This window comes from Somniosus microcephalus, chromosome 13, assembly GCF_052327205.1.
Source record: "Somniosus microcephalus isolate GS21.2 chromosome 13, FLI_Smic_1.0, whole genome shotgun sequence".
Taxonomy (NCBI): Eukaryota; Metazoa; Chordata; class Chondrichthyes; order Squaliformes; family Somniosidae; genus Somniosus; species Somniosus microcephalus.
The window spans coordinates 29133867-30242202 of NC_140999.1; the positions used below are offsets into that span (position 1 = coordinate 29133867).

The 1108336-nt window shown below is 43.4% G+C and overlaps 9 protein-coding genes, 1 long non-coding RNA gene and 1 other non-coding gene across 25 annotated transcripts in view; 7 read left to right on the forward strand and 4 right to left on the reverse strand.

The window, feature by feature from the left end:
- The window catches only part of LOC147108167 (transcription factor E2-alpha-like), a 153893-nt gene extending 74370 nt beyond the window's left edge, over positions 1-79523 (forward strand). For 4 of the 11 annotated variants that reach the window (XM_086004692.1, XM_086004687.1, XM_086004686.1 and 1 more), the window contains 16 exons: positions 11406-11473; positions 14182-14317; positions 16587-16636; positions 35168-35270; positions 40243-40382; positions 45480-45627; positions 47677-47703; positions 48797-48861; positions 49101-49176; positions 49582-49655; positions 59668-59871; positions 61739-61859; positions 64505-64667; positions 68677-68909; positions 76174-76319; positions 77625-79523. In XM_086004692.1, the coding sequence (XP_085860818.1) occupies positions 11406-11473; positions 14182-14317; positions 16587-16636; positions 35168-35270; positions 40243-40382; positions 45480-45627; positions 47677-47703; positions 48797-48861; positions 49101-49176; positions 49582-49655; positions 59668-59871; positions 61739-61859; positions 64505-64667; positions 68677-68909; positions 76174-76316 (1751 nt within the window). In that variant the 3' untranslated portion in view covers positions 76317-76319; positions 77625-79523. Of the gene's footprint in view, positions 1-10062; positions 11026-11405; positions 11474-14181; positions 14318-16586; positions 16637-35167; positions 35271-40242; positions 40383-45479; positions 45628-47676; positions 47704-48796; positions 48862-49100; positions 49177-49581; positions 49656-59667; positions 59872-61738; positions 61860-64504; positions 64668-68676; positions 68910-71854; positions 72079-76173; positions 76320-77624 lie in introns of those variants that run through there. The other 7 variants (XM_086004695.1, XM_086004696.1, XM_086004688.1 and 4 more) reach the window with 7 other exon arrangements.
- On the reverse strand, positions 62268-85216 carry LOC147108168 (uncharacterized). The gene is made up of 2 exons (XR_015080539.1): positions 85088-85216; positions 62268-62578 (listed from the first exon to the last, which is right to left on the reverse strand). It is a non-coding gene; the product is annotated as an uncharacterized LOC147108168 (long non-coding RNA).
- Positions 85217-91925: 6709 nt separating this feature from the next.
- On the forward strand, positions 91926-101774 carry uqcr11 (ubiquinol-cytochrome c reductase, complex III subunit XI). Its single transcript, XM_086004697.1, has 3 exons — positions 91926-92047; positions 99412-99548; positions 101510-101774. The coding sequence occupies exons 1-2, from the start codon at positions 91998-92000 to the stop codon at positions 99527-99529; spliced, it is 168 nt and encodes a 55-aa protein (XP_085860823.1). The 5' UTR covers positions 91926-91997; the 3' UTR covers positions 99530-99548; positions 101510-101774.
- Positions 101775-109438: 7664 nt separating this feature from the next.
- LOC147108170 (methyl-CpG-binding domain protein 3-like) lies at positions 109439-150743 on the forward strand. Of its 4 annotated transcripts, none has more exons than XM_086004701.1 (8): positions 109439-109921; positions 121118-121216; positions 122022-122181; positions 124313-124450; positions 125369-125450; positions 128405-128582; positions 143767-143901; positions 150108-150743. In XM_086004701.1, exons 1-7 carry the CDS (start codon positions 109455-109457, stop codon positions 143894-143896), a joined length of 1254 nt encoding a protein of 417 aa, XP_085860827.1. In that variant the 5' UTR covers positions 109439-109454; the 3' UTR covers positions 143897-143901; positions 150108-150743. The 4 variants fall into 4 exon arrangements, with proteins under 4 accessions (XP_085860827.1, XP_085860828.1, XP_085860825.1 ...); XM_086004699.1 differs by having other exon boundaries at positions 109448-109921; positions 125369-125459; XM_086004700.1 differs by having other exon boundaries at positions 109450-109921; positions 122022-122175; positions 125369-125459.
- Positions 150744-184823: 34080 nt separating this feature from the next.
- Positions 184824-207869, forward strand: LOC147108171 (RNA-binding protein MEX3B-like). The gene is made up of 2 exons (XM_086004703.1): positions 184824-185485; positions 205924-207869. Exons 1-2 carry the CDS (start codon positions 184993-184995, stop codon positions 207183-207185), a joined length of 1755 nt encoding a protein of 584 aa, XP_085860829.1. The 5' UTR covers positions 184824-184992; the 3' UTR covers positions 207186-207869.
- Positions 207870-286827: 78958 nt separating this feature from the next.
- trnap-agg (transfer RNA proline (anticodon AGG)) lies at positions 286828-286901 on the reverse strand. Its single transcript has one exon. It is a non-coding gene; the product is annotated as a tRNA-Pro (tRNA).
- An 8446-nt stretch (positions 286902-295347) lies between these two features.
- LOC147108173 (unconventional myosin-Vb-like) lies at positions 295348-491828 on the forward strand. Its single transcript, XM_086004704.1, has 36 exons — positions 295348-295645; positions 310819-310929; positions 317125-317296; positions 324411-324555; positions 330037-330193; positions 333987-334130; positions 341273-341354; positions 342542-342646; positions 362005-362117; positions 370004-370269; positions 370355-370436; positions 375121-375261; positions 375998-376123; positions 376753-376836; positions 387898-388035; positions 388989-389086; positions 392864-392950; positions 395797-395905; positions 411674-411885; positions 412426-412582; positions 413986-414225; positions 423347-423580; positions 426453-426546; positions 429449-429597; positions 435255-435488; positions 443016-443113; positions 461245-461443; positions 465630-465708; positions 468338-468478; positions 478572-478726; positions 482700-482786; positions 483409-483559; positions 484315-484606; positions 487774-487948; positions 489657-489737; positions 490862-491828. Exons 1-36 carry the CDS (start codon positions 295619-295621, stop codon positions 491012-491014), a joined length of 5118 nt encoding a protein of 1705 aa, XP_085860830.1. The 5' UTR covers positions 295348-295618; the 3' UTR covers positions 491015-491828.
- A 6042-nt stretch (positions 491829-497870) lies between these two features.
- On the reverse strand, positions 497871-968594 carry LOC147108174 (protein unc-13 homolog A-like). Its single transcript, XM_086004706.1, has 41 exons — positions 968274-968594; positions 884895-884924; positions 855957-856056; positions 833050-833167; positions 825175-825298; positions 814910-814983; positions 812678-812732; positions 781576-781798; positions 777886-778011; positions 747539-747898; positions 744464-744557; positions 737453-737508; positions 729419-729497; positions 713199-713270; positions 707960-708179; positions 706275-706502; positions 670236-670377; positions 666053-666222; positions 657733-657848; positions 654612-654775; positions 653357-653507; positions 627540-627608; positions 619707-619796; positions 618160-618294; positions 613118-613251; positions 609114-609199; positions 586989-587115; positions 583499-583595; positions 576630-576773; positions 575363-575440; positions 573419-573496; positions 563645-563733; positions 562918-563070; positions 560993-561116; positions 530002-530058; positions 528592-528672; positions 520685-520832; positions 509386-509442; positions 508540-508632; positions 501234-501393; positions 497871-499661 (listed from the first exon to the last, which is right to left on the reverse strand). Exons 1-41 carry the CDS (start codon positions 968293-968295, stop codon positions 499376-499378), a joined length of 5010 nt encoding a protein of 1669 aa, XP_085860832.1. The 5' UTR covers positions 968296-968594; the 3' UTR covers positions 497871-499375.
- LOC147108175 (histone H2B 7-like) lies at positions 718894-719139 on the forward strand. The gene has a single exon (XM_086004705.1). It carries the CDS (start codon positions 718894-718896, stop codon positions 719137-719139), a length of 246 nt encoding a protein of 81 aa, XP_085860831.1.
- Positions 968595-999039: 30445 nt separating the features above from the next.
- Positions 999040-1045405, reverse strand: LOC147108176 (SWI/SNF-related matrix-associated actin-dependent regulator of chromatin subfamily E member 1-related-like). 2 transcript variants are annotated; one of them, XM_086004707.1, is made up of 10 exons: positions 1045160-1045401; positions 1036086-1036137; positions 1032555-1032699; positions 1030862-1031071; positions 1022683-1022803; positions 1019754-1019791; positions 1018174-1018252; positions 1015698-1015913; positions 1008412-1008544; positions 999040-1003243 (listed from the first exon to the last, which is right to left on the reverse strand). In XM_086004707.1, the coding sequence occupies exons 2-10, from the start codon at positions 1036124-1036126 to the stop codon at positions 1003231-1003233; spliced, it is 996 nt and encodes a 331-aa protein (XP_085860833.1). In that variant the 5' UTR covers positions 1036127-1036137; positions 1045160-1045401; the 3' UTR covers positions 999040-1003230. The 2 variants fall into 2 exon arrangements, with proteins under 2 accessions (XP_085860833.1, XP_085860834.1); XM_086004708.1 differs by lacking the exon at positions 999040-1003243 and having other exon boundaries at positions 1008408-1008544; positions 1045160-1045405.
- A 5887-nt stretch (positions 1045406-1051292) lies between these two features.
- Positions 1051293-1077258, forward strand: LOC147108177 (tektin bundle-interacting protein 1-like). The gene is made up of 4 exons (XM_086004709.1): positions 1051293-1051425; positions 1066588-1066775; positions 1074552-1074651; positions 1076366-1077258. The coding sequence occupies exons 1-4, from the start codon at positions 1051352-1051354 to the stop codon at positions 1076469-1076471; spliced, it is 468 nt and encodes a 155-aa protein (XP_085860835.1). The 5' UTR covers positions 1051293-1051351; the 3' UTR covers positions 1076472-1077258.
- Positions 1077259-1108336: the final 31078 nt, after the last annotated feature.

The window sequence follows — 1108336 nt, forward strand, 5'->3', positions numbered from 1 at the left end:
GAATAGAGAGACACATAATATCTTCAAATATAATCTTGTGCAAACCAAGCATATTCAAATCCCTGAAAAAGATACCAGAAGATACCTAGGTGGCTGCTTCATATCACGGGGCCTCTGACTAGACTCATCCCCTGCCTGATTTAGACTAAATGGTGAGCTGACTGCAGGCAGCCACATATAAACTTGTAGCTCCCGGCTAGAGAGTTGTCTGTCAAAGGGTCTACAAAGAATCATGGCAGTGCACCTCACAAACTTTTCTTCAACAACGATATAGGTAATCAACCAACCTTTAAAAAGGTGTCAATTGCATAGAATGTCTGAATTGAATAGAATGGCCAGAACCATTGATGTGTTCCAAACACTTTAACCAATCTGTGATTGCAGGAAATTACTACTTGTGCAATCAACCATCAGAAAAATTAAAAGGGAAAACTGCAAATGCTGGAAATTGAAATAAAAGCAAAGTTCTGGAACTGCGCAGTAGATTGCTTGGCTTAGAGTAACAGCAGGTTATGACATTTTGAGTGTGTATCCTTCATCAGAACTGAAGACTGAAAGATAAACAGGCATTTTAGTAAAGTGGGGTTGGGGAGAAAAAGGAAGAGGATCAAAAGAACCATAGAGGGAGTTAACGCTTTAAACGATCTGCAGACTGAATGGTGTAAAAGATCATCGGTGAGGTGATTCAGAACGATGAAAAGGACAAAAGAATGTGCAAATAGTGGAGGGTGAACATACATGAGGTCCACACAAATCAAAATGTAAAGAAATACGGCAAAGTAGAGGAAGAGGAAAGAAAACCTGCTGCAGCAGATCTGAAATTAAAACAGAAAATGCAAGGAAGGCATGGCAGAGCCAATTGTGAAAAGCAGGGGAAACAGGCCAACAGCACTGGACAAGCTCAGTCAGTGCTGTGCGCTGAAAGTTTGTGTGTCATCTGACCTATTCACCCTCCTCCTGGTATATCTGTTGTGTTTTCTATTCACTTCCACGCACCCTTTTCTCTTTATTTTTCCCAACTGTGCCAATACATCTGTTTTATTTTAAGCCTTCAGTTCTATTGAAGGGTACACATCCAAAATGTGTCTTTTTTAAAAAGGTGGTGACCGACCTGTTTATTTCCAGCATTTTCTGCTTGTACTTCAACTATCAAGGATGTTGCTTTGGACAGAACCGGGCTAATTCTCTGCACCTAACATATTAGTATATTTAACTACCCGTTATCCCACAGGAACAGCCTACAGACACACAAGCATACCAGACAGTAATGTACGTTCCCTGCAGCTTGATGAATCAAGTGATTAGTACTTAATTATAAGCCACGTGTGCTGTGACCACCAAGAAGGAATCCAATAAATAATCTATCACGCTGCCATAGGTACTCGAGCCGGCTCTGTGTTCCCACCATTTGCTCCACATTTCTCTCTCCTCACCCCACATCCCAAAGCTGCAACTCCTGGGCCAGTGGCTTCAGTGCAGCCTCTCAATTCGCTGAGCCGGAGAACCCACCTAGAGTCTTAACGTGGTTGCTGACCTGGCACGTCCAGCTTTCAACACTAACTGCAAAGGAAACTGCTTCCTTGGCTCGAGGCCTTGTTGGGGATAGATCTGTTGGCAGTGGGTTTCATTCCCAAGGGCTGTGACAGATTGAAAATAATGTTTACATTTTGATGAGAATTACTTGAGGTATGCACGCATGCCATATTGTTTACTGGGAGGTATTTGCAATACTTCACACTGGTAAAGATTTTAAAATTTCTTAGTGGATTTTTCTAATGTGTAGGGTATTCCCCTGTAGATATGGATCAGAGAGATCACCAAAATAGTTTTAGATCATGTCAATGTGGAATAAATTGACTGTCCTATTAATTTCCGTACACTATCATTATTCAGAACCCTCGTATAGATAGGCTTATTGTTTCGGATTTTAAAATTGCTATTGCAGTGTTAAATCATCTTGTAGAACTGTTACATAGAACTTGGATATAATTATAAATTATGGCCCAGAAATTCGGGTCGGGGGCTTCCCGCGGGTGTAAGCCCCCGACCTGCACTTACCTTGCGCGCCGGCCGTTGAGCTGTGGGCCCCCATGGGATTCCGATCCTGGGCCTCCTCCAACTGCCGGCACGCAGTACTTGCGTATCCCAGGGGCGCAGTCGATGCGTCCCCTGGGATCAAGTGGGCCATGAAGAGCCAATGGTAGCAGGGAATGCTTCATTCATAAGTTTGACAGGAAGGGCTGTCAAACTTATAAATACTATAAGCCCCAAAACATCACTAAATCTTCAAATAAATGTTTTTTTAAAAATCACATTTTTTAAATAAACTATAAATTACATGAAATAACTATTTTAAACAATTTTTAAATTTTTGGAAAAAATAATTTTATTTTCTAACAGGCTAAAAAACTTGCCTTTCTTTAAAGTATTTAAAAATAATAAAGCTGTGGAAAAATGTTTTAATTTTAATTAATTCACCACTTACCTTGTAAAAAGCAGGCCTTGCGACTGCTTTTTAAATGTGTAACTTCTGGAGACTTACCCTCCCGGGAAAATCTGCAAAAAAAACGTAATGTCGATGCGCACGCGCAGCCTCTCCTGCGCACGCGTTTGACCTTTCAACCCCTTCTTTCAGGGGAACGGAAGTGCCGGTTTCCCGCGCATGCGCAGTGCATGCAGGAAACCGGCATTTCCATTGGGCTTACGGGTGAGTACCCCGTGCGTACTCACCCGTGGAGACCCGAATTTCTGGGCCATTGTTGCTTTTAACGTAACTGTTAAAATCACTGTTGAAATTTAAGCCTGGAGTAAGATTCTTGGTGGGTTTCCTTACTTGTACTAGTTGCCTTGCTTATGGTTAATGAAGAGCTGACGGTTGCTAAATAATGCGTGCTTAAAAATTGTTCAGGAAAGGGGCAGTCTTGGTTTTGACTGAAAAGGGACCATCATCTCTCGTGGTTTTGTGTGGGGACTTTAACCAACTGTAGTTTGTTAGAGAATTTTGTTGAAATGTGATCATTAAACGTGGAATAATTTTTTAAAAAATTTTGAACGTTGTCTGTCATTTGTGACCAAATTGCTTTAATTTGAACAACGTTGCATTGGTATGTTTTGATGCATAGTTGGCAATGTGAACTGGAGCATAGGAAAAGCAAATCAGATGATCACTGGGGACATAACTGATCTGTAGCTGGGAATTATCATGGGTATAAATTGTGGTAAAAGGCATATTTTGTAAATTGGAAAGGTTTTTAAAAAAAAAAGGCAGAAGTTTGCATGCATCTGCATTCATTCTATGGGCCACGAGAATTCTGTATCTGGAATATTTAGTGAGTAGCATGTTTGCTTAAAATGTTGGAAGTCTGAAAACTCTTTATGCTTTACATATAACAGAATATCCAGTCCAAGTGTTGTGTTAAATAGCATCATACAGAATCCATAGTTCTCCTGCAATACCCAGTAAAATGATTCCTTGTACTGTATTAATTCTGGTCTAACCATGTGGTACAGAAGTGGCAGCAAATCTTTATTCTCAGTGACGCACCCACTGGAGTGGGAAGAGGAGAGAAAAAGAGATTAACCAAATATACCAAGAAAGAAATTGCTATAGGAAGCTCAAGTCGTTCATGATGTTAAATCAACCTCTTTATTAAAGTCTCAATGCATTCTTCTATTTTTAATATGTATTGCTGCTCTGGTATTTATTCATCATAATAGACAATCATTTAACTTCATAGTTTAAAAAAAATTCAAACAAAAAAATTCAAACAAAAATAGAAAAGAACTGGTAAATCTGCAGTGCGTCCAAGCAAACAGCTGGCCTTGTTACTTTTTCAGGAATTAAAATCTTCTTCAGATCTCCATAACTGAAACTGATTTAAATTGGGTGCAATGAAGAAATGTTTCATTCCTTGTGTCTTGCTGTTAATGACCAGTGTAGAAAACTCTCTTATAACTCTACCTCCTGAAAATGGTTATCTGTTGTGTTTCAAACTCTCAAATGAGCTGTAATCCTTTAATTTTAGCTCAAACGGGGCCTTTTTCAAACCGAAAAGAAGCTTCAATTCTAGTGTAGCATTTAAAAGGACATTGATGTTTGGAGGTTGATTGATAGATTAAGGACAAGACTTCTCGAGCTGACACTTGTTTTCATTAGAGAGAAAATAATCAATAAGAAAACATGATCCAGGTCTTCAAAATACTGAGAATATATCAAAATATGGGTGTGGTAGCCGAGTGGTTATGCTCCTGGATTAGTAAACCAGAGGCCTGGACTAATAATCCAGAGAACGCGAGTTTAAAATCCCACCATGGCAGTTTGAGAATTTGAATTCAGTTTTTGTAAAAAGCTGGTATCAGTAAAAGTGACCATGAAGCTGTTGAATTGTTGTTTGGTGAACCAGTAGGGCTTTTAATGTCCTTTTAGGGAAGGATACCTGCCATCTTTACTCAGTCTAGCCTATACGTGACTCCAGTCCCGTGTGGTTGACTCTTAACTGCGCTCTGAAGGCACTCTTGTATCAAAGCATCTCTGGGGAAACTTCGGATTGGCTAATAAATACCAGCCTTGCCAGAGCCGCCCACATCCTGAGACTGAACAATAATTTTACTTGATTATAAATGCAGGACTAGAGAACATTAATTTGAGATTAGAAGGAATTTTTTGAACTACATTTTGAAACCCACCCAAACAGAAGTTAATGCATCAATTTTCTCTCTTTTTAGGTAATCGCTGAATGAACACTTGTTTAGGGACAAGGTTGCGATAAGTGCAAATCGAGTTTATCATGTGTGTGGAACATGGTGGTTTCTGACCAGTTAGTACCTTGAAGGCAACTGGTCTCGGATATGTAGAATCTGAAATTTGATTAGTATTCTGAAGGCGCAGGAGGTTAATTGCAGAGAAGAGCACGGAGAAACTTTGAAACCTTTCTTGGGTGATTAGGTTAAGTAGTGTGCATGATGGATTTTAGGTAGGCTGGAGGGAAGTTTTGATGGGACAAACAGCCTCTCTGGTTTCATTTTTTATTTTTGTGTGCTGTAATGCAGCACTAAATGCAAACAGGTTTCCAAAATGGCAGCCCTAAGATCTGGTAAATAAAGTTGTTTTTTTACCTTACACAGAGGGGGAGAGAATGAAACTGCTTTAAGATGAACATAGATAAACTGGGTGGGCTTTGAGCAAACAAAAAAGAGTGATTTATTCTAATGAATTCTAATTGGATCCCTTTTTTATACTGCATTGGTGTTTGGTGTAGAACGTGAACGGCGAAACCAAAAGGCCAGCTTTAACTCTTGTGGGGGGGGGCGGAAATCGGGTGGGGATGGGGGGGGGCGCACGTGCCAACATAGAAGATAGGAGTAGGCCATTCGGTCCCTCGAGCCTGCTCCACCATTCGATGAGATCATGGCTGATCATCCAAACTCTACCCCGTACCTGCCTTCTCACCATAGCCCTTGATACCTTTAGCTCTAAGAAATATATCTAACTCCTTCTTGAATATATTTAAAGACTTGGCCTCAACTGCCTTCTGTGGTAGAGAATTCCACAGGTTCACCACTCTCTGGGTGAAGAAATTCTTCCTCATCTCTGTCCTAAATGGCTTACCCCTTATCCTTAGACTATGACCCCTGGTTCTGGACTCTCCGACCATCAGGAACATTCTACCTGCATCTAGTTTGTCCAGACCTGTCAGAATTTTATAAGTTTCGATGAGATCCCCTCTCATTCTTCTAAACTCCAGCGAGTATAAGCCCAATCAACCCAATCTCTCCTCATGCGTCATTCCTGCCATCCCAGGGATCAGCCTTGTGAATCTTCGCTGAACTCCTTCCATGGCAAGAACATCCTTCCTCAGATAAGGCGACCAAAACTGCACACCGTACTCGAGGTGTGGTCTCGCCAAGGCCCTGTACAACTGCAGCAGGACATCCTTGCTCCTGTACTCAAACCCTTTCGCTATGAAGGCCAACATACCATTTGCCTTCTTCACCGCCTGCTGCACCTGCATGCTTACCTTCAGCGACTGGTGCACAAGGACACCCAGGTCTCGTTGCACTTCCCCTTCTCCCAATCTATTGCCATTCAGATAATAGTCTGCCTTTCTGTTTTTGCCACCAAAGTGGATAACCTCGCATTTATCCACATTATATTGCATCTGCCACGCTTCTGCCCAATCACCCAACCTGTCCAAATCATCCTGGAGTTTCTCGGTATCCTCCTCGCAGCACACACGCCCACCCAGCTTTGTGTCGTCTGCAAACTTGGAGATATTACATCTAGTTCCCTTATCTAGATCATTAATGTATATTGTGAATAGCTGGGGTCCAAGGACCGATCCCTGCAGTACCCCACTAGTCACTGCCTGCCACTCGGGAAAAAGACCCGTTAATTCCTACTCTCTGCTTTCTGTCCGCCAACCAGTTCTCTATCCAAGTCAATACCTTGCCCCCAATCCCATGTGCCTTAACTTTACACGCTAATCTCTTATGCAGGACCTTATCAAAAGCCTTTTGAAAGTCCAAATGCACCACATCTATTGGTTCTCCCTTATCTATTTTCCCAGTTACATCCTTTACCTGCGGTGTGATCAACTCGCTAAATGTGATATTCACGACATCCTCAGCATCACGAATGCTCTAAAATGAATCCATCCGCAGCTCCAGTGCCGCAATGCGGTCTGTCAGTAGCTGCAGCTGGACACACTTCCCGCACACATGGTCGTCAGGGACGCAGGAAGCATCCCTGATTTCCCACATAGAGCAGGAGGAGCATACTACGGGGCTGGGCTGTCCTGCCATGACTTACCCTTTAATTTAATTAAAATTAAATGAATCCCACCAATTTCACTTCAGTTAAATGATATACTCAAAGGCACTTGCTTAATAGTAGTCCCCACTACACAACAGAGACCTTAGAAACCACAAAATTTAAGTTTAGAAAAATTTAGAAAGAAAATACTCACCAACCAATCACTTACCTGCTTCTTGGTGACGTCACACTTCGATTACTTTTTGCTTCCCTCTCCCGGAACCTGGATTGGTAAGCCGCCTCTGGTGCTCCCTCGCAGGTCCGCCGCCTCTCCGCTCTGGGCCTCGCTGCCTTGGGCTGCTCCTTAAGTACCTCCGCCGCCTCTGGTGCTCCCTCGCAGGTGCCAAAGCGGGCAGCAAACCACCCGTCCCTCTAGAGTGTGAGGCCCAAGAGATTTCAACTTTAATTTGCATGCCCCGACTCTTGACTCCCGCCCAAAGCTGGCGGGAATGATGTCACCACTGGCAGGTGGGAGTCAAAATTGGTGCAGGGTCAGGCTGCCGCCGAGGGCACGTGGCAAGTCTGCAGTTTGGCGAGTGGAAGGGAGCCTTGGACAGGAGAGGCCCGAGGTGGTATTGTGGGGCTAGGAGAGCCTACCAGGAAACCGTTTTAAAATAAAATAAATTATTTATATAAAAGGCCCTACCTCTTGCTGGGGGGGTCAGAGACTATGCGGGCCATAGTCGGCCCCGCGGTTAAAATCGCGCCGGTGTGTTCAGATGACATTGGCATCTACATTAGGCCTCAGCTGCTCTAGGGCGGGCAGCCTTCCTGTGCCTGAAGACAGGTAAGTAAGAATGGTGGGGGGCAGGTACGTGTCGGGAATGCAGTGCGAACCTCTCTTTCTCCCCTCCTCCCCAACAACCTTCATTAACTATGTGATGAAGGTTGGGTATCTTGTTGACTGAAATGGTAAACAAAATGTGATGTCTTCTGGTGCTGCTAATGTAGGAATTAGAATTGATTGGTAGGTTTTTTAATGCAAGGTACTTTAATGCTTACACTGTGTTTAAAGCTCTTCATAAAAATGTGTTTTAAATATGTATCTTTATGCTCAGGGCTACATCACTGTATTGATGTAAACCTTTTTCAACAGGTACAGTAACCAGATTTCTGGTACAAGTCACATTTCATACATTCTAAAGCTTTGGGATAGTAATATTGCTACCCAGTTAGGTAATCTTTGTGGTGATGCATTCACTTTTGAAGAGAATTATAATTACTTGCATTCGTTTGAAACTGGTAATAAGTGAAGGGGGGTGTTTTTCTTTCCAGGGAACCAGTTTGTTTCGTTATTTCTACATAAACATTTTGTCTTTCTTTAATTACAAGGTTTGTACTAACATGGTAGTGAATGTATTGCTAAGTAAACTAGTAATTACCCTCACCACTTCCTTTGTTATCAGCATTATAGCAAGTCGACAAGTTGTGGCAGGTGATCTGATGTCATAAAAATTGCTTCCTCTGGACAAACCTGCTTTATGACTCATTTTAATTGGGTGTGGCTGCTTAATGCTTTTACCTGTGGAAGCTTTGTGTTTCCTTTTGTGTGAGTGTTTCCAGCATTTTGTGCTTTTTATTTCGGATTTCCAGCATCCGCAGTGTTTTGCTTTTTGGTTTCCTTTTTGTGCTCTGTTTTTGTGTGTGTGGGGTGTGGAAGGTTATGGAGTCCCTTTTACTTGTTCATGGGCTGTTTATCACCTGCAGATGGCCCCCTTCTTCCACACCTCTGCCAGTGCTGCTCAGCATTAAAAGTGGCCAAGAGACGACTGCTCTTCTGGCCCAATGCCTCACTGTAGCACTTTGAGATTTCTGAGATTGGGTGCTCAGCAGTTTATTTGAAGTTGTTCTACCCCTGCTCTCTCACTCGATTGGTGCTTCACCTACTCCAAAGAAAAGTTTTGGGCTTGCATCCTCTTGATGGCCCAAACTCTTATTTATTAATTATGTATATTTGTGTGTATGTGCTTAGTCCTTTTGTTGAATCTTTAATCCATAGTTGCTGATAAAATTGTTCTTTTAATTTAATGTGTTGGAGATACTGAAATAAATGTTGGTGTTAATGCTGTAATGATTATTGGTGTTGATACACAGATAACGTAGTGAGAGGCCTTCTTTTGCACAAGACAAATACAATGAACGACCATTTCAATGCAAAATTTCAACTAAAATGGCCATTACTAGCAGAGCCCTAAAACTTGAAAACTTAGTGGGACTTGCACTTGGCTGAGTTCTTCAGCTGAGACCGATGACCAGAAAGTAAAGGAATATTTTGCATTTATGTAGCGCTTAATTATGTTATTAAAACATCTCAAACCTCTTCACAGTGTATTACTTTTGAAATGTACTGACTGTAGCTGTTGCTCAGTGGTAGCAGTCTCCTGAGTCGGAAGGTTGTGGGTTCAAGTCGCACTCCAGGGACTTGAACACAGAAATCTAGGTTGAGGGAGTGCTGCACTGTCGGAGGTGCTATCTTTAGGATGAAACGTTAAACCGAGACCCTGTCCGCCCTTTCAGGTGATTTTAAAGGTCCCATGGCACTATTTCGAAGAGGAACAGAAGGGTTTTCCCTGGTGTCCTGGCCAATATTTACTGCTCGATCAACATCACTAAAAAAGAAAAAACGAATATCTGTTCATTATCGGATTGCTGTTTGTGGGACCTTGCTGTGTACAAATTGGCTGCCGCGTTTCCTACATTACAGCAGTGACTACACTTCAAAAGTACCTCATTGAATGTAAAGGATGTCCTGAGATCGTAAAAGGCGCTATGGAAATGAAGGTCTTTCTTTTACGTAGGGAAGCAGAGTGCCAGCTGGTCCCACAACCAGCAGAGGTGAATAATCCGTTAATCTGTTGTTTTGGTGGTGCTGGTTACGGGAGAAAAATTGGTCAGAGTACTGAGAACGGTTCTTTGAATAATGCAATAGGATCTTTAATCCCCCACCTGAAACGGACAGCTGGGATCTCCGTTTAATGTCTCATCTGAACAACGGTACCTCTGACAATGCAGTACTCTCCATACTGCACTGGACTGTTGACATAGATTATTGTGTTCAAGACCTGAATGGTACTTGAACCTGCACCTTCTGACCCAAGAGGCGAGAGCTCCACCAACTGAACTGGGAGCAGGGTGGCCGTGCAAGTGTTTTCAGGCATTAAGTATGCATTGCAGTGTCTTTAATGCCTGGTTTGAGTAGGGGCTAAATTTAGTTAATCAGAGTGGGATTACAGGAGCTATTGATCTTGAACTGGGAGCAGTTAACTCTCGGGCTCCCCTTGGTTGCTAGTTTTCAGGTTTCAGCTCAACTTAAAATGCATCTTGGAAACTGTGCTCCTGCGAATGTAAAAGTTGGATGATGCAAACTTTTATAAGCATTATACAGTGGTGGCAAGTATATTCAGCAACATTTGTAATATATTTTGGTCCATTTAACAGTTTGTGCTCGATGCAACCAGAAGTGCTTCCTGTGCAATGTGAATACTTAGAAAACTTCCAAGATTTTGTATATATTGAACACTTGGGTTACTCTTGTCACTTAAGGGCAATAAATGTCTAATAATCCAACTGTAGATATATTTTATCTCTTAAAACTCCTTTTTTATTTAGCTGGGACAGCAGGCAGTTCAGTTTTTCTTTTGTAGCCCGCTGGTGTCTATTCGCGTAGAGTAACGGAAATGCATTCTCTGTCAGGAGGGCTGTTTAGTTGTTGGATTAAAGAAACTTTTTTTTTATGGGAACACTAGCAATGTGGAAATTAATCTTTAAGCTATCGTTCTATTGCAGTACAAATTTGAGACTAATAACTGCAGTTTGTGAGGTGCTGTATGATGTCTTGTTATTTTACCTGGGTGCGAATGGCACCCTTGCTGCCAAGACTGAGCTCTCTACCTGCATATATAAGAGTTCCACTTGTGGTGGTCAGTTTTTTAATGCTTTGAAGTGCAGGTGGGCGCATCCACTTTCCCAAAACATTAAAGACTCTGCTTAGGATTGTAAAATGCGCAAATGGATTAGCAGGCTGCCTGAGCGCTATTTTTAAACTGGATTCCACACCGTATCAAGGCCAAGTGCTTTGAGCTGGTTTACCTGAGGTAGTCTCGACCAGCGGAGTTACACAGTTTGCTGCAGGAGCCCCTGTGCATCAATGGAGCTAGCCTCTGAAGCTCAAAATTATCTTCCCTGGTATTAAAACTGGATATGGTTTCTAAAAAGTAATTATATAAATGCATCTTGACATTCATCTAGAGAAAATCTAGGCTGAGTTCTGAAGATTGTAACTAGATTGAGCATGTTGAAATTGTTAATTATGAAACTTTGGAGTTTTGCATATACAGTTTCAGCTTGGCATAAAGGGCATTTAAATGAAATGCTCAATTTGCACAGCTACTGTATGTAAGGAGAGATTTTCTGCTTCTACGTTCCTGGCACGTATTGGGGAAATTGCACAACTTTAGCCCTTGATCATGGGGCTGTGTGTGCAATTTTCAGATGCGTGTTCTTGTTATGTGATGAGTGCAAAAGTGGAAAATGTTATTACTGCAGTACTTCATGACCTAATGGATACTTGAGTGTCACTTTTTTTTTTACATAGTCAAAAATGCTGAGAGGGTTCCTTTTCCACCATTTGGAAGAGAATCAGCCATGCCAGGTTTAAATCAGGTAAGTGGACTGAATGTACAACTTTAAGTTTTATCTGTTCAGCCAAAGTTCTCTTGTAACAATTGCAGGTGAAGTAGTTTATTCTCCTCTAAAACTGCCATGTTTTAAATTTGCACAATGTTACAAATTTAAAGTAGATTTGATACGGATGTAAATAGTCAATTGGCTTAACTGTGTTCAAATTAATGGTAAATAATATTTTGTAGTTAAATATAAATGTTAGCAATTGTTACAAAAAGAAAACCACACTCTCTAGCTTGAGTAGCTGTGACAATATGCTGAAATTACTATTCGCACCAGTTAACCTGCCCAATTGTCACTGGCTTGTGAATTGAGACATAATGTGTGTTGTGTGTTTTTCTTTTCCTACAATAAACTTTACATTCGATTGGTGATCTTGTATGGATAGCCAGCACTGTGGGACGGATAACTGTGGACTAACTATTTTCAACCTGTAGTGCAATTGTCTCTTTTTTGCCTTTATGAAAAAGTGCATGCTGTATGCCTCCAGATTCTTCTTAAATATTGACTTAATTTACCTGTCCTTGTGTTTTCCCACATTGCTGCCTGTAGTCAGAAACCATTTTAAGTATTTGGTTTGAGAATCCAGAAGTGCATTGAATGTTTAAATACCTTTTCATTTCGCATTCAAAACCATAAAGTACAAATAGTTGTTAAACTGATAGCTGCTAAATTGATAGTTGATGCACGATTTAATCAGCAATACCAAGCTCAAAAGACACAGAATTTTGATGGTTATAATTTGGTTATTTCTTTTGAATTTTGTGCATAAGATGTAAGTGAGGATTAAGTTTAAACCTGTCTGTTGCCCACTCTAATGTTCATTTCAGCCATTGTTAGAGGAAATTGAAATGTTTTTGTCCAGTGTGCACCAAATGGCCGGCATGAACTTTTTTCATTCCAATTAAAGTAGACTCGACACCAGACAGGAAGAAAGCCCAGTTACCTTGTTGTCCAGACAGTTCAACTGAGATGCACTGTTTTCATTTCAATTTAGTTGTTACGTTCCTCAGTGGTCTTTCATATATTTTTAAAGGTTATCAATCTGTTGTGCTGTACAATAGAGGTTCCAACAAAATGCAGCTCATATAATTGCTGAGAATTTGATTACTGAATTTTAACTGTCTGGGGGGAAAAATGCCATATTCTCAGAATAGCCAATTTGATTCAGAGTTTTAGATCCAAGTATAATTGTTTTTTTATTTTTATAATGACGGATATTTTTACAGTTCCAAAACTTTTTAAAAATATCTATTAAAAGGGGTGCTTAATTTTCATGAATCATTTCTGTTGGGCATTCTAATGTTTGGTTACATTTGAAATTTTTTTGGAGCTAACATGGGAGTGAAGTAGTTTCTGGGGGAGAGATTCATTAACGCCCTGTTTGGGGCGCTAACTTTTAAAAGTTGAGAAAATTAGCGCCAGGTGCTAATGTTTCTAAACTTTTGAAAAATTCGCTGTTTACGCTCCAGGAAGGAAGTGGAACGCTAAATCAAGCTCCACTTCCTTCTTGGAGCGCAATCGGCAGCAGGCGGGGCGGAGACTTCAGCAGCGCTGCACACTGGGCCGTGCGGCGCTGCCGCGATCAAAGGCTCCTGCCCTCCCTTAAAGGGAAGAGCCCTCGCTGCAGGCTCTGCAATGGAAGAAGTACCTACCTGGACCACCAAGGCAGCCGCGATCCCACTCGATCAGCGAGTGCCGGGCTGATCGATCGCGGGCAGAACCCCGCGAAAAAAACTGGAACAAGAAAGGTAAGTTTTTTTTTTTACTTACCTCGGTCACCTCGCCTTTAATCATCACCCCCGAAGCGGCCAGCCGCCCGATGCACGCCTCCTGCAGCTGTCTGTGTTTCCGACTGGCGTTGCTGCAGGGGGCGGAAATCAATTTCAGGTCCAGGGCATTGTGCACAGCGATGACGTCACGATCTCCAGGCGAAGGAGATCAGGGCGCAACACCATAGCGCCGCCGCAAAACTCCCGCCAAATATGGCGGGAGACAATGTCAGCGCAGCGCCCGGTCGCAAAGCCATTTGCACCCCGTTAGGGTGCTAACGGGAGGCGCAAAGGCACCCAATTTTGTGCCCCCCCCCCCCCATGTTTGCATGCCTGCATTTAATAACTTATTGAATTTCCCCCCATTTCTTTTCTATCGGGGGTTCATCAATTACTTGTCATGCCTATTGTATAAAGATGCTCTAAGATTGACTTTTGGAAAGTGTGTTAGACATTTATATTAACATTAACCTTCTGAGTGGATAACACAGTGTAAGATGTGTAACGCCTGTTTCAGCAGGTCATTGAGAAGCAAATAACTGCATCCTGCAATTCATTCATCAGTGCTTCAAATGGCTTGAAGAGCAAGCATATTCATTCCAATGCAGTCTATTGGTTATCCAACTATATAGTTTCACTCTTCAGTTAAATTATTCCAATCCATGTGAAAACCTTTGTGGCTTTTATTTTACATTCCAGTTACTGCATTGACTGAAGTTGTTATGGAGCCTTGATGGAATTGTGGGTTTTCGAGATTTATTTCAGTGCATCAACTTTAAAATTAATGATATAAAAAAAATAGGATTAATTGTTGCAACTATTTTAACAATATTAAACTTTGTTTTCAGTTCTAAGTGTGCTGTAGTAAACCAAGATGCTCAGACTAATTGTAAATGCATTTATTTTCTGATGCAGGGAAGTTTTCTGAACTCTGAAATGGGAATGGCCAATTCGGGAGCAATGTCGCCAACTGGAGTCAAACCAGGCTCACAGTATTACCCCTATGCCAGCAATCCTCGAAGACGGCCAGTGCAAGAACCAAGTAATCTAGGTAATGTCCACAAAGTGTTGCTTTGTATTATAGTATACAGTGTTCTTGGTGTTACTACCTAATCATTTGGGTAATTCTCATTAGATTTTAAAATTTCTCCCCCCCCCCCCCCCTTTGATTTTGTGTGTTTTTAATAAAGTAAATAGTTGCTATTATTGAGGAAAAACAGCATGTTTTCTGGATTGTGGTATGTTATTACACTCCACTTAGCGGCAAAGTTTTTGAATGTTTCTGATTACACTAGTGGATCTCTTGTAGCTTTGGTCAGAACAAAACCAATTCTATAAGGTTTTCTAAAAGGTAGTTGTCTCTGCCTTATACATCTTTCCATTCTATTTGCTGTGGCTTTCACCTGTATCTTTGTCTTTTTTCTCACTCTATCTTCTTTATATAAGGTTCTCTTCCCTTTGTGTGTGTCTCTCTTTCTCTCTTTATCTCTCTCTTTGGCGTGACCAGGTCAAATTTTGGAGGTTGTCAAATGGAGTGGAGTCAGCACCAATCAAGTTATCTCATTGGTGGAGCCCAATGCATTAATGCAATATATAGTTTTGTTACCCTGTGGAACAAGCGCCAAAAACGGCATCTCATCTGTGGCGTCATAAAGCTTCTAACAGAATAGTTGCTAATTGCTAACCCACAGCTAACTGCTGGGAAATATTAAGCTTGCAATGATATCACAATCCTTAACCTTGTGCATTCCATGCAATTCATGCACAGACTATTGGTGTCTGCCATGATCTATGCTGGCAGCAAAAGACTAAATAAAACCACCCTCACAACTCTGCAATATGTGATCATGAAAAATAATTGATACTGTACATGGAAATTATAGTCTCCTTCTTCTTAGGCAGTCCCTCGGAACCGAGGATGACTTGCTTCCACATTAAAAATGAGTTTGCAGGTGACTGAGTCCAATGCGGGACCTACAGTCTCTGTCACAGGTGGGGCAGATGGTGGTTGAAGGGGCGGGTGGGTGGGGTGCTTGGGTTGACGTGCGCTCCTTGCACTGCCTGCGCTTGGCTTCTGCTTGCTCCCGGCGAAGAGACTCGATGTTCAGCACCTTCCCGGATGCTTCTCCTCCACTTTGTGCAGTCTTGGGCCAGGGTTTCCCAGGTGTCGGTGGGGATGTTGCACTTTTTCCAAGGAGGATTTGAGGGTGTCCTTGAAGCGTTTCCTCTGCCCACCTGGGGCTCTCTTGCCATGCTGGAGCTCCAAGTAGAGCGCTTGTTTTGGGAGTCTTGTATCAGGCATGCGGACAATGTGACCCGTTCATCGGAGCTGATGGAACGTGGTCAAAGCTTCGATGCTGGGGATGTTGGCCTGAGCAAGAACACTGACATTGGTGCGCCTATCCTGCCAATGGATTTGCAGGATCTTGCGGAGGCAGCGTTGGTGGTACCTCTCCAGTGCTTTGAGGTGCCTGCTATACATGGTCCATGTCTCTGAGGCATACAGCAGGGCGGGTATCACTGCTGCTCTGTAGACCATGAGCTTAGTGCTGGGTTTGAGGTCCTGGTCTTCAAACACTCTCTTCCTCAGGCAACCGAAGGCGGTGTTGGACTTCATCGTCGACATCTGCCCTTGTTGACAGTAGGCTCCCGAGGTATGGAAAGTGGTCCACGTTGTCCAAGGCCTTGTCGTGGATTTTGATAATTGGGGAGCAGTACTGTGTGGCGGGGGCAGGTTGGTAGCAGACCTTTGTCTTACGGATGTTTAGAGTTAGGCCCATGCTCTCGTACGCTTCGGTGAAGGTGTTGACGATGGTTTGGAATTCGACCTCCGAGTGAGCGCAGACGCAAGCGTTGTCTGCATACTGAAATTATAGCGTCGTCGTCTGAAATTATAGTAAGTTTTAGATAACCATATGAACAACTGAGACTTGGCACTTGTGGTTTGTCATGTGAGCTCCTTGATCAGATTGCCGCCTTATAATCACTCCTGATGATCTGTATAATGCGTTTCTTTTAACTTCATTTTTAAGTATAGTTTCAAATCTTGACGATTGAAAATGGAGATCCTAATTTTAAAAAATCTAAATTGATACAATTACTTTCTGATTGCACATTTTTTTCTCCCTCCTCTCCCGGGTCCACTGATGCATGCTCCATGACCATCAGTTGCCCTCTGTGTCTCGCTCTCAATCTCTTGTTCGTCTTTATTCCATACATGGCATTAAGAATGATTCATTTTCATTCTGTTCAAAACTTAAACTTCATTTTATTGACTTTGCTTTATAATTTTGGATGTTAATCTGTATTTTCCCTCCTAGAATCCCAGCCCAAGAAAGTACGAAAGGTACCTCCTGGCCTTCCATCTTCGGTAAGCATTTTGTTTCTTGATAACTTTAATGAATTCTTTATTAAACTAGCTAGCTGAAAGTATCTTGGCTAATTTACACAAGTTGCCCTATGTCATTGATGGTGACATCTTAACTGTTTGTTAAGGCTAAGTGCACTTTAGCTATGTTTTAAATAAAACTGCATAATGTTCAAGATTATCTTGGGTCACCAAGAATACAAAATATGTCAGGTCATTCAAGTCTCTTTTGTATGTTTGTTACCAGTGCCATTTATCCTGAACGCATTTTTGCTCTTTCGGCCCACTGACGTAAACAACCAAGTGCTCAGATGTCATTACTATATCATCAAACAGGAATACAGGAAACACTTTTTTATCTGGCACCGACGGGACTGGCGTGGTGCTGGTTGATCAAAAAGTCCGGATTACAGAGAGATATACTTACCAAGGTACGAGAGCCCCGTACACGGCCACAGGTGCAGGAGTCCCGGTTACACGGCCACAGATCCAGGAGTCCCGGTTACACGGCCACAGATCCAGGAGTCCCTGTTGCACGGCCACAGGTGCAGGAACTCCAGTTTAACGGCCACGGATCCAGGAACTCCGTACACGGCCACTAATATATAGTAAAATTTACCTGAACCTACTCCTGAATTTTGCCGGTTGAGATTTCCGGATATTTAGGTGCCGGTTAAAAGAGAGTTTCCTGTAGTTTGTTGGCAGACTACATGAATAGTATTCCTTCACTTAAGGGATTCGAAATAGGTTTGGGCTAGTTTCTACATGATAGTTGTGGCTGCAGTACCAGAAGTTGGCAATCTTGGTCAGAAGCCGCAAAGGTGTCTGTTGTGCAAAGTGGCAAAGTTCATATTGACGCAGTGTGGGATGCTTTCTTAAAAATAATGATGTGTTGGACCAGAGACCAGGAAAGGTTCTGGGCGTTACCTGGTTTGGTGGTGGTTGCTGGGGGAGAAGAGACTAGGGAATTCTTGATGAATTGAGAAGGTGGCTGCCTCTGTTAAGATGTGCATGCGGGTGTGTATTTATTCAGACACACTTCTAAAACCCTGCTACCCTGAACTGTGGATATTCAAGTGTACTCTTGGGAGCTTAGCTGCTGCTGGAAGCAGCATTAGCAGTTTGACTCAGGAGGCAGAGACTCAACAATGGATTATGATTTGTATGTGTCCCAGGAGGCAAGTAAAGACTTTTTTTGATTTTCTGTTGTTTACATGCCCTTAGGTGGGTTGAAACTGGGAATTTAATATCTTGAGTGTTCAACAATTACTGTTTCTAGGCCACCTCAAATTTTACTTTTGTGTGTAGAATTCCAAGTAAAATTGTTTAAACTAGCTTGCTATGAATGAAACAAAAACTGTATTTTAAAATGAGCTGCAGAATCCCATAAATTAGAATTTTGATTCTTGCCATAATGGAGGATGCAGCCATATTGGGTAATGGAAATTGGCATACAAGAACACCTCCAAACCTCATTACGACAGACATTTTAAAATTAACTTATCGACGGGTATGGTAGTGTAGTGGTTATGTTACTGGACCAGTAATACAGAGGCTTGGGACTAATAATTCAGAGAATGAGAGTTTAAATCCCACCATGGCAGTATATTTTAAGGTAATTGGCAAAAGACCAGAGGCAAGATGAGAATTTTTTGTTTATGCAGCGAGTTATGATGATCTGGAATGTGCTGCCTGAAGGGCGGTGGAAGCAGATTCAATAATTACTTTCAAAAGGGAATTGGATAAATACTTGAAGGGGAATATTTTGCTGGGGAATGGGACTAATTGGATATCTCTTTCAAAGAGCCGGCACAAGCAAAATGGGCTGAATGGCCTCCTTCTGTGCTGCATCATTCTGTGATTTTATTGTAAACTTGAGTTTAAAAAAAAAAAAAAAAAAAATTCTAGCATATGTGAATTCTATGAAAATCGTTAATTGAAATTCTACTGTAAAGTTTTTCTATTTATGAAAAGATGCTGAAGAAAACAGTTATAAATGAGAAGCCATGGCAAAGAATCAAGGCCTGTAGTGCGGGACGCTTTTTTTATTTTAAAAAGAGCAAAAGAAAAAGTAGTGATTAGGTGACTACTCTGGTCTCGGAAGGCTAAAGCTTGTAGGAAGGGGGAAAAACTGAGAGGTGGGGAGTTCCTTCGTTTTGAGTTAGGGGAAAGAAAAAGTTTTGATTTCAATGCTGTGCAGGTGTAGAGAGGAGCAAGATGATGTAGAAAAAACTAAAAGATGAAGTAAAGGAGGAAATAGTGATTAGGTGAAACCAAACTTCGGTTTTCAAAGACCAAAGGTTGTGGGAAGAAGGAAATACTGAGGGATGATGTATAAATGCATAATTGCTGTTTAGAAGGAAAAAGAGAAAAGCTCCCAGGAGTACTGGGCACAGTGTCAAAGGAAGAACAAAAAAGACTTCTCTTCCATTTTTTTTTCCAGGAATGTGAGAGGTTAATAGAAGACCATCCCCAAATATGTTGGCATTCAACTTTTTGGCTGGACTTGAGTTTAAAAATTGACGTACCTAACTTTATATCGGAGATGACAAAGGAACATGTTTCTGCAAAGGAAAACACTTAAAAATGTATCTTGTGTCTAGGCCCTAGCCTGGACCTATAATTGGTTTAATTTAATCTACATAGTTGAAGTAGTCATTATTTTCCATTTGGTATGGCAACTTTGAAGTGATCACCTTTCGTCATCAGATTTGTGGTGCTTGCTGCTGGTTGGAAGTTTTTATGGGATAACTGAATGTTAATCCAGCGCTCTCAGATTTTATTTAAGAAACATACGCTGCTATTTACTGGTTTCTGCCATCTGCACTCTGAAATAAATACCAATGAAACACCTGAATAGAAACAAGACTGTGTCACAGCCTGTGTTGGAGAAAATAGAGGAAAACTAGCAATTTTTCTGAAGTCATTGGTTGCTACTGCAATTGAAATGAACAATAGAAATAACCTGTGCTCGGAGCTAGATAATGGAGCGCACGTTGTGTATTAAGTAGAGGTTGTTAGCAGCCTGGCATTTTTCTTTTAATTTGCCTTGTCCCGCTTAACATTTTTCTTCAGACTCATTACTTTCCGTCCCAAGGTGATGGACCTCCCTGAAAAATGAAGTAGTCAATATCATTTTAGAGACTACTTGCAGGTTTTTGGTTTTATCATGTTGAGCACGGTTTTCGCAGTATTGGTTATATCTAGATAAATTAAACATTGCCGAGTTTAATTTGAAGAGTCGCTTTGTGGTATCCCTTTGCGATAGATTAGGGCGATAGAGCCTTTATCAGTAGCTGTAGTTTGGGTTGGGAGAGGGGGGGGAGGAAGGAAGAAGAAAAGTGTCACAATTTGTGCTTAAAGTACTGTTGAGCTGGTCCGGTGCATCCAAACTAGGTTGTGTCTCCTTTCCTTCCCCACAGCCCCCAAAACAAGACGTGACGTGATGCATGCAAGCATTTGAAAGGCTCATCATATTTCCTGTTTACACACCTATTTTATTTTACACATCCTGTGCCGCTAGGAAATGTTCCTAAAATACTTCCATCATTCTACTGATTGCATTGTGTTTTAAGGAACTTGTTAATCCTGCTAAAACATTGTAAAGGGAAATATTTGTGGCCCTTAGTGTGTTAGACCCCAACGGAGTAGTATACTGTGACGTACACTGTCTTGTGTATCTTTAGTCAGTGTAACATTGATTTTGATTTTTTTTTATCTACATGGCCAGTGAATCATTATTTCTGCCACTGTCTTAACGACACACACGTCTTCATTTTCCTTCTATTCTGCTTGTTTCTTGTCTCCGTTCTCTTCATGGTCAGTTTAGCCCATACTATTGAAGTATTACAAGCAATTGTGCAAAGGTTTAGGATTTCAGATTTCTTAACATTAAAGTTCAGCTTGGTTCTAAATACTTCCAGTTGCTATGCATGCATTACTCACTAAAGGTTTGAGAATTGAATTCTTATTGTGGGGTTCTATTAAATGTATAATATAATTGCGCTTAGTGTTCATAAAGAGAAATTAAATGTATAATCAGGGCTGTTCTTGAAGCTAAGGACTGCTGACAGTGTGATTCACACCTAAGCTGTAGGTGTATAATCCAGGTTAATTGTGGCTGAAGTGTGCTTAACCTGGAAAACTGACACAAAATTAATTCCTTTAGGATACAAATGAGAATAAATTTGTTTGCATTCGTAAGAATTTGTTTTTTGAAATTCTGCATTCAAATCATGATGTAAAAGCCCATCTGTAAATTGTGTGTTTATTCTGCTAATCTAAACTTCTTAGCACTAGAAGTTCCACTTCAACTGATCCAGCATTTAATGAGTGCTTTGTTTACGCCAGCCATGTGGCGACACCGATGCCCTTGGGGAGCATGTTTCTATTTTTCCCCTATGCGTCTCTTGTACGAACCCAACTGGGTGTTTACATTATAACTGGATGAAATGACAATTAAGGTGGACTGACGTGCAGTTACAGTTCAAGTATTGTTTTATGTAGTTCTCTAGTGACAGTTGAGTAGGATAGAAGCAAGATTATCTTTCATTATCAGTCCCTGGTGAGTACATTAACATGACATGCAAAGCTGAAGCACAATGGTGCTTCATACACTTAGAGCATTTATCATCACTCTGTGGCTTTTTGTGTTAAAAGTAGTGTCACATTTCTGATCTATTAGTTTGAAATATCATCTCGGATTGTAGTCGAGTACGGTTGGAAATTGGTGAAAAGTGCTGAAAGTTTACATCCGTATGAAGGTGTTTACCTTGTTTATTAGGAATCTACAGCCTTGCTCACATTACTTAATCAAGTGTCTTTTTCAAACTTTTCTGCTTGAGCTCCCCCTGCAAATATTGACTCGTTTTCACAGCCCTCTGAAAAGCAGTGCTGTCGCAGTAGAAAACGTTTTTATTCATACTGTTTGTTTCCTGCGGCTTTGAACACGAGGCAAGTCGAAGCCAACTGTACCCTTCAGGTAAAGTGGAGTTAGAGGGTGGGGAATAATTGGACCAGAGCAGACAAACAATCTGGTCTCCTTTTTTAAAGTCATGCATTTTATACAATACTTTTGGTTTTCACATTTTTATAATTAAATAGCAAAAGTCGCTGAAATTTGGGAAGCCAAGAAGTAGAGTTGGTTGGAACGTTGGTGTTTCTGTGCAGTTCTGAGGAGCTGGGGGGATGCAAAACTGAGGCGCTACAACACCACCACTGGTATAATTACAACATGACCAGTTTACATGGGCAGTTTCTATTAGACGCATGGACGTAGGAATTTGTATATAATGGAAAAAGTTGACGCAAGTTTGACAAAAACAACAACCAGAAGTAAGGTTTTGGAGACCAGAAGTAGATGCAGACACAAGATTTTTGATACATTGATGCAGCAAGAGAAACGTGTTAGTAAGTCGACAAATACAGGAAAAAATATAGAATGCAGAATTCGAAGTATAGTATGTCCAGCTCTTTATGGACGGAAATATGATCTTGTAGACCCCAGTTTAAAAACCTAGAATTAAATCTGGTATGAAACTGGCTGCTCCACTGCAGGTACCAATTTTGTACATGAGTGGAAAAGTTTGTTTGCCAAGTAGACATGCAAGTTACTTTCCAGCTTTGCTAAACTAAAAATCAGCCAAATCACCATTTTTCATTTATATCTATATATCTCCAGTCACTTCTGGCTTTTTCTGTTTACTTGTTGGCTTGGATTCTTTTGTAGCTTGCTGTAGCGTTTGATACTCCTGCTGTTGAATTTGAAGTTACTGTTTTTGATAAGTTTTTTTGCTTTAAATGATTAACTGATAATTGGCAAATAGCCAATAACACACTTTTCCAGAGCAGTGTGCCTAGTTTTCACAAGATGGCAGCTTGACTGGTGGTGAATGTGACCCTTTGAAAGCACGAAACAAGACTTTCTTATGGACAGCATCTCCATTACCATGATAGAAATTTGCCTGCTGCTTCTTACTGCCAGTTTCATTCCCATGGGAGGTATTGGTTGGTAACTTGGGCCTTGATGCCCTGTTTCCACTGCAAGGTTTTCATAATTGAAAGCAACAGTATTCAAAATATCTGCTGCACTGATATAAACACTTGCCCAATTTGCTAGTTTAATAGCTTTCCTGCCACTTCAGTACTAATATCGCTCCACACCGACAATGCTAGTTCAGTGTCCCACAGACGTGCACATGATCTATTTTGTAGACTGCTGGGTAATTTTTGCATCATAATGCATATAAATTTAATGTTGTGAATTTCTGTTTCGGAACTTGTGCGTGGTTAAAAAAAATGCATGTGAAGACATTTGCTATGAGTTAACAAATTTGTTGACCTAAACTTGAAGCAAGAGAACTTTTTTTCAAAGCCAGTAAAAACTAGTATAAGAAATGTTGTTTCCAGTAGAGTTTACAGATTTTATATTTTATATTATGCATGATAGTTACATTTTTTAATGCTTGATAGTAGATCCCCTCTGGCAATGCTCTCGAGTAATCCGGAGGATAGGCTGGATAGCAGATCAGTCAGGGTTACGGAGAAGGTCAGGAAACCATGACAATCATGCAGGAGATGGGGACGTGTAGAATGTGAGCTAATCAGCACTGTGTTCTGCAGACACATCTGACAATATGTACAAACAACATTTGATTGACAAGGTCACAAGATGGATGTAGGTGAAGGTCATTTAGCCCATCTTGGCTCATGTATCCAGAAAAACCTCCTCCCCACCCCAATTATGACACCCAACTGTTTCTTCAACAATCCCAGGGTTATTACTCTGCACTGTTGTACCCAGAAATCCATTCTATGTGCTGATTACGTTTTAGGTAAAGAACAACTTCCCAATGTTGGCCTTAAATTTGTGTCTTAGCAGTTTGAACCTTTATCCCCTTGTCCCACTCTTGCACTTCTGTACTGTTCCAGATTCTCCTCCTCTGTACCACTTATTATCTTCTATACCTCGGGTTGGACATGTTGAACATCAAGTGACAAAAACCCCTAAATCTCCTTTTGAACGCGTGCTTAGCATTTTCAACATCACTCATGGACTGTGTTGCACATTTTTCATCTGTCATTACGTAGATAGATAATGCAATTAAATTCCTCTGCTGCTTTAAACCGGTGTACATTTGGAGAATTGAAAATGTATGAATTGGTCCTAATAACTATTCAAAAGTGTGATCAATAACCATGCAAGTCGCTTTGCCCTTTTCTAAGAAGGTTCTGAATCTAGCAAAATAAGCTAAAATATCTAAATAGGACTTATTGTGCTGAAGACTTGGGGGAGTGGAAGTTTTTTTCCTGCCATAGTAAGTTGTTTTTTCATTCTAAATTTGTATTGTGGAGAATTTTTTCGTGTTCAGAACCTTTATGTAATTGTTCTGTTGCGCTTGATTGGGACGGGTGTGATTTTTATGGAATTTGGAAAGCAACTTTTACAAGATAGGCATGCTTTTAGGACCAGTGAGAATCAGTAGTGAGACATTTAGTCGAATTCAGTAGAAACCCATTTGTACTGTAGTCATGGGTTCCTCAGCCGTGTGCATGGGATTTTTCTGTCAATTTACAAACCTAAGTTATGATGCTGAAATTGTAACTAAGTCTCCAGTTTGTTTGATGCCTCTATTGAAAAGCAAAAACTAGATTTTATAGGAATAAATAATCGACTACCTTTATTTGAAGCCCTTTACAGATTTTGCTGTTGAGTTGCAAGATGAAGATTTGCTAGCCTCATCAGGTTTATTTAGAATCTGATGCATGCATACCTCCTGCACAGCTGTGTTTAAAGCTGGGAAGATGCCAGAAATGGGCAGATGGCAGAGTTATTAGATGTGCATCATTCAATTCCCTTCCTGATGCTTGCTATTTAATCAGATTATAAAAAAGTCAATTTTGCTAGATTCATATTCAGCTCAGTAACCTGTTCCATTTTACCCTGATGCAAATTTAGAAAAGATGTATTGTAGTACAAGAAGATTTTGCATCTGACTTCTAGCTATGCTTACTGCCGGCAACATTGAAGCATTTTACGAATGGGAACAGATAATTACTTTTTTAAAACATACATTTATATGTTCTTCGAGGTGGAGGACTTTGGTGCTTGGGAATGGAATACTTTACATTTTGAGCGCCCAGTGTCAGCATCAAGCATTTCTAGGTTAGATCTGGCACAGTCAAACTACAGTTGTAGTCTGTGTCTTGGAGATTGCAAGCTAACTGCAGTGCTCTCTGGCATTTACCTTTTGTAATGTACAGCTGGTCTTCCTGTAAAACAACTGCACCATGGGGACCTGCCATTCCACACACCTACTGACTGGGCATGACTTTTCAGATACTTTGCATGTGTGACATAGTGACCTCGTGGTGTTGCGTCACTGCTGCAGAGGGTAGTGATGTGCATGTGTGATGATGATATGGCATCACCAGACAGGCAAATTTCCTGGTTTCAGGAAGACTCGGTAAGACCACACCAGCCTCAAGTCTTAATAAATCTAATTGGTTTATTTTAGTGAAGTTGCTGGCTACGTGTGACCTGCACTACAAGGGCTGGTAATCGAAAACCAGCATAAAACGAGCTTTAAACAGAGTAAAGTTCCCACTACTTCGTTGCAACAGTGTCCCTCAGCCCCAATCTCAAATAAGCACCCCTTCCTATACCATATTCCAGTTCCCACACCAGAAAATCAATGGCTTTTCTGAGTGTCAGTTTGGTTCCAAATTAGGGGCAGTTTTATGCTGTGTCCCCATATTTCCTGAGAACTGGAACTTGTTCTAGGACCCTTAAAGCCAGCAGCCGGGACTCTATGTTTCACTCTCGGACCGTGTTCAAATAATCCATTTAACTATATAATAATTGCACCTTTTTTGTGATAATGGTGTAATTTTGATGAGAAAAAAATGCAAATGCTGGAAATGGAAAAGGCTGAAAATATGCAGCAGTTTCTGTTCATTTCTGTAAGAGAAAAGATGGGTAATGGTATTGAGTGTGAAGCCTTTATCAGATTGTGATTTAAAATCTAATTGTTGCACATTTTTAATAGTTGAAAAAAATATAATTTAATTAAAATAAACTCTTAAATAGCCCATCTTTAAAGGTGCCATTCTCTGTATCATCCTAGTTGATATTTTACCTTTTCATGTTGCAAAGTATGTCCTTTTTTAAAACTACTTTTGTACCATTCATTACATAAATCATCAAAATTATACCATAGAAGGAGGCCATTTGGCCCATCATGCCTGTGTTGGTGCTAACTTAATATTTAAAGAATTATAGAAGGAATCTATTTGCCTGACATTCTCTGTATCCTTTTATAATAATTTTCAAATGTTTATCCAGTTCCCTTTAGTTGATATTGTCTGCTTCAATAGCCACTTGTGAGCAGACATTCAGTTTTCTCATGACCCTCTGTGAAAGAAATTCTTCGCACTTCTTCAGCAGTAATTCTTACAATCCCTTCTCTGTGCCCCTTCTTACTAGTTCACTAACCAATGGTAGCAATCCATCAACCATCATTCCTCTCTCTGCCTTCTCTAATTCATTGAAAAAGCCCCAATTTCTTTTTTTAGCTACTCGTCACAACGATACCCTCTCAATCCTTGTATCATTCCAGCGAATCTAGCTGTACAGCTTCGTCTAATGTACTTCCTATAATGGGGTACCTGGAATTGCATGCCGTACTCCAGCTGTGATCTAATCACAGTCTTGTACAAATTCAACATTGTTTTCTTGATTTTTGTATTCAAAGTCCTGTGTATGAAATCTAGAATACCATTTGCCTTTTTATGGCCTTTTCTACCTGCGCTCCCATCTTTTAAAGATTTAAATATTTCTGCAAACTGAGATCTCTGTTCCTCTTCACTTAAGAATCTTGCTATTTAGGGTATACATACTGCCTTTCATTGTTTTTTAACCAAATGTACTATCTTTTGCATTCCCCTACACCTATCTGCCCCCTCTGCTAGCATGGCTATGTCTTGCAATCTCCTGCCTGTTTGTGCCCATTTGGTATCCTCAAACTTTGTCATTCGTCTGGTGCCTTTGCCCAAATTGCTTACATAAAGAGAAACCAAAATGGTTGTTGCAGTGCCGGGAAAAATTCAACATTGTTTCCACACGGGCGGCAGCGGTTCAAGAAGGCAGCTCGCCACCACCTTCTCTGGCAATTAGGGATGGGCAATAAATGCTGGTATTGCCAACGACGCCCACATCCCAGGAACAAATTATTTTAAAAGTAGCCTTTTATGATCTGTAGTTATTGTTGCCTTTAAAGTTTACTTCCAAGATTTAGAAAATGCTATTGGATTTCATTAGAGATCCAAAAGTAGTGTACATGAAAGCCTGTAGATCAGATAGTCCCCTCCTTCTACCCCCCCCCCCCCCCCAACCAACCCCTTTGGAGGATAGGTGTAGCCGTGTATTAAGAATTGAAGGAACATCAAAGACATCTAGGGGAAACGTTGCCAATGTAGTTCAGCAAGGACGGGGGGTGATGGGCAAGTCGTATGGTGTGGGACAAGATACTGACCGCTGAGTTGGACTTTATGGCGGGTGAAGGAAGGGAGGCTGAGAAGCCGGGCATTGAAACAATTGATCCTAGAGGTCACAAAATCATAGATGAGGGTTTTGGTGGTGGTGGTGAAGTAGGATCAGACAATGTTTCTGAGGTGCAGGTTAGCGGTCTTGGTGATGGACAGGATGTGGGGTTCAAAGCTCCACTCTGGATTGTATGGAATGCTGAGGTTTTGCACCGCTGGGGAGAGAGATGTGGTAAGGATGTTAATTTATTTGGGGTGTGGGGTCAATACAATGGGTTTGGTCTTTCATTGGAGGAAATGTTGTCTCTTCCACAACTTTGTCAGGAAACACAGCAGTGGCCAAGGGACAGGTTAGACAGGCAGCATTGGGTGTCGTCAGCATGCTTGTCTGGTGAATATTTACAGAGCTGGATTAAGCTTTTGCTATTTGCGTTTGAAATTTATAGGTTTACCACTTGACTCATTGAGCTGCCTGCATTGCGCTGACCAAAACCAGAGCGGAAATTTGATTTTTTTTTTTTTAACGCAGCAAGCTGTTATGATCTGGAATGCACTGCCTGAAAGAGTGGTGGAAGCAGATTCAATAATAACTTTCAAAAGAGAATTGGATATATACTTGAAAAGCAAAAAGTTGCAGGGCTAGGGGGCAGGAGGTGGGACTAACTGGATAGCTCTTTCAAAGAGCCGGCACAGACATGATGGGCCGAATGACGATCTCCTGTGCTGTACGATTCTATGAGCTCATGGAAGAATATTTCACCATAAGGAAATTGGGTTTTAGTCTTTATGGCTGGTGGTTTTTTCTCAGCCGTACAGTTAAAATATTGGTAGTTTTTAGGCTTGTTCCCCTGCTCATCTTGTCATTCCACAGATAACTGAAGGTAACGCTCCATACTCATGAATAGCTTGGGGGTTGTGCTCACTGCCTGTTTGGGATTCTGATATCCCTGCAAACAGACACTTTGTAAATTCCTGTTAGAATTTGGGGATCCTGTTATCTCCTTATGTGGCTCAGTGTCAAATTTTGTTTGTGAAGCGCCTTGGGATGTATTACTATGTTAAAGGCACTATATAAATGCAAGTTGTTGTTGTTGGTTTGATCCAAAAATTACATTCAGCATGTCCTACATCTAGAAGGTCGTGTTTTGTGAATAAACCCTTTCCTGCTTGGGCTTCGGGAGCTTTTGCTGTTCAGTGAGAATGTGCCATTTTGGTTGGGAGGGTTAAAGAATGAGGATCACCTGTGCCAACAGCGAGATATATGAGGTCTTGAATAATGCTTATCTTGCTTCATTTTCATGGGAGGGGGTTTCAAGCGCGTGTGGAAATTAGATCTGAAAGCCCCGTCGGTGTCAACCAAGACTGCAGTAAATCATGTGTTGTCTACAACACATTCATCCAAGGAGCTCATACTGTTACAGGGACATTAAACCCGGTGGTGATGTTGAGCAGTCCTTTCATTGCGTTACTTGCACTGATTTTTACTGACTTCTCTACTGTTGCTTATTTGCTGTGTTGAGAGCATTCCCTACCGATTTATCTCAACCCCTGAGCTGCTCTAACCTTTTTTTTCTTTTTAAGGATCTGGTTCTTGTGTATGTACCTTTAAGAGAATAACTGGTCTCAGACTGCAGTACCGGCAGTGACTGCCCCTGTATAAAAGGCGCTAGTGAGCCTCTGTTTTTAGTTTCACTATGGACTTCCACCAGTAAAGACTTATTTTGTTCACTCCTGCTGTCCGTGTCTCAATTATTCACGGACGTAACACTGGCGATGAGTAAGAAACGAACTTACCTGCAACTCGGCAGCACCTCAGACGACGTTATTGAAGGTCGAAGCCAGAAGAAAGAAAAAAAAAATCCAAAGAAACTCGAGAAACGGGCGTCGACCGTGGGCAACCGCCCTCCAAATCGTCGGATTGAAAACTTGCAGGAGAGACTGTCCAGAGCCAGGCTTGGTTCTCCAGTCTGTGGTTTCCCAGCTAATCGGGCTGGTGGCAGGTAGTGCACTGATCCTTCCTGGGCTGCGGCGGGCTAGAGCTCGATCGGGTGGCTTTTCAACGGGGCCGGGCAGCGAGTCGGGAAGCAAAGAGAGCGAGAGAGGGTGGAGCACACAGGGCGCGGCCGGTGCTTCGAAGCCGGGCAGCGTTCGGACCTAAGAAGAGGGAGGGAAGTGTCCCAGAGGGTCCGCTCCACGACGGGAAAATAATAAAAGAAACAAAATCAATATTAAACGTGCAAGAAACCGTGGAAAGCAGCGCTAACAACAGCGGGGAAGAAGGCAAAGCGCGGGAGGCGCCATTTTGTTAAATCGGGGAAGAAGGCAAAGCACGGGAGGCACCATTTTAGATTTGCAAGATGCCGAAGACTGGCTGTATCACTGCTTTTGATAATACAATAGAGGACTGGACCACGTATCTGGAAAGAGTAGAGGTATATTTCGAGGCAAACGAAATAGCGGAGGGGAAAAAGGCCTCGATATTGCTAAACTTAATGGGCGCTGGAACGTACGGCCTATTGCGGGACCTGATTACTCCAGCCAAACCGAAGGCGAAGAGTTTGAACGAAATTGTTGCTGTCCTACAGGATCACTTAAACCCTGCACCGCTGTTGATAGCAGAAAGATTTAAATTCCACAGGAGAACTCCGCACAAAGATGAGAGCAATGCTGAGTATCTTACGGAACTACGCAAGCTATCAAAGCACTGCCAGTTCGGAGCAGGACTGGCAGATACCCTACGGGACAAATTTGTCTGTGGACTCCTGAGTGAAGGAACACAGAAGAAGTTACTCTCGGAGAAAGAGCTGATGCTAGATAAGGCTTTCAGCGTGGCAGTATCGTATGAAGCAGCAGCCAGGGGAGCTGCAGAAATTCAACAAAAACCACAGGAATACGGCACCCACGAAATGACACGGGGATTTGCAAAATGTTATCGCTGCGGCAGAACTAACCATGACCAGAAGGACTGCTGGTCCAAAGACAAAATATGCAGGCAATGCGGGAAGATGGGACACATTGCACGAGTTTGCAGGTCTGGGAAGAAGACCAGCGACAACAAAAAGGCTACTAAGGAACCGTACAAGAAAGTACAAAAGATGACGGACAGTAGTTCCGAAGACCAGATGAGCGATAGTGAATCCGGGAACAGGAGACTAAGCTGTCTCAAACTTCACAATGTAATCGCAAAAGAGGATCACCGAACCATTTGGGTCACCCTCACGATAGCAGGGTCCCAAGTTAAAATGGAATTGGATACAGGATCAGCGCTAACCATCATGAATCGGCAAGACTGCGAGCGGCTATTTTCATACATACCCTTGAGAGAGACATCCATCGTCTTGACGACGTATACGGGGCAAAAAGTATACCCCAGAGGAAAAATAAGGGTGCCTGTCGAATACAATGGCAAGAAAATACGGAAATTGTATCTCTACATACTGCCAAATGGTGGACCACCGTTACTGGGATGGGAATGGATCAGGAAGATAAACTTAGATTGGCATTCCATTCATGCAATGACGGTGGACGGTAAAAAAGATGAAGACGTCACTCCTGGACGATTGTCAACAATCTTAGCTAACGCCAAAGAGGTATTTCAACAGGAACTGGGCACGCTTAAAGGCGTAACCGCCTCGATAAAAATAGAAGAGAATGCAGTTCCCAAGTTTTTCAAAGCAAGACCGGTACCATATGCAATTCGCCCAGCCGTCGAGGCAGAGCTGGAGAATCTGGAGAAGGCGGGCGTGTTGTCTAAGGTCGACTGGAGCGAGTGGGCGACACCCATCGTTCCTGTCATGAAGAAAACGTTAAGCAATAAGTCCGGGGAGCCAAGGAAGATTCGCATCTGTGGGGATTTCAAGGTGACGGTGAACCCAGTCCTTCACACAGTACAATATCCTCTTCCAAGGATAGAAGACATCTTCGCCTCGCTTCTGGAGGGAAGCGTTTTACAAAAATTGACCTAGCACAAGCATATTTGCAGATGGAGGTTGAGTCCTCTAGGAAGTATCTCACGATAAACACTCACGAAGGTCTTTACCAGTATCATCGATTGGTATTCGGAGTAGCATCGGCTCCGGCGATATGGCAAAGAGCGATGGAACAAGTCCTGCAAGGGATTCCGGGGACTCAGTGTTACTTGGACGACATCCTTGTGACAGGTGAAGTTGACAGTGAACACCTTAACAACCTAGAACAGGTGCTCACTAGACTACGGGAACATGGGCTGCGAGCCAACCACCCCAAGTGCGAATTTTTTAAGAAACAGATATCGTATTGTGGCCACGTGATTGATGAAGAGGGGTTACATAAGTCCCCTGACAAAATTGAAGCGGTTGTTAAGGCCCCAGCGCCTGAAAATGTGTCGCAACTGAGGTCATTCCTCGGATTGGTGAATTACTACCATAAGTTTTTGTCGACAATTCTGCACCCACTGAACGCCCTGCTACGAACGGGGGTAGCATGGAAATGGAGCGATGATTGTAAGCGTGCTTTTCAGAAGAGTGAGGACTTAATCACTTCAAAGGAAGTTTTGGCTCACTACAACCCAGCACTGCCAATCAGGCTGGCGTGTGATGCATCTCCCTACGGCATTGGGGCGGTACTGTCACGTAAATTCCTTGATGGTTTAGAGAGGCCGATAGCTTTTGCGTCACGCTCGTTAACTTCTGCCGAGCGTAACTACGCCCAGATTGACAGAGGCCCTCAGCCTAGTGTGGGGGGTGAAAAAGTTCAATCACTACCTGCACGGTCAAAAATTTACTCTACTAACCGATCATCAACCTCTTGTCTCCATTTTCAACCCTCAGAAGGGCGTACCGATAATGACAGCACAACGGCTGCAGAGATGGTCCCTTTTCCTAGGGGCACACCAATATGACATCGAGTACAAAGGAACTAAACAGCATGGAAATGCTGATGGATTGTCACGTCTACCGTTGCCGACGGTGGAAGAAGACGACCTTGCAGTGGATCCAATGGAGTTATTCCACTCGACCATAGTCGAATGTCTCCCTGTGACGAATGCAAACATAGAAAAGGAAACACGGAATGACCCGACACTATCACGGGTCTATGATTTAACGGTGAAGGGATGGCCAGCACATGGCGAACCACTGCTGCCAGCATTCTCGCCAAGAAGAGAACAGCTGTCAGTGTACAGAGGAACCTTGATGTGTGGATCCAGAGTAGTAATTCCACCTAAGTTGACGGATAGAGTGCTCAATGAGCTTCATGAGGGTCATCTGGGTGGGGTAAAAATGAAGAACTTAGCCAGAGCGTTTGTGTGGTGGCTGGGAATCGATAGAGAAATCGAAGAGATGACCAAGAGCTGTGCAGGATGCCAGAAGGTCCAAAACGCCCCACCACACGTCCCTCTACATCCATGGGAGTGGTCCTCATCTCCATGGCAAAGGGTACACATTGATTTTGCTGGTCCCTTCATGGACTCGATGTTTTTAATTGCGGTGGATGCACATTCAAAGTGGCCAGAGGTAATAAAAATGTCCTCAACCACCACGGAAAAAACTATCACAGTTTTACGAACCATATTCGCCAGGAATGGGCTGCCTGAACAGATTTGCTCTGACAATGGACCACAGTTTGTGTCTGAAGAGTTCCGGAGGTTCTTAAAGAACAATGGTGTTAAGCATTACACATCTGCCCCATATCATCCAGCCACTAATGGATTGGCCGAGAGGTTTGTCCAAACATTCAAGAAGGCTATCAAGGCAATGTGTATAATGAAGATATACCCCTACAACACAAGGTGGACAACTTCTTGTTTGCCTACCGGAATGCGACACGTGGTTACCAACCAAACTCCAGCCATGATGTTCTTCAATCGAAGACTACGATGCCACTTGGATTTGGTTAAACCAAACGTCCGAAGAGATGTGGAGAACAGGCAGTTTCAGAATATGAATGAAAGGCCGACCAGGAGTTTTAAGATAGGTCAACCAGTTTTGGCCCGGGACTACCGCACTGAGAAATGGCAGCCAGGAACGATTTGTACACGACAAGGACCTCTCATGTATACCGTGGACGTTGGGGAGAGCATTGTAAGACGCCATGCTGACCAGATTCTAGAGTCACTGGAAAATGTCAACTCCACACCACGATCTGATACACCTGGTAATGAAATCGACGTTCCAATTGCAGCTACCGCAGAACCGGTAATATTGGAAGCAGATGAACCAAACCACGACATTGATCCCGACTCAACATTGCCAGAAGAACCTGATACCCCAAAGAGGCGTTACCCAGATAGAATCAGGAAGCCTCCTCAAAGACTGAACTTATAATTGCTTAAACTTAACCAATGTATCTAGCAACAGTAATTGTGATTGTAATTAGTTATCATTTAGTTGTTAAATGAATGTTATGTACTGTTTATCTAAAAGGGGAGGAATTGTTGTGTATGTACCTTTAAGGGAATAACTGGGCTCAGACTGCAGTACCGGCAGTGACCACCCCTGTATAAAAGGCGCTAGTGAGCCTCTGTTTTTAGTTTCACTATGGACTTCCACCAGTAAAGACTTATTTTGTTCACTCCTGCTGTCCGTGTCTCAATTATTCACGGACGTAACAGTTCTGACTACTGGTTATACTTTTTATGAGGCCTGTCCTGCATTATTTGTTTCATCACATGGTTTTTACATTTATCAGTGATTTGTGTATAGCACTTTTAGAAGTGAAAACATTTGCAAATTAGACCCACTATACTATAGAGTGCTCTGGCAAGGATAGAGAAAGGGTATTCTCTTTAAAAGAGGAAAAATAAGGAACAAAACTGTTTTAAGATTTAGTAGTGTGTATGTGCTTTGATTTTTCTTCCTTAGAACTTGTTCCATGTAGAACTGGTGGTGATTTAAAAGTGAATAAATTTGTTTTTTCTCAGCTGTACAGTTAAAATATTGGTTGGAAAGTATTTTGGCTTTGGTTGCTATAATATTACTGCACAAAACCACAAGGGCATATGTAACTGCAATGTTGTACTTTTTTTGATGTATCTGACCATTCCGTTTTGAACTTTTTTTTGGTGATCAAAGTCTGGGGAATTCATCTGAACAAGAGTGACTGAATCAAGGCAGCTGTCCCATCAAGAAAGGGGGGGGGGAAACTTGCATTTACATAGAACCTTTCACATCCTCAGGATTGTCCAAATGAATGAATTACTCTTGAAGTTCAGCCACTTAAGTAGGCAAATGTGGAAACTAATTGGTGCACTGCAAAAATCCCACAAACAGCAATGCATTGAATGACCAGCTAATCAAGACCACTGATTTGAACTTTTCATAGAGAGAAAAACTAAATTGTGATTCCAAAACACCAGAAAAGGTTTCTGTAATGTCTTGTAATATAAACAGAATATGATTTATGCAGTCACCATGAACCGTTGGGCACAGTTATAAATGAATATAGTCAAGGAATGCAATGCCCCAAAACAAAAGTTACAAAATCCCTGAATCGCATGCAGTGAAAACCTGTCCATCGTGGTATCAATTGGCAAAAGAAATCTGCTGTGCTCAATATTGAACATGTTCAGGAAAAATATTGGTGGCAAGATAAACTCATTTTAAGGCAGCAATATCCTTGCAGCTGTAGAGGTGTTTGTAGGCATGCTTCTCGAGGGCAATTAGGGATGGGCAATAAATGCTGGCCTTGCCAGCGACGCCCACATCCCATAAACTAATATTTTAAAAACAATGCTTAACCCTGCTAGACGTTTGTGCCAATGGAGGTTAGAAATGAGGACGAGGGAGATGAAATGCCCATTTTATGTTGAGGGGGGGGACACCTCTTCAGGTATTGTAAACGATTATGATTATGATCATATGAATTATGAGAGAAACCATTTATTTCAAAATCCTTGGAACTAATTAGTGAGCGAGAGATTGAATTATTTGGGTTAAAATGGCAAATACTGGAAAGACCATGACCCAATTTTTAACATCAATATTTACATAAATTTATTTTGTCCTCCCAATGCAGGTCTACGCCTCCACATCAAGTGAAGAATATAGTAGAGATTCAGCTGGGTATTCTTCATCCAAACCTTCAGGTTCTGTATTTCCAGGCTCTTTCTATATCCAAGGTAAAGGCTAATTATGGATAGTTGATTAATCAGTATTGAAATGGCTAACGCTTTGTGTTTTCTCTAACTCACAGTTGACTCATGATTCACAACTGATTGTGGAAAATATATTTTCAATACACCCAATATTGTTAATGCATAACTATGCTTTTGAGTAACCTGCTATGCTATATTTAGGGAAAATGTGCTTTTAGGAAAAAGGCCATTTGGTAATTTGCATAGTTTTATTTTCTGTACACTTTTTCATTGCTTAAAAACACCTCTGTGGAATATTACCCAAATAAAACCAAATCACATTTTAAAAAGTATTAAAATTTAGCAATGGAAAGGAAACTCAATAATAACACACCAGAAAGAAAACCAAATTTATGTGCTGATAAAACTGAATTTACTCGTAGAAATTGATTGTAAAATTCTGTACAGGAGCCCTAGTCTGATAAAGTTGGCTTTGCAGGGAAAATTCGATAAGGAATGAAATCTAAATATTAATGGGACTACGGGTTCTTCCTCATCCTCCTACATTCTATGGGTATTGGTCAAAACCAGTATAGCACAAGAATATTTTCAGATGCTTGAGCCTTTGAGTGCAATTCTCCTATATAGCCTCTAGCACCGTTTCCTCTGTTTTGTTTGCTCCTATGTGTGGGGCTTATATCTTGGCCAACAATTTTTGGTTAGGGAGCTAAGGATGATTTGTAAGTGTGAGGGTTAAGTACAGCAAGGTCTTTTCAACAGTCTGCCTGAGGTACAAAAAAATGTCAGTTATAATTGGCGCTTTTATTGGCTTTCCACCAACCATGATTTTGAAGTCTGGAGCTTACAGTTCGTCTAATAATCTAAATGACTAATGGCTGAAGCATCAATCTCTGGCCAATGCCGAGACTTGATGTCATTTTGCTCACTTGATTCTTCTCCTCCCGCCTCTTGTGCAGAGAGAAATCTTCCAAAGTGCATCGCACTTCACTTGAGCTAGTGCACTGGCTCAGAATGGCAAATATTTCTTGTATCTCACAGCAACGAGACCAGGTCAGTTGGAACGGAGACTAGGGCCCCGATTTCACCAGCTGTGGCAAGTTCGGAGCAGACAGCGGCCGCAAACTCCGCACCCGTCTTCATCCCGCCTCCACTGAGTGATTTACCCCTGACTGGGCTTGTTAAGCCTACCGTGCGAGGTTCCCGGCCAATGAAAAAGAAGCGGGTCTGATGACACGTCATCAGCTGGTTTCCTTAAAGGGGCCATGTCCACATTCATTTTGACAGTTGTGCTGTCAGTGTTCTACAGCATTGAGGTGCTACAAACACTGCACAAAGGTGCAAGGCTGCACCCAGGCTCTCCCATGACTCCCTCCATATGTTTATGGAGAGAGTCACAGCACATAGGGAGGTCCTCTTCCCTTCCAATGGCAGAAGAGACCTCCCCAGGAGATCAACGCAGCCTGATTGCATAGGAGGACACAAGCAGGGATGTTGTCAGGAAGACCAGGCTGCAGTGGCGCAAACCTTTCAATGACCAAAGTAGATCACGAAACGTTAGTACAAAGCCACACTCAACCTCATCCTGCTGTGCCACTCATCACATCCCCATCACTCTGCCTTCCCTACCCTACTCCTGCACATCCTTACTCACACCAACTTACCTTGCACCTCCACCCATCCCTCTCTATTTACATTATCACTTCTCCATCTCACTAGCCACTCCTCACACTCGCCCTCATCCTAGTCCAATCATACCAACCAACACACAAGGGTAGGCACTTGGGTGTTTTAGCCAATGGTCATGTAAACTTTTTGTTAATGTGTTGTCAAGCATTGAAATCCTTATTGTCACCACTTTGCCTTCTTGGACAGATTTGTGTGCACCTTTGAAAGTGTCTTAGTTGCAGTAAATGGTGAGACCTAATGGTACCCCCCGCAATGGTGATGAATGTGAAAGGAATAGCTTGGACATTGTAGGGATGCTTTATGGCGCTGTTGTGGGGTGGTGCCAACCTGGTGCATCATGTGGCAGCCAGGGTGTACAGTGTTAAGTGAAGCTAATCTGGACATGGTGAGTCCATCGCTGGCATCCCAGGCAGAAATGTGCACGGGTAATGATGCCCTGTGTCCAGTGCAGCATCAGTTGATTGTGGAGAAGGTTGGTGTGGATGTTGGTACTGCTGGTGTGCCCGGTGATGCTGGTGTTTGGGCTGATCGTATTGGGATTCTGAAGACCAAGGTGAGATTTTTTTCCAAGGGCATCGATGCTGATGCTATAGATGGCAGGTGAGGTTGAGATGACGGAAGTAATCTGTCAGTGTTGAGATTGGTTGTTCCAAGGAGGTGACCGTGGATAGAGAGATTACTCCAAACACTTCAAAAGTGCATAAAGCTCAAAAGTGGGTTCTAAGTACTGAAGGCTGAAGCTTCTGAGATTGGAGAGTGACCAGCTGTAAAATGGCAGGTTTTAAACCACTTTTGCAGCTGTCGCCTAGTGAAAGAAATGGAGAGTTTTTCAGAACCCGACATAATTACATGGCGTGATCCCCGAGCGACGGGAGCCTCGTGGAAAACTTGGCAAAATGCTTTGGAGCTGGGAAAATGGGGATTTCATTACTTTAAACACCCTCCTAACAAGCACAATTGAATGACTCGCCGCTTAGTGCCGTGTCTGCAAAGCACAGGCAGAACTGGCACTAGAGAAACTGACAAGGAGGTGGGTTCAGAGCGGGACACTGGCCCGCTGTCAATCCTTTTGATTTTGACAGCAGACCTGCCTCCAAACCCCCGCCCTCTTAGTGCCGGCAGAATTCAGCCCTTGGGGTGTAATTGATGTTTTGACCTCTTCTGTGGGTATGGATGATTCAAGAGAAGACTTCTGGTAATCATAGATGGAGCTGGAGCTCATCGAGCATCTTTTAAGGTGCGTACTAGAATAATGGGTCTGGGTCAGCTCGGATTTTTGTGAAAACGGTAACTGAATGAAACACAGTGGAATCCTGTTTTTCATTGTACATCTTCACAAACTGAAAACAGTTTCTAGTTTTGTCTCTAAAGATGCTACTAATTCTGATCTGCAGTGTGACTTAGAGTGGTGACCGTGGGCTTTATGTTGCAATTGAAGAGAACTGCTAGAAAAATTGAGGTTCTAAGTGAATTTGTTCATCTATACAGTTTGATCCCAGAGTTTTTGCTGCAGGCCTGTAGTCATGGTAACCCAGTTGTATCTACGGAGGTTTCAGATGTACTGGGGCAGTTGCCTGGTTTGAATATCCTCACAGGAGTGAGCCAGAAGAGCCCTGTACCACATGGCACTTAATTTCAAAACTTCTTGTGAACCTGGAGAAATTCCAAATTGAATCTTCCTAGGATACCCACTTCATAACTTCAAACAGATTAGAATTTCCAGGGGGCAGTTTTTTTTTCTGGTATTCAGTGCACACTACGCAACTTAAACAGAACATAGTTCCCTCAGAGTTCTGGTATGGTTTTTAACTGTTTATTCCAGGCTGTTTGTCATTCTCACCTGAAACTCTTAATGCCATGAGCAACCCTTACCTCTATTCAGTTTTAGAAGGTGAATAAACTGGACATTTTCCTGAAAGCAGCCACTACTTTCTCTGCCTCAATGCAGGGGCTTCAGTATCTGGACAGGGAGCTCACCTGGAGATGGACGCACCCATGGTGCAACTCGCCAGTCAGCTATCAGTTGAACATCTGTCTTAATCAGCAGAACCTCAACATCCTGGGTAACCCTTGAAGTATTGTGTTATCCATAAAGCCAGCTGCAGCCATCATATATATTGCAGGCAATTGAAAAGATCTGGTTTGAGGGCTGAGAAGAGGATTCTGCAATTTACAGTATCTCCATAATCCTGTTGTAGAACATGGCTAAGGACCAGCCCCTTCAGCATACTAGTTGTAGCCAAATGTCTTTCTACTTAAAAACGTTTAGTAAGGAAATATCCCTCTGGCTGTGAGTATACAGTAAATGAGAAAACAAGTTCTGTTCTAGTTTTAGTCTGTCCATCGTTTTTAGTCGCACAAGAATAAGGCACACGGTCCTGCTAAAGCTTTCCACATACTGAATACATTGGATCTTATTGGGGTTCCTTCACTTTGGTGTTCTGCACTATACTAAAGCTAGATTGTTATGACCACAGTACAGTAAAAACTTTTAATGGTCGAGAACCTGATCAGTAAAGAAAAGGTGATTTTTTTTTTGTTCTTTAATTCTTTTCAATTCTTCACTTAACAATGTTCAATAAAAAAAAGATTGGTTAGAGATGTAGCTTAATGGGCATCAATTAGAATGGAGGAAGAAGATTTAGCCAATTTTTAAAAATGACCCTTTTCCTGAATATTGTGCACGTCTGCATGAGCCACCTGGTGTTAACAGCAAGTGCTCCTCGATGAGGTATGGATTATGAGATGCAGATGAAAATTCCTTCTAGTCTGCCCCAACAATGAGGTGGTAACCTAACCTCGGAAGAGCACCCTCCACAGCACTAGTTGTATATTTCCATCTCCCGTGCCAAGACCTCCTGTGGCCTATCTGACTGAGATTGTACAATTCATGCTGAATTTGGGACACTTTTGGCTGTAGGCTCATTGCCCAATAGGAACTGAATTAGGACTGTAAACTCATTCCACGTTAAGGAAGCTTTTATCCCACCAGTCTGGACTAGATTCAACTTTAACTCCCAAAGCTGAAGAGTGTATAATCAGCTACATCAGACTCCAAACCATTGTTTTTTTTCTGCACCAATATGAACAGATCCTAATGATCCTCATTAGATTGTAGGGTTCACCCATGGAATGTAGAGGATAACCTCAAAGAACAAAAATGCTTCGCCCAAAAGCGATTAATCTACTTTTATTTTGTTTTATCTGGATTTTAAGATCAGCCATGTATGCAGATAAATGTGTGAATAATTAAACTTCTTTCATTCCTGTGGGCCGCATATGTTTAAATAAGCTCGTCATTGCATTCTAGATGGTATTCACAATGGTCCTGATGTTTGGAACTCATCCAGTGGAATGGGTCAGCCAGGATATGGAGGATTGATGGGAAATTCTTCATCACATTTGTCCCAATCTGGTGGCTACAGCAACCTTCATCCACATGAGCGCCTGGTAAGTAATCTCTATCTCCAGAATGGTGGTTCAAGGCTAGAAATGCTTGTTTTTTTCCATCTAATGTTAGAAAATGAAAACATTCCTCTTGGTTGTATGGGATTTTAGTATGTGGTAAAACTGTTACATTGTGAATTTCACATTTTGTATAAAAATCCAAGCAATAAAACTGATTTTATTTGTGCAATTTAATTGGATTGTAGTTACATTATCACTCAATCGTTTGACCAGTGCTGAGAATGCGAACACAAGTTATGGTATGCACAGTGTTAAATTCAGTGTTGAAAGCCTCTGGAAATAGATCATTTTAAATGAGTAAGCTCATACAAATTTATTCAGAGTTCTTTTAAGATAAGCTCTGAGCGAGCCAAAGCGATTTTAGAATTGCTATTAAAGAACTGCTAAAATTATGGCTTTTTTTCAAGCCAACCTAACAGCATTTATGGCTGAGTAGTCTAGCTTGGCATGTTTAAATTTAAATATTGCATGTGTACTCTGAGTGTCTTGAGCTTATGAATGATGGGTCACCTGTGAGGCTGGATTTTCCTGGGTTCCACTCGCACGGTGCGGGGTGGGCCCGGGAGACGGCGGGAAACCCGGAAGTTCAGGTTTCCCGGTATGCAGACCAGGAGTCCACAGGACCAGGTAAGTGCTGGGCCCAGGATAGTTGTGGGGGGGGGGGGGATCTGATTCCCCCAAGCCCGGGGTTGAGTCCTGAACCCGGGGTGGGGATGAGTGATCGAACCCTGACCCAGAGGGTGCAGGCTGATGTTGGGCGAGCTTGGGGGCCGGGAGGAAGCACTCCTGCTCCTCCCAACCCACAAGGGTAGCTCCCCAAGGCTGAGGCCCCCTCGTTGCAGCTACCGGGAATCCTGAGCCCCAGGATCCCCCAGCCACCTGCAGTAAAACATGCAAAGCAGGTTAAAGTCGAGGCTTCCGGTCTCATTATAATACTTAAATTGCCAACCCATCTCCTGAAAGCGGGTTGGGGTCTGGTTTTACATTTGCACAACTTTCGCTTCCTCCCACGTCTCCAACCCACCCATTCTTACCTTGGAAAACTCCGGCCAAGGTGTTTATAACAGGAATACCGTAGGGAAGGAGAGAGGTAAAATCATGGTGGTTGTAAAAACCTTCAGTAGGATTTTCTAATGATTGCAAAACCATATTGGAAAATGTTATAGTTTTTAATCCCCTTTTCTTCCCCCATCAATAATAGTGGGCAAAGAAAACGAAACGTAAATGGACTATTTAGAGCAGATGTCATTTTTCTGTTGCATTGTATTTTATTATATCTGTTATATATAGTACCTAATGTCAATGTCTCAAAATGCTTGCCACAGAGAATTACTTCTGTTATGTAATCATTATTAGCTCTCCAAGCCAGAAGAGTTGCTTGGCACCTTTTCCCCGCCCTTTTCTCTTGTCCCCCACCCCCACAACAATGTTCCTCTTAGGGGATGTGTATTTCTACCCAGTATGATTTCCGTGGTCCAATTACTGAAACTGTTTTCTTTGAAGATCATTTGAAGAAAGTGTCAAACTAGGCACATTCTAAACCTACATCCCATGACAATAGCCGAATCAGCGGTCACACTGCCTCAAGCTGCACTGGGGCTGAACCACAAAGGAATATAGTGAACCATCAAAGCCAATCTTTCTGACCAATTTTTAGTTGATTCTTTTATCAGATTACAACTTACTTTGTTTCCTTGCGGCATTAACTGTAAATTCACTTATGACTTTGCATGCAGTCTAGGTCAGCATTCTCGAGGGATACAAAAACAATCCCATGAGTAGTCCTTTTAGTTGTGGCTACTGCTAATGAGCCAGGAACACTCAGAATTTCCCTGTTTGTTTCGGCTCAATGGGAGCAAGCAAAATACGCTTTAGTGGGAAATATTAGTTATAGTGGTGGATTTGAAGTTCGCATTAAATTCACATTTCTGTAAGGAAAAAATATATTACTTTTACTGGTTCGGAAAATCTTTTGTATATTTTTATTCCACCTCTCTTGTGGCCCCATACACTCATTATGGCAGGCTGAAAGCCTGAAATGAGCAGCTTAAGCGATGTAAACAGTATGCAGCAGTACTCGGCTAGTATTGTATTTCTGAAATTGTTGACTGATCTGGATCAGCATCAGCGACCTGAGAAGGATGCTAATCTGATTTTTCCCAACGTCTGAGCTCATGTGCCAGGTCTCCAGGCAGTTTAGGCGAAGGAATTAAAATCTAAGATCTGTCTTTATGACTAGGAGAGATATTTAACTTTTTCTTCACTATTTCAAAGAAGAGCCAGGGGTGTTCTCCCTGGTGTCCTGGCCAATATTTATCCCTCAGTCAACATCACTAAAAACAGATTATCTGGTCATTATCACATTGATGTTTGTGGGAGCTTGCTGTGCGCAAATTGGCTGCCATGTTTCCTACATTACGACAGTGACTACACTTTTTTTTTTTTTTAAGTACTTTATTGGCTGTAAAGCGCTTTGGGATGTCCGGTGGTCGTGAAAGGCGCTATATAAATGCTAGTCTTTATATCTAAAAAAGGTCAAGTTCAAAAGTTACATTTTGCACTCTTAACACATTTTCCCTATTTTGGTCATGCACTGTCACATCAAGCATCCAGATGCCAGGTATAATTTGGCCAGATGCAAAGTAAGAGTCTTTGAGCTCTACACAACAATGTGCCTTAGCCCCAATCTCCCAGGAACATTCCTGCTGCACTGTATGAACTTCCTATTTCCCACAAGAACCATCCTATCGCATATCTGAGTGACGCTGCCAATTAGTGCTGCATTTGGCTAGTTGTATTTTATGGGTACATGTTCACGAGGAACTGGGTTGAGACAACCCAAATTTATTTCATAGTTTCCTGTCTGTTGCTGGAAGAGTCCTATCCATCTAGCCAGTCTGTTCTGCATTTAAATGTATGTCTCAGAAGTTGTTGTGGAGTAGGAATGGGAGTTGGCCATTCAGCCACTCGAGCCTGTTCCACCTTTCAGTTAGATTATGGCTGATCTGTAACTTAACTCCTTGATTCCATATTCCTTAATAACCTTGCCTAACATATCAATCTCAGTTTTGAATTTTTCAATTGAACTAGCCTCAACAGCTTTTTAGGAGGGGAAGGGAAGAGTTCCAGATTTCCACAACCTTTTGTGTGAAGAAGTGCTTCCTGACATCATCCCTGAACGGCCTAGCTCTAATTTTAAGATTATGATCCTTGAGTGATTTATATTGGAACACTTACTCTTCAACACCCCCCCACTCCCTACAGTAACATGCAACTTTTAAGAGCAGACTTGGAATTTTGAGGCTAAATTGCTTAAACATTTGGTGCAAATTTCTACTTTTTTTTGCACAATGATAGAAGATGAGGGTCTATCATGGTCCTATCTGTATGTGCCAAAGTAACAGAAACTGTGACTATTTTAGAAAAACATCACAAATTATCAAATTTGATAGGTTTCCTTCTAAGTAGATCAGCTACTGCGATATGTTTCAGGCTGTTAACCATGTAAAGACACTTGTGGCCACATTATTTGTCCTGTAGAAAAATGTTCACAGCTCAATTTATAATTAAGGGGCAGAAGAAATGTAGATTTAGCAGACCCTCATGACGGCATGCATTTGAGTTTTGTACATAGCCCACATTCTAACGAGACATGTTTAGTTTTTGTGATTGGCTCCTACTGTAAACAATGCCCACTTAAGAGTCTGCCCAAACCCCCAATGTGCTATAGTTAAATCCAGTGGGTTATTCATAAAACAATCCTATTGAAACAGACTTTCTCTGACCTGGGTGTACAACTTTCACAAATTTTGCATTTTATTTCCTTGCCCTCCGACTCCCTGCTCTTCCCAGCCAAGAGGATGGGGAAACAGCCTCCTCTTATTGCCAAAGGTGCTAAGTGGTGCACAGAAGTAGCTTAAAGCTCTTACCACTTCCTGAATGCCTACCTTTTATGAGGCTAAAGTTTAGTGCTAGTATTAAAAAATGTTGGTTACAATTTGCATTCTATTCATTTTCCTAGAAATCCATTTTATAAGAGAATTACAGTATTTGAAATCTAAGATGGCAGTCAAATGCCTTTACAAAAATATGCAATTGAAGTCAAAATATTGAGGATATCTTTGAACTAGAATTGTTGGTTCAGCTGCTGTAGGTCAGATGAGAGAATCCATAAATGAAGCACTCGGCTTCATTCTGATCTACATCACTGGTCTGTCGTTGCTGAAAGATTTAAAAAAAACTTCTATGTGCTTGATAGATATCTAACATTTCTAGTTTGAAATATGGCTTAGTTGCATAATGATTAGAAGTCCTTGCACATTTTTGTTTTTTGTTACTTTTCTCCAATTCTTGAAGTTGTCTTGTACCATGCACTTGTTTCCAGCCTCTTCACGGGCTTGCACCAATGCCACTTGGTGACCTACTGCTAGAAACTGCACGAGGAGGGCCAGGGACTTACTTTCATGTCTCGTTCTGTAAGGAAGCACTTAACTTCTGCTCGATACTTGCTAAAGATAGCATGATTTGAGATTAGAAACCTGCATAAGGAATCTTGGGTGTGAATCTGTTCCATCACTCGGCCAACTTTAATTAAACCTTTTTTTTACTTTTTAAACATTACACATTTTCAACTCGTCTTGAAAGGAATAAAGATTTCAATTTTTTTTTGTGGGGGCCAGAGATTATACGCATGAAGGTAGGAATGTATACAGCTTACAAATACGCTGGTTTATTGGGTTGCATCCTTTGCTTACTGGATTTGTAAGTACTGCACAAGGGGCAAGTCTTAAACCAGCATTAGTTTCATGGTGAGCTTTTCCAATACCTGTTGTGTTTGAAATTGAGATGACGGTCTAGTAAGGGGGGGGGGGGGGTGGTTAAGATTAGAGTAATTGTGCTTGGTTTAAGGACATCGTGCTGTGGCTGATTATGCCGTATGTCTTTGTAATTTTATTTTCTATTTAATTTATAAAATCCAGTTTTCAGGCTGACTTGTAGCACTTGCTCTATATCCGGCCTACCTTCAACGTTTAGAAAAGTGGTGAATGAGCTTTGTACAGCTACATTTTTCTCTTGCAGAGCTACCCAATACACAGTGTGCCATCAACAGAAGTAAATGGGAGTCTTCCTTCTATGTCTGGTTTCCACTGTTCCAATAATGCAGGTTCAGCTGCATACGGCGTTTCATCTCACACACCACCAATCAGTGGGACAGAAACCATCATGAGTATGTATGGCTTTTTAATGCATAATTGCAGCCCGTCTCTTGATCTATTTAGGATTGTGAAGTAAGTGTATTGTCCTCCATACATTGATAGTTAAATATAGAGAGAATAGAAGTAGGATCTCAAGGATAACTTGCAAATCCCAGCACTGCTTTCCACATGAATGAGGCCGACTTTCGTCGACATGCTTTCTGTGGTCAATTTATTTATCATTGATTTGAAGAGCTGAAACTTCCAGTGTCAATCAAAGTTTATGCAGTGGCATCCTCACTGTCCTGATAGCTTTTGTATTGCACTGATTATCAAGGCCTAGATCTTTGTATTTCTTTATCACCTCCATAATTAAGGATTTCTGTCAAGTTTCAGTATTTCTACTTTTTGTGGATATGAGAGGAAACAACTGTTTTGTTGAATGCAGCACTGATTTTCTTTTCCGTGTTGGCTGAAAAATGTGAGAAATTCCTAGAATTGCATTAAATTCAGTCCAGTGAATAGGACATCTTCTCAGTCAGACAGCTCACAAGAAGGAAAAAAACCTCCCACAAAATTCTGTTTCATGCTGTTGCATTCGTTTTAGTTTTGTCTCACTTTTAAACTGAATTAGTTATGCATTTCAATAAGACGAGTTTTTAAAAAAAAATCAGCCCTAGTTGAAGCTGACCCTGAGATGCAGCATTCAAGCTTGATTTATTTGAGCCAGTATAAACTGTACTTTGCACATGTTTAATGATGTTTTGCTCTACAGTATACGTGGGGCTAAATTATTTTTAAATTGACTAAAATTGTTAATGTTTTGATGATAGTCATTAGATGTGGTGAGAAACACAAGCTCCACAAACTTGCAAAATTCAGTGTAAGAAATCTTTCACTATAATCATAAAAAGGGGTTGCAATTCATGAGGTTACATTTCATTTCGGGTTTGGTTTGGCCGTAATCCATTTTTACAGCATAAAAGGACCAAAAAAACACATTTAGCAGAGGACTGTTGCATATAGAGGCTGGCTTTAAGGAAATATTTTTTGGGTATGAGATATTAGTATGTAAGAATGGCTCCCTATCAAAGCAAGCTTTATGAAAAAGCACAGTTGGGGGGAGGGGGGAAACTGCCCTTGTCATGTGCTGCATTCCACTGACAACCCAATGTAAACACCTCTGGTCACCATCTTTACTGGGACAGGTCTCGAGTCTCAATTTGTATTGCAATTCTGTAGAAAGTAACTCAAAGCTATTGTAGAGTTTGCACATACGTGACTTGCCTTTAACATAAGATACAAGACGAGTGCAATGTTGGGCCTAGTTAACACACAAGACCACCTAAATTCAGCACAGAGAAATTTCTCCGACTACATTTCACATTTTTGACTAATGTCTGAATTCCAACTGGAATGAGAAATTATGAATCCATCTATTCTGTTCCACATTTTAAATGGAATATAATTTCTGTATAACCAGGTGTAATATTTGAAAATTAATTTAACTGTTTGTCTTGTGGAAATGTTGAGGAAACCTGTTACTAAGCAATGATAATTTGTTGGTTAGACAAATACTAGCAGTTGTGAGGAAAAGATTCCTCCTGGAACTATGACATTCCATACAAGCTGATGTGTTTCTGGAATAACTGCTGTTTCTTTTAGAGAAATTTATACGGCAGTCATGTTGCGTAAAACATTTTCATTAGAAATTACTGTGGCATTTGGCACAGGTTCCAGCTGCTGTAGAGAGTTGCACACAGACACACATAATGGGTGTGGAGCTGCTTCCCCACCTCCTTAATAATCTTAGTGTGATGTTCACCACTTAATAAATGTTCTCTTCTGTCTCCCTTCTTTGTCCTCTTAGCCCTGAGGCTGATGGGTTCTTCTGTGGGTTTTTTTTGCCTTTCCTCTGCAGCTCTTGATCCTGTTCTACACATGTCTAGAATGTGCTTTGAGATATTTTTTTAAATGTTTTCTTTAAATTCTTAGTTTTTAAAAAGGGGAGAGGATTATGTAATGCTAATATAGATTTCTTTACTATTCCTCTGCTGCATTTCTCCTGCTGGTGATCACAGCTGAAAATGACCACAAGGCCAATAGATGTGAGTTGGGTGGGGCTATACAAGTTGGAAGTGCTTAAAAGGATAGGCATCCTTTGTGATTTCTCCTGCTTTTATGTAAACCTCATTCACTGTAAAGTAAATGCATTGATCCCACACGCAAAGGGAGTGTAGGTCACAGGTAGGACTACAGCATTGTAACAATGATCCTCCAACCCACACTCCTTTTGAGCACAAGTTTGCTATAGTGTGGGATTGGTAAATTGCCCCTTCTATGTGAATATTAATTTAATAGTTGAGTCCTTTCAGTATGATTTTATATTATGTATGTATTATATAATGTAGGAGATCTCATTAGTTGGTTGTCATCTCTTGGTACATGTGGAGGTGTCCAAGCTTGGTACTTGTTATTTCCTGGGTTGCATACCTCAAATTGGTACAAAAGTTTTGGTAAACTTGTATAACAAGTCATCTTTAAAATAATTAACACTTTCTATTGCCATACCAAAAAAAAATGTTATAAGTAACGGAGCACAAATTGAGTGAACTGAGGAATGGCCTTTTTACAAGGTGGATCAGAGCAACGTTTAAGAATAGTGTGTTGCTCAGACAGATTTTAGGTTGCGTGAAGGTAAGCTTCCACGATGCCCTGACTTTGTTGTGTAGGTTGCGGTGTCCTGGCTTTAAAATACAAGATATTAATATATATCTGATATAACTGCTCCGTTTATTTGTCACTTTGTGTGTTCATATTCCTTCGCTTGTTTTCTTTTCTTTTTTAAAAGAATTGCCATCGTTCTGATGCCATCTAAACTTGGAACTTTTCAGACTTATCCTGGCCTCCTCATTAACCTTGCCATAGTTTGTGAAAAAACTGCTTTATATTTTGTTAGCCGTATTTGGCTGTGTAAGCATTATCTGTGAATTTATTAATGGGATAACCTAGTCTTTTTAGGAAATAAAAATCGATTACACAGAAGCATACATATATTTAAACAATGCTCTTAACCATTTTTAAAAATTGGACAGACCAGCATGGTTTATCCGAGCTTCAGATACAACTGTTACCGTAACATAAAATATTTACTGTATTTACCTGCTGGGTTTCCTGTTAATGTATCTATTCTGGTTTTAGCTAACAGAGGAAGCTCAGCTGGCAGCCCACAAACCTGTGATGCACTGGGAAAGGCTCTAGCCTCGGTAAGCTTGCATAATAAGAAGTCATATTTTAAAGTAAGGATTTAATTAACACTCTTTAATTAACACAAGCACAGCTTATTGCATGGATTAGAATTTTGTACGCAGCTAAATTTAGAATGTTTGGAATGTTTATTAACCACATTTGTGATGCCAGTGTTCAAAAGGAGAGTGCAATTAAGTGAACTGTCCTTGTATTAGAAAAGAAGTAAGTTCATTTTGGGCCTTGTCCTATTTTCCAGATCTATTCACCAGATCATACCAACAGCTTCCATTCAAATCCATCAACACCAGTTGGGTCCCCACAGGCAATTGCAGGTATATTATTGTTTTATGTTAGTTTTTCCCCCCATGATTAAGATTCAAGTGTTCATTTGCAGAAATGCTAAGGTTTAGCATCGGTCCAAATTGTTAATCTGTGAATGTATACATACTGTAGCTCCATTATTCTTGAGGATGATGGTGCTATTGCACCATCCAGTGTTCAAAATTGAAATTGCAGCAGTTTTTAAATGATATATGATAGGATGCAAACAATTAAGGAACTTTCACCACTCGGTAATGTAATGTAGTCTCCCATTCAATCTAGTGCCACCTTTGCTGAAAGCTCTAGGTCTCTGAGTGGATCCAAGTGAATTAAGCATTCCACAGTTTTTTTTTTAATTGTATATTCGGCACTGAAAAAAACATGCAACCTGACTGGTCGTCTTTGTCATTTTATAGGTACAGGTCAGTGGTCTAGATCTGGAGGCCAAGGTGCATTATCACCAAACTATGAAGGGACGCTACATAACCTGGTAGGATTTTCATAGTTAAATCCTATGTATTTTGGTTTGTGACATATAATGTACATAATGTGTAACATCAATTTTAATTCACTTCTACACATTCATCGAAGATCCACACAAAAGTAACATCATTTGCAAGAAAATATGACCTGTACTATCCTTTTGTTAGCACATTGAGATTTATGTTCAAACTAAGTATTTAATTAACTGGGGAATGGTAGTGTAGTGGTAATGTCACTGCACTAGTAATCCAGAGGCCTGGACTAATGATCCAGAGACGTGAGTTCAAATCCCACCACGGCAGCTGGGGAATTTAAATTCAGTTAATTAAATAAATCTGGAATAAAAAGCTAGTATCAGTAATGGTGAAAACTAAACGTGAAACTTTCGGTTTGTCGTAAAATCCCATCTGGTTCACTAATGTCCTTACCTGGTCTGGCCTGTGTGTGACTCAAGACTGGCCTATGAACTGGCCTTTGAAACACAGCAATAAGAATGAAATCGGCCGGACCGGACCGGACACATCGACCTTGGCACCGGCTACGGACACTGCAACGTCACACCCAGCCCAGTCGACCCTGCAAAGTCCTCCCCAACATCTGGGGACTTGTACCAGCACAGTCATACTCACACTGTCCTAAACTCCTCCATCACCATCCTCAACATTGTCTCATGGCTTCAGGTCAAGGAATAACAACAGAAAATGCTGGAAAATACTCAGCAGGCCAGGTAGCATCCGTGGAGAGAGAAACAGAGTTAACGTTTCAGGTCTGGGACCCTTCATCAGAACTGGAAAAAGCTGGAGATGTAACAGATATTAAGCAGGTGCAGAGATGGGGGAGGAAGGAATTGAAAGAACATACTGTGCAAGAGGCAGGAAAGATCAAATGTTGCAAATGGGAATGGCAAAATAATGTTGAGCCCGTTGGCTGTAAAGTACCTAATCGAAAGATGAGCTTACGTTGAGCTTCATTGGAACAATGTAATAGGCCGAGGACAAAGAGATCAGAGTGGGAGTGAAGCGGTGAATTAAAGTGACAGGCGACCGGAAGCTCAGGGTCACCCTTACGGACTGAACGGAGGTGTTCCACAAAGCGGTCACCCAATCTGCGTTTGGTCTCCCCAATGTAGAGGAGACCGCATCGTGAGCAGCGAATACAGTATATTAAATTGCAAGAAGTACAAGTAAATCGCTGTTTCACCTGGAAGGGGTGTTTGGGGCCCTGGACAGTGGGAAGGGAGGAGGTAAAAGGGCATGTGTTGCATCTCCTGCGCTTGCACGGGAAGGTGCCAGGCGAAGGAGAAGGGCTGTTAGGGGTGATTGAGGAGTGGATGAGGGTGTCGCGGAGGGGGCGGTCCCTTCAGAATGCTGAAAGGGGAGGTGAGGGGAAGATGTGTTTGGTGGTGGGATCACGTTGGAGGTGGCAGAAATGGCGGAGGATGATCCGTTGAATGTGGAGGCTGGTGGGGTGAAAGGTGAGGACAAGGGGAACCCTATCGTGGTTCTGGGAGGAAGGGGAAGGGGTGAGAGCAGAAGTGCGGGAAATGGAACGGACATGGTCAAGGGCCGTGTCAACCGCAATAGAGGGGAATCCTCGGTTGAGGAAAAAGGAAGACATGTCAGAAGCACTGCTATAGAAGGTGGCATCGTCAGAACAGACGGAGAAACTGGGAGAATGGAATAGAGTCCTTACAGGAAGCGGGGTGGGAGGAAGTGTAGTTGTGGGAGTCAGTGGGCTTGTAGTGGATGTTTGTCGAAAGCCGATCGTCAGAAATGGAGACGGAGAAGTCAAGGAAGGGAAGGGAAGAGTCAGAGGTGGACCATGTGAAGGTGAGGGAAGGGTGGAAATTGGAAGTCAAGTGAATGAACTTATCTAGTTCAGGGCGAGAGCAGAAACGGCACCGATACAGTCATCGATGTACCGGAAAAAGAAGTGAGGGAGGAGACCCGAGTAGGACTGGAACAAAGAATGTTCCACATATCCCATGAACAGGCAGGCATAGCTAGGGCCAATGCGGGTTCCCATAGCAACACCTTTAATTTGGAGGAAGTAAGTGGAGTCAGAGGAGAAGTTGTTCAATGTGAAAACAAGTTCAGCCAGGTGGAGGAGGGTGGTGGTGGATGGGGACTGGTTGGGCCTCTGTTCAAGGAAGAAACGGAGCGCCCGAAGGCCATTGTGGTGGGGGATGGAGGTGTAGAAGGATTGGACGTCCATAGTGGGCAAGGAAACCTCCTGCTGATTACCACCTACCACCCTCCCTCAGCTGATGAATCAGTACTCCTCCATGTTGAACACCACTTGGAAGAAGCACTGAGAGCAGCAAGGGCACAGAATGTACTCTGGCTGGGGGACTTCAATGTCCATCACCAAGAGTGGCTCGGTAGCACCACTACTGACCAAGCTGGCCGAGTCCTGAAGGACATAACTGCCAGTCTGGGCCTGCGACAGGTGGTGAGAGAACCAACACAAGGGGGAAAAACCTACTTGACCTCGTCCTCGCCAATCTACCTGTCGCAGATGCATCTGTCCATGACAGTATTGGTAGCAGTGACCACCGCACAGTCATTGTGGAGACGAAGCCCTGTCTTCATACTGAGGACACCCTCCATCGTGTTGTGTGGCACTACCACCGTGCTAAATGGGATAGATTCAGAACAGATCTAGCAGCTCAAAACTGGGCATCCCATGAGGTGCTGTGGGCCATCAGCAGCAGCAGAATTGTATTCCAGCACAATCTGTAACCTCATGGCCCGGCATAGCCCTCACTCTACCATTACCATGAAGCCAGGGGACCAGCCCTGGTTCAATGAGGAGAGTAGAAGAACATGCCAGGAGCAGCACCAGGCATACCTAAAAATGAGGTGCCAACTTGGGGAAGCTGCAACACAGGACTACATGCATGCTAAAAAGTGGAAGCAGCATGCTATAGACAGGGCTAAGCGATCCCACGATCAACGGATCAGATCAAAGCTCTGCAGTCCAGCCACATCCAGTCGTGAATGGTGGTGGACCATTAAACAACTAACGGGAGGAGCAGGCTCCATGAATATCCCCATCCTCAATGATGGTAGAGCCCAGCACGCGAGTGCAAAAGACGCGGCTGTTGCGTTTGCAACCATCTTCAGCCAGAAGTGCCGAGTGGATGATCCATATCGGCCTCCTCCCGAGGTCCCTCCCATCACAGAAGCCAGTCTTCAGCCAATTCGATTCACTCCACGTGATATCAAGAAACGGCTGAGCGCACTGGATACAGCAAAGGCTATGGGCCCCGACAACATCCCTGCTATCGTGCTGAAGACTTGTGCTCCAGAACTAGCTGCGCCTCTAGCCAAGCTGTTCCAGTACAGCTACAACACTGGCATCTATCCGACAATGTGGTAAACTGCCCAGGTATGTCCTGTCCACAAAAAGCAGGACAAATCCAACCCGGCGAATTACCGCCCCATCAGTCTACCCTCAATCATCAGCAAAGTGATGGAAAGTGTCATCAACAGTGCTATCAAGCGGCACTTACTCGCCAATAACCTGCTCACTGATGCCCAGTTTGGGTTCCACCAAGACCACTCGGCTCCCAACCTCATGGACAAAGGAGCTGAATTCCAGAGTTGAACTGCCCTTGACATCAAGGAAGCATTTGACAAAGTGTGGCATCAAGGAGCCCTAGTAATACTGAAGTCAATGGGAATCGGGGGGGTGGGTGGGGGGAACGCTCCACTGGCTGGAGTCATATCTAGCACAAATTAAGATGGTTGTGGTGGTTGAAGGTCAATTATCACAGCCCCAGGACATCGCTGCAGGAGTTCCTCAGGGCAGTGTCCTAGGCCCAGCCATGCTTCATCAATGACCTTCGCTCCAACATAAGGTCAGACTGCACAGTGTTCCGCGCCATTCACAACTCCTCAGATAATTAAGCAGACCATGCCCGCATGCAACAAGACCTGGATGACGTTTAGGCTTGTGCTGATAAGTGGCAGATAACATTTGTGCCACAGAAGTGCCAGGCAATGACTATCTCCACCAAGCGAGAGTCTAATCACCTCCCCTTGACATTCAACGGCATTACCATCGCCAAATCCCCCACCATCAACATCCTGGGCGGGGGGAGGGGGATCACCATTGTTCAGAAACTTAACTGGGCCAGCCACATAAATACCGTGGCAACAAGAGCAGGTCAGAGGCTAGGTATTCTGTGGCAAGTGTCTCACCTCCTGACTCCCCAAAGCCTTTCCACCATCTACAAGGCGTAAGTAAGGAGTGTAATGGAATACTCTCCACTTGCCTGGATGAGTGCAGCTACAACAACACTCAAGAAGCTCGACACCATCCAGGACAAAGCAGACTGCTTGATTGGCACCCCAACCACCACCTTAAACATTCACTCCCTCCACCAGCAGTGTGTACCATCTACAAGATGCACTGCAGCAACTCGCCAAGGCTTCTTCGGCAGCACCTCCCAAACCCGCGACCTCTTCCACCTGGAAGAGCATGGGCAGCAGGCGCATGGGAACACCACCACCTCCCAAATTCCCCTCCAAGTCACACACCATCCTGACTTGGAAGTATATTGCCGATCCTTCATCGTCGCTGGGTCAAAATCCTGGAACTCCCTCCCTAACAGCACTGTGGGTGTACCTTCACCACACGCACTGCAGCGGTTCAAGAAGGCGGCTTACCACCACTTTCTCGAGGGCAATTAGGGATGGGCAATAAATGCTGGCCTTGCCAGCGACGCCCACATCCCAGAAATGAATTTGTTTTTTAATTGCGCTCCTAGCAATAATGAGCACTGAGCAGTAAATCAAATTTGTACTTTTTTAAATTCATTCTCGGGATGTAGGCGTCGCTGGCAAGGCCAGCATTTATTGCCCATCCCTAATTACATTTGAGAAGGTGGTGGTGAGCTGCTGCCTTGAACTGCTGTTGTCACCATCTCCATTTAGCTATCTGATAGCAAGACCTGTGTAAGCTGTAGAAACAGGAGTTGTCCATTAAGTCCCATGAGCCTGTTCTGCCATTCAATTAAATCGTGGCTGATTTTGTACCACAACAACATTTACCCACCTTTGCTAGATATCCCTTGATACCTTTATTTAACAAAAATCTATCTTCAATCTTGAAAATTTTAATTGACCTAGCATCCACAGCCTTTTGGGGAAGAGAGTTCCAGATTTCCATGACTGTGTGGACAAAGTGCTTCCTGACTTCACTCCTAATTGGCCTAGCTCTAATTTTAAGATTGTGCACCCCTGTTCTGGATTCCCCCAGCAGAAGAAATAGTTGCTCTGTATCTACTCTATTGAATCCCATTACAGGTACCATTTTATACACCTCAATTAGATCACCCCTCAACCTTCGAAGCTCAACGGAATAAATGCCAAGTAAGGGGTAGGCCATTTAGGACAGAAATGAGGAGGAATTTCTTCACCCAGAGAGTGGTGAACCTGTGGAATTCTCTACCACAGAAGGCAGTAGAAGCCAATTCATTAAATATATTCAAGAAGGAGTTGGATATATTTCTTAAGGCTAAAGGGATCAAGGGGTATGGGGAGAAAGCAGGGACAGGGTACTGAAATTGGATGACCAGCCATGATCGCATTGAATGGCGGAGCAGGCTCGAGGGGCCGAATGGCCTACTCCTGCTCCTATCTTCTATGTTTATGCAACCTGGCCTCCTAATTTAAGCCCTGGTATCATTTCTGATGAATCTGCTCTGTACCCCCTACAAGGCCAGTAAATCTTTCCTGAGGTTTAGTACCCAAAACTGAACGGTGCCCCTAATGGGGTCTGGCCAGGGCTCTGTACAACTGAAGCAGCACTTCTTCTGTATGCCAACCCCCTTCAACTTCATGTTGGTAAAACTGAAACCATCCCCTTAGGCTCCTGCCAGCAACTCCCTACACCCTCCCTAGCTACCACCTCAAGCTTAGCCCAGCGGTGCAAAGCGTCAGTGTCTAACTTGGCCCTGAGCTCAGCTTCCTTCTGCACATCCATTCTTGTCACGTCTGAAATATTGCCTACATTCAACCCTACTTCTCCCAAAAGCTTTTGAGACACTGACCATCAACTCAAAGCGTGACTTCTAAAAGGAGAAGGGATCTATAATCCTGGGTGGATCCAAAACACGAAGGGTGGAATTTCAGTTGGAATCCACATGGAATAAGTCTGAACCGGAGACAGTTGCTGAGGAAGGAGATGTGGCTGTTAAAACGAGTCTTGGCAGATACCTGATCAAACACTGCTTCCAATTTTCACCCTTCCCTCACCTTCATGTGGTCCATCTCCGACCCTTCCCTTCCTCGACTTCTCTGTCTCCATTTCTGGGAATAGGCTATCGACAAACATCCACTATAAGCCCACTGACACCTGGACTACACTTCCTCCCACCCCGCTTCCTGTAAGGACTCTATTCCATTCTCCCAGTTTCTCTGTCTCCGCGGCATCTGTTCTGACGATGCCACCTTCCATACTAGTGCTTCTAAAAAGTCTTCCTTTTTCCTCAATCGAGGATTCCCCTCTACAATGGTTGACATGGCCCTCGACCGTGTCCGTTCCATTTCTCGCACTTCTGCTCTCACCCCTTCCCCTCCCTTCCAGAACCATGATAGGCTTCCCCTCATCCTCACCTTTCACCCCACCAGCCTCCACATTCAACGATCATCCTACGCCATTTCCGCCACCTCCAACATGATCCTACCACCAAACACATCTTCCCCTCCCCTCCCCTTTCAGCATTCCGAAGGGACCACCCCCTCCGCGACACCCTGGTCCACTCCTCTATCACCCTCAACACCCCTTCCCACAGCACCTTCCCGTGCAAGCGCAGGAGATGCAACACCTGCCCTTTTACCTCTTCCCTTCCCACTGTCCAGGGCTCCCAAACACTCCTTCCAGGTGAAACAGCAATTTACTTGTTGTACTTGCAATTTAGTATACTGTATTCGCTGCTCACGATGCGGTCTCCTCTACATTGGGGAGACCAAACCCAAATTGGGTGACCGCTTTGCGGAACACCTCCGTTCAGTCCATAATTGTGACCCCGAGCTTCTAGTCGCCTGTCACTTTAATTCTCCGCTCCACTCCCACTCTGATGTCTCCGTATTTGGCCTCTTACACTGTTCCAACGAAGCTCAACATAAGCTCGAGGAACAGCACCTCATCTTTCGATTAGACACTTTACAGCCTTCTGGACCCAACATAAAGTTCAACAATTTCAGATCATAACCTCGGCCCCTATTTTTTTTTTTCTCTCTCATGGCAGCTGTTGATGAATCTGCCATTGCCATTTACACCTCCTCTAGTCATCTTTTGTTTCTTAACTTGACCCGTTAGCATCCCCTTTTGCTTCGCACCATCATCCCTTTTGTCGTTTAATCTCTCCTGCCTATCCCTTTTGTTCTTTCCTCCCCTCCTCCCTTTCCCTGCCCCACATTTGTTTAAAAATCTGTTACATCTCGAACTTTTTCCAGTTCTGACGAAGGGTCATTGACCTGAAACGTTAACTCTGTTTCTCTCTCCGCGATGCTGCCTGACCGGCTGAGTGTTTCCAGCATTTTCTGTTGTTATTTTGACTTGTCAATGCCCCCTTTGCTGGCCTTTCACCTTTATTCTCCACAAACTGCAACTTATTCAGAATACCACATCCCCATCCTTGCCCAGCTCTACTGGCTTCCTATATTCTGACGGGTGGATTATCAGAACCTCTTGCTCAAGTCCATCCATATCCTGGCTCCACCCTATCTCTGTAATGTTCTCCAGTGTGTGAATCTTGGGTGAATGATGTTCTTGAACTCATCTGACATTGGTTTATTGTTCATTCTCTGCTCCCTTTACATCAACATAAGTGTCTGTTGCTTGGGCTACAATGCCCCTGTCGGCCAGAACTTCCCCCTCAAAGTCCCTCGGCTTAATCGCCTCCTTTCCTGTTTTCAAAAGTTTTAAAACCTTTTTCTTTGATGTGCTTTCACCACAGTCCCTGTTCCCCTTTTGACTTTTTTTTCTCTTCTGCTTGGTGCCCACCTTTTTGTAAAGTACTCAGACATTCCGTACCTTTTTTTTAGAAGCGCTATGTAAATGCAAGTTGTGTTAACCCTTTGTCACTAGAGTATCCACTGCTTGGGTATGCTGGCTAAAATGTATTGGAGGAAATATAACTGTCGTAAGAGGAGCTCCGTTTCATTGAAACCTGTTTTTACTGTTGTTCGATTTCTCCATGTCAACGCTGTTTTGGGCTCTTGTGCTAGAAAAAAATATTAAAAAGAACGCACAGATCCTGGATTTCTATCGTGTCTCATTAATGCACGAACAGCGTAAAATAAACTGGTGATGCAAAACTATTAATCCCTCCACCGCAATCATTATGTTGTCAGTAAGCAGAAAATGTCCACATTGAAATTTGAGCGTGCTGTGTCGGTGAAGTGGTACAAGGCTGGGAACTTTTGTGTTAAATAGAAGTTGATCAGAATATCTGAAATATAAACTCTGTGGTGTTTATTGTCCCACCTCCAAGTATTTAATATTTTCACATTTTGCTACTCTGCTTTTAGGAATTTCTAGCTTGCAAGACCAATTCATGTTAATAAAATGTCTTTATGTTTGAGAAAGAAGCCAATTCAGTAATATAAAACCTACTGGTAGGTACTTAGTGTCTATCATGGTTTAGTATTCGCTTTGAAGGGAAGGGAGTGGTTCTACACATGAGGATCTTGCTTTTAAACAATCTAAACTGAACATTGCCATCAAGCCAAACTTGATCTATCTCATCAGTGAACTTTCTTTGTAATTAGGAGGTAAAGAAACATTATTGAAACCTATTTTCTCTGCTCCTGACGGCACTGTTGCTGGGATGCAGGTCCACAAGTGCTGGCAGCCCTCTGGTACTTGCCCACATTGCTGTTCGACATCATGAGACTAGATTTTTGCCCTAGCCCAGAGGCTCTGAGGCTGCTCCAGCTGAGACTGGATAATGCAGCAGGAATCTAACTGGGGACCTTCAAGTCTGTTTAGCTTCAGACAAGATCATGCAGTGCTTTTTTTTTTACCAGAAAGGCATCTGAGTTCTCTTTGTTTTGCCAGTAATGGTCAGAAACCCTCCTGACAGTTAAACCTGCTTCCATATCACAGGCCCCTGCATAGACTTCCCTTATGTGTTCCTGTCAGATATGGGGCTAGCAAGCTGAGAGTAGCTCTGGGAAAATGTTAACTGCATAATTCCTAATCACTTAAGTGCACTCAAAATATTTTCATTACAATAGATGGTGTGGTGGTTCGACCCAGTTTGTAGGTACCTTTACCTCCTACACTGTACATAAGGAAAGTTCATTAACCGACTATAGTGCTGAAGCTTCCATCTGTCCCAAGTCTCAGTAGCAATATCATAACCCCATTTACAAAACTTAATTCTGCAATCTGATCAGAAGTTCCTGTCATCACAGGGCCTTCAGCACATTAAAGGAGCTGTTGTTTTAATTTTATTTTTAATTACTTGCCTTTGTCCCTCCTGAGGGTAGCTCTCTAAGTGTTTTGAATTTCATGAAATTTTAATCTGAGCATAGAGCTTCTTCGTACAGTGACTGAAATAACTTCTGTCTCTGTATGACATGCCACCAAATAAACTGCCCCCCCCCCCCCAAGAAAACTGGCACTGTTTCAAGGTAGAAATCCTAGTGATGGCCCCCAGCATCAGCTTTGCTTTTCCATGTTATATTAACATCTTTAGAGCAATGGGAAGAAAGAAAGAACTTGCATTCACATAGCACCTTTCACGACCTCTGGACATCCCAAAACGCTTTATAAACCAGTGAGGTACTTTTGAGGTTTAGTCACTGTTGTAATGTAGGAAATTATCTTGTAGATCAGTAATAATGGAATTTTTACAGAATTCCTTAAATCTTACATTTCAAATGAGTTCAATATTTTTTATCTTGTCTAATTTGCAGCAATTGTCAAAAGATATTTGGAGCTGTACTTTCCAATTAATGTTAATAAAAAAAACTTTGACCACTTCATTTCTTTTCCCGCAGCAAAATAAAATGGAGGATCGGCTAGACCGACTGGACGATGCCATTCACGTGCTGCGAAGTCATGCTGTTGGATCAGCAACTGCCATGCCTGGTAACCATGGTGACTTGCACGTATTAATAGGACCTTCGCACAATGGCCCAGTTGGAGGTATAGGCCCAGGATTTACACCCCCAGTGCTGGTGTCAGCCAACAGACATTCTATGGTGAGATTTGTTCTTTCTCGGTGATGATGTTGATCTAAGTTTTATCACGTAACAGGGAATGGGGATGGATTTCTCTACAGAAGCTGGTAGGTCTTAAGTTTTTTTTTAATCGCAGAGGCTGCTTCAAAGTGAATTTTCTTTTTTTATATATGTGTGAATCACTTTTGTTTGTTGTAATTTATTTACCATTATCCACAAGGTCAATTCTAGTTGAGACTCTTATAATGATCACATCAAGATTCCAAGTGTTAATGCTTCATCCAAGTCACTTAAAAAAAATTTTTTTTAAGTAGTTGTAATATCGACAAGTATCTGTTTGAACAATGCTAGTTTTTGTATTTAAAATTCTGTTCTGTGGAACTGATCACTTTTTAACAAAAATTCTCATATGGTTTCAAAACTCTCTTTTTTGATCTTCCTCCCTGTACAAGTAAGATCAACTTCCAAACGGGTGAATCGGAGGATGATGTCTCTTTTTAAGACCACCTTCCCCATAACGCACCTAAGCTACTCTGCTGGCCTATGTTGTACCTAAAGCCTTGTTCTGGATTCCCTCTTCTATTTTTGTCTGCAGCAGTATTCAGCAGAGGAAAATGTGCTTGGGTTGCTGCATAGCTCTCTCCACATTTAATTGTTTAGCAGTTTAATCAATATTGTGAAAGATCTTGTAGGTTTTTTTTTAAAGCTCGCTCTTTGTTGCTCCTATTTTTCTTTGACTTTTCTATATTGTCATTTGGTTGAGATGTGCATCAGTTAGAACCATGGTAAGACTCGAGTTCCACAACCTATGGTCAATCAATGTTTATATTGGTCTATGCCAGAAGCCAGATTCAAACTTGCAAATCCAGCAAATAGGCAAGACACATGTAACTCCCTGCAATGCACAGACTGTTCCAAACTCTCAAGGAAGGTTTGCTGCTGTAAATACTTGACCTGAGCTAGCCAGCTGAGTAACGGTGTAAATATAGAATCACAGTGGCAACCATGAAGTATCTGTTTTATCGTTGTATGGATTTGTTTTTAGGAGGAGTCTTGTGTTGAAATTGTTTTGTGAGTAAAACCCCAATTCTGTGCATTACGTGTGACCACTGTTGGTGATCCAATTTTGGAAACTGGCTCACTTCCCTGGAGTCCAGATTAAATGCACTAATCACTAATATGGACATACTTCAGCAATATAGATTTAGTACAACTACTGTCACGCTCCCTTCTTAGCTGATTGGAGCTGCATGGACAGGATAAGTATCCCTGCCAGTTTTTCTTGATACGGAGCATTCTGTTACAGTGAGGGATATATTTAGCACCCTGGTGAGAGTTTGGGTTACGTTCCAGTGTAACTAAACTACTGAAATTAAAGAGAAAAAAAAGAACTTGCATTTATATAGCACCTTTCATGACCTCAGTACATCCCAAAGCACATTATAGCCAGTTAAGTATTTTTTTTTAAGTGTAGTCATTGTTGTAATGTAGGAAACACCGCAGCCAAGTTGCACACAGCAAGGTCTCTCAAACAGCAATGAAATAAATGAACAGATCATTAATTTTTTTACTGGTGTTGCTTGAGGGATTGGCCAGGACACCAGGAGCACTTAACCTGCTCTTCAAATAGTGCCATGAGATTGTTTACATTTGCCCGAGGGGGCAGATGGGACCTCTGTTTAACGTTTCATCTGGCAGTGCAGCACTCCCTCAGTACTGCACTATTTTTGTACAGTTCTACAGCCTTTCATTCTGTTAGATTCCACAAATTTTTTGCATTTCTTCTTGCGTTTGTAGATTTTCTTCTTAATGCCCTTTTACCATTTGTTTTTCTAACCATTCAGATTGTGCAAAACTTTGTTCCTAAAGCTTACTTCTTTTGATGCAGGTTGGAGCTCATGAAGAAGGCTCAGGAATACCTAGCAACCCTAGTGTTCTGCCGACTCGTGTACTGCCATCACAGTCCACTGCACTGTCAGACCTGAACCGACCACAAGAAACTTACAGTGGTTAGTGTGGGCACATCTTAACACGAAGCATATCAATATATTTGAATTGCATTGTGTACTTATTTCTTTAAAGCGGATGTAAATATAGTCAAACAAATTGCAGGTTAATGCCGCATCACCTAGTGGGTTACTGACCTCAGCTGTGCGGCTAGGAGACAAAGCTGAAATGAAGTGATTTACTGCATGAAGGCTGAGAAAATGGAATCCCTATGGGCAGCACTCAGCTTCTAGGCCAGTTGTAGACCAGCAATAGTGGAGACCTGCGAGCAAATTGTTCCTCTGTTCTCTTGGCTGGGAATGTTGTGATCTGAAGAGGAGAATTTTCATTTTTAAGCAGCACTTTCTTTACTGTTTTATCAGTGCATGAAGTAGGCAGCTCAATACAGTTCAAGAATAGAGTAACAAAGATTGTTAGATAAAGATATTTAATTGTGATATCTTCCCCCATCAAATGATTCTGATACTTCAATAGGGGATAATGACTTGCCTGTAGTTTTGGTCAGCAAGTCATTGAAGTCAACTAGATAGGATAGGTCTTTTGACCTGCTTCTTCGGGCAGTTTATATCCTGCTTGAGAAGCATTTAATACAAGTAAAAGTGGTGCAATGTTTTCTCCCTTCCCTTTCCCTCCTTGAAAGGTGTACATGTCTCACATTGAAGGTGTTCTCCTCCCTTCTGGGATGTAGGAATAGACATGGTGTTGAGTGTTCAATGTTTTCCTGTAGAAACAAAAGACAGACAGTATAAAAAGAAACAGCAGTGTTCGGACGTCTGTGAAGAAGAAAGATGATGTAACTCCCTTGGTCACAAAATCCCGAAGTAAAAGACACCCTTGCCTCTCCAAAAGCTCGCTCTTAAGTTTTGCTTTGCTTGACGAGGCTCCTTCCCTTTCATAACCCTGATTCACCAAAAAGAATCCTGTATCATCCTACCAATTCTGGGTCGCATGACTGGTCACGTAATCACTCCCTTCTTAACTAGCTACGCTAAGTAGCCATGGTGTGGAGATGCCGGTGTTGGACTGGGGTGGACAAATGTAAGAAATCACACAACACCAGGTTATAGTCCAACAGCTTTATTTGAAATCACAAGCTTTCGGAGCGCTGCTCCTTCGTCAGGTGAAGTGGAGAGATGCATAAAAACACAGCTTATATAGTCCGAGAATAATGTCAGATGTTTACAGGTAATCTTTCTAACTGCCATTTATCACACCTCGGCAGAGAGATAATCACAGCAATCAAAGGTGTAAATGGTGTCCAAACAGGTCAGTCTGACTATATAAGCTGTGTTTTTATGCGCATCTCCACTTCACCTGACGAAGGAGCAGCGCTCCGAAAGCTTGTGATTTCAAATAAAGCTGTTGGGCTATAACCTGGTGTTGTGTGATTTCTTACGCTAAGTAGCACTTGGCTATAAACCTACCTCGCACTGAGGATTCTAGTAATTCCCACTTAACTTGATAGAACCCTGATTAATTAAATTGACTCTCAAAAAATAGATGTATAAGTAATTTCCACGTAGGCTACGCAAATCCAGTAGGCACTTATCAGACATGCAATCACAATGGCCCAGAAATTCGTGTCGGAGGCTTCCCGCGGGTGTAAGCCCCCGACCTGCACTTAACTTGCACGCCGGCCGTTGAGCTGTGGGGCCCCCGTGGGATTCCGATCCTGGGCCTCCTCCAACTGCCGGCGCGCAGTGCTTGCGTATCCCAGGGGCGCAGTTAGTTCGAAGCATCCCCTGGGATCACGTGGGCCATGGAGAGCCAATGGTAGCAGGGAATGCTTCATTCATAAGTTTGACAGGAAGACTTGTCAAGCTTATAAGTACCATAAGCCTCAAAACATCACTAAATCTTCACAAAAAAAAATTTAAAACATCACAATTTTTAAATAAACTATAAATTACATGAAATAACTATTTTAAACAATAATTTACATTTTTGAAACAAATAATTTTATTTTCTAATAGGGCTAAAAATAAACTTATCTTTCTTTAAAGTATTTAAAAATAATAAACCTGTGGAAAAAATGTTTTAATTTTAATTAATTCACCACTTACCTTGTAAAAAGTAGGCCTTGCAACTGCTTTTTACATGTCTAACTGCTGGAGACTTACTTTTTTTTTTGCAGGTTTTCCCGGGAGGGTAAGTTCGATGCGCACGCGCTGCCTCTCCTGCGCACGAGTTCCACCTCTGAACCCCTTCTTTCAGGGGAACGGAAGTGCCAGTTTCCCGTGCATGCAGGAAACCGGCACTTCCATTCGGCTTACGGGTGAGTACCCCGTGCGTACTCGCCCGTGGAGACCCGAATTTCTGGGCCAATACTTTCACTCGCTCAGCACAAACCACAAGATAGTAAAACTTCCTTGGTCACAACTCCTGAAGTAAATGACTTCCTCGTTCTGCTGAATTTTTTTCTCCGCTGAAGTCTCACTTATGTCAGATGACAGCTTGTAATCTTTTTCAAGGTTGCAATACCATTAAATGTTAAGGTGGAAACAGTTTAGTTTTGAAGTTACTAAATGATCATACTTGTAAAGTTAGTCCAAAGCTGAAACATTATCAAATGCTCTTCGTAAATCCATCTGGCTTTTACCTTCTAGTTGATAAATTAGTAGTTAATCATCATCTTATCCTATTTTAGGAATGATCAGTGGTCTGCAGAGATCAAGTGTTAGTCAGTCTAGTGCTGACATTAAACGAGAAGAGAAGGAGGATGATGAAAATCACAATTCCTCAGGTTCGGAAGACAAGTCAGATGATGAGAGGAAAGATTCCAAAATGTCATCAAGGGCATCAAGAACAAGGTATTATTTTCTTTGTCCTAGAATGGTTTTTTCCAATTTCCTGGTCTGGAGTAATTCTCTTTTTAAAAACTGCGCTATCATATTTAGGTATACCCTGTTTTACAAATTTATAGTTGATTCATTTAGAACAGAGACTATTGCGTAGAAATATGGAAGCTGTAAATGGAAAGTGTTCTTTTGCTTTAATCATCCCCTTCACTCCTTGGAGTCCCTCATCTCCATGGTAAATGAAAATTTGTGGAAAGTTTGTGGAAAGTCGGCAAGACATTGACATCTGTGGTGATTCTTTCATTACTGTATACCCATTTTGGCCACATGTATTTTCTGACCAATGCAACAGGCTGCTCCATGGTGATTTGGCAATAACATTGTTTTGTAACAATTGAGATGTTAAGAGTTTGTTGGGGAAACTGTTACCGAAAATAAGTGTGACACTTGCAGAAGTGCATGCTATATTAGTGCAAGGTGTGTGTGTATATAAAATGTCATACCACTGTCAATAGGGACATTTAAGAAATTGATTGCAAATTGATGGGGTGTACGTTTTGTATTCTTAGAGGTAAAATGGTAAGTACTATTTTTATTCATTCTGCCTGTGCTCCCAAATGACTTATTGGGTGAATGTGCATGCTGTATGGAGTTCTATAGATCAGAAAGGTTTCAGCTTTTGTCCCTGGTTACTGTTGACTTGACTGATTATGTACCCAGTACTTCTTGACTTGACATGAATTCTAAAACCCTAGCTGATATGAGAGTCACAGATCCGATGACTTTCACTCTCCCTGTTCCATCATTCTTTCCGCAGGAGGTCTACACTAAGCTCCTTCTGTTGCATACGAAGGGTACAGTAACTTGGATGTGCATTTGTAGATGAAGTGATTTGCTTGTGATATTTCTAATTTTGATTAATTCAGAATTTCTAAATTCAGTCTTTCTAAGTTCAGTCTATGTACTCAGTACTACTTTGAGAGAATTACAAAACTCCAGCTGAGTGTGGCAAATGGAAAGAGTTCAACTTGCAAAAATCCTGCTAGCAAATTGAACACTTTAAAACTAGCCAATCTTCCAGCTGGAACTTGGCAAACTGAGCTCTTCCTCTTTTGGGATGCTCAGCTGGAGCTTTGTAATTAATGAGTACTCTTCACATGGATTGAATGTAGAAATTTTGAATGGGTCCAAAGCATTTTTTCATCACCAAAAGTGCCTGTTTCCACCTCTGACATCACCCACCATAGCCCTTTCCTTGTCCCACCACTACAGAAACTGAATCTCCAAATGCCTCACATGAAACACCATTATCACTAGTGAGAACAGCTAAGCCAAATGTGGACATGTCCAGTGATGATTTATAATGCAATTAGCATGAGGTGAAAGATTGTACAAGACAGTCTGTCATTTCATTGAAAATAAACTTGCTTTAACAGCTCTGTAGTACTTCTTCCATAACACTAAATATAAGAGAGCAGTAATAACACTAGGAGACCATAATGTTTCCTCGGTACATCTTTCAAATGGGAAATATTTTGCATTTCAATATGAATAAAACTCTGTGCTATTTTGTTGTTGACTGCCATGCGGCCCTGAAATATTTCCCCACACCTCTTCATTTCAACTTTTACATATCAATGATTTAAGCTGCCATCTGATAGAGGGTGGGGAAACATTAAGACATTGTCCTTTTAAGACTTTGACTATTTTGGAGCCATATTAATATGTGGTCTTCCCCATCGAGACAATAAACTGGGACAAAATTCATTGGCATTTGGCAAAGTATGGACTAGTAAATGAAAGTCAGCGCGGATTTGTTAAACGCAAATTGTGTTTGACTAACTTGATCGAGTTCTTTGATGAAGTAACGGAGAGGATTGATGAGGGTACTGTGGTGGATGATGTGTATATGGACTTTCAAAAGACGATATGATAGTTTCACTTCATGTCAAATCCAAAGAGACCTTGTCTAAATAGAGAGTTTGAGGTCAGAGGATCAAGCACACATTGGTGCAGTGACAACTTTATTTACTGATGTCAGTATGGACAATATTCTGTTTTGTGCAGGGTTTCTGCAGTTTTTGCCTTTTACATGGCTGTATGTCTGACAGTCCAAGGAGTCTTGATCAGCAGACACAGTGGTTTAGAATTTCACAATTTGCTTTAGAATTGAAGGCAAAGCTGTGAGTAATGCATTTTTTAGGGAAGGAGCAGGTGCAGTTGATGCTGGAGAATATAAAGAAATGGCAGCAGTGTGTGAAAGCAGTTGTTGTCATGACTCTGAGGGGAGGAGAGGGGGATTCCCCAGTACATGTGTTGTGCCACAATAACCATCTTAAACTTCAAACACCATGCCTAGCTTTGATATTTGAAGAACAGATTTGCAACCAAATTGGAGTCTGGACAGATCACATCGCTGTAATTGAGATGCATTAATGGAAAGGACTCCTTTCCAAACTCTGCCTCAATGGCATTACAGATATTACATTGGTTTCATTGGAACTTCATTCCTTCAACTTAACACCTTGCAGGGCAAAGAATGTCACAGCAGATACTTTGAGCAGGGGCAGGGTCTGGTTGCAGAAGTTGACTCTACCTAGAGACAAGTCAAGATCTTGGCTCAGTTGAAGGGCCAATATGGCACAGTGCTCCTCCAAGCCTCTGTTTAAAGACTGCTCTAGAGAGACATTGCAATTGGTCAAGACATTCATACTTTCAGTTTTACAACAACAACTTGCATTTATAAAGCGCCTTTAAGGTGGTAAAGTGTCCCAGAACTCTTAAATGCTGTTATTGTCATGGAAAACATCTATGTTCATTTTAGTGCCAAGTGAAAATTGTTTATTGGTTCCAGCATATCCAATACAACATTTATAATTGTGACATTTCCTTATTTGCAATACTTACTCAGTTGGGTCCATTGACCCGCTTGCTGAGGTTCCACATGACTCTGGAATACTTCCCATTAAAGTGTTGTGAAATAAAGTTGAACATCTAATGGGATCCCAAAAGGTAATCTGAAAAATCACATTTTTTGAATACCCAGTAATGCCGAATTGGGATTTGAAACTCAACCTTGCACAGCATTGCTTCAAAACCATTTTGACCGATGGAGTTTATGATGATATACCTCATCTATGGAGCTGTTACGTTTCACCGTACAGGGTTAGTCTGTTTTATAATGCGGTGGTCGATATACTCTGCATGTTTGGCATTCTGTTGGAGCATTCATGGAATCATAAACTGATGCAGCACAGAAGGTGGCCATTCAACCAATCCTGACTGTGCCGGATCTTTTGAAAGAGCTATCCAATTAGTTCCAGTCTTGGAACATTTAGAAATCTTAAGGTGTGGTTATTGAGACTTCTAGTTTCTTAGTGACACTACAGTTGAAAATCAAAATTGTAATTAAGATCAGTCAGAAATCTTGTATTTTCTGCAGGGCTCCCAAAAATAAGTATTTGAAAATTGGCTTTTGAACAAAAACCTTGTTGGAATTAAAATAACTCTTGAATTTCCAATTAAGTATGCCTTTTCTTGCCCAATGTACCAAACCCAGTCACGTGATGAGAGAACGTATTTAAGTACAGGTGAAATGTCTTGCAGATGTACCAAAATGTTCCACAAATTTATGTTGTCCGTGCTTATATGGAGGTGAAGTACAGGCTTGCGCACAATTATCAAGAAAGGTGTAAGATTTAATGGCATGAACCATAAAGTGTGAAGTTGTAATGTTTTCTGTATAAAAGGTAACTTAATTTACCGTGCGAGTAATAGCTTTTATCAGTGCCTCTTAAATGATTTTTTACTTAAAAGTGAGCCAAGCTTTTTAAACTGCGTTGCTTATCAAGTTGCAGCCTTCAAAATTGTGTGAATATTAATTCCTTCTACTATCATAGTATATTGTTAGTAGTCAATGCTTTTGTACAGTTCAAGTATTTGAAGTTCACCGTGTGATTGCCTCAATGACTTGCACTTGATACTGTGTACTTGAGGGATGTTTTTATTGTATTTTGGTCAGTAGTCAAGATGATGACGAACACCTTCCCCCAGAGCAAAAAGCAGAAAGAGAGCGGGAGAGGAGAGTAGCTAATAATGCTCGTGAACGCCTTCGTGTGCGTGACATCAATGAGGCCTTCAAGGAACTTGGACGCATGTGTCAACTCCACCTTAACAATGACAAGCCACAGACAAAACTGCTTATTCTCCACCAGGCTGTGTCAGTCATTCTCAACTTGGAACAACAAGTCAGAGGTCAGTTGGTCATAGTGATATCAACTGGCATGGGGCTGTCTGTACTTGTGAAATAAAACATGCCTAAAGGCTTGTCTTCCCCATTCATTCTCAAGATGCCAATCCTATTTTATACAACTCTAGCACTTGCATGCAATGCATGTCATTTGTCCTAGCATTTTATTTCACAGCAAATTAGATATAAAATGAACAATCAGTTTCGCGTTCGTGCTTTTCTTAACCGCTTAAATGGTGAAGGTGGCACGAGCTTGATGCTTATGGTTTTTTTTATACAGTTTGTGAAACAGTACATGCAGGCATGTCTGGTCCAGAAGTTTTACCCAGCATAATTTGGGGAAAAAAATAAGATGACTAAATAAATAAAAATTTGCCCTGGACTGAGAGCCATTCAAAACTCATTCATCAAAAATTCTGTACAACAGCTCCCTGCTAATGAGGTGTAGACTTATACCAAACCGACCAGAAGGCTACCGGTTTCATTCCCAGTTAGCTGATCTCAGGCGGGGCAGCGGTACCCTTGGGCTAAGGAAGAGAAACTATTAGACCGGTTCCTGCACCCGATTTCTGTCCGTTGGGCACCGCTTGATACGTACACCTCCGGAAATTGCACGAAGACAGGATTGGGCTTGCCCGTGATGCAACATAGTCAAATAGCCTTGCACAATGAAAATAGGCATTTGGGCAAGTTACCAGAGGCCTACTGGTACTCGCAAGAGTCGCCACCTTCAGATGAGGAGGGGGAAGAAAAGGAAAGGACATTGGGAGAAGGAGAGAAGATGCTACATAATGTTGTTCTTCACACACTTGCTGCTGGAAAGTAGCGCCTCACTGCAAGTTGTGAAGAAGTTGAACGCAATCTTTTTGTGTTCTCTTCACCGCATCCCCTTTTTTTGGATTTTTTTTTTTTTTTTTACTGAATTTGCCTTCTATATCCCAGTTGACATGTGTGGCTGTACATATGCGAAGCCTAATTTTGAAGAGCAGTAAATGTTGATTACTCTTCTAGCTAAATTAACATCACTTTCATCACACCTCAAACAATTTATAAAACCTGTGAAATTCCAAGAGTAACATCAGGAAAGAAATGACTGCATGATAATTTGTTAGTCCATATTATTGGGCTGCATTCGGCCTCCATGCTTTTGAAGGTTGCCCAAAGGTTAACCTGGAGTCCTTGGTCCTCTTAAACATGACATCTTTGCTTAATTACTATGTCATTTAGTGTTTCTGTTGCACCTACTTAGAGGTGTCTTGGGTTATAGGGTCTGGAGAATATTTCCTATCCATCTTGCCCTCCACCTTGCTTCTGTGCTCTTCTTATCCCCTCTCCAGCCCTCCAAATTAAGTGCATGCTATGTATAGACATCTTGGCATACTCGTGCAGTTTAACATTTCCTTTGCAGTTCACTATAAACTTGGATTTGGGAGTGTTTGCATACAGCCAGCTTTTGCTCTTAGTCATGTTCTTTTGTCTGACTTCTGTAACAAATGTTTTCTGCTCTCCTGTTCTTAGCTTGGATGGTCCCAAGCCATGGTCACTCACTGGTTCCATTCTGACCTCGTACTTGCTGCTTGGCAGTGTTCAAAGCAGGAAATTGATACAAAATGTATGAATTATTCGATCTGACATGTCTGGCAGCTCTGATTTTATTGCTGATACTATAACCGTTCCAAGTTCTGATTTACCTGGGGTACTGGCTCTCTAAAATGTTAGGTTTCTACAACTAACAAATTTACCGGACTTCTGTCCTAACCAGACCCTGTTTAAATTATAAAAGCATGCCTCAAGTTTCTTCTAGCTACCCCGAGCATTTAAAGGTGAGATATATAATTCCTAGTTGGCCTCACTTTGCACACCAGGCAAATAGCAGGCAGCTATTACAAAATATAGTTAGTAGATAATACAAATTGGCATAGTGTGTCAGGATGGTAGTTGCAAATAATCAAGGAAAGATAGCAAGGGGGTAAAAGTGAGAAAGGGAACATGGACGCGAGAAACAGAGCAATGTTGAAAGAAAAATCCAGCAAAGTCAAGTTTAAGAAACGAATAGGGTTAAGAAATTAAGAAAAATGAGTAGACTAGCACCCCCTGTGAAGTGTTGATGCAGATTAAGGAAATACTTGATAGATTTATAAAGTTAGGTTGAGCTGTTGGAAATTTTGGGCTTTGAGTTGCTGGTTAGTTTTAGCTATCGCAATGAAAGGACCAATTCTGGCAGCTAAAAATCCATTTTGAAGGGCTCGTAATAAGTGCAGAAAAGCCAAATCTGACAATAATTGGGCGCATCAGGATTTGGACATAAGCACTTCATAATTAAGAGCAGCTTTTTAAAAATAAAAATAAATTCTGTAAGTAAATTGCCTTTACTTTTGGGAGAATTTGAATCTGGCAAATGCTACTGATTTCATACTACCTTATTTTCAGTTTACATTTATTCTGGATCGATTCCAACCCTTGCAAGAGAATCTAAACAGTTACGGAAATGAATTGAGCAATTGATACAGTAGCTGCTCTTTCTCGTAAATTTATAAAGACGTCGTTATGTGTGTGAGACTTTAGTATGTACATAGCAACTTCTTAGGGTTATATAATCTCCTGTACCTATCTCTTTTAGCAGTTTGCTCTGGGTGTGACAGTTTATTGCTTCAAAGGTTAAAAGGCAGTATATCCTTTTGTTGGCTTCCTTGGTTATATCTATTTACCACATCTGTTTGCAGTACTCTGGCATCTCACTCCACCAAAGTTAGCGAATTCAGAAATACAAACTGGTTTATTAAAACAAATTTGAGCACCTGATGAAGTTTTAAATTTTAAGCTACAAAAAAGGTGCATTGTATTACATAGGTTCGATAGCATTTATATCTTTATGCGCCTACAAAAGGATTACGGCTTCTTTAAAATTGCCATCCCTAACTAACACCTGTTCGCACTGTGAACCCTGCAGTACTGATGAAGGCTTTACAGGTGAAGAAAAAGAGATGAAGGACCGTGAAAGGCGAATGGCAAATAATGTCAGGGAGCGAATTCGCATCAGAGACATTAATGAGGCTTTCAAAGAGTTGGGCCGCATGTGTCAGATGCACTTAAAAACTGATAAAGCTCAAACCAAACTGATCATCCTGCAGCAGGCCGTCCAGGTCATTCTCGGCCTTGAACAGCAAGTACGAGGTAGTGTACAGTAACTAACGTTGTGCTGAGAGCAAACACTGACTGTTCCTGCCATTTTAAATGTGTTGTACTGATTACCACCAAGAACATTTAGACCAGTTGGAACTAGGGTAACCTCAGTGTTGAAAATGTATCTGTGAATTAACTTTAATCAACTTTGACTTTTTGTAGTACACTTTTTTTTAGAAAATTCTTTATTACAAGTTCATTATAATTTCATGAACACTGGTAAGTCTGGAATTGTAGAAATTTGTACATTAGCACTTTTTAAATGAAATGGCACATTGTTTCTTAGTTGTGAAGTGAGTTTGCTAAAACCTGTTGCGTTGTAAATCTCATTTTGATCACTTAGCCGTCATGCAGCCAAAATGCTTGACGGTAACAAATGAGACTTTCTTTTAATTTGGGAAAAGGTGGTGAAGGGCCAAGGTCTAAAATGCAAGACGCCACCAAGATTGAAAAAAAAGTAGGCGAGAAAACGAGGTAAATATGGAAAGTAGTGGTTAGATAATGCCAAGCTTGGATTTTTTTAAAGCTGAAGACTGAGGAAGATGAAGCGTTCCTGGGAAAGAATGTGTTAGAGCAGATGAGTCTCGATTTCAACACCGTGAGGGTGCAGGACAAAGGACTTATGTATGTGCAGTCCCAAAATTGTTTATGTTCTTGATGAATCACTTGCACACACACAATCTAAATGCTCTCCTCTTCTTCCCTTACCCAAAAAGTAAATCAAATGCATTGTTGTGTTGGCATGGTTTCTCTACCTGACTTGAAATTGTTTGAATTTTGGGTGGAGGAAGGGTGAGACAGTGGTTTGTAGTTGAAAGGATTCAAGACCTGGCCAGGAGCATTTCCCCACTACTCCTCCTCCTGAAAGTGGTAATTTATGGTGGCAGGAGTGCCAGCAGTCTTCTAGTATTTCATCCAAGTGGCCATTGTCTTGTGTGTGTGTGAGCCTGAACTGTGGCCAAATTCAATCTTGCCTTCATCTGACCTCTGCACAGACTTCCAGCAGGAGTTGCAGGATACCCTGCCATGATACAACATCATGTGGTATATTTAGCTATAGAGTCAACAAGGCAGCTCTTCTGCGTTCCAACAAAACTGAAAGGAAGACCAACCAGATTGTACTAACCAGTTGGAAACCAAGAGTACAGTTTTACAGAACAGGTGTTTCAAAAGTTTGATGCAGGAAATATTTGATTCTTGGGGCATTCAGGCTAAGTTAAGAGAGATTTTGGAAATTCAGTTGTTTGCGCCTCCCGTTAGCGCCTTAAGAGGGCGCTAATGGGGCGCAAAGCAACTAGCGCCTGGGCGCAGCTGTTTGCGTTGCTCGCAAAATTAACTAGACATTTTGCGGCAGCACTAAACACTACTGACACGATCTCCTGCGCCCGCAGATCGTGACATCAGTTGAGTGTGTAGCGCCCCGGACCTGATATTGAGTGGTGCCTCCTGCCTTACCGCCTGCCGCTAGCAATGACAGGTTGAGGGGAGCATTTTGCAGTCAGGAAGGGACTGGGGGAGCGCTATTTAAAGGCGACCGCTTCCTGCCTTTTTTTGTTGGTGACATTTTTGCACCACGCATTCTGAGACACACACTTCTGGAGAGATTCAACGCTGTGTGAAGGAGTTTTGGGTACTGTGCAGCACTTTGCAGGTTCATTTTGATTTGCCCTTCCTTGCTTCACCAGCGCTCTGAGGCAGTGCCTCGCTCCTCGGCCTTTGCGCCTTAAGACCGGTGTGAAGCGCCTGATTTAGCGCTCCAATCACCTCCAGGGGCGATAAAAGCTAAGTTTGCTGTCGGAGGCGATAATTAGCGCCAGGTGCTAAACTTTGCGCACGGCCAATAATGGCGCCCCAAACGGGGCGATACTGAATTTTTCCCCTTATGAGAAATGGGAATATTCTAGAATTGAGGACGAGAACCAGTACCGAACAATCTGAGGACATGCTTGCATTCACAATGTAGTTTAAACATAATGGCCTAGAAATTGGGTTGAGGCGCCAAAGTTCACCTGGGTGCTGTTTTTTGCGCAGCGTTTGGAGCATTAACGAACGTCAGAAATTCAGTTTCAGCGCCCCTAGAGGGAGACGGGGCGAGGCTCGAGGCGCTCCGCGCCCTTCTTAGGGCGCTGAAACTGAATATCGCAGCGCAACGTGCCGCAGCGCCACATGCTGCGGCACAGCACGCTGCGGTACTGCAGGCCTTCCTCCCATTGTTAAGGGGGAGGGGCCTGCAACAGCGCGATCCCCGATCGCGAGTGCTGGCAAAAGAGCCCGGCACCGAGAAGTGCCGGGCTCTCGGGAAACAGCCAGCAATGCTGCGGGGGGAGGGGGGTGGTCAGGAGGCCGGGGATGGAGGTGCTGGCAGGCGGCCGCCGAAAAAGGCGGCTGCCCCGCACCTCCACCTTAACTTGCGCCACTGCCGGCACAGCAAGGCCCCGTGAACCGGGCGTGGGTAGCGAACGGCGCTACAGCGGCGTTCGCTACCAAATATCGCGAATGGGGCACTGCGCACACCGATGACGTCATCGGTGGTGGCGCAGCGCAACAGGCTAACTCCACCATTCGCGCCCCCGCTGAATATCGCGGGAGGCGCGGCCAGTGGCGCTACAGCCACTGACTGCCCTCTTTAGGCGCTAATAGGTGGCGCAACATACCCAATTTCTCCCCCAATGTGTTGAAGACTACTATGAAGTGCATTATAGCCACTGCAGCTAATGGAGTAATCTCTAAAATTATTTATTTTTTGAGGTTATTTTTAGACTTCATTTCATCTTTTAATTACCATATTCAAAAATAGCAGTTAATGCAATGTCTCCAACACTGCACCACATTATTGTCCCATTGAGATACCTGTACTGTGTTGTACTGCTCTTCCCGAGAGAGAATTTTTTAATTCAGCCCCACCAAATATTATGAGCAATGTTCCCTGTAATTATTTTTGACGCTGCACGGGCCATTCAAAATACAGCGCATAGGCAGTTTTTGCATCGAAAAGCCGGCTGCGCGGGGTCCCTGGAGCGCTGCACACCACGCAGCTTAAAGGGAATATTGGTTATGAGGTCTGTGTATATAAAAATTCAGTATTCCTTCCTGATCGTGCAATAGGTAGATGGGCCTTGTATGATACTGAGCCATAGAGTTAGGAAATTTCTTGAGTTCTATCCCTAGTCTGAGGTGAGGTAACTGATTGAAGGTGAGGCAATTTGGCTGATTTTCCACTTTCTAATTCAGGGATACCATTGCTGGAGTCCCTGCTTCTGATAACTATCTGGGAACCCCTACTACAAAATGTGTGTGTAAACATTAGCTGTTACAATTAAGACTCGTCTGTCATGCCCTCTCCCCTACAGTTGAATAGCCTGCCAACAGTCATTTTCTGGGCTCACATACTTATAATTACCACTTTGACGAAGTACCTACAGGAGGTGCCATTGAAACCATAGCCAGCGGGTGGAAGGAAAAGTTCAATTCCCTCCCCTTTAAAAGCATTCAGCAGCCTTGGAGTGAATTGATTGGATATGTGAGGGTGTTGGTAACCGCATCGCAATAGATTGTATACCAACTGCTGGAACATTTTCAGTCTAACATTGTTTTCAGAAAATACAAAATGATTTGTATTAAATCTTTTGTTACCCTTTTATGAATATTTTTGTATTGAATTAAAGCACAATTATATGGTTTATATATGATTCAAAAATATTCTTTGTTACATTTTGTATCATCAATCAGCGATCTGGCACTTGACATTTTTCCTTACAAATTGAATACTTCGTGCAGAATGAAACACCTTTTGCTTCTCTATACAGATTATGCTACTTTAAATGCAGTGAAGCAGAACGATGCTTTCACTACCTGCTTTTTATGGGAATCTGTAATTTTAAATTTTTGTCTAAAGAAATTAAGTCATTATAGTGTATAGTTCCTAATATATTTTGGGTTTCATTCGAATCTTGACACATCTTTTAATTTTGTGAAAGGAAATGGATTGTAGTGAAGAATATATCAAAGGGTTGATGCCTAGATGTTTGTGTTTTATTATAGTTTGTATTTTTTTATTTGAGTTTTTCTATATTGTTTCATCTCTAGAACGTAATTTGAATCCTAAAGCTGCCTGCCTTAAACGAAGGGAAGAGGAGAAGGTATCTGCAGTAGTAGGAGAGCAGCCACTGCCCCTTTCAGCTGCACATCCTGGTCTCGGAGATAATCACAATGCAGTGAGCCACATGTAGGAGGTAAAATGTTACTCTGTAGAATGTGAGAGAAACTCATTTTTATGAATTTGATTAAAGTTATAAGTAGTGTAAACTGGTACAACTCAGTTCAGGTACTTCAGACTGTCATGTTTTCCCCCTTAACTGGCCTCAAAATAAACTTTTGTGCTAAAGGGCTCCCTGATGGGGCAGTGAATAATTGTACTGTTAATATTGAGTGGATCTCGGGTGGTCAGACTCTACAGTTTGCCTTGGATCAGCAGGAGAAAAGTTGGCCAAGCTCCCTGATCTTGGTGGCTAATCTAGTGGTCCCTGCTGTAAAGCGCATACATGTAGGATTGGGCTGACTACGATGCCTCCTTCTTATGGTGGCACACCCTGCTGATAGCCGCTGGCTAGGCTCCTACATGAAGAATGACACTTCGGTTAAGTGCCAGAGATCTGTTGGTACCTTTGGAACAATGTTCCAATATGAGTCACTGCCTTTAGAAGAGGAGGGAAGGCATTTTTGTGGGTTAAAAATAAGTTTTCTATCTCAATTCATGTATTTTCACTCCTTTGAATATAAAATTGTGTAATACTTGTTTAACCCTGATAAGTTTTTAAGAGACCAAATAAAGTTATCTTTTCAACAGATACAAATTGCATTTATATAGCGCCTTCAGTGTAGAAAAGACTGCATCATTTGAATTTGTCCAGTCTAACAAAGTAAGCAGATTAGTAACTTAACAATTTCCATTTGAGAATATAAAAAATTTTAGGAACAGGAAAATATCATTGGCACCAACAAGTTTGTCCCATTTTTGTAAATTCTCCCTCCTTCCCTCAATTTAATTATCACCTTGAAGCTATTATTATTGTCACTTCACTGGCCTCCCCCGTAACTTACTCCACAACTCTTATTATACTTTGTGTGGAGAAAAACTTCACCTGCCGTTTGAAGTTTTTGTTTCCTCTGGTATTTGAAACCTTCATCACCGTGAACAATTTCCTTGGATCACTTTTGTCCATTTCCTTCATAATTTTGAAAACTTCAATTGGATCACTTAAAGTCTCTTTCCAAACCCCCCCCCCCCCCCAAAAAAAAAACTGCCTTTTAACTTTAATTCCTGTTTCAGTGTAGTATGTATAATTTTGTAATGGAACATTTTTACTAATTTACTCTGAATTAATGATGTGACCATTTTGCAGAGAATTGGTTTCGCTGAGCTTTATAGAAATCTATGCAGTATTGCTTATAGTACGTGAATTTGCGTGTAGACCATTGCTAAAATGCTGTGCACAATGGTAAAATCCTCTAACGATTAACTTTTCTTTTCCCCCCAGCTCTATCTGCCTGGTTTAACTGAAGGTGGTGAGCAAGAGGGACACGTCATCTGTCATCTTTCTCCTTAAGGAAGAAACCTTGTTCTGCCAAAAAGATGATAAACTGACAAATCCTTTCTGGATCAGAATTGCAAATGTGAACATGTGCATTTGCCATATCTATCTAAAAAGGGGGGAAAGTCGACACATATCGTTGAAGTACTGGATCTCTGTGCTGCAAAAAAGGTTTTTTCTACAGCCCAAAGAAAAAATCTTCCCCACAGTGGAAAAAAAGGAGTTTAGTGCCTAAGCTTATTTTAAATCCCAGTATGTTTTAATGAAACTTACAAGGATGTGAGGTTGTTTTGGAACAAAATTTCAAAAGTCCTTTTTTGCTTGTTTTGTAAGCAATTGGTCTTATTGTTTAAAAAGAAAACTTTTGGTGTCCTTGGTTTGCAGCATTCCCAGCAAAAATATTTGTCTTACTCAATTGACACATGACCACTCCATGTCTCCCTGGTAGTTGGCTGGGAGGGATTGTTAGCCAACGGACAAAATATTCTACAGAGCTTCTCTTGCCCTGCCTTTACGATCAGGTATATCTGGAGGGCCAACATAATGAGTGCATTACAAAAGCTAGTTCATTCATTTGTAGGGAGTTATTTTATGTAAAATGAGCAAAACTATATTTTTGCATTATTAGACTTTACATTGTAGTTTTTTAAGGTAGCTGGGCATAGTGTGTACTTAGAAATTGAAAGGTCTTTGAAGACTTTCATATTGCAACAGATATTGTTGCAGATTCTAGGTATTGTATGACCATAGGTTTGTCATGAACTTATTCAAGAGTGGGAAAAATTTCCACATTTTGTAGGATTCCTGCACAATGTACTGTTTAAATGTTTAAGATTCATATGAATTGGTTGTGGAATCTAATAAGGATGTGAGCAACTTGTGTAACAGTGGCTTGCATTATGCCAAGCTGAATTCATTTCTGCAGCAGCCTGTGTACTGTGGAAACGAACCCATTGCAAATAAAACACGGAATCAGTCTTCCACTGAGAACATATTCACAGACTTTCACCAGCCAAGCAGAAGACACAGTACTTTTGACATAACTTTTTTTATTTTTAAAAAAAAAGATGTGAACAAGTGGAAAACGGGCAACAAAACCGTGGGACTGAATGAACAAAATTTTTGACATTTTAGGGTAAAATGCCTGACATTTCTAGAACTGCATTAAATATTGTGCAGTGACATTTCTCAGCTCATTTTGAGTATTGCAGATGTATGTAATAGTTAAAAAAAATTACATGTGGCCTTTTCATTCTTGTACTTGTGATGCAATGTGAACAGAATGAAAAATGACCAGTGCCTAACATTTCATTAAAAGCCTCTTTTTTGTCTAGTGCTTTTTTGCTAAGAAAAGACTTGCAGTATACCCTTACAAAGTGAAATTTAAGGAAAAAAGTTGGCTTATTTTCACAACAGCGATCCTTTTATACCATAATTCTTGAAAATGTCTTGGATTCTGAATGTTACTTTTTGTAGATTTTTACTCGATGTCTGATTCCAGAAGTTTATTTTACTACATTTAGGTAAGGCTTCTTCTAGCACCCATACAGTACTTAAATGTTGCACAATTAGATTTCTGATTGTGTTGCTGAGTGCCTCAAGTTCCTTGTGTTTTTTTTTGTATTTGTACAAGCATCAAAACAGCTGGCTGGAGTATTCAGAAAAGTAGTTTAAATCATTTCCTTTTGTCTTAGTAGCTAATGAGAACTGTCATGTATATAACAGTAATGTAGCAATAAATGTGCCATTTTTATAACAGGAATGCCCCTCCTTTTTAATGTCCGTTTAATCTTGTATACCCAATGTCATTGTAATAAAGGGTTTACCTTAAATTTAAAAAAAAAAGAGCTGCCTTTAACTTTTTCACTGTAAATTAGCAAATATATATTGGGAGAAGAGTATTGTAATTTACATCTGTATCATTTACTTTCACTTTTTATTCATTTTGGAGAATAAGAGTAGAAAGTACCTTACTCAGAAATGTATGTCTTCTGACCTAATCTCTCTGGTCGCATTATCTGGCAATATACTTTCAAAAGCTTGTAATTACACCGATTTGCTCGTTTGTAACTTTTTGTACATATTGATTGTGTCAGTTATGGCTTGTTAATTGAAGGATAATGTTGACCTTTAAAATTATTTGTAAAGTACTTGAGATTTGAAGCTTTGCTACAGGTCAGTGGCTATGATTTTTTTTTTCAGCAAGTCCACCCAAAAAAATCTCCATTGGTTATGGATACTGGTACTGAAATATCTGCTCTCATTCTCATTGTCTTTCTCTTTCTTCCTTTCTCTCTCTCTCTCTCTCTCTCTCTCTCTCTCTCTCTCTCTCTCTCTCTCTCTTTTGAAGTGTAAGCCTTGGCTCAGTGATAGCACTCTTGCCTCTGAGGCAGATGTTGTGGGTTCAAGACCCACTCCAGAGACTTCAGCACGTAATCTCAGTTGACACCAATACTGTACTGAGAGTGCTGCGCTGTTGGCAGTATCTTCTTTCGGATGAGATGTTAAACTGAGGCCACATCTAACCCCTCGGGTGGACATAAAAGATCCCATTGCACTATTTGAAGAAGAGCAAAGGGAGCTTCATGTCTAAACCTAGTGACCTGGTCAATATTTATCCCACAACCATCATTACTAAAACAAATCTTGTGGGACCTTGCTGTGTGAAAATTGCCTGCTGCATTTCATTTCCTTACATCACAACTGTAACGACACTTCAAAAGTATTTCATTGGCTGTAAAGTACTTTGGGACATCTTGAGGTTGTGAAATACACCATCAATCTCTCTCCATCCCCACTCCCCTCACCATCTCGTCGTCTCCCCCCTCCCCTCCATGCCCTATCTCCATCTCTGCATTCCTTCTCTGTCTCCCTCCTTTCCTTTTCTCTCTCCTTCCCCCCCCCCCCCCCCTTTGCTTTACTTCTGTCCCTCTCTTGCAATTTCCTTTTTCTCCACTTACTGTTTTTGTTTCGAACATCTTGCTCCTGTTTGTCTCTGGAACACTCTATCCCACTTAATTACTGCAGCACTCCTGCTGCCTCACAGAAGTCCAGAGTGGGCCATCAGAACTTCAAAAATACATCCGTGCTGGAGGCTGACTTTTTTTTAAACTGCATCTTCTGTTGGGATTTCTGATTTGTACGCGACAGCCAATCAGGAGGAACCAAAATAGTTTTATTCATTATTGCTTCTGGTCCTCCCAGCCTTTGCCTCGTCCCACTTCATATCCCACAGCTGAGAACTAGTTGTCAAAGTGCAGAATACAAATATTTGATATAAATAATGGTTTATAATCTCCAGGTTTGAATGTTGTGAAGGCTAATTTTAATGTTCTTCCAGAATATTTTATGGCACCTGTACTATTTCCACTGTGGGAATTTTTGTATATATTTTCATTCTAGAAAAGGACGTTCATGCAAGAAGTATTTGATTGTCACTAAATAGTTCATTTGTGTTTGGATCACATGAAGTACTTGGATACAGCCTGGGTTGTCTTAGTGAATTCATTTTTTTTACAAATGTTCTCCTCCCCTTGATCCTAGGAATTGTTTTACCACTGGAGTTAACCCAGTACTTTGGACATGCAGAGGAGGCATTAAAAGTTTGAGATATGCAATTCGCCTCAACCATTGTTGTGCAACATGTTGCATGATGACCACCACAAGATGAAAATGAGGCTTTTCAGGCTTTCTTTAAAAATTGCTACTGTGACAGTAGCTAACTAAAAGACCAGTCCAATGTTGTTCAATTTCCAGACAGTACACTTATTATGTAAAATTTGTTATGGTTTCTAATATTCTAAACTATCCAGTATTGGGATAGATTATAAAACAATTGTGCAGTATCAAAAAAGTGTATCATTGCTGTATTACGTTTTATATGCGACAATTAGTATTTGAAACATGCATATGGATGTCAGTGGCCCTTTTCAGATTGGTTTAGGGCTCATTCTTCCTTGCTATTTAAAACTTCCAATGCGCCAGTGGTAGAATGCAATCCTTTCACCTCCATTTCAGGTCAGATCCAACCAGGTCAATGGGGTGAAAGGTCTCCTCTTCCTACCTACTTTGGGGGGGGGGGGGAGAAGAGCTTGTAAAGAGAAAATAATAGAATTATTGTTCAATATGAAAACAAATTTGGGTGTGACAGAGCTTAGTTGCTAATTGACAAATGACAAAAAAAAAATTGTTGGGATATTATGTATTGCTAAAATGAAAGTTAGTATTGGGAAAGATATTGGTTTGAATTAAACTACAGATCTTTTCATAAATCTCTACAATAAATGACAATTCAATATTTGTATATGCAACTTTGAAGTCCTGAAACTGAGCTTTATCTCAGTAATATTTAATAATTTAGCCTAACACTATAACAAGATTATTTAAAGCACAAAACAAGGGTAAAATCTAAACATGGAAGTACATGAGTTGAGGAAGAATACTTCACTTTCCCTGTTTTGAAATTATTGGAAGTACAGTTTGAAAGTGTAACTATATTGTTTCTAAATAGAAATTTAATTTTTTTTGTCTCCAACAGTGAGCCATTTTACTGGAAAAACCTTTACGAAAATAATCATTTAAACATTCCATTCTCTTTATAAAAAAAAAAGTTACTGCTTTTATGGATGAATTTCAATCTTCAACTAAATGTATATTCATATTTTGCCTCCTGGAGTTATTATTTCTTCTATGACCTTGGATCATCTCTATCTGCGTACCATGCAGCATGCCACCTGGTGCCTTTTCCTTATAAAGCCTAGAGTCATTGAGATTGTACCATGTCTCCCACTCCCTCTAATTTTAAAAGGTTTTAATTTCCATTTTTTTCCCAAATCCCAAAATAGATGGACAAATTGGAATTTGTCTTGTGCCAGGAGACTCTAGTTTCTCTGGGGTGTTTTGGTAATGCTATCCAATGTGGGGAAAACTGCAAGTTTGTTTCCAAATTCCACCCTGCAGCTATTGTTAACTACATATGCTTCCAAGAAAGTAGTGAGCTGGTTATAGCTATTCCTGGGGACAATTCAATTGGCAATCGGTTGTGAAAGTTTCTGTTGCTCCAATAGAATGCAAGGTCCCATTTTTAATTTAGCAGGTGTGTATGAGTAATAGATAAAAAGACACATTAATAGATGCTTTCCCGGGCCTTCGACTAAAAATATTGCACCCTTCAGTTTTTCAGAGATGCGGTTAGAACTTGCTAGCATTGGTTTCTGTGTAGCCAAATCTTGAAAGATTTTAATTTGCTCTTTCAGATACGAAAGTCACTCAGACAAGATTGTTTCATCTCTTGCACCCTGTAGAAAGTGCCCTATTGGACATCAGATTAGCATGTTCCTGTGAGGAAAATGCTAAGCTATTTAGAACTTTTAAAAAGCCTTCAAGTATTTTATTTCAAGTAGTTTTTAGAATAACTTTTATAAATTTCTGGCTCGTACCCTAACTTCCACTTTTCTTGCTGTGTAGCAATTTCTCCATGTGACACCTTCAGTTGTTCCCACCACCCTTCCCCCCCCCCCCCCCCTAACAATCACTTGGCATTGCTTTTGCTGTATTAACTTTTATAAAGGCCACAAGGAAAAAATAAGTATGCTTCCAAGAAAGTAAATTGGAGGTGTGTTATATATGCAGGTTTTTTTTTAACGGCACTAAAGTTTGTATCAATATGAAAACAAACTTTGAACTGGGCATGCGATGTTTTCGGTTGTAGGAAAGATACACTGCAGAATAAAAATGTTTAAAAAGAAAACCAAAATCTTCTGTTGAATCTCCACATACAAGAGGGAAAGAAACTACTAGGCTAAACCCTCTTTGTTTGGTGCCAGATTGACCGTGTGACCTTTTGCTCACTACCATAGTGTATATATGTATCTTATTTTCTCAACTTTGCGTGATGCTGGTGCTTAGTTTCAGACTTTGCGGATGGTACACTTCATGTTCTCTGGATATATCACAGCCAATAAGAAAGACTTGCATTTATATAGCACCTTTCACAACCTCAGGATGTGCCCAAAGCCCTTTACAGCCAATGAAGTACTTTTGAAGTGTAGTCACTATTGCAATGTAGGAAACGTGGCAGCCAATTGTGCATAGCAAGCTCCTGCAAACAGCAATATGATAATGACCTGTTTTACTGATGTTGATTGAGGGATGAATATTGGCCAGGACACAGGGATAACTCCCCTGCTCCTCTTCGGCATAGTGTTATGGGATCTTTTACGTCTACTTGGTTTAACGTCTCATCCAAGAGAGTTTTTCATATTAAGTTTCTTCTAAGAACATAAGGTCTCTGTACCTAAGGAAGGATATACTTGCCTTAGAGGGTGTGCAATGAAGGTTCACTAGATTGATTCCTGGGATGAGGGTTGTCCTATGAGAAGAGATTGAGTGGAATGGGCCTATACTCTCTGGAGTTTAAAAGAATGAGAGGTGATCTCATCGAAGCCTATAAGATTCTGAGAGGGCTTGACAGGGTAGATGCCGAGAAGCTGTTTCCCCTCGCTGTAGAGTCTAGAATTAGGGGTCATCCATTTAGGACTGAGGTGAGGAAAAATTTCTTGAGAGGATTGTGAACAATGTTTCCTATAAGCTGTATGGCCACGAAGCATTCAAGGTCCCACACAGCCGGTGAGCTAAGGGAGCATTGCTTGTGAATCTTTGGAATTCTCTACCCCAGAGGGCTGTGGATGCTCAGTCATTAAGTATGCTCATGGGCGAGAGCGATAGATTTTTGGACTCTGAAGGAATATGGGGATCGGTTGGAAAAGTGGAGTTGAGGTTGAAGATGGGGATCGGTTGGAAAAGTGGAGTTGAGGTTGAAGATCAGCCACTATTTTCTGGAATGGAGGAGCAGGCTCAAGGGGCCATATGGCCTACTCCTGCTCCTGGTTCTTACGTTCTTTGAAGAAACTTACTGGCCCAGAAACTAGGTTCGGGGGCGTGCCGCACGTGCAAGCCCCCGATGTGCACTTACCCGGCGTGCCGACAGCTGAAGCCTGGGCCTGCTTGGAATTCCTGTCACTGGCCCGGTTCAGCTGTCGGCGCGCTGTGCTTGCCTGATCCAGCGGCGTAGTTAGTTCGATGTGCCGGCTGGGATCAGGTGAGCACTGGGCAGCCAATCAGGGGAGGGAAAACTTCATGAGTTTGATAGTAAGAACTGTCAAACTCATGAAAACTACGGGCGCCCAAAACACTACTTAAACTTTAAATAAATTTTTTAAAAACATCCCACTAATTAAATGAACTATAAATAACTTTTAAAAACTATTTTAAACAATCAATCAAATTTTTGAAAATAATTTTTTTTTTTTTTAAGAAATGGGTCTAAAAATACACTTACCTTACTGTAAAGTCCTTAAAAACAATAAAGCTGTGGGAAAAAATGTTATTTTAAATAATAGACCACTTACCTTTAAAGAATCAAGTCCTTACGTCTCCTTTTTACATTTCTAAAAAGTTGAGGCCCTTACACACGGGCAAACCTGTCAAAAAGAAGGAAGTTCAACGCGTGCGCGCAGAGTCCTGCGCGCATGCGTTGGAGTCTGAACCCCTTGGAGGAAATGCCGGTTTCCCGCGCATGCTGAAATCCGGCACTTCCAACGGGCCCACGCGTGAGTACCCCGTCCGTACTCACGCGTTGGGACCGGAATTATTGGCCCATTGTTCATGTCCTCAGGATATCACAGCCAATGTTCAATGTAAGTTCTTTATTTAGAATTGATGAGTGAAATTGTTCAGGGATAAGATCTCTAATGAAATTTATGCATATTTTCTTTTTGTAAATTTCTTTTGGGCCCAATTCACATTTGGATTTCCTGTTGTTCTGCCTTCATGTAGGTGATCACCGGTTGTGTATGTGCTACTGTTGCCACTTTGAGAGAAAGCAGAAACTGAAATGGAAAAAGAAACGAGATTTGACAACATGAAAAATTCAAAGACTCTTGGGTTGCAGCATTTGCTGTGGCTCAGCCCACTCTAGATGGGGAGCAGCATTGCTAACGTCACAGGCATGAATCTTCCAACAACAACAACAACTTGCATTTATGAAACGCCTTTAACATCGGAAAATGCCCCTAGTATTTCACAGGAACGTAATCAGACAAGAATTGACACCAAGCCAAGAAGGAGAGATTGGGGTGACTAAATGTTTGGTCAGAGGTAGATTTTAAGAAAGGTCTTAAAGGGGGGAGGGGTTTCGGGAAGGAATTTCAGAGCTTGGTGCCTAGATAGCTGAAGGCACAGCTATCAATTGTGAAGCGGAGTGAGTGGGAGATGCATGCGGGGGCAGAATTGGAGGATTATGAAGTTCTAGGAGGGCTGAAGGGCTGGATGAGGTTAAAGAGCTGGGGAGGAGCAAGACATTGAAGGGATTTGAACACAAAGATGAGAATTTTAAATTTGAGGTGTTGGTGGACCAGGAGTCAATGTAGGGCAGTGAGCACAGAGTTGATGGTGAGCGGGACTTGTCATTGGTTAGGATAGAGGCAACAGAGTTTGGGATGAGCTCAAATTTATGGAAGCTGGGAGGCTGGCCAGGAGAGCATTGGAATAATCAAGTCTGGAGGTAGCAAAAGCATGAATGAGGGTTGCAGCAGCAGACAAGCTGAGGCGGGTAAAAGTACACAGTCTTTGCAATGCAGAGGATATGGGGTCAGAAGCTCCGCTCAGGGTCAAATAGGACGTCAACTTGCGAATAGTCCAGTTCAACCTGAGCTAATGGTCAGATGGAATCGATGGCAAGGGAACAGAGTTTGTGATGGGGACTGAAGACAATGGGTTTGGTGTTCCCCATGTTTAATTAGAGGAAACTGCCGCTCATCCAGGTCTGGTCAGACGAGCAGGCTGACAACACAGGCAGTGGGCGAGATCAAGAGATGTGGTGAGCAATGTTCCCTTTAAGATGCGTGTCACTCTGGAGCTCCCGTGCAGCCGGCTCACTGGCTTTTAAATGGGAAAACCGCACATGCGCAGAATTTTGAATAGGCCAGTTAAAGGGGCCGCATAGCCCAATGAAACATTAGAGGGAACATTGGTGGTGAGGTGTAAGGACTTTGGAGAGGAAAGGGAAGGTTGGAGATGGGGGCGGTATTTTGCAAGAACGGGGTTTATATGAGTTTTTTTGATGAGGGTTGATGGCAGATTTAGAGAGACTGTACAGTACCTGAGGAATGGTAACCATGTACAATGTTGGTGGGCTAGCCTAGGGGTTATGAAGAGAAGTTGGGTGTTCCGTATTAGTGAGAATAAGGTTGAGAGAGCAGGTACTGCGTCTTATGGATGAGATGAGCTCGGAGAGGTTATGAGGGCAGATAGGAGAGAAATTACAGACCGATGCTGTTTCAGGTCTAGGTATGGGGGAACCTGCAGCACATCGCCAGTCTCCACTGTTGTCTGGAATAGAGTGATGACTTAGAGTAGGCAATTGGAGCTGGTGGCTGAGAAAGGAAGTGCAAGTGTACAGTGCAGTTTTCATCAGAGATGGTTGGCGATAAAGCACAACAGGTCACATTGATGGGTTCAGTTTCTTGCAAAGTGCTTTTTGGTGGGCTGTAGTTGCAGTGTCCAGACATGCTAGTGTGTTATGTTTGAAACTTGTGGCTCTCGTCAGTATACAATTTTCTTGGTTCTTGAACTTTGCTTGTTTGAGTGGTATAAGAAAGTAAATCCAGAATATTACTTCAAGGTAAGCCAAGACTCTCAAGATTCTGAAGGGGATTGACAGGATAGACGCTGAGAGGTTGTTTCCCCTGGCTGGAGTGTCTAGAACTAAGGGGCACAGTCTCAGGATAAGGGGTAGGCCATTTAAGACTGAGATGAGGAATTTCTTCACTCAGAAGGTTGTGAATCTTTGGAATTTTCTGCCCCAGAGGGCTGAGAGTGCTGAGTTTTGAGTATATTCAAGGCTGAGATAGATAGATTTTTGGACTCTAGGAATCAAGGGATATGGAGATCGGGCGGGAAAGTGGAGTTGAGGTCGATGATCAGCCATGATCTTATTGAATGGCGGAGCAGGCTTGAAGGGTCGTATGGCCTACTCCTGCTCTTGTTTCTTATGTACTTAAGACAATGTAACAGGCCAGAACTTGTGGAAAATGAATTTTAGGACATATGCTAGAAGAACTTCTGTGACAGATGTGAGGTGTGTCCTGATTCAGATTTTTTTAATGTATTATTTTTTTATTGTGTGCTTTATTCTGTAATTATATGAAATACATGATTTTTTTCTGAGCTGACTGTTAGGGGGGGAAAAGAAGCTTTTATTTTTTTCTCAGGCAGCAGCTGAGAACTGAGGCGTGTTGTCTCAAAGCAAGCTGGATTGTTTAATAAATCAGATGAGGGAAGCTCACACGTTTCGTATTGAGGGGCATTAGCCTTTCGTGTGTAACATGCTACGTGTCGCTAGTTATTAAGATGGAATATATGCCTGATACCTCTTTTGATTTATAGTTTTGATTAATTATGGAAGTACCCTTTTTTTAAATCTCATTTTGTGTCAGCTTCACTTCAAAGGAGAGAGAGAGAGAGAGAGACTAGCAGTTCAGGCTCTCCAGATCCCTTCTCATAATGTCACTATATGGGCCTGTGTAAAAGGTCCAAATTACAAAAGATACTATTTTGAAGTACAGATGAGAAATAAAGCATTCTCTTACTGCTTTAATGGAATTGATGGCAGGAGTACTGTTCTGTAGTTACCAGTATCCAACTTTGATCCATTTTTTGTGGGCAGGCATGATGATTATAACTTGCTATTTAAATGGCCAAACAAAGATAAGTAGATGATCTGGGGTATACCTATTTCCTCAGATAGGATTTTCAGTGCTTATGTCCTATTGGGCATATTTTGTTCCTGTTTGGGTTCTAATGCCATGGAGTTTTTGATAGCTGATCTTGGACTTTAGATGACTTTTAATAAAATATGATTAACTCTACTGTATCTACAGATCTATACTTCATGGCTGCTGTTCGAGAGGAGGAATGCTGGAATTGGACCTGATGTAAACAACAAATTTGCCTTTTCCATGAGTCCTTGGAGCCTTCTGGGACTAGGGACAGGGTCACTGGCAAGGCTTGGAAGCTAAGCAGAGCCAGGCCTGGTTAGTACCTGGAGGGGTGACCATCAGGGAAGACCAGGTGCAGAAGGTCACGGAAGGAGCCCCAAGGAGGGGCGGTTGGTGAGAAGGTCACGGGAGGAGCGGCTGGTGAGCAGGCCCGGGCGGTGGGCTGAAGATTGTCGGACAGGAGGAATGGTGGAAATGGAATGGCGGCGCACCGACGCAGCGGCTTTGCTTCTCCCAGTCATGGGAGCTTGCAAGATCACATTTCGTTGTTCATGTACTTGTGCAATGACAATAAAGTTGAATTATTATTATTATTATTCTTAACAACTTTTACAATTGAGTCTGTTTTACCTGACGACTTTTTCTAAGGACTTCACAACAAAGGCATTTATATAGTCCGTCCTCCACCATTGTTTTATAAGCAAACATGGCACTCAAACTGCTCTCAGTAAGGTTCCATAAACAGCAATGACATAAATGGCCAGTTCTAATCTGCTTTGGTGGTAGTGGATGACGAGTCGATGTTGGTTGGGACAACAGAAGAACTTCCTTGCTCTTTGAATGGTGCCATGGAATCTTTTACATCCACTTAAAAAGGCAGGTGCGGCTTCAGTTTAAGTATCGTTGCAAAGCCAGCACGTCTGACAATGCAACACTTCTACAGTATGGCTGGTGAAAGTTAACATCTCTGCTCGAGTCCTGGAATAGGGCTTTAACCCATAACTTTGAGTCAGAGGTGAGGGTTTCGTAACGCAGCCAATCTGTCCTATTGATTATACACTTTGGAGCTGTCTACAATTGTACTTCTACCTGACTTGCGCATTATTTATTTTTAAATCAAATTAGCTTTCCTTATCCTTTCGCTTACCTCATCTTTCTCATCTATTAAAGCCTTGTTGGCGAATGCTGTAATTTCATTTAAATGAGGTCTCTGATCTGATACCAGTTTTTAACGGTGCGTTCAGTAGTAGAAAGTACAACTAACTTAATCTGAGCCCAACTGAAATCGGAATCGTCAGTCTGCAACTGTGGTATTTACTTAATGGCTTGATCTGTGTGTTGCTGAGGATGCCAATGAATGCTGTTGCATGCTATAATTTTGAGCGACTTACCTGAAATTGAAGCTCAACTATGAAAATGCAGATTCTGTTGGTGGTAACTTGAGGATCTATTATCTTGCAAATTCATCCTCACCCGATTTGTCTTCGGAGGGGTAAACCGCATCCTCCTGGCCATTTGGCAATGAGATATGAGTCGTCCCGCCAACAGTGCCCAGGAGATCGGTCATCGATTCCAGGAGATTCTTGGGCAAGCCGAGAGGGCTTGTAACCTCACAGAGGACATGTAGGTATTTACACCCTGGATTGGCTACATGCAGTGCACAAAGATGTTTTTCCCCGACCTTCCAGGCATTCCTGCCTCAGATCCTTGCAATATTATCTCAAAGTCTCGTTCCACCCTCTGACTCTCCTAATGTTCTCGTCTGTTTTCTTGCGCGCCCCGCAGCATCTTCACCCACCACCACCGCAGCCGCAAGGTGACCAGCCATGGGGACATTCCACCAGGGGCCAAGGAACACTTGACTGCAAGTGGAATCCAGCAGCGTTCAGCTGGGTCACTGGCAGCAGTGCTCGGGATACTCCTGGACAATTCTTGAGGATTAGCAACCCTAATAGTAATCCATTCTATACATTCACCACCTGCTCTACAGTTAAATCAAAACCGACTTTTCACTCTTCCCTCTTCTAAGTTTACGGCTTTACCCCACTGTGACTGTGTTAAACATAGTGAGATTTATCTCATCTATACCCTTTGACATCTTAAATATCTATAAGTTCACTTAGTTCCGCCCATAGTCATATGATGAAATCTCCCGACATAACGTCCAACCAGTAACCCGAAACCTGACCAATATTCTATACAAATTCAATCCCTTCCTGAAATTTACTTTCTTGATTGCATTTTGATTTCCGAGAGCACACCAGAAATAATTCAGTTTAATATGACCTTGCTAAAGCATTTCTATTATATCAAAATGTAGACATATTTATGCCAGTTCCTTTCTTAAATAGACACTCGGCGATGGATGTATATATGAAACTCGAGTAATTATCAAATACTTATTTCAAAATATGTTTTACTCGGTGCAACGTTACATTTAAGCCATTTCTAAAATGATCCCTCCACATAAACAAATGACCCACTGACAAAGTGGGCAGTATATGAATGCGCCAATCTAACATCTCAGTGGGGTAGAATTTCCAGCGAATCTTTCACCGTAATTTCGGCAGAAGCCCCAGAGAAACGGCCGTTTACGCCATTTTGCCGGGTTTCCGCCGAAGATACAGCGGAAGACCGGGAGACATCCCGTAATTCCACAATTCAATGGGAATTTTTGAAGGAAAAAAAAAGTTTGCCAAACTTTTTGAGTTTGATAATGAAGAGCCCTGCGTATTTTTGGCCGATGCGAATGATGCCATGGTATCTTGAAAAGGATGCAATTACACTGTTCCGCAAAAACTTTCTCTCCCCCTCGCCAAACTCCTTTCGACACTGCTTCCTGGGGTACCCTGTACGAACAGATAGAGGACGGGATGCTGGAGTTGGACTTTCCCCTCTCCAACTTAACGCACCTCTGTGAAGTCCTAGTCTCAGTGACATGTTTATATTTTATTGCTTACGTTGAGTGCTTCTGTTTCATAATTCAACTCTTTGTTTTTCGAAGCTATTCATTTAAAATATTTTATTAATAAAATCTCACTGATTGCGATATTAGCAAATACCATGCAATTGCGGGTTTTTTTTCTCCAGGATTTGTTTTCCTACCTGAAAAGCAGAAATGGCTTTGGTTAAAAAAAAAAGTTGACTTTTACAGTAGTAATAAATTATCATTTGGGCTAAATTGTGCTGTTTGAATGTGGAGCCAGTAGTTGCAGCAGTGCAGTCCAGCTGTGTTGGCACAGCGCTCTCTGCTGCAGCAAGCCCGGCACCTTCCAACCCTGTCCACAGGGGGCAGCACCGCTGGAGGGGGCACTGCTCTGGCAATGGCACACTATTTACAATTTTGGTACGGTGCCCAATGTATTTTTTTTTAAACTTGAAAATATATTTTTTTCTTTAAACGACAAATGTGAAAAGGTGTATTTCTGTGCTGAATTGGCGCCTATGTTTTGTCAGGCGCTGACTTGGCGCGCCTCTGGGCTGGGCTTGGTGCTGCCATTTTGCGGGTGTCGGGCAGTGGAGGGCGAGAGACGGCGCCGAGATGTTGGAGAAAGTCATCGGACCCAAATACATCCAGCTGATCAAAAACTGGTGAGGACGCGAGCCGGCGGCTGTCGTCAAAATGGCGGTGGCGGGCGGGGGGTTGTTTTTGTTGGAAGGTTGAAGCGTCCTGGCCCCGAGCTCTGGTGAGGAGCGGCGCCCGGGACCGCGGCTGCATTGCTGCAGGGTCAGCGGCTTCGGCCCGCGACTTGGAGCAGGCCCTGTAGCTGGATTAAACTGTGTGTCCACCCTCACCCCTTCCTCCAGCTTTTAAACACGGTGTCCCACCCCATCACCACTGTTTCCTGCTTTGTCCTGTCTTTTTTTTAATTCAACAAATAAAGTTCAGTTTTCTACCTATATACTTTACTGGTTCATTATTCCTCAGTTGGATATCCTAAAGTGTCACTGTGCTTCCATAATTATCCTAGATATTGGCTGTTTTAATTATGATTGGTATAATAATCAGTCCTGCCTCTGATTCAATTTGACCTTGAGTGAAATGCCCTCAGCTACAGAGTCTAATACTGTGGCTGTGGATTGGGCAAAGCATTTTTGATGATGGCAGTAATGAAAGTATATGCCCATAACAATTTGCAGTCTCTGCTGCGTAATTCTTGTTCAGTTCTGAGGCTGGCGTATGGCGATAACAAGTGGAGGAAAGTCACCTCCACAGTAACTGGTTATGGAGCAACATTGATTAATTCCTGTCTCCTTTCCATCTGGGAATAGTGCACAATGTAGGAAACATGAGAAACTACAGGGGGACTTGCAAACCTATGTAAGGGCATATATTTGCAGTACTGTGTCCTGGCCTTATATTTTATTTGAAGGTTATAATCTAATAACCATTGTGATCAGTGTATGACACAAATAGAATTTCTTGGTATAGCTTACAAGAGCCCACAGCTCAAGTTTGAATGCACTGTGATTGTTTTTAGTTGGGTAGAGAACTCGACTTGTAAATACTGCAACTCTTCTCCAGACCCGGTACTGCTCTCAGAGCTTGTAAACTCCTGTCCATAGTTCAAATAAATAGTGGTGCAAAGCCAGTTAAGAGAGGACGACTAAAGTTTTTTAATCTGTAAAACGCTGCCTGATGTGGATTGTGCCTAAAGGGAGTTTTGTAGCGGGAAGCTTTCCCTTGATTTTCGTAATGGTGAGAAACCTAAGAACTGTGGAGGAGCAAAGAGATTTGGGTGTCCATGTCCACAAATCATTAAAGGCTAGTGGGCAGGTAGAAAAAGTAAACAAAAAGTCTAATGAAATGTTCTTTATCTCAAGCGGACTGGAATATAAAGGGGAGGAATTATGTTTCAGTTGTACAGAGCCTTGGTCAGACCCCATCAGGAATATTGCATTCAGTTCAGGACATCACACCAAGAAGAATATATTCACCTTGGAGGGGGTACTGATTTACCAGAATGATAGCGGGGCTTAAAGAGTTAAATTATGAGAACAGAATGCATAAATTGGTTTATTTTCCCTTGAGATTAAAGGGGTGAGGGGTGTTTGTTTAAAATGACAAAATGATTCGATAGAGTAGATACAGAGAAGCTATTTCCTCTGGTGGTGGAATTCGGAACAAGGGGGCACAATCTTAAAATGAGAGAAAGACCATTCAGGAATGGCCACTCGTTCCCAAAGACCGATTGCTTCCACCTCTAATATCACCTGCCTGTGCCCCACCTCTAATATCACCTGCCTGTGCCCCAACCTCTAATATCACCTGCCTGTGCCCCAACCTCTAATATCACCTGCCTGTGCCCCAACCTCTAATATCACCTGCCTGTGCCCAACCTCTAATATCACCTGCCTGTGCCCCACCTCTAATATCACCTGCCTGTGCCCCACCTCTAATATCATCTGCCTGTGCCCCACCTCTAATATCACCTGCCTGTGCCCCACCTCTAATATCACCTGCCTGTGCCCCACCTCTAAATCACCTGCCTGTGCCCCACCTCTAATATCACCTGCCTGTGCCCCAACCTCTAATATCACCTGCCTGTGCCCCAACCTCTAATATCACCTGCCTGTGCCCCACCTCTAATATCATCTGCCTGTGCCCCACCTCTAATATCACCTGCCTGTGCCCCACCTCTAATATCACCTGCCTGTGCCCCACCTCTAAATCACCTGCCTGTGCCCCACCTCTAATATCACCTGCCTGTGCCCCAACCTCTAATATCACCTGCCTGTGCCCCAACCTCTAATATCACCTGCCTGTGCCCCAACCTCTAATATCACCTGCCTGTGCCCCACCTCTAATATCACCTGCCTGTGCCCCACCTCTAATATCACCTGCCTGTGCCCCACCTCTAATATCATCTGCCTGTGCCCCAACCTCAGCCCACCTGGTACTGAAACCCTCATCCATGCTTTTGTCTCCTTGAGACCTGACTCTTCAGTGCCATCCTGCACCTTCAATAAACTTCAACTCAAACCTCTGCTGCCCGTATCCGATCCTGCACCAAGTTCTGCTCCCCCATCACCTTGTCCTCCCGATCCTCCCAACACCGCAAATTAAAAATAGCAATTTAGTATTTAAATTCCTTCATGGCCTTGGCCGTGCTCCTCCCTATCGCTGTAAACTCCTCCAACTCCACCCCACCCCCCTCCAAACTATCCATTTCTTTGGACTCTTTTGCACCACTTGCCCCCCCTGGGCTCCGTAATTGGCGATCACTGCCTAAGCTCCACAGTTCCCTCCTTATACCAATCTGCTTCTCCACATTCCCCTCCTTTAAGATACTTCTTAAAACCTATCTTAATAACCAGGCTTTTGTGCCCCTCCTAATATCGCCTCCTTTGGTTCTGTTGTCTTTTTCTGGGGCTACCTCTCTGAAGCATCTTGGGATGTTTTTCGACATTACAGGTGCTGTTTAGATGCAAGTTGTTGTTGGTTTACTCCTTCTAAACAAAGGTTCCATTTCCTTTTTGAAAATCTTCAGATTCAACATTTACAGCACTAGGCAGCTTATTCCACAAGTTAAAACACCCATACAATATCTCAAAGTTAATTTTAAACCATTTTCTGGCCTCATGACAATTTTGATAACATGTTTGCTGCTCCTACCTGATTTGATTCAAAGAGTTGTATATAACTCGCTTCTGTGTCCTGCAGCTGCTTTCTCGGTAAATGCTATTGTCACAGCTGTGTATATTGCAGAGCTATATTTACTGAGCATAAAATCTGTACGGAGGAGCAAATCACACACCATATTGTAAGTGGCTTTGTGTATGTTATGTTGGATATAGTGCTACCTGAGAAACATAGGACTGATACTGCAAATAAAAGATAATGGATTTAAGCCTGAACAGACCTGTAGATTTGAGTTGCTACACCAGCCGTTTTGTTTAGCTGGTGCAAATTTATTTCTCTCGTTCCTCATCTTCAACATTTCTGACTTTGTTCTCCAATGGCTCGTACCATTTTGTGTATATGTTGCTCATGGATAGTCTGGCAGCTGGAGGGTAGTTTCTGCCTAAGCACTCCAGTGGTTTGCCTATTGCCATGATGTAGCCAATTTACTGAAGCAGTAGATCATCTGACTGACATGCTTTAAGATGCACAGTAACTTTGTTCTTCCCTCTCCAGTTCTCAGTTATTTACATTGTAGAAATATAATTTCCCCCCTACCTTCTATGGTGGATTTTCAACATTTGCTTAAGCTGCAAGTACTGTGTTAACTTGTCCTTTCTCCTCCTCCCCCCTCTCCCCAGCTCAAAAAGCTTTTTCTTCCAGTTATGTGAAGCTGCCCATCCCAGCTTACAACAGGACCTGGATAATGTCCAGGCTTGGGCTGACAGTAGCAGGTAACATTACTGCCACATTAGTGCCAGGTAATGGCCTAGAGCCCAGAATTTTCCCCATGACCTTAAAAGGCACCATCATCACCTAATCACCCACCATCAAGATCTTGAGGGTCACCATTGACCAGAAACTTAACCAGACTAGACATATCAACACCGCTACAAGAACAGAGCAGGGCGGAGGCTGACTACTTTGTGATGAGTGGCTCACCTCTTGATGCCTCAAAGCCTCACCAACATCTACAAAGCTGAAATTTGGAGTGTCGTGGAATACTAACCACTCGCCTGAAGAGTGCAGCCGCGACAACACTCATGAAGCTCACGCTACTGATGACGAGAGTAGTTTACATGATTGGTTCCCCTGCTACTGGATTCTGTATCCACTCTCTCCATCAGCAACACACTGGCTGCAGCATGTGTGGTCAACAGATGCACTGCAACAACTCACTCATGTTACAACAACAACAACAATTTGTATTTATACAGCGCTTTTAATGTAGTAAAATATCCCAAGATCCTTCGCAGGAGCGTAATCAGAGAAAAATTGACACCGAGCTAAAGGAGGAGACGTTGGGAAATGTGACCAAAAACTTGGTCAAGGAGGTAGGTTTTAAGGAGGCTGTTAAAGGAGGAGAGGTTTAGGAAGGGTATTCCAGAGCTTAGGGCCTAGGCGGCTGAAGGCATAGCCAACAATGGTAGAGCAAAGGAATTGGGGGATGTGCAAGAAGCCAGAATTGGAGCAACACAGTTCTCAGAGGATTGTAGGGATGGCGGGCGTTACAGAAATCAGGAGGCCATGGAGAAATTTAAACACGCGGATTAAAATTTTTATATCGCGGTATTGGTGGACTGGGAGCCAATGTACATCAGCAAGTACAGGGGTGATGGGTGAGCAGGACATGTTGCGAGTTAGGAGACGGACAACAGAGTTTTGGATGAGCAAGTTTATGGCAGGCGGGAGAGCAGCAGGGAGAGCATTAAATCAAGTCTGGAGGTAACAACAGCATGGTGAGCGTTCCAGCAGCAGATGGGCTGAGGCATACAGAGGTAGAAGTAGGTGGCCTTGGTGAGGAAGAGGACCTCCGCTCACGATCAATAGAACGTAGAGGTAGCGAACAATCTGGTTCAGATTGAGACCGTGGCCAGGGAGCAGGATGGAATTGGTGGCAGGGTGGAGTTTGTAGTGGGGGGCCAAAGACAATGGCTTCAAGCTTCCCAATGCTTAATTGGCAGAAATATTGACTCACCCAAGACTGGCAACACAGGCAGCTGAGGAATCGAGAGAGGTCGTGTTGCTGTAGAGCTGGGTGTCGTCAGCATACTTGTGGAACCTGACGTGTTTTCAGATTATGTCGCCGAGGGGCGACATGTCGATGAGAAATGGGAGGGCGTCAAAGATATATCCTTGGGGGAACTCCCAAGGTAACTGTGTGGGTGCGGGAAGAGAAGCCGTTACAGGATATTCTCTGGCTACTACTGGATAGTTAAGTGTGGAACCAGGCAAAGGCAGTCCCAAGTCAGCTGGACAATGGAGGAGCGATGTTGGAGGAGGATGGTGTGGTCAACCATGTCAAAGGCTGCAGACAAGTCTAGAACAATGAGGAGGTATAGTGCACCATGGTCACAGTCACATAGGATGTAATTTGTAACTTTGATTAGAGTTGTTTCAGTGCTGTGGCAGGATCGAAATCCTTGGTGATGTAGTTCTACAAAAGTCAAGTAAAAACCACAGCTCCCATTATGCATCACTTTCACACAATTTATTAACAAGCTATGACTTTTCTGGTCCCATTAAAGATTTTTTTTCAATCTGGTCATCATGCCACATTGATTGTTATGGTGAATTTTGGGTTTCCACTGTAGCAGGATGAAATCTATAACCCCCATTGACGATTCTCCATCCCATTTACTGAATGTGTCCACAGGTGCTGGAAATCCCCAGCAGGGCAGACCGGAAAGAAATGGTATTTTAGAAATTTGGTAACTTAATGGTTTTAGAGAGAATTAAATATTTTGTGATTATCTTATAGATGTTATTGTACCGCTATAAGATTCAACTGGGTTAGCAATAATGCAGCAGGAACCACTGGAAAAAGAAATTTAGCGTCCTTACTGAAATTCTAGCCTTTCAGGTGGTTGCTTTGGTATGTTTGCTGATTTATATTTCAACAAATCAGTATGGCTAAGTTCCTCCTTTGAACCAATGGGAAAAGCGTGACTGATTTTATTTTCCCCTGCTACAAACCAATTTTAATGTTGCCACTTTAGAGATTTAACATGTGATGTGCTATATGCAAGACTTCTGAATGTACGTAAAATAATCTGGTGTATCCTTTCTGAGCAATCTCATTAGGGATTTAGTGGGGTTTTTTTAAATGATGGATAATTGGCACATATAATCCCTGCGCATTGGTTTTGGGTGATGTGATTGACTGACAAAAGTCTCATCTCTCAATCATCAGTGCTAATTGGTGCTTACTGATCCCTCGCAACCATGTGAGCGTTACAAGGAACGACATCACCGAAACAAAGTAACCCCATGAAGCAGTTTCAACTCATTTTTCTTGGCCTACAAGAAAATTCTTTAAAAATGTGTTTTTGGGAGTCATAAAGAGAATATAAATGGTGGCGTTGAGAAATACAGCTATAGTATATTAAAAATCTTGTGTATGTGCGCGGTTCCTTTCTGTACCACTTGACATTATAACTCAAAATGCCTTTGGGGGAAAAAAAAAATCATGTTTCTTCCCTCCAAAACTGACATTTTTAATGTTCAAGAAAAAAGTTTCACCAAAATAAAAAATACATATTTCACAATAACATAAAATGTATTCATTGAATTGTCTTTTAATGCTTTAATTATAGTTTCCACTTAAAGGCCTCCGCCTCTCCCAAAATCCAAGCAGTGAACCTGATATTGCCTTGAGCTATGGTGCACTGAGCTGAATTTGGATTGTGCACTATACCTCATTTCCCTGGATCTTTAGCTTACAACAATTTCTGCTGAAAAGTTTTTAAATTATTTGATGCAAAGCTAAAGGGCAAATTACAAAAGGTTTACTGAGGTAAAATTCAAATGGGGTGTGTATAAAAACATTTTTTTAAATGACTTCTGATAGTACACCTGTTGTAGGCTTTTTTGTGTTCTATAAACTTTAGAAAGTGAGAGAGGAGAGAGACTGGGATCAAAGCGGTGGGGAGGTGAGAGAAAGGGGGCCATCGTCATTGTTTGCCACATTTTAGTGTACAAATGGGAGCCCTGTTTGTCCACACTGCATTTCATTTTAGAGCAAGTAATTCATTGTATGTGAAGTTAATGAGGAAATGCAGCTCACTTTCTTTAAAATAATGTATTGGAAGGAGGGAAATTATAATTATTTTTGAGCTATCTGTACAGATATATAGAAGTAAAGGTAATATATGAAAAAACACAACTGAAAGATTTAATTTTACAGTGAAACTATGCCCAAAAGACGTGGGGACTCTGGCCTGTTAATCTTATTGAGCAAAAATTAAGGGCATGGGACAAAGACATTGTATTGTAATAAACGTGCTTCAGAATTCAATGAGATTTGTGCATTATATATAATTTATTTTTGTAGGATTCCAACAATGGCAACATGGGGAGCTGTTTGTAGTGTAGCACTGGTGTACGCTACAGACTGGAGAGTAATAGTTGATCGTATCCCGTACGTAAGAGGAAAATTCAAGACTGAATGAACTACTCAATGATTTAATGGTAAATCCTGGTTTCAATTTTTCCCTGAACTTGTTGCAATTAGTTGCAAACTCATATTGTGTAAGTTGAGTAAAAATGTTTCTTTATTAATATATTTATTCAAACTAAAATAAGTATGTTGGTCTGTGCAAAGTGAGAGTTAATGAAGTGATGCTGTTATTAATGACCAGTGCGCTTTCTGACAGTCTTTGACATTTCAAGATGTTTTGGAAACTTCAGCTTATGTGTCAATAGTGTTCTCGCTAAAATAGCGGGCATTTAGTTTCTAGTAGATAGAAATTTTCTTTGTGACCTTATTTCATGTGTCCCTAAACCCAATGTGTAGAATTGGTTTCTGCAATGAATCTACAGTGGATGTTACAATTTACTGCTGGTGTGGAATGCCAGAAAAGTCATTTTCCTAGGTTAGGTGGCTTGTTTCAAATAAGTACTGCAATAGTTATTATTGACTTATTTTTCTGGCAAAAATGTTTGTGTCCTCATGGATGATTTTGTGGCATTGCTGGGTGATTGCTTCCTCCCTTCAACCTAAAGAAAAGTCTTGATAAAAGTGGCATATTGTTTGAACCTCAGGTGATTCTTTCTCCCATTACACTACCCACTGCACTTGAGTTTTAGATAGCTCTAAATTCATTATCCCCGATGCATTCTGTGTCCTCCCTCCATTCTTTCTCAGGAACTGAAAACTAGAAATTCTTGTCTCCCTCAGTCCTTTCTTCCACAATTTTCATGCTGCTAAAAGCCAAACTAAGTACCATTAATACTTCCCAATTTTCCTGGTCTTCTCATGCTATTTTCATTCTGCACTATGGGCATTGGTTCTTCACAGTTTTTCAGTAATTAGGTTTAAGCTCCCATCACAAGAATAACTACTCGAGTAAGGTGCTAGAGGGCAGGGCCTTAAATGACAACATCTTTAAGGTAGAAAATATCTCTATGTTCTTCAAGGGCATTAGGAAAAGCAGACACAGCCAAAGTAAGTTTTGGGAGGAGTGACAAAAGGCTTGGTCAAAGAGGTCATCTTGAAAGATGGTCTTAAAGGAGTGGTGGTAGGATTTGCAGAGAATTCTAGAGAGGAGCGTTAGGTGACTAAAGGCATGACTGCCAATGGTGGTTTGAAGCGAAGGGCAATGGTGACATCATAGGAACAAAGAGTTTGGGGGTGTTGTAGATGGACACAGATGGAGAGGAACAAGCCCATGAGGGGTTAAAGGTGAGGAAAATAATTTAAAATTTGAGTGTTGGTGGACCACGAGCCAGTGTGTCAGTGAGGTTGGGGGTAATGGGCAAACTTTAAGACGTTAAAAGTAAGTTTAAGTAGTATTTTACAGAGAATCTATTTTAAATTGTGGTGCATTGCAGTATTAATCAACTAATACTTCATGATTGGTCTTTTCATAAGCTTACTCTGTTCATTTGGTTGGTATTTGTAGAATGCTGACCTCCGTATATCCATCTATAGGAATTAGAATGAGCAATCCAGATAGTCCTATTTGACTTGACCATATAGTTCTTTGGCTTGTCTGAAGTAAAGTCTGTGACAAAGTAGAGATTATACAAGCAGGAAATAACCACTCAGTCGATCCATACTGTTTCATTTTCCTTGTCCTTCTTCAGGATCTAGTCTAATCACTGTCGTTTTTCCTATTTCAAATGCACCTCTCCTACTTTGCTCTCTGTACAGTTCCCCCCTCCGCTTGCACAATTTTTTTCATCCCATATATTGGATTATGCATCAAACCAATGGAGTACCACATTCTGAGTCCATAAGACTGCTCAATATGTAGCAGGCTCTTCAGTTTCAGTGCTTTCTCTGCACAAGCTATTCCTGTAGCCAAAAAATCAAGGAAAACATCTGCCATATAGAAATGTCATCAGTGTTGAGCTGTCTTGGCTAGAGCTAGCACTGTTGTGTATTAAATACATTTGATGGCTTATTTGTTTTGTTTTCTGTCTTGCAGGATGTAGATGAACAATCCAGGCAAGTGACCAATGGCTTCAGACAGCTGCACAATCAAGGTGTTTCCGAACTGAACATTTCTGTGTTTGAACTTTAAGGCTGGAGCAGGAATGCGTTTTAGCAGCTTTTGAGGGTGGCTGTGTTAATGTGAAACAAATCGATTGCATCCACTTGAACAATTTGTGTCTTAACTCCTCAGAATTTTTGTATCTTGCTCAAAATACATCCTTCAGCTTCTAAAATAAAATATGAACACTTGTAATCTATTGCTAAATGTTGAGTGTTTATAAATCTAGTGTCGCTTACAATTTGAGCACTCAAGTGGGATCAGAGTGCAGTGAGTGCATACAATTAATTGGTGCTCCATCGCAGCGATAGCATCAGACTCTCCTAGGTTCATTATAATACAGTTGGTACCAAATATAGGCGTTTTTTGTTGACACTGAGATTATCCAAACAAATTGCTATTTTTCAAAACTTTTTCCATACCCAAGAGTAATTTATTGGGTCAGTTTTATCTCTCTCTAATTTGTATCCTTTTTTTCCATTGTCCACAGTTTATGGTGCCTAACAGGTTTTGAGCACCTGCCCTTTTTGCTTTCATTAACAACCAACATTCAGTGTGCAATTGTACACAATTTTCAGGAAGGCAAAAAGTGCAAACTCCTGGGACAGATCTCTAATGTTTAAATGCAGACTTGTAGCAAATGCACATGCATGGTACTGGCGATTAGTCATCAGAAAATAGGAATAATCCGCATCCCTTCACTAACTGATCTCGCCCCTAGGAAAAAAATGTAGAAGTTGTCTTTGATAGGAGAAATTCTTCCTACCCCACCACCATTTTCCCAGTGAGGAAGCAACCTGCTGGACACCTGTCATTTTGGACACTAGCCAGGGCTAAGCTTTTCAGCTGTATTGAGTGCTAGCATCAGCATCTTGGCATGGAAAGCATGCTGGTCCTTGCCCATAGTAGGCCAAGTATAATAATAATTCAACTTTATTGTCATTGTACAATGCACAAGTACATGAACAACGAAATGTGATCTTGCAAGCTCCCATGAGTCCAGTACAAATAACATTAACATTAAACGTAAATAGCACCGTCCTGGGAGAAGCAAAGCCGCTGCGTCTGTGCGCGCCACCATTCCTCCTGTCCGACAATCTTCAGCCCAACGCCCGGGCCTGCTCACCAGCCGCCCCTCCCGGGGCTCCTTCCGTGACCACCTCACCAACCGCCCCTCCTCGGGGCTCCTTCCGTGACCTTCTGCACCTGGTCTTCCCTAATGGTCACCCCTCCAGGTACTAACCAGGCCTGGCTCTGCTTAGCTTCCAAGCCTTGCTAGTGACCCTGTCCCTAGTCCCAGGTAAGACCTTTGCTTGCTACGAGACTTGGCATGGGGGAGGGGGGGGAGACACTGGCATAAAAAGATCTGAGGCACCAGAACTGAATTTTTTTTTTTAAGTAAGTGACTATACTGTATAATTTATCAAGTTAATGCTACAGATTTTACTCTCTCTGAATCCGTACTGATTCAATTTATAATTTATGAGGTAGAATTTCCGCAGGGTTCCATGATCACCAGCCACGACTTTGGTGGAAGATCAGCGGAAATCTGGGAGAAATGGCCGTTTGCCTCATTTCTCCGGGATTTCCGTTGCAGTTGCATTGGATGATCAGGAGATTGCCCACAGAAATGACTAGTGTCTATTTTGTAAATGGGATAGAACGTTCTACAATTTGAGCAATACAATATTCTAGTTCATTGGAGCTTTGCTGGGGGATGGGGAGCACATGCAAGTTCATCAAGAAATTCAAGTTTCTGTTGCACGCATTCCAGCAGCTAAATTAGAGCGTTACCAGTAGAGGGCAGACTGCTGACCTGCTCCTCAACTTGTTGGCTGCAAGACACATCACCCTGGCAATTTTACATATTGCTATGTTGACCCATTTTTCGTCTTTTAAAAACTTTTATTTTTACAGCACTTTATCAGTCTCGGAAACACCCCATTGCACTTCATGCACAATGGTTGTTTGAAATGCAGTCACATGTCAACAATGTGGCAACCAGTTTTGTGGACAAAACAGCAAAGAATGACCCGTTGATATTTTTTGGGGTGGTGTTAAGGAAAGAATTGTTAACCAAAGCAGCAGGAGAACGTCCTGCTCTTTAGATAGTGAGATAGGACCTCTAACACTGCAGCGCACCTTCAGCACTATTGCACGAAGTATCAAAATAATTTTGTGTCCTGAAATAGGGCTTGAATACTCAACCTTCTGACTCAAGAATGCTATAAATGAGCCAAGCTGATCCTGTGATTACAACAAATGATTTCCTATGATAAAGATCATGTCCTTGACTTTCAAATTCTGAATGCACCATAAAAAAGCAATGCAACATGCTTAATTGTGGAAGGGGAATTTGGCAAATTTTGAGTTTCCACTGCACATCTAATTATAATGAGTCACCATTTCTAATCCCTACATTGTAGCCTCAACAGGTCTTAAATACAATAGCCACCAATTAGGAGTATGCCGTTTCTCGATTTGCAGTTGAAAAGAGTAGGAGAGAAGACGAGGTAAATGAAGCAGTAAGGATAAAGTGACACCAAATTTAAGAAGAAGGTACGGTGTTCTACTGTTTCCAGTTCCTTGGGAAGAATGAGTTGAACTAAGATGATGTGAGGAGTCTGGCTATAAGCAGTGAAAATACAAGAAGAAAAGTGAGTATGCTGCATTTTAGGATTGGTTAGGAATCCTCAAAAATTACAATGTGAGGTAAAAGTGCATCTGGGGATGAAAATGGGAAGACAATTGTGATCCAGGCTCAAAGGTATTATGCCTAAAATGTACACGTGCAGTCAGAATTGGAACTTTTGTTTCTTACTCTATTGTTTTGTGTACAAGATCATTTTTAAAAACTGGTGAAAAGCAAAATTGACTGATTTATTGAAAGATTGTATTTGATCCTATCTCCACAAAATCTCAAATTGTACTACTCCCTGATAATTGATCCATAAAATCTGATGACTGGTATGTAGTTGCCTCACAACATGTTTCTTCGGATACAACCAAAAACCACAGCGTATTAAGCGAACTGTATGCTATAACTAGAGTCCCCTTGTAAAATGGTTCCTTTGTTTTTCAAATAGTTCTCTTCCTATTTTCTGAACCCTTGCAGCCCATCTGTTTTAGTTTTTAAAAAAGATATGAGAATGAAGAAAATCAGCTACAACTATCTTTTGAAGACTTTAGTTATTAATAGCATTTTTTTCTGTGTCCTCATTCTGCCTCTAGTCTTCTGAAGCACACTGGGCTCCAGCTAGCAACTTGTTAGAATAATCTCATCATAGCCTGTTTAAAAAATAAACATCGTGTTGCATACTGAGAATTTTAATAATTCTTGACTATTGTCACTTTGCTGTATGTTCACTAAACATATTGGGAGAGATGAGGGAAGAATCCTTTAAGTTGTGACCATGTTCAAATACACTTTGCATTTGGAATGGCAAACATTTCTTCCATATAGGGAATTAAAAGATGGAGGAAACTTTACCTGAGGAAAGTATTTTGTGTATTTCCAGAGGAGGTAGGGGAATACCACATTTCTCAAAGCCCTGCCCACTGCCATTGTTCATGGAAGTGGTGAAGTTTTTTCAATGTAAATAAAATTAAGTAAAGTCTTGGCCTTCCTTCAATTTTCTGCCATAGTTAGATTGAAGCTGACTAGAGAGTGTAGTGAATGAAAATTGAAAAAGTAACTGGGGGTAGGCAGAACAAAACCAGGATATAAAGTGTTGTTCCTTGAATTCTATTCAATTCTCTTTGGGGAAAATACCATCTGCTTATTTTGTATGAATACTCATCCATATTTTAATGTTTTTTGTGCCGTTTGTTCTTGGCTCATTAGTTAATGGGATACTGGAGCAGTAGAAGCTGCTGTATACTGATTTGAGGAACAACAATGGGATCTTGCTGAGATGCACCATAAGCTTTGTAGTAAATTGTATGGAATGTAATAACTGGGAGAACTGAATAGCAGTCATATGAACTAAAGTAAGCATTTTGCTGGTACAATGGTAGGGTCAAATCTGTATAGAAAATCTTGCATTTAGTGTGTGCCCATTACAGTTCAGAGTATAACTAGCATTAGAAAAACAAGAAGACAATCAATTTACTGCTAGTTTTTCGACCTTGGGATTTACAAATGACTGACAATCTACAAAAAACTGTTACCTATGAATGACCTCCGGATATGCCTATTTACCGCAGCAGAATAATACATAGCGTTAGATTATATAATGGCCTAGAATTTACTGCCAAAATAAAGGTGAGTTTAACATGGTTCGCAGTTATTAATGTGTTAATCGTCCAGCAACTTGTGGCGAGGAAGAGATACTGTGTGAATTGCAAATTGTCACAAGTTGCTGGACGATTTACGCTGCTCCGTCATTGGCCTCACGAAAATGGCAGCTTACCCTCAACCTCTATGGGTTTGATGAAATTGCTGCATTTGCGCATTAATTGCCAATTAAACTCACCGCAGACAGTTGGGGCTGCTACTTAACAGCGCAAGTACATTTTTAATGACAAGATTTATGTTCCTGTAATGCCACTCAACTGCTCTGGCCCAGAAAGGGGAACAATTTAAACTGGAGTCTCATGCCTACAGGTAATAAATTGTTTTAAAAATTTTACATTTTAAAATATTTTTCTTTTCCTTTCTGTCTCTTTTCTCTCAATCCAATCTTTTTTCCCTCTCTATTTCTCTTTCTGTAGCTGATTTTGACTCTATTCACCCTATTTCCATCTGTCATTCCTCTGTTTCTTTCTCAATCTTTAAATCTAGTTGGTTAAGGAGATAAACTGTTGGTCCAGTCGTTCACCAAGGTCCCAGATGCCACGTTGCCCTCAACGCACTGTTATCAGCTCGCACTTCCAACAACTTAGAGGGCAAAATATTTTTAAGCTGAAGGGTGGGGGGAAAAGTCTAATGGGGCATGCTGCGAGGTGCCCAGTTCCAGCAAAATCTGGCCCAAAACAGTGCATCTTCCAACTTACCTGGCCCATAACTGGCCTAGATATCTATAATCAGATGTGCTTGATCACACCTTTGCTGTCCTCGGTGCAAACCACCCATGATTCCAGGCTCATCCATAAGAATACCTCGCAGCTTTTATCTATGACATTCCACCCCATTTCACCAACCCCTCTACCTTCACCTCAAAAACCTCATGGATTTTTTGTCACCAAGATCAAGACTAGATGTGCAGCCACCCCTGGTGCACCCTCTCCTTGCCTCAGGCCCCTCCCCAATTCCCCACCCCCTCCAGCCCTGAACTGTCTCTGCAGCTTCTCCCTTCCCACCTTTTTCCAAGCTCGTCTTGTAGGAGGCCCACCTCCTTTTCCCTTGATCCTCTTCTCACTCAACTCCTGACAACACAACTTCCTTTCCTGGCCCCATGTGACCTGTCATTGTCTGTTCCCTCCCGGGCACCATTTCCCTTCAAAACTGCCATTATAGCTTCCCCTTCTCAAAAAAAAAAACATACCCCCGACCCATGCGTCCTTGCCAATTACCATCCCATCTCCAAGGTTTGGCGAGGTTCAGTTGCCTCCCTTCATGCCCATCTCTCCTGTAACATTTATGTAATGATACAAAATAAAGATCATGCCTGTTTTCCTACATTGATAGATAGTCTTACTTGATTTAAATAAGAAGGATCTCTACACACACACACACTGCCTGACTTGCTGAGTGTTTCTAGCATTACTTTATTTTGGCAGAGCTTCATATTTTATTCAGCGTTCTGTTGAATTCAAAGTTTGTATCATAGTCCATTATTGTTTTGGATGGATTTAGGGCATATAAATTATTTTAAAAATAGATAGGATCCAGAAAAGCTTAAGAGCATGTTACTGTATAAAGTAGAAGGAAATGCTTATTTGTACATGTATACATTGAACTCACCTTTTCTCTGAGAAGGAACTTTTTTGATAAGACCTGGAACTTTCTAAAATTCTTAGCCAGAATCCTGCTTTGTTCATTACAAGGTGCAGGTAATTTATACTTGAACTTCACCAACTGTACTGTAAATATTAAATATTTTTCCTATTTCAGTAACACTAGATGGTAGCATTGAGTTGGTTCCAGTGGGAAAAATACATTCTAGATGGAGAATTAACATACTATTAAATATTCAAATAACCAGACTATTGAGCTTGCAGTTTTCATATTAAACATTGCCAAACATGTCTTTAAGCCATGAAACTGCTTAAAATATTGACTAATCCAATTTCTTTTAAGTTTTTTTTATTGTATCATGAAATTGATTCATCTCTTACAGAATGGTGTCATGTTTGTCATCAAGAACTAATGTTATTTCTTGAAAGTGCACTTTAGGTGAATGCTGCAAGTTCTCCTTCCAAATACCAAAATGTGTTTTTTTAGGTAAAGGAGGATCAACTGTCTATATCGATCCCACCTGACACATCTGTACAGGAGAGATATCCAAATAAGTGGCATTTTCCAAAAAAAAGTTCCTAAAAGTGGTCTTTTCCTAAAAAGCTCCAGGCATATCCTTTCCATTAGAAAGAAAATTGCATAAATGAAAATGTTCCTTCTGCACATGTACAACACTATCTATTTCTATACTACTGTCCATTTCTTTACTATTGTTTTCGAGTTATTAGCGTGCTAGCGCCAGTTTAAGGTTAAAAAGTTCAAATCCAACTCCAATGGTTCTGTGAGATCCAGTTAGTAGCTGAGTCTTAAAGCTAGGAAGGTCCCAGGTTTAATCCCTGGTCTGTGATGAGTTAGCTGAGGTGGCAGCAGAAGCACACTACAATTGATGTCTGGGGTCCATAGGTCTGGAAAGGTATCTGTTCCTGTTTGCAACCCAGTGGCTTGAAATGTATAAATGTTTGATGAGAACAGCACTGAGTTTGGCTGTAACACTCACTGTCAAGGCTAAATTATGGCCTCTTGAGTTGACTGGTATCCTAGAAACCATAGCAGAGCAAGCAGTCAACCCCTTGGGCAGGGGAGGACATTACCAAGAAAACGTGTTTTTTTCAAGTTGCTATCCTCAGAAGCCCATTCAAACTTCAAAAGTGGATTTGAGTACATTCTTAGCAGTGATGCAGCCTTAATTCTACACGGCAAAGTTTCCAATTTCAGCTGCATTGTCGTGAGGAAAAGCTCAGCATTGGCCGTGTTCATCCTTGGGTAAGTGGTGGGTTATCACTGGGCCATACTCACACAGCTGGCATTGGGCACAGATTAGCCAGGAATGATAAGGGGAAGCAACTTAAAAACACAGGTACATACTAGGGTTGTCAACCCTCCAGGAATTAAAGATTAATGTCACTGATATTGCTGCGAGCAAAGCCAGGAGAGAAACCATTGGGGCATTAAAAATTGTGCTGCTTTTTCAGTTTTTAAAAAAAACTTTTGTTTATTAGTTACAACAATACTTGAGGGTGTGGGCTGTATTATAGGGAGAGGAGCTTGTGATGAAACCTGCATCAACCAGAATTGACAACCCCTATCACCTGCACATTAGACCTGTATACCTGTACAAATCAGAAGCAATCACAATACTACTGTACTTCCTTTGCTGTCTTTAAAATAGTAACTACTAAACTAAATTGAATTCATTTACACTCTCAATCCATTGCCTAAAAATGACTGTAGAGACCTGGGATCCGATTTAGCTGATGGTTGGTGGGGGGGGTTGGTGCTTAATTTTAAAAAAATAGTAATAATCTGGTCATTATCACATTACTGCTTGCTGTGTGCAAATTGGCTGCCGCGTTTACTACATTACAGCGGTGCCGACACTTCAAAAAGTACTCCATTGGCTGTCGAGCGCTTTGGGACGTGCCGAGATTGGTGAAAGGCGCTGTAGAAATGCAAGTCTTTTTGCAAAACTACAGTTTTAAAATGCAGATTTTTTTTTTTCGGGAAAGCACGGTTTCCTCTCCGTGTGCGTGGCTGACGACGGGAGTGAGTCATTGTGTGCACAGCGAGTGGGTTGCACTTGCAGTGAGAGCAATAGTCGGGCAGCAGCAGCAGGGGCCGCTGCGCTGGCACTTTTTCTTTTGCCGTGCGCGGAGTGAGGCGGGCGGCGTGGTGCGCGGAGGAGTGAGGCGGCTGATTGTGAGCGGAGCGCGGGGCAGTTGGACGGGCGCTGGAGAGAAAAGGAATAAACGGCCGGTGACCCGGGTACAAGCTGACAGTCTCCCTCCCTCACCACCTCCTTCAAAGGGTTTTCCACCACATAAATCAGCAATCCTGGAGATGGAAAGGAAGCGTTTCGAGTGCTCCGCGCTCCCCTCCGGCTGGAAACGGGAAGAAGTGACTCGAAAGTCGGGCCTGTCGGCGGGCAAGAGCGACGTGTATTATTATAGGTGAGTGAGTGAGTGAATGACTGGCCGGGTGGGGAGAGACCGAGGCCTCAGTTAAAAGACAGCCTTGGAACCAAGAGTGGCTTCGGGGTAGGATGGTGGCCGCCGACCCCCACCACCAACCGAGCCTGTAGTACCGGGGATGTGAATCCTTGCACTCGGCCTTGTGCACTTTTATCCGCTCTCTCCTCCCCGGTGAGCGGGGGTGCAAGGATTGCAGCAGCTGCAGCTTTGTGCATTGTTGAGGCTCATTGTGGCTCTGGCCAGAGTGAATTCAGTTTGCTTGGATTCGAACAAAAACAAACCAGTTTAGATCCGCCTGTGCTTTAATCTTGTATTGCATGCGATCGGTGTAGTAACAATTAACCGTGTCATTGGTGCTAACGTTCCACAATCGCATCCTATTGTTGGGCTTTGCATTGTCACTCAATGCACCGAAGTCTTCCATTTAAAAGGCAACGTTTGACATGGACGCTTCTGAAAGTTGCTTTCTACTGGGCTGTTGGGACAGTACTTACTGCAATGTTGGCAGTTATGTTTGCACCATAGGGGGTTTAGCACCTTGTATCTGCACCGGAAGCATAATGGCGAATTGATGTAAATGAAAATTGATTAATATTTTGTCACCTTCTGTATATTGTACGTTTTAGTAACTGGAGCAGTGCCAGTAGTAGTTACACACGTGGCTGTCAGGCTCATTCTGTATTCGGACTTAATGCATTAAAAACAGGATTTTTTTTTTAAATAAAACTTTTCACAAGTTTGTAATTCTGTTGTTCCCTCCAGATTTGTGTCCAATATTAATTAACTTGGTTGGGTTGATGGGACAGTTTAGCACGTGGAAGTTTGTCAGTGCTGCTTTTAAGTTAAATTTACTGTAAACTGCAGAACTTTAAAAAGTTGTGTAGTATTTCCTGATGGTCATCGTGCTTTGCAAGCTAACCAGTTGATAATGTAGAGCAGATCTTTGAGACTAGTTTCTTCCAGGTTCACAGACGGCTGAGTACTTTGTCCAGGTGGCCATTCTTGATGTGTGAGTAGAGACAGTGAATGTTAGTAGACTGTTTGACCATGAGGAGGTATCACAGCCAAGCAGTAGACATGATGTCCACCCAGAGTTGCAGAATAGTGACCAGGAAAGGGAATCTTGGTCTTCTTATCCTATTCCTGCCCCCTCCAGAGTGCTGAAGTTAATTGGCTTTGACCCTACCACTGTGCTAGCTAACACAGCAAAAACCTTTCAGACATTCATGCTTGACATGAATGTTGCATCTTGCCATGCAAAAAGTGATGCCTGTAGAATCATGCTCCAATGTAGCTCCTTTGGAACTGGCTAGATGGATTGCAGTGGTTATTTCCAGCCCAAGAAATGCTGGTAATCTTAAATCGCTGTCTTCGGGAGAGGCAGGATGGGAAAGCAGATTGAGGGAAGAGTGATACTAGTTGTAATTTAGTTAACAAGCCAGCACTTTTTACTGGGACTTAATTTTTTTTTAATGAAACTTAAAGGGATTGTGAGCTGTCATTTATTAATTGCCAAAAACTAATAATTTGTTGATTTTATAACCTAAATTGCAAACTATGCAGTTAACTTTTTTTTAAAAATTGTTGCATCCAGTCTGGGCAATATCCATGACTAGTACCTCATACCTCTGCTCACTGAAAGTGATATGGCTCTGCACTTCTGCCTACACTCTATTTCCCAGTGTATCTTGGAACCATCAATGCAGTAGGCTTACAATTACATCTGTCATTCTACCTGCACAAGAAATGTAAGGAATTATATAGGAATGGCTCAGTTGAGGGTGTATGTACAGAGTTATCTCATTATAACTGGGGGGGGGAAAGATCTCCCTCGTAGAAATGCATAATTGAAAATTTAAATATACCACTCCTGTAAAAAGATGGGACAACATCCTTTTTATAGTGATAAGTCCATGGTAAAGTTATTTTTTTTTGCTGCCACACATTGTAAATAAAAAAGACATATAAATTGAAATATATAATTATAGTCCTAATCTGCTTAATTTGTGTTATCTTTAGGTGTGTCAGATGTACCAAAACCACTATTATTTGTAAAGTATTTAGGCCTGCTCTTTGTACAAACAAATGTGCACTTTTAAAATCAATGTGCAGAAATTCAAAAATGTATCCAATAATTATGAATATATATCACAAAGAATTTCTATCTCGCAGTAGTCATGATAATCTGATTGTGTAATTGAAATGATGGCTTAACCCAGTAGACTGCCAGTAGGTTCAGAGAAACTCCTATCTTGTTGGAACAATTTTTTGTTTGTTTGCAATTCATGTGGTGTACTGCTGGGGGGCGGGGACAGCCATATTACAGCAGGATTTATTTAGCCCCCTCCCCATCCCAAGAATCCAAGAAGTTGTGCAAGGGTGCCCTATGCTGTCATATAACATTTGTCTTGTAGTCCCATAACATGCTTTAAATCTGAAATCAAAAGGCAGTGCAACTTCCAGCAGACTTTACAAAAAGATATATAAACAGAAAATTCCCAACTGTATTTAAGATTGAGAAGTATGAGACCTGCCATTGGTCTGAAAAGGGTCAATTCATCTAATGATGAAAGATTCACCAACATGGAAGTGATATATAAAATGGTAGAATATTTGAGAAGCTTTCTGTGCAATCTATAAAGAGAAGTTCAGAAATTGTACCTTCTGTTCCCACAGTGGATGTAAACACTGTATAAAATGAGCTTGGGACATATGACAAACTGAGTCCATCAAGCCAGTTTTGTATTGCACCATTCACAGGAACACACAGCTTTCAGAAACTGGGTGGGAAAACTGAAAATATACGATTGTGCTTTCCACAGATCTTGCGAGCCCACCAAAACAAATCAAGCAGGCATCTGTGTTGTAAATGTTGAAAGTAACTGTTGAGTCTGCATCCATTACAGTGGCTGCACAGTCTGAGAGTTGCTATGAAATTATGGATTTTTAAGTGAAGAGATATTTGATATTTGTAATTTTGTCTGCATGTTTGCCCGTGAAGCCATTGATTATTTGAGCACTGAGCAAATGATAGATCTCAGTTATTCAGAAGTGCCCTAAAATAGGAGTAGATGCCATTGTGCAGCAACTGTATCATTTTGTCCCAGTGTTGCTTAAGAACAGCCTACTACTGTTGCTTCAGGTAGCACTGCCAGATTTTCAGAGCACAAGATTGCATTATTGTATGAAGATCTATGAAACCTTGGGGCCGGAATTTGTGGTCAGCTTTAACTTTATCGACCTTAATTTGACTGTAGCGCTGTCAAAAGGGGATCCCTAGCGTACAGCAGCAGTGATGCCATCAAGCTGTCTAAGCAGCCAGTCACATTGAAGAATTCTCAGTTAGCAAACCAAGAGATAAAAAGCACTGATTCAATTCACTTTTTAAAAATTTTACAGAGGGCGAAATAAAGATTGGGACATACACATGGGGTTAAGGTGAAGCTGAAATATCAAACTTTTAAAATAAAATTTAAAAATATTTTACATTTTTATCATGGAGAAATTTGACATGCCACAAATATAAGAACATAAGAAATAGGAGCAGGCCAATCGGCCCCTCGAGCCTGCTCCGCCATTCAATAAGATCATGGCTGATCTGATCCTAACCGCCAATCCACTATCACAGAACCATCTCCTGAAACTAACAGAATTAGACACACGAAATAGGAGCAGGATCAGGCTACACGGCCCCTGGGCCCGCTCCGCTACCCACAGGGCCATGACCGATCCAAACCTAGACTCATGTCCAAATTCCTGCCCGTTCCACGTAACCCTTAATTCCCTTTACTTCTAGGAAACTGTCTATTTCTGTTTCAAATTTATGTAATGATGTAGCTTCTACAGCTTTTTGGGGCAGCATATTCCATGGACCTACCACCCTCTGAGTGAAGTAGTTCCTCCTCATCTCAGTTTTGAAAGAGCGGCCCCTTATTCTAAGACTATGCCCCCTAGTTCTAGTTTCACCCATCATCGGGAACATCTTCCCCGCATCCACCCGATCCAACCCCTTCACAATCTTATATGTTTCAATAAGATCGCCTCTCATTCTTCTGAACTCCAATGAGTAGAGTCCCAATCTACTCAACCTCTCCTCATATGTCCATCCCCTCATCCCCGGGATTAACCGAGTGAACCTTCTTTGTACTGACTCGAGAGCAAGTATGTCCTTTCTTAAGTATGGACACCAAAACTGTACGCTGTATTCCAGGTGCGGTCTCACCAATACCTTGTACAACTGAAGCAATACCTCCCTATTTTTATATTCTATCCCCCTAGCAATGAAAGCCAACATTCCATTGGCCTTCTTAATCACTTGCTGCACCTGCATACTAACCTTTTGAGTTTCGTGCACCAGGACCCCCAGATCCCTTTGTACTTCAGTACTTTCCAGTTTCTTGCCATTAAGATAATAACTTGCTCTACGATTTTTCCTGCCAAAGTGCATAACCTCACACTTTCCAGTATTGTATTCCATCTGCCAAATCTCTGTCCACTTACTTAGCCTGTCTATGTCCCCTTGCAGGTTTTTTATGTCCTCCTCACTCACTACTTTCCCTCCCATCTTAGTATCATCTGCAAACTTTGATATGTTACACTCGGTCCCCTCCTCCAAATCGTTAATATAGATTGTAAAGAGTTGGGGACCCAGCACTGACCCCTGCGGAACACCACTAGTTACTGATTGCCAGTCTGAGAATGAACCATTTATCCCAACTCTCTGCCTTCTGTTAGATAGCCAATCCTCTATCCATGCCAGAATATTGCCCCCAATCCCGTGATTTTTTATCTTAAGCAATAATCTTTTGTGTGGCACCTTGTCAAATGCCTTTTGGAAGTCTAAATACACTACGTCCACTGGTTCCCCTTTATCCACCCTATACGTTACTTCCTCAAAGAATTCCAGCAAATTTGTCAAACATGACTTCCCCCTTCATAAAACCATGCTGACTTTGTCCTATTAAATTATGATTATCCAAATGTCCTGTTACTGTCTCCTTAATAATGGACTCCAAAATTTTACCCACCACAGATGTTAGGCTAACCGGTCTATAGTTTCCAGCCTTCTGTCTACTGCCCTTTTTAAATAAGGGTGTTACATTAGCAGTTTTCCAGTCTGCCGGGACCTTTGCCGAGTCCAGGGAGTTTTGGAAAATTATTACCAATGCATCCACAATCCCTACCGCCACTTCCCTCAAGACCCTAGGATGTAAGCCATCAGGTCCAGGTGATTTATCTGCCTTGAGTCCCATTATTTTACCGAGTACCACTATTTTACCGAGTACCACTTCCTTAGTGATTTTGATCGTGTTTAGCTCCTCCCCCCCCTTTAGCCCCCTGTTTGTCCAGTGTTGGGATATTCTTAGTGTCTTCTACTGTAAAGACTGATGTAAAATATTCATTCAGTGTTTTTGCCATCTCCATAATTCCCACCATTAATTTCCCGGTCTCATCCTCTAAGGGACCAACATTTACTTTAGCCACCCTTTTTCTTTTTATATAACTATAAAAACTCTTACTATCTGTTTTTATATTTTTTGCTAATTTACTTTCATAATCTATCTTCCCTTTCTTAATCAATCTTTTTGTTATTTTTTGCTGTCTTTTAAAGTTTTCCCAATCCTCTATCCTCCCACTAGATTTGGCTACCTTATATGCCCTTGTTTTTAGTCGAATACTACCCTTAATTTCTTTACTTAGCCACGGATGGCTGTCTTTTCTTTTACACCCTTTTCTTCTCAGTGGAATATATATTTTTTGGAAGTTGTAAAATAACTCCTTAAATGTACACCACTGATCATGTATCGTCTTACCCTTTAATCTATTTTCCCAATCCACTCTACTCCATTCCGCTCTCATACCTTCATAGTCTCCTTTATTCAAGCTTAGCACGCTTGTTTGAGATCCAACCTTCTCACCCTCTAATTGAATATGGAATTCAATCATGTTATGGTCACTCATTCCAAGGGGATCCTTTACTAGGACATTTTTAATTAATCCCCTCTCGTTACACAGGACCAGATCTAAGGTTGCTTGCCCACTGGTCGGTTCAGTTACATACTTCTCAAGAAACCCATCCCTAATACACTCAATGAACTCCTCCTCAAGGCAGCCCTGCCCAATTTGATTTGTCCAATTAATATGATAGTTAAAATCCCCCATAATTATAGATGTTCCCTTATTACAAGCCTCAACTATTTCCTGATTGATACTCCGTCCAACAGAGTTGCCACTGTTCGGAGGCCTATAGACTATGCCCACTAGTGTTTTTTTCCCCTTATTATTCCTTACCTCCACCCAAACTGTTTCATTATCCTGATCTTTTGACCCAATATCATTTCTCTGTATTACAGTGATTCCTTCCTTTATTAACATAGCCACCCCACCTCCCCTTCCTGCCTGTCCTTCCTGATCGTTAAATAACCTGGTATGTTTAATTCCCAGGCATTGTCACCCTGCAGCCATGTTTCTGTAATGGCCACGAGATCATACCCATATGTAGTTATTTGTGCCATTAACTCGTCTATTTTGTTACGAATGCTACGTGCATTCAGATAGAGAACTTTCAAAGATGTTTTGTGACACTTAGTTCCTGCTTTTGCCCTTTTTATTACTTTACCTTTTACTCCATACCCTCTGCCCCTTCCTGACACGCTCTGGTTTTTAATTTCCCCACTGCTACCTAAGTCTATGACCTTCTCTGTTGTCATTTTTATTATTTGCTCTCTAGGAACCTCCCCCCCCCACTAGTTAGTTTAAAGCCCTCCCTAAAATTAGTTTTTCAGGGCAAGAATGGTTGTTCAGCAGTCAATATACCGTTAAAACCCCAGTTACCCCTTTCCATCAAGTCTTAACTTTTTCTGGTTTTATGAGATGTTTAACAGCAATATTAGATCGGAAAAGCTTGTTTCCATCAGTTCAACTGATTTCACAGATTGCTGACTATGGGGAGTTCCACAGCGCAGCCTGTGGAGGAGCAGGGAATGACTGACAGCAACTTCAGGATTTTCACGTTTATCTGCGCATGCGCTAAATCCTAAAGTTAGTCCGTTTCAGCGGGGTAATGACGGCGAACACTGACAGTTTCACTGTCATTACCACTGCAAAATCCGTGTCCTTCTCTTCTAGGAAACTGAGTTGAAACATGGTGGTTACTTTGTTGCACAAGTCAAGGAAGTACAAAACCTGTGCATCATTTGCTTGGTGATAACTGAGCAAAACAAGTTTGTTTCAGAGACGCAAGTTGCACTTGTAACAGATTTATTTAAGTTTGCCATGTATGGCACAACATGCTGTGATAGTCATTTATCTGCAACCCAAGCCAATCTTGAATTGGCAGATCCAATTTTTTTTTTTAAGTACTTAATGAAATCAGTAATAAAGAGACAGTAGCCAGGATTTTTGCCTGCCATTTGCATTGACTATGCTGTAGGAATATTTGCTCAGTTGACACATTAGCACCTCTGACTTTTAAAACAACTGCAAAGCCATTTGAGAAGAATTGTGTCTGTTCTCTTCAAGACACTATTTTTTGCTTTGTATCATGTTGAGCACAGGGCATTTCCATGTTGGTGTATTTCCCTCTAGTTTTTCTTGCAATTGTGCACCATCTGTTATCATTCCAAGGCACAGAACATGCCCTTCATGTAACCTTGAAATAATTGAATGCAGTAATGATTCAACTACTTGTGTATGTTGGATTTTCAGGATTAAATCTGGAGGATTTTGACCATAAATTTAAATTTCCTAAATCTGACATTCAAAAATTTTGCCTTGATACTACCCAGTGGACAGGACTCTGCTCTTAAATTGGGTATAATTGCTTTGTTAATTGTGTCCGAAGATGATCTTGCCTGCTAATATTTTCAACAAAATGCCTCCTTATGAGACATGTTCTTTTTGTACTATATTGCAGTAACAGGCTTGTCCGATGCAATGTGGGAATGATCCATTAGCAAAATGGTTCTGGTCAAAACTTGACTACAGAATCATCTTATGGAAGAACACCTTAATGACTTACTTTTACAATGAATTGCTTTTGAAGTGCAATCACATTTTTGTAGGTTAAAGACAGCAGCCAATTTGTGCACAGCAAAGTCCTTCAAACCACAATGACATAAATGACTAGTTAATTGGTTTTGGTAGAGTTAGTTGAAGAATGAACACTGACCAGGCACTGGGGAGCTTTCTCCTCCTTCAAAAAATGTAATGGTATGTCCACCTAAACAGGCAGATGGATCTCCGTTTAACAACAAATCCAATCTGAAGGATGGCACCATTGACTGTGCAGCACTCAGTCAGTATCACGGAAATAACAGCCTAGATTATGTACAAGGGCTCGAAAATTAAACCTTTTGACTCCGAGGTAAATGTTACCAAGTGACCTTTTATTAGATATTGAAGGGTCAGATGATCTGCCACCATTAACATTGCAAATACTTACTGGTGCATTCAAACATCACAGTCCAAAGATTTCATTGTAGGTACAGTAAATGGAAAAAATTGATATTTATTTTTAAAAAATGTCCAGTATAATCCAGATTATTTTATTTCTAGTGGGGAAGTGGTTCTTATCTTTCCTCAAGTCTCCCTATATAAACCCTGCTATATCTTAATAAAGGTGCTAAATTAGCCTAAATGTAACATTGATGTTCAGCTGATGAGAATAAAATTTGTACAATTTGTCTCTTTTTTTCTAGCCAATGATGTAGAATTGGCACATTTTTCATGACTGTATGGCAGGCACCAGCTATGCCACTTCATGTGGTTAGTCGATGATGACAAAAAATCATTATAGTTTTGGTTATTTACTTCAGCCTTGTTTTAATTGTAATTGGGGGAAAAATAAGTATATGGTAAGTATAACCACTCCTTTTCAAAAAAAAAAAAAAAAATAATCTCTATATTTGAACTGGTGTGTTTGCACACATGTCCTGTATTATATTCTGGCATCGTACTTTGCTGATTTGCTCAAATTTCACATTTGTGAAACAGAAATAAATTAGAACTCTGGTTCAGTTTTTTTTTAAGTGGTACATTTTCCTCACAGCTCTATCAAACCGCTCAAGCTGATTTTGAAAAACCTTTTATCTCGCATTTTTCTTTACAAACTTAAATATTCAGGGTTCAAAACAAAGTTTCTAATACAAGACATTAAAAGTTACATTTCACAATACAGGAAACTTCACGATATCCGGCACCGACGGGACCCAACTGCTGCCGATCTATCAAACTTTCCGGATAGACCAGCGCTAATGTTGAAGGATACGGAGGTTTTCATCTCCGTATCTGACAACAAACACTTGCTTAGCAACAGCTTGTAAACACTCGGCCCGTACCTTGGACGCGTCTCTGAAGCTGTTGCTAAGCTACAGAGACGCTTTCCAGAGCCTGACTTTTTTTTAAAAATGCTAGGAGAAGAAAAAAAACCTAACCAAAACGGCTGCTGATTTCTGCCGTTCGATCGAGGTTTCCGGACATACAACCTCCGGATAAACCAAAGTTGCACATAACATTTTTTTGTGTCTGCATGCCTCCACTAAAGTATTCCCCTGAAGAGGAGGGGGGGCGGGGGGGGGGGGGGAAAGGAGGTGATTGTGAGAAACCACAGCCTCTCAAAAGAAGTTGCTGTTTTTCATTATTCCCAGGGCGCGCACACAGAAATAGCTTAAAATATAACTCTTTGAATATCTTGTGAGCCAATTATTGACGCGCAACAATTTTCATTTAAATAGCACCTTTAACATAGTAAAACATTATGTAATTTGGGTTCTTTATATATGCAATTAGAGGTGTTTATCAACTGTGTCTGAAGGAACTGATTTCTAAGAACCAATCTAAAAACAGTTCATTATCTCTGGGGAGATCTTTCTTTAAAAACTTCACTATATCTTCCCCCCACCCAAACACTGTGCTACCATACCTAATATTTTCTACCAAACTCCAGATTCCTCTTCCATAGTGCTACCAAACCACAAGACTCCCTTCTAATGCTGTTAAACTCCAGGACCTTGTATCTGTTGTTGCAAATCCTAAATCCGCCTCTCCCTTCCAGTGCAACAAATTCTCAGAACCCCCTTCTTCCAAATTCCTGGAACTCCTCCCATATCCCCAGTGTTACGGAACACCAAGTACCTTCTTTCCACTTGGTTAGTTCTAGTCATACTAAAGATCCTGGAATTTCAAAAAGATGCATGATAAACATTGAACGCAAGGAACGTATAATAATTACGACTGCTGATTTACAACTGTCATAGTATTTCAAAATTCAATTAAAAAAAAAAAGTACAAGTTCCTGAATACAATTATACTTCGTAAGTCTGTAGCCCTGTTGTATGGCATAATTCCCAATTGTTAAACAGCATATTCTCTGATTCACTGAACCATGCCATAGGAGATTCACTATTCTGTTTTATAATTCTTGTGGGGGTGGGGGGCCTTTATTCCATTAAGTCAGTTTTGTTTTTACTGGTAGTTGCCATCATTGCCAGCCCCAGCTGTCAGTATGCTCTGTCATTGATGCTTGATGTTTACAAATGAGAGTTCATGATTGGATTGTAAGGTTTTGGCAATTGATTAAATTGGGAAATTTGGCAGTTTGTATGTGTTCAATTTCTGTGCGTGAAATAGAAAACTATAGGGTTTTTTCATTTAAAAATGAGAATTGCAGTACATTATCAGTAGTTATGACTAATTTACTCCATTTTTAGAAGGTTTCTTCCCAATTTTGTCAGGTCATCCACAGTAAGTAATATACAGCATTGGGAGTCTCGCTGAGAGACAGTGATAAAGTGTATGGATGAAAATTCAAGCCAAGCACCCCTGCTATGCATTTGCAGGTCTCATCTTGAGATTTTAAATTTCTGGTGAGTAGGAAGCCCAAATGCTCCTAACTAGACCTATGATCAGTACAGATCTTAAATACATTGAGAAATTAGGCTGATGCTTGAAAGAGAAATATTTCCAGCAAAGAATAGTTCAAATATATATGTTTATTATCTACATTATTTGTCATTTAAATTACTATTAGACCAATCCCTTGCTGTCTAAAAGTGCTATCATTCTGAAGTTCTGGATTATCTCAGTGAAGGTGATGGGGTGGGAAGAATTCGAAATGCTTAATTATGTTCCATTTCCATCCCCCATTTTAAATTGTGTTTCTCCCCTCTTGTTTAGGTTGCCTGTACATCACGCACCATTCCCTGGCCAAGAAGAGAGGCAGGTGATCTGCTACCAGGCCTCTGCCAATGTAGCTCTTGAGCTGTCCACTAGGAGGTGCGTGAGAGTCCTTTTTCTTCCCCATGGGGAAGCGTGTGACACCTTCTCCTTCTCTAGCGTGATTGAGATCAGGAGATTGGTATGTGGGGGATCATGGGGCCAAACGACTAACACTGTAGAAGTTCTAGAATTTCTGGGACTGTGTAAATGTTGTTACAAATTTAATTTCCTCAATTTTCAGCTTTAATATATTTTTCCCTTGAAGTCTCCCTGTGCAGTTCACCTTTTCTGGCTGAGAAAATGTTGTGGTGTTCTGCTTCCAGGCCTCTGTCAATGCTGCTGTATAACCAGCTGCTTGGCGGTGTGTGAGAATAGCCTGAGAAATGGCACTTTTTTTCTCTTCCCTTCCCTTTGGTGAAGCTCCTGGCCATTACTTTGCATGGCTGTGATCAACATCTTGTTATGTGGCACATTGAGTGCTCCAAAATGTGCTATTGTGCCACGCCAGAAGGTTAATTGTTAGTGATGTCCACTAGTGTGGATTCTACATGTTCTCTTGGACTGTCATGACTGGTCCCCTAACCTAAAACTGAAAAGTAGATAATAAAAATATGATCATAACATACCATTAGATCAGCAAGTGGCTTTCAAACTAGATTGCTGTTTAGTTGACTGGTAGTGTTATCTGTGACCCTGTAGAATGATGGTTTCAGTAGCATATCTACAGTACCTGCACTTGTGTGTGTGCCATGTTAGTCAGTAGGTTTTAGTTACTTTGAAGTTAAGTTCTAAAAAAAAAATGTGGCAGTATCTTATGTAATGCAATAAGAAACACTTTTTTTTTTTGTTTGCATCACTTTAGCCCAAGTGGAAAGAAGTTCAGAAGCAAGCCACAGCTTGCGCGGTACCTGGGGAACTCTATGGATCTGAGCAGTTTCGATTTCCGAACAGGGAAAATGCTGATCAGCAAACTGAACAAGAACAGACAGCGGCTGCGCTTCGACTCTGCCAACCAGGTCAAGGTATTTGCGATTTCGCCATTTTCACCAGTTTATTGCATTCCACAGTGATTTGAAGAATGATCCGTGTGCCCTTATCTTAATCCCCGATATTGATTTTTTATCAATTCAATTGGCTTTTATATATTTAAGATTGGAAGCAAAATGGAATCTGTTCTTTTATGCCTGTCCAAGCCCAAGTCATGTTACACATGCTCCTCAGAGTAGACTCGGTGAAATTGCTCTGTAAACCTGAGAGTCGTTTCACTTCTTTGAGCTCAGCATGCCAATGAAAGCCTTGGAGACCTGCTACCAGACCTCTACCAATGCTGACTGTATAACCAGGTGCTTGGAGGTGTGTGAGAATTACCCGAGATATGGAATGTTTTTCCTTCCTCCTTTTTGGTGAAGCTCCTGGCCATCACTTGGTATGGTTAAGATCGGCAACTTGCCAGTTTTGAAAATCGGATATCTTCAATCGTGTGGAATCTGTTGTCACTGGTGGAAATGCTTGGGGAAACTAGAATATCAGCATGCAATGACTTTTACATAAGATAATGATTTCTTTTTCATATTAATGTTCATTCTGTCCTTTGGGGATGAACAATATTCCTGGACTTGCACTCCTTTTAATTTCCCTCAAAATGGCCCACTTATTGCAGTATCATCCTGGCCAGCAAGGATAATCTCTCTCTCATTTTTATCTTCTGTTACCTGCCTATTTGGGTACTTTAGCTGTCACTTTAAAATTTGAATTCCAAAAGAAATTGAACTTGCAGTACTGAAATAATTAGTTGGACTGAGCATTAGAAAGTGTTATCTGACAACATACAGGATAACCCATTATTAAAAGTAGATTAGTATCTTCATTTTGTTGAAGGGATACTTCAGAACTATATTTGCAAGTCTAAACCCAAACCATACAATTTTCTTGTGTAAAAACAGAGATCACAGTTAACGATGATGTGGAGGAATTTTTGATGTTGGGCCCGGTAATTTTAACATTTTAATTGTATGCTGACCTCACTGGGCTCGTTGAAGTTGGGTAGCAGGGACGTGGTATCCATTTTAGATTGGTGCAGGATAACTACAATGGCAACACAGGTCCCAACACACGGGTGATGGGCAATGTAAAGTTACAAGAGATAAGTGTAATGTTGCAGATTTTACACATGAATGGGTTTAGGTTCACAAGTTTTGTTGCCCTTCCATTGGATAATTTATTTCAACTATTTATATTGTGTAATATTCAGTACTTGCTGCAAATTTATAGGACATTTGAGTGTGGTTTGTGTAACAAGAATTTTCAGTTGATATTCCTATAAGACACCACTCAAAGCATGCACAACTCACAAGGATTAAGTGAGCCAAATACTGCTCACAGCCTATTTATCTGAGGAGTGGAGGCATCACAACTGATCAGGAAGCACTCGGTCACACTTTTTTTTCCTTTTTAATTTTCTCCCCATCTCAAGACTGTGACCATTGCTCCAGTATAATGGTGATGACTGTCAGCAGGCATTTGAAGGTGGAGGGCATCACATGAGGATGATTCTGTCTGCTCATGCATACTATGCAGCAGAGGTGACTTGGGGAGGTGGGGAGAAGGGGGGGAATTGGTGGCTGAAGTGTAAAAATAAACAAATGCAGAGCAGAACTGTCAGATTAGTTAAGAAAATAGATGACAAACTAACTTGAGACCCCACTGAAATCAGCAGGGAATTTTCAGATTATTGGACCTTGCTCTACGCCACTGAATTCCAGGGCACTCAACAAGAAATCATTATCTGTGTGGAAAATGCAAAGCTGCTGAGCTCCCCATATGTACTGAATTGTTTGGTTAATTTAATATGGAAAAACACTGAATACAGTATTTGTCATATACCATAAACAATCATCATGTGGCAGTATAGAACTGTGCATTATAATAGTGTCTCAAAGTTTTTAATCTTGTGGTCAGATTTAACATATAAAATATACAAGATTAAGATTTAAAGTTAATCTCTGGATTCTGATGAAATGTATTCAGTAGCACATAGTCTAAAATGCATAAAATTGTTGCTAGTTGCAGCTCGGACATATTTATTCAGTGGTCACCTAACCCTAACTCCATTTGTTAAGTTATCCGTACTCAAGAACTGATTGATTTTTACAGGGCAAACCAGATCTGAACACTTCACTACCTGTTAGACAGACGGCTTCAATTTTCAAGCAACCAGTTACTAAAGTGACCAACCACCCCAACAACAAAGTAAAAATGGATCCACAGAAAGCTGTAGAACAGCCACGGCAGGTAGCTGATGTTTAGTATTGTACTTGTAGATTGGCACAAATTGCAACAACTTTTGGTTTTTCTCTCTCAAATTTTATAAATATGTAATTGATATCTATATTTGTTTTTCCCCTCTTTGCCTCTCCCACCCCTCTTCCCAAAGGCACTGATGCTTGCAGGGGTGCTGTTTTAATGGCATCAGTAATATTCTGGCACCTTGCCAAAATGAGGATTCTTCATGTGTAAATCTAGAGTGTTAGGTCATTTGATCAAGCAGGACATTGCTTCTGAGCTCAATTCTGTCCTCACCCAACCTCTGCACATGCATGCTTTTCAGCAGGCACATTGGGTAGTAATGACCTACAGGAAACTTTCGATTTACCGGCACCCAAATAACCGGAAATCTCGGTTAACCGGCAAAATTCAGGAGTAGGTTCATACTTCATATTACTTGCCTTCCTCCATCTGTTGCTGTGCAAGGGTGTGGCTGCAGCTGTTGCTAAGCTACAGAGACGCTTGTAACTTGTGGCAATTGTTTTGAACCTGTTGCTAAGCAACAGGGTTTGTTGCTTTATACGGAGCTCTCAGCTCTCCGTATCTTTTACTATAGCGCTCGGTGATCCGGAATTTTTGATGAACCGGCACCACGTCAGTCCCATCGGTGCTAGATTTAAAAAAAAGTTTCCTGTATATAGTTTAGTATTGCCACATGTTTGCATTTGCTCATGGTTTGTAAACTCTTTCCATTTTTATTTGCCTTCAATTTCTGTTCAAATCTCAACTCAAATTAAACTGCTCTTGAGTTTAAGATAATCCTGCTGTGTTTCTAATTAAAATGTTTCTTCAACAAATTTATATGTAGCAAATTTGCAAAACTATTGAGTTTTTTTCCAGTTTACTCTTTGAAGTATTTACTCCTTTCCTTCACTTGTTTTTTAGTTATTCTGGGAGAAAAAACTTACTGGATTGAATGCCTTTGATATTGCAGAAGAAATCATCAAAACTATGGATCTACCTAAAGGTCTGCAAGGTGAACACACATTTTTGTATCATTGCCTGCTTTTTTTATTTGGGGTCAGGGCAGAGATTTTTGAAAATCTTGTGGAATGATTTTGCAGTTTGTGTCTCATGGGCACAACCATCTGAAAATAATTTATCGTTTTGTGTACTAAAGTTTGGAAAGTCATAAGTTTGGAAGTTCATGCTATGCTATGTTTCTATTCCTTTAGAAATAGGCAAGCTGCTCTCAGCTTGGTTTTAGCCTTCCAACAGCTTCTCCCCAATTTTCACTGCATGCATCAAGACTCTCTCTTTCTCTTCCCATCTCCACCTGTGCTTCTAGGAGCTTACTCTACTCTCCAAAACCCATGGCAATTCAGCACAATTAGAACTGCTCTTTGTAGCACAGATCACCTCTGCAGACACATTTCCCTCTTCTACCTCATGACAGCAGAAAACTCAGCACGCCTGCATGACCTGGCCACCCTCTAATGAGAGGACAGGAAAAGAGTAACAACCTTACAGGTTGCTGACCCCTGCCCCCCCCTCCCCCAGTCCTCAAATAAGCTGGACAAATGAACCATGTACAGTCTGAAACAAATAATGCACAGGTTGAAACTAGAGCTGGGAAAGCGCTGGGAGATTTTCTGCTTTGTTCCCTTATGCCTCAGTGAGCAGAAATGAAAACAATATTCAAGGTGCAGCTTGACCAGAGCACTATACAGCTTCAGCATGATGGCCTTAAACTTCACTGGTTAAATGGTTCACCATCATTGGATATTGTCCTCACTTTCAAAAGCACCATCATCACCCCCTTCCTCTTTATAAAAAAAAACACTGTTGTCCCCATGCAAACTACTGCCCCATCTCCAACCTCCCTTTCCTCAAGTCCTTAAATGTATTGTTGCCTCCCAATTCCATGCCAATGTTTCCCACAACTCCCTTTGTTTGAATCTTTCCGATCAGGTTTCCACCAGTGTCACATCATTGAAATGGCTCTAACCAAAGTCAGAAATGACAATCTCTGACTGACCATGGTACATTATCCCTCTTTGTTTTCTTCAATCTCTCTACAGCCTTTGACTCCGTCAACTACATCATCACCATCCTCCTCCAACACTTCTCCATTATCCAGCTCACTGGCACTGCCCTCTCTTGATTCCACTGCTACCTATCCATAGTAGCTAGAACATCTCCAGCAATGGCTTCTCTTCCTGCCCTCATACCGTTAGCTCGAGTCCCCCTAAGGATGTATTCATGGCTCCTTCCTCCTCTTCGTTTATATGATGCTCCTTGGTGACATCATCTGCAGATATGGGGTCAGCTCTACCTCTCCACTGCCTCTTGACCCTCCACTGCCTCTATTGTCAGACACCAGTCTTGTCTGAGACATAGTTTCCTCCAGTTAAATATTGAGACAGAAGCCATCGTCTTCAGCTCCCATCACCAACTCTGTACCATTACCACTGTTTCTCTCCCCCTCCCAGGCTATTCTATTCGGGCTTAACCACACGGTTTGCAACCTCTGTGTCCTATTCAACCCTGAGCTGCGCTTCTGCCCCTATATTCTCCATCACAAAGACTGCTTAATTCTCCGCCTGTCCTGGCTAGCCTCCCATCTTCCATCCTCTGTAAAATTCAGTTCATCCAAATCTCTGTTGTCCCCGTCCAATCTCGCACCAAGTCCCGCTCACCCATCACCCAGTATTTGCTGACCTACATTGGCTGTTGGTCCCCACGCCTCAAGTTTAAAATTCTCATCCTTGTGTTCAAATCCGTACATAGCCTCATCCTACCCAGTCTCTAACCTTCTCCAGCCCTACAATTTCCCCACCACCATCACCACTCGCCTTTTACGCATCCTCCCCTCCCTTTACTCCACCATTTGCAGTCATGCCTTCTGCAGTCTAGACCCCATGCTCTGGAATTCCCTCCTTAAACGTCGCCTCCACTCCCTTTAAATCCTCCTTAAAACTCCCCTCTTTGACCAATCTTTTGATCACCGTTTCTTATTTGGCTGAGCATCTTTTTGATTACACCTTGGTGAAATGTCTTTGGATATTTTGCTACGTTAAAGGCGCTCTATAACGAAGTTGTTGATCTGGTAATATAACTCTATTCTCTTTCAAAGAGCCAGCACAAGCATAATAGGCCAAATGGCTTCTTTCTGGGCTGTATCACTCTATGATTCTGTTTTGCTTTGTTAATTGCTGCTCTACAATGACTGGACAAGTCAGAGTTGAGTATTTTACCACTCCCAGATCTCATGATCTGTCCCATAGCTAGTTTGACACCATTGTTTAAGTGCACCCCACACTTTTTCCCTTCCATTTGAATGAATTTGCACTTGTCTGTGTTGAATTTCATCTGCCATAGTTTTGCCCACTTGCAGCATATTGTCTAGGTCCTTCTGTAATTCCTTGCCTGCTTCATTAGACTCGCCGCCCCCTTGTTTCTGAATACAAGTAATTTATCCAGACTAGGACTGCAAAGGCCTCCAGCACTGATCCATGGGGCATTCTGCTCAGTACAACTCACCATCCCAACAATTACTTCCTGAACTAGTATCCACTGCGCTCTCTTTAGACAATTCCTTATCCATTCCCATGTTTTACCCACTGCCGTAAACCTGTGGCACCTTATCAAATGCTTTCTAGAAGTACAAGTATACTATATCATAGAGCTTTCCAATATCTAATTAGGATGTCACTGTCAACAAAAAAAAACCCAGGAGTTATAAATGATCTCTTCACGCATTGATCCATAAACCATTTACAAGTTAACTTTAATCATCTAAAGAAACTGGCAGTCTTGCTTCTAAAACTTTTTTTCCCCCCAAGTTATCTAAACTGGGATATCCATTACTTAAGAAAAGCAAGTGCCATAGGACGTGGGAAGATGACTTATTGTTAACAGTCTGGTTCATGAGAAAATTGTGATTAATAACTAAAACTACTTGCATATTTTCTTTTGCAGGTGTGGGGCCAGGATGCACAGATGAAACTTTGTTGTCTGCTATTGCGAGTGCTTTACACACTAGTTCCAATCCAATCACTGGCCAACTCTCTGCAGCAGTGGAAAAGAATCCTGGTGTATGGCTGAATACCTCTCAACCGCTCTGCAAAGCTTTCATGGTCACCGATGAGGACATTAGGTAGGAACACTAATTGTCCTGTGCTCAGTAACTATTACGTGAGGTATACTATTAAAACATATGAAAGTATTGTGAACTGTAGCTATAATAATATTTACTGTATTGGTTTGGAAAATAATTTTCCTTGGACATCTTGGCCCCTGGCAGTGAGCAGAGACGGGATCTCACTGAAGACGAGATTTAATCTTTCAGTTGGAGTCCAATACATTTAATGGTTACCTGCTTATTGAAAGATGGTGATTGTTATAGCAGGGCGTCGAGCTTTCAGTGGTAGATACATTGATTCGTTCCTACAGGACCTCCAATAATGGAGATAATAGTACCAAATGGGAAATATTTTTGCATTGGTGGTGTTCGAAATTGGTTAGTTCTATCTCATGATGTTCCTTCAGATTCTGGAGCAACCTTCAGCATTTGACATTGGTTTAAAAATCATTTGTTATTTAGGTTTGTGTTGCTGTTATTTCTGTTTTCCAGGATACTTTTGTGTTTGAATCATTGGAGGATAACCTGTTTTATACACATTGACACTATTAGCATTGGTTTGGCTTGCGGAAGTGATTAAATGCACGCTTTTAGTTTAGTCGTGTTTGTGGCATTCTGACTCTAGTAATACTTTAGGATTGTTTGTTTTCTGTGATTCAAACACGATAGACACTAAATGAATGGTTGAGTGCATTCAGTACAGCCACTACCTTGTAGGGGAGATTGAAGATTTTTTTACTCACTCCACAGCTGATTCATGGGCCTCACTCACTCACATGCTAAAAATTACTTTCCAGAATTAATTGCAGAACACAATAATGCCTTTGGAAGTTCAGTCCTGACAGTTGTACAATTCCTCCATAGGGGCTTTACCATCTCTTTCTTTCCCCACACCTCACCCAGTACACTGAATGGTACAACTTTAATATGTTTTGCTGGTGTGTGAAGGAGGCTTCCATGAAGAAAGATTGCCTACCTTGTAGGATCATACTTCTTTGAATATTATGTATTCTTCACATGTCACACTCGGACCTTTCCACCTCCACAGGTACAGGAAACTTTTTTTTATCCGGGACCAGCGTGGTGCCGGTTTATCAAAAAGTCCGGATTACAGAGAGGTATAGTAAAAGGTACGAGGGCCCCGTACATGGCCACAGAACCAGGTGTCCCTGTTGCATGGCAACAGGTGCAGGAACCCCAGCCACAGATCCAGGCGTCCCTGTTGCATAGCAACAGGTGCAGGAACCCCGGTTACACGGCCACAGACCCAGGAACGGCCACTAATATGAAGTAAAAACTTACCTGAACCTACTCCTGAATTTTGCCGGTTAACAGAGATTTCCGGTTATTTAGGTGCTGGTAAATCGAGAGTTTCCTGCACTTGGATATCTTTTTTTGATAGGGGTGTTAGAGGTGAATAGTGAGTCAATTTCAGTTTAGCTTCAGGTCAAAATGAACTGGTGCAATTCCTGTGTCCTTGTGTAACAGAAGACCAAATGTGCACCACCCATCTGCAACATAATGACATTTTCTTGTGCATAAATCATACATGGTTTTCCCAAAAAATTAAGTTACTAAAAGTTAGGCATACACTCTCTTCCTGTACGGGAGACTTTTAAAATCCATTAGTTCTTGGATCTTGACAAATGAAAACCTGATTTACTCGGGTTGCAATTGTTTTTTTAAAACAGTGACTAGAAAATGGGCATGCCAATTACTCTTAAATACCACGCTTGTTGTTGAGTGATTTTGAGATTCAATTGCTGAAGGGTTGGATTTGGATCCAAGAACAAGTTTGATTTAGAAACTAATTTACAATAAACTTGCTTTTGGCATTATAAAATCAATTGAAATTAGTCCCAATTCTAAATGAGCTATAGAAGTTTACAGCACAGAAGGGGACTCATTTGACTCTGTCTGTGCTGACTCTTTGTTAGTGCAATCTAAAACCAATCCCACTGTCCTGTTCTCGCTCCAAATATTTATCCAATTTTCTCTTTAAAAGCAACATTGGTCTCAACCACTCCCTGTGGCAATAACCCACTGTGTAAAGAAATTTCTCCCAACCTCCTTCCTTGCATTCTTGGTGATAATTTTAAATTAATGACCCTTATCACCAACTCCCTAACAAGAGGGAATAGTCTTTCCCTATTCACTCTTATCAAAACTCTTCATAATTTTAAAAACATCCTATTAAACCTACCATTAGCCATCTATGCTCCAGTGGAAATAGTCCCAGTATCTCAAGTTTTCTCATAACTATAGAACCTGGCATCATCCTGATGAATGTCTGCTCTCAAGTCATAGTTTGGCATGCTCAACTCTGCACACACTACACTATCCAGTGTTTGGTATAAATTCATCAATACTTCTTTATTCTTGTACTTTATGCTCTTATTTATAAAAAGCCAACCATCTTTGGCTTTTTTATAACTTTACCTACCTGCACTTGTACTTTTTAAGGATTTAGTATTTGAACTCCTAGTTATCTGTTCATCCACACCCTTCAGCGTCTTTCCAGTGACTGTGTACTCCCATTTGTTTTTCGCCACATTAATTTGCATCTGACACCTATCTGCCCATTCCACTAACCAGTCTTCTGAAGTTTCTTGCAGTCCTCACAGTTTGTCAAAGCTCCTACTTTTGTGTTGTCAGCAAATTTTGGGATTGTGTTCCCTATACTCAAGTCCATATTATTATATTCATATAAGAAAACAAAAGCTGGCCCCTGGGGTACATGACTTCTAGTCTGAACAACATCCATTTACCCAATTCTTTGTTTCCTGTCCATCAACCAGCTTTCTATTCGAGCTGCTACATTTTCTCCTAGACCATACGCTTCTAATAAGTTTCTTATGAGGCACCTTATCAAAACCGTCTGAAAATCCAAATATGCTACAGGAAACTTTTGTTTAACCGGAGGTTAAATGTCCGGAAAGCTCTATCCACCGGCAAAATTCAGGAGTCGGTTCCGATAAGTTTTTTTACTTCTCGTTGCTTTTTTTCCTCCATTCGTGGCTCTGCAAGGTCTAGCTGAAGCTGTTGCTTAGCTACAGAGACGCTTGCAAGCTACGCCGACTGTTTTGAAGCTGTTGCTAAGCAACAGGGTTTGTTGCTTCACACGGAGCTCAGAAGCTCCATATGTTTTAACATTAGCGCTGGTTTCTCCGGCAGTTTTGATGGAACGGCAACAGCTCGGTCCCGTCAGTGCCGGATACCAGAAAGTTTCCTGTACATCTGCATTCCCTCTATCTGTCCAATCAAGTAATTTTATACTTTAAAAACACTTAATTACATGACTTGCATTTCTAATTTCTTACTAATTTGATCTCGAATTATGGCTTCAAAGAGTATTCCCACACTGACATTAGATTAACCGGTCTATAGTTTCCTGGTTTATCTTTCTCTTTGTTGGTGCAACAGTGTTACATTGGCTACTCTCCCAGCACAATTTGTATAATGCACATTTTGTTTAATTGTGGCTAGAGCCTCAGCTAGCTCTTCTGATTTTTTTCAACACCTGAGGGTGCATGTCAACGGGTGACTTATCCACTAGAGCTGTTAATTTTTTTCTGAATCAATTCCTATTTTATAGTTAGCTCTATCAATTGTTCTATATTATCCTCTAGTCCATCTATGTTCTCACTTCCTCCATCATTTGTCAAACCTGAAATTGACGGTGGCTAATTTTCAAATGTGAGCTATTTGGGTGGTAAAAGTTGTATATTTGTGACTATTCAAAAGGGTACAGTAAATATTCTATCTTTTTTGCATAGAACTCTTTTTTTTTCCTGATTCTGGATACTTAAATTATGTATTGCTCACAATATGTAATGTACAGGATGTAAGAAATGTTTTTGTAATTTTTGCCTTCTACAATCTCTGCAACCTTCCTGAGATGACAGGCAGACTCCATGAGGGAGTGTTGCATTGTTGGAGGTGCTGACTTTCAGATGAGGCGTTAAACCTGCTCTCTCGGATGAAATAAAAGATCCCGTGGCACTATTTTGAAGAACAGCAGGGAGTTATCCCCAGTGTCCTGGCCAATATTTATCCCTCAATCAACATTACTAAATCAGATTATCTGGTCATTAACATATTGCTGTTTGTGGGAGCTTACTGTGCACAAATTGGTTGCCACGGTTCCTACATTACAACAGTGACTACACTTCAAAAATACGTCATTGGCTACAAAGCGCTTTGGGACTCCTGAGGTTGTGAAAGGTGCTATATAAATGCAAGTCTTTCTTACTTTTTCCACATCAGTTTATTGATGTGAGTTTAGTCAGCCTGCCTAGGCAGTGTGCAAGTGCATTTTGCTTGTTTTTCCCCTCCATGTTGGGAAGTGCTTCCACAATGAACCGTTGGGAGTAGATTTTCATTTTCATCACCTGGGCAGTAATCTGGCGACGCAGATCACAATGGAATGAAAATCAGGCAGGTTCAATAAAGGCCATATGATTCGTCCTGCCAGATTACTAAGCAGGTGGTGAATTGGAAAAGCTACCCATTTCAAGTCCCAGAGGGTAAAGGCACTTGTCAGTGCAATGCTAGACCGTGCAGATTGGACAGTCCCAGGTTCAGTTAATGGTCTGAGCTGAATAAGTTGACATCGGCACCTTCTTGGGCAATGGAGGGTGAAAGGATTGTTAACTCTTGTGCTTTTGCTACTTTTTTCTGTGCCCTTTTTCCTGCAATAGATGTCAATCCCTGCAAGCAATTTGTTTCTTTTTATGCCCTAACTATAATCCTCCATAGTTCTCTCGATTCAGGAACCATTCCTTTTAGATTGTAAAATTGCATGTGTCACTCCACTATTTAAGAATGGCGAGAAAGGGAAACCAAGGAATTATGGACCAGTTAGCCTAACATCTGTTGTTGGGAAATTGCTAAAGTCTATAATTAAGGATAGGGTGACTGAACATCTTGAAAATATTCAGCTGATCAGAGGGAGCCAGCTTGGATTTGTGAAAGGTAGGTCTTGCCTGACAAATATGATTGAATAATTTGAAGAGGTGACTAAAGTAGTGGACAGGGAAATGTCTATGCATGTTATTTATATGGACTTCAGAAGGCATTTGATAAAGTCCCTCATAAAAGACTGTTAACTAAGGTTGAAGCTCATGGAATTGAAGGCAAATTTTTGACCTGGTTAGGAAATTGGCTAAGCGGCAAGAAACCAAGAGTAGGGATAATGGGCATGTACTCTAATTGGCAGGCTGTGACCAGTGGTGTCGCACAGGGAGCTGTGTTGGGGCATCAACTATTCACAATATTTATTGGGGCCTCAACTATTCACAATATTTATTAACGACTTGGATGATGGCACAGAAAGCCACATATCCAAATTTGCTGATGACACAAAGATAGGCGGCATTGTAGGCAGTGTAGATGAAAGCATAAAATTACAAAGGGATGTTGATAGATTAAGTGAATGGGCAAAACTGTGGCAAATGGATTTCAATGTAGGCAAATGTGAGGTCATCCACTTTGGACCTAAAAAGGATAGAACATGGTACTTTCTAAATGGTGAAAAGCTAAAAACAGTGGAGGTCCAGAGACTTTGGGGGTCCAGGTACATAGATCATTAAAATGTCATGAACAGGTACAGAAAATAATCAAAAAGGCTAATGGAATGCTGTAGGAATGTCTAGTTCCTATCCAAAAGACGGAGGTCCACTCAGGTGATCAAATAAACGAGGTTTAATGAAAACTAACAGTGTTTAACGGATAACTACAGGAGAACATCGAATATAGGTCTAGTCAGTTCAGAGGCTCCACGAGGACTGCTTGGGCGGTCCTGTGGCTGACGTCATCACGTTTTTCCCGCCGGTGGGGGATCACGTGATGGACGGCGTGACGTCATCGCGTTTACCCGCGCTATTAAAGTGATCGCACTCTGTACATGTAAACAGTGAAAACAAAGATACAGACTCAGGCTGTAGCTAACATATTATTAAAGGGAATTATATACAATTGATCGGAGTCCCTTAGTGGCTCCGCCACATGCGCCTCCCCAGAATTGTCTTTAATAGCAAAACTAAAACAGCGAGGAGGCCTGACAAGCCTGTCAGATCGACTTCTGTAGCCTTGAAGTGGAAGCTGATGGACGGCTGGCGGGCGGTTGCGTTTGATCTGGCACGGCGACTGTGGGCGGTCGGCCACGTTTCGGCGGTTGTGCGATCTCGACTGGGCGGTCAAGGTCCAAGTGAGCCAGCTTCAACCGGTCAACCGAAATGTGGTCCGGTTTACCTCCGACATCGACCGAAAAAGTTTTGTCTCCTGGCTCTATCACGCGGAAAGGACCAGTGTAAGGGGGTTTGAGCGGATCCCGATGAGCGTCGTGGCGGATAAACACATAGTTGGCGTTCTTCAGCTCAGCTGGGACGTGGGAGCTCTGCAAGCCGTGATGTGACGTAGGCACTGGAGCGAAACTTCTGGCCGTCTCCTGGTGGCTGATGAGCTGCTGGGATGCGGACCATAGCTCTGTTGGAGTCGGAAGGAAATCCCCTGGTACACGTAGCGGCTGGCCATATACGAGCTCTGCCGAGGACGATTGAAGATCTTTAGGCGCCGTACGAAGTCCCAAAAGGACCCATGGAAGCCTGTCCACCCAGCCCGCGCCTTGAAGGCTGGCTCGCAGTGCGGCTTTCAGCAACCTGTGGAATCGTTCGCACAGGCCGTTCGCCTGTGGATGGTAGGCAGTGGTGCGATGTAGCTTGACGCCGAGCCCCTGAGCCACAGCGTTCCAGAGCTCAGAAGAAAACTGCGGCCCACGATCAGGCGAGATGTCCGCCGGTACCCCGAAACGGGCGACCCAAGAGGAGATGAATGCCCTGGCGACATCTGCGGAAGTGGTGGATGACAAAGGAACCGCCTCCGACCATCGAGTGGTGCGGTCCACCATTGTAAGAAGATGAGTAAACCCGTGCGAAGGCGGAAGTGGCCCCACCAGGTCCACATGCACATGATCAAACCTACGTTCCGGAACAGCGGAAGTGGCCAATGGAGCCGTGACGTGACGCTGCACCTTGGCCTTTTGGCAGACCACGCAGGTGTTGGCCCAGTCGCGAACATCCATGTGCATGCCCCGCCACACGAATTTGGACGACATCAGCCATTGCGAGGCCTTCATGCCAGGGTGCGACAACCCGTGTATGGCGTCAAAAACTTTTCGGCACCAGGCGACCGGCACGATAGGGCAAGGATCTCCTACGGAGACGTTGCAGAGTAGCGTAGTGCCCGCGGCATGGAATTTGACGTCGGCCGCTTGGAGGCTAGAGGGGTTGGTTCTGTAAGATTGGACTTCCGGATCCGAGGCTTGATCCGCAGCCATGAGGGCATAGTCGATGCCGAGCTGGCCCGCATGAACGGTTGCGCAGGAGAGGCAATTCGCCACCAGGTTGTCTTTACCGGACACATGCTGAATGTCAGTGGTGAATTCTGAGATAAACGTCAACTGACGTTGTTGCCGAGCTGACCACGGTTCGGTGGTCTTGGCCATAGCGAACGTTAGTGGCTTATGGTCCACAAAAGCCGTGAACGGACGCCCCTCTAGCAAGAACCGGAAATGGCGGATGGCCAGAAAAAGGGCCAGCAACTCCCGGTCGAACGTGCTGTTCTTCCGTTCGTTTTGCCGTAGTTGACGGCTGAAAAACGCCAGCGGTTGCCACGTCCCATGCACCCACTGTTCCTGCACTGCGCCGATGGCGCAGTCTGACGCGTCGGTGGTAAGGGCGATAGTGGCACCTGGCAGTGGGTGCGCCAGCACGGTTGCGTTGGCTAAGGCGCCTTTTGTGTCGACGAACGCCCGGTCCATGTCGACCGTCCAGCTAATCGGATCCTTGCCGGACTTGCCCTTGAGGGCCTGGTACAGGGGCTGCATGAGCAGAGCTGCATTAGGGACGAACCGGTGATAAAAATTTACCATCCCGAGGAACTCCTGCAGGGCCTTGATGGTCTGCGGGCGCGGGAACGAAGTAACTGCCTCCACCTTCGTTTGCAGTGGAATTGCGCCGTCCGATGTGATGCGATGGCCAAAGAAATCAATCTGCTGCAGGCCGAACTGGCACTTGGCCGGGTTGATGATCAAGCCGTGTTGACTGAGGCATCTAAAGAGGGTGCGTAAATGGCAGATGTGCTCCTCTTTATTAGGGCTGGCGATGAGGATGTCGTCGAGGTAGACGAATAGAAACTTTAGGTCCCGAAGCACGGAGTCCATCAAGCGCTGGAAAACCTGTGCAGCGTTCTTCAATCCAAATGGCATCCGCAGAAATTCAAACAGGCCGAATGGGGTGATGACTGCAGTTTTCGGGACGTCTTGCGGGTGTACGGGGACCTGGTGGTAGCCACGGACAAGGTCAACTTTTGAAAAAATGGTATTTCCCGCCAAATGGGCAGAGAAATACTGAATATGAGGGATCGGGTACCGATTAGGAGTAGTGGCGTTGGTAGTCGCCGCAAGGCCGCCATCCGCCGCCAGGTTTCGGAACAATGTGGAGAGTCGAAGACCAGGGACTATTCGACAGGCGAATAATCCCTAGCCGCTCCATCATGTCAAACTCCGCTTTCGCAGCCGCGAGCTTGCCAGGTTCGAGGCGCCGGGCCCGTGCGTAGACCGGGGAGCCAGTAGTGGTGATGTGATGTTTGACACCATGTTTCGTGGCCGTGGAAGAGAAGGTGGGTCTGGTCAGGTCTGGGAAATCTCCGAGGAGGTGAGTGAAGTCATCCGGAGGTGGGAACGCACAGGAGACAGTGCGCGACACGGCGTTACCGCGGTGGCACAGGATGGAGTGAAAAGTGGCCACATTGATCAACCGGCGGTGCCATACATCCACCAGCAGGCCGTTGGCGCACAAAAAATCTGCCCCGAGGATGGCTTGAGACTTTGGCCGTGATGAAATCCCAGTAAAACCGCTGGCCGCCGAAGCACACCTGGACCCGCCGTCTTCCGAAGGTCCGAATGGCCCCGTCATTAGCCGCCTCGAGGGAGGGGCCGTGCCCCCCCCCCCCCCCCCCCCCAGCTTGTAGATCAAGATTTGACACGGGTAGGATGCTACACTGCGCCCCGGTGTCGCAGAGGAAATGTCGACCAGATAGGGAGTCGGTGATGAAGAGGAGTTTTCCCGAATTACCGATTTGCCATCGCAGCCGCGGGGCGCTCATTATAACCGGTCCTCTTTCGACAGGGTTGCTGCTGGGTTTTTTTTTTTTGAGCGAAAAGCTGCAGGGAGGGCGGCAGCTTCTTGCTTTCGCGCCAAAACGGGCGTGGTAGAAGCACAACCCCGCAGGTTGAGGGGCTGGAGCAGCGTCTGTGGGGGATGGGCGCCTCGTGGCAGCGCAGTACTGCTGTGCCACCGCGAAGATCTTGTCCGCTTCGGCAGCCAGCTCTGCGCAGTCTGTGACTTCCGACCTGGCTAGGGCAGTCTGAACTTGCTCCGGTAGCTGGCTGAGGAATAGCTCCCTGAAGAGGAAGCATTCCGGTTCGGAGCCAGGAGCGTGAGCATTTGGCTCATGAGCTCTGACGGCTTGGAGTCTTCGAGGCCAGGCATAGCGAGCAGCCGGCGGGCGCACTCCGACTTCGTGAGCCCGAAGACCTGTAACAACCGCGCCTTTATCGTTTCATACTTGCAATCTTCTGGTGGATTACCAAGCAGGCTGACGATCCGTGATTCTGTGGCGCTGTCGAGGGCGGAGACCACTTAATAATAGTAACGGGTCTGATCCGCAACGATGTTCCTGATTGCGAACTGGGCTTCAGCCTGGATGAACCATGCGGCTGGCTGTTGCTTCCAGAACTGTGGTAGCTTCAAAGCAACGGCGTTCGATTCCATGTTCAGTAACTTCTGCGAAAACCATTCGCAAAAGTCGGGGTCACCAATGTAGGAATGTCTGGTTCCTATCCAAAAGACTGAGGTCCACTCAGGCGATCAAATAAACGAGGTTTAATGAAAACTAACAGAGTTTAACGGATAATTACAGGAGAACATCGAATATAGGTCGAGTCAGTTCGGAGGCTCCACGAGGACTGCTTGGTCGGTCCCGTGGCTGACGTCATGACATCACGTTTTTCCCGCCGGTGGGGGATCACGTGATGAACGGCATGACGTCATCGCGTTTACCCGCGCTATTAAAGTGATCGCGCTCTGTACATGTAAACAGTGAAAACAAAGATACAGACTCAGGCTGTAGCTAACATTATTAAAGGGAATTATATACAATTGATCGGAGTCCCTTAGTGGCTCCGCCACAATGCCACCTTTTATATCTAGAGGACTAGAACACAAGGGGATAGAAGTTATGCTGCAGCTATACAAAGCCCTGGTTAGATCACACCTAGAGTACTGTGAGCAGTTCTGGATACCACACCTTAGGAAGGATATATTGGCCTTGGAGGGAGTGCAGCATAGGTTTATCAGAATGATACCTGGACTCCCAAGGGTTAAGTTACGAGGAGAGATTACACAAATTAGGGTTGTATTCCCTAGAATTTAGAAGGCTAAGGGGTGATTTGATCGAAGTTTTCAAGATATTAAAGGGAACAGATAGGGTAGATAAGAGGGAAACTATTTCCGCTGGTCGGGGAGTCTAGGACTAGGGGGCATAGCCAGAGCTTTCAGGAGTAAAATTAGGAAACACTTCTACACACAAAGGGTGGCAGAAGTTTGGAACTCTCTTCCGCAAACAGCAATTGATGCTAGATCAATTGTTAAGTCTAAATCTGAGATACAGGAAACTTTCTTTATCTGGGACCGGCGTGTTGCCGGTTTATCAAAATTTCCGGATGGTGGAGAGGGTTATCTACTGAGGCATTTTTTAACAAAGAAAAACAAAAAAATCAAGAAATGTGCAGTATACAGTAATTGGGTACTCACCTACAGAATGTTGTGTTAAATGGACGGTGGAAGATGCTTGATTAAGTACAGTACTGCCAGTTGAGGGTAATCCATAACTCTTTAATTACTTAACAGTAAAACAAAACTTATAAACGACTGTACAGTACAGTATAAAGTACTGTATGGTGGTTGACTGTACACTTATTCCAAGTCAACTGGTTCATCAGGAATATCCATGCCAGCTGGGTCATCAGGATCATGCACTTCAACAGATTCTTCAGGCACTTCCACTGCTTCAACTCTTTTGGAAGCTTTCCTAAACATGTCCCGGATGTCTGCTTGCTCAGTGGACTCTTGTCTTTTTTGTAGAAAGGTGGAATGCAGAATATGGAGGTGCATAACTTCTTGGGCAGAATAGCAAGAATGGCCTTCAGCAAATTTGAGGAATGAAGCAAAATCTTCTGCAGCTTTAGCCCAAGAAAAAATCATCTCTTCAGAAATCTCATCCTCTTCACTTTCCATCTCACTTTCTTTTTCTTTGGATTCAAAACATTCTCCATTATTTCATCATCACTTAGCATATGCACAACAGCAACTTCTCTATCTGCATCAACCCACTGCTCAATATCACTTTCACTGAGGTGACGTAGAGGGTTTGCTGGGCCGACATTTTTCACCATGCCAGCCATTTCCATTACTGTACTCCTCTTGGGACGAACATTGAACCCATGAAATTCCTCCTCTGAAGAACAACCTTCAGCAAACATTACAGAAGGCCACAATTTGCGCCAGGCTTGTCTCAAAGTGTGACCTTCCACCAAGTTCCAGGAACATGCAGCATTAAAGATGGCATCTTTAAGATTGTATTCCTTCTGAAATGCGTGAATATTGTCATCTTGGCTTACCAGTTTACGTAGGAAGTCTTTCTTGTAATGACACTTGAGATTTTGGATAAACCCTGGTCCATGGGTTGTATGAGAGAAGTTACATTTGGTGGCAAATAAATGGTGAAAATATTTCCCGTAACCAACTCTGATTCATGCGGATGGGCTCTACAATTATCAAGCAATAAAATGCATTTGCTATCTTCAGGTTCCCCTATTCTACAGAAATGTTCCTTCACAGATGGAACAAAAATATGATGGAACCAATTCGAAAAGATTTCCTTATCCATCCAAGCATTCCTTTGAGCTTTGTACTCAACAGGTAAGTGCCTCACATTTGTAAATGCACGGGGATTTTTATACTTCCCAATGACAAGAAGTTTAACCCGGTGTGATCCAACAGCGTTCGCACATGTTAGCACGGTTACACAATCCTTATTTTTCTTGTAACCTGAAGCATTAGCCTCACTAACCCCAGCAAGTGTTGATTCTGGCAAAAACCTCCAAAATAAGCCAGTTTCGTCAGCATTGTATAGCTGTGCTGGCGACAAATCATGTTGCTGCATAATCCAATTGAAATAATCGCAGATTCTTCTGCGGCGTTGTGATCAGCTGATTTCTTCTCCCTGGAAATATCGAGTCGTCTTATCCCGTGCCGTACCTTGAAGCACGTTAGCCATCCCTCTAAGAAAGCATACTCGTCGGTGAGCTCCATCTTTGCGTTGAAATCCTTCGCTTTTTCGATTAGCATGGGTCCAGAAATCGGAACACCCTCTGAACGCTTAAGAGAAAACCACTCCATAAAGCACGGTATCCAGCTCTTCAAGCTTAGGCCGAAGTGTACGCCGTGTCTCTACACCCTTAGATGTCTCCGAGCTTGAATAAAACTTGAGCAGCTTATCCTTCTGCGATTTGATGTCGTAGATTGTTGACGAACCGATTTTGAATTAATTCGTAATGTTGATACGCTTCTCTCCCCTTTCTAGTCGTTGGCATATGTCGATTTTCTGTTTTAAAGTTAATACCACACTCTTCCTTTTGCTTGGACCAACTTTTGGGATTTCCATAATGCAATGCAATGACTACCAGCAGCGTGGGAGACGCACAGTACCTCTGTAAAATGGCGGATCAGAAGAGACTACCGGCAGCGTGGGAGAGTCAGACTCCTGTTACAGGGGTTTTGAGGTGTTCCGACTCCCGACAGCGCCAAGAAGCCGAGTAGTGGCAGTTTGGAGAACTACCCCCACTGACTAACTCGGACTTGGCAACATTGCCGGTTATTGAGGTGTTGTTTTCGGAGCGAGAATTTTGCCAGTTAATAGAGAATTCTGGATATTTAGGTGCCGTTTAAACGAGAGTTTCCTGTAGATAGATTTTTGTTAACCAAAGGTATTAAGGGATATGGGGCAAATGCAGGTATATGGAGTTAGGTTGCAGATCAGCCATGATCTCATTGACTGGCGGAACAGGCTCGAGGAGCTAAATGGCCTCCTCCTGTTCCTATTCCTCCCAATCCTTCTATTAGAAGAGGTTACACAAACCTGGGTTCCAATTTTTTCTGCCACTGTTGTCCGTGTCGTGTTCGATTACTATCTCCCATTCACAGATATCAAACATTGTTGTACAAGCACTCTGAATCCAATCCTAAAACTTAAGTTGCAAGTAAATCTTAAATAACATTTGATAGCTCTAAATTGTACCTTTTTAACAGTGACCAGTTAACTTTAAATGAATGACTTTAAATGAATGACTTTAAATTAAAACTTATGGTGTCTAGTAATATTTGGACATCTTTAAATTTAGGATGTGTAAGTGAGGTTTGCTTTCCATGTACTTGCAGTAAAATCTCCCACCCTTGCTGCTGTTTATTTTAATTCGATTATGGGATGTGGGCGTCGCTGGCAAGGCCAGCATTTATTGCCCATCCCTAATTGCCCTTGAGAAGGTGGTGGCGAGCCGCATTCTTGAACCGCTGCAGTCCGTGTGGTGAAGGTACTCCCACAGTGCTGTTAGGGAGGGAGTTCCAGGATTTTGACCCAGCGACGATGAAGGATCAGCAATATACTTCTAAGTCAGGATGGTGCGTGACTTGGAGGGGAACTTGCAGGTGATGGTGTTCCCATGCGCCTGCTGCCCTTGTCCTTCTAGGTGGAAGAGGTCGCGGGTTTGGGAGGTGCTGTCGAAGAAGCCTTGGCGAGTTGCTGCAGTGCATTTTGTAGATGGTACACACTGCAGCCAGTGGTGGAAGGAGTGAATGTTTTTAATGGGGTGCCAATCAAGCGGGCTGCTTTGTCCTGGATGGTGTCGAGTTTCTTGAATGTTGTTGGAGCTGCACTCATCCAAGCAAGTGGAGATTATTCCACCACACTCCTTACTTGTGCCTTGTAGATGGTAGAAAGGCTTTGGGGAGTCAGGAGGTGAGACACTCGGCGCAGAATACCTAGCCTCTGTCTTGTTTTTGTTGCCACAGTATTTATGTGGCTGGTCCAGTTAATTTCTGGTCAATGGTGACCCCAGGATGTTATGATCATCTAAACCCCCCTACCTATAATTTAACTTGTGACAGTATTTCATTGAACTAATCAAATGGAAAAATGAAGACAGTTAATTGATTTGTTTCCCCTTCCCCTTTAGGGAATTTGCACTAGTGCAGGCTTACTATTGTATAGCAGGGAGTTCCTAATTAATTTCAAGTTAAGTCCATTTACCTCAGACATTCACCTCACTAAGGGCTGGCTGCCTAGAGAATGCAAAAGAAGATGCTTACTGAGACAAACTCACAAAAATCTAGGTCTACAATGTAGCCAGTTCTCTGAAAGTTGGGTTGTTTATATATTGGCAGGGGGTAAAAAAAAATTATAAGCCATTTTGGTTACAGGGGAAATAATACTGATTTATTAGTATTAATATTTAATTGGGGGGCTGCTTTTGTTCAAAGAAAAAAAAAGTAGCGAACTACAACAATAAGCTACTTTACATCTTTCCTGGGCATTGATTCAAACAGTCGCAGGACCACAGTTTGCAAACCTGCTGTATACTGACTTGTCTCGATTCCAAATTAAGACATTGTTGATCAAAAAATGTTAGGCATTGTTCTTCTCCATTGTCAGGGGCATCTGCAATGAAGAGAAGCTTTTGCCCTGCCCACGGAGCTCTCTTGCTTCTGCCTGTTTGCTCATTGCTGTCGATCATTGCTCACTTCAGTGAGGGATAATTGGTCAGGCAGAAGTGGAAATGAGAGATGATTCATGAGACGGAAGTGGAAGAGATATTGGTTAAAAGGTGGCCGATGGATCTGTGCTTATGCCTCCCTATGCCTTTAAAATTCTTGCATGGTCCACAGTAAAAGGCTCCATGATCCAGAAATAGACCCTGGTACACCATTTGAGATCTGCCTGTTGTGTAACATCGTTATTTGATCAGCCTTGAAGAAAAAGCTGAGCGTACCACTATTAAAATATGCCCATGTATTTATTGCAGGAAGCAAGAAGAACTTGTACAACAGGTGCGGAAGAAGTTGGAGGAGGCACTGATGGCTGACATGCTGGCACATGCTGAAGAATCTGGAAAGGAGTCAGATATAGCACAAGATAAAGAGGAGGATGTATAGCCAAGGTATCTTGAGGACGGGGAGAATCTCTTTGTCCAATTCCTGTGAACTTTTTCATATGTTGTATTGAGCTTACACTGACGTGACATACATCACAAAATATAAGTTTTTTTTCATTCAGCATCCTCCTACTTTACTGGAGTTGAGCCAGGTTGATTGATGACGTGGGAAAGTGACATACAGTATTGGCTGACGGCCCCTAGTGACACTTTTGGTATGTGAATTGTCTAGTGCCAAGCTGCACAATACCCGTGCTACCATGCGGTGTTGCAAAAAGCTGCATCCAAGTTCCTCCACCCAGGAAAAAATGTCTTGTTTGTGAATCTAATATTTACATTTAAAATCTCTTCTTTTTGGATAGGTGTCTTTTAGTTTATAGTTTTGTTCCTGAATTAATGAGATTGGTTGTTATGATTTTTTTAATCAGTTGCTTGTATTAACCTCTATTTTCTTGTTTAACATCTATCTCCGTTGACAAAAGAGCCACAGATTTAGCTTTATGGTGCCAAATAGCACCGTGTTGACTTCAAGCCAAACAAACGGCTTTAAGTGCTGCATGTCACAGATTTTATTTGTCTGTTTACCAGGACTGGCTTCATATAATGTCTAGAATCAATTAAGAATATATTAGTTAAAAAGCATAAGCACAAAGGGAAAATCTGACCAGTTCTCCAACATTTCTGTACCTACCAGTGCTGAACATGGTTTATGTCCTCCCATGTTAGCGTAATACTATCAAAGAAGGCAACCAAATACAATTCCTATGTGCCTGATGCTGTTGTCACACCAAGGGAGACAGCTCAACACCAGTCAGCACTAAACCTGAAGAGGGTTTGGGCCAGAAGTGTGCAGATTGCTCCAGTTGGAAATGGGAGGAGTCATCTCCCAAGGAGAAGGATGATTTATCTGGGGACCATTTGCAAAAGCCTTGACCTGCGTTATAACAGTGACTACACTTCAAAAGTATTTCATTGGCTGTAAAGTGCTTTGGGATGACCTGAGGTTGTGAAAGGCACTATATAAATGCAAGCCTTTTGACCATTCTACAGTTGAATGTCATAGTTCCAGATGTCCCTACACTTGCATCAAATCTCCCAAAGCCACCAACTCTCTGGCTTTATGTGATTGGTCATCTCTACTTTACTTTCCTTTACACCACCACCTGGGGGGTTTGGGCTAATATACAGACATGTCTCAGATTGTCTGTCACAAAATCCAGTGATCCAGGTTCAATCACCATGGCTTCAGGTGATAGAACATAGTTTGTGGTCCTTTTCAAGACTAGTCGCCCCCATCCATTGAGGTCCTACATCAGACTATCTAAATGCAGCAACAGGCTATAGTGCATCATGTCGACTCAGGCCCATGATCTATGGGCCAGTGACTCGATCTGCCAACTGGTTTGGCTTTGTTTTTTGCACTCCTTTTGGGACTGCAACAACATCGATATAATTTAATGGAAAAGGGCAGTCAAGTGGAGGAGCTTTGAGACGTTCAAATGCTACCAAAAGAATCTTCAGGTAACTCCCAGAATGGGGCAGAAAGGCTGTGCTCCTCATTGCTTATACACATGCCCTGCCCAGAAGCTTAGAGAGGGATTCCAGCAACCACCCTTTTGTGGCTTTGGCTTGAGTTTCAAATCCACATACTACCAAGAAGGAAAGGTTTAGGGCAGTAACATTGCTTCAAGCCATTCAGGTGATGTATCCAGGTGATTACCTGGCCTAGTTAAACTCTAAAATACCAATTTCCAGGTCGCCATTAGGACTCATAAGTACAGGCATCTTGGGTTAATTTTTTTTTCAAAATCATAACTCAATTTGGGTAGGTTTTTTGCCTCCATGTGGATGAGTGTGTGTTTAAGCTGTTAAACTGGGCTTCAAGTAATTCAGCATTTGTAAGCCAAGCTAAAAAGTAGGACCTCGAAGGTAGTAATCTCTGGATTACTACCAGTGCCACGTGCTAGTAAGAGTACAGAGAACAGGATAGTTAGGCTAAATACGTGGCTTGAGCAGTGGTGTAAGAGGGAGGGTTTTAAATTTTTGAGGCATTGGAACCAGTTTTGTGGTAGGTGTGACCTATACAAAAGGGACGGTCTACACCTGTGCAGAGATGGAACTGATGTTCTCGGGGTAATTTTTGATAAAGCAGTTCGGGAGCATTTAAACTAGTATGGCAGGGGGCTAGAAACCTATGTAGTGAAATAGAGGAAAGTGAAAGGCAGACAGAAATAAATGGTAAAAGGGTGAGGAACAAAAAACAAAGGGCCAAACTAATTCATAGAAAATGTGAGCATAAAAAAAGCCTGAGGGTTTTATACCTTAATGCGAGAAGCATCAGGAACAAGGTAGATGAATTAGCTGTGGAAATAGAGGTTAATAATTATGATCTAATTGGGATTACGGAAACATGGTTGCAGGGTGAGCAGGGCTGGGAGCTTAACATACAGGGGTATTCAGTATTTAGGAAGGATCGACAAAAAAGAAAGGGAGGAGGGGTAGCATTGCTAGTAAAAGAGGGGATAAATGCAATTGAAAAGAAGGATATTAACTCAGTTAATACAGAATCTATATGGGTGGAGCTAAGAAATAGCGAGGGGCGAAAAACATTAATAGGAGTGGTATATAGGCCTCCAAATAGTAAAATAGAGGTTAGGGAGGGCATCACGAGGGAAATTAGAGAAGCGTGCAATAAGAGCACAGCTGTCATCATAGGTGACTTTAACTTACATATAGATTGGACTAGCCTAATCAGTAAAAATAATGAGGAGGAGGAATTCCTTGAGTGTTTAAGGGATGGTTATCTGGATCAATATGTCGAGGAACCAACTCGGGAACAGGCTATATTGGACTGGGTACTGTGCAATGAGAAGGGACTAATCAGTAATCTTGTTGTACGGGGACCCTTGGGTCAGAGCGATCATAACATGATCGATTTCTCACTCGAAATGGAGAGCGAAGAAATTGACTCAGAGACTAAGGTCCTGAATTTAAACAAGGGGAATTATGATGCCATGAGACGGGAACTGAGTAGGTCTGATTGGACAACGTTCCTGGGAGGACTGGAGGTAGATAAACAATGGCAAACATTTAAAGATAGAATGACAAAATTGCAAAAATTGTTTATACCAATCTGGCATAAAAGGAAATCTAAAAAGGTGACTCAACCGTGGATAACAGGGGAAATTAGAGACAGCATAAAATCCAAAGATAGGGCGTATAAAATAGCCAAAAAAAGCGCCAGAGCGGAAGATTGGGAACAGTTTAAGATAGAGCAAAGGAGGGCAAAGGGCATGATCAAGAGGGGCAAAATAGCTTACGAAAACAAGCTGGCGGAAAATATAAAAACTAACTCCAAAAGCTTTTATAAATATATCAAAAGGAAAAGACTGGTGAAAACCAAAGTTGGTCCATTGCAGTCAGATACGGGGGAATATATAATGGGAAATAAGGAAATGGCAGATCAACTAAATGCATACTTTGGGTCAGTCTTTACGAAGGAAGACACAAAAAACCTCCCTGGGATATCGGGAAAAATAGGGACATTGGCAAAGGAGGAACTGACGCAAATCAATATCTCTAAGGATATGGTGTTAAGGAAGCTAAAGGGATTGAAGGTGGACAAATCCCCAGGGCCTGATAACATGCATCCTAGGGTACTGAAGGAGGTGGCCCTAGAGATAGCGGATGCACTAAGGATGATTTTTCAGAATTCATTAGACTCGGGAACAGTGCCGATGGATTGGAGGGTAGCTAACGTTACCCCACTATTCAAAAAGGGGGGTAGGGAAAAAGCAGGTAATTACAGACCTGTAAGCCTTACATCAGTTGTGGGCAAAATGCTGGAGTCCATCATTAAGGATGAAATAGCGGAGCACTTAGCAAATGGGGACAGGATAGGACAGAGTCAACATGGATTTACAAAGGGTAAATCGTGCTTGACTAATCTATTGGAATTTTTTGAGGGAGTAACTGGTAGAATAGATGGGGGAGAGCCAGTAGATGTGGTGTACCTGGACTTCCAAAAGGCCTTCGATAAGGTCCCACATAAAAGATTAGCATGGAAAATTGAGGCTCATGGGATAAAGGGGAAAGTTTTGGCGTGGATAGGGAACTGGCTGTCAGATAGAAAACAGAGAGTTGGAATAAACGGCTCATTTTCTGAATGGCAGGCAGTAACAAGTGGGGTACCACAGGGATCTGTCCTGGGCCCCCAGCTGTTCACAATTTACATTAATGACCTGGATCAGGGAGTCGGATGCAGCATTTCCAAATTTGCAGACGACACTAAACTAGGAGGGGGGGTGGGCTCAGAGGAAGAGACCAGGAAGCTCCAGAGCGATTTGGACAGACTGGGCGATTGGGCGGATAAATGGCAGATGCACTATAATGTGGACAAGTGCGAAGTTATCCACCTTGGGTGCAGGAACGGGAGGGCAAATTATTATTTAAATGGCAATAGATTGGGAGAGGGGGAAGTACAGAGAGACCTGGGTGTTCTTGTACACCAGTCACTGAAGGCGAGCATGCAGGTGCAACAGGCGGTCAAGAAGGCAAACGGTATGCTGGCCTTCATAGCAAAAGGGTTAGAATACAGGAACAGGGATACCTTGCTGCAGCTGTACAGGGCACTGGTGAGACCACACCTCGAGTACTGTGTACAGTTTTGGTCGCCTCATCTGAGGAAGGATGTTCTTGCCATGGAGGGGGTGCAGCGGCGATTCACCAGGCTGATACCAGGAATGGCGGGAATGACCTATGAGGAGAGACTATGTAGTTTAGGGATGTACACACTGGAGTTTAGAAGATTGAGAGGGGACCTCATAGAAGTGTATAAAATTCTGACAGGTCTAGACAGACTGGATGCAGAAGGAATGTTTCCCTTGGCGGGTGAGAACAGAACTAGAGGACATAATTTAAGGATAAGGGCTAAACCATTTAGGACAGAGATGAGGGGGAATTTCTTCACTCAGAGAGTGGTGAACCTGTGGAACTCATTGCCACAGAGGGCAGTGTACGCCAGCTCATTAAATATATTTAAGAGGGAATTAGATATATTTCTACGGGCAAAAGGGGTTAAGGGTTACGGAGAGAAGGCGGGGACGGGATACTGAATTAAAGGATCAGCCATGATCTCATCGAATGGCGGAGCAGGCACGAAGGGCCGAATGGCCTACTCCTGCTCCTATCTTCTATGTATCTATGTATCTATGTAAGCTCAGGCAGCCTTTTAGAAAGGATTTCCAGTATGCTGCGGATGTTGCTATGCTAACAATATATAGAAATTAATACCACAAGTCTCACTCAGACACACATCTGACATAAAAAACTTACTCCTATTTGTCTCTTCCTTAATTGATATAAATGCTTGGGCCAGGAAGTAATTTGATATTAATCTAAACCACAGTTTCCATCTTTTGAGCCTGGGGTTGAATCCAGCTCAGTTTGTTTTTCTTTCTGGCACCTAAATGTTCAAAATGAGATGAGTTTGGGCAACTTTCTACCCACTAATTCAGTACATATTGTCAGTTTCACACTCCAAAAATGACCTGTCACACTGGCTTGTACCAGTGTTCAGATTGGCTGGGCTCAGTGGGAGGGAGAAAAAGATGATTGCGGAGGCCATAAAATATGGCTGTTCCTGCTACTTATAGTGGCCTGGCTTTTATATAAGATGCATTATAACTTGCCATGTAATATTTTAAAAGCTCCAGTTTGCTATTGTGAATGAGCTCTTGACATCATCTTGTGATGCTGGGCGGCGGGAGAGAGCTTTATCTACATCTGTCCTGAGAATGTTTTCTGATTAAGGCTGTGTATGTGTAAGCATCTTTGCTTAATATGCCATCGGGAAGCCCACATCTTAGACATCTGTACAATGTTTCTGGCTATGCTGCAACATATTGTGCAGCCAGCTGCCTCTATACATTTTTAGTGTAATATGCTCTCATTCATTGGAATATAACTCTGTCCTTTGCATCTGGAGACTGAGTCAGAATCTAGACTAGTCAGAAATCTATAGCAAGTCTTCAATGAAATTCAATTCGGCAGGGCCAGTCATGTGCCAGGTTACGAAGTTATGCCAATTCACAACTGGCACAAATAAAGGAAGGTGTTGAATGACTTAGCAAAGAGTCTTAATGCTTGCCTACAACAATATGTGATGCTCATTTGTTTTCTGCAATATGAATTTTCATTTGTTTTCTTGGCAGGATATTATTAGAATCCAATATTTTTCAGGGAAGTGTGGACATAAAGACGAGTGAAAATATTCGTAAGGATGCGAATCACTGAATAATTGAATCATTTGGAATTTCCACATCCAAACTGGTTTATAATATGTTTGAAGAACTACTTTTCCAGTTTATAAAAAAAAAAAAAAGTGCTTTTTGTCAGATGGAAACCGTCATTGTGATGGGCATGTAGACCATTGCCAGTAATCATTTTTAAACCTGAAGTTTGTTTTTATATGCTCACATTTTTTAAAGCTATGTAAAATACTGTAAAATTTGATATGTGCAAGTTGTCTATTGGTAGGTATATCCTTTGTGGCTTAATTGTGAAATAAGCATATGTACATCTTTGGTGACTAGAGCACTAAAGAACGAATCCAGTATTTCTAGTTTTGTATGTTACGTTTCTAGAATATTGAATTCTTAATCCTGTAATGAGGCATACTGCAAAATGGAAACTGCATTCATGCATGTTCTGTGGAAAATTGTTTTGAAAGTGTTTTATAATGCATGTTTCCAATTCTTCCCCACCCTCAGTAAGTGTACATTATGTGTAGTGGAACCAAACTGTAAAAGCTGGAATAGCTTGTCAATAAAATCTCATTGCTAAGTGTTTTCTATTTGAACTGGTGATATTTTGGAGGTGAACTCAAAGATTCCTTAAGATTGGGTTGTAGGGTGCCTTACAGTACTTCTCTCACCTCAGTTTTGGATTCAGCTGCAACCTATATATAAATGTAATAACTGCCAAAGATGCAAAGTAAAACTAGTTTGAGTCTCAATCCACAGCACAAAAAAGCCCATAATAACAAAATGGTCATTATTAAAAGACCCATAAAAGAATTGTCATGTTTTGGGATTTTTTTGTGAATGAGATTTAGGAGTTACGTGTTTAAAACTGATATCTCACCGGTTTAAAAAGCCACTGAGGCAAAGGGTATATATTTGCTATTGGGTCAAGCATTGAAGATGTATTGAAGCCAAACGAGCCAGTTTTTAGAAATTTGTTCTCGGTGAGTTCTGTAGTTAGTTTAATCAAGGTCAGATTTGATGACATCAGTTTATCAGGGTCAAAATCCTGGAACTCCCTACCTAACCGCACTGTGGGAGTACCTTCACCACACGGACTGTAGTGGTTCAAGAAGGCGGCTCACCACCACCTTCTCAAGGGCAACTAGGGATGGGCAATGAATGCTGGCCTTGCCAGCGACGCCCAGATCCCATAAGCGAATATAAAAAAAAAAAGTACATTCGCTTGCTGTCTATAAAATAAAATAGATTAACAATTTGTATCTCGCTTTATCTCAGTGTTCCAGTACGCCTTGGGTAAGATTGGATAAGGGTGCATGCGAAAGACATGATATCCAGTTCAGATCATAAGGGTGTCCTGTTGTTGCACCCCCAGGTTATGCTACAATTAGTAAGAAAGACTTGCATTTATATAGCATCTTTCACAACCTCAGGAAGTCCCAAAGCGCTTTACAGCCAATGAAGTACTTTTGAAGTGTAGTCACTTTAGTAATGTAGGAAACACAGCAGCCAGTATGTGCACAGTAAGGTCCCAATGTGATAATGACGAGATGTTTTAATGGTGTTGGTTGACGGATAAATGTTAGCCAGGACACCCGGGAAATCTCCCCTGCTGCTGTTCAAAATAGTGTCATGGGATCTTTTACGTCCACCTGAGAGGGCAGATGGAGCCTCGCTTTAACGTCTTATCCAAAAGACGGCACATCCGACACTCAGTACTGCCCTGGAGAGTCCACCTAGATTTTGTGCTAAAATCTCTGGAATGGGGCTTGAACCCACAGCCTTCTGACGAGGTGAGAGTGCTACCACTGAGCCACAGCTAATGCCTATTGGACAATACAGGCACATTCCTGAATGCAAGACGTTTGGACCACTTGAGAATGATCACCACCACTGTGCGAGAATATCTAATGCAGATCTGAAACTTGAAAAGGCAATCTTAAACTATAATACTCCTTTCTGTCCATTGTGCAAGTTAAACCTGTATGAAATTTAGTCTACCAAATATTTTGTTTGCCCATTTTCACGTGATATTTTCTTTCTTTATGCTAGAATCTTGCACTTGGCAAAATTGAGCAAATGGCTTGCTTCGATATCCCCGTCAACAATGCCCTAAATTGGCCACAGATTTGTACATAAGTGTCATGGAGTGAGTCGGCCACCAGTTTTTCTTCCCTCTGATTGAATGCCTAGCCTTTGCTTGATTGCTTCTCTGATGGTCTCAATTGTGCCAACACTTGGTGTAATGAATTGTGGATGCATCCTTTATCATACCTTCTGAAGTGTGTAGTGCTGTTCAACAATCTAGTACTTGATACCTGTGCAGTGTACTTGAGAAAAGGATTTATTTGTGCACTCAAGTTTTGTGACTGCATAAAAGGCTGTGTTCCTGCTATCTGATTTGCTGACAAAATTTACATTTTTTAATTCATTGAAGGATGTGGGTGTCGCTGGGAAGGCCAGCATTTGCTGCCCATCCCTAATTGCCCTTGAAAAGATGGTGGTGAGCCGCCGCCTTGAACCGCTGCAGTCCGTGTGGTGTAGGTACTCCCACGGTGCTGTTAGGGAGGGAGTTCCAGGATTTTGACCCAGTGACGAAGGAGCGGCAATATATTTCCAAGTCAGGATGGTGTGTAACTTGGATGGGAACTTGCAGGTGATGGTGTTCCCATGCGCCTGCTGCCCTTGTCCTAGGTGGTAGAGGTCGCGGGTTTGGGAGCTGCTGCCGAAGAAGCCTTGGCAAGTTGCTTGGGTGTGTCTTGTAGATGGTATACACTGCAGCTACAGTGTTGTTGGAGCTGAACTCATCCAGGCAAGTGGTGAATGTTCCATCACACTCCTGACTTGTGCCTTGTAGATGGTGGAAAGGCTTTGGGGAGTCGGGAGGTGAGACAATTGCCGCAGAATACCCAGCCTCTGACCCGCTCTTGCTGCTACTGTATTTATGTGGCTGGTTCAGGTAAGTTTCTGGTCAATGGTGACTCCCAGGATGTTGATGGTGGGGGATTCGGCGATGGTAATGCCGTTAAATGACATGGGGAGGTGGTTAGATTCTTGCTTGTTAGAGATAGTCATTGCCTGGCACTTAAGTGGCAACATTTGCGCCACACATCAGCCCAACCCTGAATGTCGTCTAGGTCTTGCTGCATGTGGGCATGGACTGCTTCATTATTTGAGGAGTTGCGAATAGAACTGAACACTGCAATCATCAGTGAAAATCCCCACTTCTGACCTTATGATGGAGGGAAGGTCATTGAAGCAGCTGAAGATGGTTGGACCTAGGACACTGCCCTGAGGAACTCCTGCAGCGATATCCTGGGGCTGAGATGATTGACCTCCAACAACCACAACCATCTTCCTTTGTGCTAGGTATGACTAGCCAATGGAGAGTTTTCCCCCTAATTCGCATTGACTTCAATTTTACTAGGGCTCCTTGATGCCACACTCTGTCAAATGCTGCCTTGATGTCAAGGGCAGTCACTCTCGCCTCACCTCTGGAATTCAGCTCCTTTGTCTATGTTTGGGCCAGGCTGTAATAAGATCTGGAGCTGAGTGGTCCAGGTGGAACCCAAACTGAGCAGGTTATTGGTGAGCAAGTGCCACTTAATAGCACTGTCGATGACACCTTCCCTTACTTTGCTGATGATTGAGAGTAGACTGATGGGGCGGTAATTGGCCGGATTGGATTTGTCCTGCTTTTTGTGGACAGGACATACCTGGCCAGTTTTTCACATTGTCGGGTAGCTGTACTGGAACAGCTTGGCTAGAGGTGCGGCTAGTTCTGGAGCACAAGTCTTCAGCACGAGCTGGGATGTTGTCGGGGGCCCATAGCCTTTGCTGTATCCAGTGCGCTCAGCCGTTCTTGATAGCACGTAGAGTGAATCGAATTGGCTGAAGACTGGCTTCTGTGATGGTGGGGACCTCCGGATCAACCACTCGGCACTTCTGGCTGAAGATGGTTGCAAACGCTTCAGCCTTGTCTTTTGCACTCGTGCTGGGCTCCGCCATCATTGAGGATGGGGATATTCATGGAGCACCTCCTCCTGTTAGTTGTTTAATGGTCCACCACCATTCACGACTGGATGTGGCAGGACTGCAGAGCTTTGATCTGATCCGTTGACTGTGGGATCGCTTAATTCTGTCTATAGCATGCTGCTTCCGCTGTTTAGCATGCATGTAGTCTTGTGTTGCAGCTTCCCCAGGTTGGCACCTCATTTTTGAGGTACACTTAGTGCTGCTCCTTGCATGCTCTTCTGCACTCCTCATTGAACCAGGGTTGGTCCCCTGGCTTGATGGTAATGGTAGGATGAGGGATATGCCAAGCCATGAGGTTACAGATTGTGGTGGAATACAATTTTGCTACTGCTGATGGCCCACAGCGCCCCATGGAAGCCCAGTTTTGAGCTGCTAGATCTGTTCTGAATCTATCCCATTTAGCACGGTGACCGTGGTAGTGCCACACAACACGATGGAGGGTGTACTCGGTATGAAGACGGAACTTCGTCTTCATAAGGACTGTGCGGTGGTCACTGCTACCAATGCTGTCGTGGACAGATGCATCTGCGACAGATAGATTGGTGAGGACGTAGGTTTTTCCCTCGTGTTGGTTCTCTCGCCACCTGCCGCAGGCCCAGTCTGGCAGCTATGTCCTTCGGAACGCGGCCAGCTTGGTCAGTAGTGGTGCTGCCGAGCCACTCTTGGTGATGAACATTGAAGTCCTCCACCTTGCTACCCTCTGCTTCTTCCAAGTGGTGTTCAACATGAAAGAGTACTGATTAATCAGCTGAGGGATGGTGGTAAGTTTCCTTGTCCTGAAGCCATGAGACTTCATCGAGTCTGGAGTCAATGTTGAAGACTCCCAGGGCCACTCCTTCCTGACTGTATACCACTGCTGCCACCTCTAATGGGTCTGTCCTGCTGCTGGGACAGGACATACCCAGGGATGGTGATGGAGGGGCATTGGCTGACGGGTATGATTCTGTGAGTATGACTAGGTCAGGCTGTTGCTTGATTAGTCTGTGGGACAGCTCCCCCAATTTTGGCACAAGTCCCCAGATGTTTGTGAAGAGGACTTTGCAGGGTTGACTGGGCTGGATGGGCCGTTGTCATGTCCGAGGTCGATGCCAGGTGGTCTGTCCGGTTTTATTCTTATTGTTTGTTACAACTGGGTGGCTTTGAGAGGGCAATTAAGAGTCAACCACTTTGCTGTGGGTCTGGAGTCACATATAGGCCAGGTAAGGACAGCAAATTTCCATCCCTAAAGGACATTGGTGAACCAGATGGGTATTTATGACAATCTGATAGTTTCCTGGTCACCATTACTGATGCTAGCTTTTTTTAATTAACTGAATTTAAATTCCCCAGCTGCCGTGGTGAGATTTGAATTCGCAGCCTTCGTATTATTAGTCCAGGCCTCTGGATTACTAGTCCAGTAACATAACCATTATGCTACCATTCCTGATTTTGCTGCTAGATGAGAACTAGTAATTCTCCAATAAAGGTGTGTGAGTTTAAATTAATGATCATGGATTTGAACTCCAAGTCAGACATCCAGTGCTCTTGCACTGGAGATGCCAGATATTCTCATAGAATACTTTTAATGTATTAAAGCAACTAATTTGCACACACAAACTATTGTCTGGATGAATAAGCATATGAAATGCTAACACAGCTCTACCACTTCTGCTCATGAGCTAACCTAAAGAAAGTTTGCAAGAGTGGTCTAGTGAATATAAAAAGCTATAGGGAAATAAGATTAGATTAGATAGCTAAGATTAAGATGCTGGCACAAGCACAATGGGCCAAATGGTCATTTCCATCATGTGACTCCTTTTCACTTTCTTCCTTTTCCCCACTCCCAAAGAAAATGAGAAAGCTCTGGTATTTGGTGCCTCTGTATATTATGTAACGAAGATAGGTGAATCATAAGCTCAAATGTGATTTAATGAATTGTTACAGCCCAAGTAAGTGTTTCTTTCAGCAGGATTGACTCATTAGTATTACTTTGGGGGAGAAATGCTGGAAAAACATTACAGTACTTGGAATTCTTATTTTCAGTGTTCCCTTACTTGAGCTATAAGCTTTCAACTTTGACCTGTGCACAGACCTTGATACTAAATATGTATATTCCTGTCTGCCAACTCATTAAGGCAGAGGAAGCTCCTTTGTTTAACCAAGTGTCACCTAAATGAACTGCTGTTCGGTTTTGTGCACATATCGTGTTACAAATTTGGGATTGCTTGTAGATACCCTCTTGGGTTCAGTGACATCAGCCCCTCCTGTGAACGGTCCAAGCATCTTATTTTTCTGGGAGTTGACTCACACATATATATACAGTATGTGAGATATACTATCTTATATAATAGCAGAATCAGAGGATGTAACCATGAACTTGCGCCGTGGCCTGCACCAGATATCCGTATCTGTTAACTACCTTTCATCTGACTTGATCGACATCCCAGCCTGGGCCTGCCCTGAGTTACTAACTCATCTAGATCCTTTCTGTGGAAAAATGGTCAAAAAATCCTGAAGTGTGACACGTTGATTGGGGCTCTACTCTGCTAAACTTAATGCAAGATTTGGGGGATGTTCCCTGTCTCTCTGCTTGTCACTGCTGACTACTCAACAGTGCTGTACTGTAATTGGAGTTTAGATAGCATGCCTGTAGTGTATGTGCTTTAAGTCAGAACTACTTTTTACAGCTCCTGTATACTGTAGTACCGGCAGTGACCACATATAAGTGACCAGTATATAAGCTGTGCGTATGCCTCTGTACCCCAGTCTAGAGATTACCCTCCTCCAGTAAAGACCTGTTATTTGTTTCTGTACAGCATCCGTGTAATTATTTATCCACTGAACCACGGATCTAACAGTGGCGATGAGTGTTGATGCGAATCTACCTGCAACATTAAAAAAAAATAGTCGAGTCCAGGAACACGGGCGTCGACCCCGAGCAACCGCCCAGCAGTCAGGCAGAGATCCAACTTCGCTGGGGAGGCTGTGGAGAGCCGGGCTTGGTTCCCCAGCCACAACGAGCAGTAAGAGACCGACGACAGGTCCAGAGCAGACCCTTCCCGAGCAGTGGCGGCTGGAGCCGACCGACGGCCGAGAGAGAGAGCCGGGCAGCGTCGACGGGGTAAGAAAGAGGGTGAAGAGAGCAGGGCGCAGCCAGGGGTTGATCACCGAGCGGCGTTGAGGAAAAATACTGCAAACCGGAGAGAGAGAGGGTAAGAAACAGCCGGGTTCTAGACTGAGCGGCGTCGACAAATATCAAGAGAAGAACGCGCAGAGCACAGCCAGGGATCACGGGCTGATCAGGGTCCGCGGGGCAAAGCAAGGGGAGACGCCATTGAGCCGCGGAGAAGCAGGGAGAACGCGGGAGACGCCATTGAGCTGCGGCAAAGCCGGGAGAGCGCGGGAGGCACCAAAGAGCAGCGGAGAAGACGGGCGAGCGCGGGAAGGAAGGAAAGCGCGGGAGATGCCATTTTGTGCCAGCGGAGAAGAAGGGGAAGCGCGGGAGGCGCCATTGGTGATAGTTAACGCACAACCAAGGATGCCGAAGAGTGGCAATATCTCTACGTTCGACAATGAAGTCGAAGATTGGGCGACATATGTGGAACGTATTGAGGTGTACTGCAGGGCGAATGAAGTGCCAGATGCTAATAAAGCACTGGTTCTGTTAAATTCCATGGGTGCAAAAACTTATGGGTTACTGCGAAATCTAATAACCCCAGAGAAGCCGGTAAACAAGAACTTTGAAAGCATAGTAGAAATCCCACAGGACCACTTAAACCCCACACCGCTGCTGATAGCAGAACGATTTAAGTTCCATAAAAGGAACCAACACAAAGACGAAAGCAATGCTGAGTACCTAACGGAACTGCGCAAGCTATCGAAATACTGCCAGTTTGGAGCGGGACTAGCAGACACGTTAAGGGACAAGTTTGTGTGTGGGCTACAAAGTGAAGGAACCCAGAAACGGCTTCTATCAGAAAAGGACCTTACGCTGGACAAAGCTTTCAGTATGGCAGTATCACATGAAGCAGCCGCAAGGGGCGCTGCAGAGATACAACAGAGACCGCAAGAATATGGCACCAACGAAATGACCTATGGAACAGGGAAGTGCTATCACTGCGGCAGAACAACACATGACCAGAAAGATTGTTGGTTCAAGGACCAAGTATGCAGACAGTGTGAGAAAGCAGGACACGTAGCAAGAGCCTGCAGGTCTGGGAAGAAAACCAACAGTAAGAAATCTCCACAGGAGAAGTACAAAAAGGTACACCAGGTGATGGACAGTGGTTCAGACGAACAGAAAAGTGACACAGACTCCGGAAGCAAGGAGCTGGGTTGTCTGAAACTACATAATGTAACCGAAATGGAGGATCACCAGACTATCTGGGTTACACTCAAGATAGACGGAGTCCAAGTGGAAATGGAATTGGACACAGGGTCAGCTCCATCAGTCATAAATCAAAGAGACTACAAGCGGCTATTTTCACACATACCCTTCAAAGCTACAGAGATTGTCTTGAAGACGTATATGGGGCAAAAAGTCTACCCCAAAGGAAAAATAAGGGTGAAAGTGACATAGAAAGGTCAGGAAATACCCAAAATGGATATATATGTATTGCCAAATGGAGGACCACCACTGCTAGGACGTGAATGGATCCGGAAGATACATTTAGATTGGCACTCCATACAGGCACTGAAGGTGGAGGCCAAAAAGGATGACGACGTCACACCTGGATGACTGTCAAAAATGCTAACTGACGCAAAAGAAGTGTTCCAGGAGGGACTAGGAACACTAAAAGGACTAACAGCAACAATTAAAATAGAGGATAATGCAAGCCCAAAGTTTCTGAAGGCCAGACCAGTGCCTTATGCGATCAGACCAGCGGTTGAAGCAGAGCTGGAAGGGTTGGAACGTTCAGGAGTACTGTCCAAAGTGGACTGGAGTGAGTGGGCTACACCCATCGTTCCTGTAATGAAGAGGTCGTTGAGTAATACGCCTGGGGAACCAAAGAAGGTCCGCATCTGTGGGGATTTTAAGGTGACCGTGAACCCAGTCCTTCACACGGTGCAATATCCGCTTCCACGAATTGAGGATATTTTCGCCTCGCTATCTGGTGGTAAACGCTTCACCAAAATTGATCTAGCCCAGGCGTACTTGCAAATGGAGGTAGAAGAAGCTTCAAAACATTACCTTATGATCAACACCCATAAAGGTCTCTATCAATACAGCCGGCTGGTGTTTGGAGTAGCCTCGGCTCCGGCTATCTGGCAAAGGGCGATGGATCAGGTCCTGCAAGGGATTCCAGGGACCCAGTGTTATTTGGACGACATCTTGGTCATGGGCGAAAATGACAGTGATCACCTCGCTAACTTGGAGAAGGTGCTCGCCAAATTAAAGGAATATGGGCTACGAGCTAATCGCCACAAGTGCGAGTTTTTCCAGAAACAGATCTCGTATTGCGGCCACATCATCGATGAAGAGGGGTTACATAAGTCCCCTGACAAGATTGAGGCAGTAGTCAAGGCTCCAGCACCGGAAAATGTGCCACAACTGAGGTCGTTCCTCGGGCTGGTAAACTATTACCACAAGTTCTTACCAAATTTGTCTACGGTATTACACCCGCTGAACACCCTACTGCAAACAGGGGTACCATGGAAGTGGGATGACGAACGTAGACGAGCTTTCCAGAAGTGTAAAGAATTGATCACATCAAAAGAGGTGTTGGCCCCTTTCAACCCAGCACTACCAATTCGTTTGGCATGTGATGCATCACCTTACGGCATTGGAGCGGTGCTGTCGCACAAATTCCCAGACGGGTTGGAGAGGCCCGTAGCCTTTGCGTCTCGGTCACTAACCTCAGCCAAGCGCAACTACGCCCAGATTGACAGGGAGGCCCTCAGCCTAGTATGGGGAGTAAAAAAATTCAACCACTATCTGCATGGGCAGAAGTTCACCTTGCTGACTGACCACCAACCACTTGTCTCCATCTTTAATCCTAAGAAGGGCATGCCAGTAATGACCGCACAGCGGTTACAAAGATGGTCCCTGTTTCTAGGGGCGAATCAATATGAAATAGAATATAAAGGCACGAGACAGCATAGGAACGCTGATGGGCTATCGCGCCTGCCACTGCCTACTGTGGAGGAAGCACCAGCAGTGGACCCTATCGAGATATTTTATTCGTCGATAATTGAACGATTGCCAGTAACAAACGTGGATAGAGAGAAGGAGACCCGCAATGATCCGACGCTGTCACGGGTATATGAATTGACGGTGAGGGGATGGCCAACACATGGCGACTCACTGTTGCCAGCATTCTCATCCAGAAGAGAACAGCTGTCAGTATGCCAGGGGACAGTGATGTGTGGATCCAGAGTGGTGATTCCACCCAAGTTAAGGGAGAGAGTGCTAAATGAGCTACATGAAGGTCATCTGGGGGGAGTGAAAATGAAAAGCCTAGCTAGGGCTTATGTGTGGTGGACGGGAATCGATCAACAAATCGAAGACCTAACTAAGAGCTGCTTAGGATGCCAGAAGGTCCAAAATGCACCACCACATGCCCCTCTACACCCATGGGAGTGGCCCTCCTCTCCATGGCAACGGGTGCACATTGATTTTGCTGGTCCATTCATGGACTCAATGTTCTTAATAGCAGTGGATGCACATTCAAAGTGGCCTGAGGTGATAAAGATGTCTTCAACCACTACAGAGAAAACGATTGCAGTCCTACGGACCATATTTGCCAGAAACGCCTCTGCACCAAGAACAAGAACCTCCGGAAAGGCGCTATCCCGAAAGGGTCAGGAAGCCGCCCCAAAGACTGAATCTATAAATGGACTTTTGTTATTGAATGTACATGTAAAAATGTAATTGTTATTTGAATATTAAGGGGGTATTAATCTAAAAAGGGAAGAATTGTAGTGTATGTGCTTTAAGTCAGAACTACTTTTTACAGCTCCTGTATACTGTAGTACCGGCAGTGACCACACCTGTGCTGTGCGCATGCCTCTGTACCCCAGTCTAGAGATTACCCTCCTCCAGTAAAGACCTGTTATTTGTTCATGTACAGCATCCGTGTAATTATTTATCCACTGAACCACGGATCTAACAATGCCCAGATCCTTGCTATTATATTTGTTAATAGCAGTGTTGCTGTGACTTCTTGAATCATGAGTGATTTGGTTTTGTGAATCCAGGCCCTCATAGGAGTTTTAAGAACGTGCTGGCCCTCATCACTGAAAAATGTTCTTAACTTAAAAGTGTTCAAAAATCTAACTCCATGCTGAAAACTTCAGCCTGCCATGACAGAATATTTTCCTCCAAATCTGAACCTGCAGTAAATTCGGTGAAGAATCACAGCAGATTGAATGTTTATATTGAGCTGTACAATCTAATTTACAATAGAATTTTTACCACTGAAACTTTTTTTAAAAGTCAAGTACATTAAAATAGTAATATCTATGGATATATAGTCATAGCACCACAACATATAAGTAAATACATACTAGTTTCTTTGCTAGCTTTATTCATTTTGGTACGCTTTCTAAATGCTCCTTTCACATTAGGCTCAATAACGATTATTTTTGGATTACTTCCCAAGATACTAATTCTGTGCTGTAGTTATCCAATCTTAGTCAAGGTGGGACAGTACAATTGGTTTTGGTGTCCTTGGGTGAGAAATGAGGGGGGAATATTTGCTAAGGTTCCCACTCCTAATTACTAAAGTAAGTGATTTGGCATGGTATGGCACATGACTTACTGCATGCAATACAATTTATTATAGAAATTGCAGCACAGAAAGGAGCCTGTAACGCCAGTTTTAATGCTAGCTCTTCAACTCGATCTTTGTACTATGATCTAATTTCTCTGCTCTTTCCCCATATCCCCGGTTCTGGGGGAGGTGGGACCAGTTCAAACCGGACGGTTTGCACCTGGGCAGGGCTGGAACCAATGTCCTAGGGGGAGTGTTTGCTAGTGCTGTGGGGGAGGGTTTAAACTAAAATGGCAGGGGGTTGGGAACCTGAGCAGGGAGACAGAGGAAAGGGAAACGAGGATAAAAGCAAAAGATAGGAAGGAGAAAAACAAAAGTGGCAGTCAGAGAAATCAACGGTTTAAATCAAACATGGCCACAGTAAATAATAATTCTAATAGGTCTAAGAGCATTAAAAAAACAAGCCTGAAGGCTTTGTGTCTTAATGCGAGGAGCATTTGTAATAAGGTGGATGAATTGGCTGCGCAAATAGAAGTAAACAAATACGATTTGGTTGGGATTACGGAAACGTGGCTCAAGGAAGGCCAGGATTGGGAACTCAACATCCAGGGGTATTCGATATTCAGGAAAGATAGGCAAAAAGGAAAGGGAGGTGGGGTAGCATTACTGGTTAAAGAAGGGATTAACACAATTGTAATGAAGGATATTAGCTCTGATGAGGTGGAATCTGTATGGGTAGAATTGAGAAATACTAAGGGGAAAAAAACGTTAGTGGGAGTGGTTTATAGACCTCCAAACAGTAAGGCGGAGGTTGGGGATGGCATTAAAAGAGAAATTTAAGAAGCGTGCAATAAGGGCACAGCAGTCATCATGGGTGACTTTAATCTACATATAGATTGGGCCAACCAAATGAGTAACAATACTGTGGAGGAGGAATTCCTGGAGTGTTTACGGGATGGTTTCCTGGACCAATATGTCGAGGAACCAACCAGAGATCAGGCCATCTTAGACTGGGTATTATGTAACGAGAAAGGATTAATTAGCAATCTTGTTGTAAGAGGCCCCTTGGGTCGGAGCGATCATAATATGATCGAATTCCTCATTAAGATGGAGAATGAAGTAGTTGACTTGGAGACTAGGGTCCTCAATTTAAATAAAGGAACCTATGATGGTCTGAGGAGCGAGTTGGGAAGGATTGATTGGGGAATGGCACTCAAAGGGTTGACGGTGGATAGGCAATGGCAAACATTCAAAGACCGAATGGATGAACTACAGAATTTGTTCATCCCAGTTTGGCATAAAAATAAAACAAAAAAGGTGACCCAACCGTGGCTAACAAGGGAAATTAGGGATAGCATAAGGTCCAAGGAGAGGGCATATAAATTGGCCAGAAAAAGTAGTAATCCTGAGGATTGGGAGCAGTTTAGGATTCAACAAAGGAGGACAAAGGGATTAATTAAGAAAGGGAAAATAGAATATGAGAGTAAGCTTGCAGAGAACATAAAAACTGACTGTAAAAGCTTTTATAGATATGTGAAGAGAAAGAGATTGGTGAAGTCAAGCGTAGGTCCCTTGCAGTCAGAATTGGGGGAATTTATAATGGGGAACAAAGAAATGGCAGACCAACTAAATACATATTTTGGTTCTGTCTTCACAAAGGAGGACACAAATAACCTCCCAGAGATGCCGGGGAACATAGGGTCTGATGAAAGGGTGGAACTGAAAGAAATCAGTATTTGTAGGGAAATGGTGTTAGGAAAATTGATGGGACTGAAGGCCGATAAATCCCCAGGGCCTGATAATCTACATCCCAGGGTACTTAAGGAAGTGGCCCTAGAAATAGTAGATGCATTGCTGGTCATCTTCCAGAACGCGATAGACTCTGGAACGGTACCCATGGATTGGCGGGTAGCTAATGTTACCCCACTATTCAAAAAAGATGGTAGAGAAAAGGCGGGGAATTATAGACCGGTAAGCTTGACATCGGTAGTGGGGAAAATGCTAGAGTCCATTATAAAAGATGTAATAGCAGAGCACTTGGAAAGCAGTGACTGGATCGGACAAAGTCAACATGGATTTACAAAAGGTAAATCATGCTTGACTAATCTACTGGAATTTTTTGAGGATGTAACTGGTAAAATAGATAAGGGAGAACCAGTGGATGTGGTGTATTTGGACTTTCAGAAGGCTTTCGATAAGGTCCCGCATAAGAGATTAGCGTGCAAAATTAAGGCATATGGGATTGGGGGCAAGGTATTGACTTGGATAGAGAACTGGTTGGCGGACAGAAAGCAAAGAGTTGGAATAAACGGGTCGTTTTCCGAGTGGCAGGCAGTGACTAGTGGGGTACCGCAAGGATCGGTCCTAGGACCCCAGCTGTTCACAATATATATTAATGATCTGGACGAGGGAATTGGATGTAATATCTCCAAATTTGCAGACGACACAAAGCTGGGGGGGGGGAGGGTATGCTGTGAGGAGGATGTCGTGAAACTCCAGCACGATTTGGACAGGTTGGGTGATTGGGCAGAAACATGGCAAATGCACTATAATGTGGATAAATGTGAGGTTATCCACTTTGGTGGCAGATTATTATTTGAATGGTAATAGATTGGGAGAAGGGGAAGTGCAAAGAGACCTGGGTGTTCTTGTACACCAGTCGCTGAAGGTAAGCATGCAGGTGCAGCAGGCGGTTAAGAAGGCAAATGGTATGTTGGCCTTCGTAGCAAGAGGGTTCGAGTACAAGAACAAGGATGTCTTGCTGCAGGTGAGACCGCACCTTGAGTATTGTGTGCAGTTTTGGTCGCCTTACCTGAGGAAGGACGTTCTTCCCATGGAAGGAGTGCAGCGAAGATTCACCAGGCTGATACCTGGGATGGCAGGAATGACGTATGAGGAGAGATTGGGCTAGAAATTCAGTAGGCTTTGCGCCCAGTTTTCGCCCAAAGAGGGCTTTTGCGCCACTTGCTGAGCTTTCGCCGATATTCAGCGCTGCGGTAATGGCGGCGTTAGCCAGTAGCGCTGCGCCGCCACCGATGACGTAATCGGTGTGCGCAGTGCCCCGCTACCGCCCCGCTACCGGCCCGACCGCCATATTTAGTTGCGGCCGCCTCTTCCGCAGCGGCCGCAAACAGCGATCAGAAAACGGGGCCGTCCTGTAGCCTTAGTGGGGCGCTTTAAGGTGGAGGTGCGGCCGGCCGCTTTTTCGGTGGCTGCCTGCCCGCACCTCCTTCCCCGGCCTCCTCCACCCACCACCCCCCCCCCCCCCCCCCCCGCGGCATTGCCGGCTGCTTTCCGCGAACCCGGCACTTCTCCGTGGTGCCAGGCTCATTTGCCGGCACTATCCAGCGGCGATCTCCCCATTGCAGGCACCTCCCCCTTAAGAGAAGGAGGAGGCCTGCAGTACCGCAGCGGGTGGCGCAGCGGCGCCTAGAGCGCTGAAATTCAGTTTCAGCGCCCCAAGCGGGGGCGGGCATACCCTGGAATAGCGCCCGGTTCCGACTTGGGGTGCAAAAACTGAATATCTGACGGGCGCAACTGGCTCCGCGCTCAGCGCTAACTTTTGGGCGCACGCCAGCTGGCGGGCCCAAAGTGAATTTGTAGGCCATTGTGTCGAATGGGCTTATACTCACTGGAGTTTAGAAGATTGAGAGGGGATCTCATCGAAACCTATAAAATTCTGTCAGGCCTGGACAGACTAGATGCAAGAAGGATGTTTCTGATGGCCGGGGAGTCCAGAACCAGGGGTCATAGTCTAAGAATAAGGAGTAAGCCATTTAGGACTGAAATGAGGAGGAATTTCTTCACCCAGAGAGTGGTGAACCTGTGGAATTCTCTGCCACAGAGGGCGGTGGAGGCCAGTTCATTAAGTATATTCAAGAAAGAGTTGGATATATTTCTTAAGGCTAAAGGGATCAAGGGATATGGGGAGAAGGCAGGGACCGGGTACTGAATTTGGATGATCAGCCATGATCTCATTGAATGGCGGAGCAGGCTCGAAGGGCCGAACGGCCTACTCCTGCTCCTATCTTCTATGTATCTATGTATCTATATATTCTTATCTACATTCTTTTCAAATACTTACATAATTCCCTCTTAATAGAATAATTGAAAATAATTGTTACAGGACTACAGTTTAGCATAGAAAGACATTGACAGTGAAAACGCCAATTTCTTAGTGGACATCACTGTTGATAAATCACTTGTCGCAACAACTCACATACCTCACTGATCACTGCCATTCAATGATCCCTGCTGGAAGTTGTAGGTGTGGATGTTGGGTAAGGACAGGATCAGGCTTGGCAGTGAAGCCCCAAAGGTTGAATCACATCCCTACACTTATTATTCAGGCTCAAACGAAGTGAGTTATCTGTGAGGTACCATCCTAGCCTGAGTCATGGCCTTCGAGAGGAGGGATAAGGGAAGAAAGTTTATGGGGAAATTGCAGGAGGATTAAAGAAAAGCACTTAATCTCTGAGAACCACACAACATCATTACAGAAATTATATTTAATCAGTCTGTCACTAAAGAAAATACAGTTTGGTGTACAGTCATTATGGTGTATTGTAGTGCATTATTGTAAGAAAGTACTGTGCCTTGTGTTCTCTCTCTCTAATTCTAAAACTGGGAATTTTACTCTTCTAATGCACCTTCTTTAATAGATTTCGCAGTTGCAGATGACACGTTTTCAATAATTTAGTACAACCAAAATGATTTTACCTGAATCTGTCAACATGTTTTGTTCATTGCTTGGGGAGGAATTGCTACCAAAACAAGAAAATAAACGGTGCATTGAATACAAAGAAAAAACAAAAGAAGCCAGTGTTTCTGACCCTGACACCAGCCCCTATTTCTTTTGTAATGGGATATGCAATTTTCAAATGAAACCTCATGAGTATATTTACCTTTGTTCACTAATTTTAGTTGAAGAGTACATATCAGTATGAAGCAGGAGAGACCACTTTGTATCCACATCTATTTTTTCCCTAAAGCTAGCCTAGAGAAAACTATTCTCCCTGATGTTCATTTCCATGGTAATTCTTTGCTACTGTGCTACAAATGTTTAATATATGTATGTAGTGGGGTAAAATATTACATCGGTCTATGGGGCTATTATTCCTTCAGAGAAAACTAAATTTATACAGATAAAATAGTTAGAAATTTATAATAATTAGGAAGAATGTGACATTATTCTCCAGGGGTATCTTAGCAACTACTGAGTGAATTGGCATGAAATGAATAAGAAGTTATTTTACTCTAGTAAGCAAATTAAAATATGCTTATCACTGGGCTAGATCTCCTGCTGTGTATAATTTCTGCATTTGGATTCTTCAATTTTGTTAAAGTGACTATATACCACAAATAGGATATTATTTATTTTCTATTAAAGGTGTTACATTTTGGGCTTTCTCCCAACATTATATTTGCTTGCAACAACAAGGCAGTTTCCATGGGTGGACCTATGCATCCTAAAACCAAAACTTACTACCTTATGTGGGAAGTGAATGGGCTAGTATGTTGCCAGATTAACAATTACCCTTTGTCAGAAGTATGTTGCACCAGAATAACACCCAGGCTACCCACATTGTGCTGTTGACATTTTTGATAGGTGGAAAACTTCTCACTGTCAGATCATCCAGGTCCGGCTAAAACCATCATTTGAATTTATTATAAGAACTAAATTCACACACAAGCAAACAACAAGAACTTGCATTTTTATAGCACCTTTAATGTAAAAAAAAATGTGCTTAACATAGGCATAATCAGACAAAATCGATGCTGAGCCAAAGAAGCTTGGTCAAAGAGGTAGGTTTTAAAAAGGGTCTTAAAGCAGGAGAGGGAGATAGGGACATGGAGAGATTTAGGGAGGGAATTCTAGAGTGTAGGGCCTGAATGAGTACAGGATATCAATGCTTAACTTACACACTACTTGTGTATGTAACCATTTACCTTTAAGGGAACTATAGAATGTAACCGTTCGCCTTTAAGAGCACTACTTTAGGGTGGCACTATCTATTGGCTCATGTATACTGTAATACCGATAGTGACCACACCAGTATATAAGGGTTGTGATACGTTAACTAGGGCAGAATCGCCCGAGCCTCTGAATAGTAAAGACGTGTTTTATTTGGTTAACAGTGGAGTCTGTGATTATTTATAATACAACCCACAGACTTAACATTGGCGACGAGGATGGGATTCGAACCCTGCGGCAGTTGTTCCACGGCGGCTTCGTCCGAAGACAGGACGTTGAAGAGAGGTTTCAATCCTCACCAGTCTGGAACCGACAGGCTGGAAGCGACAGGCATTAGGACCCTGAAGCCTCCATAACCTCGTGGGTAAGCCGCAGCGTTGGCTGCAAAGACAGGGCGATCGCAATCCCTGATAAGAGCCGCGGTGAAACGCGCGAGCGGGTAAGCCAGAGCCCGGGAGGGAGCGAGCAAGAGCCGCGCGAGCGGGTGAGCCAGAGGCCGGGGGCCGCTTTCAAGTGCGAGGCGCAGCCGGCCCATCGATCGCATCCGCTGATAAGGGCCGCACTCGGGCTGAAAGTCAGCGTCGGGGAACGGGTGATAACCGCCATTGAAGTGGGCGGAGAGCGCCGAGAAGCGCGGGAAAACCGCCATCGAAGTGGGCGGGGAGAGCGAGAAGCGCGGGAAAGCCGCCATTTTTCGCGGGGAAACCGCTGAAGAAGAAGGAAGAAGCGGGAAACCGCCATCTTGGAAATTATTAAGAATTTCAGGAAAGTAATAAGATTTTTCAGAAAGGCTGGTGTGTTCTCAAGAAGAGAGGGAAAATAAGTATAAGTACAGCAATACTTGTGGTGTTCTCAAGAAGAGAGAAGAAAATTAATTAGAATTTTCAGAAACAAGAAATAAGTAAAGCAATACTTGTGGTGTTCTCAAGAAGAGAGAAGAAAATTAATTAGAATTTTCAGAAACAAGAAATAAGTAAAGCAATACTTGTGGTGTTCTCAAGAAGAGAAGAAAATTAATAATAAGTAAAGAAATACTTGTGCTGTTCTCGGAAAGAGAAGAAGATGCCTAAGCGAGGAAATATTAATGATTTTAATGCTGAAATAGAAGACAGGGCCACGTATGGGGAACGCATAGGAATATATTGCGTAGCCATATACGCCAAGGCAATAACTTTGTTAAATTCGATGGGAGCAAAAACATACGGGCTCTTGAAACATCTAATAGCACCAGTTAAACCAGTGGACCAGACCTTCGAAGAGATCGTAGCAGTGCTGAAGGATCAAATTACTGCAAGCATTTCCAAATGCTACCGTTGTGGAAAGACAACGCACGACCAGAATCAGTGCTGGTTTAAGAATCAAGAGTGCAGGAAATGTGGCAAACTGGGTCACATCGCGAAGGTATGCAGGTCCAGAAAGAAGACCAACAAACAAAGGAAGCCACCACCACAAGAAAAGTACAACAAGGTGCATCAGGTGGCTGAAAAGAGTTCAGACGAACAAAATTCAGACTCAGACCCAAACAGCCAGGAGTTGGATAGTCTGAGAATCCACAATGTGGGTAAAGTAACTGATCTACAGACGATCTGGGTCACACTAAAAATAGCTGGAGTCCAAGTACGAATGGAGCTGGACACGGGATCAGCTGTATCAGTCATCAACCAAAAGGACTACCACCGACTATTCTCTCACATACCCTTAAGAAATACCAAGTTCGTATTACAGACATACACGGGGCATCGCGTATACCCCATGGGGAAAATAAGAGTCAAGGTGAGAGATAGGGGTAAAGTACACCCAAGAATGAAATTGTACGTACTACCTGAGGGAGGACCACCACTTCTAGGACGGGAGTGGATCAAGAAAATAGACATGGAATGGCACTACCGACAAGCAATGACGAGTGAGGACTCGGTGCAGACAAGCAGCTCAGACTCTGAGCCGGAAGACGATAAGTCCAGCTTATGTATGAAAAACAAGGTTAACATTAACTCACGGACTAAGGTTGGAAAATCGATGGCGTGCATAAAGACAGAGAATTCTGAGTCTGTTCAAGCTACAGACATATGCATTACGGAGGAACACCGGGCTCGAACTCAACGCTATTTCAAAGTACAACAACAATTAGAACAATTAAGTTACCGCCTCGTACAAGAGATGAAAACAATGAAAAAGTTCTATGACACCGAATGGGAGAGTCTGGAAAGACAACAGAACCTACTGGCTCAAGCAGAGAGCGACCATAGAGCCATCGTGACCAATTACCGATCACATCTCCCTGATGATGTTCAGGGGTTAGAATATTTGCATGATCTAGAGATACAGCAGAAGGGCAAATCACGCTGCACTGAGGATTTTGTTCTGCAATTAGAGACGGAGCTAGTGCAGGCAAAGTTAAGAGAAGTTGAATCACAGGGTGCTCTTAAGGAGATGCAGAAACAAATCTTGGACATGGAAAAGAGAAACGCTTCTTTACCTGATGAGAATAATGTGGCCATGTTGCAAGAGGAGCTTATAGGGGCGAAACTGAAAGAAGCTAAGCAAAGGATGTTGGAACTTGAAACGCAGAACCAAATCAGCGGTAATCAGCTATGTCAAGCAGAGAAGGAGTGCAAGGGTCTACATGAGAAGGTGCAATATCTCTCAGCCCAAAATAAGGGACTACTCACTCAGTTAAATGAAAGTAAACGGGAAATGGCTGAGATGGACTGCAAGAATAAAGAAGAGTTGATGGCAGTGAGACTTCGAGAGGCAGATAGCATAGCAGCCTTGGCTGAACTCCAACAGGAAATTGCGAAAGAAACAAATGAAGAGGAATCTTCAGGAAGCCAGGATTTTATTCCAGTTCTTCTCTACGACTCCTTACAAGCAGAGTGCGAGAAGTTGAAAAAACAGTATGAACAGGCCCAGACTACAATTCTGGAGGGGGTTAACTCAGCAACCTCCGAAAAGCTAGTTTCGTTGGAAGTATATGAGCAACTAAAGGTTGAACATGAGCAAGAAGTCCAAAGGCTGCAGGAAATTCTTGAGGAGCTCAGGGCCAAGACAGACTCATCGGTAGAAGTTCCATACATAGATGAGGATGTAGAGGTGAAAGACATGGCAGAACTCATAAAAATATGGAAGGAAGCCCAAGACAAATATGAGGCGGCAATTACCGAGGTTGACCGACTTGAAGAACAGTTTCAACTGGGAATGGGCCCTGAACATGAGCTAGAGAGCATCGAGGCGCAACTTCTCCAAGCACTGGAAGCCAAAGTACAAGAGGAAGAGAAGATGAAAGCATTGGAGAAAATGATGGATGAAATGGAGGAGTACGCTGAATTACGTCCAGGGGAACAGGAGAATGGGGAAACAGCTACTTCAGTAGAAGGATTAAATAGCCTGATAACGAAATCCCTGAAGGAAGGGAAAGGATTGAACGCACAAATGAGGCCAGGAGGGAAGGAAGGGCAGACATCCGAGGAAGAGCAGGATGAATATGATTGCTTGAAGAAGGGTTTTGACCTGTTGAGTGACACCGAATGTTATGAGGATGTGGTCTGCCCAAATTGTGATGGGAACTCCCAAAGTGCTGAAATCCTGAGGAAGCACTTAAGGTCTAAGGAACATAGAGAGTTGGTGGCGCTACAGATGGCAGCCGGGAAAAGAGCTCGGAGAGTTTCAAAAAGGCAGAAAAGAAAAAGAAGAAGCAGAAAATAATAACTGTTTAAAATATTATTACTTCTACTACCTCAGTCCGAACACTACGAAAGGTGCTAAATTTGTAAAAAAAATCCAGGGACATTATCAAGACAGCCAGTGGGTTGTATAAGTCCGCACTGCTGGTTCAACAGGACGAAAGTACAAGCTGTTTTAAAAAAAAAAAAAAAAAAGGCTATGGAGGATGCTGTCTGGAACGAATTAATACCAGAGACTGAATTTATGAACTGTTCCCACAGAGACTGAACCTGTAAACTGATTCCACTGAGAGTATGTTTGTAAACTGTTATATGACGTTGACTCCATTGAGAGTATATCTGTAAATTGTTATATGACGTTGACTCCATCGAGAGTATATCTGCAAACTGTTTATATAAAGTTGAAGATTGTATGTTTAACGGGATTCTGTAAGTAATAAGCTAGGAAGGGAGGAGTGTTGTGTATGTAACCGTTTACCTTTAAGGGAACTATAGAATGTAACCGTTCGCCTTTAAGAGCACTACTTTAGGGTGGCACTATCTATTGGCTCATGTATACTGTAATACCGATAGTGACCACACCAGTATATAAGGGTTGTGATACGTTAACTAGGGCAGAATCGCCCGAGCCTCTGAATAGTAAAGACGTGTTTTATTTGGTTAACAGTGGAGTCTGTGATTATTTATAATACAACCCACAGACTTAACACTACTGGCCTTGAAAATAGCAAAATATTCTAGAGTCTTTTTCAGAATCTTCAACCGAGTCCTTTGATGATCTTTTACATAGGTGAGCAGCTCTGCCCCATGAAGCTCTGTTTCACTGCTGTGAGGTAGAAATACAGTTGAACTGAGTGAGTGAAATAAACATCTTTGGATTTCTGCCCGGATACATGCCTTACTTTCTTTGAAGTTAAGGCCAGCCTCTTTAAGAAGCCCTCCATTCTTTCTCAACAATCAATAATTCAAATATTATGCATAGCAAAAGTGCCACACTACGCGATGGAGGGTTTTCTCACCATGAAGATGAGACTTTGTTTTCAGAGGGACTATGGTGGTCAATACTATCATGGACAGAGGTGTTTGCAATATGTAGGTTGGTAAGAACTAGGTCAATGTAGGTTACTCCATCACCGCCTAACAGTCTGGCAGCTATGTCCTTCAAGACTCAGCCAGCTCAGTCAGTCGTGGTACTACCAAGCCATTTGTGGACATTGAAGTCCCCTACCCGTAGTACCTTATGTGCCCTTGCTTCCTTCAGTGCTTCCTTGAAGTGATATTCAACTTTGAGTACTGGTTCATCAATTAAGGCGAAGTGGTAGGTTGTAATCAGCAGCAGGTTTATTTGACCTAATTTGACCTGAAGCCATGAGACTTCATGGGGTTCACAGTCAATGTTGAGGACATCCAGCGCCAAGACCATTCAACTATATACCACTGTGCCCCCATCTCTGGTGGATCCATCCTACTGGTCAGCACAGGACATACCAAGAAATGGTAATGGAGGAGTCCAAGATGATGGCCAATAGATATAACTGAGTACGACTATGTCAGGCTGCTGCTTGAGTAGTCTGTGGGACAGCTCTTCCAACTTTGACACCAATCCCCAGATGTCAGTGAGGAGGATTTTGCAGGATCAACTGGACTGGAATTGTCTCAGTCTTGTCATGATACAATGCTTGGGTTGTTGCCGATTGGTACGTCACATGTTTATCTTATGATTCTGTTCTAAAGTAATTGTTTACGTCTCAGTGGCTTGCTAGGCCACTTCAGATGTCATTAAGAGTCAACCATAACCTTATTCCACCAATTATACATTACTTTATAACACTACTGTGTGGCATCAAGAAGCCCTAGTAAAACTGAAGTCAATGGAAATCAGGGGGAAAACCCTCGACTGGCTGGAGTCATACCTAGCACAAAGGAAGATGGTTGTGGTGATTGAAGGTCAATCACCACAGCCTCAGGACATCGCTGCAGGAGTTCCTCAGGGCAGTGTCCTAAGCCCTACCATCTTCAGCTGCTTCAATGACCTTCCCTCCAGCATAAGGTCAGAAATGGGGATGTTCGCTGACGACTGTACAGTGTTCAGCGCCATTCACAACTCCTCAGATAATGAAGCAGTCCCTGCCGCATGCAACAAGACCTGGATGATGTTGAGGCTTGGGCTGATAAATGGCAGGTAACATTCGAGCCACAGAAGTGCCAGGCAATGACTAACTCCAACAAGCGAGAATCTAACCACCTCCCCTTGACATTCAACGGCATTACCATCGCCGAATCCCCCACCATCAATATCCTAGAGGTCATAGTTGACCAGAAACTTAACTAGACCAGCCACATAAATATTGTGCCAACAAGAGCAGGTCAGAGGCTAGGTATTCTGTGGTGAGTGTCTCAACTCCTGACTCCCCAAAGCCTTTCCACCATCCACAAGGCACAAGTAAGGAGTGTGATGGAATACTCTCCACTTGCCTGGATGAGTGCAGCTGCAACAACACTCAAGAAGCTCGACACCATCCAAGACAAAGCAGACCGTTTGACTGGCACCCCATCCACCACCTTAAACATTCACTCCCTCCACCACCAGCATACCGTGGTTGCAGTGTGTACCATCTACAAGATGCACTGCAGAAACTCGCCAAGGCTTCTTCGACAGCACCTCCCAAACCCACGACCTCTTCCACCTAGAAAGACAAGGGTGCATGGGAACACCACCACCTCCAAGTTCCCCTCCAAGTCACAGACCATCCTGACTTAGAAGTATATCGCCAATCCTTCATCGCTGCTGGGTCAAAATCCTGGAACTCCCTCCCTAACAGCACTCTGGGAGTACCTTCACCATATGGACTGCAGCGGTTCAAGAAGGGGGCTCACCACCACCTTCTCAAGGGCAACTAGGGATGGGCAATAAATGCTGGCCTTGCCAGTGATACCCAGATCCCATAAGCAAATTTTAAAAAACTACTGATAGGGAATAACCTGCCAAATTTGAGTGTCTTATCTCCCAATTTAAATTAGAGTACAATACTTTTGCTTGTGTTTTTTGACTATTTATGCAAAGAGGTTCCCTCTCTGTCAAAATCCCAACAAAAAAAAATTAAACTAATTTTGAATACCTCTGGGTTCATGTTTTAAGAGAATTAGCTGATCCAATGAGATATATAATCAGCTCATGACACTGGAACTAAGGTCTATTAGTATATATATACCATGAAACAAAATTAATTTACTGAGAAAAGTTATGAATCAACTGTGAATGTTGATCCTGCTAAACTAAGCAAACAGGAACTCCATATGGTTTGTAAAATGTATGCTATGGCAAGTGCCTTGGGAGTTAAACTGTCAATCATTTAACAATTATTTATTGTGGTGATTTAATACTGCTCCAGAACTATTTTTCAAATAGTCAAACTTATTGCATTGTTACAGCAATTGCCATCTGTTAAAGGGATGTCTAATTAGGGCAAAAGTATAAAACTAGGTCTGTAGATGTACAGCTTACATAATTATAATGTTGGTTGTATTTTGAGACACATTTTTGGCATAGGAAAATTTTAAGTATCAGTCCTTCTTTCAACCTTGGTAATTTAATCAAAACACATCTCTAAATGCACTGCAGCATTTTTTTCCATGTTAGCTGTGACAAAAATCTATTTTTGTATTAGATTATTGATTTTAATTCCTTATTACTAATAACAGTACCTACAGGGTTAATTACTGTTCCTGGGGGCTGTGTCTGCAAAAATACACATTTGATACACAGCCAACACTGACTTGTTAAAGGCAAATCATGTCTGACAAACTTGATTGAGTTATTCGATGAAATAATGAAGAGGGCTGATGTAGGTAGTGCAGTTGATGATGTGTATATGAACTTTTGAAGGTGTTCAATAAAGTGCCACATAATAGACTTGTTACAAAAAGCACCCATGGGATTAAAGGACAGTGGCAACATGGATACAAAATTGACTACGGGAAATAAAGCAGAGAGTAGTGGTGAATGGATATTTACGAGACTGGAGGGAAGTATTCAGTGGTGTCCCCCAGGGGTCGGTATTGAGGCCACATCTCATTTTGATACATATTAATGACCTGGACTTGGGTAATAGGAGGCAAAATTTCAAAGTTTGCAGATGACACAAAACTTGGAAATGTAGTTAATAGTGAGGAGGGTAGTAGCAGCCTTCAGGATGACATAGACAGACTGGTGAAATGGGCAGACACATGGCAGATGAAATTTAATGCAGAGAAGTGCAAAGTGATGTAATTTTATGCTCCCATCTATACTACTTACTATACCACCAATCTTTATGTCATCGGCAAACTTTGCTATACAGATATATCTTTAGATCACAATGACACTGATAACATTGGGGAAAGATTTGGAACAGGATATTGACCAGGATGAGGCCCCAATAGTTGTGTATGTTCAGCAATCTTTTTGATGACCTAAGAGTCATAAAATGCCCAAAGTTAAACTTGGCAAGAATTGGACAAGGATGGATTGTTTTAATATGGTATAAAGAGGGACATAAAGCTTCACTCAGTAGAAACTTTATCAACCTTCAAAGAGAGGTACCGTGAACGGACTGGGTAGGATATCGCTCACAATTCCAGGGGAGTTCTTTACACGTTAGTTTCTAGAGGTAGGACTGTGTCTTCTACTCTGTATGTTGTCTTAAGATCAATGTTTTGAAACAATAATGAATGAAGTTAATTGTCAGACATATTACTCTCTCTAGTTTTTTGAATCTGTTATTAAATGGATAAGGAATTATCCTAACAGGGCGGGGAAGTGTCCCCTCTCCCACATCGTATCTGCTCTCTGAACCCACACACCTCCCCCACTGCCTCGTACTCTTAGATTAATTGGCTGAACAATATGTTAATTGTCAACTGTTGCATGCATTCAAAGAACTTAGCCCAGATCATGAAATAGGTTAGATATGTGAACTGACACAAATCAAAGCATCATGCATCATGCATCCTGGTTCTGATTGGCAGTTGTGTCTGACACCTGTGAGAAGGAGCAGAGTCAGTAATTGGCTGGAGTCTCTTTTATTGACAGTTCTGTCTAGCAATTAGAGAATTATCTGCAGTTTCCTGAGCTTAGCTAGTCATTCCATAGTCCTCAGGCAGCAGATCATCTGGTTAGCTTCACTCAATGGTTGCATTGCACCACAGTTGTTAGGGATCTAATATGTTGAAGGATACACCAGGAAAAGCGTCTTTATTGTTTTTAAATATTTTATCGTGAAAAATAGAAAAAGTTGTAATTGCACTATTTTGTACTGGTTACTGTTCATTTGCTTATTTTATGTTAAATAATTATTGGTTTCTAGCCTGGCTTTTGATCTGTTAGAAGGCATGTTCAATCCATTTATGGCTGCATGTGATACATTTTGGTAAACCAACATACAATTGCAAGGGCTCACTGTTCAACTCATGGGTTATTACTCAACCTAGATATTGAGTAGGCAAAGACACAGTCCAGTTCATAGGGAACGTGAGGTCCACTTACGGGAGTAGTTGGTGACACTGAACCCAAGTAGAATGTCTAATATAAAATACAAAAACACAATATTGACATTATTAACACTTCAAGTACAGTACTAGTTATGACATTTGCTGTAGTAATCATACTCTAATTAGTTCTACTTTAAGAAACCAAGAATCCTTTGGAAATACAAAAATAAATATCACCTATTTCTTGTCAATTTGTCCGAACCAATTTTCTCTGCTCCTTTTCTGAAGGCATCAACTCCTGTATGGTTCATTGGGCACAAAGCACCCTTCAGTCCTTCACCCAAGTATCCATTGTTCATGTGCGACAGTGTCAGAAGGCTATTTGAATGAAGGGAATGTCATACCCAACATAGATCTTGTCCTCACTCAACATGTACTTCAAGCAGAGCAATTAGAAGCAGGAACTCTGGCAGATTGTTCCCCTCCCTAGCTCAGAGGCACTGAGGCCAATTGTTGCACCCCTATTGCCAAAGGCATACCTGGGACCTGCTTGGTCTATATTATTTCAGTTACTCCACTGGATAAACTTACTGGCCAATCAGAGTGCAAAAACAGTAATTTGTTAACCTTTTAGAAACTCTGACAACAACAACAACTTCCATTTATATAGAGCCTCTAACGTAAAACATCCCAAGGCACTTCACAGGAATGTTCTCAAACAAAATTCGACACCGAGCCTCATAAGGAGATAGCAGGACAGGTGACCAAAACCTTGGTCAAAGAGGTAAGTTTTAATATGTAATATTTTGTTTGATATGTAACAGTAACATAAACAGCAGATGTTTTGATCATCTATTCCATTAGTGGTAAAAGGATTCTAAACTCAAAAGGATTCTAAAGGATTGTAATACCCTGCAGTCAGAGATTTAAATATAATTGAAGTTATTACTTGAGATTCAAAGAAATTATTCATAAACTATAATTTACCCTATGGTAGATTTTTGTTAAAAGACTTAAAACTTAACTACAAGGAGAATAAATTGATTATGGCTCAAGGGTAGGCTTCCAAGATTCAAGTGATGACATATTTAAAACTCATGTATTAATACTTGAAATGTGACTCATTACCAAATTGACTTTCAGCTGTTTCCAAGCTTTGAACTACGAATGTTGGACCTCACCAAATGAATTTTTACATCACAGATCAAATAGACAGTGTCCCATTTGTCTGGCCTGCACTAGTTGAGTTTCTACACTACAATTAGCTGAACCTTAAAAATAATTTCTTCGACATGCCCTAGATATTCTGACTATCTGTAAAGTAAGTTAGATTTTTACTTCAGAAATAATTAGTGTCCAGTATAACTAGTTTGCCCTCCATTTTATATCTGCACAATTCCTCGTGTAAAATCTTTTGCTATCATTGATTTGGTTTCTCCATAGATTCGTGGGTGGACAAGTTTATATAGTCTGCATTAAGTCCTGCCATCTAAATCGTTCTTAAATAAAGAAACCAAGATCAGATTTTTGGCTAACTTTGTTTTGTATTATAAGCTAAATATTCTCTAAATGAAACATTAAGTACACATTTATACAATATAGGGAACTTAGAAAAAAATACTAATTAGATAGCTAATTCAGTTTTGGTATCTGTCATCATCACACCATACACAGAAACTGCACAAAAATTGTTAAAATCTACTCTGAGCTAAATCAGTAAAGACTTCCGGCACGCAGTGTCCGCCGGCACACTTGAGGCCTTCCGCGACCGGTGGGGACTGGGGTGCATCATCACCCTGGCCAATGCAATTTAAATTTAATTTGTTAAGTTTTATTTAAAGTTTTATTAAGTTACAGTTGATTTGTTTAACCACCCAATCAAAAGAGTAGTAAAGGCTTCCTGCACTCTGAATGGAATCATTATTTGTGTTTATTGCCTGAAAATTGTTCCTATTACCAACCAGGTCCAGCATGCCAATTTGAACATAGCTTAAATCAATGAGCCCAATTAGAACATTTTTTAAAACAGGAAAAGGCCATTGACCCAAAAAGCCAATTTCTTGAAGACATCATCCCCACCTGTTTTCTCACCATCTCCCTCAATCCCTTTTTCTCCAGAAACACTTTCAATTGTCTCTTCAATCCATTTCTGCCATCTTGTTCAAAAGCCGTTCCTAGTAATTTATTCCATAAATCTTTTGCCCTCTGGTTGAAAAAGTTCTACCTAATTGTCCTTCTTACTGCTAACTTACTAATCTTTAACTTGTTTCTCCTGGTAAATGAACCCTTCACAAAAGTGAATTGTTTGCCTGGAGTTAGATACATCTCACCTCACTTCAGCAGCTCTGTAGACACCTGCAATTTGGTTTCCATTCTGAACTACTTTTTGTTTAAAGATCAGTGAAAATGCAGTCCACTTAAACTCTTGTCCTAATAAATAAACGGGAAGTAATACAGCAAACATAAAGATTGTAACACAAAAGCAAAATTCTGCAGGTGCTGGAAATCTGAAATAAAAACAGAAAATGCTGGACATAGCAGGTCAGGCAGCATCTGAGGAGAGTTAAACATTGTACTGTAACATGCTTTAAGAATTTAAAGTTGTCTTTCTAGAGATTTTAGAATTCAAATGCTTTAACTTATACCAGACTCCGTTCTTGTTCATGTTATTTTTAATTCCCTTGGTATCAAAAATTGTGTCCATAAAGGAGGCTTTCCCATTCAGACTTCTTTATGGATTTTGCAAACACCTCTCTTTGTTTACATCAGGAGCTACAGTTTCAATAAGATGTGAGAGAACTACCTCAGTTTTTCTTTTCCCTGAGATAGAAAACTCTGGAGAACATTGGGTAAATCTATGCATCAGGCCAAATTGAAACATTAACTTATAGCAATCTGATTGTGAAGTTATCACCTTCATCTCAGGCTGTGTTCTGTCATTGTTGCCTCATTTCTTTATAAATTTTGAGATTTATTTATTTACTCTTGACATAATCCAGACTAACATCTCAATACCGCACTGTCGCATTGCTGAAGTATTGAAGCAGCCTTCCTTCAGATAACACTTTAAACCTAGTCTGCTTTTTCCAGTGGTTCAGGTGAGTGTTAAACATCATCTGGCACCATTCAAACAAGACTGTTCAGTCCTCCTAGTATCCTGGCCGACATTCCTTCCTCAACCATAAACAAATTAACTGGCAATTCATCTCATTGGTGCATGTGGAACCTTGTGTGTACAAAATGGCAGTTGAATTTGTCTACATAATTAACAGTAACTGCACTTTAAAGTAATTCATTGTTTGGGAAACGCATTGAGATGTTCCTGAAGATGTGATGCAATGGTATTGGTTCCTTTATTTCCAATTAATCCATGCACTGATCCTCACCAACAACAACTTGTATTTGTATAGCGCCTTTAACATATTAAAACGTCCAAAGGCGCTTCACAGGAGTACTATGAGACAAAAAAAATTTGACACCAAGCCACATAAAGATAAATTAGGGCAGATGACCAAAAGCTTGGTCAAAGAGGTAGGTTTTACGGAACATCTTAAAGAGAGGTAGAGAGGCGGAGAGGTTTAGGCAGGGAATTACAGAGCTTAGGACCTAGGCAACAGAAGGCATGGTCACCAATGGTTGAGCAATTATAATCAAGGATGCTCAAAAGGGCAGAATAAGACAAGCGCAGATATCTCGGGGGGAGGGGGGTGGTTTGTGGGGCTGGAGGAGATTACAGAAATAGGGAGGGGCGAGGTCACGGAGGGATTTGAAAACAAGGATGAGAATTTTGAAATCGAGGCTCTGCTTAACTGAGAGCCAATGTGGGTCAGCGAGCACAGGTGTGCACGGGTGAACGGGACTTGGTGCGAGTTAGGACACGGACAGCTGAGTTTTGGATGACCTCAAGTTTACGGTGGGTGGAACGTGGGAGGCCAGCTAAGAGTGCATTGGAATAGCCAAGTCCAGAGGTAACAAAGGTATAGATGAGGGTTTCAGCAGCGGATGAGCTGAGGCAAGGACAGAGACGGGCGATGTTACGGAGGTGGAAAAAGGCGGTTTTAGTTATGCTGCGGATATGTGGTTGAAAGCTCATTTCAGGTTCAAATATGACACCAAGGTTGCGAGCAGTGTGGTTCAGCCTCAGACAAATGTTAGGGAAAGGGATGGAGTCAGTGGCTAGGGAATGGAGTTTGTGGCGGGGACCGGAAACAATGGCTTCGGTCTTCCCAATATTTAATTGGAGAAAATTTCTGCTCATCCAGTACTGTATGTCGGACAAGCAGTCTGACAATTTAGAGACCGTGGAGGGGTCGAGAGAAGTGGTGGTGAGGTAGAGCTGGGTGTCGTTAGTGTACATGTGCAAACTGACACTGTGTTTTCCGATGATGTCGCCAAGGGGCAGCATATAGATGAGAAATTGGAGAGGGCCAAGGATAGATCCTTGGGGTACTCCAGAGGTAACGATGCAGGAATGGGAAGAGAAGCCATTGCAGGTGATTCGCTGGCTACGATTAGATAGATAAGAATGGAACCAGGCGAGGGCAGTCCCACCCAGCTGGACGACGGTGGAGAGGCGTTGAAGGATGGAGTGGTCAACCGTGTCAAAGACTGCAGACAAGTCAAGAAGGACGAGGAGGGATAGTTTCCCTTTGTCACAGTCACAAAGGATGTGACTTTGTGACTTTGATGAGAGCCGTTTCAGTACTGTGGCAGGGCAGAAACCTGATTAGAGGGATTCAAACACCTCCATGTATCCTATAATAGCTGAAAGATAGAGCAGATAACTTCCTTTTTTGACTTAAGATTCCATGACCTCTTGTTATTCCAGGACTCATCCTTTTCATGATGCGCCATCTTATCTTTGTGTAAAAATATCTGATAAAACTCATTACACATAGCCAAAGTTCAACATCCATGGTAGAGCGTTATAGTGTCTTGAGTTTGAATTCCAGTTTAACGTGAAATTTTCTTGCCATCATTGGGTGAGTTTAAATTGGGCACTTTACTTTAGGGATTATTCTGCAGGCCTGGTGGAATAGGTATGATGGAACTTAAGCAGCAAGGAGGAAACCTAAAAAACTGAAATAGTGAAATATATATATATTTACAAAATTGTATGAAGTAAATCTTTTTACAAAAAAAATGCATAATTCAGATTAATAACTGTAAGTCCCTACATTAAGAATATTTCACATTAACAGTCCATAAAAAATAAAATAAAAGCTGAAATCTGTAATTGGTATTGAAATGATGTGAATTTTAAACTACATTCTGCCCATTTTAATATATTATCATAAATGTTTTATTGGTAATGTTCATGTATAATTTACTGGATATGTTACCCTAACAACTACCATATATTCATGAGTTTTGTTAGGAAATCACAATATATTACACTAAGGAAGTGTGTTGCGCGGCAGAATGTTATGTGTGACTTATTGGGAAATGTTATTTTTATTTTCTGGCAGTGAGATCACCCAGTGACACTAAGCCTTTAAGCGTAATTAACAGAAAAAAGAGACAAATCCAAGTGGAGACATGCCTTGTTTTCCCTTCAGGTGAATCAAATTTGGTGTACTACCTGAAATATGAAGTTAAAAGACCGGAGTCATTGTTATATTTCATGCCTATATTTAACAATCTGAGAAATTAATTGGCAGGTAACCAGATTCTCCCTACCCCCAACTGGTGAACACACATCCGGGTCTTATGTCAGAAATGAAGACAAACAAACTTCTATTAATATATTTGTCTACTTGTCAGAAAGGTTAAAATGCTAATCCAAAACTATTAAGAAAATTATGCCAAATTGCTCTAAGACCACTTCTAGTTACCTACGGTTCAGAAGGCATAACAAGGTAGCTGATTCAAGAAGTATTGAAGCATATCATGACTGAATTAAGGAACCCTGGAAATTTGAATTTTTCAAACACCTGTTAATGTATATGCCAAATTGTGTTAAATTGAAGAGTGCAATAAATATCAGAGATTATTGTTGAAATTAAGCAGACTATACATGAGCCATTATCTATGAAATATTATCACTGATTTTATTTTTACTGTATCTCTTGCTTTTGGATTAATATATTCATAAATGTTGATTGGTTGTTTGCTTATTAATGTTAATGCAGAATTCTGAACATAAAACTAAATTATTCTGTTTTCATTACTATATTCAGATGCTTTCCATGTGCATTATTATGCAGTATGCAGTACTTTCTCCCCACCCCTCCTGAAGGTATTAGTTCCTTTCTGTCCAGTGGCCATTATTAATGTATGAGCCTTGATACACGGCAGACTATTTGACCATGGAGGGCATCAGAACTTAACAAAAAGCTACCCTTACCCAATGTCCATGTGCCTTCACTGTCAGTTGTGGCTCAGTTGTTAGCACCCTCGCCTCCGAGTCAGAAGGTTGTGTGTTCAAGTCCCACTCCAGAGACTTGAGCACATAAAGCTAGGCTGACACTCCAGTGCAGTGCGGAGGGAGTGCTGCACTGTTGGAGGTGCTGTCTTTTGGATGAAATGTTAAACCGAGGCCCCTTCTACTCTCTCAGGTGGATGTATAAGATCCCATGGCACTATTTCGAAGTAGAGTAGGGGAGTTATCCCCGGTGTCCTGGCCAATATTTATCCCTATATTAAAACAGATTATCTGGTCATTATCACATTGCTGTTTGTGGGAACTTGATGCATGCAAATTGGCTGCTGCAGTGACCATACTTCAGAAAGTACTTAATTGGCTGTAAAGCATTTTGGGAAGTCCTGAGATTGTGAAAGGCGCTATATAAATGCAAGTCTTTCTTTCACCAGCAATTGCAGTACTCTTACCACCACCTAGGTGCTCACAAAGTAGAGGTCGAATCTGTGATCTTGCTGGTGTACACCCCTTGGCTGCTGACTAAATTGCTGAGTTTGGTTATATATTTTTACAAAAACATGAAATTAAGAACACATCTAAAGGGACTGTCCTATTTTTAAGCAATATATTGCTTTGATCATACTATGTGTCTGTTGCAGTACTGTAGTTAAATAATTCAATTTTATGCATGGTTAGCAAAAGAACCAAACATAAGAAAAAACTTTTTACGCAGCAAGTGGTTAAGATCTGGAATGCACTGTCTGAAAAAGGGAGCTGGATAAGTATCTGAAGGGAAAATTTGCAGGGCTACGGGGAAAGGGCAGGGGAGTGGGACTAGCTGAGAGTCGGCACGGGCTCGACGGGCCGAATGGCTTTCTTCCGTGCTGTAACCATTCTATGATAGATTTTAATAAATCAGCATGGTGATGAAGTCTCTTCCCCAAATTGCATGCCCCCCAAAAGAGTCATCATTCTGATATATGGTGTTGCCAGATGCAGTTGTTAATAAGACAATTAGTGCAGCAGCATGAGTAGGGATGTGTGTGCAGGCAGGCATGTGTGTGTGATTAGTGCAACAGCACGGGTGTGTGTGTGCAATTAGTGCAGCAGCATGGGTGGAGGTGTGTGCAGGCAGGCATGTGTGTGTGTGATTAGTGCAGCAGCACGGGTGTGTGTGTACAGGCATGTATGTATGTATATGTGTGTCTGCTTGCGCCTTGACCCCTGACCCGGCGGCGGATGGCCGGTTCCCATTGTTTTGCTGCGGCGACGTCACTGAGCACATTTCCCGGTTTGAGTGAGGGAGGGGGGAGAGAGACAAAGAAAAAAAAAGGGAGAGAGAGAGAGAGGGAAGGGAAGCGCGAGACGGGCGCACTCGGAGCGGGGCAGCGGTGGGGGGCGGGAGAGGCGAGCGCGGGGTGAAGACAAAGGGAGAGGCGAGAGAGAGAGAGAGCGCGAGCCGGGGGGGGGGAGGGAGGAGGAGCGGCGGCGGCGCGAGACTCCCTCACTTCACTCACACCGGGGCGGAGGGAGGCAGCGCGAGCCGGCACTCTCGCACACCCAGCCGGCAGGGCAGGGCAGGGCAGGGGAGGGGAGGCGGCGGCAGCAGCAGCGCGGCCGCGGCATGCCAGGCTCGATGTTCTCGGAGATGGAGCCTGTCAGCGACACTGGTGGTGGTGGTAGCGGCGGAGGAGGAGGCGTTAACAGTGCCGGCGATGGTGCGGTTGTTGTCGGTGCTGTTGCTGCTGCCGCTGGTGGTGGTGGAACCACCGCCGCTGCGGGCGGGACGGAAGAGGAGCAGAAATCGTTGCAGCTCGCCTTGGATCACCTCTCCATCTTGGGGTTGGAGGAGGAAGGAGACTGCCTCCTGGGCGAGGGAGTTGGTGCCGGAGGAGGTATGGTGGTGGGAGAGGACGAGGACGAGGATGAAGCGGAGGATGAGAGCGGCATGAACGGGCTGGCCGGGCTACCGCACTCGGCCGCCTCGCTCTTTCACCCGCCGCCTCCCCCGCTGTTCACCATGCCAGGAGATCCCGGGCGTAGGAAGAGCGTCAACATGACCGAGTGTGTGCCGGTGCCCAGCTCCGAACATGTGGCTGAGATCGTGGGAAGGCAAGGTAAAGAGACGCAAACGAGGAAGCGACACATTAAAAAAAAAAGTTTTCCACACTCCTCCAAAAGGAAGATGCAAATGATTTAAGCAGGAATAAAACAAAGGCAAGCTGGAAATGTGCAAGGGAAAAAAGTACTGTTAAATATGGCAATGCATTTAAATTATAATAGGAAACCTGATAAATCACCGGTTAGAATGCAGAATGCAATGTAAAAAGGCAAGAGGAAAAAGCAACGCTTTCTAATGCATGAGTTTGAGTATATATATATATGTGTATATATATATATATAAATAGATATGTATGTGTGTAATTGAGATGGAGGAACTCTCATTTTCTTGTTTTTTGTTGATTGGGTAATTGCTCCAAAAGATGGTTTCATTATAGATCTTAGACCTTCCGAAAGTGTGCATTGTATGCTTCGATTGACCATTTTGCACCAGGAACTGACAGATTGTTTATGGTAATGTTTTCTGCATCATTGGAAGATGTTGAGACTCTGGTTTGGGGCTATTAGGTTTAATGCAGTTCCTTTGTGTGGGGGTGGCGCGAAGGGGGCAGAAATAGCTTTTTTTGTGCGGAACATAAATGGATGAAGTATTGCAGTTGAGGCGCTGGAGCGTTTAATGTTTAATAACGAAGTCCCTATCCGATATAAATCGTCAATTTCTTTACCATTGCAAACTATTAATATTATTTTGCTTAAAAAAGTCATTATATTGAGAAAGATTGTTTATTTGAAACTGGGACGGCTGCATTACTTTTGTTCAGGAGATATATATATACACACAGACAGGGTTGGCGGACGGATGTTCTGAATCCAGCCCAGTGTGGTAACTGGTTATTGTGTATCGTTGGACTGAAAATTCCCTTCAAACACAGTATTTTGTTCTAGTATTGTTAAATAAGCAGAAAGTGTAAGTTCTTGTTTTGGAATTAAAGATGACGATCATTTCTTTTTAGTGAATGGAGGCAGATTTTTTTACTGTTTCATTGTTCCCTTTGTTAAGGAATCAAACCATGCTCTGATTTATATGCTGACATCATAGGCTGTAGGGTTTAGGCTGGGAATCTGGGATTGATTTAACGCTGTTTCAAATTTTTTGCTTTTGTTTCCAGAGCTGCAAATATTGCCGTAATTCGAATAGGTTGATTTCCAAAATTCCTCTAGATATGAAAACTGACTTAAATTTTTTAAATCTTAAAATACTTTAGGTGCTCACTTTTTAATTAAAAAAAACCCCCCACCTTAGTCAAAGTAAAAGATTCTTGCTGGACCTTTGTGCAATTTTGAATCCTTAAAATGTGCACGTAATCAATTGTACTTGGGAATGCCAACTTTATGTTTTTTTGTTTTTATTAGGTAGAGGCAAAATAGCCTAGTAATTTAACATTGCAATGCACAGTGAAAATATTCATCAATATTTTATAACTTTTTGATTAAATACATTTTCTTTGCTTTTTCTTTCAACATGAGATTGCTACGGTACCCAAATTAGATTTTGCGGAAAATATTTAAACTAACAAAAGGTCTTATCATTTTGCATTTCTGCTAAGGAATGATACTGCCATAGTTATTTTGGACCTAGGTGTGTATGGCCCTTTTAAAGACCACTGCAACTACATAATAGCATAGAAACAGAGTACTCTTGGAAATTTCACATCTGTATATCCAGTTTTGAGTGCAGTGCCAGTGGTTGCTTTCTTGCAAGTTTTAATTTTCTCCACACTTTCCCATCTCCCTTTGCCCCTTTACTCCCTCCTTTTGAATCTGGTAGAAACTTTATGTTGGAATATGATTGGCAGCCATTGGGTGCCTCGCACAAATGGCCATTTTTCATTGTTGAGCCTGGACATTGAGAGCTCGTGGGTGGTTTGGCTGGAGGGTAGTCACATCCAAGCTTGATTGTGCCCTCACCTGATGCTTGTGCATACAGTGCCAGCAAGGGTCATAAAGTGGTAATCGAACGTGGGAATCCTAGACAATTAGCATATGGGCTCAGTAGTTTTTGGGGTACACTTGCCACATAAGTGATTGAAAGTTTTCACACTTAGTATTTCAACTAAGTAAACACTTTCAGATGAAGTATGTATCAGCACGGTAGATGATTTCCAGAAACTCAATTTTGCCTCTTGTTTGAGCCAGTTATGTCACTTTGGCTCCATAAGTGTTTTAAGTTGACGCGTTTGAAGTTTATTTACTTTTGTTGCAAGGGTAAGCACACTATTTTAAACCTCCACCTGCCACTGGTAAACCTGGCAGAGATGGTGGGTAACCTCCTCCCAGATCATACAGCCCTGAGGAGGTGGGTGATGACATTCCCTCTGATTTTAGTACTCCCTTGAGGGACCTAGCTGGGTTCTACTTGGTATTTCCCACAGAGTTGTACCACCCTTCTGTGACACTGCTGGTTGATGCTACAGTGAGCTGTGCGAATAAAATTATACATTTCTTGGAAAATGCACCATATAGATTTCATTTCCATCACTTGTGATTTCTCGCTTCTCCCCCTCCCCCCTCTTGTGTTCCTGTAATTTTCTAATACTTTTTTAACCTTATTTCCATCTTTTTATGCTTATTACACAGTAACTTTAGAAAGCAATAGATTGGTGGCTTTGCGTCTATCAACAAGGACAGTGCTTTCCAATGGGGGAAGAGGGACAAGAGTTGCACGGGGCTGTGCTAACACTCACTGGCAAATTCAGAGCAATATTGGCGGACGACTGGGATCAGTTTGGCTGCAGTTGATATCTAGCCTAGGAAAACCTTGAAAAAGAGGAGGAGATAACTTGAAAATTGAGACATTTATACTCTCTCAAAGCCACTCACTTGATTATTCTATGTTTTGGTGTTCAAAATATGATTTTAAAAAAACCTAGCCACAACTTGTGGAAAGTACCGCTGTACACTAAAGTTTTGTGCTTCCTAAATACAGCTGCACTTCGTTCTGCATTTACTGCCATTTTCCATTTTCAAAAAAATTGTAAAAATGGAGAATGTGCACAAAAGGAGAGGAAAATGACCACAAATGAAAGTGATACAGTTCTAAGGCTCCCTCTGGCATTCTGTCCAAGTGGACATCGTTCATATGCGAGTTGGACAGAGTGTGTCAGTGGGCTATTTGACCATTCGAGGGGGAGAGGAGAAAAGAGAACATCATGTGAATTTGGTCTCGTCCTCGCCTAATGCCCACATACATGTAATTTCCAGCAGGGATCACTGGATAGTGATCAGCAGTGACCAGGCTCATTCTACCCTTGTTCCCTTCCCTTCCTCTCCCCTCTCTCCCCCATAGTCCAGGGATGATGCTTAGGGTAACTCTAGCATTTCTACTGTCCTCACATGCACCCCCACTAGAGATTTAACCTGGGACCCTTCTGGTCAGTATGCTCAATTCCATACTGAGCAGTGATTAACTGAGCTGGTAACCATAACTGTTTTTGCAAAAAGTAAGGATAGCTAACCCCTCAACTCTCCAGTGAGTTGTGCTGGTCAGGCTGCCAACTTTGTATTTTTCATATTTAAAGCTGTCCTACTGTTGTCTCTTCGGAGCATTATAAACTGAGCAACAGCAGCCAGTTAGATTACAGCACTGTCTGTTTTAAGTGTACCTCTTCTAATTAAACAATTTAGATCTCTGGTATGAACTTTACTCTGTTTTTGTATTTTTTTCTCAACCTAAATGGTTTAAAATAGCAATGGATGATGATTGCTGCTTCGGTAACCCTAAGATGTGAATGAAATTAAAATGATTTGATCTTATAATTCATTTAAAATCAGTTAGAGTGGGAAAGAGATCAAAAAGGAAAGGCACTTGCCCATAGAGAGTCAACCCATGTTTGCTATTGTACAGTTGTTAGTAAGCAATTCTAGAGCGCAGGCTGCATGCTGTGATCTTGGCCAAAGCACAACATGGGAAATAGAAAAAAAAGACTTGTCTTAATTCTCCTTGCTGTAACTGATAAAAGTCTATAATTGTTGATATTGATTCATGGCATTGACAAAAATAAAACTATTTGTAATGGAGATCAGAATATCTAATTGCTAGCATGTGAAAGAACAACTTGACTAGTGGTTGGTCATATGTTAACTGACATTCCTACAAGAAACACCACATTTCCTAAAATTGCCAGTGAACATAATCACAAGTTTTTAGGAGTTATTGTTGGTTCAACATCACCAGGTCTGGGCAAACAGCACGAAACTACCTAAATTACCAACAATAACTGTACTGAATTGGCAGTAGGTCTCAACATTTTAACTATCTTAAGTCCCAGCTTCTGGTGCATTCAATGTGCAAAAACAAATTGAGAGTCTCACTGAATTAAAAATGTATTCGAGAGGGCTGGATGGAGCAGTCGGCCAGAACACCATTCTTTCACCTCTGGCAGCTTGGTTTAATCCAATCTGCAAATTGGGTGAGTGTTCACCTGCTGACCTTTAGGCGGTTTCAACCCAGGGTCTGGGCACAGCACAAAACAGTGTAATATACTGACGAATGTACTAACTTGACAGTCTCACTCAAACAGGATGCAAGGGTCACTGTTGTAGTCAAAACAAAACATTTGTACTAGTGCAGTAGGAGTTTCACATCTGAAATTGGGGTTAAGACACATTATTGGGGCAGAGTTCACTCTGCTACATCTGATGTTTTAGGTTGATCACACAGTCCATATTTCAGAAGCCTTCCATTTTCTAGTGAGCTGATTTTTGTATTGGAATCCATAAAGATGTGATTTCAGTGTTGCACATCAAATACATTTTGTGGACACCACAGTTTTCTAATAGTTAAAATTGTAATTAAAGTATTTTGTAATTGCAATATTTTATCTAATTACTCAAAGTGGGCGTCTTGCTAACGATTGCATATGTCAGTATATCTCTTTACTTTTCAAATGGGATGGTTGCAGGAAAATCATTTTTGGAAAGTTTAATTTGTATGTGTTGAGGGGGGGGGGGGAGGGACCTTTTGCTGCCATCCGAATTAATAGGAAGGGCTGTTGTCCCAGTTCTGCTTTGATCCATGTAATATATAAAATTGGTCTGGACAATTCAGGGCAACGTACAAACTGGTGTGGATACCTGCTATTGCAACTCTTATTTAAGGGGAAGGGGCTTTATATTTTTGCCTATTTTCATCCCTTCTGAAGGGCCTGCCTACCTGGTGCAATGTTCATGGGAGCCCTCCAGTATATTGCCCAAGGGTGTGTACTACATGTGTGAACCTTGTATGTCAGCAGCCTATTCAACCACAGGGAGCATCATAGTGAACTCCAGACTTGCCCTCATTCAATGTCCATACACATTTCCAGTTCTGTGGATGCTAATAACGGAATCTTGACTGATTTTCCTTTCCTAATGTAAAAATTATATGAGGCTAATTGTAGTGCGAACATGCTGCCCCATCTGAAGTCCGCTTAATTCACATATACCAGGAATTGAGGGTCAGGTGTTTATGAACGATTGTGGAAAGCTGTTCACTTGTATGCCTTCTAACATCTAACTCGTATTTGCTTGCACCTGATTTTGGATAACCACTTTACAATTGAAAGCAAAATTATCAGATGAAAGTTATTTTTTTGGGGAGGGATTTATACATCCCAATTTCTTCAATTGGACAAGAGAACATTTTAGTTTTCGGATAATGTTAAAAATAAGTGCTATATTCCATAACTGCTGCTTTGGCATATTTAGAATGGGCATATTTCCACCTCTGTCTTACTGCTGCTGTAAGATTGATCCATGCCTTTGGTCACCCCTAGACCCAATTACAACATGAACTTGCCAGGCTTCTGAGTTCCAAACTTTCCAAATTGCAGCCTGACCAGAACGTTTCCCTGTCCTGCTCCACTGTCACCCCTGTCCTTCCCAGCTTCATCAGTTTCCCACCCCATTGTGCATCAATTTCAAAATTCTTCATTCATTTACTTCTATAGCCTTGTCCCTCCCTCTAACATCCTTCAGTTCTCTGTTCCAGCATGTGTCCCCCATTCCTCTGATCCCTTTCCATTGCCCATCTGCTCCACTGTCAAATAGTAGAGCCTCTAGCTGTCGCTGCTCCAAATGCTTATCCACAAACCTCAATTTTTCTACATCTTTCCTCCTTCAACAGTGTCCTCAAATCCTATATCTTTCCTTTTGCCTTTGGTCAAAAACCCTAAACCATCTCCTATCATTACTTGATCAGCACCTAATGGTATTTTCCCCATTACTACTTTAGCCTCTATAAAGAGCTTAGGATACCCTATCACATTAAAGACACAATAAAAGTGCCACGTTATTGTAGTGCTGTGTACTATAATAACTCTGACCATGTAGATCACAAGCTTCTTTACTGCACCAGAATGGCATGGCAACTTCAATATGAGAAAAGCAGTACTGAAGTGGTAAAAATAATTGATTTAAAAAAAATGAAATCAACAGGCTTTCATTTTGCCTGTTGAGTGTGGTAGTTTCAATAAAATGTGGAACAGTGACTATTGGAAGTAAAGAGCTGTAAAATGTATTTTCATTTACAGTGTACTCAACATAAACTGGCATTTTAAAATTCTGGTGTGGCTGAGAAGGTTCGAATACTGTCCTTTTACCTCAAAACCTGGATGTGATTTCAGTCAAGACTAAATGAAAGTCTCTCTGTGGCTGCTGCAAGAGCCCTGTCGAAAATTAGTTTGGGCAGTCTTGATGTAGTCTGTAATGGGTGGGTGCTACAGCACAAAATTGTCTACACACTTTATTATGTTGCCATAGATTGCTGATGATGAAGGGGGATCCTCTCTTACTAAAATGTTAGAAGGAATGAAAGGTATGCTGTTATGGTTGAATTGGAGGTACATTTTTGGGAAGTAAATGGAAAGCTTTATACTGCATCTCTCTGTACAATGGCTAGAAGTATTTGATACTGACATGGCGTACTTAAAATGGAAGTCTTCCATTCCGCAGTACTGATGTCCCTGACTTTGTGCACCGCAAAATACAAATATTCCTTAGATTTGTATGCAATATATTTCAAATATAAATTCATAGTATACTGTAGTTGAAATAAGTGCTGTTTTTTAAAAAAAAACTTTAATCTTTAACGTACACTCATTAAACATTAATCAGTTGCTAATTTACTTATTGTAGTCTGCTTTTGGATTCAGTGGAGACCTCTGCTTTAGTCATGAGTTCAGAAATAATGCTGAAGTTAAATGTACCTTGAACTGTGGTTGCACATTTTTCCCGCTAATTAAAGTTAATTGTTTTGGGATTCTTTATCACCGTCCTAAATCCCAATTTGCAACCTTACTTCAACAGTTGATCACAGTACATTATACTTGAGGTGAAGCATGATCTATGCTTTGAAGTTCTGAATTTTTTTTGAGATAAGAGTCCACTTCAAAACAAGGTATGTCAACGTAGAAAACTCGCAAAAGCTGATACAGGGTGCAAGTAGCTGGCAGCTGAGGAATAACTCTGATTATATGCGACAACAAGCTGTGAAACGAGCTTTGTAGCTTAAGCTGTAGGTATACCCAACTGTTCGTCACGTGTATTTAAGAAAGAAAGACTTGCATTTATATAGCGCCTTTCACGACCACCGGACGTCTCGAAGCGCTTTACAGCCAATGAAGTATTATTTTGAAGTGGAGTCACTGTAGGAATGTGGGTATTTAAGAGGAAAAAATATATAAGCATGTGGAAATCTAAACGTAGAAGGCACAAAATTGGTAATGCAATTTTTGGGAAGTGGGGTGATTTTGGAGTATGCTCATTAAAATGAGGCATTCTGTTTAATTTTAAGTTAATATATCATTAAATTTTTAATTTTGTTTTATAAGGAAAAGCAGTTACAATTGGATTTTCAATAAACCATTACTTCCTCAAAAGTTACCTCAACAGTCACTCTTAAGTAGCTAAAGGTTAACCAAAAACATTTTATTTGAATTTTGAGTGAGTTGTAAAAGGCAATAATATATTTCTAGTGTAATTTTCATCCAACTTACTCGTGCATTAGCCTTCGAACATGAAGCAAATACTACTGCAATGAGATTGGAGATGTCCTCTGGTATATTTCAGTGTTGAATTTTGCAGATTAACGTCTGTTACTTTTGGACAATAGTGGACACTCAGGTTATGTTCAACAGGAACCTGATTAATTCGTAGTCATCCTGAGGGAAACAATAATGGTGAACTGGCTGGTTTGCATTCTTTGTATCGTTTTTGCACGATGAAATGAACACATATATGGGTTTAATTTTTTTTATTTATATGTGAAGAAACATAATTAAGGTCATCATCCCAAAATGTTCTATTGAAGGCTCTACCCCAAAAATGTTAACATTAAAGTCGAGCCTTTTCTCTTTACAAATGCTAATGAAACTGCTGTGTCCTTCCAGCAATTTGTGCTTTGATTTGATTTTCAGCTTTTGCAAAAATATTTATCTGTGGCCTTTTTAATATTTGGGTGGATTGTTTAGGAGGTTGGTAAGGGGGAAGAGCGAAAAGAATGAGGACATAACACAAAAGTGTACACAGCAAAGGTTCAAATTTGCCAAGTATCAATGGTTGTGAAATGTAGGTTTTCATAGGAGACTCAACCACCTTTACATATTCATGGAATACTATGATACATGTGCTGGGTGATGTGTTGAGCAAAATGGTGAGTTGTGAGCAGCCTTGGGCACTTTTGCAGTTACTGTTGCACTATATGGGAAATGGTGTACGTGCAATGACTAAGAATTCAAGCAGGATCGCAAAAGAGCAAACCCAAGTTGAAAAAATATTGTGAAGAGAATCAAATGTTTTGCTTTGGCTGAGCTATGCAGTGTGGAAGGATAATGTCTGTTGGATGGTTGTACCTTGATACCAATTGTAAGAATCCATCATTTTAGGCTTTAAAGCTCGATGTTGAATGGTAAAGATTCTACAGTCACTGTTTGCATAGAAATAGAAATTCTGCCATGCTAAGATGGTGAGGGATCAGGTTTATAGATGTTGGGAGGGGGGTTGAATAAATATTGAAGATTATGTCTAGCAGCGATCTGAAATTTAGCTACACTCAAAAAATCCTGAAAATATTTCATACTTTACCCCCAAAGTTTGTACTTAATATTTCCTGTGTTAAGCTCATTAGTTTTAAATCTTTTATAAATGCTTTTTGCCAATAAAATTACTGTAAGCATTTAATTTATTCATCTAGTAATTCAAAAGAAACTTTCTGTGGTGTTACTTCAGTACTTTTAATCTCCTTCCATACTTCACAATTGACTGAAGTATGTTAGTCACTTGTTGCTTTTGAACCTGAAAGCTGCACAACCTCCTCATGGCCACTGAGCTGAAATTGCTTAAAAAAAAGTTACTTTTGGTAATGTATTGATTTTAAAAGTATGAACCCATTGTGTGTGTTTACCGCTCCCCAGTATAACTTATTCATTGATTACAATCTTCTGCCCTCTGAAAACATTCATTTTGGTGGGGTGAATTTTTGTTGCCGTAATATTTTATTCCCAAAAGAAAGGAGGAAAAATACTTGCTTTCTATTAATACAGAACATATATAAAATGTGCGTTGAACTACTATCATTTTCTTTCCCGTCATAGTGATGGTTCTAAATGTGTTGGGGGGAACAAACTACATGCAGAGGTTGCTGTTGTATTCCTTCTCAAATATCCTCCATGACTAGTTGTGAGTTCCCTGCAGACTCCCAAGACCGTCTGAATCATCAGCTCTGAAACTGCAGAAAAGAGTGAGAGCGGTGAGTGCAAGCATAAAAAACATCTTTCATTTTTGTACTGCTCTGCGTGAACAGGAAGACACCTCAAACATTTTAAATGAATGAGGCTGCCAACAGTTGGGAAATTGAGAAAGGGGAGTGGCAAAGGCAGAGACAAAGGAAGGCATGTGGGGGGGGGGGAAAAGGAGTGAAGTTGCAAGGTGGAGGGAACTAGGCAGGAAGTTCCAGAGGAAGTCCAGTGTAGTGACTGGCAACCAATGGTGAAGTAGAGGGAGTGGGCGGAGTACTACAATTAGTCCAGTGTTCTAAAGGCTGGAGCAAATCTTACTCTTCTTTCGTTTGTAGTAGCAAAAAAACATTAAATATCAATATTTAAGTCAGCTATCCAAGCCGATGCTTCCGGCATGGATAAGGCTGCCTGCAAATTTCCTCTGAGGGCAGTGTGCAACAATGTGCTCCAGGGTCTGATTAGGAGCTCCGCAGTCGCATGATGGGCATGCTTTAATCGTCTATCTATGGAGAAGGTGGTAGCATCTACCATAACTGGTTCTGAAGCGGTTGATGGTTGTCCACTGTTTGCGAGGAAGGTTGTACTATGGGGTCCTCTATAAGGAATCCATTTGGTATGTCAGTTTTTCCAAGCATTTCACCATCGGTCATCAGAGATGGAGGAGATTACTAAGATAAGGTGAAGTTAAGGCCTTGGGTGGATTTGAAAGGGAGGGGGATGAGAATATTGGAGTTAAGTTAGTGTATTGGGAGCCTGTGGAGCTTGAATGCACTAACTAAGGTGTTTTGAGGCAGTGGCGGGCTAAGTTATGGAGGTGGAAGAAAGGCTTGGTAACTGGAGGGGAAGTTGGGTTTAAGCAGAACTTAAGTGCATCTTCTGATTCAGTCTGAAACGGCAGCCAAGGAAGTTGGTGTAGTCAAGTTTAGAGGCAAATATGTGCTGGTGAAAGCCAAAAAGGATGGATTTAGTTTTGCTGACATTAAGCTTGGAGGAAATTTTAACTTCTCCCGATCTTATTGTCAGGCAGGCAGTTGGAGACTGTAGTAACAATCTTTGTGCTGATTTGTAGAAGCGAAGTGATTGAGCAGCTAAGTGAGTGAGCAATCGTCATCATACATGTGGGAATTGACCCTTCTGGATGATATCACCATTGAGTAGCATGTAAATAATGGAGGACACGACCAAGGCTGAATCCTTATGGTGCACAGGAAGGTGTCCGTTTAGGCCTGAAGGCAAAGCCACTGGAGTTGGTGTAACTGTTGCAGTGTTGGAATTACGAGTGGAATCAGGAAAGAGCTGTGCCGTGGCGGAGAACTGCAGAGCAGACATTGCTGCAGGAGAATATAGTGGATGGTGGCAGAGAAGTGGATGAGTAACCGAATAATGGTTACAGTCACACAGGGCATTAACCATGTGATCTTGGCAGTGCAGAAGACAGATTGCAGGGTCTCAAACAAGGAACAGTGTAATATTGCTGCAAGACAACAATGTGTTCCAAGAATTTGGAATGAAAGGACAGGTTGGAGATAAGGTGGAGATGGAGAGAATGATGGTGTTGAGATTGACGGTGTTGAGATTGACGACACTTGAAGAAAGACTTGCATTTATATGACGCCTTTCATGACCTCAGGACGTCCTAAAACGCTTTGCAACCAATTAAGTACTTTTTAAGTGTAGTCACTGTTGTAATGTATGAAATGTAGCAGCCAATTTGTGCACAGCAAGGTCCTCAAACAGCAATGTGATGATGACCAGATAATCTGTTTTAGTGATGTTGGTTGAGGGATAAATGTTGGCCAGGACTCTGCTCTTCAAAATACTGCCGTAGGATCTTTTATGCCACCTGAGAGGGCAAGCAGGGCCTCAGTTTGATGTCTCATCCAAAAGATGGCACCCCTGACCGTGCAGCACTCCCTCAGTGCTGCACTGGAGTGTCAACCAGGATTATGTGCTCAAGTGTCTGGAGCAGGAACCCACAACCTTCTGATTCAGAGGCGAGTGTGCTACCACTGAGTCATGGCTGACACCAGGGAAAGAATAGTGTCAATTGATGTTGACCAGCATGAGACTGAAGATATCAAGTTGGGTGGTCAGCAGTTGGAATGGGAGATGATTGAAGGAGCAAGTGGCAGGCTTCAAGGATGATTATGCTGAAGGTGGAGATGGGAATAAAAACTACAGAAATTGAGATTGAGGGCAGGAGGGAAAGCTGGTAGATATGGTGAGGTGAGAGGAGGCAGGAACAGCTCTGAATATGGCCTTGATCTTGGAAAAGAATAAGTCCACAAGTTCCTGGCATTTCTAGCGTAAGGCAGAGTTGAGTGTTGTTTCTGCTCTCCAGGAAGATGGCATAGTAAACAGTTTTAGCCTGGGGGAAGGAGTGATGTTTTATATTGAGGTGGTCCGGTTATATCTGATAGCCGACAGCTATGCTAGTTAGTTGACACAGTACATTTGTACTTCGAGCTCAGAGTTGAGACTTCAGAGATGCCTGTTTGTGTGTGGATTGGTGTGTGTGTTGGGGGGGAGGTGGTACAGGTGAGGAAAGATAGGAAAGGTGCAACCAGGGGAAATATTAGCTGGATAAAATTTACAGAAAGGGAAAGCTGAAACATTTCAAATGTCACTTAAACAACACAGTAAAGCTTGTGTAGTTCAGCATGTTAATTTCTGAATCGCTGGTACTTATGCACATTTAAAAAAATTATAGCTGGGAAAAATTCTGGTGGCAGAAATTCTAGTTGGCATTGCTTATAAGCTTTCGGACTGCAGCAGCTGCAGATCTGACATGCACAATTGGGATTGTGTATTGTAAACCTACTCAATTTTTATGTTAAATTAAGATATACCCATAAATGGATTTTTTAGGAGCCTGATGCCATTTTTGAGTGTTTCTAATGGCAACAATGACATTTGTGGAATTGCACAGTTTGAAGTTGACTTGAAATTGAGCAGATAATTGGTGCTAGAGCTTAAGATACTGAAGTCCTGCTCACTTTGTGAATCATCAGTGCTATGCAGCATGAAATATTTTAATATTGTACTTAAAGATGCAATGACAAGCTTGTGTCAATTACTTTTTTGTGAATCATGTTTTTCATTTAATGTATGTTTCCTGCTACACACACTCATTTGTAGAGTGATCAAGTTTGATTTAATTTACTTTCCTCTAATGAAGGCATTGGCTCACGGTGGGATAGTTTCACAGGTGTGGGCACCCATTTATGTTTTGATTTGGTAACGCTTTGCTTCTGGTGGGAAGAGAGTTGGAGTAGGTCATCATGCAGCTGTAGGCACTTGGGCTGCCTTTGGCAGTAGTACTGTAATATGCTGCGTATTCAGCATTGTGATTTGAAAAAACATCCTTCCACTTTTTGCACATCTGTTTGAACTTAGATGATGCTGATAAGTGATGGTCTTTTGGCCTTTCTTGATTTGGGTTTGGAATGCTCCAGTTCAGTTGCTAGTGGTTAAGCCATAAACTACCCGTAATTTTGCGCTCATAACTGTGTGAAATGTGTGAACAGTAAATCTCACAATGAAGTTTGGGTGACCCTCTGAGGTTGGAGTTCAGGGTAAAGGGACCTTCAGTTTCTATCTTTGGAGTGATGGATGCTGATGCCAGAGTTGTAAATATTTCTGTTTCTGTTTGATATCCTTTTACTTTGAGCCAGAATTCACATTATGCACATGACGTGTCAGACATTTGCAGCCAGTCTAATATGATGCAAATTTTAGCCATGCCTAAATTAGAGCTCTTTCCTTTTAAAGATTCAGTGATGCACTGTTGAATTCCTAATAAGCAAGCAGCTGAATCGGAATCATAATTGCAACAAGAGCCTTCATTTTTTTTGAGAACTGTACTTTTTTTTTTTAAACACACAGGGCTACTTTGGCTCAGTACATAAATGTTGTACTGAACCATACCAAGCAGAAAGGGCCCAGTTTCCCTAATCTGTGCTGACTCAGTTGATCTCAGCCAAGCCTGTAATGGAAGGAAAGAGGGAGGGTGGCTAAAATTTGCATCAGTGCTTTCAGGGCTAGAGAGCAGAAAAATCAGACCAGGTTCCTGCTTGTGATTACTATTGGTGATGCCTGCTAGAAAACGCACGTGTGTGAAAGTTGGGGAGGACAAAAACAGTCTGATCAACAATACTTTTTGTGGTGGAATAGCCCATTTAGTGGCTAGGCTCACACCTGAATAAAGACTCCTTATCAGAGGTGCCAGAGGGCGATGGCCCCAAAGGTGCTTGCAACCTTAGATTGGGACTAGCTGAAGCTGAAGTGCTCTTGCAGAGAGTCGGCACAGGCTCGACCGGCCGAATGGCCTCCTGTGCTGTTATGATTCTGTGAGTCAGCATCTTCAGGAGAAATGGGGAGAACATGGCGCAAGACCGCGATTTGTACAATATAGTGCCAGACTCGTTCAAAGATGCATCTGTTTGTTGAAGATTTGTGTACGTGAAGGGTGGGTTTATAAGTCCACCTGACTCTCTAAACACTGCTTTAGCATTAATTGTCCCTTTATTCTGATTGCTCAACACTGACATTTGGAGATTTTGCTGGAGTTTCAGCTCTGGTGCAGATATGCATACGTGCAAGGGAATATGTAGTCCATTGAGAGATATATTAAAGGTCCAATTATACAGGTGTCCTACCAGTGATTCTGAAATCTTAAAGGTAATAACAGCTAAACCTGATTTAGCAGTATTGACAAATTAGATTGACTCAGTTTCATCAGCAATGGAGCACTGTTGCATGAATATAGTATTGTGTTCAGGGTACAAAACAGAGGTGGTTTGAGGCAATCAGTTAAGTGGTCGAAGGCAAGAGTGGGGTATGGTGAAGAACTAGCCCTAAAGATATGGGATAAGTGGAAAGTAACCCAGGGAGAATTTATTTTAATCGATGCTGAAGAGCTACTTTAATGTTGCAAAGAAGAGACTTGATCTTATATAGCTGCTTCACATTTGAGCTAGGTCTCCAAGCATTTTACATACATTGCACAACGTAAGTCACTGTTATGTGAGCAAATGAGGCAGCGCTTCTGTGCTCAGTGAGATTCCACAAATAACAATGGGGTAAATGACCAGTTCATCTATTTTTGGTGGTTGTTGTGGAAGAATGTTGGCCAGAACTCTCAGAACTCCCTACTCTTATGAATAGTGTCATTGGATCTTTAACTTATATCTGAACTACTGAAATGTGCACAAGTAAGCTCAGTTTAACATCTATCTAAAGACCGCAACCTGGACAATACAGGACTCCGTTAATATTGTACTAGAATCATAATAAGTTACAGCACGGGAGGAGGCCATTTTGGCCCATCATGTCTGCGCCGGCCAACAAAGACCTATCCAGCCTAATCCCACTTCCCAGCTCTTGGTCCGTAGCCCTGCATCCCAAGTGCACATCCAAGTACTTTTTAAATGTGGTTAGGGTTCCTGCCTCTACCACCCTTTCAGGCAGTGAGTTTCAGACCCCCACAACCCTCTGGGTGTAGAAATTTCCCCACAAATCCCCTCTAAACCTCCCTTTAAATCTGTGCCCCCTGGTTCTTGATCCCTCTGCTAAGGGAAATAGGTCCTTTTTATCCACTTTATCTATGCCCCTCATAATTGTATACACCTCAGTAAGGCCTCCCCTCAGCCTCTTCTGTTCCAAGGAAAACAGACCCAGTCTTTCTTCATAGCTAAGATTCTCTACTCCCGGCAACATCCTTGTAAATCGCCTCTGTACCCTCTCTAGTGCAATCACATCTTTCCTGTAATGTGGTGACCCGAACTGCACGCAGTACTGTAGCTGAGGCCTAACTAGTGTTTTGTACAGTTGAAGCATAACTCCCCCTGCTCTTGTATTCTATGCCACGGCTAATAAAGGTAAGCATTCCGTATGCCACCTTATCTACTTGGCCTGCTACCTTCAGGGATCTGTGGACATGTCCCTTTGTTCCTCTACACTAAGTGTCCTAACATTTAATATGTATTCCCTTTCCTTGTTAGCCCTCCCCAAATGCATTACCTCACACTTCTCCGGATTGAATTCCATTCGCCACTGTTCTGCCCACCTGACCAATTTATTGATATCTTCCTGCAGTCTATAGCTTCCTTCTTCAGTATCAACCACACAGCTGATTTTGGTATCATCTGCAAACTTCTTAATCATACCCCCTATATTCAAGTCAAGATCGTTGATATATACCACAAAAAGCAAGGGACCTATTACTGAGCCCTGTGAAACCCCACTGGAAACAGCCTTCCAATCACAAACACCCATCAACTAAACGTGAGCCTAGACTATGTGCTGCAGACCTGAAGGGGAACTTGAGTCCACAACTTTCTGATTTGAAGCATGATGCTACCAACTTGGCTAAGGTGACCCAAAGTAATCAAATTGATCAGTGAATGAGTTTGAGCTCCTCTAGTCTGTATCTTGGTGGGTATGAGGGCCCACCGCACAAAACTGCTATCATTTGGCATTAAATTGGCACTGAGTTTATGGCTGGTGTGGAATCTATAAAAAACACTCACTCAAGTGAAGCAGTGCAGTTAAAACACTTGATTGGGAGTCCTTTATTTTTGATGCCAAAGTAAGAAAGTGTTCCATTCTCCGCACTGATGCCCCTCAACTTGAACATCTTGCCATCCTCAAGCATGAGGGGTAGAGGCATTCAGTCAGAGCCATACATTTCTTCATATTAATCAACCTAAGTTTTTGGCTGTTGCCTTCCAATTTAAAGTCAGTAAATGGGAGGCCAATATACCATCTTTTTTTGCCCCTTACATAAGTGGTTATTATATACTTACTCATTATTTTCATTATACAGGTAGAAGAAAAAATATGGTGTTGCATAGTCACAATTTATTGTAAGCAACTTGGTCGTATGATCCATTATGCATTTGAAATACTAATAGATTCCATCATTTCTTGGATGTCTGCACCTTTATAATATTAGCCCAATAAGTGAGAGGAAGTGTGCTACTGAAACAAGACCTACCGGCCACTTGTAATATCTATTGTGAATAATGGAAATGCTACTTAAAATAATGAGTAGTAATTAAGTGTAGGTTAGTTTTTATAATCTAGTTGCAGAAACCTAGGGAGCAGAACAAGGAAGTCTACAACACCTCAGCAGCATTTGATTAAAAAAAAAATTAATGGGCAAATGCTCTAGATTGAATGAGAATACACCTATCTTAAACTGCATTAAAAAGGTGAGGTTGGTTTGAGAGTTCTTTTACAACAGGTGTAGCCAAACTCTCATGTCCACCTTTGATGTCCTTATTCTGAGCAAATTCCATTGCGGTCGATCCCCCTGGTATAAATGATCTGGCACGCAACTGGATTAGCCATCCATCACCAGGTCTGGCTGGACCACGTCAAGTGCCTTCAGGCCTTGCTCTTCTCTGCTAAAACCATCCACTACTCCGGGATCGTCCTGGATAGCAGGGATAAACCTGACTTCTTTACTCCACTACCAATTGCCTCAGTGTTGTCAGACTGCTTGTCTGATATCCTGTTTTGGATGAAATGCAATTTCCACCAATTCCATTCCCCTTCCCGGCCATTGTCTAGGGCTGAGCCAGATGGTTTGCCATCTCTGCTTCCTATTCGACTTTGAGCTAAGCTTCTAACACCATATCCTCTTATCACTGTCTTTTTCCACCTCTCTATCGTCGCTCATCTCCGCCCTAGCCTCAGCCCATTTTCTGCTGAAACCCTCATCCATAGTCACCTCCAGACACAATTATTTCAATTCTCAACTGGCCATCCTCATTTTCACCCTCGTCCAAAGCTCTGCTGTTCACATCCTATGCTGCAACAAGTCCCGCTCACTCACCACCCCTGTTGTGGCTCAAATTTAAAATTCTCATCCTCGTGTTTAAATCCCTCCTTGGCCTTGCCGCACTTCATCTCTAACCTCCCCCAGCCTTACACAAACACTCGGTTCCTCTGCTCTTTTGTGCATCCCTTCCCCCTTGATTATTTTAATAGGACTCTGAACTTTATATTAAAGGGGTATGTTTTTAAAAAATAAAATAAAATACAAGGCTTCACCAACACATCTTACGAAGAATAGTGAGATTTGATGAACAGATTGGTGACCTTTAAATGCAACCGAAGAACCCTTGGTGGCACAATACGTTGGCAGCCATGCCATCAGTTGTCTGGAATTCCCCTCCTAAACCCCTCCTTTTAAGGCTCTGCTTAAAACCAACCACTTTGACCATGGAGCTATAATACCCAAAGTATAACCAGACAGAAAAGTTACAAAGTGCTGTATGGTATGACCTGGAAAAGAGAGAGAGCAAAGGCATTTTTATGCAGTTGAAACCATTAAATAGAAATTCTGAGCTAATTGTGTTTGGGATGAGGATTTAGTGTCACTGAGAGGGGTCTGATACTTGTGCCTGGGCCAGAGGGTGATATTTGATGCACTCTGATCTTGGACGTTGTGATATGACCTGAGTAAATTTTCTGCACTACAATGATAGACAAAGCACTGCTGTGTTTCAGCTGCAGTGACACTGTGCTAAAAGTTAGAACCCACACTCTGGTCCTAGATTACCCGTGCAATACAATGGGAGACCTGCTAGTATCACTAAATGTTGGTAGTGACCTTTTAAATGCAACATATATTTCATCCGTGCATCAAATCTCACTATACTTCGTAAGATATGTTGGTGTATCCTCTTATTTTTTAAAAGTATACCCCTTTAATATAAAGTTCAGAATCCTATTAAAACAATGAGATTGTTAGTCCCTTTCTCAGCAAAAATACACAGTACATCCTTTTGTATGTGACAACATGGTTACTATATTTATTTCTACATCCGTGTGAGAGATGTACAATGTCATTGAAACTTTCTGTACTATTCGTTTCTGGGTTAACTTTTTCTGTACCTTTTCAAGTGAGTCCTAATGTCAGTGTGGAGAATAGAACCTATTTTTTCCATTGTTCACTCCAGTATCAGCATTCCCAGGCCACATGTAGTGTTGACTACTCACAAAGTAAAGCTCCCTGGACTCTGTTTCAATGCCTTGACCCCAGCTTCAGAAGAGCACCTTTTACCGTATCGGTGTGGTAAAGTGTTATCCTTTATCTCTTCTGAAAGAGACTGCCAGTTTGTGATTTACAGGAAACTTCGCGATATCTGGCACCGACGGGACCGAGCTGCTGCCGATCTATGAAAACTTCCGGACAGACCAGCGCTAATGTTGAAGGATACGGAGGTTTTCATCTCCATATCTGACAACAAACACTGTTGCGTAGCAACAGCTTGTAAACAGTCGGCCCATACCTTGGAAGCGTCTCTGTAGCTTAGCAACAGCTTCAGAGAGGCTTTCCAGAGACTGACTGTTTTTATTAAAAAAAAATGGTGGAGAAGAAAAAAAAAACCTAACAAAACGGCGGCTGATTTCTGCCATTAGATCGAGGTTTCCGGACATACAACCTCCGGATAAACCAAAGTTTCCTGTAGTTTGAATAATTATGTGTTAGACATGCACCCACTGAAAACTATATTTCCCCATCAGATGACAAATAATTTATGTGCATACTAGTTCATAGGAAAGTTACCAAGACATTTACAGTCATAATGAACTACTCCAGCATGTTCAGGTTCCATTTTTCAACCAGTTGGACACCTAAATACATGTTCAATTTTTATTAGTCAACTCTCTGTTGTTAAACAGAATCCTAATAACTAGATTTTTTTTTTACCATGCAGTTTTAATAGTGGTGGTCGACTACGCAGCAGGATATATATTTGCAGTTCATTTTGATACTTAAATTTAGAAAAACCTTGTTTAAAACAAAGTGTGAACACGGAATTGCATGCTAATCAGTTTATTTGCAAGCTCGCCTCTTTTTAGTTCTTATGGTTTCAAGCAGCTGTTTCTTCCACAATCTTGCTTTGAGCAATGAGATCCCAGGATAGTGCTCCTATTGGAAGAGTTCCATCTCTATGCTGATTACAGCATATATCAAAAGGCAAGTCTCAAAATAGAAGTTATGTATAATTCTGTTTTTTTTAAAGCTACAGGGCATTGCGACTTTAAATGCATTAATGTATACATGATATATGTAACTAGTTCTTCAGTTCCCTAGTTGTTATAAATAAAAGAACAAACCCCTGGAACCTCATGCCATGTTTGTGTTTCAGTTCTCCTACCACCTTTGTCAACTTACCTGAAGAGACGAGAATATGCATGGTCTTTAAAGAGGCTTTATTGCGCAGACGGTGAATAGGTGGAGCATCTGCATTGTTTTCCCAAACACGACGCTTTGTGAATTACACCAGCATCTGACAATTTTTTTTGTACAATTCAGTAAAAACAGTACAGGAAACTTTGTGATATCCGGCACCGACGGGACCGAGCTGTTGCCGTTAGATCAAAACTGCCGGACATGTTGAAACATACGGAGATTTTCAGCTCCGTGTGAATCAACAAACCCTGTTGCTTAGCAACAGCTTCAAAACAGTCGGCTGCAGCTTAAAAGCGTCTCTAGCTGAAGCTGTTGCTTAGCTACAGACCTTGCAGAGCCTGACTTGGGGGGGGGAAAAAAGCAACGAGAAGTAAAAATACTTATAGGAAACAGCTCCTGAATTTTGCCGGTAGATAGAGCTTTCTGGACTTTTAACCTCCGGATAAACCAAAGTTTCCTGTACTTCACTTTTTAAAAAAATTTGTCTAATAGGTTTTTTCTTTCTTCAAAGGTTGCAAAATTAAGGCTCTTCGAGCAAAGACCAACACATACATAAAAACCCCTGTTCGAGGAGAAGAGCCTGTATTTATTGTCACTGGGAGAAAGGAAGATGTAGCCATGGCCAAAAGAGAGATTCTTTCAGCAGCAGAACATTTCTCAATGATCCGAGCATCTCGCAACAAAACAAATGGGCTGGCAGGAGCTGTGGCAGGACCTCCAAACCTGCCAGGACAGACAACAATCCAGGTGCGTGTGCCTTATCGTGTGGTGGGGCTTGTGGTAGGACCCAAAGGAGCTACCATAAAACGAATTCAGCAAACAACTCATACATACATAGTCACTCCAAGCCGCGACAAAGAACCAGTCTTTGAGGTCACGGGCATGCCAGAAAATGTGGATCGGGCGAGAGAGGAAATTGAGGCTCATATTTCAATGAGAACCGGCGTGCTTATCGACTTGACTGCAGACAATGACTTTCACTCCAATGGAACTGATGTAAGCTTAGATGGCATCAGCACTACTGGAAGCCTATGGTCCAAGGCCCCCAACCCAGCCCGCAGACCTGCTGCTAGCTTTCGAAATGACAGCCTAAGCTCCTTGGGAAGTACTTCCACTGATTCCTATTACAGCAACAGATTAGCAGATACCAGTCCAACAAGTCCATTCAGTACAGGTAGTGGTGGCTTTACATTTGGGGAATCACTTACCTCTGTAAATTCAGATGAGCGCGATGTGGGCTTGGAGTATCCAGCCATTGATTGTCTGAGTGGGCCTCACAGCATGATATGGTCTCCATTTGAGCATGGCAATCCTATTCAAGCCTTTAATGGTAGCTCAACTGTCCAGAGACGCACTAACAGCATTAGTGGCTCCTCCACTCTTCGTGTGTCACCCACCATTTCTGACGGTAGTGCCCTCGACCATCCGCTGGCTAGGCGTGTGCAAAGTGACCCTTTAGCTAATTTAGCATGGCTACCTAATCAGACGTCCCTGTCTGCCTTTTCTAACAGCCCAGGCTATTCGTCGTCTTCGCTCCCAGGGAGTACCTCAGCAACATCTGGCTCTCCCACAGACTCAAGTGGTTCTGAAAGCAGGCAAAAAAACAACCGTGACTGTGTAGTTTGCCGTGAGAGCGAAGTGATTGCAGCACTTGTTCCTTGTGGTCACAATTACTTTTGCATGGAGTGTGCCAACCGCATCTGTGAGAAAGCCGAGCCCAAGTGCCCCGTCTGCCAAAAACCAGCATCACAGGCCATTCGTATATTTTCTTAGCGGCATCATGTCCTAGCAAGTACTGCAGGCAACACCAAGAACAGAATAACCGCTGTACAATATACCCTAGACAAACGTTATTTTATTTCGACTGGAAGACTATATTTCCTAGAGGAGATGTTTACAAATTAGCTTTAATTTTAACCCAGTCATCATTGGCAATTTTGGAATAAGTTAGATATTGTTGAGCAGTTGTAACCACATGTGCTGATTGTGTACTGCTTGTCAAAGTTACTATGACAGTATTCAGTTAGATTTAAATAAAGGAAAGGTCCGCCGCACTTTGCAGATATGAGTTTTTAAAATTTCTACCTAGCATTTTATTTTTTAATGCATAGAATATATCTTGTACACATAGCTGAGAAAAGCCAAGTGGTTGTATGTTTTATAACACCAGAGTTTAATTGTGACAGCACCAGTACAGATTACTAAATATTCAAGTTTTATCATTTGTTTACCTCTTACTATGTATATGTAGGGAATTTATAGGACTGAAAATGTACTTTATTTGAATAAATTTTAAAAACTAAATATATTTTATTTTAAGATAATGGACCTTTAACCTTACATGGCTAAAGTACTGATATATATTTGCTGAACTGACTTGACGGTATGAAATTGTATTAAGAGTTTTATTTTTTGACTTAAAAAAACCTTTAATAAAAACTTTTTACAGTATGTTTATGGTGTGTGGAAGAAAGAACATTTTGTTGTGACCATTTCATAGAAGGGGGTACAAAGAAAAACTCCCTTTTGAGATCTGTTTTTGCACTGTGTAATGATGAGTAAGCCCACATCATTTTAAATGAGAATGTAGGAATGTGAAAAGGTTCTTCGTAAATTGTGCTTTTTAAAAAATAAGCGAACTGAAATGAAAGCTAAGTGACTGCCAAAATGTTAGAGACCTTTTTTAAAATCTTGCATCTTACCGTTTTGTAAAAACAAAGTGCCCTGTTCAACTACACCGGGTAAACGGATTATTGAGAAGGGGGGCAACTATTAGAATTAATGTCACTATTCACGCTGTACATGGGTGTTAATGAGCAAAAGTCAGCATCTAAAATCTCAGTAAACAAGGTACAACTAACATAATGGGAGTCTCTCAGTCACACCCTCACTCTTTGATTGTTGCCCATAGATTGGGGAGAAAGATACTTGAACATCATTCAAAAAATTTAACTTTGCTTGACACTCCAGGTGTCAAATGCTCAAATTTTTGTTTTTAATAAAACATATTCTGTAATACAAAGTTTGTCATTTTTTTCAGTTTTTCCAAATAGTTTGACACCTTTATTTTTAAAGTGCTGCTGGTATCTAATTTGCATAAAAGTGGTTCCATTGATGCAGGTAAGGGTTGGAGTTGCTGATGTGTGGTATCCTATTTAGGTAGATGTCAAGGTAAGTGCCATACACTGGCCTTATAAGTGGCTTAGATCTTGATGAAGCACTAACTATTTTCTTGATTCCATGAACTTGCAATAAAATATTGTATAGACTTTTGGGACTGAAATTAGCTGCGATTTTAGCCATAAATGTAACAGTTGTATAAGTTGCTGAGATAACCCATGATGTGAAGAGCCAAATGTGAAGTTTTGAGCAATGCATACATTTGAAATACATCAAATCTATTGTTCCCCCCCCCACCCAAATATTTTTTAGAATTTTACACATTCTGATAGAACAATTTTATATTTTGCTCTTCAGTAATGCCTGTTTTATCATTTTGTACTGTTGCAATGTTCACTCAGTTACAGATTGGCTGTTAATCATGTACAGATCAGAGGCTGTTCTCTCATTCATTATTACAAACACTTTTGCTTTGCACAGCAGTACAAAGAAGGTAAGGTATAAAACTAGATGCATAGATAGCTGTTAGCAATTTGTGTTGATTTCAGAAATGTAATGTCAAGTAAATGAGGATCCGTTTTCTGTTAGTGTGCTCTTTTGTGTTTAACTATAGTGCATCCTTGTCATCTGATGCTCTCAATTATTTTTCACTAAGCAGCAATTATCTGAAGCATTTCTGAAAGCAGTATGAGTTTACTGCTTGTTGGCAATGCTGTCAAATTTGGAGCAGAGGCGCGCAGGAAGAAGCCAAGCTTTATAGTGTGTTAATGCATGCACTTGCTGGCTTCTGACTGGTAAATTTTCTAAAGTTGTAATTGCCTTGAAGTCTTGGGGCTCGATTTTCCAAGCCCCTTGGAGGCGGGAGTGGTGGGAAAATTGCAGAATCGGGGGGCAGGAACCCATCCCGCCCCCAACCTGCCTCTGTGCCAATGTCCCAGGAGGCGGGTACCCAACCTGTGCTGGGAGCCGCCTCCCTGAGGCAGGAAGGGGATTAGTGCCTAATCCCTATTTTTATCCCTGAAGTGTGGGCTGTCCGGCGGCTCCGAACTACGTCAAGTTAGCAAGGTGGACCGTCGGTCTGCAGGGGTTGGAGGGGTCGAGATGTCCGTTGTGCAGGTGAGTGATGGGTGCATGTGTGCAGAGGTAAGTGTGTGAGGTAAATGTAAAGTGTTTTAATAAGTTTTACTTGCCTTTTACTTTCTCCTGCAGGCTTCCTTCCTTCAGTTCTCGGGAGTCCCTCAGTTCACCGGCACAGAAAGCAGAATGGCCGCTGAACTGTCAAAAGCTGCAGCATTCTGCTTTCTGGTCTGGAGAGATCTCTAACTGAGTCTGAGTAGAAGGACTCAAGTTAGAAGACAGATTGTCAGTGTTTGACAGCTTCACAGCTGACAAACGCTGATTTTTCATCTGTCAAAAGCTCTTGACAGATGAAATGTCAATCGCTGACGTCACCAGTAACCAGGTGTCCCTTAATTGGCCTGCTGAGCCCGCTAGGCAGGCTTAACAAGATCAATCAAGGGAAAATAGCGTGGGTTGGCCACAAGTTGATGGAGGCGGGACTACAACCCAAAAAGTGGGAGTCCTGCCTCCAAAAGCTCCCCATTGACAAAATCGAGCCCATAGTGTGGCACTGTACCATACAGGCCAGGAAGGTTCTGGGCTTGATTCCTGGCATGCGGTAATTAGCTGTCAGCCAAGATAATGGTTGGGATGACCTTAGAGCCCCAGGCTCGGAAAATGCGAACTTGCCTATCCAATCATTCCTGCTTTGAGGACAGGATCAACTATGAGGCCCACCACGCTCAAACAGTCTGCTGAACTCACTGTTTAGGCTCACATGTGAAGGATGGCAAGGTTGCCCAACAGCGGCCAAAACCCATGGAGCCATACGCCAGGAGTCCATGTCTTCAGAACGGAAGCAAATTGGATGTGGGGGGGAACAGAAATTGGAGAAAACATTACCTCTGTTATCAAAGATCTAGTAGAATAATCAACTTGTCGAGAAAACATTGCTACTGTTCTCAAAGATCTGGTAGAATAATCAACTAGTCCAACCATTAACATTGAACGGTGGTACAGTAGGCTGCCTGAGTGCTTCTTAGATTTAAAAAAAAAAAATCAACCATGCATTCTTATGCACAATATTAAAGGTGTAAAACGGTTCCTTCCAATCTCACTACCAGCGCTAAATTACCAGTTTCTCAAAAGATAACGTTGTATGGAAAATTTAACATCTGGCAGCTTTGGTACAAAATATTGAACTGCACTAATGCTAAATGTATAAATTATGATGCATAGAGAGTTTGTACATGTTGGGCTATAGTCTATGGCTATGTTGTGACCCATAGCCCTAATTTCATTTTTTTTTTTTAAAAAGCTGTCTTAGCAGCTTATAAAAGATTAAATCAAGTTTATCTGCAATTTGATTTTGAAACAAATTATGTCACAACAATGAGGTAGCTCGCTTATTCCAGTTTTTTTTTAACTTTTTAATTTTTCATTCACTGTTGTATAATGGGGTGCATGACTCATTTTGGTGGAAGTATTCGGCAAAGGGATGGTGTATTTGCAATCCAAAGTCACATAGCAGCACAAAGTGGCATAGCCCCTCGTGAACAATGGACTGATCAGTCCAGTGCTCGAAATACTTGCTTACAACAAATTCATGGCATTCTTTAGTGCTCAAAGCTGTATAAAGTAAACCAAAATATAAAAATAAGTGGTGTGAAGTTGATCTAATTTAGGATTTCTATGTATTAAGATGCATAATCCATAGAGATTTTGAGAGGGGCAAAACGGATGTATCTTATTTGTACCCTGTTCTCAAAGTAGTGTAAGTTTTTTAAATTGAAAATAGACTAAATCTCTTTCGTGTCAATCCGCTGACTTTTTATTACATAATTTAGGTAAAATCCTAATCGCCTGTTCTGTACAAGTCAACACTGCAAGTGCCATTTTCCTTCTAATCATTTGCTTTAAAATGTATTTCTTCCTTATATTTTGCCATTTACTCCATTGTTTTCTTATCCTCCAGTTTTATCTTCTGAATTAGATTACTTTTCCTCTTTTGTATATCTTATTTAAAGGAAAGCTCCAAATTCCTTTCAATGTCACAAGATAGATCTAGATGGTGAAGACCTTTCAGGCACCTTACCTTGCCCATCCAGAAAAACTTTAAAATTCCATCATGGCATCCAAAAGTCCTTGCTCACAGGTTTTTGCATCCAGTATCCTGCTTGGAAGTTCATTTGTGTGTTGACCACTCTTGTGAAGAAAATTTCCTGATATCAGTATTAAATTTGGGTATTGCTAGTATGAACCTTGTCCTATTGTGGCATAGTGGTTAGCACTGTTGCCTCACAGTGCCAGGGACCCGGGTTCGAATCCGGCCTCGGGTGACTGTGTGGAGTTTGCACATTCTCCCCGTGTTTGCGTGGGTTTCCTCCGGGTGCTCCGGTTTCCTCCCACAGTCCAAAGATGTGCGGGTTAGGTTGATTGGCTATGATAAATTGACCCTTAGTGTTAGGGGATTAAATACGTGGGGTTATGGGGATAGGGTGGGATATGTGTTGGTGTAGGGGTTACGGGGATCAGGTGGGATATGTGTCGGTGCAGGCTCGATGGGCCGAAATGGCCTCTATCTGCACTGTGGGGTTTCTGTGATTCTGTGAATATGTAGTGTTTCAACTTGCATTTATATAGCATAGCTTTAAACAGAAAAAAATCCCATGGTACTTCAGAGGTGTAATAAGACAAAATTGGACGCCAAGCCAAAGGAGATATTGGGAGAGGTGACAAAAAGCTTTTGGTCCAAGGTAGGTTTTAAGGAAAGGCTTAAAGGATGTGAGGGTAGAAGGGTTTAGGAAGAGAATTCCCGAGCATAGGGCCTAGACAGCTTGAAGCATGGCCACCACTGGTGAAGTGAAATGAGAGAGGATGCATAACAGGCCAGTGTCGCAACAGAGCTCTGGGAGGTGTAGGGCTGGAGGAGATTAGATAGAGTCGGGTAGTGCGAGGCCATGAAGGGATTTAAACATAAGGGTGAGAATTTTAAATTTGGAGGTATTGGGGGACCAAGAGACTACTTAAATCAGTGCAGGTGATGGGTGTGAGGGATAGGACTTGGGTAGCAGAGTTTTGGATGAGCTGCAGTTTAGAGGGTGGAGGATGGGAGGCTGGCCAGGAGGACATTTGAATATTTCAGACTGGAGGTAACCAAGGCATTGGTGAGGATTTCAATAGCAGATGGGCTGAGCTCCGGGTGGAGCAGGTGATATTACAGTGGTGAAGTCTTTGTGATGGAAGCTCAACTTGTAAGCAGCTGCAGTTTTACTTCTCGGGAAATGGCAGAATTCTGATGAAGCCTCTTTGTCCATTTGTTAGCCTTCCTGAATGTAAGCATTGCAAAGAGCCCATTACAGCATTGTTCCTTAAGCAATTAGTGTTCTGGACTTGCCCTTTCTTCCCGGCAAACCCTCTAAAGCAATACTTAATGATGCCTGCTCTAAATGTGCCCTTCAGAAGCTGAAACTGCACCTTCTTGTCCTGTTGTCTTATGTACCTGAAGTACTGTTTCAAGATTGCTTTCTCTATCCCATTAAGTATTTTGTATAGCTTTAACATCCCCTCGGGTCCTCTGTTATATTTTCAAAGCTGAAGAACCCTAGCTTTTCTGTATCATTTACGTCTATGCTTCTGTAAGGTTACCCTTGTCACTTTCAAGCCTGTTTCTCCAATCTGTTCTCATGTTTCCAAGGCTGATATCTCCCTTGTGTCTTAACTAGGATTAGACAGCTTTATCACGACCAGAGTGACGTACAATTTGAGTACCACTTATTCGTCTGACTTGTTTTCTACTATTTTGGCTATATAGTTCAGCATTCTATTTACTGCATTGATCGCTGATCCACAGTGAGTGGACCTGTTGAATCATAAAACCCCATGATATCTCTCGATGTCATCCTTAACTATTTCAACACCACTTGTGAAGTACTTATGCTGCCTAGTTTTTTTCTCTTGTGTGCAATAAACATTTAGGTATTTTAGCTAACTCCTTGTAGCTTCTCTGCCTCCTTAGATTCAACTGCTCTTTGACCCGTCCCCCGCCAAAAAAAAGTTTAAGTTGCTCAATTCAAGCCGCTAATACAATACAAAGAACAGTTCTCTATTTCGAGTTCCTCGCACTGATTTCATTCTTATGACTATGCAGAAAAATCTGCTTTCAAAATGGATCTTCTTTCTTCGTAAGAGGGACTGTTAATCATTGGTGGATTTGTCATCTTTGCTAATTTTTGTGAAAAAGTATATTGAAGTAAGAAATGTCGATGGACAATTTGTCTTGTTTAATAAAAATAACAACAGAAAATGCTGGAAATACTCAGCAGGCCAGGCAGCATCCGTAGAGAAACAGAGTTAACGTTTCAGGTCTGGGACCCTTCATCAGAACTGGGAAAAAGCTGGAGATGTAACCGATATTAAGCAGGTGCAGAGACTGGGAGGGGAGGAAGGAACTGAAAGAACATCCTGTACTTTTGTAAGAGGCAGGAAAGATAAAATGTTGCAAATGGGAATGGCAAAAATCATACTGCATGAAAAATGGGGGCAGGGATAATTATCTGAAATTGTTGAACTCAATGTTGAGTCTGGCAGCCTGCAAAGTGCCCAATCGAAAGATGAGGTGCTGTTCCTCAAGCTTACGTTGAGCTTCATTGGAACAATGCAATAGCCTGAGGACAGAGAGATCAGAGTGGGAGTGAAGCGGTGAATTAAAGTGACAGGCGACCGGAAGCTCAGGGGTCACCCTTACGGACTGAACGGAGGTGTTCCGCAAAGCGGTCGCCCAATCTGCGTTTGGTCTCCCCAATGTAGAGGAGACCGCATCGTGAGCAACGAATACAGTATATTAAATTGCAAGAAGTACAAGTAAATCGCTGTTTCACCTGGAAGGGGTGTTTGGGGCCCTGGACAGTGGGAAGGGAGGAGGTAAAAGGGCATGTGTTGCATCTCCTGCGCTTGCACGGGAAGGTGCCAGGTGAAGGAGCAGGGCTGTTGGGGGTGATTGAGGAGTGGACCAGGGTGTTGCGGAGGGAGCAGTCCCTTAGGAATGCTGAAAGGGGAGGTGAGGGGAAGATGTGTTTGGTGGTGGGATCACGTTGGAGGTGGCGGAAATGGCGGAGGATGATCCGTTGAATGTGGAGGCTCCAGTGCATTCCTGATCACAACTTGCTGTGTTTATAAAAAAAAAATGTTTCCTCATGTCACCTCTGGGGCCAATACTGGAAACAGTTTCTCCTTATTTGCTCTTATCAAAACCATTCATGATTTTGAACACCTATCAAATCTGCTCTGAACCTTCTCTAACGAAAATAACCCCAGCTTCTCCAGTCTCTCCACATAACTGAAGTCCCTCATCCCTGATGCCATTCTAGTAAATCTCCTCTGCACCCTCTCCAAGGCCTTGACATGCTTCCTAAAGTGTGGTGCCCAGAATTGGCCACAGTACCCCAGCTGGGGCTTAACCTATGTTTTATAAAGCTCTAGTACAACATCCTTGCTTTTGTACTCTATTCCTCTATTAAAGCCAAGGATCCCATATGTTTTTTTTAAACAGCCTTCTCAACTCATCCTGCCACCTTAAAAGATTTGTGTATACACACCCCCAGGTCTCTGTTCCTGCGCCCCCTTTAAAATTGTACCATTTCGTTCCTATGCCTCTCTTCATTTTTCCTTCCAGAATGTATCACTTCATACTTCTCTGCGTTAAATTTCATCTGCCATGTGTCTGCTCATTTTACCAGTCTTGTGCCCTCAAAGTCTGTTACTACCCTCCTCATTGTATACTATATTTCCGAGTTCTGTATCCTCTATTTCTGAGTTCCGTATCCTCTATTTCCGAGTTCCGTATCCTCTGCAAACTTTGAAATGATACCTTGTAAATCCAAGTCCAGGTCATTGTCTTGGTAGCGTGATGTCTAAAGTTTGCAGGCAAATTAGTACCACACCCCGCACCTCAGTTTTGGTTGTTCAAAACTTGGGTTTATGGAGAATTGTGTCTCCATAAGACTTGTAAGTTGAATGTCAATGCTCCGGTTTGGTTTGGTAAGCATAAACATCTGTTTTAACCCTTATTCTTGAGTCAGCTTCTATTGCTTATCAACGAGTCTTTCGAGTCAAGCTAGCTCAATACCTCAAACAAAGCCTCTTCCATGCTGAAGTATGGAATAAAAAGAATGCCTCAAGTTTATCCTCTTGAGTTTCAAAACAATTGCTACTTCAAGGTGGCACTTAAGGCTGTGAAGTCATACTAAGGTTTAGTAACAGAATGTGAACAATCAGGATTGCACCTGAAGGAAATGGGTCTGATGTACAATGTTCCACCTACAGTGATACATTCCTTCTGATTGTTAGAGGGACATATGTGGGATGGCTCCCAAGTTCAGTTATTGTTTCATATATCCCTTTGACAAGATGCAAAGCATCAAGACATTTGCACTACTAAGTCTCCTGGTTTATATATTGGCTAAGCAGCAGCTTATAGCATCTGGAATGTTATGCTCTGTTGGAATTTCTATTGCATAATACCAAATACCACATTCTTCTCAACCTCACATTTTCATACCTTATTAGGACTGAATTATCATGGTCATAGACTTGTACTCCAATGCCCGCTCTTCCTGTAGAACTGAGAATGACCACAATGAGGAAGAAGAATACCCTGCTCTTTCCAGAAAAGACTTTGCCAATCAAATGCTATCCCTTGTATTACTATGAAACCGGCTGTAGGTAGTCACTATATTTCTCCTCTTTTTCTTGCCCCCCACATCCCAAACCAAATTTGGCCCTTGCCTTTAAAGTGGAATCATCTCCTTGTGCAGGATGTTAAAGAATTCTGTATCATTTGGTTGAAGTTGGAGACCCAGTATTATGTCTCTTTTCTCAGTTGTAAATTTATTGAAGTCTCAGGCACTCGTCCCACTCTTATGTAAGATATGAAGGCTTCCAAAGTCTGTATTTTGCATGAGGTAACATCTTCACCCAATCAAAGCCATGTAGTTAAGATGGCAGGCTTCTCTAAATGTCCAAACGGACTCCACTGGCATGTAAAGCTAGTAGAAAAATGTCGTCCTACCTACTGACATCCAATTATCTTCCCTCCTGAGCATGCAGGCTCATGTTGGGAAGTGGTTCAGTGGATGCTTCATGCAAGTGGCCGGCTCCTACTGGGCTGTTCAATGATTGTCTCACCCAAGTTATCATTTAGGTGTGAGCCTAGACCATGAGTGTAGGGAGACTTCTCGATTATGGACAACATCACATCTGAGCCTGATTCTGGTCTCAACTAGTGGCCTGTGCATGCATTTTTCCAACTGGGGTTAATAAACCAGAAGGGACATGCTGGCTAATTATTATTCTTTCCCCCGCCCCCCCCCCCCCCCTTCCCTTCTCAACTCCAGGGCACTGAGGTCAATTGTAGTGCCCTATGACTTCCAATGCTGAGATCACATTTCTTAGCTCAGATCAGGGATTTTGACTTGGACCTTTCTGGCAACTCTGCATTGGCACTGTGTAGTAAACAGTTTTATAATTAAATTTTAACTTTTGGTGTTGCATAGTTCCTTTTACCCCCAACATCCTATCCATTGTTTTATGAACTGTGAAAATCACTTTTGAACTTATTTCTATTATATAACATTCACCCTGGATATCCTTTCCGAGATTAGATTGAAGTACCATGAGTTTAATCCCTTGGCCTCTACATTCAAAAGGAACTTAATCTTGCCTGCTTTCCTGGGACCTTATTTTGGTTTGGTTCCCATGCTTGCCTTTCCTTATAAAGTAGAGAAAAGGATATTTTCTTGGCCAATTTCCTTCTCCCCTCCATACCTCTTTAAAAAGGTGATGCTGACCCATAATTTATTCCCTGAGAGCAGATTGATAACCAGGTACCAAGCATCTTCAAATAGATTCTTGGAAGTACATGAAAGCGACCAGAGCTGATTGACCATGGGGATCATGTGTGTTTTGTTCTGCTTTGTAGGAGAGGGGCCTTTGACATAACATCTAAACACCCAGTGGGAGCTATAGAGCAATAGGGTGACTCGATGAATTTTGCTCCTTGCCCATTGGGAAGTACTTTGTCTTTTCTTGGCACTGCAGTAGTATTGCTGATCTGTATCACATTATGGAAGAAATTATCACTGTGATAGAACCTTTTAGTATCTAAAGTGTAATGATGCCTGTACCAGGACAACATGGTGGGCATCCTATGTGATATCCAGTCCAATATACTATAGTTCAGCAGTAATTGTGTAGTGTTATCCCAGTCATGGTGTCTACAAATGTGCAGATTTTCATTTGTAGCTTGGATCTACTTATAGAAATTCTTTTGCTATGAACATAAGTTAAAAGTGTTAAAAGCCTGAACCGTGATGCGGGTTACAAATACAGTTTGAAGCAGAGAAAACTCATGGTTCCAAAAAAAAGCCCGCAACACTGCTTTGTGTAGTGGGTAAATTATAAATGACTCAAGCAATCTGTGATTATGCTCCATCTGTACATCATCGCTAAATTGGTGCTAGGCCAGCAGTTATTTTAATTTTATTGCTATAGATAGGGAGTAAGACAGTTTATGCACTCTATGGCAGGTTGTCCAAGTTTTACATAGAAACATAGAAGATAGGAGCAGGAGTAGGCCATTCGGCCCCTCGAGCCTGCTCTGCCATTCAATGAGATCATGGCTGATCATCCAAACTCAGTACCCTGTACCTGCCTTCTCCCCATATCCCTTGATACCTTTTAGCTCCAAGGAATATATCTAACTCCTTTTGAATATATTTAAAGACTTGGCCTTAACCACCTTCTGTGGCAGAGAATTCCACAGGTTCACCACTCTCTGGGTGAAGAAATTCTTCCTCATCTCAGTCCTAAATAGCTTACCCCTTATCCTTAGACTATGACCCCTGGTTCTGGACTCTCCGACCATCAGGAACATTCTACCTGCATCTAGTTTGTCCAGACCTGTCAGAATTTTATAAGTTTCGATGAGATCCCCTCTCATTCTTCTAAACTCCAGCGAGTATAAGCCCAATCGACCCAATCTCTCCTCATACGTCATTCCTGCCATCCCAGGGATCAGCCTTGTGAATCTTCGCTGAACTCCTTCCATGGCAAGAACAGCCTTCCTCAGATAAAGCGACCAAAACTGTACACAGTACTCGAGGTGTGGTCTCACCAAGGCCCTGTACAACTGCAGCAGGACATCCTTGCTCCTGTACTCAAACCCTTTCGCTATGAAGGCCAACATACCATTTGCCTTCTTCACCGCCTGCTGCAGCTGCATGCTTACCTTGAGACTGGTGCACAAGGACACCCAGGTCTCGTTGCACTTCCCCTTCTCCCAATCTTTTGCCATTCAGATAATCTGCCTTTCTGTTTTTGACACCAAAGTGGATAACCTCGCATTTAGTCTTCAGAGCCTCAGGTTGCATGCCATGGAGCTTCAGGGGCTGCATATAAACTTTAAACCCAGTTTCTATTAATGTGTATATATCTGAAGCTGCATATACTAACATCTTGGAGTTAGGATTTTGGATTTATCCATCAATAAGGCAACAGTGCTAAGAACAGCCCTTTCTGAACCTCCAAACCACAAAATTCAAACGGGGAAAACCAACAAATAGGACTGAGTTGACTGGGCTTGGGGCCACATGTGGCCATAGGTTGGATACCCTTACTCTGGGGCATGTGAAACAGATTAGAAACATAGAAAAATAGGAGCAGGAGTAGGCCATTTGGCTCTTCGAGCCTGCTCCACCATTCAATATGATCATGGCTGATCCTCTATCTCAATACCATATTCCCGCACTCTCCCCATACCCCGTGATGCCTTTTGTGTCTAGGAATCTATTTATCTCCTTCTTAAATATATTCAGTGACTTGGCCTCCACAGCCTTCTGTGGTAGAGAATTCCATAGGTTCACCACCCTCTGAGTGAAGAAATTTCTCCTCATCTCAATCCTAAATGTCTTACCCCGTATCCTGAGACTGTGACCCCTCGTTCTAGACCCCCCCAGCCAGGGGAAACATTCTCCCTGCATCCAGTCTGTCTAACCCTATCAGAATTTATGTTTCAATTTCATTATCAAACATTTAAATTAAATACTAGCCTCCCAGTTCTGTACTTTCCTCTAAATTCTACTCTATCCTATTTAATGTGTGGTCTTGACAATCACTTTTATATAAAAAAATTAAAAAAAAATGTGCATAACCCAAAAGTTTGAAGGATCTTTCAGTACTCTGTTAATTTTTGAATGCTGTATTCTTTGCCCAAAGAATTCGGTAGTTCTAATAGATCAGCCTATTAATTATACATTAGATTAAATTTGGAATGCTGCTTGCATGCATCATGGCAACCTAGTCTAAAGGCAGACCTGATCTATATTGATTTAAATATTATAAAACAGTGCAGTATAAATCCCAGCTTGCTGCAAGCTCCATTTTAAAAGCAATCAATTGTTTGCTCCAGGTTTCTTTTTTTTAAGTTCCTACAGAGGTCTGTGCATGTGTTATTAAGTTACTTAATTAAAACACCTGCCATTTTTGTTCTTTGGGTACATGCCTTAACATTCTGCCATAGTTATTGGGAAAACTGTGTAAGGAGAGCAATGTAACAAATTATGAAGCATTTTTGTCTAAGATTTAACATAGTCTTGGCTTCTTTCATTCTGTCACAATACTTAAGGGACTTAAAAGGGGCTTCACTTACAGAAATCATATGAGGGAGGGACCAAGTCATTCAATGCAAGTACAAATATCTTGTAGGATTTTTTCAAATATGACATGACGTAAAGTGTAGCATGCTTGGGATGGAAAAGGTGACTTTGGACCTATGGTTCCAAAGCTCCCTCCTTTCCCCCCCCCCCCCCCCCCACCACCACTCGTGTCATTTCTAGGTCTGTTATAGACTAATTGATAGAGATTGATTACTATGATTAGTCAACAACTCCATTATCATTGTATTATGCCACTACCAGGATGGCAGAAGGCGAATTAGATGGACCTTGGGTTTTATTTGTCTAGCAATGCCTATGTTAGGTAGCCTTTTTTTTAAGTTAACAGTTATGTAAATCTGTGTGGTCCCAATTACTTTCAATATTTATCAACCTGTCTTTTTCAAATCACTGAGTTTTTCTGTAGCCTTCAAAGAGAGCCAGTCAGGCACTACATGGGAACGTCGTCACCTCCAAGTAACACCACCAACCTGACTTGGCCACGCATCACCATTCCTTCATTGCTGCTTGGTCAATATCCTGGCATTCCCTACTTATCATATTGGGAGCACCACCACCATTAGGACTTGAGTGGTTCAAGGAGGAAGCCCACTGACAGCTTCTCAAGACAATTAGGGATGCATAATAAATGCAGTCTTGCCAACATCACATTGTGAGAACAAATTAAAAAAAAGTCAGGCCAGATAGCTTCCATCGACGGTGCGAAAAGGAAAAGAACTGGTTTGTAAATGTATTACCTTGTATCATAGTTTAACTCAGCAGCTGTAAACTAATTATTTCTACAATATGAGGAACTAAGCTAAGATTTGCTATTGTAAAACTGTTCTGTTACTATTACCATTTGTTAGCTAAAGCTCCAGTCAAAGTGAAATGTACTGTTATTCTGTAACCTTCCAAAGACAATATCATGAAAGCATAGAATGGTTACAGCACAGAAGGAGGCCATTCGGCCCGTCGAGCCCATGCCGGCTCTCTGCAAGAGCACTTCAGCTAGTCCCACTCCCCCACCCTTTCCCCATAGCCTTGCAATTTTTTTTCTTTCAGGTACTTATCTAATTCCCTTTTTGAAAGCCACAATTGAATTTGCCTGCACCACCCTTTCAGGCAGTGAATTCCAGATCCTAACCACTCGCTGCGTAAAAAAGTTTTTCCTCATATCGCCTTTGATTCTTCTGCCAGTCACCTTAAATCTGTGTCCTCTGGTTCTCGACCCTTCTGCCAACGGGAACAGTTTCTCTCTATCTACTGTCTAGACCCCTCATGATTTTGAACACCTCCTATCAAATCTCCTCTCAACCTTCTCTGCTCTAAGGGGAACAACCCCAGCTTCTCCAGTCTATCCACATAACTGAAGTCCCTCATCACTGGAACCATTCTTGTAAATCTTTTCTGCACCCTCTCTAAGGCCTTCACATCTTTCCTAAAGCGCAGTGCCCAGAATTGGACACAATACTCCAGTTGAGGCCGAATCAGTGTTTTATAAAGGTTCATCATAATGTCCTTGCTTTTGTACTCTATGCCTCTATCCACTTTGGTAAGAAAAAAGAAAATTATTTAAATGGAGAGAGATTACAAAATGCTGCATTACAGAAGGACCTGGGGGTCCTTGTGCATGAAACACACAAAGTTAGCATGCAGGTACAGCAAGTAATCAGGAAGGCAAATGGAATGTTGGCTTTTATTGCAAGGGGGTTGGAGTATAAAAGCAGAGAAGTCCTGCTACAACTGTACAGGGTATTGGTGAGATCACACCTGGAGTACCGTGTACAGTTTTGGTCTCCTTATTTAAGGAGGAATATACTTGCATTAGAGGCAGTTCAGAGAAGTTGATTCCTGAGATGAAGGGAAGAAATGTTGAGCAGGTTGGGCCTATACTCATTGGAGTTTAGAAGAATGAGAGGTGATCTTATTGAAACATGTAAGATACTGAGTGGGCTCAACAAGGTAGATGCAGAGAGGATGTTTCCCCTCATGGGGGAATCTAGAACTAGGGGGCATAGTTCCAGAATAAGGGGTCGCCCATTTAAAACTGAGATGAGGAGGTATTTCTTCTCTGAGGGTCGTGAATCTGTGGAATTCTCTGCCCCAGAGAGCTGTGGAGGCTGGGTCATTGAATATATTTAAGGTGGAGATAGACAGATTTTTGAACAATAAGGGAGTTATGGGGAGCGAGCAGGGAAATGAAGTTGTGCCCAAGATCAGATCAGCCATGATCTCATTAAATGGCAGAGCAGGCTCGAGGAGCTAAATGGCCGCCTCCTGCTCCGATTTCTTATATTCTTATGAAGCTCAGGATCCCATATGCTTTTTCAAATTTTTTTATTTGTCACATAACCAAATACAACAAGTGCAATCCAGTCAGTGAAATGCTTTTTTTCTTAACGAGTCGAGTGCACCAAGCAGCAAAGGACACTTAGCTGCCTGGTACGCACGGAGCCCGCAAGGACGACAGCCATCTTCATCGGCGCCATCACAATAGGGTCTGCTCTCGCCTCGCTCCGCCTTTCCCGCACTCCTGCCCGACAATCTTCAGCAGCCGTGGTACCGACGTCCCGTGGCCTACTTCTCCCTGGCTCTCCTTCCACCCGGTCTGACCTCCGAGCCTCCCGCGGTGTCCGACCTTCCAGGGCCTGCTTTTTTAACTGCTTTCTCAACCTGCCCTGCCACCTTCAACGATTTGTGTGCATATAGCCATAGGTCTCTCTGTTCCTGTACCCCCTTGAGAATTGTATCTTTTAGTTTATATTGCCTCTCCTCATCCTACCAAAATGTATCACTTTGCACTTTTCTGCATTAAATTTCATCTGCCACGTGTCCACCCATCCCACCAGCCTGTCTATGTCTTCTTGAAGTCTATCACTCTCCTCCTCACTGTCACTATACTGAAATAACCTGAAGAGGCGTCTGTTTATTCCCCGGGCAAGTTGCAAATTACCTAAATAGCCGGGGAAGTGAAAACATGAGCTACAGCTGATCTAGGAGAGTAGTCAAAAGCATAGAAGCCATAAACCTCGAGGAAAAATGAGGCAAGAAAACTCAAACATAGTATGCACTATGAAAAGGTCAAATAGATCATTTATTTTTTCAGAATTATTCACAATCTTTTATGTGTTTATATGGATATCTTCGTTATATTATGGCTGGGAATTTCCTTGGTCCTGCTCTGCTGTCGTAACTTCACTGGAAGTGTGGCAGAAATGGGGTTTGGAAGTAGCTCCGAGGACATTCCCAGCCTATGTTTTCATGTACTTGTTAGTGTCATTTATTTTTCAAGAGAAGAGTTTAAGACGAGTTGCATTTTTACTTTTTTTTCATTTCAGAAGATAAATTACTGGCACCCTAAAGTAGATTGGTCAGTTTGACCTTTGAGTTGTATTGGATAGAACCTTATTTATTATGGAAAGATAGCAATTCGCATCTAAACCAATATTCTGCTCAGAACAGCGGTATATTACTTATCTTCTATGGTAGGGTTACTGAAAAAACTAATTTTTTATATGAAACTGCAGATATTTAATGTAGTTTCACATATGTAGGACCATACTCCAAACAGGAAGTCAAAAACATTTGTATTTTGAGATGCTCAATGTGACTGCAGCTTACCAAAACCCATTCAAATTTCAGATTGTGACTCACCGCAATGCAAAATATGTACACCTCTGGAACACGCCAAACTCGCATTACATCTTTCCCCCCCCCCCCAAAAAAAAATATGGAACTAATAAGGTAGCTAGTGTTCTTATGGAATTGACAGACTGTGATATTTATCTTTTTGTTACAATTCATAATCTATAATGGGCCGGATTTTCCAACCCCCACGGGTGTGTATGCACCCGTAAGGGCCTCACAAGTGCCAGTTTCAGGCATGCGATGTGCATGCGCTAAAACCCAGCACTTGCGATCTGTCAAGAATCCTCTTGACAGATCATCCGCCTGCGCGGGAAAAGGGCCTCCGCGGGCAGAGTTCCGCTTTCTGCACAACCTCTGCCCGCTGAAAACCTTTAAAAATCTTACACCTGGTAAAAGGCATAAGGCCTGCTTTCACCGGCATAAGAGTGAAAAAAAATTTTTTTTAATTTTAAACTCATTCATAATTTAAAAATACTTTTTAAAAAAGGTGTTTATTTTTAGCCCTGTAAAAAAAAACTTTAAATTAAATAGCTTAAACATTAAAAAAAATAATGTAATTTTAACTAATTTTAAATACATGTTTTTTAAAAAGTTATTTAATGTTTAACTTTTTTTAACTGATCCCCATTCATACTTTTGACAGATCTGTGCGTAGAGACCTGTCAAAAGTGTGAAGGGGGATTCCCTTCTTTGATTGGTTCCCCATGGCCTACGTGATCGCAGGGACGCTTGTGAACCGCATGCGCCCCTGGGATACCTGGGCCTCTGCACATTTCGTAGAGCAGAGGCCCAGGAGCGGAAGTCTCGGGACCCACGGAGCCAGCAGGTAAGTGCATAGATTTTTCCCGATTGGAGGCATCTGCCCGCAGGAAGCCTCCGATCGGAAAATCGGGCCCACCCACCTACATCTGCCCCCTCGGACTCTACCGGAAGATCAACAATCTCTGCCTATCTCTGCATTTCCCTTCAGAATGTCCGTTCACTCGCGAGCAAAGCCCCTGCCATCCATGACTTATTGTTGATGATTGCATTAACATCCTGCTTTTGACTGAAATATGGCACACAGGTGGCAACATCTTGGCCCTTACAGAAGTCTCCCTGCCTGCCTTTACTTTCCACACCTTTTTTAAAAAAAAAAAGGTGCCGACAGCTTTCCAGTAACTCATTCAACTTGTCATTCCTCAGATGTGTGTTGAGATAGTATCAAAAGATTATTAGATCTTGGGAAATTTACAGACATAAACAAAGATGTGCAGGCTTACTCATTAACCACAAATTGATTCATTTCCTGATATTAACAAGACACAGGCTTAAACTACATTAGTTCAAAGCAGTTTTACCCTGGAGCCCGAGGCAATATTTCAGAGAAGAGCAGAGATGTTCTCACAATATCCGGGCCAACATTAATCCTCGGCTAACGCCACTAAAGCAGATTATCTGGTCATTTATCCCACAGTTGCTTGTGTAATGTTGCTGTGTTTGTTTGTTTACGTTACAGCAGCGACTACACTTCAAAAGTACTTAAATGTCGGCGAAGTACTTTACCAGAGGACGTGAATGGTGCTGTAGAAACATAGAAAAATAGGAGCAGGAGTAGGCCATTCGGTCCTTCGAGCCTGCTCCGCCATTCAATATGATCATGGCTGATCCTCTATCTCAATACCATATTCCTGCTCTCTTCCCCATACCCCTTGATGCCTCTTGTGTCTAGAAATCTATCTATCTCCTTCTTAAATATATTCAGTGACTGGGCCTCCACAGCCTTCTGTGGTAGAGAATTCCATAGGTTCACCACCCTCTGAGTGAAGAAATTTCTCCTCCTCTTAGTCCTAAATGTCCTACCCTGTATCCTGAGACTGTGACCCCTTGTTCTAGAACCCCCCAGTCAGGGGAAACATCCTCCCTGCATCCAGTCTGTCTAGCCCTGTCAGAATTTTATACGTTTCAATGAGATATATATTTTTTTCTTTTGCTCGCTCGCTCTTTCTTTCTCTTCCCTTTCGCTCGCTCGCTCTCTTTCTTTGTCGTGCAGCATAGTAAAATGGGATCCATCCAAATGATCCCACTTCGCTGCCCATGAACCCACTGGAGTGAACAAATGATGATGCTGCTCCACTGAATGTCCTTTGTTATAACATACACTTAGTACTTGTCACCTCCAAGGCACAAGTCAGGAGTGTGATGGAATACTCTTCAGTTGCCTGGATCAGTGCTGCTCCAACAACACTCAAGAAGCTCAATGCCATGAAGGACAAAGCAATCCACTTGATCGGCACCCCATCCACCACCTTAAACATTAACTCCCTCCACCACCAGCATACCGTGGTTGCAGTGTGTACCATCTACAAGATGCACTGCAGCAACTCGCCAAGGCTTCTTTGGCAGTACCTCCCAAACCCGCGACCTCTTCCACCTAGAAGGACAAGGGCAGCAGGCGCATGGGAACACCACCACCTCCAAGTTTCCCGCCAAGTCACATACCAGCCTGACTTGGAAATATATTGCCGTTCCTTTATCGTCGCTGGGTCAAAATCCTGGAACTGTGGGAGTACCTTCACCACACGGACTGCAGCGGTTCAAGAAGGCGGTTCACCACCGCCTTCTCAAGGGCAGTTAGGGATGGGCAATAAATGCTGGCCTTGCCAGCGACACTCATATCCTGTGAATGAATTTTTTAAAAAGACCCAGTCTGCGTGTTTGTGCTTCAAAATCAATTCCGAGCGGTTCCAAACTGCCTCCACTGAAATGTTTGGGTTCTTGCACTCTGCTGAGACACTTATCACATCCTCAGTCTCATTTGAAATGCGCGCACTGTTCCTTGAAGTGTCTCCAATGCTCAGTGGGGCAGATCAAAGTAATGATTTTGATTGAACCGTCTCTGCGATGCGGCTGGGTTTTACTGCTTAACAGTTTAATTGTTCTGCTACTATAAACTTATCAGCTTTTTGGGACTATGGCTACGATTTTTCCTACCTGGGTGGGTCCGGTGCCGTCGGGGTCCGAGGCAGGCCGCGAGCCTGCTGCTACCTGCATCCCACTTCTAAAATTCTCCCCCCCCGCCTGCCCGTAATGGAGCTTGTTAAACCCGCCCAGCGCGTTACCCAGCCAAATTAAAAGCTGCAGGTCTGGTGACGTCAGCGATGATGCGTTTGGTGCTGGTATATTTAAAGGGGCCATGTCCATATTGCATTTAAAGGTTCTTCTAGGAGTGTGGATGCAGTGCACAGAAAGACAAGAGTTCCCAGAGGCTGCACCCAGGTTCTCCGATGACTCCCTCCATGCAGGGAGGTCCTCTTCCCTATCAGTGGCCATGAGATCTCCCCAAGAGACCAAGGCAGCCTGGCTCCAGATCGCGCAGGAGGTGATCAACAGGTCTGTGGTGATGAGGACCTGGGTGCAGTGCCGCAAGCGCTTCAATGATCTTGTGAGATCAGGAAGGATGAGTACAAAGCCACACTCAACTTCATTCTGCTGTGCTTACCATCACATCCCCATCACTCTCCCTTCCTAGCCCTACTCCTACACATCCTCACTCACACCAGCATCCCTTGTACCACCACCCATACCTCTCTATGTACATTATCACATCCCCATCTTACTAACCACCCCTCACACTCACCGTCATCCTAGTGCATTCATACCAACTTCCAACACACAAGGAGGCTACTTGGTATTGCCACCCCACTCCATCATAGTCACCCTCTACACATGTAACCCTTCCATTCCTTACACTCATTCCATCACTCTAACCCAACCTTCTCTTCTTCCCCTCCTTGCAGGTAAAGAGAGCCCACAACACGAGGGAGAGGCAGAGAATGGTCGGAGGCCCTGCATCACTCGCGACCCTCACCAGTGCAGAGGAGACTGCCCTGGAGGTCCCTGGAGTAGGTGACGGAGAGAGGGGCTCATCACAACAACCTGGTGACAGAATCAGTTTCCATACAGCTACATGGCATTCATCAGTCACTCAAATGGGGGCTGATGTCAGGCGGCATTGAATGCTCATCAGGTGCATAATGGCATCTGTATGCAATCTACATATGATATATCTAACTGATCCCTTTACTCGTTCACAGGCCCATCAAGACCCCCCCCCACCCACTGTCCAGGAGGAAGAGCATGACGACTCTTCAGAGGAGGCTCCAGCCTCTGAGGGCGCAGCGTCACCTGAGACAAGGCCACCCAGCACCAACGCAGATACGTACACCTCAGAGGGGCCGTTGCGACGTAGTGTAGTGTTGTCACCTGGTGTCTCACACATCGCACGTGAGCAAGAGCAGATGATGGAGACAGGGTCAGCAGTGGAGACTCCTCGTCGGAGGGCGCAGGGCGCTCCCAGCTCTGCTCCGCTGCATGCAGACGCTGAGCCTCGGGGGCCATCCAGAAAGAGGGTGATCCTGGAGGTGCAGGAACAAGTGCAGGAGGCTCTGACCGGTTTTGCGAGCGCGGTGACTGCGAGTGTTCAGAGATTCGAGGAGTCCAGCTCAAACATGAGCACCATCGTGGCGCAGGCAATCGCAGCTGTAGGTTCCTCCATGGATAGGATGGCCACCTGCATGGAGGACCTAATGTGCCAGTCGCATGAGCACATGGTGTCTATGGAAAACAGATGGGCATCTGTGGAGGATAGATGGCCATCTATGGAGGATAGAAGCCAGAGGCTCATAGACATAGACGTCCTTTCTAGGAGGGATGTCAGCATAGATGTGCGTCCTCATTGTCCCACTGGTGTGCAGCAAGGTGCTCTCCAGCTCCTTGCTAGCAGGGAGGTGCGGGTGGCCCATGAGAGGGATGATGGTGGGAGGGGACATGGAAGTGGGGGCTCCTCTCCAAGCGCTCCCCCCCCCCCCCTTGCCAACCCCTCGGTCAGAGCCCCAGATGCCTCCCTGGACGTCGATGGCCGAGTCTGTTTCTGCACAGTCGCAGGAGGAGCAGACTTTGGCGGGGCCCTCACAGGCTCCAAAACTCAGAGGACAACCGCCAAAGGTGTCTAAGCAGGCGCAGCAGTGATGTGAGGAGTCTGCCTCTACCTCAGCTGGAGCCACAGGGGTAGCACCACGTAGCCGCACACAGAAGCGAAATAAGCCACACAAGTAGTGTCACGAGGGTAGTCGCTTGGGTGTTTTCTTCAATGTTATTGATAAGTTTTCGTTGAAATAACCTTTTGAATAAAATCATTTATTTTCAAAACTTTGCGGTCCCTGACAAATTTGTGTGCACAATTGGAAGTGGCAGAGTGAACGGTCAGGGCTACCTTAAGATCCAGCAGTGGCGGTGACTGAAAAGAATGGACTGGTCATTGTAGGGAAGCGTTATGGTATGGATGTGGGGTGTAGCCAACCTGGCGATGCATGTGCCAGCCACATGGTTGTGCTGCGTAAAGTTAAGTAAATCTGGCCATGATGAGGCCATCGCTGGCCTCACGGGCAGCAATGTGCTTGTGTACTGGTGGCATCGACCGCTGGCTCCTCCAGCTCTTCCTCATCCTCCTCTTCCACCTGATGCTCGTAGTCCTCCTCCTCCTCCTCCTCTTCCTCCTCTGAAGAGGCTGTGCGCTCTGCGTGCTCTTCCTCATGCAATGCTAATCCCTGCTGCTGCGCTCTGTTGTGCAGGGTGCAGCGGACCACAACGATTCTGGAGACCCTGGCTGGTGCGTACTGAAGGGCGCATCCAGATCTGTCAAGGCATCTGAACCACATTTTCAGCATGCTGATTGTCTGCTCTATGACACATCTGGTGGAGATGTGGCTTTCATTAATCTCTCCTCGGCCTCATTACTTGGCCTCCTCAAGGGTGTCACGAGCCACGTCTTCAGTGGATAGCCCTTGTCTCCAAGCAGCCAGCCAGTAAGTCTGTTTGGAGGTGCGAAGAGCTGAGGGAGGGTGGACTGGCGCAGGATGAAAGAGTCATGACACTGCCAGGGAACTTGGCGCACACATGCATGATGATCTTCCTATGGTTGCAGACAAGCTTCACATTGAGGGAGTGGAAGCCCTTGCGGTTGACAAAGACTCCTGGGTGATGATGGGGTGCCCTGATGGCCACATGTGTGCAGTCGATGATGCCCTGCACCTGTGGGAATCCAGCCAGAGCTGCAAAGCCGAGCGCCTGCTCAGCAACACTGGCTTCATCAGTGGCAAAGTTGATATAATGGGCTGACTTGTCAAAGAGGGCATCGGTAACCTGTGTGATGCACCTGTGGGTGGCCGACTGCGAGATGCCGCAAATGTCTGCTGCAGATCCCTGGAAGGAGCCTGAGGCAAAGAAGTTGAGGGCGCTGGTGACTTTGACAGCCATTGGTAAGGGGTGTCCACCCACTCCCCTGGGCTGCAGGTCTTCCTCCAGCAATCTGCAAATGTCTGCGACGACCTGGCACAATAGCCTGAGCCTCCTTTGGTACAGCTGCTCGGTCATGTTGAGGAAGCTCATCCTCTGCCTGTATCCCCTGTGCTGGGGCACCGCCTCTGGCGCAGTGCAGCCCTGTGCAGCATCAGGGCATTGAGGAGAAGGTTGGTCGTGTTGTTGTTGGTGCTGCTGGTGTTGGGGCTCATCATGGTCAGATTCTGGGGACTAAGGTGAAACAGTATAACCGGTACCCATGCTGATGGAATAGATGGCAGGTGAAGTTGAGATGACAGAATCAAGCTGTCAATGGTGAGAGAGGTTGCTCAAAAGAGGTGACACTGATGGAGACTGATGGTGATGCATAAAGCTCAATCTGTCTTCCAAATGGAGTAAGCAACAGCTTCTGTGCTTGGAAAGTGAACAGCTGTGAGGTGGGAGCTTTTATAGCACATTTCAAGCTGTCAAGTAATCAGCTGATTCAATGGCCATTCAACTCCTGCCTCAGAATCACAGACGTGAACCCTGAACAGCATGGACCCCGTGGGCGAGCAGATAAAGTGAAAGGGTAAGGTTAAAAGGGTTGTAACAACCAGATAATTGTTTAAATTGGGTCGCCCGCCTCTGCGGGTCGGGTTAGATTGGAGCTCACAGACGCGCCTGTGGGAAAGGCGCATTGCAGCAGGTTGACAGCGGGGTCCCGACCCGCTGTCAAAAAATTCTAATTTCTCACCCGACCTGCCACTGATCCCGCCCGCTGACCCCCTGGAATAAATGCTAAAAAGAAAAGTATAAAATGTATAACTTGTGGCTGGCTGCTGAGGTACTCATTGAGATTTTGGTGCACATATTTTCATGTGTGGGCTTGGGCCTATCTTAGCTGCAGTGAGAGGAGGGTGATGTGGGTGGGTTGAAGGCTGTGAGAAAAATTGCACTGGCGATGAAGAACTCGATTTTGAGATCTGGCAGAAGAAGCACGGGATGTAGAGTAGGCCGGATTGCCAGAGTCCCCAGTGGCATCTGAGCGCTGGGCACTTGTGGATCAATGAGCTGGGACAGGTTGGCTTCTCAATACAGGGAGATGGAAGCAGCACCTGTGTCAGCTTTTTTCATGAGATTCTCCAACAATCTGCCAGTGGTTCAGTGGGTAGCACCCTCGCCTTTGCATCAGAAAGTGCTGGGTTCAAGTCCCACTCCAGAGACTTTGAGCACAAAAATCTAAGCTGACACTCCAGTGCAGTACTGAGGGAGTACTGCACTGTCGGAGGTGCCGCCTTTCACACGAGACTTTAAACCGAGGCCCCGTCTGCCCCTCTTGGGTGGATGTAAAAGATCCTGTGACACTATTTCGAAGAAGAGTAGGGGAGTTATCCCCGGTGTCCTGGCCAATATTTATCCCTCAATCAACGTAACAAAAACAGATTATCTGGTCATTATCACATTGTTGCTTGTGGGAGCGTGCTGTGTGCAAATTGGCTGCCACGTTTCCTACATTACAACAGTGACTACACTTCAAAAAAAAGTACTTGATTGGCTGTAAAGCGCTTTGGGACGTCCGGTGGTCATGTAAGGTGCTGTATAAATGCAAGTGTTTCTTCTTTCTTTCTCATTCAATCTTCCAATTGCCTTTTGTTTTGACAAGGTTTTTTATACCTGGGAAAGTATTACTGGGGTGTCCTAAATTTAGAATGTCTGACCCCTCAAATTTAAATGGAAGCTGTTGGTCAAATACAAACTGAATCAATCAGAAATTCTGTAATAAAGCAGAAAATGCTGGACATACTCAGCAGGTCAGGCAGCATCTGTGGAGAGAGAAACAGAGTTTACGGCTGGATTTTGTGAATGGAGGCGAGTTGGAGGCGGGACTGCTGCTTGTCGTGTCAATGTCCCGCCTCCATCCTCGCCTGACCAACCAGAGAGATTTTCCCCTGATTGAGCTTGTTAAGCCCGCCCTGCAGGCTCAGCAGGTCAATTAGGGAGGAAGTCACTGACAGATCACGTCAACATCAGACGTGCTATCTGTCAAGACTTCTTCAAAGAAGAAATGTCAGCGTTTGACAGCTCTGTGAAGCTGTCAAACACTGACATTCTCTTTAGTTTGATGAGTCCTTGTGTTGAGGACTCATCAAACCTTTCAAATTTGTAAATTTCACATGGCTATTGGAACGGAGGTTCCAACAGCTATTCTGTGAAATTGACAAGCAGGATGTCGGCTCTCCCAATCCACCGCGGCTAAAGGCTGTATGAAGAAAACAAGGTAAGTAAACACTTTTTAAAACTTATCACTCACCTTGCATACTTACCACTCCACACTTGCACCCATCACTCACCTCTACATCTTACTTCCAGGTGCCTCCGACCGCCGCAGATCTCCTTCACGTCTCCTCCAATCCAGCGGGGTTCTCCGAGGTCGGGAAGCCTTCACCTGTGAAGGTAAAATGGCACTAATCCGTTTTTCTGCTGTGGCCTTTCCCGCCTCCAGGAGATGGGACCCGAAGCTGCACATCCTCCTGCCTCCTGGCAAAAGGGCATGGAGGCGGGATGGGGGCGGCTTTACCATCCGCCCCCACTTTCTCCGAGTTTACTGAAAAATCCAGCCCCTGGTTTCAGATCGATGACCTTTTATCAGAACTCTGTATATGTGTGATATTTGTGTGTCAGACTCCCTCTCGAGTCTATTACCAGGGAGATCACAACAACAAACCTCAAACATTACACCAGGAAAGGCTTTAGTTGGCTGCTGAACTCCCTTTGTACAATGGATGAGTTTTAAATTGACAGCTACCAAAACAACATTAGACAAAAGTATATCATCATGACATCACAGGGACACAATCTGCATATTTAAAGAAGACCCCGCTGCCTTCCTGCGGGTGTCCTGCTCGCCTGCTCAAAAGAGCAGGTTAACAGCGGGAAGGTAGTGGGATCAGAGCGGGTAAGTCGCTGCCCTCATTTTAACTGCCTCTCCCCCCCCACCCCCCACCGGCCCAGTTTCTGCCAGGTGGAAGGAGTTAGAAATAGGGGCCTCTATGTCAGATTTTTGGTTGGTATTCATGGAAAGAAGATTGGCTTGTGAATAACATTCTTCTGTATATTGTGTAGAATCTCAAGCATTACATAAGTGTAGATAATTATTTTTGCTTATTAAAATTAAACCTTTTAGAAATGTTATTTATGCAATGGGATAACCGAGTTATAGTGGGATTATCCTTATAACTAATGAGCTCGGAAATTTACAATGTGGGAGAAAAGTAAAATGCAGTTTTGATCATTGTTGGTTAAGCAGTTTTCTTCTGTCGCTGAAATGGTCCCAAGACAATAGGTAGTAACATCTTGGCTTTTGTCCAAAGTTACTTCATTTATTACATGATCTCTATTGATTATTGGCACTCTAAGAGATCACCACTGCTGCTCTTTGATCAATTCTACTGAGTGCTGCTTCTGATCAAACATTTAACAAGGAGGCGAGAAGAAGCTGTCTACCTCGATCAATAATCTTCTGGTAGTAATCAAGAGAGCATCAGTGGTGCTTGTTCAGGGTTTAGACCTTGCACTGTAAGCTCCAGTTTAATCCAAAGTACATGTAAGACTTTCCTCATGGGACATCTACCCTAATAGTGAGTGTTGTTTCCGAGTAGCAGTCTTCAAGCTCGTTTGGTCTTTTAAAGTCTGAAATTTGGCTTTTCTAAACTCCCAGCAAGCAAGTTGTTTGCTTACCTCTTGAAAGGAAAGTGCTCAACAGTTACATAAACACAGTGGGGGTGAAGTCCTATGAAGGTTCTCCCGTTCATCTGCCATAACTTCGGTGGAAGAGTTGCAAATATCCTGGATAAACAGCAAAAATGGCATTTATGCCTGGGATTTCTGCAGCTCTTGCGCTAAAGTTATGGCGGATGAATGGAAATTAACCCTCTATATTTTTAATTTAAAGGTAATTCTTTTTCTCTTATTGCATGGATTCTCTGCTACATACACCAACTACAGCTGAGAAGATGGACGATCTGCTAACAAGCCTTCACTGATGTCTTTTTAAATTGACAGCTCAGAGTTGTGTAAGAGCAACTGTGTGCTACTTTGGCGACAATTTTACTTCCTTGTTGGCTGCGGCAACAAAGGTTGATGGACAACTTTTGCTTTACTTGAGCACAAATTCCAACCTAGCAAAGTTTGATCAACAGCTTCAAAAAACCACACGTCAGCCCCAAATAACCTGACAACTCAAGAACAGCCCTTACGATAAAACAAGTACTTAACACAGGAATTCCAATTAAAGCTGTAGGCATCCCCGACATTCCTTCACTCTTATCATAAGGGAAAAATAAAGACTGAAGGGGAAAAACAAATGGAAAGAAAGAAAGACTTGTATTTATATAACGCCTTTCACAACCACCAGACGTCCCAAAGCGCTTTATAGCCAATGAAATACTTTTTGAAGTGCAGTCACTGTTGTAATGTAGGAAACACGGCAGCCGATTTGCGCTCAGAAAGCTCCCACAAACAACAATGTGATAATGACCAGATAATCAGTTTTAGTGATGTTGATTGACGGATAAATATTGGCCAGGACACCGGGGATAACTCCCCTGCTCTTCTTTGAAATAGTGCCATGGGATCTTTTACTTTCACCTGAGAGAGCAGACGGAGCCTCGGTTTAACGTTTCATCCGAAAGAAGGCACCTCCGACAGTGCAACACTCCCTCAGGAGTTGAAGGCACAAAATTGGTGGTGGATTTCTGGATGAGGGTTAAGGAGGAAGACCCTCTGGAACTGTTTCAAATTTTACCAGTTAATTTTATGTACTGTCATACTTTACAATTGATTTTTAATCTTAAAAACTGGACTGTCCACACAGGATGCTGTTTTTAATAAAAACCCAACTGACTGCCTGTGTACTTGCCACTGTGTTTTATCTCCCGCTGTTCACAGCTGGACGGGAAGGCTGCCAGACCCCATGCTGAGCATCTTGGACCAGAGACTTTCCAACACAATGGGTGTGAGGAGTTTATAAATTACTGAAACAACTGAATAAATTGTTTATTGTTACAGTATCTGGGGGGAAATAAATACCGTTAGCAATTTAACTATTTTTCATCCAGGTATCATTTTTTCCCCCTCTAAACATGTGTGAATACATTTTGCTTTTAAACCCCAACATTTAAAAGTAATTCTTTTTCCAAATCTTTCCTGGGGCAAAATGGTCAAAAATAATCCAGACACGTGATCATAATATGATAGAATTCTTCATTAAAATGGAGAGTGAAGTAGTTGACTCAGAGACTAGGGTCCTGAATTTAAATGAAGGAAACTACGATGGTATGAGGCACGAGTTGGCTAGGATGGATTGGGGAACGTTACTTAAAGGGTTGAAGGTGGATAGGCAATGGCAAACATTTAAAGATCGCATGGATGAACTACAGAATTTGTTCATCCCTGTTTGGCATAAAAATAAAACAGAAAAGGTGATTCAACCGTGGCTAACGAGAGAAATTAGGGATAGCATAGGATCCAAGGAGAGGACATATAATTTGGCCAGAAAAAGCAGCAAACCTGAGGATTGGGAACAGTTTAGGATTCAGCAAACGAGGACAAAGGGATTAATTAAGAGGGGGAAAATAGAATATGAGAGTAAGCTTGCAGGGAACATAAAAACTGACTGTAAAAGCTTCTATAGATAGGTGAAGAGAAAAAGATTGGTGAAGTCAAGCGTAGGTCCCTTGCAGTCAGAATCAGGGGAATTTCTAATGGGGAACAAAGAAATGGTACCAATTAAATACATACTTTGGTTCTGTCTTCACAAAGGAGGACACAAATAACCCCCCAAAGATGTCGGGGAACATAGGGTCCAATGAGAGGGAGGAATTGAATGAAATCAATACTTGTAGAGAAATGGTGTTCGGGAAATTGATGGGATTAAAGGCCAATAAATCCCCAGGGCCTGACAATCTACATCTGTAAGATTTGCAAAATTCGTGCATCTCCCCGAAGGTTATCATCGATAAAAGGGGCCCTGCGTGGACATTTTGAAATTTAAAAAAAAGGGTACCCAAGATGGCGTCCATGCCTCGTGGTAGAAAGCCTATGGGTCTCCAAAATGGATTCTGCAGCACAGACAGTTTGGGGTAAATCGAAACTAAGGCTGCAGGTTTCCTGTGAAAAGAACTTTGTGTTTTGGGACCCAGGCAAAACTGTGAATTATGTATTAGGCCGAATTGGAGACAGATCTAAATTCAATGAGGCCTACAGTTAAAGCCATCAAACAGTCTGCATACATAATCGGAAACAGATTAAACACATCCATCGAGGCTGGACCAGCCCATCAAGGACTTTCAGGACAATACGAGTCAATTATCGGGCCGGTAGATGCAATTACCGGCCATCTAAAAACCGTCAGTATAGATTGCTACCATTATTTTAACTAGCCCGCCAAAATTAAAACAAAGAACTAACCTGATTTGGCGCGCAGATAAGGGCTTTTCGACGAAGGTATAACTGAAGGCCCCCAGGTAGCAATCGGAAGAAGAAGGAACTCCTGCTCTGCCCTCCTGCCACTCTGCTGCTGTCAGTACTGCCGCTCCCCGGCTCTTCGGCCCCTCGCCCTCGTGGCTGCTGCTCTTCCCCCGTCCCGCGCTTACCCCCTGGCCTTTGCTTGTGCCCTCTCCCACTCCATCCGGACTCGCCCCGACACCGGGTTGGGCGAACACGGGCAATTCAGGCCAGGCGAAGCGAGACGGGACGAGGGGAGGTGGAGGGAAGACTACCCGGGGAAGGCCAACTGAGGGTAGGCTTCGAATCATCGGGCCTTCAGCCTCAGCCGGCCTGCGAGTATCTTCATGCAAACTCAAGCTGTCGGTGAAGAACCATCCCTGCAAGGTAAAGTACCCAAGCAGAGACTGTAACTTTGGGGTACTCGAACCTGGACAATGCCCTTGCAGCACCCGGAGCCCACGTGACGACGGCAGGCTCCAGAGAGCACCAAGAGCGAACCCCGAACCCAACGGCTGTTTTGAGTCTAACAAACCCTTTTGATTGGTGAGCATGAATTCTGACCCCTCATAGCTTAACCTAGTTAGGTATAGGGGGTGGGATAAGGATAAGGGGATTGTTAAGGTAGTCGTTTTCCCTCGATGTGCGGTGTGTTCCCCATTCCCTGTATAAGTATAGTATTATCATGACTCTTGTAATTTTTGCCTGTAGAAGTGTACACTAATAATTTTCCATAAGATTGTATCGAGTTTTCCTCTTCAATAAAATCTTGGTTTTGTTTGCATCCAACCACCTGTCTACTCGAGTCTTCTCTGTATCGCTGGCTGTATCTAAGTCCGGTGTCCAGAACCCAGGGGGCGAGCGATTCGAACTGCTCAAGGAAGGCAGTCAGAGGCAAAGCTGACTGACCCGAACACGCCTGTGCAAAACCCCCTACAGAAATGGCGACCACGGCAGGACACCGGCATCAAGGTTGCGATATGGTAGACAGTGGTTTGGATGAGCGAACCGTGATGGAGGAAAGGATTTCTGATTATGTTTTTGGCAAGGTGAATATCACTAAGAAGTGGATCACCACTCTGTTAAAGGCTGGGCGCCCAGTAGAGGCAGCAGCCAAATGGACAGAGGGAAAGGAACACAAGAAGTCCTTAGAGAAAGCAGTTTGGCTGATGTGCTTTAAAAAGCAGATCCAGCTTCTGGACGGGCTCATTGCCGCACAGGCAATCGAGTTAAGAGAGGTAACCCTGAAGATCCAGGATAAGGCTCTCGCGGGGGAAAAGTTGTTAGTAGCTCTGCAGGCTTTGAACCAAGAAAGAGTACATCTAGTAAGAGAACACAAGGCCCAGTTGGAATACCTACGGTGTCAAGTCACCGAGGCCAAGGGAAACGAGTCAAGGTTGTGGGAGAAAAACACCCGCATGGCAAGGCAGGTTAGAAAACAGGAAGAGAAAGTGCAGGAGGTAAAAGCCGCTTACAAGCTAGCTAATGAACAGGGGTTTGAGGAGGCAGACCACGGCCCCTGCCAAGAGAGGATAGAAAATCTGAGCTGAGCCCTCCGGAAGGCAAAAGGCATGGTATGCCTCATAAGCCCAAAGGCAGGTCAGGCAGATTTTATGGGGAACGAGGGGAGAACAGTTCCAGTGTCACCGGTAGTGTCTAGGGATGACCCGATTGAAAGAGAGGAGACCTCATGACCACCACCCATAGCGCCAAGTTTCAGTGAGGTTTGGCAGCAAGGGGGGGGGTGGAGCCCAGAGTGGAGCCAGAGGTGGAGGCGGAGGTAGAGCAACCCCCGCCTGAAAACATAGAAACATAGAAGATAGGAGCAGGAGTAGGCCATTTGGCACCTCGAGCCTGCTCCGCCATTCAATGAGATCATGGCTGATCATCCAAATTCAGTACCCGGTCCCTGCTTTCTCCCCATACCCCTTGATCCCTTTAGCCTTAAGAAATATATCCAACTCCTTCTTGAATATATTTAATGTATTGGCCTCTACTGCCTTCTGTGGTAGAGAATTCCACAGGTTCACCACTCTCTGGGTGAAGAAATTCCTCCTCATTTCTGTCCTAAATGGGCTACCCCTTATCCTTAGACTGTGACCCCTGGTTCTGGACTCCCCGACCATCGGGAACATCCTTCCCGCATCTAGTCTGTCCAGTCCTGTCAGAATTTTATAAGTTTCAATGAGATCCCCTCTCATTCTTCTAAACTCCAGCAAGTATAAGCCCAATCGACCCAATCTCTCCTCATACGTCATTCCTGCCATCCTAGGTATCAGCCTGGTGAATCTTCGCTGAACTCCTTCCATGGCAAGAACATCCTTCCTCAGATAAGGCGACCAAAACTGCACACAATACTCAAGATGTAGTCTCACCAAGGCCCTGTATAACTGCGGCAAGACATCCTTGTTCCTGTACTCAAACCCTCTCGCTACGAAGGCCAACATGCCATTTGCCTTCTTAACCACCTGCTGCACCTGCATGGTTACCTTCAGCGACTGGTGCACAAGGACACCCAGGTCTCGTTGCACTTCCCCTTCTCCCAATCTATTGCCGTTCAGATAATAATCTGCCTTCCTGTTTTTGCCACCAAAGTGGATAACCTCGCATTTATCCACGTTATATTGCATCTGCAATGCTTTTGCCCAATCACCCAACCCGTCCAAATCATCCTGGAGTTTCTCGGCATCCTCCTCACAGCACACACGCCCACCCAGCTTTGTGTCGTCTGCAAATTTGGAGGTATTACATCTAGTTCCCTTGTCTAGATCATTAATATATATTGTGAATAGCTGGGGTCCAAGGACCGATTCCTGTGGTACCCCACTAGTCACTGCCTGCCACTCGGAAAAAGACCCGTTTATTCCAACTCTTTGCTTTCTGTCTGCCAACCAGTTCTCTATCCAAGTCAGTACCTTGCCCCCAATCCCATGTGCCTTAACTTTACACGCTAATCTCTTATGCGGGACCTTATCGAAAGCCTTCTGAAAGTCCAAATACACCACATCCACTGGTTCTCCCTAATCTATTTTACCAGTTACATCCTCAAAAAATTCTAATAGATTAGTCAAGCATGATTTACCTTTTGTAAATCCATGTTGACTTTGTCCGATCCTGTCACTGTTTTCCAAGTGCTCTGCTGTTACATCTTTTATAATGGACTCTAGCATTTTCCCCACTACCGATGTCAGGCTTACCGGTCTGTAATTCCCCGTTTTCTCTCTACCACCTTTTTTGAATAGTGGGGTAACATTAGCTACCCTCCAATCCATGGGTACTGTTCCAGATTTCATCGAATGCTGGAAGATGATCAACAAAGCATCAACTATTTCTAGGGCCACTTCCTTAAGTACCCTAGGATGTAGATTATCAGGCCCTGGGGATTTATCGGCCTCCAATCCCATCAATTTCCCTAACACCATTTCCCTACCAATACTGATTTCTTTCAGTTCCTCCCTTTCATCAGACCCTATGTTCCCCGACATCTCTGGGAGGTTATTTGTGTCCTCCTTTGTGAAGACAGAGCCAAAATATGTATTTAATTGGTCCGCCATTTCTTTGTTCCCCATTATAAATTCCCCTGATTCTGACTGTAAAGGACCTACGCTTGACTTTACCAATCTTTTTCTCTTCACATATCTATAGAAGCTTTTACAGTCAGTTTTTATGTTCCCTGAAAGCTTACTCTCATATTCTATTTTCCCTTTCTTAATTAATCCCTTTGTCCTCCTTTGTTGAATTCTAAACCACTCCCAATCCTCAGGTTTACTGCTTTTTCTGGCCAATTTATATGTCCTCTCCTTGGATCTTATGCTATCCCTAATTTCCCTTGTTAGCCACGGTTGAGTCACCTTTTTTGTTTTATTTTTATGCCAAACTGGGATGAACAAATTCTGTAGTTCATCCATGGGGTCTTTGAATGTTTGCCATTGCCTATCCACCGTCAACCCTTTGAGTGACATTCCCCAATCAATCCTACCCAACTCACACCTCAGACCATCGTAGTTTCCTTTATTTAAATTTAGGACCCTAGTCTCCGAGTCGACGACTTCATTCTCCATCTTAATGAAGAATTCGATCATATTATGATCGCTCCGACCCAAGGGGCCTCGTACAACAAGATTGCTAATTAATCCTTTCTCGTTACACAATACCCAGTCTAAGATGGCCTGATCTCTGGTTGGTTCCTCGACATATTGGTCCAGGAAACCATCCTGTAAACACTCCAGGAATTCCTCCTCCACATTATTGTTACTAATTTGGTTAGCCCAATCTATATGTAGATTAAAGTCACCCATGATGACTGCTGTGCCCTTATTGCACGCTTCTCTAATTTCCCTTTTAATGCCATCCCCAACCTCTGCATTACTGTTTGGAGGTCTATATACCACTCCCACTAACGTTTTCTGCCCCTTGGTATTTCTCAGTTCTACCCATACAGATTCCACATCATCAGAGCTATAAGAACATAAGAAATAGTAGCAGGAGTAGGCCAATCGGCCCCTCGAGCCTGCTCCGCCATTCAATAAGATCATGGCTGATCTGACCCTAACCGCCAATCTACTATCACAGAACCATCTCCTGAATCTAACAGAATTAGACACACGAAATAGGAGCAGGATCAGGCTACACGGCCCCTGGGCCCGCTCCGCTACCCACAGGGCCATGACCGATCCGAACCTAGACTCATGTCCAAATTCCTGCCCGCTCCCCATAACCCTTTATTCCCTTTACTTCTAGGAAACTGTCTATTTCTGTTTTAAATTTATGTAATGATGTAGCTTCTACAGCTTTTTGGGGCAGCATATTCCATGGACCTACCACCCTCTGAGTGAAGTAGTTCCTCCTCATCTCAGTTTTGAAAGAGCAGCCCCTTATTCTAAGACTATGCCCCCTAGTTCTAGTTTCACCCATCATCGGGAACATCCTCCCCGCATCCACCTGATCCAACCCCTTCACAATCTTATATGTTTCAATAAGATCGCCTCTCATTCTTCTGAACTCCAATGAGTAGAGTCCCAATCTACTCAACCTCTCCTCATATGTCCATCCCCTCATCCCCGGGATTAACCGAGTGAACCTTCTTTGTACTGACTCGAGAGCAAGTATGTCTTTTCTTAAGTATGGACACCAAAACTGTATGCAGTATTCCAGGTGCGGTCTCACCAATACCTTGTACAACTGAAGCAATACCTCCCTATTTTTATATTCTATCCTCCTAGCAATGAAAGCCAACATTCCATTGGCCTTCTTAATCACTTGCTGCACCTGCATACTAACCTTTTGAGTTTCGTGCACCAGGACCCCCAGATCCCTTTGTACTTCAGTACTTTCCAGTTTCTTGCCATTAAGATAATAACTTGCTCTACGATTTTTCCTGCCAAAGTGCATAACCTCACACTTTCCAGTATTGTATTCCATCTGCCAAATCTCTGCCCACTTACTTAGCCTGTCTATGTCCCTTTGCAAGTTTTTTATGTCCTCCTCACTCACTACTTTCCCTCCCGTCTTAGTATCATCTGCAAACTTTGATATGTTACACTCGGTCCCCTCCTCCAAATCGTTAATATAGATTGTAAAGAGTTGGGGACCCAGCACTGACCCCTGTGGAACACCACTAATATCCTTCCTTACAATTGTGTTAATCCCTTCTTTAACCAGCAATGCTACCCCACCTCCCTTTCCTTTTTGCCTATCTTTCCTGAATATTGAATACCCCTGGACGTTGAGTTCCCAGCCTTGGCCACCCTGGAGCCATGTTTCTGTAATCCCAATCAAATCATATTTGTTTACCTCTATTTGCGCAGCTAATTCATCCACCTTAATACGAATGCTCCTCGCATTAAGACACAAAGCCTTCAGGCTTGTTTTTTTAACGCTCTTACACCTATTAGAATTATTATTTACTGTGGCCATGTTTGATTTAAACCGTTGATTTCTCTGACTGCCACTTTTGTTTTTCGCCTTCCTATCTTTTGCTTTTATCCTTGTTTCCCTTTCCTCTGTCCCCTTGCTCAGGTTCCCAACCCCCTGCCATCTTAGTTTAAACCCTCCCCCAGAGCACTAGCAAACACTCCCCCTGGGACATCGGTCTCGGACCTGCCCAGGTGCAAACCGTCCGGTTTCAACTGGTCCCACCTCCCCCAGAACCAGTTCCAATCGCAGCTCCAGCGTCGCAATATGGTCTGCCAGTAGCTGCAGCTGGACACACTTCCTGCACACATAGTTGTCAGGGACACAGGAAGTGTCCCTGAGTTCCCACATAGCGCAGGAGGAGCATACCACATGGTCAGGCTGTCCTGCCATGACTTACCCTTTAATTAATTGCAATTAAATTAAATCAAATCAATCCCACCAATTACACTACAGTTAAATAGTATATTTAAAGGCCCTGTTTTATAAACAGTCCCCGCTACACCACAGAGACTTTAGAAACTATAAACCACAGAGTTAAAGTTTAAAAAGAGAGAAATACTCACCAACCAATCACTTTCCTGCTTTCTGGTGACATCACACCTCGATTACTTTTTACTTCTCTCCTTCCCTCTGAGTTCCGAGTTCGGAGACTGGTACGCCTACCTGGTCTCTGGAGCCTTTTATAGCCCCGCTGCTGCCGCTGAGATTCCCGCCGATGCACTGAGGCCTACTTGGTGTCTGGAGCCTTTTATAGCCCCGCTGCTGCCGCTGAGATTCCCGCCGATGCACTGAGGCCTACTTGGTGTCTGGAGCCTTTTATAGCCCCGCTGCTGCCGCTGAGATTCCCGCCGATGCACTGAGGCCTACTTGGTGTCTGGAGCCTTTTATAGCCCCGCTGCTGCCGCTGAGATTCCCGCCGATGCTGTGAGGCCTACCTGGTCTCTGGAGCCTTTTATAGCCCCACTGCTGCCGCTGAGATTCCCGCCGACGCTGTGAGGTCTACCTGGTCTCTTAGAGCCTTTTATAGCCCTGCTGCTGCCGCTGAGATTCCCGCCGACGCACTGAGGCCTACCTGGTCTCTGGAGTCTTTTATAGCCCCGCTACCGCCGCTGAGGTTCCCGCCGACGCACTGAGGCCTACCTGGTCTCTGGAGCCTTTTATAGCCTGGCTGCCGCCGCTGAGATTCCCGCCGACGCACTGAGGCCTACCTGGTCTCTGGAGCCTTTTATAGCCCCGCTGCCGCCGCTGAGATCCCTACCGACGCACTGAGGCCTACCTGGTCTCTGGAGCCTTTTATAGCCCTGCTGCCGCCGCTGAGATTCCCGCCGACGCACTGAGGCCTACCTGGTCTCTGGAGCCTTTTATAGCCTGGCTGCTGCCGCTGAGATTCCCGCCGACGCACTGAGGCCTACCTGGGTCTCTGGAGCCTTTTGTAGCCCGGCTGCTGCCGCTGAGATTCCCGCCGATGCACTGAGGCCTACCTGGATCTCTGGAGCCTTTTATAGCCCTGCTGCTGCCGCTGAGATTCCCGCCGACGCTGTGAGGCCTACCTGGGTCTCTGAAGCCGTTTATAGCCCCGCTGCTGCCGCTGAGATTCCCGCCAACGCACTGAGGCCTACCTGGGTCTCTGGAGCCTTTTATAGCCCCGCTGCTGCCGCTGAGATTCCCGCCGACGCTGTGAGGCCTACCTGGTCTCTTGGAGCCTGTTATAGCCCCGCTGCTGCCGCTGAGATTCCCGCCAATGCACTGAGGCCTACCTGCGTCTCTGGAGCCTTTTATAGCCCCGCTGCTGCCGCTGAAATTCCCGCTGACGCACTGAGCCCTACCTGGGTCTCTGGGGCCTTTTATAGCTCCGCTGCTGCCGCTGAAATTCCTGCCGACACTGCGAGGCCTACCTGGTCTCTTGGAGCCTTTTATAGCCCCGCTGCTGCCGCTGAGATTCCCGCTGAAGTCGGAACCAGAGCCGATGTGCCCAGCACGGCATCGGAGGTTCGGCCCACCCACCAATGGCGAAGATGAGGGACCCCTCCAAAACCAGTTCGTATTACCCTTTAACACCCAACAGCTTAGGGTTATGGTCAACCATGTCCCAAAGCTTTCCGCCAAGGGAGACCCCTCGATCCGCTTCAGGGAAATAGAGCAGGCCGCCAGCGTCAACGACTGCGATGACGCTGAAAAGGCCAAGATGCTGCTATTCTGCCTGGAGAGTAATCTCCTCCAATCTCTCTCTGAAGAGTGTAAAAGGGGACAGAGCGGGTACGAGGAGTTTAGAGACACGGTTCTGGAGGCCATGGGGTTGGATGAGGGAAGTCCTTTCTCCTGCGTGGAGAAGACGGTACAGCTCTCAGGGGAGACCCCACAGGCTTTTGCGGACCGGTTGTGGCCGGTATACCAGAAAGCCTGCCCGGGGACGCGGGACCGGGGATTCCTGAACGGGGATCCTCTGACGCATTGGCTCCGTTGTCTAGTGGCTAACAGCTTGCCACAGATCCGGGCCAAGGCAGATGCCTGGTTCAACCCCAAAGATCCCCAGACCACAGAGATCACGGTAATGGGAACCGGACCAAGGGATTTACATCTGTATGTGGGGTCAGAGAAGGTCTGCCCCGCAGGCATATCCATTATGTTCCACTGGCAGCGGCACAACACCGGGAAGGGGATAAGGTGGGACGCCAGCTGGAAGGTGTGTGCGGTCCCGTATTCCCAGATCCCAGTCAATGCCACTGAGCTGGTAACCCGCCCCCGTAAGCCCCCGCCCATGGCGCAGGCGGCGAGGTTATCCAGGGAAGATTGCCCCACCACCACCAAGGGACCAGGCAATGGATTGGTACTAGTCCCCACCGATCAGATGCTGTACCAGGGCGTACACTACGCGGTAGTTTCCGTGATTTTAAATCTCACGGAGGTACGTTTACCGGAGTGGTGCCACAAAGAAACAGAGCAGTTATACCAGGCCCTATTAAAAGACATGTTCAAGAAATTTTACGAGTTCAATTTTGCCCACGTGGACAAGAAAAAACTCTACACCACACGCCGGGAATTTTTGGGTAACCCAGGGAGACAAAGAAGGGGAGTATGGAATGATGTTTTTACTGCATTTAACACTGGGTCCTCTGTCATCAACAGCTTGGATGACATTGAGCTGCAGACCCAGATAAACAGTTTAAAAACACAGTTAAAAGCGATATTACTGGATGAGAACAAGGTAGTGGGCTCAGAGTTGCATGAGGACCAGGCCATGACGGTCCATTTAAAAGAGATTATAGCCGAGTTGGAAAAGCACGCAAAGACGGTAAATGCTCTCATAAGGGAGGACAGAAATGCTTCTGACCAAGCTGCGCAGAATGAGGTGTGCGTGTTATACGGGGCGTGGTTACTGGGCGTGGGCCGCAGTAACCTGGAGGATTTAAAACAAGGTTTGGTCCCCTCCTGGATTAGCAACAAGCACCTCGCAGCCCTCCACCCTTTTGAGAACACATTGAGCCCGTGTCAACTCCGGCTAGCCTCCGAAGCCTATCCAGTCCCCGTAGATTGTGGGCGGTCCAACCACACAATCATGGGAGTAGTAGTTAGGATGCCGGTCATGGGTAGGACAGTCTGACCCGCCCCGGTATACAGGGTTGAGAACATTGGAGTCATTCAGGGGGGTGCACACATTCGGTTCACAGCGGTCCTGCCTTACGTCATTAAGTGGGAGCACGCTATGACAGGTACTGACCTCTCAGGGTGCCGGAGCCGGGGCGCACACATAGTCCTGTGCCCCCAGCACTTGAATGCCTTCTCAAGACCGCAGTGTGGGTTCAGAGCTGCTGACGCGAAGCCTATAAATTGCACCATGGAGGCAATGGCACAAGGCCATGTTCCCCCACAGGTAGCATATATAGGGGGTGGGACATATTGTGTCACCACCGGCGCGTCCCACTACCAGCACGGACAGCACAGCTGGTGCCCGGTTAGTGACAGCAGTTTCTGTTTTAAACCCAAGGCAGAAGTTCGAGTGGCCCAGGAGCGAATTGTCCCCATCCCTGAACCCTCCACTGTTCACCTCACTGTGAAGGAGAATTTTACGAACTTGCAGAAGTACGTAGTGCACTTTGGCTACAAAATTCCCCCTCTCCCTGAACATTTGACCAAAATTCTAAAAGCCATTATAGTTTCACAGAAACATTTCTACACTCTCGAGCAGAAAACAGTAGAGATAGGGACTAAGATATTGGATATTGTGACTCCACCCTGGTGGAACCTTTTCAATAATATAGAGGTCCCTTCATGGATCAGGCTGGCCTCCCACATTCTCGTGGTTTGCCAGTTAGGAATAGTGCTGTATTTAGTTTGCATCCAGTGTAAGGGAAAAGGTCGGTGGTCAGAATTCCAAAACCAGAGCTTTTGGAAAGAACATTATGTAAAGGTGGAGGAAGATACGCCAGTTTAAGCTTCTCCCTGTTTACGATTGAAGAATTGTTGTTTCTTTGTGTTTGTTATTTTCAATTAAAGGTTTTTTTTTCTTTTGTTGTTTTCTTTTGCGACGCGGTTTAATAAAGATATGTGTACCAAGTGGTGCAGGGGTGTAGGACCCCCTCCGTGCTTGGATGTGTGTGTAAGGCCTGTGATTTTACTCTTTGTATGCTGATGTACACTACATTTTCGCGGAATGGGAAGTGCATGTGTCGTGGGTATATTAGATAGATAATTACAGGGGAAGGCTGACTATGGAGGGTCAGAAAAATTTTGCCCACCTTGAAAAGTATGATACTTCAAGCAAGTTTTAGTATCACAGGGGGGAATGTAAGATTTGCAAAATTTGTGCATCTCCCCGAAGTTTATTATCGATAAAAGGGGCCCTGCATGGACATTTTGAAATTGAAAAGGGTACCCAAGATGGGGTCCGTGCCTCATGGCAGAAAGCCTACGGGTCTCCAAAATGGATTCTACAGCGCAGACAGTTTGGGGTAAATCGAAACTAAGGCTGCAGGTTTCCTGTGAAAAGAACTTTGTGTTTTGGGACCCAGACAAAACTGTGAATTATGTATTAGGCCGAATTGGAGGCAGATCTAAATTCAATGAGGCCTACAGTTAAAGCCATCAAACAGTCTGCATACATAATCGGAAACAGATTAAACACATCCATCGAGGCTGGACCAGCCCATCAAGGACTTTCAGGACAATACGAGTCAATTATCGGGCCGGTAGATGCAATTACCGGTCATCTAAAAACCGTCAGTATAGATTGCTACCATTATTTTAACTAGCCCGCCAAAATTAAAACAAAGAACTAACCTGATTTGGCGTGCAGATAAGGGTTTTTCGACGAAGGTATAACTGAAGGCCCCCAGGTAGCAATCGGAAGAAGAAGGAACTCCTGCTCTGCTCTCCTGCCGCTCTGCTGCTGTCAGTACTGCCGCTCCCCGGCTCTTCAGCCCCTCGCCCTCGTGGCTGCTGCTCTTCCCCCATCCCGCGCTTACCCCCTGGCCTTTGCCCATGCCCTCTCCCACTCCATCCGGACTCGCCCCGACACCGGGTCGGGCAAACACGGGCAATTCAGGCCAGGTGAAGCGGGACGCGACGAGGGGAGGAGGAGGGAAGATCACCCGGGGAAGGCCAACTGAGGGTAGGTTTCAAATCATCGGGCCTTCAGCCTCAGCCGGCCTGCGAGTATCTTCATGCAAACTCAAGCTGTCGGTGAAGAACCATCCCTGCAAGGTAAAGTACCCAAGCAGAGACTGTAACTTTGGGGTACTCGAACCTGGACAATGCCCTTGCAGCACCCGGAGCCCACGTGATGACGGCAGGCTCCAGAGAGCACCAAGAGCGAACCCCGAACCCAACGGCTGTTTTGAGTCTAACAAACCCTTTTGATTGGTGAGCATGAATTCTGACCCCTCATAGCTTAACCTAGTTAGGTATAGGGGGTGGGATAAGGATAAGGGGATTGTTAAGGTAGTCGTTTTCCCTCGATGTGCGGTGTGTTCCCCATTCCCTGTATAAGTATAGTATTATCATGACTCTTGTAATTTTTGCCTGTAGAAGTGTACACTAATAATTTTCCATAAGATTGTATCGAGTTTTCCTCTTCAATAAAATCTTGGTTTTGTTTGCATCCAACCACCTGTCTACTCAAGTCTTCTCTGTATCGCTGCCTGTATCTAAGTCCGGTGTCCAGAACCCAGGGGGCGAGCGATTCGAACCGCTCAAGGAAGGTAGTCACAGGCAAAGCTGACTGACCCAAACACGCCTGTGCAAAACCCCCTACACATCCTAGGGTACTTAAGGAAGTGGCCCTAGAAATAGTAGAGGCATTGCTGGTCATCTTCCAAAATTCTATAGACTCTGGAACAGTTCCCATGGATTGGAGGATAGCTAACGTGAGTCTGATATCGTTAGTAGGGAAAATGCTAGAGTCCATTATAAAAGATGTAATAGCAGAGCACTTGGAAAACAGTGACAGGATCGGACAAAGTCAACATGGATTTACAAAAGGTAAATCATGTTTGACTAATCTACTGAAATTTTTTGAGGATGTAACTGGTAGAATAGATAAGGGAGAACCAGTGGATGTGGTGTATTTGGACTTTCAGAAGGTTTTCGATAAGGTCCCGCATAAGAGATTAGCATGCAAAGTTAAAGCACCTGGGATTGGGAGTATGGTACTGTCTTGGATAGAGAACTGGTTGGCAGACAGAAAGCAAAGAGTTGGAATAAATGGGTCTTTTTCCGAGTGGCAGGCAGTGACTAGTGGAGTACTGCAGGGATCGGTGCTAGGACCCCAGCTATTCACAATATATATAAATGATCTAGACGGGGGAACTAGATGTAATATCTCCAAGTTTGCAGATGACATAAAGCTTGGTGGGCGTGTGTGCTGTGAGGAGGATGCAGAGAAACTCCAATATGATTTGGACAGGTTGGGTGATTGGGCAGATGCATGGTAAATGCAGTATAATTTGGATAAATGTGAGGTTATCCACTTCGGTGGCAAAAACAGGAAGACAGATTATTATCTGAATGGCAATAGATTGGGAAAAGGGGAAGTGCAACGAGACCTGGGTGTCCTTGTGCACCAGTCGCTGAAGGTAACCATGCAGGTGCAGCAGGTGGTTAAGAAGGCAAATGGTATGTTGGCCTTCATAGCGAGAGGATTCGAGTACAGGAGCAAGGATGTCTTGCTGCAGTTGTACAAGGCCTTGGTGAGACCACACCTTGAGTATTGTGTGCAGTTTTGGTCGCCTTATCTGAGGAAGGATGTTCTTGCCATGGAGCAAGTTCAGCGAAGATTCACCAGATTGATACCTGGGATGGCAGGAATGACGTATGAGAGATTGGGCCGATTAGGCTTATATTCGCTAGAGTTTAGAAGAATGAGAGGGGATCTCATTGAAACTTATAAAGTTCTACAGGTGTAGGCAGACTAGATGCAGGAAGGATGTTCCCGATGGCGGGGGTGTCCAGAACCAGGGGTCACAGTCTAAGGATAAGGGGTAAGCCATTTAGGACAGAGAGTGGTGAACCTGTGGAATTCTCTACCATAGAAGGCAGTTGAGGCAAATTCATTAAATATATTCAAAAAGGAGTTAGATATATTTCTTAAGGCTAAAAGGATCAAGGGATATGGGGAGAAAGCAGGGACACGGTACTGAATTTGGATGATCAGTCATGATCTCATTAAATGGTGGAACAGGCTCGAGGTGCCAAATGGCCTAATCCTGCTCCTATCTTCTATGTTTCTATGTGACACGGCCCTAGATATTTTAGCACTTATTCTTCATTGTAAACAAAAAGAAAGACTTGCATTTATATAGCGCCTTTCACAACCTCAGGACATCCCAAAACACTTTACAACAATACTTTTGAAGTGTAGTCACTGTTGTAATGTAGGAAAATAAGAATGGTTCTTATGGGGCCTCCAGTTACCAGGAAATGCGTTTTATGGTAATAAGGGAATTAGGTTCCTGAATTGTTGCGATTTCATACAGATTTTAGGTTTTGTTAAACGAATCTTCAGAGCTCCAGGTTACAAATCAAAAACATTAAAGGACAGAATCTTCTCAAGAAAGTGATAGTAAAGGGGTGAAATTCGGTACCGCCTCGTTTGAGGCTCAATTATTGGCCAGGCGCAAAGTTTAGCGCCTGGCGCAAATTATCACCTCCGACTGCAAACTTGGCTTTTATCGCCCCTGGAGGTGATTGGAGTGCTAAGTCAGGCGCTACACACCTGTCAGGCGCAAAGGCCGAGGAGCGAGGCGCTACCTCAGAGCACTGGCGACGCTCAGATGATGTCAGTTAGCAATGGAACACAGACACACTGGCGCCGACCAGTTCTTAAAGGGGAGGGTCGATCTTGCTCTCCATCCACACCCTGCTCATTGCAGCCTTGAATCTCGGCCTGGACAGACCTGTGCATCAATTCTGCTAGAAAGGACTATGGAGAGGGCCAGGGAACGAGCTCAGCGCTTCAACGACCGGGCCTTGGTGGCTTCTGGTTGGCGCAGTGGAGCGGCGATGGGCACTGCTCTACCCACAGAGTGGCAGGAGGCCATTGCCATGTGAATACAGAAGAGTGTGGAGGGAGGTGGCTCATCATGTCTCCTCCAGGAGCATGGTGCCCAGGACCCATATGCAAAGTCGGAAAAAGTTCAACGACCTCATTCGGGTCGTCAGGGTGGGTGGCTGCTTTTCAATACCTCTACATCCCTTCATCTCAACCTCACTCTATGGTAAAAACCCCAATGCCCAACACTCATCCAAGGCCTATGGCCATCTCATAAAACAACACGCACATTCCACACCTTGCATACATTAAGGGCTATTCAACTATGGGAGGCACATCAGGCAAGCACATGGCTGCATACATTAAGGGCTATTCAACTATGGGAGGCACATCAGGCAAGACCATGGCTGTATATTTACTCAGACGCCATCCTTTTGCTTGCAGGCCAAGCTATCTCACAACAGGCGGCAGCAGCAATGGACAGGTGGAGGACCACCTCAGCTGCAAACCCTCAGCAATCTGGAGGCACGTGTCCACAGGATCGTCGCAAGCCAGGTGATCAGTCCCGTCGCCGCTGGAGAGGTCGACCCTGTTTGGGACAGCAATGGTAAGGTCATCAGCTTTCTCTGTTGCCTCACAGCGTCAGGGACCCGGGTTCAAATCCGGCCTCGGGTGACTGTCTGTGTGGAGTTTGCACATTCTCCCTGTGTTTGCATGGGTTTCCTGCGGGTGCTCCGGTTTCCTCCCACAGTCCAAAGATGTGCGGGTTTAGGTTGATTGGCTATGATAAATTGACCCTTAGTGTTAGGGGGATTAAATACGTGGGGTTACGGGGATAGGGTGGGATATGTGTTGGTGTAGGGGTTACGGGGATTAGGTGGGATATGTGTCGGTGCAGGCTCGATGGGCCGAAATGGCCTCTATCTGCACTGTGGGGTTTCTGTGATTTCTGTGATTTCTGTGATTGTCCCTCACAACACCAGCCTTTTACACTTTCAATCCAACTTACTAAATTGCTCCACTCCTTCCTCCCTTACAGCCCCCCTGTCCTGACACTAAAGCCACTCTTGTACCTCCCTGCTTTCAGATTGTGAATCACCAGCTGAGGAGACAGGCCCTCAAGCAGCCAGTGGGAGCGACGCCGCAGGCGAGGAGGAAGAGGAAGCCGGATCCTCAGCGCCAGCGTCTCCCGAGGAAGCCATGCCCACACTGGTACCATGTCTTCCCTGGAGGGGAGCAGGGGGGAAGGGTCTGATGAGGGTGAAGCTCCGGGACCCAGCGGGCTGCAGCAACGCGATGGGGGTAGGGTAGCTCGGGGGCCATCTCTCCGGAGGGAGAGCAGGCCAGCGAGTCCTGCTGCACTGGACGCAGAGGAGGAGCGGCTCATCGCTGAAATGAACACCCAGGCGGTGAACATGCACACTCAGCTCATGGGTGCAGTGGGAAGGGTGCCCGAATGCATTGATGGACTGGCAAGGAGTGTGGAGCACTCTGCTGCAGCACAGGCCGACACAACGCAACTGCTTAGTGATGCAATTCAGTCACTGGCTGCCGTGATCCAATCTCAGACTGCTCTCATGCAGTCTCAGATTGAGGCAACGCATGCACTAACTGCTGCCATCGTCGCTGGATCGGCCACATTTCCCCAGGGCTCTTACCGCACCACAGCAGGCCAGCAATCTGTGCTCCAGCAGATTGTTCCGGATGCTGAGGTGCTGCCCCATGGGAGTGCCAGTGTGTCGGTCGAGCAGGGAGTTGCTGTCCTCTCTCAGGATGACAGCTTTCCTGTTCCCACCACTGTCACTTCCCCATTGCACTTGCCACCGCCTGTAGCCCAGACTGCTGCCGCCCATGCAGAGTTGGTGCAGTCTGCAGCCGGGCCCTCCAGGCCCAGAGCTGGTTGAGAGCGTCCTTCAAGGGCATCTGTAGTCTCAGGTTCTGACATTCAGCAGCCTTGCACCAGCCTTGCTGCAGCCACTGGGGCCCCATTACGGAGGAGCAGTAGGGTAGGAAGGGGTGAAGTACGCAAGGGATGCAGATCACCCCTGAAGGGCAAAAAGTAGGAGGTCTCAAGAAATGTTGGGAATGTGTTTATTAAAGGGCGAGGTTCATCATAACTTTTGTTTAGTGTTTTGGCCATCACCTCCAGGTTGTGAGAACCAGTTATGTTAATTAATGATTTGTTGTGTTTGTTTCTATTAGTTTGTCATGAATAAACGACACATACAGAGTTTGTAAAATAAAAAAGTTGTTGTTTTCAAAATGTTTGGCCTTTGGAACCATTGCTGCCTTGGCCGGTTATAGGGGTTGCGGGTTGCTTTCCATCATGTTGTTCTCTATGCCAGAAGCCATCTTCTGAGTAGGGGCCTAGAAGCGGCTTGTTATCAGCCGTTGACGGATGGCCCTTGCAGTTTCAACATTGTGGGCCTCCCTCTCGCCTTGGTGCTGCTGCTGATCTTCCTCCTCCTCTTCCTCCTCCTCCTCCTCCGGTGGTGCACCAATGCCTGGTGACATTGGCTGGGTCCTGAGGATTGCAAGGTTATGAAGAATGCAGCAAAGAACTATGAAGAGGGAGACTCGCTCAGGAGAGTACTGTAGGGCTCCTCCTGAGTGGTCCAGACAGTGGAACCGTTGCTTGAGCACGCCGATAGTTTGCTCAATTATGTTCCTGGTGTCAATATGGCTCTCATTGTACTGCAGCTCGGCAGGGGTGTTGGGGTTACGGAGTGGTGTCATCATCCAGGTGCAGAGTGGATAACCCTTGTCCCCGAGTAGCCAACCACTTGGCTCATGTGGTGCCTGGAAAAGGTCTGGCACACCAGTCTGACGCAGGATGAAAGCATTGTGGCTGCTGCCAGGATAGCGGGCATTGACGGCGAGTATCAGCTGTCTGTGGTCACAGACCAACTGCACATTTAAGGAGTGGAACCCCTTGCGGTTTTGGAAAACCTCTGCATTCTCATGCGGTGCACGCAATGAAACATGCGTGCAGTCAATGGCGCCCTGCACCATGGGGAAGCCCTCTATCCTCGCAAAGCCCAATGCGCATTCATGCTGTTTGGCCTGGGTCATCAGGAAAGAGATGTACTAGCGTCTCCTTTTATAGAGGGCATTTGTGACCTGATGGATGCAGCAATGGACCACGAACTGGGAGATATTGGCGATGTCCCCAGTAGCTGCTTGAAAGGAGCTGGTGACATAAAAATTCAGAGCCACTGTGACCTTCACTGCCACCGACAGAAACGTTCTGGTCCTCAGTTGAGGCTGCAGATCTGGTTGCAGCAGGAGGCAGAGCTCAGTGACCACCTCCTTGCTGAAGCGCAGCCTGCGCATACACTGCTCCTCAGACAAATTAATGTAGGAGAATTGTTCCCAGAATACCCTGGGAGGGTAAGGTCTCCTGTACAGAGGCCTGTTGGCCCTCCTCCGTCTGACCATGGTTGCCACTCTCTCTCCCTGCGTCTATGATGCCTCCAATTCTGCAGGCGCAGGACGACGCCCCGAATCAGTGCAGCCCCCATAGTCTCTTGACAATCGAAGCAATGAAGGTCAAATCCAAAAGAACCTGCAAAATGATGCTCAGTAGCCAAAACTACTTCACACAATGTTGACTCTCTGCAGAAGACTCTCTCTCTCTCTCTTTCTCTCAGAATGAATGGTGCAAAAATGTCTCCCACAAAAAAAGGCAGGAAGAGGGCACCTTTAAATAACGTTCCACTCTCCCTGTCCGTCGCTTGTGGCAGGCGGCAAGGAAGGGGGTGCCACTCAATATCCGGTCCGGGGCGCCACTGGGGCGTTGCACGCTTGACTGACACCACGATCTGCGGGCGCAGGAGATCATGGCGGTAGAGTTTAGCGCCGCCGCAAAAACTCTGGTCAATTTCGTGAGCGGCGCAAACATCGCCACGCCCGGGCACCAGTTGCTCTGCGCCCCATTAGCGTCCTCTTAGGGCGCTAACGGGAGGAGCAAAGCAACTGAATTTTCCCCCTAAGTGTATGAGGAAAGTCAAGTACAAAGGATATAAGTGAAGGGAGGCCCTCAAACATGATTTAATGAAGTTTGCCAGTAAGTTAAGGGATGGGATGGGGTGGGGAGAGGGTGCTCATTTCCTTTTCTTCATCTCTTTTTCTGATTGGGAAGTTGGAGGCATAACTTTTTTTTACAACCGGTTGTCTATTTCTCTTCTCTGGATATATTTGTAATGGTGTTTGGATGATCTTTATGTATTGATAATTTTTGTAACTGCTGTTCTCTTTAACATTAAAATTAAAAATTTACTTTAGAAAAAAATAGGGAACTGTGTTACTGCATTCAGCTAGTCAACAATTTTAATACAGATAGAAGAGAAATATGATTTAAAATCAGAAGTATTAAAAGCTGCGAATTCCACTTCATCCTATCCAGGACAGGGCTGGTGTTTATTATGATCTGTTTATAGCTTGATTCTGAATGATATGATCCCTTCAGGGTCATTACAATGGAGCCTTCAACTTTGGAAGTATTTGTTCAGGAATGCAAAACTGATGATTTCTCCAGTGTTTCCAAGAACCAACTAATTTGGTGCATCTGTGATCTGATTTCGCAAATGTGCTATAGAGGCATAGGTTCCAAAACAATCTCAAAGATATATCACCCAGACACATACTGAGGTTATGAGACTGTACCTTAACCTGTGTGTTCTGTGTATTTTTTATTTTTAACGTCATTGCCAGCAGTTATAGTGTCAGGACGCACAGTAATGCAGACAGGAACAAGTTCTGTTTTGTTCACTCTCCCAATTTGAGGGATGCCAAATGTATTCTGTTTGGAGCCAGCACTGCCGGAGGGGAAAACAATAACATCTTTACGGGATGAACCTGGGGCCAATTACAGATTTGTTACTGACCAGAGATATCGTGGCAGTGGAAACTTGTGAGCGATTGGGAGCATGATCTTGGGCATCTGCTGGAAGACAGGCCATGGATTATCAGTGGAAATAATGTATCAATTTATAATTCAATTAATATATATATTTTTAAATTTCTACTCCCTGTTATTGACACACACTCACACATTTTATAATCCAAATGATTCCATACAGAAAGTAGCAATCCCTTTGTGGCTCTTAGTAGGCATTCCCCTACTGCTTAGTCCCAGAGTATTTGCCATTGAATATTCTCTCTGAAATTGAAATTTGAAATCCTTCTATTCAGATATTTCTAGCTGCAAAGCATAATGTAAATAATGCTACTAGATGAACTTGCATGTACCATAAAAAAGAATCGGCCCTTTGTCTAAAATTTGAACTCTATATTAGTCTTCCTTCAAGCTACCAACCTGTTGTTTTTCACATCATTGGGGGCGGTTTTGTGAATGGGGGCGCGTTGGAGGCGGGACTGCTGCTTGTCGGGTCGATGTCCCGCCTCCATCGATTTGTGGCCAACCCACGCTATTTTCCCTTGATTGCCTTGTTAAGCCCGCCCAGCGGGCTTAGCAGGCCAATTAAGGGAAAGCTGGTTGCAGAGCATGTCAACGTATGACGTTTCATCTGTCAAACATTTTTGACAGATGCATGGTCATCGTTTGACAGCTCTGTGACATTCTCTGCAGTTTAATGAGGTCTTCAAGACCTCACCAAACTTCTTTCTTTTACAGAATTGAGATGGTTGTTGCATCTGAGAATGCAACGGCCAATTCTCATCTGCAACACGGAGGTGCGAGACTCTCCGTATAGAAACCGGCTGAAGCCTGCAGGAAGAAACAAAGGTAAGTACACTTTTAAAAACACTTTGCACTTACCTCAGATACTCACCTCTACACTCTTGCACCCATCACTTACCTTCACACCACACTTTTGCACCACCCACCCCACCCCCCCTTCCCCGACCCTCGCAGACCCAGTACTCACCTCGCTGAGCTGGCGGGTTTTGGAGCCTTCGGGAAGCCCACACTTGTGAGGGCAAAAAGGGGATAATCCTATTTTCTGCCTGTTAACTACCTGTTAACAGGCAGTTAATAGGCTTTAATCCCTTCCCGCCTCCAAGGAGATGGGACCTGGCGCGGGACGGCTACCCGCCTCCTGGGAAGATGGCATGGAGGCGGGCTGGGGGCAGGTTTGCCACCCGCCCCCAAATTCTGCCATTTTCCCGGCAGTCCCGCCTCCATACCCGCCTCCCCAGGGCTGAAAAAATCACCCCCATCATTTCAATAATCACTGCCAGACCTTGTTATCTCACAATATTTACCTTTTGAAAAGATTATCATAAGAATAAAAGTGTGATCTGTAGTGTATGTACCTTGAAGAAGGAACTATATTCTGCAGCCCCTGTATACTGCAGTACCAGTATATAAGCCTGTGTAGTAACTTTGTATAGTAGTTCCAGTTTTGTCTCCATTCAGTAAACACCTGTTATAACCAACTTCTGCAGTCCGTGTCTCAATTACACACGGACATTACATTGGTGACGAACAGATCCGAACTTACCTACAGTTCTGCACCACCTCACGGGGATCCATCCCTGAAGCGAAGTTATTAGAGGTTGAAGCCAGAAGGAAGAAATCCAAAAAGAAAAAAACAAACAAACAGAAGAAACGGGCGTCGACCGTGGGCAACCGCCCTCTGATTCATCGAATTCGAAGATTTGTAGGAGAGGCTGCCGTGAGCTGGGCTTGGTTATCCGGTCTATGGTGTTCCAGCTAATCGGGCTGGTGGCAGGTAGTACACTGATCCTTCCTGGGCTGCGGCGGGCTAGAGCTCGATCGGGTGGCTTTTCAACGGGGCCGAGCAGCGTTGTCGGGAAGAGGAGAGAGAGAGAGAGGGTGGAGCACACAGGGCGCGGCCGGTGCTACGAAGCCGGGCAGCGTACAGACCCAAGAAGAGGGAGGGAAGTGTCCCATAGGGTCTGCTCTGATGACGGGAACAGTAATTAAAATAAAAGAAAAAGAAATTAGAAGCGCAGAAAGCCACGAGGAGCTGCAGTTTGCCACGGGGACCGCGGAGAGCGGCGTTGGCAGCAGCGCGGGAGGAAGCGCGCGAGGACCATAGGGCGTCGCCATCAAGGCATAAAAACGCCAGCAACAGCGCTGGCAGCAGCGGAAAAGGCAGAAAGCGCAGGAGGCGCCATCTTAATCCAGCGGGGAAGAAGGCAAAGCGCGGGAGGCGCCATTTTGTTCAATCGGGGAAGAAGGCAAAGCGCAGGAGGCACCATCTTAGATCTCCAAGATGCTGAAGACTGGCAATATCACTGCCTTTGATAATGCAATAGAAGGCTGGACCACGTATGTGGAAAGAGTCGAAGTATATTGCAAGGCAAATGAAGTAGCCGATGAGAAAAAGGCATCAGTACTACTAAACTTAATGGGCGCAAGAACGTACGGCCTATTGCGGAACCTGATCACTCCAGTCAAACCGATGGCGAAGAGTTTTAACGAAATTGTTGATATCCTACAGGAACACCTAAATCCTACACCGCTGCTGATAGCAGAAAGATTTAAATTCCACAAGAGAAATCAGCATAAAGATGAGAGCAATGCTGATTACCTTACGGAACTACGCAAGCTATCAAAGCACTGCCAGTTCAGAGCAGGACTGGCAGATACCCTACGGGACAAATTTGTCTGTGGACTCCTGAGTGAAGGAACCCAGAAGAGGTTACTCTCAGAGAAAGAGCTGACGCTAGATAAGGCTTTCAGCGTGGCAGTATCATACGAAGCAGCAGCAAGGGGAGCTGCGGAAATACAGCAAAAGCCACAGGAATACGGCACCCATGAAATGACACGGGGATTTGAAAAATGTTATCGCTGCGGCAGAACAACCCATGACCAGAAGGACTGCTGGTCCAAGGACAAAACATGCAGGCAATGCGGAAAGATGGGACACATTGCATGAGTTTGCAGCTCCGGGAAGAAGACTAACGACAACAAAAAGACTACTAAGGAACAGTACAGGAAAGTACAAAAGATGACGGACAGTAGATCCGAAGACCAGAAGAGCGATAGTGAATCCGGGAACAAGAGACTAAGCTGTCTCAAACTACACAACGTAATCGCAAAAGAGGATCACCGAACCATTTGGGTCACCCTCACGATAGCAGGGTCCCAAGTCAAAATGGAATTGGATACAGGATCAGCCCTGACCGTCATGAATCGATGAGACTACGAGCAGCTATTCTCACACATACCCTTGAAAGACACATCCATTGTCTTGAAGACATATACGGGGCAGAAAGTATATCCCAGAGGGAAAATAAGGGTGCCTGTCGAATACAACGGCAAGGAAATACAGAAATTGTATCTGTACATACTGCAAGATGGTGGACCACTGTTATTGGGACGTGAATGGATCAGAAAGATAAGTTTAGACTGGCACTCCATTCAGGCACTGACTGTGGCTGGTAAAAAGGATGCCGACGTCACACCTGGACGATTGTCAAAAATCTTAGCTAACGTTAAAGAGGTATTTCAACAAGGACTGGGAACTCTTAAAGGCGTAACCGCCTCAATAAAAATAGAAGAGAATGCAATTCCCAAGTTTTTCAAAGCAAGACCGGTACCGTATGCAATTCGCCCAGCCGTCGAGGCAGAGCTGGAGAATCTGGAGAATGCAGGCGTGTTATCTAAGGTAGACTGGAGCGAGTGGGCGACACCCATCATTCCTGTCATGAAGAAAACGTTAAACAATAAGTCTGAGGAGCCAAGGAAGGTTCGCATCTGTGGGGACTTCAAGGTGACTGTGAACCCAGCCCTTCACACAGTACAGTATCCTCTTCCGAGGATAGAAGATATTTTCGCCTCACTATCTGGAGGGAAACGTTTTACAAAAATTGACCTAGCGCAAGCATATTTGCAGATGGAGGTTGAAGAATCCTCTAGGAAATATCTCACGATAAACACTCACAAAGGTCTTTACCAGTATAATCGACTGGTATTCGGAGTAGCATCAGCTCCGGCTATATGGCAAAGAGCGATGGAACAAGTCCTGCAAGGGATTCCGGGGACTCAGTGCTACTTGGACGACATCCTAGTGACAGGTGAAAATGACAGTGAACACCTTGCCAACCTAGAGCAGGTGCTCACTAGACTAAGAGAACATGGGCTACGAGCCAATCGCCCCAAGTGCGAGTTTTTAAAGAAACAAATATCGTATTGTGGCCACGTGATTGATGAAGAGGGGTTACATAAGTCCCCTGACAAAATTGAAGCGGTAGTTAAGGCTCCAGCGCCTGAAAATGTGTCGCAACTGAGGTCATTCCTCGGATTGGTGACTTACTACCATAAGTTTTTGCTGAATTTGTCCACAATTCTGCACCCACTGAATGCCCTGCTACAAACTGGAGTAGCATGGAAATGGAGCGATGAATGTAAGCGGGCCTTTCAGAAGTGTAAAGGCCTGATCACTTCAAGAGAAGTATTGGCTCACTACAACCCATCACTACCGATAAGACTGGCGTGTGATGCGTCTCCCTACGGCGTTGGAGCGGTACTGTCACATAAATCCCTTGATGGTTCAGAGAGGCCGATAGCTTTTGCGTCACGCTCGTTAACTGCAGCCGAGCGTAACTATGCCCAGATTGTCAGAGAGGCCCTCAGCCTGGTGTGGGGGGTGAAGAAGTTCAATCACTACCTGCACGGACAGAAATTTACTCTAATAACTGATCATCAACCTCTTGTCTCCATTTTCAACCCTAAGAAGGGCGTCCCGATAATGACAGCACAACGGCTACAGAGGTGGTCCCTTTTCCTAGGGGCACACCAATATGACATCGAGTACAAAGGAACTAAACAGCATGGGAATGCTGATGGATTGTCGCGCCTACCGTTGCAGACGGTGGAAGAAGCACCTGCAGTGGATCCTGTGGAGATATTCCACTTGACCATAGTCGAATGTGTACCTGTGACGAATGCAATCATAGAAAAGGAAACACGAAATGACCCGACACTCTCCAGGGTCAATGATTTAACGGTGAAGGGATGGCCAGCACATGGCGAACCACTGTTGCCAGCATTCTCACCGAGAAGAGAACAGCTGTCAGTGTGCTGAGGAACCTTGATGTGTGGGTCCAGAGTAGTAATTCCTCCCGACAAGAAGTTATCTACCCAAATTGAAGGATAGAGTGCTCAATGAGCTTCATGAGGGTCATCTGGGAGGGGTAAAAATTAAGAACTTAGCCAGAGCGTTTGTGTGGTGGCCGGGGATCGATAGAGAAATCGAAGAGATGACCAAGAGCTGTACAGGATGCCAGAAGGTCCAAAACGCCCCACCACAAGCCCCTCTACATCCATGGGAGTGGCCCTCGTCTCCATGGCAAAGGGTACACATTGATTTTGCTGGTCCATTTATGGACTCGATGTTTTTAATTGCGGTGGATGCACATTCAAAGTGGCCAGAGGTAATAAAAATGTCCTCAACCACCACAGAAAAAACTATCACAGTCTTACGAACCATATTCGCCAGAAATGGGCTGCCTGAACAGATTTGCTCCGACAATGGACCACAGTTTGTGTCTGAAGAGTTCCGGAGGTTCTTAAAGAACAATGGTGTTAAGCATTACACATCCGCCCCATATCATCCAGCCACCAATGGATTGGCTGAGAGGTTCGTTCAAACATTCAAGAAGGCTATCAAGGCAATGTGTAATGAAGACATACCCCTACAACACAAGGTGGATAACTTCTTGTTTGCCTACCGGAATGCGACACATGCGGTTACCAACCAAACTCCAGCCATGATGTTCTTCAATCGAAGACTAAGATGCCGCTTGGATTTGGTTAAGCCAAACATCAGAAGAGATGTGGAGAACAGGCAGTTTCAGAATATGAATGAAAGGCCAACCAGGAGTTTCAAGATAGGTCAACCAGTTTTGGCCGGGGACTACTGCACAGAGAAATGGCAGCCAGGAACGATCTGCACACGGCAAGGACCTCTAATGTATACCGTGGACATTGGAGAGAGCATTGTAAGACACCATGCTGACCAGATTCTAGAGTCACTGGAAAACGTCAAATCTACACCACGATCCTATACACCTGGTGATGAAACCGAAGTACCAATTGCATCTACCTCAGAATCGGTGATATTGGAAGCAGACGAACCAAACAACGACGTTGATCCCGAATCAACTTTCCCAGAAGAACCTGACACCCCAAAGAGGCGTTATCCGGACAGAATCAGGAAGCCTCCTCAAAGACTGAATTTATAATTGATTAACTTCAGCTAATGTATATAGCAACTGTAATTGTAAATATGTTATTTAATTATTAATCGAATGTTATGTACTGTTTAGCTAAAAGGGGAGGAATTGTAGTGTATGTACCTTGAAGAAGGAACTATATTCTGCAGCCCCTGTATACTGCAGTACCAGTAGTGACCACCCCTGTATATAAGCCTGTGTAGTAACTTTGAATAGTAGTTCCAGTTTTGTCTCCATTCAGTAAACACCTGTTATAACCAACTTCTGCAGTCCGTGTCTCAATTACACACGGACATTACATGATCTAGGTACAATATCACCTCTATCTATTAAACTGTACACAGCTGTTTCTCTGTGAGATCAGTTATACTACAGACCAACTTCTCAGACCAGTACTCAGAGTGCCATGAACAGTAAGGTGCAGAGCCATGAGATCGGAATAATGCTGCCAGCCTCTGCATTGCTGTCTCCCAGAAACAAGTGGGGGTGCACAGAGGCCAGGTCAGCAATGTTTGGAGCGATCTAACGAGAACTTGACTTCTCTGCTAACATCATAAACATAAAAAATGAAACTTGAAAAGCTCCCAAGGTATTCTAATGGCGACGCAATTGATATCGATAACTCAGTCTGTGAGCACCTGTAGACATGTGTTGTCATTCAGTGAAATTATAAATTTTAAACACTGTTAAACACAAGTTGGAGTCAAAGCACAACCCAGCCTTCTTTTTTAATAGCAAAATACTGCGGATGCTGGAAATCTGAAATAACAACAAAAAATGCTGGAAATACTCAGCAGGCCAGTCAGCATCCGTGGAGAGAGAAACAGAGTTAACGTTTCAGGTCTGGGACCCTTCATCAGAACTGGAAAAAGCTGGAGATGTAACAGATATTAAGCAGGTGCAGAGACAGGGGGGGGGGGGGAGCGGGTTTAGGAGAGGAGGAAGGAATTGAAAGAACATGCTGTGAAGATGTTGCAAATGGGAATGGCAAAATCATACTGCATGAAAAATGGGGGCAGGGATTATTATTTGAAATTGTTGAACTCTATGTTGAGTCCGGCAGGCTGTAAAGTGCCTAATTGAAAGATGAGGTGCTGTTCCTCGAGCTTACGTTGAGCTTCATTGGAACAATGTAATAGGCCGAGGACAGAGAGATCAGAGTGGGAGTGAAGTGGAGAATTAAAGTGACAGTCAACCGGAAGTTCAGGGTCACCCTTACGGACTGAACGGAGGTGTTCCGCAACGCGGTCGCCCAATCTGCGTTTGGTCTCCCCAATGTAGAGGAGACCGCATCGTGAGCAGCGAATACAGTATATTGCAAGAAGTACAAGTAAATCGCTGTTTCACCTGGAAGGGGTGTTTGGGGCCCTGGACAGTGGGAAGGGAGGAGGTAAAAGGGCATGTGTTGCATCTCCTGCGCTTGCACGGGAAGGTGCCAGGTGAAGGAGAAGGGCTGTTGGGGGTGATTGAGGAGTGGACCAGGGTGTCGCGGAGGAAGCGGTCCCTTCGGAATGCTGAAAGGGGAGGTGAGGGGAAGATGTGTTTGGTGGTGGGATCACGTTGTTCTCACATTGAACAACTTCTCTTTTGACTCCACTCACTTCCTCCAAATTAAAGGTGTTGCTATGGGAACCCGCATGGGCCCTAGCTATGCCTGCCTGTTCATGGGATATGTGGAACATTCTTTGTTCCAGTCTTACTCAGGTCCCCTCCCTCACCTCTTTTTCCGGTACATCGATGACTGTATTGGTGCCATTTCCTGCTCTCGCCCTGAACTAGATAAGTTCATTCACTTTACTTCCAATTTCCACCCTTCCCTCACCTTCACATGGTTCATCTCCGACTCTTCCCTTCCCTTCCTTGACTTCTCCATTTCCATTTCTGGCGATCGGCTTTTGACAAACATCCACTACAAGCCCACTGACTCCCACAGCTACCTGGACTACACTTCCTCCCACCCCACTTCCTGTAAGGACTCTATTCCATTCTCCCAGTTTCTCCGTCTCCGCCGCATCTGTTCTGACGATGCCACCTTCCATACCAGTGCTTCCGACATGTCTTCCTTTTTCCTCAACCGAGGATTCCCCTCTACTGTGGTTGACACGGCCCTTGACCGTGTCCGTTCTATTTCCCGCACTTCTGCTCTCACCCCTTTCCCTCCCTCCCAGAACCATGATAGGGTTCCCCTTGTCCTCACCTTTCACCCCACCAGCCTCCACATTCAACGGATCATCCTCCGCCATTTCTGCCACCTCCAACGTGATCCCACCACCAAACACATCTTCCCCTCACCTCCCCTTTCAGCATTCCGAAGGGACCGCTCCCTCCGCAACACCCTGGTACACTCCTCAATCACCCCCAACAGCCCTTCTCCTTCACCTGGCACTTTCCCGTGCAAGCGCAGGAGATGCAACACATGCCCTTGTACCTCCTCCCTTCCCACTGTCCAGGGCCCCAAACACCCCTTCCAGGTGAAACAGCAATTTACTTGTACTTCTTGCAGTTTAATATACTTTATTCGCTGCTCACGATGCGGTCTCCTCTACATTGGGGAGACCAAATGCAGATTGGGCGACCGCTTTGCGGAACACCTCCGTTCAGTCCGTAAGGGTGACCCTGAGCTTCCAGTCGCCTGTCACTTTAATTCTGTAAGATTCGCAAAATTTCCACATTTCCCCAAAGTTATTAATAAAAGGGACCCTGCATGGACATTTTTAAAAAGGGTACCCAAAGGTGGTGTCCGCACCTCGTGACCAAAACCTGTAAGATTTTAAAGCTTGGACTCTGTGGCACAAGCATCTTTTGAGGAAATCGAAACCTAAAATGCAGTTTCTGTGAAAAAAAGGACTTTGTATTTTGGAAAGCAGACACAGGACTTTGAATATGCATTAAGCCGGATCGTACACAGATCAAAACTAGTTAGGCCTATACTTGAGGCCATCAAGTTGTCTGCATAAATAATCGGAAACAGCTTAAGGAAGCCATCGAGGCTGGACAGGCCAATTAGAATGCATTAATAACAATACTGCTCGGACATCAAGCCATTAGGTGCGATAAACGGCCATCCAAAGGCAGTTACCTTAGATTGCTGTAATTATTTAAAACAGCCCGCCAAAACTGGAACAATGAACTAACCTGATTTGGCGCGCAGATAAGGGGGCTTCGAAAGGAGTATAACTGCAGGCCCTGGGTAGCAATCTCTCTCTTGGCTCCTGCTCTCTTGACTCTTGCTCTCCTGCCCTTGTCCCTGCTCTCGTGGCTCCAGCCTCTTGGGCTGCCGCTCGCACTCGTGCCCTGGCCTCGTGGTGGGTTCTCTCCCCGTAGCAGATTTTCAGTAACCAGTTACACCATACCAATAACAGGGGAGGGGAACGAGACCCAAGTCCATAGCCATCCAGGACGCCCAGGCCGCACAAAGGGGTGAGACGAAAGTCAGTAGGCAGTTCAGGACTCGTATAGTAACCAAACGAGACGAGACAATAGGAGACGAAAAAGACGGTAACAACTCGATAAGAGCAGAGCAGGGCAGCAAAAAATGTATTGATGAGGCCAAGTGTCTAGTTATAAGCTGGCGCTTGGTGAGACGAACATTCCTTGTTGAACACTGCGAAAACGCAGGTGGCCACGCCATGACGAATATACTGGCGTTCTTAAGCTTGGGTAGGAAAATCTAGACAGTTAAGACTGCCAACTGCCCTGTAGGCACAACGTTGCCGTCGACGACTGCCCGAGGGAGAAGAAGAGGAGAACCCATTGCGACGAGACGACGATGGCAGCGGAGGGGAAGAAGGTGTGTCGCAGTAGCAGACCCAGCACCGCGCCCCTGAAGACCACGTGGCGACGGGGTACCTAGAAGGACCAAAGACCGAACCTCAAAATCTGCATTTCGTTAACAGTTGGTTTTGTTTTGGATTGATGAACATGAATTCTGGCCCCTCATAGCTTAATCTAGTTAGGTATAAGGGGGTGGGATAAGGATAAGGGGATTGTTAATATAGTTTGTTTTTCCCTCGATGTGCCGTGTGTTCCCCATTCCCAGTTTAAGTATAGTTATTTTGTATTTGCCTGTATTTTATGCTAGTAATCTCTCATAAGACTGCGTTATTCTCCGTTTTAATAAAATCTTGGTTTTCTTACATACAAACTACCTGTCTACTCGAGTCTTTCTGTATCGCCGCCTATACTCAAGTCCGGTGTCTAGAACCCAAGGGGCGTGAGAGCGATTCGAACCGCTCACAAACAGTCAGGGGCATAACTGACTGGGCGCACGCGACACACCTGACACCACCCCCCTTACAATTCTCCACTTCACTCCCACTCTGATCTCTCTGTCCTCGGCCTATTACATTGTTCCAATGAAGCTCAACGTAAGCTCGAGGAACAGCACCTCATCTTTCGATTAGGCACTTTACAGCCTGCCGGACACAACATAGAGTTCAACAATTTCAGATAATAATCCCTGCCCCATTTTTCATGCAGTATGATTTTGCCATTCCCATTTGCAACATTTTCACAGCATGTTCTTTCAATTCCTTCCTCCCCTCCTAAACCCCTCCCCCCGTCTCTGCACCTGCTTAATATCTGTTACATCTCCAGCTTTTTCCAGTTCTGATGAAGGGTCCCAGACCTGAAACGTTAACTCTGTTTCTCTCTCCACGGATGCTGCCTGGCCTGCTGAGTATTTCCAGCATTTTCTGTCGTTATTCCAGCCTTCTTTTTATTCAGTGTTTTATATGATCATCAAGTACAAATAGAATATCCCCAAAATATCAAAAATAAATTTACAGTAGATCCTTAAGTGATTGTTCTCGGTGCTGAAATCACCTTCTTAGGAAGAAAGACCATTCAAAATCTTTCAGGTACTGCATTAAGAAAACAAATTAAAAATTTTAAATTACTATACAAAATTTAAGGTTGGTCACCTCATACTGTGACCATAATTAATTAACTGCCCATACTAAGGTAACACTGAAACAGCACATTCTTTCTACTGATTTTGGATGCAAATTGCAATATAAATTTGGTTATTAATGTAAATTATTATGCTTCACTTACAACAGTAATATTAATTTCATTTTAATCTATGAAATTGTTACATCTGATTAGTAAATCAACTTCTGAGGATGCAAACACAATTGAATCAAAATTTTTGCCTCAGAATTGTGGGAACCTAGCTGTCCAAGGTTATTCAGGGACATGGATTTTTTTTTAAGTTTATCTGTGGTCAAATATCCTGCATTCCAACTGTTTCCAACACCGTTGATTTTCATCAAACAAGTGATTTTCTTTTGCTCTCATTGTTTTTAATTATTTAGTTGAAAATGGACATGATGGGAGTGAATGATATCACCAATCTTGAATCTATCTTTTAGTTAAGCCCCAGATGAGATGGCAACCCACATAAGAGACTGTTAGCTAAAATTAAAGCTCATGGAATTGAAGGCAAATTATTGATCTGGTTAGGAGATTGGTTAGCCAGTAGAAGACAGAGAGTAGGGATAATAACTATATACTAGAATTGGAAGGGCGAGTGGTGTCCCACAAGGATTTGTGCTGGGGCCTCAACTATTCACTATATATATATTAATTAATGACTTAGATAACCCAATAGAGAGCCATATATCAAAGATTGGTGGCATAGTAAGTAGTGTAGATGGGGGAATAAAATTACAAAGAGACATTGATAGATTAAGTGAGTGGGCGAAACTGTGGCAGATTAATTTCAACGCAGGTAAGTGTGAGGTCATCCATTTTGTACCAAAAAAGGATAGATCTGAGTATTAATTAAATGGTGAAAAGCTAAGAACAGTGGAGGTCCAAAGTGGTTTAGGGGCCCATGTACACAAATCTCTAAAATGTAGTAGTTGGGTTCAAAAAATAATCAAAAAGGCTAATGGAATGTTAGCCTTTATAACTCGAGGGCTCGAATATAAAGGGAAGTTTTGCTACAGCTATACAAAGCCCTGGTTAGACCATATCTGGAGCACTGTGCACAGTTCTGGGCACCGCACCCTAGAAAGGATATAGTGACCTTGGAAGGAGTGCAGAGCAGATTCACCAGAATGTTACCAGGGCTTCAAGGGTTTGATTGTGAGGTGAGATTACATAAACTGGGCTTGTATTCTCTGGAATATAGAAGGTTAAGTGGTGATTTGATTGCAGTTTGGGGGATTTTAAAAGGAATTGATAGAGTAGAGGGAATTTTTTTCTACTGGTGGGGGAGTCTAGGACACAAGGACATAACCTTAAAATCAGAGCCAGGCCATTCCAGAGAAAAGTTAGGAACAGTTCTTCACTCTACAGGTGGTAGAAGTGTGGAACTCTCCCACAAAAAGCAGTAAATGCTAGCTCTATTAATAATTTTAAATCTGAGATTGATAGATTTTTGCTAGCCAAGGGTATAAAAGGAGATAGAACCAAGGCAGGTGGATGGAGTTAGGATACACCTTCTTCTTAGGCAGTCCCTCGGAACCGAGGATGACTTGCTTCCACATTAAAAATGAGTTCTCAGGTGACTGATGAGTCCAATGTGGGACCTACAGTCTCTGTCACAGGTGGGACAGACGGTGGTTGAAGGGGCGGATGGGTGGGGTGCTTGGGTTGACATGCGCTCCTTGCGCTGCCTGCGCTTGCTCCCGGCGAAGAGACTCAAGGGGCTCGATTTTCATTGGGCCGTTGAGGTGGGATTGGAGGCGTGTGGGGGGTTAAAATTGCAAAAACCGGCGGGCGGGCCGGGCGGGCCCAACCCCGCCTCCAAGCAATTTTCATTAAATCGTGTCTAATGGTCCCGTCTTCGTCCCGCCTCCAAGAGGCGGGATAGGCCGTTAAGGCCCTTAACAAGCACTAAATTGCCTCTATAATGCCATTTTGAAAGGCCTTTTTGATCTTAACCCTTTTCCCACGTGAAACACGCCTGTTCTGAAACACGACGGTGAAACCTGGCAGTAGCACAATTGGATAGCTGACTTTTAGCTGTAGCTCCACCATTAAAGAGGATATTTGATGAGCCACCATTTGCAGGTGGCAGCACTTTGTTGTCTCAGGAACTTTTGGAAGGCATAACCACAGCTGTGGAAGTTTGGAGCCTGACACCCATCTCCAGTGTGACCTCCTGGGAAACCCCTCTCGCCACCTTGACTGAGCGCTTCCACAACTGAGGCATCTACCAGAAGCATGGGAGCCATTTATTTCCTTCCCTGCTGGACATCAGATGAGGACGAAGACCAACCACGGCACCAGCAGAACCAGGATCAACAGCAGCAACAACAGGAGCGCCAAGCTGCTGCTCACCCACCTGAAGCTGCACAGTCCAGAAGGCGCCAGCGTGCAACCACATTGCTGCCCGGGATGCAAGGAACGCACTCATCTTGGCCAGATTTGCTTAGCCTAGCCAATCAAGCACTTTTGCCTTGCAGCTTCTAACCAGAGCATCGACAATGGCCAAGAACCAGCGGATTCCTAGCACTCTGACCACCATACTGACAATTGCAAGTAATCCTAAGCCCTCAATGTGGAAGTCCCATTAGCCAAATGACACACGCCACAACTGCAGCAGTAGCCATCAGATTTTTTAATTACAGTAACCATCTGATGGCTTTTTAACATAAAACATCAAATTTCACCCAAGTGACTACCCTTGTGACTATTTGTGCAGTATCTTTCTCTTACAAGTGCTCCTACGCGGTGCTTCCCCTGTGGCTTCAGCAGATGTGGAGGCCCCTTGCTCAGTTTCTTGCTGCTCCTGTCTCGACACCTTTGGCGGGCGTCCTCTGGGGTGGCAAACCTGTGAGGTCTCGTCAACAGTCTGCTGCTCCTGCGCCTGTGCAGGGGTTGAGACGCTGATCTCAGTTGGGTGGGGATTCTGGTGGGACTCTGACCGAGGGCTCTGCAGTGGCATGGAAGTGTGAGCGCTTGGAGAGGAGCCCCCACTTCCTTGATGTCTGCCACCAACTTCCCTCTCATGGTTCAGGTCCCCCTCAGCGCTTGCAAGTGGCTTGAGAGCACCTTGCTGCACATCAGGGGGGCCATGGGGACCCGGATCTGCACTGGCAGTCCTACTCAGAAGGACTTCCATGAAGCTCTGGTTTCTCTGATCAATAGCTGACCATCGCTCCTCCCGAGATGTCAGTCTATTCTGAACACTCACCATGTTTTCCTCACTCCGGTGACTTACTGCCTCCATGGCCGTAGCCAGCCTTTCCACGGAGGTTGCCATCCTTTCCGTGTTGCTGCGTTCATGCGCCAATGACTCCACAAAGGCTCTGCTCATGTTTGCGATGGACTCCTCCATTTGCTCCATACTCGCAGCGACCCTGGAGACAAAACCTGCCAGAGACTCCTGCTCCTGTTCCTGGAGTTCCAGCACCGCTGTTCTTCTGGATGGACCCAGAGGCAGAGGGTCGACATGCAGCTGAGCCGAGCTGGGAGAGTCCTGCGCCCTCTGACTAGGACTCTCCACTGCTGTCCCTGTCTCCATAATCTGCTGATGCTCACTTGTGAGCTTTGATACTCCAGGTGACAACTCTACTCTATGTCCCGAAGGTCCCACCGAGGTGTGAGTGTCTGCGCTGGTGCAGGATGCGCTTAATTCTGCTAACGCTGCGCCCTCAGAGGTTGCAGCTTCCTCTCAGGAGTCTTGAGGCTCATGCTCTTCCTCCTGGCTAGTGGGGACGGGTGCTTGCGATGGTCCTGTGGGGGAGTAAAGGAAAGAGTCAGAGATGTGAGGCCAAGGTTACATGCACATTGCATATTGCAGATGATCATAAGTCCATCTGTTAGAACTTCAGAATCATTATCAGCGACTCATGCAATGTCATTGAGAGAGATGGAAAACTATTCTGTCACCAGCTGGCTGTGATGCGCCCATTTGTCCGTCCCCCACTTGGGAATCTTCCTCCACTCCCACGATCTCCAGGACTGCCTCCTCCCAGGTGGTGAGCTGGGCTACTGAGGGTGTCCCTCCTCCTGTCCTCACTTTTTCCCTCTTATTGTGAGCTCTCTTTTCCTGCAATGAGGGAGACAAGTGGAGTTTGAGTGAGAATGAAGGCGTGAGTGTAGAGAATCCATAGCATAGATGCTTAGAAGGAGACAAAGATGGAGTGAGGTGGCAAGACCAAGGGCCCTCTCTGTGTGCTGTAAGTTGTAATTGCATCACAGTGATAGGGAGTGTGAGGGCTGCATAGTCGAATAGTTAGGTGAATGGGACCATAGAGAGAGAGGGAATGGGTAAGGGTGCATGGATGTCAGTGTCAAATGGGATGTGGAGGAAGAGATTGCTAAAGCTGAGCGCTGGTGAGGAGAGGCAATGGGGATCAGATTGAGTGTGATGGGAAATTCACACTCACTTTTCCAGTGCACAGAAGGTCATGAAACCTCTTCCTGCACTGAAGCCAGGCTCTGTGGGTTATTGACAAAGAGTTGACCTCCTCTGCCACCTGGATCCACACAGCCTTGGTTTGCTGGGGAGGCTTCTTCCTCCCTGAAGAAGGGAAGAGCACCTCTTTATTTGCTCTTGCTCCCTCTACTAAAGCCTGCAGGGCAACGTCATCAAAGCGGGGTGCAGACCTAGGTCTCTGGCTGGCCATTCTTCCTGCAGGTGCCTCTAACATGCAAGGGCAAAAGCTTGGCAGTCTGCAGAAGAAGCAAGACTTGTTGCAGACCTTAAATGCAGCAGCAATGATTGTGGTGTATGAGCCTTTAAGAGCCCCTGTGCACTGTAATGCCGGTAGTGGCCACTCGGGCTATATAAGCCTGTATAGTGTCTTGTATCTGTTAGTTCACCTCCAGACTTTGTCCAGTAAACACCTGTAAACCAACTCCTGCATTCCGTGTCTCCATTAACACACGGATACAACAGTGGCGACGAATTGGAAACGGACTTACCTGCAATTCGGCAGCACCTCAAGGAGATCGATTCCTCAGACGAAGGAAGAAGAAAAAAAAAGAAAAAACTTTGGTTTCAACAGCTAGCCGGGCTGGTGGCGGGTACTGCAATAATCCTTCCTGGGCGGCGGGCTGGGGCTCGATCGGCTGGCTCTACAGCGGGGCCAAGCAGTGAAGGCGCAGGCAAACAGAGACGAAGGGTGGAGCACTCGGGAGGCGGCCAGCTCTGCAAAGCAGGTCGGCGATCGGACCACGCAGAGGGAGGGGAAAGTCCCAGAGAGTCCGGCGGGAACAAGTCTCCGACTATTAAAAATATTTGTATAAATAAAAACCGCGGAGAACAGCGTTGTCAGCAGCAACAGTGGCGGGAAAGCGCGGGAGGCGCCATTTTTTTCAGCAAGGAACAAAGGAAAGCGCAGGAGGCGCCATTTTTTTTCCAGGATGCCTAAGACTGGCAATATTACTGCTTTCGATAGTGATGTAGAGGATTGGACCACATATGTTGAAAGAGTGGTGGTATATTGCACAGCAAATGAAATAGAGGATGATAAAAAGGCATCAATACTCCTAAATCTAATGGCCGCAAAGACATACGGGCTGTTACGAAACTTAATCACTCCAGCCAAACCGATGGACAAGGATTTTAAGGAAATTGTTGATACCCTACAGGAGCACTTAAACCCAACACCGCTGCTGATAGCAGAACGGTTCAAATTCTTCAGGAGGAATCAGCACAAGAATGAAAGTAACGCTGATTACCTCACCGAATTAAGGAAGCTATCAAAGCACTGCCAATTCGGAGCAGGACTGGCAGATTCTCTTCGAGACAAATTCGTCTGCGGTCTCCTAAGTGAAGGAACACAGAAAAGGCTACTTTCTGAGAAAGATTTAACACTGGACAAGGCTTTCAGTATGGCTGTATCATACGAAGCAGCAGCAAGAGGAGCTGCAGAGGTACAGCAAAAGCCACAGGATTTCGGCACCCATGAAATGACACAGGGTTTCGAGAGATGCTATCGGTGTGACAGATCCACCCATGACCAGAGGGACTGCTGGTTCAAGGACAAAGCATGCAGGCAATGCGGAAAGATGGGACACATTGCATGTGTATGCCGATCTGGAAACAAAAAATCCACTGACAAAAAAAAAAATCAATAAAGAAAAGTACAGAAAGGTACAAATGATGACGGACAGTAGCTCCGAAGACCAGAAGAGCGATAGCGACTCCGGAAACAAGAGACTAAGCTGTCTCAAATTACATAATGTAATTGCCAAAGAAGATTACCAGACCATTTGAGTTACCCTCACGATAGCAGGGTCCCCAGTTAAAATGGAGCTAGATACAGGATCAGCTCTGACCGTCATAAGTCGACAGGATTACGAGCGGCTATTTCCGCATATACCCTTGAAAGGCACATCCATTATCTTAAAAACATATACGGGGCAGAAAGTATACCCCAGAGGGAAAATAAGGGTGCCTGTTGTATACAACGGCAAGGAAATACAGAAGTTGTATTTATACGTTCTGCAAAATGGTGGTCCGCCGCTGTTGGGACGTGAATGGATCAGAAAGATACATTTAGACTGGCACTCCATTCAGGCACTGACGGTGACCAGTAAGAAAAAAAATGATGATGACGTCATACCTGAACGATTGAAAGACATCTTGGCCAACGCCAAAGAAGTGTTCCAACAGGAACTAGGAACCTTGAAAGGCGTCACCGCCTCAATAAAGGTGGAAGATTCGGCAATTCCCAAGTTTTTGAAGGCAAGGCCGATGCCATACGCAATTCGTCCAGCAGTCGAGGCAGAGCTGGAGAATTTGGAAAGGACAGGCGTGTTATCCAAGATAGATTGGAGCGAGTGGGCAACACCCATCGTCCCGGTCATGAAGAAAACTTTGAATAATGATAAATCTGAAGAACAGAGAAAAATTCGCATCTGTGGGGACTTCAAGGTGACTGTAAACCCAGTCCTTCACATGGTACAGTACCCTCTTCCGAGGATAGAAGATATTTTCGCCTCACTATCCGGAGGGAAACGTTTCACAAAAATTGACTTGGCACAGGCATAGCTACAGATGGAGGTTGAGGAGGCCTCTAAAAAGTATCTCACAATAAACACACACAAAGGCCTGTACCAGTACAATTGACTGGTTTTCGGAGTAGCATCAGCTCCAGCTATCTGGCAAAGAGCTATGGAACAAGTCCTGCAAGGGATTCCTGGGACTCAATGCTACCTAGACGACATCCTTGTAACAGGAGAAAATGACAACGAGCACCTTGCCAATTTGGAGCAGGTGCTCACTAGGCTGAGAGAACGGGGCCTACGAGCAAACCGCCCCAAGTGCGAATTTTTCCAGAAACAAATATCATATTGTGGCCACATAATTAACGAAGAAGGGTTGCATAAGTCACCTGAAAAAATTGAAGCGGTCATAAAAGCCCCAGCACCTGAAAATGTCTCACAATTAAGGTCGTTCCTGGGATTGATAAATTACTATCATAAATTTTTACCGAACTTGTCAACTGTTCTGCACCCTCTTAACGAACTGCTACAAACGGGAGCAATTTGGGAATGGAGCGAGGACTGTAAACGTGCCTTCCATAAATGTAAAGGCTTGATCACGTCCAAGGAAGTTTTGGCTCATTACAACCCATCACTGCCAATCAGACTGGCGTGCGATGCATCCCCTTACGGCGTAGGAGCGGTATTATCGCATAGATTCCCTGATGGCTCAGAGCGGCCGATAGCTTTTGCGTCACGCTCATTGAACTCAGCTGAGCGTAACTATGCCCAGATCGACAGGGAAGCACTCAGCCTGGTATGGGGAGTGAAGAAATTCAACCATTACCTACACGGACAAAAATTTACCTTGTTGACTGACCATCAACCCCTTGTCTCCATATTCAACCCTAAAAAGGGCGTTCCCATTATGACAGCACAAAGGCTACAGAGGTGGTCCCTTTTCCTAGGGCACACCGATATGACATAGAATACAAAGGATCAAAACAGCATGGAAATGCTGACGGTTTATCGCGTCTACCGTTGCCAACGGTAGAAGAAGCACCTACAGTGGACCCAGTGGAAATGTTCCACTCTACCATAGTAGATTGTCTACCAGTAACAAATTCTGCCATTGAAAAGGAAACGAGAAATGACCCGACTCTCTCACGAGTCTACGATTTAACGGTAAAGGGATGGCCAGCACATGCCGAACCACTGTTGCCAGCATTCTCGCAAAGAAGGGAACAGCTGTCAGTGTGCCGAGGAACCTTGATGTGTGGATCCAGAGTGGTGATTCCACCCAAACTCCAGGATAAAGTGCTAAAGGAGCTTCACGAGGGGCATCTGGGTGGAGTGAAAATGAAGAACCTAGCCAGAGCGTTTGTGTGGTGGCCAGTTATTGATGGAGACATCGAAGAAATGACCAAGGGCTGTCTAGGATGCCAGAAGGTCCAAAACGCCCCACCACAAGCCCCTCTACATCCATGGGAGTGGCCCTCATCTCCATGGCAAAGGGTACACATCGACTTTGCTGGTCCATTTATGGACTCAATGTTCTTAATCGCGGTTGACGCACACTCCAAGTGGCCGGAGGTAATAAAGATGTCCTCCACCACCACGGAAAAAACCATCACAGTATTAAGGACCATATTTGCCAGGAATGGGCTGCCTGAACAGATCTGTTCTGATAATGGACCACAATTTGTGTCCGAAGAATTCAGAAAGTTCTTAAAAACAATGGGGTTAAGCACTATACATCCGCCCCATACCATCCCGCCACCAATGGATTGGCTGAAAGGTTTGTCCAGACCTTCAAGAAGGCCATAAAGGCTATGGGTAATGAAGGCATTAATCTACAGCATAAGGTAGATAACTTATGCTGTAAGAGAACCGGCAATTTCAAGGCATGAATGAAAGGCCAACTAGAACCTTTCAGATAGGTCAACAAGTTTTGGCCCGGGACTACCGTACCGAGAAATGGCAGCCTGGAACTATTTGCACACGACTAGGACCACTGATGTATACCTTGGACATTGGAGAAAGCATAATAAGGCGCTATGCTGACCAGATCATAGAGTCATCCGAAAAGGGACAACCTACACCACCACTCTATACGCCTGATGATGAAGCAGAGATACCCATAGTATCTATCTCCAATCCGGTGATACTGGAACCAGATGAACCCGACACTGGCATTCAAGCCGAATCGACCTTGCCAAAAGAACCTACTACACCACCGAAAATTACTACACCACCGAAAACTAATACACCACCGAGGTGTTATCCGGACCGAGTCAGGAAGCCTCCAGAGAGACTGACTTATAATTGATTAACTGAAGCAAATGTTTAGATTATTGTTCTTGTACACATGTTAATAACAATTACTTAAAATGTTATGTACTGGTTGACTAAAAGGGGAGGAATTGTGGTGTATGAGCCTTTAAGAGCCCCTGTGCACTGTAATGCCGGTAGTGGCCACTCGGGCTATATAAGCCTGTATAGTGTCTTGTATCTGTTAGTTCACCTCCAGACTTTGTCCAGTAAACACCTGTAAACCAACTCCTGCATTCCGTGTCTCCATTAACACACGGATACAACAATGATGACGTCATCGGAGGCGACTTTCAGACTGGAAAAACTCATTGGCCATGGGTTCCCACACATTGGAACTCAATTGGCCAATTAAGTTAAAATTGCATCAGTTTCCCACATCGATTTAGAATCAGGTGGCTAACATGAAATGCGGATTACACGACCCCAGCCCGCCCCAGTATCAAAATCCAGCCCTCGGTGTTCGGCGCCTTCCCAGATGCTTCTCCTCCACTTTGTGCGGTCTTGGGCCAAGGATTCCCAGGTGTCAGTGGGGATGTTACACTTTTTCAAGGAGGCTTTGAGGGTATCCTTGAAGCGTTTCCTCTGCCCACCTGGGGCTCTCTTGCCGTGTCGGAGCTCCGAGTAGAGCACTTGTTTTGGGAGTCTCGTTAGGCAGTTAAGGTACAGATCAGCCATGAACTCACTGAATGGCGGAACAGGCTCGAGGGGTTGAATGGTCTACTCCTGTTCCTATGGTCCTAATTAATTAATATTGGCAATCGTATGTGAATTAATCTTTCTATTTTACCAGTATAAACATCTAGAAAATGTTGATGTCTTATGTGGAGTCAAATTCTTAAAACTTAACTGACAAATGCAACTCCCAACACCTGATCGGTTAGTGCATTGGGCAGGTGCACTGTGTGGTGGGGTATTAAGTGGCACAGACCACGGTTTCAGTTTTGAACCCTGGCCTGCACTGAGCTAGCTGAACTCAGTTCAGCAACTAACACTAATATAATTTTCTTTTTAAAGGAAGAGGTAGCAAGCAGGAACTTTCGAACTAATTGTATTTTCTGCATATGTTTAGCTCTACATGACAGAAACATGGTGCACTCAAATCTTATGGAATTTAATATTTCCAAAAGCCCAAATAATGCCCTTGTAGGCAGGGAAATCCAATAAAATGAAATCCAATACTGAATAACTAATCTACTTTGCAAGCTGTATAACTAGATTGGTTAAACATCAAACATCAATGATAATTATATACATTTTGTAATGCAATCATATTCTTTGTCAATCTAGGCCAGGGATGTTCAAATTGCAACCATTTATAGCCCTCAGAACCCAGCAACTCACTCTAATTTATGCTTAACAACAACAACAACTTGTATTTATATAGCGCCTTTAACGTAGTAAAACGTCCCAAGGCGCTGCACAGGAGTGTTATAAGACAAAAAGTTTGACTCATAAGGAGAAATTAGGACAGGTGACCAAAAGCTTGGTCAAAGAGGTAGGTTTTAAGGAGCATCTTAAAGGAGGAAAAAGAGCTATCGAGGCGGACAGGGTTAGGCAGGGAATTCCGGAGCTTAGGGCCGAGGCAACAGAAGGCACAGCCACCAAAGGTTGAGCGATTATAATCAGGGATGCTCAAGAGGGCAGAATTAGAGGAGTGCAGATATCTCGGGGGGTTGTGGAGATTACAGAGATAGGAAGGGGCGAGGCCTTGGAGGGATTTGAAAACAAGGATGAGAATTTTGAAATCGAGGCGCTGCTTAACTGGGAGCCAATGTAGGTCAGCGAGCACAGGGGAGATGGGCGAATGGGACTAGGTGCGAGTTAGGACACGGGCAGCCGAGTTTTGGATGACCTCAAGTTTACGTTGGGTGGAATGCAGGAGGCCAGCCAGGAGTGCATTGGAATAGTCAAGTCTAGAGGTAACAAAGGCATGGATGAGGGTTTCAGCAGCAGATGAGCTGAGGCAAGGGCGGAGACGGGCGATGTTACGGAGGTGGAAATAGGCGTTCTTAGTTATGCTGTGGATATGTGGTCGGAAGCTCATTTCAGGGTCAAATTTGACACCAAGGTTGCGAACAGTGTGGCGCAGCCTCAGACAGATGTTAGGGAGAGGGATGGAGTCAGTGGCTAGGGAACGGAGTTTGTGGCGGGGACTGAAAACAATGGCTTCGGTCTTTCCAATATTTAATTGGAGAAAATTTTTGCTCATCCAGAACTGTATGTCGGACAAGCAGTCTGACAATTTAGAGACCGTGGAGGGGTCGAGAGAAGTAGCAATGAGGTAGAGCTGGGTGTCGTCAGCGTACATGTGGAAACTGACGCTGTGTTTTCGGATGGTGTTGCCAAGGGGTAAACATGTAGTTGAGAAATAGGAGGGGGCCAAGGATAGATTCTTGGGGGACACCAGAGGTAACAGTGCAGGAGTGGGAAGAGAAGCCGTTGCAGGTGATTCTCTGGCTACGATTAGATAGATAGGAATGGAACCAGGCGAGTGCAGTCCCAACCAGCTGGACGACAGGCGTTGGAGAAGGATGGAGTGGTCAACTGTGTCAAAGGCTGCAGACAAGTCAAGAAGGACAAGGAGGGATAGTTTATCTTTGTCACAGTCACATAAGATATCATTTGTGACTTTGATGAGAGCCGTTTCGGTACTGTGGCAAGGGCGGAAACCTGATTGGAGGGATTTAAACACGGAATTGCGGGAAAGACAGGCACAGGTTAGGGAGGCAACAACACGTTCAAGGACTTGGGAGAGGAAAGGGAGGTTGGAGATGCGGCGGTAGTTTGCAAGGACAGAGGAATCAAGGTTTTTTTTTTTAAGGAGAGGGTTGATGACGGCAGATTTGAGGGAGAGGGGGACAGTACCTGAGGAGAGAGAACCGTTAACAATATCAGCTAACATGGAAGCCAGAAAAGGAAGTTGGGTGGTCAGCAGTTTGGTGGGAATAGGGTCGAGGAAGCAGGAGGTGGGTCTCATGGACAAGATGAGCGCAGAGAGGTCATGAGGGGAGATCAAAGAGAAACTGGAGAAAGATGTGAGTTCAGGGCTAGGGCAAGGGGGAACCTTAGAGGAAGTTTGGCCCGGAGGACTAGGGGAAGGAAGGGAAGTGGCAGAGGCAGCTGAACGGATGGTCTCAATCTTAGAGACAAAGAAGTCCATAAGCGCCTCACATTTGTTATCGGAGGTACATGTGGAGGAGACGGGGAGGGGGGTTTAAGAAGATGGTTAACAGTAGAGAATAGGAGCCGGGGTTTATCTTTGCATTCTAGAATGATTCTGGAATAGTGAGCAATTTTGGCAGACGAGAGCAGGACCCGATAATGTTTTATGTAGTCCAGCCAGAACTGGCGGTGAATGGGTAAACCAGTTGTCCGCCATATCCGTTCAAGTCTGCATCCCTTGGACTTAAGGGAGTGAAGATGAGAGCCGTACCAGGGGGAACAGCCAGGGTGAGAGAGGGTAATTGTTTTAGTAGGAACTAGGGCATCAAAGGTGGTGGTGAGGGTGTGGTTGATCAGATCGGTAGCTGCAGAAATGTCGTGGTGAATGGAGGGCCAGAGGCTGGACAGTTGGGATTTCATAAGTGCAGTTGTAAGAGAGTTGGGAGAGAGTTTTTTCCAGGGGCGGACACAGAAGGAAGTGGGGTTGGTGGGGTGGAAGGGGGATGTGGGTGGAGAGCGATACGAGAAAATGGTCAGAGATGGCCTTATCTGCAATTGACACGATGGGAATAGCGAGGCCACGAGAGATGGCAAGGTCGAGGGGGTGACCTTGAATATGGGTTGGGGAGTTTACATGGAGGGAGAGATAAAGGGAGGATAGGAGGCTAGTGAACTCGGAGGAGAGAGAGCATGATGAATTGAGATGGAGGTTGCAATCACCGAGGATGAGAAATCGTTCAGTGCAGAGGCTGTAGAGAGGAGAACAGTGAAGATATCTCGGTAATAACATTTTTATGGTACTTGGGTGGGTGATACATTTCTTATTTACTGGTTTGTCCTTTTTCAATTTTGTAGTCCTGGGAGCGTGAGAGTGTTGCATTGTTAGAAATGCCATCCTTCGAACGAGATGTTTGTTTAAGTGGTTCAGGTGGATGTTAAAGATCCAATGTTGCTATTTAAAAATTAGGGAGTTTTCTTGATGTTCTGGTCATCATTCCTCCCTCTACCAAAAACATATTAACGAGTCATTCATCTCATTGCTGTTGTATTGCAAGTTGTTGTATAAAATGACTGCCATATTTGCTTATATAACAACAGTAACTGCACTTCTTAGCAACTCACTGGATGTGAAGTCCTTTGGGATGTTTTCTGAGCGATGTGATTAGATGCTAAATAAATACAGGGTTTTTTTGTCTAAAATAAGTTAATGCTCAAAAAAGAATCTTTACGTGTACACAGTCCAATATATTGACTGTTCTATCATGCCTAAAAAATCACTTTTGCAATTCTGTTTATTATTTTGACTTTCAGTGACAACATAGTATTGCTGCATCCATCAGTCAGGTCGCAAAGTCTGGGGTGTACTGCTTCATATTTTTCCATTTCTTTACCTCAATGCAGATTAAGTGGAGTTCACAAAATGTATAATGAAACAAAAGCTATGGGTCCAAGGTGATGTTGCAAAGATTGACGTCATTAATTTCTGCATAAATTTCTACATACCATTTCCCCAGAGTTTCCCCTGGATTTTCTGACAAAGTTACAGCGGGTGATAGGGAGAAACCTTATGGAAATTCAGTCCCTGAATGTCAGTATAAGAATATGTAAGAATACACAAGAGGAAAAGTAAAGGGCAGGGAAGGTTCAGAGCTTTGGGTTTGGCAGTGTGGTATATTAACACTTGTTTGAGAAGAAAACAGGGTAAGTTAAGAAAAATCATTGAAGCTCATCCATTTAACTGAGACCCAGTTTATCTATTCCAGCGATTCAGGTGAATACTAAACATCCCATAGCACTACTTGAAGAAAAGCAAAGAGTTTTTCTGATGTCCTGGCTATTATTTTACTCTCAATCTAAAATAGATTAACTAGTCACTCATTTTCATTGCTGTTTGTGGGATCTTGATGTGTGCAAAATGGCTGACATGTTTGTGTATCTAGCAGTCAATGAATTTCAAAATAACTTGTACGTCAAATGTTTTGAGAAATTTCTGAGAGACATACTAAAGTGCTATAAAAATGCAAATCTTTCTTTTTCTTGTGCATTAACGCTCCCATCATGGCATCTAACTGTACCTTGAATAACAGCAGTGGTTTTGATTCTTTTATCTCGCTAATAATTCTTCTGAATATTTATCAATCTGAGTAAAGGTGTTTTCCCGATATTTATTTTGAATTTACTTTTCGCTAATTTCACAAACTAAAAGTTATCAAAAATGCCAGTGCCCATGTGACTTCTTATTCTTACCTTTGGACGCCTGCACGCACCCTCTACTCCTCCAACTCGCCTATCTTGTGTTCCCTTCTCGTTTTGCTCCACAATTGGTAGCATCTCCTTCTGTCTCTATTCCCCACTTTATGAAGCTCCTTCCCTCAGCATCTCTGCCTTGACACCTCCTTCCCTGTCTTCAAACGCCTCCTTAAGACTCTTCTCATTAACTGTGCTTTTGCCCCCTTTTGACCTTCATCATTTTTCTCCCTCCTGCTTGGTGACCCCCTGCTATCAACCACAACGTAAAGCTGTGACATCTCTCCGTACATAATGAGTGCTTTATATATGTAAGCTGCGGTAGTAGAAATGGTTGCAACCAGTGCTGGGGCTTGAGTTGGACATTTTCCTTACCCCTGGGTGCTGGATTTTCAACTCTAGGCCAATTCTGTGTGTGTGAGAGAAAGATTGATTATGTAGGATTACATAGGATATGCAGCACAGAAACAGGCCATTTGGCCCAACCAGTCCGTGCCGGCGTTTATGCTCCGCTGGAGCCTCCTCCCGTCTTTCCTCATCTAAATCTATCAGCATAACCCTTTATTCCCTTCTCCCTCATATGCTTGTCTAGCCTCCCCTTAAATGCATCTATACTATTCGTTTCAACCACTCCCTGTGGTAGCGAGTTCCACATTCTCACCACTCTCTGGGTAAAGACGTTTCTTCTGAATTCCCTATTTGATTTCTTGGTGACTATCTTATATTGATGGCCTCTAGGTTTGCTCTTCCCCACAAGTGAAAACACCCTCTCTGCATCCACTCTATCAAAGAGATAGGGCAGTAGACCATTGGAGGTGTAGTTTTCACCCTGTTCCTATAGAACTACAGTACCCAAAGTACACTGTAATAACCAGGCAGAAAATTTACAAATAATTGTAAGGCCCAGGTGACAGAGAAAAAAAATTCAGAATAAAGATTTCAATTCATCATCATTTCACGCTCTTTAAGCAATTAAATAAAATGAGTGAGCTTAGTGTTTTTTGGGTTGTGTTTTTATATATCGTTGAAGGTTATGGGAACAGAGGGGAATGTTATGAGGTGTTTTGATACTGAACATGGACACTGTGGCCAGTGTTGGTCAGTTAGTCAGGCCTGGACCATAGTGAAGTATCGCCAGTTCAGGTGCTGGTCATTGAGAAGAACCTCCCTGGGCATTATTCCATCAACAATAGCTTCAGCAGGGAGTACAAATCCACAACAGCATGCAAGAGAAAAATAACAACTTTTTTTTAATGTAAAAAAGGTAAAAAGAAGGAAGGTTTTATGGAAGGAAAAATAATTTTAAGAAGTGTATTTTTGCAACTTAAGCAAATACTGAAAATTCACAGTGGAAGGTAGAGCAAACAAATACATTTCTAATGTAAATAACTGCAAATAAGGTTTTGGGAAGAGAAGAAGTTGGCTGTATTACAATGGTGGACAAACCAGTCATGTTTAGGTTGCAGCACGACATCAGAACCAGCACTCCAGATCCTGAGCTAACTGAGCAACAACACTCGTACCGTTTATTGTATCGACTTTGATGAACTGTCCACTTAACTGCCTGCTTTCTAGACTGCCTTTTCTCCTTAGCTCATCCCTTTTACAATTATATCAGCATGGCAGGATACTCTATGGTCTGGAAATTGATGCAACATACACCCAGGACCCAGGTAATGGTAGGACCATAGCAGTTGTGGAAATTCTATGGTGGGAGGGGAAGAAGGAGCCACCAACAGGTCTGTCCCGTGTATAAATGAAAGATTCAATTGTGATGATCTCCCACAGGAAATGGAACCAGGCATGGCCAGAATGGGATTCCTTAGCTCTCCATGGGGCAAGATTTTCTGCGTGCTATGTGCAAAAGAATTGTAAACACGTTCCTTATAAACAGGTTTACAATTTATAAATGTGTTTATGATTTTGCAACACGCAGCACACAGTGGAAATCTCTCTCCCCCCCCCCCCCAATGAAAGTGAGATACTTCTTCAGAGAAGTAAAAGATTATGGCCTAGAAATTGGGTTGGGGCGCCAAAGTGGCGCAAAAGTCGCCTGAGCGCAGGATTTAGCGCAGCGATCGGAGTAATACCGATCGCCAGAAATTCAGTTTCAGTGCCGCTCGAGGGACACGGGGTGAGGCGCTCTGCGTCCCTCTTAGGGCGCTGAAACTGATTATCGCAGCGCAACGTGCCACAGCGCCACACGCTGCGGCACGGCACGCTGCGGTACTGCAGGCCTTCCTCCCACTGTTAAGGGGGAGGTGCCTGCAACAGCGCGATCCCCGCTCGCGAGTGCCGGCAAATGAGCCCGGCACCAAGGAGAAGTGCCGGGCTCTCGGGAAACAGCCGGCAATGCTGCGGGGGGGGGGGGTGCGGTTAGGAGGCCGGGGACGGAGGTGCTGGCAGGCGGCCGCCGAAAAAGCGGCTGCCCCGCACCGCCACCTTAACTTGCGCCTCTGCCGGCACAGTAAGGCCCCGTGAACCGGGCACGGGTAGCGAACGGCGCAACTGCGGCGTTCACTACCAAATATCGCGAACGGGGCACAAATGGGGCGCTGCGCACACCGATGACGTCATCGGTGGCGGCGCAGCGCAAATGCCTAATGCCACCATTAGCGCCCCTACTGAATATCGCGGGAGACGCAGCCAGTGGCGCTACAGCCACTGACTGCCTCTTTAGGCGCTAACAGGTGGCGCTACTCACCCAATTTCTCCCCCTATGTCATTTACATGGGTTGATATTATCATTGCCTGTCAAGATAAACCTCATGTAACAAGCTGAAGCAGGCCCAGGACCCAGTGGCCCATTAGACATGCAGACTAGAGCTTAAAACAAGTGAGGTTTATTTACCCATGGCAGTTGTGCCTTTAAGTGCAGCGATGAACAAGACAGTAACAGGGATTCCACTGCAGCCGATATCTTCTCACTCGCAGTTCCTTCCTCTCCAAACTCCTCTCCCCAACTGAACTATTTCCCTGCATTTAATCCTTACAGGCTGGGATTCAGTCATGATTAAAGGCAATTAATGTCAACGATTTCTTAAAGCCTTGCCTTGGTCATTCTGACATTTTATATAACTTCTTAAAGTTGTACCTCTATAGCGGATACAGAGCTCTCAAAAGCCTATGCTCACATATCGTCCCCCTCAGTTACACTTATCAAACAGTGTATGGAATCCCAGGGGATTCCGACCACTATAACTTAAAAAGCCTATTTCTGTGCAGAACCCAATTTGAGCCTGATCAGATTTAAAAGATATAAAAGAGACCGTTATCATTTATACTCCTACAATGAGGGAAGAATTGTGGCTAAATCAGTTAATTACAGATGAATTTCTTTAACTGTAGTTTTTATTCTAATACACAAGGACATAAGAGACTGACTGATAATGCACAGAGACAAACTATCCTTCAGTATTCCAGACCTTCATCCCACACTGCTCTGTAGTTTCTCTTCTATCTTGCCGACCCCTTAGTCCTCATAAAACTTATTGCTTCCATGAGACTGCCACATGCTCCCTTGACCTCATGTCAACCCAGCTACTATCCACTAAATTACCTTTCTTTGGCCTAATGCATGTGGACATCATCAAATTCCCCCTTTCCTTGGGCACTATTTGCCCTTCTTTAAAATATACTAAAATCACGAACCTGCCCAAAAAACCCACCCTAGAATCCTCTGTTTTCTCCATCTACCAGCTCCTCACTAACCTTCCATTCATTTCTAATGACCCTGATTGGGTCACTGTTACCCAACTCAGTCTTCACATCTCTCACAACTCCCTGTTTGAAAACCATCTGTCTGGCTTCCACTCCACCCACTGCAATGAGATTGCCTTGGTCAAAGGCAGCAAGAGTATCCTATATGACTAAAATTGCAGTACCCTATCCCTCCTTGTCCTCTCTGTGGCCCACCTCTGCAGTTGCACCTTGTAAGAGTATAAGAAACAGGAGCAGGAGTAGGCCATTCAACCCTTTCAGCCTGCTCCGCTATTCAATAAGATCATAGCTGATCTTCTACCTCAACTCCACCTTTCCTCACTATCCCCACATCCCTTGGTTCCCTCAGTATCCAAAAATCTATTGATCTCAGTCTTGAAGATACTCAATGACTGAGCATTCACAACCCTCTAGGGTCGAGAATTCCAAAAGATTCACAACCCTTTGAGTGAAGAAATGTCTCCTCATCTCAGTCCTAAATGGCCAACCCCTTAATCCCTTAATCTGAGACTGTGACCTCTAGTTCTAGACTCCTCAGCCAGAGGAAACATCCTCCTAGCATTAACCCTGTCAAGTCCCTTAAGAATTGTATACGTTTTAATGAGATCACCTCTCATTCTTCTAAACTCTAGGGAATATAGGCCTAGTCTACTCAATCTCTCTTCATAGGACAATCCCCCCATCCTAGGACAATCCCCCCATCCTAGGAATCAGTCTAGTGAACCTTTGTTGCACTCCCTCTAAGGCAAGTATATCCTTCCTTAGGTAGGAGACAAAAATTCTACACAATACTCCAGGTGTGGTCTCACCAAGGCCTTATATAATTGCAGTGAGACTTCTTTACTCTTATACCCCAATCCTTTTATAATAAAAGCTAACATACCATTTGCTTTCCTAATTTCTTGCTGTACCTGCATGTTAACTTTCTGTGATTGGTGTACAAGGACACCCAGGTCCCTCTGAATATCAACATTTCCCAATCTCTCACCACTTAAAAAAATTCTGCTTTTCTATTTTTACCAAAGTGGCAAACTTCACATTTTGCCACATTATATTCCATCTGCCATGTTCTTTCCCCACTCACTTAACCTGTCTATATCCCTTTGCATCCTCCTCACAACTTACTTTAAGGCCCAGCTGGGAGTTGAAGCCAGGACCTCATGTTTCCTAGGCAGGTGCTTTGACCAGCTAAGCCACAGAGCCAAATCACATCGCATATGTGCCACCTCCTCTCACTGATATCTATCAGCTAGCTGCCTTGATTTATTCCTACCTATCCCAACATATTCAGTACTATCTTCTCCAGTTGCTTCTCTCTGCATCGCGCCACCCTGCGTTGCCCAAGGCTCCATCCTTGCCCACCTCCCTTTCCTCATCTACATGCTGCTCCTCGATGGCATCATCCATACCCATGGGGTCAGCCTCCATTGGTCAGCTACCATTGATACTCAGCTTTACCTCCAACACCCTTGACTCCACATCTGTTGCCAAGCTGTCTGATTGCATGTCAGCTTCCACGTGTATGCCGATGATACCCAACATTAGCTCTCTGCCATTCTCCTTGGTTCCACAACTGCCGTAATTTTGTATGATTGCTTGTCCGGCATCAAGTTCTGGATGTAGTCAGAACTTTTTCCAAGTTCAACATTGGCAGGATGGAAGCCATTCTGTTTGGCTCCCGCCAATAACTTTGGGCCTCCCTTCCTGGATGCTTACTGAGGCTCAACTTGATGTGAACAACCTTGATTTCCTGTTCAACCTTGAGCTGAGCTTCAAAACAGCATCCTAGAACTTCCTTCCTAAACCCTTCTGCCTTGCCACTTGGCTACCCATGGACAAAAGTCTCCTTAAAACCACGACCACAATTTTGATTAGCTCCTATCTCAATTCCTGCTCAGTATCCTCCAAATCCCTGTAAAGCACCTGGGGATGTTTGTCACAACAATAGTGCTTCATCAGCAAAATCATTATTTTCTGCTGTATTTTCTTGATTGCAGTAGAAATCCATTTTATATTTAAAAAACAAAGAAACCAAGATCAATTAAGAACACTATTCTATAAAGGTCAGTTCCACCATGCAAGACTGTTCACCTTTTTATTTTCATCATATACATAGCGTTCCTCTTTTCCACTCCAAACATAAGTATAATCTACTAAAAGGATTCCTGTGACATTCCTGTGGGGGTGGGGGCTAACACTGGAAATCAGACAGCAGTGAAATGATTAATCTTTAAATCTAATAATTAACATTTTCAAATACAATACAAAAGGTTACCATTGTACTCAAGAGGGTTAATTTTCCTCAATATTTTTGAAAGGTTTCCAAAATCTGTGCTGTGAACTGCACTTAAAAATGTTATTCAGCCTTTAATGAATTGGTTTATTTTTAGTGGGTTAGTATAATACGGACTGGTAGAAAATGAAAATGTATCAAATTGCTTATCTGTTGTGTAAGTAATGTTTTGCATTTCTAAGAAGTTTTTTTTAGGTTTGGTCCTCAAACTTATCAAATATGCTTTTTCTTATTCTTTGCTGTGTTACTTTTGTAATGAGAAACTACCTTCAGCAAACATTTCTTCAGCTACTTTATGATTGCTACCAGGAAATCAGGTCTCTCTCTCCCTGAGCAATAATTTATTTATGATATTGATTTTGCTCAAAGCATCAGAGACTAATTATATCTACAAGCAAAAGAACCCACCAAGGATCATTGATTAAATTCTACCTATTCTGCATTAGATTCTCTCTAGATTTCTGGACAGATTTATAGCAAAATAATTCAAGAAAGCCTTGTACAGTTTTTATATATTGTATTTTAATGCGAATTATCTTTACAGCAATGAATGTAACCAAGTAATATCTAGCATATGTGTTATTTATCATTTATTTTACCCCCTCAGTTGGGAATGGAGTATGTCACAAATAAGTCATATAAACATGTTAAAAAAAGATTGTATGAACTGAATAATATATGAATGATGTCATTTCCAGAGTCACTATAATAAATCTCCCTTCTTCATTAACAATGTACAGTTGAATCCTGATAGATGTATCAGTAGTTCACTGTTACATTTAATGTTCAATTTAAAATTCCAATAGGCTGGAGATAAAACAATAAACTAACCTTTGGTGCTATAACTTATTTGGTCATTCAACTGCAACCAAGTTTAACTTAAAAGACTGCAAAACACTTATATGCAGTGTGCAGTGTGCATTTTAAACTTAGAAGGCAGGTATTTTATTCCTGTGGTCAAACTTGGGCTAGGAAATAAGGACCTAGAAATCCGTCTCTTGTGTGGTGGCACAAATCGGGCGGTATCGGACCGGCTGCCCGTTATACACAGCGCCTGATATTTAGTTCTATTGACTGCAATTAAACTGAATATCAGACGCTGCGTATAACAGGCGGCCAATCCGATACCACCCGATTTGCACCACTGCCCGAGACGGATTTCTAGCCCCTCTCCCAGTAAAACCTATTCTATTTTTTTTATATAACTTAACCTTTCATCGTTCACAAAAGATTTTTTGCATCAAAACTTTGGGTTGAAGACCAAGGGCTGATATTCTGTTAATTATTTTTTTGAGAAACAAAATGTACGCAGCATAAGACAACGGAATAGCAAGTTTATTCTGCAGGTGGGGTGTACTGCCCTTTGTGAACGAGTTATGAAAACCAGCTCCCTTCTCATTGTGCATTTTGTTTATGTACAGGTGTGGTGATAATGCAGCTTAAACAAAATAATAAAACAATTTTTTTTTAACTCTTTTAATGGTGATCATTACAAATACAGAGGTGGCTTTGATGATTCCCATTTTATCACGAGAACTGCTTTTTGCCCCTATTAGGATGCACATGTCCTCCACTTGTCCTCAATAGAGGCAGGAGTTTTAAATCAACACGGTAATTTCAGTTCCCAATACTAATGCTTTCATGATGAATCATTAGCTCCATGATTCCACGTGAATTATTGCTGTTATATTCTGTATAAGAGCTGTACATCAAATAATATCACTCTAATGCATCTAAATTTGGCAGAGTTGTGGCATTCGTAGAGATTTAGTTCTGTCTGTATTATGATAGTGGGAATGATAGCATAGTGGTTATGTTACTGGACTAGTAATCCAGAGGTCTGGACTAACTGATCCGGAAACATGGGCCGGAATTTTCCTTACCTTGGCGAGTCCAGTGCAGTCGGTGTCCGTGGCGGGTCCCGACCCCACTGCTGGCTCCAGCCCGCTGTACAAAATGAACTTACCTTAATGGGGCCTATTAAGCCCACCCAGCGCGTTACCTGGCCCAATTAGATGGAGCTGGTCTGGTGACCCGTTTTAAGCCGGGATTCTTAAAGGGACCCTGGCCACATTAAGTTTTAAGTTTAATCAAACATTGTGGGTGTTGAATCTTTACTGTACAATCAAAGTTATATATGAGTGACAAAGAAATATTTAAATAAAATTATCATTAAGTAATATGACTCCATCTACAAATACAAACAAAAACATAATTAAAAAGTACATTAATTGTGAAGTTATTGGTGCTTTAGCCACAAATTTATAGGCTTTTGTATCATTAACTGGTACAAATAAAAGTTGTGTGTGTATAGGTAATACATAAAATTAAGCAGATTTTAAATGTAATTGTAAAGGGGTGGATTTACAATCTTATGCAAGTTCAGCAGAACAGCTGCGGAATCCCTGACAAACAGTGTAAGTGGTGCTTAAAATGTGTTTCTGGGATTTCTGCAGCTCTTCTGTTGAAGTTAACAATGGACAAATGAGCGAACCTCCACAGAAATTCACCCTAAAGTCTCAGACTGAAAACATTAAATTAGTCATATTCAGGGACTGAAAGCAAATTGAACCAATGGAATGAGTGATGAGAATGAAATTGTTACAGTTGGTGATTTGATTTAATGTGTAATTGGACAATCACAGTATACTGTGAGAAAAACCTGACCAGAAACAACACAAACATTTATTTAAATGGTATATGTCATTTTTTATAGTGCAGATCAATTCACTGCAATTACTGTTGAGTTGGAAGGCAACAGCCAAGAATGGCCAGTGAAAAATTAACATTTACTAGTAGCTTTTCAAGTAGTACAGAATCTCCATCAATCTGTTAGCTGATGTAATCAACATGTTTTTATTTTGGTTTGTTTTCCATGCTGTCAGGTAATCAGCTGGCGCAATGGCCACAGAACTCACGCCTCAGGTTGAAAGATGTGGTTCCTGAGCTGTGTGAATACTGTGGCCATGCAGAGAATTTTAAAATGTAGGAGGGAAAAGGCTCTTAAGTGTCTGTAAAGTACCTCATAATTATTTCAATTGCGTCCCCTGCTGCAGCAGGTTGGGTGACAGACACGCCTGGGGGAAAGGCGCTGTCAAAAAAAACACTTCCCCACCTGACCCGCCACCAATCGCGCCCGTTACCACCACGGAAAATTCAGCCCTTGACTTCAAATCCCATCACGGCAGCTGGGGAACTTAAATTCAGTTAATTAAATAAATCTGGACTAAAAAAGCCATTATCAGTAATGGTAACCGGTAATGTTCACTAATGTCCTTTAGGGAAGGAAATCTGCCGTCCCTACCCGGTCTGGCCTATATGTGACTCCCGACCCACAGCAATGCGGTTGACTCTTAACTGCCCTCTGAAATGGCCTAGCAAGCCACTCAGTTGTATTCAAGGAGGCGGCCAACCACCACCTTCTCTAGGGTAATTGGGGATGGGCAATAAAGGCTGGCCTTGCTGGCGAAATCCACATCCCGTGAATGAAAATTAGAAAAAATGATTACACTGTGTAATAAATTTCATATTGCACTGGATATGGAATAAGATTTGTTGGAACAACTTTTCTAAATTTGTATGCGTAGTGGGTACGTAACAAACTCACAAAATATATTGCAAACCATAAATAGAAGTTTTGATAGAAAGTGGACAAAACGAAACTTGGCAGTTAGGGTCTGTGATAGAGTAATTATAAAAACAAAAGTAAAATTAAGGTGACCTTGTGGAGTTGCTGAAGAGGCTCTTTATAAATGTAATAAATACTCATGCTTTGTACAATGCATTTTGTCCATAAGGTATAAACATTTCTATACCGTAGAAGTGTCTTAACAGAACTGCTCCAATGGCATTCAAAAACTTACCTAATAAGCATGCGACATAGAATGAATGGACAATGGATGCATCAATTTATATCTAACAAATGTTCCCTTTCAGTGAACATTCCTATGATTAATAATGTGTTTATTAACTGGTGTGTACTTACTACTGTCTAGCCAGTTTTTATTTTTGTCACCCTTGTTTGAAACTTTTATAGAATCATAGATACTTCAGTACAAAAGGAGGCCAATTGGCCCATCGTACCTGGGACTGTTTGTTCTCCTTCAAATAATAGGGGTGTTGTGGAACACTGCACAATGAAGGCAGCTTCCTGGATAATGGATGATTATGTCTATGGTCACTTGAACGTTAATTGAATGAAAATCCTTTCTCTTCATTGAAGCCATGGGATTGAGATGAAGAGTTCTGAGGCTCAAATGGGTACCATTTGCAGCTCTTGCAGCCAAGGGAACCTCTGGTGAAAGTTACGTGTCCTGTCCAGCTGTTACCTCTTTTCCATATGATAACCGTGTTGCCCTTTGCAAACGTAGCAATTGTCATTTCCCCGATACATATGTGCAGTGCAGACTGCCTGATGTGGCAGATGCCCCCTGGGGTGTTTGGAAGGACACGGTAACATCAAAGCTTCATGTGTGGTAAACTTTACTTCTATGGGAAGAGCTCTCCCTGATCAAGATGTTGTGTGCAGATTATTCTGCAGCAGCTTTCACAATTCTGTGGCAGCCTTGTAAAGTAGTGGTGGTGAAGACAGAACTCCTCTAACATGTCCAAGGGTAGTTGGATTTAGAAGATATGGGATATAATCCTATATACCGTAGCAGAAAATAGAATATGCTCACTTCTACTAAAGGATTTGAAGGCTTCGTCACCACTGGGTCAAAATCTTTGAATTCCCTACCTAACACCAACGTAGGAACACCATAGAAACATAGAAGATAGGAGCAGGAGTAGGCCATTCGGCCCCTTGAGCCTGATCCACCATTCAATGCGATCATGGCTGATCATCCAAATTCACCCTGCTTTCTCGCCATACCCCTTGATCCCTTTAGCCTTAAGAAATATATCCAACTCCTTCTTGAATATATTTAATGAATTGGCCTCTACTGCCTTCTGTGGTAGAGAATTCCACAGGTTCACCACTCTCTGGGTGAAGAAATTCCTCCTCATTTCTGTCCTAAATGGCCTACCCCTTATCCTTAGACTGTGACCCCTGGTTCTGGACTCCCCGACCATCGGGAACATCCTTCCTGCATCTAGTCTGTCCAGTCCTGTCAGAATTTTATAAGTTTCAATGAGATCCCCTCTCATTCTTCTAAACTCCAGCGAGTACAAGCCCAATCGTCCCAATCTCTCCTCATACGTCATTCCTGCCATCCCAGGTATCAGCCTGGTGAATCTTCGCTGAACTCCTTCCATGGCAAGAACATCCTTCCTCAGATAAGGTGGCCAAAACTGCACACAATACTCAAGATGTGGTCTCACCAAGGCCCTGTACAACTGCAGCAAGACATCCTTGTTCCTGTACTCAAACCCTCTGGCTACGAAGGCCAACATACCATTTGCCGCCTTAACCGCCTGCTGCACCTGCATGCTTACCTTCAGCGACTGGTGCACAAGGACACCCAGGTCTCATTGCACTTCCCCTTCTCCCAATCTATTGCCATTCAGATAATAATCCGCCTTCCTGTTTTTGACACCAAATTGGATAACCTCACATTTATCCACGTTATATTGCATCTGCCATGCTTTTGCCCAATCACCCAACCTGTCCAAATCATCTTGGAGTTTCTCGGCATCCTCCTCACAGCACACACGCCCACCCAGCTTTGTGTTGTCTGCAAATTTGGAGATATTACATCTAGTTCCCTTGTCTAGATCATTAATATATATACCATCAATGAATGGACTACAGCAGTTCATGGCGAGGGCCCACAACCAACTTTTGGATATTAACCTAAGTTTTTACAAGAGATTAAATGTGAATCTCAAGGGTGAGAGGGTCAGGAGAGCTAGTGGTCAGTTTATTTGGCCCCTAACAAACTCCTCTTCTTCATCTCAACTTTGCAGTGTGTTCAGAAACCCCAGAGGAATACCAATCTTCCCCTCTTTGTAAGGTGCAAGTCAAAGCCAGCAGTATACAAGAATAATAAAGGAAGGTATTGGTGGGGAAAGAAACCCAAAACACACGAGACAATGCTCTAAAAGGTATCAAAATGTATTAGCTCACTTGCATGTGCTGTATTTTATTTTGTTGTTCTTGGGATGTAGGTTCTTGGCAAGTCCACATATATTGTCCATCCCTAGTTGCCCTAGGAAGTTGGTGGTGGCCTTTTCCATGAACTGCTGCAGTCCATTCATTGATGGTGTTTCCCATGATGGTGTTAGGTAGGGAATTCCAAGATTTTTACCCAGTGGTGATGAAGCAACTGTGGTATTTGTCTGTATCAGGATGATTTGCGACTTGGAGAGAAACTTGGAGATGGTGGTGTTCCCATAATCTTGTTGCTGTTGTCCTTCTTGGTGGTAGCAGGGGTGAATTGCTGCAGTGCATCCTGTAGATAGTACATACTGTAACCATCGTGTGTTAGTAGTGGAGGAAGTAAGCATTAAGTTCGTGCTGAGGCGCTGATCAAACAGACTGCTTTGTCCTGGATCATGGGGAACTTTTGTGTCTGCACCCATCTAAGTGAGTGGTGAGTATTCCTTCACACACCTGATCTTAGCCTTTTGGATGCTTTGAGGAGTCAGGAGGTGAGCTACTTGTCAGAGAGTACCCAGCCTCTGCCCTTCCCTTGTAGCCACAGTGCTGATATGGCTGGTGCAGTAAAACTTTTAGTTAATATGACCCCAAGATGTTGGTGAGGGTCTCAGTGACGGTGATGCTGTTACAGGTCAGGAACAGGTAGCTAGATCTTTTGTTAGAGATGGTTATTGCCTGGCACTTATGTGACAGAAATGCCAGTAGTCAGCCCAAGCCTGTCAAGGTCCTGCTGCAGGCTGGCAGGGACTGCTTCCTTATTGGAGGTGTTGTGAATGCAACTGCACATTGTAGAATCATAAGCAAACCGCACTCTTGACCTTATAACAGAGGGAAGGCTGATGAATGAAAGATAATTGAGCCAAGGACTCTATCCTGAGGAACACTGGCTGCGATAACTGGCCTCCTACGACCACCTTCTGCATCTTTTGACACCCACTGACCTCAGTTTTCTTTGGGCTCCTTGGTGCCAACTCACTCCTCTCCTCTTGGACTTAGCTCTGTTGGTGAAAGTGACCTAAGTTATTCTGGCTCTTCCCCCTCCCAAACATTTTTTTGTGAAGTCAGTCTCTCTTTAACTCCATGGGAAGAGCATTCTAAAGGCCCAGGAGTATAGTCAAATCTATAAGGTTTGATTATCATCCCTTTCTCTTACACATGTTCCATTTTACTGATGAGCGTTATGTTTGGGCTTTCTGATTAAGTGCGTTCTTTATAGATATGGCTATATTGCAATAGCACACAGTGTTTAAAGTAATGCTCACTGCCCGCGCCCAATGATAACGGGCTTGTGGGCTGACTGGGGATCCTTCCTCAGAGATTGAGTGCAGGTGTTTGTGTGGCTTGCGGTCACGTGCAGAAAGTTAGTGCTGTCCGAGCGAAGGTCAGCGCCGAGCTGCCCCAGGCAGATGTGGAAAAGCTCGCACTTTAACAATTAAAAGGAAAGTTTTTCTAAACCCATTCTGAGGGAGATTGTGCGTCCTGTAAGTGTGTGTTTCAGAAGAAGCGGATTTTCTCTGTCCGGGCAAAATGTCCGTGGCTGAACTTTACACCAAGGTATGCCCAGCCAATAACTTTTATTATACAAAACATGAAAAGTGATTACTTTAGTCATAATACCAACATAGTTGATGCTTTCTAACTGCGGAACTTTTGAGATTTGTATACCCGCATAGAGAGTGTTTTGTATTTTAAAGAAGTGATTTTTTTGTTGTTATTGCACTGAATAAAGCTACATTAATGACTAAGTTTTGGACTTTTATAATGTATAATTTGAAACCAGTAGTTTAAAATATTTGCCCCCCAGACTCGATTTTCACATCACCTGTTAAAAGAATTCATGCAACAAAATGTAAAATCTTTAAGTTTGGGTAAGGGGGTGAAAGTTGTATTGAAGTTAAAGCTGATGGGACCATTGTCCAAGTAAAGTCATAGGAATGCCATTTTGCGAGTTTACTCAAATAACATCAATGTCTAATGTGTGCAACAACAACTTACATTTATATAGCATCTTTAATGTATCTTATCTTGTGGACTAATCCAATTTAAAAGCCAATTGATGTGAATATAATAGCCATTTAGTGTGTTAATTTAGGAAGCAATGGATGGAGGTGATTGTAAGTGTACTTAAAGAAAAATGAGTTTTTCTTGCATGTTATTGTAGCTTGTAAACAATGGGAAGCACTAGTTGTCAATTAGTTGAAATGGTAATTTGCCCAAGAAAATGTTTTTGGCTATCATAATATGGTCTCCCTTTGTCAGTCAGTGGCAGACACATTGTAGGTTAATTAAGTCCGAAGGATTTTATATGTTCATAAAAATACTGGATTCTCTGTACATTTATTTTACAAGGATATATGCATAAACAATATAAATTTTATGAAGCTATTCTTAAAAGGTGTGCATTGGCACATACTTCATGAAGCCATTGTATGATTAAAGAAACATTCACTTAGATATTTTCTGAAGTCATTGTATATTTAGGTGTAAAAGTACACATTTGAGTGCAGACTCCCATCAATAGTCTATGGAGTTTCTGCATGGTGCCTGTAGGAGGCATGTACTGCCACAGCAGGCAGCTTGTACTGGGAACATTGCAGGTTGAGGCACTTTGGCTCTGGGGGTTTGTGGGGAGGGGCCCTGCTTGCTGGTGGTCATGTTGGTTGGGTTTGGTGCTTCTTATGGCAAAAGAGTGGATGGGTTGCTGTGCTGAGTGGGTCAACAAGAATGGACTCCATCCAGACTATCTGGTATTTTCCCACTTCTAGGCAGAGACCAAACTTCTGACTTAATAGATATCCCGTATGTGTTTCAGCCACACATTTGCTGGGGGTGGGGCTGCACTCTGCTATGGGGTGGGAGGAATGCATCATCTTGCACTTAGTAATGAAAGTTGTGCTAGCTGCTCATTGTGAGAGGCCCTTTCTATCTGCTAGGCAGGCCCAGCAAGCACTGAGCCGAGTCCTTCACAATTGGGACCCTGGTTATGTTCCCAGTGACCTTTTTGGACTCTGTCCAGAATGTATGGAGGACGGTGTCCTTCTGGTTGTAGCAGCTGCCTGCTGTGGAAGTGGAATTTGTGGAGTGTGTGTGGGTGTGGTATAATGTATGATTTTATTTTTGAGTTGGCTTTCATGCAGTTTGCTATAAGTACTGGTGTTTGGGGTCTGACTCCATATACTTTGCCATCCCTCCTTCCTTACTGGTCAGCCTAAACTATGTTCCCAGACATCCTCCAACTTTCTGTTCCATCCTTGGTCACAATGTGGAAATGCACCTGCAAGAGCTGTAGCTGACATTCCAAGGGGCTTGCAAGTGCATTTGTGGACTTTTTGCCTGCCCAGAGCAACCTGGAGATGCAACTATCCAGATCACGGAGCAGTCATGGAATCATAGAATGATACAGCACAGAAGGAGGCCATTCGGCTCATCGTGTCTGTGCCGGGTCTTTGAAAGAGCTATCCAATTAGTCCCATAGCCCTGTAAACTTTTCCTTTTCAAGTATATATCCAATTTACTATTGAAACTGCTTCCACCACCCTTTCAGACAATGCATTCAAGATTGGTATTTCTGCACGACACTTGTGATATTACTATATTTTGGCAGTTTACGTTTTATTTTTATTCTGGGTCTGATTAATGGCTGTGAATTAGTCAGGATACGTTATTGTGGTTGCACTCCGTTTCATGCTATATCAAAAAGGCCAGTTGGAAGTGCTAAAACTTGCTGTTGCCCAGTGTTGCAATGGTACCTTGATTGGCAGCATCTGAAGTAGGTAAAAAAAAAACACGGGAGCATGTACATCTTTATTGTTCACCCTAGCCAAGAGCGAAGGGAAGTTTGTTCCATCCGGTTAGAGCAGTGAATATGCTGATAAGGTGGATGGACTTTGCACAGGGTAGTCAATTTTGGTGAGATGCAAAGGAATAGAATTTCTGTATCTGTCTGGAAAACCTCCTGTGTGAGGGACATGCCTTCTTCTCTCATGTAGTTGAGTTTATAAAAGAGATTCATCAAAATTCTTTGTTTTAGGAAATTCTTGGCAATGAGGTGGTTGGGTTGGTTACATATAGCTGTGTCTCAAAAGCATATAGGGATATTTCATGTTCATTACCTCCAGTCTGTACTGCGTATGAAAGCCTGGATTCGCTGATTTTTACTTGGCCAAATCCAACCGGGGAGAGGAAAGGAAAGGAAGCATCCTTGTCTAGTCCCCTGATTCAGTGAGAATGCAGGTGAGCTGAGGGATTGTAATCTGCCTCTTGAATGTTTCACCAAAACCTGTTTTTTGTGTCGTCCCGGAATTTTCACTTGCCTTTTGAATGCCTTTTTCGCATTCAAGAGTACAAGGGCAGGTGTGTTGGTGCAATTGGCATGATGCGCCACATTAGTGACCTGGTGTCCTTTGACAGGTGGCACTGTATATAGTCTGTGTGGATTAGCCCATGCATGACCATATCTAGTCTGGTGGCTAATATCTTGACCGGTATTTTATAGTCAGCATTGGGTTTCTTGACCAATCTGTACACTTGCCCGACACACACTTTTGTCCTACTAAAACCATTCTAGCTGGAATTACACATGGCACCTGTACCATCTTGCCTGTTTCTGTGTCTCAATAAGCTTGTTCATTGCTTCATCTGAATTGGGCAACAAAAGGGGCTGTTGGGCTGCAGCTCTGTGTTACACGTCTCTATTCTTTCTTTCTGAATGTGTGATAAGACCAGAATGTTTTTCACGTCTATTGAAGCAAATATAAATGAATTCAAGAGAAAATAGGTTGTCCTTCTGGAGAAAAGGGATAGGTGGACATTGGCCTGGATTTTGCGGTAAGAATAACGGAGAGGCTATCAGCGTTCGCACATGCGCAGTTAAACATGGAAATCAGGCAGTTGCTTTCCGAGTTGCCCTGCTCCTCCCAGAAGCTTTGATACAACCGGTATCTCACCGAGAGACTTGGCTTTTAAATGCATTTTTTGGTGTGCGGTTGTGGTTCTTAAGCACTAGATACACACTAAACATGCCAGAAAAAGTTAGGGCTTGTATATTTAAGTGTAAGTGAATTTTAATGGCGTATAAGTCTTAATTGCTGCCAAATAACACCTCTGGCACTGAAAATTGGGAGTCTCATTCCTTCAGATTTTAATTATTAGAGATTTAATTTTTAATTTTTTTTTCTTTTGCCTCCTTTTATCTTTCTCTTAATCCCATCTTTCTTTCCCTCTCTTTATTTTGCTTTCTGTACATGATTTGGCATTGAATTAAATATTCTAACTGACACTTCCTGGTTTAGACTCTGTGGGGTCGATTTTCAGTGTGCCGTGAGGCGGGCTTTTAGGCGTGTGGGGATTTAAAATCCCAAATTTGGGGGTCCCGACACCATCCCGCCCAAAACCCGCCTCCATGTAAGTTTCAAAGGAGGCGGGTACCCGCCCCGCACTGGGGCCCGCCGCCCCTCACTGGGACCCGCCGACCCGAAGCGGGAAGGGATTAGTGCCAATTAACTGCCTGTTAACAGGTAGTTAACAGACAGTTTTTAGCCTAATCCCTATTTTGAAGGTTGTCGTGTGGGATTCCCGACGGCTCCAAAAGGGGGCATGGTGGCATAGTGGTTAGCACTGTTGCCTCACAGCGCCAGGGACCCGGGTTCAAATCTGGCCTCGGGCGACTGCCTGTGTGGAGTTTGCACATTCTCCCTGTGTCTGCGTGGGTTTCCTCCCGGGTGCTCCGGTTTCCTCCCACAGTCCAAAGATGTGCGGGTTAGGTTGATTTGGCTATGATAAATTGACCCTTAGTGTTGGGGGATTAAATACGTGGGGTTACGGGGATAGGGTGGGATATGTGTCGGTGCAGGCTCGATGGGCCAAAATGGCCTCTATCTGCACTGTGAGGATTCTGTGATTCTGAAACCACGCCAAGTTAGAGTCGTAGGGTTGAAGGACTTGGAGGGGTCGAGATGTCGGTGTTCAGGTGAGCGATGAGTGCAAAGGTAAGTGTGTTTGGTGTGTCTAAAGTGTGCAAAGAAGTTTAAATTACCTGTACTTACCTTTTACAGCCTTCCTTCCTCTAGGTTTCGGGAGTCCATCATTCAGCCGGCACAGAAAGCAGAATGGCCGCGAGCTGTCAAAAGTGACAGCCTTCAGCTTTCAGTGCCGGCGAGATTTCTAACTGAGTCTGCGTAGAAGGACTCGGGTTAGAAGTCAGACTCAGTGTTTGACAGCTTCAAACAGCTGTGAAACACTGATATTTCATCTGTCAACATCGGTAGTGGGGAAAATGCTAGGGTCCATTATAAAAGATGTAATAGCAGAGCACTTGGAAAGCAGTGACGGGATCGGACAAAGTCAACATGGATTTACAAAAGGTAAATCGTGCTTGACTAATCTACTGGAATTTTTTGAGGATGTAACTGGTAAAATCGATAAGGGAGAACCAGTGGATGTGGTGTATTTGAACTTTCAGAAGGCTTTCGATAAGGTCCCGCATAAGAGATTAGCGTGCAAAATTAAGGCACGTGGGATTGGGGGCAAGGTATTGACTTGGATAGAGAACTGGTTGGCAGATAGAAAGCAAAGAGTTGGAATAAACAGGTCATTTTCCGAGTGGCAGGTAGTGACTAGTTGAGTACCGCAAGGATCAGTCCTAGGACCCCAGCTGTTCACAATATATATTAATGATCTGGACGAGGGACTTGGATGTAATATCTCCAAATTTGCAGATGACACAAAGCTGGGTGGGAGGGTATGCTGTGAGGAGGATGTTGTGAAACTCCAGTACGATTTTGACAGGTTGGGTGATTGGGCAGAAACATGGCAAATGCACTATAATGTGGATAACTGTGAGGTTATCCACTTTGGTGGCAAAAACAGGAAGGCAGATTATTATTTGAATGGCAATAGATTGGGAGAAGGGGAAGTGCAGAGAGACCTGGGTGTTCTTGTGCACCAGTCGCTGAAGGTAAGCATGCAGGTGCAGCAGGCGGTTAAGAAGGCAAATGGTATGTTGACCTTCGTAGCAAGAGGGTTCGAGTACAGGAACAAGGATGTCTTGCTGCAGTTGTACAGGGCCTTGGTGAGACCGCACCTTGAGTATTGTGTGCAGTTTTGGTCGCCTTATCTGAGGAAGGATGATCTTGCCATGAAAGGAGTTCAGCAAAGATTCACCAGGCTGATACCTGGGATGGCAGGAATGACGTATGAGGAGAGATTATGTCGCTTGGGCTTATACTCACTGGAGTTTAGAAGATTGAGAGGGGATCTCATCGAAACCTATAAAATTCTGTCAGGCCTGGACAGACTAGATGCAGGAAGGATGTGCCCGATGGCCGGGGAGTCCAGAACCAGGGGTCATAGTCTAAGGATAAGGGGTAAGCCATTTAGGACTAAGATGAGGAGGAATTTCTTCACCCAGAGAGTGGTGAACCTGTGGAATTCTCTGCCACAGAGGGTGGTGGAGGCCAGTTCATTAAATATATTCAAGAAGGAGTTGGATATATTTCTTAAGGCTAAAGGGATCAAGGGATATGGGGAGAAGGCAGGGACAGGGTACTGAATTTGGATGATCAGCCATGATCTCATTGAATGGTGGAGCAGGCTCGAGGGGCTGAATGGCCTACTCCTGCTCCTATCTTCTATGTTTCTATGTCTTGACAGATGAAATTTCAGTCTGTGACGTCACCTGCTGCCGGGTGGCCCTTAATTGGCCTGCTGAGCCCGCTGGGTGGGCTCAACAAGGTCAACCAAGTGAAAATCGTGTGGATTGGCCGCATCTCGATGGAGGTGGGACTACAACCCAGAAGTTGTAGTCCCACCTCCTTCCCGACTTCTGAATGAAAATCCAGCCCTGTGCCTCAGTAAGGATTCTTCAATCTGGTTTAGGAGACACATCATTGCTTGCCCTGATCACATGGGTCCCAGTCCAGATCCTCTGTAGCGGGCACACTGTTTTCGATTTCTAATTACTGCAAGTCCAGTGCAAAAGCCCATAGAAAGTATGTGGGCCAGTGTAAGGAACGGTGAACACCGTTCGTTCGCTGCTGACTGCAAAATTTGGGCTGATTTTTAAAAAAAGTGAAGTTCAGGTTAAATTTTTCAAGAGTTAATTTTTAGGTGAAATAATGTTTTTCTGTTTCTAATATTTAAATGTCCCAAGTAAATGATATTTTCAGTACAGATGTAAATGTCCCATCTGTAGAGCAGCACAAGATCTCTTTAATTGTGGAGTGCCAATGGAAAGAGATCTCAATGTCTTTCTGGCAAAGAAAATTGGTCTGCATTATATTAAACATTAATGGAGATTTGAAGTCTAGGTTACAGCACCGCATCTAATAGTGCATGCTATTGGTCTTAATGAGTAATCTCATCATGCGCCACCCATGATTTATTGAGTTTTTATACCAGAAATAAATATTAACATTTTAATACTGACTTTGTCGTTGGAGCCAGTTTTGCAGTCAAGTGAGTTTCATACAAGACGACCATTATTGATTTGACCTAATGAGCAAGTAGACTAATTGAATCACTTTGGGTGATGCAGTCAAATTGTGATGGTTTGGCAAAAATTGCACTTGAGATATAAAGAGGCAGACACAGCAATCAGTCTATGCAGTTAAACCTGGCATACCTTTTTATGTTCCAATTGCATCAATCAGTGTTTTTGGGAAACCTTGTCACTGGCCAATAATGCTCCTTGGAGAAGGTAGCAATTGCCGATTGTTGGGCAGGGTGCTGGCCCTGAGACAGAAGAAGAGTGCCACGGCAAAGTGGCTGACTGCTTCTGTGCTGCGAGTAAGTGGGTCTAGGTGCTCAGCCATGATGAATATTGGTAACCATACTGCTTGAGACCTGGTCTGTGTGGCTCCTAATAGAGTGAACTTGAGTAGATGGCATGGCCAACTATTTCCTTGCTTTATTCCACAGTATGATGAAGTATTGTTTATGATCGTATTCACATGGTTCAATCGGTATTACTTGAAAGAAAAAAACTTGCATTTTATAGCGCCTTTTATGACCATAAGACATCCAAAGTACTTCACAGCTAATTAAATCATTTTTGAAGTGTAGTCACTGTAATGTAGGGAATAATTTGCACACAACTGGAACCCATAAATAACAATGAGATAAATGACCAGATAATCTTTTTTGGGATGTTGGTTGAGGGATAAATGTTGACCAGAACACCCCGAGACACCTCTTGCTCTTCTCTGAATGGTCCCATGGGTCTTTTATAACTACCTGAGAGGGTAGGCAGGGCCTGTGTTTAAAATCTCATTTGAAAACGACACCTCCAGCAGTGCAGCACTCCCTCAGTATTGCACTGGTACTGCACTAAGATTACATGCTCTGGATTGGGGCTTGAACTCTCAACTCCCTTTTTTGATAATGCTCCTGCAAAGCGCCTTGGGATGTTTTATTACATGAAAGACGCTATATAAATATAAGTTTGATTTTGGGCAAGAGTGCCATCACTGAACCAAGGCTGACACCTAACTTATTTCTGCATAATACAAAATACTTCCCATCTTGCCCTCCTAGTGAACTTGGAAGCTATCGGAGTACAAGGCCAAGTCTTTGATTTTTATCTGGGAAATGTGCTTCAGTTCTGAGAGCCACATTAAGGTAGATTGGAGACTTTCCCATCTCCTTTAACAGAGGAGTGAGGCAAAGTTGTCCACCGTTACCCATTCTTTTCCATTTCTGACTTCAGTGATGTGGTGGATGACATTGTACAGGGTGGGCTTGATCGGTTCTGTTCCTGAAAATACCGCAGCAGTACTTTTTATCAATGGTTGTGTTGGCAGAATCGCCTCTGTACCTGGGTACCAACTTCAACCTGGACATAGTGCTCTGTGATCATGCTAAGAGGAGGCCAAAGGCACTTTGGCCTTTCTCCTCTGTCTTCAGTCACAAAATTAATCTGTTTTTGTGCTGGTTGAGGGATTAATGATGGCCAGGATGCTAGGAGAACTTCCTTGCTCCTCTTTGAATAGTGTCATGGGATATTTATGTCCACCTGAACAGGCAGATTGGGCCTCTGTTTAATATCTCGTCTGAAGGACAGCATCTCAGACAATGCTCAAGTCCTAGAGTGGGGCTTGAGCCCACAATCTTCTGACCTGATGTACGAGTACTACCACTAAGCCAAACTGACTAAAGTGTAGTTCTTGTCTTTCACACTCTCATCCATTTGTCACACATGACCACTTAAGGCAGTCATTTTGGAATCAATGGAAAAAATTGTTCAAGAACAGAAACTACCAGGTTCAGAATGTCTGCAGCTTCTTAATTAACTTTGCCCATTACTTTTTTTTAAAAAGGCAAGACCAAGTCAAAGTTTTGATCTACCTGAATAGCAATTAAACTCTATGATCGTCTGCCAATATGGTCAGCAAGTATAAAGAGCTGAACACAGAAACTGCTGAAGAGAAAACTAATGAGTGGGAAAGGAGAACGTCTTTCTGCTTTGTTGAAATGGTCACATCAGCTGCATTTAAAAAAAAGTTTCCACTGAAACCATACTATTCTGTATATTCAAGTTTGGAAGAAGGTCCTGATATTAAAAATTTACATTTTGGTAACACAAAGTACTGCTGTTGATATATTTGAGGAAAGATGCAAGTTAACAGCCAAAATTTTCTAGGTAAAGAACGAGTTTAATGTGCATGCTGTTATTAATGTGTAAATAACAGCAATTTTGTGGCGGGGAAGTGATGCCCTGTGAGTTAAGAATGACCACAGATTGCTGGACGATTTGCGCCGCTCCGCTGTTAGCTTCGCAAAAATGGGGGCTCGCTATCGGCCACCGCCCCCCCCCCCCCCACCGAGTTTCAAGAAATTGCTGCATTTGCACAATAAATACGAATTAAACTTGCCGCAGACAGTTAGGGCTGATACTTAACAGCGTAAGGGCTCTTTTAATTGAGATTTATGTTCCTCAACCTCTCCAGCCCAGAAAGGGAACAATTTAAACTGTGGAGTCTCATTCCTACAGGTAGTAAATTGTCCTTGGAGATTTAAATGAAAAAATCAAAATTTTAATTTTTTTTCTTTTCCTGTCTGTCTCATTTCTCTCAATCCAATCTTTCCCTCTTTTTTTAATTTCTCTTTCTGTACCTGATTTGACTCTAATTCACCCTAATTCCTTCTCTGTTGTTCCTGCTTCTTTCCTTATCCTTAAATCTCCTTGGTTAAGGAGATAGACTGTTGGTCCCATCATTCACCATGGTCCCAGATGCTCTGTTGCCCTGCTGTTATTAACTCGCACTTCCAGCAATTTGTGGCACAAATATGTTCGAGCTAAAGGGTGAGGGGAGAAAAGTCAGTCCAACGGGGCTTGCCGTGAGGTGCCCCCACTCAAGCAACTTGAGCAGTGTGATCATGAATGTTTTATATATTTCTTGGAATTTGTTGTAAGAACTCGCTCACTCAAAGCATGGACAGTAAAGGGAGCAGCTACCCTGTACTGCATGTAGGGATTTAATTTTGTATTTGTCTTGCAGTATTTAAGCAAAACACTGGTTCTTGGAAAATAAACTTTTTTACTGTGCCGTTTCAGGAATCCCTTGTAATCTTCTCTCCAACTTTTTGGGTGCAGATGTCACCTTCCCCCTTCTCCCTCCACCCCACCCCAACACACACACAATAGTGTTAATCATGACTTAAAAATGTCGTAGATCTGATAATGCTTGCAAGGTATATTACCATGTTTGTTCATAGCTTTACACTGGACAGGCAGTAAATTGAACTTTGATTCATTAAAATCACTTTATTTTACTGTCCTGAGCATATGATGTAGAAATATATCTTGCTTTTTGCTTTAAAATTCAAGTTTTAAGGTGGCACGTGTTAATGGAATGCAAACACGAAAGCTTGATCACCTGGTTACTGGTTCCATTTAAGTAGTAATTATGATTCACCATTTGGACAACTGTTCCTGTGTCAAATTGTAGACAAACTAATATCTGCACTTCCACTTAAGAGTGCAAAATGACATGTAATATTCACAAGTTAATGTAGACGAGTCATGTTCTACAGACTAATAAACAATACCAGATGTGTATAAATAGTCCGCTGCCACCAATATAAGTAGGGAGAACAATAATCATTCAGTGCACCTCATGAAATTGTTCACTTAATGTAGTAACACTTGCAGAATATTTCTTTGCAGTTCGCCAATTTGCTTTTCCATGCTGTCAAACCTTTTATCTCTACCGAAATTGCCCATTTTCAAATGAATCCACAAGCTAAGTGATTTGCAAGAAAGTTTTAAATTTTGTTTTAAGGTTCACATTTAAGAAAGGCTGACGAGTATAGTTTTCGCTAGTTCCATCCGCGCAATCCGGGTGAAATTGACCAAACCAGTGCAAAGGATCGGGGGAGGTTTAAACGGCGGTTACATCAAGCGTAAATTGAGTTTCCGCAATTTTTAACTCTGGTTTAAAAAATCATTTTGCCTGAAGCCGCCAACCACCCCCTCCCGAGAAACTGGTCTCTTCCCCCCCCCGGATCGAAATAATGAGTATGGCGAGTTTTTGTCTATTGTGGCCGTTCGAGGTGTAACATTTGCATACTGAATTATCATTGGCCCGCAGGCATCTGTAAGGAATACCTATTATATTCACGTGATCACATGCTGAGTTGTGATTGGCCTGCAGGCATCTGTAAGGACTGCTATTGCTTAGAAGACTCCGGGGCCCTGACTCCATCTGGTCCACACGGTGCTGTACTGCTGTGAGTCAGGTCAGACCTGATGCTTCATTAAAAGAGTTTATACTGTAATACTCCGTTGTCCTGCAATTTATTATTTTTGTACAAAGTGTGCAAAACAAGACAGAGGAAGGTCTTCAAATTGAACTCCATTTTCTTAGGCACACAGGCACCTTTTTTAAAAAAAAGTTTTTACATATTAAAAATATTTAATTTATTGAACTGACTACAGTACACCAGTGAAACTAATAAATGGTTCAGTATAGCTTTTTTTAAAGACATTTTCAGTGATTTAAAAAAAAAAAAATCCGTTTACTCTCGGGTGGTGGCTCTTATGATAAACCCATTTTCAGCTATATTAATAAAACTGCACCAGGTTACCACTCTTAAATGCATCAATGAATATTTTTTAATTGAAAGGGGAAAAAATCAAACTTCTGTACTATTACGCTGACCGAGCTGGTTCATGGAAGATTTTACATTTGTGATTACGCAAATGAATTTTGGCAGAAACTTGAACTGTAACATAACTAGTGCCCAATTTCCTGATTACGCCTAAGGTGGAAACTTGTCCCCCCTGGATCTTTTAAACAAAGGGGAGGTAAGTTTCTTTTTTTACACTGGTTTTCACAACATTGTATAGCAACAAGTAGCTGTAAAATTAGTAACTTTCATGCCTACATTCTAGGGTTCTAAGAGGTGGCTGCAGGTTTAGCAGATGCATTGGTTGTGATTTTCCAAAAGCCCCTAGATTCTAGATTGGCTACCTTCCAATCCGCTGGGACCAATCTAACCCTGCTATTCAAGAAAGGGGAGAGAGAGTAGGGATAAATCGATCATTTTCAGATTGGCAGGCTGTAACTAGTGGGGTGCCACAAGGATCAGCTATTTACGATCTATATTGGATGAAGGGACCAAGTGCAATGTATCTAAGTTTGCTGACGGTACAAAGCTAGGTGGGAAAGTAAGCTGAGAGGAGGACACAGAGGTTGCAAAGGGATATAGACTGGTTAAGTGGGCAATAAGGTGGCAGATGGAGTATAATGTGGGGAAATGTGAGGTTATTCACTTTGGTAGGAAGAATGGAAAAACAATATTTTTTAACTGGTGAGAAACTAATAAATATTGGTGTTTAGAGAGATTTAAATGTGCTAGTACAAGAAAGAGAGTTAGCATGCTGGTACAGCAAGCAATTAGGAAGGCAAATGGCATGTTGGCTTTTATTGCTACAGGGTTGGAGTGCAAGAGAAGACAGTCTTGCTACAATTGTACAGGGCTTTGGTGAGGCCACACCTATGCACACTTTTGGTCTCCTTTTATCTAAGGAAGGATATACTTGCCTTGGAGGTGGTGCAATGAAGGTTCACTAGATTGATTCCTGAGATGAGGGGTTATCCTATGTTGAGTCGATTGGGCCTATACTCTCTGGAATTTAGAAGAATGAGCGGTGATCTCATTGAAACATATAAGATTCTGAGGGGGATTGACCGGGTAGATGCTGAGAGATTGTTTCCCCTGGCCGGAGAGTCTAGAACTAGGAGGCATAGTCTCCGGATAAGGGGTCGGCCATTTAAGACTGTGATGAGGAATTTCTTCACTGAGGGTTGTGAATCTTTGGAATTCCCTGCCCCAAAGGGCTGTGGATGCTCAGTCATTGAGTATATTCAAGGCTGAGGGAGATTTTTGGACTGTAGAGATGTCGAGGGATATGGGGATCGGGCAGGAAAGTGGAGTTGTGGTCAAAGATCAGCAATGATCTTATTGAATGGTGGAGCAGGCTCAAGGGGTCTTATGACCGACCTACTGCTCCTAATTCTTAGTTCTTCTGCTCTTAAATAATGGTGTGCTATTTCGTGCTTTGGATAAACCAATCTAAAGGATATACTGGCGGCCAGACTTTATTTCCGAGTTGAGGTTTGCAAGCCTCAATTCTGAATAGTTTTCCCCCAAAGAGAAGTAGCTAGCCCTCCACTTGGGTACTTCCTTTCTATACCCTTCCCACCATGACAGCATCTGAGGACAATAACTCGGAGAAGTTAGTGCAATGTACCACCATTGCCATCGTACAGTACTATTTTGTGTAGCTGTCTGTTGACCTGAAGTCAATTCAGTTGAATTTGAAAAAAGCACGAGTAGAAAGAGAGATCATGTACTTAGCATGGTTTATAAAGAAATTGCAAGCAGGTGGTACAAGAAGTTAATCCTAAATAAATACAAAAATAGCATTGCTCTTTAGCCTCTGTTCTGTGTTAACTAGTGCTGCTTTGATTGGGATCCTGTTGTCATGGTAACACAGCTCGGTTCTTTGTGGTGGTTGCCAAATTGCACTACACTCCCACACACAACTTCAACTGTGGTACAGTATTTTTTCAAAGTAATAAATGTTTAAAAATGTGATGCTCAGTATTGTGGTTGAGTCTCAAGATTGTAAAGTCAAACTCCATTCCAGGTCTGGGGTAGATGATCTAGACTGACACGCCAGTGCTGCATTGTTGGGAGGTGCCATCATTGAGATGCAACATTAAAGTGAGGCCTGCCACCTGTTAAGATGGACATTAAAGATCCTGTAGCATTATTCAAAGAGCAGGGCCGTCTTCTGATGCCTGGGCCAATCGTCCTTAAAATATAATAACTGGTTGTTTATCTCATTGCTGTTGTGGGATCTCTGCAAAATGACTGTCGTAATCATTGCCCTTGAACGTATTTTGTCTTGTGTGATAGCTTTGAGAGAAGTGCTACATAAATGCAAATATTTTAATTCATCCAGCAGCATCTTTTAAAATACATGCAGGCACCATATTTTTGCTTTTCACTGTACTCTTGATGCACTCTCTCTTCCTTTTTAGACTTTTCACTTTGGGGACTCCCTGTAAATACTGGCGTGCTCTTGGGAACTGCCAAATGTAGCTTTTGAAAGAATGGCATCTATCCAAAGAAAACAATGATATTATTGCAGAAAACATTATTGGTGTTGTCTACAGAAAGTATGGGCTAGTAAGTCAACAAATACATAAAAGAACGCTTGGCTCAAATGGACATAATTCTGATGGTCTTGCAATCCTTTGGGTCAACTTTTGGACCCTAGTTTGAATGCCTATACATTGCACTGAGTAGACTTGTTGTGACCAGTAAACTCCCAAGTGTCATCCTGGTTACATTACACAAGTAGTTAATGATGATCGCCTCAAACTGAAAGTCTCTAGTGGTTTTGCTTGTAGCTGAGTTTTGACGATTCTGGTTTTTTCAAGGTCATTGTGTAAATGTTAAACCTCTGCTGTGCAAAATAATGGGTAACAGATTTCATGGAGCAAAATGAAACTAAATGAATGCATTGCAAAAAAAAAAAAAAAGCCCCAGTGGGACTATTAAAGTATGAGGCATTGAGGGGAGGGGGAGGGAGGTGGTGGTGACTAGGAGAAGGTAAAAGTTTAGCTGGAATTTGCAGAAACCTAGAGGCTAAAATTGACATGAATGGGAAGGCCAACTCGGGTGCACAATTACATTCTACTGAGTTCCATTAGGCCAAGCAAGTCTGAGGTTTGCTGTTCTGTGAGACCACTGTAGTATTAATCGGCTTTTTTCCTTTTTTAAAAAAAAAAGAAACTGTGAAATTAGTAATGTATGGTATCTTGGGAATAACTCATCGTGTGTGTGTGTGATATTCCCCCAGTAGCGCACTGATGTCAGCCTAGATTGTGTTTCTCGATTTGGGGTTTAAATCAACAACCTTCTGACTGAGTTGAGCATGCTCCCATTGAGTCAAAGCTGATGACAAGTTCAGCATTTGGGGCTGTCAGATTCTTGAGGCAGTTGGTCAGCTTCTGCATTTTGCAGGTTGGCATGTATATGCAGTAGAGATAGTGGCGGTACTGTTTGTGGGGTTGAAGTAGGGAGAAAGTGTGATTGAAGTAGTGCTAATCAAGTCATTCACTGTTAGTTTTGCCTCAAAGTAGTACATACTTATATCTTACTGGTCAAACTCTGTTTCCAAAATTATACTCTAACATTGTCTACTTTTGTGTTAGTCAACCAAAGTATGGATTCCTGACCCCAAGGAGGTGTGGCAATCAGCTGAACTAACAAAGGATTACAAGGAAGAGGACCACATCCTTTACCTTAAACTGGAAGATGGAACTGTAAGTTTAAGCAGTGCATAACATCCCTCGACTCCTTCAGGGTTTGAGAATATTGCTGCAACAGATGTTTCTGGGTTTCATTGGGTGGTGTTTGTAATATTGAATACGTGGAAGAGAAATTGTGTAGCAAAGGATTCTGGTCTGATTACTCTTTCTGAATGGCTGGCTTGCTCAGGTTTTTTGATGAATTTGTTAAAATATCATCTTTGAACACCAAAGCATAACTTTTCGGGTGTGTATTTATAATGACATTTCTTCGAGCTGCAATGGTTAAAGATCAAGTGATAGGTTTACATTTGTACACTGTGAGTAAGTCTTTAAAAAATAAATCTCTTGCTGCATGGTGCGCTGATCCAGATTTGTATGCTGTTGAGCCATGTAGCTTCATTTAAAAAATGATCCTCAACCAAAAGCATGTTGTCTGGTCATTATCTTCTTGCTGTTTGTGGGACCTTGCTGTATAACTTTGGCTGTCATTGCAACAGTGACTATACTTCAAAAGTACTTAATTGGTTGTGAAGCACTTTGGGTCGTCCTGAGGTTGTGAAATCGCTACAGAAATGCAAGATTGTTCATTTTTTTATATCTTTGATCCAGTGACTATTATCTTCATTGCAACTTCCTCTGCCTAGTATCCAGCTGTTTCAAAGTCTCATCACTGCATGAAATTTCTTCTGATATCAGATTTTTAAGCTTACCTTTTGCTTAGAACTGGCCTTGCTATCCTGCCTTAGTTTAAAGCCAATTAGTCACTCATATACTTTAATTCTCATTTTTTTGCTTCTATCTTATTCCTACCAGGCAGAAACCCAGTTAAAGGCATTGTTAACACACATTATATACTTAAAAAATATTAGCCGATCACTTGTGGCTTTGCTCATGTTGAGTTGGAGGCTTTTGAGGAGAGGGGAAAGAGCAGGTCCAGTAGCCTTGTAGAGGGGGGAGCAGGAAAACGCTGCTTTTACAGCTTTTGAACTTTCAGGCTCCAACCCCTGTGTTAGCATCATTCAGTCTCCTCCTGACCTGTTGACATGCACCCTTGAGTATTTATATATTTAAAAAAAAAAAAAAAAAATGCCCAGCATTTCCTGTTTTGTGTTCCTGGATGGAAATCCATGGGTTGGCGGTGCACATTCAGCAAAAATGGCATATTCATCCATTCCAGCATCATTGTCAAGTTTGCTGATTTACTGATGAATATTTTGGGGCAATTTGTTAATTAAAGTTAGATTTTGTTGTTGTTGATTTAGAACATTTCCTTGAGCATCAAATGTTTCAGAAGAGATTTTATAACTCTGTTCTCAACAATAAGAGGGAAGGCGGTGAAGGAATCCATTCTTGATGAACAATCTTTGTTAGAAAACGAAGAACCCGCAATCATAGTGCTGCTAACCGCAGGTGTTTGTGAGCAGGCCGTAATAGAAAAGTGCTTGTAAATGCCCTCATTTGCATGAAGTAAAGCTTACAACATTCAGCATGTGTAAAACTTTTTTTGGGTGGGAGGGGGGGGATCAAAATCTTACTCCTCAAGAGGATGGGACCCTTTTACCTTTCAACCCATACACTGATTACATGCTGGAAAATTCTTTAATCTACACATGCTTAATGCACAGATGTGGTTACACGTTCTGTCTAAGTAAGTTGAGGTTTTTTATAAAAAAAATTAAAAAAAATCCAGTCAAAACCAAGACTTTTGAGGCAGGCTGAGGCTTTGATGTAAAAACCTAAATGAAGGTATCAAAAGACAGTTTTATAGGTACAGTACATCTAATGTTATTGTCGTGTGTAGTTTTTCATTTTTCATTTTTTTAAAAACCTAATTTGGGAGATATTGAAATTTCAGTTGCTGAGGGAGGAAACCAAAGTCCCTTTTTTCCAGAGTGGTTGAGCAATGTGTGACAGCTGAATGGTGCAATCAAATGTTGGCCTGTTTTAGGGTTGTCCCATCATGTAAACATTATAGCGTTTCCATTACAACATGAGTTTTCCATTAGAAAAGCATTACAGCTGAAGTAAGACCTATGGATGGGAAATGCATCCCATATGCAAGATTTTTAATAAATAGACATATACATGTAGCTAGGCCAGTGGTTGTATATTTATTTTTAGATGAGGCTTCAGAACAAGTTAATGCTTTAACTTTTTTAAATTTTTCAACCGAAGTCCAGGATTTCTGAATGTTGAATCCACAAAAGGCTTGTGGTACGGAGGTTAGATTTGTGACCTTCCTATGTTAAACTTTTAATGTGTGTTGTGTTGGCCAAAAGACAAATGATGACCTTTGAGGTTAAAAGATGATATTCTGTGGAATCGTTCTACTCCTTATTACGATGGCTACATTGGAAAAGACAAAGCACTACACACTGCCCTCTAGTGGGGGGTTTAGATTTGTCGCTGTGCATGTTTAAGTAATGGGGGAAATGTTCAATGCTGAACTTTGTTCCAAATGTTTGCATTTGTGGATATTAATATTGCTATTAAAAGTAACTTGTTTTGTGGGAACATTTTTCATAATTCTAAGCAACAAAAAATGTTCAAATTGAATTCAATGTACAGTGTTAGCTATTGACCTAATTCAGTGGTAAACACTAGAATTTGCTGAAGTATATTTTTGCTCACTGGTGTTTCATTTGCAAGGTAATTTCCTTGGTATGATTTGAAGGTTGCCCCTGGAAATAGCTTTGTGGCATACAAAACTTTATTTGGCCATATTCAGCTTCTTAAATGGGAAGATCCTACTGCATGATTGTCAGAGTTGACTTGACTTTCAAAAATCTGAGATATTTGGTTGTAAAAATTGGTTTTGCAAATTGGTGTACCCTGGAACACTGTCCTTTTTTCATCTTTTGAAAAGTGGCTTACAATGTGGCCAAACCAATGGCATGAAAACTTTTTTTTTAGTTATTTGTCTTGGCTGTGAAGCCGATGTCGCCAAATTTCAACTGATGCAGCCCAAATGGTTACTTGATTTGCATGTCAGTGGCTGGAATAGGGAATATTCTGCTAGTACAGTGGCCGTGCTCTGCAGAAGTTTAGTTTGGCTGCCTTGGCTCCACAATTTTTTTTTCTAAATGCAAATATTTCTATTCCAAAGCTCCATTCTTAAATTGAGCATAGTTCACTTACACCTGTGAAATCAATTGGCTTGTTTTGATTCAAATTTCATTTCCCTTCATGTCACTTCTCCTCTTGCAAAAGAGGTGCTTGAAGCAATAACCAGTTGGAATTGAGGCATACGTACACTGAGGCTTGGAATAATAAGCTTTATGAAAACCATTGCAATATCTAATTGAGGTTGCAGTTGTCTGCTGTCATGAAATTGATTTTGGAACTTTTTAAGAACATCTCTAAATGAAGTGCTGTGTGCAATAGAACTGGGTTTTATATAATGGGGAAGTATACCCAAAAATTATGGGTTAGTTATGGGTAAAATTGGGGGCTAGGGTGAGAAGAATGAGAAACATGCTAAATGGGAGTGCTGTTGAAATGTGTGCCTGCACTGATTGAAAGGGGCATAATGGGAAAAGTGGGATTGGGCTGGATAGCTCTCTTTCAGCCAGCACAGACATGATGGGCCGAATGGCCGTTTCCTGTGCCATACATTTCTATGATTCATGAACTCTCAAATCCCAGTGCAGTACTGAGGGAGTGCTGCATTGTTCGAGGTGCCGTCTTTCAGATGACCCGTTCCATCGTGTCCCTGTCTGCCCCCTCGGGTGGATGTAAAAGATCCCATGGCACTATAAAAGAGATGGGGGAGTTCTCCCTGACCAATATTTATCCCTCAACCAACATCAGGGCAACAGATTATCTGGTCATTATCACATTCCTGATTGTGGGAGCTTGCTGTGTGCAAATTGGCTGCTGCACTTCCTACATTACAACAGTGACTACACTTCAAAAAGTGCTTGATTTGGATGTAAAGCGCTTTGTGATGTCCTGAGGTTGTGAAAAGTTGTAAAATGCAACCTCGCTTGCTCTCTCTCTCGTATATTACGGGCATAATTGTTTCAGATGGAGCTTTAAACTTGATCAGTGGGATCTGCTGGAGTACAGTGCTGTATCTTGCATAGCCGCACTGGAACTGGGGAAGTACAGTATTCGCAGGGTGCAGTGGATGGTCCCATTGTTAATGTTCCAGATTCGAATGCGCAGCTTATCTTGAGCAGACCTTTTTCAAAATTCCCCTTCCCTGTGCGAGCTTTCTGTTGGTGACTGTTCCTAATATATACAAAAACACTCGTGACTCTAGAAAATAAATCTGGGGCTCCTGCAGCACCAAAAAGCTGTTATGACTAGTAACTATTAAAATGTACCTTTTTTAAAAGAATAAACAAACTTAACCTTGGCTGTCGGGATCAGCTAGAGCATCATCTGTAGGACACTGGCAGCACTGTACTTGATCAGCTGTATCATGGCTGCATGCCACAATGCAGCTGATTCCAGGGCTGTAGTATGTTTTTCTACTATCTTGACTCTCTCAAATTTAACAGCAAACCTAGTTTATAGCAGGAAGATTTTTAATTCAATTTTTAAAATGCAGTCTACTGCTATAACCTACTACTTGTGGCAAAAGTCCCACTGTTGTAGCACATTACAACAATCGCAGGATTTGCCCTGCTTTGACAGTTCACCTCCCAGCACCGATCGGGAAGGATCAGAAGCCAGCTTCCAGAGACGAGAAAATCAATGTTGTAACCCTTTTTGCATCACCCAGTCTTTGGTTGTTTCATCATATTTGTAGAATTGTTTAAAAATTCCAAATGGTTAAAATAGATGACCTGATGGTGCAGTGTTTATCTACATTTGCCACAGGGTGGCAGGATGTGGCCTCGTGTATGTGACTATAATCAGCCTAGCTAGAGAAGTAGCAGCAGTCGGCCAATAGCCCCAAAAGTCTGACCCATTAAATGGGCTGACATGTGAACACAAGTTGTTACATTGTACCCTGGCGTTAGGCATGCACAACTCTTGGTGTGTTTCTCCCCCTCCAAACACACTAGTCTGAATGGGTATTCCAATTGGTGGTGCATTTCATGAGGGTTCTAAAAGCATGGGCCCCTGGAAAATTTTGAATTTTCATATTTAAAATAATGCATTCTTATCCATGTTGAGCACTATTTCACAATTAGATTTAAAAAAAAAAAAAAAATGACGGTCTGATTTTCAACAGACCATCACTTACCCAAAAGTTAATATAATTAATTCTCTCGCGTTTATATCCCGCTGCCCAGTTTGCAAAGGCACTCTCTCCTCCTCCCTGACCCAGTTCAGATTACTGGTACTCCTCTTCTCCACCTCTGTTGAGCACTCCTGCCCTACTCCCTTCCTCAACTATTCAAGATGGAATATTCTTTCCAACCGAGAGTTCGTGCTGGCACTGCATTCCCACTTCCTCGGCCGCCACTGGGGTACTCCTTCCTCCTCAGTGTTGCTCCCAGCTGCCCTCTTCTTTCCTCCTCCTCCCCCTCCTCCTCCTCTTCCCTTCTCCCCCCCCCCCCTCTCAAAGCACTGCTCCCAATTTACGCCCCTTCCCATTATTACCACGCATTTAACTTGCTTTTGTTGCTATCTATATTGTGATCTATTATCTTGCCCTATATTCTTAGCCATTTCCTCACCCCTTTGCCAGCCATCTATTTTGCTCTTCCTTTTTACTGCATTCTGCCCCCCACCCCTTACCAACCATTCCTTCCCCCATTCCTGTGTCCCCAGTGGCTTACACACTGGACAGGCCAGCTACTCTTGTTAGTTAACATGTTCCTTGTGCTACTGACCAAGATTGCTGCCTGTGTGTACTATACACAGGAATTTCTGTTCTGCTCAAGCAAGAATTCCCACCTATAGTATACACGGGTGGAAATGTGTTGACTGAAGCAGGATGCCTGGTGCTTAAGGCCTTGGACGCTGACTCGGGAGTGGGTGTATGGAAGGGGACCTGGTTGTGTTGACTTGGAAAACGCTGGGCTCTCTATGCTGACAGTTGGTATGTAGGGTATTGTCCAATCTGTTCATTGCTCACTGACATCCCTCCAATCGCCCTCAAAATAATCAAGTTAAAAGAACTAACAGAGAACCTTTGCCTGAGAGAGAGGTCAGCTTCCCTACCTCTGCCAGGGAAATCTAGACTTTCCTTAAAAGTATATGCTAATATAAATTCATGTTTGGTAAATCATTTTTTTTGTGTTGGCGCAGGATATCGAGTATCACGTTAACCAAAAAACTCAAGAATTGCCGTTTCTGCGGAACCCTGACATTTTAATGGGCGAGAATGACTTGACTGCACTCAGTTACCTGCATGAACCCGCAGTGCTTCACAACTTGAAAGTGAGGTTTTTAGAGTCTAACAATATCTATACCTACTGTGGTAAGTATATGAAAGTACTAAGCTTACTTTTTGCAGCATCTGCTATAACTTCTGGGTTTAAAAAAACAATTAAAATATTATACTTCTGTATAGAAAGCAAATTCTCCACATCTATTCCATCCCACTGATGTTCAAGACCTGTGCTATTATCATCACCTCTCTCCATTCAGACATGTGCCTACTTCCTGTTCAATCTGGAATGTGTCCATTTCTCTGGATGCTTTCGCTGAGTTCATGTTTACTGTTCTTGATGACATTCTGCTCCATCAGATAACAATTCAAAGTGCGCAAAGTTAATCGTTGGCCATTTATTTGAGATTTCCTTTATCCTTAAACACTTATTCCCCACTGACATTTCCCCCCCCCCCCCCCCCCCTCCCTTCCTAAGGGTGTGGTGACTTATGTTGGGTACTGTTCATGGCTGCGGGCCCCCCCCTCTGGCTACCTCCCCAATGTGACCATTTTTAATTTAGGTTGAGTGTATTTCATCCTGCTATAATATGCTACCTTGGAGACAGCCAATTAGTTTTGATAAGCATTTAAGAAAAGTCAATGGAAACTGCAGAATTAGCTGGAGGGTGTTTGTACATTTGCCCATTTTTTAGGGAGGTTTTTTTTATCATGTTGGAAAGCTGATCAGGCACGCTATGTTCTTGAGACATCTCCATATCAAAAATCATCTAAAACTTTTATCAAGTTGACTGCTAAAAATTGCCACTTTATTTGTAACATTTGCGGGAGCAATTTGGGCAGGGGATAGGCTTCTAATCAAGTGGATCATTAGAACTACTTGCTTCAGCAGCTTCCATCGTGACTATACAATGGTTCATTCCCTTCCCTCCTTCCTTGGAAGAGAAACCAGATATAAATGCTTGGCCCAATGGTAGCACATTCACCTCCAAGTCAGAAGATAGCACAAGTCCCACTCCAACACCTCGCATGTAATCTAGGGTGACACATCAGTTTAATGTCTCATTCAAAATACTGCGCCTCCAGCAGTCCACTGAAGACCTCCCTTGCCAACACCACTTAAAACTGTTCAACATCGTCTTTTTTGGACCTTGCTGTACGGAGAAATGGCTGCTGTCTTTCCTTACGTGAGTGACCGGCACTTCAAAATAAGTCATTGTCTTTGAAGCGCTTTGGGATATAAAAGGCACTACGTAAATATAATTCAGTCTTTTCATCTGTACTCTACTTCATCCAAGCCATAAAGTCCTGCTCCTCCTCCTTGACCTTTTCCCTCCTTGCCCCCCCCCCCAAATAATTTTGGGTCCTCCAAGAAACTAGGTAGTAGCAGCAACAACACTTTGCATTTATATAGTGCTTTTCAGGAAGAAAACCTCCCAAGGGACTTTTGTGGAGGGGATAAAAAAATACATGGGCGAAAGGAACATTTGCCAAGTCATGGTGAGAGTTGAAAGCTTGGTTTGAGAGAGATTTTTAAAGGTGGAAACAAGAGGAAGTTTGGCCAACGTAGTTGAGGGCTCCACCACTGATTTGGTGGGACCGAGAGAGGGGAGTTGCCCATAAGGCCAGAGTAAGACATCACACCCGAATTAGAGGACTGAAGGGAAGAAATCTTGATGTTACACAAAATGAGGTGGACAAAGCCATATGAGGGTTTCAATGTGTAGTGAGGACAGGGGTGATGGATGAATGGGACTTGATGTCAATACATTAAAAGAACAATTGGCTTTATCATAGAATCATACAGCACAGAAGAAGGCCATTCAGGATAGATATGCAGTTAAGGGTGGTGGAATTTATTTGCAAAATGTAGTTGGCACACTATTTCACTGAAGTTGCACTCGGAAGCTGGGATTGTCCTAAGAGCAGAGAAGGTTAAGGGGAGATTTGTGAGGGGTTTTGTTTGAATAAATAAGGAGAAACTGCTTCCGCTGGTGGGAGGGTCGATAACCAGAGTAGACAGATTTAAGGTCATTGGCAAAAGAATTGAGAATTTTTTTTTTAATGCAGTGAGTTACGATAATCTGGAATGCACTGCCTGAAAGTGATGGAAACTGATTCAATAGTAACTTTCAAAAGGAATTTGGATATATTGAAAAGGAAAATTTGTCAGAGCTATGGGGAAAGAGCAGGGCAGTGGGACTAATTGGATTGTTCTTTCAAACCGCTGGCACAGGCACAATGGGCTGAATGGCCATCTTCTGTGCTGTATGATTCTATGATAAAGCCATTTGTGGTTTTAATATATTGATATGTTCACTCCTGGGGCTGAGATCAAGTTTGAGATGTTTTCTCTCTTCTGAACGTGCACTAGTGTTTTGATGGGAGTTTTAGTTTATAAAATAAATTTGCAAGTAATGCTGCCTTCTCAACTGGAGGAATTTTGAGAAATAGGGGTCAAGCTGCCAATCAAACATACTTTAAAGATGTCTATCACAGGATGATTAAATTTAAGGGAATGGCTAGACCTATTGATCTGTTCCAAACCTTTTTCAACTTTGATTGTGAGACATTATCACTTCTCTAACACAATAGCAAAATACTGCGGATGCTGGAAATCTGAAATAACAACAGAAAGCTCAGCAGGTCAGGCAGCATCGAGGAGAGAGAAAGAGTTAACCTTTCGGGTCGAACCCTTCGTCAGAACTGGAAAAGGTTAGGGAGGAGAGATTTTTAAGCAGGGGCAGGGAGGAGGGGAGGCAAGAACAAAGGGAAGGTCTGTGATAGGATGGAAGGCAGGAGAGAATGACTGACAAAAGGGATGATCGTGCAAGGCAAAAGGAGAGGTAATGGGACAAGTTAGGAAACAAAAGATGGCTCTAGATGATGTGTAAATGATGATGGCAGCAACATTAACAGCTACCATGTGAGGAAACAAGAGAAAAGAAAACTACTGGGGCCAATTTATAGTCTGAAATTGTTGAACTCTATGTTAAGTTGAGAAGTCTAAGGTGCTTAATCAAAAGATGAGGTGCTGTTCCTTGAGCTTTGTTGGAACAATGCAAGAGGCCGAGGATGGAGAGATCAGAGTGGGAGTGGAGGGGAGAATTAAAGGGACAGGCGACCGGAAGCTCAGGGCCACACTTGTGGACTGAATGGAGGTGTTCCGCAAAGCGGTCACCCAATCTGCATTTGATCTCCCCAATGTAGAGGAGACCGCTTCGTGAGCAGTGAATACAGTATACTAAATTGCAAGAAGTACAAGTAAATCGCTGTTTCACCTGGAAGGAGTGTTTGGGGCCCTGGACGGTGGGAAGGGTGGAGGTAAAAGGGCAGGTGTTGCATCTCCTGCACTTGCACGGGAAGGTGCCGGGCGAAGGGGGAAGCAGTGTTGGGGGTGATGGAGGAGTGGACCAGGGTGTTGCAGAGGGAGCGGTCCCTTTGGAATGCTGAAAGGTGGTGGTGAGGGGGGGGGGGGCGGGGGAGATGTGTTTGCTGGTGGGATCACGCTGGAGGTGGCAGAAATGGCGCAGGATGATCCGTTGAATGTGGAGGCTGGTGGGGTGAAAGATGCGGACATAGGGGGAAGCCTATCGTGGTTCTGGGAGGGAGGGGAAGGGGTGAGAGCAGAAGTGCGGGAAATGGAACGGACCCGGTCGAGGGCCATGTCAACCACAGTAGAGGGGAATCCTCGGTTGAGGAAAAAGGAAGACCTGTCGGAAGCACTATTATGGAAGGTGGCATTGTCGGAACAGATGCGGCAGAGACGGAGAAACTGGGAGAATGGAATAGAGTCCTTGCAGGAAGCGGGGTGGGAGGAAGTGTAGTCCAGGTAGCTGTGGGAGTTAGTGGATGTTGGTCAATAGCCTATCCCCAGAAATGGAGACCGAGAAGTTGAGGAAGGGAAGAGTCGGAGATGGACCATGTGAAGGTGAGTGATTATCATTTCTCTTGTTAGCCATCAAGGAGTATTGTTGGACAGTGACATTAGCATATCAAACTACCCCTTGTCCCACAGGGAAGCTTTAAATTCACATTCATGCCTTCAGCATTCAAAAACCATAGCAGAAACAATTGGGATAATCAGTGCACTCATACTTTCAACAAAAACGTACAATAAATAATTATAGAATACATGTCTTGCCTCGAGCCAAAAAAGATATGTATAATGTAAACACTTGTTTAGGAGTGGAAGAGAAAAAGAGACCTGGAATTTGAATAGAATGTGTCAATTCTAACATGCAGCATCAGTTCACCAGTACTTTGTAAAATAATAGCGAGACCATTTGGAGTATTCACAAATAAAATCACTTGGACGGAGAGAAAAGCGTTAAAGATGGTTCAAGTTGTAAGCTTTATTTTCCAGTGGAAAATTTGGGGTTTAGTATGAGTCAACTTAAAAAATCGAGGTGACTGTAGAAATGCTTTGCAAAACCACTTGGAAATGGAACTTCCATTTGAAGAACCAGGGAACATAAGTATTTTGTTTAGCCACTAACTAACAGAATGGGCATTTGCAGAGTTATTAATTTAGTTCAAACATTCAAAAGAGAATTGGATCAAGACCCGATTCAACAAAGACAAAAGGATGAAATTGAGTAGTGATGAGATTTGTATTACAAAGCAAGCTGGCCCTTTCCTGTACTGATTTAGGAAGAGGGGGTCGGGGGGTGTGGGGGAGGGAGAGAAATTACTTTCTAGCTTTTAAAATAAGTTGATTGTCAGAGCTGATGAGATTAGTGTTGTAATAGTGCCCTACTTTACAACAATGACTGCACTTCAAAAAGTACTTAATTGACTGCAAAGCACTGTGATGTCCTGAGGTTGTGAAAGGTGGTATATAAGTGCAAGCTCTTTCTGTAACTCATCCAATGCCTCGCCATCGAAATGCATTGACGTGAAGTTATTGTGTTTGCGCGGTAGATACGAAGTAAACTCGCCACAGAAAGTTAAGTCTTGTCATTACAAGCGCAAGTACCCTTTTAACGATGTGATAGCTGTTAATTACTGCCAATCAACCCCTCTGGCACTGAAAATTCACTTAAAGTGTGGAGTTTCATTCCTTCAGGTATTAATTGTTGTTGGAGAGTTTAAAAAATTTTAACTTTTTAAACTTATTTTTCTTCTTTCTCTCTCGATCCAATCTTTCTTCCCTTCACTTCATTTCTCTTGTATCTAATTTTAAATGAATTCATCCACTCTAATTAATACTTGCTTTTCAGTCCTTGCACTGTTTATTTCACAATCCTTCAATCTGATTGGTTAAGGAGATGCAGTTGCTTGCCCTGTTCACTCTGGTCCCAGATGCCCTGTTTCCCTCGCTGCGCCATTATCCGCTTGCACTTTCAGCAACTTGCCACGCTAAAAACCTAAATGTGCAAGAGCAAGACTAACTAATGGCAGATGCTGTTAGATGCCCTGCTACTGCAAATTATGACCCATTACCCACTTGGGAGTGGGAATTCCTGCTTTGAAATGTTATACAGTGACGTTGATCATTCTTTCATCTCTTACCCCCGAGGACAGAAGGGGGGGTATGTTTGTGGATTCCAAGCAAGGATAGGGCTTAAATAGCCTGTATTTACTTAATTGTTTAGGTTGTCTCTCACAGTGCCTGCTGAGGACACTGCCATGTGTTGGTGTACTCCTGTAAATCTTGTAAATTGGTACTAGCGTGGGGATTAACACTACCATGCAGTTTTGTTATAATGGGCCTGAATTTGCGGTCAGCGGCGAAGCTAAGGAGAACGCTGCCAACATCTCGAGTAAATCCGCATCTACCTCATGCAATTTCCCCCCTGCGAGAACTTCCTTTTAAAATGCTGCAGAGTTCCGCGCAGTGTACTCCCCCCACGGGGCCAGGAGCGCACCGTACTGTTGTGCATTTGCGAACCCGGGATCATGTGGGGTGGTGGTTCTTTTACCTCCGGATTCTTGGCCTATAAGCTACAGCTGAGCCCTTGAGTGCAAAGTAACAAAAGGAGGGGTTCACTCATAGGATAAGAATGGAAATGAAACCTTCACCAATATAATCACTGTGAAATAAGTCGATCCCTTTTCAGCAACTAATGCTGCAGGAGTCGATAGATTTTGGTTATGTTGTCCAATTTAGAGAGCATTAAGATGTCATAAATTACATTTGGGCATGTGCACGAAACGTCTGTGCACATTTATGACAGTAGAACAGGGTCAGTAATAAGAAGCAAATATCAACAAAGTTGTCGATCTAGTGGAAAAATGGAGCGTTAGGGTAAGTGAAAATAAATGGAGAAGAAAAATTTATAGCTGCTTCAAGGTCCAATTGCTGTAAAAGAAACATAACCAATCTCAAGAACATAAATATCATGGCTTATGACATGTTTAAGCTTTCCACCTTTAACTCTTAATAGAAATTTGGCTGTAATTTTACAATTATTTACCACCTCAAGATGGGCTCGATTATCATTTGGTCTCCACTAAAGATCAATGAAACTGAGACAATACATTGGAAAGACATCATTAATAATTGTATCCCAAATTTAAATAAGTTTTGTGTCTTTTTAATTGATGTCTATTACTGGTGCAAAAGTGAAAACCTAGATGAGCCAATATGCAATACCATTGCCATTTTTAGCATTTTACAAATTAAAATTAAATGGAATGTATTCTGCAGGAAAGACAATGTCGAATGACTGTGACTGATTGCATGCTCTAATTAAACTGGGATCTGATGAAGGGTCCCACTCCAAACTCTAACTTTCTTTCAGGTGCTGAGGGTCCTGCTGTGCATTTCCAATATTTCCTATTTTTTTTAATGCAAGATTTCCAGCACTTGTGGCCCTTTTTATCTCTCTTCTAAATCAAAGTCTGTTCCGGTCCTCTCATGCGGTGCAACAGGCTGCCTGCGCCTGCTTGCACGAGACTTCAAAATTGAAAGCGTAATTACTTTGGAGTAGGTGGGCAATTAGCCCAACTTTTTGCCAGCACATTGATTTCTAACAGTGGGTGAAAGATTTAGCGAAGCCTCTCTGTAGTTGTAAATTGACAGGTCGCAGGTTTGGGATTTAGCACATGTGGAAATCCCGAACTTGCAGTCAGTTTCAAAGGCGGTATGACGGCGTACACTGAGAGTTCGCCATGAGACCGAGCACAAATTCAGGGCTGATCTCTTTAAAATAACCTCTGAAATTATTAAATTGCTTAACACTTTGAATTTTTCTTGTAGGTATTGTTCTAGTAGCCATCAATCCATATGAACAGCTCCCTCTTTATGGAGATGATGTAATTTATGCTTATAGTGGACAGAATGCGGGAGATATGGATCCCCATATCTTTGCTGTTGCTGAGGAAGCATACAAGCAGATGGCTAGGTAAGTACATGGCTGAGATTCTGATGTGCGTGGTGCTGGTTTGAAAGGCACCCAAATATGGTTTCTTGTATCAAAATGAAGATGTCCAATTGTATAGCATAAAGCAACAGCCAGTCTCTGTGCCTGTAAAGAGATTTGGATGTAGACCTTTCACCAAACTGGAAGACCAGCAAACTCTTTAAGGTTGAATAAAACAAAAGGCAGGAAGGTGGAACAAGTAGAAATGAAGAATTGGGTGTGCTGACCCCTGTAATTAATGGGTTGAATGGCCAGCAACCAGATTACTTGCAAAGCTGCAAAGAGGTGGAAACTGATACAAAGATCATCAGTGAAGCAATGAACATTGACTTTCATTTACACAGCACCTTTTTAAACATAGGAACACATCCCCAGGTGCCTCAGAGGTGCAAGACTGCTGAGACTAGCAGGGGGCACCAAATGATTGGCCTGAAGTTGGTTTTTAAGGAGAGTCTTCACGGAGCAGCAGTTGAGTTTAGGGAGGGAATTCCAGAGTGAGAGCTAGGCAGCTGAAGGTATGGCTGCCAGTGGTGGGATGAAGGGAGGAGAGGATGCAGCATAAACCAGATTTAGGGGAATGGACAATTTCGCGGGCGGGGGGGGGGGTGTAATGATCAATAACATGTCATTCTATAGTGGACACTAGGTGGAGCCGTAGAGCTGTATGTATAAGACTACACTACCCAGCTGTAGGTATATTAAGACTACATTACCCATGAGGCACTAGGCTACCCACAATGCAGCAGTCAAGATGGAAGCCTCTACAGATACAGTACCTAGTCCACGTGCTCAATAAAGTAACTAGCAAAAGCTAGCTGTGTTCATAATAAGAATGTCTATTTATTAATGAACATAAGAGGGGGGGGGGGAATGGCTGGCCAATAAACTTATAAACTCCTCTGACGAGTTACTATTCTTGATACTTGACTAATACTATTCTCCTCCTGATAAACTTTTTTTTCTCTTTCTCCCAGCCCCCCCCCCCCCCCCCCCCCAACCTTCCCAAACGTTTAGTTCATTAACATAGAAACATCCCAAGGTATTTCATAGATGAATGCTGGGAATGGACATTGATTCAGGGAGAGAGAATAGATGATAAGGCGGAAACTTGTCGGAGAAGATTGAGATCTTTAAAGAGGTGAAGAATCTAGAGGGAGTTTCAGAAAGCAGGATGGGTGTGACCGAAGGCTTTACTGCCAGTAGGGAGAGAGCTGGGGTGGGGAAGACATGAATAGGTAGCCAGAGTCAGAGGAATTAAGCTTTTGTGAGCAGCATTAAGCGATAGGAGCTTGCAGAGGTAGGGTGGGGCCAGGCCAAGGAGTGATAAATAGGCAAAGACTAATTTTAAATTGAATATGTTGAGGGGGATCGGGGGGTGGGGGAGGTGGTTGTGGAGGCAGGCTGGGGGAAAGATTGGCAGCTATAGTGGTCTGCTTTGTTTACTAGACTTATGGATCCCACTGCATTTGGAATTGGTGACTTTCAACCTTCTATCAATTTGTGTTGTAGTTGATGGTGTAGCATCTCTTTAGCTGCTTTTCATATTGGGTTTAGTGGAGTGCTATAGCTGCTAGCTCCCAATATACGGCTCTCGTGCAGCTGGTAGTTACCTGAGAATTAGCCACTGGGAAGTCTCGTTTTTGCATTTTGCTCAAAATGCAGTAAGTTGCTATATAAACAAGAATTATTTTGCTGCACTTAATGTTATAATTTCATGATTATATCACCAATTTCTTGACCACGGAGGACGGTAGCCTTACAAGCAATGTTCTTTAAAATTGCCTTACTGTGTCATAGAGTCATAGAGTTTTACAGCACAGAAAGAGGCCCTTCGGCCCATCGTGTCTGCGCCGTCCATCAATCCCTGTCCAGTCTAATCCCATTTTCCAGCATTTGGTCCATAGTCTTGTATGCAATGGCATTTCAAGTGCTCATCCAAATGCTTCTTGAATGTTGTGAGGGTTCCTGCCTCTACCACCCTTTCAGGCAGTGAGTTCCAGATTCCAACCCCCTCTGGGTGGAAAAAGTTCTTCCTCAAGTCCCCTCTAAATCTCCTGCCCCTTACCCTGAATCTATGCCCCCTACACTGTGTATAGTAACACAATTTGTCAAATATTCTTGATGGCTTCAAACAAATTTGTCTTCAATGTGCCCATATTTTCCTAGTTATTTCCAAGCTTTGAAGTATTTTGTAGTGAATGGACATGTAGCTTTTCCTTTTAATTATGGCTGCAGGATGACCATTTCTTTTGTTGAGGACTATAGCGCTCAAAAATGAAGGCAAATGTTGGACTCCATACAAGCCTAACTGCCATGCTTAACCAAACACTGACACCATTTTATTATATACTGTCTTGGCAACAGGCCATAACATCATGAGATTGAAAAAATGGAAGTGTGGCGTTCTGTGGCAGCAATATACATTGTATTTTCAGGAGTGCTTGTCATGTTGAATATTGCCACAGCACTGAGCATCAGTTTTGGAATTAATAACACTGAAAATGAGCGTGGGCAATTTTTGTGATCTCATTAGTCTTACTACATGGGTTGGCAATGGAAAATAAAGATTAAAATATGTGGGTAGTTTAATTTGTTTACTCCTTTGGGCTAGCAAAGCAAATTAATCAAGTTTATTATAGCTTTAATGGACCCTTGTTACATTAAAACAAATCTTACAGCTAGAATTATAAAACAAATCTTGCAGCTAGAATTATAAAGCATGGTATCGTTGTGTATTATGGATACAGCATTTTAGCACTTTAGACCACACCTCCTCCTACAAGAAGCCAAGAATATCCAAGTTGTGTATCTTGTACTATTGTTAACTTGAGAAGCTACTGTCAAAAACATTTGCTTTGCATTTTTTTTTTCTGGATATATTTAGAAATGTGTAATACATTTAAATCCCATTTCATATAAGTAATTTGTACTAAGTATTTCTGCTAATCATCACACTCAAGTTGCACAACAAAAAGCTATACTAATCTAATTGCTGAAGAGAAATGTCAGTGCTTTTAACTTTGCAACTAATTGCATTTCTTATCTTAGTGACTCATTACCTTCATTACCTGTGTTTTGTGCTTTCAATTCGAATGCTGCTCAACTAATTTTATTTGCCTGAATGACCCATATCTGCTCAGTTTGGTCTAACTTGCTTCATTGTTGTATATTTTATGTTCAGTTCAATAACGTTACTTGATATTGATCGACTTCCCAAGAATAGCTAAGGGTGCCATCTTGCCAGCCCTGGGGAGGTGGGTATGGAGGTGGGACTGACAGGAAAATGGTAGAATCTGGGGACAGGTGCCCATCCCGCCTCCGTGCCATTTTGCCAGGAGGCGGGTAGCCGACCCGCGCCGGGTCCCGTCTCCTGGAGGTGGGAAGGGGATTACAGCCACTTAACTGCCTGTTAACAGGTAGGTAACAGGCAGATAAGAGGATTATCCCCATTTTACCCACACAAATGTGGCTTCCCGAAGGCTGTGAACCCCGCCAGGGTCACCGAGGCGAGCAGTGGGTCTGCAGGGGTAGGAGGGGTGCAAAAGTATGTTGTTGAGGTAAGTGGGCGTAAGTGTGGAGAGGTGAGTATGTGAGGTAAGTGGAAAGTGTTAGAAAAAGTTTACTTACCTTTGTTTCTTCCTGCAGGCTTCAAGAGTTGGGAATGCGGAGAGTCTCGCATCTCACCAGCAGAGATGACAGATGGCTGCTGCATTTTCCAATGCAACAACCATTTAATTTCTGCTAAAGAAAGAGGCTTGATGAGTCTTGAATTCAAGAACTCATCAAACTAGAGAGTCAGTGTTTGACAGCTTCACAGAGCTATCAAACTATGACAATTCATCTGTCAAAAATTTTTGACACATGAAATGTCATACGCTGATATTCTCGAACAGGCTTCCCCTTAATTGGCCCGCTAAGCTCGCTGGGCGGGCTTAACAAGGTCAATCAAGGGAAAATAGCGTGGGTTGGCCAGAATTTGATGGAGGCAGGACTAAAACCCGACCAGTGGGAGTCCCGCCTCCAAAAGCTCCCCATTGGCAAAATCCAGCCCCAAGTGTCATACCTATGGTGTGAAAGGCTGGACTTAAATGTTTGTTGTTCTACATAAACTGTGCCTTTTTATGGACCTGTACTGTGTAAATCTGAACTAAATTGCCTTAAGCTAATGAATGCACTGTGTTCCACTTGCATTAAAATGTTTTTCAATCTGTTGTCCCACACTACCAAAAATGTTGATAGTGGTGCTTAGTTTTCCATTTGCTTTGCTGCCAATTAACATTTTCTGAACCTGTATTAATGTTTTTTTGTGGACTCCCCCTTGAGTGTTTTGCAAAATTTGCACTTGCATATTAAGCTGAATTATCGTGCACGTTGGGTTCTTGCAGGATCAGGCAGTGATGTTTGTTTCAGCAAATCTGTACATGCTTGGGCAGTGTGCAGTGAAGAGGGCCAGCAGTGACTTGAAGGAAGTGGACAGTTAGCAAAAGGGGAGGTGCCATGGAATAATTTGTAGTCCATTCTAGGGTTGAGTGCTCCAGTTGCATTAACCAGGAAGGTTGCTTTGTATTTCTCTAGTCCCCACTTCTACACAGTGATCTTATAGTATCATTTGGGCAGTCAAATATTCTATAGGTATAATCATGTTTAGGGACAAAGGGCTATATTCTACCCTTCTAGAGATGCATCATTGCATCTCTCCCTATCAGCAGTGAAAGCTGCACTAACTGTTCACATGGCGCTGTATAAATGCAAGTCTTTTTTCTGTCTTAATTGCAGTGGGATGGTTTTTCTATTTTAAAGGTGCTATGTAAACCATATTGACGAACCAAGAAGTTCTACATTTCTTGGGCTGTGGTACCTTGAATGCCTTTTTGTTGCCATATTGGTGTATGGTGAGATGTTTGGTTTTGGTTTTCCCCACCGTCACCTGGGAATCCCTGGCCCAAGACCGCACAAAGTGGAGGAGAAGCATCCGGGAAGGTGCCGAACGCCTCGAGTCTCTTCGCTGGGAGCAAGCGGAAGGAGTGCACGTCAACCCAAGCACCCCACCCACCCATCCCTTCAACCACCGTCTGCCCCACCTGTGACAGAGACTGTAGGTCCCACATTGGACTCATCAGTCACCTGAGAACTCATTTTTAGTGTGGAAACAAGTCATCCTGAGTTCCGAGGGACTGCCTAAGCTATTTTTGGTTGCATTTGGGTTGCTAAGTAGAGTGTGTTCTTCAAATATAATATCTGCACTGCCATCTGACTTTGAATGCTTAATTATTGAAGCTAGAATTTGATCTTCCTGGTCAGCCAACCAATGCTGCTCTCATTCACAACTTTGTGTGGTTTTGCCCTATATTTGCACGTGTGGCCCTGACTGAAGTGGATTGAGCCAGTGGTCTAGTTTCTGCTGTTCTGTAGCTAGCAGATTATAGGGTGGTACTAAAATGAATTATCTAATTTGTTTAACAGGGATGAAAAGAGCCAATCCATTATAATAAGCGGAGAATCTGGGGCAGGGAAAACCCTGTCTGCTAGGTGCATGATGCGCTATTTTGCAACTGTTGGAGGATCTGCCAGTGAAACCAATGTGGAGGAAAAGGTTCTGGCATCCAACCCTATCATGGAGGTCTGTATTGCACTGTGCCGTATGTGGACTTGATATAAAAGTTTTGCACTATTTTAATGCCTCAAATATAAATTGCTTCAGATTAATTTCAGTATTGTTTTCATTATAAGGAAACCTTCTCTGTGTCTTTTAATTTAGAGAAGAGAAATTGTTCTAATATTTCATGGTTTAAAACAGTGTGTTAGGCCAAGACTGCATATGTTTCTTGTAGGTTGAAATAGCCCACATCTGTTTTACTTTCCCCAGAGAGATGTGATACTCAGTTGTGTGCTCTACAAGCACATTCCGCCGACATCTGAAGCCTGGGCCTGCTTGGAATTCCTGTCACTGGCCCGGTTCAGCTGTCAGCGCGCTGTGCTTGCCTGATCCAGCGGCATAGTTAGTTCGATGTACTGGCTGGGATCAGGTGAGCACTGGGCAGCCAATCAGGGGAGGGAAAACTTCATTCATGAGTTTGATAGTAAGAACTGTCAAACTCATGAAAACTACGGGCGCCCAAAACACTACTTAAACTTTAAATAATTTTTTTTTTAAATCCCACTAATTAAATGAACTATAAATAACTTTAAAAAGCTATTTTAAACAATTATTCAAATTAAAAAAAAAAAAAATATTAAAAAAAAAAAAAAATCGGGTCTAAAAATACACTTACCTTACTGTAAAGTCCTTAAAAACAATAAAGCTGTGGAAAAAAAATGTTATAATTTTAAATAATAGACCACTTACCTTAAAGAATCAAGTCCTTATGTCTCCTTTTTACATTTCTAAAATGTTGAGGCCCTTACACACGGGCAAACCTGTCAAAAAGAAGGAAGTTCAACGCGTGCGCGCAAAGTCCTGCGCGCACGCGTTGGACCTCTGAACCCCTTGGAGGAAATGCCGGGTTCCCGTGCATGCGCTGTGCATGCTGAAATCCGGCACTTCCAACGGGCGCACGCGTGAGTACCCCGTCCATACTCACGCGTTGGGACCGGAATTACTGGGCCATTGGTCTGCCACAGGACACAATTGTGCAATCTGAGTTTTAAAAAATAAACAATGTTGCTTAAATTGAATTCTGGTGCAAGATGCATTATGTCCTACTTTAATTTATGAACTATTTGTTTTCAATCTTGCAGTGCAACTGAAATAATTGCTAATATATTAACTGAGAAATTGAGAGTTTCTTTGATAAACGCTAGCATAACAGCATCTTCTAACTTGCGGTGTTTTATGTAAAATCTGATTTAAGGAGGTTGCAGCAAAGCCTTAGTTTTTGATGGAAAGTGAATGGAATTGTCTCATTTAAGGTAAAGTTTCAGTGCACTATTGGGTTCTGACTTACAGAATTGTTTAACAAGCCTGTTGTGTTGACTGACTTGGTTTATGTATATTCACAAAAAGTAGAGAGCAGTGTAGAGTCTAACTATTTGAGTAACATTTTGTTCAAATCTAAATCTGATGGCTCCTAACTACAGCACCATCATTATTATATTGTTAAATAGGTGGTTAGCTTGAGCTCCTCTGGATCTCCAGGAGATCACAAGGTTTTGGATGGGTGGAATGTATATATTATGATGCACAAGTTATCACAATTGTGTGGGACAGGCTCGATGGACCAGAGGGTCTTTACCTGTCCGTCATTGCTCGTAGGCACCACCAGCAGCAAACACAAACTGTGCCAGCAGCAGCATATTAGCCACTGTTTTCATTCATCCACAGGCAGACGAAACCTGTCTAGGCCAACTATTGGGAACGGGCTGTAGCTACAAACAGTCGCAGTTTTTGACTCCACTGTGCATGCACTTTTTTTTGTGTTCCGTTGCTGCTGTGGAATCCACCCCACAATGTGGAAAAAGTTGCATTCCTTATTAACTGGCTAACGCATCATTAGCAGAAAAGTCTGGAATGAGTGTTCTTGGAGGCGATGAAGGATTGAGAAGGGGCAAAATATATGAAGCAGTTCATCAATACATTCAAGTATGATTTGAGCAGTCTAATTATGAAAGTACTTTGTAGCCTTTTTCATATCTTTAGGCAAGTTGAAGCAAGTGTTTGTTTATCTTGCGTATTTTAAAATCTAGATAAACTTGACATCTTTCTACTTGTCATTAGAACACGTACTTTTGTATTAGTTTTGACATTTTATTTGCAATTGTCTAACTTTTTACTACAGCTGTGCCAGAGCAGATGTGGCAGCGTTTGAGGCTGAATTCAATTGTGGCATAAATTTTACAAAGGTTCTCTGATTTCAACTGTTTAAGGTGTGCTTGTAATCTAATTGCATACCATTCCATTTTTTTCAACTAATGGCGTGATTTGTATCTATATTTTAAAAATCTTGCATATGGTGTGCACTGTGCCCACGTATGTTACTTCTCACAAGGCTTGCCATTATTTTATAATGGGAAAACCATATGTAAACATTTTGCAATGAGTTTGAGCCAATTGAGTCACTCAATCTTTTGTGAAAAAAAATCATTCTTTTCCTCAAACTGAAACTTCTAATGTTTAAAACTTTGCTTTTAACAAGACACAATGTTCAAAATTGCATTCCACACTGTGATTAAATTTGCCCAATGAATTGTCATATGTCTTTTAAAGTTTTCACTTCAAGGTGTCAACCTGTCTCTCAAAACTGGGGTTCCATTAGAAATTTTTACTTTACAATGGTTAGAGAGTGCTTTTAACCACATTTGTATGTGATGTGCAGAATTTCCCAGCAATGCAATCTGTGCTGAAGGGTGTGTCCCCTCATCTGTGTGGAGATTTGAGTTTGATTTCATTTTTCAAAATACTTTGAAACAAACTCGAGTGGATTCTGCAAACTTCCTTTCAGGTGACATTGAAATTTATTAATGGATACTGGGAGTATTTTTAACTCTCAACGATGGTACAAAAGGAGCCATATTTGATTGGCTGCCTGGTATACATTCTCCTATGGCTCCTCCTCCTATTAGGCATTTAGACTCTGCTCCTGCACAATACTGCTAGATTGCAACAGACTCTGGCTGCCAGACTCTGGCTATACCTAATACTGCAGAACCCCCACCTCCGTCCTGGTAGAAACTTTTAAATCAGTCCCTCCCCCTTCTGCTGCCAGATCCCAGGGCTCCCTCTCGGTGCTCACTTTTTTAAGGTGGTGGTGAGTCGCCTCCTTGAACTGCTGCAGTCCATGTGGTGAAGGTACTCCTACAGTCCTATTGGGTAGGGAGTTCCAGGATTCGGACCCAGAGCAGGCTCGAGGGACCGTTCAAACTCTACAGCATGTGGGGAAACCGGGCCTTCTGGGTTTGCCGTCCGAAACTCCACCCCTTCGCCTATGTAATCCGTCCCATTAATATCCAGGCCCATGTATTTCACCCTCTATTTAAAATAGTTACAGGAAATATAGGTCTGAATTTTTTTTTACATTCCAAAGAGGCTTAGATTTTTTTTATATACCTCTTATAGCCCAGTGACTTGACATTTAGTGCCATGCTATAGCCAGGGTGGTTCAGGTTTTAAATATAGTCTAGCTGATATGGTTTCTAGCGGAAGGCCAAGCATCAGTAAGAATTAGTTGTGTTGAAAGCACAGAGTAGAGCTTCTCCACACGACGGACGGAACATGGTTGTACTTTAGCAGCCGTTGCTGACTAGCAACAACAGCATTGGCAAAGGAGTCTGGAAGGAATGTTCTTTGAGGGTATGAAGAGTTCCGAAGGGGGTTAAGGATGTGAAGCAATATTTAGTTGTGCTGCTCTTATTCTGATGCCGTGTATTGATTGGCACATTTTTTATGTTGGCTTTACAATATTTCATTTTCCAAACAGGCAATTGGCAATGCTAAAACTACAAGAAATGACAATAGTAGTCGATTTGGAAAATACATAGAGATCAGTTTCAGTCACAGGTACCACATAATGGGAGCCAATATGAGAACATACCTGTTGGAGAAATCGAGAGTTGTGTTCCAGGTAAGGAACACATTTTTATCCTTCCACTCCCCCTCCCCCTTCAAAAAAACCTATAAATTACCTACTGGCCTTATTCTTATTTCTACATGTACAAAACTGCAATATAAATTGAAAGTGTGCTAAACACTGATTAATTCAGAGATGTGATCTTGATGTACATTAAAATGTTGTTCTTGGGACTTATCAGATTAAAAGCAATAGTTATTAATAGACCAGCACATAACCAAATTCTAGAATACATTTTTTTTCCTTAATTACTAATCGTCGTGATCACCCCAAGGGATTTTAAACCACGGTACTGTGTATTAATCGGCTCTCTGCCCACGATTCCGGTGTAAAATGTGCTGTGCGAGAAATTGCAAATGTGAACCTGAGCCTTGCATTTCCTGTTTTCTTACAGCACAGAAGGGGGCCATTCAGCCCATCGTGCCTGTGCCAGCTCTTTCAAAGAGCTGTCCAATTTAGTCCCACACCCCAGCTTTCTCCATCACCCTGCAAATTAGTTTTCCATTGAAAGTTCCTATGGAATCTGATTCCACCACCCTTTTAGGTAGTGTTTCGGATCGTCCTAACCCTCGTGTGAAATAATTTCTCCTCCATTGCCCCTCTTGTTCTTTTGCCAATTATTTTAAATCTGTGACCTCTGGTTATTGATCCACTTGCCAGAGGAAACAGTTTCTCCCTACTTGCACTATCAGAACCCCATATAATTTTGAATACCTCTATTAGGTCTCCCCTTAACCTTCTCCACTCTAAAGAGAACAATCCCAGCTTCTCCACTCTCTTCACGTAACTGAAATCCATCATCCTGGTAAAAAAAATTCTGTACTCGCACCAAGGCCTTGACTTGCTTCCTAAAGTGCGGTGCCCAGAATAGTACACATTACTGCAGCTGAGGCCTAACCAGTGACTTGTAAAAGTTTAGCACGACTTCCTTATTTTTGCATTCAATGCCCCTATTTGCAAAGCCAAGTATCCCATATTAAGTTTTGAAGAAGGGTTCGACCCGAAACGTCAACTCAAATTTCTCTCCACGGATGTTGCCTGACCACCTGAGTTTTTCCAGCATTTTCTGTTGTTATCCCATATTAAGTGCCTTATCACCTTGTCCTGCCACCTTCAAAGATTTGTGAATATCCCCCCCCCCTCAAAATAGCACCATTTAGATTACACTGCCTCTCTAAGTGCATCACTTCACACTTACCAGCAATAAATTGCATCAGCCAAATGTCTGCCCATTTCACCAGTCTGACTGTCCTCCTGAAGTCTGCTACTATCCTGCTCACTATTGCTGGTGTATGACCTCAATAGGCATTTTCTTCCTTTCACATTCATTTCTATTTCTCTTTGGGTCACACATCAACTGCATTGAAAAGGAAAGATAGGCAATCTGTTGCCATGTCTGTAAACTAGGTTGGAAAAGTGATGACATTCTCTTTTTTAATATCTTTCTCCCTTACCCAATTCACAATTCACAATTCAAATCACTTTATTGGCATGATAAGTTACATCTTATGTTGCCAAAGCATCAAAATACATTTATGGTTTAGCACATAAACGCAGTTCTATTCATACATTGTATAAACAGGTATATCCCTGAGTGTATAAATATACATTCGCATTGTTTATATATATTCTTTTCTTAGTTTACTGGTTGTCCCTCTGTTCATGGCAAGCTGTAACATAGTGTGCCGCCAGTGTTATACAGCTTCTCTCCTCTCCCAGTAGGAATGGGAGTTTTTGGTTGTCATTCAGATTTCTGAAATCAGGGCATATTTGTGAGAATTTTTGGTAGAAATTCTCCCTGATGCCCTGATATTTTCCACAAGCTGTGAGGAAGTGCATCTCTGTCTCCACCACTCCCTGACTGCAGTGAGAGCATATCCTGTCCTCTCTTGGCAGCCTGGTCTGCCTGTGTCTGCCTTTTTCGATCGCTAGGCTATGTTCGCTAAGTCTGTACCTTGTCAAGGTTCTTCTCAGTTTGTTATCCTTTACCATGGTCAGGTAATCAGCTATGTTGTATTGTCTGTTTAGGGCCAAGTAGCAATTGAGTTTGCTTTGGGTTTTTGTTGTTTCTGCCCAATATGTCAGATATTTTTCCTTTTGCTTAGCGACGATTGTGTTGGGTCGAATTCTTTGTGTTACCCTGTCACTGTCCTGGGGCTGGTTATTGTTAGTATTGTTAGTAGTTACTTCACTGAGTCCCAGGACTAGTTGACTGAGGGTATTCTTCTTTATGGTCAGCTCTTGGCATTTCAGGGCGTCGTAGTGATAGCATTGGGGATTGCTCATTTGTAGGTGATTCCAAAATTTGGTGGCTCTTTTTTGGATAGTGATTATTAATGGATATTGGCCTAGTTCCGCCCTGCATGCATTGTTTACTGTTTTCCTTTGAGTCCGGAGGATACTTTTACAGAATTCTGCATGTAGGCTCTCAATTGGGTGTTTGTCCCATTTTGCAAATTCTTGTTGAGTTAGCGGTCCCCATACCTCACTGCCATAGAGTGCAATTGGTTCAATTACTGATTTGAAAATTTTGAGCCAAATGCTAATTGGGCTTTCTATTTGGATTGATTTTTTGATGGCATAGAAAGCCCTTCTTGCTTTCTCTTTCAGTTCATTCACAGCCAGTTTGAAGTTTCCCGTAGAACTGATTTTTAAGCCCAAGTATGTGTAGTTAGTGGTTTGTTCAATTTTGGTTGTTCCTACTGTGAAATTTATTTTGGGTCCCTGATGTTTGGATCTTTGCTGGAACACAAGGACTTTGGTTTTTTGGGGATTTATTGTCAGGGCCCAAGTCTGGCAGTACGACTCCAGCAGGTCCAGGTTTTGCTGTGGCCCCTCTTTAGTAGGTGACAGCAGAACCAGGTCGTCTGCATAGAGGAGGAATTTAACCTTGGATTCATATAGGGTGAGGCCGGGTGCTGTAGATTGTTCAAGTAGTTTTGCCAATCCATTTATGTAAATATTAAAGAGTGTCGGTGAGATTGGCGAGCCCTGCGTCACCCCCCGCCCCTGTGGGAAGTATTTTGTTTGTCTCCAATTTTAACTGCACATTTGTTGTTTGTATACATTGATTTAATTACATCATATGTTTTCCCTCCGACCCCACTTTCGATAAGTTTCAGGAATAAACCGTCATGCCAGATGGAGTCGAAAGCCTTCTGGAAATCTATAAAGCATGTGTAGATTTTGCTTTTGTTATGGTGAACGTGTTTGTCAATTAGGGTCTGTAGGGTGAAGATATGATCGGATGTTCTATAGTTTGGCAGGAATCCAATTTGGCTTTTACTCAAGACATTGTGCTCCTCAAGGAAGTTTATAAGTCTTTTGTTTATGATGCTACAGAATACCTTCCCCAGGTTACTGTTTACACAGATGCCTCGATAGTTGTTTGGGTCGATTTTGTCCCCACTTTTGTATATGGGCGTTATGAGTCCTTTGTTCCAGATATCAGGGAAATAACCGACACTCAGAACCAAGTTGAAGAGTTTTAGGATAGCCAGTTTCATTTTGTTGTCTGTGTGTTTAATCATCTCGTTTAGTATGCCGTCTGTCCCGCAGGCTTTTCCTGGCCGCAGGTCCTTGAGTTTTTCAAGAAGTTCTTTTTCTGTTATTATGGCGTCCAGCGGGTTTTGGTTATCTTTTATGGCCATTTCTAGCTTTTCCAGTTTTTTGCATATTTGGTGTTGCTCTGGTCTTAGTGTGTTTTTCTGGTATAATTTTTCAAAGTGGTTTACCCATGTGTCCCCATTTTGAATGGCCAAATCGTCGTGTTGTTTTTTGTGTAGTGTTTTCAAGTTTTCCCAGAAACAATTGGAATCAATGGATTCCTCCATGGAGCTGAGTGTATTCTTAATATATTGCTCTTTTTTGGTTCTGAGTGTGTTTCTGTATTGTGTTAGTGTCTGACAATAAGTAAGGCGTAGTTCCTCGTTTTCTGGATGTCTGTGTTTTTGGTTTGATATTTTTCTAAGTTTTTTCCTCATGTTATGGCAATCTCGGTCAAACCATTTTTCATAGTTTTTTGTTTTGGGTTTGTTCTTGCGAGCTTTCAAGTTTGCATTTGTTGCCAAATTATCAAAAATATTGTTTAGTTTACTAACTGCCCGGTTTACGCCTTCTTTATTGTGAGTGTATATGTTATCCAGAAAGGTGTCTAAGAGAGCTTGAGTTGATGCATTGCTAATTGTTTTCTGGTATTTTTCCGTGTCGTTTTTGGCCCATCTGTACGATTTTTTGGTGTTGTACAGTTTACTGGGTTGTGTTTCTATGTTGTTTGTTTCTGTCTTTTTGAGGAACATAGTAATTTGACTGTGATCTGACAGTGTTGTTTGTGGTTTGACTGTGAATGCTCTGAAAGAGGATGGGTCTAAGTCTGTAATCATATAGTCTACTGTGCTGCAGCCAAGAGGTGAGCAATAGGTCGATCTTCCTAGGAGGTCTCCTATGAACCTACCATTGACAATGTACAGACCCAGGTTTCGACAGAGCTGTAGTAGCTGTTTTCCGTTGGTATTTGACTGCTTGTCGCAGTTATGCCTGTATGGAAGGGAAGGGATGTCAAAGTGGTTATTCCCGAAAATGTAATTGTTTCCCTGATTATTGGTGAAGTCTGGTTCTTCGCCCGTTCTTGAATTGAGGTCCCCACAGATCAACACGTTCCCCTGGGCCTGGTATTGGATAATTTCCCCCTCCATGTTGGAGAAGGTGTCCTCTTTAAAGTACAGGGAATCGATTGGAGGGATATAAAGTGCGCAAATGTAAACATCTTGGGTGTTTGAGATAATACCCCCTACCCCTGGCAAAAAAAAACACCTCAGCAGAAGTCTTGTGTTATTTCAGCTTCCCATAGCAACTTGGCTGATATTGGAAGCTCAGAACGGAGGGTTGGCCTTATATGCCACGACTGTTATCAGCCCGCTAGATGGCTTTAAAAATCAAAATGCTGAAAATTGGGATCTCGGTATTTTTCAAGTCACCTCAAAATCTTGACTGAACCGCATTTAACGATGATCCAAGCTAATATTTAGGTCAATGTCTCTTTTTCTGAAACTCTGTTAAATTCCAGGCTGCAGTGTTAAACAGTACTGACTGAATTCACTATGTAAATTGGTCAGTCAGCTGAACGTTATCTTGTTTTGACTTTTTATTTTTGCTATAGTCTTAATTTTTTGAACCTTTGCATAGCCCAGTTGTACAAATGGAGTAACGTATATTTTTATGACCAATTAATTGAAGAGTAGCTTTGCAGATCCTTGAGCCTTTTTTCCTCTGCCAACAATTCCTATAGATGTATTGGACAGTGCCTCGCACACAAACATGGATCTGGAAAGAGGCCATTTTTTAAAGTCTAATTATTCAGTATTAGGAATGTGTATCATCTCAAATCTAAAATGGAAATTAAGATGCACACGAGGTTTGTATTAATTCATAACTTCATAATTTCAGATCACCTTTTTTGATGCTGATTTGAATTGCCTGCCCCCTTTAAATAAATAGCTGATTTGCTATGCAGGCAGAAATACTTTGGGCTTTAAAACCCACCTATACAGTAATAACTTGAGCTGTTTAATTCAAATTCCGTTTGAATAAAAATTGCCTGCAGTGCAGTTTAAATAGCTTAATTCAAACTACTGGATAGTTCAATTTTTTCAAGCAAAAGAAAAATTCAATTTAATTTGAGTGCACTGTGTGCTGTTATCTGATCTATGATCTATAGTCTGGCAATAGATCCCTTTCTGAAGGGGAAGGAGGCTCTGGTTTGAAGCTTGTTGGTATGTTCATGCTTGCAAGCAGTCTGCTGGCTGGCATGGTAAGCTCTCTCTGCTCCTGGTCTAGATCTCTCAATCAAATTTTAGACCCCCTGATTTCTTGATGCTTTTCCCTACTGGGTGTGAGTTACTGCTTTAAATGTAGACATTTTACGTGTTTCCTGTGTGCTTTATGTATAATCCATCAGAATTGTGCTTTATTTTTCCCATTCTGGATAACTGACCTTGTGATTTTACAACCAGCAGAAAAGTTAGTATAACCTTTTAAATGCAGCCAATAAATGCATATTTTATAGGGCCTGATGACATGGTAGAATTTTAACATGGTGTAGATACTTTCAGTGCACCATCTTTGACTCTGCTGGACAGCTCTCTGCACAGCATAAATCTTCATTTTATGCTTCTTTAAAATGTTGTGTTAGTATCATCTCCTGCCTTGCTGCGAGTCTCCTATTAAAAACCTTTATTAATATGGGTACCAAACATATGTTTTTATATTAAAAATTTGGTTAGTTTGTGATTATGGAACAAAACTTTAGGAAGTGATTCATTTATAATGGGTAATAGTAATAGAGAGAATGTTGGTCCCAAAGTACGTCCCTTTCCTATTTGTGCAAATGTCTTTTTTACTTTTCCAAGGTTAGTGAGAGCCTCCTATTCTAAAAGTGTGCAATGCACATTATCTAGACTGTTTACAGATTAATATATTAAATGCACATTTCTCCAAGGATCTCCTAGTGTAGGGCTAGCTAAAATTGTGTAATTCCTTCTCCAAGTACCTTTTTCTGCAACAGATTGCTGTTTGATATGTTAATTTATCTCCAGTGACCAACCTGAAACATCATTTGTTCATCTAATTAAAAGTATTGCATATAATCTGTTGCATGACAATCATTTGTCCCATTTTTCTGATTGGCTCAAGTAACTATTAAGTTACCTGAAAACTGCATCCTTCCTTGAAACATCTGGCTGGTTTGTTGTTCAGTTTATGCCAGGACCTCCCAACAGCAGCCCCAAGCTGCTTACTTTGTTGCTCATTGTGCCTGCCTCTGCCACACTGCTCAGTGTGACCTGTGCTCTTCTGCCCAAGACCTGTTCCAAAGTCTAAACCTGTATTCTCCTGAGTTCCCACTAGTTCAGAACTTCCTGCTTTAGTCCCAAATATAGACTCTTGCTGCTCACTCCATCCCACATGGTCATGTGTTCTGTCTTGGGCTAGCCCCTGTATGCTCTCATGATCCTTTTTGACACCATGTGCTCACTGTCTCTTGGGCTTTTTTATTCTTTTTTGCTTTCTGCCATTATGGTTCTCAAGATTTGACTTGCATCTATAATGTTTTAATTTTGCAATATTGCTTTATTTCTCAGGCGGCGGCGGAGAGGAATTATCATATATTCTATCAGCTCTGTGCCTCGGCTAATCTGTCTGAATTTTCTGAATTGGAACTTGGTAAGTACTTATCATGAGGCACATGAAGCATTAATGTAAATTGATACATATTTATTAAGTAGTCATCGAGTATACTGGATTGTAGTTCTACACTTTGGCTGTTATCCTTTGTATTTCAGTATACACATGTCTATATAAAACCACATTTTTACAAGAAGTGAGAACTACCTCTGACGTTAGATTATTAAAGAATTGCTGCTTTGTCTACTGCTGTGCTCCCACTTCATTATGGAGGCAGTAGAAGCAGAGTTGCTGAGCAGACCTGCCTGCAACTCGCAGTAACAGCCGAGTAACCTTTGTGTTTGTCTTGAGAGTCCACTAAAGATTAATGATTGATATGACCCTGCCACAATTGACTTCAGTCTTTTCCTAAATAATTTCAGGCCATTTGCTGTAATTTCTTCCCCTTTCATGTCCCTTTAACCAATAGTTAAGTGATAAATTGTTTAAGTATCACTTCTATCCTGATTTCTTCTATTATACTTGGCGCTAATGTATTGCAATTTGGGACGCAGGGTCATAGAATCACAACACAGAAACCGGTAACTTGACCTATCCAGTCGTGTCCAATATTTTTCTCCATGAATTGTCTAGTTCAATCTCGCTCTTGATTTCCTATACCTTTTTAATGCCCTCTTTTTCAAACAGTCGTCATTGAGTCCAGAAAGCATGGTGTTGGGATGTCCTCCCCTTTGGAGCAAGAGTTGAGGTGTTATTTGACCTGTAATTTGTATCCTTAATGTGGCATCATTTTTATGTAATGGTATATGTGCTTGAGTGTGTCATAAGTAATCATGACCAATAAAGTTTTGCCTCCACCAAGCCATGCAGAGAAATTCTATATGTATGGGACAGAGCATGATTATCACCAGAAAATGTGAAATCTGACAATCTGGGAATTTTTATTCCTGCTGTTGCTCAAATTCCTAACTTTATCCATTGCTGTGCTTTCTTTGTTGCTTAAACAGAAGGTATTGGGTGAGAAAGAGGAAATGTCACGAGACAGATCCGGGTGAAATGATGGGATTGTGGTTGCCACCTGCTGGTGAGCCATTGTTTTTCGAGGCACTACTGTCAACATGAGCGAGACTACTGAAACGGGGGAGGAGGTTATTGTAGTGTTTAACTTTCACAGCTTGTCATTCAGTTACTTCGTCCATAAGTTTGACTTATTCATTGTCTTCCAGGCAGTGCCAAGAATTACTTCTATGTTAATCAAGGAGGTGACATTTATATTGATGAAATGGATGATGCAGATCTTGAAAGAACTCGGAATGCCTTCTCTATGTTGGGTATGTATAGCCTAATATCAAATGCAGCAGAATGTGTGTATATCCATATTTCCTATGAGCTAATTTGATATTTTAGAGCACTGATTATGGTTCTTGTATTCTAAGGAAAGTCTAGTTTTGTGTTTTGTTCATTGTGCATATTCATCTCCAGTTTCAAATATTCTTAAGATAATTGAGAAGCATTTGTTGTGCTTTTGCATCATTTTAAAAATGCAATGGGGGAGAAATTCGGTGGAGTCACAAACGGGGCGCCAAGCTCGCTTGGGCGCTGGAATTAGCACAGCGGGCAGTTGCGACCGCCGGAAATTCAGCTTGAACGCCCCAAGAGGGACACGGGGCAAGGCTCGAGGTGCTCCGCGTCCCTCTTAGGGCGCTGAAACTGAATATCGCAGCGCAACGTGCTGCAGCGCCACACGCTGCGGCACGGCGCGCTGCGGTACTGCAGGCCTTCCTCCCATTCTTAAGGGGGAGGGGCTTGCACCAGCGCGAGCGGAGATCACGAGTGCCGGCAAAAGAGCCCGGCACCGAGAAGTGCCGGGCTCTTGGAAAACAGCTGGCACTGCCACGGGGGGAGATCAGGAGGCCGGGGGCGGAGGTGCTGGCAGGCGGCCGCCGAAAAAACGGCCGCCCCGCACCTCCACCTTAATTTGCGCCACTGCCGCCACAGGTAGGCCCCGTGAACCGGGTGCGATTTGCGAACGGCGCTACAGAGGCGGGCGCCACCGAATATAGAGAGATCGGGGCGGTAGCGCACACCGATGACGTCATCGGTGGCGGCGCAGCGCAACAGGCTAACGCCGCCATTAGCGCCCCAGCTAAATATCACGGGAGGCGTGGCCAGTGGCGCTAAAGCCACTGAGTGCCCTCTTTAGGCGCTAACTGGTGGCGCAGCCCACCGAATTTCTAGGCCAATGAGTAGATAAACTTTTCCAAGTTTTAATTGCAATTGGTAATTAAAATCATTTTAGTACCAGAAGTTGGAGGCATTCTATAATTTAGGGTTGCTGTCGATGAGAGATGATGATGCCCAACAGTAATGTATGTATTCTAATTCCAATGTAACCTTGGGAAAGGGCTCTACTAAGGTGTGTGGTTTTTTTGCCCCCAATTTTTAATGATCCAACTTCTCTAATAACCCAACCAATGTGGAGGGTTCATGCTTTCGGTTTTCAACCTTGTACAAATTCACTGGAAATATCAATACTGGGTTTTACCATTATTACGCTGATTTACAAATGTATAATATCTAGTGTGCATGCACAGGAATCCATTAAATGTACAAGTGAAATAAATGTTGTACTTGTGGCCTGTATCATGTTTTCCCATTTGCCAGTAATTGCACTTCTCTCCGCTGCCCAATTTTTATTTGGGGTGGGGGAGGGAGGAGAGGAAAATTCACGAGAATTCCTTTCTTTTTGGTTATTTTCCATCCTGCAGGATGATCGGAGTAAATACAGGCTTCTCCAAATGATGGTTCTGGGACTTGAAATGATGAGTGAGTTGCAGAACTTTTTCCATAGAGGCGGGGTGGGGGGAAACATTTGAGTGCTGTGATCCAGCTCTTAAGCACAAATAGTAGCTGTGGCTGTAGAACATGAGGGCAAAAGTACAAAAAATGGAAACCCTCATCAATGGAGCCTTTTTCTTTCCATTTGCTCTGCTCTTCTCTTCCCATTCCCGTAACAATGGACAGGGTAATAATGAGAAATACTTCACTGAAAAGCAGTTAATGCTGTATTGATTAACCAGGTGTTCATACAACAGATTATTTAAAGACTCCAATTAGATGTTGAACAATGGTGGTTTACGGTTCTGTTGAAGTAACCTGAAGCTGTGGAATGTAATGGGTCCCGGTTGAATAGTGTAGATTAACATTTCTTTTTGACTCGAAGGTAACTTGCTGATTTTGTTAGTTCTACATGTTGGTTATACATTTCCCTCAGGAAATTAAGTTGGGGAGAATCTGAGCTCAGTTTATATGTTTGAAGGTGAAGAAAGTCTTTGGGGTTGAAAAGCTTCAATTGTTTTCTCATTTTATGTCCAGAGTCAGCTGGTGTCTTTTGTAAGTAAATGAGTTTAAAAACTACCCTGAAGATGATGGGACCCATATGTTTTTTAAATTCATTAAAAAAAATTGTGCTTGTTTGGGGGGGGGGGGGGGAAAGAGAGAGAGAGAGGGAATGGGAAGGGAGCAGTAAGATTTCCTGTGTGCTATGTATAAATGTATTCTGTAAGAAGGATAGTCAGTTTTAGGTATGGTGCACAGCAGATCGATCTCTCGCTCTCGCTTTCTTCCTTTCCCCCCCCCCCCCCCAGACAACCTAGAGTAGACTGCAGAACCTCATGATGTGATATCTACTAATCAGCCAGTTCAACATTGTTACATGCAACTGTCACTCATGCACCTCCTCGCTTTCTGTACTTATTGGTGTAACTCTGTATACATAATTATTACATCTGTAGGAGTCACTGGAAATAAACAGACTGCGATGTATTGACTTCTTTTTGGGTTCAATGATGAGACATTTATGAAAGAGAATGTCTTTTAATCTAAAGTCTGTTCAACTCTTTATATAGCTTTACAGGAGACACGATGCTAGTGATGCATCTAGAACGAAACTGAAACTAAACCAAACTGCTTGTCTCTGTCACATGACCTCTGGTCAGGCATAAGTAATCAATACATGCAACTATGCTGGTAAGGCATGATAATCAAACAGGCAAATAACATCACTATTTGCTGATATCATTACATCTCCCTTTCTTAAAACAAAAGTATTTTACTTTTAACTAACATGTTTTCTTTGTATTAATCTGCATTTTAACTAACACTTAATGAACTTACATTAACATTATCATTATCAAGGTTTTTTAACCTTGCTTTGTGTGTTCACATGAAATATGTAAATACACTAGAACTTGAAGAAAGAATAAGATAACATTACTTCCTTCTATAACAATAGTCCTTAAATTTGCTCAATGAGTCTCTCAGGAGGCTTCACGTGTCTTGAGGATTTTCTGATTGATTGTTCTTGAATCTGAGTTGTTGCCTCAGATGATTGGTTCTCAGCTGTGTGATCAGGTTGTTCAACAGTATCAGTCTCTTGACCTGCTGTGGCTGGTCCCATGAGAAGATCCCGATGATTTCTTCTCACAACAGCACCCTCATCTGTCTGAATGGTGTATGATCTTGGTTGAACTTCACCTCTGGACAGTTCCCTTCTGAGTCCATGTGTTTGTTTTGTCTTTGAACCTTACTTGGTCACCAGTGTGGAGTTCAGGTAGGTTTTGTGTTCCTCTGTCATAGTAGTACTTTTGCTTTTCTTTCTGTTCTTTGAACTTCCTCACTTTCTCCCCCTCTTTTGTTTTCAGGAGGTTCTCCGGGATGGGTAGGTTTGACCTTAGCAGACGTCCCATCAGGAGTTGGGCTGGTGACATACCACACTCGAGCGGCGTTGTGCGGTATACAAGCATGCTTTGGTAGAAGTCAGTTCCACTGTCTTTTGCCTTGTACATCAGTCTTTTCACTGTCTGGACTGATTTTTCCACTAGTCCATTGGACTGTGGATAGTGAGGACTTGACATTGTGTGGACAAAGTCCCACTCTTTGGCAAAGTGTCGGAAACTTGCATTGTAAAACTGAGGTCCGTTGTCTGTGAAGACCTCGCTTGCCACGCCATGTCTGGAGAATATGGCTTTCATACATGTTATCACAGCATCTGCAGTGGTAGTGTACAGTCTACAAACCTCTGGATACAGGGAGTAATAGTCTGTTACTACAAGATAGTCCTTCCCTTGACCTACGAATAGGTCAGCGCCTACCTTCTGGTAAGGTCTGTCTGGCGCTGGGTGTGGCTTTAGTGGTTCTACCGGATTGCTTGCTTGATATTTCAGGCATATTGTGCAGTTTGACACCTCATTTGTCACATCTTGGTTGATTCGTGGCCAGTACATCACCCCTCGTGCTCTTTTCTTACACTTTTCGATTCCCAGATGTCCTCCATGGATCTTTTTTAACATCTCTTTTCTCAGACTCTTTGGGATAACTATTTTACTTCCTTTGTAGATGATGTCTTTGACCACTGATAGTTCTGCCCTGCAGTTCCAGTACTCTGCCATGTCAGGTGAGCAGTCTTGCTTCATGTTGGGCCATCCATCCAAGATGCTTTTCCTCAGTTGTCTCATTGTTTCAGCTTTGTTTGTCTCAGTCTTTATGAGCTCCATTTTTGCATCTGCTATGGGCAGTGCACTTGTGATCATGTCCACGTAGGCGTTCACTTTTTCATCCATTGTGGTGTTTGCGGGCTCACTTGGGTCTACAGCTCTGGACAACGTGTCTGCTGTATACATCAGCTTACCCGGTGTGTACGCAACATTCAGTGTATAGCGTTGCAGCCTGATCATCATTCTTTGTATTCTAAGCGGACAGCTATTTAGTGGCTTTTGGAACAATGCAATCAAGGACTTATGGTCAGTCTCTACACTGATTGCTTGTCCTGCCACAAACTGGTGAAATCTTTCACAGGCGTATGTGATGCTGAGCAGCTCCTTTTCTATTTGAGCATATCGCGTCTCCGCGTCTGTCATTGAGCGCGATGCATATGCAATAGGTTGCCAGTAGTCATATTGTTGCAGAAGAACGGCACCGAGCCCACTCTGTGATGCATCTGATGATATCTTGATGGGTCTCGCTGGGTCATAAAACCTCAGAACTGGTTCCTCTGAGCAGTTTCTTTAGATCGCTCCATGACTTCTCATGCTCATGATTCCATTCCCATTCTATGTTCTTTTCAGTTAGTCTTCTCAGTGGCGCCATCTTTTCTGAGAGGTTGGATATGAATTTACCCATGTAGTTGATCATTCCATTAAACCTCTGCACGTCCTTTTTGCATTGTGGCTTTGGCATATTCTCAATGGCGGACACCTTTCTGGGATCTGGTCTGATGCCCTCACTGCTAAGGATATCTCCCACGAAGTCAGTTCTGTCACCCCGAGCTGGCATTTCTCTCTCTTTAGCTTCAGGTTTGTTTTCCTTGTTGCTTCCAGCACTTTTTTCAGTCTCTCGTCATGCTCAGTTCTCGTGGTTCCCCATACTATGATGTCATCCATTGATGTATCAACTCCCTCCAGGTGCTCATAGATCATATGAATAGTTTTGTGATACACTTCAGGAGCTAAGGCAATGCCAAATGGTAACCTTAGGAATCTGTATCTGTGCACGTTCAACAGTCCATTTGGCAGTCTTGAACTTGCTTCGTCCAATTTCATCTGCCAAAATCCTGATGATGCATCTAACTTGCTGAAATACTTTGCATTTGCAAACTGTGCCATGATTTCCTCACGTGTAGGAAGCTTGAAGTGCTCTCTCTTTATTGCTCTGTTTAGATCTCTTGGATCCAGGCAAATTCTGAGCTTTCCATTCTTTTTGTCCACTACGACGAGGGAACTCACCCACTCAGTTGGCTCATCTATCTTTTGAATCACGTTCAGGCTTTCCATCCTGTCCAACTCTGCCTTCAGTTGCTTTTGAAGAGCAAACGGAACTTTTCTGCATGGATGTATGGCCGGTGTCATACTTTTATCTACTCTGATCGTGTGTTCTCCTGGAATGCAGCCTAGACCCTTAAATAGGTCTTTGTACTCTTTCATGAGTTCATCATAGACTGTCTCTCCTTCGCTTTCCACAACGAGGACTCTCTTTACCAGGTTCAGTCTCTCAGGCTTTTAAACCTAGTATGGCTTGCACATCCTTTGGCACCACGATTAATGCTAGCGTGTGCTCTCTGTCCTTGTGTGTTACTTTGACAATGCATCTTCCTTTCACTGGTATTTCAGTACCTGAGTATCCTGTCACTTTCACTTTGATTCCATGTATCTGGTCTGGGTCTAATTTTCTTAAAATCAGTCTCTGATATCACATTAACTTGTGCTCCAGTATCCAATTTAAATGGAATATGTATGTCATTCACTTTTAGTGTCAACATCCAGTCTCCTCCTCTTTGTTTTCAGACACAACATCTACATTGAACTCCTCTATCTCGCTTTCATCTACTGTATGGACCTTGCTTTGTTGCGCTTGGTTCTTACAGCAACGGGCATAATGGTTGTTTTTGTTGCAACTATTGCATGTTTTACCATATGCTGGACACTTTCTTGGTGGATGCTGTGTACCGCATCGACTACATGACTTTCGATTGTCCCTTTTCATTTTCGTTCGCTGGCCACGCCTCTTTTTTCACATTGGCGCTCTTTTTGTTAAACGGTTTGTATCCGTTCATTCTCACTGCATCCACGTTGCAGCTATTGTCACTGAACAGCTCCTTTGCCTGCAACTTCACAGTCTCTGTAGCCCTACACAGTGCTATGGCTTTTCCCAGGTCTAGATCTTGCTCTCTTAGCAGTCTTTCCCTTAGACCATTATCTGGAATACCACACACCAGTCTGTCTTATCAGCGAGTCTGTCAGTCCCCCAAATTCACACGATTTGCTTCTGTTTCTCAGTTCAGTCACATACTGATCAATAGTCTCGCCCGTTTTCTGTACACATGTGAAAAATCTGTGCCTCTCAAACGTCACGTTACATTTAGGTATGCAGCAGGCCTCAAACTGTTCCATTATTTTATCTAGTTTCATTTTGTCTCCATCAGCAGCGAATGTGAAGTTATTATACACCTCCAGCGCTTCATCACCCACGACATGTAAGAACAGTGATGATTTCTTTTTATTACTTTTCTCGTCCGCTCCGATTGCCGCTAAATACAACTCTAAACGTTGTTTGAATCTCCTCCAATTTTCAGCCACATTACCTGTCAACTGAAGCGTCGCCGGTGGGTGTAAACCTACCATTTTTCACTTAGTTAGCTATTCTCCAATGGTAAGCAACGATGTGCTCTTTTGGCTTGCTAATTTGTGGAGAGCTGATTTAACTTCAGATTTTTTCTCTTCATCTCTTTCAATCACTTCTGACACCATGTATTGATTTCTTTTTGGGTTCAATGACGAGACATTTATGAAAGAGAATGTCTGTTCAACTCTTTATACAGCTTTACAGGAGACACGATGCTAGTGATGCATCTAGAACGAAACTGAAACTAAACCAAACTGCTTGTCTCTGTCACATGACCTCTGCTGGTCAGGCATAAGTAATCAATACATATGCAACTATGCTGGTAAGGCATGATAATCAAACAGGCAAATAACATCACTATTTGCTGATATCATTACATGCGAGACTTTCATAGCAGCAAAGAAAAACGCGTGTTAGCTTTATTAACTCTCCGCATGGACTGAGGGACTCGGCCTCGTCGCAGGGCTATGACGTCATCACACAATCGACTACTCTTAAAGGGACTCTGCCCCGATAACCCAATCAAGTTCCATACATAACGTGGAGCGATAACAACATTGGCTATACATAGTGAATTGTGTTACTGTCCCTATGTGGTCTCCTCCACATACATTCCCCCCAGAATTCACTAGGACTGGCAATGTCAGTCGTTGAGGGGCCCGGATCACACGGCCGAAACAGCGCCTTAAGTCCGGGTCGGGGACTGGGGTGTCGCAGGAGGGTCCCTGGGCACTCTGTGGTGGACTGAGGGTGCAGAAGCTGGAGGTCGGCCCCACCGCGGGGGCTGAGCCAACCCAACGGGTCGGTCCAGATCCAGGTGGGCCGGCTTAAGACGGTCCACGGAAATGTAGTCCGGCTTACCGCCGACATCTACCACGAAGGCCTTGTCTCCGGCTTCCAGGATGCGGAATGGTCTGTCGTAGGGTGGGTGAAGAGGTCCCCGGTGGGCGTTGTGGCGGATGAAAACGTACTCTGCCGCACGAAGGTCGGGCGGAACGTGGGACTGAGGGAGACCGTGCTGCAACGTGGGCACCGGCCCGAAAACCTTGGCGTTGTCCAGGAGGGCGAACCGCTGACGGGCTGCGGACCAAGGGTCTGTGGCGTTGTGGACAAAATCCCCGGGAACCCGTAGACGAGCTCGGTGGACAAGGACTGGAGGTCCTCCTTGGGGGTGGTCCTGAGTCCCAGCATGACCCACAGGAGTCTGTCGATCCAACTGTCGTCCCGGAGGCTGGCCCGGAGCGCGGCCTTCATGGAGCGATGAAACTGTTCGCACAGCCTATTAGCCTGAGGGTGATGTGCGGTGGAGTCTCAACCCGAGGCCTTGGGCGACAGCGTTCCAGAGCTTCGACATGAACTGGGGTCCCCGGTCGGCGGAGACGTTAGATGGGTTGCCCGGTTCGGCGCCCCAAGTGTTGATGAACGCCCGAGCCACATCAGCGGATGTTATTGACGACAGTGGGACGGCTTCCAGCTATCGGGTGGTTCTGTCGACCATCGTGAGGAGGTGGGTGAACCCGCGGGAGGGCGGCAGGGGCCCCATCAGGTCCACGTTAACATGGTCGAACCACCTCTCGGGCACCGCAAAAGGCGCCAACGGGGCCTTAGTATGGCGATGCACTTTCGAGCGCTGGCATACCACGCAGGTATTGGCCCAGTCACAAACTTCCTTCTTGAGCCCATGCCAGACTAACTTAGCCGCCACCAGCTTCTGTGACTGCTTCCTGCCCGGGTGGGAAAGGCTATGGATGGCATCGAAAACCTGCCGTCTTCCACACGACGGGGCGTGGCTGCCCAGCGGAGACATCTCACGTGGTGCCAGTATCGTCGAACGCGACGTCCGCTAACTGAAGGCCCGTGACAGCCGTCCTGTAGGCCCGAACGTCCGGGTCGGAGGCCTGGTCGGCAGCCATGCGGGTGTAGTCGATGCCGAGGTTTACGGCGCTGGCGACGGCCCGGGAGAGACAGTCGACAACAGGGTTGTTTTTCCCAGCCACATGCTGGATGTCCGTCGTGAACTCTGAGATGAAGGAAAGCTGGCGCTGCTGATGGGCCGACCACGGCTCGGAAACTTTGGCCATGGCGAAGGTCAACGGCTTGTGGTTCACGAACGCCGTGAACGGGCGGGCCTCCAGCAGGAAACAGAAGTGTCAGACGGCGAGGTAGAGGCCGAGAAGCTCGCGATTGAAGGTGCTGTACTTCCACTCGTTGGGGCGGAGCTGCCGGCTGAAGAAGGCGAGCAGCTGCCAGGTGCCGTTGACCCACTGTTTGTGGACGGCGCCGACCGCATAGTCTGAAGCGTCAGTGGTGAGAGCGATCGGCGCATCGGGCAACGGATGCGCCAGCATAGCCGCGTTAGCCAGGGCCCTTTTCGTGTCCGTAAAAGAATTGGCCATCTCTTCAGACCAGTTGACAGCGAGCTTGGCGGGCTTGCCTTTGAGGGCCTCATAAAGGGGCCGCTTAAGCTGGGCTGCCCGGGGAACTAAGCGATGATCAAAGTTCACCATGCCCAAAAACTCCTGCAGGGCCCTCACGGTGAGGGGTCGCGGAAAATTCTTCACTGCCTCCACTTTCGACGGCAGTGGCACCACCCTGTCCTTCGTGATGCGGTGCCCAAGAAAGTCGATAGAGGACAGCCTGAACTGGCACTTGGCCTGATTGACGATTAGGCCATGCTGGCTGAGGCGTTCGAAGAGAGTCCGGAGGTGGCACACATGCTCCATCCTGGAGGCACTGGCGATGAGAATGTCGTCCAGGTAGACGAACAGGAATGGCAGGTCCCGTAACACGGTGTCGATTAGTCATTGAAAAGCCTGAGCGGCGTTTTTGAGATCAAATGGCATACGGAGGAATTTGAACAGCCCGAACGGGGTGATCACCGCAGTTTTCGGGACGTCCTGTGGCCAAACGAGGACATGGTGGTAACCCCGAACGAGGTCCACTTTAGAAAAAACAACTTTCCCGGCCAGGTTGGCGGAAAAGTCCTGGATGTGTGGAATCGGGTAGCGGTTGTAGCGTCGTTCAGGCGCCGGTAATCGCCGCACGGGCACCAACTGCTGCCTGGTTTCGGTGCGATGTGGAGGGGCGAGGCCCACGGCCTGTTCGACTGGCGAATGATGCCGAGGCGCGCCATTGTGTCGAACTCTGCTTTAGCGATGGCGAGTTTCCCCGGGTCGGGGTGTAGACAGGCGGACCAGTGGTCGGGATGTGGTGTTATACCCCGTGCTTGGTGGCGGCGGACGAGAAAGTGGGCTTTGTGAAGTCCGGGAAAACTCGTCGGAGGCAGAGAGTGTGCTGGCCAACTTTGTCGTGCTGGAACCACTGAGCGAACTGAAAGTCTCGGCGTTGACGAGACGTCGGTTCTTGACGTCCACCAAAAGGCCATTGGCGCAGAGGAAGTCAGCGCCGAGGAGGGGGGTGGACACTTTCGCTGTAACAAAGTCCCAAGCGAAACGCTGCCCGCCAAAACGCAGCGCCACGCTCCGTTTCCCGAAAGTACGGATGGAACTGCCGTTGGCGGCTTCGAGGGCGGGGCCGTAGTTCACCCCTGTATGTCTATGTTTGACGCGGGCAGGACGCTCACCTGGGCACCCATGTCGCAGAGAAAACTACGTCCAGAGTCCGTGTCCGTAATGAATAACAGACTACCTGAACGGCCGACAGCCATGGTAGCTAATGAGTGGGCCTTCGCGTTTCCTGACGCGGTAAAGCTGCACAGGGGCCGGCACTTCTTAGCGTTGGGGCCGAACTGCGCGTGGTAGAAGCACATGCTTGGGGGCTGCCGCCATTGGGCTGTGGTGGTGGGGGCAGGGCCGCGCAGCACTGTTGCCCGGCGGAGAAAAATTTGTCGGCCTCCTTGGCCAGGGCGTGGAAATCACTAATGAGAGTTGGTTAAAGCCGACCGTACCTGCCCTGGCAGCTGTTGTAGGAACAGTTCTCGGAAGAGGAAGCACGGCTTGTGCTTGCCCAGGAGGGTTAACATGTGGTCTATCAGTTCAGAGGGCTTGGAGTCGCCAAGCCCGGGTAGAGAGAGAAGCTGGCATGCGCGCTCGGGTTCAGTTAGTCCAAAAGTCTCTAGGAGATGCGTTCTCAGCTTTGCAAATTTGTGGTGCTCCGGGGGGTCCTCGGGGCAGGCTCACGACTCTGGTCGTGGTGGAGCTGCTGAGAGCAGAGATGACGTAATAATACTTCGTGTCGTCCGCGGTGATGTCTCGGAGTGCAAACTGAGCCTCGGCCTGGGTGAACCAAGCGGCAGCCTGCCGTTCCCAAAACTCCGGTAATTTGAGAGAAACGGCGTTCGTCGCCATCACGTCGGGGTCACCAATGTAGGAGTCGCTGGAAATAAACAGACTGCGAGACTTTCATAGCAAAGAAAAACGCGTGTTAGCTTTATTAACTCTCCGCATGGACTGAGGGACTCGGCCTCGTCGCAGGGCTATGACGTCATCACACAATCGACGACTCTTAAAGGGACCCTGCCCCGATAACCCAACCAAGTTCCGTACATAACGTGGAGCGATAACAACATTGGCTATACATAGTAAATTGTGTTACTGTCCCTATGTGGTCTCCACCACGCATCCACTATTGCTTTAATATGAATTTTTCCACTTTCAGTGAAATCGCAATGATGGGTGTTTAAACACTCCCATTAGACACAATTCAGCGCTATCTCGGCAGGAGCAGTTGTCCCTCAATGATATGGGAGGGAGAACACCAATCGACGTTGCTAGCTTTATCTACAGCAGAAAAAAAATTAGATGAGGTAAATAGTTTCTCTGGTCACATCACTTTTGTTTGAACAGTCCCCCTTCACTGTACTAGCACTGATATTGGAGAGAGGGAAATCTGTAAGTATGATAACTGCTCTTTTACCATTATCATTGGGTTCAGGTTCCCCCAGAATCTTAGTTGTAATGTTCCTGGTTACTGACGCACAGAAATCTACCTGATGGGCTTTTTTTTTTTTTTGAGTGCAAAATCCCTCATGACTACTGTAGTTATGAATGGAGTTAAAAAAAATTAATCTTCCATTTTATCTACTTTGTGGAAGCTGCTGTTTTATTTTCGACTAATTACTAAATTAATGAACATCTCAGTTTGAATGTGATGTGGTTTGAATTGATTTTTTTTAAACAGGTGATGGTTGTAGCTTTAAGGAAGAATCCAATCCTACTTAAAATGTATGTGAATAGTTTCTTCAACAGAATCCTTTGCCAATTATCTAAACTAGGGGGGGAATTTTGCCAGCGCTCGGGGGGCGGGTTTGGAGGCGGAACCGGTGGCGAAATTCCAAAGATTGACAGCGGGTCCCGAACCCGTTGTTAAGCCACCTCCAAACAATCTTCCTGGGTGTCGGGTCCCTGATTTGTGCAAGGACCTGACACCTAGCGGCGGGAAGAGGATTATAGGCACTCAACTGCTTGTTAACAGGTTGTCCACAGGCAGTTAGAGGATTTTTTTCAATTTTGACCGGTCTACTGCGGGCTTCCCGATGACCGGACACTACGCCAGGTAAGTGTGGCGTGCTGTGGGTCTACTGTAATGCTTCTTCATTGATGACGGTTGCAGAAGTGGTGTGAAGGATCCAATGGTACACTGGTGAGTTTGAGGCAAGAAAATGTTGGGAAAATCATTTTTAATGTATTTAGACTTTTCTGTAGGTAACAAGTTTTGAAGTGTTTGTGTAGTCCCACCTCATTGGAGGAACCTCTCACCAATGACATTGCTTCTGTAACTTCACCTGCAGCTGCCATCTGTTCTAGCCTAAGGAGGGAGTCACTGGAGAGCCTGTGTGCAAGGGCTCACCTTTGTACAGTGATTCAGTGTTTGCAGCACCTCAATGCTGTCAAACACTGAAAAATCATGTCAAAAAAAATTGTGTGGGCCCCTTAAGAAAACCGGCAGATGACATGTCATCAACTGACGTCATCTGACACTGGCTTTCTCTTAATTGGCCGGCAAGCCCGCAGGGCAGTCTTAACAAAGCCAATTGGCGCAAAATAGCGTTCGTGTGTCAGACATCATTGGGGGTGGGATCGGAACCCGGAAGGCAGCTGTCCTCCCCAAGCCGCATCGAAAGGTAAAATCCAGCCCTATACGTCCAGTGTGTGGAATTTTTCTCATCGTGTGATAGCTTTTATTTTTGCTAGCGGTAGATTAACTTAATCATGGACAGTTTCTGCAGTACAAAATATTGCTTCCAATCCAGGGATCTAGTTTGAACTGTTGCTTCTAACTGCTTTCCAGAAGCGCAATATTGCTGTAAATGTTGCAGCTGATTTTTTTTTCCTGCTCTCTCAACCCCCAAGTGCAGTTGCAGAGAGATCTTGTGTTTTGAGGAAACCTATTGAAATGCAGTTTATTAAACAAAGATTTGATATCCCTTTCAATAAGTCCAGATGTAACGATATTTCATTTGGACACACCCTTGGAAAGTACAAGGCTGAAGAGAAGTATAAAATAACCAAGAGACTTATGGAATACAGGAAATAATTTGCTGCAAACTTGAAAGATCTAGCTCCAAGTTTGAGTGGGTTCCTTATGTTTTCTTTTACCGAATCTCATAAGTTGGAGGTATTCATTACTTCTCTCTCTCTCTCTCTCTCTCTCTCTCTCTCTCTCTCTCTCTCTCTCTCTCTATAAATCCGGTAAATTGTATTTGAGCTGATGAATTGTTTATATAGTTATCGGTGACCTCCATTTTATCCCTAGTTCATAGAAACGCTGTTTCTTTTTTTCCTCCTCCCTTCCCTACCGCACCCCCCCCGGGTTTACGTTAGCACCTTTTTCGGTTAAAATGAGCGTGCAGGCTGTACTGAAAAAGTATGGCAGGTGGGATTCTATGTATAAAAGTTGTTTTTGGTCACATGCAGAACAGCATGTGTCGTGTCCGAATATCAATAATACACGGACTGCAGGAGAACAATAATAACAGGTATTTACTGAACAGAGGGTAACTTAAGACTGACGTACAGAAGCCTGCTATGGCTTTATATACAGGGGTGGTCACTGCTGGTACTGCAGTATAGAATCAGTTCTTCTCTTAAAGGTACATACACAACAATTCCTCCCCTTTTTAGATAAACAGTACATAACATTCATTTAACAACTAAATAATAACCAATTACAATTACAATTTTCTCTGTACTATATACATCAACTGAAATAATCATTTATAAGTTCAGTCTTTGAGGAGGCTTCCTGATCCTGACTGGATAGCGCCTTTCTCGAGTATCCTGTTCTTGCGGCGGAGTTGATTCTGGCTCATTGGTTGGTTCGTCAGCTTCCAATACCACTGCTTCTGAGGTAGACGCAATCTGTACTTCGGGTTGATTACCAGGTGCACCTGCTCGTGGTATGGGTTTGGCTTGTTCCTGTGACTCTAGAATCTGGTCAGCATGGCGTCTCACGATGCTCTCTCCAACGTCCACTGTGTACATTAGTGGTCCCTGCTGTGTGCATATCGTTCCTGGCTGCCATTTTTCTGTTCGGTAATCGCGGGCCAAGACTGGTTGCCCTATCTTAAAGCTTCTGGTTGGCTTCTCATTTATGTGCTGGAATTGCTTATCCTCAACATCTCGTCGATGTTTGGTTTGAGCAAATCCAGGCGACATCTTAGCCTTCGGTTGAAGAACATTATGGCTGGAGCTTGGTTGGTGACTGCATGTGTCACATTCCGGTAAGCAAACAAGAAATTATCCACCTTGTGTTGTAGTGGTATGTCGTCGTTATACATTGCCTTTATTGCCTTTTTAAAGGTCTGAACAAACCTCTCAGCCAATCCATTTGTGGCTGGATGATATGGGGCAGATGTGTAATGTTTCACCCCATTATTCCTCAGAAACCTCCGGAAATCCTCGGACACAAACTGTGGCCCATTGTCGGAGCAAATCTGTTCTGGCAAGCCATTCCTGGCGAAGATGGTCCGTAGGACTGCAATAGTTTGCTCCGTGGTGGTGGAGGACATTTTGATGACCTCTGGCCATTTCGAATGGGCGTCCACAGCGATTAGGAACATTGAGTGCATAAATGGACCAGCAAAATTAATGTGTACCCGTTGCCATGGAGGTTGCCAACGGGCATGGATGTAGCTGTGCCTGTGGTGGAGCGTTTTGGACCTTCTGGCATCCTGTGCATCTCTTGGTCATATCCTCGATTTCTTTATCAATTCCCGGCCATCACACAAACGCCCTGGCTAGGCTCTTCATTTTTACCCCTCCCAGATGACCCTCATGAAGCTCATTGAGCGCACTATCTCTCAACTTGGGTGGAATTACCACTCGGGATCCACACATCAAGGTTCCCCGGCACACTGACAGCTGTTCTCTCCTTGGCGAGAATGCTGGCAACAGTGAGTCGCCATATGCTGGCCATCCCTTCACCGTCAAATCGTAGACCCGAGAGTGTGTCTGGTCATTTCGGGTTTCCTTCTCTATACTCGAGTTTGTAACAGGCAAACATTCGACTATGGTCGCATGGAATATCTCAACAGGGTCCACTGCCGGTGTTTCTTCTACCGTAGGCAACGGTAGGCGCGACAGGCCATCAGCGTTTCCATGCTGTTTCGTACCCTTGTACTCTATGTCGTACTGATGTGCCCCTAGAAAAAGTGACCATCTTTGCAGCCATTGTGCCGTCATCACCGGAACGCCCTTTTTTGGGTTAAAAATGGAGACCAGAGGCTGCTGATCAGTCAGTAGGGTGAATTTCTGCCCGTGCAGATAGTGATTGAACTTCTTCACCCCCCACACCAGGCTAAGGGCCTCCCTGTCAATCTGGGCATAATTACGCTCGGCTGAGGTTAACGAGCGCGACGCAAAGGCTATTGGCCTCTGAACCATCAAGGAATTTGTGACAGCACCGCTCCGATGCCGTAGGGAGACGCATCACATGCTAACCGATTCGGTAGTGTTGGATTGTCGTGGGCCAATACTTCTTTTGAAGTGATTAGGCATTTACATTTCTGAAAGGCACGATTACACTCATCACTCCATTTCCATGTTACTCCAGTTTGCAGCAGGGTGTTCAGTGGGTGCAGAATTGTAGATAAATTCGGCAAGAACTTATGGTAGTAGTTCACCAACCCGAGGAACGACCTCAGTTGCGACACATTTTCCGGTGCTGGAGCCTTGACTACAGCCTGAACCTTGTCCGGCGACTTATGCAACCCCTCCTCATCAATCATGTGGCCACAATACGAGATTTGCCTCCTGAAGAACTCGCATTTGGGGCGGTTGGCTCGTAGCCCATATTCCTGTAATCTAGTGAGCACCTGCTCCAGGTTGGCAAGGTGTTCACTGTCATTTTCGCCCGTAACCAGGATGTCGTCCAAATAACACTGGGTCCCCGGGATCCCTTGCAGGACTTGTTCCATCGCCCTCTGCCAAATAGCCGGGGCTGATGCTACCCCGAATACCAGTCGATTGTACTGGTAAAGGCCTTTGTGAGTGTTTATCGTGAGGTATTTCCTAGATGCTTCTTCCACCTCCATTTGTAGATACGCTTGGGCCAGATCAATCTTTGTAAAGCATTTCCCTCCAGATAGTGAGGCGAAAATGTCTTCTATCCATGGAAGTGGATATTGTACTGTGTGCAGGACTGGGTTCAGTTACCTTGAAGTCCCCACAGATGCGAACCTTCTTCGGTTCCCCAGGCGTGCTGCTCAATGATTTCTTCATTACAGGAATGATGGGTGTGGCCCACTCGCTCCAGTCCACCTTGGACAGCACACCCGAACACTCCAGACTCTCCAGCTCTGCTTCAACGGCTGGGCGGATCGCATAAGGTACCGGTCTGGCCTTAAAAAATTTTGGGTTTGCGTTGTCTTCGATTTTTATCGTTGCCGTTACTCCTTTTAGAGTCCCAAGTCCTTGTTGGAGCACCTCTTTCGTGTCAGTTAGAATTTTTGACAGTCGTCCAGGTGTGACGTCATCATCCTTTTTGTCAGTCACAGTTAGCGCCTGAATGGAATGCCAATCTAATTGTATTTTTTGGATCCATTCACGTCCCAATAATGGTGGTCCTCCATCTTGTGTGTGTATATATAGATACAGTTTCTGTGTTTCCTTGCCGTTGTATTCAACTGGCACCCTTATTTTTTCCTCTGGGGTAGACTTTTTGCCCCGTGTATGTCTTCAATACAATGGACGTGTCCTTCAAGGGTATGTGTGAGAATAGCTGCTCATAGTCTCATCGATTCATGACAGTTAGGGCTGATCCTGTGTCCAATTCCATCTTTACTGGGGACCCTGCTATCATGAGGGTGACCCAAATGGTTCGGTGATCCTCCTTTGCGATCACGTTGTGTAACTTTAGACAACTTAGTCTCCTGCTCCCGGAGTCCTTATCACTCTCCTGATCTTCCGAACTACTGTCTGTCAATTTCTTTACTTTCTTGTACTTTTCCTTAGTTCTTGTGTTGGTTTTCTTTCCCGACCTGTAGACTTTTGCTGTGTCCCATTTTCCCACATTGCCTGCATACTTTGTCCTTAAACCAGCAGTCCTTCTGATCATGGGTTGTTCTGCCGCAGCGATAGCACTTTTCTGCTCCATACGCCATTTTGTTAGCGCTGTATTCTTGTGGTTTCTGTTGTATTTCTGCAGCTCCACGTGCTGCTGCTTCGTAGGATACTGCCACGCTGAAAGCCTGTTCTAGCGTCAGGTCCTTTTCCAAAAGTAGTCGTTTCTGGGTTCCTTCACTCTGGAGCCCGCAGACAAACTTATCCCGTAAGGTGTCTGCCAGTCCTGCTCCGAACTGGCAGTGCTTCGATAACTTGCGTAGTTCCGTAAGATAGTCAGCATTGCTCGCATCCTTGTGCTGGTTTCTTTTATGGAACTTGAATCTTTCTGCTATCAGCAGCGGTGTAGGGTTTAGGTGTTTCTGTAAGATATTAACAATCTCTTCAAAACTTTTCTCCATTGGTTTAGCTGGGGTAATTAAATTCCGCAATAGGCCGTACGTTCTCGCGCCCATCAAATTTAATAATACCGACGCCTTCTTTCCATCGGCCACCTCATTTGCCTTGCAGTACACTTCAATTCTTTCCACATACGTGGTCCAGTCTTCTACCTTGTTGTCGAAAGCAGTGATACTGCCACTTTTCGGCATCTTGGGTGATTTAAAATGGCGCCTCCCGCGCTTTTTCTTCTTCACCAATGGATTAAAATGGCGCTTCCCACGCTTTTCCTTCTTCCCCAATGGAATAAAATGGTGCCTCCCACACTTTTCCTTCTTCCCCTTGCTGCCACACTGCTCCTAGCGTTCTGCAGGGTAATAGCGGCAACCCGCGGCTTCGGCGCGTCTCACTTTTCCTTCCCCTTGTTTTATTTTTGCTACGCTGCCCGGTTCTTGAGCACCAACCGCACCCTGTGCGCTCCACTCTCTCTCTCTTTTCCTCCCAACGACGCTGCACGGCCCCTTTGCAGAGCCGCTCGATCGAGCTTGAGCCCGCCGCAGTCCGGAAGGGTCAGCGCACTACCTGCTACCAGCACGATTTGCTGGAACACCTTGACTGGGGAGCCAAGCCCAGCTCTCCACAGCCTCTCCTGCAACTCTCCGAACTCCGATGGATCCTTGGGCGGTTGCCCGCGGTCGACGCCCGTTGCTCTGACTTCGACCTCCAAGAAGCTTCTTCTCAGGGAAAGATCCCCGTGAGGTGATGCAGTACTGCAGGTGAGTTCGAACCTGTTCGTCGCCAGTGTAGTGTCCGAGTATCAATAATACACTGACTGCAGGAGAACAATAATAACAGGTATTAACTTAAGACTGAAGTACAGAAGCCTGCTATGGCTTTATATACAGGGGTGGTCACTGCTGGTACTGCAGTATAGAATCAGTTCTTCTCTTAAAGGTACATACACAACAGCATGTATTACAAATGGGGTCTTTTCTTTGTACACCGAGTCTGATCCCTTCATGGATGTGAGATTGTAATTCTAAGCAGGAGACTTCTGCCAAATCACAGCAAGTTGGAGCCAGGAGGGATTTTTTTATTTGGCGGGGGGTGGGGGGGCCTTTTTTCCCCTCCCTGGGAGTCCAAGATTATATGTGTTTGCATATCTGTGTATCCCTGCATGGTATAGTAGTAATTTTAGAATTAAAGATGCTGTTTAACTTGTGCAGCTGTAGGCTTTGTGATCTCATTCTTTCCAGGAAATTGAAGGTTCAGCTACAAAAAATGTTTACATTTATTTTATTACACATTTATTAAGTAACTAAATTAGGATTGCATGATAATGGACCCAAGTATCTAACTCAAAACTTAAGAATTTGAATTCTTACTGTAACATTTTTATTCAGGAATATCTTGACCATGTTTCAGGATGTAATTTGAATATTGATGCTAATTCATAACTGAGGCAGCATGCTTTTTGAAAATGACTGGCTAGCCCAGATAAGCTGACTAATTTTGCAGCTGCTGTATCTTTTTTTCTATTGTACATTGCAGGTGCATTAAAACTGTGTGGGGGAAGCTGCTTGAGTGACTTTTTTTTTATCCACATTTTTCAGGTATCTGTGAAACTTACCAAATGGAGATTTTTCAAATTCTTGCTTCTGTTCTTCACCTGGGAAATATAAACATTCAATCAAATGACCGTGATGTTGAAAATAGCTTCATTAATGTGAGTTCTATTTGCAATCTTAGTTTTATGAATGGCAATCTGAAGACCGTTGCTAAATGTTTGAACATACTTGGCCTTTGTAAAAGGCTTTATCTGAATGTTTTCAATGAACACCACCAAAAGCAGATTACATAATCATAATTTGTTTTGTGAGGCTTTGCTGTATATACTGACTACTGTATTTGCCTACATAACAAGCAACTACACTTCAAAAAGTAATTGGATTTGAAGTGATATGGGATGTCCTGAAGTCAGGCTAAGGCACCTTTATAAATGCAAATTCTTCCATTTGAAAGTCTCTGCTGTAACAACTATTCCAAAAATAGAATGAATCCCACTGATCTGAAATCTTTGTAAAGGGATTCAACCCATCCTTTAATAAGTAGATTTGCTCATAAAAATATCTCCCAATTAGTTCTGTACTGTGTTGTGGGTGAATCCTCCAAATTGGTTCTTAATTATAATAATGGTATATAATTGTTAACTCATTCAATGTTTTGTAGTTGATGCAAAATCTGGCCTCCCCATGGAACTGTGGCCGCAGGAAATGCCTGAGCTCGAGGTTGGCTTAATAATATCATCTAGCATGTTGGACTGCCAAAGTGTACTCTTTTTGCTGGTGATCTGCAATAAGGGCTTAAGGCGAGCAACACCCACCCAGGCCATGTCAACATCACATGTATTCCTATCGGTCCATCCCAATTTCTCAGAAAACAAAATTGGAAAGCACATGTAGGAGTTTCAACCAATGTTTTTGGTTCAGCAATTAATTCAAGCTGTTCAACACCCATGTAAAGTCATGTTCAGAATAATGCCTGGCCAGGTTACATTGCGTCCCTGCTATCTGTTGAGTAATAATAGCTGAAGAGTTCTACAGTGTTACTTCTCTAGTTTGGATCTATCTGACTAACCTGCCTCCTGAGAAGCTCTCCTTTCACAGTGGGGCATCCACCATCTGTTCATGACTCCATACTAACTAAAGAAATTGTAGCTGAGCAGGAAAGGCATTTTTATATATTAAAACAAACTTTTTAATAAAAAGAATATGGGAGACTGAGGAAGAAGGGAATATAGGATTAAAAGATGGCAACAAGCGAAAAGGTGGTGAGGGGCATGGGAATGCTGACGGTAAGTAATGTCAGGGAATAAATAAGTGGCAGAAAGGGACAGTGGACAGTGTGACGGGCTAGTATGTAATACACTGGACAATGCAGACAGGAGCATATGGGTAAGAAATTAATGATGTACAGGAAACTTATTTTTATCCGGCACCGACGGGACCAGCGTGGTGCCGGTTTATCAAAGTCCAGATTACAGAGAGGTAAAAGGTATGAGAGCTCCGTACACAGCAACAAATCCAGGCTTCCCTGTTGCTTAGCAACAGGTGCAGGAACCCCGGCCACAGACCAATCGTCCCTCAGTGCAGGAACCCCGGATACACAGCCACAGATCCAGGAACGGCCACTAATATGAAGTAAAACTTACCTGAACCTACTCCTGAATTTTGCTGCTTAAGAGATTTCTGGTTATTTAGGTGCCGGTAAATGTACCAGACAATGCATTGTCTGGGGGAAAAAAACTCAATGTTGCTTTATATTAAAAAAAGATTTAAAAAAAAAAAAAAAAAAGTTTGTCGGGGCAGTGGAAATTCTGTACTCCATTAAATGTGTAAAGCCCTCATTGTTTAAACAGATAAATCTATGGAAGTTGTGTTTTTTTTTAATGGAAAATATAATGGCCTGGATTTTGCTGTGGTAATGATGGCGAAACTGTTGGCGTTTGCCATTGTTACCCCTCTGAAATTGACCGTAACTTCAGGATTTAGCGCACGTGCAGATAAATGCGGAAATCCTGAAGTTGCAGTCAGTCATTCCGTGCTCGGCCACAGGCTGTGCTGTGGAGCTCCCCATAGCCGGCAATCCGTGCAATCACGTGAACTGACAAACTTCCCTTTTTCCACTCCAATTATGCTGTTAAACACCATAAAAAATTAAGCCTTGTTGGAATAGGGGGTTTTAACGGTGTACTGACTGCTGAACAACCGTTCTGGCCCTGAAAAACGAATTTTATATTTGGAATGTCAAATATCACCACTGATCACAGAATCAGAGAAACCCCACAGTGCAGATAGAGGCCATTTCGGCCCATCGAGCCTGCACCAACACATGTCCCACCGGATCCCCGTAACCCCTAAACCAACACATATCCCACCCTATCCCCGTAACCCCACGTATTTAATCCCCCTAACACTAAGGGTCAATTTATCATAGCCAATCAACCTAACTCGCACATCTTTGGACTGTGGGAGGAAACCGGAGCACCTGGAGGAAACCCACGCAAACACGGGGAGAATGTGCAAACTCCACACAGACAGTCGCCCGAGGCCGGATTCGAACCCGGGTCCCTGGCGCTGTGAGGCAACAGTGCTAACCACTATGCCACCGTGCTGCCCTGATGTAAAAATAAAACCACTAGATTTAATAAATAAAAAAAAAATCATTTTAAAGTTTGATATTTCAGCTTCTACCTTAATTCTATGTGTATGCCCAATCTTTATTTCACTCTCTCAAATTTATAAAAAGTAAACTATAATCTGTGCATTTTACTTCCTGGTTTGCTGTCTGAGAATTCTTCAATGTGATTGGCTGCTTAGTCATAGTTATACAGCACAGAAAGAGGCCCTTCGGCCCATCATGTCCACGCCGACCATCAAGCCCTGTCTATTCTAATCCCATTTTCCAGCACTTGGTCCATAGCCTTGTATGCTATGGCGTTTCAAGTGCTTATCTAAATGCTTCTTGAATGTTGTGAGGGTTCCTGCCTCTACTGCCCTTTCAGGCAGTGAGTTCCAGATTCCAACCACCCTCTGGGTGAAAAAGTTTTTCCTCAAATCCCCTCTAAACCTCCTGCTCCTTACCTTGAAACTATGCCCCCTGGTTATTGAGCCCTCTACTAAGGGGAAAAGTTCCTTTCTATCTACCCTATCTATGCCCCTCATAATTTTGTACACCTCAATCAGGTCCCCCCTCAGCCTTCTCTGCTCCAAGGAAAACAACCCCAGCCTGTCCAGTCTCTCTTCATAGCTGAAGTGCTCCAGCCCAGGTAACATCCTGGTGAATCTCCTCTGCACCCTCTCCAATGCAATCACATCCTTCCTATAGTGTGGTGACCAGAACTGCACACAGTATTCCAGCTGTGGCCTAACTAGTGTTTTGTACAGCTCCATCATAACCTCCATGCTCTTGCCTTCATTAGTCAAGGCATAGAATATAAGTATCCCATATGCCTTTTTAACCACCTTATCTACCTGTTCTGCTGCCTTCAGGGATCTATGTACATGCACACCAAGGTCCCTCTGATCCTCTGTCCTTCCTAGTGTCCTACCATTCATTGTGTATTCCCTTGCCTCGTTAGTCCTCCCAAAATGTATCACCTCACACACTTTTCAGGGTTAAATACCATTTGTCACTGTTCTGCCCATCTGACCAACCCGTCTATCTCGTCCTGTAGCCTGAGGCTTCCCTCCACCAATTTCCATGTCATCTGCGAACTGATCATACCTCCTACATTCATATCTAAATCATTAATGTACACTACAAACAGCAAAGGACCCAGCACCGATCCCTGCGGTACACCACTGGACACAGGCTTCCAGTCACAAAAACAACCTTCGACCATCATCCTCTGCCTCCTGCCACTAAGCCAGTTTTGGATCCAATGTGCCAAATTGCCCTGGATCCCATGGGCTCTTGCCTTCTTGACCAGTCTCCCATGCGGGAGTTTGTCAAAAGCCTTACTGAAGTCCATGTAGACTACATCAACTGCACTACCCTCATCCACACACCTAGTCACCCCCTCACAAAATTCAATCAAATTGGTTAGACATGATCTCCCCCTGACAAAGCCATGTTGACTATCCTTGATTAACCCTTGCCTCTCCAAGTGGAGACTAATTCTGTCCCTCAATTTTTTCCAATAATTTCCTTACCACTGATGTTAGGCTCACTGGCCTGTAATTCCCTGGTTTATCCCTACTACCCTTCTTACCAGTTTGATGACATCACGCTGCAGATCCCCTTTTGCCAGCACTAATATCAAATTAAGGTTGAGAAAGCCGCTGACCGCAAATTCCAGGCCATTGTCTTCCTTAGTTTTCTCACCAGGATAAAAGAATTATTTTCTTCTGCTTCTACTTGATTTGAATCTTTGGCCAGACCCAATTTGCTGGTAGAGCACTCAGCAGTTTTCTATCTCTCTCCTGACTGGATACTTTTGTGCAGTTGCCAAATATGAAGACCCATCGATAGCATTGGATAACGGGGTCTTCAACATCTTGCAACAAAACTTCAGGCACCCTTGTATGTGGAACAAATTACATTTATTATTGAGCAGCACCTCTGGTACAAGTTAGGAACATGGGAACAGGAGTAGGCCATTCAGCCCCTCGAGCCTGTTCAGTTAGATCATGATCTGCAGCTGAACTCCATCTACCCGTCTTGGTTCCGTAACCCTTAATACAAAAATCTATCAATCTCGGTTTTGAAATTTTGGAGGTAGAGTTCCAGATTTCCACTACCCTTGTGTGACGAAGTGCGTTCGACATCACCCCTGAATGGCCCAGCTCTAATTTTAAGGTTATGCCCCCCTTGTTCTGGACTCTCGCCAGAGGAAATGGTTTCTCTCTCTACCCTATCAAATCCTTTAATCATCTTAAACACCTCAATTAGATCACCCTTTATAATCTTCTATACACAAGGGAGTACAAGCCTAGTCAATGCAACCTGTCCTCTTAATTTAACCCCTTCAGCCTCGGTATCGTACTGGTGAATCTTCACTGCACCCCCTCCAAGACCAATATATCCTTCCTGAGATGTGGGGCCCAGAACTGAATGCAGTGCTGCAGATGGAGTCTAACCAGAGCTCTCTACAGCTGTAACATAAATTCTACCTCTTTGTATACCAGCCCCATTGAGATAAAGGCCAACATTCCATTAGCCTTTTCAATTATTTTTTGTACCTGTCCACTAGCTTTCAGTGACTTCTGTATCTGGACCCCTAAATCTCTGCTCCTCCACAGTTCCTAGCTTCTCGCCATTTAGAAAATACTCTGTTCCATCTTTCGTGGGTCCAAAGTGGATGACCTCACACTTTCCCCACATTGAACTCCATCTGCCAGTTTTGCCCACTCACTTAATCTATCAATGTCCCTTTGCAACTTTCTGCTCCCATCTACACTATTTACTGTGCCACCTAACTTGGTGTCATCAGCAAACTTAAATAGATGGCTCTCTTCCATCATCCAAGTCATTTATAAATGTAGTGAAAAGCTGAGGCCCCAGTACAGATCCCTTGGGGACACTACTAGTCACATCCTGCCAATTGGAGTACATGCTCATTATCCCTACTCTCTGTCTGTCTCCTACCTCATAACCAATTCCATATCCAAGCCAATAGGTTACCTCCAATACCATGTGTTCTCATTTTTGTTAACTGTCTCTTATGTGGCACTTTGTCGAATGCCTTCTGGAAGTCCATATAAATAACATCCATAGACATTCCCTTATCTACCATGTTCATTACCTCCTCGCAAAATTCAGTTAGGTTCGTTAATCATGACTTTTACAAATCCATGCCGGCTCTCTCGCACCAATCCCTAATAACAGCTTCTAGTAACTTCCCCACAACAGACTTTAGGCTAATGAGCCTATAATTTCCTAATTTATCTCTCCTATCCTTAAGTAATGGAGTGACATTGGCAGTTTTCCAATCCAAGGGAATGATTCCTGAATCAAGAGAGTTTTGGAAGATTGTGACTAACGCATCAACAATTTGCTCACCACCTTTTAATACCCTCGGGTGGAAACCATCGGATCCTGGAGATTTGTCTGTCTTTAATCTCATTAGTTTCTCCATCACCATTTTAAATGGTACTGATTCTAGGTAGTTCCTCCCCTTGATTAATTTTAAGTTTCCTTGTATCTCTGGTACTTTATCCTCTACTATGGACCAATACAAAGTAGCTATTTAGCAAGTCTGCCATTTCCTGATTCCCAAGTTGGCACATCAGCACTTTTTTTCTTTCTGTTCTGTTTCCTCCTCCCCACCCTCCTTCAGTCAGGAGGAGGAACAACTCCATCTTATAGCTCAGCTCTCGGGACCCTTACACATGCATGCTTGCTTCATTTGTGAACAGTTTTCCCCATTATAAAAGATGGAATATATTAACTATAATTCTAGATTACACAGTATCTGTCTTTTAAGTATTCACACCATGGAGGCCTGACCCAGGAATTGCTGGAAATATAGTTTTAATAGTTCACACCCTACACCTCTTGAATTAATTTTGCAGCTAAGCTTGATTTTAGTGATTACTGCTTCAAGCTGTATTGAAACCAGACCATAAAGAAACAGTGGTCCATTAATCCTATGTTTGACACTTTATCTCTTTTATATAAAAAAAAAACCAGATGGCATATGGAATAAACCTAAAACCCACAAAGTATCCAAAGTTATCTCTAAATTTGCAGACGACACAAAGCTGGGTGGGCATGTGTGCAGTAAGGAGGATGCCGAGAAACTCCAGGATGATTTGGGCAGGTTGGGTGATTGGGCAGAAGCATGGCAGATGCAATATAACGTGGATAAATGTTAGGTTATCCACTTTGGTAGCAAAAGCAGGAAGGCAGATTATTATCTGAATGGCAATAGATTGGGAGAAGGGGAAGTGCAACGAGACCTGGGTGTCCTTGTGCACCAGTCGCTGAAGGCAAGCATGCAGGTGCAGCAGGCGGTTAAGAAGGCAAATGGTATGTTGGCCTTCGTAGCGAGAGGGTTTGAGTACAGCAACAAGGATGTCTTGCTACAGTTGTACAGGGCCTTGGTGAGACCGCACCTTGAGTATTGTGTGCAGTTCTGGTCGCCTTATCTGAGGAAGGATGTTCTTGCCATGGAAGGAGTTCAGCGAAGATTCACCAGGCTGATACCTGGGATGACCGGAATGACTTATGAGGAGAGATTGGATCAATTGGGCTTGTACTCGCTGGAGTTTAGAAGAATGAGAGGGGATCTCATCGAAGCATATAACATTCTAACAGGACTAGACAGACTAGATGCTGGAAGGATGTTCCTGATGGTCGGGGAGTCCAGAACCAGGGGTCACAGTCTAAGGATAAGGGGTAGGCCATTTAGGACAGAAATGAGGAGAAATTTCTTCACCCAGAGAGTGGTGAACCTGTGGAATTCTCTACCACAGAAGGCAGTGGAGGCCAATTCATTAAATATATTCAAGAAGGAGTTGGATATATTTCTCAAGGCTAAAGGGATCAAGGGGTATGGGGAGAAAGCAGGGACAGGGTACTGAATTTGGATGATCAGCCATGATTGCATTGAATGGCGGAGCAGGCTCGAGGGGCCGAATGGCCTACTCCTGCTCCTATCTCCTATGGTTTCTATCCAATATTTACAATCTACTGTTTGGTGTAAAAGCTGACCAGAATTAAATCACTTGACAGACAAAAAGTCCGTGAGTTGCAAAAATGCAATTCTATGCACAAGACATCATCAGTGTTCAGAGCAGTCGAAGGGATTCGGTTTATCAAACACTTTTTTAAAATGCATTCTGCTTTAACAACAGACAGACTGACTGACTGACTTATATTGTGCATCTTAACGGATTGGGGGCTTCTTTATCCAATTCGTCAATGGAATGCTTTGTGGAAATTGCAAAGTTGGAAAAGGATGGAAAACCAAATCGGGTTGGGAGTATGTTCCAAAGATGGGATTTCTCTCACACTTGACTAACTGAAATTAATTTACACTTGCTAATATTTTTGTTGTGGTTTATGAAAAATAAACCCTGAATGTTTTTTTTTTGTAATGCTCTGCAGTCAAATGATAAACATCTCGATCTATTCTGTAAGTTATTGGGACTGGAGAGGCAACAGTTGGCACATTGGCTTTGTCACCGCAAGCTTGTTACATTGAACGAAACCTACATCAAATCAATGACCATAAAACAGGCCACTCGTTCCAGGGACGCTCTTGCAAAGCACATTTATGAACAGCTGTTCAACTGGATTGTGAATCAAATCAATAAAGCTCTAAGATCCTCTTCAAAGCAGCATGCCTTCATCGGTGTGTTGGATATTTATGGGTAAGAATGACGAGCTTTATGCTTACCAAGTATTTTTTTTAAAACTGATCATAGTTGTAATTTAAATTTTTTAAATCATCTTTAGGTTTGAAACTTTTGAAAATAACAGTTTTGAACAGTTTTGCATTAATTATGCAAATGAAAAGCTACAGCAGCAATTTAACTTGGTAAGATTTCTACAAGGAGAACATTTTAAAATGCTTTGCTGACATGCTCTTAACATTATCTGATTCGGTTAATTTTCCTGTGTGTCCTTTTTTTAAAATCTGTTTAAATGTGTTTTTTTTTTAATGTGCACTTAACCAGCAGAGGAAAGGGTGATCTTTGGTCAAGGGCGCTGCTTTGATATTTCTGCATCCAAGGTTACATCCTGAGATGAAGTGGAGTTTTGTTTAAATAGGAATTTGAGCTTAGAGCTGATGAATTTGAATAAGTGTTTGCAGTTGGTGCTTAATGAGCACATTAGACCTCTTGAGTATAATATAGGTGAAAACACAACCCTACACGTTGCAACGCGTGGCGTTGAACAGCAATCTTCCTTGCCACTTAATAAATCAGTTCAAATTGATGGGATCAGAGGTCGTTTTATGCTTTAAAGGTTTTCTGTTAAATAAGTTTGGGCTGTTTCAACTAAGTAACCAGGGTTTGTGGGCACCCTGCACAAAATTGGCAGTGTCCTTTGGAGGCCACAAGGTCGCTAGTGTGAAATATGTAAAGAAGCTCTTGCAGTATAGAATCCTAGAAACTTCAGCATGAGGGCCCTTCAGCCCATCATCCCGGTGCCAGTGCTCTTTAACTGGAGCTGTTCATGATCTAATCTCATTTCCCTGCCATTTCTCATTTTAAAAAATCTTTTTAAATGTTATGGCCACTTTACTGTTCTAATGATCCTAAGTCTATGCCACCAGTGGAAATGACCATTCACTATTTGCACACAATTTAAAACTTGCACCCTCTTCACCCTCCCTTCTTGTGAAGAGACACACATTTTTGAACTTTTTTTTCATAACTTCTCATTCCTGGTGTCGTTCTAGTGAATCTTTATTCCTTCTATAGCTGTGATAGCTTTCCAACATAGGGACCCAGAGCTGCATGTAATACTCGAACTGTGGTCTGATTAATTACATAGAATATACAGCACAGAAACAGGCCATTCGGTCCAACTAGTCTGTGCTGGTGGTTATACTCCACACCAGTCTACCTCATCTCTTGCATATTCAACCTGCCTTTGCAGCCTTTTTTTTTAAGATCTATGTATCTGAAACTGGATACAAAAGCAAAATACTGTGGATGCTGGAAATCTGAAATTGAAATGAAAATAGCAAATGCTGGAAATACTCAGACTCTTTGTGAGTTCTGACGAAGGGTCATCGACCTGAAACGGTAACTCTGTTTCTCTCTACAGTTGCTGCCTGACCTGCTGAGTATTTCCAGAATTTTCTGTTTTTATATCTGAAAGTGGATCCTTGTCCTTTTCCAGTTTCTTTTTTGCTCTTGTGCTTTCTATCTATGGAGAGATATTGCAGTTCTCTTCCCTTAACTGCATCTACTTCTTGCCTTTCTAGCCCCCTGCATTCTTCCCCTGTCTGCCATGCCTCCAATTTTGTGTAGTCAACAAACTTTGTTGACTTTTTTTTTTCAAGCTTGTGTCCAAATTATTTATATAAATGGAGAGTAAGTGGTACTTCTGAAGCTGGGATTAAAGCACATTATGGGGCTGGATTAGAGGGAACTGTTCTGACCCCTCTGCTGCTTCAACTCCCTCCCCTCCGTAAAACACACCTCTTTGAGCAAGCTCTTGATCGCTCCTCCTTTAGCTCATGAGTCCATTTGTCCCCTTGCACATCTGAAGTGCCTAGGAATGTTTTTCTATGTTAAAGATGTTGTATATGTTTTTTTTAATATGTGCTGCACTTTGAAAAGTACTTAATATTAAATGTTAATGAGGCCGTTGATCATTTTTTCAACCAGGTAAGATCGATCTCATTTAGCTGCAGATAGGCCCACAATAATTGTTCCAAGTGCCACTCCATAGTTAGTCACCTGGAGCTGATGAAACTGCCATGCTTTCTTCATGCATTGTCTTGTAACGTGATGAAAACTGACATGTTGCCAATAGATACAAAGTGTCATTAATCGAGCACTGCAATATTATGTAACGAGAAAGGATTAATTAGCAATCTTGTTGTACGAGGCCCCTTGGGTCAGAGCGATCATAACTTGATCGAATTCTTCATTAAGATGGAGGATGAAGTAGTTGACTCAGAGACTAGGGTCCTAAATTTAAATAAAGGAAACTACGATAGTCTGAGGCGTGAGTTGGGTAGGATTGATTGGGGAATGTCACTCAAAGGGTTGATGGTGGATAGGCAATGGCAAACATTCAAAGACTGCATGGATGAACTACAGAATTTGTTCATCCCAGTTTGGCATAAAAATAAAGCAAAAAAGGTGACTCAACCATAGCTAACAAGGGAAATTAGGGATAGCATAAGATCCAAGGAGAGGACATATAAATTGGCCAGAAAAAGCAATAATCCTGAGGATTGGGAGCCGTTTAGGATTCAACAAAGAAGGACAAAGGGATTAATTAAGAAGGAGAAAATAGAATGAGAGTAAGCTTGCAGGGAACATAAAAACTGACTCAAAGCTTTTATAGATATGTGAAGAGAAAAAGATTGGTGAAGTCAAGCGTAGGTCCCTTGCAGTCAGAATCAGGGGAGTTTGTAATGGGGAACAAAAAAATGGCTGAGCAACTAAATACATATTTTGGTTCTGTCTTCACAAAGGAGGACACAAATAACCTCCCAGAGATGCCGGGGAACATAGGGTCTGATGAAAGGGTGGAACTGAAAGAAATCAGTATTTGTAGGGAAATGGTGTTAGGAAAATTCAGGGGACTGAAGGCCGATAAATCCCCAGGGCCTGATAATCTACATCCTAGGGTACTTAAGGAAGTGGCCCTAGAAATAGTAGATGCATTGCTGGTCATCTTCCAGAACTCGATAGACTCTGGAACAGTACCCATGGATTAGAGGGTAGCTAATGTTACCCCACTATTCAAAAAAGGTGGTAGAGAAAAAGTGGGGAATTATAGACCGGTAAGCCTGACATCGGTAGTGGGGAAAATGCTAGAGTCCATTATAAAAGATGTAATAGCAGAGCACTTGGAAAGTAGTGACAGGATCGGACAAAGTCAACATGGATTTACAAAAGGTAAATCGTGCTTGACTAATCTACTGGAATTTTTTGAGGATGTAACTGGTAAAATAGATAAGGGAGAACCAGTGGATGTGGTGTATTTGGACTTTCAGAAGGCTTTCGATAAGGTCCCGTATTAGAGATTAGCGTGCAAAATTAAGGCACATGGGATTGGGGGCAAGGTATTGACTTGGATAGAGAACTGGTTGGCGGATAGAAAGCAGAGAGTTGGAATAAACGGGTCATTTTCCGAGTGGCAGGCAGTGACTAGTGGGGTACCGCAAGGATCGGTCCTAGGACCCCAGCTATTCACAATATATATTAATGATCTGGACGAGGGAATTGGATGTAATATCTCCAAATTTGCAGATGAGACAAAGCTGGGTGGGAGGGTATGCTCTGAGGAGGCTGTAGTGAAACTCCCGTATGATTTGGACAGGTTGGGTGATTGGGCAGAAACATAGCAAATGAACTATAATGTGGATAAATGTGAGGTTATCCACTTTGGTGGCAAAAACAGGAAGGCAGATGATTATTTGAATGGCAATAGATTGGGAGAAGGGGAAGTGCAAAGAGACCTGGGTGTTCTTGTGCACCAGTCGCTGAAGGTAAGCATGCAGGTGCAGCAGGCGGTTAAGAAGGCAAATGGTATGTTGGCCTTCGTAGCAAGAGGGTTCAAGTACAGGAACAAGGATGTCTTGCTGCAATTGTACAGGGCCTTGGTGAGACCGCACCTTGAGTATTGTGTGCCGTTTTGGTCGCCTTATCTGAGGAAGGACGTTCTTCCCATGGAAGGAGTACAGCGAAGATTCACCAGGCTGATACCTGGGATGGCAGGAATGACGTATGAGGAGAGATTGTGTTGACTGGGCTTATACTCACTGGAGTTTAGAAGATTGAGGGGGGGAATCTCATCGAAACCTATAAAATTCTGTCAGGCCTGGACAGACTAGATGCAGGAAGGATGTTTCAGATGGCCGGGGAGTCCAGAACCAGGGGTCATAGTCGACGGATAAGGGGTAGGACATTTAGGACTGAGATGAGGAGGAATTTCTTCACCCAGAGAGTGGTGAAACTGTGGAATTCTCTGCCACAGAGGGCGGTGGAGGCCAGTTCATTAAATATATTCAAGAAAGAGTTGGATATATTTCTTAAGGCTAAAGGGATCAAGGGATATGGGGAGAAGGCAGGGACAGGGTACTGAATTTGAATGATCAGCCATGATCTCGTTGAATGGCGGAGCAGGCTCGAGGGGCCGAATGGCCTACTCCTATCTTCTATGTTTCTATATTAGTATTGTTTTGTTCCTGAAATGCATCTAATATAAATCATACATTACAAATGAGAAATGTCAATCAGATAAATGCTTGATATCCACTGTTTCCTTTTTTTTTAACACTATACCTTTTTGAGGTTATTCCTGTATAATTTTAAAGGTTTTATGTTCCTTTAGTAGCTTGTAGAGGATGGCTGTCGTGGAACATAACTGTAAAAGGTCTTCGATAAATGGCTGATATCTCTTTCCAGAATTCGCTTGGGGAGGGACCAGCATTGGTGCCGAATAGCTTTTCCCATTGGTGACTATGTTCGGTTGTATAGTCTAATCTTTGTCCATGTGTGTGGAAACTTGTGTGTGTATTTTCCTTCTAGCATGTGTTCAAGCTAGAGCAGGAAGAGTACTTGATTGAAGGATTATCATGGACACTTATTGATTACCATGACAATCAACATTGTATTGATGTCATTGAAGCAAAGCTTGGCATCTTGGATCTTCTAGATGAAGAATGTAGGGTAAGAATTAATGTACACTGTTCAGTAGGTGAAAGGCTATGCAATTTAGTTTTGATTGCATATAACTATACGAGCGAATATCCTTGACTAATTGTTCCATCTTATCATGGGTGGTGGGGGGAGAAGCAAAGCTGCAGATGCAAAACATAACTAAGAAATTCTGTCTACTTCCAACAGGAAGAGGGTAGTCAGAAGAGGTGAGAACCATAAAGGATGAAAATAACCATGAAACACTATGGGCACCAAATAGTTGTTAATCTGATTATTTCCATTATATGGATTGTACAAGAAAAAATCTGCAACTGATTGAAAGCCATTTATGGTTTACTTTTGAAGAATCGCGTTACTAAACGTTGAGTCGAAGAAGATAGAAATGGGAATTGTGCATGTTGCTGTCCTGTGCGCATGGTCCAGGGAATTGGAATAAAGCGGCTTTATTTAATAGTATGAGTGAAGACGGAGGAAACAAGTTTGCCATTTACTGTTGATTATAAACACATAGATGTTGAGAGGATGTAAGAATTTATCAAAATTGTTTGAAAAGAACCCTAATAATTCTGCTGAAGCTATAACCTTGATTGTCCCACTAAGCTGGCAAACCAATATGATCAAAAATTGAAATCCTTCATGTATAGCTGGCTTAGTAACACATTTTGATCCCTGTAGTTGCTGATAGCTGTCCAATATATGTTAATTGTATTGGTCTAAGTAGCCTAACTTTTTTTTTAAATTTTAGATACTTAATGGAACCGATGAGAAGTGGGCTCAAAAGCTGTATGACCGACATGAGCATGCAAGTTATCACTTTCGGAAACCCAGGATGTCAAATTCTGCTTTTATTATTCTTCATTTTGCTGATGATGTAGGTGATGGTTTAATTTTAACTTCTATAACCTAATTATTGTATTCGGTTAGTTTCTTGTCAGTCAATTGGATTAAAAATACAGAAATGCAGAAAATAACGTGTTCAGGGGTTGGGAGATGAAAGAAACTTGAAGGACACAGTGGATTTTGTGACGTTCCAGAGTCTGAACTTAAAGAAGCATACATTTTAAATTTAGCATGTGGCTACTTAACACTTAAGTATAGACAGTGTCAACTTTGTTTTTGATGGATGAGAGTTTACAGCATAAAACTGGTGATAATTTTGACATTAAATTCAGTTTGCGAGACAACACTTTCAGTAGAAGTGTTGTACTGATGTTTTGAGCAGTATACAGCATATTTCCTGCACCTAGTTGTTGTACCAAATTTGGGAATGCTTCACGTTGACGCTAGCTATCAAAAGTGGAAAACTCTTCCATTTGCTTGGTCTGACATCCTTCACCTTGATGATAAACAAAATAAGTTCCCCAAACTGAAAAGAGCTTTTGTTTTTAATCAGTGAAAATATGATGTAGGCTATAAATCAAGAGCCATAAAATCCAGAAAGTGACTGGCTGAGATTTATTCAATGTCATATCTATAACGATGTTTATGTATTGTCTTCAGGTGCTGTATCAGTGTGAAGGATTTTTAGAGAAAAATAGAGACACAGTTTATGAAGAACCAATTAACATCCTGAAAGCAAGCAAGGTAAGTTCTCTTGCTGCACAACCTGGTTTAGAGAAGCATGCATGGTCTTTGTAGCACCAGTTCCACTGGGTCTATATGGCCGTGTTCATCAAGGGGGTGGCGTGGAATATTCTGTAATTATTGTAATAACTTGAACATTTCAAGGATTGTCTGTCATTTGGAACTTTAAAATTCTCAAGCAATTACAAAAAAAAAATGTTCTGACGTTTACCATTTTGGATACGAAAGCGTTTGATATTGGTTCTAGAATTATTACTTTTTTAATGAAGCTTCTGTAGATTATATATTTTAGTTTGGCATAAAATCATACAAATTACACTACTAAAGGACCTCCAAATGGTCCATGTAGGTACTAGATCTTCAGCTAAAGTTATCTATTCTAATCCCATTCCTTGGTCCTTTTCTCATCCTTTTATACACCCTTTCAAATACTTAACCTTAACATTTAAAAGAAAATTGTTTTTTTTTTTCAAGAGGGATCTGGGTGTCCTAGTGCATGAATCACAAAAGGTTACTATGCAGGTACAGCAAGTAATTAGGAAAGCTAATAGAATGTTATTGTTTATTGCGAGCGGAATTGAATACAAAAGTAGGGAGGTTATGCTTCAGTTATACAGGGCATTGGTGAGACCACATCTGGAGTACTGTGTACAGTATTGGTCTCCTTATTTAAGGAAGGATGTAAATGCGTTGGAAGCAGTTCAGAGAAGGTTTACTAGACTAATACCTGGAATGGGCGGGTTGTCTTATGAGGAAAGGCTGGACAGGCTAGGCTTGTATCCGCTGGAGTTTAGAAGAATAAGAGGTGACTTGATTGAAACGATCCTGAGGGGTCTGGACAGGGTGGATGTGGAGAGGATGTTTCCTCTTGTGGGAGAATCTAGAACTAGGGGCCACTGTTTAAAAATAAGGGGTCACCCATTTAAGACCGATGAGAAATTTTTTCTCAGAGGGTCGTGAGTCTTTGGAACTCTCTTCCTCAGAGGGCAGTGGAAGCAGAGTCTTTGAATATTTTTAAGGCAGAGGTAGATAGATTCTTGTTAAGCAAGGGGGTGAAAAGTTATCTAGGGGTAGGCAGGAATGTGGGGTAATCAGATCAGCCATGATTCTTATTGAATGGCAGAGCAGACTCGAAGGGTCGAGTGGCCGACTCCTGCTCCTAATTCGTATGTATAGTCACTTGTGGTAAAGATTTCCATGCTCTCATCACCCTCTGTTAAAATGTTTCTTTTGATAATCTCTGGCCCTTTTACTGATTCTTCAACCAGTGAAAACAATCTTGCTAATCAAATCGTACATAATTTTGAAAACTCCTATTAGATCCTCTGTTTCAGTGGGGTGGGGAGAGGAGTGGGAGATAGTATTTCAAGCCTTTCGTCAGAACTAGAACTTCACATTCCTGGTGGTATCATTCTAGTCTATCTTCACCACTATATCCATAATCATAACGTGCCTAGAGTTGCACACAATACCTCGGTGTTGTACAAGTTCAACAATGCTTCTTTGCTTTTGTATTCAATGACCTATTATAAAACCCATAATCCCATTTGCTTTTTCATGGTCTTTTTGTACTTTCATTTCCACCTTTTATTAAGATCTATATCTGTATTCCTCGATTTTTGTCGTCTTTCTCTCCCCCCCCCCCCCCCCACTTCAATTATTATTTAGATATACTTCCTATGTTTTGGATAGAATCTTCAAAAATATACTAATTCAGATTTCTTTCCATTGAACGGCATTTGCCTTCTATCTGCCTCCTCTGTTTATCCTCTTGTATTATTTCTCCGTTTGTCAAGCCCATAATTTGGTAATCGCAGCAAACCTAGATATTTTTCTGACCTTTTTATATAAATGGAAAATTCAAAAGGTCCCAGCACAGATTCTGGGGTACACTGCTACTTGTATCCTGCCAATCTGAAAACTGTCCATTTACCAAGGTTCAATTCAATTGATCAAATGTGACCTGTTCTTTCCATGTTGACTGTTCCTAATTAGCTCTGGTTCATTGATTTCATATGTGGTGATCTACAATGTACTCCCTTATTTCATACCTTGACCCAGACAAATTACGTCTGAGTTCCAACAGTAAAAAATGTCCTTTCTGCAGCTGTAATGTCTTTATTAATGCTGCGACCCCTTTCCTTCCTCTACCACACTCTTCCTCTCCTTGTAATGTGCGTTCTAGAAATCCATCCTTCCCTTTTTATGGTATGGAAGTCTCCAACTCTTAAGCTTGAAAGAATCTATTTGGAGACACTTCCTGCATCTGTGGCCTTGGCACTCTCCACTTCCAGAAACTCCCATATAATGCAAGTTTAGATTAATACTGGCCTTGCTTGTGCTGGCACACTCATAATTATTTACTGGTTAACTCCTAAACTTGACCTTTGGTGAGTGAGAGTTCCGCTGATTCATCAAACACTAGTTCAAAACCAGACTCTCTCTCAAGCTCTGTTCCCACAGCTTGAGTGATTCTTGCAGCAGGTGTTGTTGTTACCAAGGTAATTTTAACATATTTTTGCATGATCACTTTTTTTCATTTAAATTTAATCCCCACTATCTGGATATATTTAGATAGTTCGATACCAGACTAGTGTTGTGTCTGTGTATAATAAGACACAGACTGCAGGAGAAACAGTACAACAGGTGTTTACTGAATGAGGGTTACTCTAGAACTAACTGTACAGATCACTACTCAGGGTTTATATACAGGTGTGGTCACTGCTGGTACTACAGTATACAGGAGCTGTAAAAAGTAGTTCTCTCCCTTAAAGGTACATACATTACAATTCCTCCCCTTTTTAGATTAACAGTACCATAACACTCTTAACAATTAAATATCAAACTAATTACAATTAACACTTTTAACATGCAACATTAGCTGAAAATAGTCTATTTATATATTCAGTCTTTGGGGAGGCTTCCTGATTCTTTCTGGATAACGCCTTTCCCGAGTGTCTTGCTCTTGGTGCGGAGGTGATTCTAGCACCCTGTCGTCAGTTGATTCATCAGCTTCCAATGCTGTTGTTTGAGGTAGATGCGACCTGTACATTGGGTTCCTCACCAGGTACGTATGGCCGAGACATGGGTTGACTCGTTCCTGTGACTCTAGGATCTGGTCAGCATGGCATCTCACAATGTTCTCCCCAACGTCCACTGTGTACATTAGTGGCCCCTGCCATGTGCATATCGTTCCTGGTTGCCATTTCTCTGTTCGGTAGTCGCGGGCCAAGACTGGTTGCCCTACATTGAAGCTCCTTGTCGGCTTCTCATTGATGTGCTGGAATTGCTTACTCTCAACATCTCTTCGTACATTTGGTCTGAGCAAATCCAGACGAGATCTCAACCTTCGGTTAAAGAACATCATGGCTGGGGCCTGGTTGGTGACTGCATATGTCGCATTTCTGTAGGCTAACAGGAAATTGTCCACCTTATGCTGTAGTGGAATTTCATCGTCGCACATGGCCTTTATTGCCTTCTTAAAGGTTTGTACGAACCTCTCAGCCAATCCATTTGTGGCTGGATGATACGGGGCGGATGTGTAATGCCTTACCCCATTCCTTTTCATAAATCTTCGAAACTCTTCGGACACAAACTGTGGTCTGTTACCAGAGCAAATCTGCTCTGGCAAGCCGTTCCTGGCAAAAATGGTCCGTAGGACTGCAATAGTTTTCTCCGTGGTGGTGGAGGACATTTTGATCACCTCGGGCCGTCTCGAGTGCGCATCCACGGCTATTAAAAACATTGAGTCCATGAATGGACCAGCAAAATCAATATGCACCCATTGTCATGGAGATGAGGGCCACTCCCATGGGTGTAGAGGGGCATGTGGTGGTGCATTTTGGACCTTCTGGCATCCTGAGCAGTTCTTTGTCAGGTCCTCGATTTGCTGATCGATCCCCGGCCACCACAAGCCCTAGCAAGGCTTTTCATTTTCACCCCTCCCAGATGACCTTCGTGAAGCTCATTGAGCACACTCTCCCTTAACTTGGGTGGAATTACCACTCGGGATCCACACATCAAGGTCCCCTGGCATACTGACAGCTGTTCTCTTCTGGATGAGAATGCTGGCAACAGTGAGTCGCCATGTGCTGGCCATCCCTTCACCGTCAAATCATAGACCCGAGAGCGTGTCGGGTCATTTCGGGTCTCCTCCTCTATACCAGCGTTAGTTACTGGCAAGCATTCAATTATAGTGGAATGGAATATTTTGACAGGATCCACTGCTGGTGCTTCCTCCGCAGTAGGCAGTGGCAGGCGTGATAGCCCATCAGCGTTTCCATGCTGTTTCGTGCCCTTATACTCGATTTCATATTGGTGCGTCCCTAGAAAAAGGGACCATCTTTGTAGCCGTTGCGCAGTCATCACCGGAAATCCCTTCTTTGGATTAAAGATGGAGACAAGTGGTTGGTGGTCAGTCAGCAAGGTGAACTTCTGCCCGTGCAGATAGTGATTGAACTTTTTCACTCCCCACACTAGGCTGAGGGCCTCCCTGTCAATCTGGGCGTAGTTACGCTTGGCTGAGGTTAGTGACCGAGACGCAAAGGCTACTGGCCTCTCTGAGCCGTCCGGGAATTTGTGCGACAGCACCGCTCCAATGCCATAGGGTGATGCATCACACGCCAACCGAATTGGTAGTGCTGGGTTGAAATGAGCCAACACCTCTTTTGATGTGATCAATGCTTTGCTCTTCTGGAAAGCTCGTTTACATTCGTCACTCCACTTCCATGGTACCCCGTTTGCAGTAGGGTGTTCAGTGGGTGTAGTACTGTAGACAAATTCAGCAAGAACTTATGGTAGTAGTTCACCAGCCTGAGGAACGACCTCAGTTGTGACACATTTTCCGGTGCTGGAGCCTTGATTACTGCCTCAATCTTTTCAGGGGACTTATGTAACCCCTCTTTATCAATAACGTGGCCACAATACGAGATCTGCTTCTGGAAAAACTCGCATTTGTGGCGATTAGCTCGGAGCCCATATTCCTTCAATCTAGTGAGCACCTGCTCCAGGTTGGCGAGGTGATCACTGTCATTTTCGCCCGTGACCAGGATGTCGTCCAAATAACACTGGGTCCCTGGAATCCCTTGCAGGACTTGTTCTATTGCCCTTTGCCAAATAGCCAGAGCTGATGCTACCCCGAACACCAGCCGGTTGTATTGGTAGAGACCTTTGAGTGTTGATCGTGCGGTACTGTTTCGAGGCTTCTTCTACCTCCATTTGCAGGTATGCCTGGGCCAGATCAATCTTAGTGAAGTGTTTCCCTCCAGATAGCGAGGCAAAAATATCTTCAATGCGCGGAAGCGGATATTGCACATTGTGAAGGACTGGGTTCACTGTCACCTTAAAGTCCCCACAGATGCGAACCACCTTTGGTTCCCCAGGCATATTACTCAACGACCTCTTCATTACAGGAACGATGGGTGTAGCCCACTCGCTACAGTACTCCTGAACCTTCCAAACCTTCCAGCTCTGCTTCGATGGCTGGGCGGATCGCATAAGGTACCGGTCTGGCCTTAAAAAAAACTTTGGGCTTGCATTTTCCTCTATTTTGATCGTCGCTGTTATGCCTTTTAGTGTTCCGAGTCCCTGCTGGAACACTTCTTGTGCATCAGTTAGCATTTTTGACAGTCATCCAGGTGTGACGTCGTCATCCTTTTTGGCATCTACAGTCAGTGCTTGTATGGAATGCCAATCTAGCTGTATCTTCCGGATCCATTCACGTCCTAGTAGTGGTGGTCCTCCATCTGGCAATACATATAGGTCCATTTTTGGTGTTTCCTTGCCGTTATATATCACGTTCACCCTTATTTTTCCTTTGGGGTAGACTTTTTGCCCCGTGTACGTCTTCAAGACAATCTTTGTATCTCTCAAGGGTATATGTTAGAATAGCCGCTTGTAGTCCCTTTGGTTTATGACTGTTAGGGCTGATCCTGTGTCCAATTCCATTTTCACTTGGACTCCTGCTATCTTGAGCGTGACCCAGATAGTTTGGTGATCCTCCGTTTTGATCACGTTGGCCCTGAAATTAGGATCGGGGGCTTGCCGCACGTGCAAGCCCCCCGATGTGTGCGCGCCGACATCTGAAGCCCGGGCCTGCTTGCATTTCCTGTCACAGGCCTGGTTCAGCTGTGCGCGCTGTGCTTACCTGATCCAGCGGTGTAGTTAGTGCGATGTGCCGGCTGGGATCAGGTGAGCACTGTGCAGCCAATCGGGGAAGGGAAACTCATTCATGAGTTTGACAGTAAGAGCTGTCAAACTCATGAAAAGTATGGGCTGCCAAAACACTACTTTAACTTTAAATAAAATTTTAAAAAACATCCCACTGATTATATTAACTATAAATAAGTTTTTAAAAATGTTTTAAACAATTAATCAATTTTTTGAAAATAAATTTTTTAAAAATAGGGTCTAAAACTAAACTTACCATCCTGTAAATTCTTTAAAAATAACAAACCTGTGGAAAAAAAAAAAAAAAATTCTACATTGTACTAAAAGCCCACTTACCTGAAAAACTAAATGCTTACGTCTTGTTTTTCCACGCGTAAAGACCGGAGGCCTTTACACGCGCGCAATTCTGGAGGGGGAAAGAAAAAAAAAGAATTTTACTGCGCACGCGCTGCCTGTGCAGTTGCGCGCGTTCTGCCTCTTAACCCCTTGGGTCAGAGGACAGGAAATGCTGGTTTTCAGCGCATGCGCTGTGCATGCTGAAAACCGGCAATTCCTCCGGGCACACGCGTGAGTACCCCGTCCTTACTCACGCGTTGTGCCGGAATTACTGGGCCATTATGTAGTTTCAGACAACCCAGCTCCTTGCTTCCAGAGTCTGTATCACTTTTCTGTTCGTCTGAACTACTCTCCGTCACCTTATGTACCTTTCTTGTAATAATAATAATTCAACTTTATTGTCATTGTACAAGTACATGAACAACGAAATGTGACCTTGCAAGCTCCCATGAGTCCAGTACAAATAACATTAACATTAAACGTAAATAGCACCGTCCTGGGAGAAGCAAAGCCGCTGCGTCTGTGCGCGCCGCCATTCCATTTCCACCATTCCTCCTGTCCGACAATCTTCAGCCCAACGCCCGGGCCTGCTCACCAGCCGCCCCTCCCGGGGCTCCTTCCGTGACCTTCTGCACCTGGTCTTCCCTGATGGTCACCCCTCCAGGTACTAACCAGGCCTGGCTCTGCTTAGCTTCCAAGCCTTGCCAGTGACCCTGTCCCTAGTCCCAGGAACAGGGACTTCTCCTGTGGAGATTTTTTTCTGCTGGTTTTCTTTCCCGACCTGCAGACTCTTGCTATGTGTCCTACTTTTCCACACTGTCTGCACACTTTGTCCTTGAACCAGCAATCATTATGGTCGTGTGTTGTTCTGCCGCAGCGATAGCACTTCACTGTTCCGTATGACATTTCATTTGTGCCATATTCTTGCGGTCTCCGTTGTATCTCTGCAGCGCCCCGTGCTGCTGCTTCGTGTGACACTGCAATGCTGAAAGCCTTGTCCAGCGTAAGATTCTTTTCTGATAGAAGCCGTTTCTGGGTTCCTTCACTTTGAAGCCCACACACAAACTTGTCCCTTAAAGTATCTATTTGCTAGTCCCGTTCCAAACTGGCAGTGTTTCGATAGCTTGCGCAGTTCCGTTAAATACTCAGCATTACTTTCATCTTTATGCTGGTTCCTTTTGTGAAACTTAAATCTTTCTGCTATCAGCAGCGGTGTGGGGTTTAAGTGGTCCTGTAGGATTGACACTATGTTTTCAAAATCCTTTTCTACTGGCTTCTCTGGGGTTACTAGGTTTCGTAGTAAGCCATACATTTTTGCACCCACTGAATTCAACAATACCAGCGCTTTCTTGTCATCTGGCACCTCATTCGCCTTGCAGTATACTTCTATGTGTTCGACATATGTCGTCCAATCTTCGACTTCATTGTCGAACGCTGTGATACTGCTACTCTTCGGCATTTTTGGGTGTGGTTAGACTGGCTTAAAATGGCGTCTCCCGCGCTTTCCTTTCTTCCCCGCTGCGGCTTAAAATGGCGTCTCCCGCGCTTTCCTTTCTTCCCCGCTGCGACTTAAAATGGCCTCTCCCGTGCTGCTGCCAACGCCGCTCTCGGCGGTTCTCGTGGCAAATGGCGACACCCTGTGGGTTTTGTGCGCTGCTGCTGCCAATGCCGCGCTCTGTGGTCCTCGTGGCAATGGCAGCGCCTCGCGTTTTCCTGCGCGCCTCTCCCCCGTTGACGCTGCTCGGCCCTTGAACACCGGCTGCGCTCTGCTCTCTCTCGTCTCTCTCCCCATTGACGCCGCTTGGTCCTGAACACCGGCTGCGCCCTGTGCGCTCTGCCCTCCCCCGTCGATGCTGCTCGGCCTTTTTCTGTGCCGTTCGGTCGGCTCTAGCCGCCGCTGTCCGGGAAGGGTCTGCACAGTACCTGTTGCCAGCCCGTTTCGCTGGACCACCGTGACTGGAAAGCCAAGCCTGGCTCTCGACAGCCTCCCCTGCGATGCTCAAATCTCCGCTGGATGACTGGGCGGTTGCCTGTGGTCGACGCCCATGCTTCTGGACTCTACCTCCTTCCACTGTTCTCCAGGAGCGAATCCCTGGGAGGTGATGCAGAGTTGCAGGTAGGTTCGAATCTGCTCGTCGCCAATGTTGTGTCTGTGTATAATAAGACACAGACTGCAGGAGAAATGGTACAACAGGTGTTTACTGAATGAGGGTTACTCTAGAACTAACTCTACAGATCACTACTCAGGGTTTATATACAGGTGTGGTCACTGCCGGTACTACAGTATACAGGAGCTGTAAAAAGTAGTTCTCTCCCTTAAAGGTACATACATTACAACTAGATTCATTGCTCTTTTGATTTCAGACCACTTAAACTAATCCTGGATGTGGTTCATGCCTATATTTCATGAAGGCTTTCCCGATTACAACACACTACAGGTTCTGTGAAATCTAACCAATTTCTTTTTGACATCCGCAGATTGGATTCCTCTCATCATTTCAACTTTAATTACTAGATGAATGAACTTAAATTAAAACTACAAGGAGACAGTAAACTTGCTTCTCACAACATGGGAAAATTAGCCCATTTCTGTGTCTCCACAGTTTTAAGTTATGACCTATATCAGAATGTTCTCAATGTGACAATCAGTTTCACATGGCTTGGTATACATGCTGCTGAGCCCAATGGAAACTTAGCCATTTACAAATGACAAAATAAAATTTGGATCACTGTGTTCCTAACTTGCATTGGGGTCAAGGCCAGTTTTAACTTTGACTTGATAACCATACACTCAAACACAAGTTGTTTCTCAAACTGCATATTTTAGGATTTTGTTCTTTCACAACTGCTAAGAACCTGAATGTTTCACTATGATTTTCAGTATATATGGATTTTAATTGAGGAATTAAATTGTGTTGGATATAGTATATAGTTATAATTAATTGTAAAGGAACCTGCCACCCCTACATGGTCTAGCCTGCATGTTACTCCAGTCCTACAGTGTGGTTGACTCTTGATGCCTTTAGGGTAACTAGGATGAGAAATAAAAACACATTTAAAAAAAAATGACTATCTAGCACGGCAGCACATTAGAGCTATTCTCTTGCCCTTTGTGTTTTTTCCATCAAATGCCTCAATTTTTTTGCTTCTTTATAAACACTTCATTTTAGTTTGTTTTGCCATACCTTGTGCCCCTTGGTCAGGAGTCAACCTTGCTCAGACTATGCAGGTACGGGCGGCTGTGAGCCATCTCCAAGGGTGTAACGGCAACAATCGTTTACTTTTTTAATGCACCAAAGCATTCCAAGGTGACTTACAAGGCGTGGGGGATGGGACAGAAAAAATAGGAGGAGGAGGGAGGACACAATAAGGAGGTGACCAAAGTTGCAGTTTAAGAAGGTTTTTGGAAGGCTTTTGAGGATGGTGGCAAAGCAGAGGGTTTCGGGAGAATTTGAGCACAAGGGCACGATAGCTGAAGTTTGTGTTGCCAATACTGTAGAGATGGAAGAATGTAGGCTGGGACATGAGGCTGGAGGGGTTTGCAGAAATGGGGTGGAGCCAAGTCATGAGATTTGTGGATGAGAATTTTAAAATTTATGTCATAGGAGATTGTGGAGCCTGGCCACATAATGGGCAATAGGTAAGCTGGGTTTCTTATGGGGATAGGATGGCTTCAAGGCATTTTGGGTGAGTTGGACTTTGTGTAGGGTGGAGCATGAGAGACTGGCAAGGAGAGCACTGGAGAAGTCTGAAGGTGAGATGATTTAAGGCATAGATGTAAGTCTGTGTGGGTAAGGTACAAGTGGAGACTGGCAATATTGTGGAGGTAGAAATAGGCGGTCTTGCTGATGGTTCAGGTTTGAAACTTGATTTTAGGACAGAGGACACAGTTTTTGCATCATTGGGTTCTGCTTGAATAAAAACCTGTGAAAGGGGATGGATTCAGGCTAAGGTGCAAATTGATGGGAGGTGAATGCTATGATCTTGCCAATGTAGAGCTGGAGAAAGTTTTGGCTTATCCATGTTTTGGTGCTGAACAGGACAGTAGAGACAAATGGCTAATGGGTATATTTGGCAATTTTTGGATGCTGGCCTGATTATGGATAATGTTGGTAAAAGGCAGAATGCAGATGTTTAGGAGAAGGCATAGGAGGAAAAGTCATTGCAGGAAATGTATCTGTTGGAATATTAAAATATGGTTATATGGAGGTGGACCACAGATGGTGTAGTTGACCATACTGAAGTTGGAGGAATACAGTTGCAGTAATATTGGATGTAATTGGTAATTTAACTAGTGATCTCATTACTGAGCGTGGGCAGGAAATGAAATAGAAGAGATTCAAACAGTGGCTGCAGTTTCTCCACCCACAGCTGTGTGGCTGAGATTTGGGAATTCAGTGTGGGGGGCTCCAACTAACTACTTTAATGTTGGTGCACGAAAAGGTTGGCCACAGTTATCCAAGATGTAGTCTGTGTTGTCATGAAATAATTAGAATTATGCCCAAAAAAGTCTCCATGTTGGGATTTCTTTATCTTGTTACTTCTGTTGTTTTAAAGTCCGAGTTGATTGCTGAGCTTTTCCATGGCAAGGAAGCTGTTTCTGCAGGAAGAGGTCAGCTCTCCAATGTAACTTTAAAGTCTTTAAGAAAAACTTTGCCAGCAACAAGTGAGCACAAGAAAACCGTGGGCTATCAGGTAACTTAAAAACAAAAGCATTATTTTCCAAACCACAATATGCTTGGATTTTCAAAGTTGCCTCTACAACTGCATAGTTATAAAGTATAGTTGAATAAACATTTGCATTTTTCAAGAACAAAAGTGATGACCCTAAAATGTCTTGCTTCCAATGGGGATTGTTTGACTTTGTCTCACAAATAGAATGAATATTAACACAATTAATGGTGATGTCTTCCACTAGTGGGATAAACAGGTATGCAAAGTATTACTTTCCCAAAGATTTTTTAAACTTGGATTTCCACTGATTAGCTATATGTAATCTACTATAAAATTGAGCATCATGCAGTATAATGATACACATGGACCTAAAAATTGCAATACCTTGGTATGAAATTCTTATCACTCTAGATATCATTCCCCAAACTTTATTGCAAAAAATGAAAACCTTGCACATACTGTAGAATGTTTTGCCAGAATGTTTTGCCACAGGGTATAGTTAACATGGAGAACGTACATGTTTTAAGTGGATAATTATTTGAAGATGTGGGACTATGGGAAAGAGAGCAGTGGGTGTGATTTAGTTTTGGATTGCTCTAGCAAAGGGCTGATGGGCTGAATGGCCCCCCTTCTATGCTGGAAACGTCTATGGTGATTTGGATCTTTTGCTTCCACCCCCCAAGCTCTGCTCCTTCATGGGGAGATGTCACTCCTACGCTTGGTATTGCAAAGCTGAAATTGGAACCTCTGGGTTGGGGCAATTGAACAATGTACTGCCACACTTTGACGTGACATGTTAATGTTCTAGCATACAGCATCATGTCTACTGAAAACTGTTAAATTAAAATTGAGTTTTTTTACAAACTAGCTGTTTGTGTTTAGGTTTATAGCAGACTACTTCAGTGTAATATCTAGCATTTCAGTGTGTGTTGTCAAGTTACTAATTAACAAATGATGAACATTATTTTCTGTAGTTTAGAGCTTCACTCCATCTACTAATGGAGGCTTTGAATTTGACAGCCCCTCACTATGTCCGCTGCCTAAAGCCAAATGATACAAAGCAACCATTCTCGTGAGTAAATCTGGTCCTGTTGCTTTTAATATCCATAAGTGTAGACACATTTGTAGGTATCCCATAAAATGGTGTTAAGTAAAACTAGCCATTGCAGATGGGTAAAATATGCCATAACATTTCTTTTTACCAGTAAAAAGAACCGGAAAAAATGGCAAATTAATCCTATCCAAAATTCTTGTCACTGCACAAAGACGTAAATATTCAATGGAAAATGCAGAGAAATCCATTTTAGCCCCATTCCCCTGCCCTTTCCTCATAACTTCTCAAATTTTGCTTTTTCAAATATTTATCCACTTCCTTTTTAAAGAGCTATAATGGATTCTGCTTCCGTCACGGTTTCTAGTAGAGCATTCCAGAGCCTAGCATAGAAACATAGAAAAATAGGAGCAGGAGTGGGCCATTCGGCCCTTCGAGCCTGCTCCACCATTCAATATGATTATGGCTGATCCTCTCTCAATACCATATTCCTGCTCTCTCACTATACCCCTTGATGCTTTTTGTGTCTAGAAATCTATCTATCTCAAATATATTCAGTGACTTGGCCTCCACAGCCCTCTGTGGTAGAGAATTCCACAGGTTCACCACCCTCTGGGTGAAGAAATTTCTCATTTCAGTCCTAAATGTCCTATCTCATCCTGAGACTGACCCCTCGTTCTAGAACCCCCCACCCCAGCCAGGGGAAACATCCTCCCTGCATCCAGTCTGTCTAGCCCTGTCCGAATGTTATACGTTTCAATGCTCTGCATGAAAAAAAAACTTTCTCCTGACATCTCCCTTTGTTGTTTAGACAGTTATGCTCTCTAGTTACTGATTCAATGACCAGTGAAAATACTTTATCCCTGTTTACTTCATTAAAACTGCTCAATTTTGAACATTCCATCAGATCTCATCTTAAATCCTTTCACCTCTCTACTTCACTTCATTGAGCCCTTCTCAAACCCATCTTTTTTTGGCCAGGCTTTTGTTCACTGTTAATCTCTGCCTTTATGGCTTGGTGCACATTTCCCTGTCTCTTTCTATTTGTGAAATGCCTTGAGATGATTTTTATTAAAGGTGCCATGTAAATGCAAAATGGTGGTGACAACAGCAATATTGGGGATAGTATCACCATTGCTGCTCCTGTCTTGGACTTCTGGAGGGCTTACATAAAGGGAGGCTACAACATTTGTGTTTAGCATCGTTATTATCGTAGATGTATAGAAACATAGAAGATAGGAGCAGGAGTAGGCCATTCAGCCCCTTGAGCCTGCTCCGCCATTCAATGCGATCATGGCTGATAATCCAATTTCAGTACCCGGTCCCTGCTTTCTCCCCATACCCCTGGATCCCTTTAGCCTTAAGAAATATATCCAACTCCTTCTTGAATATATTTAATGAATTGGCTTCTACTGCCTTCTGTGGTAGAGAATTCCACAGGTTCACCACTCTCTGGGTGATGAAATTCCTCCTCATTTCTGTCCTAAATGGCTTACTCCTTAGACTGTGACCCCTGGTTCTGGACTCCCTGACCATCGGGAACATCCTTCCTGCATCTAGTCTGTCCAGTCCTGTCAGAATTTTATAAGTTTCAATGAGATCCCCTCTCATCTAAACTCCAGCGAGTACAAGCCCAATCGTCCCAATCTCTCCTCATACGTCATTCCTGCCATCCCAGGTATCAGCCTGGTGAATCTTCGCTGAACTCCTTCCATGGCAAGAACATCCTTCCTCAGATAAGGCGACCAAAACTGCACACAATACTCAAGAAGTGGTCTCACCAAGGCCCTGTACAACTGCAGCAAGACATCCTTGTTCCTGTACTCAAACCCTCTCGCTATGAAGGCCAACATACCATTTGCCTTCTTAACCGTCTGCTGCACCTGCATGCTTAGCTTCAGCGACTGGTGCGCAAGGACACCCAGGTCTCGTTGCACTTCTCCTTCTCCCAATTTATTGCCATTCGGATAATAATCTGCCTCCTTGTTTTTGCCACCAAAGTGGATAACCTCACATTTATCCACGTTATATTGCATCTGCCATGCTTTTGCTCAATCACCCAACCTGTCCAAATCATCCTGGAGTTTCTCAGCATCCTCCTCACAGCACACATGCCCACCCAGCTTTGTGTCGTCTGCAAATTTGGAGATATTACATCTAGTTCCCTTGTCTAGATCATTAATATATATTGTGAATAGCTGGGGTCCAAGGACCGATCCCTGCGGTACCCCACTAGTCACTGCCTGCCACTCGGAAAAAGACCCGTTTATTCCAACTCTTTGCTTTCTGTCTGCCAACCAGTTCTCTATCCAAGTCAATACCTTGCCCCAATCCCATGTGCCTTAACTTTACACACTAATCTCTTATGCGGGACCTTCTCAAAGGCCTTCTGAAAGTCCAAATACACCACATCCACTGGTTCTCCCTTATCTATTTTACTAGTTACATCCTCAAAAAATTCCAGTAGATTAGTCAAGCACGATTTACCTTTTGTAAACCCATGTTGACTTTGTCCGATCCTGTCACTGTTTTCCAAGTGCTCTGCTATTACATCTTTTATAGTGGACTCTAGCATTTTCCCCACTACCGATGTCAGTCTGTAATTCCCTGTTTTCTCACCCCACTATTCAAAAAAGGTGGTAGAAACATTAGCTACCCTCTAATCCATGGGTACTGTTCCAGATTCCATTGAATGTTGGAAGATGATCAGCAATGCATCTACTATTTCTAGGGCCACTTCCTTAAGTACCCTAGAATGTAGATTATCAGGCCTGGGGATTTATCGGCCTTCAATTTCCCTAACACCATTTCCCTACAAATACTGATTTCTTTCAGTTCCTCCCTTTCATCAGACCCTCTGTTCCCTGACATCTCTAGGAGGTTATCTAATATAACTTGCTCCTAAATTTTTGGAGGGAAGAAGTTCCTTTTAAAGTGTGAACATATCAGCAATTTAAGTTTTAAGAACAATGATACCATGGTCAGTATTTATTTACAATTCTAATTGAGCATTGACTTTAAACATTGGAATTATACAGCTTATGAATTTCATTATCCAGTTTGGAGGGTTGGGCTTGGTGGATGTATGAAGGCACATGAGAATTAGTGATCAGTTTTATCAGAGGGACAGTATTTATGCTAGCCTGTTAAGAAAGGAAGATGACTGTAAAGCTGCTGCTATGTTCCACTTCCCAGCTATACCCTCTCTGATTCAGCATCCTGTGTTTTTTTTTTAAGCCCTAACCCTAAAGAGAAACGGTTTCCAGTGGCAGAAGGGTTGGTAACCAGTGGACACAGATTTAAGGTGATTGGCAAAAGAACCAGAGGCGACATGAGGAAATATTTTTTTTTACACAGCGAGTTTTGATCTGGAATGCACTGCCTGAAAGGGTGGTGGAAGCAGATTCGATAGTAACATTCAAAAGAGAATTGAATAAATACTTGAAGGGGAAAAATGGCAGGGCTGTGGGGAAAGAGCAGGAGAGTTGGATTAATTGGATAGCTCTACCAAAGAGCTGGCACAGGCACGACGGGCTGAATGGTGTCCTTCTGTGCTGTATCATTCTACGATTCTAATGTGAGCAGGCAACTGACTGTGCTACCCACCTGCAGTGTTGAATAGTGGAAGGCAGGAGTCAGCAGGTCATGTTCCAAAGTTTGAAAAGAGCTGATGGATGATCAGCTCTAAAATATTGGAAATGGCAAAGCAGTGCAGTCGGTGCCTTCGAATTTTCATTGTTCAAATTCTGCTTCCTCCATTTGTCATTATTGCTACTGATCTCACTGTTTCTGCTACAGGTTTAATTCAAAGAGAATGGTGCAACAATTAAGAGCCTGTGGCGTTCTGGAGACAATCCGTCTCAGTGCTGCTGGATATCCATCTCGGTCTGTATGGGTTGAAAATGGTTCAAAATTACAAGAGCTCTGTGTTGGGTTTCTTTATTCGTTTTATTTATTTTTTGGTCTTCTGTGATACTATTCTTGTTGTATGTGAGCCCTAGCTCTCTGCCTCAGAGAGTGCTTTCACTTGCCCAGATACCTAGCCAAATCCATAGTGTGCTGAGCGATTGAACACTCTTCAGTGTTTCAGCTAAGGGTTTTATCATGTGCTCTCAAGTCTTCTTTCTCATTTTCGGAAAGTGACATTGTCACTACACAACCACAAACTTTGACTTGGGCTTTAACTATTAAACAAGTGAGTAGTAGAAGTAACATTACGTGCATTTTATAGTAGTTAAGCTTAGTTGTTCCTCATGTAATGGAAAATATTGGGCCGTAATTTGCTGTCAAAACAACGGTGAGCCTAGTCGCTCTTGCCGTTATTTATGCGCAAATGCTATACCAACTTCAGGCGAGGGCAGATGCATGGTTAAACCCAGAAGTTGCTGTCCGAGATGTGCCACTCCGCTTTTAGCTTTGCGAAAAATGCCATCTTGCAGTCTACCTCACTATTGAAATGCATTGAATGCCGTGAAGCTGCTGTATTTACACGGTAGATACGAACTAAACTTGCCACAGAAGATTAAGACTTGTCCATTTCAGTCTAAGTGCCCTTTTAATTAAGTGGAGTGTTAATTACTGCCAGTCAACCCCCCTGGCACTGAAAATTAGCTACTATAAGTGTGCAGTCTTATTCCTTCAGGTTTTAATTGTTGTTGGAGTTTTAAGGTTTAAAGAATTATTTTCCTTTCTGCTTTTTTTTCCTCTGTCAATCTAATTTTTCCTTTCCTCTCTTTCTCTCGCTCTCTCTCTGATTTTTCCATTGAATTCACCCACTCTAATTTACAATTTCTTCTCCGTCCTTGCGCCGTTAATTTTACAATCCTTCTGATTGGTTAAGGAGATGCACAGTTGCTTGCCCAGATCCCCGTTGCCCTCGCTGCGACGTTATCCGCTCGCACTTCCAGCAACTTGCAATGCAAAAAATTTAACAACCTAAATGGGCAAGTCTAACTAACGGCAGATGTTGTTAGATTCACTCCTACAACAAATTATGGCCCAATAGTTATAATTATGACAAAAGTAATATCCTCAGTAGTAGATTTTTTTCTCTCTGTTTACACATGCCATCTGGTGTGATCATCTTGTTCTGAAGGCTCCAGACAAACTTCCTGATTTGATAATAAATAACTTCATAAATTGAGAGCATGCAGAGTTAAAGAGCTAGATCCCAAAAAAAAACTTCCATTCAGACATGCATTTGAACAAACCCCATAAGAGATTTGTATATGAATGGAATGGCTTGTACATCAGCCACAGATGAAGCTACCAAAATCTGTAACATGTGTAAATTAAACTGGGATAGAATCTGAGTAAAGCTGGATATTAATCCTATATGTACAGTGACAGAAGCCAGTACTATGCTAAACCTTTGACTAAAATACTTAGTTTTTGTCATCCTCCTGATCCCTGGCAGACAGACAAAAATCTTGTTTGCAGGCTGTCTGGAAACCATTATGCATATACTACTGGTGGTAACGTAGACTGGCGAGGGCACTGCTGGTGGAAATTAATTTTGAAGCCAGCAAAAATCCTTCATACTTTGCAAACTATTAATGGTTGAAACCTGTGAAGTCAGTTTGTCTTTATAGCAATTTTAAGAGAATTGTTCCTTCAGCCCAGCACAGATTGATGTTTTTGCTGGTTCCATTGGTCGCGTGTGATTTTGCTTCATGGAAAATGAAGCTACTTAGCTGTGAATGTTGCAGTCTTAAAAACTTAAAGCATTTTGATGCATTTTCAGAAATTTGTGCCACCTTTTCCCTAAAATTGAACGTTAAAGAAAATTTCAATTGAACTTTTCAATAATAAAATTGATCAGATTTCATTTGCCCTATTTGCAAGTAACCATTGTGGTGGTGTCCGCAGTCATTGTTGGCCATTTTGTAAGTTTTACAAAACTTCGTATTATAGCTAGAAGTTACAAATGTTAGTATGAGCAATGCTGACTGCTGTTTGAGTTTGATGGATATTTTCTATGTTAATTAACAAATGTGGATATGAGTAGGGTGAGCCCAAGTATCTTGATCTTTAACCATTCCAATGAAAGAGGAAATACAAAATTGTAAGTATCTTTAAACCAGCTATAGTGCTTTGAGATGGGAGGAAAAATTGTCCTAGTGTGTTCCTAAACTATCACTTCCACAGAGCAATGCAGGTAGACTGTCTGCCAACCCCATTGGCTGTAAAATGGTGTATGATCTGGAGGGTGCAAAAGGTAATTGGAACACTTTCTTTCTAAAAATAGTCAAAGGCTCAAATCAAAGCCAATCCCCGCCCCCCCCCCCCCATATAATAATAATAGGAAGAAACAGCTTTTTAATTATCTGCAACACTGTGACCAATGCTTAAGATACATTGCATCTTTTTGCAAGTGCACAGGACTGGAGGCAGAGAAAAGACACCAATATAACCATGGATCATGCAAAAGGCTGAACAGAATATAATGATTACTTATATAATAAAGTGCATTGCACCTATTTCCTTCTAACATTAGGAAGCCTGTGCATGACAACCAATGAATTCCAGCGCACACCTCAGTCATGAAGAAAGGTTATGATCACACTGGCAACATCAAGTAGTGTGTTTGTCATGTTTGGATGCAGGAACATGGTTCTATAAAATTAATTTGCTGGGGCTGAATGATCCGTTTCTTTGCTGTAGCATTCTGAGATTCTATAATAGATTGACTTTTGTGTAGAAGTTTACTAATGCTCAGTTTTGTTTTTCAGATGGACCTATGTAGATTTTTTTAGCCGCTATAGAGTTTTGATGAGAAAAAATGACATTCATGTAAACAAGAAGCAGACCTGTAAAAATGTGTTGGAAAATCTAATCAAGGTAATCAGTTCTGTGCTGTATTTTTGACATGCTTAAAGGGCAATGTTACTGTGGGGGAGGGTGCCCTTTATATTGAAAGCTCTTTTCTGGGTCTTGATCAGAACATTTATTTGAAAATGTTTGTTTATTTCTTGATGAACTGGTTACTTGATTTACAGATTTACTTTGCATATTTAATTCACAGTATCTGGCATTTTTGCTGTATGTACAAAAATCATTAATGAAAATATACAGTTGGAACTGAAGCAATTACTTTAATTCATATTATATTCTGATACCCCATTAACTGTTGGAGGTTGAGATGTTCAAATCTTCATCTACATGCCTTATTGCTAGCTTGTGAAGCAGCCCTGTTTGTATTGTGGCTGGTTTCAGAAATCACCAGGTTTTGGGCTGGGAGGAGGTAATGTGAAATGGAAAATGCTGCTCCTGCCTTACTGTTACCAGTTTGTATTTTAACACCATGGTAATTCTCCCTCCTAACTGCTTTCTGCAAGAGGATCCCACGAATCATGAAATGCACATTGTGCTTGTGGGCATGTAGTGTTTTTGTGACGCTTCAGCTTATTAAATATTCTTCTGCCGCTGCCTATGCAGAAACCAAGGAATTAAGACAGATTTCTCTGGCAAGTGAGCAAAACTCTTATCTAACTTTACTATTTACATTATTCAGCTTTTTCCCGATACCTCTTGGCCTTAGCAGCGCAGGGGTAATTATACTTGGAGTATTCAATCTGTTTATCATTATGTGGGTATCATTTGATTCATCAGTTAGCTAGATGTAATGAGATAACCAGGAAAGAAACAGCTCTTAAAGACCATTTCTTATGCAGATAGGAGTGAATTCTAAAGTGTGTTTTTTAAATGCAGGAAACCCCTCTGATGGTTTTCAACCACAAGAAATGAATCTATACAGAGTCCAGGAATTAACTTTCCATGGAGGCAAGAAATTCATTATGGGTTGGGAACGGTTTCCTGCCGATGTGCAGATCCTAAAATTCACATGCTGAATCCTGTCCAACTCTGCAAAATTTATCTACACCAGGCGAGCAACAAAACAAAATTAAATTGGGTTGGGGGTTCATGTTGAGTAGCATTTCCTGATGGCGTGCATTTAAGAGACCAGCTTATATTTCTCCCTGTTCAGCAGGTCTTTCTGTCTTTGGGTATTAGTGATCAAAGCTAATTAGAGGCGATTGATCGATCCGCTATCTGTGGTTTGTTCTTCAAGGATTTTTTAAATGTGGGTTCTTAACATAAACCAATCCAATGTACAATGCTGAATAAAGGAGAAGATTCATATTACAGTGAGGAGGATTCGGGAATTTAAGGCTCGAGGGCAGAGATGGCCAAACAGACAATGTCAGCTTGGCTCGGTGGTAGCCTCTTGATTCACTGATTTCAGTAGGTTGAGAGTTGAAGCTTGATCCCAGACTCTGCCCACATAATGTAGGTTTGACACTTCAGTGTAGTAGAGGGGAATGTTGCATTGTTGAAACTGCTGTCTTTCAAATGAAATGTTAAACTGAGGTACCATCTGTAGTGATCAATAACATGTCATTCTGTGGTGGACACTAGGTGGAGCAGTCGAGCTGTATATAGTTGTATGTATAAGACTACACTACCCAGCTATATATTATATTAAGACTACATTACCCATGAGGCACTAGGCTACCCACAAGGCAGCAGTCAAGATGAAAGCTCTACAAGATGCTGTACAAGTCCACATGTGCTCAATAAAAGTAACTAGCAAAAGCTAGCTGTGTTCATAATAAGAATGTCTATTTATTAATGAACATAACACCATCTGCCTGATCATTGATATAAAAGAACTCGTGGCACTATTTGAAGAGGACTGGCCAACATTTATCCCTCAACTTCCACTGACCTAGACAAAAAGGAGAGGATGACAAAAGGGAATACGAACAAATTAGGAAAGAAGTCAAAAAAACAATTAGGAAGGTGAAGAGAAACTACGAAATTAAATTATCAAGGAATATAAAAAGAAATAGTAAAGTAGTCTACAGACACACAAATAACAAAAATCCGGATAGGGCCACTAAGGGATACACAAGATAAACTCCCAGGTAATGGCAGAAATATTAAACAATTACTTTGCCTCAAGGGAGACTAACATGGTGGGCATGACATTGGAAGAAGAGATCAGAAAAGATATTGACATTTAAGATGGGTGGGGGGAAGATCATTGATGAACCAATTAAAGACCCCTGGTCTGGATGGATTGCATCCACACATTTAAAAGTAAAGAAAGAGATAGCAGAGGCACTTTTTTTTTTTTTTTTTTTAATAAATGTAAATGTATTTATATTTGAAAAGGTAGTAATGCCAGAGGATTGGCGGACAGCTGATCTGAAAAGCAGAGAAATTGTTAAACTTGTATAGAACCCTGGTTAGACCACACTGAGTACTGAGAACAGTACTGGCCACCTTATAAAAAGGATAGAGGCACTGGAGAAGGTGCAAAAAAGATTTACGAGGCTGAAAACCGAACTAGAGGTTATACCCATCAGGAAAGATTGAACAGGCTTGGGACCTTTTCTCTAGAAAAGTGAAGACTAAGGGGTGACCTAATAGAGATCTTTAAGATTATGAAAGGGTTTGACAGGGTAGATGTAGAGAAACTATTTCCACTTGTGGGGGAGACCAGAACTAGGAGCCATCAATACAAGATATTCACTAATAAATACATAGGGAATTCAGGGGAAACTTCTTTACACAGGGAGTGGTTAGAATGTGGAACTTGCTACCACAGAGTAGTTGAGGTGACTAACAGATGCATTTAAAGGGAAGCTAGATAAGCACATGAGGGAGAAAGGGATAGAAGGTTATGTTGATGGGGTTAGATGAAGAAGGGTTGGAGGAGGCTTGTGTGGAGCATAAACACCGACATGGACCACCTCCGTTCAGCCCGTAAGGGTGACCCCGAGCTTCCGGTCGCCTGTCATTTTAATTCACCGCCCCATTCCCACTCGGACCTCACCGTCCTTGGCCTCTTGCATTGTTCCATGGAAGCTCAACGTAAACTCGAGGAACAGCACCTCATCTTCCGATTAGGCACTTTACAGCCTTCCGGACTCAATATAGAGTTCAACAATTTCAGATCATAACCTCGGCCCCTATTACATTTTTACTTATGTTTTATCCACACCTTTGTTTTGGTTCTCCCCCCCCCCCTTTTTTTCTCTCCCACATGGCAGCTGTCTCCCATTCTGCCAGCGCATTTCGCACCTAATCTAGAGCTGTCTTTTGTCTCCACTAGTCCTATCACCATCTCATCTCGTTTTGAATACCTCTTAATGTCTCTCCTCTTGTTCTCTCCCAGCCTGGCCTCTTAATCTATTTCATTCCCTGTGCCTCTTTAGTCTTGACAAAGGGGTTTGACCCGAAACGTTGACTCTAATTACTCTCCACGGATGTTGCCTGGCCTGCTGAGTTTTTCCAGCATTTTCTGTTGTTATTTCCGACATGGACCTGTTGGGCCGAATGGCCTGTTTCTGTGCTATAAATACTATACAATACTATGCAAAACATTTCTCTCATTGCTGTTTGTGGTACCTTGCTGTGTGCAGATAGGCTGTTTAATTTTTCTAGGTAGGTAACTGCACTTCAAATGAAATGCTGAGATATTTCTTGACATGAAATGCACTATATAAATGTGAGTTTTCTTTCTATTTTTGGCTATTTTGTTTAGCCACCGTGCCCTCTATTCCGGTTCCAGCAATGCAAATGAATGAAGGATGCCATCAGCTACAGCTATATGTTTTTAATTCATTGTAATATGTTAACTATTCCTAGCAAAGACAACTGTCCTTCTGATGTTACAGTACTAATGAGTGGATCCTTGGCTGATATTTCTGAAAAATAAAGCCTTTCCTTTTTATGATGCAGACATCTGTTTAGGAAATAGATTATGTGTGATTTAATGAATCTTTTTCTCACGCACGCTCTCAATGAAACAGTCTCTCTCTCTCTCTCTTTCTCCCTCCTTCTCCAAGATTTTTTAATGTGTTAATTGCAGAATTGTGTTCTCAAATACAAACTGTCAACTACCTAATTTTGGCAAGATTAATTCTTTGCAATATGTCTCTTAAATTGAGTCTTCCTCCTGGAAGGATTAATAATGGTTTTCATACTGCCCAATGTGAAGTTACTAACTTTTTCTTTTAAATGTTCAGTAGTGTGTTTTGCATTAGGTTTGCTTTCTAGCTTATGATCTATAAAACCCTAGGGGGGGAGAAATTCAGTATCGCCATGTTTGGGGCGTTCTACTCGAGCGAGCGTGAAATTTAGCGCCCGGTGCAAATTATCGCCACCTATTGCTAAATTGACCTGCTTCGCCCCAGGAGGTGCTTGGAGCGCTAAAACAAGCGCTGCACGACTGTCCTAAGGTGTTAAGCCGGAGAAGCGAGGTGCTACCACCGAGGGCGGGCGCAGCGCAGGTGCGGCCAGTTAGCGATTGCACGCAGACACGCTGGCGCCGGTCAGCTCTTAAAGGGGAGGTTCGATCTTGGATTGCAGCCACACCCTGCACATCGGAGCCCTGATTCTCGGCCTGGCCAGACCTGCTGCCACATTCTAACGCCTAGGACCATGAAGAGGGTCAGGGAGCGAGCGCAGCGGTTCAGTGAGGGGGCCCTGCAGGCTCTGGTTGGCACGGTGGAGCGTAGGCGATCTCTCCTGTACCCGGACGGTGGCAGGAGGCCGCTGCCCGGCGACTATCGAAAAGCTTGGAGGGAGATGGCTCACAGAGTGACCTCCAGCAGCATGGTGCCTAGGACCCCTGTGCAATGCAGGAAGAAGTTCAACAACCTCACTCAGGTCGTCAGGATGAGTACCCTTTTCAGTATCCTTTTCATCCCTGCATGTGCACCTCACTATGGCCAAAGGGTTCGGAAAGCCCCAATGCCCAGCCCTCATCCAACACCTATGGGCCTTTCATGAAACTCACACGCACATTCAGCACTTTACACACTAAGGGCTATTTGACCATGGGAGGCAGTGCAGCCAAGATCAGGGCTTCACACTGTACTCGGAGCCTGTCCTTTCTCTTGCAGGGCAAGCTGGCCCATAACGGGAGGCAGCAGCAACGGACTGGGGGAGGCTGGCCTCACCTTCAAGACCTCGGCCATCTGGAGCAGCGAGTCCAGCGGATTATGGCAGGCCGGATGATTGGCCCCGTCGCCAGTGGAGATGCCGACCCCATTCTGGACAGCAATGGTAAGGTCATCACCTTTTTGACACCTCTCCTTCCACTTGTGCCTCACACCAGCATCCTTTGCCACTATCGAACCAATACAGTGCATTGCAGCACTCATGCCTCCCTCGCTGCCACCCTGTCCTCATGCTAAAGCAACTCTTGTACCTCCCTGCTTTCAGATGCTGATTCGCCAGGTGAGGAGGCGGGCCCTCAAGCTGCCACTGAGATTCTGAAGGCGCGGAGGAAGAGGAATCCGGACCATCAGTGCCACCCTCAGCCGAGGCAGCCCATGGCCATAATGGGGACACGTCTTCCCTGGAGGGAAGCAGGGGGGAAGGGTCTGAGGAGGCTGAAGCTCCGGGGCCCAGCGGGCTGCAGCAACGCGGGGGTGGGGGGTTAGGGAAGCTCGGCGGCCTTCTCCCCGGATGGGGGACGAGTCTGGCCTCAAGTCCTGCTACAGTGAGCGCAGAAGAGGTGCGGCTCCTCGCTGAAATGGACGCCCAGGCGGAGCAGAGGCACACTGAGCTCATGGCTGCAGTGGCAAGGATGCCCAAATCCATTGAGTCACTGGCAAGGAGTGTCCAGGACTTCGGTGCAGCACTGGCAAGGAGTCTGCAGGACTTCGGTGCAGCACAGGCGGCTTCCACGCAAGTGCTTAGTGGTGCAATGCAGTCAGTGGCTGGTCTGATGCAGACGCAGATTGAGGCCACACGAGCACTGACTGCTGCCACCCTCGCTGGATCGGGCACGAATCGCCGGGGCCCTCGCCGCGCCACAGCAGGCCAGCAGTCTGTGCTTCAGCAGATTGCTCTGCATGCTGCAGTGCTGCCCCGTGGGAGTGCCAGTGTGTCGTCCGACTAGGGAGTGGCTGTCCTCTGTCAGGATGGCAGCATTCCTGCTGCCAACACTGTCACTTCACCACTGCAGCTGCCACCACCTGTAGGATAGACTGCTGCCGCCCATGCAGAGTTGGAGCAGTCAGCAGCTGGGCCCTTCAGACCCAGAGCTGGTCCAGGCTGTACCTCAAGGGCATCTGCAGTCTCAGTTTCTGACACTCAGCAGCCTTCGCCCAGCCTTGCTGCAGCCACTGGGGTCCCATTGCGGGGGAGCTGCAGGGTGGGAAGGGGCCAATCTCGCAAGCGAAGCAGATCACCCTTGAAGGGCAAAAAGTAGGAGGTGTGGCAAAATGCTGTTAATTTTTTTAGTGAAGGCCGAGGATCGTGGCCATTTTTTGTTTACTCTTTTGTTCGTTGTCTCCAGGTTGAGAGAGCCAGTTATGTGTCTGTCTGCTTTTTTTGGGGTTTCTCTCTATTACTTTGTGATGCAGGAAGGGCACACAGTTTGTTAAATAAAGAAGTATCTTTATTCAGGTTGTGCATGTTTGCTCTTCGAACTATTTGTTGCCTTGACCAGCTTGGGTTGCGGAACGGTTCCATTCATGTTCTTTCAATGACACAAGCCATTCCCTCAGAGGGGGCCTAGAACCGACTTGCAATAAGCTGCTGATGGACGGCCCTTGCACTTTGTGCCTCCCTCCTGTCCTGGTGCTGCTCCTCTGCTGGTGCTCCAATGTCTGGTGGCATTGGCTGAGTCCTGAGGATTGCCAGGTTATGCAGCATGCAGCACACTACAACGAAATGGGAGACTCGCTCAGGTGAGTACTGAAGGGCTCCCCTGGAATGGTCCAGACAGCAGAACCGTTGCTTTAGCACGCTGATTGTGTGCTCAGTGATGTTCCTGGTCGCTTGATGGCTCTCATTGTATCGTTCTTCAGCAGGGGTGCTGGGCGCATGGAGCGGGGTCATCAGCCAGGTGCACAGAGGATAGCCCAAGAAGCCAGCCTCCTGGGGGAGCCGGGGCTTCGAAAAGGTCTGCCACAGAAGTCTGGCGCAGGATGAAGGCGTTGTGGCTGCTGCCTGGAAAGCGGGCATTGACAGCTAGTATCAGCTGTCTGTGGTCACACACCAACTGGACGTTCAACGAATGGAACCCCTTCCAGTTGCGGTAATCCTCGGCATTTTCTTGCAGCACCCGCAAAGCCACTTGCATGCAGTCAATGGCGCCCTGGACCATGGGGTAGCCTGCTATTCTTGCAAATCCCATTGCACGCTCTTGCTGCTTGTCCAGGGTCATGGGGAAGGAAATGTACTGTCGTCTCCTTTTAAAGAGGGCATTCGTGACTTGGCGGATGCAGCAATGCACCGCGAACTGGGAGACATTGGCAATGTCCCCAGTAGCGGATTGGAAGGAGCCGGTGGCATAGAAGTTGAGAGCCGCTGTCTCCTTCACTGCCACCGACAGAGACGTCTTGCTCCTCAGTTGAGGCTGCAGATCTGGCTGAAGCAGGTGGCAGAGCTCAGTGACCACCTCCCTGCTGAATTGAAGCCTCCGAAAACACTGCTCCTCAGACATGTTGAGGTATGAGAACTGTTGGCGGAATACCCTGGGAGGGTAAGGCCTCCTGTGCCGACGCCTGTTGGCCCTCCTCCGTCTGGCCATGATTGGCACACTCTCGGCGTCTCTGAGCCCTCTCAATGCAATGGAGAAACCCAACGTTTCCACCCATTGCAGCCCCATAGTATGTGGCCACTCAAGGTTATGCCAGTGAAAAATCAAACCGACTACAAAGTTCTGGGCCGAAGCCAGAAGTACCTCTGCAAGCGCTGACTCAATGCAGAAAGCTCTCTCCCTTTGTCTCTCTGCAAATCTCTCTCTCTCTCTCTTTTTCTCTTTTTTTCTCTCTCTCTCTCTCTCTCTCTCTCTCTCTCTCTCTCTCACACAGGAGTGGTCCAAAAATGGCTACCAGGAAGAGCCCCCTTTAAATAGTGCCCCCCCCCCCCCCAAGCGACTGGGAACTGTTCCAGTCAGCCAGTCGCTGGGAGCGCCAGGCGGAAAGGAGGGGGGCACCACTGAAGTTCCGGTTCGGGGTGCCCTAAGGGCGTTGCACCATGAAATGACGTCAGGATCTGCGCGCGCAGCTGAGCGGGCGTTGCGGTCTTGCGCCGTCGCTAAATGTCCGCTCAATTTTGCGAGAGGTGCAGGTCTCGCCGTGCCTGGGCACTAGCTGCATCGCGCCCCTCTTAAGGCGCTAACAACTGAATTTCTCCCCCTAGATATTCTAATGAACTGTCATAAATATTGGCTGTTTTGTCTCAAAAATTTTTGCTGCATTTCTGGGCTGCTCTTTTCCTCACCTCCAATTCTAATTTACAAAATGGCCCATCTGATATAATTTTGTGACATGGCAGAATAATTTATGGAACCTAAAATCCTGAATCAGCTGAGTGGATGCAGAATTAATGAGTAGAGATTAGAAGGAAATATGTCCCTATAAAAGTGGAACAGACTCGCAGCAAAAGCTGTTAATTCTGTTAATTTAAAAAAAAAAACTAAAGCTGGACAAACAACAAAGGTTTGAAGATAATTGGAGGGGGAGAAAGAATTAAAAAAAAAAAAAAAAAACTCCTCTTGAAATTAGCCAAAATTTGTCCCGATCTTGCCATGGGAGCTTCCGCTTAAATTTCCTGCGGCGCTTGTTTTCCTACACCAGAACATAATGGCCCAGAAATTAGGTTCGGGGGCTTGCCGCGCGTGCAAGCCCCCGATGTGCACTTACCCGGCGCGCCGACAGCTGAAGTCTGGGACTGCTTGGAATTCCTGTCACTGGCCCGGTTCAGCTGTCGGCGCACTGTGCTTGCCTGATCCAGCGGCATAGTTAGTTCGATGTGCCAGCTGGGATCAGGTGAGCACTGGGCAGCCAATCAGGGGAGGGGAAACTTCATTCATGAGTTTGATAGTAAGAACTGTCAAACTCATGAAAACTATGGGCGTCCAAAACACTACTAAAACTTAAAATAATTTTTTTTTTAAATCCCACTAATTAAATGAACTATAAATAACTTTAAAATATTTTAAACAATCAAATTTTTGAAAAAAATAATTTTTTAAGAAATCGGGTCTAAAAATAAACTTACCTTGCTGTAAAGTCCTTAAAAACAATAAAGCTGTGGAAAAAATGTTATAATTTTAAATAATAATAGACCACTTACCTTAAAGAATCAAGTCCTTGCGTCTCCTTTTTACATTTCTAAAAAGTTCAGGCCCTTACACACGGGCAAACCTGTCAAAAAGAAGGAAGTTCAACGCGTGCACGCAGAGTCCTGCGCGCACGCATTGGACCTCTGAACCCCTTGGAGGAAATGCCGGTTTCCCGCGCATGCGCTGTGCATGCTGAAATCCGGCACTTCCAACGGGCCCACGCGTGAGTACCCCGTCCGGGTCTACGTGTGAGCACCCCGTCCGTACTCACGCGTTGGGACCGGAATTACTGGCCCAATAACTGACAAAACAAGTGCAAATACAGTGTCACCAATAGGGGAAATATATTGGGGCTGTTGTTTTCTGTCATGAACATTGATCGTAAATTTGAGAATATTGTATTTATATCCATATTAAAAACCTAGTTTCCTTGGCTTGTCCACATAATTAGTCAAGATCCCCCTTGAATGTTATCTTTGATATGTTAGTCACATGACAATGTAAGAACTACCTTCCTGCATATCCTTTGTAAACTGTCAGAACATACCATTGTAAAATTAAGTAGTCAGTTTCCAAAACTGTTTTTCCCCCCCACTATAGTATCTAAATACACTCTTACTATCGGTCATTGTGTTTTTTGCAGTTTGTTTTGGATATTCTAGGATTAAAATTGAAGATTAAAGTCCTACTAAGACCTACATTTAACCTTCTGAAACTACCACCACCTGTAAGCATAAAGATCATGAAAGAATACTGTCAAAAAACCCATGATTACAACATTAATTGCGTTTAATATTCATCACCATGCAGATCAGCTGTTAGTACAGTACTTCCTAATACTGAGACATTGCATGCTAGCAATTGATGAATATGTTTGTGGAAATAATAGTTTGAAGTAGGCAAAAATCTAAAGCTTAAATACAAATTTGGCAGCTGAGCTTTGGGGAATCTAGTTACAAGAATTTAAAAAAAAAAAAAAAAAAAAAAAATTAAAGACCGAGCTAGTCCTAGAAAATGTTAGTATGCAAAGATTGTGAGGCTGCAGTCCTGCCCCCAGTAACCCATCGTCCCAGCAACTGAAAATGAGGAAAACTGCTGCAAATGCAATGCACAAATTTAGGGATCTTGTGTGTTCTTGCAGAGCTTGATGTGTCCGCGCCACATGTAGAATGGACCATTTTTTAATTCCATTTTAAATTCCAGTAATTTTAGTTATGGGGATTTCAATGTTTTTCAAGCTGTTGTCTAATAGTGTGTGATATTAGGGTGATTAGAATACAGGGTGTGTTTTATGGGGAGACCTTGGAAATAACTGATATTTCCTCCGTGACATGAACAGCTGAAAAGGAGCACAGTCCACTCCAAAAGTGGACAATTTCCAGCTATGCTTGACATTTATCCTATTTTTTTCTCTGTTGTGGTATTGATTCACTTGAGAATATCCAGCTTGTGCTGCTGCTGTCGACTGACCTAATGTGCTTAAAGGTGCCTGTTGTGTCTGCTTGTGTTCTTATATACTATATATATTACGTACATTTTAGTTCATTTTTAGTTAGTGCTTTTACTCAGCTGTATTTCTGCTTTGTTTCTGTGCTGCCGCATGGTGCGGAGTGATACAAGATGTTCGACGCTGCACTGTGCACTGCCCGTGCAGTGTGCCACATAGCAATATAACTACACCATACCAAAGTAGTTCCATACCAAAGTAGTTCCATTTAACGATGTGCTACTATAACAATGTAACATCCCTCTTTCTCAAAAAACTAAAACATTAAATTTAACAATTTAAATTAACAAATATTATATCTAGACTATTATCAACTACAAAGAATCGTGAGTTTTTTATTCGCGATATCGCTCAGGTGGTTGGATGTTGTCCCTCCATCTTGTGGATTTGGTGGTGACCATTCCTCTCTGCGGTGTTTTGGTGTGTTCCGCTCTCGTCGTTGCTGTCACCTTTGGAGTTGGAGTGTGCATGCTCGTGGTTGTTTGATTTGTAGCGCTTGTTTCTGGTGTTGTACTGCTTGTGGTAGCTGGTGTTGTCAATTTTGCTGATGTCTGCTGCTTAACCAGTTCAGGTGAAGGTCTGATGTGGAGTCTGTTCCATCTGTATTGGTTACCAGGTTCGGTCTCTATGAAGTAGGATCTTGGAGTATCAGTTTTTCCAATGACCTTGGCTGGATTCCAGGTTTTCAACACCGGGTCTTGCACATGCACTGATTGTCCATTCAGCAATTCTGGTAGCGTCTGCATGTTTATCGAAATGTTTGCTTCCTACGATTTGTGCTTCTGCCAGCTTTTGTCTGAAGTCCTCCTGGTCCTGGGGAGGATGTATTTTTGCTGGTAGTGTAGTCTTAAACTTCCTCCAATTCCGCAGGTGATTTCATGTCTGCTTTCAGTGGTGTTGATCTGAGTGATAGGAGGGCAAGGTCTTGGTTTTCCCCCATCTCTCTACTTTTGATGAGAGTTCTCTTGACAGTCTGGATCTGTCTTTCGATGAACCCGTGTCCCCTTGGGAAACATGGGGATGAGGTTACTATTTTGAACCCATACTTTTCTGCCAGAGCTCTGAATTCACTCGATGTGAACTGGGTTCCATTGTCACAGATTACCTTTTCCGGGATTCCTTGTCCAGCAAACAAGCTCTTTGCAATCCTGGTGGTAGTTGTGGCTTTCAAGTCTTTCATCTTTCTCACAAAAGGAAACTTGGAATAGTAATCTGCCACTATGAGATACCATTCTTGATTGCACATGAAGAGATCTGCCCCAACAGTGTGCCATGGTCTTGACGGTATTTCACTAGGTACCATCTCTTTCTGTTGTGTATTTCTGGCATATACCACATGCAGAGACCATCTGTTTGATATTTTTGTACATGCCTATCCAGTATACAGCTGATCTGGTTCTCAGCTTGCATTTTTCCATTCCCATGTGGCCTTCATGTATGAGATGGAGAAATTGTGTCTGCATCGTCTTTGGCACGATGATCTTCTACTGCAATATTGTCTTTAATCGTCCAGTATTGACGAATTGTCGCCTGTACCTGCTGGATATTCTCCGGCCACCCCTGTATCACTTGTGTGAGTAGTTGCAACTCCTCATCTCTGATTTGACTGAGCTTTGTAGGGGTAACATTCACTAGGTGGTGGATTTTTACTGTTAGACCCTCCATCTCATGTTTCTCATATGGTGACAATCGAGACAACGCATCTGCTAGCACCATTTCCTTTCCTGGCTTATATTTAAGCGTGAAGTCATAGCTTTGGATCCTTAGAAGTAGTCTTGCAGGCGCTTTGCACAGATTCTTCTTATAGATCTGTTCTAGTGGACGATGGTCACTCTCTATTGTAAATCGCCTGCCATATAGGTATGTATGGAATTTCTTGCATCCGTACACTACTGCTAATAGTTCTCTTTCTATGTTGGCGTATCTCGTCTCGGCTGACGTCAAGGCCTTTGATGCGAAAGCTATCGGCTTTCCTTCCTGCACCAGAGCTGCCCCTAGTCCTCTGGTAGAAGCGTCTACTTGCAGAGTGACTGGTTTTCTTCTGTCATAATATGACAGACTTGTTTCTTTGCACAACAGTTCTTTAAGTTGTTTGAAATTCCTTTCGTGTGATTCAGACCACTGGTGTTCGGCGTCTTCTTTCAATAGCTCTCTGAGATTTGTTGTATGTTCCGACATGTGTGGGATGAAAGAACTCATGTATTGGACCAAGCCGAGGTAACTCCTCAGCTCTTTCTTGTCTTTGGGTGGTTTCATTTCAGCAATTGCCGCAATCTTCTCTGGATTTGGCTTGACTCCCTCTGGTGTATAAATCATACCGAAGAATTGGCATTCCTTGACTTTAACTCTGCACTTATCTGCATTTAACTTGATGCCAGCCTTCCTGGTACTCTCCATGGCCTCATGTAGGTGCATGTCATGGTCTCTTTCATCTGCTCCATAGATCTGAATATCATCTATTCCTATAGCTCCTTCACAGCCTCTGTATGTCTCGTCTATTTTCTGCTGAAAGATATCTTGACTGACCTTTAGCCCGGATGGTAGCCGCAGGAATTTGTAACGCCCAAATGGTGTGTTGAATGTTGTCAGTGTTGTTGATTCCTCATCCAACTTCACGTTCCAATATCCATTTCTGGCATCTAGTTTTGAGAAAACCTTGGCTCCTGCCAGGGATGGCGTAATCTCCTCTAGCGTTGGGGTGGGATAGTGGTCCCTCTTTATCACCTGGTTTAGATCTTTGGGGTCCAAACATATTCTGAGACGCCCGTTTGGCTTTTCTAGTACCACAATTGAGTTTACCCAGTCTGTGGGTTCAGTGACCTTTACAATCACTCCCTTTTCTTCCATCTCCTTTAGCTCTCTTTCAAGCTTTGTCTTCAGCTCAATGGGTACTTTTCGTGGAGCATGGATAACGGGCTTTACCTCCTGGATCGATGGTGATGTGGTATTGGAAATCTCCGAAACATCCCACTGTATCATCGAAACATTCCGGATACATGTCTCTCAAGTCTTTTTTACTCTTGATTTGTGGGCAGTTCTCAAGTGGGGTGTTGCTGTCTATCTTCAGTGGCGTTTCCGTCCGCTCGTGATGCACTGAGATCAATCTCAACTTCTCGCAGCTGTTTAATCCCAGGATCGCTGGCCCCTCAGTGTCGGTGACATAGAACATGCAGTTGATATTCTTTCTTTTATGTGTCCCTTTGATAAAGGTTATTCCGAGTTGTTTAATCTCACTCCCCCCGTATGTTGTCAGCGTGACATTACTTGCCTTTAAACAACCATTTTTCGGGTAGCCATCTTCTCTCAGGTTTTCGGGAATGATCTGCTGGTACAGTCTCAATGGGAGAATGTTGCTCTGCGCCCCTGTGTCCAGCTTCAACTTTAAATTGATGGTTGTGGGCCGACCTTTGACTTTTTTGATTTGGATGATGGTGTGCAATTCTCTCCTCGGAGTATTTTCCGCTCTGGACATCTCGTGAAGCTGTATCTTTATGGTTTCGATGTTTAGTACATTGTCATGATCATCATCATCATCCTGCTCATCCATGGCATGGATATTGTGTTTCTTTCTCTGGTTCTGCTGTCCGCCTTTGTTTTTGACGTATGTTCCTTTTTTCGTTCTACACCTCTTTTCCCAGTGGTTTAGTTTGCCACATGCATTGCAGCTTGTTCCATATGCTGGACATTTCCTCTTGTCTGTGTAATTGTGCGGTCTTCCACAATTTCTGCACGTTTCCCCCGTTGTCGTGTGCATGTCTTTGTGTGTTGTACTTTTCTCTCTCTGCATCCACTCTGTTGTCCGTCTCAGAAGCCGTCTGCCTGTCAGCCGTTTGAGAAATCAGCGTTTTCATTTGCTGCTTCATGAGCTCTCGCAGTATCTATAGCCTCTGTTATTCCGAGCTTTTCTTTTCCTATCAGGGCTTTTTGTACCTCTACATGCGCTGACCCCCATATTAGCTGGTCCACTAGCCTTTCCTCCATTTCCTTAAATTTACACTTGCTGGCTTCATTTCTCAGCCTTGTCAGGAAATTGTCAGCTGTTTCACCGGGTTCCTGTCTTAGACTCTGGAATTTGTATCTGTGTATACGGTGATTGGATTTAGGCTCTAGATGGTTGCTGAATTTATCAAAAATTGTCGCAGGGTTTTCCATTTCCTCTTCAGTCAAACTCCAGCTATTGTACAAATCTAGACCTTTTTCTCCTGTCCACAACAGAATGTAACTAACCTTTTCCTCATTGGTAGTATCCTTCAGGAAGCTTTTGAATGTAAGCTCACATTTCTGTTTGAACTTGCGGAATGCTTCTACTATATAGTCGGCTTCCCAGTTATGAGGGGTTGCATTTGCGCAGTCAGTGCTGTCATTTAAGTTTCCCGTACGATTCACTCTCAATCACCGCATAAAATCACTTTTCGTCGTAGTTCGTATAGCACAATTTTGTACTCTTATACCGCTGCCACCATGTTGTGTCTCCTTGTGTTCTTATACTATATATATTACAGACACTAGTTCATTTTTAGTTCGTGCTTTTACCCAGCTGTATTTCTGCTTTGTTTCTGTGCTGCCGCATGGTGCGGAGTGATACAAGATGTCCGACGCTGCACTGTGCACTGCCCGTGCACAGTGTGCCGCATAGCAATATAACTACACCATGCCAAAGTAGTTCCATACCAAAATAGTTCCATTTAACGATGTGCTACTTATAATAACAATGTAACAGTGCCCCAATCCGACTTGCCTGTTTTCATTGTAATGTGTTCAGGACCCTCGGCCCAAGCATAGCACATGCAGAATTGCAAGAGGGAAATATTACACTGTGACTGACCCTGTTTTTATGTAAGGACAAGGATAGGTATAGAGATAGATTTTTACTTATTGATATTGCTGGTATCTGGATTTATGATCTGCAAATATAAAAATGGAAATAGTAAGTCTCGTGATTTTGGATTTTTTTTGTAGGAGGGCAACAGTAGCTGCTTTATAAGGAATTCTTTATTATCCACAGGAGAAGAACAAATATCAATTTGGAAAGACCAAGATCTTCTTTTGTGCAGGACAAGTAGCTTACCTAGAAAAGCTCCGTTCAAACCAGCTCCGAACTGCCTGCATAATGGTACAGAAAATGATGAGAGGTTGGCTTCAAAGGAAAAAATATCAGCAGACATGCAAAGCCGCCATCATCGTACAGAAATATACAAGGAGATTTCTAGCGAAACAGTAAGTGTGGTCACATGTCGCAACACACCACGAGCTAAGGTTAATTGCACAGTGCGGTGAGGAAACTTGTGTTTGCTGTTGGTGACTCAAACTAACCACCGTTCCAAGAAAGCTGTGACTCAAATGTTTGCTCCAATTACCTATCCTGCAAGGAACCCTCATTTGTACACATTTTTATCTTCAAGGTTAATACTAAGTGCATGTACATAGCTAGGTAATGCACGATTTAGAAATAATTCTCAACTTGTGTCACTTGCCACCGCACATCCTTCTTCGACTGACAATGATGAGTTGGATCATACTGGATATTTCTTCTGCAGATTGAAAGTTTCATTACTGTGGCATTTTAAAAATGATCACTTGCAGTTTGAGCCATCCCTCCAGTGGATATATATATTTGATGACCTTTTAGAAGATTCACTTATGTTGCCAGTGTAATGGCTGCCTCAAGTCATTCACATTGTTATGCTATGTTATGTATGTTGACTTGGAGCTTGCACGTGTGAAGAGCGCACAAGTAATTTTATTTCTGCTTTTTAGACTAGTTGAACATTTAAGACAGACAAGGGCTGCCATAATTATACAGAAACAATACAGAATGTTGGCTGTGAGGAGGCTGTATGTACTCATCCGTACAGCAGCAATTACTATTCAAGCATGTGCAAAAGGCATGGCTACAAGACGAATGTATCGTAAGGCAAGTCTTTGTGGAAAATTTTTATTGTCTGAACAGCTTTAGTAAACGTTTAGATTCTTTAATTTTGAAATTGATTTATTCCCATATCTTATGAAGAACTTGTGCTGATCTTGGAATTCTACTCCTACTGGAGGCAATGTTTGAATACCATCCCTTTAATTCCAGAGATAATGCTGGTAGAGAAAGCTAAAATCAAATTATAATTACCTGGAACAGTCCACCATTTTTTCATGGCCCCAATGCTTTTATCCCCTCTGAAGACTCTGATTGTTGCTGCAGTGTAACAGCAAACTTCCAGTACCTCACCAAAATGGCCATTTGTCATGAATCTGGACAGTGAGGGTCATCAGGGTGTTTAAGTAGGGAAGGCATCACTGTCAACCCTGATCCTGTCCTCGCTAAATACCCATATGTAGGTTAGTAGCACCATTGGTTGTTTTTTGATCTGCCTCCCCAGTCCAGGAACTTTGAGGTCAATTGTAGCATCCCAGCTGCTGCCCTGGCTGAGATCAGACAAACAGCTGAGAATCAATCCTAGGACTTTGTGATCTGTACAGTTTAGTGCTACACTAGGTGGCACCTTTACCCACCAGGTCATTGGGGAACTGACGAAGTATGGCTTAAATCAGTGATTCATGCAAGTATTGGGCACTAGCATTGTAACTCTCAGGAAAATTTTACCAATAAGATTTTCTGTGACTCCATGTTAGCGCTCTAGCCTCTGAGTCAGAAGGGTGTGGGTTCAAGTCCAACTCGAGACTTGAGGACAAAATCCAGCCTGATACTCCAGTGCCATACTGAGAAAGTGCTGCACTGTCATAAGTGCCGTCTTGCAGATGAGGCCCCGGCTGCTCCCTCGGGTGGATGTAAAAGATCCCATGACACTATTTTGAAGAACAGCAGGAGAGTTCGCCCCGGTGTCCCGGTCAATATTTATCCCTCAACCAACATCATTATCACATTGCTGTTTGTGGGAGTTTGCTGTGTGCAAATTGGCTGCCGCGTTTCCCACATTACAGCAGTGACTACACTTCAAAAATAGTTCATTGGCTGTAAAGAGCTTTGGGACATCCTGAGGTCATGAAAGGTGCTATATACATGCAAATCTTTCTTTGTCTTTTTCAATAGCCTCAAGCTCATCTGTTTTTGAGGCACAAAATGACTTTAGTCAGTATTGTCCAACTGTGTTTTAATATTTGGGAAAAAAAGCTTAATTTCATAGTTCTTGTATGTTTGAGAACTATTATACCAAGTTAAGCTTTCTGTGGGTGAGGGGTGGGAAGTTGGGGGGTGGGGATGGTGGTGTGAGAGGCGGGGTCGTGGATGGGAGTTTAGATCCGATCACTACTGAAATAGGTAATTGTTTAGCTTTACTAAAGATGCATACACTTATTTTTAATTAGATGGTCCAGGAGAAAAAGGCCACTCTCCTACAGAAATACGTACGAGGATGGCTAGCTTTTTTGAGATATCACAGGATTCGGCATGCTGTTATCTACTTGCAGTGTTGTTACCGGCGCATGGTGGCATATCGTCAACTTAAGAAGCTGAAGGTTGAAGCCCGATCAGTTGAACACTACAAAAAACTGAACAAAGGAATGGAAAACAAGATCTTGCAGCTGCAGTGCAAAGTGAATGATCAGGTAAAAGGAAAAACTTTAAAGTTGGGTAATCCATGTATACGAGTCAATCCAACCTCGTAAAATGCTCTACTGCTGCATATCTATGCATCTGAGGACACTAGTGATGGGCAGATTGGGGTTAGTGCAGAATAGGATATGCACAGTTGCATTTTGACCCAGAGTCTAGGAAATGTGGACAAAGACCAACAAGTAGAGCATTGCAATAATCAAGTCTGGAGGTGATGAAAGCATGGATAAGGTTTTCAGTGTCGGAGTCAGGGGGCATGTCGGAGACTGGCAGTGTTGTTGAGGTGGAAGACTTGCTGATGGGAGAGGATGCAGTGTTTGAAGCTCAACTCCCAATCAAATGGTTTTTTATGGTCTTGTTCAGGCTGAGAGGGAAGCCAGGGAGGGTGATTGAATTAATGTAAAGGGAGCAGAGTTTTTGGTCGGCAGCAAGAACGATGGCTTCTGTCTTCCAGATGTTTCATTGAAAGAAGTTGTGACTTGAACCCAGACAGGAAAGGTAGAGCTGGTTAGCAGAAGTGAGCCAGTGGAGGTGGACAGCATAATCAATTGTTAAATGCTACCGATAGATTAGGGTTGCTCACCACAGTCACAGAGAATGTAATTTGTGACATTGATCAAGCAAGTCTCAGTGCTATGACATGGGTGGAAGCCAAGTGGAGGGATTCAAATTGGGAGTTTCAAAGAGCTGGGCACAGAATGCAGACCTTGGAAAGAAAAAGGAGGTATAGGATGGATGTGGTGGTGATGGCAAGTTTTAAAGGAAGAGGAATAATGCCTGAGTAAAGGAAACCAGTAACCATGTCAGCTAGCATGGGTACTTGAGTGATTAGGAGTTGGGTAGGGAGGGGAATCAAGAGAGCAGAAAATGGGTCAAATGAAAGATGAATTTGGAGAAGGGGGAGGAAGAGATGAGGAAGCTGAAATGATGTGGAATTGGGGCTGGAGTGGTTGGAAGACTGGCAAAAGGCCTGGGGCAGAATAGAGAGGAAGCAGTGGAGATTGCTGCATGGATATTAATCTTGGAGATGAAGAAATCCATGCACTCTGATTTGGTATTGGAAAAGGTGGTGGAGGAGGCTGAAGAAAGGGGTTTGAGGAGGCAGCTAGTTGTAGAAAAGAGGAGCTAGAGTTGATCTTGCCCACCAGGATGATTTTGAATAGTTGATTTTGGTAGAATAGTGAGGCACAATACAGCTTGATGGGTTGGTTGTGTGCCAGGTACATTCAGGTTTGTGCACTTCTGATTTGAGGGGCAGTAATAAGAGTTAGAGACTGATTTGATGGGAATAAGGGTGCAGAGGATAGAAGTGGGGGAATGATTTTAGCAGCACAAGGCTGCCACAATTTATCTTCACTTACTTCGAAGTTGGCCAAGGCTGGTGCTGCAGTCAGTCGGGAGCCTGGTTTTAAATCTAAAATTTGTGGCCCAATGACTTCTTCAGCACCGTCATAGCATTTTAACTTCAACATTCGGGAGAGCTGCACGGGGCAAACCTCAACAGCCAAACCCAGGGGGGAAATCACGGAGTGGCCATGGTAAGTTAATTTTTTTTTTACTGTTATGTGGAATCCTGCAGAGTGCTCCCTCGGGCCCCACAAGGAGTCCTTGGGCCTTCCCAGCCCCAGCCCTAGCCTTGTCTTACCCAACCAGCATCGGCTCGGCAACAAACCCCAAGCCCTGATCTTATACCAGGGTCTGTTCCCTTGGGTCCCTGACTGTCTAGCTTTTGGCCCAATTCCTGCTCCTGGTAGATTCATCCACTATGGGTTTCCTTTTTAAATGATCTACCTCTATATAATCACAGGTTTTAAAAGCTTTGGGGTTAAAAAAAATATTCTCCTAACTTCTTCCAAAATGTGATTTTAATACTGAGTCCATGCCCCCTTATTACTGAATTGCCAACCACTAGAAACTATATAATTCTCTTCTCTTCTCCCCCCCCCCCCCCCCCCACAACCCCTGCATTATGTCCTTGTGCTTCTCTCCCCATCCTTCTCTGCTTCAGTGGAAATAAATCCCAATTTTTCTAGACTCTCCATAACTAACTTCTCATTCCCTGTTTCATTACAATGAACATAAAATTATCCATTTTCGTAAAGGGAATAAGAGCAAATAAATTACCCAAAACTGAGCTAAAAATTTACATTGTGTGGGGGGGAAAAAAAATCTACCATATTTGGATTACAAATGTTTTATTGCTGATCTCTGCAAGGGGCTGCAATAGAAGTCTGCCTCCTGACAAGGGTTCAAATATAAGGCAGACAGGTGGGGCAAAAATTAATTGAGCTAAGGGTCCCATTTAGTTTTGGCACCTGCCAGTTTTTCACCAGCTCAGCCTGGTTATGAAGTTTGATGCCAATTGCCTGTTTTAACCAGCTAGATGGTCTCCAGTTTGATTCTGATTCTGTGCTGAGTTAGCTGACCTTTGCTAGGTTGAGATAAGATTGCTACAATTAGCCTTTGTATCCCTGGATTGCTGGTGGGGGGGGGGAGGAAATCAACCAAGCTTCCCACTGTTTATCATATAGTACCTGTTGGATGTGTACTGAGACTTTAGGTGAGGAGAGTATTGGACTCTATGCTGTCCCTTGCAGTTGAATAGGCTGGTGCTTGGTGTTGAGACTGGAACAGGAATAATGGCCATTTTGATGGGTTTCCAGAGGGTGCTCAGCAACTGGAACAGTGCGCAAGGTGCAGCGACTGGAACTCCTCTTCTTAGGCAGTCCCTCGGAACTGAGGATGACTTGCTTCCACATTAAAAATGAGCTCGCAGGTGGCTGATTAGTCCAATGCGGGACCTACAGTATCTGTCACAGGTGGGGCAGACGGTGGTTGAAGGGGCGGGTGGGTGGGGTGCTTGGGTTGACGTGCGCTCCTTGCGATTGGCTTCCGCTTGCTCCCGGTGAAGAGACTCGGTGTTCGGCGCCTTCCGGATGCTTCTCCTCCATTTTGTGCGGTCTTGGACCAGGGATTCCCAGGTGTCGGTGGGGATGTTGCACTTTTTCAAGGAGGCTTTTGAGGGTGTCTTTGAAGTGTTTCCTCTGCCCACCTGGGGCTGTCTTGCCGTGCCGGAGCTCCGAGTAGAGCGCTTGTTTTGGGAGTCTCGTATGTGACCCGTCCATCGGAGCTGATTGAGCGTGGTCAGAGCTTCGATGCTGGGGATGTTGGCCTGAGCAAGAACACTGATGCTGGTGCGCCTATCCTGCCAATGGATTTTCAGGATCTTGCGGAGGCAGCGCTGGTGGTACCTCTCCAGTGCTTTGAGGTGCCTGCTGTACATGGTCCATGTCTCTGAGGCATACAGCAGGGCAGGTATCACTGCTGCCCTGTAGACCATGAGCTTAGTGCCGGGTTTGAGGTCCTGGTCTTCAAATACTCTCTTCCTCAGGCGACCGGAGGCTTCACTGGCACACTGAAGGCGGTGTTGGACTTCGTCATCGACGTCTGCCCTTGTTTGACAGTAGGCTCCCGAGGTATGGAAAGTGGTCCACGTTGTCCAAGGCCTTGTCATGGATTTTGATAATCGGGGGGCAGCACCATGTGGCGGGGGCAGGTTGGTAGAGGACCTTTGTCTTACGGATGTTTAGTGTAAGGCCCATGCTCTCGTATGCTTCGGTGAAGGTGTTTACGATGGTTTGGAGTGTAGTGTATGTACCTTTTAAGAGGAACTATGTTTTTGAAGCCCCTGTATACTGTAGTACCAGTAGTGACCACTCGGGTATATAAGCCTGTGTAGCGTCTTGTGTAGCGTCTTGTGTTGTTAGTTCACCTCCAGACTTTGCTCAGTAAACACTTGTTAAATCAACTCCTGCATTCCGTGTCTCCATTAACACACGGACCTCCGAGTGAGCGCAGACGCAAGCATCGTCTGCATACTGTAATTTGACGACAGAGGATGGGACGACCTTGGATCGGGACTGGAGGCGACAGAGGTTGAACAGTTTCCCGTTTGTTCTGTAAATTAGCTCCACTCCAATGGGGAGCTTACTGAGGGTGAGATGGAGCATTGCAGCAAGGAAGATTGAGAAGAGCGTTGGTGCGATGACACAGCCTTGCTTGACCCCGGTTCGTTCGGCCCATGCACCCAAGGCCCTTCCCCACTGCGAGCCAAGAACGGAGAGGTACTCATCAAGGACAGGGAAGCAGTCAGTGCCCGCTGGAAGGAGCACTTTGAAGATCTCCTTAACCGCAACTCTGTCTTCGACACGAGTGTCCTCAACTCCATCCCACAGCATGCTACCCGCCACCATCTCCGCACAACCCCAGCCCGGCATGAGGTTGAAAAGGCCATCCGACAACTGAAGAACAACAAGGCCTCAGAAGCAGATGGAATCCCCGCCGAGGCACTAAAGCATGGTGGAGAACCACTACTGGCGTGAATTCATGAACTCATTTCTCTTATCTGGAAGGAGGAGAGCATGCCAGGGGATCTCAGACGCCGTAATTGTGACCATCGTCAAGAAAGGTGACAAGTCCGATTGCGGTAATTACAGAGGAGTTTCCCTGCTATCTGCCACAAGGAAAGTCATCAAGAATCCTCCTCAATCGCCTTCTCCCAGTGGCCGAAGAGCTCCTCCCAGAGTCGCAATGCGGATTCCGCCCACTAAGGGGCACAATGGACATGATCTTCACCGCACGTCAATTACAAGAGAAATGCAGGGAACAGCACCAACCACTGTATATGGCCTTTGATCTCACAAAGGCCTTCGACACTGTCAACCGTGAGGGATTATGGAGTGTCCTCCTCAAATTCGGCTGCCCTCAAAAGTTTGTCACTATCCTCCGCCTGCTTCACAACGACATGCAAGCCGTGATCCTGACCAACGGTTCCACCACGACTGGAACAGTGCGCAAGGTGCAGCGACTGGAACAGTGCGCAAGGTGCAGCAACAGGAACATAAACATAGAAGATAGGAGTAGGCCATTCGGCCCCTCGAGCCTGCCCCGCCATTCAATGCGATCATGGCTGATCATCCAAGTTCAGTACCTGGTCCCTGCTTTCTCCCCATACCCCTTGATCCCTTTAGCCTTGAGAAGTATATCCAACTCCTTCTTGAATATATTTAATGAATTGGCCTCTACTGCCTTCTGTGGTAGAGAGTTCCACAGGTTCACCACTCTCTGGGTGAAGAAATTCCTCCTCATTTCTGTCCTAAAAGGCCTACCACTTATCCTTTAGACTGTGACCCCTGGTTCTGGATTCCACGACCATCGGGAACATCCTTCCTGCATCTAGTCTGTCCAGTCCTGCCAGAATTTTATAAGTTTCAATGAGATCCCCTCTCATTCTTCTAAACTCCAGCGAGTACAAGCCCAATCGACCCAATCTCTCCTCATATGTCATTCCTGCCATCCCAGGTATCAGCCTGGTGAATCTTCGCTGAACTCCTTCCATGGCAAGAATATCCTTCCTCAGTTAAGGCGACCAAAGCTGCACACAATACTCAAGAAGTGGCCTCACCAAGGCCCTGTACAACTGCAGCAAGACATCCTTGTTCCTGTACTTAAACCCTCTCGCTATGAAGGCCAACATACCATTTGCCGCCTTAACCGCCTGCTTGCACCTGCATGCTTACCTTCAGCGACTGGTGCACAAGGACACCCAGGTCTTGTTGCACTTCCCCTTCTCCCAATCTATTGTCATTCAGATAATCTGCCTTCCTGTTTTTGACACAAGTGGATAACCTCACATTTATCCACGTTATATTGCATCTGCCATGCTTCTGCCCAATCACCCAACCTGTCCAAATCATACTGGAGTTTCTCAGCATCCTCCTCACAGCACACATGCCCACCCAACTTTGTGTCGTCTGCAAATTTGGAGATATTACATTTAGTTCCCTTGTCTAGATCATTAATATATATTGTGAATAGCTGGGGTCCAAGGACCGCTCCCTGCGGTACCACACTAGTCACTTCCTGCCACTCGGAAAAAGACCCGTTTATTCCAACTCTTTCCTTTTCTGTCTGCCAACCAGTTCTCTATCCAGGTCAATACCTTGCCCCCAATCCCATGTGCCTTAACTTTGCATGCTAATCTCTTATGTGGGACCTTATCGAAAGCCTTCTGAAAGTCCAAATACACCACATCCACTGGTTCTCCCTTATCTATTTTACTAGTTACATCCTCAAAAAATTCCAGTAGATTAGTCAAGCACGATTTACCTTTTGTAAATCCATGTTGACTTTGTCCGATCCTGTCACTCTTTTCCAAGTGCTCTGCTATTACATCTTTTATAATGGACTCTAGCATTTTCCCCACTGCCGATGTCAGGCTTACTGGTCTGTAATTCCCCGTTTTCTCTCTACCACCTTTTTTGAATAGTGGGGTAACATTAGCTACCCTCCAATCCATGGGTACTGTTCCAGAATCCATCGAATGTTGGAAGATGACCAGCAATGCATCTACTATTTCTAGGGCCACTTCCTTAATTACCTTAGGATGTAGATTATCAGGCCCTGGGGATTTATGAGCCTTCAATCCCATCAATTTCCCTAACACCATTTCCCTACAAATACTGATTTCTTTCAGTTCCTCCCTTTCATCAGACCCTATGTTCCCTGACATTTCTAGGTTATTTGTGTCCTCCTTTGTGAAGACAGAACCAAAATATGTATTTAATTGGTCTGCCATTTCTTTGTTCCCCATTATAAATTCCCCTGATTCTGACTGCAAGGGACCTACGCTTGACTTCACCAGTCCTTTTCTCTTCACATATCTATAAAAGCTTTTACAGTCAGTTTTTATGTTCCCTGCAAGCTTACTCTCATATTCTATTTTCCCTTTCTTAATTAATCCCCTTGTCCTCCTTTGTTGAAGGCTAAACTGCTCCCAATCCTCTGGATTACTGCTTTTTCTGGCCAATTTATATGTCCTCTCCTTGGATCTTATGCTATCCCTAATTCCCCTCGTTAGCCACAGTTGAATCACCTTTTTTGTTTTATTTTTATGCCAAACTGGGATGAACAAATTCTGTAGTTCATCCACGTGGTCTTTGAATGTTTGCCATTGCCTTTCCACCGTTAACCCTTTGAGTGACATTCTCCAATCAATCCTACCCAATTTGCGCAAGGTGCCGCGACAGGAACAGTGCGCAAGATGCCAAAATACCTTTGCGAGAAGAGGAGAGAAAATTGGTGAAGGAAGGTTGAGGGGTAGGGGAGAAGTAGAGCTCAAAGCAGCAACCTCAATCTAATACAAAAGCAAAATAATGCAGATGCTGGAAATCTGAAATAAAAACAGAAAATGCTGGGCGTACTCAACAGGTCAGGCAGCATCTGTGGAGAGAGAAACAGAGTTAACGTTTCAGGTCGATGACCCTTCGTCAGAACTGGAAAAAGCTGGAGATCAAACGGGTTATTAAGCAAGTGCAGGGGGCAAGGAAAGGGAGGAGGGGAGGAAAGAACAAAAGGGAAGGTCTGTGATGGGATATGTTTGTGGTTCACCAAATTGTTGAACTAGACTTGTTTCTCTCCTTTACATGACCACTATTTAACCTCAATCTAAACTGTTCCTATAAACCAGCAGGTTATTCTTTAAGAATGTATTGGGTAGACAAGGTATCCATTAATTGTATAGCACACAATGCAGGCAATGGAATGCATATGCACATAATGGAACTTGACACTGAATCCTGTCAATTTGAACTTGTTGACTGCACATTGAGGAAATGTCAGCTTAAGTTTTTTTTTCTGGTTGTTGGCAAGTTTGTACTGAATATCTGTCTATGTTGTGTAGTGCACAACCAGTTCATTAAAAGCTTGTCAGCAGCAGGCAGTGAAGCAGTTTTTTCTCTCTGAAGTAAAACTATTCAGATAACTGAACTATAGAAGCATGTTCCAAGGTTTACAGTACACTGACTGAAAGCAATCTGTGCAGAGAAAGACTCCTCACCGGGGTGGACGCAGAGAACTGGGGTCTTAAACATCTACTAATGGCCCAGATTTTTGCTTCAGAGACAATTGATTAACAAAATTGCAATCAGTAAAGATTTGAGTGCCTGGGGTTCACAAATTGCTAACCTTTACATTCTGACTTGATTAAATTTGAATAAAAAGTTGTACATAGCTAACTTTTTTTTGTTACGTTGGAAATGTGTTTGAACGGTCAGGCAGTAACATGAACTGGTATTTTATCACTCATTCTGAAATGCCTATAGGGCCTTCTTGATACAAGAGAAATGGAGGATTGGAGTTGTTGAAATTATGTATGTGGTGAGTCACTGTACTCTCTCATGCAATTGTTTTACTCTGGCACTCAGCTGTTCTGAGACTGACCACCGGTGATCGATGTGATGCCAGATAGCATTTGATATGTTTGTGGTTCACCAAACTGTTGATCTAGGCTTGTTTCTCTCCTTTACATAATCGCTATTTAAAAGTTCGATACTGACTGAGCTCACTCCACTTCCAGTTCAAAATCCAATTATATTTGATTTGAGTTCAAATTTATGGCTTAATTGTCCAAACTAACATGTGTGACTATATCTTGCCCTTGATGTCTATTATCAAACCAGAGCTCAAATAGGTGTACAAGCACTATAAATCCATTGCATGAAATCAGTCTGTTATATATGCATATAACATAATCCTGATGTCAAAGGCAGACATCACTTTCGCCTAGAAAATCTACAGGACATCAATCTCAAACAACTGTCTCCACAATTCCATAACTAGTCCCAGCCTTTGTCCTGTTTGGAGTTCAACAGGATTCAAGCGCTAATAAAAACAAATTGGAAATGCACAGCAGGTCAGCCCATATCAGTAAAGAGCAGACAGCTTATGATATATTGATATGTACCCTTGATCAGACTGGGTCTGATGAAGGGGCACACACACAACTTTATAACCTGTCTTTTCTCTTTACAAATGTTGACGGACCTGGCGCTAAGATGGAATCAAATGATAAATTGATGTTAGTTTGATTTAAGGACCACTAATAACTGATCAGTGTTTCAAACAATCTGAATATTAATCTTTCTCTCTGTTACAACTTGTCATCTTCTCTTAACTTTTTTTGACTGGTGTACATGGACCAGTTGATAACTCCCAAATATGAAGCCTGATGTGAGCTTGCAATGTAACATCTCGTTTGTAAATTTTTATTTTCAGAGTAAAGAGAACAAAATGCTGGTAGAGCAAGTGACCGCACTTACCGTTTCTCACAAAAATGAGGTGGAGAAACTTCAGAACAAAATGGAGCACCTCCAGTGTAGAGCGGAAGAAACTGAAGTCTTGAACCTGCAGCAGCAAATCACAAAACTCCAAGAGCAACTAGAGAGAGCACACATCGACAGAAGAGATGCAGAAGTTAGAGCTTCTCGAGACCTAACTCAATTGAAACAGGTAGGATTTTATATAGTTTAATGCTTTTTTTTTGCTCTATAATTTTTCCATATTATAAAAATTAAACAGTTAGACAAAGATTTGCACTTATAGTTTAGCAGAGGTCTTGGCTTTAGTAAGTTGATTTAAAAGGGCTAATTGATTTCTGTTATGGTATCCAAGAACTCGGAAAAGCACTTTATTACTAGACTATTAAGCGAATAGTATTAATTGGAAGATGCAGTCTGTCATTCATTCCTATCTCTGTTTTACCTGGTGGATTGTTGTGAAGGAAATGCTGATCCGCAGAAATGATTCATGTAATTAAAAGTTGATGGTGCTTATGCGTGTGCACTCGGATGGAAGCAAGATAGGCTAAAATTAATAGTTGTTGAATCAAAAACTACTTGTTTAATTTATTCATGGGTTATGAGTAATACATGCCAGGTCAAATTTATTGCCCAGCCCTAGTTGCCTCAGGTAGTGGTGGTGGTGGTGGACCTTTTGTGTGCTTCATATGAATTGTTTGACAACTGAGTGGGTTGCTAGGCCACTTCAAAGGACATTAGTCACAGTCCAAGACTGTAGTCGTGAGTAGGGCAGATTGGGTAAGGCATTAGTGAACCATTTAGGATTTTACAAGAATCTGGCAGCTTTTGTGAATTTTCCTGTTGCCAGCCCACGAGCTGCTGTGATGTTAACGAGCTGGCTAAATAACCAATCAAAACGCAGAATTCTCAGACAACGAACAGGAAGTGAGTAAGCTGTTAAAATTTTAACATTTAAAAAAATTGAGCGCAAAACAAAGATTGGGGGGCTCACATGAGGAAAGTGCAAATCTGAGATAAAGATGAACAATCTTTTAAAAAATATATATATATTTAAAGTTTTTTTAATTTTTATTAATGGATAAATTTAACACTGCACAAAATTAAGTTTTTCAGGGCCATAACCTTTGTTTTAACAGTCAATACGCTGTTAAAATCCCAGTTACACCTAATCCCTTTTAGTGGGGAACTTAACAGCATAATTACTGCAGAAGAGCCCAATTTTTGTCCGTTTCCCTGACTTAAGTGATTTCACTGATTGCCAGCTCTTTTGGGGGGGGGCACAGCGCAGCCTGTGTCGGAACAGTGAATGACAGACCGCAACTTTAGGATTTCCGCATGCGCCAAATCCCAAAGTTGCGGTCAGGTCAAAGGCAGAACGACAGCGAATGCTGCCAGTTCGCCGTCATCAGGACCGCACATTCCGGGCCATTAAATTTAATGTTTTCAGGTGAGCAACGATTTTGCTGCAGCTTTATTTTAAGTGTTCGAATGCACAAGATCTTTAAAAGTTTATACATAATTTTTGTATTGAGCAATGTTAGCATGGTTACTCAAAGCTTTGACAAAATTGTCACTTGAACAATCTTACAAGAAACAATATATTGTAAACATGTGTGAATTCTGATCAAAAACCTGATGCCAAAAAACTGCAGTGTAAAAAGGAATGAGGTAACTTATTTGTTTTAAGGCAGCTGTGGGTACGATAGAGTAGTAGTTCCGTTCGCTGCATTAGTCCAGTAACATGAGTTCAAATCCCACCATGGCAGTTTAAGAATTTCAATTCAGCTCTTTTATAAAAAATTTAAAAAAACGTGGGGGAGGGGAAAAACTGGTGTCGGTAAAAGTAACTGTTGTGGGATTTCTCTCTGCCCCAAAGCAGACGGAGACGAGCGTGTACTGGTTCCAAGCGATCTTTATTCAAGCACATGCAGGGAGAGGCCTTCTCTGTCTGAGCTGAGACAGGGGTCTAATTTTTACATTCGAATAGTTGGCTTATATACAATCTTACATCTTGTTTCCTTCACATTTTTGGGACTTGGCCAATTAATTGTCCAAGTAAATTGTAACCTAGCATTGTAAATCCATGTTGACTTTGTCCAATCCTGTCATTGTTTTCCAAGTGCTCTGCTATTACAGTACATCTCTTATAATGGACTCTCGTGGTAGTGGGGAAAATGCTAAATGGCCTAGCAAGCCATTCAGTATCAAACCCCAAGACAACCAGGGATGGGCAATAGTGCAGGCCTTGCCAGTGGCGCCACATCCTGAGAGTGAATACTTTTTTGAAAAGCTAGGCCAAATTAATTATCAGAACAAAGTACTGTAATGCTCAAAGGAGGAAGAACCAGCACCAATTCAAACTCTGCAATTGTAAAGAGCAGTAATTTGGTGATTGCTCCACACTTGCAGCTGTTACTTTTTTCACCTTGTGTATAGAATTGAAAATAAGGAAGATTGTCACTTTGGGGTTTTAAAAATCTAATTGCATCAGTTATGAACTTACTAATTTTCGATAACAATGTATTTGTGCAGCTGAAATCTACTTTTTGCCCAGGGTCCAGCTCTGAATAATGACATTCCAGAGGGAAAAAATGGGAGGCCAGCCACTTGAGTATGAAAACACTGTTCTTAATTTGAACTTGACTGCCAAAGCCAGAATCCCTTCCGTTAGGGTGGAGAATGTTAATTGATCCTGGTCTCAAACTTGTAGCTGCAGTGCACATGCACCCTAAAATGTGTTCCTCTACTTCAACAACTCTACAGTGAAGCTCGTGCCTTATGTTGCTCAAACTCAGAAGGCTGCCTCTATTTTGTCAAGTTCCTGGGTGACTTGTACATTTTCACTTGTGCATGCAAAGTCCTGAGCTTTGAGCAAGCAAAATGCTTAAATTAACATTTTTATTTTACAAGTATGCTTTCAGACTGAGAGGTTGGGCATGACTCCAACTTGTTTTTTCTGGAAATATCATTCCTGTATCAAATTTATAAATTAGCTGCTTTTACTTTGTGATTTAGCTTTTTGGTGTTTCAGACTGAGTATAAAAGCTTTTTTTTTTCCCCAGCGTCTTGCTGTTCTTGAAGAGGAGAAAATTGAGTTAAGTGATGAAAAAGAAGCATTTAACAAATACGTTCTGGAGCAGTCAAAGATTATGGAAGGTATTTTTATAAACAAACTTTTTAAAATTCACTGGTATTTCTTTTTGACATGCTTTACTGGTAGATTTGGTTCTACGCCATTTTGTGTTGCACCTACCAATATTTGCATTAGATCTAAATGCTTGATACGAGTGTGACACAAGTGGACACGAGTACTGAAATCCGCACCAAAATATGATTTTTTTTCTTGTTTAAGATTGTGAAGCATAAAATTAGAGAAGGACATAGGTTCTTAATATACATGATGGACTCTAAGAATTAAGAGCAGGAGTACGCCATACGGCCCTTTCGAGTCTGCTCCACCTTCCTGCCCGATTCCCCACAAATCCTGTACATTTTAACCAATACGTACAATCTATATCTGTACAATCACTTAAGAAAAGTTCTGTATAAATACTCTTCCCAATGGTAGAGCAAACTCAAGAATGACCTTCCATAAACTTTAGCTAACTGCTCTGCACAGATTACAGGCCCCTCCCAAGCAGCACAGGAACCAGTGTGTCCTGTGGAGTGTTTATACTGACCCATCCCCAATGCACTGGGCTCCTTCTGAAGGTAGAATGGCCAAAAATTGCACATCGTATTCTAATATGATCATCACTGACCGAAGGAAGGTATTACAACGTGGCAAGTTTATTGTCCATTTTCATTATAAGCATGGACATAGGAATTTATAATAGAAATATTTAACATGACCAAATGTATTATTTTAGAATAGGGACTGAATTAAGTCTGCATGCCCTTATCCAGTTATCCTCCAGCCTCTAACCTTGCTTTGCCTGATGATTGCACTGTCTCTTAACTCACCTGGTGCAACACGTGAGAGATCAACTATTGTGAAATAAACTTCTAGCTTCTTGTGTTGACCTTGACTCGGGCAGTGGGGGCGCTACTGTTTACCTCCTGAGCTAAAAGTGGGGCACATGCAGAAAATCAGCTTGGGCTCTTACTCCTGATTCACTACCACTAACCTCTGCTGGAATGTGCACATGTGTAGGAGATATTCCTGGCTTGTGTAGAACAGACTACCAACAGTTACTAGGTTCTTAAGATAAACATCACCTACACCAAGTAGAAGAGAGCTATTTGCCTCCATAAAACAATATCCTAGTATTAGTTATCTTTGAAGGTCATCTTCCAAAATTCTATAGGCTCTGGAACAGTTTCCGTGGATTGGAGGATAGCTAATGTAACCCCACTATTCAAAAAAGGTGGTAGAGAGAAAACGGAATTACAGACCAGTAAGCCTGACATCGGTAGTGGGGAAAATGCTAGAGTCCATTATAAAAGATGTAATAGCAGAGCACTTGGAAAACAGTGACAGGATCGGACAAAGTCAACATGGATTTACAAAAGGTAAATCATGCTTGACTAATCTACTGGAATTTTTTGAGGATGTAACTAGTAGACTAGATGAGGGAGAACCAGTGGATGTGGTGTATTTGGACTTTCAGAAGGCTTTCAATAAGGTCCTGCAAAGTTAAAGCACATGGGATTGGGGGTAAGGTACTGTCTTGGATAGAGAACTGGTTGGCAGACAGGAAGCAAAGAGTTGGAATAAACGGGTCTTTTTCCGAGTGGCAGGCAGTGACTAGTGGGGTACCGCAGGGATCGGTGCTGGGACCCCAGCTATTCGCGATATATATAAATGATCTAGACGAGGGAACTAGATGTAATATCTCCAAGTTTGCAGACAACACAAAGCTGGGTGGACGTGTGTGCTGTGAGGAGGATGCAGAGAAACTCCAGTATGATTTGGACAGGTTGGGTGATTGGGCAGATGCATGGCAAATGCAGTATAATGTGGCAAAAACAGGAAGGCAGATTATTATCTGAACGGCAATAGATCGGGAAAAGGGGAAGTGCAACGAGACCTGGGTGTTCTTGTGCACCAGTCGCTGAAGGTAAGCATGCAGGTGCAGCAGGCGGTTAAGAAGGCAAATGGTATATTGGCCTTCATAGCCAGAGGATTCGAGTACAGGAGCAAGGATGTCTTGCTGCAGTTGTACAGGGCCTTGGTGAGACCACACCTTAAGTATTGTGTGCAGTTTTGGTCGCCTTCTCCTCTGAGGAGGAATGTTCTTGCCATGGAGAGTGTGCAGCGAAGATTCACCAGACTGATACCTAGGATGGCAGGAATTAGGTATGAGGAGAGATTGGGTTGATTGGGTCTTCTATTCGCTAGAGTTTAGAAGAATGAGAGGGGATCTCATTGAAGCTAATAAAATTCTAACAGGACTAGACAGACTAGATGCAGGAAGGATGTTCCTGATGGTCGGGGAGTCCAGAACCAGGGGTCACAGTCTAAGGATAAGGGGTAAGCCATTTCAGACTCAGATGAGGAGGAATTTGTTCACCCAGAGAGTGGTGAACCTGTGGAATTCTCTACCACGCAAGGCAGTTGAGGCGAATTCATTAAATATATTCAAGAAGGAGTTAGATATATTTCTTAAGGCTAAAGGGATATGGGGAGGAAGCAGGAACTGGATACTGAATTTGGATGATCAGCCATAATCTCATTAAATGTTGGAACAGGCTCGAGGGGCCGAAAGGCCTACTCCTGCTCCCATCTTCTATGCTTCTATGGAAGGGAAAAAATTGGAATTTAACAAAAACATTTTAGTGTTTTTTTAAAAATCTAATATATTCAATACTGCTAGTGTGCAGATTTTTGTTTAAAGATGCATATTTATCTGTTTACTTTAATGATGGCGATACAAAATTGAAGGGGGTTGCATTTTTATCTGAAAATATTATAGAAGTTTTGAGCACTGCCATTTTAAGACCCTTCCCTTCTCCTGCACCTCTTTTTCCCCCCCCCCCACCCCCGCCCCAGACACAACCAATCAATGGAACGAGCATGTAAGCAAAATAAATTTTTCTCATATTTTGTATATTAAAGAACAAATTGCCCTGAAGGTGGCATCAAAGAGTCATCAGTTACAGGCTGAATTTGAGGAAGAGCGATTCCACTTCCAGAACCTTGTGAAAGAATTCTCCTGCCTAGAACAAAGATATGAAAATCTGAAAGATGAAATGACCTACATTAAGGTAATTTTAGCTTAATTTTGTCAGCTTATTGTAAATATTTTGGAAGAAATTAATGTGCCAAGAGCAATTTTGTCTATATATGATGCCAAAATACCCAATATTTTATCAACTCTTACATGGGGCACGACCACAAACTAATGCTGCAATTATACTGCATTTCTTGCTTTGCTGAAATGAGCTTTTTCACCCTGCAACTATGCCAAATAAGCAGCATAACTGATATTTTCTGTTGGAGGCAGTAGTTTGACCTACTTTGGCTTTGCACTAGTATAAAATCAACCCTAAACTTAAAGGCTTAAGAGTCTGCTGGACTGCCTATGTTTCTACAATAGATAATCTCATCTTTTCTCTCCCACCTACAGCTTAGTGGTTGCAGTTTTCTTTCTTTATTCGGAAAGCAATGACTTGTACTGGCTTATGTCTTACTGTTTTGATACCCGAGGACAGGGTTTTGGCAGGCTGTTTGACTGGGGAGCATCCAGCACAGCCTCCTCGTGTTCCCTAACACCCAGCACAGCCTCCTCGTGTTCCCTAACACCCAGCACAGCCTCCTCCATGTTCCTTAACACCCAGCACAGCCTCCTCGTGTTCCCTAACACCCAGGATAGCCTCCACGTGTTCCCTAACACCCAGCACAGCCTCCTCGTGCTCCCTAACACCCAGCACAGCCTCCTCCATGTTCCTTAACACCCAGCACAGCCTCCTCCGTGTTCCCTAACACCCACTTTTGTCTTTGGCAGAGTCACTTGGAGACCAACAGCAGAAATCCAGGCCAACTTTTTTCAAGCTCTCCCAGCCTAGGGACTGTGATCTTCTCTCCTGTTCTCTGGGATATATTTATTCTTTGAATTTGTTTATTCAAAAGTTTTCTATTCTGCATTCTTAAAATATATTTAATTTTGGTGAATTCATGGAACTAATTCTTTTAATGAAAGACATACCAAAGTCCTTCCTCTGTGCAGCAGGGTTTAATTATTAGAAACCATTTACTATGTTGAAAATGACCTTTAGGAAAACTCACTTCAGAAGTTAATGCAATCAACTTTTTTAATGTTGGCCAACTCTAGGTCATGCAAGAAATCTGTCCAATCAGAGCAGCTTTATCTGAGTTGTCAGTTGTCTTTTTGGCAGAAGTAGAAGCCATTGTGCAGGAACTGGACATCGGAAAATACCCCTTTTGTGGTCTCTGCTAACTTCCCCTCTGGAAATGTAAACTGTTACTAAAATGTTGAGGTCATTGTAACCTAACCTGCCTGGTGGGTATCAGGCGGGAACATATCGGCCACCCATTTTATACTCAGCCCCATTTTTAATCAAGATGAGCGAGAGCTTCCTTCAACTCAACATCAAGACCAAGGCCATCCTGTTTGGCTGTCACCAAAAACCCCACCTTCATCCACCCTCCTAGGTGACCACTTGGGTTGAGCCCAACAGTGCACAACTTCAGTGACCTGTTTTAACCTGAGTGTGTTTCAAACCCCGCATTCTAGCTACTGCTGTCTAGTTCCACTTCTGCATTATTGCCTGCCTTCACCCCATTTCACTCCTGCTGCTGGAGCCCTTTTCTACATCTTTGAGAGTTCTTGTGACTCTCATTTGTATATTGAAAGTGGTACATTTTTGTTTTAAGTTTCCCTTTTTTCCAAATTTTCTCTTGCACCAAAGTTCACTTGCTGTATTTACTACCTGCTCCAAAATTTTCATTAGTTCTCCATTGCTTTTCTATTTCCTTGTGTGCTGTCAATATATAGTTTCTTGTTTTCAGAATATTCAGTCAACACTTTTTACAAATCCCAATTTTTGAAGCATCTTTGAGTATAATTAAAGAATCTGTTTTTAGAAATATTCTTGGTGTTTGGCTGCTCAGTATATTGGCCCGTATTTTCTAATCGGAGGCTCCCTGTGTGCGGGGGCCGCCGATCTGGAAAAAATCTACGAACTTACCCGAGGTCTCCCGAGGTGTGTACACTTCAGTTCCTTGGCCTCTCCAACTCGAAATGCGCAGGGCCCACGTATCCGAGGTGCATGCGGTTCGAAGTGTCCCTGGGATCACGTGGACCATGGAGAGCCAATAAGAGAAGGGAATCTCCCTTCATACACTTGACAGATAGACCTGTCAAATATATGAACATAAAAAATATGAGCAGGAATAGGCCACTTGGCCCCTCGAGCCTGCTCGCCATTCAATAAGATCATGGCTGATCAAGGGCTCAAAGCCACTTCCCAGCCCGCTCCCCATAACCCTTCACTCCCTTATCTTGCAAAAATTTGTCTATCTCCACTTTAAATGTATTTAATGACCCAGCCTCCACAGCTCTCTGGGGCAGAGAATTCCACAAATTTACGACTCAGAAGAAGTTCCTCCTCATCTCTGTTCTAAAAGGGCGACCCTTTATTCTGAGACTGCCCCCGAGTTCTAGATTTCCCCATGAGGGGAAACATCCTCTCTGCATCTACCCTGTTGAGCCCCCTCAGTATCTTGCATGTTTCGATAAGATCACCTCTCATTCTTCTAAATTCCAATGAGTATAGGCCCAGCCTGCGCAACCTTTCCTCGTAAGTCAAACCCCTCATCTCTGGAATTAACCTAGTGAATCGTCTCTGAACTGCCTCCAATGCAAGTATATCCTTCCTTAAATAAGGAGACCAAAACTGTACGCAGTACTCAAGGTGTGGTCTCACCAATACCTTGTACAGTTGTAGCAGGACTTCCCTGCTTTTATACTCCAACCCCCTTGAAATAAAGGCCAACATTCCATTTGCCTTTTTGATTACTTGCTGTACAAGGACCCCTAGGTCCCTCTGAACTGTAGCATTTTGTAATCTCTTAATAGTTTGCTTTTTTATTTTCCTGCCAAAGTGGATAACCTTGTACTTTCCCACATTATACTCCATCTGCCAAATGTTTGCCCACTCACCTAGCCTGTCTATATCCCTTTGCAGGTTCTTTGAGTCCTCTGCACGACTTGCTTTCCCACCCATCTTTGTATCATCCGCAAACTTGGCTACATTACACTCTATCCCTTCATCCAAGTCATTAATGTAGATTGTAAATCGTTGGGGCCCCAGCACCGATCCTTCTGGCACCCCACTAGTTACTGTTTGCCAACCAGAAAATGACCCATTTATCCCGACTTTCTGTTAGCCAATACTCTTCATGCTAATATATTACTCCCAACTCCGTGAGCTCTTATCTTATGCAGTAACCTTTTATGTGGCATCTTATCGAATGCCTTCTGGAAATCCAAATACACCACATTCACTGGCTCACCCTTGTCCACCCTTTTTGTTACATCCTCAAAGAACTCCAGCAAATTTGTTAAACATGATTTCCCTTTCTTAAAACCATGCTGGCTCTGTTTGACTGCAGTGTGTTTTTCTAAATGCCCTGCTACTGCTTCCTTAATGAAGGACTCCAGCATTTTCCCAATGACAGATGTTAGGCTAACTGGTCTATAGTTTCCTGCTTTCTGTCTCCCTCCTTTCTTAAATAGGGGTGTTACATTAGCGGTTTTCCAATCCGCTGGGACCTCTCCAGAGTCCAGGGAATTTTGGTATATTGCAACCAATGCATCCACTATCTCTGCAGCCACTTCTTTTAAGACCTGGGGATGCAGGCCATCTGGTCCAGGGAACTTGTTGTCTTTTAGTCCCATTATTTTACCGAGTACTATTTCCTTAGTGATAGTGATTGTCTTTAGTTCCCCACTCCCTGTGGCCCCTTGATTATCCATTATTGAGATGTTGTTAGTGTCTTCTACCGTGAAGACGGATGCAAAATATTTGTTCAGAGTCTCTGCCATTTCCCCGTTCCCCATTATTAATTCCCCAGTCTCATCCTCTAAGGGACCAACGTTTACTTTAGCTACCCTCTTCCTTTTTATATACCTGTAGAAGCTCTTACTATCTGTTTTAATGTTTCTTGCCAGCTTACTCTCATAATTCATCATCCCTCTTTTTTAGTCATCCTTTGCTGGTTTTTAAAAATTTCCCAATCCTCTGTTCTCCCACCAATCTTGGCAACATTGTATGCCTTCATTTTCAATTTGATACCATCCTTTACTTCCTTAATTAGCCACAGATGGTGCTCTCTTCTCTTAAAATCTTTCTTTCTCACTGGAATATATTTTTGTTGAGAGTTATGAAATATCTCCTTAAATGTCTGCCACTGCATTTCTACTTTCTTACCCTTTACTTTGTTTTTCCAGTCCACTTTAGCCAGTTCTGCCCTCATGCCATTATAATTGCCTTTGTTTAAGATCAGGACACTGGTTTCTCATCCTCCAACTGAATTTGAAATTCAACCATGCTGTGATCACTCTTTCCTAGAGGATCCTTTACTATGAGATCATTTATTAATTCTGTCTCATTACATAGTACCGGATCCAAGATAGCCAGCTCCCTGGTTGATTCCATTACATACTGTTCTAGGAAAACAAATGAATGGAGATCACCCCAAAAACACTGTAAAACATTAAATACATTTTTTAAATCACATTTTTAAAATGAGTTGAAATTACAGTAAATTAAATATTTTAAACATTTAATTTTTTGAAAAAATAAGTCTTTTACGGGGCTAAAAATAAACTTAAATATATATTTTTGAATTTTTTTTCAACTCTTATGCTGGTAAAATCAGGCCTTACTGCTTTTACCAGGTGTAAGATTTCTAAAGGTTTTCTGCGGGTGGAGGTTCTCCAGAAAGCGGAACTATCCGCCCGCAGAGGCCCTTCTCCAGGGCAGGCGTCCGATCTGTCGAGCATTCTTGATGGATCGGAAATGCCGGTTTTCAGCGCATGCGCTTGGCATGCCTGAAACCGGCATTTCCGATGTCCCTACGGGTGTGTACACAACTGCAGGGATCAAAATATACGGCCCATTGTTTTTCTTGTGTGGTCCTGCTGTGTCTCTTGGAATACTTATCTGTCTCCATATTGCTAACAAATTGTTGGTTTAACTATGCCTTTTTTAAGTTTTGTTTTCTTGATTTTTAACTCTTCCAAATAAATAACTTTATTAAACTGATTTATTTTCCTCAATTCACCTGTTTTTTTGGAGTTCAATCTTTTACACCTGGGTTTTTTTAAACTACAAATGGTGCCCTTAATCTTTGCAGATAGATGTAACAAGTCTATACCACTGGCAGCTGTTTTCCTGTACCTCATTGTTTATCCCTGGCCTGAATCAAATTGATTCAGTATTTTAAACTATTATGTTACCTCGTGCTATCATTTTTAATAGGTAAATGAAATGAGTGGTGCAGAGACATGTAGCATGATTAAGGTATTGTACATATTTTTATAGTTTTACAGAATTGTCCAGATATAGAAGTGACTAGACTTGAATTCTAAGTGAGTCTGAATTGTAAAGCTATTTTTGCTATAATGTTGAATTGTTGCCGTAAGTGATTAGCTATGAATTGGATCTCAAGATCGGCACAGTAACTTAAGTTTGATTTATAGCACTTTATTACTACCCTTCACTCTATTGGATGAGGACAAGTGGTAATGAAGCATTATATAATCTATCATTAATGTGTATTTTAAATCAAATACTGATTTCTTTCTAGCTTGCTGAAAATAAATGTTTAATGTTTACTGCAGTGTAGAGTGCAAAGTAAACACATGAGCCTACAGTAATATTTCAATGTTTACTAGTATCAAGAGCTTGAAAATGAGAACCAGAAACTCCAGAATGAGTTTGATGAGCTAAGGAAAGAAGTTATTGGTAATACTGCTACAAATGACACCAGAGAACAAAAGGATGCTACTTGCAATCTGCTGAACCAGCTCAAAGCAGCCACTGAAGAGACTGAAATACTTAGAGAAGAACAGATTTGGCTAAAATCTCAGCTCCTTATGGCAGGAAAGGAGATTGACGCTATGAAAAAGGTAAGTGTACTTTTGATGCTGTACAAAATAAATATTATTCCAGAGCTCCGAATCAAATGCTTTGATCAAATGGTCCCTTGGGTTCCTTCAGTTATACCCAAAATAATTCCTAGAATATTCTCCAGGGATCCCGAGCAGTTTGCTTTTGGTTTCTCTACAATCGTTTTCTGATATAATGGACAAAGTTGCTGGTGTCTGAACTACAAGCAGATCATTCAATTTCCTCCTCTTGTGAGCAAACATTTCATGCCATTGGCCATTTCTTCTGAAATTATTCCATATTTATATTCAGACCGTGCAATCACATCATTTCCTTTTGGGCACTGCCTTGCTGCCACTTCTTTTAGATATTTTAAACTGAACTTTGTATGAGGAATATGCATAGGGCTGAGATTTAAATTGAGTGCTTCAACTAAGTGCATGCTTCAGTTCTCCATTTAAACGATTGCATTTCTCTCATACTGTGTAGGTCTCTTGTAGTGTGGCATAAATTAACATGTCCAAATACTAAATCACTGTGGTTTTGCAGCATATAAATTGCATTAAATGTTTGGAACAAGACAAAGTGTTGATGTACCAACATGTTGCGACTTGGGAGTTGTATTATGTAGATTTGCATCTCGAACTTTCCACGTAGTTGAATTCAAATCTAACTCGTGCTATCTGGTAGAAATGAGGTATTTAGCCCTATAGTTTTAGAGAAAAACTCTGTTCAATTCATATCCCTTTGTTTTTGTTTCTCCTGAGGAAGTGGCTTTTGTTTAGCAGCTCCGCAACGCTGCAAAGATATACAACTTTGGAATTGTGGGTATGAAACTGATGCATATTCATGCTACCACCGGCAAAGCTTCAATATCTGAGCACTTGTTTTGTGACCTTATGTGCTATCTAAACCCTGTAAAGATTTTCATCAACAAGGTGTCTTAATATTGATGGCTGTGTTTGGGTAACGAGTCTTCACTTGTGGTATGGGCTGGTTAGCAGCCATTGTAGTCTGAAAATATGACCAATTTATAGGAACATATACAAGGAATTCATATTGTTATAGATGGGAAATACGTACACAATAGCCTGTGACATATTGTTATGCAGTTAGATCTGGCTTTGAAATCAAACTGTTTACCATCGTTTAGACAAATGTTTACGTGAGTTTATAATTTATTGCCCTAAAGTAAAATTGAGATATATAGAGGCATGGAGAATTATTTTCAATTCTAATTGTCACAATTTTTCACTGAGGGTGAAGCCTTCTGCTAACTGCACTGGAGACTTCTGGAGTTTAATTAACTTTACAGTATCTCCCAAAGGATGAATTCCAATTTTCAGACTGCTATTTTGGAAAATAAGCTCAGTGTAGGGATTTAAAAAAAAACATTTTAATGGGTCAACTTCGGACACCCATAATAGAATTCAGGACTTGGGTATTTACATTCCTTTTTGTTATTTGGGGCATTATGGATTTAGGATTGTTGTGCCTCTCAATTGGGCAAATTCATATGCAGGAAAAGGACAAAAGGGAGAGGTCCATGATTGGGTGAAGGGCAGGAGTGATTAAATGACAAAAATTATAGTGCAAGGGAAAATGAGATGAGTCTAGAAACAAACAATGAGTCCAGAGGAGGTGTAAATAGATACAGTAGAATAAAAGGTGGAGAAGCATGGAAAATCTGGCAGAGAAGGTTTCTGTGGCCCAGGAATGTAGTGGAAGAAAGGCAGGTAGACCCTAGGGGTGGGGACCACTGCACCAGCCGTGTACCGATAGGAGATCCCCATCTCAAGTATCAGGCCCGACCTGCTTCGCTTCCAGTGGCTCTGGTGCAGCCATCATCCATTGCCTGCTGTCTGAGAGAAAATGGGAGCAGTGGTTAAAGGTCTAAAGTTGTTAAATGCAATGTTTAGGCCGGAAGGCTTTAAAGTACCTAATATAAAGATGAGGTTATTAACATCAGCTTGTTGAGCTTCTGACAAAAATGAAGCGTTTGTTGGGGGGGGGGGGGGGGTCTGGTTTTGGTGTAGTGTCTATCTCTCTTAATCTAGTTACAGCATACAAGAAATTTGAAATCTAGTTGCAGCTGGAATTGTCTACCAAGCTTAATTTTATACAGATGTTTCAAGTCTTGTTTGGTTGTCTGCAAAGCTTTGGAGAGGAACCGAGATACTTTTGAACAAACATGGCATAATTTGTTCACTTGTGTTGACGGGTACACATCCAGAAAGTCCCATTATCTCTTTTTGGGATAATTAAAAAAGCTGCAACTGGTCAAACTGAGTTTGTTGTATCCGTGTGTTAATGGGGACACGGAATGCAGGAGTAGGTTTCACAGGTGTTTACTGAACAAAGTCTGGAGGTGAACTAACAGATACAAGACACTATACAGGCTTATATAGCCCGAGTGGCCATTACCGGCATTACAATATACAGGGGCTCTTAAAGGCACATACACCACAATTCCTCCCCTTTTAGACAACCAGTACACAATATTTTAAGTAATCATTAATTAACATATTACAAGAACAATAATCTATACATTTGCTGCAGTTAATCAATTATAAGTCAGTCTCTCTGGAGGCTTCCTGACTCGGTCCGGATAACGCCTCGGTGGTGTAGTAGGTTCTTTTGGCAAGGTCGATTCGGCTTGAATGCCAGTGTCTGGTTCATCTGGTTCCAGTATCACTGGATCGGAGGTAGATACTATGGGTATCTCTACTTCATCATTAGGCGTATAGAGTTGTGGTGTAGGTTGTCCCTTTTCGGAGGACTCTATATGATCTGGTCAGCATGGCACCTTATTATGCTTTCTCCAATGTCCACGGTATACATCAGCGGTCCTAGTCGCGTGCAAATAGTTCCAGGCTGCCATTTCTCGGTACGGTAGTCCCGGGCCAAAACTTGTTGACCTATCTGGAAGGTTCTAGTTGGCCTTTCATTCATGCCTTGAAATTGCCGGTTCTCCACGTCCCTTCTGATGTTTGGCTTGATCAAATCCAGCCGGCATCTTAGGCTTCTATTGAAGAACATCATGGCGGGAGTTTGGTTTGTAACCACATGTGTTGCATTCCTGTATGCAAACAAGAAGTTATCTACCTTATGTTGAAGTTTTATGTCTTCATTACCCATGGCCTTTATGGCCTTCTTGAAGGTCTGGACAAACCTTTCAGCCAATCCATTGGTGGCGGGATGGTATGGGGCGGACGTGTAGTGCTTAACCCCATTGTTTTTTTAAGAACTGCCTGAATTCTTCGGACACAAATTGCGGTCCATTATCAGAACAGATCTGTTCAGGCAGCCCATTCCTGGCAAATATGGTCCTTAATACTGTGATGGTTTTGTCCGTGGTGGCGGAGGACATCTTTATTACCTCCGGCCACTTGGAGTGTGCATCAACCGCGATTAAGAACGTGGAGTCCATAAATGGACCAGCAAAGTCGATATGTACCCTTTGCCATGGAGATGAGGGCCACTCCCATGGATGTAGAGGGGCTTGTGGTGGGGTGTTTAGGACCTTCTGGCATCCTAGGCAGCTCTTGGTCATTTCTTCGATGTCTCCATCAATACCTGGCCACCACACAAACGCTCTGGCTAGGTTCTTCATTTTCACTCCACCCAGATGCCCCTCGTGAAGCTCCTTTAGCACTTTATCCTGGAGTTTGGGTGGAATCACCACTCTGGATCCACACATCAAGGTTCCTCGGCACACTGACAGCTGTTCTCTTCTTTGCGAGAATGCTGGCAACAGTGGTTCGCCATGTGCTGGCCATCCCTTCACCGTTAAATCGTAGACTCGTGAGAGAGTCGGGTCATTCCTTGTTTCCTTTTCAATGGCAGAATTTGTTACTGGTAGACATTCCACTATGGTTGAGTGGAACATCTCCACTGGGTCCACTGTAGGTGCCTCTTCTACCGTTGGCAACGGTAGGCGCGATAAACCGTCAGCATTCCCATGCTGTTTTGATCCTTTGTATTCTATGTCATATTGGTGTGCCCCTAGGAAAAGGGACCACCTCTGTAGCCTTTGCGCTGTCATAATGGAAACGCCCTTTTTAGGGTTGAATATGGAGACGAGGGGTTGATGGTCAGTCAACAAGGTAAATTTTTGTCCGTGTAGGTAATGGTTGAATCTCTTCACTCCCCATACCAGGCTAAGTGCTTCCCTGTCGATCTGGGCATAGTTACGCTCAGCTGAGTTCAATGAGCGTGACGCAAAAGCTATCGGCCGCTCCGAGCCATCAGGGAATCTATGCGATAATACCGCTCCTATGCCGTAAGGGGATGCATCGCACGCCAGTCTGATTGGCAGTGATGGGTTGTAATGAGCCAAAACTTCCTTGGACGTGATCAAGCCTTTGCATTTATGGAAGGCACGTTTACAGTCTTCGCTCCATTTCCAAATTACTCCCGTTTGTAGCAGTTCGTTAAGAGGGTGCAGAACAGTTGACAAGTTCGGTAAAAATTTATGATAGTAATTTATCAATCCCAGGAACGACCTTAATTGTGAGACATTTTCGGGTGCTGGGGCTTTTATGACCGCTTCAATTTTTTCAGGTGACTTATGCAACCCTTCTTCGTTAATTATGTGGCCACTATGATTTGTTTCTGGAAAAATTCGCACTTGGGGCGATTTGCTCGTAGGCCCTGTTCTCTCAACCTAGTGAGCACTTGCTCCAAATTGGCAAGGTGCTCGTTGTCGTTTTCTCCTGTTACAAGGATGTCGTCCAGGTAGCATTGAGTCCCCGGAATCCCTTGGAAGACTTGCTCCATAGCTCTTTGCCAGATAGCTGGAGCTGATGCTACTCCGAAAACCAGTCGATTGTACTGGTACAGGCCTTTGTGTGTATTTATCGTGAGATACTTTTTAGAGGCCTCTTCAACCTCCATCTGTAGATATGCCTGAGCCAAGTCAATTTTGGTGAAACGTTTTCCTCCGGATAGTGAGGCGAAAATATCTTCTATCCTCGGAAGAGGATACTGTACCGTGTGAAGGACCGGGTTTACAGTCACCTTGAAGTCCCCACAGATGCGAATTTTTCTATGTTCTTCAGATTTATCATTATTCAACGTTTTCTTCATGACCGGGATGATGGGTGTTGCCCACTCGCTCCAATCTATCTTGAATAATACGCCTGCCTTTTCCAAATTCTCCAGCTCTGCCTCGACTGCTGGACGAATTGCGTATGGCACCGGCCTTGCCTTCAAAAACTTGGGAATTGCTGCATCTTCCACTTTTATTGAGGCGGTGACGCCTTTCAGGGTTCCTAGTTCCTGTTGAAACACTTCCTTGGCGTTGGCCAAGATGTCTTTTAATCGTTCAGGTATAACGTCATCATCATTTTTTTTCTTACTGGTCACCGTCCGTGCCTGAATGGAGTGCCAGTCTAAACGTATCTTCCTGATCCATTCACGTCCCAACAGCGGTGGACCACCATCTTGCAGAACGTATAAATACAACTTCTGTATTTCCTTGCCGTTGTATACAACAGGCACCTTTTATTTTCCCTTTTGGGTATACTTTCTGCCCCGTATATGTTTCCAAGATAATGGATGTGTCTTTCAAAGGTATATGCGGAAATAGCCGCTCGTAATCCCGTCGACTTATGACGGTCAGAGCTGATCCTGTATCTAGCTCCATTTTAACTGGGGACCCCGTTAACGTGAGGGTAACCCAAATGGTCTGGTAATCTTCTTTGGCAATTACATTATGTAATTTGAGACAGCTTAGTCTCTTGTTTCCGGAGTCGCTATCGCTCTTCTGGTCTTCGGAGCTACTGTCCATCGTCATTTGTACCTTTCTGTACTTTTCCTTATTGATTTTTTTTCCTGTCCATGGATTTTTTGTGTCCAGATCAGCATACACGTGCAATGTGTCCAATCTTTCCGCATTGCCTGCATGCTTTGTCCTTGAACCAGCAGTCCCTCTGGTCATGGGTAGATCTGCCGCAGCGATAACATCTCTCGAAACCCTGTGTCATTTCATGGGTGCCGAAGTCCTGTGGCTTTTGCTGTATCTCTGCAGCTCCTCTTGCGGCTGCTTTGTATGATACAGCCATACTGAAAGCCTTGTCCAGTGTCAAATCTTTCTCAAAGTAGCCTTTTCTGTGTTCCTTCACTTAGGAGACCGCAGACGAATTTGTCTCGAAGAGAATCTGCCAGTCCTGCCCCGAATTGGCAGTGCTTTGACAGCTTCCTTAATTCGGTGAGGTAATCGCGTTACTTTCATTCTTGTGCTGATTCCTCTTGAATGTGAATCATTCCGCTATCAGCAGCGGTGTTGGGTTTAAGTGCTCCTGTAGTGTATCAACAATCTCCTTAAAATTCTTGTCCTTTGGTTTGGCTGGAGTGATTAAGTTTCGTAACAGCCCGTATGTCTTTGCACCCATTAGATTTAGAAGTACTGATGCCTTTTTATTATCTTCTATTTCATTTGCTGTGCAATATACCTCCACTCTTTCCACATATGTGGTCCAATCCTCTATATCGCTATCGAAAGCATTAATATTGCCAGCCTTAGGCATCCTGAAAAAAAAATGGCGCTTCCCGCGCTTTCCCGCCGCTGTTGCTGCTGACAACGCTGTTCTCCGCTTTTTTTTTTCAATCGGTGGAGACTCGTTCCCGCCGGACTCTCTGGGACTTTCCCCTCCCTCTGCTTGGTCCGAACGCCGACCTGCTTTGCAGCGCTGGCCATCTCCCGAATGCGTCCCCCCTCTGTCTCTGTTTACCTCCGCCTTCGCTGCTTGGCTCAGCTGCAGAGCCAGCCGATGGAGCCCCAGCCCGTCGCCCAGGAAGGACCACTGCAGTACCTGCCACCAGCTCGGCCAGCCGGTGAAACCACAGCCTTTCCCTTTTTTTTATTTCTTGTTTTTCTTCGACTTTCGTCTGAGGAATCGATCTCCTTGAGGTGCTGCCGAATTGCAGGCAAGTCCGTTTCCAATTCGTCGCCACTGTTGCATCAGTGTGTTAATGGGGACACCGGAATGCAGGAGTAGGTTTCACCGGTGTTTACTGAACAAAGTCTGGAGGTGAACTAACAGATACAAGACACTATACAGGCTTATATAGCCCGAGCGGCCATTACCGGCATTACAGTATACAGGGGCTCTTAAAGGCGCATACACCACAGTTAGTTTGTCATTTTGAAGAGAATAGTTCAAGCCAATTTCAGCTCCATGTGCGGTAGGAAATACAAGAATGGAAACACCGTTTATAAAATTTGGAAGAGTTGCGATACAGCACATTTCTAAAATGTTATTTTTGGGAGCGATGTACACAAAATTGAGCGTATTTTATAGGGGTTCCCTATTGATGGGAATTTTTTTTTTTTTTTTTTTATAAAGTTATCCGTTTTGTTTCAAGAGGCTATTGTACCTTGCAAGTCCAATGACTTGATGGGATAAATCAGTTTTGTTGGTTAGTTGAGGCTTAAGCCAACATATCGTACTAGTTTAAAAAGATGTTGCCTTTTTGTGCCGTTCTTTTCAATTGCCTACATCAGCTACATGTTCTGTGGTTAATGGAGTATTTTCTGTTTGCAGGCTAGTATGGCTGACCTATTTGGATTACCTAAAGATGGGAATAAAATGTCTGAAGAGGATCTCCGATGTGCCTATGATGCTGTTCGTGTGGCCAACAAGTAAGTGACTGGGAACTTGCTTGGAGCAGAAGCAGATTCATAATTGTAGTAGAGAACAGCAATTTCATGTGTATTGGCCTTTCTGTCTTTTTTTTGTCTCTTTCTCTCCCATTACCTTTCCTTCGGGTAGGAGTAGCCAAACTGTGACCCAAAGGGCACGTATGAAATCTGCTGTTTGAAACCCAGGCAACTCCTATTTGTATTAATTTACTACATGCTGGTTTGTCCTAGAATCATAGCATCATAGAATCATGTAGCACAGAAGGAGGCCATTCAGCCCATTGTGCCTGTGCCGGCTCTTGGAAAGATCTGTCCAATTAGTATCACTCACTCTCTGCTCTTTCCCCATAGCCCTGCAAACTAGTATACAGGAAACTTTTTTTTATCCGGTTCGGACGGGACCGACGTGGTGCCAGTTCATCAAAAATTCTGGATAACTGAAAGCTATAGTAAAAGATACGGAGCTGACAGCTCTGTATAAAGCAACAAACCCTGTGCTTCAGAACAGTGGCCACAAGTTGCAAGTGTCTCTGTAGCTTAGCAACAGCTGCAGCCACACCCTTGCACAGCAACAAATGGAGGAAGGCAAGTAATAAAAGTTACCTGAACCTACTCCTGAACTTTGCCGGTTAACCGAGATTTCCGGTTATTTAGGTGCCGGTAAATCGAAAGTTTCCTGTATATTGAATTCCCTTTTGAAAGTTACTATTGAATCTGCTTCCACCACCCTTTCAGGCAGTGCATTCCAGATCATCATAACTTGCTGTGTAAATAATAAAAATAATTCTCTCCTTCCCTCTGGTTCTTTTTCCAATTATCTTAAATGTGTCCTCTGGTTACTGACCCTCCTGCCAGTGGAAACAGTTTCTCCTTATTTACTCTATCAAAACCCTTAATATTGAACACCGCTATTAAATCTCCCCTCTTCCTGTTTGAATCTTGTGGAAAGCGCTGGTGGATCTCGATTCTGAACACCAAGATCTGTTGATATCTGCAGCTTGAGAGGGATGCAAATTAATGGCAATGTGGAAACGTGAGCATTGTAAAACTAAAAGTAAATTTAAAAAGGAGAAACTTTGGGAAAAGCTGCAAGAAAGGCAAGGAAAGGCGCAGTTAGCGGGAAGGTCAGGGTGAGCAGCCAAATGAAACTGGTGGAGCAAGTGGAAGGAAGATGGCACGGGGAAATCAGTGGAGGGAGGGGAAGAAATCAAAATGAAAAATGGGCTAAACTGGCCCCAGAAAGTTGATAGAAACATAGAAGATAGGAGCAGGAGTAGGCCATTCGGCCCTTCGAGCCTGCTCCGCCATTCAACGAGATCATGGCTGATCATCCAAACCCTAGCACCCGGTCCCTACACCGACAGCCATCCCACCCAAGCCCTATCCCCATAACCCCGTAACCCCACGTATTTAATCCCCCCTAACACTAAGGGTCAATTTTTTTATCATGGCCAATCAACCATGAAATAAGTCTTGCTCATTTCAGTCTAAGTACCCTTTTAACAAGGCGATAAATGTAAATTACTGACGATCAACCTCACTGACCCTAAAAATGAACTATTACAAGTATGGAATCTCATTCCTTCAGATTTCATTGTTTGAGATTTTAAAAATGGAAATTTTTTTAAAAATTACTTTTCCTTTGTCTTTTTTTCTCCTTCTCTTAAGTCGATCTTTATTTCCCTCTCTTTATTTCTCTCGACATTGGATTCACCCATTCTAATTTACACCACCTCAGTCCTTGCGCTGTTCATTTCACAACCCTTGAATCTGATTGGTTAAGGAGATACACAGTTGCTTTCCCTGTTCACTCCGGTCCCAGATGCCCTGTTTCCCTCGCTGCAATGTCAGCAACTTGCCACGCAAAAAATTAAAAACCTAAACGTGCAAGTCTAACTAATGGCAGATGCCATTAGATGCCCTGCTACAGCAAATTATGGCCCATTATTTTTCAGTATTTCCTTGAATGGACTATGTATGCAGGAAGACTATAAAGTTGGTTGCGTTCTCTGGCTGTGGAGACTCTGAACCTGTTTGAATAATGGAATGTTAGGTGGAGAACTGGAGCTTTTGAAGCTGGTTTACTCCAATAAAGCATCAGAAATACAGCCTTATAGAATCATAGAATGGTTACAGCATGGAAGGAGGCCTGTCGAGCCCGTGCCGGCTCTCTGCAAGAACAATTCAGCTAGTCCCACTCCCTCCCTTGTAGCCCTGCAAAATTTTTTCCTTCAGGTACTTATCCAACTCCCTTTTGAAAGCCTTGATTGAATCTGCCTCCACCACCCTCTCAGGCAGTGCATTCCAGATCCGAACTGTACCTGAATTATTTCCTCTTTAAAGGCAGCTATTACAGTTTTGCCTGCCATTCTTTGATTCCAGTTTACCTGGGCCAGATCTAGTCTCATCCCACTGAAATTGGCCTTCCCCCCCCCCCCCCCCCCCCCCCCCCAGTTAAACATTTTTACTCTAGATTGCTCCCTGTCCTTTTCCATAGCTAACCTAAACCTTATGATACAGGTAGACTATCCTTTATCCGAAAACCTCGGGACCAGCCGAGTTTCGGATAAAGGAGAATTTCGGATTTCGGAAGGTGGGTCGGCGGGGGTCCGCGCGCACGACTTACGCTGACGCTCAGCGTAAGTCGGTCGGGGCCGGCGGGGTACGCCGGGGGGGGGGGGGGGGGGTCGGCGGTTGTCGGGGCTGGCGGGGTCGGCGGGGGTCGGCGGTTGTCGGGGCTGGCGGTTGTCGGGGCTGGCGGGGGGGTCGGCGGCTGGCGGGGTCGGCGGTTGTCGGGGCTGGCGGGGTCCGCGGGGGGGTCGGCGGTTGTCGGGGCCGGCGGGGTCCGCGGGGGGGGTCGGCGGCTGGCGGGGTCGGCGGTTGTCGGGGCCGGGGGGGTCGGCGGTTGTCGGGGCCACCGGGGTCGGCGGTTGTCGGGGCTGGCGGGGTCGGCGGCTGGCGGTTGTCGGGGCTGGCGGGGGGTCGTGCGCACGACTTACCCTTTATCCGAACTTCCGCAACCGGAACCCTCTAAAAACCTTCGGTTTTTTCGTTCAGCGTAAGTCGTACGCACGACTTACGCTGAACGAAAAAACCTTCGGTTTTTAGAGGGTTTCGGTTTTCGGAAGTCCGGATAAAGGGTAGTCTACCTGTACTATGATCACTGTTCCCTAAATGTTCACCTACTGACACTTGCTCCACTTGACCTACCTCATTCCCCAGAACCAGATCCAGCAATGCCTCCTCCCTTGTCGGGCCGGAAGCATACTGATCAAGGAAGTTCTCCTGAACGCACTTCCGAAATTCTTCCCCTTCTCTGCCCTTAACACTATTACGATCCCAGTCTATATTTGGATAGTTGAAGTCCCCATTATTACTACTCTATAGTTCTTGCACCTCTCTAATTCCTCTGCAAATTTGCTCCTCATATTTTTCCCACGAGTTGGTGGCCTATAGAATACACCTAGTAGTGTAATGGCACCTCTATTATTTCTTAATGCTAGCCATGTAGATTCTGTCCTTGACCCCTCCAGGACATCCTCTCTCTCTCCAGCACTGTAACATTCTCCTTAACCAATACTGCCACACCACCTCCTATCTTTCCTGAACACTTTATAACCAGGAATATTTAATACCCAATCCTGCCCTTTTTTGAGCTAGGTCTTGGTTATTGTCACAACATCATATTCCCATGTGGCTATTTGTGCCTGCAGCTCACCAACCTTGTTTATTACGCTTTGTGCGTTCACATACGTACACTAAACCCATCTTAGACCATCCTGTATTCGCTCTTGCCTTACTATTTCTTTCTTTAGTGCTCTCTGCCTCTCCCAATCCTTTGAGCACTTTATTTCTCCTTTCTAATGTTATATCCTGGTGCCCACCCCCCTGCCAAATTAGTTTAAACCCTCCCCAACAGCACTAGCAAATCTCCCCGTGAGGCTATTGGTTCCGGCCCTGTTGAGGTGCAACCCGTCTGGCCTGTACAGGTCCCACCTCCCCCAGAACCAGTCCCAATGTCCCAGGAATCTGAAGCCCTCCCTCCTGCGCCATCTCTTCAGCCACGCATTCATTTGCGCTATCCTCCTATTTCTATACTCACTAGCGTGTGGCACCGGGAGTAATGCAGAGATTACTACTTTTTGAGGTCCTGCTTTTTAATTTCTTTCCTAGCTCCCTGAAATCTGCCTGCAGGCCCCCCTCCCTCTTTCTACCTATGTCGTTGGACCATGAACTCTGGTTGTTCACTCTCCTGCCTCAATATTCTGCAGCCACTCGGTGAAATCCTTGACCCTGGCACCAGGGAGACAACATAGCATCCTGGAATCACGTCTGCGGCTACAGAAACTCCTGTCTGCTCCCCTAACTATCGAATCCCCTACCACTATTGCTTCCCGAAAGCAGTTTCAGCCGGGATGTGGTATCTTGAATTAATCCTTTGGACCCAGGGTACCCTGGCTATATCTTCTACTGCAATAACATTTTAAATACAAACTGTGTGCATTGTGCAGATGAAGTCTGCTTTATGGGTCAGGGTCAGGAAGGCATACACTATAGCCTACTTTCTTATCCCCTGCTAGTTTGCAGTTGCAGGTGGTGTGTGAATGTATCACCTAATCACACACTTGTTTCCAGGCTGTTGACCAAATAGAATACATCAAACTGAGAAATCAAGTACCAAGAAATCAATATTTGAAAAATAAGACTCTGGTGAATTGCAATCGATTTTGACGGATTCATTCGAAAGCAGCCTATTTACATGATGCAGGATTTTGAAGTTGTGCAAAAAGAGGCTGTTATACCAGAGATGTAAAGGAGTATAGGAAGTATGATTTTGTTTTTAAAAACAGAATAGTGGGAATACACAACTGATCCATCAGCATTTGTGAAGAGAAAATACAAGTTAATATTTTGAGTGTAGACCCTTATGAGAATTGGAAGATGAGGGAGGACCTTAACAGGACTGAGCAAAATCTGGGGGAAGGAATTAAAGAGCAGTGGGAAGTCCAGGATCAGAAATGTTGACTTGCCAACAATTGTGCTCTGTACCTTGCTCGTGTGCTGTACCTTAACCGCATCAACTGTTAAACAAAGATCGTCCCTCAATTATAGGAAAACAAACCATGCTGATAATATCAAGTGGAAATGTGCAAAATGTTGAATAGCTCAGATGCTTCTCCCCATCGCTTGCAAAGTTTATTTATGATGTGGAGATGCCGGTGTTGGACTGGGGTGGACAAATGTAAGAAGTCACACAACGCCAGGTTATAGTCCAACAGCTTTATTTGAAATCACAAGCTTTCGGAGCGCTGCTCCTTCGTCAGGTGAAGTGAAGAGTTGCATATATAGTCAGAGAATACTGCCAGATGATTACAGGTAATCTTTCTAACTGCCCTTTATCACACCTCGGCAGAGAGATAATCACAGCAATCAAAGGTGTGAATGGTGTCCAAACAGGTCAGTCAGGAAAACATTACATCAAAGAACAATGAGGTGGGGTCACAAGGGGTCAAATGTTGCAGATGCTGGGGTCTGTATGAAAAACAAAAAACAAACAAAAAAACTCTTTGCTGGAAATCACAGCAGGTCCGGCCGCATCTGTGTAGAGAGAACAAGCCAATGACGACTCGAGTCTGGATGACTCTACGTCAGGTGGGGTTACATGTAGCATGACATGAACCCAAGATCCCAGTTGAGGCCGTCCTCATGAGTGCGGAACTTGGCTATCAGTTTCTGCTTGACGATTTTGCGTTGTCGTGTGTCTTGAAGGCCGCCTTGGAGAATGCTTACCCGAAGATCGGAGGCTGAATGTCCTTGACTGCTGAAGTGTTCCCCGACTGGGAGGGAACACTCCTGCCTGGCGATTGTTGTGCGGTGCCCGTTCATCCGTTGTCGCAGTGTCTGCATGGTTTCACCAATGTACCATGCTCCAGGGCATCCTTTCCTGCAACGTATGAGGTAGACAACGTTGGCCGAATCACATGAGTATGTACCATGTACCTGGTGGGTGGTGTCCTCTCGTGTGATGATGGTATCTGTGTTGATGATCTGGCATGTCTTGCAGAGGTTGCCGTGGCAGGGCTGTGGTGTCATGGTCATTGTTCTCCTGAAAGCTGGGTAATTTGCTGCGAACGATGGTCTGTTTGAGGTTAGGCGGCTGTTTGAAGGCGAGTAGTGGAGGCGTGGGGATGGCCGTAGCGAGGTGTTCGTCGTCATCGATGACATGTTGAAGGCTGCGAAGAACATGGCGTAGTTTCTCCACTCCGGGGAAGTACTGGACGACGAAGGGTACTCTGTTGCTTGTGTCCCGTGTTTGTCTTCTGAGGAGGTCTATGCGATTTTTCGCTGTGGCTCGTCGGAACTTCCAATCGAGGAGTCGAGCGTCATATCCCGTTCTTACGAGGGCATCTTTCAGCGTCTGTAGGTGTCCATCGCGTTCCTCCTCGTCTGAGCAGATCCTGTGTATTCGCAGGGCTTGTCCCTAGGGGATGGCTTCTTTAACGTGGTTAGGGTGGAAGCTGGAGAAGTGGAGCATCGTGCGGTTGTCCGTGGGCTTGCGGTAGAGTGAAGTGCTGAGGTGTCCGTCTTTGATGGAGATTTGTGCGTCCAAGAATGAAACCGATTCTGAGGAGTGGTCCATGGTGAGTTTGATGGTGGGATGGAACTTATTGATGTTATCGTGTAGTCTTTTCAGCGATTCTTCGCCGTGGGTCCATAGGAAGAAAATGTCGTCGATGTATCTGGTGTATAGCGTTGGTTGGAGGTCCTGTGCAGCGAAGAAGTCTTGCTCGAACTTGTGCATGAAGATGTTGGCGTATTGGGGTGCGAATTTGGTCTCCATGGCTGTTCCGTGTGTTTGAGTAAAGAACTGGTTGTCGAAGGTGAAGACGTGGTCAAGGATGAAGCGGATGAGTTGTAGGATGGCGTCTGGAGATTGGCTGCTGTTGGTGTGAGTACTGAGGCTGTCGCAGCGATGCCGTCATCGTGGGGGATACTGGTGTAGAGTGCCGAGACGTCCATCGTGGCGAGGAATGTTCCTGGTCCAACTGGTCCGTGGGTGCTGAGTTTCTGTAAGAAGTCTGTAGTGTCGCGACAGAAGCTGGGGGTTCCCTGTATGATGAAAGATGCCCTCATAAGAACGGGATAGGACGCTCGACTCGTCGATCGACAGTTCCGACGGGCCACAGCGAAAAATCGCATAGACCTCCTCAGAAAACAAACACGGGACACGAGCAACAGAGTACACTTTGTCGTCCAGTACTTCCCCAGAGCGGAGAAACTACGCCATGTTCTTCGCAGCCTTCAACATGTCATCGATGACGATGAACACCTCGCTAAGGCCATCCCCACGCCTCCACTACTCGCCTTCAAACAGCCGCCTAACCTCAAACAGACTACCGTTCGCAGCAAATTACCCAGCTTTCAGGAGAACAACGACCATGACACCACACAACCCTGCCACGGCAACCTCTGCAAGACATGCCAGATCATCAACACAGATACCATCATCACACGTGAGGACACCACCCACCAGGTACATGGTACATACTCGTGACTCGGCCAACGTTGTCTACCTCATACGTTGCAGGAAAGGATGCCCCGGAGCATGGTACATCGGCGAAACCATGCAGACACTGCGACAACGGATGAATGGACACCGCACAACAATCGCCAGGCAGGAGTGTTCCCTCCCAGTCGGGGAACACTTCAGCAGTCAAGGACATTCAGCCTCCGATCTTCGGGTAAGCATTCTCCAAGGCGGCCTTCGAGACACACGACAACGCAAAATCATCGAGCAGAAACTGATAGCCAAGTTCCGCGCTCATGAGGACGGCCTCAACTGGGATCTTGGGTTCATGTCACGCTACATGTAACCCCACCTGACGTAGAGTCATCCAGACTCGAGTCGTCGTTGGCTTGTTCTCTCTACACAGATGCGACCGGATCTGCTGTGATTTCCAGCAAAAAAAAGTTTTTTGTTTTTCATACAGACCCCAGCATCTGCAACATTTGACCCCTTGTGACCCCACCTCATTGTTCTTTGATGTAATGTTTTCCTGACTGACCTGTTTGGACACCATTCACACCTTTGATTGCTGTGATTATCTCTCTGCTGAGGTGTGATAAAGGGCAGTTAGAAAGATTACCTGTAATCATCTGGCAGTGATCTCTGACTATATATGCTGTGCCTATATGCAACTCTTCACTTCACCTGACGAAGGAGCAGCGCTCCGAAAGCTTGTGATTTCAAATAAAGCTGTTGGACTATAACCTGGTGTTGTGAAAGTTTATTTATATACTGGAATACCTGCAGTGTTCGATCTGGATATCCAAGTATATGTGACTGCTGTCGAATCCTTTCATGAGCCATTAGTTTTGGGGCCGGTCGTTCTCATTTACTTCTTGTTTTATGTGAGCTAAATGGAAGTTGTGTGCAGAAACGTTTTTCTACTTACTAACTGGGATCTTAATGAGCTGCTTCAGGTGTCCGCTGTGGCTCAGTTGTAGCACTCTTGCCTTTGAGTCAGAAGGTTTAGTTCAAGTTCCACTCCAGGGACCCGAGCACAAAATCCAGGCTGACACCGCAGTGCAGTACTGAGGGAGTGCTGCACTGTCTAACGTGCTGTCTTTCGGCTGAGACATTTAAACCAAGGCGCCATCCGCCCTCTTGGTTGGACATAAACATTTCTGTGACGCTATTTGAAGAGGAGCAGGGGAGTTCTCGTGTCCTGGCCAACATTTATCCCTTAACCAACACCTTAAAAACAGATGATCTGGTCATTATCTCATTGCTGTTTGTGGAACTTGCTGTGTGCAAATTGGCTACTGCGTTTCCTACATTACAACAGTGATTGCACTTCAAAACTACTTCATTGGCTGTAAAGAGCTTTGGGATGTCCTGAGTCATGAAGGGCGCTATATAAATACAAGTCTATTTTATTCAAGCTTCTTTGAAAGTGAGATTTTAAGTTTGTTATTTGGAAGGCAGGATTGTAAGTAAGGTTAGTTGATTAGTCTTATTGGATTTCAGTTTTCTATATTCGAGGGAATACCAGCCTAGTCTATGCAGCCTGTCATAATTTAACCCTTTTAGCCCTGGTATAATTCTGGTGAATCATGCTGCACCCCCTCCAAGGCAAATATATCCTTCCTGAGGGGCATGCATAAGCAAGTGATTGATTCTGGGGAACTCAAAATAGGATAGGCTTTTACAGTGTGTGAATGACACAAACCTTACAAGGGAGGTCATCTTCATGTGAGCCAAGATGGAATTTCATTGAGGGTATCACCGCCAAACCTGATCTTGTCCTAACCCGATGTCCGCACTCACTCACTTCTAGCAGAGACCATTGGTTAATGATTGGATGTGGGAATCGTTATTCCTTCCTCGCTCCCTAATCCAGGGGCACTAATGCTAACTGAAGCACGCCTGATGCTGTCTGGAGCACAGACTGGGGATCAAATTGGGGAGCTTCCTGGTCTGTGATCAGCTGCTAACTGCCAGAAAAATAGCCATCGAGGAACCTTGAAGTCTGACTGTTTTACTAGTTTGATATACAGTACTTCAAAATTACAGAAGTACAAATAGCTTGGAAATGTAAATTCATTTAATTTTCTAATTCAGCAAGATGAAATTCCTTAATATGCAGGAACCAAGCTTTTTATATATTTTTAAGCAATGCCATGAATGTAATCCTAGAAAACAATGATTGAAGCTACTGGGGTTGTTTCTAAGAACATTCGGCCGTATTTTCCGATCGGAGGCTTCCTGCGTGCAGAGGCCTCCGATCTGAAAAAAGTCTACGAACTTACCTGAGGGCTCCCGAGGTGCGGACACTTCCGCTCCTGGGCGCCTCAAAACTCAAAATGCGCAGGGCCCATGTATCCCAGAGGGGCATGCGGTTTGCAAGAGTCCCATGGAACACGTGGGCCATGGGGAGCCGATCAAAGAAGGGAATCTCCCTTCATACACTTGACAGATAGACCTGTCAAATATATGAATGGAGGTACCCCAAAAACACACACATTAAATAAATTTTTTTGAAAATCATATTTTTAAAATTAGTTGAAATTGCAATAAATTAAATATTTTAAACATTTAATTTATTGAAGAAAAATTAGTTTTTTACGGGGCTAAAAATAAACTTTTTAAAAAAGTATTTTTAAATGAGTGAAATTTTTAAAAAACATTTTTTCAAATCTTATGCTAGTAAAAACAGGCCTTACACCTGTTTTTACCAGGCGTAAGATTTCTAAGGGTTTCCTGCGGGCGGAGGTTCTCCAGAAAGCGGAATTCTCCGCCCGCAGAGGCCCTTCTCCAGGGCAGCCGGAGGATCTGACGAGCATTCTTGACAGATCGGAAATGCCTGGCATTTCCAATGTCCCTGCAGGTGGGTACACAGCACGTACGCACCCGTAGGCATCGGCATATCCGGCCCATGTTTGATTTTTGAGGCTACTTTGTGCCAGACAGCAGGATGCAGTTGTCTCCCACCACGGTTATAGCTCAGTTTCTGTAGCCAGTCACATGATTAGAAACACTGATTATATAATCATTGAATTCAGAAATACCCCAGTGATGGACAGCAGTGTGTCCTATGCATCATTTGTTTTGTGCGCGATTTGACTATTTCAAAATGTAAGTTGCTTTGAACTACTTTGTAGCAAATGACAATAACAGTTTAATTAAACTTACAAATATGCAGTAACACAGCAGCAATCCCAGTATGTTGCAAGTAATTTTTGTGTTATTTGGTGTAATTTATACACCCAATTTTCATATCTAACTGCTGCCTCTGCAGTTTGGTAATCTGCTGCAGTGCTATTTGCATTGCCAGGTGTCTTGTAGCTGTTTTGCAGTGTAAGATCCAGTACTGCTAACACCATCTGTTCCAACTGCCATAAATATGCTTTGTGCCTCGTAGCACAATTTCTGCGATTTAGCAGTTCTATTATTTGTTACTAGACATTGCATTTGAAGAACTCTGCAGTTTTGTATTTCTTCATGTTGGTGTGTTAATTTAAAAAAAACCTCCTTGTTGCCAATGACTTTCTCAGTCTGTCATCGTGCCACTTTCTGTGTGGCTCCTGTTGTGTATGTACCTTTAAGAAAATAACTGGTCTCAGACTGCAGTACCGGCAGTGACCACCCCTGTATAAAAGGTGCTAGTGAGCCTCTGTTGTTTCAGTTTCACTATTGACTTCCATCAGTAAAGACTTATTTTGTTCAACTGCAGTCCGTGTCTCAATCATTCACGGACATAATACTGGCGACGAGCAGATACGAACCTACCTACAGTCTGCACCACCTCCTGGGATCCATTCCTACGGCGAAGTGAGCAGAGGTCGAGGCCAGAAAGAAAAGAAAGAGGCAGTAGAAATGGGCGTCGACCGTGGGCTTCTGCCCTGTGTTGCAGAGTTGAAGATTGCTGGAGAAGCTGTCGGATGCGGGGCCTGGTTCCTGTCGACGGTGCTTCAGCTAATCGGGCTGGTGGCAGGTAGTGCACCGATCCTTCCTGGGCTGCAGCGGTCGCGAACTCGAGCGGGTGGTTTGCAACGGGGCCGAGCAGCGTTGTCGGGAAGGAGAGAGAGAGGGGGTGGAGCACACAGGGCGTGGCCGGTGCTATGAAGCCGGGCTGCGTATAGACCCGCGAAGAGGGAGGCAAGAGTCCCACCGGGTTGTTCCACGACGGGAAAATAAAAAATATAAAAAATATTAAACGCGAAAGAAACCGTGGAAAGCAGCGCTAACAACAGCGGGGAAGAAGGCAAAGCGCGGGAGGCGCCATTTTGTTAAATCGGGGAAGAAGGCAAAGCGTGGGAGGCGCCATTTTAGATTTGCAAGATGCCGAAGACTGGCTGTATCACTGCTTTTGATACAATAGAGGACTGGACCACGTATGTGGAAAGAGTCGAGGTATATTTCGAGGCAAACGAAATGGCGGAGGAGAAAAAGGCATCGATATTGCTAAACTTAATGGGCGCTAGAACGTACGGCCTATTGCGGGACCTGATTACTCCAGCCAAACCGAAGGCGAAGAGTTTGAACGAAATTGTTGCTGTCCTACAGGAACACCTAAACCCTGCACCGCTGTTGATAGCAGAAAGATTTAAATTCCACAGGAGAACTCAGCACAAAGATGAGAGCAATGCTGAGTATCTTACGGGACTACACAAGCTATCAAAGCACTGCCAGTTCGGAGCAGGACTGGCAGATACCCTACGGGACAAATTTGTCTGTGGACTCCTGAGTGAAGGAACACAGAAGAAGTTACTCTCGGAGAAAGAGCTGATGCTAGATAAGGCTTTCAGCGTGGCAGTATCGTATGAAGCAGCAGCCAGGGGAACTGCAGAAATTCAACAAAAACCATAGGAATACGGCACCCACGAAATGACACGGGGATTTGCAAAATGTTATCGCTGCGGCAGAACTAACCATGACCAGAAGGACTGCTGGTCCAAAGACAAAATATGCAGGCAATGCGGGAAGATGGGACACATTGCACGAGTTTGCAGGTCTGGGAAGAAGACCAGCGACAACAAAAAGGCTACTAAGGAACCGTACAAGAAAGTACAAAAGATGACGGACAGTAGTTCCGAAGACCAGATGAGCGATAGTGAATCCGGGAACAGGAGACTAAGCTGTCTCAAACTTCACAATGTAATCGCAAAAGAGGATCACCGAACCATTTGGGTCACCCTCACGATAGCAGGGTCCCAAGTTAAAATGGAACTGGATACAGGATCAGCGCTAACCGTCATGAATCGACGAGACTACGAGCGGCTATTTTCTCACATACCCTTGAGAGAGACATCCATCGTCTTGACGACGTATACGGGGCAAAAGTATACCCCAGAGGAAAAATAAGGGTGCCTGTCGAATACAACGGTAAGAAAATACGGAAATTGTATCTCTACATACTGCCAAATGGTGGACCACCGTTATTGGGACGGGAATGGATCAGGAAGATAAACTTAGATTGGCACTCCATTCATGCAATGACGGTGGACGGTAAAAAAGATGAAGACGTCACTCCTGGACGATTGTCAACAATCTTAGCTAACGCCAAAGAGGTATTTCAACAAGAACTGGGCACGCTTAAAGACGTAACCGCCTCGATAAAAATAGAAGAGAATGCAGTTCCCAAGTTTTTCAAAGCAAGACCGGTACCATATGCAATTCGCCCAGCCGTCGAGGCAGAGCTGGAGAATCTGGAGAAGGCGGGCGTGTTGTCTAAGGTCGACTGGAGCAAGTGGGCGACACCCATCGTTCCTGTCATGAAGAAAACATTAAGCAATAAGTCTGGGGAGCCAAGGATTTTTCGCATCTGTGGGGATTTCAAGGTGACGGTGAACCCAGTCCTTCACACAGTACAATATCCTCTTCCAAGGATAGAAGACATCTTCGCCTCACTGTCTGGAGGGAAGCGTTTTACAAAAATTGACCTAGCACAAGCATATTTGCAGATGGAGGCTGAAGAGTCCTCTAGGAAGTATCTCACGATAAACACTCACAAAGGTCTTTACCAGTATCATCGATTGGTATTCGGAGTAGCATCGGCTCCGGCGATATGGCAAAGAGCGATGGAACAAGTCCTGCAAGGGATTCCGGGGACTCAGTGTTACTTGGACGACATCCTTGTAACAGGGGAAGATGACAGTGAACACCTTAACAACCTAGAACAGGTGCTCACTAGACTACGGGAACATGGGCTGCGAGCCAACCGCCCCAAGTGCGAATTTTTAAAGAAACAGATATCGTATTGTGGCCACGTGATTGATGAAGAGGGGTTACATAAGTCCCCTGACAAAATTGAAGCAGTTGTTAAGGCCCCAGCGCCTGAAAATGTGTCGCAACTGAGGTCATTCCTCGGATTGGTGAATTACTATCATAAGTTTTTGCCGAATTTGTCCACAATTCTGCACCCACTGAACGCCCTGCTACGAACGGGGGTAGCATAGAAATGGAGCGATGATTGTAAGCGTGCTTTTCAGAAGAGTAAGGACTTAATCACTTCAAGGGAAGTATTGGCTCACTACAACCCAGCACTGCCGATCAGACTGGTGTGTGATGCGTCTCCCTACGGCATTGGGGCAGTACTGTCACATAAATTCCTTGATGGTTTAGAGAGGCCAATAGCTTTTGCGTCACGCTCGTTAACTTCTGCCGAGCGTAACTACGCCCAGATTGACGGAGGCCCTCAGCCTAGTGTGGGGGGTGAAGAAGTTCAATCACTACCTGCACGGTCAAAAATTTACTCTACTAACCGATCATCAACCTCTTGTCTCCATTTTCAACCCTCAGAAGGGCATACCAATAATGACAGCACAACGGCTGCAGAGATGGTCCCTTTTCCTAGGGGCACACCAATATGACATCGAGCACAAAGGAACTAAAAGCATGAGAATGCTGAGGGATTGTCACGCCTACCGTTGCCGACGGTGGAAGAAGACGACGACCTTGCAGTGGATCCAATGGAGTTATTCCACTCGACCATAGTCGAATGTCTCCGTGACGAATGCAAACATAGTGTCGGGTCATTCCGTGTTTCCTTTTCTATCACGGGTCTATGATTTAACGGTGAAGGGATGGCCAGCACATGGCGAACCACTGCTGCCAGCATTCTCGCCGAGAAGAGAATAGCTGTCAGTGTGCAGAGGAACCTTGATGTGTGGATCCAGAGTAGTAATTCCACCTAAGTTGACGGATAGAGTGCTCAATGAGCTTCATGAGGGTCATCTGGGTGGGGTAAAAATGAAGAACTTAGCCAGAGCGTTTGTGTGGTGGCCGGGAATCGATAGAGAAATCGAAGAGATGACCAAGAGCTGTGCAGGATGCCAGAAGGTCCAAAACGCCCCACCACAAGCTCCTCTGCATCCATGGGAGTGGCCCTCATCTCCATGGCAAAGGGTGCACATTGATTTTGCTGGTCCCTTCATGGACTCGATGTTTTTAATTGCGGTGGATGCACATTCAAAGTGGCCAGAGGTAATAAAAATGTCCTCGACCACCACGGAAAAAAAACTCTCAGTTTTACGAACCATATTCGCCAGGAATGGGCTGCCTGAACAGATTTGCTCTGACAATGGACCACAGTTTGTGTCTGAAGAGTTCCGGAGGTTCTTAAAGAACAATGGTGTTAAGCATTACACATCCGCCCCATATCATCCAGCCACTAATGGATTGGCCGAGAGGTTTGTCCAAACATTCAAGAAGGCTATCAAGGCAATGTGTAATGAAGATATACCCCTACAACACAAGGTGGACAACTCCTTGTTTGCCTACCGGAATGCGACACATGCGGTTACCAACCAAACTCCAGCCATGGTGTTCTTCAATCGAAGACTACGATGCCGCTTGGATTTGGTTAAGCCAAACGTCCGAAGAGATGTGGAGAACAGGCAGTTTCAGAATATGAATGAAAGGCCGACCAGGAGTTTTAAGATAGGTCAACCAGTTTTTTCCGGGACTACCGCACTGAGAAATGGCAGCCAGGAACGATTTGTACACGACAAGGACCTCTCATGTATACCGTGGATGTTGGGGAGAGCATTGTAAGACGCCATGCTGACCAGATTCTAGAGTCACTGGAAAACGTCAACTCCACACCACGATCTGATACACCTGGTAATGAAATCGATGTTCCAATTGCAGCTACCGCAGAACTGGTAATATTGGAAGCAGATGAACCAAACAACGACATTGATCCCGACTCAACATTGCCAGAAGAACCTGATACCCCAAAGAGGCGTTATCCAGACAGAATCAGGAAGCCTCCTCAAAGACTGAACTTATAATTGCTTAAACTTAACCAATGTATCTAGTAACAGTAATTGTGATTGTAATTAGTTATCATTTAGTTGTTAAATGAATGTTATGTACTGTTTATCTAAAAGGGGAGGAATTGTTGTGTATGTACCTTTAAGGGAATAACTGGTCTCAGACTGCAGTACCGGCAGTGACCACCCCTGTATAAAAGGCGCTAGTGAGCCTCTGTTTCAGTTTCACTATTGACTTCCATCAGTAAAGACTTATTTTGTTCCACTCCTGCTGTCCGTGTCTCAATCATTCACGGACGTAATAGCTCCCACTTTACACACCCCCCATTTCAGATGGAGCACAGTGTGTTTCCGAATGGGGAGTCACCTGTGTTTTTTCTTTTTTTTTTGGAAGAGACAGAGGAGAAATGTAGGTGTGTTAGGCTAGTCTGGCAGCACTAGAGGTGCATTCCATCCACCCACTGGTATCTCCACACCACACCAGATCAGGCAGAGACCCTGCTTAACTGTCCTTTCACCTTTTGGAACCGGGGTTTTAATTTAGCCCAGATCAGTGGAATTAAAGTTTCCTTTGCTGCAGACATTCCAAGTGTAAAAACTTTATGGTCTCGACCAATTTTTCTGTCATGATATACTTGCCATAGAGGGAGTGCAGCGAAGGTTCACCAGACTGATTCCTGGGATGGCAGGACTGTCGTATGAGGAGAGATTGGGTTGACTAGGCCTGTATTCACTAGAGTTTAGAAGAATGAGAGGGGATCTCATTGAAACGTATAAAATTCTAACCGGGCTAGACAGACTGATTTTTTTTTTGTACTTGCATAAGTGGCTTTCAAATTTTATAGTACGATTTTTTTTTTTGTATACGTCTTGTTTGGCATTGGCCTCCCTGTGATGATTAATTTGTGACTGTGCAGCCATTATCTCAAAGATGCGCTTGAAGGTGCAGGGAATTGTTAACAAGTAATTGCTGTTTAGTTGAACTGTCATGGACACTAGCTTTTCATCTATCTGGAGCACCAGGTCGAATTGTAATTGTAAACTTGCCTTTTTGTTTTTGAAGATAACTGCCTAATATCCAGAACCTAGCTCCTGACCCCATGGCATCAGGTCCCTTTTTAGTTGTTTGCAGCCTCAATAAATCCAGCCAAGAACTGATGTAGGCCAGGTGCATGTGTTCAAGACCCATGAAGATTGAGAATTAAGTGATTGCCAAGTGCTGCCACAAGGATCTGTGTTAGAACCTCTTGCATTCTCTGTATACGTGAATGGTTTGGACATGTTTGTGGAGAGACAAATAATACATTTATTGGTGACCTCCAATTGAAATATGTTGCATATTTGAAGAGCAGGAGGACAGATTGCTAAGAGTTTAAAAAGCTGACCTAAATTATGACTTCAAATTAAACTGCAGAAGTAGAAGCAGGGGACACATTTAAACGAGTAAAAGGTAACATTAGTACTGATTAAGAAATTCTTCACGTAGTGTGATCAATATATTGAGTAACCTCCAGATATAGTAGTGGAGGCAAAAACCCTGGAATCGTTTAAGAAATCTTTTACTGCAATGTGTGTGCGTGCGCAAACTAAGATGGGTCGAATAACCTTCCTCATCTGTAATTACTTTGAATAATATCTTAATGTAGGTTAGGGAACTGGGCAGATGTGTGGAGGGTGAATAGAAATTTACACTAAACAGTAAAATTCTTAATGGACTGAAGGAACCGAGATCCATATACAGATTTTTAAAAGCAGGATCGCAGGTGGAACAAGACTGAACGGGAAAAGGGGATTCTGGGATCCTAGTTGGAGTAGTGTTTGAAGTTTTTGCCACCTTGTTATAGAAAGGATAGTGGAACCATGCCACTTAAAATGGCATTTTTATTTATACGGTGATCACTGGTTAAAACATTGTGTCGTCGTGTTTTATGAATTGCATTAGTTAAAGGATGGTTTGTGTCAGATACACACCTGCCCATGCGTGCTGTAGTAAATTTTAAGGAATTGTCAAACATTTGGACTGGAAGCTGAACTCTCGATTTGAATTTTCTCCTGCTTGATTTGGGAGTCACTTTTTTCTGGCTACTGTGCTCGAGTACTGTGATCAAAAAATAATCAAGTGTGTATATTATGACATTCACCTTTACCTGGTCCTTAGACAACTCTTAGTTCTTGGGGGGGCTGCTGCATTGCTTTGTTTTTCTGTTATGCCTTTGTCACCTTCTCTCCTTTCTCCTCCTCCTCCCTTTCCCCCCCCCCCCCCCCCCAACCCTGAAGATTAAAGTTGACTTGATCAATTGGCTACACGATACTTTTTCACCATCTTAGAAACTTTTTCTCTCCCTGTACAGACTTCTCATGGACCAGCTGCATGAACAGAAGGCACGGCATGTGAAAGAAATAGAAACTTTTCAAGTTGAAGCCAGAGACTTTAAAGAGAAGTTGAATGAGCAGCAGCAGTACTTTGCTCAGGCTCTACAGCTGCCATCAGAGGCACAAATGGAAGTTGGTTTCCAGCAGGAAATTGCACGGCTCATCAGTGAAAACCTGGTAATACCATTGTAGAGGCATTTCTGTTCTGTGTGCCTATTTGACTGAGTTCAGTATCCTATTCCTGGATGTTGGTTCTCAGTTAGTCAATATCAAAGCTTAAGGTCCTATGGAGTTTTTCCCCAATTTTTTATTTATATACCTTATGGCATGTATGTGAAATTGACGGGTCTGTTACCAGGGATGAGGGCTTAGTCATGAAGAAAGACTTGGGACTTTTTTCAGTCATTAAGCAGTGACCTTCGAGGTCTTCAAGATTATGAAAGGTTAGGTAAATAGTGATATTCTTTGAGCCGAGGGCAGAAATTTAAGATAATGAATTAAAGAGGAAGTCAGGATTTTTTTTTTTTTTTTTTTAAAACACCTGTTTTACAAACTACAGGTAGACTATCCTTTATCCGAAAACCTCGGGACCAGCCGTGTTTCGGTTTTCGGAAAATTTCGGATTTCAGAAGGTCTTTTATAAGACTGGGAAATTTGTCGGGGGTCGGCGGGGGTCGGGGTTGTGCGCACGACTTACGCTGAACGAAAAAACCTTCGGTTTTTAGAGGGTTTCGGTTTTCGGAAGTTCGGATAAAGGGTAGTCTACCTGTATTGTAACAGTCCTTAAATACTTCTGGGGAAAACAGGAATAGTAAAGGTTATGGGGAGTGAGCAGGAGTGGCATTAGACTAAACACAGGCACAAACGCCATGGGCCAAGTAGCCTGTTTGTGCCGAGCACTCTAATTTGATCAAATATGCAAGAAAAATGAAACTTGGAAATGTGCAGTATGCTCTCAATGGTCTGTTTTAAAATTGTGTTTATTTTATACCAAATTTTCCCCTCCTGTCAGCTTCTTTTCTAGGGTATTTAAAAGGTGACTCATACAAATGGATATTCTTTGTGTGAGCTGAGAGCTTCAATATTCACCACGATTGTGGTGGGGGTGGGGGGGGGAGCGGTTTAAAAATGTTTAAATGGGGAACACATCCCCAACCCGCTGTGTATGTGCCATCGCTGTTTTTATAGCGGCAGGTAGCGTGATGTACAGTGTCCCGGCCTCGAATAGCGGGACACACCATTAACATCATTAGATCAGGCTCCCACAGTGCAGTTTTAAATTTAACAGTTTCTGGCCAGGTTCCTCTTGGAAACCCAGCAATGAAATGGAGGCAGGAGTTGCAGGCTCCAGAATTTTCAGTGCTTTTTATAGTACTTCTCAAGGAAGCCTTGGCCTCCCTTCTGCCGATTTGCGGCATCTCTTTCTGCACCCGCCCCCTGCTGCTATCAGCGACCTCTCTTTTCCCCCCAACAAGTCTCGATCGCTCCTCCCTTCCTCCTGATTGCCACTCTTTCTTCCTTCTCCTTCCTCCCTCCCTATTGCCAGGGACCATCCCCAAGGAACCCTGCCAGCAGCCTATTGCTGTTGGCTTTCTCGTATGATAATCAGCAGGCCTGGCAAATTGGCCTGCGCGCTAATGTTCCTGTGCTCCCCCGCTGCCTCCCTGTAAATATCTGACCCAATGCTGCCAATCTATTCTGGGGAGGAAGGAGGCCCCAGTCCTGTCCTCGCCTAATGTCTACAAATGGTACCTCCAGCATGGGTGAGTCAAACTGAGAGTTTTTTTCCTCTGTAACTTGAGGGTAGCTATTCCACTCTTGCTGCTTTCTTGGCTCAGCACACAACTGGAATTGAATCTGGGATCTATCTGCTCTGCATAGCTTAGCCCCTTAACCAGCTTGTCATGGGGCGTTGTATTTAACTTTTAATACAGAAATTAATATGTAACACCAAAATGTTGCATGTGGATGGTGGCGGCTGGGTTAATATAAATTTGTGTTTTAGCTGTGGACTTTTTTCTAGAAACCCAACAAGATGTATTGTCAAAGTCTGATATATTTGTGGTGGAGAATTTTAGTGCATTTTAAGCACTTTGAGCAAAAAGATTGCTGTTCAAATAAAACAAATATCAGTTACCAGCCCCAGGGGAGGACTTACTCTTTTTAAGTAGTTTTATATTAACCTGGACAGTAATTGACTTTTTTTACTGTTCATAGCACAAACTTATCAGTATGTGATTTGAAGTCTTCTGAGCTCTTAAAGTTTAATGCCCCCTTGAAGGCTCACTTCAAGGCAACCATGGTTTGAACACAATTCTGACCATAGTGCAGAAATCCAGTGTACCATTTCTGCTTACCTGCATTAGATAGAAGCCCTGATGCATGCATAAAATGGATTGACAAGTTTGCTTTTCCACATGATTTAGCTCCACCAGTGACTCACTCAATCAGGACAGCACATTCATTTCTCCGGAGTCATGAACTGTCTGCTAGTGGTTTAGTCTTGGTTTCTTAGTTATCCTAGCACATTTTCTGTTAACTTTTACTGCAAAATATACAGTTCCAGAATTTGACTAAGCAACAAATGGTTGAGTGAAATTTGTTGTTTACTGCAAGGGAATTTCTAGATGTAGCATTAATTGGGGGGAGGGGCAAGAGAGGGATATAAAGGCCAATCCTTCCCCATTTCCTGTCTGCTCATGCAGAGTGCATGGAGCTTCTTTCTAAATTTTCTCCTTGAAAGTAGCTCCTCCTACTTGGGTACCAGCATATCACATCGTTTAACCAAATGGCCATTTTCCAGATTAGTGTTGGGGCAGTTTATTTAGGTTGAGGGAGATTGCACCTGAATTTGAAACTACACATGGAACCTTGCAGCAGAAATCAACAGAGAGTGATCCAGCAGTGGACATGCTGAATTAACACTTTCTTCCCCACTTAACGCAGGATTGCTGAGGCCACTTGAAGGATTTCTCCCACCATCACACTGGACAGCAGATAACACAGTATAGGGAGCAAACCTCAGATTTTCCCTGATATCTGTGTTGTTGAGTCTGTGCTTTTAAATGTAGTTATGCTGAATAACTGGACACCGACAACAGAATACTTAAACAGGTCTTTAGTAACTGAGGGTCAGGGCTGAACTGAAATACACTTTGCTCCACAGGGTTTTTATATACCGGTGTGGTCACCACCGGTACTACAATATACAGGAGCCATCAGAAAGTAGTCCATCACCTTAAGGTAGTCTCTTAAGGTGGTACAGGTTACATACACTACATGTGTGGATCATTAAAACACCATGTGGAAAATTGGTGTATCCTTTCATTAAAAGTTCCCATCCTAAACCCACCCAATGCCCCAATCGAACCAACTGGCTGTTGAATGATTCCATGTGTTTGCCTCAACTCCTCTGGGAAACCATTCCAGGTAATAATCACTTGTGTGAAACATTTCTTCACTTCAGTAGTGAGGTTGCCTTTGCCAGCTTAAGCCTAAGTCCCCTTGTCCTGCAGTGATGTTATAACTTGGAAGTTGTGGTCAAGAATAACCTTTTCTAATCCACTTAGTATGTTGCTTTTATCTATAAGGACCCTCTCTCTGCCTCTTTTGAAAGCTGGAGAGTTTTTCTAACGCTTGCTTTGTTTTACTGAATCCAGGTCATTCTTGTAGATCAGAAACAGTTGCAGCCCTAGCACAGATTCCTGACCCTCCACCACATGTCTCCCCAGTCCGGCATCAATCACCTACCTAGTTCCAGCTGCTTCCTCTCTTGGCCAATACTTTGTCCACCTCCAAATCTTACTGAGGAAATCCACAACCTTAAACTTCTTGAGCAGCCTTTCATGTGCAATTTTATTGAAGTCTTCCTGGCATTCTGCGTATATCATGGGGCATGAGAGATGTTACTTCATCAAAATGCCCAGTGGGTTAGTCCCACCCCTCTGAACACTTGTTATTTTCATAGATACTCAAATTTGTACCCAATGATCAATTCCACTCTGTGCCATTTACTGATCAATGTTGCGTGGGTTTCACCTTTCTGAAGGTACACTATTGTTTTGCTTTCAATCAAATGAGACCTCTACTCATTGCCCTCTTATGACTGTCAGTACATTGTAGTTTTCTGCGATTGATAACGAGCTACTAGTCTTCGAATACTTAATTTAGTATACATGTTAGCTATCTTCAGTTCATCCTAAGCTTTTAACATTTCAAAGGGATCTCAATGTTTCTTTAACACTTTTTTGCTGTTAATATTGGAAGAATTTCTTGCTCAATCAATGCAACAAATAATTTGTGGGTTAACATACCGTATACAGTTGTTTTCTCCTCCCAATTTAAGCAATTTTGTTTTCTATAGGATCTAACGGAGCAGATTGAGAAGCAGGATAAGACTGTACATAAATTGAAGACCCAGTTGAAATCCATGAAGGAGTCGGGTATGTTTCGCTGTGATTTAACATTTTGAATGAAGATGTTATATTTTCTGGGTCTTTTCTGTCCTTATTTTAGGTACTTTGACTTCTGTATTTTAGATTATTCTACTCTACAGGTGAGTTTGTTTACTCCATCTAAGCATCTTCACTGGCCCTGATTTATAGGTACATTTCTGATGTTGAGCCCAGGATAATAAACAGAAAGCCTTTCTCTAAATTGCTTTAGCTACTGGATTTATTTTCTATCTTTAAAGTGTCAGATTATCACAAAATCAGACTCTCTATTTTAGACTTTAAGCACATTTTTTTGACAGAGAAACTGGCAAATAGATAACTAGTGTACTTACAGTGGATATCCTAACCTCCTCCCCAAACACACACACTAAATGTGTGCAATCTGTATGCTAAGCTATTATTTTGTAGTTGGCTTTTATAACCCCTATTCATGTGGTCTTCCAGGAGCTAAACCGGCTCAACCTACTTCTCTGAAGTTTTCATCCAACTTGACTCCGCTTGTTGAACAGCTTCAGTTTATGAAATAAACCCTCCCTCCTTTCCCCCCCCCCCCCCCCCCAACCCCCAAAAAAGAAAGTTGTTGCCAGGGCTTGTTGGATTTTAATAATTGTCAGCCAGATTCAAAAGTAACTCCATAGATGCTGCCTGACCTCCTGCGTGTTTCCAGCATTTTCTGTTTATCCTTTCAAAAGGGACTGCCAGTCTTGCACATAATTGAGAGAATAATTTGTGTACAATATTTAGCACAAAAGTGTAAGTGTTGTGCAATTAAGTGTGCTCAGGAAACCCTTTGCCACGGTTACATCGAAACCCTTCACTGTTTAGTTGCAGTATTTTAGCTCAGGTTAGACTATCTCAAATGTTTTGCAACTGGAAGATTTTAATTGACCAGGACAACTATTGGTGTTTGGCCTAACTAAATAGGCTGGCTTTTCCAAGCCCCATGGAGGTGGGACAGCCGGTAAACTCAGAGAAATTGGGGGCGGATGGTGAAGCTGCCCCCATCCCGCCTCCGTGCCCTTTTGCCAAGAGGCGGGAAGATGTGCAGCTTCGAGTCCTGTCTCCTGGAGGTGGGAAAGGCATTTAATCCTCTTAACTGCCAGTTAACAGGTAGTTAACAGGCAGAAAAAAGGATTGGTGCCATTTTACCTTCACAGGTGAAGGCTTCCTGACCTCGGAGAACCCCGCCGGGTTGGAGGAGACGTGGAGGTCTGCGGCGGTCGGGGGCACCTGGAAGTAAGGTGTAGAGGTGAGTGATGGATGCAAGTGTGGAGTGGTAAGTATGTAAGGTGAGTGATAAGTTTAAAAAAGTGTTCACTTACCTTGTTTTCTTCATACAGCATTTAGCTGCGGTGGATCGGGAGAGCCGGCATTCTGCTTGTCAATTTCACTGGCTATTGGAACCTCCGTTCCTATAGCTATGTGAAACTTTACAAATTTGAAAGGTTTGATGAGTCCTCAACACAAGGACTCATCAAACTAAAGAGAATGTCAGTGTTTGACAGCTTCTCAGAGCTGTCAAACGCTGACATTTCTTCTTTGATGAAGTCTTGACCGATAGCACATCTGACGTTGACGTGATCTGTCAGTGACTTCCTCCTTAATGGGCCTGCTGAGCCTGCAGGGCGGGCTTAACAAGCTCAATCGGGAAAATCCCTCTGGTTGGTCAGGCGAGGATGGAGGCAGGGCATTGACACGACAAGCAGCAGTCCCGCCTCCCTTCACAAAATCCAACCCAATGGGGTAGATTTTGCCGAACCTGTCGGGAAGAAGGCAGGACTTCCCCTTTTGGGTTTTTGACCCGCCTACTTCGACATCTGGCCAATCCGCGTGATTTTCCCTTGATTGACCTTGTTGAGCCCGCCCAGCGGGCTCAGCAGGCCAATTAAGGGCCACCCGGCAACAGGTGACATCACAAACTGAAATTTCATCTGTCAAAGATGAAATATCAGTGTCACAGCTGTTTGAAGCTGTGAAACACTGACAGTCTGAGTTCTGACATGAGTTATTCTGCACAGACTCAGTTAGAACTCTCCCCGGCACTCAAAGCTGAAGGCTGTTACTTTTGACAGATCGCAGCCGTTCAGCTTTCAGTTCCGGCTGAGTGATGCGCTCCTGACGGCTACAGGAAGAAAGGCTGTTAAGGTAAGTACAGGTAAGTAAAAGTTCTTTACACACTTTAGACACACCAAACACACTTACCTTTGCACTCATGCACCCATCACTCACCTGAGCGCCGACATCGCGACCCCTTCAACCCGACGGCCCGCCTGCTCTACCTGGCATGGTTTGGAGCTGTCGGGAAACCCCTCAAAATAGGGATTAGGCTAAAAACTGCCTGTTAACTACCTGTTAACAGGCAGTTAATTGACACTAACCCTTACCGCCTGGTTTTGGCGGGTCCCAGTGCGGGGCGGGTACCCACCACCCCTGAAACTTACGTGGGGCGGGATGGCGTCGGGACCCCCAAATTTGGGATCCCCCTCCCCACACGCCTGAAACCCTGCCTGACGGCTCCCCGAAAATCTAGCCCAATGTCTCTATTCACTGCGGTCGGCATTAGAGTTTGTGTCCGAGATTTGTGTTGTAACCTTTTCCTTATTCTCTTGCTGACCAGAAAAACTGAAGTTTGTAGCTGAGTCCAAGGAGTCTGAACTACCTAACATACCTGCCATCCCATGGAAACCTAAGGATTTCCAGGGAATGTTGGAATGCAGAAAAGAAGATGAAGCTCACTTAATCAGGAACCTTATCACTGGTAAGATGGTGCATTTAACAGCTGACTGGATTGCAGTGTTAGGCTTACGGAATGCTCATGATTTTATTTATATTTGCTGATCTTTCCAGCTCAATTGAATTGCTTTTGTAACCTTCAAGAAAGAAGTTGTAATTTTTCAGATTTTAAAAAAATCTCTGGGCTTGATTTTAACTCCTGGGCAGGGCCAGCCTAATGAGTTTGTTTGGCCTGTCTGGGAGCCATAGCACGGAGGATTTTAATGGCCAGGCTTCATTAACGCGCCGCTTTCTGACTTCCCGACTAAAGCGGCTAGTAATTGGGTGGGAAGCCGTTGTCTGGCCGTTATAATCGGGCAGCAGGAAGCCACTGCTGGAGACCCAGAGAAACGGTCCACAGCACAAGGCAAGTGCTCTGACCTGCTCTTGCAGCCACAGTATTTGTGGCTGATCCCGTTAAGTTTCTGGTCAATGATGACCCTCGGGATGTTGATGGTGGGGGATTCGGCGATGGTAATCCCGTTGAATGTTAAGGGACAGTGGTTAGACTCTCACTTGTTGGAGATAGTCATTGCCTGGCACTTGTGTGGCGCAAATGTGACTTGCCACTTATCAGCCCAAGCCTGAATGTCGTCCAGGTCTTGTTGCGTGCGGGCATGGACTGCTTCATTATATGAGTAGCGAATGGAACAGAACATTGTGCAGTCATCAGTGAACATCCCCACTTCTGACTTTATGATGGAGGGAAAGTCATTGATAAAGCAGCTGAAGATGTTTGGGCCTAGGACACTGCCTGAGGAACTCCTGCAGCGATGACCTGGGGCTGTGATGATTGACCTCCAACAACCACCTTCTTTTGTGCTGATGGGCCTTCAATAACCACAAAACTAGAAGTTATAGACTTAAACAAGTTGGCTTTTAATCACTAAGATCAGAGCTAACATCTCAACACGCTGACTGGTTCACAGGAATGAGTCATACAGATCCTGGGATCTTTATGTAAGAGAAGTCAGGGGCGGAGCCAAGAGCCAAGACCTGGAACTTCCCAGGTTAGTCGGGAAAGAGGAAGTGAAACTATACACAGTGGGGGAGGGTAATATACATGAGTGCAAAACGAATACAGGATCAAGACAAACAGATTTCATTACATTCACCCCTTCTATAGATTTAGTCCGTCGGGATGTTTCTTAAAAGTTGGTATAAGTGAGTCTGTCAGGAGGTTTTGCAGTTCTCAGTGATCGGCGCAAAGCCGGTTGGGGTGCCTCTAGGGGAGTGGATTCTGGTTCCTCCGCTGTCCGGGCCTCTGCAGTGTCTTCCAGGTTATCTGCAGTGTCCTCCAGGTTAAAGTTGGGCATTGATACCTCTGGGCGTCCTGTCTCTTTGTAGTGTAGGTCTTCATCGGGTAGTCTCCCATCGTTCTCTCCGCTCCCCAAGGGAGCGAGGTCTTTTATGGAAACAGTGTCCTCTCGCCCGTCAGAGTATTCGATATAGGTGTACTGAGGGTTTGCATGGAGGAGCTGTACCTTTTCCACAAGGGGGTCCGTTTTATGGCCGCTCACGTGCTTCCGCAATAGTACTGTCCCCGGAGAAGTCAGCCACGCAGGTAGAGATATGCCCGAGGTGGATTTCCGGGGGGAAACGAACATCTTTTCGTGAGGGGTAGCGTTAGTGGCAGTACATAACAGACCTTATGGAGTGGAGCACGTCTGGGAGGACTTCCTGCCAGCGGGAGGTCGGAAGGCCTTTTGACTTTAAGGCTAACATGACAGCCTTCCAAACAGTAGCATTCTCCCTTTCCACTTGCCCATTACCCCGGGGGTTGTAGCTAGTGGTTCTGCTAGTGGCTATCCCCTTCGAGAGCAAGAACTGGCGCAGCTCGTCACTCATGAATGACGTCCCCCTATCGCTGTGTATGTAGTTCGGCATGCCAAACATGCAGAATAGATTACAGAGACACTTGATGACCGTGGCACTGGTCATGTCTGGGCAGGGAATGGCGAAGGGGAAGCGGGAATATTCATCAATGATATTGAGGAAGTATACGTTACGGTCGGCAGAGGGAATGGGTCCCTTGAAGTCCAGACTTAGGCGCTCGAATGGCCGTGTGGCTTTGATAAGGTGTGCACGGTCAGGCCTGTAGAAACGAGGCTTGCATTCCGCACAGATGCGGCAGGCTCTGGTCATTGCCCTGACCTCCTCGATGGAGCGGGGCAGATTGCGGAACTTTATAAAATGGTATAGTCGGGTGACCCCTGGGTGACGAGGTCGTTGTGGAGACCCTGTAATTTGTCCGTATGAATGCTGGCACACATTCCCCGCGATAGGGCGTCTGGGGGTTCATTAAGGGCTCCCGGCCTGTACATAATATCATAGTCGAACGTGGATAGTTCGATCCTCCACCTGAGTATTTTGTCATTCTTGATTTTCCCCCTTTGTTATTAAACATGAAAGCCACCGACCGCTGGTCGGTGAGCAGGGTGAAACGTTTGCCGGCTAGGTAGTGTCTCCAGTGCCGCACTGCCTCCACTATAGCCTGTGCCTCCTTCTCGACAGAAGAGTGCCTGATTTCAGGTCCCTGAAGGGTTCGGGAGAAGAAGGCCACAGGTCTCCCAGCCTGATTGAGGGTCGCAGCTAAGGCAAAGTCTGACGCATCGCTTTCGACTTGAAAGGGAATGCATTCGTCCACTGCACACACTGCAGCCCTTTCAATGTCCTGTTTAATACTGGTGAAAGCCTCCCGAGCTTCAGCTGATATTGGGAAGGACGTCGATTTAATGAGGGGTCGGGCCTTATCAGAGTCATTGGGCATAATATGAAAAAAATCCCAGGCACCTTTTTAAAGCTTTGGGATTGTGTGGCAGGGGCAGTTCCTTTAGGGGGCGTAATCGGTCAGGGTCCGGTCCAATTACCCCATCTTCCACCACAGCCGAGGATACAGAGACTGGTTGTGTTGAAGACACATTTGTCTTCGTTGTAGGTTAGATTCAGCTTTAGGGCAGTTTTAAAAAATCTCGCAAGATTTAGATCGTGGTCTTGCTGGTTGTGCCCGCAGATAGTGACATTGTCCAGATAGGGGTAGGTAGCTTGTAGTTTATTCTCGTCAACCATGCGGTCCATCTCACGTTGGAAGACCGCGACCCCATTTGTTACCCCGAAGGGCACTCTGAGAAAATGGTAGAGGCGCCCGTTCGCCTCGAAGGCGGTGTATGGGCGGTCCTCCGTTCTAATGGGGAGCTGGTGATAGGCGGATTTGAGGTCGATAGTCGAGAAGACTCGGTATTGCGCAATTTGGTTGACCATTTCTGATATGCGGGGTAAAGGGTAGGCGTCCAGCTGGGTATAAATATTAACAGTCTGGCTGTAGTCAATTACCATCCGTTTCTTTTCGCTATTTTTAACTATGACTACTTGGGCACGCTACGGGCTGGTACTGCATTCAATAATGCCTTCCCGCAGGAGTCTGTCCACTTCCGCCTTGATAGTGTCTCTTCCAGACTGTACCGTCTACTTTTGGTCGCTATGGGCCTACAGTTCGGAGCGAGATTAGCAAATAAAGAGGGCGGGCTGATTTTTAAGGTTGATAGGCCACAGACTGTGAGTGGCGGCTGGGACCCGCCATATGCGAGCGTGACACTTTCGTGGTGGCACTGGAAATCCAGGCCCAAGATTACATTAACAGAGTTCTGGCATCACGAGGAGTTTAAAATCCTTGTAGTCCGTGCCTTTTACAGTCAGTGTTACCACACAGTAGCCCAAAATGTCCGAAGTGTGGGGCTTAGCAGCCATAGCTATTCTGCTCCGTGTAGGGGTTACCGTTAATGAGTGCCGCCGTACCAGGCTAGGGTGGATAAAACTCTCGGTACTCCCACAGTCAATTAAACATTTCGTTAAATTCCCGTTTACCTGTATGTCCATCATGGATTTTGTCAACGGGTGTGGCCTGGATTGATCCACCGTGATCGAAGCCACTGTTGTGCCCTGGGCGGCCGTTGAGTCGGGAAAAGATGGCGGATCCCAAGATGGCGGCCCGCACAGCACGCATGAGGCGGTGACTGAATTGGAAATCGGATTACCCCTGCAGACTTTGCTAAAATGCTCCTTTTTCTTACATTTGAGGCATGTAGCGTCCTTCGCTGGGCATCGTTGTCTGGGGTGCTTGGCCTGGCCGCAGAAGTAGCATTTCGGGCCTCGAGACATTGCCGCTGTAGTAGGACTCCTGGGTGAACTTCTGTGTGGGGACTCCGGCGGCGTAGAGCTGGTCTGAGACCTGGATGGGGAAGATGGCTGATTCCAAGATGGCGGCTCCCTCGGCGCGCACGAGGCGGTGAGGGCTGCATGGCCGGAAGAATAAGAGTCAGAGTTTCTCTGGGCCACGTCCAGCGATCGCGCAGTGGCCACTGCCTTTTTTAAGTCCAGGACCACCTCCTCCAGCAGTCTCTGCCGGATATAATTCGATTTGAGGCCCGTGATGAAGGAATCGCGGACCAATTCGTCAGAGTATACGTTGGCCGTCACGGCCTTGCAGTTACAGTCCCGGACCAGGTCGTTTAGGCCCTGTAAGAAATCGTCCATTGATTCCTCTGGTCGCTGCCTGCGTGTAGCCAGCAGATGTCTGGCGTACACTTCGTTTACCGGCCTCTGGTATTGGGCCTTCAGGATAGCAATGGCCTCCATGTAAGAGGTGGCGTCCCGGATGAACGAATAAATCCGATGACTTACGCGAGTAGTCAGTAGACTCAGTTTATCTACCTTGCTAGCGGATGAGGCCCCCGCGAAGAGTTCGAAGCATTTGAGCCAGTGTCCAAATTGATTTGATGCTTCAGCAGAACGTGGATCCAAGTCCAGACGCTCTGGTTTTAGGAGTCGATCCATCCTAGTATTCTTTAGTGATTAAAATTGATGGGCCTTCAATAACCCCAAAACTAGAAGTTATAGACTTAAACAAGTTGGCTTTTAATCACTAAGATCAGAGCTAACATCTCAACATGCCGACTGGTTCACAGGAATGAGTCATACAGATCCTGGGATCTTTATGTAAGAGAAGTCAGGGGTGGAGCCAAGAGCCAAGACCTGGAACCTCCCAGGTTAGTCGGGAAAGAGGAAGTGAAACGATACACAGTGGGGGAGGGTAATATACATGAGTGCAAAACGAATACAGGATCAAGACAAACAGATTTCATTACATGTGCTAAGTATGACTCCAGCCAGTGGAGTGTTTTTGCCTTGATTCCTGTTGACTTCAGTTTTACTAGGGCTCCTTGATGCCACACTGAGTCAAATGCTGCCTTGATGTCAAGGGCAGTCACTCTCATCTCATCTCTGGAATTCAGCTCTTTGTCCATGTTTAGACCAAGGTTGTAATGAGGTCTGGAGCAGAGTGGTCCTGGTGAAACCCAAACTAGGCATCAGTGAGCAGGTTATTGGTGAGTAAGTGCTGCACTGTTGACGACACCTTCCATCATTTTGCTGATGATTGAGTAGTCTGATGGGCCAGTAATTGGACGGATCGGATATGTCCTGCTTTTTGTGGACAGGACATATCTGGGCAGTTTTCCACATTTTCGGGTAAATGCCGGTGTTGTAGCTGTACTGGAACAGCTTGGCTAGAGGTGCGGCTCATTTTGGAGCACAAGTCTTCAGCAGTACAGTCAGGGTATTGTTGGGGCCCGTAGCCTTTGCTGTATCCAGTGTGCTCAGCCGTTTCTTGATTCGATTCACTCCACGCGCTATCGTCTGAAGACTGGCTTCTATGATGTGGGGACCTTGGGAGGAGGTCGATATGGGTTATCCACTCGGCACTTCTGGCTGAAGATGGTTGCAAACGCTTCAGCCTTGTCTCTTGCACTCGCGTGCTGGGCTCCGCCATCATTGAGGATAGGGATATTCATGGAGCCTCCTCCTCCTGTTAGTTGTTTAATTGTCTACCACCATTCACGACTGAATATGGCAGGACTGCAGAGCTTTGATCTGATCCATTTTACAAATGATATGGAGGGGTATGTTTATAAAGATGATGATCATTGTAATGGGCTGTTATACTGTCCTTTTCACCTCCAGGGCTTGAGTTTAAATAGAGCCCAGAAGAATATTCACTGCAGGATTTTCTATAGAATGTGTAAACATTACTGAGGTATCAACATTAAGCTTATTTTGTTTTGTCTGTTCAAGGAATGAAAATGGTTGATGACTAGGGTTATTATGTACCTGGACATCAAAGGGGCTTTGTGTTCAGAGGAGAGTGATCATGATGAATCTGGGGGTTTTGTGCTCTGTCATGAAGAGACTGCAGAACTGAACTCCCTTTCCTCCTCCTCCTCCTCCTCCTCCTCCTCCTCCTCCTTCCACCCGCCCCCCCCCCCCCCCCCCACACACACACCAATAAATCACTTTCCTGGCCTCAAATGGAAAATTGAGGGGACATGATCTAGATCTTTTAAAATTCTGAAGAGGAAGGATACAGATGTATTTTAACCTTGTCTGTGACTACAGGATACAACTTCAAGTAATGCGTAAGAGTAGAAGAAATTCCTGCCCTTTAGTTATGGGACATTGATCCACCTGATCGATGGCAGTAGCTGTAGCACCACTTGTATTCGATGAAATGCATGATAAATGAAAAAGTCTCTGAACTGCAAGCTATTCAGCACGTCGAATGGCTTTTTAATCTCTTGAGTAAGTTTTTCTGTGCCTAAAGTATGGTAATCCAATACTGAGCGATGGTGCATGCCCTCCAATTCTTGGTACATGAAGTGGTTTTGCTTCAAACACTGAGGCCATGAACATCCAAACAAGCACACCTGATCGTACAAACAAAAATGTCTCTTTAAATAATTTTTAGAAAGATGATGTACATAAAGCAACCCATCCCCAGAATACTTGTGAAAATGATTATAATTATAGATAACCTTAAAGTGCCGGATGATACTTGAATCAGGCTTTGATTGTAACATGCTTCTACTTAAAAGCATAATCTGTTAATCTTCTACACATCTGCTATAAAGCCTCCTTCCTCATCCACATTTGTGCTCAAATGAATATAGTGAAACAAATGGGCAAAATCACTAGTCAATGCTTCTTTAGATTCCCTCACCCCCTTGCAGTATTTATGGAAGCAAGTGTATGCTGTAAAAACATGGTTGAGTATCATGCATTGTTTTCTAGAAAAAAAAACTGTCCATTTAACTTGACAGAGCCAAGTTTCAGCTACTTGGCCTTTGCAAGTTAATTTTAAATGAGATTGTGTGTCTGGACTTTTTGTGGGTTTTTTTTGGTTCAAATTCTTCAATTGATATTTGCAATCATTTTGGATCATAGGACATTTGTTGCGTCAGGCCAATCATCCATAAAAGGGCCTTGAGTTTTTTCTAGAGGGATTTTGCTCAACACACTGGGTCTGGGCCTAGCTGGACTCGTGACGAGGCATTGACTACGAAACTTTGGATGCAGCCATGTGAATCAGATTTCACTTTACTCCTTAGACATGCATTTGCTAGTCTTGAATGGCACAGGTATTAAATACAGTTAGATATGAAAACAACACTTGAATGTGTGTGCGCCCCATATCAGCAGATCTACTGTCTCCACAAAAAAGACTAAGACAAGATCATGTATGTACACCTGCTGAGGGATATCACATTACCATGAGGTAATAGTCTGATTCTCTTATTTAGATGTTGGCCTTTTTGTTTGTGGAAGAACTATATTCAAACTAGCTGTTTTCAAGCTGGTTCACAGATTCGAATAAGTTTACAATGGCCCAGAATTTGCTGTAACTGATCAACGAATAGTGCGCACTGTTAGTTAGACTTTCACTTGGCTGTTTAATCTCTGCTGGAAGTGCGGGATGGAAATGGCATAGCGCCCTCTACAGGGTATCTGGGACCAGAGTGAATGGGGCAAGCAACTGTGTATCTCCTTAACCAATCAGATGGAAGGATTGTGAAATTAACAGCACCAGGACTGAGGAGGAAGTAAGTTGGAGTAGATGAATTCAGAACAACAGAAAGAGAAATAGAGGGGGAAAGAAAGATTGGATTACGAGGGAGAGGAAAAAAAGACAAGAAAAAATGTAAACACAAATTTTAAATTATAAAAAATCTCAACAACAATTAAAACCTAAAGCAATGAGACTCCACACTTGCAATAGTTAATTTTCAATGCCAGAGAGGTTCACTGCATGTAATTATCACATTGTTAGAAGAGTCCTTAGACTTGAAACGACTTGTCTTAACTTTCTGTGGCGAATTTAGTTTATATCTGCGCAAATACAACAACTTCACGCTGTTCAATGCATTTCAATGGTGAGGCAAACAGCGAGATGCTGTTTTTGCAAAGATTAAGGGTGGAGCGGCGCATCTCGGACAGAAACCTTTTTTGATTTCTGCATTTAACCACCTGAAGTTGCTGTGGCATTTGTGCAAAAATAACGACGAGCGCTATCTCCATAATCGTGACCATCTTCGAGAAAGGTGAGCAATCCCATTGCGGTAATTACAGAGGCGTTTTCCTGCTGTCTGACACAGGGAAAGTCATCAAGAATCCTCCTCAATCGCCTTTTCCCAGTGGCTGAAGAGCTTCTCCCAGAGTCGCAATGCGGATTCCGTCCACTAAAGGGGCACAATGAACATGATCTTCCCTGCATTTCTCTTGTAGTTGACATGCGGTGAACAGCACCAACCGCTGTACCTGGCTTTCTTTGACCTCTCAAATGCCTTCGACACAGTCAACCATGAGGGATAATGGAGTGTCATCCTCAAATTCAGCTGCCCTCAAAAGTTTGTTACCATCCTCTGCCTGCTTCACGATGACATGCAAGCCATGATCATGACCAACGGATCCACCACAGACCCAATTCACATACGGACCAGGGTCAAGCAAGGCTGTCTCATCGCACCAACGCTCTTCTCGATCTTCCTGGTTGCAGTGCTCCATCTCGCCCTCAGTAAGCTCCCCGCTGGAGTGGAGCTAATCTACAGAACAAAAAGGAAACTGTTCAACCTTCGTCGCCTCCAGTCCAGATCCAAGGTCGTCCCATCCTCTGTCATCGACTTACAGTATGCAGATGACGCTTACGTCTGCGCACACTGAGGTCGAACTCCAAACCATTGTCAACACCTTCACCATAGCGTATGAGAGCATAGGCCTTACACTAAACATCCGTAAGACAAAGGTCCTCTACCAACCTGCCCCCGCCACACAGTACTACTCCCCGATTATCAAAATCCATGACGAGGCCTTGGACAACGTGGACCACTTTCCATACCTCGAGAGCCTACTGTCAACAAGGGCAGACGTCGATGACTAAGTCCAACACCGCCTTCAGTGTGCCAGTGCAGCCTTCGATCGCCTGAGGAAGAGAATGTTTGAAGACCAGGGCCTCAAGCCCAGCACCAAGCTCATGGTCTACAGAGCAGTAGTGATACCCGCCCTCCTGTATGCTTCAGAGACATGGACCATGTACAGCAGGCACCTCAAAGCACTGGAGAGATACCACCAACGCTGCCTATGCAAGATCCTGCAAATCCATTGGCAGGATAGGCGCACCAACGTCCGTGTTCTCGCTCAGGCCAACATCCCCAGCATCGAAGCTTTAACCACGCTCGATCAGCTCCGATGGACTGGCCACATCGTTTGCATGCCCGATACGAGACTCCCAAAGCAAGCGCCCTACTTGGAGCTCCGACACGGCAGGAGAGCCCCAGGTGGGCAGAGGAAACGCTTCAAGGACACCCTCAAAGCCTCCTTGGGATAAAATGCAACATCCCCACCGACACCATGGGAATCCCTGCCCCAAGACCACACAAAGTGGAGGAGAAGCATCCGGGAAGGCGCCGAACAGCTCCAGTCTCTTCGCCGGGAGTAAGCGGAAGCCAAGTGCAAACAGCGGAAGGCGTGCACGTCAACCCAAGCACCCCACCCACCGTCTGCCCCACCTGTGACAGACTGTAGGTCCCGCATTGGACTCATCAGCCACCTGAGAATTTTTTTTTTTTTAAAGTGCGGAAGCAAGTCCTCCTCGGTTCCGAGAGACTGCCTAAGAAGATGACTTTGACAGCAAATTATAATGCCACACAATTATACGGTGACCAATATATTCATTATTTCTTTTTCGTTTTTAGATCTCAAACCACAATCTGATGCATTAAGTGCACTACCAACACTCCCAGCTTTCATTCTCTTCATGTGTATCAGACATGCAGATTACACAAACGATGAACAGAGAGCCCATTCCCTGTTTACAGCTGTGCTTGGAGGTATCAAGAAAGTTCTAAAGGTAGGAATAGGATATTCAACTACTCCAGATTTAAGTTTAAAAACCAGTTTCTTAATGTGGATATTTAATGTGGGCTTAAGAAGCCTCTGTGCCTGGGAAAAGTTGATTTCCTTTCTCCCCCTACCTCCAGTGGTTGACAATTCACCAATGAGATGCTTCCAGACCTCTGGGGTTGCGCAATTAATCGGGGTTGATATCTTCCTGTGTTTAATTTGGCTCTGTGGGGAAGGACTTTGACTCTGGTCCATCAAGCATGTGCCTATTTTGGCTTGCAAAGTCTCATATTTTGGGTAAACCTTCAGAAATTACACCGCTAGACGTGGGAATCCCAGATCTGAATATCTGGCACAGCACATTATAACACCCACGTGTTTGATTTATTAGAATAACTAAACGCCAAGGCTTTAAGGTTGCTTTTTCAGCTTATTCTAGTAATATAAAAGAAAAAAGACAATTTGCAATTTTATATAGTGCCTTACCACATCCTCTGGACTTTTCAGAGTAAAACAAAGTATTTTACAATTAATGGGTTACTTTTCCAATACAGTCAGTTATGCAGGCAAACACAGAAGCCAAATTACACACCCAAGTCTCTCAAAGATAGTTAACGGCCAATTGATCTGTGATGGTTGAGGGAGGAATGTTGGCCGTGAAATTGGGAGGACTTCGGTCTTTCCAAAGAGATGATAAACAGAGGCCCAATCTCTCAGCACTATTCAAAGAAGAGCAGGGAAGTTTTCCCAAATAACAACAGAAAACGCTGGAAAAACTCAGCAGCTCAGGCAGCATCCGTGGAGCGAGAAACAGAGTTAACGTTTTCAGGTCGAAGACCCTTCGTCAGAACTGGAAAAAAGCAGGAAATGGAAAGCACGTTTAGGGGCTGGGAAAAGGGGGAGGGGATGAAAGAACAAAAGGGAAGGTCAGTGATGGGATAGAAAGCAGGAGAGATTAAGAGATATTGAGAGACATTAAGAGATATTCAAGGCGAGAGGAGGTGGTAATGGGACAGGTTAAGGAACAAAGGATGGCCCTAGATGAATTGCGCTGGCAGAATGAAGGACAGCTGCCATGTGGGAGGGAAGAAAAAAAGGCCAAACAAAAAGTGTGGATAAAATATATATAGGGGCCGAGGTTATGATCTGAAATTGTTGAACTCTATGTTGAGTCCAGAGGGCTGTAGAGTGCCTAATTGTAAGATGAGGTGCTGTTCCTTGAGCATACGCTGAGTTTCCATGGAACAGTGCAAGAGGCCAAGGACGATGAGGTCTGAGTGGGAATGGGGCGGTGAATTAAAGTGACAGGCCACCGGGAGCTCGGGGTCCCCCTTACGGACTGAATGGAGGTGTTCTGCAAAGCAGTCACCCAATCTGCGTTTAGTCTCCCAAATGTAGAGGAGACCGCATCGTGAGCAGCGAATACAGTAAATTAAATTGCAAGAAGTACAAGTAAATCGCTGTTTCACCTGGAAGGGGTGTTTGGGGCCCTGGACAGTGGGAAGGTATAAGGGCATGTGTTGCATCTCCTGCGTGTGCCGGGCGAAGGGGAAGGGCTGCTGGGGGTGGTAGAGGAGTGGCCTAGGGTGTCGCGGAGGGAGCGGTCCCTACGGAATGCTGAAAAGGGAGGTGAGTGGAAGATGCGTTTGGTGGTGGGATCACGCTGGAGGGGACGGAAATGGTGGAGGATGATCAGTTGAATGTGGAGGCTGGTGGGGTGAAAGGTGAGGACAAAGGGAACTCTATTGTGGTTCCGGGAGGGAGGGGCAGGGGTGAGGGGCAGAAGTGCGGGCGATAGAACGGACACGGTCGAGGGCCGTGTCAACCACAGTAGAGGGGAATCCTCGGTTGAGGAAAAAGGAAGACATGTCAGAAGCACTGGTATGGAAGGTGGCATCGTCTGAGCAGATGCGGCAAAGATGGAGAAACTGGGAGAATGGAATAGAGTCCTTACAGGAGGCGGGGTGGGAGGAAGTGTAGTCCAGGTAGCTGTGGGAGTCAGTGGGCTTGTAGTGAGTGTTTGTCAATAACCTATCGATGGAGATGGAGATGTTGAGGAAGGGAAGGGAAGAGTTGGAGATAGACCATGTGAAGGTGAGGGAAGGGTGGAAATTGGAAGCGAAGTGAATGAAATTTTCTAGTTCAGGGCGAGAGCAGGAGACGGCACTGATACAGTCATCAATGTACCAGAAAAAGAGGTGAGGGAGGGGACCCGAGTAGGACTGGAACAAAGAGTGTTCCACATATCCCACGAAAAGGCAGGCATAGCTAGGACCCATGCGGGTACCCATAGCAACACCTTTTGATTTGGAGGAAATTAGTGGATTCAAAGGAGAAGTTGTTCAATGTGAGAACAAGTTCAGCCAGACGGAGGAGGGTGGTGGTGGATGGGGACTGGTTGGGCCTCTGTTCAAGAAGTTTTCCCGATGTCCTGGCCAACATTCTCCCTCGACCAGCACCTAAAACAGATTATCTGGTCCTTTATTTCATTGCTGTTAGTGGGAGCTTGCTGTGTGCAAAATGGCTGCTGTATTTCCTACAATAACAACAGTGACTACACTTAATTGGCAGTAAAGTGCTTTGGGACATCCTGAGGTTGTGAAAGGCGCTATATACATTTCTTTCCTCCCTCTCTTTTTTCCCCCTCTTTCTTTCCCCCTCTTTCTTTTTCTCCCCCCCCCCCCCCTTTTCTTTCTGCCTATCTTCCTTTTACGTTCGCCTGAATCACCAGACGGGATCTTCCTTTGCTATCCCATCTGAACGACAACACCTTTGACACTGCATCATTCCCTCTACTTTATCGAAGTGTCAGCCTTGGATTATTTGTGGAAGCCCAGAGAGGAACATTAATCCACAAACTTCCAACTCAAAGATGAGCGTGTTACCAAATGAGCCAAGTATATTCAATACTCCAAGGTATTTGATCACAGTCGTCAAGTATCACTTCCATAAGCTAGACAGTGGTCCTATAAGTATTGCAACAGTTTCACCTAACCCTCCAAAGTGGCCAGTATTTTAGCTTTCCACACCTTTGTTTATTTGTGTAGAATTGACAAAGCAAGAAATTGAGTGAATTTAACTTTTGTATTTGCAGAACCTGCTCTATCCTGGAGACTTTGTTGTAGTAACAGGGTTGACGAGTTGCTTTAACACTAACCAAAAAATTCTAATTGAATGTTCCTAATTGGTTACTGGTGTCCAATGTTATCGAGTCTCCGATAAATTCAATCTCAGCAGGATAGGCAGCATACCAAAGACTAAATGTTTCTCCATTTCAGTGGGCCCAGGATTGCAGGATATGCTGGCCAGTTTTTGTAAAATATCGCTTAAATGCTGCAATGTTATGTGGGGCTATGTTCGAAATTTAAGTTAATAGATGCTTGTGGGATTTACAAAAAAATGTTTTCAGTGTTTTATGTTTCAGTTTCGCCATCTGTTTCTTGATTCCTTTTCTCTCATTCCATACCATTCCCCAAATAGTGACCCATTCCAGACTCCTAATGCTAGATGGTGCTTTCTAATACCTACCAATCTTTCCATTTTCACTGTCCTCCTTTTCCGTAGCCAAGGTCTGAAACTGTAATGTGGCAAATTGCAAATGACTACATTCTGAAAGCAACATGTGTAATTATCACACAATAATCTCATGAATAAAATGTCCCTGTTCAATTTCTTTGCTCACTAGAAAATATTTTAACAACTTTTTCAAGCTGAGGCAGGCAAAAAATATTTTTTTAAATTATTGATAGATACAAAATCTCAACTCGTGCAGCATGTGCGTGGGAGCGGGTACTTTTGAATCTATATGTAGTTGCTCTGCCATTTCTCTTTATGAAGTGAAGCTATAATTCACAAAGTAGAACAGTAGCAAGTAATTATGCTAATCTAGCTTGAGGTGTCACAAATTGAACTGCAGATGGGAAAACTGAACACATGCCATATGAGTGACTGTGTGTCTTGATTTTATTTAAATTTTGCAGAGAAACTATGACTTTGAGATGGTGGCATTCTGGCTATCCAACACCTATCGTCTGTTGGTCTGCATAAGGCAGTACAGTGGGGATGAGGTGAGTATTTTAATTTTATTTTGAGAAGCCAGTGTGGAAGATCATAGTGCAGGATGCCACCAAGGTTTAAAAAAAATAAGATGGATTAAATCAGGAATTGGTTAAGTGTCAAGCATAGGCTTTAAAAGGCTGAAGATTAAACCACTTTCCACTATAAACCGATGTCACTGAGATGCTACTACTTTATCTTTAAATTAATTTTATCACTGATTTGGATTCCAACTCTCTTATCTCCAAACATAAATGAGTGAATTTTCAAATACATTTACATATTTTCAGTGATGCCACTGTGCAGTTTAATTGCATGGTGCTTCCACCGATACATTCAGTCGTCATTAGTTGGGATCATGGGCAATGTTCCCTCTTTTTTTTGGGGGTCGCACAGCCCCGTCAATATTCCGCGCATGTGCGGTTTTTCCATTGAAAAGCCGGTGAGCCGGCTACGCGGGACCTCCAGAGCACTGCGTGGCCACACAGCTTAAAGGGAACATTAATCATGGGTCAGTGGGTGGATTACTGTACAAGGGACTGAGGCAATTTGCAGAATGATCCTCCCGTACAAAGATGTTTATCCTGACCGTAACTAAAGTCCAATAATTGATTTTTTGTTCTTGTTTTACAGAACTCTGTTGAAATGAACACACCCGAACAAAGGAAACACGTCTTGAGGAATTTTGATCTTTCCCAACATTGCCTGATTTTGTCTGACCTTGCCATTCAACTTTATCACCAATTAATCAAGGCTGCAGAGGGAAAACTTCAGCAAATGATAGGCAAGTGATTCTGTGCTCAGTACAATATACTCTGGGTATCGCTAGTTAGAAAAATACTTTAAAAAATTTAATCTGCAGAACATCTGACATTTCTATATTCAAAACTATCTTCTTAATCGTTGTATGTAAGCACTATTGGGTGTGGGATGAAAGAAGATTAAAAACATATTCAATAATGTCACTAATTATTCTTTTGTAAAAATAAAATGTCATTAAATGTTAGGGGGAAACAGACTCTGTCTTGAACAAATCAAGAGTCCTGTTTGCTTACCTGCAAATGAGGATTGATATGAAGCATCACAAGAGCTCATTTCGTCCCATCTGGAGATTTGGGGGGAAAAAATAAATTTCATTTGTTTACATATACTTAAAGAAATGTATAGAGGAACATCGAAAAGACCCGTTGGGAATAATATTTTTTATTGCCCTGGACGGTGATAGATTTTCCTCTCTACCAGCAACATGTAAAGTTGGAGAATATATTTTAAAAATCAAAATGTAATATTCTTGGACTTGGAGTACATTATCAGGTGGGAACTGGCAAGAGAAAACATTCAGGAAAGAGGGGTTCAACATTTGGAAGTTTGATTCTGTAATTTGAGAATTCCATATTTATTACATCAATCATCAGTAAAGTTCCTCAGTGACTTTCCTGAAATATACTGTCCCCGTAAAATGGTTACGCGTAATGTGCAATGGTTTTAAACATAAAAATAATTCTTGCAATAAAGTTTGTTTTTAATCTGTGCTTGCAGTGTCTGGAATGCTAGAAAATGACACCATTCAGAGCATTTCGAGTATGACAGCAAGACCAGCAGGTTATAGAAAGAAAACAGGAAGCCTCCGTGGCGATAACACCGTATACACACTGAATTCCATCCTTCACCAATTAAACTCGTTCCATAACCTCATCTCCAAACATGGCTTGCATCCTGAAATTATTAAACAAGTTTACCGGCAGATTTACTACATAATTGCAGCAGTCACGCTGAACAACTTGCTTCTAAGGAGGGACGTGTGCTCCTTTAGTAATGGAGTCCAAATCAGGTAAAAGCCCCTCTCTGATTAATATTAGGATTTTGTAAAATCTTTAATTTTTGCACTTGCTGCCAAGATTGAACTTTGCAGTAGAATTCAATATGGTAAAAGGGCAGATGAACAGTGGTGGCTTGGCTGAAGTGCTGTTTTAATTGCAAACAATGAAAAGCAGACAGGACATTGTCCAATGTCGGAGGCAATTCACTTAATTTGGCATAGAGGAGGAGTTCAATTCAGATGTGTTTTATTTTAGCTAAAATGGCATCTGATATAACTTTTTTGTGTCTGTGTAATGGTATAATTGGCAGTATTATGCCATGAAGTTGATGTGTAACTAGAGCTGCTTTTCTATAGTGTCCCAGGTCTTTGGAGAGTGAGCCAACTATGCTGTTTTCCTGTATTTACCTCTAATGTAAATTAGCTGTATGGCACATGCACAGACTTGACATGTTGGTCAATGTGCATGTGTGGAGCAGTGCAGCCATGGTGTTGCATTACAAGATCACGAGGGGAAATTAGCAATGTGGGTATGTGATGTCATGACATTATTACCACCACCAAAGTGCCTGGCTGCCAGCAGAGAAATGTGTTTATTGGCCCCTGGAAAATGCAGTTTAAAAAAAAAAAAAAAAAAAGATTTCTGGCTGGTCTTAAACTAAGTTTATTTGGATGTGCCTGCAAGCTGCACGGGACCCATTCTGCAGGACCCAGTAGCTGAAGACCAATATAAAAGCAGCAATGGGTTGCTTGAACTGTCTGCTGAAACAGAGTGACAGCTGGACTTTTAGATTTAAGAGTCCAGCCATTTTTCCCATGCTTTACAACTAAGCACAAGCATAATTGGAAGTTTGTTTTGAACTGCACTGTTGAACTGTAAAGACTTGCTATTTTAACGTGAATAACTAAACAGCAAGTAATTAGGAAGGCAAATGGAATGTTGGCCTTTATTGCAAAGGGAATAATGGAGTATAAAAGTAGAAGTCCTGTTACAACTGTACAGGGCGTTGGTGAGACCACACCTGGAGTACTGTGTACAGTTTTGGTCTCCTTATTTAAGGAAGGATGTACTTGCATTGGAGGCAGTTCAGAGAAGGTTCATGAGGTTGATTCCAGAGATGAAGGGGTTGTCATGTGAAGAAAGGTTCAGCAGGTTGGGCTTATTGGAGTTTAGAAGAATGAGGGGGAATCTTATTGAAACATACAGTATAAGATTCTGAAGGAGCTTGACGGGGGGAATCTAGAACTAGGGAGCATAATTTCAGAATAAGAGGAAATCCTTTAAAATCGGAAATGAGGAATTTCTTCTGAGGGTCGTGAATCTTTGGCATTCTCTTCCCCAGAGAGCGGTGGAGGCTGGGTCATTGAATATATTTAAGGTGGAGATAGACAGATTTTTTGAATGATAAGGGAGTCTAGGGTTATGGGGAGCGGGCAGGGAAGTGGAGTTGAGGCCAAGATCAGATCAGCCATGATCTTATTGAATGGCAGAGCAGGCTCGAGGGGCCAAATGACCGACTCCTGCTCATACGTCTTATGTTCTAAAAAAAAATGCAGGCTTTTGGATCCAAAGCGCAGGATTCTGGATTCCTTTTATGGGTAAAATTAGTTGCGTTGCAATAATGTAATCCTTGATTTTAAATAAACTTCTAAATAATTTGCTCTCCTTTGGTACAGAGTTAAATCCTCATCAATGCGGGAAAAAGTAAACTGCATTTAACGCCCCCAAAATTGGAACAACTGTTTGGCGTTCTGTCCCCATTTATTAGTATTGTGCCGTCGGTCTTAAGATAGCCACCTAGCAATTATTGCTGAAATGGCCTTTTCTGTTAGTTACTAACACCACAGTGCAATAACCAATATTGTGATCACCCTGTTGTATTTATTGGCAAACTATACAAAATGTCCACTGTAGTTTGCAAGATGGCACAAAAAAGGTCCTACAAACCTTGCCAGGAGTTGTGTTCAAGGTGAATAAAAAGACTGTTCTGAAGAAGCGCACTTGTAATGAAATGTATAAATGTGGTTTATGGATCTGCTTGTTTTGGTGGTTCCATTTACTCTATTGACCGAATGTATCCTGGTTTTGTTGATGAGCAAACCCATTTAGTTGTAGGAAAGGTGGTTTCTAAAAACCTTTGCAGAGTTGAACAATTCTGTTAAGTTCCACAGAACCCAATATCCAGCTTTAACTCTAATATTTCAATTCAATTCAATTTTGATGCCGTGCAATTAATCTGAGATAAAGACTGAACTTCAATGTAATCTCCAGAAAAGTCAAATCTGTAGATGTAGGAGAAACGGTAGCCTATTCAATATTATAAGATTAACTTCAGCAAGGTGTTGGCCAGAAATTAGTGAAAGTTTGCCAGTGGAATGTAAAAGGACTACAGCTTACTTGCCAAAGGCAGACCTCGGATGTCTGAATCAATGCTGTTTATATATACACATTTCTTTATAACCGTGCTATCCAAGTTGTAGACTTGAAGCTGGAGAATGGGTGTTGGCTTGCTATATAAATAGCAAGGGCTTCCTTTGCCAAGTATAAGCTATATTCCTGGAAAGTTGAATCCATATAGAGCTGTTTAATTCTGAAGCCACGTTTGATTGTGCCAATGTGTTGACTTGTATTATCCTTGCATATAGAAATAGCACACTAAACGGTTGTTTTTAGAAATAGTACCATTACCTTTTCATTCCTTTTATCTGAATTGAGTGGAAAGTTAAATGTTGTTCATCAGTGCTGCATTCTAGTTGTGCTGATGCCTGGGATGTGGTGGTCTTTTTTTACTGAGTTAAGCAGGGATGGATTGTGGGCTTCTTCAGACATCGCACTCCACCCATGGGTATAAATCTAAATCCTGATCATTGCTCAAGTGGGGTTTGTGAAATTAAAACTAAAGTTATTTAAAATAAGTCTAAATACATTATAGCTTCACAGGACTGCCAATTAGGCTATTAAATTGTACTGTAGACTGAATGACAAGCAGATCTATGGTTCCAGTGGTATACCATATATGTGCAATACTTCTAGCATTTCACATTTATTTATTCACATATGCTTCTCATCATAAAATTTGGCAGACTTGAGAAAAGTGCTTAGTCTTGATGGCATGTGAGTCTCTCTGCTCGGATTGCTGAAATATTTGGCGTTGTTTCTCCACTTCCTCCTGATCCAGGAACAATGTCAGCCAGCTAATCGAATGGCTAAGAGGCAAGAACCTGCACCAGAGTGGTGCACTTGAGACTTTGGAGCCACTGATACAAGCTACCCTGCTCTTGCAATTGAATAAGACGACTGATGCAGATGCTGAGGCAATCTGCTCAATGTGCACAGCACTTTCAAAGCCACAGGTACATTTCAATTTACCAGCATATTTAGAGCATAAAAATCACAGCTGTCTAAAATGTTGGTTCAGTTTTATTGTTTTGAAAGTACTAGCTTGATGGAAGAAAAGGTCTAACTGGAATGTCTTTAAGGAGCCAGAATGTTGCTGGAATGATGGATACTGAATGCAGTACAGTTAGGGAACATGAAGATCATAGGGCTCACAGTTCTGGTCTCAAGTACAAAAAGGATATTGCAGCTATTGAAAGGACACAAGAGAGCAACCAGAATGATAGAGGGGATGGAGGGATTGGATTATGAGGAGCGATTATGTAAATTGGGTATGTTCTCACTGGAATAAGAGAATGCTGGGATCCTAAAGGGACTAGATAATGTAGACCATGAAGAGCTGTTTTACCTTGTCCAGAACAGTAGAACCAGAGGACACTGTGCTTGAAGGGGTGTAAATTCAAAACAAATTTATTATTTCAGTGAGCAAGTGATAAATCTATAGAACAGCCTCCCTAGAGACTATGGAAGCAGATAATATTGATTAATTCAAATGCAAATAAGATTTATTTCTTGGGATACAACATGAGTAATTTGAAGCACGACGTCTTCAGTGTAGCATGGGTGGAACAGGTAACTTTGACCTACGGTTTTCAAAACTTTCCACTATGGGTTTTCTTTACCTCGTGTCTGGGTCTGTTGTAGACTAATTGATTAATTGCCATGATTTGTGAACAACTCCATTTATAGTGCATCATACGACTACCAGGATGGTGGTAGGTGATCTAGATGGACAGTGGTCATTTTTGACTAGTGCTTTCTATGTTCAAATGCATGGGAATCCATTAATTGCTTATGGTTAGAAGGACAATTGCATATTTGAGGGACAGAAAAAAGTGGGAGTGGTCCTTGCCCAGGATTTCCAAGTAGAAGGGGCTGGTTCCTTTGCCTGGATTAAATGGGCGTTCAATTTTTTGGCTTAATAGTGACTCTCAAACTTCCAGCCCTTTGCAGAAAATAACTTCCTCCCCTTCTCTCCTGCATATATGCTGACGGGTGTAACAACCTACCCATCTTAGTGCACCACAAAGCTGAATGTGGTCCCCCACCTTTTACATGTTCCAGATGTCGCCCATTCACATCTAGGTACAGTAGTTCTGGAACCTCAACGAGCACATTTCCAGGTTCTGCTGGCCATGAAGATGGCAGACTGAGTCTACTAAATTTCAAGCACTAACATTACTATTTGGTAGCCCAACTAAAGGCACCAGTGTCTGCAACACGGCTCCACCCGTAAACTTTTTTGCTCATTATGGAAGTCAATGCCACTTTACTGCCCTGGTCAACCCGCCACATGCTCCCAGAAAAGACCAGCAGGAGCCCGAGAACACCCAATTGTATATCTACACCCTGGCAAGCATTGTGAAACTTGCACTGCATGATGGTTGCCAGTCATCCTGTTTCCCTACTCCCCTGCTGCACCATAGTGGGATCCCTAATGAGGATGGTGAGGTAGTCTTAAAATTTGAAGAGCTGGATAGACACCTGACTACGTGCTTCAAAAGACTTAACTACTTAAGGTATGCTCTTTGATGGAATTAGGACCATTGGCTTTTACCTTACAGCATCTATTCTATATCTGCAACTTTGAAATTGGAATTGCTGATGCTTTTATACTGACCATTTTTTCTACTTACCTGCTTTTTATCATTTGCTTTGTAACAGATTGTGAAAATACTGAACCTGTATACACCTATTAATGAATTTGAAGAACGTGTATCTGTAGCTTTTATAAAGAATATTCAGGTAGGTTTACAAGATGTATCTTTATTTTGTTTAATAATAAATCCTAATTTCTCATAGCTGATGCAGCCAGACATATTCAGTAATTACATCTAATTTTGGATGTCATGTATTTAGATATCAAAACATTTTTGTACATGACCCTATTCATCTCGAATTCCTTTTGAACGTAGTAGTAGTGGGGCAAGTAAGGGATCGGCTTTGGGGGCACAGCTTTTCAAGCTTTCTGTTGCATGACTTCAGTGTTTTCAGCAGTGACTGTTTTCCAGTATTTTTTCCTCTTTGCTGCTTTATAACACAAGAACATGTACTACAACTGGAAAGATAATCTAATCTTTTTGTATTTTAGCAATTGCCAACCTACCTATTCCCTTGGGCTTCTGCATGTCCAAATGATGAAAGGTTATCAACCTGAAACATTTGTTTCTCTCTCCACAGATGCTGCCTGACCTGAGTATTTCCAGCAGTTTTTTTAAATACTGTAATCTGCATACCCTTATCAGATGTGCATGTCTTCTTTAAAATAATATATTGATTGGCAGTGTTTAACTCTTGGCTAAGGGTAGATTTATCCTTTATCATTCCATGTGAGTTTATATCCATGATGAGTGGAATTTAGTGAATGAAGAATTGTGGATTACTCGCCCTTGGGTATAGTAGCCTTTTAAGTGAAGCTGTACTTCATATCACATTTCCCTCAAATCTTCCCTGGAATCTTGCCATTACTATAGTGTATGTAAATTTATTTTTCTTTTGTTAAATAGACCACTAAGTCCTCTTCTCCCCCTCAAAAAAAAAAAAAAAAGGTCAGTTGGTAGATTTTTTTCCCTCCAACAGGACTTGAATGTTTTTCAGCACCGAATGTTGTGCTGAGCTGACTCCTCAATTTATAAAAAAACAAAAAAACAAACTGAAAATTGCTGACATTAACTTGCTGTTGTTGGGCAAGTGTTTGGTCTTGCGATCTTTTTTTGATAAAATAGTCTATTCCCATGATTACTGCAGTTGGGTGGGCTACCTCACCCATGGTATGCAGAGTATATTGAACTTTATTAATGGAGAGTAATTTAATATTTTGCAATGTAATAGCCCCTCACTGTAACTAATGAATGTTCTGTCTTCTACAGAATCGATTGGCAGACAGAAGTCCAAGTCGACAACTGCTAATGGAATTAAAGCATGTGTTTGCTGTAAACTTTCCCATCATTCCTTCTCCAGTGAAACTGGACAAGATTAAAATCCCTGAAATCCTGAACCTGGACTTTCTAAATAGATTCTGAATATGTATTTGATGGATGATGGGTTTGGTGGTCTGGAGCAGATTTACAACTTGCAAGGTTTTGGTTAAAAGTTGCATATTCTTGCAGTAGTAGCTTTTTGCAAATCATATATAACACATGCAATTGAACAGACAGCTTTTATCGCAAGTACTTCATTTCAGAATTACACTGCAAAATTCAAAGGAACTGTAAATAATGTGTGGCATCTTTGAGCAGACTAATGCATAAATACAGTCATAGTGGATCCCAAGCTCAAAACCTTGGGGAGAAAAATAATTCATGAGAACTGCAGTTTCCTTTTGTGGAAATGCAAGGACATAAATGAGAATTTAGCTCTGGGTAATTGATTCAGGCTCACTGGAATTGTTTGAAATGTAGATTCAGCACTTTGATTAATTCACATGCACTCATTTAACATTTGGCAGGTGTTCAGTTTAGTTGCGATTCAAAACTGAGGTGGTGCTGAGCCAATTCACAGGTTATTGGGGGGTTAACTTAATCACAATGTTGTTTGTCTTTATATGGTGATACTTTTTCATCACTCTGCACTCTGTCCAATTGAGGGGTTGGGCACTCAAAATTTCTTCAGTGTTTGTCACTGATTAATGAGGAGAAAATTTGAGATGGTCTGGACCATTCCACTGATTTAACCCCCCCACCCACTACTGCCTTTCAGTGGCCTATCTCCAGAGGGGGAACTCAACTAAATAAAACAAGCATGTGAGATTGACTTTGTTCTGTCTCATGTTTGTACTTAAATCTCTTGTTTTTGCATAATCCATAATAAAATCAACTCTTTAATTTTAAGAGGGCATATTTTGTTTGACTAGCAGATTATTGCAGAGGGACATGTATATATTGAATGTGCATTTAACGTGTAATTGGACTAATTCACACTTTCAAGATGACAATGTTACATCTGTGTATGAGGTGCCAATGCAGCATTGGCATTTTTGGCACTTGCATATGAGAAACTGTATTCTATAATTCAAACTGAGGAAGAAATTTAAGCTTTGATTTTAGGGACAATAGTATTATTTCAAAATGTACTACCTTGTAGCTATGCTGGAATATATTCATGTACTTTAAAATACATTTGCTCCTGATTGCCAATTTGGATGTTAGTCCTCTTTTGGGGATGTTCTTTAATTGTCAGTATCAGATTATTCTCTAATAAAATATTATTAGTAAATAACAATGAGCAGTGGTGAAAATTGCTCTTGCCCAGGAAGACTGTTATTATTGATAACTAGGATTATTTTAAAAACCTAACAAACAATATTTCTCTCAACATTGAATAACACACACACACATTCAATCATTGTTCAAACACTAATATTTTTTGTAACCTGATGGATGACATATGGTGTTTAATCTTTGTGTGCACATTGAGGAAGTTGAGTACACCAGCACAAAATTAGTTGGGTTTATTTAGACTTTTGATTATTTGACTTTTTTTTTAAAGCTACCATACATTTTGCCATCTCAGTGTTGCAATATTTGGTCCTGTAGTCTGCTGGTACCAACATGGAGTGATGGGACAAAGGTTTGCATTTTTGATTTCTCCAGAATGAAGAGTTTTGGATCTTGACTTTGCCATCAGAAACATGGCATGTGGATTGTATGCAGTCTCCTAGGAAATCTATTTTTAAATGCCATTGGGTCACCTAGGTCCAGATTAATGCTTTCTGGAGACCATTGCTGTAATCTGAATTGAACAGATGGGTTGAACATAGTGGGTTATTTTATACTGCTGCATCTTGAGAGTTCCACAGTGTAATAGTTTATTTTTGCATTTGGAAACATTTTCCTTGTATGAGAAGGCAGAACAGACAACTGTAAATCTTTCATGATGTATTATACCTAAATAAGGACCTACTCAATGCCTCAGTATGCTTGAAGATGGGACTGATGAGATTGGAGATCAGATTTTGCACTTAGTACATACTCCAATTGTTATGGAAATAACTTTAAATAGAATTGATTCTAATCTAGACTACTAGATATGAAAGGGATTTGGAGAAACCCTCAACAGTGGGTGAAGAGGGAAACTAAGTGTTAGTTAACCTTACTATAAAAGCATCTCTAGCACTTGTTTCTTCCTCCAACGCCACCTTTCAAAAGTTGAAGATACCTCTTTTCCACATAGATGGCCCGCGTGCAAGGTATTCATTTAATACTTGGGCACACACTATTTTTCCTTAATGGAAACCAAGGCTTAAGTTGTAATTTACTGGATGACTTAGGGGACCCATTTGCAAAAAAAATTCAAGGTGATTCGACAGGATATGAACAAGGACCTCTGCTTGCAATTGTTGGAATGTTTTGTGCTGTCATTCATCTGTTTTATAGTAAATATTTGAAGTTTTTTGGGAAAATTGGAGTGTCAAGCAAGTCTTAAATATTCCTTCTCATAATGACTGGTTTAAAAAAAAAAAAATCCCGACAATTTGCTGAAAGCACCAAAGTAGAGGTTTGTAAATTAGGTAAACATTAGCATTAATGGCCATCCAACAAGACATTGTATGTTTTTTCAGAAACACAGGACCTTCAGTAAACCAGACTGCTTACAGTATTTTGTATTCATGAATAAGCTAGCTTGTCTGATGTGTAGAATTCTATTTTTTTAGTACATCTATCTTCTGGTATATTCAAGTCTTTGAAGCTGTTTTTTATATCTTAGTGCTTTATGCTGACCACTAGCAAATGAAACATGTTTCCAATATGCAGATTTCAACAGTACAAGGCACTCCTAGGTCACATCTGCTTAATACTCTGGTGTTGCTTGCATTGCTATAACACTAGTCCAATGTGCATGCGTTGAGCCCTGACCCCCTCGCAATTGAGTTTTAGTTCAGTTTATTAGCAGGAATTCCATTCCTCAAGTTCCTTCTCCACCCCCCCCCCCCCCCAGCTTCAAATTTTGAGCAACTAAGCAAAATACAGACCTTATACTGCCTCCCATTCCAGTTGCTGGTGACTTTTTTTTGTGTTCTAAGGCGGTGTATTTCTTCAGTGTCATGTGGCATTGAGTTACTAATTGTAATAACAGTAGTCAACAACTTGCATTATATAGTACCTTTAACATAGTAAAACGTCCCAAAGTGCTTTACAAACTGGTCATATTTTTGAAAAAGGAATGTTGGCAAATATCAATCAGCAAATTGAGTTTTCATTGCTAGTGGCTAAACGATTCTAATTTCATGCACCATAATCTGAAATTTGGAAGGCTTCAAGAAATGTTAGTATGCTGGAGAATGACATTTCAGGAGGTTTCTATTTAACTGGGAATCTGCTCTATGACTTTTTAAATGTTATTTACTATAGAATGAATATAGTAAATTGGTGTATAGCTTCTCTTCTCATCTCCAAGTGTACCATCATGTGAAGTTTTAGTTGCAGCCTAAATAAAAGTTTTTTTACTAGGTTACACCAGTTAACTCTCTCCATTCGCAGTAAGTGGTTGAAAATAATAAAACAGCAGTTAGATGTGAAGACTAGTTCATTATTTAAAAACCTAAAAAAGACTATTCAGCATATAAAGATCTAAATGTACTTTTTATAGTCTTCCCTGCTGTCCTCCAGCTAGATGGCTGCAAACAAAGGTGACTTGGAGCTGTAACTATTTTCAGTTTGTGGGAAAATGAGCAAGTTGAAACCAATCTGTGGTACTTAATTTTTTTGTTTTTATTACCTTGGTGCCTGGTGATCTGACGTATAGAGCTATATCCCTCTCTTCCTATCTCTATCCTTCCTGAACACCATCTCCCTCATGCTGTATCCATTTCATCCTACTGGGGTTCAGTTGTTATTGCATTGTGTGCCTTACTGCTATCATAGGCTCTAGTTCAGGCATTTTATATACAAAAATTTGCTTTGTGTTTTTGTGAAAATCCAATCCTGTATTTGTTACTGTGTACACATTTGTTAAGCTAACATTTATACCTTTTTATCTTGTTCCCCTCCCTTGCATCTAGTTTAAATAATTTTCAATAGCTGCTATGTTTGCTAATTTTGTAGATCCTATATCTTTTCTAAGCAAGTCGGTTTCTGTCCTCAACACTCCTAAGGCTGGCAAACCCAGTAATTGGAACAGTTTTCTTAGTAAATTCATCCCTTTTACCAAATACTGTACTGATCTTTAACATACACTGGCAATACGTTCCTATTAAGATAGGTGATCGTCGTGTGTGTCTGATTTGGCGCTGTAGACTAACGCAACCACTTCTGTTTCTGTCAGTAATCCTAACTTTGCCTCAATGTTGAATTCTATCTCCAGCTAGACAACTCGCTGTTCTGTGACTTGTATCTTTGTGAGCGAGATGGTTATCCACTTTTCTTAGCAATGAATCTCCTCTAAAAAGCACTTACATTTATATAGTGCCTTTCATGACTTCAAGATGTTCCAAAAGGCTTCACAGCCAACAAAATAGTTACATAAAAGCAGAATTCAGCCTCCTGAGCCACCATTCAATTCAATTGTGGCTGATCTGTACCTCAATTCCATTTACCCACCTTTGCTCCATATCCCTTGATATCCTTAACCAACAAAAATCTATCTCTCTCCAGTAAGAGACCCCTTAATATGATTTGGCTGATTTTTGCCTCTTTCCCCTCTTTATGGGCTCCCACCCCCAAGGATACTGAAGAATTGTCCTCATTGCTACCCTAGTGAAATTACTTCGTAGAACATGGGAACTTTATCCCCTCCTTACTAAATCTGGTAATGCAGTTAGCTACTGCTAATGAAGCTGAGATGTTGTATTTCTAATGCTGAATACAGGAAACTTTGTGCTATCCGGCACCGACGGGACCGAGCTGCTGCCGTTCCCTCAAAACTGCCGTACACTCCAGAGCTAATGTTGAAACATACGGAGATTTTCATCTCCGTATGAATCAACAAACCCTGTTGCTTAGCAACAGCCTCAAGTCAGCAAGCGTCTCTAGCTGAAGCTGTTGCTTAGCTACGTTGCAGAGCTTGACTGTTCAATAAAAGCAAAGCAATGAAAAGAATAAAAAACAGCTCCTGATTTTTGCCGGTGGCTCGAGCTTGCCGGACGGTTCGCCTCCGGATAACACAGTTTCCTGTATTACAAAGTGGAATCAAAGAACCTCTATCAATTGGTAAGAATTTTTTTAAATTGAAAAGTTAAAAAAAATTCTAGTGTAAAAATGTTGGGATTAATCCAGGAAATTGAAACAAAACCAAACTTAATATTAAATGAAATACCAAAGTTAAATTAAAAGTTTATTCTAGGAGGGAATCTCAACTTTTCTTGGGTGTATGGCACAGGTTGATTGGTTGCTAACCAAGAAATAAAACAGTTTTGCAAAGTATTTTTGAAATACAAAGTATATAAAACAAAAAGGAAAAACCCTTGTACGATAGCAAAATACTGCAGATGCTGGAAATCTGAAATAACAGCATTTTATGTTAAAGAAAAAATGTAGCATAAATGGGCAACAGCAAAAGGTTTTCTTGCTGAAGACTAGTTTGAAACAGGATCTGAAAGGTGAAGGCAATAATAGTGCAAATTATTTCACACCATTCGTCTCTGAACATTTTGCATTCGATGCACTGGAATGGGCTGCTTTGTTCAAGGTGTACTATAGTATTCAGAAACTGTTTTCAGCATGCTGGGTGCTGAAAGCATATAAAAAAACAAACTCATTTGAAATGACTTTTTAAAAAAAAAAAAAAAAAAATGAATTAAGCTTCACACTATTTCCCCACAAGTCTTCAAACAAAATGAATATTCAGCCATAGAAAGTGCCACACCCTTCATTTGGAACTATTTTACTTTCATGCATTCCCTCACTTACAAAAAAAATCAATTCTTACATTAAACTTAGCATGTAAGGCAGCAAAACAAGTGTCACCCACAGTGAACAGGAGAGAATACCACTGTTGGTACAGCAATGTGGTTTCCAAACCAAAAGCTACTTTAAGATCATCTAGGATTAGACAAAAGTTTTTGTTTGTAAAATAAATAGAGCTGTAGGGAAAAGTGATGAATACTGTCCTGTTCTTTTTCCACCGCCCCCCCCCCCCCCCCCCATGAGTAATATTGAATTGTAATTTTTTTTAGAAGGTCAACAATTCTGCAGCTGTAAAATGGTGATTTTTACATAGTGTATGAACTATTCCAACTTTAACCCTAGTCCATTCTTGGTCAGGCAATAGGCTTTTTTGTCTAGACTCTGGACGTGTACATCCAGTCACCGAGAGTGCCACTGCTTGCTAAGGGTACCAAGACATCACTAATGTAACTGAAATACTGTTTTTTCCTCATTGAGAAAGCCAAGCGTGAATGTTTAGAAGAAAAAGTTATGTTTTTGAAATTAGTCATAACACGCTGAAAAAGAATGCCACTAAGGTGGTAAAATACCTCCAGGTGAGTTTATATTGAAAAAAAACTTATGTAATTCTTTTTCAATATAGAGAGAGCTGTCTTTTATTAAATACTCTAATCAGGTAATTGTGGAGCTTTATTCTGGAGGATTCATTAAGAGTAATCACATGATATTTCCCATTTACATTGCTTAAAACTATTTAATACTTACTTGTGTGTATGTTAACCCATTTTAAAGCTTGCAACCAATTACTGGTGGCTCTGAAGTTTTGATTTCCCCCCCCTCACCCAAAAAAAAGTTTAAGTGGATATATAAATAAGCAAATAGAAATTCTGATTAAAATTGCAGATATTAAATATGTTCAGACTTTGATACTTTACTGCTGACAGGCTTGCAATGTTGCCTGACCAAGTTAGATGCTTCAAGATATTAAAAAGCACTAAGTATTTTATTAGAATCTAGTAAGACAAAATAGTAAGTAAGATGTTCTTGTAAGGCGAGATCATCATGTGAGCCTTGTTTTTAATCTTTAATATTTTTTGCAACATGACAAAATAAATTATTGAAGGCAACAATGAAAGCTAAAATTTCAAAAACAAATACAAAAAAAAACCTAGGCATTGCAAGGGGTGCAGGGCCCACTGGGGCTTTGGCTAATGTTTACCTAAAGGTAGAATTATGTTAGCAGCAGTCTCAAGTTGCAAACCATCACGGAGGGTGAGGGAAACAAAAAATAAATACGCTTTTATGGTATTGGATTGGAGGAAATCCCAATGTCTGCTTTCCTTGTTTTAATACTGAAAAGTGCCAAATATTTTCAATTGTAAATGGACTTTATGCAATACTAGGATCATCATTTCATTATCAACATAGAGCTGGAGGATTTATTTAATGCCTATTGGTCATCTCTGAGCCTTGCAAATTCTCTCTGATGTGCCTTTCAGTCTTTAGGTTCTTGGTTTAAAAAAACACAACACCAATCTTCTGCCAATTTTTGTGAAGTTGTCCCCAAATTACCACACGGGACAGTGGGAGCAAGGAAGAAAAGTGGTAATTTGTAAAGAAATATTTGAATAGATGATTGGCAGTATATTAGTTGGAGTAAAATTAAAGTTGAGGTAGAAAAGAAGTGAGTTTACTTAGTAAAATAGTTTTTGAATTGTGGCTAATATTACAATAATAAGGCTATTCATGATGCTTATTATAGTAATATTTTTTCAGTCCGTGCATGAGCTGAAAAAAACAATTGATTGGCCCAGGTAAATGGGAGTTTCTCTGGACTGACCCAAGGGGTGAAGAGTCCTTAGAACAGCTATTAAATGTTAATCTTTCCATTCTCACATTACAGCAGAATTTTAAATGGATGTTAATTAACTGAGTCATTGCTGTAAAATAATGTTTTTTGCAACCCAATAAATTAAATACAAAAACTTGGGTCTAATCCTGTGGTTTGTAAAATACCAAGCCTGTTTGTGAATACAGCTCAGAGTAACAAAATCTGTTCAGGAAATACTGTGGAATGTGTAAGAAATTGGCTACGCCAGTGAGTATAAAGACACTTTGGCAGTTTGGTGTTGAAGAGGAAGGTTAACTGAGGCTTTTCACAAGAGGTATATAAGTTCTCTCAGCTGTAGGTCTCCACAAGGACAGGATCACAGTGCTCATTGTACACAGGCTCAGTAGAGTCATGCAGGATTTATTTACACAAAAGTGACATTAGCCTTAAGGTAAAAGTCAATCCATATGAATATTCAGATTTCTAAGGGGCTGGGTGCTGCCTCTCATGAACAAAAAATAAAATTAATTGTCCACGCTGGCAAAAAAAATGAATTACAGAGACATGCATATACCAAAACTTGAATCAGGCCTCTTGCTGAATTTTTTTTGCTTACTTCATAATTAGGACATGTGGCTTCATTTAGACGAGAAAACTGAAGCTCCAAAGAGCTTCAGAAATTTAAAGTTTTAAATTCCGATCTACTTTTTGATTTTTTTTGGCCACCTTTTTCAACTGCCCTCTTCAGCAGAGCGTATGTCGGATTTTAATTTTACAAACTCCTTTGCCACCTCGTCATTGTTTCTTTGTGAAAGTATCCTGAGGACAGTTAGTCCTGTCTCATCCATATGAATCCTGCGGCCAAGTGGTAACCAGCAGGCAGAACTCCCCTTCTGAATGATCTCTCGCAACTGCATCACAGCGATGCCAACACTCCGATCTTCTCGGGCAAAACAGTAATCCTTCACACAGATCTGGAGTTCATAACATTCTGGGCCATCCTCAGCGCTCAAGCTGCTGCAAATTAATTGGATAAATGATTAGTTATATAGACATACTTTATTTATTTCTAATCTATCCCCAACTCTAGTGCAGCATCTAATAATTCACTATTTGCCCTCATCATTTTTATGTCTAATTAATGTTGATAATAGTTGCAATGGCTTGAATCAAAATAAAGTCTAGATTTTGGAGAAAGTATAACGTTAAAAAACCAGCTGAAGCATACATGCGCTGTAACAAATTCTGAGAGCCCAAGATGATAGTTTACTAAAAACCTAATGCACATGTATTTTCTTCATAAACACAGACTGAACTTGCTTAAAAAGTAAAAGGGGAAGTGTACTTCATAAAGCTATTGCACACTGTTAACTTAAGCTCGGTGCCCCTCTCCCCATGTTATAGCATTCAACTATACTGCTGTTAATTATCTTAATATGCACACAACTTTGAAAATATTTACTTGTTTACAACTAATGTTACTGATAGATTAATGTTTAATTTTTTTCTTTGGCATTTTTCTACAATAGTTATTAAATATTTGGTTTATAGACTAAGCTCAGAAGGAGAATTGTTCTCTCCACCCCAACATTACAAATATGGACAAATTATAATAAGTCATAATATATTAATGATTCAAGCACTGAAGTTGTGTATTAAAGATAGATGAGTCAGTTTGTGGAGTATTGCAGCTCAGTCTACTTCAAGTGGAGACACAGGTTCAATCATCTCATCCCAAGCCCGTTGAATCAAGATGATATTTGGTTACATTTGTTACTCAGCAATGCAAAACCGTAACCATTTGCATTTGGCTTCATCGCACTAAAGTGTTTTAGTCCACTCAGTAAATTGGAGAAGTGCACGTGATCTGAACTGGATATTGTCTTTTTCACAAGGGGTTAGGTAACGCCTCTTGGTTACACTATTGTAGTTATTAGGTAGTACAGTCCTGAACAGAAGGCATTTGGATCACTTACAGGAGTGACTAGCACACAATAACCAAGAGACTATCTAAAATACCAAAACTTGTAACAGCAGTAGTTTAGGAATGAAGTTCTAGAAACTATGCTATAGGTGATGGAAATAGACAATGATTCAGTACAGCAGAGGTGCAGACATATTCAAGGGTTTTGTCAATTTATGGTGGCTGAGTGAAAATGAAGACATTTCAGAAGCTCTGGTGTGGAAAGTTGAGACATCACTGTGCATGTGACGGGGAATCTGGAAAAGCACAATCCAGTTAGTTGCAAGAAGCAATGGGCTTGAAGTTCAGGAATGGGAGGGAAGAGTTAGTGAGATGGACCATATATAAAGGAGAGGGATGGGTCCAAATTGGAATGGAGGTTAATGATTTGGAAAATAGAATTCAATTTCAGTACATATTAGAACATTACCACTGGGCCAGTTCTTAGCCATTTAGAACTGACACAGCAGTGCACACAAATTGGCCCCATTGACATTCTGTCTTGGGTGCTGGATAGCTGTTGCACTAACTTAGAAGAAATGGCCAAATATGCCACACAGCATTTGGAATAATCAACAAGTTGCATGAAGCAATCATTTTACTAAATAGCAATTGAAGGTACATACAATTGAAAGTTTTCATTGAATTTTGGAGCCCAGCTGTTGTTTTTGGATTTAGTGGCGAACCTCCTCTTCTTGTCACTAAGATGGGGCCCGATCATATTAACTTCAACAAATGGACGGAAGATACCGGTTGTTTGCCACTTTAGATCGTTGGCAGCCACAACTACAAAGGGAAAGAAAACCATGAGAGACTTAAATTCTGGCATAAGGAAACTACTTAAATCTGCATTTAAGGATTAATATGCAATTTAGATCAAGAAGTCACAGTTGTGGCCACAACACAATACCGGAAACTTTGTTATCTGGAAGTTGAATGTCCGGCAACTTTGATCTAACAGCAGAAATCAGCAGCCGTTTTGGTTAGGTGTTTTTTTCCCTCCTAGCATTCTTTTCACAGGCAGGCTCTGGAAAGCGTCTTTGTCGCTTAGCAACAGCTTCAGAGACGCTTCCAAGCTACTGGGCCGAGTGTTTACAAGCTGTTGCTGAGCAACAGTGTTTGTGGTCAGATACTGCGATTGAAAAGCTCCTATCTGATAACATTGACGCTGGTCTATCCGGAGCTTTTAAAAAAACGGCCGTAGCTCGGTCCCATGGGTGCCGGATAGCACAAAGTTTCCTGTATATAGGATTCTATCACTTAGTCCATGGTGTAGGTGCCCTGAGAATGCTGCACCATTAAGTATGACTGCAGAGTTTAATCCCTGCTTTATTGCAAATATATAGTAGCATTATTTCTAAACTATGGTAGTGCAAACTATGTATATACTACAAAGATATCCCCCAAAACATACTTTTTCATGAAGTTTTGATTAAAATTTCACCCACTGTACACTTATATGCTATACATTTTCTACAGCAACTTAATACGTTAGTTTGGTTTTCAGCAGATCATGGTTCCCATGGCCTAAATATGAATTTAACCCATTAATAACATGTCATGAATGAGAAGAGTCCATTTGGCCTATGAAATGTTATCCTCTTAGTACATAAACTCTCCCATCATCGGGCTGGATTTTGTCAATGGGGAGCTTTTGGAGGCGGGACTCCCACTTGTTGGGTTGTAGTCCCGCCTCCATCGACTTGTGGCCAACCCACACTATTTTCCCTTGTTTGGCCTGCCCAGCAGGCCAATTAAGGTAAAGCCAGTTACAGGTGACGTCAGCAAGTGCTGTTTCATCTGTCAAGAGCTTTTGACAGCTCTGAAGCTGTCAAACACTGACAATCTATCTAAGTTGTGTCTTTACTCAAGCCTCAATTAGAAAGCCTTCCTGAGCAGAGGCTGCAGCTTTTGACAGTTCAGCGGCCATTCTGCGCCAGTGAGCTGAGGGACTCCCGCGACCTGAAGGGAGGAAGCGTGCAGGAAGAAGTAAAGGTAATTAAACTTATTGAAACACTTTACCTCTGCACACCGGGTATCTCGGCCCCCCTGCAGACCGACAGCCTGCGTCGTTGACCCTGGCGAGGTTCGGAGCCCTCACTTCAGGGTTCAAAATAGGGATTAGCCAAAAAACTGCCTGTTAATTGGCATTAACCCGCTCCCAAATTCTGCCATTTTCATAGGAGACCCACCTCCCCAGGGCTGGCAAAATCCAGCCCATAGTATCTACTATATTTTGAATAACCCAATGTTTTGCCTCCTTTCTACATTGTAAAGGCCTAGAAATTGGGTATAGCCCCACTTGAAGCGTTAGAACTGGTGCTGCGCAAAGTTTATAGCCAGATGCGATATTGGGTTGCATCGCCCCACAGGTGATTGAGGCGCGACTTCAGACGGGACTCCTAAGGTGCAAAACTTCCGGCACAACCCAATATCGGTGCGGACGAGCGCAGCGCAGGTGCTCTCAATTACCAAAAACCACGAGACTTCCAGGCGCCGGCTGGCTCTTAAAGGGGTGGGTCAGTCAGCCTCAGCTTCCACACACACCGCCTTGTAGGCCTCAGAATCGGCGCAGGCCCTTCTCTGCCGCAAAAACCTTGGACCAGATAGAGAAGGTGAGACAGAGAGCAGAGCGCTTCAGCAATGAGGCTCTGGAGCAATGGGTGGCCACAGTGAAGCGCCGTCAAGATGTTCTGTACCCAGACAATGGCAGGAGGCCAAATCAAAAGGAATACTGCTGAGCTTGGAGGCATGTTTCTCAGAGGGTCAACTCCAGCAGCATGGTGACCAGGAGCCCTGGGCCGTGCAGGAAGAAATTCAACTACCTCGCTCGGGTCGTGAGTGGTGTTTATTCAAACTTCTGAATCCCTCCATCTGCATCTGACTTTATGGCTACAGGGTGCGCGATGCCCCAATGGCCATGTGTCAGCAAGCTCCCTTTCTGGGCACACACATGCACATCTGACTCAGGGCATCACGTAAGGGCTCTTCCACCCTGGGGGGGCATGAGATGATCACTCCGGGCATCATGTAACATTTCTTTCCCCTGCAGTCCAAGCATCGCAAAGACCAGCTTCACTTATGGAGGTCCTCCACCGGTTCGGTCACTCAGATCTCGAAGAGAGAGTGCACCAGATTCTTGGAGGACGTCTGTGTGGTCCTGTTACCACTGCAGCTGCCGACCCCATTGTCGACAGCGATGGTAAAGTTCTCACCTTTTACAGCTGTCTCCTTCCACTTGGTCCCCTCGCCAGCATACTTTCTCACTGTGGAGCCATGTCATTGCCTTGCTGCCAACCTGTCCTTTTGCTAAAGCCACGCTTTCAGATGCTGCATCACCAGCTCGGGATCCGGGTCCTGAAGCTGCCAGTGCCTCCGGAGGCGAAAATCAGGAGGAAGCCGGACCATCCGTTCCAGCCGCAGGGGAGCCTTCACATTGCAGACTGAGGATAGTAGTTCCCTAGAGGGGAGGGCTCTGATGAGTCAGTTGCCGGAACAAGCGGCCTGCAGCAACGCGAGGTGGGTAGGCAAATTCGGCCACCGGCTCCCCAGAGGGCAAGGCAGGGAACGAAGAGTGCAGAGGAGGTGCGGAGTCTGGCTGAAATGAGCACCCAGGCCCAGCTCAGGCACACTGAGCTTATGGCTGCAGTGGGGAGGATGCCTCAGTCAATAGAAACACTGGCAAAGAGTGTGCTGGACTTTGGGGCAGCAATGGAGAGGACTGTCCAGGGCTTCGGGGCCGCTATGGAAAGGACTGTTCAGAGCTTCGGCCAATCCCTGGAAAGGTCTGTCCGAGGCAGTGGAACGGACTGCTCCGGCCTTGTCCAAAGCACTGGCACCTGCCACGCAGTCACTTGCTGGCCTTGTCCACACCAACTCTCACTGCTGTCACCCTATCTGCATCAGTTAGGATCATCCCGGGCCCTTCCAGTACCACACGAGACCAGGAATCAGTGGAGCAGTCGATTGTGGCGGTTGAGCTGAACCGGTCCCCTCAGAGAGCCAGTGTGTCATCAGACCATGGTGCAGGTGTCCTCTCGCAGCAGGTGACCATTGCTCATGCCACCGCTGGAACGTCTGCAGTGCACACTGCTTCCAGCCATGCCCAGATCAAGCAGCCAGCCTCCGCACCCTCCAAGCCCAGAGGTCCCCCAGCCTTGACCTTGCCACTGGGGTTCAATTACGTAGGAGCAGTAGGGAAGGAAGGGGCCGACCGCGAAAGAGAAGTCTGTCTCCATCAAGGGGCCAGCAATAGAGGGAGTTGCTGAGAAGTTTCTTCCTCCAAATTCAAGGATGCCCTCACCTGTTGTGATTGTTTGTGATGGTTTCTTTAGTTTTGCGGCTTTGCCAGAGAGTTGACTGTTAGTTATGGTTTCTGTTGACATGATGTTGTTATGCTGGAAGGAAGCACTTTTATGACACACTTTTTAAAATTTACAATGGTACTTGTAACTATTTACACTCATGGTGGCCTTCATAGGCTTTGACCGATCCGAAGTGTGCAGGACGAATGACAGCCATCATTCCGTCAGAGGGGCCTAGAACTGAGTCCTTATGAGCCTCTGACGGACGGCCCTTCCACTTTCCGGAGCCCTCCCATCTTCCTCCTCCTCGTCCGCCTGCTCTTCTGGACCTTGAGGGTCGGCTGGCATTGGCTGGGTTCGTCGAATGGCTAAGTTGTGGAGCATGCAGCAGATGACGACGATGCGACCCACTTGCTCCGGTGAGTACTGCAGGGCTTCCCCCGAATGGTCCAGACAGCGGAAACGCTGTGTGCTCGACAATATTCCTGGTCCCCTGATTGCTGCTGTTGTAAAGTTCTGGCGGGCAAACGGAATGGGGTCATGAGCCATGGGCCCAGAAGCCAGCCTCGTGGGTGAGCCGGGCCCTCAAAAAGGTCAGAAACTGAGGTCTGCCGCAGGATGAACGCATCATGGCTGCTCCCAGGGAATTGTGCGTTGACTGCCATGATCATCTGGCGGTAGTCACAGACCAGCTGGACATTGAGGGAGTGGAACCACTTTCAGTTGCAGAACTCCTCTGGATTCTGCAATGGCGCCCGCGAAGCCACGTGTGTGCAATCTATGGCCCCCTGCACCATGGGGAAGTCCGCAATAGCAGCGAAGCCCTGCGCGTGCTCCGCCTGCTTCTCCAGGGTCACAGGGACGGTGATTAATTGACACCTCCTTCTATAGAAGGCAGCTGTCACTTGCCGGATGCAACAATGCACTGCAAATTGTGTTATATTCGCGATGTCCCCAGTGGCTGCCTGAAAGGATCCGCTTGCGTAAAAGTTTAGGGCAACAGTCACTTTGACGGCAACCGACAGAGAGGTCCTGCACCGTAGACGCGGCTGCAGATCCTCAGGAAGCAGGTGGCACAGCTCAGTCACAACCTCCTTACCGAATCTGAGCCTTCGCAGACACTGCTCCTCGGACATGGTAAGGTATGACACCTGCTGCCTGAAAACCCTCGCAGCGTATCGTCGGATTGGCCAACGCCGGCCCCCTCTCCCGCCATTTCTGTGCCCCTTCCAAGTGTTCGGCCATGAGGACGTTCCCCTCCAAAGCAGCTCCCATTGCTATGCCAGACTGGCAACACGCAGTAATGTCTAGCGCTCCAACTGCTCCGGACAGGCCTGCACGTTCGAAGGCTAAATCCGAAAAATAGTGTGCAACAGTAGTTCACCAACTCTCTCCAGCAACGAACAGAATGAACAGGCAAGTGGCTGCAGCTTTTATACTAGAGCTGTCCCCTTTAAATAGCGCCCCCCGACTCCGAGAAGGGCCTGGGATCGTTCCATCCAACTGTCACTAATAGCGCCAGGTGGAAAGGTTCCGGGTGCCACCGAATATCCGGTCAGGGGCGCCAAAAAGGCGTTGCACACTGAAATGACGTTATTAACTGCCTGCGCACGCGGGCAGAGTTAGCGCTGGCGCTAAATGGATACGCAATATGGGAGGTGTCGCTATCCTCATTGCGCCCGCCCGAACATTTGGTAACGCCCCAATTCTTGGGCTCTTTGGGCGCTAATCGCTGGCGCAACCAACTGAATTTCTAGGCCTAAGTTTCTCAAATCTTCCTCAGCTCATTCCTTTAAGGCTTATGATCAATCTTACTGCTGCTTTCTGTGCAAGTGTTCATTTTATAGTGGTAATCAAAATTGGAAAAATTCTTAATGAATTGTAATGTGTCTGAAATGAATTTTCTATTATAAAATGATGGCTACTATTCGGTCCATCGCACCTATGCCAGCACTCTGAAACCAATACGGTCTACATTACAGGGATATTCATTATACACTCAGCTGGCAAACTGTAGCCCTTGTGAAGTTCTGTGGTATCCTTGGACTGGTTGTGACCCATTGCCATGATGCCCTATGTTGCTATGTCTGCCATCTAGTGGCTAATAGGGGAATATCATTCCCAACATTCTGCTCTTCAGTGACCTGGAGTGGAGGGCATGGATACCTGCAGGCCAAGTTAACTATTTTGGGGATGAAAAGTGGGAACTCGGAGGTTGGAATGCATCAGGAGCTCGAGCAATTCAAAGGGCAAACATGATTCTGTCCATTTATTGACATGGGTTCCCAAAATGCTTCCGTAGCCTACCCATTATCCTGCATTTGGAATTTCACACAAGATTGCAACATCTTGCTCCAGCCGCCACCCTCCCACCCCATCCCTCTGATTAAGAATAAAGGAGTGCAACCTCCCACTGGCTTCTGCCAATAAATCCTGGCTTTATAATAGTCTTCTACTTTCCCTTGCTGTAGAGTGAGTCATAGGGAGCGAGAGATAAACAATACTATACGGCTGGGTGTTTACCAGAATTCAGTGAAAGTGAGTGAGAAAAACCAATGCTATACTGCTGGGCGTTTACCAGAATTCACAGTATCAGTGACAGTGCTCTATTAAAATTATTGAGCTCTGTAAATCTTATAGCGGGATGTTGCTGGCACTATTGATTCCCTTGCGAGTGTGATCGATGCAGCTCGTCACTTTTAATCATATCACATCTCGGGAATGTGGCTGACTTGTGATTGAAAATCTTTCGCCTACAATGTTGACCGCTCTAGCTTCATCTTTCTAGTCCCCAGTGCACTTCAACCTTGCCAACAAATCACTGCTTGGGATTATGGTCCTTTACTAAGATTTGGTGAGAAGGCTGGTTTAAAACACACAACCTGTTTATTTTATAAAAGTGAGGCAAATCACTTTCTCTTATTACTACACTTCCTTTTGTCTAGTTTAAAAAATATTTGTTATTCCTCTACTCAGGAAGCGTTTATATAGATCACGAGAAATATTTTTTCCTGCAAAAAGTAAGGTAACTAAGATGTCTCAGTTCCTGGGCAAACCCAATGCCATATGACATTGTTGATTTTATTTCTGAAATGAGAATGAGGACAGAGAGCAGGATGGATGGGCTACTTAAGTGTTTTCAAATACAAAAAAAATATCTTTGGCAAAATTGTATCTAAACAAAAAAAACAAGCCTCCGCTCTCAATTCAAAAATGAGCAGTAGAAAAGTTTCAGCAATCTAGCTGCTTTGTTACAGTACAAGAGATGGCAAGTATTATTGAACATGTTAAGTGTACAACACAAGTTTAACATTTATTATATAGCATTTGCACATTTGTTCAGTTTACAAGACTCTATTTTCATTCTAAAAGGCTACTTCCCATAGGATTTGGAATTTGACAGAAGTCAAGCCAATACAGCTTGGACATCTTGTTAAATGCTTTTCACGCTGCGACCTTAATGAAACTGATGTTTATATCAAAAGTTGCTGCAGAAAATTTAGCAATTGGGTTGTTACACATATTACGGACACCTATAAGATATCTGGAGGACACAGCTTTTAACTTTATTATAATTCCATGAATACCAAAAAAAGTTAGGGTGTGGGTGATACTCATTCTAACTAACCTTTAACTGTGATTTTGTGCTCTCCAGTTCCTGGATGTGTGAAAAGCTCTACATGGACAGACACTTCTCCTACTGGATCATCCACACCAGATCCTGTGAAATTGCAGAGATTTAAAATTTAAAAGCCCATTTAATGGTGATAATGAACTGTATATACAGCATTCAGTGCAAGACTCACTGTGTGCGAAGTGAGCCCTGGTGAAGGGCTTAATTTAGTAACTGGGACAGCCCAATGAGTTACATGCTTAAACTCATCCAATTGAAATAGGTTTCCTCCCCCATTGGCCCAGTGCAAGCAAAATTTCAGCCATCATGATGCCACTGGTTCTGCTGTGGTGAGTTTGATGCAATTAAAAATAACAGACACCAGCCCACATTCGAATCCGCATGACAAACACATTAATTCAGTTTGTTGGGAGCCAAATTGCAATTAAAATTAGACAATATATCCAAGTTGTGATTACTGGTCGAAAACAATAGATTTTGTAGATCATGCAAGAGCTTCTGCTCCTCGCCAAATATCCAAACCTTGATTTTTTTTTTTCTCTCTCCTTACAAACTGAATATATTATTTCAGAGGCAATTCCATTTCAGGGTCTTGCAAAAACCTTTCCTTTTACCCAAATGAAAAAGTCCTCCATAATTACAATTGTAACAAGCAAACTGCTACATTGTGTTGACTTTCTGTAGGAAGCTGCTTGCTACAAAAACATGCACAAGGACTGCTCAATTTGGGATGCTTAGTACTAGATTCTTGAAAGTCCCACTTTGGCATCAACTGAACAGTTGTTTCAAGCCCAGACATTCTAATGCTGCCATGAACGGCAACATTCTGCTCGAACGTACCCTTTTCAGGATAAACCTCCTCGCTATGGGTAAACCTAATACCCTTCCCACCATGCACTGAGTTGTGAAATCAAAGCCAGACGGCAGGCGAAAATGAAAGGAAGAAGAAATTGAAGTGAGAATACGCACAGTAGACAGACGCATCAGTTGTCCGAACAAACATCTTTAGACAAATGAAGAATATCAGAGAAAACAGTTCTAGCCACACAGATACTACCACTTTGAGCCAAAGGTCTGTAAAGGTCAAATGACAATGTTGAGAATCTGAATAAAGAAGCCATTTCACATTTTTGTTACCTTGTTTTTAAGTCCGCATTATTGATTGGTTCACGTGGTGTTAGAGTTGATGTATTGTTAAAAGAATGCTTGGTTGCAACATCCTATTAGTATGGATATTTATAGGATCAAATTAATCGTTCACCCGTTTTCCAGGTTAATTCAATTAAATATGTATATAATCATGAATTGCTCGATAATCCCTCAATGTTACATAAGGGGGAGACTGATACCTAGCCCTTACTACCATACTTTAAGCTTTCAAAATAATATTTAGTAGCAGTTTGGGAGCAAACATAGTGGATAGACGTTCCCAGATATAAACACTAATATTTCAGAATATGGAGAAATTCAGTAAATATATTCCAATGCATCATACAATATCAGCTACATCAATAAGAAAACTAACTTTCCAAAATATATGCTCAAGGTTCACTATTACACATACGTATTATAACAAAAAAACCTCTCGACTAATTACTATTGACAATCCCTGTTTTACTTGGTAAATTTGGGGTGATCTTATCAGAATTTAGCTGGGTCGAATAGAATATATATTTGATTTTAATCTGAAAAATAATTAGGGAACTATGGAATTATTGCAAAAATAAAACTAAGTCAATCTGTCAGGTTTTACTTGTAAAAAAATATTGTTTTCCACATTTCCCCCTAACCTGATGTACAAAAACAAATTTGAACATTAAAGTTATATAAAAAAAAATACAGATGCTAAAGATCAACTTTTATTGGGAAACTATAAAACCTTGTCAACTGACCTTTAAACAGCATTATAATTTAGGACAAAAGATTATACATTGTGCATTATGACATTAGTTATGTTTTTGTCACAGTAATGGGATGCAAACTAAGCATGATTATCTCTGATAAGATTTTGCTTTACTTTTGTTATGTCCCAATATATTGATAATATTTAATTCCTGAGATGAATTACCATTTACAATCCATGTTCAATAGTGTGGTGATCTTGGCAGAGTTTGACTGCATAGAACTAACATTTCAGCAGCACACTTTGATACAAAACAATGAACAATGACTAAATTGTGATCACACTCAACATATATATCCATATCGACATTGAAATGCACTGCACGCTATACATAAAACATCGGCAATGTTAGTTTCACTACCACTTTGCAAAAAAAAAGCCCACGTTAAATGCAGGGTGAAATTCCTGCTAATCTGCCACAATGTACCAAAGCCATTAAACTTGTGCAACATCATATCATGTTGCACAAGGTTGACCTCCATTTCTTATACCTGCATCAGCTTAAGATGATGTCAATTTAGTGGCAATTAATGCAGAATCAGGAGCAGCCTTGTGCTTGCAAATTATGAGAACAGAGCACTACAGAGGCAGGCCAAACTAATTTCATATTTAAATCCAAGTGCGAAAACATTAATCCCCATTGATGTGAGGTAGGTTATCAGTCACAAATGACATCCAATGCGACTGACCGTGGTAAACTATCTTCCTTCATTCTTCTTGACTTATCTGCAGCCTTTGATACGGTTGACCACACCATCCTCCTCCAACACCTCTCCTCTGTCATCCAGCTGGGTGGGACTGCCCTCGCCTGGTTCCATTCTTATCTATCCAGTCATAGCCAGAGAATCACCTGCAATGGCTTCTCTTCCCATTCCTGCATCGTTACCTCTGGAGTACCCCAAGGATCTATCCTTTATCCCCTTCTATTTCTCATCTACATGCTGCCCCTCGGCGACATCATCTGAAAACCACATGTACACTGATGACACCCAGCCCTACCTCAGCACCACCTCTCTCAATCCCTCCACTGTCTCTTATTTGTCACGCTGCTCGTCAGACATCCTCCAGTCCTGGATGAGCAGAAATTTCCGCCAACTGAATATTGGGAAGACCAACTCTTCAGTCCCTGCTACAAACTCCATCCCACTCCCTGGTCACCATCTGAAGCTGAACCAGACCGCTCGCAACCTTGCCATCCTATTTGACCCTAAGGTGAGCATCCGCACATATCTGCTCTATCACCAAGACCACTTACTGCCAACTCTGTATCATCATCCATTTCCGTCACTACCTCAGCTCAGCTGCTGCTGAAATCCTCATACGTGTTTTTGATACCTCTAGACTTGACTATTCCAATGTTCTCCTGGCTGGTCTCCCCTCCTCCATAAACTTGAGCTCATCCAAAGCTCTGCTGCCCTTATCCTAACTCGCATCAAGTCCCATTCACCTATCACCTCTGTGCTCACTGACCTACAGTGGTTCCCGGTCTGGCAACCCCTCCATGGCCTAGCCCCTCCCTATCACTGTAAGCTCCACCAGCATACAATTCTCCAATATCTCTGCTCTCCTCCAATTCGAGCCTCTTGCTCATTCCCGATTTGAATCGCTCCACCATTGGCGGCCGTTTCTTCAGCTGCCTGGGCCCTAGGCTCTGGAAACCCCTCCCTAAACCTCGCTATCCTCCGTTGGACGGGCTGGTCCTAAAAACCTACCTCTTTGACCAAACCTGCCGTAATATTGGGGGGGAAAAAAATCACGAGTTGGCAATTACATCTGTGTGCTAAAACAGCTTTAATAGCTGCTGGAACTCATAGGTAAGCTGAGCTGTAGATCTGAAGTTCGATCTGAAATGAACCAGCTGCTGTGGTTATCCTGTGGCACAGCTGGTCCCATCTGTTTATCACTGATGATCCATTTGTTCAAATAAAATATTTAGGTTATTGGGAAAAGTGTTGTGGAATTGGCCCGTATTAGGATCTGAACATTTATACAATATTTGTTTCACTGCATCTACCGACAAACTATTGAAACAGTCCTGCGGTCTAAAATATATGACTAACTACACAAATGTTAGTCACTCTGTGGATTCAATGGGACTTGGTTAAAATATGTGTCTGTGAAATCAGCTTTTAAACTTGAAAATTATAGGGTTACTCACTTGCTCAGCAAAAAAGATGACACAAAATTCTACATGCAATCAAATTTCAATTAGTTATTGAATGGTACAGTACTGACCATGGTTAAGCAACGGTAGTTCTACAGCCGGAGACCTTAATGATTTGATTTACAGTTGACAAAAGAGGGTAGCTAAATTAGCTAAGTACAAATATCAAACAAATTAGGCTGTGAATAACAATTGTTATTTTTTTTTAGAAAAATGTATTTCTGTACATAAACAAGGTAAGCAGAACAGATCAGAAATACAGGCAACCAATAATATTTTAAAATAGCAGTAATTTCCTCTCTGACTTTTTTTCTAAACTGTTTAATTCTAGACACATTTTCACACAACTGTGGGGCTTGGTCTCAACATGCAACACATTTCCATCGCCTGAGCCTGTTTAGATCAGAACTTTAAGACACTAAGGAAGAAAAGCACAGCAGCAATCACTTGAAAAACATTCACAGTACGAGCTATGATTACTCATTTGCAAAAAAAAAAGCTCCTTTAAATAAGAAATAGGATTGGACAGTCAACAGGCTACTGTTGGTAGGTGTTTGTACAAGTTGAAGCTTTTCACTCCTGGCATCTCAGACCTTACTGGTTGCATGTACTCCAACACAAGCATAGTTACACGAGAACATTCGTAACGCTTCACTGCGACTGAAATCTATGATCAATTCATTCATCTACACTTATATGCTTTTCCTATAGCTTATACACCCTTCCAGTTTACTATGAATTAAAACTAACTTCTTTGTTCTAACATATGGGTTTTCCCCATGCTGTATTTTGTATTATAAAAGCCACCTTCCTATTCATTGTGAATCTTAGCAATGCATCGCATATCATTACATTCAGATGAGGAAGGCTATTTGGACCATCTTTGTTCATGTATTGAGAAAGACCCTACGGTACCCCTACAACATTTAACTGTTGCCCAAATGTTTCCAGGATTTTCACCTCTGCTATCTACCCAGAAGCCCATTTCATGTGTTGACCACTAAAAATGTGAAGAACTTCCTGTCATCAGTCCAAAATTAGTCTTTTATTTGTTCAAATCTGTGTCCCAATGGCCTACAGTCACAGTTTAATTTATAGTACTGTATTCCAGACCAACTTTTTCTATATTGTTTACTTTATACAACTCTATAAGATCATCTTTTAGTCACCTCCTTTCAAGGTTGTAAAGCTCAAATTTCACCCGTCTTTCCTAATATTTTAGTTCTCTAACACTACTGGTTTTCTTGTGCCTTTTTTGTTCAGGATTTGAATGCTTGCCTTGTGTTGGTGACTAGAATTGGAAACAGTGCTCAACATGTCTCTTAGTCTCTCTTAGTAATTGGGAATAAACGCCATCCAACACTGGGATTTATTTGTTTTGGGCCCTTTCAGCCTGTCCTGAACTTCTATGTCCAAATTGTTAATTGTACTTGGATTATTGCTATTTGTTTTTGGGACGGGGATACTTAAAAGGTTCAAACTGGGACAGGTTTAACTGTGGAGCAGTGTTACCTTAAGGGGTTTGGTTTATTTATCCTATACACAGGCTCTTAATTTGACCTCATTAAATGTCAACCTGCGCTCTTTTTGGTCAAGTCACCATATCAGCAAAGCTTGATGAATTATTGCTCTCTCTGATGCATGGGTGGATTATTTGCGAATACACTGCTTTATAACTTGAACAAATAGTATAGACCACAAAGACCAAAAGTGGAAGGAAAGAAAATATCTTTTCTTTTAAAAAAGGAAAAAAAAGAGGGGATGGGTTTCACCACCTGATACTTTTTATACACGTCAAATAAATTTCAACCACAACTGACAAGAAAAATATTTTTTTTTCCCCTGTTTATGAGCTCATGCCTGAGCTCTTGCTCGGCCTGGCAATACACGTGATTTGTTATGAAGGGATAGTTGGAATTGGTTGCAGTTAAATAAGCAATGGAGATAAAAGTGGATTTCATTTCTAGTGTGACTGACTTTCAGAGTTGCACACCTCCATCAAGAGGCAAAAACAAAAACAAAGACCGTCGGTAAAAGGCCCTCACCCGAGGGGCCGTGGCTCAATCCGCGACTCCCGGCTGCTTTCTGTCCACCTCAGCCGCCGATCTCCGTAGCTGCGCCTACCGTCTCGAAGGCCCATTGCTGGACTCCCCTGCTGCCTCGGAGACAATGACCCGTCTCCGGACGTTACATAGGGCGGGGTCAGGTGCTGTGGACGTTCAGCCTCAAAGCCAGGCTTTGGCGGGCCGGATTGAATCCATTGGCGGGTCAGATTTTGCCCACCATCGGCCTAGTGCAATGTAAGATTTCCCTCACCTTCTGTGTATTTGGCCTGCATCCATAGTCAAAGCAACATTTCTGGCACTGTGTGTTGTACCTTATCCCAAATCCGGTTTCATCATACAATATCTGCCTCTCAAACCATTGGGCTTTGAAATTATGCTGCACGAATAATAGTGTACAAACACTTAACAATTCCTTTGTCTACTATTTTAAATGAAAACATTACCCCAATTAAATAAATGGGCCAATACCTCTGTGAAACAGCAAAGAAATTTCACATGAACATGTTGAGCATAATTTCAAGGCCTCAGAGTGTTGAAGTAAAAAATTGGTATTAATGGTCTAGTGTTTCACTTAGAACAGGGTAATTCTAGGGGTGGATGTTATTGAAATTTCCTTCAGCGTGCTCTGGTAATAACAAACTTAGCCACATTTGGTAATTAATTTATTTTCTAGTTACTGAATGCATATCGTTTGATTAATATTTGTTATTACTCCATGTTCCCAACATTATGCTATGCCTGGTAAATATTATGGCCTGCAGCTTCTGCTTAATTGCGCTGGTTTGTGTCGCAATCGGCCCAAAAGATCACAGAATTTTTAAGCACAAATTGCATTGAGCGCAACTCGAGTTTCCTGTGATCTTTTGCGCTAGTTTTAAAAATGACGCGCTAGAAGCAGGCCCACAAAACTGGCCACGCCCCCCGGGTGAATTAATCACCACTGGGAGTTTCCGCTAATTGCACGCCGTTGAGGCGGCTCTAAAAATTAAGCTGGATCTTTTGGGCGCAAGGACACTACAGTAATAGGTACGTTTTGAAAGATTTTTGAATGACTTTTAATTTACTAAGGAACTGACTACTGTACCTCAATCTAACTAAAAAATAGTTTTGTATATATTTTAAGTCATTTTCACAGATTTAAAATCAGGTTACTCACAGGTGGTGGATTGACACTGTGATTTAAAATGCTTATTTTTCATGATAAACCCATTTTCAGCTATGTTATTAAAACTTTATCAAGGAGATATATATATATATATATATCTTTTAAAGCAAATTTAAAAAAAAATTACAGCCCGGAATTTGCAGTCAGCGACGAAGCAAAGGCCCACAGAGATCTGGCGATCTTTTTTTAATTCAGTCACAGGATATGGATGTTGCCGGCAAAGCCAGCATTTATTACCCATCCCTAATTGCCCTCGAGAAGATGGTGGTGAGCCCCGCCTTCTTGAATACAACTGAGTGGCTTGCTCAGAGGGCAATTAAGAGTCAACCACATTGCTGTGGGTCTGGAGTCACATGTAGGCCAGACTGGGTATGGACTGCAGATTTCCTTCCCTAAAGGACCAGATGGGTTTTTAACGACAATACTAGCTTTCTATAAGAACATAAGAAATATGAGCAGGAGTAGGCCATTCGAGCCTGCTCCGCCATTCAATAAGATCATGGCTGATCTTCTACCTCATCTCCACTTTCCTGAACTATCCCCGTAGCCCTCGATTCCCTTAATATTCAAAAATCTAACAATCTCTGTCTTGAATATACTCAACGACTGAGCCTCCACAGCCCTCTGGGGTAGAGAATTCCAAAGATTCACCACCCTCAGTGAAGAAATTTCTCCTCATCTCAGTCCTAAATGGCCGACCCCTTATTCTGAGACTGTGACCCCTGGGTCCAGACTCCCCAGCCAGGGGAAACACCCTCCCTGCATCTACCCTGTCAAGCCCTGTAAGAATTTGATATGTTTCAATGAGATCACCTCTCATTCTTCTAAATGCCAGAGAATATAGGCCTAGTCTACTCAATATCTCCTCATAGGACAATCCCCCCCCCCCCAACTCCCATCCAAGGAACCAGGCTGGTGAATCTTCATTGCACTCCCTCTATGGCAAGTATATCCTTCCTTAGGTAAGGAGACCAAAACTGTACACAATACTCCAGGTGTGGTCTCACCGGGGCCCTATATAATTGCAGTAAGACACCTGGGGCTGGATTTTCATTGAGGCGGCGTGTAGGAGGTTGTAGTCCCGCCTCCATCGAGTTGTGGCCAACCCACACGATTTTGACTTGATTGACCTTGTTGAGCCTGCCAAGCGGGCTCAGCAGGCCAATTAAGGGCCACCCAGCAACAAGTGACGTCACAGATTGACATTTCATCTGTCAAAAGCTTTTGACAGATGAAATATCAGCATTTGACAGCTGTTTGAAGCTGTCAAACACTGACAATCTGTACTCCAAGTTAATACCTTCCTCTCAGGCTGATTTAGAGATCTCTCCAGAACAGAAAGCTGAATGCTGCAACTTTTGGCAGCTCGCGGCTATTCTGCTTTCTGTGCCGGTGAGATGAGGGACTCCCGAGACATGAAGGAAGGAAGGCTGTAAAGGTAAGTAAAACTTCTTTAAATACACCAAACACACTTCCCTCTGAACTCATGCACCCATCACTCACCTGAACACCGAACATCTCGAACCCTCCAACCCGATGGTCCGCCTCGTTAAATGGAATAAATGGGTCATTTTCCAAGTGGCCGGCAGTGACTAGTGGGGTACCGCAAGGATCGGTCCTAGGACCCCAGCTGTTCACAATATATATTAATGATCTGGACGAGGGAATTGGATGTAATATCTCCAAATTTGCAGACGACACAAAGCTGGGTGGGAGGGTATGCTGCGAGGAAGATGTCATGAAACTCCAGTACGATTTGGACAGGTTAGGTGATTGGGCAGAAACATGGCAAATGCACTATAATGTGGATAAATGTGAGGTTATCCACTTTGGTGGCAAAAACAGGAAGGCACATTATTATTTGAATGGCAATAGATTGGGAGAAGGGGAAGTGCAAAGAGACCTGGGTGTTCTTGTGCACCAGTCACTGAAGGTAAGCATGCAGGTGCAGCAGGCGGTTAAGAAGGCAAATGGTATGTTGGCCTTCGTAGCAAGAGGGTTCAAGTACAGGAACAAGGATGTCTTGCTGCAGTTGTACAGGGCCTTGGTGAGACCGCACCTTGAGTATTGTGTGCAGTTTTGGTCGCCTTATCTGAGGAAGGACGTTCTTGCCATGGAAGGAGTGCAGCGAAGATTCACCAGGCTGATACCTGGGATGGCAGGAATGACGTATGAGGAGAGATTGTGTCGATTGGGCTTATACTCACTGGAGTTTAGAAGATTGAGAGGGGATCTCATCGAAACCTATAAAATTCTGTCAGGCCTAGACAGACTAGATGCAGGAAGGCTGTTCCCGATGGTCAGGGAGTCCAGAACCAGGGGTCATAGTCTAAAGGATAAGGGGTAGGACATTTAGGACTGAAATGAGGAGGAATTTCTTCACCCAGAGAGTGGTGAACCTGTGGAATTCTCTGCCACAGAGGGCGGTGGAGGCCAGTTCATTAAATATATTCAAGAAAGAGTTGGATATATTTCTTAAGGCTAAAGGGATCAAGGGATATGGGGAGAAGGCAGGGACAGGGTACTGAATTTGAATGATCAGCCATGATCTCATTGAATGGCGGAGCAGGCTCGAAGGGCCGAATGGCCTACTCCTGCTCCTATCTTCTATGTTTCTATGTCTATGTTAACTTGGCGTGGTTTGGAGCCGTCGGGAATCCCACACTTCAGCAATAAAAATAGGGATTAGGCTAAAAACTGCCCGTTAACTACCTGTTAACAGGCAGTTAATTGGCACGAATCCCCTTCCCGCCTCGGGGAGGTGGGTCCCAGCACAGGTCGGGTATCCGCCTTCTTTGAAACTGGCATGGAGGCGGGTTGGGGGCGAGATGGGTTCATGCCCCCCGATTGAGATTTTAACCTCCCACACGCCTCCAATCCCGCCTCCACAGCCCAATGAAAATCCTGCCCTTTTACTCTTATACTCAAATCCTCTTGTAATAAAGGCCAACATACCATTTGCTTTCCTAATTGCTTGCTGTACCTGAATGTTAACTTTCAGTGATTCATGTACAAGGACACCCAGGTCCCTCTGAACACCAACATTTCCCAACTTCCCACCATTTAAAAAATACCCTGCTTTTCTATTTTTCCTACCAAAGTGGATAAATTCACATTTCCAACTTTATATTCCATTTGCCATATTCTTGCCCACTCACTTAGCCTGTCTCTATTCCCATGAAGCCTCCTTGCATCCTCCTCACAACTTACATTCTCACTCAGCTTTGTATCATCAGCAAACTTGGGGAGGGGAGGAGGGGGGGATGGAGGGAGGGGAGGTGGAGGGGAGGGAGGGAGGGAGGGGAGGGGTGAGGGGAGGGAGGGGCGAGAGGAGAGGGGGGAGGGAGGAGAGGGGAGAGGAGAGGGGGGGGAGAGGAGAGGGGGGGGAGAGGAGAGGGGGGAGAGGAGAGGGGGGTGGGGAGAGGGGGGGGGGGGGAGAGGAGAGGGGGGTGGGGGGAGGGGGGAGAGGAGAGGGGGGGAGGGGGGAGAGGAGAGGGGGGGAGGGGGGAGAGGAGAGGGGGGAGAGGAGAGGGGTAGGGGGGAGAGGAGAGGGGGTGGGGGGGAGAGGAGAGGGGGTGGGGGGGGAGAGGAGTGGGGGGAGGGGGGAGAGGAGAGGGGGGGAGGGGGGAGAGGAGGGGGGGGAGGGGGGAGAGGGGGGGAAGTGAGGGGGGAGGGGAAAGACACCGCAGCCAGTGTCAGAGCAGTAAATAACTGACCACAACTTCAGGATTTTCACGTTTAGATGCTCATGTGCTACATCCTGAAGTTGCGGTCAGTTTCATAAGGGCAATAACAGTGAATCGCCAATAGCGCCCAAGTGGAAACTCTAAGGGCCCAAAGAATATCAAATATTTCAATAAATATTGAAAAAATGTAGTTATTAATTCTAAAATCAGAAATAGGATTGGACAGTCAGCAAATAACTATATATAGAGGTTTGCTGTTTTGTCAGATTTTACTGCTTGCATCTACTCTAAACCAACTGTAGTGTGAAGGCCCCTCTTATTAGGGCTGCTCGTCTCATTTTTTACAAATAAATATAACATAAAAGGTATAAGAACGTAACACCGAATTAATTAAATTAATTAAAGATTGTAAATTAGACCTTCGACAAGAGCAGACTAACAGCATATTCAAGGGAAAAAATTGCCTTGCTGAATTATTATTTATATGCAACTGGCATGCTTCGCAAAATAAATTAATCCCAACTCTACAGAGTTGGTGGCATTTGACAGCAACTAGTGTCCCCAATAAAGCATAATAGTTGCAGCTATTTCTCTGGCATAACTGCTTCGAATATAATGGGACACTTGATGATCCATAATCCTGGCACTTATGGAAATCAAGTTGTTTCCTAATGAAATTTAGCATAGTAGCCTATTAATACGTAGTACATTAGATAGGTAAATACATATATTCCTAGATTTCTCTATTATTTTAGATTGGAAACATTTCACTCATAAATCACTGATATAAATGCCACTGTGCTGTTATGGTGATAATGAATATTTCAGTGCAAGTGTGTTGGAGTAAGGGACAGAGTTGATTAAACAAGGAGCTTCAAAGCAGGAGCATGGACAAACCAACAAAGGCTGTTAAAGGATTTCTTGTGCTTATTTTGCACTGATACATTTTGTTCCAGGAATGTAGGCTTTTAACATTCATGAATACCTACTCTTGTGGTCAGTTATATTGATCCTTCACAATAATTAGTCTACAATATCAGTTAAAATGATCTAATTGTTACAGAATATACAATAAAAACATACCAAAACGATAAAGCTGTATGGCAGCTAACATGCATCTAGCGAACAAGGCAGATTGACTGAAGCAGTACTTACCCTGAGATGACTGAGACTGGATAAATGTTTTAATAAGGGTGTCAGTAGCCTGTGTGTAGAGCGACAGAGCATACCGTAGAGATTGTAGATCTGGGCTCTTTTCTAAGAAGGTCTTCTTCAGGCCAACTCCACCCGCATGGAAATATTGCTGAATCATTAAAGACACTCAGTCAGCTCCATGAATCACATTTGAAGATCACGAAATTAAAGTTTCATACGAGATAGCAAACCAGGCTAACTATGGACAATTACTCTTTTTGGTTAACATGTGCTATTACCTGCATTACAAGGGCTGCCTGAAATTGTATTGATAAAGCAAAGTCAATTGCAATATTTGACAGAGAATTAGATAAACACTTGAAGAAAAAATGTTAATAATGCAACAACAGGGAAATGGGTTTACAGTAAATAGCTGCAATGTGGAGGTAGCACCTGAACAGGGCTAATGGGCCAAATAGGCTCCTTCTGAGCTTCTCCCTAGATAGTTTTTATATAACACATAAAAAGGTGAAATTATAATGATTTCGATGTGTTCTTTTTAGTCCTCCATCTCAACATCATGCTCTCTCTCCTGGGTTCACTGCCCTTCCATCCTCCTTTCAACTCCCCCTCCCTATAAACTCCCCATCCCATATTCACAGCCACCCCCCTTGACCTTGTCATCTCACGTGGCCTTGCTGCTCACATTGGGCCAACATTTGCGATCAGAGGCTTCCCGCGGGCGGACGCCTCCAACCTGCAAAATGTCTACGAAAGTACCTGGTGGCCCGGGAGGTACAGAGGCTTGCGATCCTGGGCCTCTCCAGGTCCGCGCGGGCAGAGCCCCACGTATCCCAGGGGCGCAAGCAGTTCGTAGGCGCTCCTGGGATCACGTGGGCTGGTCCAACCAATAAAAGGGAACCCCCATTCATACTTTTAACAGTTCTGTATGTACGGAGTACATACTAGCCTATCGGGCCAAACTTCCTCTAAGGTTCCCTCCTGCCCTAGCCCTAAATTTGCATCTTTCTCTAGTTTTTCCTCCTATCTCCCCTCATGCCCTCTCCGAGCTCATCTTGTCCGTGAAACCCACCTCCTGCTCCCTCGACCTTATTCCCACTAAAATGCTGACCACGCAACTTCACTCCCTGGCCCCCATGTTAGCTGATATTGTTAACAGTTCTCTCCCCTCAGGTACTATCCCCCTCCCGTTCAAATCTGCTGTCATCAATCCTCTCTTCAAAAAAACAAACCTTGACCCCTCTGACCTTGCAAACTACCGCCCCATCTCTAACCTCCCCTTCCTCGCCAAAGTCCTTGAATGTGCTATCACTTCGCAAATCCGAACGCATCTTTCCCAGAACTCCGTGTTTGAATCCCTCCAATCAGGTTTCTGCCCCTGCCACAGTACCGAAACTGCTCCTATCAAAGACACAAATGACATCCTATGTGACTGTGGTAAACTATCCCTCCACGTCCTTCTTGACCTGTCTGCAGCCATTGACACGGTTGACCACACCACCCTCCTCCAACACCTTTCCTTCATTGTCCAGCTGGGTGGGACTGCACTCGCCTGGTTCTCTTATCTATCCAGTTGTAGCCAGAGGGTAACCTGCAATGGCTTCTCTTCCCGCTCTTGCCTCTGGAGTCCCCCAAGGATCTATCCTTGGCTCCCTCCTATTTCTCATCGACATGCTGCTCCTCGGCGACATCATCTGAAAACATGTCAGGTTCCATATGTATGCTGACGACACCCAGCTCTACCTCACCACCACCTCACTCGACCCCTCCACTGTCTCTAAATTGTCAGACTGGTTGTCCGATATCCAGTACTGGATGAGCAGAAATTCCCTCCAACTAAAATATTGGGAAGACCAATGCCAATATCTTCGGTCCCCGCCACAAAATCTGTTTCCTAGCCACCGGCTCCATCCCTCGCCCTGGCAACTGTCTGAGGCTGAACCAGACTGTTCGTAACCTTGGTGTAATTTTTGACCCCGAGATGAGCTTCGGACCTCATATCCGTGTCATCACTAAGACCACCTCCGTAACATTGCCCGACTCTGACCCTGATTCAGCTTATCTGCTGCTGAAACCCTCATCCATGCCATTGTTATCTCTAGACTTGACTATTCCAACACACTCCTGGCCAGCCTCCCATCTTCCACCCTCCATAAACTTGAATTTATCCAAAACTCTGTGGCCCGTGTCCTAACCTGCACCAAGTCCCGTTCACCCATCATCCTTGCGCTCACTGACTTACACTGGCTCCTGGTTGAGTAACGCCTCGATTTAAAAATTCTCATCCTTGTTTTGAAATCCCTCCATGGTCTCGCCCCTCCCTATCTCTGTAACCACTTCCAGCCCTCCAACCCGCAGATATCTGTACTCCTCCAATTCTGGCCTCTTGCGCATCCCCGATTTCAATCGCTCCAACACTGGAGGCCATGCATTCAGCTGCTGAGGCACTAGGCTCTGGAATTCCCTCCCTAAACCTCTCCGCCTCTCTTTCGTCCTTTAATATGCTCCTTAAAACCTACCTCTCATTTCCCTTAATATCACATGTGGCTTGGTGTCAAATTTTGCTTGATAACGCTCCTGTGAAGCATCTTGGGATGTTTTACTACGTTAAATTCGCTATAAACACACACACAATTTGTTGTTGTAGTTTCATGCGTTTCATCTCAGCATGGAGGGAACTAAAACGTGTTCTAGCCTTACAAAGGGCATAGTTTAATTTGGTAATTAAAAAGTTTTAACGGGTTGACTATCAGGCTCAGTGCTGTGGAAGAGCAAAGGATTTTGGGGGTTCACATGACATTAAAGGCTCTGGTTGATAAGGCTGTAACAAATTGGGGCTATTTCATTAGACCAACATAGATTATGGGGGCGATATGGAGATAGGTGTTTAAAATTATGAAAGCATATGACAGGGTAGATAGAAGCAGACCATTTCCAGTAGCTGAGATCGCAAGAAAAAGGGCTGTAGGTACAAGATTAAATGTAAGAGATTTAGAACAGACAGGAGAAACTTCTTTACAGAGAGTTGAGAGACTATGGAATTCACTTTCAGGGTGAGTATTGAGGCAGAAACTATGTCAACATTCAAAATTAGATTGGATAGGCGAATGAAGGGAAATGGAAATGGGGGGAAATATGATTAGAATAATTTACTCGTGTGGAGGGCAAATGCTAACATGGACTGGTTGGGTTGAATAGTCTGTTTCCATGTTGTAATTTCTATGTGGATCCCACGGCAAGAGTTTTCAGTGGCATCACCCACTCTTCCATGTCACAGAGCATCCAATTAAAAATGGGCTATTTGCCATCATTTCAGAACTTTAAATGACATTAATAAAAACACAATTAAAAATTAGTACCTACAAGATTAACGATTTAATTCGTTCAGCAATATTACAAGGCATAGCTTCTTTAAAGTAATTTATTGTATCACTGTCATGGTTTGGGATGAGTCAAAGCACCATTAAATATACCAGGAAAACAAAATTATTATTCAAAGTGCTTTGAAAATGGAGTGAATACTTGGCAGTTGTCAGGGAAGACAGTTACAGGAGGCAATTTACTATCAGAGGCTTTTACAGGGCAAAGTACACAAATCTAATCACATAAAGGACAGTGGAATCACACAATCATTTATTATTTCATTACAGTGATTTACAAAGGACTGAATCACTATATGAAATCCATCAATCACATTCTATAGGTACCTTTGCTAAAACTACCATATCCATAGTGTAGAATTCATTGACCAGTTAATCATCTGATTGGTTGAATGGCCTTGTAAACCCCAAATAAGCTTAATCTGCCAGTACTGGTCAGAACACTCACTGTCCAAATTGGGAGAGCCTCAGTCAAGATGGCTCGGAATTTGAGGCTGGGTTCAAATGCTAGATGACCAGTATTGTTTTTGACCTCCATTTTACTACAAGGACATCAAGAATAAGGAAACAAAAATAATACAAAATTAAAACAAAAAAAAAATTACATTTATTCAGTGTAACAATACAAGTAAGAAAGAAAGAAGAAATTAAATCATTTTAAAAAAAATCAGACATAAAAACAAAGGGCTGGATTTTAATGGGGAAGGCGGGTTGGGGGGGGGCGGGGGGCTCCGAGGCGGGCGGTAAACCCGGGAGAATGGTTTTCCCCGCAGGGCCTGATTTGCATGGAAAGCCTCCATTTTCCACCGGTAGCCAACCAGATTGAGAGGCTGACTGCGGGTGGGTGGGCTTACGGCACTAGGCTGCACAGAGGAAGGAGGGAGGGAGGGATCGCGGGGCAGCCGGAGGAGCATGTGGTGGGCAGGGGGGGAAGGGAGCAGGTGCGAGGAAGATCGGGTGGCAGCCATGCGGAAGATCGGGGGCCGGGCAGCAGCTGGAGAAGTATCAGGGCTGGGGGTGGGGGGCGGGCGGGGTTGCGAGGAAGATCAGGAGTCGGGGTCAGCTGGGACAGCGGGGGGGGGGGGGGGTGGGGGTGTATTCTGCCGAGGATCGCTGGGCGGCCGGAGAAGCAGGTGAGGAGGCGGTCTGCAGAAGTTCAGGGCTGGGAGAAGCACGGGGAAGGCTGGAGGAGCAGGGGAGGCCTCAGAGCCCTGGGGCGGGTGAAAGCGGCGGACTGGCCGGGGTGGGTGGGGGGGGTCTCCAGTCGCGGGGGTGGGTTAAGCAGGGACCCTGAATCCAGGAGGCAGGTGTAAAGGCACTCACAGCGCCAGAGACCCGGGTTCGAATCCGGCCTCGGGTGACTGTCTGTGTGGAGTTTGCACATTCTCCCCGTGTTTGCGTGGGTTTCCTCCCACAGTCCAAAGATGTGCGGGTTAGGTTGATTGGCTATGATAAATTGACCCTTAGTGTTAGGGGGATTAAATACGTGGGGTTACGGGGATAGGGTGGGATATGTGTTGGTGTAGGGGTTACGGGGATCGGGTGGGATATGTGTCGGTGCAGGCTCGATGGGCCGAAAATGGCCTTTATCTGCACGGTGGGGTTTCTGTGATTCTGTGATTGTGATAACATGGTACCAGGGTGGTGAAGATCTGCTGAAAATTGTGAAAAGCGACATGGAGAATTTGAAGCCACCAGAGCATTTGAATCTCACAGAAAAAATAGACTACAACTGGCAGACTTTTAAACAGCAATTTGAACTCTACATTGCAGCCATCGGATTCGGTACGAAGCCAGACGCAAGGAAGATAGCGTTGCTGCTTACGGTTGCAGGCCCACAGGCGATAGAGGTATTTAATACATTTGTATTTAATCCAGTGGAGAACAGAGAAAAATTAGAAGATGTGCTAAAAAAATTTGATGCACATTGCTCTCCCAAAAAGAATGAGACCTATGAAAGATACATCTTCTGTTCTCAGACACAGCAGCAAAATGAGACTTTTGATAGCTTTATAACTGATCTGAAACTGAAAGCACAGACATGTAATTTCTCTGAGCTGAAATCATCCATGATTCGTGACCAGATTGTGTTTGGTATTCATGATAAAAAAAGTCAGGGAACGTCTTTTGAGAGAAACCGAACTAAATTTGGAAAATGCGGTGAAAATATGCCAAGCCAGCGAGCTAGCTCGAAAGCACGCGAAGACTTTCAGTGAAATCAATAATGATGCGATTGTAATGAGTGAAAATGCTGCTGTCGGTGCTGTGTCCTACAAGGGGAAGAAACGTGGGCAGAACAGAAATGAAAAGCAATCGGAGGATGAAATTTTTAATTGTAAACGCTGTGGTTACAAACACCAGTTAAGACAATGCCCAGCGTTTGGAAAAATGTGCACAAAGTGTAATGGAAAGAATCACTTTGCCAAACAATGCTTTTTAAAAGTAAAAACAAAGAAAGGGCAACGAGTTAATGTAATTGAGGACATTGATTTAAGTGAGACATTTTTTGTAGGAATGGTGTCATGTGACAATATCAAAAAGGATACAGAAAATGTGCAGCCCTCAGAAATGGACAATGCTGAACATAAAGTCAATGCAGTAAAAGTGGACAAATGGATGATCCCACTGCAGATAAATGGAGCATTAGTTACATTGAAACTGGGGCAAAAACAAACAATCAGTATGAGTGACATAAAAAATATGAAAGAAAAGCCCAAAATACAGAAAAAGTCAGTACTACTGAAGAGCTATAATGGACAGAAAATAGATAGCTTAGGTGTATGCAGACTTAAAGTGACAGTCAAAGACAAAGTGCATCATCTCATGTTTTCTGTTGTGGCTGAAAGACTTGATTCGATACTAGGTGACAAAGCTTGTGAAGACTTAGAACTGGTCAAGAGAGTCTACCGTATAAACTGTGCCATAAGCAGACCAGATGACTCAGGTGATGAAGCAGAGAGCCCATCAAGGATGAAAAGGCCAAAGGGTATCCATGTCTTCAAAAAGCCTAGTTTCTCCAAGAAGAAAGAAAAAGACTTTAAGGTCAAAGAGAAGCCAAAGGAAGAAAAGAACAAAGAGGAAAAACACAAGGAGAAAAAGTCCAAAGATATAACCGCAGCAGATGATGTTAAGCAGTGGAAAGAGAAAAAGAAAAAGAAGAAGCCTGCACCAGAGCAGGAAGCAGTTCCGGTAGATACTCCTTCTTCCCTCAGGCCAATCTTTGGTGTTCCATTAGCCGAGGCTGCTGAGAGGACTATGCTGTATGATGGGATCCTGCTGCCAGCAGTTTTTCGAGAGTGCATTGACTACATTGAGAGTTATGGCATGAAGAGTGAAGGAAACACTGAAGCCCTCTCCAAGCAAAGATCGCAAGGAGACCTCGATCTATACAAGAGCAGATTGATGACAATGCCGCAACTGCATCTTGTCATTCACCGCCAGAACAATCTCATGAAGACACATCAGACTTACCCGTGTTGAGAAGATCCACACGTGAAGTAAAAGAGCCTGATAGACTTAATCTTTGAGTACAATGTAAAGCTTTGAAAATGTGTATGTTTATAGAGCACTAACAAAAGTGTTACTGATATTATCTTTATTGTTTTCTTGAAAGTTGATTGATATTGATTTTGTTAAACCTCAAAGAAAGGGGGATGTAACGATCAATAACATGTCATTCTGTGGTGGACACTAGGTGGAGCAGTAGAGCTGTATATAGCTGTATGTATAAGACTACACTACCCAGCTGTATGATATTAAGACTACATTACCCATGAGGCACTAGGCTACCCACAAGGCAGCAGTCAAGATAGAAGCCTCTACAAGATGCTGTACAAGTCCACATGTGCTCAATAAAATAACTAGCAAAAGCTAGCTGTGTTCATAATAAGAATGTCTATTTATTAATGAACATAACACCGTCCACATGCAGTTAAACACAAAATGGAGATTAAAGAGGCTTCCAGCCTCATTATAATATTGAAATAGACGGCCCGCGTCATGGCAGCGGATTGGTTGCCCGCCCCCGTCCATGGGTAGATTCAGGTCGAATTCACATTTTTAACACTAACTATCCCAACGCACCCGTTTTTTTTTTTAAAGTTAAAATTCCCCCCAATGTGTATGATAACTGAAGGACAAATAGGTATGAAATTGCATAAGTCCAGTGTATAAAGTCTACAGTTGATCTGTTTAGCCATGGTTAAGAGGTTCTAATTTTCATATTGATACATTGTACCAGTGTGCAGTAAATAAAAACTGGATTGAAATATGTGCTACAGAAATTTGAATATAATCTGACTCAGTTACCACTCTATTACTGAATCACTCTCTCTTATGCTAAGTATTTTACCGATTGTTTTATGCTCCCACAGACTGTTTACTCTGGTTAATTTTGTGTGCACCCTGTGGAATTTCTATACTTCATTGTGCTGCCTCATAATAATCAATACAGATTTGACTAGTAAGTACATTTATGAACAGAAACTATAAATATCAAATGTTTACTGAAATACAACACTTTGTTACCTTAATAGTATCCAGTGCAAGCTCCACTACAGCACACTGCTTGGGGGAAAGACTTTTGGCTTCTTCTCTGACCATATGATCCTGAAAGTACAATCAGACTTTATAAATCAGTATCAAAACAAAAGTTTAAGATGACTTAAAAAAAATCATATTACTAACACTAAATTTCTCATTCCAATTGTAACCATTTCCTTCTTCCAAAACAATGACCTATATCCTCTACTAAGTATTGGGTCTTTATTTTCTATATACTAAAGATATTGTTGAGTTTCAAATGTAATTTTTTGGTGCACTTTTACGGTTATCAACCGTTACCATTGTAGGGCTGGAGGAGGTTACAGAGATAGGGAGGGGCAAGGCCATGAAGAGATTTAAGCATGAGGATGAGAATTTTGAATTGGAGGTGTTGGGGATCAGGAGCCAATGTAGCTCAACAAGAACAGGAGTGATGGGTGAGTGAGACTTGCTGCAGGATAGGTTACAGGCAGCAGAGATTTGAATGAGCTGGAGTTTACTGAGCATGGGAGACCAGTGAGGAGCACACTGGAATAGACTGGAGGTGACAAAAGCATGCATGAGAGTTTCAGCAGCAGATGGATCATGTGACGAAGGTGGATATCGGCGGTCTGTGTTGGAGAGGATATGGGATCAGCTAGCATGGTGGCCAAGAAGGAAAGTTGGGTGGCCAACAGTTTAGTGGGATTAGGGTCAAGCGAGCAGGAGGTTGTTATAATTTACCTATTACCTACAAATAAAACAAGCTAACAGAATATACATTTTAATACAGGAAACTTTCGTTTAACCAGAGGTTAAATGTCTGGAAAGCTCTATCTACCGGCAAAATTCAGGAGCCGTTTCCTATAAGTTTTTTTTACTTCTCATTGCTTTTTTCCCCAGTCAGGCTCTGCAAGGTCTAGCTGAAGCTGTTGCTTAGCTACAGAGACGCTTTTAAGCTGCAGCTGACTGTTTTGAAGCTGTTGCTAAGCAACAGGGTTTGTTGATTCACACGGAGCTCAAAAGCTCCGTATGTTTTAACATTAGCACGGGTTTCTACGGCAGTTTTGATGGTACGGCACCAGCTCAGTCCCGTCAGTGCCGGATACCAGAAAGTTTCCTGTACATGGATAAGATGAGCTTGGAGATAGGCCATGAGGGGAGATAGGAGAGAAACTAGAGAGAGACACGGTACCGCTACATTTTTATGCTTAGTTTTTAAGTTTAGAAAGCATTTGTACTCTTAGTAAATTAAGACACACAGCAAAATTGGTGGAATAAATTGTGCTCATTTTGTACTATGGGCTGGAATCATAATGTTCACCGAGCAACAGGAATACTAGAAGCCACTTCACTAGATAGATGATTGTATGTCACAGGGGTAATGGTGTGGATTAAGATGCATTACACTCCTACCTTTAGCTTTGAAAGCTGCCCCAGTTCTTTTGCAGCATTGAAAATAAGCTGTGTGCCCTTTGGAGCAGAAAAGACAAAAAAAAATGAATGCCAAAACTCAGCTAAAATAACAGTTTAAAAAACAACTGTAACAAGTTTGCACTGCACAAAACATTTCAAAATACAGTCACAGACACATTCAACACTGAATTATTTTCTTACATCGCTGTGACAGACAAGCTTCACCCTTCCCTGAAAAGAGAATATTCATTACTTTTCACATATTGCTCATCAATTAAATGCAAAAAGTTAACAAAAATTCACAGTGGTGACCACTTATATTTAGAGAGAGTTTCACAATGAGAAATGATAAAATCAGAGAAATCTACCTTAAATACCTGATAATTAAAGATATACGAAGTGATTACAAAACATAGTAGGTGGTAAGATTGCAGTGCAAAAACTAGGTTGCAAATTCAGGCTTAAGTTACTATTTAGATTAACCCCCAAAAAATCATACAATGCAACACATGCAGTGTACATTTCTATAATGTTTATACTGAAAAACTCTGATGTAGCAATACCATTACCACATAAATGAATTGAATAACAATCTTGTGATGAATATTACGACTATGTGCAATTGGCAAAACTTTCCTTATTTAGCCCACTAGAGCAATTAAACGCTTCTCTTAATCAATGGAAATTTCTGTCATAAAGTGTTTCATCTGCTTGCCTACTGGCAAGAATCTACTGATGACAGTTTATAAAAAATATTTTCCCCTTCCAATCTAAGTCACTTTATCCTCTGTCCTTATGGTTAATCATGTGTGTCACAAATGTGTGTTCTCTTGTCTGTCAATTTAAACAGAATTTAGACAAGGATCAGTGTTTTGAATTGCTAATGAGCACATAATTGTAGTTGCAGGGCTTCCTGTGATCTGACCAAGCCAAATTTGTTTCTCATTGTCAATGTCTGGAAACTAGTAATTTGAGTGAATCTTTGGAGACAAAATAAATGTTCCCTCGGAGATGCTTAAATTTGTCTCTCGCTACCCACTTGCATACAACAATAACAACTTATATTTATATAGTAAAACGTCACAAGGCACTGCACAGGAGTGCTATAAAACAACATTGGACACAGAACCACATAAGGAGAAATTAGGGCAGGTGACCAAAAACTTGGCCAAAGAGGTGGGTTTTAAGGAGCTTCTTAAAGGAGGAAAGAGGTAGAGAGGCGGAGAGGTTTAGGAAGGGAATTCCAGAACTTAGGGCCTAGGCAGCTGAAGACACAGCAACCAATGGTTGAGCAATTAAAATCAGGGATGCTCAAGAGGCCAGAATTAGAGGAGCACAGCATAGGGGGGGGAGGGGGGGGAAAGAGAGGGAGAAAGAGGATTGTGGGGCTGGAGGAGATAACAGAGTCATATAGAGTTATACAGCACAGAAAGAGGCCCTTCGGCCCATCGTGTCTGCGCCGTCCATCAAGCCCTGTCCAATCTAATCCCATTTTCCAGCATTTGGTCCATAGCCTTGTATGCAATGGCATTTCAAGTGCTCATCCAAATGCTTCTTGAATGTTATGAGGGTTCCTGCCTCTACCACCCTTTCAGGCAGTGAGTTCCAGACTCCAACCACCCTCTGGGTGAAAAAGTTCCTCCTCAAATCACCTCTAAACCTCCTGCCCCTTACCTTGAATCTATGCCCCCTTGTTATTGACCCCCCCTACTAAGGGGAAAAGTTCCTCTTTATCTACCCTATCTATGCCCCTCATCATTTTGTACACCTCAATCAGGTCCCCCCTCAGCCTTCTTTGCTCCAAGGAAAACAACCCCAGCCTGTTTAGTCTTTCTTCATAGCTGAGGCGCTCCATCCCAGGTAACATCCTGGTGAATCTTCTCTGCACCCTCTCCAAAGCAATCACATCCTTCCTATAGTGAGGCGACCAGAACTGCACACAGTACTCCAGCTGTGGCCTTACCAGCGTTTTGTACAGCTCCATCATAACCTCCCTGCTCTTCTATTCTATGCCTTGGCTAATGAAGGCAAGTATCCCATATGCCTTTTTAACCACCTTATCTACCTGATCCGCTGCCTTCAGGGATCTATGTACATGTACACCAAGGTCCCTCTGACCCTCTGTGCTTCCTAGGGCCCTACCACTCATTGTGTATTCCCTTGCCTTATTTGTCCGTCCAAAATGCATCACTTCGCACTTTTCAGGGTTAAATTCCATTTGCCACTTTTCCGCCCATCTGACCAACCCGTTTATATCGTCCTGTAGCCTGAGGCTTTCCTCCTCGCAATTTACCACCCCACCAATTTTTGTGTCATCTGCAAACTTACTGATCATACCTTTTACATTCTCATCCAAATCATTTATGTAGATCACAAACAGCAAGGGACCCAGCACCGATCCCTGAGGTACCCCACTGGACACAGGCTTCCAGTCACAAAAGCAACCTTCGACCATCACCCTCTGCCTCCTGCCACTCAGCCAGTTTAGGATCCAACGTGCCAAGGCACCCTGGATCCCATGGGCTCTTACCTTCTTGACCAGTCTCCTATGCGGGACTTTGTCAAAAGCCTTACTGAAGTCCATGTATACCACATCCACAGCATTTCCCTCATCCACACACCTTGTCACCCCCTCGAAAAATTCAATCAGATTGGTCAGACATGATTTACCCTTGACAAAGCCATGCTGACTATCCCCGATTAATCCTTGCCTCTCCAAGTGGAGACTAATTTTGTCCCTCAGAATTTTTTCCAATAATTTCCCTACCACAGATGTTAGGCTCACTGGCCTGTAATTCCCTGGTTTATCCCTGCTACCCTTCTTGAATAATGGTACTACGTTAGCTGTTCTCCAGTCCTCTGGTACATCCCCTGTGGCCAGAGAGGTTCTGAAAATTTGTGTCAGAGCCCCTGCAATCTCCTCCTTTGCCTCACACAGCAGCCTGGGATACATTTCGTCCGGGCCTGGGGATTTATCCACTTTTTGGCCTGCTAAAACCGCTAGTACCTCCTCCCTCTCGATGCTAATATGTTCAAGTATATCACAGTCCCCTTGCCCGATTTCTATGTCTACATCGTCTTCCTCCATAGTGAACACAGATGCAAAAAATTCATTTAAAACACCGCCTACATCATCTGGCTCTACACACAGATGGCCACTTTGGTCCCTAATGGGCCCTACCCTTTCCCTGGTTATCCTCTTGCCCTTAATATGCTTATAAAACATCTTAGGATTTTCCTTTATTTTGCTCGCCAGTGTTATTTCATGGCCCCTCCTCGCTCTCCTAATTTCTTTTTTAAGTATGCCCCTGCACTTTTTATACTCCTCTGGGGCTTCCTCCGTCTTTAGTCTTTTGTAACTGCCAAAAGCCCCCATTTTTTTCCTAATGCATTTTTGTATATCCCTTGTCATCCAAGGTTCCCTTTGCTTGTTGGTACCACCCTTGACCTTTACGGGAACATGTTGGCGTTGTACTCTCTCTATTTCCCTTCTGAAAGTCTCCCACTGCTTTGATGTGGATTTTCCTATAAGTAGCTGCTCCCAGTCCACTTTGGCCAGATCCTGCCTTATCATATTAAAATCGGCCTTCCCCCAATTTAGAACCCTTATTTCCGGGCTGTCTTTGTCTTTTTCCATGACCACCTTAAATCTCACCGAATTATGGTCACTGTCGCCAAAATGCTCTCCTACTGACACTTCCACCACTTGCCCGGCTACATTCCCTAGAATTAGGTCCAGTACCGCCCCCTCTCTTGTAGGGCTTTCTACACGCTGGCTCAAAAAGCTCTCCTGGATGCACTTTAAGAATTCTGCACCCTCTAAGCCTTTCACACTCTGACTATCCCAATTAATATTGGGGAAGTTGAAATCCCCCACTATTATTACCCTATTATTTTCGCACTTCTGAGATTTGCCTACATATCTGTTCCTCTATCTCCCCCTGACTGTTTGGGGGCCTATAGTACACTCCCAGCAAAGTGCTTGCCCCCTTTTTGTTTTTAAGTTCTACCCATATGGCCTCATCAGAGGAACCCGCTAATATATCATCCCTCCTTACAGCAGTAATTGACTCCTTAATTAAGATGGGGAGGGGCGAGGCCATGGAGGGATTTAAAAATAAGGATGAGAATTTTAAATCGAGGCGTTGCTTAACCGGGAGTAGGTCAGCGAGCATAGGGGTGATGGGTGAACAGGACTTGGTGTGAGTTAGGACACGGGCAGCCGAGTTTTGGATGACCTCAAGTTTACGCATATATATTTTTCCCACGTTGTATGAAGCATTTGTATTTTTGAAATAAATCCCTCTTAAATGTTGTGTGTGTTCAGGATACCTGTAGGTATCTTCCATGTTAATCATTTAACATGCATCATTATTTGTTTAGTCTGGGAAGGGTAAATGATTGCGATAAATGGGTTAACACCTCAGTTAAAATACAAATATATTAAACTTTCATTGGCTAATTTTATGAAGGCATTTCTAGGCTTATGAGATGCATCACTGGGTGAAGGTTGCGGATGTTTTGAAACTTTGTTATTGGATAAATGCTACAACCCATACAAGAGAATTATCGTTTATTCTTTTAGTTGTCTCTTGATTTGTATTGTGGTCTTCAAGCTAACAGATGACATTGTTGGGAATGGAACACTTTTTTTCCCCACTTTGCTCGAGTGATAGTGTAATGGAGAGAAATACCATTTCAGATCTTACAAATATCAACTCTTATGGTGCCTATGACTGAGTTAAGCACTCCAACTAAACATGGGAAAGGTGTAATGAAATCCATATAAAACAATTATTGCAATAGTATTGAACAGTCAGATCATTTCGTAATACACAACATTCTCTATAAGTCTCAAACAAGGCCCTTGAAGAGTACTCAAACTGCTTGTGTGACAACTATTTCCAACATTTTATTCAAGTAGGAAAATTTGACTTGTCACAAATTTGAGACCAGTTTTAGAACCGTATAAGTTTACAGCACAGGAAACTATACAGCCCATTGTATCTGTGCCCGCTCTATGCTAGAGCAATCCAAAACTAATCCCACTGCCCTGCTTTCACCTCATGAAAATAAAACATTTGCTTTTATAGCTGTGTATCTTCCTCTGCTTCAAATATATATCTAAATTTCCCTTATAAGATGCAATGGTCTCTGCCTCAATCACTCGATATGGCAAACCATTCCATGTTCCAACAATCCTCTGTGCAAAGACATTTCTCCCAATCTCTCTCCTCACTGAGTTACGGCTGACAACTTATTGAACATCTTCTGAAACTACAACAATTCATTCCCTTCATCCGGTCATATCTTCAAAAACTACTTCCAAACATGATTTACCTTAAATAAATCTGCGCTGGCTGTCCTTGATTAATACATGCATTTCTAAATACTGGCTAATTTTATCTTGAATTATGGATTCCAAGGTCCTGGTATTTACAGGGAGGTGGAGAGAGTGCGCGTTGCGGGTGGGAGGTAACCCGGAAATCCCGGGAAGGGGAGGTCCTGCCGAATTTAATGGCAACACCTCTATCATTTTTTAAAATTCCGTTTCCCAGCTGACCAGATCGACAGGCCCATTGGGGATAATCCCTAGTAATCAGGAAAGATCGCGGGTTGAAGAGGGTTGGCAAAGATTGCGACAGAAAGTTTGGTTGAGGGGCCGGGGGAGCACTCCTGCTATAAAACGCACTTATCTGCTTGATCCAGCAGTTCCCGTCTCCATTTAGCTGCCAGGTTTCCCGAGCCTTGGGAAACCCAGCCGGCCAGGGTTAAATTTAAATCAAGCTCCCAACTATACTGTGGGAGCCTGATTTAAATATTAGAATATACTGTCCCGCCTCTTGAGAGCAGGTCAGTCAGCAGGCACATATGCGGCGGGTTGGATCCACATTCCGCGATTTAAAATGTTTAACCACCAACCCTCTCCTGCTCGTCGTTGGGGGGGGGGGGTAAAATTCCTCCCTTCACAAGAATTTGCCAACAAATGACATTAAACTAACTAATCTTTAGCTATCCTTCTCCTCCCTTCGTCAACAAGGGTGATACATTGCTACTCAGCAGCCTAGGATGCATTCAATCAAGGCCCAGTGACATACACCTTGACTTCTGCTAACTTTTTCAGAACCAATTTCTTTCTAAAGTTATGTGATAATTGGCCCATATCCTTCTCTACAACAAGAACAACTTGTATTTATATAGCGCTTTAACATAGTAAAACGTCCCAAGGCGCTGCACAGGAGTATTTTAAAACAACAAATTTGACTCCGATCCATATAAGGATAAATTAGGGCAGGTCAAAGAGGTAGATTTTAAGGAGCGTCTTAAAGGAGGAAAGAGAGGTAGAAAGGTGGAGAGGTTTAGGGAGAGAATTCCAGAGCTTAGGGCAGAGGCAACAGAAGGCACGACCATCAAAGGTTGAGTGATTATCAGGGATGCTCAAGAGGGCAGAATTAGAGGAGCGCAGATACATTGGGGGGTTGTGGGGCTGAAGGAGATTACAGAGCTAGTACACATACGCTGTTTTTACAAATGATGGTGGAAAAAAGAATGTAACATATTTATTTCATAATTCCGTCATACCTTGATCTTCCACAATTAGACTCCCTCCATCATGATCCCCATGAGGTCCTATCCTCTCTAACTATTCTTTTATTTTTTATATTATAATAAAAACCCTATTTCCTTTTAGGTTATATCTGCTAGCCTTTTTTCATATTCTCTTCTAATCTCCCTTTTCACTGCCATACTACACTTTCTATATCCCTTATTATTCTTAGTAAGAAAGAATTTGCATTAATATAACACCTTTCGCGTGTTTAGGATATCCCAAAGTGCTTCACAGCCAAAAAAGTACTTTTGAAGTATAGTCACTGTTGTAATGTAGGCAAACACAGCAGCCAATTTGCACACGTTAAGGTTCCAAAAACAGCTTTGAGACAGATGATCAAAAAATCTGTACTAGCTTATGTTGATTGAGGAATAAATGTTGTCTAGCGCTCTGGGAGAACTCCCTGCTCTTCTTTAAATAGCACCATAGAATCTTATATGCAGGCAGTTGGGGGCTCGGTTTAATGTCTCATTTGAAAGACAGCACCTCTGACTCCCTCAGTATTGCACTGAAGTGTCAGCCTAGATCATGTGCTCAAGTTTCTGGAGTGGGCCTTGAAAGGATTCGCAAATTTCATGTCTCCCCTGAAGATTTACTTCTGGCTTATTGGAGAAACCCTGGCTGGACTGAGTTTAAAATCCAGGGCTCCAGGGCCCAACAAGATGGCTACGGTCAACCTCATGGCCAAGGCCTGCAAAGTTCAGGTTTGGACTGACAAAGGAGGAATGTTCCAAAAATTAGAAGTCAGACAGGCCTTCTGCATTTATGTATGAGAAGCAAACCAGTGGCATTCAGGCCTCTGATTAAAACCCATCAAGGCCGTTTGCACAGGCAATCAACGTGTAATAGCTGCATTCAGACCTTCGTTAGCTGACATCAACACTGTTTGAAAACGATCAACGGGGCATTCAAACTGGAGTGGCCCCATCTCAAGACCAGTTAGACAAAGGGAAACACTTACGAGACGTTTAAAAACCGATTAGCCGGCCATCCAGGTCGATGGGCCCAGATCGTTTTCCTTTGTTTCATCTTCAACATGTCCAGGTCAGACAAAGAAACAGGCTGATCTGGCGAGTGATAAGGGCTCCCAGAAAGGGGTATAAGTAGTCCCTCGGGAAGCCATATTTCTCTCTCTCTCTCTTGCCTGAACTCCGGTGCCCTGCCTTACCATCAAGAAGATCGACAATGAAGAGCCCGTCCCAGGAAGCAGGATACCGGCAGTTACATTTGAATCACTGGGGTATCTCTGCTCTGGGCAGTGAAAACCCCAAAGACATCGGCAGGCAACGGGGCACGGAGCAGGCGTCCCAACATCCGAGACTGGTGAGCATAAACTTTCTGGCCCATCACAAGACAACTTAGATAGGTGTAAAGGGTGGGAGTTAAGGGGATTGCTAAAATTGTCATTTGAGTCATTTTCCCTCGATGTGTCCGTTTCTCCTTCCCCGCTAAGTGTAATTGTGTTACATACATACTGATTTTCTCTGTATAGTGTTTATTTTTCTCTATTTTTAATGAACATTGGTTTTCTTTGCACCAAACCACTGGTCTCGTTTTGTTTATATCGCTGCTCGTAATAAGTCCGGTGGTCAGAACCAGAGGGGAAGCGATTCGAACCGCACGGGGCTGGAGCAGCTCAGATACGCCTGACTGGCCAGGCACAAACCCCAAACCAAAACCCCCTACAGAAATGGCGACCGTGGCAAGGACATCGGCAACAGTATGCGATATAACAGACAGTGGTGCAGAGGGAGAAACCGCAATGGAAGAGAGGTTGTCCACTTATGTGTGTAGAAAGGTTAATATCGCCAAGAAATGGGTGGGCGCTATATTAAAGGCCGAGCGTCCCATAGACGCCGCCGCCCAGTGGACGGCGAGTAAACAGCATAAGAGGGCAATTGAAAAGGCAGTCTGGTTAATGTGTTATAAGAAACAAGTCCTAGTGCTGGACAGTGTTGTAGCAGCGCAGGCTGCCAAGCTCAAGAAATTGGCCCTAGAAATGCAGGATAAGGTTGCAGCGGAAGAGAAGGTGCTAGTGGCGCTTCAGGCTTTAAGCCAAGAAAGAGCGCAGACGGCCAAGGAACACCAGGCAAAAGTAGAGTGTCTGGAGGCCCGGGCCGTCGAGGTGTAACGGGAACATCAGGCAAGGGTAGAGCGCCTGGAGTACCAGACCGCTGAAAGTAAAGCCAGCGCTAGGCGCAAGATGGTGCACTTAGAATACCAGGTTAGAGAGGCGAGGGGCAGCAGGACGCAATTTGCGACCTTACCCAAAAATTAAAAGAGCAGGAGGAGAAAGTAAGGGAGGTAAAGGCAGCATATAAGCTAGCCTGCAACCGGGGGTTCCAGGAGGCAGATCACAGGCCCTGTAGGGAGGAGATAGAAAGCTTGGGCGTGGCCTTGTCGAGGGCGAAGGGGATGATATGCCTCATCAGCCCGAAGGCGGGCCAATCGGACTTTACCGGCAACCCAAACCGAACCGTCCCACAGGCAGCACCCAGGACAAAGTTGGCTAGGGAATAAGAGGTCCCACGGCCGCCACCCATAGCTCCGAGTTTTCAGGAGGTCTGGAAGCAAGGGGGGGTGGAGGATGAAGTGGTAGGGGAAGCACAGCAGGCCCCGCTAGATAGGCCGGGACCAGGACCGGTGTACCCCCTCCGACAACGGAGGTACGGCCCGCCCGTTGATGACAAGGACCCAGGGGCCATCCAAAATCAGTTTGTGGTGCCGCATGGCACCCAACAGCTCAGGGCCATGGTTAGCCACATCCCCAAGCTCACCGAAAAGGGAGACTCCTCTCTGCACTTCAGGGAGATAGAGCAGGCAGCGTGCGTCGATGACGCAGAGCAAGCTAAGATGCTGCTGTTTTCTCTGGGGAGTAATCTCCTCCAGACCCTATCTGATGAATGTAAAAAGGGGCAGAAGGATTATGAGGATTTGAGGAATGAGATATTGGAGGCCATGGGACTCAATGACGGTAGTATGTTCGCCCGGGTGGAAAAAAACAGTACAGCTCCCAGGGGAGTCCCCGCAGGCGTTCGCAGACAGGCTGTGGCCAGTCTACCGGAGCGCATGCCCGGGAATGCCAGCGCAGGCATTACTGAACCAAGTTCAATTGACCCACTGGCTCCATTGTCTAATGACAAACTGCCTGCCCCAAATCCGAGCCCAGGCTGTGGCCTGGTTTGACCCCAGTAGCCCCCAGACCACCGAGGAAACGGTGATCCGCCAGCTCACTACAGCATTAAAAATATGAGGGGTATCGAGACACCCCAACCCAAGGGAAAAGTCCATGAGGTTAAACCTGGGAGCCAGAGTAAGAAAGAGTGGCACCAGGAGGGGAACCGTCCCTCCCAGACTAAGTTAAACTGTTACGGGTGCGGGAAGGCCGGCCACTGGCGCAAGGATTGTAAGTATCCCTGGAAGGAGGATAAGGGAAAGAATTCATCAGCCCCAGCCCAAAAGGCAGAGCTAGGTATCCCTCCCGCTGCGATCGAGCCACTCTTGGAGTCGATACGATCTTTCTTCCTGACCAACCAGGGGAAAATAGCAGCCACCACCGGTGTTGTAATCCCATACAACCCACAGCAATGACTAGAGCCAGCGCAGGCTGTCGACCTGTGTCCCCCAGAAAGACACGCACAGGAAGAGACCTCCTGTAAAATGGAGGAATACCTGCGGTGCCAGGTTGCGGAGGCTAAGTTAGTTGAGCAGGCTTTAAGGGAGGAGAACGCTAGGTTAACAGCGAGGGCTGGCAGTTTAGAGGGTCAGCTAAGGGTTTTTAAAATGGTTCATGACCAGTGTGAGCTGTTTAAGCAGGCAGCTGGGAGCCAACCCGAGGTTAGAAATCCTCAGCCCGCAGTGGGCGCGCACACACAGGCGCAGTCACGTGCGTCAAGGGAGAAGTTCCCCAGCACTTTGTCCAGACCACTCCCCCTCTCCTATGGGATTCCGAGGAGAGGGAGCCCGAATCAGATGGCCCCGAGCCCGAACCAGGTTTTGAGCCTGGAGGGGAAGACCTTCAGTCGCCGGCGAGGGATTGCCCGTCCCCAGTTCAGGTTTTGAGCCTGGAGGGGAAGACCCTCAGCCGCCGGCGAGGGATTGCCCATCCCCAGTTCAGGTTTGGGAGGGAAGGGACCCGAGGGAGAAGGCCCCCAGCCAGCGAGGACTGTGACCCGAGCCAAGGGTCCGCTCGCCAGGGTGCTCCCACTGGTAGCACTCCCCAGGAGATCTCCACCCCAGCCCAGAAAAGTATGGTCACCGGCTCTTCAGTTAAAAAGGACGGTCTCCCGTGTCAGAGAAGCCGAGAGACAGAGGTCCCCAGCCAGCAGCCATAAGCTGCGAGGGACCAGGAGTAGAGATCAGTGCAGCCACGCCACAGGGAGCAGCCTGTAGCAGCCCAAACAGGGATTAGGCTGGTCGCCTGGAGACGGGCGGCGGATGTATATAGTTTAGGTAGTTTAATTTTTACGTTTATATAGTGTTAAGTTTAGGGTGTTTAATTTAATTCTAATTAAGGTGATGGTTAGTTTTAAGTAATCTGCTCAGAGTGTGTACATTTGAGTCGAGGTCACAAGACCCGACCATGCTTCACCCAAGCCAGCGAATCTCTAGGGAACCTGGCTGTGTGCTTCTACATCTGTTACATGAAAATTTACAGAATGAAGGGGGGCGTAATCCTACTCGCCCTGATAGGACTGAGCTTCGGAAGGAGAGGTGACGTGGAGGATTCCCACCTCTATGGGTGTTCCGGAGACACAGCACCGATAGCGATCGATGGGAGCGGCGAACGGGATGCAGAGAACTTTACCAATTATGGGAATAGTAGTCAGAATACCGGTTATGGGTAGGACAGCCCGACCCGCCCCGGTATACAGGGTGGAGAACATTGGAGTCATTCAAGGGGGTGCACACATTCGTTTTGCAGCGGTCCCGCCCTATGTCATAAAGTGGGAGCATGCTATGATGGGTACTGACCTCTCGGGGTGCTGTAGCCGGGGAGCACACATCATCCTGTGTCCCCAGCACTTGAATGCCCATTCAAAACCACAATGCGGGTTCAGAGCTGCTGACGCGAAACCTATAAATTGTACCATGGAAGCCATGGCACAAGGCCATGTTCCCCCACAGGTAGCTGTTGTGTCTGTGTATAAGACACAGACTGCAGGAGAACGGTACAACAGGTGTTTACTCAACGTGGCTCACACGGAAACTGATCTGTACAGATTACTACTCAGTGCTATATACAGGTGTGGTCACTGCCGGTACTGCAGTATACATGAGCTGTAAAACATAGTTCCCCCCCTTAAAGGTATATACATTACAATTCCTCCCCTTTTAGATTAACAGTACCATAACACTCATTTAACAATTAAATATCAAACTAATTACAATTAACACTTTTAACATGCAACATTAGCTGAAAATAGTCTATTTATATATTCAGTCTTTGGGGAGGCTTCCTGATCCTTTCTGGATAGCGCCTTTCCCGAGTGTCTTGCTCTTGGTGCGGAGGCGATTCTGGCCCCCTGTCGTCGGTTGGTTCATCAGCTTCCGATGCTACTATTTCTGGGGTAGATGCGACCTGTACGTCGGGTTCGTCACCAGGTACGTATGGGCAAGGCATGGGGTTGACTTGTTCCTGTGACTCTAGGATCTGGTCAGCATGGCGTCTCACGATGCTCTCCCCAACGTCCACTGTGTACATTAGTGGGCCCTGCCGTGTGCATATCGTTCCTGGCTGCCATTTTTCTGTTCGGTAGTCGCGGGCTAAGACTGGTTGCCCTACATTGAAGCTCCTTGTTGGCTTCTCATGGATGTGCTGGAATTGCTTACTCGCAACATCTCTTCGTACGTTTGGTCTGAGCAAATCCAGGCGAGATCTTAACCTTCGGTTAAAGAACATCATGGCTGGGGCCTGGTTGGTGACTGCATGTGTCACATTCCGGTAGGCGAACAAGAAATTGTCCACCTTGTGCTGCAGCGGAATGTTGTCATTGTACATAGCCTTTATTGCCTTCTTAAAGGTTTGTACGAACCTCTCAGCCAATCCATTTGTGGCTGGATGATACGGGGCGGATGTGTAATGCCTTACCCCATTCTTTTTCAAGAACCTCCGGAACTCTTCGGACACAAACTGTGGTCCGTTGTCAGAGCAAATCTGTTCTGGCAAGCCATTCCTGGCAAAAATGGTCCGTAGGACTGCAATAGTTTTCTCCGTGGTGGTGGAGGACATTTTGATGACTTCAGGCCATTTCGAGTGCGCATCCACGGCTATTAAAAACATTGAGTCCATGAATGGACCAGCAAAATCAATATGCACCCGTTGCCATGGAGATGAGGGCCACTCCCATGGGTGTAGAGGGGCCTGTGGTGGTGCATTTTGGACTTTCTGGCATCCTGAGCAGCTCTTGGTCAGGTCCTCGATTTGTTTATCGATTCCCGGCCACCACACATAAGCCCTGGCTAGGCTTTTCATTTTTACCCCTCCCAGATGACGCTCATTGAGCACTCTATCCCTTAACTTGGGTGGAATTACCACTCGGGATCCACACATCAAGGTCCCCCGGCACACTGACAGCTGTTCTCTCCTTGTCGAGAATGCTGGCAACAGTGAGTCGCCATGTGCTGGCCATCCCTTCACCGTCAAATCATATACCCGAGACAGTGTCGGGTCATTTCGGGTTTCCTTTTTGATACAAGCGTTAGTTACCGGTAGGTATTCAACTATAGTCGAATGGAATATTTCGACAGGATCCACTGCTGGTGCTTCCTCCGCAGTAGGCAGTGGCAGGCGTGATAGCCCATCAGCATTTCCATGCTGTTTCATGCCCTTATATTCAATCTCATAGTGGTGCGCCCCTAGAAAAAGTGACCATCTTTGTAGTCGTTGCGCAGTCATCACCAGAACGATTAAAAATGGAGACAAGAGGCTGGTGATCAGTCAGCAAGGTGAATTTCTGCCCGTGCAGATAGTGATTGAACTTTTTCACTCCCCACACTAGGCCTCCCTGTCAATCTGGGCGTAGTTACGCTCGGCTGAGGTTAGTGATCGTGACGCAAAGGCTATTGGCCTCTCTGAGCCGTCCGAGAATTTGTGCGACAGCACCGCTCCAATGCCGTAGGGTGACGCATCACATGCCAACCGAATTGGTAATGCTGGGTTGTAATGGGCCAATACCTCTTTCGATGTGATTAGTGTTTTGCTCTTCTGGAAAGCTCGTCTACATTCGTCACTCCACTTCCATGGCACCCCAGTTTGCAGTAGGGTGTTCAGTGGGTGTAGTATTGTAGACAAATTTGGCAAGAACTTATGGTAGTAGTTTACCAGCCCGAGGAACGACCTCAGTTGTGACACATTTTCCGGTGCTGGAGCCTTGACTACTGCCTCAATCTTCTCTGGGGACTTATGTAACCCCTCGTTATCGATAACGTGGCCACAATACGAGATCTGTTTTCTAAAAAACTCGCATTTGGGGCGGTTAGCTCGGAGCCCATATTCCTGCAATCTAGTGAGCACCTGCTCCAGGTTGGCAAGGTGATCACTGTCATTTTTGCCCGTGATCAGGATGTCGTCCAAATAACACTGGGTCCCTGGGATCCCTTGCAGGACTTGTTCCATTGCCCTCTGCCAAATAGCCGGAGCTGATGCTACCCCGAATACCAGCCGGTTGTATTGGTAGAGACCTTTATGGGTGTTGATTGTGAGGTATTTTTTTGATGCTTCTTCTACCTCCATTTGCAGATACGCCTGGGCCAGATCAATCTTAGTGAAGCGTTTCCCTCCAGATAGCGAGGCGAAAATATCTTCAATCCGCGGAAGTGGATATTGTACGGTGAAGGACCGGGTTCACCGTTACCTTAAAGTCCCCACAGATGCGAGCCTTCCTTGGATCCCCAGGCGTGCTGCTCAACGACTTTTTCATCACAGGGACGATGGGTGTAGCTCACTCGCTCCAGTCTACCTTGGATAGTACACCTGAACGTTCCAGACTCTCCAGCTCTGCTTCGACAGCTGGGCGGATCGGATAAGGTACCGGTCTGGCCTTAAATTTTGGGCTTGCGTTTTCTTCAATTTTAATCGTCGCTGTCATGCCTTTTAGTGTTCCGAGTCCTTGCTGGAACACTTCTTTCGCGTCAGTTAGGATCTTTGACAGTCGCCCAGGTGTGACGTCGTCATCCTTTTTGTCAGCCACAGTCAGTGCCTGTATGGAATGCCAATCCAGTTGTATTTTCCGGATCCATTCACGTCCCAGTAATGGTGGTCCTCCATCTTGCAATACATACAGGTCTAGTTTTGGTGTTTCCTTACCGTTATATATAACGGTCACCCTTATTTTTCCTTTGGGGTAGACTTTTTGCCCCGTGTACGTCTTCAAAATAATTTTGTGTCTCTCAAGGGTATGTGTGAGAATAGCCGCTCGTAGTCCCGTCGGTTTATGACTGTTAGGGCTGATCCTGTGTCCAATTCCATCTTTACCTGGACTCCTGCTATCTTGAGAGTGACCCAAATGGTTTGGTGATCCTCCGTTGTGATCACATTATGTAGTTTCAGACAACTCAGTTCCCTGCTTTCGGAGTCGTTATCACTCTTTTGTTCATCTGAACTATTCTCCGTCATCTTATGTACCTTCTTGTACTTTTCCTTGGTAGGTTTCTTATTGCTGGTTTTCTTTCCCGACCTGCAGACTCGTGCTATGTGTCCTACTTTTCCACACTGTCTGCACACTTTGTCTTTGAACCAGCAATCATTCTGGTCGTGTGTTGTTCTGCCGCAGCGATAGCACTTCTCTGTTTCATATGACATTTCGTTTGTGCCATATTCTTGCGGTCTCTGTTGTATCTCTGCAGCGCCCCGTGCTGCTGCTTCATATAAGAACATAAGAAATAGGAGCAGGAGTAGGCCAATTGGCCTCTCGAGCCTGCTCCGCCATTCAATAAGATCATGGCTGATCTGATTCTAACCGCCAATCCACTATGACAGGACTATCTCCTGAATCTAACAGAATTAGACACACGAAACAGGAGCAGGATCAGGCTACACGGTCCCTGGGCCCGCTCCGCTACCCACAGGGCCATGACCGATCCGAACCTAGACTCATGTCCAAATTCCTGCCCGCTCCCCGTAACCCTTAATTCCCTTTTCTTCTAGGAAACTGTCTATTTCTGTTTTAAATATATGTAATGATGTAGCTTTGACAGCTTTTTGGGGCAGCATATTCCATGGACCTACCACCCTCTGAGTGAAGTAGTTCCTCCTCATCTCAATTTTGAAAGAGCAGCCCCTTATTCTAAGACTATGCCCCCAGTCCTAGTTTCACCCATCATCTGGAACATCCTCCCTGCATCCACCCGATCCAACCCCTTCACAATCTTATGTGTTTCAATAAGATCGCCTCTCATTCTTCTGAACTCCAATGAGTAGAGTCCCAATCTACTCAACCTCTCCTCATATGTCCATCCCCTCATCCCCGGGATTAACCGAGTGAACCTTCTTTGTACTGACTCGAGAGCAAGTATGTCTTTTCTTAAGTATGGATACCAAAACTGTATGCAGTATTCCAGGTGCGGTCTCACCAATACCTTGTACAACTGAAGCAATACCTCCCTATTTTTATATTCTATCCCCCTAGCAATGAAAGCCAACATTCCATTGGCCTTCTTAATCACTTGCTGCACCTGCATACTAACCTTTTGAGTTTCGTGCACCAGGACCCCTAGATCCCTTTGTACTTCAGTACTTTCCAGTTTCTTGCCATTAAGATAATAACTTGCTCTACGATTTTTCCTGCCAAAGTGCATAACCTCACACTTTCCAGTATTGTATTCCATCTGCCAAATCTCTGCCCACTTACTTAGCCTGTCTATGTCCCCTTGCAGGTTTTTTATGTCCTCCTCACTCACTACTTTCCCTCCCATCTTAGTATCATCTGCAAACTTTGATATGTTACACTCGGTCCCCTCCTCCAAATCGTTAATATAGATTGTAAAGAGTTGGGGACCCAGCACTGACCCCTGCGGAACACCACTGGTTACTGATTGCCAGTCTGATACCGCAATGCTGAAAGCCTTTTCCAGCGTAAGGTCCTTTTCAGATAAAAGCCGTTTCTGGGTTCCTTCACTTTGAAGCCCACACACAAACTTGTCCATTAAGGTATCTGCCAGTCCCGCTCCAAACTGGCAGTGTTTCGATAGTTTGCGCAGTTCTGTTAAATAATCAGCATTGCTTTCATCCTTATGCTGGTTCCGTTTGTGAAACTTGAATCTTTCTGCTATCAGCAGTGGTGTGGGGTATAAATGTTCCTGTAGTATCGTTACTATGTCTTCAAAACTCTTTTCCATTGGCTTCGTTGGGGTTACTAGATTTCGTAATAAACCATACATCTTTGCACCCATTAAATTTAACAATACCGACGCTTTCTTGTCATCCGACACCTCATTTGCCTTGCAGTCTATCTCTATTCGTTCAACATATGTAGTCCAATCTTCAACTTCATTGTCAAACGCGGTGATACTCCCACTCTTCGGCATTTTGGGTGTGGTTTAAAATGGCGTCTCCCAATGGCTTAAAATGGCGCCTCCCGCGCTTTCCTTCCTCCCCCGCTGCTGCCAGTTCTCGTGGCAATGGCGGCGCCCTGTAGGTTTTGCGCGCTTCTCCTGCGTTGCTGCCAACGCCGCTCTCGGCGGTCCTCGTGGCAATGGCGGCGCCTCGCGGATTTCTGCGCGTCTCTCTCCCTCTCTTCGACGCTACTCGGCCCCTGAACTCCGGCTGTGCGCTCTGCCCTCTCTCTCTCCGTCGACGCTGCTCAGCCCTTTGCTGTGCCGCTCGGTCGGGCTCTAACCCGCCGCTGTCCGGGAAGGGTCTGCGCACTACCTATTGCCAGCCCGTTTCGCTGGACCACCTCGACTGGAAAGCCAAGCCTGGCTCTCGACAGCCTCCCCCGCAATTCTCGAGTCTCTGCTGGATGACTGGGCGGTTGCCCGTGGTCGACGCCCGAGTCTCTGGCCTTGACCTCCAATCCACTGATCTCCAGGAACGAATCCCCAGGAGGTGATGCAGAGTTGCAGGTAGGTTCGAACTTGCCTTGTCGCCAATGTTGTGTCTGTGTATAAGACACAGACTGCAGGAGAACGGTACAACAGGTGTTTACTCAACGTGGCTCACACGGGAACTGATCTGTACAGATTACTACTCAGTGCTATATACAGGTGTGGTCACTGCCGGTACTGCAGTATACATGAGCTGTAAAACAGAGTTCCCCCCTTAAAGGTATATACATTACAGTTGCATATATAGGAGGTGGGACATATTGCGTCACCACAGGAGCATCTCACTACCAGCACGGACAGCACAGCTGGTGCGCGGTGAGTGACAGCAGTTTCTGCTTCAAACCCGAGGCAGAAGTTCAAGTGGCACAGGTACGAATTGTCCCCATTCCTGAACCATCCACTGTTCACCTCACTGTGGAGGAGAATTTTACTCACCTCCAGAAATATGTCGCCCATTTCGGTTACCCGATTCCCCCTCTCCCAGAGCACCTTACCAAATTATTAAAAGCCGTCCTAGTATCGCAAAAGCACTTCTACACTTTGGAACAAAAGACTGTACAGATAGGGGCCGACATTTTAGATATCATGACCCCGCCCTGGTGGGACGTTTTTGAGAGTATAGAGGTCCCCTCCTGGATTCGAATGGTGTCCCACATCTTGGTAGTCTGCCAGCTAGGGATCGTCCTCTACCTGGTCTGTGTCCAGTGTAGGAGAAAGGGTCCTGGGGTAGAATTTAAAGTAAAAGGGTTGCGGAAGGACCAGTATGCCCAGGTGGAAGAAGAAACACCCGTGTGAGCTTTGTGCAAAATCACTGCCGAATGATGGCAGATCCGTTTATTATTTTAATAAAGCTCGTTTTGCTTTTGCTCGTTATTTTTAATAAATATGTTTTTTTCTGATTAAAGGTTGTGTGTTGAAGTGAAGTTCTATGATGTCCCAAGTAGTGCAGGGGTGTTGGACCCCCTCCATGCTTGGATTATTGTAACAGATAGTAATTGGCTTCTATCGATAGATGCCTGTCGTGCACTGTAGTTTTCTCTAAGTAAGGGGAATGTATATGTCGCGGGATTGTGGATAAATAAATATAGGGGAAGGTTGTTTGTGGGGGGTCAGAAATTTGCTCACCTTGATTGAATACTTCAAGCAAGTTTCAGTATCCTAGGGGGGACTGAAAGGATTTGCAAATTTCATGTCTCCCCTGAAGATTTACTTCTGGCTTATTGGAGAAACCCTGGCTGGACTGAGTTTAAAATCCAGGGCTCCAGGGCCCAACAAGATGGCTACGGTCAACCTCATGGTCAAGGCCTGCAAAGTTCAGATTTGGACTGACAAAGAAGGAATGTTCCAGAAATTAGAAGGAAGACAGGCCTTCTGCATTTATGTATAGAAACACAGAAGATAGGAGCAGGAGTAGGCCATTTGGCCCTTCGAGCCTGCTCCGCCATTCAATGAGATCATGGCTGATCACCCAAATTCAGTACCCTGTCCCTGCCTTCTCCCCATATCCCTTGATCCCTTTAGCCTCAAGAAATATATCCAACTCTTTCTTGAATATATTTAATGAACTGGCCTCCACCGCCCTCTGTGGCAGAGAATTCCACAGGTTCACCACTCTTTGGGTGAAGAAATTCCTCCTCATTTCAGTCCTAAATGGCTTACCCCTTATCCTTAGACTATGACCCCTGGTTCTGGACTCCCCAGCCATCAGGAACATCCTTCCTGCATCTAGTCTGTCCAGACCTGACAGAATTTTATAGGTTTCGATGAGATCCCCTCTCAATCTTCTAAACTCCAGTGAGTATAAGCCCAATCGACAATCTCTCCTCGTACGTCATTCCTGCCATCCCAGGTATCAGCCTGGTGAATCTTCGCTGCACTCCCTCCATGGCAAGAACGTCCTTCCTCAGGTAAGGTGACCAAAACTGCACACAATTCTCAAGGTGCGGTCTCACCAAGGCCCTGTACATCTGTAGCAAGACATCCTTGTTCCTGTACTCGAACCCTCTTGCTACGAAGGCCAACATACCATTTGCCTTCTTAACCGCCTGCTGCACCTGCATGCTTACCTTCAACGACTGGTGCACAAGAACACCCAGGTCTCTTTGCACTTCCCCTTCTCCCAATCTATTGCCATTCAAATAATAATCTGCCTTCCTGTTTTTGCCACCAAAGTGGATAACCTAACATTTATCCACATTATAGTGCATTTGCCATGTTTCTGCCCAATCACCCAACCTGTCCAAATCGTACTGGAGTTTCACAACATCCTACTCACAGCTTACCCTCCCACCCAGCTTTGTGTTGTCTGCAAATTTGGAGATATTACATCCAATTCCCTCGTCCAGATCATTAATATATATTGTGAACAGATGGGGTCCTAGGACCGATCCTTGCGGTACCCCACTAGTCACTGCCTGCCACAAGCAAACAGTGGCATTTGGGCCTCTGATTAAAACCCATCAAGGCTGTTTGCACAGATAATCAACGGGTAATAGCTGCTTTCAGACCTTCGTTAGCTGACTTCAACACTTTGGAAACGATCAACGGGGCATTAAAACTGGAATGGCCCCATCACAAGACCAGTTACACAAAGGAAAACACTTATGGGACGTTTAAAAACCGATTAACCGGCCATCCAGGTCGATGGGCCCAGAACGGTTTCCTTTGTATAGACTTCAACACGTCCAGGTCAGACAAAGAAACAAGCTGATCTGGCGAGTGATAAGGGCTCCCAGAAAGGGTTATAAGTAGTCCCTCGGGAAGCCATCTCTCTCTCTCTCTCTCTCGCCTGGACTCCGGTGCCCTGCCTTACCATCAAGAAGATCGACGACGAAGAGCCCGTCCCGGGAAGCAGGATACCAGCAGTTACATTTGAATGACTGGGGTATCTCTGCTCTGGGCGGTGAAAACCCAAAAGACATCCGCAGGCAATGGGGCACGGAGCAGGCGTCCTAGCATCCGAGACTGGTGAGCATAAACTTTCTGGCCCATCACAAAACAACATAGATAGGTGTAAAGGGTGGCGGAGCAGGCTCGCGGGGCCGATTAGCCTACTCCTGCTCCTATTTCTTATGTTCTTATGCTAAGGGGATTGCTAAAATTGTCATGTGTGTCATTTTCCCTCGATGTGTCCGTTTCTCCTCCCCCGCTAAGTGTAATTGTGTTACATACATACTGATTTTCTCTGTATAGTGTTTATTTTTCTCTATTTTTAAGAAACATTGGTTTTCTTTGCACCAAACCACTGGTCTCGTTTTGTTTATATCACTGCTCGTAATAAGTCCAGTGGTCAGAACCAGAGGGGAAGCGATTCGAACCGCACGGGGCTGGAGCAGCTCAGATACGCCTGACTGGCCAGACACAAACCCCAAAGCAAAACCCCCTAGAGCCTTGAACCCATGACCCTCTATTTGAAAAGGTAAGAATGCGAACACTCAGCCAAGGCTGACATTTATTAGCCCCAACTTTATCATGTTTTCTTCAGTTTAGCTTTAATCTCTCTCTTTATCCACTGGAATAAAGATTGAGCCTTCCCAAATCATTTCATGTATGGCCACCATCATGCATCAGAGTGAAATCCATTCTGTCTGGACAAAGTTCAAACTCATGTCTCATAATTATTGGTTCAGAGATAATGATCTAATACAATACAGTTTTTATATCTGACCTAAAGCAAAACAACAGGTTTTGTAACTTTATGGCAGTATGGAAAATATATTATTGTCATTTTGACAAAGATATTATTGTTCTTTGATTAAGCTTTGTTCCTGAAGGACAAAGATAAAAAACTGAGCACAAAATCATTACTTCTTAGACAGAAATGCACATAAAGCAATCTCATCAAGATTGCTGGCCAGCTTTAGGCCTGAAAGCTTCAGCGTTTCGTTGGTTTGGCGGGAGCACTTACATGATTTATTGTGACTCGGGAATAATGCAACAAACTCAGAAATTCAACAAACTCAGAAATTCAAAACTTCTCTTTTATTTAAAAAAAAAAAAAAAAAAAAAAAAAATCGCTCAGTAACCTATGCAGTAAGACAATGGCCCAGTAATTCCTCTCTGAACGCGTGAGTACGGTCGGGGTACTCACGCGTCTGGCTGGAGGAAATGCCGGCGTTCAGCATGCACAGCGCATGCGGAGAAAACCGGCATTTCCAGTCCTCTGAACGAAGGGGTTCAGAGGCACAGCGCGTGCGACTGCACAGGCAGCGTTTGCGCAGTGAACTTCGTCGATTTCATTCATGGATTCAGTGAGGGTAAGTCCTTACAAGTTACACTTGAAAAAAGCATGTGTAAAGTTGCTCCAAGGCTGCGGAGGAAGATATATTTTATCGTGGAGCTTCTGAAAGGCAATATTTTTGTTTGGGAAAGGGAGGAAAGTTATTTTAAGAAATGCTGAGGTAAGTTTTAAAGTTTAAATTTTTTTTTATTTTTTTAAAAACGGGTTTTCAGTACAGTAGTAGAAGGAGCAATTGTGGCTGTGTGAAAATGAGTGTTCTAAAATGAGTAATGTAACATTTCCAACACTTTTAAGAAAGAAACTTTTCATCAGTAATAAGTAAATGTATGTCCGCATATATTCCTTTATTCCTACAATTGCTCCTTCTACTACCGTACTGAAAACCCGTTTAAAAAAAAAAAAATTTAAACTTTAAAACTTACCTCAGCATTTCTTAAAATTTTAATTATGATTTTCCAATAAGTTACTTTCTCTGAAAGTCATAATTAAATACATACATTCATACACATAAGTAAAGGAATATATACATACACGCAAAGGAATATATAGACATACATACATAATTACTTAAAAGAATATATTACTGATGAAAAGTTTCTTTCTTAAAAATGTTGGAGTCATTTTTACATTTAATAAACACAGCAAATCCAATTCACATAGCCACAATTGATCCTTCTACCTACAGTACTGAAAACTCTTTTTAAAAAACAAAAATAAATTTTAAAACTTACCTCAGCATTTCTTAAAATAATTTTCCTCCCTTTCCCAAACAAAAATATTGCCTTTCAGAAGCTCCACGATAAGAAATATCTTCCTCCGCAGCCTATGGAGCAACTGTACTCATGCTTTTTTCATGTGTAAGTTGTAAGGACTTGACCTCACTGAAAGCATGAATGAAAGCGGCGAATTTTACTGCGCACGCGCTGCCTGTACAGTTGCACGCGTTCTGCCTCTGAACCCCTTCGTTCAGAGGACAGGAAATGCCGGTTTTCCCCGCATGCGCTGTGCATGCTGAAAACCGGCATTTCCTCCGGCCAGGCGCGTAAGTACCCCGACCGTACTCGCGCGTTTGGAAGGGAATTACTGGGCCAACATTTTACATGTCAATAAAATGAGAAATTTAACAATTGCACGATTTGCCCCCTCGCATCTGCGACTGAGGGTCCAAGGAGGTGCATTGCGCAAGAGGTCATCGTCGTACGTATCCTCACACTGTTCCCTTTCGGGAACTGTATGAAGTGGTGGAAGGATTTCTGGCCACGTTAACGCTCCTTCCGTGACCATAACCATCTTCATACCAGCCATTAGGGTGGTTAGTCCTATGGCGTGAGGGTTTTACGGGCTCCCACAACCCATCTGAGGGGGGGGCCACCCACACCCGCAAGTATCCCGCTGGATGTCCACCCAGAATTTATAGTTGGAGCTCCGACTCCACTTGCCGGGACTGTCTGGAGCGGGGTTCGAAACCCTACTCCTTCTGGCCCAGCGGCGGGGATGCTTACCGCTACGCAAAAGGCCCACTCCGCGCAAAAGGTGACACCCATACGTTTCCTGCGCCTTTTCCCTCCCCGTGACTGGAGCCCTATGCTGCCACTTGAAAGACCAAGCTATCATCTGTCCTTTTTGCAGCGCCTTTGACTTCTCATTACCAATGATGAGCAGGCGCTGCGCCTCCACCTCGTTGAGGAGATTGCGGAGGTCATCATCAGTTCAATTGTGAGTTCTTTTAATGCCGTGAATTGTGCTCATTCCAGCCATTTCACGTTGCTAATCGGATTGGGCCTTTGGCGTAGCGGTAGGATCCCCGCCGCTGGGCCAGACGGGGTAGGGTTTCGAACCCCGCTCCACACAGTCCCAGCAAGTGGAGTCGGCGCTCCGGCTCTAAATTCTGGGTTGACATCCAGCGGGATATTTGCGTCCGTGGGTGTGGGTGGCCCCCCCTCCTTGTATAGCTTGTGGGAGCCCGTAAAACCCTCCCGCCATAGGACTAACCACCCTAATGGCTGGTTCAAAGATGGTTACGGTCACGGAATGAGCGTTAATCACGGCCATAAATCCTTCCACCACTTCATACAGTTCCCCAAAGGGAACAGTGTGAAGACACGTATGACGACGACATTGCTAAATAAATAAATGGAATTAAAAAAATTCTTAGGGCTTTTAAAAGTCTTTAAATTGCTTTAATTCTGTTTAAAACTACTTCAGATTCTTCAAAATAATGTAAACGTTTTTAAAATTTTATAAAAGTTCACAAAACATTCATAAAATAGCAAATAACTTACTTTCCCTGCAGCTGTGTAACTACAAAGTCCTCTGCAGCTGCTTGGAGAGATTGGGGGTGTGTCCTACTACAATGAGACCTTAAGGGGCGTGTCTCACTTGCACAGCACGCTCCAGGCTTCGCGCTGGCTGCACTCCTGGGCGGCGTGACGTCAAACGCTGCCCGGGATTCTTCTGTTTCAAAATGGAATTCCAGGCGTCCCTGGAGGTGAACGGCAGGCATGTCGGGTAAGTGCATATCGGGGGCTTGCACGTGCGGCAAGCCACCGACCCGAATTACTGCCCCAATAAGGTAAATGTCCTGTTATCTTCCTGCGTTTAACTCTCCAAATCCTGTGTTTGGACCCTGGGGAGAGATTGTGTCGATTGGGCTTATACTCACTGGAGTTTAGAAGATTGAGGGGGGATCTCATTGAAACCTATAAAATTCTGTCAGGCCTGGACAGACAAGATGCAGGAAGGATGTTCCCGATGGCCGGGGAGTCCAGAACCAGGGGTCATAGTCTAAGGATAAGGGGTAAGCCATTTAGGACTGAGATGAGGAGGAATTTCTTCACCCAAAGAGTGGTGAACCTGTGGAATTCTCTGCCACAGAGGGCGGTGGAGGCCAGTTCATTAAACATATTCAAGAAGAAGTTGGATATATTTCTTAAGGCTAAAGGGATCAAGGGATATGGGGAGAAGGCAGGGACAGGGTATTGAATTTGGATGATCAGCCATGATCTCATTGAATGGCGGAGCAGGCTCGAGGGGCCAAATGGCCTACTCCTGCTCCTATCTTCTATGTTTATAAACACTCAGCCACCAAATCTCAGAATGAACCAAATACATAGTTCCCGTGTCTGGTTTCGCTTGTGAAATTATGCATAGCATCAGCTTCAACTTTCCGTACAATCAAAATCTACATTGCCAAAAAGCTTCCGAAGCCTGAAGCTTCCACACCTGCCTAACAATTTTGCTTATTAGCCATAATGAAGATAAATTAATGGCAATTCTCAGGGGCAATTTAATGTTACACCTTTTAACCCAATATATAAATCTTTGTAGCGGTCCCACGGGTTGTCCTTTACATTGAGATACATAATTCTCTTTAACTTAACTTATGCATGTATAACTTACCTAACTATGTATTTAATTTACTTAATTGTATTACTTACCAGTTAGGGCTGTTACCCCTTTAACCTACCTGTTGGGCCGTTGCCCCTTTAAGAGGCGACCTAACGCGCTGACGTCATGCATCACGTGACACATGCGCGCCGGCCGCCGGCCCGACTCGGTCTTCCAAGACGGCCGCCGGCACAGCCCGGCCTACCGCAACTTCGGCCGCATCGGCCAGCCGACGGGAGCGACGCGATCTCCCGCTCCCGCGGCAAGCGCCGGCACAGCCTGGCTTCGCGACCTCGGCCTCAACGGCCAGCCTCCGTGCCGGGGAGATGCACCGAAGCAACGGCGCAGGTCACGGGACCGCCTAAGCGCACGCGAACGTGCTGACATCACGACGCGGTCACGTGACGCCCAAAGCGCGGGAACACACAGCAGAGCGTGATGACGTCATCACGCTCTCCACAGGACTGCGAACTAATTCCTCGTGGAGTCCCCGCTGGGACAAGACCTATACCACGGTGCTCCTACAGTCAGCCATCTTACCTCATGTAATTAGTCTGCTCCTGTAAATAAACAACTTGTTAATAGTTCGTCGAAGTCAAACTCTCTTATTTAGTGGCGATCTACACAAACCGCTACATTGGTGACCCCGACGTGAGTACGGGAGCTCATCAATTCCAACACTACAATTGGTGAACCCGTATCCGTGAACGATTTTCACGGTAGCAATGCGCGCCTGAACCTCGTCTTCACTCAAGACGACCAACGCACAACCGACGAACAACCACGGAACAGCAACCGCCTAACACCGATTCCACCAAAAGCGACCCCGTCCTTGCAAACGTCTTCGCAATGGAAGCGCAGCTTGGAGGTGAGCCTGTTTTTCATGAACAATTTCATAGAAGTAGAGCACGACCAACGGCAACCGTCGTCCACCAGCGCTACAATTGGTGGGTTTGTGAACGTTTTTCACAAACGAAGCATGCAATGGAAGCATCAGCCGTTCTGCTGTTGCTACCACAATCCAGGGAGCTACGGACTCCCTCGTGCTTTATGCAGGTAGAAGCCCTGTTCGCCGAGAACATCGATGCGGCACAGACCACGCACGTGCTCAGTCTCCGTATTCGACTCTTCTACCGCCACACGGATCGTCCGCCTCTACATCCAAAGCAACAGCAAGTATACATCTCTCCAAGCGCGGGGTACAGCATGTTCGGGCCTACAAGATCGGAGCGCGCCCCGCGGGGATACCATGAGGACTCACCCCCGCAAAACACGAGGACGCACCCCTCGCGCACGAGGACCCATCCCTCGCGAACCACGAGAACCCATCCCTCGTGAACACAGACGACTCCTTCTCCGCCGACGACGCACCAGCCCTTCAGCCTGCTGGTTGTGTTACCTACTACACGATTCGGCGTGAACAAAAAGCGTGTCGCCCTCCCGGCTGTTTTCTCCTAAATTTACAACAGTTACAAGTGTTGCCGCCCTCCAGGCAGAGTTAACCCCTCCTGAAAGCAACAACAACCTGGACCGTTGCCGCCCTTTCTCCAGTTTTCCCTTAAACGCAAACGTCGACTGAAGCTGCACACAGAGGACGGGTCCAACGGGCATCCTGCGGCCGCGATCAGCCACGTGAAAGTTGCTAGCCTCACCGATCACTGATCAACGCAGCAACTCTTCACCCTCCGTTGTGTTCACGTCGTAGCACTATGGCACGCACCGTTCCGTGCGTTCCAGCCTCCCGAAGGTTTCGCTCACCAGCCAACGGAGACATCGCCCGCATCCGCCCAACCTGCCCGTCACTCTGACAAGGCCTGCTGTTTCGCACGTTACTATGGTCCTTCGCCTGACGGATACGTTTTATTCGCCATGACGCGCGCAAGGATCCGCTAACTAGCATTATTTTTATACCTCGCCTACCAAGTCGAGACAGCATCACCAGCTCGTCAGACCATCTCATCCTTGGACTTTCGTTAAAGTGAATTCTGGGGGGGCCTGTGTAGCGGTCCCACGGGTTGTCCTTTACATTGAGATACATAATTCTCTTTAACTTAACTTATGCATGTATAACTTACCTTTCTTTAGTTTAACTTATTTATGCATGTATAACTTACCTAACTGTATGTATTTAATTTACTTAATTGTATTACTTACCAGTTAGGGCTGTTACCCCTTTAACTTACCTGTTGGGCCGTTGCCCCTTTAAGAGGCGACCTAACGCGCTGACGTCATGCATCACGTGACACATGCGCGCCGGCCCGACTCGGTCTTCCGAGACGGCCGCCGGCACAGCCCGGCCTACCGCAACTTCGGCCGCATCGGCCAGCCGACGGGAGCGACGCGATCTCCCGCTCCCGCCGGCACAGCCTGGCTTCGCGACCTCGGCCTCAACGGCCAGCCTCCGTGCCGAGGAGATGCACCGAAGCAACGGCGCAGGTCACGGGACCGCCTAAGCGCACGCGAATGTGCTGACATCACGACGCGGTCACGTGACGCCCAAAGCGTGGGAACACACAGCAGAGCGTGATGACGTCATCACGCTCTCCACAGGACTGCGAACTAATTCCTCGTGGAGTCCCCGCTGGGACAAGACCTATACCACGGTGCTCCTACAGTCAGCCATCTTACCTGCCATCTTACCTGATGTAATTAGTCTGTTCCTGTAAATAAACAACTTGTTAATAGTTCGTCGAAGTCAAACTCTCTTATTTAGTGGCGATCTACACTAACCGCTACATCTTACTAATAAAGGTTACAGACTTTTGTAAGGATATCTGCAAGTTAATTCCTTCCTCTTACAGATTATATGCGGAGAGGAATGAATAGTTTGAGTCTCCAGTTTCTCCTTGCCCACTGTCCATAATTGGCCATTTTAGGTGTATTTCTGCACTGCTGGACAGGAGCTAATAACATATTTCCTCCTTCTCCAGGATTAAGTGCCACACAAAGTTTTCTTTATCTAACAGTCTGGATCAGAAATGCTGACATTTTCCTGATAAGAAAAGTCTATAAAAATCAGGGTGAATGCTCAGATTCAAACTCTGGTTGATTGAGAGTCAAATGCAATGCCACTAAAGTGTGCACATACTTATCAGAATTTAATCTTAATGCATTGTGATAAATTTCTTTTGCATCATGACAAAACATCAAAACTATTATTTGTAAGAGGGATGATTTAACTTACAGGTATCCTCACAAAGGTCTGTAGCCTTTATTAGTAAGATTAATATATTGGGGTAAAGGTTGTAATGTTAAATTTACCAAGAATTACTATTAATCTATCTTCATTATGGCTAATGAGCTAAATTGTTAGACAGATGTGGAGGCTTCAGGTTTTAAGCTTTTTGCAGAAGTTAGGTTTTTGCGACAATCCAATAGCTTCAGGATTACTTTTACTGATACCAGCTGACTAACTTTGGTAGGTTAATCTGAACACAGCATTCAAAAATGTGTCCATCATGCATCTCAGAAATTCATGTTGTTCTACAAGATCCTGTTACAGCGATCATATGAAACAATTACTGGTATTTACTTAGAGGATTTTTTTTTTTTTTTTTTTAAAAACAGGCATCACAAGTTCTGTACAACTGGGCAGGCCTATGGAAATTATGCTTTAAAAATAAATAAGAACGTCAAACAGTACTGCTAAAATTTCCAGAAGGTGCACGTGATTTTACAGTTGCAATATGTACACCCAAGTGGCTATACATGTGTGCGTACTACACAACATTTGGGTTTCCCTTTTGATTTTCATGCCAAATTTGAATTTACTGCCCATGATGTGTGCTTGATATCACTTTTTACAGATTTCAAGTTTACTGTATTGTCTGTGGGCATCAGGTGAGAACAGTGCCTTCCAATGTCCAATAGCCTACATATGCTCACTACCTATTCTTACACATGATAAACGATTACTTGGGTTAGGTGTCGGAGAGCTGCTGGGGGTCTGTAGAATTGTATGCCACAAAGAGATGGGAGTAAAAGGAAAAAAAGTGTGGTGAGGGAAGGGGAAGCCCGTGCCTTTCAGTTACAGCAGCTTGTGATAACCATCCTGATGACTAAGACAGATAAGCAATAATTGTATTTATTTCTAATCTGCGATTAAATTATTCTAATGTTTTAACTATTAAACTTATTATTCAACATGAATAATCAAAGCAACTAAGAGCACAGGATGTCATATTTGAACTAAATTTAGAAAACAATTTTGGAATAAGATTGCAGCACATAGTTAGCAGCTCTTATTATGAATAATGAACAAAACATGACTGCAGATGCATTTCAGCCTGGTATCTCTGAAAGGGTATCGCTTGCAGAAAAAGAATCAGCCAAAAGGTTCAAAACACATATACTGCAGCTGTTAATTAAACAGTGGTAGCAACTGATACACGTAATAACATTTCAACAAAGACAAGCAGTTAGCTTTTACTTAGATGGACATTTCCTTGATATGCACATCCAGCATTGAGCTGTAAACATACAACACACTTCTAACAAACTTTTTAAATCCAAAGGAGCAAACATTCAAGTGACAAAACAAGGGAAACTTCAGGAACGGGAGCCTAGCAAACGTAGTATTATTAACCAGAGTCAGCCATGTGCACCAGCTTGTGGCAGCATACACTGACGAGCGCAGCCACACACAACAATACTGGCTGATTCTACTGAACGCACAGCAGACAGACAGACAGACACATAGTGCTGTACTTACAATCATCTGCCATTATCAGAGAGCAGAACAATTAAAGAAAATGATAATCAGACCAGCATATTACTATTACTTTTCTAATTTAATGCAACTTTTCAAATCAGTTGATTTCACAACCCTGTTAAAGAAAACTGTTAGATCCTAGAACCCTTTGGTTAGATTACAAAAACATATAGACTGAGATCTGAAGGTTTTAATTATTAAAAAACAGTAAAAGTGCTGTCAATACAGACCATTTTTGTAAGAATTTGAAAGTTTAAAAAAATGTTTTTGCCCGGATTACATTGTTTAATAAAAAAAAAGGATTTACAAAATAAACATACAGTACATTGTATCTGTGCCCATACAACGCACTCTGAACAAAAAATGTCAAAGGTCTTCATGGATGTTAATTATTGTCTGCTAAGCAATTAATATTGAAATATTTTTTTAAATGCACAATTTTTTTTGTTGCAAGGAGGACATATTCAATTATAATAGATTTAAATGCTTGCTTGTACACATAGCAGAATATCTATTGGAAATTAATTTAGATTAGCAATGTTTTTCCCCCACACCTTTACCCAAGCCAAGCTCCTGAGAAATAGTCTGTCGTGCTTTATTTCCATCACACTTTTAACATTGGTGAATAAAAACAATGCTTACAATGATTGGAACAGAATGCACACTTCTAGCAGTTACATTGACCAATGCCCCAATTCAGCTCATGCACTAGGAGGTATCAAGACGACCAGCCCAATCCATGTGGTGAGTTTTTGTTCCCATATAAATTTTATCAAATGTATTTACTGCACCTTCTTGACTTGTAATAAAGCATAAACTGGATTTTTAGGTAACTTATTAATACGCAGTATGGAGATTGGTAACAATACATGATATTTTAAAATGAACATGACTGGTCATTTTATCTTTCTACAGACATGATAGATCAATCCATTAATTTGCTGTGTAGTCTCACTAAGCTAAAAGTACTGATTTAAATGCAGAAGCTGCTACTTACTGTTTGATCAGTTAAAGGCGGTAGGACAATAGTTTTCTCCATTGTGTTCATTACAATCTTCCATAATTCTTTTAGGACGCGCTTCAACACAGTTTTTTCACAGATCTTTGCAAAGAGTGAAAAACTGGAAGAGGAAGAAAACACACGTACCAATATTCAAACTAACAACTACAACTTGCATTTATATAGCGCCTTCAACTTAGAAAAACATCCCAAGGCACTTCATAGCTGTGTTATCAAACAAAATTTGACATTGAACCACAAAGAGTATCAGGATAGGTGACTACAAGCTTGGTCAAGGAGTTAGGTTTTAAAGAGCGTCTTAAAGCAGAAGAGAGAGGTAGTGAGGCGGGGAGGTTTAGGTAGGGAAATCCAGAACTTAGGGCCTAGGCAGCTGAAGAAATGGCCGCCAATGGTGCGGCGATGGAAATCGAGGTTGTGGAGGAGAGCAGAGATCTCGGAGGGTTGTAGGGCTGGAGAAGGTTACAGAGATAGAGAGGGGTGATGCCATGCAGGGATTTGAACACAAGGATGAGAATTTTAAATTTGAGGCGTTGCCGGACTGGGAGCCAATGTAGGTCAGAGAACACAGGGGTAATAGTTGAACGGGACTTGGCGCAAGATAGGATATGGGCAGCAGAGTTTAGAATGAGCTGAAGTTTACGGAGGCTGGAAGGCCAACCTAGAGAGCATTAGAATAGTCGATTCTGGAGGTAACAAAGGATGAGGGTTTCAGCAGCTGATGGGCTGAGGCAGGGGACATGCAATATTAGGGAGGTGGAAGTAAGCAATCTTGGTGATGGAGAGGATATGGGGTCAGAATGGCTTTGCAACTAAAGAACAGTAGTTTCCACTGCTTTAAGAAATACAACTTAAACTTATTAAGGCTGTTTTCCCCCTTATTGTCATAATAAAGAAATAAAGAACTTCCATTTATATAGAGCGTTTCACAACCTCAGGATGTTCCAAAGCGCTTTACAGCCAATTAAATATTTTTTGATGTGTGGTCAATGTTGTAACGTAGGAAACATGGCAAGGCCCATAAACAGCAATGTGATAATGACCAGATCATCTGTTTTTTTATTGATGTTGGTTGAGGGATAAATATTGGCTAGGACACCTGGAAGAACACCACTGCTCCTTTTCAAAATAGTGCCATGGGATCTTTTATGTTCACCTGAAAGGGCAGACAGTGCCCTGGTTTAACATCTCATCTGAAAGACGGCCCGCCAACATTGCAGCATTCCCTAGTACTGCACTGGAGTGTCAACCTATATTTTGTGCTCAAGTCTTTTGAGTGGGACTTGAACCCACAACCTTCTGACTCAGAGGCGACAGTGTTACCACTAAGCCACGGCCAATACCTATTAGAATATGCTCCTGGTGCATTTATAATCAGGTACCTAATATACCTTTAAATATAATTTAAAAATCTTCCCTTTTTCAGAGTCACCACACCATGCAATATTCTGACTGGGAGGGTAGATGTAATGAAACTTAAATCCTCCCCTGTAATATTATAAAACTTTAAATAGATAAGAGTCAAAATAGATCCCATCCCATTCTTTTCTTCATTTTACAATGGCCAACATGCTGGAGGAACACCAAGGCTTCCTTCAATCTTAAATTCAATTTAGTTAATTTGTTTTGTAATGCTAATGGAAGTGGCTAGGTATCATGACTACATGTCAACGTGGTGTGATGTCTTTCTTCCACTAGACCCAACTGGGGTAATTTTGACCTTTGGCAATGTTGCTAATTCACCTGTTATACACCTCTCCTGATTCTTGCTTCCATTGACTTAATGAAAACATATTAGCTGTAATTTTGAAAGCGGGTGAGTAGGGTTCAAGACTACTCGCTCAAGAGCCAACGACATGCTCAACAAACATTCTAAATTAAAAATGCAGAAAACCCTGACTAACTTGCTATCCAGCAGGTCCATGAGTGGTTGGAGAACATTGTCAGCATCCTGAGCCACACTGTTACAAGTGCTGGCAGGGACATTTCCAGTTCCTTTCACCTGGCTGAGAAAATCTCCCATCTGCTTCACACATTCCTCAATGTGAGGTTGAAAACTGAAAGTACCAAAGAGAGTCAAGCACGACATTAGAAATAAATCATACTTTAAAACAAGCAAAGCTAAAGATGTAAAACACTGTACATTAGGCTCTGGCATCTTTTTTGTTACAACATTAATTTTCTTTGTAAGGGTTAAAGTGCAAGTAAAACATTAAAAAATTGTATTTTTATAGTCATTATAATTAAAATAAATTATCAGAATTTCTTATCCCAATGGAACTGTCATTAACTCACTGGACATATTACCTATTAGTTAACATCATTAAAACATTTTTGCTGGTTATAAAGACAATTCGTCAGTGGTAGATATCAAAATTTCTATCTCTGCATATTGTATTGTCTAGCCCTACTACAGCGGTTTGCTGTAGGACTTTTAACAGTTAGGCACTTTCCGTTAGAACACCAGACTAACAAACTACCAAATGTACATTAGTAGGTTTGGCATGAAACTTTTGGTTTTGAAATTACTGATCGCTTAAAACAATCTTTGTCCGATAAAAGGTGGCCAGTGCCTGACTATATTTAATTGCAGATGTGCCTTAAATATTACAAGCATGTTAAAATCCTTACCTTAATGCAAACACCCTGCTGAGATCATCCAGCACATTATTGAGTTTTATCTGCAGCTCTTTTAAAATGTCACTGGCTTCAGCATTCAGCTGAAAATACAGACAGGTATTCAATGTATACACTGCAGTCGTTCAGAAAATTACTAGCCAAGATAAACATGGTGGGTAGGAGAGGAAATGAGTGGAGAATTTAAAAAAATGGACTGTAGATGGTCAGAAGCAACAGGCAAGATGGGCTAAATGGTCTTATCTCATTCTATGCTTTCTTACAGGCTTATGTCTTTTTCTTAACTGCACAAGTGAACCACAGACCAATATATCAATGAGAAATCCTGAAGCTGAAGTACTGTCCTGGATTGTGTGTAAAATGCAGAGTGTGCAATCTAGGAGATGAATAGTAAGAGTACCACTAAACAACACGCATCAATGCACCTCTTGAATGAAAGACTAATACCTGACCATACAAATAAAATGACACTAAGCTCATCACTAATAATTATACTTTAGTTAAATCTAGGTCAGTCTTGTCTTGACTTGGCACTCCAAATCAAAAGCAATCGCTGCGCGCAGTCCTGAAGAGTGATGCTTTTTCAGTACAAGTTAACCATGAATAATAACCAGCCTAGGAGACAGTATTTATTTTTTATGCAACAAATAGCACCTCTACTCCAATGCTTCCACAGTTTTCTTTCTATGTTATGTTTTTTTTTCTGTTCTGATTTTGACAATACACAGGAAAAGTACACAAGAAGCGGTTTAAACTTTCACATCATTATTTTTGGTTAAAATAACTGCTTAGAAGCGGGGATGCGTACAACTATTTTGAACTCAAAAGATAACACATGAAAATAATTTTGATTAAATAAAGCAAAGGGGGTGAAATTCCTCACGATCTTTGGCATAATGCTGTAGTTATGCCGTTATAGCGCCGATAAGAGCGAGGAAATTTGTGTTTTAGTGCATTACGCCACTTATGCCTGTTACTGCACTAAAGACAAATTTCCTCAAGTGTCAATGTAACGTACGTCAAAGCTCCTCAGGTTACATTTCCATAGCTTAATTATTCAAGTACACGGAAGTTTCCTGGGTTAATGCCAGTCCTGCAATCGGTGTTACTTTAGACCCAAAAAACAGGTGCAGCATTTCAGACAAGTGTAAGTGAGGAGTTGGTGAGCTGAAGAGGGCACCAACTTCACTTACTGATTACAGGCTGCCAAGGAACTATTTTTAACCTCTTCCTTCATGTTTTGTAATCACTGACACCTGCACTTCATTTTATCACAGTACTTTCCACTTTTCCCAGAAAAAATATTTGGAAAACCCCCGACTTCCCCCAGCACCAAACCCGCACTCAGATCGACTTTAGACCGACTTTAAGCAAGGGATGGCTTTCCCCATGGGCACAACATAACAGAGGAGGAGTTGCAGCAGCGGCGTGTCCAGGCCAGGAAAATCAGGCAGCATAGCAGAGGTCAAACGCCCACCGGGTATTGCCCGTACCATGTGTACAGGCTGTACTGGTCATAAGAGGACCTCTCCGAGGAGTTGTGCATCCCACAGCTGTGTCTCTCTAAGGGTGCCATTGGGCATCACTGCTACTTCATCCAACGAGCTGCAAATTTTCTCCACTGCCGGACCTGCTCTAGCCGTGGCAATTAAAGTGACAGCAGCCCTTAACTTTTACTGCTTCGGATCCTGCCAGTTTACCACAGGGCATCTGTGCAGCATTAACCAAGGAGCTGTCAGAGTGTAGGGTGCCACGATGGCATGCATGTGGCGTTGAAGGTGCCAACCAACCAAGCAGCTACTGATGTGCATGAATAGGAAGGGGTGGCATTCCCATGTCAAACCACTCATCTGTGATACAAACTAGGCTGTGTTCTCAGTTGCCGTTACAAGGGGCATAGAGGGCAGATTCTGCAAGACTTCTTCATCGACTGATGGACAGCAGTGGCATCAACTCAGCCTTACCTCTTCTATCTCCCTCTCAGATGACACCAGAACGGACCTCTTTGGCCCAACTCGACTTTGCCACGAAGCATCACCCGAGTGAAAAATGCCACACCAAATGAGTGCTCTCTTTCCTTAAAGGTTATCATAACCATAAGTAACAAAGCACAAGATAACTGTACAGTGCATTCTGAACAACACATTACGTTTATTTATTGAAAAAAAAAATTGTTCCTACTCTTTCTTAGCACCGTGGTCTCTCCTCGTGTCTAACCGTGCACTCCTACCTCCTATCCCTATCCGTGTGCTATGTTTTAAGTGCTCCCTCAGGCCTGTAGCTTGAGGGGTGGTTGGCCCCCTCATGCTGTACAAAAGGGCCATTAGACTGAGGTGGACCTCGACTCATGGCAGTTGGTTCCCGAGAGGAAGTTTCTGCTGGCTGCATCTCTGGAGGGTGCTCCTGGGCAGCCTGATGTCGCCTGCAACCATACGCCGAAATACCGGGGGGGAGCTGCCAGAATCCTGGCATGTGCTGCTGTCCTGAGACACGACAGTATCTGGCACAAGGACTCCAGCTGCTGCCATTCCACTGGGACCTGGATCTGCAGCCCCACTAATGGCAGCTAGGAGGTCTGCCCAGCTGAGAAACGACAGTGGCCACGGTCTGGAGGCTGCAATCAATGCTGCGCTCCAATCTGTCCCCAATTGCCCCCATTGCTGTAGTCTGTGAGTCTATGGAGGTGGAAGGCTCCACTGGTCCCTGGCTGCCTCTCATCAGGGGCTCCGCTGTAGCTGCCATTTGCCGCATTGTTGCCTGCAAGGAAGAGAAGCCTTCCGAGATATTACCACAAAGGAGAAATGTAGATTCGACAGCCACGGTTCAACTGCCACACATCCTGGAGAATTGTCCTCAGAGCCTGCACATAGGTTTGATGTTCCTCCAACATACTTCTTTTGAGTCGAGTACCCATGAGTTCTGGGTCCCACAACTCTGAAGGCATTGGCAGCCTTCTCCTCTGCCTCCGCACATCTTCATCCACCTCCGACCCTGCCGGTTCCACCATGCTCAGTGACTCACCTGGTGGTAATTCCTCACTATCGCTATATAAATTCTCACTGAGTGAAACTCCATGAGCTGGTGCCTGGGAGAGAGGAAGCCAGTGTCGAGTGACGCAGATGGTAATCTGGATGAGGGGTTTGGGCCAGAGGTGGACAGGCCGGGATAGCTTGGCTCTCCCTGATGCCAAGGCTTCTTGTCCTCATTCATCTCATTAGGCACTAGGTCAAACGATGCACCCAGGTCCTCTTGCTCCTCCTCTTCCTGTAGCTGTGATGGATTTGCAGGAAAGCATAGTAGATTTTGAGAAGTGAGCTTGACTCCCCTTGGGATGAAGAGGCAAGGGAATGGAAGGGTGAATGTGTATGTATGCAGTTAGGGCTGGTAGGACAACATTGTAGTTGTTGAGTTACTCCCCTCAGGTGCAGGTGAGGTGTATAGTGTGTCCCCACAAGGACCATGAGCTTCTCCTCATGGGGTGGGGGGTTCACTGTTGGTTGCCCCTTCCAGTGGCTTTGCGTTGCGCGCCAGTTTCTTCTGCAATGATTTAAGTAAATAAGGGTAAGGCTGGCAGCGGAAGAGTGTGTGGCGATTGTGATGAGAGAGATGAAGTGAGAGATGTAGGGTGTGAAGATGTTGGAGTGGAGGATGGTGTCTTGGAGGTTGCGCAAAGCTGTTGTGTGTTAGGGAGGTGTGTAGCCATAGTGCAGGCCCTGAAGTTTGTAGGTGCCTTTAACCAGAGTGCGGTGTGAGAGGTTAGGAGTGTGAGTGTTGCATTAAGAGGGTGAAGAGTGCGGTGGTGCCCAGGGTGGGAAAGGAAAAAAGGAAAATCAATGTGACTGCCTTACCATGTCAGATCGGGTAGTTCATTGAACTTTTTCCTGCACTGCTCTACAAAGGGAGTTGGTTGACAGTGCCACCTCTCTCAAGGCAGCGCGGCTTACCAGGCTTCTGGACCATAGTCCCAGGAAGCTTTGTCTCGAGGTCCACCACCTAGAACTTCACTGTTCTCTTGCTTCCATAGAAACATCGAAGATAGAGACATAGAAGATAGGAGCAGGAGTAGGCCATTCAGCCCTTCGAGTCTGCTCTGCCATTCAATGCAATCATGGCTGATTATCCAATTTTAGTACCCGGTCCCTGCTTTCTCCCCATACCCCTGGATCTCGTTAGCCTTAAGAAATATATCCAGCTCCTTCTTGAATATATTTAATGAACTGGCTTCTACTGCCTTCTGTGGTAGAAAATTCCACAGGTTCACCACTCTCTGGGTGAAGAAATTCCTCCTCATTTCTGTCCTAAATGGCCTACCCCTTATCCTTAGGCTGTGACCCCTGGTTCTGGACTCCCTGACCATCGGGAACATCCTTCCTGCATCTAGTCTGTCCAGTCCTGTCAGAATTTTATAAGTTTCAATGAGATCCCCTCTCATTCTTCTAAACTCCAGCGAGTACAAGCCCAATCGTCCCAATCTCTCCTCATACGTCATTCCTGCCATCCCAGGTATCAGCCTGGTGAATCTTCGCTGAACTCCTTCCATGGCAAGAACATCCTTCCTCAGATAAGGCAACCAAAACTGCGCACAATACTCAAGATGTGGTCTCACCAAGGCCCTGTACAACTGCAGCAAGACATCCTTGTTCCTGTACTCAAACCCTCTGGCTACGAGGGCCAACATACCATTTGCCTTCTTAACCGCCTGCTGCACCTGCATGCTTACCTTCAGCGACTGGTGCACAAGGATACCCAGGTCTCGTTGCACTTCTCCTTCTCCCAATCTATTGCCATTCAGATTCAGATAATAATCTGCCTTCCTGTTTTTGCCACCAAAGTGGATAACCTCGCATTTATCCACGTTATATTGCATCTGCCATGCTTTTGCCCAATCACCCAACCTGTCCAAATCATCCTGGAGTTTTTCGGCATCCTCCTCACAGCACACACGCCCACCCAGCTTTGTGTTGTCTGCAAATTTGGAGATATTACATCTAGTTCCCTTGTCTAGATCATTAATATATATTGTGAATAGCTGGGGTCCCTGCGGTACCCCACTAGTCAGTGCCTGCCACTCGGAAAAAGACCCGTTTATTCCAACTCTTTGCTTTCTGTCTGCCAACCAGTTCTCTATCCAAGTCAATACCTTCAAATCAAATCAAATCAACTTTTATTGTCATTGTTAGTGCACAAGTGCAGTACAACGAAATGTAGGCTTGCGGCTCCCGAGAGTGTACATTTAGATTAAGACATTTAAACATTCAACATACATTTGGCTTGTAATACATTAACATAAACATAATGATAATAAAGTGCATTGGCAGATGTGCAGGCTTTAGAGTTTATTTGTGGAGTTCAGTAGGATGACAGCCCTGGGAAAGAAGCTGTTCCTAAATCTGGTCGTACGGGTGTGAATGCATCTGTAGCATCTCCCAGATGGCAGGAGGGCGAACAGACTGTGGCTGGGGTGGGTAGGGTCTTTGATGATGGACCGTGACCTCCGTAGACAGCGTTTCTGGTATATGTGCTCTATGGTCGGTAGCCGGGTGCCGGTAATGCGTTGGGCAGTTTTGACTACCCGCTGCAGGGCTTTCCGGTCATAGTAGCTACAGCTGCCATTCCATACTGTGATACAGTTTGTCAGGATGCTCTCTATTGTGCAGCGGTAAAAGTTAGAGAGGATCAGGGGTGACAGGTTACATCCCTTCAGCCTCCTTAGGAAATATAGGCGCTGCTGGGCCTTCTTCACCAGAGAGGAGGTATTGAGGGACCAGGAGAGGTCTTCCGTGACGTGGACTCCGAGGAACTTAAAGCTGTCCACCCTTTCCACCACAGCCCCATTGATGTGGATGGGGGTGTGACTTCCGCCTTTAGACTTCCTGAAGTCCACAATGATTTCTTTGGTTTTCTTGATGTTAAGGGCCAGGTTGTTATCGGCGCACCACTTCACGAGATGCTGGACCTCCTCCCTGTAGGCTGACTCATCGTTGTTGGTGATCTGGCCTACTACCGTGGTATCATCCGCAAACTTGATGATGGTGTTGGAACCATGAACAGCCACACAGTCGTGGGTGAAGAGGGAGTAGAGGAGGGGGCTCAGCACACATCCTTGTGGGGCCCCCATGTTTAGGGTCGGGGGGGGGGGGGGGGGGGGGGAAGGTGTGGTTACCTAATTTGACAGACTGGGGTCTGTTTGTTAGGAAGTCCAGGGTCCAGTTGCAGAGGGAAGTGTTCAGGCCAAGAGTTTGGTGGCCAGCTTGTTGGGGACGAGTGTTGAATGCTGAGCTGTAGTCTATGAACAGCATTCTGATGTAGGTCTCTTTACCATCTAGGTGATTCAGTGCCGAGTGTAGAGCAGTTGTGATTGCATCCTCCGTTGATCTGTTTGCACGATAGGCAAACTGGTGTTGGTCAAGAGAGGCGGGAACACTGGCTTTGATGTGAGCCAGGACCAGTCTCTCGAAACACTTCATTATGATGGGTGAGAGTGCGACAGGTCGATAGTCGTTCAGGCACGTCACAGCCGTTTGTTTTGGCACAGGGATAATGGTAGCGGTCTTGAAGCATGTAGGGACTACTGCCTGGGCCAATGACAGATTGAAGATGGCGGTGAAGACATCAGCCAGCTGATCACATTCCATGAGTACCCGTCCAGGGATGCTATCCGGTCCAGCAGCCTTACGTGTGTTCACTCCGCGTAGAACACCCCTTACGTCAGAGGTCGACAGAGTGAGCACCTGGTCTTCCGGGGGTGGCAAGGCTTTGGTAGCCGGCTCCCTGTTGTCCCTGTCGAAGCGAGCGTAGAAGTTGTTAAGCTCCTCCGGAAGGGAGGCATCGCTAACCGGGGGGGGCTGGTGTTTTTGCCCTTGTAGTCAGTGATGGACTGGATGCCTTGCCACATGCGCCGGGGGTCCGAGTTGTTGCGGAAGTGATCCTCTATCTGCAGTGTCTGTTTCCTTTTGGCAGTCCTGATCCCCTTTTTTAGGTTGGTCCTAGCTGCACTGTAAGGCGCCGCGTCGCCAGATTTAAATGCTGCATCGCGTGCTTTCAACAGTGAGCGGACCTCTCCGTTCATCCAGGGTTTCTGGTTGGGGTATGTCCTGATATTTTTATGGGTCGTGACGACCTCGACGCAGCTGTTAATGTAGAACAGCACTGTGGATGCGTATTCCTCGATGTCATTATGGGCAAACATGCCCCAATCAGTGCGTTCGAAGCAATCCTGAAGCTCCGATACTGCCCCCTCTGGCCATACTTTCACTGCTCTCACTGATGTTCTCCCTCTTTTGATGAGCGGTTTGTATGCCGGGGCTAGAAACAGGGAGAGGTGGTCAGACTTCCCAAGGTGGGGGCAGGGAATGGCCTTATAAGCGTCTACAATACTCGTGTAGACTTGATCCAGAGTGTTCTCCCCTCTTGTGGGGCAGGAAACATTCTGGTGGAATTTCGGTAGTACAGTTTTTAGGTTGCCCCCAATCCCATGTGCCTTAACTTTACACGCTAATCTCTTATGCGGGACCTTATCAAAGCCTTCTGAAAGTCCAAATACACCACATCCACTGGTTCTCCCTTATCTATTTTACCAGTTACATCCTCAAAAAATTCCAGTAGATTAGTCAAGCATGATTTACCTTTTGTAAATCCATGTTGACTTTGTCCGATCCTGTCACTGTTTTCCAAGTGCTCTGCTATTACATCTTTTATAATGGACTCTAGCATTTTCCCCACTACCGATGTCTGTAATTCCCCGTTTTCTCTCTACCACCTTTTTTGAATAGTGGGGTAACATTAGCTACCTTCCAATCCATGGGTACTGTTCCAGGTTCCATTGAATGTTGGAAGATGGTCAGCAATGCATCTACTATTTCTAGGGCCACTTCCTTAAGTACCCTAGGATGTAGATTATCAGGCCCTGGGGATTTATCCGCCTTCAATCCCCTCAATTTCCCTAACACCATTTCCCTATAAATACTGCTTTCTTTCAGTTCCTCCCTTTCATCAGACCCCATGTTCCCCGACATCTCTGGGAGGTTATTTGTGTCTTCCTTTGTGAAGACAGAACCAAAATATGTATTTACAGGAAACTTTGGTTTATCCGGAGGTTGTATGTCCGGAAACCTCGATCCTACCGGCAGAAATCAGGAGCCGTTTTTTTTTTTTTTTTTTTCTTCTCGTGGCTTTTTCTTCTTCTCGTGGCTTTTTTTTTTCAACAGTCAGGCTCTGCAAAGTCACTCTGAAGCTGTTGCTAAGCTACAGGGACGCTTCTAAAGGTACGGTCGACTGTTTAGAAGCTGTTGCTAAGCAACAGTGTTTGTTGCCAGATACGGAGCTGCAAATCTCCGTATGCTTCAACATTAACGCTGGTATGTCCGGCAGCTTTGATAAATCGGCAACAGCTCGGTCCCGTCGGTGCCGGATATAACAAAGTTTCCTCTAATTGGTCTGCTATTTCTTTGTTCCCCATTATAAATTCCCCTGATTCTGACTGCAAGGGACCCACGCTTAACTTCACCAATCTTTTTCTCTTCACATATCTATAAAAGCTTTGAGTCAGTTTTTACGTTCACTGCAAGCTTACTCTCATATTCTATTTTCCCCTTCTTAATTAATCCCTTTGTCGAATCCTAAACTGCTCCCAATCCTCAGTTTTACTGCTTTTTCTGGCCAATTTATATGTCCTCTCCTTGGATCTTATGCTATCCCTAATTTCCCTGGTTAACCACGGATGAGTCACCTTTTTTGTTTTATTTTCATGCCAAACTGGGATGAACAAATTCTGTAGTTCATCCATGCGGTCTTTGAATGTTTGCCATTGCCTAGCCACCGTCAACCCTCTGAGTGACATTCCCCAATCAATCCTACCCAACTCACGCCTCAGACCATCGTAGTTTCCTTTATTTAAATTCAGGACCCTAGTCTCCGAGTCAACTACTTCATTCTCCATCTTAATGAAGAATTCGATCATATTATGATCGCTCCGACCCAAGGGGCCTCGTACAACAAGATTGCTAATTAATCCTTTCTCGTTACATAATACCCAGTCTAAGATGGCCTGATCTCTGGTTGGTTCCGTGACATATTGGTCCAGGAAACCATCCCGTAAACACTCCAGGAATTCCTCCTCCACAGTATTGTTACTAATTTGGTTAGCCCAATCTATATGTAAATTAAAGTCACCCATGATGACTGCTGTGCCCTTATTGCACGCTTCTCTAATTTCCCTTTTAATGCCATCCCCAACCTCTGCATTACTGTTTGGAGGTCTATATACCACTCCCACTAACATTTTCTGCCCCATGGTATTTCTCAGTTCCACCTCTTCTGCCTGCTTGTCTAGTGGGCACAGATGATGCCTGTATTGCTACATTGCTGCCAACATAGATTAAAGATGTGTGTTGGAGATGCCGTGGAGAGATTTGAGCAGAACTAAGAGGAAACACCTGAAGCACAACCTTACCTGTTAGTGTCGCAGGGTTGTGCTGAAGACAGAGGTTTTCAGTGTCGCACCATTATGGCACTCAAATTTCCTGGGGTTTCAGCTGCTTACACTTATTATACACGATAATTATCTCAGAACCAACACCTGCTCATATGCAAATGTTCTTAAGGAGGAAGTTTCCATGCTGCCCCCCAGCTAGTAAATGGCATTATTTTCTGGCACTATAACGGTGCTAGACATCAAGGAAATTTAGGGCCAAAATTAACATAATTCCATAAATTATTAACTCCAAAACATTTAAAAGTAAAAATAAATTGAGAATTTCAGGGTCTTACATCTTTTCCTCCCATCGCTTCAAACATCTTCTCCAGTTGTACTCGAAGCTGCTGGATGTTGTTCATCAGGATACATGGCTACAAAAGGTTTAACATGATATTATGAGTAATAATTTTTATAGTTACAGCCTTTTACTTTCAAATGAAAAGAAATGTTAAAAATTGACATATCTATATAAATTAATGAAATATATTTTAAAGGCTTATATATCAATCAATTTTATTTGTCATAATTCACAATTACAAATATTGATGTCAAAAAGGATCTTAAAATTCTATAGAATTATATATAAAAAAATGTATAGAATTAGTTTGCGTTTCTGAATGATTGAACAATTATTGACTAGTGAACAGCGACAGTATTTTTAAGGGGATATTACAGATAAATATTTCAGCCACCAAACAAGCAAAGGAAAATAACAAAATTGTATTAAAATATAAATGATTATTTTCAGGACAATATCACAAGACAAATATTGGCATAAACTATAAAGGGACAACATTTTTATACAGTTACAGCCACTCACAAGTAACTTCTGCACAACATTTAAACAGGTAATTTTCAAAATAAAGATATGGGGATCAGGCGGGAACGTGGCGTTGATGTCAAAGATCAGCCATAATCTTATTGAATGGCGGAGCAGGCTCGAGGGGACGTATGCCTACTCCTGCTCCTATTTCTTACGTTCTTAAACAGGTGCCTGGATTCCTTTGCCATGTTTCTCATCTACATATTTGTCTCACAAGGTGTAAAGCAGATGGGATCTGTATCTAGTCAAGTACTAAATTTTGATCCCTTTTAAAATATGAGATGGCAGAACACTAGCATGATGCTGGAGACAAACAGAATAATAGGGCATGCCTTACGAGGTTCTCCTCGATCATTCCTAAGTACATTAAAACATTTTGTGAAATTGCACTGAGATGCTAATGAGCGAGTCATAGATTTCCCATAGCCTTCTGCATTTTTAATTCCTGAAAGTGTTTGATAGTTAAACCTTTTCGTAACTTTTAAAAATGTTTGTTTCCCTAGCACACAATGGCTTCCAAGAGAATTTGAACCAAGTTTCTGCTGTTGCATTTTGTAAACTAGTAAGCAAGGAATGCAGAGACGATTCCTTATTATTTTTTACATTCTCGTGAATAAAGTGCAACACTGCCATTTTGTTATGCAGTAGAACCTTATATTACCACAACACATTTATTAGCTGAATGGAGAACATAAAACAAATATAAAAAATGAAGAAAGATAGAAACAGATAAGAAAATGATAGAAATAATAAAAAGGGAAGGCAGGCTTAAGAGGTACAGTAAGACACGGCAGAACGGATGTTGCAAGAGCCCACAAATGACAGAAGTTTTAGACAAGGAGCAGTGTGGTGTGCATGGGATTTATTTGTGAATGCACATCAAAAAAAGAGATTAAGACTTGTAAAAGGAACTAAATTGTTCCTTATGGAATAGTAACAGATGACGTCTGCACCTATGTAAAAGGGATTGGCAACAGATGACAGAAGGAAAAACTGCAAATACTGGAAATCTGAAATAAAAACAGAAATGTTGGAAAGAAAGAAAAAACTTGTATTTATATAGCGCCTTTCATGACCTCAGGTCATCCCAAAGCATTTCACAGCCAATTAAGTACTTTTGAAGCGTAGTCACTGTTGTAATGTAGGAAACGCAGCAGCCAATTTAACACAGCAAGGTCCCACAAACAGAAATGTGATAATGACCAGATAATCTGTTTTTAGTGACGTTGGTTGAGGGATAAATTTTAGCCAGGACATGTATAAATACAGATCAGGCTTGTTGGTATCTGTAAAGAGGAAACACCAGTTTTGCATCCAAAACATTAACCCACCTTTTCTCTTTACAACATTATTTTAATCTAATATTATTATAGGGTGCTTGTGTGTTACAGTAAAAATATATATATATAGTTACCACTTTCTCCTTCGAACAGTATGATGCATAATCTTTAGCTATTATCTCGGCATACTGCAGTAGCACATTGCTGATAGTCTGGAAAAGAAAATAATTTTGTGAGAAACACAAGAGTTTGTCTTATTTTTTAAAACCATTGAAAGGATGACAAAAAAATGGCAGATATTGAAATGCTGAGCCAGTGTGCAATTTATTCGAAGTTTCTCATCATTTTCCTGGCTAAATATCATGTCTGCCTCATATTTTTGCTATAAGGTTTAAAAAACACGAGTTATATTAAAGTACCATGTGTTCAGTCCGGCAAACCTCAATGAGAGAGTTTTAGCTTTTTTTCATGTTAATAGAGTACGGTAATGCTAGATCTCAGACATAGCACAATGCTCTGTTGGAACGATCAATTTTTATGGGTCCCACATTAATGAAGGAAATCATACATCACAGCTTTTTATGAGGTTTCCAGACAAAATGGCCCAGGTTTCCCTACTTTTTTCCACCCGTTTTGTGGCAGAGAGCTGTTCCATAAACTCCCCAGCACCTGTTGCCATTTCAGGGACTTTCATCTGGAAGTGACAGTGAACGTTGAATATGCCCATCCACGTTTGACACATTTAAATGATAAATGATGTATTCCCATTATTATCCTGACACATTTCTCATCATTAAAGGCTTCAACAATGCTGGGTGTCAGGCATCCAGCATTTCTAAGGCAGTAGGCGGAGGGTGGGGGGAGGTATGCTATAAAATTTAATTGCCTGCCAAACCTAGTCCAATTGATTACAGGGTGATCGACTGCATTAGGCAAGACTTTTTTTTTATAATTGTTTTTGTCATTGCACCCCAGGAACCACTGACCAAGGTGTCCTGCAGCAGGGTCACGACGATTTTCCTCTCCATCCCCACCCACCCACCACCCCCCATAACCCGAAGCAGGTGACTCAGTGGCACCAGAAGGATTGCTGGGAGCCCACTGTGAACAAGAAAGTGAGGCTGGCCCGAGAAGAGCTATATGAGGGTGAGGGTTCTGGGAGACAGACAGATGCAAAGCCTGCACTGCCACCAAACGGGCAGGAACCCTGGGGCTACAATAACAAAATCTAGGCTAATACGTATCAAATGTTTAATACCACAAGAGCAAGTTCCATCTTTGAATTCAATATATGAAAACATTTTGATTGATAATAAAACTGAATTTTGACTTTACAGCAATTTTATGTTAATTAGCAAGATGTCTTTTCACCTAATTTCCTCACAAATGCTCATTCTTTACCTTGGCAAATCTTCTCATATAATGTCCCACTATCCGAGGATCAGGGCACTCCAGCTTCTTAATGATTTCAAAACTCTGGTTCAATTGTGAGAACACATCCACCACAGAACAGGAGAAGAGGGCATGCTCTGATGTTTGTTGGAACTGTGATTAAAAACAAAGAAAATTACTTTGATTTTCATCTTCCTGCTCCCAAACAAAACAAGTACAAGTGCAAACACAAGTCATCTTCTTAGGCAGTCCCTCGGAACCGAGGAGGACTTGCTTCCACACTAAAAATGAGTTCTCAGGTGACTGATGAGTCCAATGTGGGACCTACAGACTCTGTCACAGGTGGGCCAGATGGTGGTTGAAGAGGTGGGTGGGTGGGGTGCTTGGGTTGACGTGCGCTCCTTCCGCTTGGCTTCTGCTTGGAAAGGCAAACACAAGTAGGTGACAGGTAGCAGAATTAAATAGAAATTTTAAGTCTCACATAAAAGGCTGTAATTTTTGGGGGGTTTTTGTTAGTAGAGCACAAAATAAAAGTTATAGTTGTGTCTCCTTTTTAAAGGGACATAGTACAGAATTTAAAGTTTACTTAAATCCAGTGCAAGAATATTATTTGCACAATATATTACCAAATGAATATTACAATCTATTGTTTTTAGTACAAAGCCTGTATCCATAGTGCTAAAGTATTTGCAGAGCATGGGGAATTATTTGGCTGTAGGATAAAAAGCTTGCTGAAGGGTATAAATGTCCCATTCACTAAATATTCAGAAAACAATGGAGCTGGTGGGAGTGGATTATTAGGCAGGGACCTGTCTCACAGGGCTCTGCCCATTTCTTCCCACATCTCACGTGTCCAAATAGGGTAGTAATGAAAGAGTGATGTCACATGCTGCTGGAAGCCCACAATTCGCTGGGGTCTGTAGCCTATTTGTTGGATGGGTAGACGTCCCACCTCACCATACTTATGGCAGCAAAGCCGCCAAAGAGGAGGATCTTGGTCAATTCATGCACTGTAAAGTAACCAATTAACTGCCAGCATCCACCACAAAGCACCCAAATCATAATTCATTTTCAAAATTTTCTGAGTTACCATTTTCGCTCCCTAGCCATAATATAGCTCTAAAAATAAAACGAGTCATAATAAACACAAAAATTAAATAATTCTGTTAAAAAAAAATCATATCAAAAAACCAATCAATTGACCAATTCCATTTTCTAATCCCTCTATTAACTTCTCTATGCAATCCATTGGGGCTTGGGTCCTGAATCTGACTTCACAGCACATACATTATGTAAAGAAAAGCCTCCAACTAGATTATAATTCCCAAGAGCCATTTTGCAGCTGCCTGCCACAATACATACACAGGCCTCCACCAGAACACATGCACCATCCTCTTCCTGCCCATTTGATACAAAATTTCTGACCCTTAAAAGATCTAACTCCTAATCTGCCATTCATGTCCGGACTCCTGATCAGCCACTCTCAAGTAAAGACCTCTGATCTGCCACTCCCCGAGTCCAGACTTAAACCTGTTCCGCACCATCTAGGTCCTCCCTCCTGATCTGGCATCTTCTGAGCCTTGACTTGATCTGCTGCGGTCTCATCCCTAGGTCATTTTGTTCCATGGAAAGTGTGTTACTAGCTGCATCATGTTATGGAACCTGAGATATCTGTAGTCAACATTTCAGATCTAAATTTAAGTTATTGCCTTGATACTGAAGATGAATGGGATTGCTACTGAAAGTGCCATATTCCATACAAAATTTATGCCTCTGAAACAAAACAGCAGGAACCATCAGTTACTAACCATATTTTATTATTGATTAATTACACCATAATTTACTTCCCGAATTAATTATTTACTAAATTTAATTATTTACTAATTTTAATTATCTTAATCACTAAACGTCACAATTAATTTGCTGACTGAATTATATATATAATTCAGTTACTGAATGCATTTGATAATTAACATATTTACAGAATGTAACTTGCATTTTATAATTACGTTACTCACTAATTTTTTTAATTCATTTATTAAGTGTACTTTATAAGTCAGTGCGTTCCTGACTACAATAATTAATTTCCTCTGAATTTATTTGTTTATAACTTCTGATGTGTTATTATAAACTGGTACATTTTGTATATAAGCAGTATCAGGAGAGATCAAATAGTATTAAAAAAATATTTAACCAGTTAGTACAGGAATTGAGGGCATTGACTGTAGACACTTCTAATCTATACAATGCATGGAATGATTACACTGCATTTTCTATTGAGGGAATCTTGGATTCCTTGTCACATTATTACATAAATAAATATGACAGAGGTATTTGAATTTACTAACTAAGTAATAGCAATTCTGATAAATCTAAATTGCCTAAACAATACTGACATTCTCATTCAAGTGAAAAATATTGGTTTATTGTAAGGTTACTGCACTCACTTGCCAATTTCATAAGAAACATTTAATAATAAAACAAAAAAAAGGTCAATTTAAAAAATGACAAAGAAAGTCTTCTACATACCTATAATAAAAAGACAGACACAGTGGAAGTGAACGTCTAACTTTTATTTAATATGAAAATATGAACTATATGCTCTTCCCATTCATACCAAGAAGCTGGGATTCTATCTATGGCAACAAATCATCCTTTATTAGTTTATTGATGCTGAGTTTGCTCTTGCTTTTAGGCCACTAAAACATATATAGTACGGTAAAAGTAACTTTCTATTTGTTTGAATAAAGATGAGAAATGATTTATACAGCCTAACATTGTTGCCTATCTAATCCGTTTGTGTATGCATTTGCCTGCGGCTCCAGATACAAGCCCATTACCGCTGTCTCCTTTTTTTTCTCTAGGCCCCACGCAGGTCCTTCTTTCCTTTACTTTCTGTAACGCAGCCATGCCACCCCCTCCCTCTCCTTCTTTAAGGCTCTCCTTAAAACCCACCTCTTTGACCAAGCTTTTGGTCATCACTTCAAATATTTATTTTTGGTCATCATCTTTTTTCCCCCCATATTCTCTGTGAAATGCCTCAGGACATTTTTCTATGCAAAATGTGTTATATAAACACGAGTTGTTGCTACCAATTGCAAGCCTCTGTCAGTCACACATTGGGGCTGAATTTCCCGAACAGATCATAAATAGTGCACTAATAATTGTTTCTCTGTTTTTTTTTCTTTTTTCCTCTCCTACCTGCAGCCCAAAGTTGATGGGCCTATAATGGGGCATGGTTCCAGAAGCAAGACTTTCCAGTACCGCATCCAAGTGACTATTCTTCCTGTGTTAGTCTAGATAGTTTGGCCTAGATTTTCACTGTGCCGTGAGGCGGGCTTTTAGGCGTGCGGGGGGCAAAAATCCTGAATTCGGGGGTCCCGACACCATCCCGCCCAAAACCCGCCTCCACGTAAGTTTCAAAGGAGGCAGTTTTTAGTCTAATCCCTATTTTGAGGGGTGTAGTGTGGGATTCCCGACGGCTCTAAACCACGCCAGGTTAGAGCAGGCGGGCCGTCGAGTTGAAGGACTTGGAGGGGTCGCGATGTCGGTGTTCAGGTGAGTGATGGGTGCATGAGTGCAAAGGTAAGTGTGTTTGGTGTGTCTAAAGTGTGTAAAGAAGTTTAAATTACCTGTACTTACCTTAACAGCCTTTCTTCCTCTAGGCGTCGGGAGTCCATCACTCAGCCGGCACTGAAAGCAGAATGGCTGCGATCTGTCTAAAGTGACAGCCTTCAGCTTTCAGTGCCGGTGAGAGTTCTAACTGAGTCTGTGAAGGAGGACTCAGGTTAGAAGTCAGACTGTCAGTGTTTGACAGCTTCAAACAGCTGTGAAACACTGATATTTCATCTGTCAACACCTCTTGACAGATGAAATTTCAGTCTGTGACGTCACCTGTTGCCGGGTGGCCCTTAATTGGCCTGCTGAGCAGGCTCAACAAGGTCAATCAAGGGAAAATCGCGTGGATTGGCCGGACGTCGATAGAGGCAGGACTAAAACCCGAAAGTTATAGTCCCGCCTCCTTCCCGACTGCTGAATGAAAATCCAGCCCTTTGTGTCAGCAGATAATTCAACCATTTTTGTTGAGCATGATCCCATTTTCTCTTGGCATTCACACTTTCCAGCAGAATAGCAATCAAGAAGGGGAAACCTGAGGGGGAACCACTTGAGTAGTGGCAGTTCCAAGCATGCATACATCATACAGGATTGTGTGCTCTAGGTTGCTGGGCAAGAGAAGGACCTGGGGGTTACAGTGCATGATTCATTAAAGTTTCATAACCAGTATCTCAAGGCTATTGTGAAAGCAAATAGGGTGTCTCAATGTATTGCAAAGACAATTAACTATAAAATAAAAAGTACTGTACTGTCCTTTCTTGTCCAGTTTGGTCTCCTTACATGGTGAGGGATATCAAAGTGTTGGAAAAAGTTCAGAGTAAAGCCACTCAATTGATACCCAGTTTAAGAGCCTTTAGTTAGAGGGACAGGCTTAGAGAGCTGGGGGCTTTTACTTTGGAAAAGCAAAGACTTCAAGAAGATATGACTGAGTTCTTTAAAATAATGAAGGGATTAGATTCGGACACATTGATAGACTATTTAAGTTAAACAGGTTAAAGAGGTCCTGGGGATATAAGCACAAGTTACAAAAGCATAGTTAGGCAAGATGTTTGTCGACCTTTGGAATAAAATGCTGGCACGTGCAGTGAATGCTGATTCACTGCAGGCTTTCAAAAGGGAGTTGGACGAGTTCCTGCAAGTGGTAAACACCTTGGCCTAGAATTTCGCTATCGCCGCGCCAGATCTTTAGCGCCCGAAATTTAGCGCTCGCCCGGATTCCCGTAGCGCCCGCCTGAAATTCAGTTGCAGCGCCCCAAGAGGGAGGCGGGCGCTATTGCAGGGTTTGGCCGCCTCGCTTGGGGCGCTGAAAGTCAGTTTCAGGCGTCCAGCTGCCGCTGCGCCACCCGATGCGGTGCGGCAGGCTGGGGTGCTGCAGGCCTCCTCCTTCTCTTAAGGAGGAGCTGCCTGCAGCCGTGAGATCGCCGCTGGATTCCCCCGGCAAATGAGCCCGGCACCACGGAGAAGTGCCGGGCTCGCGGGGGTCAGACACCAATGCCGCGGGGGGGTGGTGTGGGAGTCCGGGGAGGAAGGAGCGGCCAAGCGGCCGCCGGGAAAGCGGACGGCCGCATCTCCACCTTTACGCCCCGGCCTTTCGGAGCTGCAAGGCCCCGTTTTACAAACGCTCCTTGCGCCCGCTACGGGTGAGGCGGCGGCAAGTGAATTTGGGCGTTGGGCCGGAATCGCGTTGGAACCGGGGCGCTGCGCACACCGATGACGTCATCGGTGCCGGCGCAGCGCTACCGGCTAACGCCACCATTTGCGCTACACTGAATTCCAGGCTACCAACAGCGCCGGCGCTAAAGACCTCTTTAGGCGCTAAGTGGGCGCTAACACCACTGAAATTCTAGGCCCTTTACTTTTGGAAGGCAGGTGGGTCAATGGGGCTAGTACCATCATTCATCGTGGTCTGCTATAGCAAGCTTAATCAGCTTTGTGGGCCAGATAGGAAATTCCCAGAGTATTTCCAAAATTAGTCTAAAGCTTTTCCACTCTTGGTTGTTGCCTCTTCCAGGAGATTGTGAGATTGCGAGATTGCTGCGGGGGTGGGGAGTGGTGTGATGGATTTTTTGTATTAAATCCTTATTGTTTAATGGTCATCCAAATAATGGTAGGAGCTCCCAGCAGGTGTCGATAACAACTTAATCCACATGGCATAAAAATTAGTCAACTTGAATCTTTTAAAAGGAAATTTTTAAATTTGAGAAATATATCTGATCTCAGCATTATTAATATATGGTATGTAAAACATTAACTTAAGAGAATTTTTTGCCCCACTTACAAACAAGACCAATAGCCCTAAAATTCCTGGGCCCTGATGATGCAAAGCCACCAGTATCTGGGTGAGCTGGAGACAAATTTGGAGCAAGACCCAGTTATCCTGGGTCTCCAATCCTTTTTCTGGATTGAGAAAAATTCCACTGAAAGTAAGGTTGGGTTCTTCTTTCATCTGCCCACTTCTGTGGAGACATGACAGAGGCAGGACTGCCAAAATTCCTGCCAGTTTTGCCTCCCTTGCCCGCAGTGCTAAGTAAATCTGCATGAAGCAACTATACAGATCCTGACTGAAGTGGGGCCCATCTTCTTTTCCAACACTGGTTTCCCTATGGCGATCGATTGCCATTGGACAAGTAGCAAGATTTACAGTGAAGGGTTTCAAATTTTGTGAGGAATCTCAGGTGGCACAGCTGGCCTACTTACATTGTGGCAAGGTGCCGCAGTGATATTCCTTCCCCCCCCGCCCCGCTCCACCCCCCTGCTCCAAACACTAAGGTGCACACCTAGTAATGTTAAAAATGGTGTGGGTGATCATTGAAAATATGTTAATACCCTGACCCCAGGATTTGGGATGGCATGAAGGGCACAATTGTGTGGTAAACGGAAGTGCTGCCTCTCCCCAGATCACGTGTCACAAAGCTATCACAGCAATATCTAGGCCAAGATATACAGTTATGATCTGGAATGCACTGCCTGAAAGGGTCGTCAAAGCAGAGTCAATAGTAACTTTCAAAAGGGAATTGGATAAATACTTGAAGGGGAAGGAATTGTAGGGCAATGGGGAAAGAGCAGGGTAGTGGGACTAGTTGGATACCTCTTTCAAAGATTTGGTACAGGCACGATGGGCAGAATGGCCTCCTTCTGTGCTGTATGATTCTACATCTGCTGCCAAATCAGCATCTCCCCAAGTAAAATAAATAAAACCAATTTCTCTGTACATTCAAATACAGTCAGTCAGTTCATGCAGTAGTAGAAGCAAATTGTCTTACACCATCCTTCTTGTCTCGTTCCAGTGCTCCATGCAGGAAGTCTCTGGATACCTCTTCGTTCTCATCCAACCACTGTATAACAAATGGTTCAAACCAGCTGTGGAAAAACAGTTTCATATTTTAGTACTACTTATATTTTAGAAATATGTTATGCACTTCCTTCACAATCAATATAGTCCATAAGCAGCTGTGAATTGATAAGAGGAAAGAACAAATTACTTCAGGGAAACAAATCAATATAATACAGGGGTAATTGGAATTTCATTCTACATTAAAATCAAAAGATTCAGCTAATTTCAGTCAAATTATTAAGAGGAAATGATTGCATTTTGCAGTGTTTAACTGCTTCACTTGAAAGATTTCTTACTGAATACACTAAATGGAGCCTGTTAAACAAAAATAAAAACAGAAAATGCTGGAAACACAGAGTGGGTTCGTCAGCATCTAAGAGAGAAAGACAGATTAACAATATTTCATGAGAGACTCTTCATCAGAAAAGATGAAGAACAAAACTATTTAAATGATAATGTTTATAACCTAATATAGAAGAAAGCAGACAGAGATAAAGAGAACATCTGGCATGGATTTTTCACTGGGCAATTATTACCTGCTGATTTCACATTCAGTTTTCCAGGTTTATTTCCATCCATTAAAGCTAATATGAACACAAGGGCAAACAGCTGTTTGTCTGGTCTTCCAATGGGTAGGACATCAGATCTCCTATTATTTATGGCTTGTAGTATATTCTGCTGTTATGCTAGCAAGTTGTAGAACCCACTGGTAGAGCAAGGGTTGACATGCTCCTGAAGACAGTTCAGCCAGAGAGAATTACTTAGGGCTGAATTTTAATGGAGAAGGCGGGTTGGGGGGCTCCAAGGCAGTCGGGAAACCCGGGAGAATGGGTTTCCTGCTGGCCCTGCTGAATTTAACAGCAGGGCCTGATTTGAATGGGAAGCCTCCGTTTTCCACCCGCAGCCAGCCAGATTGCAGTCTAGAAATTAACCCCAATACTTTGTTTGCACTCTTTATGGCCTTATCAACTTGTGTTGCTACTTTTTAGTGCTTTATGTATCTGTATTTCTGAATTTCTTTATAAGAATTGGGAGGAGTAGTAGGCCATATGGCCCCTCGAGCCACTCCACCATTCAATAAGATCATGGCTGATCTTGGATCTCAACTCCACTTTCCCGTCCGATCCCCATATCCCTCGACTTCTCTGCTCCATTTAGTTTTTTAAATTCCAAGGAATAAGTAGCCTCCTTATTCCTCCCAACAAAAATGAACCATTTCACACTTCACTATTTTGAATTGAATTTGCCATTTATCCACCCACTCTGCAGGCGTGTCTGTCTTCCTGTATCTCAGTGTAGTCCTCCACATTGTGTCCTCTACTCTGTCATGAAGCAACAAATGTTTCATGGCTGCCTGATCCCCATTTTTATTATCTCATGAGCAGCAGACAGTGACCAAAGAGCTGTTGAAAGATGTATAACAATGGGCCGGAATTTACGGTCCCTGTGACAGCGTACGCTCAGTGTACACCGTCATAAGCCTTCTGAAAGACCCCGCAAGTTCCGGGTTTCCGCATGCGCGAAAACCCGGAACTTGCGATCTGTCAAGGTATGCCTTAACCGATCCTACGAACTGACTAGAAATTCACTTTCGTTGCCGCAGAGCTGGGCTATTTGCTCAACTACTGCCCAGCAATTGCCCACAAAACTTTTAGTCCTGGGCCTGCTTTCACCAGTGTAAGGGTTATTATAAATCTTAAATTAAAAATTTTTAAATAAAAAATTATGCAAACACACCAAATATTGGCCCGGATTAAAATGTTTTAAAATTATTTTTCAAAAAATTAAATTTTTTATTTTATTTGCTGTACTGAAGGGACTTTTTAATTAAATTTGAAAATCAAAACATTTATTTTTATTACAGCTGTCTAAATTGTTTAGTTATTTGTGGCTTCCAGTAGGGTTTATTGGGGATTCCGTTCATAAATGGAGGTACGCCTCCGACCGCAAATTCAGGGCCAATATTTTTGATGTTAATGACTTAACTGGTGGGTGGAGTACATTCTAAAATCTACTGAGGGCTGCATAGAGTGTGGTTTAGTTTTGTGATCGTTCCAGCTCTAGTCTCTCATTCATGGTAGTGATGACAGCTGTCATACCTTTGGTCAGTTTATATGTTTGCTGATTATTTGCCCCTCAAATGATAAAAAGTTAGTCTTAAAAAGACATGCTGAATATAAAAGTAGAATTATAGAACTATGTAAAACATAGATTGTGTATTAATTTGAAGTTACCTATGATTTTTTTTATATATAAAGAATCCTCATTGTATTTTCATTCTGAAGAAATGCCAAGGATTAGGGTATTTTTCCTGTGTGCAAAATTAAATAAACATTATTTTACTCAACTGTTATTGGTTTATAATAGCAGTTTAGTAAAATAATTTTCTGTAACTACACAAAGAACTTAAACATTATTTTTGTACACTTAGTATTTGCTGATTTACAATTTTTCATTGTAGGATTTGACAGCACTATTTAATTCTGAACTGGTACAATTTTATTAGCAATTTCTAAATAGCATTTGGAATTATTTACTGGCAACCGGTAGTGAACTCGTCAAACGTTGCCAAATAGAAGTTAATTTAGCAAATCTGGAGGCGTTTTTCCCCCAGTCTGATATAGTTGCTTGCTTCATACATTTATAATGAAGAAAGTGCTATGCTAGCCCACGCAGTGACTTAAGTTAGAACCGGAGTCCAAATAACTGTGCTGCTGCAAGGCAGACAAATGTAAACCAAGTTTTCAAATGAAAGAGGAACTGTGGCTTTCATTACATTAGGGTTTTGAGGAAGGGTCTCACTCAAAAAGTTGTGATAATCTGTCTTTCTCGTTCAGATACGGATTGAAGTGCTGTTTAGTTCTAGCATTTTCTATTTTTATTCACATTTCCCACTTTTAGTTTTCCTTTACATCTATACTTGCACACCTACATTTCACAGCTGCTTCTCGTTTCTGATGGCAGGGTGTTACTCAATTATTTAGGCAATGTCTGTTTTCAGGTAAGTAACTGTGGGTAAATGAAGCTACTTTAGACCTGAAATTCATGTGTAAAACCTGCACCACTGAGTTATTCTCATGTAAAGACACTTTTGTAGTGCAGCATCAGTGGCAGGATTGCAGCACCTTTGCTGCCAGCACACTATAATATAAACATGGGAAACTCTGTAGTTTCGACAATGCCAGGAACTTTTTTTATGTTTAAGTCCTGGGAGTGGAGATTGGAGTGAGGATCTGAGGCACACAGGTGAAGTAACAAAGGAAGAGGCAGTTGCAGCACTGCTCGCCCAAGCACCAATATAAAAGTGCCTTAATTAATGAAACTTTAGTACCATCTAAGTAAGGTTTTTCACAGCAATTCTACCCTAACATTGACTAAACTGGGAGTTACATTTCTGAATTGATTAGAGGAGCACTTACGCTGGGTACTCTGGGACTGAATTCTTGAAAGCTGGCAGGTCCTTTACATACTCATTATACAGCCACTTCACTTTGAAGTGTAAATTCATGTAATCTGCACTTTTGCAGAGTCTGTGCTTTTCATGTTCTGAAAGACAAAAAAATGGTAAGTTTGCAATGGAATTGCAAAGTATTGCTATAGAGTCAAATGATCCAACTGTGTTTTAATTAATGCTTACTATGTAATATTTCTGTCAAATAAAACAAAGAAAACAAACAATTTTTCTGCATCATTTGTATTTGTTTTTGCTACAATACTTGCAATTGTACAACACCTTTAAGGGCAAAAGCCTCAAAGAGCTTTTATGCAATTAATTACTTGAAGTGAAATAGCTGTTATGTGGGCAACAGTCACTTCTTGCTAACTGTATACAATTAGATGTAATTGTTAATAAGTGAATACGTCTATGCCTGGTACATTATATTCAATTTATTACCCAAACTATACTCTTGTTTTGTACCATGTCCTTTATGACCTGCTGCATTGTATTTGGCTTCCATTCAAAATCCAATTAGATTGTGAACAGTCTAACAGTATTTCCTGAACACTGAGAATGCGCTCGGCGTTGAAAATAACTAGCAGCAAAAACCTGCCCTGGGCACAACAGCTTTATTTCAGTGGGAGAAAACATTCCATCTGTGCCTAATTGTCTCTAAATAAACAAAACAGTGTAGTTGAGAAAAATACTGAACTTAAATGCAGATAAAATCTGCTATAAACACATTTATTGGCTTAGGTAGTAAATAGGTTGGATCATGGGAAGTTCATAATTTCATCTCAGTTCCAAAATGAAAATAAATCATATCTTAACATTTTAAATATTTTACACATTATCCTTCAAATTTTAGTTCAACACAAAACCTGCCGCATCACACTTCTCCTTAAGTGTGAACACCTGCTGAGTTAGTTAATGATAAATGAAGGCCAATCACCTTGTTTAAACTGGAGCCCTGAGAAACCTCAGTATGCTTTTCTTCATATACCACTACAACAATCTGAGCCTCAATTGCACTACAGCCACAGTAGAGTGGCACAGATTAAAAAATAGACAAGGAACAGATGGTGGCTCAGGATGTGCAAAAGTCCAAATGCAGGACAGATGTCAACACCATGATGCAAGAAGTTACAGATGTCATTGCAGTGATATCCCAGTAGCCCAGAACAGTGAGGGCTGCCAAGTGTTTGTACCGATGCTGCATTTGAACACTGCATTGCTTTTATGTTGGTAGACTTCACCCATGGTTTCTCCAGATTGGGGTGGGTTGTTACAAAGATTATTATTTTTGGCAATGTTAGGCTTAGTTTATCCCAAAGCTTTCCCCCCACGTAATCTGTGATTTTTCTGACAAATTGATGACTGATATTACAATCTTCACGAACTCATTACCAGTGCTTTAGTTATATCACCCAAAAATAAATCCTTCTGAACACCCCACCCAAAAATAAATAAATGGAGCTTAATTTTATTTACATTACAGGCTAATCGTAAGGTTTGGAACAATTTAAATGACAGATGCATTTTTACAGGTTATTTAATTTTGTGATCACAGATTGGACATCCTTGGGTATAAAAATAACAAGCTTTAAGCAAAACTAGAGATTAGAAGAATTTTTCTTTCCCTAAAATGAAGCAGATGTGAAGGGCAGACTCTCAGTAAAAGTAGTTTACTGTTATGTTAATGCCTTTTAAAAAAATTGCATAAATATCTGGGTAAGAATGGTACTGAAGGTTAGACGTACAGATACAGCTGATCAAATACTCCATATAACAAAATAGTCCCAGTGCTGCTGCAGCCAGGGCTGAGCCAGCTGGGTAACTGCTGCCAGTAGTATTATTTCCGTCATCGGAGTGTCTTGGGATTGGTCCTGCAGGCTGCTAATTGAAGTCAACGGCTATTTTCAGGCTTATGTGGATGGCACCCGAGGTATCTACTCTCCCCTTCAGAGCCACTTAAATTTCAATTTATGACTCACAGGAATAATGCGGGCCATCCTTGTAATCTATGGCTCAGGAAGAAAGCAGAAATCCAAAGTGCCAGTCCCAATCAGCCTGAAAACTCTCTGATAAATTGACTAAATATTTTCTAGAAGATAGTAAATAGTGTTATATGCATTTTTTGAAGAGCTATGGGGAAGTACTTTAAACAGAAAGTACCTCCCCAGCCTTCCCTTCAAGCAGATCACAATAGAATTGCAGTCTCAGGCCAAGGAATGCTCCCAAATATCTTTACATTATCACTAGGCTGCAAGTAATTTTACATTACAATTACATTCATGATTCTGAAATGCACTTTATTTATACTGAAGCAATTTCCTCCTGGTTTTTGGGTAGGGAAAAATCATCTTCTGCTGAGAGGTTATGAACATTTTTCTGATGCTGATTTCATTAACCTGTTCACTGCTTAAATTTAAAATAAATCTGAACTATGCTATTATTTGTGACAGCTTCATTTCTTTGAAGCATCATCATTCTCACTACTTGCTACCCATATCTAATCAGAAAACTGCTCGACCAGAACATTTTCCAATATAACTCAAATATTTAAAATGCAATTCTCTCTTAAAATGCTAAAACAGATGACATTTTCTGAAAAAAAAGGATAAAAATTAGTAAAATTATAAATTGCGAATTGGAAGTTTGAGTTTTTCCTGAAGATTCATATAATTAACACTCATCGTGAACATTTATTTTGAGATTTCAGATTTATAACCAAGAGGAAGCAGATGGTCAACTCCCAAAGGCCCACCGATTAATTACTCCTCAGAAACGACTAAAGTGAAGCGATAAAAGTCTTCATATCGTTAGCCAATGGCAATGAAGAGACAATGGAAGGGTATTATTTTTATCCCATGCACTTTATCCCTTTAATATGTATTGAAAGCTTGCAAATTGATGCTCAGTTGTCAATACAGAGAAAATGATCCCTTGCTATATATTGCTAATATGCTTCACTGAGCACAACACAAACTTAAAATAAAGTGTAATGTGTTTTATGTCATAATAAGACTTCCCCCCCCAACTCAATAGTAAAAAGTGATCAAGATATTCTCAATTACACTAAATGCACAATTATTTCAGTATAACTTGATTTGAAGCCAGTGATAAATCTCTAGATATAGAATTTCAAAACCAGCTAGAAGCATTCAACCTTATTAAAGGCATTAAACAATAAGATTATTTCATAATGGCAATAGCTTAGTCTGGATCTCTGGAAATGCTACTGGATTAGTCAGTGAAGTAGATGTTGTGTTCAACACTCAGCTACCAGTTCAGACTGCTTAACATTTTCAGCACTGAATACCCTCTACAGTTTCTGGAATGCACCCATACTGCAGGACATCTGCAAAAAAATTCTCTGGAATGTTTTAATACAAGTAAACTGGAATTGAAGAAATGCACATATGTAGAAGTAATCATAGCACTTACGTTAGTTATACTGTTACTTTTGCACTGATACAAATGAGTTTCAGGTACTCAAATGGCAGTATAACTCTGGAGTCAGATTCCAATCACGTATCTGAGTGCACTTCAGTTGCTTTTATGTTGGTCTATTTTTAATTCAGATTTTGGGATCCCTGCAACTGTGAACCAGCTCTCTGTGTTTATGCTGTTAAATCCATTTTCCATTGCTCGTCTGCAGACTTGTCAATCCAGTTAATGGATTTGTAACAGCATTAATGCTGGCTGCTGGCTCTCAAGATTCCAAATTAAAAGACCAATATAAAAGCAGTTTTAAGCCAAATGGTGTGAAAGCCCTGCCAGTTGGCATTCTCACACCATTTTGAGTTTGCACCAGGTACATTTTAAATCAAGCTTGGTGCAAAGACACATTTTGAAAGTGGACAGCCAGTCTATTGTTCTTTTTTGGAGCAATAGTTGATAATCTGACATAATCAATGCCTCCTAACTTTTAAAGCATTGTTAGAATGTTTTTAATGTAATGAAAAAGCAGACAGTCTAATTTACACCCTGGTAGCATAAAAAATTAACCACCTGTTTGAGTGCCAAGCTCTTTAGTCACTAACCTTACTGGAGGGATGAGCACTGAGCAGTAAAACTTTAGTCTGCCGAATGCACATTATGCCCCACAAATACTGACGAGACCAATACTGCAGGATAATTACAGCCTTAGTTGACATATATTGAACTTAAAGGTGCTTTAAAAACAGATCTATTATCTTGGACTGGGCAGAGTTAAAATAGATCAGCTCTGCAACAATGGAAGCTGCTCAGGTATTACCCAATATTTTCACAGCCAAATACAAGTAGCCTGTGGTAGGACTTTGCTGGTTTTCCAGCGTATGGATGATAACCTAGGTGGGCTTCCAGAGGGACATCTGCTGAAGGACTTCCTGCTCTCATCACTGGAGAGATACCAGGGAACTGGCAAAACTCCAGCAGAAAATCTTGGCCTGTATGCTATCATTTATCACTAGTAAGAGGCAAGTGTGATCCAGGTTATTTTTTTCAGGTGTTACAATTGGAAAGCAAACTATTTTTCTTTTTTTTTACATTTTTGAAGGTGGTTTGCTTAAGGTGTGGTATATCAGTGCTGGGGAATCGAACACCTTTCCATTTCTGACACTGAGTGCTATTTGCCAATTCCAGATTAATAACTTTGAAAGAAAGCAAACTGAAAAATGTGAATGGATAATCTCCTGCTGCTTTCTCTGTTCTCATTGGTACTTACTGACTGAATCTAACAGCTTCTGATTTGCCAGCAGTCTCTGATATTTGATTGGCTATTTAACAGACAAGTCTTCATTTCAGCCAATCACTAATTTCTGCCTAATGCGCAATGCCGACGTGTGACACCTTTGTAAAGTATGACGTGATAAAAGTCTGACATTTAGCATGCATTCAAGTCTCTTTCTGGCAATGTTTTTGACTGTCCTGTTACAGAAACTCTCTCATGTGTGTCAATTTTTTCACATCAATATACTCTAGTAACTCAAGATACTGTGATAAAGGTTTCAGAGATACCAGAACACAGATAAAATTTAGAACTAAATGGAACTTTGCCTGATTAGCCAACTATTATTTCATCAGCAGTAGCTCTTACAGTTTGGAAGCTAGAAGATAAGTTGATTGCCAGTGATAATCGGTTCTCATACCAGGTAACAGATTTACACTGCAGGAGGCTCTGAAACTATCATTACAGAAGGATGAAGGACATTTCAGATAGTAGGAAGATTAATAGAACTGTCAGGGATTAGTCCAGGAGGTATTTAAAGTGACATTTTACAGCTGTTCACAGTGAATGCTCTTAATTAGGGAATTTAACAATTTTCTGCATTAAAAAAAAATCTACTATCAGATACCTTGTTGAATACTATTGGATGCAAAACTAAAATATCAGAAATAAAATGGTTGAAATCAGGTTATGTAATATTAAATAAAAACAGAAAACGCTGGAAAAACTCAGGCGGCCAGGCAACATCTGTGGAGAGAAACAGAGTCAACGTTTCAGGTCGAAACCCTTCTTCAGAACTGAGAAAAAAAAGGCAGGAAATGAAACAGATTAAAAGGCAGTTTGGGGGCTGTGAAATGGGGGAGGGGATGAAGGAAGAGACATGAAGAGATATTCAAGGTGAGACGAGATGGTAATAGGACAGGTAAAGAAGCAAACAATGGCTTTAGATAAAGTGTGAAATGCGCTGGCAGAGTGAAAGACAGCTGCCATGTGGGAGAGAGAAAAAAAAAGGGGAAAAGGCACAAACCAAAAGTGTGGATAAAAAATATAAAAATATAATAGGGGCCAAGGTTATGATCTGAAATTGTTGAACTCGATATTGAGTCCGGAAGGCTGTAAAGTGCCTAATCGGAAGATGAGGTGTTGTTCCTCGAGCTTACGCTGAGCTTCCGTGGAACAATGCAAGAGGCCGCAGATGGTGAGGTCTGAGTGGGAATGGAATGGTGAATTGAAATGACAGGCGACCGAAGCTCAGGGTCACCCTTACGGACTGAACGGAGGTGTTCTGCAAAGCGGTCACCCAATCTGCGTTTGGTCTCGTTTTCCCTTTCCCAACACGCTACTGTACATTATATACTGTAACCTAGAGTGTGTTTGCACAGCTTATCTGTTCTGGGCTCCAAAATTCTACCTACTTTTATTTTATTTTTATTTTCTGGGACTGCATAAATAAATTGCTTTATTCTGTAGGTGAAATTATAACGTCACCATCAAAAACTAAGGTGTCTTTTGTACTTTTTTTTAAGCAAAAGATTCTTGCAGCATGCACTCTAATATATTTTTGTATTGTTAATATGCAACTCTCCCATATCACTTTACGTCTAGGTGGAAGACTAGTGCAAAAGCAATGGATTAAGTTGCTTTTCTAGAGGCCTGCAAACCAATAAATACAAATTTTTTATTATTGTCACCTCACATCTGGTACGACATATTTGTTGCATTAAGGTCATGAAAGAGAGAACTTTTCACCATTATTTAATGCAAATTACAGTCCACACCGTCTATATTATTTTTGATTTATGGTGGTAATGGGAGGGAGAAAGGCCAGATTAATCCCGTTGGGAATTCTGTGCTACAAAGAATATTGGATGCAAATTTCCCCGTCAATAGTTTGGTTTTCTGGGGTCCCACAACTTCAGAGGGGGATCTTACTGGGACTGAAGTTGCTATCTCCACACTTTCCATTGAAGCCCCACCAGGATGCACAGCATGCTCCCAAAACTCTAAGCAGAGTGACTCAACTTGAAGTTTTCCAGGCTGGTAATAAATCAGATTTTTTTAAATATCCAAGTAAATTCTCGTAAGCATATTATTTTCCTCTATAAAATGGGGGCAAATTTGGGGAAAAAAGTACTCGGCTTTACTTCTCTTATGTAAATATTATTACTTATTGTGAAAAGTTTGCACTATACACTAATGGATTGCCAAAGGATGATAGTTATCTAAATTTGAATTCTAGTGCAATTAAAATACAGATATAGAGTAGATCAAGTGTAACCACAGACTGCCTATGTAGACAATGATACTTAATATATAATATAAAATGTATATATCGCTTTATGTCTGGAATATTAAAATGAACCAATCCCTGGGATTTGGGACTGGGTCAGTGGCCTTTACAGGAGACAGCCAGAAGTGCCAGTCTACCACACTTCCAACAATGCAGCAGGATCCCAGCAACTTTGGGCCCATAGTATTTTTCAGTCATAAATTATCATTCAATGCAATACCAAAGAATATTTTGGTGTCAAAGGGTAACTTTATAAATCACAGTTAACAGGCTTGTTTGAATACAAATCGAAACTCTCAGATGGCAGAGACATGTGTTCCTAGTGCAAGTCATTAAGGCTGTTCTGGACAATTAGCGCTTCCAAGCCATAAACTCACTCTCTTTCAATCTTCAAAGGAAGCATTGACAAAACATGAAGGATATAAAGTCTGACAGAAGTTACCATCTATGTTTGTCCTGCAATCAATACCTATCCTGAAACAATAGATTGATAGCAAACACAATTTTGATATTAAGGGCTGGATTTTCTCAATGGGGAGCTTTTGGAGGTGGGACTCCCACTTGTCGGGTTTTAGTCCCACCTCCATCGACTTGTGGTCAACCCACACTATTTTCCCTTGATTGACCTTGTTAAGCCCGCCCAGCAGGCTTAGCAGGCCAATTAAGGGAAAGCTGGTTACAGGTGACGTCAGCGAGTGACGTTTCATCTGTCAAGAGCTTTTGACAGATGAAATGTCAGCGTTTGACGGCTCTGTGAAGCTGTCAAACACTGACGATCTGTCCTTTAAGTTGAGCACTTCCACTCAGATCTCTCCTGAGCAGAAAGCAGAAGGCTGCAGCTTTTGACAGTTCAGCGACCATTCTGCTTTCTGTGCTGGTGAGCTGAGGGACTTCCGAGACCTGAAGGGATGAAGCCTGCAGGGAGAAGTAAAGGTAAGTAAAACTTATTAAAACACTTTACACTCGCCTCATGCACTCATCTCTCCACACTTGCACCCATCACTCACCTGCACACCCCTCTCGACCCCTCCGACCCCCGCAGACCGACGGCCCTGGCGTGGTTCGGAGCCATCGGGAAGCCCGCACTTCAGGGCTGAAAATAGGGATTCTCAAAAAAACTGCCTGTTAACTGGCAGTTAATTGGCACCAATCCCCTTCCCGCCTTGAGGCGGCGGCTCCCAGCGCGGGTCGGGTACCAGCCTCTTGGGAAGATGGCACAGAGGCGGGTTGGAGGTGGGATGGGTACCCGCTCCCAGATTCTGCCATTTTCCCGGCAGTCCCACCTCCTTGCCCGCCTTCCTAGGGCTGGCAAAATCGCCCCCTTATAGCTTGAAACTCAGATTGATGAAGTATAATAGAAGTGTTATTGAGGAAAGTGTCAATGGCCTAGGAGAGGGGTGTCCAACCTTTTAGATAGTCTGGATCTGTGCGTCACATTTAGTGAGTGAGCTGTGTAGGATTAAATTACCTTTGCATTTCTAGAAGTCCTTGAACATCCACCACCTCACTTCTGCCCTTCTTTCACTCCCCTCCTCTCTCATTTCTGATCCTTCTTGCACTCCTTTACTCTTTGTCTTCTTTTCATTTTCTCAATTTTTGCCTCTCTACCTTGATGCCTCTCTAAAAATATCCAGGGTGGGACAGCAGCATTAATATTCAGCAGTGCAGTACTGCTCTTCCCGTCCAATTGGGACCTACCTCATGAATTAATTTTCACTCTGGGTATGCGCAGAAAACTGACTGTTGCAGATCGGGCAGTGTGTGTAACAGGCGGCCAATCCGCACCACCAGTTATCCACCAATACTCAGTGAAAATTACCCCATAACTTTGCAGTCTGTAGCTAGCAACTTGAAGTTTGTACACACCAGGCAATCTGTTCCCTCTGCCCCCCAATCCTCCTGCACAAGCACCACATGCAGGCATCTTTCTTTCAGGCCTGGTTAATCTCTTTCTCTCTCTGGCTGAACCTTAGATATTCTCTCTTGTTCTCACTCTGTGGCTGGCCTCTTGTTAATTTCTCCCTTTCTGGCTGATCCTTTTGGTTAACCTTTCTTTCACTGGCTGATTGCTCTCGTCAATATCTCTCTCTGCTTCACCTTGATCTTTTTTGTCTCTGGTGACCACCCTCTCTCCGATAGCTCTGACTGGTTAGTGGCATTTCAATTTCTGCCTCAGCTGCAACCACCTAACTGAGTACAGGCTGGGAATGGAACCCAGGACCTCTGGGCTATATGGTTTAGTGCTTCATTGGATGCTGTATTATTAAGCTTTGGAGGAAGCTGGCAATCATTTAAATAGTGGGTTGTAAAAGAGTAATATGCTAGTCCTTAGTGACATCCAAAAAGAAACAAAAGCTTATGTTGACAGATGATAATCCCCTTCCGAAATGACCTTGCTTACACATAGCAGATAAGTAGGGACGTTGATCTTTGCCAAGTTCAAACCTGCCTTGCTAATGGAGATGACAGTTGATTGACACACCAAATCCACACAGTCCTGTTCAAAAAGCCAATACAATAAATTTAAATGTGGAGAAAGGTTCCTTTCTGTTTCTACAATTACAAGTCTCAGCTTGCGTTCTCAAATTGCACAGGGAATGCAATCAGACTGAAGCATAAACAAAAAATATGCACATTTTCAGTAACAAAAACAACTTGTATTTATATAGCGCCTTTAACATAATAAAACGTCTCAAGGCGCTTCACAGGAGTGTTATCAAACAAAATTTGACACTGAGCCACATAAGGATATATTAGGGCAGAAAGGAGGTAGGATTTAAGGAGCGTCTTAAAGGAAGAAAGTGAGGTAGAGACACGGAAAGATTTAGGGAGGGAATTCCAGAGCTTAGGGCCTTGGCAGCTGAAAGCACGGCCACCAATGGTGGAGCAATTAAAATCGGGGATGCTCAAGAGGCCGGAATTGGAGGAGTGCAGATATTTCGTAGAGTTCACAGAAATCACAGAAACCCCACAGTGCAGATAGAGGCCATTTCGGCCCATCGAGCCTGCACCGACACATATCCCACCCGATTTTGAAGACAAGGTTCAGAATTTTAATCCAGAGATGTTTCTTAACTGGGCGCCAACGTAGATCAGTGAGCACAGGGGTGATGGGCGAATGGGACTTGGTGCGAATAGGATACAGGCAGCAGAGATTTGGATGACTTCAAGTTTATGGAGGGTAATAAACTTTCCATTTTAATTGTGTAAAAATTCAAAAGACTTACATAAGAACATAAGAAATAGGCGCAGGAATAGGCCACTTGGCCCCTCAAGCCTGCGCCGCCATTCAATAAGATCATTGCTGATCTTGGGCTCAAAGCCACTTCCCTGCCAGCTCTCCATAACCTTTCACTCCCTTATCTTGCAAAAATTTGTCAACTCCACCTTAAATGTATTTAATGACCAAACCTCCACAGCTCTCTGGAGCAGAGAATTCCACAGATTTACGGCCCTCAAAGAAATTCCTCCTCATCTCAGTTCTAAAAGGGCGACCCTTTATTCTGAAACTATGCCCCCGAGTTCTAGATTTCCCCACGAGAGGAAACATCTGCTCTGCATCTACCTTGTCGAGCCCCCTCAGTATCTTATATGTTTCAATAAGATCACCTCTCATTCTTCTAAATTCCAATGAGTATAGGCCCAGCCTGCTCAACCTTTTCTTCATAAGTCAACTCCCTCATCTCAGGAATCAACTGAGTGAACTGTCTCTGAACTGCCTCTGAACTGCCTCCCATACATTTCAGTTGGAGCTATTTACTTTGATGAGTACTATAGATTTTAGAAAACTTAGTTGCATAGACTTAACAAAGTGCTAATTATAAACATCTGTAAATTGAATTTTTTAATGACTTAAAATATTAATAAGAAAAGAATCAGTTTGCATTTTCTCTTGTACTTTACCATTAGGGACTGATGCAACCTACTAGCATTTAAGGGCAAGAGAGATAAATTAGGAAATTATAGGCCCATGAGTCTAATGTCAGTTGTCAGGAACTTACTCGAATCAGTTATTAAGGACAGAGTGACTGAGCATTTGGACAAATATGAGCTGATCAGAGAGCCAGCATGGATTTATAAAGGGTAAATCAATGATACTCGGTGAATTTTTTGAGGAAGTAACTAACGTGGTAGATAAGGGAGTATTCTATGGATGTTATTTATATGGACTTCCAAAAGGCATTCAACAAGGTACCACATAAAAGATGGTTAACAAAAATGAGTGCATGGAATTGGAGGCAACCTATTGGCTTGAATAGGGAATTGGTTAGGAGGTAGAAGAAAGAGAGTAGGGATAATGGGTATATATTCAAATTGTGACTAGTGGTGTCCTTCAAGGATCTGTACTGGGGCCACAGCTTTTCACTATATTTATAAATGATTTGGATGAAAGAAGAGAGAGCCATATATCTAAGTTTGCTGATGACACTAAGTTAGGTGACACAGTAAATAGCGTAGATGTAGAGGAGAGCAGAAAGTTGCAAAGGGACATTGATAGATTAAGTGAGTGAGCAAAACTATGGCAGATGGAGTCCAATGTGAGATCATCCACTTTGGACCTAAGAAAGATAGATCAGAGTATTTTCTAAATGGTGACAAGCCAGGAACTGTGGACGAGCAGAGATATTTAAGGTTTCAAGTACTGAAATCAGGTACAATTAAAAAAAAAAAATTTTTTTATTTTTTTAAAAAGGCTAATAGAATGTTGGCTATCTCAAGAGGGCTGAAATTTAAAAGGGTAGAAGTTATGTTACAGCTGTACAGAACTCTGGTTAGACCCCATCTGGAGTACTGAATTCAGTTCTGGGCACTGCATCTGAGGAAGGATATATTGGCCTTGGAGTGGATGCAGCTCAGATTCACCAGAATGATACCGAGGGTAAAAGGGTTAAATTACGAGGACAAGTTTCATAAACTAGGCTTGTAGTCTCTTGAATATAGAAGATTAAGGGGTGATCTAATTGAAGTGTTTAAGATAGTGGAAAGGTGGCGGAGGAAGAACTATGCAAGCAAATATGTGAACTGAGTAAAAGATATAGTGTAGGAATGTCTAGTTCCTATCCAAAAGACTGAGGTCCACTCAGGCGATCAAATAAACGAGGTTTAATGAAAACTAACAGAGTTTAACGGATAACTACAGGAGAACATCGAATATAGGTCTAGTCAGTTCGGAGGCTCCACGAGGACTGCTTGGGCGGTCCCGTGGCTGACATCACGTTTTTCCCGCCGGTGGGGGATCACGTGATGAACGGCGTGACGTCATCGCGTTTACCCGCGCTATTAAAGTGATCGCGCTCTGTACATGTAAACAGTGAAAACAAAGATACAGACTCAGGCTGTAGCTAACATATTATTAAAGGGAATTATATACAATTGATCGGAGTCCCTTAGCGGCTCCGCCACATGCGCCCCCCCAGAATTGTCTTTAATAGCAAAAGTAAAACGGCGAGGAGGCCTGACAAGCCTGTCAGATCGACTTCTGTAGCCTTGAAGTGGTAGCTGATGGACGGCGGGCGATTGCATTTGATCTGGCACAGCGACTGTGGGCGGTCGGCCACGTTTCGGCGGTTGTGCGATCTCGACTGGGCGGTCAAGGTCCAAGTGAGCCGGCTTCAACCGGTCAACCGAAATGTGGTCCGGTTTACCTCCGACATCGACCGAAAAAGATTTGTCTCCCGGCTCTATCACGCGGAAAGGACCAGTGTAAGGGGGTTTGAGCGAGTCCCGACGAGCGTCGTGGCGGATAAACACGTAGTCGGCGTTCTTCAGCTCAGCTGGGACGTGGGAGCTCTGCAAGCCGTGATGTGACGTAGGCACTGGAGCGAAACTTCTGGCCGTCTCCTGATGGCTGATGAGCTGCTGGGATGCGGACCATGGCTCTGTTGGAGTCGGAAGGAAATCCCCTGGTACGCGTAGCGGCTGGCCATATACGAGCTCTGCCGTGGACGATTGAAGATCTTCTTTAGGCGCCATACGAAGACCCAAAAGGACCCATGGAAGCCTGTCCACCCAGCCCGCACCTTGAAGGCTGGCTCGCAGTGCTGCCTTGAGCGACCTGTGGAAGCGTTCGCACAGGCCGTTCGCCTGTGGATGGTAGGCAGTGGTGCGATGTAGCTTGACGCCGAGCCCGAGCCACAGCGTTCCAGAACTCCGAAGAAAACTGCGGCCCACGATCAGACGAGATGTCCGCCGGTACCCTGAAACGGGTGACCCAAGAGGAGATGAATGCCCTGGCGACGTCTGCGGAAGTGGTGGATGACAAAAGGAACCGCCTCCGGCCATCGAGTGGTGCGGTCCACCATTGTAAGAAGATGAGTAAACCCGTGCGAAAGCGGAAGTGGCCCCACCAGGTCCACATGCACATGATCAAACCTACATTCCTGAACAGCGAAAGTGGCCAATGAAGCCTTGACGTGACACTGCACCTTGGCCTTTTGGCAGACCACGCAGGTGTTGGCCCAGTCGCGGACATCCATGTGCATGCCCCGCCACACGAATTTGGACGACATCAGCCGTTGCGAGGCCTTCATGCCAGGGTGCGACAACCCGTGTATGGTGTCAAAAACTTTTCGGCGCCAGGCAACCGGGACGATAGGGCGAGGATCTCCTACGGAGATGTCGCAGAGTAGCGTAGTGCCCGCGGCATGGAATTTGACGTCGGCCGCTTGGAGGCCAGAGGGGTTGGTTCTGTAAGATTGGACTTCCGGATCCGAGGCTTGATCCGCAGCCATGAGGGCATAGTCGATGCCGAGCTGGACTGCATGAACGGTTGCGCAGGAGAGGCAATCCGCCACCAGGTTGTCCTTACCGGACATATGCTGAATGTCAGTGGTGAATTCTGAGATAAACGTCAACTGACGTTGTTGCCGAGCTGACCACGGTTCGGCGGTCTTGGCCATAGCGAACGTTAGTGGCTTATGGCCTACAAAAGCCGTGAACGGACGCCCCTGTAGCAAGAACCGGAAATGGCAGATGGCCAGAAAAAGGGCCAGCAACTCCCAGTCGAACGTGCTGTACTTCCGTTCGTTTCGCCGTAGTTGACAGCTGAAAAACGCCAGCGGTTGCCACGTCCCATGCACCCACTGTTCCTGCACTGCGCCGATGGCGTAGTCTGACGCGTCGGTGGTAAGGGCGATGGTGGCACCTGGCAGCGGGTGCGCCAGCATGGTTGCGTTGGCTAAAGCGCCTTTTGTGTCGACGAACGCCCGGTCCATGTCGCCTGTCCAGCTAATCGGATCCTTGCCAGACTTGCCCTTGAGGGCCTCGTACAGGGGCTGCATGAGCAGAGCTGCATTAGGGACGAACCAGTGATAAAAATTTACCATCCAGAGGAACTCCTGCAGGGCCTTGATGGTCTGCGGGCGCGGGAACGAAGTAGCTGCCTCCACCTTCGTTTGCAGGGGAATGGCGCCGTCCGATGTGATGCGGTGGCCTAAGAAATCAATCTTCTGCAGGCCGAACTGGCACTTGGCCGAGTTGATGATCAAGCCGTGTTGACTGAGGCGTCTAAAGAGGGTGCGCAAATGGCAGATGTGCTCCTCTTTATTAGGGCTGGCGATGAGGATGTCATCGAGGTAGACGAATAGAAACTTGAGGTCCCGAAGCACGGAGTCCATCAAGCGCTGGAAAGCCTGTGCAGCGTTCTTCAATCCAAACGGCATCCGCAGAAATTCAAACAGGCCGAATGGGGTGATGACTGCAGTTTTCGGGACGTCTTGTGGGTGTACGGGGACCTGGTGGTAGCCACGGACAAGGTCGACTTTTGAAAAAATGGTATTTCCCGCCAAATGGGCAGAGAAATCCTGAATATGAGGGATCGGGTACCGATCAGGAGTAGTGGCGTCGTTCAGGCGTTGGTAGTCGCCGCAAGGCCGCCATCAGGTTTCGGAACAATGTGGAGAGGCGAAGACCAGGGACTATTCGACCGGCGAATAATCCCTAGCCGCTCCATCGTGTCGAACTCCGCTTTCGCAGCCGCGAGCTTGCCAGGTTCGAGGCGCCGGGCCCGTGCGTAGACCAGGGAGCCAGTAGTGGTGATGTGATGTTCGACACCATGTTTCGTGGCCGTGGAAGAGAAGGTGGGTCTGGTCAGGTCTGGGAAATTTCCGAGGAGGCGAGTGAAGTCATCCGGAGGTGGGAACGCACAGGAGACCGTGCGCGCCACGGGGTTACCGCGGTGGCACGGGATGGAGTGAAAAGTGGCCGCATTGATCAACCGGCGGTGCCGTACATCCACCAGGAGGCCGTTGGCGCACAAAAAATCCGCCCCGAGGATGGCTTGAGAGACTTTGGCCGTGATGAAATCCCAGTAAAACCGCTGGCCGCCGAAGCACACCTGGACCCGCCATCTTCCGAAGGTCCGAATGGCCCTGACATTAGCCGCCTCGAGGGAGGGGCTGTGCCCCCCCGGCTTGTAGATCAAGATTTGATGCGGGTAGGATGCTACACTGCGCCCCGGTGTCGCAGAGGAAACGTCGACCAGATAGGGAGTCGTTGATGAAGAGGAGTTTTCCCGAATTACCGATTGCCATCACAGCCGCGGGGCGCTCGTTATAACCGGTCCTCTTTCGACAGGGTGGCTGTAGTTTTTTTTAATTTTTTATTTATTTATTTATTTTTTTGAGCAAAAAGCTGCAGGGAGGGCGGCAGCATCTAGCTTTCGCGCCAAAACGGGCATGGTAGAAGCACAACCCCGCAGGTTATGGGGCTGGAGCAGCGTCTGTGGGGGATGGGCGCCTCGTGGCAGCGCAGTACTGCTGTGTCACCGCGAAGATCTTGTCCGCTTCGGCAGCCAGCTCTGCGCAGTCTGTGACTTCCGACCTGGCTAGGGCAGCCTGAACTTGCTCCGGTAGCTGGCTGAGGGATAGCTCCCTGAAGAGGAAGCATTCCGGTTCGGAGCCCAGGAGCGTGAGCATTTGGCTCATGAGCTCGGACGGCTTGGAGTCCCCGAGGCCAGGCGGGCGCGCTCCGACTTCGTGAGCCTTTAGACCTGTAACAACCACGCCTTTATCGTGTCATACTTGCGATCTTCTGGTGGATTACCAAGCAGGCTGACGATCCGCGAGGCTGTGGCGCTGTCAAGGGCGGAGACCACGTGATAGTAACGGGTCTGATCCGCAACGATGTTCCTGATTGCGAACTGGGCTTCAGCCTGGATGAACCACGCGGCTGGCTGTTGCTCCCAGAACTGTGGCAGCTTCAAAGCAACGGCGTTCGATTCCATGTTCAGTAACTTCTGCGAAATCTGTTCGCAAAAATCGGGGTCACCAATGTAGGAATGTCTAGTTCCTATCCAAAAGACTGAGGTCCACTCAGGCGATCAAATAAACAAGGTTTAATGAAAACTAACAGTTTAACGGATAACTACAGGAGAACATCGAATATAGGTCTAGTCAGTTCGGAGGCTCCACGAGGACTGCTTGGGCGGTCCCGTGGCTGACGTCATCACGTTTTTCCCGCCGGTGGGGGATCACGTGATGAACGGCGTGACGTCATCGCGTTTACCCGCGCTATTAAAGCGATCGCGCTCTGTACATGTAAACAGTGAAAACAAAGATACAGACTCAGGCTGTAGCTAACATATTATTAAAGGGAATTATATACAATTGATCGGAGTCCCTTAGTGGCTCCGCCACAATAGAATAATAATGGGAGATGATAACTACCCCCAAATAAACTGGTAAGAGGTAGCGAAAGGAGTACAGGTAATGGAGTTTTTACAATGTGTGCAGGACTTCTTTCTTACCCAGTATCTAAAAAGCCCAACAAAAGAGGGGGCACTGCTGGATCTAGTAATGGGAAATGAACCAGAACAGATAAGAGAAGTAAGCATAGGGGGTCTAGGCAACAGCGATCACAACATAATAAGGTTTAAGATAAAGATCGAGAAGGTCATAAAACAAAGACAAAAGTTATAAATTGGAAAAAAGCTGATTTTAAGGGGGTGAGAATGGAACTAGTGAAAATAAACTGGAAAAACCTACTGACAAAAAAAAAGAGCAGTGGGAAACATTTAAAACAGTGATCAAGAAAGTCCAGGAGAAATATATCCCACTTAAAAGCAAGAACAGACCAGCCAGTAATGACAAACCATGGATGAATAAAGAAATTAGGGCAAAATTAAAAAGAAAGAAAAAGGCAGACACTAAGGGTGGAATCTTACCTTCCAGGCGGGACTGCTGGTTTTCGGGTTCCAGTCCCGCCCCCAGCGTCGTCTGACAAACAGATGCTATTTTGCCCTGATTGGCCTGGTTAAGCCCGCCCTGCGGGCTTGCCGGCCAATTAAGGAAAAGCCGGTGTCAGATGACGTCAGTTGATGACGCTTCATCTGCCGGTTTTCTTAAAGGCACATGCACCACACTTGTTTGACAGATGATTTGACAGTGTTTGACAGCATTGAGGTGCTGTCAAACACTGACAATCACTGTCCAAAGGTGAGCCCTTGCATCCAGGCTCTCCAATTACTCTCTCCTTAGGATAAAACAGATGGCAGCTGCAGCTGAGATTGCAGAAGCCATCTGTCACTTCTCCTGATGAGATGAGGTTACACAAACACTTCACAGCTCGTCACCTGCAGAAACATCTAAACACATTAAAAATGACTTTCACAAAAAGTCCTTACCTCTGGTACTAACCAGTGTCCCATTGCATCCTTAAACACCACTTCTGCAGCAGTCATCCAAACACCAACATAACAACAGACCCACAGAACGCCTCACTTACCCTGGCGGGATTCCCCAACGTCGGGAAGCCCGCAGCAGCAGTCAAAATATAGGAAAAAGCCTCTTAACTGCCTGTTAACAGGCAGTTAAGTGGCTATAATCCTCTTCCCGCCACTAGGAGTCAGAGCCCTGCGCTAATCGGGGACCCGACTCCCGGGAAGATTGGTTGGAGGCGGGTTGGGAGTGGGTTTGAGGCTTGCTCCCATTTTTTGGTATTTTCCCAGCAGTGCCGCCTCCAAACCTGCCTCCTCAGGGCTGGTAAAATCCAGCCCCAAGTGCATAGACAACAAAGGAGAGGATGGCAAAATGGAAGACGAGAAGTTTAGAAAAGCAGTCAAAAAACAATTAGGAAGCCAAAGAGAAACTACAAAATTAAATCAACAAGGAATATAAAAAGAAATAGTGAAGTATTCTACAGACACAGAAATGACAAAAGAAAAATCTGGATAGGGATAGGGCCACTAAGAGATACATGATAAACTCACAGGTAATGACAGTGAAGGGGCAGAAACATTAAATAATTACTTTGCTTCAGGGGAGATGAACATGGTGGGCATGGCATTAGAAGTGATCAAAAAAGATATAAAGACATTTAAGATGGAAAGGGGGAGATAATTGATAAACTAAATCAAACTTAAGAGGATAAAACCCCTGTTCTGGGTGAATTGCCTCCACACATGCTAGAAGAAGTTAGAGAAGAGATAGCAGAGGGACTATTACATATATAGAAAAATTAATCAGAAAAGGGAATAGTGCCTGAGGACTGGCAGACAGCTAATGTGATTCCTGTATTTAAAAAGGGAGATAGAACAAGTCCAGGAAACTATAGGTTAATTAGCAGAGCGTCGGTGGTAGGAAAGAGAATAGGATCCTTAGTCAAAGATATAATAGAAAAACATCTAGAAACTAAAAATATAATAAAAAAGTCAGCACTGATTTCAAAAGGGAAGGTCATGCTTGACCGACCTTATTGAATTCTTTGAAGAAGTAACTGAGAGTATACAAGGGTAACGCAGTAGACATAATGGGGGAAAAATTCAGTTGGTTGCGCCACCCGTTAGCGCCTTAAGAGGGCGCTAAGTGGGGCACAAACCAACTAGCGCCCAGGCGTGGCATTGCCCACGCCTCCCACCAAATTCAGCGGGAGGTTAGTGGTGGCGCTGACCGGTAGCACTGCGCCGCTGGCGATGACGTCATTGGTGTGCGCAGCGTCCCGCTCACGCCCCGGCCGCGATCTTCGGGAGCGCCACCTGATTTACCGCCGGACGCTATGTCCGACAGGGTCAGGGTGACGTACCTGCGGCCGGGAAGGCGCAATTTAAAGGCGAGGTGCGGGGTGGCCATTTTTGTTGCTGGCCGCCTGCCAGCACCTGCCTGCGCTCCCATCCCTGGCCTCCTGAACCCCCGCGCCCCCCCGCAGAGTGCCAGCTGCGCTCCAAGAGCCCAGCACTTCTCTTGGGTGCCGGGCTCTTTTGCCGGCACTCCCGATCCCCGGGGGCCCAGCTGGGCCCCAGGTCGTGCTACACAAGGCCCCTCTCCTTTAAGAAGGGGAGGAAGGCCTGCAATACCGCAGCGCGACCTGCCGCAGTGTGTGGCGCTGCGGCACGTAGCGCCACGATATTCACTCGCAGCGCCCCAAGAGGGAGGCGGGGCGCTTCCAGTAGCGCCCCGCTTCCCTCTTGGGGTGCAACCACTCAATTTCCGGCGCGGGGGCGCTAATTTTTCCGGGGTGCAAAGTTAGCGTCTCAATTGGGGCGCTACTCAATTTTCAGCCCAATATATTTGAATTTTCAAAAGGCCTTTGATAAGTAGTTGACTCATGTCAGAATACGTGGCGTGAGAGGACAATTAGCAGAATGGCTAACAAGCTGGTTACAAAACAGAAAACCCCTGTTCCGGGTGAATGGGGTTAAAGGTAGCTACTCAGGCTGGCAAAAGGTGGGAAGTGGTGTTCCACAAGGATCAGTGATCGGTGCTGGGAACACTTTTGTTCACGATTTACATAAACGATGTGGAGTCGGGAAACAGAAGTACAATTTCAAAATTTGTGGGTGACACCAAATTGGGGGTATAGTTAACACAGATGAGGACTGCGACAAAATACAGGAAGATATTAATAAACTTGCAGAATGGCCATGTAATTTGCAAATGAACTTCAATATAGAAAAGTGCGAGGTGGTACATTTTGGTAGGAGGAATAAGGAGGCCACATACTCCTTGGAAAATAAGTGTCTAAATGAGGCAGTGAAGCAGAGGGATCTGGGGGTACAAATACACAAATCACTAAAAGTAGTGACGCAGGTTAATAAGGCCATTAGAAAAAGCAAACAAAACACTAGGGTTCATTTCTAGAGGGATAAAATTGAAAAGCAGAGAAGTTATGTTAAATATGTATAGAACTTTAGTTAGGCCACACTTAAGAGTACTGTGAACAGTTCTGGTCTCCATATTATAAAAAGGATACAGAGGCATTGGAGAAGGTGCAAAAAAGATTTACTAGGACGATTCCAGAAATGAGGTGTTATACCTGTCAGGAAAGATTGAACAGGCTGGGGCTGTTTTTTCTAGAAAAAAGACTGAGGGGTAACTGAGGTCTTTAAGATTCTGAAAGGGTTTGGCAGGGTAGACATAGAGAAGATGTTTCCACTTGCAGGAGAGACTAGAACTAGGGGCCGTAAATATAAAATAGTCACTAATAAATCCAACAGCGAATTCAGAAGAAAGTTCTTTACCCAGAGTGGTTAGAATGTGGAACTACTACCACAAGGAGTAGTTGAGGCAACTAGCATAGATGCAATTAAGGGGAAGCTAGGCAAACACATGAGGGAGAAAGGAATAGAAGGATATCTTGATGGGAGTTAGATGAAGAAGGGTGGGAGGAGAGTCGTGTGGAGCATTAACACCTGCATGGACCTGTTGGGCCGAATAGCCTGTTTCTGTGCTGTAAATACGATGTAATGCTATGCGAGATGATTAAAGAATTTGATAGTGTAGATAGAGAGAAGCCATTTCAACTGGTAGGAGAGTCCAGAACAAGGGGGCATAGCCTTAAAATTAGAGCTAGGTCATTCAGGAATGATGTCAGAAAGCACTTCTTCACACAAAGGGAAATCTGGAACTCTCTTCGCCAAAAAGCTATTGAGGCTAGGTCAACTGAAGATTTCAAAACTGAGATTGATAGATTTTTGTTAGACAAGGGTATTAATAAGGGTTACGAAATCAAGGCGGGTAGATGGAGTTAAGCTACAGATCAGTCATGATCTAATTTAGTGGCAGTACAGGCTCGAGGGGCTGAATGGCTTACTCCTTGTTCCTATAGGAGTTTCTCTGCAGTACAGGTGGAGGTATGGAGATGTGCACTAAAATAGCACCAATGGTAGGAGGATGTAATTACAGTGTGACAGGTTTATACAGGCAGTTTTCATTATAAATGCGAGAAGAGGAGTATGGTTTTTGGAGAGTGTAGTAAAAAAATTATTTAATGAATAAAGTTTTGCATAAAAAGGAAAAATAAATTGGCTCCGGACCAGCTGAAGTCAAAATGACTGCTGAGTCACGTCTTATGACTGATACAATAGAAGGACTGATCACCATAGAAATCTGCATAACTGAACCACAAAGACAAAGGATAAAGGGAATGTCAATCAATTCCTGAGCTGTATTCAAAGAAGCCTATCGGTGGCAAACAACTGCCCCAAAAGTGTGATCCCAATCAAGCTCTCCCTCTCTGACTGCTGCTTCTTCCAGCCTACCTCCTTCCATGACTGTCCTGATCCCAAGAAACGAACATCTGCTACTGTACTACCCCGCTGGCATCGAGACAACAACAAGGCCTCAACAGACATCAAAGCCTGAGCAAACCCTAAGTATACTTAAAACTTTGTTATGGAGTTTGTATGGTATATGCCCTTTTTCTCTACTAAGGGTATTCATTTTGAAATCAGGAAGTTTTCCTTATCATTAAAGCAATTCTAAAATATCTTGAAGCTCCTTAACTCCTAACTGAGTATGGACTGTAGATATTGTTTGATCCTAGGTTTGTGTTTTCCTGATATGTAATAAATTGTCTTTTTATAAAGCCATGATTTATGCCTGGAGCTTATTAGGACAAAGGGCCCAATAAATTAAATATAACATTTTGATCATGTAGGGATAAAAAAGGTATTTTCCCAAATCAAGTGAAGAATAAAATTATATTGTGCCTTTTTTCCCTACAAGGGAAGTGCATGCAGGCACAAGGTTTTTAATATATTATAGATAGGATAAATGTAAAAGATTTTTTCATAAAATAGACAAGCAACTAGTCATCATACCAATAAATAAAGAGAAAAAGATAAACTTCAAATTTGTAAGTCAAAAATACAATAGAAATAGTATAACCTTCCATTGCATATTTCATGTCCTGGGCAAAAAGGTTCCACATCACTTCTGCACTTATCTTTCCCACATTCAGTTCCTGTGGAAACCTAAAAGAAAAAATAGAATGCATGTCAGAATGAAACAATAAAAGGACAAAGTGACATGAATCTTGTCATTCATGTGGAAATGACTTATGAAATGATACTGGAGGCCTGCTGGTGGCGCTGTCCAGGAAGAGTATAAATACTCGGGCATGGGCCCAGCTTGCTCAGGACATTCTTTAACAGGAACTAGTGAAGGACACAACTAGATCTCCATGTTGAAAAACAGTTGATTAAAGCCTTGTTTAATACTTAGACCAAGTGCCTAGTAGTTTTCTTACGTCACAAAGTACTTGATAAATAATCAAACATAAAAGTACAATATGTTAAGTCGAACTTCACAATTATAAATGGAAATGTATATATCCTCAATTTTAGCATAACCTACTTCCATAGGAATTGAATACTACAAGAAGCAGTTACCACTTTTACTTAATTAATGGGGCTAGCATATACGAACACAAGTGCATATGAAAAAAGGAAAAGTACTTTTTTTCATTCTATTACTCTTCAATTTTCTTCTCTTCTCTGCTGCAGGCACTAACTTGTGCTGGGATACAACTCAAGTGTTGATCACCCTCTGGTGCCTCAGTCAATTGGCAAATCTTCATAAGAACATATGAAAAGCCACTCTACAGATTATTCCAAACATCATGGGCTAGATTTACCTGCGTGACTTGATCATTTGGGGGGGGGGGGGGGGGGGGGGGGGAGGGGGGGCGGAAGATTCACCAATGAACTCAGTGAATTTTTGGGGGTATTGGCATTGCTCCCTGTGATTGTCAACTTAAAATGGGGAGGGGGAATGGCAAGAGCTGCATGATTTAAATGCCTGCAGCTGCTTTAAAGGCCTGGCTTCTTTAGGACCAGTTTTGTTTGGAAGGAGGGGAAACTTTGTTCACTGAATGTCAGAGGTCAGTTACAGGGCACTGAGCACTCACATTGCTAAGAGTATGAAATGATTCTGGCCCAAATTAGGACGAGAAGAGATTAGGATTGCCAACTGTGATTGGAGGCATTCCTGGAGGTTTGATCACGTGACATTCTGACCACATGGCATCTGATCATGTGATGCTTGACCATGTATTGCCTGATCATGTGAGCAAATATTTATACCCTTCCCTTTGAAATTAAGTTTAAGGGGTCGATTTTCCTGAAGCTGTCGGGAAGAAGGCGGGACTATAACTTTCGGGTTTTAGACCCACCTACATCGACGTCCGGCCAATCCGCGTGATTTTCCCTTGATTGACCTTGTTGAGCCCGCCCAGCGGGCTCAGCAGGCCAATTAAGGGCCATCTGGCAACAGGTGACGTCACAGACTGAAATTTCATCTGTCAAGAGATTTTGACAGATGAAATATCAGTGTTTCACAGCTGTTTGAAGCTGCCAAACACTGACAGTCTGAGTTCTAACATGAGTCCTTCTGCACAGACTCAGTTAGAACTCTCAGCAGCACTCAAAGCTGAAGGCTGTCACTTTCCACAGATCGCAGCCATTCAGCTTTAAGTGCCGGCTGAGTGATGCGCTCCCGACGCCTACAGGAAGAAAGGCTGTTAAGGCAAGTACAGGTAAGTAAAAGTTCTTTACACACTTTAGACACACCAAACACACTTACCTTTGCACTCATGCACCCATCACTCACCTGAACACCGACATCACGACCCCTCCAACTCCTTCAACCCGACGGCCCGCCTGCTCTAACCTGGCGTGGTTTGGAGCCGTCGGGAATCCCACACGACACCCCTCAAAATACGGATTAGGCTAAAAACTGCCTGTTAACAGGCAGTTAATTGGCACTAATCCCTTCCTGTCTGGGGTCGGCGGGTCCCAGTGCGGGGCGGGTACCCTCCGCCTCTGAAACTTGTGTGGAGCGAAGTTTTGGGCGGGATGGTGTCGGGACCCCCGAATTTGGGATTCCCCCCCCCCCCCACACGCCTGAAACCCCGCCTGACGGCTCCAGGAAAATCGATCCCCAAGTCTCTATCTCAATAGCCACATGTGGTGAAAAATCCTAAGGTCTAATAGCACTCAAGTCAAGAGCCTTCCACCTCACTTCCCCCTTTTTTCTTCCAGTGAGAATCCTTAGTTTCTGTTCCCTAGTTCCCCATTCGCCCACCAGTGGAAACAATCTTTCACTGTTTACCCACAGTAAAGTCCCCAGGTTTCACTTATCCCTTTAACTGGCTGCTCCTCTCTGTGCCGCTCCCACTCACCACCTTGCTGCTGCTGCTCCCGGCTCTGTGGGAAATGCTGGACCCTGCGTCTACCCCATTCCCAGTCGCCCTCTCGCCCCAACCCCCATTCCCCTGAACCCTCATTCCCCCTGCCACACTCAAGGCCCCGTCCCCCCCAATTTCAGAAACCTCCCCCCGATTTCCAACCCCCCCCAACCAGGTCGCGACTCTCTGCGGGTGCTGGCTCCGAGCAGTGGCTGGTGATAAGCTCCGTGGAAAAGGCAGGGAAATTATTCTGTTTAAAATGAATGCAGTTTAAATGTGCAGGAAATTTACATCGCTGATCTCCCAGGTTGCTGGAGGCAGTGCTCGGGATAGGAACCCCTAATTCCAGGAAAATCCTAGGAGGATTGGGTACCTTACAAGGGATCCTGCTTGAGATGAGGGGGAGGGGGCCGGTCATAGGAATTGCCCAAGCACAGTGGAGGTAGGTAGCTTGGTCAGTTAGGGCCACCTGTACAACCTGTTAGACAGCCGCTGGAAGTTTAATGATCTGACCAGTTTAGGGAAACCAAGAAGTCAGCTACACCACCCCAGGATGCGTTGGACTAAGTATGCTCATCAGTTGCAACTACCTTCTCTTCACTGTGCTGAAATGAGTCAAGAGCTTACAATTAATGCCCAGTAGGTTCTGCTAGGCCCTTAACACTGCCAATCTTCATCTGAAAGTGTTTCTCTACTCACAAAGGAACTTCGTGGACCCAACAGAAAGCCTCATCTGATATGCATTTGTTTGTTTCAAGTAGCTGTTATCAACCAATTATGGTCTGTCTGCTGACACCTCGGTTGAACTGCAATTCATGGCATGGTAGAGGGTATTAACACTGTCTACATTCTTCTCAAAAGATTAGAAGTTGAGGAGACAGACATGCTTGACCTTTTAAAAGAAGGATTCTTTCAGAGTATCACATATACATGTAGGCATTGGGAATAATGAAATTCCCCAAATGAATGGAAAATCATAGGTTGCACACCCATAATGTCCTGATATGCGAGTGGGAAAGGCCGGTTGTATTCAAAAATTTGTCTCGAACATTAAATTAGCTAGTTTCAGGGATCAGACTAATCATGCAAAAGACACTAAACTTAAAAAATAACTCCATTTAACGATCTTGAATACAACCGGCCTTTCCCACTCACATATCACGACATCATGGGTGTGCAGCCTGTGATTTTCCATTCATTTGGGGAATTTCATTATTCCCAATGCCTACATGTATACAGTATGTGATACTCTGAAAGAATCCTTCTTTTAAAAGGTCAAGAATGGCAAACATTTTGTCTGAGTACACCTCTGTGAAGCACCTTTTGACAATGTTCTGCATTAAAGGCACTATATAAATGCAAGTTGTTGTTGTCAATCAATAGATTAAGAGATTGAGCAATTAAGCATAAAGAGGAATTTCTACCAATTACTTTTAAAGTTAAATATTGCTACAGTTGAAGAAGCCCAAAGACACTGGGCTAAAAACATCTGCACTTCATCAACATATTGAAAACAAAAATCTCATTCTTTCCCCTTCCCCTGACTCCTGTGGCAGATGGTCGACTAGCAAAAGCTACAATCTTAGGTTGACAGGCAATTAAACACCTGCTTGAAGGTGCAACATACGCACTGGATTTTATAACACATATAATACAGTATTTCTGTCTTCTGAAAACTAAAAATTATAAATACAGAGATACTTACTGGTTGAGACAATGTGTATATGAATTCTTGTCCTCTTCTATGATTGAAACAATGAGTGTGATAAGTTTGGACCAAAAGTCCAAATTTCTGATGCTTGGCCCTTGCTCCTCTGGAGGAACCTCAGCTTTTTTATTCTGTGGGATTAAAAGAAAAAGTTTTTCTGATGGGTACACAAATTGTCTTATTTTTAGTAGCTAACCTAAAAATACACACCAACTAAAAGTGTTATTGTGGTGAGTGTTACATCAAAGCGCTGATCTTGCCTACTTCTAGACCTTCAATGATGGATGGTTCTAATTTTAAAATTGTCACTGCCTACCCAGGTGTTAGATTTTTCCTCCCATTCTGTATATTGAAATATATTGCATTAGAACATGACTAACATAGATGGCATTTAATTGCCTCTTGCACGGAAACCTTTACAAGATTATTTTTCATAAATCAAGTGTCATTTTTTGTATGGACTAGTGATTATTTATTAATGTAACTGCAACTTTTGTTAAACTGCAATGTCAACCAAAGAAGTCTTTTCCCAGTTTCATCATCAGAAAAGTATAAAATTTACACTTCGTGACAATGCTCTGCATAAATTCGGTTAGTATGTATAAGTCAAACGATTGGTACATGCAAGAAAATTGTTGAAGACTGTAGCTTTGTTATGCGACACAAAGTTCCTGATACCCAAACTCATCGTTTGGAAAAATGGAATGTTGTTTACAGAGATGAGACATGTTAACATTGAGAGACTATAGAAGGTGACATATCCTGCAAGTTGTACAGCAAATCAATGCTCAATAATGATATTTTATAGTTAACCATAGAAAATAGATGTTAGATGTTCAGTTTATTGACTGGTCATTATAATTTTACAAATAGATATCAGCAAAAATTCTTAAGGCATTTCAATTGATACTTAACTGCTTATTGTTCACTGGTTTTAAGACAGTAAACACTTTTGGGAAGATGTTTTATAAATATGAGACAGGTTCAGAGGTCATGTCATTGTACAAGTATAGATGTGAGTAAGTGTAGCCTTGTACAGATCATATGTTCTCTGTACAAATATAAAGCTAAAGCAGGCTTTATCGTATGCCTCCAAGATGGTCGACAGGTGCCAGAATGTCTGTACTGTCGTAAATGATCTATGTTCTTGACTGGTTTAATATATCGAACCAGGAAGAACATTTTCAGAGGTGTGAATGATACCCATTCTGTACATAATTCATTCTGGAACAGACAGTGCCAGAGAGACACATGAACAAACAAGTAAGACTTCCGCATTTCTATATACACGTGGATTTTCTGTTATCTCTAGGCAAATTAAAAAGAAAATAGAACATGTAAACCCCAGGTTTGAAGACAGCTGAGCAGTGAGAAAAGAAGGAAAGGGACAAGACACAAAACATTTTCAGGAACTATGCGGAAGTTTGCACTGAAATGTGAGATAGACTTGTGGAAAAGACTATTTACCTTTTACTTCTAAAGAAGCAGAGGACATCATCAAAGGTCTGGGAATTTAGTAGCTAGTCATTGTGTAAAATTGTGCTGTTCTATGCTTTTACTTGTTAAGGTTACAGTAAATAAATCAAGTAATTCAATTTGGAGCCTAAAACAAACTCTGTGTTGTATAGGTATTTACATCTAGGAGAACAACTAGGAGAAACAACAAGAATGCAGAGCACACTCGTAAACAAGGATGTATGTGACTCAAAGTATGAGATCCCTTGCTGGGCAGAAATCCAAGAGGCTGTAGATTCTGGGCCATGAGGTCTGCTTACAGGAAGCAACACCATTGAAAGGAAGAACAGTCCATTAAATTAGCTTAATCATTGATCACAAAGTACAGAATTAAAAGTTACAGTGAAAGAAAATAAACATGTTACATCAAATACATGCCAACGTATTCTCATCTGGATGGTATAGATGATTATTATTTTGAAAAAGGCACAGGAAGATTGTGTGAAATATTAAAACTTGGAGAAATCTGCTGTGCTTGCTTTTATTTCTCTAATTATTAACAAACGTGATTTGTAGTTTATAGCCGAGATATACCGTCTATTATAGTATTATTTATCAGTCAGTCAAAGAAACTAAGGCCTAGATTTTCAGTGTGCCGTGAGGCGGGCTTTTAGGCGGGCAGGGGTCAAAAATCCCGAATTCGGGGGTCCCGACACCATCCCGCCCAAAACCCGCCTCCACGTAAGTTTCAGAGGAGGCGGGTACCCGCCCTGCACTGGGACCCGCCGACCCGAGGCGGGAAGGGATTAGTGCCAATTAACTGCCTATTAACAGGTACAGGAAACTCTCGGATATCCGGCACTGACGGGACCGAGCTGTTGCCGGTGGAACAAAACTGCCGGAGAAACGAGCAGTAATGTTAAAACATACGGAGCTTCTGAGCTCTGTATCTAGCAACAAACCCTGTTGCATAGCAACAGCCTCAAAACAGACGGCGCAGCTTGCAAGCGTCTCTGTAGCTAAGCAACAGCTTCAGCTAGACGCTTGCAGAGCCTCGACTGGAGAAAAAAAAGCAACAAAAACTAAAAAAACTTATCTGAACCGACTCCTGAATTTTGCCGGTAGATAGAGCGTTCTGGACATTTAACCTCCGGTTAAACGAAAGTTTCCTGCAGTTAACAGGCAGTTTTTAGCCTAATCCCTATTTTGAGGGGTGTCGTGTGGGATTCCTGACAGCTCCAAACCACGCCAGGTTAGAGCAGGCGGGCTGTCAGGTTGAAGGACTTGGCGGGGTCGCGATGTCGGTGTTCAGGTGAGTGATGGGTGCATGAGTGCAAAGGTAAGTGTGTTTGGTGTGTCTAAAGTGTGTAAAGAAGTTTAAATTACCTGTACTTACCTTCACAGCCCTTCCTCCTCTAGGTTTCGGGAGTCCATCACTCAGCCGGCACTGAAAGCAAAATGGCTGCGAGCTGTCAAAAGTAACAGCCTTCAGCTTTCATTGCCGGTGAGAGTTCTAACCGAGTCTGTGTAGAAGGACTCAGGTTAGAAGTAAGACTGTCAGTGTTTGACAGCTTCAAACAGCTGTGAAACACTGATATTTCATCTGTCAAGACCTCTTGACAGATGAAATTTCAGTCTGTGACGTCACCTGTTGTCAGGTGGCCCTTAATTGGCCTGCTGAGCCCGCTGGGCGGGCTCAACAAGGTCAATTAAGGGAAAATCGTGTGGATTGGCCGGACGTTGATGTGGGCGGGACTAAAACCCAAAAGTTGTAGTCCCGCCTCCTTTCCGACAGCTTAATGAAAATCGACCCCCAAGAGTCGAATGTGTCTGATACTGTTTAATGAGCCTATCAGCAGTATGGGGATTTATTTTTCACTCCGGGTACACCACCTTGCAAATTACTTTGAACATAAGGTCACATTTTTGTTCACAAGAAGCGCGAGCTTCCCTGCAGAAATGGAACCTTGTGTTAGGCATAAGACAAGGTATTGGGACAGCACCTGGACCGTAGTACCTTGCATTTATTTAGCATCATTAATGTCGAAAAAATATCCCAAGGCATTTCACATGGGAGAAATGTATGCTGTTCATTCGTGGACAAGTTAGGAGAGATGATCAAAAGCATGGGTGAAAAGAAAGGTTCTGAGGAGGTTTTTAAAGAATGGCAGAGAAATAGCAAGACTGGAGGGATTAGGGAGGGAGTTCCAGATAGTAGAGCCAAGACAGTTGAAGGCTCTCCCACAGCATGAAGCAGAAGGATGGGAAATGTGTAGGAGCCATGTCAGAGGACTGAAGGATTTGGTCTGGAGTGTAATGCTGGAGAAAGCTGCAAAACTAGGATTGGGAAAAGTTATAGATGGGCTTATAGATAAGGACGAGGCGGTGGCAGCAGATATAGCTACATGGATAGTTTTGATTTTTGAGACAAAAAAGTCCATCAGCTGCTTGTATTTGGCTTTGGAAATGAAGGTGAGAGGAAAGGGTTATTTGTTGCTGAGGCGTTTGGGATTATCTCTGCTCCAGGATGATGCTGGAGTAAGAGCAGGATTTGGCTGTGCAGAGATAGTCAGAACACATTTTCCTGTCATTTCTGAAAACAAAACAACATGCCACCAGACTAATGTGTATAAGATTTTATCCATTTTAACAAGCTTACTGCAACAAATTACAGGAATAGTATACAGAAGCAAAAAAAACCCCAGCAAGATACTAATAATATAAAATGACCAAACTTACATACTATATGAACTGATCTGTTTTATTTAACAAAAACCATATAAAATCCTTGCAGCTTTCTTTAGGCAATTCTTGGAAACATTCAGTATGGTGCAGTTTTACATCTCACCCGCCCCTGACCCACCCGTTTATGGGAATTAAAATTACTCCCACTGTCTCTGGACTACAATTACCATTTTTCAAGGAAACACATGAACACAGACTGGATGCCAAAAAAAAAAACAGCCTCATGGGATAAATGTCTTATTGTCATCATTCTGAGTTATACTTTACCTGATGCAAAGCCAGACAGCTGAGAAACCACCTATTTGAAGAGGTTTCACTTGCCCATAATGCTAAGGGTGCCAGGCCGATGTTGATCTGGTACATGGCTCAAAATTACAAAGTTATAAAAGCAGCCTTAAGGGAACTTCGAACATCTGAAAACATATCACTCTGAATCATCTAATTGTTTTTTTTAATGGAATAGGACCATGCCAACAGGATCCCTGAATGCGGAGGTCAGCTACTGATAATTTTATTAATGTACATGCCTTTCTAAAGTATCCTGGTATTTTAATGAACATGCTACAGTAAATTAATTTAAATTTCATCTAAGTGCAGTTCTGTTATGCTATTTCTGTCACAGTGCAAAGTATGAGCAGGGCTGGAAGGGTTCGCTTCCCTTCACACTAATTAAGCCCCATTACATTCTAAACTATGTATGTCAGGAAAAGGGAATAGTTAGACATCAAAGTAAAAATAAAGGCTGCATATCAAATTATAAAAAAAAACTTTGTTGAATCCTTGTAGAATTTCCTACTCTGAATCAAATAATTAAACTTACAAATAGGATACGAACTTACTGGATCTGTCTGATATTCTCGGCTGTACAGTTCATGGCAGTTATTGAAGATGTATTCATAAGTGGAATTCAGACAAGCTTTTACACAATCTTTCACTACTTGACTGGCCCGTGGTGGGCTCTGCAGTTCCTGGACCTAAGAAAAGAGAGAGAATGAAATAAGTCTTAAAATATTACAAAATTGTAAGACATTGTTCTGTACTTCCTTAATACCTTCAACAGGCAGCACTCCCTCAGTATCACACTGTAGATTTTTACATATATAAGAATCGTTATGCAAAACTGAAAATCTTTCACAGCTGAATTTTTCTTGCTTTAAAGAAAACAATATGTTGTTCCTATAGTTGAGGAACAAATGCATCTTCAATCCCATGTTCTCCATGGACTGCTCTAACCTTTTTGATTGTGTAATCAAGAAATCACGAGGCACAATAATACCTCAGGAAGTCACCACACACACTAATCGGAGTGGATTTCCCCAGCTTCCATTTAATTTTCACTCCAACCCAAATTTGCTTAATCCATATCCCAAGGCTTTTAATATATACATTCCATCTCCTAAATGTCTACATTTCCTTATTCTTAATGTTCACATTGGATCTTTTTTAATGTGTAGATCCCGCCTACACAATTTAAATATTTTTACAATCTCCAAAAGGAACAGTGCCTTGGATAGATTTAGAATGTAATTTTTTTTAAATTTTGCATTAAAAAATATTCCTTGATATATTTAAGAGTGGTAACCTGGTGCAGTTTTATTAATACAGCTAAAAATGGGTTTATCACAAAATATATGCATTTTTAATCAGAGTCCACCACTTGTGAGTAACCTGATTTTAAATTGGTGTACAATAGTCAGTTTCTTAATAAATTAAAAAAATTTAAAGTTTTTTTTTTCTTTTTAAAAAGGTGCCTACCAGTGCCCTTGCACCTAAAAAAATCTTAATATCAAGAACCTCTTTGAAGGCCCGCAATCAGACGCAATTAGTGGAAACTCTGCATGGTGATTAATTCGAACTGGGGGTGTGGCCAGTTTTGTGGGCGGGGCCAGCTTCCAGTGCAATGTTTTTAAACTAGCGCAAGGATTGAAGATGCATAAACTTGATTTGCGCTGGACGTAATTTGTGCTAGAAATTCCTCGATCTTTTGCGCCGGCCTGGCCAATTTTAGGCGAATGGAGCGCAACCTAGCAGAAACTTCAGGCCAACATGTTTTAATGTTGTGACAGTATTTGTGCGGGTTAGGTTGATTGGCCATGATAAAAATTGGTCCTTAGTGTTAGGGGGGATTAAATACCTGGGGTTACGAGGATAGGGCTTGGGTGGGATGGCTGTCGGTGTAGGGACCGGGTGCTAGGGTTTGGATGATCAGCCATGATCTCGTTGAATGGCGGAGCAGGCTCGAAGGGCCGAATGGCCTACTCCTGCTCCTATCTTCTATGTTTCTATGTTTTCTATGTATTTGATACTCAAGCTGCATTTTTCTCAGTTCCAAACCATGTCAACTGTACAGTATTAGATAAATATTATATTATACTGATTAACCTACCTTCATTCGAAAGAAGGTTATACTGGTCAAAAGATCAACTGTAGACTTCAAATCTTGTAGTCTTTCAGGACTGCTTGCTGGGAAATTATTCTGTTTAAAAGGAAGTATTTTATCTGCAATTTCAAAACTACATTCGAATATAAAATAGAACAAATCCATGCAAATCTTAGTAGCATTACAAAGTATAGAGCACAATCTAATTGGGTACAATCCAGGAGTTCAGTATTTCAACTCCGTGGGGTCAATTTTCCTGGAGCCGTCAGGCGGGGTTTCAGGTGTGTGGGGAGGAAAATCCCAAATTCGGGGGTCCCGACACCATCCCGCCCCACGCAAGTTTCAGGGGCGGCGGGTACCCGCCCCGCACTGGGACCCGCCGAAACCAGGCGGGAAGGGATTAGTGCCAATTAACTGCCTGTTAACAGGCAGTTTTTAGCCTAATCCGTATTTTGAGGGGTTTCGTGTCGGATTCCCGACGGCTCCAAACAACGCCAGGTTAGAGCAGGCGGGCCATTGGGTTGAAGGAGTTGGAGGGGTCGCGATGTCGGTGCTCAGGTGAGTGATGGGTGCATGAGTGCAAAGGTAAGTGTGTTTGGTGTGTCTAAAGTGTTTAAAGAACTTTTACTTACCTGTACTTACCTTAACAGCCTTTCTTCCTGTAGCCGTCGGGAGCCCATCACTCAGCCGGCACTTAAAGTTGAATGGCTGCGATCTGTGAAAAATGACAGCCTTCAGCTTTGAGTGCTGCTGAGAGTTCTAACTGAGTCTGTGCAGAAGGACTCATGTTAGAACTCAGACTGTCAGTGTTTCACAGCTTCAAACAGCTGTGAAACACTGATATTTCATCTGTCAAGAACTCTTGACAGATGAAATTGCAGTCTGTGACGTCACCTGTTGCCGGGTGGCCCTTAATTGGCCTGCTGAGCCCGCTGGGCGGGCTCAACAAGGTCAATCAAGGGAAAATCGCACGGATTGGCCGGGCGTTGAAGTAGGCGGGTCTAAAACCCGAAAGTTGTAGTCCCGCCTTCTTCCCGACAGCTTCAGGAAAATCGACCCCCATATATCAGCATTCTTGTACCATGGAACAAACTCAAACAGAGCAAACATTTTTTTTGTATTTTCATCTGGTCTAAGTTTCAGGTAGTCTGACTTTCATAGCTCTTTTTATGTATTAATCCTAACCATACTTTTTATTCCATCTATCCCAATGCCCTAGATGTAACTCATGCCACAGAAGTAAATTATGTGCAGATGGCTAAGTCTATGAATCATTAAATTAGCCTTCAGTTATTAAACGAGGCTTCTCTATTCTATCAGATAACACTTCTACCCCCTCGTGCATGGAGGAGGCGATATTACAATTTATGGTAATAATATTACAATTGTATGATATGAAGTAAACTTGCTGCAGCAAAACACTGGCTGTGTAAGACAACTGAATGCTGTTGTGTATGTACCTTTAAGAGAATAACTGGTCTCAGACTGCAGTACCGGCAGTGACCACCCCTGTATAAAAGGCGCTAGTGAGCCTCTGTTGTTTCAGTTTCACTATTGACTTCCATCAGTAAAGACGTGTTTTGTTCAACTCCTGCTGTCCGTGTCTCAATCATTCACGGACATAATACTGGCGACGAGCAGATACGAACCTACCTACAGTCTGCACCACCTCCTGGGATCCATTCCTACAGCGAAGTGAGCAGAGGTCGAGGCCAGAAAGAAAAGTAAGTAAGAGGCAGTAGAAACAGGCGTCGACAGTGGGCATCCGCCCCTGTGTTTGCGGAGTTGAAGATTGCTGGAGAAGCTGTCGGAAGCGGGGCCTGGTTCCTGTCGACGGTGCTTCAGCTAATCGGGCTGGTGGCAGGTAGTGCACTGATCCTTCCTGGGCTGCGGCGGTCGCGAACTCGAGCGGGTGGTTTGCAACGGGGCCGAGCAGTGTTGTCGGGAAGAGAGAGAGAGGGTGGAGCACACGGCGCGGCCGGTGCTACGAAGCCGGGCTGCGTATAGACCCGCGAAGAGGGAGGCAAGAGTCCCACAGGGTTGTTCCACGACGGGAAAATAATAAAAAAAGAAATATTAAACGCGCAAGAAACCGCGAGGAGCTGCAGGTTGCAATGGGAACCGCGGAAAGCAGCGCTAACAACAGCGGGGAAGAAGGCAAAGCGCGGGAGGCGCCATTTTAGATTTGCAAGATGCCGAAGACTGGCTGTATCACTGCTTTTGATAATACAAGAGAGGACTGGACCACGTATGTGGAAAGAGTCGAGGTATATTTCGAGGCAAATGAAATAGCGGAGGAGAAAAAGGCATCGATATTGCTAAACTTAATGGGCGCTAGAACGTACGGCCTATTGCGGGACCTGATTACTCCAGCCAAACCGAAGGCGAAGAGTTTTAAGGAAATTGTTGCTGTCCTACAGGAACACCTAAACCCTGCACCGCTGTTGATAGCAGAAAGATTTAAATTCCACAGGAGAATTCAGCATAAAGATGAGAGCAATGCTGAGTACCTTACGGAACTACGCAAGCTATCAAAGCACTGCCAGTTCGGAGCAGGACTGGCAGATACTCTACGGGACAAATTTGTCTGTGGACTCCTGAGTGAAGGAACACAGAAGAAGTTACTCTCAGAGAAAGAGCTGACGCTAGATAAGGCTTTCAGCGTGGCAGTATCGTATGAAGCAGCAGCCAGGGGAGCTGCAGAAATTCAACAAAAACCACAGGAATACGGCACCCACGAAATGACACAGGGATTTGTAAAATGTTATCGCTGCGGCAGAACTAACCATGACCAGAAGGACTGCTGGTCCAAAGACAAAATATGCAGGCAATGCGGGAAGATGGGACACATTGCACGAGTTTGCAGGTCTGGGAAGAAGACCAGCGACAACAAAAAGGCTACTAAGGAACCGTACAAGAAAGTACAAAAGATGACGGACAGTAGTTCCGAAGACCAGATGAGCGATAGTGAATCCGGGAACAGGAGACTAAGCTGTCTCAAACTTCACAATGTAATCGCAAAAGAGGATCACCGAACCATTTGGGTCACCCTCACGATAGCAGGGTCCCAAGTTAAAATGGAACTGGATACAGGATCAGCGCTAACCGTCATGAATCGACGAGACTACGAGCGGCTATTTTCACACATACCCTTGAGAGAGACATCCATCGTCTTGACGACGTATACGGGGCAAAAAGTATACCCCAGAGGAAAAATAAGGGTGCCTGTCGAATACAACGGCAAGAAAATACGGATATTGTATCTCTACATACTGCCAAATGGTGGACCACCGTTATTGGGACGTGAATGGATCAGGAAGATAAACTTAGATTGGCACTCCATTCATGCAATGACGGTGGACGGTAAAAAAGATGAAGACGTCACTCCTGGACGATTGTCAACAATCTTAGCTAACGCCAAAGAGGTATTTCAACAAGAACTGGGCACGCTTAAAGGCGTAACTGCCTCGATAAAAATAGAAGAGAATGCAGTTCCCAAGTTTTTCAAAGCAAGACCGGTACCATATGCAATTCGCCCAGACGTCGAGGCAGAGCTGGAGAATCTGGAGAAGGCAGGCGTGTTGTCTAAGGTCGACTGGAGCGAGTGGGCGACACCCATCGTTCTTGTCATGAAGAAAACGTTAAGCAATAAGTCCGGGGAGCCAAGGAAGATTCGCATCTGTGGGGATTTCAAGGTGACGGTGAACCCAGTCCTTCACACAGTACAATATCCTCTTCCAAGGATAGAAGACATCTTCGCCTCACTGTCTGGAGGGAAGCGTTTTACAAAAATTGACCTAGCACAAGCATATTTGCAGATGGAGGTTGAAGAGTCCTCTAGGAAGTATCTCACGATAAACACTCACAAAGGTCTTTACCAGTATCATCGATTGGTATTCGGAGTAGCATCGGCTCCAGCGATATGGCAAAGAGCGATGGAACAAGTCCTGCAAGGGATTCCGGGGACTCAGTGTTACTTGGACGACATCCTTGTGACAGGTGAAGATGACAGTGAACACCTTAACAACCTAGAACAGGTGCTCACTAGACTACGGGAACATGGGCTGCGAGCCAACCACCCCAAGTGCGAATTTTTTAAGAAACAGATATCGTATTGTGGCCACGTGATTGATGAAGAGGGGTTACATAAGTCCCCTGACAAAATTGAAGCGGTTGTTAAGGCCCCAGCGCCTGAAAATGTGTCGCAACTGAGGTCATTCCTCGGATTGGTGAATTACTATCATAAGTTTTTGCCGAATTTGTCGACAATTCTGCACCCACTGAACGCCCTGCTACGAACGGGGGTAGCATGGAAATGGAGCGATGATTGTAAGCGGGCCTTTCAGAAGAGTAAGGACTTAATCACTTCAAGGGAAGTATTGGCTCACTACAACCCAGCACTGCCGATCAGACTGGCGTGTGATGCGTCTCCCTACGGCATTGGGGTGGTACTGTCACATAAATTCCTTGATGGTTTAGAGAGGCCGATAGCTTTTGCGTCATGCTCGTTAACTTCTGCCGAGCGTAACTACGCCCAGATTGACAGAGGTCCTCAGCCTAGTGTGGGGGGTGAAGAAGTTCAATCACTACCTGCGCGGTCAAAAATTTACTCTACTAACCGATCATCAACCTCTTGTCTCCATTTTCAACCCTCAGAAGGGCGTACCGATAATGACAGCACAACGGCTGCAGAGGTGGTCCCTTTTCCTAGGGGCACACCAATATGACATCGAGTACAAAGGAACTAAACAGCATGGAAATGCTGATGGATTGTCACGCCTACCGTTGCAGACGGTGGAAGAAGACGACCTTGCAGTGGATCCAATGGAGTTATTCCACTCGACCATAGTCGAATGTCTCCCTGTGACGAATGCAAACATAGAAAAGGAAACACGGAATGACCCGACGCTATCACGGGTCTATGATTTAACGGTGAAGGGATGGCCAGCACATGGCGAACCACTGCTGCCAGCATTCTTGCCGAGAAGAGAACAGCTGTCAGTGTGCAGAGGAACCTTGATAGGTGGAATTACTACTCTGGATCCACACAAGTTGACGGATAGAGTGCTCAATGAGCTTCATGAGGGTCATCTGGGTGGGGTAAAAATGAAGAACTTAGCCAGAGCGTTTGTGTGGTGGCCGGGAATCGATAGAGAAATCGAAGAGATGACCAAGAGCTGTGCAGGATGCCAGAAGGTCCAAAACGCCCCACCACAAGCTCTTCTGCATCCATGGGAGTGGCCCTCATCTCCATGGCAAAGGGTGCACATTGATTTTGCTGGTCCCTTCATGGACTCGATGTTTTTAATTGCGGTGGATGCACAAAGTGGCCAGAGGTAATAAAAATGTCCTCAACCACCACGGAAAAAACTATCGCAGTTTTACGAACCATATTCGCCAGGAATGGGCTGCCTGAACAGATTTGCTCTGACAATGGACCAGAGTTTGTGTCTGAAGAGTTCCGGAGGTTCTTAAAGAACAATGGTGTTAAGCATTACACATCTGCCCCATATCATCCAGCCACTAATGGATTGGCCGAGAGGTTTGTCCAAACATTCAAGAAGGCTATCAAGGCAATGTGTAATGAAGATATACCCCTACAACACAAGGTGGACAACTTCTTGTTTGCCTACCGGAATGCGACACATGCAGTCACCAACCAAACTCCGGCCATGATGTTCTTCAATCGAAGACTACAATGCCGCTTGGATTTGGTTAAGCCAAACGTCCGACGAGATGTGGAGAACAGGCAGTTTCAGAATATGAATGAAAGGCCGACCAGGAGTTTTAAGATAGGTCAACCAGTTTTGGCCCGGGACTACCGCACTGAGAAATAGCAGCCAGGAACGATTTGTACACGGCAAGGACCTCTCATGTATACCGTGGACGTTAGAGAGAGCATTGTAAGACGCCATGCTGACCAGATTCTAGAGTCACTGGAAAACGTCAACTCCACAACATGATCTGATACACCTGGTAATGAAATCGACGTGCCAATTGCAGCTACCGCAGAACCGGTAATATTGGAAGATGAACCAAACAACGACATTGATCCCGACTCAACATTGCCAGAAGAACCTGATACCCCAAAGAGGCGTTATCCAGACAGAATCAGGAAGCCTCCTCAAAGACTGAACTTATAATTGCTTAAACTTAACCAATGTATCTAGCAACCGTAATTGTGATTGTAATTAGTTATCATTTAGTTGTTAAATGAATGTTATGTACTGTTTATCTAAAAGGGGAGGAATTGTTGTGTATGTACCTTTAAGAGAATAACTGGTCTCAGACTGCAGTAACCACCCCTGTATAAAAGGCGCTAGTGAGCCTCTGTTGTTTCAGTTTCACTATTGACTTCCATCAGTAAAGACGTGTTTTGTTCAACTCCTGCTGTCCGTGTCTCAATCATTCACAGACATAATAAATGCATGTTTTGATTCATTTAATATGCTACAGTAGAGTAGATTCAGTCACGACACAAAAAGTGCAAGAATTTATAGTAACCTCTTGTAGAAGGGAAGAGGCTCCACCGTACAATAAGACTCTACTTTATGGCCTGGAAATTGAACCCCACTGCACCCGTTTTTCAGTGCAAAACTGAGGCAAAAAGCACCAATTTCATGATGTTGTGTCCTGTGAGCCAAGGGAGCTTGAAATATGTCCAACCCCATATTGTCTAAAATATGCATTAGTCCCCTTGCAAATGCTAATGCAGGCCCTAACCCAATCTTGAAACTGGTTAGCATCAAGAGGAGCGTGGCTCCACTCAGTTATTTAGGTGCTTCGGCGGCCTAACCAGTGGTCCTCAAAGGGATCGCTGGAGGCCGCCAACAAAAAGGTACGCTTTTTTAAAAAACGTACCTTTTTGTGGAGCTGGGAGGAGCAGGAGTTCTCCTCCTGGCTTCACAGCAATACTGTGGGCTGCTGCTGGACTGCATTAGCCCCTCACCACCTCCCCAGACTTACCAGAGGGTCGCTGAAGGCAGCCGGCCTAAATTGGAGAGTTGCGGATTGGGATGTATACATAACTTTTTGGTTGTGTAACACAACTGTAAACTTTAGGTTTAAATTGAGAACAAATATGCTCAAAGTAAATATGCTACTTTATGGGTCACCTTAGAATAAATAATTAATAAAAATGTTAATATTGTCTCAACGGTATGACTTTAACTTCAGCTTTGGTACAATTACCTTAGTCTGACATGAAATGGTATCTCCATTCTGGATATCTGATTCCTGACACAGCCCTTTCAGTTCAAACAGGCGTACGCAATTTCCTGCTGTCAGTTTGAGCTTACCAAGAAATTAAGACTGCCAATATCCCTTTCCATTAGTGATGATCAGCAACCTGGAAGGTTAGCCGGAGGTCTACATTAACCTCTTTTTGTACTGCTACAACTCTCTTACATACACATATAGTACAATAGACGTGGAACTGCTGGGAACAGTTAGGCGCAATATATATGCATGACAACTTGTTTAACACTTTATATTTCAGTGTCAATTTAGTCAATGCAGTAGATTAATCCTGCAATGAAAAGAATATTGCACCAACAGAAGCCCAAACACGCAAATGAGCATCTCATTCTGGGATGCCAAACCTGAAGGTCTAAACTAGATGCTTATTTCTCCTTTGCAACTATATTTTCCTTTATTGCAGTTTGTTTCCTATTTGTCTCAAACCAGTAAAATTTAGGTAACCCCCAAAAAATGAATGACATTAACACAGTATCTTTTGTACTGCATAAATTTTTCATTTCTAATCAGGACTTTTATTCATGACATAATTTTTTTTCATCTAAGCAGAATTAAAAGATGATATTTTGTGTCAAAACTCACCCTATACATTGACAGATCAATACGAAGAGAATTGTGCAGTTGGTCCAGAAGTTTTACAAACCTCTCTTTCTGCAAGAAATAACAGAAACATTTCAACACTGATTTGAAACATGAGGGTAGATTTTCAACCTTCTCGGCTGGCTGTCACGGATCAGCTGCCTCTTTTAGAAACCATCCAATTTTCATTTCCATTGATTTCGTTGGAAACAAAATCTGCCCCATTATGTTAAAATATGCAGTTAGCTCTCTGTAATGATCTGCATATCTAAGTAATAGTTAGTATATCATCTCAATCAAAAGAAGTCATTTGGAACAGATTATTCTGAACAGAATCGGTGCTCAGTCATTCATCTCGACAGAGCAGTTAAAAAATTAGAACCATGACTTGTACACATAATTGCTACACACTATGGTACGGCACTGACTTTTTTTTTTGCAGCTTCCCCACATGTTTCACACACCTGAAACTCTACTGGGAATCTACAGTGGAACATTAACCATCATGTTCTGCAGCAACATGTATAGTATTCTTTTAAAGTCAACATATATGATTTTGTCTCATTTATTGTATAACATTTATTTTAAATTTTAAGTGATTATTTCATCTCTGGCACTATTAAACCATAAATAATTTTTATACATGATTTGTCTTATTTAAGATAAAAACATGAATAAATAGGTAATATGGGCATTAAAGTGTTTTAACTCAAGGCAATGCACTAATATACTGCTTGGACAATTTCAAAAAATATTCAGTTTGTTCAAATGACATGTGTTTCATCTCCATCACTCTGCTATAACAGATATCTTTAAAACAGTATGCATTCTTTCAGCTTGTACAGCTCTGTACAAGACGAAGTATGAGATCACCAGCAAACCTCTAAAGGCTAAAAGAAACCTCCCGATGTGATTGTGTTTTCAGATATTCAAACTGTTACGAAGGTTCATTAACACTCATTAACAGGTGTTACTCACTGACGCACTAGAAACCAGTGAACAAGTCGTTAAATGAAAGATAATTTACCTTCTTCCAAGAAGCATCCTCCATACAATGTTAGAATGGACCAGCATCAGGCCACAACATATTGGGAAAGTCACATAAAAGGATGACCACCCTTTTTAAGATGAATTGTGATATTGGCTACATCCCTATGTGACTCACGCTGTTCCCACACATAAGGACGTACTTTGCCCTGGAGCATCAGTTAATTTTATCCAAAGATATTTTCTGAAGATGACATTTTGTGTTGTTGCAATTTCTTCAATGCCTGAGGGATGGCAGAATAGATGCGTGGAGGATGCTCACCGTTTAACCACTTACCTGGGGGCTACATCTGACATTAACATTTCAAACAGCAACTTTTCACAATTAATTTCTGAACAAAGGTGTTTAGGCAAGCAATGAGAGGTTACTCAGGACAGACATGTCCCATTGCCTCGGTGCAGCCAGTTAAGTGCACCATTGTCAAAGAAACAATAAACTTCACCCAGAGATAGAGTTGACTAAAGCCAATTTTTAAAATCACATTTACACAGCTTATCTGAAGTCATAAATAATAATACCAAAGTGTCCTATTTTACCACAGTTACCCAATGTATATTATCTAGGGACACTTGTTTCAGGAATACCCAAAATGCAGTTATGGAATGACTTTTAATGTTGTTTCCTGCCAGTTACATGGCAGCAAAGTAATATACATTCAAGAAGCCACCTGGGAAGCCATGTTTTAGTGACAGGCATAAAATAAACAGCTGCTCAGATTGTTGGAGAGATTTGGTATGTTCCATATACAGTAACTAGCTAGAGCACCACAATCATCCACACAGTGAAGATGTTCTTCTATCTCAAATTTCTGAAGAGGAGAATAAAAATCTGAGAATATATGATCCTCTACTTCACCTCAGCCACCATGAATACCCAACAGTTCATCTGCTACAGAAATCTGCCCCAGTAAAATTAAGGGTGGGATTGGTCACATGACTGATGCCCAAGATGTCACAAAATATCTTAAACGGTAACTCGAAGTAATTTTTACATAAGAACATAAGAAATAGGAGCAGGAGTGGGCCAATCGGCCCCTCGAGCCTGCTCCGCCATTCAATAAGATCATGGCTGATCTGATCCTAACCGCCAATCTACTATCACAGAACCATCTCCTGAATCTAACAGAATTAGACACACGAAATAGGAGCAGGAGCAGGCTACACAGCCCCTGGGCCCGCTCCGCTACCCACAGGGCCATGACCGATCCGAACCTAGACTCATGTCCAAATTCCTGCCCGCTCCCCGTAACCCTTAATTCTCTTTACTTCTAGGAAACTGTCTATTTCTGTTTTAAATTTATGCAATGATGTAGCTTCTACAGCTTTTTGGGGCAGCATATTCCATGGACCTACCACCCTCCGAGTGAAGTAGTTCCTCCTCATCTCAGTTTTGAAAGAGCAGCCCCTTATTCTAAGACTATGCCCCCTAGTTCTAGTTTCACCCATTGGAAACATCCTCCCCACATCCACCCGATCCAACCCCTTCACAATCTTATATGTTTCAATAAGATCGCCTCTCATTCTTCTGAACTCCAATGAGTAGAGTCCCAATCTACTCAACCTCTCCTCATATGTCCATCCCCTCATCCCCGGGATTAACCGAGTGAGCCTTCTTTGTACTGACTCGAGAGCAAGTATGTCTTTTCTTAAGTATGGACACCAAAACTGTATGCAGTATTCCAGGTGCGGTCTCACCAATACCTTGTACAACTGAAGCAATACCTCCCTATTTTTATATTCTATCCCCCTAGCAATGAAAGCCAACATTCCATTGGCCTTCTTAATCACTTGCTGCACCTGCATACTAACCTTTTGAGTTTCGTGCACCAGGACCCCTAGATCCCTTTGTACTTCAGTACTTTCCAGTTTCTTGCCATTAAGATAATAACTTGCTCTACGATTTTTCCTGCCAAAGTGCATAACCTCACACTTTCCAGTATTGTATTCCATCTGCCAAATCTCTGCCCACTTACTTAGCCTGTCTATGTCCCCTTGCAGGTTTTTTATGTCCTCCTCACTCACTACTTTCCCTCCCATCTTAGTATCATCTGCAAACTTTGATATGTTACACTCGGTCCCCTCCTCCAAATCGTTAATATAGATTGTAAAGAGTTGGGGACCCAGCACGGACCCCTGCGGAACACCACTAGTTACTGATTGCCAGTCTGAGAATGAACCATTTATCCCAACTCTCTGCCTTCTGTTAGATAGCCAATCCTCTATCCATGCCAGAATATTACCCCCAATCCCGTGATTTTTTTATCTTAAGCAATAATCTTTTGTGTGGCACCTTGTCAAATGCCTTTTGGAAGTCTAAATACACTACGTCCACTGGTTCCCCTTTATCCACCCTATATGTTACTTCCTCAAAGAACTCCAGCAAATTTGTCAAACATGACTTCCCCTTCATAAAACCATGCTGACTTTGTCCTATTAAATTATGATTATCCAAATGTCCTGTTACTGTCTCCTTAATAATGGACTCCAATATTTTACCTACCACAGATGACAGGCTAACCAGTCTATAGTTTCCAGCCTTCTGTCTACTGCCCTTTTTAAATAAGGGCGTTACATTAGCAGTTTTCCAGTCTGCCGGGACCTTTGCTGAGTCCAGGGAGTTTTGGAAAATTACCAATGCACCCACAATCCCTACCGCCACTTCCCTCAAGACCCTAGGATGAAAGCCATCAGGTCCAGGTGATTTATTCGCCTTGAGTCCCATTATTTTACCGAGTACCACTTCCTTAGTGATTTTGATCGTGTTTAGCTCCCTGTTTGTCCAGTGTTGGGATAATCTTAGTGTCTTCTACTGTAAAGACTGATACAAAATATTCAGTGTTTTTGCCATCTCCATATTTCCCACCATTAATTTCCCGGTCTCATCCTCTAAGGGACCAACATTTACTTTAGCCACCCTTTTTCTTTTTATATAACTATAAAAACTCTTACTATCTGTTTTTATATTTTTTGCTAATTTACTTTCGTAATCTATCCTCCCTTTCTTAATCAATCTTTTTGTTATTTTTTGCTGTCTTTTAAAGTTTTCCCAATCCTCTATCCTCCCACTGGATTTGGCTACCTTATATGCCCTTGTTTTTAGTCGAATACTATCCTTAATTTCTTTACTTAGCCACGGATGGCTGTCTTTTCTTTTAAACCCTTTTCTTCTCAGTGGAATATATATTTTTTGGAAGTTGTAAAATAACTCCTTAAATGTACACCACTGATCATGTATCGTCTTACCCTTTAATCTATTTTCCCAATCCACTCTACTCAATTCCGCTCTCATACCTTCATAGTCTCCTTTATTCAAGCTTAGCACGCTTGTTTGAGATCCAACCTTCTCACCCTCTAATTGAATATGGAATTCAACCATGTTATGGTCACTCATTCCAAGGGGATCCTTTACTAGGACATTATTAATTAATCCTGTCTTGTTACACAGGACCAGATCCAAGGTTGCTTGCCCCCTGGTCGGTTCAGTTACATACTGCTCAAGAAACCCATCCCTAATACACTCAATGAACTCATCCTCAAGGCAGCCCTGCCCAATTTGATTTGTCCAATTAATATGATAGTTAAAATCCACCACAATTATAGATGTTCCCTTATTACAAGCCTCAACTATTTCCTGATGGATACTCCGTCCAACAGAGTTGCAACTGTTCGGAGGCCTATAGACTACGCCCACTAGTGTTTTTTTCCCCTTATTATTCCTTACCTCCACCCAAACTGTTTCATTATCCTGATCTTTTGACCCAATATCATTTCTCTGTATTACAGTGATTCCTTCCTTTATTAACATAGCCACCCCACCTCCCCTTCCTTCCTGCCTGTCCTTCCTGATCGTTAAATAACCTGGTATGTTTAATTCCCAGGCATTGTCACCCTGCAGCCATGTTTCTGTAATGGCCACAAGATCATACCCATATGTAGTTATTTGTGCCATTAACTCGTCTATTTTGTTACGAATGCTACGTGCATTCAGATAGAGAACTTTCAAATATGTTTTGTGACACTTAGTTCCTGCTTTTGCCCTTTTTATTACTTTACCTTTTACTCCATACCTTCTGCCCCTTCCTGACACGCTCTGGTTTTTAATTTCCCCACTGCTACCTAAGTCTATGACCTTCTCTGTTGTCATTTTTATTATTTGCTCTCTAGCAGTGTAGAGAGGATCAGATCTATGGAAGAATGAGAATTACACCAGAACAATTGGAAAGGCAGTCCTTGCAAATATGGCAAGGCATATTGGCTGTCTTAAACCATAATAGTGGTTTATTTTGTCTTCAGTATGGATTATTAACCCCAGCTATCAGGGGCCTCAGTCTTCAGGGTGTCAAAATAATTCATATTATACATCTGATTTTCTCCCAATACATACATATTTTTAATTGCAAATTTTGAGACTCAAGCTATGAAGTAACAAAGAATGTTCATCTTAAACTACCAAATTCAGTGGCTAAAATAGTTAATTTGCTTTTATTAAGGTGGTATGTAATTCATAAATTATTCATTAACAGATCATGTCCTAAGTATTGTGTCTTTATAAATTATTACTGTAATTTTCAGAATGATTACGGTGCATTTTCAGTAGCTGTATAAATCCAGATAGAATAGAATGCAAATCAGCTATAAAATTTTAATTAACCTTTCTAAACACCTATGTTTTTACAGCACATCGATTTAAATCTTAATGTGTGGGAGGAAGGGAGAACCAAGTCTCTAAAAACAGAACAGCTAATTGGTTATTTTACTGGGAACTAATTTACAAAGTGACTGTCAGTATAATAACGAGTTATAATGTGGTGGTAGGGTCGTCAATAAATGGCTATAAGATTTATCAGCTGACAATTGTTTGGGACTTCAGCAGAACACATTCTACACTTCAGATTCTATCATGATATAAAATTTACATAAGAACATAATACAGGAAACTTTGCGCTATCCGGCACCGACGGGACCGAGCTGTTGCCGTTCCCTCAAAACTGCCGGACAAACCAGCGCTAATGTTGAAACATACGGAGCTCAAAAGCTTCCGTATCTGTCAACAAACCCTTCTAAACAGTCCAAGCGTCTCTGTAGCTTAGCAACAGCTTCAGCGAGACCTTGCAGAGCTTGACTGTTGAGAAAAAAGCAACGAGAAGAAAAAAAACCTAACGAAACGGCTCCTGATTTTTGCCGGTGTCTCGAGCATTCCGGACAGTTAGCCTCCGGATAACACAAAGTTTCCTGTTAATAGGAGCTGGAGTAGGCCATTTGGCCCCTCGAGCCTGCTCCACTGTGCAATAAGATCATGACTGATCTGGTCTTGGCCTCAACTCTGCTCCCCATAACCCCTGACTCCCTTATTGTTCAAAAATCTGTCCTTCTCCAACTTAAATATATTCAATGACCCAGCCTCCACAGCTCTCTGGGGCAGAGAATTCCAAAGATTCATGACCCTCTGAGAAGAAAAAAATTCCTTGGGGTCAATTTTAACTCAGTTGCGGGGAATTGTTGGGTTCCCCAAATTTAGTGTTTCCCACACGAATCTAAATGGGTCTGTGAGATTGATGCAATTTTAACTCAATTGGCCAATTGATTTCCAACGTGTGGGAACCCTTGGCAATTGAGTATTTCCAGTCAGAAAGTCGCAGAATATGACGTCATCATTGCTGCTGCTTTTAAGGTCCACAGCAAGCCTTGCATCTTCTGCAGGTTTCCAAACTTTACCATTAAGATGGCATGGGAGCCTGCAGGAGCAATGGCCAGCAGGAGGGCAAGAGCTGCCCCAAAATTTGATGAGGCTTCACTCCAGGCATTACTGGATGGTGCTAGGGCCCACAGGGAGGTCCTGTTCCCTTCTTCAGGGAGGAAGAGGCCTCCCAGTCAGGCCAAGGCTGTGTGGCTACAGGTGGCTGGGGCAGTCAACTCCTTGGGGCTCACATGGCGCACCTGGATGCAGTGCAGGAAAATATTCCATGACCTTCATCGCACTGGAAAAGTAGGTATGAAGTTTCCATCACCCTCAATCTGATCCCCATTGCCTTTCCTCACCAGCACTCAGCTTTAGCAATCTCTTCCTCTACATCCCACTTGACACTCACATCCATGCACCCTTAGCCATTCCCTCTCTCTCTATGCTCACATTCACCTAACTATTCGACCATGCAGCCCTCACACTCCCTCTCACTCTGATGCTTTGAACACAACTGACAACACACAGGGAGGGCCCTTGGTCTTGCAACCTCACTCCATCTTTGTCTCCTTCTAAGTATCTATGCTATGCAATCTCTGCACTCACTCCTTCATTCTCACTCAACCTCCACTTGTCTCCCTCATTGCAGGAAGAGAGAGCTCACAACAGGAGAGCGAGAGCCAGGACAGGAGTCTCTGGCAGGTTTTGTCTCTAGGGTCGCTGCGAGTGTGGAGCGAATGGAAGAGTCCATAGCGAACATGAGCAGAGCCTTTGTGGAGTCAGTGGCGCATGAACGCATGAACACGGAAAGGATGGCTACCTACGTGGAAATGATTGCTGCCTCCATGGTAAGGCTGGCTACCGTAGAGAAGAGGATGGCTATGGTAGAGGAGAGGAGGGCTACGGCCATGGAGGAGGTTAGTCGCCAGGGTATGGAAAACATGGTGAGTGTTCAGAATAGAATGACATCTCTTGAGGAGCGATGGGCATCTATTGAACAGAGAAACCAGACCTTCATGGAAGTCCTTCTGAGTAGGACTGCCATTGCAGAGACGGGTCCCCATGGCCCCCCTGATGTGCAGCAAGGTGCTCTCAAGCCACTTGCAGGCACTTAGAGGGACCTGACCCATGAGAGGGAGGTTGGTGGCAGACCTCAAGGAAGTGGGGGCCCCTCTCCAAGCGCTCACACTTCCATGCCACTGCAGAGCCCTCGGTTAGAGCTCCACCGGAGTCCACACCCAACTGAGAGAGACATCTCAACTCCTGCACAGCCGCAGAAGCAACAGACTGCTGATGAGCCCTCACAGGCTCGCCACCCCAAAGGACGCCCGCCAAAGGTGTCGAGACAGGAGCAGCAGCAAGGGGCCTCCACATCTGCTGAAGCCACAGGGGAACCACTATGTAGGAGCACGCGCAAGAGGAAAATAAAGCACAAATAGTCACAGGGGTAGTCACTTGGGTGAAATGGTGTGTGTATTTTGTAAAAATGCCATCAGTTGTTTGTTTTGCATAAAAATTCTGATGGCAACTGCTGCAGTTCTGGCGTGTGTCATTTCGCGAATGGGGCTTTCACTTTGAGGGCTTAGGATTACTTGCAGTTGTCAGGATGCGGGTCAAATAGCTCGGAATCCGCAGGGTTTGGCCATTGTCGATGCTCAGGTAAGAAGCTGCGAGGCAAAAGAGTTTGATTTACTAGGCTAAGCAAATCTGGCCAGGATGAGTGCGTTTCTTGCATCCTGGGCAGCAATGTTCTCGCGTAATGCTGCCGCTGGTTGATGGGCCTCTGCAGGATGCTCGTTTTCGCCCTCCTACTCCTCCTCATCATCTGAGGAGGGTGTGAGGAGCCACTTGGTCCTCAGGAATCTGCAAGCGACGACGCTGTGCCATGTTGTGGAGTGCACAGCAAACCACGACGATTCTGGAGACCCTGGCTGCTGAGTACTGTAGGGCTCCACCTGATCTATCCAGGCATCTGAAGCGCATCTTCAGCAAGCCGATGGGTTGCTCGATTATGGATCTGGTGGAAATGTGGCTGGAGTTGTAGCACTCCTCAGCTTCGTTGGCTGGCCTCCTGAACAGCGTCATTAGCCAAGTCCTCAGGGGATAGCCCTTGTCTCCAAGTAGCCATCCGTGAAGTTGGTCTGGCGGCCTGAATAGCGGAGGCACACTAGACTGGCGCAGTATGAAGGAGTCATGGCAACTGCCAGGGTACATGGCACAAACATGCAAAATCTCCTTCTTGTGGTCACACACCAGCTGAACGTTAAGGGAGTGGAAGCCCTTGCGGTTGACAAAAATTCCTGGATTGCGGTGGGGTGCCCCAAGGGCCACGTGTGCAGTCAATGACGCCCTGCACCCTTGGAAAGTCTGCCAGATGAGCTAATCCAACCGCTCGCGCCGTCACATTTGCGCGATCCCTGGTGAAATGGATGTGATTGTGCGCAAGGGCAAAGAGGGCAGCGGTTACCTGTGTGATGCAAGTGTGTGCGGCCAACTAGGAGATGCCGCTGATGATCCCTGGAATGAGCCTGAGGCCAAAAAGTTGAGTGCGGTGGTGACTTTGATGGCCACTGGTAAGGAATGTCCACCTGGTCCTCTGGGCAGCAGGTCTTGCTGTATCATTGCGCAGATGTCAGTCACTACCTGTCGGAGCTGCCTTTGGCACTGCTGCTCAGTTATGTTGAGGTAGCTGACCCTGCGTCTGTAGACCCTGTTTGGGGGGTATCTGCTGCGCCGACGGGCTTCCATGCGCTGGCCCCTTCTGGCCTGTGCTGCCTCAGGTGGGTGAGCAGCAGCCTGTCGCTCCTGCTGTTGCTGCTGTTGTTCCTGGTTCTGCTGCTGGTCCTCTAATGCCAAGAAGGGAAGGAAAAAAAGGCCTCCCATGCTTCTGGTAGATGCCTCAGTTGAGGAAGCACTGAGTGAGGGTGGCGAGAGGGGTTTCGCAGGACGTCACACTAGAGAAGTGTGTGAGGCTCCAACCTTCCACAGGTGTGGTTAAGCCTGGTAAAAGTTGCCCCAGGCCTGAGACAACAAAGTCTTGCCACCTGCAAATGATGACTGATCAAATCTCCTCTTTAATGGTTGACCTGCAGCTGATAGTCAGCAAGCCAATAGTGCTCACGCCAGGTTTCACAGGCGTGATTCCCCACCAGGCGTGTTTTACGTGGGAAAAGGGTTAAACAGGCAAGGGCCTGTTAAAATGGGATTATAAAGGCCAATTATTGCTGTTTAAGGGCCGTAAAGACCAGTCCCGCCTGTTGCAGGCGGGACTGATTCGGGACCATCAGACATGCCTGGGTTAAAATGGCTAGGTGTCAGGAACCAGGCCGGGGGGGTCCCGGCCCCCAGGTTTTGCGATTTTAACCCCCCACACGCCTCAAAGCCCGCCTGACGGCTGAGTTAAAATTGAGCCCCTCATCTCCGTTTTAAATGGGCGACACCTTATTCTGAATCTATGCCCCCTAGTTCTAGATTCCCCCATGAGGGGAAACAGCTTCTCTGCATCTACCCTGTCAAGCCCCCTCAGAATCTTACACATTTCAATAAGATCACCTCTCATTCTTCCAAACTCCAATGAGTATAGGCCCAACCTTTCTTCAAAAGACAACCCCTTCACCTCAGGAATCAACCTAGTGAACCTTCTCTGAACTGCCTCCAATGCAAGTATATCCCTCCTTAGATAAGGAGACCAAAACTGTACGCAGTACTCCAGGTGTGGTCTCACCAACGCCCTGTACAGTTGTAGCAAGGCTTCCCTACTTTTATACTCCATCCCCCAGCAATAAAGGCCAACATTCCATTTGCCTTCCTAATTACTTGCTGTACCTGCATGCTAACTTTTTGTGTTTCATGTATGAGGACCCCCAGATCCCTCTGTACCGCAGCATTTTGTAGTCTCTCTCCATTTAAATAATAATTTGCTTTTTTATTTTTCCTACCAAAGTGGATAACCTCACACTTTCCCACATTATACTCCATCTGCCAATTTTTTGCCCACTCACTTAATCTATCTATATCCCTTTGCAGATTATTTGTGTCCTCTTCACAACTTGCTTTCCCACCTATCTTTATATCAGCAGCAAATCTGACTACATTACACTCGGTCCCTTCATCCAAGTCATTAATATAGATTGTAAACAGCTGAAGCCCCAGCACTGATCCCTGTGGCACCCCACTAGTTATCGTTTGCCAACCTGAAAATTACCCATTTATCCCGACTCTCTGTTTCCTGTTAGTTAGCCAATCCTCTATCCATGCTAATATATTACCGCTAACCCCATGAGCTCTTATCTTGTATAGCAACCTTTTATGTGGCACCTTATCGAATGCCTTCTGGAAATACAAATCCACTACATCTACTGGTGTAGTGTCCGTGTGTAGATAAAGACACTGAAGACAGGAGTTGGTTCATAGGTATTTACTAAGCAAGTCTGGGGGGGGGGGGGTTCTAAAGGATATACACAATACACAGGCTTATATAGCCCAAGTGGCAGTTACCGGCATTACGCACACCTGGGGCTCTTAAAGGCACATACACCACAATTGCTCTTAAAGGCACATACACAATTCCTCCCCTTCTAGCTAACTAGTACATCATATTTTAAGTAATTATTAATTACATGTTATATGCAAAATAATATACATTGCTGTATTAATTAATTATAAGTTAGTCTCTCAGGAGGCTTCCTGACTCGGTCCGGATAACGCCTCGGGGGTGTAGTAGTTTCTGGTGGTGTAGTAGGTTCTTCTGGCAAGGCTGATTCGGCTTGAAGGCCAGTGTCGGGTTCATCGGGTTCCAGTATCACTGGATCGGAGGTAGATATGGGTATCTCTACTTCATCGTTAGATGTATAGAGTGGTGGTGCAGGTTGTCCCTTTTCGGATGACTTGATGATTTGGTCAGCATGGCGCCTTATTATGCTTTCTCCGATGTCCACGGTATACATCAGTGGTCCTAGTCGTGTGCAGATAGTTCCAGGCTGCCATTTCTCGGTACGGTAGTCCCGGGCCAAAACCGGTTGGCCTATCTGGAAGGCCCTAGTTGGCCTTTCATTCATGCCCTGAAACTGCCGGTTCTCCACGTCCCTTCGGATGTTGGGCTTGACCAAATCCAGCCGGCATCTTAGGTTTCTATTGTAGAACATCATGCGTTGCATTCCTATATGCAAATAAGAAGTTATCCACCTTGTGCTGAAGTTTTATGTCTTCATTACCCATGGCCTTGATGGCCTTCTTGAAGGTCTGGACAAACCTTTCAGCCAATCCATTGGTGGCGGGATGGTATGGGGCGGACGTGTAGTGCTTTACCCCATTGTTCTTTAAGAACTTTCTGAATTCTTCGGACACAAATTGCGGTCCATTATCAGAACATATCTGTTCCGGCAGCCCATTCCTGGCAAATATGGTCCTTAATACTGTGATGGTTTTTTCCGTGGTGGTGGAGGACATCTTTATTACCTCCGGCCACTTGGAGTGTGCATCAACTGCAATTAAGAACATTGAGTCCATAAATGGACCAGCAAAGTCGATGTGCACCCTTTGCCAGGGAGATGAGGGCCACTCCCATGGATGTAGAGGGGCCTGTGGCGGAGCATTTTGGACCTTCTGGCATCCTAGGCAGCTCTTGGTCATGTCTTCGATGTCTCCATCGATACCTGGCCACCATACAAACGCCCTAGCTAGGTTCTTCATTTTCACTCCACCCAGATGCCCCTCGTGAAGCTCCTTTAGCACTTTATCCTGGAGTTTGGGTGGAATCACCACTCTGGATCCACACATCAAGGTTCCTCGGCACACTGACAGCTGTTCTCTTCTTTGCGAGAATGCTGGCAACAGTGGTTCGCCATGTGCTGGCCATCCCTTCACTGTTAAATCGTAGACCCGTGAGAGAGTAGGGTCATTTCTTGTCTCCCTTTCAATGGCAGAATTTGTCACCGGTAGACATTCCACTATGGTAGAGTGGAATATCTCTACTGGGTCTACTGTAGGTGCCTCTTCTATCGTTGGCAACGGTAGGCGTGATAAACCATTAGCATTCCCATGCTGTTTTGACCCTTTGTATTCAATGTTGTATTGGTGTGCCCCTAGAAAAAGGGACCACCTCTGTAGTCTTTGTGCCGTCATAATGGGGACACCTTTTTTAGGGTTGAATATGGAGATGAGGGGTTGATGGTCAGTCAGCAAGGTAAATTTTTGTCCGTGTAGGTAATGGTTGAATTTCTTCACTCCCCATACCAGGCTGAGTGCTTCCCTGTCTATCTGGGCATAGTTACGCTCAGCTGAGTTCAATGAGCGTGACGCAAAAGCTATCGGCCGTTCCGAGCCATCAGGGAATCTATGGGACAATACCGCTCCTATGCCGTAAGGGGATACATCGCACGCCAGTCTGATTGGTAGTGATGGGTTGTAATGAGCCAAAACTTTCTCGGATGTGATTAAGTCTTTACATTTATGGAAGGCACGTTTACAGTCTTCGTTCCATTTCCAAATCACTCCTGTGTGTAGAAGATCATTAAGAGGGTGTAGAATAGTTGATAAGTTTGGTAAAAATTTATGATAGTAATTTATTAATCCCAGGAATGACCTCAATTGTGAAACATTTTCAGGTGCTGGGGCTTTTATAACTGTTTCAATTTTTTCAGGTGACTTATGCAACCCTTCCTTATTAATTATGTGGCCACAATATGATATCTGATTTTGGAAAAATTCGCACTTGGGGCGATTTGCTCGTAGGCCCCGTTCTTTCAGCCTAGTGAGCACCTGCTCCAAATTGGCAAGGTGCTCGTTGTCGTTTTCTCCTGTTATAAGGATGTCGTCTAGGTAGCATTGAGTCCCCGGAATCCCTTGCAGGACTTGCTCCATAGCTCTTTGCCAGATAGCTGGAGCTGATGCTATTCCAAAAACCAGTCGATTGTACTGGTGCAGGCCTTTGTGTGTGTTTATTGTGAGATACTTTTTAGAGGTCTCCTCAACCTCCATCTGTAGATATGCCTGTGCCAAGTCAATTTTTGTGAAACGTTTCCCTCCGGATAGTGAGGCGAAAATATCTTCTATCCTCGGAAGAGGATACTGTACCGTGTGAAGGACCGGGTTTACAGTCACCTTGAAGTCCCCACAGATGCAAATTTTTTTCTGTTCCTCAGAGTTATTTTTCAATGTTTTTTTCATGACTGGAACGATGGGCGTTGCCCATTCGCTCCAATCTATTTTGGATAATACGCCTGCCTTTTCCAAATTCTTCAGCTCTGCCTCGACTGCCGGACGTATTGCGTATGGCACCGGTCTTGCCTTAAAAAATTTTGGAATTGCTGTATCTTCCACTTTTATTGAGGCGGTGATGCCTTTCAAGGTTCCTAGTTTCTCTTGAAACACTTCTTTGGCGTTGGCCAAGATGTCTTTTAATCGTTCAGGTATGATGTCATCATTGTTTTTTTCCTTACTGGTCACCGTCAGTGCCTGAATGGAGTGCCAGTCTAAACGTATCTTCCTTATCCATTCACGTCCCAACAACGGTGGGCCACCATCTTGTAGAATGTATAAATACAACTTTTGTATTTCTTTGCCGTTGTATACCACAGGCACCCTTCTTTTTCCTTTGGGGTAGACTTTCTGCCCAGTATATGTTTTTAAGATAATGGATGTGTCTTTTAGAGGTATATGCGAAAATAGCCTCTCGTAATCTCGTCGATTTATTACGGTTAGAGCTGATCCTGTATCTAGCTCCATTTTAACTGGGGACCCTGCTATTGTGAGGGTAACCCAAATGGTTTGGTAATCCTCTTTGGCAAGTACATTATGTAATTTGAGACAGCTTAGTCTCTTGTTTCCAGAGTCGCTATCGCTATTCTGGTCTTCGGAGCTATTGTCCGTCATCATTTGTACCTTCCTGTACTTTTCTTTATTGATTTTTTGTTTTCTGTCAGTGGATTTATTTTGTCCAGATTGGCATACCCGTGCAATGTGTCCAATCTTACCACATTGCCTGCATGCTTTGCCCTTGAACCAGCAGTCCCTCTGGTTATGGGTGGATCTGCCGCAGCGATAACATCTTCCGAACTCCTGTGTCATTTTATGGGTGCCGAAGTCCTGTGTCTCTTGTTGTATCTCTGCAGCTCCTTTTGCTGCTGCTTCGTATGATACAGCCATACTGAAAGCTTTGTCCAATGTTAAATCTTTTTCAGAAAGCAGTCTTTTTTGTGTTCCTTCACTTAAGAGACCGCAAACAAATTTGTCTCGAAGATAATCCGATAGTCCTGCTCCGAATTGGCAGTACTTTGATAGCTTTCTTAATTCGGTTAGGTAATCAGCGTTACTTTCATTCTTGTGTTGATTTCTCTTGAAGAACTTGAATCGTTCCGCTATCAGCAGCGGTGTTGGGTTTAAATGCTCCTGCAGGGTATCAACAATTTCTTTAAAAGTCTTGTCCTTTGGTTTGGCTGGAGTGATTAAATTTCGTAACAGCCCGTATGTCTTCGCGCCCATTAAGTTCAGAAGTACTGAAGCTTTTTTTTCATCTGTTATTCCATTTGCAGTGCAATAAACCTCTACTCTTTCCACGTATGTGGTCCAATCTTCTATTTCGCCATCAAAAGCCTCAATATTACCAGATTTAGGCATTTCAGAAAAGATATGGCGCTTCCCGCGCTTTTTTTTTTTCTCTCTGTAGCAACGATATGGCGCTTCCCGCGCTTTCCCGCTGCTGCTACCGATAACAACGCTGTTTTACTGTAGTTTCCGTTTATTCACTGTTGGAGACTCGTTCCCGATGGAGGTCTAAACGCTGACCTGCTTGTCGCGCCGGCCGTCTCTTGAGTGCACCCTCCCAGTCCGTTATTGCTTGCCTCCGATTTCGCTGCCTGCCTCAGCTGTAGAGCCCGCCGCTGGAGCTCCAGCCTGACGCCCAGGAAGGATTAGCGCAGTACCTGTCACCAGCTTGGCCAGCTGGTGAAACCACAGTTTCTCTTACTTCCTTGAGTCTTCTGGACGCTGGAGGAATCGATGTCCTTGAGGTGCTGCCGAATTGCAGGTAAGTCCGTTTCCACTTCGTCGCCACTGTAGTGTCCGTTTGTAGATAAAGACACTGAAGACAGGAGTTGGTTCATAGGTATTTACTAAGCAAGTCTGGGGTGGGTTTCTAAAGGATATACACAATACACAGGCTTATATAGCCCAAGTGGCAATTACCGGCATTACGCACACCTGGGGCTCTTAAAGGCACATACACCACAATTGCTCTTAAAGGCACATACACCACAACGCCCTTTGGGCGCCCTGGACCGGAAATTCAGTGGCGTCCCCCTCCTTTCCGCCTGTCGCTCCAACGACAGGTTGACTGGAACGGTTCCCAGTCGCTGTGGGGGCACGGTTTAAAGGGGCTTCTTTGTGGTAGCCATTTTTGGACCACTCCCGAGAGAGAGAGAGAGAGAGAGAGAGAGAGATTTGCAGAGACAAAGGGAGAGAGATTTCTGCACTGAGTCAGCGCTCGCTGAGGTACTTTTGGCTTCTGACCAGAACTTTGTAGTTGCTTTGCTTTTTCACCGGCATAACTGAGTGGCCACATACTATGGGGGCTGCAATGGATGGGAACGTCGTGCTTCTCCATTACATTGAGGGCACAGAGACGCAGAGAGAGAGTGGCAATCATGGTCAGAAGGAGGAGGGCCAACAGGCGTCGGCACACAAGACCTTACCCTCCCAGGGTTTTCCGGCAACAGTTCTCATACATCAATATGTCTGAGGAGCAGTGTTTTCAGAGGCTGCGATTCAGCAAGGAGGGCGTCACTCAGCTCTGCCACCTGCTTCAGCCAGATCTGCAGCCTCAACTGAGGAGCAGGACGTCTCTGTCGGTGGCAGTGAAGGTACCAGTGGCTCTCAACTTCTATGCCACTGGCTCCTTTCAATCCACTACTGGGGACATTGCCAATATCTCCCAGTTCGCAGTGCATTGCTGCATCCGTCAAGTCACGAATGCACTCTTTAAAAGGAGACGACAGTACATCTCTTTCCCCATGACCCCGGACAAGCAGCAAGAACGCGCAATGGGCTTTGCAAGAATAGCGGGCTTCCCCATGGTGCAGGGCGCCATTGACTGCACGCATGTGGCTTTGCGGGCGCCGCAAGAGAATGCCGAGGATTTCCGCAACCGAAAGGGGTTCCATTCGTTGAACGTCCAGTTGGTCTGTGACCACAGACAGCTGATACTCGCTGTCAATGCCCACTTTCCAGGCAGCAGCCACGACGCCTTCATTCTGAGCCAGACTTCTGTGGCAGACCTTTGAGGCCCCGGCTCACCCAGGAGGCTGGCTTCTCGGGGACAAGGGCTATCCTCTGTGCACCTGGCTGATGACCCCGCTCCGTTCACCCAGCACCCCTGCTGAAGAACGATACAATGAGAGCCATCAAGCTACCAGGAACATCGTTGAGCACATAATCGGCGTGCTCAAGCAACGGTTCCGCTGTCTGGACCATTCCAGATGAGCCCTTCAGTACTCACCTGAGCGAGTCTCCCATTTCGTTGTTGTGTGCTGCATGCTGCATAACCTGGCAATCCTCAGGACTCAGCCAATGCCACCAGACATTGGAGCACCAGCAAAGGAGGAGGAGGAGGAGCAGCAGCACCAAGACGGGAGGGAGGCACAAAGTGCAAGGGCCGTCCGTCAGCGGCTTATAGCAAGTCGCTTCTAGGCCCCCTCTGAGGGAATGGCTTCTGCCATTCAAAGAACCCGAATGGAACCGTGCCGCAACCCCTAAGCCGGTCAAGGCAACAATTAGTTCAAAGAGCAAACATGCATATTCTGAATAAAGACACTTCTTTATTTCACAAACTGTGTACCCTTCCTGCATGACAAAGTAATAGAAAGAAACCCCAAATAAAAGTGAGACACATAACTGGCTCTCACAACCTGGAGACAATGACCAAAACAGTAACAAAAATATGACCACGATCCTCGGCCTTCAATAAAACAATTAACAACATTTTGCCACACCACCTACTTTTTGCCCTTCGAGGGTGATCTGCTTCGCTTGCGAGATTCGCCCCTTCCCACCCTGCAGCTCCTCTGTAATGGGACCCCAGTGGCTGCAGCAAGGCTGGGGGAAGGCTGCCGAGTGTCAGAAACTGAGACTGCAGATGCCCTGGAGGGACGGCCTGGAGCAGCTCTGGGCCTGGAGGGCCCGGCTGCTGACTGCTCCAACTCTGCATGGGCGGCAGCAGTCTGTCCTACAGGTAGTGGCAGTTGCAGTGGAGAAGTGACAGTGCTGGCAGCAGGAATGCTGTCATCCTGAGAGAGGACAGCAACTCCCTGTTCGGCCGACACACTGGCACTCCCACGGGGCAGCACTGCAGCATGCAGAGCAATCTGCTGGAGCAGAGATTGCTGGCCTGCTGCAGCGCGGTGAGGGCCCCAGGGAATCCTGCCCGATCCAGCGAGGGTGGCAGCAGTCAGTGCTCGTGTGGCCTCAATCTGCGTCTGCATGAGACCAGCCACTGACTGCATTGCAGCACTTGGCAATTGCGTGGCAGCCGCCTGTGCTGTGCCGAAGTCCTGGGCAATCCTTGCCTGTGCTGCGCCGAAGTCCTGGACACTCCTTGCCAGTGACTCAATGGAATCTGGCATCCTTGCCACTGCAGCCATGAGCTCAGTGTGCCTGTGCTCCGCCTGGGCGCTCATTTCAGCGAGGAGCCGCACCTCTTCTGCGCTCACTGTAGCAGGACTCGAGGGCATACTCTCCCTCCGGGGAGAAGGCCGCCGAGCTTCCCTACCCCCCTCGCGTTGCTGCAGCCCACTGGGCCCCGGAGTTTCACTCTCCTCAGACCATTCCCCCCTGCTCCCCTCCAGGGAAGGTGTGTCCCCATTATGGCCATGGGCTGCCTCGGCTGAGGGTGGCACTGATGGTCCGGCTTCCTCCGCGTCGTCGCCTTCAGAATCACTCTCAGTGGCAGCTTGAGGGCCCGCCTCCTCACCTGGTGAATCAGCATCTGAAAGCAGGGAGGTACAAGAGTGGCTTTAGCGTGTGGACAGGGTGGCAGCAAGGGAGGCATGAGTGCTGCGATGTACTGATTTGGCTCGAAAGTGGCAAAGGATGCTGGGGTGAGGAACAAGTGGAAGGAGAGAGGTCAAAAAGGTGATGACCTTACCCTTGCTGTCCATAACGGGGTTGGCATCTCCAGTGGCGACGGGGCCAAGCATCCGGCCTGCCATAATCTGTTGGACTCGCTGCTCCAGATCGGTCAGTGCTTGAAGGTGAGGCCAGCCTCCCCCGGTCCATTACTGCTGCCTCCTATTATGCACCAGCTTGCCCTGCAAGAGAAAGGACGGGCTCTGAGTACAGTGCGCAGCCCTGATCTTGGCTGCAATGCCTCCCATGGTCGAATATCCCTTACAGTGTGCAAAGTGCTAAATGTGCGTGTGAGTTTCCTGAAAGGGCCATAGGTGTTGGATGAGTGCTGGGCATTGGGGCTTTCAGGACCCTTTGGCCATAAAGTGAGGTCGAGATGCAGGGATGAAGAGAATTCTGAAAAGGGCACTCACCCTGACGACCCGAGTGAGGTCGTGGAACTTCTTCCTGCATTGCACAGAGGTCCTAGGCACCATGCTGCTGGAGGTCACACTGTGAGCCACCTCCCTCCAAGCTTTTCGATAGTCGCTGGGCAGCGGCCTCCTGCCACTGTCCGGGTACAGGAGAGATCGCCTGCGCGCCACCGCACCAACCAGAGCCTCCAAGGTCCCCTCGCTGAACCGCTGCGCTCGCTCCCTGGCCCTCTCCATGGTCCTTGGCTTCAGTATGTGGCAACAGGTCTGTCCAGGCCGAGATTCAGGGCTCCGATGCGCAGGGTGTGGCTGCAATTCAAGATCGACCCTCCCCTTTAAGAGCTGACCGGCGCCAGCGTGTCTGTGTGCAATCGCTAACTGACAGCAACTGCGCTGCGCCCGCCCTCGGAGGTAGCGCCTCAAGACAGTCGTGCAGCGCCTGTTTTAGCGCTCCAAGCACCTCCTGGGGCGAAGGAAGCCAATTTAGCAGTAGGTGGCGATAATTTGCGCTGGGCGCAAAATTTCGCACCCGGCCGATACTTACGCCCCAAAACGGGGCGATACTGAATTTCTCCCCCACTGTCCCTTCCTGTCACACTCTGGTTATCATTACCCCTATTGCTACCCTGCAGTATTCCCCTCACCTGAACCCCCCCCTCACTCTATTTAGTTTAAAGCCCTACCTATAGCTCTAGTTATTTGATTCGCCAAGACACTGGTCCCAGCATGGTTCAAGTAAAGCCCATCCCAACAGAACAACTCCCTCTTTCCCCAGTACTGGTGCCAGTGCCCCATAAATCAAAACCCATTTCTCCCACACCAACCTTTGAGCCACGCATTCATCTCTCCGATCTTATTTCCCCTATGCCAATTTGCTCGTCGCTCAGTTTACAATATATAAATAATTTTTTTCCCAATATTTTAACCCACTTCTCATGGTACATAGAATCTTGAACATAGGGAATTATCTATTCAACTCTGGAACCCAAATTGAAATCTAGCCGAGACTAATAGAATTCAAGCTTCCCTTCTCTAGAGGCTGCAAGGACCGGAAGTAAATTTAGGCATCATCAACCCAGTTTCTATTGTCCAGAGATCAACAGCATAAAATTAGTCACAATCTGGCATGAAATTGGGAATCTTATTCAGAGGTCATAGCAATGGCTGGTGTGAGAAAGTGGATAGACTCACACTGGTGCAGTGAAATTGGGGGTAAGCATACAGGACTTCTATTCTGCATGTACCCATACTACACCTGGCCTGGAAATCCTCAATGTTGACACTGGGCGATACAAGTGGAAAAATGCTCAACTGAACACAACTCAAGGTTCCAGGTATGTTGAACAGCATGATATAATTTGCTCTTTCACATTTTCCATATAGAATACACAACACTGGAATTAAGATCCAGCAGCTAAAGAAAGATTTAATGTGAGTTATTGTGTACGTAATTATCATAAGAAATTCTCAAGTGTTTCATGTTAATGTTCATAACAGTGGTTTAATATTCTTAATATACTAACAGGTCTCTCATGACATTGCTCACAGTAGACTGGAGGACATGCTGTTTTATAAGAACAGTAGCATTATGCCATATATAATGCATTGTGAAATATGCTGCTAAGTGTATCCCTCGCAGTGTAGTTGTTATGCTTCCTAAGTCAATTGGAATCAAATCATTTTTTGATAGACCCTCAGGTCAATTAGTGGTCAGGTTGCTTTTTTTACTTTTTTTTTTTTTTTTTATAAAGTGTAACTTCTGAAATCAAATAGAAAGCATTTTGCATTGTTGGGAAGATTACCTGTACATTCAAAATGATCAGCTAGCTTTTAAAATATTTTTTTCAAGTGTGACACAGAAATGTTCTTGTCCAACATCTGAATGATGGATGCATGTCAAATATATTAGCAATTTTTTTTAAATTTTTTTTAATTCGTTTATGGGATGTGGGCATTGCTGACAAGGCCAGCATTTATTGCCCGTCCCTAATTTCCCTTGAAAAGGTGGTGGCAAGCCGCCTTCTTAAACCGCTGCAGCCTGTGTGGTGAAGGTACTCCCACAGTGTTGTTAGGTAGGGAGTGCCAGGATTTTGACCCAGCGACAATGAAGGATCGGCAATATATTTACAAGTCAGGATGGTGTGTGACTTGGAGGGGAACCTGGAGGTGATGGTGTTCCCATGCACCTGCTGCCCTTGTCCTTCTAGGTGGAAGAGGTCGCGGATTTGGGAGGTGCTGTTGAAGAAGCCTTGGCGAGTTGCTGCAGTGCATCTTGTAGATGGTACAAACTGCAGCCACGGTGCGCCGGTGGTGGAGGGAGTGAATGTTTAAGGTGGTGGATGGGCTGCTTTGTCCTGACATCTCCCATGACATTGCTGACGGTGAGTTAGAGAAGTTGCTTTTTAAAAAAAAGTGTTGTGTAATGCACAATATATCAGAACCACTGATTTATGTCAATTTGAATGTGTGAAATTTTGTTTTTATTGCATGGTATTCTGGGATTTATTGGTGTTTCAGGGGTTAAATTCAGCAGCTCTGACTATTTTCCATGCAAATCTTGAATGAATGGCCTTGATTATTAATAGATGTTTCTTAAGATATAAAAATTGAATACCTTAAGGCCCAGGCTATACAGGAGGATGATGAAAAGTGATCTGCAGTTCCAGCTAGTGGGGAGCAGGTTGAGGCTGGATGGGATTCATCAGCAGTAGTGGGTGGGTCCTGGGTTTAAGTATTATTGAGGATATAGTGTTAAATTTAGTGGATTGGGGTGGGATTGTTGAGTTTAGTGTGCTGGAGCCTGGCAAACAGTTGTGGAGAGCATGTGCGGTAGAAACAGCAAAAAGTTGACAGTAAAGCATGGGGGTGGGGGGTGGAGAAGATATGGCTGTTTGGCTGTAGTAGTGAGGGGAGTAAGTGTGAGGAGAAGACATGGATGTTCAGAGCAAGGAGCTGTAAAAAGTGGTAGGAAAGCAGGAAGAAAAGGAGGAAAAGAATGAGTTTTGGGTGGTATGAGAGTGGTGAAGGGCAAGGAGTAGGAAGGCATGGGTGCTCGAGATGGGAAGGGGTAGGAAGGGGGGGGGGGTAGGCACGTACATTTGAGGTGAGTGGGGTAGGGAACAGGGGAAAGAGCGGTGAAGGAGAATGAATTCCGTTAGCTTGCTCGAGTGCCGGGCTGTTTTCCCGGCATCCCGGTCCAGCAGGGTCCCGGTGCGCGCTACGCTAGGCCCCTCCCCTTTAATCAGGGGAGGGAAGCCTGTAATACGTGCATGGTAGCACCACAATATTGAATGTTAGTGCCCCAGGACGAAGGTGGAGTATTTCCAGTAGTGCCCTGCCTCCTGCTTGGGGGCGCTACCAGTCAATTTATGGGGCGGGGCGCCAACTTTCCCCAAAGCTGTGGGGAAGTTATTGAAAGGAAAATTCCACCCTGCACTTCAAAAAGCATGTTGATGTCCCTGGGTGGGTATGGTGGAAATTATTTTGGGGAAGCCCTTCCTCTTAAACTAGAAACACTTTAGATAACAAGGAATTCCTAAGGTTTCAGGGAAGCCATTTAGGGAATCCTATCCTTGCACTTTAATAGCCATTTCCCAAAAGGAACTCAGCTTTTCAAGGGCAAAATTTAAATAGTATCAGGTCTGGGAGGGGGGAAAGTTTCAATGAAGGTGTGTGGGACCAGGTTTCGTTGGGAAGGGTGTGATTTTTTTTTGGATTGTGGGGTGGGGATGTGTGGAAATAGGCCCAAGGCTATGACGAAGGGCATGGGTGGTTGAGACTGGATGACTGATGGCGTTCAGGTTAAGGAGATCAGAGTAGGCAGTACGATGGAAAGTGGGGGTGTGGTCAGCCCGATTTTCAAAAATTCAACTGAGGGGCAGACACAGAATGAGGAAACTGGGTGGGAATGGATAGCATTAGCCCACAGCCTGAAATGAAAATAGGGAGGGTGGATGGGAGGGAGCCTGACCCCAAATTTTAACTGGGTGGCTGTAGCAGTGGGTGCTGTCACAATGAGCAAGCAGGGCAGCAAGGAGAAATGGCGGTCTCAATGTATCTGGTCATCTTCAGCTGGAACATGTAACACGGTCCTCTCCAGCATTAGAGTGCTACCTATTTCATATTGCTTTCCAGCATCCACCAACCCTTAACCATATTCAGACTGTGGCACTCGCCAGATCCCTCCCTCTTCATTTTAGTCTTTGTAATGTATACAACATTGAAGGGACTACTTTGTTTTGCGGATGTACATCCTTAGTTGCGAGCGTATATAACAGACGCGTATCGATTTGTATAGTCAGTGCCGAAGTTCCAGTTACCCAGTAAAGATCACTTGAAGTTACTCTCAGTCTCTGCTACTTTATTATTTTATGTAGTTGTGTATAGCGGTACAAACACAACAGTCTTGAACCTGCTTGTATCCCTGGCTGAATCTCTCCTCTGCCACACCCTGATTGGTTCACCTCCTGCTTTCTCTTACTGGTAGGTTTGCTTTATTGGTTGTTTTCACAAGACCTCAGGAGTTTCTCATCAGCTGTTCTCTAGCCTCGCTACTTATTTTTGATTTATACCATCCTTCCTTCCTGAATTCTGGTTTGCTGCTGTTTTACTTTGAGGCAATCAACAAGTTTGATGGGGAAAGTGTTACAGAAATTAAGTGGCACTTAGTTATTGCATGCTGACTTTTTATATATACTAGCAGTTGCATTGCTTACTGTGAATCATGGCTTTGAAAACAGAGATGTTATGCCAAGTAGTATTCCCAGGGCACAGATTTATCAACCCTGGGGGAGGCCCTGGTATCTAGGAGCTCTGGGAGGGGCTCCATCAGCCTCTTCTCCCAACCTGTCCATTGCCCCCTTTGCATGTAGTCATGTCTGATTCGACAGGCCTGAAATCAAATTATGTTTAAAGACATGGTGCATCATTATTTAATATAAGCCACGAGAAATTAAAAATGCTATTTATTCAATTTTTCAGTTCATTAATCTAAGTAATTGTGTCAGGTGGCGTTACAATCACTGAAAGGTGAATATTTCCTGCATTCCATACAAAAGATAGTTGAGAGAATATCACCATATTGCGCCACATTACTGTGCAGTGCACATGAGGGAAGAGGCCTTTGTGTAGGGCACTTTATTACTGGCACAATAGTGCTACAAAGTTGGTCCAGAACATTAGATGGACATTGACAGTGTTGAGGGCTTTTGTACTGGAAAGATGGCTCTCTCATATGCGCCAATTCTATTCTGCATAAGAATCTGTTCTGATTAAAAGTAGCACAGTTTCACCAGTATTCCATGGAGGTTCCTCCATGGGTGCAACCCGAAGTTAGGCATGAAAATGCATCCAATGGCGTGTCCATTTTGTCAATGCCAAGTTACATCCAATCATTAGAATATACCCAATCTTAAAATGGGTGTCAATCAGTAGAAACAATTGGGGCTCAAGGAAAGCGCTGAACCTGCACCATTTATTTCTTCTTTAAGTATGAAAATTGAAGTTTCAACTCATTTAACCATCATTCAATACCCACCTGGCACAGCATGTTTAGGAACCTACAATCAAGGAAGCTTTTTAATTTTTAATGTGACTTATACTTACGCCATAAAAATGCTTTAAAATAAACAGAAAATACAGAGCAGGTCTCAGTGAGGATAAATGGAAAAAAAACTAATAAAACTGCAATAAAACGCCAGAAGGATGACTTTCTTTCCTGTTGCACCTGAAAATCTGGTTGCGTGCGGAGACACTCTGAGCAAGCACAATAGGAGCTTACTCGTATTTGGGCATGGCCAGTTTTATGGGCGGAGATTCGTTTGAGCAGAGGGTTTGCTAGATGGCCATAAAAGACGAAGGAGACTTGTGTGTATTGTAATTACGCACGTAACTCACTTATGCCCAAAATTCCGCAATCATTTAAGCCACGCAACTGCACCCAGATTACACGCGTCTCTGGGCGCATACACCGAGGAAACTCCAGGCAGATAATGAGTCCACAATTTGTCATGTCTAGTATTCTCATTTTGTACGTCTTGATCTCATCACTGATTAGATAATTTGAAAACAATTATTAATGCAGTGCACAGCAAGAAACATTATATTATGCAATACTTCAGATGACTGCCATAATTACCAGTGTGAATTATTACAATGCTTTGGAGAAAATACAATTATTTCCTATGTACAGTAGAAGGAGTGAGATTAGATCAACATCAGTTTTTAACTCTAGCCTTTCTGGCAGTGGATAGATACAAGATAAATGCTCCCATTAAAAATAATTTATAGATGAACAAATTGACATTTTTTATACTGTTCTAATAATTAAGGCTGTACATTTTCCATGGAATTTTGGTTCAAATTTCACAGTCCTTGCAGTCAGAAAAGAAAAATTGCATACAAGCTAATTTCAATCTTGCTGCCCAATATCACGTTCAATTAAGTCCTTGTCAATTAAATTAGAGGTGAATTTTCAAAAACTTCACAGAAAATTTTGGAAGACTACACATTCAGAGAATCAATGTAAAATGTGAAAAATTTACAGCCCTGTTATTAATACATACCCCAAAATTGGAGGCTGAAAAACGATCAGAGGCAGATACATTGGTAGAGGCAGTGGTATGCGCATAGTAAGCATTGATATTTGCCAACAGAGTGCTCATTACAGCTGGTACTCCAGGGCACATGTACTTTGAAGACAAGCAGGCAAAATGCCTACAAAAGTATAATAGAAATACAATAGTTAGAGGCAAGAGCAATTTTTTCTAAATTTTAATCTGTATTTTGTATTTTAAATATACAAAATCTATTGAAGATAAATGCACTCCCAATAGTAGTTTGAACTATGAATAGCTGAGCGATATCATTGAAACCTGAAAGGTCCCAGTTATGTGCTATCTATGCTAAAATAATCTCAGTTGGATCTGTGATAAGTGGCACTACAATTGGCATCATTGCCCTAGGTTAGAGGCAGAAACTTAGCAGTACAGTGGTCCCTGTTGGAGATGCACATACGGACACTGTATAAGGGCAGGATAAGGCTCGACTGTGCTGCTCCCCACCACAGTGAAATAGCCTACTGACACTTACTACTAAGACATACACTTGAATAATGGGCAATTATGCAAGGAACCAGAGGGTGCCTTAATCATACCTATACCTCAGCAAAACAGTCAACACCTTCAACACAGGTGTACAGTGGAGAACAATTGGCAGAGAAATTTACTAAGAAAACAGCAACTGCAACAGAAATATTAAGCGAGTGATGGCTGGAGCTGCCAAGCTATGGAGTGGTGATTTGCTAAATATATGAAACTAAAGGTTTACGCTGAGGACTCAAATAACATTTTCATTGGCTGTACTGTTTTTGGCTATGCATGGCAGAAATTCATATGGCAAACAACAAACATTCCCTTAGCAACCACACTGTCAAGAATGACAGTCACATCCTTGGCAACCAATGATTTGGCTTTCAATGGTGCGAAGTGATGCCACATGCTTACAATCAGCATTTTTACTGAGGGACCTATTGGCTACTATTTATGATATTACTGGCATGAAGTGTCGTGGTTTAAGAATAGTTCCTGCTGGTTGTAGGAATGAAGGTAAAATAGTAATATTTGTGAAAATGTTGACATATTTTACAATCCTCTGATTGGGCCTCGCTACAATATTTTTTAATCACTGATGTGCTTGATTGAAGGGGTAAACATTAATGTTGTATTCAAATTGCCAGCAGTGAGCAGACCATTTCAATGATAAACCATTAACAACCCATTATTTCAAAAAATACTCATTGAAACAGCTGCATAAACTTACGTCATAGCCTGATAAATGGATTCTACACCAAATCGCATTGCAAACTCATCCACTATTTCTTGGGCAGTTTCATCAAAATAAACCTTCCACGCATCATCTCCTTTTGCATCTGGGATCTTCACCACTCCATTGTTTTGTATATCCGTCAGGAAGTGAAATTGATTCTGTATGTATAAGTATACAAAAATTATAACATTCTTTTGGCAGTGAATCATAACTAATGCTGCTTATACAAAATGTAAACTTGTTTGAAACTTTTAATTAAGGCATTGCTATGTGAGGGCTATTATTGTATCACTGGAATTATTGGCACAGTAATTCAGGTCCCAACGCATGAGTACGGACGGGATACTCACTCGTGGGCCCGATGGAAGTGCCGGTTTTCAGGATGCATAGCGCATGCGCTGAAAACCGGCATTTCCTGTCCTCTGAACCAAGGGGTTAAGAGGCGGAACGCGTGCGACGTTTCAGGCAGCGCGTGCGCGCTGAAATTCCTTTTTTTGTAAAGAGTTGCCCGTGCGTAAAGGCCTCCGGTTTTTACGCGTGAAAAAAGCAGACGTAAGTACTTAGTTTTAAAAGGTAAGTGGTGTATTAATACAATTTAGAATTTTTTTTTCCACAGGTTTATTATTTTTAAAGAATTTACAGTAAGGTAAGTGTATTTTTAGACCCGATTTGTTAAAAAAAAAAATTCAAAAATTTGATTAATTGTTTGAAGTAGTTTTTTACAGTTATTCATAGTTCATTTATTTAGTGGGATGTTTTTTTAACTTTTATTTGTAGTTTAAGTGCTGTTTTGGGCGCCCTGAGTTTTCATGAGTTTGACAGTTCTTACTACCAAACTCATGAATGAACTTTTGCAACCTCCCATTGGTTGCCCAGTGCTCACGTGATCCCAGCCGGCTCATCAAAATAACTACGCTTTAATTCTGTTTAAAACTACTTCACATTCTTCAAAATAATGTAAAAGTATTTAAAACTTTATAAAAGTTAGCAAAAGATTAATAAAAATACAAAAAACCTATTTAAAATGCTGCTCTGCATGTAAAAATGCTTTGCAGCTTGTGATAAAAATTGGGGGCGTGTCCTATGGTAAGGAGACCTCAAGGGGCGTGTCTCACTTACACTCCGCGCTCGAGGCTTCGCGCTGGCTGCACTCCTGGGCGGCGTGACGTCAGACGCTGCCCGGGAGTAATCAACTGAAAAAAGGAATTCCATGCGTCCCGGGAGCAGAACGGCCGGCGCGCCGGGTAAGTGCACATCAGGGGCTTGCACGCGCAGCAAGCCCCCGAACCTAATTTCTGGGCCAATATATTATATATGCATATATTGAAACAGCTACAAAACCACTGCCATACAGGACAAGGTATTTGTGAGAGAGCAGGAGAAAATGTGCTGCTTTGTTCCTTCCAATTTGTGAAAATCTCCACAGTCTCCACAGTATATAAATGGAACCATTACATTAACCAACCTCAACTAAATCTGGCTCGGAATATTGGCATAAATTGGGTGTGATAATCAGTTGTACACTACAGTGAAAATCTCAAAATTGCCACAAAAACAAAAGCAACATTTTATGCTGAAGGAAATAAAGGATCAAATTCTCCAGGAAAAAAAAAATCAAGCTTCAACAATGAAGTTAGAAAGATCTTGAAAATTACACTCAGCCAAGAGCAATTAGACTGCAACCTAATCAAGAAATCCAGCTGATGCTATAAACTGAGAATAATAAGTGATGTGACGTTTATGGCCAGTTCTAACAAAAATGTTGCTGGTTGAGGGAGACATTGATAGCCATGATGTTCTACATAGGTGACATCCACACTGAAATAATAATTGTAATGTAATCACTATAAATTTAACATGCGACAACTGACAGTTGATTACAAAAATACAAATAAATGTATAAACATAAAAATAAAACATTTTCATTTAATGCCATTTATACAAAAATATAGGTAGAAGAATAACCCTCATCTATTCATTACTGCATTTAAAATTGTCAGAGATCAATACGCTGATGGAAAAGACCCATCTGGACTGCTGACATGCCAGAAACCTGGAAGCAAAACCTTACAGTAAATCAACCTACATCTCTGTGGATTTATAAAAAAAACTCTAATATCAGGTACCCATGACTTATAGAAAAGATGCTATTTATGTCCAAGTACACTTTTTCAGTGGGATACATCCAAAGTAAATATACCACTGGGAGAAACACAGTAGCTGAAGATTTTAATCCTGAATTTTTCTTCCCTTGTGTTCTTGACAAACAAAATGGCCTGGAATTTGCGGTCAGCTGCAAAGCGACAGCGCTTGCCGCTGACCTCGAAGAAAGCTGCCCACAAAGATATAGCAATCTCTGTGGCATCAATTTCAGCTTTCCCAACCTTTGTTTGAATTTGGCGCCAAATCAAGCGAATCTCCAGTGTCCAGCAACAATGATGTCATCAAGCAGGCCGAACAGCCAATCACATTGAAGAATTCTCACAAGACAGCAAACCAGGAAGTAAAATGCACAGATTCTAATTTACTTTTTTATAAATTTTAGACAGCGAAATAAAGATTGGGACATACACATAGGATTAAGATAGAAGCTAAAATATCAAACAAACTTTAAAAAAAAATTAAAAACCATGCAATTCTTAATCATGTTAATGGAAAAAAATTGATATTCCACAAATATAAAATTCGTTTTTCAGGGCCAGAACGGTAGTTCAGCAGTCAATATGGCATTAAAAACCCAGTTACACCTCCTTCAACAAGGCTTAACCTTGGGGGGGGGGGGGTTTAACAGCAATATTCCAGTGTAATAGGGGAAGTTTTCGTCCTTAAGATGATTTGAATTGATTGCCGGTTCTGGGGAGTTACACAGTGCAACTTTCACAGAGCAGGGAATAACTGACTGAAACTTCTGGATTTCTGAGTTTACCAGCGCATGTGCTAAAACCGTAAGTTGCTGTCAGTTTCAGAGGGGTAATGACTGCAAACACTGACAGTTTCACCGTCATTACTGCAGCAAAATTTGGGCCAATATCTAGGATGTCTGCAAGACATCAGTGGACTCCCCATGGAGGAAAAACATAGACGCTCATCTAATAACTCGTGGCTAATCCATTACCTCATGTAGACATGTGTACTGAACATGGTAGGGTGCTACTTTCTCTTCTCCTTTTATCTCCACGCTAATATGTAACCGGATGGCACCAGACACTGCAGATTTGTCAGTACGCTTATCTGGATGTGGAAATTATCAACACAAAACAAAAAAGTTAAACATTATGAGTAAATTTCTAGCTAAGTTCTGAATCGAATTCTTCAGGCTTTTTTTTTTTAAAAACAGAACAGGTTTGCACAGTAATAAATAATTTCAAGACATGCAGCTCCCAACTAGACCAAGAATTTATAATTTCATAATGAGAATCACAGGAATACTATTGGGAAAGTGTATTCATCTAGATAGGAAATTTATAAATGATTATATCCATCACTGGAGAACTGCACAAGTGAATTTTTCAGTTTGTAAAATGCCTTTATTATGTCTTTGTATTTTGGCACAGTTTTTGCTTTAAGTTTGTGTCCTCACTAGTATTTTGAATTAAACTTCTATTAAGACAAATAAAAACAAATCTAAATAATGGAAGAAAAATACATGTAACTTCTGGTACTTTTTAAAAAAAATTTTTTTTATAAAGATCAGCAAGTAAAGTCCTTATTGTTTTCATTTTCTTTTTAGCTTAACTTCTGACTAGGAATTCTTTACTATTCACATATATATTTTATAAGCAATTGAACATTTTGATTATACAGTTATATATTTTAATACACTGCTACAGAAGGGCTTTTGTGGCTGTGTGTTTACCGTGTACACAATTTGACTAATTAGCACCATTCCTCTAAGCACACCAGCACATTCCTCTTTGTATTAAAGAAATATCCAGCCTACATCTTTTAGCATAGGCAGAAGAAAACTAAAAGTAGCACTGGAGAAAGAACTATTTTTCAGGTCTTAAAGTTTGTATATTAAAATAGAAAAAACAATGATATTCTTGGATTATATGATATTTAAGCAGGCTATATAGAACTGATCTTATAAAAGCAAGCAACAATTTATTCTGAACTGCTTAACTAATCTTTTCAAGCTCAAGTATGAAGAGTTATATACAATTCTATTCAGCACGATGTCCTTAGCAACTAAACACATGGGGCTGAAACAAATTTACCATTTTGATCTTTATTAAAATTATGTTCAAAAAGGGCAATTTCAGTGTATTTTTAATATACAAAAAGTTATGTCACAGCCCACCACTTGTTGCAAAAGATATCAGCCTAATAAAATAACTTAAATACCCACTTGTTTGATAACTAGAAACAAAAGATCAATTAAAATTGAAGAATTGATTACAGTGCAAATTCAGCACCTGTAGCCCTGATTCTTTGGCCTGTGATCCTCTAGAGTGCAGCTCACTGCTGGCAACATGGGAGGCATGATTTACCTTACAACTTTTAAATAATTTTGATTAAAAATTACTCTGCATTCTTACATTGTGGAACAATTAATTGACCTTTGTTTTAAATAATACATACAAATAGATCCGCATAAAATAAAGTGTTAGGATAAACATTACTCGGGTGCTGTATTAACTCAACAAAGAGCTTCGTGTGTATTCCAGTAAAAGTTTTGATATTAGAAGAAAGCTTAAAAAAATACTGCAGGTAGCTCGGTTTTACAGAATATCTTTTTCTTCACAGTTTATCAGGGGATTTTTTTTTTGCAACAACATCCTAGCATTTGTCAAAGTATTGCTCCAGTTTCTTCTTATCTCAGGAGATAACGAATGTGTTCTCTCAAAAGACTGAAGCAGTAGTGGAGAACAAATGGAGGAAGAGGCAGCTGATTCGACAGAAACTGGGTTAACAAATATATTACCTCTGTCAAATTCACACGAGTCTTTTTTTTAATAACTTTTGTGATTTTAAGGAAGCTGACATGGCTGAAACAATGTAATAACATTTTTACAGTGACCTAATAAAGGGTTTAATACTCCCAACAACACCAGCTGGTATAAGCATTAATAAGTGTTTGCTCCTTGATAACTTCAAGAAGGAGTCTGATGTGACAGTTTAGCACTTGATTCTTGGTCTAGTTTATTGCCAAATTCAGAAGAGTTTACTTGAAATTTATATGTTCTTTAAACAGTTCAAAGAGAAAGAAACCTACCTATATCCAAAGTGCAAATCATCTACTCCCTGATACGTTGGAAACAATTCAAAAAGCAAGGATGCTGCTAAGATTTAGAGCTCTGAATTATGGCGAGAGACTTAAGTGAATTGAATTTTTTTCACCAGAGAAAAGAAGTTTGAGAGGAGACATAATCTAGGTTTTTAAAATACTAAAAAGTGGATTTGTAAACGTGGGAAAATTATTTACTTTGGACAGGACTAAAGGCCATGATCATTAAATTAACATGATTGAGGTTAGAAATAATCCCTTCGCCCCCTCAACCAACCCCCTGCCAAAAGAGATGTGGATAAAGCAGTTAATGCTATGCTGGTTAATATCATTATAAAGTGGACAAAAATATGTGGTTACACACAGCTGAGAAAGTTAACTGAAGCATAAATAAGTGCTTCTTTTTATCATGCCCGAATAAACACTCATATTGGTGTGGTAATAACTAGCCGCTTTTATTTCCAGAACCTCTAGAGCATTCCTGTCAAATATTAACAAAAACAATACAAGAGAAACTTTGGAGTGTAATTGCTAGAACGTGCTTATTTCCATCGGGGCCCAACTAGTGGTCAGTTAACATGTCACTTTTGTCAAACCATAATGCCTTTGTGGTATGATGTACTTTATGTTTAAATATTACACAAAAATGAATTCAGGGCATATTATGAGCTGAGATAGACAGAAGGTAAAAATGAGCTTAAGTAATGAAAAAAAGGAATTCAAAGTTTCTTACCATTTGAATGGATCAAAGATTAAGCGCTAGCTCTTTAAAAAATAAACAGTAGTTCTGTTTCAGCAGGAACACTAAGCAGCACCACAACCTAATTAAAGATCATATATGCTGAGGAGAACTTAGAGAAAGTTTGTTTTTTTACGATACTTAAAGCATCTGTTTGAGCAAACGGAGTCACAGAAAGAGTGCCATCATTAAGGATTTAGTTGGCTACTGTCTTAGACAGTTAATATGTCACATTGTGGTATATTAACAACCTAAGAGAGAAAAATGGACATGAATTATTTTAGATTCTTTGAATGGTATGTGCAAGAAAAGTCCTTCTCTTCCAGAAGATACTTACTTGATGATGCTATGCCCAGTACAAACTAGACATTAAAACTGATTTCTATTGTCAGGAAAATGTAATTAATAATGTGCTCAACCATGGAAATTATTTTATAATCAGAATCCCTCTCTATTAAGTAAGCTGCTAAATAACTTGACAGCAGATTTTCACTAATGGCCCGTATTTTGTGACCCCTACGTGTGCGTACGAGGCGTATACGCGCCCGTAGGGGCCGTGCAAGTTCCGGGTTTAGGCCTGCAAAGTGCATGCGCTAAAACCCGGAACTTGCGATCTGTCATGAATCTTCTTGACAGATCCACCGCATCCCCAGGAAAAGGGCCTCCGTGGGTGGAGAGGGGCGCCATTTGCCCAACTTCTGCCCGCTGAATGCCCGTGAAATTCTCATGCCTGGTAAAAGCTGGCGTAAGGCCTACTTTTAACAGCATAAGTGTTTTTAAAAAAAATAGAAAAATAAAATGTTATCACTCATTTATACAGTAATTAAAAACCCTGTCCAATAAGGCGTTTATTTTTAGCTCCGTTAAAACAATTTTTTTCTCCAAAATTTTTAAACTTTGTTTAATTAAATGGCAGTTTAATTAATTTTAAATAGGTAATTAAAAAAATTATTTCACGTGTTCGTGTATTTTTTAAGTGATCCCCATTCATACTTATGGGGATTCCGTACGTACGGAACTCCCTCGAGTATGAATGAGGATTCCCTTCTTTTATCGGTTGGGCTGGCCCACGTGATCCCAGGGGCGTTTATGAACCGCCTGCACCCCTGGGAAATGTGGGCCTCTACCCACGGGTACCCGGAGAGGCCCAGGATCGCAAGTCTCCATATCTCCCGGACCAGGTAAATTCGTAGATTTTTTACAGGTCGGAGGCATCCGCCCATGGGAAGCCTCCGATCGCAAATTTTGGGCCATTGTCTTACAATTTCTTGTCACGGTGAGCAAAATTCACATCAAATTTGGTTTTATGTCAATAGGCTAATCTTTTACAATGTAGCATTTTTCAGTAGCGCATAGTATCATTGATACTGTGAAGATTGTAATGTAATTGAATGTGAGATCGGCAAACATCATACAATGACCAATGCTACATTAATCAACTAAATGAATCTATATCAATTGATGTATTTATATAGTTTTTTGTGTGTCCGATATGGCTATTGGTTTATTTTCCTGAGTGCTGATGTCAACCAATCATTCTGCAAAAAAAGTACAACCATATTTCACTGACAACACTGTCAACCAATGAGATGAAAAGGAGGCTGTGTAGATGTGAAAACTCACTAATTTTGTTTATTACAGTACTGGCGACAGTCCCAAATTCAAGGATCACCATCGATCCTTCGTCTCACTGGCCTCTACTTGACCTTTCTAAACTCCACCCATCTCTTCCCAACCTGAGCCACACAATTCCTTCCACCTCTGGGCTCAACCTCATTTATGCCTTTCTCCTTCTTATACCTCAGAGTTTTTCTCCGATCCAGCCAGGCTCACCTCAGGCTCTGTACTTTGCTGCTTTCAGTTGCCAGGTAACAGAAAATTAATCCCACTTCATACCCAGTTTCACTAGGACTTTACATTCTGCTCCAATTTCCACATGGCTGGCTCTGCATTTCATTCCCTGCTTGACTGCTCCACGCCGTGGCCCATGTCCCAGACTACTTGTGAGCAACGCCACAGCAGATCTACTAGTCTATTTTAGAAAGGCGAGTGCATCTACCTCACTTTCATCTGTCTTTTGAAGGCTATTAAAATGTGATTGCCACATTCTACTTAGTTAAAACAGTCAAGTGTTCTGGTTTATTGATTCTAATTTTACAAAATTATTAAAACACTAAAAAAGGGTTATTTCTTTCTTTAACTTCCGACACAGAATAAATAATTTCCCACAAAGGTTGATGGGTGAGCTATTACTACATCATTGCCAAATGCTAGGTGATGGGCAATAACCGTGCTAAACAACTTGCTCTCTAAGTATTCCCCCTCTCAGTATTGAGACGTGTTCCTTGCTGGTCAGTGCCTCCCCTGAGTGGCCTATTGCAAATCAGGAACTCACAATTGGAAAACTTCTATGATACCCCCACATAGCACAAAGCGCAAATACACAAATATACTAGACCACTATGTCCCCGCCCCCACAACCTAGATATGCTGAATTCGATATGTACTTATTTTATTTGCATATAAATGGTATTTTAATCATTTCGTTTAGACTAGAATTCTATTTATATTTACCATACCTGTACTGCATTTACTTTCCTGTACTTCAAGTTCTTAGATTGTTTAACAAACACTTTTGTTTACTGGTAGAGCCCTAATAAGACTGATGCTGTTTTCTTAACTACTAAAACAGGTAAATTAATTAACATTCAATGTCGTCATCAATAAAACTTGATTAAAATGTTTTTGATGACTTTATGTTGGATATTGTGTGTTGAACTTTGTAGATGAAATGCAGACTAGCATATGATCTTTAATTTCTCTTTAAGCTTGTACACTACAGGCACACACTTTAAAAAATAAAAACCTGTATGGTAATGTATCTCAGGTCTTGTAGCATTTTCTTTTGACTGCCTTGACACCAATATTCAGACCCTAAAACAGTAACTGAAAAAGGAAATGAAAACAAATAAAAAAATTCAACATATTTTTAAAAGCTTAACTCTGAGGCCTGCAAAATGCATTCCGCACCATTTTTAAAAAGTTTCTATAGAGAATGTGTGGACAATGTTTTCATGTTCCTCTGTTATATCACTATGTTAGCCATCTCATCTTGTCCTAATTCAATGGGAGGGGTGGAGATTGGTCTGAGGTGTCCACTTTTTCATGGCCATCGTCACATTGCTCTGGAGGTGAGTGGGAAAGATGGTGTGGGAAACTTTCACAGTACTTGGTAAAGTAATGACAGCCAAATCTAGAACACAGTGTAATAATGGGTGATTTTAATTATCCAAAGATAGACTGGGGTAAAAGTAATCTAAGTGACAAAAGAATTTTCTATAATGTGTTCATGACTACTTTCTGTATCAGTATGCTTTTAATCCAACGAATGACAAGGCAGCGATGGATCTAATTCAAAGAAATAATTGGGACAAGTAGGTAATGCAGGGGAAACATCTGAAACAGCGACCATAACATAATTAGGTTCAATATACAAAATGAAAAGGAGGGAAACAATTATAAAGGTACCTGACTGGGGAAAAAAGCAAATTTCAACAAGATTAAAAGGGAATTAGCCCAGATGAATTGGAAAGAAAAATTGGCAGAAGACAGTGGAGAATCAATGGGGACAGAGCAAAGATTTTCCACAAGGGGTAAAGTGGGTGGACCAAAATTGGTTTAAATTGCCTTCTTCTGTGCTGCAACACTTCCTTGTCCCAAAATTCCAAGTGTGTGCCAGGGCAGAGAAGGAACGGAATTTGGGCACAACCCTATTTATATAATATGTACACAAATCACTAAACACGAGTGCATAGGTACATTCTTCAGTTGGACAGAACCTTAGTCAGATCTCATCTGGAGTTCAGTTTTGGGTACCGCACCTCAGGCAGCATATATTGGCCTTAGACAGGCTGCACTACAGATTCACCAGAATTTTTCCAGGACTTAGAGTTAAATTATGAGGCTTGTATTGAGTTTAAATGTTTGCGGGGCAATCTAATTGATAAAAATGATAAAGGGATTCCATAGGGTAGATACAGAGAAACTTCTGGTGGGGGAATCCAGAACAAGAGGACCTAAGCTTAAAATTAGAGCTTGGCCAATGAAATCAAGAAGCAGTTTTTCACATAATGGGTAGTAGAAATTTGGAATTCTCTCCCAATAGGTTGTGTCAATTGAAATTTGATTGAGACCAATAGATTTTTTTTTTTAGGTAAGGACATCAAGGGATATGGATCAAAGGTGAGTAATTGGAGTTGAAGTACAGATCAACTATAATCTGTTTGAATGACAGAACAGGCTCGAGGGGCTGAATGGCATATTCCTGCTACTAAGCTCCTATATATTTCCTATTCCTCTGAGATTCCGCCCCACATAAAATGCAAAGTAAATTTCCGTGAAGAGGACCTTTGCAAGACTTCCACCCACACTCCCCTACATTAAGGGGCCACATCCGGATGATGTTCCAGGCTATCCCAGGGACTCTGCCATTAAGTCTTTGTAAGGCTTCAGTAGAACACTCACTCTCTATGTTAGCGATCCTGTCCTTGGGATTTTGGATGGAGTCTGTGTCTTTCACTGCATTTGCATTCAAGTCTCAACACCTTGGTGGATTGGTGCTGTTGGAATTCTGGTCGCCATGATTCTATATTTTAATGGCCTTGGAACACAAGTTCACCAGTCTGCTGCCTCACCCACCCTAAACATGCGAGTTTTGCACATGATGTGATTAATTCTTCTTCATTATATTTAGCATTGCACAGCTAAAGAAAATAATGCTTTTCATGTTGTAGCAGGGGTTAATTTTGAATTAAGCATTCACAGTGTTAAGAAAAGCACAAATAAAATGTTTACAAGGCATTTCATATTGAATTGAAATGAAAAATGAGTGCAACATAATGATTACAAACATAAACTTCTGAGAGTGTAACTTTATTACAGCAGTACTAAATTTATACTTGACCTGAAAACAGTTTAGATTTAATCACTTTACACAGAAGGTGGTGAATGGACTATCCATGGGAGACAGTAGAGGGGGATTGTGTCCATAAATTGAAGGAGTGGATGGGTATTTGGCGACGGGAGCAAAGGGTGGTATAAGAGGGAATGGCAAATAATGTTTTCTAAATTTTGGGAAAAGCCCAATTGACTGTGGCTGTTTTTTCTGGTCCTGTACATTCCTATGTAAAACTTGTTAAACATTTGTTATTTATTAGCCTCGGTGTTTCAGCTTAAACTCGTGGAAGGAAAAAGCAATAGAAATCATATATATTTTTTAATGAAATGCCAAAGCTCTGAAAACAGCTTTAAACAGAAGCTGAATATGGTTTAATTTTGAGAATGCTATATTATAGCACTGCTGTGTCATTATTGTAGCATTACTGTATGCAAATTATTATCCATTTAGAGATGTCTAGAGGCAATACAGAACAAATATCTAACACGGGAAAGTTAAACATTGATACCAACCTAAATTATACCAGACGTCCATTTCTCCACTTAGAGTTCGAACTTCAATGATGGTCTGTCCCAAAAAGTCATCAGATTCCCTCTTAAACCTTTGTTTTACCCGTGATTTGATGTCATCATCTTCATCCCACACTCGTACTTTTATTCGGTCAGATGAATTGTGACATTCACTGAAATAAAACAACTGTTATTTTCTGAATCAACAAAGTTCAGTTTCCAATTTGTTTTGTTTTTGCATTCAGATACGGAGGGCTGGATTTTGCCAGCGCTCAGAGGGTGGGTTCGGAGGCGGGTCCGCTGTCAAAATGGCAAAGATTGACAGCGGGTAGGAAACCCGCAGTCAACCCGCCTCCACGCGAGTCTCCCAGGTGTTGGGTCCGTCTGCGCAGAACTGACCAACACCAAGCGGCAGGGGAGACAATTGAGATCATTAAATGGCTTGTTAACAGCCAATTTAATGCTATTTTGGGCCTACTTTGTAATTTTACGTGCTCCTCACAGGTTACCCGCTGCTCGGGGAACACGCCAGCTCACCCTGTCATGAGTTCAGTCTGCTTTGATTTATCTGATAACCTGACAGCTGCAGAAGTGGTATAAAGGATACCATGTTGCAGTTGTTCATTTTTCAGAGCTCAAACTGTTGGTTATTGCATTTGTAAGACATATAGAGCTTTCTGTAGCTTGCAAGTGTTTAGAACCAACTCTATATCCAGTGGCAACGCATTGGACCAATCTCTCTCACCAATGACAGATCGCTTCTGTCATCTCAACTGCAGCTGACATCTATTCCAGCAACATCAGTGCCCTTGGAAAAAAATCTCACCTTGGTCCTCTGATTCCTTCCACGATCAACCCCCACACCAACATCACCAGGCACAACAACATTCTCCAGCATCACCTGATGCTGCACAGGATATCAACACCTGACAACATTGCTGCCCAGGAGACCAGCAATGGCATCGCCATGGCCAGATTTACTTCACTTGATGCTGTACACCCTGACTGCCACATGATGCGCCAGGTTGACACCATCCCACATTTGCACCATAAAGCATCCCTATAATGTCCAAGCCATTTCTTTCACCCTCATCACAATAGCCGAGGGGGGGGGGGGGGGGGGGGGGGGAAGTTATGTCTCAACATTCACTGGAACTCACTAAGATACTTCTCAAGGTGCGCACAGAAGTGTTGAAGATATAGATTTTAATGTTTGACACACATTAACAGAAACTTCACATGAACATTGGCTAAACCAATCAAGTGTGCCTACCCTTGTGTGTTAGTTGGTATGCTTGCAGCAGGATGAGGGCGAGTGAGAGGGGTGGCTCATGAGATGGAGAAGTGATAATGTAGATAGAGAGGGATGGGTGGTGGTGCAAGGTAAGTTGGTGTTAGTAAGGATATGCAGGAGTAGGGTAGGGAAGGCTGAGTGATGGGGATGTGATGAGTGGCACAGCAGGGTGAGTTTGAGTGTGGCTTTGCAGTAACGTTTGGTGATCTACAGAGATCATTGAAAGGTTTGCGCCACTGCAGCCAGTGACTCCTGACGACATCCCTGATTGCACATTGCACAGGAGGACACAATCAGACTGCGTTGATCTCCAGAGGAGGTCTCTTCCACCCATGGGAAGGGAATAGAATCTCCCTGCGTACTGTGACTCCCTCTAGAAGCATTTGGAGGGAGTCATGCATGAGCCTGGGTGCAGCCATGCACCTCTGTGCAGTGCTCGTCAGTGTTTGCAGCACCTCAATGCTGCAGAGCACTGACAGCACAACTGTCAAAATCAATGTGGCCATGGTCCCTTTAAGGAAGCCGGCTGATGATGTGTCATCAAATGACATCATCAGGCCTGCTTCCTGTTAACTGGCCAGGAACCCCGCAGGACGGGCTTAACCAGGTCAATCTACGGAAAATCATTTTCAGAGAGCGACAGCAGACGGGAGCGGGACCGGAACCCGCCAACCAGCTCTCCCGTTGCCATTGCGCCGCCGCAGGGAACATCCAGCCCCGAGAGCAGGAATTACAATGGCACCAAGATTTGACCGAGTCGGTGAAACACATGAAGCAGGTCTGCAGAGGGTCAAATGGGATTGGAAGGCAGGCGGTTAGTGGACTGTATTACAAGTATAAATATGGTCTAAAAACAAACAGCCCACTGAAAGGAAAGGTTACTGTTTCACTTATTTTTCCTTTTAGATTTTGCTGAAGCACACACTATTGTCCCACTGCGAAAGAGCAGACAGATGATCTGCTGTCAGCCCTCAGTTAATATTGCTGTGTGACTGAACTTTATAAGCAAGCAGCTTGATTTGGATTAACTTCCCTTTGGCCTCTTTTCTTGTGAGAAATGCCTTTTCTTCACTTGCTGTATTTTCAACGGACCACCTGAGATCCAATGATAGATGCAAAATGTTCACTAAGAAAAGCTAATTTCAAACTCATTTCAAAAAGATGTCTACTAGTTGTTAATGGACTATAAATGAAATTATTTTGTATTACATTTTTAGCATAAATTACTAAATAAGAGAATTTTTTCCCCACAAGATTGTGTTATAATTCGTTCCAATGCTCTCTTGGCCAGCCTCCCATCTTCTACCCTCCATAAACTCTGCTGCTCGTACCCTAACTCAAACCAAGTGCCATTCACCCATTACTCGTGCACATTGACCTACATTGGCTCCCGTCCGTCCACCAGCACCTCGATTTTAAAATTCTCATCTCCGTGTTCAAATCCCTCCAGGGTCTCGCCCCTCCCTAACCTCCTCCAGCTCCACAACCGACTGTGCCGTCAGGCAGCTCGGTCCCAAGCCCTGAAATTCCCTCCCTAAACTTCTCTGCCTCTCTCTCCTTCTTTAAAATGCTCCTTAGTACCTATCTCTTTGACCTTTTAGTTATCTGCCCTAATATTTCCTTTGGCTCGGTGTAAATTTTGGTCTGTTTACACTCCTGTGAAGCATTTTGGGATGTTTTAATATGCCATCTAAATGGAGAAAGACAGACAGGATTTGAGAGAGTGGAGGATGAAAGCTGGGATGCAGTGCTGAAGCAGGCTGTAACTGTACAGGAGAAGGGTCATTAAAGGATTAATAGATGAGGATTTCAAGACCGATATGCAGAGGATGTTGAGCCATTAAAGATCAGCAGGATAGTGATAATTTTTGAGCAGAAATTTGTATGGGATAGTATATGTGTAGCAGAATTCAGGATGAGTTGGAATTTATGCAGGAGGGAACTTGGGAGGCTGGCAAGGAGGGCAATGGATAAGTAGAAATAACAACAGAAAATGCTGGAAGAACTCAGCAGGCCAGGCAGCATCCTAGTAGAGTCCGGAGGTGACAAAGGCCTGAAACGAGGGTTTCAGTGATGGGGACGGAAATGGGCAATATTTCAGAGGTGGAAATCGTGGTCTTGGTAATGTACTGGACGCGTGGTTTGAAGCTCCAGGTCCAGCAGGACACTGAGGTTGTGCAGCAAGTTGAGCTTCTACAGGTATCAGGAATGAAGATGGAATTGAGGATTAGGGTCAGAAACTTCTGGCAGCGAGGGCAAACAGGGTGGCTTTGCTCTTGCTAACTGTGAGCTGCAACAAGTTTGGGTTGGTCTACAACTTCAGGCAATCATACACCACAGCCAAAGTCATGGAAGCTAGAGTGGTTGTGGAGGAGAGATACCATCAGCATTCGTATAATTCCTGTGCATATGAATATCATCACTGAGGGGCAGCATATCGAAATAGAAGGGGGTCAAGAGAAAATCATTGCAGATCGGTTGGTCTGGTAAGTCTGGTGGGAATGGAATCAAGTGAGGGAATTACCAGAGGTGAACTAAAGTGGAGAGATTCTGGAGGACGAATGGTGTGATCAAGCCCATTGAATACTGAAGAGAGATCAAAGAGGACAAGAAATAACGTACCACAGGTCATAGTTACACAGGTTGCTGGTAACTTTGATCAGGGCAGTCTAGAAACTAGAATGAAGGGGGATTTGAACAGAGTGATAGGAGATGTGTTCATCAAGTTAGGTGGCAACGACATTTCAAAATCATTTTCATGCACCAGTGTCAACTTCTATGGTCTGGTAAAAGTGTCTGGAGGAAGAAGCCCATCTGTTTTGGATAGTAAACTTACATATATTGCAACAAATAAGAAAGTAAAATGCCTATTTGAAATTCAAAGCAACTTACAAGTTGAAGTTCTCCTCCCAGATCGGGTTAAGGTTCCCGTAGATGGTTTTGGTACGTTTTTTAGTCTTCCCAACTTGAACTGTGACATAAGGATCACTGGAACCCGTTTTATCCTTGGCTTGCAGACCTTGGGCACACACTACTGTAGGTATCAAAGATTGGTTCTAATTATCAAATTCAGTATTCTGAGTGAACATTCTAAAGTTTCAATATTTATTCTGATAAATAATTTCAGTAATATTTTTCTCGCAGCAATACATTTTAAGTCAGAAGCAAAACTCAAAAATGTAACACAGGAAATTGAGATAATGCTACCAGAAATCAAAAAACCCCAGAAAATTCTGGAAATTCACAAGAGGTTGATCAGCATCTGAAAAGAGAAAGGAAGGTTAATGTTTCAGAAATTGGCCTCAATTTTAACTTCCCCTGCCTGGTGGAAACCAGACTGGGGGTCAGTTAAAATGGAGAGGGGGACGTATGCACTTCTTTCCTGCCCAATCTGACCAACTGCAACTTTAAATTGCAGGTCGCAAGGACATCTACCCCAAGTCGGAAGGATCCTCTTTAACTATGCACGTTATGCTCCGATGATGTCACTGTTAAGTATATATCGCCTTTGAAATGTGGTTAACTCTTAAATGCCCTCGGAAATGGCCTATCAAGTCACTCAGTTGTAACTAACTGCTATGCACTGTGGGAGTACCTTCACCACACAGACAGCAGCGGTTCAAGGCGGCGGCTCACCACCACCTTCTCAAGGGTAACTAGGGATGGGCAATAAATGCTGGCCTTGCCAGCGACGCCCAGATCCCATAAGCGAATAAAAGAAGTTACTATTGAATCTGCTTCCAGCGCCCTTTCAGACAGTGCATTCCAGATCATAACACATTGCGTAAAAAAAATTCTTCTCATCTCCTCTGGTTCTTTTGCCAAATATCTTAAATCTATGTCCTCAGTTTACCAACCCATCTGCCAGTGGAAAGTTTCTCCTCATTTACTCTATCAAACCCCTCAAATTTTTGAGCACCTCCATTAAATCTCCTCTAATCCTTCTCTGCTCTAAGGAGAACAATCTCAGCTGCTCTAGTCTCTCCCCATAACTCAAGTCCCTCATCCCAGGTATCATTTTGGTAAATCTCCTCTGCTTCCTCAATGTTACTTCTTCAAAGAAGTCAAGGAGGTGGGATGGCAGGATCTTCCCCTTCAGAATCCAGGTTGACTGCTGTTAACTGAGTTATTATTGTACAGATAATCTTCAAGTTTATACTCAGAATCACAGAATCTACAGTGCAGATAGAAGCCATTTCGGCCCATCGAGCCTGCACCGACACATATCCCACCCTATCCCCGTAACCCCACGTATTTGATCCCCTAACACTAAGGGTCAATTTATCATAGCCAAATCAACCTAACCGATAAATCAATTCCATTATTTTACACCGGACTGAAATAAGACTAATCGGTCTGTAGTTGCCTGAATCTGATTTTCTCTCTTTTTGAATATGAGTCATAACGGCACAAAAGGAGGCCATTCGGTCCATCGAGTCCACGCTGGCTTCCGGGAGAGCAATCCAGTCAGTCCCATTCCCCCGCTCTATTCCCGTAGCCCTTCAAGTTTATTTCCCTCAAATACCTTCCAGTCTCCCCTTGAAAACATTGAGTGTCTCCGCTTCCACCACTTCCGTCGGCAGCAAATTCCAGGTCATCACCACTCGCTGCGTAAAAAAGTTTTTATCTCACATCCCCCCTGTATCTCTTGCCCAAAACCTTAAATCTGTGTCCCCTAGTCCTTGTACCATCAACTGTACCATGAGGCGTTGTGGGCCATCAGCAGAAGAATTGTATTCCACCACAATCTGTAACCTCATGGCCCAGCATATCCCTCACTATCATTACCAAGTCAGGGGACCAACCCTGGTTCAATAAGGAGTGGAGAAGAGCATGCCAGGAGCAGCACCAGGCATACCTAAAAATGAGGTACCAATCTGGGGAAGCTGCAACACAGGACTAATGCATGCTAAAAAGCAGAAGCAGCATGCTATAGACAGGGCTAAGCGATCCCACAATCAACGGATCAGATCAAAGCTCTGCAGTCCTGCCACATCCAGTCGTGAATGCTGGTGGACCATTAAACAACTAACGGGAGGAGGAGGCTCCATGAATATCCACATCTTCAATGATGCTGGAGCCCAGCAAGTGAGTGCAAAACACAAGGCTGAAGCATTTGCTACCGTCTTCAGCCAGAAGTGCCAAGTGGATGATCCATATCGGCATAGTCCCGAGGTCCCTACCATCACAGAAGCCAGTCTTCAGCCAATTCGATTCACTCCACGTGATATTAAGAAACGGCTGAGCGCACTGGATACAGCAAAGGCTATGGGCCCCGACAACACCCCGGCTATCGTGCTGAAGAATTGTGCTCCAGAACTAGCCGTGCCTCTAGCCAAGCTGTTCCAGTACAGCTACAACACTGGCATCTATCCAACAATGTGGAAAACTGCCCAGGTATGTCCTGTCCACAAAAAGCAGGACAAATCTAACCCGGTCAAATACAGCCCCATCAGTTTGCTCTCAATCATCAGCAAAGTGATGGATGGTGTCATTGACAGTGCTATCAAGCGGCAGTTACTCACCAATAACCTACTCACTGATGCCCAGTTTGGGTTCCGCCAAGACCACTGGGCTCCCGACCTCATTACAGCCTTGGTCCAAACATGGACAAAGGAGCTGAATTCCAGAGGTGAGGTGAGAGTGACTGCCCTTGACATCAAGGCAGCATTTGACCGAGTGTGGCATCAAGGAGCCCTAGTAAAACTGAAGTCAATGGGAATCAGGGGGAAAACGCTCCACTGGCTGGAGTCATACCTAGCACAAAGGAAGATGGTTGTGGTGATTGAAGGTCAATCATTACAGCCCCAGGACATCGCTGCAGGAATTCCTCAGGGCAGTGTCCTAGGCCCAACCATCTAAAGCTGCTTCATCAATGGCCTTCCCCCAACATAAGGTCAGAAATGGGGGTGTTCACTGATGACTGCACAGTGTTCAGCACCATTCACAACTCCTCAGATAATGAAGCAGTCCATGCCCGCATGCAACAAGACCTAGACGACGTTCAGGCTTGGGCTGATAAGTGGCAGGTAACATCCGCGCCACGGAAGTGCCAGGCAATGACTATCTCCAACAAGCGAGTGTCTAACCACCTCCCCTTGGCATTCAATGGCATTACCATCACCGAATCCCTCACCATCAACATCCTGGGGGTCACCATTGACCAGAAACTTAACTGGGCTAGCCACATAAATACTGTGGCAACAAGAGCCGGTCAGAGGCTAGGTATTCTGCAGCGAGTGTCTCATCTCCTGACTCTCCAAAGCCTTTCCACCATCTACAAGGCACAAGTAAGGAATGTGATGGGATACTCTCCACTTGCCTGGATGAGTGCAGCTGCAACAACACTTCAAGCTCGACAACATCCAGGACAAAGCAGCCCGTTTGATTGGCACCCCATCTACCACCTTAAACATTCACTCCCTCCACCACCGGCGTACCGTGGCTGCAGTGTGTACCATCTACAAGATGCACTGCAGCAAATCGCCAAGCCTTCTTCGGCAGCACCTCCCAAACCCGCAACCTCTTCACCTAGAAGGACAAGGGCAGCAGGTGCATGGGAATGCCACCACCTCCAAGTTCCCCTCCAAGTCACACATCATCCTGACTTAGAAGTATATCGCCTATCCTTCATCGTCGCTGGGTCAAAATCCTGGGACTCCCTACCTAAACACTGTGGGAGTACCTTCACCACACGGACTGCAGTGGTTCAAGGCGGCGGCTCACCACCACCACCTCCTCAAAGGCAACTAAGGATGGGCAATAAATGCTGGCCTTGCCAGTGATGCCCAGATCCTATAAGCAAATAAAAAAACTAGTGGGAACAGCCTTTCCCCATCTAGCCTATCTAAACCCATCATAATCTTGTACACCTCAAATCACCCCTCAACCTCCTTTGCTCCAATGAAAACAAATCCAGCTTCTCCAACCTGTCCTTGTAGCTAAGATCCCCCATCCCCAGAACCAGTCTGGTAAATTTCCTCTGCACCCTCTCAAGGGCCTTCACATCCTTCCTAAAGTGTGGTGACCAGAACTGGACGCAATACTGCAGTTGTGACCTAACCAGCGCTTTATAAAGGTTCAGCATAACTTCTCTACTTTTATACTCAATATCTCTATTTATGAAGCCCAAGATCCTATATGCTTTGTTAACCACTCTCTCAATATGTCCTGCTACCTTCAGGGACCTATGCACATTAACTCCCAGGTCCCTCTGTCCCTGCACATTCTTTAAAACTGTGCCATTAAGTGTATATTGCCTCTCCCTGTTCCTTCTGCCAAAATGCATCACCTCACACTTCTCTGTATTAAATTCCATCTGCCACTTGTATGCCCATTTTGCTAGCCTTTCTATGTCCTGTTGCAGTCGATTGGTATCATCCTCACTGTTTGCCACACCCCCAAGTTTGGTGTCATCAGCAAATTTAGAAATTCTACTCTGTATTCCAATATACAGGTCATTTATATACATCAAAAAAAGCAGTGGCCCCAGCACTGACCCTTGGGGAACACCACTGTCTACCATCCTCCAGTCTGAAAAACAGCCATTTACCACAACTCGCTGTTTTCTGTCCTTAAGCCAATTCCTTATCCAAGCTGCCACTGACCCACCTATTCCATGAGCCTCAATTTTGTTAACCAATCTTCTATGTGGTACTTTGTCAAACGCCTTCCTAAAATCCATGAAGACAACATCCATTGCATTCCCTTCATTAATCCTCCCTGTTAATTCATCAAAAAATTCAATTGGATTAGTCAAACACGATCTGCCTTTTACAAATCCGTGTTGGCTCTCCTTAATTAGCTTAAACCTCTCCAAGTGCCCATTAATTTTTTTTCTTGATTATTGTTTCTAAAACTTTACCCACCACTATCACATTAGCCTGTTTGCAATCTATTTGTACCTTCCTAGTTTCCCTGACTCTCAATGATAGTTAGCGCCTCGCAAATCTTCTCCCCACTCCCCATTAGCATTCTAGGATAAATACCATCTATCTCTGGAGATTTATTGTTTTTGAATGTAGATTTGCCTCCCTTCGGTCCCTAGTACCATTCACATCTGATGGGGAAGTATCTCATGATTGCTTCGACCTGAGCATGCACCTGAAACCAGCAAACAAACAGCGTGGATGCCAGGGTACAGCAACAGCTTAACTGGTGATACAGATGCTGAATATTATCCAAATAAATAGGCCAAAGAAGAACATTACACTAGCTGACTGGTTGTACAATGCTAAAGTGGTTGGAGGAACTATATATTTTCTAATAGTGTAATTAAAAACTATTAGATTCATAACAGCTTTAGATATTATGGGGATTAATACCAGACACTGGTGGAAGAAACGAAGGCTGCAAAATTCGGCTCCTTTGTGCCTGCCATTAGTGCCTCGGGGGGGCCGCTAACGGGGCGCAAAGGGCTCATCACCTGGGCGGGGGCGAGCGCCTCCTGAGAAATTCGGCGGGGCGCTAGCCAATAGCGCCGAGTCGTGCGACGCCGGCAATGAGGTCACCACTGTGCACCGCGACCCCTTACCGTCCTGCAGCAGAAACTTGGCTGCACCCCACGAGGCTACCGCGGGCGGTGTCAGTGGCAGCCTCTCCGGTCGCGAGCCGGGCCGACCTCCACTCGTGTGGTGCTAATTAAAGGGAGGTGCGGCCGCAACCCGCTCCACCATTTTATTTTTTTTGGCCAACCTAAAGGTCGGCCCTCCGTGGCAGCCCTTGGCGTGTTCTGTGGCCGCCATCGTGCAGCCCGGCACCGCGTCTCGGTGCTGGGCTGCAGCCACGGCACCACGCCGCCCTGGTGGGCTAGTGTGGGCCATCGGAGGCCCTGCAGAGCTCGCAGCGTCCCTCCCCTTTAACGGAAGTGATGGGGCGCTGAAACGCGTCAGCACTATGTGGAGCGGCCGTGTAGCGCTCCGGTGCTACCGCACTTTGCGCCCCCAACACCGCCCCAAGAGGAAGTGGAGTGCCCAAGGTAGTGCTCAGCTTCCTCGCCTGGGCGGTAAGCCGAATTTCATGGCCGGAGCGGTACTTCCGCGCCAGGTGCTAAATCTCTGGCGATAACTGGAATTTTTTGAGGATGTAACTGGTAGAATAGATAAGGGAGAACCAGTGGATGTGGTGTATTTGGACTTTCAGAAGGCTTTCGATAAGGTCCCGCATAAGAGATTAGCGTGTAAAGTTAAAGCACATGGGATTGGGGGTAAGGTACTGACTTGGATAGAGAACTGGTTGGCAGACAGAAAGCAAAGAGTTAGAATAAACGGGTCTTTTTCCGAGTGGCAGGCAGTGACTAGTGGGGTACCGCAGGGATCGGTCCTAGGACCCCAGCTATTCACAATATATATTAATGATCTAGACGAGGGACCTAGATGTAATATCTCCAAGTTTGCAGACGACACAAAGCTGGGTGGGCGTGTGTGCTGCGAGGAAGATGCAGAGAAACTTTATTATGATTTGGACAGGTTGGGTGATTAGGCAGATGCATTATAATGTGGATAAATGCGAGGTTATCCACTTTGGTGGCAAAAACAGGAAGGCAGAGTATTATCTGAACGGCAATCGATTGGGAGAAGGGGAAGTGCAACAAGACCTGGGTGTCCTTGTGCATCAGTCGCTGAAGGTAAGCGTGCAGGTGCAGCAGGCAGTTAAGAAGGCAAATGGTATGTTGGCCTTCATAGCGAGAGGATTCGAGTACAGGAGCAAGGATGTCTTGCTGCAGTTGTACAGGGCCTTGGTGAGACCACACCTTGAGTAGTGTGTGCAGTTTTGGTCGCCTTATCTGAGGAAGGATGTTCTTGCCATGGAGGGAGTGCGGCAAAGATTCACCAGACTGATACCTGGGATGGCAGGAATGACGTATGAGGAGAGATTGGGCTTATATTCGCTAGAGTTTAGAAGAATGAGAGGGGATCTCACTGAAACTTGTAAAATTCTAACAGGACTAGACAGACTAGATGCAGGAAGGATGTTCCCGATGGCGGGGGAGTCCAGAACTAGGGGTCACAGTCTACGGATAAGGGGTAAGCCATTTAGGACTGAGATGAGGAGGAATTTCTTCACCCAGAGAGTGGTGAACCTGTGGAATTCTCTGCCACAGAGGGTGGTGGAGGCCAATTCATTAAATATATTCAAGAATGAGTTAGATATATTTCTTGAGGCTAAAGGGATCAAGGGATATGGGGAGAAAGCAGGGACAGGGTACTGAATTTGGATGATCAGCCATGATCTCATTAAATGGTGGAGCAGGCTCGAGGGGCCGAATGGCCTACTCCTGCTCCTATCTTCTAAGTTTCTATGTTTCTATAATTCAGTTACCGCCCCAAATAGGGCGTAACCGAATTTCGCCCCCAAAGTGCTTTCGCTTAAAGATTTCAACTTTTTGTAATTGACAATATGCAGGCCATATGCACGTTTGCTCTGATTGGAAAAGTAACACAAAGAGAATATAGCCGACTGGATATAGTGCACTTTGCCGGACAATTTTTGTATCTAGGTTAAATGCTCAATGATGTTTTTGTACACAAGCACTGCCCTGCAGCAAAAAACCTTTCTAATGGAGATAATCCCACACCTAGGTGAAAATAACAGTATGTTAGCTAATTAATCACACCAAAAGCAACATTGTCATGTATTGTGTTCAATGATTCTCAGAATGCTTTGGATTGTGCTGCTCTTGCTAATCCCGTTTTTCTTCTCTGATTGTGTAGCAAGTAGGCCAGTTCTGATTTATTCATAAATTACATTCCTCTCATCTGCCAATAGAAAGTCAGTGAGCAGTTGCATTGACAACATTACAGCATGGTCTAAAGTGGGAACAAGTAGCAATGTTCAGTAAAACCTTAGCTTTCTACATGATCAAATATGCATGAGGAATAAAACTCAATGTCAAGCCAGATCGCCTCTAAGCAACATGCCCAGCTCATCTCATCCACGTCATTACAAATACAGCACTTTCACTGAAGGACTGAAAGATACAAAGTCCATTTTGATTGACTTTCGGGCCGTGTTTAGGCATTGAGAGTAAATTCAACAGCCCCTTTCATGATGTTGAGTGCGGAGTGCAGACAACAGATTTTCCACACCATTGAGTGAGCCTCTAAAGTGCCACAATACATTTTTCCAAAGAATAGAACCTTTTGGATACTCCGCAGGCAAAGGATGAAAAGCAGAGGTTCTCAATCAGCTGGCAGGAAATGTAAAATGCATGCAGATTCTGAGAATTAAAGTGGGTGAAAATCTTCAGCGCCAGTTAATCACACAGAAACAACTGGATTTCTTGCTCACCAACACAAAGGATTTCTCCAACATGGAAGCATTCCATCTCCTAACACTCAAGGTTTCTGCTGAGCTCCATTCAAAGGTAGATAATTGGGAATAGAATGTCATATTGCTATTCTTCATTGACATTCTGCATGAAGATCTGACAGCTCATTGCCTCATTTGGATTTTTCTGCTACACCTTAAATGGCAAATGAGTGATATCATTGCTGAAACATGAATTTAGACAATTATTCATGTTAATAACCTTATTCAGAATGTCATGCAACCACTCAAACTCTCTCGTTAGAAGACCTTTAATGCTGACTGCCAACAATACAAGCAAGCAATTCCTAATGAAGAGTGACAAATCTGCGGTGAACTTACTGCCCATATAAATCTGCCATTACCCATTGGATTTCTTGCAGTTGCAACTCCTTGTGCTGCCAATTTAAATAAAAATGCAAAGCAGTCATGAAGCATCCGTACTAACTTAATTGTTCAATAATGCACAACAAAACTGTAATTTTTCACCTCAGCATGGTTGTTCCCAGAGGTTGTTGTAACAATCAGACACAACTGCTACAATAATTGTTTGGATGATACATGACAGATCCATCATTTAACTTTACACAGCTTTCAGAGCCTTGTATGTGTAGTTTTGTTTATTTTACGATACTTATTTTTCTTAAAATCAGAATGAGTAATGCATTCATAGAAAATTCTGAATACCCATTTTAAGGGCATTTCGGGATGGGCATTAAATGCTGGCCTTGCCAGCGACGCCCACATCCTATGAATGAATTTTTTTTTTTTAATTCATAAAAAATGAATCACATTATTTCATTGGTTATTAAGCAAGGACTAGATCAAATGATAGTTGTATTGGTTCTATGATGGAACGCAAAATCTCAGTTGATTAAAACATGAGCGAATTATGTAAATCAGCTTTGTCCCCTACTCCAAAAACCACAGTACAGAACCTATTTAATGATGAGGTAAAATTAGGCATTACTATCTCAAGACCCATTTACCCCCCATTAAAGTAAAACAGACTGGGCTATTATTCTGGTACAATCATAATGCCAGGTGTGATTAAATTATGGCAATATCATCCAAAGTATTAGACCAGCAAGCAGACAGAAAACAAGCAGTCTAAACAAGTCATATTAATCAGTTATGGAGGTGGAAATAGGCAGTCTTTGCAATGGAGATGATATGGTGTTGGAAACTCATTCGGGTCAAATAGGGCTTCAAGGTTGCGAACAGTCTAGTTCAGCTTTAGACAATGGCCGTGGAGGTGGATGAAATCGGTGGTGAGGGAACGGAGGTTGGGTGGGAGAGCCGAAGACAATGGCTTTGGTCTTCCCAATGTTTAATTGGAGGAAATTGTAGCTCATTCAGGACTGGATGTTGGACAAGCAGGCTGACAACACAGGGCCAGTGGATGGATTGAGAGATAGTGGTGAGGTAGAGCTGGGTGTCAAGATACATGCCGAGCCTACCATCAAGTCTTTGGAAGGTGTCACCGAGCCACAGCATGTAGATGAGGCATAGAAGACGGCCAAGGACAGATCTTTGGGGGACTCCAGAGCCACTGCAGGAGATTGTCTGGCTACAGTTGGATAGTGGAACTATGTGAGGGCTGTCCCACTCAGCTGGACGACAGAGAAGAGGCGTTGGAGGAGGATAGCGTGGTCAACTATGTTAAAGACTGCGAGAGGTTGAGAAGACAAAGAGATTTTGTTTAAAAAAAGTTTAACAGTTATAATTTTTGCGATGATAGCAGTAATAGGGTTTTAAGCCTTTACTGATATGGGGAACCTGTACTACTTCTTCCTCTCCCATCTATTATACCTCTACTTTCTCCCACAGTGGGGCTGAAGTCCAGGCCTGATGGGTGACAGCCAGTGAATTCCAGAACTGGAAGAAAGCCTTGGAGACAGGGAGTAGAGTCAGTTAGAGGATTAACCAAGGAAGGGAAGAATGGGAAATTATCATGGATGTTGAATCAGAATGTAATTTTAGTAAAATGTGATTGGTGGTTTCTTGAACAATCAGAAATCAGATTACAGACATGGTCCCAAAACTTGGCTCACCTCTGGTAACATCATCCTGGAATCTGATTGTTTGAAGGCAACAACAGATCCACTAGCCTTACTTCAGTTTCATGTAAAATAATGGAAACAATTATGAGGAGCAAAACTGTATAAAAATAATCTAGTAAGGAGCAGCCAATATAGTTTCAGAAGGGAAAGGTCCAGTCTGACAAATCACCTAGACTTTGTTGAGGAATTGACAAACTGAGTGGACTGTAGAAATCCCCAAGATTTGATGTACCTAGACTTCCGACATCTGACATAGTTCCATGTGAAAGACTGCTAATTCAATTCAAAGCTGTGGGGATTCAGGTTAAATCTTGGGAATGGATAAGAAACTGGCTGATGGATGGGAAAGAAAAGTAAATAAGGGTGCTATGACAATTAAATACGAGTAAGAAATATTATTCTGTCTCTGTACAAAGCCTTCGACAGGCCTCATGTGGTATACTGTTTGCACTTCTGGTATTCTCATATATTGGGTGATAGAGGTCCTGGAAAAGGTTCAGAGGAAGGCCACTTGATTGATACCCAGTTTCAAATCACTAAATTAACACAATAGGCGTATAGAGCTGGTATTTTCTACTCTAGAAAACCATATTGACTTTGAGGAGATTTCATTGAGGCCTTTAAAATAGTGAAAAATTAGCCTTAGTCCATGTGGCTAGGCCATTGAAGCTAGATAGGTTAGAGGGGACCAGGAAACACGCGTATGTTATATGAGCATAGAAATAGGTTAAATGTTAGGTGGTGCTTCTTTTTCAGTGATTCCGCGACCTCTAGGAAAAGTTACCAGCATGTGGACTCACTGCAATCGTTCAAAAGGGAGTTGGCTGGTTCCTGAGTATGGTAAACGTAACTGCATATAAAAGGTAGGTGAGTACTGAGGAATTTATCTCCCAGTCACCTAGGTCTCCTGGAATTTATTTTATTGCTTTTGGCAGCAGAGAGGAATTTCCCAGAGTTTTTTCTGTTATTTTGCCTATTCTAGGAGATTGTGGCTAATGGGCGAGTTAGATAGAAGCAATGGTGTGCAGAAGTTACACCATGACAGCACAAGTCAGGCCTGATGGAACAGCTGGTCTTTATCTGTCTTCTGTGTAAAGTACTGCAAATAGGAAGGAAACATGGGCAACAAATGTACTCCATGAAGTTTAAGCAAGAGGGGGGAGGAAATTGGACTGGGATTTGCTTATGCCAGGCCTCCATTCCTTTCTTTTTATATTTTAAAGTAACAGCCACTTCTCGAGTTCACCCCCTTCTGTACAGACATCACAGACAGAGGCAGGGCTGGTGGCCTGACATTTTCCATCAGAATTTTTGCTAGTTTCACCTCATTTGCCCCTTCTTCATGAAGCAGGAGTACTTGCTTGTCAGGACCAGCTCCTGGTGAAAGTGGGGCCACAAATATTAGCAGAGGCTGTTATCCCTTTGGCAAATTCAAATGGCTTCAGAAAGTTTTTTTTTTTTTTTAAAAAGATCTTTAGTCAGCACAGAAGCCCTATTTCTGCTCTGAAAAAGTGTTGCACCCATATCCCTTCCCGACTGCTGCCCCAATTAAAATCATAGAATAGTGCAGCACAGAAGGAGACCAGTGGGTCCATCGAGTCTGCGCCGACTCTTTCGAAGAACAATCCAGTTAGTTCCACGCCCCTGCCCTTTCCCCACATCCCTGCAATTTTTTTTCTCCTTCAAGTATTGTACACAAATTATACAGATACCCACCAAAAATATGCTAATGTCCCTGACCTCAGTATTTGGAATAGTTGGGGCATATCCAAGGAGCAAATGGAGGTTTCATTCTATCCCAGATCAAAATCAAATCAAATCAACTTTTATTGTCATTGTTAGTGCACAAGTGCAGTACAACGAAATGTAGGCTTGCGGCTCCCGAGAGTGTACATTTGGATTAAGACATTTAAACATTCAACATACATTTGGCTTGTAGTATATTAACATAAATATACTACAAGCCATCAGGAGGTTTCCATGGGAATTTTTAGGCTCAGATTACAAGTTTCCAATGATCGGTAGATGAGAGGGGGAAAGAGGAATAATTGAAGACATATATTTCACTGATGTATGAGCTACAATTTTCTGTCCATCACAGGGAGACAACTAGATTATTTACAAATAAAGCATGAAGGAACATAGTTGTGGATTAGGCCTTCAAAGCTTCAACCATTGCAGACAAAAATCACTTGAAACTTTGACTTCCATTTTGGATCAAAATTGTAGTTGCAGTAGATGCAAGTTGTGACTGGTAGCTACTGAATCAATTACAGCTCGGCAGCATGTGATTTATAGTGCCTGGCTACTGATCAATCTCTCAAGACCAGAAGAGAGCTTAAATACACATGCAAAGCTCTGCTCCCAGCCATCACATTTTAGATGTAATGAGAGCAAGAGCAGGAATGTCTGCATTCTCAAGAACGTTTAAAATATCTCTCGGTAAGTTTATAAATCCCCAGGAGGTCCATGGCTTCTCTCCAACCGGGCATTTTTAAACTATGTTCAACACCGCACTGGAGTTACACTGTCACTTTTTAACCATTACGAAGCTGATATGAAACAAAAGCAGCAGTAAATCTGCACCATAAAAATCATTACTTGGGAAAGTAAAATAAGGATCAGGAGAAACCAGATTGTTGGAGCTGGAGGAAGTGAAAAATGGCAGTAATGAAAAGTAAAATTATGGCTGGGGGGAACTATGATCAAGTCCAGAAGTGAGGGGCCAGGGCTGCAAGATGTGAAAGTGGGCTGTAATACAGCTTCAAGACAAATCCAAATGGAACGAAGCTTTGTTACAGTCACATTGCAATATAATAGCAAGGGCTAATGTAGCAGTGTCTCACAGTTTTCCATCACTGGAGACTGACAGATCCCAAAGCACTGAAATGCCTTTACCTTCTATATTTAGGGTATTTTTTTCAAATGGCAACTGAACCATTTTTCACCGATTATGTTATCGATTTTAGTCACAGAGCATTTGACAATATAATGTAATGCTCTGCAACTAAACTGAAGGTAGCAGTGCCAGTAAAACATACCCGTAACCCACAGTGCATCTTGTAGATGGTATACACTGCAGCCATGGTGCGCCGGTGGTGGAGGGAGTGAATGTTTAAGATGGTGGATGGGATGCCAATCAAGCGGGTTGCTTTGTCCTAGATGGTGTCGAGCTTCTCACGTGTTGTTGGAGCTGCACTCATTAAGGCAAGTGGAGAGTATTCCATCACACCCCTGACTTGTGTCTTGTAGATGGTGGAAAGGATTTGGGGAGTCAGGAGGTGAGTCACTTGCTGCAGAATACCCAGCCTCTGGCCTGCTCTTGTAGCCACAGTATTTATATGGCTGGTCCAGTTAAGTTTTTGGTTAACGGTGATCCCCAGCATATTGTTGGTGGGGGAATTAGACAATGGTAATACTGTTGAATGTCATGGGGAGGTGATTAGATTATCTCTTGTTGGAGATGGTCAATGCTGGGCACTTTGTGTGGCGCGAATGTTATTTGCCACTTGTCAGACCAAGCCTGAATGTTGTTCAGGTCTTGATGCACGCAGGCATGGACTGCTTCGTTATCTGAGGAGTTGCGAATGGAAATAAACACTATGCAATCAGCAACGAACATCCCCACTTCTGACCTTATGTTGGGGGAAGGTCATTGATGAAGCAGCTGAAGATGGTTGGGCCTAGGACACTGCCCTGAAGAATTCCTGCAGTGATATCCTGGGGCTGTGATGATTGGCCTCCAATAACCACAACATACCTTTGTGCTCGGTATGACTCCAGTCAGTAGATAGTTTTCCCCGATTCCCATTGACTTCAGTTTTACTAGGGCTCCTTGATGCCACACTCGATCAAATACTGCCGTGATGTCAAGGGCAGTCACTCTCACCTCACCTCTGTAATTCAGCCCTCTTGTCCATGCTTGGACCAAGACTGTAATGAGGTCTGACGCCGAGTGGTCCTGGCAGACCCCAAACTGAGCATCGACGAGCAGGTTATTGGTGATTAAATGCCGCTTGATAGCACTGTCGACGACCCCTTCCATCACTTTGCTGATGATTGAGTAGACTGATGGGGCAGTAATTGGCTGGATTGGATTTGTCCTGCTTTTTGTGGACAGGACACATACATGGGCAATTTTCCACTTTGTCAAGTAGATGCCAGTGTTGTAGCTGTACTGGAACAGCTTGGCTGGAGGCACGGCTAGTTCTGGAGCACAAGTCTTCAGCACTACAGCCGGATGTTGTCGGGGCCCATAGCCTTTGCTGTATCCAGTGCACTCAGCAGTTTCTCAATATAAGAACATAAGAATTAGGAGCAGGAGTAGGCCATACGGCCCTTCGAGACTGCTTTGCCATTCAATAAGATCATGGCTGATCTTCGACCTCAACTCCACTTTCCCATCCGATCCCCATATTCTTCGATTCCAAAAATCTATCCATCTCAGCCTTGAATATACTCAACGATTCAGCATCCACAGCCCTTTGGGGTTGAGAATTCCAAAGATTCACAACCCTCAGTGAAGAAATTCCTCTTCATCTCAGTCTTAAATGGCCAACCCCTTATCCTGAGACTATGCCCCCTAGCTCTAGACTCTCCAGCCAGGGGAAACAACATCTCAGCATCTACCCTGTCAATCCCCCTCAAAATCTTATGGGGGAGAAATTCGGTATCGCCCCATTTGGGGCATAAGTATCAGCTGGGCGCAAAATTTTGCGCCCGGCGCAAATTATCGCCACCTACTGCTAAATTGGCCTCCTTCGCCCCAGGAGGGGCTTGGAGCGCTAAAACAGGCGCTGCACGACTGTCTTAAGGTGTTAAGCCGGAGGAGCGAGGTGCTACCTCAGAGGGCGGGCGCAACGCAGGTGCGGCCAGTTAGCGATTGCACAGACACGCTGGCGCCGGTCAGCTCTTAAAGGGGAGGGTCAATCTTGAATTGCAGCCACACCCTGCGCATTGGAGCCCTGAATCTCGGCCTGGACAGACCCGTTGCCACATACTTAAGCCAAGGACCATGGAGGGGGCCAGGGAGCGAGAGCAGCGGTTCAGCGAGGGGGCCTTAGAGGCGCTGGTTGGCGCGGTGGAGCACAGGCGATCTCTCCTGTACCCGGACAGTGGCAGGAGGCCGCTGCCCAGCGACTATCGAAAAGCTTGGAGGGAGGTGGCTCACAGAGTGACCTCCAGCAGCATGGTGCCTAGCACCCCTGTGCAATGCAGGGAGAAGTTCAACGACCTCACTCGGGTCGTCAGGGTGAGTGCCCTTTTCAGAATCCTCTTCATCCCTGCATCTCGACCTCACTTTATGGCCAAAGGGTCCTGAAAGCCCCAATGCCCAGCCCTCATCCAACACCTATGGCCCTTTCAAGAAACTCACACGCACACTCAGCACACTAAGGGCTATTTGACCATGGGAGGCATTGCAGCCAAGATCAGGGCTGCACACTGTACTCAGAGCCCATCCTTTCTCTTGCAGGGCAAGCTGGCGCATAATAGGAGGCAGCAGCAACGGACCGGGGGAGGCCGGCCGGCCTCACCTTCAAGCCCTGACCGATCTGGAGCAGCGAGTCCAACGGATTATGGCAGGCCGGATGATTGGCCCCGTTGCCACTGGAGATGCCGACCCTGTTATGCACAGCAATGGTAAGGTCATCACCTTTTTGACCTCTCTCCTTCCACTTGTTCCTCACACCAGCATCCTTTGCCACTTTCGAGCCAAATCAGTACATTGCAGCACTCATGCCTCCCTTGCTGCCACCCTGTCCTCACGCTAAAGCCACTCTTGTACCTCCCTGCTTTCAGATGCTGATTCACCAGGTGAGGAGGCAGGCCCTCAAGCTGCCACTGTGAGTGATTCTGAAGGCGGCAACGAGGAGGAAGCTGGACCATCAGTGCCACCCTCAACCGAGGCAGCCCATGGCCATAATGGGGACACGTCTTCCCTGGAGGGGAGCAGGGGGGAATGGTCTGAGGAGGGTGAAGCTCCGGGGCCCAGCGGGCTGCAGCAACGCGAGGGGGGTAGGGAAGCTCGGCGGCCTTCTCCCCAGAGGGAGAGTCTGGCCTCGAGTCCTGCTACAGTGAGCGCAGAAGAGGTGCGGCTCCTCGCTGAAATGAGCGCCCAGGCGGAGCACAGGCACACTGAGCTCATGGCTGCAGTGGCAAGGATGCCAGATTCCATTGAGTCACTGGCAAGGAGTGTCCAAGACTTCGGTGCAGCACAGGCAAGGATTGTCCAGGACGTCGGCACAGCACAGGCGGCTGCCACGCAATTGTTAAGTGCTGCAATGCAGTCAGTGGCTGGTCTCATGCAGACGCAGATTGAGGCCACACGAGCTCTGACTGCTGCCACCCTCGCTGGATCGGGCAGGATTCCCCGGGGCCCTCACCGCGCCGCAGCAGGCCAGCAATCTGTGCTTCAGCAGATCGCTCCGCATGCTGCAGTGCTGCCCCGTGGGAGTGCCAGTGTGTCGGCCGAACAGGGAGTTGCTATCCTCTCTCAGGATGACAGCATTCCTGCTGCCAGCACTGTCACTTCTCCACTGCAGCTGCCACTACCTGTAGGACAGACTGCTGCCGCCCATGCAGAGTTGGAGCAGTCAGCAGCTGGGCCCTCCAGGCCCAGAGCTGGTCCAGGCCGTCCCTAAAGGGCATCTGCAGTCTCAATTTCTGACACTCAGCAGCCTTCCCCCAGCCTTGCTGCAGCCACTGGGGTCCCATTACGGAGGAGCTGCAGGGTGGGAAGGGGCCAAACTCGCAAGCGAAGCAGATCACCCTCGAAGGGCAAAAAGTAGGAGGTGTGGCAAAATGTTGTTAATTGTTTTATTGAAGGCCGAGGATCGTGGTCATATTTTTGTTACTGTTTTGGTCATTGTCTCCAGGTTGTGAGAGCCAGTTATGTGACTGACTTTTTTTGGGGGGTTTCTTTCTATTACTTTGTCATGCAGGAAGGGTACACAGTTTGTTAAATAAAGAAGTGTCTTTATTCAGAATGTGCATGTTTGCTCTTTGAACTAATTGTTGCCTTGACCGGCTTAGGGGTTGCGGCACGGTTCCATTCAGGTTCTTTTAATGGCAGAAGCCATTCCCTCAGAGGGGGCCTAGAAGTGACTTGCTATAAGCCGCTGACGGACGGCCCTTGCACTTTGTGCCTCCCTCCCGTCTTGGTGCTGCTGCTCCTCCTCCTCCGCTGGTGCTCCAATGTCTGGTGGCATTGGCTGAGTCCTGAGGATTGCCAGGTTATGCAGCATACAACAACGAAGTGGGAGACTCGCTCAAGTGAGTACTGAAGGGCTCCTCCAGAATGGTCCAGACAGCGGAACCGTTGCTTGAGCACGCAGATTGTGTGCTCAACGATGTTCCTGGTAGCTTGATGGCTCTCATTGTATCGTTCTTCAGCAGGGGTGCTGGGCAAACGGAGCGGGGTCATCAGCCAGGTGCACAGAGGATAGCCCTTGTCCCCGAGAAGCCAACCTCCTGGGTGAGCTGGGGCCTCGAAAAGGTCTGCCACAGAAGTCTGGCGCAGGATGAAGGTGTCGTGGCTGCTGCCTAGAAAGCAGGCATTGACAGCGAGTATCAGCTGTCTGTGGTCACAGACCAACTGGATGTTCAACAAATGGAACCCCTTTCGGTTGTGGAAATCCTCGGCATTCTCTTGCGACGCCCGCAAAGCCACATGCATGCAGTCAATGGCGCCCTGCACCATGGGGGAGCCCGCTATTCTTGCAAAGACCATTGCGTGCTCTTGCTGCTTGTCCAGGGTCATGGGGAAGGAGATGTACTGTTGTCTCCTTTTAAAGAGGGCATTCGTGACTTGATGGATGCAGCAATGCACCGCGAACTGGGAGGTATTGGCAATGTCCCCAGTAGCGGATTGAAAGGAGCCGGTGGCATAGAAGTTGAGAGCCACTGTTACCTTCACTGCCACCGACAGAGACGTCCTGCTCCTCAGTTGAGGCTGCAGATCTGGCTGAAGCAGGTGGCAGAGCTCAGTGACCACCTCCTTGCTGAATCGCAGCCTTCGAAAACACTGCTCCTCAGACATATTGATGTACGAGAACTGTTGGCGGAAAACCCTGGGAGCGTAAGGTCTCGTGTACCGACGCCTGTTGGCCCTCTCAATGTAATGGAGAAGCATGACGTTCCCATCCATTGCAGCCCCCATAGTATGTGGCCACTCAAAGTTATGCCAGTGAAAAAGCAAAGCAACTACAAAGTTCTGGTCAGAAGCCAAAAGTACCTCAGCGAGCACTGACTCAATGCAGAAATCTCTCTCCCTTTGTCTCTCTGCAAATCTCTCTCTCTCTCTCTCTCTCTCTCTCTCTCACACAGGAGTGGTCCAAAAATGGCTACCACAAAGAAGCCAGGAAGAGCCCCCTTTAAATAGTGCCCCTCCAGCCCCACAGCGACTGGGAACCGTTCCAGTCAACCTGTCGTTGGGAGCGACAAGTGGAAAGGAGGGGGACGCCACTGAATTTCCGGTCCGGGGCGCCCCAAGGGCGTTGCACTCTGAAATGACGTCAGGATCTGCGTGCGCAGCTGAGCGGGCGTTGCGGTTTAGCACCGCCGCTAAATGTCCGCTCAATTTCGCGAGAGGCGCAGGTATTGCCGCACCCGGGCGCTAGCTGGTTTGCGCCCCACTTAGCGCCCTAAGGCGCTAACGGGTGGCGCAGCCAACTGAATTTCTCCCCCTATGTTTCAATAATATCGCCTCACATTCTTCTAAACTCGAGAGTATAGGCTCAATCTACTCAATCTCTCCTCATAGGACAACCTTCTCATAGAATCATAGAAAGTTACAGCATGGAAGGAGGCCATTTCGGCCCATCACGTCCGCGCTGGCCAACAAAAAGCTATCCAGCCTAATCCCACTTCCTAGCTCTTGGTCCGTAGCCCTGCAGGTTAGAGCATCCCAAGTGCACATCCAAGTGCTTTTTAAATGTGGTTAGGGTTCCTGCCTCTACCACCCTCTTCTCATCCCATGTGTCAGCCGTGATGGAGTTGGTAGCACCCTCGCCTCTGAGTCAGAAGGATGTGGGTTCAAGTCCCACTCCAGAGACTTGAGCGCAAAAATCTAGGCTGACACTCCAGTGCAGTAATGTCAGAGGTGTCGTCTTTCGAATGAGACGTTAAACCGAGGCCTCATCTGCTCTCCCAGGTGGATGTAAAAGATCCCATGGCACTATTTCGAAGAAGAGCAGGGGAGTTATCCCCAGTGTCCTGACCAATATTTATCACTCAATCAACGTAACAAAAATGGATTATCTGGTCATTATCACATTGCTGTTTGTGAGAGGTTGCTGTGCGCAAATTGGCTGCCGCGTTTCCTACATTACAACAGTGATTTCATTGGCTGCACACGCTTTGGGCTGTCCGGTGGTTGTGAAAGGCGCTGTATAAATGCAAGTCTGTCCTTCTTTTCTTTATGGATCAATCTAGTGAACCTTTGTTGCTCCAACTCTAAGGCAAGAATGTCCTTCCTCAGAGAGGGAGACCAAAATTGTGCACAGTACTCCAGGTATGGTCTCACCAAAGCCCTGTACAATTTTAGTAAGACTTACTTACTCTTGTACTCCAACCCCCTTGCAATAAAGGCCAACATGCCATTTGCCTTCCTAATTGCTTGCTGTACCTGCATGCTAACTTTGTGTTTCCTGTACGAGGACATCTAAATCTCTCTGTACACTAATATTTAATAGTTTCTCACCATTTAAACAATATTCGGTTTTTCTATTCTTCCTACCAAAGTGAATAACCTCACATTTCCCCACATTATACTCCATCTGCCACTTTATTGCCTGCTCAATCTGTCTCTATTCCTTTGCAGGCTCTCTGTGTCCTCTTCACAGCTTACTTTCCCACCTAATTTTGTATCATCAGCAAACTTAGATGAAGGGACCGAGTGCAATGTATCCAAGTCATTAATATAGATTGTAAATAGCTGAGGCTCAAGCACTGATCCTTGCGGCACCCCACTAGTTACAGCCTGCCAACCGGAAAATGACCCATTTATCCCTTCTCTCTGTTTTCTGTCTGTTAACCAATCCACTATTCATGCTAATATATTACCCCCAACCCCTTGAGCCCTTATCTTGTGTCGCAACCTTTTATGTGGCACCTTATCGAATGCCCTTTGGAAATTCAAATATACTACATCCACTGGTTCCCCTTTATCTACCCTGCTAGTTACATCCTCAAAAAACGCTAATAAATGTCAAACACGATTTCCCTTTCATAAAACCAAGTTGACTTTGCCTAATCATATTATGATATTCTAAGTACCCTGTTACCACTTCCTTAATAATGGATTCCAGCATTTTCCCGATGACTGATGTCAGGCTAACTGGCCTGTAAGTACCCTGTTTTCTCTCTCCCTCCTTTCTTGAATAGTGGGGTTACATTTGCTACCTTCTAATCCGCTGGGACTGTTCTAGAATCTAGGGAATTTTGGAAGATCACAACCAATGCATCCACTATCTCTGCAGCCACATCTTTTAGAACCCTAGGATGTAGGCCATCAGGTCCTGGGGATGTCAGCTTTTAGTCCCATTAGTTTCTCAATTACTTTTTCTCTACTGATAATTACTTTCAAGTTCCTCACCCTCATTAGCCCCTTGGTTCCCCACTATTTTTGGTATGCAATAGTATATCATGTGGAGTGAATCGAATTGGCTGAAAATTGGCTTCTGTGATGGTGGGGACCTCAGGAGAAGGCAGAGATGGATCATCCACTCAGCACTTCTAGCTCAAAATGGTTGCAAACACTTCAGCCTTGTCTTTTGCACTCATATGCTTGGCTCCGCCATCATTGAGGATGGGGATGTTCATGGAGCCTCCTCCTCCTGTTAGTTGTTTAATTGTCCACCACCATTGATGACTGGATGTGGCAGGACTTTGGTTGGCAGCATTTGTTGGTTGTGGGATCGCTTAGCTCTGTCTGTAGCATGCTGCTTCCGTTGTTTAGCATGCATGTAGTCCAGTGTTGTAGCTTCACCAGGTTGGCACCTCAATTTTAGGTACACCTGGTGCTGCTCCTGACATGCTCTTCTACTCTCCTCACTGAACCAGGGTTGGTCCCCTGGCTTGTTGGTAATGGTAGAGTGAGGGTTATGCCAGGCCATGAGGTTACAGATTGTGGTGGAATACAATTCTGCTGCTGCCGATGGCCCACAGCGCCTCATGGATGTCCAGTTGTAGTGCACTGAAAGCATTGCTCAACATTGATGAATATGAAAATGGCTTAAGCTATATTAATATTTGAGGAGGTCTTAAATGCTTACTGAAAACATCAATATGGCATCAACTTGCTCTGTTGTAACTGTGGTTTACCACAGATGAATGTCTGGCTATATATCCTTTTTAAACATACAATTACTGTACTTCTATTCTAGCTTTTTAAATGTCTAACTTATTCCTACTCTATCCTGCTTAATGTACAACTTATTCCAAGTCTATCCTTTTTAATGTATATAACTTATTTCTATTTCATCTTTAATGCAGAACATGTTTATTTGAATTGTTAAAAAAATGTTGCAGCTGTGACACCTAGTAGCAAACTCCTGTTCACGTACCAAGTATCTTTCATTGATATATGACACAGACCACTTATCCAGTTTTTTCCATGTGATAATGTAGGTTACAGTAGTATGTTCTTCACTATGTCTGTAATAATAATCCGCTCTAGCAACCCCTTAAGGCACAGATCAATAAAAGTCACAGCAATGTCATTATTTTGTTAATTCCATCCCATGTTTTTACTCTCATACAGCCCCAGTAGCTCGAAGAAAACCTTGGACCAGGCCTCCATAGCTAATGGCTCTGTGCCGAGGCTGAGAAGCTTATGCATAGGGTAAGGGGATAACCTCAGAGCTAGTCAGTCTCCACACACTCCTCCAAACTGAGATATCTATCAGCAATCTGACAATCTTCTTCCAGGAATCATTTAAGTAAACACTGGAACTCCCACACAGTGGAAACAGCAGTTAGTCAACTGTACATAATTGCATCCCACATAATGCGAATACCACCCTCAGTCAGCTTCTCTTCAGGTCTTTTTTTCCCCAAAGACAATCTCATTAAAATAGAATTTTAAGGTTTGTTGCCTTTGCTTTTGTGGTGTATGTAACCTGTTCCACCTTGAGAACTTAAGCCTGTTCCACCTTAAGAGATGTACTACTTTCGCTGGCTGCTGTATACGTAATACCGGTGGTGACCACACCGGTATATAAGCACTGTGCATTAATATTGTATTCAGTATAGTCCCGACCTCCAACCAGTAAAGACCTGTTGAGTTTACTCTTGTAGTCTGTGTAGTAATTATCACTATAACACACAGACTTAACAGTGGCGACGAGTCCGATTCTTACCCTGCGGCAGTTATTTCCACGGCGGCTTCGTCCACAGACAGGACGTCGAAGAGAGGTTTCCACCCTCATCATCCTACTGGAAGACACGTCGAGCGGCAGGCATCGAGAAACCGGAGTGCAGAAGACATCCTGACCTCGAAGCCTCCATCAGCGACTGTCAGCTTTCTTCTTTTCTACCTCGGTGGTGGGTAAGCCGGGCAGCGACGCGACAGAAAGTCAACCGCGTTGGCTGTACAGACGGGGCTGGGAAGACGGAGGAATAAGGGCGGTGAGATCGATCGCGACCGGAGATAAGGGCCGGGCCGCTTTCGAGCGAGAGGCGCAGCGCGGGGACATCGATCGCGACCGGAGATAAGGGCCGCATTCGGGCTAAAAGGCGCAGCGTCTGGGGAAACTGAACGCGCGAGAGCCGCGGTGAAGCGGAGACAGCGTCGGGGGACGGTTGAAGACCGCCAAGCGCGGGAAAACCGCCATTTTGTGGGCGGAGGACGACGACAAGAGCGGGAAGCCGCCACCTTGGATAACATAAAAATACAATAAATTGCAACGATGCCTAAACATGGGAACATTAATACCTTTGATAGTGACATCGAAGATTGGGCCATGTATGTAGAACACATACAAAATTATTGTAAGGCAAATAAAATTCCTGATGCAGATAAAGCACTAACATTATTAAATTTAATGGGTGCGAAGACATACGGGCAATTGAAACACCTGTTATCACCAGATGAACCGGCGGATAAGACGTTCAATGAGATTGTTACTGTCCTGAAAGATCATCTAAACCCCACGCCGCTGATGCTAGCAGAACGATTTAAATTTTACGACAGAAGGCAGCTGCAGAATGAAAGCAATGCTGAATATTTGATGGAATTACGTAAGCTAGCAAAATATTGTCAGTTTGGAACGGGACTGACAGAGGCACTACGAGATAAATTTGTGTGTGGTTTATTTAAACAGGATACACAAAAGCGACTGCTCGAGGAGAATGAGCTGACGCTTGAGAAGGCGGTCACTATGGCAGCAGCACACGAAGCCGCAGCGAGAGGCACGGCAGTAATGCAGCTACGGTCACCGGAACTCGGTACAAACAAATTGGGTTTGAGTTCTGTCAAATGTTATCGTTGTGGAAAGACAACGCACGATCAGAACCAGTGTTGGTTTAAAAACCAAGAATGCAGAACGTGTGGCAGGCTTGGCCACATAGCTAAAGTATGCCGGTCAGGAAAGAAGACCAGCAACAAAAAGTCACCGCAAGGAAAATACGCAACGGTACACAAGGTGACAAAGAACAGTTTGACCGAACAGAAGTCAGATTCAGACCCAGACCCTAGCAGTAATGAACTGGATAGCTTAAGAGTACACAACGTTGGTAAGGATGCAGATCTCCAGACAATTTGGGTCACTCTTCAGATAGCAGGAGTCCAAGTAAAAATGGAATTGGACACTGGATCGGCATTGACGGTCATGAATAAGAAAGATTACAGAAGGTTATTCCAACATATTCCCCTACAGGATACGGAGATTATATTGAAAACATACACGGGGCAAAGAGTGTACCCCATCGGAAAAAGAGAGGTAGAAGTGGTCCACAAGGGCGAAGAAAGCCAAGTAATGGACTTATATGTGCTACCTGAAGGAGGTCCACCACTACTAGGACGGGAGTGGATTAGGAAAATGAGTATGGACTGGCACTCCTTGAAGGCACTAACGGTAGATTCCGGGGAAACAGATGTCAAACCTAAACGATTGTCCAGAATATTGGATGATGCTAAAGAGGTGTTCCAGCAGGGACTGGGAACACAGAGGAATTACGGCAAACATCAAGATTGATGAACATGCAGAACCAAAATTTTTTAAAGCCAGACCGGTACCCTATGCAATACAACCTACTGTTGAAGCGGAACTGGAAGCACTAGAACGTTCAGGTGTACTGTCTAAGGTAGATTGGAGTGAGTGGGCTACGCCCATTGTTCCCGTTATGAAACGTCCTGCGAGCAACAAGCCAGGAGATCCAGGGAAGGTTCGCATCTGTGGAGACTTCAAAATCACCGTTAATCCGGTGCTTCACACGGTGCAATATCCGCTTCCACGGATTGAGGATATTTTCGCTTCATTGTCTGGCGGGAAACACTTCACCAAGATAGACCCGGCGCAGGCGTACTTGCAGATGGAGGTTGAGGAAGAGTCACGCCAATACCTCACGATCAACACGCATCGAGGGTTGTACCGGTACAATAGGCTGGTTTTTGGAGTGGCATCGGCTCCAGCAATTTGGCAGAGGGCCATGGAGCAGGTATTACAGGGAATTCCAGGCACACAATGTTACCTGGACGATATTCTGATTACAGGTGATGGTGATGAACAACATCTCGCAAACTTGGAACTGGTGCTCAACAGACTGAAAGAGTATGGACTTAGAGTAAATCGGCAGAAATGTGAGTTCTTCCAGAAGCAGATCTCGTACTGTGGCCATGTCATTGACCGGGAGGGGCTTCATAAGTCTCCTGACAAGATTGAGGCAGTTGTAAAGGGCTCCCGCTCCGGAGAATGTCTCAGTTGAGGTCGTTTCTAGGATTAATTAACTATTACCATAAATTTCTGCCAAATCTATCCACGGTACTGCACCCGTTAAACGCTCTTTTACAGAAAGGGGTACCATGGGAATGGGGCGAAAACTGTAAGAAGGCATTTCGCAAAAGCAAAGAATTGATCACCTCAGAGGAAGTGTTGGCTCACTTCAACCCGACACTGCCTATTCGGTTGGCTTGTGATGCTTCTCCATATGGTATTGGGGCAGTACTCTCACACAAGTTGCCAAGTGGCACGGAAAGGCCAGTCGCGTTTGCATCCAGATCATTGACCTCCGCTGAGCGCAACTATGCGCAGATCGATAGGGAGGCTCTTAGCCTTGTATGGGGAGTGAAGAAGTTTAATCATTACCTGCAGGGCCAAAAATTCACACTTCTGACAGACCATCAACCGTTGGTATCCATTTTTAACCCTAAGAAGGGTGTTTCGGTGATGACAGCGCAGCGTCTCCAGAGATGGTCTCTTTTCCTAGGGGCACATCAATATCAAATAGAATTCAAAGGTACGAAACAGCATGGCAATGCTGATGGGCTGTCGCGCCTGCCACTACCTGAAGAAGACACGACGAAAGTTGACCCTGTTGAGTTATTTCATTCGACCATCATCGAGTGTTTACCAGTCACCAATGCAAGTATTGAAAGAGAAACCAGGAATGACCCAACACTGTCCAGAGTCTACGAGGTGACAGTGAAAGGATGGCCAACACGGGGTGATCCTCTGTTACCGGCATTTTCGGCAAGGCGAGACCAGCTGTCCGTCTGCCATGGTACCTTGATGTACAGGACAAGAGTGATTATTCCTCCCAAGTTAAGGGAAAGAGTTTTAAACGAACTGCATGAAGGTCATCTGGGGGGGAGTTAAAATGAAAAGTCTTGCTAGGGCTTATGTATGGTGGCCGGGTATTGACCAACAGATTGAGGAGTTAACGAAAAGCTGCGCCGGGTGCCAAAAAGTGCAAAATGCACCTCCGATAGCACCGCTACACCCATGGGAATGGCCTTCAGCCCCATGGCAACGCGTACACATTGACTTTGCTGGTCCATTCATGGACTCCATGTTCCTAATCGCGGTGGACGCACATTCCAAATGGCCAGAAGTCATCAAGATGAATACCACTACTTCAGAAAAGACAATTGCGGTGTTACGAACAATATTCGCAAGGAACGGATTGCCAGAACAGATCTGTTCGGACAACGGACCACAGTTTGTATCGGAAGAATTCCGACAATTCTTAAAGAAGAATGGAGTAAAACATTATACCTCTGCCCCATATCATCCGGCGACAAACGGGTTGGCTGAAAGATTTGTCCAGACAATTCAAAAAGGCAATTAAGGCCATGAACGATGATCAGATTCCGCTGCAACACAAGGTCGACAAGTTCCTGATGTCATATCGAAACGCCGATCATGCAGTGACTAACCAAAGTCCTGCCATGATGTTTTATAACAGGAGGTTGCGGTCCAAGTTGGACTTGTTAAAACCAAATGTGCGGAGGGAAGTGGAAAACAAACAGTTTTGGCATATTAACAACAAGACCACTCGAACTTTCGACGTAGGACAACCAGTGTTGGCAAGGGGCTATGGAAACGAAAAATGGCAGTCTGGAACAATTCGGGCCAGACAAGGACCTCTGATGTACACAGTAGATATTGGTCATAATGTGATAAGGCGTCATGCGGATCAACTGGTAGAGTCGAGAGCAAGGGTCGAACCCATGGTTGTGACAGAGACAACTGTGGAAGACGTTAATGAACCTGAGGCATCTACCTCGGCAGGGAATGTACTTGCTGATGATGACACCCAATACATTGGAAACCAAATAGAGGAGGCACCTCAACAACAAGAATCAGAGACTACTGAGAGGCGTTATCCAAGCCGCATCAGAAAGCCTCCTGAGAGACTGAACCTTTGAACTGCTATACCTGAAGTTATATATGTTATGTTATGTTAAATGGGGATTTGACTGTTAAGCTAAAAAGGGAGGATTGTGGTGTATGTAACCTGTTCCACCTTAAGAGAACTTAAGCCTGTTCCACCTTAAGAGATGTACTACTTTCTCTGGCTGCTGTATACGTAATACCGGTGGTGACCACACCGGTATATAAGCACTGTGTATTAATATTGTATTCAGTATAGTCCCGACCTCCAACCAGTAAAGACCTGTTGAATTTACTCTTGTAGTCGGTGTAGTAATTATCACTATAACACACAGACTTAACAGCTTTGACTTTTTTTGGCCAGTGTACCCAGAGAACATATTATAATCCTCTTTTATAAATTTAATGTCTAGTTCATTTGCTAAAGAGTTCTGTTGTCAGGTTCTTACTCATAATATTCCTTTGCCATCATCATCCTTAAAAAGGAAAAACAATCTAATGCCCTATCCACCAGTTTCAGATGAAATTTATATTCCAGCAGCTTGATTAAGAACAAAGAGTGCAGCAATATTGTAGCCACAGAGCTCATTTCAGTATGTATAGTGTCCATTCACAGTTGGTTGGATCTTACTTATACAGTCTGGTTATGAATCAGATGGTTGGATCCAGGACAGAGCGCCAGGTAAGCGAGCAGGAGTGCCCACAATCACAATACATTTAAATAAGAATGTCATCAACCCTCAGCAGAGATACTAGCCATGAAAAAATTCAGAGTTCAACAGACCCTAAATTATTAAATAATCAGTAATGTGCCTTTTATGTTAATAACATTGCTCTATTGATTTTTATGGTTATGAAATTGGTCAATTAATTGAAGCTGAAATGTCACATTTATTGTAATTACTACAGTGGAACTGCTTCAACATAATGTTTGCAGAGACTGCCAGTATTTTTGTAACAGCTGGCTAAACACATGTGTCATTTCTTTATTAATGTATTGAATTGTGGACCCATTTATGCAGCAGTTAGTGATTCAATCCAATTTGCTTTTCATTTCACACCACTGCAGAAACTTCAGTCCAACTGTGCTTTGAAGTCAGCAATTTGACTAGGTAGTCTCACATCACTTGAGCTCGAGACAAACTTTGCTTTGTACGAATACAGGACAGTACAGAGCCAGCAGTGTAACTCAGTGCTGTTGGTCCAATTTATTCTAAAGCAAATATTGGTGTCAACCTACAGTAGTACCTGCTATGTAAAGGTGCCATTAGCGAAGCCTCCAATCAGCTTTGGGGTGAATTGCTGCTGCATGAAACTTATTTCAACCACAGGTTTCATCGTTCAGAAACAAATAATAAACTGTATTCATACTGGACCTGAAGATTATTGGGGTTACTGGGACTGAAGATGGAAATAGTCACACTCCATTGGCTCAAAACACTTCTTGGGGAAGAGGTAAAATGTTGAATTTGTTGCCTTAAAGGCAAGGTAAGCTTGTGGGAATATTTCTTTTTACAATTCTATTTGTTCAGCTAAAGTACAGTATTTCTAAAATATTTATTCTGATACTCGAGATCATATTGGCTATTTTTGCTTTGTTTTCACTACAAACATTACTTTCAGAATATCTTAGGAACATCCTTATGTGATCTTTAAAAGACATCATGGAGCTATACTGCAAGCAATTAACCTTGCAGCCAATTCAAATCCAGGTCAAGAAGTTAAAGAAAATCTTCCAGCACTAATCAGAGATGAGGTACTGTGCCACATAGGAGAAAATGTGGCAAATCTGATTCGACAGGGTTAACTTTGCCAGATGCTTTTGAACCAGGAGAGAGGTTGGTACTTGAACTCAATTTGAACCATGCATAGAAAAGAATTGCCGAGCAATTGGGTCATGCAGCGCCTGTTGTTCAAGATGCTAAATGGCCTCCTAGATTTCCAATATGGCGGGCGTGAAGCACACACTCAGTACGAGCTGAAAGTGTGCCGCCTGCCACATTGGTATAGGCAACTGTGTTGGAGTCAGGAGCGCACGTCTTGTATTATTTAAGGAGCTGAATACGTTATGTAAATGAGGATCCCGAGGTTCTTGCAGGACCAATTTTCGAGTTTGGTATGGCTCTGTGCATGAATCACCAGCTGCCGAACTCGCCCAGCAACACACAGCGCGAACCGCAGGAAGGACCTCTCACCGGTGTTATTTAATGGGATCATGCGGTGCTTACAGGTTAGTTGCTGGTTTGTGGCATGCTGTCACCAGCAACAGCATCATGAAAATAATTGGTGTGCTGAAGCAATGCTTCCACTGCCTGACCATTCCAGAGGAGCTTTGCAGTGCAACCGAGTTGCTATCCAGATTTGTCAACATCTGCTGCATGCTCCACAACTTTGCCATCATGAGCGACCAGCCCTTACCACCATTTGGGCTGCAACAATTATAGGAGGAGCAGGAAGAGGAGGACGACGTGAGGTCGCACCCACCAGTGTCCCCATCTGCCAGAGCCCTGAGAAACCAGCTCATCAAGGAGTGTTTCACTTAAATCATCCCTCCCATCCCTAATACACCAACAGTCCCACTATCCTTACTATCACCATCCGATTGCCTTCCTCAGTCCAGACTTTTGAGTCTTACCCTCAACTTGTGCCCTAGAACTAGCCGCGCCTCTAGCCAAGCTGTTCCAGTACAGCTACAACACTGGCATCTATCCAACAATGTGGAAAACTGCCCAGGAATGTCCGGTTCACAAAAAGCAGGACAAATCCAATCCGGCCAATTACCACCCCATCAGTCTACTCTCAATCATCAGCAAAGTGATGGAAGGTGTCATCGACAGTGCTATTAAGCAGCACTTACTCACCAATAACCTACTCACTGATGCTAGTTTGGGTTCCCCCAAGACCACTCTGCTCCCGACCTCATTACAGCCTTAGTCCAAACATGGACAAAGGAGCTGAATTCCAGAGGTGAGGTGAGAGTGACTGCCCTTGACATCAAGGTAGCATTTGACCGAGTGTGGCATCAAGGAGCCCGAGTAAAACTGAAGTCAATGGGAATCAGGGGGAAAACTCTCCACTGGCTGGAGTCATAACTAGCACAAAGGAAGATGGTTGTGGTGATTGAAGGTCAATCATCACAGCCCCAGGAGTTCCTCAGGTCAGTGTCCTAGGCCCAACCATCTTCAGCTGCTTCCTCAATGACCTTCCCTCCAACATAAGGTCAGAAATGGGGATGTTCGCTGATGACTGCACAGTGTTCAGTGCCATTCACAACTCCTCAGATAATGAAGCAGTCCATGCCCGCATGCAACAAGACCTGGACGACGTTCAGGCTTGGGCCAATAAGTGGCAGGTAACATTTGCACCACAGAAGTGCCAGGCAATGACTATCTCCAACAAGCGAGAGTCTAACCACCTCCCCTTGACATTCAATGGCATTACCATCACCGAATCCCCCACCATCAACATCCTGGGGGTCACCATTGACCACAAACCTAACTGGACTAGCCACATAAATACTGTGGCAACAAGAACAGGTCAGAGGCTAGGTATTGTGCAGCGAGTGTCTCGCTTCCTGACTCCCCAAAGCCTTTCTACCATCTACAAGGCACAAGTATGGAGTGTGATGGAATACTCTCCACTTGCCTGGATGAGTGCAGCTGCAACGACACTCAAGAAGCTCGACACCATACAGGACAAAGCAGCCCATTTGATTGGCACCCCATCCACCACCTTAAACATTCACTCCCTCTACCACCAGCATACCGTGGCTGCAGTGTGTGCCATCTACAAGATGCACAGCAGCAACTTGCCAAGGCTTCTTCGGCAACACCTCCCAAACCCGCGACCTCTACCACCTAGAAGGACACGGGCAGCAGGCGCATGGGAACACCACCACCTCCACATTCCCCTCCAAGACACACACCATCCTGACTTAGAAGTATATCGCTGATCCTTCATCATCGCTGGGTCAAAATCCTGGAACTCTCTCCCTAACAGCACTGTGGGAGTACCTTCAACCACACGGACTGCAGCGGTTCAAGAAGGCAGCTCACCATCACCTTCTCAAGGGCAATTAGGGATGGGCAATAAAGGCTGACCTTGCCAGCAACGCCCACATCCCCCAAACGAATAAAAAAAACTACAAAAAGTATAATGTGGATAAATGCGAGGCTATCCACTTTGGTGGCAAAAACAGGAAGACAGATTATCTGAACGGCAATAGATTGGGAAAAGGGGAAGTGCAACGAGACCTGGTTGTATATGTGCACCAATCGCTGAAGGTAAGCATGCAAGTGCAGCGGGTGGTTAAGGCGGCAAATGGTATGTTGGCCTTCATAGCGAGAGGATTCGAGTACAGGAGCAAGGATGTCTTGCTGCAGTTGTACAGGGCCTTGGTGAGACCACACCTTGAGTAGTGTGTGCAGCTTTGGTCGCCTTATCTGAGGAAGGATGTTCTTGCCATGGAGGGAGTGCAGCGAAGATTCACCAGACTGATACCTGGGATGGCAGGAATGACGTACGAGGAGAGATTGGGTTGATTAGGCTTATATTCGCTAGAGTTTAGAAGAATGAGAAGGGATCTCATTGAAACTTATAAAATTCTAACAGGACTAGGCAGACTAGATGCAGGAAGGATGTTCCCGATGGCGGGGGAGTCCAGAACCAGGGGTCACAGTCTAAGGATAAGGGGTAAGCCATTTAGGACAGAGATGAGGAGGAATTTCTTCACCCAGAGAGTGGTGAACCTGTGGAATTCTCTACCACAGAAGGCAGTTGAGGCCAACTTATTAAATATATTCAAGAAGGAGTTAGATATATTTCTTAAGGCTAAAGGGATATGGGGAGGAAGCAGGGACAGGGTACTGAATTTGGATGATCAGCCATGATCTCATTAAATGGCAGAACAGGCTCGAGGGGCCGAATGGTCTACTCCTACCTTCTATGTTTCTATGTAAGAGAAACACCAACACACCAAATCCAGAGAAAAAAAGTTTCTCAAACAAATACTGTCAAGTATTAACAAAACACAAATCATCCTTGTTCATCCTTTTAGTACCTATCTTGTGTGCTCGTTTTCCTATCCTAGTGCTCCAACAAAGTGTTTCACCAGTGGCTACAGCTTGGGAGGTGAAAGGCTGCTAAACTTCTATTGAAGACACTTCAGATGGATGTGGAGGATGATCTCAACCAGCTCAGCACCTTGAGGGCCCAGTTGCAGGCTGTGGCATCTCAACGTGAACTGTCTTGCCAGCTGGCTTTGTGGCATTAACAAGGGCACTGGCAGAGTGGGTGGCAGGGGGAGCAGGCATACAGTCACCCCAAGGGACGGCAGCAAGTACCCCTCCCACGGATCCAAGACCACTCTCCTATGGCTCTGCTGGAAAACACAGGACAGGGATGACATGACGCTCTGCAAGTCCTCATCAACAGTAGCCCCCAAAGTCAAGACGACAGCCTTCTGAGCTTGCATGGCAGCTGTGAAGGCCGTCAGGAGAGGTTCCATGACGTTGCGGGTGGGCGGGCACTGTGGTGTTAATGGAGCTGACTACTCGGTGAATGTTGAACAGAATGCTCTCCATGCTCTGCAAAGCCTCAAGACATGTTGGAGCTGGGCTCTTCCGTGTTCTGCAATATTGTACGCAAGCGCACTGGCAGGGCATCCAGCGCACCTAGCATTTAATGGTATATGCCAATCAGCTTTCTTCGGTAGCCTGGCCCCTCAAAGTAAGCATCTGAGTCCTCTGCAGCAAAACTAGTATGTGATCACATCCTATCCCGTGTCCCAGCTCCTGCACACTTGTGCCCGATGATTTACCTGCTCTAACCTAAACCCTGAAGTACACGTGGTGCCAAAATCTGAGCTGATGTTTTTAGGGTGAGATTGAGTGATGGTGCATCTTCTAGAAGGTTGGCAGAGGGGCTGCCACATCTTCAGTGACTGAAAAGAAATAGAGGGACAAGGGTTAGCTTGTGATGTGAAGGGGAGAGGGAGAGGTTGGCAAAAGCTTCCTGAGCTTGCCAAGGAGGGATGGGGAGGGGGTGGGTGTGCAGGCAGGCTCTTCCTCCTCTGGTGGCAGCCTGCTGTCTGGAGTTGTGTGCGACCTTCTCCTGCAAGAAAGGAGTGTGTTCGTGAGAGTTTCATCAGGCTTTTTAAAGACAATGGGCTGGATTTTGTCAATGGGGAGCTTTTGGAGGCGGGACTCCCACTTGTTGGGTTTTAGTCCCGCCTCCATCGACTTGTGGCCAACCCACGCTATTTTCCCTTGATTGACCTTGTTTGGCCTGCCCAGCGGGCTCAGCAGGCCAATTAAGGGAAAGCCAGTTACAGGTGACGTCAGCGAGTGCCGTTTCATCTGTCGAGAGCTTTTGACAGATGAAATGTCATCGTTTGACAGCTCTGTGAAGCTGTCAAACACTGACAATCTGTCTTCTAAGTTGTGTCTTTACTCAAGACTCAATTAGAAAGCCTTCCTGACCAGAAAGCAGAAAGCTGCAGCTTTTGACAGTTGAGCGGCCATTCTGCTTTCTGTGTCGGTGAGCTGAGGGACTCCAGAGACCTGAAGGAAGGAAGCCTGCAGGAAATAAAAGGTAAGTAAAACTTATTAAAACACTTTACACGCATCGCACACACTTACCTCTGCACACATGCACCCATTACTCACCTGCACACCGGACATCTCGGCCCCCGCAGACCGACGGCCCGCCTCGCTGACCCTGGCGAGGTTCGGAGCCGTCAGGAAGCCCACACTTCAGGGCTCAAAATAGGGATTAGCCAAAAAACTGCCTGTTAACTACCTGTTAAGAGGCAGTTAATTGGCATTAATCCCTTTCCCGCCTCGAGGAGGTGGGACCCGGCGCGGGTCGGCTACGCACCTCCTGGCAAGATGGCATGGAGGCGGGTTGGGCACCCGCCCCCAAATTCTGACATTTTCCCGGCAGTTCCGCCTCCAAACCCGCCTCCCCAGGGCTGGCAAAATCCAGCCCAATGTGTCGATCATGGTTGAATAATGTGTCAGATGTGAGCGTAGGGCGAAGAGAAGGAGGTGTAGTGAAACATATTGTAGCGAAATGTGGTGCAGTGATTGCGAGATTGAACTGAAGCGGGGGAGGAGAGTGTTGTGAACATTGTGAGTAGTGAGGCAGGAGGTGGTGGAGGTGTGAGCAGAGAGTAAGGGAACAGTATTCTTAACTTGACAACTGTGGTGAGATCATTGAACTTTTTCTGGCATTGCAGCCATGTCCTGGGTGCTAAACTCCTGGCATTGACATGCCTGGTAACCTCCTCCCCCGTCTCCTGAGTTTATGCCTGAAGCTCCTCTTGCCCCCTAAGTGGAAGAGGATCTTCCTCCTCCACTCCGTTGCCTACATGAGGGCCTCCAAGGAAGCATAGGAGAACTTTGGTGCACTCTCAGTGCTTGATGTACTTCCCTGATGTCTTCAGCCAGAGGACACCTCCCCTTTAAGAGGTGCTGTCTGCCTTTAAGTGGCCTCAGACATCCAATATCCGATAGGCGTGCAAGCATGAGTAGCGCGGCTGCGTGATTGTAATCAGCAAGTAGCACGAATATTCTGTGCCTCCCCCTGCACGCCCTTTTCCGGGCGCAATAAAATTGCTAGACCAATAAGCCACTGCAAATCTGATTTCTTCTCCTCTCAGTCAGTGTTGGAACCTGGGATCATTCCATCAACAATAGCATCTACCTGTTAACTTTAATTTGAGTGCAGATGTGAAGCAACTGCAGAAATGTAAGACATCAGATAGCGTGCTGTTTTAATCAGAATCTTACAAATGCCCTGTTGACCCAGAAGATACACAAGCCTTTGTGGAAAAAGCACACCACAAAGAAAGACTGAACTTTTCTTAACTGTAACTTGATAAAATAGGTTATATGTCTTTATACCCAAATAGTAACATAAAACTTAAAGCATACCTTACAATATATATTACCCAAGTTAATCTTGATATAATCCTCATAATTGAAAGTTGCTTAGACTGTGATACTGTTATGCTGAAAAGGAGTTAGGATATGTTAAGTTGAATCCAGCTAATGCTGTGGTGTTAGAATTCTGAAACCAAGTTATTGTAATGTTTGTGATAATTATGTAGAGAATATTATCTTTATTTAGAAGCAGTGAAACACTTAATAATACATCCAAATTATCTCCTGTTCAGTCCTTCATATCCTTGAGATGAATTAAGGTTTAACTGGTGCTTCAGCCAATGTTGTATTGCTAAAGGTGACTAGATCTTCTCAATTTGAGTTGAATTGTGTAGGAGGACGAAAAAGGCAAATTAGGTATCACAATAACGCCATAGACGCAAGAGTAATCATCATTCATTTTCCTGCATCCATTTAACCGTTAAGTATTGATTGTTTTTTCCAACACCTTAATAAGAATTACAATTATATAATTTATAAATTTAAGAACCATTATGAATCAGGAAGTATTGATATTTTTTTTCATTTTTCCTGTTCAAGAGCAGGAGAAGTAATGAAAAGGATTCTGAATTTGAACATTCAGGATTTGAATGTTTCTCTTTGTACTTTGTAACAAACAACCTGCTAAATCTGCAATTCACTGCAGCAGTTATAAAAATAGAACTATAAAGGACATTTGGTACCAAAGGGTTAATAGAGAACAGATGTACAATCTGCATCTACAATCTGTGTAGGTTAAATCATGATGGTCATTTTGTTTGCTTTAGCAAAATTCACAAAGCCTACCAGTGATGTTGATTTTTGCTGACCACTTTGATGTGCCATCCAGTACACTCTGTTTAATTGCCTTCATCTGTTGTGCATGTGCTGATTTTGGAAGTGCAAATACCTCCTGGATGAGTTCAAAGATTTCTGGCTTATTTCTTTCTCGGATTTTCATTCGGTCCTTTAGGACCATAATAATATTTTGTGTTCGATCTTCTGCTCCGTGTTTTGAACTCTTTTCAGCAGCACCTGAAATTAAGTTAGAAGTAGTAGTATTAGAAGAAATCTGACAATATTTTAAATATAATGGAATGTTGGAACAGTTGTTTACTAAATGTACGGTAAGGTTCTAAATCAAGTAAATTGACATGTAAAATTGTTTGTTTAACAAGAATTAGATAACTTTTTTATTGAATGTTGTTTTTATTTATGACGAATTATCAATGAATTGTATTCATGATAAATGCTAAAGGTAAATAAATTTCTGCCTGGTAACATAGCATATTTGTGTACCAAAGCATAGTGTCAGAGTGCTAGGATGCAGGTTTGTATCCATGATTTTCCACACAGGTAGCTCTCAATCTCAGCAGTTCCATCACTGAGTGCAATGAGCAGACACAGCATGCGTCTTCATCACAGGGGAAATCAGAATATCATGTTCTCATGGACTACCCATCAGCCCCACAAGAAACTTTCATATTTATTGCAGTACGAGTTGTTACTATCTATACGTGATAATGCACAATGATGTGCAAGAATCACTGCTAGATTGGCACTGACAGAGACCCAAGGTGCAAAACATGCAGCAAATAACTCAAAGTCCAAAAAAAACCTCTCAAAGATGTTGAGCTTTATGGACACGATCAAACTTTATTAAAAAAGGCCTAAAAAATAAATCTTACATTATCTATTGTGCCCTGGCGGTCAACACCCATTTACCTTTCACAGCCATTGCAAATTTGTGAATTCATTAATATGCTGAAGTACTCATTCTATCTGAACTTTGCCAGTGACTGTTGTCATTTTTTCAAATGTGACTTCAATAATTATATTTTGACTTTTTATTAATAAATCCTTCCCCTTCACCTAGACTTTTAAATAATGTGCACTATTGTCTGACCTTTCAATTTATGATTGGGTTTTAAAAAATCTTGAACACCAATTTACTTAAATTGTTCATTCAAGTGCCAGTTTTAAATATACTAAAAAATACACCAATGCACAGATAGTTTTTATTCAACCTTAAACAAGATGGCTGGAGTGGCACAGTAAAAGCAACTGATAATGTATTTTTTTCTATCAACCAATAGCACAACAGTTGAATCCCACAGTTATCACTTGAATTTAACCATGTTTCTCTGTTCGACAGTGCTGTGTGGAAGCAAGTGTCCCACCTCAAGAGAGGAAAAGCTGCCTCATCCAACCTGAAACATTGCTACATTCTGCTCATCATTGAGTTGCACTTAAGTTGGACTGAAAAATATTCAAGTCCAACCATCCTGTGTAGGAGGATCTGGGTACTCTTCAAAGAGGTGAAAACTCACGTATTTGGAGTAAGAACATACTTTAAAAAATGGTATTGCTGATGAAATAGTTCAAATGATCAAACCGCCTTGAATACCTATAGTTATTATATAGCATATTAATCATTTAACAACACTTTTAAAAAGCTCCAGATAGGAAAAAAATCCATGTAAGTGACTTACGCTGTAAACAATCTGCATTGAGAAGATCTTGGCACTTTTCATGACATTTGACCCCACATTCAGTGCAGCGCATTCCCTGGCGAGCAATCCCCCACAACAAGCCTTCACATTCATAGCAATATGTGGGAGTGGTTGCTGTCCACACTTCAAAATTGTGTGGTGTTGTGCAAGATATAGGGTAGATTAAGGCTTGCAAGGTCTTCTTGTAAACATGGTTTTTCTAACAAACAGAAATCTTTCATTAGTCATGCTGTACTGTATACAATAATGAAAAAGGTAGTTTGTAAAAAAAAAAACGGTGTCAACTCTTCTCCTGGTTGTATTGTAACTAGACCCTCACATTAGGTTGATATGGATCTTAAACTATTGTAGTAAGTGACCAACTCTGAGAAATGAACTTCCTTAAAAATTTCAAATGAAGCACAACATTCATCCCACAACAGCTGGATACGTCTGCTGCAATGACACTAAACTGATTACGCATCACACCTTGTGGGATAAATGATATTAGCGCTATTGTATAAAAATACATTTCTTGCATAATTTATTGTATAAAAATACATTACACACAGGTTTTTAAATTTCATTGACAACCATCACAAGTGGTTCAGCTCAGTGGTGCATATATCAAAAATTAAAACTGTGTAGTAAAATAGCCATTACCAAACTTCCTTTTACTTAAAAAAAAAAGATAAGAAAAGGACTCCTTTCTCTGATGGAACAGGAGTCTTCGAGCAGGCCGGTCAAGTATCACTCATTTAGAATGAGATTTACTTACTTTGGTGGAAAGACCTAACCTGTTTTCACGCATCTCACTCTTAAAACTAAGTACAGCTCTACTCGTTTAAATGGGTTTATGATTAGTCTCTCTCTTCTAGTTTACAAATCATACTCCTGACAATTTCTCAATCTTGGCGCTCTGCCTTGAAAGCACCTGTACCTTTTCCTCTCAAAAATGTGGGGACTTTTAAGTCTATACTACTGGAGGACACCATCCTAGACATGTTAAAAAAAAAAAATTAGTAGCATAACAACAGGATGCCATAAGAGAAAACTGTAACAAAGACAAAGACAGTTATCTTATAAAATTGATCTCAAGGTTTCTGGAAACGGGAATAATTGGAGAAATTGTACTGAGTGCCGATAAGCAAGTGACGTTAGGAAGCTCTTCTCACAAATGGATTTCTGGATAGGTCAGTCGTGGCAAAAACCCAGTAACCATGCAGGAAACATTTGGGGGGCTGTGTTTGGAGATCGGGTGGACTCAATGTTATCAGCATATATGTTGTGAACTTACGGAACTCTCACATCTTAATGCATTATTTGGCTACCCTAGCTTTGCATTGGATACCGATTTTCCTTTCCAGCATTGACGCTTGAAAATAATGCCAGCATATTAGGCTGCATTTAAGTTCTAATCAAGATTTTAGAATGGTGTAATAATTCACCAACAATGAATATAAAATGGAACAATGTCAGAAATTGAATTTTTGTAAACTGTTGTATTTAAAGGAGATGCTATAAAATAACTTCTGAACGATACGTTGCACCAAACAAATGTTAAACTGCACGTAGTATTACATTTTTTAGTCCAAAATAAACGCTATTATAGCTCTTAAGGAACAAAATATCAACAAAACACTTTATAATTTGTGACTGTCAGAATGCCAAAGATAATAGGTCTGATTTTAACCTCTGCGCGATACGAGCACAAGGAGTTAAAAATCGGGGTAGCATGCTACTCACGCTCGGTGTCAATTTAACAACCGTGTTTTGGGCAGTGTGCAAGGCCCTCCACATACAATAAGGAAACCTTGGGTTTCCTCTGCCCAGGCTTCCCCCCACCCCGAAAGACTTACCTTAGTGCAGGGGACTGTTCCGGCACACGATATACCACTCCCACCTGCTGGCCTCCATTTCACTGCCCCCGGCTTCGGGTAGGACTCAGCCTTGCCACATTCAAATGAGGCCTGGGAGTTGGAATACCCTGGGTCTCACTCTGGCGCTGTCATGGGCGATTTCCTCTCAACCTTGTCCCCGCACATCATAACTCCCACCCAGGCTAAAATCGTGGCTAAAGTATCAGTTTAAAAAAAGCAAGAAGTTCTTGGAGGAGTTATGGTTGGGAAACCCGGAAGGGCAGGTTTCCCTGAAAACTATGGAGGATTGGTGATTGCGGGGGAAGTGTGGGAGGAGAGCGTGAGGATGGGGGGGGTGGGATGGGTAAGAGATCGTGGAGGTGGGGGTGGGGTGGTTATAGGGTTTGCTTGTTGGTCCAAGGGGAAATGCTCCTGCTCCTCCTGGCCCTCAAGCAGTGCTGTAAAGGCACTTACCTTATAGATTCAGCCCTTCTCGCCTCCTTTTACCTGCCGGGTTTCCTGAGGCCCGAGAAACCTGGCCGGCATGGGTTAAAATTAGAAACCCTGTACAAATGGAGGCACTCTGCCTCCTTAAAAGGTTTCAGCGACCAACCCGCCTCCTCTGAGCAGATTGGCCGCCTTCCCCTTAAATAGGGGCTGGTTTGAGGTGTGTTGGGTTAGTTTCAGATTTTTAACAACAAACAACAACATCTTGCATTTATATAGCACCTTTAACGTGGTAAAACGTCACAAGGCACTTCACAAACGTCATCAAAAACAATGGACACCGATCCACATAAGGAAATATATGAGGACAGATGACCAAAGGCTTAGTCAGAGCTAGGTTTTATGGAGTGTCTTAAAAGGAGAGAGAGGTAGAGAGAGGCAGAGCGGTGTAGGGAGGTAATTCCAGAGCTTTAGGGTCTAGGCAGCTGAAAGCACGGCCGCCAGTGGTGGAGCGATTGAAATCGGGGGTGCGCAAGAGGCCAGAATTGGAGGAACGTAGAGATCTCGGAGGGTTGTAGGACTGGAAGAGGTCACAGCGATAGGGAGGGGTGAGGCCATGGAGGGATTTGAAAACAAGGATGAGAATTTTAAAACGGAGGTGTTGCCAGATTAAGAGCCAATGTAGGTCAGCGAGCACAGAGGTGATGGGTGAACGGGACTTGGTGCGAGTTATTATACAGACAGCAGGGTTTTGGATGAGCTCAAGTTTATGGAGGGTGGAAGATGGGAAACCAGCCAGGAGAACGTTGGAATAGTCAAGTCTAGAGATAACAAAGGCATGGACGAGGTAACATTTTAAGCTCCCACCCAAACTAAATCTACCTCTTTTTGGGGGGTTATCAACCCCAATATATTCTTAAGTTTGGTCATGTTCTTAAATCTTTCTTTTCAGAAGTAGATAATTCCTTTCTCCACCAGAAATGTTTTTACTATAAATGACCATCTCCACTTTGTGTAAAAGTTCAACAGATGTAAAAGCTTCTGTAGATATGTGAAGAGAAAAAGATTGGTGAAGTCAAGCGTAGGTCCCTTGCAGTCAGAATCAGGGGAATTTATAATGGGGAACAAAGAAATGGCAGACCAATTAAATACATACTTTGGTTCTGTCTTCACAAAGGAGGACACAAATAACCTCCCAGAGGTGTCAGGGAATATAGGGTCTAATGAGAGGGAGGAACTGAAATGAAATCAGTATTTGTAGGGAAATGGTCTTAGGGAAATTGACGGGATTGAAGGCCGATAAATCCCCAGGGCCTGATAATCTACATCCTAGGGTACTTAAGGAAGTGGCCCTAGAAATAGTAGAAGCATTGCTGGTCATCTTCCAAAATTCTAGAGACTCGGGCACAGTTCCCATGGATTGGAGGGTAGCTAATGTAACCCCACTATTTAAAAAAGGTGGTAGAGAGAAAACGGGGGATTACAGACCGGTAAGCCTGACATCGGTAGTGGGGAAAATGCTAGAGTCCATTATAAAAGATGTAATAGCAGAGCACTTGGAAAACAGTGACAGGATCGGACAAAGTCAACATGGATTTACAAAAGGTAAATCGTGCTTGACTAATCTACTGGAATTTTTTGAGGATGTAACTGGTAGATTGGATAAGGGAGAACCAGTGGATGTGGTGTATTTGGACTTTCAGAAGGCTTTCGATAAGGTCCCGCATAAGAGATTAGCGTGCAAAGTTAAAGCACATGGGACTGGGGGTAAGGTACTGACTTGGATAGAGAACTGGTTGGCAGACAGGAAGCAAAGAGTTGGAATAAACAGGTCTTTTTCTGAGTGGCAGGCAGTGACTAGTGGGGTACCGCAGGGATCGGTGCTAGGACCCCAGCTATTCACAATATATATTAATGATCTAGATGTAATATCTCCAAGTTTGCAGACAACACAAAGCTGGGTGGGCATGTGTGCTGTGAGGAGGATGCAGAGAAACTCCAGTATGATTTGGACAGGTTGGGTGATTGGGCAGGTGTATGGCAGATGCAGTGTAATGTGGATAAATGCGAGGTTATCCACTTTGGTGGCAAAAACAGGAAGGCAGATTATTACCTGAATGGCAATAGATTGGAAGAAGGGGAAGTGCAACGAGACCTGGGTGTCCTTGTGCACCAGTCGCTGAAGGTAAGCATGCAGGTGCGTGCAGCAGGCGGTTAAGAAGGCAAATGGTATGTTGGCCTTCATGGCGAGAGGATTCGAGCACAGGAGCAAGGATGTCTTGCTGCAGTTCTACAGGGCCTTAGTGAGACCACACCTTGAGTGTTGTGTGCAGTTTTTGTCGCCTTATCTGAGGAAGGATGTTCTTGCCATGGAGGGAGTGCAGCGACGATTCACCAGACCGATACCTGGGATGGCAGGAATGACGTATGAGGAGAGATTGGGTCAATTGGGCTTATATTTGCTGGAGTTTAGAAGAATGAGAGGGGATCTCATTGAAACTTATAAAATTCTAACAGGACTAGACAGACTAGATGCAGGAAGAATGTTCCCGATGGCAGGGGAGTCCAGAACCAGGGGTCACAGTCTAAGAATAAGGGGTAAGCCATTTAGGACAGAGATAAGGAGGAATTTCTTCACCCGGAGAGTGGTGAACCTGTGGAATTCTCTATCACAGAATGCAGTTGAGGCCAATTCATTAAATATATTCAAGAAGGTGTTAGATATATTTCTTAAGGCTAAAGGGATCAAGGGATATGGGGAGAAAGCAGGGACAGGGTACTGAATTTGGATGATCAGCCATGATCTCATTAAATGGCGGAGCAGGCTCGAGGGGCCAAATGGCCTACTCCTATCTTCTATGTTTCTATGACCTAAAAATTAAATTTAAAAAAAAAATTATATTTAGCAAAAATCATCGAGTAACTCATCTTACCAGTTCTTCATCATTAAGAGTACGAGTTGCCAATGCAGAAGTGATGCCAGCTTTTCTTGACTGTACCAAAGACTATATAAATAAAGAGATAAATTATCTGTACATTAGAGGACATAGCAAACATTTTTTTCCAGCTAATTATGTGTTTTTTAATATTTGACATTATGCACTAAAGTATTAGAGACCAATCCCCCCAAAAGGAAGCAACATTACTTCTTAATCAACAACCAGTAGAATCCTATAGCCAGCAAAAAATTAACTGTTTCAGCATTCTAGCTTATAAACAATTCTGTAACATTTCTATAGCATTTTCACATTTACTGTGTAAAAATAGACTTCTTTTAATGGATTTTTAAAAACAAATGAGAGACAAGGTATACTGCTGTGTAATGATTACCTGAAGATGAAAATGTGACTCATCTCTATGTATCAGCTGTAAGACTAAAGGCAGAAAGAAGCTTGATGCTAACAGTATTTTATGGATGCTGTATTTGGTACAAGAGTGAATTTCTCTTAACTGATAAAGATATAAACCTTAAGGAAAGCTGTCAAAAGAGGGCAGATCTCAAGTAACTAGAGTTACATTAAGAACGCTTCATGACAGAAAGCCCCTTTCCATTAGCAATTAGATAGCCACCTGCGTTAAGTTTGCTTGGTATTTCAATCCCTCAGAATATGTAAAACCTGACATCATTTTGGAGTATGAACATCAGAAACAGTCCCATTAGTGCGCCAGTAGCTTCCAGATTAACAGCTTCTAGAATGACCCATAAAATAGTATTGTTGGTGAAACATTGGATGAAGTGAGGATCGAGAATAGGGCAATCCCAGAAGAAAGTTAAAACATTGCTTGGCACATCATAACGAATCTACATTTTGGGTCTACAATTAAGAATTTTAATATTCACTGGTATTTTAATCACATTTAAACAACATCTTTGAAACTGCTTAGCTGGCAATGGCTTCTAAAAATTGCTTGGTCATTGATGAAGCTAGGTTACTGCCCTTATCATCTAATTTGATTCAAACAATTCTGCACAAAAATAAAAACATGGAAAGAAAAGATGTAATTAGAAGTAGGAGTGCATGAACCCTGAACTGAGATGACCCAAACGAGGCAGACATATAATGTGGTACAGGTCCTTGTAGGCAAGGCCAAAAGTGTCAATTTTTGTAATCATTGCGGTCAGGCTACCTGCTCATTAATTCTAACAACTCAAAATAAAATTGTATCGCAAGTGAAAAAAAAATTACGAAAGCCCATTAAATCCTTGCCTAACTTTATGAAAACTCCTTTCTTGCTCCACTGTAAAACATGACACTTTCAGCATTTTGTTACAATAGGACTTGGATAAAAGATACTGCCGTCAAAAAGTATGCCTCTGAAATTTAGTATTCAAATTATTATTTTATAAACTCAAAGTTACCAGGTTACTACAAATTTCATTCTCTAGAAGTTAAGAAACTGAACAATTAATATTGCCTGTGGGGATTCATACCACACTTTACATGACCTGGTTTAGTTCAGTGTAATTTGGTTCATGGTCTGTTCATCACTAATAGGTCTTCATCAGACCTAGATTAGACCACATATAAAGCACTTACCATAGCCTGCACAAAGTGAATGCAATGATGAAATAAATTACAAAACATTAATACATGGATTTAAAAACATCTAAGGCTTGACATTGAACACAAACCACAAGGTCAGTCATCATGGACACCATTGGCAAGATAGAAATAAGTTTGTGTTGTATTCACATAACTACATCTGATTTGTGTGTCATTTTCAGCTAATAATTTAATCTTTGTATTTTACATGCTTTTGTTTTTATTTTTCCCAATTATTGAACAGAAAAAAAAGTTTTTTAAATTATCTCCCTTAAGGAAGATGATTAATATTTCTGTCACTTAAACAAATCATTTTCTACTGACTCATCATAAGTGCAATTCTTTGCTAGATTACAAATAAATATTCTATTCAATGCTATCCTGTTGATTCAATTTGAGAAGTATTACCTGCTTAGTGGTATATTCTTTGATGTATACCCCTATTTAGGAAATTCTATTAAGAGCCATAGTCTGTCTGTGCTTGTTTAATTGATATTTGAATCAAGAATTATTACAACATGCTAAAAGACTTTAAGATATGTGGTCAATTATTAATTAGTGCCAATAAGCTTACTTCCCCCACCCCCTAAGCAAATTTAGACACTGCAACATCATGACACAATTTTAAAAGTTATCAAAAAATTATTTATAAGTATTGCCCTGCTTAGAAACCAGGTTTAAGCCAACTGTTTTAATATCAAATTTTAAACTATCAGGCTTTTTAAATATTTTCCAAAAAAACCTTCCACATTTTAAGTTTGTATTTATTTTCTCCTTAACTTTTCGATATTCCCATACTATGTAACATTTCCTAGCTGAGAAGAATAGTGTCTAACCTGTACCCAGGCTTCTTAGAACCATTTTGTTAGTAGGTTCACGAAAATGGGGCAGAGAGATTTTTACCTCTAAACCCTATGGGAAAACATCTGATTTTTTTTATTTTTCCACCAAGACTTGGTTGGAATCAAAAGTTGGTCATGCAACAATTAACGTCATGAACCTGTGTTCTATCTCTCAGGTATACAGCACCTTTGTTTGCAACCCACCCCACCACTGGGACATCTTTGATTCATTCAAATTTGAATATCCCAACAGAATCAGCTAAATCCAACTTTCACAATCTGACCTATGCACAGAATCCTAGCCTTATTTCTGAAAAAAATAAAATGTCAATGTGTGCTATTATGCCTTCTTGTTTTGGCTGCAATCTAAGAAAACACAGATAAATGTGATGTTTAAATGTATTTAATTTGCACGAGTAATCGCATTAATTACTTCCTTGATGTCAAACTGAAAAATTAAAATTGATCGATCTTTTTCAATAAATATTTGCATTTTAACTATTTAGCAGTGTTAATTATCAGTTTATTAATTTAAGGAGATAGGAATGCCCATGAGTCTGACACTTTCACAATTATCACAATTTTATGCACCTACATTAATCAACTCAGCCAGACACTATGCATGAGTGATCTAAAGAGAAGCATATGGAAGAAGCTACATTAAGAATTTAAGTATTATAGGATGGCTCATGGAGTTAGACACAAGGCATCAGTAGTCTTGAAACAAAACAGAAACAGGAGCTAGGCATTTAGCACCATTATATGAAACTAAGTATGATCATGGCTTGCTTGGACATTATCTCTCACTATTTTTAAACTTACAGAAAGACAAAATAATTAAGAAAATTTCAACTGTTATGCCATAACAAGCATGCTACTACTCTTATCTGCTATATACTGCAAGTGATGGCGTCTTTCCAGGCTAGTTACCATACATTCAATGGAAATAACAGTTCTTAATTGTCAAAAACAAGCATTGAAGCCAGTTCTGAACCTCAGATTATATTACTTTCTAAATAGGTATGGTAAAATAAAGTGATTCCCAACTACATGCGGCAATAGTCTACGGATTGTGTTATTAATAAAAAGATATTAGGAGACATCATATTACTGATATATTTCTTAACACGCTATTGTGATCACTTCACTGGGCTGATTTGAACAAATGGTTCCGGTCACCATCACACTGCCATTTTATATCATATATATATAAAAATAGGTGCTGAAGCAGAGGCTCTTTAGTTGAATCCTTATATAAAAAAAGAGATAATTGTCACAAACTGTAAATATCTATCACAAATTAACTTTTGCTGAAAGCGTACTGGCTTATTCAGTAGCCCAGTAGCTTTTATACATTTTATTTTGTTGGAAATGTTCAGAATAATTGCTGTCAAAATGAGTGTGGTTTTCAGCTGCAAACAAATCTCCTATGGCCAACAACTTTAACCACTCTCGGACTAGTTAGTGGTGTTTTATTTTATGCGTTTACAAGCATGTCTTATCAGCATGAGCCAACCTTGTGAATAGATTTATAGCACTGTACACAATTAGTACCTTCCAAACCCAATTTTTGTTCAAGATTTCAGTGAAACATAATCACAGCGCAAATGTTTGATATTTTAAAACATTTGCTTTTTTGAAGGGGTAAAACAAATCTGCCAACTGAAATTGTTTTCCATTAGCAATAAAACGCTGTAATTTTTTGTAGCCAATATTTAACATAATTTGACATATTTTGTGCATGAAAGTGTCATTTAGAACGAGAGTTGGAAGTTTATCCAAATTAATGGTCTCAACAGTTAACTTTATTATTGAAATCTTCCACTTCCCATTTCACGTTCCAGTCCGTGCTACACACCCACCCTTAACCTAAGGTTGGGAAAGAGATCTGCTCCTAGGCATCTTCCACTAGTGTTCTGTGACTGGCCATTAGGACTAAGAACATTCAAGGTTGTGTAACCCTGTAAATTCCCTCTTTTTCTATACAGTAGCATAGAGGGCTACAAATTGCTTTTGGTAATATTAGCAGATGGACACTTAACATGATCTCATGACATTCTACTGTCTATTATTCCAACAGAGCTATTAACCCGGTTGATGCCTCAGTTAAAATAGTGGACAAAGGAATGTAAAACGCCTTTGTTCATAATAATCAACAACAGTCATTTCTAGCACCTAATCTTCTCTCTATATCTAACAGCATATTGCAGTGGGAACTCACTAAGCTAATATTGTAAAGGAAAACAATGCATTACTTCTTTGCAATTGCGTTTTCATAAAAATACATTTAGGAAGTACACAATAGTTTAGCAAAATAATTTTTTTTTAAATTTGTGTTAATTGATGCAAAGTTCAAATGCAATGATGTGGTTTAAATAGAGTTACAACTGAAAATCTGTAGAAATGTTAAATCAACTAAATTTTGAAATTGATCATTTATGTAATAATCACTTTTGATTCTTAACTTTACTATCTTGTTCTGTTTGATCAAAATCCCACCCAATTTGCAAATTTAAAAAAATGTTGCGACTTGACAGTTCTTTGATCAAAGAACAAAACCATAAATTATCTCTCGCTATCTGACATGGAGCTGTGCAATTTAAATAACAAAAAATACAGCAATGCTCTAAATAGATCTCTTTTGTCCAGCAAATGTAAGTAGAGGGTATACCACAATGCTCAGTATTAAAAAGGAATAATTTAAATGCCCCCCACACACTTGACATTTTTATTTAACACGATCTCACATTGTGGTAAGCACACATTATATAACGGGTGGTATTTATAAAGGTTGTAGTAATTATCTCAGCATTTAATTACTCTGCATTATGAAGCTAAGGCTTCGCATTTATCCTCTCAATCTTAGTAATGAGAATGTTTGAGGATAGGGAATGTGTCATTTTGGTAATCACCATAGAATTGGTGCAGCGTGTCGGCCAACCATGGCTCAGAAAGGCACTTTAGTCTCTACCCCAGTTCTTTCAGCAGCAAAATCATGATGTTTGTAGCAAAGTTTCTCCAGATTGCATTTCTTTTTGCTGTGGACTTGTGCTCACTATAGATTGGACTGAAACTGATAAATGTTCAAATCGCCTGTTAACACAGAAGGCCTTCGAATGGTAGAAGGGGTCTAATTTATTCAGCCCAAGAAGGGTGCCAAGAAAGCCTTCAATAAAGCAGCAGCAAAGGGTGGCAAGAAGCGGAGAAGGTCGAGGAAGGAGAGTTACTCCATCTACAAAGTTATGAAGCAGGTTCACCCCGACACTGGAATCTCTTCCAAAGCAACGAGCATCATTAACTCCTTTGTGAACTGTATTTTCGAGCACATCGCAGGTGAAGCTTCCCACCTGGCCCATTACAACAAGCGTCGTACCATCAGCTCCCGGGAGATCCAGACAGCCGTGCGCCTGCTGCTGCCCGGGGATCTGGCTAAGCCTGCCATGTTGGAAGGGACAAAGGCAGTGACCAAGTACACCAGCTCCAAGTAAAACTCCACAATGTATTAAAAAAAAACACAAAGGGCTAGATTTACTGCTTATTGACTATCAATGGGCAAGAAATCTAGCTCTAAGAAATTTCACCGAGAGTTAATTCTAACTCCATTAATAATTTCAGCACAACTTTATTTAGTGTACTATCTTTTAGGTGTGATGCATTAAATATTAATGTAGAACAGAACAGCTAATCTGATTACAATTTGCTATAAAGCTGTTTAGTCACTTTTTAACCAGCAATTGGCATGTATGGGTTATAAATAATGCACAATAGGTAAACACAATTACAGAGTGAGCAAATTTTAAGTGCAATAGTTAGAACAAGGTATATGAAGGCCAGACTAACTGACTGCTTGAAGAAAAAAAATTCCTTTTTACAGGTTTGAAGGGCAACCATCAAATACGCAGCAAGTCTAGTAGGCAATTGAGCCAATCCCTGCCAGGGTCAATGCAGTGTCTCATACACACCATGTATGGGAAGATACCAGGATGAATGTGTATATATGTCATAGTCACAATTACCTTACCAAACAATATACAGGTATAAAGGATATTTAACTTACCTTGACATATATAGGTGTCATTTACATTTCTTACACAGCTATAAATGCTTTCCATTCATGTCAATGGTAAGCCAAGGAGGAGGAGGGTATGTCAGCCTTGGTTTAATGGCTATTTCACTAAACAGTATTATTAGCCTGACTTTATTCGCTAATGTGATACAACTGCAGCACAGAAGACAGATAATGAGGCTATGGAATAGGGGAAATACAGGCTATTAAAAACAAGCACACACACACGAAATTGCATCTGAAGAAGCCTGTTCTGTATCTGAAAGGAATTTATTTGACTCATATCTGCATGTAGGCATTTCAATATGTGGTGCAGCATTTTGCTTCTCTCATAGCATCGCTTGCAATGCGCTGTTCTTTCTTTGCAGTAAAGGCAGCATTTAACAAATGTACGACTGGTGATGGGTCATGAAACATCAACCGCCTCACTCAGAAACTGTAATGGTGGTCATTGAGTGCAGACAGTTCATGGCCCAGGTGATACAGAAGTTTATGCAGACTTAAGCACTCAGGGTTTGTGCTATGTTAATTGCATACGTTTAATGTATCAAAGATGGTCATTTGAATCATGTTAAAACCAATGTGTGGGAGACAGTACACAGGTGATGAGAAGTTTGTGCTGTTAATGCGTGCGATTACTGTGTCATGATGATCATTTGAAACATGTTAAAAGCAATGTTTCTGCTCCTCATGCAAATATAGCACATATGATTACTGCAACAATAAAAGCTTTAAAGGTAGGAATTGCTTCTACCATCCTGATAGTTGTATGACACAATGATAATGGAGTTGGTGACCGATCATGGCAGTCAATCTCTAACAATTAGTTTAGAACTGATCCAGACATGAGGAGAGAAAATCCCCAGTGGTGGAAAGCTTTGGGAATCATAGGTCCAAAATCACCTGCTCCTCCCAAGCATTCTACCCAAATGTTACCTGTGGTGCCTTGAATGCAATGGATGGCTTATCAGAGAATCAGATACACACTGCTTGTGATTTTACAGCCACTGATATAATTGGATGGAAAATCACGGGCAGAGCTTCCGCAAATTTCTGATAAGCCATCTGTTTTATTTGAGACTCTGTTGGTTTGTGGCCGCTTGGAAAATTCCACCCAATGTGACCCCTAAGACTCCATGGTAAGCTTCTATGTGGCCCACAGACACAAAATGTTTGGACACTCCGGGATCACATAGGACAGCACAGTGCCATTGTACATGCAGCACAAGCAATCAGTGGAGTGCCATGTCATGATCTTCATACATACACTCCCACTGAAATAAAAACAAATTATAAGTATTGTAAACATTGTATTCACTTATTATTTATTAATATGGTTAAAATCCTTATTCTGTCAGCAAACAAAAGAGCAAGCTAGGAAATGTAGGCCGGATATTTATTTATAAATTCAAGATTTCTGTGCCTTTGTTTACACAAAAAACCTTGATGAAAAAATTAGTTGAGATCAGGTTTCACTTGTGAAGCTTCACCTAATTACTGATCCTCTGCAGGAGGGTCAATTTCATCATCATCCTCTTCAAAAGGCTTGCCTTACTACTCCTGCTCATCTTTACCCAGCGTGCATATGCCTCTTGGTGCAGCTTGCAATACATGACTATGATTCTAATAATTTATTCTGGCTCATGCTACAAGGCATCCACAGAACTGTTAAAACATGTGTTTAATAGTCCAAAGATATACTCCATTATACTACTTCCTTTAGAATGTGCCTCATTATAGTCTTTCGCGACAAGTATATGGGTTCATCAAAAGTGTCAACATCCAAGTGTTCAACATGTAGCCTATGTCTCCTGGGGCAAACTACTCACATAATAGTTGTGGAATCTTTGACTCCGTCAAGATGTGTGCTTGCCCAGAAACAAGCAGTTACTTGCATAGTTTTCTGCCTGTGATCACATACCATCAGCACGTTAACTGAACAGTAACTCTTTCTAATGGTAAAAGGGAAGGTGTTGTGGTATGGTGCAAAAAGGGCAATAGATGTTGTCTTGCACTCAAGGAATGCCACACAAAAAAAGTCAGCCTATCCAACCTTACCCGCATGACGCTGTCGAACATTATGTACTGAAAGATCCTAGCTGTGTCATAACTGCAGTAATGAACTGTATAATGACTGATCCTGGTAATATCTCCAAGTGGTGCCTGGAAAGGCCAAATTGTGCAGACCTTAAAACAATGCACACTTCAACTTTCGCTGATAATACTATCTGGATGTTACTCCCTGGTTGTAGAAGCTGACACAAGCGAGATGCTTCTTGTTCAGGTACAGCCTCCCCAAGCACTGGTACATGAAATGTCTCAGGTACAGAGTCCTGATGCTCCACCTCCTGTCTTTCAACATCCTGGCCAAGGTCTTTTGCCATTTCTGCTCAACCGCCTCCATGCTCAGCAGGCTTAATGCCGCACCCATGTTGTTTAACACTCTTGTTACAATAACCATAAGTTATGTACAGCGCCACTGATCACAAGCATTTTGCTTGCTGCTATAATTCTTGATTGTATGCAAGCAGTTAACACAACTTGAAAACCAGTAACTTTTGGAAATTTGCATGTTTTTGTAGAAGTGCTTAACAAACAGTTTTGTTGGAAAAAGGAAGATGTGTGTGTTACTGCACGTTACATTATTTGACAATGCATTCACACTCCACAAGTTTAATATCAGTGCGAAGCTGAAATGGAGTGTGAATTGGGTGTCAAGGCCCAAACTGAATTTAAAGCAAAGAGGAGCAAAACTGCCTACACCAGGGAGACTCAATTTTCTTCCAGTGTCAGGTCAAACCCCAACACTAAATGCAGACTGCGTTTACACTATAACTAGAGCTAGGGTGCAGAGCAAAACCACTTGATGCCAACACTAGAGTATGAATGTACCCTTACTCACTGGAGTGATTTTTGGAGCATATGTTGAAGATTAACACATGGTACTTTAACACAAACTTAATTTTACTCCTCTTTAGTGCATATTAGCCCATATGTTATTGCTAACTTTGAGTAAATGAAAGCATTTAGGAAACGGTGACAATTATTCTTTTCACTATCTGCACCTACCAGTGTTTGTCAGCACATGCTGCTTGTGACAATATCCGTCATTACATGTCGCCTTGAAACAATACTTGTCACAGCAAATAGTCTTGAAGTGGGCCTCATTAGAACATTACCTTCCAACATACTTGGCAGTGTGTCCATCCTTTTCCAATGCCATTCATCAACACCTGTTATTTTGTAAAAATATTGTTCTACTCAATTCAATTTGCTTCGGAGTTTAATCAGCATATTGCCCTGTGGTTAGATTTGTCAGTGTGCCTTTGAATTATTCTTCTTAGGCAGTCCCTCGGAACCGAGAATGACTTGCTTCCACACTAAAAATGAGTTCTCAGGTGACCGATGAGTCCAATGCGGGACCTACAGTCTGTCACAGGTGGGGCAGACGGTGGTTGAAGGGGCAGGTGGGTGGGGTGCTTGGGTTGACGTGCGCTCCTTCCGCTGTTTGCGTTTGGCTTCCGCTTGCTCCCGACGAAGAGACTCGAGGTGTTCGGCGCCTTCCCGGATGCTTCTCCTCCACTGTGTGTGGTCTTGGGCCAGGGATTCCCAGGTGTCGGTGGGGATGTTGCATTTTTTCCAAGGAGGCTTTCAGGGTGTCCTTGAAGCGTTTCCTCTGCCCACCTGGGGCTCTCTTGCCGTGTCGGAGCTCCGAGTAGAGCGCTTGCTTTGGGAGTAATCGGGCATGCGGACGATGTGGCCTGTCCATCGGAGCTGATCAAGCGTGGTCAAAGCTTCGATGCTGGGGATGTTGGCCTGAGCGAGAACACCGACGTTGGTGCGCCTATCCTGCCAATGGATTTGCAGGATCTTGCGTTGGTGGTACCTCTCCAGTGCTTTGAGGTGCCTGCTGTACATGGTCCATGTCTCTGATGCAAACAGCAGGGCAGGTATCACGACTGCTCTGTAGACCATGAGCGTGGTGCTGGGTTTGAGGTCCTGGTCATCAAACATTCTCTTCCTCAGGCGACCGAAGTCTGCACTGGCACACTGAAGGTGGTGTTGGACTTCGTCATCGACGTCTGCCCTTGTTGACAGTAGGCTCCCGAGGTATGGAAAGTGGTCCACATTGTCCAAGGCCTCGTCATGGATTTTGATAATTGGGGAGCAGTACTGTGTGGTGGGGACAGGTTGGTAGAGGACCTTTGTCTTACGGATGTTTAGTGTAAGGCCAATGCTCTCGTATGCTTCAGTGAAGGTGTTGACGATGGTTGAGTGAATTACTGCTCATTAGAAGATACAAATTCACAACAATGTTCTTGTGTGTGCAATATTTATCATTGTGTGTTACCTTTCAGTAACATTCATTCCAGCACATCATATGACATGATTCATCAGAGTACCACCATATATCAGTGCTGCTCAGCACATATCATTTTTACTGGCGTGTGCCACTACAATGAATCATTCCCATGTACAATTTTGTGTAGTCATATTAGTCAGTCTGCATTCTATAACTGCATCAAGGTCACGGACACCCTCTTTGCCGTGGCTGATCAGCCATAGAGGTGACCACATGCTCCTTGGTATATGGTGATGCCTTGTAACACCACACAAGATGGAAGTGGACTCCTCCATACTCTCAGACAGTGCAGCTGTCCAAAACCTCAAACAATTGCTGGTGTGCAGAAAGCAGTTTTCCTTCAAAGGCCAAGTCCCTAAACTCAGCATCTGTTCTCTTCAGCAGAGCTAATACTCTATCAAGCAGTCTCCTGGGCTATCCTTTCCACTAACTACTACTCCTGACTCTTGTGCTGTGCAGACCCTTCTTACTCACTATCTATGCCACCCAGGGTACCAATTTCTGTGCTGATGCTTGCAGGCATGGAGGGAGTGTCAGTGCTGCTTCAAGAAGGTTCTCGTCCTCAGAGTCTTATTCTTCAGGGTCTGAGTCATGCGATGAACCCATATTTGAGGATAGGGACAAAGGTCAGCATGGTGTGGAAAGGTTGGGCAGTAAAGTTAGATGATTTTCAGCAGTTTGAAGAAAGCAAAATGGTAAGAGTAATACCATTACATCCTGCTGAGGCTCCACAGCCTCACCATCACCAGTGTTCCTCAAGCTGCCTGTCCCAATTATCACCAATGCTTTCTCCTTGATCTGAGTGAGGGTTTGTATGGAGAATGGGCCGCCCTCAGTTCTGTTCCTCTCCCTGGTGTTGTGAGCCAGCTTGTCCTGTAAAAAAAAGGTGAGGTTTTTGTAAAGGGTTGTGCAAGTGTGCGAGGTAGCTTCATATAGTGTGCACAGTGACGGGGAGAAGCAGAAGGCGGTGACCAGAATGGGGAAGTAGTCATGTGCAAGAAAGCGGCTTCAGTATAAAATGTGAAAGCAGTTCACAGAAGAGTGATATGCTTTCCAGTTGTTGCCAGGTAAAAGTAGAATGCTGTTTGTGCCTGTGTGAGGGCAGCAACAGCAGTGGAGTGTGTGATTAGAATGAGAAGTGGAGTTGGTGCAGTCTCCTATTGTGATTGGACAAGCATTTGGAGTGGGGAGGGAAATGTTTGTAATGCTGGGGTTGGAGAAGTGCTTTGGGCAAGGTGTAAGCATAGTATTAGAAAGAGAAAGACATCATTCTCACCCTTGCTGTGCAGGTCAGGTCACTGAAGCACTTATGGCACTGAACCCATGTCCTGGAGGTGATGGTCCTGGTGTTGATATTTTCAGCCACCTCCCTCCAGGTCTGCTGCACAGTTTCCTTGGAAACCCTCCTGCTATTTCTGGGTAAAAGAACCTGCTTGCACATCCTCACCTGCTCAATAAGGACTCCCCAACGCTGACTCACGAAACAGATGTGCTCTTGCCCGAGACATGTTGGAGCCTATATCTTCAATTGCAGTAAGAATTTCCAGCAAGTAAAAGAATACCTCTCTTTAAGATATGCAAGTATGCTTTAACTAGGTGTCTGGCCTGTCGGAAGTCCTGCCCTCCAGTTCGATGGGCTGCCCATCACTGCTGGAAATCCGTGGGTCAATGAAACTTAAATGAGGCCCGACCAACAAAATAACTCAGACCTCAGGCTGATGACATTGGGCGGGTGGCCTGGTCTCCCTGCCTACCACCCGCCCAATGTGAAAATCGACCCCACAAATGTATCGCCGGATTTCTCCAGATATTGCCAAAAGGTGAAGAGAATCATCCTGGTAGTTGGGATGACTAAATGCTACTGAAGGATCCTGGGAAGTTGTGCATATAACACACAGACTGGAGGATCTGTCTCTGCTAACTGAGTTACTGCTCTGGGCAAAAATATCAAGGGGAAAAAATTCAGTTGGTTTGCGTCTCCCGTTAGCGCCTTAAGAGGGCGCTAATAGGGCGCAAAGCAACTAGTGCCCGTGCGCGGCGATGTTTGTGCCGCTCACGAAATTAACTAGACATTTTGCGGCAGCGCTAAACACTACTGCCACGATCTCCTGCGCCGGCAGATCGTGATGTGAGTCAAGTGTGCAACGCCCAGGTAGCGCTCCGGACTGGATATTGAGTGGCGCCCCGTCTTACCACCTGCCGCTAGCAATGACAGGTTGAGGGGAGCATTTTGCGGTCAGGAAGGGACGGGGTAGCGCTTTTTTTTTTTTTTTTTTATAAAAGTGACCGCTTCCTGCCTTTTTTTGTTGGTGACATTTTTGCACCATGCATTCTGAGAGCGAGAGAGAGAGAGAGAGCGCGCGCGCGAGAGAGAGAGAGACAGAGAGACTTCTGGAGAGATTCAACACTGTGTGAAGGAGTTTTGGGTACTGAGCAGCACTTTGCAGGTTCATTTTGATTTGCCCTTCCTTGTATCGATTTAGAAGAGACTGTGGGGGCTGCACTCTGAGCTTTTTCTCTGGGCCTCGCCATTGTTCTTTTCAGCAGATTTGATGTACAGGTCTCTCCAGGCCGAGATTCAAGGCTGCAATGAGCAGGATGTGGATGGAGAGCAAGATGAACCCTCCCCTTTAAGAACTGGCCGGCGCCATTGTGTCTGTGTTCCATTGCTGACTGACATCACATGAGCTCCGCCAGCGCTCTGAGGTAGCGCCTCGCTCCTCGGCCTTTGCACCTTAAGACAGGTGAGAAGCGCCCGATTTAGCGCTCCAATCGCCTCCAGGGGTGATAAAAGCCAAGTTTGCAGTCGGAGGCGATAATTAGCGCCAGGTGCTAAATTTTGCCCCCGGCCAATAATCGCCCTCCAAACGGGGCGATACTGAATTCCCCCCGCCCCCAAGTCTAAGCTTTTGAGAGAGGCTGAGGCCTTGTTGGGAAAACATTAATGAAGACAGCAAACAACATAAAAGACAATTCAATGGATAAATGAAGGTGTTCAATGACAAAATGCAATCATGTTATTGTGAAATACATAATTTTTTTTGTTTAAAACCTTATTTTGCACATTAGAACTTTTAGTAACTGGGAGAAAAGCAGTAGCTGACAAGTGTTTCAAAAGGTGCATCGAGTTCAACTTTGTTTTTATGAGCTTTTTTGTCATTGGAAGATTCTCCTGACTGGTATTCAGAATTGATTGAGAAACTCCTAAGGACTTCTGCAAACAATGACAGTCTCCTAGTCACTTTCCTTGCTTTTGATTCATACAATCCCTACCTTGCTGCTATGATTTGCCACTGTGTTGTTTAGATCAACAAAGCGTAATGGCAAAAGTGTAAGAAAAAAATAACTGACACAGGAAGTGTGCGCTAGACACACAATTTGAATATATAGTTTATATATAATATATTTATATTTTAATGACCGTTGTTAATAATTTGCAGTTAAATAGCTACTTTACGCACAGACAAGCATACCAAGATGCTTTACAAAGATCAAAAAGGAGGAAGAGGAAAGTTAGGAGTGGTAACTGGAAGCTTGTTGAGAAGATGAGTTTCAAGAAGGCTTTTGAGTGTGCAACGCCCCGGACTGAGAGAATTAGAGAGGTGGAGGGATGGAAGAAAGAAATTCCAGAGAATATAGCCAATGCAGTTGAAAAGCTCTACCACCAATGGAGGGGTGAAGGGGAGAGGGAATGTACAGAAGATCAGATTCAAAGGAATAAAAGGCATGGGAGGGACGCAAGGGAGGAGGAAGTTACTGAGATGGGCAGAGGTGAGGTGTGGAGGGATTTGAAGATAAACAGGTAGAAACCAGGGGGATGGTGAGGCAATGAAGATAATGGATGAGTAGGACATCAAATTTAGATATTGGGGAAATTTAAATTATCAGGTTGTGCTCGTCTTACCCTTAGTCTTTCAGGACCATCCATACAGTGGTTCTGGTTATCCTTTCCCACCCTGCTCTCAGGCTGTATAGTGATTATTGATGCAGACTACTTTAATAGGACACTGGGATGTATGATCATCTACTCTCTCATCTCCATTTCCAGGCTACACCCAGGGTTCTTGGATTAATTCCAACAGGTCATACATTCTTCAAACACTGAATTGACAATTAAGCATGCTTCATCATATTACTTTATGAAGTTGCTTGGAATATTGAAACTGGCTTTCTGAATCATTTTTAATTTTGTATCTGCAAAATCAATTTTAACACTTAGCAGGTAAGTAAAATAAAAATGTTAATTTTCCAATTAATTTTTCCAATTTTTTTTTTTAACTAACCACGGTTGGCTGATTAAAAACTTCAGTTGGCAGAAGATGCAATATAACATTAAAAAAAAAATCAGATATTTGATCAGAGTTTGGAAATCTTTAAAGCCTACTGATGCAAGCATTTGAACTTGAATAAAACTTTTACACCAACATCACAAAGAGAAGGCTATTACGGGCTTCAGGGGTCAGACTGCAGGACTGAATAAACAAATTAACAGGCAATAAAGAGGTCTGATAAAGGCAGCACAGAACAGAAAAGATAGCAAAATATCTTTGAAAAAAATATAATCAGAAAAACAATAAAAAGTGAAGCTAAGCTGCAATATTTAAGAACTTTGGTTTCTAATTTGCTGCTTGTATTTGTTCAATGCTAGTCACCTAATTAACATTTTGTACAGAAGGATTCTTTTTTTTTAAATCAGGGAGCTTCTTAAATAAAGTCTACATATTGCATTCAACCACTCTAATGTATAACACAATTTGTGTGGCGATAAGCTGAAAGTGGAATAGAGCAAATTCAGCTTCTTGGTAATGGCAAATAAGCTTTTGGGAGAACTAGTTATACTTCTTTGTTTATATGCAATGCATTTACCTATGTTAGATCAGCTAGAGTGGAGATTTTACACACAGGACCAGATTAAGTGATTGTGGAATCGTTATTCGTTAATTAAAACTGTGCCAAAAATTTAGAAACCAAAGTCTTTCAGCCTAGTGCTGAACCCAGAGGCCCGTATAATACTGTGAACAAAACTAGCTGCACATCGATATTGTAATGCCCTCCCTTGAATATAGCAGTCAAGGATTTTCTCACCAGGTCGCTGACCAGTGGGAGGGATTTACGCCGTGGCTTAATGTCAGGCATGCTGTCAATGCTACGCAGAAATTTAACCGCTGCTCCCCTAGTTATAAGTGAAACAAAAGACAAAAGAAAAAATAACAAAAGTAAACATAAAAAAAAGAAACAGAGAGAATTACTAGCAAGCAAGGCAACAGGCACAATTCATGACTATCAGATGCCTCAGAGCATAGTGGCAGGTCACTGTGGGAGAAAAGAAATGTCTCACCAAATCACTAACAAGATTTTTGGGTTTTTTCTTTCGAAGATCTGGCATACTGTCAATACTGTAAAGCCCACCGCCAGGCCTAGAAAAGACAGCAATAGCAAAGTGAAGTACCAGTACACAGGTGGGGGGAAAAACTCCGAGGCCTGACCAAGTATGGTCTTGGACAACAGTAATCCTGTATAATATAGAACAAAATGTAAACAATGTTACCAGTGCTGCACACTGCATTTACTGTGGTAGGAAAATGAAAATACCAGTATTTCTTGAACCTCTTTTATAAGTATTGAAAGAGCATGTTGTGAATAACTGTTTGGCAAACCTTTACTTTCATTAAGGAGAGATGGTGTGGAGATGCCGGAGTTGGACTGGGGTGGACAAATGTAAGAAGTCACACAACACCAGGTTATAGTCCAACAGCTTTATTTGAAATCACAAGCTGTTGGACTATAACCTGGTGTTGTGTGACTTCTTACATTAAGGAGAGAGACCAGGTTTGAAACTGCTCCAAACTGCATTCAATAGATAAGTTATACTTTTAACGGTTGTTTTCCAGATTCATCTTCCACCAACTATTTGGACTTTGAGGCTTACATACAGTAGTATTAAGCAAAAATACAATTAATAGAAACTGGTCTGTTTTGATTTGAACTCAAAGTTGCCTTCCAAGCTTTGATAAATCACCTCCTCAATTAATTTTCAATACATAACTATTTTGTAACTCTGCTAATGGCTGCTAGCTTCAGTGTATTCAGTACAGAAACGGAAAAATGTGCTTTTGTTACTTCCCTAAAAACAACATACTTGCACACTAAACTCTATCTGTAAGTAAATCAAATTGCTTTAAAATGACCACTGATAATATTACCAATCACCCTTCCATTTTATCCTAATGTTTCTATAATTTCTTCAGTTCTTTTTTTTTTAAGCTTCAAAACATGTTTCAGAATTGGATGTTCTTTCTGGACTGGTAATATTAAGCCCCGATTCTAACCTAGCCCTTCCAGCGTGCACAGGGTGGAAGGGCTGGGTTAGAATCGGGGCTTAATATTACCAGTCCAGAAAGAACATCCAATTCTGAAGCATTAAAATATCCAATCCTGAAGCATTAAAATCACGACGGGAATGTCGCGCAGTGTTCCCGTCCCTCGCTGTTTTAACAAGGCAGAGTCAGGCCTGGGAGGGCCTAATTTACTTAACGCCTGTTTAACCGGCACAAAATGGGCAGCCGTAAGTTGAATTTTTCCTCCACTATTCTTTTCATTGCATATGTTTCCATATAGAGCTACCCTTCTACATAAGCAGCTCAGTGCACGAGAATCATTTTTATTATATTGTGAGCTGAAAGTGATAGTACTGTAATAATATTTTCTTTTTGCTGAATATTAAGACGACCATAAACATTAATCAAGAAGTAGAATTAATTGTTTTTCAAAACTGTAGAAAGGACTATGTACCACTGGAAGAGGACATTACTTAATTAATTAGCGTGCCAGTATTAGACACAATAGATCGTACAGAACCAAATGGTGCACAAGAAATGCCCCCAATAAAGGAATATTTCTGCTAACCATGTTCCCATTAATCAACACCAGCTATGTTTTTCCTCTCAGCCTGTATCCCAAGAACTTCCTTAGAAAAGTTCAGTTCTTCCACTATCATTTTCCTCCATTTTGTTTACCTTAAGCCCTCCCTCACAGCACTAAAGTCTTCTTCAATAAAATCTATTACTTGAACCTTATACTTTTGCTATAATCCTCACCAAAAAGTTACATTGTATTTATATGTTCCCTCAATTCCAGACATCGGGGACAGACTGGCTTCTTTAGTATGTGGATGTAAAGCACTCTCTGGGTAGATTACATGGAGTCAGAGTCACAACAGCACAGGAGGCCGTCATTCGGCCCATCGAGTCCGTGCCGGCACTCTGTAGAGCAATCCAGTCAGTCCCGTTCCCCGCACTATCCCCGTAGCCCTGCAAGTTTATTTCCCTCAAGTGCCTATCCAGTCTCCCCTTGAAAACATTGAGTATCTCTGCTTCCACCACGTCCGTCGGCAGCAAGTTCCAGGTCCTCACCACTCGCTGCGTAAAAAAGTTTTTCCTCATGACCCCCTGTATCTCTTGCCCAAAACCTTAACTCTGTGACCCCTACTCCTTGTACCATCAACTAGTGGGAACAGCCTTTCCCTGTCTAGCCTATCCAAACCCGTCATAATCTTGTACACCTCTATCAAATCACCCTTCAACCTCCTTTGCTCTAATGAAAATAATTCCAGCTTCTCCAACTTGTCCTTGATCCCCAAGATCCCCCATCCCCAGAACCATTCTGGTAAATCTCCTCTGCACCCTCTCAAGGGCCTTCACATTCTTCCTAAAGTGTGGTGACCAGAACTGGACACAATGCTGCAGTTGTGGCCCAACCAGTGCTTTATAAAGGTTCAGTATAACTTCTCTACTTTTGAACTCAATACCTCTATTTATGAAGCCCAAGATCCCATATGCTTTGCTAACCACTCTCTCAATATGTCTTGCCACCTTCAGGGACCTATGCATATTAACTCCCACGTCCCTCTGTCCCTGCACACTCTTTAAAACTGTGCCATTAAGTGTATATTGCCTCTCCCTGTTCCTTCTGCCAAAATGCATCACCTCACACTTCTCTATTAAATTCCATCTGCCACTTGTCTGCCCAGTCTGCTAGCTTTTCTATGTCCTGTTGCAGTCGATTGGTATCATCCTCAGTTTGCCACACCCCCAAGTTTGGCATCATTGGCAAATTTAGAAATTCTACTCTGTATTCCAATATACAGGTCATTTATATACATCAAAAAAAGCAGTGGCCCCAGCACTGACCCTTGGGAACACCACTGTCTACCATCCTCCAGTCTGAAAAACAGCCATTTACCACAACTCGCTGTTTTCTGTCCTTAAGCCAATTCCTTATCCAAGCTGCCACTGACCCACCTATTCCACGAGCCTCAATTTTGTTAACCAGTCTTCTATGTGGTACTTTGTCAAACGCCTTCCTAAAATCCATGAAGACAACATCCATTGCATTCCCTTCATTAATCCTCCCTGTTAATTCATCAAAAAATTCAATTAGATTAGTCAAACAAGATCTGCCTTTTACAAATCCATATTGGCTCTCCTTAATCAGCTTAAACCTCTCCAAGTGCCTGTTAATTTTTTCCTTGATTATTGTTTCTAAAACTATTCCCACCACTGATGTTAAACTGACCGGCCTGTAGTTACTAGGATTATCCTTACACCCTTTCTTGAACAATGGTGTCACATTTGTCACTTTCCAATCCTCAGGCACCTCCCCCACATCTAGGGAAGATTGGAAAATTATGGCAAGCCCTTCCGCTATCTCCTCCCCCAATTCCCTTAGCAATCTGGGATGCAAGCCATCTGGACCAGGTGGCTTATCCACTCTAAGCATTCCCAGCCTTTCTAGTACATCCTGTCCATCAATTTGCACCCCTTCCATTGCTTCTACCTTTTCCACTTCTACCGATATTTTGTCAGCATCGACCTCCTTAGTAAACACCGATACAAAGAACTCATTGAGTATTGTAGCCTTGCCCTGCGCTTCTAAGCATATATCACCTTCTTTGTCCTTAATAGGTCCCACCCCGCCTCTTACTACCCGCTTACATGCTGGTAGAAGACTTTTGGGTTCTCTTTTATGTTAACTGCCATTCTACTCTCATATTCTCTCTTTGCCAATCTTATTTTCATCTTCACTTTCCCTCTCAACTTATTGTATTTGGTCTGGTTCTCCCTCAAAGAATTCCCCTGACATGCATCATACACCCTCTTTGTTTCATCATCTTCTCTATCTCCCTCGTCATCCAAGGAGCCCTTGCTTTGGTTCCCTTACCCTTCCCATAGAAGAAAACTAGGTGGGGAAGATCACACGCTCATAATGGAGCCTGCCTGATCTTCTGTCCATTTTAATTAATGGTTGGAAAATCAGCAGGGCCCATTACAGGTGTGCAATCCTTTCTACCGGTTTTCCGCTATCCACATGATGTGCAGGTGATGCTTGGCGTCCAAGTGCTAAAGAGGAAAATTATATTACTACTGCCTAATGGTGAGTGCCTTTCTTTGTAAAGTGCTGATATGTAAAGCAGAAAGGAAACTTCAAGGCCTTGTTAATTTTTGTTGCATAGAAACGGTTGATGCTTTCCACAAATTTGAAAAGGGTGATGTCATCGGCTCGTCAGATCTGAAAATTTTCAAACAGGGGTCCAGCTATACAATGGCCCTCTCCTGACTGTAAAGGAAAAACCTATTTACTAAACTTAATTATAAATCAGTGACAGTGCAACTCAATCATTTCCCTTTAACTGTAAAAACATAGGAAAATATACCCTAAATATCAGTGACTGCACCATCTGAAGTAAAACGCCTCCGGCCCGAAAAAAAATCCGAAAGTACCCGTAGTCTCCGGAGCTTTGGTGTCTTCAGGTCCTGGGCCACCAGGCGTATGCCTGCGTAAAGGCCCACGGATCCCAGGGACGCAGGCAATTCGGAATTGTGTTTTATTTAGGGATTTCTCATAAGCCTATGGAGATTCCATTTACAAACAGAATCCCATTAAGCTTACCAGAAATCCCCAAATAAAACACAATTCTAATAAAAATAAATATTCCCATGTTCAAAATTAATTAAAAGTCCCTTTGATTAAGCATTTAAAATAAAATTTAAAAAAATTTGACAAATAGTAAAAAAACATTTTATTCTGGCCCAAAATTTACATGAACTAATTTTAATTGTTTTTGTATGCTTTAATAATTTTTAAATTTAATTTTACATTTATTTTAACCCTTACATTGGTAAAAGCAGGCCTTGCGCCCGCTTTTACCAGGCATAAGGGATTCGTAGGCATTCGCTGGGCAGTAGCCCACCTCTATGCCAGCAAAAGTGTATTTGGGGCGCAGGCGGACGATCTGTCAAGGATAAACGAGACAGATCGCAAGTTCCAGGTTTTCGCACATGCGGACGATCTGTCAAGGATAAACTTGACAGATCGCAAGTTCCAGGTTTTCGCACATGCAGAAATCTGGAATTTGCTGGGCCATTCTGAGGACTTAGGACTTTAACTTGACTGCAGCTGCTCTATGTGCCATAAATAGGCATGATGTCCAAATAAAGAGAGGGGCATTTAAACTATAAAGGGTCAAACTTGTGAACTTCTTAAACATTCAAATGAATGAAGCTTAATGTGCAAATAGTTGCACTAGATCCTTACAAGCCACAAATCTCACACTCTTCATTTAGGCAGTGCAACCATACCAAGCACATGGAGCAGCTTGGGGCACTTGCATGTTTTCAAAAAACTTGTGTAAGGTAGGTCCTATGTGCAATGTTTATATATGCGTAAACTATGTGCGTAACTGTTACCCCTGAGCCTAGAGACTTTCTAGTGTGCCTACCAACATCCATCAGTCGTCCACATCTACGTAACAGTGGTTATGGTGGGGCTACCCCAATCTAACCGCTCCCCTAGATGGGGGAGCGGAAGTTGGAAACTGCTGCTATTCATAAGACTCTGTTCCTTCTGATTTAAAATGGTGACTACTCCCAATGTCCCTTCAGCAATGCAAGGATGGTTCTGAGCTTGAGTCACTTGTGTTCCTGCTTTCAGAGGCGCTCCCTGACAAGCCTGGAGCTGGTACAACACTCAGTCGGATGCACCTGCACATGTGCTTGCAAACAACTTTGAGAGGATCTCTCCACAGGAGGCACATTCAAAAGTTTCTGAACCCTTTGTTAAAAGATGCAAGTCAATCTAATGTCACAGACTATTGCGGTTCTCACTACAATGAGAGTGCTGACGCTTACCAAAGGCAAACTCCACAACAGATAATTGTTTATCCATCTTTCCCATTACCTGAGGAATTAAGTCAAGGGACGTCTTCACACTATCCAAGCGTTTAATCAGCATTTTCTGGGATGGAGGAAGACCAATCATAAGAAAAGGCAATCTGCACGATTCTCCGCCCCCCCCCCCCCTTTTGCTCCTGCTGCCTCTTAACTGCGCTTCAACCACTTTCTCATCTTCTACCCTTTCCACTGTGCTGTGTAATATCCAGTGCTCCCTTCTGACCCTTCACAATTATAAGTCCTGATATGCTAGTACATGGGCTGATGCTTAAGTAAAAGTGGCGACACTGAGTGGTCTGGTGTACGATGCTGCTCCAACCTGGCTGTGGCCTACTGCTTCCTGCATTATCATCTATAATGAGAGTACAAGGTACATTAAGGAGAGCATAAGTACACTTTGCCAATTCACCACAGCCTTTGAAAGTAACGAGTTACTGCTTCTGCTTTCTCCCTGTGAAAGCATTAGCTGTACATGTTAGCAACCCTTCAAATCAGGAGAAGGTTGCATGAATTTGATCCGTGTGTCCCTCCCATCTTCATAATAGGAAAGTCTTCCATTATCAGCATGTCCATATAGGTCAACATCATTTGTTCAAAAGTTGCCAGGGGCTTCATTGTGCTGCTGCCCAAACCAGTATCATTGTGCACCCTACTGTGAAAATGACAAGTTGTTGTCATAGTGAAGTCTAAAAAAACAGCAACTTTACTGCATGATCTTTACACAATTATACCCGTGTTAACTAGTGCAAAATATGTCCCTGTGACAACACTTTCAAGACCTTAAACCATCAGATCCATTTTCATATTACTTTGGTGGCTAACCTCATTCTTCCATGCTTTTTGAGCTTCTGATCCTGTATTAAAACATTCAATAATCCACACCAAGACTGCCTTGACCCAAATGTGGTCTTTACTAAAATGTTTCTTGTGTACCATTAGGGAGACAGTTATACTTAAATCAGATAATAGGGTAATTTTCTAATGTTCGAAGTAGCCATTGCCTGTGCATTCACGTCCCTTACTGCACAGCTGCATTATGGCCTGGTGAATAAGCAGCTCATTAACTGCTTGAGAAATGGGAAAATGGCAATCAATGCTGTAAATGTCTGACTTCTCAGTTTCTACTGAGTCATAATCATCAAATTTGACCAGAGGAAACTGGAGTGCAACTGTGAGTTTGACTGACAGATAAAACTCAGGAAAGAAATGGGTGAATTTTAACAATTTTTTCTAAAGGAGAAAAGTATAGACCAGTGTATTTAAATGTTCCCTCAACTCCAGATAGTTAAGTTTTCCTAGTCGCTACTAAATGCTAGACTAATATAGCTTATTAAGTTATATGATTACAGGTTATAGACTCAATTCAGAAACTGTTCTGCACTCACTTGACGATTCCTACCATGAAAAAAATTAAGCGGTTCTCAATTTGATAATAATTGGAGTCTTCCACTTTTGGTCTCATTTTCTTTGTAGCCTGCCAGATGTTCTACAGCAGTAAAATCTACAGTAACAAAGTTTTTCATAGCAATAATATACTGGGGTAGATTTTCATCTTGCCGCCCAGACGCAAACAGTCATTGCAGATCAGCTGCCCGGTATAGAAACTGCTCAAATTTAATTTCCACTGAAGTCAATGGAAATGGAAATGAAAATGAAAATCAGGTAGTTTCTATAATGGGTGGCTGATCCACAAACCCGTTTTATGCTGGGGCGACAAGCTGAAAATCAACCCCATCTACATATTTAAATTGCTTCCTAAAAGCAAGTAAAATAATTATTGAGCGTGCTAAAAATTAAACTAGCTTGAAGGCGAACACTGGTTATTAATCAAATTGTCAGTTTTGAGATCATCATATATAGTACCAATTGTAGCACACTCTGAAATACATTACATTACAATGCTGAAAGACATTTTAGAAACCTGCATCCCAAGATCAAAATGGAAGCACTGAATAACAAACCTATTTTCCCTCAGGCTTAGGCTTCCAGTAAAGCCCGCCACACGACATGGATTATAAAAATGAGCAGCACCAAAGTACTTTTTAGTATTGAGAAATTCAAATTTAGAAAGTATTTTAATATTGATGTATGCAATCCATAAAGTGCAGTTTCTGCTACATACTAATTAATGAAACTATACTTACCCTCCTTTAAACCAAAGTGGCTTAGGTAGATCACCAACACCTTCCCCAAGTTGTGCCTATGAAAAAAAAAGTTTATTTGCAAAAGACAACTTGATACTCTTTCAATAATGTCAAAACTCAACATTTCACAGTAGAACTGATTTTAATATTCTCTATCTTCCTTAATAATTACACTTTCCAGTGTACTTTGATATAAATGCTGCCTAAAGCAATTAGATAGAGGTTTGCTGCTTATACAACAAGTATTTATATAGCACCTTTAACATAGTAAAACATCCCAAGGTGCTTCACAGGGGTATTAGAAGACAAAAAATTTGACACCAAGCCACAGGTGGAGAAATTAGGGCAGGCGACCAAAAGCTTGGTCAGAGGTAGGTTTTAAGGAGTGTCTTAAAGAAGGAAAGAGGTGGAGAGGTTTAGGCAGGGAATTCCAGAGCTTATTGCCTAGGCAACAGAAGGTACAGCCACCAATGGTTGAGCGATTATAAATCAGTGATGCTCATGAGGGTAGAATTAGAGGAGTGCAGATATTTCGGGGAGTTATGGGATTGAAGGAGATCACAGAGATAGGGAGGAGCGAGGCCATGGAGGGATTTGAAAACAAGGATGAGAACTTTGAAATCGAGGCGTTCCTTAACCAGGAGCCAATGGGTGATGGGTGAACGGGACTTGGTGCAAGTTAGGACACGGGCAGCCGAGTTTTGGATCACCTCATGTTAACGTAGGGTAGAATGCAGGAGGCCAGCCAGGAGTGCGTTGAACTAATCAAGTCTAGAGGTAACAAAGGCATGGATGAGGGTTTCAACAGCGGATGAGCTGAGGCAAGGGTGGAGACGGGCGATGTTAGAGGTAGAAATAGGCGGTCTTAGTTATGCTGCAGATATATGGTCGGAAGCTCATTTCAAGGTCAAATATGACACCAAGGTTGCGAACAGTGTGGTTCAGCCTCAGACAGATGTTAGGGAGAGGGATGGAGTCAGTGGCTCGGGAATGGAGTTTGTGGCGGGGACCGAAAACAATGGCTTAGGTCTTCCTAATATTTAATTGGAGAAAATTTCTGCTCATCCAGAACAAGATGTCGGACAAGCAGTCTGACAATTTAGAGACCGTGGAGGGGTCGAGAGAAGTAGCAATGAGGTAGAGCTGGGTGTCGTCAGCGTACATGTGGAAACTGACGCTGTGTTTTCAGATGATGTCGCCAAGGGGCAAACATGCAGATGAGAAATAGGAGGGGGCCAAGGATAGATTCTTGGGGGGACACCAGAGGTAATGATGTGGGAGCGGAGATAGAAGTCATTGCAGGTGATTCTCTGGCTACGAGTAGATAGATAAGAATGGAATCAGACGAGTGCAAGTCCCACCCAGCTGGACGACGATGGAGAGGCGCTGGAGAAGCAATTCTTACTTCTGATGACACCTATAACATACAGCTTAATTTCAGACATAAGAATAAATGCCCAGTAAAAAAAAAAGGCTATAGGTCAATCACGCCAACTCCATCCAGTCATGCATGATTATCTTAGCATCTACTTCCCTTCCCTCCACACTGTCGATCCTCTACCTTCCCTTCCAAAAAAACTAAGCATTCCTACTAATGTCTCTATAACCCTCAATTCCAATTCTCAACAGATATTGATCCAGCTCTCATGTCAATGCCAAAGGTGCACCAATCATAGCAAGATATGAATTCAGGTGCGATGATCAAGACTGAAACAGTAGCACCAGTAAAGACTGGTAAAGTACCTTCCTTTTTTATTTTGAGATAACAAAATAATGCAACTTAATACACTATCTTCCTATCTCTACCTAGGCGTCGATAATAACCCCAACAAGGGGGAGGGGGTTAGGGCCCTAGTGACGTGAGGCTATCAAAAAAAAATTCAGAACAGTTGCACACTTTTTAATCTGGTGACAGTGCTGAGTAATCATTTAATAGGTCAGGCATAGTATAGGACACCTGCTATAGAGGGTTCCCATGGAGCGCCTCTAATGGGCCAGTGATACTACGGTTACAGTTCTCAGATCAGTGACCTAAATGGCATGATATTGAGCCCCTGCATCATTATTTGCCTAAAGGCAGTGGAATTCTGCAAATGAATGCTTGCAAATATGCAGAGCTACGCCTACCGACCCCTGAATAGTTAAATTTTAAATATTAGGCGTGTGTCGTTGATGTGCTGTCAACATTAAAAATCAAATTTAAGAAGTGTCCCCATATGGTCAAACGGGTCACCTGGAAACTTTTAAAAACTTGACTTTGTGCTGGACTGCAGTTTATGGGAAGGGCAATTATTAGGAGATTGCCTCCTGAAGATGGTGTCAAAATTCTTGCCTTTCGTATGGTCCAGTCAGATCATCAACCTGACTCCACAATTATACCACTGGTATATACATCACAAAACAGCTTTTAATGTCTGAACCAGTAATGGAACATGGACGGACGGACGGGCGCACGCACGCACGCACACACGTTACGTCCAACTACCCAACAGATTTCACCTTTTTAAATACTGTGCAAGATAAGCAAATTAGGCAGTATAGCATGCAACAGTATCTTAATTATTCCTATATCACACCAGATTTAGGAATTATGTAGCATGCTTTCCTGCACATAACTGTGGTTTTTATGTTGTATGTTCCCATTTACTGAGTTTAATAAATATTACTGTAAATTTCAGAATTGAAAATAATAGTGTCAGTTTTAATTGCACCATGATAAAGCAGTCTATAATTTTCCACAATTATTGAGTGGTGTTGTACACTGTAAAATATTCCAACTATTATGTTGGATGGTGTGGTTACTGAGAGGTTTAACATTTTTGATGGGTATTCCAGACTGTCACGTCAACTCAGTCCAACACATGCCTACAATGATGTTTTGCTAAGTAGTACAATAGTGGTGGCAATGCATTACAACCAGAACTTAGAATATTCATCCATTTCAAATTTCTGAGAATTTCACTGGGTATAAAGGGGTCTATTAGCACATTCTCTGCAAATGCAAGCATAAATAAAATGAACGGATTTCTAAATGTTTGTATGCAAACTTTTGACAGCATCATTAGATAGTAACTACAACTTTGATATAAAAATTAAGAACAGTTGTTATAAAATTGTGACATCTCCCACACAGATATGAAGTTACTAACTGATGAATCATAAACCAAATGGGTACATTATTAATGATTTAAATAACAGCAACAATAAATTCAGAAACATGAATAAGTTATTTTAAAAAATCATTATTTTAATTGGTACATAAAGTATAACGTGAATCAAGAGCTGTAACAGAATCAGCATGTTATAAATATCACCATGACCACAATTTCATCGGTCTACTGATATTGCTACTGCATATAGATCATAGGAGAAAAAATTTAAAATGATAGCGAGATCTGACCAAATATTCTACCAAAATTGGAAAAGATTAAGACCAAGGAATTAAGGAGATTTATTCCAAAACATAGGACTCAATCCAAGTATTATTAAATGTTTAAAAATTAACTGACGTTTTGTTTCCACACACCATTTTATTTCAATTATTCTATCTTTCCATGGCATGGTGGTATAGCATGTTGGAGCACCAATGAGCTGTGCCAGAGTGAGGGAACATCAGTTGCTGAGTTTCCAAATCTCAACCACTCTGCGGTGGCAAGGCATATTGTGAAGGCCAGGCGGAAGTGGGGGAGGATGGTATGAAAATTCAGAGCAAGAGTCGTCACTGGCCCACTGTTGCACCCCTCCAGAGGCTGCCCCAAGAGCACTAGGCATGTACACGCAATATTTGCAATTACTGTACATAAGTTTTTTTGTTTTTTTTTGCAGAGGTTGCCAACGCGATTGGTAGATTGCCAATTCTGAAACTGAGAAAAAATGCTGGTTCAAAGAAGTACGTATTGGTAAGCGTGACAATGACTAACTATATGGTTGGGGTCCGGCTCAACAGGGATGTCATGTTCAAGCACTTCTTGAAGTTGACTTTTTCCCCTCAGTTCATGATTTTTGAATTGTGCCTAGCATGTGCTATACAGGCTACCATTGGAAAACTCCTTTTAAATCATGCAGTAGCAAAGAGAAATTATGCAAATTTAACCATGACAGTCAAAAGCATGAAACATTGTAAATTAATGGATGTCAATTGAAAATTTATTTTTAATGTCTAATTCATCAGGAGTGGGGCGGGGGAAGGATCTGTATAGGGTGATTATAAAATGTGTTACTGGTCTCCAATGCATGTACCTGCACAGACAGTCACACTTGTGCACAAAGGACACACCATTTTCAGTATTTACCCATGTAATGTAAACTGCAAATTGATGTTTTAATGAAACAGGATGTAGCATCTGGAAGAGTTAGAAATTTAACTTCCTACCTTCACATGTTCCTGCTCAAGAGTGACACAGGGAGCAGTTTAGCAACAAAACCTACATATCTCAAAGGATAACAAAATACGAGGCGGAAAAAACAAAGGGCAACGTGTCAGCTAGGAAAGCAAATCTTTCTATTTCTAATGATTTTTTTTTGTATTTTTTTCAACTTGCAGCTTTTGGCTTCATCTCCCTGTCAGTCTCTGCATCTGCCATAAGGAGTCTCAATTGTGTCCGCTTTATCAGTCACCATTTACTATATTTGACCATTATACTCAATTATATTTGTTTACGTGCTTTTCAATTATTGGGTTTTCAGTTTGGCTTTCCAATCAGTGTGCCTATCTTTGTGTTTGACATAGTGCCCAACAAAATAATCAGTAATTCAATAAGGCAAACGCAGGGTATTGATGTGTTCTGGAAATAAATGTGACACTAAAGGGGCAATTTTAATTCCCGGGCAGGAAGCCGGCTGGGCAGGAGCAGCAGTGGAAGGCATGGCCAATTTTATGGCCAAGCTTCATTTACATCCGGCTGGCCAGTTTCCTGGCAGAAAGAGGCAACTGGCTGACACTGACACATTGGGCACCTACCACAACCTACAGACACATTGGACACGTTTGTATATTTGACAGGTCATACTTGCACAAGACACACAACTTTTTTTCACTCAATAACAAGAAAATAAATGAGAAATATATTTATTGAGATTTTCCAATTCCACTGAGAGGGACCCCTAACTCTGGCCGATCTTCTGGTTTTAATGGTTCGGGTTCTGTAGTCAGCCATGGCTCAGTTGGTAGCACCCTCACCTCCGAGTCAGAAGGTTGTGGGTTCAAGTCCCACTCCAGAGACTTGAGCACAAAAATCTAGGCTGGCACTCCAGTGTAGTGCTGAGGGAGTGCTGCACTGTCGAAGGTGCCGTCTTTTGGATGAGACATTAAACCGAGGCCCCATCTGCTCTCTCAGGTGGACGTAAAAGATCCCATGGCACTATTTTGAAGAGGAGCAGGGGAGTTATCCCCAGTGTCCTAGCCAATATTTATCCCTCAATCAACATCACAAACAAATTATCTGTTCATTATCACATTGCAGTCCTTGGAAGCGTGCCTCAGCACAGGGACACAGGAAAAATCCCTGCTTCCTGTGAAACTAGTAATTTTAAAAATACTTTTTTTCCTTCTCTTTTGAGCGCATGCACTCCATCATTTTGACCTTGATTGCACAGGCCTGGTATCTGGAAAAAAAAATATGGAGGATTCCCCTCTACTGCCATTGGAACTAAATTAGGACTAACAAATATCCTTTGAATCCAGCATTCTGATGACCTATGATTTGCGTTTAGTTTTCACAGCCAAGCTGGGAATAGGAAACAGGTCTTGGGGTTAATACAGCAAGGAGGGGATGCAGCAAGTGTATTCAAGAGCAATTCTCCACCCTTGTTCACCCCAGATCCACTGAAAAGTCAGCAGGGACAGGCACAGAAACCACCTCAGTTTCAGAATTGTATTTGTACAAATAGCAACCAAACCAGCTCAATCTCATCTGTAAATCTCCTTTTGCTTTAGTAATTTCTGGTTCTTTTTCTTGCCAGCATCAAGCTTAAATTAATAGGCACCCACTGTAATATTTGCAATGATTATTCAGATAGCAACATTTATGGTGTGCTCATACTGGACGCGAGTGAACACCATTCCTAATTACCAACAGTGAGAAGTCTTACCCAATCATTTTTTTTCATCTGGCACTACATTAGGATAATTTGAGAGTATGAACCTCTAATTTTTCGAGTGATTATCTACCATTTTCTCTGGTCTCCAGATTATGCATAACCTATGGCCAAAATGATAGGCTGGGAATGTGTTTCCATATATCCAACAATGCATTTCTGAATCAATCAATCAATCAGGCAGTAAGAGGCATTCAAAATAACTCTACCTAAAATATTCCCTCCTCATGAAAAAGTAGTCAGGTTCAGCTTGGGTTTTCCCCAAGCGACACATCTGGAATGCACTGCCTGAAAGGGTGGTGGAGGCAGATTCAATTGTGACTTTCAAAAGAGAATTGAATAAGTACCTGAAGGAAAAAAAATTGCAGGGCTACGGAGAAAGGGCAGGGGCGTGAGACTAGCTGAAGTGTTCTTGCAGAGAACCGTCACGGGCTCGACGGGCCGAACAGCCTCCTTCTGTGCTGTAACCATTCTGTGATTCTATATGGAATATCAGGGGGTGGGGGGAGGGGAGGGAAGCACAAGCCAATTTCCTACCAGTCCAAAGTTCTGCCTTAACTCTAGCTATTAGTGAATCAGTAAACATTGAAAAGATTTACTGTGCCACTATTCACACGGCAAACACAGTCTTAGAAAAACTGCCAGCCTGCCAGTGTTCAATTTAGTTTTGCTTCAAGTAACCAATTTGGTTTTCCATTTGTTGGCTTGTTATCCATTTTAAGTTAATTTACAGATTTGCTATTGTTAGATGTGTTATCTTTTTAAACTTCATCTTACAATGCTTATAAAGGTCCTACCACCACGCAAAAGATATGTTTGATAGACTGCAGTTATTATCCGCAGTGAAGCAAATGTTTCCAATCTTGACAAAGAAAACCAAGGTTTGTCTCAATGGGGAAAAAAAGGCAAGCTTACCTCTTGAATCTGCATACGAACTTTGTTAAAAGCTCTAATCCAATTGGCTTTGGCCCTAGACATATTAGAATGGCCTTCCTCCTCACTTCCGTAACTGAAGAGGTAAAAATAGCATGATAAACACAATTAAAATAACTCTTTCACAGATTGAAATGTCTCACTTAAATTTCCCCTGTAAATTCTACTAAGCAAAGAAACAGGTTAATTGTTATAATTTTTTTTTTGCTAAAGACGTCTCTAGACCTTTTGCTCTGCAATTTTTTTCTACCCACTCCAATTTTCTCCTTTCTTCAAGCTACTCACTTTTGCTAGGACAGCATTCAGCAGGCACCAACAACTCTCTCAGAATCCACTCAAATGGCAATTCTTCAGGTGCGAGCCTAGATACTGTAGTAAGTGTGAAGTGTTCAATTGTGGATCCCGATCTTGTTCTCACCTGATCTCCATACACACATTCTTTTCAGCAACAGGAACCCTGGTTAATTTTCTGTTCCCTAACCCAGAGGCAACCTAACTGCTGCCCAGCTATGATTAGCTAACACTTCAGATACCAGAAATTAACTCTACGACCTCCAGGTCTATATTGCTTCAAGCAACACTATAGTAGCCATTGGTCCTTTGAAGGACATAATGCATTGTAGTAGTGCCTGAAATCTGTTGAATATTTTCAAGAGTTTACTCATACAGATTATTGCAAACTTTTAAAGCAATATTGATCTTAACATATTGTTCAGTCTTTCTGCCCTTTTTGTTTCTGTTCTTTAACATAAATCTCGTCAGGCTTTTAAAAAAATAGTAACTGCCTGCACTAGCAAGTAATGCCAATACGTTTATGAAAAAAATTCCCTTTACCTTCTCTTAAGTTAATAATTAATTAATACATGACCACTTTTTGTTTTGTCTGACCCTCTCTGATGATGATCCAACCATAGGGGTAGATTTTCCCGAACCTGTCGGGAAGAAGGCGGGACTTCCCCTTTCAGGTTTTTGACCCGCCTACTTCGATGTCCGGCCAATCCGCGCGATTTTCCCTTGATTGACCTTGTTGAGCCCGCCCAGTGGGCTCAGCAGGCCAATTAAGGGCCACCCGGAAACAGGTGACGTCACAGACTGCAATTTCATCTATCAAGAGTTCTTGACAGATGAAATATCAGTGTTTTACAGCTGTTTGAAGCTGTGAAACACTGACACGCTGAGCTCTACCATGAGTCATTCTGCACAGACTCAGTTAGAACTCTCAGCAGCACTCAAAGCTGAAGGCTGTCACTTTTGACAGATCGCAGCCGTTCAGCTTTAAGTGCCGGGTGAGTGATGGGCTCCCGACGGCTACAGGAAGAAAGGCTGTGAAGGTAAGTACAGGTAAGTCAAAGTTCTTTACACACTTTAGACACACCAAACACGCTTACCTTTACACTCATGCACCCATCACTCACCTGAGCACCGACATCGCGACCCCTCCAACTCCTTCAACCCGACGGCCCGCCTGCTCTAACCTGGCGTGGTTTGGAGCAGTCGGGAAACCCACACGAAACCCCTCAAAATAGGGATTAGGCTAAAAACTGCCTGTTAACTACCTGTTAACAGGCAGTTAATTGGCACTAATCCCTTCCCGCCTGGTTTTGGCGGGTCCCAGTGCGGGGCGGGTACCCGCCGCCCTTGAAACTTACGTGGGGCGGGGTTTTGGGCTGGATGGTGTCGGGACCCCCAAATTCGGGATTTCCCCCCCCCCCACGCCACACACCTGAACCCCCGCCTGACGGCTCCCCGAAAATCTAGCCCATAGTAACAAGTTGCATTTGTGTAGCCTTTAATGTAATAAAACATCCCAAGTACTTGACATAGGAGAGAGACAGAGGATTTGAGGAGACGTTGAGGATTTAAGATAGACTGACTGAAGACACAGTCAAAAAGGTAAGTTTTGAGCATGATTTTACAGCGCATTCGCACTCTTAAGTTTAAAGTTGGTTTGTAGTCAAAATCACACCAACAATAAATTTGAGTACAAGTCAGGTGTGAAAACCAAACTGTCTCCAGGGAGTTTCACTCTGTTTCAATCCAGTGTCATTCAGGCCGCATTTACATTGTACTGTGATTGCACCTTTAAAGACAGGGAAAGTAGCAGCAAACTGAAGAAAGTGGGAGTTGCAAAGGATGGGTCAAAGAAGGCTGAAAGCTCTGCCACCAGGTGAGAAACACCAAGAGAAAGAGAATGCACAGGAACTCAAGATTAAAGGATTATAGTCCAGGGATGCGATGCAAGACTTGAAGTTGCCAAATTAGGATGGGGCAAGTTCACATCGCAATCCTTTCTAGTGTTTCCCCGAATTGATTTGTCAATCCTGCTTTACTGCAGATTTTCTTCCACCCCTACTGGAATGCAATACCTGAAAAGTACTATTGAATATGCTTCCACCATCTTTTCAAAAGTGAATTGGATATATACTTGAAAAGGAGAAATTTGCATGGCTATGGGGAAAGAGCAGGGGACTAGGACTAATTGGCAGGCTCTTTCAAAAAGCCTGCAGAGATGCAATGGGTCAAATGGCCTCATTTTGTGCTGTATGATTCTATGATTAGTTTTTGGGACAACTCATTTATTTGATTCAGAAACAGGAAATTTTGCTCCAAGTTGCTTTTCTCTCAGTTATTTCATTAACAAGTTGACTTTCCTCTCCAATTATTGATCCAGTTATTGCTTCTTAATCTGTCGCATTTCAATGCCTATATTTTACTCTTAACAGCATGTAGCTAAGCTAAGCATGTCTGTTATAATGAGGTTTTGTTGTACCAACTTATTACAGCAGAAGTTAGCAGAGCCAAATTATACAAGGGCCATTGTGTTATCACTGAGATACAAATATTATTGTTGAAAAGTACTAGGGCAGAATACATTCTACAACCTATACTTTCCAATGTTGCATGATAATTAAACACCTCAAATTACTACAGTACCATTCATGTACTGTTAGCTGTAATGTCATTCATCTACATTGTGTCATTTAGGAACTTCACTCCCCAATAATTGACCATCTTTAAAATATATTGCAGCTCCAACAAACATTTTCAAATTCTTACGTTTCTAGTTGTTTCACTTCAACCTGCTCAGGAGGTATCTCAATTTCAGGTGAAATTTTATCTGGAACAGCAACTTCTTCCTCTTTAGGTTTCTCCTCATAAATTTCTTCCTCCTCCTCCTCCTCCTGTAACTCTTCAGGTTCACTATAAATCTCCAGTGGCTCATTATCTTCTTTGTCCCAGTCCAAGGATTCTTTCTGACAGCTCACTGAGCTGTGGCAGGAGTGGTAAGAATCGCCATCACGCTCGTCATCAATGTCTGAGCCTTGTAGGCTCTCATCTGGATCAAACTCCTCACTGAGCTGGGAGCTGCCCTGGCTCAGCTCTGCAGATGAAGCATACCTGCTGCTACCTGTGGGACTATAAAACAGTGGCAAATATTTAGACTTTTGATTTTACATAACAAAATAATTTGCTACAATACCACTGAATGTAATTTCTAAAACATACAATATAAATTCCAATTGAGAATATGTCCTGTACAGATGGAAGTGACAATAATAAAACATATCCTAAATATATTGGGGATATGATCAAGCTAGTACTGTAGTATGTTAAAAATATATAACTATTGATTGCTTGAACAAGAGGGCAGATATGAGCGCTTGGACAATCTCTAATGGCACTGCTACTCCAGACACTGGCTCTGCTTGGTATTTCACTGACCAGCGCATCTGCCTAAAATTGATAAAACACAACCCAAGTGTGTTCACAGATTTAACCTGTCGTCTGCAATGCTGGAATGTAATACTGGGAACAGAAGGCTGTGAAAAAAGCACCTCAGCTGGGCTACCAAATCAGGACCATGAAAACATTCTTACAAACTTGCTTTCTCATTTCCAAGGGAATTTATTTTGAAAAACTAATTTTGTAAGCTTATTTTCTCAGTTACATAGATTGCTTCTCTATCTGCCCAAGTCAAATAGTGTTCTCCATTCCAGGGAGCAAGCAGTAGACCTAATGTTATTCTGGAGTGAGTCTATCTGAAGGTTTGTGACTGCAAGGACCGACCAAGGAGAAATGGTCACAAGAGGGGGAGACTGACTGGCTCTTATATTTTACTTATTCTAGTAAAGGTGGGGGGGGGGGGGGTGATTTCCTCTGTTCACTATGTGCATCAACAACCTCTAAAATTCTTCACAATACCTCTGAGCATTCACAACAGTAATAAAATCCAGGGAACAAATGACTTTAATACTGGAGTCCCTTAAATTACATTTTATAGAATGGTGGCATCATCTGCAAAAAAATGTATGTGTTTGCCTGCTTATTAAAACACTTATTAAAAGGGCATTGTGATAATGAAAGAGTTTTATAAACTTGTGTGTCTGGGGAGGAAGAACGGGGGCAAATTTATTACAATGTCAAACACAATTTTATAACAATGGGCTGGATTTTCATGGGGAAGGCGGGTTGGGTCCGATGCGGGTGGGAAACCCAGGAGAACGGGTTTCCCACAGGTCCTGCCGACTTTAACGCCGGAGAGGCTGGCTGGCTGCGGCACTGGGCCACGCAGAGAAGGGAGGGATCGGGGGGGGGGGGGAAGAAAAGGTCAGGGACATCGTGTGACCCGGGGGTTTTGGGGGGGGGGGGGGGGGTGGCGAGAAGAGTAGATCGCAGCCGCCGTTGGATCGTTTTGGGGGGGGGGGGGGGGGGGGGGAGGTGAAAGAAGATCAGGGAGGTCGTGGGACCCACAGTTGGTGGGGGGGTGGTCGGGGTTGGAGGAAGATCAGGGCCGGCCTAAGGACTACTAAGGATTATCAGTGGTGTGAGGGGGGTGGTTCCAGGAAGGCGATTGGAGGCCTCATGGGGTGTTCTACAATCGTACAGGGTGGGTTAGACAGGGACCCTGGATCCAGGAGGTAGGTGTAAAGGCACTTAACTCCTGGATGCTGCCGTCCCCACCTTGCTGTAACTTCCGGGTTTTACGAAATGTGTAAAACCCAACTAGCTACAGATAAAAACAAAATGTAGGTTTAATAAGAGGCTTCCAGCCTCATTGTAATATTTAAATTGACGTTCCGCCTCCTGGGAGTGGGTTGGCTGCCCGCCCCCGTTAAAATCGGAAGTGGACTGGTTGGAGCCGGGTTCAGCTCAGGAATCAGATTTTTAACAAATTAACTACCCCCACACTCCAAACCCACCCTTTTTTTTTTAGGTTAAAATTCCCCCCAATGTGTTTAAGAAAATTTATCCCATGTTACATGTTTGTAAATGAGAATGTTTACTTTTTTATATAAAGATTGTCCCCTTTTATATCCCATTATACAGATGTTTCACTTAACATATATTACTGAACATTATACAGTATACATTTGAACTAGAATACTATGAATACTAAAAATTCTTCCAGATTAATGCTAGAAAGAAATAGAAAGAAATGGACTTGCTGTTGATTGCCATAACAGTATTTTTTTTAATGAGCCCAACCTTGTGTGACATTCGTAAACACTTGATTTATTAAAAATCGAAATATTTGGATTTAATCTATAAATTCATTACAATACTAAATAACCTACCTAAGGGATTAGAACATGAGCAATTAAAAGAAAACTTGTCTAATTTATTCCTACAGGTATGTGGCAGTTGAGCTTCAAATACTTGTTTAGCTCAGTCACAGGTTGAGGTGCAATAACCATGGTTACAAAAAGTCCTATTTCTGCCCCATCTGCTGCCAGTCAATTTTACAAAGAAGCACAAATGAGGAGAGCAGTGGCGATGTCCAAAGCCCAATCACCTGCTCAACCATCTGGAAGATTAGCATCAGGTTCAAGCTACAACATTGGCTTTTTTGATTACACCTCTGACGCACTATGGGATGTTTTATATGTTAAAGGCGCTATGTAAATATATAAGGTGTTATTGAAAGGAGGGGAGTAATGGTTAGGCAATATAGTACCTAGCTGAACAGATTGAGTAAAGATCTATAACTCTTTTATGAGTACTCCTAATTAATTTTAGTCAATTAGCATCATAGTTCACACAACTTGAAGTAGGGTAAAAAATAATCTAAACTAGTTGCCACTTCTCTTCCATCAAGTGATTTACAAAAAAAATCTCCCATATTCCAATCTGATGTTTTTAATTAAATACTTAGGAAAGAAAACTGAACAGGGCATTATATGTAGAATAACTCCTAAAGCTTTGCATTCATTTTCAGAAACAGTATCCCAAGATTTAAAAAAGTAAAATATGTCAAGCTGGTGCTGCTAATGATGAACTAACTATAGGTAGAACATATGCAAGCCAACATTTTCCAACTGCAGCAATGAATATTGTACAAACTAAATAAGACTAGCAAGTTGGCATACCTTTCCAATTAAGAGGGTATGGTAGTGTACTGGCTAGGATATAGGACGGACAACCCAGATGTCACGAGTTTAAATCCCACCACAGTATGTTGTGAAATTGAATTCAATAAATCTGATAATGTGTGGGCCAGTACCAGAAAAAAGGACCATGAAAATTGCCTTAAAAACTCAACTGTTATCTAATGTCCTTCAGGGAAGGGAACCTGCCACCCACTACCTGGTCTGGTCTACATGTGACTCCAGCCCACACTCTTAATGCCTTCAGGGCAACTAAGGATGGAAAATAAATGAAGACGTGCCAATGTCCCCCTTCCTAAGAACAAATAATGAAGTATAACACTTTTACTTGGTAACTCCAACAAACATTTTATATTTAAAAAAAAAAAAACTTTTTCTGACCAGTCAAAATAGAAATGGGTTTACACAGATAAACTTAATTAAAGAGCTTTTAAACAAAATTATAGCCTAGAAATTACAATTGCCAATATTAGTGGGCAAACACTTATTCCTCTGTTCACTATTTTAATGGAGACATTAACCCAATTTAAATAAACAGATTAACATCTGTGCCTTAAGGACATTTTACTATGTTCAAGGCACTATATAAATGCAATTTGTTGTTAAAACGGCAAACAGAAGAATAATATTCATCCAGTAATACTAACGAGAGTAATTTCCAGACTTCTATCTTTGTTATGGAAAACTCCTATCCTCCTACTATGGCAAGATCCTACACCTTTCACCATAAAGATGTGGATTGAGCATCCGTTGAACATGTCAGTCTGAGCGTTTAGCATATCGACTTTGCCTACAAATGGAAAACCCATTGCCCCAAAGCACCAGAAGCGAGTTTCCATACATAAAACAAAAGCACAGCACCATTGGTCTCCAGTTGTACAGGAAAAGTGATCTAACCCACAAACACCCCTAAAAAGATAGGATAGTCCCTGTATGACCATAATGTTCCAAAGCACCCACCCTGCCATCCTGATGTATGTTATACTATACACATAGAAAATTATTCTACCAATGTGCCTTCCTATTAATGCCCCATTGAGAACATGTACTATATCAATGTGAAAACTAGTGAATACCTTGACTGTTAATTGAGCATGTTCTTGTTTCAATTTGTAAATCTGTTTGTAATGACTGGTTAACGTTTCTAATATAGCTACAGTGTGCAAGATATCTATACTAGGTATTTTCATCATTTTAAATTAACAAAATAAACAAGAAAAGAAGTGTGTGCGTGTTTAACTTTTCAGAATTATTTCAAAGGGACTGCAATACTATTGACCCATTTTAAGCAAAAGCCATGGAAGAACATAAACCAAGAGGGCCTTTCATCTAAATGTACAGGAGTCACTGCACTTTTAGGAGAAACCTAAAAACTGCTTAATCCTGAAAATAGTTGGTTCTTATGGTTTTGTCACTTACATATAAAATATTTTTTATAAATTCTACTAAACTGGTGATGTTTTACATTTGTTGTATAAGCAATATTTTATTTAAACAGAGTAAGAGATAAGAAATGTAACTAAAAGAATTTTGGTTTGACCAGCAAGTTTGATATAAATAATTATCAAAACTCATTCAGCAGAAAGAATTCTGGGTACTGTGCAGTGAGCTGTAACATTGAAATACAAAAGAACTTGATGCTACTGCCACCAGACTAAAGCTGCCTGTCTTTTCACTACACTAAAAAAAAAAAATCACAAATGGTGAACATATCCTAGCTGGACCATGATTCAGTTCGAACACGCTGTTGTACTTACAAGATTCATGTCATACTGATGTTAATTCATTCCATTATATAATGGAAAGCCAAGGAATAAAAGCATTTCATGAATAATATTCATATGCGCATGTTACTACAGCAATATCAGCAAGGAAGATAATGGTCTGTTTATAACCAGGCAGGTGCAATTCAGTGTTTCTAAAATGGAAGATCAGACCCTACACTAGGTGCTGTTAAACAATATTTTTACCCATCTTTCATTGCCAATAGGAGGGCCCTGAGAGCATCTACCGGGTCTCTGTCACTTCCAATCTGTATCTGATAGCAGCCATGCATGATCAACTTTCATTTATCCATTTCGCATTTGGGGAAGTATCTCCTCTCAGTACTTCCCCACAATAAACGAAAATTCATCATGTGGGACGTACCATTCCCTGGCGAAGCTCGTTTGTATTACTACTTACAGTCCACGGTAGGTGATATTTCAACCAAAAAAAAAGTTAAAAACGGCCCAATATTGCAAAATGATAGGATGTTCACTATAAAGTTAGCACTATAGGTGAGGCAGTGCGTTGGAGTGTTGTTGAGGGCTCAGTCTGTAACAATGAAATCTAATATACACAAAGAGGAAAAGTGAGTAAGGCTATACATGACAGAAACGTACAAACCAGAAGATAGATAAATGAATGCAGGAAAGGATCAAGCTAGGAAAGTGAGGGCAATGGGAAGAAAGTAACTAACAAACATCTGACAGGCTCCACAGGAGGGGTTGGTACATGAACACTAGTGCAGTAAAATATAATGGATCAGCAGCACCCGAGATCTGTAAACCACTTAGTGTAAACTCTACAGTTTTTATAAAGAGGTTCTAAAAATAAGTAAAGCAGAGAATTCAACTTTTGCTGCAAAAGCAAATCTCTTACACATTAGGTAATAAATATTTTGACAAGGATGATTTGGAAGGTTTCAGATTAATACAGACAAATACTCCATATGTTCAGACATTTGGTCAAACAGCATGCAAAATTTATGAATGCAAATTCCTGCCAAAATAAACTGGAAACCACAAGTCTTAAAAAAACCAATTAATTTAAGAACATAAGAAATAAGAGGAGTAGGCCATACGGCCCCTCGAGCCTGCTCCGCCATTCAAGATCATGGCTGATCATCGACCTCAACTCCACTTTCCCACCCAATCGCCATATCCCTTGATTCCCCTAGAGTCCAAAAATCTATCTAGCTCAGCCTTGAATATACTCAAGACTCAGCATCTACAGCCCTCTGGAATTCCAGAGATTCACAACCCTCGGAGTGAAGAAATTCCTCCTCATCTTGGTCTTAAATGGCCTACCCCTTATCCTGAGACTATGCCCCCTAGTTCTAGACACTCCAGCCAGGGGAAACAACCTCTCAGCATCTACCCTGTCAATCCCCTTCAGAATCTTGTATATTTCAGTGAGATCACCTCTCATTCTTCTAAACTCCAGAGAGTATAGGGCCATTCTACACAATCTCCCATCATAGGACAGCCCTCTCATCCCAGGAATCAATCTAGTGAACCTTTGTTGCGCGCCTCCAAGACAAGTATATCCTTCCTTAGATAAGGAGACAAAAACTATGCACAGTACTCCAGGTGTGGTCTCCTGTACAATTGTAGCAAGACTTCCTTACTCTTATACTCCAACCCCTTTGCAATAAAGGCCAACATGCCATTTGCCTTCCTTATTGCTTGCTGTACCTGCATGCTAGTTTTCTGTGTTTCTTGCACGAAGACACCCAAATCTCTCTGAACACCAACATTTGAAAGTTTCTCACCATATAAAAAATATTCTGTTTTTCTATTCTTCCTACCAAAGTGAATAACCTCACATTTCCCCACATTATACTCCATCTGCCACCTTACTGCCCACTCACTTAGTCTATCTATATCCCTTTGCAGACTCTGTTCTCCTCACAGCTTACTGTCCCACCTAGCTTTGTATAGTCAGCAAACTTGGATACATTACACGCGGTCCCTTCATCTAGGTCATTAATATAGATTGTAAATAGCAGAGGCCACAACACTGATGCTTGTGGCACTCCACTAGTTACAGCCTGCCAATCTGAAAAAGATCCGTTTATCCCTACTCTGTTTTCTGTCTGTTAACCAATCCTCTATCCATGTTACTATATTACCCCCAGCCCCATGCGCCCTAATCTTGTGTTATAACATTTTACGTGGCACCTTATTGAATGCCTTTTGGAAATCCAAAATATACTACATCCGCTGGTTCCCCTTTATCTACCCTGCTAGTTACATCCTCAAAAAACTCTAATAAATTTGTCAAACACGATTTCCCTTTCATAAAACCATGTTGACTCTGCCTAATTATGTTATGATTTTCTAAGTGCCCTGATACCACTTCCTTAACAATGGATTCCAGCATTTTCCCCGACGACTGACGTCAGGCTAACTGGCCTGTAGTTCCCCGTTTCTTCTCTCCCTCCTTTCTTGAATAGCGGTACAGGTAGACTACCCTTTATCCGGACTTCCGAAAACCGAAACCCTCTAAAAACCGAAGGTTTTTTCGTTCAGCGTAAGTCGTGCGTACGAACGAAAAAACCTTCGGTTTTTAGAGGGTTCCGGTTTCGGAAGTTCGGATAAAGGGTAAGTAGTGCGCACGACCCCCTGCCGACCCCCCCCCCCTCCCCGCGGACCCCGCCGGCCCCGACAACCGCCGACCCCCCCGGCCCCGACAACCGCCGACCCCCCCGCGGACCCCGCCGACCCCGCCAGCCCCGACAACCGCCGACCCCCCCGCGGACCCCGCCGGCCCCGACAACCGCCGACCCCCCCGGCCCCGACCCCCGCCGACCCCGACTGACTTACGCTGAGCGTCAGCGTAAGTCGTGCGCACGACCCCCCGCCGACCCCCTCCGACCCCCCCCCCCCCCCGCGGACCCCTGCCGACCCACCTTCCGAAATCCGAAATTCTCCTTTATCCGAAACTCGGCTGGTCCCGAGGTTTTCGGATAAAGGATAGTCTACCTGTATTACCTTTGCGACATTCCAATCTGCTAGGACCATTCTAGAATCTAAGGAATTTTAGAAGATCAAAACCAATGCATCCACTATCTCTTCAGCCACCTCTTTTAGAACCTTAGGATGTAGGCAATCATGTCCAGGGGATTTGTCAGCTTTTAGTCCCATTAGTTTCTCTAGTATTTTTTCTCTACTTATATTAATTACATTAATTTCCTCACCCTCATTAGACCCTTGGCTCTTGAGGAAAGGGACTCAAATACATACATACATTAATGTTAAATTTTATAGCTACAGAGAGGGTAAAGAAATCTAGGTAATTATGATAAAATGTTTTTCACCAATAATGGCCTACTCCTGTTCCTGTATTCTTCTCTGATTGGTTAATGTTTTTCTGTTTTCTAATTAGTTATTTTCTCCTTTCTGATTCACTAATTATATTCTACAATGACCGTTAAATTCTCCAGAAAGAAATGGAATTCATCCTATGAGGAGGAAAACTATATACTACTGTTGTTTTGAAAACTGCACCTGCAGGAATCCTTAATGTCAAAGCCAAAGAATAGATCACAGTCAGTCTCACTCCTTGTTGCCTCTACAATAACACCTCTCAGAAGTCTAGGATCACCAGCACTGGTAGGAGGGGAAAATTGTGTGCAATTACAGCAGCGTAAACTTTTAGGGCTAGAAATTCATCTATTTACCACCACTCTGCAGCACCATGAAATGGTGAAAAAATGGCGGCCACCACTCTTCTGCCAATTGGTGGTGGGTCCCACAGCGTCGGCCACCATTTTCCCCCCTCCCTTTGTGCTGCCAGTAACTGGCAGCGTCCTGGGAAAAAGATGGCGCTGCGGTGAAATCAATCGCCGCGCAACGCCGACTTAACGTCACCACTCCAAACTTCAACTCTAGCGCTGAATTCAGCGTTGGGTCCCAAGCACGCCAGGTAAACCTCGCATGCAAGCAGGCTGACAGTGGCGATGTCAGCACCTCTTAAAGGGACACACACATCATTCAGGTAAGTTATGAAGAAATTATAATTAACCTGTAAAAAACACTGGTTCAGCCTCAACTGGAGTATTGTGTCAAATTCTGGGCACCGCACTTTAGGAAGGATATGTAGGCCTTAGAGAGGGTGCAGAAAAGATTTATAAGAATGATTCCAGGGATGAGGGACTTCAGTTACGAGGATAGGCTGGACAAGGTGGGATTGTTCTCCTTCGAGCAGAGAAGGTTGAGAGGAGATTTGATAGAGGTGTTCAAAATCATGAGGGGTCTGGACAGAGAAGAGAGAGAGAAACTGTTCCCTTTGGCAGAAGGGTCGAGAACCAGAGGACACAGAATTAAGGTGATTGGCAGAAGAACCAAAGGCGATATGAGGAAAAACTTTTTTTACTCAGCGAGTGGTTAGGATCTAGAATGCAATGCCTGAAAGGGTGGTGGAGGCAGATTCTATCACGGCTTTCAAAAGGGAGTTGGATAAGTACCTGAAGGAAAAGAATTTGCAGGGCTATGGGGAAAGGGCGGGGAGTTGGACTAGCTGAACAGCTTGACGGGCTGAATGGCTTTCTTCTGTGCTATAACCATTCTATGATTCTAAGTTTGGATTTAAGCTTTTGGACTGGGTTTGTTTGATGTTATTGAAATAATGGCTTGCTGCAATAGATGTTAAAAGTTTTTTTTTTTTTTTTTAAAGTGTGTAGGGAGTGCTGCTGGATGCTTGCAGGGCCTCGAATGGTAAAGGAAGGCCTCTGAGAAGACAGAAAATGCTACAAATACTCAGCAGGTCATGCAACATCCGTGGAGAGAGAAACAGAGTTCACGTTTCAGGTTGAGATGCTGCCTGACCAGCTGAATATTTCCAGGATTTTATGCTGGCATTTCAAATTTACAGCATCCGCTCACAGAGGGAAGAGGAAGACGCCGAAGAGGAGGAAACAGAAGGAAAGATGCAACCCAGACAGCTCCTTTCTGGCCAGGATATCCAGGGCAGAATCATCTGCCTGCAATACCAGTGACCACAACCCCAGCCAGATCACCAACAACGATGAGTCAGCCTACAGGGAGGAGGTCCAGCATCTCGTGAAGTGGTGTGCCGATAACAACCTGGCCCTTAACATCAAGAAAACCAAAGAAATCATTGTGGACTTCAGGAAGTCCAAAGGCAGAAGTCACACCCCCATCCACATCAATGGGGCTGTGGTGGAAAGGGTGGACAGCTTTAAGTTCCTCGGAGTCCACATCACGGAAGACCTCTCCTGGTCCCTCAATACCTCCTCTCTGGTGAAGAAGGCCCAGCAGCGCCTATATTTCCTAAGGAGGCTGAAGGGATGTAACCCGTCACCCCTGATCCTCTCTAACTTTTACCGCTGCACAATAGAGAGCATCCTGACAAACTGTATCACAGTATGGAATGGCAGCTGTAGCTACTATGACCGGAAAGCCCTGCAGCGGGTAATCAAAACTGCCCAACGCATTACCGGCACCCGACCATAGAGCACATATACCAGAAACGCTGTCTACGGAGGTCACGGTCCATCATCAAAGACCCTACCCACCCCAGCCACAGTCTGTTCGCCCTCCTGCCATCTGGGAGACGCTACAGATGCATTCGCACCCGTACGACCAGATTTAGGAACAGCTTCTTTCCCAGGGCTGTCATCCTACTGAACTCCACAAATAAACTCTAAAGCCTGCACATCTGCCAATGCACTTTATTATGGTTATGTTTATGTTAATGTATTACAAGCCAAATGTATGTTGAATGTTTAAATGTCTTAATCTAAATGTACACTCTCGGGAGCCGCAAGCCTACATTTCGTTGTACTGCACTTGTGCACTAACAATGACAATAAAAGTTGATTTGATTTGATTTGAATTCCCCTTTCCACACTTTACCTTCCCTCTGTTACTGACGATCACAGCATCCTCTTGGCCACAATACTGAAATAAAAGCCCCCACAAAGCAAACCTTCCAATCCAACTTTATACATCTATCCATTCAATATGACATCAAGAAATCAACTCATCACCCTTATGCATTCTCTTAGTGATGGTCTTGTATGTGCCTTTGCCTATCCTACTGATGTCACTCAGTGCTACCCCAGTCACTCCAGCATGGCTGGTGGAAGGCTCCAGACTTTCAGTGGGGGACATTGCAAATGGCCTTGCTGGTCAACCTTCAGGAGCTGGTGGCTGAGAGTGTCAAATCAAGTGACAGTGTTTCTTCTTCACTCTCCTCTCCCTCTTCTTGGTCAACCACTAGCTGGGCAGGCTGTATTTTTTGGGTGTGTGAAATGAGGCAGGCACAAGGGTAGGGTTGTGGTAATGAGAGGACGGGAAAGAAAGAAGTGCATGCCAGAAGAACAATAATATGAGGATACCAGCACCTTTTATCCTTTCAGCCCCGCTGCTGGCCTGGGACTCAACCATGCCCCTGCCAAGAATGGCCTGCACAGTCTTCTCCAAGGGGGTGAAGTGAGGCTAGGAATGGGAGATGTGCCTCGTGATTGGTGCAGAGTGTTGGTAGATGAGTGATTGGAGGTGGGGGTCGTGCATTGAGCAGTGTGTGAGGCCTAGTGGTGCAGTTGGTAGGAGACGTCTTTTGAAGATGCATTCACTGACCTTGACCAGTGGTCCATAAGAACATAATAAGTAGGAGCAGGAGTAGGCCATACGGCCCCTCGGGCCTACTCCGCCATTCAACAGGATCATGGCTGATCCGAATCTAGACTCGCGTCCACTTCCCTGCCCTCTCCCCGTAACCCCTAATTCCCTTATCTGCTAGGTAACTGTCTATCTGTTTTAAATTTATTTAATGTTGCAGCTTCCACAGCTCTCTGGGGTAGCAAATTCCATAGATTTACTACCCTCTGAGTGAAGAAGTTTCTCTTCATCTCAGTTTTGAAACGGCAGCCTCTTATTCTAAGATTATGCCCCCTAGTTCTAGTCTCACCCATCAGTGGAAACATCCTCACCGAATCCACCCGATCAAGCCCCCTCACAATCTTACATGTTTTGGTAAGATTGCCTCTCATTCTTCTGAACTCCAATGAGTAGAGGCCCAACCTACTTAACCTTTCCTCATACGTCAACCCCCTCATCTCTGGAATCAACCGAGTGAACCTTCTCTGAACTGCCTCGAGAGCAAGTATATCTTTTCTTAAATATGGAAACCAAAACGGCACGCAGTATTCCAGGTGTGGCTTCACCAATACCCTGTGTAACTGCAGCAAGACTTCCCTGTTTTTATACTCCATCCCCCTTGCAATAAAAGCCAAGATTCCATTGGCCTTCCTGATCACCTGCATACTAACTTTTTGTGTTTCATGCACCAGGACCCCCAGATCCCTTTGTACTGTAGCACTTTGCAGTTTCCCTCCATTTAGATAATAACTTGCTCTTTGATTTTTTCTGCCAAAGTGCATAACCTCACACTTTCCAGTATTATATTTCATCTGCCAAGTCTCTGCCCACTCACTTAGCCTGTCTATGTCTTTTTGCAGGTTTTTTATGTCCTCCTCACTCACTGCTTTCCCTCCCATCTTTGTATCGTTGACAAACTTGGATATGTTGCACTCAGTCCCTTCCTCCAAATCATTAATATAGATTATAAAGAGTTGGGGTCCCAGCACTGACCCCTGTGGAACACCACCAGTTACTGATTGCCAGCCCGAGACCGAACCATTTATCCCAACTCTCTGTTTTCTGTTAGATAGCCAATCTTCCACCCATGCCAGTATATTACCCCCAATCCCGTGATTTTTTATCTTGATCAGTAATCTTTTGTGTGGCACCTTGTCAAATGCCTTCTGGAAGTCCAAATACACCACATCCACTGGTTCCCCCTTATCCACCCTGTATGTTACGTTCTCAAAAAATTTGAGCAAATTTGTCAAACATGACTTCCCCTTCACAAAACCATGCTGACTCTGTCCTATTAAATTATGTTTATCCAAATGCCCTGTTACTGTTTCCTTAATAACGGACTCCAACATTTTACCAACCACAGATGTTAGGCTAACTGGTCTATAGTTTCCAGCCTTTTGTCTACTTCCCTTCTTAAATAAGGGCGTTACATTAGCAGTTTTCCAATCTGCCGGGACCTTTCCTGAGTCCAGGGAGTTTTGAAAAATAATCACCAATGCATCCACAATCCCTACCGCGACTTCTCTCAAGACCCTAGGATGTAAGCCATCAGGTCCGGGGGATTTATCCGCCTTAAGTCCCATTATTTTACCGAGTATCACCTCCTTAGTGATTTTAATCGTGTTTAGCTCCTCCCCCCCCCCCCCCCCCCATAGCCCCCTGTTTGTCCAGTGTTGGGATATTTTTATAGTGTCCTCTACTGTAAAGACTGATACAAAATATTGGTTCAGCGTTTTTGCCATCTCCATGTTCCCCACCACTAATTTCCCGGTCTCATCCTCTAAGGGACCAATGTTCACTTTAGCCACCCTTTTTCTTTTTATATAACTGTAGAAACTTTTGCTATCCGTTTTTATATTTTTTGCTAGTTTACTTTCATAATCTATCTTCCCTTTCTTAATTAATCTTTTAGTTATTGTTTGCTGGCTTTTAAATGCTTCCCAATCTTCTATCCTCCCACTAGATTTGGCTACTTTATATGCCCTTGTTTTCAGTTGGATACTATCCTTTATTACTTTACTAAGCCACGGATGGCTATCTTTTCTTTTACTCCCCTTTTTCCTCAGTGGAATATATTTTTCTTTAAAGTTGTGAAATATCTCCTTGAATGTAGACCACTGCTCTTGTACTGTCCTACACTTTAATCTATTTTCCCAGTCCACTTTAGTCAATTCTACTCTCATACCTTCATAGTCTGAGGTCATGAAGCTTCTTTGGTGGGGGCAACACTGCTAGCAATGACGGGCTCGGTGATGTCGTTCCACATTCGTCTTTCTGGAGTGCCTCCTGGCCCCTGTGGGTAGAGGACCTGTCTTGCAGTGTTGACCCCCTGCACAAAGTTGGACTGCTGTGCGCGAGACCCTGGGTGCCCCTTCCCTGGCCTGCTGAGCCATGTGTGTTAATGCTGAAGCAGTTTTGCCATTTTTTGAGGTTCGGAAGGGAATTCAGATTGAAGAGCTGAATAATCACATTTGGGACTTCTTTTTAATGTTACTTTTTTTTTGAAAGGCAGTAAGGGCTGAAAACTGCATTTTTTTCCACTGCAGTTGAATTTGTATTAGTTCTGAGAGCATTGCCCCTTTAACTCATAAACCTTTTAATTGTCCACAATTCCTTGCGAGCTCCAGCCTCACTCCCAGAGGTTGTGTGAAGCTCGATCGCCACTTCAGGGCAGGAACTTCGCCTCGGAGGTCTCCACTAATGCCAGCAGGAGGGCATTGCATGGAAGGTTAGCGCTGTGCCACCAATCTCCAACACCGGCAACTTTCATGGCAAACACGAATTTCTAGGGCTTAATCTTTTGCTTGCAAAGCATGATAATACAGTCTTTAAGCCACAACATCTTGAAATAACTAAAATAACTAATCAATGTCTAGTTACTGTTCTGTAATTGTGTGAAATCGGGGGGGGGGGGGGCGGGAGTGATTGAGCAGATGGTGCTTGCATGGGAAATGGATAAGGAAGCAAAATTTGAGAGGACAGAACATTGTACAAATGTCCTTGTGGTAAGAATGCATTAAAAATCTTTGGGGTTGACAGGTTCCCAGAGATAGAATGAATGTGCTGGGTGATAAGGCAACTAGTATTTACTGATGCCAAATGCAATACCAGAGTGCTAATTCAGCAGAAGGATGCCATCTGGTCAGCCACTCTCTCAATGTAATAAAGTTCATGTAAAGTCAGGGGAACAAAGGGGAGTTGCAGCAAGAGCAGAATACTAGCTGCCATGTAGCAGTGATAAGAAAGGGTTCACACCCAGGCAGCGAGCTGCGGTGAACCTCCAGAGAAAATGAGATGTTCGCTGGCCATGCTCCCAGGAGAAGTTAACTACTACATCCTGCACGCTTTCATACTATTATGGTGAATGCTGCATCTTTTGCTGGACATGGAGCTTCCATCATTAAATAAAGATTAAATTGATATTTTTATGCATATAAATATCCATGTCTAATTTGTGAAGCCTGAAACCAAATTATATTTAAAGACGAGACATGGTGACTAAATTATATCACACTCATTGTATCCTGCTCTGGCTGCAGGAGTACCTAGACATATAATGGAGGCATCAGCCACAGCTCCCAATAACTATTCATAGAGTTGATTATCTTTTCTTAAATGTTCTGGTACAGCATGTGGAGACTGGGTATTGAATGTATCTATGTACAATGACATTCTAAACATTACAAATGGCCTGTATTTACATTAACTAGAATAATTTTTATTCATGCGCGCAAAGGAATTATATACTGGTACATGTACTTCAGCATGTGTGCAATCTAGAACACTCTTAAATTTCTGATATTTGGCAATGCCTCTTTTCCCATATTTACCTTCTTGTCATCCTATGCTTTGTTTGTTTTGTGCAAGCGTATTTTAACCCTATTTGACTGTGGCTTATAACACACATGCCTGACAATGGCACTTGAGGTACTAAATTACTGGTTGATTTATTTTAGTCAGGTCCAAACCTTAATACAGTAACTGGTTGAAATGGTGATTTACTGCTGGAGTGCTAATGCATTTAGCCTGTGATTAATCAATAATGTAAATTGTGCCTTAGTAGTAATGTCAAAGCATATGTTTATCAAAGTAACCATTCCATTATGAACACTAAGTGGGCACTATCGAGGCTGCAAGCAGGAAAATGGCACCCCGAGTCTTAAAATGGACACTGACTGCAAGAATGAATCTCAGTGAATCACGCTTTGGAACATTGCATCTCTTTTCAAGATATTATAATATATAATGTAACAAGTACTGCTGTATTTAATAGCTGTTATCCATGTCAAATTTAACTTCTTTATCTTTAATTAGAACATTACTGGTACAAACCACATCAATAAAAAAATTAGCAAGAGGTCATCCCCAGGGAGGAAATTTGGTATAAAACATTTCTCACAGGGCCACTCTACACAGAACACAAAGCTGGGCTCAGTTTTCCATTCAATAACTGTGAATGCGCCTATGATCTAGCCTTTTTAATGTTTATGTTCAAATGCAAGGAGTTATGGGAGTGTCTCAATGGCACAATATGTTTAAGGAAAAGCAAAACATTTGCCAATGGGGAGGGAGAGAAAATTGCAAGAAGGAAAAATTCAGGAGAAAACCATCTCCAAGCATTCACTCAAAATTAGAGAATCATAATCCTAAAATTAGAGCTAGGCCATTTAGGAGTGAAATCAGGAAGCACTTTTTCCACACAAAGGATAGCCAAAATCTGGAATTCTCTCCCCCTCAAGGGGCTGAATGGCCTACTCCTGTTCCTATAGAGTCCTACAGCACAAACGGCATTCGATCCATTAAGTCTGCACTGCTATTTTTCTCCACATGAACCATTTAGTCTAATCGTAAACCCAATAATTTTTTTCAAGCAATTATTAAATTCCATTTTAAAAGAATTACAGACTGCTTCAACAACAGTTGGTGGTAGAGAATTGCAAATTCCAAGCACCCTCGACGTAAAGGATTTTTTTCTAAACTTCCCTTTAATTCTTTTGTGAGTACGTCAGTTATGCTTTCTCGTTAACTTCTCACTGACCAGTGGAATCAGTCTACCACTATTGACCACATCATAAAGCCCCTCGGGTCTTCTTTAATGTGCTCAGCTCTCGTGGAAAAAGCACTAACTTCTCAAATTCCCTCTTCATGCATATAATCATTCAACTTCGATAACGACCTAGTGAATCTACACGGCACCTTTTGCATCACTTTTATAGCCTTCCTATAATGTGGTGCCCAAACTTGTAGACAATACTCCAGCTGCGGTCTAAGATCTTACACAAACTCAACATTACCTTCTTGCTTTTGTATTCTATGGCCTTTATATATAAAACCAAGGATTCCATTCGACTTTTTATGTTCTTATCTACTTCTCCATTTAAAATCTTACAGTTTAAGGTGTATTTCTTTCCTATTCTTACTTCCAAAATGTATTACTTCACACTTTTTCTACACTGACTTGTATCTGCACCGATCCGCCCACCCACCAGCTTATCTATGTCCTCCTACAATCTTTCATAATCTTCATTGGAATCTGCCATACACCTGTCCAATTTAGTGCAAACAGCAAATGTCAATATTGTTCTCTCAATCATTTAGATATAATAATAAAAACAGCCGCCTCAACACAGGCCACTATGGAACACCACTAACCATATCTTTCAAGTCCAAGAAACTTCCTTTTATCTACCCTTTGCTTTCTGCCCTCAGCATTAATTTCATGTGCCATTACTTTGCCATAATTCTCTTATGTGGAAGCTTATCAAAAAAAAATGTATTCCTCTTTTATTTCTTCAAAGTATTCTAGAAGGTCAGTCTAACATTGTGTTTTATATGTCTGTGCTGAGGAACCTTTATTAACTCATGTTTTTTTCCAAGTGCCTAGTAATTTTATCTCTTATTATAGACTAGTGGTTTAGCAATAAATGAAGTACAACTAATTGACCTGCAATTTCCTGGCTTATCCCTACCTCCATTTTGGAAGAGGGGAGTCAAATTTGATATCTTCCAGTTGTCTGGCAAAACTTGGCTTTCCATAGAATGTTGTAGCATTTTGTTAGAAACTATTTTTTCTCCAGCTTCCCCTGGGATCCTTGGATGTAAAACAACCAGGACTGAGTGGCTTGACTAACTTAAGTTTGAGCAACTTTTTTAATACCATTTCTCTTTGAATAGTAACCTCTGCTAACTGTTTTTCATCCTTATCAGGTGATTCTACAATCTCAATATCGTAGTCCCAAAATCTACCTCCTCCATGAGAACTGAGGCAAAGTACTTACTGTAATTAGTATTTGTGTCATTCCACACTCCACTACAAGCATTCTTCATTTACCTCTTAGCAGCCCTGCCCCTATTTTGACTGACTATTTACTATTCATGTGCCTACCTTTTGTTGCTCGTTATCCCTCTTAGCTCATCTAATCTCCCTGTTTGTAACTTTCCTATATTCTTTATATTTGTCTTAGCCTTCAATCCGGCCTGTAATTTTTTTTAAGTTTCATATTTGATTTAATCTCTGTTTATCCATGGAACCCCTGCCTTTATTACACTTTTTTTCCTTATAGGAATACACTGGATTTGTATCCGGTTTACATATTTTTCATTGCTGATCTACAACTCTGCCTATTTTTCCTTCCAGTTACTCGGGTGAGGGGTCTTTGTTTTTTTTCCCCCCAGTCAAGTACCCTTATCCTGGACTTTCTTTTTCTATTCTTATACTGAATCGAACATATTCTGGCTACTGTTTCCCAAGTGTTTCCCTACCACAAGGCCAAGCTGCTGCTCTCAGGTCTCAGTTCAGAAGCACCATCCACCTTTTTGAATGTGCTAGATAGCAGCACAGGTTGTGGAGCCCTACAATTTTCTCATTCCTCCTCTTGGAGAAGTGCCTCATGCAGACAGCTCATATTAGATTGGAATACTGTATTCCTGTGTGTGGGAGGTGTCTGGGCAATGAACCCACAGCATGCAGAAACATGTTACACGTCAAGTATTTGGTACCATGAAAGCATGCAATTTTGCTCAATAAAAGTCTCCTGCATTTTATACATTTTGACTTTTTTTTATAAAAGCAGTTCTTTCAGAAGTTGTCTAATTTAATCAGAAGCAAATTAAGTCCCGATTCTGGCATGGTATAAGTCTATCCTGCTTGATAACAGAACTTATTTTCCTGGCATCTTATGAACTGCTGCATCAGTAGCAGATATGTACAGTTCAAAATTTTGATTACACAAGTAGACTAATCTCATGACTATGACCTATTGGCATGCAGCAATGCTGTTGTGTACACAACAGGCCACAAAGATATGGCAAACATTCATAAGTCTGTGGAAGTCAAAAATAACTTAAAGCACAATAAATGCATCCCAAAGATTCTCTAAATTCAATAAAATTATTAGCAAACCCATGGTATTTTTCTTCAACAGAGCTGAATGGGGGCCATACACCCAGAATGCAAGAAAGGTCCCGTTTGCATTGGCACAGCAAGGTCAAACACAGTCAGAAAGTTAATTCAGTGATTGACCCACTTGATCCATATATTAGCACTTTCAAAAGAGAATTAGATCATTCCAGAGACATCTCCGATCACTGAAAAAAATCAACAATATAGAAATTGCGAGTTGTTGTCAATATACAATGGTAGAGCAGTGTTAACTATTGTACACACCCTAAATTCTCTTCCAATTTAATATACTGATCAACTCATTTTGTTTGGATAGGGTTCCCCTTGTCCTCACCTTTCACCCCACCAGCCTCCACATTCAACGGATCATCCTCCGCCATTTCCGCCACCTCCAACGTGATCCCACCACCAAACGTATCTTCCCCTCCCCTCCCCTTTCAGCATTCCGTAGGGACCGCTCCCTCCAAGACACCCTAGTCCACTCCTCCATCACCCCTTCCCCTTTGCCTGGCACCCTTCCCGTGCAAGCGCAGGAGATGTAACACCTGCCCTTATACCTCCCCCCTTCCCACTGTCCAGGGCCCCAAACACCCCTTCCAGGTGAAACAGTGATTTACTTGTACTTCTTGCAATCTAATATATTGTATTCGCTGTTCACGATGTGGTCTCCTCTACATTGGGGAGACCAAACGCAGATTGGGCGACCGCTTTGCGGAAAACCTCCGTTCAGTCCGTAAGGGTGACCCCGAGCTTCCGGTCACCTGTCATTTCAATTCACCGTTCCATTCTCACTCAGACCTCACCGTCTGCGGCCTCTTGCATTGTTCCATAGAAGCTCGAGGAACAGCACCTCATCTTCCAATTAGGCACGTTACAGCCTCCCAGACTCAATATCGAGTTCAACAAATTTCCGATCATAACCTCGGCTCCTATTATATTTTCATATTTTTATCCACTTTTAGTTTGTGCCTTTTCCTCTCTCCCACATGACAGCTGTCTTTCACTCTGCCAGCGCATTTCACACTTCATCTAGAGCCATTGTTTCTTTACCTGTCCTATTACCATCTCGTCTCACCTTGAATATCTCTTCATGTCTCTTCTTTCATCCCCTCCCCCATTTCCCAGCCCCAAACTGCCTTTTAATCTGTTTCATTTCCTGCCTTTTTTTCTCAGTTCTGAAGAAGGGTTTCAACCTGAAACGTTGGCCCCGATTTTCTCCCAGCCGTCGGGCGGGTTTTCAGGCGGGCGGGGGCTAAAAAAAAAAAAAAACCAGAAATACGGGGTCGCGACACACCCACCCCCCCCCCCCGCCCGACTTTCACCCCCGTGATTCAGCGCGACCCGAATCAGTCCCGCCCGCCGCAGGCGGGAATGGTCGGCGGGAGCCTAATGATCAATTATTGGCATTTTAATCCTATTTTCAAGGGCCCTTGCAATTTTCTGCCTTTCCCCACGTAAAACACGCCTGGCGTGAACAGAGTTGGCTTGCTTGCTTTCAGCTGCAGGTCGATCAGGACTGAAGAGATTTAATCAGACAGCATTTGCAGGCTGCAGGACCTTGTTGCTGAAGGCTTGGGGCAACTTGTTGAAGGCTTAGGCACAGCTGTGGAAGGTTGGAGCCTCACACACTTCTCCAGTGTGAGCTCCTGGGAAGCCCCTCTCGCCACCCTAACTCAGCGCCTCAACGGAGGCATCTGCCAGAATCATGGGAGGCCTTTTGTTCCTTCCCTTCCTGGCATTAGAGGATCTCCAACAGCAGAGGAGGCTGGAGCAACTCCAGCAACAGCATCACCAGCAACAACAGCAGCACCAGGAGTGGCAGACTGCGGCTCAGCGACCTGGGGCAGCACAGGCCAGAAGGGGCCAGTGCATAGAAGGCCGTCGGCACAGGAGATATCCCCCAAACAGGGTCTACAGACACAGGGTCAGCTACCTCAACATGACTGAGCAGCAGTGCCAGACACGGCTCCGACTTTTGCAAGAGGTTGTGACTGACATCTGCGCAATGCTGCAGCAAGGCCTGGAGCCCAGAGCACCAGGTCCAAACTACTTACCAGTGGCCATCAAAGTCACCACCGCACTCAACTTTTATGCCTCAGGCTCCTTCCAGGGATCAGCAGCAGATATCAGCGGTATCTCCCAGGCTGCTGCACACACTGGCATCACGCAGGTAACCGATGCCCTCTTTGCCCTCGCGCACAATCACATCCATTTCACCAGGGATCGAGCAAGTGTGAGGGCGTGAGCGCTTGGATTAGCTCAGCTGGCAGACTTTCCAAGGGTGCAGGGCGTCATTGACAGCACACGTGGCCCTTAGGGCACCACACCGCAATACAGGAGTTTTTATCAACCGCAAGGGCTTTCACTCCCTTAACGTTCAGCTGGTGTGTGACCACAAGGTGGTGATTTTGCATGTTTGTGCCAGGTACCCTGGCAGCTGCCATGACTTCTTCATACTGCGCCAGTCTACTATGCCACCGCTATTCAGTCTGCCAAGCGAACTTCAAGGATGGCTACTTGGAGACAAGGGATATCCCCAGTGCTCTTGGCTAATGACGCCGTTGAGGAGACCAGCCAGCGAAGCTGAGGAGCGCTACAACTCCAGCCACATTACCACCAGATGCATTATCGAGCAAACCATCGGATTGCTGAAGATGCGCTTCAGATGCCTCGATAGATCAGGTGGAGCCCTACAGTACTCAGCAGCCAGGGTCTCCAAAATCGTCGTGGTATGCTGTGTGCTTCACAACATGGCACAGCGTCGTGGCTTGCCGATTCCGCAGGACCAAGAGGCTCCTCACAGAGCCGCCTCAGATGAGGATGATGCCGAGGAGGAGGAGGAGGGAAACGAGCATCCTGCAGAGGCCCGCCAACCAGCGGCACCAGTGTGCGAGAACATTGCTGGGCGGAATGCAAGGAACGCACTCATCCTGGGCAGATTTGCGTAGCCTGGTACATCAAACACTGCAGCCTCACTGCTTCTTAACTGACCATGGACAGTGGCCCATGCCTACACATTCCTACCTATTTGACCAGCTTGCTGGTTATCCTAGGCCTCTAGTGATATCCCCATTTGCCAAATGACAGACGCCATAACTGCAGCAGTTGCCACCAGATTTTTTATGTACAGGAAAATGATGGCATTAAAACTATTTACAAGACTTTTCACCCAAGTGACTACCCTTGTGATTAGTGGTGCTTTATTTTTCTCTTACGCGTGCTCCTACGTAGTGCTACCCCTGTGGCTTCAGCAGATGTGGAGGCCCCTTGCTCACTTTCCTGCTGCGCCTGTCTCGACACCTTTGGCGGGCGTCCTCTGGGGTGGCGAGCCTGTGAGGGCTCGCCAGCAGTCTGCTGCTCCTGCGGCTGTGCAGGGCGTAAGACTCCTATCTCACTGGGGTGTGGACTCCGGCGGGCCTCTGACCGAGGGCTCTGAAGTGGCATGGAAGTGTGAGCGCACGGAGAGGAGCCCCCACTTCCTTGAGGTGTGCCAACAACCTCCCTCTCATGGGTCAGCTCCCCCTCAGCGCCTGCAAGTGGCTGGAGAGCACCTTGCTGCACATCAGGGGGGCCATGGGGACCCGTCTCAGCACTGGAATTCCTGCTCAGAAGGACTTCCATGAAGGTCTGGTTTCGGTGCTCAATAGATGCCCATCGCTCCTCAAGAGATGCCATTCTATTCAGAGCACTCACCATGTTTTCGACACCCTGGCGACTAAGCTCCTCCATGGCCGCAGCCCTCCTCTCCTCCGCTGCAGCCAGCATTGCCACGGAGGTAGCCATCCTTTCCGTGGTGATGCTTTGATGCGCCAATGACTCCAATAAGGCTCTGCTCATGCTCGCCATGGACTCCTCCATTTGCTCCACACTCGCAGCGACTCGAGACAAAACCTCCCAGAGACTACTGCATCTGTGCATGGAGATCCATCACCTCCTCTCTTGCAGATGGACCCAGAGGCATAGGGTCGACATGCAGCTGAGCGGAGCTGGCAGAGCCCTGCGCCCTCTGACGAGGACTCTCCACTGCTGTCCGTCTCCACAATCTGTTGATGCTCACTTGTGAGCTGTGATACACCAGGTGACAACTCTACTCTATGTCCTGAAGGTCCCACCGAGGTGTGAGCGTCTGCGCTGGTACTGGGTGCACTTACTTCTGCTGACGCTGCGCCCTCAGAGGCTGGAGCTTCCTCTGAGAAGTCTGGCTGCAAAGCCTCTTCCTCCTCGGCAGTGGCGACGGGGGCACCGGATGGTCCTGTGGGGGAGTAAAGGAAAGAGTTAGAGATGTAATGGCAAGGCTACTTGCACATTGGATTTGGCATATGCTCATAAGTCCAAATGATGTGGCTTCAGAGTCATATCAGCAACTCATGCTATGTCAATGAGAGAGATGGGGAACTATTCTGTCACCAGCTTGCGGGCTTGCTCCTGTCTCTCCTGCCCCAGCATCCACAGGCACGTCAGCCCCAGCGATCTCGATCGCCGCTTCCTCCCAGGAGCTCAGGTGGGCGACTGAGGCTGGTCCTCCTCCAGTCCTCGCACGCTCTCGTCTATTGTGAGCTCTCTTTTCCTGCAATGAGAGAGACAAGTGGAGTTTGAGTGAGAGTGCAGGAGTGAGTGTAGAGATTGCATAGCATAGATGCTTAGAAGGAGACAAAGATGTTGTGAGGCTGCAAGACCAAGGGCCCTCCCTGTGTGTTGTCAGTTGTGTTCCAAGCATCAGAGTGAGAGGCAGTGTGAGGGCTGGATGGTGGAATAGTTATGTGAATGTGAGCAGAGAGAGATACGGAATGGGTAAGGGTGCATGGATGTGACTGTGAAGTGGGATGTGGAGGAAGAGATTGCTGAAGCTGAGTGCTGTTGGGGAAAGGCAATGGGGATCAGGTTGAGGGTGATGAAAACTTCGTACTTACTTTCCTGTGCGGTGAAGGTCATGGAAGCGCTTCCTGCACTGCATCCAGGTGCGACGGGTGACTCCCAGAGAGTTTACCTCTGCAGCCACCTCCATCCAGGCAGCCCTGGTCTCTTTGGGAGGCCTCTTCCTCCCTGAGCAAGGGTAGAGGACCTCTCTGTGGGCCCTTACCCCATCCACCAAGGTCTGCAGTGACGTCTCGTTGAATTTGGTGGCAGCTCGGCCTCTGCCGCTAGCAGCAGCTGGTGCAGGCTCCTCTGCCATTGTGCAAGAGTGGTTGAGAAGCTTGCTGGACACTTTAAAAGCACCACGAATGATGACATCATACTGTGGGGCTTTCTGACTGGAAATGGACAATTAGCAAGGCTGCCCACACGCTGGAACTTAATTGGCCACTTGAGGGAAAATTGCGTGCAGCTGGCTGACCCATTTTTTTTTGGGTCGGAACCCGACATTCGGGGAACCCGAAAATTTCCCGCACGATCCAGAAAATCGAGCCGTTGACTCTATTTCTCTCTCCACGGAGGTTGCCTGACCTGCTGAGTTTTTCCAGCATCTTCTGTTGTTAATTCATTTTGTTTGCTTAGCCTAAATCCAAAAACAGATTGGTCTTCACCAAAAGTGGCCGGGGGGGGGGGGGAAGATATAAAAGGCTGATTATCCTTTGCAGTGGGACTTTGTCTCCTCCTCATCCTTGTCCTTGTCCCCACTTGAAATAGCGGTCATATGCCTCAGTTAGATGATTAAAAAAAGAACACATTGTTTTAGCTAAATTTGGTTAAATCATTATCAAGTGAAGTCAATGTTTGTAGAATTGTTAGGAAAAATACATGTTATGGTACTAATGGCAGCATGCAACCTAATGAATGTATTTTTAAATTTAAAATAATGTTGGACGACAATTTTTGTTGCCAGTGTAAGATGAAGCGTTAACCTTATATTGAAAATGCAATTTTCATGAAAATAACTATATTCAGTGGGATTTGGCTGTCAGCAAGGAAGTTGAAATTTTCTTTAACTATTAATTGGCAGAGTTATTCTCAGATACAGTGTAAGTACTGCTATGAATGGATTAACTAACTTACAGAAGATTCATTCTCCTTTGTAATTATTGGTGGTTTGAAAACTCACTGCTACTTTGTCTCTGTTAGTTCAAAGTTATTTGTTAAGCTTAATTAAAATGCGTTATGCTGTTGACATGATGATTTGATCAGTGTGCTACATCAAACCGAAACAAGATTAAACATTTTAATGTTAATGGACCTTTTGACCTAGTAGTGAACTTTAGGCTCTTGCCAATGGTCATGTTAGAGACTCTACAACTTGGTACCTTACATGAATTTTAACAGAATGGAATACTGGGGCTGATAGTACAAGGTTATAAAAGACTAAAGAATTATTTACAACTATTGATTATATATCAATTTGTGGTCAAGCATAAAAACTGAAGATAAATAATGCATGTCAGGCTCGCAGTATTTTTATATGAGAAATGTTTACTGTCTGCAGTGAGCTGACATTCTAGCCAACACTTCAAAAAAAAATTCTGATATAATTCAGAGTAAAACAAAAACTAAATAAAATTTTCTTTTAAAAAATGGACTTTAGAAAATAATGTAATTCCATTTTTACTGACTATTAGCTTTGCACAAGTGCACAGTGCCATTTCATCCATTCATAATTGCAGCTTTACAAATGTCCCACATTGTATTGTTTTCTGAATTCACCCAAGATTTCTATATGCAGACATTTTTCCTTTAGAAAGAACTTAGTGTGACTGCTCTATTATGACATGAATCCAGAAAGGAACAGGAACTGTGTCTTTAACGCTTCAAATTTTACAAAATAAAGCAGGTAGAAGAATGCCAATTTACCAGATGAGATCATTCTTCCCTACAACCTGGGAATTGTCCACTAATCATGCTCCAGTGCACATGTATATGTGTTTGATTAGCCTGGTTGATAAATATTTATTCACTAGTCCCCAGTGTACAATTTGATTATCATGTTGTTGCCTCTTAATACAAGCTAGGCTATTTCACCAATGGCCTTGTGTTCAAATTAGGACCTGCACTGGGGAGATAAAAATTCGGCCACTAATTAAGAAAACTAAGGGGTCGATTTTCGTGGAGCCGTCAGGCGGGGCTTCAGGCGTGTTGGGGGGGGGGGGGGGGGGGGTGGAAATCCCCAATTCGGGGGTCCCGACACCATCCCGCCCAAAACCCCACCCCACGCAACTTTCAGAGGCGGCGGGTACCCGCCCCGCACTGGGACCCGCCGAAACCAGGCGGGAAGGGATTAGTGCCAATTAACAGGTAGTTAACAGGCAGTTTTTAGCCTAATCCCTATTTTGAGGGGTTTCGTGTGGGATTCCCGACGGCTCCAAACCACGCCAGGTTAGAGCAGGCGGGCCGTCGGGTTGAAGGAGTTGGAGGGGTCGCGATGTCGGTGTTCAGGTGAGTGATGAGTGCATGAGTGCAAAGGTGTGTCTAAAGTGTGTAAAGAACTTTTACTTACCTGTACTTAAGGTTTACCTTAACAGCCTTTCTTCCTGTAGCCGTCGGGAGCCCATCACTCAGCCGGAACTTAAAGCTGAACGGCTGCGATCTGTGAAAAGTGACAGCCTTCAGCTTGGAGTGCCGTTGTGAGTTCTAACTGAGTCTGTGCAGAAGGACTCATGTTAGAGCTCGGACTGTCAGTGTTCCACCGCTTCAAACAGTGGTGAAACACTGATATTTCATCTGTCAAGAACTCTTGACAGATGAAATTGCAGTCTGTGACGTCACCTGTTGCCGTGTGGCCCTTAATTGGCCTGTTGAGCCCGCCCAGCGGGCTCAACAAGGTCAATCAAGGGGAAATCGCGCGGATTGGCCGGACGTCGAAGTAGGCGGGTCTAAAACCCGAAAGTTGTAGTCCCGCCTTCTTCCCGACAGCTTCGGGAAAATCGACCCCTAAGTAATTTCTAGCTAAGGGTTAGTTACTGGTTACAATGGTTCAACTACTTATCAGTTCACTCATTAATAAAAAAAAAAAGGATCCAAAGTAGCAGTTTAAAATGAATTCCTAAATACATTCCAAATATCCAAAATTGTCATTTCTTGGAAGAAAAAAGACTCTGCTTGCATTGAATATTTGTATAATGAATTACATAAGATTACAAAAAATATATAGCACAGAAACAGGCCATTCGGCCTAACCAGTCCATACTGGCGTTTATGCTCCACTCGACATTCCTCCCATCCTTCCTCGTCTAACTATCAGCATTACCCTCTATTCCCTTCTCCCTCATCTTCTGATCTAGCCTCCCTTAAATGCACCTATACTATTCGCCTCAATCACTCCCTGTGGTAGCGAGTTCCACTCTCTGGATAAAGAAGTTGATTTCTTGGTAGCTATCTTACATTGACGGCCTTTAGTTTTGCTCTTCCCCACTCTCTCTGTCTACTCTGGAAGAACCTCTCAATTTTAAAGACCTCTATTAGTTCAAGAGAAAAGAGACCCAGCCTGTTCCTTTCCTGATAGGTATGCCCGCGCATTTGTGGTATCATCCTTGTAAATCTTTTTTGTACCCTCTCCAGTGCCTCGGTATCCTTTTTATAATATTGTGAAAAGAACTGTACGCAGTACTCCAAGTGTGGTCTAACCAAGGTTTGATACAAGTTTAGCATTACTTCACTACTTTTCAATTCTATCCCTCTAGAAATAAACCCTAGTGCTTGGTTTGCTTTTTTATGGCGTTATTAACCTGCGTCGCTACTTTCAGTGATTTGTGTATTTGTACTCCCAGTGCCCGACATTAGAGATTTCAGTTACCTGGACTTTTACTGATGTTATTGCCGGTGTATTGATTACTGGACAAAAGCAATGCTATTTTATGTGTTGCAAAGTGTTACAGTTCCATTACATTAACCTTTATGTTACTTTGAGAGTCCATGCAATATGATATGGTTGCCTTAAGCCACGATGATAATAAAAGCATTTTTTTACTCCCATCTGCTACTGTCATTCTCAGTTTTGTGGAAACAGAACTCTTTTGCAATTTCATCCAAGATTTATTGGATTAATTCAGTGCTGTTTCCTCCCACTGCAGTTTACTTTATTTTAAAATGTAAACAAAAGATGCTGCATGCTACCTACCCATTATATCACACACCCAGTTATGCCTTTAAGGCATCAATGTTATGTGACAGATTACTTTTCTTGCATCGAGTTTAAAAGCACTTGCCTATTTAAAATAAAGAGAGCTTCTGTACTTTGTTTTGTGTTTAAATTCTGACAGAGGAAAACATTCACCCACACTAACCAACAAGCATCTAAACCAAAAAATTTCACATTTGCCAAGTTTGATTTGGGCCGATTAAACTAGCTGCTGCAACTTTTAAGTCACATAAAACCAGATAAAAGTTTAGTGTGACAAAAAGTTAGCAAGTGAAAGTCAACTTTTGATCAGTCAAATTTTAAATGCCAATATAATAAACCATTTAGGAAAAACAAGGCTTATTTAATTTTTTTAAATATTGTGATATGGAACATTAAAGTTATTTGAAAATAAAAGAACTGAAAGGTGGCCTAAAAGTTATTAACACTTCAAAATAGTAATCATCATGATAGAATAAGGCAGGTATTGAAACTGTATAGTAACCTCTGAATACTTATCAGCTCATAGAGTTATACAGCACAGAAAGAGGCCCTTCGGCCCATCGCGTCCGCACCGGCCATCAAGCCCTATCTAATCTAATCCCATTGTCCAGCATTTGGTCCGTAGCCTTGTATGCTATGGCATTTCAAGTACTCATCTAAATGCTTCTTGAATGTTGTGAGGGTTCCTGCCTCTACCATCCTTTCAGGCAGTGAGTTCCAGATTCCAACCACCCTCTGGGTAAAAAAGTTTTTCCTCAAATCCCCTCTAAACCTCCTGCCACTTACCTTGAATCTATGCCCCCTTGTTATTGACCCCTCTACGAAGGGGAAAAGTTCCTTTCTATCCACCCTATCTATGCCCCTCATAATTTTGTATACCTCAATCAGGTCCCCCCTCAGCCTTCTCTGCTCCAAGGAAAACAACCCCAGCCTGTCCAGTCTTTCTTCATAGCTGAAGCGCTCCAGCCCAGGTAACATCCTGGTAAATCTCCTCTGCACCCTCTCCAAAGCAATCACATCCTTCCTATAGTGTGGCGACCAGAACTGCACACAGTACTCCAGCTGTGGCCTTACCAGCGTTTTGTACAGCTCCATCATAACCTCCCTGCTCTTATATTCTATGCCTCGGTTAATGAAGGCAAGTATCCCATATGCCTTTTTAACCACCTTATCCACCTGTTCTGCTGCCTTCAGGGATCTATGTACATGCACACCAAGGTCCCTCTGATCCTCTGTCTTTCCTAGGGTCTTACCATTCATTGTGTATTCCCTTGCCTTGTTAGTCCGTCCAAAATGCATCACCTCACACTTTTCAGGGTTAAATTCCATTTGCCACTGTTGCGCCCATCTGACCAACCCATCCAAAAGGTATCATTTTGTAATTTACTTTGAGAATTTTTTTTTTTTTTTTTTTTTTTTTTTTTTTTTTAAATACTGCTTAATTCAAAACTTTTCTGTAATTCAGTTTTGAGCATTTATGAAAGAAATCTGTCTTAGAAATGTTGCATTGAAGATATGAGAATATAGACAAAAAAGGGCAAGAAAAGATCAACTGGTCTGTCAAGCCTGTTCCATCCAATCATGGAGCAGCCTATGTGAACCCACCTCCCCCAACCCCAGTTACCCCACAATCTCCTGGGACAGGCAATAAAAGAGAGAAATAAACTGTAAACCAATTTAGGAAAAACTCTGGGAGATTCCTCTCCAACCCCCAAAGACAATCAAGCAAGCTCCAGAAGACTGCAGTAACTGATAATACTGGTCGCTGCTGACCCCACATTGTCCAAATGTTGATAATGATGTTCAATACTTAAAGGGTTAAAAGCAAACAGCAAAATATGATGTCACATTCTTATTGAAATAAACCTGTAAAAATGTTGTTGCAATTTATAGATTAATTAGATTTAATCTAAAGGACAGGAAACTGAACATACTTTGAGTAAATAAGTACATAATTAAGTAGTCATAACATTTGTATTTTGGTAAACCTACACTGATAGATATTGTACAATTTCACCTTCGGATATTACTTTATTGAAGGCATTACAAGTCCACAAATACAGAAGAAACATTTAAGCGAGCATGCACACAACTACTAGACAAGAAGCCACAGCACATTATAGACCACAAATGTCTAGTATACGAACAAGGCAATAGATGCGGTTCAAACCCACCTATCCGACAGATCTAGAGACTGCCTACTTTCAAGGGAATACTGACGACTGGTTAGCCTGCTAGAGTCTGACGCAGTCTCTAGGTCACTGCGTCCATTTGTGGCAGAATCTATGCTATCATAGCGTCTACCAGAGAAAGTGGAAAGCACAAAGAGGAAGATAGTGAGGGAAAATTAAATAAACCAAAAAGTTACTCTAAACTTTTTTTTATTGCATACCCTACTGAGACAACTGTGTTTTCTGGATCAGGATATGAAATGAAAATTATTTAATATCCAGAGTGGCGCCAATGGGTTGGACAAAAGAAAGGAAGGGGAGGTTTATCAAACAATTCATTGCTCAACTACCACAACACTTGGTAGCAAACACACCAAAAGGGGACTTTACAGTACCCACAGATGTCAATCTGACTTCTCAGTCCTCCTGTTAGGGATGCTTAGCCAAGTGTGTTAGGCAAAGTGGGTGATTTAGGTTATAAAGGGAAAATTCCAACAAAAATAGTAGTTGTGCAACACCATGATTAGCCTTATAGTTTAAACATCACATTAATTTATCATTTCTACTGTGTATTTAAAAGATACAGTAGTCTCAGAACATAGTAAGCAATAGTTCCTTCAATTTCTAAAGTTCAACCTCATTCTTTATTTAAGAACCTTTGATAGAAAACCAAATTACACGGAAAAGATATAACAGTCACCTAAAGAAAACATTCCATCTTAGAATTTAAAGTACATTCATAAACCCAGTGTGCATTAAAATATATTAATAATTTGCAGTATAATATACAATCTCTAATGTAGATATATATTTAAACTCAATTACTTTAACCAAGTTCATATCCCCAGTTACCTGCAAGAATAAAATAATTAAAACAGTAAGTTATTAACCCTTTAAAAAATCTAAGTATCAAAACCAAGAAGAAATAGCACAAATCTAAATGCAACAGATGAATGTTGCATTGGCATTGCAAGGACAATATTATTAAATATATTTTTGAAATGTTTTTAATTTAGTGGTCAGGCAATGGATGAAAATATAATGACAATTCTAGTTTAGTTTGCAATAGTCCGTACAATTGCAGCCATTCACAATTCGCATTTGCTTTGATGAATGTTATGGCTAAAAATGTTGCATTTATGATTTCACACTAATCATGGTATAAAATTCCAATCAGACACTATATTCATTTTCAGATTTCAGCATGTAAATTGATGTGCAACAATTTGGCAGAATATAATTGCACATTTAATTTACAAAACAAATGATTTCATTTTATGTAATTATAATTTGGAAAAAATATTTGTATTCTATTTTCCCAGATCTGTTGTAATTTATATTTCTCATTTTTCTTTCAACATCCCTATGTCATAAGCAAGACGACAGGAAACCATTATCTCGCTGGTCTCCATTTACCTTCAGCTTCAAGGTGTGCAAGCATGTCATAGGATTACTTATTCTATCGATTTCCTCCCCTACCACAAGTAAGTGTTTGAATTCAGTCTGTTTGGCGCCTGCTACCTGTCAACTAGATGAGGAACAAATTGTGCGTCGGGAATCACAAGAGAGAACTTGCATTGCATTATAATTTGGTACATTGCTATGAAGTTTTATTAAAAGGTTCTGAAATAATGCATCATTAATAATAAGTTTAAACTTTGAAAAGTACTTTTGCTTATATTGAGTTACAATGCAGAAAAGAAATACAATATCAGAGTTATGTCACTTTTGACTTGTTGAGAGAGCAGCAAAATCAATTTATTAGAAAAGTTAGTTAAGCTAAACAAGGACAAAATGTCAGGACGTGATGGAATACATCTCAAGATTCTGAGGAGGGGGAATAAATAGTGGAGGCCCTCGAAATTATATTTCAGGGTTATATTGAGAATGGATGTGTGCTGAAGGACCCAATGTATTGCCCATTTTCAAAAAGGGAGGCAGAGCTTCCCAGTTAGTTTAACATCTGTAATAGGGAAAATTTTGGAATTTTCCAAAGATGAAATTACTAAATGTCTAAATGAAAAGAAAATAATTAGAAGCAGCCAACGTGGATTTCAGAAAGGAAGGTTGCACTCGACAAACCTAGTAGAGTTCTTTGAGGAGCTGACAGATATGGGGAGTGGGGGAAATGCAGTGGATGTGAGGTACATGGATTTTCAGGTACCCTTTGGCAAGGCACCACACAGGAGACTATTGGAGACGATTAAGCATATTTAATCGGGGGAAGGATAACAAATTGGAAGAAAAACTGGTTAGAAGGGAGGAAACAGAGAGTAAGAGTTAAGCACAGTTTCTCAGAGTTCTGTTCTGAGATTATTTCTGTTCACTCCCTCTAGATGAATGTACACGGTGATGTCCACATTTGCAGACAATACTATGAATAAAACTGACCTGAAACTGAAATGTATATTGTTGGAAATTTTGCTCTTTTCATTATTGATAGTCAATACAATGTACAGAATACTTATAAATTATGTATTCTTTTTTCAACCAAGAACAGCTGCTTCAAGCTATTCTAAAATTTTGAAAGCTCCATGCATTTCCATGATAAACAATTGCATTAGTAAGTATAAATTTAATAATATTGTCCTTCCTAATTTTATGCATTTAGTGTAAATAATTAATAAGTTGACAAATTACAATGAAAAATCATGCTACTGTAATAAAATGCCTAAGAATGGCAGAACATGTCCAAGGGGAAAACACATTAAGGTGCTGTAAAATAACATTTCTCTCATAAAACTCCAAATTAACTTACCTTTCTGATTGTGGTGCAGGTTAACTTTATTCAGTAATTTATAATTACTATTATTCCAGTTCATGCTAAAAGCATGATCTCTGGAAACGAGAGAACATCAGTTGCGTGCACTGCTTCACAAATCCATTCCCGGCACTGCTTAAATCGGCCGGCTAGTGGGAGGAACATATCTTCCTAAAGGTGCATTAAACTGAGCCAGGTTCCTCTCACTTTTCGCCCAGGTTGTTGTTAACCAATGAAGCTCATCAACATAATTATGACATGCAGATTGGACTATTGGTTTACACCAGGATGCAGTCATTCAACCACTGAGGTATTAGATCAGCTCATACCATCGCCAAGCTGTTCACCAGGCCAGGATACAAAATTACTCACAAGTTAATGAAAATATTTGTTCAGATACTAAAGATTTTTGTTGACAGCTGGAAAGGAACAGTGCATCAGGAAACCACAGAAATTTTCAGTTATGACAGGAAAACCAACAAAATCACAAAAATTATTTTGGCCTTTTTGAATGAAAGAGATCTAAGTTAAGGAACATTGCAACTAATTACAAATATTGTTCATCACCAATTACATCCTATTAGCTAGATTTCCTTCCTAGTGGGAAGGCAAGCATTTTAAGCTTCTGGTCATGTTACTGTATAGCCAGCAAGCTATACAAGGTATGAAAGCGATGCAGGTTAAGTCATTCATTTTACTTCTCTCAGAATTGCCTTTCTATATGGAACATCCCGCAATGAGCTCACCGAGATCAGAATCTCAGCGTGTCAGGAATTAGGCACAATCTTCTGCCACTGTGTGATACAGTGTGCAGCGACACACTGCTCCACCAGGTTGCCGTACATTTTTTAGCTATTAACAATAACACAACCCTACTGAATAACAATTGCTTGTTTTTAAAATCAAAAAGCAGTCAACATAATAGATTGTACCTTATTGGCCTTTGATGATCTGAATAATCTAGCTCATAACTGTGAATAGAATCAGTGCAAGAATCCCGTGATCCACTCTGTTGATGCCGTGAAGAAATGGAATACTGATGGACTGATGCGTTAGGCTGAGATGTTGTATAATATGGAGGTGGGATGCTGTTGCTAGTTTCACTTCGATAGTCGCTGTCTCTGTCATCCACTGCACTGTCAGGATCCTCATTGTCTATAAACAATGAAAACCACATTTCCACAATGTTGAAATTACAGAATTGTAAAATAAATACTAGTTTTAAATACTGTTGTTTTCCTAAATGCTTTAAGCTCTTCTACAATCTTCCCATTGTCACAACTTGCACCCAATGGATTGCTTGGCTGTCCATATACACCAGAAATGTGCAATTATGGAAAAGTTAAAAATTATGCAAACAGCCACCAATACACTACCAACACTAATTCGCTGCATATCTCAAGTCTTATTAGACAGCTGGTCTCAAGTTACAGGTTGATTCCTGGATACATCTGTAAATTATATAAGCTATATGTCCACTTTTGTAAAAAAAAAAGTCCTTTTACAAGCTCCCTCACTGACTCAGCAGGTTATGGCACAAGTGCTGAGTTATGAAAATATAATATAATATAGAAAAGGAATTATTTTTCCCTCCATCTTTTTTTCCCAGTCAGTTTCTCTCCTCCCTTCACCCTCCTAAAGACAAGGACTCTTTGTTGGGGTATGGCACTGTGGGACTGATCATCCTCTAGTACCTGGCTGATTTTCCTCCCCCTAGCCCAGGAGCAGAGTCCAGTGGTAGCTCCTCATTATTGTCTCAGTTGCGATGAGCTAATTCAGCACACACCGTGGCTGGGACTTGAGATTTTCTTTGTTTGTGTGGCTCAGTTCCACATTGAGCATTGCCCTTACCAACTGAACCATCCTAGTGTCTCAAATTTTTTTAAAAATACCGGTTTTGAATCTAAAAACACTATGTAAAACAAGCATATTAAACTTAATAAAAATTCCACTCATGTAGTACAAATATACAGAAATTTGCAATAACTATCGATATCTCTTACTACAGTTGCAGCTTAGATTTTAGTACTAATTACAGATGATCCCTTGGTCTTCAATCTAATACTTACCTAACTTTTCAAATGCATAATCCTGTCAAGGATCGTAGGAACAGGAGTAGGCCATTCAGCCCCTTGAGCCTGTTCTGCCATTCAGTGAGATCATGCCTGATTTGTATCTTAACTCGAGTCACCCACTGTGGCTCCATATCCTTTTATACCCTTGTCTAGCAAAAATTTATTAATCTCAGATTTAAAAATCAACTGAGCTAGCATCTACTGTGTTTTGTAGGAGAGAGTTCCGCACTTCTACCACCCTTTGCATAAAGTAGTGTTTCCTAACTCCTCTCTTGAATGGCCTAGCTCTGATTTTAAGGTTATGTCCTCTTGTCTGAGACTCACCACCAGCGGAAAAAAGTTTCTCTCTATCTACTTTCCCTACATAAACAGCTCATTCAAAACTCTGCATATCCTCACTTGCACCAAGCCCTGTTCACCCATCACTCAGTGTTCGCTGATTTACATTGGCTCCCAGTCTGGCAACACCTCGGTTTTAAAATTCTCATCCTTGTTTTCAAATCCCTCCATGGCCTTGCCCCTCCTTATCTCCGTAATCTCCTCCAGCCTTACAATCCTCAGAGATCTCTCTACTCCCCCAATTCTGGCCTTTTTGCAACCCCGATTCTAAATCGCTCCACCATTGGCAGCCGTGCCTTCAGCTGTCTAGGCTCGAAGCTCTGGAATTCCCTCCCTAAACCTCTCTGCCTCTCGACCACTCTGCTCCTTTAAGACGCTCCTTAAAACCTACCTCAGGCAATTCCAAAGCTTTGAGCATAGGTAGCTGAAGGCCATCTGTCCTACTATCACTTTAATGTGGCTCAGTATCAAGTTTTGTTTGTTAACGTTCCTGTGAAGCGCCTTGGGATGTTTTACTATGTTAAAGGCGCAATATAAATGCAAGTTGTTGTTACTATCAGTTCCTTTCAAAATTCTAAAAACCTCAATCAAATCACCCCTTAACCTTTTATATTCCAGGGAATGCAAGCCTAGTTTATGTAATCTCTCCTCATAATCGAACCCTTGGAGTCCTGGTAACATTCTGATGAATTTGCATTGCACTCCTTCCATGGCCAATATATCCTAAGGTGCAGCACCCAGAACGGTACACAGTACTCCAGATGTGGTATAACCAGGGCTTTGTATAACTGCAGCAAAACTTCCTTCCCTTTATATTCCAGCCCTCTAGTTATAAAGGCTAACATTCCATTAGCCTTTTTGATTATTTTTTGTACCTTGCTACTACATTTTAGTGATCTGTGTACATGGACCCCTAAATCTCTTTGGACCGCCACTGTTCCTAGCTTTTCACCATTTAAATAATACTCAGATCTATCTGTCACCTCTAGGAAATCAACCATGATCATCTGGGGATCAAATGTCCAATATCTTTTACTTAGACTCTTTTCCTTCCAACTCATCATTGTTGCGTTTTAATTTGTAATGGATAACAGCATTACAAAAAAGTAGCTTATTCACTGAAAATTGAGTAATTTATTCTCCAAATGAAGATCTCCCTCAAATTACACAGGTTTAGCCAAAAGCTGGCTCTGTGCCTGCCTGCTACTTTAACCCCATCATATTTATTGTGATACATGTGGCTTTCAACAAACATACTATGCAAATTGCAAGCCACCTCTACCCAGTACATTTTCATTTAGCAAGGTTACCCCCTCCCAAAACATATTATATAATGTGCCCGTCATTAAGTAGCAACATTGTTATTTCATAAATAAATAGACGTTTTCATTATGAACAGCTAGCTTGAGCTAGTCATTTATTCAGCCATGTGGACTAGTGTACAGGCATCCATCTTGACTACTGCCTTGTGGGTAGCCCACTACTAAACATACAGCTCCACCTAGTGTACCATTCTAGAATGACATGTTACTGATCATTACATCCCCCTTCCTTAGAGGTTAAACAAAATCAATTATCAATCAATAACGACATAAACATCTTCACAACAGTCAACACATTTTCAAAGCTTTACTTTATGAACTCTAAGCTTTTCATTCTTTTATAATAGTTTTCTTTGTACTCAAAGATTAAGTCTATCAGGCATTTTTACTTCACGTGTGGATCTTCTCAGCACAGGTAAGTCTGATGTGTTTTCATGAAAGCCTGTATGTGTGTTTGTGTTAGATTGTGCTGGTGGTGAAGATTCAGTTGCGGCATTGTCATCGATTTGCTCTTGGATAGTTTCTTGTGTTTTTAGGAGGGAACGACGGTTCCTCCTGAGAATCTGTCCTTCCTCAGTTCTAACGGTGTATGACCTTGGTCCTACTTCCTCAAGAACTGTAGCTTTCCTGTTCCATGCATTTGGATCCTCAATCCTGACAACATCATCCCTTGTCAATGGTTAAGAGTTTTGGATGACTTGTCATAGTGTGATTTCTGTTTCAGCTTTAACAGTTGAAGTCTCTGGGCTGGATTTTGCTACGGGGGCGGGTTGGAGGTGGGAAACCCACATTCGGGCTTGTTGTCCCGCCTCCATGGAGATGTGGCCAACCCACTGGATTTTCCTCTGATTGACCTTGTTGAGCCCGCCCGCCCTGTGGGCTCAGCAGGCCAATTAAAGGCCACCCGGCAACAGGTGACGTCAGAGATTGACATTTCATCTGTCAAAAGCTTTTGGCACATGAAATGTCAGTGTTTAACAGCTGTTTGAAGCTGTCAAGCACTGAAAAACTGCTAATTCAGCCTCAGTCCTTTCTCAGGATAACTTTAAAATCATTTTGCTGTAGAAACAAAGAAGCTGATTTTTTTTTTAAAAATCGGAGCTTCTGTGGTTCTTGCAGCCGACTCCCGACACCGGAATGCAGGACTCCTGTAAAGGTAAGTAAAAGTAAGTTAAACTTATTTAAACACTTGCAAAACACTTACCTTTGCACTCCTGCACCCCTCACTCACCTGAACACTGGGCATCTCGACCCCTCCAAGACCTCAGACCCAAGTCCCGCCTCGAAAACTTTGTGGTTTGGAGCTGTCGGGAAGCCCACAAACCAGCAATAAAAATTGCGAATAGGCAAAAAACTACCTGTTAACAGGCAGTTTAATTGCCTTTAATCCCTTCCCGCCTCTGGGAGTCGGGTTCCAGCACTTGTCGGGAACCCGACTCCTATGAAATTGACATGGAGGCGGGTTGGGGTCGGGACCCCCGGATCTCCGATTTTTATCGCCCGCACGCCTCCAACCCGACTCCAGGGGCTTAGGAAAATCCAGCCCTCTGTCTTAGTTCCTTACTCTGCTTTTCTTTTGCACAGCAGGGTAGCGTGGTGCGCAACTTGCGACCCATTAGGAGTTCAGCAGGTGAAGAACCACAGTCTAAAGGGGAGGCTCGGTAGCTCAGCAGGGCGAGATAAGGATCAGACTTGCTTTCTGTTGCTTTCTTCAGTAGCTGCTTGAGAACTTGAACACCTTTCTCTGCCTTACCATTCGACTGAGCATACAGAGGACTGGATGTGATGTGTTGAAAGTCATAATGTGCTGCAAACTGTTGCCACTCCTTACAGTTGAAGCACGGACCATTGGCGCTAACGGCAATCCTGGGAATTCCATGTCTGGCGAAGATGGATTTAACAAGCATTATGACACTGCTTGCTGATGTGCTTGAGAGCAGCGCCATCTCAGGATAGTTAGAATAGTAGTCAATCACTATTAGATAGTCTTTACCATTCAAATGAAAGAGGTCCATACCAACCTTTTGCCATGGTGCTGTTGGTGAGTCAGCTATCATTGGTTCCTTTGCTTGTTTGTTTTGGTGTTTCTGACATGTCTCACATATGCCTATCATGTTCTCAATGTCCTTATTTATGCCAGGCCAATAAACAGTGTCTCTTGCTCTCCTTTTGCATTTTTCAATTCCGAGGTGTCCCTCATGAATCCTTTTGAGCATGTCTTGACGTAGAGCCTGTGGAATGACTATTCTGTTCTGTTTTAGTAATAGTCCACTTGCGACACTTAACTCTGACCTGATGTGATAGTACTTTGGACAGGAACCTTTTGGCCAGCCATGATGAATGTTCTCTATTACTGTTTGTAACACTGTATCTTTTACTGTTTCTTCTGCTATTTGCTTTGATTTTATGTCTGACACGGGCAGCGCAGCAGTGACCATACTCACATGAACATCCACGTCTTCCTTAGTAGAGCTCACATGACTCATTGTGGGTGCTCGGGATAGTGCATCTGCTAACACTGTGTTTGCCTGGTGTGTAGATCAGTTCAAAATCATATCTTTGCAGCTTCATCATGAGTCGTTGAATCCTTGGAGACATCTCATTCAGATTTTTTTTTATGATGGCAACCAGTGGGCAGTGGTCTGTCTCAACTGTGAAGGTGGGAAGTCCATATATGTAGCCATGGAACTTTTCTAGTCCAACTACCAAGCCTAGACATTCCTTTTCAATCTGGGCGTATCGACACTCAGTATCAGTCATAGACCTGGAGGCATAGGCAACAGGCTTCCAATCTTCACCCTCTGCTTGTAGCAAGACCGCGCCTAGGCCATCTTTTGATGCATCCGTTGACACTTTGATTCTCTTTGTTGGGTCAAAGGTGGTGAGAACAGGTGTGGTTGTCAGCACTGTTTTGAGGTTAATCCACTCTTGTTCATGTCTTTCTGTCCATGCGAACTCATTTGTTTTATGTAGCAGGTCTCGCAGGCTGTCTTGGCTGACAAGTTAGGAATGAACTTTCCAATGAAGTTTATCAACCCCATGATGCGTAGCACTCCTTTTTTGTCAGTGGGTCGGGGCATTTTGAGTATGGCGTTTACTTTTTCCATATCTGGCTCTATTTCTTTACCAGATAGATTATCTCCTAGGAAAGTGACTTCCTGGACGCCAAACTGACACTTGGATTTGTTGAGCTTCAGTCCATTCCGGCGTATGCTCTGTAGCACTTTAGTCAGTCTCTCATTGTGTTCTTTCAGTGTGGAGCCCCAGATGATGATGTCATCAACATAGACCCGAACTCCTTCCAGACCTTCAATTATGTGTTCCATCGCTCTATGAAAGATTTCAGATGCAGATATTATCCCGAAAGGCATTCTGAGGAAATACCTGCCAAATGGTGTGTTGAAGGTACAGTATTTGGTGCTCTCTTCATCCAGTTTTAGTTGCCAAAATCCTTGTGAGGCATCGAGCTTTGTGAAGTATCTGGCACCTGACATTTCACTGGTGATTTCTTCTCGCTTGGGAATCTGATAGTGTTCACGTTTTATGTTTGCATTTAAGTCGTTTGGATCCATGCATACTCTTAGATCATTGTTCTTTTTCTTTACACATACCATGGAGTTAACCCAGTCTGTTGGCTCTTCGACTTTCCTGATGACTCCTAGTGTGGTCATTCTGTCCAGTTCTTTCTTGAGCCGGTCACGCAGGGGTGCTGGAACTCTCCGTGGAGCATGTACCACTGGCTGAGCATCCTCCTTTAGCTGGATCTTGTAAGTGAATGGTAGAACTCCAAATCCTTTGAACACATCCTGGAAATTACTCACTACAGAATCCACCGAGTCATCTGGTCTGCTTATGGCACAGTTTATACGGTAGACTCTCTTGACCAGTTCGAAGTCCTCACAAGCTTTGTTACCTAGTAGTGAATCAAGTCCTTCAGCCACAACAGGAAACATGAGATGATGCACTTTGTCTTTGGCTGTCACTTTGAGTGTGCATAGACCTAAGCTATCTATTTTCTGTCCATTATAGTTCTTCAGTAGTACTGACTTTTTCTGTATTTTGGGCTTTTCTTTCATATTTTTAATGTCACTCATACTGATTAAGTTTGCTTTTGCCCCAGTGTCTAGTTTCAATGTAACTAATGCTCCATTTACCTGCAGTGGCATCATCCATTTGTCCTCTTTTACTGCATTAACTTTATGTTCAGCATTGTCCATTCCTGAGGGCTGCACATTTTCTGTATCCTTTTCGATATTGTCACATGACACCATTCCTACAAAAAGTGTCTCACTTAAATCAGTGTCCTCAATCACATTGACTTGTTGCCCTTACTTTGTTTTTATTTTTGAAAAGCATTGTTTGGCAAAGTGATTCTTTCCATTACATTTTGTGCACATTTTCCCCAAACGCTGGGCATTGTCTTGACTGGTGCTGGTAACCACAGCATTTACAATTAAAAATTCCATCCTCCGATTGCTTTGCATTTCTGTTCTGCCCATGTTTCTTCCCCTTGTAGGACACAGCACCGACAGCAGCACAGTCACTCATTACAGTCGCATCATTATTAATTTCACTGAAAGTCTTTGCGTGCTGCTGAGCTAGCTCACTGGCATGGCATATTTTCACAGCATCCTCCAATGTTAGTTCGGTTTCTCTCAACAGACGTTCCCTGACCTTTTTATCATGAATACCAAACACAATCTGGTCACGAATCATGGATGATTTCAGTTCAGAGAAATGACATGTCTGTGCTTTCAGTTTCAGATCGGTCACAAAGCTATCAAAAGTCTCATTTTGCTGCTGTGTCCGTGAACGGAACACGTACCTCTCATAGGTCTTGTTCTTTTTCGGAGAACAATGTGTATCAAACTTCTTTAGCTCATCGTCCATTTTTTCTCTGTCCTCCTCTTGATCAAATACAAACGTATTAAATACCTCTATTGCCTGCGGGCCTGCAACCGTAAGCAGTAACGCTATTTTCCTTGCGTCTGGCTTCTTACCGAACCCGATTGCAGCAATGTAGAGTTCGAATTGTTGTTTGAAAGTCCGCCAATTGCAGTCGACATTCCCCGTGAGTTTCAAACCCTCCGGTGGCTTCAAATTCTCCATGTCACGTTTCACAATATTCAGCAGATATTACCAATCCTGGTACCATGTTATGTTCATAAATAAATAGACGTTTTCATTATGAACAGCTAGCTTGAGCTAGTCATTTATTCAGCCATGTGGACTAGTGTACAGGCATCCATCTTGACTACTGCCTTGTGGGTAGCCCACCTACTAAACATACAGCTCCACCTAGTGTACCATTCTAGAATGACATGTTACTGATCATTACAAATATAACTATGGTAATGAGAGAAATCAGGAGAAGAAACTAAAAAAAGACGACCAATGTCCTACTATGACATTACTAAAATTCTACAATAGCTTAAACGGTAAATATGACTGGTCAAAGAAGCATCCCGTTAACAGAATTTTCACTATTGCCTAAGATACACATACACGCGTGGGCAAAAAAAAAATTGGTCACCAACGTTAAAGATAAAATCTATATACAGTACAAAAAAGTTTTCTTTTTTTTAAAAAAGCACATCAAAGATATTGGCCCAGAAATTCGGGTCTCCACGGGTGAGTACGCACGGGGTACTCACCCGTAAGCCCAAGCCCGATGGAAGTGCCGGTTTTCTGCATGCACTGGAAACTGGCACTTCCGATCCTCTGAACGAAGAGGTTCAGAGGTCGAACGCGCGTGCAGGAGAGGCTGCGCATGCGCTTTGAACTTAGGTTTTTTTTGCAGGTTTTCCTGGGATCGTAAGCCTGCGGTATTTAGAAATGTAAAAAGCAGGCGTAAGGCCTGCTTTTTACAAGGTAAGTGGTCAATTAATTAAAATTAAAACATTTTTTCCACAGGTTTATTATTTTTAAATACTTTAAAGCAAGGTAAGTTTATTTTTACCCCCTTTAGAATATAAAATTATTTTTTTCAAAAATTTAAATTATTGTTTAAAATAGTTATTTAATGTAATTTATAGTATTTTTTAAAAGGGTGATTTTTTTTCTCAAATTTATTTGAAGGTTTACTGCTATTTTGGGGTCGTAGTATTCATAAGTTTTGACAGGTCTTCCTGGCAATCTTATGAATGGGCTTTTCCCTCCTCTGATTGGCTGCCCATGGCTCACGTGATCCCAGGGGATGCATCGCACTAACTACGCCCGAGACACGCAAGCACAGCGCGCCGGCAGCTGGGCCGGGCCCCAGAGCGTAATTCCACAGGGCCCTACAGCTCAACTGCCGGCGTGCAAGGTAAGTGCAGGTCGGGGGCTTACACCCGCGGGAAGCCCCCGACCCGAATTTCTGGGCCAGTACATGTGAAACAAAATGTGAAAATGAGAAGCTGAAGCTATCTGAACCTCAAATTAGATTACAATCTCAAAATTACTATCCATTACAAGTGAATTGTCTGCAAGATTTTATTCTAGTTTTGGTCTATTTTAATATGGTAACAGCTGTAGCATTGATATCAACTGTCCAAATGCTCCATGTCTTTTGATGCAAGATGATAAAATACACAAGATGATTACAGCTGTGATGAGGTTGATACAGGTTTGTAAAGAAACAGCCTACTGTTGATTACTGGGAAGTTTTATGTCCTGCAAATATTATCAACAAATGTTACAAGCTAAATTATCGGCATTAAGTTACAGAATTAAACTCAAATGTACAATGCTCTGGGCAGTTGGCATTTGGGCATTACAACAAACTGCTGGTCACTGCCCAGTGGATTTTTACCAGCCAAAATGTACCCCAGAGAAGTATATTTCTTTGATGAAGTAACAGAGGGTTGATGAGAGTAGTGCAGTTGATGGAGAGACAATATAAACTAAATGGTACAATTTTAAAGGATGTGCAGGAACAGAGAGACCTGGGGATGTACATACGCAAGTCTTTGAAGGTGGCAGGACAAGTTGAGTAAGCTGGTAAAAAGCCATACTGAACCCTTGGCTTTATAAATATAGGAAGCATTGAGGACAAAAGCAAGGAAGTTATGGTAAACCATCATAAAACATTAGTTAAGCCTCAGCTGGAGAACTGTTGCCAATTCTGAGCACCATACTTTAGGAAGGTCGTCAAGGTCTTTGAGAGAGTGCAGAGGAGATTTACTGGAATGGTGCCAGTTATGAATGACTCCAGTTATGTGGAAAGACTAGAGAAGCTGGGGTTGTACTCCTCATAGCAGAGAAGCTGAAGGGGAGATTTGATAGGGGTGTTCAAAATTATAAAGGGTTTTGACAGAGTAAATTAGGAGAAACTGTTTCCAGTGCCAATATAGTCAGTAACCATAGGACACCAATTTAAGGTAATTGGCAAAAGAACCAGAGCCGACGTGAAAAAAAGACAGTGAGTTGTTGTGATTTGGTATGCTCTGCCTGAAAAAGAGTGGTGGAAGCAGATTCAATAATAACTTTCAAAAAAGAATTGGATAAATATTTGAAAGGAAAACATTTACAGGGTAATGGGGAAGAGCAGGGGAGTGGGACTAATTGGATCGCTCTTTCAAAGAGCCAACACAGGCACAATGGCCTCCTTTTGTGCTGTATCATTCTATGATTCTATACCCTTTAGCTATACGCAGCTCAATAATGGAATGATGGAAAATATTCTTAGTGGACAAAATAAATAGTTGCCTGGACTGTTAACACCTGTTTGCACAGAAATCAATGTTCTATTTTATCAGCAAAATGGCAGCTTAAATCTCAAAGAGGGGGCATGAGGTGATGGATAAAACTTATAGGCATCATAATGTCTGGAAACAAGTGAAATCAAAACAATTTTAAGCTAAATGCTAGGAATGATCTAACCAATTAGGGATGGGCAATAAATGCTGGCCTTGCCAGCGACATCCACATCCCATGAACGAATAAAAGAAAAAGCTTAACACAACCACCCATGGAAAATTGGCGTTTGCAAGCAGCTCCTACCATCTAAAAGTTACTGTAACATTTCTAAACAATGAGAAAATAAATGTTAAAGACTGCTGAGAAATATTTAACACTACAGATGATGAATAGTCATTAGGATGCAGGTAGGTATGGTTAATTCCCCACATGGCAAATTACAAACCTTAGTAATGTTATTATGGGGAGGCACTGAGCAGAACCCATACATATTTCTAAAAGTGAAGTCGGGGAATATAATCATTTCAGGCTGCTCTTGTGCACTTTATAGCAATGAGTCATAGAGAGGCCCGGGAAAGCAAGCATGAAAGCTATCTGGAGGCCTATAAAAGGGAAGTAAAATATTTCCATGTTTGGACCTTTAATTGTACTACTTTCAAAAAATGAGGTTATAGAACCCATTAGGCCTTATTGTGTTCCCTTTCCACTGTTCTAGTTCTGCAGCTCAACCTCCTGCTGAATCAACATGACATTTCCACTCGCAACACTCTTAATCCTGAGTAGCTCCAAGTTGAGACTACCAAATTGGCAGAGCAGTTGTGTAGCACTGAGTTTTTGCCCACAGGAAACTAAGCTAAGACTCCCAGAAAACAATTGCTTGTGACATGATTTAGCAGTGGGAAATGATCTTCATTTTTAATCTAACCTGGGGAATATGGATGAAGATCTTCAGAGATGAAGAACAATCAACAGACTGTTTAACTATCTCAATAAAAGTTAGTCAAAAAAAACTGAAAACATACAGTTTTGCTTATACAATGTCTGTAAAGTTTCTAAATGTGGGTAATATGCAGTTTCTGTAATAAGAACAAGTCGAATGTCTTAATGTTCTTTTGAAAGATCGACAATACAAAACAGAATTTGTCTACCAGACTACACACACATTATTAAATTCAATTTACTTTAAATATTAAGGCACAATGAATTACCTGTCACTGACTAATTTGTAAATAGTGCTCTGTGTTTGCTGTGCCATTACCAAGCTCAGTCAGGTAGTGGATGTTTTCAAAGTAGTGCATTTCAATTAATAGGAAAATTCTGACAAAAATCAGGAAAGGAAAATTTCAAGGTTGCTAATTACAGGCTAATATGATTATAATGTTTTGAGGCACGTCTACTCTTCTGGTTATTTAGTTTCACTGCAATGAAATCCAAATTATTTTAATGTATGTTTGTTGGTTACCCAGCAATAGTGGTTCAAAATGGTGTTTTAAAAAAAGGCCTTTTCTTGGAAATCACACAATCTGGTCTATTAACCTCATATTGAATCGTAAAATGTGTAGGCCTGTTACATAATTGTTATCACTGACTCACTGTATACCATAATCTAACCTAGACACTGTATTTGACTGAATCTGCAATCTAATAGAATAAATCTGGTGTCAGCCAGAAGCAATAAATAATTACATACTTTGTTGGTCTCCCCAGCCGAAATAGCTCCAGTTGCCTGTGGGGTAGCAAAGGATAGCAAAGAATTAAAAGAAAACTACATCATAATGACAAAGAACTAAACAATAATAAAAGCAAGCAAACTAGAGATTCCACTAACATATGTGTCAGCACTCAAACAAAAACAATTTTTCATCCAGGATACTTTTTATTTAAAACTCTGCAAATGAGTTGTTTTATAGAACACCCTCAAGATGTTAACTTACATTGAATGGCTCATTAAAATTGAAATACTAAGGGAGATTTCCTGTTTGCTGCATAATGGTTGCATAACTGCAATTGCACCTTGCTTCACTGGTGTGGGGGGGGGGGGGGGGAAACTACCTGGTATTTTCCAAGGCTCCCTTATATCTTAATATAATTATGCTAGAATAACTAACTAGGAGCATGGAGAGAGGATATCTGGTGCAGAAGCAGATATGGGCTGCTAATGCTGAACCTTAAATGGGCACATGCGCCTTCTATGCTTTACAATAGAATCATAGAATGGTTACAGCATGGCAGAAGGCACAGTGCTTTGAAATTATTTTTGCTAATGTATTAAAGAAAGCAGTGCAAAATGCAAAAGCCCAGGGACGATGGAGAACTGCTCCTTTTACAGACAGAAGCCTTGAGGTAATGTTGTAAGAGGTGAAGTAAAGCAAAGCAGGGTTGCCATCTTTGGGTTGGATGGGCATTCGCCTCAGCAGGCAACTGTCCAGGCTGCATAGCAAGATGTGCTGGAACATAGTTTTTCTGGTCACCAGGGGCTTGACCTCAGCAGGCAACAGAAGCTCAACACATTGAAATTTTGTCACGGCAAGCATTAATGTACCTTTTCACCTGGTCACCAGGGGCTTGACCTCAGCAGGCAACAGAAGCTCAACACATTGAAATTTTGTCACGGCAAGCATTAATGTACCTTTTCACCTGGTCACCAGGGGCTTGACCTCAGCAGGCAACAGAAGCTCAACACATTGAAATTTTGTCACGGCAAGCATTAATGTACCTTTTCACCTATCTTGTGACTTGCCAGTCACGACAGCAGAAAGTAGAAGCCCACAGCAGATGGGAAAGACAAGCAATTGATGGCAACTTGCCCAGCCTCAAAGTCCTAATCAGCATGAATGAAATTATTCTTTAGATTACAGGCTGCCAATCCACACAAACCAATGGAAAGGGCCAGCTAAAAATTGGGAAGACTGAAGCATGAACTTTAGCCCCCACCACAAATTCCACACCCTCACCGCCAACCCCTCCCTGGCCACCGTCTCAGGGTGAACCAGACTGTTCACAGCCTTGCGTCCTATTTGGCCCCAAATTGAGCTTCCGACCCCATATCCTGTCCATCACAAAGACCGCCTCCTTCCACTTTTGCAACTCCACCAGCCTCCGCCCATCTTCCACTGAAACCCTCAGCCATAACCATGTCACCTTTGGATTCAACTATTCTGTTGCTCTTCTGGCCGGCCTCTGCTTCTCCACCCTTCGTAACTTAACTCATCCAAAACTCTGCTTGTCCATCACCCTGGTTCTCGGTGACCTACATTGGCTCCCAATGCCTCAAATTTAAAATTTTCATCCTCGTCTTTAGCTCCCTTCATTGCCTCACTCCTGCCTACCTCCGGCACCTTCTCCAGCTTTACAAACCCTCCCCCAAAATCTCTGTTCCTCTGACTCCAGCCTCTTCTACATCCCCTTTCACCGCACATTTGGTTCCCGTGCCTTCAGCCGCCTGGACCCCAAGCTCTAGAATCCCTCCGTAAATCCCTAAACTTCTCTACCTCCATCTGCTGCATTAACATCCTCCTTAAAATACACCTCTTAAACCAAGCTTTCGGCCCCCCCTCCCTAATATCTCCTCTTTTGGCTTGGCTTCCATTTTTTTTATTCCTTACACCTCTAAAGAACCCTGAGGCTTTCTTTATATTAAAGGGGCTATCTGAATGCAAGTTGTCGTCATGCAGGTGGGCAACCCACATCTCTAGACTAGTACCCATCATTGCGGCTTTTTTTTCCCTCCATCAATTCATCACACATGTAGGCATTGTGTTAACAGAAACATAAGAATATCATAGTACTATAAGTGCTGGCAAGTGAATTTTGTTGGAAGAAATGTGTTTTTGATAGAGGAATTTTGCAAAGATTCCGGCCCACTACTAAACTGCATGACCATGGGGGAGGTGGAAAAAGAGAAGGGGATGGCAGTGGGTTAATGGCGCAAGCAGACTGCACCATGTTTGCATGGCACAGGCTAGATGGATCAGTTGGTCTTTTTCCGTCCTCCTTCTTCATATAGTTACATGTAAATACTTGTTCACTTAGTAATTCCATACTATCATGGCTGATGAATAAGAGGTTGCAGGGCCTGAAAATGCAGTGTCTTCTACTTCACAGTGACATTCAATCCACTTATGGCAAGCAGCAGCCTAGAATATCCACTCTAGGGTATTGAGTTTGAATTAACTAAAACAGTATACACCAGGTAAAAAACACAGCACAAATGAGCAGCAAGTTCAGGTGTCAACAAAGGAGTAGAAAGTAGTTGGCCAGAAGGCTCGCTTCAGGCCATCCTCAGCTGATAAGCTCCAGGATTGATGTCATTCAGAATGCGCATACAAAAGAATATAGCTTTCTGCACAACAACAATTCTGTATTTGTGCAGTGGACAGCTGTACGGATCTGCAGTCCACCCTGGAGTGCATGATGCCTACAACTTTAACTACAGCAGAACCCTCCCCCTCCCCAAACCCCACAGAGCTGCTACAACTGTGGGTTCTCTTTGGAATATCATAACTGATGTTAGATGGACTTTGGGCTCCAATATCAGCGAGTTTGTTCTGTCTGGATTCACTATGCCGGGGAATTGTCTGAACGGTACCCTGATGCAGGGCTTCAACAATCTCAATGCAGCCCAATGATCTGCTCCCATATGGAGAACATGCTGAGTAAATGCCCAGTTGCAGAGGCATGGCAAGATATAAGGGGCGTATCTCTCAGGCCAACTCTACATAATTTCCAATGCACCTATGCAGAGCCAGATTTCAGGCAGCCACCACAGTAGAAGGCATGGCACCAGTAGTTGCAGGACCGTTTTATGACCCAGAAGTTAGAGGCAAACAATCACCCCAACACTTAGAGATAACTGCAAGTCAGTCAAGTTACTTCCTTCTCTCAAAAGAGTAGCACCCAGAAGGAGCACTAGATTAGGCAAAAGGATACAATCTCCACACACAGTCACAAAGTGAAAGGCACTGAAGTGTGGAATTGGATTTGGACTTTGTGCAGAGTTAAGTTGCATTGGGGCCATGTTTCCACAGTAGATGCAAGCACAATGGTTGAGGTGAAGTAGAGTTAAGATGTAATTTGAGTTTTGTGCGCCAATTCATTGGGAACATGATACTGTAATGCATATACAGGGGCGACGTAAAAGCTTAAATGGAATGATGCACTTATAAATTTGGTTGGATTTCTCAACCTTGCTGCAGCTGATTACTTCAGTGTCTTCTTCTAGGCCTTCTTGACTTTCGTCTTACTCTTGGCTGCATGGTGGCTCCTCTTCTGATAGCATACTAATATCCCTTTGAACACCTCAGCTTGGCTATTCAATAGGACACCTCCAGAACTTTCCAGACAGCTAAGATCAGCTAACTCAACACAAACTAGGGATTGAACCTGGCATCTTACAGGTCTGGTACTCAAGGTTACTTCATTAGTCATTGCATTACCTGCTAAGTTATCAGAGTGTTGCTTTGGTATTTTTTTTAATTTTTTTTTTTATAAATAGCGCAGATCTCTGCAGATGTTCCAAATTACCTTGTGCCATATGCTTTCATAAATTCACCTAACTGAATGGGAGAAAATTAGGAATAACCCTTTGAGTTTCAGAGTCCTCTGTAGCCATTTCTCCCCAGTACTCCATATTTATTTAGTAGCTTTTCAATAAAATACATTTTTAGCACTGTGATAACATTACCATTAGCACTAGTGCTAGGACCAACAATAATCGTGAGAACATGCTCTTAATTTACTAAAAAGCAAGGAGTAATAACATTTTTTTTTTTTTTTTATATAAAAGGAATGCATTTGCAGGCACCAAACATTTCTTCCAGAAACAGTTTAGACTGGTTACTGCTCTTTGGGGTATGATTCAGTCAGTGGTATACCAAATTTCTTTTTGGATTAGCAGTTAAGTAGAGTACTTTGAGCAGAAATAAGTCACCAGTTTTATCCATGTGCAGTTGGATTAAGTAAGTACTGCGAACAATAACAGTAACTCACATTTTTTTTTATAAACATATGACACACAACTAGATTGACTGAGTAAATTTTACAAAATGTCCTATGAATACAATATAGCAGACTCCATGCAAAGGAGATCAATGGATCAGTTTATATCCAGAGTTCAATTTTACACATTTTTAGCTGCGTAATGCAAATCTGCAATCTGTAATGGGTTACAGGTTAATGGCACAGTCTCCCGGTTACTTAAAATGAAGGCGATGGTCCATTGAGACTAATGCATGTGCATTTAATGGTGTGCAGTTAGTAAAATCAAATGGATAGAAGATTTATCTATTTCACTTAGGGTTAAGTCTGGTCAAGAAAATGCTACTGTCTTTTGTTACAATGAAAATGAATGCTACTCTGGCGGAGCCACCAAGGGTCTCAGAACAATTAGTAATAATCCCTTTAACTACAGTGTAGTGCAGCCACGGACTGCACCTTTAAACTGCCTGTTAACTGTACTGTATTGTGTTTTCCTGCACTCCACGTGATGACGTCATGACGCCGATCACGTGACCGCCAGTGGCGCGAAGAACGCAATGACGTCATGACATCAGCTTCCAGAATCTTCCAGTAGTCGTCGAGTGCCCAGCAAGCGGAGTAGACCTGTGTACCGTTTCTCCTGTAGTTTCCCTGTTAACTTCGTTGTTCGTTAAAACCTGTTGATTTGATTCGAGTCGAATACCTTATTCAGATAGGAACCTCCGTTCCTACATTGGTGACCCCGATCTCGTCGGACAACTTTCGTCGAGGATGAACACGAACGCCGTCACCCTTAAACTGCCGCAGTTCTGGGAACAGCAGCCAGCAGCATGGTTTTTCCAGGCAGAAGCACAGTTCGCTCTCCGGGAGGTCACAGCGGATTCGACCCATTATTATGTGGTTTCCGCTCTCGACAGTGCCACGGCTTCGCGGGTCGTCAGCATCCATGGTAGTCCACCGAAGGAGGGCAAGTACGAAGCGCTTAAAGCCCGTTTGCTACAGGTATTTGATTTTAATAAGTCGGAGCGGGCACGCAAGCTTATTTCCATGCCCAGCCTCGGGGACTCAAAACCGTCAGAACTGATGAGTCAAATGCTCACGCTGTTGGGTGCGGAACCCCAATGTTTTTTATTCCGTGAGCTTTTCCTCTGCCAGCTACCCGACCCGGTGCAGGCGGCCTTGGCCAACACTGCCATCACAGACGGTGCTGAACTCGCTGCAGAGGCAGACAAGATATTTACTGTTACTCAGCAATGTTGTGCAGCCACAAGGTGCTTTTCCCCCACGCGAGCGAAGCCCAGCCCTCCCCCAGCGGGATGGTGCGCGTACCACGCCCGTTTTGGCGCCAAAGCTCGATGCTGCCGGCCTCCTTGCAGTTTCCCTCAAGAAAAAAAAACTCCAACAAGCCCGCGTCCTCCCGGACGGACGACAAGGTCTGAAAAGCACGGCAAGTTGGCTATGGCGGTGGGCTCAGCGGGCAAACTAATTTACGTTACGGATTCCGTTACGGGCCGACGATTCCTGTGCGACACTGGTTCACAGTGCAGCATCCTGCCAGCTTCAAAACTGGACCTACTATCCGACGGCCATGGGCCTTCCCTCGTGGCAATAAACGGCGCTGCCATGCGTACGTTTGGCAAACGGACGGTAAACTTAACCTTCACCGGTCAGCATTTTGTCTGCGACTTTATTACAGCTAAGGTCTCACAGGCCATCCTGGGAGCTGATTTTTTCTGTGCCAACGGTCTGCTGGTCGACGTCCAACACTGCCGACTCATTAATGCGTCCACTTTCCACGCGGTGCCCTGCCACCGCCGTGTCCTGGTCGGTGGCCTGTGCGGTTCCGTCGCAGGACGGATTTACGCGCCTGCTCGGCGAATTCCCGGAGCTCACCAGACCTACTTTTTCGGCTGCTGTCACACGGCACGGGGTGGAGCACCATATCTCCACGACCGGAGCACCCGTTTACGCTCGGGCACGGCGATTAGAAGCCGGCAAGCTGGCAGCCGCAAAGGTGGAGTTCCAGACCATGGAGCGCCTCGGGATCATCCGGCGTTCGGACAGCCCTTGGTCCTCCCCACTGCATATAGTACCCAAAGCAGGCGGCGATGGCGACCTTGCGGCAATTACAGACGCTTAAATGACGCCACGACACCGGACAGGTATCCTATTCCCCACATCCAAGATTTTTCAGCACATCTGGCTGGCAACTCTATTTTCTAAAGTGGATCTCGTTCGTGGATATCACCAAGTTCCGGTGCACCCTCCAGACGTCCCCAAAACGGCAGTCATCACTCCGTTCGGGGCCTTTTTGAGTTCCTCCGCTTGCCATTCGGTCTGAAAAACGCAGCTCAAGCATTCCACCGGTTGATGGACTCTGTCTTACGAGATCTACCCTTCATTTTTGTATATTTGGACATCCTAATAGCCAGCAAGGATACGACAGCCCACATGGCCCATTTACGTACACTTTTCGCCCGGCTCAGCCAACATGGCCTTATTGTCAATCCGGCCAAATGCACATTTGGAGTATCCAGTATTGATTTCCTGGGACACAGGATTACCCCAGAAGGCGCCGTCCCGCTAGCCACCAAGGTAGAGGCAGTTACCGCATTCCCGCGGCCTCACACAGTCAAACCCCTGCAAGAGTTCTTGGGGATGGTAAATTTTTATCATCGTTTCGTCCCCAAGGCGGCCCGGTTAATGCAACCTCTGTACGAAGCACTAAAAGGAAAGTCGGGCAAGGATGTTCTCACTTGGACACCGCAAATGGACCAGGCGTTCCGCGATACCAAGGCAGCGTTGGCGGATGCAACTATGCTAGCACACCCATTCCCGGGCGCGACTGTTGCCCTCACTACGGATGCCTCCGACTACGCCATCGGAGCAGTTCAAGAGCAGTGGGTCGACGGGGGTTGGTAGCCGTTAGCCTTTTTCAGCCGCCAACTGCGCAAGAACGAGCGAAAGTATAGCACTTTTGACAGTTACTAGCCCTGTTTTTGGCCATCCGGCATTTTCGTTTCCTTCTAGAAGGCGGTCCATTCACTGCATTCGTGGACCACAAGCCGCTCACCTTCGCCATGGCCAAAACGGCGGAACCTTGGTCAGCTCGGCAGCAGTGCCACCTCACGTTTATATCCGAATTCACAACGGATTTGCGGCACGTGTCAGGCAAGGATAATCTCGTGGCGGATTGCCTTTCCCGGGTTCCAGTCCAAGCAGTACACCTGGGCATCGATTTCGTCGGACTGGCAGAGGATCAACTGGCAGACCCAGGAGGTACAAGCGTTTAGGACCACGCCTTCCAGTTGGCAGGTTGCAGACGTGCCGTTTCAAGCGGCGGGAACCACGCTCTTGTGCGACACATCCATGGGAGTGCCCCGGCCCATTGTTCCGGTCGAATGGCGCAAGAAAGTATTCCAGGCAATCCATGGGTTATCTCACCCGGGGATGCGGGTTTCTCAACGGCTAATGTCCCGCAAATTTGTGTGGAAAGGCATGCATCTGGACGTCCGGGACTGGACAAACAATTGCGTCGAATGTCAAAAATCCAAAGTCCACCGTCACGTCAAGGCTCCAGTGGCCAACTTCCCGGTGCCTGAGCGCCGTTTTGACCACGTTCACGTGGATTTAGTAGGTCCCCTTCCCGGGTCACGTGGATTCACACACCTCCTGACGGTGGTAGACCGGACCACCAAGTGGCCAGAAGCGATTCCCTTGGCCGCTACCACCGCAGCAGACGTCGCCAGGGCGTTTCTTTCATCGTGGGTGGCTCGGTTCGGGGTGCCATCGGACATCTCCTCGGACTGCGGTCCGCAATTCACATCAGAGCTGTGGAACGCAGTGGCACAAGGCCTGGGTACCAAGCTGCACCATACCACCGCGTACCATCCGCAGGCGAATGGTCTGTGCGAAAGGTTCCATCGGTCTCTCAAAGCGTCCCTCCGTGCCAGCTTGAGGGGACCCAACTGGGTGGACAGGCTCCCATGGGTGATGCTGGGCCTCCGGACAGCCCCAAAGGAGGATCTTCAGTCTTCATCGGCTGAGCTGGTTTATGGCCAGACACTCAGTGCCAGGTGACTTTCTCCCTCCACACACCGAACCATGGTCTGCAGCTCAACAGCTCCTACTACATCAGGAGGCGGCTAGGAATTTCCTGCCCATCCCAACCTCGCAGCATGACCTGCAGAGGCCTCACGTCCCGACAGAGCTCATGAGTTCGGACTATGTCTTTATTAGACAGGACGGTCACAGAGACCCGCTCAAGCCGCCGTATACCGGACCTTTTTGTGTCATCACATCAGGGGAAAAGTTTTTCCACAGTCGAAGTCGGTGGAAAGTCCGATGTCATCTCTATCGACCGGCTCAAACCAGCCCACCTAGATCGGAGTGAGCCTGTCATGGCTGCCCAACCGCCTCGCCGCGGCCGGCCGCCAGACCAGCCGTGCACCAGCCCACCGTCGAACAGCCCGATTCGGCTTCAGACGCGCCTGCACCTCGGTCTACCGTTTCTGCCTCGCCCAAGACGCCGCTTCTGCCGCAATCTGGCACTGGTCCGTCTACTAACGCCCCGTTTCCGCTGCCTGAGTTTCGTCGCCGTTCGGCCAGGATCATTAAACCTCCTGCTTGGTTGACAATGGCCGTTAAAGTGGATTCTGGGGGGGCGCCTGTGGCGGAGCCACCAAGGGTCTCAGAACAATTAGTAATAATCCCTTTAACTACAGTGTAGTGCAGCCGCGGACTGCACCTTTAAACTGCCTGTTAACTCTACTGTATTGTGTTTTCCTGCACTCCACGTGATGACGTCATGACGCCGATCACGTGACTGCCAGTGGCGCGATGACGTCATGACGTCAGCTTCCAGAATCTTCCAGTAGTCGTCGAGTGCCCAGCAAGCGGAGTAGACCGGTGTACAGTTTCTCCTGTAGTTTCCCTGTTAACTTCGTTGTTCATTAAAACCTGTTGATTTGATTCATCGAGTCGAATACCTTATTCAGATAGGAACCTCCGTTCCTACACTACCTCATTGATGAGAGACATTAAAATTTTAAAAATGACCTTTTTACAAACACCAATAAAGAATAAGTCACTTAATATTACTATTAATTTATATATTTCAGACAAAGTCAGCACTGGAATAGGTTGAGAAAAAAAAGCTTTTGAAAGCTGAATTCTCTGGGGGGAATTTTAACTTGGAGGAGCGCATGGGTTTAGGTGCCGGGGGTGGGCAGGGGGGGGGGGGGGGGGGGGGGGGGGGGCGGGGAGGAGCGTTAAAACTGGCAAAAATGCGAATGCATGATGAAGCCAGCTCCACCTCGAGTGCGTTAGGCTGCATATATGCAACTTTCTCAGGAGAGGCAGTTTGCCAATTAATATAGGCTAATCGCTCAATTGGAGCAATATTTCAACTTACTTTTAAATTTAATGGTGCGTGCACAGGTTTCCCGGTCTTCCTGAAACTTAGCTATTCACAATATATATAAATGATCTAGACGAGGGAACTAGGTGTAATATCTCCAAGTTTGCAGACGACACAAAGCTGGGTGGGCATGTGTGCTGTAAGGAGGATGCAGAGAAACTCCAGTATGATTTGGACAGGTTGGGTGATTGGGCAGATGCATGGTAAATGCAGTATAATGTGGATAGATGCGAGGTTATCCACTTCGGTGGCAAAAACAGGAAGGCAGATTATCTGAACAGCAATAGATTGGGAAAAGGGGAAGTGCAACGATACCTGGGTGTCCTGGTGCACCAGTCGCTGAAGGTAAGCATGCAGGTGCAGCAGGCGGTTAAGGCGACAAATGGTATGTTGGCCTTCATAGCGAGAAGATTCGAGTACAGGAGCAAGGATGTCTTGCTGCAGTTGTACAGGGCCTTGGTGAGACCACACTTCGAGTATTGTGTGCAGTTTTGATCACCTTATCTGAGGAAGGATGTTCTTGCCATGGAGAGTGCAGCGAAGATTCACCAGGCTGATACCTGGGATGGCAGGAATGACGTATGAGGAGAGATTGGGTCGATTAGGCTTATATTCGCTAGAGTTTAGAAGAATGAGAGGGGATCGCATTGAAACTTATAAAATTCTAACAGGACGAGACAGACTCGATGCAGGAAGGATGTTCCCGATGGCGGGGGAGTCCAGAACCAGGGGTCACAGTCTAAGGATAAGGGGTAAGCCATTTAGGACAGAGATGAGGAGGAATTTCTTCACCCAGATAGTGGTGAACCTGTGGAATTCTCTACCACAGAAGGCAGTTGAGGCTAATTCATTAAAATATATTCAAGAAGGAGTTAGATATATTTCTTAAGGCTAAAGGGATCAAGGGATACGGTATAGAAAGCAGGGACAGGGTACTGAATTTGGATGATCAGCCATGATTTCATTAAATGGCGGAGCAGGCTCAAGGGGCCAAATGGCCTACTCCTGTTCCTATCTTCTATGTTTCTCCAGTTAAAGCAAGGCAAGAGCACAATGGCAATTGAGGGGGCTGAATCAAACTCATGGAAATACTGCAATAAATCCTCAGTACTCTCAGTTGCTTTCTTACCTGTTAGTGGGAAAAGGTTTGTTCACAGTACTTCTGCTGAGAAATTACTTTCTACACTTGAGTTTTTCAGAATCACAGCAGGATGGGTGCGTTTTGGTTGCCTTAGATTGGACCTTGGACGAGGACCAATATGACCACCAGTGCACCAGCACTCCGCTCGAGAGATCTGCAATGGCAGCAGCAGAGGTGTGCAGCTCGCGGAGGCAGTACCCGCAAGGCAGACGCCGAGTTTAGTTTACATGTCCGAACAGCAGTGTTTCGGGAGGCTCAGGTTGTCGCATCAGGTGGCGACAGACATCTGCAGCTTCCTAAAATACCTGCTGCCTGCGGACCATGCTTTACCAGTGGCTGTCAAAGTCACCACCGCCCTCAACTTTTTAGCCTCCGGATCCTTCCAGGGGACTGCCGCAGGCATATCCAGGATCTCCCAGTCGACGGTCCACAAATGCATAAGACAGGTGACTGATGGCTTGTTTGCCAGGGATGGCAATTATGTGAACTTAGCCTGCGATGATATCAGTCAGAATGAGTGGGCCCTCGGGTTTGTATCACTGGCTGGATTCCCACAGGTGCAGGGCATCATTGACTGCAAACACATGGCAGTCCAAGCACCCACATATCAACCCACAAAAATATATTCATGCAGGTGTGCGCAAGACTCCCAGGGAGCTGCCATGATGTTTTCGTACTGCAGCAGTCAACGCTCCCTGACATCTTTGGACATGTAAGCAGACTTAAAGGGGTGGCTGCTAGGAGACAAGGGATACCCACTTCAAACTTGGCTGATGATACCTGTCAGAAACCCAACCAATGAAGCTCAATAGCATAACAATACACGCCAAATGACCAGTAGTTGTGTGATCAAACAAACCATCAGTCTGCTGAAGATGCACTTCAGGTGCAGAGACAGATATGGAGGCGCCCTTCAGGAAGCACCAGCCAGGGTCTCCAGAATGGTCGTGGCGTGCTGCGCTCTGCACAACATTGCACAGCAGCGCGGTTCGGACCTGCAAGAGGAACAAGGTGCAGAGCTCAGATCCAAAGAAGTGGAGGAGGAGGAGGAGGAAGGGGATGAGGGTAATGCAGCACTAGCTGCTCACATTGCTGCCCGGGATGCCCTTATTAATGCAAGGTTCACTTAAGCTGCACCAGTGGGCCGATGTCAGAAGCACATGCAACGGCTACTCTTCCTGCCACGCCGCCACACCCTCCTCCCATTTCCCCCCACCCCCCCCAAACCACCCAACCTCCTCTGACACAAAGCAGTCCTGCAAACAAACAACCACCCCTTGCACATCCCCATTGATTCATGTCTTCCCATTCATCATCAAACAACTTAGAAGGCCACTTGCCACCCAGCAACCAAGAATGGGCAAGACGAGAACGTGGTGCAAAAGAATAAAATTTATGTGCTTTAACTAAACAGAAAGTTAACATATCACACACCCATGTGCATACCCTTGCGATACTACAAAGCCGTCCTCTTCCTTCTGCTCCTATGTGATGCAACTTCTGTGGCTTGAGCAGAGGTAGAGACAGACTACTCAGAACCCTCCTCTGGCTGCTGAGATGCTCTTGGCCGACAACCTCTGGATTTTGGAGCCCGTGAGGGCCCCGCCAAAGACTGTTCCACCTGCACCTCTGCAGGGGCAGACTCGGGAGACGAGGCAGCATTAGGGCTGCTGACTGAGGCCGGGGTAAGGGGGTGGGTGGGGGAGGGCAACGGGTGAGAAATGGAAGCGCTTTGAGTGGAATCCCCACTTCCATGTCCCGTTTTGCCATCATTCCTCTAATGGCCCAGCCACATTTCACTGCTACCATTCTGCTGGAGAGCACTTGGTGCAGACCAGTGCGGCACTGTAAGGCCAAGGCTAAAGAAACTGTCATCCTATTTAAGGAGGCAGACATATTGTCATCCAGAGTCTGCATAGCCGTGGTCAAGGTGTGCATGGACTCATTTGATTGGAGCATTTGGTGTTCCACAGAGCTGGCCACTCCATTCATAGAAGAACACATCACAAGGCCCTGCGACATCAACCCACTCATGCTTGAGGTGGACTCCTCCATTCGCTCTGCAATCGTGGTCAGTGTACTTGGAAGGCCATCAGTACATTGCGCATTCTTTGCTGCTGCTCAATGATTCTCCTTTTCAATCGACAGCCCCTGGGGTACCGCATTTGTGTCCAGCTAAGCAGAGCTCGGAGAGGGCTGTGCCCTCAGACGCAGACTCTCCACTGCTATCCCTGCCACCACCAGCTGTTCTTGCTCACTTATGAAATGCGAGTTAACAGGTGACAACCCAACTATCTATCTAACTGGCCACACTGAAATGCAAATCTCTGAGCTGGTGCATGGTATGCATGAGTCCTGCAACAGTGCGTCTGCAGAAGGATTTAGCTCCTCTGAGGAATCATCGCCCACGACCTCCACTGACTTCTGCTGCACACGTGAAGGCCCTGTCAGAGATAAAAGTATGAATTAGTACTAGCAAGGTAACAATGTTGCAAGTTATCATTATGACCATGATCAGGCTTTACTTGCTATTGAAATCAAGTCAACATGACTGAGTGCTGTATGACATGTGGCTCCCCGTCTCCCTATCTCCAATGGCCAGAGACATCGAAACTTCACTTATCTCCAGTATCTCCTCCTCTGCACTTGTGGAGGCCCACCTCCAGTTCGCTCCTTCTGTTATGCGCTCTCTTCTCCTGAAACGAGGGAAAGAACAGACCTATGAGTGACTGTAATGGCATCTGTTCACCCAGTGGATGCAGTGCAGTTGGTGATGGTGACTAGTAGGGAGAGGCATGAAATTGGATATGGATGAGTGGGAGTGGTGAATGGATAGATGGGGATTGGAGGAAGTGCATAGAAAGAAAAGGATGGGTGCGTGTGCAAGGTAAGCGGGTGTGAGGAGTGATGTGATGGAGTAGGCTTGAGAAGGCAGAGTGAGGGGGTGGGTGATGCGCACAGCAGGATGTAGGTGAATGTACAACTGTACTCACCTTTCCTGACCTGGTTAGGTCATTAAAAGTGCTTCCTGCACTGAATCCATGTGCATGGCACAATGCTCCTGCCCTCATCGGCTACCTCCTGCCACGCCGGCTTGTTATCAGCAGCAGGTTTCTTCCTCCCATTGCTGGGGAACAGTATCTCTATGCGGCTCTTCACCGACTCCAGCAGCACATCAAGGGAGGCGTCATTGAACCGCAGCACAACCTTTGCCCATCTGGAGTCCATCGTCATACTTTTGTCTTGTTTCAAACTCCAACTCCTCCAAATTCCATCTTCCGATTGACCCGTTAAATACTGGAGTCGAGATCTCGTCATGCTGGTCCTCATCACGCCTGCTGCTGTGCAATGGATGCCAACTCCGAAAGCAAAATGCTAATGAGCTGGTTGAGTAAAAATGCCAATAACAGACGCGTTATCGGACCCCTCTCCCCGACGCGTCTCAGAGTTAATATTGGGGCCTCTGTTTCTTAAAAGGCTAAATTTCGTCAATGCCAATGAAATGTTTGGCACTCCAAACTACTTCTGCACAATGTGTTGGTTTTGTTGTTGCTATCTTGCTATATTCAAGCAAATGATGTAGGTCAGTGTCATGTTTCACAATCTTTTGACCAATTTTCCACAGAAAGGATTTGAAAAATAAGTTACTTTTTAATGTTGCGTTTTTTAAGCAAAGTGTATTCTCACATGATCAAAAAAGGGCACCTGGATGAAAGGTAGTTAATATGTTAAAAGCAAGTTGTTTTCCCCAGAAACTAAATAATATGCAATTCATTATCATGCCTTTTGATCGAAAAACACATCACACCCATTTTGTTCAAAAGTCCTTTGATTCCTGTCTGTCTGAACGGCGGAGATAAAAAGATACAGGCTGGGACACAGGCTGACAAGAGGCTTTTTTGAAACAGGAAGGCTGTGAGGGCAGTCAGGCTTGTTAAAGAAGAAAGTTGTGAGAGCTTTCATGAAGTGAAAAGGTTACAAATACTGGAGGACCGTTAGAAGCCATTTTGTTTAAGTCAAGTCAGATGGTTCACTGTTGTGGGCTAGAAAGGAACGTTCTTTATTTTGCATTATTCTATGAAGGTATATTGTACAGGTCAAATTCCAAGGTCATAACAGTAAGATAAACATACAGAAAACTGTTAAGTAAAGCAGCTGAATGATTTGTATCTGGTCTGCTCACCAAGAGCTTACTTGGTCAGCCTTGAAGAGATTGACGAAGTATAAGTGTAAAAGGAGCAAAATCTGGATCAGGTCACAATGTTACACCCAAGTCACACTATCGTACAAGCAGAGATAGGGCAGTGAGAGTCAACTCCCAAAGAAGTACAGCCTGCTTATGGAAGCAACTGGCGCTATTGTATTTGAGAAGGTATCTACGGCAAACCTGGAATCGTAAAACTGAAATAAAATGCTGTAATCTATACTGAAGTCTATTTTCATGTAGCTTTCATATTTTGATATGTTTGTTTGCTGTTGCTGTAATTTGTTTTGTTGTAATATTATCCACCAACAAAGCCAATGACATGGACTATGATTATAAGGAGTAACTAAAAAATAGTAAAAGGTTGTATTTTAATTCAGGTAAAGTGAAAAGATGTGGCCCAAGCATCAGTGAAGCTGAGAGAAACACACAATGCAGCTGTTAAATCAAATACTATTAGTCTAACATTAGATAACTTTAAGTTGTTCTTTACACTGTTAACCACGCCTCCTCAAACACCTTACTCCCATGAAGCTGACCATGGAGCTGTCCTAGCATGGCTCCATTTCTAACTATCCAAACACAGCGAACACATCTCCACCAATGGCATTTGTTCCCCTCCCACCTGTCACCCTCGGGGTACTCCAAAGGTGTAACCTTGGCTCAATCTTCCTTATCTACATGCTGCCCCTCAGCACCATCTTCCATACGCACAGGGCTAGCTTCCATATGTACTGTGACGATAGACAGCTCTACCTCACTACCACTTCTTTCGAACCCTCGAATGCCTCCATGCCAACTGATCATCAGATTCTGGATGAGGCACAACATCTTGCAGCTCATTGGAAAGACCAAAACCATTGTCTTTGGCCCTCACCACAAACTCCACTGCCTTGCCACTGACAATCAGCCTCCCTAGCCACTCTTCTAGTCTGATCCATACTGTTTGTAATCTTGGTGCCTGCTCGACCCCAATCTGAGTTTTAAACCCCACATCCATTCCATCAACAAGAACGCTTACTTCCACCTCTGCAACATCATCTGACTCCCTTACCCCCACCCCATCCACCCACCTCCCATGCCACAATCCTTCGGTTGCTGAAATCCCTAATGATGCCTTGTCATCTCCAGTCTGAACTATTGCAATGTTCTCCTTGCTGGACGCCAATCATCCACGCTTCAAACATCAGCTTGTGCAAAATTTTGCCATTTCTATTTTGTGTCACCAGGTAGTCCCACAAGCCCATCACCCTTTCTTTGCTAATCTACACTGGCTTCCATTCTCCCAACACATTAAATTTTAAATCCCCATCTATAAATCTTCTTCCGACTCCGGCCTCTTCTGCATCCTCCCTATTGACGATAGAGCCTTCAGATGCTTTCAGTCCTATTCACTGGAGTTCCCTCCCTCCACCTCTCTGCTTTTCACTCTCCAGATTTAAAACCGTTCTTAAATCTTATCCCTTCAACACAAGTTTTGGTCACTCCTCTTAATCTTTTCCTTCTTGGCTCTATGCCATTCTCTTTTGTTTAAGCGTACAGGCACCAGTAGGCACGTATTAAAAGTTTTATTAAATATTTAATTTGCTAAGAATCTGACTAGTGTACACCGATGAAACTAGTAAATGGTTCAGTACAGTTTTTTTTTAAAGTTATTTTCAGTGATTACTCACAGGTGTAGGATTGGACACCCTCATTAAAAATGTTTATTTTCATGATAAACCCATTTTCAGCTGTATTAATAAAACTGCACCAGGTTACCATTCAAATACATCAATGAATATTTTTTTTAATGCAAAGGGAAAAAAAAAACGATTATGCTCTAGTACGCTTCCCGATTGCGCCGATTCATTGAAGATTTTAAGTTTGTGACTATGCAAGAGAGTTTGGGCAGAAACTTGAACCATAACTACACTTCAGAAAAACAGCGCAATTTATGCCAGTTTCCCGATTGTGCCCAAAGCGGAAACTCTACGCAAGCATCTTTTATCCCGGGCTACATCAGTTAGCAGGTTATTACCTAGGATGTAGCTCTACTAGACTACCAGTCTGAGAGTACTAAGTGCAGGTGCTACAACCTCAGTTATACTGCAAGCTGTGCCTTCCAAGCTGCCCACCAGGCGAGAGCTTTGCAAAAATATACTTATATGTAAGTGCAATGCCCAACTCTTTGGCAGCTTTATTTAATGTTAGGAGAGCAAGGGTTGCAGCGTCCACTTCCTCATAAGCTTAAAAATACTCAATACTTAGTTTATAAAGTGCCCAGGAGAACCAATGGGCTGTCTAAGCATATTTTTAAAAAGGCGAGAGTTAAACTCCACCTAGAGATCTGGACCCAATCATGAGTTATACTGCTACCTTCACATCAATGTGCACCTGAAACCACTTTGCTTTGAAGCAATAGTGACAAAAAACACCACTTACACTGCTTTAATATTGTGTTCAAGAATGTCTAAGCCCCTAACTGTATAAAGCTAAGATAATTAGCAGTCATATTCACACCTCAGTCCCCAGGCGCTTTCACCCTTCAATGCCAATGCCTTTCCATACTCTGCTGCAAAAAATATATACTCTCTTCATCATGAAATGGACCGTGTCAGTTTTCAAGGTCCCCTCCACCTTACTACCTTAAGTCATCCTACCTACCAACCTACCCAAGAATTGTCAAAACTCATCATCACTAGAATAGTTGCTGAATGGAGAATCAAGCAGCAATGGGTTGTAAAGCAAGAATGATAGTGGCTTACTATTGCTTTGCCACAAGTATTCATAATATTCAAAAGTAATTTCCAAACTGGGACAGGTTTCCACGAGAAGCTCCTTTTGTTTAATGAAAATAATTCAAATCCAAGCCATTGAAAATAATTCAAATCCAAGCCATTGGAAATAATTCAAATCCAAGCCATTGAAAATGGTAAACTGATCCCGTTGTAATATGTCATAGTTTCTAAGAGGAAGAAGCAAGGAAGAGCAGCTGCAATACATCACAACGCACAATTGGTTGCACAGAATAATATAAATATGTTTCTCAATACATATCAGAACTCAGTCATCATCCTACTTTATTTTTATAGGATCCTGGAAAGGATTACTATTCATGAGTGACTGTGTGTGGGTTAGACATTAATTTGAATATCTTTACAACTAAGGTACATTGGCTGCTACAGTGTATGTGGACAGATAGGTCTGTGAACAGTGGGAACACAAACCAACATCATTTCATTTTATTCAAACATGTGAGATCATGTTAGTGCTATTCCCATCTCAATGTTCACTTTAGGTATTGTATCAACTGAGGTACATGAAAATAGTTATTCTGACAATGATTAATGGAAAGGTTAGTTTATATTGTAATCTTAATGAAATAAAAACACAGCTGGGCTAATAACAAGAGTATTAACTGTCATATCTTAAAAGCTTCCATTAAATCTGATCATCAAGGCTACTGATTTACAGTTTTCATGTGACAACAGATAGAACTTTATTCCTCAACACAGTGGTAAAAATGACTGAATCAAGTAATAAATACACAATTTGGCACTGCTCACTCACTGTAAAACCAGTGGTCCTATATGGTAGCGTCAAGTAGTTGTCATTTGTCAAGTAATTCAATGGCCTTATAAGTTCCTGAATAACCAGCTTAACCCTAATGTTTTTATTGCTGATTAGTACAGGGTAGCTAAACATACCTACATTAACTGGTTATTGGACCTATGACATATTACAAGGGGATTGGACATGTATGCAAACTAACTGTCTCCTGTTTTGATTTTAATAAAGTAGAATGCAGATTCCTTTTTATTAAAAATTGATGAGTCTTATTCTATAAATTAATAACTATAGACTTTCAGATACCATTTGTATTCAGTGATACTTACAGCACTGTGAACCTGGAACAGCTAAAGGCCTCTCCTCCTCTTCTTGGAATGCATACTAATTTTTAAAAAAAGGTACCATCAAACCTCAAATATTACAAGCCACAGCAACTTGTTAGCACAAATGTACTGAACTCTACTTATACCATGTACTTCAAATGTTAAATCTCTGAAGGCCTTTCATTATATGCCATTTACTTCAGCATAAAGGCCCAGATTTTGCGGTCAACGGTGAAGGAAAGGCGCTTGCCGTTCACCTCGCTGACAGCTGTCCACAATGATTTTGCGGACCTCTGAGCGCAGGCTTGCTCTAATCTGGTGTTTAATCCAGCGCGGCGCCCTCTACAGGGCATCTGTGAGCAGGGCAGGAAACAGCAAGGCTCTTCAACCAGATTGAAGAATCTTCACAGAGACACGTATGGCTGGATTTTATCAGCCCTAAGGTGGGTTTGGAGGTGGGACTGCTGGGAAAGTCAAAAAAAATGGGAGTGGGTCTCTAACCCGCTCCCAACCCGCCTCCAACCAATCTTCCCGGGAGTTGGGTCCCCGATTTGCACAGGGACCCTACTCCTAGCAGCAGGAAGAGGATTATAGCCACTTAACTGCCCGTTAACAGGCAGTTAGGAGGCTTTTTCCAATTTTTAGACTTGCGCTGCGGGCTTCCCAATGTTGAGGAACCCCGCCAGGGTAAGTGAGGCGTGCTGTGGGTCTGTTGTTATGTTGGTGTATAGATGACAGCTGCAGAAGTGGTGTGAAGGATGCAATGGGACACTGGTGAGTATCAGAGGTAAGGAAATGTTGGGAAAGTCATTTTTAATGTGTTTAGATTTTTCTGTAGGTGACAAGCTTTGAAGTGTTTGTGTGGCCTCACCGCAATGGGAGAAGTGACAGATCGCTTCTGTATCCTCACTGCAGCTGCCATCTGTTTCATCTTAAGGAGAGTGTCACTGGAGAGCCTGGGTTCAAGGGCTCACCTGTGTACAGTGATTGTCAGTGTTTGACAGCACCTCAATGCTGTCAAACGCTGTCAAATCATGTCAAAAATTTATGGTTCATGTGCCTTTAAGAAAGCCGGCAGATGAAGTGTCATCAACTGACGTCATCTGACACCGGCTTTCCCTTAATTGGCCAGCAAGCCCGCAGGGTGGGCTTAACAAGACCAATCAGGTGAAAATAGCGTTTGTGCGTCGGATGTCACTGGGGGCAGGACTAGAACCTGGAAGGCAGCAGTCCCATCCCCAATGCGTCTCAGTGAGTAAAATCCAGCCCGTGGAGTCTAAACCAGGAAGTATAAAGCAGGAAACATAAAATAGATTTAAATCATGTACAGAAAGCAAAATTAAGATTGGAAAGACAGATGGGATTAAAAGAGAGATAAATGAGACAGTCAGATAAAGTTTTAAAAAATTAATTTAATTCTTATTTTTTTTAAATCTCCAGCACTAATTAACTAAGGAATGAGACTCCACGCTTATAAAATTTAATTTTCAGGGCCAGAGGGGTTGTTTGGCAGTAATTATCACTTATCACACTTAAAAGTTTACTTACTCCGGAATGCACCAGCCCCAACTTTTTCTGGCGTCTTTAGTGGGGAACGAGTAGGCAAGTGACCCAACTTCACGCTATTGCATTGATTTCAATGTCAAGACTATCAGCAAGGTTCTGCTATAACGTGGCATGAAGGAGCATGGGATCTCTGACAGCAACCTAAGGATTTCCGTGTTTCTCGAACATGTGCGGACACTGGAAGTTGCTGTCCGATTTATTTCGTTATAAGAGTGAGCAGACAGTCTCACCATTATTCCTATCGCAAAATCCGGGTAATAAAATGATGCAACAGTTCAACCCAAAAGAAGGATATTTTCCTTTAGCCCTCCAAAAGTCTTGCCAGGAGTGCAACATTAAGTACTTGGATTGCCAAAATGATAAGATGTTGTTTGTGTTTGAAATTAAAGTAAATAATTAAATTTTCTTTGTCTTAGTTTTAAAAGTCAAAAATTGGGGATATTATTGAATCCAAAGATTTAATCCTGATTACATTGCCTGGCAATACAAGTTTCCCTATAGTGCTAGGGGCTAATTTTTAAAAGGCGGTGCATCCGAAATTCAAAATGATCCAAATTTTTCCCAGTTTATTTCAGAAGTAGGTGAGTTCTATAGCACTTGAGTTTCCAGTGATTTACTAAACATAGTGATCATGTCTGTAAATTCAATTTCACTGTATTTAACACTTACATCATCGTGATCCCTCATTGCATTCAGTTGCTCCAGTTTTTTGGCCCAGTATCGTGCCTCTTCTTCTGGGATATCTGCAATGCAAAGTACAAATTTTCATCTATATTTGAAGAAATGCTTAAACATCAAAATGTATATATTTAGAAATCACTACAACTATTCAAACTATTTCAATAACAATGTTAACAAGAGTAAGTGCAATTAGCCATTAAAATATGAAGTCTAAATGTGATGCAAACTTCAACTATCTTATTACATCCAAAAATCAAACTAGATATAATCGAATCTCATTATTACAAATTCGGCACACACAACGTTTCCTTGTAACACTTTCTGTGCACCACGTAGTAATTTCATTGTCAGTACAGGGTTTTAAAGCCTCAATAAGCTGAACACCGGCAATTAAACCTATTTTACCTTTACCCATTAATTTAAGGTAACTGGGTTCAATTATTCATTTGACCACTTTGAATTATTTTAATCATCAATACTTGTTACTCAAAAGTGCCTGGTGGTTCCCCAATGGAGTTGTGATGAGAAAATGCAGAGTTCTAATTCTTTGAGGTGCATTTCATTTTGTTCTATTTCCATCACATTTTGTACACAATTCCAGGTGTTTTGTGTAATTTCATTTTTTTTTTATTACATACAAATGCTATTTTATACTAATCATAAACATGAATGAAAAGAAAAATATTGGAAAATTGTTCGCAGCCAATAAAATCAGTTCAAGCCTTGCTCATTTTGGCTACCAATCTTTTCAGACACAATGCAGCAAGATGGAGTTGGGTACTGGAATCTGGTGGGGACAGATAATCTAAGAGTTGGTACAAATGTCACAGATGAAAGAACTGTAGTGCTGAGGCTAGGGGCCAAGGTCAGGAGGGAGTGTGGAGGCTGTGGCTTGAAGATGTCACATAGGATGGAGTGAGCAGAAATGGTGGAAGCCTGGGAGGGTGTGGGCAACATTTGACTGGGGACAGGGTTTGGAAGTGATTTGACAGCACTCAAGGTAGAAGGGGCTGATACTTGGCAACACAGGGGATGGTGGGGAGGGAGGGAGGACAGTAGCACTGGGTTTCAGTGGTAGTTGTAGGGATGGAGATGAGCAATAGTTTAGAGTTGAAGGTAGATGACTAAATAGGAGGTTTGAAGTCTGTTAGAAATTAGGGGTACCTAAAATGTATATGGTTATGCAAATGAAATTGTGATGCAAATAATACTGTGTTTAGTTGATTATATTAGAGCTCGAGATAAAGTGTCTTCAGACTAGTATGAGAGTAGCTGGATAGATGCCTAAAATTTGCTAATGTTTTTAACTCCCTGCGGATGTTAAAACATTCCACAGAGTAGCAGTCACATATGGCCTTGCTTCCCAGGCTAGCTGTCTGCTGTTTGTGTGCTAGGAAGGCAAGGCTGTTAAATGGATCTTAAATTTGGCCAACTAAGGACCAACACCTATGTTTCTTCCATTATTCCGAATAACCATAATATGATGCTATTTTAGGATTTTGTCTTTGTTTAACAAAATTGCTTGCTAAAATGTGTAAGTTAACCAGTGCGTGAGAATAGAATAGAGGATATCTTTGGGAATTTAATGATTAATTTCACGGCGCAATAGACTGATAATGAATTGAAATAGTTAGTTGCACAACTGGCAGCACAAATAGCTCTGAACAATGGGACCTCTGACTGGAGAAATCTGAAAGCCAGCCTGGTATGTCTGAGTTAATATGAGTTCCATGGCCTAAACAAAGAACTTGACATACCATTGGGCACCTTGTTTTAAAGAGAACCTCTATAGGTTTATTGGTCTTGTCTATATTCTACCCCAGGTCCACCCCGAAAAAGAGAATAAAAGACCTGAAAAGCCCCTAGTGCAAATGGTGGCATGGAGAGCTCCTGAGAGTGGATCCATGCTGACTCTGGTCTAATACTCGTGTAGTTCAGAAAGAGAGAGAGAGACGAAGAGCTGTTTGTGCACGCCAGCCGTCTGTCCGACTACTTGTCACGGTCGTATGTTTTTGCTGTATAACTAGTGTGTTATATCCGTCTTCAACTCTGATTAAACACACCATATTGGTTGCAGTCGACCCTGATTATTTGAAAGGACCAGAGATAAGTTAATATCGTACAAGACCAACTCAAAAAGATCACAAATATGCCAACTAGCATGGAGAGGGTATGCATGAGCAAAAGTCCCAAAACAAGCAGTAAGGGACACTGACACAAACCACAGAGTTCCAAGATGTATTGGCATGGAAAGCTCAAGTAAAGAAGGCAAGCTCTAGAATAGAGTATAAAGCAAGCCTAAAGCCAGAGAGGGGGACAGGCCTTTGTGGGGGAAATTGTTGGAGCTATTTATAATATGGCAATTGCAAGTTTTTGAACATGTTTGGCAATTTGTTTAAGAATTGTTTACTTTTTGTGCAGTTATGATGTTTTAAATTTTAATTTTATTTGGGTTCCAACATGGCTGCTTAAGAGTTTAAAATTAAATCAACAATTTGACTGGTTGGTTCTGTAGTAGTTATTGATTGTTCATTGGTAGCATTTTAGTGAATGGAAAATTTTAGTCATGATTTTTTTTTTTTATAAAACAGTTGTGTTTTTTTGCTTAGTCTTTGTCAGTGGAACATTTGATGCAATCTCCATGGCTCACTTTATAGGCAGCAATTTGTGATTTTTTTTGGCAAAGGGATATTTCAGCCAATCAGAATTTTTTGCCCTACAAATATTTCCCAAACCATACGGATATATTTTGCCCTATGGATGCATGCCGGACCCAAAACTTTTTAATTGTATACATTTGTTTAGGCCAATAAGTTGACTAGCAAGTTATTTCTGAGACAAATGTAACACTGTAATTTGAAAAATCTGTAGCAAACTACACCAATCAATGTGTAGTGACAAAGTAATTCTGGCTTATTTGTATAACAACTTCCATTTTATTTTATTTCATTTCCAGTTTAAAGTAGAAAATAGAAAAGTCATGAAATAGGAAAGTCATGAAAAGAGTATTTCCATTTTCTTTGTTAAGGTCTGGACATAGTTTATCAATCCTCATTTCACAGTTTTCTTTTTTCCTGGCGATGCCGAGTGCCATAAAAGCAATTTCAGTTATGGATTTTTGGAGAGAAAAACATTATTTATTACCCGTTAGGTGGATCTTCTCCACAGGGATTTTCCTTAAGCTAATAAATTAGATGTCTATTGTAGTACAGCTAGACTCCTTTGGCTAACAGCCACAATGCAAGATCTAAACAGCAATTGCTCCGGGGAGTTGGATAGGCATCATGTGTACTGTATATACGGTTCTAGATTTGGGTTACATTCTCTTTTACTGAGCTATTTCGGATGGAACACTATTTTAACTTCTCTTTCTCCCCCCCCCCCCCCCCCCAAACCAGCGAACCAGAGTGGAGTGCATTTTCCACTGGTTTTCAGCTTTTAAATGGTCCCAAATTTACAGTGTGTCATATACCTCTACTGTTTTCCACCTTCAAATTCGTCTCCAAAAGTTCTTTTTTCAGTTGAGCAGCTAAAGAAATTAGGCAGCATTTCACACCTCCTTAAATCTGCTATTCATTGCTAGGTCTGCTATTGATCAATTTTTGTGAATTAATAAGCACTGCAAATGATGGCGTGATTCAACCATATTAAATTGAATAGAACATTCGGCACCTTGCTGTACTTGCTATTCTGTAGAGTGTCTGACTGCTTCCAAACCCTACAGCTGATTTTGCAGTATAGTTGTAGTGCTAATACATAGATCACAGTCAGATGTTTGAAAAATGGGCTCCACATACATTTCCCTCTATATAACAGTATTTTATTTTGGCTACTGAGAATAGCATTATGTTAAGAGAGCAGTGGTGTTTCAGTTTGAACTCTGATGGAGTGGTCTATTTTTCCACTATACGATTTTTTCTTTTTAAAATTATGCAATTCCAGATTAGATTATTGACCAGATGTTATGAATTGCTCTCAAACTGCACTCCTCAGATACATTTTGCAATGACAATAAATTCTTGCTTTTTTCTCATCACTGAACTAAAAAGATCAAAAGGTCGTATATATCCCAGATAATTTAACACCTACATAAAAAAGTATTTATTAATGATCATTTCTGTCCCTAATAATCAGCACAAGTACTTGTACAGTCTTCATTAAGCTTTAACTAGGATTGTGCAGTGTGTATGCATTTTGCATGTCAGCAGTTTTGCGTACAGCAGTGAGTTATCCATTTGTGGAACTTAACATGATGAAAGTGACGTCGTTGACCAGCAGCAATCGCTCTCGTTCAGTTTTCTTCTGAAAAATTGATTTTGACTTGTGCAGTTATTAATAGCTGTCAAAAGTCTCCAGTGCAGTATTTTAATTATATGCTGACATTAAATGAACTCTAAGGAAATTAACTTCACTAGGTTAGGATCAAGTGGGGCAATACATTATGCAATAAAAGCAGCCAAACAATGGATATAGTATTACTCTCTCAGGCCACCGATAAAGCAGCACCACATCTGTGTGAGGCAATGGATCTCTCACTCCCTACATTTCTCTCTCTCTCTGGCCTTAATTTTCTTTACCTGGGCAAGTCGGGTGTGGGCAGTTGGCATGGCGGGTCGCAAACCTATTCTTGCTTCCATCCCGCTGCAGAAATCGACTTTGCACTAATGGGGCCTATTAAGCCCGCCCTGCGCAGTACCCAGCCTTATTAAATGGTACAGGTCTGATGAAGTCACTGATGACGGGTTTTCAGCCGGGATATTTAAAGGAGCCATGGCCACATTGCATTTGAAGGTTCATCTAGGAGTGTGCAGTCACTGCACTGGAGGTTTTGATTGCTCCAAACACTTGGAAACATGGCTGCACAGAGGCAGAGGGCTGCACCCAGGTTTTCCGATGACTCCCCCATATGCTTGTGGGGGGAGTCAGCATGCATGGAGGTCCTCTTCCCTTCAAATGGACAGACGAGACCTCCCCAGGAGAGAGAGAGCCTGGCTCCAAATTGCAGGAGGTGAACAACAGGGTTGTGTTCAGGAGGAACTTGGTGCAGGGCCGCAAACGTTTCAATGATCTCATTAGATCAGGAAAGGCGAGTACAAAGCCACACTCAACTTCATCCTGCTGTGCCTCTCATCACATCCCCATCACTCTGCCTTCCCAACCTATGTCCTGCACATCCTTACTCACACCAACATACCTTGAACATCCACCCATCCCCCTCTCTCTATCTACATTATCACTTCCCCATCTTACTAGCCACCCCTCACCCTAATGCAATCATACCAACTAACACACAAGGCGGCCAGTTGGCATTGCCACCCCAATCCATCATAGTTTCCCTCTAAAGATGTAACCCATCCATTCCTTACACTCATTCCATCACTCTCAGTTAAACTTTCCCTCCTTGCAAGAAAAGAGCGCACAATAAAAGGGAGAGAACTGGAGGTGGGCCTCCATCATTTGCCACCCTCACAACAGCAGAGGAGTCTGCGTTAGAAGTATCGGGAATGGCCAAGCAGTTGGAGGTGGGAGACGGAGTGAGGGGGACATCTCAGCAACCTGGTGACAGAATTACATATTATACAGCCACATGGCATACATCAGTCACTCATATGGGGACTGATGCCATCAGCCACTGAATGGTCATCATGTGCATAATGGTATCTGTACCCATTCTTCATATGGCATATCTAACTCATCTCTCTACTCTTCACGGGTCCATCAAGAGCGTTGCCCCCCCACCCCCAAACTGTCCAGGAGAAAAAGGAAGACAACTCCTCAGAGGAGCCTCCAGCCTCTGAAAGTGCAGCGTCACCAATCATAAGCGCACCCAGCACCAGCACAGAGATACACACCTCGATGGGTCGCACGCGAGATAGAGTAGTGTTGTCACCTGGTCTGTCACAAGTGACCAAGAGCAGATGGTGGAGACAGGGACAGCAGTGGAGACTCCTCGTTGGAGGGCGCAGGACGCTCCCAGCTCTGCTCAGTTGCATGCAGACGCTGAGCCTTGGGGGCCATCCAGAAAGAGGGCGATCCTGCAGGTGCAGGAAGTGCAGGAGGCTCGGACAGGTTTTGCGACTGCGATGTCTGCAAATGTTCAGTGAATGGAGTCATTCATCTCCAACATGAGCACCATCGTGTCGCAGACTGTAGGCTCTTCCATGGATAGGATGGCCACCTACATGGAGCAGCTAATGCACCACTCACAGGAGCACATGGTCTCTATGGCAAATAGATGGCTATCTATGGAGAATAGATGGCAAACGCTCATAGACCTCCTGTATAGGAGGGATGTCAGTGGAGACGCGAGTCCTCATGGCCCCACTGATGTGCAGCAAGGTGCTCTCCAGCTCCTTGCTAGCAGGGAAGTGCAAGTGGCCCATGAGAGGGATGACGGTGAATGGGGAAATGGAAGTGTTGGCTGCTCTCAAAGCGCTTACACTTCTCCCCCGTTGCCACCCCCTCAGTCAGAGTCCCAGATGCCTCCTCGGACAGCGATGGCCGAGTCTGCCCCTGCACAGTTGCAGGAGGAACAGGCTTTGGCGGGGCCATCACAGGCTCCAAAACCCAGACGATGTCCGCCAAGAGTGTCTAAGCAGTCGCAGCAGGCTGCCTGTACCTCTGCTGAAGCCACAGGAGAATGATGACACACAAGTAGATTCACAAGGGTAGCCACTTGGGTGTTTTATTCAGTGTTAATGTCAAGTTTCCGTTAATGTGATGTCAACCATAAAAATATTTATTTTCACTACTTTCCAGTCTTGGACACATTTGTGTTCACCTTTGGAAGTGGCTTAGTGAGTTGCAGCAAATGGCGAGACATAACGGTACCTCCAGAAATGGTGGCCAGTATGAAAGAAATAGCTTGGTCATTGTAAGGATTCTTTATGGTGTTGCTGTGGGGTGGTGCCAACCTGGCGCAGCATGTGGCAGCCATATGAGTGTACTGCATAAAGTTAATTAAATCTGGCCACGATGAGGCCATCACTGGCCTCCCGGGCAGCAATGTGCTCGGGTGCTGGTAGGATCTGGGCCGCAGGTTCCTCCAGCTGGTGCTCCTCCTCCGAGGCTGTGCGCTCAGTGCCTTACTCCTCATGCAGCGCTAATCCTCACTGCTACACTATGTTGTGCAGGGCGCAGCAGAGCACAACAATTCTGGAGACCCTGGCTGGTGCGTACTGAAGGGCTCCTCCAGATCTGTCAAGGCATCTGAAGCACATTATGAGCATTCCTAGTGTCTGCTCTATGACACATCTGGTGGAAATGTGGCTTTCATTATATCTCTCCTGGGCCTCAGTACTTGGCCTCCTCAAGGGTGTCATGAGCCACATCTTCAGTGGATGGCCCTTGTCTCCAAGCAGCCAGGTGGAAAGTCTGTTTGGAAGAACAAAGAGCTGAGGGAGGGTGGGCTGGCGAAGGACGAAAGAGTCATGGCACTTGCCAGGGAATTTGGCATGATGATCTTCTTATGGTTGCAGACCAGCTGCACATTGAGGGAGTGGAAGCCCTTGCGGTTGACAAAGAGTCCTGGGTTATGATGGGGTGCCCTGATGGCCATGTGTGCAGTCAATGACGCCCTGCACCCGTGGGAAGCCAGCCAGAGTAGCACAGCTGAGCACCCACTCAGTAACACTGGCTTCATCGATGGCAAAGTTGATATAATTGGCTGACTTGTCAAAGAGGGCATCAGTAACCTGCGTGATGCATCTGTGGGCAGCCAACTGCGAGATGCCACAATTGTCTGCTGCAGGTCCCTGGAAGGAGCCTGAGGCGAAGAAGTTGAGGGCGCTGGTGACTTTGACAGCTACTAGTAAGGCGTGTCCACCCGCTCCTCTGGGCTGCAGGTCTTGCTCCAGCAATGTGCAAATGTCTGCGGCGACCTGACGCGATAGCCGGAGCCTCCTTTGGCACTGCTGCTCAGTCATGTTGAGGAAGCGCATCCTCTGCCTGTATACCCTGTGTTGGGGGTACCGTCTCCGGCACAGTGCGCAGCCCTGCACTGATGCCCTCTGTCTTGTGCAGCATCAGGTGGTTGAGGGGAAGGTTCATGGTGGTGTTGCTGCTGGTGTGGGGGCTCATCGTGGTCCAATTCGGAGGACCACAGTGAGACAGTATAAATGGCACCCATGCTGATGGAATAGATGGCAGGTCAAGTTGCGATGAGAGAAGTAATCTGTCAATGGTGCAATAGGTTGTACCAATGAGGCGATACTGGATGGCGACTTTGCTGCAAACACTTGCAGCCTGTAGAAAGCTAAATCTGTGATGTGAATGCAGTCAGCAACAGCTTCTGCCTGAGGAAAGTGATCAGTTGCGAGGTGGGAGCTTTTATAGTACATTTCATGCTGTCATCTAATCAGCTAGAGCAATGGCCACTCAACTCCTGCCTCAGGCTGACAGATGTAGTTCCTGAGCTGCGTGAATCCCGTGGGCAACCAGGAAAATTTGAAAGATAGGCTAAAATAGGCGCTTAAGGGTCTGACAACAAGGTGCTAATGATTTGAATTAGGTTGCCCGCCTCTGCCGTTCAGGTCGCTGCTGCACCAGCAAACGGCACGCGAGGGCGAGATGACGCGGGTTCCCGACCCACTCCAACTTTCCCACCCGACCCGCCTCCGATTGCGCCTGCACGGACCCCAGAAAATTCCGGCCAGGCAAACATGAACACCAGCACTAAAATTTAACTTGAAAAATAACACTGAAAACTTCTGTTCAAGATAATGAAAATGCTGACATTTCTCATAACGTTAATTAAAAAAAACATTAAATTCTACCTGTATAGGCAGAAATCCACAAATGCTACGACTTTTCTCACAATTCTCCCAACATTAGCCTTTTCTCTTCCCTCCTGTGTAGTCAGCCTACTCCCACAGCACAAGAAGCCCTGGGTCAAAGATATGCAACTCCTAGCCCCAAACAGCATTCTTTAACTATTGACAAAGTACAACCCTCCCCATAGTACACATGCCAACAAAACACACACGTAATAAATGTCAAGCTGAACAGGTGATGACTGGCTCCTACTTTGAATGAGGGAAATACCAACCAATCTGGGCTCCTTTCTTGGAGACCTACATGACCATATCTCCCCACAAACATAAGGGTAATGGTGGGGGGGGGGGGGACTCAAAATCTACGCAAACACTACTGTCCAATGGCCCTTGAGATGCAATGCCGACCAAGGATGTATACCTCTGAATCAGTGTATGAGATGCAAGCACAAAGACAAAGTTGGAGAAAGAAAAATCCATCTAGTCCACAAGCCCCTCTTCCACAATAGTGTACAATCAATATGTTTTGAACTTTTTTAATCTCCCAAGTGAAAGTTCTGTACAGCACTCTCTGATCAGCATTGTTTCACAACTGGTGATTCCAATTTTGGTGCTAACGTTATTTATTCAGGTATCACACCAGTAACCATCAACAGCCCTGCATTTCAAAAACTGCAAAATATAGCGGATTTACTGAATTTCTATTTACACAGTAAAACATCCCATAACCCAGAATTGTACACAAGGGCAAATACAGGGCGACATTTAGGTTGGCAAGTATTATACCCAATAGGATAATAGGAAACATTTCAAGGACCATGTATGGAGGTGCACCATGAGGAACACTCCAGGGCTTGGAACTCAATCTAGGCTGATATTCCAGTGCAGTGTTGAAAGACTGCTGTTTGGTGAGATGCTGTCCTTTGCATGAGATGTTAACTCAAGTTCCCAACTGCCTGTTCAGGTGGATATCATAAATCCATGATACTACTTTGGGGGGGGGGGGGGAAAAGAGGGGAAAGCAGCAAGTTCTCCTGGTGTCCTGGAGAACATTTTACCTTTAATCACAATCAAAAAATAGATTATATAAAAAAAATGCAATACATCTATTGTTGGCACCAGTGTGGAGCGATTTTGCCATGGATATGAAGGAAGTTACAAAAAATCAAAAGTTGTCAAAGAAAATAAATGCAAAGTATCACTGAAAGAAAAGGACTTGATTCATTCAGTAAAGTTATTAAATGTTTTAAATAGACAGTAAAGGATGGAAGTCAAGGTAAGAACCATCAATAATTGTCTGAAGTTCCAACAGTACAGAAAGTACTCTAGATAAAAAAGGACACATGTACAGAATTTTTCTGTAATATGCTTTTGATAAGAAAACACCACTCTTTGTATTCATGTGAAAGCTGATAATTATAAATAGACCCTAATGAAACTGGAAGGAAAAAAAAAAGAACCTAAAGCTCAGCCAAAACCTACCAAGTGGTAACTCGAACCGAGTGTCCAACAAAATCCTGTGAAATGTTGGGTCTTTTGTTCCACAGATTTCATTATCTGTCATTATAACCTCGGAGTCAAGAGTCAGCCATTCACCAGGTCCCTCCTTCAAAGAGAAAGAGGAAAGAAAGTGATTGATATAGAGGAAGAGGAACAAACACAGAAAAGGAAGATATCGTTTAGTTTATATACACAATATACAGTGTAGAAGTTACAGAGCCTATTGAAGAAGGAAGGATGTGCCTTTTTCTCAACTATAGATGGCCAAGACAGAGGTATACATTTATATTGTTCATAAACAAGAAAAGTGGTACAATAATATATAAAATACAGGCAGCTGAGGATGTATGCCACCTTCAATAAATGCAAATCAGGATGAAAGAATAGTTCAAACTCAATCACCAATACTATAAATACTTAAAATCCTCCCTCTATGTAAATCATTTACCATGTAATTGAAAATACCCAATGTTAATATCAGAAGTCTTATGAAAAAGTTACATTCAACTTCTAAACCTGGCTAATTTACCCCTTGCTTTACTGAATAAGGAAGAAGCATAGTAGTGTTTATACCATCATTACAACAAATGTACTAAATGTTTTAATGGTTAACAAATTACCATTTCCTTAAAAATATTGTTGCTGTTTAAATCCATATTTTTGCTAGAATCTTAAATCTTAAGATCAATAATATCATTGTGTGTTATTTATTGAACACATTAATTGTGATTCAATATAGAGCACAGAAACAAGCATTTCGCCCAACTAGTCTGTGCTGATGTTTATACTCCACATCAATGTTCCCTTTAAGCTGCGTGGCCATGCAGCTGTCCAGGGGTCCCGCATAGCCAGTGAGCCGGCTTTTAAATAGAAAAACAGCACTTGCACAGAATTTTGAATGGCTCACGTAGCCCATTAAAGGGGCCGCGTAGGCCGAAAAAAAAAAATTAGAGGGAACATTGCTCCACGAGTTTCCTCCCATTCTGTCTACCTCATCTCTTGTACATTCAACTAAAATGTCACAACAATAGCTTTATCAAGCTGTACAGCCCAAACATTAACCAGCTGCTCCAAAACAAAAACTAACTTGTTAGTTTTGGGGATGCTCACTTTCACATTAATTTAATGCCACTTCACTATTGATGCACACTATATTTTGCTTTTTGTGGAAGTTACATTTTTCTATGCATCAAGGCAACATATATGGGTTCTCAAAAAAAAAATACAGCCAAGGATTTATATGCTTCTGTGCTATTTTAGCACGCTAGTTATTTGTATTTATTTTCATCATTGTTAGTCTTGATTAAAAGGCAGCACACAAAATTTTGATACAAATGTATTAACCAGTATGTCAAAAATAGCAGAGAAGTATTTTAGCCAATTGATATTTTTACGAGATGGAAATAAACTGATAGTTCTGATCAAAGTTCTAATTTTGCACTTTGGCCTCTATTTTCCAGTTTAAACCTAAAGGAGGTTTGCCTGCATTTTGCGTTAGCACGGTAACAGCTTAATCCTCCCACTTTTTTTTTTTATTGGTTGCTTATTTATCTCCATGTTACTAAGTTTGTGGGAGGGATGAAATACATCCTACTGAAATGCATATGCAGAGCTCTGCTTACCAGTGCCAGAAATACATTGACATTTTTAATATTAACGCAGCGCTGACCGTCCCATCTACACTTTACTCCTGTCCCACTTCAGAGACTTGAGCACAAAAATCCAGGCTGATACTCCAGTTCAGTACTGAAGGAGTGCTGCACTGTCGGAGGTGCCGCCTTTCGGATGAGACGTTAAACCGAGGCCCTGTCTGCTCTCTCAGGTGGATGCAAAAGATCCCATGGCGCTATTTCAAGACCCCGGGGAGAACTCACCTGCCCTTCTTTGAAATAGCGCCATGGGATCTTTTGCATCACAAACAGATTATCTGGTCATTATCACACTGCTGTTTGTGGGACCTTGCTGTGCTCAAATTGGCTGCTGCCTTTCCTACATTACAATAGTGGCCCGTATTTTCTGATCGGAGGCTTCCTGCGTGCAGAGGCCTCCGATCTGGAAAAAAATCTACGGACTTACCCGAGGGCTCCAGAGGTGTGTACACTTCCGCTCCTGGGCCTCTCCAAACGCGCAGGGCCCACGTATCCCAGAGGCGCATGCGGTTCGAAGCGTCCTTGGGCTCACGTGGACCATGGAGAGCCAACAGGAGAAGGGAATCTCCCTTCATACACTTGACAGATAGACCTGTCAAATATATGAATGGGGATCACCCCAAAAACACTGTAAAACATTAAATACATTTTTTTAAATCACATTTTTAAAATTAGTTGAAATTACAATAAATTAAATATTTGAAACAAAAAATTAATTTTTTGAAAAAAATTAATTTTTTACAGGGCTAAAAATAAACTTACCTTTTAAAAAAGTATTTTTAAATGATAAATAAGTGAAAAAACTTTTTAAACTTTTTCTTCAACTCTTATGCTGGTAAAAGCAGGCCTGTTTTTACCAGGCGTAAGATTTCGAAGGGTTTTCAGCGGGCGGAGGTTCACCAGAAAGCGGAACTCTCCGCCCGCAGAGGCCCTTCTCCAGGGCAGGCGTCCGATCTGTCGAGCATTCTTGACAGATCGGAAATACCGGTTTTCAGCGCTTGCGCTTGGCATGCCTGAAACCGGCATTTCCGATGTCCCTACAGGTGTGTACACAGCGCGTACACTCTCGTAGGCATCGGGATATACGGGCCCAATAGTGACTATACTTTAAAAGTATTTCATTGGCTGTAACACACTTTGGGACGTCCTGAGGTCGTGAAAGGCGCTATATAAATAATGCAAGTCTTTCTTTCTTTTCAGGGATTTTAAAATGTAAAGTGATATAGTGAATCTTTTTAAGGCTTTACTTTTAAAGTTCAAAAGAATAGTTTTGCACTGGTTGCAGTTCAACTACAACTGGTGTTAAGCCAGTGGTGTGACAGTACTTCCTCAAGAACTCTCAGACTGCTTGCTAAAACTCCAATCACCTTCAGATGGGTGACCGCTAATCACAGATATACTGCGATTCATTTGGCATCAGGTAAAAATTGCAGTATAACTGAATCATAACGATTGCTACCTCACTGAAAATGGCATGCTTTAATACAAGACCCGAAAATAAAAAATCATTCACAACATAAAAAGCATTAATAAACATTTAAAATCCCATAATCATTTATAAGCAATTAGAATAACATCTATCAACTACTTGTTGCACAGGGAAAATATATTACTGAATATATTTAAGAAGGAGATAGATAGATTTCTAGACACAAAAGGCATCAAAGGGGTATGGGGAGAGAGCGGGAATATGGTATTGAGAGAGAGGATCGGCCATGATCATATTGAATGGCGGAGCAGTCTCGAAGGGCCGACTCCTGCTCCTATTTTTCTATGTTCGATGCTTCTAAAATGTAATTAATGCATTTATTCATTACAAGCAATATAAAAATGAATATTTAGACAAAACGATCACTTGATGTAATATGTATGTCCACCCTCAAACACATGAATTTAGAGCAAAGGTGTCCAAAGAAAATGAGCTACATTTATAACTTTACCTTAACCCAATATACTTTTCACTCAACAAGATTCCAATTTTTCTATCTGTTTTCTAGGAGATCCTTTCAGCATTTTTCTAGTTGATTTAAAGGAACACTAGCATTAAAAAGTGTTTGGCAAACTTAATTTACTTAAGTTGCATGCCATGATGCACAAATGATGAATATGGATTCAACAACTATTTATGTCATTGCTTCCCTGTTCGTAAAGAAATCCAAAAAGTTTGCCCAATACATTCCTCTTCAAGATTGTACTTCTTTATACTAACACTTCTCTCAGTACTTTAAACATCGCGGTAGATATCTGCTCGCCTATCTTTGACAATTGCAATAACTGAATGCTGTTGTCAGGCAATCAAGCTGCCTTATCTGTCCCTCCTCCCATTGCTATCAACAAATACTCTCCTTTACCTGGTTAGGATCCTGCCTACTAATAGCAACTTAGAACAAATACAATTTGTGTTAGTCACAATTCCCTACTAAAGTGGATTTATAAATTAATATACGCTGCCCAATTTTAACAATATTTTACACAATTTTAAAATAGTGTGCTGATTTAATCCAATTGAATTTAATAGATCCATTAGCTTATTATTTACATCAGTACAGAAATTATAGTGGAATATTTATTGTCCTCCTTCTGAAATCACTGCCAGAATTTCAGCAGGAGAAAGCCTAGCATAAAATATTGGTTAATTACAGTTGCTAATGTTTCTTTTATTACTTCATAATGTATCTTTTGTTATTTTTATTGTCCTTGTCTTCCTTCCCATGTGTAGGCTGTTGGTGTATCATCTGTATCAGATCAAAATGAGGGGACTCTCAATTATCTGCCAATTTCCATTTTCATAGATGTCACATTTACTCTAACAGATAATGGAAGCTCCACAGTATCGGAAACAGAATCTGACATGTGTTGGGAAGAGCTCTTTAGAGATTAGGGTGAATACACATTATTGACAGACTTCTAAACTACATCTAACCATTGTGGAGTCAACCAGGCAATGTTCAAACAAAGAACAAGGAGTTGATGCAAAGAGGAAAAATGCTTCATTCACTACATTCTCATTCCTCAACACATAAGATGCAAGCATCTACTTCAGTATATAAACTAGACACATGAATAAAGTGTACTACAGAATGTGTAGAGTTGAGAAGAATGAATTGCAATTTTGTGGTATTTGAAATCAAATACTCTTGTATTATAGCAAGTCTATTATACTGCAGTTGCATTGACGAGTCTACAATAAACTAAAACACACTGGTTGATTGAACTGATCTGCAGACTACCTATAAAATCAGCTTTTACAAGTCAAGGGCACAGAATACCACGATACAGGTTTATTATTTTAGATCAGTACTTTACTGAACTAGACTCTATACTGCACATTAAAGGTTGGCTGATTTAAAAAATATATATAATCAGATACTTTGAAACTTCAACCAGATAACTTTAGAATTTTATGTGATAATGGGCTATGGGCAAAATTTACTGGTTTGGTTCAATTTTTAATTCAGCACTACTCTAGAACAGTCGTGCTCAAAAAATATGGAAAATATAGAAATTGTTATCCAGTTATCAGTCTTATCATAGAACTGTCATAATTATCATGTATATTGCCAATGGGTTCAGTACCAGAACATAGAGTATTTAGATCGAACAGTTCATTTTTCTTTTAAACAATTAAAAATGTTAACACCCTAAAAGATCTCTATCTGCACTGCGAAATGGCCTCTATCTGCACTGTGGGGTTTCTGTGATTTCTGTGATCTGTTTATTTGCTTCTAAAGGACAGTAATGCCGAATAGGTGCATAAATTGATTTAATATGTAGATAATGGCCTGTATTTTCCGATCCCTACATGTGTGTACGAGCTGCTTTTACCAGCATAAGAGTTTCAAAAATTTCCCACTCAGTTATAATTTAAAAATATTTAACATTTTTTTATTTTTAGCCCCATAAAAACCATTCTTTTTCAAAAAATTGAATTTGTTTAAAATATGTAATTTTAAAAAGTGATTTTAAAAAAATGTTTAATGTTTTGATGTGTTTTTGGAGTGATCTCCATTCATACTTTAGACAGCTGTCAAAAGTATGAAGGGAGATTCCCTTCTTTCATTGGTTCCCCATGGCCCACATGATCCCAGGGACGTTTGCGAAATGCATGCGCCCCTGGGATACCTGGGCCCTGCGCATTTCGTAGAACAGAGGCCCAGGAGCAGAAATGGCCAGACCTCTGAAGCCCTCAGGTAAGGGCGTAGATTTTTTCCAGATCGGAGGCCTCCGCACGCAGGAAGCCTCCGATCGGAAAATACGGGCCAATTAATTAATACAATACCCAATTTTATTTGCATATCATGGAAATATAGCAACCCGAGGTTTGCAGTAATATTTGCAGTGAATTAAGATTTTTTGTTTCAGATAGATTGTGCTTTAATTCAAATCAGAACAAGATGTTGCTTCTATGAAGTAACAAAGCCATACAAGGTGATCATGTATTGCTGCAAGAGGAAAATAAGGATGTATCCTACAAGTGCTCATCCAGTAAAATGGGATTGAGAGAGATAAAAGATACAGACAGAAAAAGTTAAAAAAAAAATTTAAATCTCCAGCACTAATTAATTTCTGAAGGAATGAGACTCAACATTTGTAAAATTAAATTTTCAGGGCCAATGGGGTTGTTTGGCAGTAATTAACACGCCGTTAAAAATTCACTTACTCCTGAATGCACCAGCCACAACTTTTACCTGGCGTGTTCGGTGGGTAACTAGTGGGTAAGTACCCCTACTTCACGCCGTTGCATATAGTTCAATGCTGAGTCCATTGGCGAGGTTCTGTTATAGCGCAGCCCGTGGAAGAGCAGAGTAAAGCGGATTTCCGCGTTTAACTGCGCATCTGCATACTCCGGATTTACTCCATAATAATCGTGAGCGCTATTAGCCTCGCCGTTATTATTAATACAAAATCAGGGCCACTGTATTTTACATTTGCATAATTAAATGTCAGAAAGCACTGACAAGTGAAGAGGGAAAGAAAGACAGTGCGAGACACACTGAATAGCCTGGAAGGAGAGAGTCACAGAAATAGTGAAAAACAGAGACAGAGACACAATAGGAAAATCTGAGTAACACAGAGAAAGAGGGACAGGGAAGGGGGGGGGCAATTTTAATCCCCAAAAAACAAGTGGGTTTGGGTCAAGTGGCATGTAAAATAAATCTGAAACCCATCTCCTTCCGGTTTTAACTGAGGTGGGATGGGAAGGGGCAACCAACCCACTCGCAGGAGGCGTGTTGGTTATTTAAATATTTTAATGAGGCTACGTGCCTTAGAATTAATCACCATTTTAAATTTAACCCCAACGGCCAGGTTTCCCGGGCGTCGGGTTACCCGTCAGCTAAATGGAGGCGTGGACTGCTGGATGCACGAAGCAAGTGCCTTTCCACTTACCTGCTAGATCGACTTCACCTGCTTCATCCCCCTCCCTTGATCCTTCAGATCTCCTCACCCTCACCACCCCCCCGACCCTTCAGATCTACACTGCCCCCACAACCCCACCGGCCGCTCAATCTGGCTGGCTGCGGCTGGGAAACGGAGACAAAATATCTGTTAAATTCAGCAGGACCCGAGGGAATCCCGGTCTTCTGGGTTTCCCAACCTCAAAACAGCCACCCTGTTCCCTCCCTGCCTCCGAGCTAATAGCGGGGCGGAGTCAGAAAGGATTAGCGAGCGGAAGATAATAGCGAGAACTTTTTTTGTACATATCAAGGGATATGGGGGTCGGGGGTGGGGAGTGGAGTTGAGGTCGAAGATCAGCTATGAATGAGTCTTACAAAGTGAATTTTCTCAGATAATATATGCACATTTTCAGATTCTGATAACATAAGCACCAACATATCACCAACCATTACAGTAGTAAATGCTGTTTCCATCACTACACTCCTTTCACCCAATGACCCAAATTGCTAAGAGTAGATTTTTTAATTGATAGAATGGTATTTTAGCTACAGACACTTGCCACATGCTAAGAAATTGTGGTGCCAATCTGGAGTCCAGGCCCAACCAGAGCCTGGAATGAAATGGAGTTAGGTTACCACCTTCACTAAGTCTCCCTCCACTTCACCAGAGTCAAGTAATGACCCACGTCAGCTTTACAGCAGGACGTTAGCGTCAGTGTGAAGCAAAATTGCTTTAGGTGATCTTAATGTCCCATTTAGACAAATCAGCCAAGGATAACAATTAAACATTAAATTACAAACTCACTGCTTACCTCATTTGATTGTCGTATGCTCCTTAAAGGAATCCACACTGTACCGACCATTGTGTCCCAGATCAATCCTTTGTTCCACACTTCCACAGTTAAGCCAAGGTCTAATTGGTTGATTTCGCTGAGGAATAACACAAATAAATTTGTCACTTACAACCACTGGAAACTTTATACAGTATATACACGTTATTGTGAAAATAAGGGCTGCAAGTAATATTCTACGAGTGAGCTGACCTGATAAGTCACGTAACAAGGTTCAGTGAATTATGGTCAGTGCTACAACAGAGATATGTAACAGATTTTGAGTCTTTATCATGTACAATAACCTGTTCATTCCATAAATCAAATATGTAAAAAAAAAAGTCAATTAGGCAAAGAAATAAGAAATAAGATAGAACCATAGGACTATAGAAGTCTACAACACAGAAGCAGATCATTCAGCCCATCACATCTGTGCTGGTGTTTTGCTCGAGCAATCCAAAAGTAATCCAACTGTTCTACTTTCACCGCATAGTCCTGTATCATCATCTACTTCAAACATATGTCCACTTATTAGAGATGCAACGGTCTCCTCCTCAACTAGCCTCCAGACCCACCATAATGCATTCCATGCACCAACAACTCTCTCTGTAATTTCTTCTGATGTCTCTCAGTCACATCACTGTTTCCCCAAACTAAAGAAATAGTTGTTTCCTATTCACCTCATCAAAATTCTTAATAACTTTAACAGCGGCAATTAAATCTCTTCTTTGACTTCTTTGCCCCAGTGGCAATAGTAGCAGAATCTAAAATCTCTCCTTGTAAGTATAGGTTCCCATCCCTGGTGTCAAATTGATGAATTTACACTGTACGTTTTCTGTGCTTTACTGTCCTTCCTGCAATGGGACATCCAAAACTGCACACAGTACACTAACTTTGGCCTAAACATTGTCTGGTACAAATCAATCATAACCGTTAGGCTCTTGTGCTGTATGTCCTTAAAAGCCCAAAATGCTATTGGCTTTTTGTATGATTTCACTCGCATGTTCAAGGAATTATGGGGGAGAAATTGGGTGGAGCCGCAAACGGGGCGCCAAGCTCGCCTGGGCGCCGGATTTAGCGCAGCGTTTGGAGCAGTAGCGACCGCCAGAAATTCAGCTTGAGCGCCCCAAGAGGGACACGGGGCGAGGCTCGAGGCGCTCCGCGTCCCTCTTAGGGCGCTGAAACTGAATATCGCAGCGCAACGTGCCGCAGCGCCACACGCTGCGGCACGGTGCGCTGCGGTACTGCAGGCCTTCCTCCCATTCTTAAGGGGGAGGGGCCTGTACCAGCGCGATCGGAGATCACGAGTGCCGGCAAAAGAGCCCGGCACCGAGGAGAAGTGCCGGGCTCTCGGAAAACAGCCGGCAATGCCGCGGGGGGCGATCAGGAGGCCGGGGACGGAGGTGCTGGCAGGCGGCCGCCGGAAAAAATGGCCGCCCCGCACCTCCACCTTAATTTGCGCCACTGCCACCACAGGAAGGCCCCGTGAACTGGGCGCCATTTGCAAATGGCGCTACAGAGGCGGTCGCTGCCAAATATCGCAATCGGGGCGGTAGCGGGGCGCTGCGCACACCGATGAAGTCATCGGTGGCGGCGCAGCACAACAGGCTAACGCCGCCATTAACGCCCCAGCTAAATATCACGGGAGGCGCGGCCAGTGGCGCTAAAGCCACTGAGTGCCCTCTTTAGGCGCTAACTGGTGGCGCAGCCCACCGAATTTCTAGGCCTATGTATTTGAACCCTAAGGTCGCTGTTCATCCACAGCATCTTTCAATTCAGTGCATATTCCCATCTCTTGCTATCTTCACAAAGTACATTATCTCATACTTCTCTATTAAATTGCAGTTGCCTCCTTGATGGCAGCATCAGTGAATTTACTCTTGTATTCCTTTGTAGTTGGGTTCCACTGAAGGTGGAAGCACAAATGGAGATACTCACACTCAAGTAATTTGAGCATTATGCAGTCTATGTAATTAGACATTTGGAAAGCTATCAGTAGTGTATGAATACAAGGAGGTCATTGCCGTAATCTAAAAGTAACGGACACCATAATAAATGGCTTAGGTTAGTTAAGGATAAAGGATGGATCTGCTGAGCTAAAATCCACAAGATGATCTATGGCCTCGACACACATTTGTGAAGTAGCAGAACCTTTCACTATCTAAAACACCTGCTGTGAAGTCAAGAGAATTACAGACAAGAATGGAAAATAATGAACAAAGATCACCTAAATTTAGAACTGAATGAGAGCAATGAACTAAAAGGCGGATAGTTATCTGGGCTTTAGTGTCAGCCATGGCTCAGTTGGTAGCACCCTCGTCTCCGAGTCAGAAGGTTGTGGGTTCAAGTCCCACTCCAGGGACTTGAGCACATAAAGCTAGGCTGACATTCCAGTGCAGTGCTGAGGGAGTGCTGCACTGTCGGATGTGCCGTCTTTCAGATGAGAGACTAAACCAAGGTCCCGTCTGCTCTCAGGTGGACGTAAATAATCCCATGGCACTATTTCGAAGAAGAGCAGGAGAGTTATCTCTGGTGTCCTGGTCAATATTTATCCCTCAACCAACATAACAAAAAAACAGATTATCTGGTCATTATCACATCGTTGTTTGTGGGAGCTTGCTGTGCGCAGATTGGCTGCCACGTTTCCCAAACTACAACAATTACTACACTTCAAAAGTACTTCATTGGCTGTAAAGTGCTTTGAGATGTCCGGTGGTCGTGAAAGGCGCTATATAAATGCAAGTCTTTCTTTTAGCCTACTTGGGTAAAGTCTAGCGCACTGTTTCACCTGATGTTCAAAACAGTCCCTGTGTGTTAAAATCCACACTACATTTACACCTCATTCATTGTTTAACTTCACAATCATACCCTTAGGAAACATCATCATATTTGGATAATCCTCATCAGTAACAAAGCATTGCCAGTTTATCAGATAGTATAAACTGTCCTGGTTCTTTGCAAAACACAAATTTGTTTTTTCTCTATCAAAAAGCAAGACAATTGACTGCATATTGTAACATTGATGAGAATGAAGAAAGACAACCATTGTTTATTTACTAACCTGTACAATATAATGTTTTTTTCAAGGAAACAAATACTATCGTATTTGAAAGGTAAAACAATGTAATTTCTCAGTGCACTTCAGAAGCAGATGAGTCCACAGCACACAGAAGCAAAACCTTATTTTTTTTTTAAATTGAACATGACAAATTGTTTCATATACTATTTCAAGCTATGTATGACCTCAATTTTCATAGAAATATTCAGTTGATACTTAACAGTATTTTTTTGGTTGCCAACCCTCAATTAACTATTCAGTTATTTAATTAAGCATTCTAAGAAAGCGTACAAATAGTAATGTTATATAGCCAATAAATTCACAATGTAACAAACAGTAGGACATGGCATGCATACCCAAGCTCTGGAATTCCCTCCCTAAACCTCTCCACCTCTCTCTCCTCCTTCAATTCCACCTCTGACCAAGCTTTCAGTCATCCCTCCTAATATTTACTACTTCGGCTGTGTCAATTTTTGTCTGACTACACTTAGGCGACGTGTTTTGGGACACTTTTCTACATTACAGGTGCTATATAAATGCAAGTTGCGGTTTTATTGGGGCCAAGCCATTTCCACTAAAAGAGGAGGATGAAAGGAAAACGCACAAACGCATCTGTTCAAGTTCGTGTGTTATTTTTAATTTTTTTTAAATCAAGTTAAAAAAATGTTGAAGCCAATCTTTCTATGTACACAAAAAGCAATGCTATGTAGTGTATAACTTAAGATAACAGACAGATGTTAAGTGTTATTCTGCAAATATTAGTGCATAAGGTTTATGAGAGACTAAATTAAAGTTTTATTAATTTAAAAAAATGATTTCTCCTTGAAAAGCCAACACATATACAAGACTGAAACCATTAATGCTTTTAATACTCAAAACCTATTACAACTGAAAAATGATGGCCTTTTATTGTATACAAAATCATTGAGCTAATCTTTTTCAACACTACAATCTGCTTATGTCACATTTGTTTTATAGCAGTACTAATCAGACAGGCTTGTAAAGCTTGAACATTTATTTTTGTAGTACTGGTACACTGCAGTATTTTACAGAAATTATTTTTTTTAAACATTTCTGTAATTATACTTAGCCAAGAGAAAGCAATGTATTTGCTTTCTCAATGCAAAGGCCTTCCCCTCTTCATTTTGGCTTATTTAGTTAAGAATTTTTTAGTTAAATAAACACTCCTGGGTTCTGCCAAATCCTCAAACTCTCCCCGTACTCCTAAACTCGACGATGCCTCCCTATATTGAATTATTTCAGCACCCCCTTCACAATGCTGCCAAGCTCCAGTGTTCTTACTCCAAATCTAACAAGCCCAGGATCACACCCCGCCCCCACTCCCCACCCCCACAGTGCTACCAAAGCACAGGACACCATTGCACTGCCAAACATCATACTTCCCACTCCCCAGTGTGACTATACCTCGGCCACCTACCTGCAAACTAATACATCTTTCCCATCATGTCCCTGTTTTTCCTTGGCTTTCAAAAAGGTGAGATATAAAAATGGAGTACTTAAGTGAACTAATGTATTCTAACAATTATCATTGTAACCAACTTACATTTTCCATGGAAAAATAGACATTTGCAGAATTCGATCCCAAAAATACAGCAAAAACCTAATTTAATGAAATCAACAATTTATTTACTTATTCAATTACTGCAAGTCAACAATCCTCATAATAATGTATTTATTATGAGGGTCACATAGCACCCACCATTATAAAACATCATATCCTCCAACGTACCATAATGCCATAAGAGATCCGTGTACATTTTATTTATAAAAATGTTGACCCTAACTTACACGGTTAGTCTCATCACACTTGTGTCGCACTTCAGATCCACACCTGTATAAATGTAAATTTCTTGCAGCTAATTTGCTCAAATATCATATTTATAAAATAACAAGGAATTACTGAGGAGGTAAGGAATGTCAAATCAAAAACAAGGAAAGTGGAAGAAAACCCACCAATCAGAAACTAGTGAGGATATATGAAACAATGGCCTCGATTTTAACTGGGCAGGGGGCATGCGATTCTGTTGCTTGCCCGGCCGCCCACACATATCAATCCCACCCCGAGTTAACAAAGAAGAGCTTGTATTTATATAGCGATTTTCATTACATCAAGATGTAATGAAGCGCTTTATAACCAATTAAGTACTTTCGAAGTGTAGTTACTGTTGTAATGTAGAAAACGCAGCAGCCAATTTGCGCACAGCAAGGTCCCATAAACAGCAATGGCCCAGAAATTCGGGTCCCAACGCGTGAGTACGGACGGAGTACTCACGCGTGGACCCGATGGACGTGCCGGAATCTTGCATGCACTACGCATGCGCGGGAAACCGGCACTTCCGATCCTCTGAACCAAGGGGTTCAGAGGTCGAACGCGTGCGCGCGGGAGTCTGCGCGTGCGCGTTGAACTTCCTTTTTTTTTATATACAGGTTTTAACGTGCGAGTAAGTCTGTACATTTTAGAAATGTAAAAAGCAGCCGTAAGGACTTCATTTTCAAAGGTAAGTGGTCAATTATTTAAAATTAAAACTTTTTTCCCCACAGGTTTTTTACTTTTAAATACTTTAAAGCAAGGTAAGTTTATTTTTAGCCCTGTTTTTTTATAAAATTATTTTTTTCAAAAATTTAAATTTGTTTAAAATAGTTATTTAATGTCATTTATAGTTTATTTACAAAGTGTGATGTTTTAAAAAAAATGTATTTGAAGGTAAAGTACAGTTTTACAGCCTCAGCATTTATACATTTTGACAGGTCTATCTGTCAAGACTTATGAATGGAGCATTCCCTGCTCCGATTGGCTGCCTGTTGCTCACGTGATCCCAGGGACACATCGCACTAACTACACCCCTGGGACACGCCAGCATAGCGCGCCGGCCTCTGGGACAGGCCTCGGAGAGGAATTCCACGCAGGCCGAAGCCCCCAACCCGAATTTCTGGGCCAATGTGATAATGACTAGATAATCTGTTTTTGTGATGTTGGTCGAGACAAATATTGGCCAGGACACCGGGGAGAACGCCCCTGCTCTGCTTCGAATCGAGTCATGGGATCTACTAAGTCATCCGAAAGACAGCACCTCAGTACTGCACTAGCCAGATACTTGCAAAATTTGACTGCGACAAAGGAAATTTAAATGTTTCTCTTAAATTCAATTAGAGCTGCCAAACAAACTTATTCAGACAAAACCTACAGGATGCTTCAAATTTAAAAATCACTCAATAGCCTCACCCTTTCTTATCTCTCTCTAACCTCCTCCAGTCCTCCCTGAACTCTTTATTCCGCTGACTCCAGCCTCATGTATTCAACTCTCCCTTTGCCCCACTGTTGGCATCTGTTCCTTCAGCCACATAGGCCCCAGGCTCTGGAATGAATTCCCTAAACCCCTCTGCCTTTCCACGTCCCTCTCCTCCTGAAAAGCTAACACTTTGACGAAGCTTTTGACCAACTCCCTAAATCATTCTTCGTTTGGCTCAGTGTGCATTTTTTCTTTAGGATATCTTTCCATGTTAAATGTGCTATAAATACAAGTTGTTGTCTCAAGCATTAGAAATGTAAAGACCACTTGCATAAGAAAACAAAATGGTGTCAAAGTTTGGACAAAAGATTGATCTTTTAAACATTCTCATAAACCTCAACCACCAAGAGTGCTAACATATGGATTTTCCATCTCATGTAAATGGAAGACTGCAATGACTCAGGTGGAGCAAAGTTTAAAGCTCCAGCTGAACAAATATTGTAAATAAAGCATGACTGACAAAATGTCACAACTTGTAGTAGCAAAGTGCCTTGATGCCATAACACAAATCTTTTCCACTTGACATTATAACAAAAATCACAAAACAATACAGATGAAGGTGGCCATTTGGCCCATTTTAGCTTCAGAAAGCCCCTGAAGGCCCACACAAAGCAGCTACAGGAAACTTGTTATCCGGAGGCTAAATGTCCGGCAAGCTTGAGCCACCAGCAAAAATCAGGAGCCGTTTTGTTAGTTTTTTTTCTTCTCGTGGTTTTTTTTTTCCCCAACAGTCAGGCTCTGCAAAGTCTCTCTGAAGCTGTTGCTAAGCTACAGAGACGCTTCCAAGGTACGGCCGACTGTTTAGAAGCTGTTGCTAAGCAACAGTGTTTGTTGCCAGATACGGAGCTGAATACTTCAACATTAACGCTGGTTTGTCCGGCAGTTTTGAGGGAACGGCAACAGCTCAGTCCCGTCGGTGCCGGATAGCACAAAGTTTCCTGTAATTGTTTCTTGAGCATTCCACGGTTTTCATCTCTACACTCTACTTGCAATCATTTTCACCTCTACTCTACTCTACTCACAATTCCATACCATATGTCGATCAGTCAGTGTTTGGGGGGGAAAAACACTACCCAACATCAATTTTAAGTTTGATTTTTTACTAATTTGATCCCTTGTCCTCTTCTCATACTCTCAGTTCAGTTTGAAGAAAATTCCCGAATCTCCCTTTTGTACAACGTTTACTGTTTCACATACCTCGACAAGATCATCTCTCAGTTGCCTCCTTTCTAGGCTGAAAAGCTCACAGTTTCTACTCATAATTGAGTGCTCTAATAATTCTACTTTGGCTATCGCAATTTGAGACGGGCATGTTGCATGTATTTCCTAATGTATACTTGCAAGAAATAATAATTTTGTGTATTAACTATCTTGTGCTCATCCTTGATTTCATCCTCATTTGCATCTTTCATTTATTACAAGGCAAACAAGCAGATACAAGGTCAAAAATGCTAACTGCCCATAAAAACCAGAGATAATTGGTTTCAGTGGTCCACTCAAAACTGGGTGACTTCCAAAACTGAACCTTATGCTTAACTGTGTACTCTATCCTTCCTACACCATAGCATCAATGACATAAATATATTATAGTTACATAGTATTAGATAGTATTTACAGCACAGAAACAGACCATTCGGCCCAACTGGCCCATGCCAGTGTTTCTGCTCCACACGAGCCTCCTCCCACCCCTCTTCATCTAACCCCATCAGCATATCCTACTATTCCTTTCTCCCTCATGTGTTTATCTAGCTTCCTCTTAAATGCACCTATGCTAGTCGCCTCAACTACTCCCTGTGGTAGTGAGTTCCACATTCTAACCACTCTCTGGGTAAAGAGGTTTCTCCTGAATCCTCTATTGCATTTATTAGAGACCATCTTATATTTATGGCCCCTACTTCTGGTCTCCCCTGCAAGTGGAAACATCTTCTCTACGTCTACCCCTTTCATAATCTAAAAGGCCTGTAGCAGGTTCTCCTTCAGTCTTCTTTCTAGAGAAAAGAGCTCCAACCCGTTCAATCTTTCTTGATGGGTATAAACTCGCAGTTCTGGAATCATTCAAGTAAACTTTTTTTGCACCTTCTCCAGTGCCTCTTTATCCTTTTTATAATATGGAGATCAGAACTGCTCACAGTACTCCAAGTGTGGGCTAACCAAGGTTCCATACAATTTTAACATAACTTCCCTGCTTCCATCCCTCTAAAAATAAACCCCAGTGCTTTGTTTGCTTTTTTATGGCCTTATTAACCTTTGTCACTACTTTGTGATTTGTGTATCTGTACCCCTAGATCCTGCAATGCTCCCCTACCCCAAATAGACACTTATTTTCCAAGGATTACGTGGCTTCCTTATTCTTCATACCAAAATGTACCACCTTACACTTATTTATATTGAAGTTCATTTGCCAATTACACGCCCATTCTACAATTTTTTTTAATGTCTTCCTGTATTTTGTCACAGTCCTCTGTATTAACTACACACCCAATTTGGGGCTGTCCACAAATTTTGAAACTGTACTTCCAAATCGTTTATGTAAATGGTGAACACTAGTCCCAGCGCCGGTCCTTTTGGAACATTACTTCTCTTGCCAGTCTGAGTAACTACCTTTAACCCCTACTCTCTGTTTTCTAGCCAGCTTGCTATCCATTCTGCTACTTGTCCCCTCTTTCTACATGTTGACTGCAGTCATGAGCAATGTTCCCCCTCATTTTTTTTTGGATGCACGGTCCCTTTAACGGACTGCGCAGCCCATTCAAAATTTCGCCCATGCGTGAAATGTCCCGCTGAAAAGCCAGTGACCTCCAGTCAGCTGCGCGGCCACACAGCTTAACGGGAACATTGGTCACTAGTCTACTATGCAGTACCTTATCGAAGGCCTTTTAAAAATCAAAACACATGCATTTCAAGACAAGATGGGTAGATGTGAGCCGACGATGAACCTAGTATAAACCAAATATCTAAATCATGCTACACAGAAGGGAAAATAGTGAGTCAGAGTCTTAGACCAGATAAAATTCATGAAAAAGAGCACCTTCCTGCAGTCAAAGGAGAATGGTTCTGCACAAGAGGCGTTTAAATTTTCATCAATCATGTACAAATCATTTTGCTATCAAATCATTCAGGGACTGAAGTTAAATGTATATTACTGCCCTCAGAGATATTCAATTTCTAAATGGTTTCCTCCATTTACCAAAGCCTTGCTCTATCCCTTTTGACATTGTGGTTCAAAAGTTGAAATAAAAATATGGTGAATATCAAGAGTGGATTAAAAAGAGAGCGCAGGAGGGGAAGTCACATATGGGTTCTGATCCATACTGTAGAGAATAAAGTGAAGGTGATCCTTCCTCCGGAGAGTGAGGTCATGCTGGTATACATTTCATGCTGCTATCTTCTGATTATTTAGCCTTGGGCTATATCCAAGTTTCACTATCCTTTGCCAGACATCCTTGTTGAGATCTGTATTATAACCTTCATCACACTGTGGGTAGTTGGTCCTATATTTATTTTGGAGCCTTTTGTTTAACTAGCAGTTTAAGACGTGAACACAATTCTTTATTGATCTGTTTACAATGATAATTATGCAATTTAGAAATTAATAATTCATCATTTGTTCAAAATATTTTGAACCCAATTCATTTCTTTCATTCCACAAGGACAGATTATCTGTACTCTGTGTAAAACTTTATCAATGACTTTCAAACTGTGACTCAGACTCCTAATCAATAATTGGAAGGAGTTCATTATTACTAAGTATGAATAGCCATGCTTACCACTGCAGTATTTCACCTATACAAGAGCCCTTAAATATTGACTTTGGGAAGTCAACGGTACCGTCCGTCACATATTCTCAGCCCCCCAGCAAAAAAAACACGCGGGTGTGGACCATTCCTAATGCAAGCATCCGTCACCATTTCATCCTAAAATATGCAACAAGCTGCAGTGGCTAAAACTAAGTTTCAACTGGGTTCCAAAGACCAGATGGCTTTAGCTTCATCTCCCATGTAGAATGCAAACATTTATATCACTATGAATGCACAACAGATTATTTCAGAGAGGTAAATCCACTATCAACTCAATTAATCTCCAAACTGCATTAGCTATGTAAATGATTGAGTGCACATTCCCTCCAGACGGAATGATATGACTATCCAACATATGAACAGATGCTTGCCCATCTGAAAATAATAAGTACACTTTATCCTCATTGCAACACTTATTGGGAGCCAAATATTGTGCATGGGTGTGTTACAATGAGGTGCAGTAAATGTCACATACATAACAGAACGTAATAAAAATAGCCTTGTAACCTTTTAAGAGATGCAACAAAAGGTGGTAGAACTGAGAATGTAGGATATGGAACAGCTTTTAGATATAACTGTACAAAAAGAATTGTTTCTAAAAGAAAATTAGCAGATCTCAAAGAGGACAAGTCACCCGGCCATGATTGCATGACCCTAGACAGTTGAAATAAGTCAGAGATACTTGCAGAAACTCTGGTTACTATTTTTTTTATCTTAATGGGACCAGTGTGTAGCCAATACAACACCTTTGTTCGAGCAGAGAGAAAGGGAAGTAAGGTAACTGTAGACCTACTGGTCTAATGCCAATTGTCTCACATAAGCCCATTTAGAAAAATTCAAGCATATGGTACAAGAGGAAATGTAGCAGCTTTTAACGGAGAGGGAACAAGGGAAATGTTGCTTGGATTGGAAAAGGGTTGGAAGTTATGTACCCAAGGGTCAGTGCTAGGTCCACTTTTGTCCTCTGTATATATAAATTATTTGGATTTGGGCATAGGGAGTACAAACTCAAAATTTGCTGATGATACACAAGTAGGCAGCTTGGCAAACAATGAGGAGGATGGTAAAAGACTTCAGGAAGGTATAGACAGGTTAACAGAATGCACAAACACATGGAACCATAGAAACATAGAAAATAGGAGCAGGAGTAGGCCATTCGGCCCCTCGAGCCTGCTCCGCCATTCAGTGCGATCATGGCTGATCATCCAAATTCAGTACCCGGTCCCTGCTTTCTCCCCATATCCCTTGCTCCCCTTAGCCTTAAGAAATATATCTAACTCCTTGAATATATTTAATGAATTGGCCTCAACTGTCTTCTGTGGTAGAGAATTCCACAGGTTCACCACTCTCTGGGTGAAGACATTCCTCCTCATCTCTGTCCTAAATGGCTTAACCCTTATCGTTAGACTGTGACCTCTGGTTCTGGGCTCCCCCGCCATCGGGAACATCCTTCCTGCATCAAGTCCTGTTAGAATTTTATAAGTTTCAGTGAGATCCCCTCTCATTCTTCTAAACTCTAGCGAATATAAGCCTAATCGACCCAATCTCTCTTCATACGTCATTCCTGCCATCCCAGGTATCAGTCTGGTGAATCTTCGCTGCACTCCTTCCATGGCAAGAACATCCTTCCTCGGATAAGGCGACCAAAGCTGCACACAATACTCAAGGTGTGGTCTCACCAAGGCCCTGTACAACTGCAGCAAGACATCCTTGCTCCTGTACTCGATTCCTCTCGCTATGAAGGCCAGCATACCATTTACCTTCTTCACCGCCTGCTGCACCTGCATGCTTACCTTCAGCAACTGGTGCACAAGGACACCCAGGTCTCGTTGCACTTCCCCTTTTCCCAATCTATTGCCGGTCAGATAATAATTTGCCTTCCTGTTTTTGCCACCAAAGTGGATAACCTCGCATTTATCCACATTATACTGCATCTGCCATATCGCCCAACCTGTCCAAATCATACTGGAGTTTCTCTGCATCCTCCTCACAGCACACACGCCCACCCAGCTTTGTGTCGCCTGCAAACTTGGAGATATTACATCTAGTTCCCTTGTCTAGATCATTAATATATATTGTGAATAACTGGGGTCCTAGGACCGATCCCTGCGGTACCCTTCACTGTCTTCCACTCGGAAAAAGACTCATTCATTCCAACTCTGCTTCCTGTCTGCCAACCAGTTTTCTATCCAAGTCAGTACCTTACCCCCCCCAATCCCATGTGCTTTAACTTTGCACGCTAATCTCTTATGCGGGACCTCATCGAAAGCCTTCTGAAAGTCCAAATACACCACATCCACTGGTTCCCACATGGATTTACAAAAGATAAATCGTGCTTGACTAATCTACTGGAATTTTTTGAGGATGTAACTGGTAAAATAGATATGGGAGAACCAGTGGATGTGGTGTATTTGGACTTTCAAAAGGCTTTCGATAAGGTCCCGCATAAGAGATTGGCGTGTAAAGTTAAGGCACATGGGATTGGGGGCAAGGTATTGACTTGGATAGAGAACTGGTTGGCAGACAGAAAGCAAAGAGTTGGAATAAATGGCTCTTTTTCCGAGTGGCAGGCAGTGACTAGTGGGGTACCGCAGGGATCGGTCCTTGGACCCCAGCTATTCACAATATATATCAATGATCTGGACGAGGGAACTAGATGTAATATCTCCAAGTTTGCAGACGACACAAAGCTGGGCGGGCGTGTGTGCTGTGAGGAGGATGCCGAGAAACTCCAGTGTGATTTGGACAAGTTGGGTGATTGGGCAGATGCATGAGAACGTGGATAAATGCGAGGTTATCCACTTTGGTGTCAAAAACAAGGTGGCAGATTATTATCTGAATGACAATAGATTGGGAGAAGGGGAAGTGCAACGAGACCTGGGTGTCCTTGTGCACCAATTGCTGAAGGTAAGCATGCAGGTGCAGCAGGCGGTTAAGAAGGCAAATGGTATGTTGGCCTTCGTAGCGAGAGGGTTTCAGTACAGGAACAAGGATGTCTTGCTGCAGTTGTACAGGGCCTTGGTGAGACCACATCTTGAGTATTGTGTGCAGTTTTGGTCACCTTATCTAAGGAAGGATGTTCTTGCCATGGAAGGAGTGCAGCGAAGATTCACCAGGCTGATACCTGGGATGGCGTATGAGGAGAGATTGGGTAGATTGGGCTTGTACTCGCTGGAGTTTAGAAGAATGAGAGGGGATCTCATTAAAACTTATAAAATTCTAACAGGACTAGACAGACTAGATGCAGGAAGGATGTTCCCGATGGTCAGGGAGTCCAGAACCAGGGGTCACAGTCTAAGGATAAGGGGTAAGCCATTTAGGGCAGAGATGAGGAGGAATTTCTTCACCCAGAGTGGTGTGAACCTGTGGAATTCTCTACCACAGAAGGCAGTAGATGCCAATTCATTAAATATATTCAAGAAGGAGTTGGATATATTTCTTAAGGCTAAAGGGATCAAGGGATATGGGGAGAAAGCAGGGACAGGGTACTGAATTTGATTCATGATCGCATTGAATGGCGGAGCAGGCTCAAGGGGCCGAATGGCCTACTCCTGCTCCTCTCTTCTATGTTTCTATGTTCCTCCCTTATCTATTCTACCAGTTACATCCTCAAAAAATTCCAGTAGATTAGTCAAGCATGATTTACCTTTTGTAAATCCATGTTGACTTTGTCCGATCCAGTCACTGTTTTCCAAGTGCTCTGCTATTACATCTTTTATAATGGACTCTAGCATTTTCCCCACTACCGATGTCAGGCTTACTGGTCTATAATTCCCCGTTTTTTCTCTACCAACTTTTTTAAATAGTGGGGTTACATTAGCTACCCTCCAATCCATGGGAACTGTTCCAGAGTCTAGAATTTTGGAAGATGACCAGCAATGCATCTACTATTTCTAGGGCCACTTCCTTAAGTACCCTAGGATGTAGATTATCAGGCCCTGGGGATTTATCGGCCTTCAATCCCGTCAATTTCCCTAACATTTCCCTACAAATACTGATTTCATTCAGTTCCTCCTTCTCATTAGACCCTATGTTCCCCGACATCTCTGGGAGGTTATTTGTGTCCTCCTTTGTGAAGACAGAACCAAAGTATGTATTTAATTGGTCTGCCATGTCTTTGTTCCCCATTATAAATTCCCCTGATTCTGACTGCAAGGGATCTACGCTTGACTTTGCCAATCTATTTCTCTTCACATATCTATAGAAGCTTTTACAGTCAGTTTTTATATTCCCTGCAAGCTTACTCTCATACTCTATTTTCCCCCTCTTAATTTATCCCTTTGTCCTCCTTTGCTGAATCCTAAACTTCTCCCAATCCTCAGGTTTGCTGTTTTGTCTGGCCAATTTATATGTTCTCTCCTTGGATCTTATGCTATCCCTAATTTCCCTTGTTAGCCAATGTTTAGTCACCTTTTTTGTTTTATTTTTATGCCAAACAGGGATGAACAAATTCTGTAGTTCATCCATGCGATCTTTAAATGTTTGCCATTGCCTATTCACCGTCAACCCTTTAAGTAACATTCCCCAATCCATCCTAGCCAACTCGCGCCTCATACCATCGTAGTTTCCTTTATTTAAATTCAGTACCCAAGTCTCTGAATCAACTACTTCATTCTCCATCTTAAATGAAGAATTCTATCATATTATGATCGCTCCTCCCCAAGGAGCCTCGCACAACAACATTGCTAATTAATCCTCTCTCATTACATAATACCCAGTCTAAGATGGCCTGATCTCTAGTTGTTTCCTCGACATATTGGTCCAGGAAACCATCCCGTATACATTCTAGGAATTCCTCTTCCACAGTATTGTTACTAATTTGGTTAGACCAATTTATATGTAGATTAAAGTCACCCATGATAACTGCTGTGCCCTTATGGCACACATCTCTAATTTCCCATTTAATGCCATCCTCAACCTCAGTATTACTGTTTGGGGGTCTGTATACAACTCCCACTAACGTTTTCTGCCCCTTGGTATTTCTCAGCTCTACCCATACAGATTCCACATCATCAGAGCTAATATCCTTCCTTACTATTGTGTTAATCTCCAGCAATGCTACCCCACCGCCTTTTACTTTTTGCCTGTCCTTCCTGAATATTGAATAACCCTGGATGTTAAATTCCCAGCCTTGGTCACCCTGGAGCCATGTCTCCGTAATCCCAATTATATCATATCCGTTTACATCTATTTGAGCAGCTAACTCATCCACCTTATTACAAATGCTCCTCGCATTAAGACACAAAGCCTTCAGGCTTGTTTATTTAACACTCTTAGACCTTTTAGAATTATTGTTTACTGCGGCCATGTTTGATTTACACCCTTGATTTCTCTGACTTCCATTTTTGCTTTTCTCCTTCCTGTCTTTTGCTTCTATCCTTGCTTCCCTTTCCTCTGTCTCCCTGCACAGGTTCCCAACTGCAATTTAATGTGGATAAGTGTGTGAGGTAATACATGTTGGGAGGCAAAACAAGGAACGGCAGTATACATTCAATGGAAAGCTGCTGAAAGGCATGGCTGCACAGAGAAATCTAGGGATTCAAATACATAATTCCCTGAAAGTGCAAGTGCAGGCAGATGAAACCATAAAAAATATCAATGCCATTTTGGGTTTTATAAATAAGGGTATAGCATAAGAGTGTAGCTGTTATGATAAATTTGTACAAAACATTGGTTAGGTCACAGTCAGAGTAATGTCTGCCGTTTTGGTTGCCCCATTATAGAAAGGATATTAAAGCCATAGCGCACAGTCAGCATGAATTCACCAGAATGATGCCAAGGATGGGAAACTATAGTTATAAGGAAAGACTTGAGATACTGGGACTGTTTCCACTGGGGCCGAGAAAGCCAAGAGGAAATTGAATAGAAGCTTTTAAAATTATGAAGGATTTGATAGAGTGAATAAGAAAAGACTATTTCCAGTGGCTGGGAAGTCAGTGATGAAGGACCATCAATTTAAGATCATCACTAGGTGAGCCCATGAAAGAAGTTAGTGGAAATTTCTTAACAGCGGATTGTTTGAGCATGGAATGTTTTGGTACAGAGGGTGGTTAAGGCAGAGACCATTGCAACTTTTAAAGGAAAATTGGATAAATATTTGAAACTAATGGATATATGGCTATGCAGAGAGTGCAGGTTAGCGAGATTCGTTTTGGAGTGCTCTAGCAAAGCACCATCACATACACGATGCATCGAATGATCTTCCTTCAAGCTGTAAACTTCTGTAGTTCAGTGGGTTGAGATGACTGCTGCCAGTGTAGTGTATGTACCTTTAAGAGAGAACTACTTTTACAGCTCCTGTATACTGTAGTACCGGCAGTAACCACACCTGTATATAAGCCTTGAGCATGCCTCTGTACTGTTAGTCTTTAGACTACCCTCCTCCAGTAAACACCTGTTGATTGTTAAGTTACAGCCTCCGTCTAGTTATTGGAAAACATCATACTTTAAGAATCACGGATTCAACAGTGGCGACGAGGTCGATTCAAATCTACCTGCAACTCTGCATTTCCTTTCAAGGATTCGCTCCGGGAGGACGGTGGAAGAAAGTAGAGGCCAGAAGCACGGGCGTTGACCACGAGCCACCGCCTAGTCATCCGGCAGAGAGTGAACATCGCAGGGGAGGCTGTTGAGAGCTGGGCTTGGTTCTCCAGCCACGACGATCCAGCAACAGACTGGCAACAGGTACAGCACAGACCCTTCCCGGACAGCGGCGGCTGGAGCCGACCAACGGCACAGAAAAGGCCGAGCAGCGTCGACGGGGTAAGAGAGAGGGTGAAGCGCAGCCGAGGGTTGAAAACCGAGCGGCGTCGACGGAAAACAAAGAGAGAGAGAGCGGGTAAAGCAGCAACTGGGTTCAGGACCGAGCGGCGGCAACAAGAGAGGCGCACAGGAGAACGCGCAGAGCACAGCCAGGGCTCAAGGGCTGAATAGCATCGGCTGGGGAAAGAAAGGAAGCGCGGGAGACGCCATTGAGCCGCGGAGAAGAAGGGAGAGCGCGGGAGACGCCATTTTAGAAGCCGCAGCGGAGCAGAAGGGCGAGCGCGGGAAGAAAGGAAAGCGCGGGAGACGCCATTTTGTGCCAGCGGAGAAGAAGGGAGAGCGCGGGAGACGCCATTTTAGACAGTTTAATCACACCCAGGGATGCCGAAGAGTGGCAGTATCACTGCGCTCGACAATGAAGTCGAAGATTGGGCGACATATGTGGAATGCATTGAGGTGCACTGCAAGGCAAATGAAATGCCAGATGCTAGGAAAGCACTGGTTTTGTTGAATTCCATGGGTGCAAAAACTTATGGCTTACTGCGAAACCTAATAACCCCAGAGAAGCCAGTGGATAAGAATTTCGAAAGCATCGTGGAAATCCTACAGGACCACTTAAACCCCACACCGCTGCTGATAGCAGAAAGATTTAAGTTCCACAAAAGGAACCAGCATAAAGACGAAAGTAATGCTGAGTACTTAACGGAACTGCGCAAGCTATCAAAACACTGCCAGTTTGGATTGGGACTAGCAGATACGTTAAGGGACAAGTTTGTGTGTGGGCTTCAAAGTGAACGAACCCAGAAATGGCTTCTATCAGAAAAGGATCTTACGCTGGACAAGGCTTTCAGCATGGCAGTATCACACGAAGCAGCCGCAAGGGGCGCTGCAGAGATACAACGGAGACCGCAAGAATATGGCACCAACGAAATGTCATATGGAGCAGGGAAGTGTTATCGCTGCGGCAGAACAACACACGACCAGAAGGATTGATGGTTCAAGGACCAAGTGTGCAGACAGTGTGGAAAAGCAGGACACATAGCAAGAGTCTGCAGGTCAGGGAAGAAAACCAGCAGCAAGAAATCTCCACAGGAGAAGTACAAAAAGGTACATAAGGTGATGGACAGTAGTTTAGACGAACAGAAAAGTGACAGAGACTCCGTAAGCAAGGAGCTGGGGTGTCTGAAACTAAATAAGGTAATCAAAATGGAGGATCACCAGACTATCTGGGTCACGCTCAAGATAGACGGAGTCCAAGTGAAAATGGAATTGGACACAGGGTCAGCCCTAACAGTCATAAACCAAAAGGACTACAAGCGGCTATTTTCACATATACCCTTGAAAGCTACAGAGATTGTCTTGAAGACGTACACGGGGCAAAAAGTCTACCCCAAAGGAAAAATAAGGGTGAACGTGATATACAAAGGCAAGGAAATACCCAAAATGGACCTATATGTATTGCCAGATGGAGGACCACCACTACTAGGACATGAATGGATCCGGAAGATACAATTAGATTGGCATTCCATACAGGCACTGAAGGTTGAGGCCAAAAAGGATGACGACGTCACACCTGGACTGTTGTGTATGTAACCTGTTCCACCTTAAGAGAGCTTAAGCCTGTTCCACCTTAAGAGATGTACTACTTCTCAGGCTGCTGTAGACGTAATACCGGGGGTGAACACACCGGTATATAAGCACTGTGCAGTAATCTTGTATTCAGTATAGTCCCTACCTCCAACCAGTAAAGACCTGTTTGAGTTATACGTTGAAGTCTTTGTGTTAATTGTTCAATACAATACACATACTTAACATGGACGACTGTCAAAAATGCTAGCTGACGCACAAGAAGTGGTCCAGGAGGGACTCGGAACACTAAAAGGCATAACAGCGATGATTAAAATAGAGGAAAATGCAAGCCCAACGTTTTTTAAGGCCAGACCGGTGCCTTATGCGATCCGACCAGCCGTCGAAGCAGAGCTGGAAGGGTTGGAACGTTCAGGAGTACTGTCCAAAGTAGACTGGAGCGAGTGGGCTACACCCATCGTTCCTGTAATGAAGAGGTCGTTGAGTAATACGCCTGGGGAACCAAAGAATGTCCGCATCTGTGGGGATTTTAAGGTGACCGTGAACCCAGTCCTTCACACGGTACAATATCCACTTCCACGGATTGAGGATATTTTCGCCTCACTATCTGGGGGTAAACGCTTCACCAAAATTGATCTGGCCCAGGCATACCTGCAAATGGAGGTAGAAGAAGCCTCGAAACAATACCTCATGATCAACACTCATAGGTCTCTACCAATACAACCGGCTGGTGTTCGGGGTAGCATCGGCTCCGGCTATTTGGCAAAGGGCAATGGATCAAGTCCTGCAAGGGATTCCAGGGACCCAGTGTTATTTGGACGACATCCTGGTCACGGGCGAAAATGACAGTGATCACCTCGCCAACCTGGAGAAGGTGCTCACTAGATTAAAGGAATATGGGCTCCGAGCTAATCGCCACAAATGCAAGTTTTTCCAGAAGCAGATCTCGTATTGTGGCCACGTTATTGATGAAGAGGGGTTACATAAGTCCCCTGAAAAGATTGAGGCAGTAGTCAAGGCTCCAGCACCGGAAAATGTGTCACAACTGAGGTCGTTCCTCGGGCTGGTGAACTACTACCATAAGTTCTTAACAAATTTGTCTACAGTATTACACCCACTGAACACCCTACTGCAAACGGGGGTACCATGGAAGTGGAATGATGAATGTTAACGAGCTTTCCAGAAGTGCAAAGAATTGATCACATCAAAAGAGGTGTTGGCCCATTTCAACCCAGCACTACCAATTCGGTTGGCATGTGATGCATCACCCTATGGTATTGGAGCGGTGCTGTCGCACAAATTCCCAGACGGGTTGGAGAGGCCAGTAGCCTTTGCGTCTCGGTCACTAACCTCAGCCGAGCGCAACTACGCCCAGATCGACAGGGAGGCCCTCAGCCTAGTATGGGGAGTAAAAAAATTCAACCACTATCTGCATGGGCAGAAGTTCACCTTGCTGACTGACCACCAACCACTTGTCTCCATCTTTAATCCAAAGGGCGGCGTTCCGGTGATGACTGCACAACGGCTACAAAGATGGTCCCTTTTTCTAGAGGCGAACCAATATGAAATAGAGTATAAGGGCACGAAACAGCATGGAAACGCTGATGGGCTATCACGCCTGCCACTGCCTACTGTGGAGGAAGCACCAGCAGTGGACCCAATCGAAATATTTTATTCGTCGGTAATCAAACGATTGCCAGTAACTAACGCGGATATAGAGGAGACCCGCAATGATCCGACACTGTCTCGGGTATATGATTTGACGGTGAAGGGATGGCCAACACATGGCGACTCACTGTTCCCAGCATTCTCAGCCAGAAGAGAACAGCTGTCAGTATGCCAGGGGACCTTGATGTGTGGATCCAGAGTGGTAATTCCACCCAAGTTAAGGGAGAGAGTGCTCAATGAGCTTCACGAAGGTCATCTGGGAGGGGTGAAAATGAAAAGCCTTGCTAGGGCTTATGTGTGGTGGCCGGAGATCAATCAACAAATCGAGGACCTAACAAAGAGCTGCTCAGGATGCCAGAAGGTCCAAAATGCACCACCACATGCCCCTCTTCACCCATGGGAGTGGCCCTCCTCTCCATGGCAACGGGTGCATATTGATTTTGCTGGTCCATTCATGGACTCAATGTTCTTAATAGCAGTGGATGCGCACTCGAAATGGCCTGAGGTGATCAAAATGTCCTCAACCACTACAGAGAAAACGATTGCAGTCCTACGGACCATATTTGCCAGGAACGGCTTGCCAGAGCAGATTTGCTCTGATAACGGACCACAGTTTGTGTCCGAAGAGTTTCGGAAATTTATGAGAAGGAATGGGGTACGGCATTACGCATCTGCCCCGTATCATCCAGCCACAAATGGATTGGCTGAGAGGTTCGTACAAACCTTTAAAAAGGCGATAAGGGCCATGTGCGATGATGAAATTCCACTGCAGCATAAGGTGGACAATTTCCTGTTAGCCTACAGAAATGCGACACATGCAGTTACCAACTAGACCCCGGCCATGATGTTCTTTAACCGAAGGTTGAGATCCCATCTGGATTTGCTCAGACCAAATGTGCAAAGAGATGTTGAGGATAAGCAATTCCAGCACATGAAAAGCCAACAAGGAGCTTCAATGTAGGACAACCAGTCTTGGCCCGCGACTACCGAACAGAGAAATGGCAACCCGGAACGATATGCACACGGCAGGGGCCACTAATGTACACAGTTGGGGAGAACATTGTGAGACGCCACATCGACCAGATCCTAGCGTCACAGGAACGAGTCAACCCCGTGTCTCGCGTACCTGGGGATGAACCCGACAACCCGGCATCTACCCCAGAAACAGTAGCAGCGGAAACTGATGAACTAACCGACGAAAGGGGGCCAGAATCGCCTCCGCACCAAGAACAAGACACTCAGGAAAGGTGCTATCCAGAAAGGATCAGGAAGCCGCCCCAAAGACTGAATCTATAAATGGACTATTTCAGTTTAATGTGCATGTTAAAGTGTTAACTGTTATTTGAATGTTATGGGTACTGTTAATCTAAAAGGGGAGGAATTGTAGTGTATGTACCTTTAAGAGAGAACTACTTTTACAGCTCCTGTATACTGTAGTACCGGCAGTAACCACACCTGTATATAAGCCTTGAGCATGCCTCTGTACTGTTAGTCTTTAGACTACCCTCCTCCAGTAAACACCTGTTGATTGTTAAGTTACAGCCTCCGTCTAGTTATTGGAAAACATCATACTTTAAGAATCATGGATTCAACAGCCAGTATTAGTGGACAAATGCTTGAAGTGTTTGTATGACTTTCCTCTGTCCACTATTTTAATGGAGACATTAGCCTGCATTTCAGTCTAATAAATCACAGTGGGATGTATACAACCAAGCTAGGAAGGAAAGTCAAATTATAAAGATTATGGACACATCAATTAGTTATTTTTAAGTCACTAAAAGCAATAAGATTCCAATAGAAACTGGAGGTGGAGAGAATATGTAAAAGAAACAACACTGACTCAACACCCTACCATCCAAAATGGCTGCATAGATAAAACGAAACAGATTAAACACCCTGTTTAAGAAAAAGCAGAGCTTTTATACGATTCATGGTAATATATCCTTAATTTTGGCACAATAATCTGAATATGCAGTCTATACTGTGCTAGTATGGAATTTATATTCATCAATAAACAAACCATCATATACTCTTGCATGTCAAGCACAACACTGAATAATTAATCCTCTTGGTATTGTTCAGCTAGAGGTTGCCAATGAGTGTACTCATCAGCAGTGGCTCATGAGCTTTGATGCATAAAATCTCATCTAAGATTTGTGTGACTGCAGAAATAGGCTTTAAGAATATTTTTTATTTCAATGTCACTGTGCAGGAGCTAAAAACTTGCAAAATTATTCAGCCCAAGCAGAAGGTAATTTTCCTGAAAGTGTCAACTGTGTAAAGGCTTACAGGATAGCTTTCATCACAAGATCGACTTGCTTTGACAAAAATTCAATTGGCAGTATTACTTAGCAAATAGTTATCTACAAATAATTAATTTGGAGTATGGATTACCTGGCTTAACTTTTTTGAAATACATTTACGATTTCACGCGAAATTGCAAACAGGAGTCGCCACACTGCCTTCATAATGACACTACACATAGCAAACAAAAGAAATCTTCCCTGCATCTCTAATCAACGACGACAGCGTTATTTTTGATCAGAGAGCGCAAAGAGTTATATTACATTCTTGCTTTACAAGATTGTCTCTTGTATCATTGTTACAATTTACATGGCATTGTACACTGGAATTCATGCCATCATTGCCATGCCTATGGGGATCAATGTTATATTTCATTATCCCATTTTCCCATTTCAAACTTACAACATGAAATCCTGCTCCCAGCATGGCTGGCTCCCCCGCACTGCGATGGTCGTACTCTTCACATTCTGAACCTTCAGGGTCACATAGGTATTATATTTTTCTGGAAAAGGTAAATCAAAAAAACTTACTTCAATAAATATGACTAAGTCAAACGGTATGGATAGAGGTTACAGAGGCTAGTCATTCTCTTGCATACTTTTGCATTAATTAGCTCAATCTGCAATCAAGACACGATCTACAACTAATACCAGTTTAAGTAGGGTTACTTTGCTTTCAAACGTATCGATCATTATGTGGTCCATAATAGCTTTTTAATGAGCAGCACGGTGGCATAGTGGTTAGCACTGTTGCCTCACAGCGCCAGAGACCCGGGTTCGAATCCGGCCTCGGGCGACTGTCTGTGTGGAGTTTGTACATTCTCCCCGTGTTTGCGTGGGTTTTCTCCGGGTGCTCCGGTTTCCTCCCACAGTCCAAAGATGTGCGGGTTAGGTTGATTGGCTATGATAAATTGACCCTTAGTGTTAGGGGGATTAACTACGTGGGGTTACAGGGATAGGGTGGGATATGTGTTGGTGTAGGGGTTACGGGGATCGGGTGGGATGTGTGTCGGTGCAGGCTCGATGGGCTGAAATGGCCTCTATCTGCACTGTGGGGTTTCTGTGATTCTGTGAATGTTGAGCATGCGTCCGTCTCTGCACTGTCACCCATTAAGATACTATCATCACTTAGTTACATGAATTAGAATAGGAATTCTCTCACATAATGGGGCACAAGATTAATGTGTGAAGGCCAAAGCACACCTAGTCAATGAATACCATATGACATACTCATCGGCAGGATTTAGCCCTCTAAATAAAATGGGCAACGTAACTACCCATTTGAAATTATGGGTGGAAATGGAATCTGAATTATTGTAGGCTTCACTGGACAGCAAATGGACGTACTTCGACAAGCTGAATCAAAAGTACCACGGTCCAGGATGTCAGTTTCTGCTTCTTTCAGTTCAAGACCTAGTCACACGTGACGGGCAGTAACCAACATGGAATAATTGACACGTGAAACTGAATGATTCATAATGCCAATTCAAGATATTGCACAGGATTACAGTCCACAGGTTAATAAATCTCAATATTATACAAAATGTGTTGTGAATACTTTGCCGGTCTAAAAATAATATAAAAGCAGAGGTTATTTCCTCCCTTTCACATTTTCTGTTCTCATCAGGTCATGATTCATCCAAGGCTCACTGGGGGATTAGGAGACTGAGATTTAAATTTTCAGCAATTTGAGCAAAAAAAAATGCGAGTAAAATGTGGTGCAATTACTCATATTTTGTTAAAGTTACCATAGACAGGAATTTGAGCCCCAACTGGCTTGAACCCACAAATCTTTTTATGCTGCTCTAAAAGTTGTGTATGAGCAGCTCAGAGATAACTCTCCCTCACATTTTCCTTTCCTCCTTCTGTGGCGAAATGCCCTGCTTCTCCTATGCACTTCCCCACATTGGCACAGTTAAGAAAATCAGGATCTTAAATTCTAGCCCCATCCGTCTACGACACAGCATTCTGGTACACCTACGAGCTGCCCAACCTTGATTGAGCGGGTGTGTGCAAAGACATAATTACATCATGACAGCAAGCATTAATGAAATCAGACCAAGTCGGTTTGAAAATTCCAAATTGAGATGCCATTGCCCTTTTAAGAATGGCCAGAAATTCAATGGGACAGAGCACATAAGTAATGCTGTCCTGAAATTCAAACACTGAAATAGATCAAAAATTAATTGTCTGAAGTCAGTGTTTGAGAATATTACACAACCTCCATACAATGAAATACCTCCTTAATTAAAAAAGACATGAAGGGATCAGAATAAACTTCAGCTAAGCTTAGCAATAATCCTTTAGGAGTCATCAGTGGTTTGACACCAGCTTCTTCTCCTTAATAACATTGTATTAAGGTAGAGAAGCGCAGCACATTGGTATACAAATTTACTGTACTGTAGCTGGCATGTTGTTTCATGCTTATGATTCTCCATCACATCATGTTCCCGACCTCAGGTGAACTATCAAGGGAGGCCCCAAATAGCAGCTAGGACATTCTCCTTGGTGACAGTTGCAGGAGGGGGAATTAAATCACAGGAAAACAAGTCACAAAAAAATGGGAGAAGACGACATTTTTGGTCACTAATACTTTTCAGTCATCTGTCCAAAAGCAGTACTGGCATAGACGTTGGAGCTTGCCAATTCATTTAACTCGGTAATGACATTTGAGCATAATAGATGCGAAAACATTTTGTGCTCCTTGTACTGTATCCAGCTAGCGAAATCTTGAACTTGCGGTCCATTTCATAGGCGGCATGACGGCGTACTCTCGAGTAAGCAGTCATACCCACCTCAAAATCTGGCCCATTGCTTTAATAAAAACAGGAAACGCTGGCAACACTCAGCAAGTCAGGCAGTATCCGGAGAGAGAGAGAGAAACAATTAACGTTTCAGGTCGATGCCCTTTCATCAGAACTTTCATCATCAATGCTTCTTTGCTTGTTGGAGTAGAAGTATACTAATCTAGGAAGCAGTCCTGGATGTAAATTCAACATCTACTATCCACAGCTTTTTAATCGCCATTTATAATAATCCTGGAATGGAACTTTAAATGTCACACCAGCAGGTGATCCACATAAAATGTCTGCTCCTAAACTAATCAGCAGCTTTAAAACATAAAACACAGCAGTAACAAAATAACAAGGGGTTAAAGTGAGTCAGAACGGTTGAGTATGCTGTTCTGGTTCTTACCTCATTGGGTACTTTATAGTACAGCTTCATGTTCTTATTGAAAGATATGCAGCCCACTCGCGCTGCTGACTACCTCTCACCCCCATAGCAGAGTGCCTCCTGTTGCTGCTGTCAACTGCCTCCTGCTCTCACTCGCATTGCCAAGTGCCTCCTGCTGCCATGTGCCTCCCAGTCCCGAGTTACAGCCTACAGCTACATGATTTAGGATTTTGCATTGTACTGCAACAGTTCCAATAGTCTTATTTATTTTATGCCAGCAATTCTGATTTGGGAACTTTGTATCTGTTCTGTATCCTATTGTGCAGTGAGGGAGATAGATTTTTGTTAGGTAAGAGTATGAAGGGATATGGAGCAAAGGGAGATGAAGATGAGGTGCAGATCAGCCATGATCTAACTATGATGCAGCAGGCCTGAGGGGCTGAATGGCCTACTCCTGTTCCAAATGTTCCGATGGGTGTTGTGTGTTTGTACTAGCTAATAAATTAAAGTATAATATTAACTTTAGACAGATGCCAGGTTTGATGAAGTTTACAGTTTATAATTTCACAATGCATGAAGTGTTAGTTAATCCAATAGTTGCAATTCACACCTCATTGCAATGTGCTAAGCATTCTGCAGAACAATGGAAGTGAGCTGGATCAGGCCAGTGAGTTAGACAAATGATCTGTAGCCCCTGCAAAATAAATCTGTATTCCATGACAAATGTGGCAGATACCTGCCTACATCATGAATGTTAACACACCAAATGGCTACAGGCAATAGAGGAGGGAAACAAAAGAAACAGTTTTTTCTAATTAATTCTCGGGATGTGGGCATCTCTAGCAAGGCCAGCATTTATTGCCCATCCCTAGATGCTCGAGAAGGTGGTGGTGAGCCGCCTTCTTGAACCGCTGTAGTCCATGTGGTGAAGGTACTCCCACAGTGCTGTTAGATAGGCAGTTCCAGAATTTTGACACAGCGACAGTGAAGGAACAGAGATAAATGTCCAAGTCAGGATGGCAGTATTGCCAACTCTCGTGATTCCATCGAAAGAGGCACGATTTCGGAGTGAAATGAAGCATCACTCGCAACCTCGTGATGGATCGCCTAAATCTCGTGATTTACGACGATTTGCGCACGCTTGAAAAAACCGCTATTGTTTCTTTACTACATAATTGACCTGGACGCATAAACCATTTGTAAGCTTGCTAAATGTGCAGACAACACAAACAAGGAGCATAGTAAGGAAAGAGAGTGCAGGAGAAGGATATGTAAGTTATGAAACTAGACAGATAAATGGAAAATGGAATTTAATACTGGTGACTTTCAAGTATTAAATGAAAAATGCCAGTATACAATGAAGGAAATAGAATTAGCCTAGGAAGATGCAGACAGGGACCTGGAAATAACAGTGGCATTGTCATTTTCAATGTAGATTAAAATAGCAAATGGAATATTGAAATATATGGCCATAATAAGGGTATAAATCAACAGAGGTTATTCATAGACATTATAGATATGTGAAGAGAAAAAGATTGGTGAACTCAAGCGTAGGTCCCTTACAGTCAGAATCAGGGGAGTATAGAATGGGGAACAAAGAAATGGCAGACCAATTAAATACATATTTTGGTTCTGTCTTCACAAAGGAGGACACAAATAACCTCCCAGAGATGTCGGGGAACATAAGGACTAATGGGAGGGAGGAACTGAAAGAGATCAGTATTTGTAGGGAAATGGTGTTGGGGAAGTTGACGGGATTGAAGGCCGATAAATCCCCAGGGCCTCATAATCTACATCCTAGGGTACTTAAGGAAGTGGCCCTGGAGATAGTAGATGCATTGCTGGTCATCTTCCAGAACTCGATAGACTCGAACAGTACCCATGGATTGGAGGGTAGCTAATGTTACCCCACTATTCAAAAAAGGTGGTAGAGAAAAAGCGGGGAATTATAGACCGGTAAGCCTGACATCAGTAGTGGGGAAAATGCTAGAGTCCATTATAAAAGATGTAATAGCAGAGCACTTGGAAAGCAGTGACAGGATCGGACAAAGTCAACATGGATTTACAAAAGATAAATTGTGCTTGACTAATCTACTGGAATTTTTTGAGGATGTAACTGGTAAAATAGATAAGGGAGAACCAGTGGATGTGGTGTATTTGGACTTTCAGAAGGCTTTCGATAAGGTCCGGCATAAGAGATTAGCGTGCAAAATTAATGGCACATGGGATTGGGGGCAAGGTATTGACTTGGATAGAGAACTGGTTGGCAGATAGAAAGCAAAGAGTTGGAATAAACGGGTCTTTTTCCGAGTGGCAGGCAGTGACTAGTGGGGTACCGCAAGGATCGGTCCTAGGACCCCAGCTGTTCACAATATATATTAATGATCTAGACGAGGGAATTGGATGTAATATCTCCAAATTTGCAGACGACACAAAGCTGGGTGGGAGGGTATGCTGTGAGGAGGATGTCGTGAAACTCCAGTACGATTGGGACAGGTTGGGTGATTGGGCAGAAACATGGCAAATGCACTATAACGTGGATAAATGTGAGGTTATCCACTTTGGTGGCAAAAACAGGAAGGCAGATTATCATTTGAATGGCAATAGATTGGGAGAAGGGGAAGTGCAGAGAGACCTGGGTGTTCTTGTGCACCAGTCACTGAAGGCAAGCATGCAGGTGCAGCAGGCGGTTAAGAAGGCAAATGGTATGTTGGCCTTCGTAGCAAGAGGGTTCGAGTACAGGAACAAGGATGTCTTGCTGCAGTTGTACAGGGCCTTGGTGAGACCGCACCTTGAGTATTGTGTGCAGTTTTGGTCGCCTTATCTGAGGAAGGATGTTCTTGCCATGGAAGGAGTGCAGCGAAGATTCACCAGGCTGATACCTGGGATGGCAGGAATGACGTATGAGGAGAGATTGTGTCGACTGGGCTTATACTCACTGGAGTTTAGAAGATTGAGAGGGGATCTCATCGAAACCTATAAAATTCTGTCAGGCCTGGACAGACTAGATGCAGGAAAGATGTTTCCGATGGCCGGGGAGTCCAGAACCAGGGGTCATAATCCAAGGATAAGGGGTAAGCCATTTAGGACTGAGGTGAGGAGGAATTTCTTCACCCAGAGAGTGGTGAACCTGTGGAATTCTCTGCCACAGAGGGCAGTGGAGGCCAGTTCATTAAATATATTCAAGAAGGAGTTGGATATATTTCTTAAGGCTAAAGGGATCGAGGGATATGGGGAGAAGGTAGGGACAGGTTACTGAATTTGGATGATCGGCCATGATCTCATTGAATGGCGGAGCAGGCTCGAGGGGCCGAATGGCCTACTTCTGCTCCTATCTTCTATGTTTCTATATTATAATGCACTTGTGAAACCACACTTGGAGCACTGGGTATAATTTTGGTCAGAATCCTTCAAATACAGGGTAAGAACAAAAATGAACCCATTGTAAAGATATGCTGTGAGGAAAAGTGAGGAGGTTTGGACTCGTCTATGTAGAGAAAAGGTGGTAAAGGAAGAACATCACTGAAGTCCAGAAAATATTTTATGGTCTGGATAAGGCGAACTCAGAATATTACTTCAAGGTAAAACAGTAGGATTAGGGGACATTAGTCAAAAGTAAATTTAAAACATACATCAGAAAATATTTATTTTCAAAGGGTAATAAACATTTGGAATAATCTACCAGGTAAGCCAGACATTGTGTTCAAGAAGCACAAAGTGCAACTGATAATGAAAGCCAAACCCAATGTATCAAAGCTAGGTTTAGTGAGTGGAACAGGAAAGCTAGTAGCATACCAAGTGCAGTTCAGGAAACCATGCACGCATTATAACATTGCAAAAACATGCAGATACACTGCTGCAAGATACAATTATGTAAATAAGCCATCCACTGGGATGCATGCAGAAAGGTTAGTTTATAAAACTTAAGATCTGTTCTCCTTTTAAACTCTCTATGAAGCTATTTGTCATCGATGTGAATTAACTTGACAAATTATTTACAATTAAAGATTTTTTTCCCTCATTAAACTGGTGGTTGACACTCTAAAGGAATCAAGGGATATGAGGATCAGGTCAAAGATCAGCCATGATCCTATTGAATGGCGGAGCAGGCTCGAGGGCCATAAGGCCTACTCATGCTCCTATTTCTTATGTTCTTATGTTCTTGGGTCAGTAATCGGTTAGTGGCAGCCAAATGGGCTTCCTGTCCGGGATCAAAGATAAGCGAGGGGTCGGGTCGGGGGAAAAAAATAGCAACTCATGATTTCTATACCAAATCTCATGATTTTTAAGAGTTTTCTGAGATTTCTGAGGCAGTGGGGTTGGCAATACTGGGGTGGTGGGTAACTTGGAGGAGAACTTGGAGGTGGTAGTGTTCGCACGCTTTTGTCCTTCTAAGTGGTGGAAGTCACGGGATCGGGAGGTGCTGTCAAAGAAGCACTGAATATAGCTAGTATCAACCTCGGACAAAGAGCACACTTGTAGAAACATAGAAGATAGGAGCAGGAGTAGGCCATTCGGCCCTTCGAGCCTGCTCCGCCATTCAATGAGATCATGGCCGATCATCCAAATTCAGTACCCTGTCCCTGCCTTCTCCCCATATCCCTTGATCCCTTTAGCCTTAAGAAATATATCCAACTCCTTCTTGAATATATTTAATGAACTGGCCTCCACCGCCCTCTGTAGCAGAGAATTCCACAGGTTCACCACTCTTTGGGTGAAGAAATTCCTCCTCATTTCAGTCCTAAATGGCTTACCCCTTATCCTTAGACTATGACCCCTGGTTCTGGACTCCCCGGCCTTCAGAAACAACCTTCCTGCATCTAGTCTGTCCAGGCCTGACAGAATTTTATAGGTTTCGATGCCCCAGAAAGCTGTGGAAGCTACATCATTAAATAAATTTAAAACAGAAATAGATAGTTTCCTAGAAGTAAAGGGAATAAAGGGTTACGGGGAGCGGGCAGGAAATTGGACATGAGTCTGGGTTCGGAATGGTCATGGCCCTGTGGGTAGTGGAGCGGGCCCAGGGGCCGTGTAGCCTTGTTCTGCTCCTACTGTGTTCTAATTCTGTTAGATTTCAGGAGATGGTTTTATCCCTGTTCCTGGCTGGGGTGGAGATCGCCTTTACAGAAGGTAAGTACTGTAGAAAATATAGGGACAGGGTGATCTCCTGGAAGAATTTCGATCGCCTAGATGGGTCGGAGAGGAATTTCCCAGATTTTTTTCTCCCAAATTGGCCATTGGGTCTTTATCTGGTTTTTCGCCTCTCCCGGGAGATCACATGGGTTCGGGTGGATGCAGAGTGATAGAAGATTTGAGGTTAGGATCAGATCAGCCATGATCTTATTGAATGGTGGAGCAGGCTCGAGGGGCCGATTGGCCTACTCCTGCTCCTATTTCTTATGTTCTTATGTTCTTATGAGATCCCCTCTCAATCTTCTAAACTCCAGTGAGTACAAGCCCAATCGACACAATCTCTCCTCATACGTCATTCCTGCCATCCCAGGTATCAGCCTGGTGAATCTTCGCTGCACTCCTTCCATGGCAAGAACGTCCTTCCTCAGATAAGGCGACCAAAACTGCACACAATATTCAAGGTGCGGTCTCACCAAGGCCCTGTACAACTGTAGCAAGACATCCTTGTTCCTGTACTCAAACCCTCTTGCTACGAAGGCCAACATACCATTTGCCTTCTTAACCGCCTGCTGCACCTGCATGCTTACCTTCAGCGACCGGTGCACAAGAACACCCAGGTCTCTTTGCACTTCCCCTTCTCCCAATCTATTGCCATTCAAATAATAATCTGCCTTCCTGTTTTTGCCCCCAAAGTGGATAACCTCACATTTATCCACATTATAGTGCATTTGCCATGTTTCTGCCCAATCACCCAACCTGTCCAAATCGTACTAAAGTTTCACGACATCCTCCTCACAGCATACCCTCCCACCCAGCTTTGTCTCATCTGCAAATTTGGAGATATTACATCCAATTCCCTCGTCCAGATCATTAATATATATTGTGAACAGCTGGGGTCCTAGGACCAATCCTTGCGGTACCCCACTAGTCACTGCCTGCCACTCGGAAAACGACCCGTTTATTCCAACTCTTTGCTTTCTGTCCGCCAACCAGTTCTCTATCCAAGTCAATACCTTGCCCCCAATCCCATGTGCCTTAATTTTGCACGCTAATCTCTTATGCAGGACCTTATCGAAAGCCTTCTGAAAGTCCAAATACACCACATCCACTGGTTCTCCCTTATCTATTTTACCAGTTACATCCTCAAAAAAATTCCAGTAGATTAGTCAAACATGATTTACCTTTTGTAAATCCATGTTGACTTTGTCCTATCCTGTCACTGCTTTCCAAGTGCTCTGCTATTACATCTTTTATAATGGACTCTAGCATTTTCCCCACTACCGATGTCAGGCTTACCGGTCTATAATTCCCCGCTTTTTCCCTACCACCCTTTTTGAATAGTGGGGTAACATTAGCGACCCTCCAATCCATGGGTACTGTTCGAGTCTATCGAGTTCTGGAAGATGACCAGCAATGCATCTATTTTTTCTAGGGCCACTTCCTTAAGTACCCTGGGATGTAGACTATCAAGCCCTGGGGATTTATCGGCTTTCAGTCCCATCAATTTTCCTAACATTTCCCTACAAATACTGATTTCTTTCAGTTCCGCCCTTTCATCAGACCCTATGTTCCCCGGCATCTCTGGGAGGTTATTTGTGTCCTCCTTTGTGAAGACAGAACCAAAATATGTATTTAGTTGGTCTGCCATTTCTTTGTTCCCCATTATAAATTCCCCTGATTCTGACTGCAAGGGACCTACGCTTGACTTCACCAATCTTTTTCTCTTCACATATCTATAAAAGCTTTTACAGTCAGTTTTTATGTCCCCTGCAAGCTTACTCTCATATTCTATTTTCCCTTTCTTAATTAATCCCTTTGTCCTCCTTTGTTGAATCCTAAACTGCTCCCAATCCTCAGGATTATTGCTTTTTCTGGCCAATTTATATGTCCTCTCCTTGGATCTTATGCTATCCCTAATTTCCCTTGTTAGCCACGGTTGAGTCACCTTTTTTGTTTTATTTTTATGCCAAACTGGGATGAACAAATTCTGTAGCTCATCCATTCGGTCTTTGAATGTTTGCCATTGCCTATCCACCATCAACCCTTTTGAGTGCCATTCCCCAATCAATCCTACCCAACTCACTCCTCAGACCATCGTAGTTTCCTTTATTTAAATTCAGGACCCTAGTCTCTGAGTCAACTACTTCATTCTCCATCTTAATGAAGAATTTGGTCATATTATGATCACTCCGACCCAAGGGGCCTCTTACAACAAGATTGCTAATTAATCCTTTCTCGTTACATAATGCCCAGTCTAAGATGGCCTGATCTCTGGTTGGTTCCTCGACATATTGGTCCAGGAAACCATCCCGTAAACACTCCAGGAATTCCTCCTCCACAGTATTGTTACTAATTTGGTTGGCCCAATCTATATGTAGATTAAAGTTACCCATGATGACTGCTGTGCCCTTATTGCACGCTTCTTTAATTTCCCTTTTAATGCCATCCTCAACCTCCGTCTTACTGTTTGGAGGTCTATATACCACCCCCACTAATGTTTTTTTCCCCTTAGTATTTCTCAATTCTACCCATACAGATTCCACATCATCAGAGCTAATATCCTTCATTACAACTGTGTTAATCCCTTCTTTAACTAGTAATGCTACCCCACCTCCCTTTCATTTTTGCCTATCTTTCCTGAATGTCTATTAACCCTGAATCTGGCAGTACTAAAATGTTACAGCGTGGAACCAAATGTTACAAGGGTAGACAGTTTGTCATGGAGTGCAGCTTGGAACAGAGTGTAAAGCTGTAAGTCTGGTGAGTGAGGGAGTAAATCTTAAAGGCTAATCTCTTTTTTGTATAAAATCTAGTCTTGTGTGCTTGCAATTAGCATTTAACTTAAATTTACTGTTTCAAGTTTCTTCCAGGCTTGGGCACTCTTTTGGTTGAACCAAACATAAACAAATAGACTGTACCAGGCTTGGACACTCTTTTGGCTGGACCAAACATAAACAAATAGACTGTACCAGGCTTGGGCACTTTTGTTTGGACCCAAAAAAAAAAAAATTGGACTGTAAATAAACAAAAGTTCAACTAAAACTTAACAAATCAAATTAAAATTTGGTTTACCAGGCTTGGGCAGGGCTAAGCAAGCTCTGTGTTGGAGAGCAGGTGAGAGTAATTAATTAATTAACTGGTTAATCTGGTTCTGTAACTGTCAGGGAGCTCAGTTATTTTAATCTCAGCAGTATAAATAAGGGAGGCTAGAGTGCAGTTTGTCATGAAGTGCAGCTCAGAACAGAGTGTAAAGCTGTGAGTCTTTCTTTTTCTATCTTTGTCAGCTTCCAGGAGAGCAGGAGTTAAAAAGCTGCACAAGAGGGGACAGAGAACCAGCGGGCGTTCACATTTGGAGAAAAATAAAAGGTGACATCACAGGGAAAAAGGTAAGTGATTGGTTGGTGAGTATTTTGCTCACTTCCCTTATCTTTTAATGCCCAGGAAATTTATTAGTAATTGTAAGGTTTCATTAGTACTAGTTTATTGGCAGTAATAAATCTTTAGGTGTAGTAGGTTTATTGATAAAAATAAATTAAGACTCAAAGATGGCAGGGCAGGTGATATGTTGCAACTGCAGTATGTGGGAGCTCCTGGATGCCAGTGCGATCCAGGACGAACACGCCTGCGGTAAGTGTCTGTGGCTTGAGGAGCTTTGGCTCAGAGTTGATGAGCTGGAGGCCAAGCTGCAGACACTGATACATCAGGGAGGTGGAAAGTTACCTGGACACTTTATTCCAGGAGGCAGTCACACCCCTTAGGTTAGGGTCTTCTGATGTGGTCAGTAGTCAGGGACAGGAGGATGTGACCGAGAGTGAGGCAGGTCTGGGGACCCAGGAGGTGGAGGAGCCTCAGCCTTTGCAATTGTCCAACAGGTTTGAGGTTCTTGCGGCCTGTATGGATGAAAGCGGTGGCTGCAGGGTGGATGAGCAAACTGACCATGGCACTGAAGTATAGGAAGCCATTCAAGCTGGGGCAGTTAATAGGAATGTAGTGGTAATTGGGGACAGCAGAGTCAGGGGATAGATACAGTTCTCTGCGGCCAAGAGCGAGAGTCCAGACGGCTGTGTTGCCTGCCCAGTGCCAGGGTTTGGGACATCTGCTCTGGGCTGGAGATGAACTTGCAGTGGGAGGGGGAGGAGCTAGTGGTCATGGTCCATGTAGGTACCAACGACATAAGTAGAACTAGGAAAGAAGTTCTGCTGAGAGAGTATGAGCAGCTAGGGGGCAAATTAAAAAGCAGAACCTCAAGGGTAATAATGTTTGCATTATTACCTGAGCCACGAGCAAATTGGCATAGGGTAAATAAAATTAGAGAGATGAATGCGTGGCTCAAAGACTGGTGTGGGAGAAATGGGTTTCAATTCCTGGGGCACTGGCACCAGTACTGGGGAAAGTGAGATCTGTATCGTTGGGACGGTCTTCATCTGAACCGTGCTGGGACCAGTGTTCTGTCGAGTCGTATAACTAGGGCAGTAGAGGGCTTTAAACTAAATGTTGGGGGCATGGGGTCAAATTTAGGAAGATGTGGTAATTCAAAGATTAGAGACAAGGCAATAAAGGTATTAATATGGGAAATGATAAACAGACTGATAGGAAGGGATAGAGTACAAATCCTGGAGTAAATCAACAGATAAGGCTAGAGGTTACAAAAATAATAAAAGGACAAAACTAAAGGCTCTGCATCTGAATGCACGTAGCATTCAAAACAACAGATAGTGCAAATATAAAAAATATGATCTGATAGCCATTACAGAAACATGGCTGCAGGATGACATAGATTGGGACCTGTATATTGAAGAGTACATGACATTTAGGAAGGTGGGAAAAGGTGGAGGGGTGGCTCTGTTAATTAATGATGGTATTACCACAATAGAGAGGGATGACCTAAGTTCAGGAAACCAGGATGTAGAAGTGGTTTGGTTAGAAATGAGAAACAATAAAGGCAAAAAAGTCACTTGTGGGAGTGGTGTACAGGCCCCCCAACAGTAACCACATGGTAGGATGGAGTATAAAGGAAGAAATAATGGAGCTTATCAGAAGGGTACGGCAATAATCATGGGGGATTTTAATCTGCATATAGACTGGGAAAATCAGAGGGGCAAAGGTAACATAGATGAGGAGTTCATGGAATGTTTTTGGGATAGTTTCTTACAACAGCATGTTCTGGAGCCAACCAGAGAGCAGGCTATACTAGGCCTGGTATTGTGCAACGAGATAGGATTAATTAATGACCTCATAGTGAAGGCGCCCCCTAGGTAGCAGCGATCATAATATGATTGAATTTTACATTCAGTTTGAGAGAGAAGATTGGGTCCAAGACTAGTATTTAAAAATATTATAAGGGCATGAAAGCAGAGCTAGCTACAGTGAACTGGCAAATTAGGTTAAGGGATAGGTCAATAGAGTTGCAGTGGCAGACATTTAAGGGGATATTTCAAAATACACAGAATATATACATTCCAACAAAGAAATTCCAAGGGGAGGACCCACCATCCGTGGTTAACTAAAACAGTTAGGTAGTATTAAACTTAAAGAAAAAGCATATAATTGCGCAAAGATGGGTGGCAGGTCATAGAAACAGATAGGAGTAGGCCATTTGACCCCTCGAGCCTGCTCCGCCATTCAATGCGATCATGGCTGATCATCCAAATTCAGTACCCGGTCCCTGCTTTCTCCCCATACCCCTGGATCCCTTTAGCCTTAAGAAATATATCCAACTCCTTCTTGAATATATTTAATGAATTGGCCTCTACTGCCTTCTGTGGTAGAGAATTCCACAAGTTCACCACTCTCTCTGGGTGAAGAAATTCCTCCTCATTTCTGTCCTAAATGGCCTACCCCTTATCCTTAGACTGTAACCCCTGGTTCTGGACTCCCCAACCATCGGGCACATCCTTCCTGCATCTAGTCTGTCCAGTCCTGTCAGAATTTTATAAGTTTCAATGAGATCCCCTCTCATTCCTCTAAACTCCAGTGAGTACAAGCCCAATCGTCCCAATACATCATTCCTGCCATCCCAGGTATCAGCCTGGTGAATCTTCGCTGAACTCCTTCCATGGCAAGAACATCCTTCCTCAGATAAGGCGACCAAAACTGCACACAATACTCCAGATGTGGTCTCACCAAGACCCTGTACAACTGCAGCAAGACATCCTTGTTCCTGTACTCAAACCCTCTCGCTACGAAGGCCAACATACCATTTTTGCCGCCTTAACCGCCTGCTGCACCTGCATGCTTACCTTCAGCGACTGGTGCACAAGGACACCCAGGTCTCGTTGCACTTCTTTTGCCACCAAAGTGGATAACCTCACATTTATCCACGGTATATTGCATCTGCTATGCTTCTGCCCAATCACCCAACCTGTCCAATTCATCCTGTAGTTTCTCGGCATCCTCCTCACACCACACACGCCCACCCAGCTTTGTGTTGTCTGCAAATTTTGGAGATATTGCATCTAGTTCCCTTGTCTAGATCATTAATATATATTGTGAATAGCTGGGGTCCAAGGACCGATCCCTGCGGTACCCCACTTGTCACTGCCTGCCACTCGGAAAAAGACCTGTTTATTCCAACTCTTTGCTTTCTGTCTGCCAACCAGTTCTCTATCCAAGTCAATACCTTGCCCCCAATCCCATGTGCCTTAACTTTACATGCTAATCTCTTATGCGGGACCTTATCGAAAGCCTTCTGAAAGTCCAAATACACCACATCCACTGGTTCTCCCTTATCTATTTTACTAGTTACATCCTCAAAAAATTCCAGTAGATTAGTCAAGCACAATTTACCTTTTGTAAATCCATGTTGACTTTATCAGATCAGAAGATTGGACAGATTATAAAAAAACAGCAAAGAATGACTAAGATTAATAAGGAGAGAAATTAGAGTACGAGAGAAAGCTAGCTAGAAATATAAAAACAGATTGTAAGCGTTTCTATAGATTTTTTTTTTTTTTTTTTTATAAAGTTAACAAAGTGAGCATTGGTCCTATAAAAAGTGAGTCTGGGGAATTAATAATGGAAAATAAGGAGATGGCAGTTAAATTGAACAGGTATTTTGCATTGGTCTTCACGATAGAGGATACAAGTAACATCCCAGAAATAGCTGTAAATCAGGAAATGGAAGGGAGGGAGGAACTCAAGAAAATTATAATCAACAGGGAAGTGGTACTGAGCAAACTGTTGGCGCTGCGGGCTGACAAGTCCCCGGGTCCTGATGGACTTCATCCTAGGGTCTTAAAAGAAGTGGCTAGTGAGATAGTTGATGTGTTGGTTTTAATTTTCCAAAATTCCCTAGATTTGGGGAAGGTTCCATTAGATTGGAAAATAGCAAATGTAACTCCTTTATTCAAAAAGGGAGGGACAGAAAGCAAGAAACTACAGGCCAGTTAGCTTAGCATGTCATAGGGAAGATGTTAGAAGCTATTATTAAAGACGTTATAGCAGGGCACTTAGAAAAGTTCAAAGTAATCAGGCAGAGTCAACATGGTTTTGTGGAAGGGAAATCATGTTTAACCAATTTATTGGAGTTCTTTGAGGAAGTAACATGTGCTGTGGATAAAGGGGAACCGGTGGATGTACTGTACTTAGATTTGCAGAAGGCATTTGATAAGGTGCCACATCAAAGGTTATTGCGGAAAATAAAAGCTCATGGTGTAGGGGGTAACATATTGGCATGGATAGAAGATCGGCTAGCTAACAGGAAACAGTAGGCATAAATGGGTCATTTTCTGATTGGCAAGATGTAACGAGTGGTGTGCCACAGGGATCAGTGCTGGGGCCTCAACTTTTTACAATTTATATAAATGTCTTGGGTGAAGGGACCGAAGGTATGGTTGCTAAATTTGCTGATGAGACAAAGATAGGTAGGAAAGTAAATTGTGAAGAGGACATAAGGAGGCTACAAAGGGAAATAGATAGGTTAAGTGAGTGGGCAAAGATCTGGCAAATGGAGTATAATGTGGGAAAATGTGAAGTTTCGGCAGGAAGAATAAAAAAGCATATTATCTAAATGGCGAGAGATTGCAGAGCTCTGAGATGCAGAGGGATCTGGGTGTGCTAGTGCATGAATCGCAAAGGTTACAGGAAACTTTGTGCTATCTGGCACCGACGGGACCGAGCTGTTGCTGTTCCCTCAAAACTGCCGGACAAACCAGTGTTAATGTTGAAGCATACGGAGCTTTTGAGCTCCGTATCTGGCAACAAACACAACAGCTTCTAAACAGTCGGCCGTACCTTGGAAGCATCTCTGTCGCTTAGCAACAGCTTCAGAGAGACTTTGCAGAGCCTGACTGGAAAAAAAAAAGCCACGAGAAGAAAAAAAAAACCCTAAAAACGGCTCCTGATTTTTGCCAGTGGCCCGAGCTTGCCGGACATTTAGCCTCCGGATAACAAAGTTTCCTGTACTATGCAGGTACAGCACGTAATTAGGAAAGCTAATAAAATGTTATCGTTTATTGCGAGGGGGAATTGAATACAAAAGTAGGGAGGTTATGCTTCAGTTATACAGGGCATTGGTGAGACCACATCTGGAGAACTGTGTACAGTATTGGTCTCCTTTGTATGTAAATGCATTGGAAGCAGTTCAGAAAAGGTTCACAAGACAACCCGCCCATTCCAGGTATTAGTCTAATGAGGAAAGGTTGGACAGGCTAGGCTTGTAGCCGCTGGAGTTTAGAAGAGTAAGAGGTGACTTGATTGAAACATACAAGATCCTGAGGGGTCTGGACAGGGTGGATGTGGAGAGGATGTTTCCTCTTGTGGGAGAATCTAGAACTAGGGGTCACTGTTTAAAAATAAGGGGTCGCCCAGTTAAGACCAATGAGGAGAATTTTTTTCAGAGGGTCGTGAGTCTTTGGAACTCTCTTCCTCAGAGGGCGGTGGAAGTGGAGTCTTTGAATATTTAAGTCAGAGGTAGATAGATTCTTGGTAAGCAAGGGGGTGAAAAGTTATCGGGGGTAGGCGGGAATGTGGAGTAATTGGATCAGCCATGATCTTATTGAATGGTGGAGCAGGCTCGAAGGGCCGAGTGGCCTACCCCTGCTCCTAATTCGTATTCTGCAAGGTGGAGGAACTGAGTATCCCTTCATAACAAATAACACTTTAATCACTCATGACTAAAACACACCATTAAGAATATACATATCTTTCTAGCATTTTGGAATGTGACAATCCAGTGGAATACACATCCATTTTAAATAAACCCAGACATCCAGTGCAACAGCCTATATTTACTGCATGAGTGAATGGTAATTTAATTGCTCTCATCAGTTAGCAATTGAATTTGAAAGGCTCATTGCGGAATGTACAGCATTCTATCATACTGCGAAACATGGTCTGTCCTGTCATTGTTCACTTAGTGCTTACAAATCACATCTATGGTATTCATAGGTTGGATGTATTTCAATAAATGTTTACAAGGCTCATGGTGTAAAGAGTATTGCAATGTTGATGGTGCATTTGAGATATCAGGCTATTTACACATCTCCAAATATCAATGTCAACAACTAATTTCGTATTCAGCATTATCAGTTTTTGGTCTGTTGGTGTGTGTCCAACTTTTGAATGAAATGGAATTAACATGAGTTGACCGTTTTTAAAAAAGGTGTGCCAACCTCAATGCCATGGGATACAAGCACAAGAGAGAAAGCAGTAAATCAATGGTTATTATGGTGCTGATGGAAAAATTAACTATTGAAATCATAGAATATCCCTTTTAGGTCACATCAATGGACCTTTTTTAATCATATAAAGTGTAATGTATATACCTTTTTAAGGGGGGAACTATCTTTTACAGTTCATGTATACTGCAGTGACCACACCTGTATATAACAGAGTAGTAATCTGTACAGATCAGTTCCAGTGCGAGCCACGTTGAAGTAAACACCTGTTGTACCGTTCTCCTGCAGTCTGTGTCTTATTATACACAGACACAACATTGGCGACAAGGCAAGTTCGAACCTACCTGCAACTCTGCATCACCTCCCGGGGATTCGTTCCTGGAGATCAGTGGATTGGAGGTCAAGGCCAGAGACTCGGGCGTCGACCACGGGCAACCGCCCAGTCATCCAGCAGAGACTCGAGACAGCCTCCCCCGCAATTCGAAAGCCAGGCTTGGCTTTCCAGTCGAGGTGGTCCAGCGAAACGGGCTGGCAATAGGTAGTGCGCAGACCCTTCCCGGACAGAGGCGGGTTAGAGCCCGACCGAGCGGCACAAAGGGCCGAGCAGCATTGACGGGGGAGAGAGAAAGAGGGCAGAGTGCACAGGGTGCAGCCGGTGTTCAGGGGCCGAGCAGCGTCGAACAGAGGGAGAGAGATGCACAGAAACCCGCGAGGCGCTGCCATTGCCACGAGGACCGCCGAGAGCGGCGTTGGCAGCAGCACGCGAAACCTACAGCGCGCGGCCATTGCCACGAGAACCGCCGGGAGCGGTGTTGGCAGCAGCGGGGGAGGAAGGAAAGCGTGGGAGACGCCATTTTAAGACGCCATTTTAAACCACACCCAAAATGCCGAAGAGTGGCAGTATCACCGCATTTGACAATGAAGTCGAAGATTGGACTACATGTCAAACGAATAGAGATATACTGCAAGGCAAATGAGGTCTCGGATGAAAAGAAAGCGTCGGTATTGTTAAATTTAATGGGTGCAAAGACATATGGTTTATTACGAAATCTAGTAACCCCAACGAAGCCAATGGAAAAGAGTTTTGAAGACATAGTAACGATACTACAGGAACATTTAAACCCCACACCGCTGCTGATAGCAGAAAGATTCAAGTTTTACAAACGGAACCAGCATAACGATGAAAGCAATGCTGATTATTTAACAGAACTGTGCAAACTATCGAAACACTGCCAGTTTGGAGCGGGACTGGCAGATATACCTTAAGGGACAAGTTTGTGTGTGGGCTTCAAAGTGAAGGAACCCAGAAACGGCTTTTATCTGAAAAGGACCTTACGCTGGCAAAGGCTTTCAGCATTGCGGTATCATATGAAGCAGCAGCACGGGGCGCTGCAGAGATACAACAGAGACCGCAAGAATATGGCACAAACAAAATGTCATACAGAACAGAGAAGTGCTATCGCTGTGGCAGAACAACACACGACCAGAATGATTGCTGGTTCAAAGACAAAGTGTGCAGACAGTGTGGAAAAGTAGGACACATAGCACGAGTCTGCAGGTCGGGAAAGAAAACCAGCAATAAGAAACCTACCCAAGGAAAGTACAAGGTACATAAGATGACGGAGAATAGTTCAGACGAACAAAAGAGTGATAACTACTCCGAAAGCAGTGAACTGGAGTTGTCTGAAACTACATAATGTGATCACAACGGAGGATCACCAAACTATTTGGGTCACTCTCAGGATAGCAGGAGTCCAGGTAAAGATGGAATTGGACACAGGATCAGCCCTAACAGTCATAAACTGACGGGACTACGAGCGGCTATTCTCACACATACCCTTGAGAGACACAAAAATTATTTTGAAGACGTACACGGGGCAAAAAGTCTACCCCAAAGGAAAAATAAGGGTGACCGTTATATATAACGGTAAGGAAACACCAAAACTAGACTTGTATGTATTGCAAGATGGAGGACCACCATTACTGGGATGTGAATGGATCCGGAAAATACAACTGGATTTGCATTCCATACAGGCACTGACTGTGGCTGACAAAAAGGATGACGACGTCACACCTGGGCGACTGTCAAAGATCCTAACTGACGCGAAAGAAGTGTTCCAGCAAGGACTCGGAACACTAAAAGGCATGACAGCAGCGATTAAAATTGAAGAAAACGCAAGCCCAAAATTTAAGGCCAGACCGGTACCTTATGCGATCCGCCCGTCTAAGCAGAGCTGGAGAATCTGGAACTTTCAGGTGTACTATCCAAGGTAGACTGGAGCGAGTGGGCTACACCCATCGTCCCTGTGATGAAAAAGTCATTGAGCAGCATGCCTGGGGAACCAAGGAAGGTTCGCATCTGTGGGGGCTTTAAGGTAACAGTGAACCCGGTCCTTCACACCGTACAATATCCGCTTCCGCGGATTGAAGATATTTTCCCCTCGCTATCTGGAGGGAAACGCTTCACTAAGATTGATCTGGCCCAGGCGTATCTGCAAATGGAGGTAGAAGCAGCCTCAAAAAAATACCTCACAATCAACACCCATAAAGGTCTCTACCAATACAACCGGCTGGTATTCGGGGTAGCATCAGCTCCGGCTATTTGGCAGAGGGCAATGGAACAAGTCCTGCAAGGAATCCCAGGGACCCAGTGTTATTTGGACGACATCCTGGTCACGGGCGAAAATGACAGTGATCATCTTGCCAACCTGGAGCAGCTGCTCACTAGATTGCAGGAATATGGACTCCGAGCTAACCGCCCCAAATGCAAGTTTTTTAGAAAGCCGATCTCATATTGTGGCCATGTTATTGATAACGAGGGGTTACATAAGTCCCCAGAGCAGATTGAGGCAGTAGTCAAGGCTCCTGCACCGGAAAATGTGTCACAACTGAGGTCGTTCCTCGGGCTGGTGAACTACTACCATAAGTTCTTACCAAATTTGTCTACAGTATTACACCCACTGAACACCCTACTGCAAACGGGGGTACCATGGAAGTGGAATGACGAATGTAAACGAGCTTTCCAGAAGTGCAAGGAATTGATCACATCAAAAGAGGTGTTGGCTCATTTCAACCCAGCACTACCAATTCGGTTGGCGTGTGATGCATCACCCTATGGTATTGGAGCGGTGCTGTTGCACAAATTCCCAGACTGGTTGGAGAGGCCAGTAGCCTTTGCGTCTCGGTCACTAACCTCAGCCGAGCGCAACTACGCCCAGATTGACAGGGAGGCCCTCAGCCTAGTACGGGGAGTGAAAAAGTTCAACCACTATCTGCACGGGCAGAAGTTCACCTTGCTGACTGACCACCAGTCTCCATCTTTAATCCAAAGAAGGGAGTTCCGGTGATGACTGCGTAACGACTACAAAGATGGTCACTTTGTCTAGGGGCGCACCACTGAGATTTAATATAAGGGCACGAAACAGCATGGAAATGCTGATGGGCTATCACGCCTGCCACTGCCTACTGCGGAGGAAGCACCAGCAGTGGATCCTGTCGAAATATTCCATTCGACTATAGTTGAATACCTACCAGTAACTAACGCTTGTATCAAAGGAAACCCGAAATGGCCCGACACTGTCTCGGGTATATGATTTGACGGTGATGGCCAGCACATGGCGACTCACTGTTGCCAGCATTCTCGACAAGGAGAACAGCTGTCAGTGTGCCGGGGGACCTTGATGTGTGGATCCCGAGTGGTAATTCCACCCAAGTTAAGGGATAGAGTGCTCAATGAGCTTCACGAGGGTCATCTGGGAGGGGTAAAAATGAAAAGCCTAGCCAGGGCTTGTGTGGTGGCCGGGAATCGATAAACAAATCGAGGACCTGACCAAGAGCTGCTCAGGATGCCAGAAAGTCCAAAATGCACCACCCATAGGCCCCTCTACACCCATGGGAGTGGCCCTCATCTCCATGGCAACGGGTGCATATTGATTTTGCTGGTCCATTCATGGACTCAATGTTTTTAATAGCTGTGGATGCGCACTCAATGGCCTGAGATCATCAAAATGTCCTCCACCACCACGGAGAAAACTATTGCAGTCCTACGGACCATTTTTGCCAGGAATGGCTTGCCAGAACAGATTTGCTCCGACAACGGACCACAGTTTGTGTCCGAAGAGTTCCGGAGGTTCTTGAAAAAGAATGGGGTAAGGCATTACACATCCGCCCTGTATCATCCAGCCACAAATGGATTGGTTGAGAGGTTCGTACAAACCTTTAAGAAGGCAATAAAGGCTATGTACAATGACAACATTCCGCTGCAGCACAAGGTGGACAATTTTCCGTTCGCCTACCGGAATGCGACACATGCAGTCACCAACCAGGCCCAGCCATGATGTTCTTTAACCAAAGGTTAAGATCTCGCCTGGATTTGCTCCGACCAAACGTACGAAGAGATGTTGAGAGTAAGCAATTCCAGCAGCTCCATGAGAAGCCAACAAGGAGCTTCAATGTAGGGCAACCAGTCTTGGCCCGCGACTACCGAACAGAAAAATGGCAGCCAGGAACGATATGCACACGGCAGGGCCCACTAATGTACACAGTGGACGTTGGGGAGAGAATTGAGAGACGCCATGCTGACCAGATCCTAGAGTCACAGGAACAAGTCAACCCCATGCCTCGCCCATACGTACCTGGTGATTAACCCGACGTACAGGTCGCATCTACCCCAGAAACAGTAGCATCGGAAGCTGATGAACCAACCGACGACAGGGGGCCAGAATCGCCTCCGCACCAAGAGCAAGACACTCAGGAAAGGCGCTATCCAGAAACGATCAGGAAGCCTCCCCAAAGACTGAATATATAAATAGACTATTTTCAGCTAATATTGTATGTTAAAAGTGTTAATTGTAATTAGTTTGATATTAAATTGTTAAGAGTGTTATGGTACTGTTAATCTAAAAGGGGAGGAATTGTAAAGTGTATATACCTTTTTAAGGGGGGAACTATCTTTTACAGCTCATGTATACTGCAGTGACCACACCTGTATATAACAGTAGTAATCTGTACAGATCAGTTCCCGTGTGAGCCACGTTGAGTAAACACCTGTTATACCGTTCTCCTGCAGTCTGTCTTATTATACACAGACACAACATAAAGGAAAAACGGTCATGGGGCAGTCGCACCAAGTTCCGTTCACCCATCACCTGTGCACGTTTACCTACATTAGCTCCCAGTCCACCAACACCTCTCTTTTAAAACAACTTCGTGTTCAACTCCCTCAATGGCCTCGCCCTTCCCCATTTCTGTAACCTCCTCCAGGCTTCCAAGCACTCCAACACTGACCTCTCGTGCATTTCCCACTACCTTTGCCCATCATTGGTGGCTGTGCCTTCAGCTGTCTAGGCTCTAAGCTCTCTAATTCCCTCCTAAACCCCTCTGCCTTTCCACCCCTCTCCTCCTTTACGACACTCCTTTAAAACCTACCTCTTTGACCAAGCTTTTGGTCACCTGTCCCAATGTCTCCTCCTTTGGCTCTGTGCCAATTTTTGTCTGATTACACTCCTGTAAAGCACGTTGGGATGTTCTACTATGCTAAAAGGTGCTATATAAAAAGGAAGTTGTTGTAGTATATTTATTTTAGTTTTTAATTGAATTTTTTGCTGCATTTTCTTTAAACAAAATGTTGAGATTAAAATTCCATGCACCTTAAATATGAATTAACAACTAAGGATTTGCTTAACGATAGCAAAATACTGCGGATGCTGGAAATCCAAAACAACAAAACGCTGGAAAAACTCAGCAGGCCAGGCAACATCCGTGGAGAGAGAAACCGAGTTAACGTTTCAGGTCGAAGACCTTTCGTCAGAACTGGAAAAAAACAGGAAAGGGGATAGATTTTAAAGCAAGTAGGGGCTGGGAAAAGGGGGAGGGGATGAAGGAACAAAAGGGAAGGTCAGCGACAGGATAGAACGCAGGAGAGATTAAGAGATATTCAAGGAACAAAGGATGGCTCCAGATGAAGTGTGAATGGCCCTGGCCCTGGCAGAATGAAGGACAGCTGCCATGTGGGAGGGGAGAAAAAAGCCCAGACGAAAGTGTGGATTAAAAAAGAGAAAATATATATAGGGGCAGAGGTTATGATCTGAAATTGTTGAACTCTATGTTGAGTCCAGACGGCTGTAAAGTGCCTAATCGAAAGATGAGGTGCTGTTCCTCGAGCTTATGCTGAGCTTCCATGGAACAATGCAATTCCGTGGACCTCACCGTCCTCTGCCTCTTGCATTGTTCCGCATAAGCTTGAGGAACAGCACCTCATCTTTCGATTAGGCACTCTACAGCCCCGAGTTCAACATAAAGTTCAACAATTTCAGATCATAACCTTGGCCCCTATCACACATTTTCTCTTTTTTAATCCACACTTTCGTCTGGGCTTTTTTCTTCCCTCCCACATGGCAGCTGTCCTTCATTCTGCCAGGGCCATCCTTTATTCCTTGAATGTCTCTCAATGTGTCTTAATCTCTCCTGCTTTCTATCCTGTCGCTGACCTTCACTTTTTGTTCTTGCAGCCCCTACTTGCTTTAAAATCTATCCCCTTTCCTGTTTTTTTTCCCCCCAGTTCTGACGAAAGGTCTTCGACCTGAAACGTTAACTCTGTTTCTCTCCACGGATGTTGCTTGGCCTGCTGAGTTTTTCCAGCGTTTTCTGTTATTAAGGATTTGTTTAACTCCAGGCCAGAATGCCTACTTAAATCAGTTTTAGCTGGTTAAATCAGACCAGGTCAAAGGTTTACTAGACACAAAGCTTAGATTTGGTTTGTAAAATAGCATAATTGCCCATTTTATAAAATAAGTACCTGAAATAAAGTAAGCAATATAATTTGGGAACCAAGCCAAGTTTTCATTCCTTCTGGTGATTCCAACAGCACTTTTTCCAGTTCAGACCAGTTTCAAGGTGAGCGAGTCTCACTCAGTGCAGGGAAAGCTGAAGAGTATCCAAATCGAGTCTGTTTTACACATTCTACTTCTAGTCTTTATTTTCTTTCTAACTATCTGCATGACTTATATTTGTAGAAAGATGCAAAAAAGATACACAGGAAGCAAGAGGTGTGTAATTATTAAATTGGACAAGAGTCCATGATATTTTCTTTACAACTGAAGCTATATTCTACACAGAGAACTGCATGAGCATATACAAATCCCAACAGATGTTCTTAAGAATTTTCTCCATGTTTGTAAATTAATGGTCAGGCTCATCAGCATTATACCCTCAGGTAACTAGGAATAGCTAAGGAAAGCATTAGAAAAGGTGAGAGAGACAAATTGAAGACGGCTGCATGAAGGGCCCTAAAAGTTTTACAACGATGTTGATAACAGAAGGAAAGTCAAATAATAGTTGGGTCATAAAGGGGAACCAGTAAAATTATTGCAGATGACCGGGCTTTAGGAACATAGGAACAGGTGTAGGCCATTCAGCCTCTTGAGCCTGTTCTGTTATTTCATTAGATCAGAGATTAGTACCTCAACTCCACTTACCCACCTTTGCTCCATATCCCTCGATACCCTCATCTAAACTTCAATGGAAAAGAAAATAGGGCAGGTTGTAAATCGGGCTGCCGAATCACTATTCTCTGTTTCACACCCTAACACTTCGTGCAGCCTTTTCATCAAAAGTGGTCTACCTCAAACATTAACCAGTCTTTTTTCTTTATAGATGGTGATGGATCTGATGTGTATTTCTAGTAATTTCTGCTTTTATTTCAGATTTACACTATTTGCAGTTCTTTTTCTTTAATTATTGTTACCCAGTGCAAATTAAACAGTGTCCTTTTGCATCTGCAGTCTGGGTTTGAATTCAGTGCCGGCTGATGGGACAAAAGTTTCCTCTCACCTCTGAAGTTGGCTCCATCAACCTTCCTGGCTGTCTACTTTGACTGAACCCGATTGTGTAAAATCTTGGTATTCTACCCAAACTTTCAACCCCATCTGATGCATCGGTAAGATTTTCTTCCTCCAGCTCTAGAATATTGCCCACGTTCAGCTCACTCCTGCTGAACCTCCCACCACCCCCATCTCACCTTTGTTACCTTGAGGACCAATTTCTCTATTGCTCTCCTTGCTGAGCTCATTGTTCCATCCTGCACAAAAACTTCAGCTAATGTAGAACTCTTCAGCCCAAGTTTCCACCCTAACAATCTCTCAAAACTCCAGCAAGTGTTTATCATTTTCAAATTCCCCTTATGACCTCACTACACCCTACTAAGGTGAACCTTGCTCAACAATAGAGCCCAACCTTCCCTGGCTCTGTATTACTCCTTGCTTTCCAAACCTTTTCTCCATTAAAGTGAGATATCTTTGTCCCAGCCTTCTGGAATTCTCTTTGTAAATCTATTTGTTATTCCACCTCTCTCTGGCTTCTAAAAATATACTTTGCTCTGTGCAATTAGTCTCCCATTGTAGATTCCTTATCTTCCTCCTTGGTGTCCAGCTGTTCCTCCATGTAAAACACTCAATGCAAGAAGTACAATACAAGTTGTAATAGTACCTGGGATCCACAAGACAAAATTGTACAATAGTTGGCACAAATTAACAGTCTCATTTAAACATGTCAGAACAATGATTAGTATGAGAAATTTGAAACCTTGCAATGTAATAAGGACAAAAGGTCATCGACCTGAAACATTAACTCTGTTTCTCTCTTCACAGATGCTGCCTGACCTGCTGAGTTTCTCCAGTATTTTCTGTTTTTATTATGTAATAAGGACACTATTCTGAGGTTCAGGTTGATGCTAACAGTGCAAATTTGGTCCAACCACCACATGGACACCCCTCACCTTGGTCAACATAAACATTTACTTAAAAAAAAGTATACATGCTTACGACCTAGCACTGTCCACTGTTACCAAAATCATGTCTTCATACAGCCACAGAGAATTTCCTGAAGGACACAGCATCTCAAGTGCGACAATATCCAAAAAGACTGATCAGCAAATAATGGAGTCAGTCAATATCTAAATCAGTGTATTTTTCAATATTCTTGCATACACTTACAATAGAAGTTTTTAATCCATGTCAACAGTAAATATGAATATTTGACTTCTATTAGAAGAGAAGCTGAATGTATTTTGTTACTGAATTGTTGAACAGCTGGAGACAGTTTTTAGTATAGCATACAAAAAAACCTAAAAAAAAGATCCATCACTGTTTGTAACCAGCAATGAGATTTCAAATGTCTTTGGCTCTGACAGGTGTGAAACATACTTTAAATGTCGCTGCACATCAAGAACAGATTTTATTGCACTGCTACCGTGATAATATTTACTTAAATGCCAACTGTGATAATAAAGATCACATTTAGACAGGGGAGACTAAACAGGCTTAGATCTGAATCACAGACCAATGTGATTTTGCACTTGGTAATGGGATCTGGTTTAGGGATGCCTCAGGTTAGAAGGCTTGAGAGGACCAGGCATCAAAGCAGATGATCTAAAAAGTTTGAAATTTATTTTACAGTGATCCACCAGATCTTTGGGGCCAACTGGCTGCTGTTCTCCAACAGCTACCGGAAGGCTCGGAGGTAGGCCCACATTTGCAGGCCTGAAGCATACAGCTGTGCCCCCAATTCTCAGCACATGGCCCTGCCAGGAGGAGTGCTCGTTCCTGCACCCGGACAGGAAACCAATGTCAAGACAACTATATTTTCCCCACAGTTGCAACAGTAATTGTAGGGGCCAATTGCTCACCAACCAGCAAGTAAATTGTTGCATTGATAAATTAGACAGGGCTTGAGGTATCGATCTGATAATGAGAAAGCAGAATAGGAGTTCCCCTGGTGGGTAAAGGCTGGCATACATCATGGTACAGTATTGAGTGACACAGGGCAGGAATAGCCCAAGTTCAATCTAGTGCCTATAGAAAGTTAGTTCATCTCTCGAGCAGTAGTGGGGCACAAAATTTGAATGCAAACGTCCCTTGGCTGGGGAGGGTGTGAATAATTAGTGTGATCCTGAATTTTGAAAACATTTTTTTAACAGGTAGAGTGAAAAGGCATGGAAACAGGACTAAGTCAATAACTTTTTCAAAGAGCCAGCATAGGCATATATTGGCAAATGGCCTCCTGTCCTGTAAAATGATATGGTTCAATGTTCACTGATCCTCTGATGGCAAGCACATCATGGATACTGGTTTAGGCATGGCTGTGATGCCATGCATAGTGTCACATCCTGCTGATAACTCGGTTTAAGGTTATATAAGAATCACCACTTGGATAAGGTACCAAAGGACTTTCAACACCTTTGGAAAAATACCTTCACGTGTCATCACCTACAAGAGAAGAGGGGGAAAAACAGCATTCTCTTTTAAAGAAGTGCCATATGCTTTCGGTCAACCATGTGAATTATATGCAAAATGGCAGCAGTAGTTTGTCATTAATCTCAAGGCATACTGGGCCAAAAATTTCATTCGTAGGCGTACCTCTGGAGTAAGCTGCCGCCCCGCAAAAGAATTATGCACCTACCTGCTGGCGGCGAGGCTGCGAAAACTTGCGGTCTGAGGCTGCGAGGCGGAGGGCAGCATAATGGTCCACGGATCCCAGGAATGCAGGCGGTGCGGAAGCGTACCTGGGATCACGTGGGCCTGGTCCTCCAATCACAAAGCAGAATTCCATTTTAATCATTTCCGAAGGGAATCCCGTAATAAGATTTAATGGAATCCCAAAATCCGATCTAATTACAATTTACAGGATTAGAATTTAATTCGTAAGTAGCTTCATTCCACCAACCTCACTAAAAATTTAATTGATATTTTAAGACATTAAAACTGTAATCCAGGACAATATTTGCAGAAACTCATTTGATAGTGTATGTGTATAATTTACGATCTGAAAATGTTTAATTAATGCCTTAGGTGTCCCCTTATGCTGATGCAAACAGGCCCTGCGCGCCTGTTTGCATCAACCGTAACATTTCCATGCACATTTGCTGGTCAGTCAGACCCCAATTCTGCACCAGCGATTGCTTTTTCGTGGCCCGCATGGATGGCTTGTTACTCGTACATTGACAGACTGCAAGTTCCGGATTTCACAGAAATCCCTAACTTGCAGTGGATTTCAAAGGAGGTGTGGTGGCGTACTCAGAGTACGCCGTCATACCAACTGCAAAATCCGGGCCACTATATATTTGGTGTACACAATAACCAATTTCTCCATTACAACTGTTTGTGTAACTGTACCTATAACATGCATAGAGACCCCAGTAATTCCATTTGTTAACAACAATGAACTGGAGAAATTGTAAAGATGAGAGAATCTACCAGCACGATGGCCATCTCCACACTTTCCCATGTATCTGGTTAACTTGTGGCCACAATTGCCAAGAAAAACTATTCTATTGATGAAATATTTATTTTTAAATCCGGAGATCTGAAATATAGTAAAAATGACATTAGCAATTCTCAAGAAGAATTAGGAAAAAAGCTTACCTTGTGGTCCATCAAGTTTTGCTTTCTTAACTGAAAAAGAAGAAAAATATTATAATTTTATTCTAAAAGTTTCACTTCATTCACTGCAGTAAACATTCAGAATAATTGTCATCACCCACTCACAGGAGGGCATGTCAGAGAATCTGGGTTACAATGTTGTACCCTTATCTTTAACCCTTGCTCCATGAGTGCAGCTACCCCTAGACAATCACAAAAATGTTTTAACTAATTTTGGATGGTAATTTTGTTTAGGTGCTCATAGAATTGCATCAAAATAACTAATCATACATGTAGTCTGCAGTAGGAGCTTCCCATTATACTCCTGTACTCTGGCATTCTCTTTCTAAACTACTCTGCCTTTCTACATCTCTACTCATCCTCAAAATCTACCTCTGCAAATCACATCTCCTTAACTCTTCTGCCAACACTTGCTACGTCCAATTCCCCTTGTGAAACACTTCAGGTGCTTTAAAGAAGTTATGCAAGGACAAGTTGTAATTGTAATAGGTACTTCTGAAATTGTTGATAGAACAAGTGCAGATGGAAAGTGACTACTGTAATACTACAGAACAATTCATTGGTCTGAAGGCTCATTTAAATGTTGTGATTAAAAACAGAAAATGCTGGAAATACTCAGCAGGTCAGGCAGCATCTGGGGGGAGAGAGAGAGAGAAACAGTTAACATTTCAAGTTGATGACCCTTCGTCAGAACTGCGCCAGTTCTGACGAAGGGTCATCGACCTGAAACATTAACTCTTTCTCTCTCTCTACAGATGCTGCCTGACCTGCTAAGTATTTCCAGCATTTTCTGTTTTTATTTCAGATTCCCAGCAACCGCAGTATTTTGCTTTTAAATGCTGTGTTTGTACCTATATCGCAACTACCATTGATATTATCAGTGATGAAGTACACCACTTTGTTTAGCAAAGCAGGATATTAATGACTATACTTGAAGAAACTACAGTATAAACTAGAATGCACATTTATTTCCAGTATAATTGAGGTTCCTGTCACTTTATTTCAGAATGCTAATACAGAATTGCCAAAAGCAGTAGTGGCAGTTCTGGGCCAAATTTTCCTGGACTGCATAAAAATTTGTAGGTATCTTTAAATTGCCAAGAGTACCACGGAGGTGTGCTCTCACTGGGGACAAAAACTCGGGCATACTTTTCTTTTGTAACTTCATTATGCCATCAATTTGAGATCTCACAACAGCCCAAGGTTACAAAAGCCACGCTGTTTAACATTAAAGATGATCAATGTCCCTCTCCCCTTCACCGTACTGCAAAAAAAAGGCAGAATACCCTTTGTTGCAATCAACAACTAATAAAACATTTTACCACCAACCATAATTTGGGGTGCCACAAATTGAATAGGATTCTGCCCTTTTTGTTCAACTCTGATAATAACATAGAGGCTCAAGCAACAGATATTCAGCATTGGCCCACATTCAGGCTTATCCTGTTGTTTCCCAGTTTTTGCACTGCGTAGTTTCAGAGCAATACACTTTTCATTTATAGAATGCAATGGTGACATGCAGTTAAATACAATTGAGAATAATCAACATTGAAATCATAACAAAATGAACATTCAAAATATAAATTCAAAATGCCCAGACCATTAAAGTGTTATGTTAAATAAAGTGATTAAATTCTTATGTTAATGTCGTTAAGGAAACAGAGGAGACTTTTAAAACAGAAGTGATCACTTCAGAATACTGGACACTGGATAATGTCAGCTGTGCTTCTCCAGAAACTAAGCATCATTACTTTTTGAAAAATTGCAAACATAGTACATTTACTCTGATGTATAAAAAATGTCTTCCCTGTATGACTGCACAGTGCATCTAAATGTCTCTGTCAAATTCACTAGTCAGCTGTCAGCCCTAAGGGTTCTAATTCAAAACCCACAGTGACAGTAAAACAGGAAATCTCACTAATTTAAGACCCTTCCTAGTGAACTTCCATGCATATTAACTCACGCCATTGCACATTCTTAGCCATGTCACCCTATGAATTCAGGGGTGAGAATCGGGACAAAGCCTTTAGGCATTTTAGCAAATAGTTTGCAGTTATAATTTTTAATAACTAATTTCTGAAATGTTTACAATAACTTGAGTACTTTGAATAAATGTTAAAAATAACTGATCAGATATGATGTATTCTGAATCAATGTAATTTGAACAGCTTACACAATAAGGGCATAGCAAAAAATGTAGTTGTTAGCATTGAGAATCAGTGACTAGGTTTGTTTCAGAATAAAGATCCTACATTACTGGATCAAACCTTTACTGCAGCTACTACTTTTTTCCAATTTTCCCTCCTTACTCAATGGTACAATTTCAGAGTTTTATAGAACTGATTTGCTTTTCAACTTTTACAGCAGCTTCAATTTTTGATAATCTGACCTTGCAGAGTTGCATGGCCCACAGGATTAACAATAATCCTATTTGCAGTAACCAGTGTACTGAAATTATTATAGTTTTGCACTACAATAGTTTTTACTTGGGAAATGGCAGAATATTAAACATGAACTCGAGTTTCTTTCAAGCTAAAATAATTTGAAATATTTATTAAACAGAAGCATAAAATAATTCAGCAAATAACATTGATACAACACATGAAATGGGTCATTACTCTATTTCTCCTGAGGTATTGTTGAAGTGTTTTCTGATTTTGAGTAATCCACTGTAACGTTTGCTCCATTCTCAATAACAGTATGCACTAGTGAGAATTTTCCTCAACTGAGCACCAGTTTTCAAAAGTACTTAACTAATCAGTCTGTTTGAAATCAGGTGATCAGCTAAAACTTGATTACATCCAGAAGCACAATTAATACTTATGCAACCTTGATCTGTTTGAAATTGAAATGAAACGTGACAAGATTTATGAAAGGGAAATCCTGATGACAAACCTATTGGAGTTCTTTGAGGATGTAACTAGTGGAGTAGACAAAGGGGAACCGATAGATGTGGTGTATTTGGATTTTCAGAAGGCCTTCGATAAGGTCTCATACAAGAGGTTGGCGAACAAAATTAGGGCACATGGAATTGGGGGTAATATACTAGCATGGATTGAGAATTAGTTAACAGACAGAAAACAAAGAGTAGGGACAAACAGGTCTTTTTCAGGATGGCAGGCTGTGACTAGTGGGGTACCACAAGGATCGGTGCTTGGGCCCCAGCTATTCACAATCTATATCAATGATTTGGATGAGGGGACTAAATGTAACATTTCCAAATTTGCTGATGATACAAAGCTAGGCGGCAGTGTCAGTTGTGAAGAGGATGTGAAGAGGCTTCAAGGGGATCTCGACAGGCTGAGTGGGCGAGAACATGGTAGATGGAATATAATGTGGATAAATGTGAAGTCATTCACTTTGGTAGAAAAAACAGAAAGGCAGAGTATTTCCTAAATGGTGAAAGATTAGGGAAAGCAGATGCTCAAAGGGACCTGGATGTCCTTGTACATGAGTCACTGAAAATGAATGTGCAGGTGCAGCAAGCCATTAGGAAGGCAAATGGTATGCTGGCCTTCATTACAAGAGGATTTGAGTACAGGAGTAAAGAAGTCTTACTCCAATTATATAGGGCCTTGGTGAGACCACACCTGAAGTACTGTGTACAATTTTGGTCTCCTTACCTAAGGAAGGATATACTTGCCATAGAGGGAGTGCAACGAAGGTTCACGAGATTGATTCCTGGGATGGCTGGACTGTCGTATGAGAAGAGATCGAGTAAACTAGGCCTGTATTCTCTTGAATTCAGAGGAATGAGAGAGGATCTCATTGAAGCATACAAAATTATTACAGGGCTTGATGGGTTGGATGCTGGGAGAATGTTTCCCTTGGCTGGAGAGTCTAGAACCAGGGGCCACAGCCTCAGGATAAAGGGTAGGCCATTCAGGACTGAGATGAGAAGAAATTTCTTCATACAGAGGGCAGTGAATCTTTGGAATTCTCTAACCAAGGGCTGTGGAGGCTCAGTCATTGGGTATATTCAAAACAGAAGTCGATAGATTTCTGACTAGTAAGGGCATCAAGGGATATGTGATAGGGCCGGTGAATGGAGTTGAGGCAGAAGATCAGCCATGATCTCATTGAATGGCGGAGTAGGCTCAAAGGGCCGAATGGCCTACTCCTGCTCCTATTTCTTATGTTATGTTCTTAGATGACATTGGCAAATACAATTAACTCTCATACTACAATATCTGAATAAATACGTGCGTAGGTGAAGTTCAATGAGTTACACAATCCAATCAAAATAGTATACAAATTGGTCTGCAGAGATGACAAACAGTTACCTTCCCATCAATCATGCTAATTACCGTAACCTCAGAACAAAATATTTTTGATCAAAACAAAACATCATTTTGATTTCATTGAATGCTAGCTTATAAGCCTTTAACTGAAAATGACAAACAAATCTACAAATTTGCCACACCATTCACCAACTCTCCTAAAGGCATTGGGGTATGGTTAAAATAGGTACTAGTATCTCTCTGGTGCTTCGCCCATTCATCAGGTGCGAGCGTAGGCAGTGAGTGAAGACAACCTATTTGACCAAAGGGGCATCACATCCAGACTCTGATATCACCCAATGTCCACAACAATGCATTTGCCATCTTTGTCACTTGATAGTGATCAGCAGTAGAAACCTGGGCCAATATTCCCACTTCGCCCATCTGAGGGCAAGCAGCCCGGGTGCACCCCTACCATCATCCTGGACAAAATAGCGGGGTAGATTTTTAACCTCAGCGGGTTTTGCGCGGTTGGGGAGCGGAGCCAAGTCTCCAGTCCTAAGTTTGAGTCTGGGGTATTTTTTAACTCCTAGGCCTCATTTGCAGGCCACTGTTCAGTTGTTCACATGAAATGGGTAAAAGGCAGCTTCTGGGAGTGGAAATTCAGGCAGCCAGAGCCTATTGGCTGGCCCTAAGCTAACTGCCACCTCCCCCTCCATTCCTGCCAAGTGGGGAGAGTTTTTAAATGACTCCTAGTGCAGACGAGTAGAGAAAAATTCCAAAATCTTTTCACTGCTTAAATATTCCCTGAGGTAAACTATCTCCATAATTTAGTTGTTCTTTTCCTAAAAACACACATTTAAAAAAAGCTTAATGTGTTTAAAAGATGTTTAAAACAAAAAGGAGAATCCAAAATAATCCAGTTTTTCTGAATAATTAAAATCCGCCAAACAAAATTGTGGAAACTAATGGCTTGAAGGTGTGGCTTCGGAGAATGTAATAACGTTTCCAATCATTAATTAGGGAGAAAAACATTTTCCCATTTTTTTATTAAAAGAGGAATTGCAGCCCTATTTTCTTTGCTAACAATAATAAGTGATTTCATTCTACAGAGTAATAGATAATCAGATTTTAATAGTTTGAAGAAAGTCAGCAATACAAAAAAGAAATACTGTAGTAATTCTAGTGGAAGAAAAGACTGGCATCCGATCCAAAGGGTGTCCTGGTAGGTCAGCTAACAAAGAGTAACTAAGCCATACAGACTCAGGCAAACTATTTAACTTCCTGGGGCAGTGAAAATGACCACTGCTCCCCGCTCCACCCCTCAGTACTGCTCTTGCTGCAAACTCTGGATGCTTCGGGGTTGTAAATAGAAACATAGAAGATAGGAGCAGGAGTAGGCCATTCAGCCCTTCGAGCCTGCTCCGCCATTCAATGTGATCATGGCTGATCATCCAAATTCAGTACCCTGTCCCTGCCTTTTCCCCATATCCCTTGATCCCTTTAGCCTCAAGAAATATATCCAACTCTTTCTTGAATATATTTAATGAACTAGCCTCCACCGCCCTCTGTGGCAGAGAATTCCACAAGTTCACCACTCTGGGTGAAGAAATTCCTCCTCATTTCAGTCCTAAATGGCTTACCCCTTATCCTTAGACTATGACCCCTGGTTCTGGACTCCCCGGCCATCAGAAACATCCTTCCTGCATCTAGTCTGTCCAGACCTGACAGAATTTTATAGGTTTCGATGAGATCCCCTCTCAATCTTCTAAACTCCAGTGAGTACAAGCCCAATCGACATAATCTCTCCTCATACGTCTACTGTGGATGGGAATTCTAATAGCAGAAAGAATGAATTTTAGGAAGGGGGGGGACGACCAGGGGCGATGAAGAGAATTTTTTTTAAACTCTGCAAGTTATGATGAACTGGAATCCACTGCCCGAAAGGGTGGTGGAAGCGGATTCAATGGTAACTTTCAAAAGGGAAGTGGATATATACTTAAAAAGGAAAAATTTGCACAGTGACTGGGGAAGAGTAGGACTAATTGGATAGTTCTTTCAAAGAGACAGCACAGGCACGATGGGCCGAATGGCCGCTTTCTGATTCTATGATTTTTTTTATAAGGTGTCAGCATGAAATGAGAGGGAGTGGGGAAGGGCAAACCCTAGTATGATCTTGGTGAAGAGGGGCGAGGAGGTGGTTAGAGAGAGGGGAATGCTTCCGAAGGGTGGAGTGGGAAGTCGTCATGGTTTGATGCAGCCTTTGGGGACTTGGAGTGGTTAAATATGGGTAAACCCAAATAACACTTAAAACATTTTTTAGCTATTAATTATGAAGTTAAAGAAAGTTTTAAATAAATCACAATGCACCATTCCAGTATAAAAATTCTCCAGAGAAGCATGCCGCCCCACTTCCCAGAAATGCGTGCACCAGTGGGTGAAGTGTGAGTCAGCGTTTCGAATTATGTATATTGTTAATACCTACACACGCCTGCCACCAATGAATTAAAAGATAATGCACAATGGCATTTTAAATGCAAGGTACACAAAACCAGGAGCAATCCATTCCAACAAGTGGTCTGCTAAAAAGCAAGGAAGGTAGGAGGTGCATTTTGAACAGGGTTTCTTTTATACAAGTCCCTAGTGTACTAGAATTCTGCTTAGTAACATAATGTGTGGAGGCAGCGTGTAAAGATTATGTGCTAGATTTGACTGTTTAGTAGCATTGTGTGGAGGTGGGGTGTAAATGTTAGTCTGTGAAATATATAGTTTTAGGTACACTGAAACGGACAATATGTACAATACATAGGATGTGAATTATAAATGGGTCCATTTTACAGAATAAAACTCATGAGTCTTTACCATGTAGTACATTTTCATAAACGTTTAAGAAAATAATCAGTAGAATTACTTTTAAGAATATCAAAGAAAATCTAATCCTCAGGTCAGACTGTAGTACTTTCATTGCTTCATTCTGCTGACAACTGTTAGCTCATACCACATCCCATAACACAGCATCCTAACTATCAGTTCAAACCCCATTACAAGAGCAAAATACTGCAGATGCTGGAAATCTGAAATAAAAACAGAAAATGCTGGAAATACGCAGGTCAGGCAGCATCTGTGGAGAGAGAAAAAGAGAGATAGCCTTTCAGGTCGATGACCTTTTGTCAGAACTGAAAAAATCTGAAATGACCTCAAACCAGGAACGCTCTCCCTAAATTCCTTTTTCAACAGCCAGGCTCCTCAAAACTTATCTTTGACCAAGCCTTTATTCACCTCCCCTAACTTCCTGCTCAGTGTTATTAACACAGGAGGAGCAAAAGACAAAGTGCTAACAGCACAGAAACAGACCATTTGGCCCAACTGGTCTATGCCGGTGTTTCTGCTCCACATGAGCCTCCTTCCACCCCTCTTCATCTCACCCTATCAACATATCCTTCTATTCCTTTCTCCCTCATATGTTTATCTAGCTTCCCCTTGAATGCATCTATGCTATATGCCAAAACTTCTCCCTGTGGAAGCGAGTTCCACATTCTAACCGCTCGCTGGGTAAAGAGGTTTCTCCTGAATTCCCTTTTGGATTTATTAGTGACTATCTTATATTTATGGCCCCTACTTCTGGTCTCGCCTGCAAGTGGAAACATCATCTCTACGTCTACCCTATCAAAACCTTTCATAATCTTGAAGAACTATATCAGGTCACCCTCAGTCTTCTCTTTTTCTAGAGAAAAGAGCCCCAGCCTGTTTAATCTTTCCTGATGGGTATAACCTTTAGACTATTTGTTACATGAAAAAAAAAGTGCAAGCTGTTACTCTTGCTTGGTTCTAGTCACACCAGTGAACACTCATTTCATTCTATTATTTTAAATGGAAATAAATTATGAGGGGGTTACAGTTCAATCATAATTTTAAAAATCTCATCAGTTCACATACTGTGGCATTGATCCAAGAGGTACCGTTATGGACAGTAGAGAAAGTTTCTTCAGTATATTAAAAGGAAAGGCCACTTCACGTGCCTGGTTTAAAGATCAAAGACAATACATGAAATAAATCAGTAGATAAAAAGGTCACAAATAGTTTCTAAACATTTTTTTTTTTTAAATAAATGTAGCACAAATACACAATGGCCCAGAAATTCGGGTCCCAACACGCGAGTACGCACGGGGTACTCACGTGTGGACCCAATGGAAGTGCCGGTTTCTTGGATGCACTGCGCATGCGCGGGAAACCGGCACTTCCGTTCCTCTGAACGAAGGGGTTCAGAGGTCGAACGCGTGCACGCGGGAGTCTGCGCGTGCGCTTTGAACTTACGTTTTGTTTTTTTTAAAAACAGGTTTTTCCGTGAGGGTAAGTCTTTAGATTTTAGAAATGTAAAAACCAGGCGTAAGGACTGCATTTTAAAAGGTAAGTGGTCAATTAATTAAAATTAAAACATTTTTTCCACAGGTTTATTATTTTTAAATACTTTAAAGCAAGGTAAGTTTATTTTTAGCCCTGTTTTTTTATAAAATTCTTTTTTTCAAAAATTTAAATTATTGTTTAAAATAGTTATTTAATGTAATTTATAGTTTATTTAAAAGTGTGATTTTTTTTGATTTTTAAAAATTTATTTGAAGGTTAACTACTGTTTTGGGCCCTCAGCATTCATACGTTTTGACAGGTCTTTCTGTCAAGACTTATGAATGGAGCATTCCCTGTTCCGATTGGCTGCCCATGGCTCACGTGATCCCAGGGGACGCATCGCACTAACTACGCCCCTGGGACATGCAAGCACAGCGCGCCAGCAGCTGGAGCAGGCCCCGGAGGGGAATTCCACGCAGGCCCAGAGCTCAACTGCCGGCGCGCAAGGTAAGTGTAGGTCGGGGGCTTGCACCCACGGGAAGCCCCCGACCCGAATTTCTGGGCCAATGCATTTGAATTGCTCACAAGATAACCTTTTTAAATTTAACATTCTTAGTGCAACATTCACATAGGAATTGCCTTTGTTGTTATTTAGAAATTGCATGTTACGTTCAGACACATCAATCTGCCCCATAGTAACTAACATTGCTTGACACTTTTCTATCTGACATCAAATGGCTCTCATCTTTCCAGAATCAAAATGGCACTATGATTAGATGATGTCACAGGTTGATAAGTACTTGATACACATTTTCAACCATTCACATTATGTGGCACATGTAAATCATGGTACAGTACTATTTTGCTAGCTTGGTTCAGTGGTAGCATTCTTGGACCCACAGCATTCAGTCTGAGGCATGTCCCACTCTAGGACTTGAGTGCATATTAGGACTTGAGTGCATATGAGTCAGTGCAGTATTGAGGGAGTGCTGTAATTTGGATGGGATGATAAATTTAGGCCCCATCCATCTATTCAGGTGATCATAAACAATCCTATTCAAAAAGCAGTGTGTTCTCCAGGTGTCCTGGCCAACATCCTTCTCTCAACCAAAGGCAGTAAAAACAGAACAACTGGCTATTTATCTCATGTTTTGTTTATAGGACCTTGCTATGCACACATTGGCTGCCATGTTTGTCTACATAACAATAATGACTGCACTTTCCAAGTAATTGATTATCCCAAAATGCTTCATGAGCATTGTGAGGATGCAATAAGGCGTTATATAAATACAAATGGTTTGTTTCTTTAACTAATTATATTGTTTTACTAAAAAACTAAATGATTTACAACTTAGATTTTTTTAAATAACATTTATGGGAACAGTCTGATCATGGTCTGGGAGCTTTCCGACAGTTATTGTACTAGCAATATCTGTAATACTCATTGTTTTTATGGTCATGAAATGTAGGAGGTCTGTTACTTTGCATTATTCTTCAGGTAATATAATTCAGCACTTAAAGATACTGCACATGGCGATATTATGCAACCCAGTTGTGCGTCACATTCCTCTTCAATTAATTATCACTAAGGAAACACATGCTAGCCAAACTGCTATATTTAGAAAACTGATCCTGACTGGTTTTCATATTCTACATCAAACCAGCGGTTTAAGATGGTATAATTTCTTGGCGTCAGTGTTAATTTACGCAGCAGTGTAATGTAGCTCAAAACCGCGACAGTCCTCATTTAAAATTCATAGAAATAATACAGAACAGCATTTGGAAAAAAATTCTAATTAAACATTCTGTATCTGTACAAGAAAAGTTTTTTTGATAATTGCTATCTTGCAATAACAGTAATGAAACTGTATTTTGTGTATAGCCAGTATATTACTGTGAATATTTTAAATACTATTTTATGAAATGGTTACTTTCAATGAACAGAATATTTTAAATATTAAATCGGATTTTAGTCAACTGCATTAAGTCATTATCATTTTGGGATTTCCTCAAAAGTATGAGCCACAAACCTAAATTTAAACTGAAATTCAGTTAATTGCCTTTTATAACACACCATTAATGTAAAGTATGATTATAATCAGATTTCCTATTAAAAATATAGAAGTTTGAGGGAAATCAGCAGTATAAAAGTAAAGAATAAAAGGTAAAAATAAATAGTGAAATTATTGAAATTAAATTATTTAACTTTTGAAAATGCTATAAAAACTTAGTTTCTATCTTTACTCATAGGATTAAAAGATACCCAGTGTATATGAGCAAGGCAGTTCAGGGAATGATGTCAAACAGAAAGTACATCTCTTGTGGTGATGTATACTTTCAGCTCCTGTGTCACTATCACCTACATTACCCTTTCACTTGCATCAACACTACAACGGGTAATGCAACTGCTAGGTTACTGTGAAACAGTTGAACAAGTAGACCCCGAATTTGCTGGAGTGGGGCATCTCACGGCATGCCCCGACAGTTAGACTTGGTCCTGCACCCTTCAGCTCAAAATATTGTTAGCCAAAAGTTGCTGGAAGTGCGCGCTGATAACAGCGCAGCGAGGGCAAAAGGGCATCTGGGACCTTAGTGAACAATGGGACATACAGTGTATCTTCTTAACCAATGAGATTTAAGAATTGAGAAATAAATAGAGGAAGGACTGAGAAGGAGGGTGAATTCAATGTCAAATTAGGTAGAGAGAAATAAAGGCCGGAATCTTTAGCCGTGATCGGGGCGGGTGCGTGCGGGCCACATAACGGGTCGCCATCCCAAAGTTTTTAACAGCGTGCTCTGCACTGCACGTTTAACTCAATTACATCAATTGAAAGTGTCATACGGGTTTCCTGGTCCAATTAAATGGAGCGGGTCTGCGGGCGTCACCGAGGACTCGTTTTCAGCTCAGGTATTTAAAGGAGCTTTGCACACATCCCAGTTGGAGGAGGCATAAAGGTGGCAATTGTTCGATATCGCAGAATTTGTATGGGTCCAAGCAGACATGGCGTCACAGCGATAAAAGGCTGCGCCCAGATTCTCCCTGGAAGTCCTGGTCCAGGGAGTCAGAGTATGCAGGGAGGTCCTGTTCCCTGGGGTTAGGCGCAAGAGATCAGCCAAAGACACCAAGAGGGTGTGGCTGGAGATCGCGGAGGAGGTCAGCAGTAGAGATGTAGTAAGGTGGTCCTGCATCCAGTGCTGGAAAAGATTTAATGATCTCATGAGGTCAGGAAAGGTGAGTGCAATGCCACATTCAACTACATCCTGTTGTGTGCGTCACCCCAACCCCTTCACTCTGTCTTCCCAAGCCTATTCCTGCACGTCAATCCTCACACCGACCTACCTTGCAAGGTGCACCCATCCCTCACTATGCACCTACTCATATCCCCATCTGACTAACCAGCACTCACCCTCATCCTAATGCAATAATCGGAAGGAACGCCACAAAAGGAGGCCATTTGGCATCATGTCACTCCCTCATAGTCACCCTCTACAAATGTAGCACATCCATTCCTTACACTCATTCCATCACTCTCGCTACTCTCTGTTCTCTTCTTTCCCTCCTTGCAGGAGAAGAGAGCCCAGAACAACAGGAAGCAGCAACGAACCGGAGGCGGCCCTCCAGTTTACACCAACTTGACTCCAGCAGAGGAGGAGGCACTGCAAATTACTGGAGTTGCAGAGCTGCTGGCGGTAGGAGATGGAGAGAGAGGGACCTCCCAGCAACCTGGTGACAGAATTAAATATCATACAGCCACATGGCATACAACAGTCACTCATGGTGACTTGATGTCAGCAGCCACTGAAGTGTCATCATGTGCATAATGGTACGTCTCACATTATTACATTTCTAATTCATGTCTTTACTCTCACAGGTGCATCGAGTGCACCCCCCCACTGTACAGCCAGAGGAGGATGGCTCCTCAGAGGAAGCTCCACTCTGAGGGTGCACAGTCACCAGACCCATGCACACCCAGCACCAGCGCAGATACGCGCACCTCGGTGGGTCCAGCGAGACAGAGTAGTGTTGTCACCTGGTGTCTCTCAGATCACAAGTGAGAAAGAGCAGATGGTGGAGACACGGACAGCAACGGAGGTTGCAGGACGCTTCAAGCTCTGCTCAACTGCATACAGATGCTGAACTTAGAGGGCCATCGAGAAAGAGTTTGATCTTGGAGGAGCAGCAACAAATGCGCAAGGCTCTGGCAGCTGCGATGTGTGTGACTGTACAGAGAATGGAGGAGTCCATCTCCAACAAGAGCACCACCATCTCACAGGCGATGGCGATGATTATGGTGACGATGTGCTGTTCCATGGAAAGGATGGCCACCTGCATGGAGCAGGAAATGCACCAGTCGAACGAGAACATGCTTGCTGTGAACAACAGATTGCAGACTCTCATTGACCTCATCTCGACAAGGAATACCAACATAGACTTGGGTGTTCATCGCCCCACTGATATGCAGCAAGGTGCTCTCCAGCTCCTTGCCAGCAGGGAAGTGCGGGTGGCCCATGAGAGGGATGATGGTGATCATTATAGCACTCCTTAGCCTCAACGGTATCATCAACCACATCTTCAGTGGATAGTCCTTGTCCCCAAACAGCCAGCCAGTAAAAGTCTGTTTGGAGGTGCGAAGAGCGGAGGGAGGGTGGACTGGCACAGCACGAAAGAGTCATGACAGCTGCCAAGGAATCTGGCACCTACATGCATGATCTCTTTATGGTTGCAGACGAGCTGCACATCGAGGGAGTGGAAGTCCTTGCGGTTTACAAACACTCCTGGATGATGTCTTGATGGGCATGTGTACAGTCGATGATGCCCTGCACCTGTGGGAAGCCAGCCAGAGCTGCAAAGCCAAGCGCCAGCTCAGTAACACTGGCTTCATCAGTGGCAAATTTCACATAATTGTCTGATTTGTGAAACAAGGCATCAGTCACCTGGGTGATGCATCTGTGGGCGGCCGACTGAGAGATCCTGCAAAATGTCTGCTGCAGATCCCTGAAAGGAGCCAGAGGTGAAGAAGTTGACGGCGGTGGTGACTTTGACAGCCACTGGTAAGGCGTGTTTTCACCTGCTCCTCTGGGCAGTAGGTCTTGTTCCAGCAAGCTGCAAAAGTCTGCGATGACCTGGCACAATAGCCTGAGCCTCCTGAAGCACTGCTGCTCAGTCATGTTGAGGAAGCTCATCCTCTGCCTGTATACCCTGTGTTAGGGGTATCTCATCCGGCACCATGCACCCCTGTGCTGATACTGTCTCCTGTGGAGCATCAGGTTGGTAAGGAGAAGGCTGCTGGTGTGGCTGGTGTTGGTGCTGGGGCTCATCTTGGTCCGATTCTGAAGTCCAAGGTGAGACAGCATAAGCGGCACCCATGCTGATCTAATAGATGCCAGGTAAAGTGGAGATCAGAGGCACAATCCTCCAATGTACTGAGAGTGACTAGCAATGTGGTGAGAGTGGCTTCAGAGGTTTCAAAATTCACCTGCAAACTTCTGAAAGGTAAATCTCTGCACAAAATGGTGTCAGCAAGAGTCTTTCCCTTAGGCAAGGAAGCAGTTGTAAGATGTGAGTATGTGCTTTTTCCAGCTGTCACTTCATGAACTCACAAAATGACCACTGAGCATCCACATTCCTTTCACAGGCCAGGTTCCCGAGGTGCGTGAATCCCGTGCGCAACCAGTTAAAGTTCAAACCTGATGTTAAAAGGGCAGTTAAGGGTCTGTAAACAAGCAGTTAACAACCTCAATGAGATCGCCCGCGTCTCCAGAGTGGGTCCATGGAACGTCTCAAAACGCACGCCAGTAAAGGCTGAAGTCGGTGGGATGACAGCGGGTTCCTGACACACTCAATTTCTGCGCTTTTAACCGCCGACCTGCCACCAAACCCGCACGCTCTCCAATGTGAAAACTCCAGCCAAAGAGAGGGATAGAGAGAGAGAAAAAGCGAGAGAGGAGACAAAAGGTAAAGAAAGAAAAAAGAAATTAAAATATAAAAATGACATTTATAACATCTCCAATTACAATTCATTACCTGAAGGTAGTCCCAACTCTCTGGGCAAGAGAGATTGATTGGCAGTCATTAACAATTATCACATTGTTGTGCTATTAATTACTAGACTTAACTTTCTGTGGTGCATTTAATGGGCAATTAATGTGCAACGGCAGCAATTTCATGAAACTCACGGAGGTTAAGGACAAGATGCTGTTTTCGTGAAGCTAATGGCAGAGCAGCGCAAATCGGCCAGCAACTTGCAGCGATTCGCAATTCACGGGGTATCTCTTCCGCGCCACAAGTTGCTGGTCAATTTGCACATTACTAACGGCGTGTGTCGTTCAAGGCCAGTATTTTTTCAGCAAATTCTGGGCAGTAGTATTTTCCTGTAATTTTGCACCTCCAACATAATTTATTTTTTAATCTCATCAATTGTTCTACAATACCAATAGCTTCTTCACATTTGTATTAAACGCACCGTGACATTATGCAGCTATTTTACAGGAACAGACTCAATCATGCGTTTGGGCCTCGTGTGCAGGAGCTTGGGGCATTCAAATTTTGCAAGTCATTTTTAATGATACAACATGGATATTGGTCAACCTTTCACTGAATATTAGAAAGACTTATTGAAGAGCAGTACATATCATTTGAATGTTCACAGTTTTCTAGGAATAAACTATTTCACTTGGGACACGCTAATCTTGGTTTTTTTGATTATGCCTCTTAACCAACTTGGCATGGTTTCTACATTAAAAGGTGTTATATAAATGGTAGTTGTTTTCTGAAGTTTAGGAAGGGGAAAAAGTCCAATGAAAACCTTCAAATCTAATCAGGTATGTGATAGTTTTCACACATTCAGGCAGCAATCATTTAGATTGCTCATTATTACTGTAGTACAAACTAGACTGATGATAAAGCTGTACTTTTAATACCTTATTATTTTAATTAAAAGTCTGTACTTTTAAATACAGGTAGACTATCCCTTATCCGAAATTCGAAAACCTCTGAAAACCAAAAGTTTTTTCGTGGCGCGTAACTCATGCGCACGACATGACCCGAGTGGCGCCAAACATGACCCGACGCGGCCGATGCTTGACCCACGCAGGTGAGGAGTCAGTTGTGTCTCAGCGCTGTCACACGTGCGTCTGCTGCTCTCTGATATTTTTTGTTTTTTTGTGATTTGTGAAAATGTCAAAAAGAGCTGCAGATACCCCTATGGGTAACAGTGAGAAGCAGAAAAGGAAGCATCTCTCATTATCGATATCGCAGAAAGTGGAGTTATTGCAGAAGCTTGATCGTGGTGTGTCTGTGCGGCGTCTTACTGAAGAATATGGTGTGGGAACTACCACCGTATATGACTTAAAGAAACAATGTTTTCCTTACAAATAAACTGTACTAGAGTATTTTATGGTCTATATTTATCCCACTATTTAATTTACCAAATTATTACTGTACAAATAAACTGTAATACTATTTATAGTCTTTATTTATCCCAGTGAGAATATTCATAAGGTTCGCTGCAAAATATTAATGTGTTTGCTTACGGGGTGCTGCCCAGACCCCCGCTAGGGTGTTACATACTGATTCTGAATACCATTCTGAAATCCGAAAAATTCCGAATTCCGAATAACATCTGGTCCCAAGGGTTTCGGATAAGGGATAGTGCGCCTGTACCTTATTCAGAGCGTATTTTCACTTTTTAAAATGCACATCTCATGTATTTTCTAAAAATGATTCTGTACATTTCAAGTGATTCATTTTAAGTTGAAGCAAAAATTCAGAGCATCTGGGATTAGTTGGGGTGGGGGGAAATGTTCAACCCTTCTTCATTAGTAGAGGTCTTCAAATGTTTGAGCTCAGGTGCTAGAGAAGATAAGAAATGCTCATTCATTCTGCCTGTACAATATTGCAACTGCAAGTTGCCAATCAAACTCCACCAGTTCAGTCTCTTAAAAGATGGTGCTAAGAGGATCACTTTGGTAGTGGTAACAGAAAGGGTCTTGAAACTCTGTTTACAGGCAATACCTTTAAAAGATGTACAACTTGAAATGTGTTTTATTGGTAAATTGAGCTCAGAGGAAATGCTAGGGAGTAAGATGTTAAATACGATCGTCTATATTGCAGTCAACTCAGCCAGGGGTTGACATGCAGACAATTTAAAGCAACTTTACTCCTCAGCTTCGCCCTTCACTGATATTATAATGGACTTTAGAAAAATAACTGGAGGAGGAAACCATCTTTAAAAGGGCTTATCTGGCGGAATTTTGACAACTTGCAAGACAGCCTAACACATACAATTAGATTGGAATTTGCAAAGCTCTCTTTCCTTCAAGACCATCAGCTGTTCACTCTCCCTGGTTCTCAAACTGTTACCAGGCGTGAAAGATTGTGATTGAGGCCTGAAGTATAGCTTTGGAACAGAAGATGTGCACTTCCGTAACAAGCATCGTGCATGGCAGTAACTTTGGTTGTGCAGAAAACAATAGCATTTATTTGGTTTAAGTTCTTGAGTAGCTGTACACAGAGAATAGCCTGTTTAAACAAGCTTATAAATATATATATATCAGCATGTACTGTCGCCTGGCTGGATTATATAATAAATTGTTTTATCCAGCACTACATCTGAACTTGGTGACAAAAAAGGGTCATCATCAGCACAGAGCATCAGACAAGCAAAGATGTCCAGGTGTTAAGCCATCACACCCAAGTTTTTACATTAAAAAAGGGTCATTTCCAGCAGTTTCTTTTTAAACAATTATTTTTCCCAACCTGCCTCTTCAAACTGTGCCCATTCCTCAATCAAAGGCAAACCTCACTGGCTAGTTATAATCGTTTTCTGTCGGCCACTTAAAAAGCTGCAGGCACCTCTCAAAGTACCATCAGAAGATGCACTTTCATAGATACTAAGAATGTTGTCCACAAAAGGGGTCCCAGGTCCAAAACCCAGCACATTTTGTGCTTTGGTATAAAGACTAAAATGATTTAAGCGGAGTTACGTTACCTACTATTAATAGAGAATGCACCTTAGTGTGATTGTTCTTTTTCCCTATTGAAATATTCTTTAGTGTTGAGTATTAATCTACATATCCTCATAACATAGGATCAAATTTTGGTCCAATCCTAGTTTGGCATATGTTCAAGCCCCACTCCAGAGACTGGAGCACATAATCTAGGCTGACACTTCAGTGCAGTACTGAGAGCGTGCTGCTCTGTTGAAGTGGCGTCTTTCAGATGAGACTTAAACCAAGGCCCCATATGGCCTTTCAAGTGATGTGAAATATCCCATGGCATTATTCGAAGAGGAGCAGGGGATTTCTTCCAGTGCTTTGGCCAATATTTATCCCTCAACGAACAGCACAAAAATAGATTATCTGGTCATTTATCTCAATGCTATTTGTGGGACCTTGCTGTGCACAATTTGGCTGCTATGCTTTGCTACATTACAACAGTGACTACACTTCAAAACTAGTTCATTGGCTGTGAAATGCTTTGGGACATCCGGAGGACATGAAAGGTGGTATAGAAATGAAAGCTTTCTTTCTTTCCATCCATAAAAGTCAGTCCCTTATTATATCACTAAAGTGCTGCATCAACAGCCTTCAGAATAAATTGCAGGTCTTCTACAGTTCAAATTCCATTTAAGTCTATGCATGAGCTACCAATTTCATAATTTTATAATGGATTTCTTTCAGCCGAGAACTTTTTGAAAAACAGTTGAAGTAGTTATATATAGATTACTTTTTAAATAAAGTCATTTGGAATTTTTCCATCTACTCAGTCACTGGGGAAATTCCACCCACTGTTTCTAAAACTGTGAAGGTTTCATCCCTAAAACAATGAAAGAAAAATAGGACTTTAAAAAAAAACGAATGTCTTTATATGTTTTATAGTCCCTTTTGTGCACACGTCTCTACATGTGCACCTATTAACTATGGTGAGTAATTACAATGATAAAAGAATGTCAAAATTAGACATGGTATGGGTTATTTACAATAGGAAGCTACATGGACAATTCATGAACTATATGGCAACAACACTCCTCTCACTGTCCTTGTGCACTCTTTCATGCTGTCCATCATTTATCTGACAGTTGTCCTGATAAATCAGTGCCTATTATAGTAGGGCACAGACATTTGAAACCAAGGGGAGAAGGCCCTATTTGTCACATTTACTAAACCTCTTAGGCAGAAATAAAACTTACTAGACAAAACCATATCGATAATAGGCATTTGGGGCAAAAAACAAGGCAGCAATCTAGTTCAGCAATCGAGATGATATCAAATTATGAGTGTGCTGCATAAGCTGCTTAGGTGACCTGAATGCACAGGATTAGATTATTGCCTCAATCATTCTAAAATATGTGGAATTGTGTAACATCATGAAGTATAACATTTAGGATGAACGATTCAAAAGGACTAGTTTCCTTTAAATATAAATTTCAGAAGCCACTACGATGTCACGTGACAAACTATCTATTATTGATTATGATTGCCATTATTTTATTTTTTTTTAATCCAGCTTTCTTGCCAGTAAATGCCAAATTTCAGGATCATTTTGTGCGGTGGAATCACTGGACTTACGAAAAGTGATTTAGAGTCATAACAGCACAGGAGGCCATTCAGCTAATCGAGTCCGCGCCGGCTCTGTAGAGCAATCCAGTCAGTCCCATTCCCCTGCAAGTTTATTTCCCTCAAGTGCCTATCCAGTCTCCCCTTGAAAACATTGAGTGTCTCCGCTTCTACCACTTCCGTCGGCAGCGAGTTCCAAGTCATCACCACTCGTTGCGTAAAAAAGTTTTTCCTCACAACACCCCCTGTATCTCTTGCCCAAAACCTTAAATCTATGTCCCCTAGTCCTTGTACCATCAACTAGTGGGAACAGCCTTTCCCCGTCTAGCCTATCCAAACCCATCATAATCTTGTACACCTCTATCAAATCACCCCTCAACCTCCTTTGCTCTAATGAAAACAAATCCAGCTTCTCCAACCTGTCCTTGTAGCCAAGATCCCCCATCCCCAGAACCATTCTGGTAAATCGCTTCTGCACCCTCTCAAGGGCCTTCACATCTTTCGTAAAGTGTGTTGACCAGTTGTGGCCTAACCAACGCTTTATGAAGGTTCAGTATAACTTCTTTACTGTGGAACTCAATACTTCTATTTATGAAGCCCAAGATCCCATATGCTTTGTTAACCACTCTATGTCCTGCCACCTTCAGGGACCTATGCACATTAACTCCCAGGTCCCTCTGTCCCTGCACACTCTTTAAAACTGTGCCATTAAGTGTATATTGCCTCTCCCTGTTCCTTCTGCCAAAATGCATCAGCTCACACTTCTCTGTATTAAATTCCATCTGCCCATTCTGCTAGCCTATGTCCTGTTGCAGTCGATTGGTATCAACATCACTGTTTGACACACCCCCAAGTTTGGTGTCATCAGGAAGGATAGCTAGAGAGCTAGAGAGAGAGAGATAGAGAGATATATTTATTAATAAATATATCAAAAAAAGCTGTGGCCCCAGCACTGACCCTTGGGGAACACCACTGTCTACCATCCTCCAGTCTGAAAAACTGCCATTTACCACAACTCACTGTTTTCTGTCCTTAAGCCAATTCCTTATCCAAGCTGCCACTGACCCACCTATTCCATGAGCCTCAATTTTGTTAACCAGCCTTCTATGTGGTACTTTGTCAAACGCCTTCCAAAAATTAATGTAATGTAGACGACATTCATTGCATTCCCTTCATCAATCCTCTGTTACTTCATCAAAAAATTCAATTAGATTAGTCAAACACGATCTGCCTTTTACAAATCAGTGTTGGCTCTCCTTAATTAGCTTAAACCTCTCCAAGTGCCTGTTAATTTTTTCCTTGATTATTGTTTCTAAAACTTTACCCACCACTGATGTTAAACTGACCGGCCTGTAGTTACTAGGATTATCCTTACACCCTTTCTTGAACAATGGGGTCACACTTGCCACTTTCCAATCCTCAGGCACCTTCCCTACATCTAGGGAAGATTGGAAAATTATGCAAGCCCTTCTGCTATCTCCTCCCCCAATTCCCTTGACAACCTGGGATGCAAGCCATCTGGACCAGACGACTTGTCGACTCGAAGCATACCCAGCCTTTCTAGTATATCCTGTCTATCAATTTCCACCCCTTCCATCTACCTTTTCCACTTCTATTGATATTTTGTCAGCATCCACCTCCTTAGTAAACACAGATACAAAGTACTCTGAGTACTCTAGCCTTGCCCTGCGCCTCTAAGCATATATCACCACCTTTGGCTCTAATAGGCCCCACCCCGCCTCTTACTACCCTCTTACTGTTTACATGCCGGTAGAAGATTTTTGGGTTCCCTTTTATGTTAACTGCCATTCTACTCTCATATTCTCTCTTTGCCAATCTTATTTTCATCTTCACATCCCCTCTCAACTTATTGTATTTGGTCTGGTTCTCCCTTGAAGAATTCACCCGACATGCATCATACACCCTCTTTGTTGCATCATCTTCTCTATCTCCCTCGTCATCCAAGGAGCCCTGGCTTTGGTTCCCTTACCCTTTCCTCTTGGTGGAATGTACCTAGCTTTTACTTGGAACATCTCCTCCTTAAAGATCACCCATTGTTCCGTTACAGTTTTTCCTGTCAGTCTTTGGTTCCATTTTACCCTGGCTAGATCCTTTCACATCCCATTGAAGTTAGCCTTATTCCAGTTTAGAAGTTCGACTCTAGATTGTTCCTTGCTCCTCTCCATTGCTAATCTAAATCTTATGATTCTCCCACAGACACTTGTTCGACCTGGCCCACCTCATTCCCCAGCAATGCCTCCTTCCTAGTTGGGCCAAGAACATATTGGTCAAGGAAATTCTCCTGAACACATTTCAGAAATTCCTCCCCCTCCTTTCCCTTCACCCTAGCATTATCTCAATCGATATTTGGGTAATTAAAGTCCCCCAATATCACCACTCTATAGCTCTTGCATATCTCTGCAATTTCCCCACAGATTTGCTCCTTTACCTCCCTCTTACTATTTGGAGGCCTGTAGAATACCCCCAATAGTGTGATCATACCCTTTTTGTTCCTCAACTCTAACCAAATGGATTCTGTCCTTGTCCCCTCAAGGACATCCTCCCTTTCCAACACTACAATGTCTTCCTTAAATCAGCACTGCCACCCCACCTCCCTTTTTTCCTTCCCTATCTTTTCTGAACACCTTGTACCCTTGAATATTAAGTGCCCAGTCCTCGTCGTTTTTAAGCCACGTTTCCGTTATTGCCACAACATCATATTCCCAAATGGGTAATTATGCTTGTAGCTCACCAACCTTATTCACCACACTGTGTGTTTACATACATGCATTCTAAAACCCATTTTTGAATTTTTCAGTCTTTCTTAGTCTGCTCCTATCGAATATGGTACTGCTACCTTCTCTAGTACTATCCAACACACTCACTCTTTCATGCACCTTATTCCTGGTGCCCATCCCCCTGCCAAGCTAGTTTAAACCCTCCCCAACAGCACTAGCAAACCTTCCCGCGAGAATATTGGTCCCGGCTCTGTTGAGGTGTAACCCGTCCAGCTTGTACAGGTCCCACCTTCCCCAGAAACGGTCCCAATGCTTCAGGAATCTAAAGCTTTCCCTCCTGCACCATCTCTCCAGCCACGCATTCATCTGTTCTATCCTCCTATTCCAGTACTCAGTACACGTGGCACCGGGAGTAATCCGGAGGTTACTACCTTGGAGGTCCTGCTTTTTAATCTCTCGCCTAGCTCCTGAACTCTGCCTGCAGGACCTCATCCCTCTTTCTGCCTATGTCGTTGGTACGGATATGGGCAACGACCTCTGGCAGTTCACCCGCCTCCCCCCGAGTGTCCTGCAGCCGCTGTGACATCCTTGACCCTGGCACCAGGGAGGCAACATACCATGCTGGAGTCACGTCTACGGCCGCAGAAATTCCTGTCTGCTCCCCTAACTATCAAATCCCCTACCACTATTGCTCCTCCACTCTTTTTCCTCCCCCCCTGCCCGTGCAGCTGAACCACCCGTGGTGCCGTGGACCTGACTCTGGCTGCACTCCCCAGAGGAACCATCGCCCTCACCAGTACTCAGAACAGAATACTGGTCGGAGAGCGCGATGCACTCCGGGGGCTCCTGCACTAGCTGCCTGGTCCTCGTCTTCTGTCTGACAGTCACCCATTCCCTCTCTGCCTGCATACTCTTAAGCTGTGGGGTGACCATCTCTAGAAACGTGCTAACCACGTAACTCTCAGCCTCGCGGATGCACCACAGTGACTCCAGCCGCCGCTCAAGCTCCGAAATCCGGAGCTCGAGTTGCTGTAGCTGGCGACACTTCCCGCACATGTGGTCGTCCAGGCTACGCAAAGCGTCCAGGACTTTCCACATGACACAGGATGTGCACTCCACAGGACTGAGCTGCCCTGCCATGCCTCTATTTAATAGACTAAGAACTAACCCGGCAGAAATAAACTTAAAACTTAACAAAAAACACTCCCCAACTACTCACCAATGAGCTTTCTCCCTCTATTTAATAGGCTATTAACTAACTTAGCAGAAATAAACTTATAAACTTAAAATAAAAATACACTCACCAGCTACTCACCAATCAGCTCCTTCCCTTGTGCCGACATCACTTTTTCAAAAACTGCCTCTGTTGAGTTGCTGCCACTCCTTTCAACTGCTCCGCTCTCTCTGTGCTCCTTCCAAGTCCGCTCCTTCCGGTCTCTTGCATGGACCCGTTGGGCCAAATGGCCTGTTTCTGTGCCGTAAATACTATGTAATGTAATGTAATACTGTAAATACTATGTAATACTATGTAAAAAATGTTATTTATAGCAAATGGACATACTTGGGTTGGAAAATGATTATTCCCTTAATCATGCATTTTGAATAGAAGTTGTTTTAGGGTTCAAAGATTATTGTGTCTCTGCCATGTGGTAAACCCCTTTTAAAAAGGAATAAATTGTGCATATTTTATAATATTTTAGACACTACTGTATAATTTTTGCTAGAAATTATTTAGCTGTACTTTTTGAACATAGTGGTTTTATATTCGTCTAAAGGAAATACTATAAACTTGTTAATTTTACAGAATTTTCCAAGTGCGTCACTGTTACTTCATATTTTGGATTTTTACACTAGATATTTTTAAGTTCAGCATCACCGAGCATTTCCTCATGTCCACTATGATGCAGAGTGCACCTTCTTCTCTCTAAATATAGATTAATTTCTTACCCTGTGGAACAGGCTACTGTTTGAAATCTAGCTCAGCTACTCTGCCAGCTAGCCCGAACAGCAAGCCTTCGATAGACTGCCTGCTCAACTACACAGAGCCAATATAACCCACATTTGGAGACCTTTGACCACCAGGCTGTCCGTTAAAGAGGATTACCACCAATCAATGATCCTCAAAGGCCTCAGACACAGCTAACAATTAAACCCAATTGCCTTTGATCTGTGCCAAGGTGGCATGGGGCTACTTTGCGACTATATGCATCTTTCAACTGCATTTGATCAAATAGCCATTCATCAGTACTGAATGGAAAACCAGCCTTTAACAATTGCAAAGAGTGCATGATGAATGTGATGGTTGTTGTGTATGTACCTTTAAGAGAATAACTGGTCTCAGACTGTAGTACCGGCAGTGACCACCCCTGTATAAAAGGCGCTAGAGAGCCTCTGTTTGTTAGTTTCACTATGGACTTCCACCAGTAAAGACTTATTTTGTTCACTCATGCTGTCCGTGTCTCAATTATTCACGGACGTAACACTGGTCCCGAGTCGATTTTGGAAAATCGGGCAGGGTGCAGAACGAGTGGCCTATCGGCTACAACCCGTTTTGCCCCCCCGTCGAAGTAGTACTCCCTGGAAATCTGCGGTGACGCATAGTGCTACACAGTTTGAAATGAAAAAAGTGTTAATAGCAGAAGAAAAGAATTGAGTCAATGAGCAACAGCTGCCAATGGGACAAGTATGGTTGTACAGGTTGAGCGTCCAAAATCCAGAGTTCCGGACTCCAGGGCGATTGGTGGCAGGGTCGGCCAGAATCCGTAAAATGTTCTGGAATCCGGAACTCCGGATTTTGAACGCTCAACCTGTACTTCATAAAGCCATTAACTTTGGTTGTCCTTTTTTTGAAAAATCCTATGAAAAATGCGAGTGATGCAATAAAACGTTAGTGTTGTGTTTTATCCTTCTTAATCTGCACAGCTCCACTAAGTGTTTCCGCCAGGCTGCGGCCACGGCACCACGCCGCCCTGGTGGCCTAGTGTGGGCCATCAGGTGCTCTGCAGAGCTCGCAGCGTCCCTCCCCTTTAACAGAAGGGGAGGGGCGGAGAAATGCGTCAGCGTTACACGGAGCGGCCCAGGCATTTCCGGACTCGGAACGTGTTTCTGATGTCCAAAGTCCGGAAACGCCCGAGCCCAGGTTGCAATATTTCTGGACTTCGGACATCAGAAACACGTTCCGAAGTCCGGAAAAACACGAAAACTGACTCGGCCTCAGTCGAGGTTGCCGGATTCAGGACGCTCAACCTGTACTGTTAATGTGCATCATGCAAACACCACCGCCTACAACTCCTGTGTGTGTCTGTTGTGGTCCTCTTTATTTTGAAATTATTTATATTAGTACAATTTTAAAAAAAAACAACAGTAGGTATTTTATCATCAACAGAATGAAACTTCTTTCAAGCAGTTACACTGACTACATTTATTTGTACAAGTGGCTAACAGCAATTCTGCAGCAAATAACTCATTTTAAAAATTACTTTGTGCAAACAAAAATAATTTGAGAGTCACTGAGACATTATCCCACACCAGTCTGCAGCCACCAATTGACACATTTGCTGTTGTCCAGTGTTGACTTAGAAAGGAGTCAGGACTCTGACCAGCTGATGCTACAGATGTGTATTTCTGGAGCAATTGCTCTGCAGCCAATCCTGAAATCATAGAATCACAGAATGGTTACAGCACAGGAGGCCATTCGGCCCATCGAGCCCATGCTGGCTCTCTGCAAGAGCACTTCAGCTAGTCCCACTCCTCCACCCTTTCCCCGTAGCCCTGCAAAATTTTTTCCTTCAGGTACTTATCCAAATCCCTTTTGAAAGCCACAATTGAATTTGCCTGCACCACCCTTTCAGGCAGTGCATTCCAGATCCTAACCACTCGCTGCGTAAAAAAGTTTTTCCTCATATCACCTTTGGTTCTTCTGCCAATCACCTTAAATCTGTGTCCTTTGGTTCTCAACCCTTCCGCCAATGGGAACAGTTTCGCTCCATCTACTGTCTCGACCCCTCATGATTTTGAACACCTTGTGATGAAATATATGCCTTTATCAGCCCCTGTGTTTTACCTGCATTGTATTGTGTATCGCCCCCTTTTTCCGATTGTGTGTATTGGCTCCGCCCCTGTCTTTTGTCATATAAAGGTCTCAAGAGCTGTATGAGTCATTTCTGCCAGACGAATCCGATGTGGAAAGACATGCAATGTTCTTAGTGATTAAAAGCCTTCAGTTGAATCCTTTAATTCCTTGTCTTTGAGTTATTGATGGCACATCAATTTTAATCACTAAAACACCAAGATGGATCGACTCCTGAAACCAGAGCGCTTGGATCTGGACCCCCATGCCTCAGAAGCAGCCACAGAGTTCGGACACTGGTTCCAATGCTTCGAATTTTTCATCGAAAGCTCAGCCACCGCCATAGCAGCCGCGACCGCCACCGGAGACGTGAAACTGGGAATCCTGCGAAACTGGGTGAGTCATCGGGTCTCCCCTCTCATCCGAGATGCCACCAGCTACGGGGATGCCTGCACCATTCTGAAGGCCCACTACATGCGGCCAATAAACGAGGTGTATGCCAGGCATCTTCTGACTACTCGCACGCAGCGGCATGGTGAGTCACTAGAGGACTTCATGCTAAGCCTAAAAGTACTGGGCACAGACTGTAACTGTAAGGCCGTGTCTGCCATCGTGTACACGGAGGAGCTGATCTGAGACTCCTTTATTGCGGGCCTCAGTTCAAATTACATTCGGCAGAAACTGTTTGAAAAGGAGGGACTGGACTTAAAACAGGCTATGGGCATAGCGCGATCGCTGGATATGGCCCAGAGGAACTCTGAATCCTGTTCCTCAGGCCACGCGGCCCACTCCGCCTCGTGCGCACCGCCATCTTGGAAGCCATCTTCACCTCCCAGGTCTCAGGCCAGCCCAGCACCATCGGAGCCCCACTACTGCCGCGATGCATCGGGGCCCGAAATGCTACTTCTGCGGCCAGGACAAACACTCCAGGCATCTGTGCCCAGCGAAGGGCACCACCTGTTTTAAATGCGGGAAGAAAGGACATTTCAGCAAAGTCTGCAGAGGGAACCCCGCCTCCAACTCCGCCACCGCCGCGTGCGCGCCGTGGGGGTGGCCATCTTGGACGCCATCTTGTCCACCCTCATGGAGTCCATCATCTTGTCCCGACTACACGGACCTCCAGGACCCACTGGTGGCCTCGATCACGGTGGATCAATCCAGGCCGCATCCGTTGTCTAGCTCGATGATGGACATAGAGGTAAACGGGAACAAGGTTAAATGCTTGATTGACTGCGGGAGCACCGAAAGCTTTATTCATCCTAGCCTGGTAAAACGACTTTCACTAACGATAGTCCCTACACAGGGCAAAATCGCCATGGCTGATAAGACCCATACCTCAAAAATTACAGGTTTCTGCGTGGTTATGTTGTCGGTAAAAGGCACTGATTACAGAGATTTTAAACTATTGATAATGCCAGATCTCTGTGAGCGTGATCTTGGGTCTGGACTTCCAGTGCCACCACCAAAGTATCACGCTTACCTACGGTGGGTCCCAGCCGCCCCTCACAGTGTGCGGTCTGGCTACCCTGAAGGTCAAGCCGCCCTCTCTGTTCGCCAACCTCGCACCCAACTGTCGACCCATAGCGACCAAGAGTAGGCGGTACAGCTGGGAGGACAGACGGTTCATTGCGTCGGAAGTAGAAAGACTCAAGCGGGAGGGTATCATTGAATGCAGTACCAGCCCGTGGCGCGCCCAGGTAGTAGTAAAGGGAAGCGAAAAGAAGCGGATGGTGATAGATTATAGCCAGACAGTTAATCTATACACCCAGCTAGACGCCTACCCTCTGCCCCGCATAGCAGATATGGTTAACCAAATCGCGCAATACCGGGTGTTTTCCACCATCGACCTAAAATCGGCATACCACCAGCTCCCCATTAGGCCGGAGGACCGTCCATACACCGCCTTCGAGGCGAACGGACGCCTCTACCACTTCCTCAGAGCCCCCTTTGGGGTAACGAATGGGGTCTCGGTCTTCCAGCGGGAGATGGACCGCATGGTCGATGAGAACCAGTTAACAGCCACCTATCCATACCTAGACAACGTCACCATCTACGGCCACGACCAGCAAGACCACGACTCGAACCTCGTGAGATTTCTGAAAACCGCCCTCAGACTCAATCTCACCTACAACGAGGATAAGTGTGTCTTCAGCACCACGCGCCTCTGTATCCTGGGCTGCGTGGTGGAAAACGGGGAAATCGGTCCGGACCCCGACCGATTGCGCCCCCTACGGGAGCTACCCCTACCAAACACTCCCAAGGCCCTGAAAAGGTGCCTGGGGTTTTTCTCCTATTACGCCCAATGGGTCCCCAATTATTCCGACAAGGCCCGTCCCCTCCTGAAATCAACGTCCTTCCCGCTCACGGCCGAGGCCCACGACGCCTTCAACAGCATTAAACACGACATTAAGAAGGCCGCGCTGCAGGCAGTGGACGAAAACATCCCTTTCCAGGTCGAAAGCGATGCGTCCGACTTTGCTTTAGCAGCCACCCTCAACCAGGATGGGCGGCCCGTAGCCTTTTTCTCAAGAACCTTCCAAGGGCCCGAGATCAGGCACTCCTCGGTAGAGAAGGAGGCCCAGGCCATAGTGGAGGCAGTGCGGCACTGGAGGCACTACCTAGCCGGCAAACGCTTCACCCTGCTTACCGACCAGCGGTCGGTAGCCTTCATGTTTAACAACAAACAGAGGGGGAAGATCAAGAACGACAAAATTCTCAGGTGGCGGATCGAACTCTCCACGTTTGAGTACGACATAATATATAGGCCGGGGGCCCTCAACGAATCCCCCGACGCCCTATCACGAGGGATGTGTGCCAGCATCCAGGGGGACAGGCTACAGGGCCTCCACAATGGCCTCTGCCACCCGGGGGTCACCCGGCTATTCCACTTTATAAAATCCCGTAACCTGCCCTATTCCATCGAGGAGATCCGGTCTATGACCAGGGACTGCCGCACCTGTGCGGAATGCAAGCCCCGTTTTTTCAGGCCCGACCGAGCCCACCTGATCAAAGCTACACGGCCATTCGAGCGCCTGAGCTTAGATTTCAAGGGACCACTCCCCTCCACCTACCGCAATGTGTACTCTCTCAACATTGTGGACGAGTACTCCCACTTCCCATTCGCCTACCCCTGCCCAGATATGACCAGTGCCACGGTCATCAAGTGCCTCGGCAGCCTGTTTTGCACATTCGGCATGCCTAACTACATCCACACCGACAGGGGGGGCGTCGTTCATGAGCAACGAACTGCGCCAATACCTGCTGTCGAAGGGGATGGCCACGAGTCGGACCACTAGTTATAGCCCCCGGGGTAATGGGCAAGTGGAGAGGGAGAACGCGACGGTGTGGAAGGCGGTCACCTTAGCACTAAGGTCTAAAGGCCTCCCTACCTCCCGCTGGCAAGAGGTCCTCCCAGACGCACTCCACTCGATAAGGTCGCTACTGTGTACTGCTACTAACGCCACTCCTCACGAGAAGATGTTTGTTTTTCCCCGCAAATCAACCTCAGGAGTGTCCCTACCTTCGTGGCTCTCCACCCCAGGGACAGTCCTATTACGGAAGCATGTGAGGGGCCACAAAACGGATCCCCTCGTGGAGGCAGTACACCTACTCCACGCAAACCCACAGTACGCGTACGTCAAGCACGCCGACAGGCGTGAGGACACCGTGTCCATAAAGGACCTCGCCTCGGCAGGAAGCCCCCAGAAGAACCTCCACCATCCCCAGAGGTATCCTCACCACCCCCAGAAGTACCTGCAACACCCCCAGCACATGGGTATGCCCAGGAGGGCACCACGGACTCCCGGTCGGAACCCGAGGTACTGTTGCGACGTTCAGGAAGGACTATCACACCCCCGGACAGACTAAATCTGTAGAAGGGGTGAATGTGATGAAATATATGCCTTCATCAGCCCCTGTGTTTTACCTGCATTGTATTGTGTGTATTGGCTCCGCCCCTGTCTTTTGTCATATAAAAGGTCTCAAGAGCTGTATGAGTCATTTCTGCCAGACGAATCCGATGTGGAAAGACATGCAATGTTCTTGGTGATTAAAAGCCTTCAGTTGAATCCTTTAATTCCTTGTCTTTGAGTTATTGATGGCACATCACACCTCTATCAAATCTCCTCTCAATCTTCTCTGCTCCAAGGAGAACGATTGTTTATCGGACTGGAGGCAGGTACCCCACTACCGAGGTTAAACTGACTGGCCTGTAGTTGCTGGGTTTATCCTTACACTCTTTTTTGAACAAGGGTGCAGCATTTGCAATTCTCCAGTCCTCTGGCACCACCCCCGTATCTAAGGAGGATTGGAAGATTATGGTCAGTACCACTACAATTTCCACCTTTACATCCCTCAGCATCCCATCCGGTCCTTATCTACTTTAAGTACAGCCAGTCTTTCTAGTATCTCCTCCATCAATTTTTATCCCGTCCAGTATCTCAACTACCTCCTCTTTCACTAACTTTGGCAGCATCTTCTTCCACCTGGCCAATCTAAAGAATGCTAGCCTGAACAGGCAAACAATTCAAGAGATTTATTTCTGGAACAGAATTAATGAACATCATTATCCTTTAGGAGAATGTACTCAAGATTTTTAAGTTTCTATATTCAATCCTTAGTGAATACACTTTTAAAAAGGAAAAAAAAAATTCCAGAGGGGGACAAAATCTCATCTTCAGTCCAAACTCTCCAAGGATGGCAAATTGCTTTTGGTGCCTTCCAGCTTATCGCCTCCTCAGCAGATTCCACACACAGCAATCATTTTCCTACATTATTCAGCTCTGCATCCTACCAGGTCAACCAAGAAATAGCACGAATAAGAGAGAGGTCTTTAGTCTGCATGCTCCCATCCTCCCGACTAAAATGCATAGCATGGCTTCGGGTGCGGGGTGGGAAAATGGGCAAATGACACTGCTCCGTCAATGATGAGCGAAGATTTCCTACTAACCACGTTTTTTGTTGTGGTAGAAATATGCCACTGCAGTTAGCAAAGAGAAGCCATTCAACTCAGTAAACCAATAAAAACCTCTAACACTATCAAATTACCACCTGTACAGCCACTGCCCTGAAAACAAAAGTAAATGTATAACAAGTTATTAAATTTGGTGCTAACCACCATTGGACTTTGTATAGATCATATACAACGGTACTAAATCTATTCATTATGAGTATTGATCATGCAAAGATATCACCGAAATGAGGGTTGCTTCTTTCAGAATAAAAAATATTATTGTATATGGCACACTTTCAAAATATGCATGAATTTAATATTTACACTGTTATGAACCAAAACTTAACCTTATTCCCACTAACTGAACCCTCCTCCATTACAATCGTATTACCCTCCTTACACCTTTCCCTGATTTGGTAACCTTAGGCAGTCAGCACAATCAGTTCAAATGATTTTCACCGTTAAAAAACAGTCCTGTTCCTGGTAATAGTCAATGGGGGAACCTTGTGTCTGGGTGTATAGCTCAATTTGAAAGCACTGAACTAATAATCAATAGGTCTCATTCAATCGAGATGCACACTCGGTGAAACGGTAAATCATTATTGAAAATGTTCATCACTTGCTACCACTGAAAATTCCTAGAAGATTTGATTTATGCTTCAGGAGCATTGAGAAATCATCAGGCTGGACAGCTAAGCTGAACAGACCTGGAATGCAAAATTCTCTTTTCTGTATCAATCTATTAAAAAAAGTTTAGCGTCCATCAAACGGACATCTAATCCAAACAGACAGAATTGCAGCAAATGGAATAACAAGTTCTGTTTCAAGAGGAGGGTGAAAAGCCATGAAATCATTCTAGAAAAAATGGACTAGGATCCCCAGTGTGCAACCCAGTAACCTCTGCTCATTAGCAGACTCAAGCAGTCAGGTTCCCAACCAGCAGAATGCTCCTAAAGTCCAGGACTAATATCAGACACATTAGTGTCAATAACAGTAACAGTCTTACAACATTACACTGCAAAGTACGGATGAACATGCAAAAAAAAAGTAAAGAGGCAGACTACAGAAGCCATTTATAGTACAGCCCACTTCAAAAGCTCCATTATATGATAAACACGCCAACACGGGCCCTGTTAAATTCTACATAACTTCCCATACGGAGGGAGAACCTTCCCAAAAAGAAGTCTGTATCCAAGGAATAAGCTAAGCTGAGCACTGTATGTGAGGCTAAAAGAACTTAACTGCAATAATTCGGAGGAAGAGTTTTTTTTTCAAAAAACTGCCTGAATAATTGCGTTCTAGTTGGATAATTATCGGAAGACATCATTAAAGGTGACAGGTGAAACGAGATCATAGGACAATCACTAAACTAAGACAAGTTAAAACTCCTAGGTCCATATCAGTGACTTTTCTCCCATTTAGATGGCAGCTCAATGCTAATTGTATGCAAAGTTTAAATGAAATAGGAAGAACTGCAAGTTCACAGTAAAATCTATTGAATCCAAAAAATTAAAACCGCAGGCAACAAAGTTATAATGGAGTGACTAATTAAAGTCTGTCAGTCGTGTAAGGAATCTCTGATGTGTTCAAAGATTCTGGTTCAAAAATGTGAAAGGGTTAGAAATGGTTCAGGGAGAGGGTGTTCAGATCCAGCTGCAGCAATGTTCCCAATTCATAAAGCAATTGACTAAGATGTACAGCTGCTCCTAATAAAATGGTATATACTATGTTCAGGGAATCTTTAAACGTGATCAGCAGCAATTTCGATTTACAAATTAAAATCCAGTGCACAGGGCACGGTGATAAAATAGAATTTTTGTCCATGGATTCTCTGGTTTTTGCCTAATTTTACACTCTCCGCTTTAATTCAGAGAGCAGGCAAAATGGATCGAATGGCCTCTTTCCGTGCTAAAAACTTCTATGATCCTACCTTAATGTACATAAGGAAACACTTCTGTTAACTGCTCATCACCCATCAATTGAATTTGCTGGAATGTACCATGTTATCTTGTTAAATTGCTTTATATAAATTGTGTATCCACTCCAGTCTTATCAGGATGGCTGCTGACAAATGCCTAAAAGAAAACGGCTTTTAGATCAAAATGGAATCATGAACATAAATGTTACAGAACTGCCACCGATGTCTCATTTCGGTTTGTCTTGCCATAGCGCAAGAGTAAGGAGGATTGGGTTCTATTATTTTGTCTTTACATAATTCATACAAAGTCTGTTTTCTTTGAGATGTATTTCATCTCAAATTCTAAAAGAATTAAAAGGGCCTCGTCTTACTGGTTAAATCCTTTTCAGACTTCCGACACGCTAGGAGTTGCAGGGTGGGGGGGGGGGGGGGGGGCGGCGGTGGCAATAGCGTGTGGGAAACCCGGAAATAAGTGCAGCGCGTCCGTCAGTGGCATTTTAACTCAGCCACCTCATCATCATTTTATTTCCAGGTTTCCTGTCCAGTTAGCGGGCGCGATGATGACCTGCTTGACGCGATCTGAACTGCAGTATTTAAAGGGACACTCCAAGCATGCAAGTTGAAGCAGTTGGGGAGTTGCCATGGAGAGACAAAGCACTATTGCAATGCAGTCGAGACGGGCAAAGGCTGCACCCCGCTTCAGCGACACCTCCCTAGATGTGCTGCTGGATGCCCAAGGATCCGGAGGGAGATACTGTTCCCTAGTGGCTGGGTAAGAAGCCTGCTGCTGACACAAAGGCGGCGTGGTTGGAGGTTGCCTAGAAGGAAGGTCAGCAGCAGGAGCGTGGATCCAATGCAGGAAGCGCTTCAATGACCTAAGTAGGGCAGGATAGGCGAGAGCAATGGCACATTGCCCTACATCCTAATGTGCGCATCACCCTAACCCCCCTCACTCTGCCTTCTCAAGTCTAATCCAGTACATCACTCCTCACACCAACTTACCTTGCAGGTACACCCATCCCTCTCTTCTATGCAGTTACTCACACATCCATCCATCCACCACTGCCACTCACCCTCATCCTTATGCAATGTCATGCCTATGCCTCCGTCAACCTCAACAAATGCGCTCCATCTATCGGGTGAACGCATGCCATTACTCTCACTCATAGGTGTCATCTTTTCCTCCTTGCAAGAGGAGAGCACAGAGAGGCAGAGAACCAGAGGTGGCCCTCCAGTCATCTCGCAACTAACACCTGCAGAGGAGGTGGCGGCACTGGAGATCAGCGGAGTCTCAGCATACCTGGCCATCAGAGATGAGGGCCTGCCAGCTACCTGGTGACAGAATTAAATATCGGACAGCTACATGGCATACAACACTCAGTCAATCTGACTTGATGATCATTTGCATATGATAACTTCAAGCATTCTTACCTTGACGGTACTCAAACATGTCTTTTATCTCTGACAGGGCCTGCACTCATCCATCAAGAGGTGAGCGAGATCACCCATGACGATGATGACCCCTCAGAGGAGCTCACTCCCTCAGAGGGTGCGCCATCACAGGACTTATGCAGACCATGCGCCAGCTCAGATACTTGCGCTTGGGTGGGACTAGTTAGCAAGATAGTTGGGTTTTCACATGGTGACTTGCACTTCACAAGTAAGCAACAGCAGATGGTGGAGCCAGGGACAGCAATGGAGAGTCAGCATCGGAGGGTACAGGACTCTCCAAGCTCTGCTCAGCTGGACGCAGATGCTGTACCCCAGGGACTCATGAACATGATACTTCTCAAGCAGCAGCAGAGAATGTGCAATGTACCGGCAGGCATTCCAAGCACACTGTGCATGATTGCAGAGATTGGAGGAGTCCGTCTCAAGCATGAGGGGCATGATGTCGCAGGCCTTTGCAATTATGTTTTCTTCCATGGAAAGAGTGGCCAACTGCATGGTGCATCAAATGCGCCAATCACACAAGTGCATGCAGGCCTTCAACAGTGGCTTGCATACTCTGAATGCCACCTTAAAAAGGATAAATGCTACCCTAGCCTTGGCCTTTTATCGCCCCACTGATCTGCAGCAAAGCGTTCTCCAGCACATTACTAGCAGGGAAATGCGGCTGGGCCACGAGATGATGGTGAAAGGGGATATGGGACAAAGTGCTTCCACTTCACACCAGTTTTCCAACCCCCCCCCCCCCCCCCCCGCCTCAGTCAGTATCTTACACGTTGCCGCGTGTCCCAATGGCCGAGCCTGTCCCTGCACAGGTGTAGGTGAAGTAGGCCCTCACCGGCTCCAAAACCCAGAGGACGTCGGCCAAGAGCAACGCAATAATCAGAGTAGTGATCTGAGCAGCCTGTCTCTACCTCTGCTAAAGCCACAGGAGCTGCGCCACGTAGAAGCGCTAGGAAAAAGAGTAAAGATTTGTAGTTGCACATTGTTATATTGTTAAGTTTTTGTTGTCTATTTTGAAGCACATAAATATTATTCTTTCGCACCACATTCCTGTCTTGCCTATTCTTGGTTGCTGGCTGGCAACTGGCCTTTTCAGTTTTGCGACGATGACGACATGAATTGATGCCAACAAATAGGGGCTGTGAAAGGGATGCTTCTTTGTTTGCAAGACTGCTTGGTGTTAGTGGCATTGGGGTGGGGGGGGGGGGGGGGGGGGCGCGGCGGTGGAGCAAAAGTGCCTTTTGCACATGGTCGTTGGAGTACACCAATGGAACCTCGCAATACGCAATAATGAGGGCATCCCAAGCAGTAATGTGCGTCACTGGCGGTGCATTGCCCACATCACCACCTGCCCCCTCGTCTTCCTTCTGCTCCTCCTCGGAATCCTCCAAAGAGGCTCTGTGCACTGCGCCTTGTTCCTCCTGCAGGTCCAAACCTTCTGCTGCACAATGTTGTGAAGAGCACAGCATACCAAGACCATTCTGGAGACCCTGGCTGGTGCGTCCAGATCTGTCCAGGCGCCTGAAGCGCATCTTCAGCATGCTGATGGCTTGTTCGATGACACATCTAGTAGTCATATGCCATTCATTGTATGTGCCGCCAACTGCGAGATCCTGCAAATGTCTCCGGCAGAGCCCTGGAAGGATCCAGAGGCAAAAAAGTTGAGGACTTTGACAGCCACTGGTAAAGCGTGGCCACCAGGTCCAGCAGGCTTCAAATGTCTGACGAGATACCCTGAGCCTCCTGGGACACTGGTGTTCAGAGATGTCGAGGAAGCTTATCCTCTGCCTGTAGATCCTGTGTGCCAGGTATGGCCTCCTGTGAGCTACACCTCTCAGCTGCTCCCCTCTCTCCTTTGGAGCTACAGGTCTGTGAGCAGCAGCCTGTTGCTAGTCAACTTTGTCCTCATCCGAGGTCCAATATAAGGCTGCATAAGCGGCACCCATGCTGATCTGATAGATCAGAGCTCCAAAGTGCAGTTCAGACTTCCAAACCTCCAAAGTGTTGAATACGCCACCCAAGTGTGTAGAGTAACCTCTCAGCACAAATGCTACGAACAAACCCTTTCCCACAAGCAGGTAAGAAAGAAGAAAAAAGACTTGCATTTATATAGCTTCTTTCACAACCACCGGACGTCCCAAAGCGCTTTACAGCCAATGAAGTACTTTTTTGAAGTGTAGTCACTGTTGTAATGTAGGAAACGCAACAGCTAATTTGCGCACAGCAAGCTCCCACAAACAGCAATGTGATCATGACCAGATAATCCGTTTTAGTGATGTTGATTGAGGGATAAATAAAAAGGGAAGATTTTTTTCCCTGCAGCACACAATATTCCACATACTAAATGCATGGTTACATTTATGATCACAAGGAGTGCGAGTTAAGTGCAGGAAGCTTCTTTCTGCAGTGAAAAGGAGTAAAATGTATTGGGAGCAAGCCTGAATCATAATGTAGGACACATCTTAATATTGATTATAATGAACTGTAAACCTGGGAAGTGACTTATATAGCAACAGGATCAAAACTTTATATCCAAATTTAAACTCATTTAAAAACTTTCATTAACTGAATTCATTCTGGTGGCATGGTACAGATATAACTGAAGTTGTAACTCATTCATTTTTAAGAAATTAAGCCCACAAGTATGCTTTCACTTTCAATAAGGGTAACTTATAATACATATTATATTTTCACAAATCCCATTTTTTAAGTTGGTGTCTTCCAATAAGTTTCCATTCTTTAGAAAAACATTTTCCTCCTTATTTCTCAGCTGTCAGGGCGAGTGCGCAGCCTGATCCCAGACCACTGGCATGTAATTGGCTCTACGCAGGTGCCAGAAACTGCCCCGATGCAAATCTCTCCTCCCTCCAACCCCAACCTTCTTACTCAGCTTGGCTCAGGTTTGGTAACCGAGTGGAACTTGAACCTGTGTAAATCCCTAGGCTGTGGAACCCCCTGTGGGTAGAATTATAACACAAGTGTAATATGCATCAGATTTTATAAGATGACACCGAATAATTCGGTGACAGTCATGAAATAAAATGTTTTTGCAGTGCTCAAAAGAACAAATGGCTGAAAATATTTTGCAGCAAAAGGCTCCAATTCAGTTTGTGGCTTTAGATAATGCTCATAATCTATTAAAGTTTTTCTTTCACTACTTAAGACAACAGATTTTTTTTTTTTTTTTTTTTTTTAAATTCCTAGCTATTTTAAAATTACTCTGCTCTTCATTAATAAAAATGTTCATTACAGGAAACTTTGGTTTATCCGGAGGTTGTATGGCCAGAAACCTCGATCTAACAGCAGAAATCAGCAGCCATTTTGTTAGGTTTTTTTTTTTTTTTTCTCCTAGCATTTTTTTAAACAGTCAGTCTCTGGAAAGCCTCTCTGAAGCTGTTGCTAAGCTACAGAGACGCTTCCAAGGTACGGGCCGACTGTTTACAAGCTGTTGCTAAGCAACAGTGTTTGTTGTCAGATACGGAGATGAAAGCCTCCGTATCCTTCAACATTAGTGCTGGTCTGTCCGGAAGTTTTCATAGATCGGCATCACGCCGGTCCCGTCGGTGCCAGATATCGCAAAGTTTCCTGTATTTGCGGAGTAAGTGCAGGATATACATGGCACATACAGATCTCATCAAAAGGCAAGGTTTTAGCTTAAAACAAGCAAAGGATAAACTGGTTGTACATTATAAAGATCTGCAAAGTTTTAACAATAATTGCAGTACATAATGTATACAGGTCCAGCCAGATGGCAAGATTTCAGCTTTAATTAAACAGAGAACAGATCACACAGTACACAACTGTATCTTAGAATACTTCTGTAGTCAGCAAATATCAGAACAGTACAGTATGGATTCAAAATTTAACCCATGTAGAAAAATCTGTTTGAAAATTGTCAAACTATTTAAATTTGGTTCACTTTGTTCAAACTGACTCAGTGAGAATCAAACAAAAAGCATTTAGTGTCATGTACCAAGTACCTTCAGCCTATGCAACCTCATTATCTTGGGAGATTACCATTTGTAATAAAACCATGTAAAAATCTAATCAAACATATTTGTGGCTTGTCCACAGCAGACAGCAGCTCATCGCATATTCATGTCTCTGTCAAGAGACAAGTATCTCTTTTTTTTGGTGCAATTATATATTCTGCTTTACCGGTGGTAAATAGGAAACAGCAGAAATTTTAGATTAGTTTTGAAATGGTCCTTTCCTTTCAAAAAATAAATGTTGCCTTGTAATCCTTCTACAACAAAATATTAACAGCTGCATTCGCAGTATCAAGAATCTAAGACGTTGATCAGACACTAGTGGATCTCTCGTGGCACTGTTCATGGCAAGTGTGAGAATAGCTGTTTTACAAGAACAGGAGAGCTATATGATATAATGCACCATGTTATTTTTGTTAAATTGAATCTTCCCTTAAGGTGACCTGCTTTCAAGGCCTCAAAGTCTACTTGTCATAAATTGAATATGCACAATTAGCAATCAATCATTGTTGCTGAGGAGCTTGCACATTCCTGGCTCATGTGGGGAAAAAAAGCATGAAACAATCGTCTTTTCCTTTTTCAATACTTCTGACACTTTAAAGTGTGACATCTAAAGTGTGATATCTTGTGTGTAAATCTTCCTTGGCGTTGCAAATGGTTAGTCAGAAGTAATAGGTCATTTGTCTTGGCTGTTCCAGCAGTTTGAAAATGGCAGGGTTTTTTTTAATGAAACACATTTAAATAGAATTCAGCTATTGTTTTGTGTTCAAGTGGATGGTTAGCAGTAGCGCTGGAATTATGGCTGATGAAAAAGAAAAAAAAAGAGTGGGATGTGAGACGAGTGGCCGATTCGCTATTGTCCATTTTGCGATACCGCCGAAGACCAATTTCACCCCTCAAAAGACTTTGAAAGAAACTGGAGGTTAAATTCTCAAAGCTTTTAGGCAAGTGATGTAAATAATATGAACACCACAGACTGACAACGGATGACAGGCAGCACATGCGAATATCATCTCCTATTGTACCTTCTTTCTTGATGGTTAGAAAACAAAAAAAGATTGTTTATAGAGAATAGATTTTGTTTTAAGTCAACAATCACCTCTTTTGTATATATTCAACTTTAATTTAAAAAATCTCTTCTGAAACACTTTTGAGGCTTGAGGAACTTTTTAATGTAACAATCTTGAATGGGTTAAACAATGAACTGGAGTCTATCAGAAGCTAATTTTTGTTTATGGAATTTGGCAAATAATGTGCTCTTGGTGCATGCTGGGGCTGCATATCCTGACATTGTAAACCTCCATGCACTTGATTTTCTATCCATTAATTTTTAAAAAGTAGAAAATTTATGTTTAAGCATTTTAAGGCTGGTACATAAAGATAGCAACTGGCTGAAGATAAGAAAAATGGTGGTGGGGGTATCTGAGGACACAAAGGGGCTGTGGATGGGTCAGGGAGGCTGATGGCTTGGAAGACATTGGGGGGGGGGGGGGGGCCTGATGGTTTAAAAAAAAAGGGGTGAACAGCTGATTTGCCCTAGCGAATCGGCAGCCCATTTTACACCCCCTCTCCAGAATGAAAGTGGAAGGGATTGTTGGGCTATAAAGAAGCATAAGATTTCAAACTGGCTACATACCTTGGTGCTCTCACGCTGAGCATACACAAACCTGTAACAAACAGACCTGCAAGAAAAACAACTCATGCCAGCAGCACTGGTACTAATAATGGTAAGATGACTATTTTTAAACAGAAGGTTACGTCAAAGTGAATAAAACCACCGCAAGGATCAGTGAAGCGGAATCCAAAAATCTGGATGACTGAAGAACAGATGGTGGAGTGGGTCTTGGCATTAGCTCTATGCATGTCCGCAATCTGAACAATGTTAGAAATGTCCCACAGTGGACAAATACATTATTAGCCGTGATATCTGGAGGCTTAAATCAAGCCTTTTCAGTCATTAGATACAGTGGTTAAATGTTGGATCCGTGGTTCAGTGGATATGCTGTTATTAAATAATCACACGGATGCTGTACATTAACAATAAACAGGTCTTTACTGGAGGAGGGTAGTCTCAAGACTGGGGGTACAGAGGCATGCGCAAAGCTTATATACAGGTGTGGTCACTGCCGGTACTAGTTTACAGGAGCTGTAAAAGTAGTTCTGACTTAAAGGCACATACACGACAATTCCTCCCCTTTTATATTAGTAGTACCCCTAATATTCAAATAACAATTAACATTTCAACATGTACATTAAACAACAAAAGTCCATTTATAGATTCAGTCTTTGGGGCGGCTTCCTGACCCTTTCGGGTTAGCGCCTTTCCGGAGGTTCTTGTTCTTGGTGCAGAGGCGATTCTGACCCCTTTTCATCGGGTAGTTCATCGGGTTCCACTGCTACTGGGTCTGAGGTAGATGCTACCGGTATGTCGGGTTCATCCCCAGGTACTCGAGACATGGGGTTGACGCGTTCCTGTGACGCTAAGATCTGATCGACGTGGCGTCTCACAATGTTCTCCCCGACATCCACTGTGTACATTAATGGCCCCTGCCTTGTACATATCGTTCCGAGTTGCCATTTCTCTGTTCGATAGTCACAGGCCAAGACTGGTTGCCCTACATTGAAGCTCCTTGTCGGCTTCTCATTGATGTGCTGGAATTGTTTGTCCTCAACATTTCTTCGCACATTTGGTCTGAGCAAGTCCAGACGAGATCTCAACCTTCGTTTAAAGAACATCATGGCCGGGGTCTGGTTGGTAACTGCATGTGTCGCGTTTCGGTAGGCTAATAAGAAATTGTCCATCTTATGCTGTAGTGGAATTTCATCATCGCACATGGCCTTTATCGCCTTCTTAAAGGTTTGTACGAACCTCTCAGCCAATCCATTTGTGGCTGGATGATACGGGGCGGATGTGTAATGCCTTACCCCATTCCTTCTCATAAATTTTTGGAACTCGTCAGACACAAACTGTGGTCCATTATCAGAGCAGATCTGCTCTGGCAAACCGTTTCTGGCAAATATGGTCCGTAGGACTGCAATCGTTTTCTCTGTAGTGGTTGAAGACATTTTTATCACCTCAGGCCACTTTGAATGAGCATCCACTGCTATTAAGAACATTGAGTCCATGAATGGACCAGCGAAATCAATATGCACCCGTTGCCATGGAGGAGGGCCACTCCCATGGGTGTAGAGGGGCATGTGGTGGTGCATTTTGGACCTTCTGGCATCCTGAGCAGCTCTTTCTTAGGTCTTCGATTTGTTGATCGATTCCCGGCCACCACACAAGCCCTAGCAAGGCTTTTCATTTTCACTCCCCCCAGATGACCTTCATGTAGCTCATTTAGCACTCTCTCCCTTAACTTGGGTGGAATCACCACTCTGGATCCACACATCACTGTCCCCTGGCATACTGACAGCTGTTCTCTTCTGGATGAGAATGCTGGCAACAGCGAGTCTCCATGAGTTGGCCATCCCCTCACCGTCAATTCATATACCCGAGACAGCGTCGGATCATTGCGGGTCTCGTTCTCTATATCCGCGTTCGTTACTGGCAATCGTTCCATTATTGATAAATAAAATATCTCGATAGGGTCCACTGCTGGTGCTTCCTCCACAGTAGGCAGTGGCGATAGCCCATCAGTGTTCCCATGCTGTCTCGTGCCTTTATATTCTATTTCATATTGATTCGCCCCTAGAAACAGGGACCATCTTTGTAACCGCTGTGCAGTCATCACTGGAATGCCCTTTTTAGGATTAAAGATGGAGGCAAGTGGTTGGTGGTCAGTCAGCAAGGTGAACTTCTGCCCATGCAGATAGTGGTTGAATTTTTTTACTCCCCATACTAGGCTGAGGGCCTCCCTGTCAATCTGGGCGTAGTTGCGCTTGGCTGAGGTTAGTGACCGAGACGCAAAGGCCACTGGCCTCTCCAACCCGTCAGGGAATTTGTGCGACAGCACCGCTCCAATACCATAGGGTGATGCATCACATGCCAAACGAATTGGTAGTGCTGGGTTAAATTGGGCCAACACCTCTTTTGATGTGATCAATTCTTTACACTTCTGGAAAGCTCGTCTACGTTCATCATCCCACTTCCATGGTACCCCTGTTTGCAGTAGGGTGTTCAGTGGGTGTAATACCGTAGACAAATTTGGTAAGAACTTGTGGTAGTCGTTTACCAGCCCGAGGAACGACCTCAGTTGTGACACATTTTCCGGTGCTGGAGCCTTGACTACTGCCTCAATCTTGTCAGGGGACTTATGTAACCCCTCTTCATCGATGAAGTGGCCACAATACGAGATCTGTTTCTGGAAAAACTCGCACTTGTGGCGATTAGCTCGTAGCCCATACTCCTTTAATCTGGTGAGCACCTTCTCCAAGTTGGCGAGGTGATCACCGTCATTTTCTCCCGTGACCAAGATGTCGTCCAAATAACACTGGGTCCCTGGAATCCCTTGCAGGACCTGATCCATCGCCCTTTGCCAGATAGCCGGAGCTACTCCAAACACCAACCGGTTGTATTGATAGAGACCTTTATGAGTGTTGATCGTGAGGTATTGTTTTGAGGCTTCTTCTACCTCCATTTGCAAGTACGCCTGGGCTAGATCAATTTTGGTGAAGCGTTTACCTCCAGATAGCGAGGCGAAAATATCCTCAATTCGTGGAAGCGGATATTGTACCGTGTGAAGGACTGGGTTCACTGTCACCTTAAAATCCCCACAGATGCGGACCTTCTTTGGTTCCCCAGGCGTATTACTCAACGACCTCTTCATTACAGGAACGATGGGTGTAGCCCACTCGCTCCAGTCTACTTTGGACAGTACTCCTGAACGTTCCAACCCTTCCAGCTCTGCTTCAACGGCTGGTCTGATCGCATAAGGCACAGGTCTGGCCTTCAGAAACTTTGGGCTTGCATTTTCCTCCATTTTAATCGTTGCTGTTATTCCTTTTAGTGTTCCTAGTCCCTCCTGGAACACTTCTTTTGCGTCAGTTAGCATTTTTGACAGTCGTCCAGGTGTGACGTCGTCATCCTTTTTGGCCTCAACCTTCAGTGCCTGTATGGAATGCCAATCTAATTGTATCTTCCGGATCCATTCACGTCCTAGCAGTGGTGGTCCTCCATCTGGCAATACATATATATCCATTTTACGTATTTCCTGGCCTTTCTATGTCACTTTCACCCTTATTTTTCCTTTGGGGTAGACTTTTTGCCCCGTATACGTCTTCAAGACAATCTCTGTAGCTTTCAAGGGTATGTGTGAAAATAGCCGCTTGTAGTCTCTTTGATTTATGACTGTTAGCACTGACCCTGTGTCCAATTCCATTTTCACTTGGACTCCGTCTATCTTGAGTGTAACCCAGATAGTCTGGTGATCCTCCATTTCTGTTACCTTATGTAGTTTCAGACAACCCAGCTCCTTGATTCCGGAGTCTGTGTCACTTTTCTGTTCATCTGAACCACTGTCCATCACCTGGTGTACCTTTTTGTACTTCTCCTGTGGAGATTTCTTACTGTTGGTTTTCTTCCCAGACCTGCAGACTCTTGCTATGTGTCCTGCTTTCCCACACTGTCTGCACACTTGGTCCTTGAACCAACAATCTTTCTGATCATGTGTTGTTCTGCCACAGCGATAGCACTTCCCTGTTCCATAGGACATTTCATTGGTGCCATATTCTTGCGGTCTCCGTTGTATCTCTGCAGCGCCCCTTGCGGCTGCTTCGTGTGATACTGCCATACTGAAAGCTTTGTCCAGCGTAAGGTCCTTTTCTGATAGAAGCCGTTTCTGGGTTCCTTCACTTTGTAGCCCACACACAAACTTGTCCCTTAACGTATCTGCTAGTCCCGCTCCAAACTGGCAGTGTTTCGATAGCTTGCGCAGTTCCGTTAAGTACTCAGCATTGCTTTCGCCTTTGTGTTGGTTCCTTTTATGGAACTTAAATCGTTCTGCTATCAGCAGTGGTGTGGGGTTTAAGTGGTCCTGTAGGATTTCTACTATGCTTTCAAAATTCTTGTTTACCGGCTTCTCTGGGGTTATTAGATTTCGCAGTAACCCATAAGTTTTTGCACCCACGGAATTTAACAGAACCAGTGCTTTATTAGCATCTGGCACTTCATTCGCCCTGCAGTACACCTCAATACGTTCCACATATGTCGCCCAATCTTCGACTTCATTGTCGAACGTAGAGATACTGCCACTCTTCGGCATCCTTGGGTGTGAGTTAACTGTCAAAAATGGCACCTCCCGTGCTTCCCCCTTCTTCTCCGCTGGCACAAAATGGCGTCTCCCGCGCTTTCCTTCCTTCCCGCGCTCGCCCTTCTTCTCCGCTGCGGCTTCTAAAAATGGTGTCTCCCACGCTCTTTCTTCTCCGCGGCTCAGTGGCGTCTCCCGCGCTCCCCTTTCTTCGCCCCGCGGACCCTGTTCAGCCCGTGAGCCCTGGCTGTGCTCTGCGCGTTCTTCTTTTTATATTTTTCGACGCCGCTCAGTCTAGAACCCGGCTGTTTCTCTACCCCCTCTCCGGTTTGTTTTCTTTTTCTCGACGCCGCTCGGTGTTCAACCCCCGGCTGCGCCCTGTGCTCTTCACCCTCTGTCTTACCCCGTCGACGCTGCTCGGCTTTCTCTCCGCCGTCGGTCGGCTCCAGCCGTCGCTGCTCGGGAAGGGTCTGCGCTGGACCTGTCGTCGGTCTCTTGCTCCTCGTCGTGGCTGGGGAACCAAGCCCGGCTCTCCACAGCCTCCCCTGTGAAGTTCAATCTCTGCCTGACTGCTGGGCGGTTGCTCGTGGTCGACGCCCGTGTTCCTGGCCTCGACTATTTTTAAAAAAAATTATGTTGCAGGTAGATTCGAATTGACACTCGTCGCCACTGTTGGATCCATGGTTCAGTGGATATGCTGTTATTAAATAATCACACGGATGCTGTACATTAGCAATAAACAGGTCTTTACTGGAGGAGGGTAGTCTCAAGACTGGGGGTACAGAGGCATGCGCAAAGCTTATATACAGGTGTGGTCACTGCCGGTACTACAGTATACAGGAGCTGTAAAAGTAGTTCTGACTTAAAGGCACATACACTGCAGTTAATATACCAAAGCTGCTCCCAGAAGCATGGCTGGCTGAAGGTCACTGTACCTTTACTATAGGTGACAGCACAAGGAAGGTCACTATAGTGGAAGTGGGTGAGCGAGTAGAAGTCTGTACCCTCAATAGCATGCGTCAATGGATTCAGAAAAGCTGGAATCACAGAAAAACCTCCAAATTCACCTAGACTTTGAAACCTGTGAAGCTATCTGTAGAAGAGCTCTGCCAAGGACTAGACTGAACTGTTCCAGCCAGACAATAATAATGCAGAGTTTCTCAGCACTGGCCCTGTTGAGTGCCTGTGTCACAACATGGGCGCCCTGCACTATTGAACTGAGTACTTTATTTCCCAGATGGGAAGCAGCGGAACATCATGTGGCCCAGAGGCCGCCCACTGACAGCAGATTCCGTGGCCATCCCGCAATGGAGAGGGGGAGAGCTAATCCATGGCAGGGGAGGCTTAGGCTCTCTGTGTGGGGCTCAGAGGAGCACACTTTCTGCTTGTAGCCCCACAAAGAAAGTTAAAAAAAAATTAACGTACCTTTTCGTGCCACTTTTGACCCCAATCCTAATCACCGCTAGGTTGGCCTGGCAGGAAACTCAATGCCACTCAGGCCGCCGAGTTAAACCCAACATGCATATGTTAAATGGAACCCCACTGGCTTTGGGCACGTTTCCTCATCTCCTGCTTTAGAGAGCAGGTGAAAATCGCAACTAGTCCCATAGGCATGTAGAGTTAAAATCACCCCAATGTATTGCTATTATTTAGAGTATAGATTTTTCATTCAATTTGACTACTAAATTAAGAATTGTGTTGAAAATTTGACGCAGCTCTGTAGACTAATTATGAATCCCTGCAGTAGCTCACTCCATTCAATGCTCATGTCTCAGCTGGAGATCAACAGCAAGACAAAAAGAAACCTCCTGTCATAAGCATCGAGTAAAGGGAAAATTTTCAATGAGACACTGCCCAAAATACTTTAATTTTAAACACATTCTTGAGAGAACTAACCAGCATTTATTAAGAGAAACCAATAAATAAGTCATATGTTCATGCTTCTGTATATTTGGTGAGCTGAATGTAATCATCTTTTTATCCATTTATCTAGTCCATTAAATTCTAAGAACTTTGCTAATTTGATTATGCAACTGTAGAAAAACAAATTCTAAAACAAAAGCTACAATAAAATAAAAAAAAGGACCCAGTCAGAGAACAGAATAAACATTGCTATGACCATGGGTCGCTTCCTCCAAAATTCTGTAACCACATTCCCAACTTTGTTGCCACCATAATTACTGAGGGAGTACTGCACTGTCGGCGGTGCCATCTTTCTGATGAGATATTAAACCAAGGCACCGTCTGCCCTCCCATGGCACTATTTGTAGTAGAGCAGGGGAGTTCTCCCCAATGTCCTGGCCAATATGTATCCCTCAACCAATATCACAAACAGATTATCTGGTCTTTATCTCATTACTGTTTGTGGGACATTGCTGTGTGCAAATTGGCTGCTGTGTTTCCCTACATTACAACATGATTACTCTTCAAAAGTACTTCATTGGTTGTAAAGCACTTTGGGATGTCCCGAGGTTGAGAAAGGTGCTATATAAATGCAAGTTCTTTCTTTACATTTAGCTTTTCTGTTGCCTAGCCCTGCCAACAAAATTGCTATCCTGAGAAACAACTGAATCCTATGGCCAAGTGTTTGTGCCTGTGAATTACACTCCCGCCAACAGATTGAGGCCCCTCCACCAGATAGCGCTGTGCTTACTGTCCAGAGCACCGTCTGTGGCAGCAGTTATAGATTTACACATCAATAATTCTGCATGATCAACCGCAACTTCTAGCCAGATTCTGCACGTGAAAACTCCAGCCAGCTGCCAGATTTATAAACCGTACTGTAAACCTCAGAAGTAAAAATTAACCTCAGATCTACTACCAGAAATATTGCAGAATTTAAAGAAACCAAGATTGAGAATGGATATGGGTAGATCATTGCTCACAGGTAGTCTGGGACCTGGACTACAGCTTCTGATGGTCACCATGGTCATCCTGCAGCTTAAACAGAATAGTGGGTCGCTCATTCCTACAATGCAGCAAATATACTGAAGCAATATATCACAGCTAACTAGGTAAAATTATTACACCTTACAAATAATGAAAACTATTGGCCCACAGATCTAGGATTTATAATTATTTATTTATCACTTTGTAAACCTTGCTTAAAATGTCAGCTTTGGTCAGTTGGTAGCACTCACATCCAAGTCAGAAAATCGCAGGTTTAAGCCTCGCTTTAGAACTTGAGCACACAATCTAGGCTGACACTTTAGTGCAGTACCAAGGAAGTGCCATGTATCAAATGAAACTTACACTGAGACACTGTCTGCCTGATCAGGGGATGTAAAAGAACCCATTGTACTATCTGAACTATAGCAGCGGAGTTCTGTGTCCTAGCCAGCATTCATCCCTCAACCAAATACTAGAGGGGGAATTTTAACCCCCAAAAACAGGTGACATGTAAAAAATAATCTGAAACCCGATCCCAACCTGCCCACTTCCGGTTTTAACAGAGGAGGCCATCCAAACCACTCACAGGAGGCGGATTGGTCATTTTATTATAATGAGGCTGCTTGCCTTAGAATTAACCACCAATTTTAAATTTAATCCTGGCCGGCCAGCTAAAGGGAGGTGAAGACTGCTGGATCCAGGAGGTAAGTGCCTTTCCACTCACCTGCTGGATCGAGTTTACCTGCTTCACACCCAGCTCCCCCCCACCACCCCAGGCCCTTCTGATCTCCCACCAGGCCTCCGATCTTCTCCACCCCCAACCCTTCCAATCTCTCTTCCCCGCCACCCACCCCCCCCCCCCCCACCCACACCACAGACTCTTCCAATCTCCACACCACCCTAACCCCCACCAGAGGCCTCCAATCCCTCCTTCCCACTCCACTCCCGGATGCGGCCTGGTACTGAAGGCCTACCCTCCTGACAGCCAACCAGCATCTCAATCTGGCTGGCTGCAGCCGGGAAACTGAGACGAAAAATGTTAATCAGGTCCTGCCATTAAAATCGGCAGGACCCGAGGAAAACCCGTACTGAGATCAGGTTTCCCAATCTCAAAACAGAACCTCCCACCCCCCAAATTCCACAACTCCACCCCCGCCTCCAAGCTATATCGAGGCCTGTGATTCTATAAATCGAAGGAACTGTCCCATAATCCCTTGGGTTATAATGGGAGATTCAGTACACTGCTTTTGAAATGAAAGTAACTAATCTACACTGCATATAACTCCATATTGATCATCAAATTGGGTTGCACTAAAGTTTTTTCCACCAGTTTGAATGAAAAGTCTGAAAATAATTAATGTACATTCCAAACCAAAACTTATTTAAACGACCAATGTACTATGAAAATACAGTTTTAATCATTCTTATTGAGAAGTGCAAAAACAAATGATCATATTCCACACTAAACCACCATGGCAAATCCATTTAAAACTAGTGGTCTCAATCTAAATCACCAGCTCACATTTCAATCAATCAGTAATTATCCAAGGTACTCATTTGCCACCTCCAGAAGCATGTGAAGAACGCAGATCACGAGACCTCAATTTTGTATAGTCTAGTGTAAGTGAATCCATCTGCAGGCTTGCCCTCGACATTGTAATGATTTAGTGTTCCCTGTATTCAAGCAGTATCTCCCCTTTATCTCTTGTAGTTATCCTACTTGCTGATTTTCCCCAGAAGCAGATTTCCTCGTTTCAAAAGTACCCACAGGTTAATTATGAAGAATTTATTCGGTCTCATTATCTGGCAGCTGCTTAGTTTGCCATTGTATTCTGTTCTCTCAAAATATCATTTAGCCACTAGACTCCTTGCTGGAGTGCATGTAGGTATACTCCAGCAGAGACTGCTGCATTGCGATCAGGAACCCTATCTGTTTGTTTTGTCCTTCCTAACCCAGGACCGTTCAAACTAATGGTCGCCACCACCCTGGCTGAGATCAACTCAACACCCGAGTAGGCTTACCACTTTTTGCAAAGACCAAAGCCAGAGGGGACAGAATAGGAGCACTGCAGGGAGTGGGATTGTGGAGTGAGTGGTGACATTTTTGCTTCTGATTTTTAAAGAAATATTGAAAATGTACTAACTTTAATAACTAATGCCATAATAGCATAGGTGCATTTAAGGGGAAGCTAGATAAGCACGAGGGAGAAAGGAATAGACGGATATGGCAATAGGGATGGGAGGAGGCGCGTGTGGAGCATAAACACTGGCGCAGATCAATTGGGCCAAATGGCCTGATTCTGTGCTGTGAATTCTATGTAACACAGAGAATCTATGTATTATGCCTCTGCTCAATTTCAGATTGTTATTTTTTCCCCCCAGTCTGGCAGTTTATTTCATGGAAAAATTACAAGACAATCACAATTCTATCCTAAATCACTAACCCCAAGGTCACTGTGCAATACAAGTCATTTTTTTCCAATTGTTTTTATCTAATTTGATATTCACAAAAAAATAACGAGACACAGATTTGCTAGAAAGCAAATTTTGAGACACAGCAGCCACTCTATAAACCTACTTTGGAGATATATTGAACAAATTATTTCTTTTCCTTGTTGTTTACTGTGTTTTATTTAGCTATTTATTGATGAACATGAAAGCTAACATAACGTCATTTGCTCCTGTAATTTAAACTTGTCTAGTGATCGATATGTGCTACATATACATAGAACTGTGGACGACGTTATTCCGGGGTTGTTGGAAAACAATTGTGGAAGTACAAGCAGTGAAACGACAGAATGGTTAAATAGCCAATTAAGGCTGTCTAACTCGGACACTCCAAAAACCCAAATGCTCCACTGTGACACCATAATATTGAATCATCTCCACTTTTGTTGGCTCCATCCTTTCTCCCCTTGTCCAGCCTCTACTCATTCACTTATCTTCTAGGTTACTTGCTACCACTTTTACAATTTCCAGTTTTCTAAACTGTATGGTTTCCTCCTCACCATGCACATCTAGTCTCTCCAAAGCTCCATCGCTCACAAAGATTGTCCACAGGTTCTCCACTTCTTTCTTGATCAGTGCCCCAAATAGTCTCAGTTTACTACCACTAGGCTACACTCAACAACTGCTCTTTTCATTGTCAAGATCAATAAGGAGTTGCTTCTCCTTTAACCATCAAAAACAAAGTTGCCTTTCATCCAGGAGTTCATCATTTGATTATATCCGGTTCTTGTTAGCATTCATCCCATTATATAACTAGATTATAATTACATTTTCAAGACAATCAAAATGATAGTGCAAATAACTTGCAGGAGATTATTTGATGTTTTCACAATAAAATAGCAATCAATGAGCCCATTCGTAGTGTGGGTTAGTTAATTGTGACGTGGGTTAGTTAAATTATAGGAGTATGCCAGTGGCTGCCCAGGAGCTTTGCCCTTTTTAATTTCTTCTGCTTTGCAAAAGTAAATCACCAAATTAATAAAAATGCCATCATATCAAAGCTTGGTATTGTATTACACTAAAGTTGTAGTATACCTTTTTCTGGACCTGTATTTAAATCTACAGAAATGTGCAGCCTCTGAACCACCACCGCCCCCACACCCCTCGTCACACAAACTTTCCACTTACTTTATTCATATAATTTTATTTTAGTAAAGTTGTTTGAATAAATTGCATATCATCACTGAAAGTTCCAACAAAAAAATATTATTGAGCTACATAGCTAGAACAGTCAGAACAAGTCAGAGAAGTCGTAACCAAACTGTATAGTGCTCTAATCAGAGTGCAATTTGAGTATACACCCAGTTCTGGTCAGAAAGACACATGGGTGACATTCAACTACTAGAAACAGTACAGAGAATGGCCACAAGGTTGATCATAGGATGGAGCCATGAAGAAAGACGAGAGATGAGCTTTTCAGCCTGGAAAGGAGGTATCCAAGAGGTGATCATATAGAGGGATAAAAGATAGTTAAGGGATTGGAAAAGGTAAATGCAAGATTATTGTTATCTTGAATTAAATTAAGTAGCACATGGGGAACACAGGTTCAAGTTAGTGAAAAGATAATTTAGGGTTGCTGTCAAGAAATTATTCTTCACAAAGTGATTAACATAAGGAATAGACTTCCAGATAGCACAGCGGAGGTGAAAACCCTGGAATCTTTTATGAAATAACTGGATGCTGAAATGTATGGGGTGGGGACTTCTAGATCTCTGGATGGATAAATTATGAGCCAAATGTCTGGCTCATCTGGTTTCCTTTGAGCAGGGAAAACTAGCTGTGTATTGCCAAAATGTTTGCAGAAGTACTTGTATGGGCTTAGAATCTTACAGCACAGAAGGGGGCCATTGGGCCCAAGCTGGCACTTTGAAAGAGCTGTCCAATTTAGCCCCACCCCCATAACCCTGCAAATTAGTTCTCTTCAAATACATGTCCGATTGCCCTTTGAAAGTTCCTATGGATTCCACCACCCTTTCAGGTCATGTGTTCCAGATCATAACAACCCTGGGTGAAATAATTTCTCCTCATTTCCCCTCTAGTTCTTTTGCCAATTATTTTGACTTGAGCACCAAAATCTAGGCCGACACGCCAGCGCAGTACTGAGGGAGTGCTGCACTGTCAGAGGTGCTGTCTTTCGGATGGATGTAAGAGAGCCTCTGGCACTATTTCGAAGAGCAGGGGAGTTCTCCCCAGTGTCCTGGCCACAATTTATCCCTCAATCAACATAACTGTAATGATATCAGCAAATAGTGATGATATTTGTCTGTGTTTGATTACTTATGCCTTACAGCATATTTGTCTGTTTTTGATTACTTGTGCCTGACCAGCAGAGGTCATGTGAGAGACAAGCAGGCCAGAGGAGTTTTTACTTTGTTTCATTCTAGATGCATCACAGCATAGTGTGTTCTGTAAAAAGCTGTAGAAAGTCTTGAACAAGACTTTAGATTAAACAACATTCTCTTTCAGAAATGAGTCTTTATTGAACCCAAAAAGAAATCAAAACATGATGTCAGAAGTGGCTGAAAGAGAAAAAATCTGAAGTTAGCAACTTGATGGGACAGTGAAAGCAGTTGTGGCAAGTAAGCGAAATCAGCTCTCCACATATTACCAAGCCAGAAGAGAACATCGTTGCTTACCATTAGAGAATAGCTAACGAAGTGAAAAAATGGAAGGTTTACTCCCACCAGCGACGCTTCAATTGTCAGGTAATGTGGCTGAAAATTGGAGAAGGTTCAAACAACGTTTCGAGTTGTATTTAGCGGCAATCGGAGCTGACAAGAAAAGTAATAAACAGAAATCGTCACTGTTCTTACATGTCGTGGGTGATGCAGCGCTGGAGGTATATAATAATTTCATATTTGCTGTTGGAGACAAAATGAAGCTAGATAAAATAATGGAACAGTTTGAGGCCTACTGCATACCTAAACGCAACGTGACCTTTGAGAGGCACAAATTTTTCACGTGTACAGAAAATCGGTGAGACTATTGATCAGTATGTGACTGAACTGAGAAACCGGAGCAAATCGTGTGAATTTGGGGGACTCACAGACTCGCTGATAAAAGACAGACTGGTGTGTGGTATTCCAGATAATGGTCTAAGGGAAAGACTGCTAAGAGAGCAAGATCTAGACCTGGGAACAGCCATAGCACTGTGTAGGGTTACAGAGACTGTGAAGTTGCAGGCAAAGGAGCTGTTCAGTGACAGTAGCTGCAACGTGGATGCAGTGAGAAAGAACGGATACAAACCGTTTAACAAAGTGAGTGCCAATGTGAAAAAAGAGACGTGGCCAGCAAACGAAAATGAAAGAGACAATCGGAAGTCATGTAGTCGATGTGGTACACAGCATCCACCAAGAAAGTGTCCAGCATATGGTAAAACATGCAATAGATGCAACAAAAAACCATTATGCCCGTTGCTGTAAGAACCAAGCGCAACAAAGCAAGGTCCATACAGTAGATGAAAGCGAGATAGAGGAATGCTATGTAGATGTTGTGTCTGAAAACAAAAAAGAAAGAGACTGGATGTTGACACTAAAAGTGAATGACATACACATTCCATTTAAATTGGATGCTGGAGCACAAGTTAATATGATATCAGAGACCGATTTTAAGAGAATTAGACCCAGACCAAAGTTACATGGAATACAAGTGAAAGTGACCGGATACTCAGGTACTGATATACCAGTGAAAGGAAAATGCATTGTCAAAGTAACACACAAGGACAGAGAGCACACGCTAGCATTAATCGTGGTGCCAAAGGATGTGCAAGCCATACTAGGGTTAAAAGCCTGTGAGAGACTGAACCTGGTAAAGAGAGTCCTCGTTGTGGAAAGCGAAGGAGAGACAGTCTATGATGAACTCATGAAAGAGTACAAAGACCTATTTAAGGGTCTAGGCTGCATTCCAGGAGAACACACGATCAGAGTAGATAAAAGTATGACACCGGCCATACATCCATGCAGAAAAGTTCCGTTTGCTCTTCAAAAGCAACTGAAGGCAGAGTTGGACAGGATGGAAAGCCTGAACGTGATTCAAAAGATAGATGAGCCAACTGAGTGGGTGAGTTCCCTCGTCGTAGTGGACAAAAAGAATGGAAAGCTCAGAATTTGCCTGGATCCAAGAGATCTAAACAGAGCAATAAAGAGAGAGCACTTCAAGCTTCCTACACATGAGGAAATCATGGCACAGTTTGCAAATGCAAAATATTTCAGCAAGTTAGATGCGTCCTCAGGATTTTGGCAGATGAAGCTGGACGAAGCAAGTTCAACACTCCATTTGGCAGATACAGATTCCTAAGGTTACCATTTGGCATTGCCTCAGCTCCTGAAGTGTATCACAAGACTATCCATATGATCTATGAGCACCTGGAGGGAGTTGATACATCAATGGATGACATCATAGTATGGGGAACCACGAGAACTGAGCATGACGAGAGACTGAAAAAAGTGCTGGAAGCAACAAGGAAAACAAACCTGAAGCTGAATAGAGAGAAATGCCAGCTCGGGGTGACAGAACTGACATTCGTGGGAGATATCCTTAGCAGTGAGGGCATCAGACCAGATCCCAGAAAGGTGTCCGCCATTGAGAATATGCCAAGGCCACAATGCAAAAAGGACGTGCAGAGGTTTAATGGAATGATCAACTACATGGGTAAATTCATATCCAACCTCAGAAAAAATAGCGCCACTGAGAAGACTAACTGAAAAGAACATAGAATGGGAATGGAATCATGAGCATGAAACGTCATGGAGCGATCTAAAGAAACTGCTCAGAGGAACCAGTTCTGAGGTTTTATGACCCAGCGAGACCCATCAAGATATCATCAGATGCATCACAAGAGTGGGCTCGGTGCCGTTCTTCTGCAACAATATGACTACTGGCAACCTATTGCATATGCATCGCGCTCAATGACAGACGCGGAGACGCGATATGCTCAAATAGAAAAGGAGCTGCTCAGCATCACATACGCCTGTGAAAGATTTCACCAGTTTGTGGCAGGACAAGCAATCAGTGTAGAGACTGACCATAAGCCCTTGATTGCATTGTTCCAAAAGCCACTGAATAGCTGTCCGCTTAGAATACAAAGAATGATGATCAGGCTGCAACGCTATACACTGAATGTTGCGTACACACCGGGTAAGCTGATGTATACAGCAGACACGTTGTCCAGAGCTGTTGACCCAAGTGAGCCCGCAAACACCACAATGGATGAAAAAGTGAACGCCTACGTGGACATGATCACAAGTGCACTGCCCATAGCAGATGCAAAAATGGAGCTCAAAGACCGAGACAAACAAAGATGAAACAATGAGACGACTGAGAAAAAGCATCTTGGATGGATGGCCCAACATGAAGCAAGACTGCTCACCTGATATAGCAGAGTACTGGAACTGCAGGGCGGAACTATCAGTGGTCGAAGACATCATCTACAAAGGAAGCAAAATAGTTATCCCAAAGAGTCGGAGAAGAGAGATGCTAAAAAAAGATCCATGGAGGACATCTGGGAATCGAAAAGTGTAAGAAAAGAGCACGAGAGGTGATGTACTGGCCACAAATCAACCAAGATGTGACAAATGAGGTGTCAAACTGCACAATATGCTGAAATATCAAGCAAGCAATCCGGTAGAACCACTAAAGCCACACCCAGCACCAGACAGACCTTACCAGAAGGTAGGCGCTGACCTATTTGTATGTCAAGGGAAGGACTATCTTGTCGTCACAGACTATTACTCCCTGTATCCAGAGGTTTGTAGACTGTACACCACCACTGCAGAAGCTGTGATAAGAAGTATGAAAGCCATATTCTCCAGACATGGCGTGGCAAGCGAGGTCTTCACAGACAACGGACCCCAGTTTAACAATGCAAATTTCCGACACTTTGCCAAAGAGTGGGACTTTGTCCACACAACGTCAAGTCCTCACTATCCACAGTCCAATGGATTAGTGGAAAAATCGGTCCAGACAGTGAAAAGACTGATGTACAAGGCAAAAGACAGTGGAACGGACTTCTACCAAAGCATGCTTGTATACCGCACAACGCCGCTCGAGTGTGGTATGTCACCAGCCCAACTCCTGATGGGACGTCGGCTAAGGTCAAACCTGCCCATCCCAGAGAACCTCCTGAAAACAAAAGAGGGGGAGAAAGTGAGGAAGTTCAAAGAACAGAAAGAAAAGCAAAAGTACTACTATGACAGAGGAACACAAAACCTACCTGAACTCCACACTGGTGACCAAGTAAGGTTGAAAGACAAAACAAACACATGGACTCAGAAGGGAACTGTCCTGAGTGAAGTTCAACCAAGATCATACACCATTCAGACAGATGAGGGTGCTGTTCTGAGAAGAAATCGTCGAGATCTTCTCATGGGACCAGCCACAGAGACTGATACTGGTGAACAACCTGATCACACAGCTGAGAACCAATCATCTGAGGCAACAACTCAGATTCAAGGAACAATCAATCAGAAAATCCTCAAGACACGTGAAGCCTCCTGAGAGACTCATTGAGCAAATTTAAGGACTATTGTTAAAGAAGGAAGTAATGTTATCTTATTCTTTCTTCAAGTTCTAGTGTATTGACATATTTCATGTGAACACACAAAGCAAGGGTAAAAAACCTTGATCATGATAATGTAAGTTCATTAAATGTTGTTAGTTAAAAGTAAAATACTTTTGTTTTAAGAAAGGGAGATGTAATGATATCAGCAAATAGTGATGATATTTGTCTGTGTTTGATTACTTATGCCTTACAGCATATTTGTCTGTGTTTTTGATTACTTGTGCCTGACCAGCAGAGGTCATGTGAGAGACAAGCAGTCCAGAGGAGTTTTTACTTTGTTTCATTCTAGATGCATCACAGCATCGTGTGTTCTGTAAAAAGCTGTAGAAAGTCTTGAACAAGACTTTAGATTAAACAACATTCTCTTTCAGAAATGAGTCTTTATTGAACCCAAAAAGAAATCAAAACAATAACAAAAACAGATTATCTGGTCATTATCACATTGCTGTTTGTGGGAGCTTGCCGAGCTCAAATTGGCTGCCACGTTTCCTAGGTGACAACAGTGACTACACTTCATTTAAAAAGTACCTCATTGGCTGTAAAGCACTTTGGGACATCCGGTGGTCGTGAAAGGCACTATATAAATGCAAGTCTTTCTTTCTATTTTAAATCTATGACCTCTGATTACCGACCCACTTGACAGAGGAAAAAGCTTCTTCCTACTTGCTCTCAAATTCCTCATAATTTTGAGTACCTCTATTATTCGGTCTCCCCTTAAGATTCGCTGCTCCAAGGAAATCAATCTCAGCTTCTCTAATCTCTCCACATAACTGAAGTCCCTCATCCCTGGTATCAACTTGGTATACCTCCTCTGTACCTTCTCCAGGGCCTTGACATCCTTCTTAAAGTGTGGTGCCCAGAATTGTACACAATATTCCAGCTGAGGCCTAACCAGTGACTGGTAAAGGTTTCAAATGACTTTCTTGTTTGTGTATTCAATGCTCCTATTTACAAAGCCAAATATCCCATACACTTTCTCAACTGCCTTATCAACTTGCCCTGTCACCTTCAAGGATTTGTGAATATGCACCCCCAGGTCCCTCTGCTCTTGCAACCCCTCAAAATAGTGCCATTTAGATTATACTGCCTCTCCATGTTGTTTCTCCCAAAGCACATCACTTCACACTTACCTGCATCAAATTACATCTGGCCATTTCACCAGTTTGTCTATGTCCTCCTGAAGTGATACTATCTTGCTCACTAGTTACTACGTTGCCAAGTTTTGAATCATCCGCAAGCTTCTACTTTCCAAAAAAGTCTGTTATGTGGTACTTTATCAAATGCCTTTTGAAAGTCCATATACACATCTACTGCACTACCTTCATGAACCCTCTCGGTTACTTAATCAAATACCTCAATCAGGTTAGTCAGACACAATTTGCCTTTAACAAATCTGTGCTGGCTGTCCCCTATTAACCCATGCTTCTCCAAGTGAGAACTTATTTTGTCCTCGACAATGGTCTCTAGGTTTTCCCACTACTGACATTAGACTGATTGGCCAGTTACGAGGTTTTTATCTCTCCCCTTTTTTAAACAAGGGTGTAACATTTGCAATCCTCCAGTCCTCTGGCACCACTCCCATATCCAAGGAGGATTGAAAGAGTGTGGTCAGAGCTTCTACTATCTCCACCCTTTCCTCAGCAATCTAGGATGCATCCCATCTGGATTGGGTGAAGAGTTATGAGTGATGCCAATCTATTTAGCACCTCCTTTTGATCTATTTTTATCCTATCCAATATCTCTACTCCCCCTCCTCTACTGCAACATTAACTTCATCATCATCTTTTGTGAAGACCGATGCAAAGTTCTCATTCAGTACCTCAGTTATGCCCTCGGCCTCCACAAGATGATTTCCTTTTTTGTTCCTAATCAGCCCCACCATTCCTTTAACTATCCTTTTAATTTATATATACTTATAAAATATTTTGGGTTCCCTTTTATGTTATCCACTAATCTTTCCTCATTCTCTCTTTACCTTGCTTATATCCTTTTTCAATTTCCCCCTACACTCTGTATTCTGCCTGATTTTCTCCTGATATTTGTAATAAGCCTCCTTTTTGTGTTTTATTTTCACTTCTATTTCCCTTGTCATCCAGGGAGCTCTAGCTTTGGATGCCCCATCTTTCCTCCTTACGGGAATATGCTTGGTTTGTACCCGAAGTATCTCCGCCTTGAAGGCCTGCCATTGCTCATTTACTGTTTTCCTGGCTAATCTTTGTTTTCAGACCACCTGTGCTAGATCCCTTCTTAAAAATCACAGAAATTGGTTCTCTTAGTTGAGTATTTTCACCTTTGATTTTTCTTTGTCCCTTTCCAAAACTACAGTCCAGTTGTGTCATAGTGAAACGACATTTGTTTAAAAGAATATGTTGGAGAAGCCAAAGTATTGACTGACTATTTTAAAAATAGCTCTTCAAATTTTCACATGCAAAAACTATTAAAAATTAGTACTTTGTTAAAATATGTTGTTTTAACACAGTAAAGTGCTCAAGTTACAACACACAAGCACAGGCTTCTTTACATTTTTCAACTAATAAATACATATGATAGCTCTGCAGCTCAAACTAAAAATACATTTCATGTGTTTGTTTTGATATTGAACCAGTCAGCAGTCTTGACTAAAGCATTATCTCAATGATAAAGTTAAACATCTTTACTGCCTATAATGTATTGTGCCAATACTGCTTGGCTTGATGACAAAGCCGTTATTTAACTTTCTGTCAACTCAATTTTTGAAATTGATTAGATTAATTGACAAACCTATAATAAATCAATAATGTGTTTTTATACAAAGGGTATGTTACAATCATTCTAATATGACATTTAGTCACAAGGAGTTCTGCATTCTCTAAACTGAAAATTCCACACCCTGCCAATTCATTTTTTATATTGAGATTCTTATCTTGTTCATTGTTGCCTCCATATTGTTCAGAAGGACAGTCTTTTTTCCCTATTTGACATTAATTGTACGGTGTGTGTTTGAAATTGGTGGGACTGTACTGCTTCCAGAATTGTCTTCATGTCACGGGTGGAAAAAATAGGCAATGGGAAAAGTTGATGGATAATGAACCCAGATTTGGGAATAACTTAAAACTCTGCCAGCTCCACCAAACAGAACAAAAACAGATTGAGACACAAAACTGAGCACTCTGGTAAGTGGAAGAAATACAGCTAAAAAGTAGTAGACGGAACATTAAAACATCTGGTTTGGGCTGAATAATGATTACAGCTGCTTCTGACGTATAACATAGAACAATGAAAATGATGATTTCTCACTTGTCCCTCCTCCCAGGTAACCTTTCTTGTAATTTGCCTCAATACACCACTCAGATTCCCCCAAGTATCTATCTTTGGCCCCTCCTATTTCTCTGCCCCTCGGTGACATTATCCAAAAACACAGCATCAGGTTCCACATGTAAGCTGACAACACCCAGCTCTACCTTACCACCACCTCTCTCAACCCCTCCACTGTTTCTAAATTGTCAGACTGCTTGTCCGACATCCAGTACTGGATGAGCAGAAATTTCCTCCAACTAAATATTGGGAAGACTGAAACCATTGACTTTGATCTCCGCCACAAACTCTGCTCCCTAGCCCCCAACTCCATCCCTCTCCCTGGCAACAGTCTGAGGCTGAACCAGACTGTTCACAACCTTGATGTCATATTTGACCCTGTAGTAAGCTTCCAACCACATATCCAAGCCATCACTAAGACCGCCTATTTCCGCCTCCGTAACATCGCCTGATCTGCCCCTGCCTCAGCTCATCTGCTGCTGAAACCCTCATCCATGCCTTTGATCCCTCTAGTCTGGACTATTCCAATGCATTCCTGACCGGCCTCCCATCTTCCACCCGCCATAAACTTAAGCTCATTCAAAACACTGCTGCCCATATCCTAACTCACACCAAGGCCCGTTCACTCATCACCCATTTGCTTGCTGACCTACAATGGCTCCCGGTTAAGCAACGCCTCGAATTTAAAATTCTGATAGTTTTTAAATCCCTCCATGGCCTTGCCCCACTCATCTCTGTAACCTCCTCCAGCCCTACAACCTTCCGAGATACCTGCGCTCCGTCAATTCTGGCCTCTTGCGCATCCCCAATTTTAATCGCTCCACCATTGGCTGCCGTGCCTTCAGCTGCCGAGGCCCTTAACTCTGGAATTCCCTCCCTAAACCTCTCCACCTCTCTTTCCTCCTTTAAGACGCTCCTTAAAACCTACCTCTTTAACCAAGCTTTTGATCATCTGCCCCAATATCTCCTTATATGGCTCGGTATCAAATTTTGAATGACAACGCTCCTGTGAAGTGCCTTGGGACATTTTACTACGTTAAAAGGCGCTATATAAATGCATGTTGTTGTTGTTGTAATAATGTGTGCCAAGCACAAAGCAAGTTATACTGTTCAAGCACAGATTAGCACTGTTACAAGAAATGGAAGATGGACCCAACTGTCTCCAATACATCAAGTTAGCCTCATAGAATATCATCTATCCAGGAAAAACTCTGGTATCCGGCACCGACGGGACCGGAATGGTGCCGGTTGATTAAAAATTCCGGTTGACGGAGGGGGTTATCTACCGAGGCTATTTTTAACAAAGAGTCAGACTCCTGTTATTGTGGTGTTCGGACTTCTGACAGTGCCAAGAAGCCGAGTAGTGGCAGTTTGGAGAACTACCCCCACTGACTAACTCGGCCACCGCGGGAGACTCGGACTCGGAAACATTTCCGGTTATTGAGGTGTTTTCAGAGTATGAATTTTGCCGTTTAAGAGAGAATTCCGGCTATTTAGGTGCCGTTTAAACGAGAGTTTCCTGTATGTCTTTTTTGAAGTCTTATACTAATTCCCATGGATACAGTTTAATTAAGATTATTCTAAATTACATGTTCATAGTGCTAACCGGTACACTGGTATAAAATTACAAATGTAGGTTTCTCATGCCAAATACAAGATGTCCTTTTGAATCTTTTAATGGCGTTATATTAATATTGCTAATATGTACCAAGGGTTGAATTAATTCCTGTTATCAGATGCAAAATATTACCAAGTAACAATACATATGCATTTTAAATATCAAAGTCATCATGTTGTCCACATGCAGAAGACTTTCCTTAGCTATTCTACTATCATTCTACTTTGTGCTTTATGTTGCAGACCCTAAACTGGGCCTTGCAAACTTCACCGAGTTGGTTGGTCCATTGTTGTCTAGCTTGATTTTTTCTTTAAGACATCAAATTGCCCATTCATATCTTCATTCCAAAGTGATGGCAGACTGGCTTACCTCATGGTCTAGTCTGTCTGAAATTATAACAGTGACTAACTTGCTTTTCCCACCAAATAGCATTATTGCCTTCTGGTTGGACTCACTTAATTGCTAAATTGATGGTACTAACTATTAGTCATTAAAGATATATTAAAGCAATGATCATTCCAGGAAGACAAGTTGGCTTTTATTTTTAAACAGTGCATCTCAGAGTAGCAAGCAGTCAACAGAAATAAAGAGAGAAGGTTAAATAAGACAACTTGCTACAGGAAGAACTAAAATAAACCAAGCTGGAAACAGCAATTATAGACCGAATGCTGTGATGTGCATCACTGTCAGCATATTGGAACATAAAAATGTTATCTAATAGCCTGATATTACCAGTTTTCATTTTTACACATTTATAACATTTTTGATTGATTTATATTTATGGCACTGAACACATTACGAAGTTAAAACAAAAGACTGAGTTATAATGTACAAAAATATTATGACTCAATATCTTGTGGTCTTTTCAATAAGTAATGCCATGGACAGCTTAATAATGTAGCAGTCAAGATGCACATTGCACAACCATACTTATTTTAAGAAAAAGATTTGCTTTAATTTGACATTATACTATACTCTTAATCACTTAGTTCCTTGCAATTAAAATGTTCACCAGCAGTCAATATCTATGAATTAATTATACAGAGTAACAAATTATATTGTATCAAGCAATATAAATGCTAAACTCTGAATAGAATGTGACCAGTTTCTTTAAATAACCACATAATAAGGAAGCTTTGAAATATGTAGAACCGTCCTTAATGATTTGTACAGTTGAGATAGTGCAGCTAGTTAAGGAAGCCACTAGACCATGTGTGTGAGGAGAGTGTACTTTGCTATGTGTAAAGCACATGTAGCTGTAATAGAAAGGACAGATCTAAACATCTTGTCTGGTGTGTGTATACACTGCTGTGAAAGTTGATTTAAATTTGCCTTGCAGTAGATTTACCTCCGAGATTTGATAATTGCTTGCCCCCATTTGCACGGAATGTTTTGGTCGGCTGGCATTTATCTTTGTCCATCTCTCTTCTTTCGACAAGCAGCACGATTTGCATCGGCTGAACATACAGCAGTGACTAATATCCTCCTTTCTACACACATGAAAGTGGCATATAGGGAAATTACCAATCCAAGAGAAAAATTTAGGAATAAAACTAGAAATACACAAGAGCGTAGTAGCGCATTGATAAACCACACACAGGCCGGAATTTTGCCTACCTCGACGGGTCTGGTGCAGGCGGTGTCCGTGGCGGGTCGCGACCCCGCTGCTGGCTCAATCCCGCTGTTGAAAATTAACTTACCTTAATGGGGCCTATTAAACCCGCCCAGCACGTCACCCGGAGCGGGTCTGGTGACGTCATTCACGACGAGTTTTCAGCCAGGATCTTTAAAGGGGCCATGGCCACATTAGATTTGAAGTTTAATCTAACATAGTGCTGTCAGGGCACTACAGCATTGGAGTGCTGCAAACACTGACAATGGCTGCACAGAGGCAGAGGGCTGCACCCAGGTTCTCCGATGACTCCCTCCATATGCTTGGGGAGGGAGTCAGAGCATGCAGAGAGATCCTCTTCCCTTCCCATGGGCAGAAGAGACCTCCCCAGGAGACCAAGACAGCCTGGTTGCAGATTGCAGAGATGGTCACGGGCAGGGATGTGATCAGGAGGACCTGGGTGCAGTGCCGCAAACGTTTCAATGATCTCATTAGATCAGGAAACATTTGTACAAATCCACATTCAACTTCATCCTGCTGTGCCACTTATCACAACCCCATCACTCTACCTTCCCTACCCTACTCCTGCACATCCTTACCCCCACCGACTTACTTTGCACCTCCACCTATCCCTCTCTCTCTCTCTATCTACATTATCACATCCCCATCTCACTAGCCACCCCTCACACTCACCCTAGTTCAATCAAACCAACTAACAACACACAAGGGTCTTTTATCCAATGTTCATGTAAAGTTTCTGTTAATGTGGTTTCAAACATAAAAATCTTTATTTTCAACACTTTCTGGTCTTATGTACACCTTTGGAAGTGGCTTAGTGAGTTGCAGTGAATGGAGAGACATAACAGTATCCCCGCAATGGTGCTGAGTGTGAAAGGAATGGCTTGGTCATTGTAGGGATCCTTTATGGTGTTGGTGTGGGGCCAACCTGGCGCATCATGTGGCAGCCATATGGGTGTAGAGCATCAAGTTAGCTAAATCTGGCCTTGATGAGGCCATCCCTGGCCTCCGGGGCAGCAATGTGCTCGGGTGCTGATGCCCTCTGTCCTGTGCAGCATCAGGTGATTGCAGAGAAGGTTGGTGTTGTTGTTGGTGTGGGGACTCATCATGGTCTGATTCTGAGGACCAAGGTGGGTCAGTACAAAACGGCACCCATGTTGATTCAATAGATGGCAGGTGAAGTAGAGATGACAAAAGCAATCGGTCAATGGTGAGAGGGGTTCTTGCAATGAGGCGACACTGGATGGAGACTTTGCTTGAAAGACTTGCAGCCTGCAGAAAACTCAATCTATGTTGCAAATGCAACGAGAAACAGCTTCTGCCTGAAGAAAGTGATCAGCTTTTACAGTACATTTCATCCTGTCAACTAATCAGCTGGAGCAATGGCCACTCAACTCCCACCTCAGGTTTTCAGATGTGCTCCCCAAACAGCGTGATCCCTGTGGTCATCCAGTTAAATTTAAAAGATAAGTTAAAAACACTCTTAAGGGTCTGACAAGAAGCTAATAATTGTTTAAATTGGGTCACCCGCCTCTGCCGGTCAAGTCCGCGATGACAGACGTGCCTGGGAGCGAGATGACAGCGGGTTCCCGATCCGCTGTCAAAAATAACAACTTTCCCACCCGACCCGCTATCAATCGTGCCCACTACCACCCCGGAAAATTACGGCCACTGTGTCAAAGTTGTAGGACATGTACTTGCACTCGTGCTTCTCCACAAACCAAGTTGCTAAACTGACACATTTCAATAGTACGATCTGGTTTCTGTCCCACATGATTACGCAAAAGCAAAGCTTCATGCCGAGGGGGGAAATTCCAGAGCTTAGGGCCAAGGCAGCTGAAAGTACGGCTCAGGTTCAGATATTTGTCAGGGAGAGTGATGGAAACAGTGGTCAGGGAACAGAATTTGTGGCTCAAATACTTGTGTACTTCCAGATAACCAGTTCAGAGTGGCAGTGACAGAGTCCTTGGAACAATTTCCTGACCATTCTATTTCAGGTTTTTTCACCCACTAACATTTTGTAAATCTTGAGCAGGTCTGGGAATGTTTGCTAATTATGCTAGGCAGGGCCCCCAAGGAACTAGAAGAAAATGCAAGAACAAAAAGGAATAGGCAATTGATGAAAACCAATAATTATGGCAGTCATTTCATTTAACCTCATATGTATAAAGTCAGAGGTAGAGGTAATAACAGACAGGAGTGACAAAGGTCAGTAGCATAGAGATAGAAAATGTCACTACGAGGATAAATCAATAGCAAAAAAATAAGCTGGAGCTAGAGTCTATTAAAACCCTGTCAACCATAGCTGTAGATTTTAAACAATTTACAGCTGTTTGAAATCACAACATGCTGTTCAAATGAAGCACTCAATTGTCAATGTAGAGTTAAAACTACTACCAGCTCATTCCAGTTACTTGATTTGAATCAGACTAGTGGAAACAGCTTGTGTTGTCGCCACACTAGCTCCCTGTCCGCATTTCGATTGCATGTGTGTCAAACTTGTGATTTGACACACTTATGTTTTGTTCTGAGCAATGGGTGTAGCAAAGCAAATAAATCTGATTCATTTCAGATCAATTTAATGCAAAGATGTGCTGATTCCTAGTGTACATTGGATAAGAGAGTTTCATCCAATCAAAAGAATGACCATGCCCTAATTATTGGCTGTTTATAAAGCTACATTTTTGTTCCAATCGGATTACTGTTGGAAATGAAATACACATCCCATGTCTTAGAGGTTATGCAATACCAGTTTGACTTTCTGATTTTATGTACAAACACAGGGGGCTCTTTGCCAATAAATCTTGATCTGGAAATAACGAAACAAAAATTGTATATTCTAAATCCTTTGAATTTGTTACTTTTGTGTCCATATATTATCACAAATAGCAAGGCCAAATCACAATTTTCTTACGTTCAGTACAAGATAGCTGATGTCTTAACAAAAATCTAAAGACTAATGCAAATCAACCTTACACGTCTCATAGCTATGTGCTTTAACCTAAAATGCTTCTTGATTTGCCTATGCACTTGCCTAGCCCTGGTGCTTCCTGGACCAAATGATTGCTGGTCCTTCTACCTCCTGGTGTACCCAATGTTTCCCACCTTACCAGGAGAGAGGGGGAGCAGAAGTACAGGGATAAGGGAGAGAAAGAGAGGAAAAAAAGCAAGAGAAATCTTACCAGTACCAATGCCCTAATTTAGAGCAGCACAAGAGGATTAAACATATTGCTCGAGTCAGCCACAAGCAAAGGTTGGCTTAAAAATATAGAAACAAAATAGTGTTCTAAAGCATAAGAATTTTGCTTATGTTGTGAAGGAATAAGCAATATTCAGAAAAATACACCATTCTATGAAATATTCTGACTTTATTAAAACATGACAAACTGGGTTTGAAAATCTGGAAGCCTCAACAATCTAAAGCTGTGAACAGCATACAGGCTGTTGAGATAAGATAAGTTGTTGACACTAAATCAATAGCCTTAATGAAACAGAAGGTTAAAGGTTCCAGAAAGTCTGAAGCCTTGGAAAGAACACTATCATACCCTGTTAAAGTGTCTTAAACCAACACTTCGGAAAGAATCACATAAAATTAAAGAAACATATGCCTTCGTAAAAATGACATCAAATGAAACACAGAGACACGATTATGTGTTGCAACCAACTGAGGTAACTGAGAAGACAATGGTGCAACCGGTCAAGGTGTTCTAAATGCAAAAGATACAAACAGAAGACCTTCGTAAGAATGACATCAAATAGATGCACCAGCTCCACACCATTTTTTATGATAAGCTTCAAACACCTACAGGTAGAGACACAAGTCTGCTTGCTACAAGCTGATCTAACAGTAAGAATAGCAGGGGTCAACAGAAAAATGACTAGAGATAATTAGCTTACATTGGCAGAAAACTTCAAAGGATATACCACTGAGAAAGAGTATAAAAATTGGACTTTCAAATGGGAAGACAGAGTCGCTTGAAGGGGCAAAGCGATTCTCAGGCTTCAGAGGCAAGCTCTAAGTCTTCAACTCTTTGTATCTCGGGGATCAAGGTACTTGTATCTGATTTTGGTGGATATCCTGGAATAGACTAAGAAATGTAACAAAGTTAAGATTTGAGAATAAGGATCTCTGATAAGAATTGTAAGCTTTTTGTATTTGGAAATGTTAATGTCGCGATTGAATCATCAACTGTAATTACATGTCGGTTCTTTAATAAATCTATATTTTTTTTAGAATTGTCTCATAGTACTTCTGTATCAAACTCACGAACTCGATCTCTGTACACGCTTTGGTGAGGAGTTGCAGAATTCTGGGGGAGTTTTCCGGACCCTCATAATAGCCAGAAGGTTACAGTCTAGCTAAACTTATTAAAAGTGCTATCTGGAAGACAGTAATATCTTCAGGTTGTTTCTTTCCTTTAGGTAGAGATAGTCAGGACCTTTAGACCCAATTAAGCGTCTTTAGGATTCGGCTACCTCTAACTTTAGTTGAAAGTGAACTTCTGGGGAATACGCCTGATCCGAGGTAGCCCTACAGAGGCCAAGACTAGTAATAATCCCTTTCAATGTATCAATCCTCCATTCCCTCCAGTTCTCATCTTCCCCCTTCAGTGCTCCCACAACCCATTCCTCCAACAGTGTAACTACTTCCACTACTGCCACATTTCAGCCGACCTCATTCCTTCCACACAGCAGCTGCCCAATTATTCGTGAAACTCCACGGCCGCGATTTTGCGTTCGGTGTCAGGATGGGTGCGTGTCAGCTGGTTTCCGGGTTCCGGTCCCTCCCCCAGCTGCCTCCGCTCCACAGACGTGATTTTCCCTTGATTGACCTGGTTAAGCCCGCCCTGCGGGCTAAGCAGGTTTGATGACGTCATTCGATGATGCATCATCTGCCGGTTTCCTTAAAAAGGACCATGCACAATTTTATTTTGACAATTGATTTCTCAGTGTTTGACAGCATTGAGGTGCTGAAAACACTGACAATCACTGCACAAAGGTGAGTTCTTGCACCCAGGCTCTCCAATGACTCCCTCCATATGCTGGAATAGATGGCAGCTACAGTTGAGATGACAGAAGCGATGTCACTGGTGAGAGAGGTTCTCCCAAAGAGGTGGCACTGGACATATAGTTGGATTTAAAAACTTGTAAGCTAAAGAAATCTGTATATGTTTTAAAAATGCAGTAACCAACATTTTCTTTGCTCTGAAACTCACTATGTGCAACATTGCATCCTTCACACCACTTCTGCAGTTGTCATCTTTTCACAAACATTACACCAGACTCACAACATGCCACATTTACCTGGTGTGGTGTCTGGACATCGGAAACCCGACCCAGAAGCAGGAAAATCGAAAAACAGGTTGAACACATCTGACAAGTACCTGTTAATAGGCAGGTAATTGCCTTTAATCCATTTCCCGCCACTAGGTGCCGGGTCCATTTGCAAATTGGGGACCAGACACTTGGGAAGGCTGTTTGGATGCTTTAACCTCTGACCCGCCTCTGAGCGCTGGCAAAATCGCAGCCTACGTGTGAATACAAGGCTGTAGTTATATTCTACCTACCTTGCTTACACACCTCATTACAATAGGACTGTCAGATCCAGGAGCGATCTCTGCAGGCACAGAGCGTTGCACCTAGCCATTAAAGTTTCATTGTGTTGAGAGCACAGGTGGGGCTGTCTCGATACATTTAAATAAACACTGGCCAACTTTTTAAAAAATACCCAGGAGGGACCTCTTGAGCACTTTGTAAGCCACCTTTTTCTTCCGGGAGTCTTACAGCACTTCATTCCAAACTTAGATCGGGACCCAACCCGATATATAATGCAGCAATGCAAAAGTTTCAGTAGAAAGTCTCCACTTACAATAAGGCTCCCCTGGACGGAAGAGCAATATTGATCAGGGTACGGGTGGGTATAGCATTCACACAGCTCTGGTGATATGGCCAGAAAATGGTGCGAACAGGATTCAGAGAGATATTTGAGGACTAAACTATTCACTCTTCCCAACCAAGAACAAGTGTGCCTGGATGCTAAGCAGCAATGGTATGGAGTAGTATAGTTACAGTGATTTGCATCAGATTGTGAAAGGTAGTGTGTAAATACAAGGTCTGAGAAGCACAAGAAATAATGAGGAAGAGCTGTAGTGCATCTCAAATAAAAATAGACAGACCTGATGGTTCTCATCAAACCAAAATATTACTGCCACCTTCACAGGATGCACAATGAGTAACAACAGGAATTGCACAAGCCTTCTTATGGCAAAACTAAAACGGGGAGGCAAGGGTTAGATATTCAGTATCAATTCTCAGACTCACCCTCAACTTGGGATCCCAAGTAACCCGTAGGAAACTGACAAGTGAAAATAGTTTCAACAATTTAACATGAAATCTAAGTCAATGGCGCTAAAATTGTAGCTTCAAAGAATTAATCCTTTCATGGTCTGAAGAAAGTACCTTTAGAACAGCATTCAACTGCACTGCATGTGTGTTTTTATTATGGCATCCCAACATACAATGCAGAACTTTTGAGAAACATACATCCTGACATGATGCTTTGTATATTGAATTTTATAAAAAATACAGTGCTTTCTGCCTCAGTTCGGTACAGAATTGTTTTAATGCAGCTCTTACCCAGTGAAAATCAAAGTTCAACGGCACTTCAATTCATTGTTATTAAAATTAAGAGAGAGTTTAACATCTTTCCAGAGGCAGAAAGTGAAGGAACATATGAATTCACAGGATAAGAAAAGCCCATCAGAATCCATTTGGCAAGTTTTAAAGTTTTTTTAAAAACTTACTACTAAACTCTCATATTTCCCGCAATTGCTTCTTTTGCCAGAAAACTATATAGCTCCCTCTCGAATTTGCTAACATCCATCTCCAAAATATCTTTGGACAGGGTCCACTGTCTGTGTAGCAGTTAAATCTAAATGTTTTTGTTTCCTCTTCTGAGCTCGACTCTGTGCCCCGTGTACAGAGTTTGCGATTATGCCAAACAATTTATTAGGGTCCAGTTTATCTATCATTCTTTTTTACTCCAGTCAAAACTTTCCTGGTTTCCTGATGAGGGTATTTTTTTTTAATTTATAAATTGTGTTTTAATGTATGTATTAGAATTAATATTGTAGTAATACAATTACTAATGATGGAATAGCTAATTAGTGTTATTAATATCACAGTATGCAAGCAAAACACAATCAGCTCAGAGGCAGGAATTTTCTCCAAGACATTACTTTAATGCATGTTTAGTTTTGTAACATCATTTTGTTGCAAGCACAGAGTCAGAGTTATACAGCACAGAAAGAGGCCCTTTGGCCCATTGCGTCCGCGCCGGCCATCAAATCCTGTCTAATCTAATCCCATTTTCCAGCACTTGGTCCGTAGCCTTGTATGCTATGGCATTTCAAGTGCTCATCTAAATGCTTCTTGAATGTTGTGAGGGTTCCTGCCTCTACCACCCTTTCAGGCAGTGAGTTCCAGATTCCAACCACCCTCTGGGTGAAAAAGTTTTTCCTCAAATCCCCTCTAAACCGCCTGCCCCTTACCTTGAAACTATGCCCCCTGGTTATTGACCCCTATATGAAGGGGAAAAGTTCCTTTCTATCTACCCTATCTATGCCCCTCATAATTTTGTACACCTCAATCAGGTCCCCCCTCAGCCTTCTCTGCTCTAAAGGAAAACAACCCCAGCCTGTCCAGTCTCTCTTCATAGCTGAAGTGCTCCAGCCCAGGTAACATCCTGGTGAATCTCCTCTGCACCCTCTCCAATGCAATCACATCCTTCCTATAGTGTGGCGACCAGAACTGCACACAGTATTCCAGCTGTGGCCTAACTAGCGTTTTTTACAGCTCCATCTTAACCTCCCTGCTCTTACATTCTATGCCTTGGCTAATGAAGGCAAGTATCCCATATGCCTTTTTAACCACCTTATCCACCTGTTCTGCCTTCAGGGATCTATGTACATGCACACCAAGGTCCCTCTGATCCTCTGTCCTTCCTAGGGTCCTACCATTCATTGTGTATTCCCTTGCCTTGTTAGTCCTTCCAAAATGCATCACCTCACACTTTTCAGGGTTAAATTCCATTTGCCACTGTTCTGCCCATCTAACCAACCCGTCTATATCGTCCTGTAGCCGGAGGCTTTCCTCCTCGCTATTTACCACTCCACCAATTTTCATGCTGTCATCTGCAAACTTACTGATCATACCTCCTACATTCATATCTAAATCATTAATGTACACTACAAACAGCAAAGGACCCAGCACTGATCCCTGCAGTACACCACTGGACACAGGCTTCCAGTCAAAAAAACAACCTTCAACCATCACCCTCTGCCTCCTGCCACTAAGCCAATTTTGGATCCAATGTGCCAAATTGCCCTGGATCCCATGGGCTCTTACCTTCTTGACCAGTCTCCCATGCAGTACTTTGTCAAAAGCCTTACTGAAATCCATGTAGACTACATCAACTGCACTACCCTCATCCACACACCTAGTCACTCTCTCAAAAAATTCAATCAAATTGGTTAGACATGATCTCCCCCTGACAAAGCCCATGCTGACTATCCTTGCCTCTCCAAGTGGAGACTAATTCTGTCCCTCAGAATTTTTTCCAATAATTTCCCTACCACTGATGTTAGGCTCACTGGCCTGTAATTCCCTGGTTTATCTCTACTACCCTTCTTGAATAATGGTACTACGTTAGCTGTTCTCCAGTCCTCTGGCACCTCCCCTGTGGCCAGAGAGGATCTGAAAATGTGTGTCAGAGCCCCTGCAATCTCCTCCCTTGCCTCACACAGCAGCCTGGGATACATCTCATCTGGGCCTGGGGATTTATCCACTTTTAAGCCCGCTAAAACCGTTAGTACCTCCTCCCTCTCAATACTAATTTGTTCAAGTATATCACAATCCCCCTGCCTGATTTCTATGCCTACATCGTCCTTCTCCATAGTGAACACAGATGCAAAATATTCATTTAAAACCTCACCTACATCTTCCGGCTCTACACAGAGATTGCCACTTTGGTCCCTAATGGGCCCTACTCTTTCCCTGATTATCCTCTTGCCTTTAATATACTTATAAAACACCTTGGGATTTTCCTTTATTTTGCCTGCCAGTGTTTTTTCATGCCCCCTCTTCACTCTCCTAATTTCTTTAAGTACCCCCCTGCACTTTCTATACTCCTCTAGCTAAGCCACACTCATTAAACAAAAGGACAAACTGGAAAGTACTGAAGTACAAAGGGATCTGGGGGTCCTGGTGCACGGAACTCAAAAGGTTAGCATGCAGGTGCAGCAAGTGGTTAAGAAGGCCAATGGAATGTTGGCTTTCATTGCTAGGGGGATAGAATATAAAAATAGGGAGGTATTGCTTCAGTTGTACAAGGTATTGGTGAGACCGCACCTGGAATACTGCATACAGTTTTGGTGTCCATACTTAAGAAAAGACATACTTGCTCTCGAGTCAGTACAAAGAAGGTTCACTCGGTTAATCCCGGGGATGGACATATGAGGAGAGGTTGAGTAGATTGGGACTCTACTCATTGGAGTTCAGAAGAATGAGAGGCGATCTTATTGAAACATAAGATTGTGAAGGGGTTGGATCGGGTGGATGCGGGGAGGATGTTCCCGATGATGGGTGAAACTAGAACTAAGGGGCATAGTCTTAGAATAAGGGGCTGCTCTTTCAAAACTGAGATGAGGAGGAACTACTTCACTCAGAGGGTGGTAGGTCCATGGAATATGCTGCCTCAAAAAGCTGTCGAAGCTACATCATTACATAAATTTAAAAACAGAAATAGACAGTTTCCTAGAAGAAAAGGGAATTAAGGGTTACGGGGAGCGGGCAGGAATTTGGACATGAGTCTAGGTTCGGATCGGTCATGGCCCTGTGGGTAGCGGAGCGGGCCCAGGGGCCGTGTAGCCTGATCCGGATCCTGCTCCTATTTCGCGTGTCTAATTCTGTTAGATTCAGGAGATGACTCTGTGATAGTAGATTGGCGGTTAGGATCAGATCAGCCATGATCTTATTGAATGGCGGAGCAGGCTCGAGGGGCCGATTGGCCTACTCCTGCTCCTATTTCTTATGTTCTTATGTTCTTAAATGGGTCAACAATGGCCAATAAGACAGCGAACTTTCCATTGGATAGTCTAACTGAACATTGCCAATAAGTTACTATGCATGAATCCAGAAAATAGCATTCTTACTGCTCACAGTAACTATGCATGTGTACCACATTGTTACTGTCAAAAAAAAGCCTTTACATTTGCACACAGTGGAAGTCAGCCTGCATTATGTACAGTATTTCTAATCAGTCCCTTCAAGCAATAAGATCAGAGTGGACAGAAATTGTAGCATTATGAATCTACAATCTTCTAATCACATTCTATGGCCTGACTTTTTGCTTCACCCTCTTCCGCACCCCACTCAAAGCAATGTAAAAGCAAATTGGCATGATAGAATAGGGAGATTAGGGAAATAATACGAGAAGTGTGGAAAATCCTGATTTGCTCCAAATATCTGAAGCACTGAATTTTATATTGTATGATCATCACAGGGCTAACATTCACCACAGAAGGGAAATGTTTCTGCTAGCAATACAAAGTATCAGCCTCAGCTCAGTGGTAACACACTCGCTTACAAGTCAGAAGGTCGTGGGTTCGGCAACTTGAGCACATAATTTAGGACAACACTTCAATGCAGTACTGAGGGAGTGCTGCAGGAAGAGATACCATCTTTCGGATGAAATGTTAAACGGAAGCCCTGTCTTCCCTCTCAGGTGGGCGCAAAAGATACCATGGCACTATGTGAAGAGCAGGAGATATCTGCTGTCCTTGCCAACATTTATCCCTCAACCAACACTAGCCAAACAGATTATTTGGTTATTTCTCTCATTGCTGTCTGTGGGACCTTGCTGTAGACAAGTTAGATGCAGCATTTCCCTACATTACAACAGTGACTACACTTCAAAAGTAATTCACTGGTTGTGAAGCACTTTGGGACGTCGTGAGGTCATGTATGGTGCAATATAAATGCAAGTTCTTTCATTCTTTCTTACTATAAATCTGTAATGTTCTATTCTTCAGTTACTTTTTTGTCTGCTTTCAAGCATTAAAATTTGGCTAGAACTCATTTTGGTCTACATGCGAGAGTGGCAGAAAAAAAATTCTTATGGATTCCATCTTGAGCTGTGATAAAAGTACAGGTAGACTATCCTTTATCCGAAAACCTCGGGACCAGCCGTGTTTCGGTTTTCGGGAAATTTCAGAAGGTGTGCGAAAACACTTCGGTTTTCAGAGTAATTCGGTTTGCGGGAGTGCGGATAAAGGATACACTATCCCTTATCCGAAAGGGAGGGGGTCGGCGGGGGGGGGGGGGGGTCAGGGTCGGCGGGGGGGGGGGGGGGGGGGGGGTCGGGGTCGGCGGGGGGTCGGGGTTGTGCGCACAACTTACGCTGAGCGATTTCGGTTTTCAGAAGTCATGCTTTGCGCCACTTTCGGCTTTCAGAGGTTTTCTGGTTTCGGATGTGCGGATAAAGGCTGGTACACTTACGCTGAGCGATTTCGGTTTTCAGAAGTGCGGAAAAATGCTACACTATCCCTTATCCGGTTAGGCCTGTAAGTCGTGCGCCACTCTGGTCATGTCGTGCGCACGACTTACGCTGACCGAAAAAACCTTCGGTTTTTAGAGGGTTTCGGTTTTCGGAAGTTCGGATAAAGGGTAGTCTACCTGTAGTATGGAGATAGATGAGCACCGGGGTTTGCAAGGAAACACTCCAAAACATTTGAAAATAACATCAATTTTGTCACATTATGCACTTTTATTCTCTTTTGAAAATACATGTCATCTCCGACTGATGCACTAAAAAAATGCGAGATTCATTTATGGCAGTCAAATGTTTTGAGAGAGAAAGAAAGAAAAAAATAAATCAGTCTTTTAGATCACTAACTAGATGATTCTGAAAATAGTACTTAATTAAATGAAATCCATGAAATAAAACATTACAAGAAACAACTGCACTTTAAGGGCGAGTTACTGTACTGAAGGTTACCCTCTTCCTCTCAGCACTTTGCCAAGCAACACATAGGAGACGTCTAAGCAATGTTTGTTATTGTTGTGCCTGGAAGGATTTCCAGAGTAAAGTGCCAATTTCTTTTGACCAGTGTTGTATACCATAGTATTATGACTTGGCAAGCACAATAATTGGTAGATTCATAAACATTATAATAATGCAATTGCATAACAAGCCAAGGACAGATGTAAAAACTAATAAATTATAAAGCTTGTCAAGTGTGGCAGTCCTTTTCACTTAAAGCTTGGAAACAATGCAAATGATTATAGAGTCCAGTATACAAGCTAAACTACTACTAATGATCCTTCCAACATACTATTTCCCAGTTCAACATCCTACTCTCATCAACTTGTCTTCACATTGTTTTCATCAACCAAGGCAGGGGTGGGGAGGCAGAAAGCCATGCTGCAGCTATCTGTAGTGATTAGAAATCCTTCTTTATAATTAATTATAACGATGAAGCAAGAGAATGTGTGTGGGTTCAGAGTTTTGTTCTCTTGCGGTCTGGGGTGGGGTGGAAATTACCACTCCACTAGCAGAAAGCCCCGAGAGGCGTGACGACCTCTTGATTGAGAAACGATCACTGCAGTAGTTAAGTCACTAGGCTACTTACACCATAAAGAATCTTAATCCAAATGATTCTCTCTGTTCAGCAAAATTTGCATATTAAACAGGAAGTCTCACCATCAGTAATTTTTTTTAATCAGTTACAAAGAATGATTAACAACTACTTGTCCCTCCATTTGTGTTGTTTTTAAACCTGCTTAATGATGTCAGTGGTGAGATGGAGACTGAACTGGTTTGGAGGTTTTATTACGCCTGATATAGCAAGGAAGTAGAATCAATCAATATCTGTGGCGATGGAGCAACTGACGGAGCAAACTTCAGCAACTACACGATTTCAATCTACACATTAAACCTGTTCCCTAGCTCAGCAATTCCTCCAACTCGGTTCCTCCCATTATGAAACCTACCGACATCACTTAAGAAAACACTAGTAAATTGCCAGCGACACTGCCAACGGTCTGTTAATGAATCTAAGTTTATAGATATAAAAAAAAGGTGGTCACAGAGTGGAGACTCACTCCAGAGCCGCCTAGTGCCCGGAGCCTGCAACTATATTTTAACAGTTGACACAAAACTGAACGCAAAATATTAACATAATAACTTCCAATAGTAAATATTGACACAAAAGCATGACCCAAAGTTGTGACAACAGGAAGTAAAGTTTGTGAACAGGAAATGTACACCCTATGCAAAATTTTAAATAAGAAACCATATTCAAAAATCCATACAAGTAAAGGATTAAAAAAAAGCTGTTAAGTTTATCATAATTCTTTGATTTTTGAAAAAAAGTGCTGACAGTGAAACTCCCTCTTCCAAGGGGAATTTCAGTTTAAGGGTAATTGCTACATATAATCATGACCAATTAATGTCATTGTTTTCTCTCTTCAAATCGTATATACAAGGAGCCGAGTTCATACATTTCCCTTGCAATGTGCCCAGTCCACAGCATTAATACTCGTGTCTTTGTAATATTTACAATTTGTTGACAGAACAATCTCAGGCCTAATTTTTTAGGGGTTTTTTTCAGTCCCCACTGGGTATTTGCAATGTTTTAACAGATTCTCAGAAGAGACTGGAACATGAAAATGAAACTAAAATATGGCCAAGATCAGATATAAACGGTGCACATAAATTACAAGTATACCATCTGTCAAGGAGACTGGATGCACAATTTTATGTAAAGGAAAGTACATATTACTAGCATTTCATGATCATTGACAATAGGTACAATTTATTGAAATTCCATTAAATGCAAACCTAGAGGGGTTTTTTTTTTTTTAAAGAAAAGATCATTTTGTTGTCAATTGACTGATTTTTTGAACAGATAACCACAATGTTCATCCAGTCAATACTGGTTCCCACTGGTTATGGCCACGTCCCAAATTTTGTATTTGTAGACTAGAAACCAAATGCTGCAGGAAGAAATTAAATGTAATAGTTTAAATAGCAACATTTCCTATCTACCATCTCAAAAGTAATAGAATTACAAATAATTGTAATAATTGTCAACATCCCAGAGCCATGGAACATTGGTTGCAAATTGAAAGCAATGCTGCATTAATTGATATATAAAACTACGAAAAGCTACAGCATTAAGTGGAAATCTAGTGTCCGAACAGAAAGGTTCTATTCTGAAATAGGTTCTATTTTGAAATAGGGGAATCATGCTAATTAAAACACACAGCTTATTAAAACATGCAACAATAGCTATCTATCCCATTTCAGCCCTTCGCTTCAGACATTATCATAATATTTATATACCCTGTTTTACCATGTTTAAAGTCAGCAAAGGAAAAAAACAGAATACCTGTACTATGATTAATTAAATACTGTTTTTTGTATACGTAGTTTGCATATCTACAGATGTACAGCTATCTGTACAGAGTGTATTAATAGCGTCAAACATTTACAAGATATTAATAATGTATGTACAGGAAACTTTTTTTATCCAGCACCAACGGGACCGACATGGTGCCGGTTCAACAAAAATTCCGGATAACCGAAAGCTATAGTAAAAGATATGGAGAGCTGAGAGCTCCGTATAAAGCAACAAACCCTGTTGCTTAACAACAGGTGCAGAACAATGGCCACAAGTTCCAAGCGTATCTGTAGCTTAGCAACAGCTGCAGCCACACCCTTGCACAGCAACAGATCAAGGAAGGCAAGTACAATATGAAGTAAAACTTACCTGAACCTACTCCTGAATTTTGCCGGTTAACCGAGATTTCCGGTTATTTAGGTGCCGGTAAATCGAAAGTTTCCTGTACTTTAAAATCAGCATGAAGATATATTTAATGCTATCCACACTAATGAGCCAGAATTTGCGGTGGGTATGACTGTGTACTCGGGAGAGTTCGCCGTCATACCACCTTTGAAATGGACCGCAAGTTCGGGATTTCCTCATGCTTTCAATCCCGAACTTGCGATCTATCAAGTTACGACTTGACAGATCATCCACACCACCTTGGAAATCCCAATTGCTGGTGCAGAGTTGGGTTAATTCCCCACCAACTGTCCAGCAATTACGTACAAAAATTTTACGGCTGATGCAAACAGGCGCAGGGCCTGTTCGCATCAACATAAGTGGATACTTCAAAAGATCCAAAGCACCATTCGGCATGTTTTAACATCATTTTCATCTCGGAAATCAGATTTTTTAATTTTCTGTGATCAGAGTGTACCGTTTGAGGTGTTTGAATTGATCTGTAGATCGCCATCCCCATTCATAACTCAACTTCCGTTAATTAAACATACACAAAGTATAATCTGCTCCTCTGTTCTTACATACCGCTGTATCTGTATCAAATGATTTTATCTTGTTTCTGCAAAGATTGGAATTTTAATGATGTTGATAATTATCAGCAAATTTAATTTTTTACTAACAGAACCAAGATGTAGTGAAGTTGGTGGAATGAAGCGGATTAGGAATTAAATTCCAATCCTGTAAAGCAATTGTAATTAAATCTGATTGCAGGATTTGATTCTGAAATGATCTGAAATCTAATTCTGTTTGATGCTTGGAGCACCAGGCCCACGTGATCCCAGGTATGCTTCTGCAAACGCTGCACCCCTGGGATCCATGGGTCATTACACTGTTCGAGTATGTAGCATCAAAGAGCAGTTCATGAAGGAGGGTCCCCATCAGGTAAGTTCGTATTCTATTTGGATGCCAGCAGCGTACTCCGTAGGTACGCCGCCGACCACAAAACCTGCCCCAATGTTTTTTTGTATGGTCCTACTGTAGGTACTTAGAATTCAAGAATATTTCTGAATGAGATTTCATGCACTTTGGTGATGTCTAGCATGCAACTCAAATACAAGAAACCTGTTCCGCTGGATAACTTTAACTAAATTACCATTTGTCTTATACAAATAATATTTCTTAAAATTAAACAGAGTTCTGAACTTAAAAGGATATTCCAGGATAGAAGCATTACATAGGTTTTGTCCTCAACTATTTACTTGTAAAGTACACAACAAATCTAACTTCCAGTGTGCTTCCAGATACTAAAGCATGATAATCTGTTTAGACTTACTAACCCCATTAACTCTGTGGAATTTCTACTACAATGTTATGGTTAGAGTATGTATTTTTAAATACGTACATAAAATACATAATACAGTCAAGCAGTCAGCATGGTTTTATGAAAGGGAAATCATGTTTGACAAATTTGCTGGAGTTTTTTGAGGATGTGACAAGCAGGGTGGATAAAGTGGATGTGGTGTATTTGGATTTCCAGAAGGCATTCAATAAGGTGTCACATAAAAGGTTACTGCACAAAATAAGAGCTCACAGGGTTGGGGGTAATATATTAGCATGGATAGAGGATTGGCCAACTAACAAAAGAGAGTTAGGATAAATGGGTCATTTTCCGGTTGGCAAACTAGTGGGGTGCCACAGGGATCAGTGCTGGGGCCTCGGCTTTTTACAATGTATATTAATGACTTGGATGAAGGGACCGAGTGTAATGTAGCCACATTTGCTGAGGATACAAAGATAGGTAGGAGAGCAAGTTGTGAAGAGGAACAAAGAATCTGCAAAGGGATATAGACAGACTAAGTGAGTGGGTGAACATTTGGCAGATCGAGTATAATGTTTGCCCCACTAGTTTGCCAACCGGAAAATGACCCATTTATCCTAACTCTCTTTTGTTAGTTGGCCAATCCTCTATCCATGCTAATATATTACCCCCAACCCTGTGAGCTCTTATTTTGTGCAGTAACCTTTTATGTGACACCTTATTGAATGCCTTCTGGAAATCCAAATACACCACATCCACTTTATCCACCCTGCTTGTCACATCCTCAAAAAACTCCAGCAAATTTGTCAAACATGATTTCCCTTTCAGTGAGGTTATCCACTTTGGTAAGAAAATTTAAAAAGCGAATTATTATTTAAATGGAGAGAGATTACAAAATGCTGCAGTACAGAGGGAATTGGGGGTCCTTGTGCATGAAACACAAAAAGTTAGCATGTAGGTACAGCAAGTAATCAGGAAGGCAAATGGAATGTTGGCCTTTATTGCAAGGGGGATGGAGTATAAAAGTAGGGAAGTCCTGCTACAACTGTACAGGGTATTGACGAGACCACACCTGGAGTACTGCGTACAGTTTTGGTCTCCTTATTTAAGGAGGGATATACTTGCATTAGAGGCAGTTCAGAGAATGTTCACGAGGTTGATTCTGGAGATGAAGGGGTTGATTTATGAAGAAAGGTTGAGCAGGCTGGGCCTATACTCATTGGAGTTTAGAAGAATGAGAGGTGATCTTATTGAAACATATAAGATACTGAGGGGACTCAACAAGGTAGATGCAGAGAAAATGTTTCCCCTCATGGGGGAATCTAGAACTCGGGGGCATAGTTTCAGAATAAGGGGTCGCCCATTTAAAACTGAGATGAGGAGGAATTTCTTCTCTCAGAGGGTCGTGAATCTGTGGAATTCTCTGCCCCAGAGAGCTGTGGAGGCTGGGTCATTTAATATATTTAAGGTGGAGATAGACAGATTTTTGAACAATAAGGGAGTGATGGGTTATGCGAAGCAGGCAGGGAAATGGAGCTGATCCCAAGATCAGATCAGCCATGATCTCATTAAATGGTGGAGCAGGCTCGAGGGGCCAAATGGCCTACTCCTGCAGCTATTTCTTTGGATTTACATAAAAACATTTCAAGAATTCCAAAGTTTCTGATTACAGAAGCTAAAATGTGAGCTCATTTTGACTTGTAGATTTATCTGTTCCATAGCTGTTTTAATTTTTGCAAAACCAGTTAAAGTGCATCTCATTAATTGATAAATGGCACTCCTTACTAAATTGCAAGATCTCCAACCTCTAATTACACCTTCTGATATTTTATGGCAATTTTTATTGTATTTTCTTCATATAGTTTTACATTTTGCGTAGATTTACATTTATTATTGAACTTAATTTTCTAAGCATAAGTGCACATTATGTATGTCATTGCAATTCATCTGGGTTTGCTCTGCAACTGAATATATGCATGTGTAACACTTCATGTATAATGAAAAGAACTGAAATTAAAATTATTTTGCACAAACCTGAATAAAAAGAACATGGTCAATTGTTTTTCATATTGCACACCACAGAATTCTGAAGGATATTTTGCAAATGAACCTGAAATTGAGCTTGGGAGGCTTCACTGATATTTTCAAAACAGCCACAATTACATTATATCACACGATGAAATTAAATTATGGTCATGTGACCAACTCTGAATCCAGCATAATCCCATCAAGAGACTTAGGATCAAAATAGCTTGCACACATATTTTCTAATCACAGAATGCAATATTCAGATATCAATTCCCAAACTCACAAATACCTGACAGTTCCTGTATCCAGGCTAATTCATGCAATGGTGGTGGTATTGTGGTAATATGAAAGTCTTTTTTTGAAAACTGAATTACAAAGCTAACTTGGTCCAGCTGCCAGTTTTATTTACTAACCCATTCTAGCTAAAAAATCAATAGCCGTCTACCAAAATAGAATCCATTAAATCATTTTTAAAACTAAAGTTGACATCTTATCCACGATTAGAAAGTGGTCCATGCCTGGGGTAAGGAAATCGCATACATTAAAAAGCACGATTAACTAACACGAAAGCAGTAATATTTATTATAAATTGCTGCAGTATAATTCACAGCATTACTTCATAAAAGTTACCAAATACATGGGAAACTCACAAGCAATTCCACTACTGTGTGATTCCCAAATCCAAGCTATTTTAACAATGGCTTTCAACTATATATTCTTTACAATTGTGATTACAAGCATTAGGGTTAATTGATGAACAATTAAAACTATCATTCTATATTTTCAACTACTGAACTCAGGAAAGCACTAGCTCTGTACATTTTTGAATAAAATTACAATTTAAAATATTTAATTTGCATATTCTATTTTAAGGGAGCAAAAAAGATATTACAGCCAGTTCTAAATATGTTAAAACAGTATGAATTGCTAATACATTTCACTACTAAAGTAATAAGAGTTTAGGCTGTTACCCGTTTTATCAAATATACAGCAAGACGAAAAATGATTCCCACAAGTTATTAAAATATTCTCCCAACATTTGTTTTATTTTACGTTTATAAAACGCCTCTACCTAGTCCCATGAGATGGACTATAATTGAAATGTTTATGAAAAATGGAGATAATTGTTAAAAAAAATCAATATTAAGGTCACAATCGCCTTCCAAGAGAAGTGTTGGAAGAGAAATCGAAGCGCGCACATGTGCTTTGAAATGAACCATTTGCTGGTTGCTGTCCATGGTACCGTTCGACACTGGCTGATGGGCTGCAGCAAGGTGCCATATCATCTCCATTTACTCTCCCCAGAGCACCGAGTACATAAATATTAAAAATCTTCACAGTTGTATCAGTCAGCTTTTTTTTTAATGTTTAAACTGTCTACCATTTTATACAGAAGGAGCCGTCTAAAAAGTATATCCGACGGAAACATGCATTAAAAGCTACACGATATGAAAAGCATGCGAGGAATAGTTTGTCTTTGATTGTGTTTTGATTCCCCAACCCACTTATAATCATGCATTTTTTTTACAAATGCTCCTCCAGAACGGGTAAAAATCCTATTTAAAAAGAATGGGAGTGTGACAGTAACTTCGGCAGTACGTGTTCTTACAAAAAATCGCGGTTAACATTTTGATTTGGAAGGAAAATAAAGCAAAAGCTGGGGAGGGGTGGGGGGAAATCAACCAACCAAACCCCCAAAAGTGTATTTATTCATTTGGAACATCTACGATTGATGGGCTGCAGCGAATTCATTCATAAATGATAGTGGCACAAGGGTGTCACTAATTCATAAACCCCACAACCACGACGCGCAGCGTATTTCAATATATAAAAAAAAATAACTGACACACCAGCCACTATTTTTTGCAACGGCGAATATTATTTCGGGTGCAAATAGCGAGGCCTGAAGCTTTCTGTTTGTAACATTCACACCGTCCCAGAGAAACGCTCGTACTACGCTTGACACACACACACAAATTCCCCGGGTGACAAGTCAAGCCCTCACTCCCTCTGCCAGCCCGGCCTTTTGGAATGCAAATAGGCCAAATGACTATTTTGTTTAAAATTTCTGAATGGAGAGTGTGAGTGTGTGTGTGTGTGTGTGTGTGTGTGTGAGTGAGTGATCCGACTGAAGTCTATAGAGGCCGCTAATATCCATTCATTCATTCATTGATAAGCAATTGCAATGCCCTGGAAGCGGCGAGTGACAGGCTGGGGGGGTAGAGAGAGAAGAAGCAGCTCTTACCTCCAACACAAAGGAGAGACATGTCTCCTCTCCTCGACTGCACTCGGCTGATTTTCCCCCACCCGCTCTTGTGACGGTTTTCTTTTTCTCTTCTTTTTTTTCCCCTCCCCCGCCTCTCTCTCTCCGGCTGTTATATATATTTTTTTCTAATTGTGCTTTTTTTTTGTTGTTTAGCGGCTGTGTGACGGCAGGCTGGCTGCGTTGTTCACTGGCACACTGAGCTCGGCAGCTCCTCTCCTCTCCGCTCACCTCACGGTTACTCTACGCCGCCATTTTGTCCGGGAGCAGCCCCCCCCGGGGACTGGCTGACGTCACGATCAGGCGGCGCGCGGGCGGAATTGGCGGGATGACAGCAGCCAGTGCTGGCACTGCACGAGGTCCTGCAGCAGGAGGGCTCAGCCAGCACCCCTCTTAGAGAGAGAGATATATAAAACAAAAGGGTGGGGAGAGAGGGACTGCAAATCTGAGATAGAAACAGAAAAATGCTGCAGTTGCACACACTAACATAGAAGATAGGAGCAGGAGTAGGCCATTCGGCCCCTCAAGCCTGCTCCGCCATTCAATTAGATCATGGCTGATCATCCAAACTCAGTACCCTGTCCCTGCCTTCTCCCCATATCCCTTGATCCCTTTAGCCTTAAGAAATATATCCAACTCCTTCTTGAATATATTTAATGAATTGGCCTCCACTGCCTTCTGTGGTAGAGAATTCCACAGGTTCACCACTCTCTGGGTGAAGAAATTCCTCCTCGTCTCTGTCCTAAATGGCTTACCCCTTACCCTTAGACTGTAACCCCTGGTTCTGGACTCCCCGGCCATGGGGAACATCCTTCCTGCATCTAGTCTGTCTAGTCCTGTTATTTATATAGCCAGTTCTGACTAAAGGGTTTTTGACGTAATATTGGATGCGTACATGGATAAAGTTGGATTGGAAAGCCTGCCTTGTGGTGGCTTTTATTTCAGCATTGTGGCCAAGCGGAGGCTGTGATGGTCAGTAGCAGAAGGAAGGTAGGGTCTGGGATAAATGCTGAAAGGGAAATTGGGGTTGTGGTCACTGGTACCGCGGGTGGATGATTTCATCCCGCATATCCCGACTAGCTCTAGGCTCGTCTGGGTTGCATCCTTCCTTCCGCGTCTTCCTCTTCCCTCCTTGAGAGGACATTGGAAATCTGAAATAAAATCAGAAAATGCTGGCAATACTCAGCAGGTCAGGCAGCATCTCGACCTGAAATGTTAACTGTTTCTTTCTCCACAGATGCTGCCTGACCTGCTGAGTAATTCTAGCATTTGCTGTTCTTATTTCTATCTCCAGCACCTGCAGTATTTTGCTTTTGCATTTATATAGCGCCTTTAATGTAGAAAAATTGCCCCCAAAATGTTTATTGGTGTAATTAGATTATTTTTAAATAGACACCAGTCCAAAGAAGGAGATATTAGGAGGGGTGGCCATAAGGTTGTTCAAGGAAGTGAGTCTTAAGGAGGGTGTATGGATGAGAATTATAACTTGGAGGCATTGAGGGACTGGGAGCCAAGGTACGTCAGCAAGCACAGTGATAATAGGTGAGTGGGACCTTTTACAGCATAGGATACCGGCAGCAGAGTTTTGGAGGAGCTAAGGTTTATGGAGAATGGGATCCCAGCCAGGAGAGCATTAAAATAGTCAAATCTGGTGATGACAAAGGCATCGATGAGACACTCAGCAGCAGATGGGCTGAGGCAGAGGCAAAGGTGGGCGATGTTACAGAGGTGGAGGTAGATGGTTCTTTGTGATGGAGAGTATGTGGAGTTGGAAGCTCAGCTTAGGGTCTAGCTGAGCTGAGACAATAGCTGGGGGAGGGGAATGGAATTGATGGCACGAGTATGAAGTTTGTAAGCAGGGGTTGAAAACGATGGCTGCAGTCTTCCCAATGTCTAATTGGGGGAAATGCCATGCAGGAAGACCGGATATCATTCAAGCATCTTGACAACACAGAAGCAGTGGAGGGTTCGAGAGAGGTGTTGGAGAGATAGAGCTGGGAGTTGTCAGTGTACATATGGAAGCTGACCCCATGTCTGTGGATGATGTTGCCAAGAGATAGCATGTAGATGAGGAAGAGGAGAGGACCAAGGACCAGTAACTCTGTCAAAGAACTCTTATAGATTAGTTAGACAGGACTTACCTTTCACAAAACCATGTAACTCTCCCTAATAGGCTTTGGGGGAAAAATTCAGTATCGCCCCATTTGGGGTGCCATTATTGGCCGTGCGCAAAGTTTAGCGCCTGGCGCTAATTATCGCCTCCGATGGCAAACTTGGCTTTTATCGCCCCTGGAGGTGATTGGAGCGCTAAATCAGGCGCTTCACACCTGTCTTAAGGCGCAAAGGCCGAGGAGCGAGGCGCTACCTCAGAGCGCTGGCGAAGCTCATGTGATGTCAGTCAGCAATGGAACACAGACACACTGGCTCCGGCCAGTTCTTAAAGGGGAGTTCTGACGAAAGGTCATCGACCTGAAATGTTAACTGTTTCTCTTTTCACAGATGCTGCCTGACCTGCTGAGTTTCTCCAACGTTTTCTGTTTTTATCTTAAAGGGGAGGGTTGATTTTGCTCTCCATCCACATCCTGCTCATTGCAGCCTTGAATCTCAGCCAGGAGAGACCTGTACATAAAATCTGCTGGAAAGAACAATGGAGAGACCCAGGGAAAGAGCTCAGAATGCAACCCCCACAGTCTCTTCTAAATAGATACAAGGAAGGGCAAATCAAAATGAACCTGCAACGTGCTGCTCAGTACGCAAAATTCCTTCACACTGAATCTCTCCAGAAGTCTCTCTCTCTCTCTCAGAATGCGTGGTGCAAAAATGTCACCAACAAAAAAAGGCAGGAAGCGGTCGCCTTTAAATAGTGCTTCCCCCAGTCCCTTCCTGACTGCAAAATGCTCCCCTCAACCTGTTGTTGCTGACGGCAGGCGGTAAGGCAGGGGGCGCCACTCAGTATCCGGTCCGGGGCGTTACTGGGGCATTGCGCACTCGACTGATGTCACGATCTGCCGGCGCAGGAGATCATGGCGGTAGTGTTTAGCGCCGCCGCAAAATGTCTAGTTAATTTTGCGAGCGGCGCAAACATTGCCACGCCTGGGCACTAGTTGCTTTGCACCCCATTAGCGCCCTCTTAAGGCGCTAACGGGAGGCGCAAACAACTGAATTTTTCCCCCTTAGACTTTTCCAAGTGCTCAGTTACTCTGCCCAATTGCTGATGGACTATAGCAATTTTTCAACTCCTGATATTAAAATCATTGCCCTATTGTTTGCCCTTTTTTGGTACTATCCCCAAATCTAGCAATCTTTGATAGATAGTTATGGGCTATATTTTGCAGAACTAATGTATCCCCAATTTTCTTGCCTATTTCTTTTAATAGACTTGGATGGAAACCATCTGGAAAATAGGCTAGCTTCAATCCCATTGTTTTATCCACTGTTTTTTCTGTTTATTTTAATGCATTTTTATTTCTTCCCTTCACTAATCTCTAATCTTCTTTGTGCATCATTCTCCACTGTAAAGACCAAAGCACAATATTCACGTTGCAATTCTGCCTCTACTATTGTCATACCTAAATATGTTTCTGATGGGCCCACCTCATCCTTTACCAAGCTTTTTCTTGATGAACTTATGAAAATCTTTGCTATTACCCTTGATACCATCTGCAAATACTTTTTTCACACTTCATCTTTAAAATGTTCTTGGTTTCCTTTTGTTGCTTTCTGTAATGCTCTGTCCTCATTCTGTTGCCATTATTCATGCTTAAATATGCCTCTACTTTTGTTTAATACTGTTGTTGACTGAAAATAAAACTGGCCCTTAGTAGTTGGAAGAACATCAATATGCCATGGAATGAAAATGTGCCAGTTTCTGGATTTGTTCTCCTCTTCAAACTAGCCAGTCAATAGGAGGATCTCCTACCAGACTCAAAGCATTGTTCCAGACTGGAAATCAAGATGTATTTTAAGAGGGACATCCACCAAACCGAACATCCTATTCATCGCTCTAGGCAAGTTAAAAATCTTGTTTTGATTCCACAGGACACTTCACTGTAACACCCTATTGCTGGTTTCCATAATTCATTCAATCTTAAAATCACAGGGTTGTCAATTAATGTGACAAAAAGTACTGGTGCAAGACTGGTAGCATACCTCTAATCTATTCTGGTATTTTTCCAAACACTTATTCTAACCATTTATATTGATCATAGAAAAAAAATCAGTTGTGGAAATTAGCATAGGAATAATAGGAGGCCTATTCTAAAGGGAAATAATTCCGAGCATATAGTTGACTTGAGAGATAGGATGGTCATACTTAAGAGTATCCATTTTTGGTTTGCTACAAGAGTGATCCAATTAAACAAGACAGTCTACATTTATTTAGATTATTCCTTAGTTCTACTTTCACTTGGATCCCCAATTGTTTCACATGATTGCTTTCACTGGCAGGTTTATGAAAAAGTTAATGGGGAATTGGTTAGATCTTAGAGTATTCTCAAACTTGACCTAATTTATTTTTGTATCCAAAGATTCTTCCTAATAAGTTATGTACATATCTGGTGGGATTTCCCATTTAGAGGATATCATCCATGAAAATCTAATACCCTGTGCTACCAGTTTATGACCCTTGAATGTTAACATTGAGCTTAATATAGTCTGCAAATGGCTACAAACCCAAAACAAGAAGTAATGATGATGAGGGACATTCACACCAAATGTTGAAGGATTCTGAGAGGAAGAAACTCATCTCTATCAACTCAAAATTTGGCATACACAATTTTTATCCTATATCTGTTATGATTCAACAAACCAAAGGCAATCCATGGGGTCACTTCACCAGGAAATACCTTCTTGGTGTCCAAAGTTGTAATTGTCCTTAGACTAAAGATCAGATCTCTGCACTTAGCAATGAATCAGTAAACCCCCACAAGCTGTTCATCAAATTTCTATTTTTAACATAAGAGGCCAGGAAAGGTGAGAATTGGAAGAATCCTTTATAACTCACTTCCCAGCTTTACTGCGGTTTTAATGAGGCCCTTCTGCATTCAATGTTTTTTTTACCCTTCTGATGCAATATCCTGATAAAGACAGCCTCTATCTCCAAACCTAATATACAGTGGCTTATTTCGTCTCAAAATGTCTGAATTGCTATACTAACAGTTCATTTATCTACATGCCCTGTTTCCACATTCGACAGACTTGGCATTCACCCCAATGAAGGCATAGTCAACCAGTTCTAAGTTCCGTGTAGTAAGCTGAACGTTTTGGAACTAAGTCAATTCCAGTGAATTTCTCCAGAAACATAACGTTCACTTTAAGTGACCTCGGGGTGGAGGGGTGATGGGTACTGATCCCGGAGGGGTGTCCGATCCCAGGTACTGGGGGTCTTTGTATGAGGGGGGTGGTCTGATGGTGGGGGAGCTTGAAGGGCCGGGTGGAAGCACTCCTGCTCCTCCTGGCCCACAAGCAGTGCTGGAAAGGTACTTACCTTCTCCCCGAAACTGTCCTCACCTTGCTTCAGCTGCCGGCTTTCCCAAGACCAAGGAAACCCGGCCGCCCTCTGTAAAACCTGCAAAGCAGGTTAAATCAGTGGCTGCCAGCCTCATTAACATATTTAAAATGTGAACCAGCCTCCTGGGAGCGGGTTGGCTGCCCGTCCCTTGCCCCGCCTCAGTAAAACCCGGAAGTCAGCGAGTTGGAGCCGTCTTCCCGACGCACTCGGAATTGTTACCGATTTAAGCCCCCACCCGCAACCAATTAAATAAATCTGTAATAAAAAAGCTAGTATCAGTAATGGTGACCATGAAACTATCGGATTGTTGTAAAATCCTATCTGGTTCACTAATGTCCTTTAGGGAAGGAAATCTGCCGTCCTTACCTGGTCTGGCCTATATGTGACTCCAGACCCACAGCAATGTGGTTGACTCTTAACTGCCCTCTGAAATGGCCTAGCAAGCCACTCAGTTGTAACAAAATGCTACAAGAAACAATAAGAAGAATAAAACCGGACGGACCGCCCAGCATCGACCTCAGCACTGGCTACAGACACGACAACGGCACACCCATCCCAGTCGATATCGCCGTTCCTTCATTGTCACTGGGTCAAAGTCCTGGAACTCCCTCCCTAACAGCACTATGGGAGTACCATCAGCACACGGAATGCAGCGGTTCAAGAAGGCAGCTCACCACCACCTTCTCAAGGGCAACTAGGGATGGGCAATAAATGCTGGCCTTGCCAGCAACATCCCATGAATGAATATTTTTTTAAATCCCATGCGCTCACCCATGCTAAAATTCCCTACCAAGTGTCTAAAGGTACAATATGAAATAAATTTCCACAAAGTAATGAATTAACAATTACATCTCTATTTTGGAGGTGATTAGTCCAGGAACAGGAGCGTTAGATATATGATAAATTACTTCTCATTTAGAATTTTGGATTAGGAAATAAAATTAATGATTAGATTTGCTTGTGTGAGATATTAGCCAAGAATCTTTCAAGTCTATCACTCCAGTCAATGGTCTTAACTAAACAGAAGCCTGATTAGAACCTAACACTGAGCCTAGGGATCTATATCAATATTATAGTTACACCCCTCCCCACCATTATTTGGGGATGGGGGGGTGGTGACAAGTACGAAACATCTGCAGTACAACAGGACCATTGTAATCATAATTGGAGGTTTATATAGGCCAGCACATACTATCTTGCAGCACTACAGCCTACTCTCCACCACTACTTGTTGGCTAGAAGTCTTTCCTATTAAATGTTACTTGTATTTACATAGGACCTAATCATGGTAAAACATTTCACGGTTTAATTTAATGAATGACTTTTGAAATGCAGTGATCATTCTTTTGTAGCCAAACATAGTAGCCATTCTACTGTAGCAATATCCCACAAATATCATTGAGATGAATGAGCACTGGACACGGTCACATCCTGAAGCATATCAACGGATTGTTCACGTGAATCCAGCTGTACAATAAATTCAGCTTTTCATAGGCCAGAAGAGCGCCTTGAAGCTTTCTTAGCGCCTTGAAGCTTTCTTAATAGCTATGTGTATATGGGAACATAATGATAATACTAGGAACTACAGATTAGTGAGCTTGACATCTGTAGTAGGCAAAACACGAGAGGGCATTCTGAAGGAGGGGATAAAGGAACACCAAAAAAAATGGAATAAGAGGTCATCAGCATAATTTTATCATTAAGAAATCATACTTGACAAATCTATCAGTGTTCTTCAATATAATAGCAGACCTGGGGGACAAGGCAACTTAGCAGACACTATAGGGGTAATGTCATAAAGCTGCGCATTCAGGGAGCACAGGTCAGAGATAAGCCTACAACATTGTAGCCTGGATTCTCTGATCTGTGCTCTCTATGAGGGCAGCTCCCTGATCGGAGCAGAAGATTGCAGAATTACCCCTTATATATTTTGATTTTAGCAAAGGTTTTGAAATCATGACATGTGGAGCTCAGTCTAGAGGGTCAAAAGACATGGAATGGGAGGGGGAAGGAACTTCTGAAGTGAATTGAATACTATCTGAATTAAAGGAACCTAAGGTTAGTTATTTATATATTGGGTTGAATCAACATGGATGAAGATGATTAGTGGGGTGCCTCAGAGATCAGTGTTCAGACTGTTATTGTTTGCATTGTATGTAAATGTTTTGGAAAGTGTGGACAGAAACAAAAACTTGTCTAGATTTGCTAATGATACCAATTACAGGATATTGTAAATACTGTGGAAAAAATGAACCAAATGCAGAGGAATTTTATAGATTAGGAACTGGGTTGACAAGTTACAGATGCCATTTAATGTGAAGAAATTAGACTGAGGAAGGGGAATAAGCAATGGGAACATTAGCCAAATGTTATTAGTCTACAGGACATGACATGATGTGAGTATTTGTGGATTGGTTTGATGACCATCAACAAGCAGCAGTAAACAAATAAAATATCCAGATGTATAGCTAGTGAGATAGAATTTACATCTCAGTAAGTGACATACAAAGCACTGGCACAATTTTATTCACCTTATTTCAATGAGAATGTCCTGAACTTTTGATGGCATACCTAGGGGCTACAATTCGTTCTTGGAATACCAGTCTCACCATGGTAACAAGATACCACTGCTCAACCATCTTTTCTTTTCTGAGGTGAGCAACCTTAGACTTCAGAATAATATAAGTTTTACAAAAACAAGATTGTCCTTAAAATGATTGCGTGACATGGCATAAAAGCTGAATTAAATTATACATTTTGACATTTACCATCAAGATTGCCTTGAAACATTATATTTATTCATTACATAACTGTCTGAAGCACTAAACATTAAGATTAGATTTCACATTTGGCTGGTTGCCCATGAAATGCTGTTAAGAGTGAAGCACTGTTTGCACTTTGTATGTATCATTTATTATGGTAGCTTTTGCCTGCTTGGAATCTGGTTCTGGTATCCTGACCTGAAAACAGACAGTACCTCTGCAACTGCGAAAGACATTGTGGCCAAATGCTAGGTAATCCTTATGGAGTTCCTGCAACAATTCATCTTAAATGAGGTTGTAGAAGGTGAAAAGCCAAAAATACAACTAACCAATGCCTGAAGCACTGACATTTTTTCTCCTTTGTCCATTTTGAAATTTAGATTTTTGTTTCTTTATTTAGTTCAGTTACCTTTATTCCTTACTGTTTTATATTTCATTTCTTTTTTAAACGTGCCCCTTACTTTGTAGTATTTTTCACTAACAGAAATTACTCCTGTCTACCCTAATTTCTCTAGTGCCTGATTCTTTCCACTTTTTCGGGGTAGAATTAATTTCTACATAGAGATTTATTGTATTATTAGAATCTATACACAAATGTTACATCCCTGTAATACAGTATTATTATTTTCTGTAATAAAACTCTTCAACTACTCAGCTTTTTGTAGAGTTACAGGGGTCAATTTTTATCCCCAACCCAGCGGGAATGGTGCATGGGAGAGGTAAAAATCAGCTAAGGCAGCTCCATTCCCACCAAGCTGCATTTTATCTTCGGCAATTTTGAAGTCAGTCAAGGTTCCCACCGCAGGCAAGCAGGGGCCTAATTTAAACCCAAAAGTTGTAGCCTAATGGTGTAATCGGCGCTGCGATGTGATGTTAACGATGACTCGGCGGGAGGCCTGGGTCATGTTAAATTCGCCAGAGACACCTAGCAGGATCCGGCAGAGTAGGCCAGAAGAGGCCAAGGTAAGTAATCATTTTTATTTTTCGGGAGGAGGGCCTGGAAGGAGCAGGAGTGCCCCTCCGGGCCATGGAAGGATTCCTTTGGCTCCCCCTTCCCCCGCTCTCCCTTCTTTTTGGAACCTCCCCACAAGCACTTATGTTATGTTGGAGACCGTTTCCTTGGGTTCCCAGTGCCCGTCGTCTCCCACCCCAATGTGGCCTTGACATCATTCCTGCCAGCTTCAGACGGGAGACCAATTTCAAATATTAAAACAAAGTTCACAGTTAAAATTGGACGGTCCTTGTGCTCCTTCTGAATTTTTGGAGGCAGCACCCACTTCGGGCCTTCCAGGCTCCAATCCTGCCCTCCCGTTAAAATCTCCCCCACGGTGTTATAAAGTAGCCCTGTGTCCTGTCATGTAATTCAAAGCAAAGTGTAACTATATATATATATATATAATATCAAAAAAGGAGGCATTTTAAATTATGTTGAAGAATGTAACAAACTGGGTTCTTGTGATCTTTGTGAACTGCTTGAGCTTTGCTGGTACAAGGTATGATAACAAGTCCTTGAGTGTGTCACTGCCTTATATTACATTCATTCCCAGCCAGTTTATTTTCTATGTCACACCTGATTGCAGCTATTTGCTGACAGAATGTAGAAACAGAGCAGTTTATTTCAGTTCTACACAGGGCCACCAAGTGGCTGAAATAAAACACTTCAAAATAATGCAAAGTACATTAAAGCCTCAATTCCAGCTCCACCAGAACTGAACTCCCTAGTACCAAATTAAATGCTTCCTAACTGACCAGACCAACATTAGCTCTTCACAGTCTCAAGTGTCTTCTTTCCAACCAACTAATGCACACCAAAACTAACTTTGAGGGAATAGCCAATCTTTTTCTCCACGTACAGCACTACACAATCCCAGCCTAAAAGAGAGACCAATAATCAGTCAATTCTTGTGATTCACTCGTGAAGCAGTGCAACTTTAAAAAAAAATTAAATTGATCTTAAAATATACTATACGCCTGCCATTTGCGTAGCTGGAACCTTGGAGTCATGGCAGAATCCTGCAGAGTTTGTGACAGGGAGCACATAATTCTTTACATCTTCTGGTTGTGCACAGAGATCCAGCTTTACTGGAAAACATGTTGTGAGACATCCGAAAAATTACTAGGCACCCCGTCAAGCCCCTACTGAGCTCATACAGATTCCATTGCTGGACCCCAACATGGTGAAGCTTCTTCGTTACCTCCTAATTGTAGCCAGTCAGTGCATCCCACTGGGATAGTGGCATGAGCACTCCCACCCGCCAACCGCCCCCCCCCCCCCCCAAAAAAAAACAGGTCAATATGGATTAAGAAACTGTGGAAGATAGCGCAGTCTGAGAAAATCATATGCTCCCTGACACAAAAGCAGCGGGTCGTGGACATGTCGACAATCCCCCCTGCCTACGTAGATTATACACCATGGCACTGGAGCATGCTCCATTCGTACCGAATAGAGTTACTGTCAAATCTCTCGGGGCACAACTAAATCCAAAACGTAGCAACAAAGCAGGGAAATACATCCTAACACGACTTCCGCTTACAGAAATAGGTCGACAGCATCATCCATAACCCAAGCCACTCAGCAAAGCTCACTAATTACCATAATGTATCACGTACAGTATACCATACTACAAAAATAATCTATTATTAACATTCTTGGTTCTTTAACCAAGAGCATTTGCAATTTAAAAAGTACGTTATAGCGCCACCTCTTGGCAAAATTTAATTTTGTGTTAAGGTGAGTTCTGAAGGACTGTCTCCTGATTTGCCAGGGCTGTTGGACAGATGTTAGATTTTTCACTGAACTGGGACTAATTGAATTGCAGAAGATTAATGCTTTCCACTGTGGACGGGGATTTCTTGAAACAAAGTCTCTTATTTGCAGGGAAGAAGAGTTGTTTTAGTCCTGCTAGCGTTGTGCATAAGCGGCACAAAGACATTTTTCGTTGATTTACGTTGTTTCATTTTTTAAGACGAAAAACGTTTTTTTAATATAAAGACGGTGCCTGTTTGTAGTTAGTGATATTGTACATTAAATATATGAGTAATGTGAGAAAATCTGGTCATTTTGCTTATTTTTTGACGAAATTATATTATTACTTAATGTTGTGTATGACTATTGAACTAAGATACCGTATGCAATCACAAAATGCCACTAGAAAAATTCCTCCCTTTCCCCAAGGGAAAATAATAATTGAACTAAGTTTCCCTATTAGAAGCATATCCAGCCATCAGCTGGCGAGGAATGAAAGAGGTTCAAAGACAGTTCTCTCTCATCCCACTCAGAGACCGGGACCAGCAGCAACTCGTGGCTAAATTCTTGCATTAATCTTGTTTCCACCTATACAATTCGCAGAAAAGTTGTTGAGATCTTGTCAATTATGTTCAGACACCTATAAGTAAACAGTAGCTACTGATTTAATGCACACCTCAGTAATGATTTAAATATTATTCTATAAAACTGTTCCCTGACTGCTTGTTGGTGTTAAATGTGTTTTTATTACTGAATTGTTTTAACTTTGTAAATGGCTGATGTTGTCATGGGGCAGGAAAAACTTCAAAACTGAGGCTGCCACTCTGAACAAAACACTGACTTGTTGAAAATAAAGGGGCTCCTGGTCACAATTTTCCCACATGAATGCAGACCAATTAACGGTGTGTGTGTGTGGTAAACCACTGTATTGTATATTGCCACCTCTGGGTGGCGCTGTGTATGGAGGCATGCCTCAGCTGACTCCACCCACCACTGTGTGGGTTTCGTTCAGACTTGTTCAGTCACTCACGAAGAAGCATGGTCTCTTCTTAGCTAATAAAAGCCTTATTCATCTCTTCTTTCGACTCATCATCTCTTCTTCGACTCATCACCTTTTATGAAGTAATTGATAAGCGTATCAATTTTATTAGCTAAAAGTTAAATGGCGACACCTGAGGAGCAACAACAGCAACGGATACAGCAGACATTGCTGAGAGCCCTCAGACCACCACGCCTGGACCTCGACCCTCAAGATGTGGGTGCATCAGCCAAGTTTGAACACTGGCTGAGCTGCTTTGAATCCTTCCTCGCAATCTCACAGGTTACAGAGGAGGATCACAAACTGAAAATTTTGACCGCCCAGGTGAGCCATCAAGTATATATGCTAATCCGGGACTCTAATACGTACGTGGCGGCCCTCGAGCTACTAAAAGGGCAATATACGCGCCCAGTGAACACAATTTACGCCCGACACCTCTTGGGATCCCGCAGGCAGCAACCGGGAGAATCGGTAGGGGCATTTGCACGGGCGCTACTGGCACTCTGCAGAGACTGCGATTGTAAAGCGGTAACGGCTGTGGAGCACGCGCAGGGACTCGCCTGTGATGCCTTCGTCAGGGGCCTCCAGTCAGACCACACCCGGCAGAGACTGCTAGAAAGCAAGGAACCCGACCTGAAGACGGCCATTGCCCTTGCGCTCTCGTTAGAGGAGGCCCACCGAAACCTCGAGGCATACCCCCGTAACGGCGCCGAGACATGGCAATCGAAACCGTGGGACACGGGACCGCCGCCCCCGGCACCAACCGCTGCAGCGACCCAAGAACTGCTTCGATGCCCAGTAACCAGGCCCAAAAATGCTATTTCTGTGGCCAGTTAAAACATCCCAGAGCGCACTGCCCAGCTAAGACAGCTACCTGCTCGGGCTGCGGGAAGAAAGGCCATTACGCTAACGCCTGCAAGGGGAAGCCAGCCAGCAGCGCAGCGTGCGGGCCGTGGGAGCAGCCATCTTATCCGCCATTTTGTGTACCCCCGGCCGCATGGCATCCGCCGCCATCGTATCCAACGCACTCAACCGCCATTTCGTCACCGGAACCGACCACCGTCTCGGCGGATGACTATAGTGACTCACTAAGCCACATACTGGCCTCCGTGACGCTGGATCAAGGCCACCCTCACCATCTATCCAGCTCCATGATGGATATCGCGGTAAACGGCCGCGCCACCAGTTGCCTGATCGACAGCGGGAGCACAGAGAGTTTCGTCCACCCCGACACGGTACGTAGCCACTCCCTCACGATTCTGCCAACGCACCATCGCATTTCTATGGCGTCCAAGTCCCAGTCAATGGACATCAGCGGCTACTGTGTGGTGACCCTGTCAGTAGGGGGCACTGAATATCAAAAATTTAAACTGCTAGTCCTGCCCCGTCTTTGCGCTGCCGTCCTGCTAGGGTTGGATTTTCAGTGCCACCTTAAGAGTGTCACACTAGCATACGGTGGACCCCTCCCCCCACTCACAGTCTGCAACCAACAACTTTTAAATCGCCCGCTGCAAACCACCTGCAGCCTTTCCACATTAAAAGTCCCCCCCCCTCCCCGTTCGCTAACCTCACCCGCGACTGTAAACCCATCGCTACCAAAAGCAGGCGGTACAGTGCCGGGGACAGAGCTTTTATCAGCTCTGAGGTGGAGCGGCTCTTGAAGGAGGGCATTATCGAAGGTAGCACTAGCCCCTGGCGAGCCCAGGTTGTAGTCGTTAAAACCACTGCAAAACGCCGCATGGTAATCGACTACAGCCAAACCATAAACCGGTACACCCAGCTGGACGCGTACCCCCTCCCTCGCATATCTGATATGGTCAATCAGATTGCGCAATACAAAGTATTCTCCACCATCGACCTTAAGTCAGCGTACCACCAGCTGCCCATCCGCCATGAGGACCGCCAGTATACTGCCTTCGAGGCAAACGGCCGCCTCTACCACTTCCTTAGGGTCCCCTTCGGCGTCACCAACGGGGTTTCGGTCTTCCAAAGGGAGATGGACCAAATGGTTGACCAGAACGCGCTGCGGGCAACCTTCCCCTATTTGGATAACGTCACCATCTGCGGCCACGACCAGCAGGACCACGACGTTAATCTAGCAAATTTCCTCCGTACGGCCCAACGGCTGAACCTAACGTACAATAAGGAAAAATGTATGTTTCACACCAAGCGCCTGGCCATCCTCGGCTGCGTGGTGGAGAACGGAGTCATCGGGCCCGACCCCGACAGAATGCGCCCCCTAATGGAGCTACCCCTTCCCCACTGCCAAAAAGCACTGAAGAGATGCCTGGGGTTTTTCTCCTACTACGCCCAGTGGGTGCCCCTCTATGCAGACAAAGCCAGGCCCCTCATCAAAGCCACCTCCTTCCCCCTGACACCAGAGGCGTGTGCAGCCTTCACTCTTATCAAGAACGATATCGCGAAGGCCGCAATGCACGCGGTGGATGAGTCCATCCCCTTCCAAGTGGAGAGCGATGCCTCCGACTTCGCCCTAGCCGCGACCCTTAACCAGGCGGGCAGACCCGTGGCCTTTTTCTCAAGGACCCTCCAGGGCCCCGAGACGAGACACTCCTCCGTCGAAAAGGAGGCCCAGGCTATTGTAGAAGCGGTGCGTCACTGGAGGCATTACCTGGCCGGGAAACGATTTACCCTGCTCACTGACCAGCGTTCAGTAGCTTTTATGTTTAATAATAAGCAGAGGGGTAAAATCAAGAACGACAAGATCTTGAGGTGGAGAATCGAACTCTCCACCTACAATTATGATATCTTGTATCGGCCAGGGAAACTCAATGAGCCCCCAGATGCCCTATCACGTGGTACATGCGCCAACGCGCAGAGTGATAGGCTGCAGTCCCTCCACAATGACCTCTGCCACCCGGGGGTCACCAGGTTTTTCCATTTTATCAAATCCCGTAACCTGCCCTACTCCATCGAGGAGGTCAGGACCATGACCAAGAGCTGCCAAATCTGCGCCGAGTGCAAACCGCACTTCTATAGGCCGGACAGAGCAAGCCTGATCAAGGCCACCCGCCCCTTCGAACGCCTGAGCGTCGATTTTAAAGGGCCCCTCCCCTCCGCTGACCGCAATGTGTACTTCCTCAACATAGTTGATGAGTACTCCCGTTTCCCCTTTGCCATCCCTTGCCCAGACATGACCAGTACCACGGTCATCAAGTGTCTGAATGACATCTTCACTCTGTTCGGGTTCCCCAGCTATATACATAGCGACAGGGGCTCATCGTTCATGAGCGACGAACTTCGGCAGTACCTGCTAACAAGAGGTATCGCCACGAGCAGGACCACCAGTTACAACCCCCGGGGGAACGGCCAGGTGGAAAGGGAGAACGCGGCGGTTTGGAAGGCAGTCCTCTTAGCACTAAAATCTAAGGGCCTTCCGACCTCCCGCTGGCAGGAGGTCCTCCCTGCAGCGCTTCACTCCATTCGGTCACTGCTTTGTACTGCCACTAATGCGACCCCTCATGAGAAAATGTTCGTTTTCCCCCGGAAGTCTACATCGGGAACCTCGCTACCGGCATGGTTGACTTCTCCTGGGCCCGTCCTACTGCGGAGGCACGTGAGGACGCATAAAATGGACCCCCTGGTCGAGCGGGTGCACCTCCTACACGCCAACCCCCAGTATGCCTGGGTGACATACCCAGACGGGCGGGAGGACACGGTCTCCATACGAGATCTCGCACCCTCGGGTACCCCTGAATTACCACCGTTATCCCCCTTACCACCGTTATCCCCCTTACCACTGTTATCCCCCACCACCCCTCCCAACCCAACCCCTGCAGACGGCATGCCAAAGCCCCAGGAATCTTCGCCAACCACCCAGACACCAGACCCGACGTCGGATGCTGCAACACCACCGCCGCCACCACAACGATCAGGACGTCAGACAAGGCCTCCTGATAGACTTAACTTGTAGTACCCTTCACCCCGCCGGACTTCACATTAAACAAGGGGTGAATGTGGTAAACCACTGTATTGTATATTGCCACCTCTGGGTGACGCTGTGTATGGAGGCATGCCTCAGCTGACTCCACCCACCACTGTGTGGGTTTCGTTCAGACTTGTTCAGTCACTCACGAAGAAGCATGGTCTCTTCTTAGCTAATAAAAGCCTTATTCATCTCTTCTTTCGACTCATCATCTCTTCTTCGACTCATCACCTTTTATGAAGTAATTGATAAGCGTATCAATGTGGAGGGGGGAGATGAAAAGAGGCTGGGACAGACAAGTCGAAAAATTGGTCACCCAACACCACATTCATGCAAAACAAGAACAGAAGACGCTGGAGCTGCTCAGCAGGTCAGCCAGTCTCCGTGGAGAACTGAGTTCTGAGGACAGGTTTTATACCTGAACGTTCACTATCTCCTGTTTTCTGGGCGGATGCCGCATGACCTGCTTGAGTATCTCCGGCACTTCCTGTTTTGGTTTCGGATTTGCTGCATCTGCAGTGCTTTGCTTTTTGTTCACCACTTTTAAGCATTCATTCCCTGCGGTCCTTTATATGGCCGCTTTGACCAAAACTTGGCGGGGTGGGGCGGAGGGTTGCAGGTGGGACCTAAAAAGGCCGGGTATGTTCAGTTAATAATGGAGACTTGAAAGCATTGGCCAATGGCAAAATATTGGGACTGAGGGAACAAAATTGACATAAGTGGTGAGCAAATGTGTAGGGAAATCTACTTAACTGTTTCAGAGCCCCACTGGAGTGGCTTAAGTTTTGATACTTCGTTGCACTTTTGTTTGCAAGTAAGAAATGTCCTCATATCACAGAGGGTTAAATCCAGAATAAACCTGTACCTCAAAGTGCCTCCAGTGATATAATGTAGGTTGCAGTACCAGTTCCCTTTCTTGGGCAAATGATGAATTGCATCACCTGTGTGCTGTTCTTAAAACAACTCATGCATAAATCAGATGTGTTCAAGGAAGATTTTAGCATTATTAATGGAATAAATATGTACACAATGCAATAAAAGGAGCCTGTGGCTTTTTAAAGGACACTATGTGTGTGGTGATGGAGCTGGAAAACAAGCCTTTTTCTATAGCGGCAATCTCACCTTGGCAGTAGTGAGTTAATTCAGCCATGTCAGTTCTTTACATAAAATATGCTGATCTTTTTGCCTTGGTGAAAGAATACCTGGAACTCGCTGTCACAGCCTGTTTCTAATCCACCCGCGAGTGTTTTCTGGTCGAGCAGCGTCATTAAGTGAAGTTCAGAATGTCAAGCTTCATGTGTGTGTGAACAGAATGTTTGATTTTTGCAGTTGTGAAATATTTATGTTATAAAAAGTTACCAGATCATGCAGACAGAATGCACCCCTTCATTCTGTGGTCATTCCGTTCTTTGTTATGGCTTCCAAAAAGTGATGACTCACCAGTGTAAGCACACGTGAATTATTGCTTAATGCTGGAACCATGTTCCACTTTCCGGAATGTTGCTTTACTCAGCCCGAACAATGACCGTAAGATAAATAAAATATAGAACCAGTAATGTGAAATTACTGCTGCACTTCCATTTCCCAGAGAAAGAATTATGAGCTCATCACACTTGTGAAGGAAAAACTGTTAATGCTGCAACACCCCTATAAATTATCGTGTAAGTGATGACAAAACTGCATTGCCTGAGATACTGAAAAAACAGCCATTTCCCATTTTCAGTGTAAAAGCCATTTGAAAGGCATGCCCCAGTGGAACCATTTTAAATCTGTCAAATACTGTACTCTTTATACTCCTTCACTGCACCAGAGGTCTCCAATCATTTATCATGTGACTCCTGCTGATGCGTTTGAAATTCTATGTTCTGACATGAAAGCAGTGAATCATGTTTTATAGGATAACCTTCTCCATTCAGTTATGGCTGTAGACCTGCTAAATGCAGTTGAATTCTTATACCGCACAACTGGAAGCGCTACGCTTAGATTAGGATTTGTAGGTGGTGTAAAAAAAATGACAGTTTGCAATATTTGTGACTCATTTAATCACTCTGTAACTGTATCTAAATTAACATAATACAAAACACAAGATGACATGTCAAATTAAGAAATGAATTACCCATAAGAAGCGTGCTGAGCATCAAAATCAGAAATAATTACAGGGAACTGTCATGAGATTTTGATTTGCAAGTCAACAATTCATATATATGTGTGGCAGAGTGCCTCTGTACTTTGGAATATGAATGCTCAGCATCACAACAGTGAGGGCCAGTAGCTAGGTTCTCCACAACATCAAATTCTTAATCTGAGGTGCTATTGGGAGGTAGAGAATTGTGAACCTTCCCTGAGGAAACTGAGTGGGGACAAAATCAGAAGGAGAGTCATCCATGGCCACTCTTTTTTAATTACTAGTGACTGGTTCAGAACATCATTGGCAGAGTCTTAAAAGCAAGGCAGCCACCTATCTTCTTGGCTACAGAGCATGTATTCCTGGGGGAGACCAGCAAAAGGGGAGCGGGATATTCCTATAATGCTTTAGTAGAATATGATATGATCTTTGAAAAATCTGAATAATATAGATTTACAGTAATATATTACATAATTGTCACTTGGAGGCACTGATCCCTGTTCTGAGACTGCCTTTGTTGTAATGTCCACACCTGCTTGGCATGAGAGAAAATGCTCTGTTGACTATAGTATATTTTTTCTACAAAATTGGCAAAATGAGGGTGTGTTTTTGAGTTTGGGGGAACCTTGAGATGTTGGGACAGACAGATGGGCAATATCGAGGGGTTGGAAGTACTCCTTCTCCATTGCTGTTGGGACTTTATAGTCTTGGTTTTTGCTCCCAATGGCATTTAGGGACGGTGAATCCTCCACTGCTTTTGGGTAGCTGATTTTTTTTTTCTGTATTAATACTAGGTTTGTTGCCCATTTCAATTTGGTTCTGTGGTAGCCCTGTTGCCTCAAAGTCAAAAAATTGTGGGTTCAAACCCCACTCCAGGATATTATCACATAATCTAGGCTGTCACTTCAGTGCACTTATGAAGGAGTCCTGCACTGACTGTGGTAGTGTCATTCAGATGAGAAATTAAACCGAGGCCCCGTCTGCCTGTTCAGGTGATATAAAAGATCCCCTTTCACTTATTGAAGAAGAGCAAGGAGTTCTCCAGATGTCTTAGCCAATATTCACCCCTCAACTAACACAATCGAAATAAACGGATTATCTGGTCATACCTCATTTGCTGATGGAGATCATGCTGTATGCAAATGTTCCTTTGCCTACAAAACAACAGTGACTACATTTCAAAAGTAATGTATTGCTGTGATACAGTTTCAAATGTCCTGAGAATGTGAAAGGTGTGATGTAAGTGCAAGTTTATTTCTTGTGAATATATCTGCCCAGCGATCCCAAATGGGACCATGTGAAAAAGGTATATGAGGCAAGCATTTTAAAAACACTTACTTTGCCTAGTAGTGAGATTGTAAGGGTTATCAGTGCATACAGTCTCAACTTGCCACAAGTTAAAAGAGGGCAAAATAAAATCAACCGTCATACATGCCACAAATGGGCCCTCAAAGCATTGTTAGAATGCTGGAGAAATTGTAGTAAGAAGAGCACAATTGTTCCCATTTTCTGGTCATGCAAAAGACCTAGTGAATGTAATACTAGAGTTAGTGATTGATGCAGAAATCATGTCAACATTTAAGGATAGGATAGGTGGTTGAAAGAAAGGGGTCTAAAAGGATATGGGAACAAATCCAGATCCAGAACTAAGTTTCAAGTCCTACATCCTATCCATCACCAAGACTGCTGACTTCTGCTCTGCCCCTATCTCACCCCCACCACTAGAGGTGGTTTTGTCACCTCTAAGCTTGATTTTTCAAACATGCTCCTTGCTAGCTTCCTATTGCCACCCCAGCCCCTTCCATAAGCTCCAATTTGACCAAACCTCAGCTCCATAAAGTCTCACCAATCTGTCACCCTCATCCTACCTGAGCTATACTGTCTCCCGGTCCCCTAATGCAATGAATGTAAACTCCTCATCCTCATCTACAATTCCCTCTTTGACCTCCTGTCCATACCTTTGCAACCTCCAGCCTTATGTCCCCTCCTGTACCCTTTGGTCCTCCAACTTTGCTGCACCTTGACCCATCTGCACTCTCACTATTACCCCTTCTCTAACTTCCTTCAGCTGACTAGCCCCTAATCTCAGGAACTCTCTTAAACAATTCTGCCTCTCTAATGCTTTCCTCTTTAAAGCCTTTATAAAACCCATCTTTTTTTACTAAGCTTTCAGTCACCTCTCCTCTCCCACTACACCTATCTAGTTTGCCTTTGCAAAATGCCTTGGGATGTTTTTCTACATTAAAGGCACTCTATAAATACAAGTTCTTGTAAGTTACAAAGCTATAACCAATGCAGTGAAAATAATAACAGTCATCAATATTACTGCAGCCATGGCAGTAAAAACCAATAATACTCAGAAGAACCAGCTCCAGGACTATCCATAAACTGCTCTGTAAGATTCAATCCTATCACTCTGTATCTTGGACACTGGACCACATATACTTCACCCTGTGCCAACAATTTACAATGTTGCAACTGAGAATGAATGCAATAAAAATGAACATTTATTGATTAGAATAAATGAAAATGGTCACATTTAGGGTTAGGGTTATTATTATTATTAATGGAACATTGTCACTTCATAAGACATTGTATTGGATTGCTAAGCAAAGGTTTCTGCAACGATAAGACTGGTCATTCAGGTAATAGTATATTTTTGTTTGAACGTATTTTTAATTAAATAATATAGCTCAAGGTTTGGTTTGCAGTAGGTAGAGGTTGCATAAGAAGTATACATAAAATATCCAATATGCTGGTACGTAAATCTATGAACTGTGCCACATTGGCACTGACAATCTATATATATAAACGAATCGATCTGTCTGTCTGTCTGTCTGTCCTCGGGTGTGCGCCTGTCCGGCTATGCGCTCGAAAGTTATAGAGCGTACCTACGCGCGCGTTACCTCCAAAGAAAGCTTACGGTTCCGGGACGGTCGTAAGCGTATTTACTTTTCGGTCGGATGAAAATTGTTCGCGCCTTATGCAAAAAACCTTCAAAATTAAACTCATTATCTGCTACTTAGCATTGATTGACTGACGTCAAGGTTCGACCAATCCTGTGCCGTCACGATTGACCAATCCTACAGTACAGTCCCCTGATGGTTGGCCAATCGGGGTGTGTGTGTGGGCGGGACTAATCGTTTTCATCTCAGGGATGTGGCAGCCATTGCCTCAAGCTAAAAACACCATTTACTTCCAGCTCAAAATCTGCTGATGCAGCTTCCAAAAAGTTAGTATCTCTTATGTTATTTTTAAAAGATTTACCAAAAACGTTTTATAAGTACTTTCACTTTCATCTTTGAAGGTATTAAAAGGTAGAAATGTTGCCCGGCAGCAGATTCACAAAGGGACAGAGAGACAGGGCCCAAAAGCCTGGGACTCGATTTTAAATGTTGCCCGGCAGCAGATTCACAGAGGGACACAGAGAGGCCCCAAAGCCTGCGACTCGATTTAAACCGCCCGGCCCAAAACAGCCCTGGCAAAGCCGGGCTCCCCCCAGCTATAGTTTAATAAATAGAATCTTGCCCAGTGTTTTCTGCAGCAAACACTTAGTCTAGTGACCAACTGAGTGAACTTTTGATTGAGCCTTTAGAGCAGACTATCCTAGCAATTACAGAAAAATTTCAAGAAAGGGCAAAGCCACTCCTTTAAGAACAGTTTGAATGAACTGGGCACAAAGTCAATACTGTAGTTGTCTGGCTAATGGGACATTCCATTTACATAGAATTACATAGAAATTACAATACTAAAACAGGCATTTGCCCCACTTAATTCACATTGGTGTTTATCCTCCCCATGAATAATAGTTCTATTCCCACATCCCTTTATCCCCTTTAAATCACCTTTCTAACCTATTCATAAATGTTGACACGGTCTCTGCTTCAATCACTAACTCCAGCAGTGCATTCCATAGCCTCACAACCCTCAGTGATTAAAATGTTTCTCCCACTCTCTGTCCTAAATCTCTTACATTTAATTTATATCTAAGTCCCCTCATTTAAGAACCCTCAACCACTGTAAATAGTCTGCTTATTTCTACACTGTCCCATATACAACAGCTTTCATGGTTGTTTCCCCCACCAATGCCAACCCATAAATTACCATGAATTCAATCTCCCAATTTACCATGGTAGAATTTGAATTCATAACCTTAGCAGTGCTAGTCCAGTACCCTACCCATAAATACACTACTGTACCTGTACTACTTGAGAGTATATTCACAGCAATTTTTTTAATATATCGAGAATGCATCGTCACATAAGTGAACATTGCTTTTAGATTAGGCAGAAAAATAACTTAGGATACTTTAAACTCAGCTTCCTCATTTTCCCAGTGTGGTACTTAGACCATAAAGAGTCCAGGTACAATTCCTGTACTGTGCTATTATCTTATCTCAACCAGGATAGCAATATGGACCATTCTCATTGGTGTCAGAACCGCTGGACTAGAGATGAGAAAAAAAATCAGACACTTTTGATTGTTATCCAGTAGCTCCTGCTTGAAAGTGTGCATGTGTGGGCATTGGGCGAGGACAGCTCAATTATGAGGCCTCCATTGTCAAAGAGCCTGCCAATTCATACTGTCTGGGCTCATACAGGAAGAATAGCCACCTGTGCGAGGAATTGGGGGACTCCTATTGGCTCCGGATTCTTACCCTAGCAGAAGTCAGTACCTTCAGGAGAGAATTTTTTTAAGAATCTTTAAATTATTTAATATTGTCAAAAGGATAGTAGCAACTGTTGTCATCTTTGGATAGTGTTGCTATTGGTAACAGCTATTAGTATAATTGCTCAAGTCCTCAACCTCAGCAGTAGGCTGATGATGACATTTTGCTATAAATGTTATGCCTGGATGAGAAATTGTACATAATTGCACCAATTGTACAAAATATAAAGTGCTTTAAATTAATAGAAGCCTGTCTCGCGGCCCTTTGAATTCATGTGACTTCTGCTTTGAGCTGATGGAAATCACAATTTCCCAAATTCATCATTAGCAAATCACAGTGAAATAAATCCATAGGGATGTTGAAGAAGGAACACCCTGTTCCATACATGCCAACCATCCCTTTTTCACTTGGACAGTCAGCATTTTGAGGTCAGTTTCTACTTGTCTGCTTTCGTGGATGAAAATCACCACTACCCCCAATTCATACCTGCGTCACTGTGGGCAGAAATGCGTGAGATGATTTTGCAAGATCAGGAAGTTTTTCCCATACAGAGTTCCATCTGCTAGAGCAGTGTCAGGTAAACACCGGGGTGGCAATGAGGGTACGAGACTCCCAAAACAAGCGCTCTACTCGGAGCTCCGGCATGGCAAGAGAGCCCCAGGTGGGCAGAGGAAACGCTTCAAGGACACCCTCAAAGCCTCCTTGAAAAAGTGTAACATCCCCACTGACACCTGGGAATCCCTGGCCCAAGACCGCACACAGTGGAGGAGAAGCATCAGGGAAGGCACCGAACACCTCGAGTCTCTTCGCCGGGAGCAAGCGGAAGCCAAGCGCAGGTAGCGCAAGGAGCGCACGTCAACCCAAGCACCCCACCGTCTGCCCCACCTGTGACAGAGACTGTAGGTCCCGCATTGGACTCATCAGTCACCTGAGAACTCATTTTTAATGTGGAAGCAAGCCATCCTTGGTTCCGAGGGACTGCCTAAGAAGAATGAGGGGGAAAGGGAAAAAGAGTACCAGCGTGAACTGAACGGAGAGGGAGAAGAGAACCAACATAAACTAAGCAGAGGACAGAACAAGCATGAATTGGGGAGGGAGGACAACACCAGAATGACCTGAAAAGGAAGGAAAGTGGCAGTATGAACTGGGGAAAAGTGTGGAGAGAAGAATGCCTCCATGAACTAGGGGAATGGGGAAAAGAATGCCTTTGTGTCACTGTGACAACCCATGGAAGCAATTTTTAAAAAGTTGGACTGATTTAGCATCAGAGATTTCACACCAATACATATTCAGAGTAGCCCACAATTTTTCTGCAAAAAATTATGGAATATAATGGAATGTTAAGTATACCTTCAGCTTAAATTCTGACAAGCCCACACCCCACTGCATTTTCAGTGTAACTACACATCATAGATTTATACTCAAGGCTGTTTTTGAGTACAGTAGTTAGGTTTTTGAGTCAGCCAGCTTTTTAAAGCTGTTAGTCGGCTAGCAGTAGATTTTCTGCGGGGTTGTCCAAATCTTCTACTATAACTTTGGAAGATCGGGAAATTCTACCCCCTTGTTTCTAGTGTAAATGTAGGTAATTTGTTAGAATTAATATAATCATGGTAACTTAGAAATAGGGTACATGTGATTGGTAAGAAAGTGAGGAAAACCACTCCTTATATGGGACACAGTGGATGAAAACGAGTATATAAAAGAACAAAAGGCCAAGTGGTGTGGCATGAGTAAGAACAAGAGCCAGCAAGGTCTGCACGCCTCCTATAGGATTGAGTAATATTGATTTCTCATTTTCTCTGTAACTATTGCTTAATTCTTAAGTTGATTATACTTTGTATTCTGTAATTCAATAAACCAAACTTGTTATGCACAAACCAATTGGCCTCTCTCCCCCCCTAATTTTCTTACACAAAGTTTCCAACTGAGCATATGATACCAAATTCCTTCGAGGGGAATAAATGTTTTTTTTTAAATGTCCATTATTTTACATCTGCCAATACACATTTTCTCTTCTGGCGTTAATGTTTTTTTCTCCAATACAATAGTGTGGAATGTTGTGTTTTAGATTCGTATACATGATACTTTGTATTCTCTAATTGTACAAGCCAGCAGATAAACTTGCCCAGAATAAGCTGTTTGACACAATCACAAACTCTGTAACCAAGGGGCATTAGCTCAAGTTCTGAAAACAGAAAGTGGAAAGGAAAACTACAGAATGTTATTCTTGGTCCACTTTCACAATCACCCTGCAGCCATTTTCAGAGCAACATTGGCTGTGGTTGAGTGCAAGGTGCCTACCATCTACCCTTTCAGTTTGTGATAATGTGATTAAACCAAGGAGTACATTTCTGAAAAAAGGGACTTTAACCTTAAATTTAAGTGTAAAATGTATACTTTGTTAAATGCATTTACTGTTCCTTCATAAGAATAAAGAACTCATGTTAATGTGTAGCCATCGTCTAGTGGTGAAGACCATTATTAAATTGGCGGCACTTTCAAATCTTTATACTGTGGTTTAAAATGATTTATTGGCCTTTTAAGTCAAAGCAGTTGTATTGACTATTGCAAAACTGGCTTCTTTTCTCACCGCCTCTCCTTGGTCATGTAGATGAGAATGGAAAATCAGTGGAGAGGAGGAAATCAAGCCCGCATCTTGTGATGCAGAATATTGGTGCCACAACACTGTGATACCAAGATTAGAATTCAGACACAGGTCTCTTAGTTAAAAGTCCTCATATCATCACTTTTTATTTGCATTTAATGAGGGAGCCTAAATATTGCCAGAACTTAGGATGTGTGGTGGTTTAATTTGGGTCAGTCTAACAAAGGAAGCATATTTCATGTTGTAATTTGTCTATACATTAATTAGGCACAAATAATAAGTGGCTGCAATTATTAATATTTCTTGATCAAGTTGTAACTATGGGTATTTCATCAATTAGGTATAAACAGGGGTAATCTGTTAGGATTTTCTATTTGATCCATTTAATGCTGATGGTTGTTTTTCATGAAGAACTGGACCGTTTTCAACCAATCTGCTGGACCAGGCAATGGCTGAATGATGCTATAATTGATTCTTTGTTTCATGTCTTCCCCCTCACCCACCAACAACTTGCTTACTGGAGAGAACAGGAAAAGAAAGTTCATCGCTGTGTAATCCCAGTCTATTACATATACATTCTTATGAATTAAATTGCACTGATTTTAAGCGTGCGCAACTCATTGTGAACAGCATTGCTACACCTAGTTGTGAAGTGCATAGCAAGATGAATCCTTCTGTTCTGCAGACATTTTTTTCAGGTTATACATATACAAGATGACTTTTGGGGAAAAAGAGTGTGTTCTTGGGAGATGGGTGTGGCTGGTAAGGAACTGAGGCCCCAATCTCTCTGCACCCTATCCTTACTGTAGAGAGCAAAAAGATTTATAATACCAAAGTGACAGGCATCTTTTGGAATAACCAGACACAACAACAAATTGGCCAGAGTTTGGTCCGAGAGAAACAACTTCCCATTTCACATTTTAATCAGCTCTCGTCCGATTATAGATCCACAACCCAGCATGGGGCCATCTTGAGAAGCCAATTCCTTTCAGGCAACCTTTACTCAAAATGCATCCGTTTGATGGCCAAAGAAATCTTAACGGTGACAACTGACAAAAAAAAACTATTTTCCTTTATTTACTCCCACTGTATTAATCTGATTTAATTCACCAAACCACTGTACTTTTGCCAGTTGATTTGTATTGCCATCATAGAGCACAGAAAGAGGCCCTTCGGCCCATCATGTCCGCGTCGGTCATCAAGCCCTGTCTATTTTAATCCCATTTTCCAGCACTTGGTCTGTAGCCTTGTATGCTATGGCGTTTCAAGTGCTCATCTAAATGCTTCTTGAATGTTGTGAGGGTTCCTGCCTCTACCACCCTTACAGGTAGTGAGTTCCCGATTCCAACCACCCTCTGGGTGAAAAAGTTTTTCCTCAAATCCCCTCTAAACCTCCTGCTCCTTACCTTGAAACTATGGCCCCTGGTTATTGAGCCCTCTACTAAGGGGAAAAGTTCCTTTCTATCTACCCTATCTATGCCCCTCATAATTTTGTACACCTCAATCAGGTCCCCCCTCAGCCTTCTCTGTTCTAAGGAAAACAACCCCAGCCTGTCCAGTCTCTCTTCATAGCTGAAGCGCTCCAGCCCAGGTAACATCTTGGTGAATCTCCTCTGCACCCTCTCCAATGCAATCACATCCTTCCTATATAGTGTGGCGACTTGGACTGCACACATTATTCCAGCTGTGGCCTAACTAGCGTTTTTTACAGCTCCATCATAACCTCCCTGCTCTTATATTCTATGCCTCGGCTAATGAAGGCAAGTATCCCATATGCCTTTTTAACCACCTTATCTACCTGTCCTGCTGCCTTCAGCGATCTACGTACATGCACACCAAGGTCCCTCTGATCCTCTGTCCTTCCTAGGGTCCTACCATTCATTGTGTATTCCCTTGCCTTGTTAGTCCTTCCAAAATGCATCACCTCACACTTTTCAGGGTTAAATTCCATTTGCCACTGTTCTGCCCATCTAACCAACCCATCTATATCGTCCTGTAGCCTGAGGCTTCCCTCCTCGCTATTTACCACTCCACCAATTTTCGTGTCATCTGCGAACTTACTGATCATACCGCCTACATTCATATCTAAATCATTAATGTACACTACAAACAGCAAAGGACCCAGCACCGATCACTGCAGTACACCACTGGACACAGGCTTCCAGTCACAAAAACAACCTTCGACCATCACCCTCTGCCTCCTGCCACTAAGCCAATTTTGGATCCAATGTGCCAAATTGCCCTGGATCCCATGGGCTCTTACCTTCTTGACCAGTCTCCCATGCAGTACTTTGTCAAAAGCCTTACTGAAGTCCATGTAGACGACATCAACTGCACTACCCTCATCCACACACCTAGTCACCCCCTCAAAAAATTCAATCAAATTGGTTAGACATGATCTCCCCCTGACAAAGCTATGCTGACTATTCTTGATTAATCCTTGCCCCTCCAAGTGGAGACTAATTCTGTCCCTCAGAATGTTTTCCAATAATTTCCCTACCACTGATGTTTGGCTCACTGGCCTGTAATTCCCTGGTTTATCCCTACTACCCTTCTTGAATAATGGTACTACGTTAGCTGTTCTGCAGTCCTCTGGCACCTCCCCTGTGGCCAGAGAGGTTCTGGAAATGTGTGTCAGAGCCCCTGCAATCTTCTCCCTTGCCTCACAGGGGAGAAGAGTGTAGGGGCTGGGATACATTTAGTCTGGTCCTGGGAATTTACCCACTTTTAAGCCCGCTAAAACCGCTAGTACCTCCTCCCTCTCAATGCTAATTTGTTCAAGTATATCACAATCCCTCTGCCTGATTTCTATGCCTACATCGTCCTTCTCCATAGTGAACATAGATGCAAAATATTCATTTAAAACCTCACCCACATCTTCCAGCTCTACACACAGATTGCCACTTTGGTCCCTAATGGGCCCTACTCTTTCCCTGGTTATCCTCTTGCCCTTAATATATTTATAAAACACCTTGGGATTTTCCTTTATTTTGCCCACCGGTGTTTTTTCATGCCCCATCTTCGCTCTCCTAATTTCTTTTTTAAGTACCCCCCTGCACTTTCTATACTCCTCTAGGGCTTCCACTGTTTTTAGTCCTTTGTATCTGTCAAAAGCCTCCCTTTTTTCCCCCTAATCCATTCTTGTATATCCCTTGACATCCAGGGTTCCCTGGGGTTGTTGGTCCCACCCTTGACCTTTACGGGAACATGTTGGCGTTGTACTCTCTCTATTTCCTTTCTGAAAGACTCCCACTGCTCTGATGTGGATTTTCCTACAAGTAGCTGATCCCAGTCCATTTTGGCCAGATCCTGCCTCACCATATTAAAATTGGCCTTCCACCAATTTAGAACCTTTATTTCCGTCCCATCTTTGTCCTTTTCCATGACTACCTTAAATCTCACCGAATTGTGGTCACTGTCACCAAAATGCTCTCCTACTGACACTTCTACCACTTGCCCGGCTACATTCCCTAGAATTAGGTTCAGTACCACCCGCTCTCTTGTAGGACTTTCTACATGCTGGCTCAAAAAGCTCTCCTGGATGCACTTTAAGAATTCCACACCCTCTAAGCCTTTCACACTCTGACTAATCCAGTTAATATTGGAGAAGTTGAAATCCCCTACTATTATTACCCTATTATTTCTACACTTATGAGATTTGCCTACATATCTGTTCCTTTATCTCCCCCTGACTGTTTGGGGGCCTATAGTACACTCCCAGCAAAGTGCATGTCCCCTTTTCGTTTTAAGTTCTACCCATATGGCCTCATTAGAGGAACCTGCTAAGATATCATTCCTCCTTACAGCAGTAATTGACTCCTTAATTAATATTGCGACATCCCCTCCTCTTTTACACCCCCCTCTGTCTCGCCTGAAGATTCTATACCCTGGAATATTGAGCTGCCAGTTCTGCCCCTCCTTCAACCATGTCTTTGTGATAGCAACAATATCATACTCCCATGTGTTCATCAACACCTTCAATTCATCTGCCTTACTCGCAAGACTCCTCGCATTAAAATATCCTTCAACTGCAACATTTAAATTATTTTAGTTTAGCTTGTGATGGCTCTGTGAGTGAGGGTACCACTGTGCTGCACCAAACCAGAAGACTCCAGATTTGATTCTGGGTCTCTGTTACATAGAATTCACAGCACAGAAACAGGCCATTCATCCCAACTGGTCTGTGCCGGTGTTTATGCTCCACACGCACCTCCTCCTACCCCTGTCACCATATCTTTCTATTCCTTTCTCCCTCGTGTGCTTATCTAGCTTCCCTTAAATGCACCTATGCTATTATGGCATTAGTTATTAAAGTTAACAAGATTTTCAGTAATTCTTTAAAAATCAGAAGCAAAAACATTACAACTCAATCCACAATCCCACTCCCTATTCTGTCCCCTCTGGCTTTGGTCTTTGCAACAAAAAAGTGGTAACCCTACTCAGGTGTTGAGTTATCTCAGCCAGGGTGGTGGCTGGAGTGCCACAACTGGTTTGAATGCTCCTAGGTTAGGAAGGACAAAATAAAACAGGGTTCCTGATTGCTATGCATCAGTCCCTGCTGAAGTATATCTGCATGCACTCCAGCAAGGAGTCAACACCTTCAGAAGAGGATTGGGGAGGGGTGAAAGAGAGAAAGTCACACTGGCAGGGGCAAATGAACAGAAAAAGGTTAAAAATGACTCATGGATTTCCATCCTCCTTGCTAAAACAAGGAGGGAAAGTGAAAAAGTCACAGAAGGTAATTCTTTTAACTTTTTTTTAAAATATCAAGAACTAATTAACAACTAAACATAAAAGAAACACGACATTTAGAAGCAGAAACAGATGCTCTTTGAACCCATTTACTTAATTGAGCACCCCTGCTAACTTATAGTATGCACCTATTGTCAAGACAGGCAGTGGTTTTCTCATTTTAAACTTGTCATTGGTACTTGGAGGTTGGTGAACAGAGCTATACTTTATCAGATTAAAGAGCAGTGGAAGCAGGCAGTGTAACTGCAGGGTGCCTCACGGAGTAGCTGACCTTCGGTATTACAATTAGCATTATTTTGTATTACATTACGGTGCGGTGCACAAAAACATCTTTCTTAGCATTCATATAGGATGCCAGTATATATTTGTCAAAGTGTTATGAATGCCTCTTCAGGTCAAAAAGACCATGTAAAGTGATTTAGAAGCACAGTTCAGCAGTGTTTATTCTACATTGCTTTTACAGGAATATAAATGTAACCTGGGAATGAACGGTACAGTATACCACCTAATTTATAGTTAACAGTGCAGGACAAGAGCAACTGGTGCAGTTTCAAAAATAAAACGGTGGGGGGGGGGGGGAAGAAAGAGAGAAAGAGAATAGAAGAAAAATCGTCTAGTTTAATATTACAAAGAGCTTTCAATAGTTACGCCTGTGTTAGAGGAGAGTTAACTTGCCTGCCTCAGTACTGCAGGTGAGCTGTTAACTTTACAGATTAAGTTAGGAGAGAGTTAGGGAGGAATTTAAAAAAAACTTATGCAAAGGAAAATCACTTTAAAAGTAGAGAACATACGTAACTTGGTAATATTTTTATTCCAGCACACTGATTTTATAGTACAATTCTTGTTTGGGACATATGAACAGCAGTATTCAATGCGGCTTTGCTAGCAGAAGAATCTGTTACAAATTACAACTACAGGAAACTCTCAATTTACCGGCACCTAAATAACCGGAAATCTCTGTTAACCGGCAAAATTCAGGAGTAGGTTCAGGTAAGTTTTACTTCATATTAGTGGCAGTTCCTGGATCTGTGGCTGTGTAACTGGGGTTCGTGCACTTGTTGCTAAGCAACAGGGACGCTTGGTCTGTGGCCGGAGTTCCTGCACATGTTGCTAAGCAACAGGGAAGCCTGGATTTGTTGCTGTGTACGGAGCTCTCGTTCCTTTTACTATGCCTCTCTGTAATCCGGACTTTTTGATAAACCAACACCACGCCGGTCCCGTTGGTGCCGGATAATAAAGAGTTTCCTGTACCAGCAAAAGTTTGTTATACAGGAAAAATAATTCAATTCACCTTCCACCATAAATCTGTACTAAATGTCACCTGAAAAATCATTTTCAGAATTGGATTTTCTTTTAATATAATTAAATGGATATCATGCTGATATTAGTGGATCAATTCTGATTAGTGCAGAGCACAATAAATTGTAGACAATTTACAACCTATTTATAAGTATATAACTAGCTGGGGTGCCCGGCGTTGCCGAGGCTTTTTTGTAAAACTGTTTGAGACTGTTGGGATTGAAGAACTCTTCCTAAGCACCCAGGAGGTGGTTGTTTAACTTCGTTTTTTGTTAATGGGGATCGCCAGTAGCCATATACTCCTGGTTTTATAGTTTTGGGTATGTCTCGCCTGGTCACTCTCCTCTCCCTCCCTCCTGCCTAACAATCTATCTCTTGCAATTGTGCGTTCAGTGTCCTTGCCCGCTCCGTTATGCGATAAGATCGATAGATCGAGAGAGAGGGGGGAAAGAGAGAGAGGGGGGAAGAGAGAGGGGGGGGGGAAAGAGGAGAGGGGGAGAGAGGGAGGGAAGGAGAGAGGGGGAGAGAGGGAGGGAAGGAGAGAGGGGGAGAGAGGGAGGGAAGGAGAGAGAGAGAGAGAGAGGAGAGAGGGGGAGGGAAGGAGAGAGAGAGAGAGAGAGAGAGAGAGAGAGAGAGGGGGAGGGAAGGAGAGAGAGGGAGGGAAGGAGAGAGAGAGAGAGGGGGAAGGAGAGAGAGGGAAGGAGAGAGAGAGGAGAGAGGGGGAAGGAGAGAGAGAGAGGAGAGAGAGAGAGAGAGAGAGAGAGAGAGAGAGAGAGAGAGAGAGAGAGAGAGGAGAGAGAGAGAAGGAGAGAGAGAGAGGAGAGGGAAGGAGAGAGAGAGAGAGAGAGAGAAGGAGAGAGAGAGGAGGAGGAGGAGGAGGAGGAAGAAGAAGAAAGAGAAAGAGAGAGAGAGGAGGAGAGAGGGGGGGGAGGGGGGGAAGCAGAGAGAGAGAGAGCGACAGCACAACCTAGATAGGGCCGAGGGAAGCCACGTCTGCTGAGAGCAAGGATGGGTTCCAGACTGGGTCTTATAAAGGCCCCAGACCTCAGAGGGAGGCAAGGTCTTCAATCCCAGATGGGATCAGTTAGCTCACAGTGCCAAAAGTTCCATCTCCTGTGGGAAGCTTTTCTAAATGATCTCCTCAGACTGTTAAGTGCCGTTCTGATAATTTGCCACCCGGGGAAGGGCTTGGAAAATTGAGCCCGGCTGCGGTGGCCTAGTGCTTCAGGCCCGGCCGGGCTCTCGGGCCGCGAGTCACCTCAGCTGAGCTCCCGCTTCGGGGGACAGAGAGAGAGAGAGAAATTCCTGAATCAATACTAATGAATCAACAATTTCCTCACCTCCATTATCATTTTTTTAGCTTCAGGCCCGACCAGTCTTTAATGGCCGCCACTCACCTCAGCTCAGCTCCCGCACTAATGGCAGTTTGAAGGATTAGGCCCCGCCCACAAACGCCATGACACGCCCCCCCGTAGGATTGGTCAACCATCACGTCACTCAACGCTAATGAGCGGTAGGATTGGTCAACCGCTAATGAGCGGATTTTGTCCGTTTTTTGTATACTGTCCGAACAATTTTTGTCGGACCAAAAAGTAAATACACCCATGACACTCCCCTAATCATAAGCTTTCTTTTGATATAACATATGTGTAGGTACGCTCTATAACTTGAGTGATGCCCGGACATACACACAGACACGCAGACAGACGGATGGGTCCGTCCGTCCGCTATACACTCAAAAGTTATAGAGCGTACCTACACGCATGTTATATCAAAAGAAAGCTTATCATTAGGGGAGTCTAATAGGCGTATTTACTTTTTGGTCAGACAAAAATTGTTCGGGCACTATACAAAAAATTCAAAAATCCGCTCATTAGCGGTTGACCAATCCTACCGCTCATTAGCGTTGAGTGACGTGATGGTTGATCAATCCTACAGTTCAGCGGCCTGATGGTTGACCAATCCGCCGTCTGTGGGCGGGCCTAATCCTGCAGCCTCCCGAAACTTTGCCGCCATTTTTTTCATCCCCACAGCGACAGCACCAGCCAAACAAACCCCCACATTGCGGCTCCGGGAGCGGGAGGTGAGTTGGAGTCACTCGGGCCGGGCCTCACAACCGCTCGGCCCGAGACACAGAGCGGGCAGGGGAGCATCAGCGGCCGTCCATAAACCGCGCTACCTGCGGCGCGGCGGCCGGACGCACCGGGTAATCAGTTGGGGTCCATCTCGGCCCTAGGGCCCGGCCGGGCCTCAACCGCTAGGCCCCGCACGGCCACCGCTGCCTGGCTCAATTTTCAAAGCCCTTCCCCTGGTGCCAAAAGAGGGGGAGGGAGGGAGGGAGATGAGAGGGGGAGAGGTAGAGAGAGAGAGAGGTAGAGAGAGAGAGAAAGAGGTAGAGAGAGAGAGAGAGAGGTAGAGAGAGAGAGAGAGAGGTAGAGAGAGAGAGAGGACATACATGTGCAGGGAGAGAGAGAGGAGGACGGACAGAGAGAGGGTCAGGGAGGGAAAGAGAGGGGGTCAGGGAGGGAAAGAGTGACAGAGCGCAGGAGCGGCAGTGCCCAGCCGTAAACCTCGCGGCCCAAAAAAGCCCTGGCAACGCCGGGCACCCCCAGCTAGTATGTATATATTAGAGATAGATAACATTTCTAAAAAGAACTGCAGCAATTTTGTACCAAATGCAAAAAGAAATTCTACAGTAGATTTGAGAAAAAGACTAGCATGTTCCCCATGACCTGTGCTATACATTTTCCCTCCCTAGTAAATTTCTGTGGAATGTAATCTTAAGAAAAATGTGGTAGAAATTCTAATTCCTCACCATATCTCAGATCCCCAAGAAACTCCTTCAATTCAATCCTCGTCTTATGTTGTCTTCCAGAATATATTATTTGTGTAGGTGTAAAATATTGTAAATGGCTACTGACACATTAACACTTTTTTAAATCTAGAAGATTTTTGCACTGGAAAGTAATGAACTTTGTAAAAAATAGTGTCGGAAAACATTAAAAAAGATAAACTGAGGCAGTAAGATCACTACTACTGCATCATGTAAAAATGAAATGCTCATGCTTTTGGTTGTACAAAATACCAGAAACTATTTAATAAGTATCAGAGAAAATAATTCATATATATATATAATATAATCTAAACCCCCTAGCTACAATAGACTAAGGTTTCTATCTTTGCACATAATTCAATTCATATATCCCATTTTACCATACATTAAATGTATTCAAACATTATAAACATGCATATAAGACAGAGCAATATCTTACAAATCACAGATATCCCAGTAGATCATAGCATTATCAAAACCAGTGCACCAAATATGTGCAATACTCACAAACAGACTAAAAAGATAACATTATGCATCATTTCCCAACAGTTTGTCGTGGAAATTAGCTATTTCCAAGTTCCACAAGTTGCAGCCTGAATCGGATTCAACACCATGGATATGGTCTTTTAGGAGTTTTGTGGACATTTCTTCCCATGTTCATAGCTTATCACTGAAAGACAAAATTTAAGAAAATAAAACAATCACAAACCAAATTTCAAAACACCAAACCATTTCTGTCTATTTAATCAATTATCCTGGTATAGTAATGAGTCAAATATCATTCTCATCAATTTAAATGTAAAGAAAATTCAGAAAATAAATTAGATTTCTATATTGGGGGAATTGCTGAGCAGCTGCGAGCAAGTTTCCACATTAGACTTCAAGTGTCATCAATCACTTCAAGATTAGATACAACAGTCAGGATCTCACTATGACCCATGCCAGCCTCAGACCACTACCTCGAGCTGCATCTGTGATTTTTTTCCATCTCCTACATCAGTCATTTTGCTAGCCTTTGAGTGAGACTGCTAATTTAATGCTACTGTATGGTGTGTATATAGAATATATTGAAGTGCATCATCTGCGTATATCTTAATATATAAAAAATCTTGTGTCTTCACGCACTTCGTCAACTTTTTCCATTATAAATTCCTATCTCCATAATTTATGTATTCAATATAATTTGTATGGGGCTTTTGTACATAGATATAATAACAAAGTTATAGAATTGTATATTCCTGCGAGTTTCAGTTTGTGTGCTGGACAAGATGGTTGTGTTTAGTGCAGCAAGAGTGTGAAAGTTGGTTTGTCAGAAGGCAGGATGCTGAGGTATAATGTGCAAGTAGTAAATTGCTGTTTTAAAAAGGGATGGAGTTATATGTGTGTACAGTTGGATGTATGAAGAGTAAAAGATATAGGTTGGGGAGGAATGGATTGGGTGGCAAGGAGGTACGATAGATGGAAAGGGTTGGAAACAATGGAGATGAGGAGAGGTTGGTGTTAATAAGCAGCAGGAAATTCTGTTCCTGGCTTACAGCTGGAAACATGCAGATTGCCAGCTGAGGGCCAAAAAGAGGATTTCAAAAATGTAAACACTGCTCCCTAGGGACTCTGGTGGATATAGCTGTAGCGTGCAGCACCACCTACTATGGGGGGAAAAACCTGCATTTATATAGCACTTTTCATGACCTCAGGATGTCCCAAAATGCTTTACAGCCAATGAAGCAAATTGGTTTCAAGGTGAGTTTATAAATTTAAGTATGATGGAAATACCATGACAAGAGGAAGTAATTAGGAGGTACTAAAGAGGAAGTGCACAAGTTTTCATTTTAATATCTTGAGGTGCCACTCATGGTGAGCCAGAGCATATCCGGTTTTATAACTGGTATTATCGATTTGTAATGAGCAAAGTGTTGCAGGATGTGCAAGCTATACACAAGACTTTGAATATATTGCTAATGGATTTCTTGTGGTGTTGCACATAGGGAGTCAAAACCAAGTGAAGTCTTCTGTTCAAGCAGGGTTAAAGATGGGAGATAAGGGCATGCAAAAGTTCACATTATAAAGCCATCATTTGTGCTTTTTTTCCTTTTCTATGCCCATGTCCACACATAATAGAAACTGCATATGTAAACTTTTCATGCTGTAATGACACCCTCGCACTAGTGGTGGCAATGCAATACCTCTGCCGAGAGTGTAATTACAGGGTGACACATTTAGACAGACAGCTTGCATCACCAATGTGGAGATAGGAATTTATAATGGGAAAAGTCGACAGGAAGTGTGTGAAGACAAGATTTTTAATATACAGTATTAAGATATGCGCAGATGATGCACATCACAAGAAGTCTATGATAGGTTCACCAAGGCGTGCAGATTTCCTATTGTTACAGTAAAATGCAATGGTCCGAGATCAGGGTTACGGTAGTGAATTGAAAGAGAAACCAGGCAACTGAAGAATGGTGCCACATCAATGGACCAGCATATGCTGAGTTTTGCTGCAATGCAAATTAAGAACACAAGAAAGAAGAGCAGGAGTAGGCCATACGGCCCCTCGAGCCTGCTCCGCCATTCAATAAGATCATGGCTGATCAGACTTCAACTCCACTTTCCCACCCGATCGACATATCCCTTGATTCCCCTAGAGTCCAAAAAATTATCTATCTCAGCCTTGAACATACTCAAAGGCTCAGGATCCATAGCCCTCTGGGGCAGAGAATTCAAAAGATTCACAACCCTCGGAGTGAAGAAATTCCTCTTCATCTCGGTCTTAAATGGCCGACCCCTTATCCTGAGACTATGCCCCCTAGTTCTAGACACTCCAGCCAGGGGAAACAACCTCTCAGCATCTACCCTGTCAATCCCCCTCAGAATCTTGTATGTTTCAATGAGATCACCTCTCATTCTTCTAAACTCCAGAGTATAGGCCCATTCTATACAAGCTCTCATCCCAGGAATCAATCTGGTTATCCTCCGTTGCACCACCTCCAAGACAAATTTATCCTTCCTTAGATAAGGAGACCAAAACTATGCACAGTACTCCAGGTGTGGTCTCACCAAGGCCCTGTACAATTGTAGCAAGACTTCCTTACTCTTATACTCCAACCCCCTTGCAATAAAGGCCAACATGCCTTTTGCCTTCCTTATTGCTTGCTGTACCTGCATGCTAGTTTTCCATGTTTCTTGCACAAGGACACCCAAATCTCTCTGAACACCAACATTTAAAAGTTTCTCACCATTTAAAAAATATTCTGTTTTTCTATTCTGCCTACCAAAGTGAATAACCTCACATCTGCCTACATTATACTCTATCTGCCACCTTAATGCCCACTCACTTAGTCTATCTATATCCCTTTGCAGAAATTCTCAGATAGCTTCAAAGAACAACATGGGAAAAGAATCCAGCCACACATGCGTGTGTATAAAAAAGGACACCAGATTCACTGCAGGCTGGAAATGATCCAATACGCCTGTCAGAAGAGAATATCTTTCAAGTGAAACAATGGCGGAGAAACAAACATAACATAGGATTGCTCATAGGTTTCATCAGGGTTAAATAATGTACGGTACAATTTGTATAAAATGCATATTGCAGAAATGAAGCCAGTTATTTTTCTTCTGTCTAGATATTCTAAAATCTGAATGGTAAACTCCTAACTAAATAAAATTACAATTAATTTTCCAAGGATTATCCCTCAAAGTGTCCATATATATTGTACAATCAACATTTTTTCTTTAGGCGAAGGACATCCACCATTAGGGTTTGACACAAAATAAATATCACCACCTACTTAGAGACTCGATAAAGAGTCTATTATAATTCAGGCCATCTCTGAACTCTCTTATTTGTGTACACAGCAAGATGCAGTTCCCCAAGGCAGACCAATTTCCAAAACTTGCATCCTTATATGTGGTGTAAGTGGGAGTAGCGTGACACAGAATTAACAATTTATTCTTTTACAGAGTTATTTTGCATTCAAGGTTGCACATGCTGCTCACCACGCATTGTCTATCTCAGTCGGAAAAAAAGTCAGACTGCACAATTCAGGCTACAGCTAGCAGTCAAATTTATTTACACAATTATAATTACACAGAAGCAAAATGTATACAGCAAATAATCAGCAACACAAGACTGCACTTGCACAATAATTTAGTCTGTCTGGAAACTACCCGAAATCCTGAACTCAAAGAACATCTCCTAAGTGCTCATCAAGCACATGCAAGCTACACATGCATTCAATGTTTCAGTAGTCCTGTTATTAACTCCCGGTGGGAGCAGACAGCAAACCCCCATGTGAGTCTTCTACTGATTTTAACAGCCAGGTCTCATTTGAATTCCGTTTTGGGCAGAAAGCAGCATCTTGCACGGGGACAAAGGTTGAGCAGCACAGAGGCCACCTGCTAGCATCAAGAGAAGGCTGATGGCAACAAGTCCGGGAAGGGGGTCGTTGTGAGGGTCTCATAGCTGTGGGGTGGGACGCGGTGAGTAAGCTCAGGGCAGTAGTGGTCCGGACTTTTTGTGGGGCCCGGAGGAACACTCCTGCTTCTCTCAGCTCCACTAAGGAAAGGTTTTTAAACTTACTTGAGGGTCTTGCTTTATCTAGTAGGGTGGCCGCCGCAGGCTCCTCACTCAGCACTAGTTAAAATTCCATAGGGTCCTCATATGCAACGGGGCCCAGAGTCAACTTCTTAGTCGACTCATCAGGAGTGGACTCCTGCCGTAGTCCAGCAGGAACCTCATCCGCTACCAAAACTAGCAGCAGCAAAAATGGGGAATTAGCAGGAATGGAGCCACTTCATTGTAAATGTTCCCCCATCGATCGGGGAAAAGTTAAAATCTCCCTCTAAAGAAATGAGGCATTAGCTCAAACAAACTTTATTTGATTAGGATTTGATGATCCATTAAAAAACCCAGCCATCTCCTCTTGAAACCAACAGCCATCTCTAGACAGTACATGTACAATCTCACTTCCCCATAAAAAAATCACTTCAGAAAGCAGCTTCCTTTTAAATTTACAATGGATTGGAATATCAAATTTATGAAAAGGTAGAATACAGAAATTTTATAGGTCTAAGCAAATCAAGGAACTGAAAGTCAGTCGGTTCTAAAACTTGAGACTATAAAACAAAGATGAAATCTCTTCAGTTTTGCCTTCAAGTTGTTCAATGTTAAAAAAAAATTCTTAAGAAAGGCAGAGCCCCTCTCCCATTTTCTCTAACCAAGCTAACAGACCCCTCCCTCAAATCAGGCCAATCTTCAATTCAGGCTCTCTCCACTGATGCAATCAGTATTACTTCTTGGTTGAATCAGGAGGAACAAACTAGAAGTCCAAAAAGATAGCACTTTATCTCTTCCTCCTCCTCCAGATGACTAATAAAACTCAAATTCACCCACAATACAAAGCCTCAATGCAAAGGTTGGTTAGGATTTTTTTCTTCCTACCTATTTTCTTCCCCAGTCTTTCTCCTGAAAGCTTTAACTCCTTGCTGAGGTATGACTCCACAGGCATTCAGTTAAATACCATTCTTGTGTGAGCTTACAGAATGAATGTTATCAACCACAGGGGCTATCACAGCTGAGCCCATTCCTATCCTCACAGGTAACAGTCTAGCTGGTGTTGTTATATAGCAATAAGGAGTGGGAACCTTGGCCAATCTTCCCATCCCTATCCTAGGGGTGAGGTCAATCATAGTGCCCTACCAGCAGCCTGATGGAAATGAAATAAAGACCAGAAGTCAAATCTAGCTATCAGCCAAGCCCAATGTTGCTTAAGAGCCAAATTCAAGACAAAAAAGTAGTTTCCCCTCATTTTATCTAAATTATTCATCAAAACTTACCTATCTAATTGATTGATGATCTCCTGCACCCTGCCAACTAGTTTCTCATATTCTATGGGGCTGCTCCCGATGATGTTGTGAAGTTTGGCCATGTATGTATCAACTGTTCCTTCTGTTGGTGTTTCTCCAGTGCCTAATTACCAAAAGAAACAAGACAATATTGGTTGGATGTGATAGTCTGGGGATGAAAATAGGAACAAACAGATCCTCGGGCAGTTATCCATCATTCTCTGCTGGCAGAGAATTTAAAATAAAGAAGATCTTCCGCATTTAATGCGATCAAATAGTAGAGGGAAAAAATACATAATGCCCAGACAATATTGAAGAAACTAAATCTGAATGTTTGGTGCGATGATTTCTGGAACTGTTAAAATCAAGTGAGAAATATATTGGAACAGAAAAAATAAATAAAGACGAAACAAAGAAAGTAACTGCATTCCTGTCAGTAATCCACACCACTGAAGTTTACCAAAACCCTAGTGAACATCAAGTCACTGAAAGGTACAACAGGCTACTTTAGAATCCCTGTGGGATTGGGGGTCAGGATCCTGGATTGGATAAGGAAGTTACTATGATAGACTTAGAGAGACTGATCTTTTTACTCTAGAAAAACGTAGACTTCGAAGAGATTTGATTGAAGTCTTTAAAATAATAAAAGGGACTAGAATGTGTCCGTCTGGACAGACTATTTGAATTAAAACAGGTTAGGGAGTACCAAGCAGCTTGCACATAAGTTACATAAACTAGGTTAGAAGTTAGGAGGTTTTTTTTCTTCGAGGGTCATCGACCTTTGGAATAAGTTGCTGGCTCATGTAGCGAGTGTGGATTCACTGCAAGCATTCGAAAGTGAGCTGGAGGAGGTCCTGGCTGTGGCCGATATCATAGCATACAAAAAGTAGGTGGGAAACTGGCTGATGTGCCTCATGGTCAGTGGTCTCCTGGAACTCATTTTGATTGCCTTCAGGGTTGGTGGAGGGGGGGCGGTTCTCAGATTTTTTATTTTCCTGAATCGGCCCAGGGTTTTTTTATTTTTATTTTTTTAAATCAAGTCTTTTTCTTTGCCTCCCCCAGAAAATTAAGTGGTTGCTAGTGGGAGAGTGATGGGGATCATGATGCTCAACTTCACCATGATCGTATGGGACAGGGTTAATAGACTAGCTGATCTTTCTGTCGATTATTTTCATGAGTTTGTATGTAATATAGTTTCCTAATCTTATCCACCTCCATACACGTGCCATTATTAATAAAATCGTAACTAACCACAATTGTGGCTAACATGGAAAGTGTTAGATCCATGTGTTAATGGAGACACGGAATGCAGGAGTTGATTTAACAAGTGTTTACTGAGCAAAGTCTGGAGGTGAACTAACAACACAAGACGCTACACAGGCTTATATACCCGAGTGGTCACTACTGGTACTACAGTATACAGGGGCTTCAAAAACATAGTTCCTCTTAAAAAAGGTACATACACTACAATTCCTCCCCTTTTAGATAAATAGTACATAACATTTTAAGTAATCATTAAATAACATTTTTACAAGAACAATAATATACACATTTGCTGAAGTTAATCAATTACAAATTCAGTCTCTCTGGAGGCTTCCTGACTCGGTCCGGATAACGCCTCGGTGGTGTAGTAGGTTCTTTTGGCAAGGTCGATTCGGTTTCAATGCTAGTGTCGGGTTTATCTGGTTCCAGTATCACTGGATCGGAGGTAGATACTATGGGTATCTCTGCTTCATCACTAGGCGTATAGAGTTGTGGTGTAGGTTGTCCTTTTTCGGATGACTATGATCTGGTCAGCATGGCGCCTTATTATGCTTTCTCCAATGTCCACGGTATACATCAGCGGTCCTAGTCGTGTGCAAATAGTTCCAGGCTGCCATTTCTCGGTACGGTAGTCCCGGGCCAAAACTGGTTGACCTAGCTGGAAGGTTCTAGTTGGCCTTTCATTCATGCTTTGAAATTGCCGGTTCTCTACGTCCCTTCTGACGTTTGGCTTGACCAAATCCAGCCGGCATCTTAGGCTTCTATTGAAAAACATCATGGCGGGGGTTTGGTTTGTAACCACGTGTTGCATTCCTGTACGCAAAGAAGAAGTTATCTACCTTATGTAGATTTATGTCTTCATTACCCATGGCCTTTATGGCCTTCTTGAAGGTCTGGACAAACCTTTCAGCCAATCCATTGGTGGCGGGATGGTATGGGGCGGACGTGTAGTGCTTAACCCCATTGTTTTTTTTAAGAACTTCGTGAATTCTTCGGATACAAATTGCGGTCCATTATCAGAACAGATCTGTTCAGGCAGCCCATTCCTGGCGAATATGGTCCTTAATACTGTGATGGTTTTTTCCGTGGTGCTGGAGGACATCTTTATTACCTCCGGCCACTTGGAGTGTGCATCCACCGTGATTATGAACATTGAGTCCATAAATGGACCAGCAAAGTCGATATGTACCCTTTGCCATGGAGATGAAGGCCACTCCCATGGATGTAGAGGGGCTTGTGGTGGGGCGTTTTGGACCTTCTGGCATCCTAGACAGCTCTTGGTCATTTCTTCGATGTCTCCATCGATACCTGGCCACCACACAAACGCTCTGGCTAAGTTCTTCTTTTTCACTCCACCCAGATGCCCCTCGTGAAGCTCCTTTAGCACTCTATCCCGGAGTTTGGGTGGAGTCACCACTCTGGATCCACACATCAAGGTTCCTCGGCACACTGACAGCTGTTCCCTTCTTTGCGAGAATGCTGGCAACAGTGGTTCGCCATGTGCTGGCCATCCCTTCACCGTTAAATCGTAGACTCATGAGAGAGTCGGGTCATTTCGCGTTTCCTTTTCAATGGTAGAATTTGTCACCTGTAGACATTCCACTATGGTCGAGTGGAATATCTCCACTGGGTCCACTGTAGGCGCCTCTTCCACCGTTGGCAACGGTAGGCGCGATAACCCGTCAGCATTCCCATGCTGTTTTGTTCCTTTGTATTCTATGTCATATTGGTGTGCCCCTAGGAAAAGGGACCACCTCTGTAGCCTTTGCGCTGTCATAATGGGAACGCCCTTTTTAGGGTTGGATATGGAGACGAGGGGTTGATGGTCAGTCAACAAGTTAAACTTTTGTCCGTGTAGGTAATGGTTTAATTTCTTCACCCCCCACACCAGGCTGAGTGCCTCCCTGTCGATCTGGGCATAGTTACGCTCAGCTGAGTTCAATGAGCGTGACGCAAAAGCTATCGGCCGCTCCGAGCCATCAGGGAATCTATGCGATAATACCGCTCCCACGCCGTAAGGGGATGCATCGCACGCCAGTCTGATTGGCAGTGATGGGTTGTAATGAGCCAACACTTCCCTGGACATGATCAAGCCTTTGCATTTATGGAAGGCACGTTTACAGTCTTCGCTCCATTTCCAAACTACTCCCGTTTGTAGCAGTGCGTTAAGCGGGTGCAGAACCGTCGACAAGTTTGGTAAAAATTTATGATAGTAATTTACTAATCCCAGGAACGACCTTAATTGTGAGACATTTTCAGGCGCTGGGGCCTTTACGACCGCTTCAATTTTTTCAGGTGACTTATGCAACCCTTCTTCGTTAATGACATGGTCACAATATGATATTTGTTTCTGGAAAAATTCGCATTGGGGCGATTTGCTCGTAGGCCCCGTTCCCTCAGCCTCGTGAGCACCTGCTCCAAGTTGGCATGGTGCCTCGTTGTCGTTTTCTCCTGTTACAAGGATGTCTAGGTAGCATTGAGTCCCCGGAATCCCTTGCAGGACTTGCTCCATAGCTCTTTGCCAGATAGCCGGAGCTGATGCCACTCCGAAAACCAGTTGATTGTACTGGTACAGGCCTTTGTGTGTGTTTATCGTGAGATACTTTTTAGAGGCCTCCTCAACCTCCATCTGTAGATATGCCTGTGCTAAGTCAATTTTGGTGAAACGTTTCCCTCCGGATAGTGAGGCGAAAATATCTTCTGTACCGTGTGAAGAACCGGGTTTACAGTCACCTTGAAGTCCCCACAGATGCGAACTTTTCTCTGTTCTTCAGATTTATCATTATTCAACGTTTTCTTCATGACCGGGACGATGGGTGTTGCCCACTCGCTCCAATCTACCTTGGATAACACGCCTGCTTTTTCCAAATTCTCCAGCTCTGCCTCGACGGCTGGACGAATTGCGTATGGCACCGGCCTTGCCTTAAAAAACTTGGGAATTGCCGCATCTTCCACTTTTATTGAGGCGGTGGCGCCTTTCAGGGTTCCTAGTTCCTGTTGAAACACTTCTTTGGCGTTAGCCAAGATTTCTTTTAATCGTCCAGGTATGACGTCATCATCGTTTTTTTTCTTACTGGTCACCGTCAGTGCCTGAATGGAGTGCCAGTCTAAATGTATCTTTCTGATCCATTCACGTCCCAACAACGGTGGACCACCATCTTGCAGAACGTATAAATACAACTTCTGTATTTCCTTGCCGTTGTATACAACAGGCACCCTTATTTTCCCTCTGGGGTATACTTTCTGCCCCGTACATGTCTTCAAGATAATGGATGTGTCTTTCAAAGGTATATGCGGAAATAGCCGCTCGTAATCCCGTCGACTCATGTATCTACTGAGCTGATCCTGTATCTACCTCCATTTTGACTGGGGACCCCGCTATCGTGAGGGTAACCCAAATGGTCTGGTAATCTTCTTTGGCAATTATATTATGTAATTTGAGACAGCTTAGTCTCTTGTTTCCGGAGTCGCTATCGCTCTTCTGGTCTTTGGAGCTACTGTCCGTCATCATTTGTACTTTTCCTTATTGACCTTTTTACTGTCAGCGGATTTCTTTCCAGATCTGCATACACGTGCAATGTGTCCCATCTTTCCGCATTGCCTGCATGCTTTGTCCTTGAACCAGCAGTCCTTCTGGTCATGGGTGGATCTGCCGCAGCGATAACATCTCTCAAAACCCCATGTCATTTCATGGGTGCCGAAGTCCTGTGGCTTTTGCTGTATCTCTGCAGCTCCTCTTGCTGCTGCTTCGTATGATACAGCCACACTGAAAGCCTTGTCCAGTGTCAAATCTTTCTCAGAAAGTAGTCTTTTCTGTGTTCCTTCGCTTAGGAGACCACAGACGAATTTGTCTCGTAGAGAATCTGCCAGTCCTGCCCCGAATTGGCAGTGCTTTGACAGCTTTTGTAATTCGGTGAGGTAATCAGCGTTACTTTCATTCTTGTGCTGATTCCTCCTGAAGAATTTGAATCGTTCCGCTATCAGCAGCGGTGTTGGGTTTAAGTGCTCCTGTAAGGTATCAACAATCTCCTTAAAATTCTTGTCCATCGGTTTGGCTGGAGTGATCAAGTTTCGTAACAGCCCGTATGTCCTTGCGCCCATCAGATTTAGAAGTACCGATGCCTTTTTATCATCCGCTACTTCATTCGCCTTGCAATATACCTCCACTCTTTCCACATATGTGGTCCAATCTTCTATATCACTATCGAAAGCAGTAATATTGCCAGTCTTCGGCATCTTGAAAATCTAAAATGGTGCTTCCCGCGCTTTTCTTTCTTCCCCGCCGAGATAAGATGGCGCCTCCCGCGCTTTCCCGCTGCTGCCAACGCGGTTCCTGTTGCGACCTGCAGCTTTTCGCAGTATTTCTATTTTTTTTAAATATATCGCTTCAATAGTTTCTCCGTTACTTGGAGAACCGTTCCCGTCGTGGAGCGGACCCTCTGGGACTTTCCCCTCCCTCTGCTCGGTCCGAACGCCGACCTGCTTTGCAGCCCCAGCCGCGCCCCGAGTGCTCCACCCTCTCTCTCTCTCTCTCTTTGATTCTGCTTCCCGACTCGCTACCCGGCCCCGCTGCAGAGCCACCCGATCGAGCTCTCGCCCGCCGCAGCCCAGGAAGGATCAGTGCACTACCTGCCACCAGCCCGTTTAGCTGGGGAAACCACAGACTGGAGACCAAGCCTGGCCCTCGTTTTTGAGTTATTTTTTTTATTTTTTTTCCTTGCTTGTGGCTTCGACCTTCGTCTGAGGAATCGATCCCCTTGAGGTGCTGCCGAATTGCAGGTAAGTTTGTTTCTAATTCGTCGCCACTGTTAGATCCGTATGTTAATGGAGACACGGAATGCAGGAGTTGATTTAACAAGTGTTTACTGAGCAAAGTCTGGAGGTGAACTAACAACACAAAACGCTACACAGGCTTATATACCCTAGTGGTCACTACTGGTACTACAGTATACAGGGGCTTCAAAAACATAGTTCCTCTTAAAGGTACATACACTACAGAAAGTAACACCCCAGTCTTGAGGAGAAGCTGTTTCATTTATAAAAAAATTACTCCTTAGCTGTTTTATAAATTGAAAAGTAGACAGTTACTATTTGAGCTATTTATTTCCACTGCTGAGTCAACTTTGTAACTCACAAGTAAAGCAGTTGCAAGAAAGTTATCAGGCTCAGTTTAATCATGGAAATAAATATTGCAGGACACAGTCAGCAGGTCGTATTGTCCATCTACAATGGAGGGGCAAGAGACTTTGTGGTCATGTTACAATATTGTTTATACAGCAGGCATTTAGGCAACTTTAATGAAATTAAAAAAGTTTTATCACACTGGAGTACAATATCCAATTTAATCAGAGTGTTAGAATATCAAAGCTCGTGGTATTATTGTTCAATGGCAAAAAAATTATAAAAAAGTGCAGCCCCATTGTCCACAGTATTATCGAAAAGCTCCGCATGTTTCTGCTTAAATGATTGTCAAAAGAGGCACTGCAGTACATAGGAGCACCGTTATGTGATACACAGCAGTAGGATGTGGGTTCAGGATCATGATCCAGATGCCAGCTTTCACTCCTAGCCACATCACTGTCGGGAAGCTCCAAGCAGAGGGCAGGTACTTCTTCAAAGATAAAGAAAAACTGGAGGAGAGTGGTGACCAAGCTGAACCCATACACCTTTGAAACCAAGTCAGAATGCCACTGGCAGATGTCTGAAAAAGTGAATAACTTGTCTGCCTTCACTTGAAACATGACTATGGTAAGTAGGGAAGACAAAAACTTAGGAGGGAGCAATGACAAGAATCCAAACTGTTCCACACCCCCGTCCCCCAGATCAGTACAATACAATGGTGGAACTACCAATCTTGGGAGTGCTGGACCAGGGAAAAGTTAAAGCAAGGAAAATAAAATACAAAAGTAAACTCCCAACTATACCAGTTATTCAGAATGCCCTGAAGATTATACCTAAGCAATTGGTTAGATGTTTCAATTACTATTTCCTTTTAAACCTTTTCCATTTCTTACCTGGAATGGGAATGGAAGCAAAGCTGGCAGTCAGGGCCTGGCGTACAGCTTGTAGCTGATGCTGCAGCGTCAGTGTTTGTCTCTCTTCCAGTGCCAACTCCTGCTCTAGTTTCTCTTTGGCATTATTCATGCTCTCTATGTGTTTTTGTAAGATAACATTCTGCTCTTCAAATTCCACATTTGACTTCCTTAATTTTCGCAGTTCTGATTCACGAGCTTAAAGAAAAACAAAGAAACTCAATTAAATTTACATTTCAGGCTCCATAAGAAAAAGGTGACTCCTTTCCTTCTTCACCAATCACACCTTACCTAGCAACAAGGTCAAGTTAATGGTAATCAGAGCATGTTTCCTCAACATTGTGCCTAAATAGAACAGAGCATATTCATTTCAAACATTAAAATTTATATTCCCCCATTTACCAAAGATTAATGCACTGTGGCAACACAATACAATGCATATGCTTTCCAACACTCTTAAACCAGCATGATCAGTCCATTTTCAGAGCAATCAAGGGTGGATGTGATTTCTTATAGGTCCTGATGAGATGTTATGGTTTGAAAAATTCAGCAAAACTCAAAACCAAAGCATGCCACAAATATTCAATCTAAAAACAGACCAATCATACAGATATCAATGTTTGGAGGTAAACATGCTCCAGGGACATCCCTCTGGTCCAAATCACCCCAATGGTTAGCAAAGTAGATAGTTCATGCTGCTCTACAAATTGCCCTGGAAAGAGACTATCAAAAAGATGGGAAAACACAACATACATAATGATGTAAGAAAACTACTAGGCACTTGGTCTAAGCGTTAAACAAAGCTTTAATCAACTGTTTTACAACATGGAGGTCTAGTTGTGTCCTTCACTAGTTCCTGTTAAGAATGTCCTGCGCAAGCTGGGCCCGTGCATTTATATTCTCCCTGGACAGCGCCACCCGCAGGCCGCTCAGTATTATTTCATAAGTCTTTCTTTCATGAATGGCTGATTCATGTCACATAACATGCATCTAGGGAAAAATATTTGCTACTCATCTTCTCCGTCACCAACATAAAGCTACCATACAACTGCATACAGTATATTCTGATGAATATCCTACCCAGCTCACCCCTTGGGGATTTACAGACTAACTTCCTCCAGCTGTTCTAGAGATAAGCTGAAGGGACTGGTGAAATTAGGTACCAGGGTCACTAATTATTTTAATACAATACTACAGGAAACTCTTTTTTATCCGGCACAGACGGGACCGGCGTGGTGCCGGTTTATCAAAAAGTCCGGATTACAGAGAGTTATAGTTAAAAGGTACGAGAGCTCGTACACAGCAACAAATCCAAGCTTCCCTGTTGCTTAGCAACAGCTGCAAGCAGGCCAAGCGTCCCTGTTGCTTAGCAACAAGTGCAGGAACCTCCGATTACACAGCCAAGAATCAAGAAACGGCCACTAATAAGAAAAACTTAACTGAACCTACTCCTGAATTTTGCCGGTTAACCGAAATTTCCAGTTGTTTGGGTGCCAGTAAATCGAGAGTTTCCTGTGCAATTTGTCTCCTCATGAGGGTGAACTATCACCATACAGCTCTTTTAAATGTAACTTCACTACAGTTACCACTTCATGTCAAAATAATTAAGAGACTTTTAGCTAAACAAGGGCCCAGTAAAAGGCTAAAATAATCAAAGTGAACAGCTGAATAACTATCATGGGCCTTGGTAACTTACACTACCCTATCAGCTGGGGTTATTTATTTTAATTGCTACATTTACTTAATGTAAAGTTACTGAGGAAAAACGGTTTTATTTCCTAATTTGTTGCTCTCCTGAATTGAAGGAGCTGACTTCTGCCAGAGTATGGTTCCATTGGCCCCTGAAGCCGTCCAGTAGCTCAATCAATTGGCCATTTTTCATATTCATTAGTATGGAGAGTAGGTTTTAGTATGCTATTTGACTGTGGGAATGCAACCCTGTCCTCATCCAATAGACACAAATTGGGAAAAAAAATTCTAAAATTTAGGTTTCACTAATTTCCATTTATATTCTCTGATTATTATTCCACCAAGAATATAAAATCGATGTTTCGCTATAATCATTTAATATTAATATACTTCAATAAGGACCCCCCTTAACTACTTTATGTCTAAAAGTGTAATGCATAAATTATATTCTGAATAACCCAATGTTTTGCTTTAATTTCCTTGTTTTGTATAACATTCCAAACTTTTATCACAGTTACTAAGTTTTTCAGTGGCCCTTTCTAGCAAACAAGAGTGGGAACTGTGATGATTTTTGCCTTCCCTTCCCAGGAGATACTGTATTACCTCATCACCACAGCAGAGATTGACCAACTAGATCAAACACCAAACCTGGGATCATCTTGGTCTGCATGCCTCAGTACCACACCATGCATTGCATCTATCCACTGAATAAAATTGTTAATTTCCAAAAAGAGCAAACAGCACAAAAGGTCAATTAGTATCAAAATACCTTTGGTTTGGTCAAGGAACTCTTCTGTAAAAATTGGGGTGTCAAACATGGAAATCCTGTCTGGTGCGTCATCAGTGGTCTAAAGTACAAAACATGGACACATGAAACATTTTTTAAAACTCTGCTGTTTTATTAATAATCATCATCATGCTTCTAAAACACTACACTGAACATAGTTCTACTATACCAATGCAGTGCGTCATTTAGTTTAAATTAGAGATGCATGTAAAAATGGTAAAAGTTAGACATTTGTAACTTTTTAAAAATTCATTCTTGGAATGTGGGTGGTGTTGGCAAGGCTGGCATTTATTGCCATCTCCACTGGCCCGAGAAGGTGGTGGTGGGCCACCTTCGTGAAACACCGCAGTCCATGTGGTGTAGTGGTTTGATACAACGGAGTGGCTTGCTAGGTCACTTGAGAGCAGTTAAGAGTCACATATAGGCCAGAGTTGCCAAGAACAGCAGGTTTCCTCGCCTAAAAGACATCAGCAAACCAGTTGAGTTTTTACAAAAATGTATTAGCTTAATGGCCACTTTTGTTAAAAAATAAAACTGGAACCAGATTTTTTCTAAAAACTGAATTCAAATTCTCAAACTGCCATGGCATGGTGGGATTTGAACTCATTCTCTGGATTATTCACAGAAACCCCACAGTGCAGATAGAGGCCATTTCAGCCCATCGAGCCTGCACCGACACATATCCCACCCGATCCCCATAACCCCTACACCAACACATATCCCACCCTATCCCCGTAACCCCACATATTTAATCCCCCTAACACTAAGGGTCAATTTATCATAGCCAATCAACCTAACCCGCACATCTTTGGACTGTGGGAGGAAACCGGAGCACCCGGAGGAAACCCACGCAAACACGGGGAGAATGTGCAAACTGCACACAGTCACCCGAGGCCGGATTCGAACCCGGGTCCCTGGCGCTGTGAGGCAACAGTGCTAACCACTATGCCACCATGAGCCAGGCCTCCGGATTACTAGAAAAAGATACATTGAAGTAATCAGGATGTCACCCAAGGAATGCAATCATCAAATTTAAGTAATAACATGGATAGTTAGAAACATATTTAATAGTTTTATCTGTGTGGAAAGGAAGCTTTACTTGTGCTAATTTAACTCACTTAGGACTTTGGATAAATTGGGTACAGAGGCTACAAACAGTCCGTTGGAAAGAGCCAGGTTTAGTGAGCTGAACAACCTTTTCTCATTCATGCTTCATATTGTTAAAGCTCATGTAAGCAATTGTAAGTAGGACCATTAATTTAATAAATCAACCTGGAGACAAGTTGCATCTGGACAGGGGGGAAAAGTCCATTCATTCAACATAATGTGAAGTATTAACAGTCATCTGCTGTGCTAATAGCCCCCCCCCCATTATATTTTAAAACAATTTTAAAATTATAAAAAACTATTAGTGTCACATTGAGATCTTTCTTATATAGGGAATGAATCATATATCCTCATCCATTGTGCATCCCCCCATACCAATTGGACAGTACTGTTATGAAAACTTATATTAATACAATTTTGCAATATTCCATTTTATCAAAATTCCCATAGCTCACCTTCGGGATTGGTCCATTAACTCCTGACCACAATTCTTCTAAAATTACAAAGTAAAAATGTTAGTTTTCTTCCAATACAAAACCTACATAACAACTTTCATTTATATTGCACCTTTAAAGTAGTAAAACGTCCCAAGGTGCTTCACAGGAGCAATTATCAAACAAAATTTGACACCAAGACACATAAGGAGATATTAGGAGAGGTGACCAAAAGCTTGGTCAAAGAGATAGGTTTAAAGAAGTGTCTTAAATGAGGATAGAGAGGTAGAGAGGTTTAGAGAGGGCATTCCAGAGCTTAGGGCCTAGACAGCTGAAAGCAAACTCCACAGTGGTGGAGCGAAGAAAATCGGAGATGCGCAAGAGGTCAGAATTGGAGGAGCGCAGATATCTCAGCGGATTGTAGGGCTGGAGGAGGTTACAGAGATCAGTAGAGGCGAAGCTAGAGGGATTTGACAATAAGGATGAGAATTTTTTTTTTTTAAATTGAGGTGTTGCCGGACCGGAAGCCATTATAGGTCAGCGAGTACAGGGGTGATGGGCGAACGGGACTTGGTGCAAGTTAGGACACGGGCAGCAGAGTTTTGGATGAGGTAAAAGATAACCACAATCAATATAAAGAAAAATACACATCCACCACCCCACTTCTTCAATTCAGACTAACTCAAACTTCTCCCCTTCAGGGTTAACTACTTAGCCCATCCAACTGTTTTAAATTATCCCACTAGAAATGCATATAAAAATACTGGCGCTTGCAGTTTAGTCTGTCTGACACTGTCTCCCAACACCACAGCTTATTTTGCAGAAAATAGTTAATACTGAATTGAAGTTAATGTAAAAACTATTCAGTAATATTTTATTGTGACTCACTCTCCCTAGCCAAAACCCTTTAATACTCCAGGAACATCTTACAGGGTAAGGATCCTCTTCTCCATAACTAACTGCCTCTTCAATCCCTTTTCCTCACTACTCCACCCCCAAATGTGAAGAACTCAAGGATTTCTTCATCTCCAAGTTAGAGGCCATCCATGCAGTTACTTCTGTCGCTATCTTTCCTTCCTCTCCATGTCCCCAACTCTCCCACTCACTGTAGCCCTGATCCCCATATTCCTGCTTGCAATCCTCTCCCAGTTCACCTTTTACCATGACACTTACCTCCTGCTCCCATTCAACTTTGGACTACTCAGCTACCCATGTCCCCCCCTCCCCCTGCCCACCTCCTATGCTTATTGAATAGTTCCCTTTCCTCAGGCACCATCCCATTCCCTTGTAAAATTACTGACATCATCCTCCCTCAAAAGACTCACCCTCAATCCATCCATCCTTTCTAAATACTGCCAGCTTAAACCTCCCTTTCGTGTGCAAGTATCTTTAACACATTGTCACCTCCCAGCCACATGCCCATCTCTCCCAAAACACCCAAGTTTCAATCCCTTCAGTCTGGCTACTGCCCTTCACATAGCACTATCTGCCCTAGCCAAAGTCATTCATTACATTCTTGGTAATTTCAATGAGTTTCCTTGTCCTCCTCCTCTCCACGTTTGATATGGTTGACCACACAAGTAAAGCGGACAATGGTCCTACACCTCCTCAGAGCCAATTGCAAAATAGTATTCATGGAGAAGGGAGAACATGGAGATCATATGTGAATAATGCATGGAAAGATGAGAATATTCTCTCGGTACAAGATTTCGAAGTATTTTCCTAGTGTTTTGCAATGTGCCAGATTTACAAGCAAGTGTGGATCAAGATATAATGAAAGAAAACTTCAGATTCAGACAAAAACTACCAATTTTGTGCTACAGTTAAAATCTGACAACAGCAGGAGCTGCTTCAGAAGTCCACACTGTTTGCGGATGATACCACGGTAGTAGGCCAGATCACCAACAACGATGAGTCAGCCTACAGGGAGGAGGGCCAGCATCTCGTGAAGTGGTGCGCCGATAACAACCTGGCCCTTAACATCAAGAAAACCAAAGAAATCATTGTGGACTTCAGGAAGTCTAAAGGCGGAAGTCACACCCCCATCCACAGGGCTGTGGTGGAAAGGGTGGACAGCTTTAAGTTCCTCGGAGTCCACATCACGGAAGACCTCTCCTGGTCCCTCAATACCTCCTCTCTGGTGAAGAAGGCCCAGCAGCGCCTATATTTCCTAAGGAGGCTGAAGGGATGTAACCTGTCACCCCTGATCCTCTCTAACTTTTACCGCTGCACAATAGAGAGCATCCTGACAAACTGTATCACAGTATGGTATGGCAGCTGTAGCTACTATGACCGGAAAGCCCTGCAGCGGGTAGTCAAAACTGCCCAACGCATTACCGGCACCCGGCTACCGACCATAGAGCACATATACCAGAAACGCTGTTTACGGAGGTCACGGTCCATCATCAAAGACCCTACCCACCCCAGCCACAGTCTGTTCGCCCTCCTGCCATCTGGGAGACGCTACAGATGCATTCGCACCCGTACGACCAGATTTAGGAACAGCTTCTTTCCCAGGGCTGTCATGCTACTGAACTCCACAAATAAACTCTAAAGCCTGCACATCTGCCAATGCACTTTATTATGGTTATGTTTATGTTAATGTATTACAAGCCAAATGTATGTTGAATGTTTAAATGTCTTAATCTAAATGTACACTCTCGGGAGCCGCAAGCCTACATTTCGTTGTACTGCACTTGTGCACTAACAATGACAATAAAAGTTGATTTTTGATTTGATTTGCTCCCCCAGTCAGAGCAGAATGAATACAAGAGGGCAATGAAATGGCAGAAATTACAAAATGTTAAATATTGACAGCAGCTTATCTTTGGACAACAGGAGCATTAAAAAGGTGAGAGGGAGCAAGTACACAAATTATTTAAATATAAAGATGCTGGGTATTTTTCAGCAATGCTGATTGGTGGCACTCTGTTCCAATCCAGAATCTTACCTTTCTTAAGTTTCTTCTCTTGGATTTTTTGTGTACTCATTTTATAGGCCTCAGTTTGCTGAAATTCTTTAAGTTCCTTTAGGTACTGTTGCTTGTCTTTTTCGGCTTCATCCAGATAACGCTAAGATAACAGGATAGAAAAACACAAATCAGAATTTTCAACTGTGGGGCAGATAAAAGGCATCAGTGACAGCATGAGTATTAAACTTATGCCTGCATATCATTCATTCTGACCTCGTTCAGTTTAACACGTAGCACTAGGCTTTCACAGTTTTCCTCCCAGAGTTGAAACTCACATTCGTGTGACATGTGTCTGGTACTTGGCGGTGTAAACAGTGGTTTCTTGATTAACAGTACATTTATGAAAGCATTGCTCACTTACTAATAGTCTACATGGATGAAATTATATATTCTGTTAAACAGCTGATCCTCCCTAGCCAAGAATTATAGTAAGTGAAAATTACTTAATTTATAGTCTCGTCAGTTTCCATTAAAAGGATTCAACTCGAAGATTTATACACACAACCTACATTTCCCTCAGTGACCGAGGCAGGGGTATGCAAACACATACACTAATCACCTAGGACAGAAAATCAGCTGTTCCACTGACAGTCTGCATTGCAACAGATGCCCCAAAGGGCATTCCCTAGAAATCACTGTTGCGCTGCTTACTGTTGGTCTGAGCTTGCAGCTCCATTTCATTCCAGGACCACACTGTGCTGCAAGTGAAAGTCTTATTCATGATAAATCAGGAACTCCCACCGACAGCAAAGTCCAATTGGTGAATAAAAAAAAGCAGCATCGCAGATCAGCTGCCGCTAGGATGAGCAGTAAGGAGCACATGAAGAAAGTAGAGTGCCTTGGTGAACAAAGGTGGGAAAACAGGGTTGAAGGAAACAGAATACCTCTGAACTTGGAGAGTGATGCTTCTAAAAACATAATAGGAGCAGGATTAGGCCATACGCCCCCTCGAGCCTGCTCCGCCATTCAAGATGATCATGGCTGAACTTCTACATCAACTCCACTTTCACGTCCTATCCCAATACTCCTCGATTCCCCGAGTGCCTAAAAATCTATCGTCTCAGTCGTGAATATACTGATCGACTGAGCATCCACAGCCCACTGGGGGAGAATTCCAAGGATTCACAACTGAGTGAAGAAATTTCTCCTCATTAAAGTCCTAAATAGCCGACCCCTTGTCCTGAGACTATGACCCCTAGTTCTAGACTCCCTAGCCAGGGGAAGCAACCTCTCAGCATAAGAACATAAGAAATAGGAGCAGGAGTAGGCCAATCGGCCCCTCGAGCCTGCTCCGCCATTCAATAAGATCATGGCTGATCTGATCCTAACCGCCAATCCACTATCACAGAACCATCTCCTGAATCTAACAGAATTAGACACACGAAATAGGAGCAGGATCAGGCTACACGGTCCCTGGGCCCGCTCCGCTACCCACAGGGCCATGACCGATCCGAACCTAGACTCATGTCCAAATTTCTGCCCGCTCCCCAGAACCCTTAATTCCCTTTACTTCTAGGAAACTGTCTATTTCTGTTTTAAATTTATGTAATGATGTAGCTTCTACAGCTTTTTGGGGCAGCATATTCCATGGACCTACCACCCTCTGAGTGAAATAGTTCCTCCTCATCTCAGTTTTGAAAGAGCAGCCCCTTATTCTAAGACTATGCCCCCTAGTTCTAGTTTCACCCATCATCGGGAACATCCTCCCCGCATCCACCTGATCCAACCCCTTCACAATCTTATATGTTTCAATAAGATCGCCTCTCATTCTTCTGAACTCCAATGAGTAGAGTCCCAATCTACTCAACCTCTCCTCATATGTCCATCCCCTCATCCCCGGGATTAACCGAGTGAACCTTCTTTGTACTGACTCGAGAGCAAGTATGTCCTTTCTTAAGTATGGACACCAAAACTGTACGCAGTATTCCAGGTGCGGTCTCACCAATACCTTGTACAACTGAAGCAATACCTCCCTATTTTTATATTCTATCCCCCTAGCAATGAAAGCCAACATTCCATTGGCCTTCTTAATCACTTGCTGCACCTGCATACTAACCTTTTGAGTTTCGTGCACCAGGACCCCCAGATCCCTTTGTACTTCAGTACTTTCCAGTTTCTTGCCATTAAGATAATAACTTGCTCTACGATTTTTCCTGCCAAAGTGCATAACCTCACACTTTCCAGTATTGTATTCCATCTGCCAAATCTCTGCCCACTTACTTAGCCTGTCTATGTCCCCTTGCAGGTTTTTTATGTCCTCCTCACTCACTACTTTCCCTCCCATCTTAGTATCATCTGCAAACTTTGATATGTTACACTCGGTCCCCTCCTCCAAATCGTTAATATAGATTGTAAAGAGTTGGGGACCCAGCACGGACCCCTGCGGAACACCACTAGTTACTGATTGCCAGTCTGAGAATGAACCATTTATCCCAACTCTCTGCCTTCTGTTAGATAGCCAATCCTCTATCCATGCCAGAATATTACCCCCAATCCCGTGATTTTTTATCTTAAGCAATAATCTTCTGTGTGGCACCTTGTCAAATGCCTTTTGGAAGTCTAAATACATTACGTCCACTGGTTCCCCTTTATCCACCCTATATGTTACTTCCTCAAAGAACGCCAGCAAATTTGTCAAACATGACTTCCCCTTCATAAAACCATGCTGACTTTGTCCTATTAAATTATGATTATCCAAATGTCCTGTTACTGTCTCCTTAATAATGGACTCCAAAATTTTACCTACCACAGATGTTAGGCTAACCGGTCTATAGTTTCCAGCCTTCTGTCTACTGCCCTTTTTAAATAAGGGTGTTACATTAGCAGTTTTCCAGTCTGCCGGGACCTTTGCCGAGTCCAGGGAGTTTTGGAAAATTATTACCAATGCATCCACAATCCCTACCGCCACTTCCCTCAAGACCCTAGGATGTAAGCCATCAGGTCCAGGTGATTTATCCGCCTTGAGTCCCATTATTTTACCGAGTACCACTTCCTTAGTGATTTTGATCGTGTTTAGCTCCTCCCCCCCCTTTAGCTCCCTGTTTGTCCAGTGTTGGGATAATCTTAGTGTCTTCTACTGTAAAGACTGATACAAAATATTCAGTGTTTTTGCCATCTCCATATTTCCCACCATTAATTTCCCAGTCTCATCCTCTAAGGGACCAACATTTACTTTAGCCACCCTTTTTCTTTTTATATAACTATAAAAACTCTTACTATCTGTTTTTATATTTTTTGCTAATTTACTTTCATAATCTATCTTCCCTTTCTTAATCAATCTTTTTGTTATTTTTTGCTGTCTTTTAAAGTTTTCCCAATCCTCTATCCTCCCACTAGATTTGGCTACCTTATATGCCCTTGTTTTTAGTCGAATACTATCCTTAATTTCTTTACTTAGCCACAGATGGCTGTCTTTTCTTTTACACCCTTTTCTTCTCCGTGGAATATATATTTTTTGGAAGTTGTAAAATAACTCCTTAAATGTACACCACTGATCATGTATCGTCTTACCCTTTAATCTATTTTCCCAATCCACTCTACTCAATTCCGCTCTCATACCTTCATAGTCTCCTTTATTCAAGCTTAGCACGCTTGTTTGAGATCCAACCTTCTCACCCTCTAATTGAATATGGAATTCAACCATGTTATGGTCACTCATTCCAAGGGGATCCTTTACTAGGACATTTTTAATTAATCCCGTCTCGTTACACAGGGCCAGATCTAAGGTTGCTTGCCCCCTGGTCGTTTCAGTTACATACTGCTCAAGAAACCCATCCCTAATACACTCAATGAACTACCCTGTCATAATTTTATACATTTCAATGAAATCACCTCTCGTTCTTCTAAATGCCAGAGAATATAGGTTCATTCTACACTCATCCAATTCAATTCACTTCACTCCACGTGATGTCAAGAAACGGCTGTGGGCCCCGACAACATCCCAGTTGTGCTGAAGACTTGTGCTCCAGAACTAGCCGCACTTCTAGCCAGGCTGTTCCAGTACAGCTATAACACTGGCATCTATCCGACAATGTGGAAAACTGCCCAGATATGTCCTGTCCATAAAAGGCAGGACAAATCCAATCTGGCCAATTACCACCCCATCAGTCTACTCTCAATCATCAGCAAAGTGATGGAAGATGTCATCGACAGTGCTATCAAGCAGCACTTACTCACCAATAACCTGCTCACTGATGCCCAGTTTGGGTTCCGCTAGGCTCCAGACCTCATTACAGCCTTGGTCCAAACATGGACAAAGGAGCTGAATTCCAGAGGCGAGGTGAGAGTGACTGCCCTGGACATCAAGGCAGCATTTGACCAAGTGAGGAGGCATCAAGGAGCCCTAGTAAAACTGAAGTCAACAGGAATCGGGGGGGAAAACTCTCCACTGGCTGGAGTCATACCTAGCACAAAGGAAGATGGTTGTGGTGGTTGACGGTCAATCATCACAGCCCCAGGACATCGCTGCAGGAGTTCCTCAGGGCAGTGTCCTAGGCCCAACCATCTTCAGCTGCTTCATCAATGACTTTCCCGCCGTCATAAGGTCAGAAGTGGGGATGTTTGCTGATGACTGCAGTTTTAAGTGCCATTCACAACTCCTCAGATAATGAAACAGTCCATGCCCGCATGCAACAAGGCCTGGACGACATTCAGGCTTGGGCTAATAAGTGGCAGGTAACATTCGCGCCACACAAGTGGCGGGCAATGACTATCTCCAACAAGTGAGCGTCTAACCACCGCCCCATTCAACAGCATTACCATCGCCGAATCCCCCACATCAATATCTTGTGGGGGGGGGGGGGGGGGCGGAGGGTCACCATTGACCAGAAACTGAACTGGACCAGCCACGTAAATACTGTGACAACAACAAGAGCAGGTCAGAGGCTGGGTATTCTGCGGTGAGTGACTCACCTCCTGACTCCCCAAAGCCTTTCCACCATCTACGAGGCACAAGTCAGGAGTGTGATGGAATGCTCTCCACTTGCCTGGATGAGTGCAGCTCCAACAACACTCAAGAAGCTTGACACCATCCAAGACAAAGCAGCCCGCTTGATTGGCACCCCATCCACCACCTTAAACATTCACTCCCTCCACCACCGGCACACTGTAGCTGCAGCGTGTACCATCTACAAGATGCACTGCAGCAACTCGCCAAGGCTTCTTCGGCAGCACCTCCCAAACCCGCAACCTCTACCACCTAGAAGGACAAGGGCAGCAGGCGCATGGGAACACCACCACCTCCAAGTTCCCCTCCAAGTCACACACCACCCTGACTTGGAAGTATATCATCGTTCCTTCATTGTCGCCGGTCCAAAATCCTGGAACTCCCTTCCTAACAACACTGTGGGAGTACCTTCACCACACAGACTGCAGCGGTGGCTCACCACCACCTTCTCAAGGACAACTAGGGATGGGCAATAAATGCTGGCATTGCCAACGACACCCACATCCCATGAATAGAATTTAAAAAAAATTCAATCCCTCCTCAGATTCCTGGGATTAGAGGACTGTCCTATCTAGGTGAACCTTCGTTGCACCCCCTCGAAGGCAAGTATACAGTACTACAGGTGTGGTCTCACCAAAGTCCTATATAATTGCAGCAAGACTTCCTTACTCTTGTACTGCTTGCAATAAAGGCAAACATACTATTTGACTTCCTAATTGCTTGCTGCACCTGCATGTTAACTTTGCGATTCCTGTACAAGGACACCCAAATCCCTCGGAATCTTAACATTTATTAGTCTCTCACTTTATAAAAAAAAAAAAAAAAAAAAAAAAAATCTGCTTTTCCATTCTTCCTACCAACGTGGATAATGTCACACTTCGCCACATTATACTCCATCTGCCACCTTCTTGCCCAATCACTTAACCAGTCTATATCCCTTTGCAGCCTCTATTTTCTCCCAAAGCTTACTTTCCCACCTAGCTTAGATATATGTCAGCATGGAATCGACGGTCTGCGCAGGTGTGGACTCGACCCGTCTGCAGCCTTCGACACGGTAGACCATGCCATCCTCCTCCAATGCCTACCTCCCTCCATCGTCCAGCTGGGGTGTACTGCACTCTCCTGGTTCCATTCTCATCTATACAGTCATAGCCAGAGGATCACCTGCAATGGCTTCTCTTCCTGCTCCCGCAAGATTACCTCTCGAGTGCCCCAAGGATCTATCCTTGGCCCCATCCTATTACTCATCTACATGCCATCTCTCAGCAACATCGCCCGAAAACGTCAGGTTCCACATATACGCTGACAACACCCAGATCTACCTCACCACCACCTCTCTCGACCCCTCCACTGTCTCCGCATTGTCAGACTGCTTATCTGACATACAGAACTGGATGAGCCCAGATTTCCTCCAACTAGCTATTGGGAAGACCAAAGCCATTGTCTTCGGTCCCCGCCCCAAACTTCGGTCCCTAGCCACAGACCCCATCCCTCTCCTTAGCAATGATCCAAGGCTGAACCAGACCATTTTCAACCTTGGTGTCGTATTTGACCCTGAGATGAACTTCCGACCACATATCCGCACCAAGACCGCCTACTTCCGTAACATCGCCCAACACTGCCCCGACTCAGCTCATCTGCTGCTGAAACTCTCATCCATGCCTTTGTTACCTCTGGACTTGACTATTCCAGCACTCTCCTGGCTGCCCTACCATCTTCCACCCTCCATAGACTTGAGCTCAGCCAAGACTCTGCTGCCTGTGTCTTAACTCGCACCAAGTCCTGTTCACTCATCACCCCTGCTCGCTGACCTACACTGGCTCCCGGTCAGGTAACACCAAAGTTATAAAATTCTCATCCTAGTTTTCAAATTCCTCCATGGCCTCTCCCCTCCCCATCTCTAACCTCCCCCAGCCCTAGATCGCTGCACTCCTCAAATTCTGGCCTCTTGCGCATCCCCCATTTTAAAAATCGCTCCACCACTGGCAGCCGTGCTTTCAGCTGCCTCGGCCTCAAGCTCTAGAATTCCTTACCTAAACCTCTCTACCAACATTCCCTATAAAAAGTGCACAACTATCTCTGCTAGTCCCATGCAGCCCCTTAAAGGGGCCGCACACCCAAAAAGATAAAAGGAACATTGCTCTCTTTCCTCCTTTAAGACGCTCCTTAAAACCTACCTCTGACCAAGCTTTTGGTCATCTTTCCTAATACTGCTTATGCTGCTGTGAAGCACCTTGGGACGTTTTACTACATTAAAAGTGCTACATAAATGCAAGTTGTTGTTGTGTCGATGTGGACGCGCTGGTTGGCACAGACGCGGGCCTGCGCAAAATCCACATCGAAACAAACCAAAACCAGTGCAGGCACAGTGACACAAACCAGGCAACCCACATCGACACAAACCAGCAAAGCCACATTTTGGAGCAATGATGGGCTGGTTGGTCTGTTGAAAATGGATAAACCCAAATATCATTTAATTTTCTTAATTGTTTTAGATTCAAAATCTAGCAATTGTGAAGTAAAAGTGTTTAAAATAAAACAGGGCTTTAAAAAAAGTGCAGAATTCAAAATTTGCTGCCTGCAGCCCTGATTTTTCTGTGTTCGGTTACCACAAAATACTTTTATAATTACAGTACCAACAACAACTTGTATTTATATAGCACCTTTAATGTTGTAAAATGTCCTACGGCGCTTCACAAGAGCATTATAAAACAAAATTTGACACCGAGCCACATAAAAGAGATATTAGGGCAGATGATCAAAAGCTTGATTAAGATGCTCCTTAAAACCTACATCTTTGAAGGAGGAAAGAGAGGTAGAGAGGTTTAGGGAGGGAATTCCAGAGCTTAGGGCCTTGGCAGCTGAAGGCACAGCCACCAATAGTGGAGCGATTATAATCAGGGATGTTCCAGAGGCCAGAATTAGAGGAGCGCAGATATCTCGGAGGATTGTGGGGCTGGAGGAGATTACAGAGATAGGGAGGGGCGAGGGATTTGAAAACAAGGATGAGAATTTACCAGTTACACCACACTGAATACTATCGGGTCATTTTTGCTCATTACCTTACTACCTGCGTCATTCAGAAACTTTTATTTGCTTTCGTCCCCTGCCTCATCCTCAGCAGCTGAAGAACAACAGAATAACGGGCAGCTATTTTTCTGTCTACACACCATGAAAAAATAAACAAACAAAATCAAAAATAAAAGCACACACTTGTTTTTCCAAAGCAGGAAGTTTGCTCCATTCATTCCCAAGCATGCGTGTGATTTCTGGGAATGGCAGGTCTGGATGCTGCATACGGATTTGCTCTCGACGCTCATTGAGGAACCGGACATACCCAGTCACAGGTGCTTTGGGTCCATTGGGTAAAACTTTCTTCCTTTTCTTTCCTTTCGGCCAGCCCCGTTTTTTCACTACACGTTGCTGTAAAACAAAGACTACTAAGTGCACAGTAAGACAAAAAACTGACAATAATAGTGAGAAAGAATTCAATCCAGAATCACTGCAGTGTGCCTTCAGTTAGAATTCAAGCAAAGATCAGGCCAGCCTCTCTCAAAACTTGTAATACTCACCCTCTCTAAAAACTTGTAATGCAGACACTTTTTGCAATTTAGATAAATTTTAATGCACATTTCAAGAAACAAGAACCCAACTCTATATTCATTCCTGGCATGATTATAGGTATGCATCTAATTAATTAGCCACATTGGTGGATTAAAGTTCTACTTTAAGATTACATGGAAAAAGGTTTCATTGCATATATGAAGCGATGGAAGACCAGCTGTACTGAACTAGGAAAGTTGAGGACAATCTGTGTGGGGAGGCCCAATAGACTTCAATTGGCCTAGATTCCTTCTTGACATATAGCCAACATCTACCTTGTTTTTCTAGCCTTTAGCAACTTTAAAATTAATAATTGTCACCTAAACATCAGAGGTTTCCCCAATATAACTGACATCCTTCAACACTGATTGAACAACACATGATGGTACCATTAATTGCCCCAACAATCCTCTACTAAGTCTGAGTAGATAGAGTTCAGCAAAACAGAATTTTGTCCCTTCATACTCGCTCCTTAGTTTTTACCTTTTATTTTTCCTAGTCGCATTCTCTACTTAATAAAATGTCAATTATCTCACCAATTAATCTACAACTGTAATGTGTGTTTTACATTGCAACATGCTGCTAAGGCTATTACAGACAATCTTTAGCAACTAGTGGATCTCCCATGTGCTCCTTATAGATAAAAGTTTTTTTTTTAAATGATGTACATCAATAAGTGAAGGCACACAATGACACTAAAGGAAGGGCCAGATTGCAAGTTAAGGGGATACATTATCGCCTCACAATCAGCATGGTTAAAAAAAAAAACTTTCCTTGTTTTTGGCTTCTCCCTTCCCTTTCCCAACATCATTTTCTGGCTCTCTGCATCTCTAGGCACAGTGTGGAGATGGGAGTCTATTTCTGTGTGCAGGGTGCATCAGTCTGTGCTGAGACCAGGGAGAGAGGAGGAGGAGGAGGAGGAAGAGGAGTAGAACAAGAAAGGAACGGTTGCTTGAATGACTAAGATGGGATGGATAGGTTTGATTTTTTTTTTTTTTTTTTAAATGAGTGTTATTTTTTAGGGCAGGTGCCAAAGGAGCAGGGAACAGTCACCGTGGCTAAATGCTGTGTAAATTTGAGATTGGTTCAGTCACCAAACAGAATTACATTAGACATAATTATGGGTTTCAATTAGTTAAACATGCAGGTTGAAGGTACACTCATCTCTGATTCTTGCGTACACTAGTGTCAAATGGAAACCGCAACACCACATTATAAGGATATATATTCAGACAGACAGGATTTTGACAGACAGAATTACTAGCCTTTAAAATTCAAAACACAACATAGATCATTTTCTTACCTCTTCCTCACCATTATTTCCACCCCCTGCTATATTTTTGTCAGATTGCTTGAGAGACGATTGACTTTTGGAGGTCTCAATAACTTCTTGTTTAATAACAGTCTGCAACACTCCATTGTGACTGAAACCCTTAGAAGCAAGGCTCCTGTAGTATAAACGTATATAGACGATAAATGGATTGTAATGGCTTAATGCAAAATAAATACATGCTGCACCATTGCATTGTCTGAAGTGATCCTGCGTTTTAATTTTCAAACATTTATCCAATTTAGATACCAATTTATAAGTCAATGAGGTAATATATTTTATTTTAAACCATTGTTTCATGTATGCAGGTGTATGGAACAGCTAGAGTTATCAGATCATCATACAATCCAAATGCTAATTTTCAGAGAAAGATAACTACCAAATTTAGTGCAGAACAAGCCTAGTGACCAGTTTGTGAAAGCATGATTTGGGAAAGTGGAATTTGACTATGGGTTATATGCATAAAGTATTCAGGTCAGTATATGTTTATTTGTAATACAATAAATGCACATGCAAAGCCTTACAAGTTCTGCCTGCAAATTCTAGTCCTTCCCAATCAGTTGCCCTCTGTTAGATAGTACTCCCCATTCTATCCAACACAATACTCTATGAAGGAGTAAAAGTTAATGAGGAAAGAACCAATTTCATTAGGTTTTTAAAATAGTATAATTCAAAAAAATTAGCGTTACAAATTACAATATTGAATCAGAATGGCAGCTATAAATAAGGACACAAAGGGCAACACAAGAGTTTAACAGTAACACGCAAGCAAATAAACATGCAGAGTTCAAGTAAGCTGCCAGTGGGGATCCACGAGAGGAAAAAGTCTAGTGAATATAAAAAGGGATAGAACTCTATATAATATTCAATACCAGCATTCTATGAATCTGCTATAAACATACAAGGCAGGACTGGACCGTTAAAGTGACAGGGAAAATGCTAATAACAAATCATTTGAACAATGAACTAGGCTGTAAAATAAAAGTATGAAGAGGCTCCCATAAAAAAAGTTAGCAGGGAGATTTTTTTTAATTTTAGGTGATGGTGCAGAGGTCAGTCTAAAACACACTACTGTTTTTAACATGACTGCGTGGTTAGAGTGTAAATAGGTATTATTCTTAAACTTTAGATTTTAATATAAAATACAGACTCTATCCAAATTTGACATGATTTCAGATATACATGTGCAACAAAGAAATTCTGTTTTCAGAATTTTCAAATCAGACTACTTAAACTGCTACAGCACCAGACCGATATTTTCACCAATCAAAGATGTGAGAAGTAGTGATAATCTTCAGATTACTATATTCATGGCACATCACTTTAAACATCTATGCTAATTCTTGGCAACTGGTGACATCATCCGAAAGCACAATGTCAGTTTCCACTCATACGCCAAGGACATCTAGTTCTACCTCACCACCTCTCTTGAACCCTGCACTGCCTCAGATTTGTCATGCTGCTGGTCAGACATCCAGTATTGGAGGAGCAGAAATTCCCTCCAATTATATACCAGGAAGACCGAAGATATTGTCTTCGGTCCCCACCACAAACTCCGTTCCCTAGCCACTGACTCCATCTCTCTCCCTAGCAACTGAGAGGCTGAACCAGACTCTTCACAACCTTGGCGTCCTATCTGACTCAGTGGAGCTTCTGACCCCATATCCTCTCCCTCACCAAAATCACCTACTTCCACCTCTGCCCCTGCCTCAGCTCATCTGGTGTTGAAACCTTCGTCCATGTCTTGGTTACCTCTAGACTCAACTCTCCTGGCCGGCCTTGTACCCTCCGTAAACTTGAGCGCATCCAAAACTCTGCTGTCCATATCCTAACTCTCATCAAGTCCCGCTCACCCATCAAGTGTTCACCGACCTACATTGGCTCTGCCTCGACTTTAAAATTCTCATGTTAGTTTTCAAATCCCTCCATGGCCTCGCCCTATCTCTAACCTCCTCCAGTCCTACAACCCTCCAAGGTCTCTGCACTCCTCCAATTCTGGCCTCATGCGCATCCCCGAATTTCTTCGCTCCTCCATTGGCAGCTGTGCCTTCAGCTGCCTAGGCCCGATGCCCTGGAATTCCCTTCCTAAACCTCTCTCCTTCCTTAAGACGCTCCTTAAAACCCATCTCTTCGATCAAGCTTTCCTGTCCAGATATCTCCTGATGTGGCTCGTGTCAAATTTTGTTTGATAATGCTCCAGTGAAGCACCTTGGGATGTTTTACTACATTAAAGACGCTATATAAATGCAAACTGTTATTGTCATAAGGGACCAGCTATGCTGCAGGTACCAGACTCAGACCAGTACCTGTCTACAGCAAAGCAGGGCTAAAACAACTGTTAGATTGCCACCTCCTGTGTTTCTCTTTGCTTACAGACAGATAGACAGCTGTGCACAGAAATGCAATCACAAATGCACACACAGAGCCCCTTTCACAAGCATCTAAATGGCAATCCTGTTGTTGATAGAATTTTTTTTTAAAAAGCATCAACAATTTCCCAGGCTACAGTTCGACTGCAGCAGGTATAAAACCCAAGTGGTCTGCTAAAGGTAGTCACACTTTGTGTAACAGCACAAACTACACTCTACAGCAGAGTTGATTGGAAGCCAGAACAGACTGTAACATAACTGGGCTGAGGTTAGCAAATTCAAGTAACAACCAGTTGAGATCAGACTTACAACTTTCTTGTTTGGAGTCAAATACTTAATTAGATGAGTAACAGGGTTACCAGGTTATAACTTTTAAAATAACGTTAACTACAAGGGGCCTTTTCCACCGAATTGTTTACTACCTCAGCACCTAATTTAATCCTGATGTGGAGATGCTGGTGTTGGACTGGGGTGGACAAATGTGAGAAGTCACACAACACCAGGTTGTGTTGGACTATAACCTGGTGTTGTGTGACTTCTCACATAATTTAATCCTGAGCTGAATTATCTGTCACTGAAACCCTCGTCCATGCCTTAGTCACCTCCGGGTTTGACTATTCCAGTGCTCTCTGGGCCGGTGTCTCATTTTCTGTAAACTGCAGCTCATCCAAAGCTCTGCTGCCCATGGCCTATTCCACAATCAAGTCCTACATGCCCGTGGCCCCTGCCCTTAGCTCCCCCCCCCCCAGCTCTGCATTCCTCTAACTCTGGCCTTTTATGCAACCCTCCTTCCAGTTCACCATTAGCAGCCTTGCCTTCAGCCACTTAGGTGGAATTTACTAAACCCCTCTATCGCACCATCTCCCTCTCTGGGTTTAATACTCTCCTTAAAACCCACCTCTTCAATGAAGCTTTTGCTCACCCCTCCCACTAGCTCCTTCTTTGGCTCAGCATCCATTTTTGATTATGCGTCTTTGAAGTGTTTTGGGATGTTTTTCTACATTAATGGCAACTCGTTTAATTGAGAAAAAAATGTAGAAGTTTTTAAAATAAATTTGCTAATTATAAACATTTTCAAATATACTTTGCATCGTTTCAGTTAAAACCCTACTGAAAAAGTAAATGATCTACTTACCCAGCCATAACTACAGATTCTTTATTATTTTGCGACATCATAATAGAAGAATCTATGACAATTTAAGACATTTAAATATTAAAAGCAAGCCTACATATCAGTGTTGTAACAATCAGTAATAATATTTCTGATTACAGTTTGTATTATGAATTTTTCCCCCTCTTAATATTCTTACTAATGCAAAGGTCTATAGGGCATCTTTTGCATTAATTATTTGAATTGTGATCGGAAGAACTGCCAAGTTCATATAAAAACTGGAGCAGGTGACCAATAGTACTTACCACATACCAGGAAACACTCTTTTAACCTGCACCTAAAAAAAATCCGAAAATCTCTCTTAACCAGCAAAATTCAGCAGTAGGTTCAGGTAAGTTTTACTATATATTAGTGGCCATGTAACCGGGGTTCCTGGATCTGTGGCCGTGTAACCGGGGTTCCTGCATCTGTACCTGTGGCCATGTATGGGGCTCTCGTACCTTGGCAAGTATACCTCTCTGTAATCTGGACTTTTTGATCAACTGGCACCACGCCGGTCCCATCGATGCCGGATATAAAAAAAGTTTCCTGTATAAGGCTTCTACAGATTCAGAGACCAAAAGCAAAGAGCAGATATTACCAGATGAGTGTGGCTACAGAAGAGACTGGGTCAGCTCCATATCACAGAGCTGCCTTCCTGCAAACAAACGATAAAAAGGGTGAATAAAGAAGGAATAGTACTGGATGGAAAGAAAAGGTAGCGCAAATAGACATAATGAAATTTGACCAGTGGCAGTTGTTGTGTATGTACCTTTAAGGGAATAACTGGTCTTAGACTGCAGTACCGGCAGTGACCACCCCTGTATAAAAGGCCCTAGCAGGCTTCTGTAGTTTCAGTTTTCAAGCTGCCTCTTGTTCAGTAAAGTACCTGTTAAACTGTTCTCCCGAAGTCCGTGTATGATTGAGGCGCGGACTTTACAGTGGCGACGAGTAAGTTCGAACTCACCTGCAGTGTGGCATCATCTCACGGGGATCTCGCCTGAAAGGAAGGTCCTGGAAGGTCTTGGTCTGAGCAACGGGCGTCGACCGAGGGCAACCGCCCAAAGAATCCATCGGTGTTTGGAGAATTGCGGGAGAGACTGTGGTTCCAGCGAATCGTGCTGGTAGCAGGTAGCGCGCTGACCCTTCCGGACTGCGGCGGGCTCAAGCTCGATCGAGCGGCTCTACAAATCGGGCCGCGCAGCGTCGCCGGGAAAAGAAAACAAGAGAGAGGGTGGAGCGCACAGGGCGCGGTCGGTGCTCGAGAACAGGACAGCGGAGAGAAACTAAACGGGGGGGGGGGGGGGGGGAAGGAAAGCGAGACGCGCCGAAGCTGCGGGTCGCCGCCATTACCCCGTAGAACGCTAGGAGCAGCGTGGCAGTAAGGGGAAGAAGCAAAAGCGCGGGAGGCACCATTTTATCCCATTGGGGCAGAAGCAAAAGCGCGGGAGGCGCCATTTTATTCCATTGGGGAAGAAGCAAAAGCGCGGGAGGCGCCATTTTAAATCGCCCAAGATGCCGAAAAGTGGCAGTATCACTGCTTTCGACAACGAGGTAGAAGACTGGACCACGTATGTGGAAAGAATTGAAGTGTACTGCAAGGCAAATGAGGTGCCGATGGAAAGAGGGCGTCGGTATTATTAAATCTGATGGGTGCGAGTACGTACGGCCTATTGCGGAATTTAATTACCCCAGCTAAACCAATGGAGAAAAGTTTTGAGGAGATTGTTCATATCTTACAGGAACACCTAAGCCCTACACCACTGCTGATAGCAGAAAGATTCAAGTTCCATAAAAGAAACCAGCACAATGATGAGGGCAATGCTATCTTACGGAACTACGCAAGTTATCGAAGCACTGCCAGTTCGGAGCAGGACTGGCAGACACCTTACGGGATAAGTTTGTCTGCGGGCTCCAGAGTGAAGGAACCCAGAAACGACTACTTTCAAAAAAGGACCCGACGCTAGAACAGGCTTTCAGCGTGGCAGTATCCTACGAAGCAGCAGCACGGGGAGCTGCGGAAATACAACAGAAACCATAAGAATACAGCGCTAACGAAATGGCGTATGGAGCCGAAAAGTGCTATCGCTGCGGCAGAACAACCCATGAGCAGAAGGACTGCTGGTTTAAAGACAAAATATGCAGGCAATGCGGGAAAATGGGACATATAGCAAGAGTCTGCAGGTCGGGAAAGAAGACCAACACGACAAGAACTACTAAGGAACAGTACAGGAAAGTAAAGAAACTGACAGATAGTAGTTCAGAAGATCAGGAGAGTGATAAGGACTCCGGGAGCAGGAGACTAAGTTGTTTAAAGTTACACAACGTGATCGCAAAAGAAGATCACTGAACCATTTGGGTCACCCTCATGATAGCAGGGTCCTCAGTGAAGATGGAATTGGACACAGGATCAGCCCTAACTGTCATGAATCGACGAGACTATGAGCGGCTATTTTCACACATACCCTTAAAGGACACGTCCATTGTATTGAAGACATACACGGGGCAAAAGGTCTACCCCAGAGGAAAAATAAGGGTGCCAGTTGAATATAACGGAAAGGAAACACAGAAACTATACATGTATATACTACGAGATGGAGGACCACCATTATTGGGACGTGAATGGATCCGAAGACTACAATTGGATTGGCATTCCATTCTGGCATTAACTGTGACTGACAAAAAAGATGATGACGTCGCACCTGGACGTCTGTCACAAATTCTATCTGACGCGGAAGAGGTGTTCCAACAAGGACTTGGGACTCTAAAAGGAGTAAAGGCAACCATAAAGATTGAGGATAACGCAACCCCAAAATTTTTCAAGGCCAGACCAGTGCCATACGCGATATGCCCAGCTGTGGAAGCTGAACTGGAGAGTCTGGAGCGTTCAGGGGTGCTGTCTAAGGTGGACTGGAGCGAGTGGGCCACACCCATCATTCCTGTAATGAAGAAAGCATTGAGCAGCACGCCTGGGGAGCCAAGGAAGGTTCGCATCTGTGGGGACTTCAAGGTGACTGTGAACCCAGTCCTGCACACAGTACAGTATCCGCTTCCGCGGATAGAAGATATTTTCGCCTCGCTATCTGGAGGGAAACGTTTTACAAAGATTGACCTGGCTCAAGCGTATCTACAAATGGAGGTGGAAGAAGCATCTAGGAAATACATCACGATAAACACTCACAAACGCCTTTACTAGTACAATCGACTGGTACTTGGGGTAGCATCGGCCCCGGCTATGTGGCAGAGGGCAATGGAACAAGTCCTGTAAGGGATCCCGGGGACCCAGTGTTATTTGGACGACATCCTGGTTACGGGCGAAAATGACAATGAACACCTTGCCAACCTGGAACAGGTGCTCACGAGATTGCAGGAATACAGGCTACGAGCCAACCGTCCCAAATGCAAGTTCTTCAGGAGACAAATCTCGTATTGTGGCCACATGATTGATGAGGAAGGGTTGCATAAGTCGCCGGACAAGATTGAGGCTGTAGTCAAGGCTCCAGCACCAGAAAATGTGTCGCAACTGAGGTCGTTCCTCGGGTTGGTGAACTACTACCATAAGTTCTTGCCGAATTTATCTACAATTCTGCACCCACTGAACGCCCTCCTTCAAACTGGTGTAACATGGAAATGGAGTGATGAGTGTAAGCGTGCCTTTCAGGAATGTAAATGCCAAATCACTTCAAAAGAAGTATTGGCCCACTACAACCCAACACTACCGATTCGGTTGGCATGTGATGCGTGACCTTACGGCATTGGAGCGGTGCTGTCACACAAATTCCGTGACGGTTCAGAGAGGCCAATAGCCTTTGCATCGCGCTCGCTAACCTCAGCCGAGCGTAACTACGGCCAGATTGACAGGGAGGCCCTCAGCCTGGTGTGGGGGGTGAAGAAGTTCAATCACTATCTGCACGGGCAGAAATTCACCCTACTGACTGATCATCAACCCCTGGTCTCAATTTTTAACCCAAAGAAGGGCGTTCCGGTGATGACGGCGCAACAGCTGCAAAGATGGTCACTTTTTCTAGGGGCACATCAGTATGACATAGAGTACAAAGGTACAAAACAACATGGAAACACTGATGGGCTGTCGCGCCTACGGCGGAAGAAGCACCTGCAGTGGACCCTGTGGAGATATTCCATGCAACCATAGTCGAATGTTTGCCTGTTACAAACGCAAGTATCGAGAAGGAAACCCGAAATGACCCGACACTCTCTCGGGTCTATGATTTGACGGTGAAGGGATGGCCAGCATATGGCGACTCACTGTTGCCAGCATTCTTGCCAAGGAGGGAACAGCTGTCAGTGTGCCGGGGAACCTTGATGTGTGGATCCCGAGTGGTAATTCCACCCAAGTTGAGAGATAGAATACTCAATGAGCTTCACGAGGGTCATTTGGGAGGGGTAAAAATGAAGAGCCTAGCTAGGGCGTTTGTGTGGTGGCCGGGGATCGATAAAGAAATCGAGGATATGACCAAGAGATGCACAGGATGCCAGAAGGTCCAAAACGCTCCACCACAGGCCCTGCTACATCCATGGGAGTGGCCCTCATCTCCATGGCAACGGGTACACATTGATTTCGCTGGTCCATTTATGGACTCAATGTTTCTAATTGCTGTGGACGCCCATTCGAAATGACCAGAGGTCATTAAAATGTCCTCCACCACCACGGAGAAAACTATTGCAGTCCTAAGAACCATCTTCGCCAGGAATGGGTTGCCAGAACAGATCTGTTCCGACAATGGCCCACAGTTTGTGTCTGAGGATTTCCGGAAATTTCCTGAAGAATAATGGGGTGAAAAATTACACATCTGCCCCATATCATCCAGCCACAAATGGATTGGCTGAGAGGTTTGTTCAGACCTTTAAAAAGGCCATAAAGGCAATGTATAATGACGACATACCACTGCAACACAAGGTGGATAACTTCCTGTTTGCTTACCGGAATGCAACACATGCAGTAACCAACCAAACTCCAGCCGTACTGTTTTTTAACCGGAGACTAAGATGTCGCTTGGATTTGCTCAAACCAAACATAAGACGAGATGTTGAGGATAAGCAGTTCCAGCACATAAATGAGAAGCCAACCAGGAGCTTCAAGATAGGGCAACCAGTCTTGGCCCGCGACTACCGAACAGAAAAATGGCAGCCAGGCACGATATGCACACAGCAGGGACCACTAATGTACACAGTGGACGTTGGAGAGAGCATCGTGAGACACCATGCTGACCAGATTCTAGAGTCACAGGAACAAGCCAAACCTGTACCACAAGCATGTGCACCTGGTAATGAGCCCGAAGTACAGATTGCGTCTACCTCAGAAGCAGGGGTATTGGAAGCTGACGAACCAACCAATGACAATGAGCCAGAATTGACTCCACCGCCAGAACAGGATACTCGAGAAAGGCGCTATCCAGTCCAGATCAGGAAGCCTCCTCAAAGACTGAACTTATAAATGACTATTTCAGTTGATGTATATATTACTGAGAAAATTGTAATTGTAATTAGTTATTATTTAGTTGTTAAATGAATGTTATGTACTGTTTATGTAAAAGGGGAGGAATTGTTGTGTATGTACCTTTAAGGGAATAACTGGTCTTAGACTGCAGTACCAGCAGTGACCACCCCTGTATAAAAGGCCCTAGCAGGCTTCTGTAGTTTCAGTTTTCAAGCTGCCTCTTGTTCAGTAAAGTACCTGTTAAACTGTTCTCCCGAAGTCCGTGTATGATTGAGGTGCGGACTTTACAGCAGTCAGGAAGAATAGCTGTGTAAAATGAACTGAGTGCACAAGTATCACAATAAAGTTAGCTCAATATATTAACAAAAAGCTATTTGCTTGCAAAAAATCAAACAAAAAGAAATGATCTAGAGCAGTGTTGCTTTATTCCTGGATTTGAAGCCACTATCTACAAAAGATTTGTGCCAATTTTAAAGTTACTTCAGAAAAGGAAAATTAAATAAACCATGTCGCTTGCTGCCAAAATCAGACAATTTTTAAGGTGAATAGTTTCTCTCCCTGACTTTTATCTTGTTATTCTTTTATTTTTCTGTATGCAATACTTGACTTTCAATCAACATAATATTACAGCAAACCTTCAGCACAGTCCATGCTGCCAAGTTATTAAGAAAAAAATTGAAGAAAAAAAAATAGCAAGATGAATGGCAACAGGGCAAGTAGAATTCGAGTGTTAAAATTAAATTAAGTCCCTATTTTAGTTTCGGGATAATATTACAGAGCTAAAGTTACTCCTGACATAAGTAGCTTTATATACTAGTGTAATAAATGGCTATTTGGTGTCACTGCGTGCAAGCTGAAAATTTACATGGCCAATCAGCCTAAAGGAAGGAATTCCCCAGGACCCAAGTTAAAAGTCTGCAAACTGCTGCCTGGTCGATATTTTGGGGCTAGAGTAATTGATCTAAAAATCACATGCAGACTACACAAGATACACGGGAGCACTCCTGAAATTCCACTCAAGTTAAATTATACTGTGCTATAAATAATCTACAATAATATTAAAATAAACTTAGTGTAAGTAAACACAAATGCTGAACGCACAGAAGTTAAACACTAGTTTTCACCGAATTGGTCAGCTTTGCATACTAAAATTCTAAATCAGTTTAATACCTTAAAAAACATTTGCTATTAATAAATCTTGTACTAATGTACAACTGTAGATGCTTTAATAATTCCCAAAATACAAACAATAATTTCAAATAAAATCAAAATTCTGAATCATTTCATAGAATCATAGACCGATGTACCACAGGAGGCCATTCGGCCCATCGTGCCTGTGCCAGCTCTTTGAAAGAACTATCCAATTAGTCCCACTCTTTCCCCATAACCCTGCAATTTTTCCTCTTTCAAGTATATATCCAACTCCCTTTTTAACATTACAGGAAACTCTTTTTTATCCAGCACCGACGGGACCGGCGTGGTGCCGGTTGATCAAAAAGTCTGGATTACAGAGAGGTATACTTACTAAGGTACGAGAGCCCCGTACACGGCCACAGATCCAGGCGTCCCTGTTGCATGGCAACAGGTGCAGGAACCCCGGTTACATGGCCACAGATCCAGGTGTCCCTGTTGCATGGCAACAGGTGCAGGAACCCCGGTTACACGGCCACAGATCCAGGCGTCCCTGTTGCATGGCAACAGGTGCAGGAACCCCGGTTACATGGCCACAGATCCAGGTGTCCCTGTTGCATGGCAACAGGTGCAGGAACCCCGGTTACACGGCCACAGATCCAGGTGTCCCTGTTGCATGGCAACAGGTGCAGGAACCCCGGCCACAGCTCCAGGAACCCTGGTTACACGGCCACAGATCCAGGAACCCCGGTTACATGGCCACTAATATGAAGTAAAACTTAACTGGCAAAATTCAGGAGCAGGTTCAGGTAAGAGAGATTTCCGGTTATTTAGGTGCTGGTAAAGAGAGTTTCCTGTACTACTGAATCTGAATATTTTTAATGCAAAAAATTGCAAGATTGATGGTTTTGTGTAACAAATGTCTTCCTGAAGCAGTTCCCCTCTTTCCCCCAACATCCCCCCACTCCTGAAGACTAGAAGTTCCTGCTCATCCATGCCTCTAGACTTGACTATTCCAACGCTCTCCTGGCCGACCTCCCATCTTCTACCCTATCCATAAACTTGAGCTCATCCAAAACTCTGCTGCCTGTATTCTAACTTGTGCCAAGTCCCATTCACCCACCACCCCTGTGCTCGCTGACCTACACTGGTTCGGAGTCAGGCATCGTCGCAATTTAAAAATTCTCATCCTTGTTTTCAAATCCCTCCATGGCCTCACCCCTCCCCATCTCTGTAACCTCCTCTAGCCCTACAACCAACTCGCGACCACGAGGTTCCGTGCAAGCCACTCACCAGCGCTGCCGCTGGAAGAGATACCGCGTAACAAATTTAAAGGGCCCGCGCAGGGGGAAAAAAATTTAGAGGGGGGAAAAAAAAAGGGAACATTGCCTACAACCTTCCGACATGATCTGCACTCCTCTAATTCTAGCCTCGAGCAGCCCCGATTTTAATCGCTCCACCATTGGTGGCCATGCCTTTTGTTGCCCGAGCCCCAAGCTCTGGAATTCCCTCCCTAAACCTCTCCACCTCTCTCTCTCCTTCATTAAAAAATGTGCCAGCGGTGGCTCAGTTGGTAGCACACTGGCCTCAGAGTCAGAATGGTTGTGGCTTCAAGTCCCATTCCAGAGATTTGAGCACATAAAGCTACGCTGACACTCCAGTGCAGTGCTGAGGGAGTGCTGCACTGTCAGAGCAACCGTCTTTCAGCTGAGACATTAAACCGAGGCACCGTCTGCTCTCTCAGATGGACGTAAAAGACCCCATGGCACTATTTCGAAGAAGAGCAGGGAAGTTAGCCCCGGTGTCCTGGCCAATATTTATCCCTCAATCAACATCACTAAAACAGATTATCTCGTCATTATAACACTGCTGTTTGTGGAAGCTTGTTGTGTGCAAATTGGCTGCCGTGTTTCCCACATTATAACAGTGACTCCACTTCAAAAAGTACTTAATTGGCGGTAAAGCGCTTTGAGACGTCCGGTGATCACAAGTCTTTTTTCTTAAAACCCAACTCCTTGACCAAGCTTTCGGTCATCTGCTCTGATCTCTCTATGTGGCTCGGTGTCAAATCTTGTTCGATAATGCTCCTGTGAAGTGCCTTGGGACATTTTACTCCGTTAAAGGTGCTATATAAATGCCAATTGTTGTTGTTATGCCCACATTGCCATTGAACTCTGATTGTTCTCCAAGCCCTCTCCAGCACGCATGCGCACTGGGCCCCAGTGGCCACTTAGTGACTTGGCCGTTAATTTTTTTTCTCTGCACCGACCCCAAAGCAGCAGATTTCAGCCGCAATTTTAAATCTTAATTTCTTTAAAAATATATATAAATAAAATAAATCGGAGCCATCCATCCCAACCGGCAGAATTCTCCCCTCCTCATTTTAGCTCCAACCCGTCTGAGTATAATCACCGCACCTCACGAGTTAAATATTGAGGGCTTGTCTGGAAATAAATGTTATTTCAAATACCTGCTTATTTAAAAAAAAATTCTCGCCGTTAACGGAAATTGCGGATTTTCCTTGCTCGCAATGATCCAATAAAAGCCAATAAGCCCCTCCGCCGCTTCTCCCCTTGTGTAAGGCGGCTCCTCACAACCAACTCGCTGCGACCGGAAATCCCCGCCCATCGTTGCGCCCATTGGCCACGGTCGCGCTAAATATTCATTTATGCAAAGCTGCAGAGGGCTTCTCCTCGCTGTGACTGGTTATTCCGTGTGTCAATCAGCAACGTCACAATTCATGCTTCTCCGGTTAGGTTGATATCTCAGGCCAATCGGAAGGCTTCATGCAAATAGCCCCTGGGCTGCTGCCCCTCCCATTGCTTGCTGGAGTTGTTACAAGAGCTTTGTGCAGCTATTGCACTGAGGCTGCATTTGGGACAGTAAATGCAACTTTAATCGGAAATAATTGCATCACACCAGCCATTCCGACATTATAGACAAAAATAAAAACCACAATTAAAAAAGCAATAAATGCTAGTAATGCACAGCAGGTTAGTCATCTTTTCAAAGAGAAAATACAGGTTAGAGTATTAGCCAGTGGCTCAGTTGGTAGCACCCTTGCCTCTGGCTTTGAAAAGGTTGTGGGTTCAAGTCCCACTCCAGAGACTTGAGCACAAAAATCTAGGCTGCCAGTGGAGTGCTGCACTGTAAGAGGTGCTGTCTTTCAAATGAGACATTAAACTGAGGCCCTGACTGTGTTTCTAGGTGGATGTAAAAGATCACTATTACAAAGATGAGTAGCAAAGTTATCCCTGGTCCCCTAGCCAATATTTATCCCTCAACCAACATCACTAAAAAAATTTATCAATATCTGCTTGCTGTGTGCAAATTAGTTGCTGTGTTTCCTATATTAATTACAACAGTGACTACACTTCAAAAGTACTTCATTGGCTGTAAATTACTTTGGGACGACCAGTGTTTGTGAAAGGTGCTATATAAATGCAAGTTTTTCCCTTTACAGTAACTCCAACTGAAATGTTAATCTGTTCTTTTGTTAGATGCTGAGAATTTGTTTTTGTTTTAACCATTTCCATCCCTCCACAAATGTGTTTTGAAAATCTGGCTGTAAATTTAATACCTCAATATTTATTTCAAGAAAGCCCCAGTCTAGTCTGTTTCTTACTTGCAAGTAAACATTAGAAGATAACTATCATACACACATCAGGTTCTGCGCGCACATTTAGTTAAAATAATAAATAAATGGAGCAGCTGGCAAATTGATCAGATTCAGCTACAATAATAAAGATAAATAAAAGTATTTTAAATGTAGCTGATTTGTCCATATAAACATGCTGCCAGGAGCTGCACAATCTTTGTAAATTGGTAAGCAGACCCTAGATTACCAGAACTAGGTTGAATAAAGCACTATATTAAATGAAAATAAATGTTTTTTCTCTTGAATACAGAATCCACTTGGAATTCATTCATTTTTAGTTTATTTGGTTTTAAGACAGTTGTTGACAGCAAAGGCCTTGGGTTCATAGTTTGAACTTTGTTAAAGTTAAACTCCAGAATCACACAAGAATGAACTGAGTTTTTTCATGTTTTCCCCAATTTATCCCTCTGTGCTACCAGAAAATAGTAATAGAAAATCTAAGTAACCTGTCCAAATGGCAAGGATCTGTCTTTCGAGACCAGTGTTCAGTTCTGGCCACATTTGATTGATCCAACCAAATATGGATGGGGTAAGATATCTGAACAACTAGCATCCCTGGTTTTTAATCAATTCACTGAACAATTACACAGTGATGATATTTGCTGAAGCTTGAATCTAATATAAAGTTGCAATAAGGTACCATCTGGCAACTTCACAGGAGTAGGAACTGCAGCAGAGACAATCACATATGGTGTGTTTATTAGAGTTTTTTTTTAGACATATCTCATCATTTTCTCCCTTTCCATCTGTTGGTTTCCCAGTCATGGTGTGGAATGACTATACTTGTGATAACGCCTCCCTTTCTCTCTTTTCAGCAGTGCAGTCCTTCACAGCATCTTCCTAAAACAACATATGGGGAATGAGGTTACTAGAGAGTCTGATCCTCAAAAGCAAAGAACCTTGCACCCCAGGACTGTCATTGTTGTGCTATGCAAGATTATTTCCTGCCTGCCACTCAGACATCATTCTGGTATGATTGATCTAATTAATATTAATTCAATGGTCCAAAACCATCTCTTTGGCTTTTTTAATACGACATATGGAATAATTCTTTCAATCAACATTGGTACAGATACACAGGACACACAAATCATTGTTTGCCTACAGCGTGTCTGATTGGGCTGGCACACAAATACTATTATGAAACTGCGCATGAAATCTTTGAAAACAACAATTTTGTATAATTTGACAAAATTGCAAAACAAGTAGCTAAAAAATGGTAAACCTGTGAAAATAGAGCGAGAGTCAGACAGCATTATTATTACACATTTTTACAAGCCAAGACTGTTTCAGATGAAAACTGTCTTCTCAGCTGGGATTTTACCTTCAGGTCTTTTTCTTGGCTCTGCAGGTCCCATTTCTCTCACAATTTCTAATTTATTGTTCTTTGATTTAAGTGGGAAAAATCTATCTCTCCTTTCTCTTTATTTTTACACTGTTACTCTTTCTTACATATTTGTTGCTTTCCTTTTTGCTTCCACCTTTGTTTTAATGGATTTTCTTCCTATTTCTCTACCACCACCATTATTTTCTGTTTTACTTTTCTCACATTCCCTTGGGCTTGTCATTCTCTATCTCCTCATTATCTCTTCGGTGAGCCCAAATTAACTCTATTGCTCCACCACTACTACCATATTATTCAGTACATATTTTAAACAAGAATTTTTATTCTAGCAATGTTGAAATCACTAAGCTGAGGTAGGTCTTCAAGTTAATGTCAAATCTCCAGGGGTATTCAATATTCAGGAAAGACAGGCAAAAAGGAAAAGGAGGTGGGGTAGCATTGCTAGCTAAAGAGGAGATTAACACAATAGTAAGGAAGGATATTAGCTCTGATGATGTGGAATCTATATGGGTAGAGCTGAGAAATACCAAGGGGCAGCAAACGTTAGTGGGAGTTGTATACAGACCCCCAAACAGTAATGCTGAGGTTAGGGATGGCATTAAACGGGAAATTAGAGATGTGTGCAATAAGGGCACAGCAGTTATCATGGGTGACTTTAATCTACATATCGATTGGGCTAACCAAATTAGTAACAATACTGTGGAGGAGGAATTCCTAGAGTGTATATGGGATGGTTTCCTGGACCAATATGTCAAGGAACCAGCTAGAGATCAGACCATCTTAGACTGGGTATTATGTAATGAGAAAGGATTAATTAGCAATTTTATTGTGCGAGGCCCCTTGGGGAGGAGCGATCATAATATGATCGAATTCTTCATTAAGATGGAGAGTGAAGTATTTGACTCAGAGACTAGGGTCCTGAATTTAAATAAAGGAAAATACGATGGTATGAGGCGTGAATTGGCTAGGATGGATTGGGGAACATTACTTAAAGGGTTGACGGTGGATAGGAAATGGCAAACATTTAAAGATCGCATGGATGAACTACAGAATTTGTTCATCCCCGTTTGGCATAAAAATAAAACAAAGAAGGTGACTCAACCGTGGCTAACAAGGGAAATTAGGGATAGCATAAGATCCAAGGAGAAGACTTGGACAGAAAAAGCAGCAAACCTGAGGATTGGGAGCAGTTTAAGATTCAACAAAGGAGGACAAAGGGATTAATTAAGAGTGGGAAAATAGAGTATGAGAGTAAGCTTGCAGGGAACATAAAAACTGACCTTAAAAGCTTCTATAGATATGTGAAGAGAAAAAGATTGGTGAAGTCAAGCATAGGTCCCTTGCAGTCAGAATCAGGGGAATTTATAATGGGGAACAAAGAAATGGCAGACCAATTAAATACATACTTTGGTTCTGTCTTCACAAAGGAGGACATAAATAACCTCCCAGAGATGTCGGGGAACATAGGGTTTAATGAGAGGGAGGAACTGAATGAAATCAGTATTTGTAGGGAAATAGTGTTAGGGAAATTGACGGGATTGAAGGCCAAAAAATCCGCAGGGCCTGATAATCTACATCCTAGGGTAACTAAGGAAGTGGCCCTAGAAATAGTAGATGCATTGCTGGTCATCTTCCAAAATTCTATAGACTCTGGAACAGTTCCCATGGATTGGAGGGTAGCTAATGTAACCCCACTATTCAAAAAAGGTGGTAGAGAGAAAATGGGGAATTATAGACCGGTAAGCCTGACATCAGTAGTGGGGAAAATGCTAGAGTCCATTATAAAAGATGTAATAGCAGAGCACTTGGAAAACAGTGACAGGATCGGACAAAGTCAACATGGATTTACTAAAGGTAAATCGTGCTTGACTAATGTACTGGAATTTTTTGAGGATGTAATTGGTAGAATAGATAAGGGAGAACCAGTGGATGTGGTGTATTTGGACTTACAGAAGGCTTTCAATAAGGTCCCACATAAGAGATTAGCATGTAAAGTTAAAGCACATGGGATTGGGGGTAAGGTACTGACTTGGATAGAGAACTGGTTGGCAGACAGGAAGCAAAGAGTTGGAATAAACGGGTCTTTTTCTGAGTGGCAGGCAGTGACTAGTGGGGTACCGCAGGAATCGGTGCTAGGACCCCAGCTGTTCACAATATATATTAATGATCTAGATGAGGGAACTAGATGTAATATCTCCAAGTTTGCAGATGACACAAAGCTGGGTGGGCGTGCGTGCTGTGAGGAGGATGCCGAGAAACTCCAGTATGATTTGGACAGGTTGGGTGATTGGGCAGATGCATGGCAGATGCAGTGTAATGTGGATAAATGCGAGGTTATCCACTTTGGTGGCAAAAACAGGAAGGCAGATTATTATCTGAATGGCAATAGATTGGGAGAAGGGGAAGTGTAACAAGACCTGGGTGTCCTTGTGCACCAGTCGCTGAAGGTAAGCATGCAGGTGCAGCAGGCGGTTAAGAAGGCAAATGGTATGTTGGCCTTCATACCGAGAGGATTCGAGTACAGGAACAAGGCTGTCTTGCTGCAGTTGTACAGGGCCTTGGTGAGACCACACCTTGAGTATTGTGTGCAGTTTTGTTCACCTTATCTGAGAAAGGATGTTCTTGCCATGGAGGGAGTGCAGCGAAGATTCACCAGACTGATACCTGGGATGGCAGGAACAGCATATGAGGAGAGATTGGGTCGATTGGGCTTATATTCGCTGGAGCTTAGAAGAGTGAGAGGGATCTCATTGAAACTTATAAAATTCTAACAGGACTAGACAGACTAGATACAGGAAGGATGTTCCTGATGGTCGGGGAGTCCACAACCAGGGGTCACAGTCTAAAGATAAGGGGTAAGCCATTTAGGACTGAGATGAGGAGGAATTTCTTCACCCAAAGAGTGGTGAACCTGTGGAATTCTCTACCACAAAAGGCAGTTGAGGCCAATTCATTAAATATATTCAAGAAGGAGTTAGATATATTTCTTAAGGCTAAAGGGATCAAGGGATATGGGGAGAAAGCAGGGACAGGGTACTGAATTTGGATGATCAGCCATGATCTCATTAAATGGCAGAGCAGGCTCGAGGGGCCGAATGGCCTACTCATGCTCCTATCTTCTATGTTTCTATGTTTGCTTAATATACAAGCTATTTGGTATTATTACAGACACAATGAGGCATGGACAGGTGATCGAGGACAGTTATGAGTCTTCAAAAAGGACTGAGTGATGGAAAAATTAGAGGAATAGTGACATTTTGGTTTGGATATTAACACAATGAAAGTCTTCCATCACAACTTAATGTCTAATATACAAAATAATTGTTCTCTTACCCCCTTCAATGTGTACTGTGTACTGATTAAAATGGTTGGCATAAGTCAAAAATAAGCCACACCTCGTCACACTAACAAAAAATTCAAGTATATAAATATTAAGAGATTTTTAAATATACTTTATATTATATATAGAGAGAGACAGTCACCATTCACATTATTTTAAATAAAATTGACTGAAAAATACATTATTTTTCAGCTTCATATCCTTCACAGCAGTTGCTATGGGAGCCTTGTTGGTAGCAACCAGTCAGGTAAACATTTCAGTTTACAGTTTGGAGTCATCACCATTACAGCCATAACTGTCAGCTACCTTTCTTTCAAAAATGACTTCCTTAGAAGACAGTCTCTATGTTCCACGAAGAACCTTAGAAGCAGACTTTCCACGGACAGCTGACAGGTGAGACAACATTCCTTGCTGAACTTTTGAGTATTTATTAATTGAAAAGAGAAAGCTTTAGTCTTGTGAAAGATGCAATAGCACATGGCAAAGTTCTCTGCAAGTAATTTCGGGAGAGAAATTCTACATCATTGCGTCTGTTTTTTTTGGGCTTAAAATCACCGATTGGTGAGGTGGGGGGAGCGGGGGTGCAATTTCAGGTAGCGATCTCCTGTGCCTGATCACCTCAGGAAGTGTGTCGGCTGCCAAATTGAAATTCTATGCCTCTTGAGATAAAATCTAGAATTTTATTAGTTTTTTTCTTAGCAGCTTTATCAACCTGGGGTGCTGCCTTTAATGTTCTCGGAACCTAAACCCCCCAGTCTCTCTGCTCTTCGAAAGCACCGAACCTTCCATTCAGATAATTACTTTTGTTAATTTTTTTCCAAAATGCATCACCTCACAACTACTGACATTGAATTCCATTTGCCACTATTTAGTCTATTACCCCATCTTATCAATATTCCATTGCAGTTTCCTTTGGTCTTCTAAAGAATTATACCTCCTATTTTGGTATCATCTGCAAATATCAATACCACTTCCTGTAAGCCTATACCCAAATCATTGATATACACAGTGAGCGGAAGTGGTTACAGAAGTGAACCACTACCCACTTCCAACCACTCTGAAAAACTACCCTTAACTGCTACTCTCTGTTTTTTACCTTCTAACCAATTTTAATCCAGTTTGCTATTCTCCTCCTAGCGGGGCTATAAAAGGCTCCAGAGACCAGGTAAGGCCTCAGAGCGTCGGCGGGAATTTCAGCAGCAGCAGCGGGGCTATAAAAGGCTCCAGAGACCAGGTAGGCCTCAGAGCGTCGGCAGGAATTCAGCGGCAGCAGCGGGGCTATAAAAGGCTCCAGAGACCAGGTAGGCCTCAGAGCGTCGGCGGGAATTTCAGCGGCAGCAGCGGGGCTATAAAAGGCTCCAGAGACCAGGTAGGCCTCAGAGCGTCGGCGGGAATTTCAGCGGCAGCAGCGGGGCTATAAAAGGCTCCAGAGACCAGGTAGGCCTCAGAGCGTCGGCGGGAATTTCAGCGGCAGCAGCGGGGCTATAAAAGGCTCCAGAGACCAGGTAGGCCTCAGAGCGTCGGCGGGAATTTCAGCGGCAGCAGCGGGGCTATAAAAGGCTCCAGAGACCAGGTAGGCCTCAGAGCGTCGGCGGGAATTTCAGCGGCAGCAGCGGGGCTATAAAAGGCATCAGAGACCAGGTAAGGCCTCAGAGCGTCGGCAGGAATTTCATTTCAGCAGCAGCAGCGGGGCTATAAAAGGCTCCAGAGACCAGGTAAGGTTTACGTCTCCGAACTCGGAACTCAGAGGGAAGGAGAGAGGTAAAAAATAATCGAAGTGTGACGTCACCAGAAAGCAGGTAAGTAATTGGTTCGTGAGTATTTCTCTCTTTTTAAACTTAAACTCTGTGGTTTATAGTTTCTAAGGTGTGATATTCATCATCTAGAATCGGGGCAGAGGGTATTTAAAAATAATATTAATAAATTTAATTAATTACATAGAATGGGAGAGCAGGTGATGTGTTACTGCTGCAATATGTGGGAGCTGGTGGACACCATTGATGCTCACGGTGATCACATTTGCAGTAAGTGTTGGCTGCTCGAGGAATTCCGGCTCCATGTTGATGAGCTGGAGTCCGAGCTTCAAACACTGAGACACATCAGGGAGGGGGAGAGTTACCTGGACTCTGTGTTTCAGGAAGTAGTCACACCAATTAGATTAACTAATTCAGATGTAGTCCGTGGTCAGGGACAGGAGGGTGTGACTATGAGTGAGGCAGGTACGGGGATCCAGGAGATAGTGTTGGAGGAGCCGCAGCCCTTGCTCTTGTCCAACAGGTTCGAGGCTCTTACTCCCTGTGAGGACAGGAGCAGGGACTGCAGGGAGGATGAGCAACCTGGCCACAGCACCGTGGAACGGGGGGCCATTCAAGTGGGGGGAGTAAAAAGAAATGTTGTAGTGGTAGGGGATAGTATCATAAGGGGGATAGATAGGGTTCTTTGCAGCCGAGAGCGAGAGTCCCAAAGGTTGTGTTGCCTGCCCGGTGCCAGGGTTAAGGACATCTCCTCTGGGCTGGAGAGAAACTTGAAGTGGGAGGGGGAGGATCCAGTTGTCGTGGTCCATGTTGGTACCAACGACATAGATAGGACAAGGAAAGAGGTTCTGCTGAGGGAGTATGAGCAACTAGGGGCCAAATTAAAAAGCAGAACCACAAGGGTAATAATCTCTGGATTACTACCTGAGCCACGAGCAAATTTGGCTAGTGTAAATAAAATCAGAGAGTTAAATGCATGGCTCAAAGTCTGGAATGGGAGAAATGGGTTTTGCTTCTTGGGACACTGGCACCAGTACTGGGACAGGAGAGAGCTGTTCCGTTGGGACGGACTTCACTTGGCCAGTGCTGGGACTAGAATCCTGGTGAATCGAATAACTAGAGCTGTAGAGAGGGCTTTAAACTAATTAGTAGGGGGGGGAGGTTTCAAGAGAGCGAAAAATAAAAATGTCAGCGGAGAAGGCAATAGAGCAAAGTAGCAGTGGGGAAATTAAAAACCAGAGCGTGTCAGGAAGGGACAGAATATATAAAGATAAAAGTAAAGTAGTAAAGGGAGTAAAAGCAGGAATAAATTGTCACAAAACATATTTAAAAGTTCTTTATCTGAATGCACGCAGCATTCGTAACAAAATAGACGAGTTGACGGTACAAATAACTACACATGGGTATGATCTGGTGGCCATTACAGAAACATGGCTGCGAGGTGACCATGACTGGGAACTAAACATCCAGGGGTATTTGACTATTAGGAAGGACAGACAGGAAGGAAAGGGAGGTGGGGTGGCTATGCTAATAAAGGATGGAATCACTGCAATAGTGAGAAATGATATTGGGTCAAAGGATCAGGATAGTGAAACAGTTTGGGTGGAGATAAGGAATAATAAGGGGAAAAAGTCACTAGTGGGCGTAGCCTATAGGCCTCCTAACAGTTGCAACTCTATTGGTCGGAGTATAAATCAGGAAATAGTTGGGGCTTGTAATAAGGGAACAGCTATAATCATGGGAGATTTTAACTTTCATATTGACTGGACAAATCAAATTGGGCAGGGCAGCCTTGAGGAAGAGTTCATAGAGTGCATTAGGGACGGGTTCCTTGAGCAGTATGTAACTGAACCAACCAGGGGGCAGGCAATCTTAGATCTGGTCCTGTGTAATGAGATAGGATTAATAAAAAATGTCCTAGTAAAGGATCCCCTTGGAATGAGTGACCATAACATGGTTGAATTCCAAATTCAGTTGGAGGGTGAGAGATTTGGATCTCAAACCAGCATACTAAGCTTAAATAAAGGAGACTATGAAGGTATGAGAGCAGAGTTGACTAAAGTGGACTGGGAAAATAGATTAAGGTGTAAGACGGTACAGGAGCAGTGGTGTACATTCAAGGAGATATTTCACAACTTTCAAGAAAAATATATTCCACTGAGGAAAAAGGGCGTAAAAGAAAAGACAGCCATCCGTGGCTAAGTAAAGTAATAAAGGATAGTATCCGACTGAAAACAAGGGCATATAAAGTAGCCAAATCTAGTGGGAGGATAGAAGATTGGGAAGTATTTAAAAGCCAGCAAAGAATAACTAAAAGATTAATTAAGAAAGGGAAGATAGATTATGAAAATAAACTTGCAAAAAATATAAAAACAGATAGCAAGAGTTTCTACAGTTATATAAAAAGAAAAAGGGTGGCTAAAGTGAATGTTGGTCCCTTAGAGGACGAGACTGGGAAATTAGTAGTGAGGAACATGGAGATGGCAAATATGCTGAACAAATATTTTGTATCAGTCTTTACAGTAGAGGACACTAAAAATATCCCAACACTGGACAAACAGGGGGCTATGGGGGGGAGGAGCTAAACACGATTAAAATCACCAAGGAGATGGTACTCAGTAAGATAATGGGACTTAAGGCGGATAAATCCCCTGGACCTGATGGCTTACATCCTAGGGTCTTGAGAGAAGTAGCGGTAGGGATTGCGGATGCATTGGTGGTAATTTTCCAAAACTCCCTGGATTCAGGAAAGGTCCCAGCAGATTGGAAAACTGCTAATGTAACGCCCTTATTTAAAAAGGGAGGTAGACAAAAGGCTGGAAACTATAGACCAGTTAGCCTAACATCTGTGGTTGGTAAAATGTTGGAGTCCATTATTAAGGAAGCAGTAACAGGCCATTTGGATAAGCATAATTTAATCGGACAGAGTCAGCATGGTTTTATGAAGGGGAAATCATGCTTGACAAATTTGCTCGAATTCTTTGAGGACGTAACAAACAGGGTGGATAAAGGGGAACCAGTGGATGTGGTGTATTTGGACTTCCAAAAGGCATTTGACAAGGTGCCACACAAAAGATTACTGCACAAGATAAAAAATCACGGGATTGGGGGTAATATACTGGCATGGGTGGAAGATTGGCTATCTAACAGAAAACAGAGAGTTGGGATAAATAGTTCATTCTCGGGTTGGCAATCAGTAACTAGTGGTGTTCTGCAGGGGTCAGTGCTGGGACCCCAACTCTTTACAATCTATATTAACGATTTGGAGGAAGGGACCAAGTGCAACGTATCCAAGTTTGCCGACGATACAAAGATGAGAGGGAAAGCAGTGAGTTAGGAGGACATAAAAAACCTGCAAAAGGACATAGACAGGCTAAGTGAGTGGGCAGAAATTTGGCAGATGGAATATAATGTTGGAAAGTGTGAGGTTATGCACTTTGGCAGAAAAAATCAAAGAGCAAGTTATTATCTAAATGGAAAGAAACTGCAAAGTGCTACAGTACAAAGGGATCTGGGGGTCCTGGTGCATGAAACACAGAAGGTTAGTATGCAGGTGCAGCAGGTGATCAGGAAGGCCAATAGGATCTTGGCTTTTATTGCAAGGGGAATGGAGTATAAAAGCAGGGAAGTCTTGCTTCAGTTATACAGGGTACTGGTGAGGCCACACCTGGAATACTGCGTACAGTTTTGGTTTCCATATTTAAGAAAAGATATACTTGCTCGCGAGGCAGTTCAGAGAAGGTTCACTCGGTTGATTCCGGAGATGAGGGGGTTGACTTATGAGGAAAGGTTGAGTAGGTTGGGCCTCTACTCATTGGAATTCAGAAGAATGAGAGGTGATCTTATCGAAACATATAAGATTGTGAGGGGGCTTGATCAGGTGGATGCGGGGAGGATGTTTCCACTGATGGGTGAGACTAGAACTAGGGGGCATAATCTTTGAATAAGGGGCTGCCGTTTCAAAACTGAGATGAGGAGAAACTTCTTCACTCAGATGGTAGTAAATCTATGGAATTTGCTACCTCAGAGAGCAGTGGAAGCTGCGACATTAAATAAATTTAAAACGGAGATAGACAGTTTCCTAGCTGATAAGGGAATTAAGGGTTATGGGGAGCGGGCAGGGAAGTGGATGTGAGTCTAGGTTCGGATCAGCCATGATCCTATTGAATGGCGGAGCAGGCCTGAGGGGCCGTATGGCCTACTCCTGCTCCTACTTCTTATGTTTATATTCTTATGTAATTCCATATGCCATAATCTTTCTCTAGTAATCTCTCATGTGATACCTTCGCAAAAGATTTCCTAAAGTCCATGAACAGTACATTCATTGCATTTCTCCCATTCACCATGTCTGTTACCTCCTCAAAGAATGTTATGAGGTTTGTCAAGCACGAGCGGCCCCTTTTGAAAACCACGCAGCCTATTTCAAACTATTTTTTCTTTATCTATTTCAGTTCAAGGCTAGATACTGCATGTGTACAAAGAGTATTTTTTTTTCATTGACTATATTATGACAGCAAAGCTTTTAGATGACAACGTATGATTCTGTTTCATACTCAGATCCTCTCCTGGAGGTATCAGTGACTATTTGAGTCATCCAGTGGTGAGGGTGTGGAATTGTGTGATATTTGAAATACCAGTGTACAGAGCAGCAGATGTTGCCATGCCATGCAATGTTATTTGATTATTACCGAAAATAACTAGCACAGTGCCACCAACAGGAAAAACAGATATTGCATATAATTTGGTGACCCACCCAGTGATTTTAGAATATGATATATATGAATACACACTATTGTACATGATAGAAATAAATGCATTTTACTATACAAGTTATATATTTCACAATAACTTCAACTAACATTTCCTTTCCCTAAACCTCTGCAATTATATAAAAACCTTTTAATATACAATTTTATCTCAAGTTCCAATTGCTTACATTCATTCGATTACAATTTCTATATAGCTCCACAATAACACATTCTCTATTACAACATTTAATCTCCCTGTCCTTATAAAACAACATTTCCCCTGATTTCCTGTGAGATCTGCTAGTAAATTTAAAATTCCTGAGAGATCGATTCATAATTTTAAAACATGCACAGGTTGTTAATCACAAAGTTAAATGTCATTTGTATACTCAGTGAACAAGATGTAAAAGCTCAATCTTGTTTCTGTCAAATTTTCATACTTGAACATCTCCATGGAAAATAAGACAACTAGGTATTCCATTTATGTCCTAGATTAAAGACAAACCATGTCTAAAAGTATTAAACAGTTATGTTAAAATCTGCTAAAACAGATAAGTATTGAAGAAAAGTAAGCTGATTGATATACTATCAAACCAATGTTCCATGTCCATAGAGAAGAAAGAAAAGAAAGACTTGCATTTCTATAGCGCCTTTCACGACCACCGGATGTTCCAAAGCGCTTTACAGCCAATGAAGTACTTTTTTGAAGTGTAGTCACTGTTGTAATGTAGGAAACGTGGCAGCCAATTTGCGCACAGCAAGCTCCCACAAACAGCAATGCGATAATGACCAGGTAATCCATTTTGTTATGATGATTGAGCGAGAATATAAGTTTGAGCCATAGTTGAATGTACTAAGACTATAAAGGTATCAAATAAACCCTTATTAAGATTAAATTTGGATTATATGCTTTGGAAACTAGCTTTCAAGACCATTTTATCCCTTCATTGTGTGACTAATGGAAACTAAAATCAAATTCATGAGGAGCCAGTTAGGACACCAGATTGGATAGTGCATTATAGCATCGTTACATAAATATACTAGCTGGGGAGCCCCGCGTTGCGAGGGCAATTTTGGGGTGCGAGGGCAATTTTGGGGCGCTTGGTCTCCCTGCCCCTGTGTGTCCCCCCTCTCCCTGTCATGTCCTCTCCCTGTCCTATCCCTCCCTCCCCTCCCCTCCTCTCCCTCCCCTGTCTCCCTCCCTCCCTCCCCTCGCCCACCCACTCCCCTCTGTCCCTCTCTCCGGCCCCTCCCCCTGCCTAGCGCCTGAGGTCCGGAGCTGAGGTCCCCTGCGTATGGCGCGGCTGATGGACGGCCGCTGTGGGCGGGCGGGCGGCGCATGCACGGTCAGTGGGCAATTTTGGGGCGCTTGGTCTCCCTGCCCGTGTGTCCCCCCTCTCCCTGTCATGTCCTCTCCCTCTCCCTGTCCTATCCCTCCCTCCCCTCCCCTCCTCTCCCTCCCTCCCCTCGCCTCCCCCGCTCCCCCACTCCCCTCTGTCCCTCTCTCCGGCCCCTCCCCCTGCCTAGCGCCTGAGGTCTATGGAAACTAAAATCAAATTCATGAGGAGCCAGTTAGGACACCAGATTGGATAGTGCATTATAGCATCGTTACATAAATATATTAATTTTGGACTGCACATTGAATATTGTATCAGACATGTGAGATAATTCTCCATAGATTTTGTTTTCACTTGACCAGTATTAAAATTACATTACATTTTAAATCCACAAGTGACAGCTACTGGAAACTTTATCAAGACCGCGACTACTGGGTAAAAATAGTTAACATTCTGTGTTTTCTTCAGAGTTGATTATGTTGTATAGGCTGTGCTTTTAATAATTGAGTTTGAAAATAAAAATGTTAATTTGTTCTCCCTTATGCTTTGAACAGCAAACGCAGGACCGTACCAAGAAGATGTTCTGGATGTATAGGTGCTAATATACATATTGCAAGTCCCTGGGTAACAGAGAGAGTAGACAAGAGTAATGTAGCAGATGTAATATATATAGATTTCAAAAAGGCCTTCGATAAGGTACCACATAATAGACTAATGAATAAAGTCACAGCATGTGGAGTCAGGGGACTAGTAGCAGAATGGATAGCTAACTGGCGGCAAGACAGAGAGCAGAGAGTAAGGGGTAAAGGGTAGCAATTCAGAGTGGCAGAAGGTGGGAAGTGGGATCCCACAAGGATCAGTGCTGGGACCACTGTTCTCCACAATTTGTAGTAACAATTTAGACTTTGGAATCAAAAACACAATTTCTAAATTTGCAGATGACACTAAATTGGGGGGGGGGGTGGATAGTCAATACTGAGGAGGACTGCAATAATTTACAAGACATCATTAATAAACTTGCAGAATGGGCATATAATTGGCAATGAACTTCAACATAGATAAATGCAAGGTATTACATTTTGGTAAGAAAAATAAGGAGGTCACATATTACTTAGAAAATAAGAATCTAAAGGGGGTAGCGGAGCAAGGGGATCTCGGAGTACATATACACAAATCACCAAAAGTAGCGACATAGGTTAATAAGTCATAAAAAAAAGCAAATCAAGCACTAGGGTTTATTTCTAGAGGGATAGAATTGAAAAGTAGAGAAGTTATGCTAAACGTATCGAACCTTGGTTTGCACCCTCTCCAGTGCCTCTATATCCTTTTTATAATATGGTGACCAGAACTGTACCCAATTGGTCACCATACCTTCGGTGCAAATGGGGTTTCCGTCGATTCTCCGGTGAAGTTAGAGCGGCCAATCAATAGAGCTCTCAGGGAAAGTCCTGGTGATTATGTATACATTATGTGTTATCAAAGGTAAACCTACTTTGCTATGGGCCAGACACTGTGATGGCCTTGGGATAAATCTGGAGCAGTACAAATTGTAATTAAAGATCATGGAACTGAAAGGCAGTGAGAAGCGCACTTTTGCCATATCAGGTCATCTGAGCTGATTGGAAACAGCAATTGTGCCGCATCATTAGGATCTGATAAACATGCTGCACCAACTTCCTAGCTCTCTGTGAATAATGATTGCAGCTACCATTGGGAATTCCAGGGAAATATAATTTATCAAAAGAAGATTTAAAGGCTGTGGTGGCTATTTTAGATTTTACTAATTGGTTGAAACGGCTGTTGAAATAGATGCCTGGAAAATTAGCTCTTTACAATTTACACCCACAGAATAATCATTTATTAAAAAGAAAAGTAATTATTTTATTACATCTAAAGTATTTTTTGCCCTTCGCTGAATCCATTGCCAAGTTTTAAGTTGCACAATCCCCAGAATACTTGTGAGGAAATAGTTTTCAGTAAATTTTTAAATGTTGAAGCCTTATAAAGTGTAACACTGTGGCACATGTCTTAACCCAGAGCAGTTTTTGGATGAAAATAACTGTTTGTAACCTTTATACAGCAACACCATTGTTGGCACTAATATACTCCTTCTGAACTGAATGGATTACTGGCAATGGCATAATAGATCCTTGTAATGAAGGCTTTAGCTTGTTACTTTAGCCTCCATCTGAAACAATAATGTCACTTCAGAATCATTTCCCAAGTATGTTAATGCCACACCCCATCTATAAAATAAAATAAAGTTATTCAGGAAGTGTCAGATTTTCCAGTATGTGCTGCACAGCAATGCCTCATTTTCAGCTCTACCATTCCCAGCTCCTCCTTTGATCTTCTTATACCACATGGCTGATTGTGAAGGACCAAGTATTTGAATTTCATAATCTTCAGTAAAATAGCACTATGACTGAATGGTATTGCACAAGTGAACTGTCCTATGAATCAGACAAAGTGGGAAAAAAATGGAAGGTTAAAATTTTGAATAATATATGTTTGCTTAGTCAAGCCTAAAAAAAAATTGAAGTCATCTGTGTTATTTTCCCGAACATTTAAAAGTCAGATATTGACTAACTTGATTCAGGGTTGATGAGGGTTGTGCAGTTCATGTTGTGCATATGGACTTTCAAGAGGCATTTGGCAAAGTACCTCATAATAGACTTGTAAGCAAATTTAAAGCCTATGGGATTACTTGGAAATGTAGTAAACAATGAGGAGGATAGTAACAGACTTCAGGAGGGACAGAGAGACCTGCGGGTGTATGTACACAAGTCTTTGAAGGTGGCAGGACAAGTTGAGAAGGCTGTTAAAAAGGCCTACGGGATCCTTGGCTTTATAAATAGAGGCATAGAGGACAAAAGAAAGGCTTGCATTTCTATAGTGCCTTTCACAACCACCGGATATCCCAAAGCGCTTTACAGCCAATGAAGTACTTTTTGAAGCATAGTCACCGTTGTAATGCAGGAAACGTAACAGCCATTGTGCGCATGCAAGCTTCTACAAACAGCAATGTGATAATGACCAGATAATTTGGTTTAGTGATGTTGATTGAGGGATAGATATTGGCTAGGACACCGGGGATAACTCCCCTTCTTCGAAATAGTGCCTCCAACAGTGCAGCACTTCCTCAGCACTGTACTGGAGTGTCAGATTTTTGTACCCAAGTTTCTGGAGTGGGACTTGAACCCACAACCTTCTGACTCGGAGGCACGGCTGACACACAATGGCAAGGAAATTATGCTAAATCACTGGTTAAGCCCCAGCTGGAGTATTGTGGCCAATTCTGTGCACCACACTTTCGGAAGGATGTCAAGGCCTTAGCTAGGGTGCAGAGAAGATTTACTAGAATGGGATGAAAGACTTCAGTTACGTGGAGAGACTAGAGAAACTAGGTTTGTTCTCCTTACAGTAGAGAAGGTTAAGGGGAGATTTGATAGAGGTGTTCAAAATCATGAAGGGTTTTGAAAGATTAAATCAGGAGAAACTGGCAGAACACAGATTTAAAGTAATTGGCAAAAGAGCCAGAGGCGACACGAGGAAAACATCTTTTACACAGCGAGTTGTTGTGATCTGAAATGCACTGCCTGAGAGGATGGTGGAAGCAGATTCAGTAATAACTTGCAAAAGGGAATTGGGTAAATACTTGAAGGGGAAGAGCAGGGGAGTGGGACTAATTGGAGAGCTCTTTCAAAGAGCCGGCACAGGCACGATGGGCCAAATGGCCTCCTTTTGAGCTGTGTCATTCTATGGTTCTATATTTTATTTGGATATTATATGATTAAATAATGATGTATCTCCAATGCTAATCTATAGACAGGTGTATGGCTTCTTAGTTAATACTGGACTACCTCTGACTTCGAGACTATTTGCATTACATTTGTAGGCAACAACATATCGCAGCCGATGACTGCATTGTGCATAAAATACAAACGAAAGGAAGTGATATTGTTACTGTGTAAGGTACTGGTTAGATCCCATCTGTGTGCAGTATTGGTCACCACACCAAAGAAAAGATTTTTGCCCCTTGAGCGGTTGCAGAACAGGTCAGCCAGGAAAGTAGAGGCCAGTTAGTTTTGCCGCAGTTGCGGGTAAACTTCAAGGATCAATAATGAATTACTACTTGAAAAGATATGAGCTAACCAGGGGCAGGCTTTGCTTATCTAACTCCATTACATTTTTTGAGGAAATCACAGCGCATATAGATAAAAGGAAAGCCATGGATGTGTATGTGTGGATTTTCAAAAAATGTTTGATAAGCTGCCACATAAGAGGTAGGTTGCAAAGGTTAAGACACATGGGGATTACATTTTTTGTCCTCACTGCCTGTGCGGTACTTTGGCTGGCTGATCACCCACCTACTGTAGAACCCACCCGATTTCCAATCTATCAAAATCCATGGAACGAAAATCGCTTGTGTTGTATAAACAGTGGCCGAAGAACTTTGCCAGATTACTGCACAGGCAGTGAAGACAGAAATCTGCCCCATGGTATTAAAGGGAATGTAGCCCCAAGTATAGAGAGATCACGAGATGACAGAAAGCAGAGTGTACGGGAACTAGATGTTTTTTTCAGGCTGATGAGTTATGGGCAGTGATGTGCCCCAGAAATCTGTGCTGGCACCTCTGTTGTTTGCCATTATATAAATGATTTGGACATGGAGCATGAGAAGAATGATATTGAAGTTTTCTGATAAAACCAAATTAGGGGACATGACAGACTGTGAGGAAGAATGCAGGAGATTGCAAAACAACATAGACAAGTTAGCAGAGTGGCTAAATAGATGACCGATGCAGTTCACGACAGAGAACTATGAAGTAGTACATTTTAGAAAAACAGTAAAAAGATGCATACACTAAATGGTGAGAGCCTTAACAGAGTGAAGGGATAGAGATATCCAACAACAACAACTTGCATTTATATAGCGCCTTTAACGTAGCAAAACGTCCCAAGGGGCTTCACAAGAGCGTTATCAATCAAAATTTGACACCGAGCCAAAGAAGGAAAGATCAGAACAGCTAGGCTTTAAGGACTGTCTTGAAGGAGGAGAGAGAGAGGTAGAGAGGCGAAGAGGTTTAGGAAGGGAATTCCAGAGCTTAGCGCCAAGGCAGCTAAAAGCACGGCCACCAATGGCGGAGTGCTTAAAATCGGGGATGCACAAGGTGCCAGAATTGGAGGAGCGCAGAGATCTTGAAGGCTTTTAGGTCTGGAGGAGGTTACAGAGATAGGGAGGGGTGAGGCCATGGAGGGATTTGAAAACAAGGCTGTAAATTTTAAGACTGGGGCATTGCCAGACTGGGAACCAGTGTAGGTCAGCAATCCAGGAGTACAGATACATGAAGAGGGTGCGATTTTCTACTGCCAGCTTCCCGTTTTTTGGCTGAAAAATGTGTGACCAGCCCAGAAAATTCTGGTGTGGACCTTGTACACCCATTTGCCCACCTGAATCAATTTTCAGGCAGGCCTGTGAATGTGCGACCAGCCCAAAACAGGTGGGAAGGGTGGCAATTTAAATATGCAAAAGCAAAATACTGCGGATGCTGGAAATCTGAAATAAAAACAAAAAATGCTGGAAATACTCAGCAGGTCAGGCAGCATCTGTGGAGAAAGAAACAGAGTTAACTGCTGTGATTTCGCCGACCAAGGCGACCGGGGTTGGTGTCGGAGTCCCAGCCCGCTGCCTACCGCAGCCCGCACTCTTTGTCCAAACCAATGGTTAGGCTGTTTTCGATGGCTTCATTTATAAATTACCACAAAAATTTCAAACATGCAATCAACTTTACCAATGGGCATTTTCTGTCTGGGACTATTTTTATTTTGAACATGTAGCATAATTGTAGTGAAAAGGAAAAAAGGTTTATAATTGCGCTGTTGTCTAGTGTCCTGCTTACCCTGATTATATGAATTATAGGAGACCAATTTATAATCATGAGGAAACATTTTGAATCATTTTAAATTATTTTTCACAGGTCAATAAGAATCTTGCTATACCGTCAGATCAAAACTCTTAGGTGGCAATTTAGGTCATTACGACCTTGTTAAGAGCCACTTAAAAAGTATTTTGAACTCACCGTTAAATTTTATGAGGTCGCCCAAGGGGTCCATGCTGCTCGGGGGGTCATGTCAGGTAAGGAGGTCGGGAGTCGTGTTACCATGGAATGATCTCTTTACTTGACAGCTGCAAATGTGCTATAAATGCTTCCATCTCACAGTTGTTCACTTTCCAAGCTCAGAAGCTGTTGCTTACTGCATTTGGAAGACAGATTGAGCTTAATGCAGGTTGCAAGTGTTTGGAGTAAACTCTCTATCCAGTGTCACCTCATTGGAACAACCTCTCTCACCATTGACAGATTGCTTCTGTCATCTCAACTTCACCTGCCATCTATTACATCAGCATCGGTGCTCTTGAAACTATCTCACCTTGGTCATCAGAATCCCACCACGATCAGCCTCAACACCAGCAGCACCAGGCACACCAGCAGCACTAACAACAACACCAACCTTCTCCGCAATCAGCTGATGCTGCACAGGACACAGGGCATCAGCACCCAACCACTTGCTGTCCGGGATGCCAGGGATGGCCTCACCATGGCCAGATTTACTTCACTTGACGCTGTACACTCTGGCTGTCACATGATGTGCCAGGTTGGCACCACCCCACACCAACACCATAAAGCATTCCTATAATGCCCAAGCCATTCCTTTCACATGCATCACCATTGCGGTGGGGGGGGGGGTTACCATTATGTCTCACCATTCACCACAACTCACTAAGCCACTTCCAAAGGTGCACAGAAATCTGTCCAAGAACGCAAAGTGTTGAAAATAAAGATTTCAATGTTTGACAGCACATTAACAGAAATGTCACATGAACATTGGCTAAAACACACAAGTGCCTACCCTTGTGTATTGTTAGTTGGTATGATTGCACTAGGATGAGGGTGAGTGTGAGGGGTGTCTAGTGAGATGGGGAAGTGATAATGTAGATAGAGAGGGATGGGTGGAGGTGCAAGGTAAGTTGGTGTGAGTAAGGATGTGCAGGAGTAGGGTAGGGAAGGCAGAGTGATAGGGATGTGATGAGTGGCACAGCAGGATGAGGTTGAGTGTGGCTTTGCACTAACGCTTTGTGATCTACTGGGATCATTGAAAGATTTGCGCCACTGCAGCCTGGTCCTCCTGATGACATCCCTGCTTGTGTCCTCCTGTGCAATGTGCAACCAGGCTGCATTGGTGTCCTGGGGAAGTCTCTTCCGCCCATTGGAAGGGAAGAGAACCTCCCTGCCTGCTGTGACTCCCTCCATAAGCATATGTAGGGAGTTATGGGAGAGCCTGGGTGCAGCTGTGCACCTTTGTGCAGTGCTTGTCAGTGTTTGCAGCACCTCAATGCTGTAGAACACTGACAGCAGAACTGTCAAAATCAATTTGCGCATGATCCCTTTAAGGAAACCAGCTGATGACACGTCATCAAATGATGTCATCAGACCCGCTTCCTTCAATTGGCCGGGAGCATCACAGGGCGGGTTTAACAAGCCCAATCATGGTAAAATCATTCTGCACAGTGGGATGGAGCCGGCAGCGAGGTCGGGACCCGCCACCGACTCTGACCACACCGGACCTGCCGAGGTAGGGGAAATCGTGGCCTTAAACTCTATTTGGTTCCCACATTCATTCTTTTTCTCAAGCTTGAATTTTTAATTGTTTCAGAGTCCTACAAACTGCGTGTGTTACGGCAAAGGCTGCACCTGTTATTAGAAATTCTGTTTACTGGAAAGCAACAGAAATGGCTCCTGGACAGGTGTGTTTCACGGGACTAACAAACCGCAATAGCAGAGGAACTTATAACAGATGGCTCAAGTCTTATAGTGAAAGAGAGAAGGAACGTCTTCCACCTGGTACAGTAACATTATATGAATTTTAAAATGATTGACTATGTTCATTTTATGGACTGAATAATTAAGGACAAATATCACTATCACATCACATTATCACTATCACATTATCACCACTACATAACCACATTATTATTAACATATCTATCACATTATCACCATCACATATATCACATTACCATCACCACATGTATCACTTTAACACTATCAAATATATTACATTAATGCTGTTACATAAATCACATTATCCCATTCACATTATCATTATCACGTATATCACATTTGCACCATAACTCATATATTATCATGCTAACAGATATATTATCATCACATATCGCATTATCACTGTCACAAAAGCACATTAATACTGTGACATATCACATTATTAAATTTTATATACCCTGTATTGCATTAACACTGTCACATATAATTATCATTTACATCGATCACATTACCACCATAAAATTATTACCATCACATTTATAACATTATCACCACATATATCACATTATCATCATCATCATCACACACAACTTACAGCAAGCAAAACTTTAAAAAGATTTCTCACAACTGAAGTAAACATTTTGATATTATTGTTGTTCATCTATTTCTTCATTTTAATACTGTATGATTTTTGTTTTGTTTTAGAACAATAATCCACCCACATGCTTTTATCGGTTACTTTATTTGTAATTTAATTTTGCAATGGAAAATTAACTTTCAGGTAGCAGTGTCCCTCCTGAGCAAGGCTGTTTTTCTGTGAATGTTTAACGTATTTTCAAATTCCTCCTCAAATCCCCGCAATCCAGCATCTGCCCTTCTCGCAACATCAAAACAGCCCTAAATAAAGTTGTGAATGACACCCTCTGTGATTGTGATCACTGTGCACTATACCTCCTCCTCATCATCAGTTTTTGATACAGTTGACTATGCCAACCTTCTCCAACATCTCGCCCCTGTCACCTAGCTCTGTGGTTCCAGGCGTGCCTTCCTGAACATATCCAACGCATCTCTTACAATGGCTTCTCTTCTCTTCCTTGCACAGTCTGCTCTGGAATTCCCCAGTGATCTCTCCATGGCTGATTCCTGTTCCTCATTTGCCTCTTGGTGACATCATCCACAGGCACAAATAAGCTTTCACATCTAACCCAACACTCCATCACCTCCCCAACCAATTGACTGCTGCTGTCAGATTGCTTGTTCGACCTCCAGTCTTGGATGAGTTAAACTTCCTCCAGCTTAACATTGGGAAAACCAAAGATATCTTCCTCAGATCCTGCCAGAAGCTAGGTTCCCTTACCACTGATTCCTTCCCCTGCCTGGCTACTGTCTCAGGCTGAACCATACACCTCACAAGCACAACCTTGGCATGCTGTTCAACTTATAGCTAAGTTTCAAATGCCATAGCTTCTCCATCATGTAATGATTGCTTACTTCCATTGCCCCCCCACCACCACCCCCGCCCTTACCTCAGCCTCTTTGCTGTTGAAACATAGCCTCATCATCTCCACCCTCTACACCAATACTCCCCTTGCTGGTCTCCCTTTCCCCCACCCTCTATAAAATAAAACTTGTCCAAAAGTCTCCCACACGTCCAACTCTCTTCCTAAACCTCTCTGCCTCTCCACCTCTCTTTCCCCGTGTTTTCGACCAAGCTTTCTGTCACCTCTCCTGATCTCCCTTCCTGGCTCAGCATCTATTTTTCTTGCACCTATCTATGAAGCACCTTGGGACTTTTTACATTAAAGATGCTATATGTATCTTGATGTTGCAATTACAGCCTAAGTGATACACAGTCACACTCTTCATGTGTTACAGTTGTTTGACATATTTATAATTTTCTAACAGTCACAACAAACTACTTCTCATTGATTCATTAGTAAACCATGGGAAATGTGGGGTCAGAATTGGAGGGGAGAAAACAAATACATTACCTGACCCAATTTAAAAATACCAAACGGAATGTAATGTTCCACAATAAAAACAGAACATGCTAGGAGACACATAGAAACATAGAAACATAGAAGATAGGAGCAGGAGTAGGCCATTCGGCCCCTCGAGCCTGCTCCGCCATTCAATGAGATCATGGCTGATCATCCAAGTTCAGTACCCTGTCCCTGCCTTCTCCCCATATCCCTTGATCCCTTTAGCCTTAAGAAATATATCCAACTCCTTCTTGAATATATTTAATGAATTGGCCTCTACTGCCTTCTGTGGTAGAGAATTCCACAGGTTCACCACTCTCTGGGTGAAGAAATTCCTCCTCATTTCTGTCCTAAAGGGCCTACCCCTTATCCTTAGCCTATGACCCTTGGTTCTGGATTCCCCCGCCATCGGGAACATCCTCCCTGCATCTAGACACTCAGCAGGTCAGACAATACCTGTGGAGAGAAGAAGGTAGGATTAACATTTCAGGTCTTATGACCCTAAAAGAACAATTTAAATCACAGTACATGACACAAAATAAGTTAAATGCCATCATATAAAAAGTGTTAGCAGTATTAACAGTATTAGCAGTACTGTAGTTTAATACTGAGCCATAGTGAGGTATGTTAAAATGAAAGGTTTGATTTTCCTCACAGGTATGTGTGCCCGGGGTGAGTGGCATCTGCTAGAGGGGAGGTTCGTGCGATTCGAATGGCCTGGGTTCACCCCTAGTGCAGGCCAGCCACCGGCTGCACTTTGCATCAGTAAGCAGGACAGGAAACAGGAGAGGTCTGCAGCTGAGCTTCTGGCCAGCGGCTCCTGAAGAGCAGCAGGCAGAAGGCCTGAAGTTAAAAGAAGCATAGCCGAAGATTGCCCTGGGTGGGGGGGAATTAAAATTTTGAGATTGCTCCTCTTTGATCTTTGGGCTGCCTTTGGATCTCCTGCAAACCCTCTGGTCGGCAGGTTCCTGGCACCAGCCCTTGTGCCAGGGTTCTTCAGGTACCCCTTCGCTGAGGCGCGCGACATTCCCGCAAAGGTTGGAGGCCAGGTATGTCTCTCCCACTCATTTAATGCCAACACTAATTTGGGAAGCCCCAGGAAATTCCAGGGCAGCAACCGGAACTAATGGGTTTGAGCCCCTTTTTCCTCATCACTGCAACTAGAAATACGTGTCCCCAAGACACAACAAAGAGTAAAATCCACTCTGAAAGGTTTACAAGTGTGGCAAACATTTAGAAGGTCACTTCTATTATATAATGGAAGTGATGCGCCATCAGATTCTGATTTACCACAAAAGATACCAGCAATAACCTTTGGCCCCCAATGAGACAGGAGTTCAAAAAGTTATTTGTGTCTTTTTGTCATTGTCATAGGAGAAGGATGTGAATGCTGCGATTTACCCCCAGTCCCTCACGCGCTACCAATCTCTGTCTGTCTGTCTCTACCTCTTTCTCTGACAAACAGAAAACCACAAACACATAGAGAAATACATAAAAGACAGGGAAAGCACAAACGCAGGCACACAACATCACAAAAAGGTAGAGAGAACCATGACGGGACAAACAGAAAGAAAACTACAGAACAGCACAGACACAGGGAAACAACAGCACAAAGAGGCATGGAAACAAAATAACAGAGGCAGAGACCAAACCAGAAAAGGGTAGAGATATATGGGTAGATTTTAACTCTGAGGCCTGATCCATTTTGGGAGCCGGGCCTCATTAGCACGGTGCTGGCGAGCTGCACGCACTGAGCGGGCGTCCCACTGTAGCAATATCAGGTGGCCCAGGCACTGAACCAGCAAGTAGATATAGGAGGGGGGTACCAATAGAGAAAGGGGGGAGGCCGGGGCAGCAGCGGTCCATATTATTCTTGTAGGGCCCGGCCTGACCGAAAAAATAATTTTTCACTTACACTGCACTGTCTGCCCAATTGTCCTTCAAAATTGAACCGGGGTCCTATGTACGTCATAGGACCCCAAATCTGCATGCAGTAATGAGGCTGCTGTATGATGCGGCAGGCACCTGGACCATCCAGCATAAGGCCCTAGTAAATATTGCAGCAGAGTGGACATGGGCGGTAAGTTCACCAGCATTGTTCCCTGTCATTTTTTTGGGGGGGCCTTGTGGCCCCTTTAACACGCTGCGCGGCCCAATCAGAATTCCGCGCAGCGTGCATTTTTTTTCAATTTACAAGCCGGCTGACCGGCTGCGTGGGGCCCTTAGGGCGCTGCACGGCCATGCAGCTTAAAGGGAACACTGTTCACCGCAGCTATTTTAGCTCCGCTACTGGCCAGTTTCCACCCTGCGGGCTGTGTTAAAATCGGCCCTATACAGTCCTAACCACAGAAGCACATTTATATGTACCCGCATTCACATTATCCAACATACGGTGAGCATTGCCATAGGAAATCTAATAGTCACCGAAAAACTTTGTGCTCAGGTATATTCCAATGCTACTACCATCTTGCGAGTGTTGATACTAATAGCATCAATAAAGTTTAGCTCATGGTGTAAAAGATGACATCACGTGACAGTCATTCTTTTTCCCGGCGGAACTGGATTCTCAAAGCAGGGAAACGATGCCCCATTTCTATCATTAGGTGGCACCAGTGCACCATGAGAGTATAACGGTACAATTCTCCAGGGTATTTTAATGTTGCAGTGCCCTTTTGGAACACAGATCAATGGAACAGAACTGAAGGGAATTCTTCTAAGAATCATTATTGATGTGTTTCACTGCATGCTGCTCAAAGATAATCTGTCACCCCCAGAATTTCAAGCCAACAAATGTAGTATATCACAGAACCGGGGTTTTTACGCTAGATATTTTTCTCAGGTATGGCATCCTACAGATGAATCATCACAACCTATGGCCCAGAATCTGCCTTTACCTGCCCAATATTTAGGTAATCTGCAGAAACCCATAAAATCCGCCCACCCACATGCAGTCAGACAGGTACAAATCAAGGTACAAATTCTGCTGTGTTTGCCACCATTTGCCTGGTTTGAACACAGGCTGCCCTGCGGGGCCAGCTGTTGGGCTCGGATGTCCAGTGTTCAAAGGTCCTCAGTGGGGGGGCTTCAGGCGGTTTTCCTCAGAGGGTCCTGTACAATCGCTCTGAGCGTGTGGAAGTGCACAGGCACCACCTTGCAAACCACAATGATATTGAAGGGTTGTGTTGTACCCGAGTAGGACAATGCTCCATTACAACAGATGCATATTTTGCTCATGAGTCAAATGTAACCACACGGAAGGATTGTGATCAGAATGCACAGTAAATGTTGTACAAATGTGGTTGTAGATTCTGCAGTGCCCAGATGACCCTTTTTTTCAATTGCTGAATAAGCCATTTCCCACAGCAGTAGCTTGCAACTCAGGTAAATAACCGGGCGCTTGTTCCTATGGTCATTGTCTTCGGTCAACATGGCACCAATGTCCCTGTCCGATGTGTCAGTGTGGACTGTGAAAGCTCAGGAAGAATCCGGACTCACTATCATGGTATCTGCACAGAGGACATCTTTCAGCTTTACAAAAACACTTTACGCATCAATGAAGCAGATCACTTTGTTGGGCTTTGCCTTTCATGTCAAAACAATTATAGCTGGGAATGAGCCAGCTATGATAATAGGAGCAGAGTGTGAGATTAAAACAATGCATTGCCTTGTTCAACACTGGTCAGGTTCTTCACAAAAATAAATGTCTGAGCAGACCTGTAGTTGTCATTCTTGAGGGTTAGACTGTTTGGTAGAGTACGATTTAAATCCCAGGTTACATTGGCGTATTGTTGCACTTAAGTCTACTTAGAGGGGGGTTTCACCATTCTCTGACAAAGGGTCTGTTGGAGATGAGGTCAAATGGCCGAAGATCTCTAAAGAGGTCGTGGTGAGTCAATGGAAGAGGGGCATTGATAACACTTGTGGAAGTGTCAGTGGGCTGAACTGTCCCTCTCTGAGGAGGACAGTGTAACACAAAAACAGTAGTATATGAGTAAAGTATATTAAAAGCTAATTTGTGGGTTACAAAACACCTTTTCAATTAATTGTATTTTGAGGCATCTAATGTTGATATTTAAGTTCTAAATATCACACCATAGTGTAACCTGTGTGAGGTTAGTAAGAGAAGCTAGGAATCCAGAATAAAGTGACAACAACAACAACTTGTATTTATATAGCACCTTTAACGTAGTAAAATGTCCCAAGGCACTGCACAGGAGTATTTTAAGACAAAATATTTGACACTGAGTCACATAAGGACAAATTAGGGCAGGTGACCAAAAGCTTGGTCAAAGAGGTAGGTTTTAAGGGGCGTCTTAAAGGAGGAAAGCGAGGTAGTGAGGCGGAGAGGTTTAGGCAGGGAATTCCAGAACTTAGGTCCTAGGCAACAGAAGGCATGGCCACCAAAGGTTGAGCAATTATAATCAGGGATGCTCAAGAGGGCAGAATTAGAGGAGCGCAGATATCTCGGGGAATTACAGAGATAGGGAGAGGCGAGGCCATGGAGGGATTTGAAAACAAGGATGAGAATTTTTAAATCAAGGCGCTGCTTGACCGGGAGCCAATGGAGGTCAGCGAGCACAGGGGTGATGGATGAAGGGGACTTGGTGTGAGTTAGGACACGGGCAGCTGAGTTTTGGATGACCTCAAGTTTACGTAAGGTGGAATGTGGGAGGCCAGCCAGGAGTGTGTTGGAATAGTCAAGTCTAGAGGTAACAAAAGCATGGATGAGGGTTTCAGTAGCGGATGGGCTGGGGCAGGGGCGGAGACGGGCAATGTTACGGAGGTGGAAGTAGGCGGTCTTTGTTATGCTGCGGATATGTGGTTGGAAGCTCATTTCAGGGTCAAATATGGCACCAAGGTTGTGAGCAGTGTGGATCAGCCTCAGATAGATGTTAGGGAGAGGGATGGAGTCATTGGCTAGGGAACGGAGTTTGTGGCGGGGACCAAAAACAATGGCTTCGGTCTTCCCAATATTTAATTGGAGAAAATTTTTAGAACAGTGATCGGAAAGAGCTGAATCAAGCTTTGAAGTGAGTTGCTCTGAAATGAAGAAATAACCAATCTATGAAGAAGGAGTCTCAGATCTTTCGAGTTTTCTGAAAAAGTATTCCCTTGTACCTATGTCAATTTTGTGATAGAAAAATGAAGGATTGGACTACAAAGTTACATACAACTCCTAGCTATATTTATTTACTGTGTAATTCTGTCTGAACTGGTTACTTACTTAAATAAAGAAATGTTTTTGGTAGTTCACTGTCTTCAGCAAGTGTATTGTGTACAGTTTTGGTCTCCGTAGCTAAGGAAGGATATACTTGCCTGGGATGAGAGGGTTGAGGAGAGATTGATTAGAATGGGCCTATACTCTCCGGAGTTTAGAGGAATGAGCGGTGATCTCATTGAAACATGTAAGATTCTGAGAGGGCTTGATAGGATAGATGCTGAGAGGCTGTTTCCCCTGGCTAGAGAGTCCAGAACATGGGGACATACTCTCAGGGTAAGGGCTCGGCCATTTAGGACTGAGATGAAGAGGAATTTCTTCACTCAGAGGGTTGTGAATCTTTGGAATTCTCTCCCCCAGTGGGCTGTGGATGCTCAGTCGTTGAGTATATTCAGGGCTGAGATCACTAGATTTTTGGACTCTAAGGGAATCAAGGGATATTGGGATCGGACTGGAACGTGGAGTTGAGGTTGAAGATCAGCCATGATCGTATTGAATGGCGGAGCAAGCTCGGGGGGCCGTGTGGCCTACTCCTGCTCTTATTTCTTATGTTCTTATGAATGTGAAGAAGGGGCATATTGAATGTTCAGCTGAGTAAATACAAACTGACTACTTGTACAAATTTTGCTTTAATAGCCTATGCCATTCAGATGAGAGAAACCAGCTGCTATGACTCTACATTACCTGCACAGTACATCTCCAGTCAAATGCGGTGGAGAGATGGACCAATGCCTAGGTAGAGTTTGGTGAGTATAGGGTATGGTATTGCAATCACTGTTAAAGAAGTGAATTATCTTGCATTGCATTATCATCCTAAATGTTATCACTACTGCTCTGGGCAAGGTTTCTCTGAACGCTCCTTTCTTATCCCTTTTAAGCTGCAGTGTATATGTTCTTCCTTGTCTCTACATCCCCACTGTATTGAAATCAAAACACAATGGAAAGCTTACTACTCGCTCTCTCTTTGAGGATCTCAACTTGAATTCTTTATTTCCCTCAGTGATTCTTTCCTCCCGCAGTCTCGGGCCTTTAAAGCACAAATGTAACAGAGAAGACAAAGTAAATCACAAAGTAGGTTTAAACGAATTGGCAAAAGAACCAGAGGGGAGATGAGGAGATTTTGGCCTAAAAATTCGGTTGCATTGCGCCTCCCGTTAGCGCCGCCAATGCCTCCCGTGAAATTCAGTGGGAGGTTAGCGGTGGCGGTAACCGTTAGTGCCCCATGGTGCTGCACCACGCTGCCGGCGATGATGTCATCTCCGCGCACTTACCGGCGGACGCTATGTCTGACGGGGTCAGGGGGGCCTACCTGCAGCTGGGGCAGCGCTAATTAAAGGGAAGGTGCCGGGTGGCCATTTTTGTTGCTGGCCGCCTGCCAGAACCTGCCCCCTCTGCCATCCCCGGCCTCCTCTGCAGTCCCCCTGCGGAGTGCTGGCTGCGCTCCGTGAGCCCGGCACTTCTCTTGAGTGCTGGGCTCTTTTGCCGGCACTCCGATCCCTGGTGGTCCAGCTGGGCCCCGAGTCATGCTGCGCTAGGCCCCTCCCCTTTAATAAGGGGAGGAAGGCCTGCAGTACTGCGGCGCGATGTGCCACAGCGAGTGGGGCTATTGCACGTAGCGCTGCAATATTCACTCGCAGTGCCCCAAGAGGGAGGCGGGGCGCTACTGGTGAATTTTGGCCACGGGGTTGCTAATTTTTTGGGGGTGCTAAAAGTAGCGCCCCGGCGAAGTTAACGCCCCAAAGGGGGCATGGCCCAGTTTTTCCCCCTTTGTTTTAACGCAGCGAGTTATGATCTGGAATGAACTGCCTGAAAGGGTGGTGGAAGCAGATTCAATAGGGACTTTCAAAGGGAATTGGATTTATACTTGAAAAGAAAAAAGTTGCAGGGCTATGGGGAAAGAACGGGGGAGTGGGACTAATTGGATTGCTCTTTCCAAGAGCACGTTGGGCCGAATGGCTTCCTTCGTGCTGTAGTATCTCATAATTCCTACTTCCTGATTTATCTTGTCTTTTCTTTTCTATTATTTTGGTCTTGGTGATATCCTACACAATGGACTTTGGCCTTTCACTTTGGCTTCCCAATTTAAAAAATAAAATTGATTTAGCTCAACAACGTTACTAGGTAATTTTTTTCCACAATGTTTAAAACTAACGGGCTAATGGTCTCAGCCCTCGCATTCAGCGTGTGTTCCTCCCATCAGCAAATCAATGCAGAAGCACATCTGAGAATTGTAAATGATCACTGTTACACTCACCATTATTCTGGCTGGAAGAGTAGCACAGGGTCAGTCGTGGAAAGAAACTGGTGTAAATGAAAACAATTGCTGTTTAACCTTTCACATCTGATCCTTCCTAGCAGCGCTCAGCTTGTAGTGGAGATATGTAAGAGTGTTATCTAAGAGCGTGGTATCCTAATAAGAACAACATCATTGATTTCTTTTCTCTTTTCAGTTGTCGATCATCAAAAATTTGGCAGCAAATAAGAACTACACACTTCACAGGCTACAATTCATGCAACTATCAGAACTCTTATTGTTCTCCGATGGTGTTCAGCTAATAACTACGCTATTCTTGGAACTTTGTGTTGAAAATCTATATTTACATTTCTCTTGGAAGATTTTTCAGTGTGATCAAAATTTTCTGGAACATGGTTTAGATATATAGCACTACCAAATGTTTTCCTTGACAATGCCCTTTCTGTATGGCATTCTTGTTTTTTTTTTGGGGGGGTGATGGTGGGCGGGGCGGTGGGTTGAGGGGGGTGTGGGTGAAGGAGGAAGAGCTGAGGAAGGTCAGACAGGTCAAGTACCATAGGCGCTGACTGGCATCCACTCCACTGTGTCTGTCGGCTCAGGTACTTCTATCTGAACTTGTCAAGACACCAATACTTCAGAAGGTTGCACTTCCCATGAGAGGCCATAACAAAGTTGTGCCAGCTGCTTGCCTTGGACCCTGAGCCTACATCAACCTGATAATCACAGGGTGGAAGTGGAGGAGAAGCATCCGGGAAGGCGGCGAACTCCTCGAGTCTCTTCGCCGGGAGCAAGCGGAAGCCAAGCGCAAGGAGTGCACGTCAACCCAAGCACCCCACCCACCTGCCCCTTCAACCACCGTCTGTCCCACCTGTGACAGAGACTGTAAGTCTCGCATTGGACTCATTAGTCACCTGAGAACTCATTTTTAATGTGGAAGCAAGTCATCCTTGGTTCCGAGGGACTGCCTAAGAAGAAGAAGAAGATCGTCACAGTATTCATCAGTAATCAGTGATTTTGTTGTGTTGGTTTCTCTGTTGAGCTTCTCTGTTGTGAATGTATAATGTTAGAAATAAAAAGCCATTTTGTTTATTTTGTTAGCTTTTAATATCCATGTTATTATAGTAGGAGCTTCTGTTACTCATTCTTTTAGGGTGTAATATAATGATATGCTTTAGGAACAATGGGATAAAACGTTTCAACACTGTACAGGTCTTGATTCCCTGTATACAACACCATGAAAGATCAGCCGGTATTTTATAAAATTGGACCCAGTTCTAAAATGTTTTCCAAGCACTGTGTTGAAAACTGAAATGGCTGCTTGAGAGCCGTAGGTTAGATATACCGATGGGGTGTTAGTCTGTCATTACTTGCGGGGGATGGGGGGGGGAGGTGTAGGGAGGGAGGGAGGGAGTGTCTATTCATGATGTTCCAGCCATCATGGTGTGGGACAAGCTTGATGGACCAGCTGGTCTTTTCCTGCCCATCAATTTTGTATGTTTGTAATACCTGTCCAAATGTTGGTGTGCTGACTCCACCTGATTTACACAGAGTCACCATCATTTACACAGTGTGGGCAAGCTCCTGGCCAATACTGAACCGACACTGGGAGCCCAGCAGAGACGATGCTGCTTAAAAGGAGTGATCGCATGTAAAAGTGAACAGTCAAGAGTGCTCCCCCTGTCACAGAGAGGGAGTAGTGGGGTAAATGGCTGTCCTCTGTCACAGAGAAGTTTTAGTGGTATAAATGAGTCTATCAGTCACTGAGAAGGGATAGTGTCCAGGGGTGGCATTAGGACCACACAACTCGTGCAATTGAATGAGGCCTGTTACGTCCGTGTATAACCAGACACAGACTGCGGAGAATGGTACAAACGGTGTTTACTCAACATGGCTCAGACTGCAACTGATCTGTACAGATTACTACTCAACGTTATATACAGGTATGGTCACTGCTGGTACTACAGTATACATGAGCTGTAAAAATTAGTTCCCCCCTTAAAGGTACATACATTACAATTCCTCCCCTTTTAGATTAACAGTATCATAACACTCATTTAACAATTAAATATCAAACTAACTACAATTAACACTTTTAACATGCAACATTAGCTGAAAATAGTCTATTTATAAAGTTAGTTTTTGGGGAGGCTTCCTGATCCTTTCTGGATAGCATCTTTCCCGAGTGTCTTGCTCTTGGTGCGGAGGTGATTCTGGCCCCCTGTCGTCAGTTGGTTCATCAGCTTCCGATGCTACTGTTTCTGGGGTAGATGCTACCTGTACGTCGGGTTCATCAGCAAGTACGTATGGGCGAGGCATGGGGTTGACTTGTTCCTGTGACTCTAGGATCTGGTCAGCATGGCGTCTCACGATGCTCTCCCCAATGTCCACTGTGTACATTAGTGGGCCCTGCCATGTGCATATCGTTCCTGGCTGCCATTTTTCTGTTCAGTAGTTGTGGGCCAAGACTGGTTGCCCTACATTGAAGCTTCTTGTTGGCTTCTCATGGATGTGCTGGAATTGCTTACTCTCAACATCTCTTCGTACGTTTGGTCTGAGCAAATCCAGGTGAGATCTTAACCTTCGGTTAAAGAACATCATGGCTGGGGCCTGGTTGGTGACTGCATATGTCGCATTCCGGTAGGCGAACAGGAAATTGTCCACCTTGTGCTGCAGCGGAATGTTGTCATTGTACATAGCCTTTATTGCCTTCTTAAAGGTTTGTACGAACCTCTCAGCCAATCCATTTGTGGCTGGATGATACGGGGCGGATGTGTAATGCCTTACCCCATTCTTTTTCAAGAACCTCCGGAACTCTTCGGACACAAACTGTGGTCCGTTGTCGGAGCAAATCTGTTTTGGCAAGCCATTCCTGGCAAATATGGTCCGTAGGACTGCAATAGTTTTCTCCGTGGTGGTGGAGGACATTTTGATGACCTCAGGCCATTTCGAGGGCGCATCCACGGTTATTAAAAATGTTGAGTCTGAGTGTCCCAGATATGCTTATTCTAAATCACTGGACACAGACAACAAGAATAACTTAAACAGGTCTTTACTAATCGAAGGTCAGGGCTGAACTGCTTAGCAAATTACTACACAGAGTTTATATACCGGTGTGGTCACCACCGGTACTACAATATACAGTAGCCAAGAGAAAGTAGTCCATCTCTTAAGGTAGTCTCTTAAGGTGGTACAGGTTACATACACCATAATTCCTCCCTTTTTAGCTTAACAGTGTACATCCCAATTTAAACATAACATGGATAACATATATACAACTTCATGCAAAACTGTTCAAAGATTCAGTCTCTGAGGAGGCCTCCTGATCCGAGTTGGATAACGCCTTTCAGGGGTCTCTGATTCTCGTTGCTGTGGTGACTCATCTAGTTGATCTCTTATGGGTTGGACATCATCAGATACATTGGCGTCTGAGGTAGATGCTTCAGGTTCACTAACTTCTTCCACTGGTGTCTCTGTCGTAGTCATGGGTTCGACCCTTGTTCTCGATTCTACAAGTTGGTCAGCATGACGTCGTATTACGTTTTCACCAATATCTACCGTGTACATCAGGGGTCCTGTCTGGCACGAATTGTTCCAGATTGCCATTTCTCATTCTTATAGTCCCGGGCTAACTCTGGTTGTCCTATTTCGAAACTCCGAGTGGTCTTGTTATTTATATGCTGGAACTGTTTGTTTTCGACTTCCCTCCGCACATTTGGTTTTAACAAGTCCAACCTGGACCGCAACCTCCTGTTATAGAACATCATGGCAGGGCTTTGATTTGTCACTGCATGAGTGGCATTTCGATATGCCATTAGGAAATTGTCCACCTTGTGTTGTAGTGGAATCTGATCTTCGCTCATGGCCTTTATCGCCTTTTTGAACGTTTGTACAAATCTCTCGGCCAACCCATTTGTAGCCGGATGATATGGGGCAGAGGTATAATGTTTCACCCCATTCTTCTTCATGAATTTCTGGAATTCTTCTGACACGAACTGCGGTCCGTTGTCTGAACATATTTGTTCTGGCAATCCATTTCTTGCGAATATCGTTCTTAGAACTGCGATCGTCTTTTCCAAGGTAGTAGTCGCCATCTTAATCACTTCTGGTCATTTAGAATGTGCGTCTACCGCAATTAAAAACATGGAGTCCATGAATGGACCTGCGAAGTCAATATGTACACGTTGCCATGGGGTTGAAGGCCATTCCCATGGATGCAGCGGTGCAATTGGAGGTGCATTTTGAACTTTTTGGCACCCTGAGCAGCTTTTAGTCAGATCCTCTATTTGTTGGTCGATACCTGGCCACCACACATAAGCCCTAGCAAGGCTTTTCATCTTGACTCCCCCCAGATGACCTTCATGCAGTTCCTTTAGAACTCTCTCCCTTAATTTAGGAGGAATAATCACCCTTGTTCCATACATCAATGTTCCTTGACAGACGGACAGCTGTTCTCGTCTGGCTGAGAATGCCGGTAACAGTGGTTCACCATGAGCTGGCCATCCCTTCACTGTCAATTCTTAGACCCGAGACAGTGTCAGGTCGTTCCTGGTTTCTCTCTCAATACTTGCATTGGTGACTGGTAAACATTCGATGATGGTCGAGTGAAATAACTCAACAGGGTCAACTGTCGGTGCCTCTTCCGCTGTAGGTAGTGGCAGGTGCAACAGCCCATCAGCATTACCATGTTGCTTTGTACCTTTGAATTCGATCTGATATTGATGTGCCCCTAGGAAAAGGGACCATCTCTGGAGCCTCTGCGCTGTCATCACCGAAACACCCTTCTTAGGGTTAAAAATGGAAACCAACGGCTGGTGGTCTGTCAGCAGCATAAACTTTTGCCCTTGCAGGTAATGATTACATTTTTTTACTCCCCACACAAGGCTGAGAGCCTCCCTATCTATCTGAGCATAGTTGCGCTCAGCGGAGGTCAATGATCTGGATGCGAACGCGACTGGTCTTTCCAAGCCATTTGGCAACTTATGTGAGAGCACTGCCCCAATACCATATGGAGAAGCATCACAAGCTAAACGAATAGGCAGCGTTAGGTTAAAGTGAGCCAACACTTCCTTAGAGGTGATCAATGCCTTGCTTTTGTGAAAGGCCTGCTTACAGTCCTCGCTCCACTTCCATGGCACTCCCTTCTGCAAAAGAGCGTTCAGCGGGTGTAGCACCGTGGATAAATTTGGCAGAAACTTATGGTAATAGTTAACCCTAGGAACGACCTCAACTGGGATACATTTTCCGGAGCGGGAGCCTTCACAACAGCTTCGATCTTGTCAGGTGACTTGTGAAGCCCCTCCTGGTCAATGACGTGACCACAGTACGAGATTTGCTTCTGAAAGAACTCACATTTCTGGTGATTAACTCGAAGTCCATATTCTTTCAATCTGGTGAGCACCTGTTCCAAATTTGCAAGGTGTTCCTCATCATCATCTCCTGTAATCAGAATGTCGTCCAGGTAGCATTGTGTGCCTGGAATTCCCTGTAATACCTGCTCCATGGCCCTTTGCCAAATCGCTGGAGCCGATGCCACTCCAAAAACCAGTCTATTATACCGATATAAGCCCTTATGCGTGTTGATCGTGAGATACTGGCGTGACGCTTCATCAACTTCCATCTGTAAGTACGCCTGCGCCAGGTCTATCTTGGTGAAGTGTTTCCCACCAGACAACGAAGCGAAGATATCCTCAATCCGTGGAAGCGGATATTGCACCGTGTGAAGCACCGGATTAACAGTGATCTCGAAATCGCCACAGATGCGAACCTTCCCCGGTTCCCCCGGCTTGTTACTCGATGAACGCTTCATGACGGGAACAATGGGCGTGGCCCATTCACTCCAGTCCACCTTTGACAGTACTCCAGAACGTTCTAGTCCTTCCAGCTCAGCTTCCACAGCAGGTCGTATCGCATAAGGTACCGGTCTAGCTTTGAAAAATTTCGGGTTTGCATGTTCTTCAACCTTGATGTTTGCCGTAATTCCTTTCAGTGTTCCCAGTCCCTGCTGGAACACCTCTTTAGCATCGTCCAATATTCTGGACAGTCGTTTAGGTTTGACATCGTCCTTTTTACCGGAATCTACAGTTAGTGCTTTTAAGGAATGCCAGTCCATATTTATTCTCCTGATCCATTCCCGTCCCAGTAGTGGTGGACCTCCCTCAGGTAACACATGTAAGTCCATTCCTCGGCTTTCTTTACCCTTGTGGACCACCTTTACCTTTATCTTTCCGATGGGGTATACTCTTTGCCCCGTGTATGTTTTCAATACAATCTCCGTATCCGTTAGGGGAATGTGTGGAAATAACCTTTTGTAATCTTGCTTATTCATGACCATCAATGCTGATCCAGTGTCCAATTCCATCTTCACTTGGACTCCTGCTATCTGAAGTGTGACCCAGATAGTTTGGTGGTCTGCTATGTTACCCACATTATGTATTCTTAGACAACCCAGTTCCTTACTGCTGGAGTCTGAATCCGTCTTCTGTTCATCCGAACTGTTCTCTGTCACCTTGTGTAACTTTTTGCACTTTTCCTGCGGTGACTCTTGCTGCGGCCTCGTGCGATGCTGCAATGGTGACAGCTTTATCAAGCGTAAGGTCCTTTTCCTCTAGCAGTCGCTTTTGAGTTCCTTCTTTTAGTAATCCACACACGAATTTATCTCTCAGAGCGTCTGCTAGTCCTGTACCAAACTGACAGTACTTTGATAGCTTGCGCAGTTCAATTAAGAATTCAGCGTTGCTTTCCTCTTTCCGCTGCGTTCTTCTGTAAAATTTAAATCGTTCCGCTATCAGCAGCGGCGTGGGGTTTAAATGTTCTTGCAGGATAGTAACAATATTCGCGAAAGTCTGATCCGCCGGTTTATCTGGTGTTACAAGGTGCCTCAATAACCCGTACGTCTTCGCACCCATTGAGTTTAATAAGGTTAGTGCTTTCTTATCATCTGGTACCTCATTTGCTGTACAATAAACTTCAATGCGTTCTACATACGTGGCCCAATCTTCAACATCGCTATCAAAAGCAGTGATGTTACCGTGTTTAGGCATCCTTGAGAGTTTCTTTAAATATTTTATTTTTCCAAAATGGCGGCTTCCCGCGCTTGTCTTCTTCCCCCGCCTACTAAAATGGCGGCTTCCCGCGCTTGGCGGCTTTTCCCGCGCTTGTCTTCTTCCCCCCCCCGCCGACTACAATGGCGGCTTCCCGCGCTTGTCTTCTTCCCCCGCTGGCTACAATGGCGATGACCGCGCTGTTGCCGTTCTCGCCTCCCAGCGGTTCTTAATTTCCCCGACGCTGCTTTTGCTCCCCCGCGGTTCTCGTGGGCATTAACGCTTCCCTCGTTGCTGCGCCTCTCAGCCCCGATTGCAGCCCGGCCCTTTACACCGGTTGCGGTCGAGTTCTCCGCGGTTCTCGTGGCATTAACGCTGCCCTTGTTGCTGCGCCTCTCGGCCCCGATTGCAGCCCGGCCCTTTTCACCGGCTGCGGTCGAGTTCTCCGCCCTTTTTCCTCCGGTTTCCCTCCCCTTCTCCACTGACAACGCGGCCGACTTTCTGCCCGTGTCGCTAAATCGGCTTACCCACCACCGTGGTAGAAGGATGATCACTGCCTGTCGCTGATGGAGGACTTCGTGGTCAGTAATTTCAACCTGGGTTCTCGATGCCTCCCGTGCGATGCGGTGCTCAGCAGGATGATGAGGGCGGATGCCTCTTCTCGACGCCCGTTCTGAGGACGAAGCTGCCTTGGATGCAAAACTGCCGCAGGGTAAGATCGAACTCGTCGCCACTGTTGAGTCTGAGTGTCCCAGATATGCTTATTCTAAATCACTGGACACAGACAACAAGAATAACTTAAACAGGTCTTTACTAATCGAAGGTCAGGGCTGAACTGCTTAGCAAATTGCTACACAGAGTTTATATACCGGTGTGGTCACCACCGGTACTACAATATACAGTAGCCAAGAGAAAGTAGTCCATCTCTTAAGGTAGTCTCTTAAGGTGGTACAGGTTACATACACCACAAAAAACATTGAGTCCATGAATGGACCAGCAAAATCAATATGCACCCGTTGCCATGGAGATGAGGGCCACTCCCATGGGTGTAGAGGAGCCTGTGGTGGTGCATTTTGGACTTTCTGGCATCCTGAGCAACTCTTGGTCAGGTCCTCAATTTGTTTATCGATTCCCGGCCACCACACATAAGCCCTGGCTAGGCCTTTCATTTTTACCCCTCCCAGATGACCCTCATGAAGCTCATTGAGCACTCTATCCCTTAACTTGGGTGGAATTACCACTCGGGATCCACACATCAAGGTCCCCCGGCACACTGACAGCTGTTCTCTCCTTGTCGAGAATGCTGGCAACAGTGAGTCGCCATGTGCTGGCTATCCCTTCACCGTCAAATCATATACCCGAGACAGTGTTGGGCCATTTCAGGTTTCCTTTTCGATACAAGCGTTAGTTACCGGTAGGTATTCAACTATAGTCGAATGGAATATTTCGACAGGATCCACTGCTGGTGCTTCCTCCACAGTAGGCAGTGGCAGGCGTGATAGCCCATCAGCATTTCCATGCTGTTTCGTGCCCTTATATTCAATCTCATAGTGGTGCGCCCCTAGAAAAAGTGACTATCTTTGTAGCCGTTGCGCAGTCATCACCGGAACGCCCTTCTTTGGATTAAAAATGGAGACAAGAGGCTGGTGAATTTCTGCCCGTGCAGATAGTGATTGAACTTTTTCACTCCCCACACTAGGCTGAGGGCCTCCCTGTCAATCTGGGCGTAGTTATGCTCGGCTGAGGTTAGTGATCGTGACACAAAGGCTATTGGCCTCTCAGCCGTCCGAGAATTTGTGCGACAGCACCGCTCCAATGCCGTAGGGTGACGCATCACATGCCAACCGAATTGGTAATGCTGGGTTGTAATGGGCCAATACCGCTTTCGATGTGATTAGTGTTTTGCTCTTCTGGAAAGCTCGTCTACATTCGTCACTCCACTTTCATGGCACCCCAGTTTGCAGTAGGGTGTTCAGTGGGTGTAGTATTGTAGACAAATTTGGCAAGAACTTATGGTAGTAGTTTACCAGCCCGAGGAACGACTTCAGTTGTGACACATTTTCCGGTGCTGGAGCCTTGACTACTGCCTCAATCTTCTCTGGGGACTTATGTAACCCCTGTTTATCGATAACGTGGCCACAATACGAGATCTGTTTACTAAAAAACTCGCATTTGGGGCGGTTAGCTCGGAGCCCATATTCCTGCAATCTAGTGAGCACCTGCTCCAGGTTGACAAGGTGATCACTGTCATTTTCGCCCGTGACCAGGATGTCGTCCAAATAACACTGGGTCCCTGGGATCCCTTGCAGGACTTGTTCCATTGCCCTCTGCCAAATAGCCGGAGCTGATGCTACCCCGAATACCAGCCGGTTGTATTGGTAGAGACCTTTATGGGTGTTGATTGTGAGGTTTTTTTTGATGCTTCTTCTACCTCCATTTGCAGGTACGCCTGGGCCAGATCAATCTTAGTGAAGCATTTCCCTCCAGATAGCGAGGCGAAAATATCTTCAATCCGCGGAAGTGGATATTGTACGGTGTGAAGGACCGGGTTCACTCTTACCTTAAAGTCCCCACAGATGCGAACCTTCCTTGGTTCCCCAGGCATGCTGCTCAACGACTTTTTCATCACAGGGACGATGGGTGTAGCCCACTCGCTCCAGTCTACCTTGGACAGTACACCTGAATGTTCCAGACTCTCCAGCTCTGCTTCGACAGCTGGGCGGATCGCATAAGGTACCGGTCTGGACTTAAAAAATTTTGGACTTGCGTTTTCTTCAATTTTAATCGTCGCTGTCATGCCTTTTAGTGTTCCGAGTCCTTGCTGGAACACTTCTTTCGCGTCAGTTAGGATCTTTGACAGTCGCCCAGGTGTGACGTCGTCATCCTTTTTGTCAGTGACAGTCAGTGCCTGTATGGAATGCCAATCCAGTTGTATTTTCCGGATACATTCACGTCCCAGTAATGGTGGTCCTCCATCTTGCAATACATACAGGTCTAGTTTTGGTGTTTCCTTACCATTATATATAACGGTCACCCTTATTTTTCCTTTGGGGTAGACCTTTTGCCCCGTGTACGTCTTCAAAATAATTTTTGTGTCTCTCAAGGGTATGTGTGAGAATAGCCGCTCGTAGTCCCGTCGGTTTATGACTGTTAGGGCTGATCCTGTGTCCAATTCCATCTTTACCTGGACTCCTGCTATCTTGAGAGTGACCCAAATGGTTCGGTGATCCTCTGTTGTGATCACATTATGTAGTTTCAGACAACTCAGTTCCCTGCTTTCAGAGTCGTTATCACTCTTTTGTTCGTCTGAACTATTCTCCGTTATCTTATGTACCTTCTTGTACTTTCCTTTGGTCGGTTTCTTATTGCTGGTTTTCTTTCCCGACCTGCAGACTCGTGCTATGTGTCCTACTTTTCCACACTGTCTGCACACTTTGTCTTTGAACCAGCAATCATTCTGGTCGTGTGTTGTTCTGCCGCAGCGATAGCACTTCTCTGTTCCATATGACATTTCGTTTGTGCCATATTCTTGCGGTCTCTGTTGTATCTCTACAGCGCCCTGTGCTGCTGCTTCATATGATACCGCAATGCTGAAAGCCTTTTCCAGCGTAAGGTCCTTTTCAGATAAAAGCCGTTTCTGGGTTCCTTCACTTTGAAGCCCACACACAAACTTGTCCATTAAGGTATCTGCCAGTCCCGTTCCAAACTGGCAGTGTTTCGATAGTTTGCACAGTTCTGTTAAATAATCAGCATTGCTTTCATCCTTATGCTGGTTCCGTTTGTGAAACTTGAATCTTTCTGCTATCAGCAGCGGTGTGGGGTTTAAATGTTCCGTTAGTATCGTTACTATGTCTTCAAAACTCTTTTCCATTGGCTTCGTTGGGGTTACTACATTTCGCAATAACCCATACGTCTTTGCACCCATTAAATTCAACAATACCGACGCTTTCCTGTCATCTGACACCTCATTTACCTTGCAGTACACCTCTATTCGTTCGACATATGTAGTCCAATCTTCGACTTCATTGTCAAATGCGGTGATACTGCCACTCTTCGGCATTTTGGGTGTGGTTTAAAATGGCGTCTCCCAATGGCTTAAAATGGCGTCTCCCGCGCTTTCCTTCCTCCCCTGCTGCTGCCGGTTCTCGTGGCAATGGCGGTGCCCTGTAGGTTTCGTGCGCTTCTCCTGCGCTGCTGCCAACGCCGCTCTCGACGGTCTTCGTGGCAATGGCGGCGCCCTGTAGGTTTCGCGCGCTTCTCTCTCCCTCTCTCCGACGCTGCTCGGCCCCTGAACACCGGCTGCGCCCTGTGCGCTATGCCCTCTCTCTCTCTCTCCCCTGTCGACGCTTCTCGGCCCTTTGCTGTGCCGCTCGGTCGGCTCTAGCCCGCCGCTGTCCGGGAAGGGTCTGCGCACTACCTGTTGCCAGCCTGTTTCGCTGGACCACCTCGACTGGAAAGCCAAGCCTGGCTCTCGACAGCCTCCCCCACAATTCTCGAGTCTCTGCTGGATGCCTGGGCAGTTGCCCGTGGTCGACGCCCGAGTCTCTGGCCTTGACCTCCAATCCACTGATCTCCAGGAACGAATCCCCGGGAGGTGATGCAGAGTTGCAGGTAGGTTCGAACCTGCCTCGTCGCCAATGTTACGCCCGTGTATAATCAGACACAGACTGCGGAGAACGGTACAAACGGTGTTTACTCAACGTGGCTCAGACTGCAACTGATCTGTACAGATTACTACTCAACGTTATATACAGGTGTGGTCACTGCCGGTACTACAGTATACATGAGCTGTAAAAAGTAGTTCCCCCCCTTAAAGGTACATACATTACAAGGCCCTGAGCCAGACAGGGCCCCTGAGCGGATCCAGTGAAAGAACAGTTACACAATGGTACCAGATTTGACAGCAGATTAAGTAGGTAATATTTAGTATCATTGTCTAGTAATATGTAGGGGCCCCAAACTAATGCTTTACACAGGGCCTCGCCAAGGCAAATGCTGTTCCTGGTGGTGAGGGATGTAGCAAGGGTTTAGAGAGAAGGGTTTGAGGCAGAGTTCCACAGTATGGGGGGAGGAGGAGGCAATATGGCTGAATGCTGTGCCAACGCTGGAGAAAGATATTTGCAATAAACCATATTTGAAAGAGTGGTGTTGTGCCTGAGGAGTTTACAGAGTTAATGAGGGATTAACTGATGGAGGGATTTGAAGGCAAGAATGAGGATTTTGAAAGCAATGTGATGTGGAGCCAATGGAGGTCAGCAACGATTGGAGAGATAGGTGAGCAGGATTTTGTGTGGGATAGGATGAGCGAGTGGATTTTGCAGTTTGTGTTGCAGTTTACATAAGATGGAGCTTGTGAAGCTGGCAAGGATTGCATTAGAATAGTCAAGTCTCCCATTATAGCATCCAACAGTATCTTGAATGCCCCTGCTGCTTTTGACACCACTATCCTGCCTTCCAGATTACTCCAAACATTTATCCCTCATTGAGTAAAAATGTCTTTCCTAATTATTGTTTTAAAATTTGATTTGTTACTGCCCTCTGGCCCCACTCTCCTGGCTAACTTTACAAACGGCGCTAAACTGTTAACTTATTTAAAGTGAAATAGAAAGATAATTGAAATTTCACACCCTGTGTCTCCAAAAAGAAATGTATTAGTAAGGATTGAAAGGGCAGTAATGTGGTCATGGATATTTAAACATTTATTTTTAGGTGATATTGTGCTCATGTAAGCGATGCAGATCAGTGACTACCATAGAATACTTCTCACTGTGACCATTCAATGTATTCATCTAGTGATCCAAGGTCAGCCAAGTCACATCCAAAGTTCCTTCGATTCTGCCCCCAGATGTTCCTTAAATCTATTTCCCATTTATCCAAATTGAATGTTTGCTGTGTTTCCATTTCCCACACCAGCAATTGATTGAGTGCTGAATTATGGGCAGTCTTGTGTTGTATGCCAGCAAGCATCTGCCCAAACTGATAAATGGGCTTAGGCTGACAATGAGAAAAAAAACATTCATCATTGATCTGGATTTGGCCAGAGAGGTCAAAAGAAAATGTGGCAACCTTTCAATTCCAAATAGATAGAAGACCTGGAATTAATGAGCTGGGAAATTAATTATTGCATAGTGAGATTGTATGATGGATATTTATCTGGTTTAGAGAGATCAAAATAGAAATAACTGATGGAACAGAATGTGAGCTAGTGGGATGGTTTAAAGGGGTCAAAATAGATGAACATAGGGAATAGGCAGTGATGGATACATAATTGGTTTAGGGGGTGAAAATATAATAAACTGTTGGAATAGACTAGTATAATTCACGTATACCTGGTTTTTAAATGTTAAAATAGAAATAATTAGACTCTTAGTTTAACAGAGTGTCAAAGCAGGATGAAGATGAGAATTACCTTTGCTTGTCCTTTATTTGGATCGAAAGGAGAAGAACAGCTGGTGGACTGGAAGACTTATCGTTGTCCTTATCTTGTTAAGAATAGAAGGGAAAAGTCAGCATTACAAATACCTGATAAATTATATTCATGGAAACCAATATGAAATGAACCAGGATCTATAATGGGCGCCACATCACAATCTGGAGAACGGCAACATGTAACCGTTTTCATTTATTTCCCCTCATACATAAAGACAAACATGGATCTAAGAGCCTCTGCTGATGTTTCCCAATCTATACAACTTGTTGAAGACTAATGTGGACTTCCTGATGCTAGTGAATAACAAGGAGTTTAAGAGAGATGGATGGGGTGGATGCTTCCGTACTGAAATGAACAAACTTTTCCCAGTTAATGATCATATATGTTTCTGTTTCCACTTAACTAGGATTGAAACTTTCAGACTGCATATATTCAGCCACTGAACATGGTTTAGTGAAGGAACATTCGCAAAGATTTAAACATTTGGATTTGGTCCCAACTTCCTTTCGATAAATAGTCTCATCTACTCTGCCCTTGCATTGTAACAGTCAAATTAACTTTGATCAGTTCATCGCTAATAATGCTGAAGGTTGTTTTGAAAACCCCTCCATTTCACTTTGTAACCTGACAATGGCTGGGGTACTTTAAAATGCAGCTTCATGACCAGAATGGAGCTATACTGCAAACTGAAAGCAGAGTGACACTATCTCCTAGAGAAGATCTTATCTGTCTTGGGTTCTGGATGCTCAGGGGTCAGATGGCTACCTGATTCCTCACTTATGATGCCACTCATGTCTATGCACACCTGAAAATGGTTTGTATTGATGTGGAACTGACAGTATGACTGCATCCTAAGATTCTCAAGTACTAGTTTTTAAAGAGCTACCTGTGGAAATGATACAGGAATAGGTAATAAACATTGGCACTGGCTGTAGATCAGCTCCAAATGGACATATCATTGGCCCACATTTTGCTGTCAGCAGTGAAGGGACAGCGCTCGCCGTTCACTACGCTTACAGCTACCCAAAGACTTTTGAGCAAAACTTCCTGTCATCAGGTGTCTGATACAGCGCGCCACCCTCTGTGGGATCTGTGGCGAGTGTGAGCAGGAAAAAGCAATAACATGGCTCTTCAACCAATCAAATTGAAGCATCCTCACTGAGACATGCAGTAGGATGTATAAATTAGAATATTTAATTAATTGCAAAATCGTGTACAGAAAGCAAAAAGCAGAGATTTAAAGATGGGATTAAGAGAGGGAGATTAAAGGGACAGAAAAGGAAAGTAAATTTTAATTTTAATTTTTTTTAAACCTCCAAAGATAATTCAATTCTGAGGAATGAGTCTCCACACTTGTAAAATTTAATTTTCAGTGCCAAAGAAGCTATTTGGCAGTAATTAAGATTTAGCACACTGTTACAAAATTCACTTCCAACTGAAAACACCAGCCCTAACTTTTTCTGGTGTGTTTAGTGGGAAAGTACAGCAACTTTACGCCCTTACATGGATTTCAATGCTGAGTCTATTGTAGGTACCAGTGTAGCACAGCTTATGGCGGAGCAGGGTGTTACATCCGTGTACAATCAGACACAGACTGCGGAGAATGGTACAAACGGTGTTTACTCAACGTGGCTCAGACTGCAACTGATCTGTACAGATTACTACTCAACGTTATATACAGGTGTGGTCACTGCCAGTACTACAGTATACATGAGCTGTAAAAAGTAGTTCCCCCCCTTAAAGGTACATACATTACAATTCCTCCCCTTTTAGATTAACAGTACCATAACACTCATTTAACAATTAAGTATCAAACTAATTACAATTAACACTTTTAACATGCAACATTAGCTGAAAATAGTCTATTTATAAGTTCAGTCTTTGGGGAGGCTTCCTGATCCTTTCTGGATAGTGCCTTTCCCGAGTGTCTTGCTCTTGGTGCGGAGGCGATTCTGGCCCCCTGTCGTCGGTTGGTTCATCAGCTTCCGATGCTACTGTTTCTGGGGTAGATGCTACCTGTACGTCGGGTTCATCACCAGGTACGTATGGGCGAGGCATGGGGTTGACTTGTTCCTGTGACTCTAGGATCTGGTCAGCATGGCGTCTCACGATGCTCTCCCCAGCGTCCACTGTGTACATTAGTGGGCCCTGCTGTGTACATATCGTTCCTGGCTGCCATTTTTCTGTTCGGTAGTCGCGGGCCAAGATTGGTTGCCCTACAATGAAGCTCCTTGTTGGCTTCTCATGGATGTGCTGGAATTGCTTACTCTCAACATCTCTTCGTACGTTTGGTCTGAGCAAATCCAGGCGAGATCTTAACCTTCGGTTAAAGAACATCATGGCTGGGGCCTGGTTGGTGACTGCATATGTCGCATTCCGGTAGGCAAACAGGAAATTGTCCACCTTGTGCTGCAGCGGAATGTTGTCATTGTACATAGCCTTTATTGCCTTCTTAAAAGTTTGTACAAACCTCTCAGCCAATCCATTTGTGGCTGGATGATACGAGGCGGATGTGTAATGCCTTACCCCATTCTTTTTCAAGAACCTCCGGAACTCTTCGGACACAAACTGTGGTCCGTTGTCGGAGCAAATCTGTTCTGGCAAGCCATTCCTGGCAAAAATGGTCCGTAGGACTGCAATAGTTTTCTCCGTGGTGGTGGAGGACATTTTGATGACCTCAGGCCATTTCGAGTGCGCATCCATGGCTATTAAAAACATTGAGTCCATGAATGGACCAGCAAAATCAATATGCACCCGTTGCCATGGAAATGAGGGCCACTCCCATGCGTGTAGAGGGGCCTGTGGTGGTGCATTTTGGACTTTCTGGCATCCTGAGCAACTCTTGGTCAGGTCCTCAATTTGTTTATCGATTCCCGGCCACCACGCATAAGCCCTGGCTAGGCTTTTCATTTTTACCCCTCCCAGATGACCCTCATGAAGCTCATTGAGCACTCTATCCCTTAACTTGGGTGGAATTACCACTCGGGATCCACACATCAAGGTCCCCCAGCACACTGACAGCTGTTCTCTCCTTGTCGAGAATGCTGGCAACAGTGAGTCGCCATGTGCTGGCCATCCCTTCACTGTCAAATCATATACCTGAGACAGTGTCAGGTCATTTCGGATTTCCTTTTCGATACAAGCGTTAGTTACTGGTAGGTATTCAACTATAGTCGAATGGAATATTTCGACAGGATCCACTGCTGGTGCTTCCTCCACAGCAGGCAGTGGCAGGCGTGATAACCCATCAGCATTTCCATGCTGTTTCGTGCCCTTATATTCAATCTCATAGTGGTGCGCCCCTAGAAAAAGTGACCATCTTTGTAGTCGTTGCGCAGTCATCACCGGAACGCCCTTCTTTGGATTAAAAATGGAGACAAGAGGCTGGTGATCAGTCAGCAAGGTGAATTTCTGCCCGTGCAGATAGTGATTGAACTTTTTCACTCCCCACACTAGGCTGAGGGCCTCCCTGTCAATCTGGGCGTAGTTACGCTCGGCTGAGGTTAGTGATCATGACGCAAAGGCTATTGGCCTCTCTGTGCCGTCCGAGAATTTGTGCGACAGGACCGCTCCAATGCCGTAGGGTGACGCATCACATGCCAACCGAATTGGTAATGCTGGGTTGTAATGGGCCAATACCTCTTTCGATGTGATTAGTGTTTTGCTCTTCTGGAAAGCTCGTCTACATTCGTCACTCCACTTCCATGGCACCCCAGTTTGCAGTAGGGTGTTCAGTGGGTGTAGTATTGTAGACAAATTTGGCAAGAACTTATGGTAGTAGTTTACCAGCCCGAGGAACGACCTCAGTTGTGACACATTTTCCGGTGCTGGAGCCTTGACTACTGCCTCAATCTTCTCTGGGGACTTATGTAACCCCTCGTTATCGATAACGTGGCCACAATATGAAATCTGTTTTCTAACAAACTCGCATTTGCGGCGGTTAGCTCGGAGCCCATTTTCCTGCAATCTAGTGAGCACCTGCTCCAGGTTGGCAAGGGGATCACTGTCATTTTCACCCGTGACCAGGATGTCGTCCAAATAACACTGGGTCCCTGGGATCCCTTGCAGGACTTGTTCCATTGCCCTCTGCCAAATAGCCGGAGCTGATGCTACCCCGAATACCAGCCGGTTGTATTGGTAGAGACCTTTATGGGTGTTGATTGTGAGGTATTTTTTTGATGCTTCTTCTACCTCCATTTGCAGATACGCCTGGGCCAGATCAATCTTATCAAATCAAATCAAATCAACTTTTATTGTCATTGTTAGTGCATCCTTAGCGAAGCATTTCCCTCCAGATAGCGAGGCGAAAATATGTTCAATCCGCGGAAGTGGATATTGTACGGTGTGAAGGAGTGGGTTCACTGTTACCTTAAAGTCCCCACAGATGCAAACCTTCCTTGGTTCCCCAGGCGTGCTGCTCAACGATTTTTTCATCACAGGGACGATGGGTGTAGCCCACTCGCTCCAGTCTACCTTGGACAGTACACATGAACGTTCCAGACTCTCCAGTTCTGCTTCGGTGGCTGGGTGGATCGCATAAGGTACCGGTCTGGCCTTAAAAAATTTTGGACTTGCGTTTTCTTCAATTTTAATCGTCGCTGTCATGCCTTTTAGTGTTCCGAGTCCTTGCTGGAACACTTCTTTCGCGTCAGTTAGGGTCTTTGACACCCGCCCAGGTGTGACATCGTCATCCTTTTTGTCAGCCACAGTCAGTGCCTGTATGGAATGCCAATCCAGTTGTATTTTCCGGATCCATTCATGTCCCAGTAATGGTGGTCCTCCATCTTGCAATACATACAGGTCTAGTTTTGGTGTTTCCTTACCGTTATATATAATGGTCACCCTTATTTTTCCTTTGGCGTAGACTTTTTGCCCCGTGTACATCTTCAAAATAATTTTTGTGTCTCTCAAAGGTATGTGTGAGAATAGCCGCTCGTAGTCCCGTCGGTTTATGACTGTTAGGGCTGATCCTGTGTCCAATTCCATCTTTACCTGGAATCCTGCTACCTTGAGAGTGACCCATATGGTTCGGTGATCCTCTGTTGTGAACACATTATGTAGTTTCAGACAACTCAGTTCCCTGCTTTCGGAGTCGTTATCACTCTTTTGTTCATCTGAACTATTCTCCGTTATCTTATGTACCTTCTTGTACTTCCCTTTGGTCGGTTTCTTATTGCTGGTTTTCTTTCCCGACCTGCAGACTCGTGCTATGTGTCCTACTTTTCCACACTGTCTGCACACTTTGTCTTTGAACCAGCAATCATTCTGGTCATGTGTTGTTCTGCTGCAGCGATAGCACTTCTCTGTTCCATATGACATTTCGTTTGTGCCATATTCTTGCGGTCTCTGTTGTATCTCTGCAGCGCCCCGTGCTGCTGCTTCATATGATACCGCAATGCTGAAAGCCTTTTCCAGCGTAAGGTCCTTTTCAGATAAAAGCCGTTTCTGGGTTCCTTCACTTTGAAGCCCACACACAAACTTGTCCCTTAAGGTATCTGCCAGTCCCTCTCCAAACTGGCAGTGTTTCGATAGTTTGCGCAGTTCTGTTAAATAATCAGCATTGCTTTCATCCTTATGCTGGTTCCGTTTGTGAAACTTGAATCTTTCTGCTATCAGCAGCGGTGTGAGGTTTAAATGTTCCTTTAGTATCGTTACTATGTCTTCAAAACTCTTTTCCATTGGCTTCGTTGGGGTTACTAGATTTCGCAATAACCCATACGTCTTTGCACCCATTAAATTCAACAATACCGACGCTTTCTTGTCATCTGACACTTCATTTGCCTTGCAGTACACCTCTATTCGTTCGACATATGTAGTCCAATCTTCGACTTCATTGTCAAATGCGGTGATACTGCCACTCTTCGGCATTTTGGGTGTGGTTTAAAATGGCGTCTCCCAATGGCTTAAAATGGCATCTCCCGCGCTTTCCTTCCTCCCCCGCTGCTGCCGGTTCTCGTGGCAATGGCGGCGCCCTGTAGGTTTCGCGCGCTTCTCCTGCGCTGCTGCCAACGCCACTCTCGGCAGTCCTCACGGCAATGGCGGCGCCTCGCGGGTTTCTGTGCGTCTCTCTCTCCCTCTCTCCGACACTGCTCGGCCCCTGAACACCGGCTGCGCCCTGTGCGCTCTGCCATCTCTCTCTCTCCCCCGTCGACGCTGCTCGGCCGTTTGCTGTGCCGCTTGGTCGGGCTCTAGCCCACCGCTGTCCGGGAAGGGTCTGCGCACTACCTGTTGCCAGCCCGTTTCGCTGGACCACCTTGACTAGAAAGCCAAGCCTGGCTCTCGACAGCCTCCCCCGCAATTCTCGAGTCTCTGCTGGATGACTGGGCGGTTGCCCGTGGTCGACGCCCGAGTCTCTGGCCTTGACCTCCAATCCACTGATCTCCAGGAACGAATCCCCGGGAGGTGATGCAGAGTTGCAGGTAGGTTCGAACATGCCTCGTCGCCAATGTTACGTCCGTGTATAATCAGACACAGACTGCGGAGAACGGTACAAACGGTGTTTACTCAACGTGGCTCAGACTGCAACTGATCTGTACAGAATCCTACTCAACGTTATATACAGGTGTGGTCACTGCCGGTACTACAGTATACATGAGCTGTAAAAAGTAGTTCCCCCCCTTAAAGGTACATACATTACATAGGGCAAATCGGACAGCAATTTACGGATTTCCGCGATTAACTGTGCATGTGTGTACTCCAGAAGGTGCTGTCCAATTTACTCCATAATAACGGTGTTAGCCTCACCATTATTCTTACTGCAAAATCTGGGGCAATATTTCCCCCCCCACAATTTCTTTAAAGACACTAAACATTAGAAGAAAACATTTGAAGGTTTATTTTCTTGTACTGGGAATAAAAACTATTACGCACTGCAATCATAAAAAAAGAATGAAGTGCATGAAAAATGGTTTCCAGGAACAGGGAGTGCAGTTAAATTATTTAAATCAGGCGATGTCGCTAAATCTCATGAGGTTTACAGACTATTCTAGGAGAACAGGAGTACATGTGATACAATTGCAGCTGCTTTTTCTCTGCCATCAGAGAAAGTATCCTAATTTTGCAGTTTTAATGCCCTACTTTAGAAAGGATGTCTAGGCCATGAAGGTACAGAAGATGGGGCAAGTGGCCTTCTTCTATGCGTTAAAACTGGATGAATTTATTCTATGACTAAGGGATAAGTGAGATAATATCCTGAGGTTACCCGCCCTTGGATTTTTCCCTCTCACAATATGGGAGTGATTTCCTCCTCACAAGGTAAAAATCACTCTGGGGAAATCCACATTCTCTCAGTTCCTGGTATCTCAGCCAGCTCCTACCCTGCACCCTCTATGCAAAAGAATTCTATTTAAAACCAACATGAAGCTTCCTCGATGGCCCAGTAATTGACAGTGGCCTGGAGTTTCCTTCACATTAGCGCCCAGAGACACGCGTTATCTGAGCGCAAACCAATTACGTGGCTTAAAAGATCGCGGAATCTTGGGCGTAAATGGTAACATGGATAAAGAAAGAAAAAAGGAAGACTTGCATTTATATAGCGCCTTTCGCGACCACTGGATGTCTCAAAGAGCTTTACAGCTAATGAAGTACTTTTGAAGTGGAGTCACTGTTGTAATGTGGGAAACGTGGCAGCCAATTTGCACACAGCAAGGTTCCACAAACAGCAATGTGATAATGACCAGATAATCTGTTTTAGTGATGTTGATTGAGGGATAAATATTTGTCAGGACACGGGAATAACTCCCCTGCTCTTCTTCGAAATAGTGCCATGGGATCGTTTACGTCCACCTGAGAGAGCAGATGGGGCCTCGGTTTAACGTCTCATCCGAAAGACGGCACCTCCGACAGTGCAGCACTCCCTCAGCACTGCACTGGAGTGTCAGCCTAGATTTATGTGCTCAAGTCTCTGGAGTGGGACCTGAAAGTGCAATACGCCCAAGTCTCCTCATTCCTTTACCTCCATCCATCGAGCCCGCCGCACAAACAAATCTCCGTGCACAAAACTGGCTAAACCTCGGACTCTCAAATCCAAATATCCTCCAATTGCGCTTGATCGGAGGGTCTCCACAATGCAACCAGATTTTCAGGGGCAGCAGGATAGAAAATCATTCTTCTGGAGTTTTATTGCATTGTTTTGAGCCTTTAAAAAAAATTATCCTCACTTAAACCCTCTGTTTCCTGTTTTTTGAATAGATATTTACGACATAAGTATAAGTCATATTAAAAATTGAAAAGATTCCCCGATTGCAGCTTCCTAAACATGCTGTGCCAGATGGGCATGAATGATGGTTAACTAAGTTAACTGTGTAATGAAACAGGATTAATAAAAAATGTCCTAGTAAAGGATCCCCTTGGAATGAGTGACCATAATATGGTTGAATTCCAAATTCAGTTTGAGGGTGAGAGAGTTGGATCTCAAACCAGCGTACTGAGCTTAAATAAAGGAGACTATGAAGGTATGAGAGTAGAATTGACTAAAGTGGACTGGGGAAACAGATTAAAGTGTAAGACGGTACAAGAGCAGTGGTCTACATTCAAGGAGATATTTCACATCTTTCAAGATAAATATATTCCACTGAGGAAAAAGGGGAGTAAAAGAAAAGACAGCCATCCGTGGCTTAGTAAAGTAATAAAGGATAGTATCCGACTGAAAACAAGGGCATATAAAGTAGCCAAATCTAGTGGGAGGATAGAAGATTGGGAAGCATTTAAAAGCCAGCAAACAATAACTAAAAGATTAATTAAGAAAGGGAAGATAGATTATGAAAGTAAACTAGCAAAAAATATAAAAACAGTTAGCAAGAGTTTCTACAGCTATATAAAAAGAAAAAGGGTGGCTAAAGTGAACGTTGGTCCCTTAGAGGATGGGACCGGGAAACTAGTGGTGGGGAACATGGAGATGGCAAAGACGCTGAACAAATATTTTGTATCAGTCTTTACAGTAGAGGACACTAAAAATATCCCAACACTGGACAAACAGGGGGCAATGGGGGGGGAGGAGCTAAAGACGATTAAAATCACTAAGGAGATGGTACTCAGTAAAATAATGGGACTTAAGGCGGATAAATCCCCCGGACCTGATGGCCTACATCCTAGGGTCTTGAGAGAAGTGGCGGTAGGGATTGTGGATGCATTGGTGATTATTTTCCAGAACTCCCTGGACTCAGGAAAGGTCCCGGCAGATTGGAAAACTGCTAATGTAACACCCTTATTTAAGAAGGGAAGTAGACAAAAAGCTGGAAACTATAGACCAGTTAGCCTAACATCTGTCGTTGGCAAAATGTTGGAGTCCATTATTAAGGAAACAGTAACAGAGCATTTGGATAAACATAATTTAATAGGACAGAGTCAGCATGGTTTTATGAAGGGGAAGTCATGTTTGACAAATTTGCTCGAATTCTTTGAGGATGTAACATACAGGGTGGATAAAGGGGAACCAGTGGATGTAGTGTATTTGGACTTCCAAAAGGCATTTGACAAGGTTCCACACAAAAGATTACTGATCAAGATAAGAAATCACGGGATTGGGGGTAATATACTGGCATGGGTGGAAGATTGGCTATCTAACAGAAAACAAAGAGTTGGGATAAATGGTTCATTCTCGGGCTGGCAATCAGTAACTAGTGGTGTTCCGCAGGGGTCAGTGCTGGGACCCCAACTCTTTACAATCTATATTAACGATTTGGAGGAAGGGACCGAGTGCAACATATCCAAGTTTGCCGATGATACAAAGATCGGAGGGAAAGCAATGAGTGAGGAGGACATAAAAAACCTGCAAAAGGACATAGACAGGCTAAGTGAGTGGCAGAGATTTGGCAGATGCAATATAATGTTGGAAAGTGTGAGGTTATGCACTTTGGCAGAAAAAATCAAAGAGCAAGTTATTATCTAAATGGAGAGAAACTGCAAAGTGCTACAGTACAAAGGGATCTGGGGGTCCAGGTGCATGAAACACAAAAAGTTAGTATGCAGGTGCAGCAGGTGATCAGGAAGGCCAATGGAATCTTGGCTTTTCTTGCAAGGGGGATGGAGTATAAAAACAGGGAAGTCTTGCTGCAGTTATACAGGGTATTGGTGAGGCCACACCTGGAATACTGCGTGCAGTTTTGGTTTCCATATTTAAGAAAAGATATACTTGCTCTCGAGGCGGTTCAGAGAAGGTTCACTCGGTTGATTCCGGAGATGAGGGGGTTGACGTATGAGGAAAGGTTGAGTAGGTTGGGACTCTACTCATTGGAGTTCAGAAGAATGAGAGGCGATCTTATCGAAACATATAAGATTGTGAGGGGGCTTGATCGGGTGGATGCGGGGAGGATGTTTCCACTGATGGGTGAGACTAGAACTAGGGGGCATAATTTAAGAATAAGGGGCTGCGCTTTCAAAACTGAGATGAGGAGAAACTTCTTCACTCAGAGGGTAGTAAATCTATGGAATTTGCTACCCCAGAGAGCTGTGGAAGCTGCAACATTAAATAAATTTAAAACGGAGATAGACAGTTTCCTAGCAGATAAGGGAATTAGGGGTTACGGGGAGAGGGCAGGGAAGTAGACGTGAGTCTAGATTCGGATCAGCCATGATCCTATTGAATGGCGGAGCAGGCCCGAGGGGCCGTCTGGCCTACTCCTGCTCCTACTTCTTACGTTCTTATGTTCTTATGTAACTTCAATTTTCATACTCAAGGAAATATATGATGTGGGTTTAGCGCTTTCCTTGGCTGCAATTGTTTCTGCTGATTTTCGCCCATTTTAAGTTCGGGCATATTCTAATGAGATTGGGAGGATACTTGAGCGTAACTTGACATCAGCAAAATGGACATAACATTGGGTGCATTTTCAGGTCTAACTTCCACGTTACGCCCACAGAGGAAACCCCAGGCCAATGTATAAGAAAGTAAGACTTGCATTTATACAGCGCCTTTCACGACTACCGGATGTCTCAAAGCGCTTTACAGCCAATGAAGTACCTTTTGAAGTGTAGTCACTGTTGTAGTGCAGGAAATTGCAGCCAATTTGCACACAGCAAGCTCCCACAAACAGCAATGTGATAATGATCAGATCATCTTTTTTTTTGTTATATTGATTGAGGGATAAATATTGGCCGGGACACCGGGGAGAACTCCCCTGCTCTTCTTCGAAAAAAATAGTGCCATGGGATCTTTTACATCCACCTGAGAGAGCAGACGGGGCCTCGGTTTAACGTCTCATCCAAAAGACGGCACCTCCAACAGTGCAGCACTCCCTCAGCACTGCACTGGAGTGTCAGCCTAGATCTGTGAGCTCAAGTCCCTGAGAGTGGGACCTGAACCCACAACTTTCTGACTCAGAAGCGAGAGTGCTACCCACTGAGCCACAACTCACATATCAAAAAGAAAGTGAAATGAAAAGAGCTAATATTGTACTCAAGAGCTAACTAAGCCACACAGACCTAGAAGGTCCTAAGTTTGATTCTTGAATTAGCTGATCTCAGCCAGTTGGGGTACATAATTGACCTCAGGGTCCCCGAACTAGTAACCAGGGTCCCCGCTCGCACAAATTGTCCAGTGCCCTTTTCTGGAAAGTGCGCGTTTGTGATGCCGGATGAAGATAGAATTGAGCTCGCTGTGACGCCCACAATGGTCAAATAGCCTGCTGATGCTCATTGTCTCGTCTCACATGTCAGAGATACCCATTTGATCAAAGTACCTGAGGGCTACTGGTATTCACAGAACTGAACTGTAAAAGGAGTCAGTGCCTGCAGGAGGGCAGGGGGGAAAGAAATTGAAACGAAATGAAAAGAGCTAATATTGAAGATTTAATACTGTTGAAAAAATTTAGTAGATGGCAATATTTTACCTTTATATGCGATTTGAGGGCTGTCCATTTTTACATCTCCTCTGGTTCTGACTGATCTTGGATAATAATGAATTAATTCCATTTTAGCCAAACTAGTTTTCACGAATAATCGCAGAACTGTTAGGAAGTGCTTTGCAACACTCTGTCCAGAGCCCAAGATATTTAAACTGCCATTTGCAAAGTGGATTACGCCACAAGTGAAAAGTGTGCTTGTTTGAAAATTACAGTATTAAGAGAGTCAGTGATTACATCAGATTATTAGCCACACCAGCAAAATCTCACTTACACTTAAATTTCAAATGCTTCAAAGCTAAACGCCATTTAAATTTTGAGCAAAATATGTTTTAATCAGAATTGTCTAGTTGTGCTCAAATAACACAGAACACATTACCATGAAACACCAGAGGGAGCTATATATTGGCTTACCACAAGGTTAATATTTAGTGATGGCTCAATAATATGAAGCCATTTTGTGTTCAGAAAAATGGAACGCAATTTGTGATTGTTTCTTCATGGAATCTAGTAAACTGCAGTTGTCGAAATTAATAATGTTAATCCTTCAAATGCTACAGAACAGGATTCCTTAAAAAAATTACTTTAAAAGTCTTACAATATGAAAGCTTCTTTGTTCTGCATGAACTGGCCTGGGCTCTGAAGATTGTGGAGATCGCAGATTATTAAACCGAACACCCCGCAGTGTAGATGTTATCATCAGAGAATATGAAAATATATGAATATAAAAGACTTATGAATAAACAAGTTGCATAAAAATTCTGCTATAGTAATCCTAGTACCGTATAATAGTTACCTAAAACAAGATTTTAAAAGTTTAAGTTTGTTTTAAAGGGACATTGTTTTCAAGAAAAATGCATTTGGAAATTCTTTGTTTGGAGAGAAGAGGAGCCGGGTTATCTTTAATGAGTAATAGGCGCAAGTGATGTTTCCATGTCAATTGAATCATTGCTTTATGCATTTGCAAACAAATGAAAAATGTCTGCCAAAAACTTCTTAATGAAGGCAATGCATCTTTAAATTGAGTTTCTTTCTAACATAGCAAGGCCTCGATCCTGCTGAATAGGCAGCTGCATTATCAAATGTTATGGTTTAGCACCCAATGGATTAATGATCTGTAACATAATCAATTGTAACTCTTTGGGGATGATTGTGAATCATGAAATGATCAGCTAATCAGATCCTGCTGGTCATAATAAGGCTTTATAATTCAGATGAACTGTTAACCTTTAGCTACTCCAATGAGCAATTTCCATTAGAAGCATTAGCAAAGTGCCATCTAGCGAGACTACAAGCTAACCAAAAGGAATATGGGAATAGATTTCACAACAAATACAAATGACTCAAGTCATGAAGGGAGATTATAGATCCTATCTTATATCTTCGTCTCTTGCATTCTGCTGCATTTTGTTTTAGCAAGTGTACTACATTCTTAAATGCTAAATCTTTATTTCTGGTCCTACAGCTTTCCCAGCTGAAAGGTTCCATTTATTTGCTGGCTGCCTCGTTCAGTTATTTTCTGATGCAGACTTCAGCTTTGGTGATGTCACAGGGCTACAGGACGAATGGAGTCAGGCCAATATATGGAGAGATTTGAGCGAGACTTGCTTTGCGATTCACTCCTGCACCATTCAATGGAGTGCACTACCGGCGACGTTAAGCTACAGCCCTTTTCATGACTGTTTCTGAAAATCTGTGGTGCTTGTTGATGACTGTACAGTCACTGACTATCAGTGTTCCTCCAGCAATGAGTCAGCAGCTCTGAAAGTTGTTCAGTATCCTCGTAGTATTGTGATGCCATTAAGTCACAGAATGACATTACCAAGTTACTTGTCTAGGGAAGGGAATATCACCCTAAAATCCTGCCCCTAATCACTATCCAGCAATCACTGTTTAAAGTATACACCTGACCAGCTAAGGATAGGATTGAGCATGGCTATGTTCCCATGATATAAGGAGGTCGAACTCCAAACCATCGTCAACACCTTCACCGAAGCGTACGAGAGCATGGGCCTTACACTAAACATCCGTAAGACAAAGGTCTTCTACCAACCTGCCCCCGCCACACAGTACTGCCCCCCGATTATCAAAATCCACGACAAGGCCTTGGACAACGTGGACCACTTTCCATACCTCGGGAGCCTACTGTCAACAAGGGCAGACGTCGACGACGAAGTCCAACACTGCCTTCAGTGTGCCAGTGCAGCCTTCGGTCGCCTGAGGAAGAGAGTATTTGAAGACCAGGGCCTCAAACCCGGCACTAAGCTCATGGCCTACAGAGCAGCAGTGATACCCGCCCTGCTGTATGCCTCAGAGACATGGACCATGTACAGCAGGCACCTCAAAGCACAGGAGAGGCACCACCAACGCTGCCTCCACAAGATCCTGCAAATCCATTGGCAGGATAGGCGCACCAACGTCAGTGTTCTTGCTGAGGCCAACATCCCCAGCATTGAAGCTTTGAAAATGCTCAATCAGCTCCGAAGAACGGGTCACATTGTCCGCATGCCCGATACGAGACTCCCAAAATAAGCGCTCTACTCTGAGCTCCGGCATGGCAAGAGAACCCCAGGTGGGCAGAGGAAATGCTTCAAGGACACCCTCAAAAGCCTCCTCGAAAAAGTGTAACATCCCCACCGACACCTGGGAATCCCTGGCCCAAGACCGCGCAAAGTGGAGGAGAAGCATCCGGGAAGGCGCCGAACACCTCGAGTCTCTTCGCCGAGAGCAAACGGAAGCCAAGCGCAGGCAGCGCAAGTCAACCCAAGCACCCCACCCAGCCGCCCCTTCAACCACCGTCTGCCCCACCTTTGACAGAGACTGTAGGTCCTGCATTGGACTAATCAGTCACCTGCGAACTCATTTTTAAATGTGGAAGCAAGTCATCCTCGGTTCCGAGGGACTGCCTAAGAAGGGGGGAGAAATTCGGTATAGCCCCGTTTGGGGCACTAAAACTTTAAAAGTTGAAAAATTTGCGCCAGGCGCTAATCATTCTCACCTGCCGCAAAATTCAGTTTTAGCGCTCCAAGAGAAAACTGGAGCGCTAACCATTTCTCTTAAGACGCTAAAGTGTGTGAGCGGGGCGGTAATGACAGAGCGCTGAAGAATGTGCAGGGCAGTGCTACCAGCATCAGAGGCCTACCCTCGCTTAAAGGGAAGGGCCAATGAAGGTTTGCAACATTCTTCTTAGTTCTGTGGGGCCAGGGGACCTGCACGACTTCCATTACAGCCCCAATCACTCTCGGAGAGTGGAGAACTTAGGCATCGCGCAGCAATGAGGCTTCAAAAACTTTCAGCAGGCACCTGACGGGTGCGAAGAATAAAATTTGACCTATCTGACCACCACTGCCTTTAATTATTGCTCCCCAAGTGGCCAGCCGTTGTTGACACCTGGCGATGCAGCAGGGCGCGGGAGCAAATTTCACATCCGGGGCAGTAATGGGGCGCTGCACACTTGATGACATCACGATCTACAGGGCGCTAGAGACTGAGGCGTTAAGGAGTCCTTAACCACAACTCTGTCTTCGACACGAGTGTCCTCAACTCCATCCCACAGCATGCAACCGCCACCATCTCAGCACAACCCCAGACCGGCATGAGGTTGAAAAGGCCATCCGACAACTGAAGAACAACAAGGCCTCAGGAGCAGATGGAATCCCCGCCGAGGCACTAAAGCATGGCAGAGAAGCACTAATGGCGCGAGTTCATGAACTCATTTCTCTTATCTGGAAGGAGGAGAGCATGCCAGGGGATCTCAGAGATGCCGTAATTGTGACCATCTTCAAGAAAGGTGACAAGTCCGATTGCGGTAATTACAGGGGAGTTTCCCTGCTGTCTGCCACAGGGAAAGTCATCGCAAGAATCCTCCTCAATCGCCTTCTCCCAGTGGCCGAAGAGCTCCTCCCAGAGTCGCAATGCGGATTCCGCCCACTAAGGGCCCAATGGACATGATCTTCACCGCACGTCAATTACAAGAGAAATGCAGGGAACAGCACCAACCACTGTACATGGCCTTCTTTGATCTCACAAAGGCCTTCGACACTGTCAACCGCGAGGGATTATGGAGTGTCCACCTCAAATTCAGCTGCCCTCAAAAGCCTGCTTCACGACGACATGCAAGCCGTGATCCTGACCAACGGTTCCACCGCAGACCCAATTCACGTACGAACTGGGGTCAAGCAAGGCTGTGTCATCGAACCAACACGCTTCTCGATCTTCCTTGATGCAATGCTCAATCTCACCCTCAGTAAGTTCCCCACTGGAGTGGAGCTAATTTACAGAAGAAACAGGAAACTGTTCAACCTCCGTCGCCTCCAGTCCAGATCCAAGGTCGTCCCATCCGCTGTCGTCGAATTACAGTATGTAGACGACGCTTGCGTCTGCGCTCACTCGGAGGTCGAACTCCAAATCATCGTCAACACCTTCACCGAAGCGTACGAGAACATGGGCCTTACACAAAACATCCGTAAGACAAAGGTCCTCTACCAACCTGCCCCCGCCACACAGTACTGCCCCCCGATTATCAAAATCCACAACAACGCCTTGGACAACGTGGACCACTTTCCATAACTCGGGAGCCTACTGTCAACAAGGGCAGACATCGACGACGCAGTCCAACACTGCCTTCAGTGTGCCAGTGCAGCCTTCGGTCGCCTGAGGAAGAGAGTATTTGAAGACCAGGGCCTCAAACCCGGCACTAAGCTCATGGCCTACAGAGCAGCAGTGATACCCGCCCTGCTGTATGCCTCAGAGACATGGACCATGTACAGCAGGCACCTCAAAGCACAGGAGAGGCACCACCAACGCTGCCTCCACAAGATCCTGCAAATCCATTGGCAGGATAGGCGCACCATCAGTGTTCTTGCTCAGGCCAACATCCCCAGCATCGAAGCTTTGACCAAGCTCAATCAGCTCCGATGGACGGGTCACATTGTCCGCATGCCCTATACGAGACTCCCAAAACAAGCGCTCTACTTGGAGCTCCGACACGGCAAGAGAGCCCCAGGTGGGCAGAGGAAACGCTTCAAGGACGCCCTCAAAACCTCCTTGAAAAAGTGTAACATCCCCACCGACACCTGGGCATCCCTGGCCCAAGACCGCACAAAGTGGAGGAGAAGCATCGGGGAAGGCGCCGAACACCTCGAGTCTCTTTGCCGGGAGCAAGCGGAAGCCAAGCGCAGGCAGTGCACATCAACCCAAGCACCCCACCCACCCGCCCCTTCAACCACCATCTGCCCCACCTGTGACAGAGACTGTAGGTCTCACATTGGACTCATCAGTCACCTGAGAACTCATTTTTAATGTGGAAGCACGGTGGCATAGTGGTTAGCACTGTTGCCTCACAGCGCCAGGGACCCGGGTTCGAATCCGGCCTCGGGTGACTGTGTGGAGTTTGCACATTCTCCCCGTGTTTGCGTGGGTTTTCTCCGGGTGCTCCGGTTTCCTCCCACAGTCCAAAGGTGTGCGGGTTAGGTTGATTGGCTATGATAAATTAACCCTTAGTGTTAGGGGGATTAAATACGTGGGGATAGGGTGGGATATGTGTTGGTGAAGGGGTTGCGGGGATTGGGTGGGATATGTGTCGGTGCAGGCTCGATGGGCCGAAATGGCCTCTATCTGCACTGTGGGGTTTGTGTGTGATTCTGTGATCCTCAGTTCTGAGGAACTGCCTAAGAAGTGTTAGCGCCAGGGCAAAACCGCCAGGAAAGTTTACGATAGTCGCTTAATTCGCCGTGCCCGGTTGGTAACCCCTTAGCACCCTGTTACTGCCCCCCCACCTCCCGCAGGCGTTAATGGGAAGTGCAAAGCAGCCAAATTTCTAGCCCATGATCTATCAATTCAGACCATCTAGGCTCCCATGTGAAGAAATGCCACATGGGCAAGGTAGTAACAGGCTTCCGCTACTCTAACCCATACTCCTGCATGAATGACCACTTCAGGAAAGGGAAGGAGAAAACAATTCAGAATGCTTCTCACCACCAGGCTCACTTATGTTTTGCCAACATTGCAAAAGATAAGCACTACACACCAAATGCATCATATAAATAGCATACATCAGTGACCGGCAATTTATCCAAACCAGTCATGTCACTGATCAAAATTCACTCACACCTGCAATAGTCAGTATTGGAGTTAGCTCCTCCCTAATTTTGCATAAACTACAGGTGCCCAACATGCAGGAACATGGTCAGCACCATTTTACTAGTTTTCTATGCTAGACAGGAGCATGGTCTTCAGTTTCAGGATAGTCAGGCTGTAGATACATCTCTGTTGAGGAGCTATGCACAAAAGTTGAGATGCTTTAAACATATTGGGGCAGAATTTGCAGTCGCAACTCGCAGTACACCGTTAAACCGCCTTTGAAATGGACGGAAAGCTCAGGCACATGTGCTAAATCCCGAACTTGCGATCTGTCAATTTCTGACTTGACAGATCATCCACTCAGATATTGAAATCCTCATTGTTGGCGCAGAGTTGGACTAATTGCCCACCAACTGCCCAGCAATTATGCATGAAAATTTTACGACTGGTGCACAGCGTTAAGGGGACACCCAACGTGGTAAAACCTTTAATCCGATGCTTTTTTGCTAAAATTAAATAGGTTTGCCCTTTACACCGAGCAAACCCCCAAAAGTTCCTTGGAATATTATCCAAATGTACATCTCTGCTCAAATAAAGTAGGGTTAAGCAGCCTGCAGTATAGTGTGATTGCTTCTGGTCTATTGATAATTTTCCCCAAAATGTATTTCTATTTTTGAGAATGCAAGTCCACACTGGGGTGAGTGAGAGATCTTCTGTTTCCTGACTGGAGCACCGGCCACGTGATCCTAGGTATGCTTATGCGCATGGTGCGCCCC

Coding starts and splice junctions, on each gene's coding strand:
- uqcr11 (XM_086004697.1), top strand. CDS start 91,998: ATGTTGGAGAAAGTCATCGGACCCAAATACATCCAGCTGATCAAAAAC. Junction 92,048..99,411: donor ATCCAGCTGATCAAAAACTG/GTGAGGACGCGA, acceptor TTATTTTTGTAG/GATTCCAACAATGGCAACAT.
- LOC147108170 (XM_086004699.1), top strand. CDS start 109,455: ATGCAGATTTTTTTTTTTCGGGAAAGCACGGTTTCCTCTCCGTGTGCG. Junction 125,460..128,404: donor TCTACCTAAAGGTCTGCAAG/GTGAACACACAT, acceptor TTTCTTTTGCAG/GTGTGGGGCCAGGATGCACA. Junction 128,583..143,766: donor GTCACCGATGAGGACATTAG/GTAGGAACACTA, acceptor TATTTATTGCAG/GAAGCAAGAAGAACTTGTAC.
- LOC147108171 (XM_086004703.1), top strand. CDS start 184,993: ATGCCAGGCTCGATGTTCTCGGAGATGGAGCCTGTCAGCGACACTGGT. Junction 185,486..205,923: donor TGAGATCGTGGGAAGGCAAG/GTAAAGAGACGC, acceptor CTTTCTTCAAAG/GTTGCAAAATTAAGGCTCTT.
- LOC147108173 (XM_086004704.1), top strand. CDS start 295,619: ATGTCCGTGGCTGAACTTTACACCAAG. Junction 310,930..317,124: donor TTAAACTGGAAGATGGAACT/GTAAGTTTAAGC, acceptor GTGTTGGCGCAG/GATATCGAGTATCACGTTAA. Junction 317,297..324,410: donor CAATATCTATACCTACTGTG/GTAAGTATATGA, acceptor TTTTTCTTGTAG/GTATTGTTCTAGTAGCCATC.
- LOC147108175 (XM_086004705.1), top strand. CDS start 718,894: ATGAAGCAGGTTCACCCCGACACTGGAATCTCTTCCAAAGCAACGAGC.
- LOC147108174 (XM_086004706.1), bottom strand. CDS start 968,295: ATGTCTCTCCTTTGTGTTGGAG. Junction 670,378..706,274: donor AGCAAAAATCAACATCACTG/GTAGGCTTTGTG, acceptor TGATACCTACAG/TAGTGTGTGCCCAAGGTCTG. Junction 530,059..560,992: donor CGCCTTTAACTGATCAAACA/GTAAGTAGCAGC, acceptor TCTGCTCCAAAG/GGCACACAGCTTATTTTCAA.
- LOC147108176 (XM_086004707.1), bottom strand. CDS start 1,036,126: ATGATGTCGCAAAATAATAAAGAATCTGTAGTTATGGCTGG. Junction 1,032,700..1,036,085: donor GAATCTGTAGTTATGGCTGG/GTAAGTAGATCA, acceptor TTTATACTACAG/GAGCCTTGCTTCTAAGGGTT. Junction 1,015,914..1,018,173: donor GTTCCTTGACCAAACCAAAG/GTATTTTGATAC, acceptor TTTTTCTTTAAG/CTCGTGAATCAGAACTGCGA.
- LOC147108177 (XM_086004709.1), top strand. CDS start 1,051,352: ATGACTTCCTTAGAAGACAGTCTCTATGTTCCACGAAGAACCTTAGAA. Junction 1,051,426..1,066,587: donor TTTCCACGGACAGCTGACAG/GTGAGACAACAT, acceptor TAATTGTTTCAG/AGTCCTACAAACTGCGTGTG. Junction 1,066,776..1,074,551: donor GAAGGAACGTCTTCCACCTG/GTACAGTAACAT, acceptor TTGCTTTAATAG/CCTATGCCATTCAGATGAGA.